Source organism: Phaethon aethereus (assembly GCF_964289735.1).
Source record: "Phaethon aethereus genome assembly, chromosome: 2".
Classification (NCBI taxonomy): Eukaryota; Metazoa; Chordata; class Aves; order Phaethontiformes; family Phaethontidae; genus Phaethon; species Phaethon aethereus.
The window spans coordinates 162,620,948-163,774,380 of NC_138582.1; the positions used below are offsets into that span (position 1 = coordinate 162,620,948).

At 43.1% G+C, this 1,153,433-nt stretch overlaps 4 protein-coding genes across 7 annotated transcripts; 1 reads left to right on the top strand and 3 right to left on the bottom strand.

Moving 5' to 3' along the window:
• Positions 1–25,587: 25,587 nt before the first annotated feature.
• On the bottom strand, positions 25,588–32,783 carry INSIG1 (insulin induced gene 1; the record flags this gene model as incomplete). Its single annotated transcript, XM_082015557.1, has 5 exons — positions 25,588–25,617; positions 28,818–28,917; positions 29,393–29,559; positions 30,252–30,376; positions 32,387–32,783. The coding sequence occupies 5 exons, from the start codon at positions 32,781–32,783 to the stop codon at positions 25,588–25,590; spliced, it is 819 nt and encodes a 272-aa protein (XP_081871683.1).
• A 152,693-nt stretch (positions 32,784–185,476) lies between these two features.
• Positions 185,477–187,504, bottom strand: HTR5A (5-hydroxytryptamine receptor 5A; the record flags this gene model as incomplete). The annotated part of the gene is made up of 2 exons (XM_081996818.1): positions 185,477–185,809; positions 186,767–187,504. 2 exons carry the CDS (start codon positions 187,502–187,504, stop codon positions 185,477–185,479), a joined length of 1,071 nt encoding a protein of 356 aa, XP_081852944.1.
• A 21,481-nt stretch (positions 187,505–208,985) lies between these two features.
• PAXIP1 (PAX interacting protein 1) lies at positions 208,986–244,242 on the top strand (the record flags this gene model as incomplete). The annotated part of the gene is made up of 20 exons (XM_082015558.1): positions 208,986–209,072; positions 213,570–213,704; positions 215,613–215,656; positions 220,478–220,541; positions 221,548–221,661; positions 225,630–226,274; positions 229,089–229,803; positions 230,575–230,669; positions 231,645–231,740; positions 232,079–232,216; positions 233,336–233,457; positions 234,022–234,206; positions 234,410–234,453; positions 237,032–237,099; positions 237,505–237,607; positions 239,970–240,138; positions 241,897–241,997; positions 243,268–243,402; positions 243,486–243,561; positions 244,112–244,242. The coding sequence occupies 20 exons, from the start codon at positions 208,986–208,988 to the stop codon at positions 244,240–244,242; spliced, it is 3,267 nt and encodes a 1,088-aa protein (XP_081871684.1).
• A 45,501-nt stretch (positions 244,243–289,743) lies between these two features.
• DPP6 (dipeptidyl peptidase like 6) lies at positions 289,744–812,932 on the bottom strand (the record flags this gene model as incomplete). 4 transcript variants are annotated; one of them, XM_081996368.1, is made up of 26 exons in its annotated part: positions 812,871–812,932; positions 478,158–478,272; positions 465,319–465,417; positions 438,840–438,934; positions 435,568–435,642; positions 415,814–415,866; positions 397,388–397,469; positions 378,530–378,650; positions 347,621–347,775; positions 346,391–346,488; positions 341,401–341,524; positions 340,445–340,483; positions 332,369–332,476; positions 331,679–331,770; positions 330,065–330,112; positions 327,777–327,895; positions 305,328–305,375; positions 301,093–301,191; positions 298,694–298,763; positions 296,577–296,771; positions 295,784–295,838; positions 294,799–294,904; positions 293,883–293,941; positions 291,583–291,655; positions 291,410–291,483; positions 289,744–289,890 (listed from the first exon to the last, which is right to left on the bottom strand). In XM_081996368.1, the coding sequence occupies exons 1-26, from the start codon at positions 812,919–812,921 to the stop codon at positions 289,744–289,746; spliced, it is 2,400 nt and encodes a 799-aa protein (XP_081852494.1). In that variant the 5' UTR covers positions 812,922–812,932. The 4 variants fall into 4 exon arrangements, with proteins under 4 accessions (XP_081852494.1, XP_081852492.1, XP_081852493.1 ...); XM_081996366.1 differs by lacking the exon at positions 812,871–812,932 and adding an exon at positions 724,743–727,618; XM_081996367.1 differs by lacking the exon at positions 812,871–812,932 and adding an exon at positions 562,628–562,889.
• Between the last annotated feature and the right edge of the window lie 340,501 nt (positions 812,933–1,153,433).

Genomic DNA, 1,153,433 nt, shown 5'->3' on the forward strand with positions numbered 1-1,153,433 from the left:
GATCAGAGAGGAGATTGGAAGAGCAGACTGCGTTATCTCCCCAGGTTTCCCAGAAGACATCATAGGGCTGCAAAGGACACCACGTGGGGATGGAGCCTGAGAGAAGGGGTGCTGCGGGGTTGGTGCTGTGTGGCTGTGAGATGGTGTGAAGGACGTGGTGATGGACCCATGCCCTGACAAGTGTCCCCCTTTCCCCACCTCTAGGCAAGGAGGCATGGAAAAGGAGGGTGAAGGGTGGAAGAGGATGGTGAAGGGTGGAAGAGGAGGCTGAGAAGTGGAAAAGGAAGGTGAAGGGTGGAAGAGGATGTTGAAGCAGCTTTGCTGTCCCTGCTGCTCCTGAGTGTATTATTCTAGCAGCTGGGAACCAGTCTTCATAGCAAGTTGTTGTACAACAAGATTTTTTAAATGGGTGTAAGCCCCAACGTGCAGAAAGTTTCTCCTGAAAGGTCAGATCCTCACAGGGCTCAGTAACGAAGCTTCACTGATGAGAGTATCTAGTGCTGGTTTAGAGCAGCTGTAAGAAATCAGTGTAATGTAAGAGTAACCAGGGGAATACTGACTTTAAATATACTGACTTGTTTTGGTTTTAACCGGTATTTTGGATCAAGAATCTTAAAAGAAGTTTTGACACCAGCTTTTATGATAATACTTTTCCCTGATGATACCACACCTTTCCTCCAGTCACCACTAGAAGAAAAACTAAGAGTAAAAGCCTTTTCTAATCTTTACACTTTATATTAAAAAATAACCCTCAATAAACACCTTCCAGGATCGCTTTTGACATTAAACATTGATTTCTATGTCTGTTATAAACCTTGAAGAATGCCTCAGGCACTTGTAATAATCTAAGCATTAGGTAGGAGCATTTTCACTATCTAATTATTACCCAGTTTAATACAAGCTGCACTTCAAAAATATTTGAAAAAAAGAAATGATCTCAAAGAAAGACCCAACCCCCAGCAATTGCACTGTTACTGTTGAGGCCAAATGCGGTACACACCAATACAGGGAATACAAGTCAGACCACTCACTAACATGACTTCTTTGAAAAGACATTGCAATATATACAGAAATGTCAGGGTCATCTTCTTTATAACAGGTAAAATTCTCTCCCCATTGCCCTTATTGCCAAGAGGAATAACATCCGCCTTCACTCTTTCCTATTTTCAAAACATGCCTCGTTGCTGAGCACAATTCCGAGGCACAAGGTTAATGTAGCAAAGGGGTTCGTGTACTCCCGTGTCCAAGGCTGATTCCTGCTTGCTTACAGTTGAGAGCCATCATTTATATTTGCATTTTTCTCCCCAGTGCATGGTTTTTGGGAAGTGAAAGCTGGGAATATTCTCCCATAATTCAGCTTAAACAAGGCCAGTAGGATATATCCAGGCATAGCACTGAAAATTTCCAAATAGCCTGAATTTAGGGTCTCCTCTACTTCGTCCAGCTGTTTCCATGATTTAAGTTCACCTGCTTAACTTGGCTTTATAATTCTTACTCCAAAAATTATAGAGAAATAAAATACCAAAGATAGGAAGTTAAATACTTGAGCTGGGATTAATCTCATCACATGTAATCACACAGAACCAGTTATCCTGGTCTGTCTTCTCAGTGACATGAAGTTTGCAGTGCTACTCATTTCCCTGTAGGTATCTGAGCTGACACCAAAAGGACTTGTTTCTCTCCACTGACCCTGTGGAGGACCAGGATGACAAGCCCACATGGAGACACTGTGGTGGGTTGACCCTGGTTGGACGCCATGTGCCCACCACAGCCGCTCTGTCATTGCCCTGCTCAGCTGGGCAGGGGGGAGAAAATGTAACAAAAGGCTGGTGGGTCGAGATAAGGACAGGGAGAGATCAGTCAGCAACTACCATCATGGGGAAGACAAACTCCACTTGGGGATAATTAAATTTATTACCAATCAAATCAGAGTAGGGTAATGAGAAATAAAACCAAATCTTAAAACCCCCACCCCTCCCTTCTTCCCGGGCTCAGCTTCACTCCCCATTTCTCTCCCTCCTCCCCCCGAGCGGCGCAGGGGGACGGGGAATGGGGGTTGTGGTCAGTTCATCACACCTGGTCTCTGCCGCTCCTTCCTCCTCAGGGGAGGACTCCTCACCCTCTGCCCTGCTCCGGCCTGGGGACCCTCCCACGGGAGACCGTCCTCCACGGACTTCTCCAATGTGAGTCCTTCCCATGGGCTGCAGTTCTTCATGAGCTGCTCCAGCCCGGGTCCCCCCACGGGTGCCGTCCTTCAGGAACAGGCTGCTCCAGCCTGAGCCCCACAGAGTCCCAGGTCCTGCCAGCAAACCTGCTCCAGCCGGGGCTCCTCTCTCTCCCCACGGGGCCACAGGCCCTGCCAGGAGCCAGCCCCAGCGTGGGCTGCCCACGGGGTCACGGCCTCCTTCGGGCATCCCCCTGCCACGGTGTGGGGCCCTCCCGGGGTGCGGGTGGAGATCTGCTCCCCCGTGGAGCTCCATGGCCGCAGGGGCACAGCCGGCCTCCCCGGGGGCTTCCCCAGGGGCTGCCGGGGACCCTCTGCTCCGGTGCCTGGAGCCCTCCTGCCCCTCCTGCTCTGGGCTGGGGGCTGCGGGGCTGCTCCTCTCACACATTCTCACTCCTCTCTCCGGCTGCCATTGCTGGTTTTAAGGGTTTTTTCCCCCTTCTTAGCTCTGTTCCCCCAGCAGCGCTACCACCGTCGCTGACGGGCTCGGCCTTGGCCAGTGGTGGGTCCATCTTGTAGCCGGCTGCACTGGCTCTGCCGGACACAGGGGAAGCTTCTGGCAGCTGCTCACAGAAGCTGCCCCTGCAGCCGCCCCCCCCCAAACCTGCCCACGCAAACCCAACACAGACACGTATAGTGGAGAGAGCTACAGCTAAGCGGGGTGCAGCCCACTTTCCAATGTCCAAATGATTTAATAGAGATGAAACCCAAGAGACGTTACTGAAATGAAATAAATCTGGGCAGAAATGATTGCAACAGCGTTTGGGGAGTGGAACAACAACGCACGCCCTGAGAAGTACGTTGCTGTTCTCTGGGGGAACCTATGTGACTTTTCCTGGGGAGGAAAAAGTGAATGATGGCTCCACGAGCTGTCACTGCTTGCTTGGGCCCCATCCTGAAATTGCTTGACCTGTACCTGGCTTATAAAGGCGGCTTTGGGTGGAGGTGGCTGCTTTGGGAACTATAAGGGCAACCGCAGGATGGACACATGGGCTCCTGGGTGCCTTCCCCACCCCTTCACCAGGGCGAGGGGAGACTGGGGATGGAGCTCACCCCTTCACCCGGGACATGTGCAGGGGAGCCCCTCACCTGAAGCATTCCCAGTTGCTGGTCCGAAAACAGTATTTCTGAGGAGTCATCCGCTTGAGGTGCTTTTGGGGAGGGGCTTCACCCCCTGGAAGCATCCCCCTCTCTCCACGGCTGCAAGGGCAGCCCGAGTGACAGGCTGAGGCGTGACGTTTGCAATGCCCATGTCCACCCTCGGGCGACGCGTTGCCGCCGTCTGCTCACAACCGCGTCGCAGGAGCAACCTTGGCGCAAGCGGTGAGCAAAAGGCTTCCCAGAGATGGTGGTTGTAGGTAGGGGAATGCCTTTTATTATAGCTGGAAAGGTAGATGAGGTTGCGTTACAGCTGGAAAGGTAGACGAGGTGCGTTGCAACCATGTTTTCCTTCAGATCTGAAAGCTGCAGACCCCAAAGACGACCTGCTGTATGCAGTTACCCCAATTAATCTAATAAAAGGTACTATTTCTCCCCACAAATGTTTAATCATTTAAATGCTTCACTAAGGAATAGCAATAGCCATGACCACTACAGAGATGTTTTCAATACAGTGGGAAGATTTCAAGCTCTCCTTATGGCGTACAGCAAAGAAGTATGAGACTGTGACAGTATTACCTACGTTTTCCCAATACGTTCCATGCACTGAGCAAACAGAGCTAAGTATGATTTGGGCTCCAGATATTGGCAAGAGGATACAATGGAGAGATCAGAAGATGTCTCCCAGTGGAAGGCATCAGGTTAAAAAAGGATAAAAGGCTTGAGGAAAGATGGGATTTAAGATTAATATTATAGAAAAATCAGAAATTCGTGATGGAGGGGGAGATCTCCAGGTGTAAATCAGCAGAGCTTTATGGATGCTTGTATTGGCATCAGCTAAGAATCTAGTCCCGCGTGTTTAATCAAATGGGGTTTGGTACCAGGGAATAAAGGAGTGTTGCAGAAGTGGGGGAAAGCAGCTTGCTTCTCCGAGGGAGAGCAGGAATGCAAAATATGTTTAAAATAATATGCTACCCAAATAGTCTTTCAGCCTTTCCCGAAGGAAAAATACACTTCTCTGTAAGGAAAACGCCACATATATCTACAGCCCCAGGAAAAGAATGAGGTCACATCTTTCACTAAAGCTGAAAGAGGTGGGTTTTTTTGGTACAGTGTTTCATCCCCTTCTTCCAGTTACCAGACGTGCCTTGCTGCAGTGCAGTCCTTGGTGTTCATCTTCAGCTGGGCTCCCTCCCCCAGAAAAGTTCAATCCTCACTCAACCTAAAGGGCCAAATCCTGCACCACCAAAGCAACACTGCTCGTACGGAGGAAATGGGTTTGCCCCTTGCCTCCATCGGTGTGAATTGGGAGCAATTCTCCTTAACTTAAGAGGTGAAAGCTGTCCCACTGACTCCAGCTGCAGAAGGGTTTCTTGTATGGGAATGAGGGAAGTCAACTTTATAAACCAGAGTTTGGTCTCTTTGCACAAGGACAATTTGTAATAAACCCTGTGGCTAACGTGAAGTTATTGCAGATTTGCACTGGCATGAATGAGGTCAGAAACCAGCCCGGGGTGGCTCGGAGGAGGCAGCACAGAGGTGTTGGAGCAGAGAAATTTGGAGTTTCACTTCCTTCAGCCCCTAAACAATCTCAACATGGTGACACCCCAGCTTTGATGTATTTTGGGTCAAACTGATGAGTGTCATGGCTCAGGACCGAGCACATCCGACATGGAGAAAGCCACGCAGATCTTGTCAGAGAGAGCCGGCACCGTGTGCTAATTAGAGCTGTCTGCTCAATGAATTTAGCTTCAGCTGCTTGCAGAGTGTCTGCAGTTAGATTGGGATTTCCTCAAATTGATTTGTAATTTGAGGTTACTCAATTAATTTTTCTTTTATTTTTTTATTTTTGCTCTCTGGCTTAATCGCACAAGTGGTTGACTCCCCATACCCATGCCCTCCTTGCGTCGACGGGTGCCGGTGCTCCCCGGCCGGGCGCTCTCTCCAGCACTGCAGACCTGATTTGGCCACCAGTGGGCCAAACCTCCCAAGATTCACCAGCCATTTAGAAGGAGGTTTCAAATAAGCAGGATAGAGGAAATTCAAACTTTTTTCCTTTTCTGGGCCACACAAGCCTTTGCCCAAGGCATTATTCATAGAAAAATTAGGCTGCTGCAAGATTCACTGGCAGGGTACAGAATTTAAATAGAATTTTCTCTTGTCCCAGTTACACAAAGTCAGTCTGATTCCCCCATCCCTTATGTTGGTGTAAAGTAGGAGTAATTCCAGCCACGTGGCTGGGATTTACTGCCCAGCGGAGGTCCAGCCCCAGCCCTGCGGGCAAGTGGAGAGCTGGGGCAGACGCTCCGGGAGACATCGCGTGGCGGCTGCTCTGGGCAGCCGGTCTCAGCCCCGGTGGGACAGGTCCTCTCTGCGTGAGCAGCACCTTCCTTCTGATGTGAAAATTTGCATGGGTGCAATTCAAACTTTTTTTTTTCTGAGCATTTTTTGTGGTCAAGCTTTGAGCGCTGGTGTGTTTGGAGACAGGGAATGCAGAGGGGTTGTGTATGATGGCTGCAGAGTCCTGACCCTGCACGGGCAATGTTTTATGGTGTTCATCTCCCACTGGTGTTCATCTCCCACTCCTAATGTGGAGCAACCAAAGGACCTGCTTGCCTTTCCAGTCTTTCAAATCTCTCACTGCCTTAAGCTTCACAGGTCCGAGTCATTGGTCTATTACAGCAGTTTTATGCCAGGCAAATTTGGCTGACTCCAGGGAAGCGGTGCTCTCCCAAAATAAGTGATGGGCTCTCAGGAACTTTTTGGTTTTGGGAATGAAACTGCGGCTCCCATTCAGAAAGATTTGCTTTTGCAGCGGCTGAGCCCACACAAAGAGCTGAACCTTGCAAGGTGATGTAGACACTTCGCTGCTGCTGCTCAGCCTTGGACACTTCTGTTCCAGCACTCAAAACCAAGCATCTGCTGTGGGAATATCTGGTGCATCCTGAGTTCAATGAGTTTCCCTTCCTCCTTAGGATTATCCTCCAAACCATGTAAAATACCCTGGAAATGGTACCAGGTGCTACCTGCCCACCCAGGTAATTCAGTTCATCATTTACGCACTTTAAAAAATGCCAAAACAAACACTTCTGTGATATTAGGGGATTTTCACAACAAAGATGTTTGTTCTGGTCTCTGTTCAACTTCTACCCGTGGCGGCAGTGCCCAAAGCTTTTACTCGCTGCCTGTGGCTCTTCTTAGCAGGAGCTCAGACCCAGAGCCAGGCTTCCCTCCTCTTGACTTGAGATTTTCAGTCAGAGCGATTCCACTGACTTCAGAGAGCTGCTTCTCGTTCCCAAACATATGCTTAGGAATATAATCAGTCTTACAAATCTCCACTGACAGCAAAGCCGAGTGCCAGCTTCCCTTAACGAGTAACGCAAAACGCTGCTGGTGGGGGGAGCAGCCTGTGCCCACCACCCAAAGCTCGATGAGTCCAAAGCTGAGAACGGTCCCGGCTTCCTCCTCGGAAATGAACATTTTATGAGCAGGGTTGGAAATTAATGGGTGCTTTGGCACTGCGAGAACATTACACACACAAAGAAAGGTGGTCTTTCTTTGCCGTTGCGGCAGCGCTGGCGTTGCTCTGCTGCCTGTGGGAGAGGGATGGGCGTAGGGCAGGGAGGTGTCTGCAAATAACCAAGCCCAAGGGAGAAATAGCGTGGACTTCACCAGCGAACCTGAAAGCACAAGTCATGGGAGGTGAGAGTTTCTCCCACCCGCCTCTGAGCAGCACGTTTCAGCCCTGGGTGCCAGCAAAGGACGTCCCTGTGCTCATCCTCCAACAGGAGAAGGTGGCACAAGGGGCCCGAGCCAGCAGATGCAGTAATAAGCTGCTCGCACCGCTCGGCATCACGGTGCTCCAGACACGTCTCTGCTGACGGGGATCACCACGCTCGTCAATAAAATGACTCGTCTGCTACCTGGCTGCTGCTGGAGCTGGAGGAAACCTTGCTCAGACTTCTGTCAAAGCCGCAGACAATGCTGGGCAGGATTTAGGCCGGTCTCTACGCCACTGTCTCCACGTCGGTGTCTAGGTGCGAGCAAAATGCACAAGCTGCGGCGGTGGTTAGCAGAGACCGGTGCTACCGGAAGGGTGTCTGGGGCACCCACGTGGTGATGGTAGGTGTCACCAAGGGCCTACAAAAGACTAACGCTCTTCTGGACCAGCAGCTGGAGGACAAGTGGGGTCCACATGGGCAACCCAGAGCCCAAGCTCATGTAGATGTCCACATCCAGACATTGGCATTTACAGATCCCTTCACCTGCCGGTTGACCCCCTGCCCGTGATGTCTCCCAGAAGACCATTCTAGCCATTTCTGACTGCTCTGACCATTTCTCCCATCAATGCCTGGCCACTGTTCCCAGCCACCATAGTGGTGTGCAGCTCCAGAAGAACAAGATAGTCCCGTCTTGCTCAAAATTCATTAAAATAAACCCCAGAGATATGGTAAATCATCAGGGTTGACCTTAGGAGCGATGGAGTTGTTCTGCTCTCTGCAGAGCTTTGAGGAGAAATTGAAAGCAACCAGGACCACTCGTGTGGGGGGAATATTCATTCAGCCGAGGCTCGCTGGTGTCTCTGGCTGGATGTCAGAGCAGGCTCTGGCTTGGGAGGGAAGCATGGAGAGAGAGAGGGAACCTGCGGCATGTGGCTGCTCCATGCTGGGTGGTGGTTTTTGGGGCAGGACACACGCGTGTGCAGCTGGGGCATATGTGGCAGGACACGGCAGGCACCCAGCAGGCACCGGGGTGCTCGGGCATGAGCAGGACATGGCATGGGGTGGTTGTGGAGGGCACGGTCGGACTGGCTTGTACCCTGGGAGGGTGGCACCGGGGCATGCATGGCACCGGGCAGCATTGCCTGGCCCCATCTGGGTGCAGCACTGCCTGGGGTGGGTGCAGCACTGCCTGGGGTGGGTGCAGCACTGCTTGGGGTGGGTGCAGCACTGCTTGGGGTGGGCGCAGCACTGCTTGGGGTGGGCACAGCACTGACTGGGGTGGGTGCAGCACTGCTTGGGGTGGGTGCAGCACTGCTTGGGGTGGGCGCAGCACTGCTTGGGGTGGGTGCAGCACTGACTGGAGTGGGTGCAGCACTGCTTGGGATGGGTGCAGCACTGCTTGGGGTGGGCGCAGCACTGCTTGGGGTGGGTGCAGCACTGCTTGGGATGGGTGCAGCACTGACTGGGGTGGGTGCAGCACTGCTTGGGGTGGGTGCAGCACTGCTCGGTGCAACACAGCACTACCCAAAAGCTGTGGCTGAGCCCCCAACAGGTGCCAGCACACAGGGCTGCCGCTCCCCTGGCTGCATTGGCACCATGCCCCCCACCTGCACAAGGCTGAGCAGCGTATCAGCAGCACCTCCAAAACGACCAAGACCAGCAGCACCAGGGTCTTGGCTGGGTGACCGAGGATCCCACTGCTTGTCCCTGGGCACCCCGGGGCCCCAGGCCCACCCAGCCCTACTGTACATCCCCTCTGTCCCCCTCTGCCCCTCCTCTGCGGAGGAAAATGGAAGTTGCCTTTTGTCTGGCAGGGGTCAGACAGAGCCAGTTTGTTCGATAAAGCTTTAACGCTTGGTGAACACGTAGAAAAGCTCAACCCGGGGCCCTTTGACAATCTCTATTGTTTTGCAGCTAAAAAAAAAAAAAGAAAGAAAGAAAAAAAAAAAAGAAAGGCTGGTTCGATTTAAAACACCAAGTTCATGGCATTTCAAAGAGAAATGATACACAGCGTATGGATTTGTGTGATACGGGGAGATAAAGCAGGGAATAAAATGCCAGGCAGGAGCATTACAAATACTGCTCTCGGGGGTGAGCCTGGTATTTTGCCATCTGATTATTTTAAGATGTTTCTGTCTCCGCACCAAAATCTCTGGCATTAGTTTCACATCCCAACTCTCTGCATTTGGGGCAAAGTCTGGGAAAGGAAATGGTGTGAAAAAGGTGAAAGATTAAGCGATACTTTGCCCTAATGTCTAATGTGCCCACGAAATGGCATGTATATATGTGTACGGTCCACTTCATCTACACTGGGGTTCATTGTCTGCAAAATTCATAAGCCACATAATGCACCAGTTGCCAAGCAAAGCTGGGATATGGGAACCCTCCCCATAGTTTATTTAAGCAATAAAATTAAAAAAAAAATGTAAAAGTGGCTTCTGAATGAATCATATGAGCTGGCGAGGAGGTCAGTTGATTGAATATTTCATTTATTGAATGTGCGATTGCCAAAATAAATAACTGGGGGAGGAAAGCAGTAGTCAGGAAATTGAATGTGGTTTTTTGTCTCCGGCGAAGTTTCCCTTGAGTGATTTCCTTTGGAAGCTGCTACTGCCCGCGGAGCGCATCCCTCTCCTCCGGCTCCAGCAGCAACCCAGGCACCGGCGACATGCTCCTCCCGGCCAGCTTCCACCAGGAGAACAAAAATGTGTCATTTCACTGTCCTTATAATGCACGGAGGAAATAGGATTAGGTCCAAATAGCAGCAAGGTAAGTAGGATTAATGGCTGGCTTAAATAAACTGTGCCATTCTTTACAAGGCTTCTCGATATCGTTTCCGCCTGGTTGTGCTGCATGCAAGGCAGTGCGTTGCGGTGCCCAAGAGGTGCACGCGTAGATAAGGTTGGGGGGATTGGAAATGTGTGCTGCTTTGTGGATTTTTTACTTTTTTTTTAATAAGAAATCTGACTTTTGCCGTTATGAGATGCTGACACCCCTGAGGGAGGGAGGGATGGAAGGGAAGGAGGGATGGAGGGATGGAAGGGAAGGAGGGATGAAGAGATGGAGAGGTGGAAGGATGGAGAGGTGGAAGGATGGAGGGATGGAGGACGACAGCCTTTGTGAACGCCTCTTGCCCCCTGGCGTCCCCTCGCTGCTAGGACAGCCGGGGCCGGGGGGGCCGGGGGGCCGGGGAGAGCGGGGAGGGGCGGGCAGGGAGCCGGGAGGACGATCCCGGCCGTCTCCATCTCTCATCGCCTCTTTCCCCAAAACTCCAACCAACAAAACCAGCCAAACAGACCCAAGCGACACCCCCGGGCAAAACTTGTTTCTCCCTCCCCAAAGCACCTTGTGAAAATAAAGAAGATCCTGCCCAGTTCCTCAAAGGGAGGTTGGGAGAGCAGGAAAGGGAGGGGTAAAAAAGAAGAAAAAAGCAATAAATTTAAAGAGTTGGTTGCTAGGAAGGGAATGCGGTGGCTCATTTGGCATTTCTATCCTCTTTTGCATAGTCTCAGTTTCAGCTGGCAGACCAGGAGGTATGTGGTTGCCTCCATTAAATCTGTTTCTCATTGCAGGCTGACAAGATTTTAAGAAAGGTTCCTAATGACCGATGCAGGCTGGCATCACAGCTGAGTTTTGTAATTAAACGTTACTGAGCAGCGGCAGTAGCTGGGGATAAACGTCAGGGTTTTTTTTTTTTTCTTCTCTCTTTGTTTTCCCCGAGATTTTCGGAGAGGCTGGACATGTCACACGGAAATTGCAACGGCCAAAACAACCTACCAGGAGTACATAATAAAAATAACTTCCACAAACTTCCCCAGCGAGCCGAGGCAATAACACTTAGCGGTTCACGATGCTGGGCATCTCCCAAATCCCCCCAAAAGCTACAATTACCAATGGCCCCGTCCCGCTGCAGCAAGACCTCGGGCGCCCGGTGCCTCCTGCAGTCGTTAAATTGAGTTTTACCAAGAATTGCTGCTCGGCTAACAAACTCAAAAAAAAAAAACAAAAAACAAAAAGAAAAAAAAAAAAACCGGAGAAGGAGACGTGCGAGCGATGGGGTGTGCGGGCAGAGCGGCAGCGCAGGGCGGTGCTGGCGGCGGCGGGGGTGCTGCCTCCCCGGGCCGGGTGTCCGGCCGGACCCAGGGCTGCTGCCTCTGCCCTCCCGCCCCGGAGCCGAGGGGGGATCAAGTCCCACCCAGCTAAGGCGGCTGCTGCTTCTCCTTGCGCCTCTCTTTCGACTTTCCTGCTTGGCTTTTTATTTTGGATTTGTCTCTTCCTGTTTCTCCTTCCTTCCTTCCTTCCTTCCTTCCTTCCTTCCTTCCTTCCTTCCTTCCTTCCTTCCTTCCTTCCTTCCTTCCTTCCTTCCTTCCTTCCTTCCTTCCTTCCTTTCTTTTCTTTTCTTTTCTTTTCTTTTCTTTTCTTTTCTTTTCTTTTCTTTTCTTTTCTTTTCTTTTCTTTTCTTTTCTTTTCTTTTCTTTTCTTTTCTTTTCTTTTCTTTTCTTTTCTTTTCTTTTCTTTCTTTTCTTTTCCTTCTTTCCTTCTTTCTTTTCTTTCTTTTCTTTTCCTTCTTTCCTTCTTTCTTTTCTTTCTTTCCTTCTTTCCTTCTTTCCTTCTTTCTTTTCTTTCTTTCCTTCTTTCCTTCTTTCTTTCCTTTCCTTCCTTCCTTCTTTTCTTTCTTTCCTTCTTTCTTTTCCTTCCTTCCTTCCTTCCTTCCTTCCTTCCTTCCTTCCTTCCTTCCTTCCTTCCTTCCTTCCTTCCTTCCTTCCTTCCTTCCTTCCTTCCCTATCTTCCTTCCCTATCTTCCTCTTCCTTCTCGATTTCCTCCCTTTCTTGATTTCTTCCCTTCCTCCTTCCTCTTCCCTTTCCCTTCCCTTTCCCCTTCCTCTTCCTTTTTCCCTTCCCCTTCCCCCTTCCTTTTTCCCTTCCCCCTTTCTCCTTTCCTCTTTCCCCTTTTCCCATTCCCTTTCCCCTTCCTCTTCCTTTTTCCCTTCCCCTTCCCCCTTCCTTTTTCCCTTCCCCCTTTCTCCTTTCCTCTTTCCCCTTTTCCCATTCCCTTTCCCTTTTCCCCTTCCTCAATCCACATTCTCCTTTGCTGAGCCCCGCTCAAGTCCAGCGCCGGCCCCGCGCTCCTCCGCGCCTCTCCGCTGGGGCCTAGCTCCCTCCCGCCAGCTGCGCCCCTCCGCCCGCTCCCTCCCGCAGCCGGGCGCCGGGGGTGGTGGAGCACCGCAGGCCTCTTGCGCGGGCGCGGAGCCCCGGCCGCGGGGCAGCGGGCGGCGGTCGCTTGTGCGCGCCCGCGGAACCAGCGTGGGCGGTTGGCCGGGAGCGGCACCGCGCCCCCGCGGCCCTCAAGCCGTGGGAAACGCGGGATCTCCCGCTCCGCGCCGGCGGGCGCAGTGGCGGTGGCCGCGGTGATGCCGCGGACTCGCCACCCTCCGACAAAGTTACCCCCGGCCCGGCTGCGCGCAGCGCGTCCCCTCCGCGCCTCGGCCAGGAATCGATCCAAACTCTTACTAATTTATTTTAAACCGCATTAAAACCATTTTCCTCGGCTGGGCGAGAGCTTGGGTTCCATCCATTCAGTATGCACGCGGGAAGTTTCAGGGCGGTAGCAGCCAGGGCTTCAAAATTGCGAAGTTAAATATTTGTTTTTAATTTTCTGGCTCAAAAATTTTAACTAACAGGCGGGATTCCCGCCGCTCTAATGTGCTTGCATAAACGGCTTTGTTATTACTACTTTCCTGCTAAAACAACATTTGCTTCTCGTCCTGACACATCGTGTTTGAAATCCGGGCAGGCGGGCGAAATCTGCCATCTAATATGTAAAACCTGAAATGAGCCCGCCCGGCTGCGGAGCCGCCGCGGCGCAGCGCCTTCCCGCGCCCTGCGCAAAATTAACAAAACGCGGCACTCCTATTAGTTTTTAATTAGATTTTCTGATTGTAGACATGTTTAAAGGACAAGATTGCGTGTTTATGGAGAGAGATTTCCTCAAGAGTCTGATTAAACGTATTTACAATAACGCCGGTGTTTAAACATTGTCACATTTTAGGGGACGGTTTAATGAAAGTATAATTTTAAGACGGGAAAAAGTTGCAGAGAACCGCGCGCTCCAGCCTGCCCCGGGATTTGATTTTATTTTATTTTATTTTATTTTATTTTATTTTATTTTATTTTATTTTATTTTATTTTATTTTATTTTATTTTATTTTATTTTATTTTATTTTATTTTATTTTACCTTCTTTTATTTCAGCCAGACATTACAACAGATAAACCGCACAACCCGGGGCCGGTGGCCCTACAGCCAGACAAAAGGCTCTTTGTCACCGGATCCCCGCGGACAGGAGCCCTCAGACCCCGCGGAGCGATAACGCGGAGCAGGGGCTGAAGGTGCGCACCCGCGCCTTGCGTCCTCGGCTCCGCGGCCGCCTGCGCGGGGGAGCCGCAAGCAGCGCGGAGCCACGCTCGGCCACCGCCGCCTCCGCGGGCGCGGCCCCTCCGCGGGCGGGGCCCCTCCGCGGGCGGGTGGGGGCCGCTGTCCGCGCCCAGGCTGGGAGTGCTGCTCACCGGGGGGCCCAAAGACCTTTCCTCCGCGGCAGCCAGCGCGGCTGGGGGATTGGTTTCTATTTTCATTTTTATTTTTATTTCTATTTTAATTTCTATTTTAATTTCTATTTTCATTTTTATTTTAATTTTTATTTGGTTTTTTTTGCGGCGCCGCTTTTCGTTAGGCTCCGTGTCGTCCACCCCCCCCGCCGCGGTTTCTTTCGCTCTTCCCCTTGCAGCGCTCCGCCCGCCGCCGCGGAAAAGACCGCGCCCGGCCGCGCAGCCTGCGCACCCCGCCCAGCGCGCTGCCCCCCGCGCAAAGGGCCAGCGGTGGGGTGCGGGGTGGCGCGGTGGGGCGCGGGGCTTACCGCCCGCCCCGTCGTCGCGGAGCCAGGCAGCGGGCGACCCGGGGCGGCACGCCGCTGCCCCGGGGTACACACGCTCTTCCTCCTCCTCCTCCCCCCCGCCCTCGGGGCAGCAGCCGGCCGGGGGCACCCAGCCCCGGGGCCGCCCGCACCCGCCGGCCCCGCCGCCCTCGAGGTGCCCGGCTGGGGCGGGCCCTGCCGGGGGGTGGGTGAGGGCAAAATGACCCCGATTCCGGCTCCCTGGCACCCCGGCTCTGACATCCCCGCCACTTCATCTTTTAATTCCACCACAGATGCATAATTTCACCCTGGCGAAGCCTTTTCTCTTTTTTTGGATGAGGAAGGCTCCATCCAAAACCACATTTCCCTTTTTGTCTTGCTTATTAGATATAATTTAACACAAAACGCCTGTTATAATTACCGATTATACAAGGGGTCCCTTGTTTTTGCAAGCTACTAACAGGATTATCTAACAAGAGCTAGATTTCAAATTAACCATAAACATGACACCGGGATTCATTTCGCTGCCCTAGGAAGGAGGGAAGGAGTGGATTTGGGGTTGGGGGGACATGGGGTGATCCTGGGAGCCCTGTGCCCAGTGTCGCTTCCCCCTTGCCTGAGCTGGGCACACCGGGCAGAAGCTTCGCCTCTGCAGAGCCTGTGAAGGTGTTGTTGTAATTATGAAGATATATACAAAAATTGAAAAATATATATGAAACCACTCCAAAGTGCTGTCTCAGGGGGGTTCGGGGTGGCCTGATCCATCCTGGGGCAGAGCAGCAGCTCAGCCTCCTGCCCTCTGCCTTTGCCCGGCCACGGGAAATGGAGGGCTATAAAAAAATCTATTAGAGATGAGTTAATTAATGGTAATTGGAAAAGGGACGTCCCCTACGTAAAATCGTCTTTCTCCATAAAAAAGCATTTAAAAATAATCTGCGAAAAAATCCCCCACACCACCATAATGAAGCTTTTGAGTAAAAGACCTTGTTTTTATTGCCAAGGGGAGTGGGGAGGAGGAAGGTCCCCCCAGCCCCAGCCTCGCTCCTGCCAAACCCCGGCGACGGGAGCAGCTCTCCTTGCACGCTGCCCGGGCGAAGGCTTGTGGTCTGCGAAGAAACCCGCCTGCCCGACGAAACCTTTCCTTCTGCGTGGAAAACGGCTTTACCTGTGGGAGGGGGACGTGGAGGGGCTCAGCCCCGAGCGTGGGCTCCCAGGGATGTTGCTGCGGGGCTGGGGTCCCTGCCCTCCCTGCCCTCCCTGCCAGCGCTGCCGCTCCTCCCCTCCTTCCCATCCTTCCGCCAGAGCTTCAACTCTTTAGGCCTGGTGGAAAGTAAATCCTTTTAATGAGTCAAATAATTTTGGACACGAGAAATTTCCCCCCTCTCCTTTGTAATTAGAGCTGGCCGCGTGTCTAAAATGATCTGCTTTCCAGAGGGAAACAATAATTGAATTGTTGGGTGTCTCCCGAGCTTTGCAGGGCTCCGGGAAGGCTGCGAGGGAAGCTGAGCCGTTCTCTTGTTAGCGTCTGCAATAAGAGCGAGACACCCTAGAATTCAATTATACGGCTCCTCCAGGAACTGTTATAATTATAACGTCAAGTTGTTTTTTAAAATTTCATAATTATGTTTTAGGATCCTTGCGTGGATGTTTGGGAACGTGCCTTCTCGGCCCCGGCCCCCTGCGCGCACCCTCCTTTGCCGCAGCCTCTTCCCTGCCCGTGCTTCGGTGGCATCGACTCCCTGCACCCCAGGGTGCCCGGGGTGCCCTCCCTCTCCACCTCTGTTCCTGGCACCCATGCCATGGCCCCACTGAGCCCTTCTCTGCTCCCTGTCGCCGGACATCTCTCCCGTGCCACAGCGTCACAGCACGTGCGGTGAACGGGCTGGTGACACGTCCCCGTGTCAGATCTGTTCAACCCCTCCGATTTCTCTGCCTGCAAAATCGATTCCCACGCATGCCTACTCTAGAAGAAAGTTGGGAAGAAGCAGATCAGAGTTGCCAGTTACCAACAATTTTGTGTTCAGCTAGTTAGAAATAGGTGTCCAATGTTGTCCTCCCTTCAGTGGCACCAGAGGGGTGGAATTTGGGGTATGCCGAGCGGTGCTGGGGGACCCTAGGAGTGGGTACTCAGTATCAGTGCTGCCCGTGCTCAGGTTGGCACCTTCACCTTCAAAAACGCAAATGTAAAATACTGAAAAACTCTCCCATTCCTTGTGCAGGTGGCAATTAAAAGCTGAGAAGCGCTGCATGTGCCACTGGTGATGCCTTGCAAGCTAGGGCTGGGAGCGGCGGCGTGCTTGGACGGTGGTTGAGCTGCTTTTAGGCTTTATTTAGAAAAGTGGATCAGGCTGCTCATATTCTACATTCCTGCTGAAACGAGAGAGCTGTGACTCCCGTCTTGCTGCAGAGCCCTTGTTAGTGCTGTTTCCCTCCCGTGCCCTCACCATGCCTGCTGCAGACCCACTGTGTCCTCCTGGACACACGCTCTGGGAAGTCCCTGCCCAGGAACCGCCTGGCTGGGTACTCAGAGGCAAACCCTGGGGTGATAGGTTCCAGGACTGGATGGAGATCTCCCAGCTGTACAGCGCTCTTTGAAGGCGTTTAGTGAAGGATCTTCTTCTGCAAGACATTTCCTTGTCTGCAAGACATTTCCTTGAAGTGAAGACTGAGAGAAAGTGCAAAATGATAGAAGAGTGAGAAGATCTGGAGGGATCTGGAGGGAAGATGGAAGAATCATTAGCTGCTTCTCCAAGGAAATGGTGAACAGAAAAGCTAAGCTCAGTGAGATGCAGATAGAGCACAGGCATTGCAGCACAACCCGCTTTCCAGGTATGTGCTAAAATCCCAGCATCCCACCATCAGAGGGACCCATCACATCCCTGTTTGGCTCTCCTTGATGAAGCTCAATGAGACCCAGGAACGTCCTGAGTTTCATCCAGCCCAGTTTCAAGTGTCAAAGTGAGGAGAGGGTTTAGCTCAGACTGAGGTGCAGATACTTTCCACAGAGCTCCTTGCCAGGGTGGACCAGGTCACCCCAGAGATGTGCACGGAGGAGTTTGCTGTACGTTGGCCATGCCGTTTTTCTGTAGAGGGAGAAACTTGACCATGTCTTTCGCTCCTCATACCCAGCAAAGAACCACAACGCACAGGGCCATGCACAGCAGGAGCAGGCAGGCCTGATGTTCTCCCCTCCTACCCCATGGCCATTGCCAAGGAGGATAGACAGCCCCAGACAGGGAAAGATACATTGAAGGGGATGCTGGTTAAGCGCTTATCAGCACCAAGACACAGGTGCCACTAGAATAACCTTGTTTTGATAGCACGTCTTGCATTCAGCTGCTCAAACCAAGTTCTCCTGAGCTTGTACCCAGGTCCTGAGGAGGCTGGTGCACACCATGGACCCACATCACTGTCTGATCGAGGCGCAGCAGAAGAAGAGCGTGTCTTGATTTTAGCAGGTCAGGGCCCCACGTAACAGTTGTGGCACTGGGACAGGAGAGCGGAGAGGAATACGCAATGACTGTGCTGATTTCGGACTGGGAATAGATTCACTTTTCATTCTCTCAGACAAGCAATTAGAGCCGTCTCCCCAAGCAGTTCCCACCCAGCAAGGAGTTCCAAAATATGAAAATTCTTCCCTTTCATATTATTTTCCAGATGTTCAGTCTTCACTTCACTTTATTAATGCTTCTTTTGCCAGGGTGACTCATTTAACAATTAGCTTAGGCATAGGGTGTAGCAGCTGTTACAGATATTACCTGTGCCTCTAAGGCAAAGCTTCTTACTGTTGTTTTTATCCATCCCTCCTTTCCTTCTAGGCCTTTAATAACGTGTAAAAATATCTTTAAATTAATGGGAAGCTCTGATTCCTCAACCAGGTCAACAGATGGCTCATTTGGACCTGCCTTCAATTAAGCAGGTGGAACATGCCCAAGGAGCAGGCAGGCAAATGCAGCTGTTCTTTCCCCAAGTCCCATTGCGGATCTGATGGGAAAGACTTATTTGCCAGCTCCTGTGTGAGGCTACTTGTCCTATCAACCTTATAACTCTGCGTTCAAACTTCCCTTACCCAGCTGCACCTTCCAGGAGATTGCTCCTTCTCATGACCACAAGCTGTGGGTGTGATGACGCTGAAGTATCTGTGCATTGTTGGCTTCAGGGTCTACTTCTAAGGTTTGATTGTTGGGCAAAATCCTGAAACCTTGGTATGTCCCAGCTTAAACACTGATCGACATCTTTGGTTCATGTATTAGTGGACATTGAGGGTGGTGTTCAAAACTTGAGCCTAGGGCCAGCTGAGATGTCCCACATCGTCTGTGTGGCCTTCAGCTGCTGCTCTTGGCTATGAGTCTCCTGTGCCCAATCTATTAGCCCCATAGGGAGGCCTTGAATACCCTGGAGTGTCTAAAATTATGGTAGATGTTTGTGCTTTGCAAATGGATCCCATCAAGAGAATCACTGGTCCCCAGGTCGTACCTTCAAGTCTGTATTCAGTAAGGACTCATACGTACCATGGTAGGACTCTCATCCCAGCAGCACTGCAAGCTGTTTGAGTAAAGATGAAGTAAAAACTAAGCAATGGTGTCAGGATTTGCCCTGGTGATACCAAGTGCTTTCTTTGCATCAAAAGAAAAAAAAAATACAACCCCTCAGTAAAATCATCAGGAGTGATCACTTGTTAGATACCATTACTATCTTCATTACTATCTCCTTCTACTTGCTGCTGATAACTCCTACTGCTGTGTGGCTCTTTTCCTGATGTTTTTATTCATTTTTACTCAACTTGTTCCAAGATAGCCTTAGGCAAGGTGCTTGGGAGGTGATCTGTGGGGGGCTTGGTAGGAGGATTACTCCACAGTTGACCCCCAGCCCTGAGCCATGACAGTCGCTGCTGCTCCACTATGGCTGTTGCTCCCTTCTGCGAGCAGAACTCCAGACCTGAAGCTGCGTGTGATGCTCAGCGCATCTCCAGTCCCACTGACCTCACCTACAATACACCTCATGTCCCTTGGGTTTGGATCCTTTCTGGGATCAGGACTTCACTGACTGCACTGTCTGGGTGCTTCAGTAAAGCAAGGGAAAATGCTTAAAACCAGAGCTTGCAAAGAAGTTCATCGCTGCAGAGTTCTGCATGGAAATGAATGAGCTCTGCTGGTCTGGACAAGATCTCTCTGTTGCACAAGAGAGCCCTTGAAGTTTTGATTTCTGCCCTGTTTACTTTGCTAATGCTGGTAAGTCAGCAGGGTGTGTATTCCTGGTGATTCCTCCTTAGCTCAAGCTCTGCGTCTCTGTTAGCTTCACAGGGCTTTCTGGACTATGCTGTCTGACCCTTGCAGGGAAAAATTTGGAGTGGGCTTGCGTGATGCTGGCTGGGATGTGTTGCACCTCCTTCCTACGCCAGCTCGCTTCACCTCTTCCACCAGCTCAGCAGCAGCAAATTTCCCAGCACGGCTCCACGCGGTGCCCAGGCTCGTGTGCTACAGGGTCCCAGTGCAAGAGCTCAGCAGCACAGACCCCCACCAGAAAGACGCTCCACTCCTGGTCTGCCAGCTGCACACCAGGAGCGATCAGGGATTGCTGACAAGTTTTCTTGCTTTTGGATAACATCAGGTTCAAATTACACCTGGCATTAAATTCAAAAGTAGCTTGTTTTTTATGAAGGAGCAACAGTGCAATAGGTACTGGTATTAAAAACTGAATGGTAGCTTGTAGGTTTCAGAGTTAACACACAGCCTGAGGTAGCCCATCTCCAAGAAGCTGCTGTCTGAAATTGCAGCAATCTCCAGTACAACATGACAGCTATTGTAGCTGGCACTGCAAAGCTGCTCTTCTGAGCCAGGGCAGAACGGGTGAGAAAAATTTAGTTTTTTCTCTGGTTTATTCTTTTAACCCGTTCAGTTCATCTTCTGAAATGCAGTTGTTAGAACAAGGCAGAGATTCTGCAGAACAACCCGGCTCCCTGCTTGCTCCCACAGGCACTGAGCTGGGGGATGCGAGTCCTTCCAGCAAGCTGAGTTTTTTATTGTGCAAAGAGGTTCAGAGAGAGGCAGGAAAAGCGGGGGGGGAAGCCTTGAACAAGCCAAGAGTGAAGTCTGAGAATGAAAAGGTCCAGACAGCACAGTGTGCAGACTACAGACCCAGCACAGGTCTCTGCTGCCTTTCAAGCCACCGTTGGGGTGGCATGGAGAAGAATGATGTCCAAAGGGTGATGAAGCCAGTGGTGAGCCTGGAGGAGGCTGTTAACTGAGAAGGGATGTGAAGGAAGAAGAAATTGTTCAACCCTGGACAAGGAAGTAAAAAAATTGATGAGGGTGGCAAGTGAGCAAGGAGATACTTAGTAAAAGTGATGAGGAATTTTTCTGAAAATCTCTTTTGTTTTTTGCCAAGAAATGCTGATTTATAAAACCAAAATTGCTAAACCAACAGATTCTTATGAATTTCTGTAACATGAAAAATAACTGGGAAAAGAGTTTGGAAATTGAAATTGCTCATCCCATTTTTATAAAAAAAGCATGGTTTAGATTTTTGAATTGGTAAAACATTGTACTCTCAAACAAGGTGGACGACTTCTCAAAGGTCAGAATCAAAACAACACATTTCAAGATGGTAACAAGTGCTTCAGTTGACCCAGAGTTCATGCTTGGACATCTTGTCTTAATGCAAAATAAATATGGGTCTGGTCTTGTTTTTACTGCAGTCAGTTGCAGATCTCCCACAGCCACCTCTGATGGAAGACTTTTGGCATCACTGGAAGAGATGACCAGATAAAGCCGTGTTTGCACAGGTGCCCTCATACACATGCCAGCCTGTGGTGATATGAAGCAACATGAACCCACAGAACCCCACATCATGGGCCAGACCAATGGATTTCAAGTGATGATCTGAGGAACAGCCTCATGCGTCCAGGAAAACCCAAATCTCAGGGACCTCTCTCAGTGATCTCACCATCTCCTGCTCCTAATGACCTCTGTTTTTGTAACTTAGTATCTCCTTTGTGTCCAAGTCCAAGGTTTAGAAGTCTCCCCCGCAAAAAAGGATCACAACCCCCTTGTTCAGTGGTGTATGTCCCAGCAATTCTTTGGTGATGGGGAGGAAAGGCTGTAGGTACTGCTGGGCATGTTCCCTGTTGGCTGTGGACCTTTCTGCACTGCAGGATAAAGTCCTCTCCAGGCTGTGGTTGTCCTAGACCAGGTTCTGCAGTGCAGGAGCATGTGATTTCTGTCTGGTGATAAACTGGAGAGAAAGGGTAAAAAACCCACACCTTTCCTCTCCTCTGTCTTCCCCAGCAAAATGCAGGCCAGCTGTAACTTATTCTGCAACTATTGCAGCTCTTGCTGTTAGAGCTACTCAGCTGCTTTTGATCAGTTAGAAAACAACCAACCAACATCTGCACAAACAATACTCAACATCTATTGCTTTTGGGAAAAAGGAGCATCCCTGGAGCAGCTACAGGAGTTGGCCTCCCCTCCCCAGCTCCAAGCCACATCAGGCTGGCCCGAGAGACTCACCCAGCTGCCACAGAGCAGTGCTGGAGCCACTGACCAGTTACTGACCCAGTAGAAAATGATGTAGCTGTGCAAAAACGCTGATTTGTAACTGGTACTTTAATCCCCAGGAAACATAACAAGTTAGTGTAATCTCTGTAGCTCTTGCCTGATATTTAATATAACAATATAATAGCACTCAAACTACTTAGTTCACAGGCGTGACTTATTATAATAGAGAAAACACAATTTGCAGCTTACTGAGTACAACTCATGTGAGCTCTGACCTTTTAGGACTTTTTGGGCAGTACTGCATTAACTATAAAAATTATCATACAGACTTTGAATTCCGTCTTTGAAAGTTAACCACAGCAGGCCAGTAGCACCATCACAACCTACAAACTGTCTTATTGCAGATAGACATGAGGACTGTGGTTTTATGGCATATATAATTCACCTGTCCCCAGCTGTAGCCCATGAAGACAGAACATCATCATGGCACAACAGGAGGATTTAAATGCAGGGGAAGGACTCCAAACTAGGTATGGGGCAACTCATGTGGCATTTCATTGCCCAGAGAAACTACCATCACCTATAAGCAACTTCCTTGACCTTTTAGCCAGAAGAACCTATGATCACCCTTACCTCTCACAGGTTTCTGAGATAGGGCTCTCTATGATCTTATATCAAGTATGCTTTGTTCAATTAACCTGGCATGTAATGCTTTGTTCTCATGAATTTTGGAGCTACTCTGATGTGCAGTAAGGCAATTGAGACTTAATTTCATTATTCATGGCAATATGTTCCCGTTGTATTCAGAGAACAGACTATGGGCCCTCCTGTGGCTAATTTAGCGCCTGCAAATCCCCATGCTTAAAGCCAAAGGCTGAACAACCTACTGAATGAATTTGCAGGAACTACGCACAGGTCAAATCATCATTCTTACTGGAACACTTTTTTTTTTTCTTTAGAAACTTTGTATGCACTTTCCTGTCTCAAAAGGAGACCATCATGTCCTAGTTCTCCAAAACCAGGCTGTATGCCAAAATTATTATTATTTTTTTTAAATAAATAATACATATTTTTAATTCCTTTTGACAAAACCTGAGCAGAGTTTGAAGGAAAGCAATGTACCTGGAGGATGTGGGACATCCTCGGACTGAAGGTGTTAACAGCTACTTCCTCAGCTGCCATGGAGCAGGCACTGAAGTTAAGCAAGCATAGGCTATTTAAGCTAAAATAGTTAAGATGAAGCCTTCTTCACGTAAGCCAACAGACTCTGCACTGATATGGATGAAGATTGATCAAAAAGCCATTCTACTGTTTTCATCACAAACACAGCAGCTTCTAGTAGTCTGAAATAAATATTTAAGTGCAGTAAAATTGAAGACTTTTTGTCTAAATTTGCAAGATGCTACCTTCCCTGAATCAGATGATGCAACAGTTTTAGAATTGCTTAGCTTACTCATTCTTACTGTTTGCACTCTAAGATGCTTCAGAGTTTAGTAATCATTATTGCTGATAACCAAACCTCAACAGGAATTTGCATATTTACCCTGCCCCCTCCCCATATTGTGTTTCAAAAGATGAGCTTCAGCACCTTGGAAGACAATGGTTACAAGATTCTGTACCTTAAGTCACATAACCATAACATGCACTTATGCTTTCTTGGCACAAGTAGCAAGACTGTTTTTCTTCAACTGCATGACCCAAGCTGGAAACCCCTCTAAAAACTAATCTCTAAATTCAGATTAGGAATTTTTTTTTTAAACCACTGAGAATGCATGACTGAATATTTGTTATGCAACCATAACAACTGTCCTTTTCAGGAAAGATTCCTGCAAAATGTCAATACAGAGAATCCAAGGCAAACAAGACTTGATCTTAAAACTTTAATAGTAAAAAAAGTGTAAAACCAAACACACCGCTGAAAACTTATCAGTAAGAATGAGAATTTAAGTGTTCAAATTCAGAATAGTGCAAATTTTCTTCACTCCCCTCCTGCCTCTTCCAAACTTAAATCACTTTGGTTAAGATACTCATAAGTATTGGCAAAAAATGAACTTTTGACTTACATTTTTGGCTGCATTATTTCTAACACATACAGATTTAGTTTCATTCTTTACAAATAAATCTTAAATACTTCTTTATCAATCAAACAGCTGTAGAGATCACTGTCACCTTTACTTACATCTGGTTTTATAACATTCTGAAAATGGTTTCAAGATGATTACAAAACTGTCTCCCCAGCAGGTAGCATACTTCTTAAAACAGCTGAGCTGATCCAGTCCTGATCTGAGGACATAATTTCTTCAAGTAGTCCTATAAAATGTGATTATTTAGGTTTTAAACATTTGAGGAAGGATCTTATACCAACGAAATTACTCTTGACTTACACCAAAGCAAGATTAGAATTGGGGTCCGCTCTGTAATCCAGACGTGGTGCTAAACTTTTCCTGCTACAAAAAAGCACAAGCAGCAGTTATAGCATTCCCTTAGAAGAGTGAAAACAGCCAGAACACTGCTACCTTGCCTCAACATCTTTTTTGATGGGTCAGTCTTTAACCGATGCCTCTAACTATATCTGAAGCCATGTAAAATTGGAAATGAACACAAAGTAATTTGCATAATACAAAAAGGCAAATCCATAAAAGTTTACAAGTACACCATAACCACAAAATTGGAGTATTTCTAAAAATTTGGGTTCAATGAAAGATACAACAAAACTAGCTTTACTAGTTAAATAAATTATTGCTCCATTTGACTCCATGCAGCATTGAAATGAACTCAGAACCCTTTTCTCTTTAATCTCTCATAAGAAATGATTGATATTGAAGAGAACATGAGGCTCAGATTTACTGTACATTGCACTTCAACTTTAAGACCTAATACTTGCTATTTAGGTCTCCTGTGTTCTAAGCTATCAAATGAATACGTTGTGCTCACCAGAACTAAGTATTAAGAAACACCAAATGTTTAATGTAGTGACATAAGCACTTTTTTTTTAAGAAGGCAATCACAGATTGCAAGTTCCATAGGGTTGTGAAAAAACAAGCAGTGATCTCTTTCAGACACTGAACTGAGAAAACAAGCTGTTCGCTATTCTTCACATACAGTTTACATCACATTTTAGGCCTGCTTCTGTTTCCAATCATTTCAGTCAAGACCCTGACTCAAACAGTGGCAAGATCAAGGACACCTCTAGGAGGAAACTGCAGATCTGAGGAGTTGGGGACACATTCTCAATGGCCAAGCAATGGCCTGCAATGCACGTTTTTTCAGTGACACCAGATATTTAAGATACTCAAGACCTCCTTCAGTGAGATACTGAAGCATACATCTAGCATTAAGCAGGAGTACTCACACACACTTAAATTTCTTACTGAATTTGGGCCAGAATTTGATTCTTGCAAATTTGACTCCAAGCTTCAGAAGTAATGGAGATTCCAGTCAGAATTTCCTGATAAAATTCACATTAGAACAAGATTGTCTGCAGTGTTCACCTATCGTAATGAAGTAATTTAGAAATTCCAAACTAAGTGACTTCCAACCTTTTGTCCCTCCAACCTTCTCCACCATCAAAGACAGAAACTTAATGCAGCATTACAAGTGAGGGCATGATTCCTTCATAAGACTCCTAAAAGCATTAATGCAATGCCTTTAATCCATTTCAATCACTCTTATTTTTAAATAACCCTATTTTTTAAAGATTTGGATAAATACTATTCCTATTAAACCATACTTCATCATTGTTAAGCACCATCGATCTACTTCCTTTGGGCACTGATACAAGAGCTTGTAATTAAATTTCAAGGCTTTAGAATATGGCAGCTGCTTCAATAACTTACATTGGAATCTAATACTTGGAAAACTGCCACTTAGCCTGAACAGTTGTATGCAACTTGGTGTTAAACTCTTCCAGAGAACAGCCATATGCAATGCTTATGTGGTAAATCAGGGTAAGATTTCAAGATAAGCAGTTAATTTCACTTGGCTATTCTAAGAGTGGATTAATAGTTTTTTTCCACAAGTCATTCGTGCAGTGAGCCCATAAAGAGATTATTTTTTCTAAATAATCTTCATTTTTAAACAGGAACACATCTTCGTAATGTTGCTTTCACACTGGCACCATGCTCTCTTCTTCAAAGACTTAGTCATTGTGTGGTTTCTCTGGAATACCCTATGCATAAAAAACAACACACACATATCATATTTTAATGCCATCTGAGAAGCAACTACATTATGCAGTATTTTCAATGATTAAACTGTCTACTAACTTCAGTTAGGCTGACAATGACCTAGCAGACACAGCTTCTTATAAAAGCTCAACAAGGATGTACTCCTTAAGTGTAGACAGAAGAGTCACTATAGGTCTGTGCTGCCTCAATTAATGCATCTGATAAATCAATCTACCAATTGCACTGCTTTTTATAAGACTTTGTTAGCTTTCCTCCCTCTCTCAGTTTATGTCTTAGCAGAAGGTACACTGTGCTTCACTTTACAGGCGCTAATTCATTTTTTTTTAACAGCTCTCTTTCAAACTGTCTTCAAGCATAAGTTACTCTATTTTCTAATCAAAGCCTGGTATCAGATAGACTTACTCATTTCCTTTTAAGTCCCCTTTCTAGTATGAAACCCTATAGTATGTCAGTGTAAGAAATGTAACAAACTTTTCTTTAAATGTTGTAATATGTTCTTCTCATTCTAGAGCCAAAATGCCAATGTATTTGCAAGTACCGAATGTGTTCACAGTTCTACAGCCTCAAGCAGTAGCAAACAACAGATATTTGTGAAGTCCAAATTCTGAAAACAACCCTAATTTGCCAGGTGTTGAGAATGATGGTTACAACTCAAAATGAAGTGTTGCCACCCTTTCAAACCAGCTGATGAGCACGGACTGAGCAGCTTTAGGTGTCACAATGAGCAGTGAAAGCTGATGGCGGCAGCACCTTCACCTTTTCATTTGAAATCAAGCTATTAAAAAAAATGTTTGATTTCATCCTCAAGCTTATAGCAAAGAATACTCCAACAAACAAACTAACCCCAAAACCCTCTGCTAACAGCAGGTTTGCCTAAAAGTAACACTGCACTTGGTTACTGCATGTAAGCTCGTTTGAAATCTGTTGATTGAAAAGCAGCAAGCACCTCCCAGCTAACATTTCTCAGGATGGGAGGGGATGTCTCAGGAGCACTTCTAACTTCTTTTCTAACTGCAAAAGCTAGGCAGGGGCTGAGGAAGAAGCAAGGCAACTTTACTCCACTGCAGTATTTTACAGGTGCCACCTTCTACTCCAGACATGCCCAGAAAATATCTACTGTTTGATCTGCAACTGTAACGTGCAGTCAAACAGCTCAGGGACTACAGAAGAATATAGTTAGAAAAATAATTGTTTTATTCAGGTTTAGTTTAAAAAAATGCAATATTCCACCTTCTTGCCACATTCATATTGTCTGACAAAACAGATCGATGCTTTTGGGTCATCTCTATAGAAGAAAAACCTAGTAGACTGAATGCTACCATTCTGTTTTAGAAGTGGAATTCTTTGAATTCAAGAATTCCCTGAATGCTTCACAGTGACTTGCAGAAGTGTTCCTGTGAAAATGGCGGGCTTCTCCAAGTTTTTCCAGACTAAATAATGGTAATGTAAAACACATAAGGCGCTTCTAGATAACCAGAACAGAATGCTTTGCTTTGCCAACTTCCCTCTTTCTTTGTAAGGAAGATGACAAGATTGACAGGATAGTTGCAGGCAGGAGCCAGTCTGATTTTAACTACATTCAGGTGAGATGCCAGGTGAAAATAAATCAAAGTTAAAAAGTCCTATGCCTAATTTTACCTCTTTCTTCTTTAAGGCTCCCTTCCTTTGCCTTCTAACATAAGCAGCATAGCAAGTGGAAATACTGTACACACCAACATGAAATACAGAACTGCACCATATAACTGACTATAATTTTATTCTGACACTCTGCTTGCAATAGCAAGGCTTTAATAAGACTATATTAATATATCTTTTTCACTTGATGTGAGTGGCAAATTTAAAAAGAGGAATTATACCCTCTCCTCCCCCAACACGTAGTCCTAAGAAAAAAGCACATGCAGACACTATGCACCACTGGGATTTAAAGAGGGAGTAGTGAGCTTGTATTTTAAAGAGCTGCAGAGCAAACCAAAATTGACTGCGAAGTTAAGATTGTGACCATGGTCCCAGGAAATCCGTAATTTGGTATCAAGTCAGCATGAAAGAAAAACCTCAATAACAGGAGTAGATGTGCCCCATGTTTTTGATTTTTTTTTTTAAACAGCTTTTTCTACAAGAAGTTACCATTAATTTAGAGTAACTGAGAATCAGTGCTAAAGAAATTATCTTTAATATTAGCCAGTGGTGGTCAACCAACATGGCTCTCTGTCCATCTGCAGCATCAAGTTCAGACTATCCACAGTAGAAGTACATTAGCATCCATCCACTGCGTTAGCCAGGCTAGGCAGAAGAGGCAGAAAGCCTATTCCAGAAAAGACAGCTAGCTTTAGACTAATCTTTTTACTCACTTGTGGTTTAGCCCCCAAAAGCAGCTCTCCCCCTTACTAAACAGTTCAGAGACTAGTATTTCAGGAACTCCCAAGTCTACAAATGCCCTTCCTTCAGTAAAAATTAAAGGCACCTAAACAACAGCCTTAGAGAAGTGAAATACTTGAAGGATGTTTTCCAGGCTAAACTACTTATGTAGCAAAGAAGACAGAAGTTAAATCAATACAGTGTTAATTATTACTGTCCATCACTGTCAGAACACTTTTCACAACCAAGCCTTAGGCTGATGAGGAAGCATACAGTCTTAAGTACGCTACAAGGAAATAATTACTTAAGATGCAAATGAGACAGTAATTTATACTATATTATCCCATATACAGAGTGATATGTGAACTACATCTTAAGTGACCAGAACGAGCATACTTGACTCTAGAGTGGTGGAATTTAATGCTATATAGGGACATTTTCTTTCACCTACATAACAAAATGCTTTACTGCATAAATAGAGAAAGTCTATCTGTGTCTCAGTTTTCTAGCTACCTTAGATGTTAATTCAAATTACTGGCAGAGCAGGAGCGACTAAGATTTTCACCAGAAGTGGCGTACTCATTGCAGTCTTATTTAGGCTGTTGCTCGAAAAAGTTAAACACAGAAGACACTCCAACACTTACTAAGACAATTCCCACTCTACTGGCAACACAGGTTGTATGCTTACATTTCAACTCTTGAGAACATATCTATTTATCTCTGTCAATTTGTGAGTCATACCCTTAAAGGCATAGTTTGTTCTTGGACTAACAACAATGAAAGGTATTTGGATTGTTAAGGGAAATGCTAATTATACAGTAATTACCATAGCCAGTTGGCGTCCTATGTTTCCTACAGTCACACCTCCTGAGAAAAATATACATGGAAGCCAAGAACGGATGTAAAGAAAATCAGGGGATGTATACCTAGTAAACAAAGGGAAGTAAGTTAGAGACAAGTTATTATCATCACCTTACATACTGTTAACAAGATGCTATAGAATTCTCTCCCTGGACCCAAACAAAAAAAACCCCAGTAACATAGGAGAAGAAATAAGGAGACCAAATTCAGTCTGTTAGCTGAATAAGCTTCTAAAACCCAATGTCCTAGCCAGCAAAGTTTAGAAATTCTCTCTCCTGAGAGCCACCAAGCCAGCAGAAGTTCAGTTTGCTGAGCTGTTACCATTTCAACATACATCCCAACTCGTTTGCTTCCCACCCTCCACCCCCAGTTCTCAATCTGACCATTTGGAACAACTGGACAATTAGCTGCCTTAGACAAACAAAATGTCTTACTATAAGAACATGCCAAACATGTTAATAACTAACTTCCAGTGCATGTGGACCCCTGTTTTTAATTAAGACACGAGAGTTGAAATGGTATTTTAAAAGCGTAACTTACTGATAAACACCATTATATACAAGGAACTGGGTTATCAGAGTTGCTACAAAGGCTATTGTAATTCCAAGTCCGAGACCACTTCTTGAACGATCAAATGTCCACCAAAGACCCAGTGATAAGGCTGCTAGAGTCAGGGACAGTTGGATGTTGTTTGCAAAATCTAGTTTCTGGAAAAATATGTTAAGGACAATCCTTTTAAGTCTGCGGACATCCTGCTGCTGAAACTGAACAAAGGAGAAGTCAAATTGCAAGTGAGCATGATTCTGTATCTCCAAGTACTATATGTTAAGGATCTGATTTTCAGACCTGCTGAGCAATCATAGCTCTTGCTGACTTGGATTGGAGTGCGAATGCAAAGGCAACATCAATTTGTCACACTGAGCATCTAAAGAATATACTATATTACAACATATTTAACTTTTATGGATTTTTGTCTCAAGGTACCTAGTTATCGCTGCTGATTTAGGTTTTCTGCTCAAACCATCATTATTCAACACAAAGAATACTCTTACTGAAGAGTTCAGTGTACCTCACTAGTTAATTGTGTTAACTATTATATGTAGACAACATACAGATTAAAATAACACAACTTACACTGTTATGCTTGCAGTTAAACCACACATACTCTGTCTCTCCCTCTTCCCTGTCAGATGCACCCCCCCCCCCCCCAAACTAGTTTTAAGTGAACTGTGTTACCTGTCTGAAAGTAACTATTGCAGTGTACTGCAGGCCTCACAGTTTATACCTGTGCCAGCAGCACCATCCTTACCTTTGCAATTCTCGCAGCCGTGAACTGGGGAGACTTTCGTGACAACAGACTAAGCACATCGAGCAACAATGTAAACTAGTTTAAGGATACAGCACTTGCATGGTTAATGCCAACGAAAACCGCTATACATCGCATTACGCTGGCCCACTCTCTCTTGAATTTGTGTGGTTCCCCAAGGTGGCTATCAATGCAGGGATACAGCAGGCCAACGACAGCTGCAAGAGAAGGAACACTACTTGTACTAACATTACACAATGATTACCTCAACAGTACTAAATATTGGCTTGGCAAATAAGTGCTTGACAAAGTAGTGAGGTCCTTGTCACGCTACAGTAAGCCTGATGAAGAAGAGACAATTATTACCCCCTCCACTTTAGAAAAGAAAAAAACCCCCACATTCTAACAAGCAATATTCTGTTTGAACCTTTAAAGCAGAGATATATATTACAATGTTAAGGTATCTGACTTCAAGCTACTTTTCTGCCATAAATATATATCACTTGACATCCTGAGCAGATGCTGTTTTGTGCCAATAAATAACAAGCATAACAAGAAGCTTAATTCCACTGAGGAATGGAGTATGCCTTTATTGCTCATGTGCAGGGCAGACAGTTTTATGAACTTGACTCATTAGCTGTGAATCAAGCCCTGAATTAAATATTTGCCTGGACTCCAAAGCTTCTTGGCAGACCTGCTTTCTCTCCTTCTGCTGGGCTGCAAGTCAGACTATGCTGCCGTCCAAACCACATTAATTTTGATACCAAATAGAAGCAGAGCTGAACTTAAAGAAGCACCTGCCATCAGTCACATTTATGTCAGGAAAAAATAACTACTCATACTATCAACTAGACAAAGTTTTTATCCTCATATAGCATTTTCTCAGTCTTACCAGTCTGCAAATTCATTGCAGATGAAAAACAAAGGCTAGTGTTAGCTTAGTTATTAGCACAAACACCAGATGAGTTTCATTATTCTAAGCCTTGCAATTCCATTTGTTGTTGCCAACTCCAGGGATGGACATGCTGCTGTAACTGTATGTAACATGTATGTTTCCTCCCCCCCACCCCCTAAAATCCTAAGAGGAATAATCTATATTAAGGCAGCTACAAGACATACCATTCGAAGAAAAACATGTGATCTGACACTGAAAGAGCTTCATTATTTTGGTGCCAGTTACCAGGATTTTTACTGTACAGTAACAGCTAAATGCCAAAGTTTAATCCAACAGTGACAGGCCTATAAGACCTCTCAATGGAGCATATCCTGTGGCAATCTCTTTACTATGCAGTTTATCATTCGTTCAAATTTCCCTTACTATGAGGTACAAGTAGCGCATGACAGCATCACTGCATTAAAAAAAAACATGCAAGAGTTGTTTAAAGTACTTTCAATGCGGATTAAAAGAGATTACAGTGGCTTTATTTCCCAAGATTTAACTCCTTTTTAATCCCCCAACCCTGCATCGAGGCTTTTTGTTGACAAGGATAGGAGCCGGTTATTAACGCTAACGCACCGGTAAGTGCCGGCCGCTGCGCCAATGACGCCCCGGGGCTTCACGGGCCGTTCCGCGCTGCGGCTCCGGAGCCGCTCCCAGTGGCGGGCGGCGGGCAGGGGCGGGCAGCGCCGCCGCCGCACGTGACTTCCTTGTTTTCGGCCCAGCCCGTCGCCAGTTCGCGCCGGCAGCCAATGGCGAGCGCCGCCCGCCACTCACCAGTTCGCCGGCAACCAATGGCGGGCGAGGGGCGGGGACGCGGCGGCGCTGCACCGGCGCGGCCCCGCCCTGCCCACCCGTGCCCCGCCGTGGGGTGGCGGGGATGCGGGGGGAGCGGGGAAACCCCGCACTGAACTCACACTGTCACTGGGGAAACACAGCAGCAGCGGCGTGGGGAGCGCGTGTTTCCATGCGCACCTCCACGCCACGGCGCGGGAGCTGCTCACTGGCGCTTCCAGGCCGCACCGCGGGAAAATACTTTACCCACGTTCGGGGTGCACCAGCTCAAAAAAACCCCTCTTTCTGACACGCGGGAAACGCGTGGGTGGCCCTTGCACGTGGATAAAGCTGGAGTGGGCACTCATCCTTCTACGAGCCAGAGTTCTCATCACTTACTCCAGGTGATGGAAGTGCTAAGCTCCCACGCACACGGGTCACAAATGCAGCCCCACCGCCTCTCCTCCCCACGGGAGGATGGGAAAAAAAAAGAAACTCGTGGAGATCAGCAACTCACCTGCTGCTGTCCCGCAGCACGGGGGCACCCACCAGGCAGAGGAGAAGAGCGTGGAAATCACTTCGTCAGGGAACAGAGTCACATTTCTCTGGATCTGCAGCAGGTTCAGCACCAGGGCCATGAAAGCACCGACGACGAAGAGGACCACGCTCCTCTGCACCAGGTGTTGCCTCAAGCTCAAGGTGCTGCTGCTGCTCCTGCCGCCGGCGGTGCTGCTGGCACTGACGGTGCTGGGGCTGCGTCCTCCGTGAGCCGCCAGCGCGGGGCTGGAGACGGAGGAGCTCAGCATCTCGCCCACCTTGGCGGCCAGGCCGGCAGCCGTGTCCCCCAGCTGGGTCTTGTGCCTTCCCCTGGCAGCGCAGGAACAGCTCCAGCCGCAGCTCTCCAGCCTGGGCATTGGCTTCGCCGCAGTCCTGAAGCACACGCGCAGGGACAGCCCGTTAAACCCCCCCAGGACGGGCCAGGCCGACACACACCGTTACACACACCCTTACACACCGCCGCCGCCCCTAGCACCAGCCAGGCTCCAGAGGCACCGGCCGAATGGCTCGGAGCCCGACAGCCCGTGGGAAGGCGGGAGCCCAGCAGGAGCGGCGCCAGGGGCTGCGCGGCCCCGGCCTGTCAGCGGCTCGGCCCACGGGGAGGGCACGGATCCCGGCTGCCGTCAGTCCGGCGCAAGCCCCTTCGCCCTCGGGTTCGCGGTTCGCCTCGCGGCTCCGGGGCATAAAACCGCCCCCCGCCCCGGTCCTCGCCTCCCCGCTGGGCACCGGGGGCGCGAGCCTCCCCGCCCTCTCACCTCAGCGGGCTGCGCCCGCCGCCGCCTCGGCCCGTGAGGGAGGGAGGGCGAACGGCCGCCGCTCTGCCGTCCCCCTCCCGGCTCGCCGCCGCCGGCCCGCGCCCCGCGTAAGGTTTATAAGCCCCCAGCCGCGGATGTCACGTTACCCGCCGCCAACCTACCCGCGGCCGGAGGCAGCGACGGGCCCGCCGCTGCGCTCCGCCACCCCTCCCCTCGGGCCGGGCCGGGCCGCGCCGGGCGGGGCGGGGCCGCGCGCGAGCGCCGAGCGCGGGAGCCGCCGCGCCAGCCCGGGCGCCCGCGTCCAGTCGGGTGAGGCACCGCAGCCAATCCCGGCCGGGCGGCTGATATGACGTGCGGGACACACCACCCGCCCTCCCCCCGCCCGCACCGCGGCTGGCGGCGGCAGGGCCGCGCGGCGCCGCCGGCCCGCCCCCCTCCGCCGCGAGGCGCCCGCTGCGTTCCCCGCCAACGGCTGCAACCGCCCGCTGAGGGCGAGCCCTGAGGGGAGCCCGGGGCCGAGCTGCACCGCCAGCCTACCCCGGGGCGGCGGTGGAGATAGTGGTGGCGGTGGAGATGCTGGCGGTGGTGGAGATAGTGGTGGTGACAGTGGCGGAGATGCTGGTGGTGGTGATGGTGGTGCTGAAGGTGGCGGTGGCCTCTGCAGCCCTATGCTCGCCCAGCCCACCATGGTGGGTTGTCCCCTGAGGAGATGGCAGTTAGTCATGAGGAAGGTTGAAGGCGTTTGCTGCGGTGTCACCTGAAGTTAAAGGGGTCGGTGGTCCTGGCGGTTGCAGTTCTAAAATGATGGTCTAAGGAGATCCCGCCAAACTCAGGGCTGTGTAAGAAGATCGCGCCAAACCCAGACACGGCGTCAGTGGCCAGCCATGGCATGCACGGCGGATCCCAGGCTCCTGGCTGTTACCTTTGGTGCTGCCAACCTGAGCAGCCTCTCCGCCAGCACCAGCAAAGCCTGGGTTGTGGTGCACCCAACCTAGTCTAGCATCATTAAAATAAAGTTAAATGCGGGTTCACCCTCTGGATTCTGTGAGGGTCTGGAAATTGTTGACCTAGCAGAGGTGGTTAAGTGTGTGTGCGCTGTACCTTGTGTTAGAGTTCAGCACCAGAAGTTGTCTACAGAGCAGGACTTGGCTGCTAGGCTTCTTTTTTAAGATGCCAGTTCTCCAGAATACATTGGAGGCTAGTGCATTGATAGTGGGAATGACTGGATTTCTTGTTTATCTAGCTGGCCTCACTGGAGCCAGCAGGTCTTTTTCACCTCAGGTATGCCCTCTTTACAGTTGGAAAGAATATAGGACCCAGTGGCTTCCCAAGTGATGACACAGGATTTAAAAATAGTTGCTAGCCACACCTGTGACAGGCGGAATGATGGTCCAACTTCTTGTGTTAACTGTAACAAAAATACATAATCAATTAAAAATAAGGAGAGATGCAGGTCCTCTGTATAGGGTAGAGAGTAAAATTCATCTAGGATTTGGCTATCCCTTCTGATCTTTGCTCAGGTCTAGCTGGGATGCAAAGAGTTGGGATAGCTGAGCAATGTGCAATCGACTGTCTTGGTGATGGACAAATTGTAGTGCCACTGTTGGAAGTGACAGAAGAGCCTAGTGTTTTTCTCTTAATACCAACTAGCTTGGGATCAGCCCAGCCCTGTCTTGCAGACTTTACTGCTGGAGCACTGTATGCGTATACTGTGTGTGTGGAATTGTAAATGTTCAGTTTCTATTGCTGTTTTATCTCAATAGTCATCGCGTTCTACAACTACCTGAAAGGGGGTTGTGGCGATGTGGGTGTTGGTCTCTTCTCCCAAGTAACTAGTGATAGGACAAGAGGAAATGGCCTCAAGTTGTGCCAGGGGAGGTTTAGACTAGATACTAGGAAAAATTTCTTTACGGAGAGAGCGGTCAAGCATTGGAACAGGCTGCCCAGGGAGGTGGTGGAGTCACTGTCACTGGAAGAATTTAAAGAATGTGTGGATGTGGCACTTCGGGATATGGTTTAGGGGGCATGGTGGTGTTGGGTTGATGGTTGGACTTGATGATCTTGAAGTTCCTTTCCAACCTTAATGATTCTGTGATTCTATGTGATTCTGTGCAACAGCTTTTAGTTTTAGTTTCATATGCTAAAATAGTTTGGATTCTTCTGTCAGACTTTTTAAGATATGATTTGTTTCCCTTCATTTTTTTTCAGGACCTGGACTATAATTTTGAGGTAACTATTTTCAGAGAAAACAGTCTTAATGTATTGTCAGCATTTTATGGGTTTTGATTTGTTCCAGGAAATTGCATGCAGACATAACACTGCCCTTCATGACAACTGTGTACGAGTTTTGAATTGACACAGAGGCAATTTATCTGTACCCCCGGACCGCTAAGCAATACCTTCAGCAGCTTAAATAAGGGTTAGAGCTTGTTCCCTGGGAAATTTTCTTTCTTGTTGAATCACTTTGAGATTTATCAACAGGACTGTGGATCTGAGATAAAATAACCCGTCTTTGTAACAAATCTCTTTCTGGAGTTGACCTGTGTGAAACAAATATGATTCATCCTTGTTTGTGCTACATCTCTGCTTTATCTGAAAAGATAACTTTCTGTATTAATTTTTTTTTCTATGAGTCTTACCCATATTCTCAGCATCTGGGCAGAGTTCACGTTCCCTTGTGCTGCATCTGCTACTTTTCTTTCCTGAATGAACCTCTTAAGCATTTTTTTATCTTGTGTTTTTCCTTTCCTCATGGGTATGTCTCCTTTGTTAGTTCCTGTGGCATCTTTTTATTACTTCTTTTTTTTTCATATTCATAATATCATGTGGTACTGCCCTTCTTTCTTCCAGGTTTCTTTCAGGCAGCAGAGACCAACTTCTGAGATGGTAAAATCTGCTGCAGCTTCGCTAAAACTAGCAGAAGCAGTAGGACCATGCACTAGTTGAGAAATTGGCCCTACGCTTGCTTCTCCTGAAGTTACTTATTAGAATAAAAGTTAAATGTGCCTTTATGTTCCCGTTGCTTTACAGCCATAACGCTTTACACTTCCTTTTAGAATCCTAAAAAGGGTTAGGCCTCTGCATGCTTTGATTAATGACTGAAATTTTATGCTTAACAGTTATTTCTGGAAAGAAGTGCTCATGTGTCTTTGTAAGATTAATGACATTGTTATTTTTATCTCATTCTTTAGCAAAAACAGCAGAATCCGGAAGTACTCAGCACTTATTACATAAATAAATAATTTCACCTGTTCTTTCATGCTTTCTGTATTAAACTCTGTGACGTTCTGGAATCTGACAACGTTCTTGTCTCATGATGACTGTTTCATGAGCCTCTTAGGCAGGAAACTTAGGATACTGGGACATTTCATTTTTCTCTCTACTTAAACTAGATCAAAAAATGAGCTGGCTGCTGATACAATCTTAGAAGGCAATGGTGGAGAATCACAGAGCAAGACCTGTATTGTGCCTAAAGCTGCTCTCCCTCTGCTTCACTGGAGACTTTTGGGAATTTATTCACCTTCGAGACCTTCTCCTATTGATACAGAGAATAGAACCTTCCCAGTCGTAAACTAAGCCTTAATCTCCTGTGTCTGTAAAAGGATTTAGTGGCAGGCATTGTTTGTTCCCTGATGCCAACCTTATGTACAACAGTTCAAAAAATCTTTTGACATCAGGAACAGTTTATCAGACTGAGTTCTTTGCTTTATCAGTGTCTGCAGTGTAGTTGTGTGAATTCTCATGAGTCTGCAGCGAAGCCCACAGATCACATGGTGTCTTCTCAGAGCTCAGCGTACCTCGGCAATAAATGGTGTATGCTGAGTTCTGTAGCATAGTTTTGTGAAATGGCCCAAGTCCCAGTGCAGGAGCTTGTTAAAAGCTGAAAGGAGAAGGATGGAGAGTGATTACATGGTACAATAAGCAGTATGCAAAATGTACAGACTCTGAATAAGACAAACTCCAGCTGGAACGCTTCAGGTATGTAAAACAAAGGAGTAAAACAAAATTTATTGGTGGTTGGCATATAATAATGTGAGTCATCCACAGTGAGCAGAACTTTAAAACTGGGCTGCTTTTACATAATGTGAGGATGAGAAACTATAGTTGGAGTCTGAGCATGGAAATGAAACCCTAAGATATCCTAACAAAGCTCTATCTTTGTGTAGTCAATAATATTGTAGTGGGCATGTGACAAATGTTAATTGAAGTTCTTTTTGTTTAGTTGCCGACATGTCTCTAGCTGCTTTTTTAAGCAGAACAAAACAGAAAGAACAATTATACGTAGGCTGCAGTCTTTAAGTGTCTATAAACTCATGTACCAACTATCATATAATTAGCTAATCAACATCCCACGTGCAGCTGTGGGTACTGACTCACTGTCAATGAACCTCTGTCCTGACACAAAGACAGCGTCTTTGTCTTGATTTCAACTTCATTCATCACCATCGTTCTGCATATTTATGTAGCAGTGAGTTCACCGAGTTTGTGCTTGATATTCAAGATGGTGATTTGAGCTAAACTTTATTATGAAAAAATGCTATTTGCTGGTTATATTGTTGTTGAAAAAATTACTTCTTTGATGATATTAGTAGGTTTGTGGGGCGGATATGAGCCCTGTTACTGAGGCAAGCTCTGCTATCTAGGTGTGGTTAAAAAGTATTGGAATTCTGGTCTTGCTATATTTACATTTATACATTTATTTATACTGCCTCCAGTTCTTTAAAGATACCGTTAGAAGTAGTGTTTACATCCTTTTTGTTTTACATTAGCTGTGACGTAAAAAACAGGGCACTATAAGGAGCGGGTTTACTTGAAAGGAAAATTATTGGCTATGATGCCTTTGTAAATCTGTAGCTAGTCAATCATCATATCAGGGGATGGCCAGTTTCTTATAGTAGTAGTCCAAGTCACGATAGTCTAAAGTATAGGTGAAGTAAACAGACGTATCGTGATAAAAACAACCAGAAGGAACATTGTGTTTTATATGCATTTATTCCTTGATGGAAACATTACCTGCATGAAGAAGAAAACTACGTACATTTCTATCACTGATTCTTATACAACATCAGGTTTTGTAAAAGGGCTTCTCCAAGGTGTGTGTGCAAGCATGTCCATGGTTGATTGTAAGCTCAAATGTCTGTCACTTGTTTGGTGACTTGGGACTCGGTCATTCCCATATAGGGTAAAAAGGAAATTTCCTCAAGGATTGCAGTGTGAACTAAGTTCCCCTTACAGCCCTCTTCTCGTGGTACACAATTCCGGCACTATTTATCCTGTCATGAAGTCAACCTTCCCAATTATATGTGCCTGAGGAAGATGCTTCTGGACTTCATATCCTAGCTCGTAGGGTTAACCGTGAAGGCACCACAAAGGAGTTACTCCCCCTGAACATATTTAAAGCTTTAGATTTCATCATGCTACAGCGCAGGAGATGTGTAGTGACATTGTCCTGTAGCTGTTCAGCTTGGAGCAAGTAGTTACACAGGAGAGAAAGGAACTTCACTCATTTTCCAGACTCTTCTCACTATGTCAGGTAGAAGGACTGTTCCCTTCTAGGAGGGTTAGCTGCAGCCTCAATGTCTGATGAGATAGGCAAGGTCTAAATCAGATTTGCAATTCTCTGCTCAGCCCCTTCCTTCCCTGGCCTTACCGTGGTAATAACTATAAATGGCAGAGCTGTGGCTACCAAGAATAGACTCAGTATCAAACACTGGTTATATCTGTACATCTTCATGTCCCTTAAGCTCTGGAGCACAGTGGCCAAGAGCTTTAGAGCTGTAGCTATCATATGGGAAACACTTTCTTCCAGACCTTATCACATAGGATGATTCTGTCCAATTCACATTGCTTTTCTCTAAAAAAAGTACTTTAAGACATCTATAGCCCATCTTCCAGGACATTATGACTGCATGAAAGAGATCAGAGGAGGTGCCTGAATACTGCCAGTGCCTCTTCCGGCATGCCATCTTGAGAGCGTGAATATGTGGAGTTAATCTCACTATGATTTTTTCTCCCATCATGCTGTAGAGTCATACATTCAGAGAACAGTCTTGGTTTTGAACAAGACATTGGGAAAAGCTTTCCAGTGTAAAGCTCCTGAAGCAACCAGGAAGACTAATCCAGAGGAAAAACCAACATGGGAGAGAGAACATGTGTATGCACTAGTGCATGATGTGGTATGAAAGTGTGGCTTCCATGTTCCCTCACGATTAGTACTGTAATCATTGTCACTTTTCAGGCAAAATCGTAAGATTCCCATTTCAGTGATTACATCAGTACTCTTAAATGCAGTTTACTATACCTGGTGGTAAGAATTGCTGGTAGGTATGCTTTCAAATTGCCAAGCTGAACTTTAAGTTAAAAAAGTGCAGCATATGGGAAGCGTACGATTTTGCCTGGAGCAATACTTTAGAAACTGCTGAGGCTAGGTTATGCTGAAAAAATGTATTTACTTAAAGCCAAACCCTTCAGCTTTTACTCAGAAAAGGACACACTCTGCTTGTAATAATGAGATCAGGCCACTTGCATGCAAACTCAAACGACATAATTATGCGCTAAATTTTACTAGTTATGTGCCAATGTAACTCTTGCTATCATTGTAATGCAGGACTGGAACTTCTACAACAGCTTCCAATATGTTACAGTAAATTTTACTATTTTGACAGATGCTGCTAACAGATTAATCTTAAATCAAATACTAGGCTAGGATTCTGCAAATTTCATCTTTCTAATGCTCTGAGCTGCATGCTGCCAGCTTCACTTGCTTATTCAGCCTTATTTTGGGATGTTGCTTATGCAAAGTACTGAAGGAGTTCAAAACACATAGAAGAATAATGCGCACAGTTTAGGAAAATGCACTGCGCCCACTCAGTTTGCTCAGAGTGAGGCACGTAATGGAGGTGCCAAAGTTAGTAGCTGTTGCTTTCAGTTGCCCTTGGAGAGAGCAGGGGGAAATAGTCCCTCCAGAGGGCTGCTGAGATCCCAGTTAGTCGGGACTGGCCTTGGGAGGTGCCTGTTTCTCCCTGCTGACTGCAGCAAAAACTTCTGTCTTTATTCAGAAGTAAGCAAAGTAGGATAGAGTCAAGCTTTGAAGTCAGAAGGCAACTATATGTTTCTACCCTGTTATCATATGGAATGGTTTATAGATCCAAAACTCACCCAGGTTTCACTGTTTGGTCAGGTTTGTTTGCGTATTGCCTCACAGGGTCAGGTGTTGGTGACATTTGTAAAGATGAGATCGGTGCCTTCACGTCTAATTGCAGAGGCTCAGAAACTGTGATTGCAAAAAGACCTCATGGCAAACAGGCATTAACCTCTTGGGTGTTACTTCTTTCTTATGTCCCACATCTGGCAAGTGAGAAACAAACACAAGGAATAAAGAATGATAACCCCGTCTGAGGAAACAAAAAACAAATACAAAATGCCTCAAGATATAGTGGCTTTGTGTCCCACCTGAGAAGCTAAAAAGTCTCTGCACCCCATCTGAGAAGCTATCAATCTCATCAGCCAACCTTGGCATCCATTCAACTGAATATGTATTTAATTTTCTCACATTCACTGGAGGAATCTCAGCTGGAAAAATCAGGCAGGCATCTATCCCCTACTTCTGGATCAGCAGCACAAAGATTTGTGGGTATCAAAGAGAACTTGAGGAGATTTTTTAACATTTAAGAATCTGCTGGTTTTGCTGCTTTGTGGTTAGCTGGTTGCTCATGTTTGCATGCGGAAGTCTTTGTTCTTGCGCTGTGTTGTTTCTCTGGAATGCTATGAGCAGTTGTTTTTGTTTGTTTATACTCGGGTGGAGCTAACTGTCTAATTGGGTAGATGTTTGCAATGTTATACTTGCATGCACAGAAGACAAAGAAGGCTTGATTCCTATTGACAGAAATGGCCTTTTACACCAACCCGGCAATGTAAAGGCTTAAATAAAACTGATAACTATGAGGCCACTTCTTGTGGTCAGACTGTATAAAGTGGATTTAGCATAAATAACTGTCATGTCCATATTTATTTCTAATTACAGATGGACTATATTTTCCAGCTGAGAGATCTTGTGATTACAGCCATGAAGGGGGAAGCTGCCTTACTCACTGACTTCATGTTCAAAAGTGCTTGACTTCCACTGGGACTTAGCCCTGTTAAAAACAAGGCATTTATTTACCAGCTTGTCTTTGGACATCAAGGGTGAGTTGTCCACAGATGTAGAAATTTCTTAAGTGAACATTAATAGGTCCAAATGCCTGGAGCTGTTTTGAAAATTGCAAGCTTGTGGTGTTCATGGGAGGTGTGTTTGTATATATAATAAATACCTTGTATAAACCTTACCGGGTGACTATTGCATGTGTTAGCATTAGCTAAGCTACAAAGTACACTGTAAAGATCTACACACATATGAACAGATTGTAATGAAAACTTATGACTGAAGAGGCTGTTAATAGGTAATTCAGCCTTTCTTTGTACAAAGGTTAATAAAAATGGTTGTGACATAAAGAAAAGTGAAACTGGACTCTATAGCTGAGGTGATGTGTAGACCTGACACTGGTTCAGCTTCTATGTTGCTGTAGGTATGAAAACCCGGAGCTTATCATGAACTGATTTATCCTGCCTAGTCTTGAAAGAATTGCATAGTCTCATAGTGCCATTGCTTCACACATGCCTTAAGGGAACAAGTGTCTGTATGTAGGTCTCAGAAAAAACTTTGATATATGAGAGTTTTATTAACAATAATTTGTCTTGTTTGAAATTCTCACTATATTTCTTTAAGGTTCAGCTGTTTATTCTTGTCTTAAAAAAAAAAAATAGGAATAATTTAGAGTTTCATTTCCATAGGGCCAAACTCTGATGCTCTTACACTGTCTGGTATCTTACTTTATCATTAGTTCTACTGGGTTCGTTGGTACCAACTGTGATGCAAAGTATCCTTCAGACTGAGTAAAACTTCCCAATCTGTTTTAAGCCTTTTATTACCATAGTGTAGCCATCCACTCCTGTACTTCTCCTCATCCTTTACTGCAGGTCCCAGATTTTTGTCTGCCTTTACAACATATGTATTGAAGCTCTGATTATCTCTGAGCAAGCATTCATTGGCCAGGTCGTCAGCCTGATCTCTACTCCTGCATAGTTATGCCTGTTGCCAGTCCCTACCGTGTGCTCGTAGATCTCCCTGTGTCATCATTCTGTGAAGTAGAATGGGGATGTGAGCCAGGTAATACAGATTGCCTTGCTGTTTTCAGGTGTATTCATTCTCTGATCTAATCCACTTCTCATGCATCCCTATGAACATCGGTATTGAGTGAGAATAAGAAGCTACAGAGGGACGGAGCCTGCTGAGGTCAGTCGTACCACTGCCCGTTTTGCCTTCCCTGCTTGGAAAGCATGTCTCACTTCACCACCAAGCCATTTCACAAGGGTTTTACTGAATAGTTTCCTATGAGCTCGCACCTGTCAACTGATGGCAAACTGACTGTAACTTTTGTTGTTAGGGTCTTTGTAAGCTCCTTTGTAGATTTGTAAGCTCATGTCGAGTATGTCCCTCAGTCACATGTAACTGGAATTTATAAAAACCCACATATGATTCTGCATTTTTCCTTGCTACCTTTATTCTGAAAACATCTTGAACTTTATTTTCTTGGTGACCTTTATCCAGTCATAAAATCAGGTTAAAATTGTTCAGTGGCTTTAAAGATATAGGATAAGTAGGAAAGCGAATACTAGACAAGGCAGCAAGGCTGAATAAATATTTTTTCATTATGAAAGCAAGCTAAAAATGGTACCATTTCCCTTCCCCAACTTGATATTGGTAAACTTTCTAAATATACACAGACAGTCTTCCTTGTGACTTTGAAACGAGTATCACCAATCCTATTTCTCTACAGTGTTTTTTCCTGCTTCTTATGTGTAAACAATCTGTACTAATACTACAGCAGCACCTAATCCTCATCTTCTGGCAGCCACCCACGGAAATTAGTTCCTCCTTCAAGTCTTGCCTTTTCTCTGGGTGCTGTGTTTAGTGATGCTGGTGATATTTGTGTGAGTAGCCTAGGACATTTCTCACTCTCCATCAAACTTTTATCCCACCATCACCATGCTTTCGGAATACTTCCATCTGGGTTTGTCCGAAGATTTGGACAAAGCTTTCTGACCTGGATTGTATATGTATTTCACTGGCTTTACTGTGAATGCTTATCTGAGTTGGGCAAGTGGAATTTGTCCTGTTGTTTGGTCTTGGGATATTACTGAAGACTCAGTTAAGTAGCAGAGAAGCTTTCATGAGGCTGGGGAAGGAATGTGTCCTTTTATGCTTCTACTCGCCTACCTGGATCTGCTAAAGCCAAATCTTGTCCATTCACAAGAGAAATTTCATCATGAATATCTGGCATTTGGATTGGCAGCCAGTCAGAAATGCCTAACTGCCCAATGACTTTCCCTCCAAGCAAAAGTTAAATTTGCACTTGAAATCTTCAAGCACATGTTTAAAGTCCACAACCTAATTTGCTGAGGGAGGTCATTAACATTTTGCTTTGTATTAGGAAATAACCTTTACCACTAAATTTCAATGGGAAAAGCAAAAACCTGGGTTTGCTCCAAAAGAGTCATTCATGAAAAATTCTGTTGAATGAAAAAATAAATTTACCATTTTTAGATAAGACTTACTATGTCTGGTATTAGTGTTTTAGTCTAGCCTAACTGTACATTTTACAGATAACTATTAAGTCTATTGATGTTTGAGATAATACTAAGAATTATTGGCATGTCTTTAATGTTCCTGTCTGCATAACATATATGGATTCTCTGTATAAATAAAGCCTGCTGCTATTTCATGTTGAAGATGAAGTATGTCTATCAATATCTTTCCCAGGGCAGTAGAGAGAACAAGGATTGGGAGAAGGTGGTTCAGCAAACACACTCCTCATGAGGAGCAAACTTGCATAGTAGCTTGTCTTTAACTCTTCCCAAGCAGTGGAGTGTGTCATTGCTTTTGCAATAAACCGTTCTTCAGGAACAGATACAAACCAGTTGAAAAACAATTAAAAACATACTTTTATGTAGTACTGTCCATCAAGCAACTTTACTTAGTCTTTTTGAAAGGCTACTCTTTGGCATGAAAAAAAGACTGTCAGAAGTGCAAGAAGAACAGAGAATATTTATGACCAGTGGAAGCATGGTGGTTTGCCCTAGAGAAGTGGCTTGATGAGAAAATCTTCTGCTTAAACCAAGCATTACTAAAATAATTTGGACCTAGGCTTAAGGTAATGATGTTTAGCAAAACTGCTGCAAAGGCTTTTTTACTGCTTAGAGTGATACTGAACTGAACGAGGAGTCTGTTGTGTGCAAACCCGCAACTGCATAGTTGATCAATCCTACCTTTTGGGAAAAATTGAATTTGTACCGAGGTATGAAATCTTTAGTTCAGGTCTTTTACAAAGATTTGTTCCCAATAGCTAAAATCCCGTTTGACTCTTCTCTTGCAGTTCCTTTACAGTTTATTTCATAGTACATCAAGAAGGCAAACAAAGCTTTAACCTCCTCAGGACAGCTATTAGGAACAGATCCACTGACTCAACTGCTCAAAAGGACAAAACCCAAAATTTTGTTCTTTATTGCAAACTAACGCACATAAAACTTCTCTCCTTTCTAGGTCTGCAGTCCCATGGAGTAGGTATCAACACATAACTAAAGCACAAGAGAAAATACAGCGAACCTTAATATCTATGACTGGATTAGCTACTGTATCAGTGTTGCTAGTGACCTCTTTTGTGCTGGTAACCACAATTTTGTCTTTCCCCCCCCTCAAACAGCTGGAGCCATGTCTGTTTCAAACTGATTTCCTATTTTCTTTCCTCATTTAGTCCATCTGGTAATGCCACCAGATATTATTTCGTCTCCTGAGAAGACTGAAAGGAGGAGGATTCAAAGCTGGTTTAAATTCACTTTTCTCTGCTCACCCCTTAATTTGTGTCAGGTTATGATGGATATGCTATTCTGAGAGACAGCTCAGGCTTCTTCGTCTGTCTTAGTAGCACTGCTTTGCTTTTCAAATCAGCAAACAAGAAGTCATGCCTTAACTTCATTATCTTTTTGTTTGTATCTTTTTGGTTTTTTTCCCCTAAAAAAAAAATATTTTTTTATGACTGATAATAGTTAAAACATGTATTTTTCCTTGTAGATCATAAATTGAATGGGCAGTTTGTAGTCATTTGTCTACCATTTCAATGTGGAAATCAATTCTCAGTTATCTACTCATGGCTTGTCTGGATTGCGGATTAACCAGGCTGGGGATGCACTGACCTCAGTTTATTTACTACGTGGAAAGTTCACTTCGGACCAGCAGACTGTATTGATTCAAGCAGAATGTTGCATGAACATCTGTCAAATCCATGGCTCCCTCCAGTTCAGCAGCAGATTATCTGCGTCATGGCTGTGTGAAGCCCTCTCCAACAGCCTCTGCAGGCTCCGACGGCGGTGTGCAGAATCAACACTCATGACCAGGCTCCTAAAGGAGCACTGGAGAGAGCAAGGCAGAGATAGAACACTTGTTTGCACTCTCACCTTGAATCAAGCTGGGCTTATTTATGCTCTGGGACTTATTGGTGGCAGCCCCCCAACTGTCTGAAGCTGAGAAAACAATCTTCTTTGCTCCTTAAACTACCAGCACAGGAGAGATTTCCATCTTTAAATAACCTAGTTAGTTACTAGTTAGTTTAATTTAGTTAGTACTAAATTGGAGTAGACTGAATACAGTGCGCTTATAGGCGAGGCTGCTTTTTCCAAAAAATGGTCATGCCTACAGCAAGCTCTAGTTCCACGTGTTTCCCTGTTGGTGGCCCAAGCCAAATGGTTTTTCGTTTCATCTTCAGCAGCAAACATGGATTGCTTGACCATAATTTGTATATTTACTTTAAATTAATAGAATGTGTCGAGTTTAGGTCTTAATGCAGGTCATTGGTTCAATTTTAAATGTTTGGGTGTTTAAATAATAGAATCCACATTAAAATGATATAAACAAAAAGGATCTTGTTTGTTTTGTTTAACTGAAAAAAAATATAGATTTGTATTTACCTTGTTATCTTTATCTTGTATTATTCCAAAGAGATTCTGAATAGAGATGCCATCTCACCATTAACTGTGCTCTTGCAATCTTGTAATCAGTCAAACCAGTATTTTATGTTTCTGTTGAAAGCAGGTGAGAAGTAATTAACTCATATATTGCTTTCATGTCTTTGCAGGTCTTTCATTTCCAGGAAGTATCTACCTGCACTAGCAGTTTTTTTTTTAATTTCAGACTCTTCAAAACTCCTGAGCTTCTACAGGAAAGCCAGCACTCTTAGCACAGTACGGGAATGCTTGATGCTCTGCAGAACTAAATGCCAGGAGTTCGATCCTGTACACATTGAAGTCGTCGGCCATATTCATATTGACTGCAATGTGGCAATTGGAATCCTGGGGTAGCAGGATTATGTCTCCCACTGAGTTACTGGTCCTGGTTTTTAAGCTACTTCCCCATTCCGCCACACACATCCAAAAGTTGTTTATTTGTCTGTGTATGCTTCTGGCAGTCTGTATTCCTAGATGACCTATTTTTGCAAGAATCAAATGCTTATGACAGCAGGAGGGTTTTATTGGTCCTTGCTGGGCTGGTGTGGTGACACCATTGCAGTGAGAGGGCTCTCGGTCAATGACAGTGCAAGTCCTGGCTAAGCAAACTCATTTCCCGCCGACTCTACAGAAGCTCCTATATCAGCCACTTACTAGCAGCGTGTACTTGAGAGGATGGGCTTGTACAGGCGTGTTTTCTATTAACAGAACCGACTCCAAGGAGAACTAGCAAGCATGGCCAGCATAGGGATGGAAGAGAGGAGTCGCTGTGCAGAGCACACTGGTAAAGGAACAAGGACACCCTCCTTTTGTCCTAGCACTGAATCACATATAACTCATGGTTTCCTCTGTAGTTTCATCTTACTCAGCTACAAATTTTAAGGGTGTGATGGATCAGCAGAGGTCAGGTGAGACTGGATGGAAAGGGAGGAGTTGCTCTCATTTAGATTTTTTTCTAAAACAAAGTTGGTCACACCTCTAATGGCTAGACTCAGCTGTGTTTTCAGGTAATCTTAATAACAGGTTGTTAGAGTGCTTAGCTTGTTCAGTCCATTCAGTAATTAGAGCTAGCGCCAAAGTCATAAAATTGAGCGTGAGATGAGGTCTTAATGAACATAGTAATTTGGCTTCAAGTACAGCTCTGTACAGCTTCCTCATGTACGGCTTCCTCTTGGGTGGAACAGGGCGATCGTCAAATAAAACAAGCATATGTGTCAGCTGAGGACAAAAAATGAGCGTTTAAGTGACCATCAGTAAGATCATTTCAGCCAGGCAGGTTAAGGAAAGCAGAACTAGCAATACTCAAGCTGGATTAGTTCTTTTTTAAAGTCTCAGAGTGCTGAGAACTTTGTGTTTTTATTTGATATTAAGACTGATACCTCCAGCAATATCCACATGGTGAGGCAATGTTTTTAATGACTCACAGGGAAAGAAGCTGTCTACTGAATCACCAATACCCAAACCTGAGGAACCAAAACGTTTTTTGGAAATCTGAATATAATTAAGCATAGTCTTGTTCTTTTCATTAGGCATGAAATAACCACAGATGATGAGACTCCACTTACAAAAAAGTAAAAAATTTATTTGTTTTAGTTTCCTACCACAGAAATCTGCAACCTACAACAGTATGTTGTTTACAGGGATTGGGAAAGGGATAAAACAAATATCTAGAAGAAATATATATATAAAATAACTATACTAAATATGAAGACAACACTTCTGCTCATAAAGTTCCAAAACCAGAAGTTGTTAGAAGTTGGGAGAATATTCTGGAAGGCAAACCATGCAAGCTTGTGCTGTTCTTAACCCCTTGACCACTGTCAGATACTGGGCTAGCTAGACCTTTGATCTGATCTCGGATGGCTGTCTCTGCGCTCAGCATGTTGCCCGTCTTCTCTGAACACCACAAGTAGTTACATCAGATTAGAAGAATAGACAGTGGGTGTCCCAGACTGTCCCAAAAATATTTAATAAAAAACCCGCCAGGTAAACATGGTAGGATGACATGACTAATTGCAAGAAGAAGGGAAGGTGGAAATTCAGGGAAAGGCAAAAATTATTATTAATAGAAAATATGTATTTCCCAAGATCTAGAATGTAGTAAGAAAGTTCCCCAGGGATGAATGCCATTTAGTTTCAAAAGTAGACTGAGAAGGAGGTTGGAAAATGCTGTAAAAGAGATGCTCCCACATTTTCATCTGTTGTCCTACTAACCTTTTCTTTACAATGTCTGTTATAAGAAGTGCTTTGCAAATAGTTTGTTTTTTTTTTGTTACAGCAGAAACTGTACTACGCAGATGCTGATTTGTCTGGTTTCCAAAGCAGAGATATGCCAGAACATCAGCAGAGTCATAGGGATTACCCAATATTTGCCTGCTTTTAAGTGCTGGCAGTAAACTGCTGGCAAAAGGGAAACACCTTTTTTGACTACGTAGGCTACTTTCATCACATCTACCAGACTGAGAGCAGCTATAGAGATCCCGAAAGCAGGGCCCTGAGGCCTTCAGCTTAAGCTCCAGTTCTATGCTTACATTTATGTTAATCTGGTGTAGATCCCATTACATGCAACTAATTTTAAACAAGTTTACCTGAAATTTGAGTATTGGACATACTAGAGAGTTGTGCTGTATTCTCTGCTATGCTAAATGCATATTGCTATCTTAATTTTTGTGGAATCAGAACACTTTCCAGTGTCTGACGATAGGAAAATAGGAGCTGGATCCAGAACTTTTCACCTCCAAGTTATAAAACTCACCAAGAAAGATGTTCCATTGACTTGCCAATGATAAGTGTTGTCCACACTGAAGTGGCAGCTTTTACCATCACAGTGGCATCAAGCTGACTTACCTCTCCTTCCAGTTGGTGATTCCTTCCAGAAGAAGACTAAAGAAGCAATCCAGGTAAACTTTCCCTCTATCTGGTGTGCATATTACATGGCTAGAAGACTGCAGTCACACTGCAGGGCTGAGTTTGGTTATACGCACACAAAAAATAAGGAAGATCACCACTGAACTCTGCTAAAATGCTAATTCAAAACTGGCCTCCTGTTAATCTTTTGGCTGGAGTGATTACATAGCTTGGAAAAGCTGAGAAAGGCCATAAGCTTTATAGTTATGACAAACTGCACAAAAGCTGGAAATAAACAGTGGAAAGGGAAGTACTTTCTTGCGACGTCTGTCTTCAATTGCAAGTGAAGCTAACGATGGCTCTGGTGCTATTGTCATTCTGGCTTATCTTTGATTAACGCACATGGAACCTCAGGAGCTCTGGAACACTGTTTTATACCTATTTCATAACTGCCTGGAGCTCCTTGTTAAGTAATCTGGCTGTGAGCAGTTACGAAGCTGTTCTGCTTCTCTTAACATTTCAGAGGAGAAAGAATTTAGCATTTTCCCATTCTGCAGTGTAGCAGTGCCAGAGACGTACGTCTTACACCCTACCTGTTAACTGGGCACTGTCACAGGGTGCGAGAATTAAAAATGTCCACTGGTTACCCCAACAACTTCTCTTTTAAACGTCCTGAGTGCCTCTCCTTCTCCCTGCCTCTCTGAGCCGCAGCAGACTCACTGGCAGGCTGGGACCTGTGCCTGAAGACTTCGCTGCCTTTTGGATGCCGCAGCACAAGACATTGTTATGGGTCTGCTTGTGATCCTCCTCCCCTCCTGAGGCTCGGGAGTTTCTCCTCTGGCACTGCTCTCTCCTCGCTACCCACCTCGGAGTCGGGGAATCCCTCCCACTCCCACTCCCATCTGGTGCAGCCGCTGATCCCACAGATGCCCTGCTCTGAACTACCACTTTTCTGGGTGCAGAGGTGCTCTGGCTGTCAGGGAAAGGGGCAGAGACAGATTGTGGCTGCTTTCCAGCCCTCCTGCCCTCCATGGCCACAGTGGTGGAGCTGCACGGGCAGTGACCACCAGCCGGGAGGGAGTGGGAGAGACCGGGGAGTTCAGTGCAGTGTGGGGATGCAGGGTGGAGCAGGAAAGGCGCAAGACTAATGTTGCTGGTCTGGTGGATACCGTGGCACTGTGGCAATGTAAAGTTCATACATAATACATAAATGTCATACATTAGTACTGTTGTGACATTTACACTTATGGCTGTCATACTGTAGGGTTGCTGCCTGTAGCTTCATTAGTTTATATATGGAAAAATGATACAGCAACAGAAAACCTGTTGGCATTTCCTACAATTATTGGTGAAGGCACCAAAAAAAGAATCATAGAATAGTTTGGGTTGGAAGGGACCTTTAAAGGTCATCTAGTCCAACCCCCTGCAGTGAGCAGGGACATCTTCAACTAGATCAGGTTGCTCAGAGCCCCGTCCAGCCTGACCTGGAATGCTTCCAGGGACGGGGCATCTACCATCTCTCTGCGCAACCTGTGACAGGGTTTTACCACCATCATGGTGAAAAATTTCTTCCTTAGATCTAGTCTTAATCTGCCCTCTTTTAGTTTAAAACCATTATCTCTTGTCCTATCACTACAGGCCCTGCTAAAAAGTCTGTCCCCATCTTTCTTATAATCCCCCTCTAAGTACTGGAAGGCTGCAAGAAGGTCTCCCTGGAGCCTTCTCTTCTCCAGGCTGAACAAACCCAACTCTCTCAGCCTGTCCTCACAGCCGAGCTGTTCCATCCCTCTGAGCATTTTTGTGGCCTCCTCTGGACCCGCTCCAACAGGTCCATGTCTTTCCTGTGCTGAGGGCTCCAGCGCTGGACGCAGGACTCCAGGTGGGGTCTCACCAGAGCAGAGTAGAGGGGCAGAATCCCCTCCCTTGCCCTGCTGGCCACACTGCTTTGGATGCAGCCCAGGACACGGTTGGTCTCCTGGGCTGTGAGCGCACATTGCCGGCTCCTGTCCAGCTTTTCATCCCCCCAGTACTCCCAAGTCCTTCTTGGCAGAGCTGCTCTCCATCCCTTCATCTCCCAGCCTGTACTGATACCAGGGCTTGTCCTGACCCACATGCAGGACCCTGCACTTGGCCTTGTTGAACCTCATGGTGTTCACACAGGCCCATTGCTCGCACTTGCCCAGGTCCCTCTGGACGACTTCCCATCCCCAAGGCGTGTCAAGGAAAATACACTGTAAGTGAAACGGAGCAGTGAGTGACTCTGAACCATTTACCACCACACAGATGTTTCAAGGGCAGATGCCTCCTGGCCTGGACTGTGAGAACCCAGGGCTCCAACCTGAAGTGCTGGAGCTGTTGGAGCTTTTGCCTGGAACTGCTGGTGCAGGTGGCAATGTGCAGGTGGGAGGAGCGGTGTTAGTGTTTATTTTTTTTCTCAGTGGTGAAAAAGAGAGGGTTGGCCTGACTGCTTCACCCCTTCAGCGTGCAGGGACTCACTGCTGCTCCAACACAGCTCCACCTTTCACCCATGTGGCTGCGAACCCTCTAGTCACTCCAGTCTGTACATATTGTTCTACTAGCTAACAACTTACAAAGTTTCGGTTACTTTTTGTCACCCAGTTTTTCATTTCAGTCTACTTGTAAGGATGGCTGAAAAATTATCTTCTGCCTTGATTTCCATATGCTGTTGCTGGAATTAATTGTTAACTAAGTTTCTTGTGGGGAATGTAATGAAAATACGGTATGATAGTAATATGTTTCTGACATGACTCGTGGTTACTGGTGTAAATATTTAATGATCTTTTTGTATACATATAGTAATTGCTTCTTCTCTATCACAATAATAGGTTGCAATACAATTAGACTCTTGTTCTTCATATGAGAAATGGGCACACGAGAGGAACAGAATCAGAAAAGCAGAATGTCCCTCATATCTTTTCAATATTCATCTACTCACTTAAGATTCTGCCGTCTTTTGAATAACACTAGAGTTGTATAGTCAGAGTGATTGTGCAGCCTTAAGATAAACAATCCATAAGATACCTGATGTTCATTTTCAGAACAAAACTAGGCATTAAGGAGTTATTCCTAAGGCTTTCTCTAAAGGTAAAGACTCTTGAGGAATGCAATACGTTGCAGATAAATCCTCCTAATATAAAGTAATACATTCTCAGTTACACAGTGATGAGCAACATTCACTTTTCTCTAGTAAACTTCTGCTGGAACCTGGCTGCTGCTGAAAAAGCCTGTCTCTGAACAGAGGAGTCCCTCTCTTGTGAGAATTCATTACCCGTATGATAATACTATTCATTTCTCTTGCAGAATTCATCAGAGGGGCAGCAGGCTCTTTGCAAACATCTAATTAGGTCTTGCATCATCCCTGAGCAGCAAGTATTATTCTACCCATTTTACAGTTATGGAAGTTGGGCAGAGGGGCTGCAGCCTGTGGCCCAGAGCCGCCTGTCCTGTTGCTTCCCTGGCTAGAATAGACCCTGGATACCTTTACTCCCAGCTCCCTGTTCCAAGCTGTAAGCCATGACCTCTTGCAGAAGCTAATTAAAAACTAAGAAAATGCTTTGATAAGCTTTCAGAAATGTTATTTGTACAGCAGATTTCTGCTGGGATCAGAGTCAAGTTTCCAGCGCAGATGTAATTGTTGTCTGCGTTGCTTAAGCTTTTTTAAACCAATCAGAAGACTAAAGACATGTCTGTATTCCCGATACATCACAAGGTTCACCACAGTTCCTTGCACTGGTGTTTTTCGTTGGCACCCCGACTTGGGCCCCTCACTACAAGAAGGATGTTGAGGTGCTGGAGTGTGTCCAGAGAAGGGCAACGAAGCTGGTGAGGGGTCTGGAGCACAAGTCTTACAAGGAGCGGCTGAGGGAACTGGGGTTGTTTAGTCTGGAGAAGAGGAGGCTGAGGGGAGACCTTATCGCTCTCTACAACTACCTGAAAGGGGATTGTGGTGAGGTGGGTGTTGGTCTCTTCTCCCAACTAACTAGTGTGTAGAACGAGAGGAAATGGCCTCAAGTTGCACCAGGGGAGGTTTAGATTGGATATTAGGAAAAATTTCTTCACTGAGAGGGTGGTCAGGCATTGGAACAGGCTGCCCAGGGAGGTGGTGGAGTCACCATCTCTGGAAGTGTTCAAAAAACGTGTGGATGTGGCGCTTCAGGACATGGTTTAGGGGACATGGTGGCGCTGGATTAATGGTTGGACTTGATGATCTTGAAGGTCCTTTCCAACCTAGTGATTCTGTGATTCCATTTATCACAGGCATTTAAAAGTGCAAAACCCTGAAGTCAGTGACACAGCTTGTTTCAGTTGCGTGGATGCAGGCAAAAGTGGCTGATGTCTGCATATGCAGATTGAGAACCGGTATAGTTTCAATTATTTGTTGTTGATTTGTTAGCTCTCAGATTATTTTATCTCTTCCAATCTACTTTTAAGAATATAAAAAGCCCTTAGAAGACGTATCCTATGTAATTTGTTAGAATTCATTGCAGCTGAGCTGTCAAAACAACGAGAGTGCCCTTGCGTTTGGACTGATGTTAAATCCTAAACCTTTAGCTTATACATTTGGTCAGGGGGTGGAAAGAGTTAATCTGCAGGGCAAGCTCCCTTGCCAACTTTAGAAAAAGCAAGTTATGCAAAAGTTGACGAGAAGTGAAAATCACTGAGGAAATGGATCTGCTGAAAGGAAATGTGACATTTTCAGCAAAATCCCACTAAACCTCCTCCTCTCGGCGTCACGTACGGGTGAAAGCGATCCGGTGTCTGGACGTACGGCAGCAGGGCTTGCACCCAGAGGCAGGGTGCCGCTCACCCGCAGGGAGGTGCGATCTCTGCCTCTCTTCAACCTAGGTGAAACACACGTTAGAAGGAGGATCTTGGGTGTAGAGAGGAGGGCTTGGGATATCAGTTAGAGCATATTTTCCAGCATCAAATTACTTGGCGTGACGTTTGCTAGAGCAATCCCATTTAATTCTCATTTTAGTGTAGTGATCACCTGCACTCCAGCGTAGTCATTCGCAGAGCCCTGTGCCATGCTTCAGCGGAGTAGTGCTGCCAATGCTGCTGCACATTTGACATTGCCAAGAAACCTTTACTTGCATGAATTTTGCTCCTTCTCTAGTAAAACTACAGCTGTTTAGTCATTCTAAGGCACATTCAGAGCAAGGATTCAGAACAAGGGTTTCACAGAGCACTTTTTCAATTTGAGGCATAGCTGAAGACTGGGGTACATTTTCTTAGCACGTGCGTTTAAAAAAAGCCAGCAGCCATCAGCTAAAAAGGCAGAGAATAAGAAACTATCACCTTACAGACAACCTGATGGCCAGAGAAGCCTTAGCCGCTAATCTTTTACCCTTTCAGCTTTCAATGAGAGCAACGTGCCAACCGTGGGGCTCTCGTTCCGCCCCTGCTACGTGCGGAGCCTGATGGCGTTGCTTTGCGGCGCTGCCTCGCCCCGGCAGCAGCAGCACCACGGGGGGGTCGAGCCATGTGTCGCTCTATGGGTATTGCACTCGTGTAGCGTGGCAGCCTCTTATTACTCTTAGAGGGTTGGATCAATAAACAATGCTGCCAGCTATTGGCAATGACAAATCTCCTCTCCCCGTACACACCCTGTTTGGATTTGTGATTTAGCGTCTTGGCGGCTGCTGCAGGACTGTCTGCTTTCGATCAGTTGGCTCTGTGCCCTGTCTTCCAGCCTATGAATAAATCAGGAAGCCTTCCACTAGTTTCTCAGGATGTGACTGTGAGATGCCAGGCTGACCTCATTAGAGCAGGACTTGAGATGTTTGGTACCGTGTGGGAGCCGCTTCTCCGTTCATAATGTCACCCCACACTACCCCTGTTTGGCATAGTGGTTGCTTTCTTCGACAAAGTTTGTACCAAACAAAACCAAAAACAAAACAACATCCAAACCCAAGAAACCCAAGAAAAACCAAAGTTTTTCTCTTACCTCTTTCCAAAGGTTTTTTCTTCTACTTGGCTGCCTAGAGTAGACGGAGTGTGATACTCTTCACTTCAGCCTGTTTATACAGAGGCTAATCTTGGGCTCATTAGTCTAACAGGTTTCATTGCCAACTTTTTGTCTCCTACAGCTTCTATCCTTGCTTGTTTTTTTTCCCAGGAATAGCTAACAAAAAACATTGGTTTAATGAAAGACATTATGTCTTCCTACAAGCCTTGGTTCCTCTGATCATCGTAGCCTCATGGCAGCATGAAAGTTGCTATGACTGACATTTTTAACGTATTTTTGTGTAACCTTCCTCAAGCAGGATTAGTAACAAAGTACCAGTATTGCTGGTGCTGGTGGAGCTTCATTTCAGTGAGGTTAGCGAGATTTCAGAAAATCCTCCATGTAGATATAGCCTATGGGAACAATTTAACCTTCATTAAACAGACGGGCTGAAAGCCTTGACGATACCATGTGTGATGTGAGCGAGTACCTGTGCCAGCGTCCTCACGAAGCTCTGCTAATGGCTTTCAGTCCTGCCCTCCAGCGCTGCTATTCCTCCAGCACAGGGCCCTCAGCTAGTCAGCCTTTTGCCGTGATATATTGTTTTATGGCTTTAAGCTGCTCCTTTGCTTTTCTCTTTAAAACACGGGCTTCAAACCCAGGAAAATTCTGCCGCAGTTTATAACAACAGATGTGGGAAAAGGACGTTGCCTCCGGACACCCGTGTGTGTCCGGCCTTGCCCTGCCTCGTGGCATGTAGCGTGGGTTAGAGCTGGGCAAGGAACCAGCACCGTGCTCCCAAAATAGGACCAAAAGTGCTTTGTTTCCATCCCGCTCTGGTATAAATGACTATGTAGGTCAGTGAGGAAGGATGAATCATGCCATGTGTCCTGTACATAAGAAAACTATGTTCTTTGTATAGAGGCACATGCTGTTTCCTGGTGAGAGCTGCCAGGGGCTGGGGCTCAGACAGAGATGGCTTCCAGCTAAGTGCACAGGACGTGCTTGAACCACAGGGTAGCATGAATCCAGCACTGGTTTTATGTATTCACCCTGGTTGAGGGAGAAGAAAGATGCCTGGCTGGCGGAGGTGTACGTGCGGAACAGAGCTGGTCCAGGTTTCAGTCCCAATTATCTCATAACTTCTTTTTTCTGACACTTGGAATCCTGTTTCCCTGGCTGTACCTAACCCACTCCTGCGGATTTCTGCCCAGAGAAGACCTGAGCACTGGTCCTGGTCCGAACTGAACCACAGCCTGCTCCCAGTGACACTGGTGCAGATTAGCAGTGAACTGGGACCCTAAACCAAATACCATTCTGCTTGTCTTTGTGTCTTTGTATTGGGTTTTGCATTCGTAGTGGGGGGCTGCAGGGGCGGCTTCTGTGAGCAGCTGCCAGAAGCTTCCCCTGTGTCCGGCAGAGCCAGTGCAGCCGGCTACAAGATGGACCCACCACTGGCCAAGGCCGAGCCCGTCAGCCATGGTGGCAGCACCTCTGGGAGAGCAGAGTTAAGAAGGAGAAGGAACCCGAAACCAGCAACTGCAGCCGGAGAGAGGAGTGAGAATGTGTGAGAGGAGCAGCCCCGCAGCCCCCAGCCCAGAGCAGGAGGGGCAGGAGGGCTCCAGGCACCGGAGCAGAGGAGCCAACATGGGCCATGCGTTGGCCATGGTGTGTGTGTGGGGGGGCTGAGGTGAGTCCCCGTGCCTTGCCCAGGCTGGGGGACAGGCATGGGAGCAGGGCAGGATTCAGACATTTTTCCTCGTAAGTCCCATGTCAGGTGGCAGCTGGAAAGCGAGACCAGCTCCCAAACACTGTCAGCATTCTTCTTAAGAGCTTTTTTCGCTGTTAATTGCTTTCCAACCAGTTATGATTAGACAGTAATGATTCCTGCATCTAATGATAGGAAGTACTCATTAGCACATGGGCAAGGGAGCAGTTCCCCAGAGCATGGAAGTTTACCAAAAGGGAATACATGAGACATGCGAGTTTCCAAAGCAGGAAACTGAAATTTTAGGATATAATACAGCAGCGTATTCTCTGCTACCATCATCTGCCACAGTCAAGAGGAAGACACAAAGGGAATCAAGTCTGCATAATACAAACACATGTAATTATAACGGTATCAACCTGACTTTAGTGACTTGGTTTGGAAACAATTGCCCACAAATATTGGCCTTTGACTGTCAAAAAGAAATGCTCATGGGAGAAGCTTTCATTTCATTAGATGGCAAATTAGAAGCATAAATTAAAAAAGAAAAGTCACTTTGAAAGTAGCTACCCTTGGTGTAATATGGTGAACATAACTGAGCTCTGCTCCACAACTAGGGATGCTGGGTGCTACAACCAACTAAATGAGCATCATGTTATAGCAACATCGTCTGTGTGGATGAGATGAGGTCATTCACTGGATGAGATGAGCTATGAATGTTGCCTATCTGGACTTCTGAAGTAAGGCTTTTGACACAGTCCCCCACAACATCCTTCTCTCCCAATTGGACAGAGATGGATTTGATGGGTGGACTGTTGGGTGGATGAGAAATTGGTTGGATGGTTGCATCCAGAGGGTAGTGGTCAATAGCTCAATGTCCAAATGGAGACTGGTGATGAGTGATGTCCCTCAGGGGTCCGTATTGGGACCAGTACTGTTTCATATCTTCATCAATGACATAGGCAGTGGGATCGAGTGCACCCTCAGCAGGTTTGCAGATGACAACATGCTGAGTGATGTGGTTGACATGCCTGAGGGACGGGCATGTGTGAGGAATGGGCCTGTGTGAACATCATGAGGTTCAACAAGGCCAAGTGCAGGGTCCTGCACCTGGGTCAGGGTGACCCCCAATATCAGTACAGGCTGGGGGATGAAGAGATGGAGAGCAGCTCTGCCAAGAAGGACTTGGGGGTACTGGTGGATGAAAAGTTGGACAGGAGCCGGCAATGTGCGCTTGCAATCCAGAAGGCCAACCGTGTCCTGGGCTGCATCCAAAGCAGTGTGGCCAGCAGGGCAAGGGAGGGGATTCTGACCCCCTACTCTGCTCTGGTGAGACCCCACCTGGAGTCCTGCGTCCAGCGCTGGAGCCCTCAGCACAGGAAAGACATGGACCTGTTGGAGCGGGTCCAGAGGAGGCCACAAAAATGCTCAGAGGGATGGAACAGCTCTGCTGTGAGGACAGACTGAGAGGGTTGGGTTTGTTCAGCCTGGAGAAGAGAAGGCTCCAGGGAGACCTTCTTGCAGCCTTCCAGTACTTAAAGGGGGCTTACAAGAAAGATGGGGACAGACTTTTTAGCAGGGCCTGTAGTGATAGGACAAGGGGTAATGGTTTTAAACTAAAAGAGGGCAGATTAAGACTAGATCTAAGGAAGAAATTTTTTACAACAAGGGAGATGAAGCACTGTCACAGGTTGCCCAGAGAGGTGGTAGATGCCCCACCCCTGGAAACACTCAAGGTCAGGTTGGACGGGGCTCTGAGCAACCTGATCTAGTTGAAGATGTCCCTGCTCATTGCAGGGGGTTGGACTAGATGGCCTTTAAAGGTCCCCTCCAACCCAAACCATTCTGTGATTCTATGATTCTATGATTTACTTATGGAGAAAGTGGCAATTTGAGAACTCAAGGCCGGTGTAATCTTTTTGCAGTGGTTTTTGTTTGTACCTAAGTAGAAAGATCTAAATGGTTTAAACCTCCTGAAATTCACAGTAAAAAAATAAAGATCAGGGGCAGGAGACAGCTCTGGCCATGAGAGGCAGACAGCGCAGCGCTGCACTGAATCTCCACCATGTGGACATGCTTCTAGCTGTGACATTTATTTCCAGAGCAGAACTGCCTGAGTCGATCCTGACACGAGGCACAGAAAACGTTCCCAGCTTGTTCTTAAAATGCAAAAGCAAAAGGTCATTCCTGTAGAGTCCTCCTTCCTCCCGTACCTCGCAACCCTCACATATGGACCAGGCGACAGATGGCCTTGCATTGTGCTCTGAGATCAATGCATTTAAAGAGTCCAAAATCAAGAGGTTTTATAAAAAAATAGGCAGCCAACCTATGCCTGACCTCTACAACTGCGTGTGTTTGCAGCGCTAGCTTTTCAAGCACTTTTTCTAGTTGAAGTAGCAGAAGGATCATTTTTTGGACCAGAGGCAATTATTCTGGTCTGGAATTTCAAGATGATTTTGACTCTTACCACAAATACACAGAAAAGATCTGTTCCAGTGTTTCACAATAGCAGGGTCCCAGGAAAACATTTCCTCAGTCAGGCTAAGGGGGACCCAAGTTCTAAGTGGAGAAGATATTCCGTTGTGTAAGAGGGGAGAAAAAGAAGGAAAATCAAGGTATTGTCTGTCATTATTATCTGCTGGAGGCCCAGCTGAATTTCTGCAGATGGTAGATAGCTTTGCCAGCCTTCAGAGTCCTGTGGCTTATCTTCATATTTATCTTTAGAGAAACACGCAACATTTAGCAATTAGATGTTGATCCAACTGTACAACAAGGTCAAGGAAAGCTTTTATGTTGTTACAGTTATTTTTCCCCTAAAACAAGCTAGTTTTAGAGAACATGCTCATGTGCCTTGTATTGTGGCAACAGTGGAGGAAGAAGTCCGTGATCGCAAAGTTCGCCGTTTAAAATGCAGAAAAGGCATTTACTGGGAACGCAGAGAAACGGGGGATGCAGATGAAATAGGGGCTTCCCAGGGAGCCCAGGCAGCAGCGATACACCTGCGAGAGACGCTGCTGTTGCTTCATGAATTCTTACTAACTTCACTGGGGTTTTGCAGATAATCTCACAGCTTGGGCCCATCCTCCTAGAGACCCAGGGCTGGCAGTGGTAGGAACTTGCAAATTAAGAGTGTTTTAATTATGTCTTTCTCCCGCAGTTCAACCAGTTGTTTTTTATTCTGCATTGTTGCCTTCTTTTGCATCATCTAACTTTCTGCATGTCACTCTTTCATTCTTCTTTCTTTTTCACAGTTGCCGCAAAACTTTTCAGCATAGATGCCACAATAATAATAAAAAGCCCTCCATCTCCCTGGTGTCAGGAAGGATGCAAGAATTAAATATATGTCCGGCATACTGTAATACAGATTGATTTGAACCTACCTGAAAACCAATAAGTAATAAGGATTTGTTGGCTTTGTGTGACAGCAGCAGAAGATAATATCAAAACTCACATACTGAAACACACCATTGAAAATAACATTCACAGCAAAAGTAACCGGTGGCAATTAAAGGTGCATCCAAGATCCTGCAAACTGGGAGCTGGGCTGGGGACCCCTGCCAGTGCAGAGCAGTCACCTGGATGTCAGTGAGAGTCATCTTGGTGGAAGATGATGCAAACTGGTCTGTGGCTATCAGAAACTCATTGTGAATGCGAAAGAGGAGGATGAGCTCATGTCTGTCTCCAGCAGGCATGCCCCTGATCCGGGATGCCAAGTGGAGCCACGGGGCATGTGTCAGAGGATTCAGGTGTTATTGTTGGCAGGGCACACCAGAGCCAAGATTTGAAGCCAGGAATCAAATTCTGCTGGGAAAGACTAAGGGAAGGGAGAGCAAGCCTTTTGTGTAGCTCCTATTGTCAGTAGGCTCTCATCAGACTCGGGAACTTTTCCTCTTATACTCTGTGGTAAGTTTTGCAATCTCATTTTGCTGAGAGAATCTCACTTTGGTAGGTCAAGGGTAGACTCTTCCAGAGGCCCTGTGCTGATGTTGAGTAACACCAAGTCCAACGCTGCTGAAGTCCACATCTGGAGCTGGTTTTATTTCCTGCAGTGGAAGAACCTTCTCTTTATCACTCAGTGAGATCCCGGCTGCAGCAGCAGTCTGTTCAGCAACAGCAGGGCTTGAAGCAGAGGGAGAAGCAGAGGCTGAGATCTGAACCCAGCAGGAGTTTTTTTCAGAGTGCAAAGCCGTGGTATTGCAGGAGATGACAGAAGAGGTGGCAAAGTCCTCTTGTTCAGCACTTCAGGCCATGTGGCGAGATGGGCTGGTTCTTGTATTTTCCACTTTAGCTCTGACAGCACCACTGCAGAGCTTCAGTTGAAACCCCAGCAAAAACTCAGTGAGAGCCACTGCCTCACGGAGGCAACACAGAGTTAATGTGCCCACTGAGGCAACAGCTCCCCTAAATCGCTGGAGGTTTTGTGGAAGAGGCTGTTTAGCTCCACAGCCAAGACCTTGTCTATATGTAAGGAACTGATCCAGCAGGAACCTCTCTGCTTTGCCCTTGTGTGAGGGCTCTGTGTCAAACACTTGGGCCAAAGAGGCTTTCCCCAGCTTCTTGGTGATGTGGTCATCAGGAGATGAGACCTGGACACGGACCTTCTGTCCCACCTCCTCTCCCTCTCCGTGCTGATCCCATGCCAAGCCCATGTCCTAGGTCCCATGGGAGAGGCCCTCAGTGCAGGCTGGACCTGACCTGGATGACAGGGCAGCAGGGCTGCAGGGTGCACCATCAACACATGGCACAGCCATGCAATTCAATGTAAAACCCCAAAAGTCTGGCAAAAAGAATTGCTGTTGTCCTCTTTTCCACACACTTTTTTATATTGCTTTGCCTCTACTACACCTGCCTAAGCACAAGGTCCCATCTAAAGGCTTCTTGAAATCACAGGAAAGACTCTCCATGACCCACAAGGGTGTTGGGCCATGTTTGCTCTGTACAGCTCCTGGGCAACAGGTCAATGGGAGCTATATTTATGAAAACTGGGCCTCCTTCACCCAGTTCTCCTGGAAAGCAAGGGTGACAGCAGAAGTCATGCAGGATAAAGGCCTTGGATAAAGCCATGTTAATTTTGGTTTTACGACTGCTTTGTGTTTTCTGTTCACTCCTCTTTCTGCAAGTCAACGTTCATAACAGACTAATGAGGCCTCTCCGTTATCTTGGAAATGAAGGACCATTATCTTGGTTCTGACCCTGAATAATCTTGTTGCCTGCAAGACTGAGTTATATGGCCGGCAAAATGCTTGACTCCTCTCAGCTACTGGTTGTCATCCTTGTGACAACCTGCACGTAGGGCATCATCCTTGCCCACTGTTTGGTCTTCTCGGTCCCCACAGCATGCTGCTTCTGCAGCCTGGGCTTTCTACGGTGCAGGACGGCGCTGCATCCCAGCACGCTCTTTCTTGTGCTGCTGAGCCATTTGCAGCAGTTCTGCTGTGTCTTCTTAATTTTCTCCTTATAGATCACCCTCCCTGGAAGTTTAATATACAATTTTGTGGCCGCCAGGCCCCCACAGCGCAGAGGGACACAGCCATTGGGCCCTGTGGTTGGAAGGTGGGATGGAAGGGAAGAACTCCACGTCCAACTGGGCAACAGGTACAAACAATCACCTTTGAAAAAGGGGTTTCACCCCCAGTTCAGTGACCGAAGGCTTCAATGTGCTGGCCACAACTGCATTAAAACACCTGCTGGAGGATCTGAGCTATATACTGTGGTGTGTGTCCCCTGGTTAGAGCCTTCTGCCTTATTTTTATTCTGTCCCACCATTGGTGCTTCATGATGGTGGTCTGAAGTATACCTTTTTATAAACAAACTGCTACATGCAAATTAGCATTCAGGAATTGAAATTGCCAATTCTTTCCTAACTTTTACAAAAATAGCCAGTTTATTTTTGAAATCTTAAGAAATATCTGATTCAGATGACTTGTCTGGCATGGTTCATACTAGACTGAGGGTAGCTATATTAGAAATAATCTTAGCATTTTTCTAACATACAGAGATTTGATTCACTGGAGTCATGGGAAAAAAGTCTCTGTGCTAAAATACCTCTGGCGCATATTCTCTTTTAAGTCAAACGTAATATAGACTGGTATTGATGAAAATATTTTGCTCTGATGAAGGTCAGAAGAAAGATTTTATGCCAGCAGTGTTGATCTTCTCAGGAAGACGAGGAGGCTAGGGGAGCTAATGCAGCTTTCCAGCATGCTTGTGCCTCTTCAGTTCAGCTGTGATAAACTGGCAGCTCAGCTTGAGCTGGCAGCTGCCTGTCCTGCCTGTCCTGCCTGTCCTGCCTGTCCTGTCACTGAATCACTCTGCAGAGCGAAGGGAGGTGTAGGAGCCCTCCTTCCCCGCGACCGCTGCCTGCCTGGGAGCAGGGCAGTTCTACTCCCCAGGAGAGGTCTGATGGTGTGATGCTGAGCTGGTCAGAAGTTGTCTGACAAGTAATTTTCTAGAAAGTGCTAACTATCAAATAGAATTTCACTGAAATGTGCTCATTTAAGAAATTTTCTTTTGGACTGTCCCCATGGCTCCTCAAGGACACAGCCTTGCATCGTGTCTGAAGTCTTTTGTTTTTACCTTTCCAGAGTGTTCTGTTTTTCTAGATGACTTTTCATTTCCGCTCTTAACATTTTCAAGTGATATAAAACAAAACATAAAATCAAATTAGAATTTTTCACTGTGTCAAAATCCAACATTTTGAATAGCAAACACGTTTCCTTGGAAATTGCAGGGAAAATCAAAATTACTCGCTTCGTTGCATTTTCTAAAATGGAAAAAAGTTCAAATCATAAAATTTGCCATGAAAAACAGATAATAAGGGTCTCTATGTACTTTAAAATGAGTAACTCAGTTTAAAATAGATTTTTTCCTATCCTCTTTTTTTTTCTCTCTTTGCTTTAATTATCAGTGAAAATACTCTTGCAGGATCAGCACCTATTTAAACCAGATGAAATCTGCTATATCCTTGACACCATATTATCTTTTCAGCTTCCCTTGTCGTCAGTGGGCAAAAGGAAAACAACTTAGTGCTCTTCACTCCATTATTCTCAATTTTGCAATCTGGGATCCAGCACTTTTGGGGGCAGCTCTAAGTCTGCCTCTGATCCTGGAACTTCAGACAAGGGCACATGTTTCTGGTGTGGATTTGTCTGCTTTAGCAAGTATTTGAGTGGAGCTTGAAAGTAAATAGGAAATATTGTTGATTTGTAGTAGCAGGCAGAGTTGAGCTTCAGCTGTGTTAGACGGGCCATGGCTGGGCTTTTCATTTACCAAATAGTAGCAAAGGAGTAAGTTTGGATTGCATATATTTTGCCCTTTTGCATGGGAGTAGGTTTTTGTACCCTCTAAATTACAATGGAGACACTCTGTTTTTATTAGGCTGTAGATTTCCCTTCTGAAATGGTTGAGCGTGGCCAAAGCAAAAATCCCAAGCATTTGGGCTGTTGCTTGGCTGAGCCTCCTTGCCTTGGCTCTTGCTTGGAGCCTGTTGCAGCTCCCAAGGATGATGGAACAGCTCCCACTGGGAGCTGGATCAAGTTTTGAGCTGCTCCTCACTGTCTGTTTATTTGTCCTATTCTCTGGGCTTGGCAGGTGGCATTTTTGCTCCGTGATTCATTCTCCAGCACATGCATTTATCTGGGCTGACATTTTAATCATGCAAATAAGGATCTCCTTAATGAAGAAAAAAATTAATTTCACAACTGTTGCTACAAACACAGTGACAGTCCTGCTAATGTCATTACATTTATAATACAATCAGTGGCTTTTCCATAATTACTATAAACTGGTGCACTTAACGACAGAGTAAAGGTTACACAAAGAGCTGTATGACTCTTCTTGTTCGCTCGCTTTTTTATCAAGAGCATTTGGCACTCTTCATATGTCCTTTTGAAGTCTTTTGGTCATCACTGCTTCATTTCTTGTACTGCAGATGGCTTTGCCTTTGTCAAAGGAACAGACAAAATAAGTGGCAAGGAGACAACTCCTCTGTGACCGTTTGTGGCTTCTTGTCTTTCACATCGCAGTCTGTAGAGTAAACACGGTGACTCATTCTCTTTCGGTAAATAGCTGCTTTCCTAAGGTTTTGTTCTTTGCAGGTTTTTTCTTTGAAAAAATCTGCACCCAAGGACAGGCGGGATGTGAGCTATGAGCAGCTACTGAGTCCGTTTCTGCCTCCGGACCGTTACGGATTTGGTAGGCAATAAGGAGTTAAAATACCTGGGCAGGACCATACCCTTGTAGCACATGTTCTTCCACAACATGCTTCATTTTTCAGTTTTGCCCCAATACAGCATATCAGTGACAAGCTTAAAAACCCAATTATATAGCCAAAAAAACAGTCAGAAGAAAAGGCTTCCTAAGGGAGAAGGGTGCTAAAATGCTCTGAAATTAGCAGAAAACAAGTGACTTGTGAAACTAAGGTGTCAGGACACCATTGCACAGCGACAGCCGGGATAAGGAATAGCTGTTTCAGACCCGGTGCCGCCTTTCTCCTCTTTTTCTTCGAGATGCTGAGAGTGAGCTGCCCAAGGCCCTGGTGAAGATGGCCTAAATCCCCCAGAGTGAAGGGTGTTGGGAACAACACTCTGGTCTCAGTGTGATGTGAACCACCCTCAGGTTGTATTACCTCTGCAGAAAGGTGTTTTTGGGTTAGGCTTTAACCTTCTTGTTATCAAGGGAGAGTTTAAAGGAGTTTGAAGACATCTCTAAAAATAGAGCTCTTGCTCTTGAGCTCAGGGCACTTCCCACAGGCACAGGAGGTTGTTCCTTTAAAACATTTCATGTGTCAATAATGTCAGCCTCAGTCTTTCATTTTTACCCAAATGGGATGAGTTTCCCTGGTGGCAGAAATGCAGGAAAAGCAAAGCTCGGCTGCTGAGAGCAAAGCTCTCAGGAACTGCAGGTTTGCTGCCAGACCTTGGGGATTTCTCAGGAGTAAGAGAGGAGGAGGAGAACAGTAAATGAAGGGAGAAAAAGCACAAAAGCAGGGAAAGGACCAGGGGATATTGGCAGGGGAGGTTCAGCTTGTCAGTGGGCAATTTAGAAGCTCTTCCCAGGTCACTTTGGCCCATGATTGCCAGCATACCTACACTGATTAAGGACATGATATATTTAATTGACTTATCTAAGCTGGAAAAGTCCTAGTGTAGATGGAGGATTGGAGCTGCATTGAACAGCTAAAACCTGTATCTGCACCAGCAGCAGTCACTGTGCATGGTACAGGCTCAGTAAAAGCTCAGTGGAATTAAAAAAATCAGTGCTTGCCCATGCTGGGAATGCCCCAGCTGCTTTGTCTTTGCAAGGCATCTCTATCCCTGGCGACCAGAATGAGTGTCCATGTGCTGCACCGACCACCAGAAATTGGGACCACATTGGTGGGAGGAAGGCTGGGAGAAGGACCTGGAGCTGAGGGGTTGTTGGGCCATGGGGGAGGCATCGTGGGCTGGCAAAGACCATTAGAAAGGGAGACCGATGTCTGGGGAACGATGTTGGGCACTGGGAGCAGATGCTGGGATGGCCAGCCAGGCGACGGGCTGGCAGGGAGGAGGCAGGAGCAAGGAGGGGCAGGAGTGGGGAGAACACCTCACGGCCATACCCATGCCACGTAGCACAGCACTTTAACCCCCTCAGGTGTCTGCCAGGTTCATGGCTCATTGTTCCTGAGCTGCCAGCAGCTGCCTCTGCAGCCCGATGCGTTCAGGTCAGCCCACATGTTTCCATACATTGTTAATCTAAAAGAGGACATGCTCTTTTTGTGAAAGGGAAAAATCTGAAAGACCTTGTCATTCAGCACAGACATTCATTTTCACTGCCTCCTTCCCCTTAGAAGATGTGCAAGCCTGCAGCCCAAAAAGACTTTTTCAATGATGCCTTCCTGTACTATACAGGCTCAGAATCATGGGCCAGGGGATCGGTTCACACTTATCGAAGTAATGCCCGTGCCCAGGGTATGAAGCCTGCATTATTATAGAAACATAAATCCTAGAATGGTTTGGGTTGGAAGGGACCTTAAAGATTGAGTTCCATGCCATGGGCAGGGGCACCTTCCACTAGATCAGGTTGCTCAAAGCCCCATCCAACCTGGCCTTGAACACTTCCAGGGATGGGGAAGTGGGCAACCTGTTCCTGTGCCTCACCACCCTCATAGTGAAGAAATTACTGCTCAGGATATTTTCTTTCCCATATTCACCCCAGGGACCCTTGTGCCTCAGTGGGAGATCACATCCCCCCGTGTGTGACAAGACAGTTTGTTGCATTGCTTAAACTTCCAAGAGCCTGGAACACGCAGTTGCCATGAAGGACCCTTTGAAGTGTTACTACACCTTTCTGGTTCTTCATTCAGGGGTGAGTATCGTGTGTATTTTTATTAGATAACAAGCATTTGGTGTGATAATGTCTTTTTATCTGATGCTGGAGCATGCCTTCAACCAGAGCTGTAAAATGGGGTCCCAGCACAAGGGTTTGAACGTGCTTCTGTTCTTTCCCAGCCAGGCCTCGCAGCCCCCATGGCTTCTTGTTTTGTAGTGCCAACCCCTGTTGCTAAAATGCCATGGATCTCACCTTTGGAGACAGAGATGAAAATAAGAGGATGAGCTTGCACAACAATTTTTATTTGCCTTTGATTTTCCAGCCTTTTGGAGTTACATTTTAAAAGATTGTTCCCTGCAGGGACAAAGTCTTGGAGCTTATTTTTGCAGTGGTAGCTGACATTTGTCCATAACGGCATGACCCCGAGAGCTGGAACAAGAAGCAGTGAAATCACATTATGAGAACTGGCAACTGCCTCTTTATCGGTTGGACACGGGAATAAAATATATCCTGGCTGTTCCAGTTAAATCTTCAGGTACCACGGCCGCAGCCTGGTCTGTAGGTTGCCCTTGCCTGCTGTGCGTGGTGTGGCGTCCGTGCTCAACGCTCACAGAATACCAAGTTCTGGCAAAGAATTCATTCTCTGCAGCGCGAGATGTTGGACGCCGTTTGCTGCTGGCGCGCCAAGGCTGGCCGGCGTGTGTCCTGGCAGGCTACTGCCGCCTGTTTCTGTGTGCCCTCCTCTTGGCCAGAGACTCTCCCCAAACCCTTTGGGCTTCTCCAGAAATGTTGACGTTTCCCCCGCTGCAGATGCAGAATGGGATATTTTCTCTGCTGGGATCAACTGGTTGTCTTTCACCTCTCGGCTCCTGGGATAGGAGAGGGGTCCTGGCCCCAGAGGTCTCATTTTTTCCCTTCTCAGTACACATACGTGTTTTCTGAGGAAAGAAACATTTTTGTGCACCTGAAATCTGCGGCTGGTGAGAAGAAGTGTGAATGCTGCTGAACGGCCCCGGCGTGACGTGATGCTCTGGGGGTCCCTGCTGGCCTGTGCGCCCGTTGCCCAGCACATGGCAGTGCTGTGCTGCCGCTCCGGACGGGATGCGATGGCTTGCGTTCTACTGTGTGAGATGTTGGGAATTTATTGCCGTGTTGTGAATTGATTTTTGGGAACCTTTGGAGGTAGCATGTAGGAAACATAACTGCTTAGGGTTCAGCCCCGCCAGCAGGATCAGCGTCTCCGGTGAGAGCCGAGGAGCCTGGGTGCGAAGGGTGTTCTGCACTTGTGGACCCCGTGACCAGCCTTGGAGGGATGCTGGGAAGTGAAAAGTTTTAATTATCCACTATGGGCTCTGTGATTAACCCAGACAAACCTTTCAGGGATGTCAGTGGGAATCTGCCTGATTGAGGGCTGTGAAGTGCTGAAAACAGTACAGGTTTGGCTCAATTATACAAGACTGAATTAAAATCTTATAAGAACATGTTTTTGGTTAGTTTATCATATTCTTCTGATAATAATTTTCCAGATGTCTAATCATTTTCCAAGTGTATAATAATTTTCCAGTCTGACGATAGCAACGTGACCAATGTCTGGTGTGCACAGTTCATTCTGCCTTTACATGAGGAAGAAAATGGCGTGTGGATTTCAGAAGAAAAGTGTTTCTGAGCCTTTGCATGCAGTAGTCTGACTAAAAATAAATACACTTCCACAGGGCACATTAAAAAAGTATAGAAAAAATGTTGTGGCCGAAGCTTAAGCTGATGGTCTGTATGGCAAGAACGCCAAACCTTGTGAGCCCTTGTGTGGACTCTTTGCAGGCAGCGCGGTGCCAGCTACGTGTGCCACATCGGAGGTATATGATGTGTCTCATAGAGTCAGCAATGGAAAATTTGGCCTTGGAAAGCAAAATCAGCATGTGAGCGGTCATCCTAATGGCTGCTGCCATCTCCTCTCCCCCTTCCCTCCCTCCGCTCCCTCCTCCTGGAAGGACATGAGAACTGTTAGTTGGGGCGTCACCTGCTGAGGATAAAAGTGACATTTCTGAGACACATCACACGGGGGAAGCTGAGATGTTTTGATCCGTCTTAGGCAAGGCTGATGGCAATTTAAAGAAGATGTTTTTGTACGTGCTGAGATGTCACAGCGCCTGGCTGATGGACGGAAAAGCTGCCGGTGGAAAAGCAGTGCTGTATAGGAGTTCTCCTGCAAGAGTGGTTGTGGAGGCAGGATCTGATCTTTAGCCATCAGAATGGAAACCACAAATACTCACTTGCAAGGGTTTGGGTTTTTTTTTTCACTCACACATAGGATAAATATTGAAGATTGATCTTAAACCCTGGGGACCTTCAGTCCATTGCCATTCCTTCCCTTGAGTTTTAAATCCAGGTATTTATTGTGAAATACATATTTTAAGTTTTTAATATTAACAGTTTATGTAATTCAATATTATAGTGCACAAAGTTAAAATACATTAAAAATACTACATATCTTCTAGCTAGAGGGAATCCTGTGCTGTGTTAAGCCAAAAGAGGGAGCACAGCTAAGCTGGTACTGATGTCTGGTCAGCAGATGGTTTTCCCTTTCATTCCCCATCTTCTCTTCCCGGTCTTTCTTCCCTGCTGCAGTTTTCCTCTGCAGGGTGGGAATCCAGCAAGTGCGAGCTCTTTATGGTCTTTGGAATTCAGAATAGACTTTAAAACTGGACAAGGGTCCCATATCCTGAATGTTTGGTGCTGCCCGGCATGCTGTCCTGTGCACCTTGATGCTTCACAGCTCATTTTGTTTAATTCAGAAATAGTTACGTGAGACTGCAGTAGCAAAGAGCCAACACTAGATAGCATTTTATGTTTGTTTTGAGGAAGAAAAGCCTTTTGTTCTTGTGTTTAGGTGAGTTCTGAAAAAATTCTAAGCCTGTATTTTAGATGTGAGTAATTGTTAATATTTTCTGGTGATCTGTGCAATATCTCCCATAAATTCAAAACAAAAGGCAACAAAACTCTCTTCTTTCTTATCATTTTCTTGACATCATTGTATCAGCATAGAAATTATCTGCATTTCTAAAGTGCCTAGTACTATTTTGCCTCTTGATGCTGAAGTAAGAAGCTTATATTTGATCTTTGCATAGGCCATGTTCCTGATACTATTAACATCAATGTGAAATCTCCACCAGGCTGGGATCCAGCCTGTCGTACACTTGTAAGTACTGTACGGGGAAATAATATCACAAGCAGTAACACGAGCAGCGAAGGTGAATTTCTTGTGATCTACAGAACAACAAAAAAAGCTACGGATGGGATTTGGCTCACAGAGAAGACACACATACCTTGGCGTCTACGTGTAGGTATGTATTTGCCTATGGGGAAAGTGCTGAGTTGCCATTACAGATGATGGGGATCCAGGGCTCAATTCAGGGTCTAGATGTAGACATCTATTGCCATCCTATATATCCTAGGATATCAGAGACATTCACATATAACCTGTGTGAGAGCCATGAGCTTCCGGAGTGTCAGCTGGAATCCCAACGGGATACCCTATAACATTTCAGAGTACACCAGACTCCTGCATTTGGGCAACTGAATCAAGCCTCTGGTCTCCTCTGACTGTAGTGGGAACTACACACCTTGTTCACCTCAACGCCTACACTGAAGACTCTTTGACGTAGGCGGTGTAATCTTCAAGCTGAATCCCATCCTTTGGGCAGGATTCGGTCACCTAAACCTGTACATTCAGTGCCATTTGAGAGGCCCTAAGGTAACTTGCCTGGCTTCCAGATGCTGACTCAGAGAGTTGGTGGTGTCCTATAGGAGAGGAAAAAGCTCTAGGGAAATATCTTGGATGCCCTAGGGTCTCGCAAAGGGGTCTACAGTCCTACATTTTGGCAGCTGACTCTGGCTCGGCACATCTGAGCAGATACCTTCAGGCTCTACTGAAACTGTTTATGGCCAAGGGGTTGATCCACATGGCTGCAGCACTGGATTTGGGCAGTCCCTTGGTCGCAATGCCCACCCCAGCACAAACAGGAGAGGGATATGATCCTATTTGCCCATATCCCACAGAAGAACTCCCACTGTGGGGTGCTTGGTGTAAGGTAGAGTGGGAATAGGCAGGGAAGAGATCCTGCAGGATCCCAGGGGCTGCTGCTAATGTGGACTCCCACCTTGAGAAGGAGGTGGTAGAGCCCAGCCGTGGCAGGCAGTCTGCCGTGGTTCCCCAGGGCTCCCGTGCGATTGCAACATCCAGAAACTGCACTGCAAAATTCTTCTTAAAATATGCTGATCACACAGGAACTTGAGGCAGCTGTACCGCAGTGTCTTACAATAATTACTTGGCATCGCTTTAGCATGTGAAATTGGTTTTGATGAGAGCTCTGATTGCTCTTTTTACGCAGATCTTGTTGTGAAGCTGCATAGAAGTTAAGAGCTTTGAGGTTTCACTTTCTTTAAAACACAGATTTTCAAATTCCTTTGGTGAGGGTTTGCTGCAAGATACATTTCTCACTGTCATTGCTGCCCTGAGACCTCATTTTTTATCATTAATGTTAGTGCTGATATGTAGCATGTATCTTAGGTGTTTGGGGAGCTTTAGCACTGCTCAGAAACCGTTGCTCTACCTCCTGCTTACACCCTGCGCACGGGGAAGCAAGTGGTTTGGAAACTGGAGTAACTTGAGGATTGGCTGCACATCGTGGAACAACTCGCTCCCCCCTGGTCTGTCGGGAGGGTATGAACCCACCTGGAGCTAAATCGAAATGTCTCTGAGTGCTGGTCCTTAGTGCTGTGCCAGAAGAGCTGGGTGCCGGTATCCAGCCTTGCAACAGCTTCTTGAAAATCTCGGACCCAGCCCTGGGGCGTGCTGGCGTTTCAACCTTCACTTCATCATGGCAGGTATCAGAATAAGGGCATTTTAGGTGGAAAAGGAAATGTAAACAACAACAATAATAACAATGAACCCAGGAAAAACCAAGCTCAATTTAAAAGCGTTCACAGGTTTCTTTTTGCTGTTCCCGGGATCTGAGTATCTTGACACTTATCCCAAGTGGGATGGTTGCAGCCTGAGTCACGGAACTGGTGCTGGGACTGGAAATCCTGGTTTCTGATACAGCGTTTGGCTCGCTTGGCCCTGCGATTTCCTTAAAGGATTATCTATGAATGCACAGATGTCTTAACTCTGTGCTTCTCCTTCAAGTTCCACTCTCCAAGGAAGTTAAAGCATGATGGAGAACTGAGGGATTCCTTGCAACTGTCTGTTCAGATTAATTGATTGCAACTGGGCATTGCTATCACAGATTCTCTAAAGGAAGAGAAAACAAGATGAGTTTGAACAACTTCTTGAATTCTGATCTATTCCTTGAATTTGCTGGGGAAAAAGCTGGTTTGGTTTATGCAATGCTGTTTGCACAGCGAAGGCATGACTGCTGTTATCTGCCCTGTGAGCCCCCAAATGCAGCCTCTTGTAGAAAATAGGTTTCTATTTTGGACAAAAAATATGCCCCTCCCACCAAACAAAAGAGTGCAGAATTTGACCCTGTGGCTGAAAGCAACCTGCAGTCAAAATTGTTTCCTCATTGCTAAGACAAGATAAGGTACTTTTAAACCAAAAATCAGATAGCCCCAAGCAGAGACTTGCAGTGATCTAACAAGATCCATTAACATTACCCATCTAACAAGATCCTGGGAAGAGTACAGGGACACTGTCTGGTTGTGTAGGGATGTGGTCAGGAAGGCCAAGGCGCGGCTGGAGCTGAACTTGGCAAGGGCTGCAAAGAATAACAAGAAGGGCTTCTACAGGGATGTCAGCCAGAAAAGGAAGGTCAAAGAAAGTGTATCCCCCATGATGAGCAAGACTGGAAGACTGGTAACAACGGATGAGAAGGCTGAGGTACTCAACGACTTCTTTCCCTCGGTCTTCACTGGCAACCTCTCCTGCCACACCTCTCGAGGGCATGGACTGCAAGATGGGGACCAGAGCAGCAAAGTCCCTCCCACCGTAAGAGAAGGTCAAGTTGGAGACCACCTGAGGAACCTGAACATATACAAGTCTATGGGACCTGACAAGATGCATCTCAGAGTCCTGAGAGAATTGGCTGATGTAGTTGCCAAGCTGCTCTCCATCATATTTGAAGAAGGACTTTTTCAAAGGCAGTCAGGGGAAGTCCCTGGAGACTGGAAAAAGGGAAACACTGCACCCATTTTCAAAAAGGGTAGCAAAGAGGACCCTGGGAACTACAAACCCGTCGGTCTCACCTCTGTGCCAAGGAAGATCATGGAACAGATCCTCCTAGAAGCTATGCTAGGGCAGATGGAGGACAGGGAGGTGATTCAAGACACCCAGCGTGGCTTCACCAAGGGTAAGCACAGGAAAGACATGGACCTGTTGGAGCAGGTCCAGAGGAGGCCACAAAAATGATCAGAGGGGTGGAACAGCTCTGCTGTGAGGACAGGCTGAGAGAGTTGGGGTTGTTCAGCCTGGAGAAGAGAAGGCTCTGGGGACACCTTCTTGCAGCCTGCCAGTACTTAAAGGGGGCTTAAAAGAAAGATGGGGACAGACTTTTTAGCAGGACCTGTTGCAACAGGACAAGGGGTAATGGTTTTACACTAAAAGAGGGTAGATTCAGACTAGATTTAAGGAAGAAATTTTTGACAATGAGGGTGGTGAAATCCTGTCACAGGTTGCCCAGAGAGGTGGTAGATGCCCCATCCCTGGAAGCACTCAAGATCAGGTTGGATGGGGCTCTGAGAAACCTGATCTAGTTGAAGATGTCCCTGCATCCCCACTAGATGACCTTTAAAGGTCCCTTCCAACCCAAACTATTCTATGCTTCTATGATTCTGTGATTAAAAGATGTTTCTGCAGAGACTTTCCCTGTAGCTTTCCTCTCCCAGCAAGGAAATGGTCACACATGCTCTCTGGTCTATACTGATAAAATCTCAGTATGATAATGGGGGCAGGACACAGGGAGTGATTCGGCAAACTGAATTTTTCTGGATACTTAACGGTAGTAAAGAGAAAGCCACAGACTGATTGGTGCTAAATTTCTTACCCTTAAGCCAGAGTTCATTCCGATTTGTGATTGCAATGTCAGGGTTTCTGTTTTAATACGTTCCTCTACCACTTTTTTTACGTGAGGCACATATGACGTTGTCACACTTGGCTGAGGAAATTGCTTGCCTGCTATTTGTGTGAGCTGCAATTTGCAAAATGCAACGCTGGCTCCTCTCTGATGATGCTACAACCCCTGAGGTGTATTGAGAAGAGGTGGCTTCCCCTTTCCATCACCACGGGCGAGGGGATGAAGTCCCTTGCTTGCTTAGGGTGGGAAGGAAGGCGGCTTTGCCGGTGCAGGTTTCCGTGTGGGCAGGGCAGGGATGCGCTGTGCTGTGCACCACTGGAGCACGAGGATGGCTGTTCGGGAACGGGGACTGGTGGCTTAGCGTCCTCCTCCTCTGCAGCTTTGTGTCACTCCCGGACCTGCACCTGGGCACAGAACCTTTCAAAATCCCCTGTAATTTTTCTCAGATAATAAATAAGCTCATGCATTTTACAGCTGTACGTGCTATACTGTGAGAAATGCAAAGGTAACTGCGTGTGTCCCGGCTATCGTTGCCTCTCTGTAATTCTCAACAGGAGTGTGAATGAGCTCCAAAAAGCCAATTTCAGTTTTTACAGAGTCAGGTGGCTGCGCTGCACCAGCCGCATTTTAAGGCACTGCTCCCTGAAGTGTTGCCTTAAATTTAATACCCATTTAACCCCTGAGGATATTTCCAGCCCTTCTTGAAGGTGCTTTGGTTTTCACGAGTCTTATAGTATTTTAAAGAAAGTTCTATTGTCTTTCTTTTTCATTTCACATTTAAGAGAATGAAAAAAAAATAGGACAAGGGAGCAGTCACTGAGGCCAGGCTGGAGTACCTCAAGCTCTGCAAGGGTCACCGGAACGGGATCCCCGAGACTTGGAGGAGCCCATGGGACACCCCCAGGCTACCAGCAATGCTATGGCAACTGTGGTTTATCTTTTAAACATTGTGCCTAAGAAAAAAATTGTGTAAGACAACGTTTAGTGTAAGAATGTACCTTTTTTCCCCCAAAAGTTCCCAAATCTGAAATTTTAAGCATTTTTTCCATGTTGTAAGACATTTAATGTCCTTCTCAAATAGTAGATGAAAACATTAGGGAAGGTAGACAAGTCACAGTTTTTATTGGTCAAATGAAAACTTGTGACAAAAAAGCTGCAGATAAGAAAAATGAGAAAGTGCAAACATAAGGTTAGCTTAACATACTGCGTTTTTGCAAGATTTATTTGCAGTAATTAGTCTTTACAGGCTGCTGACCTAACTGTTCCTTTTGCCTCCTCCAAGTGTTTTCCACACACTCACAGGTTTACTAGATTCCAACTAAAATAAGAAGCTTCCTCAGTGACTTAAGATAAGCAAAACCTAGAGCCGTACCAAAAGTTGAAAGAAAGTGGGAACCTAGTGTTGAACTGTAGGGGGTAATGTTGCTACACATACTCTGCCTGCCAGCTGCAAAAGGTAGATAAAGCTATCGACTGTTTGTATTATTACGCGGCAAACTGGATCTCCGCAGAAAGAATAAAAACATATGATTACTCTTAGCAACCTCCTCCCTCTGTCCTCGCCATCGCTTATTTGCAAAGGCGCCTTAGCTCTTCATTTCTTCTGATATCATTTTGTCGTATTCTGCGTGATGGTCTTTGTCCAGAATTGTATGTGTCTTTACAGTCTAGGAACATATTCTGTATTTTGCCTCTATTTACTGCTTGTGGCCAGCTTTGCTTGGTGTCAAAACACCCATTAGTGTAATGTTGCCAGCAGCCAGAGAGACCTGGGCAAGAAGTAGGGAAAGGCAATCTGTAGGTTCAGTGGACTAATCATATGGTAATAACCACCTACTGCCATTACTTATTATTTTTTTTAATCTGGAAGAAGGTGCAACAGCATTGAAAAGAAGGGAGGAGGTTAACTGAGGTGTTAGCCATGAAGTGTTGGGGAAGTAAACAGCCCTCTCCCTGTGGGCAGGTAGGTAAGACCTGCCCGATTGCACAGCTGCCATGAAAGCATGGGACATGCTCAAAGGGGCTTCCTGGGTCAACTGCTCACCATGTAATCCCTCTCATGGATTGGTCCAGGTCTTGCTTAAAGGCAGGCATGATTGGGGGAGATGGTGAAGGAGAGAGAGGAAAATAAAATCTGTGAAAGAGGAAAAAAGAAATTGGAGCAGGGAACACTTAAAAGGCAATTTAAGCGTCTCCACACAGATACAGACCATTGTGAGTTTGACACTATTGACTAAAGGTACAGAGTGTTAGTGCTAAGGAAAGAAAAAGATCATACAGTTTTTATACTTATGTGTAGCTCTGAAGCTCTGCTGATATACATTAAGCCCCATGTGTGTCCTAAAAACACTGTTGTCTTCTCCACATATACACGTGTCTACAGTGTAAAGGGAATAATCCTAATTCCCCAAAATGACTGAGCTTCTGGCAGAGACACTCACCGCCCCACATCGTGGTGGCCTGGAGACCATCCCAGGCAGTGCTGGAGAGCAAGGCAAAGGCAGCACCCGCGGCTGGGGGGGGTGCGGAGGTACACCCCCCAGCATGGGGAGCTGCCGTCAGCCTGGCTACAGCTGAATTCACACCAGTTATCACTTGGGCAGCAAAGGCCACCAGGTCCGAGCTGCCGTTGGGGCTGGAGTCTGTCCGGGCTCTGGGTTGTGTGGGTATGACCATGAGGACTAGAAGAGATTCTCCACTGCAAGATTTAGGGAATGTGTGACCCTGACAGGAGACCAGGAATAACAGGAGACCAGCGCTAACTTCATTTTGCTTCTGCATATATAAAAATATTAGTTTGAGGTGATGGCACCATTTACATCTGGATTTTGTACTCATCTACTTGGAGTCAAAAGAAATGAATCCTGGTGGGAGCCAAATCAAGTGGCTTGGCATTTGGCCCCCATGCCTTTGGCTTGGTTGTGTGTCCCAAAACGACCATCTGGGTCATAATTCTGTTTTCTGATGCACCAGGCTTTGATGATGCCATTTTTGTCAGCCACATGGCTCTGTACCAACGAACATCACCATTCATGACTGACCGGCTGCTCATGGTGTAACGTGATGCTCTACATGTAAGGAGCAAAGATGTTTTTTTCCCCTGGAGGCATCCGAAGATACTTTTTTTCCTCTGAAGACACATCTGAAGCTCATAGGTGCAGCGTTTGCTGCTATGCATCCCTTGCAGCCACCTGCAAAGGCTCTCCGGCACAGCTGCCGTGTCCGTTGAGCCGATGCCTCTGCGGGAGAGTTTAATGGGACAAAGAAGTGGTTTGCTGTAGGGGCAACACGGCTCCTCTGTCCCTTTGGGCATCCCGGAGGGAGTTGCCTGACACACCTGACAGCCTCCGTCGCAAGCTGAGGTGATTTTGTGGTATTGCCAAGGCCAGTTAACTTTCCGTACAGCCAGGTCACTGTGTGCGCGGGGTTTTGAGCAGAGCTACGGTTCATGCCCCTGACAATCACAAGGGCTACTGCCGTCCGTAACGGAGTTCTGCTTTGCTCTAATCCGCGTGCCGTCGGGGCTGCAAGATCAGCCACGAGCAGTGTCCTCCTCCACAGAGCCAGAGCTCGGCGCACTCTCAACGCTGCCCCAGTCCCACACGGAGATGGTGTAGCGCAAGCGCAGCTCGCCCTCGCATCAATACAAAGATATTTGCGCTATGAACTAAGGCTGTGCCACTTTCGCATCCTTGCCTGGCTGGTTTCAGTGCTGTAAAGGATGAATGGCTCTACCGGGGTTATACTGGGGTGATGCCAGGCAGAGAAGGGCAAGGATTGCAAATTCTGGCTACAAATGCTGGAGATGAGCAGGATTGATGGAGTACTACATCCTGCACTGACCAGGGCAGAGGGGAGAACGGCAACAGGGTCCTTGTGCATTTCCGTTCTGAACAGGGTCTGTACCAATCTCCCAGAATTTGAAACAAGTCATAACCTATTTTTTAGGGATTTTCAAGAAACATCTTTCATTAAAAGTGCCTGCATGGAAAAGAAACCTAATAACCTCTGCTAGGTTTTCCCTCTTGCTGTATGATACGGGCTCCTGATTAACGGGGGGCAGGCTGGAAGGTAGCTAAAGACTTTCTTGCTAGTTTTCCATCACTTGGCAGGCCGGTGTTCTCCCTCGTGGCATTGTGAGGGGAGAAAGGCCTTGGCTGCTGCAGGCTCTCAGGTCACACTCCAGCAGGAAATGGGTCTTGCTGTCCCCCATGTCAGGCTTTGAATTGTCACATGAATAAATTGGTGTAAAATATTGGTGCTTTCGTTGAGGAGCAGCTTGTATTTTCTTTGTATGGACATAGATGACTTCACCAGGGAGGCTGATGTTTTTTCCCTACACTTTTCCCGCCCCTGCATGCACATCCCATCCTACCCATGCAAAAAGCTTTTCTTCCCTCACTTGTCCATTGAAGATGATCTTAGGCAGCAGGTACCACAGCGATGAAGCCTCTCTAACCACCACAACGGACTTTTTGTGAGAGCTCCTCTTCTCCAGCAGCCTTTCTAAGGGATCTGCAATGAATGCAAGGAACCTTGGCAGGAATGGGGTTTTCACTGCTTTTTTTACGCAGCGTCTGCCACGTTGAGGGTCTTCAGTCTGATCACAGTACAGCTAATGCGGGAAAAATAAAGCTGCTCCCAAGACAGACTGACTGACAGACTTGTCATGATGAAAGTACACATATTTGAAATATTATGGCTGCATTCTTGAAAACCATAGCTAGGGTAAGCTGTTTCCTTGAGTGCCTGTGGTAAAAATAACACCTGCTTTGCAGAGAGTGGATTTGACAGCTGCAAAGATATAGTGTAGGCATCTCCAAAAGCATGATACATTTTTGCTTTGTACACAAAATACTGATAGGATTTGTTATGGAAAAAAGGCAGGAGGAGATGTGAATTCCTAGGTACATGGGGAAGAGCATGGTGGGGGATTACGGCTCAGTGGAACTAATAAAACCCATCAGCCATGCCTCTCACTTGAAGGTACATCACTCACTTATGTTCTGCACAGGTCCAGTGACCTGTAACTTGTGCTGCTCTTTAGGGCTGCTTGGCAGGATCCAAAATAATGTTGCAAAATGCAGCACTGGTTTGTTGAGCCTGACGTGTTTAGTTTTTCTCTGCAGAGAAGTTTTTGCCGAATCTTAAGGCAGGCTGCAGTCAGGGTCCAGCCTGGGTTCCTGGTAAGCATCTCCCAGAGCATCATGTGCTGCTGAGCCCCCGTGCACGGCTCCGGCAGCATTGCCCTCAGCGGCCCAGAGTCAGCACTGCTCTGCGGTCAATGGCTGCAAGCTCCTTTGTAGGAGGGTGCCAGAAGAGGTGGATTTGCTTTAGCAGGGTCAGCTGTGGCTAGGAAATCAAGATGTTGTTCCTTTATCGCTTTCTAGAGAGGAGGCACAGATGGGTCTTAGATTCAGAATAGCTAAAGGGTAGAAGGAAGCAATTTCTGGGCTGGAGTCCACTTGCTGGTTATCACATTGACTGCAGGAAATAGTGGCATTGCTTCTCACTCCTCAGCAAACCACTGAGGTATGAACCCTTCCTTAATTAGTTTGCCTTGGTGGCTAATCACCTTTCTCATGAAAAAATTGTGTTCTGTAGCTGATTGATAATTTTCTGTCTTTAAATTCCAGCCACTGGTTCTGGTTTCATGTCCTCTTTCTTCTAAGGATTCCCTTTCTTTAAAGGTATTTATGCTTTGTGATAAAACCAGTTTTTGATCTTTTTGATGAAGTCAAACAGATGGAGGTTCCCAGTTCTCATACTAGTTAGGCATCTTTTTAACTTCTCACATGTTTCTGTAGTTTCTTACTAAAATCTCTGCTGTTAAACATCTGTTCAAAAATGTTGCCAGTAAGAACCGCATTCAGTATTGTAGTTTCTCTACTTAATCTCACCAATGGTACACGTATACAGATCAAAATTGCTTCTCTGCTCTCATATTTTTCTATCCTTTTGTGAGTCTTTTTTTCCCCATTGTTTACGTAGTATAATGTTGAGCTATTTATTCATTGCAAGTTATAAATTCTTGTCAGAGTTGCAGTTTTACAGGATACAATCACCTATTCTTTATATTTTTCCTGGTATCTGCTTCCAACCTTCATGCATTTAGTTTTATTTTATTTATTTGTATTTATATAAAGCAGGTTTTATATAAATAGATAGAGCTTTGCCAAGAAATCCTGACACCGCTGTACACTATTGCAAGTGCTGCTGCTGTTGCGTTCCTCCCTGATTTCTTCTGTAGCAGCCACCCTTCATGTCTCCTGAAAATGAGATGATCATTTGAATTTATGAGCTGAAAAATACTGTCAACAATCAAGAGAATTAGTTCTCAAATTACTTTGTTCGTGTTCTTTGGTGAGCTACTGAGTTTAGCTGATAGAGGTCAATTGAATGCACTGTAGTTATGCTTTTTAAAGGGTTATCATCACATGGTATGCTCTAACTTTGTTAAAACTTTGCATAAAAAATGGTACAGCACATTAAATAGATTAAAAACTATCTGGCTAATATAAAAAAGTTAGTTAATATTTTTAATTAGGTATTTTCAGCCAATTTTTTCATTTGGCATTAGAACGCTGCCCAAGACGTAGCTATATATTTATCATAGGATTATAGGGCTATCATAAATTGAGGAGAAAATATAAGTGATTGGTGAAAAATATCCCCATGACACAGTGATTGTTGGCTTGATGATAGGGCAGACATATCATTTATATAGCATGACTTTAATCACTCAATAGTTTGAACATAATTAAAAAGATATTTTAAAGCAGTGAAAGTAAACTTATAATTTTAGGATTAAAGAATATAAACCACGGTGACAAAACAAGGGACTGGATCCTGGAAAAGTCGGCTTCCCAAAAATGTAAGAGAATTAGTGGAGTCTTCAGTGAATCAGTAGGCAGTGTGAGATTTTCAGGTGAAATAGAAAGAATTTAGATGCCTGAATTCAAAATTGTGATCCTGACTGCCCTTCTCAGCAGGTAAATAATATCTTCGTAACTTGTAAAGTTCTTTACTTCTTTACTTAAAATATGACTGTCCTAGGGTGAGAATAGAAGGACTGTGTCAGGCAAAGCATCACCCAGGCCTGTATCCCACTCCAGCAGAGATACTTCCAGTGATACTTCCCCAAAATACTCTCTACTTTGCGGTCATCCGTGATTCGGGACCTTCCTAAGCCAGGAGGAGTGTCTTTGTGTCAAATGACCCATACAGGGTTCTTCTGCCATGCTCGTGTCTGCTTGCCATTGGAAACTTCTCCTGCTCTCCACATCCTGTGACCAACCACAGCTTAATGACCTGCTGCATAAAGAATAACCTCCTTGTAATCTTCTGTCTACTTGTTTTGTTCAGCCAGCCACAGTTCTTGCATGGGAATGGTTGTTCTTGCTCCACATGCCACCCATACAGACCTCTGCCTTCCCTCTTGCCTCGTGTCTTCTTGCAATCCTGATGCTGGGATTGAGGCAAGTTCCTTCACAAGTAGCTCCCTCCCACTGACTTGATGTAATGTGCACTTCAGCATTGCTGGAATGACTTCGTAAGGTATCAGTTTTGCCAAACCTCATGATTTTAGGCTACAGCTCTTCCTGTCTCATGCAGACGCATCAACAGGCTGTTCGCTCACTGCTGGTGAGTTGACGCCTTCCCCTGTTCAGACTCAAGGCTGCAAGAGGGCTGTCACATCCCAGAGCACTACCTCCATACCTCCACTCGATGTACAGGCTCTGATCTCTTAAAATAAGAAACAGAGAGCAGCTCCTTTCCCTGGACTGAGTGGGGGAAAGTGGAGTCTTCGTATGAGTAACCTTTGTAGATTGAAGGTTAATTTTTCAATTTGAAATGGTAACATAAATATTGGTAGAGTTAAAAACATCATTTAGGGTAATTCCTCTTTTTTGAAACTATGACTGGTTTCATGGTTTGGGGCCTGCCTGGTCTTACCAACAAGATATTAAAATAAATTAATTAACAGATACCAACAAGACATTAATTTAATGGTTTTTGTTCTTTTGAGCCCATAACTTGTATTACAAGCTGTACATTCACATATAAAATACACAGAGATTAATGATCTTATTGTTATTTACTCTTATCGTGATCAAAGTACCTGGGACTTTCTGTCAAACACATGGACTTCATAGTTCTTGCTGCTGAATACACAGAGTTTGTGGAATTTGCCAACAGCTTGCCGTCTAAGACTAAGAAAAACTGACATGCAGATGAGAAAATAAAAAGAAACAGTTTTAGCAAAAGCCTAGGTAAAAGCAGAGAGCCAGAGTCTGCTTACAAATACTGTTCTCCTCCTTCTGCTGAAGAGTCCTCCATTTGCAAAGTTGGCTGAAGTTGCTAAGTATTAATGCTCTGACCCAGAACGTGACTTGCTCCAGTCATCCTGGGTGAAGACAAGGTAATGATGGTTTTGACATGCAGTATTTGCAGCTGTGGTACAGAAGTGCAGCGTTTCCCCAGGAGAGCCTATAACTCACGGAGCTGGGATGAAGCTTGGCTAGCCCATAGCCCAGAGGCACCTGGGAAATTGCTGTGCTCACTTCTGCTTCCCCATCCCATGCCACAGCACTGCAACACTGCAACCTTCCCCAAAGGGCAGGACAAAACATCAGGTTCCTCTGCATCCACCTCCATTTCCCTGTTGCCTTTCAATTCCTCTGCTTTTTCCAAGCAAAACTGCAACTCCTCACATTCCTTCTTATAGGCATCATCTACCAGCTCCACCCCGACTCCTTCCCAAAGCACCAATTTCTTTGTCAAGCTGGGGTTTGTCATGGCCTGTTTGCCATGGGGTTGCTTCTGACGATGAGCTACTGATCTCCACACAGTGCGTAGCTGGATCAGCCTTCCCCCTTGCCAACCTGTCTGGACATTAAACTTTGTCTTCAAACCCTGCTGCCTCTGACCTGAGGTTATAACTTGATGGTAGGCTCATGAGACTGCAGCCCGGCAAGAATCTGCAACCACAGATCCAGAAACACTGAATTTTCTTATGGCGTGTGACACTAGTGGTCACTTATAGCAAAGTCCTGTCTTTTTTTCTGTCACAGCTGAATTTTGTGTTGGTCTTTATGCCATCCTCAGGCCAAAACTCCATAGACATCTGTCCTGAAAATGTCAATGCTCAGTCTCCTTGGCTGCTATCCACTGTGACGGTGATCTCTGCACGGTTCTGGTCGATCTGCTCCTGCAGGATGTTGGGGATTGACCTTACATTTCTTCTTTCCTTGATGGGAATTCCAACAGTTGCAATCCCATATATCCCTGCGTCTCCCTCCAGGGAATGGCTCAAGTTGCCAAATAACACACCTATGCTGAGGTGTCACCACGGAGGCATTTCCATGAAAGTTAGGTATCTCAACTTCCATGAAATAAATCAGCAGACTGAATGTCGGTGTTTATTTGCTCCAGGGTGGATTGAAAAGTTCTCCAGAGTCAAGGAGAGTGATTAAAGAGTTGAAGGCAGTACTGAGATATAAACTGTACTCACTCAAGGCAGTACTGACACACAAACTTCAGTTGCTTACTCTGCAGTCTGAGTCCTACCTTGGCCTTGTAAACCATCCATGGTGCCCATAGAGAGAGGTGATCACACCAGATGGAGATTCCTTGGTTTCTGCTTAGCATGGCCAAAAGGGAGTTGGGGTGAGTGCTAGTACCACCTTCAATAGCAATGAGGGTAGTTCTGCTGTGAGCACCATGGTGTGAAAGCAGGGCAAAGATGGCACTTGTGGTCGACCAGACTGAGGATGAACTGTAAGTGGACCCCAAACATGAGCAAAAGTTCCTGAGGAGACCTTGCAGAATGGCTTTCTGGTAACAAGACCTTGTTAAAAGACTTAATTTCTCTAGGATGACATTCAAGGGCAATTGGCCATAGTCAACAGCTTCTTCTCAAGCATCCATAGGAAACAAGCAAACAGCATTGCTGCTGTGCAAGTTCTGGCCATTGGTTCTTCATGCTCACCTGTCTACCAGATAAAGCAGCAGTGTCCTGGTAGATTTAAAATTACAGTAAGTAATGCTGGTGGAGTATATTTTTATTTCGAGGCAGACAAGAAAAATATCCTTGTGGACCATTCTCGCGGCAGACCACTGCAGTATTTAGGCAGCTTTGATATATAAGTTTGTTACAAACTAAGCAGTGAGCAGCATGTTCAGAGCTCCCGTTTTGGTTGACAGCAGTACAGAACTGCTCCATCAGCAGCCTCTGCAATTTTGCTGCAGTAACGACATGCCAGCTTAAATTGAAAGGACTATTCCCAGCTGAAGCCTCTCGGAGTTGGACTTCCATGAGAATTATTGCTAAGCAAAATCTGCAGAGAACCCCCTGACTATCATTTATTTTAAGTAATAATAAAATAAACTGTCATTTATTTTAAGCAATACGTTACATTTCCAAGGAAAATTTTGTCTGTACATGTCAGCAACTTGATCTAGACTAACAATGAGCTAGCAAGTGTCTCTCTGAAACAAGTGGCATGATGCTTCTTGGGCATCTTTAAACATCCAGAAAACCCAGGCAGTGTTGTGGGTTACTTGACCTGACAGCAGATGGAGACAAGAAACAAACTTTGTGTGGTGAGCCGCCACACTGTGGGCTACAGCAGCCCAGCTGACCCATGAACCGGCTCCCTTTTCACTGTGACTTGTTCCTCATGGTGTGTTTTCTTCACTAAAGTCTTTCATGAGCCTTTTTATTTGTCCAAAAATATCTCTAGTTTTCAGGTATGCTCTTTCATACCTCACTGATACAAGGTCCAGGGCTTTGGTTTAGGAGCTTTTCAGAGCAAGGAAACCCCTCCCTGGTTCAGCAGATGAGTCTCAAGCTGAGACCAAGGAAAACCCTGCAATTCCTCCAGATTCATAGACATGGCTTTGGCATTACTGGTCCTGAAGTGAGGGACCTAAAAGTTCCCCACAGCCCTAAAAGAAGCCAGTCATTTGCAGTATGCTTTGTCATGGCAGGGCATGTGTAGATGTGACTTGGCTTTCTGCATGTCTTGTGAGGAGCTCCATGGGGATCACAGCCCTTGGGGAGCAGGCAAGGGGCCAGGAACAGTGCTGGGAGATGTGGCTGATGTTGAAGCGATGACTCAGAAGCACCTCTAGCTTGCAAAGTCCAGATCAGCAGTGATGAGTGACATATTTGGCAGCACCCAACAAGACCACAGGGGTGCTCGGGTGCTCAGGTGCCCTGCATGTGAAAGAAGCAGGTTAAATGAATCAGCTATTTTACATAAATCTCCCCAATGTTATCTGCTCTGCTCCCAGTGGGGCTGATCAGCCCAGGCCATACAGGTGAGGTAGGTAGATGGCTGGATAGGATGGTTGGTTTCACATTGAATCTTTCATGGACAAACAGGTATTTCCACAACCCAGCTGTGGCTGGAAGGAGATGGGTTAATGCCTCTATGGCTCCTTTTGGGACTGGGGAGGAGATTAGCCTGCAGTGAGGTTGTGTTTTGAACTAATGAACTAATGTTGTGAACTAATACTGTGGCTAAATGAATCCAGCACAAGTTGCTTTAGCTGATGAAGTTATCTTGTGACAAGATTAACTGCTGATTAGATTTTGTCAGGACCAAGAGTGAGTGTGATTTGTAAGGTGCATTTTAAAAACACTGTGCAAGGAATTATGTGCAGGAATCCTGATAGTATTTTAAACCCTTAATTCTCTACTCTTTCCTTGAAAACCTGTCCTAAGGACTGCCCAGTGAATTGATTAACAGGCCAGTATTTTGTTTTTATGTAGTGATCACAGGAAAGGTAACATTGGCTTGGTTTGCCAGTTACATTACACAGAAGACAACTGCATCAGTGCAGTGTGTGTGCAGAAGTCTTCGGGCACGCTTTACCTATCAGACGGAATCATGTGCCTGTAAATCTGTGCTGGTTTTGGCTGTGGTAGAGTTAATTTTCTTCATAGTAGCTAGTATGGGGCTATGTTTTGGATTTGTGCTCAAAACAGTGTTGATAACACAGGGATGTTTTACTTACTGCTGAGCAGTGCTTACAAGGTCAAAGCCTTTTCTGCTTCTCACCCCACCCCACCAGCGAGGAGGCTGGGGGGGCACAAGAAGCTGGGAGGGGACACAGCCGGGACAGCTGACCCCAACTGACCGAAGGGATATTCCATACCATATGGTGTCATGCTCAGTATAGAAAGCTGGGAGAAAGAAGAAGGAGGGGGTGGAGGGACGTTTGGAATGATGGTGTCTATCTTCCCAAGTCACCATTACGCATGATGCAGCCCTGCTTCCCTGGAGATGGCTGAACCCCTGCCTGCCCATGGGGAGTGGGGAATGGATTCCTTGTTTTGCTTTGCTTGCGGGCACGGCTTTTGCTTTACCTATTAAACTGTCTTTATCTCAACCCACGAGTTTTCTTTTACCCTTCCAATTCTCTCCCCTGTCCCACCGGGGGGAGTGAGCCAGCAGCTGCGTGGGGCTTGGTTGCTGTCTGGGGTTAAACCATGACAATCTCATCTGACAGATAACATATCACAGCATCAGAAGCAGCAGGAAAAAAAAAAAAGACAAAATGGCCAAAGCATGAAAAGGTGAGGGACACAAACATTCATCAGCTCTCTGACAGGGAGCTGAGAGCGTGGGAGGATGGACCTTAGGGAGCACAGGAGCAGAGACCAGCTGCAGCACCAAAATCTGATGCAAAAGCTAATAAATCATTAACTTTCTCCACCACTGATGGGCACACTCTTGTGGAGACAGGGCCAAGGCAGTGCTTTCCTGCCCCCAGCCCCGTACCTTCCTCTGCTGCTTCCCCTGCCTCCATCAAGAGCAGAAAGCTTGGTGGCACCTTTCCAGCAATCTCCATCCCTTGCAGCCTCGGCTGCATCCCAGCAGGACAGACATCCCACCAGCTGCGTAAGAACGAGGGCTGGGCTGAGATGTGAGCTATGTCCTTTTACCAAATGACGAATGGTGGTTGTCACTGTCTCCATCGATAGCAGCCCCCAGTACCTGTTGGACACATAGCGTCTTGTAAATCTGATCGTGTTTACACTAACAGCGTTTTATGAACCTCATCAGGTTGCAATGCAAATATTTCTGCAGCAGCTGCTCCCAGAGGAGTGACGTGGTGGAGAGGCCATGAGCACCCGGAAAACACAAGCTGAAAACAAATTTCAGTTCACGCATGTGCTCCAGGAAGGAGTGAGAAAATAGAAGAGTGCCAGGAATTAGACAAAGAAACTTGAAGACTGGCAAGAAAATTCAACTACCAGAATATCTTGGAAGTTGGGAGAGACATACAGGTTTCAAAGTAGGCAGTGTATCTACCTGTTCTTTTACAAAAACAGCACCTGACTTAGGAAAGGGAACTGACCAGCTGGCATGAGATTTTTGTCTGAGATCCTTCTCCATTTGCTCATGAAGCAAAGAGCTTGTGTTACCTGTTGTACAGGTATGGCTATCTTGCTATGGTTAAAATGGACTTCAGTCATGGCATGGCCACCTCTTCTTTGGGTCTGATGGTTGGGGTTATGATGGGGGAACAGTCCTGGCACAGGACGTCTCCAGTGTCCCCCAGGGCTGACCAGCTGAAGGTGCAGAGGTGCAAAGCATTGGCTGTGCCCCCCATCCTGGCCCACACCTCCAGCGTGTTTCAGCTGCCTTCTCTCCAGGACACTGCTGGCACACACCAGGACAAAAGCAAGATTAAACTTCAGAGCAAATCTCATCTTGACCATCATGAAAAACAGAGGAAAACTCCAATCCTACTGTACAAAATTTTGGATTCTACTTTGTTTAAAACACAAAAGTGTAGCAACAACACAGTTTTCCCAATGGCAAAGCCCCAGCTGGTATTGGGAACCTCATGGATGTACATCAGATGTAGACATTTCTCCCCCAAGACCAGACCAAATCCTCTTCTCTAAGTCATATAATAAAACCGGGCAAATTATAGTGCTTAGTAAGTTTGAACCAAGTCCATGACATTAAACTGGGAGGAGATACCAAGTACGGTGCACCATCATAAAATCACAGGATCTTTGGGTTGGAAGGGTCCTTTAAAGGTCATCTAGTCCAACCCCCCTGCAATGAGTAGGGACATCTCCAACTAGATCAGGTTGCTCAGAGGCCTGTTCAACCTGACCTTGAGTGTTGCCAAGGATGGGGCATCCCCCACCCCTCTGGGCAACCTCTGCCAGTGTTTCACCACCCTCCATGTGAAATATTTCTAAGTCTAAGTTTACCCTCTTTTAGTTTAAAGCCATTATTCTTTGTCCTATTGCAACAGGCCCTGCTAAAAAGTCTGTCCACACTTTTCTTCTAAGCCCCCTTTAAGTATTGGAAGGCTGCAATAAGGTCTCCCCGGAGCCTTCTCTTCTCCAGGCTGAACAACCCCAACTCTCTCAGCTTGTCCTCAGAGGAGAGGTGCTCCATCCCTCTGAACATTTCTGTGGCCTCCTCTGGACCCTCTCCAACCATCCACGCAGACTGCGCTGCATGATGGTAGTAATCATGTCAAACTATCTCTCTGAGCTGGACCCAAACTTTTTGGGGAAGGTAAGCAGGAAAATGCTGTCAAAGCATATCTTTCCAATATTCCAATTAGAGGTGAGATGACTAGGGTAGATCTTGGTGTCCCTCTAGTGATGGATCTACCAACAGCAATGAAAAACCTAGCTCCAGCCTCACACTTCCATCCTTCCCCCCCACGTCTGGCCTCACGCCATAATAGCCCAGGATGGCTCTAGCCCTTCACCCAGTACTGCCAAGGTCTCTTCACAAAAACAGTTCTTGACATGTTTCCACCACACACCAGTGTGCATAACTCCCAGTACTTGGCTCATGGGGTAATCTGCCACATATTGCCTTCTCTCAATGTGTTCTGGTTTGCAGACGTGCTAATATGTCATATGCAAATTGCTGCATCATGCAGGAGCAGGAGACATGGGCTTCTGCTTTTCATTGGTGGCCAGACGTCATGGAGGAAATCCACCACTGCAGCCTCACAGTGCTTATCACCTCAGGGAAAGGCAGAGATAACCACAACACACAGAGAATTGTATAGCCCTTCAAGAAAACATGGGGACTTATCCAAAATGTCAGCATATGTGCTCTCTGGGAGCATCCAACTCCGATGCTGAATGCTGGAGAAACTGAAGGTGCTAAAGCAGCTGCTCTGAAGTCACTTGGGGAAGGAGCCCACTTATGCAGTTGTCCTGTGGAAGTGACATGGGGCAACCTGCGAGGCTCAGGGTACCCACAGTCTCTGGTGTTGGATTATGAAGTAGCTCAGTGCATATTTACCTTTGTGAAGTCCATAAGAATGCACATGACGATTTTGGCCATGTGTTGCAGGCCAGTTTCATTGGTAACCAAGAGCTGGACGTGCAAGGACGTGATGGGCTTGGTGAAATCAGCTGTAATGTCTCCTGAGTTTCACAGCATGGTCTTTCAAGCCTGTCTGTTTTCAGTGACATTGTCTCTAGTAGCACTTCTAATTTTGAGTTTGGAGCTTTGTTGCAGGATGTGATTAAAATTAGGAAGTTTCTGAAAGTCGTGCTCTTGAGAGGAACAGGCAAGGGGAAGATGCCCTGAGCAATGCACCAGCATGTTCTGGAGAGCCAGTTGGGAAACCAAATGAATAACATTGTTTAATTATCTAAGACATATTTTCAGCCTTTTTTCTTTTCTATATATATCTTTTAATTTTCAATGCTTCTGCCTAAAGAGTTTCCTAGTGGAAAAGTGTCGGTAAAGTTGGTAAAAATAATTGGATGCCCACCTTGAAATGAAAGCTGAAGTGGATATGATCTTGCCTAAACAGCTTCAAGACAGGAAAACGGAGAATGCTGTAAAATTAAAAGAGATTTTATGATTTGGAAAATTCAGAAAATAAACAGTGAAGTTTCTGTGGGCTGGACCTGCTGTTCTCCTGCCACACAACTGATTTACCATGGCAATAATACTGATTTTTCCTTATTGTCTTTTTTGCAGTCAGGCTGCCAAATGAGAGGCATTTGAAATTTAACAATTCTGTAATTCTCCTAGTTTTTATGTACTGAGATTTTGAATGTTCGATCTCTAAGCATAGCTCTAAATGGACCTCAAATGCTAAATTTTTAAATCAGCTCTAGTGGCAGGAGTTGCTAAAGGCACTGACAGTAAAAATTCATAAATACTCAGGTTTAAACTCCTTATTAACAAAATTAAATTTCCTCCAAGTAAGGACAGCACTCAAGGTGTAGTTAAGGGGCTCATATTTGTTGAAGGCTTCTTTTTGCCTGATGGTCTATCACTTTTTTTCTGTGGTTCCTTTCTACTGAGGAGAAGATGAACACAGGCATGTTCAATACCCAGAATTATTTTTTGAAATGCTTGCCCGTGGGCTGAAATATTAAAAGAGGAAAGTGTGTTATGTTGGAGAATTACACAGCGGATGCTGTCTTCATTACCAAGCAAGCTGCCTTAGCTGCAGTTATGCCAACAAAATGCTCGTGGATGTTTTTAAGGACTCCTGTTTTTGACAGAGAAAGCTGGAAGAGGAATATGATGTTTCACAACAAGGTTGAGTTATTTTCTGTCGGAGTGAAACCAAGGCCTTTCAAAACCATTAATGACAAGGCACATTAAGTTTAGACATAGTGAAAAAGATGGTGAAGAAGAAAAAAGCTCTCAGGTACACAGAGTACACTTCACCCATGAAACAAAGCGGCAACCTCCAAAGCTGAGAGCTACGGCAACGCTGCTGTCATACGTGCTGAGATGCACAATGGATTTGAATATAGGTCATTTGATAGGACAAGGAGTAATGGTTTTACACTAAAAGAAGGTAGATTTAGACTAGATCTAAGGAAGAAATTTTTGATGATGAGGTTGGTGAAACCCTGGCACAGGTTGCCCAGAGAGGTGGCAGATGCCTCATCCCTTGAAACATCAAGGCCAGGTTGGATGGGGCTCTGAGCAACCTGATCTAGTTGCATATGTCCCTGCACGTTACAGGGGGGCTGGACTAGATGACCTTAAAAGGTCCCTTTCAATCCAAAGATTCTATGATTCTATTATTCTATGATTTGGGTGTTAGCAAAACGTCTAGTATCCTGGGGATGTGGTTTTAAACCTGAGAAACTCCTTTAGCAACTTGTCTTGTTGAAACACAGGGTGTTTCTCCATACACAGCTTTGGTTTTAAGAAGGTCCACATGGGTCTTGCTTTGATTTTATAATTAAAGTCACTCTTCTCAAAAGTATCTCAACTTTAGGTCATTGATTTGTTCACTGTCCAAATCTCCTGGTACGTAGGGAAAAGGAAACATGAGCCTGGCTCATTCCTTCTTCTGGTACAGCCTTGTCAATCTTCAGACTAATCTGGGAATAAAGATTGAGAAGTCACCAAATAAGACCCTGGGGGGTTGATTCAGTGCTAACCTGATGGTGCTGAGCACAAGGGCTGATGAGAGAGTTTCTGAATACAGATGCTGGAGCCTTCAATGCTACCTGTTGATAAAAATGAAAAACATGGCCATCCAATACTTCATCACTGTCAGTACCACAGTAGGGAGGGGTAAGGTGAACAAAGGCCCAGGTCCCATCCCCTGAGATATGGATGAAGCAGTGCTCGTAAATAGGGACTTGACCTTTAGATACCATCAGCAGCCAACATAATGCTGTTGGGACCTTCTGCCAGGAAAAGCTGATGTGACTGTGCTTGAGCCGCTGAGTGGCCAAACAAAAGGTGTTTTTGATGCTTATGTGCTCATTCAGATGCTGATTCAATGCCATATATGCTTACCAGACTTTTGAGGTTCCTTGACTTCCTAAACAGTATGTGAAACCTTCCCTCACACATTAATTTATTCACATACTTTTTCTCTTTCTCAGTTCATTAGAGGAATTAAAGAGAAGGATGATAACACGACCAGAAGGACTAAACAGGAGGTTGAAGCAGCTGATAACCCTGCCAGGAACACATTAGACATGTTCTCTTAACAGCTGGATAATTAAAGGAGAAGATGAGAGCCACAAAATCAGTCCGTGTTTGATCAAAAGCTGTAATGTTTGCTCTTTGATCCTGATAAACTGTAAAGAAAAACAGTTTAGGAAAAGAATGGAAGAATATCCCCTATTAACATCAAATAGGAGACCCTTGTCATGGCAAGGAAATTAAATGAAATGTAGATGACAGATCAAAGGTGTATTCTGTAGAAAAAAATTATTGATTTACGTAAATCTCTACTCTTTTAAAAGTGGAGATTTCAGTTTTTGCTGGGCACTTTTGAGACAACATCAGAGAATTTGGGTGGGGGAGAAACTAGTAAGATCTGAAAATAAAAATATAAGAAGGTGCGCTCTGGAAAGGCAATATTTCAATACATGATCAGAAATTGCTTTTCCTTTTATAGAAACTTGAAGTTATATACTAAAAATTAAAATGCTGAACATTTCTTTGCTTGCAGACCATGTAACTTCTTAAAAATGGGATAAAGTCCATCAGCAGAGAGGCCATGTAAGATGTCTCCCTCTAAGCACCTCCAACAACAGCATCTCTGTGCTTTGCTCTCCTTCCCGGCTGCCCCGGTTTCAGCCAGGATAGAGTTAATTTTCTTCACAGAAGCTGGCGTGAGGCTGTGTTTTGGATTTGGGGTGAGAAAATGTTGATAATGTGCTGATGTTTTGGGTTGTTGCTGAGCAGTCAAGGACAGTCCAGCTTCTCGTGCGGGGCTGCCAGCGAGCAGGCTGGGGGTGCACGGGGAGCTGGGAGGGGACACAGCCAGGACAGATGACCCAGGCTGGCCACAGGGATATGCCATACCATATGACATCATAGTCAGTATATAAAGCTGGGACGAAGAAGAGGGAAGGGGTGGGAGGACGTTGGGAGTGATGGTGTTTGTCTTCCCAAGTAACCATTACCCGTGATGCAGCCCTGCTTCCCTGGGGATGGCTGAACCCCTGCCTGTCCGTGAGGAGTGGGGAATGGATTCCTTGGAGTGCTTTGCTTGCGTGTGTGGCTTTTGCTTTACCTACTGAACTGTCTTTATCTCAAACCACAAGTTTTCTCTCTTTTACCCTCCCGATCCTCTCCCCCGTCCCACCCTGGGGGAGTGAGCGAGCGGCTGCGTGGGGTTGGCTGCCGGCTGGGGCTAAACCGCGACACCGGCATATGCCAAGGCTTGCTTCCTGCAGCGCCGTGGCTGGATTTGTCCCAAGAGCCTACTTATAAACGACTTATAAACTGCTGTTGACAGAACGGGGCGCGCGGACCTCGCGCACCGGCCAGGCGGGGGCTGGCTCGCAGGCTCTGCGCCCCAGCGCTGCGCAGCCCTGCGGCCCTGCTCGCAGCGGGAGGGGGGGCCCAGGCAAACGGGTGCTCTGCACCCACGGCACCTGCGTGCCAAACCCTGCAAAGCACAGAATAAATGCTGGCTGTTGGTATGGACACCTCCGGTTTGTTCTGCAGTAGGTATTGCCGCCCTGATGAGACTGAAGGACTGGCTAAGCTTCGCCTCAAAAATGTAATTCGTCTTGGTTGCCATAATTGGCTTCCCATCGCAAGGTTGGGATCTGAAACAGCATCAGACAAGAGCCAAGCAGGGAAGTCTCTAAGAAAAATGGGCTGAAACTGCTTCTGCCAAGAGGACAGAAACTGCCACAGCTCCCCTTGGACAGCCCAGCTGCTCTATGGCCATTACCTCCTCCAGGACCTGGAGACCCCTCGGCTAACAAACACAACCTCATCCATCACACTGGAGGTGGATGCTGTGATATGGCCCTTCCTCATGGGTGGAAGGCCATGAAGAACCAGGCTCTGTCACGGTAATTCTTGCTAGCCAGCTTCTTCCTCTTCAATAAACTCTAATGCTGAAGTGCCAGCTTAAACTTTGACTCCTGCAACTTTCTGTCGGCCTGTGCTGTCTTAACGTTATGTAAATGCTGACTTTGCCATTTAGTAGTCTGTAGCTCAGTGCTACAATAAACTCAGACTGATCTAATAATGAATGACAAGCTTAGTAATGTAACAAACTAGGAGCTTAAGTCAGTCTCCAGGGATTAATAAGGCATTATTTATGTATTACAGCGCTAATAGCTTAAAAAGTTGGTGTGAAAAGTTGGGTGAGGGTTTTTTCTGGTGTTTGATGGGCATAAAACTGCCTGTCAGTTTACTTCCAGCACAAAGAAGTGTGAAGTTTCTTTTATGCAAACGTAATTATTGACTTCACAACAGTTGCTTTAGATTTGCTGTTTTTGTCGTTCATGCATGTTCGTTGTTCCGATTTGTTTGGCCAGGAAAGACAAGGAAGGTGTGGGATCACGGGCTCTGGGGAGATTTCAGCTGGAAGGGACCTCTGGAGGTTGTCTAGTCCCAGGACACATCCAGATCAGGTGGCTTGCCTTGTACAGTCAAGCTTTGCTTGTCTCCAAAGGGAGAGGCTCCCCAGTACCTCTGGGCCTCTTCACACCTTCATTTGGAATCTTTTTTTTCCTTACATCTAATTGGGATTTCCCACTCCAGCTTGCGTTTGCTGCATCTTGTCCTATTCCTGTGCACGTCTGAGCAGAGCTTGGCTTCATCTTCTCTTCTGGCAGGGCCCTGAAAGCCCCAAGGGATGCAAGAGAGTGCAACAGAAAAATCACTGCCTGGACCTGCTGACTGCACTCTTGCGAATGCAACCCAGTATGCAAGAGTCCCTCTTTGCTGCAAGGATGTATTGTTGACTCCTCTTCAATTTGGTGTCCACCAGGACATCTGCGTCCATTTCTGCAGGCAGCTTTCCAGCCTGCTGGCACTGAGGTTTTGCATGGAGGAATACCGCGGGCGATAAGTAAAGGACGACCATTTCAGATGAGATAGAAGATCTGTTCCGATTTTACTTCATTTCAAGGTGAACACCTGGCTGACAGAAAACTCAGATCTGAGCTTGAATGCAAGCTTCTCACACGTTGCTTTGGTTCTTCTGTAGCTTTACTGCTATACACAGGTAAGGAGAGGGATCAGTGGTCAAGGTTGAGAAGAGCACCAGAAATTAGGAGATGTAATAGTTGTTGGAAGTGCCTCCAAAAACATCTACAAATGTTTTTAATGAGCACTTCTAGTGCTTGAAAAAACTGTTGTAATAAAATTCTTGGTGTGTCCCAAGGAGGTGGAGAGATGAAAACTAAAATCAGAGTGTTGTCTTGTCCAGAGAGAAACACTACTGGTAACAGGAGAGAGTAATAAATGATCTCTTAAAGTGTGCTGCTAGATCCTAAAGAGCATTCCTTTGCAGAGGAAGACAGAATGAAACAGGAAGAGAGATCTTAGATTGTCTGGCAACCCACAGGAAAAAAAAAAAGGTGACAATCCAGCAATCTCAAATTAAATACAGATAATATGACTGCTGTGACAACGAATGTGACAAAGTCAGAACATCTCAAGAGCTCCATTTTTTTTTCCAATAATTTTGGATACTTTATTGGTATAACACTTCCTTATACACTTTCATAAGAAACTCTGATACTTTCAGATCCATAATTCAGCCTCGGCTACAGTAGTCAAAGCTGTTGCCTTTTATGACAGAGCTAATAAACCAGGTTTTGCCACATAACCCATGTCTGAGGAGGGAAGTTATAATATAATATGTAATTTCCAGAATATCCACCAAATAGTCTGAAGTTACATTGCAATAGGTACAACAGGAAACCAACAGACCCTCTGTAAAATGACATTAGAGCATTGGAGATAGAATATGCTGCAATTACAAAGCAGACACACAGGCATCACATCTCTCATAAGCATCATGGAAATTAAATTAGAAACAACACTTCAAAGATAATGGATCATATTTTGCTTTAGAATTATCTTCGTTCTCTGGGCCTTAATAATTTCCAGAGACAAAATGTCTCAGATCCACCAAGTTTTCTAGAGTTTCTCCTGTGGTACCCAGGAGATACTTCTGGTCCAAGTCACTGACCAAGGTTTTGGGTGGTCACTGACCAAGCCTTTTGCTCCTTTTCTTTCAGACTCTGTCACAGCAAGATTGGCCAGGGGTGAGCAGCTGCGATCTTGTAAAAATTAATGCAAATGGTTACACGGATGTGCATATGAGCCCTTGTGAACTTGTGGTCAGTGACTACACAACACACATTTGTGTTCATGCTTTAACTTCTGCCATCAAGAAGCCTTCCCGTCCAAGCAGAGCATCCAAGTAACAGGAATTTCTGCCTTCAGACAAGCTCTTCAAATAATACAATGTCTTTAATTGCTGAATTAAAAAAGCAGAGGGATGATTTAGACCAATGTTCACCAGCTACACATCTCATGGCTCAGCCCAGAAAGAACTTCAATTAGGGATGATAGCAGATGTTGAAATAGAAGCATTAAAAAAAAAAGTAAGAGAACCTTGGGGAAATTAAAATGAAAATGAAATTCCAAGGAACTAAATTAAATAATTGTGAGACTGTTAAAGAGATAAGGGAAGTGAGCAGGAGGCATTTGCAAAAGAATTTGGGGGACTATTGGACTTGGATGGTCCAACAAAGGATGCAACCACTGAAGAAGCAGGAGTGGGAAAGAGTATTTGGGCTGAGCTGCCTGTTGTCAAGCTGCACAAGGAGGCTCAGTGGGGCACAAGTCCCTGGGGAGGTGTCCTTGTGGGGCCAGATGGGGTGACTGAAGATAGCCCCACAAAAGCAGGCTCTGATCTCCTCCGCATCCTGGACGACTTGCCTCTCCTCATCCAGCCTGGGAACAGGATGTGGGATGGAGGGCCAGGGAGAGGTGGCCACATACCCTGGGAAAACTGGAAGTGTTTGCAACAAACTATTATGGCTTTTGCATTTTCCTTTGAATGGCAAGTCATGAGTCAGGTCTTTGCAAACATTGGTGGTTTGATTGCCAAGTGTTAATCAGACTCTAAACAGAAGCAAGTCTTAAAAAAATTGCTCCCAGAATATTTTCTTCTACTTTATTTGATAATTCTGACAAAATCCACCTTCAGTAAAAGGCAAGCGAAAATCAGGAGTTGATTACATACATTTTTCATCCTTAGAAACAAGAAGATTATGGAATCTTCTGTGGGGGGGCAGAGGAATGAAAAATAAATGAGCATATCATAGAGTCATAGAATTTTTGGTTTGGCAGGGAGCTTTTAAGGTCATCTAATCCAAGCCCTGCCATGAGCAGGGACACCTTCAACTAGATCAGGTCGCTCAGAGCCCCGTCCAACCTGACCTGGAATGTTTCCAGGAATGGGCCATCTACCACCTCTCGGGGCAACCTGTGACAGGGTTCCACCACCTTCCATGTGAAAAATTTCTTCCTTAGATCTAGTCTAAATCTGCCCTCTTTTGGTTTAAAACCATTTCCCCTTGTCCCGTCGCTACAGGCCCTGCTAAAAAGTCTGTCCCCATTTAAGTACTGGAAGACTGCAAAAAGGCGTCCCCAGAGCCTTCTATTCTCCAGGCTGAACAACTCCAACTCTCTCAGCCTGTCCTCACAGCAGAGGACAGTCCACATAGGTGACATCAGTAGCTCTTCCCTTGTCCACTGATATAGTCACTCCATCATTGAAGGCCACTAGATCGGTCAGGCAGGACTTGCCCTTGCTGAAGCCACGCTGGGTGTCTCAAATCACCTCCCTGTCCTCCATCTGCCCTAGCATAGCTTCTAGGAGGATCTGTTCCATGATCTTCCTGGGCACAGAGGTGAGGCTGACGGGTCGGTAGTTCCCAGGGTCCTCTTTGCTACCCTTTTTGAAAATGGGTGCAGTGTTTCCCTTTTTCCAGTCTCCAAGGACTTGCCGTGATTGCCAGGACTTTTCAAATATGATGGAGAGCGGCTTGGCAACTACATCAGCCAATTGCCCTGGGATTCTGAGATGCATCTTGTCAGGTCCCATAGGCCTGTGTATGTTCAGGTTCCTCAGGTGGTCTCGAACCTGATCTTCTCTTATGGTGGGAGGAACTTTGCTCCTCCAGTCCCTGCCTTGTGGTCGATCCCCTCAAGAGGTGTGGGAGGAGAGGTTGACAGTGAAGACTGAGGCAACAAAGTCATTCAGTACCTCAGCCTTCTCATCCATTGTTACCTGTTTGCCCGTATTGCTCATCAGAGGCATATAGGTGATAACACAACAGAACTATAGGCAATATAGGCGCAGCCTTTTATGGGTAACACCTGAAGCAACGAAAAGTGAGTGCTTTTTGTTTCATTGACAAAGACCTTTTCTGGCACCAAGTTACATATCTAATAAGGTTTTGTTTTCCAGTCTCCAGTTTATTAGCCCCTCTCTGCTCACTTGTGCCGTATTCATGCTGATGTAGCATTGCATTTCTGCCTTCCTCTCCTGCTTTATATCAGCCTGAAGTTCTCTCAATCATCTTTATTGTGTACAGTAGACATAGGTTTTCTAGTTTCCCCTCCAGGCTCAAAGCATTGGTGAGTTCAAAGCAATAAACCTCCTCTTTCTTACAATAAGAATAGTAATCTGAGTTTTTTGGTTTGGACTTTGCTAAAGGACTATTTGTCCTCTCAGTCCTTCCTTGGAGCCAGAAGCTTGTGTCCTCTTGAATTGCATGCCAAGACATCTCCACTGATGGCTCTGGATATGTTTACGGACAAGTCTGAATGTCACCTCCCTGCCGGTGATTCCCAGAGAGGGGTCAGCCACTTGAGTAGCTGGTGGAGCAGACAGCGAGGAGGTGCATGTCCTGGCTGGGTTTTCATTGTCCCTGCTCACCTCCTCTGCTGTCATTTGCTGCCAAGGCACGGGGGCTGCTGCTTGGACATGAAGCATCTCCTTCAAAATTATTATTTCTTTCCAAAATTAAAGTCACCACATTAGCATACCTCCTTTTTCACACAGGGGATCACTCAAGCCAGGTGCTACAGGGTTTCAGGAGACATGTTTATGCCTGTTTTAGGTTTCCGAGAGGACAGTGCTATTTTGGGTCTCCTTCAGAGCTTTATGAGCCTTTCCTCCAGGTCAGATTTCACCCACCTCCCATGCAGCTCTGCTCTTGTGCCGGAAGCCCTTCTCCCTCCTGCTACAGGGAGTCACTTGCACTAATCTTACCATATAAGCTCATTTCTAATTCCATTTTTGCAGCCCAGATGATAAATACTGTAATGTTTAAATGCTTACCAACCATTTGGTCTGCAATGATTTATTAACCAAGCTTCATCACTTGAAATAAGAAGCTTAGCTTGTTCACACACAGGCTGTGATGGGGCAAGCAGGAAGGGATGCCATCCTCCATGCAGATGTTGCAAGAGCTGTGTTCAGAAGGTGCACGCATCGCTTGTGGGTATTTGATCACATCAAGTTTTATTTATTTATTCTCACATGGTTCTTATCACTGCTTCTGCTTGAAACTGAAATCACAGGTAGCATCCGTCATGCTATTAATTTGATCTTGTAAGTGGCATCAGGTTTGGTGTGAGGGAGAAATATGGAAGATTATTAAATGCCTTGCTTGTCTGCTGGAGGTTTTCCCCCCAAACTTACAGCATGGCCAGACTAAAACTTAAGAGCATCTGAGGTGGGCAAGAAGAAGCAGATGAAGAACGAAAGGGAAAAGAGCAGGGTAGCTGTGGCTTCCCAGGCTGAATTCCCACCCCATCCAGGGGGGACTGTCCTTGTGGGGTGACCCCATCTCTGCTCATTCAGGATCCTGTCTCCTCGTGGACCAAGATTTGTCTTTTCTGTGGCCAAGCAGGAATTTCTGAGAAGATGTGGAGGAGGAGGCAGAGACGTGGTAATCTCAGACAGCGACCCTCATTTCCCTGTACAGCCAGCAGAAAGGAGCTGATGCTTCCAGAGGGAAACTCGTGTGAGTACTCTGACACTATCCCGGGCTACAGCAGGTGCTCACCGTTCTCCACAGACCGTAAGGTAGGCTGGCTTAGGAAGAGGTATCTTGGTTTAGGTGCTTCCATGGGGCACCCGAACCCTATCATGCATGCCAGAGGGAGGGGAGGAAATGCATCAGCATTTGGGGTGGGATGGAGCTGCTGTCTGAATGTAGTTTTTTACCATTTCTGAAACTAGCAATTTCATCTCCAGAGCAAGGTTATTGTATTCCCATGGAGGTGCTCAGGCAGATCAGAGATGGGTGAGGTATGCCATGAAGGGATGTGCTTGCGCTCTCTTTTCAGCAGCTGCAAAGCACTGGGACTCCCCTGAAATCCATGGCCTTTGTCCATCTACCCCAGCTCCGATACATCTCCCATTTCTACGTAGCTATGTTCCTTTTCTCCCACTAAATATTTTCTGACATCTCGCTCACATTTCATTCGCTGGAATTTCCCCTCCTTCCCCTCTGCCTCGCAAGGGGAACTGGCTGCCTCGCTGTTCAATCCCCCATCAATACACGTAGCTTTGCCGTTTGACCTTTAAGACATCCCTTCTCCTGGTCACCACCGCCCTTCTGCAGCCGGCTGGAGACGGGGCAGACGAACGCAATGCAAGCACAGAGGAACCCCGAGGAGCGCGGCGGGGCAAGCCCCAATTCACCGGGAATGATTAAGGCAGGGTTTCTATTGATGTTCAAGGTATGTAGGAGTAAACAGCTGCCGCAGTTGATTAAATGCCAGCACGGATGTGTAATCAATCACAAAAGCCATTAGGTGTGAGTGGCGGCTATCGCCGCCCCAGCAAACACCGCTCCCAGCAAAGGGGGGTCTGATCCCTCCTCTCCCGTGAGGTGGAGAGGGAGCACACGGGGGCCAAAGCCACGTGTGGGAAGGTGAGGAACACCCTGTCCCTGGGACTCACCACGTTTTGACTCGATCTGCTGGAGCACGGTAGCTGCCACGCACCAACCTTGTTAGCAAGAGCCTGAGCCCACCCAGCGTCAGTGCCCTCAGCGCTCCCCGACCCCGGGGGCTGAGGGGTCTTTGGCTGTCGATGGCCTAAACCCAGGTAGAGCAGTCTCTCATGGGCTGTGGGCAGAGGTGGGGTGCAGAAGGAGTGCAGACCCGATGTGGGCTTTGTCCATCTCCTCTTCGCCATCCTGCAGCTTCTATTGGTTTTGGGTGAACGGAGAATGAAAGAAAGAAAGCAACTATCTAAAAAGAATTATCTTCCATCCACACAGGTGAGGCAAAGGACCCAAACTGCTGGTCCTGCCAGGAAAAACCAAGAACTCCCCCAAGTATATGGCAGAGATTGGCCCTTACCCAGTTCCAGTTTTAGTATTTTGGCTGTTCTTCAAAAAAGCTCAGATAGATAGTTTAAAAATCGTAACACTCAAAGTTGAGCCGACAGGACTAGATTATCCATCTTGTTTGTATGTCTAGGACTTTTGAACACCAGCTAGTCAGGATCCTGACTAGCTCACCATCTTGTTTTCTTCTCTCTTCTTTCCAAACAAGCAGTGCAGTTTCGTTCTTACAGAATTTATCTTAAAGGAGCTGGTCACCTAGGGGAATTGTCCCTGATCCATTTGTTATCTCTGCTTTTTTCTGCAGGCAGAAGCAAACCTCTGGGGTTTTGAATTTTTATCTTGCACCCCAAGCTGTCTCAGAGCTGTATGGTGAGGACAGGTGGGATGCAGCACAGAGGTTCAACCAGGTGGTCGGGGCACCCTGCTCCCTTCATCTCATGCTGGACTCTGATGCCCACCTCGTTGCACAGATGGGTACAGGTGCTCTGGTCAGCATGTTGTGGTGTGTGCTATCTCGGTCAGGAAATCTCCACTGCAAGGAAAGCCATCTGAGAAACAATTTTTGACGAAAATCTCTCCCTATGTCTGTAATCACCAAAGGTGCCAGCCTGCTGCTGTGTGGGCAATGAAAGCAACGGGATATCCCAGGGCATGTATGCTGCTGATGGATCGCACTTCTTCCACTGTGGACTGTGGTTCTGGTTGTATCAACTTGATACATAATGTTTTAAAATCTTTTTTGGAAGCTTTACATTTTTCTCTAACTTTTAAAACTTTCTGGACACATTCATACTACCAAAAGTGGTTTTCCCTCTTCCAAATGGCCTATTATATATATATATTTCTGTATTGTACATCCTTTCCAAATGCCAGGCGAACCTCCTAGTGCAGGAGGAGATGTTTGGTTTAGAGGCATGAAACCATTTTTCTGTAACATAGAGACAATTCTCAGCCAGCACCACCACCAGTAAAGTGCAGGTGCTTTGGGAGATAGCAGACTGCCCAAGGAATTAGGTCAAATTACACGTGAAACACATGTGAGGTCTGGAGAGGGGTGCAGGCCCCCCTTCAGCATGTACCTCTATTTGGGTGCATGGTGGCAGATGCCACCTTCGCCACTGGGTGCACAGATAGTGGAGAGGGAGTGTGGAGGCTGTGGGGAGTGTCCGTGGGTCACACAGGAGCTGGGGACACATTGACTCACTTGCTCTGGGACCAGCTCTGAGCATCTCCAGGAAGGGATCATGCCTGGACAGGAGATCACCAGGCTGGAGCAAGGATCAGACACTGGTTCACAGAGCAAGGGACACCTGATCATGTCAACAAACCTGCAGAATTTCAAAAAGCATCAGCACCTGGATCGCTGTTTCCTAGTCATGTCTTTTGCTATTCTGCTGCACAGGGCGAGAGATGCTTTCATTAACAGCGCAAGTTTCCACTAAGCCACATGAGTTTTGGTTTGCTTGGTTACTCTCAAGCATGAAAATTAAAGTTAAATTAGAAAAGCAAAAGCCAGTGTAAATAGTCTCATGTCTCTAATTAAAGTTGTTTTGATCAATCTTCTGCTGAGCATTTATTTTAAGACACTTCTATCTTATCTTTTAAAGATAATAAAGTGTGATTTTTTACAAGCCATGGGCTGGTTCTGACTGCATTCATGCTGTTTTGCTCCTTGTGGGGTGGCCCCTTGGGTACAATTCACAGAGCTGACCCATATACAAGCTGTGTTTCATTTCAGAGGAAAGGAAAAGCACATAATTATATATCAATTGATAGGTAGCACTGACAGATTTCATGCAAAAGTAAGAGAAAAGGTATTATTGACCTGGTTATTCAATAAGTGGTATCGGACAGGGGCCACCTGAGCCTCTTTCAGACATAAATGCAACACTCACGCCCAAGCTCTTATGCTGCCGCGTTGGCCAGAATAAATTAGCTAAATTTCCACTTCAAGAGGCAACAAGAGCAGAAAAGAAAACACAAAGCCAGAGACGCCAAATCAGCCACACTTTCTTAAACATTGACATCTAATTACTGGCAAGATGCAATGTAGATACCATATGTGATAATTTCAGGAAGCTGCTTATGAATTCTGATTGATGTCATGGCGTTGTGAAATTGCTACATCTTTTTTTAATTCCTCTGCAAATGAGCACCAATGTGGCTGCCAAGGATGGTGTCTTGGGCTCCCTGTTTGGACGCCAAGAGGAGCTACTGAGCGCCATGGCCAGGGATGCACCTGGACAGCAGGCATGCCAACAAGGTTGGCTGAGGTCTCTCCCCTGCCTCCCCAGCAGGACTCCTCCCCAGAGGTGAGTGTAGATGGATGGATAAAAAATTTGTGTGAATGTCTGTTGTGGTTTAACCTCAGCCTGAAACTAAGCCCCACGCAGCTGCTCTCTTTCTTGCCCCCCATGGGATGGGGGAAAGAATTGGAAGGGTAAAAGTAAGAAAACTTGTGGGTTGAGATACAGTTTAATAGGTACAGCAAAAGCCATGAACACAAACAAAACACACCAAGGAATTAATTCCCCACTCTCCATGGGCAGGCAGGGGTCCAGCCATCTCCAGGGAAGCAGGGCTGCATCATGCGTAATGGTTACTTGGGAAGACAAACACCATCACTCCCAACGTCCCCCCACCCCTTGCTCCTCCTTCCCCCAGCTCTATATGCTGAGCATGACACCATATGGTATGGAATATCCATTTGGCCAGCCTGGGTCAGCTGTCCCGGCTGTGTCCCCTCCCAGCTTCTTGTGCCCCCCCAGCCTCCTCGCTGGTGGGGTGAGAAGCAGAAAAGGCTTTGACTCTGTGTAAGCACTGCTCAGCAGTAAGTAAAACATCCCTGTGTTATCAACACTGTTTTGAGCACAAATCCAAAACATAGCCCCATACTAGCTACTATGAAGAAAATTAACTCTACCCCAGCCAAAACCAGCACATTGTCCACCTCTGATTCCACACTATTTACATCATGTGCAGGTCCCACACTATCCCATACATTTTCATTAACCACCACCCCCCTCCCATCCTTTGAGATATTTACACAGATATCCTTCCCTTAGTCTGTGGACCACTGCTGTGAAATGTCTGTAAAATGTCCATAAATGTCCACAAAATGTCCACTGAGTTCATTTAGTCCATGACTTTGGCCTCTGTTATGGTGGTCACTCAGGACAGGAGAGGTGGTGTGTTGCATGGAGTTACTGGGCACCAAAGCCAGTTCAGGTCATGTCACTGCTGCACTTGCACTGTTTCTTGTAAGGCTTGTCCTCCATTGGCTCAGGTGGTTCCTGCTACAGTAATTCCTATAACATGCAACTCAAATCATGGATTACAACAATTTAAAGGTATTTCCATTACAATCTCCACCCCTGGCCCCTTTGGTTCAGACCATTGGTTTTAACATTGCCATGAACTCCTTTCCTTGCCCCTGCTCTGGCTTAGACTTGTCCACAGATTGCAGCCCCTTAAGGTGGTACCTGCTCCAAGTGGTATGAGGTATGAGTCACAGCCTCTTCAGGGGCCGCACCTCGAATATTGTGTTCAGCTTTGGGCCCCTCACTACAAGAAAGACGTTGAGGTGCTGAAGCGTGTCCAGAGAAGGGCAACAAATCTGGTGAAGGGTCTGGAGGACAAGTCTTATGAGGAGTGGCTGAGGGAACTGGGATTGTTCAGTCTGGAGAAGAGGAGGCTGAAGGGAGACCTTATTGCTCTCTACAACTACCTGAAAGGGGGTTGTGGTGAGATGGGTGTTGGTCTCTTCTCCCAAGTAACTAGTGATAAGATGAGAGGAACTGGCCTCAAGTTGCTCCAGGGGAGGTTTAGACTAGATATTAGGAAAAATTTCTTTACTAAAGAGGTGGTCAAGCATTGGGACAGGCTGTCCAGGGCGGTGCTGGAGTCACCATCACTGGAAGTGTTCAAAAACCATGTGGATATGGCATTTCAGGACATGGTTTAGTGGGCATGGTGGTGTTGGATTGATGGTTGGACTTGATGATCTTAAAGTCCTTTTCCAACCTTAATGATTCTGTGATTTTGTGTGATTCTGTGATTTTTTATATCTGCTGCGCCGTAGAGTTATCTGTAGCCACAGTCACTTTGAGGTGCACCTGTTCCAGTGTGGCCTTCTTCATGGGCCACAATGCCTTCAGAAATATACCTGCTCCAACGTGGCCTTACCCACAGCCGCAGTCCCTTCAGAAGTAAACCTGCTCCAACATGGCCTTACCCATGGCTGCAGTCCCTCCAGGGCTGCACCTGCTCTGTCGTGGGCTTTGAGATGCTCCAGCATGACCTCATGTACAGCCACACATGCTTCAAGGTGTACCTTCTCCAGCATGGACTTAAGCTTGGGCCACAATCCCTTCAGAGGTATACCTGCTGTGGCACAGACATAACCATGGCCACAGATGCTTTGAGATGTACCTGATCTGGTGTGGACTTATTCACGGCCACAGATGCTTTGGGGTGTCCTGCTCCCACATAGACTCATCCACAGGTCACAGTCCCTTCGACTTGAGTTCACACCGGAGTTCCAGCCTGTCCAGTACAGCAGCATAGACACAGCAGCGATGCCCCGACCGTCTGCCAGCCCAGGCCCATCGCCACTGCTGTTATCAAAGTGTTCCCAGGCCCAGCAGAGCCAGATGATCAGCAGGACAGCAGCACGGCAGCAGCGAAAGCAAAAAGCAGCCACTAACGAGCACTAGACTCTAATATACAGCAAGGCAAGCGAGCCCCATGGCAAGCACAGAAGCCTGGAAATTAATGTCTAAATAGCAATAACAGCTATAAATTCAATCTAACACATACCAACCAAACCTGTCATTATCTCGAACCCTTCAAGCCCCACGTTGGGTGCCAAAAAGGACCGTCGTGGTTTAACCCCAGCCAGCAACTAAGTCCCACGCAGTGGGACAGGGGAGAGAATTTGAAGAGTAAAAGTGAGAAAACTCGTGGCTTGAGGCAAAGACAGTTTAACAGGTAAAGCAAAATCCATGCACGCAAGCAAAGCAAAACAAGGAATCCATTCCCCACTCCCCATGGGTAGGCAGGGGTTCAGCCATCTCCAGGGAAGCAGGGCTCCGTCCTACATAACGGTTACTTCAGAAGACAAATGCCATTCACTCTATCCCAGCCAAAACCATCACAATATCCCAGGTACCCAGGGCAGCAGTCATGTCTTGGTGTCAACTTTTTTGAAGTTCCCAACATCCCCAGACCTCCCCATCCACCGCACTCTCCAGCATCACATCACCCCCTCAGCCCCAGGAACCTGGCCTAGGTGAACTTTGAGCAGCCCTCGGGAACTTGTGATGCCAGATGAGTGCCAAAAGTTGCTCCTGAAACATTTGGGTGTGTAACCCAACCACAGCCTCCCACTTTCTGCCATTGGCCTATCCCTAGGTCTACAACAAACACAGATGCAGAAGAAGACTGCAGCCTCAGGAATATTTGGCGGTGGAGTTTCCATGCCAGCCCATCAGTATTTGAATCACTGATCTGTTTTTCCCCTTTAAAGCACAGGACTCTACCCACTACCCTCTCACTGTTACAACAGCCTTGAAGCTCTAGGCACTGTGCCTTCACGAGCAGAGAGTTTTTCTCACTATGTCTCAGCCATGGAGTATATTTGCAAATAACAGCTCTCATGAAAGCTGGCACCTCTCCTCCCCACCAGTGCCAGTGCCAGTCGTCAAGCTGGAAATGGCACCATGGATCACGGGAACAGTCCAGCATCCCTGGGCGAGAGCTCGCAAGTCAGTCCATTACAGCCCTACTGCTCTCCCCTAATCTCTTACAGCGAGCGGCGTCTCTGCCCCTGGTGGAACTAATGTCATTTTTCATCCTTGTGGTCACTGTTAGCAATCAAGCAAAAAATGTCAGTTTTAATTACAGCATTTATTTACACATATCTCTCCTGCTTTAAACGGGGAGACAGACCCCCCCATCACACAGGGCTCATATGCTTCTGTTAGAGAAACAGGTATAATTCTTGCCAAAGGGAGTAAATCTCTTAGCAACACCTACTTATGTTTCTTCTCGAAGCAAATAGCTATAATCAGTGACCTATTTAAAAAATGAGAAAATTAGATTTTTTTAAAAGTGATTTCAAGCTTGCTAAACAGGTTTGTCTCTAACATACTGTGCTGGTAATCCCTGTTCACTTTTTATTTCCACATGTATTGGTTGTTCTCTTTATGACCACAGTAAACGAACTTGGTGAGAGAATAGACCTTTTCGGAGAAAGCACTCTAAGAAGAATTATCTGAATTACATTTCTGCTCTTTAAAAGCTGGCTGCGATCTGAGATTCCAGCTGCTTGGTTTTCGCACAGTCCCCTGAACAGCCACCGGTTTACTTCTCAGCATTTGTTTCCGTCTCTTAGTTCATCTAATACTTCTTTCTCCTACCCACTTTTTCTGGTGCTCCTCTTAAGTGTCATCAGGCATCATCAATGAATTGTGGAGGATCTCATACCAGTTTCTTGTTTTCTCTATGACTGGAGTGGCTGGCAATGGCTGGTGGGGAAATCACTGACAAGTTAACAGGTCTGTTCACTTTTTTGACTTCATGCATTCCCTGACTGCTTTCTTTTGAACCTCTGACTAAGCAAAAGGCTGTTCTGATTCAGAGAAAATGTAATTAGACCTGTCCTGACTGATTTTCTTGTATTAACCTTAGCTTTGCCACTTGTATGGGATTGTAGGAGGTGAAAAAGTTGATTCGTCGTTCTCCCTTGCACTTCTCATGGCTTTTTAAGATTGTCTGATGAGCACGGACAATTATCTGAATACAGGATATCTCATCACACCCAAAAGTAGACAATCCCAGGCCTGAGGATCAGGCTGGTAATAAATGTTTATGCTATATACAAAAAGTCAATGTGGAGGAAAGATCAGTATCCTGATTCAACTGCTTTTAATATACACCTTGTACAAATGCTGACAGCACTTTCTTCAAGATTGACACAATTTCTCAACTTTTTGAAGCACAAATGGGTTATCTGTGTAAGCCAGTTGCACTGTTAGCTGATATCCCATGATACTGAGCAGTGACTGTTTGCTTTCCTTCACCAGAAAATAGATGAGAAACATCTTCGTTAACCAGTGAAATGAGAAACATCCCAATGGATATGCTTTAGTGGCATGGCCTGTTGAACCAGCCTGGTGGGGTCCCGTTGATTCAGGCTGATGGAGTCTGGAGAATAACCTTGTGAATGTTCTAAGAAGGGTCAAGGGAGGAGTTTCTTTTTAAATTGGCTGGAACTCAGAGAGAGCAGGAAACCTGTTAGGGCTTGGATATGCTGAGAGTATGAGATACAGAAATGGCCTTCTCTCTTTCCTGTTAGCGTGGGCAAATGCTAGCTCTAAAAACTTCATCCTGCCTGGCCATTTCCATTGGAGCAAAGTTCAACTTTACTGACAATTAAAAGCCTCAGGAACCAGGAGCATCATTTCAGCAGGCTATGGCGCATACGTCCAATCTCTGTTAATGCTGCTGAAGCTCAAGGAACCATCTCAGCATTGGTGATGACCATCCATGTCTGAGGGCTGGAGCATCTACTTTCTCATTACGAAGACCATCTTGCCTTGAAACTGAGCATGCTGTGATGGGGCCCTGCTAACAAGTCTCAACATCACTCCTTCAAGGCAGAAAGTTCTCTTCCATCATCATTTTCCCAGTTAATTGGATGACTTCTGCTACTCAGCATTGGGCTGCGATTCAGGAAAAGGTCAGGCCTGTTTCACGGCTGCTCTTTCCAATTAACTTTTTGGTGTACTCGGGCTCGGGTCTACTGCCCTTCAAGCATGGGAGATGCTCAGCATGCCATAAAGCTCAAAGGAGCTCAGGGGGCTAAACAATCCTCCCGGGAGGCACCTGACCTGACTGCTAACTCCAGTTTTACTTGGCAGAACAAGAACTTTCTGCCATAAAGGCAGAGGTAGCACTGCAGTGAAGAAGCTCTGTGTATAAACAGAGGCTTTTGTTATCAGCTGTAGTTACATCCCTTCCCAGGTCTGTTATCTGCTTGGCCGAATCCATGCCTCTGATATAGGAGTCACCATCTTTGGTAGGACAGAGCACTGCATTCAGTATTTCCAAAATATGCCTGCAGAGGCATAACCATTTGGATTGAAATGCCATAAATAAATTATGACAACTGACTTATACTGGTTTCCTGTAAGACGCACAGGCGTCAGTGCGCTGCCTGCCTATCCTCACTTCCGCCGTTCCTCCGGAGCCTTTGGCCAGGTTTCAACAAATTCTGCAGGTGAGAAGAAGTTGCAAAGATAAGTGATTTTGTCTGAATTTGGGGAAAATGGGTGGCCAGACAGAGGAGAGAGATGCATTGTGGACCTTTGCCAAAGGAAGAGTGCAATGTGTGCTGAGACCATAGCAAGTGCCGGCAAATTCACATCGGCAAAAAGCCCTGGTAAATGTGAATGAAATATGAATAAAACCCACTGAAGTACAAAGAGCTTTGATTTAAGCTCATATTTTCTCTAAGGCCAGCAAATCAACTATGGGACAAGCCCTATAAGGCAGCAGGCTCTGGATTCTCTGGTGCTCACCTTTACGCCTCTCAAGAAGTTCTTCCTTACCTAAAGGGTAGGCACACACCTCTGCCCTCCTTGTGGCCACGTTACCTCCTGTTTTGAAGGTTTGTGTGTTCCTAAGTGTTTAGTTGATGCTATACACCAGGAGGAGATGAACCCCAAGCCTAATTTCTAAGGATCTGATCCGTCTGGGTTAGCGCCTGAGCCAAGTGCTCTCTGAGAGCAGTATGTGGTCACTGAACAAGAACAGGTTTGGATCATGTTTTTGCAGGTCCACCGGATTTCCCATCCTTACTCCTTGGACACCCCAATTAGTGGGCACTGCTGGCAGTTACAGCGTGTCTCTCCCTCTCCCCCATGCCCTGTGCACAGCAAAAGAATGATAAAGCTGCTGAAGGTGGGAAGTGCTGTGTTGCTGGATTCACTAACGGCAGTGAAGCTCTGAGACACAGATGAGAGGGTTGTGGACACATCCTCGAGCACGGGAGCAGGGTTTGTGCAACAGCGTGGGCTGTGCTAAGTGCCTGGGACACGCACTGTACCTGGGTTACCTCCATCTCACTCATCATCGCTCCCTTCCTCCCTGCACGACAGCCTGACCAGCGCCTTGCACCCTGTTTGCTCCTTGCACCCGGGCAACTGACTCCTTGCACCCTGTTTGCTACCATGTGCACAGGCTGGCCGGAAAACACTATTTCGGCAGTGTCCCTTCAGCACAGAGGAGCTGGAAACAGGAGTTCAGTGTCCAAGAACCGGGCAAGAGCTGCGAGGGCTGGAAATCCAGCATGAGCATTGCCTTCCCTGTGAGCACCCAACTCTCCAGCCTTTGGAGACCTTTTGGGTAGTTTGGTGTTGCACTGTCAGCACCGTACACATGTCCATGGACATTCTTTCTCTGATCGCTTTGTGCCTCCCCCCATATCCCCCCACTTTGGACAGTGGGGTTTATGCCATGTAGAACCAGCCAGTATTCTGCCAGTCCCACTCTGCTTCAGCCTGGAGTATTTGACTGCCTCACCAGCGAGAAATATTTATTCACATCAGAACGTCAGCAAAAACATTAAGATGTAGCTCCCTGCCAATCACCGGGTAAAATTTTGATTTCAGAAGCACCTAATAATAAATGAGAATGTTGGAACTTGAAGTCAAATGGGACCCATAGCTAAGGATTGCCTTTATCGGTAGGGCATCTGTCATTGCTTAATTAAGATGCAAATCATAGCTGTTTCCATGGTGATGAAGTCACTTTTTTGTGTTGATGAAATACAAACATATTGGGTGCGCCCAGCTGAACGAGCTATAACCTAAGGAAAAAATGTCAGGGCTGGCTACAGCTCTGGCAGCGCTCGGCCAAATTCTGCCCTTGCCTCCCCCCGCAGCAAACCTCCCTACCAGGAGATCTCTGGGAACAGCAAGGTCTCAGCACTCGTGCTGATGATGAGAGGCTGAGGTAAGTGCTTAAAAAGGTGCAGTCAATCAGGAAAAATGGGCTGAAGTGAGATGGTTACCACTGCTTCATGGCTGAGATCCCACCAGCGGTGCTCGGTTTGCTGGCGGGAGATGCTCACACCCCTTCTCAGCTGGAGCAGCAGCTCTGCAGAGCCATAGACGTGAGCTGTGGGTGGTAAAAGCTGTCTTACCCAGCTTGTGGGGAGCAAAAGGGCATTAATTGCAGGTGAGTGAAATAATTACACGAGCCATAAAGAAGTTTATGAGACATGCCTTTAGGAGGGATGCAGCAGCGAATATTTTCTACCCTCCAGCTGCCATTTGCTGGGTTTGCAATGAAAAAAAGCCAGTTGCCTAAATCTCTTCTGCTGCACTCGCTTGCCAGCTGGGACATGCACTGAGCTCTTATACATCCAAAGTGGACCCAAAGTGGATGAACTGCAAACATTCAGGCAAAAGGCCCAGAGCCGCCAGCGCCGGTGACTGCATTTTGTGTAAGAAATTCTTTAAGCCTATGACTTTTTCAAGCCAATCTCCTGACAAGCCAGGCTTCTTGCCTGAATTTTGTTAGTATTTTGAAGGAGCCATTGCTGGTAGCTGCGTGATCCCAACTCGTGCAAGACTTCAGGGTCCCCATTGCTGCCTCTTGAGGGGCTTTGGAGACTCCCTTGCCTGTCCTGCCTCATTTTCCCTGCGCCCAGGGATGATAATAACAGCCTGGCCAGTGATACTGGTGCTTATGCCTGCGTGTGTCTGGGGTACTGGTGGAAATCTTAGTGGTGAGTCTCCACTTTGATGTGGGATCTGCTGCAAGAAATGAATATATTTTCCTGTATAGACAAAGCCAACAGTTGCCCATGCACCTATGACCCGGTGTGTGCTGTAGCCACAGGTCCAGCAGCTCCTCATGCAGATGTATGTGTGCAAAGGTGCTTTGTAAGCACCCAGCACTTTTCCTCCCTTCAAGCAAATCAGCTTTTTCAACAGGAGTGAACTGCATCCAGACTGAGGGGTCAGCCCCACCTGAGCTGCAGCAGGACAACAGCTCTTGGATGTAAACGGGTGCTTCGGCATACTTGGGGAAAAAAAAAGCCTTGATTGGTTCCCAAGGCAAGGTCTTGAAGTGATGAGGAAAGAGTAATTTAAAAATCAGCCACCTAGAGGCAACTGTGGCAGCAGGGAAAATACCCTCTGGCAGCAGCAGAGTGGCTAATTGCTCCAGTTTGGGATTCATTAGCTCTCATTTAATAATGATTTACTCTGCACGGATGTGAAAGCCTTCATCTCCTTTCCCAGGTGACTCTGCAAATACCAAATCTGGCCTGAGAGCACTGGCAAAGGGGGTACTGAGCTCTGGGTCACACTCGTGAGGAAACTGAGGCACAGGAGGGCTCAGGACCATACCGGAGCCCCAGGAGCGTCTTTTGCACTGCATCTCTGCACTGCCACCCTCTGCACTTTCCCACGCCCGACCTAGCTTCTCCCGAAGAGCTGAAACCAGAAGCAAGGAGTGGAGTTTGCACGCAATGGTGGTTAAACAGGGGCATTCCCACCTCTGTAAGCTCCTGCAGCCCCTCTATCTTTACTGGTAGGAATGAGGGCAGGATTAACCTGGTAACACCATAAAAAAAGAGGCTGGGAGAACAGGGTTAGCACACCCCACTTTCTTTGTAAATGGAGGCTGTTATGAGGTCCTCATATGCCCCTGCCTGCTTCTCCATTGCTCTCGGAAAGCTGGTGGGTCAAGAAGTATATTACATGCTGGCTGCACCATAGAATCATAGGATAGTTTGGGTTGGAAGGGACCTTTAAAGGCCATCTGGTCCAACCCCCTGCAATGAGCAGGGACATCTCCAACTAGACCAGGTTGCTCAGAACGCCATCCAACCTGACCTGGGATGTTTCCAGGGATGCAGCATCTACCACCTCTCTGGGCAACCTGGGCCAGGGTTTCACCATCCTCACTGTGAAAAATTTCTTCCTTATATCTAGTCTAAATCTGCGCTCTCTTAGGTTAAAACCATTACCCCTTGTCCTATCACAACAGGCCCTGCTAAAAAGTCTGTCCCCATCTTTCTTACAAGCTCCCTTTAAGTCCTGGCAGCTGCAGTAGGGTCTAAAGGGGCTGCACTTGGCTAAATGACAGATCCAGGGGAAGAGACTGACTGCGTGGAGAGGACTCCAGGCTGACCTGACCCGCAGTGGGGTGTCTCACAGCTGCCAGTCCCAGATGTGTGGGTCTGTTGTGGGGTCTGCACTGGGATTGGTCATTCCAGTGTGGGCATCTCAAGTGCAACATCAGTCTGCTAGACACTGAGTCAGTCCCCTAAAATAAGGAAAGAGAAGTGTCTCTCAAAGGGACCGATCGTTGCAGAAAATGAAAAAAAGAAAAAGTAGAGACAATAAATGCAGCTGAATTCTTCAGTTAGTGTCAGAAACTGCTTCCTGCAAATGTGTAATTTGGCAGCGGAGAAGATTTAGTGCCTGTATATCAGCACTTGCTGGTAAGGTCCACAGGACAGTGTTGGAACAAGACAATGTGTGCATTGTTTTCAATGAAAGATTTTCATATGACACTGTTTAAAAATTCAGAAATTGTGTGCTTTTTTATTCTGCATATATAAATAAGCAGAGAGTTCTCTGGCTTCTCAGAGACACAGAAAACAAACACTTTGCAGAATACTGGCAAATCCAACAAAAAAGGGGAGGCTGAAATCACCTGCCCTTGGCAAACCCCATTGCCCTCTCTGATGGGCAGAGGCACTATGTCAAGTAGTTTCCCATTGGGAAGTCATCTGACTGACAGCCTCCTACCACACCTTCACAGGTTAAATAGCAATGTCTTAGGTTCTTAGCCGAGTTTCACTTTTTCCATCAGTCCAGGTTCATTCTGTACTTTGCGGATGCATTTGTTCTGGAAAAAAACTTCCCTTCCCTTCGCTTCGCAGCATTTTCCACTCGAAGCAAAGCAGCGTGCAAGGCTGTCCTGGTTTCGGCTGGGATGGAGTTAATTTTCTTCCTAATAGCTGGTACGGTGCTGTGTTTGGATTTGGGCTGAGGGTAACGCTGATACCACACCGATGGTTTGGTTGTTGCTGAGCAGTTGTGGTGCTTATGCTCAGTCACGGGCTGTTCAGCTCCCGCGCTCGGCCAGCGGGGAGGGGCACAAGCAGCCGGGACGGGGCACAGCCGGGACCCCGGCCCAGCCTGGCCGAAGGGACGTTCCCACCACGTAACGTCGTGCTCAGGGTACGAACCGGAGTTGGCCGGGGGCGGGAATCGCTGCTCGGGAACGGGTTATCGATCGCCGGGTGGTGAGAAATTATAAAATATATTCATTTTATAACCACAGTTACCATCTTTTTTTCCCTTTGCAGTGTGGAGGTGGGAGAAGGTCCCTCTGCTGTGGTGCTCTAGGGGCTCTCCTCCTAGAGACACGCCATGCAGGGGTGCTCATGTGGGGTGGACACTGCCCTCCAGCCCCTTCTCCAACAGTAACAGGGAGGTTACAGCTACTCGGTGGGAATGGCACGGGGAACACAAGGGCCACTGTGGTGGTCAGCCCTGCGCTAGTGATGCCTGAAGGAAATCTTCCTGGAGGGGAAACTCTGCTCCCTTCATCTTCAGAAGTGCCCACGGAGGGATGGTGTAACCATCCCTTCACTGCCATGCTGCAAGGCAAACAGGACAGCAATTTTCTGTTCTCCCTCTCTCCTACAAAGGAAAGGGCACTGGTGATCAGTAAAATTATTTACCTTCTCAGCTTCTGCTGGCAAAACCTGCTGTTCCCAACCAAATTCAAGAGCCCTGGCCATCATCTCCACGGACATGGGTTTCACTGCTGGCATGGCAACCTGATGCCCATTGCACCAGCACAGGGAGAGAGACAGGACTTTGAAGCATTACTGAGATCAGGAAACACATGCTAGATAGCCCTCTGCTATCCTCAGCTTTCACCAGGGAACCTCAGTTCCTCCAAGTCATACTCACATCTTCACCAGACCTGAGGGGAACTGGGTTCTACCCAAGTTTGTGGCAAAAGCATGAGCAAGCAAGCCTTGGGACTGCCTTTGGGATAATCTGAGACATGCATCCTGCACTTGCTGGAGACAGCACGAAGAGCTGGCTGTATCACTGCAAGCCTCCCTCTGCCCCTTGAGTTGGTTACATGGTGCTCGGGGTGTTGGCCTCAGAGGTTTGCCAGTGGTTATTCCCAGCCAAGGCAAAACCAGCTGGGAAGTCCTGCTCCTGAGAGAGTTTTCTCCCACAGAGTTCCCAGGGCTAATCCTCATGCTCCTGAGCTGGGTAGGAGCAACAGAAAAAAGCCCTAATGAGAGAACTTCTTCCATCAAGCTCCCTGGGTGCCTCCATGCAGCAGAGGGCACATCCCACCAAAGTGGCTGCCACCTTCAACTCAACCTGTAGTGTTGCTCAGCAGCAGTGGCATCCAGACTCAAACCCTTATTGGTTTGCAGAAAGGTTTATAGACCTGACGTTTGCAAGATCATCTTGAAATCTCTTAGCAGCGGGAACCTGAACCACCCGGTGGCCACCACATAGCTCCACAGGGCTGGGATTCATCTGCCTTTCAAGCACCTTTTTGAGCTCAGGAAGTTTATACCTCAGCCTGGTGTTACCTGAACAGCTGATAGCACTGCTTAGCTTAAAAGATTCTCAGATGACCTGTCCTGTATACATATGGGGCTAATTTCCCAGCATGAGCTGGCACCTTTGCGCTATGCTTGCACAAGTGCCACCAGCTGGAGTGTGCCTGGATCGGAGGGCAGAGCCCGAGCTGTGCTGGCCACATCGGTGGCTTTTCTGGAGCTGGGATGTTTGGTTTCCTCCCGTGTTAAAGGCTTGGAAGAGCACAGCACTTGTCAGAAACCCAGCAAGATGGAGCATGTAGTGCTGGTGGTGGGTTGCTGTTCTTCCTAATTAAAGCCAGGTCTGAAAGGGGCTGCAGCTCTACTTATGATATCTGTGCCTTTATTCCATCACGTTTCTTCTTTTCTTTGCCGCTTTCAGCTATATGATCTCTGTCCAGATTACTAGTGTATGCCTTGTTAGAACAATAATTGGCTTCTTATTTAGTAGACTCATAATGATTATAACTGAAGTACATTATCAGCCATAGGGCATAATCTATTTTAAACTGCAGTACACAGGGACTGAGGTTTATGTTCCTTGATGTGATTTCTTTTCCTTTTGTAAAAGCAATTATGTGCATTTGACTGTATATCGCTACTGTTGAAGCCTTTTATGCAAGAGTTAGTTGTACACAGAGAAATTTATAAACAGCAAAGCAAAGAACAGGCAGCAATACAATGAGACCAGTAAGTGGGCTTGACCAGAAAGGAAACTAAATACAGGAATTCAATGTGCTCCCAAGAAATTACCTGCTTTCACTCTCATGATGGATTACATTGTCCAGAGGTTGTATAATATTCAAGGAAATGTCAATAACTGATTGTGTTACTGTACTTTAAATGCCAGCAATATGGCCTAGCAGCATGCTGAAGTTCATGGTTGAGGGATACTAACCTGGGGGATTTAAGCAACATTCAGGGACAGAGCTTGAGGAATGACTTTTTGCTGTTCCCTGCATGGATTGTTGCTCTCTGCAGTTATTTCAGTAGGTAAAAGCAGCTGAACGGGGGATCTCGGCTCCAGTTGTCTCTCTGGAAGGGGTTTGTGTAATCCATTCTCAAATCCCAAGGGCCCAGAAGGTACGTGCACAAAGGACTGCGGCATCAGCTCTCTTCCCCAGCTTCCTTGGTTAACACAAAGCATTAAAGACACTGAAAAAGTTGTACCAAGACAGAGTATTCCCCACATGTGCTTTTGAAAAAGATGTGGGAAGGAGAGAATGGACTTTGTGGGATGTTTTTCTTCTTTAACTATACAAGATGCTCAATTTCCAAGAGTGAATGGATATTTATGTGCCTTAATTTTTGTGTGCCTTAATTTTTGGCTGCTAAACTAAAAACTCTTAAAAGAAGTTGTTTGATAGGAAGTGGCAAACATCAATTTTCCCACAAATAGGCTGCATGAGTGTCTAAAAAGGAAACACCCAAAATAATTAGTGGCTGTAAATCTTAGGATTGAGAACAAAAAATGCTTGGGTTTGAGCCTCCTGAGAACACTATCCTTTAGCCATTTTTTTCCCAGTTTGCTCATCTTATCCATGTTCCTCTTTAGAGCAGAAGTTAATGGCATATACAGAATCTGCAAAAATTTTTATTCTTACAGAAAAAAAAAAAGCAAGCAAGGCTGACCTTTCAGTTAGGTGATGTTTCTTGGTCTTGTTGCCATCTCTGCAATCGTGACTTAGTTACTTCTCGCGCATTTGGGGCACATTCCTTTTTGTCTTCTTTTGGAAACCCCTGTTTCACTTGCTCTGTATTTTAGATTCCTTTGGTAAAATGCTTGAGAAGGGGACATGTACTTCATGACGTGTCACACTGGTAAGAAAAAAGCTTTTCCTAGCAGAAAGAAATGTCTATGTTCATGTGGTACCCAGGAGCTCTGCACACAGGAATTTTTGGATGCATGCGGGCAGACTCCTTGTAGGCTGCAGCAGGTCCAGCATGTTTCAGAGGCATTTCTTGCACAGAAAACACGCTCAGGATCTCCAGGGAAATGCACAGAGCCCTTAAATCCGAAGCAGAGGACATTCCTTGGCAGCAGGAGTGTAGGTATCTGCAGGGACCCAGGCACAGGGCACAAGCTATCTGGGCTCATTCCCTCCATCTGAAATAATCACAGCTGGGTTAAAACAGATTATTTTGCAGGGATTTCAATATCCAGCAGAAAAATTGGTCCTAAGGGAAATTTTCATCCAGCTCTTGTTGTGGATTCTAGATGGCATGGATGATTTACTGTAACCTATTTGGACAGTACTAGAACAGGGAGGTCCCAGGCTTGGACGGAGCCTTTAGATGCTGCTGTGTGGTACATAAATAACATTAACATGGAGAATGAATTACTTTACAAGGGTTTAGCTTGTTTGTGAGCCTCCCGTTTGCTGCCTGTAACAAAAACTAACATGTTTCCTGTTTTCTTTTGTAAAAGTTGTTTTAAACCTCCAGTCCTCTTCTAATTTCTTAGAACTGTGCAAATTTCATTATCTCCCCTAAGGCACTGGGAATTGGGATTTCCCCATGCTTACTGCAAATGCCAATTACCAGTGCCAAAAAAAGCAGCCCACTGTGCTCCCCAGCAAGCACCATTCCTAGGAGCTATTTGTTTTCAATGAAGAAATGCTGCAATAAGGTTAATTAAATTAGAATGGAACTTAATACATAGAACTAGTGGTAGGAAAGAAGAAGAATGGGAGCCTTAGTTATACCTGACAGGGGTGTGTGTCAGCACATCCAAACACAGTGTGTATATTTTTCACTTGCTTAATACATCTCTGCTCAGTTTACAGCATGAGATGTAAAATTTTGATTAGTTTCAGTGGCTTTCCGCAGGCCTGGATAATGAATGTTACAAATGCTTGTGAGTGTGATTTTTTTCGTGTGTTTTTGTTTTTTTCCCAAGGCAGGAGAGTCTTGCAGATGAAGCATTTGTGTACTTCTTATGAGAGCTAGGGCTGGCTCCTGGCTCCTCCACAGACTTCTTGTAACTTTGCTTTCTTTTTCCTGCTGAGGTGAGAAAAAGAGACTCTTGGCAGATCCTGGGGGTTAAATCCCCCAAATAGCAGTGTACCTGGAGGGCACTGCCCTCTAATAAGACCTCATTGCCCAGAGGAGGGACACTTCTTTCCAGTCAAAAGGAAAAACTGGGTACGATGTTGTGCTGACTTGGTCACTCCTCTCGGCTCACCAGCAGCAGATGAAGCTGCTTGCCAAGAGCCGGAGAAGGAGGTGAAGCAGCGCAGAGCTGGCCAGGCTTGCCAGGGAAGGGGCTTCAAGCATGACTGAGGCTTTGGACCCTGGGACCACGGTGCCTAACACCCAGCTCTGGGACCCCCAAGGCCACCAGGCCATCAGGTAGCTCTGCAAATCTTGAGCTTGATGGGTGCCCCCAAAAAGTCCGAAGAGGAGGCATTTTTAGGGCTGGCTCTGGCAGAGACAGACACGTACCGTATGTACCTTGGTGCAGTGCCCAGCCAGGACAGGACCCATGAGTTTCCCAGGATTTGTCCCACCTGTTACTACTCACAAATCAAGAGCTATTTTGTAGGAAGCATTAATTCTCAATTTTGAGTCTTCAAGCCAAACAGAGATCCTGTTTTCACCATGTTTTTCCAAGAATTTTCTCTATCCTCAGTGAATTTGGGGAGAGTTTTAGACAGTGTTTGTGCTTTCTCATCCCATTCTCCCTCAAGTTTCATTTGTGCCAAAAGCATACTGGATTCCTCTCAGTTCCACTTGTCGTGAATGAATAATTTAGGCTGCTTAAAGAATCACCACCAAAGATATCAGAAAGCAAATGATTTTAATACAAATTTGTAAAAAGCGCAACTTAACAGAATTTGATGGCAAGGTCCACTCTATTACTTATTCAACATGGAAAAGGTATACAGAGAGAAACCGAATTGCAATTAAATTGGAATGATTTACTCGTGTATCGAAACGAGTTAATGTGTATATCGAGGAGAGAGAGTAGGGGAGATCCTCCCATTGAGTCATGAGGTTCAGAGTGGACTGAAATCCACCCTTAGTCCCAGACTTGGTCAACAGCTTACGACTAAGGTTAGGTAAGGCAAGTTAAGGAATGCCCTCCCATTGAGTCATGAGGTTCAGAGTGGACCTCCTTGCTTTCTAAACTCCTTCTCAGAGAAGGAGTCCAGGTGCAGCTGAATCCACTCCTAGTCCCAGACTTGGCCAACAGTTTATGACTAAAGGGATAGGGTATCGGGGAGTCTGGTGTGGTGGTATATGTTGTACTTGGTGTAACTTTAGGATGGTAATAATCTAGTACAAAATAACAGCGATTAAATTCACTAGCGATATTGAGATAAATCATAGTATCAAATCATATAAAACAGCAGCATAATCAATTTATACTTACTAAGATTCCTTAAACTCACACACGTATAGGTGTAGAGATAGAGACACGTAAAGAGATGGAGAGAAGAGAGATAGATATGTACAAAGGTATCTTTAAATATCCCCCTCGAATTCAGTCAAACACTCACATCGGATGCTTTGTGTCGCTCAATGCGTGCACAGTCAAGCCTCTGAGTTGATCGTGAACTTGAGGGTTCACGGACTCTGAGAGGCGTCCCACTCAGAGGGAGGTGCTGGTCGCAGCCCACTGCGGTCCAGGAGAGCTCAAAGGGTCTCACTTGGGACCACTATTTATAGGACTGGGAGGTGATTGACTTTAGGGATCAGTGAGTTTCCACAATCCAGGCAGGTGATTTCTCAAGTTTTTAATGGTACCGCTGCCAGGATTGTCTGGAGATAATTTGTTAGTTCTGTTCTTGTCCTGTACATTGTTTAGGCGATTGCGTCCCTGCTACACTCAGTGCCATTCTCCTCCTTGGCTACACAAGAGTGTTCGGTACAGTTGAGGAGTTCTCAACCACCAAACCTTTTGTTCAGAGGCCAAGGCTTGTCAGGCAACTTAGAGCAGTCCAGGTACAAGGTGAAGGGGCTGAGGGGGGCAGAAATGTAAACAGCTTTATAACCTCATGTGTGTTCCACCTTCAGCTAGTTACACGGTGGCTAATGCATTTCTGCTGTCTGTGCGTGTTTCTCTGGAGAAGTTCTGTTTCTGAGCATGGTGCCAGGGGCTGCTGTGCCTCCTGAAGAAGAGGAGGAAAGATGTGTGGTCAGGAATTGGGGTTTTCACCCATCTCCCTACTTTTATGCTTTTGGGGAGATGAGGACAGAGATGCTGGACCACAAATGGACGGTAATGCAATTTCCATGTGGGAGTACCTTGATGGTAGAGATACCTTGCTGGCAGCAGAGCTGCTCTGGAGACAGGATCAGACTCCTGCATCTCCTGCCTTTGCTCCTGGTGCTCAGCCCTGGCCACCGCTTCTCCCTGGCCCTGGTGTGCTCAGCTCCAGCTCAGCATCTCCCAGCTCTGTGTGTCCACAGAGCACCTGCTGCCTCTCTGAGGCTGGAGAGTGTTCAACATGTCAAAGGATTCCGGTACTTGTTCACTTAGACCAACTTTTGGTTTTTCCCTGTATTAAAAGAAAGGCAACCAAAGTGGCCTCTCTGTGCCAGCTATGAAAAGCCTCTTATTCTTGCGATCTACTAACTTAGCAAATAAGGCTGGTCAGAGCAATTGATCCTCCTGGCACAAACAGTTATTGAATTACTATAAAACACCATTACTGTCACTGTCTCTTGGGGTCACACCGGCCTCTGTAGGCATGATAATGACATTGTTCCTTCTGCTTTCTTCTGGCACAGTGACGCATCCCCCTGAACACGCTCTTACCTCCGTTTTCCCGCTGGGAAGGAGGCAACAGCTGCTCATCTCGGCATGACGGCAACAGCCCCCACGCAAGCTACCGTGGCCTAATAAATATGACACTGAGCACTGAGGAAGGAGACCTCCTCTGATCCCTCCTGGGCAATTCTGGGTGCAAAAATCTGAGTACTATTGGGAAGGACAGTGTAGATGGTGGTCAACCATGGTAAATGCTGAATCATCTGCGCAGGAGGGCTGGTGAGAGCCACGGGTGCTGATGCATTGCCCTGCCAAGGACTGAACTGCTGGGGAAAATCCCTGGGTAGATTTCTCCCCGCTATTCCTCTTAATATGTAGTCAGAAACTTTCTTCTATGCTTCAGCATGTAATTATACATGATAGTTTGTGTCAGTTCTTCTGCCAATATTACCTTGCCAGTTAAACACCTGTCCTGGCTTCAGCCATAGAGTTAATTTACTCATAGAAGCTGGCATGAGGCTGTGTTTTGGATTTGGGATGAGAAAATGTTGATAAGGTGCTGATGTTTTGAGTTGTTGCTGAGCAGTCAAGGACAGTCCAGCTTCTCGTGCTGGGCTGCCAGCGAGAAGACTGGGGGTGCACGGGGAGCTGGGAGGGGACACAGCCAGGACAGCTGACCCAGGCTGGCCAAAGAGATATTCCATACCATATGACGTCATGCTCAGTATATAAAGCTGGGGCAAAGAAGAAGAAGGGGGGATGTTTGGAGTGATGGTGTTTGTCTTCCCAAGAAACCATTACGCATGATGCTTCCCTGGAGATGGCTGAACCCCCGCCTGCCCGTGGGGAGCGGGGAATGAATTCCTTGTTTTGCTCTGCTTGCGTGCGCGGCTTTTGCTTTACTTATTAAACTGTCTTTATCTCAACCCACGAGTTTTCTTACTTTTACTCTTCTGATTCTCTCCCCATCCCACTGTGGGGGAGTGAGTGAGTGGCTGCATGGGGCTTGGTTGCCGGCTGGGGCTATACCACGACAACACCTTTCCTCCTCCCCATCTATTTACCCTTTCATCATTTATAGGGACCTGCTCCAGTAGCCTCTGTTTTTTCAGGCTGATCAAGCCACGCACTTTCAGCCTCTTTTTGTGTGAATGCCTCTCTCCACTTCCATATTGAAACTGCCTCTAAATTTTGTCTTTAGCAGATGTTGTCAGGCATTTTCTGTGCCCAAAAAATGAATAAAGAATCTGGTCTCAAGACTGTTTCTTAAGGAACTCTATTAATAATTTCCCTCCAGCCTGATACTTACCTTTGCAGCAGTATGTGTTTCCATCTCCCCTTCAGCCAGCAGCACACCCAGTTTGCAGTTCATTTAGTTTCCACCCTTCCCATCTGAGCTAATCTCCCAGATGGTATTTAATCAAATGCTTTCTTCAAGCCAGCATGGATGAGCTCTACTGCACTCCCTGCATCTATAAAGCCAATTATGTTCCTGAGCTAACTTTCATAAGTCCATACTGCTTGTTATATCATTTAGCTCCATTAGACTTTTCTTCAAAATCTGATCTTAAATCTTACATGTTTTTGAGGTCAGACATAAGAGCATTTTACTCCTTCCCTTTCTCATCTCCCTTTTAAAACTGCTATTTGCCACTCGTATGGTGCCATTCCTGGTGTCGTGGTTGAGCCCCAGCTTGCAACTAAGCACCACGCAGCCACACACTCACTCCCTCCTCCCCCAGTGGGATGAGGGAGAGAATTGGGAAAAAACTCGTGGGTTGAGATACAAACAGTTTAATAGGACAGAAAGAGAGAAAGAAACAACAATGATAACAACAATAATAATACCAACAAAGGAATGTACAAGAACAAGGGATGCCCAATACATCAATTGCTCACCACCCGGTGATCGACAGCCCGTCCCCGAGCAGTGACTCCCGCCCCCAGCTAACTCCAGTTTATGTACTGGGCATGACATCATATGGTATGGAATATCCCTTTGGTCAGCCTGGGCCAGCTGTCCCGGCTGTGTCCCCTCCCAGCTCCCCGTGCACCCCCAGCCTGCTCGCTGGCAGCCCAGCACGAGAAGCTGGACTGTCCTTGACTGCTCAGCAACAACCCAAAACATCAGCACATTATCAATATTTTCTCATCCCAAATCCAAAACACAGCCTCACACCAGCTTCTGTGAAGAAAACCAGCTCTATCTGGGCTGAAACCAGGACTCCTGGCTAGATAGATTAGCTTAAAATGCTTGTCACTGTTCGGAGGTGCCACGTGGGACTCAGCAAGGGGAGCGGGTCCTTCTGGCTGCTGGATGTGAAACTCCTGGGGTTTAGGGTCAGCCTGACTCTGCCATGCTCTTGCTTTTGTTTCCATCCTCCTCCTTCTTCTGGCCCATGGGTAGCACCAGCACTACCTGACTGAAAACAGAGCTGAAGACGTGTGTCTGTTGTGCAGTTATGCTTCCATGCCCTTTTTGCCCAATTCTCTGTGCTTATGTCCATGTATGGGCCAGCAGAACATTTTTCTGCTGGCTTTAGTGTTTGTTACATTAGCCCGGCGAAACACGACTGGCAATTTTTGCGTTAATCACTACAGCTCTTCATTTTAAAGATACAGCTTTCTTCTCTGGCCACTCCTTTATACCACTCTTTGTTGTCACTCTGCTTGCTTCCATTACTGTTCTTGAGGTATCTGAAGCTCTTTTCTACAGACATCTCTCCTGGCTGGTGGGACAGATTGCCAATCTGAAACATTCACCATATTCAAGTCCTCTCAGATACTTCTTCCACCTCTCTGAAGAAACAACCCATCCTAACATATCAGAGATGTGTTCTTGAAATAATGAAATTGAGCTGCAATCTTCTTTTGCCTTATCCCTCCATTTAATTTTATTAACCAATATTTAGAGGTGTCCAATGCATTATTTAATTTTCCATCTTATCAATGCTGGCTGCACTTTTCCTTGTCTTCTCTGTTACAGTGCTCTCCCCTACTTTTCTGCCATGTTTGAGATGTCTGACTCTAGTGCAAGAGCCTTAGGTAACAGTAGCCTAATGACATAAGAAATCTCAGTTCTAGAGAACAAAATCTTACAATGTCATCTTTTTTAACTAATGTCTTCTAAGGATAATTGAAACTAGGTCAGCCCAAGTATTCTAACAGAATTCTCACCTTGGGAGAGCATAAAATCCAACTATAAAAAGTTGATTTCTCAAACTCTGATATTGGAAGTCTAAGCCGAAAAAACCCTCTATGTGTCCACAATACATTTAGAGGTACTCTTGTGCCACTGTGACCCCCTGGAGAAAAGCAAGAAGAAAATGTGTGTCTATGCTTTACATTTTGTTTAGCTCTCTTCTTCTGTTAATACGCTGAATTGTCTAAGGGTGTCCCAAATACAGACTGACCTGAAAATAGCTAATAAGGATGTCCAGAAAGATAGTGGTTCTCCAGTTAATATTGGAAGATCAGGTGGGATTCGGGTCAGAAATTAAGTCACCTATATTCAGGTGTCTACATGTCCATATTTTTTGGGGAGCACCGTGGTTAAGCTCCTGTCATAGTCAACAGAAATTGAGTCAACAAATCCTAGAGAGCTATCCAGCTTACCCTAGGGTGTAAGGACACCCAGGTGGGATTCAGGTCCCTGACAGAGTTGTCTAAAGGTTTTGGGGATGCTCTAACATACCCTGCCTGGCTTCCAGAGAGCAGTGAGACCTTTTCAGGTGTTGTGCCACATCAGTCTGCACCATCCATACCTCACTGAAGCCTGAAATGGCAGTAGATGCTTATACCTAGACAACTGAATCCCTTCTGTACATTTGTTCAGCTGAATACCCCTGAAAATCTCACAGATGTGAAGACCTTCGGTTTGCATTGTTGGTGGATCAGCAAGATGATTGCAACTGGAGTTAACTGGGAAGTTTCTGACGGCACATGTTGATTTTGATGTGCTTTGGCTGAAATGCAGGTGAGAAAAACAATGGCAGTGCTGCTCCTCTGGTGTCCTGGAGTTCTCAGGGTTCCCAGCTCTCAGTTGCAGGCACTGTTGGCAGGAGAACAAATGGGTTTAAAATGACCGCAAATGCATTTAACCCGGAAATTAATCGGAAGAGTCTAATTAACAGAACTGTAATGTTCCCACAGCATTCCCACCGGAGCAGTGCCAAATGCTTTCAAGATAGCTTAGTCTATTAAACTGAAGACAAGGTTGCTATGATACTGGAGGAAGGAGCTTCATGATATGGGAAGCCTCTTTAACGTCTCTGCAAAGTGGGCTACACAGGACTTCTAGGCATTTTACAGGGCAGTTTGGGGAATCCCAGGATGAAATTTGTTTCTTTCCTTCAAAATGGCAAAAATGGTTTGGTATTCCTTGGTTTTGTTCTTTGTTTTCTTTTTTTCTTTTTTTTTGGTGAAATTAATTCTGTTTAGTAATTTCTTCTTAGATGGAAATTAAAAAAATTACCTGCTTTATGAATCAAAAGAAAAAATTAGCAGAAGCTCCAATATTTAACTTGCTCTAGCTCTAACCACACATTAAGAATCATAGAATAGTTCGGGTTGGAAGGGACTTTTTTAAGGTACTCTAGTCCAAAGTCCCTGCAATCAGCAAGGACGTCTCCAGGTTGCTCAGAGCCCCATCCAACCTGACCTGGAATGTTTCCAGGGATGGGGCATCTACCACCTCTCTGGGAAACCTGTGCCAGTGTTTCACCAGCTTCATTGTCAAAAATTTCTTCCTTATATCTAGTCTGCCCTCTTTTAGTTTAAAACCATTGCCCAGTTGCAACAGGCCCTGCCAAAAAGTCTGTCCCCATCTTTCTCATAGGTCCCCTTTAAGTACTGGAAGGCTGCACTAAGGTCTCCCTGGAGCCTTCTCTGCTCCAGGCTGAACAACCCCAACTCTCTCAGTCTGTCCTCACAGCAGAGCTGTTCCACCTCTCTGAGCATTGTTGTGGCCTCCTCTGGACCCACTCCAACAGGTCCATGTCTTTCCTGTGCTGAGGGCTCCAGAGCTGGACGCAGGGCTCCAGGTGGGGTCTCACTAGAGCAGCGTAGAGGGGCAGAATCCCCTCCCTTGCCCTGCTGGCCATGCTGCTTTGGATGCAGCCCAGGACATGGTTGGCCTTCTGGATTGCAAGCGCACATTGCCGGCTCCTGTCCAGCTTTTCATCCACCAGTACCCCCAAGTCCTTCTTGTCAGGGCTGCTCTCCATCCCTTCATCCCCCAGCCTGTATTGATACTGGGGATTGCCCTGACCCAGGTGCAAAACCCTGCACTTGACCTTGTTGAACCTCATGATGTTCACACGGGCCCATGCCTCAAGCTTGCCCAGGTCCCTCTGGATGGCAACCTGTCCATCAAGCGTGTCAACCGCACCACTCAGCATGTTGTCATCTGCAAAATTGCTGAGGGTGCACTTGATCCCACCGTTTATGTCATTGATGAAGGTATTAAGCAGTGCTGGTCCCAATACAGACCCCTGAGGGACACCGCTTGTCACTGATCTCCGTCTGGACATTGAGCCATTGACCACTACTCTCTGGATGCAACCATCCAACCAATTTCTCATCCACCCAACGGTCCACCCATCAAATCCATCTCTGTCCAACTGGGAGAGGAGGATGTTGTGGGGGACCATGTCAGAGGCCTTACATAAGTCCAGATAGGTGACATCGGTAGCTTTTCCCTTGTCCACTGATATAGTCACTCCATCATAGAAGGCCACTAGATCGGTCAGGCAGGACTTGCCCTTGCTGAAGCCACGCTGGGTGTCTCAAATCACCTCCCTGTCCTCCATCTGCCCCAGCATAGCTTCTAGGAGGATCTGTTCCATGATCTTCCTGGGCACAGAGGTGAGGCTGACGGGTCGGTAGTTCCCAGGGTCCTCTTTGCTACCCTTTTTGAAAATGGGTGCAGTGTTTCCCTTTTTCCAGTCTCCAAGGACTTGCCGTGACTGCCAGGACTTTTCAAATATGATGGAGAGCGGCTTGGCAACTACATCAGCCAATTGCCCTGGGATTCTGAGATGCATCTTGTCAGGTTCCATAGGCCTGTGTATGTTCAGGTTCCTCAGGTGGTCTCGAACCTGATCTTCTGTTACGGTGGGAGGGACTTTGCTCCTCCGGTCCCCATCTTGCAGTCCATCCCCTTGAGAGGTGTGGCAGGAGAGGTTACCAGTGAAGACCGGGGGAATGAAGTCGTTGAGTACCTCAGCCTTCTCCTCATCCGTTGTTACCAGTCTGCCAGCCTTGCTCATCAGAGGGGGATACGCTTTCTTTCACCTTCCTTTTCTGGCTGACATCCCTGTAGAAGCCCTTCTTATTATTCTTTGCATCCCTTGCCAAGGTCAACTCCAGCTGTGCCTTGGCCTTCCTGACCACATCCCTACACAACCGGGCAGTGTCCCTCTACTCATTCCAGGATACCTGTCCCTGCTTCCACTGTTTGTGCATTTCCTCCTTGGCCTTCTTGGCCTTTCGTTTGACTAGCAGGTCTCCACTCAGCCATGCCAGTCTCTTGCCTTCCTTTCCTGATTTCTTACACCTAGGGATCAAGAGCTCTTGCACTCTATGGAATGTGTCCTTAACGATCTGCCAGCTCTGTCCTGCTCCCTTGTCCCTGAGTGCAGTTTCCCGGGGGGTCGTATTGACTAACTCCCTCAAGAGCTGGAAGTTATTTTTTCCTAAAATTCAGGGTCCTGACTTTACTCTTCACCTGCCTCATATCCCTTAGGAGTGCTAACTCCACCAGTGCATGGTCACTGCAGCCCAGGCTGCCTCCAGTCTTGATGTCATCAATTAGCTTATTTGCATTGATGACCACCAGGTCCAGTATTGCATCCCCTCTGGCACGGCTGTCTATTACCTGGCGTAGGCAGTTATCCTCCATGCATTCCAGGAGTCTCCTGGATTGCCTACAGCTCACTGTGATACTTTTCCAGCAGATGTTGGGGTGCTTGAAGTCCCCCAGCAGGACAAGAGCCTGCAAGCTTGATGCCTCCTGTAGCTGGAGTAAGAAGGCTTCGTCGATAGACTCCCCTTGATTGGGCGGCCTGCAGTAGACACCAACCACAAAGTTCCCTTTGTTGCCTCAGTCCCTGATTCTTATCCATAAGCTTTCAACCTGCTCGTGGCTGTTCTTCAGAGACAGCTCTGCACACTCTAACCATTTCTTGATGTAGAGAGCAACACCTCTGGCATTCCTTCCTTGCCTGTCCCTTCTGAACAGCCTGTTACCTCAGCAGCCCCTGGCTCATCTCCATAAGATTTCAAGTGTGCTGCAGTGTAGCCAGAGCACCTCAGGGCAACAGGCTTAGGGCCCTCACTAACACCCTGTCCCTCTAACTTTGTTGTGTCATCCCACAACTTGTCCTCGGCAAGCCTGATATTATCCCTTACCCCCTTCAAGTCTAGTTTAAAACTCTGTCAGTGAGCCCCAGTAACTCATGAGCAAAGGCCCTCTTCCCCCTTTTAAAAAAGGTGAATCCCATCTGACACCAGCAAGCCTGGTGTCATGTAGGCCATCCCATTGTCAAAAATCCAAAAATTATGGTGGTGACACAAGCCATGGAGCCATGCATTAGTGGACTGGGCTTGTCTGTTTCTTCCAGTGTCACTGCCCACAACTGGAAGGAGAGAGGAAAAAATAACCTGTGCTCCAGATTCCCTTATCAACTGTCCCACAAGGCCCTGAAGACTCTTTTGATCACCCGTGGACTACACATTATGGCTTCATCACCATGGAAGAGCAGTAATGGGTAATAGTCTGAGGGCTGATGCTTTCTCTGTGTTCAGTGTAACTTGCTGACAAAGTTTGACTTGTTCTTATATATCTACTTGATATTTCCCTGCTCCAATGAGTAAAACATACTACAAAATATTAAAAATGCATAAATTAAATTGGTTATTTTTGTGGCTCACAGAACTTGTGAATCTTCCATGATGTCTCAGAAATCCTTGAGAAGGATTTGCTTGAAGGTAATGTAGTGGAAAGAACCTTTTGAAGGATGCCATTTGCAAGGGGTTGTACAGGCTTTCTTTGATTTCAGTTTCTGGGAGTACATCTCATTCAGATGAGAAAGGAATTGAAGCTGAAAAAAAGGAAATTATGTTCTTGAACAGATTCTATTGGAATTATGAATTCTACTGTCAATGGAAAGATATAAATAGCAAATGCTTCAGTTATCTTCACTAAGAATTTTCTTAAACATGGTGAAGAGTACAAGGATCTCGTTAGGTCAAGCAGAGACAAAATTAGAAAGGCAAAAGCCCAGCTAGAGCTCAATCTGGCCACAGTCATAAAGGTTAACAAAAAATGCTTCTACAAATATATTAACAACAAAAAGAGAGGCAAGGAGAACCTCCATCCCTTACTGGATATGGTGGGGAACATTGTCACCAAGGTTGAGCAGAAGGCTGAGGTACTCAATGCCTTCTTCGCCTCAGTCTTTAATAGCCACTCCAGGTATCCTCAGAGTATTCAGCCCCCTGAGCTGGAAGATGGAGACGGACAGCAGAATAAACTCCTCATAATCCAGCAGGAAACAATTAAGGACCTGCTAAGCCACCTGGACACCCACAAGTCTATGGGGCCTGATGGGATCCACCCGAGAGTACTGAGAGCACTGGTGGAGGAACTTGCCAAGCCATTCTCCATCATTTATCAGCAGTCCTGGTTAACAGGGGAGGTCCCAGATGACTGGAGGCTTGCCAATGTGACGCCCATCTACAAGAAAGGCCAGAAGGAGGATCCTGGGAACTACAGGCCTGTCAGCCTGACCTCTGTGCCGGGGAAGATCGTGGAGTGGTTCATCTTGAGAGTGTTCATGGGGCATATGAAGGACAACCAAGGGATCAGGCCCAGCCAGCATGGGTTCATGAAAGGCAGGTCCTGCTTGACCAACCTGATCTCCTTCTATGACCAGGTGACCGCCTAGTGGATGAGGGAAAGGCAGTGGATGTTGTCTACCTGGACTTTAGTAAAGCCTTCGACAGCGTCTCCCACAGCATTCTCCTGGAGAAACTGGTGTCTTGTGGCTTGGATGGGTTTACTCTTCGCTGGGTGAGGAACTGGCTGGATGGCTGAGCTCAGAGAGTTGTGGTGAACAGCGTTAAATCCGGCTGGCGGCCGGTCACAAGCGGTGTTCCCCAGGGCTCAGTTCCTGGGGCCGGTCTTGTTCAATATCTTTATTGATGATCTGGATGAGGGGATCGAGTGCTCCCTCAGTAAGTTTGCAGATGACACCAAGCTGAGTGGGAGTGTTGATCTGCTGGAGGGTAGGAGGGCTCTGCAGAGGGATCTGGGCAGGCTGGATCGATGGGCAGAGGTCAACTGTATGACGTGAATTTAATACCAGTTGTTACAAAGATTTCTGAGGAGGGCAGTGCTATAGTAAGTTTAAGTTTGTGTGGTGAAACTCAATAGAAACCCAGTTCCTGGTAGCCCCATGCCTGATGTGCGCTGAAAGGCAGGTATGTCACCTGCATGTTGTCTTCAGAGCCACCTGTAGATCTCAGTCTTGATTCCAGGCAAAACCAGCTCAAGCCTCTCAATTCGTCTGCAATATCAGGGGCTCAGTGAAGCCTCCACCTGCCCAGCTCACGGCCGTCTGCTGCCCCTCTGCTACCTGCTGCGACAGTGTCCAACCCGGCACCCATCTTCCATCCCTCTGTCCTTCGCCTCGCATATGGACACCTTCAGCTTTGGATGTCAGGGAAACGCCGAGCCTGGGAGAAGGTCACTCCGTTTTGGGAGCTGCAGCTAGCAGAAATATTTCTGCAAAACACATATTTTAATTGGTAAGTATAAATAAGTGGCAGGGTGTGTAACCAGCATAAATATTTCCAAGTAAATATTGTGGGGGCAGAAAAATCAAGTATTATACAGAGATCATTTAGAAAAATGCTGATTAGCTTCAGAGTATTAGCGAAGCAGAAAATTGGCTTGGAATGTGATTGTTAGCAGCTATCTTGAGAGCTTTATCCATTTATATCACTATTTTCTTTACAAGTGAGCCGAGGGATTAGCTTGCACTAAGCAGACTAAGGACACATCAATTCCATTCAAAAAGGAGCAGAGGAGTTTTTCGGTGTCTTAGAAATGGTCTTTCTTGTTAACTTGGCTGTTCCCAATGAACAATTTCCTGGAACTGCACATACCTGGCTGCTCTCCCCAACTCTTTTCTCCCTAAGAAAATCTTTGTCTCCATTTCACTGGTGGGGAATTTCACACTTCACCAGTGGCATCTGCAGGCAGGGCATGGGAAAGGCACTTCAGTCCCACCATATTTGGTTTGACAGGTCTAGCTACACCTTTTTTTCACTCTGGTTACAAGTTTGCTGCCTTCCCCTCCACACGGCTCCAAGTCCCACGTCTGTTACGTAGTGGCTGCGTATGCGGTGCACGGCAAGGTACAGCTGCCTTGGAGAGCGGCGCGTGGGAATCCTGTTGTATCTTTAGCCTTAAAGACGATCATTTGCAAACTCAGTAACATCCCGGCCAAGGAGCTCCACAACATTAATTTGGAAAGCAGCCGTGCTGTAGTTTGTGAAGATCACTCATCTTCTTTTAATTACTATCTCAAATCCTTGAGAACCTTTTAATAATTCTTTCTTTACAGTTGAAGCCAAGAAGAACACTTGGGCACATAGTCCTCTTGCAAGTAAACAGGCCACTAATTAAGTTTGCTTTGAACCCAAAAGCACAGGTTTACAGAGTCCTTAACAACCTCCTAGAGCATCCTCATCACAGCTGCTGCATCCTCAGACCTAAAGCAAGCTGTTGTGACGTGCATGGCGTGAGACAATGCCAGTACATAAGGAAGGGAAGGCATGATGGGAAGGGTGAGAGCCCTTTCTCGCTTCTCCATTCCTTTGCTGTGTAAGCCTTGACTATCACTTATTCTGTGCCTAGTTTCTTTGAAAATTGCCGTTAGCCGTGCCTGCCCATTCCACAGGGAAGCATGAAGCCGGTGGCTTGATTCAGTGGCCTGAACACTGTTGAGTTGAAATCACTTGATCATCTGAAGCTTTCCCATGGAGACCTGTGGCTTCATGGCATGGCAGATACAGCACAGGTTCTACAGAAGTCCCGTGCCCTTCCAGATGGGAGGTCAGGCAGGACACTGAGGACGTTGCAAACAGTGCCTGTGTTGAGGCAGCTGAGGTGACAGCATACGGGGTTTTATGCATGAGAGATTTTCTGATCTGAATCATGTCACCATATTATCAGCCTACCAGCAGCAGCATGGAGCAGTTTTCACCAGCTGACAGTCCTATTCAGAATTACTTATCTGATTGCATCTTGGATGACCATAAATACAAAACTGTATACATCTCAAATGCTTTGCTGTCATTTTCCTCTCTGAATCTTAATTCCTGCTCAGAACTTGCTGTACTCCTCTACTCTTCACCTGTAGCGGGCATAAATTTAATTCATTTATTGACTCATTGACTTTTTTACCATTGACCTAGAAGCTTGACAATCCAGGAGATGATTGAATATCTCCATGTAAAAAAGGCTGATAAGTAATCAGAGCAGTGTGTAGAATATGCAAGCAGCTTCTGCAAGTAGCAGGGGGAGACTTTTACTGCAGGCTGAACTGTAAACTCCAGTTCTTCATGTGCCTTGGTTTTCAGGATGCAAACAAAATTACCATCTGCAAGCAGAACAGCTATTACTGGAGCTTCTGGGTCAAACAAGACCACAGTGCTGAGCTGTATGGGTCCAGCCAGTCATTTTGTACCGTGTATATGTATATATTACAGAATTGGCTGGGGTACGTCACTGCTTCCCGGTGTGGATAGACCTTCTTAAGTTCGGGGGTAGCATGTGAGAAGCAGCAAGGAGACACATTTGCAATGTGCTGCGACAGATGCATGTGCTGGAGTTTCTGCACATTAAGACACCTGGGGCAGTAACTTCCACCTGGAAGCAATATAAAAATGAGCATATTTGGGAGCCCTGTTGATCCTAACAAATAGGAGGGAGAGGAGCTGTATGGTCTCTGTAGGAGGGATTAGGGGAGATAAGAAGTACTAATGCTGCATTATGTTGTGGGATATGAATAGCTTTATTCATGGTCTAAATATCCAAAAATTGTAAGAGAATCTACATCTGACTAGACCACCCAGCTGAGCAACCTATCTCCAACAGAGGCCAATTGTGAACACCTCAGGAGGGGTGAAAGGACCATACATGCAGTAAAGCTTCCCGAGGATGCTGTCCTAGACTCCAGTCACCTGTGGCTTGTGGAGCTGCTGAACCAGAGATGATGACCTTAATGAATATTGCTCATGATTTGTGAGATGACTGACATAGATCCTCCCAGTTGTTTCTCTCCCTGGCTGAAGAGTCCTTGTCTATTCAGAATTTTTTTATGCAGAAACCTTACTAAGCATTTGATCATCCCATCACCCTTCTCTGTAATTCTTCCATTTCTATGATATTAATTTTATGTGATACTAATTTTCAGCTAGAGGATCAGATCTGTATTTGATGTGCTAGCATAGCATGTTTTCTTTGTGTTCTTTGTTCCTTTTCTAACCATTCCCAAGGTACCCTTTGCACCAAGCTGATGTTTTCATATAACCAGGTATTATAAACCCAAGATTTTTCTCCCGGTTGGTAATAGCTCACAGTCCATCATTATACAAGCAAAATTAGAATTATTTTTTTTCATTTGCATCCCTTTGCATTTATCTACACAAAATGTCATGTGTCATTTTATTGCTTGGACACCTAGTGGCACAAAGTGCTTTTTCAATTTTTCACAGTTAACTCTTATATCTACTAGCCTAAATTATTAACCTAGATTGCCTTCCTAAGATTTGATTCACAAATCTCCAAAGCAGTTTAGTCTGGATGTGGCAAGTCTGATAAAGCAGAACACATATGGGTCTGTCCATCACTTATACAGATCCAAAGGCAAAATAAAAAGCCTCAAACTCTTAAGGCCTGTACCTCACCTCTGACACTCTAGCCTTGTGCTTCAATTTCAGTATCTCATGATGTGAACAAGATTCTTGTGATCAGCATGTGGCTTTTAGACAATAATGTAAAAGAACAAGAGACTTGAACCAAAAGGCATGTCACGCAAGAAATATTTTCTCACAACAAAACTGTTCCAACAAACCCTGTGTGTGATTCACCTCCAGCAGAGAAGTGTTCCTCTGCCACTTTTCTCTAGATAGATCACAACAAACATGTTTATTCTTGACACAGCATACATATCCTCCTCCAATTCCCGTAGATGTGTTCATTTTCTACTTAAAACATGGTAGTTGTTCTTTTAAAGAGAAATTGCTTTCAGTATAACTTTGTCTTGCAAATCCGTCTTTATTGCTGTCCACAAAATAAACTACCTTAGCAGTACTCCCCTGACCTCTTTGATTGAATCCTCCTGTCTACTAATGGCTGCCCCAGTTCAATAGCTGCCAGTTACTCCAGATGCATCTCTCTTATTGTTGCACTGAGATCATGCAGAGCCTTTTCCTTTTTTTCACCTAATCGTTGGGAAGAGCTTTGTTTTGTCTTCTGCCAGGGCTTGTATCATGCTCGGTATTTGCCCATTGCTCCATTTTTCTAGGAAATGTAATATGAATCTTCCTCTCTTGTGTAGTATCTTCAGCGAGAGCACCAGGGGTACCTGAGTCATGCCAGACTTATGATAATTTTTTTGGTTTCTCTGCTATTCTTTGTGGTGTGTGTACTATTGCTGCTGATAAAGGCACGCTCTCCTCTCTAGATATTAGCAGTTTGACATTTGAATGATGAGGTATGTTCCTTTGGTCATTTCCTAAACAATTTCTCTGATGAAACTGTCAGGTCTTAGCCTCTGCTACCTCTAAGAGTAGCCTCATGCAATTTCCACAAGGTATTACTTTCCTTCCTTTGAAATGCCTTTGCTCACCACCATCCATCCCTTTTCTCATTAGAATAGACAATTTTAATTGTAATTTCTCATCCACTGTTGTTCCATGCATAACGACACTTTTATTACAAGGCCCTGTTTCACCCTGCTCGCTCCAGCGGCTCATCTCATGGTTCTGAGGTCAGTGGAACAACTACCTTCTCCCGCATGGTCAGAGCATGATCATGTGCTGTAATTTATTTGCCTGAAGCCTGGCATGTCCTGGTGATTGCTCTTGACTGTGTATGGATGTAGGTGTGTGCGGAGTTGGGCAACCAATGTCTAGAAAGACTGTAATCCCTTATAAGAAGCAAAAGCAATGCGGGAGATGCCTATCACCTATGCAATGCTGTGAGTACCTCTCAACAAAGTAGTAGCTGAGTCCTTTGAAAACAGTTTTGATTTTGCATCCTCAAAGCCCTTCTGCTGTGGGGAAGAGTGATCCATCACTAGAAAGAAGAGAGATGCAGACATATTCGAAGTGTAGCACCCGTAAGGGCTGTGTGCGATACAGAGGTGTGGAAGGGGCTGGAGGGGTCTTCAAGAGACTGCAATGTCTTTCCCACTGCCCTGAAAATGGATCAACGATATATAAAATCCTGGCAGCTGTTGCTAAAGCTCTCCAAAGGGGGAGGCTCCGCTGCCTCCAGGCATGCATGGTCCTGCAGCTTTGCCCTTGCCACTTGCTTGTTCTTCCGCAGACACACAGAGCCGATTATTATCCCTTCTTGGGATTTCAGGTTGCACTTGAAAATTGTTGCTGGTTTTGCACAGTTGTACAGTTTCTTACCGTTTTCCAGCTAGTGCCTTGCCAGTGCCTCTCTGTAAAGTGATGGGCACTGGCTGAGGTGTACACTGCATCATTTTCCCATGACAAGTTATGTGAGGACACTGCATGGCATAGAAGTACTGAAGGCAGCACTCAGTGCTCTGGGTGGATGTTTTCTTCTTCCAGGAGCTCCTGCTCTGCAAGCTTCCAGCTGTCCAGCCTGTTCATGGACTCAGACTCAAACAAAAGCTTTCTTTCCTCTCCTTTCCTGTCAGCTTGCCTTTTCAAAGTTGTCTCCGGAAACACGTGGGGGAACTGGGCAAATTCTGTGATCCTTCAAGTGACAACTATGAGTAGGCTGATGAAGCACAACAACCCTTTGGTGGTGTTGGGTTGTTGCTTGGGCCTGATGATCTCAGAGGTCCTTTCCAGACTTAATGATTCTATAATTCTAACCCCAAAACCACGGAAAAAGAGAGCATCGGCAACTGCTTATACATTTCTTCACAGGGTGGCAGATGTCTGCACACCTCACACTGCATGTGCACCTTTGTAAGACGCTAAAATGTGGAAAATCGCTTGGAAAAAAAGAGGAGAGGTCTCTTCGGAAAGCCCAGCACCCAGCAGAGAGGTTGAATTGTGCTGTTATCTCCGTGGGGGCACCAGCCACACTGCTGCAGAGGTAAAAGGTGCTGTGAGCTGCAAGGCCAAGGCAGAGAGCTGTGCTCCTGTGCCACCCGAGGCCCCTGACTGCTTCTGTCTGGTTTTCTCTCCCCATCTCTCTTATTTATTTGGTTTAATATTGGTGGGCTATGCTAGAGCACAAAGCGAGATAATAGAATTCCCCCATCGAGGAAGAGGAATTCCTTGTGGCCCTCCCTAAAATTGCTTTCTCTTCCTAAGTGCCTGTAAGAAATATATGGAGGTGATTTACCTCCTAATACTTAATTTTGGCTTGGAGCTCTGGGCACTGATAAAACCAGGAACCAGATATATGATGGCAGCACTTTTTCATTTCGGGATGCGCTGCTCTAATAAAGTGCCTTTCCTGTGTGCAGGCCAGCAAGTTTTAACCTTTGTGATGCCACCGGTTTTCAAGGTGATCAGCCATGCCCAGTGGAAAGCAATAGTCCCACAAGTTTATGAAATTGTCCGGTTTTCAGGTCTGGGGCTGGTTTAGAGCAGGTTCAAAACCCCACCGGATAGCTTGCCTCACCATCACCTCTGTGGCAGTGGATCCAGTGCTGCTCGGGAGATGGACAATAACCTGGAAAAGTGGCCCCACCTGAGGGCCACCAGCTGAGCATTTGGGTAAGTAGAGTTTCTCTGTCCTTCCCATTGCTGTTAGCTGCTTTGAACGTTGGAGTACTTCATACATTGAACCAGGCATGAGAATGAGTCTGCTGTCTGCTGGTTAGGTCATCCCTCTGGATGGAGATTCTCCCATCCAATTAATATCCAATAATTCACATGGTGTGTGCTTCACAGGCCACAAGATCAATGAAAATTTGGATCTGAAGATGAATGAAGGAATCCACAAAATGCAGCTATGTGTGCTATAGTCCAGCTCTTCAAGGCCTCTCAGCACTGTGCAGTTTCTCCCCTAAATCTTGCTGTACACAGCACTGGCACAGCCCAGTTGTACTACAGCAACAGCCCGATCTCGGGTGAATTTCCCCTTGTACTGAGCTACCCACTAGTCTTGCTCCAGGGACAAGGAGCATTTTAGTATCGGCATTAACTGGGTCCCCCTTAGTGGATCACCCCTTAGAGAGGATGCAGGTAGATTTTCAGTAAACACTCCTCCAAGTTCCTTTGAGTGACTTATATTAACACACCAGATGATTTTCGGACAAAAGCTCAATGCGCACAAGTTCCTTTTTATAAAGAAGATTTCAAGTGTATCTGCAATAAATTTTAACTTGAGAGGTGCCTGTGTGTCTTACCTTGGTCGGTCTCTCTGTGGCACAGCTGGGAACTAAGCACAAGTCTTCAAAGTCTGAGGCTAAGCAGTAAATGTCCGTTCCTCCCTTTCCAGAAAGCAGCTTTCCTCCAGGCTGGAGGATGACTGGCTGGCTAGATCACACTGGCAATATTTTTGGCAGAAGTGGCTTTAAGCTGATTTTAAAACCGCTTTTGGAAACACACCTCAAATTAAAACACAGGCAAGGCTTTAGCAGATATAAAACTGTACGCACGCTTTGTGACTCCCTGGCAAGGAGCCCCACCAGACCCCATCAGCAAGCGGACGAGCAGAAGACCTCCTGTCCAACCCCTCACTCCCACCACTGCAGCCTTCCTTCTCACGCTGCTTGGCTTCATCACCTCGGGGCTTTATTTTTAACTAACACTTTTAATGCTCCAATTTCGCAGGTTCCTGGCGTATAATTAGAAGTCCTGACATCCTTGTCTTCTCGCTCCCTGGTGCCACGGGCCCACCGAGAGAAGGAGAGGCTTTGCTCCCTCTCTTGCGGCAGAACGAGCGGCAGGCCCTTCGTCAGGACAATACATCTGCCAGCCTCCGTCAGCCTCCCTGTAATTAGCTCCAAAGTTAACTGCTTTCCATCTCCCAGAGAGGCCGACACCTTCGTGTTTACTTCTCGCTGGAAAAATTCCTCCCGCAGCCATCCGAAAGCGTCTGCGAGCTGAGAAATGTGCAAATTCGCAGTAACGTGCAAGTCTCTCCTTAATATACCTCAATCTGCCATCATGATGTTTCCTGAACGAGGTCCGTCCTTGGCAGGAAAGGCCCTAAGCCGTGCAGCGTCGCCAAGCCAAAGGGTGAGTTTTTTAGGTGAGTTTTCAAACAAAGTCATGGCATGAGGACTGTATTTTTAAAATTCCTGTCTTCCATTTTTCCCCCCATGCAAGGAATTATCACAACTGCGTCCAGCTGTGAATAAAATGAAAAATAATTGGGGAGCAGGAGGAAGTTTTGCACAACAAACCGAGGCAAATTTTCAAGCAGAGAGGAACTCCAGGCGCTGCACAGCCCTGGTCCGGAGCCCTCGTTTTCTCCTGTGTTTTCTTCCCTTCTTTCTGGCAATGGAATTAGCCCAAGCGGCAGAGCAGTAGAGGAGGATGCTGTTACTCAGACTCGGGTTTATTTTCCTGCTGCCACCAATTGCAGGAGATTGTAAACAATGATTATAGTTTTCAGACGTCCGTAAGACTTGCACAAAAATGCTTTAAGACTTTTTTTTTTTTTAGCATCTGTAGGAGCAATTATTTACAGCAGTCGCTACAGCCCAACTGAGCTTTCACCAGAGTTTAATGAAAATTTTACCACTGACTTCAGGGCAGCAGAACAAAGCCAGAAACAGGAGCTTTGGGTCCAATGCACACCAGTGAAAAATGTTCCATTGACTTTGGAGTGACCTAGGTTAGACTGCAGATTTTTATGTTGTGGGTCTCACCAATGTCTATTCACATGATAATTTCTTTTTGTTGTTCTTAATAATTGCTTTTGTAAATGGATTTTGTTTTTTTTTTTTAAACAGAGGATGACATTTCTTTCCTTCGTTCCTCTTTGTCTGTGTAAAGCGCTTGGTACGATGCTGCCTGGGACAGATGATAGTGCTGTTTGGAGCATTTTCATTCACTATAGTAATGAAAAACAGGTAATATAAGGAAGAAAGTGAAGGCTGGGTTTGGGATTTAAGGTTTAGAGATGCTCCCTATCTCCTCAGCATAGGAACAGGACTTGGTTTCATGACAAGCGCTCTCTGTGCCAGGTGCCTTACAGGACCAGCACAGCCACGGGGGTTACAAGGTTTATTCCTATTTTGCCTCTAGAATCCTAATGACTGGGAATGAATGACTCAGATAAAACAAAGGTTGGCTTTCTTCAGCACATTTGTCTGAGTATGGAGCATTAATAACCCTTTTTGGCTATCAATCTGAGCTGCTCTGAGATTTCAGCCATGCCGAGGATCTACCTGTCGTATCATATCTACAGCTCCACTGAAGAAGACTCCTTTGTTTTATTTGAATTAATGAAAGCTTTGTTCATATTTCTTATACAGATTGTGTTTCAGACTGACTTTCCACTGTGCTGTGGAAACCCTGCTTTCTGTATTTTTCTGTAACAGGCTGGTTGGTGAGAGGGTGGAGGTGTCAGACTGTGTTCATGTGCGTGCGTGCCCAAGTGAGAAGGAGGAAAATAGTTATGCCATTGCTGGGTAACTTGCTCTGGGGGTAATTTATGGGTGCACTGGTAGTACATTTCCCAAGACCATCAGGAGCGTCAGTGTGTTAGATAGTCATTTCTCTATTCAAGTAGCAAAATCTAGATAGTGGTGAGCTATTTAGCAGTGATTCATTATCAATTGCCCCACTTTTCCAAGGCTGGCTTATACTTCTACACCTGCAATCCTTTTCCTTTCCTGTGTCTTGTAGAAATATCCTTAGTAAAGTAATCTTCTTGGGAGCTGTGATCATTAAAAGATCTTTGCAGAACAGAATTGGTTCTATGAGCACAGCAGCAGTAGTTTGGCTTTATAATTTGAAATAGCTCCTCTTCCATTTCTATTTATTCCTGGTAAACAACAGTCAAACTTTCAAGGACTTTTGGAGATAATTACCATTATTACTAGAAAACACATCTGTTCCACTGAAGGACTGATTAGTGCTTAGTTAGATTCCTGAGAATGATCACTTCATACTTTTAGAGGAAAGCCATGCCTCAGGAGTCTGTGTTCTCCAAAAAGAGTGAGTGTAGGGCAAGTTGGTTAAAAGATGATATCTGAATTTCAGGAAGCTTTTGGCAAGATTTTTCCTCTAAGGTCTCTAAGGAAAGTACACTAGTCAAGAGGGAATATCCTCTGGACAGGGCTGTCCGAAGAAACTGGATGGATCTGATGCCACCTCAACATCACAAATGCAGTACACCTTGATTTTACATGCAAGCACAGCAAAAGGGGATGTTAGGCTGTGTGCAACGGCTCTGGTCACCTGCACAACCTTGGACCCTGGCATCATAATGTACTGGACATACTGTCTTTGGGTGTAATAACTGTCTTAGCCGTGGGAAGGAAATGATAGGAAGAAATGCTCAATTTTCACAGTAGAGGGACATTACTTGTAGGATCTTGTGCAAGTGATCTGTGGGATCTGCGCTAGGCCTTGTGCTATTTAAAATAGGATAAATGATTGGGAAAAGGGAACACAGGGTGAAGTGGCAGTGATGGCTCGTGCCAAACCTTTGGCACTGCAGAGCATAAGTCACCATGTCCTCCTGAGTACCCATGCAGTGAAACAGCCAGTGAAATTCAGCATCGCAAAATAGATAGTAATGGACTTGGGGGAAATGGCCTAAAAATATGCACAGATATGGGTAAACAACATTGTTAAATAAAGCAGAAGAGTCATCATGTAGGGAGGAGGGAGCCCGACCTTGTCCCCATACCTCCTTCGGCCCAAGGCGAATGGAAAATTACACACTTGGACCCTCTTTTATTTTCTAGCACAGACCAAGGTTTGGATGGGCTTTCATCTCCTTCAGATCTACACTCAATCTAAGACTGTTTTCCCTAAAGCATAGAATTATATTTTAGCCTTCATGTGCTCTTGCCAGTCAAAATTCAGTCCCACCCTGAGTAACTCTGTAGTGGGAGAGTCTAACTACGATTTTTCAAAAGAACCTGTGTAATTTTGGAGACTAGATCCCATCCTATCTTCTGTGCTTTCATCCTTGCAGTGCAGATGATCTTCATATATAAGTAAAGAGAGTCGATATTCCTTACACTGCTACTCAGCAAACCCAAACACTCTGAATTTCAGAATAAGTCCTTTGTGGCTGATATGTCTTTCCTCATAATAAAGGTGCCTAAAAATTCTGTATTATCTTGAAGTTTTGCCTTCCACTCGTGTGATTCCATTGATTTCAAGTCTGGTAAGGCAAGGGAGGAAAAAATCCATCCAGCTAATTCTTTAAAAAAATGCACTGAATATTCCTAGGCAGAAGCCAGCTCGACAAAGCTGTGCCTGCAGTGCTGTCAATACTGAAATCTTGTTTTAAAAGTGTATTTTTCTTCCATTAAAATAACAAGATATAACACTAAGTACACAAAAGAGGTTAAAAACACTGATAAGTGGAAGATTCTGCTGTGTGCCTTTGGGAACAGGGCACTGACAGGACCCTGACCTTTATTTCAGTGCAATTTGGATGTTCCAACTATGTATAACCTCTAAGAAATAGTACATAAATGATGGTACATTTACTCAACATGTATCACATAGCTTAAAAATCATGGTCCTTTTCAGATAAAAAGGCCAAAGAAATGTTAATTAAGTGGACACTTAATCTGCTTTGTAGTCTTTTTACAAAGGAGCAAAGAAAGTGGAGGGAACAGAAATCAGGAGACATCCTGAACTTGGGGACAGGTTTTCTTTTCCTGTTTCCACCTGGCTCCTTCCCTTCCCATCCTTAATTTCAAAGCCAGAAAAATACTGCAGAGTCAAAAACTTGAACATATGTGCATGGTCATAAAGCAGGTTTTGTTATTACCTTCTTGCATGGATATTCCAGGCAGTGACTTAATTCACAGGAACACTTGTGAGTATGGAGTATTTCACAATAAACAGGAAAATATTTGTAAATAGCTGGCTTAAATGAATATGTGTAACAATTTCTTAGGGAAACCCAGTTTCTGCTTGGCCATGACAAGACTGACTTCACTGCTACTCAAGGATTGGGATGAGGAGGATGGTTTTCCACTTGCACATGAATCAGGGCAGGAGCGACAGTGGATGGGGACTGGCTCTAGGTCTGAGCTCTCCAGGCAGTGACCCATGAATCTGGTGTGTGGAGGCATGGCAAGAAGGCTTTATGAGTGCTCTACAGGCTGTCCTCTCAATGAACAACATATTTTGGTTTAGAAGACCAGGGTGGCTTTCCATAGTATGACCAACGCCCTGAAAAACCTTGCTCCAAAGGACAGAGCTGTTACAGGGCTTCTTCACCCTCCAGACAATGGGGGACCTGGCACTCTGTAATCCTCATCCCTCTGCTCTGCTCCTTATGGTATTGCATTGACCCTGACTTGGGTGAAACCTCAGCCCTGCTTCCATCGGGGCTGAGAGTGTCAGCAACCAGCCAGAACTGCTCCCTGCCGACAGCACTGCAGCTATTGAGCACTGGAAACAGGCTGTCAGCATCGTTGGCTGAGCTACAATTATGGGTAGGAAGTAGCTGAGGAATAATGTCAAATCAGTGTGGTGCTGTTTGTGCCACACTCCAATCTGCAAACAAAAGAGGAGAGAAATTCTTCAAATAAATGATTTATTTAATGAATTATTCATCCAGCTTTAATCTACTCAATCAATCAGAAGTCTGCCAGCACCATGGGACATAAATGAACTAATGTTTTTTCCAGACATCTGTACAGAAGGTAACTCCTGGTCAGCGGCTAGCACAAGTATGTAGTGTTTCGGGCTGAGCACAGTGAGATGTGTTCCTGGATGTAGCTGAATCAGTGTCTTGCTAAAGCACATTTCAGCTATCCTACATTGAGAATAAACCCATTTTCTTCTTCTCTATTTATTTATCTACACTGTCATACCCCTATAAAATGTCGGCACATGTTGACAGCTATACATGGGCCCACTCTGTAACATTAGCTTGAGCTCTTGATGGTGTGCAAGCACTTGAGTTGTTCTGCACCATCCACCTGAGAAGGCAGGTGAGGGACAGGGTCCATCGTTCCCTCCTTCCCGCGAGGCTCCCGATCATTCCTTGTGCTTAGCCTCTGCACTCAGGATTGCCTTGAGACCTTGGTTTGCAGGAACTCCTGCAAAGTTCTCCCCCACCACAGTAACCATGCACCATCTCATCACTGATAGTGCTATTTACACCCCACCGTGAACTTTCTGGAGCTTTATGGAGACCAGAAAGGTTCATGGCTGCTCTGTTTGCAAATAGTTTCTCCTTTTCATTAGAGACAGCACAAGTAATCTCATTTGCTTCTATTCATGTGGCTCTTAATAGGTGATAAATTACCTTGGCCATGCACAACTGAGAAAACTATCCCTCCTGCTGCTGAAGACCAAGGCTATGCCTGCTCCCAACACCCGCCTTAGGCCGGGCTCGTGGAGTCTTATACCTGCAAAGTGCAGTTACTGTGACCACAACAATTCAACAGGGCTGTATTTTATGCAGGCACAGGAAAACCTTCCTTCACCAGGGAGACGAGCCACACCACTGGGAGCGCGGTTTTGCCAGGATGACGTATTCACCGCCGCATTTCCCTGGCAGAGCACTGCCGGTGGGGCCGTAGTGAGGTGCAGGCATGGGCTGACACAGCTGCCAGCAGGGATTGCTATGAAGACATAGACAGGTTTTATTTTCGGTCTTACACCCAGAAACTCCAGTGCAGCTCCACTAGCTCAGGTCTGCTCACCCATGCTGCTTAGTTACAGGAGAGCAACCTCATCTTAACACGTGAGCGGTCCCTAAATGAGGGGTGCCTGCGGTACCCAGGCAGCTGTTGCCTGCTCAGCTTTCTCTCCACAGAGCCAAGAGGCACACTATAATCTTGCTCTTTACCTGAGCATTAGTTTGGGTTTTTGTCGCGGCTTAGCCCCAGACGGCAACCAACCCCATGCAGCCCCTGGCTCACTCCCCCAACGGTGGGACGGGGAGAGAATCGGAAGGGTAAAAGTAAGAAAGCTTGTGGGTTGAGATAAAGACAGTTTAACAGGTAAAGCAAAAGCTGTGCACGCAAGCGGAGCAAAACAGGGAATTCATTCCCCACTCTCCATGGGCAGGCAGGGGTTCAGCCATCCCCAGGGAAGCAGCCCTCCGTCCTGCCTAACGGTTACTTGGGAAGACAGACACCATCACTCCCAACGTCCCCCCTTCCTTCTTCTTTGACCCAGCTTTATATGCTGAGCATCACACCATATGGTATGGAATATCCCTTTGGCCAGCCTGGGCCAGCTGTCCCGGCTGTGTCCCCTCCCAGCTCCCCGTGCACCCCCAGCCTGCTCGCTGGCAGCCCAGCACGAGAAGCTGGACTGTCCTTGACTGCTCAGCAACAATCCAAAACATCAGCACGTTATCAACATTTTCTCATCCCAGATCCAAAACACAGCCTCACACCAGCTTCTGTGAAGAAAATTAACTCTCTCCTGGCTGAAACCAGGACAGCATTGCAGCTATTTAGGGGAATTCAGCTCCAGATGGAGATCCTGACGGGTGCTTATAATGGGCCCAGGCTCCACAAGCCTTGCTCATTTTCAAGTGCATCAAGGATCATGGAAAGATAATGGGCTCTCCTGAGCGCTGCCGTGGGCTTGGTGTTCATTGAGAAGCTCATTAAGCAATGTCATCCGAGGACAGACTGGCTGGGTCACTCGCAACCTCAAACCTCCAAATGACTCACGCTCCCCTGCCAGACCGAGGGGTGTTTATTGGCTTGTTTTTGATGGTGACAGTCCTGGCTCTTATTATCTAGGGAATGTTTTACCAGCTCCAAATTGCACAAGGACAAACCAAAAAGAAAAAGGAGCCAGGAGGAAGGAATGATCAGGCTGGAGCATGGAGATGTGCATTTCTGCCTTTATGATCGCCAGCAAACCCAAGTACTGATTGACTGGCAGCAAATCAGGGTAAAGCAGTTTAGCTGGGATTAGCTGGAGAAGGCTAATGAGGTGTCTGAAGGGAGACGTTAGTTGCTGGTGTTGATTGTGCAGGGCAAGGTGCAGTTGGCTCCTGGCTAGGGGTGCGTACCTGCCTTCCCTGCACCTGCAGAAATCACTGTGGTGCTTGCCAGGTTGGGCTTTGGAGACACGGACTCCCAGGAGGCAGAAACGGGGCCAGGCAGACCCAGCAGCGGTGCAGGGACAGGGCAACAGAGGCTGAGCCGCTGCAGCAGCCGGGGTCTGCGTGCTGCGAGCTGAGTTTGTGGGTTTGACGGAAAAAACAGACCTCAGGAGCCATGTTTGGAGTTCATCTGCCACCCCCTGTAAGGAACTTCTGCAGTCTGAACCTGGAAAAAAGTTGTATTTCAATTGGAACTTGTAGTTTCATTTGTAATTGCGCTGAAGCAAAATCTTTGCTATAAATCCCAAAAGAGCCTTGTTTGTTTATAACAGATGCGTCTAGATTCTCCGCTCTCTTTCACTAGTACAAATCAATAGTTACCGTATTAAAGTCAGTGAATTCGCACAATAAAAAATCAACGCAAAACAGAAAGTAAACAAATCCGTGTATTAAAATAACAGGTAGTATTGTGCCTCTCTATATATCGTGGGTACTATTCCATATCAAAGGTATTTTTCCCCTGCTTCTAAGCTCACCCAAGTATTCATGATTTGCTTCTCATAGCCAAAAAAAGTATGAACCTTTTAAATTTTCAAATGTAGCATTTCAAGGTGTGGTTGCAAATCAGAATTTAAGACCTTACAAGTTATCTTGAACTTTCTATTTTTTTGTTGTTTAGCAGGCCAAAAAAATTGGCAAAACAAGATGTGATACTCCACAGTAAACATAGAAAATAACTATTCTTTGGTACGTGACGTTCTTGCAGCAACATGAACAAAGCCACTGCCTCCCTTTATTGCTCTCAAACATTCCTAAAAGAAATCAACTTTTATGTGAACAGTTATCCCTGTCCAGAAACTAGCTGGAAGAAAAGGAAGACAGCATCAAAAAGTGCAGCAGCGAAAACAGTGGGGAAAATACATATTGCATCTGGGGCATGTTTTGTTTAGAGTCATGCACAAAGGACCCGTAGCTTTGGGACCTGGTTCATCTTCTGCTGAAGCCAGTCGGGATTTGGCCGTTGCCTGTAGCAGGGTAATTCAGTGGCTCAGCGCTGGCGATACCCTCAGAGCATCCTCCTTGCATCTGCTCTGCTGTCTGCAGCCATGGCAAATGCTGTCGTGCTTTGCCCCCCCCAGCCTGGCCCATGGGTCTGGTCACCTTTGCCCATCTCCATGTCCCTCTGCTGCCTTCTCCTTTGCATTGGGCTGGAGTCTCTCATTTTCCTTCACTTTTTCAGCCCTCCTCCCCCATGCCTGCCCCTTCCCACCCCTGTGAATGGCCACTGGCCGGAGCTGAGCCCATCAGCGACTGTGGTACCGCGTCTGGCATGACAGAGTTAAAGTAAAAACTGCTGCGCAGTATCAGCTGGGAGAGGAGTGAGAATGTGAGAGGAGCAGCCCCGCAGCCCCCAGCCCAGAGCAGGAGGGGCAGGAGGGCTCCAGGCACCGGAGCAGAGGGTCCCCGGCAGCCCCTGGGGAAGCCCCCGGGGAGGCCGGCTGTGCCCCTGCGGCCATGGAGCTCCACGGGGGAGCAGATCTGCACCCGCACCCGGGGAGGGCCCCACGCCGGGGCAGGGGGATGCCCGAAGGAGGCCGTGACCCCGTGGGCAGCCCGCGCTGGGGCCGGCTCCTGGCAGGGCCTGTGGCCCCGTGGGGAGAGAGAGGAGCCCCGGCTGGAGCAGGTTTGCTGGCAGGACCTGGGACTCTGTGGGGCTCAGGCTGGAGCAGCCTGTTCCTGAAAGACGGCACCCGTGGGGGGACCCAGGCTGGAGCAGCTCATGAATCACAGAATCACAGAATCACAGAATCACTAGGTTGGAAAGGACCTTCAAGATCATCAAGTCCAACGATCAATCCAGAACCACCATGTCCCCTAAACCATGTCCCGAAGCGCCACATCCACACGTTTTTTGAACACTTCCAGAGATGGCGACTCCACCACCTCCCTGGGCAGCCTGTTCCAATGCCTGACCACCCTCTCAGTGAAGAAATTTTTCCTAATATCCAATCTAAACCTCCCCTGGCGCAACTTGAGGCCATTTCCTCTTGTCCTATCACTAGTTACTTGGGAGAAGAGACCAACACCCTCATCGCCACAACCCCCTTTCAGGTAGTTGTAGAGAGCGATAAGGTCTCCCCTCAGCCTCCTCTTCTCCAGACTAAACAACCCCAGTTCCCTCAGCCGCTCCTCATAAGACTTGTGCTCCAGACCCCTCACCAGCTTCGTTGCCCTTCTCTGGACACGCTCCAGCACCTCAACATCCTTCTTGTAGTGAGGGGCCCAAAACTGAACACAGTATTCAAGGTGTGGCCTCACCAGTGCCGAGTACAGGGGCACAATCACTTCCCTACTCCTGCTGGCCACACTATTCCTGATACAGGCCAGGACGCTGTTGGCCTTCTTGGCCACCTGGGCACACTGCCGGCTCATATTCAGCCGGCTGTCAACCAGCACCCCCAGGTCCCTTTCCGCCGGGCTGCTCTCCAGCCACTCCTCCCCAAGCCTGTAGCGTTGCATGGGGTTGTTGTGGCCAAAGTGCAGGACCCTGCACTTGGCCTTATTAAACCTCATACAGTTGGCCTCTGCCCATCGATCCAGCCTGTCCAGATCCCTCTGCAGAGCCCTCCTACCCTCCAGCAGATCAACACTCCCACTCAGCTTGGTGTCATCTGCAAACTTACTGAGGGAGCACTCAATTCCCTCATCCAGATCATCTATAAAGATATTGAACAAGACTGGTCCCAGAACCGAGCCCTGGGGAACACCACTCGTGACCGGCCGCCAGCCGGATTTAACGCCATTCACCATAACTCTCTGGGCTCGGCCATCCAGCCAGTTCCTCACCCAGCGAAGAGTAAACCCGTCTAAGCCACGAGCCGCCAGTTTCTCCAGGAGAATGCTGTGGGAGACGCTGTCAAAGGCTTTACTAAAGTCCAGGTAGACAACGTCCACTGCCTTTCCCTCATCCACTAGGCGGGTCACCTGGTCATAGAAGGAGATCAGGTTGGTCAAGCAGGACCTGCCTTTCATGAACCCATGCTGGCTGGGCCTGATCCTTTGGCTGTCCTGCAGGTGCCCTGTGAGCACTCTCAAAACCAACCGCTCCATAATCTTCCCTGGAACAGAGGTCAGGCTGACAGGCCTGTAGCTCCCAGGATCCTCCTTCCGGCCTTTCTTGTAGACGGGCGTCACATTGGCAAGCCTCCAGTCTTCTGGGACCTCCCCTGTTAACCAGGACTGCTGATAAATGATGGAGAGTGGCTTGGCAAGCTCCTCCGCCAGCTCTCTCAGTACTCTTGGGTGGATCCCATCAGGCCCCATAGACTTGTGGGTGTCCAGGTGGCTTAGCATGTCCTTGACTGCTTCCTCCTGGATTATGAGGAGTACATTGTGCTCTCCATCCCCGTCTTCCAGCTCAGGGGGCTGAATATCCTGTGGATACCTGGAGTGGCTATTAAAGACTGAGGCGAAGAAGGCATTAAGTACCTCAGCCTTGTCCTCGTCCTTGGAGACAATGTTCCCCGCCATATCCAGTAGGGGATGGAGATTCTCCTTGCCTCTCTTTTTGTTGTTAATATATTTGTAAAAACATTTTTTATTATCCTTTACGACTGTGGCCAGACTGAGCTCTAGCTGGGCTTTTGCCTTTCTAATTTTGTCCCTGCTTGACCTAACGAGATCCTTGTACTCTTCATGAGTTGCCTTCCCCTTCTTCCAGAGGTGATAAACTCTCCTCTTTTCCCTGAGTCCCAGCAAAATCTCCCTGTTCAGCCAGGCCGGTCGCCTTCCCCGCCAGCTCTTCTTAGGGCACATGGGGACCGCCTGCTCCTGTGCCTTTAAGATTTCCTTCTTGAAGACTGTCCAGCCTTCCTGGACCCCTTTGTCCTTCAGGACTGTCTCCCAAGGGACTCTCTCAACCAGTGACCTGAACAGGCCAAAGTCTGCCCTCCGGAAGTCCATGGTAGCAGTTTTGCTGAGTCCTCTCCTTACTTCACTCACAACTGAGAATTCTATCATGTCATGGTCGCTAAGCCCAAGACGGCCTCCGACCACCACATCTCTCACCAGTCCTTCTCTGTCTGTAAACTGAGAAGAACTGCAGCCCGTGGGAAGGACTCACACTGGAGAAGTTCATGGAGGACAGTCTCCCGTGGGAGGGTCCCCAGGCCGGAGCAGGGCAGAGGGTGAGGAGTCCTCCCCCTGAGGAGGAAGGAGCGGCAGAGACCAGGTGTGATGAACTGACCACAACCCCCATTCCCCGTCCCCCTGCGCCGCTCGGGGGGAGGAGGGAGAGAAATGGGGAGTGAAGCTGAGCCCGGGAAGAAGGGAGGGGTGGGGGGAGGGGTTTTAAGATTTGGTTTTATTTCTCATTATCCTACTCTGATTTGGTTGGTAATATATTTTTTTTCCCAAGTGGAGTCTGTTTTGCCCATGACAGTAGTTGCTGAGTGATCTCCCTCTCCTTATCTCGAACCACCAGCCTTTCATTGTATTTTTTCTCCCCCTCTGTCCAGCTGAGGAGGGAAAGTGATAGAGTGGCTTGGTAGGCACCTGGTGCCCAGCCAAGGCCAGCCCACCACAGTGCAATTTGTTAAATTTATTTTTTTAATCAGAAGTGTCTTCGCAATTTCTACTTCCAGCAAGTAAGAGAAGCAACGCGACAGCCAATGGTTCATTCTGTAATGTCTTGTGGTCCTGCAGTCTCTTTAACATATATCTGATGATGTAGACTGAAAGGTTTGGATGCTTGGGGAAGATTGTGCCAGTGTGAGATCATTAGACAAATATTTGGACAATAAACATGTGGATCTGAAGCGGGCTAGAGTTGAGCCTCTCAACCATCAGGATCTCTTTCTTTTCAGTGAAGTGGTGTTTTGGTCACAGACTGTGAAAGATCAGAATCTTCTGACGCAGCAGAATGGAGTTGCTCCAGGGACCTGCTGCCAGGGACTTCCAAAGAGCCTGCAAATAAAGCAAGAAGAATTAGGGACCAGAGATACAAAAAAGGATAATGCTGGGTTCTGCCTAGACTTTATGAAGAGCTACAGGTGCAGACCAAGGCCAAGCACCTTGGTCTTTCTTAATCCGTTTAAAAGGGTTAACAGCAGGCAGGAGTCTTGTATCAGGGTCTGCTTTTGGTGCCTCTAACAGGGACGTTTGCAAGGTGCAGGCAAGTGCTCAGAGGACTCGGGAGGATGAAGCACGAATATGGCTCTGCACTGAAATCTCTTCTCTTTAAAGAAGATGCTGGGCAATTCATGTGGCTCTTGCACTTCAGCCACACTTACTTCTCAGGGGAATTGCATGTCTTTCATCTTTGTACTTTTAATAAAGAACAAATGAAAAAAACCCCAACCAACGAACCCTTTTAGTCTCCCTTATTTTTATCTCCATTAGATGTGTTACCTGATTACTTAACCCACATTCTCTTTGATTCCTTATCATTATTTTCCCTGTGTTAGTCTAAAATCATTCAATGACAAGCCAGAAGATGAGCCCTAATCTCCTCTTAAAGTCCAGACAGCTTTAGTCCTCTGTAGTGCATATGAGATGTACTGAAATGGCCTTTTCATCTCCGGGTTTGCATAAGGAGCAGGCTCCTGCTCGCTCAGGTGGTGATTTTCCACCAGTGTGACTGTCTCCAGCATTTCCACTCCCGGTTTTCTCCGAGCTGCTCATGGTTTTAGCAGCAGCTCACTGCTGCCCGTGCAGAAGCTGGAGTGACTGTATGGTCCGTGCTGACATCCAGGTTACCCCCAGCTCAGGCACTGCCAAGCTGCCCAAGGGATTCATTGTACGGGGGCAGAACCAACACTCTTCAACAGTTCTTTGCTTAAGCTGTTAGAAATTGCAATTTAAAGTCTGATTCTCATCAGCAGGACGATCCCTGCACTCTGTCGCATCCCTAGGCATGTCCATGGGCTTTAGCTCCCTTCCAGAGTGCTTTCATGCCCCTCGAGCAGCGTATGGGGGAGGTAGTGGTGTAAAGGCAATCTCTAGCCCTGAAATGCGTGGTTGGGCATCATCTGTGTGAGCCACTGCTAGCTGGGCACGCTCATCTGTAGGTGAAATTCAAAGCCATGAACCTCATGTTTTTTACTTTCTTTCTTGTTCCACAAACCAAAAAAGTCACAAGGTGGGAGAGGGACTAATCTGACCACAAAAGTTGTTTCCTAAGTGGTAAAAAATACACAATAAACCATGCCTGCCTGCTTTCTACGAATTCATCAAACTCAGAACTGTTTCCCTTGGTCCTCTTGTTGTGCTTTTTTCTTATTCATTATTTCTCCAGAATCGCTACTCCGTTTTCTTGTCAGTCCTTCCACTCACCTTTATCTCCTGTTTTGTGTGTGATGAATTTTGTTTCATTTTTTTCTTCTTAGGCTGAGCCTAGAAAGACATGGGACAGAGAAGATGTTCTTTGCTTCCCAGTTGTAAACTCTTCCTCTCATTCCTTTAGCTGACTGTGCTAGTGTGCTGTAGCTATAAAAATCCTCAGTGTGCAATTGATACACAACCAGAATTTCCTTGAGGATATTTAATGATACACAGAAGCATTCACTTAGCACATCACATTAACTCTGCTGTAATTATTTTCTCACAATTAGACACTTTTATTTTTTTTTTAAAAGGCAGATAATCACTGAAAGTAAATGCATTTCTGAGAAGACTTGAATGTTCCGCAAAGGCTGGAAGTGCCATATCCTGAGCGTTTCTGCTTCTGCAATTTCTTTGTTCATTGGAGTTCTTATTCAAAAATTATTTCTAATTTCAAAATGCAGCAGTGAGTGAAAGTTTCGTTCCCATCTGTTCTTGCCTTCATGGTTTCTGCTTCATGAGATCATTTCCAGAAGTGCATTAGTTATACATTCCTGCAGAGCAAGTGTGGGTATTGTCTGCAAAAGCACTTGCTGTAGCAGCCACTGAACATTAATAAACATGACACCTCTCGTGTTTTCTTCATGCAGTGAGGTTTCTGCATTGTCATCTACCAAACAGGATCGCTGTTTCACAGGTAGTGCTATGCAATAATTATCAGTCAAAAGCATCGGTTAATGAATGAACCAGTCTTTGGAACAACTGATAAAAATTGTAATGTAAATCCCAACCCTGCATCCCAAGTCAGTTGGGTACTATCAGACGTACTTATTTGTGGCACTCGTTAGATGCCAGTACAAATTTAGCAACAGGAGCTGGATTTCCGAGCAAAGACCTTGTACCCCTCCACATTTTGGAGCAGCATGTGGGCTGGGATTAACAGAATGATGTGCATATGACTGAGGCTTTTTTCTTTTCCTTTTCTTTTCTTTAGGGCCGATGTCATGGGAAGAGATCTAGTACCACCTGCTGAAGGCAGAAGGGGACCAAAGGATTTACTCTGTGATGAGATTCCTCATTTCTTCCAGTTTAGAGCTGTAGAGCCTTTTCACAGCCGCCTTCTTGTGCAGAGCCTGTAGGTGGATACACATAATGATATACTTGGATCTGCATGACATTCAATGGCATGCAATTTTGTTTGCCATTTTAGCAGTGGCAGCTGTAACTTCACCCGCCAGACCTGCAGCTCCTCCCAGATGGGGCTGTGTCCTGGATTCATCTGGGGCAGAGTTAATATTCTTCCTGAGAGACTGTAGTGACAGATGGAGCCCAAAGTCATGGACCAAATGAACCCAATGGACGTTTTAGAGGGATGGCCCATAGGCTAAGGGAATGGTATCTGTGTGTATATACCAAAAGAAAGGAAAAGTGGTGATGATTAATTGGAATGTATTGAAAAGTGTAGGACCTGGGCATGACATAGATGATATGGAATAAGAGATGGATGCTGTCCTGGTTTCAGTTGGGATGGAGTTAATTTTCTTCCTAATAGCTGGTACGGTGCTGTGTTCTGGATTTGGGCTGAGGGTAACGCTGATACCACACCGATGGTTTGGTTGTTGCTGAGCAGTTGTGGTGCTTATGCTCAGTCACGGGCTGTTCAGCTCCCGTGCTCGGCCAGCGGGGAGGGGCACAAGCAGCCGGGAGGGGGCACAGCCGGGACCCCGGCCCAGCCTGGCCGAAGGGACGTTCCCACCACGTAACGTCGTGCTCAGGGTACGAACCGGAGTTGGCCGGGAGCGGGAATCGCTGCTCGGTCACCGGGTGGTGAGCAGTTACTGCATCGGGCATTGCTTGGTTTTGTATATTCCTTTATGAATACTATTATTACTATTATTATTATTATTTCCTCTTCCTTTGCTGTCTTGTTAAACTGTTTTTATCTCAACCTGTGAGTTTTTTTTCTGATTCTCTTCCCCAACCCAACTGGGAGGAGGGAGGTGAGCAGGCAGCTGCCTGGTGCTTAGTTGCTGGCTGGGGCTGAACCACAACAGGTTGGTAGGAGGAACGAGAAGGGTGCTAGACGAAGAAGCAGCTCTCAGAAGAAGAGCTCTTTCCAAAACAAGTTTACTGTCCATAGGTGCATTCCTGAACTCAAGACACTGATGAGCACAGGAAGGAGTGATGCTGTGTATTTTGGACAATGTGTATGTGAACTCCAGAATAACACGGTGGCTTTCACATGAAGATCTGTGCAGAGCTGACCCTGGAGCTGAAGGGACTGCATCTCCAGAGGAAAGCTCTTTCCTGGTCATTGTACGTATGCTACTGCTGTCTGGAAACTCATGGTCCTGAGCAGGGCTTTGTGATAGATGCACAATGTGTCCCTCAAACACACCGCCAGTGTAACACAGTTGGCCAACCTTGGCCAGTCAGTTAGGCTGCTGATAACTTTGGCTTTACACTTATTTGCAGTGGTATCGTTGATTGCACCATGCTTTTAATATTAAATCCCATGTTATGGCCTGGAGTTCAATCATAAAAAATTTTGGGTCTCTTGCCTGTTTTTCTGAATTAAGAAAGTAAGAGTTCTAAGTCTGGAAGACTTTTTTTTTTGGCATCTTCTGCTATTACGACAGTCTTAGCAGGTGTTTGGGTCATGGAGAGGAAGTGACTAAGTGCTGTGCCGCAGGCTGAAAGGTCAGAGTGGATGGTGCCCTCAGGAGACTGATGGTCACTGTAAGGCTTGATGCTGCTGAGCAATGCCCTCCTCTGATCACAGCTGTATTGATTTCTGCACAACATTTGCACAACATCTCCCTTCTGTTGTGTGCAACCAAGTGCACAACCAAAGGCAGGAAGCTCAGAGATTTGTGGGAAACTGAGATGCACATGTGAACGATGGTCTTCGACAAGGCTTCACCTTGGGCGCTTACTTTGGAGACAGGATATATTTTTATGGTTTGCTTAGGTTATTGGATTTTTTTTTCATTTTTTCCCAGTCATGTAGCACACGCCAGCATGGCAGAGACATGGTTCAGTAAATAGCATGGGGTGATTTTTCTGAGTTGTAATTCTCATGCTATTTCCACTTGCATTTTATGTGTTGGTAGAACAGCAGGTGTTGATTAACAGGAGAATTAAGTAATAATGTCTTCCAGGCTTGTGCAGCTTTTTCACCTTCAATACACAGCCTGTCTGACTGCTCAGCCCCTCCTGACCTGCATGGGCCAAGCTGTCTGTCTGAGTCTGAGGTTTGAAGAGTGCTTGCAGTTTTACAAGCAGTGAAGTCAGGGTCTGCCAATGCACAAGAGGACTGCTTCAACTCAAATTTGAGACTCCTTTTTTTTTTTTCCCCTAAAATGTGAATAAAGATTTAAATAGTAAGAGGCATTTCATTTTTGCAAAATTTGAAACTTATTTTTTTCTCTCTGCAGGAAACCTCAAGGTCATTGTGACCCACCATTCCTTTTGGTGGCTGTGCAGAAATCTCAGGAGCTGGGATGGACCAGCCTTATCTCCCTACGAGCTCCTATGGGGAGGTGTTTTCCATGCTAGATAGAGGGAGCAGCAGCAGAAAGGTTTAGTGGTAAGCGTAGCACACTCAGATGAGTGAGTCTCATGGGCAGGGGACATGGGGTGGGTGAATCTTGCACTTACTGTCCATGTTGTTGGCCAAAAGGGAGGAGAATGTGAGCTACAGTTTTGATGGACTGTCCTCTCTAGCAATAATATGAATCTGTGACCATCACCAGCTGCCTGGGTGTTTCCACTCCTTTGTCACAATCCGCTTAGGCAGAGCAAGGCTGTGCTACGTCTTCCTTCCACCCAAGCTTTCTCCACCAGCTCCCCACCAACTACAAGGTTGCTTCTCCCTGGTACTTCCTATTACAGAGGCATTAGTCTCTCCTTAGACACTTTCATTAAGTCACTGAGTATCTTCCTTCCACCTGCCCCCTCTTTTCTTCTTTAGCTCAAGGTGAACAACAGTTAGTATTGGTGTCCTAGTGGAATGAAACTGTTAAATTTCTATGGCCAGAACAGTGAATGTAGTCATCATTCATTTCTTGGTTTCTACAGCAGGAAACTGAAACACTGCTTTTTCACCGCATACTTTTGGCATTTACTTCCCACTTCTTCCCAGTCCTGGGAGCTTTTGGACCTGGTGTGTCCTTTTCTATAATTTTTTTTTTTTTTTTGCACTTGTGTGTTTTTGACCCAGGGAGCTTGAGTGGCTGACTGTAGCGTTGGCTATACTGCATCAGGCCTTCACAGGGTTGGGGTTCATATTACCAAGCCTATGCAATGCATATAGTTAGGGTACTGATTAAGAGCATCCCTGGGACATTGAGGTCATAAACATAGTTTGGCTTCCACAGTTTCTAGAGGGGGAGGCTGACCTGGGTTGTTCTTCTGAATTTCCCAGTTGTCAATGTTGCTGAGAGTTGGATCTCTACCTGTGAATGCATGAACTACAGTTCCTGACGAGTTTCAGTGAGTGCTTGTATTTGCTCTTCCACAGGTTGTCTAGATACTGTATAGAGAGATGTGTCCTGTGTTTCTGCAAGGCGTTATCTCTATATAGACGCTCATTATTGCAATATGTTTTTCAGTTTTCTAAAACATATCAGAAGGGATTTTAGGGGTTAAAAAAATCCATCTTGATGAAATTTGTGCTGATGGCTGCATATATTTCAGCTGAATGAACTTCCTGCACAACTGAACACACTGTGTACTTTCTGACAGAGCTACAAAATGCTTGGCTCTCAGTCAACACATCTCGATGTGGTGTTATTTTTATGTTATTTTTATGAGGAGATCACAGCCAGTGTCCAAATCTGCCACTGTTTCTGCAAGTCCCATAACATTCAGTGTTTCTAAAGCACCAGATCTTGGAGTAGTGGAAGTGTATGAACAACTTCTCCTCTCTCCCTCCTGGAAAAACCTCACCTTAATAGACATAAAGAAAAGCTTCACAGGCCAAAATACAGGCTAAAATTAAAAAAAGAGAAACCTCCTACAGCCAAAAATGATAAAAATTGATTGGAGTATATGTGTTGCAGTTCTGTAAACTGCAGTATCTGTGTATAGCACTACACTGGGCTAAGTGTCCCATCATGAACATAGGTCCAAAACATTTATGTATTGGTTTTTATTTTAAAACTCATTTTAAGTCAGTGTTATGATCTTTGGCTACTTGTGGTAGTTATGAATGGTGATGCTCGTACCTGCAGTGGAACTGGGCTGGCACCTGCAAGTCCTCAACTTGATATCCCATAATCTCATGCTGAGGTATGCTGTGACAAAAGCCTGGAGACCAGGTAGTGAACAGCTTCATACACATATTTGGTGTGCTAGTTCATTAGATGCATCAAGGGTTTGAAAGAAAAATCATTTAAAGTTGAACAAAACCAGTGGAAAATGTCTAGAGAGAGAAGAGAAATAACAGCTCCATGAATTTCTTGAGATTTTGTAATGAAGTTGAAGTAAATTTAGAAATGTCATTTAGAACTGCAAAATAGAAATGTGACATTTTGAACACTGCAAAACAAAGCATTTTGACTCATTCCTTTAAAAAATGTAGTTTTGTGGAGGTTTTCCCTACCAAGTCACTCTCCAGCTTCATCGGTTGATCACAGAGCATTGTCGTCCCTCCAATCCCGACATCATTTGGAAGCAGGATGTTGTGGCCAGTCCTGGTGTTGTGGGACGTGGTGGTGGTTCTGTGCACACAGGCAGACGTGTGGCCATGTGAAACAGAAAAGCTACAGTTAGCGGGCCTTCCCCTTCACCCCGTTACCTGCAAGAGCCACCTCACCCGTGAGTGAGCAGAAAGGGACTCGTCCAGGTGCCTGCTGCAGTGGCAATGGCAGCTTTGGTGAGCAACCGGTAGCCATCTCTGATGCGCAGAGGCCTTCACAAGAAATATTCAGGGTTCGTTTGGGGTTGCAGAGTGTAAAATGCCAGTCAAATCATCCAACTCTTTCCTTCAGAAACTTCTTTTCTCTGCTGCCTGCCCAGACCCGCACTTCCCTCATAAACGCACTGTGTGGGTGGAGCTGTTTTTCCAACCTATAAGAGACAGAAAGTAAACCTTTTAAAAACAGCCTGCACATACAAAATGCACTTTGGTCATAGCTAGTGTGAGCAGTGGCTGCACAGTACCTGCCATGGCACTGCCAGGAAGGGAAGGGCTCTTCTTCATCACAGAAATGTGGGAGGTCAACTGGTCAACTACTTCAGCAAGGGTTCATGCTAACAGGAAGATCAACCAGAGGAAAAAAGACTTACCAGTTCTACCTGGTAACTTTTTCACAACTTTAAGTGGGAAGGTTGTTCTGTGAAGGGCAGGAAATTAAGTTTTTTACCCTTTTGACTCTCTGTTTTGGGGATTTCTGCCAGTGAAGTGAAATCCAAGTGAGCAGCCATGGCAGAAAGCCGTGATACAATGGCTCTGAGAATCCCAGACTCTATATTTTGTGTTGCAGTAGTGTTTTCAGCCTAGGCCAGGGCAGGTAAGAAAAGAAAACTCATTGTATAAGTGATCCAGGTATTGTGAACTGGGCTGTAGGCAGAAGTGAAATCAAACTTGGGCATCTTACGAGCGGTGATGGCAAAGAGATTGTCTTCCTTTGCTGTGGAGGTATGTTGGGAAGAATCACCACAAGAGGGGGTTGGGAACTTCATTGGTATCTTAATGATTTTTCTTAGGAGGAAAGCAATCAGAACTTGTTAAAGTGTTTTTTTTTATGTCAGATATTCACTTGCAGGAATCTTAACATCAAAAGAATCACCATGAGAAGTTGCTATAACTGTTACATACATTACACCATAAAATAACGCAACTTTACCCTCACTCTGTTCCTTGCCCATTTTTGCTCATGTTGTTGTTATTTCCCCCCTGGTGCCAGAATAGCTGAAGGCATCCAGTGGAAGAAGGCTGCTGAATAAAGGAATAAACCCAGGAAAGTTGTTACAGGGACAGCTGAAGATTGGCTTCTCTGAGGAGGAAAGTCAAAGTCACCGGCGCCATGCTGAGCATTGACTGTGGCAGTGGTATGGCAGGTGCTTGCAGGTGATTTTTTCGAAGGTGGAATAAACCTCATTGGAAGTGAGATGTTTAATCAGCACCTTTAGTGCGAGGCACTGTTACAGACGATTAAGCAGGAGCTTGTACTCATAAAAGCAAATGTGAAATTACTCAGGAGCGCCAGCAATTTGGGAGGAGATTTCCAGAGCATGGTATCGGAAGTGGGTGGGGGGTGATGAGAAGCAATGTAGGTAGCAAAGAAAGCTTTAATGTCCCCTGCGATCCCGCGTGCCTTTGAGATTGAGGTTTAGGACCAAGTGCTGGCTGAAGGGGAAGCAATGACATTCTTTGTGGTTGCTGCCTCACTCCCACGCGCAGCAAAGCAGTGCTCTGGATGTCTCCATGCATAAACACAGTGACACCAAGGATAGATGGCTGTGCCTCTCCTCCTGCCTTGCAACAAGAACACCTTGCAGGACCCCTAATTTATATATCACTAAAATAAAAACAGGTGAGGGTAAGGCAGCAGAGGCAGCCAGCTTTTTAAGGAGAATTGTGAGCTGGCCAAGGCAGAGCATGAAATAGAGAGAGTCACTGTCCTGGTTTCAGCCAGGATAGAGCTGGTTTTCCTCACAGAGGCTAGTGTGAGACTGTGTTTTGGATTTGGGATGAGGAACTGTTGATAATGTGCTGATGTTTTGGGTTGTTGCTGAGCCGTCAAGGACAGTCCAGCTTCTTGTGCTGGCCTGCCAGCGAGCAGGCTGGGGGTGCACGGGGAGCTGGGAGGGGACACAGCCGGGACAGCTGACCCAGACTGGCCAAAGAGATATTCCCTACCATCCGACGTCATGCCCAGTACATAAACTGGAGTTGGCCGGGGGGGCGAAAATCGCTGCTCGGGGACGGGCTGTCGATCACGGGGTGGTGAGCAATTGCTGTATTGGGCATCACTTGTTCTTATACATTCCTTTGTTGGTATTATCATTATTGTTCCCTTCTTTCTTTCTGTCCTATTAAACCGTGTTTATCTCAACCCACGAGGTTTTTCCTAATTCTCTCCCCCGTCCCGCTGTGGGAGGGAGAGTGAGCGAGCGGCTGCGTGGTGCTTAGTTGCCGGCTGGGGCTAAACCACGACAGTCCTTGTTTTGGGTTGGAGTAGTGGCAGTGCCCACCGTGGGGGTTGGAGTAGTGGCAGTGCCTGCTACAGACGTTGGAGTAGTCACAGTGCCTGCCACATTGCCATCAGACCCAGAGAGCCTCTCTCCCCTTTGCATAGTGTTAAATAGGGTTCGGTAGGCATGGGCCAGGCCCCAGCACATGGCAATGATTTGTGTCTCCTTGGAGCTGCCAGGCTGACAGCATACTTCTTCCAGATATTCTGCTAGTTTATCAGGATTCTGCACTTGTTCGGGAGTGAAGCTCCAAAACACCGGAGGTGCCCACCGCCCCAGGCATTTGCCCATGCTGTTCCACACACCCTGCCATTCATAACTATCCAGCCTTGGGGCAGATCTCCGGGTGATATTCTTAAATTGCTTGCTAACCTTAGACAAAACTGAAACCATGTTCCCCAGAAGTAGCAATAGAGGTATTTTAACCAGCCAAGGGTGTTCAAAATACTGAAAAATTATTGTGATGAAGGAGGAAATGTTATGATAGAGGGTAGCAAAGGTACCATTCTGCATTTCCTCCATAAAAAACCTTTCAGAGGCAGAAGTATAATTGCTAATCGTCTCCACAAGACTGTAGCCAAAATACAGTAACGGCTTTAGTACAGAGCTCAGATGATACCACATTAAGCTCAAGGTCAGTGCTCTAAAAACAAAATTCACAGGCGAGACATCACTAATCATTGCAGAGTACAGCAGCCCGCAGAAACCAACACCGATCCTTAACATGTACAGCAAAGACGAGAGCATGATGCAAATCAAACTGATATTGTGACCTGCAACCGTTATTATCTCAAGCCTCGGGCCCCACGTTGGGCGCCAAAAAGGACTGTCGTGGTTTAGCCCCAGCCGGCAACTAAGCACCACGCAGCCGCTCGCTCACTCTCCCTCCCACAGTGGGACGGGGGAGAGAATTAGGAAAAACCTCGTGGGTTGAGATAAACATGGTTTAATAGGACAGAAAGAAAGAAGGGAACAATAATGATAATACCGACAAAGGAATGTACAAGAACAAGTGATGCCCAATACAGCAATTGCTCACCACCCCGTGATCGACAGCCCGTCCCCGAGCAGCGATTTTCGCCCCCCCGGCCAACTCCAGTTTATGTACTGGGCATGACGTCGTATGGTAGGGAATATCTCTTTGGCCAGTCTGGGTCAGCTGTCCCGGCTGTGTCCCCTCCCAGCTCCCCGTGCACCCCCAGCCTGCTCGCTGGCAGGCCAGCACAAGAAGCTGGACTGTCCTTGACGGCTCAGCAACAACCCAAAACATCAGCACATTATCAACAGTTCCTCATCCCAAATCCAAAACACAGTCTCACACTGGCTTCTGTGAGGAAAACCAGCTCTATCCTGGCTGAAACCAGGACAGTCACATACCTGGATGTGGCAAAAAGGATTAAAGCTCAGAGACTTCGCCAAAGTAGATAAAACCAGATCTCCGTCAAGAGGTGTCAGTTTTCCTGGAAACACTGAACAGCTAGACAGCATCTTTCCATGAACAGCAACTGCTGAACACCTGCATGTGTTGGGAGCCCATCTGCAAATCTCCCTTTTTGGAACAGCAAACCAGCTCAAAAAAATGACCCACAGCCTGCTATAGAAATTTTCCCATGAAAGCAGAAAGAGATGTATTGGCTGACCTGGGATTTGCTGACAGATGTGAAGGGCAGCACAGAAGGCAAAAATTCATCACCAGAAAGAACTCGGTGTGAGCCAGAGGCTTGGCAATGCAGTTGGGCCAGTTGGTGTAATTGGTAGAGATGTGACATCTATAGCAGTTCTGTGGAGCTGGAGAAAACTTTGGGTTGGAAGGGACCTCTGGCAATCAGAAGTCAGGTCAAGTTTCCTGCAACCTCTCCCCATTCCCATTTTGACAGCACAAGGTCTTACAGAGTTTGGGGGAGATACAGCAAGAGGAGCTTCTTTCCGTTTTCTTATTCTGAGTTTTGTTAGAAAGCAAGTGGTTGTAGAGCATAAGCTCCCTGTGCAGCTGGGTTTAATATGCATGAGGACCAAAGTGATCCTCAGCTGGCTCATGACACTACTGAATGCTTAGAAAAAGTCATAAATCCAGTGTGCAACACCGGGGAAATTAGCGGTTATGACAAAAATAAGGGAAGCAGTTCAGTTAACTGCAGGCACAGTGGAAAAATTGGAAAGAAAAAGGGCTACCACAAATATGACTAGTCAGGATAAATTAGTTTAAAACTGAAATTACTCCTCCATTCTGTGAAACAGGGATGCTGAACTGAAGAAGGTAATGTTGGAGGTAGAAATATCACCTCTTCACGTCTGTTTGCCATCTGGGCAGGTTAACGACAGGAATTTGGCTCCTTTCATAATCATACATGTGACAGGAGTGGCATGCTGGATCCCAGACGAGCCACCTCTAAGAAGAGACGTGCTGTGGAGGTCAGCTACATGGATCCAAAGGGCAGCCACAGCCATGGTGTCCACCCGTGAGGTGAGGGGATGGTGGCTGAATGTTGGCTAGTGGGTGAAATCAGGCTGGTGGGAGAAGAAAGGGGGTGAGGATGAAGCTGAGCTCCCAACGTGACCATTAAGTGCTGCTAAAGTGCCATCCAGCACTTGTTAAGGGTCCTCAGTAGATGGTCCAAGAGGCATTTTGATTGGGAGTCAGGAGATGCTTTCCTACTCTAATGCAGATACAACTCCATTCAATACAAGTTGTACTGCACTGCTTCAGCCAAAAAATGATACCGGGGAGAAACAGATGGCAGCAAACAAAATTAAGTCACTTTTAAGATTTTTATCCATTAGTACAGACATATGGCTCCCTGGAGACTGTAGCAGGTTAGGTTTTGGTTTTTCTGTATTAGATTTTAAACATTGCAAATAGAAGTGAATCCAGAGGTTGAAGGGAAATATGCCTTTGGAGCAGAACAAAGCCTGAAGCACCTTGAAATGATGGCTTTCAGCCTGTGCATTGTTTCCGGCACATTTGGGAAGCTCATGGAGAAAGCATTACACAGCATGCCTGTTGAATTTCAAATAAATATAAAGCAGCTAAATTCCTCTCAATTTATTCATTGAAAATGCCTTCCACCTTTTCTGCGTATTGAGCCCACTGCAAAATCTAGTTACACAAATGCTGGTTGGAAGTAACTGGATTTGCCTGTTGGATGCTTTGATGTGCAGGATTTGAATGCTTTGGAGGGGATTGAATAAGTGTCTCAACATGCTGAAGTAGTGCAGATATACCTGAGAGAATAAGCTGAGAAGCAATGCAAATAGAAATTCTGATAGAGAGGTAACAGTGACACCAGGAGAGTCACAGCTACAATGGGTAAAGCCCAAAAGTGCTCCCAGAAGTGGAGATTTGAGCTTAGAGGGTGGCCGTTTTCTAAATGACCACTGTCTGCTTGGTTTAACAAATGAGACTCTCATTCCCTTGATTGATTTCATCTGTAAAGAGCATTTTTCATCCTTCTCAATTCCTATATTGTGACCCTAGTTCTTGAAAGGCCATGCGTCCATCCTGTCTTTGTGCGGGCTTGATTCTGCAACTGGACACATGCAAACGTTCAGAGTTGAAAGCATCCCCCACCTCTTCATTTGCTGTAAGCTTGAAATTTGGCTTGTTTTCTGAAATGAAATTTTGCTCTTTTTTAATGAATCCTTCACTTGTCTGAAAACAGTTGAATTTGGAATCCCAAGGTTCAGACAAACGCCCATCTGCACATCACCAGGCATGCACACATAGGGCTGTTTTACATTATTTATAGACGTCGGTAACACGGGAGTGCTTTCTAAACCGCATAGCGTCCTTGCCGTGAAGCGCTCACGCACCAGTTGGGCAATGTAGTATGGAAGCAGTAATGGGCATCACTGTCTGTCTTGTTCTGAGGTTTATGTACTTTCCATGGTGTTCAACAGCCCTCCTGTTAAAAAAGGATTTGGGGAATGAATATGTGCTAAAATAGCCATTTAGAAGAGACGAGTTAAATACTGCACTGGATTTCCAAACTGGTGGGATTATTCTAAGGCAGTATTTCATATGACAGGTTTAAAAAGTATTATCTAAAATGCATTTGGTTAAAATTATGCCTAGTCAGTACTATGAAACACCCCTCAGCAAATTTGATCTTTTTTTTTCGTAAAAGGTTTTCGCATAATAGGCAGAGCCTGCCTCAGTTTCTTCAACAGCTGATTTTAAATTGCCTGCAGACTGTGAACAAAGTGGATACAGCATGCGAAAACCCGCACACTCCTTACTACGGAGGATTTCGATCCTTTTCTGTCGAAAGATAGCTGCTACTATGAGCAGTTCTGGGCAAGAAATTACAGCCCTGCTGCAAGCAGTGGGATACGAGGACAAGTTGAGTGAAACTTGTAGAGTGACCTCACTTTGTGATATTTATCTGACCTCTCAAAAATATTTTATGAGGACTGACTGAACTTGTTAAAGGGGTTGCCACAAATGTACGTGGGCTATTTCATGTGCCCGGGGGAGACGGTCTCGGGCTGTCTCCTCCTGCAATGGTACGACTCTCTCTCATTCACCACAGGTAGGTTAGAAGAGTGTAAGCAATATGTGTCCTTTCTATGTTGTATGCTATTTGTAAACGTGAGTAGGGCTTAGTTACAAAAAAATAAAGGACCTAAGAAAGCTGATAGTGCCACCTAAGCATCCATACGCTTCGCCGGCCCGGGGCTTGTGTACAAATGACTGCATGTGCACTGAAAATATATGAGCAAGCCGGTATGAAAATTCAGAAACTGCAGGTGTGTGCAGATTTCATAGCCCGTAGAGCCAGGCAATAAGCACGCAGGGTCACAACCTCGGTCTGCAAGGCTCCTTCCAGCTAAACTGGCCGCTCTCCTGCCTTCCTGCCGGGGCAGCACGGGCTGCTGTATCCCGGGTTCTCCCGCGCAGAGCCGGAGGCACGGCTGTCTGGCTCATCCGCAGGCGCGGGAGCCGAACCCCACCGGCCCCGATGGCGTTTGGAACGCACAAGCGCGTCTCGTGCGACCTCGTGTGAAATCGGCCCTTTCCCGCGGCGAGCGCGGAAGCCGGTCTCCCTTCTGGGGGGGAGGCGGGGGGAACACGCGGCTGCCTTGACCTGAGAAAAGAGCTCAGCCAGCGTGCTGTAAATTGCTGCGTGCTGCTCTTACAGCTCTTTCTCACCACGAAAGGAGACATAATAAACCTGTTTAAAAAAAGATGAGTGTTTAGGAGAATGAGAAGTGGGAATTGCTTCTCTCCCTCCTCAGACAACAAATTTGATTGTTGATGCGAGAAAGTCTGTTTTGTAAAAGCAGAGTGCAGCTGAGAAACATCAAACAGCTTGAAAGGCAACAGATTTCTCCGAAGGGCCTTTTCTACCTCTGCGGCACTGGGATTTGGACTGAAAACCCCAGCACTGGCAAGCGCTCTGCTCCAGTTTGGACTGTTTGGTCATGTTTATATGATATGATATGTTTACGCATTTTTCTTGTTTTAAAATATTTTTTTACATGAATCTGACAAAATCACAGTAAGTGTTATCGCCCTGGAATTGCTGGTGTGTGATGTTGGGAATCGCTGCTCTGAAAAGGCAAAGCGGTGGGGTGGGAGCAGCCGGGTGGCAGATCTCTGTATGCTTTACAAGCAGGAGGGACTCCTATCCCACGGCACTCCTGGAAGGAAGCAGGTTGGTGAAAACAAAACAAGTGCTATGTTTTGACACTGTGCCAGTCCTAAAGACAGCACCAAGGACACGGGGCACGCTGCCTCGGGCTAAACCTCTGCAGACAACCTCTGCTCAGCACTGGGTGCAGTCTGGTGCAGCAGATAGAAACCAGTTTGTGTCCTGGCTTGGGTTGAGAAGCCAACTGCCCCATCTGACAGCCAGGAACCTGTCCAAGAGAGGAGCCATCTGACCCAGCAGGGCCAATCTGTAGGCAAGCATGGTGAAGAAATTTTAGTGCATAAAGTCCTTCAACTCCCTGTAGAGTGGAATGGAATGGAATGGAATGGAATATTTCAGTTGGAAGGGACCTACAACAATCATCTAGTCCAACCGCCTGACCACTCCAGGGCTGACCACAAGTTGAAGGATGTTGTTAAAGGCATTTTCCAAATGACTCTTAAACACTGACAGGCTTGAGGCATCAACCACCTCTCTAGGAAGCCTGTTCCAGTGTTTGACCACCATCTCTGTAAAGAAATCCTTCCTAATGTCAACCCTACTCTAATTCTTGGTACCCACAGCAAAAGGTCATACATTTCACACGAATGTAGGTTTTGAACCGATGTCCCCTTTCCTGCATCAGTACTCTGCCCCTTGTTCCTTTTCACCCTCTGCAGACCTTTTATTCTGGAGACGGCCAGCCCTAATTAATGCACTTGCATAACTACAAGGATGCTGATTTCTTCACAGGGACCTGGAAATAGCCTTGTCATTTATCTAAAACATTTCAGTGGTGGTCAGAAAGGAGAGATTAAAAAAAAAAAAAAAAGAAAAAAAAGAGCTTTTGAAAGGTTCCTTACCTCCACTATTGTTACCAAATGCTACTGAGCCTAGTTCAGAGTGCTGAGGAGCAGGTCTGCGGCTGGCGTCAACCCAGACGTCTTTGGGTAGTCCAGAATGACTTTCTGTCTAAGATGACTTGCTTGAGTATTTAATTAAATGACTTGGTGTTTTAATTTCCATCTGATCAGCAACATTCTATGCCTCAAGTTGTTGCTTATTGTTGTTAATTTTAGATAACGATATTCAAGAAAGAAGAAATTTTATCACTAATAACTATTAATTTAAGGAAAAGTCAACTGAATATCTCTTTGCTATGTAATTTTTATGAAGTGTGTTTTGGAATCAGAATGCATTACAGAATGCAAATGCGTTCATTTGGAGGCAAAATAATGGCAAGTGTATTCAGAAGGATAGCGTAGACAGGCTGAAGGATTTCCTAAATGAAAAACTCTCTTACTTGCTGAAGACTTTACACTGGAACAGGAAAGGAGACATGGAAACATGGATTAAAACAGCAACTAATTGCTTAACTGAAGAAAGCCATTCTTCTGCAGAGATAATTCATATATAAGAGTTTTCTCAATATTTGATGTCTCTATTTTCATTGGTGCTTCTTAAGCATCAGCTGAGAGCCACAGTGATCACTTTATGTCTGCAGTATAGGGAAAAAATGCAATTGAAAATGCCAAGAAATTATGTTCTAGACACTTTATTATTTTTAAAGGTAATTAGAAGTCTGTACTTGGACCAGTTTATGTGTGATAACGACATAAGTGAATGCTGCTGAATATTTCCAAACAGGCTTATAAATCTGTAAAGTTCATGCTTCTTCAGGGAAGGTTTGGGAACATAGCACACATTCATCTTGACTTTATTTCTCATTTAAACAAAAATAACTATTTCAGATCAAGCTACTCTCTTGCTCTCACATAAAATTCTAAACTCTGCTTCTGGTTCCTTTTACAGTGTGTGTAACTTACCTAATATGCTGATGAATGAGAGATATTTATCATTTTTCTCTCTTTTCTAACTGGAGTAACAACCTCTGACAGTCTAAACCAGACACCTAGACTTCCCATGCAGATAAAATCATGGCCACCAGTCAGGTGTCAAGGCATGTCCCCATGACCAGGCAGGTCCGCGACCAAGCCAGGAAAGTGAAGGTCAGTGGTGGAGGATACCCATGGTTGGAGATGAAGCTGCAGAGCCCATGTTCCTCACCCGGCCCCTGGCCAGGGGAAAGCTCAGAGTTACCAAATGCAAAGACTCACCTCATGGATGGGTCTGCCCACACAAACTCACGTCTTCTGGTGTTTTCCAGATTTGTATCTACTCTTAAGGCCACTTCTTCTGCCACGCCATCAGGACAGTAGATCTTCCAACAAATAGCGGAAGAAATTCTTCCTTTTTTCCAAACTTTTTTTCCCTCTCTCATTAGTTTTACCTTTACTGTGCTTCTGAATGCACTTTATTCCTTCATGGCCAGAGAAAAGCCCACGACTGTGGAGCATCTCAGATACATCTCCTTGATCATGGATTCAGTCCAGGTGTCAGGAAGTAACTAAAGGGAAAAAAGGTGGTGTCAACTCAATGGATAATTTATGGGGGTTTTTTTTGGTAAATCACCTATTAGCAGTGAGCTAACATGCCAGTTTTCATCCGTATCCCAGGCATTAGCTGACTCTATCATGGTGCTTCAGCTTAACACAATCCGACAGGCATCCTTTCAGGTGATTTGTGGGAAAGGCAGCCAAGGCTTAGTGATTAATTGTTCTAAACGGAGAGTGAGCTGTAAACAAGTTTTCTTGGCCCCTGCTCACAGTGAGCATTCCCAAATTTCTGACTTGGATTTTTTGGGTAATTTCCTTAACTATAGCTAAATTTTAGCAGCAATCTGAACTCTGACATTTGAATTAGATCAGTATCACTTCCATAGCTTTCATACTAGGACAACGAACTGTTCATGGACCACTGAGAGTTTACTCTGGATCTTGAAGCTAAGTTTTGGGGGCAGGTAAGATCCTGGCAATCTTCAGTTCTTTAATACCCCATTTCTCTGTAACAGCCTCAGGCACTGCCCAAATCCAAACATTGGTGTAACATGGGTTTCTTCTCCTACCATTAACATACCTCTGGGAACTTGTTCACCCCAGGGTGTCTCACTGCAGTTTTCTCAGTGCATATCATCGACCGTTTGGATCAAGTGAGTGTCTTATCGTAAGTTTTTTTGGATTAGTAGGCTAGGAGTCCAAGGCTGCATTAATGTTAATGCGAGCATCTCTCAGATTCAGTCTTCAGGGCAGTAATTTTTAAACATGAGGAAAAATGAGTATTGAAGGCAGTAGTATTTGAGGGAACTAAAATCAGAACTCAAGCAGAAGCTGTAGAAATAATCCCAGATCTCTGAGTGACTACTGGGAGTACCCTACAAGAACCCCTCTTATTATAATTTCCATAGGTTTCCACCCTGTGTTTCCTTCATCAGCCTCAGCCCTTCTGTCTCTCCTGGTCTGAATCTTTTAGAAAAAACAGTTATTTGCTTCCAAGTAAGGGTAACATGCTTGGTTAACTCTCCCCACAGCTAACTGCCCCAGCAAAATTTGGTTTCTTCATATGTGGCCAAATTTCACTTTGGTCCCTATTGAGGAGGGTCCCTATTGTCAGAGTCTCTGCGTGAGAGAGGAAACAAGAGAATGTAAAGCCGGCAGTGGGAGAAGCTCTGATCTGTGGTTTACTACAGGAAAGTGATGGCAAGAGCCTCATGAAGCTTCACAGTGATCCTCAGGGACCTTGTACTGAGAGAAGGTGATTTTTTTCCTCTACCAGCCTCATAGCTTGACATGCAAACAGGGCTTCCAAATCTCAGGACGGGACTGAACTGGCTGTTCAAACCCAGATCTTTTGGCTTGCAAACAACCACAGGTGACACATGAGGGCGGGCAATACAGATACTCCATGGTACTATGCTTAACCATTACCTGCTGGAATGAGACTGTGAATTAAGTGATACCACTTAGTATGATCTGAGGAGATATAAACAGCTCAACACAACTGCAATGGAGCATGTGCTGCGATATATCTCCATATCAAGACTTCAGCTTGTTTCCCACTGAAACCCGGTGTCAGCCCAGAGCAGCAACACAGACCAATCCAGCTCTGAACGTTGAACTCAGTTTCTTAACTAAAACAACTGCAAATTCTCTTAAGCTTTGAAAATTTTCTCTTAAGCTTTGAAAATTTTCTCTTAAGAAAATCCCTTCTTGTGAGCCTACTAAGCTACAGCGACTTGCTTTTCAGGTCAGCCTGAAGGTGATGTAATGAAGGTCCTTGCATGAGAAATATCTCAGAATCTCAGAATCATTAAGGTTGGAAAAGACCTTTAAGATCAAGTCCAACTGTCGACCCACCACCACCATGCCCACTAAACCATGTCCCGAAGTGCCACATCCACACATTTTTTGAACACTTCCAGAGATGTTGTCTCCACCACCTCCCTGGGCAGCCTGTTCCAATGCTTGACCACTCTCTCAGCAAAGAAATTTTTCCCAATATCCATTCTAAACCTCCCCTGTCACAACTTGAGGCCATTTCCTCTCATCCTATCACTAGTTAGTTGGGAGAAGAGACCAACACCCTCGTCGCCACAACCCCCTTTCAGGTAGCTGTAGAGAGCGATGAGGTCTCCCCTCAGCCTCCTCTTCTCCAGACTGAACAACCCCAGTTCCCTCAGCCGCTCCTCAGAAGACTTGTGCTCCAGACCCCTCACCAGCTTCGTTGCTCTTCTCTGGACACGCTCCAGCACCTCAACATCCTTCTTGTAGTGAGGGGCCCAAAACTGAACACAGGATTCAAGGTGCGGCCTCACCAGTGCTGAGTACAGGGGCACGATCACTTCCCTACTCCTGCTGGCCACACTATTGCTGATACAGGCCAGGATGCTGTTGGCCTTCTTGGCCACCTGGGCACACTGCCGGCTCATGTTCAGTCGGCTGTCACCCAGCACCCCCAGGTCCTTTTCTGCCAGGCAGAACAGCAGCCACTCCTCTCTCTCCAGCCACTCCTCCCCAAGCCTGTAGCGTTGCATGGGGTTGTTGTGGCCGAAGTGCAGGACCCTGCACTTGGCCTTGTTAAACCTCATACAGTTGGCCTCTGCCCATCGATCCAGCCTGTCCAGATCCCTCTGCAGAGCCCTCCTACCCTCCAGCAGAGCAACACTCCCGCCCAACTTGGGGCACTACAACTGCTTTACTTGCTGCATGCTGCTCTGGTCTGACTGGCCACGCGGGGCTGTTTTCTTGTCCCAGCACTTTTCTAGTAGGACTCACAGAACAGCAGGACAAGTTTTTGCTCCTGTTTCTCTGAAATCTGTACAATGTTTTGAGATTTCAGAGAAATTAAAGAAATTCAACCAGATGTTTCCTTTTTAGGATGCTTTGAAAATATGAGCACAATTGTTCAAGCCTCTCCAAATTCTGTATTTGCTGCTTCATCCTTTACTGCTTTTTGAAAATCTAAATACTGGGCTCAGAACAACTTGCTAGTGCTCCTGTCACTGCTGCCTACGTTCTTCTGTCTGCTGATTTAGCCTCAGAAACCAGTGGACCATTCAAGCAGCTCTGACTACATGTTCTCTTTGACTTCTCACATCACAGTCTTTTGGGGTTTGCAGCCAAGGGCTGATTCAGAGGGGGACCAGCACAGCACCTGACCAATACTCTTGCCTCTCCTCCACCATTTGCTATGACCACTTTGCAGGGCTACCTATGGAGCTATGCCCCCTCGCAATGTGTATGTGGGTCTAAAACAAACATTTCCAAGCCTGGACAAGAAGCTCCTACGTCTTTAAGCATTAAGGTTCCTCTGGCATTAGGACTCACTCCCTCTGTGTCCCGTGTTTATTTCCGAATTATGAGTAGGACCAGGCACCATCAGGTCTATGGGTGGCTGAGTGCCCAAGCTGGGATCACCCACTCACGGGTTATTTCCATCCCACAAAACCACCACTTCCCTGCCCTGGGATGGGTTCACTGCCCTCCGCTCTGCTTGGAGGGGCAAGTCCTTGTCAATCTTTACAGCGTCTCTTTCTTCTGCCCACCCCACCTTTGTCCTTTTTCCCACTTTTAAAGGCATTTCAGATCAGTAGGTTTAAAAAGACTGTATATAATAAAGTGGAGAATGCTGACCCCAGAACAGCCCATGGAGTACGAGGGTGGAACCAGCTGTGCCCAGAGGTGCTCTTGTTTGTGGGTTTTTTGGGCTGTGTTTTTTTAAAAAATCAAGCAGTACTTACCATGCAGCTGAGCAATATACCTCACATGCAAAAATTGTCTTCAGAAATATTAAGGGCCATCTGGTAAGTGGGTCAGAAGAGGATAATTCATATTCTGTAAGACTGCAGAGCTTGCTGGAGCATCACTTCCAACTTCGATAGCACAGAACAGAAAATTTCCTGCAAGAGCCACCCTGCTCTGCACTGAGACGTCGCTGCTTAATGTCAGCGCGTGCTCCAGGGACGCACACAGTCGCAACTGCAAGCTTTGGGCAGCGGGAACTCACCATTTTCACAAATAGGTTATTCCTCAAGGAGGGACACAGTCTTGCTGTGCCCCTTTCCCACTGGTCCAGCTCAGAGAGACGTGTCCGAGGATGCACCAAGGAGAGGTTACACCACTGTGAGTGTTGGGAGAGAAGCCCCCGGCTCTCAATTCGTGGAAACCTGAACTGCAAATGCAAGGAGCGTTTTGTTCTGCAGCACTTCCAGCCCAGCACCGCTCACTGAAAACTGTCCGCACTGGGAGCTCCTCCCTTGAGCCTTTTTTCAGCTTGTGCCTCCCAAAAATCCTTTTGGCGTCTGCAGCAGGGAAGCAGCAAGAAGCCCTAGCTGGGATCACAGCCCTTTTGAGTGAAGGATTTTACAACAGGTAGTAAAAGTAAAGGAGATGGTGCACGTGCACAGATCAAAGGCAAGATCCACACTGCCTATCTGCATAGTTTAGGCATCTAACTGCAGTAATTAAAACATAAGGCTGGTGTCTGGGTTGTCCTGGGTGTCTCTGGTTGGTTCAGCAGCGGTGGAAAGGGAGCTCAGAGGAGCAGCCCATGTCAGTGGCTAGTGGTGAACAGCAGAGTCTTCAGGAAGCTTCTGAAGTGCAAGCCTTGGCCGGGAACTTGGCACTTGAAGCTATATATATAAATATATAACTTATAGTACATATTAACTTCACAGAAAGTGAGAAACCTGGTTCTAAACTCTTGCCCATTCAGCATTTCCTGAGCAAGTGCTTTCAGCATCAGCCCAGTGATGCTGGGCACCTCCGTGGGAATGGGGACAGGGATGAGCCAAGGCCAGGTGGGTCAGGGTTGGGGTGGGGGCCCTTATGGGGCCCATGGCCAGGCAAAGGCAGGGCCACAACACAAGAATAGCACCAACCCAACGGTCATTTTCCTGCTTTCAGACCATAATATGGGCAATAAGGTGTTCATTGCTTCAGCCAGACTCCTTCTACCATTTTGCAGTGCAGAATTGCTAGGGAATAACCTGACGTTAATTACAAAAGGCAAAGTGTTATCAACAGAAAACACTTATCTAGGTGGGGACTTCCTGCTATTTGCCTGATGGATTTTCAAATACCAAATAAGAACTACATATGACCTATTTAATACTAGGCAATAGCAGGCATGTTTTGAAGCACTCTTCCCACCCATGAGCAGGGTGCATCCATGTCTCACTTCTTGAGCAGATACTCAAAAATGCAGCTGTTAAATCCAACATCCATTTCCACTGACTACTGAAGGGCAAAAAAGCATAAGCTCTGGCATCTTTAGGATAGGCGTTTTTGACATGAAACCGTGGGTTGGAAGTTCAGCCTGCTGTTTTGTCTCCAGGCTCAAAAATACATATAACACTTGCAGTTGCCAGTGGTAAGGCTTTTTGTGTTTACTGTAATACTCATCTGCAAAAAAGTGATTTCCTTTTGAGATCACAGGAGCCATCACTTGAAACAGCATCAATATTTTTGCCTTTGGACATTTGTGTTCTTATTTACAAAGAATGGCCAGTAGCCAAAGAACCAGTGTGTCACCTGTTAAAAAACATACATTTTCCCATTGTCTGGTGATGTAGCTGTAGTAAATCTCCTATTCTATATGGATTTTACAAACTCACTCCAAGGAGTTATTTGACTAGCAGGATCTTGGGCTAAGGAAGAAAGTCCTGCTGTGCTCCCTCCCATCCCACCAAGCAAAAAAACCCCCATGTAATTAATGCCTGAGCTATTCTCAAAACAATGGTTTATATTATCTAAGTCTCATCTTGGATGAAGAGGTGCTTGTGTTTCCCAGATTGATGAAGTGTATTCTCACACCTGAGATGTGCCGGGTTATCGTCAAGCGATAACCCCTGTTCATACACCTGAGCTCTGCCTCGCTGCAAAGTCCATTTTAACTGTCTCACGCAGCAGCACCACACAACAAGAACAGCAAAAGGCTGCCAAAACCTCTTCCTGTCTGACTGGATTAACCTTCATTACCACGAACCAGCACTTCATTGCCATGAACCAAGTGCCACAAGACTCAAGCAACGGTTGTCAAAGATGCCACACAGCTGCCAGGCACGTGGGGCGGCCTCCTTGGTGGTGCATGGGGTGGCTGAGAATTTTTGAGCTCCAAAAGACATGTAGAGCAAGAAGAGTCTGAATATCGAGCAACCCGATGGCGAAATGGCAGCTCATCATCTTCCCAGGCAGATCAGCCTTACAGCAGAAATTGCAGAGATGTGTTGCAACATCAGCCACAGCTGAATGTCACTGTCTGTCACCACGTTTTTGGCTTTTCTTTAATCCTCAGACCATTGGCTTTTCCCAGAAATGCCAGTCAAACGAATGATTGGAAGAGATGTTTAAATTGTGGGCAAAACTCCTTGCTCTTCATTAGCTTCCCCGTGGTGAGTTTGACATACACATAACATACCCACACACCACCAAACAACTTCCATGCAACTCATGCTATTTTTTTCCTAAAGGAAGAAAAAGAAGAGGCTATTATATGTTTTTCAACTTTAAATACTTGTGAGACTTGTAGCTACAAGAATTCTCCAGATGATCCCTGAAGGCAATAACAAAAGAGAGACAATAAAAATCTTTTCTCTATTAAAAAAGTCTTTTTCATTAATTCCTAGAACAGTGTAAGTCAAAATACAGGCTATATCCCTGCTTCCCACGTGCAATCAGACATTGGAACGATACGCTAGATTTAATTGCAATGGAGGATATGAATGTGAAGAGATGAAGTTGCCTGTCATATTGCAGTCCAAATGACATGCTAGCCGCTGCAAGTTTTTCTGTCCTGTTAGCCTAAAGCTAAAGGAAAGGCTGAGAGATCTGGGACTGCTCAGCCTAGAGAAGAGAAGGGTCAGGGAGCCTTGTACATAAACACCCACGGGAAGGGCGCAAAGAGGACAGAGCCAGGCTTTTTCCAGTGGTGCCCAGCGACAGCACCAGAGGCAATGGGCACAAAACGAAACACAGGAGGTTCTCTCTGAGCATCAGGAAACACTTTTTTGTGTGAGGGTGCCTGAGCGCTGACCGGTTGCCCAGAGTGGTTGTTGAGTCTCCATCCTTGGAGATACTCAAAAACTGTCTGGACACAGTCCTGGGCAACAGGCTTTAGGTGGCCCTGCTTGAGCAGGGCGGGTGGACCATATGACCTCAAGAGGTCCCTGCCAGCCTCAACCATTCTGTGATTCTGTGAACTCCTGGTCCCATTTCTTAGCTCTGTCTATAACAGCCTCTGCCTATAACACCAACCCTTCATGCATGACGATCCATAAAATAGCATTCAATCCTGAGCGACCAGAGTAATTTCCAAAACATTTTGTTAGTCTCCTCCAGAAAGAGTTCTGGAAATGTTTTATCTCCTCAAATCACATATACTTGATGCAATAGAAAAATTCAACAAGCTAACAAACAGAATTTTCCTTGGTGAAAATCAAATTACTTTTGATTCACCTTTCCTTTTATCCTTGATCAGAGAGAGGCTTTAGTAATTAAGTATTTGCTGAGAGAGATTTTTGTCCTTCATACATTTGCACAGTCTTTCTAGAAAGAGCAAAATAACCAAAACCAGCTGAAATGGTTGATACAGCATGAAAAAGAAATGTGCGTGTGTTCGTGTGTGTGTGTATGTTTTGTAGGAAAATTATGCATCTATGTGGACATTTTCTAGTGTGTGTGGGCTGATCATTGTGCCCAAGGAGAACACATTTTCCTGGGTATACGTAGGTATGCAGTGCCGTTCGCCTGGCGGGAGCACGCAGAGCAATGAGTCTGGGAACCGTATGTGTTCACACGTCTCCTGTGCTGCTCTGCTCAGAAGGACAAAAAAGGCTCCTGTACTCATCCGTCCCTTTAAAGTCTTCTAAGGACATTTGTGCCTAAAAAAGTTGCATCCTGGCCCCATAAAATAAATCAGCCGTACTTCAGAAACAATACCACACTACAATCTGGGTAATTCTGGTTTTCTTGCCTACTCGGTGCTGTGGGATGTTCATGCAGCACCTGGGGCAGCAAGGCTTGAGCTCGGAGCTGCCTCTTCCCTGACGCTGAGCAGATGTCCCGAAGCCCCTAACTGAGCAACACGCACCAGGCTGGGCAGCTTTGCCTTTGCATGGAATAAAAATGCTAGAGGATGTAAAGCTGGATAAAGGAGTCTGGAACCGTACCATGCTGATCCTACTCTGAAGCATCTCAAAATTCAGAGCGCTCGAAGGGGAAGCAGGACGGTGGATTTGGTCTGGTTCAGAGGGCTGTTATAACGGCTGCGGAGGGTAAGCGAGAAAGGTGTTTTCCACTTACAAAGTGCCGTACAAAGCTGAGCATCCAAGTGCTGAACAACATGTACACGCTGCTCATTTTGCACAGTATTGAGACATCTCACAAAGCTGGAGGATACTGGCTCAGCGGCAGAGAGTGCCTTTTCCTTTCCTTCCACCCTCTGCACTAAGGTTTGGGTTATCCGGGTTATTTAGGTGCTCCATTACCATTCAAAAAAAAAAAAACCAAAAAACCAGTCCAAGCATCTCACGGTCTCTAAGGGCCACATCTGGGAACAATAAAAGGGATATTGCTCCTTTGCCCCCCTGCACGGCAGCTGGCAGACGGAAATGAAAAATAATCCGTCTCTCTCTGCCCTGTGCTGCCGCCCTCCAGCAGATAAGCGCACGCTCGGCCCTTGGCCTCACGTCGTGCCAAACAGACTCTTCTCTTGCCACGAGGAGCGGGAAGGTGAGCGGCCCAGACGGTGCTTTTGACCTCATCTTCCCCGCAAGGCAGCAGAATCATCTTGTCGGCTGCCTGCTGCCAAACCCCGCGGCGGGGGGCGGGCAGAGCCTGCTGTCTGTCGCCTGCAGCTCCTGCGGCCAGAGCCCAGCCGCGCAGCCCGCGGCGAGCCGGCCTCCCCCCGCCGCGCTGCCCTGCCTCCGGAGCTGCCTCTTCCCCTTCCGGCGGCGCCGGGCGGCGGGCAGGGCCGCGTCACCACGTAGGAGCCGGGGTAAGAGCGCGACGCTCTTCAGGCGCTGGCGCTGGGTGCCTGCGATGGACGGGGGTCCCTGCGGTGCGCGGGGTGCATGCACGCCCCTCTCTATGGAAGGGCTTCCCAAAAGGAACAAATGCCTCTCCCATTAACAGCACTGGAGAGGCTGGGGCTGAGACGATTCCCTCTTTCCCTGAAAAAAGCCCCCCTCCGTGAGGATCATGCCTACTTTACGGTTTTGAAGTGCCTAGAGCCCATTGCAAACAGGCATTTCAGAGGGATACCGGTGCAACCCACCAGCTTTTTATTACCTAATTTGATCTGGGGCTTGGCTTATTTGGTTATGAAGGCATTATCTTCACTACGAGCCCTTGGGTGGAGGAGCAGCCCTGATCTGGGAGCACCACCATGGCAGCACGTAGGGAAACGGGCTCCAACAAGCCATCGGAGATGTCTGCTGAGCACCTCCGAGAGCAAGAAGGGCGCCAGGAGAAGCAGTGCGGGGTGGGAGCCACTGCTCAGCTGGGGCTGCCGGCTGGAGGGATGAGGAACAGCAGGGTGAAAACCATCCCAGCTGCTCCACACCCAGATGAATTATCCGGTGTACTCCAGAGGTGTAGCCCTGCGCCTAAAGCTGGGGAGAACAGGGCATAGCCCCGTGCGGGACGGCCAGGTGCCAGTGGTTCAGGAATCACCCAGGGAAGAGGCTGTGGTGCGCACACGGTGGGTGGGCGCGTGCTGTCTTGGAGACACGTGTGAATGGAAGTGGTGGAGAAGCTGATCTGAGGAGCAGCAGAATTGCTCACAACTAGGTTTCATTTAAAAGTTATTTGCTGTGTTCTGCATGCAAATGTTGGCCACCTCTGAGGTTTTGGAAGGAATTTAAAGGGTTTATGCTACTTACAGTCTTCTCCAGGTGCCCTAAATGCTCATTTTAATAAGAAACAGCCCTGACACTCATTTTGGTTGGCAACTATTAGCAGCTCATGAAGTAGCCCTAGGGCTTTAGTCAGGGTAATGCGCTCCGGAACCCCGGTAAGGCTGAGGTCTGTGCCGCAAAACTGCGGGAAGCAGAGGAGTGTGGCCGAGCGCCGCATCACCTCGCACCTGCCTCCTTTTAAAAAGTCTCAAAAAAGCTTAGTTACTTCATACCGTAGGCTTGCGGTTTCTTTTTCCATTCAAATTCCAGATATCGAGTAACCTCTCGCGCCAGCAAGCGTACTTGCACTTCGCATCTGCTCACTCCTCCTGCCCGTTTAATATTCACCCCGACGCCGTGATGTGCAGGTGGAAGGTCCAAGACGCGCGGCGGGGCCATCCCGCCTTGGTGCTTTGGCACCAGGCGAGCAGCTGAGGAGAGGAAAAACATCATAGACCTGCAACTCCCAGGCAATTGTGCGAGAGGCTCCATATGCTCCGGTGCCCGCCAGAAGAGCCGAGTTTGGCACTGCGTCAAAATTATTTCTCCCCCCTCCTTGAAAGCAGGTCTCCATTCAAAGTGCGAAGCGACGTGACCGTGAGCTCCGCTTCTCCCCTATAAAGTCTGCCTGAGAGGAGCACAGGTAACCTGTGGGGTGGGATATAAGGCTGTTAGCAGATCTAGAAGGGGATTGCAAGGTGATCACATTAATTTTCACCACAGTCTATGTGCCACAGGCCCTTTTGGGTTGGAAACGGCCCTGTTTGGGCCAGTTGTGCCAGCCCAGGAAGATGCTGCAGAGGCAAAACCTTGACTGACATCTGAATGGCTTCCTGATGCCCAGAACTCCAACGCAGCATCACAGGAAAGGTGGGACGTGTGATGGACCTTAGCAAAATGAGCCAGGCCAGGCATGAGTTAAGGTTTGGAACTGCCCATCCAGGTGTCTTGTGAAGAGCCAGGTGATTCAAACATTGAATCGCGGTAGCTCAGGCAAGAGGATGCAGATCTTGGGATTTTGTGCCACCTCAACTGTTCGTTTGGCACCTTGAACCCAGAGACAAGGGGGTTTTCCTGACAAGTAAAGATGCTGCTTTTTAAAGGTTGCCCTCCTCTGTACCAGCAGCCAAGGCTGGTGGGACCTGTGCGTAACCACGATTCGGTGATGGAAAGGTACAAGGAAGAAGCACTGACCTCAGGTTGCAGCCCTGAACTGATGAAAAATGCAACGTTTGAACAAACGTGGGGACCTGGCCAGCAGCAGTTCGTTTTGAATGATACAGAGATTTTCACTCTCTCCAGCTAGCGGTGGGAAGGGGACTGAACTCAGCCATGCAGAAAATGTATCCTCTCCCAAGAGAGGCAGTCAGGGCTGGGGAATTTTTTCCTTCAATTAGGGCTGAAGTGGGTTGAGGAAATTTTTTCCCCTCCTTTCTGCATTCCTGCAGAGGTGACCAGACCCGCGGCAGGGTCAGCCTGGCCAGGTTTGGTCTCACCAGAAGCAGGGAGGGCGGCTAGAAGCAGGATTAGGGACTGGTTTGTCAGGAACGGCTCCAGCAGAAATCCGAGGAGAGGGTATGGCTCCTGTTTTCTCTTTCCCCATCCTAGTCGCTGTCAGAGAGCAGTGATGGGGCAGTGCCTGCTCCATGGGCCAAGCCCTGGAGATGCACCCAGCCCCGCTTGGTCCCATCCACCAAGCAGGCAGCCGGCGTTCGGCGTTGCAGAAGCTGTTGCTCCCACGGCTGAAACCGTCAGTTAGACAGAGGGACGACAGCCATGCACTGGGAGATCCAGAGGAAGGGCCCATCTGTCTTGCTTTTTAGGATGATTAGGGAAAGTATTTGACTTGGCCAGCATGGGAAATTACGCGGCCGAGAGAACTGCAACGCTGAGGCTGACTGCCCGGCAGCGGCGTGGAGAGCGGGAACAGCGAAAAGGCAATGAACTGAAATCCCAGCCTCCCCTCCAGTGACCAGAATAAAATGCATAGCTGGACGCAGGCCGTGCACAGGTAACAAATCAGTCTTCTTGTCCCCAAAAAGCTGAACAGACCCGTATGTTCAGCTCCTGATGCACCCTGATGGGGCCATGCCTCCCCGCCTGCAACAAGGGTCCCATCCCGCTGCTCCTGCGAGTGTGCCTTTCCCTCACGCTGGGCTGAAATGCCCCCGGCTGGTTTGCATCCTCATTTCTCTGTACAAGTGACTTCATTTTCTGTATTTACACCTTTTCGGTCTATGAGTCATTAGCAAATATTGGACAGTTTGAACCTCATATTGATTTCTTCTTCACTTTTTCATGCAAGTGTTGAGTGTTGTCAAGTCAGATTCATTACTGAGGAGTGAATACTTTATATCGCCGTCAGCAATGAACCATGTGCTGCAATCAAAGAAAGACATCAATGTGATTTATTTTAATTATATTTATTTCCTGTAATTTTTTATTCATTGAGTCCTTTATCAGCTGTTCCACATTTTTGCCAAGGATCAATTTAAAGCTGTAAATCAGTAACAGTATTAGCCTTATAAACACTTGGCTCTCCCAATTTGCCCTTTTAAAATCCTGGCACAACTTCAGCTCTCTTTCCAGTCTTCTGCAACTTCCTTGGTACTTCAGTGTTACTGAAAATAATGGTGATTTAAAGAGCTCTTTGGCCACCTCTTTTAAATTTGATGAATATGCTGGCAGTTTCATGATGTTCAGCCAGGATATATCACAGTGGGGATGCAGACTTTGCCATGGGTGTTTTACCCCACTGTTCCCATATGGAGCCCATAGTGATGCCCATATCATGTTCACCGTAACGTCACTGGTGTCCTGGTACGCCGCCATACCAGTGCAGCTAAAATAAGGGATCCAAGAGTAAAACGGCGATGAGCCCCTGGCGAACAAAGCAGATCAAATCACTGCATTGCAAAAATCGCTTGGACACTTTGTCAGTCGTACCTCACCACATCAATCGCTGGAACTAATAGTCATTAATTACCTTTGTCAGATGAAATTTCTTTAATTGCCTTTTACTTTCAGGAAACTTTACTTCCAGGAAACTCCCACTTCTGGCTGCTCCTGCCAGTTTAAAGGCCACATCTCCCAGCAGTAATTTTTAGGAAAAGACCAGGAAAATTAACAGGGGATGAAGTCATGCATGGCCCACCTCTGGCTGTACAGGATTGGTATGTGTCCTGGAGTCACCTGCCTGACCTGCCTGCACCAGGAAGAAAGGTCAGCGGGATGAGGGTGGAGGAGGAAGGTGGTCAGCCAACCTGCCATGTAATCCAAGGGCATTCTTTTGTGAACTTTTCTTCTCCCTAAAAAATAAAGGAAACACGGTAGCAGGCAGCCTGGAGAGCTGCTGCTCCTTCAACCTTGACAATACACGTGCAGCATTGCGAGGAGATGTTCAGCAGGCAGCACTCAGCACGCGCCGTAGCTGCCCTAGCTATCAAGCTCCCATACGCATGTTCACTGAACTGTCAGAGCGTTGGGAGGAAAATAAATTAATTGTAAGTGGAAGAAGGTTAGTTAAATCTTTTCTGTAAGTGTTATAGAGCCATTAAATTGCATAGGAAACTCAACAACAATGTGTAATAACTTTCTTCTGAGGAATTAAATAGGAACCAAATTTATATCACTGCTAGGCATTCAAACCAGAGTATTCCACCTTCCTGGTACATGATAAACATTTACTAATTAATCCTCACAAAGCCTCGGTGAGGCAGATCTCCTCACACCATTGATTCTGTTTTATAAATGGGAACAAGAAGGTACAAGATACACCCTTTGAAGCTGGGCTTCTGTATATCTTCAAACACAATTTGCGTCTCTGGGAGCCCGCTTGGCATCTGTGTTTGAATACTGAGAGGTTTGTAAAAAGCCTTGAAGCCAGGATCAGAAGTCAAGGTTTCTTTGTGCCCCTTCACTGTGTTGGGACCACCACGGCATGTTTCGATTAGATTCTTCAACACAATCTCCAGAACACTGATATTTTTCTTGCATGACCATATTACATTGCAGGAATGGTATTTAGATGAAAAGTCAATGGTCTTAAGTAAGAGCAGTAGGAACTGGTCCATAGTGTAGCTGCTAATTATGTCAACATTCAAAGGAACAAAACTTATAACCAAGTGGAAGCTGTTATTTGCAGAAGATCAAAAGGGATTGCATGGGATGTGGGTTGTCAAATAAATGGGGATGTAATTTGCACCAGGATGGTGGACTATCCATGACCGTAGACAAATTAGAATTTAGTGTCATTTTAAGATTCTCTCCTGTCTCCTTGTCACCGCTTAAGGCATAGAATGAACAAACACAGGATATAAGGAAAGGGACCTTCATCCCAGCACTGACCTGCAGCAAGAGTAGGGATCTTTCCCACTGATTTTGGTTTAATTTTTGTCTCCTTACACAGGATGCTAATTTGAGTTTACAGTTGATTCTACAACCTGTGCAAAGACCCTGCACAACACAAACAGAGAACCTGCAATACTCATCAAAGAGCAAACAACAATGGGGATGAACACGGCATGGACTGAAACAGAGTTGTGTAGACATGATGTTATGCATTAAAACGGTGGATTAAAGTCCAACTTCCCAGTTAATCCATGCCTTAGTGTTTAAAGTGTTGCCATGGTGGCTTAAAAAGTAGTCTTCTACTTTCAGGCAATACCAAGCTTAGCTGAAGGTCTTGCTTGGGCAAGGAAGCATTTTTTCCAACTCATTTTGGCTAAACAACCTTTGACACAACAAAAGTAGCAAGTTCCCAAAAGAACAACTCTGCATTGGTCCAGAGAAAGCAATGCAACCTTTATATTCTCAGTAAAAAAAGCAGCTCAAGGGTTTATTATAATTTTTGATATATCAGAGATGTCACTAATAATACTTTAAAATATGTAACAAAGAAAGAAAATGCTCTTTGCTTGCTGTAGAGATTGGTCCATGGTTCGCACAGATCAGACTCTTTCAGGGGAATTAGGAGATTGCTCCCATCCCACCCATCTTCTCCTTGAATTAATTAACATTAAAACTATGCTGTTACAAGACAAGACGTGCTGGATAAAATTCTGATTTTCTTGAAGTCACTGAGAATTTGTCCATTGCTTTCAATGAGGCCAGGATTTTACCTAATATGTCTAACAGACTTTTATAAAATAGCGTAGAAAAAGATCTCAAAGGCCATCCTATCTCTCCTCTTGCCACAAGGCAGGATCAGCTACATCTGTGTCAGTCCTGATGGATGTTTGTCTAACTGGTCCTGAAGGAGCTGCAACACTTGATAGTACCTTGAGCTCTGCTTCCATTTTCACCTGTCCCAAGATATGAAAAGAAAAAGGACTTTTTAACCAACTCTATGAGGATTTTTGACAGGTTTAAAGGACCAGTGACAGTTTTAACATCTGATGTCCTACAATCTACTCAGGATAGGAACTAATCCTACTCACTCCCCAGGGAGCTTCCCCATGATTTATTGATATTTTTCCCTTTTATCTCTTCTTCTGAGAGAAGATGACATGAAATCATGTTGTTCTGATTCCCATCTTGTCTTTTTCTGTACCATTTCAGTTCTGGTCTGTTTTCAGTGGCTGCCCCATACCAACCAGTAGTTAAAATGAATGCTTTTCTTTATCTGAAGGCCTGTCAGTCTTCCAGCGGTGCAGTATGAAGTGCATAATTCTAATTCCAGGAGTGAAATGCCAACTACTGTTACTATGTTGGCAACATGGAAAGGCAGGGAGGCAACAGAGCAGTAACGACCAGGCAGGATTGGAGCCTTAGGGAGAAGGAGAGAAGGACGGGTGGGCAAAAGAAGAAATATTTAAGTCTGGTGCTTGCAGAAGAGCACTTCTATAGCTTGGTTATGCTTCCAGAATGAAACATCACTGGTCATTAACTGCTCTTTACCTGCAATTCAGTGCTCACAGAAACAAAGTGGGGTCTTTGTTTTGGTTTCAAGACAGCCTGAATCACACTCAGAAACAGTAAATGACAGCTCCTCATTGACAGGCTATTTAAAATATACTCCTCGCATCCCCTGCAACTACAGGAAACTTGTCCCACAGCTGCTCGAAATACATTTATGGTTTAGAATGGAAAACACAGACACAAAGATTAACATTTACAGCTGCTATTTCTGAAAGTAAAGGTCTGAGCTCACACGCAGCAGTCAGAGAACGAGAGGTGGAGTTCCCATGCATTCTCTCTCATTCCAGGGTACACCATGCATTAAGCTTTCACAATAAATGATTTTTTTTAAAAGTTGCTACACAGAATCCAATAGCAAATCACGTAATTCGTTGTTGATAAAACATGTAAGAAAAGGCTTAGTCCTTGGAGTCTGCTCTTAACCCTTACTGAGGGTTTTATTCCCCAAACACAAACACTTAATCTCTACCGGTGAAAGACAAGACAAACAGCCTTTTCTACCAAGCCATAAAATATCTAGTTTCATATATAATCACAAACCCTCCTGACTTTGAAGGGACCCAGCCTTACACATGGGACGAAGTCGATTAGTGCTGTGAGAGACCAGCAGTGGCCAAACCAGTTTCAAATACGACTCTTTGCCAGAAGGCTCCTCTGCACCGTTACCGCCACCAAGGCAAACGCCACTAGGAAGGCAGGAGGAAAGCAGCGGGGCACCGAGGAAGAACGCTGTGCTGCTGGCCAGAGAAGGCCTTCCACGCTGTTCGCAGGAAGAACAGCAACTGACGTAGAGGCTGGGATGGAGGCTCTGCGTAGGAACCGGGGTCGTGGCTGGGGTATACGACCCATGGGGATGTGTCTTTAGCATCACCTCAGTATCTGTGGCTTTGAACTTTCTCAAGAGTTTGGTAAGATTCATTGGGAGTTGAAATCAGCTTCCTGGGGCAGCAGGAAAGCTTCTTCTGCTCAGTGCTGTCTAAAGAATAGGTTCCTGAAGGCATTGTTGTAGTTTTTGTTGAAAGCAGTGTAGATGAGTGGATTAAAAAAGGAATTTGAATAGCCTAGCCATAGAAAAATACTCTTCCAAATGGGTGGGATGTCGCACGAGCAGAGGGGGTTGATGAGCTCCGTGATGAAGAAGGGGATCCAGCAGAGCACAAAGACCCCAATAAGGATGCCCACCATGAGGGCAGCTTTCTTTTCCTTCTGCTCTCTCCACGTGTCTCCATCCGTCTGGAATGTAACAGTGGCATGACGGACAGTGAAGACCATCTGTGGCTGCTGGGCAGCTTCTTTTACCTGCCAAACACAAACACAAGTTGCACCATATGTGCCTCAGTCACCTGATCCCACACAGCAGGTCCACAACCAAACTACGCAAGTGATGGCCAGAGCTCACGGGGAAACACGGGCCATCTACATCATGCTCTAATGGAGAGGCGATTGGTTGTATGACCCTCTTCTGGGTAACAGACTATTTTTAAGTGAGATTAGAAACTAAAAAGTAATGAATATATGGGCGCATGGAATTGCTGACACAGCATAGCAATAAGATCATTTCCCCATTTACAGTCAGATCAGTAGAACACCCACATGCCGTGCACAAAAGTCTCCTTGCGAGTCCTAGGTAGGAGAGACAAGAAAATGAGCATACATTTCCTTCCTCCTCTGAAGAAGTCTTTACAGTGCAGAGTCACCGTGACTGGGGTGGACCGACACGATGCAGCCACGATTAGGAAGGATTTACAAGGATGCTTTGCACGTGGGTCTTCTGTGTGGGTAAATCCTCCCCAAAAGGAGGAAACCTCCTTTTGGAAAAACCTCCCCAAAGCCCCAGAGCTGCTTGCCAGGTTATTGTCCACAGCGGAGACGGGATCCCATCCATTCACACCCCCACACACCTCCCCACGGAAGGAACGGTGACCCCTTACTTACGCTTGTGAGCACTGATTCAGAATTCCACGGGGGGACGTCTGTGAGTCACCACACGCCCACGTGGAGCTCAGGCTTGCAATCTGGCCCAAAGTTGCTTTAGCTACACCTTGCGTGCTCACAGCTGGGGACTTGGAAGGAGTCAAAAGACTCCTTGCTTGCAAGCTTCTCAGTCAACTTTCCCTTGAAAGCCTCCAGCATTTCACTGGGCTTCAGTGGGATGCTGTTTGCTTGCACGCTTTAGCTCTAAGTCTACCCCACTGCTGCAAGGGCTTGGTTGCTACCAGCGGTTGACTAGAACAGAATACGACCCAGCTGACCTACCTCCAGGGCTTCTGGTGTAATGGGAGTGATGGAGTTGCTCTTCCGAGATCCAATTCGAAATTTGGCAGCCTTGTAGATCTTCCAGTACACAAAAAGCACCACGCAGAGGGGCAGGTAGAAGGCGCCAAAGGTGGAGAAGATGGTGTAGGAAGGCTCCTGGCTGACTTGGCACTCCTCACTGTCCTCTGAGTAAGTCTCTCCCCAGCCAAAGAGCAGCGGGGCCAAGGAGATAAAGGCAGAGAGTACCCAGGTGAGGGCAATCATGATGTTGGAGATGCGGCGCCGGATGCGGAGTGTGTACTCCAGGTGGCGGGTGATGGACCAATAGCGGTCGAGGGCGATGGCCGTGACGTTCCAGATGCTGGCAGTGCAGCACAGCACGTCAAAGGAGATCCACACCTGGCAGAGCGACCGGCCCAGCCGCCACCGCCGCCCGGACAACTCGCGCACCAAGCTGAGGGGCATGACGAGGGCCGCCACCATCACGTCGGAGATGGCCATGGAAGCCACCAGGTTGTGGGGTACTCGGTGGAAAGTGCGCACACGGAGGATGGTGGCCAGGACCAGCCCGTTCCAGAGGAACGTGGCCACCACCAGCATGGCCAACAGGGTGAGGACCAGCACGCTGAAGACGGAAAGGTGTCCCCGGCCACCCTCCGGGCCGGTGGAGGACCCGCTCCGGTTGCTGCTGTCCGGCATCGTATCAGCGAAGCAGCTGAGGTTGAGCGGGCGCTCCATGCCGGGGCTCCGGGCACCCGGGCTCTGCCGGCCGAGGCGGCGGTGCTCGGCGCTGCGCGCTCCCCGCGCCGGCGGGAGCTGCGGGGGGGGGCGCGGTGTTCGCGCCGCCCTACCGCGGGCGCGGAGGTTCCCCGGCCGCCCGAAGCGGCGCCAGGCGCGGCGATTCCGCGCTGCCCGTCGCCGGGGTCTTCATCCCCGGGAGGAAGAGCCCTGCGTCAAGTCGCCGGCTGACGGCAGCCCCCGGCCCGCCCCGGCGGCGGGAGGCGGCGGCTCCGCGGGCGCGGCGGGGTGCGCGGCTCCGGGGCGGCGCGGAGCGGGGCGGTGCTGGCTGCGGCCGCGGCAGCGGAGCCCGCGCGGGAGGAGCGGCTGCCCCCGCGGAGGAGTCGGCGCTGTCGGCTGGCGGGGCGTGGGGCGGGCAGGTGAGTGTCCCCCCGCGCCACTGCGCGGGTGCGGAGCGAGCAGCCTCTCGGCGGGGAGCGGCTCGGGGCTTGCGACTTCGTGCTTAGTCATTTCAGTGCGCGGATCGTCCCTCGAAACCAGCGCCGGGCGGAGCGGGGCCAAGGCAGAGCCGGCAGCCGCTGCCCGCACCCGCTGCCCGCACCGTGCGGGTGCAGCCCCCGCCTTAGTCTGCGCCGCTTCTGCCCGGGCTGGCTTCTCCCCCGTGGGGCGTATTCCGCGCTCAGCAGGCTCAGAAAGTTAGCATCTCTTCCGAAATCGTGTCAGCGAGGTGCCACGGGCATCCTGCGGCTCCCGAACGTGCCGTGTCCGGCAAACTCGCCCGCAATCCCGGTCACTCTGGGGCGGGGGGAGATGAGGCAGGGGATTATTTCTTCGAGAACTTCTGTTCTGGCGTTTCCTAACTTGTTAGCAATTGGCAGGCCTTTTATTAGAAATAATCCATCACTTGGCTATGCTTGTTAATTGTTAAATTAATAACATTTCATTAAACGTTAAGTAAATGAGCATTTCACCTGTTTTTTTTTTATCATGCTGCTTGTGGTGAGAAGCGGGATGCTGGGCCTTGTAGCGGAAGGCAAAATTTAAACCCACCGAGCAGGCTTCCCCGCGCAGGGATGCCGGCCAGCTCCCGCAAGCCTTGGACGGCGTTCAGGCAGGGCTGTGGCGGTGCTGGCACCCGGCTCCTCCGGATGCTCCCGGGATAACGGGTCCAAAGAGCTTTTGAGTGGGAGCAGACACGTGATGTGAGAAGCCAGCAGGCACCAGCATGGGGCTCGCGGTCTGCATCTCTGGGGGGCGAGGGAAGGAAGGGCATCAGCGTTAAGAAGCGGTGACAATAACACTTGCTGGTGAACTGCGCTGTCGGAGAGTTGGGGGAGAAAGCACGAAGGAAAGAGATGTTCAGGGGAGTACCTGATGCTCGTGGTATGCGGGGGGTAAAACCAAATGGGTGCTTTCTGCTGTCTCTTCTGAATCCCTCTGGGCTTTTTAATGAAAATCAGCAAGGTAAGAATAGCAAGGGCTAAGGAAACGAGATGTTTCCTAGTGCTGCTACTTGTTTGTTTGTGCTGCCAAGCGAAATGCAAGGCAGGATATCCAAATCAGGTCTGGGACCTTGTTCTGGTGGGATGGGAATTTCCCCATATGGACTCATGCTGTGCTGTGATATTCGTCCTCAGAGCCAGAGAGCGGGACCTGGCCTATCGTAGTTACTGGAACAGATGTAGCCTTAGAGACTATAACATAATTTTGGAAACATACTGCCATCTTTTTGGGGGGAGATGATTATTTTATCTTTTATACACATGACTACTGTCAATTTTGGAATGGGTGGGTTTTTTACTTGCAACTCAAAGGACAAACGGGGTTTTCAGTCTTTCATAAAGCCTCCTGATTTAAAATTCCTGGTTTGCAAGGTGCCAAACATCCTTGACTGTCATTCAGTTGATCAAAACACTTAGCAACTGCTAGGACTGAGAGCTTTTTGTTGCGTGGGCCCTTCCCAGAGAAGCCTGTGAAGCCCAGAATTAACAGAATCAACCACAAATTATGGAATATGTGGTCCTGAAAAGATATTATTATTATTATTTACTTCAGGAACAAATAGACAAAAATTACATTTAAAGGGAAATGGAGATAAAAAGTATTAAATCTGAAGAAGTGAAACTAGATTATGTTCTAATGAAAAATTATGAATATTTTAATTATCTTACCGGACTTTAAAAAATATATATTAGCAAATTCTGGAGTTGAATGGGTCAGTTGTTTACTAATTGGAAATAGAAAATATAGACCAATGTATATATATAGAACATATATGGAAATGCAAAGTTCTGCACCTGCGATGGAAGAACCCTATACAACAGCACAGGCTGGGGACTGACTGGGTAGACAGCATTTTGCAGGAGTTATTATATTAGCCTATGTTAGCAAGAGTGTGGACATCAGGTTGAGGGCTGTAACTATTCCCCTCCACCCAACAAACCTTGGAATTTTATGTCCAGTTTGGGGTTCCTCAGTACAAGACACTGACATGCTGGGGGAAGTCCGGTGGAAGGTCATCAAGATGATGAGCAGACTGGCATATGATGTACAAGGGGAGAACTGAGATTATCAATATTAAAAAGAGAAGGTTAAGGGGAAAATCTTACTGCTGTCTCCAGCTACCTCAAGGGAGGGTGTAGAGAGGGTGGAGGCAAACTCTTAGAGGGGCACAACGATAGGACAAGATGCAATGAATGCAAGTCACAACATCAGCTATTCCAATTAGAAATTAGGAAATAAATACTCACTTGGAGAGTGGTCAAACATGGAAATGGGTCCAAAGAGGCCATGAAATCTCCATCCTCGGTGATGTTCAAAATTCAGCTGGACAGCACTGTGAGTGATCTAATTTTGAAATTGTCCCTTCTTTAATGGGAATTGGACTAGGTGATCTCCAGAGGTCCCTTCCAACATAGACTGTTCCACAATTCTGATTCTGCAATCTAAGCATGCTGGCGGAATGCAGCAGATTCTGGAGGTGACTGAATGTTGTTATTTTTAAGGACAAAATGCTGTTTACTTTATATTAGTAAATTAGTAAACCCATCGATTTCCTCAGTACTGTTGATATTTATAAAGTGAGTGGAAGGTTGGGATCTGTAGCGAGTGGGCAATGTTTGTGGAATGATCACATCTATGAAACTCTGAAAAAAAGATCTACACTACAAAGTCAGGGTCATCTCACATCCTCACTGATGGAGCCAGAGGAATTAAAAGTGACAGGACTTCCCTTGATTTAGCAGGGTTGCCTTCATTAGAGACATTAAATGCTTCTTGCTACTAAATACCATTTACTGGAGGTGCCTTCCAATTCAAAATATGTAGCCAATGGTTGGAGGCTGGGAGGAAATTCCCAACACAGTCACAGCAGTGCCACTGCCTACATGCACGTCCAAGGAGTATCTGCTTTTGGGGATAAGGATGAATGGACTTGTGAATTGTGAATCCACATGCAGCTCTTTTGAACCCCTGCACTTAACTGGCAGAAAAGGGAATGGCTCAGGAGGTGTTTTTGCTGAGCATACTTAATGAATACATGAGAAATTCAGTCTACAGGGTAGGTGGAGCTGCTAGGTTAAACAAGGATTAAAGGAACAGGTTTACTCGCTGTATACATGCATCAACACGGAAAGCTCTGCTCAGTTGCCAGCCAGACCGCTCAGTAAGTGTGCCTCCTGTCAAGGCAATGCCAAACCCAGGTAATCACCGATTACATCTCATTTAACATTCAGCAGCTCCAGCTCACACTTTGGATGCAGACATGCTTTTTGAACGCACTTGCAGATCACCTGCTCCTCCCCTGTAACAACAAAACGTTCAAATGCAAACACAGTTGAAGTGCACAGGCTGTGAGGTTGTTCTGACACCCTCAGAGCCCACCCACACTTCTGATCTCCCTCTGGTCTTCCAAAACCAAGATCTTCAGAGGTGGCCAATATCAGCACTGTGATAGACCCCTATGATGTCCCACCTCTCGAGTGGCTCGAGTGCCCTGTGGTGTTCGGACTGTAGTTTTGGGAGCGGAGAGGGGGAATGCTGAACCAGAGCTCTTCATGGACGTGCACCAGCTTTTATGAAACTTCCATCTCTTTGACTAGTTAATTCCATAAGAGGTGTCGCAGGTCCAGGGTAGTAGCCCTAACTGGGGGGAAGACTGAGTGATTCCCTCCCTCTCCAGTGGGCTGTGAGTTCGAGCACTTACTTGGGGCATGGGCAATCAAGGTTCAAAGCTTGAATCGTGACGCTTCATATCTCACGTAAGCATTTGAATTGCCAAGCGGCTGGCTATTCTGGGTGGCTGTCTCTCAGGTTTCTTACGTTGAAGCTGTTTAATAGTCACGTATTTACTGGACTTACCTCAGGTTTTCTAACATCCCAGCCAAGTGCCGCAGCAACTGAAAGATGGAGTGAGCCTTTCTCTCCCAGTAACACGTAATTACTCACTGCAAAGCGGAGCAATTCCTACTGACTGAGAAGCAGAGATTGAGCCTGCCGTGTGTCAGCAGGACACTCAGCAGGATTGTGGGAGTACGTCGGAGCAGGGACAAGGAGGACCTGAGTGCCCCACGTCCCCAGAGAGCCCCAGTGACTCACTTGTTTGCCAAACTGGGGTTCTCTTGCTCCAGATGCTTATGAGGAACTTTGAAAAGTCTCTCTGTCCTGGGGCAGAAATGAAAAGAATGAGTTGAAATCTTGCTTGCTTTTTATTTGTATGGCTGGAAAACTATTCCTCATCCAGCCTCTAATGGCAGGTCTCATTCGGTTTAGGGCATGCAAGCCATCCTTTAGGAATTGTCACCAATTGTATAACTTCAGTGACATAACTAAAGGATTGCTTAATTCTGCGGTAGGAACAAAGCAGAACAAGAACAAAAGCTGTTCAAAGGAGCAGCCGCTTCGCGTATCCGTCTTGCCTGGAGCATAGTCCTCTCTTATGTAAACTCGCTGGTAAGCGCCTCAGTCCTTGTGACTCCTGAATTTGGCCGCGATTTACCACACAGCCAGCCTAAAGGGAGGATGGACTCTGGTACCTTGCATTACTGTGCATGCCTCAGTAAATGGACTGCCAGGAGTGGTTATCTGTCTTCTGCCCAACATGAATTAACTCCTGCTGGAATTAAACCATTTGTTCTTGCATTGCAAAAAACGTGTTCGTGGTCAAAGGACCAGATGGAACATAACTTCATAAAGTCTTACAGGCATCTCCCGCATCATTCACTGCCGCAGTTAAAGTTGCACTCTGTGTAAATAAATGAAACGTAAATAATTTTATTGCTTCTTTCATACCTTAAGGGACGACATTAATCAGCTGTGTAATTTCAGGGGAGGTAGCAGAGTTATGCTAGGTGTCATATTAGCTCTTAGGCAAAGGTGCTTTGCAGCGAGTAGTTATGAGAGTAACACAATAACTCGGAGCCTGCCGCAGGGGCTACTGCCCTCAGAAGGCACCCACAGCTTTCATCTATTACTGCAGTGACTCCGGCAAATGCTCAACACACATATACACCAGCACCCGGGATCTTCTTTACCTGTGGCCAGTCCCTGAGAAGTAAGCCTTTGTCGGGACTCTGATGGACTTGGTCTCTGCAGGTTGCTTAGAAATCACAGTAGAAAACTATCTGTATTTCTGATTTTAAAAAATAGTTTAAAAATATCAAAATATATTATGCTTCTGGAAGTACACAGTATCCTGCAGTTCTGTCAATCATCTAGAATAGCAGGTCTATAGAAAAATAATAAGAAACTGTGTGTGGGAAGACTAGGAAACTCTAACTTAATACATGAGCTCTGGCAATCAAAGCTGCCAATGCAAACTATCAGGACTCTGCCAGGGAGACAGATGGCACAATGACAGCAAATGGATGGGTCTCTAAAACTCAATTATCATTTCAGTTCAGACCCTTTTTGCGTATGCCAAGTTGTGGAAGAGATTTGTTTCTCTTGAGCTTTATGCATTTTGGCAGATAATTTGCATAGGTGTGAAGCTATAGGGAAGGCTGTGATAGTGTTAGGCTGAACACGGGCTTTTCTGTTGTGTGTTGTTTTCCAGGTTGCCTTTCTGCTTCCTTGCAGGTGGTAGGTTTCTGAATCTTTATTTATATAAATCCATCCGTAGTCTGGAAATGTTCTTTCAGAATTCCAGAAGCAAAACATTTTAAGATCCATTTACCATAGTAAGGAGAGAAATCACTCTAAACAGTTTTCCAGGGTAGCCGATCTCAATTTTTTTTTTCTTCCATCTCTTTCCATTCCTCTTCTGCTCCCTCTGGCTCCTTGGCAGTGTGCTCCCATGCCCATGTCTTCCTTGGCTGGAGTACCTTATTCCCAAACCACCATTAACTTTAGCATTCAAGACTGGTTTTCTAATTGTGACAGATTGGCAGTATGTGCAAAAATGAAACCACCGATGCCTGTCATCAAATGATGTCTTCAGTGGGAGATTCTTTTCTTCCACCACAGTAGCCTAATTTCTTTATACGCTGTTGGTTGCTACCTTCTTCCTTGGAGATTTCTGAACAGCCACAGCCACATCTTTACCTGCCAAAGGAGGCATTGGCATAGTTGTGCAGCTTTCCCAGCACGGATATTGCTGATGAGAGTCTGAGATTCATATTCACATGCCGTTTCCTTCCAGCTGCGGAATCTTTTCCTCCCCCCGATTAGTCGGCGTACCTGTGTGTTTCCCTGCTCCCGCCTGCCCAGGTCACACAGATCAGCAAAACTGCTGTTAATTTAAGTAAGGTAAATTCCCAGTATTTTCAAGCAGTGCAACCTGGCAGGTCATTAGAGAAAATGGGAAAGCTATGGAATTTTACTTATTTACATTTCATATCCGTGTTGCTATTTAAGCGAGCGAGAGGCTCATACAAATGAGAGGAATTATTTACAAGTTCAAAAAAGTCAACTGGTAGGATATGACAACACGTTTTCTTTCTGCAACTAAAAGGAGTCTGCTCCCACGCCTGTGCAAGGGAAGCGTTTGCAGAGGTCTCCTGTAGGCTGACAAAAAGCTTGCCTCTTGATTGCAGGCAAGACAGCAGACTTTTCCAGCGATTTGAACAGAGACAGCCATTTTTACAAGACCCCAAACACAATTTCTCCCATAGAATTCGGCAATATCCTGTTACAAATATTTTGGTTTTTGATTCCTTCTACTGCAGCAGGCACCTGGTCAAGCAGCGTCTTCTTGCTACAGCTATAAAACTCTCTGAACCCATGGGGTGAAAGTGGTTGTATAAATGTGTCTAAACGTGCCTCTATTTTTCACAAGGATTTCTATTAGTAGCATCATTATTTTTGACAACTGGCATTCACTGCTTTGACAGCAAAATGTTGCCAGACCTTTCTTAATTGTCTAGCAATACATTTTATTATAAAATAGCTGTGATTTTTTTCTGTCTGCTGGTCTGACAGTCAGAGTTGGCAGACTGTAACTCAGAAGTGGTGGCCCAGCGGTTTGTGAGCTGCAGCAGCCCACCAGCGGTTCCTGTTCAGCTCCCACCCTGGGGAGGGAGGTGTGACAGCGGGAATATGCTCGTGGAAGAGCTAGCGGTGGGAAAACCGATGCAGCACGAGCGGCGGAGGCCAGCGCCTCTGAGTGACCCTGGGGTACAGCTGGGTGCCCGTCGTGCCCTGCCCCAGAGCGAAGCCACCAGGCTCGGACGGGGCTGCCGGCATCTGCCACCAGTCAGTTTCTCCTTCCTTTCCAGAGTCCTCTCTTCCACCTTTCTTCACGTGCCTCCAGGTAGGTGCAATGTGTTTTTTAACTCCTGTCCCTGCGGAGACTTTAGTATGTGACCTGAAAGGCAAGGGACCTGTCTGGCCTCATTAAGATGGTGGCTTCTGTAAGTCCATTTTCCATACGTCCTTCTTCTACCTGTGAATACCACAGACCCTCTTCTGTGGTTACTTTCTACTTTCAGGTTTCAACTGTATCACAGTGGGTCTGAACTCAGCTCCTGAAAGAACCAAAAAGGTGACTTCCCTGTCAGAATTTCAGCATAAATTTAGTCAAAGGCTTCCATTTTGATACCACTGAATTCTTTCAGGGTCTCCCATGAGCATAGTTCACGGGGTGTCTTCATTAAAGAAGGTATTATCCGTCTGCACAGAAGATGGCTCATGTATTACTTTAAAAGTTGAATCTCATATTGGAAACAAAGATATCTTGCTATGTTTTTTAAAAGGACTCCTCATCTGACCTGATACATCTTCAGAGCTTTCTGGGCAGACTGTCAGCATCCTTCCTCCTCCACACACTTCACCATCTTCACTGTATGCTAATGCCTTTCCTTTCTTCTATGCTTTATTGAGCACTAGAATAGTTAACATGGTCAGCTTCTAAACCATCACCACTAGCAACTGGCTTGGCAGTAGGGTGATAAATGCTGTTTTGCAACTGTGAACAATAACTGAATAGAAAAATGAGGAGAAAAACCCACTTAATATTTTGATGTTTTTGAAGCCTCTCATCCAACATTCACACATAGAACATCTCCTGTCCCTTAGCTTTGACTCCTGGCACTGCTCCCAGTTGTGCAGAGCTGCCCACACACACATGCACTGCCTGTCCCTCCTGTTCTGGTCGCACTCCAGCCAGCCTGGCTGCCAGTGCTCCGTCCTTCTCCTGCTGCGCTCCCTCCTGCAGCATGGCCACTCCTCGCTGGCAGCCTGTAAGTGGAGTCCCGGGCTCGATAACGTCGCGAGGAAGATGCACAAAGACAAATAGTCTCTGCCACAGCACGTGTTCTCTGTTTCAAGGAGTTTTTCTTACAGCTTTTCTGTTTTTATGACAGCTGTGACTGTAAGGAACCATAAATCCCAAAGTCCTTGCCCCAGATAATCCCTCCTGCCCAGCGAGAGGCATATCTGATTAAACACCACCTTACAGCCTCAGATTAATGGCAAGTGTTACAGAAGGGCACCATGGGTCGTGGAGAAGCGCAAGGAGTTCGTTAGTGTCCATCTTGCAAACAATTACTGATAAACACCCGGCTGGCCTATTTTACACAGGTGAGGTTTAGCGCAAGGGCTTGGGCTGTGTAAGCAGAGTTAGCCATCAATATGCCCAGCGTCTATTATAAAAATTTATGGCAGCTGCTTTCTGTGAGCATCAGTGAAATAGGTGAGGAAATAGATTTTCTTAAGCAATCTATGGCTCTGAGTGCCTCTCTTCCATTCATTTCAGGGAGGATTATTATTTTAAAATGTAATAAGATTTGTTATAAAACTGAAATGTCTAAAATGTAGGTAACTAAATCCTCTGGACTGCTTAGTAAATCTCAAGAAGACATCTCTATCTGAATCAAGCTTTCTTTTCTTCATCTGAATAATAATATTCCTATAGTAGCTTTTACATCCTTTATCCTTTCAGAGTCGAGAGACACGGGCGAGCTTTTGCTGTACAAAAGCAAGACCCAACAGCCTTCAGTATGCAATCAGGTTAGCCTATTATGAGAAATTACCCTCCGCGAATTGAGATGCAGTAAATAATGACCTATATGCTTCTCTTCTTGCCAGCTTAACATAAAGAGAGTTAAATTTACCTCCCTGCATTGCTCTCTCCCTTCCCTTGCCCTGAGCCAGAACAGGAGTATGCACACAAAACCAGGGAGCGTACGTAACCTTTTGGTATTTGCCAGCTGGGTTGTTTATGAACGTATGAGTCGACTCCCGGCGGGTAGGAGAGCCACGTGGTCTTTGTGTGTCCTGTGATGGACCTAAATATTTGCATTGATTAGATCCCAGTTTGGTGCTTTTATCATTTAATCGTTACGAGCACCGCATGAATCATGAATTATAAGCATGTACATATAAAGCATAAAATAGCCATTGGAACGTGCCCAGCAGGTCACTTTTTACACAGACTTATTTTGGGAATGCATCCTCATTCACGACTGTCTTTTAATTTCAAGTATGTGCTTTAGTCCTATCAAAATAAGTAGGGTTTGAGGGCATGCTTAAAGCCAAGAAAGTGATTTTGGAGCATCCCTGGCTCTGAGACAATGCTTGTGAAAATCGTCACAAAATATAGGAGGCAAAAAGCTTAGCCTGTGGAGAAATGTAACTATGGAAATGTTGCTTCCCTTTTAGGAAAAAAAGAATAGAAATATCCAGTTCTCTAAGTATGAGTGCAAACAACACTATGGAAAATGATATACTACACATTTAGAAGGAGTTAAATCAATTGACAGCTATCCAGCCACAGAGGAAAATAATGTAATTGTAACTGTGAGAAGCAAAATGGTTCTGCCTAATAGTTAAACATCAGTAAGTGCCACTGTGTCTAATAAAATGCAGATCTCATTATCTGTTTATGTGCATCATGAGATAACTGTTCAAGTTGAAAAGTATAAAAATTTGATTTAATTCACTGACATTTTTCATACAAGAGGGTCAGGTTGGTCTTGTAACAAATAACAGCTCAGGGCACACGGAAAGGAGTGTAACTGCAGATAAGGCTCTAGCAAGATGAGTGGAAAATGCAATAGAGTTCAAGGATACATTAGACAAATGCGTCCTGGCCGTCACACTGCAATCACCTGCGTGTGCCACAAGGCAAACAGCAAATGTGACTGACACCGCGCAGGAAGATCATGACAGCTTTGGTGCTTGCTGCCTCAAGCCACGATTCCTGCCGTTTGCAACGCGCAGAATTCAGACTTGGCAAGGCCTGGGACCCCCAGGCTGCTCTCATTTACATGGGGAACTCGGCAAGCTCTAAAGGAGCCCAGAGAAGCTTTCAGTGGCTTCTTTGAAGGTTAAACCTGTACCTGTGAGTGTCTACTGCAGTGTGCTAGCTTAAAAATGGCCAACATTGACATGAACACGGCAGAAGCCTCCGCGAAGAAGGAGGAGGGCGGTCCTTTAAGCACTTTTGAGAGCTAACAAGTTCAGCTTCCAGTATACCAAAATCAAAAGTGGCAGCGGCTTTGTAGTCTGGTGTCCTGGAAAGGTTCAATGCGACCACGTTCCCTTGCACATGGTATGGCAGTTGTCCCTTTTCCCCGATTCCCGGGCAGTTTCAACCATATCTGACCGGCTGTAGAGGCATCAGGGATATGGTAGAGGTGAAAGACCTTACTGGACACTGAAGGAGCCACACTGTGAACTTAATCCTTCTTTGGCCTCAGCCAGTCCATGGAGGAATCAGACCTTGAGACATAAATCGATTGTAGCTTTTCTTGGTCCAGAGAACTATTTGTTCCCCAAAGATTCTATGATTCATATCGAGGGAGCTTCAGCGTATCACAGAGAATATCTTTCAAGTAAGCAGAACATTCAGGGACTTACCGAGCCTTTATTTCCCTGAAAGCCTCCTGGAAGCACAAAAAGGGAGTGAGAGCCAGGACTGGCCCGAAAGCATAAGCAGTGTGCCTGCATTCATCCCGAGCTTAGCTCTAATGAGAGAAGTCTTGACAGTGAGACCTGTTTCTTTGAATCCCAACTCCTGGTTAGTACTGAGTAGTTGAGATCATTAAAAACAGACTTACTCTAGATACCAAATCAATAACTCTATTTTTTTTTTTTTTCATTGAAGAGTGGCAGACAATTAGGGGCTTAAGTAACAAATGTGTTACTTCATAGTGTTTTCTGCTTGGCATACTAAAGAGGCAGAGAGTTCTAGATATCAATCTCTAATTAATTAAGCTGGCTCTGAGGTCATGTTAAAATTATTCATCAGCTAAGAGCAGGAGTAGATTCTTCATCTCTTGATGTCTTCAGAGCAAGATTCAATATCTTTTGGGAAGTTCCACTCTGACTAACCAATCACTCACGATACTTAGCTGAGAGAAAGAGTATTTTGGATGAAATTTAAGGGCAAATTATAACAAAGGCTGACCAGAAGATCTACTGGTTACTTACTGCTGGCCTCAAGGCTGTTGCCAGAATGCCGTCAGAATATATTTTTCAAGGATGTTGGTGTAAGTTCTTAATTTAACTTGAAAAAATGTGAGAAATAGAAATCAGGTTCCTCCCACAGAAAAAAGAAAGCGGTAGTCCAACCCGGCAACAATAAGTACTTGTCTGCATAGTACAGGAACATCCCCGTGGAAGTACTGGGAGCCTCCCAAAGCTGCAACCACAAATATGTGACAAATGCAATCAGCTTCTCTGTTTGTACCGTATCATAGGCAGGTAAGTATGTATACCTCTGTGTCGATGTTCAAGGATGTGCAGGCTCATGTCTTTCAGCTACCCTGAAAATGCTGCTCTAGGCTCCAGCATTTGGGAAGGCCGTGGAGCAGAAATGTACTCCCAGACTGGGGCTGTTCTTAGAGAAAAGCAATGGAGTGATCAATTCTGCTCCATGGGAAAGGTTAATCTAAGTGACCTTCTGGCCTTAGTGTAAATTGGAGGAACTGCTCCGAAGATGATGGAGTTGCTGTGAATTTACATCAGCCAGGGAAAGTTTCCTGGCAGAAATGTTTTTCATCGGTTTTAGCACTAAGTCCCCACGGCTACATATGAATTTCTCGGGTGGCACAGGCAGCCCGACGGGCTTGTGTAGCTGCTGCCCTCCATCTCCCACTCTGCAAACCCGGAGTCACTGCCCGCGCCGAGCCAGCGCTGCGGGGTTAACCGAGTCAGGAAAATGACCTATGGAAAAAACAAGCTTTTTTAATAGGCTGTTCTCGCACAAGATCAGCATGGGTCACCCCCAAGGCACTGAAAATTTTGTGTGAACATGGTGCTGAAAAAAGTGTGGAGGCAGAAATGAGCGACCAGAACCAGGGGAGGTTTTGGGGTAGTTTAAGTCAACTTAAGTGAGATTGCATGTTGGAGGATCTAAGTTAGCAGCAGGCAACTCCTCCCACCTTAGCAGCGTGGAGCTCTGCGTTATAGAGCGAGCTATAAAGCTGGCATAAATCTGGACCTAAGGAACTAGACCAGATGACTAGCTTTCAGTGAGTTTGGCTCCATGTTGGTAAGATAAGAGTCACAACCTGTTCAAGAGGAGCAACAGAAGTATGGTAAAAACCAGTCAACCCAGCAAGCAACTACCCAAACAGGCTGCCATGGAAAGGAGGGAGGAAACCTGCCCCTCTCGGCAGCGGCGGTGAGCCAGCGGAATAGCGCAGTGTGATGTGATACCACATCCCGAGGCAGGTGTCTTCTGTCCGTTCCTCTTTTAGGATGAGTAAAGCAAACATCTAACATTCTGGACAACAGACAGGAAGAGGGCAATGTGATGTAAAGGTTTTATCAGCATGAATTTAGTATTTTCACTTTACTCATACACACAAAGCCATAAATGAATAATGGGGATCATCTCAGAGAACTACCCAGACTCACCCTTCACACCATTCGGGAATATGCTCTGGAATTCCACCAACTTCAGTTGCCTTTTTCTGCATTTATGCATTGGTAATGTAAAAATAAATACAAGTGTTAGCGTCCTTTGAATCACATAATAAAGATCTGGCACAAATAATGCCAAGTTTGCTCCTTTCTAGAAAAATTCATTTTAGTAACTCCAGGTTTCATTAACTTTTTTTCAAGCCTGCATGAATGAAAGCCCAGGCTTAAAGGAAAATTCTGTTCTCCATTGTTTGGCTGATACTAATTAACCCGAATAAGCCTGTAAATGAAGGAAATCTTGACAAGCTACAAAGAAGGGCTATAGAGATAATTACCCACCACTTTTTTCTCACACTCAGAACATTTTTTCTCACACTCAGAAAATATACAGAAATTGGTAGGTTCCTCAGTAGAAGCAGAAATAAAGACTTCTCCTGAGATGCGAAGAATGGAGCCTATAAATTACAGTATCACATTTTATTTGTGGTAAATTATTTATTCTTACCCAGAGCACTGGGAAGACTTGCATTCTTCTTTCTTGGTACATTACAAGCAGTTCCAGATTTAGGTTTAGATTAGCTATTAGGGAAGACTTCCTGAGCATAAGGAGTTTTTATAACACACGAACAAGGTATTGGGAAGGTTCTGTAGATGTTCTCACTGGAAGTTTTAAAGAAGAGGGATTAACCAGGGGTTCCTCCGGCTCTCCCCCATCCATGCTGGCAGCTCCTTTCAGCTGTATGTGTGGAGACTGCAGTTTTGAAGAGCCCTGCGTCAGTTTGCATAATTAATTCCTTTAATAGCTAAAAACTGCTGTGCAGCCTTCCCAGTAGACCTACTTCAAGCAAGCCCTGTAACGACGTGGTGCTGTTACACTTGTTGGAGATGGTGGAGCAGGAGCGGCTTCAGACACGTGTAACTAGTGCAATTACACTGTGTACCCTCCCGCTAGCTATATTTTGATAAAGACGTACCTGGCTGCAGCTTAGAGCGGGTTTTTTATCCTTGCAAAGTGACATACAACATCTCATTCCCTTTTCCCCGTGGGCTAATATGCCAGACACATTCCTTAGCAGCTAACAGAACGGAGTACATCTTCTCCTTTAATACTGTGCCTCAGCCCTTACGCTAGCTGTGCTAATGAGAGCATTCCCCTCCCCGGCTCATTTATACACGGTTATAGTAAAGGTACACCTTCTTACCTGGCACTTGCAAAACATTTTGTAAGTATAACATTAAAAAAGAAAACTGTCAAGCAAACGACAAGGCATGCGCAGAGCACTTCTGGAACTGGAAGAGAACTGAAAAAGAAACTATCAGTTCCAAGAGAGCCCTTTAGGATTCTGTGTTGCAGTACAGATAAAAAGAAAATTTTTAATTATAAATCCTATTTGCTATTGCAAGTGGTCCCACTAGGACTGCTTAGGCACTACTTAGTCCTAGTAGGGACTTAGGACTTAGTCCTTAGGAAAGAGGAAAAATGCATAGACCGTTCAAGCCAAAGCAGAGCCCTCCATGTACCTGTTTCACGTATTTTTGTTCAACCATAAAACCAGATTCTTACTCACGTTAAGAAATTGCTGTGGTGATAATGCAGGAAGCATGCCTTCTGTGACTTGTCAACAACCTTCCAGACACACTGAAACTAGCATCAGCTTTCTGTAAAAAAAATTAGGTACTTTGTGAAGATATATTTTATTGGAATAGTAACATCTAGAGAACTAGCTGCTACCAAACAAGTATGTATTATTAACAAAGGACTAGGAAAGCCTTCTGCTCACTGGAGTAAAGCAAGTATACAATTTAATCTAAGCTCTGAATTTAATTATCTGCAAGGAAAAAAATCAAACTGTTGTTTTTTCACAAGCAATTATGCCTAAATATGATATTGTAGGTGCATGTAGATTTTTCATATAATCATTTGTGCACACAAATAAGGCATTTTTGTAAGCAATGTCTAATTGTCTGCACAAATCTTGTCAACTCAGAGGGCTTTCACTATGTGCAAGCAATGTCCATTGCAAAATAAACAGCTTTACAGCTTTTCTGGAACCATGGTCATAAACTTCTATGTACAGTACTCTCATAGTTAAGACAGATATTGTGCTCGGTGTGTTTATAGTACAGATAATGTGTTTTTTCAGATCATTGTGGACTATGGCAATGTGCACAACCTCTGTTTAGTCTATTCACTAGAGTAACTAAGGCCAGAAATGAATTCATATTAAGGCATAATTGATCTCTGTGATGGTTGCTCCCATGCAATTACACTGTTGTGGCTGCACCAGAGCAAAACCTCTATCTAAAAGTAAGAGTCCAGTCTTGGGTAGATTAAGGTTCTGCCATATGCTCAGCACCTCTGCAAGAGTTAAGTTCCTTTGAACTACTCTTATCCCTGTGTGTTGTGATTGGACCTACCAACAGTCGCTTGGCTTGACGCACGAGCATGCCACCATGTGACTGAGCATCCCATGTTACATGATGGGCACAAGTCCAGTGATGTGACAGGGAAAGACTACAAACCCTTCTGAAAGAAGATGAAATGAATGGGAGGAATGAATACTGTTAGAAGAAAATACATCATTCCAGATCCAACATCCAGAGAGAGACAAGGCTGCTGCCGCTCCATGTATGTCCCCAGGTCCAACCAGTAGCAAAGCTGAAGAAGTATTCCCAGCTGGTACACACACACAGAAGCACAAATATATACTATATACCTACATGCATACGTGGCCAGCCACACACATCACAGAGACCCAGAGCACTCACGGACAGCACCCGCTCCCCCTCTGGCTGGACTGTATGGAAGTCAGCTAGTGAGAATACATATATACATACATTTATAAAGTAGATCCTTCCAGCAGCTGGTCTCAGACACCCAGTCTGCCCAGTAGCTGGCCCCTCGATCCCATTCTCTCCAGATGCTAGCATCTGGACATATGAGCCCTGAGGCTGCAGCCCTACTCTGGTTGGTGGTACAGAGCGTCTGACACACACAGTTGGCCAAGACCTCTCAGGTCCCTGGCGTGGTTTAACCCCAGCCGGCAACCAAGACCCACACAGCTGCTCGCTCACTCTTCTCCGGTGGGATGGGGGAAAGAATCAGAAGGGTAAAAAAACTCGTGGGTTGAGATAAAGACAGTTTAACAGGTACAGCAAAAGTTGCACATGCAAGTGAAGCAAAACAAGGAATCCATTCCCCACTGCCCATGGGCAGGCAGGGGTTCAGCCATCCCCAGGGAAGCAGGGCTCCATTACGCGTAACGGTGACTTGGGAAGGCAAACACCATCACTCCCAACATCCTCCCACCCCTTGCTCCTTCTTCCCTCAGCTCTATATGCTGAGCATGACACCATATGGTATGGAATATCCCTTTGGTCAGTTGGCGTCAGCTGTCCCGGCTGTGTCCCCCCCCAGCTTCTCGTGCCCCCCAGCCTCCTCGCTGGTGGGGTGGTGTAAGAAGCAGAAAAGGCCTTGACTCTGTGTCAGCCCTGCTCAGCAATAACGAAAACATCCTTCTATTATTTGTTTTGAGCACAAATCCAAAACATTGCCCCATACTAGCTACTATGAAGAAAATTAACTGTATCCCAGCCAAAACCAGCACAGTCCCATAGGTGACCCCCCCTGTGCTCTTGCCCCTAGAGATACACAGACACTCTCACGCCCAGAGCTGGCCCTCAGAGACCCACTCACCCCCTTTGCTTCTGGGCCACTTCACCTATTCAACGCTTGGTCCACATTGATCTGGGGCTGACAGCTTTGGTGGGACAGCCCCAGGAGGGGCCAAGACAAGGTGATGGTACCTTGGTTTGGGTTCCCATCTGCCAATGTGCCCCTGGGCTCCTCTGGCTTGTGCGGATAGGCCTTTGATGGCCCCTGGGATGGGCCTGGGAGCAGCCTGGCAGGGTATTATTTGGGCTCTCCCTCCTGCCATTGTCACTCTGAGCTCGTGCAGATGAGCTTTATCTCATAACCTAACAAATCCATGCTGAGGTTAGACATAGGTGAACACTTTGTTCTACGCCTTGCTATACTAAGCAGTGGGACCAGCCCACTGATTTGACTTAGTCCTGTGTGCTGACCTGTGAGCAGAACCCAAAATTTATTTCTGGCAAATACAGGGGATATTTTTCTTGTTCAATAGCGTACATTTTCAATCTAATCTTCTGTTCTTATGGTTTGTAAACTAGATCACACACACGATGTAGAAATTGGAGCTATTCATTTTTGTTAGAAATAGTCTAATTACTAGATTTAAATAACTTGTTGACAGGTGACTCATGAAATACACAAAGAAGTAAAAAATAGGTTCATTAATTTAATTTTACTGCTTATTTAGAAGATAATTAAGGGGAAGAATTTGTGACTCATGTGAGTACTCTCTTCTCCTGGGAGTGGTCATCTAGAAGCCAACAAAACTGTTGATAAAAAAAGATACTTCTGTGTGAGAAGACTAGTATCCCTGCTGATAATACAACAGCCACTCTCTGTGACCCAAAATCCAATACTGAGACTAACAAAATTACTTCTCAGGGGCCACTAAAACTATTAGGTGTCTAAACTTCTACCAGGCAAGTTTTCTTTAGACCTGTTGCTATGCATTGTTTCATGGCACATAGAGAAATGCCTTTGCTTTGGCTGTGCCGCACAGCTGGTTACCTACCTGACATCTACTCAAGCATAGGCAAGATTTTCGAAGTCCTTCGTTCATGGAGCACAGCTATGGGGCTCTCTCCAGGAGCTGCTTTCAGGGCTTATTCATTTGGTGGAAGGAGGATGTGATGGTCTCATTCCTCCCGTTTTTATCAAAAGCTCTACGGTTAAAGAACATACAGAGGATGTAGGCATCCAGTGGCCGTACCTACCTTGTGCCTCAGTGAAGCTGCTTTTACTCCATTCAGGAAGAGAAGGACAGACCGAAATGTCCATGTCCCACATACCAGGTCAGAGCTCCAACAACTTCATTTTTGCTTTCCAGGACTGAATTTATAAAACAAATTTATTTTGGTGAAGCTATTCTAGTTAATTTTTTTTTTTTTTTAATTCACATTGCATTATACTTCCATACTGTGGGTGGAAATAAACTTTATTCTTGGATTTTTGTCATAATTAGTCAAAAAGAACAATTCTGGTTAAGGCTGACACCTTATTAATGAGTATCTTTTTGAGCAAAACTGTTTTTGCAATGAATTTCAGTGATTTAACACAGTAATCTGACCTTGTATTGCTAATCTATGATATATTGTAGAGAATTTTCAAATTTTGGGGATTTAAAATACCAAATTTATCTCATATTCTTTTGATTTGACTAGCTGAACGAACAGAATGTCCAAAGTGGCCCCACCTCATGCTGCAATGGCACAATTTCAGCTAGAGATTTGGGAAGGGGCATTATTATTAAAAATTGCATTCAAAGTGTGCTGGTTGTTTGCATTATGCTTCTTTGTCAGTATTAGCATAACTCCTGATTTGAAATACTTGTAATCTTGGAGTTGTACAGAGAACTAAAAATGATGTGGCTATCCTAAGTCCAAAGGATAGGAAGGCGAGGGGAACTTATGAGGGTAACAAAGAAAATAGACTGAGGGGGGAAATCAAGAGGACAAATCACTTTGGTTTTCTTTGTGTGGAGTGGGAATATGCAATAGCATATGAGCTTTGACATAAGGAAAGTACTCTTGTGAGAAGAGGCAATTTAGCAATCACGCTGAGAAAGAAGATGAAGCCAAGTAATAAATGACATCATGAAGAAAAAGAAACCTCAGAAAAAAATGAGTTTTTGGAATGGAACAAAAACCTGAGAGACAGAGATACTTATGAAAGAAAAGAGGTGAGAATTACCAGTGCTGGAAGATGCAGATGATTACAGAGGCACTGAAATCCAAAAGGAAAGGACTCAGGAAGCAATAGTGTTAATGATATCTGATAGATCAAGAAGAATAAGAAAAATATTTCACTGCAGGTGAATGAAGATTTTGGTCAAAGTAGTTCTAATTTAGTGTAAAGAAGTCAAAATGGATCAAAAATGGAGTTTGAAAGAGTGAAAATTATGGAACAAAGAAAGCAAGGCCTGGACTTGGGGGCCTGGACAGCAGCTATTAAAGGAAGGAAAGGCTGAGAGAAGCGTTTTTCAAAGACAGTCCAGGAAGTACTTGGGGCAGAAGAATGGCCCTAAACAAGAGTTATTAGAAAAGATAGAAAGTGAGATGAGAATATGAATTATTGAATGAACGGGATAAACAGATTTAAAAGCAGATGGTTCTTTCTACTTTTTTTCCCTGTAGTACAAAAAAAAGTGTATAATATAAAAGTTTCAGTACTTCTTACCTTGGTTTTCACTAAAAAAGTAAATTGTAAGGGGGGGGGGGTGAGCAATAGAATAAAACCTGCAACCAAAGGGTAAGATCTCTTTCTGGAGTAGGAAAAGAACAGGTGATAGGTTGGGTTTTTCTTACACAGCTGGAGTAGAAAGGGGTGGATGTCATGTGGAGATCCAGGAGACCAGAAGAAAGGTAGATGAAACGCCTTCCTTGAAAAAGGAGGAAAAGGAATTTAGGAACCTGGATACTACAAATTTCACTTTTAATCCGCCCAAAATACCAGATAAATAATAAATTTCTTGTAAACAGATTAATAGTTTCTACCAAGTCTGTTTCAAGAACAAGTCAGGTTAAATAAACCTGTTTTGTTCCTGGGAAAGTATGACAGGCCTTGTATATAGGAGACAAAGAGTAAGTGTCCTGTGTTTTCCTTTCAGTCAGCCTTTTGATGCCATCGCGTAACATCGCTCTGAAGTATGGGAGGGAAATATTGTCCACATAAAAGTATGATGAGGGGTCCAAAATTCCTTGGGAAAGCATAATGTGGGGGCAAGATTTAGCTGACAATGCATGGATGTTTGAGATGAATCAGGCTCTGAAAGTGCTCATTTCTCTCTGTTGAGAGAAGGCAATTTATATAAAGGTAAAGTAGCGATTGTGGTTTTCTGATCCGTTATCTAATGCTGGGTGAGATAGACCGCCCTCTAGATTTGAATGGTTTACTATCAAAATAGAAGGATGCTTTGAGTAGTTTTTTGAGGGAAAATGCCTGATTTTGGTCGCAGTCAGTATGTTCATTAATGGGTTGGATGCTGGAATACGTATTAGGCCTATTGGACCTACAGACGCTCCCAGCTGGAAGGGCTAACTTTTCCGGGGGAAAGGATTTAATTTTGAAAGGTTCTTGATGAATTGAAAAAATGGTTTGAAACCGGAAAGCGTAAGATGTTGTGCTTGTGTGCAGCATATATAGTATATTGGCTGTCGCTGCTCGCAGTGCTAAGTTGCTGGCTGTTGCTCGAGTTCCCCGATGAAGAGACGAAAGCCTGGCCTAGTGGGGAAAACGGGAGCACCACAGGCCTTGACACCTCACTTTCACCGTGGGTTTGAGTATGAGGATGTGGCTCCCGCCTTGCTCGGGCCCTCAGAGCCATGCAAGGCCCAGCTCTGGGACCAGGACGCAGGGGGGACACTGAAGGGGTCGCTGGCCGTCACCCACTGCTCCCCTCGGCCCTGTGAGGGTCCCTTGGCCCACAGGAGTGTCCGCCTGCGGGGTGCGGGGGTAGGCGAGGCGGAGTCGGGGCGGCAGAAGGGACCCGGAACGACGGTCGTCGTCTCCCACACGGCGGGAAGAGGGGCGTGGCCTCGGGCGGCCCCGAGAGGCGGGGCTGAAGGGCGGTACGCTCCCCTCCCCCCTTCCCTCGCTGCTTTGCCAATGGGCGGGTCCGGGTATCCCCGCTGCCCGCCTCTGTCGTTTGGGGCGAGTCCATTGCGTTTCGTACGGGGGGAGCTTCGGACCCGGATGCTGGCTCCCGATCTGGTTCGGAGAGAGAGGGAGGAGCAGAGATAGCGCCCGTGGATCAGGAGCAGGCGCTGTCCTGGGGCAGCGGGGGTGGCTGATCGGGCGGGGGGAGCTGCTTTGTGCAGGCGGCTCTCCCCTCCCCCTTCCACCCCCCCGCGTCCCGGTGGAGGATGGTGTGTCCCGCAGCGCGCGCCTTGCTCGCGCGGTTCGGCGGCTCGGCGGGGGGAGGGGACGGGAGACCCGGGCCCCGGTGGTTCGCAACAGTGAGCGCAGGGGAGATTGGGGAGGGGGCGCGGGGGTGGGGGGGTTGCGGTGCTGGAGGCCGGGACCATGTCGGCGGACGAGGAGGAGCTGAAAGTCCCGGAGGAGATGTTCAAAGATGTCAAGTTCTTCGTGGTGGGAGACATCGACCCCAAGGTACTGGGTCGCCCTCCCCCTCGCCCCTTCTCTCAGCTCCTTCCAGCCTCCCCCCCGCCCCGGGGGAGCACTGTCAGATCGTCCAGCTCCTCTCCCCCCCCCCCCCCCCTCGACACTTGCCGCGCGGGCTGCAGCCTCACGCGCCGCTTCGCAGCACGCGCCCTGCCGCCTCCCGGGGAAGGCGCGCGCGGGGGGGTGGTGGCGCTGAGCGCGGCCCTGAGAGAGCGTTTGGGGGGGGGGGAGCTGGTGTAACGGCCGGTAGCGGCCGTGCCCGGGGCCAGCGCGCCGCCACCCGCCATGGGAGCCAGCGGCCCCGGCGCGCAGGCCCCGCCGCCGCCTGAGCGGAGGAGGGGCGGGCGAAGGGACTTCCTGTTCCAGCCCGGGCCGGGCGGGCAGCCGGCCGCCGCGGGGGGCAGTGGCTCCGCCGCCGCGGGGCGCTCCCCAGGGCAGCGCTCGGCGCCCCGCCGTGCCCCAGCCCCTCCCGTCCCCGCCTCGCCGGGGTATCCCGATTCAGGACGAGGACGCCGGCAGGCCGTTGTCAGCGGGGGGAGGCTTCGCGAAGGAAGGCTTGGCCGGCCCTCCCCACACGGCCCGCACCGCGCCCGCCTCGCTACGTGCCCCACAAGGTGGGCACGTCGTAGGGCCCCGTGGTCCTGGTGCCCGCCCGCCCCAGGACCCTTCAGGCCCATCGGGTGCACGGAGGTGCTGGTATCGTTGAGGTGTCATCGCTGTGTTTTCCCTGCCCTGATCCAGAGGAGGCGAGGAGCAGAAGGTGCTGACAAATGACCAGCCAGCCCTCTGGCCTAGGGCAGTACCCGGCATGACAGGGTTGGCCTTCTCTGGCCTAGGGCCATACCCTAGATGACGAAGTTGGCCTTCTAGTTAATAACACCCAGGCATGTTGGGTGAAGGTGGTTTAAAAAAAAAGTGTCTGTGGCATGTTCAATTAGGCAAGTGTTTGAAGTGTACCATATCTAGCTGTAGGACAGCACCTTCATGCGAACAGATTCCTGCACGTTTCACACTGAAATTTAAGTCTTGGCTGCTTTGGTAGTTGCTGCAGTCGAATCTTTGTTCAGTGTTGGGTTCCTTTAATCTCATGCCCTGGCATTCGCTGAGTCTTGTAGGCCTTCCAGTGAACTTGAGACATAGATACTGACCTGTTGAGATGGTTTTTATTGGTAGGAATAGGGCTACATGCTAAAAGAAATACAGTCTAGGAATATAGTTAAAGAGCAGGAAAAAAACCCCAAGGTCTTTAGGTGGAAAATTTTTGACAGTGTGTTAGACTTTGAGTAACAATTCCTCCGTTTAAAAAAAAACCCTATAGCAGCAATATGATTATGTGTATGAAGATGAGTGCAAAAACCAACAGGACTCTCATATATCATTTATCTCATAAATAGTGTCCCGAAAGGCCTGTAGTTAGTTTTGTGTTGATACAGCAAGACAATCAGTGGTGTTTCCATAGAGTAAGTAAACAAGCATTCTCTTCAGCTATTTTTTTTTCACTTATGGTAAGTTTTATTCTTCTTAGCAGTTAATGCCATTGTCTTAAGGCTTTGATTCACTCTCAGTTAGGGACACTAAATTCTCCTCTATCTCTGAATGCCTTCTCTGGGTTGCAGGCAAACACCAAAGGTGGCTCTGGTGGAGTTGGTAAGGTCAGGCACAGCACTGGCCAGAATGGGCTATGCTGCTTCCAAGATCAGATTGTGCTGGGAGCTGTTTAGCCACTTTCTCATCATGAGTGATGCCCAAATTGCGAAGTCCTCTGGACCCCGGTTGGTTCTGTGGCCGGCTGGCCTGTTCAAACACTGTTCCCTCAGGTGCTCTGGATTCCGAAACAGCTTGCTGGGGTGGCACAGCATTACACAGAGGCCAGGACTCGCTGCTTAGCCCCTGGGAGCACAAGGCACCAGGGAGCGCAGAGTCCTGCCTGGCTTGGGTTGCAGTGCCAGGTCAGCGTGAGGAAGTGTCTTGTGCTGAGCTTGGGGCCAGTTCTTTGTGGATGCTTTTGCCCTCCCTTCAGCAGCTGCCCCAGGTACCCTGGGAACGACCTGAACAAGAGGAGTACTTAACAGTTGTGTTTTGAACCGAGACAGAAAGCAGAACATACTGACTGCGACTAAAATCAGGCATTTTCCCTCAAAAATAGCTTTTAAGCATGGTTTTTATAGTGAAGTGTTGTTCCTTTACTAATATAAAACTTAGATATGTTTCAAGTTTTTTTACTACTTTATATACAAATGGGTGCTAACTTGATTTTGAAAAGAAGTTTCCTCCATCTTTTGGGGAGGAGCATATTTAGTCAGCTTAAATTTCCCAATGGTTTCATGGAAGACCAGTCTTAATAAATATTAAAACAGGTCTAGCACAAGTGAGCGCTCTGATCAAAACAAATCCAAGAGTGAGGAAAAAAAAGTAATATATTCAGGTGAATAACTGCATACCCACTACCTATTAAAACATATGCAGCATAAACTAGAAGGGAAACAAAAGTCTGGAATTGTGCCTAGATGTTATTTGGCAAATGAGGGAGAAGTTGGCTGCTGGCTCTCAGCTTTGAATCCATTCCACTGGCATGTGCACTTGGCTGCTCACACCTTACAGGGGGTGATGAGTGGATGTCAGCTATTATTTTTTTTAATAAATGCTTTTCTTGCTTTCCTAAAAGATGTAAACCCAAACCATCATGCTTGGGTAACACCAGTTAAAATCAGTATTTCATACAGAAAGAGTAATAAAAAGTAATACAGTGCAGCATAAGGATTTTGAGCAGGATATTTGCTTTCTGGTTACCTCTTGTTTTGTTGTTATTTTAATTTTTTTTATGCCCATTGTCTTAACTTCTTTAGTTTTGAACTATTCCTCGTTTCTTCCAACACAAATTTTTAGATTCTCAAAAATGAAATTTCACTTAATGGATTTAAGCCAACACCTAAAGTGCAGGATTTTTACAATGATAGTATTAGGGCTTTTCAGTATTTTATTTTCTAGTTACAGGTATATGGTTGACACTAGTACAGGTGACGTTCTTTAATTGTGCCAGTACATCTTTTCAGTCCAGGCACTACTTAAACTGAAGAAGTCTCATGTTCCGCAAAGGGTTTTGAACTTGACATGAGCTAAATTAGGGAAAGTCTTTTTCATACCACTTAAAATAATCATGTGAAGTTATTATCTATTGTATTTATAGTGTTCAAACTTGCTCCCTCAAAGCAGGGCAACTTTTTGCATAAGCAGACTCTTTTCACAGACTCTGTAATGCAGCCTTGTTTTGCTATAAAAAAAAAATCATACTTCTAGCTCATTAGTTGTAACTTCTTTCTCACGCTATCAGTCAGATTTAGGTGCTCATTTTTCATTACATTCACTCCTGTTTTTAGCCTTCTCTTCAGCCATTGAATGGGGCTTGTAACTCAGGGAGAGCTGTGCGAGACAAGGAGCTTGTGTGGTGGGGCTGTTCATAAATATCTGTTATTTTCAGAAGTGCTGCATTTTGCGTGAGCTTTTCCCATTGGAGTTATAGCATCTTGTGTTACCTTGCAGTTAAGTGGGTTTCATGCAGGAAGGTATCCCGAGATTTAGGAGATCGGTGTGTAAAACTGAAATACTCTTTCCTGTTCCTGGCTGTGTGGCGGCAAGAACAGCAAGCTTGTGATGAATCTTCTTGGTTATTTTAGAGTAATTCTTTTGCATGGGGCCCTCCCCGGGTGCGGGTGCAGATCTGCTCCCCCGTGGAGCTCCATGGCCGCAGGGGCACAGCCGGCCTCCCCATGCGCTTCCCCAGGGGCTTCTGGGGAACCTCTGCTCCGGCGCCTGGAGCCCTCCTGCCCCTCCTGCTCTGAGCTGGGGGTCTGCAGGGCTGCTCCTCTTGCACATTCTCAGTCCTCTCTCTGGCTGCAATTGCACAGCTGTTTTTTTCCGCTTCTTAACTCCGTTACCCCAGTGGCGTTACCACCATCGCTGATGGCTGTGGCCTTGGCCAGCGGCAGGTCCGTCTTGTAGCCAGCTGGCACTGGCTCTGTCGGACACAGGGGACAGCTTCTCATAGAAGGCACCCCTGCAGCCTCCCCACTACCAAAACCTCGCCAGGCAAACCTAATACAACCATATATAAAAACAAACACTGAGGAGAAGGGTTTTTCCTACCCTCCCTGAGAGAAAATGATTTTGAGATTTTTTGAGGAATATATGCTTTGCAAAAATTTTTACATTTTCCAGATTTCTGCCCCAGTCTGAATTATTCTGGAAAAGTAGATCTTCAGCTTGTATGATTAAAATATGGCAGAGGTATAAATCATTGGTGATGAGGTTTTAAAAGGGATGCATTTGGCAACTTCAGAAAGAGTGCTAGCCAGTTACAGGAGGACAACCAAGAGAGGAGGTCATGGTCATTCCTCTCATGTGTTAGCGTGTTCTTGTATTAATGTTTTTCTCAAAATAAAAGCTGCTGAAAATTATTGACTTCTCCCTGTTCTCTTTTGGGTTTAGGTTATTCAGCTTCTGAAAGCTGGTAAAGCAAAGGAAGTTTCTTACAATGCGCTGGCTTCACATATTATTTCAGAAGACGGGGACAATCCAGAAGTCGGAGAATCTCGTGAAGTTTTTGATCTCCCTGTGGTAAAGGTGAATGACTCTTCCATGATATTGTTGAAATAATAAGGTATCCACATGAGTACTATAACAGAAAATATTCATGTTTGGATGATGACCAAATGAAACATTTAAATATCTTTTGTTCTTTTTCCACAAACTTTTACCCTGACTGATAGACTTGTTTTTCAATTCTGTTCTCACTTGTAGCTCTGTATCTGTCAGTGGCTTGGTGTTGGGTTTTTTGTTGTTGTTCTGTTTTGTTTTGTGTTTGTTCAGATTCATCCTTCAGTTGTCTGTGAGATGGTGTCCTGTTAGTTGTACTTTAGAAGTGTTTCTGTTGAGAAGGTTTTTACAAGCTTCTGGCAATGGAAAACCTCAATTTAGAATAAGTAGTAGACTGCTGAGGGTTTTTTTTAAACACATGTGATTGGTAAGATGCAAAATGATTTTGTTGATTCTGCGTATGCGTGCTACACTAATTTAAAACAAGACAAACTTGTAGAAAAATACATTTTTTCTCTTGATTTTAGTTTTTAATTTTTTTTTCTTACTTATACTGGAATTACCAGTGTTTTGTTAGTATCTTGCTGTACTAGCTTATTTTTCCAGTGAAAGATTCTGGACTTCATGATTGAAAACGTGAACTTGTCACTCTGCAAGTCATGAGAGTGATTAGAAGAAAAAACACTAGTACTTCACTGCCAGTACCTTTGGGTACATGATTTTACCTTATTTTTACCATATGATTGCAGGTGGCAGGAGGGAATTTTGATAGCTTGTCATGAGAGTTCACCTGATAGTGTAGAAGTATGAATTAATTCCAAAAAGAAAAGGTGCTTAACTAGAGACTTATGGTTATAGTAGGTGTGCTGATTAATTTTTAGTTCTTTTTTCTGAAGTGTTCTGTGGCATAATTTTAATCTTACAAACAAGAAGACTGCTGCCATTCTCATGCAAAGGAAGGACATCAGCGTTGTAACAGTGCTTTCTAATAGCATTTGCTTAAATAATTTAATTTTCTTCATAACTGCTACTAGCTAAACTTTTTCATTTGCCAAATGAGAACAAGTCTTTCACTAATGTCAGTTAGTTTGACCTGAAAACATCACAGCATGATCTATTATCACGAAGATTAGATTAAGTATTAAGGGAATGGAAGTCAGAGGCAAAGGTAGCTTTTTAACGAAAGCAAAGGCATAGAGAATAAGAAAGAAAAACTTGAGGGAGGAAAATCTCCCAATTTTTTTGCAGAGGATTGAGGAGTTATGAACTAGGTGCTTTTAGTTCATTTTTTTAATGCCTTTTTCTAAGGGAGAGAAAATAGCAAGAATTGGGACACCATATACATAGTTGCCACAATATGTTTGTTTTTTGAGGAAAAGTCATTTCATATTGAATGTGATGCCACTTTTTCCCCCTTCTTCCTTATAGGCTGTATTGGGACCAGTCCTACAACTCTTCCTTTCTCCACCACCTCCCTCTTTCCCAGAGTGGGGAATACTGTCCCACAATACAGTCAGTTAGGGCTCATCACATATGTGCTTAGCAGCCCTCATCGCTGTGTGTTTAGAAACTTCTTTCTATATAAGGTTCCTGACTCCTTGGTGATGAGTGTAAGGTAGGGGAATTTTTTTTTAGAGCATGAAAAACTGAAAAAGGGGAGAGGATGAATAAATACTGTAAATGGTTTTCTTGGCGCAATAAAAGGACAAGAGAAGGGGGTCTTGCTTCTGTATTGCTGCACAACATTTGAGCAGTCTTTATATTAACTCTTACAAATAAATCAGAACAATCTTTTTTGTAAAGGCTTAAGTACGCTTAGACTTTCAAAGCTTGGAGATGTATATTGAAACTAGCTATAGTATGAACATGGAAGGCAATTCACACTTCGCACATGCAGACCAAGGTTTTTAATGTCTTGTGTTTTTTATTTTTCAGCCTTCCTGGGTGATCTTGTCCGTTCGCTGTGGAGCTCTTCTGCCGTATCCTTTAAGTTCCAATTTGAATCAGTTCTACAGGAAACATGTTAAAATAGGGATTAAAGAGGATTAAAGACTGCTTCAAGTATGTATAGCTTGAGTTTTTAAGATGGTAGGATGTGTTCTGCTTGCAAGATGGCAGTGTGCTTGGAGCATCTTTGTCTTGCTTCAGTGTTCCTGTACCTCTGGCTATTTTGGATGCTTAATAGGCACTTGCAAGAAAACTCTCATCAAATGGACTCAAAACATTTTATCTGGAAGTTGATAATTAACTGTGAGGATCCAGGAAAAATGCTGGAGTACAGTAAGTGGGCAAACGTTGGTTCAGAGCACAATGGCCTATTCTGCCTTTTCTAGAAGCAGAATTAAGTAATGGATAAATATGCAATAACTTGTATCAACACTGTATTGTAACATTTTATTAACAGGTAGTGTTAGTATTCCCATTTTTGGGATAGTCTGTCCTTGCCTTTGGTAGACCCTTGTTCATGTTTGGCTAGATTAATGTTTCTTACCTTGTTTGGAGCATATGTTCTTGCATATGGATGGCATATTCCTTCTTGTCGGTTATTACTGTTTCTTCTTTATTGATGTTCCCCTCAAATTTTTCTCTGGATGATAGGAATGGTAACAATGGCTATTATTATATAAAAAAATTCATGCATGTTTTTGCCAGACCATTCACGATAAAGATTCTGTATATGGAAAAGCTGAAGCAGAGCAATACATTTCAGTACAGATATGAGTGGATGATTGCAACAAACAATGCCAGGAATAGGGAGGTATGCTGTCAGGCATGAGATCTCCTTTTGGAATGAGGTTAGCAGGTGGTCATGTCTATAATGGAAGACAACAGGTGGTAGATGTAAGAATCCAGGTGTTCATATTAGGAATTCAGGTTTTAATGTGCTTCAGTGATCCAGAACTCATGTTTTATACCCAGTATTTCAACGTGTGTGCCTTTGCATCTCACTATATCTCGACTATTTTGGAAATACCCAGTATATTTTCTACTGCCCTAAGAGAAGTCAACTCAGGGAGTGAACTATAGGAAGAGAAAGCATTGAATTCATCAGATAAAATGATGTAGTGAGATCTTTGCAGCTGTTTTGATCATGATAAATCAACATGTTGGATAGGATTCAACAGTTAGTGTGAAACACTTACCATAGTCATGGATAGTCTTCTGACCTAAGCAGAAGGCAGTTTTCCTTTAATGACTTGACTTCCAAATGGAAGAAATGCACCAAACATGACATGTCAAAACCCAAATTAGCAGAGCTACTCCTGTATAAAAATTAATTTGATTCTTGTGAAGTTATCTAGGCTGATGATTTTTGTGTTTTGGAAACAATAAATGTGTTAATCATTCTTTCATCATCACGATGGGAATGTACAGTTGCTTATGTCAGATGTCTGTAAGCCTTTTCCCAGCTCCTGAGGACTGTTTGGAAAAACAATAAAATAACTTGGAATTAGCTACATTTTCAAGATTAAGTGGTCTAGCATTGCATTATTAGTGTTATTCTTTCTGATGGAGAAGTTGCACTGTTAGGAAATTAGTCTTCCATTTGAAACCATTTTTTTTTAAAAGGATGCTCTAAGAGCTGACATTATTACATACCCAGAAGAGAAATCAACAGATAAAACCATTGAATGATGCAGTCCATAACTAAACTGTAGCAATAAATGTGTGAATGTAGCCCTGAATGGCTATTGCTCAGGAAGTCTTTATTGTGGGTATATAGGAATGGCCAAATGAAATGACCAGGTCTCAGTAGTATCGTATTGTTGGGTTGCATGGAAGAAGGAAGTTTTGTACACCTGTCAGCCATAAATATGTCCTTGGACCTTTGACTTTATTCTTTGTAGCACTTCATGCCCTTAGAACCTCGTGTTCTTAGATTTTATTCTGAGCCTTATAGTGCTCACTAAAATGGGTTGTTAAGTCTTAACTTTGTTCTGTTTCAGTCTCTTTATGACTTCTAGTGCAGTGGCATCCTGCCTTTCATTAGGGTTTTAGGTACTACCACAATGAAAAAAATATAGTAGTTAAAATAGGAATAGATTACTTTTTCCAGTTGATTGTTTTTGGACCCTGTTTAGGCAGAGGTTTGAGATTGAACATTACATCTCCAAATTAAAACATAAACAAAAGACAAAAATGTACAAAGTGGTCATTGAATTTCTGAAGAAACAGGTCTTAGAAACATCTTTTGTCAGCTAGGTGTATGGATCTAATAAGAGCCTTAAGGATTTTATGTTGGCTTACCAATTCTGGTACGTATTTGATGGCCATTTGCCTGTCAGTTGTTAAAGGTGAAGTTTTATGTAGAATAATTTAATACAATATAAAAGCATAATAATTTTCCCTGTTTCTTATAAATACGTTTTAACATCCCACTGTGAAAGTTGTTTTCACCAGGGGGAGCTTCAGAAGGCAGAGTGTTCTCCTGTTCCCTGCTAACTGATGTTCGCAAAACCTGACTAACCTGTACTTGAAGGGAAGTAACAGAAAAATGAATCTGGAAGCAGCCTTTGTGAAGAAGAAAAGACAGTTTTGTGTGTGAAAACCTCAGTTATAATGACATAAAGAGGGCTGGTGATTTCTTTCTTAATTCTCTTAATACCAGCAAAAGCAAGAATGAGGAAGGTTTGTTTTTCCACTGACTTGTACAGGGAGTTTTGTTGCATTCCCGCTTTTTTGTTTTCCAGATCCACTTGGAACATTGTTGCTGTGCTGCTTGTAACTTTAAGAGGGTCTATTTCACTCTTATTTTTTAGTGAGTGCAAGCTGCAGTCAAACTGGACCTCTTAAATACCAAGCTGTTGCTGCTTTATGTGCTAGGAGTAGACTTAAATACCAAGCTGTTGCTGCTTTATGTGCTAGGAGTAGAGTTAAGGCAGGGAGTAGACAAGTGTACACTTTTGAAAGATCGAGTCCTGAATCTCTACCTTAGATGAGATACTGAGCAACATAGTGAAATGTAGGGTGTTCATCAGACTTGAACTTGGAGATTCTGGATGATGGCAGTAATCTATTCTTAAGTTTTAAAGTGCCCTGGGCTTTGTTGTTAGCTTGATGTGTGTTGTCTCTTCTGGGACTCAAAATTTAAGTATTGCTGGTGCATCTGTCAACAGCACGGGGAAAACAATTTTGTTTCATTTAAAAATCTCAGTGTGTACTTGTAACAGAATGCACATCTGTTTCTGTAGTTGTTTTTCCCAACAAGATATGCATGTATTTTAAACACAAAATTTTATGAAAGTATAGAAAAGGGAGGGAAGTTACAGAAGTCAGATGGTCTGTCTGTCTTTCCCAGCTCACTTCTGTCAAACCATTCTCTCTTGTTTCACAAGGCCCCTCCCGTAGTGGAGATTTCATAGTCTCCCCAGTCTCCATAACAGTGCCTCACTGTTGTGTTGCTAGAGTTTAACCCCATTACAGTGCTGCAGTCTAACCCTGTTTTGATTTATCTGAGCCACTCTGAACAGGGAGAACAAATTACTTCTCTTTTCATTTGGCAACCTTTAAAGAATTTGAGGATGTTTTGGTTTAGCTTCTTAAACACATTAATTCTGGTCTTTCAGTTTCCTCTTGTAAGTCATACTTACTAGGTCTGTAACAATTCTCACTGCTCTTTTTCACATATGGTTTCATTTATCTATCTCTTTCATGCATCTGAAAACAAATACGCATTGCTACCAGAGATCTTGTTGAATTTTGAAAGCATGGTGGAAAACTTCCTGTTAGTTTCAGGCGGTATTTCTGTTTTTACATCCCAGTGTGATGTTTTCTCAGTTTATGTTTCACAGCAGCTCCTAGATTTCCACCCCCCTCCCTGTATCTGTTGCCTAGCCAACTTCCAATATAGAGTTATACCTCAGCAGGAAAAAATCAGCTGTGGACGATCTGATACTTGCTTATGCTGACTTGCCCACTGCTGTTTGCAGATAATCTCTCTAACACCTTGTGTGGTTTCTTATTTTTCTTGATATATGCGCTTGTCCCTTGTTATGTTTGTTGTTCTGTGCCTTTTGTGGACTTAATAACTGTGCTGTATGCTAGGAAACTGTTTCTACTTTTCCAGTCTTTGAGAAATTGCAAAGGACAGGTTAGGTTCCGAAAGATACCTTCAACCAAAAACTCTACCAAACATAGCCATTTCTGAAACTTCTGGCTTCTGTATTGCTTTCTAACCCATTTTCTTTTTTAAGGCTGTGCTTTTATTTCTTGCTGGTTTTAAATGCTGTCATCCACCAGATTGCCATCTTTTTTAATAAGTGTGCAGAAAAGACATTTTAACTTTCTCACAGGTGTCTGCTATTAACTTTTCTTTTTTAGGAAAGCACATTTTCCTTGGTCTTGCTTGTTTTATTGACTTCATTGTGCATCATAATGCTTTGATATTGTCTGTTGTTGACCATAGCAAAACCAACTTCTTCAGGTTCTTCTGTATTTTTAAGCATGGAAGATAAGAACTTTATAATGGAAGGAAGCTCTTAATAATTACTTGACTGCTGTAGGCTAAGCCTGCTGAGATGGGCTAAGGGAGATGTTCTGGGAAGAGGCAAGTTTATAATGTTAACTAAAATTGGTCATAATATTAGAGGTTTCCTGATCCAGTTTGTACCTCATTTTTTTTCTTGATGTGTACAACTTGAATTGGAAACGGACAACATGCTTTTAAAGATAAAGTTTTTGAATGGTCAAATACTTGATAATACCTGAGAAGTACTATGCGCACTATTTAATTTCCTTCTAATACCCCTCAGGAAACTCTCATTTAAATTAGTTTTGCATCCTTGACACCTGCTTTCCAGTGTAAATGGCTTCTCTCCAGAATCATGTCAGATATTTTTTGGAGTCACTGCCTGTCTCTCTCAGGTAAGAAATGAACTGTATTTCAGTCTTCTTCAATGTACAATGTGTGTGCAATGCTTTGTTTTTTTGAGTAGAGATACCAGTTTTTCTGTTGTACTATGACTTTTTTTCTATATGTTAGGTGAATTATCACCCAAGACAGGTTTTCACTGAAAATGAGGGCATGAACATTTCAAACTGTGAACATTCAGTCAGTAATTTACCTTGTATTCAGCCATATGGTGATTCTAAAATGCAGAGTACACTAGACTGTAAAGTCTTTGCTCCTATTCTTCTATTTCTGCATTAACACAATATTCAGTCAGCATGTTTTACCTGCTTATGCACTGAAACCTTAACAAGGGTGCCAGTGAGTAAAGTAAGCGGAAAGATGGTGCTTTAGTGGCTTGTGTTCATAGCCAGCTCTGTGGATCTGTGACCAGTGTGTGTGTGCGGATGGACAGGATCAGGTCGTAGGTGCTAATGGAATATATGTGTATATGTGCTTTAGACTTTTAAACAAATTGTTCCTGTAATTCTGTTACTACCTCTGAATGGTAATGACTTAAATACATGTGGCTTTCTTGGCTGGGGGGGACGGGGACACGACACGACATTGCTGTGACATAAATTGTTAAAAATAAACACTTCATGTGTTTACACAGGCTGTTAATTTGGTCCACTTGTTAAAATTCTGCTTAATGAATTTAAATAGGTTGTCTAAGATAAGTAATTCCTGTTTGCTAGATCACTAACTTTTTTCTCTTGTGGAAGGTGATAGTGTTGAGTTTTACAGGAGTGAAGAATGTTTTCTTTGTGCAGGTTAAAAATGATCGTTCAACGTCTTTTCTTGTTGTGTCTCTTTGTCACCCTTTTTTCTCTGTGACTTTCATGCTAATTTGGTATTTAAAAGTGATAGGTAATACATTAGCCAGACTTGTAAATGGTATGTCATGGATTGTACTAAATTTTTTCAAGCAGAAGGCAACTGGTTGCATAGAACTAAAAGGCTTATTTACCTTCCTTTTAGGTTTCATCTGAAGACCGAAGTACACTGTGGGCTTTGATTACTTTTTATGGAGGGAATTGCCAGCTAAGCCTCAATAATAAGTGTACTCATTTGATTGTGCCTGAGCCAAAGGGGGTAAGAGTTTATTACATGTACAGTTCTTGTTGTAACTCTCATTTGCTTTTGAATAATCAAAAATTCTCCATCTTCCTGAAATTAGAATTCTTAAGGCTGCTCATTAGTCTTGAACAGCTAAATTCAACAAAATTGTGCGTTGCAGCTATTCAGTTTGTATTTATTTTCTGCATGGCTTTAAGCCCGATTAATTCAAAAGATGTCCACTTCCATATAGGTATTCATATTTCTGGTTGAATAAAGCATTTTGTTCTTTATTCCGTTCGTCTTAACTGAATTTTGACATCATAAGTGATTGTGTTTTGTACACCTATAGATACAGAATCAGTGAAGAAAAATGAAGGACAAAATTGAAAAATTGTGTAAAATGCGCTTTGATGTTATGACGGAGGAAGGAATAAAGAGAGCAGAAGGAGGAGCAGTGGGGGTTTCTTTTCTTTTTTCGTTGTTTTTTTTCTTAAAGAAAAGAGAACTCTTAAAATCCCTCAACTCATTCATCTTAAAGAAAGATGATAGGGTAAACAGTACGCAGCATTCCTGTCCAACTGCTGACAAAGTAGTCATATTTCAAATCACTGCCATCATAGCATCATAAGAATATCTCACGTTGGAAGGGACCCATAAGGATCACTGAGTCCAACTCCTTGCTCCTTGCAGGACTACCTAAAACTAAACCATATGACTAAGAGCGTCATCCAGACACTTCTTGAACTCTCAGAGGCTTGGTGCAATGACCAGTTCTTTGGGGAACCTCTTCCAGTGACCAACCACCCTCCTTTTCCTAATGTCTAATCTGAATTTCCCCTGATGCAGCCTCAGTCGATTTCCTCGTGTCCTACCCCTGGTCACCAGAGAGAGGAGATCAGCATCTCCCCCTCCGCTGCCCCCCTTGAGGGAGTTGTAGACTGTGATGAGGGCACCCCTCAGCCTTCTCTTTTCCAAGCTGAACAAACCAAGTGACCTCAGCTGCTACTCATAAATTGTGCCCTCGAGACCTCTCACTGTCTTGGTCATCCTACTCTGGACACACTCTGATAATTTGATGTCATTCTTATATAGAGGCACCCAAAACTGCACACAGTACTTGAGGTGAGGCTGCACCAGTGCAGTGTAGAGTGGGACAGTCGCCTTCCTTGACCAGCTTGCTGTGATGTGCTTGATGCACCTGAGGACATGGTTGGCCTTTGACTGGCAAGGCATGCTGTTGACTCATATTCAACTTACCATCAACCCAGACCCCCATATCTCTTTCCGCAGGGCTTCTCTCCAGCCTCTTGTCCCCCAGCTTGTACGTATAACCGGGATTATCCCGTCCTGGGTGCCGAATCCGACATTTGTTCTTGTTAAATTTCAAATGGTTGGTGACTGCCCAGCTCTGTGTGAAGCCTCTCTACCCTAAAGGGTGTCCACATCTCCTCCTAATTGAGTATCATCTACTCCCTACATGGGAGTAGGAAGTCAGATGTGTCTGGCTTTATGCAAATGGAGAACCTGTATCAGAAAGATCAGGTAACTGGCTAAAAGCAGCATTGAGCACATCAGAACACCCTCCTCTACTATAATGCCAGTAATGCTTTGGTTATGTGTTCAGGTACTCCTTTTCCTGAAGTAGAAAGATACGTGTAATTGATTTAGTGCCTTTGTTCAGAGACTGAAAATACTTAGAACAAATTGAAGCTCACTTAAAAGTGATTGCTTGGATGCTGTTAGTTAACATGGTGGATGGAGTAAGTTTTTGGTTTTGTTTTTTGTGTTTTATTTTTTGTCCTTTAATAACATGAGCACATTTCCATCACCATTGTTTTAAATTTCAAATCAGTGGGAGGGGTCACCCAGGTTAGCTATTGGAATGTGAGTCTCTAAGATCAGGTTCTATACACTACCTCCTTACATAAATCTGTGAAACTTTGTCAAGTTTCTAATGCTGTTTTATACAAATTGAGTATATTACTGTCACACCAATGACCCTTTTCATATTTTGGAGTTAAAGTAAACTATCTAATACTAAGAGAAAAACACATGGCTAGTAGGATGACAATAAATTTATGCATGCAATACATAGGAAAGTGCTTTAGAATAAAACATGGGCTGGCATTAGAAGAGAAAGTGTGGACATGGGGAATGCTTGCTTTCTCTTCCCTGTTTAATTTAAAACTATAAGAATCTTTGTAGGTTTGGGGGGGTTAGTTTTTGTGTGTTTGGGGGGTTTGGGGTTTTTTTGGTGTGTGTTTTTTGTTTGTTTTGGGTTTTTTTTAAGTGCATGATCTTTCTTCTGTGGAAGATTTAGAAGGGTGTACAAAACACCACCCTAGTTGTCTCCTCCATCACAACAAAATGTAATGCTTGGACAAAGAGCTTTTCTACCTAAAATGGTGTTTTTAAGAGGCAGTGATACACATTTAAGAAGTGTTGCCTTAAATCATAAGCTTTTTAGAGCAGAGGATGTTGTTGTTTTGAGCCTGCCAGTCAAGAAACTGGAGAAAAAACACATTAGCATTTCATATAGAATCATAGAATCATTTAGGTTGGAAAAGATGTTTAAGATCAAGTCCAACCGTTAACCTAGCACTGCCAAGTGAACATCACCCAGTCCCAAACCTGGGGTCCAAAATAAATATCTTGTTCAATTTATGTAATCGTGGAATGGGAACAATTTTATAGGATGATTATTTAAAATGCTTCTAGTTCTGCGGCTCTGACAAACTACTACAAGGGAATCTGCAGCAGTTTGTAATAAGAACAGTTTTGACACTAGTGAAAACTTAAACGATTGATGACTCACAAGATGATAAAACAAGATTCTTAATAATTATAATCACAAAAGAATGAAAACTCATATTTGCAAATAAACTTGGTTTCATCTGTAATCTCTTTATTGTGTATGAATGACAGTTCATTTTAGGAAATAACTCTGGAGAATCATTAAATTAATTTCCTCTGAATGTGCTAATTGTTAATTTATATTGTTTGACATACAAAGAAAATCCCAGTTCAATCACCTTTAAATATTAGATCCTGAAATTAGTTTCAAATCTTAGAAAGTTTTCTTTTTTTTTTTCCCACTGTCTTGAAATTTGTGAGGGATTTCCATCAAAGAGGATGTTTGAATAAATAGAGTGCTGATCCCATATCTATTTCTGTTTCTTGGGAAAGGAAACAGTGAAGTTTTAATATTTGTATATATCCTCAAATGATGAAATGATGAGGAAGAGATAAAGTTTTCTACTTGGTCAGCATCATAACCTCTCATTGAAATGGATTTAACTAATATTTGGATAGAAGTGTAACTTTGAAGTTGAGGGCAACATTACAGTTTGCAGCTTCTGAGAAGGTGTATGGGAAATATCCAGTCAGTTTCTGATTTGTATTCCTGGAGAAATGCATTTTTTCAGTGATCACCTTGTAAATATTTGTCTTTGTTTTGAAGTTCTGATTTTTGCCTACGTGCTTTTTCATGGTGGGTTTTTTTGTTTGTTTGGGTTTTGTGGATTTTTTTTTCTTTTTTTAGTGGAGAAAATGTAAGTATAAACTGTATTTAGACTCACCTTAATATCTACCTAAAAATGAGCTGCATCTTAGTATTGGCTGTGATGTTCCTAGCTGCTGGAGTTCTGAAGGCTTGTTCAGAAATTAATTTCATGATTTTCAAATGCTTTGGTGATTGGGTTTGGGAAGAATTTAGGTAGTGGTGTTTCTGCAGGTGAAGATTTCATCTTCTGCAGTTGTGCATTCTGAGTCCTTTATCTCATACATGTGGAGATTTTTGTTTTAATCTCTTGGAACTTGAGGTTACACGCAGCAGTGTAGTTTGTCCTGTTGGTTCTGGGAGAGATCACTGTTAGTGGACATAGAGAAATCACTGTATTGGACAGCCTTTTGTGATCTGCCCTCTTATGCTCTAGTCCTGCTCTCAAAAAAGTTATTTGGGATTTTTTTGTCTTTAAATATTTTTTTTTTCCCCCCCCCAGGAAAAATATGAATGTGCTTGTAAACGGGACAGCATTAAAATTGTAACACCAGACTGGGTACTGGATTCTATAGCTGATAAGACTAAAAAAGAAGAGACTTCTTATCATCCTCGTTTAATTATATACGAGGAAGAAGAAGAGGAGGAAGAGGAAGAGGAGGAAGAAGCAGAAAATGAAGAACAAGATTCTCAAAATGAAGCTAGTACTGATGAGAAATTATCAAGCCCACCATCTTCTCGAGAAGGATCACCTTTGGGTGATCAAGTTTTTTCACCAAAATCTACTACTGCGGATAAGGCAAAAGGGGAATTGATGTTTGATGATTCTTCAGATTCCTCTCCAGAAAAGCAAGAAAGGAATTTGAATTGGACACCAGCTGAAATCCCACAGGCATCTGCAGCAAAGCGTAGGTTGCCCCAAGGGAAAGACTCTGGCTTAATTAATTTATGTGCCAATGTGCCACCTGTGCCAGGTAATATTTTGCCTCCAGATATGAGAGGCAATCTAATGGCTTCAGTACAAGGTGCCCAAAGTTCTGATCGACAGGAAATGATGGCTACGTGGAGTCCAGCTGTGCGGACATTAAGGAATATTACTAATAGTGCTGATATTCAGCAGATTAATAGACCATCAAATGTAGCACATGTAAGTGTTGGATTTTTAATTTATAAGATATTGGATGACTTCTTAGGAACTGTATCATATTCAGGAACTTCGATTTCATTTTATTGTTCTTTAAATGTACAAATGGTTAAAAGTTCTTTGTACTACCTGGAAGTTGTGGCCAAATTAGTAACCTCCCCATAATAAGTAACTTCATTCCTAGCCGGTTCACAGAAGTGAGAATGGATTTGGAAAAAATGTTTGGAAGAGTAAAGCTGTGTTTAACTGTGGAGTGGTTTAGAGCTTCAATATTGATTTCTTGGTAAGAACAAAAAGAAAATTCATTAATTTAGAATTATTTGGCTAGTTCAGGAAACCTCATTTCATACTCTTCAAGCTTTTTGTTCAGTGCAAGGAATTATTTGTGCTATAAACACATAAAACTGTGGAAAAGATTGTTCTCACAGTAGGTTCAGTTCTATACTGTGGTGTTCTGCTGGGCATCATTAAGTTGTTGTATAGTATAGTCAGGGTTATGATGCAGAAGTCCTAACTTTGAAGTTCTTATGCCACTCGTATAGTTGAAATAACTGCAGCTTTTGTACTGAATTTATTTTTAGAAGAAAATAAAAAGCGAGTGAGCATGCACTGAAATAAATTGCAGAATTGAAATTCTAAGATGTTCATGAGAAGGGAATGTGAGAAAAGTAGGTGCTGGGAAATGTTAGACCTATCTTTTACTTAAATAATTGTACCGGTGCATATGTTTGGTTGTTCAGAAGCTTAGAGCTAGTACTTGCACACAAAAAGTAGAGTCACTCAGAAATGTTGGTTCTTTGTTGTCTATATGACTTCGCAATATGAAACAGAAATGCAGGCTTCCTTTTAAAACTGAGTCTTAGATTCCTCTTCTCAGTGCCTTGAATTGTTTAAGGTCTGAGACTTCTGAGTAAGGACTGAGCAGAACCACCCGAGTCCTGGTCAGTTGGCCAGTGCTGGTAAGTTGTCTGATGCCTTCATGTCTGAACACCACATCTACAACCCAATCGTTATACTATCAAATACTCTTTAGTGGTGCCCCTGTGGAAGTATTTTTCTGTAAGTGATATTGTAGAGCTACAGGGCAGTTGATGGTACCGTGCTTCAGCTAGACTTTGTTCTCCAAAAGTCTTTTAGACTAGGGACTTGACTGTGGTGTGCCAGGACTGTTCTGAAGTATCCTATCGGGATGCTGTGTGGGTTGCAGTGCTAGCTTCAGCATGCGGAGAAAAGCTGTGCATCTTAGAATTGTGCATGTGCTTCCTGGAGAGAGGAATACCGATTCTACCTTTTTCCTTATAACTTCTTTCTGGCTAGGTTAAGTTGTACTTTGTATCCTGCTTGGGTACCAGTCTTGGGTGGATTCCATGTCATGATGCACGATCTTGGAAAGTTAATTTTTAATTTGAACCTCAGATTTCTGCGGAATGGCGAGATCTGTAATAATAAGGCATTTTGCAGATAAAAAGTTACTTTCTGAATGTAACCCTAGGATACTTTGGAAAGTCTTATCCCTTCATTTTGAAATACGTGTTTCTGTAATTTTGACTTTTGGGACTTTTTGTGGATAGCAGCATGAAGATATCTCATACTGAGCCACGGAAACATTCTCTATGTGTATGTTATTTTTAGTTATTGAATGTTTATATTGTGGTGCTGTCTAGACATTAGTGATGGGTGATTGTGGTTGTAAATGTATGCTATACCAACATTATCACAATTACGTAGCTGAAATCTGAGATGTTTTGAAGTGCAACACGAGAGCCACCTCAGATGAAGGGTTGATGGACCTCTCATTGAGAGGATACAGTTAATGGGCTTTGTGTTTTAGTGATGTGCTTTGATTCATCTCTGTCGCACACCCACGTCACTGAAGCTTACACTGTATGTGGTGAAATAGTGTGGGTGAAGGAAACGAGCCTTGCAGGATTCACCAAAGCTGTTTCCATGTTTAAGACTTTATGAATGGCAAGTCTAGAATTTCCTATTGCTCCTTCTAATATTTAATAGGTAGTTTATATTAAAATATTTTAATAAATATGTAGAACTCATCCTAATCTATTAGAAATTTGCCTCATTTTTGCTGATGCTTTAAAAACTCACTTACTAACTTGTGTCTGCTTAGTGTGAAATGATTTTTCCCTTAACAGAGAGTAATACATCTCACATGAAATTAAACTCCAGATAACTTCAGCACTCTGTATAAACCTAAAATCTATTATTCTTAAGCATGGTGGTTTTTTTCCTCAAGAAACTATTAGTGCTAAGCAAATCAATGTTTTTCTTTGTTTTCTGGGATTCATTTTAAAACATAGAGCTGAATATTCCTGAATTGCTTCAGAAGCAAACAAGGTTGTATTAAGTTCCCATGTTTCAAACAGCACCAATTAGTAGAGGCATTATTAGCAGTTTTTAAGTTAAAGAAAATGAGCCTATGGAACTAACCTTTGAACTTAATGGGCCAACAGGATTGTCAAATAAATAGTACGGTTGATTGAGTTAATCAGTGAAGTTATTAATATAGTGCTAATAGTCATAATGCTATTGGAGATATCATCAATAATACAGGGATAGGGTTTAAATTTTGCTAAAATGTGCATTGCCTTATATTAGGAGCCACGTGTAGCTCCGTGGTTTCCTGTGTGTAAGACCTGTTCATTTTGCTATTAACAGTTAAAGATTTTTGTTTAGCTCACAAAATACTTAAGCATAGGGTTGTGGGTTTTTTTTGAGAATTGTATTTTCCCAGTAGTTCTTCAGATATTTTTAAAACTGAATGACAACAAAAAGGTCACAAAACTAATCTTTCTTTTCTAGATATTACAATCACTTTCAGCACCTACAAAAGGTTTAGAACAACAAGTAAATCATAGCCAACAGGGACATCCAAATGCGGTGCTGTTTAGTCAAGTGAAACTAACGCCAGAGACACATTTATTACAGCAGTCGCATCAAGCACAGCAACAACAGCACCATCCTCTTTTACACCTTCAACCTCAACAACTTATGCAGCTACAACAGCAGCAGCAGCAACCCCAGATTTCCCAGCAGTCTTTCCAACAGCAACAGCCTCATCAGTTTTCACAACAGCAAGTTCATCAGCAGCACCAGTTCGCACAACAGCAGCTTCAGTTTCCACAGCAGCAGTTACATGCTCAACAGCAGCTACACCGTCCTCAGCAACAGCTCCAGTTCCAGCAGCAGCATGCTTTGCAACAGCAACTTCATCAGTTGCAGCAGCAGCAGCTACAGCAGCAACAATTGCAACAGCTACAGCAACAGAATCTGCAACAACAACAGCTACAACATCAACAGCAGCAAATACAGCAGCAGCAGTTGCAGCAGCAGCACTTACAGCGATTACACCAACAGCATCAGCAACAGCAAATGCAGAATCAGGCAACACCACACTTAACTCAGACATCTCAAGCACTACAGCATCAAATTGCAGCCCAGCAGCCACAACACCACCAGCAGCAACAGCAGCAACTGCAACAGCAGCCGCTTTTTGGACACGATCCAGCAGCAGAGAGTTAGTAATTATTGCCTTCTGATCCTGGGAAAAAGTGGCTAATGACATAATGCGGGTTAGAATATCAAAAAATAATGCTGTGTATACAGTATGGGATTGTAAGACTTAGAAACACCATTCATGGCTCAGGACCTGTTTTACTAATTTTTAGGCAAATGGATCTAAATTACAACTAAGGATGATCCAGAAATCTGAAAGGCCTGGGAGCACTGAGAACTTTCTCTTGTCAAAGATATACTTTATGCCACTAGCATATAAATTATGCTATAAGAACAGTGTTAGTCTATGCATACCATACAATTTTAATTTTTATTTTCCTTTGGAAGAGGGGAAAGGGGAAGCTTTCAAAGAGGCTAAAAACTGGAAAGACAGCTTAAATTTTGGAAATACTAATAAATTAATGAATTAATTTAGTATCAGATAGAAAGTTGTCATACCTTGCTTTGAATTCTGTCCATGCTAGTAGAACTGAAAGCTTTTTGATCATTTTGGCTATTTGTAGCTGATCTGTATAAAAGAGTAAATCGTTGTCTTGTGTTTTCCTTGTGGTGCCTCTTCCTTCTATCCTTTTAGTCCCCCTTGCTCCAGGGAAAAAAAACCACCCAGAACAAAAACAAACCCTACTTTTTCCAAGAAAGATTTACTTCAAAATTGAATGATGTTTATAACCTGGTAAGAGGGAAGATTAGCGTAGCTAATATGTTCTGAGATGAACTCTTCAGACTTGTAAGTATTAAATTTTTTGTTCTTTTATGTGCCAAACTATTCCAGTTCCAGAAGAGTATTTCCTGCTGGGCTGTGTCTTTGCAATTGCTGATTACCCAGAACAGATGTCTGACAAACAGCTGTTAGCGACCTGGAAACGGGTAAGATTCTGCTGTATTTTTAAAAACTATGATAACATAATGTCATAGTAACTAAATTCTAAGAAGAATGATTGGAAGTATTTCAGCACTGTTCCCTTTTCTTTAGGCATCTTTTTGTGTAATGTTTATGTTACAACCTAAAAATCATTATTCAACTGCAGCTGACCAGAAAAAGTAATAAAAATGCTTTAGATGTGCAGCCTGATTGAATTAGGTCTTTAGTCAGAACATTGGCTAAGTAAGTTATAGTCTTAACTATTTCCTGACTACTTATGCTTTTAATCAGGCAGCTGTAGTGCAGCAAATGTAATATTCTATTGCTCTCTAACTTTAACTTGATTGTATTAAAAAAACCTCTTTTTTGCATATAATTTTGGCATTTAATAGCCTGTGAGGTATCCACCTGAGTGAATAAGATGGAGGAATAGAGTGTTTCTATTTTTTGCCAACTTCTATTTTTCAGAAAAATCTGATTGTATCCTTTCCTAAATGAGAGGACTTTGATGTTCTTCAGAAACTTCTGATGGATTTTATAGTTGAATTTTCCCTACAATTTTGCATAATCAAGTAAGCTGTTGACATTTTTAACAGCACTTGTGTTTATTGCTGAAATAGAATTAAATAGTTCATGAAAAACTGTTTAATAGTTATACTGCAAAAATAAAAAAATGTGAGAAGGGTTATTTTTGTTTATATATCTTTATTTGTTTTTTTAATTGATTCTAAAAAAATAAGACTTTTTGTAGCTCAGTGAAAAGATGCATATTTAATTTTGTTTTCTCCTTTTTTTTTTTTTTTTCAAAAATGTTTTTAACCTAGACAACAAACCTTTTTGGGGGGTTAACTCTTCAGTGAAATGGTGCTAATGGTGGCAGTGTCCTAAAGAGTAAACTTTAATTTCAGACTGTTTGATTCTTAGGGTAATTTAAAAAATTGTTACATATATGAGAAGTTTTGGGTTTGTTCTCTTACCAGATCATTCAAGCACATGGTGGGACAGTGGACCCTACCCTTACAAGCAGATGTACACATCTTCTTTGTGAAAGCCAAGTCAGTAACATGTATGCTCAGGTAAGCAAACTAGTAACGTGCATTCATCCATGCTTTCATTTTATTACGGGAAAGGTAGGGCTTTTCAGTATGTACTTCTTTCTTAGTTTGCAAGTATAAAATTAAAGTTTTTCATGATGTGCTTTTTTGTGATTTGGGGTTTATGGTATAGCAAACTTTCGTAATGCATGTAGTAGACTTATTCCAGAGAACACTGAGGAAGATGCTATGAGAAGAAGGATCCTGGAAAAGTAGACAATAACAAACAATTAAAATAAAACGTTCCGTTGCAGAAGGAGATTAACATAAAATAAAAATATATTCTGTTTTTTAAAAGCTGTTTATGCATATATTCATAGGCTTTAAGAGAAAGGAAGAGATGTATTACAGCACATTGGCTGAACTCAATCTTGAAAAAGAAGAAAATGGTACCACCTCATCGAGCCCTTCATTTTCCAGTGGCATTTCCACCAGGAGGAAAGCCATGCTCTCAACATGTAAGAAGAAAAAGTTTACTTCTAACAAATGCTTGATTCGTTACATGACCAGTATTAAAATATAGCTAGAAAGTGCTTACTCAAAGCAAAATACATATTTCTTTTGTCTTGGAATAAAAGCTTCTGTTAATCTGAGGGTCCTGTGTTGATGTGGTGCATACTACTGGGTGATTCAGAGTGCTTTGCAAGTCTTACTGAGTTCCGAGTGGTGAGGAATAACACCTGTGTTTGTGAATCACTCTCTGAGAAAGTGAGGTGTGAAGATTATGTGAGTTATATGTAGCAAGAAGCTTAAACTTGCAGTCGAATCAGATGCATCTTGAAATACACTGTGCAACATAAAGATGCCAAAGTATGTCTTGGCATTGGATTTCTTTGTGCTGGATGCCGACATACAGGATGATGGCCTTGCTACTAGCCTGTTCTAAAAGACAAAAAGAAATAAAAGTTTGGGAAAATCGGAATATGGTAGTATGCATGTGAACACCGTGATTAGCAGTAAATGTAATATGTAATGTAATAATATAGTTTATTATCAACAACAACATTGCTGTTGCCTTTTCCTAAATAAAAGGAGAGTGGCAAAAATGAAAACTTGGCTAGACAAAGGATATGAATGGGAGAGGTGGAATTACAGTTCACCACCTATGATCAGCTGGCACAGTTTATTTGGCTTCATGGCAGGGTAGATCAGAGTGCTCAGGAGATTTTTTTAAAAGAGTAGAGCAAGTAAGTATAAGTGTTATCTCTCTCCCTGAATATAAACAGCAGCAGAAGAAAGAGGTGAGACGTGTGGGAAGAAAACTAGCTGTGAGTTCTTTCATGGTAAAACTGTAGTCTTTATAAATGAGAGAAAGCTGACCGGCAGAATGAAAAAAACTCTTCCTGAGTCAGAACTAGTGCTGGCAACTTGAAATGTTTATGTATAAACAAATCACTTTTAAATTCTACTTTATGTATCCTACAAGCCAGGTTTTAGTTAAGTGCCTATATGCCATAGTTATGATGCTATATATTGCACTGTTGAAAAAGTTGGTAACAGAAAAATATTTTCAACAGGAGTGTCTGGTAAGTACCATCTATGTTCAGTTATTTGTAATTGTCTCTTTCTGTCTGTAGATAATCTCTGTGACAGGATTTGTTGATAGTGACAGAGATGACCTCAAACTAATGGCCTACCTAGCAGGTGCCAAATACACAGGCTACCTGTGTCGCAGCAATACAGTTCTCATCTGTAAAGAGTAAGTGGTTTGACTGCAGTACTCACGTTCTCAGTTGCCTTTTGCCAGTTAGTGCTTTTCTTAATGGGAGGTGCTAATTACATCTCATAATAAGAATATTAATTTTAATCAATTTTGTGATTTGATAGCAATGAGCTTAGTGATGTCGTTTCTTGAACTAAATTACTGCACATTGTTACGTGATAAATTTGGCCTTGTGAAGACAGGCAAAAGAAATGTAATTCTAATCTCACTGTTCTACAGTATTTTGTAAGTGATGCTGACTGTTACATCATCTAAAAGTAAAATGTCTTTTTTTATTTATAATTGTTTCATAATGTTGGAGGAGGAAAAATTAAGTTAAATCCAGGTCTAACTTGATTCCATTTGGGGCAGAAATACTCCCCTGATTGACTTGTTCTAGCATGTAAAGCAAAAGTATTTTTTCAGTGTATCTACTTTGTCACTTTTAAAATAGATAATAGGCCAACATAGAAATACTGGTATTTTAAGTTTGTTATTGGAAATTGCTATTTTACCTATTTTATTGAAATATAATTTTTTTTTTCATCTCTGAACAATAAGGCCGAGTGGCTTGAAGTATGAGAAAGCTAAAGAGTGGAGAATACCATGTGTGAATGCGCAGTGGCTCTGTGACATACTGCTAGGAAACTTTGAAGCTTTACGGCAGATACAGCACAGTCGGTATACAGTATTCAGTCTTCAAGATCCACTTTCTCCTAGCCAACATCTAGTTCTAAACCTTTTGGGTAAGAGTTTCAGTCCCAAAATCCTGTGTTCTGTAGCTTTTATATATATATACCTGTAGCTTTTAAATATATATATTCTGTAGCTTTTATATATATATATATATATATATATATATATATATATATAATCAATAGAAGCATGTGTCTTGTGTTTTAAATAACTTTGCGATGGTTTCATTTTTGTTTTGTTCTTTGTTTCCTAGATGCTTGGAGAGTCCCATTAAAGGTATCACCAGAACTCCTAATGGTATGTTGAATTATTGCATATATACAGCTATTTTTATAAGATTACTCTTTAGTGTTTTTAATGGGTGAGCACATGTTTATATGGTGTGAGGAACATGCCAGAGGGACTTAGGCAGACCCACACTGAAACTCCTGGCTGTACTTCCTGCTAGTGTTCTCTCTGAGAAATAAACTTTTGCAGAACTAAGAAGTTGCACTGTGATATACAAAATCAGGTTACTTTTGAGACATCTTGGGCTAGTGCTTCACTCTTCAATTTTTATATCAGACCTTTAGAAAGGGCTTAGTAGTTTTTGAGTCAGTACCTAACGCTATCTGAAAATCAGGCCACATATGGGTTTTTAAGGCAGAGGACCAAAAATCAGTAAGAATCTTGTTATTTAAAATTGAGTTAATATACTAGGATAGATAATGTAAATTAAGGGTGGAACTGCTTTATATCATCTGTTTGAAATAGTCTAAGAACTAAAACTATGGGCATCCATACCATATATTTTATAATGTAAAAATATATCTTGCATTAAAAAGTGTAGTTGATAACACTGGAAATAACAGTGTGACCAAACAACAGTAAGGATACAAAGAGTGTACCTTAAAATTAAGATACAAAACATGTATTTTTTTGTCATGTAGTGTATTCTGTGAAACATGCAAAACATGAGAGGTGTAAGAGGTGAGGTTGAAACTGCAACTTATCTTCTGAGCTGTTTCCTTGTTTTGAATATGTAGAAAACTATTTCAGTTTTTGTATTGTAAATTCCCTTCCCATTTCAGATTTGTACTTTATGACTGTTTTCACAGCGTCTGTCTTGATATAGATAGATCCCAATCTGAGCTAGTGAGCTTTCAGTTCATTTGTACAACAGATGACTGTCAGATAACATTTTATACTGTACAAACACGTTTTGTCACACATCTTGTGTTCTGGATCCCTTTTTATCTCAATTGTTTCATATACTCTTTAGGAAAGAGGAGCTTAGTAACTGTCATAACTTAATTTGTACTAATACTTTAAATGGGGTCTCAGCACTATTTGTTGTTTAAATACCTTTCAGCATTAGAAATAGCCACTACTATATCCCTGGCCATAAGTTTGAAATCTTCTTTTACTTATAGACCCCTGTGGAATTGTTTTGTGAGCCTGTAGGTAACTAATTTTTAGGAAATTAGCTGCCTTTAAAAATTTGTGTGCTTCATATTTTCCTGAAGAAGGATGCATTCTACTAGTGGCAAAATAAAAAAATCCTTGAAGAGATTCAGTATGCACTATGAATATTTAAAATAGCTTTTTACTATCTCAGTTTTGGGTTTGTTACAACCCTTTGTGTCCACACTGCAGTTGAGCTCATCCTAAAATTGGGCATGTGCCTTCTTTGAGTGACTGTCAGACCAGGTGGTCGTCCATGTTTTATCTTATGTAGCAAATGGAGAGAACTTAGGTGTCAGAAAGCTGAATTTAGTACCTCCCTTTCTGTATTTACTGTACGGGGACCCTTCTTGCCCACGTGAAAAGAAGATGTTGTAACTTCAATTGAAGGAGACTTCTGGAGATTATCATGTCCAGCTCCCCTCAGGATGCCCACGTATGAAAAATACGATGGGGTAATAGAAAATGCTGGGTGTGTCAGACAAGGTACTTCATTGCCTTCACAGTAGGCATTTCTGTTAGTATTGGGATTTAAAATATGGGGTCCTCTTTTGAGGACAGCTGTCTGTCAGATGGTGTTGATGCCATTTACCTTTTGGATAGAGTTGGAATGTCTATGAAAAAGTGAGTGTGTGCGCTTTTCTTTCCAGCTGCTCTTGCTAGTGTTTGTCTAGTATAAAAAAGCACATCCCTGAGAGCAGGGAGCAAACTCTGTCCCTCCCAAAGGGAGGCTGGAGTAATGCTGCCTGACTTTCTGGTCATGTACCTCTAGCATTCCTCATTAAATTTCAGGTGTAGATTTGAATGTTAAAAAGGAATAGATGTCACGTGCTCCTGCAAGTGAGAGCTGTGGTTTCAAGTTATGCAGGCCAGGGAGAGCCTAAAAGCTGCATTTCTCTACTCCTGGGCAACTGCCCTAGTGGCTGATCTAGTACTGGAGAGGCGGGAGTGTCTATCCAGTGAGTTACCTGAGCATTTGCTGGAGCTTCTGTTTATGTAGCCAGGCAACTTGAGTGCTTGAAATGCAGGTGCCAGTTGATATTTAAGCACCTGGAAGAATAGTGTAGTCTTCATGTGTTTAACAAATGGACAGGTTTTTCAGTCTTTTTCTCATTTAATTGTTTGGGGTTTCCGTTGATGATTATCAGCTTTATTTTAATAGAGAAAAAAAAGTCCCACAATATTTTAGGTGATGTTTACATGAATGTTTACATAACTTTATGGAGAAGCTTTGGTTATTGCTCAGCTTTGCTCTTGAGTCAGTTGTGTAAGCAGTAGGCATACCAGTATGCATTCAGTAGCATGCCTTTTTCAGTTGTGTTTAATTTTGTTTAATATAGTCTTAGCATATTGGTGGATAGTTTTTGTCTCAGAATACAAGTTGGTTTCCCTGCTCAATTCAGATATAAACATGTAGATGATCTAATTTCAGGGTGTGAGGTTGCCTTTGAAACCAAAGCAAAATGAATCCAGTCTTCAGCCGTCTTCCAAAAGACCAAGGTAAGAATAGTGAGCAATCAGTGCCGGTAGTCCTTAATTTACTTTTCTACAGAAAAAATTCCATCCTGTGCCCTGTGCATTGAAATAAATAGCGGTGTTTTTTGCATTTCGCCAGCTACTCAACTGGCAGGAATAAAATAGTAACTAGAAGGTTTCGAAGCACTAAGAGAATTGCAAGAGAACAGAAATAGGAGAATATGTCCTGTTCTCAGCATAGAAACTTTTTCTTCAGAAGAAGATTGATCCTGTCTATTTCTCATTCATTTGAGTACTTCCATTGGTAAAAGTTGCAAGAATGTACTTGTGGAATTTAAAAAAAAAACCCCAAAACAAAAAAACAAAACAGTAATAATAAAAACTTTGGGCCCAAACTTCACATTCTGCTGTGTTTCTTGTATTTTGTAGGATTGAAGACCTACCACCACCTACTAAAAAGCTCACCCCAGAATTGACACCAATGGTGCTCTTCACAGGATTTGAACCTATGCAAGTTCAACAGTACATTAAGGTGACTTTTATGCTTAGCTCTTGCTAACTACATTGAAACGTGATAACTTTTTTCGTAATGTTGAATTTTTGCTATCTAAGACTTGATTAGTATGCATCTAGTGGACAAAAACCCGTACTTCCTGGGGCTGAGGTTAGACTGTAGATTTATATGAAATGAGTTTTATTTGGTAACTGTTTGGCTTCAGTTAATTATTTCATACTTCTGTGCTACTTGGTTTTTATTGCCATATGATTGTTTTAAAAAGTAAGAAAGCCCCATCCACATTTAAGCGGCAAACTTCATGACCAAATTTAGGTGAGAAAAGTAGTGATAGTTGTACTGGACAAGACACCAGATTATTCTAGTACAGTTGCTATCTGTAATGCCAAATGCTTCAAAGAAAGCTGATGACAAAGCTCATGGCAGGAGTGAGATAATAAGTTCCTATGGAGATTTTGTTCTGTTCCCTAATAAAGCTGTCCCAAAACTTAATTCTAAATGAAACTGTTAAAGAACAGTGTAAAAAATCCAGTCATTCCTTGAATCTTAATAATTACTAAATATTTATTCCAAAAGAACTTTTCATTTATGTTATTTTTCACATGTTGGCTGAAGTTTGAGGCACAGGGTTTTTTTAATAGCTGACCTCAGTAGTGCATGAAGGATCCTGCCAGTGATGCTTGCTCCAGATAATCAAAAGTAAATGAGGCCTAGTGCGAGTCTGGTATGTTTCTTAGAAATACGCATCACTTGGGTGTGCTCAAAAATACCTCGTGTCTTCTTTATTATTACCTGGACTTGTTTTTAGGTAGTTGGACTTTGTAGTATTTTTCCCTTGCAGTGTTTGCATTTGAAGCTTGAGACTAAATATTTTAGAACATAAAATATTTTTTAGTATATTCCATAAAGTTCCAGTGTCAGTTCCTCATTTTCTGTCATGTTGGTACTGGGTTAATTACATGGAGAATCTGTTTTGGTAACACCTATGGGTCACAAATGTAAAAAATGGAAGTTCAGCCTCAGGGCTTATGAAATTGAATCTAAACTTGGCGGTGATGATACCGTCAAGACCTTTCAGAGTTTGGATTCCTAGCTGAGGCTGGATACTTCTTATCTTCTTGAGATGGAGGGGTCATCTTTTTTCCTGTATGCCCAAAGGGTTCCTTGAACATCAGAATGGAAATCTTGCAAGATCTGCACTCACAGGCATACATACAGTGTTTGAGCTGAACATGTAACTATGAAAATAACAGCCTTTGCCTTTCATAGGTGTAGGAGTGTGCTGTTCACAATGTGTTTATATATACCATGAAGGAAATAACTAGTAGAGAGGTTCAGTGTCATCGAATAATACTTTGTGTATTATCTCTATGCAAACTGTCAAAGTAAGCCGACATAGTAAAGAAAAGTTTAAAACACTGTCCTTGCCTGTCCTACTTGTTCCTTATTATCAGAGCAGTAGAGTACAGAGGGATGCCAGAAATCTTTTAAGGTTTCTCATACACCCAGTAGGCTTTCCTGCATTTGTGATGCCTGATGACTGATGTAATGTAATCACCCTAGTATGTTCAATATTTATACCTAAACATATTGGTGGAGTTTTTGTTTGTACAAAATGCTTGTCAAGGAAAATCAGAAATCTATGGCACATAGATACTAAAATTGTCCAAATATTTTTTTATTCTTTAAATTTTTATGGGAGGAAGTGCTATTCATTGTAACTAACACCTATGGCAATTCAATATGCCTCACCAGTTGATTAGTTGTATTACCGATCCCTCCAGATAAGGATTTGTATCTTTAACTGACAAGACAGTAACTGAGGTGAGTTAGTTTGGGTTTGGTAGTTTAAACCAAAGAAAAAAAGGATACTTGCTCAGTATCATGAAAAATACATGTGGAATTAGTGCATTTAAAGAATACATGTTTTTCATGAGATGCTTTTCTTTTTGAAGAAAAGACTAGCAAAATTAAGTTTACCATAGTGTATGTTATACCTTCTATAGAAAAGATCAAAATTATTATATTTTCTGCTTACTTAAATTTAATAGCATATTTCTTAAAATTTTTAATTTTTATCTTACAGTTATTTCCTTGCTTAAAAAAAACACAATCAAAAACTAAAAAAATGCAGAAGTGGAATGTAGATTTCAGTCTTGCCAGATGCAATTTATGTCTGGAAATACCTGGATTTTCAAAGGATGTAAATTCTGTCAAAATTAATCGGTTTCAGGAATGACTGTAATACAGAAATTGCCTATATTTGTTGTTTCATTAGGAGCTTAGTTTAATTTGATGGTGATGTTATGATTCTTCATTTTATTCCCTCCAATTTCTAAAAGACTATTCCATTCTGATTTGTGTTTTGTACAACTTTCAGAAACTGTATATCCTTGGAGGTGAAGTAGCAGAATCTGCCCAGAAATGCACCCATCTAATTGCCAGTAAAGTGACCCGAACTGTCAAATTCCTGACAGCAATTTCTGTAGTCAAGCACATAGTGACTCCAGAGTGGTTAGAAGAGTGTTTCAAATGCCAGAAGTTTATTGGTAAGTAAAACTAGTATCTAATAAAACTTCTATAGTGAACATAAGGTTTGTTGATTTAAGTATGTGAAGATGGCATGTGCATTTAAATATACTTTGTTGTTTTGACTTTTGACTTTAGTGTGTCTTGCCAGTTTTCTGAAGAGTTCAGTTTTGAAAGCAGAGATTTCTGCTTTCTACGGCAAATCTGACTAGTGTAGTTCATAACTCATGTTATGTTTAAACAATTGTACTACCTCATATTTCACTTGAGGTAGAAGGTTATGTTAGTATTTTTAAATAAAGCCGTTAAAAAGTTAGTATTTTTAAATAAATAAGAAGAAATTATGTATTTCTTTTAATTAATTTCTCTTTCGACAGAACATTTTGTTTCATTTAGTTTTCATCTGATTTAACACAGTTTCTTTGCATTAAATGAAGTAAAAAAAATACTTTGAAAGTTTGCTTTAAGGCGATGAGGTGATTAAGTGGTTGGATGTTGTTAAGCATTGTATGTATTGTACAGACATTTGCAGATTTTTACCTATGGTTAGGTTACTTTTTAAGCCCCAAATGCTTTTGGTTTCAATGCCACTTCTGGAAATACATACAAAAATGTATTTAACTAATTAAAGTTAATAGGTGTAGTACCATAACTGGGTTGGAAGATACCAATTTTGTGTTTACACTGCTTTTCTGTGAAAATAACGAAATAGATGGTTTTGGTCTGTTTGACACGGGTGTTGGGTCTGAAGGAAATCTTCTTAAAGGCTGATTATTTGTTTTATGATTGTTTTATGCTTTTTATGTAATTTATTTGTAAGGAGAAAATGTATAACATTGCTGCATAACCATCACAAAGACTTAAATCTATGAATAATTAACCACTAAGCCAGCAAACATTTTTATAGATCTGGGGAAGGCAACTTGCTTGGTTCAGCATCAGTGAACTGAGAAATCAATCCATTTGAAAGCTATTAGAAGGTAAAGAAGGTCTGGGGATTTAGAAGGATGACTGTTTCGATCTAGGACTTGAAGTACTTGTCTACTGAAACTCAGTAGATCTGTAGCTAATGGGCTGCCTTTGCTTTTGTACGTAGTACTATGATGGCAAATATGGCAGTTGTGTAGAAAAATTGGTTTTCTTCGTTTTATGGGAGAATATTAACACCATCTCTTGCAGGTTGCCAGAGTTGTCCTTGGAAAGGCCGATTTGTTCTCCATATAAATTTTTTTTTTCTTTAAACTTCGGTGTTTTGAATTAAATCTGACTTAGAAATATGTTTGACAGCTTTTTGTGGAAGTTAAGAGTGAAATTCCATTCCTAATAAAAAAAGAAAAATCAGCTGAATAACAGGACAAGGGAAACAGATGGAAAGTTTGCTCTGTTAAGGCTGCTTGAGGAGTTGAAGACAGTTTCTGGGCTCCTGTAGGTTGTCACAGTGATTTGAACTTAAACTGAATCATTCTGCTCCTTTTTTTGTGGAGAATCAACAAATGAAAGCTGCAAATTACTCCAGTAAGTTAGAAAAGGGACTTTATAGGACAGTGGTTACTGCTAGATACACAAGTGTAAAATAGACAGTTTTATTCTCCAAGTAATCATGGGTCATCCTTGTAAGGTGCCTAATAAAAGGCAGTATTATAATCATGTTAAAATTAGTGAGTGTTTACCATTTAGAGTCATTCTGCCACCAACATTTTCTGATCAGATTAGATCCTGGGTTACATGGATGTTTTTGTCTTTCATGCATTTCATCATTGGTCTTTCTTATTTTTCAGATGAGCAGAACTTTGTGCTCAGAGATGCTGAAGCTGAGGTGCTATTCTGCTTTAGTTTAGAGGAGTCTCTAAAGAGAGCACAAGTAGCTCCACTGTTCAAGGTATGCATTTTAAAAGGACATTTAAATACTTGGAGCTTTTCAACCTCATGTTTTCGTCATTGGGACGATAGCTTTTGTGGCCAAGGGCAATAAAACAGACTAGCATATAAGCATCTGTTATAAATTCTATTTTTTACTTTATGCCTACTTCCTGCCTAAGAATTGCTGGGATGGATCTAAGCCCTCTGAGTGACTGGGTCCTGTGGATATGAACAAAATGTGCTCAGTATAAGCTCAGTACGCTTAACAGTATTTCTTCCCTTACAAAAACTAAAATATTGCTCTGTTATTTGTAAAATGCCACTTAGAGAAGGGACTTTTTTTTTTTTTTTTTTTTTTTAACACCAGCCTGGTAGTCAGAGCACTTGCCCATAGAAATGAGAGTCTGAGAGTGAGTTTGCACTTCGGCCTCAGGGAGTTGCTGTTTGATTCTTACCGAAGACTGCACTTACCACCAGACTGTTGGCGAGGATGGTGCAAGGTGGTTTTCATGCCTCCGGTTAAAATTATGTTACAGTGCAAAGAGGTATCTGAAGATCCAAGTTGCTAGAGATTCTTCAGCCTGTCTGAACTTGAGACTCTTCATTGAGGCAAACCACCTAAAAAGGGTATTTTTACAACTTGTAATGAATAGGAATCTATGTCTCTTATTAAGTCTAAATAATACATTTCACTCAGTTTTGCAGTCTAAATAGCAAGTGGGTTTTTTTTTCTTTATTCCTAGCTGGTAAACAGAGGTAATCTACTTTGTGATCTGATCACCTGTATCAGTCTCAGTCAAGCAGTCAGATAATTTTTGTCAGAAAGTAATACATTGGCTCTTAATTAAAAGCCAAACATCCTTTTGCAACACTTGAGACGTCCCTGTGCAGTAGAAGCAAGGAGCACTGTTGTTCTTGTATGTCTTACCAAGCTGCAGTTACCTTTTAGTTTTGTTTTTTGTTTGTTTTTTTTTTAATCATAGTTTAACGTGTGGTCATTTGAAGGTTTCCTGATTGCTATTTTAAAGGTTTTGAAATAGGCACAACTGAGCTGTTCAGATTTATCAGACTTGTGGGTTTGCCCCTCCAGGGAAAACAGGTCAGTAGTAATTAAGGACAACTCAACAGATGATGAATTTGTTGCCATAAGCTGTGGTACCTAACACCAGCTTACAAAGCCTGCCTCATTATTGTATAAGACAATAGTCACATGATAATAAAATTTGCTGTCTTGCAGAAGTCAGTTAACAAAATCATGCTTTTATTTATTCTTTCTTTTCTCTTTTTAGGGAAAATATTTTTACATTACACCTGGAATTTGTCCCAGTCTTTCCACCATGAAAGCTATTGTGGAATGTGCAGGAGGAAAAGTATTATCTAAACAACCTTCTTTTCGAAAACTCATGGAGCATAAGCAGAATAAAGTGTGTACAGTGTTGCTTTCTAAAATTTACTGGTAATGTCTTACTGTGTTATACTGAGCTTACAGTTAGTTTCTTTTGTTTAGAGTTTGCCTGAGATAATCTTGATTTCCTGTGAAAATGATCTTCACTTATGTCGAGAATATTTCACAAGAGGCATAGGTATGTATAAGCTGTCAATGTAATTCGAACAGTATAGGTGTTGTTTTGATTTTTTTATTAATATTATTATTTTACAAGTAGACATCTTTTGAAGCTTTCAGATAATAATAGAGGAATACGTGGTCTATCCTGCAAACCACGCAGCAGTCTGAGCCAGCTGTTTGCTAGGCGTTTCTAATGGAGGTATTTTAAAGCCGGGTCACCATAAATCGCTGGAGGGGTAGGCTTGAATGTGGGGCTTCTGTCCTTCCTGAAACAAGATTACTGCCTTAGTATTCATCAAGTTAGTTAAAGGTTTGGGGTTTTTAACGTGTAGAACCCCAAGACATACTGTGTTTATTAACAAAGACGTGCATGGGGAAGTCTAGTATTTGCGGTGTGAAGTGTGTGATGGCTAACAGTAGGGCCCTGGTAGTGGTGGGGCAATACCCCCTTACACCTTTATGTGAAGAGCGGAAAGGTACAGAATGGCCCCTCCTGATGCACATGCCGAATGAGGAAGAATGTCCTTGCAGGGTGTAAACTGTATGCATGTTTTTGATATTTTCAGATGTCCACAATGCTGAGTTTGTCCTGACTGGGGTACTTACTCAAACACTGGATTATGAATCATATCCTTTTTGTGTAAAGGCTGTCCGCTGCTTTGGGGAGTGTGGTTTACTAAAAGTTTTTCTTAATTAGAAACTAATTATTTATACTTTTTTAGGATGGGTAATGGTTACTTGATGGGAGGGTAGTTTAACACCCAGAAACCCAGCTTTTAAATTCAAAGAGGAATTACTTTTTGATAGGAAACAGTTCAGTGGAGGTGGGAGGCGGGGCTATCAGAAAGTAACAGTAGTAGAATATTAAGCAACAGGAAAAAAACTTGTCACTAAGGAAAATACTTGTCACGGGTTACTTGCAGATGAGGAAAATAGCTTTACTGAAGAAGATTATAAACCCTGTTTGATAAATGCAGTGGAGGGACCTGTAAGAGTTCTGTGTCTTTATGCATGTTTTTATGTAAGTTCTATTTTGCAGTCATTTCTTAAAAGTTGTTCTTTCTTAACAAACATACATATAAATTTACTTGATGGATAGTGAAATGCCTTACTGCTTCGGAATCCTTGGAGCATTAAATCTAGCTGTTCAGCCATTGTACAAAGCAACTAAAACTTCCTGTGGATGCTGTTTTCCAGCTGTTTTCCTAGAGATGATGAGCAGTTTAAAGCAGGAAAGCAAAAATAAACTGCATCTTTTTTAGGATGTGTAATTTTATTATGCTGAAACATAATTTACTATGTTTTGTATTATACTACCATTTTAAAAGAGCCCACTTTAGCTATCATGATTAGCCCGTTTTTAAACATTTTAACGTAAATGATGGTACTTCAGCCAAAAGTGTAATTTGGATGTAAAAATAAAAGGGCTTGCTATCTATTAAATTATGGATGTTGAAGATGAAAATGTTTTGTACTTTATTTTTATTTCTTATACTCTATTTTCTTTTATATTGATACTTTGCCCACATTTTAAATAAATGTACTTTTAAATGTTTTACTCTATATTTTAGTGGTGGTTCATTTTTTTGAATACTGTGCAACAGTGGCACTCTGGTAAGAGTAAATTACTCAAATCTTTTTCCAAGCAATGTAAAATTAATTTAAGCTTATTTTACCGGGTATGTTTTAATACATGAAATCCCAGTGCTTTAAGGGGGAGATCGTTGTAAATGTATATATCTGTTTTTACTGCAACAAAGGAATAACTTGAAGGGAGGAGAAACTATAAACCGGCATATTATGCTCTTGTGATAACTCTTGTTTGTATAGTGAGTTTTACTAAATAAATATTAAAAACCAGTCTCCCAAATCTATATTCAGTTGTATTTCCTAATACACACACAGTTACAATAATCTGACTTTACTATTTTTATCAGTTTGAATTCTAGTAGATGAAAAAGTCATCCTAAAAGCATTTATTCTTTGATCAGCAAGCCGTTGAACTCTGGCTGGGGATTGCAGATACTAGCTTATCTGTACAGCTTCAAGTGTATTACAGCACCTTGTGAACGATTCACAGAAAAATTCAAATACAAGATTAAAAAATGCTTTAAACAATAGCTTATCATGCCATTTTTTTCCAAACATTTTGTATTTTTATGCAGAACCATTTTACAGAGAAGCTTTTACAAATACAGTATCATTAAACTGAGATGAACTGCTGTTTTTAGCTTATGCAAAGCTTTCTACAGAGAAATTATTAATTTCACATCTCTCTCTTGTGCTATGGCTCAAAATGTAAATCCACCTGATACTTGACCACTATTTCTGTTGCCTTTCTTCCCATGCCTCAGTTCAACAGAGTGCTTAAGCGAATGCCAAATTCAAGCTATAAGAACACAGTGGGAGTAAATTTCAGGATGAGTGAAGTCCCATGGAGGTCAGTGCTGTCCCTGTTGCCTGTTGTTGCTGGCTCTGGGTTCCTCAGCTATCCTGTTTTACTCTGCTATTTGGCATTTCTATTGTCAGCAATAAGGGGCTCTATGATGATAACAAAAATGGTAAAATTTCTATCAATGTGACTTTTGGTAAGGTGACAAAATGTCGTAAATTAGAATGCTATGCTTTGGCTCTAGATGGTTTTAGGTGCATTGGAGGTTAAAAAGGTATGGTACAGGGTGGGAGAAAATGGTACTTTTCCTCAAATGCCATTTACTTGTAATGGCAATTAGGTGATTTGCCTTAGTATGATGTTCAGCTCTCCATAATAGTTTCCTCTTCATTACAAGATAGATTAAGAAAAAGTTTTTAACATGGAGACCTAAGGTTGGAATTTGATGACATGATGTTATGCTTTAACTTTTAAAAATAGTAAAAAAAAAAAAAAAAAAGAAAGGAGGGACTGCAGTGGGAGTTAATGGCTGGCTGATGAGGAGTTGTGCATATGACTTAAATTGTTCAGACATCTAGACCTGGCAAGTCTGGTCTCCCTTTACTGTCAGTGGAGGGAGAGAATATCTCTTAAAACCTGGCTTAGTTAAAGACTCCTGCAGCGAGTGCATCTCTTAATAGTTTAGCAATCTAGTTGTTATCTACATCTTTTAGAACACAGAAAATAGGCGAGATGAATCCCATCCTAAAGAACTTCAGTAATGCATTGCATAAATACTATTTTTTAAATGGAGAAAAAATTATGCCTTTTTTTTCTTCAAATACACTTCAGAGTGTGTAATATTGAAATTTTCTAAATCTGTATTAATCTTTGTATGGCTTGAGACTTTCTTGATTATATTAATAACCAGGTTGCAGAAAGTTTTTGGTTGCCTTTTCCTTTGAAACAGTATCAGCTGTTGTAGCTTTTGGACTTTTGAAAATGTTGTGATACACAAAACTTCTTAACTTGAATAAATACTTTCTACCTGTCATGCATTCAGCATATCTTCTGTATGTCTTACAAATGATGAATCGCAGTATCAAATGTAAATGTTGGTTTCAGAAAGAGATACACACATGTAATGAGTCAGTCGCACTGCGGAACAGTGCATGAAATCAAACACAAGGCGTATGAGTTTGCAGGATGGGGTTCTAAAAGCTAACACAACCTGTTAAAACAGCTTTCTGCAGAATGAAACTTAGCAATGAGGGAGGAGAGGCAGAGAGAAACCAGATCTGAATGTCTTAGCAGGTTCTGTCTCAGCAACATAAACTGCTAGACTCGACAATGCATTTATGCCTCAATAAGAGTTCTCACCTTTTTTAGGATTAACTTCTACGTTTTTCACAACCAAGCAGTGTTGAGGATATATGACACCTTTGCCAAAGACTGCTAGAGTTAAGAGACGTGTGAATGCAATACCATCTGAAAGGTAAATTTCCTTATGAAAACTATCCAAAATGCTGTCAAGTATTGCATAGAGGAGCTTGAAGAAAACCAAATGCAATCATGGAACAAATGAACCCCATGGGAAACACGAGTGGTAATGCATCTGTTTCATCATCAGTGGAGACAGTGTGTTTATTTAGCTAACATACAAGTATGACTGATTTGATTAACCTTTCAATTAGAGTGAAAAACAGAACCTGCCAAAAAATAGTCTTTCAAGAACCCCAGGAGCTGTCCAGAGCCAACTGGCTTGCACAGATGTTACTGTGCGTGTGATGAGTGATAGAGAAGGGTTTGATGAAATATGCTGATGCTAGATTGCTGTTACGAACATGATTTTCCTTTAGTGGAAGGTTTTAATACTTAAGTGTCTGTTTGATCCTGTCTCCTGTACTTGGGGGAGATGGGGAAAATAACCTTTCATGATGTTGTTTAGTTGCTTGTGGAAGCATTAGGTCCATAATACAAGCTTGTGTTCTTTGTAGAAAATCTGTCCTGATACAGCAGTTATTTAAAGATAAATATAGAACATGTCTGTAGTAGCGGAGACATTCCATCAGTTAGGGATCTCCTGGAAGTCAGGGAGGCATGGTCTCCACTCCTTACCCTGCAGCTTTCTTTGCCATAAGTCACAAAGTAAAATTGTAGAAGTGCAGCTGGAAGAGACCTCCAGAGGTCCAGTCAAGTTTTCAGTACCTCAGAGGTTGGAGATGCCACAATCTCTGTGGGCATCCTGCTTCTGTATTTTGCTACCTTCAAGGTAATAAACTATGCTCATATCTAATCAGAATATCCATTGTTCCACAAGTGGCTGTTGACTCTTAATTTCATCCCTATGCACCTCCAAGAGAATCTGGGTCTTGTCTTCTTTCTAACCTCATGGTAGGTAGTTGTAGACAGCAGTAGGACCTTTTTTTCTTAAGGTTGAGCATACTCAGCTCTCAGCCTCTGCTTGTCCATTGCATACCTACAGTAATCATGATGGTCTTCTGCTGGTCTTGTTCCAGTAGGCCGTTGTTTACTGTATGGGGGACCCCAAAACTATGAAAAGAGGAAAAAGGCACTGGGTACCTTGGCCTTTTTCATGTCTTTCATCACTAGATCCCTCACCATGTTGAGCAGCAGACTTTCCTTTTTCTTTCTTTTCCTTTCCTTTTTGCCACTGATGTCTTTACAGAAGCCTTTCATGCTGACTTTCACATCTCTTCCTAGTTTCAACTTGAGCTGAGCTACTGCTGAATAAAAAATCAGCTGCGCAGTTCAAGATGTGTAAAACATATCAGTGGAGCAGATAAGCACCAGAATAGATGTGTTCAGGAAGATTGTGCAACTTTAATCTTTACAGAGCTCTACTATTAAATATTCATCAAATGTTTTCTAAGTGCAGTTTAGTTAGTTTGCCCTACCTCAAGGCAAAAGGGTAGACAGAAAGACAGCTCTGTTGACGTTTGTGTATTTTATGTTTAAATATTGTGATGCCTTACAGGGTGCTAGGAGGTTACGTAGACTAATACATGTTTGGTAAGAACTACAGAAATGAAGATGGAGAGAAATTTGCACTGGGAGTGGTGAAGCAGAGAATAAAACCCAGGTTAGCCATATTCAAAGATCACATCTTGACAGCCAGTCAAAGCCCGTTCCCTGCTCGCAGCAAGAATAAAGAAATACCAACGCAGCAGAGCTAAAGAATGGCAACCGAATAAAGAGAGCACACAGGAATGAAATAAGGAAAGAGACTCACAGGCTGACCGCTCAAACAACAAACTTACACAAACTACTCCAGGGTTTCAGGGGGGTAAGTTTTCCTAGAATTCCTATGGAATAGCAGTAATGAATACAAAAAATGTTAACAGGAAGTTGCAGGTGTGTTTTGTGTTACTGCAGGTCTGCGAGATTGAGAGAGACTATCTCCAAAACGATTCCTTTTACTAGAATTCATTCTGCAGGAAGCACTGTAGGCTACAGGCGCTTCCTTCTTGTTGCTTGTTTTCTTCATCTTCAGAATCTGTGCTTTTAGGAAAAAATACTTTCTAGTTGTTACGGTTCCCAAATGTCTCTGAGCCTGGCTAGTGCTGTGGCATGTATGGGCCATGGACCAGCATTTCTGACACAAGCAGTACTTCCCCAACCCGTTCCATTTGGATGCTAATGATGATACTTCCAGTGTCAACGTCGTGAGCTGCTGCCCATCCAAGCTCTTCAGAAAAGGGAGTACGATGAGTTCAGTGCAGAGCAGGTTATGCTAGCACTGAACAGGTGGGTTAGGAAAGTGCCTGCCTTTTCTTAAAAAAGCAATCCAGTGTCTCTTTGAAATGCAACAGGCCCCTCTCGAGGGAAAGGCACGCTTGAAAAGCTTCCTCGGAGGGATACAGGAGCTTTCCCTGGAGGAAGCCAAGTGGAGAGTGACTGCCCGAGCCCTCGGGAGATGCTCGGAGCTCTGCCAAGGGAATTTTAACCTACAGAGTACAGGCAGTTGTGAAGAGTGAGTGATGCTTGGAAAAATATTCCCGGCCTTAACAATATGGTACATTTCTTTGATCCTCAAGCAGCGTTTTGTCAGGAGAGCAGGCTGTGTCTGCCAGGGAGAAAGCATGGTAGTCAGGGGCACCCCCGATCAGGCAGATTGCACACAGCAATGGCCCACACATGGGCCTGCCTAGGTTGTTTCCTCATAGCAAGCTATGTCAAAAAGAAAAAGCACTATTTTAAGCTTAAGCTGTCAAATTTTATTAGTTATTATTAAATTAATAACTAAAACATTTTGAAATGAAGCAGCTACATCAAAGATAATGGAGGTGAGAGAGAGGTTTCCCTCCCTGCTCTCTATGGCATTAAAGGGTTGATCCTCACTTGGTTTCATTCAGCTCAGGGTGCTGGGGTTGTGGGAAGGCTGCAATGGCCATGTATTTAACTTTTCAGATTCACTAGCTCTTGTTGTGCTGAACCCTGCTTTTCCTGGCCTCCCAAATGCCACCATCATTCTGACAGAGAGCCCGGCACCGTATATAAACCATCCAGGATATTAAAAATGCTACTGAGGGCATTAAAAGTAATATATTTTGCATCCTCAGCCTCTGATCAGTCTCTAAACCCTCCAGGATGCTGTCTGCACCATGAGCAGCAGCTCTCATTTCCTCCTGTGGTCTTTGACTTGTCTGTTCCTTGCACGAGCATGGGGTCCTAGCAGTGTTCCGGAGAGGAAGTCAGCAGTTTGCTCACTACCAAGTTCTTCAGAATTTCTTTGCAACGAACATCCCAACGTGTCTGTTTTATAGAGCTTTTCCCTCTCAGTCAGCAGTGACTGATACGGCTTCATTTCTTCTCCTACCGTGCCAAGAAGTTTTTTATTGCAAACTACATTTCTACTTCCGTGGAACAAACAATATAATAAAGTCTAGTTATTAAAAGAAGTATCTCTCTCGATCCTGGAGGCAGAAGTTAGGTAGAAGAAAACAACGTTTGTAAACTGCTGTGATTTGGTTTGCTGTAAGGTAGCGAAATACCTGAAATGCAAATTGATCAAATGCAAGCCCCATCAAATAACCGTTCATTTACATTTGTAGTGAAATGCTAACATTAACAAACCCTTGGAAGCACTGTTACAGCTGTGATCACCCAGAAATACTAGAAAACGCTGTGCAAGGAGGGCAAGTATCTCTTTCTAGGGTAGGTGATACGGATGGTCAAAGTAGCCAAGCTCTGGATCATGTGTGCACCTGGAGAAAGGCTTTTGTGATTGGAAACTCCTCTTTTATCTGGTGGTATGATCTGATTAAGTGAAAGACACTGTTCCTCCCAACACAGTTGCTCACCTGTGTCAATGGGTTGGGCTATGTGAACCCCGGGAGCATCAGTCACTCATGAGCAATACGATGGCAAGGGGACAAAAGCTGTCCACGGGCTGGAGCTGTGGTGCTACTCTCTGCAGATCATTTCAAATAATAAACTATTTATAAAACCATTATAAAACCTATTTTCACATGGATGTGAGACCCAGGGACTTTCTAAGAAGGGTGTAAGGACTAAATGAAATATTGAGCTCAACAGTTGGGTCAACAAGGACAAGGGAATGCAAGAGATGTGACGGTACAGGATGGCTCTGAAGAACCAAGTCACTGGTTGTCAGCCTGAGCTGGAACAGCTGAGCGTCCTAATGCAGCATAGAACTACCGTGCTCGCTTTGAAAGAGATGCAGGGGTAGTACCAAGCAAGAGTGGAAACTTCATGCTTGTGCTTCTGAGCAATGAAGGAAAATGTACCCTGCCCCCCAAAAAGGTATGTGTGGGGGATTTTGTGAGGCTAGGAGCCTCTGGGAGCTGACAAATTAGTAAATTATTCCATTTAAATAGAGGTATATTGCAAGAAACTGACAGTTTTTGATGAAACTAGTTTGAGATTTTTTGACTAAGAAGGCAAAATGAATTATTTAAGTACCAACTAATAAAGTAATTGCAATGAAACTAATTGAGAAAACAAAGCAGAAACAGAACATTTTATATCAGAGTAATCAAACCTGCCTAATGTGGGGAAACTGAAATGGGAATTCACATTTTCAGTTTTGCAGCAGCATCGCTTGATAACTGCTGAAACGATGCAGAAGTCTCACAGTTTATCCAAACTGAACAAATAAGGAGAGAAACTTTTCAAGTTTATTTTTCCTCAAGCACCACGGGCTTTACTGCTTACTACCAGCTACTTCTTGTAGCACCTCTAACAAAATTGCTAGCACAACATCATGCAGCACTTAAGGCTAGTTCAGTCATTTATTTAGGTGATCTAACAGATGTTACTAATTGCTTAACCTGTAGTTACACAGACCTTTAGGAATGCATCACCCACTCTCCACATACAAGCTGCAAACAGCCGTGCTAGTCCTTACCCAGTGGAGGTGAAGTTTCCATCCTCTCTGAGGGAGCTAAGAAAAAAGAAGGGCAGAAGTATAAGTAGATGTGTGTCCTTCAAAAGACTGACAGGAAAACTGCAGCTTTGACAGCACCATCCTACAGACTTAAAAAGCACAGTGTGGGAAATACAAAAGCAGAAACTGAGCTCTTTTTCTGACTAAAAATAATTTAATTCAGTTTCTTCTCCTCTGAAGAACACCCTTACCAAAACCCAACTTGCACCGGGTTATATTTCAGAGTGGAAAAAACCACGATTCCTGAGCTTCTCTGCTTATCACATTTGGAATGACAAAGGAGGTTGAAGGAGCTGCTGAGCTCAGGACTGCTTTGCTTTGCTTTGCTTAGCTTCTTTCTGCAGATGGGCTGTTTTTCTTTGCTGGGGTGAATATGGCTCCTTGTATTTTTAGCAAAGCAGTATACCGCTATGTGTCATTAAAAGGGAGTTTAATATGTCAGTAGAGACTGAATTGCCATCCCTGGGTTTTCCCCTTCAGCTGCTGAATCCAATGAAGAAAGTCCAGGTAACTTAAGTCCCCAGGGGAATGAAAGCACATGCTTAACACGAAGAGTGGAAGTAGCTGTCCTGACCTCTCTTGCGACTTATCGCCAAATTTAAACGCGCACTGTAAGTACTTAGTCTGGGTGTAACCAAGTACCAGATGGACAGCCTACCTGTGAGCAACACGGTAGCCACCACCACCTAGTCCCACGCTCCTGCATTAACACTGCTCGATCCTCCCCACTAGCGTTACCCATCATGGCAACTTTCTTCCAAAACGTGTGTTTTGTGGCCGCAAACACGCAGAGCCAGACCTCTTTTGTTGTTGACTTGTCTCTTGCAGTTTTGCGTGTTGCAAGTTCTCAGTGAATCCCAGTTTTGGCATGAATGAAAACTCATAATAATAACTCAGCAGCATTAAAAAGAATAATAATCCCTGCCTCACCTCTTCTGCCCATGAGCTGCACAGAATATGCAACTTGCTCTGCTATGACAGTGAATCTGTATGGTGCTGCTGGTTGTTGTGCCTGTGTAGAAGTTACCGACAGCCTTTACAGTCTGATCTGTTGCGGTGTGCCTGTTCCTGGCTGAGTGCGACATGTCCTCTTCTGGATTGTAGGTCAAGACACATTCCTGGTGTCTGAAAAGTTCTGCACTGTGCTCTTGCCACCTGCAGCTTCAGCCTCTTTGAGTGATAGATTACCAGTTAACACATAGAATGATAGAACAGTTTGGGTTGGGAGGGACCTTTCAAGGCCATCTGGTCCAACCCCCCTGCAATCAGCAGGGACATCTCCAACTAGATCAGGTTGCTCAGAGCCCCGTCCAGCCTGACCTGGAATGTTTCCAGGGATGGGGCATCTACCACCTCTCTGGGCAACCTGTGACAGGGCTTCACCACCCTCATTGTCAAAAATGTCTTCCTTAGATCTACTCTAAAGAGATAAGATACATATCTATCTAGTCTAGTGGCAGAGGTTTCCATTGTAATTATTACTTGCAGCTCCTCAACATGCTGTTCCTCCTACACAAATAGTTACTGCCAGGCCTTTAAAAACAGGCAGGAGGTGACAATAGAGGCAGGACAGTCTCAGGGTACATGTTACAGGCACACAAGTGTGCTGCTTTCTCAGCAGTTTCTCCTGTTTCCTTGTAAGAGAAAAAAGAGAATCATTTGTGCTGGGTGGTCACGACAAGGGCAGGGATGCTCCCTTCCGGAAGGAGGAAGGGAACTGCGACATGTCTGTCTGCAATCTGCCACCTACGCCCCACCTCTCCTCCCAGCTGTGCTCTTCGTGTTTGTGCAGAAGTGTGGCCAAACCCTCAGCTTTAAAGGCAGCACTGAATGCAAGAGGGTTTTTCTTTAGGACGGCATGGAAGAAAGTGCTTGGAGGGACCAGATCCACGAGTGGAGTCTTGCTCTGGTGTGGCTGTAACGAGCCTGTTAATGCTGGTTTATTTTGTTTGTTGATCTTCTTGGGCTCTGCAGCCTGACAGAACACTGTGTTCCTGATGTTCGCCTCTTGCTTTGCCTTTAGAGTACATCGAATGCTGGTGAGTAGCAAGTCATTTACAGACGAGTTTATTAACTGAGATTTATTGTTTATATACCCACCGTCACAACAACTTTAAGTGTGTGATGTTTGCTGGACACAAATGTCCCTCCTGTAAGAATATATTTATTAATATCTAATGCTAATGAGCATTAACATTTATCTAATGGTGTATATTTAACTCTAATGGGCTTCTGAGGCATTTCTATGCTGAGTATCCCAAAGACATGGTCTGTGTCTCATGTTTGAGTTCACCTGCCATATAGCTCCCGAGCACAAAGTGATGACCTTAGTGGTGGACAAAGTGATTGTGAAGATCCTCTGGATGCTCCTGACCTCTCTGCTGGTCTGGAAGCATCATGCAGAAAGGGTTGTCTGGGCAAGGACCATCTGAAATCATGTGTTTCACTTGAGTGACGTAAACACCAACCCAGACGGCTTGGGATCCAGAGGCTGACTTGAGATTTATAACATTTAAAACATATTTGCTATCTAATTTTGGGGGGTTTAAACTTTAAGTGTATTTTCAAGCTTTTCTCGTCAGCCCCAGGGTTAGAAACATGCTTTTAAGTAGGGAATTAGATAACTACGGAGTTTGTGTTATTATTAGAATCATAGAATGGTTTGGGTTGGCAGGGACCTTTAAAGATCAAAGCCCTGTCCAACCTGACCTTGAACACTTCCAATGATGGGGGATCTACAGCTTCTCTGGGCAACCTGTTCCAGTGTCTCACCACCCTCAGTGTAAAAAATTTCTTCACCTCTTCACAGCAGAGCTGTTCCATCCCTCTGAGCATTGCTGTGGCCTCCTCTGGACCAGCTCTGACAGGCCCGTGTCTTTCCTGTGCTGAGGGCTCCAGAGCTGGACACAGGACTCCAGGTGGGGTCCCACCAGAGCAGAGTAGAGGGGCAGAATCCCCTCCCTTGCCCTGCTGGCCACGCTGCTTTGGGTGCAGCCCAAGATACAGCTGGTCTTCTGGGCTATGAGTGCACATTGCCGGCTCCTGTCCAGCTTTTCATCCACTAGTACCCCCAAGTCCTTCTTGGCAGGGCTGCTCTCCATCCCTTCATCCCCCAGCCTGTGCTGATACTGGGGCTTGCCCCGACCCAGGTGCAACTCCAGGAGCTGGAGCTTTAGTTGAAAAAAGAAGGGCCATGCAAGGCACAGTGAGCTCTGGAGATGCAGGTTCTTGCAATCTTTGTATCTACTCAGTGTGCCAGGCCAAAGGGAAAGTTTGGAAAATCTGACCCCGTGTGCTGAGCTGTCACTGCTGAGTGGTGAGCTCTTCGTAACACAGAGAAAGCCAGATTCATGTTCGTAATTGAGTTCTTCCAAAAAATCCTGTTGTATCCTGGGTATGAAATGCCTAATCAAATCATGTTTACTGCTCGGCACTAGACTGCTAATTTGCTTTGATTTAGAATTTAAAAAGATAATTGCGGATGTGTGCGTCTGCGTAGGTTGCTGTGAAAAGGCTTTCCTCTCCATTTAATAAGCAGCCCATTAATATGGACTGCGTTAATTTGACTTTCCTTTTTCAATGTGATTGATTTAATCCCTCCGTTAGAGGAGGAGATGAAGACACAGAACAACGTGTGCTCACACTGCAGGCACAGGGTCGGGGATGGGGAGCTGAGGAGCAGCCTCCTCTCACGGGATCCATGGGACTCCCCTTGCCCTAGAAGAACCCTCCAGGAAAAGCAGGGACAGATACTCACGTTTTACTGTTCTGCTCTTAATATCCTTGGCAGCAGTTTAACAAAGCCACTTAAGCACTTTTTCTCCTGTTTTAGAGTTAATTAAAGTGGAATGAGCTGAAAGTTGCAGGTAAATGTGATATCAGTGTAACACAGAAAATAATTCCTGTTTGCCAGATAGATACCACTTTTCTTTGGGCTTTATTCCTACCTTCAGATGGTCCCAGGGACAAATCTCTGCTCCCATCTGCTTGTGCGCTGATGGTGTTTGTGGCCAAACCCTTGCAGCCTCTTGTACAATCAAAAGCTGCCCAGGCTGGGCTACTGCTGCACGCCTGGAGAACAGCTCATCTGCCGTGTTTTACTGTTTATTTTACTTGAGGATGACTCTGACGATCACCTTGCCCCAACCTGCATCCAGCCGAGGCTCCCTCCCAGGCACTGGCACCTGGTAGGCAGCTGTGGGTTTTGAGTCCACTTAATCAGATCAGCTTTTAAAGGTGAGGGAGTCAAGATAATATCAGGTCATATGTCTGGTGCGGGGAGACTCCCGGCTAGGCAGACCCCTCGGCATCCATGTTTGCCAAAAACCTACAACTATAGACGTGAAAGTACAACAAAGATGACGACTCGCTGGCTGCTCGTGGCAGCTCCTTTTTCCCCACTCGTAAATCAACGCCGAAGTCCACGTCAAGGGGCTGCTGCAGCGGCGCTGGTGTGGGATCATTCGATGCTGCTTCCACGTGTGCTGAGAGCAGAGGAGATGTTGTAAAGGATTTTGCTGTCACCTTTGTCTGTCCTCTCCTTCCCTGCCGGCACGAAGCTTCGGTTGTCCATGCAGGCAGCAGCACCGCTGCTGTCTTCTCGCATGGGCTTAATCACACGTGCAAGCGTGCATTAAAATCCAGAGGTCTTCCTTCTGATCTTGCTTGCAAAGAGACAGGAATCAGTTTTTCTGATCTTCAGGGATGGAAACTTTCTCTAGAGATAGTTCTTGTCATTTTTTTCCACTTACGGAAATGGTAGTGATTAGTTATTGTAACTTTCCTGAAGCGGCTTAAAATGACTAGCAGTTCTGAAATATTGTTCAAAACCCAAAGTATTAGGGCATTCCAGGAGAAATCTCGTCATCCCAGCGTGGTATCTCCAAGGCTACTCATCATGGGAATGAATCAGGATGCTGAGATCCAGCTCCTTCGCAGAAACAGCCGAAGGAGGGTGCTGCCTGCCAGGGTCCTTCAACCCATTTGCTGCGACACCAGGCTGGTCCCTCCTGATTCCTGCTTCGGAGCTCTCTTTTGTGGGTTTAGGATTCCTAGACATGGATTTAGCAACCTGAGTTGTAGGGTGAAAGATTGTCCGAGTTCAGACTTCGGTGCAACTGCTCCATTTTTTCTTATTGCTTCTCCCTGTAAATGACATTTTATCCAAGCTGGTCTTGTCGTGCCATTTCAGAGAGAAGCCTGGGGAGGTGCCTTGTGCTGGGTGGTTTGGCTGCTCTTGTCCCGGGGGCTGCAGAGAGCAGCCTGGGCAGCGGCCCCAGGCACGTCTGCTGCAAGCCAGGCAAGGACACGGGGAGCAGCGTCAGGGTGGGCTCAGCAGCTGGAGAGCCGGGTGCCTGTGGCTGGGTACATTTTGAGGCATGAAGTTTTTCCTTTATCTGATTTGCTGTTCAGCTGGGAACATCAGAAAACATCAGAAGCACCACTTCCAGTTCTCCCTCTTACGGCTCTCAGCTCAGTCCCTATTAAGCAGAACTTCTGTTTGACAGCGGTGAAGATGTGCAGATACAACTGTGTCCTCCGAGCCTGGAAGAGAAACGCTGGAAAACTCACCTCTTCATATATAGGGAACAAAGGGACAAAACACAGATCTGCTGGTGGCCCGGTCAGCCGTGAGTGGCTTTGCCCTGGAGCGTTCACCTGCTAGACCAGGTCCACGTGTCCCTCGCGTGGGCAGAGCTGGTGCCACTGGGCAGCGCTCGCTTTTCCCTCCATTGCCCCTTCACCGCAGCCGGACGCCAGCCCAGAGGTAAGACCATCTGCAGCCAGCAAGGGACGTCCCCAGGCCACCAAGCAGCAAAACTTGTTCACCGTCGGTATAGATTAGGTCAGGAGCTGAGAGGCTCTTCTGCCATGTTTTCAATCCTTGAGTTACAGCAACGTTTTCCCCTTGAAACTCTGCTTATCATGTTCACCCGCACAGCAGTAGTTCCTAGGCGCTTACAAGAGGTAGTTGTTTTCCTCCGCGAGTACGTTTTGCACAGGAGATACAGCACATGAAGCAGATTCCTCATACGACGAGAGGATGTTTTGCATACATTCCTTTAGAGACCTATTTCTGCATCTCTGGGGATTTGGAATACTATACCTAATAATATACCTTAATTAAAATAAACAGTGCTCTTAATTATGTCTTGTCACACAGTTTGTACTCTACAATTTACTAGTGCGATGCAGCTATGATAAAAATATTAAAAATATACTTGCTTGTAATTTTACCTGTACAGATGTACTTCTGCAATGCTTAACAGATTGCTCATAGTCTTTTATGAAGATGCTGCAGGTCACATTAAGGTTTTCTTAAACTACGTTTTCATAACTTTAAAACAGTTCTGCTTCAAGAAGCAGTTTTGTAACTGTGTGGATGCTGAGAGCCAGAAGGACAGAGTCTCCTAACAAAATACAACCATGAAATGAAAATGGGAGAGAAGAAAATGAAGATAGAGGGAGTTGCAATTTATAGTTTATACTGTAAATAAGGCTTACTCAACAACAACAACATCAACTTTCACAAGAATGAGCAGCTTTGAAATGACAGTGAGGGAATCTTTCCAGGGGAGTTGGGAATGGTTGGCACTTGTGTCTTCAAAAAGTTGTGGATTCATCCTGTTTATGTGCATCTTTGCAGAGCATCATTTCACATCTGGAGTCTCTAAGTGTACCTCTGAGGCACAGCAACATCTGCGTCACTGCAATTGTTTGCTTCTATTTGGGTTTCAGAGTGCCGAAACTTCTGACTATCTAAATCTAGGCCCATCTGGCTTCTTTCTATGTGAATAAATTAAAAACCTCATTGTAATCTTTCAACCTTTTCAGTCTTTCAAGGAAAATGATAAATATCGTCCGCCAAGTATCTTGTCCCTTATTAGTCCTCCTGTTTGTAGGGAGGGGGGACTCTTCAGTTTTCAGAGTCACCCAGAATTGCTTTTTTTATTAACTGAAATTATTGCTTGTTTAGTACTCAAAGTATACACTGTAGTACCCACAGCACAGCAGTTCTGTATGCAGTACCGATGTGGTCGCTCTCTCAGACGAACGGGGAAGTGCACAGTGGCTGCTGGAGGCGATTCCCCACAAGAGGAAAGGATGTGATCTAAAACTGCAACCGATGAGGCAAAGGGAGCTGGATTAAACAGTGTGTGTTCAAAATGTAATTCAAACCTGCTCCTCAGGAAGAAAGGTAACAGTTAAAGAAATAATAAAAAGTCGACTGCTTTTCATTGCATCAGTCATTAAGTTCTGCGGTCATGTCCATGAAAATGCCACTGGAGGAGATACCTGAGTTTCTGCTTATCAGCCCCTGCATTTGGAGCTTAGATCACAAATACCAGCATACCTGGATCCAGATCCCTGGACCTCCCACCAAGGGTGACCTGCAGAGCCTCAAAGTTATTACGGGCCTGGGCTAGAAAGGACAGTGTCTTTATGGATGCCTGCTGAACTAAGCAGTGAAGGTGCTCCCTGCGAAGGTGCCAGGGGACACTGCAGCAAGGAGCTTTCACTGCATAACACTATTATGAGGGAAGGAAGAGGTGAAAATGCAGAATGTATTTCACTGCTGAAAAGCTTTAAACTGGGATATATTGCAGTGGGAACTTGCAGTAGTCTGTGTCCCTTCTCCTTGTTCCTAGCTCTCACGGTCTGTGTCTGAAATATTTGTCCCTTCTAGACCGGCTGCAGGGGAGGAACACAGAGCTCTGGTTGGTCCCAGAAATGACCGGCTTTAGAAAAAGGGAAAAAAAACCCCAAAACACAAAACCCTGTGACAAGGTCGTCTCCAGCTGTTTGCTGACCTCTGGACCTGGTGCCTGCCCTGGCGACGCATCGTCCCGGGCTGGGAACCTCTTGGCGGGAAAAGCGCGGCGGCGCGGGGGGCGCGGCGGGGCGGGGAGCGCGGCGGGGCCCCCCCGCGGCCGGGCGGCCGCTCAGCGCCGCCTCTGCTGCCACCTGCCGCCCGGCCGCCGGCTCCCGGCCCCGGCACGGCGCTCCGCCCGCTGGCTTTTCCGCTCCTGAGAATGACGAGAATTACTATATATGCCCCCTGTGTCCCGTTCCCCCTCCATACCAGCTTCCAGGGGTTTATTTCCAGGCAATCCCTTTCCAAGGGAGAGCTGAGGAGCGGTACTGCCGCCTGCGTGCGGGAGTGACGCCCTCAGCCCATCTGGCTCGGAAGAAAGGGCACCTCGTCCTGACTTCTTGCTGTCCGCAGGGGCACTTAGACCGTGTGAGGCATTTCTCCATCAGGAAACACAAAAGCCCAGACCACTTTTTAAGGCTGCAAAAAAACCCCCAACAAATCACCAACCTGCTGATGCCTCCACCAAGTGATGCTGTTTTGAGTTACAATTTTGCAGGGGTGGCACCAGAGAAGTAGCTGTGTTTTGGAAAAGGGTCCCTGCTGAACTGCTGAGCCTTCAGTTGAGAAGGCTGAACTGTCTTCTGAGAGCTGCTGGCCCAGCAGCTGCCTTTGCCAGTGTGAGCGTGGAGCAGGAGCTGGGGATCTGATCCTATCCCCATCCCTGCCGCACACCCCCTGCTCAAACCTCAGCGGAGACTTCTTGCCTGCCTGTGTCTCTCTGCAAGTTTTCCCGGCGGTCGCACAGGGCTCCCAATGCTTCCCACAGGGGGCTGGGGTGAGACTCGCTTCATTAATGTGTGTGTGGCTCCTTGAGGAAAGTGCTATATATTTTAATTACAAAGTGCAGACAGCGATGACAGGCTGAGTCACATCTGCTGTCCTCATGTAGTTCCCATCCAACAGCACAGCAGCATCCTGAAGTTAGAAACGTCTTTCAAAACACTGACACCAATCTCCTTGCCAGGATGTTGGGTAACGCATGAGCTGTGTTGGTGAATTGAACCTTTTATGCTAAGCCTGAGCTTTACGCAGCGCTGCTGACTCTGAGCTAGCAGCCCTTGCGTCTGTGCAGGGCCTGGGATGTGGGGAGAGCGAGTTTATGAACGAATGTCAGTCCTGCACCAACATGAAATTGCATAGAATCATAGAAATATAGAATCATAGAGTAGTTTGGGCTGGAAGAGACCTTTAAAGGTCATCTAGTCCAACCCCCCTGCCATGAGCAGGGACATTTTCAACTACATCAGGTTGCTCAGAGCCCCGTCCAACCCAACCTAGAACGTTTCGAGGGATGGGGCATCTACCACCTCTCTGGGCAACCTGTGCCAGTGTTTCACCACCCTCATGGTGAAAAATATCTTCCTTAGATCTAGTCTAAATCTATGCTTTTTTAGTTTAAAACCATTACCCCTTGTTCTATTGCTGCAATAAGATCTCCCCAGAGCCTTCTCTTATCCAGGCTGAACAACCCCAACTCTCGCAGCCTGCCCTCACAGGAGAGGTGTTCCATCCCTCTGATCATTTTTGTGGCTTTGATTTACTTTGTCCGACTTTTCCTTTCCTATTTAAAACCAGAGTGATGGTACTTAGCCAGGTAAAAGCTAATCTCATCTCTCTGTTCACTTCATGAGAAAGAAATGGTTTCTAGAGCAGCAGAGCAAACACTAGCTGCTTTTCAGGGACTTTCTCACAGGTAACTTCACAGATGTAGAGTAAATGTTTAGTCTTTCATTTAAGGCTATCATTGGATGCAAGTGCCTGTTTTCACACAACTCGTAGCTCGGGAACTTTGGGACCGTTATCTTGGTAACGCTGCCCAGTGGGTTGAGGAGCTGGCAGGGCTGCGGAGGGGAGAAGGACAGACAAGAAAATGGACATGTGCACCTGCGAAGGACGATGGCATACGCCTTGCTTAGCTAAAAACGTGAGTACACCCACATCCCGGTTTCCCTCTCTTTCTCATATGATTTCTTCCAGGTCTTTTTTATTTTTAGTGGAGTAGACAAATTTTCTGATTCTGTGGCTGAAGTGGTCTTTAACCTGTTTGTCTGGCTGTTAGTGTGGTGGGGGAAGTTACAGAGCAGCCTGTGAATTTTAAAAATCCTGGTTTTACCCTGGGCTTAAAGACTTTATTTCTGATTTAACTATATTTATTTATTTCAGGAATTTTTAACAAAAATAAAAGGAAATTTGAAAATTAAGGGCTAAACTTAGTAGGGAGGTGCATGCCCAAAACGGGAGGGGAGGGAAGGAGCAGGCAGTGACCGGAGCACGCTCATGGAAGGTGGAGAACTTTCTGCTCAAATCCTTGCCTGAGCTTGAGCAAGGCATGGACTGCAGTTTGCCTGCATCGAGGTGGGGCAGGAGCACGCGAGTCCAGTGGTTTTGTGAAGACATTTAGAGGTAGGCGACAGGTAAGGTCTTCATTCCCGCTTTGCTGTCGCCAGCGCCGGTGAGCATCCCCCCACCCGCCCAGCGCACCTGCGGGTGCTGCCGCGGGACCGAAGGTCGGAGCCCGGCTGCCTGCGTCCTCTGGCCCCAGCCGCAGCGCGGAGCCTGGAGCCGCCTGGTGTCACGCCCCTCGCGTTTCACAGCTCTGGTCTTGCGGGGGTCCCTGTGCTCCCGGAGGCGGCACTTTGCAGCAGGCTTCCACTAGATGGAGCGGCGTTTTAAGGCAGCAGCTGCAAGGGACGCAGCCGTTGCACGTAAGGGGGTTTGCTTTGCCCAAGAGTTCTTTATAAAAGGCATGTTCCCCAGCTGAGGTGTGCAAGGAAGAGCTCTGGTTTTGCTGTAGGGAAATGCAGTTTTCCTCCTACAACCTGGAATGAAGTGACCCGGCAGCCCTGCTGCGGGAGGAGTAGCCACCAGCACCATCCTCGTACCATGTCCCTGGGCCTGCTCGTTCTCCTCAGGGACCCCTCCCTGGCGTCCCCCTCTCTCCACCCCCATCCTGGCGCACCACTCTTGTGACCATCCTCGCAGCAACGCAGTGCCTCCCCGAGTCTGGCTTGGCCTTCGGCACCTCATGTTCATGAGAGCCCCTTGCCACCAGCTGGAAGCTCTCTCCAGCTTGAGGGTCTCAGCTCACCCAAGTTGCAGCAGGGACTGGTTTCACCCAGCTGCAGCCTCTCCTGCAGAGGCAGCCTGGGGAAGCCTGGACCATGTGGCAAGTGGGGTCTGGGTAGGGCAGCCTGGACCTCAGGTATCGAAATACTGCTTCTCCTTGAGTCCGTACAGGGCCTGGAGATGGTGACACCACCCACATCTCCCTCCAGCATGGTGCCTGGCCGCAGCCAAGGCATTTACCTGGTTGCAGGAGATCGGACGTGCTCCCAGGGCTGGTGCTCGGGGCTCCGCTTGCCTGGATCAGGCAGACCCTCCCTTCCCGGCGTCCCTGGCCCTGCACGTGTACGTGCATTTGCCGGATCGCGATGACCGCCCACGGCTCTGAGCTGCATGGCACCATGCTGCGGGTCAGGCGTGCCGGGCCGGGGCCCTGCCAGAGTCCATCTCACTCATTGTCCCTTCTGGGGTGGCCGATGCCAGCGGCTCGGGAGGAGGGTGCCAGCGGCAGGGTGCCCACGCCAGGGGCAATGGGAGAGCGCTTGCCCCCCCCTCTGCGAGCCCTGCTGTTAGCTGCGCAGAGGCTTGTGCTCTGAAGTCCTGACACGTCCACGCTCGGACGCGTCCTGCGGTGCGCGCATGTGCTTCAGGCGCTGCCGTGTCGGGCGCTCATGCAAGCCGGCGTGCAGCTCGGAAGAGGGCTGTTGCAGAAATGCCGACACACGGCTGCAGGATGCCGGTCCTGGTGCCCCACCGTCAGGAGGACATGTGCTGGTGTGGGGTGAGGGCATGGGTGACAATGCTTTCATTTGACAGCAACCCTTCCTTTCTTAGAGATGGACTGGGAGAGGAGATAGGGCGGGAGTGACAAATGGATGACTGAAGATGAAAAGTAAACAAATCGGGGTGAATTAGAGAGGCACGTCCAGCTGCAGACCAGCAGAAAGCCTGAGCTTGCTTTACTGCCAGGTTTCACTGGTCAGCACTCCCTCTGTCACTTCTGAGGCACTGCAACCCTGAACAATGTTGTGTTTCATAAGGCTCTACGTGTCCGACATTGCAGACAACTCTCCCCTCTTTGCAAACAGCAGCAGGTAAATCCATCTGCTGCAGGTAGCCTTCGCCCACATACTGAATAAGGAATAACAAGAGCTTGGGCAGCCTGAGGCAACCTATTTCAGAGCTGACAAGCTGGAAGACTTGGCTTCCTTCAAACATACCTGATCTCCCCAGTGAGCAATGGTAATAGGATCCAAGCAGGGGATCAGACATCGAGACAGGCTGAAGGTTACGGCACGCTATTCTGATGAGCTGCGGCCCCGGCGAGGCAGCCGTTCGCTGCACAACTTTTGTCAAGTATGTTTTGAAAACTTTAACTGACCTTGAAGGGTTGGGATTGAAGAAACATTGATCTGTGGGAAGTGGAGACCGTTTCTCTTGCTCTGCAATGCTTCAGCTAATCGTTGGAGCAGATCTTTGACTCATGGGCCTTTGAGTTTGGTGTTGTGACTCTTGTCCCAAAGAACTTTTACGGCTTTTATGGATGGGGATTGTTTCACCCACCAGGAAAACACAGTAGATCTAGGGGCAGTTGTTCAGCAATGGTTGGGTAACACGGAAGCAATCACTTTGGCATTAGAGAAGGGCTGTTTTAGGCAGTGCATTTAGACAGACATAAGAACATGCCTGGGAAACTGGGATGCCCCTTCTTGTGGTTCATTGTGGGGTCTGTTCTGGAGGTACACCCTTTGAACCCAGATGATCCCTCCCTGTCTACACTATTGGGGAAGATGTGTTGTGGTATCAGGATTTCCAGACTGAGCTTTTTTGTTGGGTTGCAGACCCAGCTGAACTTTGCTGAATGTTTTGCTTTGAATCCTCATGTAATGGGACAAAAATGTGTGATGGAGAGCTTTTCAGCCAAGTTTTTTCATCGTTTGCAATTTAGCTGCTAAGGATGGAAAAAATGCCAAAAAAATGATAATAATTTAACATACTTAAAAATGTAAGTATTGATTAAGAATTACACCATTTCATAAGGAAAAGTGTATATTATCTGACTAAAATTCAGAAAAAATAGTCTAATCCCATCTGTTTGTTAAATTTCAAATGAAGTTCACTTTTAAGTGAAACATTTGGTGTGATTCAGCACTTATCTACGGCTGAACTTCAGCATCGTGACAGCATTGTGCTCCCAAAAGCTCCTTAAAACCAAACTGAAGCAAACCAGGGCAGAGGGTTTTCCATAACAGTAGCCGTCAGCTCCTGCGTGGGTATTTTTCTACCATTAACCTCTAATGCTTTTCTAAAAAGTAATTGCCATTAGTAAGGTTGCTCTCTGGATGCCTTATGAAGGCCCTTCTGCCCATCTGAACCATGTCAAGCTGTGGTTGGTGTTATTTAGTTATGCCCATGGATATGCCAAGCAACAAAGACCCTGAAATACCCTAGAAAGTTGAAAACACAGATATGGCTCCACTAAACACGTTTGCTTTTAGCCTTACCATGGTGATACGGGAGAGCAGACCTGCACTAGCAGAATGTAAAATGGAATGGGCAACAGGACAGTTTCCCATCTAATTCTTGGGCTTCCCAACATGGTTGGCTGCTGTCCACCTCCTATTCCTGGCTCAAACTACTAGGAGGTCTTCTGTAGGCTCTGCAGGTGATGCTACCCTCTAATTTTGTGTTCCTAGAAAAAAAAAGTACTTATAACTGTTTAAAACCTGAAGTACCTTAACTTCTTGTCTGGAGTCCATCACACTTTAAGAGCAAGAAAGGCACCGTGGGTGTGCGCACATAGAGAGAGGTGTGTTGATCTGTTGTCCTAGAGCTATTACCATACAGTTGTGGAGTGCTATATCCTAATATAGCTTAACTGTCCTCAGCAAAATTGCTAAATAATGAAGCTCCAGCCACAAAATAGTCCTGCTGGTTACCTGTGAATCCGAAGAAATTTGATTAGACTTCTGTGCTGCAGGTCTCATGAGCAGGGTTGTCAGATCAGAAGAACATTTTCCTGGATTCACAATCAGAGTATGCCTGATCTCGAGCTGCCGAAAAACCAGAGCTGAGCCTCAGCATCCCCTGCAGCTGACCCCATGCCTTGGCTAACCTCTGATTCGGGCTGCACTTTGTGGTGGGTGTAGTGTAAATAAAAGCCGTCTTGCTCTACCCCTGTGGCATTTTTCTCGCTGCTGACGGGAAGAGTTTTGGCTAATGCGAGTGCAGTGAAATGCCAGTTGCAGCTCAGTTAATGTATGCTAAGTAAGCAATTTCATTAGCTAGTAGTCAGTCTGCGGGGTAATTTCATTAGTTTGATGTGCATCATTACCCCTCCTTTCATTTATATGGGAATTTCTCTTGGATGTGTATTTTTTTCTTCCTTCTCTATTTACAATTTCTCCTCCCTGCTTCCTTTTGCTACCATCCCTCCCCTACTTGCTAATGTTATCTTAAAGTGAGCTTTGAATTATCCTAAATCATAGAATGGAATGGAATGGAATGGAATGGAATGGAATGGAACAGAAGAGATTTCAGTTGGAAGGGATCTACAAGGACCATGTATTCCAACTGCCTGACCACTTCAGGGCTGACCAAAAGTTAAAGCATGTTGTTAAGGGCATTGTCCAAATGCCTCTTAAACGCTGACAGGCTTGGGGCATTGACCACCCCATATCCTTCCCTTTTGTACCTCTTTTCAAAGAGTCTAGCTTTTGGATGTACGCGTACACAGCCATGTACGTAACCATGCCAGTGCCTTGCCCTGCATAAAGTCCGTGCCAAAGTGTGCCCCGAGCCCTTGCCTGTCTGCTCTCCTGAGAGTGTGTGATGTGTCTGTGGTTGCATGGTTTGAGGGATAGATAGGCTGTTGAGATGTTCCTCTGGTGAGGCTGAGTGTGTGGCAGCCCAGCCTTGTTAAAACTTGTCTTCTCCACTTTGCACTTTTTAGGGGAGGGTCCCGATAGTGTCTATGCTCCCAGAGAGGGCTAAAGAGGTCCTGCCTTCCTCACCCTCCTCTTCCCATTGCTGCTGGATTAAACTTCCCTGGGCGGAAGATGCTTGTTGTTGTCATGTGGCTGCTCTTTCTGTATGACAGTGTTTCTCCCTGAACATGTTAATGGACCACATCCATCCATCCATGCATCCATGCATCCATGCATCCATGCATCCATGCATCCATGCATCCATCCATCCATCCATCCATCCATCCATCCATCCATCCACCCATCCACCCAACCAACCAACCACCACGTTTCTTCCTTCCTCCTCTTCTCTGCTCCCTATGACCATGCCACTCCTCACTCATCCCTGCTACTTTGAACCCCTTTTTTTTCTTTGCCAGCCAGGTGCTGCTGACGGGGACTCATTTCAGGGCTATGTGCTGCCTCACCTGAAGAGGTATAGCCTGAGACCTCCCCTTCAGAAAGCAGAGACAAGTCGATTGGTGGTGTTTTACCTGCCTCTGAAACTCAGGGTCTGCTTTTGGGAGGCTTTTTCAAAAGCTATTCATGGACTGTTGGTTTGAAATTGTATTTGCAATAACTTCTCTCTGGAGCTTTTCTATCGTGCTGTCTGTGCTGGCAATTAATTACTGAGGCAGCTTATTTACAGGCGGTGCTTACTTTCTTCTAGCACCTCCAATGAGATGTGAATAGCACCATTTTTCGTTGCTGGCACAGAGAGGTAGGTATATCCTCTTTCAGGGCAAGACTGTAAACCAAACAATAAGTCTGAGGGAGATCCAACCTTGGTTTAAAAAAAAAGAGAGAGTCAGAAATTCAACCTTTGATATCACATATATTGGACAGTAACCTTGGACTTGTTTGCTGCTGCTTTTTAGAAGGTTTTATTTTTTTGTTCACACTTTACATAAAAGCAAAGGTTGTTCACAACTATTCCCATGCTCCAAGGCTGTAGTCTCTATAGGTCTTGCATTGGAGCACTTTGCAGCAGACTATTAAAAATCTGGCAAATGTGATTCCCTCTTCCTCCCTTGTCCCTTGTCCCTGGGAAGGACACATGTGCAGCGTTACCACTTGGTACTGGTAGTTCAGTTACCTGCCAACAAGCTGCATTTTCCTGTGCAGCTGTAGGTTTGGGACACCATGCTGGCTCCTTTGTCAACCCCCAGCACACACCAGAGGCTGGAGAGAAAGTCCTGAGGGATGTATTTACCATCAGCCTTCTCTATCCCAGAGCTTTGGATGATCTTCTGTCCCAGGCTGGGGGAAAAGGCAAGACCTGCACCATCTGCTGCCTGGGAAGCCAGTGGGGGAAGCCATCTGCAGTCTTCATGGGCTTCTACAAGTCAACATGACAAAGGTGTGAGCCATGGATTCCTTTAAGAGCTGGTTGAAAGTCAAAACCACACTGGGGTTTGTGATTTTTTCTTTTCCTTCATGGTAAGTAGAAGCTGTCCCATAAAAGCCAGATCCAAACCAACCAAAACTCAACCTGCATGAGCACAGGCATTTTTTTCCTACTGTTTCTTCTTCTCTTACCCTTGTGTCTCTCTGCTTTACTTCTACATAGAAATTTTAACCAACCAATCACAAATCCATCCCCTTTGAGACACCAACTCTGCTCTTTATCTACATTTTTTCCAGTCCCAGAAACAGTCATGATGCTGACGAGGTCACGGCCGTAACCACGTGCTGAAGGTGTCGGATTCTGCTCAGAGAGATTTGGGTGATGCCTCTATCCACCACCTTCCCCACAACCCAGCGGGATGGAAACCCCACGGCAGGCTCAGTACTGGGATCTCACTTCCAAAATTGCCATTGCTGTGGACTTACAGCTGGACTCTGTACCTGCAGGAGTAGGCACACAAACTCTGCAAGCTGCCCATGCATTTATGTATTTCCTTAATGCATGATTAAGAGCTTTGCAATTTGGCATGCCCAGGTTCAGGAATGACGCTCCTCTCCTTTCATCAGTCCAGCCTACCTTTATTTACATCCAGACGATCGTTGCAGTATTTAAGTTCCCTTGGTGCCCTGTTTCGGAGCAGGGCATGTGGGGCTGTCGCCAGCAGCAGGCAAGGCCAGGCAGATGTTGCTCCAGACCAGCTGTGTGTGCCCACGAGTGCTGCCGGGAGCATCTTGCGCTCCCAGCACCAGTGCACCAGTGCCCAACCCGGCCACCTTGAGTCCACCTTCAACAAGTCACTTAATTCTTTTCCCTGCCTGCTGCTGAAGTTGGTTGGGAGTGGGGCAGTGGGAAGGATAATGCATTCCAAAATCCCAGTCCTTCCCAAAAACCTTGCCTTGCCTTGAGGGGCAATGCAGAGCTGCTGCTGGCACTCACCTGGAGCCTGGGCTGCCCAGCCTGTGCTTTCCAACGGTCCTTTTTCCTCCTTCGGGTGGTGCCTTTGGCAATGAGCAGCACACTAAAGCAAGACCCCCATGGCTTTTCCTGTCCCGCTCTTCCAAACAACCTCTGTCTTCTTGGAAGGCTCTTTTTCACTCAGAGAAACACCATTTTATCCTGTATTTCGCTGCCCCGCAGCCACAGCTCTGAGCTCTGGCACCCGCAGGACGAGGGCTGCTGAGAGGACCACGCCAGCGCCGCACACCCAGCTTGTCCCTCCGCTGAAGCATGTCCAGGGGCTGTTGGACATGTGTTTTAAACATGTGCTTTAAAATAAAATGAAAGCTGCCCATGGTGTCCCAAGGAGACAGATGCTGGAGAAAGTCCCTTGCTGATTTTGGACAAGCAGGAGGACGAGAAAATCATTTCCAGCTTTTGCTGAAGTCCAGCAGCACAAGCTGCAAAAGAAGCACTTTCTGAAGAAGGAGGCTCAGCTTTCTCTCACTGTCTGCACACCTTCAGAGCTTTCCTTGGCTCAAACCCCCTCAAGCCCCGCAAGGATAGTGCTGTGGCTAAAGCCACGAGGAGCAGGATTAGGCGTCTGGGTTTCAGGCCTCCAAGTCTGTGCTGTTCTCTACCTTCTCTCACCATTTGCACTCCAGCACAGTGGAGGTCACTCCTACCAGTCACAGTTTTGTGCCTTTTGCCCTTCTTTTTCCATCCAGCCTCGAAAGATGCCGAACAGATGGAAACCTCTGAAGTATTCAATGGCCTTCAGCAGGTTTGGGTTGAGCCCTGATGTCCATCATGGGCTGCAGCTCTGGAGACTGTTTTAAGCATGGTCCTGCCGATGCGCGGTGGGTAATCCCGCTCACCCCCCGTCCTCCCAGGTGCCCTTGCTTTGTGCAGCCGGAATTGCTGGCTTTGAACACAAGCACAGCACTTTACCCTCACCACGCTCTTCTTCCCCACCCGTACAGGGGTGCCGGGGTTCTCTGCGAAGCGGCAAGGGTCTCAAAGCCACGCTGGAAATGATTAAATAAAAAACCAGTGGGGATGGTGTTTCCCTGTCCTAACAGATCTGAAAAGGGCCACATTCGGTGCCCGCTGAAAGCGCCGTGTGTTTTCCCGGTGACGTGGGCTGTGAGCGTGCCGGGGTTGTCCGGCAGCTACGGGAGGTCCGCAGAGCCGTAGCACGAGGGAAATGCTGACACATTATCATAACCAATTAGTGCCATCCATCAATGCCTGATTAAAATGAGCAGAAACGGTTTTTTTGTTCCTCTGCAGCAGAAGAGCTCTTTTATGCAGAAAGTGCTTCTCTTAATTACCACTCTGTAAACCCTCAGCGAGACAGAGCATCAGTGTTGTAGCTTAATTCCTCTCTGTAATAACCTTCTCATTTCATAAGTGCATACGGCAGGATAATAGGTGTGGGCTTTGGTGCTTTTTTTTAAATTTGTATCATCAGAAGCGTCTTTCATCCAGTAATGGAATTGCAGAAGACGTAGACAATAAGACCACTATTCTTAGAGCAATAGAGGCAGAGCCACGCTGCAATCTTTGCAGGGCAGGGGAGCTGAGGTTGAGATCGGAGATCCCGCTTTCACAGCTGGCTTGTTTCTGTTACCAGCTCGTCTGAGCTTCCTCACTCAAATTCCTGATTGATGTCAGTGACAAAACTCCCATTTGCTTCAATAAGGTAAAAATTTCATCCACCTTTTTTTTTTTTTTGTAATGCCATTAACATTTAATTTGAATAGATAAAGTTAGTTACTCTTTAAACTGTTTGCAGCACAGGTACCTCGACTACTTAAAGAAGTGTGTCAGTGGGCACCTGAGAAAGTGTAACATCACTACAAATGCTGATTGTGACAAGGGGTCCCATCGGAAACTTAGAAATGGCTGGCACTTGTACGTAGTAACAATGGCACAAGGACATATAACAGATAGGAGGGAGTGTCTGATGCTGCACGATGAGCTTTGGGCAGGATTTGAACTGTGTGAGGGGGAGAAGGTGAAGGACAGGTTCACAGATGCTACGCCCCTGAACCGTTGGCGAGCACTCACCAAAAGATTGCGAAGAATTTCTGTAAATCAAAATTAAAACTGAATTGTGGCTGGGGTAAATGCAAGAGAGTGAAGGTAACATACAAACCAATGGCAGTCGCAGGAGGTCCCGGGGAGCAGGCAGCGGGGAGAGGAGCAAGGGCCGCCCTGCGCACCCCCTTCGCTCTGCAGACAAATGCAGAAGGTGGGAAGCGAATTTTCATAGTGGTTTTCTAGCTGCCTGCTGGGTTAAAAAGGGATTATTTCAGCTCAGCCTGGAGGCTGGTGTGTTGGCAGGACAGATGAGCACCGTGGCACCTTGCACCGTGGCCCCGTTGGCAGGGATATGCCGCAGTGACACAAAGTCCAGCCCCTTCCCCAAACATCAGAGATTCTTCCAGGGCAAAACCCAACAGAGCCAGTGAAAAGCCCTTTTGCACTTAAAAGCTGCTTTCTTCTTCCATCGAGAGCGGTACAAAGCGCTGGGAAAGGCTGGTTTAACAAGCCAAGGCAAGAGGGGAGAGGTGAGCCGAGGATGCGGAGGCAGGGGAGGCAGGGGACAGCCTTAGCAGGCACAAGTGGAGATGTGGAGCAAGGCGAGAAGGCTGGGACGGTGCGCACTCTTCTGCACTGGGTGATGGGAGGTTGGAGAGCCCAACGTGCGAGGCAGAGATAAATGCTGAGAACAGCCTCGAGCGTTAGCGTCAGCGATTTGAGCCTTCCTGTATCCTTGCTACAAGGAGAAAGGAGTAGCTACCTGTGCCGAAGTGGTTTTACCTGATGGGCTTTGACAAGGAGAATCAGTACCGCTTTGTGCATCTGTGGGGAGCAGTGCCTGGACAAGCCAGAAAGTGGTCAAGGATCTCCAGAAAGCTGGGAGCAGAGCTGTAAGCTGCACCCAGTTCCCTGAATCCCAGCGCAAAAAAACAAAACCAGCCTTTAGCTCCACATTTCTGGATGTGATTTTGCAGATAGCAAGTCAGACACATCTAGTCCCCAACCGGAGAGTTAGGGCAATCTTTGAGCATCTCTCAAAGTTGCAGTCCAGAGAGCCACAAGTCCCTTCTCCGTGCTGGGCCCAGGTCCGGTCCCTGCGACAAGAAGCAGAGTGGCTCCTGGGCTGACCAGCAGGGCAGTTGAAGAGCTGGCTGTGAGGTGTCCGCTGTGTTAAGCTTCATGAGTTCTTTAGCCCTGCAAATGCACCTTCTCTTGGTTGGTGCACGCAAGACATTGGGTCCTTCGTAAGGGAAGGAGGACTTGTTTCTTGTTGTTGCCAGGAGGACCTCTCTGAAGTCCCACCAGCATACCACCATATCCAGCTGTAGCCACATCCACCCACGCACCGTGGTCACAGCTATGGACAGCCAGCTCAGAGCTCTGCCCCAGGGACACCACCGGCATGAAGCCACCTCTACAGCACCAAGGCCTGCATGAGCATGGGTAATGCTGCGTGCACCAAATCTTTGTGCAATAAGGAACTGCAGAGTATGGGCAGCCAGTATGTCCATGCAAAGCTGGAAGACATTCATAAGGGTGGAGACAACTGACGAGGTGCATCTCCATTCACCTCTCTGTCCAGCTCAGGAATATTCTTTTGAAACCATAATCCCAGCTGTCTCCACTTACCACACTGGTTTTCATCAAAGGGGAGCCTTGGGGCACATGTGTGAAACACGTCCAATGCCCCTTGCGAGGATAGAAGTAGACATTAAAACCTTGCAGCGTGGCAAAGAGAAGACCCAGCTTATGCAGCGATCTACTTTCCTGTTGTGGCAGACTGAGGTTTGTTCCAAGCCAAGGTTCACCTTGAAGCTCTTGTGTGAATGAGCAAATTAACAGCCTGGAAAAAGCAAAGACCAGAAATTACTCTGTGATCAGTTTTATCCAGTTCTGATAAGAGTGCATTTTGGTCAGCCATGTACAAGACACGAGAGACTCAAAAACCCCAGGCAGACAAAGCAAATTTTATCTGCCAGAAGAGGCTGTTGCAGCCTGATAGGAGTTGTGGCTCCCCAGGGAGATGCCTGGAGGCAAGACCATGCTCTGAATGGTGGCTTTGGCTTACCACAGTATCAAAATGTTAAGGTTGCAAAAAGCCACTTAATGGCCCCAAAGCCCAAATAATGTATAAATGGTTTTCTCTGTGGGTTTTCGATTGATGATTTTGATGAGCTTAATCAACCAGCTAGGAAATCCCACCTTAAATTCACAGGGGCAACTATTAAATTTTGGATGCTCTGCTCAAGAAAACTGACAGCCCACATCTCAGTGTCTTATCTGTCTCCTCCCTCCCTTCTTCTCTCTCCAGCTGCTTGCTCCTGCATCCCCACCATTTGAAAAACTTAAAAAAAAAAACCCCAGCCTGCAAGAATTTTCCTGTCTTCTCTTCTTCTTTACTCTCATTTCTAGACATGGTGTCTTTTTAACATTTAATTGTCTAATTGCCTAATTATCTGTCTCACGCAATCGTGATTCGCAGCTGTAAAATGTTCTTTAGTTTCTGGATGAACGTCTCATTCAGCTGGTCTCATGGAAACCAAGATGAAGTTGTTTTTCTTGGAGGGGAGGATGGCCCAAAGGCAGAGCACCAGCTCCTGCTTCACACTGAGCTGGATTTGCTGTGGTTTCTGTCCCTCTGGAGATGTCCCCAAGACCTCACCGGCCATACCTCCGTTCCACCTCTGTGGGCTGGCAAAGATGTAGAAGGGGGAAAGTTTGGGGGGCAACAAAGAGGAGACAACTTCAGCACCCCTTTGGCTCCTGGCAGAGCCAGAACTCCCTGTGCAACGTTTTGGGGGTCTACTGTCTGCAGGCACAAGCTGCTCAGGGATTAGGGAGCAGAAAGATCCCAGCAGGAGTAATTCCAGAGGTAAAACAACATGAGAGCAGGCAGAGCTGAGGTCTGTCATTCCTTTGTCTTCTCAATAAACTCAATATCCAGCTAAATATCCAACATTCCTCTTCAGCAGCTCCTGAGGGCTCCATTAGCCATTTGAGGACCTTGTACTCATAAGACTCAACTTGTTTCAGAGTTTGAATCATGAGCTTCTGCACCATGGCATGACAGGGTAAATTAGTCTGGATCTTAGCCCGGTGCTTTTCCAAAAGCAGAAATGGTGCCTGAATGTCTATTATTATTTTTCATTACTCCAAGTGTTCCTACCCATGTTGGGAAGCAGAACGTTAACAGCACAAATAGCAGCAGCCCTGCCTTGTCCCAGCAGCAGGGACACCTCACCAGATAACCCAGATCAACTGCACCGTTGAACAACCATAATCCAGCAGTCACAGTCGGTTTTGTGGTGCTTTTAAAGAGCAGAGTGTTCACCTGCTCCAGCTGACTGTGCGCAGGGAGGTGTTTGGCTGGGGACAGAAGAGGTGTTCGCCTCTTTCCCTCTCTATACTATTGAAGTTAAATCTGTCGGAGGTGTACACAGAAAAGCAGCTGTTTATAGTACTCCCAGAGTGAGAAAGCTATGCAGTTTAAAGGCAGACAACCTCCATATACTGACTGAAAGCCTGGGAATTGCTAGTCTACATTTCCTGAAGTAAATTTTCCATATTTATGTTTTCCTTCGTGGCAGCTAGACTCAATGTATATGTGTTGGATTTACTGAGGTTTTGCAGCAAGGAAGGTGCTGAGAATCCCTGGCTCAAAATTGTGGGATTTGAAGTATGTGGTAGAGACTGAATGTGGCAGATGCCAAAAAAGGTACTTCTTAAAGTGCGAGCAAGTGGTCAGTCCTGGGGAGACACATGGCAGGTGGGTTTGTTTTTCCATGTTTTCCATCTTTTTTTCAAGAATATTATAACTTATAAGTTACAGCACAAATCCTGCAGCACTCCAAAGAAGGGCAACGAAGCTGGTGAGGGGTCTGGAGCACAAGTCTTACAAGGAGCGGCTGAGGGAACTGGGGTTGTTCAGTCTGGAGAAGAGGAGGCTGAGGGGAGACCTCATCGCTCTCTACAACTACCTGAAAGGGGGTTGTGGTGACGAGGGTGTTGGTCTCTTCTCCCAAGTTACCAGCGATAGGACGAGAGGAAATGGCCTCAAGTTGCGTCAGGGGAGGTTTAGACCAGATATTAGGAAAAATTTTTTTACTGAGTGATCAGGCATTGGAACAGGCTGCCCAGGGAGGTGGTGGAGTCACCATCACTGGAAGTGTTCAAAAAAACATGTGGATGCGGCGCTTCGGGATATGGTTTAGTGGCCATGGGGGCGTTGGGTTAACGGTTGGACTTGATGATCACGAAGGTCCCTTCCAATCTTAATGATTCTGTGATTCTGTGACTTCTGTATGTGGAAGCCAACCCACAAACCTTGTATCCTGGGAGTGCTCAGCGGATGAGAAATGTCCATACCAGGATATGACTTGAACTTGGAGAAAGGGCAACACTCATATGTACAAAACATGCAAAAATCTAAAGCTGGCCACAGAGTGACAGAGGAGAATTTGCATTTGGAGGATTTGAAATGCCAGTGAGGATACCCCAGGCAACGCCCATGCCTTAAGGCAACCCAGTGTCCTGTGTGAACGAAATGCTGAAACACTGACCTGCCTATTCACCGAGGCGTGCGGGGAGAGGAGGTTGTACAAGAAGCCTTTTGCTTCAACACTGGCACTTTTTGTTGTGTGGACATGTGCTGGATGACCTCTTGCACACCCTAAATATCTTCCCCCTCTTCAGGAGGAACAGGCACATTCACATCCAGGAACATGAGACCTCTGCTCTTGAACCAGCACTGTTGATGCTGCTTCTCCCTTTCCATACCAGCCCTGGCCAAGGACTGAGCTCAGCTGATACACACACAGCCAAGGCTGGACTTGGAGCTTGACCTCTTGCTGCCACATCCAAAGTGCCTGGTTAGGGAAATGAGACCCTTAGCCACTCTGAAATGTGAGTCAGCTCCGTAAAATTTACTTTTCACTTCCTCTTTTTATTTTGTTCCTGAGAAAGGAGGGAGAAGGCAGAGCCAGAGGGAGAGCCAGATGGTGTAGCCAGGGAGTTGTGTCTCTTGGGGGCTGCGGCCAGGCATCAGAGCATCAGAGTGGGTGTGAGAATCCCTCTTTCAATGATGCTCTTGTGCAGCATCACAGGTCCTGGTTGTGGAGCTTCACAAAGCACAGCCCAGAGTCAGAAAGGCTCCCGCGGGACTGGGTTGTACGACGGCCACGGGATGTGTGTTACGGAAATGCTTGATCTACCGGCCTTACACAAAACCCCAGGATACGCCTCTCCTGCAGCACACCAAGCAGTGGGCATCGGCCCCATCAGCAACCCGTGGTGGCTGTGCGCTTGGGTCAAGGCCAACCAGCCCGGGGGAGAAGGAGCACGAAGCACGGCATGCCACGCTCCTCTGGTTTCAGGGAGGATGGGGATGGCCTGTGGTACTGTTGCTGCAGTGTTTGGGGATGCGTGGAGCTGATCTAGGCTGCAAGCATAGAGCACACAGCCGTGTGGTATTAGATTTATCAGAGCTATTTCAAGAGGCCATTTTCAGAGCCCCTTTGTTTTTGGTGCTGTACAAAAACTCCCTCCAGATGCACATGACATCCTAGGGGAAAATGCTGGTTTCCAGAAGACTTGGGGAACATGTATACCTAGCAAAAAAAAACCCCCAAAACATTAAAGAGCTTGACTGCTTCAGAAATGGTTAGTCTACTAAGGGCAAAAAAAAGTCTTTCTGAAGTTGGTGCCTGAGCAGCACTTGTATCTCAATTATCCCCACATTGCATCACTGCGCATGAGATTATGAGCTAACGTGTTCTTCATGTCTTCTTCAGCCCAAGCTTAAGAGCAACATCTCTCTCTGGTCACGTCAATTCCTTGGTCAGCTCAGCAGCAAAGGTGATGCTTGCTGCCCTCATGCCGGAGACTCCACTAATGAGGCTGAGTGATTTATTCATTAAGGGCAGGGAAACCTGGAGCCTTCCTCAAGAGGCCCTGGTGGGAAATTTGAATGAAAATTTCATGCTGTTCACTTGCAGGAGCCCTGCCTGGCAGTGGGTTCCCTTCCCTGCTGGCTGCCCTTCCCCTTACTGCAGGAAACGGGCCGGCTTTGCTTCAGCAAACCCTTGATAGAAATACAACATGCAAAGGGGGTTTTGTCACTTGTGTTTTTTTTGTTGTTTTGCAAAAGTCATGGGACCAGGTGTTGTCTATGTAAAAAAAGAGCTGGACTTTGGAGACCTAGAGGACCTTTTGACAGCTCTAGCCATGTTGAAACACTAGGAGATTGCTCTGCTCCCATTAAAGATCAAAAAACCTCCTACAGACTTTGGAGATGCAGGAAAGCAGCTTCCCAGTTCTGGAGCAAAGGATTGGACCAAACTGGGCTAGCAGGTCTCTAGTGTCTGGACATGAAAATGAATTTGAGTCTAATTTACAAAGTTTGGCTTCAGATCCTCAAACGGGATTTGCTGAAGTCACACTTGTGTTTTATCTGATTTTGTCCTGCCTGCTTGACTAAAGGTATTGCAGGCATTGGCCAGGCCAAGTACCTTTCGTGGGGTACACTAACATCTATTCCAGATAATATTCTTTTGTTTTGTTTTGTGAATGATGTGGGCACCTGAAACCCATGCGTGCATCCAGGGTCTATGCTGCTCCATGCAGGGCTGAGCCCATGATGGTTGCTGGCCCCTGGGACTTCTCTTTCCCCCCAGACCCTGTCTGCCTGGGAAAGGAAAGCGAGGTGTGTAGTCTGAAGAGGTACTAAGATCTCCACTGGCTGCAGAGAAACCAAGGGGCCAGTTGCATTGAGATGTCTAACCACAAGCATGCTTGTAGATGACTCTCAAAATCCACATTCAGGATTTCCCAGAGGTGAGCTGCCATGTGACTCTTCCCTAGACCTCCTGGATAGAGAACTTTGTCCCTTTTTTTGCCACCGGTGATGCCTCCCATGAAGCTGGACTCTTCCGTGATTCTCCTGTGGGCTGGGTGGATGGTGACAACTGTGGTGGTGCACCTGGATGGCAGCAGGACTGTCTCAGAGCACAAGGACACTTTGGACACACTGGGTCAGGCTGTGTCTCTGCACTGAGACAACCTTTGGAGTTACTTTTGGAGGGGAGAGGTGATAATGAGGAGGGAGGAGTTTTTCACACCATTAAGTGCGACTTTCCGAGAGAGTGTGCCTCCTTTTTTGATTGCACCATGTCCTGGTTTTGGTTGGCAATGGGTTGTGGATGTTTCCCACAAGTGCTCCCTGCCATGAAGCGCAGTCTGGCGTGAAGGAGCTGCACTTGCCTGCATCCAAAACAGCCACAGAAATTTCCTTCAACAGCAGCAGATGTTCCTCTGCAGCAGGAATAAAATTTTTCAGTAACATTTCAGCGGCAGGGACCAGTCTTGCATCCTGTGTCAAACTTTTCCCAGATTTTTATCTATTTCAACATTTTGAAGCTCGATTGCTTCCCTTGCTCCTGGAGCCCCTGCTCATTTGAGATCTGCCTGATTTCCCAAGGTCCTTCTCCACGTCTCAGACACTGTGCCCCTCCTCAGGGTGCTCCATGCCTTCTCCTGTCCCTTCTCTCATGGGGACAGGGCCAGGTCAGGCTGCCCTGTACCTGGGGTTTACACGCGGTATCTCGCGCTAAAGGTAAGTCCCCGCAGAGCCCAGTGAGCGAGACCTGCTTTCCATCAAGCTTTTTACATGTGGCTTCTTTGTTGTCTCATATAGTTCAGCTCAGCCTTTCCACTCAATAGAGAATCTCATCATCATTTTTCTGAAGCTTGCAAATACCTAATTACCCTCAAGATTCTCCTTTTCCAGTAGCAAATGACCACTGGGTATATAGCTTATTCTGGGGGAGCGCTGGCGAGATGACATCTTCTCCTTCAAGCATCTTATTTTCCTGTTCCTTGTTCTTTTCAGGAGGATGGCACAGGAAAGAAGTTAGAATTAAACTGATCTTTTATTTTTTTTTTTTTTCAGTGGAAAAGTGTATTGACCCATAAAACACAACTAGCAAACTAGCACACGGTCATTGTGATTGAATCAGTCCAACCTGGAAACCCGGCTTTAAACCAAGGGGATGTGATATATGAACCCCTGTGGAGGAGGAGGTCTGCAGTGTGAGCACGGACAGGGATGGGGTGTGTGGGACCTGACCGCGCATTAGCCACCATGCCACCTGGTAACTCTAACCCGGACCTCAGCCCACTAAGCAGCTGGCCACAGTCCCTGGTCTTGTCTTGGGTGCCCAAATGCCCTTGGGAAAGGGAAGAGTCTTCAGGAGGGAAAGCCCAGGATGGCTTTAGATGGTAGTTCCTCACTGGAGAGGTGACTCAGACTGCTGGGCTTCATCATTTAAACAAGGGTAGCTTGTGTCCTGCGTGGAGGGTAAATTTAGGAGTGTAAGTTTTTGGGATTATTGATTTAATGATCATTTCTGAAGCCCCTCAGAGTGAGATGCTGAAGCAGAGACCCCTCCAAGGGCTGTAGGGGACTGCACATAGCCCTTCTGAGTGCTGCCACCGAGCTGCCTGCATCCCTCCCTGTGTGGGGCTCGAGGCTTTAGGGTATTTTTGAGAGAGAGGCAATTTTTCTTCTTGGTGATGGTGGTCCCAGTGCTCCCTGTGCCAGCTGCCCCGGGGGCCCAGCCAGCAACTGCACCACTGAAACTCCCAAGTAATTGATACCTTCTAAAATTGCACCTTTGAAGCAGTTGACTGGCTCCTGCGATGAGCTCCTGAATAATTGAAGCAATATTTGCGGGTTTCGCACTGAAGTACTAACAGCTGTGGTATGTTTTGATATTTATGAAGCCAAATAAATTATGGATTAGTCAGTGCAGTGAGCCCAGCGTGATACTTATTACTGCTGGAGTGCCGGGGCTGGTGATGTGCTGTTCATCCCATTTTACTTCCATTGTGTGGATGAGTATGACTGGTGTCTATTACTGGACTTAATAGAACTTGCTTGCAGGTTTAAGTTCCAGTCCCTGAGAGCCGACAGTGTGTTTTAATTTGTTCTTCACTCCACAGATTTTAGAAAGACATGCTGAGACTATATTTCAGGGTCACAGGGCATCGCACCGACCCACAGATGTGGAGATGATTGTTTCTGCAGTAATGGAGATTGGCACTGGCAGAACTCGCAGCAAGTCTTTGCATTAAACTGGAAATTATGCAAAATCCAATCTTCTTTTCAAGCAAGTCTGTGGGTAAATATCGTACATCTTCTCCAGGATGCCTCGTTCATTGCACAAACTTTTCTTCATAACTGAGCCGGGGCTTGTGAGATTAAACGCTTTGCTCCGCTTTCTATTATCAGGCAAATTTTGTTTCATGGGTGAAAATATTTTCACTTTGCAGATGATCCAAATGTATTCCAATTTCCCCCCATTGGCACAAGCTGCCTGCTGGGGAGGGATGGGAAGGGAGGAAATAACCGCTGGGAGCAGCAGATGGCATCCTACCACTCAAAAGCTTTCCCGGCGCTGTAAAGTGGAATAAATATATAATATCAAATGCCTGTGCTCTGCTTATAGCTGCAGTAAGCAATTTGGTAGAAAACTGAGGGGCTTGTTCATTCCTTAGAAGTCATTCCTTTATAAATCTCACATTTTCTTTGCTTTCCCTGTCTCCTTGGGTGAAAAGAGGTATCTATAGCTGATCTGCTCACCCAGATCTGCCTGGTCTACGCAGCCCGCACAACGTGTGCTGTCCCAGAGCTGGCATCCGGAGCTGGCTGGATAAATTATGCCCAAAAGTGCCTAAAGTCCTCTGCAAAAAAAGCTATGAAGAGAGCCTGGATCGGATGTCTCAGCTGCGGAGGTGTTCAGTGTAAACATCTACATTTTACTCCACGAAACCAGCTGACACTTGTCCAGAACAAAACGGCGTCACTCTAACTTTTTAAGAGCATCTTGGTACAGAAGTTCCCGGAACAGGTAACCCAGAGGCTCTGCAGACAAAGGAGGCCTTTGCATCCCGTGAAATGCTTCAGGCAGGGATTTCTTCCTCTTCTTTACTTTCTCTTCTGAAGGTGTTGAGTGAGGGGATGAAAGATATTTTGTCTTTAAAATCCTGATGTAGGAAAGGGCAGTGCTTTTCCAACTGTTATTTGTTGAGCCAGAGTTGCAGATTTTTTCCAAGGAAGTTTGGGCTGAATTTCTTGTTGTTGTTGCTGTGTTGCATGATAAATTGTTTACGGTCTGCCACTACAGGCAAGTGAGAAAAGTTTCTCCCATCCTAATTTCCTCATAAGTTATATAATTATAAGAATCTTCACAGAGAAAACAAAAGTCTACTAGATCACAGATAAATCCTGTGCGGTTTAATGAGGTTTGAATTTAATGTTTCCAGGGCTTCGATCTTCAAAAAATGCCTCTTCAAGAACTGCAGCCCTTCCAACCCAAACTATTCTATGAGTCTATGAGTTGATATAGATGAAAAATGCTGGTGTAGCACTGGCTCTGGTTTGCACTCAAAGCTGGCACATTGCTCCTTTCCTCTGCAACACCACCACCAACGGCAGCTGACAAACGCCTTATTGCCGGCTCCGCTATCGATAGCCCAGAAGAGGCGGTTTCTGCTCCTGCTACTGCACGAGACCCTCCCCGGCTCTCAGTGCAATTCTTTGCACCGCCGGCATGTGGTTACTGCTCGCGTTGCCACTGCTGATTTCCTCAGTGACCATTAACTGTCATGAACACGAGATGTAGGATAAAATTGCAGGCATGTCTGGCAGCTTTTGGGTGAGAACGTGCCCCTTTCTGTTCCGCCCTAGCACTCAGCATCATCACGGGTGCAGTGCTTCTTGCTCCTGGGAGCTCCGACGGTGCAGGCTGTGATGAGCTGCTCAGAGTCTCTGCCTCGGGGGAAGAGCTGGAAGCCAGATCTCAGATGTTTTCAACACACTTTAGGATTTCTAGAATCCTAAAACTGAGACTTGCTAGCTAGTACATTTAAGCTTGCTGCTGTTAGGCTTGCTTTTCACGTCTGCCTTTCATCGACCTCTTTTTGTGTACAGACTGAAAATGTCTGGGGTGGAGGGTCTCTGTGTTTTTCATGGGCATAACCCTAACCCTAACCCTAACCCTAACCCTAACCCTAACCCTAACCCTAACCCTAACCCTAACCCTAACCCTAACCCTAACCCTAACCCTAACCCTAACCCTAACCCTAACAATAACCATGGCAGGGGAGGGACTGCATCTCAGGGTGGGCTGTCTCATCTCTGGGCTCACCTTCATCTCTCCTCCTTCCTCTGTGGTATTTTTTAATAGGTGTCAAATGCAGACTCATGTGGTGGCTGCATTGCCTCGTGTACCGTGCCTCATGCCATGGCTACATTGCTTTGATGAAGAAGGAGCCAAGTACAGGTAAACCAGTATCACGAATTTCCTGCTTTCTGTGCATCCGCATGTGAATTTACAGGGAATAAAAGTCATCCAGAAACTGTCGCAGAGGACTGCCACGCTGGGCTCCTCCGTCTCCGCACTCTTTTCCCATGGTGTCTCAGAGCAGAAAGTGGAGCAGAGGATTTGCTGCCTTCATGTTTTGCTCTGGGTTTGATTTTCCAGGTGAAGGACTTACCCCACTTCAAGGTGCTCCCAGATGAGGCGGTGGGGAGCAGGTACGTGGGAGCTTGTGCAGGCTGATTACCAACACCCACTGCAAATTGTCAGTTTGAGTTACTGGAAAAGCTCAGCACAAACTACATTTCAAGACATTGACTACAGCTGTTGCAAAGACAATGTAAAGCCTGGATGTCTTTTCCAGCAAGGATGAGAGCACCCACGTCAGTTCAGCCAAAGAGTTGTTCGTTGCTTTAAAATGACCCAAAAGGTACATTTATAACGAAGGAAAAACCTTGCTATTGCACAGGAATACGGGCTATGGTTTACTTCTGTGCTTTCCTGGGGCCTCATAACATCTATATTTGCTTTTTACTCTTCTCTGTCGGTCATGGAAATGGACATTTTGATTAAAGCTGTTATCCCAGTGAGGAGGCAGAATGTAGCTTCATTTAATATGAGGCTTTTAATGAATGTCTTGAAGCGAAGAAAAAAGAAGATAAAAATCCATTTTACAAAGGATTTCTGAATCTTTCCCCTTCAGAGCTGCCGGCAACACAACTGCTGTAGCAGAAATCGTTGCTTACAAAAGATATTGATTATTATGGCCAAATAAAGGACCCAAGACCGCACTAGGAGGGTGGTCCTGCATTCAGCTGCGGGATAAGGAGAAGCTGGTTCCACCATCCTAGGGCAGGTCCAAGGCTGGGGGTTGGAGACCTGTCCCCAGCTGCTTCGCACCAGTGCGAGAGTGGTAGCAGGGGTGGTTTCTTCTTTCCCACTGGTCCCTTCCCCAGAGGTCCCCCCGCTATCCCTCTGTCCTCTTTGGAGATGGTCAGCCAGGGTGATCCCAGCTGAGGGTACTCAGAAAAAGGGTATTGTTGGCCCTTCATTTCTTGAGCTGCGGTGGAAAAGCCAGATGGTGTTTTCAGGTTGTTACAATCACAAAAAAAGCTGCAGACAGCAGTTGGCTTTTGGGGCTTGTTTTGGAAATTCAAACTCTAGTTCTTATATAAATGCCCAAGTCACTCACTGGGATGTTTTAAGAAAAGACACAGTGTCACACTTACGTGACATTGAGATAGTCAAAGATTTGCCTCTGTTAACGCTTAGCAAAGAGGTTGGCAGCTGCTCCCAGAGAGCAGGATCATCGCTTACCCCATTCTCCTCCCATGCAGACCAGATATGACCTTCTTTCCCCTTTGCTCTGGAGTTGAATTAGCTGGAGGATGCCAAAAAGGAGGGAAGACCAAAGCCTTGTTTCCACTTACATGTTTGCTCGGTGACTTGTGGTACTGTGGAGGTAAGCTCCTGGGACCTGCTGTAGGCAATGGATGATGTCCTGCTCCGGGCAACATCAAACTGATTCATTCTTCCAACAGCAGAAGCATGAGTCCCCTGGGTTTTAGTGTCCCATCTGTCTGCAGCAGCTGCAGTGGGTGGTGGGAGGGTGATGTGGGACCCATCACAACTTGAAACACCACAACTGGAGAGGTTGGCTGGCTACAGGCCTCTCCATGCTCATCTTCTCCTTTGTCAAAATCCGAATATTAAAATATGGTCTCCTCTTTTTCCCAACACCCCCTCCTTTCCCTCTGTGAGCTGCCTGGTTCAGCACCCACCACAGGTTTGGAGAGGCTGAGGTTGCAAGGCGGATGGGGGGTTGACTGGGCAGTGGGAGTGGGGAGAGTCAGAGCAGCACATGTCTTCCTTCCAGTACTTAAAGGGGGCTTGTAAGAAAGATGGGGACAGACTTTGTAGCAGGGCCTGCTGTGATAGGTTTTACAATAAAAGAGGGCAGATTTAGACTAGATAGAAGGAAGAAATTTTTCACCATGAGGGTGGTGAAACACTGGCACAGGTTGCCCAGAGAGGTGGTACATGCCCCATCCCTGGAAACGTTCTAGGTTGGGTTGGATGGGGCTCTGAGCAACCTGGTCTAGTTGAAGATGTCCCTGCCAATTGCAGGGGGTTGGACTAGATGACCTTTAAAGGTCCCTTCCAAACTTCCAACTCAAAGATTCTATGATTCTGTTTCATTGCAGGTGACCTGGTGCAATAGGGAGGACAAATAACTCATTGTTGGGGATCTCCTCTTCCTATTCCCTCCCAGCAAAAGAATAAGCACCAAGCAAAGGACACTGGCCAAGCATGAATTACCTATGAGAATAAAGAATTTATTTTGGTTATGGCTTACTGGGAGGGCCCACTGTGCCCCTTTCATCTTTGTCTCTTCCTAGTTTCTAAGGGGTTGCTGGGTTTGCTTTCAGACTGTAGCCATGCTGAATGAGGAAAAGACGAAAGAGGCAGTGGGAAGAGGAGACAGGTCTGCTCTGCTCTGAGCCTCCAGCCTGACGCTTAAGTTGAGAGAGCAAAATAGAAATAAGCAAAGAGCTGGCTCAGTAAGAGGTAACGGCTAAGGAATTGGCAACTGACATCTTGAGCTTTTTCTGTTACGTTTTCCATTTTTGCCTTTTCCTCTTCTTTTGCAAATGGGAAGCAGACAAGAAGTGCAGGGAAGAATGAGCACCGAGGGGAGCCGGCATTGACCCAGGGCAGGGGAGAAAGCGTCCTCAGCCCAGCCCTCACTGGGGCATGTCTGGCAGCTGCGCGCAGCCCCAGGAAGGACTGCAGGGCAGATGTGCCCTGTGGCCCGGTACACCGAGCTAAACCACCCAGTGCCTTCCCACTGCCAGCGCGAGTGTGCTTCGGGGATACGCCATGAGCATGAGAGCAAAAGCAAGAGCCCCTCCCCAGGTGCCAGCACAGCTCCATGAGGGTACCGGCGCCTGCCTCGTTCCCCGCTCTCCCCCACCAAATGCCCATTTCTCCCCATTGCTCACAGCGCTCTTTACTGGTCTTCCCACGGGAAAGGTGTTGTGAGCACTCCACATATCCTTTCTCCTTCACTCATTTTTTCCTTCCTACCCTTCAGAGATGCAACATTTATTTGGCCTGAGCTCGTGGGCAGAGCTTGGATGGGTTTATATGCTCCATGCCTGAACCCACAGGCAATTACAAACATGGCTGGCTGCCTGGCTTTGTTAATTAGCTACCAACAATGCCTCATTTTTCCCTCTGTGGTTTCCTCCTGAATTAGTAGGGCATCGCTCATTAGTTCTCTTCCACTTTGGGATGCCACAGTTGAACATTACAGCATCCAGAAATGCCAGTTAGTTGAGAGTACGAGCTTGATTTGTTTGGACAATAAAAAAATATTAGTTACATTTAAGTAATTGAACAAAATAACAGCAAGGCTATTTTGTGCTAGTGCAATCTGCCTGCCCCGTACCAGCGCTCAAGCGTCTTGTTTCCTGATTTGTTGTCAACAAACATTAGAGCAAGTGTCCACAATAGTTTCTTGGTTTTGCTGTGAAACGGTACATTTCTATTCCTGTGAATTTGGTTCAGTAAAGTGGGTATCAGCTGATGGGACATCACCCTGGACACTGAAACGTGCAGCAAGTCAGCAGGTGCCACTGGAAAGCGTCCTTGTCCCCCTTGTACCTCCAAGTGGCTGTTTAGCACCACAGCCTTGCTACATGATTTAGACTTTTAGGATTAAAAGGTCTTTTGTGTCCTTAGGCCTAGAGACCCAGATGTCTGTGCAGATTTAAACCTTTCCTGAAGTTATAACTTGAGATGAAGCAGACAGCAAATTGTAGAGTACAGTCATAGCCAGGATTTCTAATTTGAGCAGAAGTCTCCATTTTCCCAGGTAATCTATGAAATGAAAGGATTTCCTCTGCAGGTGTGAAGAAGGTGTGGGAACGTCCAGCTGATCTTGCAGTCCACAAAATGCTGTTACAGGGGACAGCTAGGGATGGCCCCGACTTGTCCCCCAGCTCTTTCAGTACGCGATTGTCATTCCCGTCCCTGCAGCCAGCGGAGCGAAATGGGCACACGGAAAAGCTGCCGCTGTCTGGTGTCTGAGTGTGGCCCTGGCAGGGGTATGGCTCTCCTCTTGGCTTTAAGGGAAACAACTACCTGAATTCGGGTGGGATGACTCCCTCCTCTTGCTTGCCCCTTTCCTGATGGAGAATCATCTGCAGAAAGATCTGCTATGGCAGACTCAGTAAGTTTTAGTGCTTTGTTACCACGTCATAACCCACAAGTGACTTTTGGGAAAAGGGGCAATGGATGAAATGGCAAAAATCCCTTTGGTCAAGCTGTCATGCTTGGCTGATGTCCTCAGAAAGTCCATGTGCCAGGTCAGCAGGCAGACAGGGAGGAAAGGTGCACTTTTACCAAAGACTAGAGGGTAATAGGGGTCTTCTCGTGATCTGCTACTTTGGTATTGAACCCACTTCGTGCTACTTCCATGTTTTCCTCAAAAACAGTCACCATTTACCATGGTGACACCCTTTACCAAGGTCACAGGCAGATCTGATCTGATCTACACCCTGGAGTTTGGGCTCAGTTCAACCAGGAATAGCACTTCCAGCAACTCAAAGTTTATTTAAGTACTTAGCATTAAATAACAGCAGTAGCAACCAGGGTGGTAAAATAATGTTTTATTCCATGAATGAACAAACACTACCATGCCACATCCTAAAGTTCTTTCTACAAAAGATTGTGGACAGAGCAGATTTTTACATTTCTCGGGACAAGTTCATTTCAGGCTTTTGCACCCATTCAGTGTAGCAAAATCTGGACACGCAGCATTCTTATCGTTTATTTGGCATTTTGCCGGATAAAGCAGATTTATACCGTAGTTCTTGTTCACACAATGTTGATGCACTGTAAATTAAAGAAGATAATCAAAAGCAAACTAGGTCATTTCTGTGGTTTATCAATATATTTTTCATGATGGTCAAAGTACAACCAACATTCAAAGCTTAAAATAATGGTAATAAAAAAGACACACTAAAGAACACAATGGAAACATCATCGTTGCTGTCAGGATGTGAGTTTACCCACAGTACTATGTAAAAAGTAGAAACCAGCATTGACATTCAAGCTGTCAAAACAAGAAAAGAAAATACATTAATTGTTATATTTCCAAGCTAGTACTTCTAAAGAGTCCTGACCAGCAAAGAAGTGTTATCGCATGCATGCTGAACACAAGACTAATATTGAATCGGGGACCTGACGAATAACTGACTTACATTCCTTTATATACAACAAAATGAAATATACAGTATTAATGCTGGCTGTACATTTGGTCAGAATATTTTACACGGAGCGACACTCGTCAAAATTCTTATGAGGCAGAAAGTGGAAGTGAATGAATGTCGGACGTCTTTCTGAGAGTTGAATGCTTTCACAAGAAGTTTTAAAAGTTGCTTTGCACTGCTATAATGAAGTGTTAGATATTTTAAAGTAAAAATGCTCCCCTTTTTTTCCTTTTATGCTAGAGTGAGCAAAAGAGATAATTAAACGTGTTTGGAATGTGCTAATGTGCTAATCATTGACCTGGAATAAAACTAAGCCGCAGACAGCATGTACAATAAACCTCTGCATGTTGGTTCTGTTTAAATAGCTTATGAGATGATCTGCAAAGTATCTGGTACAAATTCCTGCTACCATAGCCTCATCTAGCCTTTCCCAACAGGCTGCCAACCAATTGTTCCACTACTAAAAGAAGAAAAATAATTGTGACGGTCGCATATTTTTCTATAGTACAATAAAAATATCTCAATGTTAAGCTTATTTAGCTTATTTATGTGCATATTTTTCAAGGCTGCCAAAGAAAATACTCAATCTTGCGCACAAAGGCTGTGCTGGGAACATGAGAGTGAGATTTCCTTTGCTTTAATCTAATAGAGTTTTTAATGTTTGGGTACCTCGATCCCCATTGCCTCTTTAGGTCTCCATGGTCTAAAGTGAGTTGGTTAATTCAGCGTATTTTTTTTCCTCATCCAGAACAAGCTGAGAAGCTAATAAGGTAAGCATGAGACCCAATGAAAACAGAAGTAAAAGCTATGCAAAATTAAGAAATAATTACAGGATGGTAAAGAATGGTGGAACTATAGCGATATTTTGTACAATTGAATTTGTGTTTCCTGTAGCAATGAGAAACCTTCTGAACATGGGAAAGAGCAGACAAGTATGTATGAATCAGTAGCCTTTAAAATAATTGTGCTATAATCTTTTCCATGTATTAGGTTAGATTTTTTCTGACACGGTGTGATGCAAACTATAGTAACCTTAATATGGATGATGGATTTCCCTGCTACTGCTTGATTGCTTGAATGCAAAGAGACATCAAATTTTCCAGTCCTCAAGGCGGTTTCTCGGGGTGATCCTTCAAGTTCAGCATCTTGCCACTTTCACACTAGAACTCACATTGTGGCAAATAAAAAAGAAAGGAAAAAAAGGGAGAAAAAGGGAAGAAAAATAAGGTGTTGGTTGTGACAGATCCATTTCAGACAGCAGTTTCTGCTGAGTTCACCATGCTTAATGTTCTTCCATTTAGGAAGGAGTTGCTGTCAAGTAAAGCAGATGAGCTGCTTTCAGTTTTCTTTAAACACATGCTAACAACGTAACATCTCTTTCTTCAGGAAAATGATCCAGTTGCATATTGTTAGAGAGATCTGCCTTGTGCTTAGCACGGACAAGTAGGGTTAATCGTCGTCCTCCTCCTCTTTCAGTGGGGCTATCGGGAGTTTGTCCTGAACCTGGAAACACGCTACAAAGAAGTTGACGATGGAGTTGTACAAATGCTGCTCCAATGCCGCATTGCTAAAGTAATGGCTTTCGTCGGGGTAAATCTGCAAAGAAACGAGGAGATACACACCGTTAGGACCTTAAAGTCTCAGGACTGACCACCCGTATCTGCAACTTGAGCTGGCCTCCAAACCCACTGCTCCTCCTTGGCACTGCACGTCTTCCCATGGATGCGCATGAAGTGCAGGGCAATTCAGGCCCCACAGCACTGTGTGCAGACTTGCATCTTCCTTCAAAAGGAACTTTATGGGGGAACGGTTTTCCATTTACTTCCATTCTGAACAAGTTCAGGCTAAGCAGAACCAGATAACAGCACTTGCTCCTTGTGAAAACTGAAAAAAAACCCCACTGCAAGTCTGTGGAGAGAAATGGCATTAGGTTTTACTAACTAAAATGTGGGCTTTAAAGACAAAATGTCATTAAGTTAAAAAATTGAAATAAAGCTTGCTGGAGAAGTAATTAAATAGAAAAAACAAGCTAGTAATTAAATAGTTTAAGCACAACTTTCCATTTAAATGGAACAGGTAACTTCTGCACATGCAGTAATGGGTTGTCTAGACTGGGATACCGAAGGGGGAAAAAATGAGTTTCTAGGGCTGGATGCTCGCAGGCAGGACTGAGGTGTCTCTGCTACTCTGAGTACCTCGATCCAAAATGTAGCTCCTTCAGCCCTTCATTCAGTCCTCAACTAACCTTTGATGTGCATCAAGCCCATTGGTGCCTTCAAGCTCCAATGTACTAATGCTTCTGCATTGGGAAATGTACGGGGCACCTCAGTCACCGTAGCGCTGATCGAATCCATGCCGCGCTCACAGATTAGCTCCCGTGTCTGTGCTCCCTGTCTGCCTTTGGAGCATGATGGAGTGAGCATACCCACCACATGAGGCTCTGCAGAAATGCAGCCAGAGGGAGCTGGTATTCAGTAAATCAAGCATTAGTAGGACTTGGGCCCTGCAACACAACCATCTATGCTGTGAGCTGTAGCATGGTCCCCAGCAGGGGTTGAGCCTGGGCTAGCTGCGTTCTCCTGGCTGTGGCCTGGGATGTAGCAGAGGGTAGGGACCATCCCCATGGCTGGTGGATGGGTTCATTTTGGAAGCTTTAATGGCTTGGACATGGGCCATTCAGCAAATCAGAGACGTAATTCAGTGGAAAGAGGGGCTTTCTAGACCAGATGACGTCGTTCACAGCGGGATGTCAGATTTAAGTGACATTTCTCTCCTTAACTTTTCTGGTTGATTTCATTTAGATCTCTATTTCCTTGTAATTCATCCTGAATTTGGCCTGTTGTTCCCAAAGAAAGCAAACAGGCATCAATTCCTTAGAGATATGTCTCTTGAAACCTGATTTACTCTAATTTAATAACTGTTCTACAACTGTCCAAACCAAAATAGTGGTATCAAATAAGCACAGGAGTACATAGGAACACATTATATGCTGGTGTTATTTCTTCTGTCAGGCTGTGTTTGCAAGTGGCTTTTCAAAGCTTGCTTCATAACAGCAGTCTGAGTTCAAACTGTGAAATAACTGTTCAAATATGAAAAAAGGAAGCATATACTGTACCTGCAAGCTGTAATTAGCCTTTGCCCTAATTAGGTGTGTGATAAGGTCCGCAGTATGCTGAAAATGGATTTTTTCTGTAAAAACAGATTACAATCATTAAAGAGGCAAATTTAATTAAGAAAAATCAAAGCCAGCCCAAACATATAATGAGCTCAAATGATGGGCTAACTCACCATCAGCGGTAGCATGAATGATCAAAAATGTCTGTTCCTTCAGTAATGAGACTCTGTGTGCTAATTTGGTGATCTGTGAAGGTAAAGGTTGCAGTAAGATTAAAAATCTTGCTACAAATTAGCAATTTATATGGAGAAAATAGAAGCACTTAATTCCATTTGATAGTTCATCACAGGATAACAAGCAGACACCAGAACAGCATATTCTCTTGGCTACTTGAATCAGTCTGGAGGTAAAATAGACCCCCACTCTGTCCTTCCAGACTCGCTGTCAGGAGCAGGAAGAGGTCAGAGACCCTCGCCTGTTCTGATAACGTTCATCAAAAGCCTGAACTGCAGATGACATGGAAAATGTCAAAGTGAATTTCCAGTGAATACAGAACACTGATGAAAAGCCTGCCCAGGTGCCTATGCCTAAGAACTCTTTGGAGACCTGGAGTGACTTTGGTATGGTCTGAAAGCCAACCTCAACGAGCTTTGACAGCCCGGGGAAGGATCTGATACTAAATTCAAGTGTCCACTGCTGAGAATGCCTTTGCCCCCAACTGTTTTTCAGATGTACAGGGGAAATACAAATCTGAGTGACTGCAAGTCATACTGGGTAAGAGAAATGAAGGACTTCTCCACTTTTTGCTGCATTGTTCAGAAGAATACAAGTCTCAAGGAGACTCCAAAAGACTTCAAAAAGTCTTGGAGTGGCAAAAGGAATGTATGTCTGAAATCACAGATGTTACTGCTTTATAGAGGGGCAGGAAAGAATAGCTGTCTGAACTTAAATTCATGTTTCTTTCACTGTTTAAATGCATGTGCCCTAGCTCTCATTCACTTACGTCAGTTAATGCATTTTTCAGTTCAAACACCCTTGTTTCAATCCTGTCTTTTACCTCTTTTCACCTTCCCACTGCCCAGTGTTTGGTGGATGCAGCCCTGTTCTGGCTTTCTTGCAGCACCACACGCTGTATGGACTTTTAGAAAATGTTTGCAAATTTTGCAAGGGTGCCTCTGATCTTCGCTCTATTGTTGGACTTAACTAACGAGCTCTCTCATCATCAGATTGCCGGCTATGATGCTTAAGTCTTGTGATGGTGTATGCACACATTTTGCACGTTCTCCCCCTATATGGCTCCTTCCTTTCTGCTCCCTCAGGTTACAGTCTTGAATTATGGGACCTTCATAAAGTTCATGTCTGGTCCATGGGTTAGGAACAGTTCTTCTCCCTAACCAGTTCATGGTTCAACTGTGGTGTCTAGGAGATGTGTACCAGTTAGGGTCCGTATCCAGAATGGTGCCACGCTCTACAGAGACCCCAGGTGCTGTTCCTAGCAGTTAGTCCCAAGTCAACCAAAAGCACCACTATTTGGTTAGGCCAGTTTTTCAATGCACAAAGAGCGTGTGGCAATACAAAGCTCTCAATTCTGGAATATTTTCCCTTGTTTTCACCTCTACTGACCTGCCTTCAAATTTCTAAAAGGACTAAAAAAGTTTGCAATGAGCTAGAGATCAGGAGTGCAAAATCTGAGAGACAATGAACTCAGTATTTAGACAGGCAGGAAAAGCTTCCACTGCAGGGGCAGAAGGTGCTACCTGCCTTCTCTGCAAGAAAACAGTTCCAAACCTTTGCTTCCTTCATGTCTTCTAGCTGAAGACAAGGCTTAGTAGGCTTAACAATGTTTTCTGTATAAGAAATTTTGTTTGTGTGACTATTCTTTATTAGGTTTTTCCTCCAAGCAATTGAAGGAAAGAAGACATGAATCAACTGATCCCATCATCCTTATTGCACAATATCTTCATTAGCTGGTGCCGTGTCTCCTTTTCCATGCTCTGCTCAGTTCTGACACAGAGCTCTGCCTACCTGAAATATCACATCTGTGCTTACATTGAAAAAGCCAAGAGAAGCTGAGCTTCACTTGACTTTGGGTCAAAAATTATACCTCAGAGAGAATCAAAGTGGCAAGATCATTGGGATGAACTTTAAAGGAGGTCATGACATTGTGTCCACTTGGGCATACCCGAGTCACTCAGCCTCAGCAATTTCAATCTGTCAAACTGGACTAACTGTATTTACCCAATTTAGAGATGCAGACATGAAGGCTAATCAATAAAAAACATATTCATCATTACTATTAAGACAACAAAAGCAGTAAGCAGGCTGAAGAACACCTTGCTGCCTTTTAAATATAGAGTTTTACCAGTGAGTCTAACTTGCATATCCTTTTTCCATCCCCAAAAGAGAACACACTGAGGAAGAGTTAAAACCCTGTTCACATTTTATCAGGGAAATGCAGTGTCCATGCAGTTACCTCGTATGCTCTGTTATCAATCCCATGCAAGCCCAAGTATCTTTCAGAAAAGGCTGAAGCTTGAAAAGAAAAAAAGAAAACATCTTTGTCAGTCATAAATGAGTACACTTGTGCCGGACAAATATTGCAAACGCTAAAAAATATCTTCTTTTCTAACATTGCCTTAGTTACATAGGAAATATTCCTAACAGTTTTTGAAAATGCACTAAGAACATGTATGATACTGCAGTCTTTCATCATCACCATGTACTTACGGTTTCTAAATAAGTCACAGAAGAGCCTTTTTGTTTTTCGTTAATGCAACCAAGATATGAGAGAAGAGCACTATTGTGTTGTGTCCCTTCCTCCTTTCACATGGGGCTGTCTCCATCAACAGTTGACTGCAAGCTCCCGTTGGTCTCAGGGGTAACTGTACGGGACCTGAAGGCTAGCTTAACACCACTGACTTTCATGGAAGTTCCCTGATTTTCACTGGCACTAAGTGCAAAGGGAACTGGTGTCTCTGAGAGAAAGGACCACCATGTCCAGTGGAGTATTGCCATCAGAGAGATGATGAGGTGGGCAGGCTGGACCACAACTCCCAAGGATGGATGGATCAGGCAAGAAAGAAGCACATTCAAGGCAGTGGTGCAGGTTGGTATCAGAGGCTGGAGGGGTTTAGAGCTAATTCTTCTTTATTTGGAAGGAATGAGTAATAAAAGTTACTTTATCACTCTGACCACCATGGTTGGTCCCATTGGTGCCAGCAAAACTGTTCCTGAGGGGGAAAAAAGCGTTTATAGCTAGTCCTAAGAAGACACACGATACAAAACAGGCAGGAGCTTGGGGAAGAAAGAGTAGATAACTGTGAAAGGTTCGGGCAGAAATATCATTTGTGGTCAGCAAGAGGGCCTGTGGGCTCTGGGATGGGGTTTACCATATAGTTTGAAGTCCGTCAGCGGGGAGAGAGCAGCTCCACAGGCAAACACCTGGTTTTCTTCGCCGGCTGGAAGCATATAAGTGCTCAGGTAGCCACCGTAATCCTGGAACAGAAACAGGGCAGGGCTGTCAGCCATCCTGCCATGAGGCGCTGCTGCTTTTGGGTGGAGAAACAGGGCAGCTGAGACCTTGCAGTAAACTCAGCCAATTATAGACCCTTGCCCTGAAAAAACATGAAAGAAGGGAGATCTTCCTGGCTTTGGCAGATGTGGCTGAAGACAGGCTCTACACTCATTGCACTCTCCTGAAGACATGAGGGCTGTGTGCTCAAGAGCTTGCCTCTTTTCATCTCACATTATGACTGTGGATCCGATCAGATATGTTAGCTCTCAAAAATATTACCCTGGTTTTTCGTTATTTAAAATGGACATCACAATTTCAGCTTCTGCCGTCAGCCTGTTAACAATTCCCTGCAGAGATGCTGCTGTATGTACAGCTCTTCTCGCCCACTCTAAGCCTGCATCTCCCACAATAAACAATTTCTACTCGCAGTCCCATTCTCATTTCAAACTGTGTGTACTTTGCAATTGTTGTTTCCCAGCCGGGCTCACACTGTGGTGCGAATCAGCCTGAGAAATCGATATTGTTGTTGTACATTTGTATGACACGAGCTGGATCTACCAATATTCCCATAGGCCTTAAGGGACAAGATGAAAACGAAATGAAAGTTTGCAAGGGTAAAAATAATTAATTTTTTCACAGTGTTTTTCTGACAATCGTCACTTTCTGCGCTTGGAAGTTAATTAAAAAAAATTGACAAATACATTGGTAAAATGAAAGCTTTCATCTTTAACAGTCTATCTCAAAAATAAATAATAATAAAACAGTCACCACTGACACATTCAATAAATCAGGATTTAGCTCAGCTGCTTAGACACAGCAACCAACTAGAACAGCACAGAGGAACTACGGGAAAATGTTACCTTCCCAAACACACCGACTCGCAGCTTATCAATGTAATGCTCCTTCAGCATTGTCCTAGAACATGAGAGAGGAGAAACAATGGGTTAAAAATATTTTTCCCTTAGATGTAGCAAACATAGTGTGACTTTTATCAGCCTGAATTGGGGGTGGCCACAGAAAAATGATGTAGACAATCTCAATTCATGCTGGTACATGCTGCTTTCACATGAGTCTCCGTTCGGTTTAATCTTGCAACCCGTTGTGTTGGATTTGACCAAGCAATGGCAACAAATAACCTGCACTACCTCTGAAAGTCATAATAGACCTGATGCTATTGCACTACTCTGACGGTGTTTTTAGGTCGATTATGTGCAGAATAAATCTAACAATATGATAGGACTTGACATTTAGGGTATGCGCTGTTTCTTCTGTTTTAAAAACTTACAGCATTTAAAGATGGATTTTTTCCAACTATCAGGCCAGCAAAAAAATTAATGTAGGAGTTGATATTCAAGCTTACTTTTTTGTAGCTGTATGACTGTATAGAGCTAAAAATAAATCGGCTTTGAACACGTGATACAGATAAGTGTGCTCTAATTTAGCTCTGGTTAAGGCTTGTTTTCCTCCCTCTGCACTGGCTGGAATGAGCTCTCTCTCACATGGCATCACTTGGTCACAGCTGTATGACTACATTGTCCTTCCCTCCCATCTCCTTGCTCTACCCTACGCAAGCATTAAAGCAACCAGGACTAATGATAGTCTTGGGTTAATTTTCATTAATGAATTAATTTCTTCAATAACAGTGTCATTCACCGGACAGCTTCCAACTGATCCTTCTCTTCCAAAAGTCCCAGCCTTCTCTTAACCTCATGCAACAGCTTAGTGCCTTGGAAGCCACTCCCACGACCGTCGAACTTCAGCACGATGGCGTTGTGAGAGCTGACCATGACGCTTTCCCACGTCACCTCAAATCTCTCTGTTACGATCTGGCTGCCGGGCGTCCCGTCTCTGAAACAGAAACAGGCATCAAGCAAAGGCAACGGCACGAAGCACGGGCCAAACGCCCTCCCCGGGGCCGTGAGCTTGCCATGGCAATGGGGATCGGCGGGTCCCATGTGCGTTGTAAGGGAGGGCAGATTTCAAGAAGGGAAGACCAGTCTCTGTAATGTTGATGCAGAGAAGGCTGGTTGTGTGGGATGGGTTTTGAGGCTGGGGTGGAAGCTGCAGGCTGTTTTCTGCCTCCCTCCTTGCACAGCAACTATCGCTGTGCTAAGCTGAGCTTTGAACAAACCTAGCAAGCACATCACTAACTGGGCAGGACTCCTCCTGTGAGTAAACCAGAGCGGCGACACAGAGGTCAGTTGGGTTCTCCCCATTTATGCCTGCTCTAATCTATAGTTATTTTCTAGTAGGATTTTTCTGCTGGAGGGGTTTCTGTGAGGATCCTGGCTTTGGGGAGTGCTGGCACTGCCAAAATATGCTGGATGAAGCTTGCAGACATCAAACCCCCATTCTTTTACTGGTAAGTGCTTGGGTTTCGTTCACTGCCCCCATTCACCCAGCCCAGACCTCCCCTCTCCCATGGGCTTCTCCGGAGCGGCTGTAGATGGAGCCGTCAGTCACTTCTGTCACCACTGCTTAACACAAGAACACTTAAAGCGATAAAACTAACAGCTTAAAAATGCCCAGGTTGGACCAAAATTGGTGGGTAAGGGACAGGGGTGGGCAAGACTCCCTCTTCACCCTTCTGCTTAAGGCCCGATCCTGCGCAGGGGAAACATCTCAAGAAATATTGACCCCACTTCAGCCAGACAGCTCAGAAAAATGAAGAGATGATGATGATGATAAGTAGTATTTTAGGACTGGGATTACTGTAGAGCCATTGGCACTTCCATCTACTTCTTGTCCTTTTTGGGGTTCTCGGAGACATCAGGCAACTCACTGCAGGATATTAATGTGCGTGAGACTTCAGTCATTCGCATTTGCTCAGGCGAGACCCCGGCACATCCAGCTTCAGAGGCAGCCTAATCAAGTGCTGTTAGCTTGATGAGTACCAATCTTCCTCAAGCACTTGTATAATGAAGTACATTTTCTCTGCAGTAATTTTGTGATGTAACGACATGCTTATTGCAGTGTTTTTGCCCTTCATGCAGGGATGTGCAGGATGTTGTTCAGGCATTCGTCACCCCTGCATGAGGCTTCTCTCTCGTGGGGTGCTCCCTGCCAGGGAGCAAGTGATGCAGTGGGACGCAGCCAGGGCCAAGCAGATTCTTCCAAGGTCAGTGATTTCTCTCCCTCAGTTTCTTTCCAAATTGCCAGAAAAAACCCAGTAATGTGTATTATTATTACTAAATGTTGCATAAAGAAATACCCATCTGCTATGCCTGCCAGGAGGAAAACCTACCTACCAAATATAAATGCTAACCTCCTGGAGATATTCAAAGGTTTCTAGCTCTCCTTTCACTGCCACTTCGGGGAACACTGGCATTTACAGGGGAAGGACTGCTGCATGAGGGCATCTAAAATATAAGCTATAGTAAGGCTGACTGCATCCAGTTCTAAAACTATCTGTTAAGCACAGGCTGAGTGCCCTAAGAACTGGGACAGAAAGTCAACGTCCATCTTTAATTCCTCCCCTTCCTGTTTCTGCCCCAAAAAGTACTGAATTACAGGTGTACGTGGAACAACTTTACAAAATCCTACAATTTACTCTGCAGGATTTCACTAGGGCACGTCCTGGGAGCTGAAACCCTTGGCTCAAACACGGGACCTACGTCTAGCCTCTCCCAGCTCCAAGGTGAGACAGGGGGTAGGGACCAACATGCTGGACCTCATTGTACAAAACAGATCTTAAAAGGCTCTGATCATGGCTGAGGTTTCCACACTTTCCCAAAAATGTGAACAGAAAGAAAGGATGAGCAAGAACTTACACAACCAAAAGCAAGGGGTAGTGCGCGGTGTCCGAAAAGGTTGCTGGCTTTAAGATCTGCATTGGCAATTCTAGGCAAAAAAAACCCAAATAACAACACGTCTTCAGTGCGGGAACACTGACATAACTCTAATAGATTTTCGGGTGTTTTGGTCACTTATGAGCAGGAACAAAATGGCATTTCAGAGGCACTGGTAAATAACACCTTAGAAACACAGATGTTGTCAAAGGCAAGACCCATATTATGATAGCCGAGGTGACAAGAAATGTAAATTGGGAGTACAGCAGAGCTGTTCAGTCATGCGTCACTTTTACAGCATTCAATTAACATCTGGCAAGAGCTATAATTTTCCTTTTTGGCAGCTGGATGAGTAATGCAGCCAGAAATCAATATTTCATGGCAGCAGAGGAGGGGGAAAATCGGCGATGAAAATGATAATTCAAAACCCAATTAAGTATGGTGGCTGCGGGACAGAATAGGATTATTTTGCTATAAAGGTGTGAAGACAGATAGAGAAACACGTATTTTAATCCTAACTTCCAGAGGGCTTAATTTTGCTATAAAACAGGAGGTGACTGTGCTGAAACCCACGTCGTTATACCGGTACTGAACCAACGTAAGTGAGGGATGTGCTCACCAAAGCTTCATTTAACTGCTTCCTATGGCTTCGTACCCATAGCCAAAACCACTGCCACACAAATGCTTTCCGCATTAATGAGAGCACATTTATTTTTAAAATGTTACCTACAATCCAGATTAGCAAAGGCCCAGCAATTAAATCGGTATTAGGAGCATTTTCAGTAGATTAATACCCAGATTAACCACGCAGTTTAAGTGGTTTGCTTTGCAATCATTGTCTGACACTCCACCTAATTAGTTATTCCATCTGAATGCTAATAGCTGCAAATTGGATCAATGGCCCAGGGACAGCCAGAAAGGCCATCGCTTGACTTTAAATACAACTAAGCACCACGTGCAGTGTTCCCAAGGCTGTTACGCCCAAAGCCTTGAAAATACAGGGAGGGCAGAGCACAGCCACACGGCTGTGGCCAGCTTCTGTTTATTCCGCACAAACACATACATTTTTGGTTAAACGAGCAGAATTACATTTCAATGATATCTGCAGTTAAGAAATTTAGCATCAAGCTGAGTAATTCCTAATGAGTTGCCACTGCCACTACGAATTGGCTCATGGTGGGTATGGACATGATCTTTATGGCAGGTTTTCCCCCCATCTTTTCCTGCCCGAAACACTTGGAAATGCACATCTGTTCTTGTTATTTTATGGACTGGTTTATGTTCCTAATGCCCATGTGGCAAGAAGAACATTTTAGGGCCATTATGAGCCTTTTCAAATGGCAACTGTCTCTCAGCCTTTGCTTCCCATTTTATAACACCTGGTAATGGTCGGAATGAGTAACGTGCCATCCATCACACCTCACTGCTTTCATTTCACTGCATCCAATCTGAGAGGTACGCTCCTTTCTGGCGTGGGAAACGTCATGGGTCATACTTTGAACCTAGTGGTTGGTTTTGGTTGTTTGTTTGTTTGTTTAAGTTGCCACCGTACACTCAAACTGTGGGTTTTGGGAGCCATCGCACAACTCCGAGTATGTGGATTTTCCACATATAGGTAAGAGATCTGTGTACAGCCAGAGGAGATGCTTTTTTCGTTGTTTTAGATACAACAACAGAGACAGGCAGAAAACATTTACACTTTGTCTGTTTGCCATTAGGCTTTTCTCTCTTTCTGCCGTTTGGCATCTAGACATGTGTGGAATGGTTGCACAAGTGGTACACATAATGCACCAGCTTGCAGATATAAACTGCTCACAGTTTCTGCCTTCTTGACTCCAGGTGAAATCTCTTTTGGCTTTTCTCATAAAGCTGTTTTTTCCAACCCTATCGAATGATATGGCTTTCCCAAAGAATCCTGAAGGACTCCGATGGGCTGTTATCAGAGAGTCGTCTTCGTTCACCGCAGTTCAGTATTGTACACTGAAAGGCGGCCACAGCTACAGCCAGCAAGCACATACAGTATCCCACTTCAAACCCGTCTTAAATAATACACCAGTCCAGCTAGGGCAAATGCCCTGAACAATGGGGGCACCACACCGTGTCATTTCCCGGAGTGGCTTTTTCTCTACAAAGAAAATTTTAAAAGGAAAAAAAAACCCCCAACCCTATCATTTTGCCTTCCTTCAGCTGCATTCTCATCAAATCCTGTCTCTGTAATAACCTCCTTATGTAGCACATCCTAAGAGAGTGCTTTGCAAATGTGTGAGTTTATTGAGAGCCAAAGACATTTTTCCTCCTGCCAGTCTAGCCAAGATGACTGTATCATTTCACAGAAATAGCAGTGAAAAAGAAAAATAAGAGAGAGGAAAGGTTTTACTTACTGTAATCATCTATCTTGATTTCCATGTATTCTACCTTAGGCATTTGCCTGTCATTTACAATCAGCTGCACATTTTCATTTACTTCCAGCTCAAAAATTTCTGAAAGAAGAAGAACAAGATTACAAAAGCTTTTGGCATTGTTTGTGAAAAAGCATTTTAACCTTTTATAGCCACCTTAATATTTGTAACACAAGTTTCCTTATAAAAGAATTTCCTTCTAGTCCTCACAGATGTCTAATTCAGTTAAGTCTTTGAAACCCCTTCCAGGTTCTGCAAAAAGCTATATTCCTGAAATCAGCGACATTCCCCATGCAAATGGGAATGCGACCTTCTGTGTTGAGGCAGTACCATGGGTCCCAGTCAGACTTCTACCTGCCATGCAAAGCTAGATATCAAATGAAGAAGTCCTCAAGTCTGTGTCCAAGTTACACGTAATAAATGGGGAAAGGTAGGAGACCATGGAGGGAGTCTCCAGGACAAGGTTGTGCCACTAGACAAGAGAAAATCCATGAGAAGGAAAGCCGTGGGGAGAGAAGAGTGACAAAGGTCATACAAACCTGCAACGTCAGGTTTTGGGAAAGTCTTGGCTTTCAGAGTGTATTGAGAATTGTTCATTTTGCTTGTGTGTCTTATCCAAGGACTCTGGCACTGCAATAGAGGATTCCTTCCTCCTTCCCAGGATTTAACCTTTATACCCCTCATCCTGGCCATGTGCTCCATGCTGAGCCTCTCCTAGAAAAAGTGACCACCTCCAACATCAGAAAGAGCAAGTCCTCCTCAGCGGGTAAGTAAAGGGTCCATCTTTAGGAGACATTTCAGGTTGTATGCCCTAGGCGGTGGGAAAAGTCTCCTGGTGATGGTGAGGCTCCTGAACCCCGTGGGGGAGGGATTCAGGGGCCAGGGGATCCCACTGTGGTGGCAGTGAACGCTGGTGTGGGGAGCCTCTTGCAGTGCTCATCCCCGTGGCATCAGGCTGGGTTTGAACCAGGGGGATCCAGGGCGTTACCTCTGCCATGTGAACCCAAGGAGGGTTTGAGGTTTCGCACCAAACTATGAGTTTCATTGACTGTAACTTCCCTTTCGAGACACACCGATAAATAGATGTGTAACCCCATTTCCTCAAATAATACTTACGGTACCCGATTACCACGCTTTCATTGCCCGTCTCTGCTGAATAGGCAGGCACAGCGCAAAAACATGCCCTTCCCAGTTAATGCATTCCAAAGATATTTCAGCAATAGTATATTGGTTCAGTGACTATTCACCCTGCTTCTGAAAAGCCTGGCTCTTCTCTGTTGAAACCACAACCTCCACAAAAGTGCCAAAGCAACAGCCTATTACATTTAGTTAAATATTAAGATTCTCATTTAATTATGGCACACACAAGTAGCTTTATCAGCAGAAAGGGGCTTGCCACGTAGGGGAATTTAGTCAAGCCGTTTTATTTGTTCATATAATTGCATTCACAGAAAGCCAGGAAGACTGTGGAGGAAATAAAAAAGATTGGCATATCTCCTAAAGGACTTTCTTTTCTGCTTTAGGACCACAGGGAGCTTGAGTCTGTGGAGTACAAATGGTCATTGCTTAATTAAATGTAAGCACGGTATAATATTCAGTGCAACTCACTATTATCAGATTATTGCAGAATACAGAGGCAAACTCCCTTTATAGAGTAATGGGCTCATATTAAATAAGTAAATTCAGAAACATGCAACTGTCAGTTGCCCTTTATACAAAAGCAAAAGAATGAGGGGAAAAAAGGGAACCAGGGGATATGATAATCACATGCAGAAAATCATGAATTTCAGTAGGGGATGTGTTCTGTGCATGACTAGATTGAGCTCTCGATGCAATAAATGCTACATATATATATCTGTCAAAATAAAACTAGTCTCTGTCATTTATGTTACTTTTTCAAGCCCTTCATTTGCTGTTTCTGTTTTATAGTATCTCTCATTTTGTTCACCTAAAAGTATTTTATAAAACTATATGGGAGGCTACAACACAGTTCACGAGAGCACTGTCCTGTACACACTGTTATAGCCAGTCAGCCATCTCCACGTCTATGGTAAAATTAAGGTATTGTGATTAAGGGGGAAAAAAAAAGAGACACTTTGGAGCTGTAGGTCAGAGCTAAGAAACTCTCCTGGCCCTGTGGCAACATCCTCTGTGGGCTGAAGAGCCTTGCGGGCACCAGGAGCGCTGCCCTGGAGATGCGCTCAGCCAGGGCACTGCCAAGCCCAGGTCTCTGCTGGGAAGAAGAAGAGCTGATACTCCCTTGTGCAGAGACTGAGGTATGGGTGGTCACTGGTGCAGAAAGACTGGAGAGCTAGGAACTTGCAATTTGCTTTCAGTATTACTTAAAAAAAGCAATTCTTGTATTTTTGTAGGCCAGGATAAATACAAATGCCAACTTTTGCTTATTTATAGCAGACGTAGTTTCACAAGGGACCAGACTGGCACATGGAGCTATACCCCTATCCCACTCACGACGAGAACATGAACAAAAAGTGAGAGCCCTCCTCCGGGCAGCAAAATCTGTCAGGTCTCATGGCACATCTACCCAGAAATCGTAGACCAGTGGGGAAACTGAGGCACAAGGAAATGAAATATTTATCTCGCAGTCATCCCATAAGCAAGATGATGGAGATGGTCTAAGCCATGGTACGTTGTGCTGCTTTGCTTTGGCAGCAAAGATCCTTCTTCTGCCCTTACAAGACAGTCAGCACATTGCTTTAGCGTAACTTGTTCCAGGATGCTGCTAACTTTATGCATACCTTTCTCTGCAAAGGAGCTGTTAAATTGGAACAAATTAATTGAAAAAGATGGGAGGAGAAATTATAGTTAAATGTACAATGCATCTCCTTAACGGTATTGAACACTGTTAACACTAGATGGAACACTGCTGAGTATTTCTATTTTAATGGTAAAGTATACAATATGCCACAAATCTGATTTTAAATGTGATTAAAAAAAAAATCAGTCAAAATTTCGGATTTCACTCCGTACATCCTGCTTACAAGCAAAACTTTTCTAGGTGGGGTAAGGGCTTGAAATGGATGTTGCCAAGAGAAATTGAGAGAACAGGGAATAAAAAGTCACACACAGAAACTGTATGAAGCAAGATGGATCCTGTGCTTTTTTCTTACATGTCCTGGTGCCACAGGAGTTTTTCCTTTGACACTTACCACCTTCAGTGGGAAATTAAGCAGCTCAGCATTTCACAGAAAACCTGTAGTTTGGGGGCCAAGTTCCCGGGTTTGCTCTGCTCCTTTGCAGATACAACAGCAAGGAGTTGCTGTAAATCCAGTTAAGCTAAACTGATACCTGATAAACTGGCGGCATACAGAGCAGCTAGAATAAAGCTGTTGCTTCTTGTTTGGATCACAGCAATGCCTGAAGTCCCTAACTGCAGGTTAAGCCTGGGCTAAATTCTACATTATAATGACAGATAAGGGTTTCCAATCAAAATGACGGGAGCAGATAAATCTTGCTTTCACATGAGACTCAGTCCCACACCCTGCTACGAAGTCTCCTGAGACTTTTAAAAAGGTGCCTTGGTTTAAGAGACCTTGGTTTAAGACCCCTGTAGAGAAAGGACAGAGAAAGGCTGTCTATCTGAGGGTCCCTGCCACACTGATTTGGGGTAAAAAATTGAACTTTCTGGATAATTTGTATTGCTACAGGTATGAAGGAGGAATCCCAGAAATCTCATGGCTCTCTGGGCTCTACAGGGATCCCTAACCAGTCTGGCAATGGCTACAGCCAGTACCAAAGATTTGGAGAGAAAAAACTTGTATTTGGAATAATTCCACCTTCACATTGGTGTACATGTGCATCACTAGCATTAAAAAAGCTGTACTGAACAAGTGAGTGCTACAATCCCCCGGAAACCAGGCAGAGGTACAACTTGTGGGGCTCATTCCTCTGTGTTGTCTCTTTCAACCTGGTAAACCATATTAGAGTCATTTTTAAAAAATCATAGATTAAGCTAAATATTTCTTATTTTTGAGTAGGTCGTAAATCAATATTTGTGGAAGACTAACAAAAAGAGCGGCAGAGATCTGAACAGTGCATTTTTTGAAGAAAGTTGATAACAATTGTCATGCCCAAACCACTGTTTTCACACCCCAAGACTTACACTCCCTACTAGTGTAAGTTTACTAAAAAGCAGGGACATCTCAGTGTCCTGCCTGACTACTTTGAAGAATTGCAAGGCTCAAGCCCATTCTTACTCTGTGCATCGGTTGTGTTGTGAACAGTCACCATCGGGACTCGGGGACCTTGAAAAGAAGAAGAAAAAAACTCAGTTAAATATCTATTGAAGAACACACAGACACACGTGAATCTGGTTTTGAATTCCACAGAGCTGAAGACTCCTGAGACTCGCTTTCCATGCAAGAGTAATCTAAAAAGCAAATCACCCTGGTATTAGAAAGTGTCTGTGAATAAATGACAGTACTGTAGACTCGAAGACATGCGAGGTTTCAAAGCCCTCTCCCAACGGACCACTAAATGCATCTTTCCCTAATTTGTAAACATTATAATTAGCACAAACACAATTAAATCACTTGCTTTAAATTATTCTAATGACACCCAAACATCAAGCATTTACATTTTATGTGCGATGGATAACTGTTGCTGTTTTGCAAATGTTATCGTTTTAGGGTTTTTTAAAATGAATTAAACACCAGTTTGGCTCTTACACTAAAAAAGACCACATACGGCATCTTAAAATGCCACATTTGGGTACCGAAATCAGCTAATAGTACAGAAAGAGTACAATCATTACTATGCAATGCACATGAGTGAACCACAGAATTCATTGCCATAAGATGCTACCGTCTTTAGGATGCTGTAGTCTTTACCACAGGAAGCTCTGGTCTTCAGCACAGGGTGCTGTAGGATGCTGTAGTCTTTAGCACAGTGCTCTGGGTGGAATTTCTTGTTCAGAAAGTCACCAAGTGGCTGACCGATAGAAAAATGGGATGGTACATGAGATTAGGTTCATTTTGTAGCTGTCAGCTTCTATCTTTCTGCTTTTCAGTTGTCATCTGCTTACTGCTCTTGGAGACAGGACGCTGGGCCAAAAGGAGCTTCTGTCTGATGCAGCACAGCTGCTCATAGGTTACTACCATGCTTGTTTGTAGCTCTTCCAATGAGTTTGACAGTACTGCTTGGGAAGGTGGAAGCAGCACTACCATGACGAAATGACAGCGGTTACCTTACTGCCCTTCCCTTTCCCTAGACTGTAATATGATGCAGCAGCAAGTGTGAGCAGCTGAGGAAAGATCACCCATACAGCCAGCAAAGATCCAAAACAGCAGGGCCAGCGGGCTCCCACGCCATGTGTGGGTGAAGATCACAGATCGTAGAATCATAGACTCATAGAATAATTTAGGTTGGAAAAGACCCTTAAGGTCACTGAGACCAACCATAAACTTAACACTGCCAAGTCCACCACTAAACCATGTCCCTAAGCACCACATCTACACACCTTTTAAATGCCTCCAGGGATGGTCACTCAACCACTTCCCTGGGCAGCCTGTTCCAGTGCTTGACAACCCTTTTGGTGAAGAAATTTTTCCTAATATCCAATCTAAATCTCCCCTGGTGCAACCTGAGGCCATTTTTTCTTGTCATATCACTTGTTACTTGGGAAAAGATACCAACACCCTCATCGCCACAACCCCCCTTCAGGTAGTTGTAGAGAGCGATAACGTCTCACCTCAGTCTCCTTTTCCCCAGACTAAACAACCCCAGTTCCCTCAGCTGCTCCTCATAAGACTTGTGCTCCAGACCCCTTCCACCAGCTTTGTTGCTCTTCTTTGGACACACTCCAGCACCTCAACGTCCTTCTTGTAGTGAGGGGCTCAACAGAGTATTTGAGGTGCAGTCTCACCAGTCTTCATGGCAGGACTTGTCTTTTCTATATACTGTATTTCCAGTTCAAACTTACTGTGTGTTGAGGGTGGGGATGGCAAAATTTGGAACCATCTGTACAAATGATCCATGGAGGAAAGGAAACCGTGTTTCCTACTTTCTTGGGCTTCGACAGTCTGGTGGCACGCTGCTGGCATGCAGGGCAAACCCACAGTTGAACTACATTGAATATCAAAAAACCCAACATTTCTTAAGCTTCAAAATTAAGACAGCTTAAAGAGGCTCGATATTCACTGAGTTTCAAGGCCCTTTAAGATGTCTTGAGTCCTTCAACCTACAAGCAAATCCTGCGTTCTCACCAGTCGTGTCCACCAGCAATCTGTGTAGAGGTGGCTGAGAAAAAGCCCCTGAAATGCTGCAGCTGAGAGTGTGCACACGGCTGGCAACAAATATGGGTTACTATGAGCCACCCATACTGGGTCAGTAAGTGAAATAGTAAGTTCTTGAGAGCAAGAAACAGTTTAGGGTGGTATAACTGTATCAATGGTTTTCCCTGTGCTGTCAAGAAACCAGATCCCATTGCACACAATCAAAGAGTGTTACATGTAGACCTTGCCTAAACAGAGAAGAGGCAGAAAAAGATTTTATTTATAATTAATCTGACTGATATGGCAGCCTGACTTTTGTTTCCTAATAATTGAGAATTTTCTTCAGTAACAACCCGATTCCCTTGCACCTTTTTCTTTGAATGCAGCTAAGTAAGTATAATGCACAGAGGAAAACCCTGTTTTACTCACCAGGATTTATCTGAATTTACCTTTCTACTACCAATATACATTGATATGCTGACCATATTTATTTATAAATCTGCCATGCTTTTCCCCTGCAGTCCCAGAAGCCAGTCCACTGGAAAAGCAACAAACCTAATAAACAATTCATCATGGGCATGATAAAATCATCACCGCAAATAAAAGGAATCCTCCCAAATGACTTCAGTGAGAGCCAGAGTGGTTCTTTAATTAACACAAAAATTCCTAACAAAAAGAAAAGGATAAAGAGAGAAATACAATGCATATAACCCTTTTACTTTCTAATTTATTTTTCCTTTTTGTGTTGGCACTGGAAAACCAGCAAGAAACTAATAAATAAAGAAAAAAGACAGTATGTAGTTTCAAAAATTCTATATATTATATCGTGTTTCCTTATTCTCTTACTACCTTACTGTCATCTCCCCAAATCAATATTTTAAAGTGACGTCCTATACAAATACATTCAGTTTGAGGTCATATCAAATAAAAATTTTTTAAAATATGCATCAGTATTCTTGAAAAAGTAGACTTTTGAGTTTCTCAATTTCTGTTTTTCAACAAACGAGGAAAAATGCAAAAGACAGAAATCTACAGAGTAGAATCATCAGGTTTGTGCGAAAGATTACTCTCGATATTAAATATTCCCCATCATGACATTCCATGTAACAATGCATTTCACTTGTGAGCCGTCCGAAAGTCATTACGAAAAAACCCCACTTTTTTAAGGAGTTATGTAAATTGCTTTTTTCAATGCCAACTTTTAAAGTAAAGCAGCCTAGCTACATGCTAGACTATGTCTTTTAACACACGCACATGCAAAGCCTTTCAACACTCACAAGTCGAGTGCCTAACGCCTGGAAAGGGCAGAAATTCTTGGAATTAGGAAGCGTATACGCATCAGCTGCCCCCCGTACTCTATTTTTAACCTGCAGCGGTGTGACAGTCCCCTTACACGTGCCGTCTGGGAAACGCCACCCGCTGCCATTTGCAGGTCCGGGAGCGAAACCCGCTCCGTGGGACGAGCTGCCGGCGGCCGGCAGCAGCGGAGCGAGGCGGCCGCGGCTCCGCGGCTCCTCTCCTGGGCCGGCCTCGGCTGCGGCTCCGCAGCCCGGGCACGTTCTGCCGCTTCCGCGCTCTGCTCGGCGCTGCGGAGCGCCCGTCTCCGCCGCGGAAGCTTCGCCAGCGTCCTGCCTGCTGCCTGCAGAGGGCCTGAGCACCCCGAGCATCAGGTGCGGCTGGGTTGAAGCATTTGCCCGCGCTCCTCACAGAATAAAACACAAAGCGCTCCGCTTCTACGAAAGTAAAGCAGGTACCGAGCTGCAGGTACCTGGCTGAACAGGGAGATTTTGCTGGGACTCAGGGAAAAGAGGAGAGTTTATCACCTCTGGAAGAAGGGGAAGGCAACTCATGAAGAGTACAAAGATCTCGTTAGGTCAAGCAGGGACAAAATTAGAAAGGCAAAAGCCCAGCTAGAGCTCAGTCTGGCCACAGTCGTAAAGGATAATAAAAAATGTTTTTACAAATATATTAACAACAAAAAGAGAGGCAAGGAGAATCTCCATCCCCTACTGGATATGGCGGGGAACATTGTCTCCAAGGACGAGGACAAGGCTGAGGTACTTAATGCCTTCTTTGCCTCAGTCTTTAATAGCCAGTCCAGGTATCCACAGGGTATTCAGCCCCCTGAGCTGGAAGACGGGGACGGAAAGCACAATGTACTCCTCATAATCCAGCAGGAAGCAGTCAAGGACCTGCTAAACCACCTGGACACCCACAAGTCTATGGGGCCTGATGAGATCCACCCGAGAGTACTGAGAGAGCTGGCGGAGGAGCTTGCCAAGCCACTCTCCATCATTATCAGCAGTCCTGGTTAACAGGGGAGGTCCCAGAAGACTGGAGGCTTGCCAATGTGACGCCCATCTACAAGAAAGGCCGGAAGGAGGATCCTGGGAACTACAGGCCTGTCAGCCTGACCTCTGTACCGGGAAAGATTATGGAGTGGTTGGTCTTGAGAGTGCTCAGAGGGCACCTGCAGGACAACCAAGGGCTCAGGCCCAGCCAGCACGGGTTCATGGAAGGCAGGTCCTGCTTGACCAACCTGATCTCCTTCTATGACCAGGTGACCCGCCTAGTGGATGAGGGAAAGACTGTGGACGTTGTCTACCTGGACTTTAGTAAAGCCTTTGATAGCGTCTCCCACAGCATTCTCCTGGAGAAACTGGCGGCTCGTGGCTTAGACAGGTTTACTCTTCTCTGGGTGAGGAACTGGCTGGATGGCCGAGCCCAGAGAGTTGTGGTGAACGGCGTTAAATCCGGCTGGTGGCCGGTCACAAGCCGTGTTCCCCAGGGCTCAGTTCTGGGGCCGGTCTTGTTCAATATCTTTATAGATGATCTGGATGAGGGAATCGACTGCTCCCTCAGTAAGTTTGCAGATGACACCAAGTTGGCTGGGACTGTTGATCTGCTGGAGGGTAGGAGGGCTCTGCAGAGGGATCTGGACAGGCTGGATCGATGGGCAGAGGCCAACTGTATGAGGTTTAATAAGGCCAAGTGCAGAGTCCTGCACTTTGGCCACAACAACCCCATGCAACGCTACAGACTTGGGGAGGAGTGGCTGGAGAGCAGCCCGGCGGAAAGGGACCTGGGGGTGCTGGTTGACAGCCGGCTGAACATGAGCCGGCAGTGTGCCCAGGTGGCCAAGAAGGCCAACAGCGTCCTGGCCTGTATCAGCAATAGTGTGGCCAGCAGGAGCAGGGAAGTGATTGTGCCCCTGTAGTTGACACTGGTGAGGCCACACCTCGAATCCTGTGTTCAGTTTTGGGCCCCTCACTACAAGAAGGATGTTGAGGTGCTGGAGCGTGTCCAGAGAAGGGCAACGAAGCTGGTGAGGGGTCTGGAGCACAAGTCTTACGAGGAGCGGCTGAGGGAACTGGGGTTGTTTAGTCTGGAGAAGAGGAGGCTGAGGGGAGACCTTATCGCTCTCTACAACTACCTGAAAGGGGGTTGTGGCGACGAGGGTGTTGGTCTCTTCTCCCAAGTAACTAGTGATAGGACAAGAGGAAATGGCCTCAAGTTGTGCCAGGGGAGGTTTAGATTGGATATTAGGAAAAATTTCTTCACTGAGAGAGTGGTCAGGCATTGGAACAGGCTGCCCAGGGAGGTGGTGGAGTCGCCATCTCTGGAAGTGTTCAAAAAACGTGTGGATGTGGCGCTTCAGGACATGGTTTAGGGGACATGGTGGCGCTGGATTAATGGTTGGACTTGACTTGATGATCTTGAAGGTCCTTTCCAACCTTAGTGATTCTGTGATTCTGTGCTTTGCCCCCGATGTGAAAAGGTAAGAGAATTCCAACCCATACGCCGTCAGCTGGGCGGCTGTTCCCCAAATCACGCGTGGCGCAGGGACGGCGATGCTGTTGGATTTCTTCCCCCAGCCCCGGCTGCAGCGGGGTGGTCACAACCGGGGCTTTGATACGCCCCGAGGTGCGTGCCGCTTCCCGCCACCTTCCCCAAATTTGTTTAGGATGCTCCATAAGCCCGTTGTCCCTCCCTGCGCCGCTCCGGCGGCGGCACCATCAGCGGGAACCGCGGCGGCTGCCCGGTGGGCTCCGCGGTGCCGCGCTGCCCCGGCTGACTCCGGTGACCTGGCAGTGGTTTTAATGTTGCTGTGTTATTTAGAGCTTAAGAGAAAGGACCGAAACTATTGACAGGAGAACTCCTGTACATATGGACATACTCTATACGTTCCCGGATAAACCCGTAGTTAAAAACGCTGCATAAATCTTTAGTTACTGGAATGAGATTTTCAGTTAATAAGGCTAAAAATCCGGCTTTATGATAAGGCCTTTGACTTTAAAAATGCTACTGTTATTATCCATGCTAGAAGTAAATTAAGCCATATCACAGTAATGACACAGGCAAATTTATCATCGAGGAAGCACTACCCGCTGCCATCTGAAAGTGCTCAGAAACTCAGTGCCTCAGTAATTTGACAAGAAAAAGCATTGGCTGTGGCTTGTCATCAATTTTTTAAGCAGCTTTCATTATTATTTCCAAGAGGGTTCTGCTTCAACTCTATCAGAAAGAAGCGGCTCTAGATATTTAGGTGGCAAGTTACAAATTTCTAGAATAAAAACTGAAAATCGTACAACTTTGAACGAAATATTTACCAGACATTTGTTTTTTAATACTTTTAAGGGAATACTCCAAAGTGTTCCTGATGTTTTCATGATCTAAACATCACAGGGAATTATATCGGCTACAACTGTGAAAAGAAAGTAGTGATTACAAAAACAATATGAAGTAAAATTGCAAAAAAGGAAATCGAAGTTATGTAAGTGTTAAAAAAGGAAAAAAAAAGAGGAATTGTCTTATCCTTTTCATCCATATTCTCAAAGGCTTGAATGTGGCAGATAATTTCAGACCAGAAGCTAAATTCACAGTGTGTAAACAATGAAAATTCAAATACTCTCTGCCAGTGCCACCAGCCCCTCTCTTAAGCGCTGATGAATGATTTAAAAGAGCAGCTGGAAGCGATGGGAGCTGCGAGGGTCTGGCTCTGCACGAGTGAGATAATTGGCAAGAGCCATCTCTGTGTACAGATTCCAGATCTCTTTATTTGCTAATCCATGAATTATTTATACGTGCCGCATAAAGTTCATATGCTGGGGTGATATTATCAGCCTAATAAATAAAGACGTGGGGAGTTTGGTGAACCACTGCTTACAATTAAAAGATTTTCCCATTTACAGTATTTTCCAGTCTACGCTACAGACAGACGTTCGTGCTGTTTGCTTTGGCAACCTTGTTGACATAAACTTTAAACAGATTTGTGCTGCTATTCGCCCTCCCCAAGGCACTTAATTTTTTAATCTAATCTCTACTTCCTCAGATGTATCTTGCCTTGTAAAATAATCAATACTGGCTTGTTCTCAGGCAACACAGAGGATTGCGCAAACCACACCGATGGTGCGGCTTGTTTCTGCCCTGTCTGATACTAGTAATAAATTTCATGCTTACTTTATGTAGAGCAGAAATAAATCTGGTTGTTCTGAGGCGGTGTTCAGTTAGCAGTGCCTAGAGGGCAAATGAGCAAGAGATCTGTCCTTAATTATACTACACGAAACACGTCCGATGAGCTCTCCGAAAGGTTGCTCGAGTGAAGAAGCATGGTCAGGTCCTCAGTCCGTTCCGCGGGATTTTGAGAGGTGCCTACAACCAGCGGTGTGGGAAGCTGGGCTGACACTAACCGGCTCCATCTCCCTGTCTGTCCTGTGGTCACTGAAACACAGAAGGACACGGGACCTCCGGGTCTGAGGAGACCCTCCCTTGCTTCTTCAGGTAATTGTGTATTATAAAAGTATTGACAAACTCCCTCTAAATAGAACTCTGGTTTTGCTGCTACAATTCCTCCTGGTGTCTCGCTCTGTAGGAGTTGCCGTCTAACTTGAAGCGACACTGGCTGTCACTCCAATTCACACATTTTTGTGTTTGTTCCAACAAGCTGTTTTCTACTAATCGTGAGTATTGTCCTTATAGTTAGAGTGTGTGTCCCCAAAGCTCTCATCCAGTAGGATAAACTGGATTATTTTATCTCACTTTTGTAAGACAAAGTTTCTTTTCCTCTTATTATTTAATGCAAGAGCATTTTACATTGAGTTCCTCCTTCCAGAACAGATATGACCAGGACGCTACCCCTGCTGCAGAGCACATCTTAACTGGTCCTTATACAGTGAAACTGCTACTTGCCCAGTCCTATGGAAAACTGTTTACCTGATCCATCCTAAAAGAGCATTTGCCTTTCCCATTGCCAGCTGGCAGGCGGTTTGCAGACATCCAGTGATCATCACCACATGACCAGGCACCCATCTGGTCTTCTGAGGCATTTGTATGCCTTGAGCTTCAAGCGTACAAGACAAATTCTTGCCCTGAGTCACCATGTGCTTAATTTTACTCTTTGTACTACTAATTTCTCCCACTCCAGCCCTGCAAGACAGCCAGCTTCTCCAGTATTTCTCTCTGCCTTCTGATGATGCTTATCGGCTTTGTGGCCTTAACAAATTCCATTAGCTGCATCCAGCTTTGGGCTCCCAGGCTGCCAGGAAACAATCTAAGTAAGGTCATTCCCAAACCAGCTCCTAATGAACCCTGCTGCTCTCCAATTAGCCTTATATTTCTCTTCATCGTCATCTACTGCCTTCTTTCATTTAGCTGGTACTTAACCTTCCCTTACAATTCTTTCACTAATCCCCATCCTCTCCTTCTTAATTAATATAATCCAATGAGGTATCACATTGAGTGGGCTGAGTGAAAGCATTTCCTTCCTTTCATGAGGCTTTCGTTAAGGTTTTCAAAAGCCATAATGCAATAATGCGTGTGGATGGTTCCAAAGAGGAACGTGGAAAACCTACGACCTTCAAGAAATGTTGCAGGTACATCCATCCATTACAGCGATAAGATCAGCTGTAAAAGGAGGTAGGTCAGGAGAATTTGCTTGCAGAGTTCCTGAACCTGGGAGTGCATCATGACTGTGTACCTGGAGACGCAAGTACCAGAGGTGGGAGAGAACTACTCCAGCTCACGTGGGGATCACTGCCTTCCCAAAAGGTTAAGGTATTTTGCTCTACTGTGCTGGTTCAGATCCATGGTTGGAAGAACGAATCTGAACAGAGAAAGCCCAGCTCTCCTTCTTTTTCCAATTTCTGTTCTATTTCCTGCTATTTCTAATTCAATCCCTCATTAATTTAACCTCTCTCAATTCAGTTTTAATCTAGGCTTTCTGCAAACTTTGAAAAGAGATGAAAGCAAAAGTTTAACATCTGTCCATATTTTTTAAATATAATTTTCTGTATTCCCTTGGAAAGTCTCTGGATAACTCAGGATGCCCAGGGAGGTTGTGCACTCTTCATCCTTGGAGGCTTTGAAGACAAGACTAGGATCAGCCCTGAGCAACCTGGTCTGATCTCTTCTCTGACACTGCTTGGAGGAGGAGGTTGCACTAGAGACCTCCTAATGTTCCTTCCAGCCTGAATTCTCCTGTGATTTTCTGATTCCATGAGTAAAAAGTATCACAAATGGCAGTGCCGTCATGATGGAGAGACTGTGTAGCCATGTCCTGGTAGAGTTGGGGAAGGCGGGGAAAAGTGTTGCAGTCCCTGTTACTCCTTCCAGCTCTTCTAATAAACATACTGCTGATAGATTCAAGGGAAAAGGATATTTCCTTGTAATCTCAGCATGAAAGAAACTGCTCTCTTCTCAGTCCCATTTATAACTCATTAACACTGACAGAATAAAACCCCATTGCCTATTTTGTGTTTATTGCATTAAAAGCCTAGTATAAATTCATTTAGATAATCTTAATTTATTCTGTTCTATAAGTAAAATTCTCTTGCAACAAAATAATGATATCCCAGCTAGTTAAGTAATAACTGATGCTGGATATTAACTTAAAAAACCACAAAACAATCTGTAAATAACACTGCTTCACATTGTCTGGTTATTAAGCTGTTTTTCTCTCATGAGTTCTCAGGTTTTAATATATCCTTAATGTACTGACTGCATGAATAAGGGACTAAAAAAGTATCATGCAAACAGAAAACAAAAGCCAGCAATAAACCTTACAGTTGGTCCAGCTGGCAAACAAAGTGAAAGAAGCAGTTTTCCTTAGAGGAAGCTTTAAATCTGGCAGGATGGTAACATCTGTACTATCCACTGCAGAATAATGAGTTCAACCAAGGTCGCTCATATAGCTGGAAATAACGCACATGCACCCTCGTCTCAACATGCAGGAGGCCACCGCCTGATTTGTGAAGCTTCATTATTTGAAGCATCGGAGGAAGCCTGTTGTCATGGCCATTTATCTCCTACGAGTGGAGTTCAGATAAAATTTTATATGTACAGAATGACCGAATGACAAGAACCCTGGCTGTAAGCAGATGATAGATCATCTTCCTCTGGGCAGTGCCAGACAGCTCATATTTACAAGCAAGAATCAAAATGAAAACAGGATCAAAGCATGTGAAAGCAAGCAACACATAGTGCTTTGCAGAATGAGGTAATTTTAAAGGGAATAGGAGTTTCACTTTCGTTCCACAATCTTTTTTTCATGCACTGGAAATTACAGGTGTTTTGTATTCATTTTATTATTAAATATGCATGGATTTTTTTTTTCTTATTCTAAGTCACTGAGTATATATGGGTACCGCTAACAACACAGTGAAGTATTTTATAACATAAATGAATGGGCTACTTAAAGGAAGACAAAACGTGACTGGAACATCCAAAAAAGCCACCATTTTAAATAATCTCAGACTACTTTAATAAGTGCGTTGTTAACAGCTGATAGAAAAGAAGTTCTCCTTCAAACTCCAAACCACTAAGAGCATGCTCTCTTTTCCCAGAGGAAAAGCTCTTGTGGTACCTTCTGCTTGTGCAAAAAGGATTTTTCATACCAGCCTGCTATTTTGAAGTTGTACGAGCATGTGAGGGAGCGAGAACGAGCACTCCCCACGCTGCCTTTACCCAGGGAATTTCTGACCCATGAACTGCGCACAAAGGAGTTGAAGCACAAGAGCCAACCTCGGCTGTTAAGTAAGAAAGGGAGTCAAGTGAATGCAAATGTGAATTATGTAGTAATTATAATATAAATAGGACCCAGAGATTAAGACTGTGCATGCTTTCAAACAGCAGAAACTAATTTAAGCTTCATAAGCCTCAGGAAAAGTTCCAAAAGGTCACAGTTTGCCTGGAAGCACTAATTACAGCCTCCCCGCTACTGGGTATACAAAAACCCAAGCCTTGTTGTAATCACCCTTGTATAGGAGACCATTCTGGTGACAACAGATAACAGCCACCCAGTGACCTAATAGGTGAGCACCCTCGGGGAACGCCTTCCAGGCACAAGCACGGCTGCTGTGCTGGGTCAGCGTCCGGCTGGCTGGGAACCTGCACCCACGCTGTTGGGGGATGCCCGGCTCTGGAGGCCCGTGTGGCACTGCGGGACATTTAGCTGCGTTTCAGCATTACCTCCACGTTTCTGCTGCATCCTGGATTTTGTTAGCCAGATATTTTGGCTAGGATACCTGGCTTGTGCAGTGGCACAGGGACAGCATGCTCTTGGGGATTGCCTGACTTGCTCTAGCCAGAAAGGCAACACCATGTTCAGACCCCCACAGCACCAAGAGTCAAACACTGGCTTTCTACCCCTTTCTGTAGACCACAGATCCAGGCCAAGGACAGCTCAGATGGTTCAGAAAATCTGAACCTCCATGAGCTGCGCATAAGGCAGTAAGTAGCAAACTTTTCTGTTGAAACACATTATAACGCTGTGATGGAAAATGACGTAACTCTGGGCCAGCAGATGAAAACCGTAGTTTATTTTTGAATAATAGAGAATATAGATACCACTCCACTCTGGGGTGCAGCAGTAATAAGCTGCAGTCATCAGATGACCCATAAAATAGTCTCAAATCCTCGCTTTGTGGTTCCCTAAAAAATGTCAACTAGTGTTGTCCACTTCCATCCCCACCTCGGCCACTTGGTCCCATCCCAGCATTTCCCACTCCCTTACGCGATCACAAATGTTTGTACAACCATCTAGCAAAACAGCAGAACAGCTTCTAGAACTAATCCCGGCAGAAAAATAATATTATACTTAAGTTTCATTCAGAGCAGTTCCTGGACCCACCTCGGCATGAGCCTATTTGTGGCACAGGTGAAAAAGCCCCCAGGGCGGACCGAGAACGGAGCTGCCTCTTTCAGTGCAGCACTGACTTTGCCTTCCAGTCCTGTGCTGTGGTCCTCCAAGATGCACTGATGAAAAATACGGTAAGGTGCTTTATAGAGGGTTACTGCATTTCACAGCACGGCGAGGTGGGGCACAGAGAGGCACGATCAGTTGGGACAGCAGGTAGGAACCACCTTCCCCTGAGCCGCCTCCCCCCCGTCACCTGGGAGCCTGCCGTAAGGAAAGTAAAGGTGGCTCTCAGCCTTGGCTGGGGTCTTCAGAGCTACTGACATGGCCACACGGAGGTGTATACCCCATCAGTAAAATCTGGGACGCAATCTTTCACTTTTTTTTAATCCAGGGCGTGCCTATTGCAATTCTCTATCTGTAGGCTCTCAACTTGGTTAATAAAACTCCTTTCCAGTAGTTATTTCAGCATCTAATTAAGTCTCTTTAGACTACCTCAACGACATCATTTATTATGATCCTTGCCAAAGGTCACCTGAATTGCCAAGCTCTGGCCTTCTTAGCAGGACCAGCCGCACTTAGAAAGCATTTACCTGAATTTCAGTGAGAAGTGCTTCGGAGACTCTCTAAGATGCTTTGCCATTACCATGATGGGTAGTTTTATGGTATTATTAGTTGGCACTAAACCCACATGCTTCAGAAATACCATCAGGCAGCAGGCTTTCTACATCACTAAGTTTAAGTAGGGATTAAATGTATGTATTTCCCCTCTGTGCATTTAATGTTTGTTTCAGGCCCTGGAGTGAGATACTTGTACCCACAGCAGCAAGCTTTCCCCAGCCAGAGATGCCCCAAGCCACGTGAATTGGAGGTTAAATAGGAACTGCAGCTTCTCCATCTCTCAAAAACAAGAAAGAGGGTTTCTACCATTTTAACCCTGGTGTTATTGGCAGAAAACACACCTAATGAAATGTTCTTCCCATAGCGATTGACAAGCAAACACTTCTTTCCCTGGACAAATCCTTCTTAGAAGACCAATACCGTATCACCCACCAGGAGCAAACTGCACACATATACACGTCTAAGGACCCTCCAAATCGAAAAAGCCACAGGATGACATCCCCCCTCACAGCTGCGCTGGGTCTCTTTTATAGCACACTCACGGTGCTACAAAAACATATAATACATAATAATGTGCTTTAAGCCAAAATGGGTTATTATATTTTTTCACAACTGCTTTACTGCTGCGATAACACAAAATTCAGTCCCTCGTTCATTAGATCATTGCCTATCTCTAAAGGCACTGAGTGATGCTGGGGTGGCACGGGAGGCTGGTCTTGCTGGAGCCCCATCCTGCGACATGCCGAGGGGCTCCTCTGCTGCTCTGGGTACCTCCAGCTCCCGCTGCGGCTGGTGGGAGTTAAGAGCATTCAGCACCTGGGAGGACTGGCCCCGCACTCATTAAGGCCTGCGGTGTAATTACAGGCTAGTTATTGAATTGCTATTGAGATAAAACATTGCGCGGTGCTGTGAGCCAACAGCAAGCGTGTGCAGCCATGCCTTGTTAACTCTTCACTCCAGTATGATTTAATCATTTTACATGCTGGTTTTGTTACGGGAGTGCTCTCCTGCATACTAATAGCTGGGTTTCTGCGAGGAAGGTTTCTCTGCACCAAATAGAATGAAGATTCACTGAATCTTGCAAAAGCACTCTGGTAATTTATCCATCTAGGAGCCTCTATGCCCCGTATTGTCACTGCACATCTGAGCACTGCGGTCAGTAATGGATTTTATTTTCACAACACCTCTAGGAAGCTGGAATTACAAGACCTGCTTGAGTCCTCTAAAGCAGCTTGTGACAGAGGAAAAAAACCACCCATGTGTCCTAACTAGCATTTTGCAGCTAGCTAGGACTTCTTGGACCACTGTTACCAACTGTGTCTTTGAACTCTCCATGTCTAGATATGGGCCAACAAATTAAAACAACAATTATAAAAACCACCTCTTTGTAAGTCTATGTATCTCAGGTGTCCACATTCAACTCAGGATTTAGAGAATCCAACAGTACTATACAAACAGCATGATTATTTTGTTATAGAAAGGGAAAAAGAAATCAATCCACCTACTTTTTGTAGACATATTGGCCTAAATATTAAGCTGTTTTATAGTCTATAAATAGCCAAATATACCCAGGGAAGAGCTAAGCTGCGTACTTTCATTATTGCTTTCAGTGATGTTTACCTGAGCATAACGACTACTAAGAACAATCTAGTTCCAGGAACGCTGTTGATGGGACTGTGATATGCAGGTTTGCTATGGGATATGTAAGGCAATACATGAGCAATGTAGTTAAGTCTTGTGGACAAAACATCGCTTTATGAAATTGTGCTTTATGGATGACAGACCTCTTACATTGATTTACGGCTCCTGGCACCCGCTTGTCCATCGTTAGTATAAAAAAATCTTTGTCTCTAGATTTTCCATTGCTTTCCCGGGATGGTAGGTCTGGCCCAAATGGCACAGGTTAAAAGGTCTGATTAAATGAAGGAACTGAGAAAGATGTAGAAAGAGGTTCATTATTCTCCCGCCTGAAGGCATGAACCAGCCTCTTATTGTGGGAGCTGGGCAGATATGTCCCTGATGGGTACATTATTGCAAAAATCCTGAAGAGGGTAATTATCCACCATCCACTGATGGAGACAGGCTACAGAGCTAGACACAGTTCTGGTCTGTTCCAGTAGCCAATAGTGCTTTTCCTTGGAGCGCTGTCTTGCAATATGAGGACAGAAATGGGGGTCACGATACTTGACTCAAGATATGGCCATAGGCAAACCACTAATTTTTGCTGTCCCTCTGCTCCCCACTTGGTAAAAGCATGAAAATGATCATCTGGGGAAAGGTTGCAAAGGGCTTTACACATCTTTCCATAACTCAAATTAAACGTTTACTGCAGTATTTATTTCACCAACCATAAAACTTCTATTCCCTCTTCCCTGTATCCTAATAAATCTCAATATAGAATTATCCTGAGATTTTAAATAATATTAAGCTCTTCTTGTTCAAAGTGACATAGATGTACAAATTACTGCCAATAATGTCTCTGTGATGATCCCATGGCCCTCTCACGTTAATGGAGAAACTGAAGCAAAATGTTGTTTGATTCATTCATGGGGAAAGACAAATGATCTTCTTTATTGAGGCAGAAAGGATTCAGACACTTTTATTCAGAAAGTAAGTCCCTACCTGTATAAACTCCTGTTTTTTGTGTGCTTAATATTACAGACAAAAATTTCTCATGAGTGATATGCTAGAACTAGTACATTTTTGTGAAAAAATTTGTTGATTAAAACTCACACCTGTAGGATTTTATGGGATTTTCAGGGAACAAAGTTACCCAAACTCAGCATTATAAAAAGCACAGATGAAAGTGAATGAATCCATAAGAAGATGGGCAACGCAAAATACTACTTTGTTACAGTGAAATTCATCAGCAAACACAAGCACTTTATTGGTTTTAATTTAGCTTTTCTTTGGGTTGCATTCAAGCCTAGCTAAATCAGCTGGTAGTCCCATCAGCAAACAAAATCCTAGGAGATTTTCCAGAATAGGTATACTCAAAAAAGACAGTCTTTATTCAGTAATGGCAGCTTAGTATAGCCACAATACTAGAAGCCATACCCAGAATTTGTTTACTCACATTAAAAAAAAAATAATCATGGGTTTTAAATCCTCGCGCTGACCTACGCCAACAGTAACGGTGCTGGACGCTGGCGTTTAAAGGGTGTTCCCACCCACCCAGCTGCTGGCCGAGCTCATCTCGCGCTGTACGGCACCAGGCTACGCGGCACAGCAGGCAGCATCGATGACCCAGTTTTCCCACTTCTCTGACCACCTCCAGCCTCGTTTAAAGGTTCTTTTGCACAGGAGTGCTGGCTAGTGGTTTTTAGTAAAGAGCTCGTGCCGCGTTATCGAAAGAAAGAAGGAGACGTGCTGGGTTTAGAAAAGATTGCAATGATCGAGCCCTGTTTTGAATCCTGGTCCCAACAAGCATATATGCTGAGCTGATGCATTCTCTTAAAGCCTCCCTCATTATAAATTAATGATTTCACTTAATGTCTTTTGTAACTTGGACTCACCTCTACTAAATATTTCTCTGCGTATGGTACCCTCCAGAAGTGTAACCACACATTTCAGACTTGCATCATCTGCGTGGGCAGGAGCTTGTGCTGCCACCACGTCAGAGAGCAGAAAAATCTAGATTTGTAAAATGATTCCAAAATGTTGTTGTAGACCTCCCCATACTGGAAGGCTGAACCTTGCTAAATTGTGCTCTGGACTCTATAGTGTTAAAATGTGATTAAAAACGAGGTCATGGAAATGTGCCACAAAGCAGAGCCAGATGATTTGATGAAACTTGGTAGTGAAAATCTTTGCTGAGTCCAACAAAAATCTGGAATATAAAAGAAACGTAGAATAATAAAAGGATTTTTTAATGCTCAGAGTAAACCTAAAAAGTGGAAGCAGCACGTAATGCTTCTAAGTGTTCCCATGTCCAGATGGTGTTTCCATATTCCACCAAGAGGGAGGAAAGAAGATTATTAAATTCTCAAGAAACAGTTAAGGAGCTTGGAAGTTTATAGCTACATGCTGCCTCTATAAAGAATAAATTTGCGGCACTTGTCTTTAAAAGTCATAAATACAGAGACAGTATGAGGAACTTGACTCAGATTATTGCTAATTTGGTTGTGTGCTTCTTCATTAGTATGAATTACTCTCAAAGCAGATCCTTAAACTGCAAAGTTTTCCTGCTCTGTGCGTTTGCACCACTTCTTCTCTGTTTACGGGACTGAACCAGGATTTTATCTGGCAGGAACTAAGAACTAAAAATCCTATTTTTAAAGATTTCCCAGACCTATAGGCATCCTTCAGCACTGTAGGGCCAGGAGTGTATTTACAGAGCAGTTGTCATCGTGGTTGCTGGCTTCAGAGGACATAGCTGGGGAAAAGCAGACATATATCCAGACAAATCCCTTCCCTGTTGGTTGTTTAGGTATTTTATCAAGCACAGCTCAGTTACAACATATCATTTTGCTCTACAGCTACAAAATTGCCTGCTAGGAAAGGCAGAAATGTCTTCATTCCTGCTACCTGTGATTACTGATCTACAGCATCCAGGCTAAGGTACGGACAACCATAGTGCTAGAAAGGGCATCCAAATCAGGTGATAACACTTTAACATTTTTGTTAAAGAGTCTATTTTACTTTGTTCGAATTGAGAGACATCTTTAAAGTCATTTGACCTGCACAATACTGACACTAAAGACTACCACTCAGCCACAAACACAAGTTCCAGCAGAGATAATCTCCAAAGAGCTAGGATAAACTATAGTGATTTTATGGTATTTTGAATCAAAACAATCTTACTGTTTCTGGAAAAGGAGGAAGGACTCGAGACCTACAGAAGAAGATAGCATTCCCTGTGCAGTTACACTGTTGTCTCTTCTCAAAGTGAATGCTGATTATTCCCACGTTGGTCAATGAATGAAAGGATAATACACGGTGCAGCGGCAAAGGCACTTCTCTATCACCAGCAACCATGTCAAGCCCGAAACAATAGTTTTCTCTTAGCCCTCGTTACAGTCCTCTTGCCTCGGTGTAACTACCAATTTTCTTTATATCATCCCTAAAAATGATTAATCTCTTCCTGATAATGTATTATTATGGAGAACTTTAATTAGCAGGCTGGAAGGCATTCCATGAACAGCACCCCCCCATCATTCCCATCATGTATTAAATGGCATTAATTGCAGTAATGTATGCATGTGCCAGAGGTCTTCCTCACTATTCCTCTCGTCTCAGAGCTAGGAGGCATCAACCATTTGTGGGGAACCTCATACCTCCTCAAGTGCATTGAGCTGGCCAAGATCAGCTTATGACTGAGGTCAGTTGATGGACATTGACCGACTAATGTAAAGGATGCTACGATGCCGCTGTCTGCAACAGCAGGGACTTGAACTCCAGGATCCAGAAAATCTTGGCCTGTTCTGTGTGTTCAAGCACAAGTCTCAGTGACTTTACAGATTTTTTTATGAGAGTGACAACACTGTAAGCAAACCTGCTACACGGACTGCCAGAGTACAAGCTAGCCTGCAACAGAAAGGGTTGCACGTCCTTTCTTCCCCCATGAACAACCTCATTAGGGCTCAAGTTTTCATAGTGCTTGCAGGTTACACTGGGCAGTGAGGGAAGGAGTCACTGAAGACAAGGTGCAACTAATTAAAATGGAAATACTAAACCACTACACAGCTGACTACAGCGGTAGCTGCTGATAAGCCTTCATCCTTCAGAGAAGGAGCTATCACTTAAAAATGGGCTTTAGTGCTTAGTAAAGCACTGTGTCGTTGAGCCTTGCACTGTACATGTCTGAGCCCTACTAAAGAAACAGGAATAAATTGCTTTCCTCAGACAAACATTGTAATTTCTTACCCTTTTCTCTATGCAATTGAATTTTACATCCCATTCCAGATGAGAAAACCCCATCCTCAATTAAATTTATGTGCAAAGTAGCAAAACCCTTCCATCCAGATCTTCTTTCTGTTTATCTTGGAGGGAATCAGTGGCAGTGCCTGTGCTGGTTTTTGAGAGGATACAGAAGTGTAAGCCCATATTTTATGATGAAAATGACAGTAGGAGTGACCTTGCTGCAGCACATATTGCTTTTTCAACAGTGTTTAAAGGAGATAATCTAACAGCAGTCTGCAAAGCATCATGTTTCCTTAGATCCTGCTACAGTAATTCAATCATGAGCATATAAAATTAGATGAAAAATAAGGTAACTAGCCTTCTGGGACTGAGTGATTGCAATAAATGTTGCCTCCTGACAGTAAGCATTACATTGTCCTCTTGAAGGAGAGGTTACCTTTTATTATAGCATACTTCTCTCATTTCAGTCTGTGCCAGGTTCACTGTTAAGCATAGTCTGCAGGACGGCAAAAAATCCTTTAAGACAACTATATGCTGCCTCTAAGGTACCAAAGCAGTGAGTAGAAAACTTCCAACTCTTGATCTTTGGGATCAAATGAGCAATAACCTTGCTTGTTTTTTGTTAAGAGACAGGTTTTCCCTTTCCATTGACTTTCATTTAATTATCACAGACTACTTTATAAGCATTGGTTGCTTAATCAAATCTTACAAAACTTGCCATCCATTTTAGAGAAGTTAAGCTGAGTCACAGTCATGTCTGTGTCTCTAAACTCACCAAAATTTGCAACTGAAGGTCACAAAGCAAGTTAATAAAAGGGATAGAGTGAAACTGAGGTATGGTGGAGGTTATTCTCTAAGTGTCAGTATGGAAATTGTTTTCAAGTTATAAATATTTGCCCATGCATTTGTCCTGTGGACAGCTGAGAAAGTACAATTTTTTAAATTATTACAGGCTTGATCACAGTAAAATCATTTATGTTTACCTACCTTCGATGATACATATGGGTCTGACATAAAGTCATACACCAGTTACTGCCACAAACACACACCGTTGTAGGTAGTCACAGAGTATACGGCAAGCCCTGAGCTCTGGGTGCTTTTATACAGTGTAGGTGGAGAAGAAAGTGCCAAAAATAGGTACTGTCTGCCACTGTCTGGTCATTAACGTCGACTCCAGCTGTGATATTTTTGGGGAAGCAGAGGCGGGAACTCCTGGTAGAAGTCCTTGGGTAGCAGACGTTTTAAGACACACTTGTCCATGCTGGTGGGCTGCTGCTGCCCTACCAGCTTGATCAACTCCAGGATAAGCAGGGGTCCTTGATATATTCTCATTCAAGCAGCTTTTCCATCTATGTGTTATATTTGTATATGAATAAATAGGATTTCATGCTAATCAAAAAGATACTAGAGTATAACAGTTAATGAGCAATAAAACAATACCCTGAGAAAGTGAGGCAAGGCCAAGCTCTAGCTAAGCAGGCTGAGGAGCTGTGGAAAAGGATGGCTGCTATTAGTGAATGCAAGTGATTCTCCTTCGAACCACAACAGCTCTACCCTAGTTGCATGAGCAAAGTCTGACAGGATGATTACTTTTATCCAGAAGTCTGCATTTCAGCTAGAACAGATGTTTCCACCGACCTGACCCACATCAGCTGTAACAGAAACCAAAGGGAGTTGTCTCTGCTGTAAATGTACCTGCAGCAGATACCTGAAGTTAGATGAATCCTACACGAAAAGTGCTAAAAAGAAATGTTCCTGTAAACTGCGTGGAAGCAAAGAAGTTGAAAGACCTCTCACTTTCAGTTATATAAATAACTCCACCAAATGTAATGGAATGATATTTTTATAAAGTAATTGAAAACGGAAATCCTACCAAGATCTCTGTGTTTTCTTGTGTATACATGTTTTGCAAGGGCATCTGAATGGAGACGTTGACATTGGCTCCGTAGTTCAAGATGCGCTGTATTTGTGCTTTGCTGAGATTACAGTTTGAGAATTTAGTCCTGTATAATGAAAATTCTGACAAAGATATGTTCGGCAGATGTAAACAGATCTAACTCTAATGACCTTATAATGGAGGTATTTTTTACAGCAGCTGAGAATCTGGACCACAGCTTGTTATGCAAAATCATTATCTTGTGTACTCGGATTAATGCACACACTAATAAAACTCATTAATCTCTTCAGGTATCACTCCAGGTGATTTTTGTGAATGGGATATAATGTATTCCAAACATACCACCTCATAACTGTTGATAAGACCCTTTAGAAACCTTAATCTTGTTATTCAAAAATGCTTCTAATTACGGTAGAACAATTATCTTGGTGCAAAGGAGATGGACACTGTCTCTAGAAGCTACTGACAGCTTTTCTTAAAATGAAAACAAAAAGAAAAATATACAGTTTTTTTCTTTGAAAGAGACAAACTCCATAAACATAATAACATTTACTACAGAACTGAATAGTTATTGGGAAATGACACTCCTCTGCATATGTCTGCCATAACTCTAGATTTCCAGGTAGTCTGTTAATTAGTCCATTGTACTGTCAATGCTACTTCTTTGTACTGTATTACCAAGTATTTTTTAGAATACCTCTAAATGCCCCCCAAATCTATCCTTCCTGGGGCAGAACATGTTTTTACAAATGTCCATGTCTAGACATTTTGCTTGCTATTATTAACAGTTAACCATTCTACTTCTCCACTTCATCATGATTATTCTGGTTATTTCCCATTTTGCCATCTCAAATATTTCTTCTTTATCCTTGGTGTTCAGCACAAACAGTTACTAGCACCAACGAATTCTTGCCAGTCAGAGAAAGGGCAATCCATGCATCGCCAGATGCATCGACAGACTGCTGACTTTCGGCAGAGAGAGTACTTAGCTGCTCTACGACAGCATACACCTTTTTTATGTTACACACGTGTTTTTTTTCTCCCGAGCTGTTGAAGATAAGGCATTTCTTGTTGGCTTGCTGCTTTGCAACACTTGTTTTCGAGGACATGCAGCCATTTGAGCAGCTTCAATCATAGCAGCGGACAACTGGTGTGCATGCATTGCGCGTGTAATTTAGGATAATTAAGCAGAATTAAATTACATAGGATTAAATGCTATGGAGTTCTGCATTTATTCTTAACATAGCTGGAGAAAGCTGACTTTAACAACTCTTCTCCTGAAATGTCCTCTATCCTTAGCCTTCTGGATACTCTAAGGCATTTTCAACACAGGAAATCTCTGTTGGACTTGTAGATTACTCCAATTTAAGGTAAATTTATGATGAGTGAGCAGTGAGACGCTAGATAGTCTACTCACATTGTCCATTAAGTAGCTTTCTGCAAACTGCCCTTTCTTGGCAAACTGTCTTTTCATTGTAACTTACTTCGAATCCCCCTGTTCATAGTACTGACACGAGCTGATGTATTTGGAACTCAGTCCCGGTCACCCAGTTAATGCCACCTCACTGGCTTATCTCTCACAAACTTTCTGACGTTTTATGTCTCTAGGTTTTGCTGTTACTTTAACTTAAGGGTGCTTTGAGTGGCTGGAGGAGCGTACCTCTATCTTCAATAGTCAGATATGCACAGAAAAAAGTTGCAGTCATCTGCTTTCTAGTTAAAAACAAAAATACACAAAAGGTATACACAAAATACACAAAGAAGAAAATGTTAAGAGTAAGCTTTAAAAGCAAAGTGACCCAGATATTTATGGCCAGTCTTTCAAAGCTGCTCACAGATACACAGGATGTCTAAAGATATCAAAGCTGGCTCTAAATTGTATCCTTCGGCACAACAACTGCAATAACAAAACCCAACATACCTTCGCATGTCAGTAGGAAGTATTCCAGATTGTGACTGAAGGATGCACTGAAGTAAGTACAGTTTTCAATCAGATCACAAGACAGACACCGCCTGTTGAAGTTCCCGTTTGTGCTCGCACTGAAAAAGTTAATACAAGTCCATGAAGGTCAATGAGCAAATGTTATCTGGAAGCAACATTACTTGAACCTTACTGTACTGTAGAACAAGAACATAAATGTAATGTGTCCAGCATTAGTAAGAGACAAAGCATTTCCATTTGGTTGGGTTTAAATAGCACTAATGGCTTTTTTTTTGCCTGAATGGAGAATATATAAAGGGATACTGATGCCTTTTTCCGCAAGGTCAGCTGGCTATGCAGGAAGGTATAGTTTTTAAAAGAAAATGATCGTTGCAATTCCACAAGAGGAAGTCATAGTTCGGCGAATGAAGGCATGAAACAATGGAGCACTATTTCTACACCTACTTATATTATAACAGACAATAAAGAGCTGGAGTTGCTTTCTTTAAGTTTCTTACTGATTGCCTCACTGGTCTGATTTGCTAGCAGCTGCCTCAGAGGCCAAAGCCCTTTTTGGGGGTTTAAACAGTTGCTCTTGTAACATCCAAGTAGAAAGGAAAGACTGTATTTAGGGATTTGTTTTTGAAGGTAATGATGTGGCCTGTCCATACACTTGGAAGTGCTTTGTAAGAGTCTACTATATGTTGAAGAATGAATTACAGATTATTAGAAAATATTAATAAACATCATTTCGTACTTCTATAGCATTTTGAAACTTCAAAATGCTTCAAGAATATTAACTAATAGATCTTTCCAGTATTACTGTAAAACAGATGAGTGGTTTTTGTTACCATTTCAAGGTAGAAAGAGATGAGGTTGAGCAACCTGTTTAGGGCCACAGAGACTGAACTGAGTAGCTCCTGGATTCTTGTTTAGGCTCAGATCATGTCTCTGACTTAAATCCTGTTTACAGCTACTAAATCAGACACAAAAAGGAAAAAAAAAATACCCAAACAGATCTTCACCTGATATAAACTGTCAGAGCTCCAGTGGAGCTCTGTCAATGAACATATGCCAAGGTTGCTGCTGAGCTGACACCCTTGGGCCGGGATGAGAGACAGTCAAACTACCCAGCACAGGAAATCAAGTATGTGAAGTGAGGCCAAGATCACTGTGTAAGCAAAGTGAGGTCAAGGACGTTGACATTTTGGGCATCTCTTTCCTTGTTGCCTATGTGGGGAGATGAGCTTAATGAGGCACCAGGGTGAGCTGCATGTCAAGATGAGCGAGGGGTGGGAAGCGCTTTGACTCATGCCAGCAGCTCTTGAGCAGCTGTGCCCGGACCCAGCTTTTAAAATGAGATTTTCCTCCCCTTTCAATAGAAAGGAATGGTCACTACAATTTTGAGGGTTTTTTATTCAAGAAAATGAACATTAAGCTGAGCTACTCTCAGAAAACTGTGGAGTACAGTGAACAGGCATAGAGGTCTCGAAGGGAAAAAGTGATCCAACTACAGGTATTTTAGTTTGTTCTAGTTTCCTTTCTACTGAGGAAAAAAGGTGTGACATCACGTTAGAGGAGGAAAACATACTGACTGTCCCTTATCAACTGATGCTATCACCAGCTCTGCCCTTTGTTGCAGATGCTGAGATGACAGCAGGGTGACTGCGAAGAAAAATAGGACAAATGGAGTAATGATTCCAAAATGATTATTTAAAAGTTTGGGTTTCCTCCCCTCTGTAATCTGCTCCCACAATACTTTGCAATAGCTACACTACCAATAGCTTACTATAAACCAGCCTTTTACTCATCATACAGTTCTGGAGGATATTAAAGCTATCTGAAATTGCAGAAAAACATTTGCAAACATAACATATTGTTATTTCTTTTCAATTTTGTGAAGAGGGTGAGGTGCTATCACATTTCCATGAAAACTGCTGTCTGGAAGTATAAAAACAGTTTATACCATTAGTACATGTAATTCTGAATTCTTTCAAGTGTTAAGGAGTTCTGTTGGAAAGTTTTGTGACAGTTTGTCAATCTTGACACCAACTTAAAATTTGCAATAAAATGAGGAAATTGCTAAAAGTAAAACATTTCCAAATGTCAAGCATTTTGTTCACTATTGTTGTGCTGTTCTGCCTATTCCAGTGACACACTGCAAGCCCTCGCAATGCCATTAAAGACAAACACATAAGAAACTGTTTCTATTGCAATCGCTTAGGTAACAATTTGCGTAAGATTGAAAAAATGGGAAATTCTGTACGTGAAGTTAGTAAAGCACACACCTGTATAAATGTCGCCTCCTTGGCAAATCTTCTGTGCTGTGGAAATAACTGGGGAAAAAAAAAGTCAAAAGGCAATTGTATCATTAGAAGGGTGTTTACAAGTATCTCATACAACAACATCTTCGTTCATATCGCCATTTGCCTGATCTTGCAAAGGCAAAGGAAGTTGAAACTTAATTAGAAAAACATAGAGAGACACATCCCTGCAGAGGCTCAAGCAAGTACGTCGTAAGCTGCACTTACGACAAAACAAACATGGAAATGTTTGGGTCCTAGACGGGTCGTGTCAGCAGATCAAAAAGGATCAAGTGATTAAGTGAAAGACCTTCACATTTTTACCTCAAGATTTATGGCTCAGAATTTCCTTTAAAAACCTTTCTTTTTTCTCTAGAACCAGACTTTACTTCTCTGACTGCTTTTTACGCTTTGCCCAGCTAGATAGCTAGCCGGGCTCTGATGCGAAGCCCACTGAAACGTCCTCTTTGAAAAAGGGACTTGGACTTTCAGGGGAGACAGAGTATGAAGTTGAAGAATACTTCATTGTCCTTGTTTTGTGCTAAGACTGTGGTGAACAGGCTAAAGAGCGAAAGCCCTGTTGAGTGGTGACGGGTTCTGAAGGTAACAGAGAGGTGCTGCTGGAGTTGGCCAAACGCCGTCCAACGCGCAGGGTCCAGATTGATCCTCCAGATGCATTTCATGTGAATAATGACAGACCACGGGAGCATATGTAGTGTCTGTGGGGTGAATTACATGTCAGGCAGGATATTCAGCCCTGCCGAGCTGCTTCCAATAAATTGCACTTGCCTAGATGTACATTTCGATTGCACAAATTGTAAAAACTTACTTTTCTGCTTTACTGGCCAGTTAAAATGCAAATAAAACTTCAGTGCTAGTTTGCTACTTATCTTTGCCAAGTGCTAATTGTCCTGTACTGAAGGTATTGGTAATTGAGGGCATTCAAACCCTTGAAGGAGCATCGTGCTCTTAATGAGTCTCTTCCAGAGACTCTTTACTCAGCTGTTCACTGACCTTAAGGAACCGAGAGGTGAGAGCCTTGTGTCCACCTGAAACTTTTCCTGGGAAGGAATCTATATGGTATTTGATTGCAGAAAGCCTTCCAAACATTTTCTTACGTAATTTCTTGAAATGTATTTTAAAAAGTAAACGTTTACAGACATTATTTTACAAGCATAAAGGGCAAATGTGAAGAAGGGGGGTTTTTTGCTGTTCTAGCTAAATACTTTTTTTATAATGCATTGATATTTTTGCAGGTCAATAAACAATTCTTTCTAAAACTGAATATCTAGGTGGTCAATGAAAATATACTTCTTTCCTTCAGAGATTAGTATCAGAAGTTGCAGCAGCAGAAATAACTGCTCTACACAAAAGTATTTAATAGTCACAGAAAGAGAGGTTTGAACTCTACCGACAAAATCAAAGTAAGACAAGATATACGCAGTGGTTAAGCCAAAATGGAGACAGTTTCTCCTGCTCTCTTACCTCCACCTCCTTACGCTCATACATTTCAGATGGATACACAACACCATTGTAACTAACCTTATAGTCCAGGGCTAAAGAAAGGAAGACTGATTTGTCAGACCAAAGTTTACTTACATTTTATGCCTCTTTTCATCATATGCCAATATCTTTGTAACATCCCAATCGCCAGATGTGATAGACTGCAAGTTGTCACTGCTACTATTGGGCTGCCAGAAAGAAAAGAGAATTAGAATTCTTTATTCTTAAAAAAAGATATCTGTGCATAGAATCATTCTCTTCTGAAAAAGGGAGCTCTTTTGAGTCCATTGCATATTAAAAATAAACCATGCATCTGCAATTTCCACTCCTCCCCCTGCTATTTCTGTGAATCTGCAGGCATAGAAATAATAGAGAGTCAGAATCATCTTAACCATAACTCCACCGAAGATAATGGGATGAATTCAGCACAGAACAGCTTCAAACACCTTGCTCTAATCCAGCACACCCAAGAGCTTCTGATTAATCCTTTATGGCAGTGCAGGGATTTACTTATTTAAGTACAACTAAGAAGGCATTAAAAAAAACCCAACAAAGCAATGATATTGTTTGGAAAGGGACAGTTGGCTGACCTTTTTCTTCTAAGTATCTCATTTGGAAATTCATGTTATCTTATGCCCAATAAAGCATGATTGAAGGTTTTCTTTTATAGACAAGACCCACATTCTACATTTGCACCTTCTAGACTCACCGGTACAAACACACATATTACTTTTTATTGCTTTCTGCTTCAGGTGAGACCCAAAGCAGCAGCAGTGAGTGAGTCACCTGTGATGATGACATGGCGATGTGGTAGAACTTCCCACGTCCTCCCTGGGGAATGGCTCGGACAAAGAAAAACTTCCGACCATCCTTGGAAAATATCGGCTCTTCGTTCTGTAAGTGGCAAATTTAAGGGTGGTATTACCGTTGATTTATTGTATTTAAAATTGCTCAGCACTGCAAAACCGTATGAAATTAATTCACAGTTAAATAGGGAGTGCTCTTTAACAGCAACCTGAGCCAAACAAAAAGCCCACCGAAAACTAGAGAAAGTTTTGAAGATTATTGCTTCTTGCTCTGGGGAAAGCAGACACTTTTCAAGTGTGGGAAGACAGGGAGACAGGCAGCAAGGACAGTTCCTTGGCTGTAATGTCAATTTTCATTTGCAAAGCAAAAAGTACACATACACAGCTGACTGCTCAGGGCAGTTGGAATAAAGCCTTTAGAAATGGTTTGAATCTCACTGGCACAAGTACGACAAACCCTGTTTACTCTGCCAGAAGAACTGATCTATTCCTGTCCTTGAGGAACCACAACTAACAGTACCTAACTGCTGTCTTTTCCTACTCTCTGACAAATGTTTATTTCACTGAATTATTTACGAAGGGGAGGGTATCTTGCAAAACTGTCTTTGACACAGAGCTCCCAGGTGAATGTGATGATTGACTTTTATTGGGTGACTAGAACTTTCAACCAGAGATAGAAGAGAGTCAGCAGAAGGAAATGAAACACCACATATAGCAAGCAAGTATTTCCTGGAAGGGTCTTTGTCTTCTTTTTGTACAGGAACCCTGAGGCACATGGGAAGTCTCCACCGCAGGAGACGGTTGAACAGCAGATTACAAGGGACAGCAGGGGATGGTCCATATGGTGTGACACAGTAGCACTGTACCAAGGGAACTGGCTAGATGAAACTCCGCTACTCTGAATCTTGAATAGCTGGGACTAAAACAGGAGGTCAACCTCTGCTGAACCTCTCCTGTGATATCAGGCTTTTCTGGGGACTGGCTGAGCCCAGCCTTCTGTGGCCCAGCTTTGTGGATCCTTTTTCTTCAAGGGCAGTCAACAAGGAAAATGTTGCTCAGCCTCTTCTGGGTTCCCCTTTGGTTCAGTGTTAAACAAACACTCTGGCTTTCTGCCTGGCACGTGTCGAGACACCACGCTGAACCAGCAGGAACTTGGTTGTACAGAGACACTTACGGCTAATGCAAACACCTACAGCAAAGGAATAAACATTTTTATTTCTCACAAGCTAACACATTATTCTTACTGTATGTTCCTTTGCTCCCAGTTCTTTACTGATTAATTCTTTTCCACTTTTATCAGATCGATCCACACTGTATTAGGTGATCAAACTGTTTGTTTTTCCTTTTATTTTCCCCTGCTTAGGTTTTCAATATATTTTAAAATATGCCTATTTACAGCTTGTTGTAACTCTATGAAATAATGGTTTCATTTGTTTCTGACATTGTTCTGGAACGTGAAACATGAAACTACATTATTTCCAAATGTCTTTCATGACAGGAGAAACCTCATTGAAAAACAACTGTGATAACCCGGGCAAACCTTCTGCTCGACAGGTTTTCCTTTACTGAGGTAAATAACAATAAGTTCACCCTATATTTGTGCCTACTGCATTATATATTCCAGCAATACAGCTCTGCCAGTGAGAGCAGGCATTGTGCAGATCAGCTGAGGTTCATCAGAGGCACAGGGGAAGGAGGTACACGGCGCGGATGACAGAGGCGAGGCTTTAGCACTCGGCTGATGTTATGAGTCGGCTTGTTTGCATGTTCCTGTTGCTGGAAGGACGACACATTAACGCAACCAGAACTTTGCTTAGGAACTTGACAGAGATGGTGACTTATCCTGGATGGCAAATGGAGGTGAGGTCAGGCTGAAAGTCTTTTGGAACAGGATTTTATACTGTAGGGAGCTACACTGGGCATGTAATTAAAATATTCTGCATGTGATACAAACAGGTTGAGCCTCTGGTTGACTATTATTGACTGAGTCCCACAACACTAGAACAGAAGAGCCCTCCTTGAAAACAATAGATCAGTTTAATGCTGGTAAAAGAAAACACTTTTCCCATGTAGCAGGTAGGGAATTTTTAGAAGTTTTTGCCACAGGAGTCTTACAGAAGCAGCTGCTATCAGAAGGTGCAAAAATCAGAAGGTGCAAAAAGGGATTGAACAAACTCATGGTTCATTAACAGATCCTAAAGCGAATAGGCATGGATATAGTCTCAAATGTCTGTAATCTTTTTACTGTAGATGGTGGTGAAATATGAAATGACTGGACTGCGGAAAGCAGCTAGCTCACACGCTGTCCTCAAATACCATCAGCTTCTGTGTCTGCTAAAGACAGAATGATGGAGCAGAGGAAGCAGCGGTGAGACTCAGCAGGGCAGTTCTTAAGTCCTTACAGTTCTCCTTGTCTTTTTGCTCAGCTCCATCTCTGTATTTAGACAAATGAATTCTACCCAAATAGTCAAGGGCAGTTTCCAAAAATCCTCTGCTTTGTGCAGATGAAGGACAAAACTGTCCTCATGTCAGCTACACATAGCAATAACTCAGTGCTCACAGACACAGGTACAAGGGGGAAAAAAGGTAAAGTGACTCTTGTATGATTCCACAGCATTTTAAATTAAAGCTTAAATCTGATAAGTAAGTGTAGGAGGAAGGAAATATGCAATAGGTGGTTGGAGCTAAGGACTACCCAGTCATCCTCAGAGTTGAAGGAATAGTCACTAAACAAAGGATGACCCTGTGGCTGGAGAAGGAATTGGTGGGACTAACCAGCCTGCATTGCTACCAGTAAAGTGAAGAGACAGCAACTCCATTTCCAGAAACTTGCTTATTGCCATGTATCAAAATGATACCACCAAAGACTTCAGCTTTGGTGGAAGAGATAAGATGATGGGAGGTTGCTGGAGGGCACCGTGACTCTCAGAGGGATCAATGCTGGAGTTCAGAGCTGCACAACACACGTCAGTGTATCTGCAAATGTCAGGAGAAGAAGAAACCAAGGAGTGCCTCAGAGGCTTATCCCATGTTTGGCAGAATGAAGATAAATGCGGGGACAATGCTAAATGCAGTCCGAGCTTCTGTAGGTCTTAGAGAGGGGCATGAAGTCCTGGAGTAAGGAATAACAGTTAAAAAAAAGGTGGAGTGTATTCAGTTGTGTTTGGAGAGGGATCCCTGAGCATCACTGGATCTGCAGCCACACAAGGAAGACTCCTCCAGTGAAAGAAAAGGCAAATTGCACGCAGGATGGTGGGGAGTGCACTGGAATGCAAATCCTCAAGGTGCATCATGAAACATGCACTGGGACAAACATTTGAAAGGGAAATTACCCATGTTATGGTGAGTTGGAGTGTGTGAAAGCCATGTGGACTTCACAGCTCCAAACACGACTGTCTGTGGTCTCATGATTGAACACACTGACTGCCTCCTGCTCCTGTAGAGTGCAGTTCTTCACACGCTTTTTGGCTGGGCTCCACATATTTCCTCACAGAAGTCAGTGGGAAAGCAGATTCTTTAAAATTTGGTTTTATTACTGACTGAGAATTATACTTCCATGATGATTATGTTTTTCTGATTCATCCTCAAGTTTTGAAAAGGAAACAAATTAATCTGAATAACCCAATCCTTTTCAATTGATCCTCTGATGCATTTTCCCCTCTTCAGCACAGTCTCCTGCCCTCGCTGTCTGATTCACCTTTGCCCAGAACCCCCAGAATTAATGGTTTTGCTCTGTAGGTATTTATTCTTTCAGGGAAATGTCCCAATACTTGAAGTGTCACAGGACCATAGCTCTGATAGACAGATAGGTGTGACACGAATCCTTTTCACCCTTCGCCTTTTGGCAAACACTTCATTGAAATCCAACAAAGTGTTAAAAATGTGCATTGACTTTACTGTGACAATGAAGTCACCTCCTCTTTCGGGCATAGGGATAAGAAAGATCTCTTTCCATCCCTTGCCACACTCAGTCCCTGGGGCAATGCTGAGCTTCTTCCTCCATCCCTGTCCCCATGCTCATCTGTGGTTGGGTGCACCAAACCGATGGCCATCTCTGAAGCAAGGGCACCTGCACCAAAATATAGGGTCATCAACTGGAGAGGAGCCCCTGGACTCTTCATTTAAGCACCGACGACTCTGTAGCCAGAAGCTTCTTTGTTAGCTCTAGCAGATGAATTTGGGTATTTGAATTATGGGGCTCTGAGTCCTATTTCTGCTGCATCCTTTGTCTTTAGGGCAATATTAGGTCAGTTACGGGGTTGTTACATGACGAAAGGGCTTTACAGGGTAAGAAAGTCAGTCTTGTTAGTAAGGTTCTCTAAACTCTGTTTTTATTTTGAACATCTCATTTCATACCACCTATTAACTGCATCTAAGAATCGTTACTGGGTTATCGTGCCATCAGGATTAAGGCAAGGGAGTTGCAAAAGAAAAATGGTGTGAGGTTTTCAACATCTCAACCTTTTGACAGAGCAAAACTCTTTACTTTCAGACTGAGGTGATCTGAAAGACTAGTGAAATAGGAGGACTGGAAAGAAAAATGCAACCCAAAGGACTGTTATCAGGGGAGGCCACCCAGCCCATGCAGACAGTTTTGGAGGTTATATGTCTGTAAACAAGTCTGTGGTAACCTCCTGGTCCTGCCATCAGGACATCAATGTCAAAGCCTACAGCCCTTGGTGGTGTCGGAATTGCCCCCTGGTTTATAATTAAATTTGTCCAGGCCACATTCACAATTATATAAATAAACCAATTAAAATGCCAGTAAAATTTATCTCCAGCAGGTGATAATCTCCAGCTCAGAAATTGTCTTATTTCTCCTTTGCTGACTCATTGTCTGTATATGACTGTCACTGGCACTACTGGAAATTGGCTTCTTCACAAAAATTGAAACAAAATTGTTTACAGCTACAGTTACTGTTCTAAAGAATTTGTATATTTGAGCAAAAGTACGAGTAAAGTTCAGTCTGGCTCTTATGCTCAGAAGTGCACAAGCAAGTACACAAATAAAAGTAGTAAAAACTTCCAAAGTCCCTAGGCAATTTTGGGGAACATGTGCCTGTTCTTATTTGTGCAAAAGGTTTGAAAACACTGGCTGTATCACCCGACAAGGAGTGATGGCTACTTTCCAGCAAAACCTGTGTAAATACTGTATATTTCTCATTATACTGTAAGTAATTTATCCTATTTTTTAGCTACACAGACAGTAACAGCAGTATTTCTCTTTGCCTGTGTTGGAGAGAGGCTCTCCAAACATTTTGGACTTGAATAAAATTCATTAATGAATTTAAGCCCAGAAGGGAACACAAGATCATACACTATGACCTTCCATGCACAGACTATTAAATGTCACTGAGTTACCAAACTACTACAACAACAACAACAACAAACTGCAAATTCATGGGTCATATGCCCTATCGCAGATCTTCCAGTGTTTCAGCTGAAAAAAGTCAACCCTATGATCCGTGGAGACTCCCTCATGTCCCTGGTAAGTACCTTCTGATATCCATGTTTTTCTCTCCTTGTCTCCTGCTCCCAGCCTACTGTGAAGTTTGCTCCTATTCCAGGAAGACCACATGCACTTAAATTCACAAGAAAAAGGTAAAGTCCTGTATGCTTTTCGAACCAGGTGTCTGGAGTACTTTGAAGGAGTATTTTAAAGAATGAAGCAAGCAGTTAGATTCCTCTGTCCTAGTGATTTAAAATTGGGGTACTTCTGAAAAGGAGGTCTGGTCAACGAGCATACAGAACAAGTTGGCCAACCAGGCAATGAGCGTCTTCTTCAGGGTGGGCTGAACCATATTCAAGGTCCATTGAACGTGTGACCACACTGCTCACCATACTGGCTGTCTACAGAGGGCAAGTGGGCACCTGGCTCATATGCATATTCCTACATTAAAATGTCTCAAACAGGGAGCCTTCATCCTGAGCTGAGTCACACTCCTGAGCAACTTCAGTAGCTGCTTAATGTACGGTCCATCTCCTCCTTAAAGAGGTTAGGGGACCCACAGTAGCACATAACATTTTCACATCATTCTCATAGTCAGACACATACGCCATGAAAATAACTTCCCACTTATCTAGATTAATGTGTCATAGAGTAAAAGGTAAATACAGAAAATAGAATTATCCTAGTAATAATATATTCAGTCAAAACTAGAATTTTAAGTAATTTTGTGGTCAGAAACACAGGGATTAAAAACATTACAGAGCTCTGTAATTTTTCAGACTCTTACAAAAGCTTTTGAAGGGTTCTATCAAATGTCTCCAAAGTCCACAGCCAATGTTATCTTAGTTTAGTACTGAGATGTCTGACTCATTTGGCTGTAATGATGAACATCATTCTCTAACCTCAAACTAAGTATATGATGTTTGGAGATGCAGTAAAGCAAACTATACTGCCCTGGAGCAGGCCTGCTAGAGACTGACAGATCATTTACTGCAGCTATTCAGGACAAAGCACCGTCTTTTAATGCCTGTCCATGTAGTAAGGACTAAAGAACAACAGCAGTGTAAACACACAAGTTCTACTACACTGCATTAAAGGAGGTCCCAGTAAATAGCAGTGAGAGGATTAAAACTATCCTTAGATGTATAAAATAAATGAATCCCGTGAAGTACTGGGGTTTTTTTTAAGATACAAAATATGTACAGTTTAATTTTCTCTTGACTCGGCTTGTCTTTGAAGCTTTTGTCTTATACTCATCCAACATTGTCCTTATGAATGTAAAGAATACTTCAGCAGCATTTTTACTCTATACCTGAGTATACCAGCAAAAGCTTATTTTAAATGCTTGGAGCACAAAATCTATTTCCTCTGTAAAATAATTTTTTATCTGGATCAGACATAGCCAGTTGCTGTACGACAGCCACTGGAACAGAGGAGATCACTGTTCTTGCTGTGAACTGATGTTCCGCAGTTTCTACAGGTTCTTGGATCCTCTGAACAAGCAAAATGTGAAATGTTTTAAATCTGAACTTGGATAAATATACAAGATCTTTATCTGACATGCTACTCCCTGTCTGGTGTTCACATATCCCATGAAAAACAGTTCAGTGTTGTGGCTGAATTGGTATCAGCAGCTTCTCTCTAAAGAACAGCTTAATCAAATCTGAGATCACTGCACAAACCCACTGCTGGGGAAGTGTTACAAATGATCTTCCAGAGATCTCCATGCTGGACATCCAGAGGTTTTATATAGACATATGTTAAAAAAAAAAAGAAAAAACCCATAAATCAAAACTTCTTGGGAGTTTAAATTTTCTATCTTATTTTCTATTTTTTTTTTTGGCAGGGTTTATTTTTATCTTTCTTTTATTTCATTTGGGGGATGGAAGCACGTAGCCATACAATGTAATAGCATTATGCACAAGTTTCGGTGTCAGAAGAATTATGTGTCACAGTTGTCTGTTAAAACAGCGTATTAAACTGCATCAGGTAGTTCCTCCCCATTCTGTTCTCCATGTAAGCTTTCATTGTTTTAATGAAAACGTTGACACTTTAATGTTATTTTTCACCTTTCTTGCGTGTGCAAATAGCTGCAGAGTCACATAGCTAATTTTGTCAAATTTGGCTTAAATGACTTGAAAGTCCTATCTATCTGCATGATTTTTCCTCTAAATGGACATAGCCATTTTTAATAAAATCATGTTTGATCTTCTGTTTTCAACAGTGGACATTTTTCCTGTCTAGGAGACGAGAAAACAGCCACCGTACTGCTTAAAATCATCCTCAGTCTCAACATATGGTATGAAGCACTACCTCTGAGGCTGACCAGTCTCACACAGATACTGTCAGTGGATGAATTTCCACCAGCATCAGCTTTTCTCCTCTTTTAAATACAAGTAAATAGCCAGGTATGTGGGACCGACCAGAGAAGATGGCATCTTCAAAAAGAAGAACTTGTTTATTACTGGGAAACTGTTTTCTGTAATACAAAACACGACATCCTTCAAGAATCTTTCTCAGGTCTGGAAATCAGTTTTTCACTTTGGGGCAAAAACAAAGGAAAAAAACCCACCAAAAACTTGACTGCAAAGAGAAGATCACTATTACCTGTCTGTGCAGCCAGCCTTCACTTTCATCTTCATGTTTCTAAAACAAAACAAGATCATTAAACTCTGTACTTCACGTGTATTACATTTTACTTATCAGTGCAGGAAGCAGTCGGATGGAATCTGAAGAGTTTTGCAGAAGCACGAAGAAACTGCTTAAATATGTGCTTCAGGAGTATAATCCGGTGACTGCCCTCCTTGTCTTTCCTCTCGGATGAATAAGCATGCACTCAGTCAAGAAAGCATTTTACTCGTGTAGACAAAACACATAAATCCACAAGATATATTATTCCCCAAAGCTCGGTAAGAAGCAAATAAAGGTTGAAATAAAAGTTGTTAAGAAAAGATCTGCGCTGGGCTCTATGCAAAGTATTGCATCGCTTTTTTGAAGGGATAGATATATCAGAATACTTTTCTACTGTGGAAACACCTATTTTAAAAAGATGGCATCTTTTAAAAGATGGCATCTGCTAATACTTACACAGGTTATACCAACAGGCCATTTACGTTAGTATGTCTATAGAAGGTATTAATTGACTAAAATGAAATTGTGGACAGATGAGCATGAGCCATTTTTAATGCCATCTGCCATTATATTTCATGCCATTAAGTATATATAATGCCATTAAACTAGGATGTTGCAAAGATAGTCAGGTTACAGATTGTTGATGCGCGTGTGCTCGCGAATGTATTCCGTTATTTCAAGACAAGTAACCACTCTCTCACACACACGCGCACACACACGGAGTGTGTGCAGGCACATACCCTTCCCGGCTTTTTAGAAGCTGTAAAAAAAAAAACCAAACCATAAATATTGCAAACTTTGTACAGATTCTGTGTCTGCCCCAATAAATGCGTGCCAACTGCCTTGCCGCCAGGTAAGATAACTGAAATACTTTCTCCTTGCGAGGGTTAGGAAAACCGATGGCAAACGCCCATTTGGCTCATCTCTCCTACCTTTGTGCAGACCCCCGTGGTGGCATCGCAGAGCGTCAGGATCGACACGTTCTGGGCCCTGTTCAGCCAGTTTACTGCCACCTTGGTGCTGGTTGCCCATTTCACCATGGTTATGTAGTAGTCCCTGCAAACGCAGACACACAAAACCAATCACAGTGCCGACAGCCTAACGAATTGCCGCGTGGCAGAGCGGTCGGAGGCTGCTGCGGGCAAACGGTCCAGGAGAGATTTCTGCTTATTAAGAATGCTGCATCCCGATGTCTCTAGGCTTCCTTCTGTGTGGATTTCAACCCCTAAAAATGACACTTTTAGGGCTGTACAGGTGTTTTATCTGGCACTTCTGAAAGTCATTTTCAAAGAAGAGACAAATACAGAGATAAAGAATCTTTCAAGCTGTTCCATCTTCCAAGAAGGACTGAAATGCCTGGAGCTACAAATTCATGCACAGGTGGAAAAGAAATTGCGAACAATTCCCATTCTGAGCACACTAACTGGCTGACTCAGACCCGTGGCTGCCAATGGTTGGATTCTTTATGTTTATGAAGAGTTAATGGCCTCCAAATAAGCCTGCTGCACACCAAAATATCCACCAGTGTTGCACTGAAAGGAAAATAGCAAGAAGGATAGAGTTTAGAGAGATGCAGCTGGTTGTCATAAAGACGTGAGCAGAGACGTGACAGTTCGCACTGCCAAAACCGCCGTCCCGCACTCCCTGTACCACCCTCTATTGCTGGACATCTTCAGGTTGTGATAACACTTGGAGTACATCAGCAGTGTGGGCTGCACACTGTAATCAGTATCTTGCCCTAGAAAACATGGGAAAAGGTCTGTGCAATAGTGAGCAGTGGAACCACTTAGGCTGGGCTGGGCTGGAAAACACATGAGCACAGATAAATACACCGATGGTCGCCTTCTCCGAGTCAGCCTGCGGTGGCACTCCCAGATGTCTGCCTCTGCAGCAGTTCAGCGCTTCACCACTTTATCGGTGGGGTAAAACTCTGGCTGAGCTGACAAAGCTGGTGAAGTTGTAATATACTGCTGTGCTATGTGGGCCAAAGCCGTTCTTAAATTATAATATGACTTTTCAGAGCATGCAGTCTATAAAAAATTTATTAGTTCATTTGTTTGCTATAAAATATGTATAAGGAATTGTTGCTCTCATTGGAATTAATGTGCTGTGTCACTGGAGAGTGCTTTGTGTTCTGGCAAGCGCTCCTGCATATACTGAAGAGAAAGGGCAAAAGCAACAAAGGCCTGTTTGTCTAGCAAAATAACAAGTTGGAAATGGATTTTGTAGCTTTTGGTAACATTTAGTGCCCAAATATGGCTGGCAAAAAATAACAGAAGACCTCAACAATTGCATCCAATGCATTGGAAGGAAAGATACTTCCAGGTGAGACAACAGCAATCTGAAAATTCAGTGCCTGAAATAAAATTGCAATTTTACTCTTCTTCAGCAATAGCACAGGCCCTAAGAGAAAAAAAAAATAAAAAGAAAAATTAAACTGTATAACCATATCTTCTTTCTCTCCAAAATTAACTGAGCAAATTCAGTCTCCGCAGAAAAGGAATGTGAATTTACTACATATTGTGGCTCGGAGCATTTTTTCCATAAATCCAATTTAAAGTTTGAAGAACGTATATTCAGTTTTCACATCTCCCTTGCTGTTTTAACACACAAGCCACAGTCCTTTCTCAAGAACTTTTAATTATTATTTTAGGTCAAACGCTATCTTCCCTACCACCCCAGTGATGGGCATGGAGTCTCGATTTCTTTCTGAAGCCTCTCCCAGCCATCAAGCCCACGGATACACCAGCCAGCAGATAACTGCAGATACTTGTGTAGTTATTATTCTAGTCTCAGAGTAGTGTGGAGTCTTTAATTTACTTTACTTCACATCTCTTCTGTAGGACAATCAAGTTTTACGTTTGCCATTTTGCAGAGGAAAATGAGACAATAAGGTGTGATTCATCTCCATTAATTTTAAACATCTGCCGCTCCGGCAGCTGCACTGGATGAGCAGCCAGTGGAGAGAAAAGGGGAGTCAATGCACTTCCTAAGAGCTCTTCGCCTGACCTGTCCCACATTTTCTACGGAGCTGATTTAACGAGAACCTATTTCTTCCCATAGCGTGAAATCCAGACCAGCAGGCCCAACCACTTCATTTGTAGGCATCCACATCAGAGCAGGTAACACTCTCCAAAGGAAAGGAATAACTTGTCTGAGCCCCTTCTGGAAGGGTGCAGTTAGGCTGAGCTTTGCAACGTGTGTCCCCATCCCAGTAACGACGTTGGTGGTTGAGTTTGCAATCATCGGAGGCTGGTTATTGTGCAGCACCCTTGTTTATACCCTAACTTTACTTGACTGCTTTCTGGAGGTATGAATCTAAACTATGAGGTATGAATCTACAATATGAACACTTAAAGGATGGTAACAGTAGTAAAGCCATAAACACCACAAAGAGCAGACAATGATATATTTTGTGGCCGAGCAAGAGGCAGCAGCCCAGACCATGGTCCCCGGGGCACAGACGGCTCCTGCCTCTGGTCCACACTCCAGTTGTCTGAGTTTCTCCATTATTTGTTTGTTCATGACCTATGCGAGGACCAGTGACAGTTTCTGCACTCGGAGGAGATAGCATCTTTGTTTAATTTGCCAGCTAAGGTGCAAATATGACATAAGAAAAAAGTTGGATCACGGTCCAATTCTCACCACCTGCTGATGTTAACACTTGGAGCTACAAAGTTTTTCACCAAAATAAAAAATGCCTTTCAGGCATTTAATGTTAGAATACTTTTTTTTTTTTTTTTTCTTTCTGCAATTCCCCCCTCCACTCTCACTTAATTTCCTTTTTCTCACAGAAAAGTATGACATTTGAGAAAATTTGGCAAAAATGCTCAGAACGAAAGATTTTACAAAAGGAAAAAATATAAAAATCCTACATTTCCCCCTCAAATATATTTCACCATCAACAGATTTTCTGCTTTTTTACACTGAAAAATACCCCAGTTTTGTGGAAAATTTCTGACTTCCTTTAATTCTGAAAGAAGACAGACCCTGGCATATCTCCACTTTATGCTCAGCTTTCTTAATTGTACTAAACCACTTTGCTCCAGATAAAAAGAACACCAAGAAGTACCGCTCTGTCCATATAACATCTGCATGAACAGATCAAACACATTGAAATGCTTCAGATAGGACCGCTCTGCTTGAAGATCCTTAGCACCAGCTTCCCCTCCTCCTCCTAACGCACTCTGGGGTACATCCCTCTTGTCTTTTTTAATGAAATGTAATCACAGTAATCCTCTCATTTCAGAAAACATATGCATAATGGAAATGCACCCCTATTGCTCTAGCAGCACTAGTTATATCATGCCCTAGGGATGGAAATTGCCACGGTTTTGATGAACTATACAGAGACTAATTAATTATGATATATTTTGCATCGTTTTAAAATATTGATTGCAACCAAATAACCACATAGGACAAATTTATTAACAACACTTGGATCTTGCAGTCTGAAGTTATTACTATAATTAAAATGTTTCCGAGTCTCTGTTTACAGAGTATGCTAGTGACAGAAAAATGATATTGTCCAGGAGCTGCAGTTCTGATCCTGTGACTGGGATACTGTGATCCTGAATTGCTGCCTGCTGCGTACAGACCTGAAGTTGTATTTTTGAAAGACAAGTGCATTTATGCCCATTTCGTTTGGTCACAAGTCATACACCTTTTGTGGCATAAATGGATCTGGAGCATTTTAGAATTTTTAGAATTATTCAGTGAAAGCACGTTCTGAGGCTGACACCAGTTTTCCTAGCAAAGAAAGGCAACTCCCACCATAAATAATCCCACTGGTTTAATATCCTCTCATCAGATGACTACACAGCCTACCCACAGGCCCTATATATTTACCAGGCGTAATAAAGATCACCTCTGCAGCCCCCCTTGCCCTCCAAGCTGCCCTGTTTCATTAGCTCTGTGCTCTACCTCTGCCTTTATTGGCACTGGAGTTACAGATCCAGCAATCTAATTTAGCGATTAGTAGAAAAAGGTGAGCATGAGCGTCGGTTGGACGCTCCTACACGGACCAGTGATGTGCCTGGGAAGGGTAATCTTGCGGCATTACATCTGGAGGGGTCACTATGGATACTGTAGGTGTAGAAGCAGAGTCTGATTTCTCTTGGCCTGCTATAAAGCTATTTCAAGTTTAAACCAAAGTTGATGAAATCTGGATTTGGATTCTAATCTCCGAGCTTTGCAGGGGGGAGTGCCATGCATTACCTAAAGCTGTTTCTGTCTTGAACAACGTGATCTTCCTTTCAGCTCTTCACAGAACCATAAACATCGCTTAAGATTTGACCACACGCTGAAGTCTGAGCCAAACTTCTAAACTCCTGCTGGATGCAGACTTATGCACTTAATTAGAAATGCCAACTAGTGTCTAAGTAGTTGGCTGAATTGCAGGCCAACTTCTAAAACACGCTTGCCCTAAAAAAAGCACAGAGCTTTCCTTTCTATTTTTAATGAAGATTGGGCAATATATTTGCAGAATGTCCACCTGGTTTCATTCCTGTGTTCATGTCATGAAGCAGTGAGCTTGTGTTTGCTGTATTACAGGGCTGCCATGTTTCTGCTTCATGGTCTTTCATACAGGCTCTAGACAGTATCCCCTTTACAATGCCAGCCGTTACACAGTGTAATGAATGTGTTATGGATTTTGGGACATTCTGCCAAGTTGTCTAAAAATAAGCTTACAGAGAAGTTAGTCTGGGCCACAGCGATTTCAAGTAAAAAATGAATAATGTTCTATAAAAATACATGTAAGAAGAAAAATAATTTGAAAAATTTTAAACATATTTACACAAAATGAAACTCCTTGATATTGGCAGAGAAAGGCACTGTAAAATGATCTTAAAAAAAGTCAGGGACTGATGTAAATCCCTGACAGAAACAGGGTTCAGCATCCCAGGGCAAGAAAGGACTTACCTCATTCTCTGGTCGTCTGGGGGAGTCATTTCCAGGTCATGGGTAGGTCCGTTCAGACCAATCACATGCAAAGAAATAGTCGGATTTTCCATTCCAGCCTGGATTTTAAAATAAGAATAAATTACCATATCTTATACAACACAGAGTGGTTTTGAATTATCACTTTATAAACCCCAGGGATTATAAAATGCATTCCCATTGTATGAGGCTATGGACTGGACTGCTGCAGTCGTTCACAGGAGAACTGCATTTGTAGTGATGTGGCACAGAGGTATGGAGGGGTCGGAAGGCACAACCAAGGGGTAATTTTACTTAGGACACCTCTAGCCTTGGTAAAAGATGCTCCTTTTCATGGTGACTAGAAATACTGATATTTCACGTGTCTTCTCGTAAAAGGTTGTCTGAGAGGATGATGGTAGACACAGTAAAACACCGAGTCATTTTGTATCGTAGGAAAGGGCATCCCCTGCTGAATCACCGTCGCTTCCCACAAAACCTGCATATACATGGATAACTCTCCTGTTAAATTATGGTTCCATTTGGACCAACAAGTGAAGTCTTAGGTAATCAGTGCATGAAGCGAGACACCCAGAAGAAATGACTGCAGCACAGTAGACTTTGGTACTGTCTCAGAGCAGAAAATTACAGCCATAACAGCAGCAGTGTGTCGATACTGGCAGAGCGCGGTGTCGGTGCGGTGTAGCCGCTGCAGGACTGCTGTACAGGTCTCTGCGATCAAGGAGAGATTGGTTCTGAAGTCTGTTCTGTCCCTCACTGTGTTCTTTGTCATGCTCAGGAGCAACACGTTTCCAAACTATCTCCTCTGACGTTAGGCCATCCTACATATTCTACGGAAGCCCAAATACTACGTTTTCCTTCTATATAAAAGCAAATGTATCTAAATGTAGTAGTGTTGGCTTCCAAACTCTCAGACACCTGTCTAGCATGGAAGCAAAATTGCTTTCATCTGGTTACAAAGCAAGAATTTTTAATTTTTATTTTAATTATATTTAGAATGAATGACTAATACTCGAATCAGAAAACTGCAATTTTACAAATGCAGCTAAAGGGTAATGACGATCACATTCACTGGGGAAGAGCTGATCTTCCCTTAGATCTGTTTAGTTTCATTCCTTACCAATGTGCACTATTCTACAGCCTCCTGTCTGAGCCTACTGGACAAAAACATTTTTTTGATACAACAAGACTGCTTGTTTTATTTTCCCTTACCTTTGGATAATGGTACATTTTAACAGTAGGGTAAAGGCTGCCCGTGTATACTGGGATCTCCATGGTGGGGACTCTGGAGGCATTGATTGTTGCATATGCTAGCCTGGTCCCATCAGGAGACCACCAATGCGCAATATGAGTCTTCAAGATCTCTTCTATTAAAAAAAAAAAAAGGAGAGGACAGAGGAAAAGGCTAGTAGATGTAAATTACTAGTTAGCAATAAATGAAACAGCGTAGATATGAAAACCCCGGTCTAATCACAGCACAGGAAGATGCCACAGGAATATAAATTAAAAACACTCATTAAATTATGCCATATGCACAAATGAACACAATTGAGAACAATTACTCTGAATATACAGATTATTAAGAATAATTATCTTGTTCAAGAAACATCAAATTATTCATATTAGTGCACATATTCATGAGAGCATAAAAGGCCCTGCTGCTCCTACTATGTGTCGTGTAGATGGATACGTGACTGCATACACATGCACGTGTTGGCAGAGCTGGGGTTCCTACCTGCCCCATGGCGACATACCCGAGGCTCCCTCGGGGTCAACGGAGAACTGCGACGGAGGTTTAGTTCTCCAGAAAGAGCTCACAAAGTCATACCAGACACATGTCAATGGATTCAAACTGCGTTCATAAGTAGATATAGGCGCTTCAGCTACAGTTTAAATCTTCCTAACTTCTGGTGCCGGTTGGGAATAAACAAAAATAACAATTTTCTAGAAGTTATGCGGTGCTGGAACTTTGTAGCACTTTACAAGATACCAGGCTTTAGAGTCGGTGGCTTGGATTCCATCCTGACTCTTATCCCTATTTCATTTTTTAAATCACTTTTTCAAAGCCATAGTCCATAAATAGCCAGGGTCAGAGACTGATCCTTTTTACCACTGAATTTGGGGATTCCAGATTTTTTGGTGATTTGAATGTGGTTGGTAGTGGAAAGGTACTCAGAAAGGTGCCAGCACAAACATTTCAGAGTGCAAGTATGTAAGGAGAAAACAAGATTGCCTTCATAAGAAATTATTTTGAAGATTGGCAGAACATAATTCTCATTAAACACAAATTCAAAGAACTTTTAATTTCTAATACTGTTTCTTATAATTTAATATCCTTCATTGTAAAGATGACTTCAGCTTATAGATATCCAGAAAAGCTATAAAATTCGCTCTTTGTCCAAAGTGTCTCCAGTTACTGACATTTGGAAGACACTAACGTGGCTTTTTAAACCTCCCATTTTGCAAAAGGCAATAATGTAATCCATTTTCATTAAGAGGCTTAATATCACATGAGTCATTCTTATTTAAACCGTAGCACAAGGGCTTGCATATGCTGTACAGATTGATGGGCAGGAAGACAGGTCCTATTACTTTAATGTGTGAATAAGGATTAAAAAGGCTGCAGAGTGCTTCTAAGCCTGTACCATTAAAGTCCAGCTACACAAGTCCAAGCAGCTCCAACATCTGCTGTTATCACTGGTCACTGTAAAAACAAATGAGGATTTTCAGAGTTCAGACCCACTATGTTTGTACAACACCCTGTGATGACCCCTTGATCCAACCAAAATGTACTCAGCACTGGTGAGGCTGCACCTCGAATCCTGTGTTCAGTTTTGGGCCCCTCACTACAAGAAGGACATTGAGGTGCTGGAGTGTGTCCAGAGAAGGGCAACGAAGCTGGTGAGGGGTCTGGAGCACAAGTCTAATGAGGAGCGGCTGAGGGAACTGAGGTTGTTCAGTCTGGAGAAGAGGAGGCTGAGGGGAGACCTCGTCGCTCTCTACAACTACCTGAAAGGGGGTTGTGGTGACGAGGGTGTTGGTCTCTTCTCCCAACTAGTGATAGGACGAGAGGAAATGGCCTCAAGTTGCGCCAGAGGAGGCTTAGATTGGATATTAGGAAAAATTTCTTTACTGAGAGAGTGGTCAGGCATTGGAACAGGTTGCCCAGGGAGGTGGGGAGTCACCATCACTGGAAGTATTCAAAAAATGTGTGGACATGGCACTTTGGGACATGTTTTAGTGGGCATGGTGGTGTTGGGTTGATGGTTGGACTTGATGATCTTAAAGGTCTTTTCCAACCTTAACAATTCTGTGATTCTGTGTCTCTCTGGTCTGAAGAGTAGAAACTCACCAAAAACTGTTCTATTTCTTTTTTTAAAATCTTGAATGAGTGATCCTTGGAGAACAGACAGACAATTATATCATAGATCAATTATAATCATAGATCACACAAACACCTTTGTTACTCCAGACTTGCATATAGCTGGAGATAAAACTCAAGGAAGCATTAGAAAGGGTGCAAGGGAAAACCACCCTTGACAGTTACAGTTTCTACAAATAACAGATTAATACTTCAAGGCGACATCAAAGTGAGGTTTCAGAAAGATGTCTAGGAAGTTGCAAATATTACATAGGAAAGCACATCTCTGGCAAATTTACTTTGCTGCATTGTCCCACCGGTTGTGTGCACGTTTAAAAGATCCTGCTTTTGACTTTTATATTTGTTGCTCATTAAAGAGACAATTAAGACTATAAAGGAAAAGGAGTAAAAATGGTTGGCAGATGAATACTTGACATTTTAACATTAATTAGGAATGACTTTATTCAGCAAACATTTTCTCCAGGATCTCATACTTAATGAAGCAGTTCTGCTGAAGGTCACATGCAAGAAAGGTTTCAGTGCAGGTTTTGTAGTCCTCTGTTAATGAGATTTAATTGTGTGAACCTTTGCTTTGAAAAAAAGCCAGGACCTTGCCATTATTAGAGAGATCAGTTAGTTTTAGGAAACCAGAGAACATTCTTATGAAATATAAAATGCATAAATACCACAAAGTTTCAGCTGAAAGTAAAACGCAATTTGCAGACTATTTGTTCTTGGGGATACTTTATTCTTTGCGCTTGCATTTACCACATGCTCAGAAAATCAGCTGCATTCAATACTCCTGGGTCTTTCTAAAGTCAGTTCAGAACCCACTTCACATATATAAGAAAGCAGATTCTCTTTAAACTCCAAGGCCCCACTCCACATATACCTCCTAGCTAAGAGTACAAAGTGATAATTGATCAAAACTTTTGCTCTCTTCCTCAAGGATTGCAGTTTCTGGGTCCTACATGACGTAGGGATGCTGTGAGCGAGCTGTGGAGATTCCTCACAGTCAGTTGCTGGTGTCTCTGTGCTGCTTCTTTCTCCACAGCTTCGCTTGCCAGCCATCACACTGGGGCATGCAAACCCCCAAAATCACGAGAATGAAGTGTGCAGTTGCCTTAACTGAACAAGGACTGTTCAGACTTGGTGGCTGGGTTCAAGCACAGTGTCTCAGGCAAGTCAATGCTTATTCCACATTACCACATTCAATATCGAACCTCTCTGAAACAGTTGGATGACCTTGGTTATAAATATTGACTCTTTGGGGATGCATTAGCCAGCTGGTAATCCAGTGAAATGTTTATGCTGAAGGACTGTTACAGTATGTGTATTTTAATCCCTCTTCTAACTGAATAAGACTCAACTGAATGATCGTTTCAAAGCTGTGTGAAACAAATTCTAAGTTAACAGACCCTCAGGAGGAGCATTTGAAATCCTACGTCAGAGTATATTCAGTGACAACTGGGTATATATCCACTTTAGAGACTTCAATATCACTGGATGAGAAAAGAAACTGAAGGCAATAACAGAGGTGTGATGAGTCTTCCCTGAGCTGAACTAAAGGTTGCCGCATTCAGTGCATTACATAGGTGGTAGTCTTTGGAATCAAGACCTGAACAGCATCCAGAGTGAATCAGGCTGTCCTCAGCAGAAATGCCATCTCTTCAGAAGAACGTATTTCCTGATAGATGCTTTCCTGCTCACCGTCAGGAAGCAGAGAGGAGAAGTCCCTTGCTGTGATTCTCAGCTGCCAAGTAACAAGACATGATGAATCTGGGTTTGAAAGTAGCATTTGGCCATGACACCATAAGGGCAATCCCTTAGATGGGCTGCACAGTGGGTCAGAAATTGGATGGACATTTCTACTAGGTGTGTTATCCAAAACTAGCCCACCACATGTACAAAAGGAAATGAAGCATCTGCTTGTTTCAAACTTTGAGTTAATGCCAGCAGTAATTGCAAGAGCAATAAAATGGGAGAGTTGCATCTTACTCTAGGTAACAAAATTCTCAAGGAATCATAGGAAATAGGGCTGGAAGAGATTTAAAAAAATGATCTGGCTCCTTCCTCCATGGACAGTAATCTATGTCAATCTTGTAAGAATCTTCACAAGTGGATTTTGATATTCCTTCTGACACATGTATAGCACCTTTAGCAGAGGTTTTACCATAGAAATCAAACACTTTTAATCGTCATGTCCACCTCTATCTAAGCACTGAACAGTCCCACTGAAGTGCATGCAGACCTCTGCCTTTCCTTAGAGAGTCAATGCAGGGGAAAGCAGCAGGGCTTTATCTTCTGCAACCTCAGTGGCAACCAGCAGATTCTGTATAAAACCTGTTGTACGAACCACATTTGGAAATCCACACCGATGGTTGTGAAACAGAATCTGCCATTGTGGTATTTCTAGACATCTCCATGATAACTCCACTTCCCAGGCTTGTGCAGATTTCTAGACCGGCAGAGCTTCTCTTTCTTAGTAAGTACATGTAAACACCATGGCCCTGGGGGTGTCTTCATGCACTTCTAAAAATCTAACTAGTTCTGCAGCCTTTGTCCATCCTCAGTCATAGTTGTGAATCATGCCTTTCTGCTGAAGGTGGCAAAGTTCTGGCTTGCTGTTTGGGAAAGGATGAAGCCTTCACCAATGACTGACTGAGAAATCCGTTGGGAGCTTAGAGGTTTCTTTAAATTTTTGAATTCACCACAAATAACTTGTCATTTTCAAATGTGAGTTAACAGAAACAGAGACCTGCAAAAGAAGACGAGGCTGCTCGGGCAGACCAGTCCTCTGACAGGTACCATTGCAACCCCTTTCTATCACTTCCAAAAAAAAAAAAAAAAAAAAAGAATATGATGCCAGGAGGAAAAACTAAGAAAAAGGAATAAAGGAACAATTTAAATAATATTCAAATGAAAAAATATATTTGTTTTTCTGTCATCACAGTCAACAGAGCATATAGCTATATGAGCTGTATAACTCACCCACCGAGGCTATATATATTACAAGCATCGACACCTCTGCTCCCATGTACAATGAAAAGAGCTGAAGACACCACCCTGACCAGCCACTTTCCTTTGGCCACCCGCAGGCTTCTGCTCTGTGCAAGGCAGGACCCCACCACTCCACAACCATCCTCCAGATGTGCCATGCCCACGTGTTCACATTGCCACCCCTCGTCGGCAGCGCGGTGGCAATCATACCCACAGAGCCTCGCTGGCAGTGGCACATAACGCCCTTCTACAGGAGCAAGCAAGTCAGTGAAAGGCTGGTCCTAAGAGCTTTTCAGTCTTTAACTGCTAACATCTTCTAATAAGAAGGGCCATGAAAAATATTGCAATGAATGCAAAGAAACTAACCTTTTCTCTTCCAAGAAAAAATGACTCATAGTTCCATATTGCAGTTAAACAAGAGATCTTCTGGAGATCTTCTGGTGTGTCCACCCTCCAATGGCAAAGCCCCTTGTATTATATGGGTGAGCTGCAGTTAACAACTGCAGTGTCATTAACTTCAAAAAAGTAACTTCCATTTATAATAGCGGAGGAGGTGTCCTTGGCGACCGAGCGGAAAGTTTTTTTTAACTGCATCTAGCGAAGTAGAGGCTTTCTGCATCTCAGGAGGTCAAAATAAGGGTGTAATGGGTAGAGGCACTTAGGAGGCTTTACCTATTAAATAAATCATTTTCTTTTATACAATCAGATTTCTCCTCTTGTTCCAGACATTGCATTTTCTTCTTCAGTAGGAAATCAAAGCAATATTATTAATGTTGTGCCCACAGAAGACAAAGATGGAAAATAAATAGTTTGATTGTCCTGAGTAGATATAGATACACGCACACAGACACACGCAAGCGTATCTAGTTTTCTGTCAATAGACCCATTAATTTCAGAATATTTTAGTTTTTACACAAAGAATTATGCAAGATTTTGTCTGACAGAGGGAGCTTTTCCTTCTATGTTATTTATTGTCGATGCGGTAAAGTGCAGCAATTCCAGGAAGAATAACGAATGGTTTTGTTTGTGATGTATTGTAGATGATGCTCAGATTATTAAGTATTTGGTGTGCTAAAGACATTTTCCTGTTTTATTAAAACTGTTAATAAAACCGAATTTTAAACAAAATGAAATTAAAGACTACCATAAAGGCCACGGCTTAGAAAGAAAGCTCAAAAGAATTTGTCAGTAGGAGGCATCAAAAGAACGTAAGAGGAAGAGAGATCAGAGAACAGAAAGGGGGTCTAGGAAAGGAGAAAACAAAGACTTCTGAGATAGTGAAAGCCCAAGGGTTCTCATAGAAACATTAAATAAATATAAATGCTTACTTGACAGCTGCCATCTGTTTTAAAATCAATTACTAGATCATCTGAAACCACCAACCACATGTCCAAATTGATCACTATTGTATAGTTTGAAAGCAAGTATTTTTACCTGGTTCGGGAAAACACATTGCTCATATCAGCCTTCACTGGCACGTGTTTCAGGGATGGCTTTAGAAGACCACCGTGCCATCTTTCATACATACGCAAGCAAAGTTTTCTCTCGGTTACTGTAATGTAGATCTATACCAACTTCCATTAAGTCATTGTAATAGGTATAAAATGGGTGTAAAAGTAGTTATGTATATGCAAATAGTATAAAACTGTTTTATATTACTATATCCAATCTACATTTTCCTGTATTGACATTATTTCGTGCTGATGTCAGCAATAGCCCTGCAGCACTATTGATTTCATTGCAATTAATCCTCTTTCACAGTTGTCTAATTGAGTCAGGTGGAACAAAAAGTAATTTTGCAGGGCCACTAAACAATTCAACAACCTTTTGTAGAGAAAAAAAAGAATTTTTTGTCTGAGCCCAAACTCCAGGCTCAACTCGACCCCACAGTCCCTGTATGCGTACAACAACTGTTCTCAAGGTGTTCATGCCATCATCCAAGAGATCCTTACGAAAACCTGAGCTGCAACGCTCAGCCCAGTGTCCCTCTACTCCTACTCGAAACACACACCCTCCTCTGCTGCTGACAGGCAACAAGTTTGTGGAGAATAAAATATTACTTGCTTTCATGGCATTTCTGAGGGCATGCTTTAGAGAGCGCACTTTAAACCTCAAATACTTGATCCAAAATGCTCACCACCCGATAGCAGCAGCATTATGCAGCCATGGAGCCAGCCGGGCACGGGCCCTGCCATGGGTTCAGCAGCCATGAGAAGGTGCAGCCCCATCTTGGGGAAAGGAGCCCAGCCAGGAGATTTGCACCTCCTCAAGTCCAGGGAAGGTGTGGGCTGCAAGTGTCATTAATTTCCCCGTAGTCATGCCGTTTAATTGCTTGAACACATGTTGTTTTCTGTTCACACAGCCCTGCAGCCCCTTGCTCCTGCGGAGCATTGTGTTGAGACAGCAGGCGAAGGTTTGGCCAGCACTTTCTGCCTCCCTGTGCTCAGATGCTGAGGGCCTGGAGAGAAGCTCATTTCAGCGGGGTTGTTCATGCTGGGCTGATGGATGATCTCATGGGACTCTTCATGTGCTCTGCATGGTCAAATGGTCAACAAGGTCATGTCTTTCTTACCTCCACATCTCTCAAGAGCTGCTGGCATGGCCTGAGGCAAGCCAAAGCTCGGCAAACATTCAAACCTCACAAATCTGAAGGCAAATGGGCTAGTGTCCACCTTTGCTTCTGCAAGATGGAAGTGGCTCTGTGTAACAACGCCACAAGCTGCTGTGCTCCAGCAGCTGACATGTCACCTTTGGATACTCTCTGATACCTCGCAAGGACCCCTGAGGGAACGGCACAGGGATGAAGAGCAAAGACCGTCCAGCAGAGCCATGGTGCACACATCAGAGGCAGCTCTGCCAGCAAACCTGGCCAAATCCTGACCACTCCAACCTGGGCTCCTTATCCATAGTCCCAACTACCAACAGTACCCACCGTCGTTTCTCTGAGGACAATCTTTATGACACCTCTCCCCAAGGAGCAAAACTGAGATCTTGTTAGGACAGCATCAAGCTGCTGACAGACAGAAGAGACTTTGTGACGTTACTCATCTCACCCACATCAAAACTGCTGGTTTAATGCTTGTGTTTTTTTGGTTTTTTTCCCTGGTCCATTGATTCTTCTAATTTGTTGTGTTTCCAACACTGAAAGATCCTGTAGTTGTTATATGAGTCAGGGCATTGGCGTGTTGTTTACAAGGTTATCGACAAGTAGCTGCCAGACCTTCTCTGCTGAGTGCTTGAAGGCTTCAAAATGACGGTGGTATTGACTACTGGCCTGATCCTGTCCTCAGGTACATCTCCACAGCTCCTACCAAAATACACACAGGAGGCCAGGCTCAGGCTGTAATAACTAAGAAATTATGAATGTTTAAAATCCCCTTCTTTCATACAAATGGATTTGTTGACAAAAAAATCCCAAACAGAATAGAGGCACACAAGTGTGTGATGTCATCTGAGAAGCACAGGGAGATTCTCACAAATAAGAGAAGAATCCAGCTATTCAGAAATGGCCAGAGGGGCCGGGGGCTCCTCCAGGTCATCTTCACTCCTGATACACTCAGCTGTACAAATCCCACTTGAGGTGCAAAAGGCCATGGAGAGGGGATGTCCCTCAGACCTCACACGGACCCTGTGTCTCTGCCAGGAGCAACCAGCATCTCCCCCGCAGGTCTGGCACCCCCTCCAGAGCAACCAGGGCAAGCAGGCAGCCAAGCAAGGATGCCACATGCCATACACGGTGCCATACTACACTGAGGGCACACCAGCATTTGAAGCCTGTTTTGCAGTAAGCGCTGCAAAACATAAAGGAAAATAAACACCTCTCTGGACAAACACAGCAGCACAACACTGAGTTGCCTCCATATCCTCCTTCTGCTCGTTTCAGAAGCTTCCCTTCTCTGTGCTTCTGGCTTTTTCTCCCCTGTGCCCCACCCTTAGCAATCCTTAGCTGTTTGCTTTCAAAGCATTAATGATTTATGCTCACACTAGCTCCTAACAATTAGCAGGTTTCCTCCTTCCATGGTGTGAGTCAGTCGCAGCCACAGTAATGGACCATCCTGGCTAGACCGACACGCAGACGCTTCATCAACGCAGGCAAGTTTGTGATCCATCAGGATGTCCAGACGTAGTAATGAAAATGGGGACTGAATTATGAAAGTAGAATTATTACTTAGAGATCATATCATCAGATATTCCTGTTTCTAACACTCGCTCCACAGAGCAAATGCATCTAAAAACCCCATCTGCAGTGGCACACTGCTGTATGCCACTAATGCCTAATAAGAATGCATTTTCCATTACCTGGCATATACGTAAACCCACAGCCTGTTGTCAGCTCTCCATGAAAGCCTGTTAGGTAGAGGCACTAAATCTGTAGAAACTTTTGCTGGCAAAAGTCTTCTGAGTAATTTGCACTGCAGCTCATCGCTGTGGGTAAATGTTCACTGCAAGGTCCTACTGTACCTTTTCAATTGCTAAGGTCCTAGACAATACAGAATTCATGTTGCCCAATTGACTGGATGCAGTAGTGCTCCTTATAGTAAAATCCTTTTTTTTCTTTCTTTTTTTTCCCTGCTGTCACTTAGCAGGTTGCTATGGCTGGAAATACAATTTGCTTATCTGTGCAATGCAGTGAGACAAATCAAGGCTTTCATTATACGCTGAATATTACTCTATTCAAACCTGCTCAAGTAGCTTCCACTTCACCTTTCCTTTAAATTAAAAGTTACAGGTTCTTCCCAACTAATCTGTGGGTTTTATGATAGGAGGAAGATGGACAGCCAGCCTTGACACAGGGGATCCATTTCAATGGCTACAGACGTATCAAGAAAGTTAGCAATCACAGAACTCTCTCAATTTGACTATCAAAAATTCATTAGACAGTTGCAATAGTTCAAGAACACAAGTGCCCAAAAGCAATTTCTTTTAATGTTTCATAGAGAAATATGAGAGATAAGAAGACCGAACAGCCTGACATTGCTATTAAAGAGCCTGATTCTTCAACCCCATGGACTTCTATCAGCCCTTGGGCAAGCTGTCTTTCACGTGAATTACTGGCATGATTTACTCAGCACCGGCTAGTCACCTAGCATGAGTGCTAAAAAAGTCAGTCAATATTGCAAAATACGGTCCTGCTTTATAATAATGGGAACTGTAGCACATTGACTGAATTTAGTTTAGCTCCAAATTTCTTACTCAGTTTAAACTGTTACAGTCATTGAACAGCCATTAAAAACCCACTCAGAGTTTTTATTGCCCTACTATGGCAATATTCCCACAGGTTTCAACCTGAACAGTGATTCAGGATCCGTCTGAGAGATTTAGCTCAATAATGACTCAGAGGATGAAACTGATTTTACAGTACTGAATAATCAGAGGAACTACTGAGATCAATAGAGTTACTCAGGAATCATAAAAAGGAGAGCAGGATAAAAACAGAATCTGAATTAGTTTATAGCAATATCTCAGAAAAAGTCTTGTTAAATAACAGAAACATTTGTTATTAATGAGGGTAATGGCATATAATAAGGTTATGCCACTGATGGATCAGTGTGGTTTGCCTGTGCTTATCAGAGTGGTGGCACTTGCATGTTGAAAGGAAATTCTGTTCTTCCTGGGTGCAAGTCTTGAAGAGCCTCCACTATGGACTCAGGTAAGCACGCAAAAAAGACAAAAATACCTATATGATAACGTCCACCCACGAAAATCACTTTTATCTCTACTACTAGGAAATACTTTTTTTCCAGTGCCTTTGAGCTGTGGACTACTGCACAGTAATTCCAAATCTACTGGCACAGTCACCTTCCTTGGACCGCCTGGAATCACCCCACCCCTCTCCAGGTGCAGACCTCAGGCTAAACCCCAGAAGACTACTAACCTCAGGCTAACGCCCAGAAGATGGGAGTCACAGGTGCTTTGGGTACAGGGCGTGTCTCCAGCTGCACCGCGACACGAGGGAAGGCACTACCCGCACGGTCCCCGGCGCCCAGGGCAAGGGCACCCAGGCCGCGCAACCGCGGCTGGCAGCCACAGCCCAGGAGCTCCCGCGGGCGAGCGAGACAAACCCCAGCGTTGGGCGTAGGCAGAGCGCCCGAGGGGGAGCTGCTGGCAAAGCAGCGATCTGCGCCGAAGAACATCTCTGCAACGACGGCTTAGAAGCCCTTTTATAGGGAAGCAATAAGCACACGCCCAGGCAAGGACAGGCGAATTCGGGAAGCGCCTTCTCTTCTGGCCAGGTGGAAGGGGTGGAAAGACAGACGCTGTGAGCGTTCCCCTCCACGCCTGCAGAGCACGAGGGGTGCGAAGGCCCCCACGGGCACCGGCGGGGCGAGCCGGGCGGCATCGCCCAGCTCTTGCTCAGGAGAGGAGCTGCCGCGGTTCGTCCCGCGCGGCGTACGCGGCGCCCACGTATGTCTACATTCGCTAACGCTTTCCATTTTGAATCTGCCACCATTTTAATTTCCTTCCAGCGTCCGGAGTTTGCGTCTCTAACGACTGCTGGTTTTACTTTAAAGCTACAACAACTAGAGCCTTCTAATGAGAGTTTTAATTGGATAATGAATTCAATACCAGACGAGGTTAACTATTCATACTGGCAATAGAATTCCAGAGATTTAGATTTTTTTTTTAAATTTTGTTTTATTGATCTGAGTTTTCTACTCCCTGTTGTAGCTTGTTTCTCATAGTTGTACACCGATTCCATTATTTTCAACTTTTTAATTTCAGCTGACAAAACCCTCACCCATAAACCAGCACATAAGAATTTCTGAAAAAAATTACGGAAATGCGTAGAGAAATGTACATATAAACACACACAGAGTCATGCAGTAAGAGCAAGAAGAAATTGTCTGCATAATTGGATCTAAAACTGGTAGGAAAAAAAACTTATTAAAAATGAATATCATAGAAAGGCAATTAAGAATTTTAAGGGGAAAAAAACCCTGATTAATTAACTGCAAATTGTAAGTATTACTTTGAATTGCGTTGCACGGAACAGTATCAAATTACTAATTATCCTTGCCCGCTTTGTTCAAAGATCACAAATGTGCATTTTAATTTGCACTGGGGTAGGATAAATACTCTGAGAAGCAGGACGTAGAATTTTGCAGAAATCGCTGCAGGTGAGGGGGAACTCCCCCATTACCATATAAATGACATGCACGGCGTTACAAATGACGCGCTAGATCAGCTTGTATTGTTCCTTAGGATGTAGCAGGCAAATACCAGAAATTATAATAAAACTTATAACCTACCAGATAATAAATGTAACCCATAGCCCACAAATCCCCATCTACCAAAGATAATTTTGTCTGCTGTTTTTTGCTGATTAAGGGTGGCTTTGGAAAAAAAACACCCTCCCCCTTCCCCCTCTTTATCCGTTGCATTTATTGGCAGGATGGAGATGGCTCCATTCTTATCTACCTGGCAGCTCACAATATCCAGCGGAGACTAATCTCCATTTCCCAGGCCCTCACAGCCTGCTCTACCCTTAAACACTTCCTACTTAGTATCGAGGCCAATTCCCACATAAAAAAGGCTCATTACAGCAGCTCCTTTTTCCACCGGCGTACTTTTACCACGCCACCCGCGTCGCTAGCAGCGCTGCCGTGATGCGATCACGGCGGGGGGGTATCGCGCTGTTCCCTGCAGCACTCTGGGGACTGGGCTGGTTGTGAGGGGTGTTTGCTCAGCGCTGGGCACAGCCAGGCTGTGGGACGTACCGAGCTGGCGAGTACTTTCCCACCACCAGACTATGAAATGCATGTTTTGAAATGCCTCAAAATGTTCAGATGGCAAACGTTATCGAATTGCAAAGAAAATACCATCGTCCTGACTCGGACCAGAACTGCTGAGTTGTACTCCTTGCCCTTTATCACTAAAATAGTCATTTTCTAAGTCGTGTTATTGCTGGAGTATTCAGATGTGGGCGACACTCAGAAATGCCAATTTTAATATATATTGTCTTTTCTTTCTAAGGCTTCCTTGGCTGCCTTTCATCTTTTCATGGTAACTTTCCCCCAGGAAAACACAGCAGCTCTGGCCTGGCTAAGCATCGCTTCCCACCGCTGACGCGCGGCTGCGGCAGCCGCCGAGGTGGGTACCCTGCCCTGCTCCTACGGGGACAGAGACCCACGAGTGGGAGCGTCCATCAGAGAGGGAGGCTGTGATTTACTCTTTGGGCTTCTTCAGGGTGATATTTCTCTGTCATTCCCTCCAACCTCTGAAGTCTGTGTGCTCCAGTCTGCAGCTATAAATCCCAATTATCTTGTTGGCACGTTAGGTGTGAGGTTTCATCTTCTTCAGGCTTAGCAGGATTCCACAAATATGTGAAAATACCCAAAGCGTAGATACCCCATGATTACACAGATTTTTAGTATTTTACAGTGTGAAGAGCATTTCTTTAAGGAGCGCTAACAGAAGTCTGGTTTCTGTTTTGCAGATCTGCATTCACTAACTGAAAAAGGAACCATGATATACTGCTATTAAATGCCAACACCTGGTTGACTAATTGCCTGAAAATTATCTTTCTGTGCCTTGTGTACTCAGAGAGCTGGCTTAGTGCAGTTTTAAGTCCAAACCCATAACTGGTATAAATAATGTATCTAGCGACACATACTAACCAAGGATCCAGTTTTTCAAAGTAGTATAAAGAAATGTAACGGTGTTATCCTTGTCCACTAAGGACTTACGTGTTCAAGGAGCCAAATCCACTCCTTTCCTGGAGAAAGATGCTATGAATGCATTACATGATTATTTTCCACTTGAAACAAAAATAGACTTATACCCAGAAAAACTGCAGTCAAGCAACTGTTTTATGCTTCTTTCCTTTTTCAAGCGGTCAGCAAAGCGCACACTGTTGCCACAGAACTAAACTACAAGCTTAAAAAAAAGGTCAAGTCAGATGGGAGAAGTGACTCTTGATCTTCAGGCACATTTCAGCTGCTGCACTGAAGGTGAAGGGCTAGTTCCTCTTCTAAACCGTAGCTCCGCTGTGCTTCCAAATGCATACTCTCTCCTAGAGGAGAACAGGTCAAACATGGGACAGAGCTGGTCAGGAACAGTCTCTGGCCGTCCCAGGAATGTTATTTTGCTGGAACCAAAGACAGACGCTTTGTGATCTGCTGTTTACTACATAGCACTCAGTGGACTTGCATTTGTAATTTCTGTGCACTGCAAGCAAATAATTCATACGGGAGAACGTCAGGTCTGGACGGGAACAGAAAGGTTGGCTGTTTTAACCCCGGTATGCTTAGTCAGAGGTGGTGCTTGGGCTTTGAGCAACGTGGCTACATCCATCATGTCGCCGCTTTCCTCCTCTGCCGGGGCTGTGCCAGGACTGGATTCTGCGTGGCCCTTTTGAAGACTCAGTGGGATGGAGGAAAACATACCTCTGGCTTCTCCACTCTTCCCACACCTTCCCTTCAGGCTGAGGCGCCATTCAGCAGCATCGTGCTGTGTGATCTGCTCATTAAAGATAATCTTGGGCCTCGGTAACGAGTAGATCATGTACTACAACACTTCCGAATGGCACTTCACACTAGAAGAAAATTGTTGTTACATCTGCATTTCTGTCTCACTACTCCCACCTCTCATCTGGCACCGCATGCTCGCTGCTAACAGAGCCAGAACAACCCCATTAACGTTATCTTTTCTCCTTTTTGGGGCTGTTATTCTATCTTGTTTAATTTTATGTCTCACCAAAGCACTGAAACAGTTCTGATGCGTGCCAGGCTTTCCTGGTTCGCTCTTTGCCAGGTCAGCATCCAGTTCAAATTCTTCTCACTAGCAAGGTCAAAATCAGATGCCCAAAATTCAGAGGTAGGCTCTTAAAGAAGAGATGTCCCACACGTCGACTTGTGGTGTTCCTACTGAAGCAACATAACATTTGAACTGAGACCAGCATTCCCAAAAAAGGGGTCTTTAAAAGAACCTTGAGTTCATGACTGGGCAGAAGTAAACATCTTGTTTGTCGCTTGAGGCGTACAAGCCGAAGGATGCCAACTTCCCCCGCCGCTGCTCCAGGTCTGGTGTTTATCAATGGTACCCATGAGCCAGCAGCTTCACTGACAGACCTGGCTAAAATGGGGAAATTCACAGGGAAATTCCCAAACTGCTCCCTGCTCCACAGTGTGGAACAATAACCACATCAACTCCCTGAGCCTTCTCCTCTCCCATCCCACCACTTTATTTTTATCATCAATACTTGATGATACCCCCACAGTTGTTCCAGATGCCAAATAGTAGAGAAGAGAGCCAAAAAGCAAGAAAGGATCCTAAAATACCCACGTTTGGCTGGAATGTGGTTTCTCCAGGGTATCATTGCTCATGGTAAAACCTGGGCAAGAAGTGCTAGATCACAGGGCTTTTAGACCCTTCTCAAGAGCCTCCACACACATAGATAGACCTTCGGGCGACACGCAGGGTGTCGGGGGTAGATGAGTAGAGAGGAAGGAGAGAAAAACAACCAAAATAATTTTAAAGCACCATAGTTAATCCTTCCCCTCCTCATGTGCTGCAACTTTGTGCCGTGCCTCTGAGCGGCAGCACAGCCTCAGTTATCGCACCCGATCGTTAAGCTGCGGAGGACACGGTTCTTGCCTCCTGCCCTACTCTCACGATTTCCAACCTGCTGATGACACTCCAGAATAACACATAACAGTCTCCAGGTTAGTATGGATCAGTTCAATAGTCAAGCGAAGTTTAATTTTTAAAATGAGATATTGAATCTTTTAAGTCATCTCTGTGCCTACAGTCTGAGGCAGAGACTGGAAAATCAAAACAAATGTGATAAATACAGTGACCTCTAGGTAATTCCCATCAGGTAAGATTTATTTGATGTCCATTTTCAGACTGTTGCCTTCAATTTTAAAAGCACAATAGCATGAAAACATAATGTTTTGCTTTCAGGAGCTGTTTCTCTCTGGTTCTATTTCTTACCAGTTTCCCAAATCTTTCATCTAGCTACCTTGAAAGCCTCCTTTAAAGAATTGCTTTTGATCTAGCCTTACGCAGTAGCAACCGATGCAGATTTTTTTTTTTTTTTGGCTGCTATTGTTGTAAAATCAAAAACAAGACAATGACTCGACTTTGAGGAAAAGCAAAACTAATGTAGGAGGCAAATGCTTGTGAGTCATATGTGTAAAATGGGAAGAACTGAAGTGATTTGCTCCTATTTTCTGGGATTTGCAAGTCAGGTAAGAGTCCATCAGCCCCTCCACGATACAGAACAGAAGTAGCAGCCTGGCAGAGCTGGGGCAGCTTTAACAGCAGATGTTTGCCTTCTGCTCGTAGGGTGCCCCATGGGTTGGAAAGGCTCCTGCTCCTGTTGAAATCACTTGGGACCAGCCCAGCCTTCCTGCACAGTGACTGACATAGACACCTCTCTCTCCAATCGTGCACCCCTCACGCCCTCTGACAAACCCGAAGGGGGATCTGCCGGGGGTCTGTGCTGGAGGCCATCGCAGGAATGTTCTGAGAACAGCCAGACCCGGGTTTTTGTGAGATGCTCTGCATTTTATTTGGTGGCTAGGGGCCAAGGTGAGACTGTCACCTCAGTTTTGTGTCCTGATTTCTCTCATCTCATCTAAAACCAGGTCAATAACTGTGCCTCAGTTTGCTTGTTTCTAAAAAGATGGTAATAATTCCTGTTCTACCAGGACATTATGTGAGGTTTTATTAATTGATGGTTGCAAAAGGCATTAAGATCAAGACAGAATAATTGCCTCAGTGAAGGTCATAATTAGACATGTGCCAAGAGATATAGCTGAGCATCATCTGTGATGCTCACTTAATCTGATTCTTGTATTTTAGCTAGAAGTGTGTGGGTGCTAAGGAGGAGAGCTGTTCTTACAAAGGCGACCGCTCTATTTCGCATGAAGTTTACGCACTTTGTTACACGGGTGCCCGAACAACCCCGTGCAAGTGCTGTTATACACGCCAGGGATGAGAGAAACGTTCACGCTACAGTGAAGACAAGAAACGGACCTTGCAGTGGAGCAGGACAGACCTCTCCGAGGAGAAAGCCAGCGAGGCCATCAGCAACCCCCGGTCTGGGAGGAGGGGCTCGCCCAGCTCTCCTTGGCTGCGGGTCAGCCCGGGGGCCAGCGTTAATCTGATAAAAAAGGGCATTGTGAAAAGCTCATCCGACTCAGGCTATGAAATCATGCTCTTGAATCCTAATAATTTCTACAGTGACCAGTTGTCACGTCATGAAGAATTACGATCTAAAGCTGGGGGGAAAAGAACAAGCTGACACACTTTTGTGAATCCCAAATCCTGCTGCAGGCAGAACTGGAAGGCTTCCCATTTGAAAAATAATTAAGTTTCTATACAGTGTGCTCTAAAAAGTTCTTTGTGAAACACTAAGGCTCATATTTCTAACTGTGATAGAACTGGGAAGCATCCCAGGATTATCAGAAGAATTTGAGAAAAATCAAACTTAATGCAGAAACTTTGGAGACGATTTCAAGAAGATGTGCAAGAGAGTGATGGATTTTTGTACTCACAGAAGCTTATAAATGACCTCATTTTAAAAAGAGAACTTTTGAAAAATTCTTTTCTGCACTCTGCTCACTTTTCTTTTCCTCTGAATATTTCATGTAACAGTTTTGAATCAAAATTCAAGTAAAAAACCACACCCACAAACACCACCAAAGAACCGCCCGTACACACTAATCAAAAGCAAAATGGGATTTCAGGATTTCATCTCGCAATTGCTTCTTTCTAATCAGGGTGCCATTTGCATACCAGAGTTTTCCAGCAAATCTTCCAGATTCCTGACTGTTTGCAGCACTCCCATCGAACCCTGACGGTGAAGCTGGCTGCTCCTAGCTCTCCATCGTCTTACCACACGATGGCAATGTAGCTGCCACCTTCCTGCTAAGGAGGTGAGTCGCCTCTGATTTCCTCCTTCATTACTTCTTACTCACTCTAATGATCATATTTGTAGGTGGCAATTACAGTCCTCTGAGTTTCTGCTTTCCATTTCCTCTATAAATTTAATAGAGTATTGTTGGGTTTATTTTTCATATAAACTCTGCAACATTTCCAAGGGCATTAAACCCTGTTATATAAGAGTTTTTCTCTTTGCTAATGCGATGTTGCATGTTTCTCTGATCTCTAATGAAGTTTTGAGGACCACTCTGGAATTATTCCTTTATTCATATGCCCTTTGGTATTAACTCCTTCCCTCCAAGATAGTACCTCTCTCCTTTAGTCTATGTTGTCTTTGTTACCCCATTGGAATTGGGGGGGGGGGAAAAAAAGAGTCCCAGATTAAAAATAACACATGAAAAACAAAAAAGAAAAATTAGGAATATGTACATAACAACGACGACAACAAAAAAAAACACAGTAAAAGAGTCACTCTGGAAAGGAATTACAGATGCATAAGAAAAGGTGATCCATGAGAGATCAGGCCTTTGTAAAACACACTAAGGTGTAAACTTGTAGTCTTCATTTTAAATGACTGTGCTACTGAGAAAACGAAAAAAAAAAATCTATTTGTTACTACTTCATTTTAATCAGTATGTAGAGATAGTCTAGATCTAAAGTACAATGTAAAATTTTTTCCTGCATTTTTGAAGAAGTGTTAATACTTCTCAGACTACAATATAGTATTATCAGGTCTCAGTAGAAAGGTATTATTCTCTAGTTCCCAGCCCAGGCACCACAGATTTAAGGCTTAATTGTTTATATGCAAGAACACAACACTATATAAGTCAGCGGAAACACTCAAAACAAAGGAAAAATCTTGAAGCAAAACTCAGAGAAGTTAAAAGAACATGTACATTTGTTAGAGGTATCAACTTCTGCTTAACTGTATAATTTTGATCTGGATCTAATATATAAATTGGAGCATTGTCCACTCTAAATGAGATTGTAATTGTGAATTTTACAGCTACCTTTCTGGCACATTTGTGTGAATTATGGGAAATATTTTTCTGCTCATAGATTGGAATTCAAATACCCTGCCCAGCAGACTGCAGTGGTTGCCCTTCGCTGTATAATCACTACCCAGTGAGACAAAGGGTAAATGTTTTCTTTGTGTAGCTTACATCCATATGGCCACTACAGTTGCAAAACCATCTATGAGACCTCGACACATCACAGGAAATTTTATGGATAAAAACACAGAGCACTTGGTAGTTTGCTTCGGTACTGTGCAATGCTTCCACTCATTAAAATCTCAAAATGCCATTAAAAAAGTGAAAAGAGATTCCTTCAAAATCCACAGTGAAGGACATTAATAAGAAGCATTTTAAATAGTTATAGATAAATTACAGTATTTAGCTCTTAGCAGCATTTTGTATTGTTCTGCTCTTTGATAGGACTCAAAACAATAAACTGAAATTTTCCAGTGCCGAGCGACATGCAAGAACTTTCATGGTCTTAAAACTTTTTATGATTGGGGATTAGGACACAACAAGTTTACAGTCACTATCCAGACAAAAAAAAAGAAAAAGAAAAAGGTAGTCTAATCATAATTTTCTGGTGTGCAAACGACCAGCTTGCTGAGCTGGTAGCACAAGCTGGCTGAAAGCGTGATCATTCAGCACCAAGACGACACAGATGAACACAGAAATGGCTGTGACCCCTTTAGAAGAAAAGATATGGGCAGAACGGCATCAAACCCAGCTCTGCGTGGCCCTGCTGTGCCGTGGAACTTCTCAAAGTTGGAAACCCATTTGGCAACGGAAAGAGCGGAAAGCAGGCAAAGAGGCTGGGGAAGACACAAGCGGTGGCCGCTGTTCTTGCCGGAAGCTGCAGAGCTGAGCGGACGTAGAAACACCGGTTTATTCCTCAGCCTTACCCTGGAGCGGTCGCTATGGTCTGGCTCTGCCTCGTGACCGACCGCCCCACCTCGGGAGCCCGAGAACCCGCAGGGGGTGCGGGCGAGGGCTGCAGGGAGGCAGAGCAGGGTGCCAGGTCGGAGCGTTGCTTCCCACGGGTTTGAAGGAAAACATCTCCCACCGGTCACCGCGCCGCTCAGTCCCCGCAGAACTCAGCCCGCATCCCAGGATACCGGGACCCACTTAGACTAAAGGTTTCTGCCGCCCGCCGGGATTCGGTGCCTGCTGTCCCAGAGCCGGAGCCGCTGTGACCCCGACAAGCCGCCCCGCTGCAGAGACAGCCTGTTTGTAGGCTCCTGATGTCCCCAGCCTGGCACACAGCAGCCAACGCGTACCTGGCCACTTGTATTTTACTACTTACCCGTCTGAAAGTTTTAAGATCCTGTTTAAAATACGCTATTTTCCTCCACTTTTCTAATTGCTGTTAACTCTGTGGCATAGTTTCTCCTGTAGACCTGTACCCATGGAAGACTGGAAAACAGCTGGTGCAGAAGCTACGCCATATGGTAGTTACTTATAGCAACATAAACTAATTTAGTGTTGAGGGTGATATAATCCCTGGATGCTTTATCTTTCAGGAACTGCTGGTATGTCAATCTGATTGCTTTAAAGATCTGCCCTAGTTCTTCAGTTCTCCTGATCCAGAGCAAAATCCAGGTACAGTCACCTCCATGTCTTGGTTGGTATCAACGTTGCAGTCGCCACTGGGCTGCTTTGCCCCAGTTTGAAAAACACCTTGTAGTGGAACACCCACATGTCTCCTGCACTAAAAGTCTCCAGACCCCGTCCAGTGGAGAGCTGGTAGCTGAAATGCTGGTGCAAAGAAACCAGTCTCGTTTTCCCAGTACCAGGATCCGAGCACGCTGGTTGTCGTTCCTCACGCAACGGCAAGCACACGCAGCACAGACAGGAACATTGAAGGTCGTTTTTCCCATACGAGGATTTAACCTCCCGCCGGTTCTGCTGGAGGGAAGAGTGGGCTTCAGCTCTGCGGGGGGACCCTCGTCCCAGCCAGCCCTGGGCAGTAACCGGCCCTTTGCCTTTCACAGGTCGTTACCTCCTCTGCTTTTCCACCCAAAGACCCGCTCTGACCTGTGACTGTTTCCAGCTGATATTAAGATTTGGACTTGTAGGTTTTCAACTGCACTTCAGGTTAGTTTTTTGCCCTTTTTTTTTTTTTTCCATTAGGAGAGCTGATGTACAGAAATGATGAGCTGACTTCTGTCATTATTTCTGATATTCTTTTGATTTTGCTACTATTATACAACAATGGATAGGCCAAATCTCTAGGGAGAATCACATTTCTCAGCAGAATTTTAATCTCTTTCATGTAGCTTTCACTCATTCTAATTTGGACAGAGCACATTTACTTTTGCTTTTTTTTTTTACAGCATGTACTCTTTATTCAGGCCAAGGAGCAGTGAGACAAAGAGGATAGCTATTTAAATAGCCTGCAGTTTTTGCACTGGCCCCTGAATTTCCATAAACAAGGCTGCACTAAGGAAGAACTGGTGCATCAAGAAAAAAAAATCCAGAAATTTTATTTTCAGGTCAAATTGATGGAATTATGCACTAACGTAAAATTTCTGTAGTTGTTCTTTCTGTCCTTTTAATCACTTCTTGATTTCAGCACTTCAGAAATATTAAGCTTGCTTGTTTTCTTTAAAACATGTTTTTCAACAGAAAGTCCACAGATATCCTCAGAAGAAGAAAACCACCAATTTTCCTCAGGGGAATATTGACATAAATGCAAATTTATCATGATAAAGACCTCCATTCCCTACATTTGTACGAGCAGGTTATGTGTATGTAGCCTATTGTACATAAAAACGAGTATCCTGTAACTTAAGAAGGGATATTCCAAAAGCTCCTACAGTGGCTTCATAATTTCAGAGCCAACATGTTTAACTACAAAGAGATCAGAAAAAGCTATACATAAAATCGTATAACTTTAGGTCTAGAACCAGCCCAAAGAAATTTTGTAATTCCCTTCTTGCACTGAAACAGGATTGATGTTTATTTCAACAGCCTGTGACAAAAACCTGTCTAATTCACTATTAAAAATACCCCAGGACAGAGATCCCTACAGCACCCCTGGGCAACATGCCCTAACAGATACATTTTCCCTCAATATTCATGTACATAGTTTCTGCACAAATTAACCCAATTTCTTTTATCTTCTACAGCATTCTACAGCCTGGAAGACTCTTATGTGTGTCACAGCCACCAGCTCAATTCTACCGACACAGGAGTATTTTCGTGTTATCCTTAGTGAACCTGATCACCTAAATGCATTCTTCGTGTTTTATCATATCAAACCACAGATACGATTTTATGGAGGAAAAATATAGGTCTCAAAATTGACTGAATTTGCAAGTATTCTCTAACACTCACAATCTTTTTCTGGAAATAATGTCAATTTAATATATTTTGTTTGCAACAAATTTTACAGCAAGACCCTCGTGTTTGGCACCCTGGTGCAGATCCAGAGCACCACCATTAGCTTCCATGGAGTTACTCGAGACTTCAGATTAGCATGGCATAGGTGAAAATCTATTCTGCAATATTTAAAGTGCTAGTATACTAATTAGTTATTAAAAATACTAGCATAATCAGAAAATGGGGGTACAGATCTCCAATACAGTATTTAACCCAAGGCTACTGTAAATGGCTTTGGTGCAGAGAAATAGAACTCACGTACGAGTGGAAAGCCCTAATAGCTCCGTTATACAACTTTTAATACACCATTTTGTAGGAATATTTGACTTGGTGATACACTATTTTCAGATGCTACTTTCATACTCCGATATTGTTCTTCATATTTTATTTGTCAATTTTCCATTTTTATTCACATGTTCTTGCTTGAGCAGAACAATAGCTAAATAATTTGGTTTAATTTCGTTGCAAACTGGGTAGCTCTTTTCTCTTATAAGGTAATTGAAGAGGTAACTGTATCCCTGACAAAGCAGCAGCAGTAAAATAATAGTGGAAAAGAGAAGAGATTCTACCACAGCATCTGGTTAAATTTTGTGGGAAGTTGCACATCTCAACTAAATCTGCAGAAATTAGTCTGCATTTAAACTCCTGCAATTGAACACAATTTGTGCTCTTACGTTTGCTATATAGACTGCAAATCTATCTTCAGGAAAAGATACGTATAAATTTCAATAATCTCTTTAATCACATAGCGAAGCAGAGCTGAACAAGTCACTCACAATTTGTTGCAACGCAGACGAGTGTTGACTTATCATAAAATCAAATTAAAATACTGGTAACAGCAGAGTATGACATTTTTATTTTTACTATTACTGCAAGTGTATAGAAATCATCCAACAATGATTGGATGATTTCATCCAACAAAGAAAGAATTTCATCCAGTAAAGAATGAATTGCAAGAGACCGCATGGAACAATAAGAAACTACCTAAAATATTATAAAGACAGTTGAGACTTATTTAAAGTCTTCCCTCTGACTGTGACCAGGCTGGATTATATCTGGATGCACAGTACTTAATTCTAGAAAGGAGAATTTTCTTTTCCCTTATCAGCCCGAGCTGAGCTAGCATCAAGGTCTTGCCTCCAAGAACGATGCCAAGAGATGCACCGAGGCTCAGAGCTCCTCTTCAAGAAACGCCCTTTTAAATAGGACCTGTGTGAAAGGAGGGTGCAAGCTCCAGTGCAAACACCAGCTTCACTCGCTGAACACTTCTTTGACTTAAGCGTACTGGCAGCTGCTGGCTGATCCGTGGCCTCAGGACGGACATCTGGCTTCCTTCCACCACTGTTTTCCTTCCAAAAGCCATCCTGAAGCCTGAATGATGGTGACCCAAAAATTAGAGGATGACAGGTGTTGGGTTTGGCTGGCAGCCCCTTCCAAACAACCTTCTGCAGAAAGGGAAGGTTAAAGACTGGGCTAGAACTGGCGAGGTTTATTGTGGTGCGGTGCTGGATTTTGAAGCCAGGCCAGGTAACAGCACACCTCAAAGTTTTCAGGAGCTTGCTGATATCTAGGCAGGCATTCGCAATGTGCATTGCAAATGGTTCCATGTTCCCTGACCTTAGCCAGCTGAGAAGGGCCAGAAGCCTGCTCCTGATGATGCAATCGATAACGCAAGCTTCCCTGCGACAGGCGAACCTCCACCAAAGCAAGAAGTTGAGGGAACTTCTACCAAATCTTTCATGACATGACTGGGTGAAATTTAAGGTTAACAGAGTTATTTATGGTGGAAATATCCACTTCAAACGCATGGCTGAGGTCAAGAACTGCTCTTTATTCTTATTTTGACTGCAACTGAAACAGCCAGGTTTTATGCACGTTTGGTGTAAATGAGCATGCAAATAAAGGTGCACCAACAAATAGTTGCCTACATTTTCAATAGGCAGCTAAATAATGGCTACCTGGGAATTGTACGGCCCCAAGTGCTAGACAGCAGCTCCATGTACTGAATGGGCAACACTGAATGATGTTCAATATGCAAAAGAGAGGAAATTTTTCTATTTTAATATGGTGACAATGTCACTGAAGCACCACACTGGCTTCACTCCCTCGCCTGAACAGGCACAGAAATGAGGGACCAAATTCCACGCAGCTTCCCCAGAAGCCCTGAATAACATCAGCATGTACTTGAGGACAAACTAGTGACTCTTAGACTTGGGGTGCATTTGTGGCACTATCCGAGGCCATTTCCCAGTGCCAAGTGTTGCCCTACCTCCTTTATGCCATAGATGTGTAGAACTGCAATTTATCCACCTCCATGAAGTATTTTCTCTGCAACTGAAAATGTGGAAGTTCTTAAAAACAAACAAACAAGAATCTGTATTCGCTGTCCCAGTGATTCTTCACATATCTTGTAAAAAAGGAATCATTTGTATTCCCATTAGGACTGTCCCCTTTTACTGTCTGGACTCCTGGCTTTAGCATCCCTTTGGCAAGAGATTAATTTATCCAGAGTATCTTAAAAAATTCAGTGATGACTCAGTCTAATTCTTCATGTCATTCTCCCCCACCAGGTCTTGGAGCTACTAATTACTGGGAAAGGTTAGCCATACACCGTGAAATATTAGGATATTTGATCTGCTTCTCTGGTGACACTGAACAGGAATTTAGGAGTTACTTGCTTTCAGCCTAATTATGAATGTCCCTTTTCAAATTCAGGTATAATTTGATCATCAAAGTTCCCATTTCCAAGCAGAAGTTCAGCGTTCTCATATTATACAATGAAAAATTGAGCACACAGACGAATTAGGTAAGGCACTGTTTGGGCAGACTTATCTAGCATGTTCCTAGTATTAGGATAATTTCCAGAGTCCCAGGATTAATACTTCTAAACTTAAGAAATGTATCTATTTCACTTGCTTGAAATACTAAAAGCATAAAAGATATTGCTCAAAGCAACTGCTATTTGATTTGGCAGCTTCTACCAGGCAACAGACCTTTGAGACCAGCCATACATGTTCTAAATATACCCTCTGATTTTTATGAGATGCTAATTAAATTATGGAAAATATATTCTTTATTACTACTGTGTTCTCTTTCCTCTCTTTATAAAGTCCAGAAAAGGAACAGAACCACTATTAGCATGAATCAGCCAGTATCTTTGGATGTGTAGTTCCCATAAGCTCAGAGAGAGTTTCAGGGAAATGTATCTGAGGGGAAATTGTGAGCCTTTGCTAGATCTTGCAGCAAAAAATTTTGCAGTTTCATCGTCTTAATGACGATGACATCCTGGCCTCTCCCACCAGGTGTCACTGCGAAGTCACAGAAGAGGATCTGTTGGTGATAACGTAAGATGCAGACAGAATGAAGATTAATAAGGCATACGAATCATCGCCAAACGAGATTCTTTTTTCACTGCTCCTCTTGCTCCCTAGCCAAAAATAAAGCACAGCAACACCGCTGTGCACTAAGCTCAACAGAGCACAGTATCAGTTTTAAATGATCAATATGTATAGCTAATCTTACATTAAGAGTTTGAAACCATGCCATGTAAGCTAGTGCCAGATGTGGTTCTTGCTGACGTGAGGATGAGGAGACATCCAGATGAGACGTCACAGCCCCAGTGTCAGGACTATGTCTGTAATGGGGATGCTCACTTGGGGATGGTATTTAGAGACTTACAGGACAAAACCTTCTGAGCGCTCCAACAGTGACATGGGATGAGGGAGTAACTCATGTGCAATTCTTCCTTTTGCAACCAAAATCCCTAAAACCCCCAAAATGTGTCCTGCAGACCAAGTTGCAAAATAGCTTCTAAGCGACTACTCCTACATCTGAGGACACATGCAGCAAAACACAAGGAAAACCCTCAGTTTCACACTCTATGTGTAGGACAGGCCCATCTACAGGTGAAAATCCTTCCTTCCCCTCCCACTGGTGACAGGAGCACATGCCACTGGGTTGTATCCTGCTCCCGCATGATTTCCAAGAAGCTCAGATGCTAAGTAGCTCTCCAGAAGTTGTGTAGCTCTATCTGTGAACACACTTACTCAAAGGAGGTCACACCAAGACTTTCTAGCAGTGCAGCCCAGGAAAGGTCTCTGTCCTGCTCAGCAGAGCCACATAAAGGGACCCTGAATTACCCTCTTGGGGTGTCCCCAGCCTGGCAGCAGTGTGCCAGCACAGAGGGAGGTCCTCCTGCCCCATTCCCCAGGATTCAGCATCACATGCTCCCAAACACAAATAAACTCAATGAACTCCTAGGATGAGAAGAAATGGCCTCAAGTTGCACCTGGAGAGGTTTAGATTGGATATTAGGAAAAATTTCTTCACCGAGAGGGTGGTCAATCATTGGAACAGGCTGCCCAGGGAGGTGGTGGAGTCATCATCATGGGAGGTGTTCAAAAAACATGTGGACGTGGGGCTTCGGGACATGGTTTAGTGGGCAATGGTGGTGTTGGGTTGATGGTTGGACTTGATGATTTTGAAGGTCTTTTCCAACCTTAATGATTCTGTGATTCTGTGAACTTCCAAGGTGCAGCATTGGGACATCACAACGTTCTCTTTCTCACTGAGAAGAATCACACAGGTGACCTCTGGCAGAGCCCCTCGCTGCCACCCTTTCTCATAGCACCTAACAATCTCCCCAAGTGCCTGGTAGCAAATGAAGATACTTTAATTACACCATGACAGAATTAATTTCTCGTTAAGAGTGCTGTAACAAAGTGCTTAAATGAAATGAATTTTACCTGCACTTTAGTTGTTAAAATGTAAAATACTTTAATAAAACTACTATATATAAAGAACATATAAATACTCTTACCCTATTGCTTTGAAAGTACTTTGTGCTATAGCACCACTTGTTTTAAAATTCTCTTTAAGCCTTATTGTTGCTAAAACATATTCTCAGACCAACACTGATCATACAGCAAACAGAAAAATAAAACACTCTTTGCCAGTGCTATGCATTTAAATGCTTAGCTGGTTTCAGCTGCAGAACTTTAAACTCTCTTTTATAAGATATCACTCCATTTTAGTATAAGCATCTACCAGACACAGCTCTGAAAATGTTGTCAGACTATGAAAACATTGTCAATGCTTATTTTAGTAATAAAAGCCGTGTTTAATCTATGCTTTCATGTTACAGTAATCTATGTATCAATCTATAACCCTCCAGCTAAATACACTAAGTAGATTAAGCTCTGATTGATTTGAAATGTTTTTCACTATATTATCAAAAGTCTACAGATCAGCATAAATACCTTGAAGAAATTTTTTCCCCTTTGGCAGGTGTACAAAAGCAGAGCTTAACTTGAATTGAAATGAACTTCTGCATTTTTCCAGGACAAAAAGCCTGTCAAACCTACTCCAGGTCTGCTCTGCTTCCGGACTTAGTAAAAACCTGTGATTAATAGTACAGTGCATCTATTCCGTCGTGACAAAAGCAATCATGTTCTGAAGAAAAGTGTTCCCTCTGGGTCCACCATTCATGTGAAGCATCAGGAGTTACCTGGAATGGTGGCACTGCTGGGACTGGGATCTCCGCAGCGCACTGTGAAAAAAGCTCTTGGAAAGCGTGGGGCTTTTGCCGATTACGAGAAAAGATCTTAAAAATTGGCTTCCTCAAATAGGAAGCACCAAGACTGTGTGTGTGTGTGTGTGCGCGCAGGCTGCCTTTAGAGAAAGTGAGAAGCAGGTTGTGAGCTGCCACAGTAACCCGGCGGGTGCTGCGGGGAGGCTCGGCTGCCGCTGCCGGAGGTGGTGAACTTCAGCAACAAAAAGAGCACACGAGGGAAGAGGAGTGCGCTAAACTAGCCGTGATCCCACCTCAGCGTTCCTCACAGCTCCTTTCCAGACTGTCTGCTGGAGATGGCGGCACAGATGGAGCGAGATTTCTACATATGCTCAGCGCTCATCTCGGTAGCTCGCCGAGACAGCAGCAGCGCAAACAAACATGGGCCTGAGCATCCCACCCGGATCCGTTGGGGAGGTGGGGAAGACACATTTATAAACGTCAGTGGGAATGGGGAAAGAGGACAAATAGCCTTGACCTTGTAAATTTTGACCCTTGACCAGATATCAAGCAACTCCAGTCAGGTGAGCTTGGATTTAAAATGTTTTTTCTGTTTATCCCACTGACTAGGAGGCACACAAGGAAAGGAGAGAATTTGAAAAAATAAAGGTGCCGGTAATAGTGTGTTGGCAGAGCATCCCAGCTGCTGCTAGGGTAAAACTGAAAAAAGCCTCACTGACAATGATGCCTGAATTCCCACGGACTCCGGTGGGGAGATGTCATCCATCTCCCAGTGGTCCTTCGCCATTTACCACCATGCAACATGATTTCTTCTTGGACCCCACTCCATTCATCCATGCATTCAGAGAGCTGATATCTGACCACTGCAGACCCATCTGATCCCATGGCCCCACACCTTCTTCAAGCATCTGCCGTGAATCCTCAGCCCTGACGCCACTCCCAGGTTCACCTCCACGAGGACTGCACCAGTGATGTAGTGCTCAGCTCACACAGTCCAGCTCTGGATTTGGTTTTGGATTCTGCACCCCATAACCTGGGAACATTTATAGCTCAGGTTTTCCTTTGGGTCCTTCCACACCTTGCTTGTGAAGTAAGAGAAGTTTTTATTTCAATATAAGCCATACTTTGACACAAAGTGACGTTTCCAAAGGGATGCTATATCCAGATTTCTGCAAAACGTACTCCCAGTGAACAGCAGGTTCAGTGGTCCTACTCTGTACATGCTGCCCAGAGAGGTTACAGAACCTGGCTTGGTATATCCAGACCGCATTTCATCACAGATTAATTTCTTATCCCAGTACATTAACATAAAGCTAACATGAAAGTTCATTATAAAGGACAAACCTGAAAGTCAATGTCAGCCAAGAAACTGGCTGAGCAATCCCATAATTGAATAAAAATACACGTCAGCAAAACAAGTGTCATCACGGGCTTGCCCGAGTGCTTGAAGTTCACCGGTTTGACAAACTCCTCCCAGCATGGTGCTGTGTGTGAGACTCTGTTAGAAGACCTTATGCACTAAATTATGTTTATCAGCAAAATATGGGTACTAATAAGCACATTTGACCTACAGAGCAAAACAGGCCTGCCCACAACTTCGGCAACAAATGAATAAGTAAAGAAAAATTAAAGAAAATTAGCATTTTGTAACTTCTTAGCCACTCCTCTGGTTATGAAGTGCTTCACAAGGAGGACATTCACTTGCAAATATTCCGTGGTACAGTGTAAACACACATTTAAATATCAAAAGTAATATAAACCGCTATCATTTTTTTCCACTGATGTGTCTGATGAGTTTGTACACTGATTTATGGGACCAGCTTCTCTGGGAGTGGCAAACAAAATAATTGATTTTAATTCCTTCGTTTTTGAGTCTAACAGCCCCAGCTTAGCTCTGATACAGAGTAATTTAAGGAGTGATTCATATTTTTACACCAATTAAGGACGAATGGCATTTTGCAACTTATTCTGTTCCGTTAAGCCTCAAGGAAACTGGGAGCAGCGAACAGGGCACAGTTAATAGATGTATCTGGACAATTCCTTCTGTAGAGGTAAGAAAAGCTCAGGACTGTGCTGGGACCTGCAGGAGAAAGTGTGACTTTAGAGGGAAACTGTCACAGGAAAGAGACACTTCCAGGTCCCAAAACCAAATCCTTGTGAAAAGGAACTGCTGGCAGCATTAGCCAGCTATGGTTTTTTATATATATATAACACACACACATATATATGTCATATACATATTTTGATTTTAATTCCAATAAAGCATTAGCTTAAGAGCCTGTAGCATCCCCCAAAAGAGCTGGGGATGGCTGGGGTCCTCTCCTAAGCCAGTGAGCAGGTGAAATTATTTTGCAAGCAGCTGCTCACAGACACCTAAAGGGCTGTTTGCCAGCTGAAAGGACCAAAGCAAAGCAGTGCTCCGGTGATGATCCTCTACTCCATCAGGCCAATTTCAAGGGGAAGAAGCCAGTTACTGTGAGGACCTGTCTCCTTTCAGCAAATTTTCAGGTAGCAAGATCTGGGCAGCTTCCAGGGCCACCTAGTGATGTGGAAAACAACCAATCGAGTAAAATTGTTTCCTTGCTTCTTCCTTTAAAATAAACCCCCTTTCCTTCCCCATTTCTGTCCTTTTCTGTGATTTGAAAACTGGCACGTCTATGAGTGATTGCAGGTGCCATTAAATAATGAAGCAGTTCTGTTCATTAAAGCTTGGTGATTTATTACCTTTGGACTAAGGGAAAGAAAAACAGCCTGAAAACAGAATTCTTACATCATTTCACATTATTTCCAGTCCAGCACTTCAAGCAACAGTTAGAATAGCAGATTTTCAGCTCTGTGGTCCACCAGTCCCTAGAAATGCAATGTTGAACATCTAATTCCAGCCAGTTCTAGAGTGTAACTCAAACTCATAACTAGCTGCTGCCCTAAATGTCGCGTCCTACCTTCATACAGCCAGTCGCTGAGCCCATTGAAAATAACACCTTCCTTTCCTGTGGAGACCACTCGGATGGCTTGTTTCCCCACATGGGCACAGTAATAGATGTTATTCTCAAAGATAAATATCTGATTTGAAGGGAAAAAGAAAAAGAGAACAGCATTAAGCAGTAGCTCCATTATAAAATGCTGCATTTTGCTTTTACAATAATTGGCAGTACAAAATCACATATCAAATTTTTATAGCGTCTTTTGTCAAAAAAGGATTTCCACAGCTTGCTTCCAATGCCATCAACTAATAGAAAGATGCTAATTTACAACAAACTGAACGCTTGGTCCTTCGATATAAGCTTTATTTTTCTTGCTCCTGTCTTCGTTTCAGAAATTGAACAGTGCAGTCAGAGGGCACGAAACGAAGCATGCCATCACTCAGGATTTTGAAAAAATGGTCCCGGACACAGTAGCAGTTTGCAGAGCTGGTGGTGATGCCACGTGGTGAGCAAACTGGCTACTGGAAACTGCTTCTTGCTTGTTTCCAGCTGCTCCTGCTTCCTTAAAACACAGCTGGCAACCTCTTAAACAAATTTAAATCCAGTTTTTAATGCAGATGCAACAAGACAACACGTGCTATTGAACAGGGAGCCGTGTATATGACTGCAGAACGTTGGGCAACAAACGAGGCACAGCCTCCAGGAGGCTGGTGTTTTGGCTGGGGAGGGGATGCACATGCTCCAAGGACCCAATGGCGTGTACTAGACCTCCTGCCCTGCCCTGGTCACCCGGTGGCCTTCCTCCAGGAACCAGGGTGGGTGGGACAAAGGTACACGCGGGGGTCTCACCTCCCTGCCAGCATGGATGCAGCCTGCCATAACCCCCAGCCCAGCTTTGGAAACCTTTCCCCTCCCGTTGCAAAAATCTAGTGGGTTCAGGTTGCTGACAGATTACATGATCAAAGTGTGATGGGACCTCACAGGTCCTTGGGGGGCAAGGACAGGCACACATCAAGGATCGCCGTCGGGTACCGAAGCCTGCCTCTGCAAACGCACGCTGGTGCTGTCTGTGGGAAAGCAATTCCATCTTGGAGAAGAATTTATAAATATACAATTCTTATCAATCATAAAAACTCCAATTTAAGATTGTCAGGAAAGGAGCCTAACATAAAACTCCCAAATCAGCCTCCTGTTTGTTTTGGTTTTTTTTTTTTTTTTTAAAGCTAATTTCATGGAAGATCTACTGCTATGAGAATGCTTTTGGGAATCAGGCTGTTTATTTAGGTGCTTAAGGGCTGATCAGCAAGCAAAACTTTAGCCAGCCATTTAAAAAAGTATTGTTCCATGGCATCAATCTTTATCATCTGGTTAAATGCTTTGTTCTGTGTTGTGCTGTTATCGATGACGAGAGATCCTGTCCCTTCCTCACCCCAAAGTGAACCGCATCCTGCTCAAAGTAGCACTCTTGTCTTTAAAACGTTTTTAAACTCCATTCAGACTGCAAAGAGGTATTGAACAGGGTATCAGAAAGTCATTTAGACTGAAAGACAAACTGTTAACATAATTCAGCAGACATTTACAGATGGGTTTTTATACACTTGAAGATATTGGAACAAATGTTAGGTATCTTTACCACAACACCAGAATGCAACTTCTCATGTTACTCTCATGAAAAGACAGAATTGGGAAAAATTGCTTTCAGCTTCTGTTTCATATCCTATTACAGTATGTGTTTCACCTAAAGATGAGCTGGAAAGATTCCAGAAAAAAGTGTAGATCCTAATTTAATTTTGGCAGCAGTTATAGTGAGTTTGCCTAAAGCTAAAAGGATGACTGAAACTGTAGCTTGCTTTTATTCCTTTTAAACTAAGAAAAGCTGCATCCAATTCATATTTTTTGAAAGTAAAAAATATATGTCGTAGAAGATACTACACACTCTCTCCTACCTTGATTTTTAGTAAGCAGAGGAGCCAGATGAGGGATGCCAAGTAAAGAACTTTATGTGTTAGCTAGTCTGCATATGGGAGGGTTGTTGAAGCTTAGATTTACACAAAAATCAGGAAGACTAACCAGAATAAGATACTTTGGGCCGGAGCAAATCCAAATCTATGTGTCCAAGAGCTAAACATGCTGGGGGTGCTTGGGTGGGGGCTCTTCTGCAACACACACACAATCAGGCGGAGTTACTCAAGCGATGCAACCCTTCCCTTGCTCAGGCTGTCCCAGCAAATGAAGGTTTTGCAATATTTTGTACTCTATTAAATTTTAAATGAATTTACAGGAAAAATAAAGACCGTGGATTGACAACCTGTTCCTGCCCTTTGCTTTGTAAAGCATTGCAATGTTTTCCATCTTCACTGTTTTGTCTTTTAAAGCTTCATTGCACTAATCAGGCTGCATGAGGTATCTGGTAGCTGCAATGGAAAAATAATATAGTGCTCTGACTTCAACCTGTCTCCCATATAATTCAGAGCCAAACTGCAGCACCTCATAGAGAATTTAAAATTATCCTCCTAACTACAGTGCCTTGTACCCTGAAAACGTCAACCATAATCAAGATAAAAGATAACTGAAGCAGCACAAGGCAGATTTCTGTATAATGTATCTTATAAATTAAGAAAAAGCTTTTGAACTTCCGTTATCATCAAAAAGAAATGTCTTCGGATTACTTCACATTCTGGCTTAGAAAGATATTAGATGATATTATGAAATACCTATATAATATTTTTTACTGTTTTGGTTTTATAACATCAAAGCAGATCTTTCTATCAAATGATGACAATGCTTTAAGCTAATTAGAGGATAAGAAATTTTAGTAAAGAAAAATAATTAAAAAATGTATCGACATCACTTTCACATTATTTTATGCTTGCTTTACATAGCAGTTCCAGACCAAAGTAAAATGACAACAGAAAGGGTCAAAGTTTTATGCCTCTCTGTACAGGAGACAAAGACCAGACCCACAATTTCTGGTGTCTTCTCTTTTGGTGTGCATATTTGAGCAAGACTTTACCCACAACATTCTTGCAATATATATGCCTTTTAGCATGGATAGCACATGAAGCCAGCACTGAGCACAACTAATGGCATCGAAAATAACCTGTGATACATCAGGAAGATATCCCCACATTGAACACTGTGCTTATTTTCATCATGACCCATTCAACGCAGAGGAAAGAGAAGATATTCTGAAAGAAGTGAGAAGAATGGAAACATCCCTACATAGATTGAAGAAATGGAAATTGCTAACTCTATAGAACGAGCAATAGAAAGAAAGATATAAGATCTACAAGATAATGAGAGGAAACAGAAACGAGGAGAAAGGACATTTTCACCCTTTCATTTTTCCAAAACAACAGGGAAACGAATGAAACCCAGAGGAAAGCTGTTTAAAGGTGGATAAAAGTATTTTTCCCACTGAAATCAGAATTAAGGTGTGGAACTCCTTGCCACTGGACATAACAGACAACAAGAACTTCATTCTCTTCCTGCTGGATCTTATAATAGGGTTTAAAAGAAGAAATACTTCTTAACAAAGATAACTGGAATGTCCTTGGGGACTAAGATAAAGATTTTTTTAAAATAAGAATTCACTTAATCCCAGGGTAATAAAAATCAATGGGGATTTTGCTGTTGACGTTGTGTGGCTCGGGATGTCACCTGAAACTTTCAGCATAAGATAAAATCCCTTTATCCTCAGGTATCAATACACCACTAACTCACAAGCGCTGGGAAGAAATCTCTGCCTGTTTGCAACATGGTTTGAAGCAATCAGTTCTAATACATTTGACATCCTTGTGTGACTCAACTAATATTGGAGAAAAATACCACAAGCCTGAGATGGGAGGAGAACTTCAGGTCAAAGGTTAAGTACTTATCCAGCGAGATAAATTTATACAGTAAGATAAATGTTTAAACTGATAACAAAATAAACTTAAGTCACTTAAAACATACAAGAGCCTTAACAACACTGACTGATTTAAGGAGGATTCATTTGAAATGTTTTTGCAACTGCTTAAAGGCTTCTGAAGTAATGTTCTTTACCAAACTGACCCAGAGTGGTATTAAGTAATTATGTTGCAGTAATTAAAATACTGTTACTTTTAAATGGATTAATTTATGGGCCTTTTCAGGAATCTAATGAAAATAATCTCTTTTGGACCACTGCAAAAGTCAGAGTGACCAATTATTTTTAGCAGATGAATATTACAGCTCCTTTTATTGTTGTTCAACCCACCTTCCTTTGAGCCACAGAGGTGAGTGAAGTTCCTATTTCTTCACAGACCAAGAGAAAATAAATTCATATGAACGAATCTGCATTTTTACTGCTTCCATTTACTTTCCAGCTGTAGAGTGGCATTCTAAGTTTATGTTCTTTTTATCCCATCATTTCTAACATGTATAACTTGTCAAATGAATGAGCCACATCATTCAAATTTAGCATCTCCAAGCATAACGTTAATGCCCGTATCCTTATTCCTTTAAATTATTAGCACACTGTAGAAGCGTGAATGTTTCCTACATGTTAAAAGGCAGTCTTCCACACAGCAAGGTCGGCTCACATAATTTAACTACAAGAGAGTAGTTAACAGGGAAAGTTTGGCAATTTAACATGGAGAGTTTGATCAACAAGAACCGGCCTTCGTGTTTTGTCAAGGCACAAAGTCTTGCCTTGACACCTTTTTAAATTCCAAACCAGCCCAAAGTTCCTTGCAGTCTCAAAAAAGCAGTCACAAAATTGAAGACTCAATGAGTGGGGAAATATAACTACAAAACAACATGTTACTACTCTCTCCTCATCTGACATAATGTACCTCATTGTCTTCTTTTTTAATGTTAAAGCCTTCTTTTATTCACACACAGCCCCCCCGCCACCTGTAGAAGTCCACTCTCTTGCTGGCAAACCAGTTTACCTAAGGGAGTATAAATAAAGTAACAGATTTTATAATTCTGTCCATCTCAAAAATGCTTGTATTTATTTGGCAGAATCATTAAAATGTATCTGTGTAAAGGTAATTATCCATGGACTTCACTGTTGTAGATGCTGAACAAATGCACAGAAAAGACAGTCCCTATCCCAACAGCATATCATTTTAATGGACAGAGAATTTCTATTGTCCCCAGTCAACATGTGAAAAAATTAGAGACAGGGACAACCAAAGATAAGACTCAGTTGCCCAAACATAGGCACCTAGAGCCATTTTAAGTCCCTTCATGCATTTAAAACATCTGGAAGATATGATACAGGACATATGGGAAACCTCTGCTCTCACAGAGTAGCATCTAGAGGCCACATACTTTTAACACTGTTCAGCTGAGGTGCTCTAGGAATCTCTAGGAATCTATGTTTAAGCAGGCAAATCCTATTTTTAAATGTCACACAGGAAGACTGGCAAAACCATGAGTCAAACTTGGGTAGCTTGAGCTCTAGTCCGATGCCTTAACCATAAAATCATCCTTACTGTAATTATTTCACAGCAGGTAGACTATTATAATCTTGTGAAGACTGGGAGAGAAGAGATCCAAAATGTGCACTGTCCTGCCATGAACTGCATGTCTAACTGATCTATTTATTGGCAGAGTCATGGTCAGCTTCAACACGATACTTACTTGAACTCTTACTTCCTTCTGAAAAGGCAGACCTACAGCTACTGTAAAATCCCTTTTGCTGAGTAATAAAGAAAAATAGTCCTTGTATGTATCTTGCTCTGTACATCTGCCATCGTACATTGCCAATGTACGGCAGGATTCAATACTGCCTTATCTTGTGCAGGACTTTCTGTGGCCTTCTGTAGATGGCATAATCTAGTTTGCCTTAGACTCAACAGAGAGATTCAGATACCAATGAAGACATTAAGGAAGATAAAATCTGCCTAACTTCAGGGATTATTCTCCAGCAGCTTTTATGGTGTGCTGGGTACTCCCAAGTCCATGTAAAGTCAACCAATGCAGTTTGTGTAAGTTAGGTATCTAAGACTTCCACTGAGTACAAACAGCCAATAAACAGCCAATGTCAGATGCCTTCATCCACTCAAGCTCTGGTCCATTAGCTCTTTGAGGGTAATGGCAGCAAAAGCATCAGTAGATTAATATGGGAATAAAAAAAAAATAAAATGCACAGTGCAAACTATCTTGGAGAAGAGATCATCCTACCTTCCAGCCCTACTGATAAGCCAGGCTCTGACTTCTTCGTGCACATCCTTCAAAGTCTCTGAAAGCCCTTTCTTCCTCCTGCAGGGCAGCACAGCCCCAAAAATACGTTCAATGACTATTGCCATACGTAGCATATGTTCAATGACTATTGCCTTGATGCTGCTCCTTATAGTCCTAACCATGTCCAAGTTCTTGGGCTCTTGTACCTAAGCCCCAGTCACATCAAATTTCGTGCAATTTATGGTTGCTACCTACTTTCTGTCAATTATCTCTTAAATCAAGAGTGCATGTGAACATTTGTATTGGGTTTACATGGGAAGGTTTTGGTAGCAGCAGGGGAAAGCAAGCTGCAGGGGTGCTTCTGTGAGAAGACACCAGGAGCTGCCCCCATGTCGGGCAGAGCTAGTTCCAGACAGCTCCAAGACAGACCCATCGCTGGTCAAAGCTGAGCCCATCAGCGAGGTCGGTAGTGCCTCTGTGACAATATATTTATAAAAGGGTAAAATTGCTGGGAGATGGGAGAGAGAAGTGAGAAAATGTGAGTGAAACAGCCCTGCAGACACCCAGGTCGGTGAAGGAGGGGGAGGAGGTGCTCCAGGCGCCGGAGCAGAGATCAGGATGGTGATACAGGTTGCTCCCCTGCAACCTGTGAAGGTTATTGGTGGAACAGATACCCAGCTGCAGCCCGTGGAGGACCGCACGTTGGAGCACATGGATGTGTGCTGAAGGAAGATGCAGCCCCTGGAGAGCCTGAGCTGGAGCAGGCTCCCGGCAGGACCTGTGGCCTGTGAAGCGGAGCCCACCCAGGAGCAGAATTTCTGCCAGGAGCTGTGAGGGACCCAGGCTGGAGCAGCCTGCTCCTGAAGGAGAGCACCCCATGGAAGGGACCCAGGCTGGAGCAGTTCATGAAGAACTGCAGCCTGTGGGAAGGACTCATGTTGGAGAAGTTCGTGGAGGACAGTCTCCCGTGGGAAGGACCCCACGCTGGAGCAGGGCAGAGCATAGGAGGAAGGAGCAGCAGAGATGAAGTGCTATGAACTGACCGCAACTCCCACTCCTCGTCCCCCAGTGCTGCTTGGGGGGAGGAGGTAGAGCAAATTGGGAGTGAAGTTGAGCCCGAGAAGAAGGGAGGGATGGGGCAAAGTAAAGGTGTGTTTACTTTTGTTTCATTTCTCACTATCCCAGTCTGTTACAATTAACTAGCAATAAATTAAATTTATTTCCGCAAGTCGAGTCTGCTTTGCCCATGACGGTAACTGCTGAGTGATCTCCCTGTCCTCATCTCGACCCACAAGCTTTTCATGGTATTTTCTCCCCCAGTCCCACCGAGGGGGGGAATGATAGAACAGCTTGGTGGGCATCTGGTAGCCAGCCAAGGTCAACCCATCACAACAGTGCCACAATTTAATCAAGGATTTTTTAAAAAATGTTTTCAGTGTAAGATACTTCCTTAAAAATTTTTTAAACTTCTATTAATCTTTTTTTTGCGTGTCAATGATAGGAATGTCTTGTGCAGAACTGTATATTAACTATCTACATATTATATGGTGTTATACCTACATTGGTTGAAAGCCTCAGGAAAATAAACAGATTTAGCTTCCCAGTATGTCCAGGAAGTAGAAAAGTATTACCTCTTTATTTATATGCCAAGTAACCAGTTGAGGTCTGTAAGAGAGTCATACCATGTAAATGGGGTTTGGAAATGTCAGATCACGAACACAAACAGTTTGGAGCATGATCAAGCTCTTCCTGGAAATGCACACACAGAAAGGCCTCTCCCTTCTCCCCTCCTTTTCTAGTGCTCTCTAAGTCCATCCAACTATTTTGGAGACAGCCCTTCTCAAGCCAGTTTTGTATTTCCACAGCCATATGAAACCTGGAAGCTGAGGACTGTGAAAATGAAAAACTGCAAAGAGAGAAAGATTCCCTGCTGTTTTGTCCGAGTTAAAACTCGTCCTTACTACACAGAATTAGCATTCCCATCCTTGTCCATGCAGCATCTTGAAGCAGATATGATAACTGTGTTTTCACATTGGGATATCAAGGAAATCTGACAAGCATCGTCCCAGAAAGGTCTTTGCACTTTGCAGTTATCATTCTTACATCAACTGTAGCAGAAAAATGTGTGATCAATCAAAAATCAGTTCTAAAGCTTGTTGCTGATTGACTATGCATTATTTAATGAATAGTCTGCCAATTTCTTTTTTGGAACCTCATAAAATGCAAACTTTGATGTTCAAATAGCATCCATTAATGGATTCTGTCATGAGTGTTGTTCTTAATGCATATGACATGATTACGCCAACTCTTAGCAGTTCTTCAAAAAGGGTAATAAAACCATAAACTGCTCCTCACCAGTGAGCTTACATAATAAGAGCTGGTATTTTAATTAGGCTTTTCTTTTTGCCATTTAAATATAGCTTGGTGTCAGGTGGGAAAAAAGAAGTAAGACAAAAAACTTCAGATGGTTCATGTTCGCAATTTAGGAAAGAGACATAACAATTATGATGGAGGAGTGAGATAAAGAATTTTTAAATAAAACTTTTTTCTTTACAAATCCAAAATATCTTTATTAAAACTGGTGATGAACCAGTGAAACTCTTCCACAGGATCAACACACTGCAGAGAATCACATCTTGATAAATTGTTGACAGAAAAGGCTACAGTTTCAGTTTATATAACCAAATATAAACCAGGGTTTATATTTGCTTTAATTCAAAGTAAGAAGCTAACTCCATACCAAGCCAAGGATTTAGAAGACATAGCAGTTTCTGAAGGTATGCAGCAAATAGATAAGGATTACTTTAGTTCAACTTTATCCTGCCCAGAGATGGGCAACGATGGCGTTTAGACCAAGGTGAGGACTACACCAGTTTTAAAATGATTCTGCAGGAAGTCTTTCAAGGCAGAGAAGCTGAAAACACCACAGGGGACGACTAAAACTAGAGAATATAGTAGTACAGATTGATGCACGTTAAGAATTGTGCTGATCCATAAACGCATCAAAATCAGTATTCTTGACTTCTCATTGGAGATCAAAGGCTTGTACGCATCTGATACCAGCGGTGCAAGAGATTAACTGCATGGAAATCAATGCAATGAAAGAAAATGTAATTGATTCTGCAAAGGAAAACCATCAGAGTTAGTTACTGTAAAAGACAAATGAAAAGTCTGCTGCCTTCAGTGGCTTTGTTTATATATCTGGGAAAGGAAGTGCAGAAGAGACACCGCTTGTAAATTGTGCAAATCTCCTGATGTTAGTCCTATGTCTTGGAAATCGCTAATATCCCTTGTAAAATCAGCATTAAGAACTTAATTTTGCTTTCATCAGATGTGATCAACGAAGAGGCTAAAAAGTCAGAGAGAATGGAAAAGCATTCCTTCATGTCTTCAAATAAAGAAATATTTTCTATTTCTGTGAACAGTGTCTAGGCCCCATCTGAGAGCTTCTGAGAGAGAATGTGGGTCTCCAGGTCTGGGGGTGACTTCTCCCTGGAGCTGGGGAAGATGATCACCCTGCCTGCAGGAGGTGGGCATGGGTTGAATAAGTAAAGGAGCGGTGGGAGAAGGCCAGAAGACTCTGCAACATCAGAGGGGTCAAAAAGGATGTCGGGGGGTCTTCTCTGAGAACGCGCACAAAGCCAGGGGCAGGCAGAGTCTAAGCTGATTGGGCTGGTAAATGGAGACTCCTGTGAAGGTGAAGGCTGGGAGCTACTTCAGGCACTGTGAAGACGAGTCCTGCTCTTCTGGGGCTGGGAGCTCTGTCCTGCCTGGGGAGGAGAGCTTTGAACCCAGAACAATGGGGGAGGGAGATGATGGGCCCACAGTCAGGCAAGGAAGTGGTAGAACCAGGCTGGCAAGAAAAGGGAGATGTGGACAAGAGAGACTCTGGTGAACAGGGCTGAGGGAGGCCCACCTCAAACAATGCACAAAAATAAGCAGCTGAGCACCCGACTCCAGGGGAAAGCTTTCACGCTTTTCCTGGGAAACCATCACAGCCTGTACACTAATGCATGCAGCATAGGGAATAAACAGGAGGAATTAAGGTTGGTGTGCAATCGTAGAGCTACAGTCTCAACAGGATCATAGGGATGTGGTGGGACAGCTCATGTGAGTGTAGTGCTGTGATGGATGGACGGATACAGGCTCTTTAGGAAGGACAGGCTGGGACGCTGAGGAGGGGGAATTTCCCTTTACGTGAAAGACCAGCAGAGATGCATGGAGCTCAGTGACACAAGAAGGGCCAGATGAGAGTCTACAGGTCAGGATTAGTGGGCAGACCAATGTGGGCGATGTTGTGGTGAGCATCTGCTACCGACTGACCAGTCAGGGATTTTCAAGTATCACCTCCTCGAAGCTTAAGAATGGCCCATCCTGATGTGTACGAAACCAAGCAAAGGAGGCAGGAGGTCTGCGTGGGTGGGCACGTTGCTCCTGACACAGCCCCAACTTTACGCGGGAGTATACAAGAGGTAGCGGCAGGGACAGGTGACCTGGGAGGAATACAGAGACGTGTGGTTGTGCATGGGTGGGGTTAGGAAAAACCAAAGGTCATCCGGAGCCGAATTCAGCGTGGGACAGGAAGGGCGATAAGAATGGCTTCTATTGGTACATCAGCAGCAAAAGGAAGTCTAGGGAAAATATGGATCTGCTGCAAGTAATATTATTTAGATATTAAACATGTTCTATAAAGCCTATATATTGCAACTTCTTGTTAGGAACAGTTACGCTTTTTCTAAGATTATTATTATTCTTACTAAATCATGTTTGTGGTGTGTCTAGAGTATTCAGTAAAGTCTGGAGACCTTTTCTCCAAGAAATGTGAAGGATCCCTTTGGAAAGCAGAAGAGTTTGTAAGATCCTGTGGTTTTTTAAGGTCTTCAGAGACAATCCACAATTGGCAAAACAGATACTCTATCAAGATAAACTATAGGAGTAATGACTGAATTCTATGATCTGGAGACACATTCCCAAACTTTTTTCCTTTTAAATCCGGCACAGAAGAGATTTTTTTGTCTTGCTTCTGCCAACTTAAGTCTTTAAGTGCATTAATATTCTTCTCAGGTTTCTACAAGCTGCTCTACGTTTTTGACACTGTATCATTACAAGTGCAGTGCATTTCTACTTGTGCTCTATGAGCAGGCTATCCGTAACACGTACAGATGCTAATCACACCTAGAATCTGCCAGTGTCCAGCCAAATAAGCAATTATCATGATTCTGGAAATTTAAAAATACGTGTTTCAAGAAAAATATGCTGTCCTATTTTCTGTTCTTCAGGGAAAAAAAGAGGGTTCATTTCACCTCAACAAAGAGAGCCATGTCTGCTTGGATTTCCTTGCCCTGGATTCTAATGGGGTTATTTTAATTTATAACTGCCTTATTATATTAAAGAATATCTCAGTAAATGTACCATTTAGTATGGAACTCTGATTCTGCTTTTAAGTTCCGCTTGATGGATTATCTTGTATTCTCTAACCGAGTATCACTGACGGTTATGTAGGGCATCACTATAAATTAGATTATTTAATGTGAGATGATACAGTGTTTCATTTTAAATATTTTATTGTGTTATAGAATGAATATCAGCCTAAGGAGAGCACACAGATTACTTGTCAGCATAAAGAAACTGGCAACTGGGATTCAGAGTTCCTCGAGGTACACATCTGACCTGGGACAGTGAGCTAGTCAGTGTAATATTCCTCTTTCATACAATATTTAGTAATTTAGTAGAAACCAACAACATCAATCCCAGCAGCTGACAGTAAAGCTAACAGAATTGTTGCTGAAGCTTGCTCATGGCTCTGACGAACAGCAGTTTCTGGGGAAGGTGAGACCACCACCACAAATGAAGGGGAGCTACTCTACGCTCCCTTCGGTGGCACTGCTCAGTCCTGCTTGCGGCTTCCTAACCTCAGCCACTTAAACATACGCTCACCAATGACTGTTGCCATCTAAAGTAAAAGGTAACTACTTTCACGGCACAAAACAGCAGCTTTCCAAGAACAACACTTTTCATAAGCACTTATTTCAATGGACATCATCTACCAACCATGGTTTTGTAAGATGCCAGAAACCCTTATGCACAGACCTAAAGTAGATACTTCTAGCTGTTAGATCTCTGCAGTGAAAAATGCATATTCAATATCCATAAAGCACAATTTAAATTAAAGGATTATCAACATTTTACATCTCCATAATAGGAGGGAATCATTTTGAGTGGAACTGTCCCTACCCTAGTGTGTTGCACCGTCAGGAATTTTGCACTTCGTGCGACTGCAGTAGCATATAATGAAAGGTGGTAACAGCTCAGGGAAGAGAATTCAGTACTTGCCCTATAGGGCAAGTATACATGTGAATCGCTCTAAGCCAGCAAGTCCATCAATACATGCATTTCTCGTAGGTACGTACTCAGTTTCCTTAATGCTGAGTGTGAATGTCCGCAACATTTAATATATTAATTCTGTAAGCCCACTGCAAGGTAAGAATATGTTGCCATCTTCACGCTGTAAACTTGGCCCGAAAAACCAAGCAGCATATACAAAGTCACAGAGGAAGCCTATGGCAGTGTCTCACCTCCAGGGGTGACGCCTTAAACACTACATCAATCTATGTCTCTCATATTGGGAGGTAAAAGCAGTAATTTTTTCCCTGATTTATTGGTAAAACTTCTATGGCAAATAATCAATTTCATTTTTTCCTCTGAAATCTTTCACACCCACAAAAAGAACAACATCTTATTTACAATAAAATCACCTATATCTTCTTTCAGTAACATTCATTGTAGCATTTTCAGTTATCTTAAATATCTTGCTCTTTTGCCACTGATGAAAATGCAGTACCAAGAATGCTGAGATGGGGACACAACCGTTCTCAGCAGAGCTCGTAACACTGACAGTGCCAAAGCTTCTCTTTGGTAAACGAGGACCCAACATGTCAAGGCCACTGATGCCAAAGGAAATGACAAGGATGTGCAAAAATAGAAATAGGACACTATGGCCACCGTAAGCAAAGAGCAGAGCATCAAAGGAAAAACAAGCACAACACTTTTCCAGTGGAATCCTTTGAATAAAATGGGGGGAAGAGGGGAAGGAGAATCCCCAGAATAACCTGTCCAGGTATTCAGTGTACATGTAACATGTTTTACTGGGGTTTCCTTAAAGAATTCGTATTCTGACACTGGAAAAGGGGATGAGGGGGAGACAGCACGTCATTATTTTGAAACCCTTGCTTTTCCCAGAATGCAAGAACCATGTAAAAAGCTGCCTGAATATGCCCCCCGCTTAAATAGGGCTTTTATAGACATGGGGCTGGGGGTTTGTGTTCTTCCTTGCAACTAGCAAGATAACCAAGCCAGAATAATTACATGCAGCTAAATATTGATCCAAATGTCATTGCAAAAATAAAAGGTGAGAGAACAGCAGTTTGAAAATAATGATGTAAAAATCTATGAAATAATGGTAGAGACAAATAGACCTCCAGCAATTATACACACAGCGGTTCAAAGCCCTGCCGGGTTAGCAGCAACAGCAGGTGAGTCAGTACCTCCTGGGAAAGTGGTCCTCCTCACTTGGTATCTGTGCAGCCCTTCTGCCCGGAACTAAGCTGGCATGACAGGCACAAATTCAGGCAAGGAAAAACCTGCTAATAAGAGGAGTCACTCCAGTTTAGTTCCAGGTGTCATCACTTAACCAGCTTTTTGCATCTAGATATCCTAGTTAGCAAGACATGGTGCTATAGTGTTAAAAAAACAGTAATAACAAATGAGATGGGTAGGTTCTGGCCCCGTGCAACAGTGTGTATCATTCAAATGTTTTATATAGGTGAATGAATTCCATTATTTCTTTAAAATGTATTGCAATTTTTAGGCAGTAATATCTATAACAATAAGCTGTTTACCAGCATTAGCATTCCTTGTTTGAGGGCACCTGCAAACCTCTAACACGTTAGGGGCTGAAAATCTTACTCCTCCTTTTTTTTCCTGGCATTTGCATTTCACTGAAATAGAGATTTCTTAATGCAACGTCTGCACCTGCTGTGAAACATAACTTCTGTTACTTTAGAACCAATTACACACTCGATTGCTGCATCATCTACAAGAATAAAAGGTAGTTCCTGCTCCAGAAGAGTTGACCCTGGAAAAGATTTATTGACTGTGAATGCGGGAGAAACTCATTTTGACCATTCTGTGGGGTTGCAGTAAGTGCAAGGGCGTACAAAACTTCCAGCAACTATAATCCTCTTCCTGTATGGTTTTGGTACTTTAAAGAACCAGTAGAAACAGGAGAACCTCAAAAATGTTTCTTTTTGCTGAAGAATAAATGCTATGATCTATGAGAGAGATTTTTTTGAATTATAACTGCTGCCTCTAAAGTTGTGCAGAACTGCTTCCCCCAGCATCTGATGTGTCACTGTTATTATCAGTATCTGTCAGGGCTGTTACACATTCTGATTTTAAAAAAAGGAAAATAGCAGCACATCAGAAGTTCTTCTGCTTTTGAAATTGGAGTTTAACAACTCCTGTGAACTGTACTTTAGTGCTGTCAACACAGGCAAATATTCACTGCGCATTAGCAGAAGCAGTCCTACTGTTTGCTCCTTCCTTTTGACAATAGGGCCCACATACATACCTAGCTTGTCCTTAAAGCAAATATTTTGAACCTAAATGTGCTCATTTTGGGATAACTTAGATAAAAGCATCCTGAAAACTTCAGGGGTTTTGGATTCTTCAAGCACTTCAGCTACAGATACGCACTAGACAACCTCTAGCTCCTGAAGCACCTTCTGACTTCAGCCGTCCTGCCAAGCAAACCAACAAAGGAAACCTCTTCACGCTGTACTTATTTTTTTTGGATAAATAGAGGGGTCCAAGTCTGTCAGCTGCACAAGTTTTAATCAGGGTGATAGTAACTATTAACCTTTGCATACACAATATTGGAGCAAATGTGCCACATAAACCTCATGTGAGCCCTCTGCATGTAGGGAGAACCTCACTCTAAAGGATGTAATGTTATAAAGCATGAAACTGGTAAAATATTCCAGTAAGATCAATTAACAGAAGCTTTTTTTTGTGGCAGAATTGCAACTCCAAAAGTGGGTAGCTATTGAGTCATAAATGGCATGATAAGAAAAAGAGAGGAAATCTAAGGAGTGGAGATTTTTACAAAGATAAGCACACACAGAACAGGGCAAAGGTACAGCCTGACACTTTTTTGCAGTCCTGTCATCCATCGACATCCTCCTGTTGTTGGAAAGTATCACACAAACTGTTTGAGGGTAATACAGCCTGTTCACTGAAAACCACCAAGCACCCTGCTGATGCCACTGAATACTAAGGGGAACTTTGGGCTGTCAGGTACACCAGGGAAAGGATGGATTTTTTTGCATAGTCATTTACATCTGCAAAAAGTGAATATTATCAGACTGCTCTTCCAATTTAATGGTGGTTTTTCACTCATTCTATAAAGGCATCAATGCTGGCTCGTGTTGTAGGACAAATGAGAGGAATAAGCCCTTTAATAACAGCCGCATTTAGGAAATGTTACCTCTCGTACTGAAGTTAGTGTCTCTCTCTCTCGACTCAGGAGCCCATACTGGTAAGGGCCTAATTCTTCCACCAGCTTTCTAAGACTTAATTTGTTAAGACCTTGGCTGAAATCTGAGAAAGGCTGAAACATTTTTCCAAGGTGCCAGAAGTGAGGGCTTTTTTGCATTTTGAGCTTCTGACATAGATTTTCCCAGATCCAATATCTGCCATTATTTACACAGCTCTCTGGCATACTGCAGGCTAGTAAGGAGTCAAGAGCCATGCTCTGAGGGCGTTCATCATCTGAAAACTGGCATATAATTTAATGAGGAAGGACAAAAGAAAACAAGATAAATAGAAAATTGCTCCTGAGGAAGTTCCACTGTTTATTTTTAATCGCAAAGAACGCAGATGATTGGGGCTGCTTCTGTTTCAGAGTTGTTTCTTTTTTGAATGACTAGATGTGCAGGAGGGAAAGAGGCCAGACCCAGTGACCAAAAGTTCCCCTAGGAAGGGTGAAATACAAGCTACAAAGTAAATAAAAAAATTTTGAACCAAACTCTTATCCTCCTGCCCTGCCTCTCATGTTGCCAAAGAAGAACAAACCAGGAGACTTCAAGGAAAAAGCTTTTTATTTCCTGAAAGCTGAAGCACCTCCAAGGCGATGGGAATTCACCCACCCACCACGCCCAGCGTGTTAGCAAACACATTCACACCATCGAGTTTAAACAGACTTTAATTTTTCTCTGCCTCTGCATTCAATGCTGTCCACGAAGGAGGAGACAGGAATTTCACTGGCAATTAAATTCCGAGCAACTCAATTAGTCCTGAAATACAGAACAGTGAGCATGGTATATTTTCTCTATCTATCTCATTTATAATGCTTGTAGATTTTTTTTGAAAAAATCTTTTTTTCTCTGGCAATTCTCTGTTGATCGTTAGCTATAAATAGATTATATCGATGCATGTAAAAGCCTGCTTATTTTATAAACTACAGCTATCATTTTAAGGTAAATGATTGGCAAGGAAAAGAGCAAAAAGGCACATATGTTAAAGGTATGCAAGATAATGCTTAAAACTACCAGTCAGGTTCTCCTCACCTACTCTGATTCCAAAATGCAGGAACAGGGAATACAGCTGAGTTACAGGCAAACAGATTTACTCATTTAGAAGAAAAACAAAACATACAGAACGAATCCACTGTTGCAAGATGTTTCCAAAATTCATATGGAATTCAATAGTAACAAGAATATTTGAAATTACTTAAAAAAAATTAATCTGCTATGCATCCCACAGAACGGACATGTACTAAACTTGATGTCTTAGGGAATTAAGTTTTCACGGTATATTACTTAAGAATTGGTGGAAAGGGGTATCAATTATTTCAGCATTAAGGGAAAAGCTGGGAGTAAAGAAGACTTTTCTTCTTCTGGACTGTATATACTGTCCTGTTGTATATAGAATTTGTCCATTTTGATACGAATATTTTTCCTTTCTGTATAGTTATGTTACTTTGGTAGAGAAGACAATGGAGAAGTAAGTTGGTCATCTTGACTTTGGTAAGAAAAAAGGTAAATCTTTCTAAGATGGAAGTTAAGTACACCCATTCAGCTTGGTAAAACTAACATGAAGTGACATGCTGTGACTCAAGGTATGCAAGTTCTCAGAAAAACTGTACTAAAGAATGGAAGATTCACTTGTGAAATGGAGAAAAATCACTAATGCAACTTGGTATTAGTTTTCAATTAGCAGATGTGACTTTTGCTATATGTTGTGAAGCTCAGTCTGTTAGACTTAAAACAGAAAAAGCCAGCGAACAGTCAAGAAAAACAATGCTGGTCTGTTTTTGCTTTCTTTGCATGTATTAAAGGCAGTCTCTAGCTGTTGAACGTAATGTGTTATCAACTGATTGTACATTATCAGCTGACCAGAAACCAAATGACAAGAACACAACAGTCTTCACAAATGACTATAAAAAAAGGGGGGGTGGTCAGCATCGGAGCCCAATTTCTTGTGAATCAGTACAAACTGCTCAGCAGTGATCTGTTGGGCAGCAGACTGAGGAATTTGAAATGGCACGTGTCAGAGGATGAAAGTGGGGCACGTACATGTGTGCAAATGAGCTCCTCAGAAGTCACTTTGCATAGAGGCAAAGGCTGCTGCATCTCCACTCCTGTGAGATTTGAGGTCGATGACTCTCTCAAACCAAATTTTCTTGATGGGAGCAGAGGAGAGACTTCCCTGCTCCTGTATCTGTTACATTTCCTCCAACCTGATTTGTAGACTGGCACTAATAATGTTTTTTAAATCATAAGATTTGAAAACAATCTAGTTAAGGACACAGACAAAAAAAAATCACCAAGAGCACTGGGAACAGGAGACATAAGCCAGATTTTCTCAGGTAATGAGCTTTTCGAGCTCATTTTTTGCTATAAAAGTTCCATATCAAAAAAGAAGTCGCCACTTTTTCTTTTCTTGTTACGGTAGAAAGAGCATGTTTGGCATATGCAAAATGTTAATATTGGATTTGCACCAGGAAATGAAGCCAGGGGATCTGGCCAGGAAAAACGTGCTCTAACAAATGGGCAAATCCAAGACGGCAGTGGCCAAGGGACAAAACAATGGAGATTTCAGGATTGTTGCAGCATGAAAGGCTCCATGAAAAAGAATGAATCCTTGACAAGTGGTTTCTTGGGTTTTTTTTAAAAGAGTGCTCAGAAAACTTTCCAGAATACACTTCTACTTTTGTCCGTTTTACAAACAGCTACAGAGCAAATTCAGGGCAAACCTGTTCCAGAGAGATACATTCTCCAAACAGGGCTGCTAATATTAAAATATCCCTAGTGCCAAGTTTTCAAGTCTGAAGACACCTTTGTGAAGCAATGTTATGCTAACTAAATCATACTATTACGTCTATAATCTGTCCTGTGTGGAACACTGGGAGAAGCAGGTGCATCCTCTCAAAGAGCTTTCATAAAGTGTTCTTCCTCTGCATTTTTAGACACAATTACTTCACAGTAAATGTAATTTATTTATAAAATTCTCAAATATATACATGATAAAACAATCCCCATAATGATGCAAGAAGCTACCACACAGGTTTCAAGAAGCTAGTCAATACAGAATTATTCTTTCTTTACTTCTAAACAATAGCAACATATTCTCTAAATTCATTTGTACACTTGTTCTTTCTCTTACCAGCTGTTGCCCTTTTGGACCCCAACCAGCATACTGAAGCTTTGCATTGCTGACCTCAGGGGGATACAAATTCTGGGGATCCCTGCAAAAAGAGAAAAATAAGATTTCAACGTCAGGAATGTCCTTATTTAAGCTGGTTCACACCTGCTTTGGAAATCCACCATGACCTAGTAAAGCGTCTTTCAGCTGGAATAATCTAATATTTCGTGATAGATTCCAATAGATTTTGTCATCATAAGGTAATAACTATACCACTAGCAAGCATTGGTAAGATGAAGTATTTAACTGACAATTTCTGTTTCGTATTAACACAAAGTTAGACACATTAGTTCCTCTGCTGACTCACCTAAGCCTTAAGAATTAGTCAAAAGATGGCAAACAAAGTAACTGTATTTATCAACACTGATGATTACCACAAAGGAGAAACAATAATTGTATTTTTTAATCATACTGCCTCAAGAAAAAAGGTAATTTCATCTTTTTCACCTCATGTCCCTAGTATTTGCCTTTGAACATGTTGGCAGGAAAGTTTAGCAACTGTGTAACTGATATGGAGCCTGGTTTTGAAGGGAAATGCTTCTATTAATACCAAATATCTCATTTTTTTAGAAAATAAAATGAAAATGCTTTTCTTGTTCTTTCATCCATTACCTTCACTTTGTAGCAGAATATCAGCGAGACATAGCTAATGCAATATAGAAAAAGCAGGGGTTTTTGGTAAATGTCAGAGCAGCATAATGTCATTTTATCACAGCACAGACGGCATTGCCTTGACACTATTTATACTCGGCACAAATAATTACATTACATATTCTGAAGTCACATTGCTACAACTCTGTGTATAGTAATATTCTATAAAGAACACCACTAATAAAGCCTATGTACAGCATGCCTTATTAGCAGATCTCAAATTACTTTAAAAAGTAAGAGTATTATCATCACTGGTCTACAGATTGGAATAACCCGGCAATTGAGGCCAACATCACCCCAAAACAGAGAAAAGAGCCAAAGTCTGCCTAGCCTTTAAGCAAAAGACTTTCCCTAATTGTACAAGGTTTATTTCTTCATTAAAGACAATGTTTTCCAGACTGTATTTTCAAAACGGAACAAAACTGAAAGCAGTAATGAGACACTAACTGAATTCTTTTTATTGCCTGTTTTGTGAACTGGTGCTGGTACCAGTTACACTCCGGCTCTGCCCTTTTAGGCAAGAACTCCCTTGGTTGCACATTGCTGCTGCACTGGGGCTGTTGTAGCAAGTCCAAAGACAGCAGCAAGAGGAGTGTTTAGAAATTGATTTTGTTTTCCCAATGTGAAAAAACTACCTCTTCCTGCGAGCTCCTGTTCAAAGGCCAGCTAGAATCAGGGCAGACCCTAGATGAGGACACTGACACTTACAGTTTCCCCCTTCCGTAACTCCTGCAGTTGGAACAGCAACTTCTGCTCTCCTGCTAGAAGGTGTGTATCAGTTATATGGTTATAAACCATAACCCATGATATCAGCCAAGCCCCTGGGAAGAGGTCTGCGGAGCCGATTAAAGTGCTCAAGATGACAGGTTTGATGCAGATGGCATCCATTAGGAATGTGGATGAGCAAAAGTAGTTTGTTGAGGCACAGGTCCTTTGAGTCTGAGCATACCGCAGGGTGCCCAGAGAGCTTTTGGCTCTATAGGCCAAGTGTCATCCACAACTGCTGCCGGTGGAGAAAAATTTTATCTTTTCTTCTCATGGTTTTTAACCAGAAGGTGTCTTTCTGGGTAGCCTAAAGTGATTTTTGTAAGGCATGGATAAGAGAACACATAACTCTTGCACTGAACTCCTACTAATAGCAGTCACAAAATTCCCATCCCAGTAAGATCAGACACACAGCTTCTGGATCTTTTCAAGCTTGTATGCATTAGCTACTTAAGCTTCAAGTCAGCTATTCTTGTTAAGACTCAATCTCTTTGGTTAGCTATCTTGATTATCTTAACAGAGAGTAACCTCTGAGTGCAGGAGGAAGAGAGAAAAATAGTGAATCAAATCAAAACTTCTTATGGGAGGAAAAACAAGTACTTCACTATTTGTCAAATGAACTATCAAGTTCTTGGGGTTTTTTACCCACGGAAGAGGAGCAAGATATTACAAAAGGGGGGGAGAATATCATCCCTAAATAAGCAGATCAGACAAATTATAAGAATTCAAACCTGTAATGCTTCAGCTAACACATGTAGAACTAAGGGACAGACATACTAATTACAGCCAATAATTCAGACCAGAGCCCAGACATGTCCTGTCAGTTCTGCTCACGGCGTCATCTTTTAGAAGAGGAAAACTCTAACGCAATGAGAAAAGCTGCACAACCCAGCTTTGGTAGCTGACAAGGCAGAAGGAAAAGCACTCCATTCAATTTACCAGCAAAGAGCTCTGCTGCAGACAAAAAAGCAAAGTCATCTTCCCTTTTTCTGGTATGTCTGAGGAAAAAAAGTATTACATCTCCTGAGTTCCTTCTTACAATGTTCAGAATGGCTGAGAAATTTCTTTTGTAGCAAAATCTTCTTTGTTTGCCTTGAAACCTTTTGGTAAGTATGTGGATAGAAAGGCTGACTGATGGAATTGCATATTGTCTGGAGGTGCCTGATTTACAAACCCAGTTACCATAAATTGCCATTATATTCAGCACAGAATAGTATACATGTCCAGGTTGTGATGTAGACCACTGAAGGTGGGTGGTAGCCAGACATCCATCGTCATGCTGTCAGTTATTCTTTTCTACCACAGGCTAAGAAAGCAGTCTAAAATTCTAGTTTCCCCCCCCAAACACTCCTGAGAGATGGACATTTTCCTCTTGGTAGATTTTGGCTTGTTCCTCTTCTCTTTTGAAGAGAATCCTCTTCCCTAGAGTAGCAACATTCACTCTCTCACCTGCAGGTAACTTCAGTGTCATGTGCAAAGGAATCAAGAAGACATCCCTCCTTGCCAAGCCTGATCACAGAATCATTAAGGTTGGAAAGGACCTTTAAGATCATCAAGTCCATCACCACCATGCCCACTAAACCACATCCTGAAGTACCATGTCTACATGTTTTTTAAATACTTCCAGTGATGGTGACTCCACCATCTCCCTAGGCAGCCTGTTCCAATGTTTGGCCACTCTCTCAGTAAAGAAATTTTTCCTAATATCCAATCTAAGCCTCCCCTGGCGCAACTTGAGGCCATTTCCTCTCGTTCTACACACTAGTTAGTTGGGAGAAGAGACCAACATCCACCTCACCACAATCCCCTTTCAGGTAGTTGTAGAGAGCGATAAGGTCTCCCTTCAGCCTCCTCTTCTCCAGACTAAACAACCCCAGTTCCCTCAGCCGCTCCTCAGAAGACTTGTGCTCCAGACCCCTCACCAGCTTCGTTGCCCTTCTCTGGACACGCTCCAGCACCTCAACATCCTTCTTGTAGTGAGGGGCCCAAAACTGAACACAGGATTCGAGGTGCGGCCTCACCAGTGCCGAGTACAGGGGCACAATCACTTCCCTACTCCTGCTGGCCACAGCAGTTCTGATACAGGCCAGGACGCTGTTGGCCTTCTTGGCCACCTGGGCACACTGCCAGCTCATGTTCAGCCAGCTGCCAACCAGCACCCCCAGGTCCCTTTCCGCCGGGCAGCTCTCCAGCCACTCCTCCCCAAGCCTGTAGCGTTGCATGGGATTGTTGTGGCCGAAGTGCAGGACCTGGCACTTGGCCTTACTAAACCTCATACAGTTGACCTCTGCCCATCGATCCAGCCTGTCCAGATCCCTCTGCAGAGCCCTCCTACCCTCCAGCAGATCAACACTCCCACCCAGCTTGGTGTTATCTGCAAACTTACTGAGGGAGCACTCAATCCCCTCATCCACATCATCAATAAAGATATTGAACAAGACCAGCCCCAGAACCGACCCTGGAGAACACCGCTTGTGACCGGCCACCAGCTGGATTTAACACCACTTACCACAACTCTCTGGGCTCGGCCATCCAGCCAGTTCTTCACCCAGCAAAGAGTAAACCTGTCTAAGCTGCAAGCTGCCAGTTTCTCCAGGAGAATGCTGTGCGAGACACTGTCAAAGGCTTTACTAAAGTCCAGGTAGACAACATCCACAGCCTTTCCCTCATCCACTGATCTAGCAGGCTTCAGAGAAACTGCGGGAATGATCTGGAGATAGGCTGTATTAGCAGTGGCCGGGGCAGACCGGGCTCTCAGCAAGCCTGAAGGTGGCATGAAAATGGATTTCTCCTACTTGTGAACCCTATTGTGAAAGACCAGATTCCAACATGCTTACTTGGGCTATGTTGGGTGCATGGTCTTCAATGTAATTTGCATGGCTCCCTCCCTGGTAGCCCCAAGCAACCCCTTTCCAAACCCATTATATCACCTATAGAGAGAAGAGGAGTTGTCTACACAGGTGCTCTGGGTGGAATGGCCGCGACTCTCTACTGCTCTCCCCAGGAAAGCTCTTAGTGATCCTCAAACTGAAAAACCTGTTTGGAGAGCAGCTATCAAACAAATTTCTGATTATCTCATACTATTCTGGACCTTTAGTTCTCCTTGGTAAAAATCCCTTAAGGGAGTCAGACCAAATGCACATCTATATGCAGAAGCTTGAGGAAGGGACCTGTGTGAACATCATGAGGTTCAACAAGGCCAAGGGCAGGGTCCTGCACCTGGGTCAGGGCAACCCCCAATACCAATACATACTGGGGGATGGAGGGATTGAGAGTAGCCTTGCCAAGAAGGACTTGGGGGCAGTGGTGGATGAGAAGCTGGACATGAGCCAGCAATGTGCACTCGCAGCCCAGAAGGCCAACAGTGTCCTGGCTGCATTCAAAGCAGCGTGGCCAGCAGGTCAAGGGAGGGGATTCTGACCCTCTACTCCGCTCTGGTGAGACCCCCCTGCAGTGCTGCGTCCAGCTCTGGAGCCCTCAGCACAGGAAAGACATGGACCTGTTGGAGCGGGTCCGGAGGAGGCCACAGAAATGCTCAGAGGGCTGGAACAGCTCTGCTGTGAGGACAGGCTGAGAGAGTTGGGGTTGTTCAACCTGGAGAAGAGAAGGCTCCGGGGAGACCTTCTTGCAGCCTGCCAGTACTTAGAGGGGGCTTATATGAAAGATGGGGACAGACATTTTGGCAGGGCCTGTTGTGATAGGACAAGGTATAATGGTTTTAAACTACAAGAGGGCAGGTTTCGACCAGATAGAAGAAATTTTTCACAATAAGGGTGGTGCAACACTGGCACAGGTTGCCCAGAAAGGTGGTAGATGCCCCATCCCTGGCAACATTCAAAGTCAGGGGCTCTGAGCAACCTGATCTAGTTGGAGATGTCTTTGCTCATTGCAGGTGGCTTGGACTAGATGATCTTAAAAGATGCCTTCTGACCCAAACTATTCCATGAGTCTATATCCCAGGAGTACTCGTCCATTTTCCAAGTGCTGCGCAACCGGGATCTCATGCTAGTCAGCTACTTCTGGGAGGTATGTTGTTGCTGATAAGCTATTTTCCTCCATAGCTACACCTTCGCTTCTCCTCCAAAACAGCCTGATTAGAATTCTTCAGTATTTTTTCTCAAATCAATCAATATTATGGGTCATCTCAGCCTCTCCAACGAGCCAGCACTCCTCACAGACCCTCATAATTAGGCATTGGGTAAATCTGAGCCTTCCCCTTGTGAGCTCATTTGTGCAGGATGCTGGCTTGGAAATGGGCTGTTCTGCAGGCAGCCTGTGTATCTCCTGTTATTGGTCTGCATGAAGAACTAGGTTCACTGTGTCCTCACACATTTTTCACTATTTCCTTAAGGAAAAGAACCTTAATCTTCATTTCCAGCCAAAGGATTTTCTTTCACCTCTTAAAATGATTCATTTTAAAGCCTGGGAAAGAAGGGAATAATAAAGTTGTTTTAAGCCAGACAGAAGATGGAGTAGGTGCTTCATAAACTCTTCCACATTAAGACGACATTGTCTGGAGCAAAGGTTGTTAGATTGCTCCAGACACAGGCATGACTTCACCACAGTGTTCAAACAACAGTACTGACACAGTTAATTGCGAAATTTGCTCATTTAGATGAAGCTTCCTGCCAAAAAGTCTCCCCTCAAAATTTCCGAATAAGGAAAATTCCTGAGTGTAATTAGCATGCCATCTACCAAATAATTTTTGCTTGTAATTTAGATCAGAACATCTATGTAGAATAAAACAAAACAATCAATTGTATCAGGTTGCCTGGTTTTAACCTTAAAAAATACCATGATTAATGAGGAACTAGTTTTAAAGAGATTGTATTCATTTTGCTGAAATTTTTACGCCTATGTGTTCCCTCTTCTGACATTTTCTCCTATTCTACAGAAGACTGATTTCCCTCAGAGACTTCACAGCACTGAGTCTCCCTCTGAGCACAAACATGACAAATGATTCTATATTAAGTTCTTCAAAAGCAACTTAAAAAACAATAGAATTTTTCCACTCTAATTGAGAGGCTCCTTTTACTTCAAGAAAAATATTTTACAATGCCAGACTGAAAAAGTCTGAAACTGAAAAAAGCAGTCAAACTCCGGGGTATGGTATCAGCTGTTGTCTACGGTATATTTTAATAGCTTTTAATTTTAATTTTAAATACAGTACAATTTGTATGGAAATTCTTTGCACATGCTGCCAATGTGAGCAAAAACGCAACGATTTGCACCAAAGGCTGCTCTGACATGTCCACCCTCTAAACAAATAACCAAAACTATGTATATGAGCTGGAGTGAGTTTTTAAGAAAAACTTTGAACCCCGTTGCTTAACTATGCTATAGTTTTTGAAAATATAGAATGTATATTAAGATTTAAGTAGTATATGCAAAGAAGTTGAAGAGATAAAGATGAAAAAAAGTGAAGGGAAGGCAGAAATATCCCCTCCTGTTATTTGCATCAAGCCAGCACTGAATATTTTGAAAGACAACAGCGCTAAGCACATCAACTCACAGTACTTCAAGACTTTTTCATGGTTAACTATAAAAAACTATCTGTCTCACTACCAGAACTTGGTGTCTTCAGTTCTAATGGCACAGAATCAGAGAGCAGTTTAGACAGATTTCTTCTTCTTCCTTAGAAAGAAGGAAAGAAAAAAAAGAGATATAAACCATCATGCAGAGACTATATCCAGATGGGTCATACAGAATTGGAAACGCCATAATATTTAAGAGTTTTTGATGCACAATGAGAAAAAAGTGCACTGGAGAAAATTTGCAAAAAGAAATTAAAGCATGTAATACATATGTGTTCATAAATGTACAAAGAACCATAGATAAAGACTTGGAGAAAGAGGGAAAGATTTCCAAGAAGCAGGAATGCCATTTCTTGAGAAGCTAAAATGTATTCTTAAACACTTAAATTACTTGTTTACTTCAGTATTCACCGAAGAGAAGAGGAGACAGGTGCCATTAAGAAAATTGCTTCCCGGGAGATACACAGCCCCGCAGAGACTTGTGGTGAGATAGGATAAAATAAAAAACAAATGGGAATCAAAGACTTGCTGGAACAGATAATCAAGAAATCACACTGTCAGAAGATCCAACTAAAAGAATCCTCCTGGAATTCTAATATAAGTGCTTAAATAGATAGGGAAATTTCTTCCATTCATCTAGGTTCATCCGCTATTAAACATATAATGCACATATACGTGTTTTCCTCACAGCACTTTTCAGTGAACAAAGGTAGAAGGAGGTAATGAAAGCAATTTGAACTTCTTAATTTCAACTACAGATACACACCAGACCATTCAGCTGTTCTTAAAAACAATTGAGCTCACTAACCGTTTTGTCCAAGATGAACGAATTCTATGGATTTAGAGCATAAAAGACAAAAAGCAAGGGAGTATAAAACATCTGTCCCTAATTTGGCAATCCAGTCAGATTCAAGCCAACAATATGAGTTCAGAGGTCTTTTTCATTATAGTCTGCCTGTGCCTCTATAGCATCCATCCATGTAATATTTGGTACTGGGCCTGCAAAATCTTGTGCTAATATTAATACAATACTAATACCACTTTAAAATCAATCACTTGTGAGAAAAGGAGTCACCAGCTTCCACTGGGAAATACCTAAAATGATGGCACAGGCTTGCCTTTCTAGTGAAGGTCTACAAAACCTGACTTAAAAATGCAGCGGAGACTCGTACACGTGCAGGAGTCACAGTAATGCAGGCTGGAGGACTGCAAGCCATTGATCAAAATCTCTAGGTTTCCCTGAGTAAGCAAACAGTGGAAATGGTCCTTAGATACCAGTAGCATTATTTTTTAAATTATGACATTATCACGTTTCTCATGCGACCCCTCTAAATCAGAGATGACAAAGTGAATTTTTACTGCACTTTTTTAAAGAACTTTTGTTCCTGGAGTCATATTTTGCCCCCTAAAGAGACAATGGAGGTGATAGAATTCAGGTGATAAACAGAAGCACTTAAAAGTAATTTTCTCTTACTCTAGAGAGGTTTCTTAGCCAGGTCGGATCTCAGAGCTACTCAAGGCATGAGGTAAGACACTGGATTTATCAGGATTTCAAGTCTATTTATCCACAACAGAGGCATGTAAAAAAGAAAAGCTAAATATCTGAATGCTATCAAGAAGGCTAGCCAGAATTACAGCTATCCAAAGATCAGCTATCCAAAAGACGGGAAAAAAAATACAGGTTGAATAGAAACTACCCAGTGAGCACTGAGATGTTTAAGAATGAACTGGGAAGATCTCAACAATAATGAGCCCGGGATGAACGTACATCGTGCTTCAGAGCAACCCTGCCAGACTCGAGGAAAGGATGTTTGTGATGAAACCTTAGCATTTTCCATCCAGCTGACCTTGTACGACTTCCAAACCCGAACAGAAATATAGCACCATGATGGGACACCTGCAGAGAGCAATATGGGATTATTAATACATAAAATGAGACACAGCTGTGATCTCCTGCTACCAGAGCCAGCAGAAATGCCTCGTTACAACATGACTTCACTGGATGCTAGGTCACACTTTTAATCGGGGCAAGAGATTGATTCTTGGGCTTGTGCTCTAACCTAATCTAACAGTTTGTGTTACTGGGTTTCAGACAAAACCAGAATGACTCCGTAGTCCCCATATCTTTTTGAAAACTAAGAGTCTTTGAGCAAATTTTATTTCTTCTCATGTCAACAGGATAAGGAGATTGTGGAGGTTTGTGCACACATTCTCAGGAATATTGAAAGGCAATACTCTCTTAAACAGCCTCTGCCCACATAGATCATATCCTCATCAGTTAAAATAAACAAGGCATACACTTAGTAGAGCCATTATTTCCATTTCTTATCAACGGTTATATGATCACTTTTAAGCAATACCACAATTAAGCTCATTTCAGGTACAGCATAAAAGTGGGTTGTAAAATACTCTCATTTAAAGGAATAAAATACCGCTTTAGCCTTACAGTTCTGCCCCATAACAAAGATGTATAAAGCACAAGCATACAAGCAAAAGGAAATGCTCACATTTGAAATGGGGTGTAAGTTTTGCCTTCACAATTCTGCATAGGGAAGATCCTTTCATTCCTCTATCTCCTTCTCATGAGTGACATGGGAAAGCAACCTTTTCTATTCCTGTCTTATCTCCTCAAATTCAGTAAATGGAGGGTTAGGGTAAGGGGTGAAGAGACATCAGGGTTGGGGTGCCACAGTCTGGGCTGCCAGCCTGGGATTATATCACCTTTGCCGTAAAGAGACTTTCTGAGCAGTTACTGTGTCAAGAAAAGTCGTAGCTGTAGCATCCTTTCTCCACCCAAATGTCCTTTCTTGCATTTCCTAAATTTCCCCATTCCCTTCTTCCCCACGTTTTGAGCTCCCCAAGGGCGCAGGATGCCTATTTTGGGATAACAAGATATTTTCAGCCTATTAAATTTGATTATTGCCTACCTGTGGTCACAGAACCAGGTAGCAAGGACAAAAGGGAGCCCCAGGACACTGCTGAGGTGCACAAGTGCTACGGCACAGACCGCTGTATATTCCTCAGAGGTGGGGCACAGATCGCTATATAGTCCTCAGTGACTGGGCGCAGGTCCCTATATAGCCCTCACTGTGTAACCTGAGCCCAGGCCCCAGGAAACTCCACAACAGCAAGGAGATGCCCTGTGTTTTGAAACATGCAGCGCACATTCTTTGTGCTGTGTAACCAAACAACACCGCACAGAGAATTTAAGTAGGCTGAAAGAGTTTATCGCCCAACCACAGCAACAAATAATCGAGGCCCAGGGTGGAGGGTGTCTCCACAGCCCAACAGCGGCGGAGAAAAAACGGGCCCCTGGGGGAATGCACGTGTCTTGTTCCTATTTTAGTGGAAACCCCCAAGAACCTTGAACATTAGGACAAAAATACAAACAAAACAATCATAGTCCCCACTATGAAAATCCACCTGCAGAACAATTTTATTTCTGAGGTGATGCATGGAAACAACAATTGTATGGGCTGTGGTTAGTTGCCTATTGCACTATCATTTTATACATTCTCTTTCATCCACCTTTATTTCCCTTTTCTGCCAAAATTCTACGTACTAACTCAACTTTGTTAATAATAAGGATGAAAACCCATACCAACGTGCCAAGCTTTGGCAGCGATCAGCGTTGGGATGAGCGCGTGCCCTGCAGCAGTGTCTACGGTTTGGAGGCTGAGCACAGCCTAGGGACCGGAGGAGGTTCATTCACACCAAGACATGCAAACATTTCCAAATCCAGATAAGTTTCTCACCAGCAAAGCACATTTTATTCAAGAACAGAATTTAATAGGAGTCCTGCTTCCATTTCAGGGGGTGCTGCCTCAGGGAAACATTATGGGAGAGTTTGCTTCAAACCTTTCTTCTTTCCTTTTTTTTTCCTGATGAGCCATAAGCTATTGACCTTTTCTGTAGTAGGAGGTGGTTGGTTGCTGGGCTTTTCTCTGCTAAACTGCTAACATCTGCATCTGACTATTAATTACCCAAGATCTTTTTTTTTTTTTAGGCTTAGCAGTCATTACTCTAATTCTTAATATCAAATCCTCCCATCAGGGGACTATTCATTATTATTATCGCTATACATGGTTTCTAAGGTGTCCACCCACATCACAACTGATTCTGGAAGAGAGAAGCATGTGGTAAGAATTGCTTTTCCTACACAGGAAAGGAACATTTCACATAAAAAATGCTATGCATTGACCAACATGGGCGAGCAAATGGCAAATCCTCTGGGGAAATGATACGGTGTTGAACTGCTGAAGTGGATTTCCTCCCACCAGCACAGCCAAGAGTCCTGCCTGAACTGCCTTCTGAGGCTGAGCTGCCTTCAACCTGCCGCTGCTTGGAAGTGAGTGATGCTCAAATAACAGCTTTGCTTAATAAAATGCTGGCTCTTTCTTTTCATAGAGGTACAAAATGTATTCGCAAGCAATAAGCCGCATTGTGATTTAACCACTGTTCCAGTGATTTACAGAGTGTTTAATTCAGATGAGTATAAAAAGCAAGAAGCCCAACAGCTCCATCAGGGCTTGAGCCAAATGCCAGTAAACTCAACTGAAGGATTCCTTTCCACTTCAGAGGATTTAAAGTCAAGCTCCAAAATCAAGCTATCAAGTTTAACTATTCCAAGAGCGAGTCTTGTGTTGTCAAAATACAACTGAAAAAGCATATCATATCATGAGGTTGTTGTTATTTATGGTCTGGCCTAAAAGCCACCACACTATGCAGCAGAGGTGCCTTAATTAAGTATATAAACTATCTCAAAAAGATGATAAAAACTATGGAATGATAATCAGTAAAGAGGGAGAAGAGAGAAGAAGTAGAAATAGCAGATTCTTCGCAAACTGCAGAATATGTTTTTCTATTTGTTTAACAAATTTCACATCATTATTTGGCTTTACATACCTTTTTTAAGGGTTTATTTCAACCTCTATATATAATTGTTGGGGGAAAATATTCAGCTCCCCTAAGTAAAATTTAATTAGCTGAAAATAGACTCTATTAATTACAGTACTTTTTCCTCTTAAAGTAAAATGTGGGTTCCAGTACAAGTTTATGAATGTTAGAGTGAAATTGTGCAGCACTCTCTACAGTATCACATATCGCCTCTTTCGGGTAAGCAATATTTCTCTCCTTGCTTTGCAGATGGGGACACTGAGGCATGAGAAGTTTCTTTAATGTTACAGAGAAGGGGCGTAACAGGCCAGAACCAAATAAAATAGAACAGTCTTGGTCAAAGAGATACAGTTCCCTGATTTTTTAAATAATGAAAGACTTTCTCCTTTTATTGTGAACATGGAAATTGGAGCATGTGCAAAGGAAAACCATATTGTCGTCTTTCAAGATATTATACAATAGGTTAAGTACAAATCTGATTAAGTTTTCTTTAATTTAACTTCTTTCCTTCCAGTAGCTTGTGTAAAAGAAGGAGACAGGAACATGAGTGAGAGTTCTGCAGAGAGATCTACAGCCATCAGTTTGAAAATTTACTCACAGTGAAGCAGAGGCTCAGTTCCTCCTCCTGTTGGCAGTTCTGCGGATCTCCAGCGCATGTTTTGTACTCACTTCACTCACGGGACTTTTCCTGGAGTTACTGGGAGCTCAGCGTGGGACACGCGTGCGGTATTTTACAGACCCTCGGCAGTGTAGGCTGGGAGAGCTGAACTCAGCTCTGCAATTGCGCCTGTGATCTACTTACCACGTTCCTCTGACTACATCATAAATCTGGGAAGAAATATGGATTCTGCTTAGGAGTAACTGTGTACCATTCCCTCCTTCCCATACACAAAATCAATGAGGAGTGGGAATAACTGCCGATTTCCTCACTGATCCCTATAAGCATATTTGGAAGCTCCCACTGACATGCCCCAGCTGGATGTGCTTACACCCTGCTGAGAGCTCATACGAGGGGGTCAGCACTAACCCCTGCCACTTAGCGGTGCTCAGAGGGAAACGGTTCATGCAGAACCACTAGGAGGTCTGAGGAAATGTGTTTTATGCTGGGCTTTATTTTGGGGAATGCAAACACAACACAGAACTGTAAAAAAAGTGCAACATTTCTGCTGGCCACAGCAAAAGGTTAAAGACAGAGGTACTCCCTTGGATAATCAATCCAAAATTAGCTCTTGCTTAGGACCTGCAGTGCCAGATCAAATCAGTGGTCCAGCAGCATACGACTGGTGTGAAATGACCTTAACACTGGTGAGGGAAATCCTGCAACAAGGTTAGGGAACGCTCTGGTCAGTCATGGCCTGACCATGAAAACCCTGAACAAACTAAGCTTTTTCCCTTGTTTCAGTGAAGGATGTGAATGACTAAGATCATCCATATTGGACTGAGTAGGATCAACATTATCAAAACTCACAAAAGAATAAAACAGTTTTCGGTGAATGGATTTCATAAGTAGGTTGCTGCCTACATTGTACTGTTAAACTTTTTTTTTCTTTTGAAGTTAGGAAAAATAACATTGGAAAGTGACTGTATATGGTATTTGTATTCCACTTTTTGCCAGCACCTTGCACGAGAGCTCCCTGTTCCACATGAGAGCTGCAGTACCGAAAAATTACAACTAGCTGGCAATTACTATGCGGCAAGCGTAACTGTGGGGTTATGAGAGGAGCTTTGCAAAAATATTTATAATGCAGACAGCTGTAAGCAGTTATCGGCAGATATATCTGAAAAGCAGCATCGTTCAGAGGAAAGCAGATGGGACGGTACAGAGACGTTCGGGGAATGTGAGCAGCAGGAGCAGAGCCTTGTTCCACTAGATGGCACCCGGCGCCAGCATCTCATTTTTGAGTGAACAGCAGGAGAAAAATAGGTGACATGCAGGAAAGCTGAACTGAACATAACCTCCCTACACACCTCAGCCCAGGAAAATGAGAACTGCAGTTCTTAGCTGGCTCCCCCCTGTGAAAACTGAAAACCAACAACCATTGAAAACAGAACGCAAATGTGGCAAAAACGGTAGGGATTTCTACCCAGACTTTAGCAAAAGGCTGTGAGAAGGCTGAAATAACAAAAAGGGAGAAATTAAATCTGTGCAGTAAATATCCTGCAAGGATATTTGCTCTTTCTTCTACGTTGGGCTTATTTTCATTCTTAAATAAGATCCTTTGAGTCTATGTCATTGGCATATATTAGTTAGCCTATGGAGTCAAATTGTGCTGCCACTCCTTATGTGGAGAGTTTACTTCTACAACAGCTCTCATGGAAAAATGTTGCAGTCCTGGACCCTGTATGAAATACCATTCATGAATGTACGTGGCTAAGGACTTGCCCAAATTGGCTTGTCAAACTTATGGAGAGCTCAGAATGAAATCTGGAAAATGCTGGTATGAGCCCCTTTTGATTTCAGACACAGCCTGAATCTGGATAGTCTGCAGAACAGAGCAAAAATTATTAGAAATTTCCCTTTAAAAAGCAATTTATGCTGGCATACTAACGTCACATTATTTAACAAGTGATGCCACAGGTTAGATTAATTGGCTTCCTTATTAGTTAGCCTCAGCAGGGGCATAGCAAGGGCATGAGTGGGTACAAAGCCTAAACTGTCTGTCCTTCCTGATGAGGCAGATCACAGCTGAGGATGAGGAACGGGGCAGAGAGAGCACAGGGAAAGTCACACCGTCACAGCCTGTTTCCAGGAGTGTCTAATGAGCAGGAGGAATATTGTGGAGGGCCGTGAGCTTGTTCACCAGCAGTCGCTGCCTCGGCTGCTGATTCGGAGGTGATGCCGAGGCACCACTGGTACACACCGACGGGGTGTAAAGCTGGTTCCTGCCCGCAGAAGAGGACTAATGCATGAAACAGTTTGCAGAAATGGCAAAGGGGCTGTTGCTCTGTGCCAAAGGCTTCTGTCACTCATATTATTGTCAGGTGGTGGGCAAGGATGCTGCCTGTGGGTTGCAAATTTTGTCGTCATCAAAGGACCTGTAACATCAAACTGACCTGAACCTCGTGCTGTGTCAGTGTGCTTGGTCCTGCCCTAAACAATCTTCACCCACACACACCCATCAGAGCAATATTCCTGTGTTAAGTATGAAATATGTGATGAAAAGATTTTTACCCTTTCATCCAACAGAGGCTCTACCTTCAGTTGATGTAGTTCTTCACCTGTTGCATCATGTTCACCTGCTACACCTGTCCTCTCTCTTCATGCAACACCCTGAAATACACGCAGAACTCCAAAGGAAAGACAAATGCCCATGTTCCAGGGAAATGGTAACGTGCCACCCTTTTCCACCATTCATGCACTATGACCACCTGAGAGATCAAGGCAATTCTTCCTGGACAGTATGCTTTGCAATGCCTGTATACGCACCTACAGCCTAAACCACTTTGTGAACCACACCTGTACCAGCACAAAATGCAGCAATCCTTCCAACCCTCCTCCTGCCGGTGGTCTCCTGGTCCAGCACTGTCTCATGCTGTGAGGACACCGATGCCCAACACACCCGCGTGCCTTCTGGCACCCTCCCACTTTCCAGATCTTCCCCTTATACTTCCCCTTCTCCTCTGACACATCCAGCCATCAGTTGCCTGCACCAGCACTCAGTCAAACACGGAGAGCAAGGTGAAACACAGCTGAATGGGCAAAGTATAGTTGAAGTTGGGGGGAACAAGCAGCTGGTTGTCAGGGACAAAGAAAGATCATGCAGTAGTAGCAAACTGCCTGCACCACTGTATTGTTAATTTTCAGCATTTCTAATACATACTATGCATGATAGTTCTACTTTTTTCCACCTTTGTTTTGTCTGGAATAGAACTGTGCTGTCAGTCAAATGCTTTTGCTCCTAGCAAGGTTTACTGCAGATCTAAAGCTTATGTGCTCACGCTGTGTGTTCATCCTGTGGCTCAACACCCTTTCAGCCCACAAGCTAATTTCAGATATATTGCCACAAAAAGTGGAGCTTTCAAAAATTAAATAAATCCAGTAAATTCCTGGGAAAAGAAAAAAAAACCCGCAGAAACGAAGACCAGATTGAGGCAGGGAATGAAAGAGACTGAAGAAGTCTGGGGCGTGTCACATTGGGACACCAGAGCTTTGACTTGGATGATGGTGAGAAATCTCCTAATTCCCATGTTCCAACTGTACATGGAAACAACTTAACCTTGAGCTCATGACTTTTTGTGGTTAGTCAATCACTAGATACGAGCTGTAGGGAAGCATGCTCCACAAGTTCCAGTGCTCACAGATTTTAAAACATGTATGTCTCCAGTAGAGACATTTTTTGTACAAAGAATTGTTTCTCTGTGGCTAGGTAGAAGACAAAGAAAGTTATTTGAGCTTTCTTGTTGTTTGGAGGGTTTTTTTGGTGTCTTTTGTTTGGGTTTTTTTTTTTTCAGTTTGGTTTTTTTTGTGTGTGTGGACAAATGTGCTGAGACAAATCCTTGAGGAACACCTGAATGTAACTATTTTTATGGGGAAAATAATGCTGAGAGATATGTTTATATCTTGCCATTGCATCTGTACTTCTCTGTTGTTAAGCCTACTGGTTACTGTACCAAAGAAACTGGATTGGAAGGAGGGCATGGGCCTTGAAAATGGAGGTGTTGCAAGGTCTGACTTCTAGGACTTTTACCCTTAAAACACCATTCCTGTGTTAAACAGTGAGGCCGCCTGAGGACCGTCCAGCGGGAAGGCTGCCGATCCACTGTACTCGGGAAGATCGGGAGCTGCCTACAAAAAGCCGTAAGAAACATTTGAGCATACAGGGATGGTCCCGATCCTGCCTTCTCTCAGGGGCAGACACCTCACCATGGATGCAGAAGTCAACAGGACTTTAGGACCTGCCCCAGTGTTTCCTTCAGGCAGAGACACAGTAATCCATTTAGTACAGTGGTATGGGTGAGAGACAGAGGATGTAAACTGAAAGGGGAGGTTCAGACTGGATAAAAAGAGAAACTTTCTCCCTCTGAGGACAGTCAGGCTTTCTCACCGTGAGGACAAGCTGCCCAGCAAGGCTGTGCAGTCCCATCCCTGTGGGTTCTCAAAACCCAACTGGATAAAGCTCTGAGTAACCTGCTTTGAGCAGGAGCTTGGAAGAGCTTTTCCAGCCTGAGGTATCTGGTGATCCCATGGTCACCCTGTGTAAAAACGAGGCAGATTTTTTTTTAAACTTGGCAAGGATCCAAAACATCTACTATTTTTTTTAGCCATAATGTATAGAAATGACAACTTCGTAAAGAAGCATAGCAAATACTGAAATAGGTTTTATAACCAGTCATGTGCAATGTTCTACAGAAACGGCAGAGCACAACTACATTGTCCCTTCTTACCATTCCCACACCGTTATTGCCAAGATGACATTTAAAACACACAACCTGGCACCAGCTGCGTGGCTTTTGGCTTTGTATTTATTGACAATGAATGGAGGAATTTTGCTGTGCAATTTATGTATTTCCATTGGAGCTATGGAAATGTCAGTCTGAAACACAATGTCATATGCCTACATGTGGCATCCTGTTCCTGACTAGTCCTTAATGTATATTAAAAAAAAAAGGTATCTTTTAAGGGAAAAGCAGGTAGAAATTATGGGCTAAGCTCCAGAGGAACAAGACAGGCGAGATGAGCTGCAGGATGATGGAGCTGGAGCTGCAGGTAACCTGCAGCGCCACAAAGACAAAGCTGAGAAAGGGGGACTTAAACTGCAACTAATGAAAGCCAAAGAAGGATCCCCTCAAGCTAACTGATGCCTGTGTTAAACGCTGAGCCTGTCTCCAGGCCTCCAATGGATAGAGGGACCCAGACGAAGAGGCGTTGTCTGATGGAAGTCTATTACTTTTAGTGATACATAACCTCTCAGGCTACATGCTTTAGGTAAAGCAATATGCTTTCATTAAGTTTAGAAACGCTGTGTAAAGCCTACGTAGCATTCTTGTTTGTCTGCACTTACACTCTCTGAAAAGACAAACTATAAACCTGAAGGCTCGTAGCTTCAGTATAATTGTGAGTGCATGTATCTAAGCAGCATTGGGATTCTGGGAACAGGATACTGGTCTATCTGCTTTCAGATGGAATGCTAGAGAAAGCATTTGTATCACAAGGGAATCTGCCAAGAGACCCAAAACTGAAGGGCAATGCCTCAATTCTCACCAAATTTAAGGGACTAAACACCCCTGGATAGATCCTCTGACAGTGCTCTGGTGAGTGGCCAACTGCAGCTCTCAGCCAGACGCCAACACATCTATATTCTAGCCAAAAACTTGAAAACTGGAATATAAAATTCATGTAGTCTGACTCTCCAGGGAAGCTGAGTACTTCTGTTTCCAGGCTATGTCATCTTTTGTACAACACACAGCTCAGTGGATGCTGCAGCTGAATTCCAGACCATTGCAAAGGGCTGTCACGGGAAAACATTTGTCACAGCACACATTATTTTGCAGAATTCTTAATGGCTGAGTTTTAAAATGAAGACATTGAAAAATTGCTTACCCATGAGGTATTTTGCTGAGGACATAATATGCCGTATACGAATGCTGATACACCTGCAAAATGAAATGAAGAAACAAAACAAAACAAGAGATTAGTAATTGTCACCTGTGTTAATAGGTCTCTTTTTCTGCAAAAAAACCCCTAGCATCGATGGCTATGGAGCTCTTATAAACACTTCAAAATCTGCAGTAGAAAAGAACAATACATTAATTCACCTAAGGCTGTTTTGTGTTCTTTGCATCTTGCACTTTATTACAGTGTTTGGCAAATTATATATATCCAGATGCTCTGTGTCGTTACCATAACTACCAGGTCTTTGATTAAACTGGGGGCACATGGTCTCTGCAAGGGCTAAATATAGAACAATCATTAATGAGGACACCTTGGTCAGCTGGAGACGTTCTCAATCATTATAACTAGATACAACAGGGCTTTAATGCCCTTTTTTTCTTCATTCCCACACAAATGGAACAGGGAGTGATGCTGGGTGATCTCAGAGTGGGCTGTAAGACCCCTGTCAGTCAGAAAATAAAACCTTATTGACTTAGGGCATAAAGCTGACCTCGCGTTTGTTTGACCCGCTAAGTTGCATCTTCATATCAATTTGCACTATTTGGGCCTTGGAGAGGAGCTTGTCAGCTTGCACAGCGGGTCATCACAGAAGAGAGAGTTTATTACTTATTTTTTGGGTAGTAAATAATAATACCAGAGTCCAGGTCAGCAATTGAAGAGTTGGTGGTTTTTCTGCTAGTAACAACACAATCCCTAACAGTGATCTGTGGTTGCCCAAGGTGAGCAACACAAGTGTCAGGGCACTAGTGTGAAAGGTCTAAATATGAATGACTTTATACACATTTTTACAGGCACTCACTTTTGCAATTCTGTCCTTTACTGTATGCTACTAAATAAAAAAATAAGTAAATACATCTCCTAACAATCATTTTGTTTGACTTCTACCTATATCTTTAAGCCATTTGCTCTCCAGTAGTTCTTATAAAGCATCCTGTCCCAAAGGACAAGCTTCTTAAATACTTGTTTCACCAATCAAGTTTGTCTGAACAAAATTATTTTTCCTAGGTACCTCTGGTTTTGCACAATTTTTTTTCTTTTTTACTTATGTCACGAAACCATGAGATGTCCTGGATGGTGCTGCCAGCCTCAGCAGTGGCCATCCCGAGCACATCGCTAACATCACAGACAAGTAAGCATGACTTTCTACCCGTCACTCCCAAGCGCAAGCCTGCATGGCGATATCTATAACAGGCTTACGTCTTTTGGGGGCTGAGTAGAGAGGCAGATAAATACAAGGCATATAATTCTCTAGATATTAAAACAAACTTCTCTGTTATAATTTGAATCCAAACACTGAATCCTTACACTACTGCATGAAGTCCCTTGAAAAAAGCTACCACCAGAGTACAGAGGTGAAAGCACTGGTTTTCTATCTTTGTAATGCAGAGACCAATGCCAGATTGATGCGATTCCCTTCTTCCCCTGTGCAATTCACTCCCTTTCATTACAAGGGCATCATGAGGTTACATCCCAAAATCATATCTCCTTTTAGGCATTCAGATACATATAGACTCTTAGAGCAAGGTGAGTCTCTGGTCTGTTGATATCAGAGAAGGTCTAGGAACACAAGTGAATTCACTGCAAGCTAGCATTTATTTTAGTACAGGTGTCCTTTTTAGATCCACCTGTTCCAGATGCTGTCAAATAAATTACCATTATCTCATCTACATCCAGTCATACCAAAGAGCTCTTGAATTTTATAATGCTGATATTAGAGACCCGTCTGATGCTTGTGGCCTTAGATCTTAGTCCAGCTTTGGTGAAGTTTTAAAACTGCTAAAAATCCTTAAAGAAAATGCACTGGAAGACTAAATTTTTCCACAGAGATAAAAAAATCTAATAATACATTGCCATTAAATGCTGAGCAACTTTTGTAGATATATAAATTGTGATCTAGGCAAGGACTGGTGTTCAAGAAGCAAGCCATGCTGTGCTGTCGGCTATCAGAGGCAGAAGCCAGCCCCCAAAATGAGTATGAACAGATGCCTTCAGGGGAAAATAGAGAAATGTGGCAAGCTGGAGGGAAATGAAACAGCCAGGAATGTTTTGAGCAGGACATCTACTGATGTCCCTGCTTGTGGTACTGTCCCCACAGCCATGCTAGAGAGTTTAGAGTGGTCTTAGAGCCATTAACAAAGACCAAAGTAGAACATTCTCTTTGTCGAGAGAGTTTAGGAGCGGGGAAAACAAAAATTGCAGGTCTCTCAGAGAACTCCTTTATTTTCTGAACATCATTTTTCATCCTCTTGGGTCTTTGGCCAGACTCTAATACATCTCACATCAGCTGTGCCTGTAGCCTGTAGTCTTCAAAGGCTTGCAGCTGGCAGAATTCATTCACAGGAGCAATCCTTTCTCCAACAAATCTGTAAAATCAGTAGGTTTGCTCACGTGAACAACAACTTCTTGTATGAGCAATGATTTCAGGATCAGACATTTATTATTATAGCTCTTAAGGACAAGAGCGCATGCAGCTCAAAAGTCCTTCTCACCCCTACTATTTCAAACCTGTTTGGAAAACACACTGCGAGCAACCCTCCTAAGCAGACAGGAATCTAAGAGAAACGTCATTGAGAAATGAAACGGCTGCTTTCCTCTTAGATATGCAAACCAAATGAAGATATTTTAACTTTTCAAGAGGATGACCACATCTGCGTAATATCTCAACTAAAATTTCTGCTGGGGTCAAGCTGAATTAGGCTATGCACTTACCAGTAGGAAAAGCCACACCAGGGAAAAGCGTGGGAAAGAGATGAGCACTCCTCTGAAATCCAAAGCTAAGCCTCAGAGACTGGACAGTGCTTAGAAGTTAGTTATTTCATTTAACCTCTCTGTTTCTGAGGCTTAGCCAACAACAATAACTGTATTAACTCTCTGTGTTCCGCTTCTCTATCCAAGGGGTGTGGTAAAAGCCATTACACTGATCTGATGCTCTTAAGCTCTGATTTTTGGCTGGATCCCAGACACACACAGCTCCTCTCTGTAGAGAGGCACATTTGAAGGTAGCAGAGTTTTTGGCAACTGTTTTGCTCTGGAGACCCTGTGTGCCAAGTCATCCTGCCAACATAAGTTAGAACAGGTTTGGGACTTCTCTGAAAGGTTCTCGGTATTACCAAAATCAGGTCACAAAAGCGCCATGCCAGCTGTGACGAATGAGTGCCGTACAAGTCAGTATACTAAAGCCACTGTGCCAGAAACACTCTCCCACTGGGCTTCTCATAGCAGGTCACAGCACAGATCTTGCTTACTTTCAATCTACATTATACTCTGTAACATGTGCATGTTTACATGGAAATCATAAGGGGTCTAAGAGACGGATCTATCTGTTTCCACTTAAGTCTTGGAAAGGCAATTATTTCTCTAAAACTCGGAAAAACACAGGGCTAATTATATATGACAACACTTTGTTGTAAAGCCACTGACCTCATTGTATGTAATCAACAAAAGAAACCTGGACCTGAGCAAATGACAGCAGAAATGCAAACACTGCAGCACACAAGCAGCAGAGAAGAGCATCCGCCTCTTCCCTGCCACCAAATTCTGAAATAGCAAGTAAATTGTGGATCCTACAAGCTACAGAAACAAAATGGAAGAAACCATTTCTGTGCCACATCACTGCAGAGCAAAGTATGGTGTAAATTGTAGAGTAATGTCTCCCTGAAAGCACTTCTTCATCTCCAAGGATACAGGTCGCAGCCCAGCAGGGCTTACTTAAATAGAAAATGTGTTATTTAAGAATAGAATGGATTTGGACTCATTTATTCATTGTGACCACTGATATACTTTAAATTAGAATCCATAGCTCTTGTTCTTGCCCCAAAGCAACTGCACAATTACTTGACATGACTCCAAAAGGACAGGCAGGATCTTGGTTACCTCCCTACATCTCACCTGGTTTGTCACACAGGCAGAAGCTGGACACACAGAGCCTCTGCCTTCATTAACTTCTCATTAGAAGTTTGAAATTGTCACCATTATTTTCAATTTGGCACTGCCCATGCAGCTCACAAAGGGTTAGGAAAAGGGTTTAGATAAAAATTAGGGAATTTTTAGAAGATTGTGAAATGTGTTTTCAGCATATTTTAGCTGGTATGAAAGATTGCACGACCTGCTGAGGATTTATCACTAGCAGCAGAAAAAAAAGGAATTGTTTAGTTTATGCTCTCATCTACTGTGCTGGTTTCTGTCACACTTTGTGGGCTGATACCATGCTAGGACCAGCAGTAATCAGCATTTATCAAAAGGCTGTCTTCTGTGTTCATATGACAAGGTGCTGAATTAGGACAAACAAGAGGCACACACAGACTTTCTTTCAAGGAGGTTTACAAGCAAAGACAATGGGGAAAAAGCCCTTAGAAGACAACTCCCCAAATCAGCCCAATCCTCTCATCCTCCAAGAGGCTGTTCTATCAAAACAGCTGATTTACGGTCTTACCACTCAGCACATTAAACAGTTTGTGGTTCTGAGATTAAAAATAGTTGGACTGGCTATCATGACCCCATGATTATTATTTACTTGGTAAATACAGGAATAAAACATCCTTTGAATCCATTTTCTAAATGACTTCATAGAGCCACCTGGTCCTTCATGCAGTACTGTTATTTACATTAAAGAATTATCTAGAAAACTCCCAAAAAATCCCATGAAACTTAGAGTTTGAAGGGGATTAGCTACAGGGCAAAGTAGAAGTGCAAGCTGTGCTACAAAGCAGTTTGTAAGGCTTAATATAAAACTGCTAGTATTTAGTGTCTGGCTTCTTTTTCAGGAATCACGTGTTTCATCCAAAAAGTCATCCCAGTACCCCCAAATAAAAATGAACACTTTCAATGGTCATCGGAAAGAAAAGCTGTACAAGGCTTGGCTAAAGTCTGAAAATAGCAAGAATATATTTTAGTGTAATTAATGATAAATCACTTGGTAGTTATCTGGGTAACAGGAATCACTTTTTATTCTGCAACAATAAAATATGTCTCCAAATAATAGATCCCTTCAGGATTCTTAACAGACCAAAATTGTCTTTATAATCTATTCCCTTTTATACTGTATAGTAAGATAGTAAAAATACAGAACCAGGGGCTGGTGGAACAGGAACTGCCAGATCCATTAAAAGGGTTTCCCACAAAAAGTCTCCAAAAAGACATTTGCTGGAAGTAGATTACCTAGTCCATTTTCCTACTTGTGGTATAAGCAGACAAATCCCCAAAGGCACATGTGAATGTCAAGCAGATTCAATAATCCCAAGCATTTGACATAATTACATACTCCACCTTTCGAAATGGTCCTGGCACCCTTAAACGGGAACTCATGCTGTGACGCAAAATATGCAGGTAAAAGATGACTTGCCATTTGGCCTTTAATAACTGGAATATTTAACTAGGCTCTGAAGCTGACAAATTAAGAGGGAAAACAGAATAAAGCAGAACGCAGGAAGTCTGCCACTCTGCATTGGCAAGCAGCTCATGTATTTGGTACCCTGTTATCTAGCGATGGCATGAAAGGAAGGGAAAAACAAGTTCAGAAGGAAAAATCACAAGCAAGCATTAGCCAGAGGTTGTGTTTCCTTCTGCTACATGCACATACCGTGCACAGCAAAGGATGACCCAAGTTACTGTCACATTGATTCTTCTATTGGTCAGTCACCAACAAGCAAATACTGTGTCATCTTTACAGAGTAACTTGTGTCATTCATACAAATCTTCCAGCAGAGAAATTATCTGACTAAAAATGCCTCACTGCCATATTTCTTTATGGTATTCTGTGGGGAATTAAAGCAGGTCACTCTACCTGTTTGCAGAATTTTCTGTTTTTTTGATAAAAGTCAACATCGAAGACTAAATTTTTACTTGAGTCAATATCATTTGCCTTGATCAAAATTCTTTATGATAACACTGGGTTTGTTGGGGCTGTACAACCTGAAAACTGATGAATAACTTGAACCCTTCTGCTCTGTTGAGAAGAAGTCCTTCTTTTCCCATTATGTGTTGAACTGGCCCTCCAAAGGGATGAAAAATCCATTCCTGTAGCTGACCACCAAGTTCTTGGTAATGTTTTGTTCAGTTTCTGATCTTTCATTCTCCCATGTATTTGCAGTTTAGAGCACAAGGGGTTACCTCTGGCTGAGGCATCATTTGTGGGCAGTTAGGTAATGGTGTTTTCATTTTATTTTTTTTCAGTGGAGACAGACTGGTCAGCAGTATTGTCCCAGCCCAACTATTTTAGCAAAGTATTATCACCATTTTATTGCTAATAGGCATTCCATAGTAACCAGCCTGGAATTAGATTCTCTGAAAAACCACATGCTATCTCTTCCTTTTGTGTCACTGTAATAAAAAAGAACCAAAACCCACAGAAAAACCCCACACACCAAAATCCATACTGGTATTTTGTACTCTACACAGAGTGAAGCTCAATTGCTTGCAAGAACCAAACAAATCAATAAAGCCATATAACATGAGGTCTTTTCAACATTCTCACCTTCCAATTCATTGTGATACTGACCTATTTTGTTTTCTTCTGAGACAGCAAATTCTCTTTTGTCGCTACATTGAATTACCCCTTTATATCTTACCAATTCCCAAGTAACATACCTCTAATACAGTCTCATGCTGTGTGCCAACCTGTTTCTACAGCCCTTCAAGGAAGACTGCCCATTTCTCTTTGTGCTTCTAATAAATTAGGAAAACCATAATGAAATGCTATCAATGAGCATTTCCTGCACATTGGTTCAGCTGGCAGCCAAATAACCCACAGCTGGTATCAAAGAACTGATTTTGGATGCTCTTACTCACTGCACCGTATCCAGCTGATGAGCCACATGTGTAATGTGGTCACAGCCACAGAAAGTGTAGAGTGAGGGTGCTATGCCACTCCAGGATGGTCTGGGGAGCTCAGGGAAGGGCAGAGATGGGGGAAATAGGCTTGAGCAGGAAAGGTGGTAAGAAGAAGGGGTCTCTGGATCAATCAACATACAGAGAATTTGGCAACTGGTTGCCTTTGCTATAATTGTCTCTGTATTCCAGACAAACTAACTTTAATGTTTAGGCAAAAGGAGTAAGATATATACCTGGGGAATGCACCTATTAAAGTTGAGTTATGGGAAGAAACCATTTTTATGGAAAGAGGAGGGGAGGATCCCGACCCAGCAGTGTAACTGTGCCTGGGCAAAATGACACAGCCAACACTAAGCAGTCAATGTCTCGGAGAGACCTGGTGGATCAGCGCCTCATCTCAGCCACACCACTGTGAATAAGGAGCTTCTCCACTGCTGCCCAGTATTGTAGGAAACAGAGGATCAGCGACTGGGTATCTCCAGAACCAGGAATAAATTTTAACAATTGATTTGGAAGAAGGGAATAAAATGCTATGTACAAGCGATGGAGAGTAGAACACAAGAGACAGTGGATCATCAGGAATAGTCTTTGCATGGCTCTGTTTTTCAAATCTTTTAGCAATTTGATCTCTAAGACTGAAAATTAAATCATTGCAATACGAGCCTGAAGGAGCCTTTCTCTATAAGCTTGTCCTTGGTGTGTAGAGGACAACCAGCACAGCTCTCCAGTCATACAGAATGCTGAGAATGCCCTCCCTTCCGCACTGGAGAGGCTTCCTCGGAGCAGCAACATTCTCACATCAAGGTGACATCAGGAAGGGACAGCACATTCATGCCACAGGCACTTGCATTTTAGAAGCATTTGTAACTCAAGCTCAAGCCGATTGTAATAGGGTCATGCACTGCGGGCAACGCACGTGGTTAATATGTAAATCTCTCCCACAAACATACAGGGGGGATGCTGGGATTAGAAGTTGATTTTCCAGCCACCAAACCAAAGGTCTCTGAACCAGCAAAGCCAAGGTGTTACTCCTTCGCAAATAGTGTCGTCTCTAGTTTGCAAAATAAGCGTAAATAAAGTGTGATGGCAACATCCACTACAGTAAGGGATGGACTGCAGTGTTGTAAGATAATGCTGTTATTTCATGTTCCACAAAGTGATTATCTATCTCAGTTGTTTCATGATAATAATTCTTTATTAGAAGATTCGTTTCCAAATTGCACTTTTGAGAGCCTTGTACTGCTGACGATGCCGCAAGGGAATTTCAAGACTGGCTCTAGGATTTATGGCTTTGCGACATGGTGGAGGTAAAGCGGATGCTCTTCTAGTTACAAATGCAGCTCCAGAACCAGCTTAGGCTACAGGTATTAGCATACAGCTCGTGTGCCAGATCTCGCCCCTGGGAGAGCGTTAATCCAATCTGCCAACTGCTGCTGCACTCTAACACAGCTCTGCCCGGCCAAGCAATTACAAAAGCCTCCCTCTGCTCCCGAGCCACCTGCCCCTCACCGCGCTCCGCTGGCACCGGCAGCACCAGTGAGCACTCGCAGTCGCTGGCTTAAAGGACGACCGCGCCGTTTTCAGCTGGTAAATAAAATGGCAGCTGCAACACGCTCAGCAGGATTTTCGCACCAGCCTTTGTGCACTTGTTGCTCGGGTTATTGGGAAGCATCTGCAATCAAGTTATTGAGAATTACGAGTGAGGGTTATGAATAATGAGCTCATTCTGTTCTTGAGCTTGTTTTCTAAACTTTTATTGGTATTCGCATCACATGGTATGAACTCCCAGGCTGCCCTCCCACTCTGCAGCAGGCAGAGTGTAAGAACTGGATGGAAATTCCCCCAGCACTGCACTCGACTGTTTTATAGTCCTGTTCAGAAACTTGGAAATGAGAATTAAATTATCTAGTACAAAGTTAATGTTGCGATTCTAACACACCATATAACATATCTAAGGAAAAGAAGTCAAAGATAAACAAAAAACTTCACATTATTTTGTAATAAGGATAAGAGTACAAAAGTAGCCTAGGGCCAAATAAAAGTTCTAGAAGGAGACAATAATTATCCCAAAACTAGAAACACAGAAAACCTTCAAATCCATACAAACACACATAAACCATACAACAGTGATTCTCTTATAATATCTGTGGTCGTAATAATACCTGTATAGGGTCAGTTCACTATCCTGGCTTGGACAGTTGCCCAAAGCCGGTTCAGAAAGAAAACTAGAGTTAGCTTTTTTATAGTCATCCTTCCCCAAAATACTTTCCCAGGCTCTCATTGTTGCAGCGTGGAGCTACTCTCTCTGCAGCTGTCTACCTTGAGGGATGTCCCTGCCACTGACCTCTCCGGTCATTCTTTGCAAGCATTTACCCTTTTTGCACCTACAACCTCATGTAGCAACACCCTCTTCCCAGACAATGGTGCCAAAAGGCTTTTTGGGGTATGACTGCTCTGACAGTCTTTGGTGTCTGTTTTAGTCTCAGATTTACACCCTGGAGTACACTGATTATAAAGGCAGCCCAGGGCAGCTGACACAGATGGGGAGTTTACGTTGTCCACATCTACATTCACTTGATGGATGCTCACTGTCGTTGACGTCAGAGTCACAGGTCTGAGGCCTGAAGGACAGCACGAGAAATCAGTGCTTAATAATCAATGCTTAATAATTAATAAAAAATGAAACATCAGATAATGCCTCCTTTAAATGAAACATTTCTTCAGCTAGGCAGACTGAGTGTGGAAAGATTCTAAAGACCCCTTTTTTGTGAAGTTTACAATCCAAATGGCACAGCTTTGTAGCAATTACATGAGAACAAAGCCATGAAAATGGGATGAATGCTTAGTATATCTAATTAATTTATTCACTTTTAAATAATTCACTTTAGCAGCAGAAATTAGCAACTACAGAACCACAGCATATGTTCTTTCTATTAAAATTTACTCTTAGCATATCAAAATTGCTGTTGAGAGGGTGAGTAATACAAAGAAGTTAGCACTGTCATTGAAATGATGGCCATAGGCTCAGGGCACTCTTAGAAGACTCAAAGAAAGGAATCCAAGACAAGAAAGACGAGACCTTCAAAAAGCATTAGAGCAGAAGTTTAAGAGCACCCAAGCAGATGTGAAAGGAGAATGCAAGTATTCAGATATATGCCAGGGACCTTGGTCCAAAAATTCTCTCTCTGTTCAGTGAAAGATTCATTTTCTAGTTCCATATGAGATCAGAAGACTCTGAGCTGTATCTCGATGTATATATGGATCTAATTCGCTGGAGGCAACATTTCTATTTTCTGACATAAGGAAAAATAAACTGTCTGTCATCCTTGTGATGCTGTGGGCATCTTCCAAGGGGTAAATGGACTGTGGTGATGATGGACATCTCTTCAAAAAGTGAGGGGAAACCAAACAGGAGAGAAAGAAGCACAGGGCATCCCTTGTTCCTTGCCTGCTGCACAGCCCTTCACAGCACTGCTGTACAGGTACTCCTCCACTCTCACACATAAAAAACCGGGGACTCGTGCTTTTAAAGACCTGACTAAAGCCCTGTGATTAGTTTCCCTTTTCAAGAAAGAACTTTTTCTGAACAGAGAATAAAAGAAAAGAGAATAGAAGATTCCATTTTCAAATCTAGGCCATTAGCTGCCCAAGGAGGAACATAAATTACCGGTTTTAACATAGCCCTGATAAAAACAGAGTTCTGCAGGCAGTTGAAGAGATAAAAGGCGCTTGTTCAGGGTAAACACAGAGCTGCACACTCCTTGGATTTAGGCGTGTAACTCAGCTAAAAAGGAGAACATTTGCATCAGAAGATTTGCATTTCTGAGCACAGGAATTTCATTGGGGTGCTCTGCATAGTAAGATCTGGTTTTCCAGAAGAGGGCACTAAATATATTTTTTTCCTGTTTCAGAGATTAAAAATAAATAAATGAGACTGGAAATCAGACAAATTAAATTAAAAACTCCTGCAGGCTGGGACTGCTTCCTATGTTCCTACATAGACATCAGAATTAAATTCTTTCTGATTCTGCTTTCTAATGCCTTCTAAGTCACTGTTGTTTTCCCATTTTGCATCTTGTTCTTAAGATATATTTCTTTCATTAATATTTTGAAACAACTATCTATACTTATAACAATCCAGCACAAAATGGGATTTTTATTGTCCCTAAAAACTTAGGAAGCAAAATTATGCTAAAACTGGGAACTCACTTCTAATATAATTTTGAAGCTTCTGTATGTCGCAAGAAACCTAGTTCTTTATTTAGTTCTATTTTTTTTTAATATTTTTTATATAGCTGCATTTATTTCACTCCTCTTGAAGCACAGAAGGTTCCCCTGTGTTTCACCAAGATGGATTCCCATGAGAGTGCAAGAAAGAAAACTGCAAAGATTTTAGTGCTGACGGGCTATCTGATTTTGACTAACTAGGAGATCTTGTACAGTTACCTTACCTAAGTTTTTTTTCAAAATACACTGCAAGTTATTTTTGAGATGTTTTGTGAATTGCATTAGAAAATTAATCTCTACCAGTCTGTTCAAGTTAGATCATCTTACACTCAGAAAAGGAAGCAGAATGAAAACTCTAATATTATCTAAGCAAAGAAAAATTGGTTATTTTTGTATCATAGCGTTTTGCCTTGGGTCTTTTTATTTTCCCTTCTCTGATGAAAATCTCATTTGCTAAAGGAAACATTTACAGAGGAAGACTGCTGATAGCTGATACCGATACATAATATACCGATGTACTCTTGCATGACAGGCTAATTATTTCTGACTTTTGATATTACTCTAGTCTTCCCTGGAACTGTGGATTTGCTTTTCAGTTTACTGATGTATATCTGTATCTCCAAATAAATGTAGGATACAGTTTGTTGGCTTCTGCAACATGATCAAGGCTGTCCAACTTAGTCTGAAATATTATTTTGCACTCAGTCATGTCTGTGCAATTTGTGTTGAGGTCTCCCAGTTCAAATCATGAGACTTAAAGTTTAGTCCTAACTCCATTTATCTACATATTAGAAGAACAGCAGGAGTTTAATCCTTTGTTTTTAATAGAAAATAGTTAAAGCTCAGAGGTGGCACAGCAGCTGAAGTCAGCATACTCTGTTTCTAATGCTCTCCATTTCAAGCAGTTAATATTTTGTTGCAATAATCACACCAAACAGCCCTCCCTGGAATGGAGACTCAGTGAGAAATTGAGATTTGGTGCAGTTTTACTGAAACCATTGCTACAGAGGGAGCATGCATTAGCAAAACTGGAATGTGGGGACTGAGGACTGCAGAAGACCTGCTGGGCAGAGCTTTGCCTCTCAGCTCACGCAAACACGTGGTATTGTGTTTTACAACGTATCTAGATGATCATTTCATATGCACCAACTTCCTGCTGAAAACATCCCCCCAAAACAGGGAGCAACAGAGCGGAAAAACCGGGATGCCAATGTGGTTTTACTGTTTGCTCCAGGAAAGAGCTGCGGGCCACAGGTAACCATGGTGGCTACCCACAACAAACGCTGGGTCCCCACCAGTGCCTCCAACACTGAGATGATCCCACTCCCAGAGTACCTGCTGAGGAGCGACGCCGGGGTGAGCACCCATTCCTTGCATTTAAGGGGTGCAAACACCTTTTTCCATAGACAATAAACACAGGAAGGCTCCACCCTCCCACTCCTCTTTGTTGAGATTCAGTGCCCATCATTTCCTCTTTATTAAGAAAGGAAAATAAAGAAAAAGTATGCAGATTTGGGATACGTAATTTCACTCCACTTTTTTTGTTGCTGCTTTTACCCAGAGTTACAATGGCAGACCCTTAATTTGAACTAGGAGCCCCTTGCCCCACAGCCCAAGGAACTCGACTACCAAAATGTCCCTGTAGTTCATGTATTTGAGTGCCTAACCCCACTCTAGCTTCTTGTTTAAGCTGGAAATTTTTCTGTAATTAAATTGGGCTGTGCCAAAGCAGAAGGATTGCTGCTAAGAACAAAGAATAAGGCTACATAAAGGAACACATTTTCAGCCGGAGCTTTGTCGGGATTTGAAATGAACAATGAGGCTTCTCCAAAACAAATAAAATAAAGAATAGGTTTGACCTCTTTTCTACCCTTGCGTTAGTCCAAAATTGTTCCTGAAAGTTACCAACATGAAATTAGTTTTGGTAGTTTCTCCTTCAAAAGGGAGGCTAGGATTAAACTTGCCACTGATTATTGTTTGACCATCCTGTGCCTGCATCCAAAAATTTCTATTCTAAACACACAATGTGACAGAAATTGGACAGAGCGGTGACTGCTGAGCAGTAAGAACAAATATTCCCACCACCTGATAACATGTTTACTCAATTAAAATGGGTATCCACCCTCCCATAGCAAGAATTTTTAATTTTGTAAGCATGTGCAGCAGAAAAATAACTATGTCTGAAAGGGCTGGGCTGTCAAAGGCACAACTGAGGACACCTGAGAAGACAGTGTTCGCACAACACTGTAATAGAGCTTTGAAAACTCGTAAGTCCCTCCAGAGTTGTGTGGCAAAATTCCCTCTCTCTCAGTGCCACTGCAGATATCAAATATTAATTAGGCTGAACCAATTACTGATACCAACAGGTGACAGAAAAACTCAGTACGTCGCTGCGTCTGACAGAAATATTGCTACTTCTGCCTGAACTGAGATTCATTGGTAGGAAAATCTCCCGGTTGCTCAGACTTTCTTTATTAACAGCTTTGGTTTATTCAATGCAAGGTGACCGCGAAGTGCTGGTGTCTGGGGTGAGCTGCACACCTCCAGGTCTGACAGAAAAGCAAATGGAAGCGTAGAAACGTTTTTGAATCAACCTTCTCTGATGCCTTTGAAAATCCTCTTTTGTCTATCTTGTTGCTGTCCCGCCTGCATTGAAAACGGCAGATTAGGGAATTTATTCGTGGTGGTTTTGAGATTAGAAAAGATAGGCTGTCTTTCACAAAGGGCATTTTAAATAGACCAGATTCATAATTAAAAAAAACCCACAACACTCTCCTTTTAAAATAAATGATTGCCTCTAAATTTTGTCAAATAATAGCTGCTGCTTCAGCTTCAAATCCAAAGTAAACTATCACCAGAAAATTAACCTCCTCTATGTTCTCGGTCCTTTCTTGTTAATACAATGCTTCTGGACACACAAGCCTTAGCTTTTGTCATGTAAATGTAGCTGGAGCACTTCTGTTCTGCTTATCACTACAAATAGGATAAAAAGCACATTATTAGACAAGGATATTTGCTCTACTGATCTGGGCTGTTGAAATAATATGACTCAAAACAAGACATAAGGATATGCAAGAAGAAGAAAAAAGAAGTCCCCCCACTTTCCGCCCTGGTGCCCCAGAGTAGCCTCGCTAAAACACCACATGGGTACTCACAAAAATGGTGCAATTTTCAGAAGTTGTGAGCATTTCACTGAAATATTAAATATTAGCTGAATGATATTCATAATATTTATTCTATGGGAAGCAACTGAAGATGACGTTTTCATGAAAAAGACACAAGATTTAGCAAATCATCAGATTTGATGAGTGTCTGGTCTATGTGGTTCCACTAATTAATTAATAACTTGACTTCTGCTTATTACAGAAGCACTGAACAACTACAGTCTTCTGGTGAATCGAGAAAAGAAGATATTGTGCTTGAAGATACACCCCCCCACCCCGAGATATAATAACAGAAAAACATTTTAACTAACATAAAATTTACATTATTAGGACCGATTCTATTTTCTTCTTTTTATGTAGGAAGTGAAACTACAGGTTTTTATCCTAATAATGAGTAACTAATTTTCATAAGTATACAAAGTTACAGTGCTTTAGGCTTGAAAATGTTGGGAATATAGTTTTAGCCATTAGCCTTTGATAACAGTCAACATTGCCTTTATATTGTGCAGCTTTACAACAGAGAAGGAGTCCTTCTGGTTTATGAGCAACAAAGATTCAAAATTGCATTCATATTAACAAAAGGATATGGAAACTACAAACATAAGCTTTTTCCCTCAAAATGCTCCAGTCCATAAATTCTACTGGTTTACAACAAACACCAAAAATTAAACAAATCACTAAACCAGGTAGTGTTATTTTGTGGTACAAATGTTCTAACTGTGCGCACTTTACATAGTGTAATCACTATACATTTTCATTGTTCCTGAAAACAGCATTGGGTGGGAATGAAAAAAGTAAATTTGAAATATATTTATTGTCACAGAGAGAAAACAGGTTTATGCAAACCTATTTCTAGCACTGGTAAATCCATTTCAATTAACTAATAAATATCGTAGCTACCATATTAGCTGTATTACTGATGATAGTTATGACAGTGTCTAATTTTCAGAGGCATATTTATCATAATAATAGTTCTCACCTAACTCAGAAGGACGTTGTGAGGATTCATTAATATTTATATGCATTAGTGTTTTGGAAATAACAAGCATTATATTATTTTAATTTTTGCATGACTAATTAAAGCAGTATTAGGTTGTAATTGGAGCCATTAGCACAAAACCTGTTCATTCCACATAACAACCAGACTTGGACAAATAGTAAAAAATAGTAACAACAACAGTAATAATATGCTGCTTTCTATAAATAATGCTTTTTTACTTCATTCATGCTCTAAAGACAAAGTCCAGGGTTTGGTCTGGGTCTTTTTGAGATCTCTTTGGCCTCACCGCTTCTGTGAGATCTATGGCAACAGGCAGGGTGAAAAGAAATACTAAAGTCACCATATAAACTACTCAAAAAAAGTATAGTTGGGCCTGCTGTAATTACAATGATGATTAATTCCTTGCAGCTTTCATCATTATAAAAATGCATTCCTTTAACTGAAAAATAGGTAATAGCGGCTGTTGTATCAGCCATAAAGGTCTCTAAGCCCTAATTGTTGTTCAGAAGACTTAGCAGTTTGGTCTATATTAATCAGCCAGGATTTCCTGTGTGTAATTGCTCTTAACTAGCTCACACACAGTAATGGACTGGTAAATTGGAAATGAAGAACAAATAGCTTTTAAGAAGAATCTCGGCCACTTTATTTCCTCTCTTGCATTACGACGACAGCTATTCATAATAAAGGCAATTAAATATTCTCTATTTAATGTCTCACTATGTCACTCAAGAAAATCACTTTTCTTCTCATTTACTTTCCTCTATTTCTTTTATCACCATTACACAAACTCCACTGGTTAACTCCGACAACCAAAAGCCCGTAGGGTTTGGTTACTCATCATTATTCTTATCCCATCACTCTCCTGGTTGCAGAAACGCTGCTGAATTTAAGAGGTGGTTTGTTGCTTGGCTATTTAGGAAATCCTTTTTGGAGACCACGGAGACCCACAAATGTGATTCCAGCCCAAACGGCACAGAGACCTCTCTGTCCTCCTGGGAGGCGCGCAGGGAGCACGGAGCTCGTCCAGCAAGGCTGGTGGAGCCATGCGCTGGGCAAGAGTGGCTTTGACTTGACGCCACCAGAGATAGCCTTGACCCTCTGCATCCTTTCTGCTGAGATGCTGTGGCTAAACCCCAATTTGCCACTGTGTTTTGGGGTTACTGAACTCTACAGCCAGAGCCCCAGGCACTTGTTTTGGTGAAGGATGATTTGAAATCAAAGTTTCTCTATGGGTGTATTTAATTCCCCAATGCTTTCCCAAAACTTCACCCTGTGGTTTCAGCCTCAGGTTGGACCTTGCTCTAATGTAAAGAAACAAAAACCCAACAAACAACAGAAAAATTGCAAGAGTATTTTAAAGACAAAGAAGCCTGGTGCCTTCCCTATGACCTTTCTGGAAAAAGAACAGATCTTCTGTGTTCGAGGTTAGAAAAGCTCCTTATTAGCACAAGGCTTACCCAGAATATTGCTGCCTGAAAGATTAAACTTCTGTAAATATAAGCAGTGCAAAAAAGCATTTAGAATGAAACCTGATGGCCCAAGTAGCCACAATGTACCCATGCCAGTCTCAACTGCCTGCCAAGCTTTCCGGGAGAAATACATTTTAAGGAACATGCTTAATTCACCATCTTCTAAGATGACAAAGTGATACAAGAGGAAAACACACATTAATTGCCTCAATATCTTTGCAAAATAGGTGTCTGCCAGTCCAGGGCTGTGTTATTCCAATGAGGGTGTCAGTGCCATTACCCAGACCCAACACTGAGCAGAGATGCTTCTGTGCAAATAAATAGAAAAACTTTAGAAGAAAGCTATTACTGGCAGGAAATGACTTTGTAGCATTTTTCTTAAAAATATTTCACTTCAATGGAGTGACACATTATGCTTTTCTATTTTGATTTTTATTCCTAGCTAGTATGAAAAATAGAGGCTGAATCCATTTCCAGACTAGGATTCAGATAAATGATTAATTTATATGATGTGTATTAAGATCTTATACATGTATGTAAATGCAGCACAACTGTATAGTGTAAAAAAATGATAAAAACATCTATACTCACAAACAATTAAAAGGCATCACATCACATTGTTAAATGGCAAAAAATAAAGCAACACTTTCTGACAGCTATGAAATAAATACACAATAGTTTCAAGAAGTTTCTTTTTGCAAGTATTTGTAGAATTAAACTTTAAACAAACATCTTTTGCCAATATATTTCCTGAAATTTCCTTTTGACTTTGCAACAAGGACAACTGCCCAAGGCTTTGCTAATCAATTTCTTATGTTGCAGAAAACAGCGTAATTTGAATTTTGTCCAAGAACACTGTTCAAAATGCAGAAAATGTGAAAAGCTAACTAACATGCAATTATTTGTAGCCACAGTCTGCATACCAAGTGAGAAGAAAGCTGAATGAGTAATTTAACAGGTATTACAACTTTAATAAACAAAGAGCCACCCATCATGGCTTAAGGATGCAATATTCAAGAGCGAATCTTACTACCCCTCTATTACTATGCTTCAAAAAAAATTTCTTTTTGTATCCTTTATAAGCATGGATCTTAAAGGAAAAAGGAGGTGGTTTAGTTTAGTTTAGTTTAGTGCAGTGCAGTTTTGCTTTGCTTTGCTTTGCTTTGCTTTGCTTTGCTTTGCTTTGCTTTGCTTTCTTTTGTTTTGTTTCAGAAGACTATTTCAGGAACTCTTGCTATCACAAATCCACATATGAATACCTGAACAATTTGCAGCACTCTCTGACACCAAATGTATTTCACATCCTGAAGTCTTCCCAAAGGAAGACTGTTTCCAGATTGCCGCCTTGGGTTCCCACAGACCTGCAAGCACTGAAATGCAGAGAGAAGGACGCAGAGGAAACACACCCATCCCATCCCTTTCCATCCCTATCCTTCTCCTCATCCTCCTCCTTTGCCTACACCAAGTGTTCCTCTGCAGGCTGAACACGAAGTCCGGGCTGCAAAAGCCCCACATAACTTTGCTTCTTGCAGATCTTCTGAGTGTGCAGTCCTTTTGGTGGATAAAGGTCGAGAATAAAAAGCTAATTTCTTACTACTTCTTTTTATGAATGAAATTTTTTCTCTCATTATAAATTTTGACATTATAGATATTTTTCTCTCATTCTCAGAGTAACTGAGGAAGCCCCTTCTACTTGGGGCTCTTCCAGCTTGCACAACGCATCTGAGCAGTGTCAGCACAAGCCTTCCACTGCCAAAGGCCCATATCTACTAAAAGAACTGAATTTTACAAAACACCTCTGGCACACAAGGCAGGGGAGCTTTCAGCCAAAGGCTTTGCTTGCTCAGTGGCCATTAGGATGTCTTCCCCATATTTAGATTTAACTTAACACTTCCACATCCATCTCTGTCTAGAACTCTGCTAAACTTCCGGTATATGAAGTTGCACCAACAGTGATTTCCCAGCAAAAAGTCTCTATGAATTACCCCTGAAGTTTCTGATACAGTTTTATTTGAATTTTTTATAACACCAAGCATGGTCCTCCTGACTTCTATACTACTGTGGGTCAGGAATAACTCCAAAGATGACAGCAGAGAAATCTGATGAGCAACAGAGCCACAACCTCTGCTATCTAGAGGACCAACAAATTTCCTTTGGCTAGCAGCTGAACCTAAGTATATTTTATGGAAGAAGGATTACAGTTGCTGGTGAATGAACTATTTTCATTTCGAGGAATTGGTGCAAATCTAGATTATGGAAACAAAATGAATAGGGCTTATAGTTTATCCAAGTAGTACAGCATAACTATCATTCAAACATTTCAGGTTTTATACTAGCAGAATTTAAAAAGGATAAATATTATTCAAATAAATATTATTCATGCCCAAGAACTGCTTCCCATGTGTCTGATTCTTTAGTCAGCATTTAAAAATGACTCATTACACTCTTCTCTTTTGATGTTTGGTAGAAAATTCACTCTAATTTAAAACTTAGTAGTAACCCAACTGTGATTTCTTACAAATGATTTATACCTAACCCTCTGAAGAAAACGATTTATAATGAAAGTGATAGCTCAACCCTAACTGCAGCACTGGGAACGGTGACACCATAATTAATGTATTATTTCAGTTGTGGGAGACACCGACAGTTGCTTTTTGTTCTTGGGAAGAAATTTATAGTGTGACTGAAAAAGTCACCATGGAAAAAAAATACACAGAAGAGGAACAGAAATCCTTGTAGCAAAGACATGTCCTTACAGCCCCCCTCCCAAAGACTATCCTGGCAATGACAGTGTTTCCTCTACAGTGTAATTTATACCTTTCTCCTCTACTAGATGGCAGCAGGACATGCTCTCGGAACATCTAAGCGAGGGGTTTTCTTTCTTTGTTTCATAGGAAGCAATTAATTTAAAATAACATCTTACTGGCATAGAAGTGGAGAGGAAAAAAAGCTCACCACTGGCTGTATATTTTGAAATCTATTCTATTTACTTACTGGTTCAACATTAAAAGCAAAAAGTGCATATTCCCGGTCCGGTGACACTTCATATCGAATAGCCTTTAAGGAGACCTAGAAAATAAATCAGACATTGAAATAAATACTTTTCAGTTTTCAAGCCAATAACATCTAGAACTAATTGTTACGACCATGTTTCTAATGATGAAGAACACTGTCAGACTAAGTGCCTTGAAAACTAATACAGCACATCTCTTTTCAAAAGCCAGAAATGTTATGTGGGCACATATAAGCTCCCATAAGAGAAAGCATAACTGCATTGAGACTCGGACCAGGCAGCTCTCTCAAAAAATGGGAATTTTCTTTACAAACCTACTGGACAGTGGCTGGTGAGGCAGCTGTGGGCAGCAGGTAGTAGAAAACCCTGATAAATGTCAATTTATTAATTCCCTCTCATAACCTGCAGTTCCTGGACAAAGTCCTAGAGATAACAAACACTAAATACCTCCTGGTGCAAATTATTATGAAGAGACACCACTACCTGACTCAACTAAGATGACACTGAGGAAAACTACCCCATTTTCCCCAGTTAAAAAAGTCTTTGCGATGCTGTGGTGATACAGCTTTCCAGGTGCACCCTGTGCTGGGTTCTACAAGAAGCTGCGTTGTGTAAGTCTTAGAAGAAGAAGAGATGCCAAAATATCTCAGACTTGTTAGGAATTACCTCTTCCCTGCTCCACTTATCATTTGTATAGTGCAGATATATCCCTTCTCTTTTCCAGTATGTTTCAATATAAGACATTGCTGGTGCACTGAGGCCAAAGAGAGGTGCCCCGAACACATCGCTCATCCCACTGTCTTAAATCTCACCCTCTCACCTAACAAATTAGATGCAAGTCCTTGAGAGATTTCCAAGGAGCAAACTGGAAGATGGAATTTGGGCTGCAGGGAAATGCACAGCATCCCACTGAGAGAGTCCTCCCCATGGCCAGCAAGGCTGGAGGTGGTGCGTGAGGAACCCACAGGGGACAGCCAAAGGCAGAGGAGATTAATCACAGAATCATAAGATGGTTTGGGTTGGAAGGGACCTTCAAAGGCCATCTAGCCCAGCCCCCGGCAATGGGCAGGGACATCTTCAACTAGAACAGGTTGCTCAGGGCCCCGTCCAACCTGACCTGGAACGTTTCCAGGGATGGGGCATCTACCACCTCTCTGGGCAACCTGGGCCAGGGTTTCACCACCCTCATTGTCAAAAATTTCTTCCTTATCTCTAGTCTAAATCTCCCCTCTTTTAGTTTGAAACCGTTGCCCCTTGTCCTGTCTATGCAGGCTGTGGTAAAAAGTCTCTCCCCCTCTTTCTTATAATCCCCCCTGAAGTATTGAAAAGCCTCAGATAAGCTCTCCCTGGAGCCTTCTGTTCTCCAGGCTGAACAACCCCAACTCTCTCAGCCTGTCCTCACAGCAGAGCTGTTCCATCCCTCTGATCATTTTGTGGCCTCCTCTGGACCTGCTCCAACAGGTCCATGTCGTTCCTGTGCTGAGGGCTTCAGAGCTGGATGCAGGACTCCAGGTGGGGTCTCATCAGAGCAGAGTAGAGGGGCAGAATCTTCTCCCTCGACCTGCTGGCCATGCTGCTTTGGATGCAGCCCAGGTTGGCCTTCTGGGCTGCGAGTGCACATTGCCGGCTCCTGTCCAGGGATGGGGCATCTACCACCTATCTGGTCAACCTAAGGGGTTGATGGATCAGAATGGGGGGTGCCAGGGCAGCACGATAGTCAGCAATGTCAGCGTGGAGACAGATTTTATTTACTGTTATATTAATAATACGGAAAAAAACCAAAACATGCCAATGTAGCAAAAGTTTTTCTGACCCAGGCCTGGGAAAGAAGAGGACAAAGTGTCTGGATGAGGTGTAACAGCTTGTATCAGGACTTTTCAGATTAATGTGAAAGTGATGTTCTGCAGATATATTTACTGTGAGGGCAGAGGAGCAAGGGTAGAACAGACAGTAGGGAGACCATGGCATGAAAAAGTAGGATTATCTTGCAACACTGTGCTTTTCTTACACATGGCAAAAATTAAAAACCAGGGGAATAAACACAGGCCAAATGGAAGCAGTTTGACATCAAGCAGACCTTGACGTTAAAGGAAGCCAGCTCATTCCTTTACCCTTAGCAGAACTGTAAAGAAAGGGGTTCCACTCTGGTGAAAGACGACTGCTTATGTGATGTAGCGAAAGTTGAAGGTTAAAGGGCAGGATGTGAAGTTTAAGCTTGGGTCCTGCAATAATAATTCAGTGATAAATCTTTGTTTCATTAAAAAAGAACTCATACTCTATTGGAGCTTTACATGAGTCATATACTCATACTGCAAAATAAAATCAACCTGGAATGTGTTTTTATAGTTTACTTGTAGATTTACTTTTAGCTTTTGAGTTTCTAAAGTCGTTTCCTGCAGATCTTGGGTCATTAAGATACATCTGTTAGCTATCCTCTGCTTTTGTAATTTTGCAATGATACAACAAAAACACCTCAAGTTAATCAAAACCTTAGGCAGGTACTGCCTAAGTGACAATTTTACCAGGATGACATGATTCATTGTTGGAGCAATCGTAAGTGTATTTTAATTTGGAAATTAACTTCTTACAGGAAATACTGAAAACACTCTGACATTTAACGTACTAACTTCTGCCACAATGCTGGCTTCATCTACTACAAACAACAACGCTACAAAACACTTTCATCATTATAAATAACACTCTGTATTAGCTGTGAATTTATTTTCTTTTCATTCATTTTAATAGCCACCTACTAACTTCTTTTCCCAATAATTTCTTAAGGTTTCTCTCATATGCAGCTCCACTTCCATTCATCAACACTATTCACTAACACTGAAATTACATTTCAACCATTAGGAAAGAAAAATCAACAAATCCACAAATTAAAAAATAACTATTTGCATGCAGGAATGTGGAGAATGCTACCAACAAACAGTAAATTGTATCAATTGTCTTTTCTATTAAGCTTGTAAAGACGAGAAATATGCATCTTTCAATTATACGTGATATGCAAGACTAGCTTCAAATACCTATATGATACTTTCCTGTAGTATGAAAGAAACTGAGCTTGCAGAATAATAACAAAAGCTGGAGTTCAATTTCACATTATCAGTTATTGCATAGCCCATAGTATTACCGGTGTATTGCTTCTCCTTGACAATACACGAAGTTGAAACCCAAGTCATTTTCTGCTTTACTGATCAAACTGCAAGAGAACTGTGAAACTCTGCTACTCATTATAGAAAATACTTACAATTTTTTTGTTTTCTATTAATATTGTTGAATTGTTAGTTACGACATTCCTCAGAATCACTGTGCCATTCTGGTTTCTATAAATGAATTCATTATCTGTAAGGAGGAAAAGAAAAGAACATTAAGGACATCTGAAATTGTCAGTTTGTGTAGAACCCAATTATGGGCTTGAACCAAAAGTACCGCTGGGCACTTCCCTCTAAAGAGCACAGATTATTTTTTTAATGCAGCTATTGCTGTGATGTTAAAGTGGCTTCCAGGTTAGTCATTAAACAACATCGTTAGTGTTTGTCACATGTTTATTCTGCCACACTTCCCCAGAGCTAAATGCACGAGGGTGACCTGTTTTGAATGCATGTATGCAGCTTGCTATATTGTTAGATCAAAAAACATTCCTTATGCTTAAAGGTTTCCAAGATCCTCTGTAGGAGTTTAGTAAGCCAGATGCCTAGAAAGTCTCTGAAAGTTAAAGGCAAATTGCCCTCTAACAAAGCAGATTTTTGAACCTAATATTATGCAGATCTTCCAGCTTTGCCATTTGTCCTGCAAATTAATACCAGAAGGAGATGTATGTGAAGAAATTGCCATTTTCACATGGAACAAGACAAATTAGCTTGTTTCTATTGCACTTTTGGATTACCCCAGCACTCAGGACATCTGGACAAGGACAAGACTCCCTTGCAGTAGCTGCTGCACAGGCAGGAGATGATAGTCTCCATCTCAAAGCCTAAAACCTGCTTGACCTGCTTGACCCCCATTGTCTATGGAGTAGACATATGAAAGAGACTCCAAATGAGGGATGGGTGGCAGGTCAAAGGTGCAGGATGAAAAAAACATTAGAACAACAAAGGGTTGCGATCTTGTCAGATGTCATAAACCGAAGTTCAGGTCTGATCAGTGCTTACATTCACTGCCCCACAGTTAAAACATAAGTCATAAGGCCCAAGCACACTGCCATTAAAAGCTTCAGGAGCTCTTCTTGATGCAGGAGATGGATTACTGGTTTTTTGCAACCTGGCTAAACTAAGATTGAAAACTGATGGATCCTACCAAACTTCTGCCTCCAGTTTCAGCCAGGGAAGCAATTCCTCACTGACGACCCTCACTGTGGCTACCCCCGGGTGGCTACCATGGTGCATCCCACAAGTCTTAGGGACACATGAATGGTTAAACATTACCCATGGGTTGTCCTGGGATGAGTCAAAGGTGAGTTTAAATCCTATTGGATTCATAAAAGCATGGACCAAACTCATTGTAACCACAAGCAGATGCACACTGCCCAGCTCAGGGTAACCTGCTGAAGACAACACTGGGTCTAGAGACCCACTTCTTCCAAAATTTTGGTGTACAGACCTAGCATACTCCTTCCTTATCCACATTTCAATCTTTTTTAATTTCTAAACTGGTGATGACAATCCTCATCACAGTCATTAACCATCCTTGTAAAACGCTCTCAAAGTGCAGGCGAAAATCTTCTACACTCTACTTATTATCAATAACAACAGTCACATCCTACATATCAGTCTTACATGTAAGCATAGGAAGAAAAAATCTTTTCTGAGATTGGGATGAATCAGATTCTATGAAGCCAAAGTGTTGCTGCTATACAAATGATCCTCTCCAAACAACAAGATTTTAGAGACTTAAGATTCTCAGTGTCCAAATCACAGCAGCAGCCCTTCAGTTTCATAGGCAAAGTTCTCAAAGTATGTCTTTCTTTTAATTATGGAATAAATTTTATCAACACCTGAATAAAAATGCAGGACCTGAATTAGATTAAGACTTGCATTTGAGACCAGAATAATGAATCATAGAATCATACAATCGTTTAGGTTGGAAAAGACATTTAAGATCAACAAGTCCCACCATTAATCTAATGTTGCCAAGCCCACCACTAAACCATGTCCCTAAGCACCACATCTACACGTCTTTTAAATACTTCCAGGGATGGCGACTCATACACTTCCCTGGGCAGCCTGTTCCAATGCTTGACAAGCCTTTCAGTGAAGAAATTTTTCCTAATATCCAACCTAAACCTCCCCTGGTGCAACTCGAAGACATTTCCTCTTGTCCTGTCACTTGTTACTTGGGAGAAGAGACCACCACCACCTCTGAGCCTCTTTCCTTCAGGCTAAATAACCCCAGTTCCCTCAGCCGCTCCTCATAAGACTTGTGCTCTAGACCCCTCACCAGCCTTGCTGCCTTTCTTTGGACACGCTCCAGCACCTCAATGTCCTTCTTGTAGTGAGGGGCCCAAAACTGAACACAGGATTCAAGGTGCGGCCCCACCAGTGCCAAGTACAGGGGCACAATCACTTCCCTCCTCCTGCTGGCCACACTATTCCTGATACAGGCCAGGACGCTGTTGGCCTTCTTGGCCACCTGGGCACACTGCCGGCTCATGTTCAGCCATCTGTTGAGCAACACCCTCAGGTCCTTTTCCGCCAGGCAGCTCTCCAGCCACTCCTCCCCAAGCCTGTAGCGTTGCATGGGGGTGTTGTGACTGAAGTGCAGGACCCGGCACTTGGCCTTGTTAAACTTCATACCATTGGCCTTGGCCCATCGATCCAGCCTGTCCAGATCCCTCTGCAGAGCCTTCCTTTCCTCAAGCAGATCAATATTCCTGCCCAACTTGGTGTCATCTGCAAACTTACTGAGGATAAGAGTTCCTGTTCGGATATGAGAATATTTTAATTTCGTTATTAGTTCTGGAGTGTTGTCCAAGGGCAGGGAATTTTCATAAGCATACCTGATTATATTCAGAACTTTAAAATGTTGCTTCATATGATTTCTGATTGAACAGACAAAGATTATTCAACCCGGAAAAGAACTGATTGAACAGAATTAGGACAGAAGTCAAAAAAGTCATAACCGGCATGGAGAAGATAAATAATGAATGTTCGTTCCCTGCCTTTTTCAAAACAAATATCGGGAGGCACTAAATTACACCAGCCAGTGACAGGTTCAACACAAATAAAAGGGATCATGTCTTCACAGAGAAGGTAAACAAGCTGTGAAGTCGCAGTCCCAGAGCAGAGTGGGTGCCAGGAGTGCATTTGGGTCCAAACAAGAATTAGAAAAATGGAAAAAAAAAATCACAGATTATGGGTCTTGAGGGGAGATGCTTTTCAGAAAGCCCTTGAACCTGAGATCGCAAGGGACTAGAAACATATCCTGAATTATCACCTTGAGAAATTCACCTGCTTTTTAAAATCTTCCCTAAGCATTTGCTCTTGTCCCAGGCCAGACACCAGAAGAGATGATCTCTGGGGTCTGATCCAGCAATGACTTATTTACAACTTCAGCTTCCAGCTTCTATGTCCAGACACTGAAGAAATGCCTTTATGACCACAATTTAGGAGATGACACAATAAAAGGTGTTAATGCTCCCTACACACTTTGCCCATTTATATCCTTAGGCTGTTAAGGCTGAAGCATCATTTGTTTTATGAGGAAAGTATACAGTCCAAATTTTTACTTTCAGGTATTCCAGAAATAACAAGCATAACTAAGTTGAAAAGCAGAATATTACCTAATCATCAGACATTTTGAAAAAGATTACTGCTTTAATAGTCACCCTATGTCAACAACACAACAATTACATACTAAGTTCTAGAAGGAAAAAATCAGATTTTAAATATGGCCAGCAAAACATTTAGATAATTGTAAGCCTCTCAGGATATTTCCTAATTACAGAAAAAACTAGTGATGAAACTCAGCTCAAAGTTTAGTACACAGGTAAAGTAGCTTATTAATCTAATGAGTCTGTGGGGCTGTTAATATTTGGTAGCTGTTTCTTGAGCAATGCGTGAACTGATGGAAGTTACATTACTGCCCATAATGACATTGCTACTAAACTTTTATTGCTCCCTATGCTCCAAAAACACATAACAATTTATTAAACTGTGAAACTTAAAGATGATTACATAAAAGTTGCTCCATAGTTGGAAGCAAGAGATGAAAGACTTTCCCATTATTTGTTAAAGTCTAACAAGTTTAAAATCAGATGCTAATCTGCTGCATGTACTTCTGGTATGAATAAGGAAGAATAAATGAAGCAGCGCTGATTTGTTAGGGCTGTAAATCTTGCTATTATATTCAATACAAGCCATCAACACAGCATCTGAATTAATGAACAGAAAATCAGTCTGCTTAAGAGAAGAACAAATTGATCTGCATTATATTCCAAGCAAAACACTGTGAGGGTTAGCTGGTCTGTAAATCGTATTATCTTAGTCCTCAAAAGAATCAATGAATAATATTCTTGGACTACTGTTTTGAAATGTGTGATTTGTTCCAGTGAAAGCGCATTTATTTAAATGGGACATACCTCAATCAAAGACAAAAAGCAATGCAGCAACCTCTCTCTATAATGAATTCTGTCCAGAGAGCTGATGAGAATTTGCAGCCTGATTTATAGCTGTCACCACAGCTGATAAAGGTCATCACTGCATCTCATTTTTTTTACCTGCCTTTCTTTGGCGCTGGTGTTCAGTGTAAATGATGCTGAAAAGTGTAACTTTCAGGCATAAAGCCATTTATTCCATTATATAATGGATTTCTTCAACAGCAGAGTTCACTTCGCCAACTCCTCCCCCTCTTTCAACTTCCAGGAAATTGTCTGGTTGGTAAAATATATTATGTGTCTGTGAGTGTAGACACAGATATGTAGTCACGCTTACAAAAGTGACTGATTACAAAAGCAATGATTACTAGAAATAACAGAGCTGTCTTGGTGCTGTACGGAGTCAGTGTAGAGGAACGAGGGAGCCTTGGCAGAAATTTTTAAAAACCTGATAAGCACAATGGGTGAAATCAGGAAACCAATGATATATTTGCAGTGTCAGATTTTCCCAGCTTCTTTGTACACATCTTTCTTAAATTCAGTCAGGAAATACGCACACAGAGAAAACATACACACACACAGAAAAAAATCTAGCGACAGGGAGCTCGTGTCCCTTGCAGTCACGGAGCCCTTGCCAGGAACAGCACACGTGGGTCTGCTTAGCCTGGCAGCTCTGCCCGCTGGCCTCTTGTTTAGGGTGAAACAAGACAAAATATTGGGATTTCTCTTAAGAGAATAAACCATTACGCACTATGGCCCCAGTGGAGGTTTTGCATTTTCGGGCATGCTACCTGGCCAACCTTCCCCAACGTTTTAGCATCAGAAAAAGCATGGGAACTCTGGAAACTTGCCCACGGGTGCTGCCGTGATGCTGAACCTGGAACTGGCAGCTGAACCTCAGTAGAAAGATCACGAGTCCATCACTGATATCATTTGAGGACCCCAAATCATCAGCTCAATATACAGAAGGAGCCTCAACAGCTCCAATTGTTGCTCCGGCAACAAAATGCCGGAGACCATCAAGAGAGCAAGACAGGATGGATCATTTGCCATGACAGAAAACAAGAGAGTACAAAAGTTCATGGACAACTGATAAACTGACAGTTATTAAAGGCAGGATATACCATCTATCAGCCCTAATGCAGGGCTGCCTCATTATGGACCACTAAAAGGGGCCAGGCTCAAGTCCAGCATAGCACCAGCTATTGCCGTAGTCAGAGACCCAACACTGGGCTAGAGAAGCCCTTGCCTGAGCCAACACCACTTCTTTTTACATTGCTATGTGTCTGGGACAGAAGGTCTGGGACAATTTTGCTTCTAGAAGGAGTAAGTTTGAGTGCTGGCAGTGCAAAGAAGTTAAAGGAATTGCATGCACCTGTGGGAGCACAGATTTGCATTACTGCCAGTGCTCACAAATTTATGGCTGTACAGCTTCTCTGATGAGACTAAGTAAGTACACACTATCAGAGATGAGAGACTGGCTTATAAGATAATAGCAGGACCCACATGCTTTTGAGGAGAATTTTCATTATTTATCAGAGATCATGGAAAGCAGAAAGCAGAACTAAAATATGCGAAGGAATAAGAATTTAAATACAGCTCTAAAAAAATATCTTTAATGAAACTGTAATTTTCTATCAGTTTAGCAACTGACGAATGAAAAGCAGAGGAAAAAAGTTATAAAATTCACATGCAGCAAGTCAGCAGTAAGAGATAGTGAAAGGTGGAAGGTAGGATCAGGACTGTTAGGACAGCTCCAGTCATTTAAAGCCACAGACTTAGAAGCAACTTTTCACGTCCTGCATTTTCAGATCAACAGATGTGAAAGATAACTGAATGAGTCTCAGTCTGATGAAGGTCAGCGTCAAGGGAATTATTGTTCTCAATCCCTAAGATTAAGGAAGATTGGTGAATAAAGGAAATTTAAGTCCTGAAGTTGTTCTGAACCATTTCAGATAAATGAGCCTCCAGATACCAGCATGACCAGCAAGGCTGGCAAACAAATTATGCCGTGTCAAGAGGGCAGACGGCAGCACGCCCCGCAGGAGCCAGCCTGCATTGCTCCCCGGGGACCGAGGTCGCATCGCGCCAGGCCACGTGTGCTGCTGGGATGGAGCTCTGCGCTGGCACAGCGAATGTCACGGGGCCACCAAGACACAACTGGCACTTTTATTTCTCATCCCTGCTCCTGTAGGAAGGTCCTTGCTACACCTGACCTCCGGCATGACCCATGGTAGCTGGCAGGGAGTTTGCATCTGATGAGCTTTACAGTGGGGTTAGAAACCCTGAAAGAGTCCTCTGAGCTTTGCAAGAAGTGAAAACACCACATCCTCATCAACCTGATGAAGCCAATTACTGCAGGTGGAAAGGAGTCTAGAGCCTGATGTTATCAACCTCTCTCTTCCAAAAAAAGAAAAGTTTTTGTAGGGTATTTAATGACCCAAAGAAATCAGAATTTTAGAATTTTATCTTACACCTGAAGGACGAGTCTTCCACCAGCCCTGCAGCACTGCCTGGCATGGTGCAGGGCATCACTCAGCCAGGCTGAAACCCCTTTGCTGACGCGATGGCAGCGCCTGAACCAGCCGAGGGTTTCTTGGGGTCCTCCCAAGTCAGGTATCGATCAGACACAACCGGTTAGCACTTACCATCTAATAAGATAACGGGCAGGAAGGTTGCAACAGTAGGGCAGATGTTTTTTCAGATATAGTTGGTATTTTCAGACTGGCAACAGCATGTACTACAATCATATTCATTTGGAAAAAATACATGAGGATGAGGCAGTAAAATTTAAATTTAAAAAAATCTTTTGCTTGTTTAGAATCCCAACAAGTTTTCTGAAGGGCCAGGTGAGCCCCAGCGCAGTGGATGGAGACCAGAGGTGGGGAAAGGAGTGGCTGTGCCCCTTGGGTGGGCTTGGGCATGTCACAGCCCTCACCCCCAGCACACACCCCCAGGGCCAAAGAGAAGGGTCCAGATGGAGAAAGCAAACCCAGCCTATCCACAGCAGACCTGCGGCACAGAGGAAAAAGGATACTGGCTTCTAGGGATTCCTCATATTTGCAGGACTGGGGGAGGCTGCCAGTTTACACTGAAATACAATACAGTGGGAATGGCGTCATGACCGAACAGGGTACCCGGGCAGGCTGTGGGCTTGGCAGCAGGGAGTGGTTGCCACTGTGACTATGGGCTTTCACGCCCACAAGCCAGCCCACGCACAGCAGAGCCCCGAGGGGAGGGAGCAGCCCGTCAGAGCCAGGCACAGCGCCAGGCGTACATGCGCTAAGTAGAGTCATCCACGCAGCTCATGTGAGCATCTTGCATGGGAAGTAAACTGTGGGGGACTTGGGGTTCCCTGTAAAAAAAGTGCTTTCGGAGTGACGCAGGATAGGGAATAGGACAAGCTGAGGTGACCAGGCTGCTGGGTATGGAACCAAGACTTTAAAAAAAAACACCTTAATCCTTCCAGAGGCAGCACAAGCACAGGCCTGCTATCTTCAGAGACTGGTTTTGAGAGAGAGACCCTGAGGGTTTGGGGAAACAACAGAAGCAGAGAGGAAAATGGCAGAACAGGTCAAATTCACAGAGGAAATAAAAACTGTCAGAAAAAAACAGCAAACATGAACAAGAAGCACCAAAGAAGAGGAAGAAGGTTGTGCACAATATGAGCAGAGAGAAGGATGAGCACAGACAGGCTTAGAGAAATTCTTCTTTTGCTTTGCTTTCATGAAAGGGGAAGTTGTATCTTATTTAGTAGGCCTGCAGGATTATTGACTCACTTAGGACAATATCTGCTAACTTTGCATGACAAGGAGAGCGATCCCTCCAGAACCCGCACTCCCTGGGGCAGGTATGGTTTGCTCCTCAGAAGAGTATGGGGAATAGATGTTCAACAAATGGTAGGACCATGCAAGCTCCCTAGCTGCTGTAAAACTTAACCACATAGAAGATAATGCAAAATGAAAGCGCAATCAATCCCTGATGGAAGCCTATTCAGGTGTCCAGACAGATGTAATCCCAAATTCAGGTCGAAAAGAAGACAGTTGTGATGATGCATTTAATACTATCATCTGTTGTTCTTCAAGACATGCTGCAATGCATCTATTTGATATTTATAGCATGTACCCATAAACAATCTGAAATTCCCTCTCCAAAGCAGAAGCCAAGCCTGCTTCCCAGGGAGAAAAAGCAGGGAAGGCTTCCCATCCCCTGTCCCTTGGTGCTGCAGTAGGCGGGCTCTGGGATAACGAAGAAAGAGGGAGGGAAGGAGCACAAGTGGTGAACAACAACAAGACCCCATTTCCACACCCCACAGCTTCACCCCACCCTCAGTGAGAGCTGGTCCTTAGGTCCTCATAGACCTTGACACTTGTCACAGCCCCCACTTTTTGTCTTCAATCCATCTGCCCTCCACCAGCAACTGCTTTGTCTTCAGCCCTGCTACTCTGCAGTGCAGAAATAAGTAAGAGTCTGTTATACTTCGTGATGCTGATGCAATGGAGCAACAGGGGACAGAGAACAGCTTGCCTTTAACAACACCACTACAGCCTTTAATTCCAGGAGACAACTGAAATCCCATTTTTATCTTTCTGGCATTATGGGTCATTATCCTTTTACTGTTTCCAGCATATTTTTTTTTTCAGATGAGAGGCTGAAAGGAAAACTTCCTTAAATAGGTGATTTAATGTAATTTAGCTAAATGCTGTATAACACATTGCATTGGTACATTAAGTAAGTGCAACGTGATAGAATGTGCTTTATTATGCAAGAAGTGGTTTTAATTGCTCATCACGTCAATACAGTTGCTCTCGGTGCACCAATATAGCGCTTTCATCGTACTACTAGTAAAATAAAACACAGGTATACCTCAGGAAAATTCCCACATCAATGTGCATCTCTAACAGGCTTGTAAATTAACTTGTCAAAAGCTTGAAGAAGGCTGAGTCCTGGGAAAACTTAAAACCATAAAAATCAGGAATGTCAGTCTGTTTCTCTTTTTTTTTCTAATCCTAAATCTTTCAAGATCCAAACTCAAAACAAGCTTATTCAGTCTCATTGCGAAAAGACCTCAGCACCAAGCCTGAAATTCAGGCAGAGCACATCTTTGAAATTTCAGTCCCAAATCTTAAACCAGGTACAATTCTGCTGCTGCCTCTCATTTGCAAGACTGAACTCCGCTTCAAAGAGCCCCAGCCTGGGAACTCTGTAGGCTCAGATCACAGCTTAGTGGCATAGGCATGAAAAGCTGAAGTCCATATGAGAAACAGAACTCGTTTCAACTTCAAATAACTCCTCTTCCCTGCTTCCACCTGCTTTTATAACACATGGAAGGGGGAAAAAGAGAGAGACCGCAATTAGGAAAAAAACGAATGAGAAATCCTCTGGAGTCATCCATTCTGACACCATCCAGGGGCAAATCATCCCTATTAGAAAACTGCTGCAAAATCCTAACAACAACAGTAAAAACATACATTTTGTTGCTTGCTGCCCTCTGTTTATGTCTCTGTAATGACTGACAGCAGCGTGGGGACTCTGCAGCACACTGAGCCGACTTTGGCATGAGAAATCTTCCTCAGAAATTCTCTGCCATCTTTTTTGCTGGTTCAGTTGTGCTCATGCCATGTGCTCTTCAAGCCCTAGATGTTATAGCAGGAAAAGTGCAAATGACCCCTAGGTTCCCTGAGTCTAGGCAGCTGGAGATACCAGATTACACTCATCCCTCTAATTCCCTGCCAGAAACTTCACACATTCAACACAGGCCAAAAGCAATTTAACCCCAAACAAGTAATTTCCCAGGAAACGGTCCCCGATGCCTTCATCCACGCCCCACATATTTTTCATGGTCTCACCATGCATCTGAACAGCAAAACAAGGTGCAGACCACAGGGAGTGTGTATCAGCTTATCCCAGCTCTGGAGTGTGGCTGGCGTGGGTGGTGCAGCCCCAAATACACGGTGGCACAGATTTTACTGAGAGTATAAAACCTCCAGAGCTTTTGCCATAGTAGCTGCTAGCTCACACGAGAGCCCGAGCTACCGTTCCTGCTTGGTCGTCCCTGCCATGCCATCTTGCTCCAAGCACTCCCTGGTTGTCCCCCCGAGCCAGTGCAGCATCGCTCAGTGATCTCTCTCTTCTCTGCCAAATGCACCGCGTCTTACCTGCCTCATTTAGCTCAGCTTCACAAAGGGGAGTGCGTAACCCGAAGTGTTACACGTAAATGTAATAATCCATTTGACACTGAGAAAAAAAGAAACCCGTGAATAAATTTTCATTAAAATGTGACCCCACAGCTTGCTTTCTTAATTCCTCTGTGCATTTCCTTGCCCCCTTCTCTTTGCCCCCAACCAAATTACACTTGTTAGTGGCCATGATGGAGAGAAAAAACATATACAGTGTTTTTATTCCTTTTCATTATTATTATCATGGGCAGAGTATTGAAATTTCAGTACAGACTGAGATCTTTATATATTAACAAGCAAATTTGCTGTGTATACGGCTCTGGATAAAGTTTTAGTTATCTTTGTGTGCTCTATTTCGTGATCCCCTTTATACTACTCTGCCATTTCAGATGTGTCTGGCGAGGTGTGACTGTGCTGAAGTCTAACTGTCCAAGGAGTCTGGCAGAGCCATGGCCATCAACCTGACTTCAGGCTTTTGAAACTCAAGGCATATAAGACATGAAATCCAACATCCAACACATTTTGGTTACCGGTGGGTGATTTCTGGTTTTGGATTCGTCACAAGAGGGCACCATATTACAGAGCCGGTGGGAACACTCTACAACACTTGCAAAGAGCCATTAATACATCATTGGATGCGGTGCTGGGCAGCGGACCTGGCAAGGAACAGCATCCGGAGAAGAACAGGAGGCTCCCTGCACCCAGCTGCGTGTGAACCTCTATCGGAGGAGCAGTTTGCAATTTTACATACAATCTCGTCACTTTTAAACAAACTGATGAGGGTATGAAAAAATTAGTGTTGGCTAAGTAAATAGCTTTCCGTTAACATCTCAAATCGGTTTGTCTGCAGTGACTGGGCCAGCTCTTGCAGGGAGCCCCATACCAAACCCCAGAAATGATTCCCGAATTTCTTATTTCACTTTTTCTTGTTCCTATTCCTCTCTCTGCCAAGGAACCGACATCGTGCATCATTTACTGCCTTGTGTGATGTTAGTCTTGAATCAGCAGTGGTTTGCTGGTAAGAGGGCAAACATGCTGATGCAGGTGCTGAAGCAAAAGAGCCAATATGAACACCTGGTTTAAGTAAGTGCAATGGATGAAAAATGGTTACACCAAAAGAATGACTGGTCCTTTCTTGAATCCTGTTCAACCTTTTGTCCAAAATATACCTTCTCAATGGGTTAACAACTTTCAGCAGATGGCATTAAGGCCAAAGAACGGCCTTAGTCAATGAAAAGAACTTGACTTCTTCATATTTTTATTTACTTTCTATCCTTGCATAATTTCTTTGTTACTCAGGGCAATTCTTCTTTTTGTTGTACATTTCCATGCTCCTGTCATGGTCTTTATCCTTCTCTGGACCATGTCTATTCCCACTACAATCTATCTTGGTTTTGGACGGAGCAAGCCGAACTCACTGTAGCAATCAAGGTGATAATGTCCCTCAAACTGGATAAAAACATACTATTTTCAGCACTGTTCTCTCATGAATATAGTTCAATATTGTTTCTCCTAAAGAAGTTGTCTGCAACAGAAAATTGATTGTATGTACTCAGTTTCCTGCTCTAGGAGAAGGAAAGCAAATATAAAATAAGGAATTCTAATAAACCCTCTCCTGTTTTTCATACTCATACTATTCTGGCTTGATAATATAGCCAAATTAGCCATTCTATGTCCATTAGGAAAAAAAATCAGGAATATTACAATTGTTGGTATATAATTCTACTTATAAAAACATCTTCCTTTGCGAGGCATTAAAATTAGAAAACAAATAAAGAATAAATGTTAAAGGTTAATATAATAGGTTAATAAGGTTAAAAGGTTTTAAGGCCATATCTTATGCATGCTACCGAGTTTGGTATCAGCTAAATGCTTCACGGCAAAATGTAATAGCAAACTCTCACAAATGGTGCCCCTGAAATTAAAACCTGGAGGAAGGAAAATATGGAACACATGGAACAAATACATATATGTGTACCCAAATACTTTTGGTGATATTTTAAAATAAGGGTTGAAGACATTTTTTATGTCACGGTTCACAGCCCACACTTCCACTGGGAAGGAGAATAAGGAAGTAAAAGATACCTCCAAATTACTAATAAGGGTCCTGGCTTATGCAGAAGTCTTCCAAGAAATACGTCTTGTAAAATGAGTCAATCCATCAACTGAAGCAATAATAAGCAGCAGTGAAAACAGCATCCCATGGCCCAGCGTAAGTGCATTAACCCCATTATGGTGCCGAAGGGCCAGTTCAGCCCTCGCTGGCCCTGTGCTCTGCTGATGCTGCCAGCTGGGTGAGCAACCAGCGCCAGCGGCAGGAGCAGGTTTTGGCTCTGGGCTCTTGTCCACTAGGAAATGGGAAAACTGACTGCTGAGCAGACAAGAAGTATTTATTAGGGTGATAATAGATTAGACTACTGGAAAAATTTCTGGACACTTTGCCCAGGCAGAATTGGTGGACTTTATGTTTGTCCAAGTCTTGCTGGTTCATCTCAGCTTGCCTGAAGGTACCACGGTATTCAGATGTTCCTACAGTGCATGCATGGCAAGACCAGCACTTCCAAGCAGCACCTGGACTGACTTACTCTGCATAAATGACCACACTAAACATAACCGCAATGAACCCAAAGTCTCTTTGAACTGCTGGATTTACCACCCCTGCAATGTACAGTTGATTTTTCACAATGCACACCAAAATAACCATCATTTATCCAGTACATCGAAAATTTTACCCTTTATGGGGAAAGTGCTTCTGAGCTGAAACTTTTTTTTTCCTCTTCTTGGCTTGAGCTTTGAAATTTCCCACAGCATTTTTACTAGGCTTTGTTCACTTTTACCATCCATGCCATTGTATTCTGCCTTCCTTAGAAAGTGAAAATGCTTTGAAGCCGATTATCCAGATTTTGTGAATTATTACAAATATTAAGCATTGACAAATCAGGTATAAGGCTTCAAAAGAACCTGATATTTTTAAAATGTCATTTCTAATGCAATTAAACATTGGATTCTTTTCATATTCCTTCCAAATACGTTTAGCTTTTGAAGGGCCATTTGGATATAATTTCAGTAATGTCTTTGAGTACTAAAAATATTAAGATTTATCTCATTCTCTTTTTAAAGCAAAGTAAGCTTTTTTGTCAGTCACCTGTCCCCAGAAGCTGCAACTTTAAGTCAAGTAGCAAAATGAAAATTGGGCATCATACCCAGCTGGCAGTGCTGTGAAGGTAAATTTCCTGTCCAGCCATACACAGACGCGGTTACATGCTCAGCTCTTTCCCTCCATCAATCAAACGTTCTAGGGAGTTGTTTCCCACTCTTCTTTTCCTTGCATTTTGTTTTCTTTCTTTAATTTCTTCACTCTTGTTGTCTTACCTTGAGTTCTTTTCCTGCTAAGCATGAGACTAGAAATGTTGTTTAAGAGGTGTTATACTCTGATTATCAGGGATTGTTCCTCAGCATTCACGGACACTTCTGTCTCAGGATCCCTTACAGGATCATCTTATTTTCTACCAGAGATTATTCTTTATTACTGGCAGTCGAAAGAGATATCAGCAAAATAATCCATTTTAAAACTTAGGAGCACATATATAGATCCAGCACTGGTTTCACATAAAGCTGTGTAGGTCCTGCTGGGGACCTATATCGCATGATTTTATGGCATCATGATCACCCAGTGTGGTATAATTCAGTACCAGCACCTACAGATTTTAACCCTAACACAGTGCACAATCTTCCGGCTTTTCTTTGGGGTCAAACATATTATAACACCTGCATGCACTTGCCTTAAAGTGCTGTAAAACTCAAATCATTTGAACACATTTGAGAAGCTAACCCTGATACTCCCATGTAATCCTTGCTTGTAGTTCCCATCCTCTCTAAAATGATGTATTAAAGATGGAAAACATTCAAGAAATGACAAGGATGATCCCAAATACTGATTTAAGGACCATCAAGCAAAGCAAATAGGACAAAGCTCCCAAGTAAGCAAAAGGAAGCAGTTCCTCATGCAACAGGTCTTTGGCCAGTGAAACTAGTTGACAAAGGACATGGTGGATGCAAGAGGCTCTGGAGGACACTTGGCAAGTGACTTGGAAGAGAAATACATTTGGGGTTACTAAATAGAGAAACTACGAGAGGATCTGGTAATTCCCTAACCTAAAAGTGTGTGAAGCTTGCTGCACTCTTACTTGTCCTTGTGCACATACACACCGCTTCTCACGGAAACAGGATTTTGGGCTGGGCAAACCTTTGGTCTCTTCTGTTCTTAATTGAATTTTCACTGATGTGAGATGTGTGTATTTACATTTTAAAGTATAATTATATTCCCTTGATCAGTGATAATTATCCCATTCTAAATTTCTTTTAATGAATTATATGTCTGGTACTATTTCTTGTAAGAAAAAAAAGTACTGCTTAATACAGTCAGGAGATCCAAACTCACCAGAGACTTTCTTTCTTAGATAAGTAAATCTTTGCCTGCTAAATTTTCAATTACAAATATCTGATACAAAGTTTAATTACCAGAAATACAGTATTTCCCATCTCCAAACCATGAAATTACTGTATCTCAGCATATATTTATTTAATGTTCATTAAAAGGTACAAGTGAAGAATATATACTGCTCTAATTAATCCTTGGTAAGCACTCCGTGTTCAACAAGTGCCCAAGAGCAGTGGAGTAAGTTCAGGGAAAGCTACTGAGGTAGGAGAATGTGCTTTGCACCAAGAAAAAATCCTCAACAAGGAATCAAAGTTGGGCAGGGCAGTATGAAAAGTGGAAAATTGCCTTGGTTAAAAACAAAGAAAAAAAAACCCAGAAAAAAGTAAGCAAGTTGCCTCTTACAAGAATAGAGGGCACCTAAAGATGGACTGTGTTGCAAGACATAAACCTTTCTGGAAACCACTACTGAAGGCATCAGTAGTGTGTTGTAACTGGAATCAGCTGCCTAACAAGAGGTCCAAACACCCTGAAGAGCTCTCCTTTCTCCGTCATCCCATTACAGTCCTCCCTTGAATGTGCTTCTTGCCCAGCATATCCTGCAGTTATGCACCTCATTTCTTCCCTCTGATTTTTCCTAAATGCTCATCTCCTAGATACTCCCTTCCCAAAACTTTTCCGCCCTTATACCAGCCTGATTGTTAGAAAAACCTTCAGCACGTTCATGCAAGTTCTCATTCTTGATCTTCCTTTCTCACAGTTCAAAACTGAATTCCTCACCTATCTGCCCAGATTTTTTTAGCAATGCTGCACCTAAATGAAATATATTTCCTACTCCCTCCCAAAGCAACCTTCCTCGTGGTGAGACACTGCCAATCTCCTGGGCAAGGGAGAAGACCGCTACCCTCTGCTGCATCTGGCTTGCTCCGTCACCCAGGAGAACAGCTTTCCTTGCTTCTCTCCCTCCTCTTTCCTGTGTGATACTCCTCTGAAGAGGCAAAGGGAAAAGAAATCCAGCAACTTTATTTTAGTACAAATTCAGCCAGCCAGCCTGCAATTATGACCATCCTTTTAAAGGCTTATCGAAGACAATTTCTGTCACAGCAGTTCCCCCCTCCCTGAGGGCTGGGGATGACTGGGAGCTCATGGTTACCTGCTTTGCAGGTGTCAACCAGGGAAGTGCATCTATCAGTGTCACGCTGTACCTCTAGTTGTTCACCTGGATTTTTAAGTAACATCCACTGAGAGAACACCTAATCCTTCTTCCAGTTAAACCCCTGTAAAACCAGTGCCTTTCCTTTGGCTCTGAGAGCAGCGGGTTTTGATTTCAAACCACTTTGAACCAGATGAAAGAAACCAGATCCTCTTTTAACAGGCTTCAAACTGTTAAGCATGTAGGCAGAACTGCCACGTGTGTTTCTTTTCTTCCAGCAGCAGAAACACCACTGATGGGAGCCGCATCTTCAAAAGTCCCCCTCGGATGCAGCCGCTCCCCGTGGTAGCGTGCTGTTTCCTTCCCTTTTCCATTCCTGCTGTTCTCCTTTCTTTTAATCAAAAGGCTCCCTGCTGTGAACTGGGTGCAGCTGCAGTACATCTGCCTGGCTGGCAGGGTGAAAGGACCCAGCACTGAATTTAGCAGCTTTGCATTAACCACCAGCCACACAAAGCAGGGAAAAGCCGCTGTGCATCTTGGTGCAACATAAAGCATGACGATGGGGAGGAGCAAAGAGGGCAGCCGCTACCTAATTCCCATGGATTTTTACCTCAAATCTGCAGACAAATTTAACACACAAAGGAGCCCAAGTGGTCCTTGCTTCCACACCTGTTACAGCTTCAAAGTATTCCCCAAAGCTGCTCCTTGATAGCAGACGCGGCCACGGCAGGAGGCACTGCCTTGCTTCTGAGTTACTTTGAGAGAAAAGCACTAATTTTAGTGGAGCTGGGCTTGAAAGGGAAATGGGGAATCTGTTTTTGCTAATGCCTACAAAAAGTATAGGAAACCAGCTTCCTGGTCCAACACGTGAGAGTGCAACCATCACGTTATCCATGGGGTCTATTCTTCCTGCTCTTTTTAAAAAAACACAGTGGGAACAGAATTAGGCAGTTACCAGGAGTACGTGTTAGTAGAACCCAGACAAGAAGGAGAAGTGAAGTCCAAGGACATTTTTTGCCTCTTCAAGCAATCTTTGATTCACTAATTGTTCCCTTTGATATTACCCTAGCAATTGAATATATTTTCCAGCTCTTCGCCTCAGGCCATTAAGTCATTTCTCAGGCAACATCACAGTACTGACTTCCAGGCTCATTTTCATCCTTCGCACAACTCCAGCTCCTGCTCCTTATTGCACACCCCCAAGATCATCCCTGCCTGCCTGGGCTTCTCCCCCGAGCGACTCTGCAGCCTGTCCTCCCCGTGCAGCATCACACTGCCAATGCCCTCCTCATCACTCGTCCCATTTCATCTCATTTCTCCCAGGTGACCTTCATGCCACCAGCCCTGTCCCTGGGCTGGACTCTTCACTCAACCTGGCACGGTGCAGGGAGGTAACAAGTACAAAGCTATCGCACTGAACGCCTGAGGCCACTTCTTTTGGTACCTCAGGAGGACATTTGACACAGAGGCTCAACAGCAGTTGATGACACACAGGGGAATGGTTAGAGTTCAGCAGGTTTTGGAGAAATTGGGTTACCTATGGAGGCTCCTAAATATAGGGTTAGGCACATATGAAAATCTTGACCTCCTCAAGACATCAAATTACTCAAAAAATGCAAAAAGAAAAGCCCCTATTTGACCATTACAGTGTTACTTCTGCTTTTCTAGGGTGCAATATATTTCATAAACAGGGCTTTCTCTAGTAGCTTTCTCCCTCCAAATTCAGAAGTTGCTGCACTCGCCAAAGGATGATTTTCTCAGCCTAAAAGCAGCGCGTGTCCCACCAGGACCCCAGCACTGCAGAGAAGCTGGGCACTGAGGCGCTGCTAAAGCCAAGGTACAGAGCTCCTCCCCAGCTTGCTCTTGCAGAGTGTATTAATTTTTAAAAGAGCCAAATTGATTTCTCATTTCCCTCTCTCTAGCAGTAATGAACAAAACAGCTACACGGCAGAAATGCTCTCCTCCATGGCCTATTACAGTATGTTAAAAAGCCATTAATTCCTGAGTTTCCTGTCCTTAGTGAATAGGTTACTGTCACTACAGTGAACTTCGGCAATTGCCCAGCAGCCGAAAGGCAGGAACAGCGCAACTTCTTTTCAACACTCTCAGAGTACAGATAAGCAGAAATCTCTGAAGAAGACAATCCAGGATGGGGTCTAAAATCAAAATTATGATTCAACATTTAACATTTTCCTCTCCTCTTTCTCATTGTGGCAGTTGTGACAGAGCATGAGCCCTATTCTGCTTTGGCAACATAGGATGTCATTTCATGAAGGCATTTAGGTTATGAACAGTAATTAACCATCTCTAAAGCACATGGACATTTCTGCTTATACCAACACTACCTAAAAGTTCAATGTGTGCTTATTTACTAGCATGCATGTCTTCATGAATCATGACAGAGGGTTTCTGAAGGCCATACCCAGCAAGACCTCCACATGGGGGTTTGTAAGCAGTGTTGCCACACACTTCCATGATGTGCTAGACCAGAAGAGCCTCCTTCAGTCTTTCCTCTGTATTTTCCTCTGGTCCACGCAGTGTTTTTCTTTAGTTCTGTGTCTTTACCTAGCATAAGGTCACCCTTATGGTTCCTTAGGGTTGTGGGGCTCTTTACAATGGGAGCTGGAAGTTCATGGAAACCTTGAACACCACCAAATGATGTGCTGTGCTCCAGGTAACTTGCTGTCAGTCTTAGAAAATGCTTCAAGAATGTCTGAAAAGCCAGAGCGCTGACAAAAATATTGCAGAAACAAGCTGCCACAAGGTAGAGTATGACGTTCGGCACACCAGAACTGGGAGTGGGACACGTTTTCTTTGAACCATTAAGACCAGTATACCCATTCACTTATGCCTTTTAACACATATTTAAAACACATTGAAATTAATTAACTAGTATCTCTGTTTAGCAAGGTGGGCAACAAAGCAAATAGAGTAACACAATTTTCTTCATGCCTTCACCAGATTTACACTAACAAAACCACTTGTGAGCAGTTTCTAGCTTACCTCCATTTAACATAAGACAGGAACTGGAGTGAGTGTGTGGCCCTCACCTGGCAGCACTTGGGCTCAAGGGTGCTTGCACAGAGGTGTAGGTCCTTCCTAATACAGAACCCAAACACGCACAAGACTGCAAAGTGCACTGCCCAAGGAAGACAAACTTTGTTTCTCCAATGGCAAACAGAAAGACGAGCTTTTCTTTCAAATCAACAGCCCAACCTTGCCAAGGGAAAGGCTCCTGCTGCCTTATGATTCGGATGGTCGCTTGGAAGTGGTGAATATTTTGGCCTGTGGACAAGCAGCCCAGAGAAGCCTGCACTCCAGCTAACTGTGTTGTAGCTCTCTAGCAGGGCAATTTTAGTCTTAAGGGCTATCAAAGCAGCACCTTAACAAAAACCTTTTTCACAATGAAAAATATTAGCACTTCGAAAGTTCTTAGTACCTATGCAAAACAAACTATAAATAATTCATTTACATGCACCTGCATAATTTGAAATGCATCAATGCTTTTATCAATACAGTGCAACGGCTTTACACTGCACAGAATAGACTTGGGGACATTTGGACCATCCAAGTATTGTTGATCTGAGTATTATTACTAAAGGTAAACTGAAATAAATTACCTCAGTTACTACACAAAGATTTTTTTCATCATGGTAAATAAAACTTATTAGGTCTAGGTCATTAAATTCAATATTAGACTTTAAAAGAGCCTAGAGATTCTATGATGTTATTAGTAAAATATGCAACAAAACATCTGCTTCAGTATTAAAGCTAAAAGAATTACTCTATTATATTTAGATATTAGTTATTAGGGCATTTTTCAGAAGGACTTTTTAGATAAAAGCCTAGCTGCCCTTCTCAGATGCGAGGTAGGCACGCAGTGGTTCTGGCTGTAACTGAATTGCAGGTTTCCAAATAACTGAGAGAGTTCTGAAAATGTCATTCAGAGCCTTTTGCTAATTTACCCACTATTCGTCTTCGGATGAAAATAAATACTATTTTGCCAGTGTTGCAGGTGAAACAAGTGGGCAGGGACCATGGAGACCAGGGCTTGATTTTCAGAATTTTTTTAAGTCAACTTCCTATGACCCTGTGCTGGTTTTGGCTGGGATAGAGTTAATTTATTTCCTTCATAGTAGCTAATATGGGGCTATGTTTTGGACCTGTGCTGAAAACAGTGTTGATAACACAGGGATGTTTTCGATATCGCTGAGCAGCGCTGACACAGAGTCAAGGCCTCTTCTGCTTCTCACCCCACCCCACCAGCGAGGAGGCTCGGGGGGCACAAGAAGCTGGGAGGGGACACAGCTGGGACAGCTGACCCCAACTGACCAAAGGGATATTCCATATTATATGACATCATGCTCAGCATATAAAGCTGGGGGAAGAAGAAGGGAGAAGGAGAGGACGTTGGGAGTGATGGTGTTTGTCTTCCCAAGTAACCGTTACGCAGGACGGAGCCCTGCTTCCCTGGAGATGGCTGAATCCCTGCCTGCCCACGGGGAGTGGGGAATGGATTCCTTGTTTTGCTTTGCTTGCGTGCGCGGCTTTTGCTTTACTTATTAAACTCTCTTTATCTCAAACCATGAATTTCCTCACTTTTACTCTTCCGATTCTCTCCCCCATCCCACCGGGGAGAGTGAGCCAGGGGCTGCGTGGGGCTTGGTTGCTGGCTGAAATTAAACTATGACAGACCCAGAACGCATCCTTTGGTGTCCTGTGCCTCAATGCTCCTTGCCGCTTGAATATATTGTGCTCTCCATTTCGACCTTTATTCTTCTCATTTGGCTACAACCTCTCTGCAAGGACTGTCTCACCGTGTCTGCCCAGTGTCTAGCACAAAGAAGGTGCACTCCTCGTTGGAGCCTCCAGTCATTAACATACAGCCAAAAATCCTGGCAACAGCCACTGCTACATACACTCTGTCTTGCAAGATGCCAAAAGCAAGGCTGGAACACCGTCCTCCAAGAAGTAAGTAATGACAGCACGTTGCATCCAATCAATTGCAATAACTACGGGCAGTATATTATAGGCTGCTGTTATGTTTTTCTAACTACAACAGCAGCCAAGTACTTTCAATGTGGGCAAAATGTATTCACCATTAAGTACAAAGACAGAAGATAAGCATCAGTCTCCACAAGTGGTGTACATGATTCAGTCTCTACCACTTTCTTTGACATTGGGCACGATGTTGCCTCCCCGTGAAAAAGAAGGACTGCTCCTAAGATGTTTGGGGTCAGATTCACGGCTGCCAGGAATCACTGCAGCTCCACAGGGCCACAAAGACAGCACTCATAACCCGACCGGCTTCCCAGGCCAAGTCCAGGTAATGACCACAAATTACTGTTTTCTGGAGAAATCAGATGACTGATCTGCTCTTCAGCATGGAATGCCAGCACCTTTCTTCATCTCAGTTTTTGTCCGCCATTACAGGAACATTGCAGCATCGCATTGAGCTTTTCAGAAACCTGAGCTAAAATCCCGTTTGAGAGGAATAGCCCAGTAATTGTGAAGCCTAATTACAAAGTAATGTGGAGCTTGAGAGCAGAACTGCTAAGCAGCTAGAGACTAGACTAACGAGTGGGCCATCTGTCATCTGCAAGAGGGCTAACGAAAGGCCAGCACAGGACACTCCTGACAGCGTATGGACGAGGATATGCAAACGAGGAAATGTCCAAATACAACATTTAAGACATACAATATGAAATGATCTGCTAATTGGAGCTCGTATGCATGCTTAGCATATGGACAACACAATTACAGTTGTACCGTAAAGGGAAGTTTACAACAGAGGATGGTAATAGAACGGTGCAGGGTGCGATGCACCGAACGATGAGTGGAATCACAGGAGAAGACAGGGGATGGATGTGGCTGGAACAGAGACGCAGCTCAGACTCTTTACGCTTGGACTGCAGGGCAGGGGGATGCCATTTGGTCACCAGCACAATCTCAAAATTCCTGTACTACACTGCTTTATACCTACTATAGTATACCATATATGCTATAGTACTATATACTGTGTTGTCCTGAAAAGTCAAACCTTCACAATAAATCCAGCATTTACTTACACCACAGGGCAAATCTCAGTGAGAGTAGTCCCTGGAAGTGGAACTAGAAATGAACTCTACAGCAGTCAGTTCTAGTCTATGAATGCTTTGCACCCCTCTGGAGCACTGCTGAGTCAATGACAACAATGGTCAGGGCAGTAGAAGACAGCAGTTAATTCAAAAAAACATTCTTTCTTCTCCCTAAACCATGGGATAAAAATACAAACTGGAATTTGAAATTACAGTGGCATCATGGAAAATTTAAGAGGTACAAAGTTCCACCTTTGGCACATCTCACTTTGTGCAAGTAAATTTAACTGCAGTTCCAATAAAAAAGATACAAACATATTCACAAACTAGCTGAAAGCTCTGATTGAAAGTTTAAAGAAAGCCTGTAATCTTTGCACTGGATGTGTAGTTATGTCAGCTTTGAGACTGGTTCTCTCCTTTTTTTTTTCCCCTAGCTCCTTTAAAATCAATGGAATGACAAAGCTATTGGTCAGAAACACGTTGTTTTCCCACTTGCCCACTTAGAAGCAAGAAAACTACTTAAACGTGAGCTCATCCCATCAACTTCAGTGAGCTTTCAGCATATTTTTAAGTGCCACCCTGGATAGAAATACTTCTTTTTTTTAATTTTAACACTTGCTCTGAGACGCATTCAAGCCAAAGGAAAGACCTTGCTCCTTCAGAGGGACTGAACCAGCCCCTTGATACTGGGAAGAACACAGATGTTTTACTGACTGTGGCGGGTTGACCCTGGTTGGACGCCATGTGCCCACCACAGCCGCTCTGTCACTGCCCTGCTCAGCTGGGCAGGGGGGAGAAAATGCAATGAAAGACTCGTGGGTCGAGGTAAGGACAGGAAGAGATCAGTCAGCAACTACCATCACAGGGAAAACAGACTCGACTTGGGGAAAATTAACTTATTACCAATCAAATCAGAGTAGGATAATGAGAAATAGAAACTAAAATCTTAAAACCCCCACCCCTCCCTTCTTCCCGGGCTCAGCTTCACTCCCCATTTCTCTCCCTCCTCCCCCCGAGCGGCGCAGGGGGACGGGGAATGGGGGTTGTGGTCAGTTCATCACACCTGGTCTCTGCCGCTCCTTCCTCCTCAGGGGGAGGACTCCTCACCCTCTGCCCTGCTCCGGCCTGGGGACCCTCCCACGGGAGACCATCCTCCACGGACTTCTCCAATGTGAGTCCTTCCCATGGGCTGCAGTTCTTCACAAGCTGCTCCAGCCTGGGTCCCCCCACGGGTGCCGTCCTTCAGGAACAGGCTGCTCCAGCCCGGGTCCCCCACGGGTGCCGTCCTTCAGGAACAGGCTGCTCCAGCCTGGGCCCCGCGGGGTCCCAGGTCCTGCCAGCAAACCTGCTCCAGCGGGGGCTCCTCTCTCTCCCCACGGGGCCACAGGCCCTGCCAGGAGCCAGCCCCAGCGCGGGCTGCCCACGGGGTCACGGCCTCCTTCGGGCATCCCCCTGCCCCGGCGTGGGGCCCTCCCCGGGTGCGGGTGGAGATCTGCTCCCCCGTGGAGCTCCATGGCCGCAGGGGCACAGCCGGCCTCCCCGGGGGCTTCCCCGGGGGCTGCCGGGGACCCTCTGCTCCGGTGCCTGGAGCCCTCCTGCCCCTCCTGCTCTGGGCTGGGGGCTGCGGGGCTGCTCCTCTCACATTCTCACTCCTCTCTCCGGCTGCCATTGCTGGTTTTAAGGGTTTTTTCCCCCTTCTTAGCTCTGTTCCCCCAGCAGCGCTACCACCGTCGCTGACGGGCTCGGCCTTGGCCAGTGGTGGGTCCGTCTTGTAGCCGGCTGCACTGGCTCTGCCGGACACAGGGGAAGCTTCTGGCAGCTGCTCACAGAAGCCGCCCCTGCAGCCCCCCCACTACCAAAACCTTGCCAGGCAAACTCAATACACTGAACAATTTTGGGAATAAACCCCTCAGAGGGTTCAAATACTCTTAAACATGTAGCATGCTTCATCTTTGGTGAGGCCACCAAAATCCTATCTTCTCCAATAATGAAGAGGAAAAGGAAGGAAATAGAACTCTTGAAGAGGCAAGAGGACTGAGTTTTGCAGATATCTGAATGGACACGATATTTTGCTACATAATTAACAGGAGAAGAAGGGGAAGAAGGATACACAGCAGCTACCTATATTTTAACAATTGTATGGATTCCCCGTGAAACATCAACTGATTTTGTGAGTTGACACACAATTTTAAACATGCAATTTTTAAATATGCAACTTTTCTGCTAAGGTCTTCCAGCACTCTTGTTATACTAGTTTTATTAGTTTGGCTTTGGCATTTGCAGTGTCTTTCATCTGCATTCTGAAAACTGAGAATAAGAGACCAAGAGCAATGTTTGCTTGGGAATCGCGCTACCGGTCTTTCATCTTGCTTATCAGGAACCTTAACCAAGATTTCACCACTTAGCCAGATACAGAAAGCTGTGAAAAGCAACTATAATGCAGAAAAGTAATTAATGTTGTAAAATGGTTTTGAGTCCTTTGATGAATGGCATTGCAGATTAGTGCCTTGCCCTTAAATGCAAAGTCACCCTTGGGTAGATCTACAGAATATCTACTGGGTTCATATAAATTTCTCTAGACATATTGAAATCGGTATCAGTCATATTAGTAGCACAGCAACAGAACAAGTCCTTTTAACATATCTATGCATGTTTGCACAATACTACTTTGCTCTTTGTCCTTTATAGAAACAATATTTTAGTAATTTCAGATCAGGCAAGACTGATGTTAAATTGTGCTGGAGCCAGTAAGAGTACATGGGAGGATGGAGATGGATTCTAAAACATTCAAGATCGGAGTCTTAATAAAAGTTTATATGGCACGAGTGTGTGACCAGAATTGGAAAAGCATGGGAAAAACTGTTATTTCACAGAAGAATGCAGTTTTGTGGAAAATATGCCTTGCATCCATGTAAAGCTATATTCATCAGAGGGGGGATATTATACCTAGCTCTATGGCAATATTTCATTCTCTGTTCCTGCAAAAGTTTATTTAATTCATTATCATGCCCTTGTACTTTAGCAAATAAAGAAAATAGCAGTAAAGGTCTCAATAAAACACTTCTTCCTTCACTAGAAGGAATATAGAGCTAGAGATATCATTAGAGATATCAGTCCTAAAAAAAAGGATGCTAGACAAACAACTCCGAGCTGCGATACAGCTAATATTTCCACCGTCATTATTCCCAGAGAGGGGTTATGGGGAGCACCGTTCTTCCAGAGTACGCAGGCTGAAAAAGAGCTCCTGCCCATCGGCAGGTGGGTTTGTGAAGGTGCATATTGTCTGCAATCGCTTTCCACTGTAGTTGAACTTGTGGGAGCAGTCGGAGACAGCTGTGCTGAGGGCAGCTGGGGAATGTGTTAATTCAGCACTACCCTTCAACACGCACTCTTTTCATTACAGGTATTAAAATTGTTCCCAGTAGGCATAACAGACAAGGAAAGCCAAACACGAGGAAGGATTTGATCCAGTACCCTATTAAATTCAAAAGAAAAACATTTAATAACTTCAGTGATAATAGGAGCTGGACTGGAACCTACATGAATGGCATAGCACAAATAATTTTATTCTTGCCAAAACTTGTTCCGACTGCAGCAATTTCCAGCGAGAGCTGAAATCTACATCCCCCAAAGCAGCTCTACTACAGCAAATACTACACGCATTAATTCAAGTATTATATGGTTTTCCCTTGACTAGAAAACATAAGGCAGCAGAGGATAAAAAAAGCACATGGCTTGTGCAAGCACCAGCCCAGCTGCTGCTGGACCACTGTTTGTCTGTTGTTTAGCAATGCCTCACCTTTCTGCTGGAAAAAAAATATGTTTTGATGAGGGAATATAAACCTGAAGTTTTGTTTGTGGTAAAATAACGACTGTGACAGTGCTCCAACCACTTCTTCCAACCAGGTGTTACATCACCTACTGAATGCTGGAAGCATTTTGGGACAACGGCTGTGGTTTTCAATGCCTAGCTATGAGCCCACTGGAGAGCCTTAAATAAAAAATTATAATTGCAGAACAGTGGTGTTTGCATATTTATCAGGTGGAAAGCTGGAATAGGAATTTGAGGATTGAATTTTTGGGCATGGTTCTCTAGCTGCCCTTGCTTGAGCAGGGAGTTGGACAAGATGATCTCCTGAGGTCCCTTCCAACATCAACCAGTCCTTGATTCTGTAATTTCAGGAGCCAAATAAAGAACAGGAGGAATAAAGGAGGAAATAAAAAAAGAGATGCCCAGAGAGCAAGGAAGCAAAGCAAAGACACTGCTACACGTTCATGCCTCACTCACCAGTTATCCATTTAGCCTCTGGGTCGTGAATTTTGAAATCATCACTGAAGAGATCTTCTACTGTTATCTTCTTCTTCTGAGACAAGCTGTTATCTTCAACTGTAAAACATTCAAAACCAAACTGCCATTACTTCAACTTTGAAATGTATCTGAAAGTACAGCGATGGTGCATAGTGCCATGTCATATCATATCTCATTCGGAAACAGTCAACGTTAAGCTTTCTGTCACACATAAGCCCCTTCCCATTGTCTGTGTTATAAAAGGACCATCTAATGGTTCACAGACAGAAACCTCCTGGTTATTTATGCCTGGACTCAGCAATTACAAAAGACCAAGATATGGTCCAAAACACACATTTTCAGACACAACCTGGTCAAAAAAAGATTTTAGAAGTCATGAAAACATACTTTTAGATGTCATAGTGCTATATTACGCTGACCATTCCGAAGAATATTAAAGCTATTTAACACAAAGACTATTCTGAAATCATTAGTTAATTTTTTTTAAATTAACTAAAAGTGACCAATATAGCTTATATTTTTTTTTCCTTGAAAACTGTCACACAGAACCACAGTTGGAAAGGTATTTAGCCTTATAAGAGCTGATACAGATTACTTCAGGAGTGCACAAAAGATTTTCCACGGGAATCAAACACTTGGCTGCAGAAATATTTTTGAAAAATCTATGAGACATGACTCTAAATCCTTAGGTGTTGCACAGGTGACCCATACTAATCTTCATTTTTGGTGAAAGGATATCCAGCTTCATTTGCAAATGTGGGAATCTGGACTGCTTTTACATTGAAGAACCAGACTGACAGTTTAAGATATGGTAAGATCAACTTGTAATAAACAGTGTCCTTCATTTAGCTCATTCTTCCTAACTCTACTCTAGCACTCCACTTTCCCCTCAAAGAAATACTCGCTGTACATCTTCCTCCACTGTCCTTCATAGAATCCTCTTTGCATTTCTCATGATTCACTCAGATTGCCAACAGGTTTCTGATGCAAAGCATAATCTGGAGAAAACACAGAACTGATTTCTGTCTGCACATATATTATTGTTAAAAGGAAATTTGTCTCATCTAGGATACCACCAAGACTAAGCACGCATGAGTCAAACCAAATAAAACCAAGGCACAAATTTAACCACTTGAAGTTTGCCACAGTTAGCATCTTCTCCTGTGCCAAAATTATACCTTCTGATTTCTATTGCCACCTCTCCACCATGTAACAATTCTCATAAACACATCACAGACGCTCTTGGGCCTATACCTGAAGTGTTTATGTTGAATTAATGGATTCTTGGGCATTACAGATGCAGAGTATATATATTACATCACAGAACTCTATACCAGGTGTTTAGTTAATATGAAAATGGATTTTTATTTTCTCAGAGCTGAAATTTTTAGAGAAAAACTGAAACCAAGAATTTTGCCTAGCATATTATTTTTCTTTTTTCTACTAATTTTTTTTTGTTAAGACAAACAGTCACCTTCTATGAATAATATGTTTCCAACATCCAATTTTTTGCTGAAAAAATATTTTCATAGAAACCTTTCAGTCAGTTTAAACACATTTGCTCTTCAAATGAACATGTGAGGCCACATTGAGTTTTTCCACAGCAGGTTGTGTGCTTCAGCATCTCTCCTCACTACAGCATCCTCATGCCTGAGGTGTATTGGCGTCATGCAGACTTAGCTATCTTTAACATTATTTAGTACTAAACTTGTTATGCTGAACACACCAGTGATTAGAAACAGTGGAAACAGACTCTCTAAAGCCATTTATTTGAGGAAAAAAGTCTTCTTTACTATACAAAATTGAAGCTCCTGAGCTACCGGAGACCACTGAAAATTACCTCTGAACAATGTTTTGTTCCACTAAAAGGTGTTTCAATATAAACTATCATTTTTACCAAATTAAATTGTATTATTCAATTTTCACAGCTTTTTTAAGTCCAATTGAGGTTTCAATCACACTGGTCAATGGCTTCCAAACATCAAGACACGTTAGACAAGTCCTCAGCCAAATCCCTCCATGTGACAGCATTATGCCAAGTTCTTCTGCATCATTTTATTTATTAAAATGGAAAATATATGTCAGAGGAACTCCAGGAAACTGTTCCAATTAGTTCCCACTGTGGTGCATGGTCCCAGTACTGGATACCCAGGGAGATCAGGCAGTGCAGAGCAGAGCCCACGTACAGTCCTGGGCTTACAGCCGTTTCAGGCACCACTTCCCAAATGCCACCCCAAGCAACACGGACACCCTTTTCCTCACCATGAGGGCATAAGGCACAAACAAACTTCTGTGCTGGAGATTTGGGAAGGGCAAGGTGGGAAGCCCTTCTCATTCCCTCTTTCTGTGCAGGATGGAGACAGTCAGTCTGAGGGCTGCACCACCTCTGTGCCTTCACAGAGCTTCAAACTCCTCGTAAGGGGCAGCAGGAAGAGGCAGAGGTAGCAACTGAAGCATGCACACCAGGATGCTCCCTACGGAATGTTGTTGAGATTCCCTTACCGACTCCTGCTGTGGGCTGTAATAGCTGCAATAGGTCCTATAATGAACCATGGACATTAATGTCAGCCACAGAGCTGGGGAGAAAACAAATAACTAAATAATCAATCAATCAATCAATCAATCAGTGACTTTTTAGTAAAAAATGCAGATTTACTGACCTCTCATCTAACACACAGGTAAGTCAGAGCGCTCGTTAAGAATGCCTACTCCATTCCTCTGGCCCCAACAGAGACAACAGGATCTCAGGTAGCCCACCCTCTCCTGAGCAGCAGTCTCTGAGTATGCCTTAGAGTGTCTAAGCCAACTGGTGGACACAAGTTGTGTCCACATTCAACTGCAGAGACCTTGTGGCCTCCTCGGTTTTCTAAGAAGATCAAGCATGTGCCACCACCCTTTTTGCACTCATGTCGTCCCCCCCAGCAGATCCAGATGGCAGCTGCAAACCAGGGCCTGACAGCACAGCAGCATGGCAGTAGTACAGGTGGCATAAGGACTTGTGATTCGAGTGCCAAGTCGGAAACCCACCATCCAAAAAGCAAAGTCACATGCTGGGAGAACCAAGTGAAAACCATGCCAATATTATTTTTGATTCAATGTTAAAGGTATGATGCGAACCCTGCATTGGTCAAACCTTTTGGGTTTATCTGTTTGCACCTCATCCTTGAAGTCAGCACCAAACTGATAAAACCTTGCTCTCCAGAACACAAAACGGAACAAAGATCCTCCAAAAACCCAGAAAACTTAAAACAGAAGGGAAAAGGGCTATGAACTGACCTCCCTGCTGGTTTTGCCTCTGCCGTACCAATCCTTTCCTTCAAGCTTCCTCTCAACTTCAGCAATGCTCAGAGGCTGCTTGATGGGTCAGAAGGTTTCAGTCACCTTTGGGTGCCCACCTTTCTTTCCGTCATCCTAGGGTTCAGCTACAGGTCAGTGTCAGATGCTTTTCTCACACACCTCCTGCGCTATTGTGCACATGGGTTAATGTGTGTCCATGAATGTCTACCTTGCAGCAGACCTGACCCAGCACGCCAGGAGCTCCCTTCCCACCTCAGCATACCCGCTCGATCCCTGGGCAAACCTGAGCCCCTTTTCACCCAAACGACCTCCCTGTATTCAAAAGGCAGTGGCCATACAAGGTAAAGTGGCAGCCTCTCTCCCTTCTTTAAAATCCCACTTTATTTTAATGGCATATAATATGCATTCATATGTAACAATTGTGAACAAACAAATTACACTCCTGCACAGCTGGTCACAGGGTACTTCTCTTCCCAACTAGCAAAAGTCACACTAAGCTTATTAGGTGGTGCTGTCTGACAGCATGCTGTGAATTAATGCCATACAATGACTACCTCAGTACCACCCCTGAAAAATGCTTCCTATGAATTTTGTAAAAATTTTAATACGGAGTTGGGTGTATTCTCTTTTTTTCAGCTAAAGGTCAGATTTGAAAGGAGCAAACTTGATGTATATCTCCAGAAAGCTTTAAATATCAGGAACAGATATGTACAAAGTCCTTGTTTGCCTCCATTTCCAGAGGGGACTGGAAAGCAGCCTTTTCTTAAGCAACATGTCTAATAGAATTTGGGGAAGTTTTTTTTTAATCAAAATTTCTGTAGAATTGGGCCCTCTCTTCAGCTTTGATATGTGCGTGTGTGCGTGCGCACACATGCGTGTCTATAAACTTTTGCATGTCTTTATGTAAACACACAAACACAGCTATGATGGGACTGGTACAGGTGCCATATGCTGCGACAAGTGAGCAACTGCCAATTAGGAAAGGCTCAGTCCCACACTTTTATCATTTGTATAAACAGATTCACATTTTTCAAAGGTGGGTGGAATGGCAGGATTCACACACACACGAAATCAGAGTCCCTCAGCGTAGGCAGTTGTGAGGATGCTGTGTACTGTAGTGTAATTACATGCAAACTTTCACCAGTTACTGCTTTCGAGAATGTTGTTCTAGAATACCAAAGGATATACAAATCATAGAAATGTTGAAATTTTATTAGGATTTTATACAGTAAGATCTAAGCGTTAGCCAGCAATAAAGCACTGCTACTGTAATTAAGTCTGCTGAATGCAAAGAGTACTGTTCCCACTTTATGAGCTAATCTTAAAGCAGGGTGAGTGACCTGCCTCTGAGAAACCCAGACCAGTAGGGATTTCAGCCTTTCTGCACCTGAATCCAGAGTTAAAACCTTCTTTAAAGGTTTGGGCTGATTTGCAAAAGAATCTTGAAGAGATATATAAATCCCCCTTTTCCTCAATTATTAAATACTTCAATCATTATTTGTACTGCTAAGCAAACCTTCCCCATTCCCCACTCTACCATTCACTCTTGGTTTTGCAGGAGACTACGCAGGAGACCAGCTTGATGTTCACAGTACTGGGAAATACCACCATCACGATGCAAGTTCTGGGTCCAGTTAACCACTTTTCTTTGTCTAAACGTGGACTACAAGAGTGCATGCTGCACTCTGTCATCTCATATATGTCCCAATTTTCTCTCTGTAGGTATTGCATGTTTAGCATGGGGTTTAGAGCACCTCTGCATTGAGGTGCACCTTGATATTGCACTGCAGAACAGGCCTTCAAACCAACAGCAAAATACTTGGAGAAGAATGGTTTCCCAGCCAGGGAGAGGGCCAAGAGAGACAGGAACAAGTAAGGAGTTCAGAGGTAAAATGCAAAGCGTTATCTGTACTAGTATGACAGTGTCACGCTGGACTCCAACATTATCATCAGAAGGAAGACTTAAAAATATTTGAAGTACTCTCAAGCATTGTGCTCTGCCCATGCCAGATTCCATCGCCCCACTTGAGACATTTCCAGTGAAGAGGTTGGGGTTTTTTTGGTTTGATTTGAGGTTTTTTGGGGTTTTTTTCTGATGTCACTCTCACACTTCGCAGCAGCTCCCCAGGAACATCCACAAAACTGCTTTGCCTCCTTCCTTCACTGTCCTCCTGTCCCTTCCTTGTCTCTTGTTCAAAAATCCATCACTTATTTTTCAGTTTGGCTACAAAGGATTAACGTTTCTTCTTCCAGTGAACTATTTTATGGCACAGAAATGCAGACTCTGCTTCTCCTTTTGGACAGGCTCCTCCATCTTCCCCACTCCTACCTTGTTGGGACATACTATCCCCAGTCAGGATTAGCAATGTAATACTTTTCATGTTTGTCAAACCAGCCTCAATGTCTCATTTAGCACTGGCTGGTGGGAAATGCCTGTGAATTGAGCCTCCTGCTACCCGCTGCCATGTGCATCCTCATAACAAGCTCCAGTGGCCCAAAAGAAGACTGAACTCAGCTGCTGCCAAGCCAGAGCAGCAACCTAAGCTATCTGTTTTACCCTTGGCAGAGTCACAGAATCACAGAATCACAGAATCACTAGGTTGGAAAGGACCTTTAAGATCATCAAGTCCAACCATTAATCCAAAACCACCATGTCCCCTAAACCATGTCCTGAAGTGCCACATCCACACGTTTTTTGAACACTTCCAGGGATGGCGACTCCACCACCTCCCTGGGCAGCCTGTTCCAATGCCTGACCACCCTCTCAGTGAAGAAATTTTTCCTAATATCCAATCTAAACCTCCCCTGGCGCAACTTGAGGCCATTTCCTCTTGTCCTATCACTAGTTACTTGGGAGAAGAGACCAACACCCTCATCGCCACAACCCCCTTTCAGGTAGTTGTAGAGAGCGATAAGGTCTCCCCTCAGCCTCCTCTTCTCCAGACTAAACAACCCCAGTTCCCTCAGCCGCTCCTCATAAGACATGTGCTCCAGACCCCTCACCAGCTTCGTTGCCCTTCTCTGGACACGCTCCAGCACCTCAACATCCTTCTTGTAGTGAGGGGCCCAAAACTGAACACAGGATTCAAGGTGCGGCCTCACCAGTGCCGAGTACAGGGGCACAATCACTTCCCTGCTCCTGCTGGCCACACTATTGCTGATACAGGCCAGGACGCTGTTGGCCTTCTTGGCCACCTGGGCACACTGCCGGCTCATGTTCAGCCGGCTGTCAACCAGCACCCCCAGGTCCCTTTCCGCCGGGCTGCTCTCCAGCCACTCCTCCCCAAGCCTGTAGCATTGCATGGGGTTGTTGTGGCCGAAGTGCAGGACCCGGCACTTGGCCTTATTAAACCTCATACAGTTGGCCTCTGCCCATCGATCCAGCCTGTCCAGGTCCCTCTGCAGAGCCCTCCTACCCTCCAGCAGATCAACACTCCCACTCAGCTTGGTGTCATCTGCAAACTTACTGAGGGAGCACTCAATTCCCTCATCCAGATCATCTATAAAGATATTGAACAAGACTGGTCCCAGAACCGAGCCCTGGGGAACACCACTCGTGACCGGCCGCCAGCCGGATTTAACGCCATTCACCACAACTCTCTGGGCTCGGCCATCCAGCCAGTTCCTCACCCAGCGAAGAGTAAACCCGTCTAAGCCTCGAGCCACCAGTTTCTCCAGGAGAATGCTGTGGGAGACGCTGTCAAAGGCTTTACTAAAGTCCAGGTAGACAACATCCACAGCCTTTCCCTCATCCACTAGGCGGGTCACCTGGTCATAGAAGGAGATCAGGTTGGTCAAGCAGGACCTGCCTTTCATGAACCCATGCTGGCTGGGCCTGATCCTTTGGCTGTTCTGCAGATGCCCTGTGAGCACTCTCAAAACCAACCGCTCCATAATCTTCCCTGGAACAGAGGTCAGGCTGACAGGCCTGTAGTTCCCAGGATCCTCCTTCCGGCCTTTCTTGTAGACGGGCGTCACATTGGCAAGCCTCCAGTCTTCTGGGACCTCCCCTGTTAACCAGGACTGCTGATAAACGATGGAGAGCGGCTTGGCAAGCTCCTCCGCCAGCTCTCTCAGTACTCTCGGGTGGATCCCATCAGGCTCCATAGACTTGTGGGTGTCCAGGTGGCTTAGCATGTCCTTGACTGCTTCCTCCTGGATTATGAGGAGTACATTGTGCTCTCCATCCCCGTCTTCCAGCTCAGGGGGCTGAATATCCTGTGGATACCTGGAGTGGCTATTAAAGACTGAGGCGAAGAAGGCATTAAGTACCTCAGCCTTGTCCTCGTCCTTGGAGACAATGTTCCCCGCCATATCCAGTAGGGGATGGAGATTCTCCTTGCCTCTCTTTTTGTTGTTAATGTATTTGTAAAAACATTTTTTATTATCCTTTACGACTGTGGCCAGACTGAGCTCTAGCTGGGCTTTTGCCTTTCTAATTTTGTCCCTGCTTGACCTAACGAGATCTTTGTACTCTTCATGAGTTGCCTTCCCCTTCTTCCAGAGGTGATAAACTCTCCTCTTTTCCCTGAGTCCCAGCAAAATCTCCCTGTTCAGCCAGGCCGGTCGCCTTCCCCGCCAGCTCTTCTTACAGCACATGGGGACCGCCTGCTCCTGCGCCTTTAAGATTTCCTTCTTGAAGACTGTCCAGCCTTCCTGGACCCCTTTGTCCTTCAGGACTGTCTCCCAAGGGACTCTCTCAACCAGTGACCTGAACAGGCCAAAGTCTGCCCTCCGGAAGTCCATGATAGCAGTTTTGCTGAGTCGTCTCCTTACTTCACTCACAACTGAGAATTCTATCATGTCATGGTCGCTAAGCCCAAGATGGCCTCCGACCACCACATCTCTCACCAGTCCTTCTCTGTTTGTAAACAGCAGGTCCAGCAAGGCACCTCCCCTGGTGGGCTCACTCACCAGCTGCATCAGGAAGTTATCCTCCACACACTCCAGGAACCTCCTAGACTGTTTCCTCTCTGCCGTGTTATACTTCCAGCAGATGTCCGGTAGGTTGAAGTCCCCCACAAGAACAAGGGCCAGCGAATGCGAGACTTCTGCCAGTCGCTTATAGAATGTCTCATCCGTCTCTTCATCCTGGTTGGGTGGCCTGTAACAGACTCCCAGCAGGATGTCTGCCTCATTGGCCTTCCCCCTCATCCTTACCCACAAGCACTCTACTTGGTCTTCACAATCTTCGATTTCTATGCAATCAAAACACTCCCTAACATACAGAGCCACCCCACCGCCTCTCCTTCCCATTCTATCCCTTCGGAAGAGCTTATAGCCATCCATTGCAGCACTCCAGTCATGAGAAGCATCCCACCATGTTTCTGTGATGGCAACTACGTCATAGCTGTCGCGCTGCACAATGGCTTCCAGCTCCTCCTGTTTGGTGCCCATGCTGCGTGCATTGGTGTAAATGCACCTGAGCCGGGCTATAGATTTCAACTCTGGCACATTGAACCTACCCCTAGGTTCAACTCTAGTGAGCCCGGTTTTAGCCCCTCCTCCCTCCAATTCTAGTTTAAAGCCCTCTCAATGAGGCCTGCCAGCTCATGAGCAAGAATCCTTTTTCCCCTCGGCGTCAGTTGCACTCCATCATTTGCGAGGAGACCTGGTGCCGTGTAAACCGCCCCGTGGTCAAAAAACCCAAAATTCTGACGACGGCACCAGCCCCTGAGCCATGTGTTGATCAGATGTGCTTTCCTGTTCCTTTCAGTGTTCTTCCCCGTCACTGAAGGGATTGACGAAAACACTACCTGTGCTCCCGCTCCATTGACCAGTCGCCCCAGTGCTCTCAAGTCCTTTTTGACTGCCTTCGGGCTTCTTAGCGCAACCTCATCGTTGCCAACCTGCATGACCAACAGCGGGTAGTAATCAGTGGGCCGAACCAGACCAGGGAGTTTTCTGGTGATGTCTTTCACCCAGGCCCCAGGGAGGCAGCAGACTTCCCTGTGAGTTGGGTCTGGTCGACATATTGGGCCCTCTGTACCCCTTAGGAGGGAGTCACCTACAACAATCACCCTCCTCTTTTTCTTAACTAAGGACGTCTTGATGCGTGGGGCTGGTTGACACACCCTAGGCACCCCCTCGGATGGACCTTCATCAGGGTCCTCATGTTCCTGTCCCTCATGTTCCAGAGCCCCATACCTGTTGTGTAAGGGCAGCTGGGACCGTGAGGGAGGCCGGGAGGGAATTCGCCGACCTCTCCGAGGAGGGACCTGCTTCCATTCCCCCTCATCTCTTAGGTCCTCTCCTTCTGCCCGGCAGCAAGAGGGCAGGGGATCTCCTGCTGCTTGTGGAGCCTCCACCAGCTGCCCCTGCCTCAGGGCCGCCAGGGAGTGGCTCCACCAATCTATCTCCCTCTCACACTCCCTAATGCTCCTCAGCCTCTCCACTTCCTCTTTCAGCTCTGCCACCAGGCTGAGCAGGTCGCTGACCTGGTCGCACCGCACGCAGGTAGCGTCCCCATCGGTCTCTGGGACAACCGACAGGCTCAGGCACTCTCTGCAGCCGGATACCTGGACAGCCACGTGCCTGAGCGGGAGCTCCGTCTGTGTCGCCACAGTCTTTCTGGCCCCGGTTTTCAGCCGAGTGGCGACCATGGCTGCGCCTCCTCTGGGAGGACGATGGCCACTTGTACTGTACCCCGCCCGCACGCCTCCCCTGCACGCGCGAACTGACGCGCAAACTGATGCGCTACGCCCTCCTGACGTGCCACACCCTGTTCGCCGCGCTCCGGGTCGCTCGCGCTCCGGGTCGCTCGCGCTCCCGGGGGCTGCTCTTGTAGGCGAAGGGGTTTTGGCCGCCGCCGCCCTGGGCCCCGCCCACGCTGAGTCAGAGCTGCCGCTCGTTAGGAGCCCGCTCCGCCGGCCGGGGGTCGGGGGGGGAAGCTGGGGCACTCTCTCGCTCCCTGTGCTGCCGCCTTCGCGGTTTGGCCGCCTCGGGAAGGCTCCCCCGGCGCGATCCTTCGCTCCGTAGCCCTTCGCCTCGGTGGCTTCGAGTCGCACCGTGAAGCAGCCATAATAAGAACAGAAGCAGGACTGAGCTCAGAGGTTTTGTGTTTGCATGTAGGGGACAGTTCTGGAAAAAAAAACCCCACCAAACCCAGTTTACCAGCAAACCAGGTAATTAGAAAACTCAAAAACCATGAATGGCAATTTTAGCATAGAAAATGACTTTGCGTAGTCCTAAGTTTTAAGCACAGAATCTCTCTCAATGGTGCTATTTGGAGTTGTTGCTAAGTACATATTAACTGTGTGATTTATGTGTATACATGTGTGTGCATACACATCCCAAACAGAGAATGTCTTTGTGTATATACAAACACACACACACACAAATACACTTGTGAATTTTATTTGTAACTGCATGTGGGTATTGCGCATTCCCCACTTCATGCTACATGAAATGGAAGGTCATCGTAATAACCCATATTGACTTGTGTCTTCCTAAATTAGAGAACACTATCTACAGGGTCTCAATGCTCAGTGCACCTTTTCTGTCTAGGCACTTACCTGGACAACAGCACTGCAGTATCTATAGTCACAATAGTCATTACTGGATTTTATGTGTGATTTTCTCTCTGGAGAAGTGGGGGTAGGGTTCAGGAGAAGTCCTAAACGAGGTCTATAGTGGAGCCTAGAATTGAAACCAGAGCTGCTAAATCCTCACCAGATATCATTCTGACCACCCTAATAAAGAAATCATTATTACAGGTGGTCTTGTAAAAGGGATGACTTGTGACTTCAACTGTATTTAGGACTGTACAGGTATGTTTATGATTCTCCCTATATATCCATCTATATGGAATCCTGCTCTTCAATGGAAGTGGCACCCATGGCCTCATCTAAGCAGTGTGAGCCACTGACAACTTCTTGAAGCCCACAGGTATGGGTTTAGGAATTTAGGCTTCAGTGTGCATTTTTGAAAGGTCTGGGACTGCAATTCTGTAAAATAGAAGGCAACATTTCCATATCTTTGTAAATAATGTGTAAAGAATGATATTTTTCAATGCAAATAAGTGGTGTTGGATGTGAGTACAGCCCGCAGACCATGCCCCAAAACATCTTGGAGATGAACCGCACTGTCCAAATGTGTTAAATCTGAACCTTAGCAAAAGTAATCTAAAAAATGATCCTTAATTAAGTTTAACCTTAATTAATTTAATTACTTAATTACTCTGGTATGACCATGTGCCACTTACATTAACATTGAAAATTTCAGGATAGCATGAAATAAAATGAACATGGCATGGCAATAAATAACCAAAATGATAACGTAGTGATTTTTTCACTCATTTTCATATTAACTCAGTGCAGTCCTGTATTTCTTGATTTATCACTGTCTCCAGTCTACCATACAGCAGGACGGTGGGAAGGGAAGATGGCCCAGATCTGCTGATCAGTGTCAGTTCATATGCTACGAGCTAGAAATTTCTGCCACACAACTTCCATCTCATTTTTCCACTTCACCGTCCTGTGCTTTTGCATTTCCCACGGTTTCATTTCTCCCTCGCCTCCATTCCCCTCCTCAGCTCTGAGCTCTCTGTCCTGCTGTCCTCTAGAATCATCAGCATGTACTCATCCAAGAAGGAGCCCCTTTTCTCCTACACATCCCTCTGCTGGGGACCTTCTGCCTTCTCCCGTGTTTTGTAACTCCTCACCCTTTCTGACACTGAACTCTCTTTTCTGTATCTTGTCTCTCACTTGTTTGCCTTTTCATATTCATACCACAATCTTCTCAGAGCTGCAGAAGTGCATTATTTCTACCCTGTAAGTAGGCACGGAAATTTACAGGGCTCTATAAATATGTAATAATCAATAATCATAATGATACCATATTAAAATTCAAGCCTACAACCTCAGCAACTACTGTAAGAGAAGTAATTTACAGAGGTTACGTGCAGAGAACTTTGCTGAAACTTGGTAAAGGGATTAACCTAAAGAAACGGGATTTCTTAACCTAAAGAAAAGGGATTAACCCAAAGAATCCCTTACTGGGAAGTTACTAATTATTTGCTGTGGTTAAGTGCTATCTGGCATATAGTTATCTGGAATTGCGTTGTGAAGCTGAAAAATCAATCCAGCTGAACGGGATGGGATTTAGGTGCCTAAGCATAGGCATCTAACGCCATTTTAGATGGTCTAGGATATTGCACCCGACTGGCGGCTGCTGCTCCATGTGGGCATGAACTTCGGGAAGTTCTGTGTCCTAACCGACTGCCCTCTGTAGACGTCTCTCATACCCTGGCACATCTAAAATGACACTCCCCATCTATGTTTAGGCAACAAGTTTCAGGCTTGTACCTTCAGCTCTGCAGCCCTGATCTTTGAATTGAGATGTAAAACTCCAAAACTATCTACCTAAGAATGGCCTTGAACTCAGTGTCACATCAAGATAGAGAACAGGAAGGATGATTCCTTTGATGCTGACTTCGCAGTGAGTTTGCAATCCCTTTACCATTGGAAGTGTAAAATTACAGAAGAAAAACAGAATGGAAGCGAGTTAAAGGTTATAAATACCTGGTGTCAGGAGGATAACAGAGGTGACGATCAGCGAGCAGATAACGAGAATCACAAGTAAGGCAATTGCAATTCCTTTCCAGTTTCTTTGAGGAGGATTACTCCCCACCAGCTCCTAGAAACATCAAAGGAAAGGGAACATTTAGAAAAGGCACTTAGACGAGCAAACAAACAGCAGAATCCAAACAGCAATGTATGTCCGCAGAACTACACCATGCACCCTGTGACCATGGTGGGTGAAGCCCGTAAGCCAAATACAATTCACGCCTTTATAATGCACTACGGTATTAATTGAATCCATCCCTTGTCATATTATACAACGAATAAATGCAACGCACCCATCAGGTGCTCGGTAGTGAAACCCGCGCTCCCCGTCGCCTCCTCGCAAACAGGCACCAGCCACCCACGCTAGCACTCATCCAAACTCACTTACCAAAAGCCAATTTCCTACCAACCCTCATTAGGTCTTGGAATAAAGAGATTTACAGCCACTTTTAAGAGACTTTTATAAGGTATCAGAGAAGAATAAAGGGAGATAAATAATTCACAGGGGCATGTATAGAAGTAAAAATCAATAAGGATATCCCTATGGTGAATTTTTCTGCCTTCCCAGAAAACGTCACATCTCCTCAGGCCACCTTGCATACATTCATAGCTTGGTAGGTCTAAAGGCATGAAGACAGGCTTCATGTCTAGCACATACATTAAATTTAATCACATCCTTAAAACTTTAGAATAAACGCTCCGTCACTATTCACTGATTAGCTTTGACTTCACTGTGGTTGTACCATATGTTCTGTCTACGACACGTACAGCACCCTGCTCTTGAGACGGAGGTTTTTATTAAGTGCTGTGTTCACTCACAAGATCTTAAATATTTATCGCACTTTATCCCTTTCATGCTTTTTGCTGGATTCGCCTTAGCACTGTGCATTAAGTGTGATTTCATGCGCACATTGAACCATGCCCAGGAACTGTATGAAATATCAGTGCACTCCACATTCCTGGAAGGCTGAATTCACTCAAGGGATCTGGCCTCACAGCTAGAGCAACGCTGGATGCTCCTTCTCCTTGTCAACCTCACCAATTTAGAATTTTTGCCTCATTTCCTTTATTATGACGGATGGTGGGTCTAAAATAGACCTGCTGGTACTTCTTTAAATGATTCTTCTTTTTTTCTTTTTTAATTTTTTCAGGAAAACAAAAAGCTATATAATAGACTAAGTTCTTCTGTAATTCAGAGAGTTTGTTTCACTCACTGTGACTTTTTTCTTATACACAGCAACATGACCTGAACAGGGAAGTCAGGCAAACCTGGCAGTTTTGATTTCAGAAAATGCTGGAAAAAAATTTTCAACTTTTCCATATCAAGAATTCATTTCAGAGAAAAAGATAATGCTGAGACTCTCTTCCTATGTGTTTGGGGATCTGTCCATTACAAAGGCTCTAAGTCTGCCACGGACAGCCAGGTTTGAGGCATTAAACATCTGAGGTAGAATCCATATTTCATTATTTATTCTAGTTCTGGAAAAAACACAATGATTCTCTTCCTTCTGGCGAAGAGGGCTAACCCCTACCCTCTCTGCCTTCCCCTCATTTGCACTTGGCTTTCTATTTAAAATGAAAAATAATTAGAAGGAACAAATTTATAGTTTATTAATCTTCCTGGAGAAAAACCTGAAAAGTAGGTCAGGAGTCCTGAGAAATGCAATTTTGCCAACAAGCAAACAGAAATAATATAAATACCATTTTTATGGCATCTTCACCCTAAGCATGAATACAAATGTTAATTAATTTAGTCTTCTAACACCTTTTTTAGGAAACTGTTGCGGTCTCCATTTTTCAGGTGATGCAAATAGGCTCAGAGAGAATTTGTGACTTTCCCTGGGTCACACAGAAGTTGAGAAATAAAGCTAGGAAAAGAATCCAGGTCTTCTTAGTAAGTGGCAGAAATATTCTTCCTTTCACAGCAGGGCACAGTGGGACCTAAAGGGATGACAAGGAGAACTGGGGAAAAGCAGCTGAGGAACCACAGTGCTGCTTTCTACCCAGCCAAGCCCTCACAGTATCTGAAGGACAGAGGTAAGACGCCGGCAGCACTACAGGACTGATGGTAACAGTCACATTCCTGAAAATAATCTAACAACCTTCTCCACCTGTATGGTCAGAAATTTTAAAATTGAAAAAAATAGTTCATGGACTTGAATTAGTCCTACAAACCCAGACTAGGTCAAAAGCTTAATAAAACCTTGCATTAAGTGAGGCTTCCCCATCCGTGAGTCCCAGTGTGATAGAAATCCACACACGTGCTTAAGCTTTCAGGATATCAATAGTCCTACTGAATCCGTTTTCACATCATAATCCCACTAATTCTTTAGTCATCCCATCAATATTTGAGCAAAATCACAGCAAAAACGATTGGGAATTTCCAGCGTATGAAGAGAAGGAAAATTACTCATAAACAAAACTTTGGCGTTCAATACACTGCAAGGAAGCAGAAAGGAATGTTTTTGCTTTATTTTCAAAATTCCATTAGGAAATTTCCCCTGATAAAAAGCAAGAAGAGATAAACGACATTTCAAAGAAAATTAAACAGCTTTATTCAGCACATGTTTAGAAAGCAGCTTTTTTGTTCTTCTTGGTCATTTGAAGTCTCTTTCGATGGAAGCATTTACAGTAAACCCGCAGCGCACACGTCATACCATATATATACGAGCACCGCCGCCTTAGATCTGTCCTACCGGTATTCCAGTTAATTTCAGAGGTTTGTTGTTGTGTCACTGTGACCGGCTTTTACTTCCAGGAGATTACAGCCTCACCACCAGCCCCTGATACCCCCCGATACCCGCGTCCTTGGCAGCAAACTCCCACCCCTTCAGCAGGAGCTGCCACAAGCGGACGTCAGCTACCCGTTCACATCGCTCCGGGAAGCCTCTGCGCTTGGGACCGGAGCCAGGAAGGTCTTCAATTAAGCCCTAAGCAGGTACAGCTTCAAGCACAAAAACAATGTTCTCCAAGTGGCACCTCAAAGGGTTTGTTTCCAGCACACAGCACAAAGCCATAATTTGCCCGTTCCTGAAAGACTGCGGATGTAAATACAGAGACCTAAACCAAAGAGCAAGCAGATGCCCTTCACCAGCCATGGCTGTTAACCCTGAGGATACCACTCTGGTTTCAGCACTGCTATCTGAGCATATTACACAAATGGAAATGACCAAGCACGCACAGCTTCTGCCCTGACAAAATGTTTTTACTAAAAACAGTCTTAAAACAAAGTAATTCATCGGTACGAGTCACCTGCTTCTCATGAAGAACTAACACAACGTCTGCATGACCTCTGCAAGCAAACTGAAGCCCTTCAGCCTATTTTTTTTCTCTTTTTTTCCTTCGCTGTTTGTTTTCCACCCCCTTCTTCCTCTTACATAAAACCTTAATTGTTTTTGGATTAGGAAAGTAAAACAGATGTTACCCCAGGTCTTAACTTAAGCACACTTCACTGATGCTGCATATTAAAAACTGTAAACGGTATCACTTTCATCTTCATTTATGGTTGAAAAACTTCACCCACCTGTGAAGTTGACTTTGAAGCCATAAATCCAGATATCTACAGTATTTTAAGACTCTAAAATCCAGATTTGTGATGACATATTTTTCTGCCTGTGAAAGAATCACTGTACCGACGTGTGACGGATGGAGGCTGGATGTGCTCCAACCCAAGATGCTGTCAACAAAATTATTTCTGGCATGTTTATTTGAAACCTGCCACACGTCTACCAGCACGGTGGCCATATTACAATACTATAATAGCTTCTTAAAACAGAAACTCATTTAGCACAACTTTTTTTTTTTTTTTTAACAGCCATGTCTATATTGCTAAATGAAAGAAGGACAATATAGACATTGCTTGTCAAGTATTGGTATTATTTAATAAAAGCTATACATCCTCGACCAAAATCTCTGAAGTATCAATAGCGGGATGGTCATGTTGGGCCTTTTAACCTTTTTCGACACGGAGTTGCCACTTTTGTGCAATAACAACAAAACCTAGGCATGTGTGTGTATATATATATGTATATATATGCACATATATACTGGACTATATACATTCTAGATACATGTGCTGTATGTGAGGGCCCTTGCTGAAGGGGGTGACACTGGGCCATGGCTGCAGACAGGAGACTGAGCTCTAGGCTCAGTTACACCAGTGGAAATCAGAAAGAAAAGGAAAAGAAAAAAGCAAACCCAAGAAATTAATGGTATGAAACAAAAGCAGGTGTAAGATGTTTTATTGGCTTCAGAGGTGGCAGGATGGCATTTATAGCAGTGGTTTTGTATGGTTTCCATACTTGCTATTCTTGCAAGCTCTGGTTCTTGCTTTTTTTTGTTTCTAAATTTTAACTAAATAACCTGAAATACTACACTCATAAACACAGTAAATGAAAAATCTTCTAGCAAGCTTGTTAACACACAGTTAATTGAAAAATAATACGTATTTCACCTGCAAGTCATGCCACCTTGTTCTGAATTAAAACTCTTGCCGGATGACATAACAGTGGCTGCAATGCCTCTGGCAAGTCAGCTCACCAACTGCAGAACAGGGTGCGGAATAAAAACTTTGCTGATTAACGGCACGGGAACACTGTTGTCTCTGGTGAAAACTCCTATGATGTTCTGTGGAAAAATAATCCTGCTGTTCATTAGTTCTTCATAATACAAAATTGCTGCAGATTATAACTGTTAAGCAGTACAACAAATGAGGTAAAGAGTGGGTAACCCATACGGTTAGATTATTAACCTCGTGTTGCAAAAAAGAAATATTAATTGCAACGATAATGGCAGTAAACTCGATGCATTGCAGTGGTTACAGCAGGAGGTTTGCCGAGATGTCTGGTTATACTGCTGATCAATTTTGCCTTACTGTCTCATCACACTCCTCTGCCTGTCTGGATCCTCTGCTGCTCTCCTGCCTTAAATTTAGGATGGAGGGTCTTCATGGGTGGGAATAATTTTCTGGTACCCTGCCTGGCACGGTGGAAACCTCAATCGCTAAAGAACTTAGGCAGTAGCATAATACGGATAAACAATAATAAGCATGGAACTGCATCTTTCTCATCTCTGAATTCAAGCCGAGTTACTTTTCTTTGGAGGCTTCTTTATTTATTTCCTTTCCTTCTCCTCCCCACTTACCTCCTTCCCCTCCTGCCGCTGCAGACCACCCTGAGCTGTGCTCCAGCTGAAGTGTGATGTTGAATAGCAATCAGTCTGCAGATAGACTCAGAGTCTGAGCCTGAGGCTACAGTAAACTCGGTTGTTCAGATGCTAAAGGTGACACTTAAGAGTGAGAGGAATAAAAACTTGGTCTGTTTTTACAAATGAGGCATGGCATGTATGTGGGCCCTCCTGCAAAACCCCAGCAGAAAGATTCAGAGGGATAAAACCGTCTTCTGCCTGTTGCGGTGATTACATTACGGTTTTCTTCATCTTCTGTTGATAATAAATGCTTTTAATTAATAGGGAGTAATGACTTTATAGCAGTTAACATCTTTGCTGTCTACTCCCCAGCACCGTGAGAAAAATCTGTTGCCCTGCACACAATGCAACGCACCATCCTGCCCCGCATTTCTGGGAAGCTCTTTTATGAATGTCCTGAAGCCACTGCTTTTGGCCCTGTAGCTTCATCTCCTCTCTCAATCTTCTGCAAAGTGCACACACGCAAATGCTTCGAGGTTGGGCATTAATGGAGCGTTTGAGAGCAAGTGAGGAAAAGGCTGTATCCGTAACACTCAGCTCTCCGTAAAAATAAACCTCGCATGTTTTATGCTTTGATAGAGCTTTCAGTCTTACATGTTTGTATTACAAAGCCAACAGGAGAAAATGAATGCCATCTGCACCTTACATCTAAGTGTTAGCTTTAACAGATGATGGGTCTTCCACAGTTTTAGAGCAGAAGGCACCAGATCCTCAGCTAGCATTGACTGACACAGATCATTGGCTCCACTGGGGCAAAGCCAGTCTGTGTCACCTACAAATGAAACCCAGTGCTACTTCTAAATTTAAAAAAAAAAAAAAAAAAATCTGTAAAAAGGTCTAAATGCAGTAATATCTGGAATTCCTAGCTGTACTGTACTGCAGAAATTGATATTTAATAACTTCCCATCATTTTTATGAGCATTATGATGAAACAGTTTTGGATCACCTCCAGACCTAGCAGCACTAAAAGATTAATTTAGCATCTCTGTATTTTGAACTGGCATCTCACATGACTTTTGTACCAAGTATAGTAACCACACTGCAACATCCTCCTACACCCTTACAAAGCATAAATAAGCAGAGTTGACATTTGAAGCATTCCCAAATTATTCCTAGTGCTTAGGGACAGAATGACTACATGGAATTTCCCAAATAAATTAGAAGTTGGGAATGTGGACTCTGAAATCCTGCCAGGAGCCTATTCTCAAGGTGACAAAAATTCAAGCTGCGACCATCAGCTGTGGCACTAAGAGTGGCTCCAGCCAAGGGCATGGCCATCTTCTGACTCATGGCCAGAAGAAAGGAGATGGCACTACTGTGTGTGTGTACAACACATGACATACGTGGTTAGAGATACTTTTAGCCAAGAACTGTGATGGTCTTGATTTAATGTCATCTTATTAACCTTCTTCACTTTCCTACCATCGGTTTGGTTCGTTCATCTGCTGTAACCCAGATGTTTTTATAGCACCTGGCGCAGTGGGACTGCGGATCCTCACAGGGGCCCTTAGCTGCTACTGTAATTCAAGTCATAATTAAAGATCCGTTCCCAATAGTGACAGAGCCCATAAAATCAACAGCATTTCTTTGATTTTATTTCAGTGTTTGATATAAGCACACACATCCATCCACTAAAACAGAACCAAATCATCTCCTCGGGTGAAATATCTGCCATGGCACCAGTAAAACTCGCTTTGACGCTTAGAATTTTATTCCATAAGAGCCCGTGTTATCATCAGATCCATGAAAAGGCTTGGCAAGCCCAAATGCCACAGATTATATCACTGACCCCAGCACCCCTGTATGCCACAGCACTTGCTTAGCTCCAGTTTTTCCACGATAATGCGCTGACAGCCTGGCTTCCTCCAACTGAGACACAACACAGGCACAAGCCTTGAAACAGTTCATACCCATGCAGAAAGCATCTGCAAAAGGTGATGTTGCCAAAGCATGCCAGAATGACATCTCTCCACACTATTTCTTGAAGAATTACGATCTCAAGAAATGGGAAAATAAGCTTCTCTGCAAGATTTGAGAACCTGGAGAAACCACCTCTCAGCTTTATCATCTCCCCTAATTCCAACAAAACGCCATTTTGCTTACATTTGTGAAAAGGCAATTACAATTTTTAGTGAAACTATATCTCAGAAAAAAAAGAAAATATCGTTCAATTTATGACTGTGAACACCAAGGAAGAATTTGTGATAAGGGAAGTAGTGAGGTGTTCAATCTCCCTGGACAGAAAGACAGCATTAGAAATTCTGTTTAATATTATATTTTACTAACTCCTAGGCTTTTTTTTTTTCTGTAATGTAGTTTGTAAATAATTTGTTTCTAAATGGTACAGGAAGGAAAACACAAGATGAACAAAATTTAATTCTAAATAATTTGTTTGGGAACAATGAGAAAGAGCCGTAAAGACAGCTGAGTTTTGAGGTCGCCATGCTGCAGAGACAGTGGGAAGACAAACACGAAAAGAGTGTGTACAGCAGCGGGGAAGAAAACCGGTTTATCAATCTCATTTTGTACTCTCCTGAGGTGTCTGTCAAACTCAGGATGCAGAAATTGTACTGCGTGCTAAGAAAGTAAAAATTACCTTGCCAGGTTACTTGCAAACACTTACGTGATGCAGTAAGTATTATATGAAATCATGTGTGAATTAAAGCAGCTGGGGGCTAGGGCAGGGTCGCTCCTCCGGTGGTTGACATATGTAACTCTCATCAACACATAGGAAAGCTTCATGCACTTATGGGGAAATAAGAAAACAGAAGGGAAGAGAGAAGCACCCTCAGTACAACCTACCGCGCCAACCACCATCTACCATTACTATCTGAAATTCATCGGCTGCTTTTTGTTCCAGATAAGTTTCTCTCGTCATCTCTTCTTGCAGGACGATAGGATTTCAGATGAGGTCCCTGGCTGGCATGAGGGCCGCAAGGTGACGGCTCCTGAAGGTCCCACGGCCATGGGAGCAGTTGGGCAAACCAAGTCAGAGAGAGGATTGACCCCCTGAGTCCTGGAGATATATCGGGAGGTGAGGGACACGGACATCCAAGAGGATGGTATGGAGTGGCACTGCAGGGACGGGGAGGTGGCAGTGACAATTCAGAGCTTTTTCTGGGGAGAGAACATTTGATCGGAGCCCATCATAATGTGATTTCAAAAGTAACGGAAATTACCTGAGCCTTCACGATGAGACACAACATAAAATGCTTTTACCTACTGAACAAACAAAAATATCCAAACTAACAAGCATGTGATGATAAAATCTGTTTTGTGTGCTCACTGACATGCCCTCCGAATTTAGTAAAGAACCAGTAAAAATCACATATTTCTGTCCTCCGTGGGACTCGGGCAATGTCTATTTTACATAAAAGTTGAGTTCAGCAGGAAAAAGAAAATCCCTCAAATAAGCCAGTAGGATCTCACAAGAAAGAAAATTTCCTCCCTGTTTCAAAACAGAACCCACCCTTATTAAGGTCAATAACAAATTTTTAATAGCATGCCTCAGTCCTTTAAACTTTTCCATGTATCATAAATTAATCAGATTATGGTGCTGGATTTCTCAAGCATCTGAGTAGCCTATTAAATAAAGTATAGTGTAGGAGTTGTGTAAAATGAAAACTCCAGGGTTATTCTGGATCCTAAAATTCACAGGTTATTTTTATACATCTTTTACACAACTTTTACTTCAAGCACCAATCATTTACTGTTTTGAAAACCACAAATTGTTCGATGTATGGATGTTTCAAAGACAATACTATTGCATTATTCATTATGGTAGCAAATCTATATTAAGATGCTAATTATCTTATAATTTTACCTTTAAGAGAATCTTAATTTTCTGTTGTTTCTATGATTAAAGGCCAAAACACTCAAGTCATATTTGATGTGTGGGTGTCTAATGCTGTATTTCCACCCGTAGTATGTAGCCAAGATTTTTATGGAAAACTATAGAAGGAATGTTCTTCTCTGATACAAATTTTAAAAACATTGAGCAATGGAAAAACAATGTATAAGCGGCGGCCTGTATTTTACACAATGCTTTTAAATCAAAAGACATTAGCAGTTCTTTGAGTAGGACGCAGGATGAAGGCTTTTCTCTCCCAGCTAAGTCCTCTTCTCCCCAGCCTGTACAGCCAAGATTTTCTTACTTAGTCTCTCTCCCCTTGTTCTCATCTCCTGAATCTTCCATTCCTGGTTTCATAAGTAAATACAAACCAGTAAATAAAGCAAACCAAAATCTGTCCAAGGGCAACTGGCAGAGCACGCCTCTCACTCACGACAGCCAAACCCTCTTAGGCTGCAGCGCAGCACGACCGCTCCGGACCCGCTCCTTGCCGTGGCCGTCCTGGGACAACCCTGCCAGTAACGGGCCAAAGCCACGCTTGGAACAAGCTCACGAACCACACCGGTGATCACCCACGCTTGGCCCACGCACCCCTCCAGGTCATTTCACCGCTTAGGCGCAGCCCTAAACTCCACCCGAATCCTGAATCCTAAACTACAGCCCCCAACCCACCCTCAGTTCTGCAATTCTTACGCTTAAAGTAAGAAAGTGTTTCTCAAGTGCTCGCTTGAGCTCATACCGTTACTCACGCAGAATTAAGGAGCAAGGGGCACAACAGAGAAAGGATGGCTGTCTCTTCCATTTTTATAATGTTAACTATTTCTTTCTGACTTTTTCTAACTATTTCTTTCTTGACTTTTGACTGATGTTAACTCTTTCCTTCTTTCATGCTGACTTCTGTGAGCGTTGCTTGGATGATGAGGCTGGGAGCAGAGTCCGCAGCCTGCGAGACTCCCAGAACAGCTGGGAGACATCTCGGTCTCCTAATGGGATTTGCTCGGGCTTTTCTCGGCTATTCTTGAACTAGGACCACTTCACAGATATCCCGATGTGATGTTCATTAAGCTTAAGATAAAAGTCTTAATTCCCATTGGCCCTTGTCTAGTTCTAGCTTAGGAAAACTGTAGTTTGAAGAATGACAGCTCTTGGAAGGGTACTCGGGCTTTGGGCAGGCTGGCTCAGCACCGAATGACTCCAAGGTCTCCAAAGGTTTAGGAGTCTTATGCTTGGTCTGTTTTAATTGATTTCTATTTTTACTAGGGTTCTCACAGCATATAACAAAGAGCTTTGCAAAGTCATTTAGTTTAATTTTCAAAACTTTCGGGGTGGCAGTAAATACAACCAACAAACAGTAAGTCATTTTTCCTTGGGAAAGTAAGATGCCAACTTTCTTTCCTGTACTGAGCTGTGTTAACTGTGGCACAACACCACAGGACCATGACTCCTCGTATCGAAAGAACATTTTTCTTGCTCATTTTTAGTTTGAAAGAAATATCCTTAATTCAATACAATCCTGAGACTCAGTAAGTGAATTACAGAATGGAACTGAGACATCCATGGTCACACTCAGAACAAAAATTCAGCAAAACGGACTGACACACAAATTGCAATTTTTTTCTCACAGAAGATGTGTTTCACAAGGATCACTGCCACCCAGGAGCAAAGCCCCCATTATCATGATGATGTTTAATCTCCCTGTACAATTCATGTTAGCATCTTAACTGCATTGACAAAAGCACCTCTCCTCCTGAATCACGCTGCTGGTTTATCTGTCTGCTTTTCACTGGCTTCAAAGTTTCCTCTGTAATCAAAATTCTCCCTTTAATTTTGTGACTCTCTCACTTCTGACATCAAAAGTGAGAGAGTGTGGGTTAGAAAGGTTCCCTCTGTATTTGAAACTAAGTTAAATGTAGGGATATCGTATTGATTTAAACATGCTGTAGGGTTTGAAAAGGGAAACATCACCCAAGCAGGCACACTGACTGGTGCCTGGCGGTTCCATTGCACCCTGTGGAAAAACACTCCAGTAATGGGAAGGAAAGAGGCAAGTGTCCAAGAAAGGAGTTTCTCCTCTGCAGCTCACCAATTTCCTATTCTTTCAAGAAACAGGGCTTGGCTTCTGAAATTAAGGGGTCTTAACAGTTCCCGGAGGGAGAGAGAGCAATGTTCACATTTCCCTACAGCGCTCAGTGTTGCTGCAGATCAACTCCTGATTGAAACACACTTTAAGAAGTCCTCTATCTTCACCTCCCTGTCCACCTCACTCACCTGCAAGACTTAAAGGCATCCTAAACTCATGTGATGTTGCAACAAACCTGCCACTATAGACTTCCCCACCAAGTACCCCATCTCGCCCTCTCATGCGGTGCTGCAACACCACACTGCAGCATGTCCGTGTCCTCAGAGGTGTTCAGATCCTCAATTCCCTGCGGCTTCACCAAGAGTCAGGCGCAGAAATACTCCTGACCACCTGGGCCTCCGGGTCTCTCTTCTCTCTATGTAAATTGAAAGATAAAACTTCACCATAACTAATAAAAGAGTTCAAAAGTGATCAGATATGTAGCCGTGGGAGAAGGAAAATGATGGGGGCTGGGGCACTGGTATTTTCAGGGAGAGAGAAGAGCATTAGCGCAGCCATGACTTCATTTACCGTGTGAAAAATCTGTCCAGAGCAGAATGGGAACTCTACCAATTAATATACTCTACAGATGCGTCTCTCCAATAAGCAGAGTTACAGGGATCATTTTTCTTTGACACACACCATAAGGGAATGAAAAGGTTAATGTAGTGTATGTGAGCGCATTTTTAAAAATCAATTTAAGGGAATTTTCTCTGCTGTAAATTAGTCTCTGGCATCAGGGAAAACCATCAAACTCAAATTAACAAAAGGAACAAAAGAATTTAATTCAAAACTACATGGTGATTGTAGTGCTCATCGGTGCACACAAAAAATTAGCAACACGCATTTCATTTTTACCTTCTTTGATTACAAAAAGGCTATTATCAGTGAAAGATAACGTTGAACCATAATTAGAAGCAGGACTCTGCCTCCTACCAGCCTGCAGAGTTCAACATTTTCTGTAATGCAATATAAAGTCACTTCGGTTAGAAATCCCATTTGTCAGCTCTCCTCACATTCACCAGATCGAGACCCCTCTATCCCCAGCTGCACACGCTTCCGTACACCCAGAAAAAACGGGGTTTGGCTTCTGAACGCCAGACTTCCCATTCAGCAAGAGCTCACATTGGCCTAGCTGCAGCTGAAGACATGAAGAAACTTAACAGCTGAAACAATGAAGCTACTGGACTCATAGTATCTGTAGAGAAGATCTGACGTTTTCAGGTTTCGACTAGCTTTAACTGGCAGGAAAGCGAACCTCAGCTGAAATCCTGCTTTTTCAAGGGGTCTTGAAACAGTTCCCATAACCTCACGGCATTGCCACAGGCTCTTGGTTCCCATTATCTGACTTGCAACCTATGGACTCCTCTCCCCCTTACAATGACTATACATAGGGTATCTTCTTTACCTGACGAGGACACCCAGCAGTATAGTGACATTCACACTCAAAGCTACAATAAGAACCCATCCTCAAGGTGATATAGCTCCACATGATGTTTCCCAAAATTACCATCAGTCATAGCCCTTGTGCTTTTCTCAAGTGACATTTGCTGTCACCAAACTCAGGAATTGGAAGATGGTGCTGAGGACAACAAGATTTTGTGACACGTTCTGCGTCAATGAAGTGAAGAAAGAATATGACACAACTGATCTGTGCTCATATGTTGGCCGCTGTGCTGGTTGCCAAAAGATATCAGCAGCACAATGAAGGGGCAGACAGGTTGTATGAGCTGCTCGAGATAAATCAGGTGTGTTATTTTCCTTCCACTTCATTGACATAAATACCTGCGTTGTTCCCCTTGTGCATTCAACAGCCTTTCATCTGGTCCATCATTGAAACCTCCCTCTATAGAGAGCAGATAATTGTCAATGTAAAGAATCTCAGTTATCTGACGGTGACAGATTAATCTTCGACCGGTGCTAAACGCTGCCTTGAGGAAGAGAGGCCAAGGCTCTTCTGCTCTCGGCATTTTTCACTCCCCCAGTGTCCCGCACATTGCTGATCAAGCCCCACATTGCCCTGCCTGTCCCTTCATGGTGTCCCGGGATTTTCTACCTCTCTCTCCAGAAATTCTTCATCTGTTGGTAAATAATACCAAGAGTATGTGATTATATATGACTATGGCCTTTTATGTTTGACCAGGCTGCTATAGAACATTTACTCCCTCTTCTTACAGTGGGTTTGAGCTATTAATGAAGGGAGTGTCAAGTGCTAATCTTTCAGTTGCCAGAACAAAACATAATGTCAAAGGCCACCACTTCACCTAAAAATTGAAAACAAACAAGAAAGCAAGTGATGGTACTAAAATATTTGCAGTCATTGTTGTCATATTTCATTTGGGCAAGGGGAATGAGGGAGTCAGGATCAAAAAAACCCCAAAAATCAGACTTGCACAGATTCATTCACTGTGTTATGTTGCTACAGAGAAGTATATATGCATAGATACATATATATGTATACACACACAAACACACCCCTTTTTTCTTTCCATTTCTTGGCATGGGAAAGCAGAGACTCACCCCCTACACATACATCTACTTAGCTCTCAACGAGAAGTCAGATCTTTTTTACCCATTAATTTTCACCTCCTTTGAAATGTGAAACAAACTGCCCTTTTGTAAGCTGGACCTTGGCTCCTCTGAGGAAACACCTCGCAAGTCGATCGCTGCAGCCCCTTCCCCGTTGGGCAGGACCAAGCAACAGTGGTGAACTGCCGCAGAGGTTCATCACTTCAGCTAATCCCCTCCTCATATGGTGAGGGACTATGACCGTAGTGAATAATTAATGAAAAATATGTCTGATCAGAAGTTCAAAGGAAGCAGAGGAATTGCAGAAGTAAAAGCTAGTGTTTGTCTTTTTTTTTTTTTTCTTTTCTTTCTTTTTTTTTTCCCATGGGCTTCTTTGGGCTTATGGGGGGAAAAAAAGAAACCTTTAAATCTGAAAGCACACCCCGTCACCATGCGTCCTCCTGAGAGCATGGTGGCTGTTGGTGTGATGTATCTGCCCCGTGTCCCCAGTAGCTCACCAGGGCACCCTGAGCTGTGCTGTGCTGGAAACACGGATCTCAGTGCTACAGTACCTGCCTGAGGAGCTGGGATAAATGCTGGGGCAGTCAGCCTGGGCAAAGCTTCAGGCTCTCGTGGCCACATGCTCTCCGGACCCCAGCGAGCTAATGTAAAGCTAGAACTTGTGACAGTGACTGCAAAGCAGACATGTGCTCATTTGCTTTTTAGTAGGAGGAAGATGGAGGAGGAAAAACTGTATGTTTTATGACCTCTCCTTGTTAGCAAGAAATATGTTAAGGCTGTGCCTTAGTGCCCAACACTTTTTTGTGTTGTTTTGTCTTGAAAAGAAAAGAAAAAGCATTGCTTTTTTGTACATAGTATTTTGCTTTCGTAAAATATCACTATCATAGCCTTATAATGTAAAATGAAAAAGTCATATTATTTTCAGAAAACCTCATAACAAACTAATGGGGCACTACAAACCTCAAATTGTTCTTTTTTTTCATTTTCTTGGCATGAATTTAACCCAAAAAGTCAGAATCTAATTCATTCTCTTACATAACCCTTTGTGAAGGTCTCTTAAAATTCACATCAACAGTATCTCACTCCCACTTTTCCCTTAATTTCCATTTTGTTTAATGGCTTCATCACTATTTACTTGTGATTTCAGTATTTTTTTTCCCTCATGAGAGAGAGAAAAACTCTCCCGAGTACTAGGCCAAAGAGCTGGAATCTGTCTGCTTCTGTTGTGCTTCTGTAAAAAATATATTAAAAAAAAAAAATTCCCTTGCAGGGAATAAGCCCAGTTCTACTTTTTCCCCTGGGATCTGGTACCACGATTCCAGTGGTGGTGAGAGTCCAGGTGCAAGTGCCATGTGAGGAGGTACTCTCAGCACATGCCCTTTGCAGGCTGAACACATGAAGTGTAAAATAATCAATCTTCCAAGGTCCTAACAAGCCCCTGTGTTACAGGCTGTACCACGCAGTCAGCTTCTAGCACAACAAAAAATGTCTGGCATAGATAGAAAAGACAGCTAGAGGTTTGTATCAAATTTCTTTGTGAAATTACAGGAGGTACTTAACCTTTGTCCTATCACTTTTCATGGGAAATGAGAACATTTGCTATCCAGGCAGGAAGTCATTATCCCCCACGGGAATGAAAGATGTCTTGATATAATCCTGATCCTTTGACAACAGGACTTCTGAACCCAGACGCCCTCAAAAGACGAATCTACAAAACCTCCCATCTTGGGGTCATGCTGAGCATGGACTTCCCAAGAGCCTCCTATATTCTATACCATCCACACCTTACAAACCTCTTAATTACAACTCCATTAATTTCCTACTTACATTAAGCCTTATATTAACAGTCTGAATTCCTAAAGCAGCAAATGAACCTGTTGCAGAAAAACCTATATGGAAAAGTTTAAATGAGAGAAATGGCTGAAAAAGTTTAATTTGTGTAGATTTTTCCACGCTTGTACTAGTTCAATTTTCTGATTTTGAGCTAATCCCTCTCCCCATCAGTTGCTCACTCCATAGTATAAGTGACTAACCACGCACGGTGGGAGCCCATGGTACCCATCCAGTTTTTGATCCAGTGATTGACAATTTACTAACCTCCCTCAGTGGAGATGCTAACCCCCGAATCTGCATCTTCCTAACTCCTTGCTGGTTTGTAGCTTCTGCTGCTGCTGTTTTCCCCATAGTTTTCATAGAGTGAGGAGACGGGACAGCCTCACTCTAGGAACAGAGATTTGTGGAGGAAACAGAGGGTTTCCTACATCACCTATAGAAGATATTTGGGTGACTGCACCGAAAGCAGGGCTAGGTTGTTAAAAGCCACTTGGACGCCCGGTTGATGCCCCGCTTCCCAAGCACCTCTGCGTTTGAGATCGCGCCCTTTCAGAGCCATACTCCTATGGACTCCTGGCTCACATACAGAAAAAACCCGTAACTTCCTACACGGGTTTGAGGCGGGGGCGTAGCCTTCGAAGGTCAGCCTGACACGGGAGAGGTTTGCCGACCCGGGCGCAGGGCACGGGCGCTGCTCCCCTCGCTCCCGCGCAGCGCGCCGGCCTCCCCGCTCTGCGCTCCCGTGCCAGCGGCGCCTCCCCCGGCGCCACGGCCAGGTAACGGGACACGCGCCCGCGCCGGCGGGCGGCCCCGCTCCCGCGGGCGGCCCCGCTCCCGCGCCGGCGGGCGGCCCCGCTCCCGCGGGCGGCCCCGCTCCCGCGCCGGCGGGCGGCCCCGCTCCCGCGGGCGGCCCCGCTCCCGCGCCGGCGGGCGGCACCTCCGCGGAGGGAGGTAAGGGCAGCCTTTCGAGTAAGAGCAGCGGGCGGTTACGGCTAGTCCACTGTCGCGGCGGCCGGCAAGAGCGCTTCTCCACCGCCTTGCCAGGACAGCCGCACTTGAACTCGGCTTGAAGAACACCGTCAGGCGTGCTGTTCCTTCTCTGCTGCTCTGCACAGGTAGATGTAATCTCCACGTATTTCATTAGCTCCTGTTACGCTGCACGGATGGATGCTACATACAGGTCCAGCTTACCACTTCCATTATCAATTATTAAAGCATTTGGTGCAGAGAGAAGGGGAATCGCGTTTCCCTCGGCTGCAGCTGGGATGAATGTAGCGGTCACAGCAAACTGCCTGAGCATCTTTCACGGAATCTGATTTGGCAAAGTCCACTGCCACGGGTGGACACAGGATCAGCAAGAGGTGGGGATGCTTGGCCTGCCTGATAATGGGGCTGTGCTTGGAACCAGCCTCCGGAAAAATGCCTCCCGTGTCTGTTGGGGATGACATTTACCTTAGTCCAGATGGCACGCACCACCCTCTGTGTGCCATTTAAGCTCTGAGCTCAGAGCGATGGCGTGTGGGGATGATGTGTGCAGTTCTGAACTGCTAGTGTCATCCATGTGTGCATCTAGGCAGGTGGTGTGGTTTTTTTTTTTTTAATTTTAAGGAAATGTGGGCAATTAAGCCAAGGAATATAAAAAAGGTAACCTCCAAAAAAGCAGAACATGACTCACTTATAGTTAGGTTTTGTTTGTCTATCTATCTTTTATTAAGTAACTGCACAGTGTGCCTTGGAGTATTGTTGATTTCTTCATTTAAATATAAATTTAACACTGTATATTAGTTATATTTAGGAGGGCAGCTCCTAAAATCAGTAACTGTATTTAATACTTTACCAAATCCTTCTAATACTAAATAAGAAATGCTGCTGTCAATTAATGACTGATACTGCACTACGGCTTTTCTGCCTCCTTTCCAATAGGATGCTCTCCTCCATCCACAGGGAAAATACTGCTGGGAAAGGGCAATGGTCCGCACATGTCAGCTGTACAGGAACTCAGGAGAGCATTTAATAGGATGCCTTTCTGTAGTAAGAAAACCATCTAAACTTGTGCTCGAGTCCCACGGACTTCAGCGAGGTGCAGATATGAGTGCTTAGGCACTTCCTAGATATTTCAGTGTATGACTTACCAAGATAAACACCTGCTCTGCAGAGAAAGACCCAAGATACAACGTAGGTCTCTATAGCAGGGGTATCCTTTCCCTGGCAGGAGGATGCCTACCCTGTGCACAAACTCCTGCATCACCTCCCGGCAGCACCCAGCCCTCTCTGTGCACAGTGTGGGGACCTGAGCCCAACTCACGGGTGGTGGTCTCCAAGCGGATCTGGCCCTTAATCAGGAAAAGGAATTAAATATTGTGGTGTTTCACACGCTAATGACTCAAGAATATAAATTATATTTGACACAACATATTAAACATCTCATAAACCAGAATCAACGTGGCAGAATATATCCTGTGTTTTCCTGCTTTAGAATCATTTTAATAAACCGGATAAAAATGATGCCACAGTGTAACCTTTACAAGAGAAGATGATCAGGAGTGTAAAAGTAAGAAAAACAGCCTGCTTACCACACACTTCGGACGGCAAAACACGACGAGGTGTTTACAAGGTTGGGTCGGAAAACAGAAGCTCTGATTAAGTTTCGATATGATTGATACTGTCGGTTTAATCACTCCATTATACAAGGCACACCAATGAAACGGTGGTATGTTTCCTTGTCTTGCTTTAGTCTGCATCTCAAGGGTGCTTATAAATAGTTAAACAGCTAGGTCAGAATTCATCAGTTTTTAGAGAAAAATTAAACCTCAACATTGATATCTATGATATAACGACCTACAGATCAGTGCATAATTAATCTTTATATTAACTGCATACTCTTGTGGTATATGATTTATTACGGGTTATTCATCTAACTGCTTCTATGGGTATTACTTCATGCACATACAATCTAATAACTTTTGATGCAGTAGCAGGTGCTACTTCATAATAAAGACATTAACATTTTCAGAAAAAATACTTTTATATCAATTGATCATACTCTATTTTAACTTCTCTAATGGACATGATAGTGACTAAAAATGAAACCTGAAATATAGAGCTCAATCTTCCATCTTAATCCTGACTGCCTTTTTCATCACGTTTCATAATATATTTTTCTTATTTCAAAACCATGTTATATACCTATAGTTTCACATACCTACAGCCTTCTTAAATGTATGCTTATGCAGAGAGGATAACATCCTCTGTTGTTTCCTCTGTTGAGACTAGGAGTTCTCCAGGAGGTTTAAGCATTTGAAGAGGTAGCTCATTCAGTTTAACTAACAAGGCTCTTCTGGATGATGCTGTAACATGTTGTAGGATACAACCATTAGTTTTATTTCGGTTTGTAACTCTAAATTGTTTTTTTCCCTACATGAGCACCAGCTACTGTAAGGCAGGTGGTTACTTACTCATCAAAGCAGCTACCAGAGACACAGCCCCTGAGACTGCCAAACAGGTCCTTACTTGCCTTTGAGGAATGCTTCCAGATAGAGCTAAAAGGGAAAGCCCGGAGCACATCAAATAAATTGAAAAATGCTTGGAAATAAATGCAAAACTAAAAGCATTCCTGCAGCAGCCAAGAAACATATGGGGAACAAAATGTAATGACCACAACAGAAACATAACTATTCAAAAAGAAAATTTCCTATACTAACACCATTTTTTCACTCCACTCTCAGATATTATTCCTCCTCAGACTAATCATTCTTTTATAGACTCCTTTAAATTCAGCCAACCTCCCAGTGAGATAATGGGATGATTGGATAAATTGGCCATTACCAGAAGAAATGCTGCAGCTTCTAAAGATGTCGATGTTTAGGTTGGCATTGCATGGGGACGGTGAGATGCAGGCAACAGACATACTCATACGTCCTCAACAAACAAAAGAGAATTTATCAGTAGTGACTATCATTCTGCTATAATAACCAGATTTTCAAATTCTCAGCAGTCTTGACAGTGGATGCTAAAAGTTCCCACCAAAACTACCACCTCCTGGTGTTGGAAATTTTCCTAAAATTACATGTGAAGAGCTGAACTGAAAGAAGCAGTGTTGACCCTAAAGCCTGGGTTAAGGAAGTCACTGTTGACAACCTGAAATGTTTTAATATTATTAGTGTACCTCTGAGACAGCCAGCAGCCAAAAACCATGACGTTCTCTGAAATTGTTAAGGTGCTTCTCCCAACCCTGTCTGTAAGAAAGTGCTTTTGGAGTCTCCTTCTACCTCAACATATTGACACAATGTCAGAGAGTTAGTTTGTTAATATGAATCAAATTTGTGTGAATTAGGATCTATTTCAAGAAGCTCTGTCTTCTGCCACCAAATCCTATCTCAAGACAATGCCCTGCAGCAGAGAAGAGGAGGCTGAGGGGAGACCTTATCGTGCTCTACAACTACCTTGTGGCGACAGGGGAGTTGGTCTCTTCTCCCAAATAATTAGCAATAGAATGTGAGTAAATGGCCTCAAGTTGCACCAGGGGAGGTGTAGACTAGATATCAGGAAAAATGTCTTTATAGAGAGAGTGGTCAAACATTGGAACAGGCTGCCCGGGGAGGTGGTGGAGTCACCATCACTGGAAGTGTTCAAAAAACTTGTAGACATGGCACTTCAGGACATGGTTTAGTGGGCATGGTGGTGGTGGGTTGGTGGTGGGACTTGATGATCTTAAAGTTCTTTTCCAACCTTAATGATTCTGTGATTCCGTGAAAATTGCAGTATTCTGGCCACAGTAAAAAGCAACTATGCTCACCATATGTTTACTGGTTAAAATAAGATTCTTGCATAGATGTGGTGGATCTCTCCTTTGAAATAGGCAATGAGTGACCACACGGACACAGAAATTAGTAGCAGCCAGCCCAGCACCAAAGCCCAAGCAGGTGGCAATACCTGCCGTAGCGAGCGATGCGCATTGCTCCCCACCTTAGCAGCATGTGTTACAGAAAATCAGGCTATGTGGCCCAAAGTTACTCTTTCAGGTGAAAACCCACTAGCTTTCCAAATTGCTGTAGAGTCATAAGCCAGACCCATGCTAAGATAGCAGCTGTTTGCACATGACGCCCTTAGAAAGCAGCCTGCCATGCTGTCACTGCGAGTAACAGAAAACTGCTTTAGTTTGGTCTTCCATAATCATTCCCAGCTATGCTTCAGAGTTTAAAGATCTAATCCTGTTTGTAAAATTCGATTAGGCTTTGCAAAAAAAAAAAAAAAATCGGTCATTAAAGTTTTAGATAAACGGGTCTAAGCTAAGAACAAAGCTGCACCACTACTCCAGTGAATTTCAGGATTAAAGAAAATAAATATATGGTGTAATATTCCTGTAAAATATTATCTCCAGTATAGCTTGTTTTCTCATTTGTGTGTGAAGCTGAAATTTAAGTCCAGTTTTCAGTGACTGCTATTATAGTGTAAACATTAAATAAAAAAGAGTAAAAAATATTCACCTTCCATACAAGCATGTTTCTTTTTACAATAGGTGGCCAAGTGATGCCCTGACTTTTTGGAGTGGCTCAGAAGGCAGAAGCCCTGGGTCTGAACAGCCTCGCAAAGGTGAGGCAGCACAGCGGCACCTGCCTTTTATGAGATGTCTAACATAGCAGTGCAATGACAATTTTCATTTGCAATTAGATAAAAATTAGTCAAGCTATTTTTTCACTTGCTACCGGGGGTAAGCAGAGAGGAGGTTTTGGGGGAAGGAGAGAGCGTTAGAGTTTGCAAATGTTCCTCTGACTGGCAGTATCTTACAAACCCCAAGTGTAGAAATGGCACAACTGGGTTTTGTTCTCTCTTCTAGAGCAGATTCTTGTAAGTCTGTACATTAATAAATGTTAATTTTATCCCACTGTGCCTACAAGGTGATTTCAAATTCCTGTTGATTTAATAAAAAGCTTAGGTGTTCAGCACTTGCAAAAACACTGCCGTGAAGATAGACACCTTCAGACAGATTCAGGTATTTAACCTGAAGAGTCAACATTTGCAGTTCTCCAGCAGGATTACGTAGGCTTTCCGGGCAGACTTCTACATCGTCAAACGCGCTGCCTGTTGTGCTAACCGGGATCCTTGCCTTGCTCCTATAGATGTGCCTATACCTAGTCATTAAACATGGCCTGGCCCAGGCATCTCCTTGGTGTGGCTTTGACTCATGCCACAAGCAAAAAAAAAATAAATCCCAGAGGAAAGTTTTGAGTTCAGCCCAGAAGCATCAAGTGGCCAACAGAAGCATCAAGTGGCCAACTTGATCTGCAGCGTAAAAGAGCTGAACGGTGTGGAGGTGTCAGAGCATGTCCTGCTGTCACTGGACAGGCCATTACAGTGTTTAGTTTACTGCTAGAGATTTGAGGTTTCTGCAAACTCAGGAACAAACCCTTAATGAGCCAGGAAAGGAAGAAGCTCTTTTATGTTTATATTGCATTGAACATTCGCTGTCCTCTCATATGTTTCTGGGATGCACGCTTTTCCAGAATCAATGTGGACTTTTTTCCAAGAACAATCTGATAAATTCCTAAAGAACTTAAAAGAAAATCTTGGGGAAAAGAAGAAAAACAAGCCTTTTTCTTCTCAAATATTTAACAGCCGGAACCTATAAAGAATTGTTGAAGATCTGCCAACATTTCCAATGATTTTCAAAGTCATACCATTTTTACTTGCTCCAGAACTGCTGATATCAGCAAGCATGCCCTTCTAAATAATTTATTGGCATTTCTACATAAATTAGATACTTAAAGGTGAAGATGCCATGAACCTTGTGGAGGCTGAGTGCTCACTACATGGACTATAATCCATCAACCCAACAGACAGATTTCCAAACTGGCTTAAACCCCAGCAGGCTCACTGCTTAGAAATAGCTCAAGGACTCCAGAGACTGCAATACACTACTGAAATGTCACTTGTAGTAAAAGCACATTCTACACAAAAATAAATCACCATAAGGTATAAACCTCAGATAGTTATAAGTTGATCATTTAAATCACATGTTAGTTACTGCTCACAAAAATAAGCTATGCAAAAAAATATGTTTACTTCGGCTAAGGACAATGTATTACAAAAGACGGGGCAGTTTACAAGAAAGAGCCATCAACTAAAACACATATCTGTGTAGCTTTAAATTCTTCGGTCCTTAATTCTTCGGACACTTTAGTCCCACCTATCAGTTTTTAAAGTCACCATAGGCTTTTTTTTTCCAAAAAACTATATAATAGCAGGTGGCTGGTTTGCAGGATTTGGCCTCTGGAAAACATTTTGTTGGTAGTTTACCCTGTAACTACTACATTTATAAAGATGCCCTGACAGCTAAGAAGGAAACAATCAGAAGACGATGAATGATATTTTAAGAAGAAAGCTGAGGGTGAGAAACCTGCAAACAAAACCCACTGCACTACCAAGGAGCAGATCAAAATCTTAAATCTCCAAAACTTATTTTTGAGATGAAAGAGAAAAAAAATTATCAAAGGTGGCTCCCGCCCTGGCCAGGGAATCACTGCCGTCAAGGTTTTGTGGCTACTGTTAGCATGGATCCATTGTTTGGATGGATCCCTGAAATACATTGGTATGAAGGGGTGAGAAAAGCCAGTGATAACGAAATGCTAAAGGGGATGGAAAGATGGGAAAAGCATTTTCACTAGAAATGATGAGAGTAGGAGTGGTAGTTGCTACTTGAGATGGAAGAGAACAGGATAAAACAAGACTAAAAATGGAAATAAGCCGGACAATCAGCACCAGTATCTCAAGGGATCAATTTACAAAGAGTAAAAAAAAAAAAAAAAATATCGTCAGGAGCTCAAAATAGTTCTGAAATCAAAACTGAGGGCCTAAAGTTACAGAAAACCTGAGTTACAGCCGGTGAAGGGGGAAGGAAGCTGCTGACTGAGCTTGCTGAGATAGCAAGTCAGTGTAAGTGAGGGTCACTTTATCGCCCTGGTCTCTGGGTGACTAACCACAGCCCACCAGGAGATGGGACGGGAGTGCTCCGCCCGCCGTGTATGAACACAAGTGCAAGTGCGAGAATTCCTGTTTGAGTAAAAATCATGGTTTGTATTTATTAAACAGGCTGATATTCCCGTCATTGGGAATTCATGGGAATGGACACAAAGGAAGATGCCAGCAGAGTGAATTTTTCAGCTATTATCCAAAAAACTCTTTGCAAGCTTTTTTTTTTATCTGATTCATAGCATGAACTCAGACTATGTGGGGGTCTAAACAAAATTAATAAACTAAATGGATGCTGATCAATGAAACTAGGGAATTTTCAAGCGTAAACAGAATTTGTGAATTATGATTTTTTCCTATTTATTCTTGAAAAATCTGCTTTGACAACCGATTAAAAATGTTTCGTTGCCCGCTCTTATTCAGCTACTACCAAAAATAAGGGAGAAAATTAGACATTTGTGTACTTGCTGTAAACTATGAGTTTTTCCTTGCTCCCTGGCTCTATGTTCCTTTCAGTATTTGTTTTTGACTCTGACAAATCAGCTTGCTTAGTACTATCCAGATTATGGGTTTGAGGTCAAACAGAAAATAAGGTATAGCATCATCTTCCTTGTGAGAAGAGATGCAGCAAATTAGGTAATCAGAATTCAGTCACCATAACGATTTAAACCATGCCTGACTTCCTACCTTGCTACTTGCCATTCCTAACGTTACTACCTGTTTAAGATGAGACACCCAGAGGAAATGGGGTTCTGCTCTCACATTTACACAACACCATTACTTTATCTTAATGACTAACACGCCCTGTTTAATAAAGCCCTGGCATCAACTTTATTACATCCTGCACTGCTAATGATTTGGTAGTCACCTAATGCATTAATCTTGATTCATGGCTCACTTGAAATATTTATATAGTACAAAATGTTTAAGTGAAGGTCAGTTGCATACAAAGCTTCAAAGAATAAATCACAAGATTTTGCCTTGCCTCTAGCTCCTCCTCAGCAGGAGGGCACGGCTCCCCCCAGCCCCGGACTAGCCCTGGTTGTGCCCCACACATCTCAGCCTGCTCTCCCACGCCAGGGCGAGCCAGGGACTCCCAGACAGACAGCCCTGGTCCGCTCCTCCTCCCCACCTACCCACACCTCGCTACAAACCCAGACCTACCGAGTACTGAAACTCCTTACTCTGCATCCACCCCACAGACATTAAAAGTGTCTGAGACCCTAATCTCAAGCAACTAAAATCCCCCAAATATAAAGGAACAGCATCATTTGAAGATGCCCAAGAACCAACCTCAAAAAGGCCTTTGCATCATGCGAGGTATGAAGCAGAAGCCTTTATTACTACAATATTAACAAATATACGGTGACAAGGTGTTGATACAGACAAGTTTAGAATTGCTGATTCAGAAGTACATCAAAAGATGTACGGAAACAGTTGAAAAGCACAGAATGGTACCTACAACATAAGTAGGCAGCAGTGCCCCGGCAGGCAGGTAGGAGCTGGGTTTATGAGACGGTCCAGCAACTGTGGGCAGCAAAATGAGCCATATGGCAACAAACACAATTTTATTACTGGACGAAGAACTTTATTTTCACTGTTTTTTATATTCATAAAGGAACACGTCCAAATGCTTTCAGCTGGTTTCATCATAATCCCTCTGACGTTAAAAGTACAGGCTGGCCCAGGGAAATTCAAGCCATGGGACATAATGAGGACAGTATGGCAACTAGAATATAGGCAGAGAGATGATAGCTCTGAAAAAGCTAGACAAGCCTTTCTCTAAGCGTTAACGAGTACACTGAAGCCCAGCCATAACTGCTTCTGCAAGCCTATTCCCAAGCCACCTAAGGCAGGGTGGACAAGAATGCCACAGGCTGCTAAGCCTGTAACTAGCTTTTTGCCACTTTTCCAGTATATACCTCAAAGCACATAGGAAACGTCGGTGCCGCTTCCAGCAGTCCTCGCTTTACACTCTCCTTCTGTGTGTGGTGTGTGGTTTTCTACTGGAACATTTCAGCACGAGTTGCTGGCTGCAAGATGTTCTCGAGGCTGAAAGGTAGCTCTAAAAGCTGGGGTTGGTGAGGAAGAATCCTACACAGCCCTTTTCTTCTTCACTGCACCTTGTTCTCTTTGCAGCTGTTTTTTGTTCCCCGTGCACTGTCTAGTGACATGAATCATGGAACAGAAGGAACAGTTTAATCAATAAAGTATTTAATTGCTAAAAATTATTCCACAACCGCAAACTCATAGCCAAGAGACCACACTATCTGTCAGTGAAGATGCATTATGAGGGAGAAAGAAAGAGGTTCGAGTGTCATCAGCAAAATACTAATAAAATAACCCATAAAAATTGAAAATATGACCCAGTGAGAGCCTATAAACATAAAACGGTGTGGTCCCCAAGATGGAATCATATTGCATTACAGATAATTCCATATAATGTGGTTTAAAGTGGCAAGCTGTATTTGTAGTTTAAGGTATGCAGACATATTTATTATGTGCAGCCAGTTTACTCTATTGCTTCATGAATTCAAGGAAAAATGTAGTTTCCATCAAATTGAATTGCATTCAGTGGTCACTGCACATTGAGAAGAACAGAGTCTATTGCTCTCAAGTGAAAGAACTACCTGGAAACACATGCGAGACCATGAATTTCTAAGTATTAGACATTGTGTCATATAGCAATGATTAAAACGAATCTGTTGCAGTTCTGATCCTTTATATGCAATGCTTCCTTCAATACTTACTCACTTTGCTATGAAGATATATGTAAAGAGCCCAGCAAAATAATCTGCCTCAGCACTTTGTTATAATTAAATGCAGTCACACGTTGGCACAAGTAATGATGACCATCTGCTCAAATCCATGGCTAGTCTGTCCTTCACCACAAATCACAAATCTCCACATGTCCAGCAAAATACCCATTACCAGCTGATTCTCCAAAGCACCATATGAATAATCTGAATATGCAACATGTTTGTTACAGATGAGTGCTAATGTACTTGGCCTCTAAAAATGCTGGCCCAGTTTTGGATGCTTTAATACTAATAACATTAAATGCTTAAAAGAAAATATACTAAACGACCCGAGTTGCAAAGTCAGGTCTCAGGAATTAGGAAAAGCCAAGACTTACGTTGCTTATTCAGGCTGTAAGCATTTGGGTGCAACACCATACCCTGGTCATCGAGTATGCTTGCCTAAGACTGTATCTGTCTCATTTATTTCACAAAGTTTATTTCACACTGTGGGTATTCTCAATGCAACTATTGCACTAATTATTTTTATTCCATTTGTATCTCTCAACTTTTTTTACTCACCACTCAGATCTTGTTACATTTAAAGATTATTAACTCTCTTGAAAGTTTGCCATTAGCATTTCTACACCCCCAGATGAGGTCTGAGCAGTTTGTGAAGTCTAGACTCTCCCACATGGTGGATTTGCAAGCGCACACTCTGCAGCAGCCAGCCTCCGGGACAAAGCTCAGCACTTCAGCATTGCTTCAAGCTCTCATTCCTGTCTGCATGGACCGGGCATGGCTCTGTCGGAGTGTATCGCATTCCAGCCCGCTAATAAACATCTGGACACCACCTCTCCTGAAACTTGCAATAATAAGATTATACTATAGGTATCGGTGTTGACAGGCCACATAGCAGCTGTGGATGTAGGTGTGAACAACCTACCTGTGAGCCTGCTTTCCACCTTTTCACCTGCTTTCACCTATGGCATATTCCATGGCATTCATCAGTTTTAAACCCTCAAGCTTTATTAATTTGAGGAATTTTTCTTTTTAACACCTTTTTGAAGAAAGTGAGAATTATTATCCTCTGTTTACAAATGTGGAATCATAGAACCACAGAAACATAGAATAGTTTAGGTTGGAAGGTCATCTTGTCCAGCCCCCTGCAATGAGCAGGGACATCTCCAACTAGATCAGGTTGCTCAGAGCCCCGTCCAACCCAACCTTGAATGTTTCCAGGGATGGGGCATCTACCACCTCTCCGGGCAACCTGTGCCAGGGTTTCACCACCCTCATTGTGAAAAATTTCTTCCTTAGATCTAGTTTAAATCTGCCCTCTTTCAGTTTAAAACCATTACCCCTTCTCCTATCGCTACAGGCCCTGCTAAAATGTCTGTCCCCATCTTTCTTGTAAGCTCACCCCTGCAACAAGTTGTCCCTGTAGGCTTCTCTTCTCCAAGCTGAACAACCCCAACTCTCTCAGCCTGTCCTCACAGCAGAGCTGTTCCATCCCTCTGATCAGTGTTGTGGCCTCCTCTGGACCTGCTCCAACAGGTCCATGTCTTTCCTGTGCTGAAGGCTCCAGAGCTGGACACAGGACTCCAGGTGAGGTCTCACCAGAGTAGAGTAGAGGGGCAGAATCAGGTCCCTTGCCCTGCTGGCCACGCTGCTTTGGATGCAGCCCAAAAGGTGGTTGGCCTTCTGGGCTGTGAGTGCACGTTGCTGGCTTATGTCCAGCTTTTCATCCACCAGTACCCCCAAGTCATTCTCAGCAGGGCTGCTCTCCATCTCTTCATCCCCCAGCCTGTGCTGATACTGGGGGTCGCCCTGACCCAGGTGCAGGACCCTGCACTTGGCCTTGTTTAACCTCATGAGGTTCACATGGGCCCATTCCTTGAGCTTGCCCAGGTCCCTCTGGATGGCATCCCATCCCTTAGGCATGTCAACCGCACCACTCAGCTTGGTGTCATCTGCAAACTTGCTGAGGGTGCACTCGATCCTGCTGCCTATGTCATTGATGAAGATACTAAAGAGTACTGGTCCCAACATGGACCTCTGAGGGACACCACTCATCACCTATCTCCATCTGGTCATTCAGCCATTGACCACTACCCTCTGGATGCAACCATCCAACCAATTCCTCATCCACCCAGCAGCCCACCCACCCATCAAATCCGTATCTCTCCAATCACTACAGAACCTCAGCTTAATCTCTGAAGTCATCAAGCCTGGAAACTGAATAGGTTAGAGTGTCTAGTGAAAAAAAACACCTGGGGGTGATCACATAATTAAAGATTGTGCAAGGACATCTGTATACACAAGAGAGAGTTCATATTTGCATATAGCTTGACTCTGCTGATCAATCTACAGGCAACTTCTAAGTGGACACTGCTGATGAATGGGAGTGTCTCTCATGCTCCCGATTCCGGGTTTTTTTGTAGACCTTTGGTGAACAGAGAAAGATTTCTTGGTAGCTCTTTCATGCACAGCAAAGGGCAAGTGCAACGGCCACAAGTTGCAACATGGGGAATTCTGATTAGACATTAAAAAAAATCATAACAGCAGTGGTAAAGCACTGGAACAAGGGCTAGGAAGGCTGTGTCATCCCCATCCTTGAAGAGTTTCAAAGGTGGACTGCACGAGGCCCTGAGCAACCTGATGTAACCGCAGTCTAGCCCTGCTTTGAGCAAGGTTTGGGCTAGATTACTGCAGCAGTACCTCCAACCTAAACTTTTCTGTGACTGTCCTGTGATGTCTCCACACAGCTTATGCTTCATAGTGGGTGTGCAGAGACTTCTCCCATGGACATGTTCATTGTTCCAAATGAGAAGGAAATACATGGAGCACATTCCCAATCCACTTGATTTTGAAGATACCATATACATAATCATACTCAGATATGATAGGTTATTTATGCCTGATCCCTTCTAGGTCTCCCCATGACTGAGTAAGCATCACACAAATGCATATTCCCAGCGAGAACTCACAGTTTGGCTGAGGCAATTAGATCATCATTACTGGAAACAGTAGTGAACTGTATTCTGTCTGACATAAGTAAATTCAAGGGAATGAAATACCTAGTTCCAGATTATAGTATCATCCATCTAGACTTTCTGATAGTCTTGAAAGACAGATGGTATAGCAAATGGCTCTAATCATCATATGGGTACAGTTTAACTCCTAAGACATGTTAAAATGCAATGTTTCATGCAACATTTGCAGAAATATCAACCTGCAGATGTGAACGGGGCCTTCTGATTGGGTAGGTTCACTGAAATACATCGGTAAATTTTCAGAGGACATTTCCTTCAGATATTCTTCACTTTCAAAAAGCAGTTTAACAAAAAACAGGAACATGACCACAATTAACTGATTTACCATTAGTAATAATGAATATGTCAAGCTCAGACTCCATGATTCTTACTTTGAAACAACTTTTCTTTGAGACAGTTGAAAGATCTTCCAGGGTATGAAAAACACAAGACCAACGCATGCATCAATAAATGATATTGAAAAGCTACACCTTGTTAACCAAACAAGGCCAGAGCCTGATCTCTGATTTTGAAGCCAAATGCCACAACTGCTCCTTGAAACAGGATGGTCATGTTTGGAAGGGTCGTGGGCCAACTTCTTCCCCAAACTCTGCCTCTGGTGTTGCTGGGAGAGCACTGACTGCCACGAGCCAAGAAAGAGCCACGGAGCAGCTAATGGGAGCAGTAAGGCCAGTGTTCAGGCTTATGTCCAGCCTTGCTGTCAACTCACACATTCATATATGTGCTGCAATGTATAGTTATATGAATATGTCTGGGAGACACACGTTGTTGCTTTACAATACAAACACAGACTTCATTGGTGCATAGTCCTATATGTATCAAGGTTTTGTGTATTGTATACAAGTACAAAACATGATTCTTGACATTCTCAAAGCATTACCTGAATTTATAAACAAACAACCCTTACAAAAATAATCCCAGTTAGAACTCAAAACAGGACCTCTGTACCATACTCATTTTAAAGGAAAGGAGTTCCTTTATGTCTAGAAGCACATACTGTCTCCAAAAGAAAAAAAAAAAAGTTAATCCTGACATGATTTATTATCCCTTGCATCTTATGCCATAATTCAATTGTTCCTTGTAGTCCCTTCTCTTCTGAGTCGCCCTGTTTTTAACAACGAGAGTAAAGGCTGCAGGATTAGGTCCTGACCTCCAACCAACATTCTCCTCAAAGCAGAATGATGCATTCCGTCTGCTCAGAATTGCCATGATAGTAGGTGACACAGGGAAATGTAATATTTCTTTGGTAAATAAGGTTAAGTTATATTGCTTCAGTTTTTCATTTGAAGAGAGCAGAGAATTTCCTTCTCCCAGTCTTACTGGATTCAGAAAGTCACCCACAAATAGAGCATGTGGGGATGGGCTGCAGAGTATCTGTGGAAAGATCCATTCGGCACATGCAGATGGGATTAAACTACTTGTTCCCTGGATGTAATTGCAGTTTCACAGAAATTCTGCTAAAAACACATTTATTTGGCAGTAAATAAGATGACTAATTGCAAAGGATAGCTGCACATGAATTCCAGACTGAAATTTTGGGCACATTTCTAATTGTCATATAAAAGAAAATGACATACTCTCTCAGCTCATTTTTCCTAATTAAATGCAAAATATTACATTATTCCTACTACTCCGATTGGTGGAAGTGAAGGCTATTTCAGTTTAACTATCAAATGCAGCATATGGTTCCCTTATTATTCATATACTGTTCCGCAGAAGTCCTGGGCATATGATTTCAGGAGAGGATCTGACCATGCCTCCTCCTGAGACTTGTATAGATGCTCTCAAGCCAGACTTGCAAACCGCTCTGTATAGAGTTCTGGGAAGGTGATGTGGCCCTAAATTAATGACCCCAGGATTAGGTGTTTGGGTTTTTTTTTCAAAGCTCTCTAAATAAATATTCACGTACATTTCAAACACAAATTTGCCATGATAATCGAGGCGTTAGAGCCGTTACAAGCTGATGGCTTGTCAGCAGTCTTTGCTTGCCTCTGACCTGCTTATAGCAAAAGGCTATTGCAAACACCCAGTACCCAAAGTCACATAGGATATATCTGGCAGAAGAAGATGAACTCAGATCTTTTGTGTCCAAAGCCAATGACAAAATTGACTCTGCATACAGGTTGTCTAATACTGAAAAGAACGTTAAGAGAAATTACGTAAAAATCATTCGCTGCCAGCTTTGAATAATGAAACAAAAAATTCCTTTAAAATAGCACACAATGTAAGATATTCTAGTACATGTAACATTAAAAAAACCCACCGTGCAACAACAGTACAGTGCAAGTCTAGCACAGAACAAACCTTTTTTTAGTAGTACAGTGGGAATTTATTTTTGCTGCCTTTATCTGTACACACAAGAAGAGCTCTGTCATTCTGTCCACATAATAGGATGCAAAATATGCAGTTTTATTAATTGCTTAACATCTATCAAACAGCACAATATCTCCCATGTGGGGAAACACATGCTATGAGGGGGAAAAAAACCCACAACAAAGCAAACGACAATTTAAAGTGTGACATTTCTCAGCACTGGACAGAAAGGATATTCAGTAAGAATGCAGCCGGTTGAACTCCGTCACTTGCCCTGACTGTGAGCCCTTCTTTATGCATGAAGATTTTGAAGTCTAATGAGTATGCACAGAGCATTCCCACTGATTCACCACCACAGAGAAGAAATTTGGCTGCGATTTCATCAGAAAACAGCTAAGAAAATAGCAAAATACAGGTATGGAGAAGCTGTGTTGTGCTTCAGGATCCTACCTTCCCTTTGTAATAGAGACACGTTGTACGACTGCGGCTATTTTCCTTGCCCTGCTGCACATAAACTCTCTCTAAAGCATGTTTCTGACTCTTTTCCATTAGGAAGTTCTTCCAGACCCAAGGAAAATATGCAGCAAGCCAGGGCTCTTCCTGGCAAATCTCATACACTGAACTCCTCTGGTCTGCACAGGAGACTCAAATGTCAGGATACCATGGCCAAAAAAGACAGAGAAGCACCATTCTCCACTTTTTTTGATAACTAAGCATCGCCAACCCTTCAGTAATCAACAGTCATGAGTCAGACTCATATATACACCAAATTATGAGATTATTTGAAAAGCTATGAATATTTTCAAACAGAAAACCTAAAATGTATCATTAGCTCTCTGGATTTGATCTTTCCAAAACATTCAATTCAAAGGCTTTTTTGTTCGCTTGCTTGCTTGCTTTAAGTTGAGGTCTCCATGTAGCTACTTGCCTCCTGGAGTAGAGACGTTAAAAGAAATGCCAAATATTGGGAGAACTGTGTGATAAAAACTGTGGCTTACAACCCAGCTAAGCCTCCCTCTCCACCCAAGGTTTGCCGGAGGAAGCCAGGTAAGTTCCAGATCTGCCGCTCTCCAAATCTCACTTGAAACTTGTGGAGATGCTGGTGGCTATAGAATGTCCTTGATAGTGGGAGAGAAGGCTGAAGTATTTTTAGTAGCTGTGTGTGGTCAGGATTTTAATTAGATGGGTCGGGAACACAAGCAACGAGGAATTGATGAGAAGCAGGACACACAGGGATCGGTGAGAATACAACCTCTTACTGTTTTTCCGTCTTCATGAACGTATCTCAGCCTAGCAACGCACCAGGCCATTGACTCATCAGTGCCAAAGACAAAATTCAGGATCATGAGATCCACATACTGAGCACAGTTATTGTGACAATCCTGAGATGCTGGCTACCTCTGGAAATTTTAAAGTCAAAACCAGACTTTTCAGCTCAGAGATACTCATCGCCTTTCATTTTCTGTAGCTTAAGGAGTGTCAGCACTGATAGGACTGCAGGACACAAACCTTAGATGTTATTTAAATATATCAGTTTAGGGGGAAACATCAGCAAGATATGGCAACAATATGAGCAGCTCTATCAGCCAGAAACATTTTATATCTAAACCTCAAATTCTCTAGAGAAATCTTCAGACTCAAAGAAACAGCAAACTGCCGTATAATTCATCTTCATAATCTTGATGTGCGATTTTTATCACTGACATACTACTGCACTCTTGGGTTTTACTGTATTCTGATTCCTGTTAAAGGTGACCATTTGGCCTTGCTGAGGTATAAAGCAATAAAATCACCTTTTCCTGTTTATTTCTTTTAGGATCATAGAATCACAGAATAATTTAGGTTGGAAAAAACCTTTAAGATCATCAAGTCCAAACATTTTAGAGTCAGTGATGGACTCAACTTTTCCTGGTGGAAAGCTACAAGCTAGACCTTACACTTGTTTCAGCAGTGTAAGTCTCTTGCAATACCACTGACTACAGTGACATTATATGTAGGTACATCTAAAGCCAGCTATTTTTAGCAGTGCAAGTCCTTCTCCACATATAGCTGGAAACAGGGAAAGTGTTTTGAGAAAATACAGCTGTGCATTTGCCCTTTTTTATGCTCTCTTGCAGCTATCTGCTACTGACCGCTGTCTGAGACAAGGCATTAGACTAGATGGATCCTCTGTCTGCCTTCCTAAGGTCATTCTTATGTTTTTCTGTAGAGCAAAAATCTGCAGAAGTGTACCTAGCCTACATATCTAGCCTACTGAGTTACACCTCAGAATCCATTCCTTTAATCACATAAAATAATTGTATCCTCTTAAGTGGAGATTGTAAATAATGCACTAAGACATTTTAAAAATCACCTGGTATTGAACAAACCATTTAATCTAACTTGGTTAATTTGGAATCAATATTATAATTAATTCTCTACCTCATCTGTCTTTTGAAGCAGTGGAACAAAACAGCTCGTACCAGTTCAGCCCTCTAGGACTGCGTGAAACACTGGGGCTGTATTCCTGCTTCCCCTTGCTAAGAAAGATTAATCAGTAGAAGGGTTCCTTGCTTTTAGGATTGCTTTTTAGAAGCAGTTCATGTCAAAAGGAAAAACAACCCACAACTTTATTCATCCGATCTAGTGTCTGATTTGATTTTTAAATCATTAGTCTGGCTGAACTGTACTAGCGTCACTTTAGGTAAATCATAAGGACTTGTCCTCCCTGTGTTCCCGTGAAATGCTGAAGTACTCCTGGGCTCACTTTGCTTGAAGGAGGCTCAAGGTACAGAGACTAACAGGAAAAAAATCACAGTTCCATCGTCTCCAATGAAAGGAAGCATCCAAGTTGCCCGACTCATCCAGTGCCACCCAGTACAGCACTCAGGTCTCCACTCAGTATCAGAAGCTCCACACATAGCCTCCCTCACCCTCATGGGGAAAAAAACCCTCTCAGATTCATAATACACTGCATATTTTGCATGCCAGCAAGAGAAGCGAGACTAGTAGAAAAGCAGGTTATCACCAACCCTGTCACTCTCTTGTCCACTAATGACCCAAAAGCTGAAGGATAATCAGAAATCATGCTCACACTTAATAGGTTTTGCTAATTACCGCTCAACCAGACGTATGACCAGAGGGAATAGCTGTGGCTGAGAGCTCCCAAATGCAGCCCACATTGCAAAAAGACCGATTGCTCTGCTGCAGAAATTAATTCTTTCTCCTGCAGCGGAGAGCTACTCTGCAAACCTTCAATTCCCTGTAATGTCCAATCCAAACATGCTACCGATCATTATTTTTTAAAACCCTTTCCAAAGAAGTATTTATGTTATCTGTCTCTCTTAGCAGAGAGTGGCTTTCCTGTCCCATGGGACCTGCACTGTGAAAAGGGGAACCAGGACAGGCTGGAAAAGTCTGTTTTCCACTTCTACCCTGAGAGCAGTTTGGGGAGCCCCAATGCTCAGCCAGGGGCACCGGTCCCTCGGTTTGGTGTGATGCCAGGCAACATCGTAAGCGAAGATCAGTGATGAGGAAAAGGGCCAGAAGGCTGTAAATAAAATAGCTAGAAGACGTATGTCCCCATGGAGATATCAGAAGGATTTAATGATTTAAAACTTCCTTTCCAGAGTCTTCCAATTCCCGTGACTCTTATTTAGTTTAATAAGAGCTGTGAGCATGCAGATTTACTCACCAGTATTGGCAAACTCCTGATACTTCCCCAATGCTGCTATTCCTTTAGCTATGTGATTAATAAAGAGTGCTGCTTTTTGGGGGGAAGGGAAGCAGCCTTTATGGTGCAGGGAAGGTTTGTTAACATGATTCGAATGTTCCCTTAGAGATTCAGAAAACCAAATGGAAATTCAAGATAATATAACAGTTTAAATTTCCTGACACCTAGGGCAATCATGCATTTCTTGAGAACTCAACTCATGATTTCTAAACCCCGGAGGCCAACGTCTCTGCAATGATTAAAAATCCTTCGTTGCTTTAGCTGACCAGCACAGTAAACACATATTGGTACCTTAAGACATCTCTAGCAGTGAACTCTGCCCTGGCAGCTGGGGTTTCTTTTGTGGGGCAAAAAAGATATAAAAAAGAAACCCCGCATGCAATAACATCGGTTCCCAGCAGTGTTGCTGCAACTTATCAGTGTGTTGACCATGGTGCAAGAGATGATATTCAACCCATCTCTCACCACAAGGCATTTCTCCGATCCCCGCTCCGGTGGCTGACCCAGCAGCTGGACTTCTCAGGACCCCTCTGGAAATTGCAATGTGCTGCCCGTAAGTGCAGGTAGGACGAACAAAAAACAAGTGTCCGTCTGAACGACTTGCAGATTTTGGAGGCTTCATCCCTAACATTGTGCTGCTGGCAATGTCACACTCTCCTAATGCAAAAGACCAGCAGAGGCGACAAAATCAGAACAGATCCCTGATTAATAGAGTTTGCCTCATTGCCCTTTACTGTATCTCCAGTGACAACAGCCAAATGCGGGGCTGGCATTGGGGAACGACTCTGAACCAAGACTGCAATAAGAAACAGATTCCCCCTTCCCCTGAAATTCCTACTTGTATGTCTCAAACCTCTCTGTGATCATTTCCATCCTCTCGTAACACAGATGCCCTTGCAACACATTTGCTCATGCAGGTTTACTGATTAAAATAGCTCAAAGAAGAGTCTACGTGACTTGGCTTTAAATAATTTAATTTAATAAGAAAGAAAAACAAAACAAAACAAAAAAACCCATTCTTTGTTTATTTGCCTCACTGAATAACAATTTTTGGCAAACACTGCTACCCAGCTGAATTTAGCAGCATACTAAGTTGTTGCAATACTGACAAATACAGAGCACGCTTGTTATAACAGTGTTAAAAACGATGACAACAAGAACCCAAGCTCTTCTCTGAGAATTACTGGGAATCTTGTGCCCTTTTCACAAGTGAGATCTCCAGAGAAATTCCCTTGTGCCTTACCCAGTTTAAAATTTTCAGATGAGCTGCAGCAGGCAGCACAAGCAGTAGTCAAATGCTGCTCTTCCCACGACAGCCCTGCTAACTTCAAAGAAGATGCACAGGAAACAGAGAACAATTAAGCCCAGTTTTCAAAACATGCCATCTCAATACAGAGCATCACTACTAAATTTTGTCCAGTAGCTAATTTATAACCTCAGTTACAGACATTTTGAGAGAATTATGAGAAGCAAACTGGGGACAGAATGGCATCCCAAATATCACATGTGATTATTAACCTCTCTGAGACGAAAAGGGATCAAATTCAAAGCTGAAAACAACTAAAAGATAAGAGTATTAGTCAAGATTCCTCTTTGAGCAATATTCTTAATTTAGTTTCCACTCCAGTGGGAATGCCAAGTACAGGTAAGCCTGAATATATTTAAGAAATTATGTCGTAATAGTGATTTGGTAGATGAAAAATTCCTGTGCTCAAAGTCCAAAAAACAGACCTTTGTTCCTTCCTAATGTATAAGCATGCAAACTTCCCTGGGGTCATTTTTGGGCACCTGGTCCTTCTTGTTTGCTTTCTGAATTAGGTACGACATTTTCATCATGCCAGATTCCTCTCTCTGGCCTTTTTGCACTATGTGTGCTGATAAAATACAGAGGCTTGTGAGCTCTTCTGAGGCAACAAACTCAGCATTTGGCTACCCAATAGCAACTACGATATATCTGGACAGAGAAATATCATATGCTATGTCTTGTGCTAAGAAAGCATCTAGCAGCTTGCAAAAAGTAACATAATATTCAGCCTCCCAGTAAAAGGGGCAGAGTAAATTAACAGGCATATATTTTCATGCTTCAGCTCCCAAGGTTCATCTGGAGGAAAAAACTGTGGCACGAGGTCCATTTTAAGAAATATTTCTAATAGTCTGGAGCTAGTCAAAATTTATGAAACAGCAGTGTCGAACCTGACATGATCTAGTCACTGAAACCAACACTTTTGCTGGGAATGTGCTAATTCTGATGAAATTTTTAGAAAAGGTGTTCTATGTTTAGAATGGTCTGAACATGAGAGAGACCATGAGCAAAAACAATAGAGATAAAATATAACTGGGTGACCAAGACCAACAACTCAGAAGTAGGTCAGAAGAATTTACTTTATCAGTTTCAGAGCTGAGAGCTGAACTTGGCCACTCATGTCCCAGGTGAGTGGTTTTTTTTCTCCACATGGTCAATCTGTTTTTCTAGTCCAATTAATATTTAATTGTTTATGCAGCTGCAACAAGAAAGACTGAGATAAATCCAGCCCAGAGCAGCTAACTGCTGGTTAGCACATTCCTCGGGGAGGTAGGAGAATAGCAAATATGTTCATTTCTCTCAATTTGCTTTTGGAAGCTCTATTTTTTTACCGAGAACTTACTCAGTTCTTGGGTTTTCACCCATATAAAACAGGAAAAAAGAGCATATCTTAAAACAAAAAAAACACACAAAGAAGGAAAAAACCCCAAACAAACCACAAAACTGAGCATTTTTGTTAGACAGGTATGTTTCTTCCCCCACATAACCACAAATAAAAACTGTGGTGCTACTTTGGTCCCTCAGTGGACTCTCTGACTTGGTGAGACTCTCTCCGTTTCTGCTTTTCAGGAGAAGATCCAGGTATTCCCTCCCATTTGAGAACGTCTCACAGCAGGCTCGGCATCAGTAGCATTTACACCCAGAGCCCACCTGGGTCTGGCATCAACGCACTTTTCTCTCCAAAGATTGCAACCCAAGGTTAGTACAAGCAATCAGATTAGTCAAAGACTATCAAATCTTAACAACAGAAACAAACATAAAGACTGCAAGTCCTGGTTTTGATGAAACCAGAACCAGAGAATGGTATCTATGTGCATATATTAAAAGACAGGAAGAGTAATGATGAATAATTGGAATGTATTGAAAAGTGTAGGACCCGGGCATGACATAAATAGCATGAAATAAGGGGTGGATACTGTCCTGGTTTGGACATGGAGTCTGGGATGGAGTTCTTTTTTTCTTCTCGATAGCTGGTATAGTGCTGCGCTTTGGAGTTGGTACGAGAATGATGTTGGTAACACACTGAAGTTTTAGTTGTGCCTAAGTAGCTGTAGTGCTTACACTAAGCCACGGACTTTTCAGATTCCCGTGCTCTGCCAGTGAGGAGGTGCACAAGAAGCTGGGAGGGGGCATGGCCGGGACAGCTGACCCAGGCTGGCCAAAGGGATATTCCCTACCATACGACGCCATGCCCAGTACACAAACTGGAGTTAGCCGGGGACGGGAATCACTGCTCGGGGACGGGCTGTCGATCACTGGGTGGTGAGCAATTGCTATATTGGGCATCCCTTGTTCTTGTACATTCCTTCGTCGGTATTATTGTTGTTGTTATCATTGTTGTTTCCTTCTCTCTTGCTGTCCTGTTAAACTGTTTTTATCTCAACCCACGAATTTTTCCCAATTCTCTCCCCGCCCCACTGGACTAAGCTCCGTGGTGCTTAGTTGCTCGCTGGGGCTAAACCACGACACTGAATTAAAGAAAGTTTTAATACAGAGAAAAAAATCCGTGATGAGGTCTAGTTTACCCAGGCCTTTTATGTAGGCCAGTCCTACATGGGGACGGTAAGCGGATGTCAAAGGACACCCCCCTTTGAGATGGGGCAGCTGTTTTCTCTCCTTTTCACCTCATCTCACCTGCCCTTTTGAAATCCTGCCCAAGGTCACCGTTATTGTCTGTGTCTTCTCAGGCTGGTTAAACCTCTACTGTAGAGTGTCAGAGGTACGTATCAAAGCAGATGGCTCTACGCTGTCTGACATCCCTTGAAACATCAACCAGGAGGTGTGATACCACCAGCTAACACAGTCCTCCCTCTCTCCTGTTCTTGGTTATTTTTTATTAACAAATTAAATACTCAATCTGTGCTGTGACGAAACCACTGCAGTAGCTAGTCAACACGCTGCATTCATTACCTATCACAAATGTTTCTCCTGCCATTCTCATCCCCAGTGAACCACAAGCCGAAATAGCACAACAGTGGATAATATATGTTTTTCAGAAGTTGTTCAATAAACTGAAGTTACAATGGGATCTGTGGGAGTTGAATGATTCCCACATCTACCACAGTGCTAAATACCAGCTGCCCATTGCTAAGTCAGCCGTTTCAGCAACGGGGCACTTTCAGATGAAGTAGCCAGTGATATTTCTGCAAGAAACATGAGCTATGTGGGGAGCTTCTACACGGCAGAAATTAGACACTGATCTGTGCAGAGTCTAAATCTGCACCACATAATGAAAAAACGGCTTATCTTCTGGCACTGCAATAGTCAATGTACAACGGCATCATTTATTGACCTATCCATAGCTGTGAAACAATTAATGGCAATCTGGTTCCAGCAAAAATGCATGTGATTGACCCTACTTTATTCGTCTGGAGATTATTTTACACACTGAGAGCAAAGTGCTGTGATTTAACAGATGAACTACAATAGCTGATTCATTTAATCTTATTTCAACTCTGACAAACCCAGTTACCTTTCAGAGATAATATATTAATGAAACAGCCTCTATACAAGTATTGGTCCAAGATTAAAGAAAGTAAGTATCTTTTCCCTGGATTTGTATTTCAAATAGATCTCCATGTGCTTAACTTTACTGATTCAAGCAGTAGGTATATGATTAGACAGACAGATGGATGTAGAGTTTCAACCAATCTGCGTCCATGACACCCCAAAAAAGCATTCAAACAGCATTTTAGCTTTAAGGTCAGATATCTGACTCTGCAATAAATTATTTTTCTAACCTAGAACATCAGCTTATGAAGCTGAAACTGGAATAATAATGCAAAGAACTGCACGAAACCTTTGCTAATGATGGACAGCCTAAATACCCTTTAATTGTAGGCTGTGGTAGAAAAATAAATAGGGCAGGTTTTCCTAGCCTCGGGCACTTCTATGTGGTGCAGGCATAGACAAACCCTTGTGTGGCCTCAGTGAAGTACTGAGACTGCAAAGCAGCCTTGACATTGACTTGAGTGGGCCAGAACTCCAGTGCCAAAGGGCAGGAGCAAAGCAGACCTAGACCCAGCCAAAACTTGAGAGGCAGAACACTATATTAATAACGGCAACAACAAAAAGGGATTCTGTCAAAACATTGGATTAACAGAAAGTTGATTTTTTTCCTTGTGATGTTTCCAAAATGAGTCTGCTCTCGTCTCTTTTCAAAGGTATACTAGCCACAAACCAAGACAGACAACAACATTTTTTATTTGGTTCAAAGCTATTAACTTTTCCCCAGCCCTTGGGGAAGAACCGCTTTTCATTTTTGCTTTGGAACTGCTGTAGAAAGAAAAAAATGATCATTTGCACAGCACTATGGATGTGGCAGCCTGGGGAATGGGAAGGAGCAGGAACAGATCCATGGTCCTATGGCCTTCTCATACCCTGCAGATGGTATGTCCAGGGTATGTACACCTGGACAGCGTGGGGAAAGAAAAGAGCACGTAGTCCACAGTGCAAGAAAAACCACCAATTACAACTGGTCTTTTCAAAACACCAAGAGGAAATTAGGCAACTAATGAAGTTGCCTAATTCCCCTGGGTAACGTGATAATCCCAGCTAGGCCAGAAGAGTGAGACAGTACAAGAAGAAATGTCTGGCTCTCAGCTGGGATAGCTCAGCACCTCCACAGAAGTCAGAGCTGTTTCGCACCTGTTGGGAATCTGGCCCAATATTATTAACTTCCATTAAAAATGTTCCATTTTTAACATTATCTGTGTATTTTAAAGGATATAGCAGTAGCCGGGTGATACAAAATCCACTACCAGACATGATCTGAATTAGGAAGCCTGTCATTCACCCTGACTTGTCATTGATCACACCTCCTTTGGAGACTTAAAACAGCCGAGAGGAACATTTTACGCTGAACAGACTTCCAGAAAGCTCCAGCAGCAAAAACCAGCATCAGTCCTTTCAGGGCTCTGGCTCCTGCGGGGAGCGGCAGGAGGAAGAGAACTGGCTGGCACAGGCTGAAGGCCTGTTGTTCCTGCAAGGGCTACCCAGCTTCACCTATCTTCTCCTTAGGATTTGCGAAGATGCACGTTTTTTCTGCCTTTTGCATTCATTCAGCACATCTTGCTGGCTTGTCTCGCTATGCTCTCCATTTTCTAATGGACGGTTCAGGTACACGATTAGCGCTCAGGTTATCTGAGGCAAAGTAACAGGCAGATGGGAAGCCTTGAGGAATTAGGAGCAAAAAAGGCTCTTAGAAATGAGCACTGAAAGATATGTAAGCTCGTCTCAGACCCTCACACCTCCTCCTTCTGTTGCAATAGCCGGGGGAGATTGTTCTACTCTTTTCTTAGGAAGCTGAGGGATTTAATCTTACCTGGCTTCTTCCACCAGAAGTGTATAAAGCTTGCTCAGGGTCTGTTGTTTTCTGTAGCTTCCATTTCCAGTCCTGTCATACATCTTCCTTATCTGCTTGCTCAGTTTTTCTTTTTTTAAACATTTTCCTTTTTTTTTTTCCTCCTTTTTTTTCCTTTTTCTTTTTTTCTTTTGAAGATAATCTGTCTGCTGGAGAGAAACTCAGCCTGTGTTAATTCAGCAGTTAAGTCTCCTTTTGTTTTTCTTGTGAATTTTAAAGATGTAGACTGGATAGTCTTGAATCAATGATGTTATCAGGATTGGTTTTTATTCTAATGCAAGCAGTAGCCCATTGCTGATTTCCAGCACAGAATCACCAGTCATTTCGACACAGTTCGGCTTTAATAGACTGAATCATTGGTTGCTTTTGTCTCTTACATAAAAGAAGAATCAGCCTCAGTAATCAGAGCTAAGTCTCAACACGAGGAGGAAAAAAAACCAACGACCACTCTCTTCCCGGTGCCAAAAACTCCACATGCTCACTGGATAAAGAGAGCACTGTTAAAATCCATTTAGCCAATGCCTAATAACCAAAGATCTTTTAATCTGGTTAGCTATTTTACCAGCTCCTTGATAATAATCATCAGAAGAAAGGTGTACTATTCAATTACCATGGAATTGTCCCTAAATTGTTCATAGGAAGATTCACCTGGCAGTTTCAGTCATTTTGCATTTTGTACCTTTTATCATCTGAAAATATTCAGGTACCGGTTCTCCCATGAGACAAAAGACATTTTTTAAATGGATCCTATAAACTCCCTTTTCTGATTATTGTAAGATGTTCAAAAACTGCAGGTTTGCCTCACTCTCAAATCTACCCTTTTCTATATTCAGATTAAAAGTTTTACCTATAAATGACAGTTTTGCTGCATTTCAACTACATTTGCGTTACGAGACACACTTCCACATGACAGACAGATGTGTCCAGCGTGTACCACTCTGGTGCAAAATACTCTGTAGCAGAGAAAGGTTCATAAACTTATTTCTCAAATAGATCTCTAAGTATCATCCTACTACATGACACCCCTAAGTCCAGCAACAGGCATAGGAAAGGACCGAACCCCAGCCCAGCCCTGGAGAGAAAGCACCATCCACTCATTGGGACAGATGGTTTTTAACAAAGGTTTGTATTCTCTGAAACTTGGGACACTAATTTGTGAAATCATTGCTACACACAGCATTCAGGAAAAGAAGAGAAATGAAAGCACCTTATTTAAAAAATAATGGTTGCAGCCCTCAGTGTTAGTGAAAGGGACAATGTTATCAGGACTTTGCGTCAGAAGTTAAAAGCTCAGTCATAGAATCATAGAATCACAGAACAGTTGGGGTTGGAAAGGACATTTAAAGGTCATCTCGTCCAACCTCCCTGCAATGACCAGGGATATCTTCAACTAGATCAGGTTGCTCAGAGACTTCCATTTGTTCCTGTCAAGGTGAGTTATTGCTATTCGTGGAGACGCGCTAAGTTCTGCGCTTGTCCTGGGGGTCTTTTAAGTGTTTTGAACGCATTCAGTTGTCACAACAGGAGAATCAGCTGAAATTCAAGCTACGGGGAAGCGAGGCCAGGCATGAAAAACTGCAGCAAGCCAGTGGTCCAGCTCGGGACTGTGGCACAACGACAGGCAGGTTCCTCCATCTCCCATCAACTCAGCTCTGTTGGAATTAGCACTTCTGAGAAAATAAGTATTTGTTACTGCAGTATTTAGCTGCTGCCTACCTGGAAGACTGGAGGGTTTCAGGACAGAATGATTAAAAACTCTGCAACACCAAGCAAAAAAAAAAGGTTTATGCAAGTAATGGATTTTTTACCCTTTTTCTTGGTCTCAGGTTTCTAAACAATTTTGGCTGGAAGAAGTTTGGATCCGCTACACAGATTTCACCACATTTACAAGAGTAATCCGTGACAAACAATTCCTAGCAAGATACTATTTTATAACTCCAGTCCTATTTACAGAGAATCTAGGTTGTATTAGCAGTACTAGGACAAAACCAAGCTGGCATGAGCGCATTGATTCAGATATTCTTCTTTATGGTTTTCTAGCAAGAAACTGAATTGCACTGCAGGAATGAAATATGGACACACTCCCTGCCCTCTAAATAGGCAAAAACCTCTGTAGGCTTTTCTGTTGGGCTGAATTGCCAAAAGAAGCATCAGTATTTCAGTCTTTCAGAATTACACCGATTATTATCTATAGAGGAGATAAAGCAGAGATGCAATTTTACAACTGTTTCTGTCTAAAATGCAAATAAGTGTTAAGGAAGAGTAGGCAGAAGAGTTTCTTAGGTACCTAACGACCAAAAGCATTTGGACCTCTGCCTGCTGAATCTGAGCAACTGATCCAATAGTTCCAGAAAAATACAACCACATGGGTGGATTGTAAATATGATCAAGTATCGAAGGAAACCACTGCAGAGAAATATAGCTGGGGAAAAAAAAAATCAAAACATTTCTTTAAAGGATGTTGAGCTCACCTCCTGCTCCCCACAATAAAATGAATGAGAGATGGCTTCTGATCCCAAAATAAGAACAAATACTGTAGCCTGAAAATCTGCCACAAAGGATCCGTTACAGCACCCTTGCAATGTTTTGTGCGTATCAGACAGGTTTCCACTGCATCGTTATTTCTATTGCAAAAGGCTGTAGTCAAAACTGCCTTCAGAGTTTCAGGCATTGCAATTGATGTATGAGCCCAGATTAAAGACATGTAGAGTTTTATTTGAACTGTATGAAATGACTGAATATGGAAAAGAAAGTAAGAAAGGACAAAGGTAACAGGAATAGAATAACGTTCTCACAGACGCACAACCTGACCATTTTCAAATTCCGTGTCAATTTTATTACACAATTAAGTAGTCAAGCCATTAGTTCATAAGACAGTATAGCTTCTTTTTGGCTAAAGTAATGTTAATGGACAGAAGACAATAAGGACTGAAATTTGCTTAGCTATATACACACTTTCACATACCTACGTGGATTTTGATTGATCTCTGAACATGTGAATGTCCCCTCAAAGCCTAACCGAGGCTAGTTAGTTAGACTCACTGAGGCTAAGCTCAGGCTTCATAGTCACGATCTCTGACGTCTCTCTGGAAGAGCTCCCAGGGTGGCAAACAGCATGGTTGTTTCAGAGACACGTGAAGTTTTCTTGAGGACATTGGCCCAGTTGAGAACTACACAAACTACTGAACAGTCATCAGGCAAGATTCTGGTCACTGCGGATTGTCTGGTTAAATTTGTAACAGTGGAATATAGACTAAATGTAAGAAAATACAGGCCACAGAAATTACCAAACTATTTTTGCTGGGTGTTTTTTATACACTGTCTATCTGTATTTCTGAGTAAATTTTGCTTTCTGTAACAAATGGCCTTGAAAATTATGAGATTGCATAGAAATAACCAAGGATATCATCAAGCTTAAATTACATAAATGTTTTATCAATTCCTCTGTAAAGGGACAAATTCTGCTCCACCTTGATTTATGTGGCAGTACAAATTTTCAAAACTGCATACACAGATGGTGTAATAGCTTGTGTCAATGAGATTATTTAGTAGTTAACCATTAATATTATGATCTTTGGACACATTATGGCAGTGTTAAGGGCCTAATTCAGAACTGTATTTCTTTGGAGAGCTTGCTGACAACTTTTACAGTTTTCTTACTTGACTTTGCATAAACAGAGCATGACGGTACATATCTACTAGGAGAACATCTATTCACCCTTACTCCTTACTCCAAGGAGAAACGGAGAAAGGGGAACTTCCAGGAAGTTACTTTGATATCCTTCCAGTTCCTATTTGAATGATGAAACCTACCTCAACGTTTGCTCCCTTGTTCTCATGGGAAATAAATTTCAGGAGAGCTACCAGTAGTCTTGTAAACATCTAAATGACATGTTTTATCCACGTAAGACTGGCAGAATTTGAAGATCTGCATATTTTTATAGAGCAGTTGATACAGATTTGGCTGAAACAGAGGCAGCAAACTTCAATCTCAGTACAAACTGGGACACACTGTTCTGAGCTTTGTTTAGTTATGTTAATCAGCTAAACAACTTGAGAGAAGAGTGTCATGAAGGGTAACCAAAGGGAGAGGTGATGAGGCTCATTTCCTTATCAGTTGGACAGAAGGTGGAACAGAAAGGGTTTATCAAGAAGGAAGGCTTAGAAAAAATTGTAATTCAAAACAAAAATCAATCTGTTGCATCTGTATTTCTAATATCCTGCAAAGTTATGCATTTTACCCTAAATCGCCTCCCTCAAAGGTATTTTGTGCATCTCCCTTGAGAACCAGGCTCAGCAAGTCAGAGATAAAGTAGTTGTTTGCAAGAAATGTTCTTCTCTGAGTACTGGCTTTTCTGTCCTTTTCCAATTATTAGCGCAGAAGTATTTTGGTGCAAAGTCACTGTTTGTTTCACTCACATAACTCCAGGGGGGTATTTGGTACGTTAGAGAACGTATATCACACTCTAAGGCTCCCATGGTGTAGAGCTTACTGGTGATTTGGTTGTCAAGAACAATTTTTTTTCTGGTGGCTTTGGAGATATTTTGGCAGCTTTTGTATTTGTTGTTCTCACACAACCTGATTCTATAAAGCTTCTGATAATCCGTTTGGTTAGGTTTGGGGTGAGATGTTTAAAGACTAGAAGGGAGAGCATTAGCATACGTTATTTTTCCAGCGCAGGAGGTAATCACGGAGTGATTTTCTGTATCCCATATGGGGCAGTAGCATACAGCCCCTAGGCATTTTCTAGTAGTGTGCTTAAGTGTGTTGTTCAGGTGGCTTATTCAAAGATGTAGTTATTACCATAGCAAAGTATCTTGCTGCGTGAAAATTGTACTTCGATGGCTGAGATGGGCTTTGTGCATTTTGCCCTCAGTGCCGATGCAGTGATGTCTACCTACATCATGTGCATGGGGTGTGTTTTGAATAATAGCTCGTTGTGTAGCAGAGCGTAGGTTTGTGAGTTTTCTGTGAAGAATACTTTATAGATTTTTGCTGTTGAACATGATACCTACAGTGTTTCCCTGGTATAGGAATACTCTTAAGGCAATTTGATGTAGGACAAGGTAGTTAATGAATTTGTGCTAAAAAGATAAAGAAAAGACTTACTACCTGTCAGAATGGAGAATTACACGTACTAGTCCTTTCAATCACATTAGTAAGCAGGTATATACTTGCCTGCTATCCCTACTGAAAATTCACTCTGGATGTCCAGCTGTGATTTTATGTTGCTTTACAAAACCCTATCAGCTATTAAAGTCCATTTGCTCTGGGGATTTCATTATGTGACTATTTCAAAATCCATTTGTCAATGAATAGCAGAATCACCAGTCCTCTCTTGGAGGTCAATTCACACTGAATGTTTGCTGCTTCTCTACTGACAGCTGAATGACAAACCAGCGCAAGCAGAACTATTTGAAGTAATAGGAAACGAACCTATTTCTATGCTAATATGTTTGAAACACTATGTTGCTCTGACAATATCATAATGTTGGAGTCTATAAAATGTCTATGCAATATTTGTTCTGTTGCTGTGTTAATAAACAAAGATTCATTATTCTAATTTTGTCCTTCGTTCTCTGTAACCTTTGCAGAAAGAAAAAAAATGCTCATAAATATCAGCGGTACTAAATTAGCACAGAGAACTAGACATATTTACATGGACATAGCCTTCATATCAAAACACTAATTACTGCAGGCAAATTTAGTTTTCTTTTTAATCAGATTTTACAGGTAATTAGCAGTCAACTAAGATTAATTACAATTCATTTTGTGTTAATGTCATCTTTTGGTCACAGAAAGTTTACACAGTATTTTATTTGCCAGATGTAAACGCTAATTCTTTCATAGACATATCAAGGTTATACAAACCTGCTTTTAGTTCAACACGTACCTCTTACTTGTCTTAGAAATACGCTTTTGCATGAGATAGCTGTTGGGTCTCCAGAGAGGCACGCAAGATCTCCACCAAGCCATCTAAAACTCCCATGAAGCTGCAAGATGTTCCACCCAACCATTCAGCTGTAGTTAAAAAGGTTATCAGATCTGTTAAGTTCAGTACATTCAGAGTGAGACGATACTTTTGTACCCCACCCTATGCTTCCCTGCAGGTAGATTTATGGAGTTCTGCAGCTTCTCTCACACTGCTTCCCCAGTGCCAGATACAGCTGTTGATGAGTCCTTCAGCTGTTGATGAGGTGTACTGCACTGTGAGGACAGGATCTGCCACATGTTCAGAGGAGCTCAGCCTTGGTGGGCTCTCCAGTCCTATCTTAGTATTACAGTCCTTCCAGTCAAGCAACCCTGTACACCTAAAGTATCTCACACCATGGAGAAAAGGAGGTGTCCCATGGAAGCCTGGGTATATTGCCTCGGAACTGCCTCCAGGGGAGGCTGGGGATCTTAAGAGACTTTGGAATAACAACGCAAGCCTAGAGATTTATGGCCACATATGGCTCTGGGAAACGTCATAGAAAGCTCAAAGTATAACTTTTTGTAAAAATGTAAGGTAAGACCTTGAGAAGGCTGTAACTCTTGACATGGAACCAGGCTGCACCATGCCAAGATGCTCTTGACTTCTTACTTACTTAGACAAGTCCAACATTCTGGTTTGCTTTCCTCTCTCCTGTTGCAGTCCACATGCTGTAGCTCCTCAGAAGTCTTACACAGGAGACTCACCGCCTGAAGGGCTAGCTGTCCCTGGCTGAACCAACCTGATTCCCCAAAGCTCACTCTCAGATTAATAGAGTCACCAGTTTCCATTCCCTCCCAGATCCCTTCATAGAGATGTATGAAGTCCCCATCTTACTTCATGCCCTACCGCATCAAATAATTGAGCTCACATTACACATTATTCTCTACAGAAGCAAAGCACCTCCTGACCTATCACCATTCAGGAATGTGAAAACGGAGAGTAAAGGAAATGAGTTTTTAGGTTTTATCAGGAATAGTCAGCAATCAGAACGGCTACTGAAACCAGAAAGTACAGAAAATCTCATCTTCTGAAAACTTGTTCAGAAAGTGAGCTGTAAAGGTCAAACACAAAGCTCACGGGAGGCTCGTGGGCTGCAGCAGCTCAGAAAGTGTCAGGGCTTAATTCTAAACATCCCACTTCCTGGGAGCAGGACACTCGACAACAGGTATTTTGAGTATTCCTCACCTATTCAGAACTGAGAAAAGGCCTGTCAAATAAAAGAAGCTGAAAGACAGAAAGCATCAATAAACACACTGCCTCCGCGCAAAGGAAAAGGGTGGCCCTGAGCAAAAGTCACTGGTAAGAAATTTGTGTAAAAGGGCAGATCCCTCTGTGGAGCACCACTGGCCCGGTTTAACACAGGCTTGATCTCATTCAGATCCCAACACATAATGCTTCTTTTTTGGCTGCCTCTAAGCCTTCATAGGCATGGAAAACTCTAGGATGTGGGTGACACTAAGACTGTGTGAATGTGGGGACTCGGCGTCATAGCTGGATGGAGGAGACAGGGGCAGTGTTGAACTGATCTCTCTTCCCATCGCATGCAACCTGCGCTAAATCTGTGCTTGTGTCAAGTGAGAAAATACTCACTGGTGGGTTTTAATATTCCTCCTAAACCAAAAAGGCTTAAACGTCATAGTCTGACTTCAGACAAGCAAAACCAAACCAACAGAAAACATTGTGGGAAATCATACCGACATTTTCCTCTTTTCCCATTGCCTTCTTCTCATCTACCTCAACAAAATAAAACCAAAACCAACCAGAAGTATATGAATCAAAAATGAAGTAGTGGACATAAATTTACCGTGACTGTTCAACATATGTAACTGTGGAGCCCCGAATAAGGAAATAAATCTGATCAAGAGGTGAATAACGGAGTATTTCATCAAATTCACTGAGGCAGGAAAGCAGAAACACGCGTAAGGTGGGCTCTCTGCAAAGCTTCCAGCCGCAGTTGCAAAAAACACAAAACACATTTCTGAGTGTAAGACCAGAGTTTGAGGAATTGTAGGGTCTCCCTCACAACAGCATGGAAAACTCCTTTTCATCATATCAATTACCCCTGCTCAAGTGGAAAGTCTCTTGTTTGTATCTGGGGCAGACGTTCACAACTCAAATGCCTGCAGACCATCAGAGCAGGGAGGATGCTTATCAAGTCTTTCTTATGGTAGGGTGACAAGCCCTTTAAGCTGACTGTGCAACTGCAATATAATTCTAGAGTCACGACACAACTGAAAGACAAAACCCACTGACACTATTTTTCACTTCTTGGGATAAGTCATTTGGTGGTGAAATAATTTAACAATACCCTGCACCGATAACCCGTTTTCATCTAGTAATTTCAAAACACTTTGCAATACTTGGCAAAGCTTAACCTACATTACTCCTGTGAACTAAAAGCTATTCTACAGAGTTCTTTTAAAGGAAAAAAGTGAAAGAAGGTCCAGGGTGAATAAGTGATTTTACCAAGGCTTCTCTAATAATCAGTGATAAAACTGCAAACAGGAATAGGAACACTGACAGTCTAATTTTCATACATTAATCTTGGAAGAGTACTTCTCTCTCTGCAACTATGTTGCAGAGGTAATCACAATGACTGACTGTAGCAGTCAGATTTCCTAATAGAAACAATTTTATTAAAATTAATTTTAAAAATTTAAAAAATAATTTAAATTAATGAAAATTAATTCTGCCTGCACATCAATTCCATCTTTGCATTTTCCTAATTAGAGCCTGCAAGCTCTTTTGTTTACTGATCATACACTTAGAGAACTAAAGGAAGCATATCATAATCACTGTCTGGCACCAGAGCAGTTGTCCAGGTCCTGGACAACACTGGCCTCTGCAACACCATCTGACTGTGAGGTCTGTGAGTGTCGCAGCACTGTGTTACCATGCGAGGCAGCGGGGCCCCACAAGATTAGATAGAATCATAGAATAGAGTCGTTTAGGTTGGAAAAGGCCTTTGGGATCATCTAGTCCAATTGTTAACCTACCGCTCCCAAGTCCACCACTAAATCATGTCCCTAAGCACCACATCTACACGCCTTTTAAATACCTCCAGGGATGGTGACTCAACCACATCCCTGGGCAGCCTGTTCCGATGCTTGACAACATCTTCAGCGAAGAAATTTTTCCTAATATCCAATCTAAACCTCCCCTGGCACAACCTGAGATGCCTTCTTCTTGTTCTATCGCTTGTTACTTAGGAGAAGAGACCAACACCCACCTCACCACAACCCCCTTTCAGGTAGCTGTAGAGAGCGATGAGGTCTCCCCTGAGCCTCCTTTTCTCCATCCTAAATGACCCCAGTTCCCTCAGCCGCTCCCCATAAGACTTGTGCTCTAGACCCTTCAGATCAGACATGCCCAGTTGGTGTGGGCCCAGGTCAAGTGTTACACAGCTCTGTGTCCACCAATGTGTAAAATTCCTCTTCTCTCGTTAAAGTAGATGTGTGTAAAAGAATTACTTTTCCTTTCCAGCACTTTTATGCTTCACACTGCTCTTATTAAACTGGAGAATGACAGCTCTAGCAAGACCTGCTTAATATTAGGAGGATATTTTTTCTGTCCCCTTCATCACATGACATGGTGATCCATGCAGTAATATTGGAGTGAATCAGGTGATGCAGAAAAACTAAACCCACCACCCCCACTCAAGAAAGCTGAGCTGTTGGGGCCAATAGAGAAGGACCTGTTGCCCTGCTATTCCTGCACAATTCCCACTTGAGGACATGGACAGACCTGACATAATGGTTTCATGGTCCCAGCTATTCAGTCCCTTCACTCCTGTCCTGCAGGGTTCAAGGGACTGCTCTTGTTGCTGCTGAGCCGTAATTACAGTACCACAACGTGGTTTAAAATGAAACGTTTTTCAGCTGAAGTTGCTGCATGTGTGAAACTGAAGTAATAAGTTTGGCCAAATGAAATTGGGGCTCATGATCACATCTGTGTGTTTGCACAGCACCTTGCGCCAGTCCCGCCCGGGCCTTTGAGCACTACTGCAGCGTTAACATCAACGTTCCTTACAGACAGCAAGTTCGTTAAACTCAGTCAGGAAGCGAAGTGAGCTCAGCAGACCATGGAAAGACCAAAAGACCAGTTAAGTGAGACCTTATACATCATTCATGGAGGCTTCCACCAGAACTCAACAAAAAAGTCCTGCTTCAACAAGCTAAGCAAATCATTTATCAAGAGGAAGTAAAAAATGAGACAACTTTCAGTACTTATGTATGATAACATATTTAAAAGTATTGCTACAGTTTATGCAAAACTTCAAATGCTAAGCAACGATACAGAACCTAATTGACATCAAACAAGTTCTTAATACATACTGTATAAACTTTAAAATCAGCAAGAATTTATATCAAATGAGTTATATCTGTCTTCATGGAGAAACTTTTAATGCGTTTCCTTTTCAATATTCCTCTGTAAGTACTGCTCTCTAAATTCTTTATTCTCTAAAATCTCTGAGGTTGTAGTTTATATTTCTCCAAACAGCCTGCTGGAGCACGCCAGCACTGGCTCTTATCTGTTCTACAGGCTTCTTATCATCCATCCAATCCAGAGCATCAATACTCTCCATTGCCACACTCCATTTGTACCCTTCTGATGCAATATTCGTATCCTTCCCCAGTATCTCCTTATGACAGAAATGCCTTCAGGAGCAGTCAAAATAATTTAGTCACTTCTCCCTGATTCTGAGTCACCTGCATCTATTCTGAAATACTGCATTAAGCTCTATACTTAGAACGTGTTGCCAATATAATGGGATTTGAAATACATTTCAACAACCAACTCATCATATTTCAATATGAGTAACGAATCAGGAGTCTGCAAATACATAACTATCTATAAGTAGAAGCAAAATCACAATCCTTCATGTAATCCATATGACTAGGAGAACAAGTTAGCTATCCTAAGTAACTGCAGGCATCTAATTTTGAACTACATTTTCGGAAGATTTTGAGGGGGTCTCATCCTCTAACTTTAGAGGAACAAGTATTTCATGAGGTATGACTCATTGGATAATAGCTTGGCTCATGGATCCCCAAACTATGGTGCCTGGCAGTGTATCCTCAATCAATAGCCTTTGAGCTACCATTGGTCCACCTCTCACCAGCTGGCAGCTCATGGAACAGCCCCCAAAAACGCAGCACAGCTTCCCAAGCTTCCCAAACAAGAACACAAATAAAAGAGAGAAAAATACCAACAGGAAATGAAAATTCAAAGTTCAGCCTAAACTTTATTTTCTTATGCAGTTCTGCACAAGGAGGTTTGGAATTCTTTTCTTGAGTATGTAACCCTTGAACAAGAACGGGCAAAGATATTGGTCCATGGAAATCCACAGAACATTCACAGAAGCAGATGCTCACATGGTGCTGGTGTACCTTGGCTATCATTCAGTAACCTGCATTAAAAAAAAAACCAAAAACCTTTACAAGAACACATTAAGAGCTTGACTCCCTGTGTTTTTGCAAGTTTCCAACGTATTACGAGACATCTAGAAATACCTACAGTGCTTTCTTAAGGCAGGTAACTCTCTGCAGGTAACTGCTTTAGCTGTTGCTTTTATGTAGTATAATCCTTAACGGAGACAGAATATGACCATGGTACAACTTTTCTCTTATGATGTAGTTCACATTATGAAAAATCTTCATATAACCCCTCTTAGTCCAATGTTTGTAAGTAGTGCCAGTGCAACTTTCTGCAATCATTAATGAAAATATCAGACTGGAAATTCCTTCAGCAGCAATACACAGCAGGGAACTATGCAGCATGACTGAAGTGATTAGTAAGATTTCCTTGAAATAGGACACTGACAAAATTCCCCTAGTACTTTCAAACTCCAGTCAAGTAAAATCAAACTGAACAAAACAACAAAGTGAACCTTAGATTCTATATTGAGGATCAGAACGATGCTCTAGCTGAGTGGTTACCCTATTTCCAAGTGTCGCTAACACTTTTAACCTCAGAGAGATGCATATGTGCTCCACAGACAACTACAAGAAACTCAGAACAAGTAGAACTCTGATAACAGCACATTTCAGTATAAAGAGCCGTGCCTTAGAGAGCAGGCAGGATCAGATAAGCAGAAATCCTGTCCCTGTATGGGCTAGTTTAAAACTCCCAAATTGAGTGAAAACTTCAAATAATTTAGTAACAATATTTACTTCAAAAAAACATAGATACTGCAGGCTTACCAAAGGAACATTTCAGTATATTTAGGTTCTTAGGCCATTTCCACCATTTCAGTTCTGATTTTATGATGAAAGTTAAGGACTAATCTCAGGTCAGAGACGTGTCCTTATTAATCTGCTTTCTGAGAAAGGAGGTTATGTGTATTCGTCTTTGTGTATTAAGGTTAACAGTACTGTCATTTAAGGTTATGAGGTGTCCCCTTGTTTGCTCTTGGTAAACTAGGATAAAAATTCATCCTTCATAATGCTGATTTGCTCGATCAAGAGATAATTCAGCAACTTATAGTGACACCAAAAAATAGATTTACTAAGAGATGCCATAGGATAGTCATAACTATTTTACAGAAGGGAAAAATAAAATGCCAGCAGTTAAAACTGAAAGCATCACCACCAAGGGGAAAAAAAAAAAAAAAAAGGCCTCATCTAAAATGTGCTGTGGGGAAAGAAATAATCTCCAACTAAATTCTGCACACAGAGATGCAAAATACTATTCTCACATGCTCCTAATCACAACCCGTTCACTACTGCCAGCTCAATGAGTGTCCTGAGGCCAACATCTGCTGCCTCGGTGAAAGAAATACATGCTACCATAGTAAGAGCTCCCCTTTTGAATCTAACTACAGCTTGTAAAGGGGCCTTACACCTGGACAAGCCCATTAAACAAGCAGTAAATAAGCAGTAGAGTATTTAAAATAGATATCCCAAACATACAGCAAAGTACTGAGAACTAGTTTAAGTAATAATCCCAACATTAATCAGACTGAAAATTCTCTATGCAGAAAAAAATGTTGTGTATCATATATAGGAAATTAGAGCTAGTATTTCTATAATGCTGCATGCAAAACATATGCTTGTATGTATATATACGCACACTTGCACACACACAAAGACAGAAACATGATCCTGAACCGTTTCCCACACCAAGGCATTGTATTTTAGCTCTACGCTTCAGTTATGCTTCTTTCTGAAAAACTAAGTCTTAACATGATTGCTTCCATATCCGTTATCCTCTCTCATCCTCTACTTGATACAGGTCCTTCTGTTGCATGGTGGCTATGACAAAAGACAAACCATGAAAATATTATGCTTTGTACAGCTACATGTATTATAACGTCTTTCAATGATTACCTACTATTTTTGGCAAAGGAAGATTTTGGGATAGATCCAATAGTCTGGACCTCCTTTTAATAAAATAAGAGGCAGCACCATTGACTTTCTGTAGCCTTTCAAAATAAGAAACCAAAACCTAGAATTCTTGATGTTTCAAACATTTTTTAAAAATGCAGAAAATGCAAGTATGGATATATTTATGCATCAAATAAATGGTCTTTTATGCTGAGTTTGCACAACCATTTGAAGTAAGGTTTGCTTTTCCTGCAGTGGATTGTTTCCCTTGGGTGGCAGACAGCAGGGAAGCCTTGTACAAAAGAATGCAGATCATGATATCCCAATAGCGATGCAGAGTTTAAAGCCCCACTACTGAGAGTTTTATGGTTCTCTCTTCAGCACTTCATACAGTGGGAAGAGTCAGAGAAAACAAAATGTATTTTCATGGGTACTTCTAAAACTGAGTGAATACTGACAGACAAATTCTCAGCTGAATGTCATCCTTTGATCTGTCATTATTATATAAACAATTTTTAATTAAAAGATACCTCCTGTAAACGCAATGGATCTATTCTCATGAGTTAGGTGTGCAGGATTTGCCCATAAATGTGACACAACCAGTAATATAAATGCTTGAGAAAACTGTAACTGCAATAACAACTTATACTTTATTCATTACAGATACATAATTAATATGTTTATGTAACTAGAAATGGAAAGAAATGCAACAGATATGGGTGAAAAAGGGGGCACAGACCAGGTTGGTATTTAATAAATGCATTGGTGTACAACTTAAATCACGTATATTCTTAACACATGTTGAAAAATTAAGCTTCCTGGTGACACTTCTATCTGGCTCTGAAGTAGCTGTACGTTCTTTGTCTCAACTGCATGTAGAAGAAACCAGAAGCATTGCCATGCATACGGAATCACAATAATAAATACGGAAACAAATACCTTCACCACATTTGTCTTCTTGGACATAGCAGCTCATCAGAATAACAATATTTGTTATTGACTAAGTTCTATCTTTAAATGGAATTATTCCACACCTGATACTAGTTTTTACCGTGCTTGCATTTATGTCATTAGTTGTTACTTGCTCCTCTTTCCCCTCAGCACCTCCTCTTCTGCGCATCTCTTCTGCATGGTCTATGCTGGCTTTCAGACAACAGCCCTTTGGGGGCCATGACTGTTATTCTTATACAGTTATTCTTATTTATGCCCAGTACAATACAGCTGAAATTGTTCCTGGCCTTCAGGTGGTATTTCAGCATGCATATTAATATACAATAATAAAACATCTGTGTAGGATCGGAGTATCCTGGATGCTTTACAGAAATCAACAGAAATACAGATGCTCCCCTGAACTGCATATGACTTCAGATTCTAGTTTGGCAGCCTCACCTCCATGAGTATATCCTGTGGGTATACATGAATCACAGAGGAGGATTGGTGCCATTTGCAATAGTTTTTGCTCAGAGGAACATTTTCCTCCATGCAGAGACCTAGTGAAAACCACATGGTGCTGTGTGGGCACAAACAGCCAGTCTGACAGCAGCCAGCTACAGGAAAAAGGTCTGGGGCCATGAACTCTCCTGACTGTGATTATCAGCTTGCTGGCTCCGGGCATCAAAGAAGTCCGGAATTTTCAGGACCAAGGGAATGACACAGTGACTTCTGCACACTCGTTTGAAGGCCAATGCTAATTGTCTTAATTCTGGCTGGAAACCTTCGACACAAGTTGTAACTTGATTGTGTGGCTGGTACAAGCAAAGCCAACATCTAACCAAAACTTTATGTATTAAGAGAAAACAATAACAACAAAAGGCTATAATTTATTAAAAAAAAAAAAGACAAGAAAAGACACTGAATCAAAGAGCACTGACGAGTTTATGATGGAGGGAAAAAAACCAACTCAAGAAAGCCAGTGTATTTCTGTTACAAGAATGTGGGGAGATGAGCAGATTGATGGAGAAGAAACAAAGAAAATCATGGAAATTAAGGAAAGCTAAACATTACGCTATAAATCTTAAGAGATTGTATTCTGTTTGGGGATTCTTGATTTGTCATGCTCTAAAACTGTTTCCCTATTCAGAAAACAGGAAACAAACCCATTACTTATGCTAATATAACATTATCCAACATACAAAAAATGCACATACATGCAATTCCATCTGGAAGCCATTAGTCTGCCTAGAGTCCTTCAAGCAAATTACATTTTTTCGGGTGGAGATTTACATAGCTGTTGAGTCCTTACTACATGAGTTTTCTCACTGATGTATCTGAGACAGAAAAGCTATCAGCTTCACACTTCATTTGTGGCAACATATGCTATTCCCTTGGGAATTACTACAGCCACTCAGGATTTAAAGCCCACTTCCCGAGCTGCAATACTCCTGTCACTATGCACTATGAAATCTAAATTCCTTTGCTTGAGGAAAACTTGTGGGACGAGTGCTAAAACCTACAGGAATCCTGAGGTTTGCAGCCAAACCGAACAACTTTCACCACTTTTTTGCTCAGAACATCAAACTTCACCTTCTAGACACTTTTTCAACATTAACTCAATATTTGCCTACGTACTGTTTATGAATTCTAGTTATCTTGTTCCCCTGAAAGTTACTGTTGCTGAAAGAGGAGTATCCAATCTCTTCCAAACCACACAAAAAGGGCCAGGGAACTTTACGGCTGTGATCTGGACAGAGTCACAGCCCAAGTCAGGAAACCGGCCATGGAAAGGGAAACTACTCCATGTGCCAGCCGGCCAGTGGGCAGGACAGCCAGACCGTGCAGCTGTCAAGTTCATCTTCTGTCCCTTGCCCCTGCGGAGGCATTAATCTGAGTTTTCTTTATTCCTATGCAGCCACTATTTTTCATATTTGGACTTAATACTAAAAGTATTAACTTTGGAGATCGCTGCCCGCTCTGTCACATTTGGCTGAAATCAGTTGCTGAATTCCACGGTTATTGGCAGAGATGGACAGCAAGGTGAAGGCATGGACAAAGAGCATGGTTGTACGTATCCTTCCAAATCAAGCCTAGAGGTGTCTTTTCAGTTAAGAGTTGTTGGTATCAATATGAAAAGACTTTGTCCTACCAGAATGTATCGGTTTAGGTATAAGCTAATCTTGCCAATAACTTGATTCCATTTTTTATTGTATTCCAAGCTATCTGAATGACTCTGGTATACTTTTTCTCATTCCTCAGCAGCCACTACCACTTTCTGTATTTCCTGCTGCATTCCCAAATAAAAAGTAGTTCTGGAATTTTGGGTTTTGAAATTACACTAGAATTACTTTTAGGATCCTCTCTGGTTGCATGCTGTCTTACATTTAGTTGCAATGTAAGCGACCGACGCATTTCTTGTATATGAATTACAGCAGCTAGGTACATAATCTTTTGGGAATTATTGCTGTCCTTTGCTGAGTCATACAAAACAATTTATCCTGTCATTCTTACAAAATGCAAAAATTCTGCTTTCTAGAGGACTGCATAAATAGCATGTATTTTGAACTTAGTTCATACTCATTTAGTCTATTCTGCCTACATTCTCTTGAACCAATAGATCTCAGAGTCTGTGGTTCATATATGCAATATTTAGCTCATGATAAACATAGAAGATAAAATCACTTTTGCATTTTAGAAACCTGAATACAGAAGGTAATCCTAGTTGTAACTCTTTCTGTAACTGCCAAGCAGCTTGCTTTCATTTCAATTGAAGTTGAAATAATGTCTGTATATATTTTGTAAAAACATTTGTTACCTTTAAGTCATTCATAAATGTATACAATTATTATCTGAGATGAGGTATACAGAACAATATGAAACTATAGTTATGGGATACTAAAGACACTACAGGAAAGACAACTCATGTAAGGTCTTTAAAAAGATTATCAGCTGGAACAGTGTGCTAAGAAACTAAATGTTACTGAAGCATTCTGAATTTGCAGGGTTGCATGGAAGACAAATGACATCAGCTGTTAGAGAGCATTGCAGGAAACCAGAAAGAAATGAAAGGTCACTAAAAAAATGAATATAACTAAAAGGATAACAGTAGGATTCTGTTGCCTAATCACAGATGTCATGTACTATTTTAGATGTCATGAGGCATCCTGCTTGGCTTCCCTCTGCCACTCCAGAAAGGTGCAGGTCTTAAGTTCTATGTATATGGCAGATGTCAACCCTATGCAAGTGTCTTGGACAACTAAGGGCATGAAAATGGCACTACGCATTTACGTTTAAATAATTGAATGCCAGTAATAATTCTTAGTGCTAGAAAAAGACCCACAATCATATCTGAAGTCATTTGCAGGCACAATGAATAACTGTGAGGTAATGACTGCTTATGTGCAATGTTGTTTTGGCCTAACTTCAAGCTTTGACTTAAGGTCAAAGTATAAATGTCTGACATAAATGCTATTTTTCAATGGGACCAAATTTCAGCTCTTAGAAATAAGAAAGGCTTTATACAATTGGCAATCATCACAGCAGTTCAGTCTTTGATCTAGTTCCTACTAGAACAGTCTCATATAAACTTCTATTTATGTGTGTTTGTAGGCCCTCTCCTGTAACTCCCTATGTAGAAAAAAAATGGAATTGATTTTTCAGCAATTTAAATATACTGTAGGTCCACTAAACAAATCATATAATTTAATGATGACTCTGATGACTAATGATATCCCTGCTTGTAACCAGTGACAAAATTTCTCAACATTATGCTTGCCTCAGTACGATAGGTATGTTAAGAACACAAGTTTAGTGCATGAAGACGTTTCGAGGTTCATTGGTCAAAGGGGTTGAAGTGAGTAATGATTGTTTCATACCATTTCAAATAGAATACCTTTATCAGAAATAGAGCATTTCTTCCAACACAGCTCTTCAAAGAACATGCCCGAGTCGCTGCAAGACTATTCCTACAGGAACTTTCAATGTCCTATTGTTAATTCAAACAAATTCATGCTTTGTGTAACAATGGCTTCTCCCGTGCAATAATATCAAAGCCAAAAATACCTACCTAGGTTCATGCAGTGCTAAGCAGCCATTTTAATGTTTACAGGTATCAAATAAAAATATTAAATACCACACATTTTCTAATATTAGTAATAAAACTGAACAGACAAATAGCACATTGAAATGCAGTAAACTATTCATAAGTCATACACACAAAAAGTTGCAAAATATCATTATACTAAAAGGCAGCCACTAAGCATAACTAGAAATCTGCTTATCAAGAGACATCAATAATGCCTTTGATGTATTTAAGATAAAAGCGGGACACTAAGAAGTATTTGCTTAGAACTACACAAGGAAAGGCTTGGAATGTGTACACAAGAGAAAATGCTTCCAAAGCGCTCGTTCCTGCACATTTGCCAATAAAGAAATAAGTACAATAACTCCAGACATGCAAATTGCAGATACCAACAGTTTATTCCCTTTTTCTCAGAAACAGACATTGCCCCAGTGGACACAGAGAGGATGTCTCACTCAAATTCACCATCAAAAAGGCATTTGAGGAGGAAACCACATGAAGACAATGCAGCTACCAACAGGCCAGACAGTAGTAAATACAGTAGTACTAAATGTGTAATATAAGACTTAATGAATAGATCCTACAATTTGGGCATACTTCAAGCAAAACTGAGACCAGAATTCTTTGCTACCAGACCGTTGTAAGTAGAACTGCAGACGTTTTCCTACCTTGATATGACTGTCGTCCTGAGCTCAAGTGAGGAGCAAGGAGGGATGAAAGCATGGAATAATGCTAAATCAGAGCTGTGCTGAAAGAAATTTCAGAGAGATATTTAAAAAATCCTGATTTCAACTAGCTTTGCACACAGGAATTCCAGAATCTTTCCTTTTTTATTGCTCTCAGTATTTCTAAGACATCACATCTTTGAATAATTTGGATATCAGATGAAAAACTATCTAGCTTGTCGCTAAATTCTGGAAAAAATATGTCATCTAGAGCAGACTGCTAAGAAATAGAAATTTGCTGAAATATCATGGATCTGCAAGAGTTCATGGAAGATAAATAACATGAGCTTTTAGCAAGCATTGTAAGTTCCTGGGAAAGAAACCAAGAGTCACAAAAGAAATCAATATAACTAAAAGGATAACAGTGTTTAGCAGCTCTAAATATCACTTCCCTTGCAGGTACTTTTTAAACAATTCTAACATTTCAGGAAGCCTGATGTGCAGTTACTGGTTACACTACATTCTCTTTCTATTTATAAATAGCAATCCCAGTTCCCAGAGTTAAAAATTGGGTTGGTTGGTTTGAATGGTTTGGTTATATGTGTTTTCTGTCATGATTTGGAGAAGGTTGTAACTGGAATACTTATACCAATTTCTATAGATATGACAGACTGTATCTTGTTCACTTTAACAAAATAGTCCCAATGATGGACCCATTTGCAATGGCTCATGCAGACGAACAGGTACTCTGCAAAGAATGGGATGGTCCAGGTATTCAATGGACTGACCTGCAGGAAAGGAATCGCTCGAGAGCTGCAGAAACCTAAAAGCTGATGAAAGTTACTTCCTATAAACTTCTCCCAAGAGTTGTCCTGCCACAGAGATGATGAATGCTGTTCCTATTCACATGAGGAATAGCTGCTCCATCCAGTTCTAGAAAAACAGCTGAAGTCTCAGAGGAAACGGAATATGAAAATACATTAGTCATTAACTTCACTATTAAATGGAGCTTTGTAGTGCACACCATAATTCAATTTCTGGGGAAACCTCATTTTCATATGTTTCCTTTTTCTTATAGAAATTTACTGGGATGAAAATTTTTACTCTCTCCCTTGCTAAATCAGCTAAGTTGGAACATGGGACTGATTTTTTTCCCCTCAGAGGAACAGACAGCAATCTCACAAATGTCCACAAAAACCATAGGCGTGCACTAGCACCAGGAATTTGGTCTCAGTCTTCCAGCAATAAAAATCTTGCTCCTTCTAAGAACAAATCTTGAAGTGTGGTAGATAAAGAAGGAGAGATTTCAAGCTACCAAATCACAGAGACTTCCAGAAGTTGACTCATCTCTTACAGATGGGCTTACATGAGTGCACACCACGTGAAATCCCCACTGCTCTCAAGAAGACATTTAACACATCATATTAAGAGATTTAGTGATACATTCCTATTGTGTAACAGAATGAAACCTTATTATTCCTAAGACTAATTCATATCTAACATTTAAAATCTCATAATCATATGGACTGCTACCATCTCATTAGGGTTGTTAGAAACTTTTTTTTGCAATAATAAACACAATTAAAAAAAGAAACAATACAGAAATGTGATTTGAAACAAATTTAAAACATAGAGTTCAGTACTCATAAAATAGAGAGAGATGAGATACTAGGAGAGAAGGAATAATTAAATCACTTTGTTCGAATTCCCCTCTGAATTGTGTTGCCAGAACCACTCCAGGCAACAAGCAATGCAGAGTCTCTCTTTTGTGCCACCATCCAGCCGGGCTTGTTGAGCTGCACGTTGAACTTCCCTCCTGAATACAACAATAGGAGAAGAGACTCCACTTGTGAGTGTACTTTCCCTCCCTTTCAGAGTCCCACTGAAGAAAACACTGATTTTCAAAAAGTCACATTCTTTTGGGATGAGCGTGTCATTCATTTCTATTCATTGATCCCAGTATTGTAGCGTGCTCAATATATTACCCTGTACTTTAATATCACAAAATCACAGAATCATTAAGGTTGGAAAGGACCTTCAAGATCATCAAGTCCAACCATTAATCCAGCGCCACCATGTCCCCTAAACCATGTCCTGAAGCGCCACATCCACACGTTTTTTGAACACTTCCAGAGATGGCAACTCCACCACCTCCCTGGGCAGCCTGTGCCAATGCCTGACCACCCTCTCAGTGAAGAAATTTTTCCTAATATCCAATCTAAACCTCCCCTGGCACAACTTGAGGCCATTTCCTCTCGTCCTATCGCTGGTTACTTGGGAGAAGAGACCAACACCCACCTCACCACAACCCTCTTTCAAGTGGTTGTACAGAGCGACGAGGTCTCCCCTCAGCCTCCTCTTCTCCAGACTGAACAACCCCAGTTCCCTCGGCCGCTCCTCGTAAGACTTGTGCTCCAGACCCCTCACCAGCTTCGTTGCCCTTCTCTGGACACGCTCCAGCACCTCAACATCCTTCTTGTAGTGAGGGGCCCAAAACTGAACACAGGATTCAAGCTGCGGCCTCACCAGTGCCGAGTACAGGGGCACGATCACTTCCCTGCTCCTGCTGGCCACACTATTGCTGATACAGGCCAGGATGCTGTTGGCCTTCTTGGCCACCTGGGCACACTGCTGGCTCATGTTCAGCCGGCTGTCAACCAGCACCCCCAGATCCTTTTCTGCCAGGTTGCTCTCCAGCCACTCCTCCCCAAGCCTGTAGCGTTGCATGGGGTGGTTGTGGCCGAAGTGCAGGACCCGGCACTTGGCCTTATTAAACCTCATACAGTTGACCTCTGCCCATCGATCCTGCCTGTCCAGATCCCTCTGCAGAGTCCTCCTACCCTCCAGCAGATCAACACTCCCATCCAGCTTGGTGTCATCTGCAAACTTACTGAGGGAGCACTCGATCCCCTCATCCAGATCATCAATAAAGATACTGAACAAGACCGGCCCCAGAACCGAGCCCTGGGGAACACCGCTTGTGACCGGCCGCCAGCCGGATTTAACACCATTCACCACAACTCTCTGGGCTCGGCCATCCAGCCAGTTCTTTACCCAGCAAAGAGTAAACCTGTCTAAGCCACGAGCCGCCAGTTTCTCCAGGAGAATGCTGTGGGAGACAGTGTCAAAGGCTTTACTAAAGTCCAGGTAGACAACATCCACAGTCTTTCCCTCATCCACTAGGTGAGTCACCTGGTCATAGAAGGAGATCAGGTTGGTCAAGCAGGACCTGCCTTTCATGAACCCGTGCTGGCTGGGCCTGATCCATTGGTTGTCCTGTAGATGCCCTGTGAGCACTCTCAAGACGAACTGCTCCATGATCTTCCCTGGCACAGAGGTCAGGCTGACAGGCCTGTAGTTCCCGGGATCCTCCTTCCGGCCTTTCTTGTAGATGGGCGTCACATTGGCAAGCCTCTGGTCTTCTGGGACCTCCCCTGTTAACCAGGACTGCTGATAATGATGGAGAGTGGCTTGGCAAGCTCCTCCGCCAGCTCTCTCAGTACTCTCGGGTGGATCTCATCAGGCCCCATAGACTTGTGGGTGTCCAGGTGGTTTAGCATGTCCTTGACTGCTTCCTCCTGGATTATGAGGAGTATATTGTGCTCTCCATCCCCGTCTTCCAGCTCAGGGGGCTGAATACCCTGTGGATACCTGGACTGGCTATTAAAGACTGAGGCAAAGAAGGCATTAAGTACCTCAACCTTATCCTCGTCCTTGAAGACAATGTTCCCCACCATATCCAGTAAGGGATGGAGATTCTCCTTGCCTCTCTTTTTGTTGTTAATACATTTGTAGAAGCATTTTTTATTATCCTTTACTGGCCACACTGTGGCCAGACTGAGCTCTAGCTGGGCTTTTGCCTTTCTAATTTTGTCCCTGCTTGACCTAACGAGATCCTTGTACTCTTCGTGAGTTGCCTGCCCCTTCTTCCAGAGATGATAAACTCTCCTCTTTTCCCCGAGTCCCAGCAAAATCTCCCTGTTCAGCCAGGCCGGTCGCCTTCCCCGCCAGCTCTTCTTACAGCACATGGGGACCGTCTGCTCCTGCGCCTTTAAGATTTCCTTCTTGAAGACTGTCCAGCCTTCCTGGACCCCTTTGTCCTTCAGGACTGTCTCCCAAGGGCCTCTCTCAACCAGTGACCTGAACAGGCCAAAGTCTGCCCTCCGGAAGTCCATGGTAGCAGTTTTGCTGACCCCTCTCCTTACTTCGCTCACAAATCCTTATCAAATTCTAGGAATAAGGCAGCCTTTCTATTGTCTTCCTATTTCCTTCTGTTCCACTGTTTGTGCTCATCATCAACATGATCCTTCACTTTACACTTTTACACTTAGATCTTAATTTCTTTGGCAACAGAGACCATCATAATAACCAGAGCAATATAAATGAATACATGATAACCTAAAAATAGGAGTTAGACTTGGTGGCAAAGAGAGAATAATAGGTGTTGGAAAGTCAATTGCATTAGAAAAATCAGACAAAAATTTAGACAATGATTTCCCAGAAAGGATAGTATCTTTATCTAGTCTAGCCACCTCTAGATGTGGTCATCTCTGAAACAGAATTCAGCATAATAGACCCTGTCCAGCATGGTAAAGAGATGTTCTTCCATGATGTGCATCTCAGTTTGTACCTGGCCGTATCTGTGCTACCGAAAAATTATTATTGCTATTTGATATCACATCTCATCATGGTAGGTGGAACCCATGAAACAATGGAAAAAGATAGTGTGCTAGATCAGTGGGCTTCCATGGGAGAGATTGATGACAGATGTTTTCCAAAGCACTCCCTTAGTTTGTGAAAGTGGACAGCTTCCTGGAGTTAAGTCAGGTATTTCAATTCAATTGCTAACTCACTTGAAGTCGCACTGTGAGGAATACTTCTATTTGTTTCTGTAACTTTTAAGAAAATAAGGTTTTCCCTATGAAGTTCCATAAATTGTAGCAGTTAAAGTTTCTTCTTTACTGCTAAGAAAATGTGCAGGATCAGGGATTCTAGTTGATGATGTCCCCTGGTCATTGCAGGGGGGCTGGACTATGTGACCTTTAAAGGTCCTTTCCAAACCAAAGATTCTGTGATTCTGCACCAAGGGTATGGTAGAAAATTATGCTGGGGGTGGGAGGAAGGCACTGTATCATTGACTGCAGCACACTCTGATTTCCAAAGTCCAAAAGAGACATGGTAGATGCCATGAGTAAAGTTATGATGAAAAAATTTCTCTTTTGCAGAGGAAGACAATAATTTGCTACTAACATAAGACACGGCATATGTAAAATGGATAGGAAAAGCCTTACAAGGATGGATTAAAAAAAAACCAAAAAAAAGTAAAATCTCAGCATGTAAGCTGGAAGACTGTATCTGCAAAGGAGAAGAGAAATTAATTAATGCTGCTGAAATTACAGTTCTGACCCTACAGCTCTGAATTCTGCTAGTCACTCTGCTAAAGATTTTGTGCCTGACTTTGAGGAAGTCTCTCCTCTTCTTAAGTGACTACAAAACAAGTTCAGCTCCCTGCAGACCAGATTCTGCCTCCTCTGTGTATAAAATACGAGTAAGAAAACTCCATTTGTCAACTTAAACTGCCAGATCTTCATGGCTGTGTCTGATAAGAACCTGACGCTATAGGGTTTTGATCTCTGATGCTTGCCGTAATATGAATAATACTAAAACTTGACTCTGGGTCATTTAAATACCATTCGGTGCACGCCAGATAAAAACCTCTGTAAGTTACCTCAAGGTTTCTGATGTTCAGAATCAGGTCAATGAAATTCTGCATTCAAGGTTAATACCAGAAATTGTGCATACTCATGTTATGTACTAGCAAACAACAATAAACACTGCCAGTACCTAATTTTAGCACCTCACATACAAGGCTGTTGTTAATAGAGAAAGCTGGCAGCCCTTTAGAATGACAAGAGCTTCACTGAGTTCAAGCATTAAATATGGCATTTTTTTCCCAGTGCATTTTTCAGGCAATTTGCAACATAAATTATGGTTTGTGACTTGAAAGTACTCAACACTAGCCTAACTCTGCTCCCACTAAAGTCATCCATAAAGTCCTGTTATCTTTACTGGCAACAGAGCCAAGTGCTTTTGAAAATCTCACCTGTATTCAACAACAATAGACAAAATCTACCTGAAAAGAAGGTTAAGGTTCACTCACAAACAGTAAGTTGGGAAATGTCAGACTTAAGCCTCAAGGTCCACAAGCTGTAATTCAGCCCCTTGTGTATGTATTGTGCTAGAGTCTCATTGCATATCCTACACACTTTCAACTACCTCAGACATTGCACCAGGTGCTCACACGTATTGAGGCCTCTTCAGTATTTCGTTTGGTCCTCACCGTTGTGTGAGAGGCTTTATTTGCAGCACACAATCCCGACTGGCTTTAAAGGCAGAGTTCTCAATTTTCTCATATCATTTTCTATGGAGCTCATCGCTACAACATGAGTGCTTCAAATATTCATCACTTTCTTTCCACAGCACCTCTACGTGGTGAAAAGAAGATATTAACCCATTGCACAGATGAGGAGCTGAGTCAGAGAATGATTATGGTCAAACATGTTGCTAATTTAGGGTGTCCAATCTCGGATGCCTGAGATCAGATTTTTTTCGGAGTAATTATCATAACTTTATACAGTTAAGTATAGCTCCTATCTAGTTCAATTGCAGATAGAAATGTCTAGCACTTCTGAAAGTCAGAACAAAAAAATACTGGTTTAGAATCTGAGTCTTACTGAGCAACTACATCCAGCTGAGCTTTGGGAAAAAACGGGACAAATGAGAACTGTGGAACCTGTAACAAATTTGACTAAGGGGAGTGAGCTGGAAAATGCTGCCTCTCAAATGGGAGAGCTACTGCCCAACACCCTTCTGGAAGCATCTTGGCCTTAAGGCAGTGATTTCTTGCTCTCAGGTTCAGAGTTCAATGGGTGCTGGCAGGCACAAGGATTCATCTGATGATTTTCATGGTGGGGTTGTACGTCTGTGTATGTGTGCGTGTATGCAGGAACATGTATAATCACCGTGTACACAGATGTTACAGCTGGAGTGTTAACACCCACAGTGTACTTGTTAAAGTCTGGTGTAGGAGATGTTTCTTTAAATGGCTGTCAAATCTCTAGAGGTGCCCATAAAGATCCAAGGGTGTCTGATCTTATTTAAAATAACCAAAACCTGAGCAATTGAACCAGCGAATAAATAAATCACTGTTACCATTTTCAAAATGCTTCAGCAATGTAGGACAGGTCCACACCTTGCAACAAACTGCCTGAAGCCAGTGCTGCCCCAAACTGATAGTCCCCACAGCACTGAACAACATTGCACCGCATGGGCTCGGACGCTGAAACACGGGAGCAGTTTAGTCCTGTGCAAGTCAAGTCACTTCATTCTCATATTAAGCTTCACTTTTTGCCACATGTGGGTAATACAGTTCACCTACACCACTGAGATGTCAGGAAGAATATTTTTAAAAGCAATTTGAAGACATAAAGCACGAAGAATGCATTAGGTATATATATAACCCTATAATTACATTTCATTAATGTAAGTAGTGTAAATAGTTCTTCCAGACCTTCTCCTGCCCTAAAGTCTGTGGTGGGTTGACGCCATGTGCCCACCTCAGCCGCTCTGTCACTGCCCTGCCAGCAGCCGGCCCCGGCGCGGGCTGCCCACGGGGTCACGGCCTCCTTCGGGCATCCCCCTGCCCCGGCGTGGGGCCCTCCCCGGGTGCGGGTGGAGATCTGCTCCCCCGTGGAGCTCCATGGCCGCAGGGGCACAGCCGGCCTCCCCGGCGGCTTCCCCAGGGGCTGCCGGGGACCCTCTGCTCCGGTGCCTGGAGCCCTCCTGCCCCTCCTGCTCTGGGCTGGGGGCTGCGGGGCTGCTCCTCTCACACATTCTCACTCCTCTCTCCGGCTGCCATTGCTGGTTTTAAGGGTTTTTTCCCCCTTCTTAGCTCTGTTCCCCCAGCAGCGCTACCACCGTCGCTGACGGGCTCGGCCTTGGCCAGTGGTGGGTCCGTCTTGTAGCCGGCTGCACTGGCTCTGCCGGACACAGGGGAAGCTTCTGGCAGCTTCTCACAGAAGCCGCCCCTGCAGCCCCCCCACTACCAAACCTTGCCAGGCAAACCCAGAAAAGGTCTTTCAGAGTCTGTTACATTCCAACTAAAAAAAGAAAACAAACTATATTCTATCACTAAAATTGCAATTCAGCTGCATTATTATGTCTTGGATTCAAAGAAAAAGACAAAACTCAACAGGACTATATAATGCCCTAAATCCTGAGAAACTGCTACCTTTTCCTTCTTAATTCTGACCAACCGACCGCCCTCAGTTTCCCAAAATTAAATGCCATAATTTGACTACAGAGCAGTTCAAATGTGTTTGTTTCAAGCGTGCTACCTTTACAGGTGTTTTCAAAAGGAAACAGAGGAAAAAATAAATAGCCAGTAACAGCAGAAAGCTTAAAAAAAAACCCAAACCATCCTTTTTAATATGCAAGAAAAGTGAGCCTTCAAAGCCCATGCATAGGCACCTACATAATTGGCTGGATTTTTCAAGAGCACTGAGCTTTCAGTCGTCCCCAGTGAGACCAACAATAGCTTTTGGATGCTCAACAATTTATCACGACCCAACAATTTCCCCCCTGGGTATTATTTACCAACTACGTGGTATACAGAAAGCTAAAACATTTGAAACTGTCATTTTTGGTTGGACTTGGACACCTAACTCTATTAGGCTCCCCTGAAGCACCCCCACATATTTCCACATGTTTTATTCCTGGATCTTATAGCAAAAAAACCCAGACTTAATTTAAATGAACACTGCACACTAGGACTCAAATGTCAAAACTGTATCATGCTGGCAAAGGTTACATAAAGGAATGATTAATTAGTCTTTTTCCCCATTCAGGTTTTACTTGCCTGCCAGTAAAAGACAGTAGATGACTGCCTGGCCAAAATACGCATTATTTCCAGCTTATTAATACCACTGAAAAGCAGGCAGCAGTTCAATTTGCCAACAATAATTTATTGTGTAGAATCGAAATTCTGCAAGGAACCTCTTTTCATCTGTTACTTTCAACATTTCCCACAACTATTCAATTTTCTTCCTGGCTTTTCATGTTAACTGGTCACCTCCTGCTAAATCCCAGCTATCTAAATAAGACTCTGCAGCTTGTTCAGTAGTTACAGCTGTGTTTCACGCACGCAGGGTGCATTTCGCAACAAACAGGACCGCATCTTTCCGCGGCATTACCGAGGCAAAACTCGACAGGATATTTGTCCCAAATGCTCAAAAAAAAAAAAAAAAAAAATTAGGAGCTACCCCAGCTTTTTAAAAGCTGAATACGTGGCCAAAGTTTGAAGCATTGCCCAAGCGATACAAAGAGTAGATGGCTAGCAGGCACTGAGATCTGCTGCTGAAGATGGACAGGAGCCGTCCGTGCCGCGCTCCGCCATCCGCCTCCGCCGCGGCGCAGCCGGGCAGCGGCGGCCGCCCGCCTCCCCCCCGCTGCACAAACCGCCTCCAGGCGGGAGCGGGGAACCAGAGAGACTAGCAAGTGCAGCAGCTGCTTCTGCAAAAAGCGCTCTTCCCTTAAATCCGTCATTCCTGCAGGCAAGGGTCACAGGTGGATTTTCTTTCTTTCCTTTTTTTTTTTTTTTTTTTTGTTAAAGAAAGATCCCAGTCTTTTCTTGCTCACTGGAATTTCACAAAGCAGACATCAATGATCTTATTGGCCTGTTTGCTTAAGCTAGTAGTCTGGCTTAATACACGTTTTTTTGTGTATCCTCTCCTCCGTCCCAGGATATGAAAGCAAAAGGAAAATGTAGTGATAATTAGCGTTTGCAAAGACAACTAGCGCAAATGGACAAGTGAATGCCACACCTTTTTGAGACAGACTTAGGTCTTCACTTTTGCACACTGACAGCACAACCAGTCTTGAAGAATCCCTTAACTGAAGTTGATCTGTTCTTGAGTTAGTTGTATTATCCATGTTGACAAATAATATAAAAAATGCTGTTCAACAGATTTTTGGCTTGAGGCCACGGACTAATCTTCATTTGGTAATTGAAGGCTCATGTGATGGAAAGAAACTCTATGGAAACTGAAAAGAAATGAAGTATAAACATCTGAGTGTCACCTAAATTCAGTCTCCACAGAGCAACTGTCATCCCTTGTTTTATCAGCAGTTTCAGCAATAAAAATAAATAAAACTTTACACCTGACGACCAGCCAACCACACATTAAAAGTACAAACAGTATTTGGTGAATAGCTTGCAACAAGTGAATTCCTTTTCCCCTCACAAAACCAGTTTCTCTTTGACTGACACAAAGCACTTGAGAAAGGGCTGAGGAAAGACAAAACACAGCTTCAGTGGATAGTGGGGGCTGTGTTTCTTGCAACCCACAGACATTTGTGACGAAAAAAATAAGAGCCTGGATAGAACAGAATGAAACATAATCTGGAACATGGTTTGAAAAATATGTATTGCTGTCTCCCTACAAGTGATGCCCCAGAGAAAGGGCACACTCATGTAGCCTTGTAATAATCTCTCATTAACTGCTTCCCCAAGCCTCTGCCGCGTCTATTCTTCTCTGCAGGATTACGCACAACTTGTGGATTACAGCAGCTAAATTGCTGCGGCACAGTCTAAAGAAAGAATTGATTCTTGCTCAAACTTTTTCATAGAGGTCAAGGGAAAATGACAAAGCAGCTGTCTGGGAAACAAAAGCAACGAAAAATAAGGTCTAGTTTCAGTGAGGGGTCTAGAAGTAGCATGAGCACCAAGCATCCCACTAGGATTCATTTAGGCTTACATTTTTAGCCTCAAGTACATACGTTATTTCTCATGTGTATTTTACATGGCCTGTTGAGCTCAATTACTTCATATCTTTGTGTACATAAAACAGTATTTCCAGAACGTTTTATTACAGAAGTAGCAACCAGCCAAGCCCTTTTTTCTTTCCTAGAGCAAGATGGGGAAGAGCTTTCTGATATTAATTGGGGGGTGTAATTAACTCCAGTTGTACCACAGATTGGGTTCAGTGTTCAAACATTTTAATCCCTCAAGAATAAAACCAGAAGCTTATTGCATATTTTGGCAGCAGAAACATTTTTCCCAACAATGAGATTTTTTGGTTTGGCAATTCCCCATTCCATCAAATCTCGACTTCAATCTTTTTTAGTTTTCCATTTTAATGTAGATGCATATAAATTCTTAAATAAAGTAGGTTTATGGTCCAAACATGTTCAACATGGAGATTTGAAAGGTCTCCCCAAAATATTTTGAGTTAGACAGCTTAGTGGGAATATCCCTGCAAGAATGAACTGCATTTCACAGAAAAAAAACCTATGCATCATTGCTTCAAACAGCTATAATTTACAGCAGGGTGAACACTGAAGACTTAAAATCTGGGCTTAGCCTGCGACAGTGGCTGTGTGCTATTGATCACTGTAGTCTTTCTGGAATTCACACCAAGATGCTGAAGAGCAAAAAAAATTGCTCCCTTCTGGCATGACACACAGGATAACTATTTACTGACCCACCCAGATACTAAGTGCATTATAACTGACTGGAGAAGTTCTAAAATTTATAGGAACTTACACGAATTTATAGGAACCTACAGAACTTTATAGGAAGAACACTATCTAGCATGGAGGTTTGGCACTGGACTTATTTGGTCCCAAAGTGCATTCTAGTCACCTTCCACCTCAAGGTCAGGAGAAGACCAGCATGAACAGTATTTCCTCACAAGCAGGAGGATGGGAGCCAATAGGTGCTAAAAGAAATCTTCTGAAACAAAATGGTGAGGAAACCAGACCTGCAGCCTTATTCCAGCAGGTAAACATGGCCTGATTTATATTGTGGTCCTAATCCTGAAGTCCATTCTCAGATGGAGCTCCATCAAGGCTCGATGAAGTCAATAGATTTATTCTCAATTTGACCACTAGCTCCAAACATCTCTTCATCATATTTCAGATACATGCACTTTCCAGAATTCCTTGAAGTTCCCTGTTTTATACAGGGATACTCCGTCAACATGCAACCCAGTATCAACGCTGAATTCCTCCACACATTTGAGTGAAAGATGCCTAGTAGATAACAACACAGAATTCTAATCTCACAGAAGGGCATTCGAAAGCCCAGGTTGTAAACAAGGAACAAAATCAAATGAAGACATCATCTATTTACTTTCTATCAACCTTAAAGATGTTATGGGTAGGAAGGTAACATTTCTCAAGTAGATGAGTAGTAACGGAAGTCAGCTAGTCCTATCAAGAGATGCCTATTTAAACAAGAGAGAACTGAAAAGCCTTCAGCAAGGAAAGACAAAACATTTCCTAATCAAGACGCATTTTACTAACGGACAAACCTTATGTGCTAAGTACTTTCCAAGGCTATTTCACTCAATTTCTCCTTGGATTTTGCTATCCAATACATTCACAACTGCTCTTTGTTTTACCTGGCTGGTTTAGCTTGGACTGTTGGAATAAAACTACTAATTATAGCATCATTTGCAACAGCAGAGTAAAGCAGCAATATAATCCATGTAAGACCATGTATTATACCTTATGAAGAAAAAACTATGGAAAAGAATTCAATTTAATGCAACTGAAGCCTCCAATGATTAAGCTCACAAAGATTAATCTCAAATACTCATTAGATTCAATGGATCAGCATTCTCAACAACGTTTGTAAATTAACTTTTACGTCAAAGATACTGGGACATGGTAATTACAAAAAAGGCAGCTGCCAGTATTATTAGATTCAACTAAACTGTGAAGTGCCAGGGTTTCTTAACTAGAAGAAACAAAGTTTAGATACAAATTTCCTGCTGCAAGGACTAGTCAACGCCTATTACACTCAGTGCAATGGCATCTACAGAATCTGAAATTTAGGTAATCGAAAAAAAAGTTTCATTGTCCTTCCCTACCTTGAGCAATTCCTCCTTTTTATCTAGTACTACAGTATCTCAGAGTAATAAAAAGCCTGAAGTTTTTCCTTACTACCTCCCTCAAGCTATATCATCTGCTTTGCCATAGACTGTTTTGTACAACTAAAAACTCACGACTTCATGCCTCTTCTCTTTTCCATTTTAATATGGGCTGAGCTGCAATATGTTTTCCCCATCCATCTTTGATTTTCTCTCTACCAGTAGTCACAAAGTGCTGCTTATGCGTTTGAAAATAACCTGTTTGCTCCTGGCCATGAAAACAGAAAGACAAAAGTGTAAGGCTGTCATCATACTTAAGGATGGTTACAACTTAATGTACCATTTATTAATTCCTACAACCACATTAAGATTAAGTATCAGACCCCTTTAAACCCTACACAAACAGAGTTGAGAGGTTGGTCACAGTGTGTGATTAAGCTAAATTAAAGACCCAAAATGCATTCCACATAATATGCTACTGTATACATTCACCCCCAGACAATTACATGTTTATTATGGTGTCTCTGACAAGTTAAATTAACAATAAATTAATGTCTAAGTTGCAATTTCACTTTTGACAATAATATACTACAACTAAGCCTTAAATATCTGCATGTAACTATTCGGCTACAGACATGAGCGAAGGTAATGGAGTCAAAAACTGCACGCTAATTGCTTCAGACGAAGGCTTATTATCTCTCCAATTTCAAGCTCAGCAGCAGTTAAGTAGTAATATAAACTACTTTAGTCAAAGCATTGTGAATCTTTATGTAAAATTTACTTTTATTCTTCTCTCTCTCAGTTTTATAAACAATAAAAGCAACCACCATTTGTTTTCAGAGAAAGGTAAGGATGTAAGCTGAAGGGTTAAAAAAATAACCACACCACCAATCAACCAACAGTTCAGCCTTCAGATTTGCTTGTTTTTACTATTTCACTCAAACTTCCTCTTCCCTTTCTAATGGGTTTTTGCATGACCATTTAATGTGTAAACTGAGTTTAACTCTTCCGAAGTGCTTCAGCCTGTCTCACACTCCTCCACCATGAGACACGCTCAGGGCTTGATTCCCCACTCAGCTTAGACTTGTGTATTCACACCTGTATAAGCAGATGCAAGGAGGGCACGAGGCTGTCCCGCGGAGGGATGCTGACAGTGCGTATGCCCAAAGAGCTGTAAGGGACGCGGCAAGTTTGAGGCAGCAGCAGAGAGACGACGTCTAGGCGCTCCTGCTCCCTTGGTGGCTCATGAGGATCCCATCGACTAATTCTCTCCATCCCAGCACTAGGTAGGAAACTAGCCTACCCTCTGCACACCATCATCTGCAATTTGGCTTTTTTAAGGTGGCCATGGAGACGGGGAAATGCCTCCCAACAGCACTCCTCACTCACATGCACGCAGGAAGATTGCCCCATACTTTCACCAGCCGCTTCAACCAAGGCTGCTGAGCCCAGAGGCATAGCCATGATGCTGGCCCTGCAGGGCTATCTAACAACACAAGATCCCAAAACAGTCCCTGTTATCCTTCTGTGACCAGATGCTGTCCAGCAGCCTGGGACAAATCCCACCCTGAGAAATTATGGTCTATCTGTACTTTTCATTTGCAGTTTCCATCCCAAAATAATATCTCACAATAATAATAGCCATACCTTGTTTGCCAGCTATCATACATCATGCATACAGCACACAGGTGGTCTCTCAAAAAACCCCTTTAGTCCAGCAGCAGGAAGGGCACAGGCAATCAGGGCACTCAGGGACGGGTAACAGAAGGGGCAAAGAGGAAGCAGAGCCCTTTCCCTGGGCAAGAAGACAACCTTAACCCTTTTTTTCTCCTTGTCCTTCTGAGAATCTTTTCCCCTGGCAAAGACAGCTGCTGCTTTTTCCCTACTGCACCGCCATGAGACAGAAGAAACGTCAGTGTCTTTAGCTAATGTGTTATTTAAGTACTTATTCTGAAGGCAGGGTATTTCTGAAGAGACACTGTGCACCTGAGAACCGGCAAAAATACAGCCATCTTCACTGCTTCCCTCAAGGCAGGCAGGTAAACAGCTACCAGCATGTTACAGGGCGGTGATACTGAGACAAGGCACTGCCCAAGGCCACAACATTATGCCCAGCAAAGGCAAGAGAGGAGCCAGCGCTCTGAACTCCCTCTGTCACACCCGGCTTGCAGCTAGTCCTCACCTTGCACCTCCTTCCTCTGCTGGTGCCACCACATCACCCACACGCTGCATGGAAAGCAGCCAGTGTCCCTCACTGTGAGCCCTCAGGAAGGTTGCAAAGCCTGCTGAGATCTTCCACTGGATGCATTTCTGGGAATGACAAGCCTCATTGCTGCTCTGTACAACTTGGCTGTTGTACAGGGGACTCTCACCTTAACCATAACCCTGTACAACCCCACCGTAGCTGATTTTCCTCCTTCCCCTGCCGCATTGCTCCTGCCGCCACCTCCCTGTGGGATGAGGAAGGGTGCTGCCATGTCCTCCTGCTTCCTTATGAACCAGCTGCCTACCTCAGCTTCTTCCTCCACAAGCATCTTTCACCACCAAATCCAATCACACTTCTGCTGTAATTCCCATAACTCCTCCAGATAGTTAATAGTTACTCTCTAGCCCACTCATCATCTCCTCTCCAATTTTTCTTGATCTGTGGAGGATTTTCACCAACGGTCGTGGGAAGTAGCCGTGTCCTCTCCACTTCTAGTACACTTAAGAACTCTCTCCACAACTTCCACAACTTTTGTCAGAGCTTTCTCTCTACAAGTACCACGCTCCGGGCTTCAGCCTTGGCTCAGAGCCTCATCCTGACTTTCAGGAAGATGCTCTCCATCAAATTCCTGGGCCCCAAACTTCAGCATCTGGCTCCCACTTCTGAAAGGTTTTGGTTTTACTCTTGGCCACACGTATTGCTGGCTTATCATTCCCCCATTTACTTTTCCATTTCATCTCTATGGGTCCTAATTACACTGCAGTATTCCTATTGAAAAAAAATTGAATTACTCCTTCTCGGAAAAGGTCTCTTTGCATTATGCAACAGAGAGCTGAAAGATGTATCTCTATCTTACCTCAAACTAGAAAATTGCTTCCAGTTCCCAAAATCTTAGAATCAGATACAATCCCAAAATTCTATGCATTATCCCTCTCTCATTTGCAAGTTTGCTTATAGCTATCTGAATTCCTGCCAGGATTTACCTTTATCTTGATCTTTTTCTGCTGAAATTCTTATTTATATCTAAGTCTTCAGAGTAAGTTTCAACTTTCCAGTTTTCTTCTATGACCCTTCCCCTACATTCCCTAAACATTAAGGAGTACATCTCTCTGATATCTCAGGTACTTGTGCAGCCTGAGTTATTGCAGTATCTCAGAACTTCATATTTCATGTACTTATCCTCAGGATACACCCAGATTTTTTTCCCCACCTTAAGGTGACAATGGACTATCTCAGCAGAGGAGCATCTGCTGGCTGCCACCCAGGACCTCAGTCTAACACTCTTGCTCAAAGCCACGCTGGAAGTCTGCAGCACAAGCAGCACCAAGTTCCATGCTCCAATACTGAACCGTCACTCAAAGCCACCTGATAATCCCACTCAAACTTTGCTCTTAAATCAGAAATTGATACTAACTCACCTTTCCATTCTCGATCACCTTCATTGATTTCAAACATAGGTCCCTCTCTGAATTTCTGTGTAACAAAGGTTTTGCAACCTTGTTCAATGCACTCCTCTCACTTCTACGGTTAGATCTTCTCCTCTTCTGCAGCAGCCCTTTGGCGAAGGAGTGTGCTCAGCTTTCCTCTTCTGTTGCTGCCAGCACTCTCCTTTCTCTGAATCTATTTCACTTACTTTTAATCCCACTTAAGAATCAGAGAAGGAAGGACAGAAGGAGAAAAAAAAGGATGAAAGGAAGGAAAAAAGAAAGGGCAAGAGAAGAAAATACTTGAATGCAAAACACACAGAATAAACTACATAAATAATAGATATTACTGTGCTCTTACATCATTTAAAAAGTGCTACCTTCTCTCACATCGTCCAAAGTGACCATGATTCACCACAACTTAATGTATGATAAAGATCACAAAGAAGCAGCATTAAAGGCATAAGAACTGAAAGCAGGTAAAACCACCGTTCACAAAATGACTGCAGCAATGCGTAGCACTGCTAATGGATCACAACCGGCATGAAGCATCAGATGCTCTAAGAGTTAAAAAAAACCCAAACAAAACCCAAAGATTTTTTCCTTGTGGAGTTCAAACACACTCTCATAATCCCTACATAACTGGTGAACTCAGAGACAAATTATTCTCTCTTGCTCCATCAGCAAAAGAAAGACTTAATGAGAAAGACTGAAGCACAAAGTATCTCTGCTAGGAATGGATGGAGCTGCAGTCAACCAACACAGTCCCAAGGACAAGTGGCAGACCACATCCACTTGACCTGTCAAGGTATAGCCAGACTGTAAAGCGCACACAATCTTAAGCAGCATCCTATGGAAGTATACCAACACTTAGAAGCTGCGTACTTAGAAGATCACCAACCATAATGCAGTCTTGACACATCTGAGGCTTTCCAGAAGCACTTCCATTTCAGTACTAAACACCAAAAAAGCTTTTCTACAGCCTTCCCCTTTTGAGACTCCAGTTTTACAACAAACGTGCTCCTTTCCACCTCTGTCTCCCCCTCCCAATTGCTTAGCTGCCTGCATTCCTCTCGGCAAATTAACAGCTTGAAAAGACTGCCAGTTTGATGCTATTTCATGTTCTTGAATGGGGGTTCTCAGGAGCACTATTACGGAAATTTAATCTCTTGAGAAACAGATCAGATACCATTAACAGAATGAAGCACAAATGTTCTCTATGTCTTCCTGGAGAAAGTCTGCGTGGGTCTACAATAAGATACATAATTTACACAGTTGTTATCAAGAAAAAAAAGTATTGTCTTGCATCAACAACTTTATTTTTTAAAAATTATGCACTTAAACTAACACTAAACAGTTCCGTGAAAACTAAAAAAACCCCCTTTGTTTTCTATGGAAGTCAGAGTCGGTTTTCTCCTCTTTCCCTTCTCTTTGTCAGACACCTTCCAAAAGTGGACACTGCTCCCCGATTTCTGTAATGATCACAGCCAGAATACTGCAGCAAGTCAGCAAGAATGAGGGATTCTTACAAGCAGGGACTCACCTTTGGGATAAGACAGTTTCCAACTCCAGCCAGGAACGCAGGAGCTCTGCTATCTCAAGTCACCGCTATAATACGCTAAATTAGCTCATCTCCTGGGAGACCCACTCCCACCTGTTCAACAGCTCCAGGCCAAGCTCCTTTCAGCCCACCGTTGAATCCGCGCACCGCGGAGGTACGTCACGGTGCTCTTTAATTCCTCTGCGTGGATTTTGTGCCGCTGGGGTGTTGCAGCGGGGAGTCTGACTGTGCCAGCTAATGGAACCGTAAATCAAGGCTGTCTCGTAACACATTCACAGCTCAGTCTGCTTCCAAACATAAAGTTACAGTGCGTAATCTCAAACCTTGCTAAGAACACACAAAGATTCAGTAGTGGCTCTGTGGCCTAGCATACATCAAGGATGGTAACGACAAATAAAAGGGCAAAGTCCCTTCCCTATTTCGACAGATAAAGTTCATAACTTATAATACGCGCTGAACCTGCTGTACGCTGCAGCCTGTTTACAATGTGAAGGGATCCTGCGCTCCCTGGAGCCAGTTTGTATTGCTCACGTGAGGTAAGGGGGCTTCGGTGTGACAGAGAATCAGGATTGTTGTAGTCTTTCAGGTAAAGCATGTTGAACTAACCAAGACGTTTGGCACCCAAGGACTGATTTAGGTGAGCAGAGCAGATCTGGAATGATTTTAAGTCACACCTCACAGGAGAAAAAAAAAAAAGAAAAAAAGAACATTTAAGAATATCTTCAGGTTCAGGAAGACAGCTCACATGAAGTTACAGCTATTTGACGGTATCCTCCCATCCCTACTAAAGACATGTGGGGCACATCTAGTGCTTTTGTTCAATTCAGAACTGCACTACTGACCAAATCTCTCAGTTGTACCCATCTGCCATGCTCTAACTCACATTTTATAGTGGCTGCAGAGCACACAAACTGGCTTACTTTTGGGTGAAGCTAAATGAGAAGATGTTGTTCGACCACTAATGGACATTCACACCAGTCTGGAACTAGCTGGAAATAACTCCCTGTCCAAAATGTCTATTTGGGACCTCAATACCATCTCTCTCACCTTCATGGGGTGGGTCCACACTACTTCCCAATGTAAGCACACCCATGTGCTTACTCTGGGAATGTACTTACACCCATGTAAGTACATGTAAGTACTCTGGGAATGAAATAACAGGATAGGACTCGGCTCACAATGGCTGAGGATATTTATGACCTTGAAGGAAGGCACCAGGACACACAGGGCTTGACACCCCTTGCTACAGGAATCCCAGAATTAGCTGAATTATAACTATGTAGGGGAAAAGCCTCCATAATGCACCTAAAGTGCACCCTTTTTTTCTTATTTGGATAAATTTACTCAAATAGAGGCACATTTCAGCACAGTATATTAGATACTCCAACTGTACTCACTCTTCAAGATACTACAGGCTATTTCTGTGAAGTACAGGGTGGCAGGGGAACATTAGGAGCATGAAATATTAATCTTTCCATCATTTTATTCCTGAGTCTGGCCTAGGTTTTCCAAGTTAAATGCATTCTCTCTCCACTTGGAGACACCTATTATTTGGAATGCCATCTGTTCTGTAAAATTCAAAATTGATTACCTTAATGACAGCTAATAGGCAGAACTGTTCTATTGATCTGGCTCCACTCCTCCACGGAGCCCACTTTAATAAAAGGTAGCCCTCAAGCTATTTTGCCTCCTTACTTAATTTTTGGTCTTTTACATGGAGCTGCATGCAAACAATCATTAAGAACCTTGTCTAGGACATGTGCACATTTCAGAGAAGGATCTCGCTCCCTGTAAGTCCATGACAGTTCATCTCTATAAAGCAAAAGAAATAGGAACAGTCATTTATTCTGAGTGTTCAAGTACCCAATTAAACAATCAACCATTTAAATAAGTTTTATAAAAGGTGTTCTTTGAGAATGTGAGCCTGTTATCCTTGATATGCTGACTCATTTTTTAAAATAGTTAAAAGTCTCATTGTAGCACTATACCTATTACCATATTTTCATAAAAAAACAGCCTCCTTATTTTTATGTATGACTGTAGAGCTATTTGCACTCCCCAAGGCCATTAAAAGTAACAAGAATTGGGTTAAACTAAGATATCAAATTTAGACTTATGTTAAAACACAAAGATCTTCAGCCAGTGTAAATTACTAAAGCACACTGACACAGTACTAGACCCGTTGTTGCTATTTTCTTCTCCTTTTTTAATGGAAAAGTGTTTTTAATGGTATATTCACACATCCAACTAACAATCCCCAAGACAGAGAACAAGATTCACTAGTCCTCTTGAGCAGATCCCAAGTCTATTAGTGTCTGCAGGCTTTTCTACGGACTTCTGAGCATTGGGTCTAGCAGAAAGCCAACTGTAATCATCGCACACTGCACGGTATCCAACTCCAACCATTTGAACAAGAAACCATAGCTGTGTCAAAAGCACCTAAGCGTACAGAGGCAACGACATTCAGCTTACATCTTGATCAAGCAATCACAACTTGACAGTAAGAGACAGCATTACACATCACTTACAGAATGTTTTCTGTAGACGAAGCCCAAAAGACTTAAAGTTCAGACTCATGAAACAGATAAGCGAGGAGATAAATGATTAAAATTCTGAATAGTTTAACTGGCATGGAGGTGAGCAACATTGCGTATCAGAAGGAAACTGGATAGAAACATTTTTCATTAACAAAGGGAAGAAAGGGATGCTTATTACCTGGCTTTAAGCAGGTAAGGCAGTGCAATGCTTATCTCCACATCCCAATTATTTTCTAATTATCATTACTTTTTTAAATCTCAAGACAGAACATGCCTTCATTTGCATATAGACACATGGGTCTGAATTAGATTTTTAAATTTATGCCTGCAAAGCTTCTGCAGATGTTTTCAAACTTTCCCCACCCTGTTCCTGCAGTGTCTTTTCATGCCCAGCTTCTGTTTGGGTTAGCATGGTAGGACACAGCATGTGTCCTACACACTTAAGCTAACTGTGTCACTTGCCTGTCTCTGGATCCAGGGAATATCACAGCAAGGAATACAGAAAAGGGATGGTCACAATCTCTTATAACAGCAGCAGCTGCTTCTGAAAAACACTCAGTCCTCTTCAGACAGCCTAGCACTTTGCCTTCAGTTTTCTCCCAGCTACAATTTTCAGTTTCTTGATCAGTTTTAAGAAAAAAAAAAAAAAACAAACCTGAGCAATTCTTGGTATGCACAAGCCTGGAAACAGAATTTCAGCTGGAAATAGAATTTGGATAGAGCCTTTTTTCAGTTATGAACTGTTTTAAATAAAATAAGGGTTGCTGTTGGAAGATAAAAGTGCACTCAAATCAATGCAAACAGATTGGATTCGACCCCCCACTGTCAAGCCATTTTACTAATAACGTATTGTGAAAACAACAAAAAAAAAAATTATGGGAGTGAGTAAAGTTGCTTAAGGACTCAAACATTAATATTCATCAATATCACTGATATTTATATATGCTTGATAGTTCTATTTCATGCTCACACTAGGGCCGAGCTGAGAGAGCATGTACTTTCAGAATATTTAAGCATACCATATGGGTATAATTGCAACTCGATCAGTTATAGAATGTATTCAATCAAGACTGCATAATACTGAAGACCTGTTCTGAGCTTTTTATACTTCATATGGGAGGAGTGAAGTAGCAAAGACATGGCATGGCTGTAGCAAAATGGCATTAGGCAGGTAACACTACTTGAAACCAAAACACTGCTCCTTTATAAAAGGCAACCGACTTACACTTCTTGACCTACAAAACCCAACACTTTTACAGAGCTTTAAGGAGGAGGGGACAGCCCCACAGCTCGCGCTGTTCAGAAAAGGCACTTATACACCCCTACCTCCCAGAAACACAGCTAGACTAACCTTAATCTGCAGCAAACAGTGACAAAAATACATACTCCAAAATCAATGGGCAGAGAAGCAGTGAAGCCTGATGGATGTAAGGTTAGATGAAGACAGTTTCTTTACCCTCTGTATCAAAGTTGCTTTCTTCTTTTTTTAACCGTACCATTGAGCCTGTTTTGGCCATTAGTAAAATGTCACCCTGAAAATGCAGATTATACGATGCTACTTGTGATGCCTAGTGTCTTCCCCTGCTCTTCCCTTCCCCAGTTCTCTAAAATAAAGCACCAAGAAAAAAAAAAAAAGAAAACCAACGTGCGACGCGTTCAGCTTATCAAGCCAGGAAGAACTATTTTAAGAATTAATTTGCACCCTGAGAGATCTGTTTAAATTATCCTCCCATGCTGTCCTAACCAAAGATTAAAGTGGTGAACTTCCAACGTCTTAAGGAGACGATGACAACTGAAGAACTGGAGCGTAGGGGCTCCTCCGCGGCCCCCCAGGCGCGGGGCCGAGCGCGCGGAGGGGAAGCTGGTGCCGAGCAGGATGGAGCTGCTGATCTGACCGTGCGCCAGGAGCCCGCGAACCTCTGCCATCCTCAGTGGAGCTCAGAGATCGCAACCAGGCTTTCCCTTATGTCACCACCTTTTAACTATGCCTGTCCTTTACAGCTGAGGATATGCCCCCTTTTTCTGCCACCCACTGCTTTTTTGACAGGGAAAGTTTTGACTTCATTCTGTCCTGTAAGGGCAGTCAGGTAGCAATACCCTCTAAAAAACAGGCATGACCGAGAAAATTAAGTCTTTAACTTTCTACCTCTACAGAAACACATAAAGCACCTTCCAAGAGAAATAAAAGAATCAAGTTCAGATATGGTGTGAGCACTGCGATTTTCCCCAAAGTCACTGCAAGTTATACCTACTTACAGCTATTTTTGCCCCCCCACCCCCCATCACTGCTTGCACAGGCACAGCCTGGTGACATGCTGTACTCTGAAGTGTCCCTCCAAGAAAATGTCAGGGGAAAAAAAAAAAATCCCTGAAAGTACATAACAAAGTAAGAGGCTAAAACCCACTTCTGCAATTTTATATCCATCTGCAGAGGGGCTGTGAAAAAGCCTTACCGCCTTCCTCCAGCGAGAAGGGGCCTCCGTCCCAGCATCCTGCCCCACACACACGCACGTAAGGAACAAGTTACAGAACAAACCTCTGTAGCCTCAGCAAGAGGTGCAGGCTGTTAAAAATAGCACAATTTCAGCTCCCCCCCCAAGCCTCCACACACACAGAGAAAGCAGACCTTGAACCCAGCTACACGGTACTTTCCTCCTGTCGCTGACTGGTGACTCAGTTGACAATTTTAGGAATGCACACCAAGAAGATAAAAAAAAAATAATAATAATTATACAAGAAACACAGTGCTATACGATGCAAATCTGTATTTGTTTGAAATTGAGGAAAAGAAACATTACCTGTTCTTGTTGTTGGGCTTGTTTCCCTGATGCATTTTGCTCCTTGGCTGTAGTCATGCTCACCTATTTGTGCCCACTGCAGAGGCAAACAGGGTTTTACAGTGTGTGTGTGTGTGTGTGTGAGCTTGTCTGTGTGTGTTCAGACATACACACACGCACACACACACAAAGACTAAAGGGATGAGTAGCTAGTCCATCACTTAATCACCAGCTGAGAAATCTCCCACCCCCACAACAAGAAATAAATAAAAATGCAATGTAAAAAAGCTGGTCTAGCTGTCTTCCCCCTCGAGCAGGGAATGAAAGCAGAAGCAGAGAGAAGGATGCTGTGGGGGCTTCTTCAATTAGCAACAGCCTCTGCAATCGTCACAGAAACAATGATAACTGCTTGGCAACCGGCAGCTGGCGGCTCGGAGCCGGGAGGCAGCGGTGTGGTCCTCGCTCCCCACCTCCACGGCGGCAGCCCGCGCGCTGCGCATGCACCGGCCGCCTCGCAGCACAACGTGCCGTCCGCGGGCGGTGGGCAGAGCCGGAGCTCGGCAGCCAGCCCCCCTCCCGGAGCCGGGGGAAAGGGGCCGCCGGCACCCGGCGCGCAGGAGGCAAGTCCCGCCTTCCCCGCGGTGCCGCCAACGGGACCCCCGCAGACGCGGAGTTTCTGGCAGATCCGCTCTCGTCTTCTCCCAACTTGCGGAGGTGCCAGCGCCCCGGCAGGCCCCGGCTACGAGGGCGAAGCTGCGCCGAGGGCAGCCTCTGCCCCGCTGCCAGCGCGGCTTTGCAGGATGCAGCGCGCCCCAGGGAAGCAGGTTCCCACCGACGGGACGCAGAGAGCAGCGACGCTCCCCGGGGAGTTCCGCCTCACTGCCAAGGGGTGGCACGGGTAAAAGCTGCCCCCAGCCTCCCCCGGCCCCCTCCGTGTCCCTGATGTGACGGGGGCCGCTTCGCGTCCCTGATGCCGCGGCCGCCTCCGGCGCGCTGGCAGCTGCCGTGTAGGTCCCGCTGCGGGGTGACCCAGCAGCGCGCGCTGCCCGCCCCGCGCCGCGCTGCCGTCGCTCGCTGCCCGCAGACCCCCCGCCACCACGGAGCGCTCCCCGACACGGCGGAGCTGTCAAACACGCCGTCCGAGCCCCCTCGCCCACCGTGCTGTCAGCACGCGGCGACACGGGGTGTGCCCGAGCGTGAGGCACAGAGCGAGCACGGCTCTCCAGCAGTCCTCGGGGGGCTTACGGGGTTGGACGAAACTTAGAGCAGCGTGAAGGCGGTTCAGCGTTTGCTCGGGACTGACGCAAGCACGAGCTCACCTCAACATCAGGTGACGAAACGGCCGCGTTGCTGCTTTTCCCCTCCTCACCTCCTTCCCCGCGCACCCAACACACCGCGCTGCACCGAGGCCAGAGCTCGCCTCTGCTGTAGCGCTGTAGAAAACCCAAATATTTTCTCACTCACGTGATGGGAGAGATCTCTGCTGAGTCTGCAGGTAACCAGCTGAGGAAAGGGAACATCCGAGTATTGATCTGACACGGAAGTGATTACGGCCCATTTCATCCTCAATTTTACAGCACAGATTTATTACACAAGGTCACACTCACCAGGAGTACAACCCCGCTGGAGGCAATCTCTTCCTACATCCAGCATAAATTCGATCCTTGGTTCAGGGACAGATCAATGGCAGGCCAAGTTTTCCTAGAGATTATCTACTAGCCACCACTCCGACGCAAGTATTTCTGCATTTTCACCATTACATATCACATCAGTTCATGGAAACTATGACATAAAAGATCTGCAACACAGAATTGTGTTGGTGGGAAACTGGACAACCTTGCCTGGTCCCAGGCACCAGGATCCAGGCACCAGCTCATTAAAAAAAAGTGAATAGCACCTCTCTAACAAGAAGCAATAATTTACATTTAAATGTAACAGCCTGTGTCAGCCTCTTGCTGGGTTATACTATGACACGGTCCCAGCTTACACTGCAATTTCATCTCTTCATTCCCAACAGTTTTAGTCACAATATTTTGTAGATGTTTACAGTGAGGTTATTTGTGCTTATACATTTTTCCCCAGCCATCAGAAGAGATTTGCTTTCAAGGTCTTGTATAAGTGGATCGGTTTGAATTTTCCAATTGGTTTGGTCTATTTTTCTATCTGTTGAGGGTAGTAATGAAGGCTTCCTTTACTCCACACTTTTGCTGTTTTTCTTTCCAAGAGAAATTCAAACAAAACAAAATTGTATTTTGAGTGGCTTTTTACTTCTTTACAGTATATCCTGGGAATTACTTTAAAACAGATCCCTTTCAAAATATAGACTATTCACTGTGTCCCTGACCCCTCAGTACTTAACACTGGTAACCACTGAACTGCACTGTTATCGAAAAGAAAGATACTTGTACCTGTCTGTTTGCCCTTGCATGCTCTCCCCATGCATATTCAATTCTTTCACAGTTAACAATTTAGGACACACAGTTTTCACTAGCTCTGGAAATAGCCACTCTTCCTTACAATGTAGATTTTTTCCTATAGACTTGTTGCTGGACACATAAGGAGTTAATTGTGTTAATTGGTCCGGCAGTTAGCTGTGCAAATGCGTATGGCTTAGCCTCATTATATAGGTGCATTATGATGCTGACTGTTCTCACTGCACCTCCCAATGTTTTGGCGCAGTTACCCCGATGTTATTTAAATACCCAGTGGCACCCCTCTGTCACTGCTGACCTGTGCGGGGGGATTCAGCCCCTCAGACGGCCACGAGCTCGTGCTCACTGCCGGGAGGACGTGGAAGCACGGGGCAGTCACTCTGCCACTCCAGCTCTCTGCCATCCTCCTTTCTTGATCAAAGGGGTTCAGAGGTTGCCAAACACCTCCCGGGGAGATGCTAGAGAAGAAAGCAGTTGCCATTGCCACTCAGAAATACTCTTTACTAACAGGCACGGGATAATCTGCTCACATATTAGCAGGGCTGAGGCCATCCATCCTGACCTCTGTGCTATGTTAGGGTACCAACTTTATTGCTCAGCTGAGTCATCACTTATGAAAGATTAATACATCCCTATCACAGGACAAGAATCAGTATCTGCCAACCCCAGCAGCTGCTCAGGGAGGATTTATACAGACAGTCCTATTCAGTGCGTTGCAGGAGGCACTGGCAGATAAGGACCCTGGGAATATGACCTTTCCCATCCATCCCACCCCACAGCATCCCAGCTGATCACAGGGACACAGGCAGAACATTTTTCCTCCCCGCCAGGTTTGAAGATGCATCAGGCTGTTCATCCCTTACCACACATCACTTGCAAACGATTTGTCTTTGCTGGCCTCCTGGGCTACTTACAGGGTCTATCTCCAGGCCTGCTTCCTCTCACACAAGCTGCACTCCCATCATGAGCATCCTCCATTAATCCACGTAGTCTACACCATGCCACCACTGGGAGAGCTCAGGAGCACCGCTATGACAACAGACAGCTCTCCCCGTTAACCAAGATGCATGTTCAAAATGCCAACTACAACCACATGAATGGCATCTCCACGCTTCACATCAATTAGCTCCTCCACCACTGTGGCACAACAGCCAGCCATTTCCCTCCCATCAGGAGAGGAACCAGTGACAGGTAAAAGGACCTCTCCCCAGCTTCTCGACACATCTTCACCCAGAGTGCTCCTTTAAGCAAAATCATGCAGCGCTGCACTAAGACAGATAATTTTTAATTACCTTGTAACAAATTAGTTACACATGTCCTAGGGCCTTTCCTGTTAGAAGGGAAGTGCTTTATTCTCCTGAGACTGGCAGGAACAGGATTGTGGTCTGGAATCGCTCTCAAAACACTCCCAGGAGCACTTGGAGAGCATCTCCACCACCACCACACAACTTTCTCATGCTCAAAGATTGTTGCAAACCTCGCACATTGTAAATGGAAGATAATGCTGCAATGGCTCTGGAAGACAAGCTGGACTAAAACCTTAAAAACTCATTGCCATGACGACCTATGGACTCTTAGGAGCTAAAGCACTTTATGCCCACGCACGCAACGCATGCTGGGGAAAGAAGCAGCTACCCAAACATTTTTAAGCAGATCAGTTTACTACAACTATCCTTGATGCTGCCCCTCCATGTAGACGTCTCTGCTGCCCGTGGGTGCAGAGCAGCCCCGCCATGGAAGCAGCAATGGGCCCTCAGGGCTCAGCACAGAGCATTCCCACCCGCTGCATGTTCCAGACGCCAGATCCATGCGCAGCCTGTGCTCGCAGGGGACCCTCCAGCCGCACGCGTCTGTTCAAGGGAGTATAGACTGAGCAAGGGCAGTAACAAGCCTGCAGCAACAGTGGGTATAGTTATTGGATGCAGAACCCTTCTGCTCCTTTGAAACCTGGGATTCTGGCTGCACCACACGGGGCTATTTATTCCCCCTTCATGACCACCTCAAGGAAGTTGAAGCCAGTAGGCAGAGTGGGTAGAAATGAATTCTACTTGATTAACTGCACCTTTGCACAGCCTTCTAATGTTCTCCCCTCTCCAGATAAAGACCAGATCCCATGGAGAGCTACGTATCTGAAATTTGTAGTGGATCTAAACCATTAATACCCGGGGTGCGGCAACGTGATACCTCCAGCAGAACACACCACACGATCTGCTTTTGTACAGCCAGAACCTCTGAGCTTCACGCTCACTACCCGTTCCCATTAGTTTGGCTGGTTTGCTTTCAGTTGAGGGAGGACACACGGCCCAGGAAAGCACATACTCTGGCAAGCTGTGACAACGGAAAAACCTACTCACAGGTAGGTTACACAGGAAAAGTCCTGAGGGCTACAGTTTTTAGGATAGTGTTACAGAGGTAGTAGATGTCAGTAAGATAACACAGGAAGAGAGACAGTCTGCCAGCACAGGCAGCCACTATGAGAAAGGTGAGATGAGCTTGTAAAAATGTTGTCGCCATGGATTTTAGCATTCAGTCATTTGAAAGGTGACTGATTTGGCTTGGATCAAAACAAGCCCAAAGGATGCAAGGGGAACAGTGCTCAGTATGCATCGGTGCTGCTTTCCCCAGGGGGACACAGACAAGGCTGAAAGCTCCTGCTAGCTCCTGCAGCAGCTATCTGAGAAGAAGGTCTACCTGACCCATGCTCATCTAAGACCAGTGGCATACTCCTGGAGAGGGAAATCCATTTAATCTCCAAGGCTGATTTGATCCATCTGCAGTTGCCCTATTCCCCCACCATTCCAGCTTTCCTAGAGAATTTTAAAGAGTGAGGAGCAAGAGGGAAGGGTCTGTACAAAGCAGGCTGACCATGGCCTGCAGATGTGCCAAGGCAGACTAGTGCCCAATCCACTCTCCCTAGTCCCAGTGCCAACATCTCATCTACACAAAAAGCAATGGCACAGCCCCTCTTCATTCCGGACCTCTATGGCCCAGATGCAGTGAGTCAGAGGGATCTGTGCTCCTCCACTGCAGATCCTGCTGGAGTCCAAGCACTCCTCACAGAGAGGATGCCAGAGCAGAACAGAGAGCTGTAAAACCATGAGGGTTGCATGGTTAAAAACTGTCTTTATGGGAGTTTATGCTTTTAGATGTTACAAAAGCAGCCGGACATCCTGGCTGTTCATTCTGGAGATCTCTGTTCTTGTGCTCACCTGAACAAGCTTTGGAGAAGGAAAATGTAATTTTGGTTTGTTCTGAAAGCACAGTTTGTGCCCTACCCCTCTCCAAGAACGCGACAACACTAATATCACATTATTGCACAGCAATGTCTCCAGTTGGAATTGGGAATTGGAGACACTTAGATGGTAGATCAGCTGACATCAGCTCTACTCCTACAAAGGCTGCAGGGCATCTCTATTGCTTACACACCATCCCCAGTGCTGCTTCTCAACCTTGCTCCTATTAGAGGACCACAAAACCACTTAATCATGTTCCAAATTAATCCCTAGATTTGACAAGATTTTCCAGCTGGTCAAAGGGCATCCCAAAAATTGTTTTTTTTGTAAAGGGGGAAAATGCTTTAGGCTATAAAGATATGTATTATTTAGCTTTATCTTGCACCAGCTCTGCTACTGTCGCCCCTCTCCAGTTGCCTCCAAATGTTGGTTCTGCTAAGGTTAACCCCAGGGGACTGTCTATGCCCAGACGAATTTTCAAAGGCTCCACTGAGGATCTCTGTGCTTTACCAGCCACCCAGATGGGTAATTTTCCATATTTCAAAGGTTGTCTGAACATGCTAGAGGATATAATAGATTATGAATAGAATTACAGATAAAAATATATCATATTTCCATCACCCATGACAGAGACCATTAAGAAAGCAATTTGGTGTGGTATTTTCATTTAACAGATCAAATCCAGTTTATTTAGTCAATACTATTAATTAGTTATTTGCATGAATATCCGTTCCTACAGGGGATACACTTCAAAATTTCCTACAAGCTTAAGAACTCCTGCTATGTGAGAGAGCAGAGATGTGCAGTGGAGGACGCAGAACAACAGGCACTGCAAGAACGACTTGCGGATCTGTATAACAGCCCCATGGTGTTGCTACTTTTTGTGCATTACTCAAGCCTCACTGAGCTGCTTTGTTGTTTTTTTTAACTTTAAACCACCTTCTCATGTTCAAGTTATTATAATACTTTTATTCGAAGCACTACATTCTGCTGCTTCCCTTTTCTTGCTGTTGCTCCAAGATCCAGGACCCCACAGTTCATGGTAAACAAGTAAGACAATGCTGTGATGCAAGCTGTGAAGAAGTCTGCTCGCTTGTGCGCAGCTTAGAGCTGTTTTGCATAGCACTTCCCTGCCTAAATTGGAGCATGACTCTGGGGAACACTGCAGGTACTTGTGCCCTTCTCACTTCTGGATTACGTATCCACTTTGGTCTGCTTACCCTAAAGATCAAGCATGTCTACTGATAGCCAGGCTTTCCTATTTAAGTGGATTATATTTTTCAAAACCATTACCTTTGATCCACTGTGAGCTTATTTTTCGAGTCAGCATATATATTTTAATACATCATTCCAGCCTCAACGGCACACGGTTAGCAGTGCCACAGTTGTTTGGCACTGTTATCCCTGCAAGGAATACACACCGTACCGCTGGCTTTTTTCTTCCCCTCTGCCTGTTCCTGCTGGTGTGACCTTGGCAGCTGTAATGCAACAGATGCCTCTTTCTCACTTGTTTATCTGTGTGAGAGAGACTTCTGAGGCCCCAACTTCAGTGCCAGCTGTGAATCGTCTCCAAATTGGTGTTTCAAAGTTTGCCTCCTCACAGTCTGGCTTAATATTTCTGCTCCCCGCGATCTTAGGGATCAGTCTTCACTGACATTTCCCCCTCGCCCTCTGGTTATTGCTGGGTAGCAGCTGAATCCCTTCCTCATTGATTAAGTACGGGCTCTTTCTGACTGTTGTTTTAGGAGTGGAAAGATTTATTTCTTTGCTGCCTACTTATTTTTTAATAAAGAGAAAGGGAGGTTTACAGAATAGCAGCAATATATATATATTCTTAACTCAAATATCCAGGTCAGAAAAATGTAAAGAGACTACCAGTGATGAGAAAACAGAGATAACACAGTAAGCCCCCCAAATTACTGTCAAACAGAGAATCCCCATCTTCAAAACAGCTGCAAACATAGTAAGCTATTTAGCAGCCTATCACTTGGGAAAGGGAGAGCCTCATCTTCAGTTTTAGCTGCAAGAGTGATTTATGGGATGAATAAATGATCTGCATATAAGATGATAACTGGTTTAAACATAAATGTTGTGAAAGACTTCTTATGTAAGCACATACAATTGCCTGAGAGATCCTCGTACATAAAAGCCACAGCTGGAGCAAGTGGCTTTTTAAGCATTTGGTTTATGAAGTACACTTTTCATTGCAACAGTTGTTATTTTTCATCTACTTTTATATCAGCTTTAACCAAAAAAAAAGAAAAAAAGAAAAAAACCTTGAACTTACAACATGACCTGTACACTTTCAATAGTGAGGTTATGCAAAACACTGATACTGTTAAAGCAGATGGATGCACATAGCACACGTTCATCTTAAAGATGTCATATTTAGTTGGAAGTTACACCACCACAACTGATGAGGTCTCACAAGTGATGCAGGCACAAGAACCAAATGTCCTCAGTTTCTGAACATAAAACCCATCCATATGGGTGGCTGCATCGGATCCTGTAGGCTGGACAGGGCTGAGCTCAGCTTTACGCAGCAGATAGGATCTCCTTGGGACTGCTACCACCTCCAGCAAAGGGTGCAACCATTGGACCCTGATGAACAGTGACCCACTGAACACCATGGTAGCCTCATGATAACTTCTCACAAACGTTCCCGAACAACACCAAGGGAAGCAGAAGTGTCAGCTCTGGCACCTGCACTAGTGTTTTCACTGGAGTTTACTGTCTCCCCAAAATACTCACTGGAGTTGGAGGGCTTGGGGTGGTTGCTGCCCTCAATTATTGGTGGGGGCTGTGAGTGTTTGTATATTACTGTGTTTTTTCTCAAGTGTTTCTAGAACTCACAGAATCACAGAGAATCACAGAATCACTAAGGTTGGAAAGGACCTTCAAGATCATCAAGTCCAACCATTAATCCAGCGCCACCATGTCCCCTAAACCATGTCCTGAAGTGCCACATCCACACGTTTTTTGAACACTTCCAGAGATGGTGACTCCACCACCTCCCTGGGCAGCCTGTTCCAATGCCTGACCACCTGCTCGGTGAAGAAATTTTTCCTAATATCCAATCTAAACCTCCCCTGGCGCAACTTGAGGCCATTTCCTCTTGTCCTATCGCTGGTTACTTGGGAGAAGAGACCAACACCCTCGTCGCCACAACCCCCTTTCAGGTAGTTGTAGAGAGCGATGAGGTGTCCCCTCAGCCTCCTCTTCTCCAGACTGAACAACCCCAGTTCCCTCGGCCGCTCCTCATAAGACTTGTGCTCCAGACCCCTCACCAGCTTCGCTGCCCTTCTTTGGACACGCAAACTCTCGGGATGAAATCTGTTATGGTAGACATAACACTTTTCCACCAGCCCATAACAGCCCTTTCAAGAGTCTGCACTCACTTGCCCCCTCTGTGCCTCAGCGCCCACCCCTGCAGTCACCTTTCTGGCTTGCGTGTCTTGCACAGCACATGTACTGAAGCGGGACAGCTGAAACTTGTTACCAGCATTTTGAATGCCCTCTAGTGGAAATGCTATTTATGGAAAACGGGCCAAGTGGAAAAGCCTACCCAGAACCCCTAACAGAGGCAAAGGTATGCCTTTTTTAATAAAGAGAAAGAAGGGGATGAACAGAGTTTACTAATGACTAGTACAACCTCAATAGTCCGCTTGCTTTGTGATGAAGCAAACAGAAACCAGAACAATGCCTTGCTCTAATTTTTAAAAAATTGACCAGCAGTTTCGATGTGCCACTTGGAACACACTTGAGAGATTTCATTTTCAGCAGATGAGAGGTGCCTTTTGAAAGTGTGCTAGCACCATGTCTTTGTTTTAACTGCCTCAGTGGGGTACTCTTCAGTTCTGCGAATACCGCACCACACCAGATTCCCAATTGCCTTGAAGCCAGATGACACAGTAAAGAAACTAGAAATCTTACTGCATGATGTGTGAACACGCGCAATACATAGCTGCCTGAATACAAACTTAAATAGCGTAAGTATTCAAGTAATGTAGCGCGAGGTCCTGGTCCCACCCATTTATTTGCTCTTGTAATACAAGAGAATTGATGCAGAAGGGATGCATAAGATCTCTATATCCTATATATCTCACTGAGATCTTCTGGAGAACAGCAGGGCTCTGAGCACAGCACAAGACCTCTAAAACGGGATAAGACACCCTTTACTTAGCATTGATCATGTTCATTAATTACAGAGCCATAGCAGGTATTCAGCAATGCCACCTCGGGGGCTCAGGCAGAGCTGGAGCAAGGGCAGCTCGCACAGCGTCTAATGTGCCGCAAGCAGCGGGGGGGTGAAAGCCCTCACGTCTCTACGGGAAATGACAAAGAGTGCCTCAGCTTTGCCCCTACTTGGCCCTGCTGGAAGCTAGAACAAGGCTTTAAAAGGCTGCAACTAGCAGGGGCACAGAGAAGCAGCAGGAGGGGTGGGATGTCCAAAATGTACAGGGAGCATAACAAGTCTCTTGCCGGGGTTCAAGACTACGCCCTCACACAAAATGTTTGTTCCTTTGAGGTCCAACAGCCAGGCACAGGAAGGGTGAAGCTGTAAGAGTAAGTGGCAGTGGTTTAGGTTCATGTAACCGCTCTGGATGTCTAAGTGCTGCCATAGGGTCCCAGGAGCGGTAAGTCGCGCGCATTGAGGGGCTGAGGACCTCTGCTTAACATGCAGTGACTCACTATGACTTTGAGATTGTCCCACTACAGTTTTCAGGGCTTCACTATATTTTGTGAATACGAATGAAGTACATGGCAGTCTCCCCAAAACATTACACAGCTGCTTACTGTGATGTACTTAATCATACCTTCCTTCACACAACCCATATCAACAAAAACATTCTTTCTACAGCACTCACAAGTGAGTTTGTCTCCAGTAACACAGTTTTTACCATATTATTGTTTGGTATTGTATCTATGACCTTCCCATTTTACCATATTCTAAAGACAGTGAAGAAGAAATAATGACACAAACATTTCAAAGTAGCCTATAACTGAATAAATGAGCATCCCTCTGAAATATTCCATGACAAAAAAAGAGAGTGATCTCCTTTACTTCAGAAAATAGCAAGAATGGGACTTTGAATTATTGGGAGACTAGTAGAAAGTTCCACAACATTGCTATGCAACTCTTACAAGTCCTGGGAGCTAAAAAAAAAAAAACAAACCCCAAAAAACCCCAAACCAAAAACCAAAATAAAACCTATGCAAGAATGTGCATTTTTTCCCTTTGGAAACCACAGAAATATGAAATTTGAGCTTGAGCGTGATAAAGTGTACCAGACAGAACCATATGTCTGTCACAACTAAGTAATGCATGTCTTATTCATATACCTTGCAGATCTATGTATGTAATTAGACGTTATATACCCATTATATAAATACATATAAAAATCAGACCACATGTACATCACAGACGCAAGTTGCACCTGAGATTGCCTACGTATGCTGTAGTACAACAACAATGGCCACAAAGAGACAAAAGCAGAGCCCACTGCTGCTTCCAGCTGTCAGCCAAGCCTTCTGTTATCCCAGTCTATGGCCGAGTTACAAGAGTAAGTGCTGAAGACTTAAAACCTGTCAGCTAAATGTCAGCAGTAGGAGGCAACAGCAGATCAATACCATGTGCTTGGATCAGGCTGTGCTGCAAACGATGCGTTCTGGAAAGCCCTGGGTCATTGCCCAGCTCTACCTGGGAAATACCTGCAACTGCAATGTGTTGCATTTGGGAAGTTTACGAAGTCTCACCTTCATACGTGAACTCACTGGAAAAAAGTTACAACACCCATCACTGCATACTCTATTGAGCAAATCAGACCTTTTAAAACAAGTAGGAGCAGATTTCATCACACCTCAGAATACTATCAAACTTTTATTGCAAATATTACCCAAAGAGAGTCTTTTGGACATATTTTCCGGGGAAAATAAGGCAGCTAAGGGCTTATATTTATTCATGGAATCAGCAGTCTGTTCATTTCTATTATACTCCTCTATAGATCAAGACTTCTGCTGGTGTGGGAAGTGGCTGCAGAATGGGGTGTTTTAGAGGCTTAAGCTGCAAGAGCCTGGAATAGTGGAAATAGAAGTTGGCCAGTGGAAGAAAAAAAAAAAAAATCAATGCCTTCTGCCTTATAAAGCAATCCAGAGCACTGAATAGTTGGTTAACTACTTTTCAACTCGAGTTGTAGTTTGGTGATATCACAGCAAGCAACAGCTACTCTGAAAGGATTAATACGAGGAGAAAGCATAATAGATTGATGGGAAAAGTATACACATTCACGCTTGCCAGTAAATCTGAGCTTAGCATGAAAGGGAGGCTATTTACAAAGCTTTAACGGACAGGATTCCTCAGCAGTACTTTGTGTGATCGCTTTGCCCCTTCCAGTAGTCAAAGAAAAGTCAAAGTAAATGGGAAAATTCTAACCAGCAGATCAGACTTTTCATTATATTCAGAAATTAAGTCAAGAGACAAGCTTTCCAAAACAGATTAATCTATTTGTAACATTTTTTTCCCCTTCATAGATGCCAGAGACAGGCTTCATGTGACTAAAAGTTACAAAAATAGCAGAATAGTCAGCTGTAGTCTTGAGAAGATGCTTTAATTTGGTATTTTCTTCGAACTGATTTAACTTCAGATAGTATTGGCAGCAGAATGACACACACCTGATTCAATAGTTCACCTTACCAGTTAGGTACTAGCTTGAGATTGTTGGTTTACCCATGTGGTAGTTCTAGAATGCAAATAAATATTCATTTATAGCCCATCCAGAAATACATTTTAATGTTTTCTTATCAACTGGTCCATTAGGATGACATGAATTGTAATAAAAATGAACTCCTTTGTATCTCATTACTAAATAAACTCTGCAGTATCATTTTCTTTGGTACAGATATGTTCTTTAGCAACACAGTTAGAGGATTCAAACAGCTCCCTTAGAGAAAGCTTTTTTAAAGATTTAATTTTCTTCCCAATGAGAGTATGGTGTGTTAACAGAAGTTAACACAAACATAGATGATAGGATAAATCCTTACGATACATGAAGGTCTCTGCTAAAAGAGTGGAGCCCATATTGTGGAGCATGGTACCAGAATGCTTCTTCACTGTGACTTTCCTTCCATGAGGAAAAACGGGTAGTTAATTTACCTGGAATGAATCTTTTTCTGGGAGGCAGAAACTTAAGTGTATTAATCAGGTTTTGCACTGTAAATGAGGTTTAAATTTTGATAATCAAAGATACTTGATTGCTTTAGAAGGCTGATAGAGCTTCCATTCTGGCAAAATCCTATGTACCTTCTTCTCCTAGGCACTAAAGCTCCTTGACATTACTCTGGCTCTGTAAAGTGGCTATAAGTGGCTGTAAGTGCAGTGCACATCAATTTTAAAGTCTCCTTACACAGTCAGGGAAGTGTAATGCAGACACAGTATAAATGAAAATCCATTTTTGTGTGCTGAAGTCAAAACCAAAAAAATCTATTCATAAAATAGTCCTGTAGTATAGTTACATGCAATCAATATAGTCAACATATTAGGAATTCATTGTAATGAAACTAAATGAAAAATAAGCTTTTTTTATAATTATTTGTATTACAGCAGTACCCAGGAGCTGCACAGCCCAGGGTTCCCTGTACTTTGGGCTAGAGATGTTTCCAACAGAACAACAGACCCTGCTGAAAATAACTTAGAATCCCAAGAAGAATATTCTGCCTGCCGTCTGCGCAGCATGCTGCTGTCTGTTCCTAAAGAGACCATTTTTAATATTAGTGTCTCTGTCCACATAGGACAGACATTTCTTTTTGCAGTACTCACTTCTGAGGAACCCTGTTAAAAGACTCTGCGTGTGCAGTGTTGCATCTCTCGCCATCCTTTCATAGACTGTTTCAAAGTACCCTTCCTAACTACAAAAAGCTTGAATGGTTCACACCATCATTCAATAGCTTTCGTTGATGTTACACCTCCATTTGGATGGAATAAGGTGCAGTTCCCTGCTCAGGTTTCCAGCCTCTATCAGTCCTCCATTCCCAGTTAAGGTGTGATGCACCTTCCACTGAACTCAATGTTGTGTTTCTACTTGCAGTGCGGGGCTTGGACACCGAGACCGCAGCCTTGCTGGGGGCCAGGACCTGAGCTTTACCCTGCAGCTCAGCATCATGGAAATATACAGCTTTGTGTTAAGTATCAGAAGGTAATTCCAAGTACAAGGCTTTTTTGCTTTCATACAATGCACATCTAAAGAGTGACCCACAAATAACACTCCTGATCCATACATAGTGGGACATGATGGTGTATTTACAGTCCAAAATCCATTACAGCTAATACTGCACTATTTACACTCATCTGCCATAAATCTAATACTGTTGTTATGGCTGTCCCATTTAATGTACTCTAGGAATGCTCTTCAAGCCAGTAACAATTACATTTGCAAATAAACTAATGCTTTGGGTTAAACAAAGTGAAAACATCCTTCCTCTGAGAAATTTAGTACTTTGTATCTGCATCTATTCCAAGTGGATCTTTCCGTTTATTCAATTAAGTACCACAGAAGATTACAACGATCCAGAAAACACTAAAAACATCGATTCTGTGAAAACATTGGATGAGCCATGAACTGCCACCAATAACATAATCAATGACACATCAAACTTGATTACAACTTCAAGAGTCCTTCAATTTCAGAGTAATTATTTAATGTTCTTTGCAACTCAACTCTTTTGCCACTGACATTTGCACAAAGATGTCTCTAATTTAAAAGTTGATATTTTGTGACCTCAGCCTAGACACCTGGCACAGGTAGCACAAATCACCTGGAACGTGTTCTCAACCTCCTCCTCTCCGACACTACCCTTAGCAAGACTAGACCCTACAGGTACATCAAGCCAGAAGCTTTGTACCAAACCCAGACATTCATATTTCATTGCATGTTGCAACCCTACAGTTCCCTGAATATGGGAATGGATTGGCCATTCCAAGCCTTACTGAACTCAGGAAAGGTTTCAAAGGGAATCTCTTTGACTCCTTTCCCTCCTGTATTAAAAAAAAACAACCAACCCAAACCCCAATGAAAGTTCAAACCCTGAGGTTTGAAAATGAGATACAGGGAGAAAGAATTTCCAACCTAATTCTTTGTGCCATCGTGGACATTTGATATAACAAGATGTTTTTGCAATATTGTGTCACCTAATGGGTGCAACTTTATCAGACATATCATTCCAGCCTCAGTACAATGGTTTAAAATGCAATACCAATTCTCATTAGATCCACAGCATAGCTCTGAAAATGTCACTTTCCCCTTACAGATCAGGAGTCTTTCCAGCAGCTTTCTTTATAATTATGCTTATTATCAGCATCAATTTCCATTTCACCATTCACCTCAGAGGAACAGCAGATGCCTTTCAACATTTACAAGGCAAACCAACAGTAATTGCTTTACCCACTACGAAAACACAATCAGTGCTGGGGTGAAGTGAGGCAGCTCTCCCCAAATCACAGCAACCCCTAATGACAAGTTAGTCAGCAACTGGCCAATTTTTTTTCCAGGATTTCCTTGAGCTATCAACCTTTTACTCAAAGCTAAAATATATTTGCAAAGAGAGAAAGTATTTATGATAAAGGATAGTGTGGACAGGCATGTCTGGAGAGGTTGCTAGAAGGTGCGACTAAATATTCAGGGAAGAATAATGTACAGAGCTTTCTTTAAGCTCCTCACTCAGTGAGGTGTGTGAGAAGCCCAAATTCCATTGGAAAGAAAAACCAATCAATTTCTGGCCTTCCTGAAGAAAGGGAAAAATCTTGATTTCAGAAACACAAAAAGTGCAAAACTCAGAAGAGAGATACATGCCCCAAAATATATTCCCTTTCAAAATGCCAACACTCTCCTTCATTATTTTACATGTCGATACTCTTCTTTTTGGTATGGATTATTACTTCTTGAGCCTTCAGGTCTGACAGTACAGTAACTTGTCCACCCAAACGTTTAGGAAACTTGACAATACTCAGCTCTAGTTACTTCAAAGCCTGAGAAAGCACAGGAACATCATCATTTCATGCATCAGATCTGTTTAAGCACAGATACAAAGCACTGCTCACAAGCCGTAACAGAAACAGTATTGTCCCAGCAATAAAACCATGGAATGGAAAAAAAAACAATCACAGAAATATTACCCATTTTCAAGTTTCACAGGGAAAAAAAAAAAACCAAACCCCACAATCAAAAGTGAACAAGATTTTGGTCATGCTGCTTTCACTGGAGAAACTCTAAAGGAAAAATATGATAACAGTTTAACACAGAATAATGAAATTCTACGTTTTCCCCTCAGCTTGAAGAAGGATGCCTGGCCAAAAATGAAATTAAGCTAGCTTTCAATATGTAAAATTTAAAGGCTTTTCCTATTTTTGTAGTTAGTTTTGCTCGTGTTATCTGTGATATAGCAGTGCTAAATTGGATGAGTGCATCAGTCTATTACATATTGTAATAAAATTGGAGCCTATAAGTACAGCCACCTTACAGGTGAAGCCATTTCAGAATGAAGGATATCTTTGCATCAGCAGGCAAGATAACCACAAAACACATTACACTGGATCAAACCGATGATCAGTTTAGCGCAGCTTATAGTGTGACAGCCAGAATCAGCCAGAGTAAAGCACAAAACGACTTTCACAAACCTGCTTAAAGGCACAAATTTCTGTTGTTAAGCGATATTAATATTCCTTCCAAAAGCTCTTTTTATATATATCTAATCTTTATGCTTACAATTGTGAATGCTTATTGTTCATATGAACACAGGAGCACAGAGAAGACCTGACTGGAAAGTACAAGTGGGTGAATTAATGATGTAGAAAGTATAATTAATTCCAGAAAGTGTAAAAACCAGGAAGGATGCTGTGCTTCCAGCTCCGCTTTTATCTTCATCCCAAATACTTAAAATCTGACTTAAGTCATGGACTTTAACTATCCCTCCTGAAGTGTGTTACTGCTAATCAGAACGACAGCAGTATTCTTCGTTTTTATACAAGTTTCCGTATTCTTCCCAAAGCTGGAAGAATTCTTCTCTTGGCACCTTCTTGTGACAACAAGCTCCATGTATGACAATAATGTCCGTGTATTCAATTTGAACTCAAACATTGGAAATGTCAGGCTTTCCACTTGTTGAGAAGCTTTTGGTTTCCCTTCTCTGGATCATGCCTTGCAGCAGAACTTCAAGTGATACAGGGAAATATTTGGAAAAGTGGCTAAAAAGGAAACAATTTAACGGGAGTCTGGGTGGGAAATATCATTGCTCTGGTTTCTGCCACGCTGGTTTCTTCCTCCCTGCGGCTTCTTGTGTATCTGTTCAACAATGTCCATGGTATCTGTTCAACAACGACTATGGCTCATCTGCATGTGAAGAAGGGGAAAAGATGCCCTGATAATCTCGTTAGTCCCCTTCCCTTGCCCTCTTCTACTGTAAGAGAAAAAGGCTCCAAACTTCCAGGTGCCTTGGCCCTACACCCCACACACATCCTTTCCTTCTCCTGCCCTAAGGTTATCTTGCACATCCCCAATCAGAAACACGCCTCATATTGCCCGACTGCTGAATGTCTGTTTAGTTTTATTTGTTCAACAACTTACTATCTCCTCCGACGGGACAGCGTTCATTGCTGCCCAACTCCTCCAGACCTCAGCACCGCTCAAACACTCACCCAAATTCCCTATCCCAGGACCTTCCTATCCCGCAGCCTTGCCACAGCTCCATTTACTGCATCCTCCTTCTGCAAGAGGCTTCCTCATCACCCTAGGGACAGGCAACGGTACGACACATCTCCCCTCAGCTTCTCGTCTACCACTTTCCATTCGCCCCACGCATGGAGTGAACTTGGGGATGCCAATTCCTGGCAAAGCCTGAAGAGCCCTATGTCACAATTTGATGTCCTCTTTGTGGTCTCCTTTCCAAAACTAAACATCACCAATATTTAACAGTTTCTCTATGTGTTAACTTACTCAAACCTCAAAACATAGTCACCAGCCGTCTCTGAGCACAGCCCTGCATGCAATGTTCCCAATGAAGCTACAGTGCTCACTTATATAATTATATTTATATAATTACATTATAATTACCTTCTGTATTATTCTCCATCCCTTTTTTTTATGCATTTTAACATCTTGTTTGCATTCTGTTAAGTCCTTTTTTTTTTTGAATCCTGCTAAGCTCCTGGCCTAAGTGATGTATTGTGGTGATGTAGCTCCAGAGGCGCACTGTCATCCAAGCAATTACTGTTGTCCATTATCAACTAATTTCCACTGTCTCTAGAAAACCTCAAGGTCACACTATTCCACTGCAGCTTTGGGCTGATCACCCAAAAGAATATGCCACTAATAATTAGTATTTAAATGCTAGAACAAATGAATAGCAAACACATTAACAGTGGTTCAGCTATGAAGATTCTGCTACAGGCAAGATTACCACAATGCCAGATCCCTGAAGGTGCTGAGTACTTACAATTCCTAGTTGCATTCCTGCTGGCTCAGTGCAAGAGGACTGTTCTGGCATGGTGGAGTGCAACTCAGAGAAGTGCAGTGGAGGCATGCATGGAAAGCGTGCTCCCTTTACACCGTGGGACAGATCCTGCAGTGTCATGGTCTGACTATAGTTCCATCTCGCTTTGAATAAAAATCTCACCTGCAAGAAACCTGTTACAGCTTTTTCTGTCTGCAAAAGATGACAAAATGCCCCAAGAAAGAAATGCATGCAGCCAAAAGGGGCGGAGGGGGAAGATTGTCCCTCAGGACACGGCAAGGTTGATGTAACAACAACCGCTTTGGAACATGAGGAGATAAGCAGAACATCACACACACAGGACGGGAATAGACAGCTGCCTATTGCCATTGCTTCTGGGTGTTCCCATCTCCAAAGAAGCATGAGAATCCTCCCTGGGGAAAGAGCCCAGCGCAGAGAGAAACACTGAAACTATCATACTGCATCCTTCCTCTTCTGTTAAATATTTTCAGACATCACATTCAGCAGTGCTTGAAACTATCTAGTTTGCCGTCATTAATACTTACGAGGCTAGTCATCAGCCCAGACAGAGCTGAGCTCTTCAAATATGGAGTTGGGCCTCAAGGGCAGCCTCTGCCAACGGTGGACATTTTACACAGATTAAAGGTTATCATGCACAGTCTTGAATGGCTTGTCATGGTGCTGCCCCTTACTGAACCTGAACTGTGGCACAAAGAAGGACAAAATTTCCGTCTTTTTCCTCTACAATATTTTAAGTCTAACACTCAAAAGAATGCGAATGTTGCATAAAGATCTGTAAGAGCCCACTTAATGCTATTAGACAAGCATACAACACATATTTGCTCTCCAGCTCTCTGTTACTCCTCTGCAATGTTACTGGCACTATTTGTTCTTCTTCTTCTTGAGCTAATTTTTGATCATTTTCAGGAGATAATGTGCATTTATTAAGCAGATCAATATTTTGCATGCTATGCTTTCAGGAAAATCAGATAAATTATAGACTTTGCTTGACATTTGTCTTCTGGTGCAATAATGTGTTTCAGAAACTCAAGTAAATTTATAAGCCAAGAACTCCCTTGTCCCAAGTCCAAGCAAATAATCCTCTATCATGTGCTTGCAGAAGTGAAACATATTTCTACCTATCAGCTATATTCTTACCAAAGAACTGCATTGACACTGGATTTTTTCATGAGCATTGCTTATATATAGCAACTGCATTATCCCCTCTTTCCCCAGTCCTCTTGAACCACCCCATCCCATGGATCCAAAATTCTCTGCCAAAGCTTTCAATGCCACTTGCTGCTTCCATCTCAGTTCTGGGATGTAACTCATCTAGACCCCGTGCCTTGTCAACTTTTAACAGCTCTAATTGCCTAACTATCTGCTCTAGCATAATCATAAAACTTTTTTAGCATTTCATATTGCCCCCAGGAAAAATGTTTTCTAGTCTCTGATAGACCCTGCTCATGTCACTTAATGCCCTCCTGGACCTCTGCGTTGCTACATTGATTCTGTGATATTTCAGGACATTGTTGCTTTTTATCTATAATCCAGTTACTGTCTAACTGGCCCAGCTTAATTTTTGGATGCTTTTTTCTTTTCTTCACACAGAATTTTTTTTTTTTTTTTAGAGTTTTTCTTACAACAATGATGTGACAAGACTGACAGCTGCATTGAACAAAGGGCCTAAATTTTTTTTTAAAGGAAAGCCATAATTAAACACTCCCTCACTCTCTTTATACAGGTGCACACACACATTCTTTTGGGAATTGGCATTTTATTTATTCAAACCTCCAGCATATTGGGACACTCACAAGGGGAAGAGAGGAAATAATTTGAAATAAAAACCTGTGAGTCTTTACATCCAAAGCTTTGCATTTCCGATATGTCTGATCATTGTATTCGTCTCTGTTTGCAGAGGGGACATGAGGGCTGAAACACTGGAGGAAGCCTGCTCTCAGCAGAGACTCACGGGGCCAGGCTCATTTACCTTACGCTTCCTCCTGTGCTACTCGTCAGAACAATGCGAGGGGGAGTTAAAATAAATTAAAATAAGAATAAGCATGACACCCCTTATCCTCCATGTCACCTTTCCCAGCAGTTCAGATTTTTCCCTGCTGTTTTTTCCCCATATACTACACAGACCTTTCTAGGCACTAAGCTAGACTATCCATCGCACGTGACCAGCTCAAATGCCTTACTGTTTGGGTTGTTTTCCCCATTCTTAACTGCATTTTCTCACACTTCTTCCCTTTTGCCATAATGTTACTTCTGTTTTGTCAGCTGAAACCTATATCCATAGGCTGCCTTGTCCCTTGGGTTAATCAGCCAAGCCAAGTTATTTTAATCCAGTCTCACTAACCAGTTCCCCTCTTTCATACCCACTACTATGTTTTGTGTATATTCAAATATCTCCTTGGTAGTGAAGCACGCAGACCAGGAGTGGTCAAACAGAGAGAAGAGATTCCCATGTCCCACATGTGTGTGACCTGTTCCTTGAACAGTCCAAACAGACATTCAGCTTTTTGGGAGTAATATCACATGGCAAACATAAGTCTACTTTTCTCATAAAAGGCTTTCAGCTAAGCCAGGGTTTCTTAAAACATACTCCCTTCCTCCACCCAAACGCATTAATTTGTGTTACGCAGAGATGAAATTAACTCCATTATCTGTGAATGTTTATCATCTCTATGTCCTTTTGTAGTCTTTTGCTTTTCTGCCTATTACTCACAGTTCCTCCCTATATAGCATCACACACAAATTCATTAACAGGCTGTTTACTCCCTCTTCAGGATCATTAAATGAAGATGCTAAATGAGACCTGACCTAACACAGACAGCTGCAATAAGCATTTTCTTGTAAATAGAGTCTTTGCCATTTATCAAAAACTTTGTACTAGTTTTCAGTCCACTCAAAGTTGTTTACATTGAGGTAATTTCTACAAGCTTTCACATTAAGTTTTGGCCCATTATTTTACCCTGACAGAAGTTAGTAAAAGGGGCCCATACCACAAACCCAAGAGTTCTTCAAGATGTGTTTCTTGGGTGGGAGTGTTGATCTGCTGGAGGGTGGGAGGGCTCTGCAGAGGGATCTGGACAGGCTGGATCGATGGCCTGAGGCCAACTGTATGAAGTTTAATAAGGCCAAGACCACAACAACCCCAGGCAACACTACAGGCTTGGGGAGGACTGGCTGGAGAGCTGCCCGGCGGAAAGGGACCTGGGGGTGCTGGTTGACAGCCGGCTGAACATGAGCCGGCAGTGTGCCCAGGTGGCCAAGAAGGCCAACAGCGTCCTGGCCTGTATCAGCAATAGTGTGGCCAGCAGGAGTAGGGAAGTGATCGTGCCCCTGTACTCGGCACTGGTGAGGCTGCACCTTGAATCTTGTGTTCAGTTTTGGGCCCCTCACTACAAGAAGGATGTTGAGGTGCTGGAGCCTGTCCAGAGAAGGGCAACGAAGCTGGTGAGGGGTCTGGAGCACAAGTCTGATGAGGAGCGGCTGAGGGAACTGGGGTTGTTTAGTCTGAAGAGGAGGCTGAGGGGAGACCTTATTGCTCTCTACAACTACCTGAAAGGGGGTTGTGGCGACGAGGGTGTTGGTCTCTTCTCCCAAGTAACTAGCGATAGGACAAGAGGAAATGGCCTCAAGTTGCGCCAGGGGAGGTTTAGATTGGATTTCTTCACTGAGAGAGTGGTCAGGCATTGGAACAGGCTGCCCAGGGAGGTGGTGGAGTCACCATCTCTGGAAGTGTTCAAAAAACGTGTGGATGTGGCGCTTCAGGACATGGTTTAGGGGACACGGTGGCGCTGGATTAATGGTTGGACTTGATGATCTTGAAGGTCCTTTCCAACCTAGTGATTCTGTGAAACTGATCTCTGCAGACGCTCTCTCTAAATTGCTAAGAGCAGCTGAATACGTGCATAGAGTCATCAACGGCATGACACAAAACTAGTGATCCTCAACTCCCTCCAGAGTTGGAGAGGTCGTGTATGGGGTACCAGCCACGCTCAGCCCTGGGCTGTTGGAGGACACCGATCAGTTGGAGAGAGTCCAGAAGAGGCTCACAGCTTTCCAAAAATACTTCATATCTGAGGAAAAACTTGAAAGAATTCAGATGGTTTAATTTAGAGAGGCAGAGGCCAAGGAGATGTAACATCTCTCAGGAACAGCTTGGGTATAATTAAACTTCCCTTCAGACAAAAGGGTGAACTAGACGACCTTGGAGATCTTTTCCGTTCCTGTTTTCTCTGATGCTTTGATTGTATAGGTCGCCTGCCCAAGCTTCTCTTACGGACTGCAGTCAGCACAGCCAGAAGCCCGGCAGCCCCGAGCCTCGTGCTTTAGGCCCAAAATGCATCCGCTGCTGCTCCAGGGTTGTGCCTCCCCTTGGATCCTGTGGCTTAAGCAGCAGATGCTCAGTCCCCTGCCAAACCTGCATTTCAAGGGCAGGAAATTCAGCAAGTGCCATAATAAGGGCAAATGCTGGAACCACTGTGCCTCGGGACACCGGGGCCACGGCGAGAGCCCTCCCACTGGGCATCAGAGCGTGGCTCAGTCCTGGACGCTCCACTCCCTCCCGCTCCACACCAGGGAGGGGAGACACCCAAGGGCCAGTAAATCGCTTCTGGAAAGGTGGATCTCGGTGGCCCACCAAGCACAGGGAAGTGATTCAGTCTGCCCTTCGCCCAGGCAGATATTCTTTGAGTCTTGCTGCACTTACAGGCATTGTTGCCCGTAACGAAGAGGTGTGTTGATACTCAGCACAACTTGCTACCAGACATCACCTACCTTAAAGCACTTGCCTCTAGTCTTTGTTCCTGTTAATACTTAGAGAGAAACATTCCCCCCCTCTTTTTTTTTAACTTCAAAAAACCAAGGCCATGCAGCATCCTCCACTCATCCCTACTTAGCTACCATGCCGGGTACTAGTACCCCACAAACCCTTCCTCGCCCGTCCCTCCATGCTGATGAAGGAATGTAGACGTGGCACTTTGGGATATGGGTTAGTGGGCATGGTGGTGTTGGGTTGACAGTGGACTTGATGATCTTAGAGGTCTTTTCCAATCTTAATGATTCTATGATCTACCATCCTACATCTATCCCCATCTCCATCACCAAAACAGCTGCTTTTTATGTTGTCTTGAATTTGTGGATTCATAAAATATTTATAACCGTAAATAGATTATACCTCTATGTGCTGGGTTTTGGCTTGGATTGAGTCAATTTTCATCACAGTAGCTCCTATGGGGCTGTTTTGGATTTGTGCTGAAAACAGTGTTGATGACACAGGGATGTTTTAGTCACCGCTGAGCAGCGCTGACACAGAGTCAAGGCCTTTTCTGCTTCTCACCCCACCCCAGCAGCGAGGAGGCTGGGGGGGGGCACAAGAACCTGGGAGGGGACACAGCTGGGACAGCTGACCCAAGGAACATTCCATACCATATTGTGTCATGCTCAGCATATAGAGCTGGGGGAAGGAGGGGATGCTGGGAGTGATAGCATTTGTTTTCCCAGATAACTGTTACGCAGGACAGAGCCCGGCTTCCCTGGGGATGGCTGAACCCCTGCCTGCCCATGGGCAGTGGGGAATGGATTCCCCATTTTGCTTTGCTTGTGTGCGCAGCTTTTGCTTTACCTATTAAACTGTCTTTTTCTCAACCCATGAGTTTTCTCTTTTCATTTTTCTTTTATCCTTCCAATTCTCTCCCCCATCCCACTGGGGGGGTGGGGAGTGAGCAAGCGGCTGTGTGGGGCTTGGTTGCTGGTTGGGGTTAAACCACAGCACTGTAACACACCTTACATGTTTTCTTTCTTTGTCATGCTCATAAAACCTCTGATTAAATATGCTGCCTAATTAATCTGTACTCAGAGTGCCCATCTCTCTCCTTTCCTTGGAGCAATGCTTCTGCTCTGGTTTGTGCTCCCTGCTGCACTCGCCAGCTCCTCCTCTGCTTCCCTGGGGATACTAATTGCTCCTTTTTCTCAGGTATAGCCTCATCTGTGGGGGCTGCATAGGGCTGGACAAAACTTCTCATAGTTCCAAATAATTGTCAGCACAGGCATTTGGAAAGAGGGATATTTGGTTTTAATCAGACACTTCAGGTAGCTTTATGCATCTCTCCTGTTTGATCATCGAAAGGGAAAAAACTGCCTGTTTTTGCTTTTGAAAACTCTGCCCAAGAGCGAGTCATGTAATCCCGGCCAGAGAGGGGACGCACCTCTTGGTGAAACAAGCACACAAAAATCCTGTCTTTGATCACAGAGATTCATGTACTCCTTTTCCCTCATTGCCTCTGCTCATTTACCTGCAAAACATGCTCTCACCACATCCCCTGCGGCTCCTCGCAGCTCTCCTCCTGCCCTGGCTCTCTGCTGAGCCTCGTCCCCTGGTGTCCCCGGCCAGGCAGGTCACCACACACTTCCAGGGAGAAAGGTGAACTGGCAATAGTCTCCCCTTCTCCCCAACAGCTCCTGCCGACCCAGGCAGCCCCGAGCTTCTCCGCTCTCTGCACCTGGGAAAGCACAGACGCGTACGGCACCAGGGGAGCTGAATTCACTGTAAAAATACACACCCTGTGACACCCTGACGGCGGCTAATGACTGTATAGCTTCCCTCCACCACCAAAAGACAGATGACAGGAGCATATATGCAAAAGCCGACTGTGTCAGCCCTCAGACAGAGCAATGTCTCTTCTTGTCTCCTTGCCCACCTGCAGCCAGGCGTTACCGGCTCCGAGACCTCGTGGGGCATCGGTAGAGGAAGTTGGATTAGCGATCAGCACCCATGAGCAGCGACCCACGCATAGGAAAACACTAGCATTGAATAACTGCAGACGTAGGCAATGGATGTGGGAGTATTCCATGTTGGTTTTGCCAGAGAACAAGGAGAAGGCGAGGCAGATACTCCCTTTTGCTTGGGAAAATTAAAAAAAAAGAAAAAAAAATCATCCATCCTTTGTTTACACCCAACAACATGTAACATAATGCCCATTCCTATTCTAACCCATTGTTTCCTTCTGGAGAAGCAGGGACCCCGGACCCTGCCAGACCACAGTGCTGCCCGTTTGCCACGATGCGAAGGTCAATGGAGAACAGGATGAGCTTCCACAAGTCACAGGTTGGACACTGCCTGACCAGACTCCCCACAGCCTCAGAAGCTGCAGGTCAGCCCCTGCCAGAGCCTCAGGCAACATTTAAAAGCTGCCCAGGACCCACATTTGGTATCCAAAGGCAATGGTAGGACCACTACAGAGACTTTGGCAGCTGCCTTTATCCCATACTATATATACATGGAGGTTTATACATATATAAACACACACACTTATATGTGAAATATTCTGTGGTGGTTGGTTGATTTCTACTACAGACCACTTGTAAATCTATATACAACAGCCTGTAAGCAGCTCAATGTGCCATTTGTATATATTTCAACTGCATCCATGGCTACAACCCTGGCTGTCCTCTACACCAGGTATTACTTTAACAAAATGCTAATACTCAGACACAGCTTCGCAAGTCTCTGAGCATCAGGCAAAAACAAGCAATGAGAGTTAGAGAATTAATTACACACACCCACTATCCAGAAACCTATTTCATTATTCCCCGGGAAAAATAAAGAGATTTACAAATTCCTGTAAATTAAAAGGAAAAGAAACAAATAAAAGAACCGACCTCAACCATGAATATATTTGGGCAATATCACAGATTAAATCAATTTGCACAGACTGTCAGAAATTAAGATTGGGATTATAATGGATTATTTTAGTACAAGCATTTGATGTTTTGTGTAAATGCTTTTGGTGTTTTTTTTCCTCAAGAGATGTTTAATGACAGCTGCTGAAAATCTATAAAATGCAGTACTTGTGAGCACCATGTGCTGCCTTGAAGTTGTGAGTGAAATTGCATGCAGAGGATAAATTTTTGTTCAGCAGCAGCAGAACTAGTAACAGAAGAAACAGTATTAAAGTATCTCTATTCTAACACTTTAACACTACAAAACCCAGGTGAAATCTTACTATAGCAGACATAAAACTCATGTAATATCCAACCTCAAAGAAAGAAGTTTGTGGAGAAGGAAAAAAATGGTAGCATATTATTAAAGTGTTAATCACGTCCAACAGAGCACTACAGACAGATGTTTTCAACCCTGTAAATCCTGGAAAATATCATTATCACCTGGAAATTTTTGTTACCCATTATATCTGTCCAGCATCTTTGTCTTCAACCAACTACGAGCACCAGAATTTTGCCCAGAACTCTGAAAAATACATCTACGTCCAGAAATGCAAACAGGGGAGGAAACACAGAACAAGTTTTTACATTATCAGGAGAAGTGCCACCTCCTCATCTGCAGCCTGTCAGGAAAAGACTCCTCCTGAACCAAGCAGTTCAACACACTGAAACCTCTCCAGGTTCATGATAACATCAACCTGATGCTACCATGTCAGCCTCTCCAGAGAGCCTGTTTGGACATAAAAGCGAGCTACATACTGCATCTCCTCTTTTCCAAGGCAGACTAAATGAAAATTTAAAACAAAATGCAGATGATATGAAGGGGACAGAGCCTTTAGCACCCCAGGACTGCTGTTCAACATACAAAATAGCAAAAAATGCAGTACTTGCTTTCTTTGTAACCTCAGCTTGAGTGCTCTTCATTTAAAACCTCATCAGCATAATCATGTCTCTTTTCAAGGGAGAAAACTAGTGCCCAATGATGACTTATGGCCACTAGAAGCCATCTTCTTTGCTTAGTTGGGACTATAGTTGTCACTTTATAAATGGCAGAGACTGATTATGCTATTCGCATTACTATGGAGTGACAGCTAATAATACAAATACTGCTTCAGGTCCTAATGTGGATCAGGTCCTCTGGTGCCAAGACAGTACTTGGATTATTAGGTGATAAGAGTGGTTAAACACATGAACAAAGCAAAGAAAAACGTTATTTATAATCTTAAATATCATACCATTCCCCAAAGTGACAAGATCAATATTGCAGCTTGGCACTTGCTACTGTGACAGATGGTGCTATTAAAATACTGAATATATCCTTTCTGCAGGAAAAAAAAAGTAAAATCATAAGCGAGGACATTATATATTGTCCTCATCCAATTTGCATTTTAGGTTACTAAAAAAAGAGTAACAAAAAGTAAAAAAAAAAACCTTATGTGTTCCTCTTTCAAATATAAAAAAAACACTAAAAAGGACTATTATACCCCTTTTGGAACGGGGAAGTGAGGGATGTTTGCAGCAGTCTAAAGACTGCCAGAAAAGAATTTTCATTATGCTCCCAACTGTATTTTGCATTAATTTCACCAGGGCTCTTTCATTTTTAATACAAGTCTGTACCAGAACAGATGAGGTTGGGAAGATTACTGAAGTCTTTGTGAGAGCTCCATTCTGTCTGCTGGGAGCCTCCTGCAAAACACACCTGAGAAAAGCTCAGGTACGAGTCAGTCATTTCCCGATTCCCCAGATATTTGAAATGAAGATTAGTTTAGATACTTACTATGGGTCAGCACCCACAGAGCTCATTGTACTGCTGAAGATCCTCCCAGCTGAAATCCTCTAGGCTGAAAGCCATCTGCAAATACTTTGGCAATTGAGATTACTCATTGATAGAAAGTTCTCCATTTTTATTTCCACCTATTAAGTTATCCAATTTGTTTTAATTACCTCCCCATCTCTAGCATTTAATTCTCCATTGTGACTTTCTCAGAGTTGCAACAATTGGCTTTGCTCTGTTTATTTATTTATCTGCTCATTTAGATGCTCAGAAGAAGAGGCGGCATTGGATGTTGCATCAGGAATTTCTTCTATTAATCACAACTTTGCAGAAGATTTTCTGTGTAAAGCTAGACCTGATATTTCCTTTCTCATACTGTTTTAAAATGGTAACTTTTCTGAAGGAAATTCTGTTCATGATGTTCTTTTCACTTCCAAGGAATTCTGGGCATCTAGGTGATTCAGAAATACTTTTTCTCTTTCTTCCCCCCCCCTCCGTGAGAATTGGCTGGAAAGACAGACATTTCCAGCGGGAGAAAAACGAAGATCTTCCTATTGAAAGCTGTTTATCTTTTGCAAGAATCTTCTAAATGGCAAGTATTTGAAGTAAAGCAGGGCAAACTCAGTGCAGAGCTTTCAGTATTTGAGTTAGTAAATAAAAATATTTCCTCCTGTCTGCTTCTGGCTCCCAGATTCATCAGCCCTTGCTTGGTAGCCTCACCTACATTGTCCAATTTCTGTTCTGTTTCTGGGCAGACCCGCCACATGCTTATGCTGACGAGAGGGGTTTTCCCGCTGGTGAGGTTACACCAGCCCCAGATGACACGCTGCCTCCTTAGGAGTGTTGCATTAGCTGTGCTCCTAATGGTAAAATGAAACAACTTGTGTGTTTAGACAAGGCCACAGTCTTGATGTTGACTTTCTGTTATGTCACATGAATAATTCAAGAGCACCTCCCATGTCACCTCTGAAGCCCTCAGCACAGGGAAGACATGAACCTGTTGGAGCGGGTCCAGAGGAGGCCACAAAAATGATCAGAGGGGTGGAACAGCTCTGCTGTGAGGACAGGCTGAGAGAGTTGGGGTTGATCTGCCTGGAGAAGAGAAGGCTCTGGGGAGACATTCTTGCAGCCTTCCAGTACTTCAAGGGGGCCTATAAGAAAGATGGGGACAGACTTTTTAGCAGGGCCTGTAGCGATAGGACAAGGGGTAATGGTTTTAAACTACAAGAGGGTAGGTTTCGACTAGATCTAAGGAAGGTATTTGTCACGATGAGGGTGGTGAAGCACTGGCACAGGTTGCCCAGAGAGGTAGTAGATGTCCCATCTCTGGCAACATTCAAGGTCAGGTTGGACAGGGCTCTGAGCAGCCTGCTACCTGAAGATGCTCCTGCTCATTGCTGAGGGGTTGGACTAGACCTCAAAAGGTCCCTTCCAACCCAAAGATTCTGTGTCAGGTGCCTGTGTGTGGTGGGAAGCTGAGCATCCTTGCCAATAGATAGGTTTTGGAGCACAAAGCCAACAACTCAACAAAATTTGTATTGCCAACAAAACATTTGTAAGCCCCCACAATTTAATTTACTATCTAGGACATGTGCCAGCTACTTTAAGTTCCCCTCCACAGTAAGTCCACTCAGTCAGCTGCTGGATTCTTTATAAAAGTGTTTCTGCACTCTGTCAGTAGTGCTGGACAGGTTTGGGTAATCACACGAGTTTAGGGATGACTGCTGACAGTGGCTTTCCTGGTTTCTGCACAGGAGGAACTAGATGGAGAAGATGTTTTCAAGGTTTGGAAACTGGACAGTGAATAGTGGCAATAGCTGCTGGTCTTTCCATGTAAAAAAGGAACTGTAGCCTCTGGACTAATAAAGGATAAGGGGTAAGTCTTAATGAATGCAGATTTTTCAGGGGAATAGAAACCACAGGGTACTTTTAATACAGCGGAATCCAAGGAATAATAAAATCCCACAATAATGAAATACAAAGTGCGGTGTAGAGCGTGTGGTCATTATACGGGATATAAAGGAGTACAACAGAAGACCATATTGGAACTGCTGAATATATCATGCCAGAATCAGGAACTCTTCTCAAAAATTGGGGTAGAAGATGAAAGAATGATGAATTCCCTAGACAACCCAGGATACAAAGAGGTGCTGGTCAATAAGAACTAATTCTGTCTAATAGTAAAGACAAAGTCTGACTCTGTTTTAATGTGCCTTTTATCTGATGCTGGACCCAGGTTGCAAACCTGTTCTGGAGTTGAACAGTGTAGTGCTGTATTCCAGTTGCTCCAGTGGCAGGCTAAACTGCCAACTGTTGTGTTTTACAGAGGTTTAAAACAGGAGGTAGCTAAATAACAATAAAATAAAAGAAACAAAACCCGCATAATTGCATTGTCTCCACGTGTTAAGGACACGACAGGGTGAAAGAACTGTGGTTAATTGTTAACTTAAACAGGTACCAGGGAACTTTTTGAGCATGCAGCCTATTAAGAAAGCTTGATTTACACACTAGACAAAAAAAATGATGCACGCTGTTGGTAGTGAAAATAAATAATATCTAAGCAACTGGTACAAGAGATTTGGTAAGCGGGGGAAAGCAAGCCAAAAGGTGCTTTGGAAGAATCATGTCAGATGATTAATCCTACAAGGAGCAGAACTACATATTTATAGGGATCAGAAAACAGTGTTTTAGAAGTTGGCAGGCAGGACTAAGAAAAGATAGTCCTACAAGAACAAACCCAAGAAGCCTGATAGGAAAAGTTAACCCTGGTGCTGCTATATACAATGTAGTCAATCCTGATGTCTAAATACTGGAAAACATTAGATGTCTAATTTAAATCAGAATCTGCTCCATGTCTACAAATTTCCACTTTTGCCAAATAGAAGAAGAAAGGAAGAGCTGAGAGTTTTTAATGCCAAGAATAGAATGTAGAATAAATAAAATCAGTAAAGGAAAAATGAGGAAATTACCTAAATTCCAGTATCATACAATACAGAGTCCACCGACTCTGTAATTAGCGGTAACTCAGTCAACAAGTCAAAGCAGCCACATTTTAAACAGATTAATCTTGAAGTTCGATTCTGCCAGAAGCAGCAGAAATAGTGCCCTTGATACAATCCCTTCTTGTGCCTAGGTACACAGGGCAAAGAGAACAGCCCCGGGACAGGCCGGGGGAGAACAGCGGAGCGTCCCTGCGGTGACAGCAGCAATTCCCTTCCTCTGCGAGCGGTTTGAAGCCACAGGCTTCAGGGGATGGGCCACTTCTTCATATGCACATTTCTTGTGTTTACTGACCTGGCAACCTCCACCAACTCCAGCAAGGTGTTCCTTACCTACTGCCATGCTGACTTAAGAGACTTTTTGTTATTCTTTTCAATTTTCCTCTTAGGCAGTTTCTAAAAAACAAAGAAAGTAACAGTTAAGTATTTAACACCTCCGCCTCCCCGCATTGTTTCCCCTCCACCAGACATCCTTGGGGTGGGGGACCCAAAACCAACAAATCTATCTGCAGTTTAACAATGCCCAACTTGTGAGAATCCAGAGAAGTCCTCAAAAATCAAACAAGCAAACCCACCAGAGACCTCCTCTCCTTTCCCCAAATACAATGAACCAGTAGCATGCATGAGATCAGGCCAGAAAATCATTCAGGCAAAGAGAGGCGAGTAATAAAGTCACTCACAGATAAGCACACTTTTACTTTCCATGTCTATAGCAAACTCCTACTAAAAGGAGGGGCTGGCAGAGAGGTGAGGATGAATAACCCAGTTCCTGGTTTGCCAGCAGCAAGAAGCCCACAGGAAAGTTTGTCAGAAGCACCACTGCGGTGTAAAAGTGAGATCAGAGAAAATGAGAAGGTAAATGATTCAGTCCAAGAGCAGAGAAACTAAATGGATTTCTTTTCATTTCTCATTCGCTTCATAAGGTGAAGGGGAAATATCCATCCCAAGGTGACACTTTACAGGTAATGAAGCCAAGGCACTCGCAAAGGCAGAGGTATTGAGAAAAGAGGTGAAAGAACAGTTCAATAAATTAAAGTGTAATAAATCACTCAGGCTGGTTGGTATCACTCCAAGAGCACAGAAGAAATGAAGGTGAGCGACTGATGTAAACTTATGTTTTAGTATTAAGCCGTTTGAATCACAAATTCAAAGCGGTAAGCGGTGGCCAAAGCGATGCCTGTCTGTTAAAAAGGATGCTAGAGACTGAGGGAGGGCTGGGAGCTACACATGACCCGGTCTTGCTTCAGTAACAGGGAGGGGCAGAGGGGACACTGAATGAGAGAGAAAAGGATGGTAAAAAGCAATTCAGGGCTTATTATAAAGAATGGGCAGATATGGCCAAAGCCACAAACCACTGCAGTCTTTGCCAGAGCAATTGAGCCAAGTAATACGAGAAGGGGAAGCTGGGGTCAAGCCACTAAGCGTGTTACTCTTTCTCAGAGCAGACATAAAAAAGCTGAAGAATAACAGCGGATTTCCAAAAGAGACCTTCCAAACAGACTGTCCTCCGGATGATACTTGGGTAATAACCCAGAGGTGGAGGGAAATAGACTTCTGTCGCACTTTAGGAAAGAAAGCATAATATTACATGTGCATTTATTCTTGGCACACCCACTGCAGGATGATGGCAGAGAGTCCTAAAACCAGTGAGCTGCTCCAGCTCCTGGGCATGGGACTCACCCGAATAAAGGAAAATATCCACACCTGAGCTCCCCATACCATTAGCTTTCTAGTCACCAGCTACCTGCCAATATATTCCATGGGAAGCTTGGCAGAACCTAGGTCAGAAGTCACACCCTTAAAGTGCCATTTTTCCTTCTGTAACTATAAAGAGAGCATGGAGTGACGAGGTCAAGTATATACCACATAAATGAATTTTTCTGGCATTTATACTTCAAAAAGGGACATCCTATACAGAGAGACATTATTACTTTTAAGGCATTGTTCTTGTTTTTTTTCCCACCGCAAATATATAATCAAACCATAGATCAAATCATAGAAATTACAGACCAGATTCACAGCAAAACAGAGCCGTGCTTGCAGCACGTTAGCCGCTCCGTAGCACTGAAGGATGTCAAGTGAAGATTACAGACCAGTTATTTCAAAGGCACCCCACACCCGAAATGTGAATCAAGTCTTGAGCTCCTCAGCGCAGGCTCAGCTGCTCGATGCCGAGGTTTGCCCTCCTCACCTCCCTGTGGAAGAGCCGCAAACAGGTTTTGCGGGGCGGGAGGACTGAAAGCACCAGACCGCTGGAGCGCTTTCCTAGAGAGCTACGATCTGCTCAGCCAGGGGTGAAGCTCCAGGGGGGACACCAAAACCTTCTAACCTACTTTCCTCTCCAGTCAGACATAAAAATGGAGCAGCTGTTTCCCCATGGAAGGCGATGCTGTGAACATGGCTGCATTTTCACTCCACAGCTGAATCCTGCCGAGGCCACGTTCTCCCATGGAAAGGGAAGGGAATGGATTCTCTTGCAGAGGTCAGCCTAGCTCGTAGGTTCAAGCCTCCAGGTGAGCTGACTGACAGGCTAGCTGCATGCTATTTACTTGCGGTAAAAAAAAAAAAAGTAAAAAAATTAAAAAAACCTGAAAAAAAAAACCAAACCTGATTTATTCTTGGTTTCATGTGGAAGATGACCTTTTTCTGACCCTATTTCCTTAAGATGGGCACAGTCCTGTCAAGAGAATAGATATCGCAGTGACCTCACTGTGTGTGATGAGGCTATTTTAGCTGATGCGGGTTTGGAGCTGGCGGAGGAAACCACACGACCCCCGTGGCAGATTGAGGCGCTGGATCACCCTGCAAACCACAAGCCACGTGCTACGCTACAAAACCCCAAAGCGGACGGCACAATCACAGCAACTGTCTCAGATCTTGCTGGAGTTTCACAGACATCTAAATCTAGCAGTCCCTTCCCCCTCAATTTTTCCTCTAAATTTAGGATTCAGACAAACTAGGAAGCTAATAAGATTTTTTTAGAGACAACTGCCTTACATAGCTTCTCTCTTAAATTTCTGAGCAAACAACCCTTGCGCTCCCTTGGATTCCGGCTGCCAGATCAGGTAAACAGTTGGAAGGGATCAGGCCAAAACTCACAGATTAATTTAAATGGTAATCCAAGGCTCATTTAACTTCTGGGTGAAGTTCACCACTTGCTGTGCTGTTAGTAATTTCAGCCCATCATTTCAGAAGCCCAAGCCTAGACCCAGGGAAGCACAGAGATCAAACACTCACCTGGGACTCCAGGACGTGCAACCTGCATAAGCACCTCCCGGTGCTTTTAACCCTCCAACTCCAGTCCCCAAAACACTCTGAGCAGATCCCAGAGACTACAGGAACATGACAGATTTACACAAGGTCCCACTGCAGTATCTTGTGATCCTGGAGACACCAGCACAACCTCCTGACAGCTGTCCTTCTGCACTGGGGGAGGAAAAGAGCTGCCCCAGGATGCTGAGGTGTCAAAGAGGATCACCTGGGGCAGATCTGCCTGCTCCTCTGCACAGGTGTGCTAGTTACAGGATTTAATTATATATCATTTAATTCTATCGTCCCCATAGCATGCTGGGCTTAAGGAGGTTTAGATGATAGTCTCTCCGATTCAACACAGCTGAGGGCACTCCCTCTGCTAATGTAGGAAACGAGCCGGCTGCTTGTTTTGCTCCTGGGGAATTCTCTCTCTGTCTCCCACACAATTATTACAGGTCCCCTTTGCAATCCTCAGGTCTCAAGAATTTATGTGTAGGTACTGAGGATCAGGAGGATGCATTTTAGGGAACTCCCAGCACTTCTAAGCTGCGATCAAACCTGACTCACAGAAATCTGTTTACAAAATCTCTTCTTAATCCAATCCATTTATCACACAAACATACAGAGAAACCCAAAAATTTGCAAAACCTAGAATTCCTTCTCATTTGGAGCCAAACTCAGTTCTACTTGTGCCAGAGGGAGTTTAGTCATACCAAGCATTGCATAAGATGTGTATATTTATAGGCAAACCTATGCAATTATGACATGGTTACATCAAATTTTTTTGTTCAATACTGTTTTTTTATTGCGTGCGCAGTTTCTAGGCATACCTTTTCAGACATTGAAAAGATCGCAATACTTCCACAATTGACATTTCTTTATCATCCTTCTTGCAAAGATCCCCAAGCAATCTAAAACAAGCGTGTCTCATAGCACCTTAAGAGTGTGCTATAAACTATAAACTCCCTGTAATTATTTCTGGTTTAGCCTCTGCGGAAGCTAACAAGTGACCTGCCTAAAATGAAGCAGCAGCAGAACCTCGAATAGAAATTTGGAGATGAACGGTGATCTAACCAAATGTTCTGGCTCCTATATGGATTCAATAAACTTTGCAGAAAGAAAGGAAAAAAAAGCACCTATTATATAAGGAACGGTATTTTCTCATTATTTCTGGTTGGCCAGAGAAAGCAGACTCCCTGGATAGGGTGGTGAGCTTAAGAGACCCAGGTTCATCCTTGGCTTTCCACAATTATTCTGATCAAGCCACAGTCTCTGTAGCTATTTCTTTCCTAAACAATAAACTTAACGATACTGCCTCACTGAGCAAGCATATTGTTGGAATTAACCCCTTGCTTTAGCTGGTGCAGTGCTGCAGATTATTAAGTACTATTGAACATCTGCACGCTAGGACAAAGTTAAAATTAGCTTTTGCTTTAGTTGAAGTTATCTCAATTTATCAGCAGCTATTTCTTGAAGCTTTCCCTCTGCAGAGCTTTTTCCTCAGTGCTCTGCAGCTCTGCACTTATGCTTAAGTGAAATGATTGTATCCCACCAGCTCTTTTGAGCAGGATAATTGGCAATTACTTATTTTTGACATATGCAGGAAATCTAGTAAAGCATAATTCAAATTCTCTTACCAGTGATGAACTCCTTTTGCAGAACAGTGCATTATAGTGCTCATCTCCACTGCCAATATCCCTGGCAGTTTTAATTCAAATCTCAGAAGTATTATGTGCGGAACATTGTTTCTTATCTGCAAGTTCCATGCTAGAGAAATTCTTTTGTTGCGTAACCTTGAATCCTTTTCCTACACTTTTTGAAACTCCTGCAACACTTGACTGGTTAAAAAGAAAACAGAAATGATTTTATCCTGTTCCTTTTTATTTTCATGGCTGGAGCTTTCTGTATAAAGTGTACTAATTATCTCTTGCTCTTGTTATAAACAAATATATCTAGCCATGCAAATTGCCAAACAGCGGCTAATCTTACTAAGATGTTTTTTAATGAGAGTACAAACAAAACTGCCCACAGATATGCCTGGTGGAACTCTACCTAGAAACCAGCGTAATGGGCTCATTACAAAAAGATTACACATTAGATATGCTGCTCCCTCAGCGGGCACAATATGCGAGTGCGGATTTTCTGTGCACATTTAGAAAAAATAATTTTGCCATTGGTCAATTATTCCGTGGGCCATTTGATATAATGGGTATGCAGCACGTTATTGTATCTTAGCTGCATCCAAACCTCGATGGATTATCCCAAGTATTACATCATGCAGTGGCTGAATAAAAACTCATTAGTGGGTGTTTTACTTTTGTAAAACCGAAGCTGATTTGGAGACTGCGGAACAGAGAGAGCCTTGGATAAAATTCTACAATCACGGCCTGTTTCCAGTTAGTGGAAGTGTTCCTAGTTTTGTTTCTTTCTGAAGAAATTAAGAGCATGATTTGAAAATAAAATACTGGAAGTTACATTGAAAAGTTTTGAAATTTTCTAATATTTCTTCAAGTCCCAGTCTTAAAAAAACCCATGCAAATCCAAATAATGTTTCTAGGGAGAAGCTGGTGGATAGACCCAAAAAAATTATTCCACCCAACTCCAGCTGAAGACAATTAAGTATTTTAAGTAGAGATAACTTTGTCCTCAGTGTGATGTGTAAACAGAAATTCTCACTCTTCAGAAATATCAGGGCAACATGCAGCACAAGATAACATATACTTTATTTTAAAATAGAGTACCGTGTTTCTAACATTAGTGTTTATTGAGAATTTCTGTACAATTTAATTATGTGGTGTTTGAAGTTATTGATCCGGTAGTTTAAACGCTTTTAAAAAAATTCACTCAGTTACAAGCTATTGGATTTTGTAATGATGTCATTCTTAAAGCTTACTATTATCAGTGCAATAAAAGAGAAGCCATTTCTAATTAGATTTTCTTAATGCGATACTGTTCATTATGGATTGATTTTCTCTTTCCCCCTGCTATTTCTAAATGAGTTAGGTGAGGTTTCGTTTTTGTGCAAGTAGAGGTTAATTTTCATTGGTAAAGCAGCAGAGATATTGCACAAAAGGTTTATGAAAAGCTCCTTAGGCGACTTTGTCAGATCACCTCAGTGTTAAGTTTCAGTACCATTAGCGTTCAAGCCCCAAGCTTCAGCTCTAATAGATGTTGAAAGATTTGCAATATTACACAAACCTGTCAAGAGTCTGAAACTTTTTTCTTTAATGAACATAGATTGCGCTACAGCGAAGCCCTGCCGTTCAGCAGCGGTGCTGTTGCAACGAGGTGATTCACAAAAATAAATTCATGACAGCTACTACCAAAGTGATTTGCAATAGGGATGTTAGTGCTGCTTAGTGATAAATGAAGGACCTTTGACGGCGGGACCTTCGACGGCGGGACCTTCGCGAGGTTATGGTGACAGGCAGTGTACGTGCCTGTCGCTGCATACTTGCCACCCCTCTGTCATTCACAACTTGACCTGGAAACAGAGAAACACCATGAGGGGTGAGGACTCTGCTTGGTCTTAATTTTCAAATTTCAAATTAATTTTCCAAGTTGCACATGCTCAGCAAGTGCCAGCTGCTCAGCTCCCCCCGGCTTTTGGTACAAATGAGAGGTCTGAATGGCAGGTATGCTTCCAGATGGGACAGCCAACGGGCATGCAAACTCTTAAGGCCAAAGCACGGGAATAATGTCAGTTTGTACACCGGACCGGTATGAACAGCACATGTCCAACTGCAACTGCACTGAGCCAACTCCCCTAATGCTGTTTAAATGAATGCCTAAATGATTCAGAAATTAGATCTACAGCAAAATATGAAAAGCCTTCTTTTCATTTGAATTAGTGCTCTTGAACACAAATGCAGAGACATACAAAAAGAGTTAAACAAAGACCCAAGCTCATTTCTGCCATGATCTGAGACTTGGGCATGAGCCATCCCTTTACCATTACACAACTGATAAGTACGTTCTCTTGCGTTGTTAACTCTTATGTACTTCCAAATCAACACCACTATGATTTCCTTTACGTAAGTTGCTGAGATTGAATTAGTTCCATAAAATCCACCTATATCCCTTTTTTTTAAAAAAGTGTAGTGAACGACTTTGCAGAGAGTTTCGTTACTAGTTTTCTTCTCCACATGGAAACATCCTTCCTGCTGTCACATTGCACATGAACCGCATGTGGTAGGAACTGGGAACAGGAGAGGAGCTGCTGCATCGTGAAGGCATATCATCTATCTACCAGTCTATAACAAAGTAAAAATCTTAAAGTTCAGATTGCTGCTGGATCTTCCATCATCTTATTTAAACCAGTTGATCATTTAAAAATATTCCCTTAGGGTATCATGAACTCACAGCCTTCCAGAGAATCATGTCTTAAGGTAGACTTCAGTGAAAACATAGCAGTTATTGGACAAATGATAAAGCAGAAAGAATCCCACCTCTAAAAAGCACAGAGGAAAAAAACAGAGAGGTGAAAGAAGGGGAGTAAGTTTCATGCCATCACATTGGCATCACAGATTGATCCATCCCATTTAGCCGAGTCAATTTGCCGGAGCCCTCTGGCCTGCCCTGCGCTGTTCAAAGAACAGGGGAAGAGAAGTATTGATTAAATTGCGACAGAAGCAGCTGTGAAAACACATCCTGGTGGCATCCTGGTGTGTCTAGAAATTTGGAAGGGTTAAACGTAAAGACAGTCCCTCCAGGCAGTTGCTAGGACACGGCGTCCTGCCCTGGCATCATGCATCAGCCTATGACAGGCTGTTCCAACAGCACAGTACCTTATGAGTCACGGGTTGTGTGCGCCATCATCACTCGGTGTAGAGAAACAGCTCTCACCTGAAGGTGAAGAGCTCTCCAGCCCTTTCACGTGTTTTCTCAGATTAATTAATTTTTAAAAATAAATAAGTTATTTAATGTGGTTTGCCTCAGGCTTCAATAAATTCTGCAAAACCCAGCAAAGCTGTACAGATCATCTTTACTTATGCAAAAAGAGCAGTACCGATGCAGCACTCAGCGCAGTCTAGAGGACACCTACTCTGAACATGAGTCAGCAGTGGATCAAACTGACCAGCAGAATTTCTGGTCCAAAGATCTGGAAGTCAAAATGCACAAAGGGATGCCAGGCAATAGCAGGAAGCCATAAAAAATGAGTAACAGATGGATTATTAATAGCAGTGCCCGCACAGCGTAAAGCAAGCCACCCTTTGAGAACATCAGCGTGAACAAGGTTGTGGCTGGGCAGAAGATGGGAGGATGCGCTACGCCAGTGGGTTAGTCCTGTTAATTTTGAAATACTTGCTGCCATGTTAAAATAAAGTCAAATTGAATGGCTGCAGGTTGTACTATTACTGAAGCTGGCAGGAAAAATGACTCCTGTGAAGAAACACTGACGAAGGAGCTAAAAGAAAGGAACTAACTCACGTTATTTGTGATTGCTTATGCTGAGAGGAACACGGTCTTGTATTTAAGGAATACATGACAAATCTGGGTGTTTTGTCTCAGTCCTGCTTTACCACACTTGATAAATCACTTCTCCTTGTGGCTCTGTTGTTCATCTGTAAGGCAAGGATATTGATGTTTCCTCTCACATTCTTTCTTTGACCTTTTTTGATTATAAATTCTGCAGGGCCAGGACATTTCTTTATCTTTATCATTAATGTAATATGCCAGCGCTTTAAAAGCATTAATGGATTATACCTTCACTGCACCTCTCATGCTAAACACTAATAATAATCTCCATTTTGGAGATGGAGAGTTGAAACACAGCTCAAATTAACTGATGTACCCAAGGTCACACAAGAAGACTGCAGCTGAGCCAAGGCACTGACCCCAAGTTTTGCCCTACACTTTATCAAAAAAACATAGAAAACAGGTGTGGAAGAACCTGGAAGAGGTTGTTTTGTCTAACTGTCCTTCCAAAAACCTAAGTAAACTCCCCCTAGGCCATTCCTGAAAGATGTTTGTCCAGGATGTCTTGAAACACCTCCAATAATGGGGATCCCACAGTACTGAAAAGTGACCTTATCCCCCCTTTGTTTAACGTTACCATTATTTCCTAATGTCTGACATCAATCACACATTACTGAAACCTGTAATTTCTTGTCATAATCACGAGTTCATGCTTCATAACACTTTTTTCCAACACTTTTAATTGAGGCCTCCTTGCAGTGTTGTTATTTCTCATGTGAAGACATACTGCAAAACAATTTAAATGAGTCACACAATCATAGAACCTTTAGGTTGGAAGGGACCTTTAAAGGCCATCTAGTCCAACCCCCTGCAGTGAGCAGGGACATCTTCAACTAGATCAGGTTGCTCGGGGCAACCTGACCTGGAATGTTGCCAGGGATGGGGCATCTACCACCTCTCTGGGCAACCTGTGTCAGGGTTTCACCACCCTCATCGTGACAAATACCTTCCTTAGATCTAGTCGAAACCTACCCTCTTGTAGTTTAATACCATTACCCCTTGTCCTATCACAACAGGCTCTGCTAAAAAGTCTGTCCCCATCTTTCTCATAGGCCCCCTTTAAGTTCTGTCAGGCTGCAGTAAGATCTCCCTGGAGCCTTCTCTTCTCCAGGCTGAACAACCCCAACTCTCTCAGCCTGTCCTCACAGCAGAGCTGTTCCAGCCCTCTGATCAGTTTTATGGCTTCCTCTGGACCCTCTCCAACAGGTCCATGTCTTTCCTGTGCTGAGGGCTCCAGGGCTGGACGCAGCACCGCAGGTAGGGTCTCACCAGAGCAGAGCAAAGGGTCAGAATCCCCTCCCTCGACCTGCTGGCCACGCTGCTTTGGATGCAGCCCAGGAGACAGTTGGCCTTCTGGGCTGCGAGAACACATTGCCAGCTCCTGTCCAGCTTTCATCCACCAGTACCCCCAAGTCCTTCTCAGCAGGGCTGCTCACCATCCCTTCATCCCCCAGCCTGTACTGATACTGGGGCTTGCCCTGACCCAGGTGCAGGACCCTGCACTTGGCCTTGTTGAACTCATGAGGTTCACATGGGCCTGTTTTTCAAGCTTGTCCAGGTCCTCCTAGATGGCATCTCGTCCCTCAGGCGTGTCAACCGCACAACTCAGCTTGGTGTCATCTGCAAACTCGCTGAAGGTGCACTCGATCCCATTGTCTCTGTCATGGATGAAGTTATTAAACAGTGCTGGTCCCAATATGGACCCCTGAGGGGCACTGCTCATTACCGGTCTCCATTTGGATATTGAGCCATTGACCACTACCCTCTGGATGCGACTATCCAATCAGTTCCTCATCCACGAAGCAGTCCACCCATCAAATCCATCTCTGTCCAATTTAGAGAGAAGGATTTGTGTGGGACCGTGTCAAAGGCCTTGCAGAAGTCCAGATAGGTGACATCAGTATCTCTTCCCTTGTCCACTGATGTGGTCAATCCATCATAGAAGGTCCTTAGGTTGGTCAGGCAGGACTTGCCCTTGGTGAAGCCATGCTGGCTGTCTCCAATCACCTCCCTGTCCTCCATGTGCCTTAGCATAGCTTCTAGGAGGTTCTGTTCCATTTCATAAATGAAATTCCACAGCAATTCATTAATTTCTACTGCTGTAACTTGCGTCCCTGGGCTGTCACCCTTTCACCTGTGCTCCTCCAAGAGGTGTCAAGAGTGGCTCTTCTTCAGCCTGGACAAAGCCATCTCTGTCAGTCTTTCCTCACACAGCCCCTTCCCCAGTCCTTCACCATTTTGGTGGCCTCCCCCGGACTCACTCCAGTTTATTGATGTCTTCCTTTTCGGGGGATCCCAAAACTAGACACAGGACTCCAGGTGAGGTCTCACAAGTGGTGAACAGAGGGGAAAGTCCAGTTATAAAGTGCAGAGGAATTGTACAGAAATTAAAGGCAACAGGGAAAAAATCTGCATCTAGCCTAGCTAGGGGAGTCTGTTAGATAAATAATCAGATGGTCAATATTTTATGAGAATCTATTTTCAGCACAGTGAAAATGTTCTTGACAGGTTTCTCCTTATTGCAGCAATGTTAATTTTAATATCAAATAACTGTAATTAAAAATGCTAGTTTGACTAATGGAGGATTGACTACTTTGCCAAAGGGTGACCTGGACTACCCACAGTAACCAGGCAAATCATTTTGTTACGGACATGAGCAGAGATGCTCTTAAGTCCAAGAGAGAAAACAATACAGCATCATGTAGCTCTGACAGGGAAAAGGGAATGTGCATCTCAAGAGCTACATCTCCCATGAGGCATTACAGTGTCAATTATAAATACATATTTTGGTTTTCACTTCAAAATAAGTGAAAATGGACTCCACACCCTCAAACACCTGAAAAAGAAATCAGAGTGCCACAGAATTTTTTCAAACTCATCTTTTAAAATACAATATAAGGCTAGTTTTGCTGAAGAATGCTTGATGGTTTTGGCTCATGATTATGCCTCCATTGCCAGATTAAGTCAGTAGGATTAGGCCCATTATGTCTCTCACGTTTCTGTTCTGCACAGTTCAACTTCAATAAAATATATTTAAAAGACATTTACCTGTCTCTGAGGAGTCGTGTAAGAATAAATTCAGCAGTATTTCCACTGTACGCTGAAAATATATCTGAAATTTTCAAAGCCACCTAGTGGATTTTGATGTACCATTCCCATTAATGTCAGTGGGAAGCGTATATCTCAGAAATCTCAGCTGTAAAGCACTGCAATACATGAAGAATAATGACGAACACAAAATTTAAGTAGGGAACGTAAGAAGATATACCTAAATTAATATTCCACGTAGATATTTTATTAATAATTTTTATGTCCTTATACTGACTATAGGAAATGAAATCAGTAAAATGTGAATATTTTTTTCTAATTACCATGTTGAAATAAAAACTAATCAAGTTATTTTTTGAGATCAAATCTTATGATTGCTCATTAATATTCTCTCTTCTCCTCAGGATGAGCACACTTACTTCATGTTTTTATTAAATTAGTGGATTCTAGAACCAATTCTACAAATTGGCCTAATCTCCTTAGCAATGATCATATACACTGTATTTGGGAGATTCTGCAATTTACATCTTGACAGGAAAGAACTTCTGAAAAGATTAGATTTGCTCTTTTTGAAAAGTCTGGCTGCTGTGTTATGTTTAAAATAAATTGGAGAGCTGAAATTCACAACTCGGCTTCCATAAATTGTTTTCCCTACAAGGAAAGCAAAGAAGAAACAAGCAGCAAATGAGAAAACAAAAGAAAACAAAACAAATTCACTTTGATTTCAATGTAGATAAGTGTGTGGCACACAAAAAGAGACACTGGGTACCCTCTGCTGATGGATTCAAGGGACAAGTACACAGTTCCCTTACTTCTTGGAGCAATAGGAATATCTAGAAAATCACTTTCCTAACCACGTATTGCTTACTGGTCCTGACTTTTCAGAGCTGCCTAGCTCTCTCCATCATTTGCCCTTCTGCTGTCATTCTACAGCTGACCTACCTGAAATTTTACTTCTAAAAGTGGATGAACTGCTGCAGTTGATTCTACAAAGCCTCTTATTTTGGGTGAGCCTATTTAATCAGGAATCAAGCCAAGCAAAATCTAGACCAGAAGACCTCTGAAGTGTCCAACACTTCATTTCATATCCTGTTCCATGAAAAATGGCTTTTCAAGCCTATTATGTGATTAGGATTAGTCTACAACAGTCATTTCCATGAGAAGATGTGTCCTGGTTTCAGCCAGGGTAGAGTTAATTTTCCTCACAGAAGCTGGTGTGAGGCTGTGTTTTGGATTTGGGATGAGAAAATGTTGATAACGTGCTGATGTTTTGAGTTGTTGCTGAGCAGTCAAGGACAGTCCAGCTTCTCGTGCTGGGCTGCCAGCGAGAAGGCTGGGGGTGCACGGGGAGCTGGGAGGGGACACAGCCGGGACAGCTGACCCAGACTGGCCAAAGGGATATTCCATACCATATGATGTCACGCTCAGTATATAAAGCTGGGACAAAGAAGAAGGAAGGGGTGGACGGACGTTCGGAGTTATGGCATCTATCTTCCCAAGTAACCTTTATGCATGATGCAGCCCTGCTTCGCTGGAGATGGCTGAACCCCTGCCTGCCCGTGGGGAGTGGGGAATGAATTCCCCGTTTTGCTTTGCTTGCATGCGCAGCTTTTGCTTTACTTATTGAACTTTGCTTTACTTATCCTCACTTTTACTCTTCCGATTCTCTCCCCTGTCCCACTGTGGGGGAGTGAGCGAGCGGCTGCATGAGGCTTAGTTGCCGGCTGGGGCTAAACCATGAGAAGATGGCAGCTAACAGATTATGACTGGGTAGACGAAATCTTCTACCAAACTTGTGCCTTTGAAGCAAGTACAGGTACGCTGCCAGTGCTAACACTCCCAAGACAAGCTTAATGAGCTCCCTCCTCCTGCTGTTACACTCTGACCCATAACGTACTCTAGAGGGACCCAGAGGGAACAGAAGAGGCTTCTCAATGAGACACCATGCTGACCCCTCTCCATTAGGTACACATGTTAAATCTTCATTACACTGACACTGTGGTTATACTCTACATACCAGTGGTCCTGAACCGTGTTATCACTTACAGGTTCCCTAAAGCTTGGTATCTCCACACTCTTCCCAACCCCAGAAAGCTGTGCAACATATGAGCCTGCAGCTCGTACCATATAACTACATCCCCATGAAAAACGTACAGGATAACATCCTACTGCAAGTGGTCTGAATGGAGAATTCTAATTTAGGAGTATTTCATCCTAAATCTTCCCTAGTGTGAAAAGACCGCTTGAGTCACAAGGCAATGGAGAAACAGGTTCCTAAGCTAGAGTTTAAGCAGTAATCCTTACTAGTATATTCTACTGTGCTTGGAAATATTTTGTAGATTAATAAGCACAAAGATTAAGTAATATAGAAACAAGGCTCCCATTATATTAAGGATTAATTGAATAATAATATGTTTTAATAAGTGCTTATACCCTAATTCACAAAGCTGATGAAGATTTGGATCCCCTTCAAAGTTGCTCATCCATCCACACTCTTAATTCAAGAGAGTTTAATAACTACACTCTGGTGAGTTTTAACCAATGGCTCCCCTGGAAATTCAGAAAATCTCTGAAATTTTCAGACAAAAATTAAACAATCAGATTAATTTAAACAAAATTAATCAATTAAAAAACCAAAAACAAAACACCATTTTCATAACTTTTTCAAAAGTAGAAATCCACTCTTGCAATTTTTCCAGGTAAGTATTGCTGCCCTGAACAAATATGCTCAAATGACTATCAATTAAGTTATCAGACGCAATAAAATTCCATAACAGAAGGAAAGATAATGCAGCGGGGAAGGAGAACATTTTCAGCACATCACTGAAAAACCATTAGAAAATTTAAAAAAATCAATGGAAGTTTGTTTTCAAGTAATAACTGTTAATCTAACTCATGAAATGTTAACACATGCACTGTTTTTCAACTAATTAAAAGCTTAATTCACAGGTGAGGATAACCAGGGATCCTTAAGAATGGTATAATGCTATTAATGGGATCCTTTTGATTTATATCAGATTGGGAAGTATGTGAGTCCCTAAATGAGGAATGGGAAAAGTTTAATAGGTTAATTTGAACGGTGCCAGTGGAATAAGAATTCTGGTGGTCTTTATGAAGTTGGAAAATTGGGCACTGCAAATCCTCTTTGGCTTTTAGTTGTATTTCAGACTGCTCCTTTTTACAAAAACTAAGGAAAAACAGATCCGAGTTAATTAAGATAGGCTAGTTTGAATCCAGATGCTAAAAATGTTCATTCACAGCAATTAGTTTTTATTTATGCAACCTGAGGCCAGACTCAGCTTAGGCTGGAGAATTCACAAAAATGCTTATAGGACACGAAGAATGAAGTAATTTTGTTGTACAACTGGTTTAGTGGATTACAATTTGTTTTTTTTTTCTCTTTAGTCTCTTTTCTGAAACATTACATATTGATCATTGCCAGAGGCAAGGTACAAACCTAGTACATGAACACCTTTTTGACAGGAACTAGCAAACCAGACACTAAGCGGGACTCAGGCTGGACTTGGAGCATGGATTTGGTGCCAGGCTCAAGCTGAACACAACCTGTGCAAAATTGCAAATGGTGACTGTTTTCCCCTGCGATTCAATTACTACGTATGCAACAGGACATCCGTCTACTACAGCGCTCCTCAACAATAGCATAAAGGTAGCATACAGTGCTTGCACTAAAGGTGCTGAGGAAATGTATCTTACATATGGTAGAGAAGAGCATGACCTAAGGATCCAAATAGCTATGGAAATGTCCAAGACACTAGGCTAGAGTCATAATTATAAATTCCACATAAAAGTAATCCCACTAATTTAGAAGATGGTTCCTGCTCCTGCCTCTGTTGTTAATTCAGATATTTTTGAGTCTGGTACTTGTCTTCTAGGGTTACTGTTTCTTTTGCTGTCTCTGCTGAAATATCTATTTTCTGTGAAAAATCTCCTCAGCATACCTCAGGGATATGCATCTGCCGCAGCAGCCACATTTTGATGACAGGAACTTTCATTAAGATGAACGATGCTGTTCATCAGAAATATGTAGGAAATCTCTTCCCTAATCATGTATTGCTTACTGGCCCTGACTTTTTTGACACTGGTCCCAAAGTGTTCAAATCCATAAGGGTCCACTTTATATACCTGGCGCAGAGTTAGCACTGCCAAGTGTATAGGGAGACCGCAGTAGGGTTTAAGTCATTCAACAGTTCCTTTGAAAATTGACCTTTGAGGGGAAAGATACGCCCAATCTAGCTGTGCAAACCCAGAGTTGGAGGGCAATTCTACATCAAGATGGCCAGTAGAGAGGAGATATAGATCTTAGTAAAGACTTTGAGAGAATGCAGAAGTCTATTAAGAAGTCCCTGCTCATGAAAAATGACCTTGAGCAATGCTAACTTGCCAGCAATTGTTTCCAAGGACAGCGTGAACAACCCAAACCAAAGGGCTGAGCCCTGCCTAGCAGTCATGGTGGTGATGCCTCTGAGGATGTCCAAGAGTGCCCTAGAGCACGAGTGAATACTGCTAACTCAGTTACTAATTGATGATAAGCACTTGAAGCTCCATATTGTATTAAAGATTCTTGTTAATTATTACCATAGCTATGCTTGACTGGGGAAAGGCCTGAGGGAGCTGCTACCTCAGATGATCTCGCAGGAGGTAGCTGGAGGCAGCTATTGTGCCACCCTCACATCACACTGGGCTCTTTGTGTTTGCAGAGTTCTCCCCAAATCATCCTGGCTCACTTGTACTGTGAACATGTCAGGAAAGCAATGGGCAGGCTCTTCCCAGCAGGAACCACCTTTTGTTTTCGTAACAGACACCAGTGAAATGGAGCTCTGGTCCACTTAGCGGCTTCAAGGCATCACATTGACCAAATTAAGTAGATTCCTGGAAAGAGCTGCCATTTTGCAATGGAAGACTTTCATGGATGTTGCCTTGGCAATGTTTTCATCCACAAGAAACCTTTTGTGATACAGAAAGAAAAACCAATGTTTGTAGCCCTTTAGAACCTGTGTTTTTGGGGGAGAAAAAGTAGGGAGGTTGCTCTCTCCTCTTTTTTCTTTTTCTTTTTTCTTTTTTTTTTTTTTGTGGACAGGGAGTTAGGTCATCAGTTTAGCTAGAGTTTAACATTCACACACAAACACTCAAGATTATTATTAGTTATTTTGTTTGGATGATAACTATAAATTCTGTTTGTTCATATCACAAATTCAAGAAGCCTCAAAAGGACTCCAGGTATTATATTGAAGCTTCCAGGTTAGATATTTAGGTTTTCATTGCTTTAACAAATCGGTCAACAATGCCAGTTCTACATCAACATATACAGTAATAGTTCAGCAGCAGTGTATTTTCAATTAGTTAGATGATAGTTTCACAGTATCAATTATCTTTAGATTTGTGAGGTAGAACAGATTAAAAATGATGAAGCACACTGTAAGAGCTCTTAATGCAGAACTACATAATCTATAATTTAGCATTTATTTTATTGCCAGCTTTATCTATATAATGTGTTAGTGCACAAAATAGTCTATCAAATGCATTAGCAAACAAAAGTTATATAAAGACTCCTAGAACAAAAAGGCAACTTATGAATAATTCACATTTCCATGCATTAGGAGTCATCCAGATAAAACACATAAAGTGCACTTAACTTGTCCCAAAGAAAACTTATAAATTATCTGAATAATTGTATATAATATCAACATAATATTTCAGTTACTTTGAAGGATAAAGTTGCTTTCTTGGATGACTTTGAAGACAATTTGCAAGCTTGCTCAATTTATGCTGACAGTAATTGCTGTACAGCTGCCTGATTTAGACAGAGGGAAAAAAGTAGGATGCACTGTGCAAGTTACAACTACAGAAGAAAAGCTGCCACGCTACCTTTTGTGGTACCTTTTGTACTCATTGACAGGACTAGTGCCAGCTGTTCAATTACCAGTCCAGAATAGACACTGTTTTATTGGTAACTGTACTCCAAAAAAAAAAGAAAAAGAAAAGAAAAACAATTACTTTCAACTCACATAATATTTAGCACTAGATAAAGTAAACAAATATTTGTTAGATTTGGAAGATTTAGGGAAGGTTCTGTATGACTGCAGAAGAAACTATATGTTTCATGCCCAGAAATATAAAAGTTATCAAGGGAGTTATGGAGTGCTCTGAGTTTAAACATTTGTTGAGTCATGCCTTTACCTATTTTTGGTTCATTATCATTAATGAGATAACATCAAACTACATATACAAGTCTGCAAATACACAAACACAAAACATTTCATGCATTCATAGAATTAGCTGTACACATTCAATTTTAGAAGTAGTTTTCATTTCCACACTGCAACCCAACTCTGCATTACCATTAGATAGACTAAGAAGCAGCAGCCACAATTCACAGCATTGTTTCTGTGCGTTTCAAATTTTGCCAAGGAACCTTCAAGTAAGAGCCATGCTGCAACAGTTAACAACTGCCTAATGACGGACGTATCAAGTCATCAATGTAAATGGACGGCAATGGGGTGGACAACTGTGGTTACATGATGTAACCTTACAACGGAGGTCACACAGCCTAAAGAATACATAACGTTCTCCTGTTTATGCTTTTTGTAGTTACTAACTCTTGGAGAAAGTGTGAAGCATGACCCAAGATGTAAAAAGGGGCAGAATTTTGGCCTTTGTGTTCAACTGATAAGTACTCAGACAGCATACAGCAAAGACCAAGGACTATGGATGGTATAGGCACACATCCTTCCAGACGCATACAGGGCTGCAAAGCTTTATCTTGCTTTTAGGTAATCACTGTTGGGTACAAATATTTCTTTAGGAAATATTGCCATTATCCTCAACTTATTCCCTTCCTTAGGATTGCAGCTGACGAATTACCAAAAAATAATTTAGGAACAATTAAAGCATTTCTCATTGTTTGTCATTTGACTGAGAGTAAGTTTCTTGACAGTAATGAGCAAAGGCGTACGCTAATCATCCATTAACTGGTGGGGTGCTTAAACATCGTTTCATCTTGCTCTAGAAAAGGTTGTCTGCTGCTTAATTTAGTGCCATTGGTTTGCAGGCTGGCTTACAGGTTGAAGGCTGCTTAAAATGGGATCCATATCTCTATTTAGTCGAATCTCATGTCGTACGGAACACGTTCTCTTTTGACTGTAAATATTAGAGATTTATGCCTGCTATTCCATCCTGTGATCTTTTGAGAGAGGTATTTGTGCTCCAGAAAGGGTTTAACAAACTGCACACCACATACAGAAGTTACACAAATTATTTTCACACTAAATATTCAAGCAAGATTTGCCATATGCAACAGTCAAGTCTGGGTTCTTTTCAGGATACAGTTTCGCTGTGCTTTACCGAGTGGAGCGCAATAAGAACTAATGCTGCCTCATCTGCTCTCGGAGGCAACAGCTTCATAATTTAGGGAAGCGGCTCTGTTATCAGCAAAGCCTGAAAAACTAAGTACAGGGAAGAAGAGCTTTGCACATCCTCTCTTCATGGGACCCCCAGAAAGCAGAAGGTGTGGAGCGAGAGGGCGAACGCTTTGTGCCGTCTCCAGCTTCACCCTCACATTGCAGTTGCTCTCTGCCCAGACAAGTTTTGCTCTGCTTTTTTCTTTGCCATATACCCACTCTCTTTGCAGAAAATCTGCCTCAGAGGATCCTGAACAATTTATGAATCGTTATCTAAATCCCCTCTCACTGCTCTTTCTTCTGACTGTGGACTCCAACTCTGCTGAGACCTTGCGGAGCATCATCATGTCCTCAAAAACACTGGAAACGGGATTCACAGAATTCCTCACTGGCTGCTTATTTTTAACCTGATTTTTAAACCTGGTTTTCTAAGAAAAAAAATCTGATGAGACAATGCTGTATGTGTGCTTGCCCTGCTCACTTTTGGACTTGTGGCTACTCAACAAAATTTCACAAAGCAGTAAAGTTCAACAAATATATTAAAGATCCCAGAAGTTTTGTGGAAATGGGCAACCCAGTAGGGAAGACAGATGAGAATTAACATCTGTATGGAACGAAGTGACAGATGATGAACACAATCATGTTAGTAGGCACTGAAGAATCTACCCCAGAGACCATCCACAGCAGTCAGGATTCAGAAAATTCGCTAACTACAGAACTACAGCTTTTATATAAAGAAACTTCATTTTTACGAGGCTGCTCAGATACACAAAACTTTTCCGGGAAGATCTGTAATCCTCTCTTGCAAATAAAATGTGCACTTAACCTTTACAGAAGACATTTCACTTGCCTTTTCTTTTTCTTTGTCAGTGAATCAGACTTTTATTTAGGAGATCAATTTTACAAATTACATAACCACAGAGTAATTGTTTGGTACTTACAGAGTGCAGAAAACAAGACACAACTGGAGTGACTCTCTAAAATATTTCCCTGATATAGTCAGACAATGTTTTTTATTTTTTTTTAAAGTGCAGGATTTGGAAGATGGTAGAATACTCTAAGTCTGCAAAAGTAAAAGCCACGTACATATTACAGGATATTTGTTAATAGTCAAATATATTTTAAAATCCTTGATCAGTTTAGGAGTTTTCTAGTGAGTATTTCTAGATAATTAGCATGTATTGGTAGGTGTGAATATCATAGGTAAGCCAGTCAGAAAATTATGCTGAACCCTAGAGGGTGGTTTTTTTTAAAAGCTACACTTCTCTCTTTAGTCCTGCTATTATCGACTTGGTGCACATAGGCTGGGGTTAATTTACACCTCTCTGCCGGCGATCCTCATGGAAATGACGGTGGGGCAGATGCTGTATTCTTTTTGTACCCCAAACTGTTATGGAAATTCCTCCAAGCCATCGAGCCTTGAAACTCTAATATCCTTCATGTTTGTGTAAAAAAAGTAGCTCTACTGCACATAGCCATTCAGCAGAGGAATTACAGGATCCCTTGAGATTATCATAACCTTTTAGTCACCCAACAAGATAAAACGAGATCATTAGGCAAGTCAAATTTTGCTTTGAGGCAGAGATTATTCAAGGATGTCACTGATCTATGCACAAATCCAACCCTCATCACTGCTGTGTCTGAACACTTCTTCCTCCTCAGTGGATATTATCTTCCCAGCACGCTTGTGCAGTGTGGAAATGTTATTATAACTATTTTTTTAAAAAATAGGGATAATCAATTTGCAGGGTAAAGCAAATATGCGTCAAAGCATCTCCAACTAAGGAAGGAACTGGGCCTGGCTCTGCAGTCATGCCTTGTCCAGGGGACTGTCCTTCTTGCCCACTGCTCAGGGAGCCTTAGGTTTGAGGCATGGAGGACACTGCACACAACATATCCCAAGAGAAACAAGGGGGCCGAAGAAGCATCATTTTTATCAGAAAGCTGCAATCTCCAGGCAGCCGCTCACCACAGCCTCAGAATAAATGTTTGGTGCAACTAATCCCTGACAATATTGTAAAGATACTTGCAGAGGGACCTATAGCCCACTGGTCTAGGAAAATGGTCTGAGATTACAAAACTGCGCAAGAAGGTGGTGATGACTGCAATACAAGCTTAAACCAAATACTTTGAGAATAGGCTCGAACCAGCAATGACCTATTTTTCTCCACTAAGTTTTGCAACAGCAAGACCAAACAGAACGGCAACTCCAAAGACAGCTGTCAGAAAAATGAAACGTCAACATGGATTTCAGTGAGGCTGTAGCTGAAGCAGGAGTTTTAAAATATTTATAGGATATTCAGAATTCACAGGTTATAGGACATTCAACCAAGCACATTGTCAAATTCTCTGAACAGCCATCATAGTGTGCCTTCTATTTTATCTACCTACCTACCTACCTACCTACCTACCTACCTACCTACCTACCTATCTATCTACCTACCTACCTACCTACCTACCTACCTACCTACCTACCACAAGTGCTTAATAGTACTTTTACCCAAGTATTTTACTTTCTGCTCAGGCATCATGTAACCCAAGCAGCCTGACACCATCCTTTCATCTTGATCAGACTTTTCTGAAATCTGGCTTGTGACTGTGATGGAGAACAGTCAGTAAAGACCAAGACAAACCCCAGTCACAAGAACAGGCATGCACAGCCCCGGGAAATGTAGCCTTAGGTCTCAAGCACAGTCCTGGTGCTTTGGAATGGGACTCTTGCAAGTGTCTTGTGCCTGTGGAGGCAGGAGCAGGAAGGTGCTGGCCCCTGGCCAAAGGGGTTGCAGGGACCCAGCTATATGGTAAGGGGTTTTGCAACACCAGAAAAAGAGGGTTTCTCTCCCTTAAGTGAAAAACAGAGGAAACCTTCACTGGGATCAGCTTCCCTTCACAATTAAGTTCCCTATGAATTCTGCCGTGCTCACGAAACTGAAACCACTTGGAGATCTGATCTCTGCTCACTGCGATATCTCTTTGCATCCCTGGGTTATGAAGCTTTTTGTCCTCTTACCCTGTGTCAGCCCACCATCAAGGCTGGCTGCCCCAGTTCTGTGTCCCAGGGGCCTTTACACTGTCAGGGTGGTCTTGTGACACGGCATTTGGTAGGCGACTCCATACTGCTATGGCATCAGCCGTATACTGACATCAGGGCTGGAGAAATACACGATATAAAGAGAGCCCAGGGTCCAGCAATAGCTCATATTATACAGCCGCACTGATCGGTGCAGGTGGGTATCCTTTATAGGCTTCTCATGGGCAGGTGGCTTTCACACTTCAATCATTCCCTCACAACGTGCAGACTTCCACTTCAAAGATTTGGCAGTGCTGAAAAGAGGTTTTTCAACCCACACAGAGTTTATTTAAGTTAAGAGAGGCTCATCTTCCTCAGGTTTGTACTGCTGGAATGCCTTTACTGCTACAGTGTTCAAAGTTCTCTCTAAACACCTTTTGGTGAAGCAACATAGCTCTCCTCCCTGAGAATGAAGACTGTACGTGTACACCCACAGCCATGGCATATATGGAGTTTGTGCGTCTGGGTGTATATGCAAGCATGTATATGTATACACATAAAACCAGAATATGAAGATGGGGAATCTGCTTCTGAATTCTTCTGAATCACATCTGATACCAAGAACTCCATATCTATGTCAAACTGCTGTTTTGGTTTTGAGTACGTAATTTTTTTGCCTTTTTTTTTTAATACTTTTTCGCTGTATTGAGTTTGTGAGGATAAGAGGAATTTTTGCCCTTGGCACCGGCCTTGCAGATGAGGGGATTTTGCCTTGTGTGAAAAGCGCGTTTGCACGAAGCCCCCCTCAGCCAGGGTTCGGCTGAGTCCCAGACAGGCTGGTGCTTCAGCTGTGGAAGTGGAACCACTGCAGGGAGGCCAGAGGAGGGATTACGGTCGGTAAGTAAATAATGGACTTTGATACTGTGTTCAGCCATGTAAGAAAGTTATCTGAGCATGCCAGGAGTTTATAAACCACTTCAGAGATGTGGGAAGAGGAGACCTGTGGGACTAGTTGGGAGAGGAATCCCTAGATGACTGACCTAAATCCCAAGTAATGCTGAAGAATGGCAGAAAGACTGAGCTAAGCACAGTCCTATCATTCAATCTTAAATCTTTCTGTAGTCCTAGGTGTATTCCTTAGCAAAAGATAATACAAAGAACATTAATAAAATATCCAGAATAATGTAACAATACATGAAGGAGTTTAGCATAGACAAGTAATAACTGTAGGTTTCGTCTGAACTGTTTAGTTGCGTTAATAGAACATAAAGATTCCCAGAAAACATTAGAAGTAAAGAGATTCAAAAGAAGTGGCCTGGAGCTTTCTATGGGCTGAAGTTAGAAAGCCAGCTTAGTTCCAAATCAGTGAATAAATATATTCATTACCTTACAGAGAGTAAAATAACTTCATATTAGCAGTATGGATATTTGTTTACCATGCTTGTATTAAAATAATTTAATAATACCATATTTAGTTGCCTTAGAGAAATTAAGCTAACTTCATTCAAGTTATGGGATAATAAAGGGCAGATTGGTTTTCTACCAAGATGTCGTTCCTTGGCACTGAACCTGCTTTACATTAGCAGATGGCCTGAAACCTCTCTTGAATCTTAACATATATCTCCGAACTGAGGTAAGTCAGGAAAGATTTTTCTCCCTGATTAGGTTACATGCCTGCTACTGTCCTCCTTGTGGTTTTAACAAATTATCTTCTTTTTTACATTTATTTTCTTTATCACTTACTATCCACATAATCACACATTCCTATATTCTGTGTGACTGTAATGCATATATCTGCCACACCATCTCTGTATTGCCTGTTACTGAGTATTTAAGATTCAAAGTAAAATTATCTGTATTTAGTTAGAGCTCCATTTCTTTGGAAAAAGTTCTTCCTTTGAATCTCATGGTTCCCAACTCACATCTGGAGTCTATACAGCAAATTGCATACTAGTGTGTTATCTTGAATGCTGTATGTACTTCGTAATGCAAAACGTGATTAGTTTCTGAAAGCCTTGCACAGGTATCGCGGCTCTTTGCTTCCATTATGGCACATCTCCCATCAGGTGAAATGCTGCCCCCGACTATTCTCCGCACTGGACTTCTGGGGAGGGACACACTTGAGCTTTCAGAAGCTGCCATGCCAGCTCCCAGCTGTGTGATGAAGTTGCAGGAGGTCTGCACTGGTGTGGGTACCGGCGAGGTCAGGGAGGATGGCAGTGCTTTGACCCGTGCAAGCCTGGAGAAGCACCATGGCCTGTGGACCTGCAGGCTGGGTCCTTCTCACTACAAGAAGGTCCTTCTCACTACTTCTGCTTCTTGGGCCCCTCACTACAAGAAGGATATTGAGTTGTTGGAGTGTGTCGAAAGAGGGGCAACGAAGCTGGTGAGGGGTCTGGAGAACAAGTCTTGTGAGGAGCGGCTGAGGGAACTGGGGTTGTTCAGTCTGGAGAAGAGGAGGCTGAGGGGAGACCTTATTGCTCTCTACAACTACCTGAAAGGGGGTTGTGGCGACGAGGGTGTTGGTCTCTTCTCCCAAGTAACTAGCGATAGGATGAGAGGACATGACCTCAAGTTGTGCCAGGGGAGGTTTAGATTGGATATTAGGAAAAATTTCTTCACTGAGAGAGTGGTCAGGCATTGGAACAGGCTGCCCAGGGAGGTGGTGGAGTCGCCATCTCTGGAAGTGTTCAAAAAATGTGTGGACGTGGCACTTCATGGTTTAGCGGGCATGGTGGTTTAGGGGTTGATGGTTGGACTTGATGATCTTGAAGGTCTTTTCCAACTTTAATGATTCTGTGATTCTTGCTCTTCTGCCCAGTGCATATTCAGCAGGGAGAGCTTCACGTGAGCTGCAAGACAGGCAGATGCTGCTGAAAAACCTTTGAAGAAACTGCTAGCACTAGGATGGGGATGCCAGTTTAAAAGCAGACAGGCATAAAAGCTAGAGTAGAGGAAAAAGCTAGTACTTTATAATTCTGACTTTGCCATCAGTTCCTTTGGGCTGGTGTGTAAAGATAGAGTTTCTAATCTAGGAGACTAATACTAGGCATCTAAGCCCATTTGTAGACACTCACATATAAGCTGGTTTTGAAGGTGCTAAGTAACTCCAGCGCATACGGCAGTTGATTTTCACATCATGCCTCTAACTCTGGGAGAGATTTATGTCTTTCTGAGGAGCCCAGCCTGTAAAATGAGGATACTGATGCTTGCCCACCTCCAAGGGCTGCTAGAGAATTAATTACTGCTTGTGTTGTCCTGTGAAATTTCTAAATATTGTGGAAGGGATGAGGAATAGATTTTGCTATAGGTAGTCTAAACAGATTGTTTTCTCTGGACCCGTATCAGCCATACCACACAGACACTGTTTCTGCTAGAACAACATTAGCCCTTCTCAATTAAAGCACTGCTGGTGCAAAAAGGAAATAAGAAACTTTTTTATTTTCCCCTAAGCAGCATCAAGCTAAAATAGAATATAGTCTGCAAAGCAATTAGATGCGATACCATTGTAGCCTCGTGAAGGCTGAAATTCATTGCAGCAGTTGCTGTTTGTCCTCACTGAATAGCACAAAACCTAGAAACTACATCTCTCAGATTTTTTACCTTCTTCAGGTCTTGCCAAATTAAAAGAGCATTGGATCCTGAGAATTAGTGATGGAAAACAACCCTGAACATTAGATCACTCAGACTACCTCTTTACTGATGCAAGACTGTTCTCCTAAATCAATATTTTAGTGTTTCCTCTAGGTCAGTTGAAAATTTTCATGTAATGGCAAAGGGATTTAGCGGCATCCCCTGGGAACTATTCCATAGCTGAAGAGATGTTACAGGCAGGAAGCTTTGCTTTATATTCAGCATACATTATTCCATTTAAAATTTCTTTCCTTAAATGTAAATTAAACTCCAACTTGTTATGACAAATATTTTCTTGTTTTCCTCATGTTTACATCTTTCATAAATATGTAGACTATTATAAACCCATCTCCACATTACTCATCATTAAATCAAAGCATTTTATACATATTTTAATGTTCTTTCATACACTAATTTTTCCAATCCTTTGATCATTTCCTCTTGCTCCACATGTAATCATAGGAAAAAACACTGAAGGAGGCAAATGAATTCACAGAAGAAAGCAAAACCAACACGGGTAAGGCAAATATGATTTCTGGATTTGATATGATAGGAAGAGAGGCCAAGGGGATCTCTTCAAGACATTCTTAGAAATATTTTTATCACAAATCAGGAGGTAGAGTCTTCTTTACCTTGTCCTGATGTACAATAGGCAGTCAAGAAATTACATGAGGAGAGGATAAGGAAGGAAATTAGGCACAGTTTACACATATCTGAAGGGCACCAGCAGAAATGCACCCACCTGGCATCCTCTGCGAGGCAGAGAGCCCTGGGCACGAGGCTGCACCCAGACCTGCTGCACCCTGTGGCAAGGAGCAAACTCCTCGGGGGACTCCCGTGGGTCCCTGGGCGCTCAGTTATGGGGAAGCAGGAGCAGATTCACCATCAGGAGCAGTCCCAGTGGTGAAAGAAAGAGCCTGGGAGTTTTTAATAGTAAATTGGATAGAGCTCACTCTCTCTGCAAAACCTCCACAAGCTGCGTCTTGCTACTCAGACACAGTCCCTGAGCTAGATCTCAGAACAGACCAGTGGTTTCAGACTGCCTATGAGCAGAAACGTTAAAAATACTATCAGTTTATACAGAGGCATGATTAGAAATAGAGGGGAGAAATGAGTACAGGAGGAGGACTTACAACAGAAGCTAACAGCTGGCCTGGGCAGTGAGCCGAGTCCTGCCAAAAGGATCATGATCCCACTTTTTGAGCAGCTCTGTCAGCAGGGCATACCTTCTGCCAGAGTTGTACCTAGTAGTCCGATACCAGGGTCTAATTTAGATCGTCACCCAGAGGAGCAACGTGCGCAGGACAGCACTGCACAGCCTTTGAACCTAGAGGGCATCATGGGTGTGCTCAATGAGTGCCTTGTATGCAACCCAACTGCAAAATCAAGTCTGTAATCTGCAGTGGTCAAAATTAATGTGCGTACATACCTAAGACGCAAATTCTAAGACAATCATCAAGCCTTAGGAGGATGGACTGGGAAAGCAGAGGCCTTTGCCGTACTTGGTATCTACAGTTTTCATATATCAGCTTTTTCAGTAACAAGGTGACCAAACTAATTACCAACAAAAGCTAGTTCGCATTTAAAAGGCAAAAAGTTATTGAAGAAGAATCCATAAAGAATTTATAAGTCACCACCAAAATTCTGTGATTTGTGGGGAGACATCCACGTGTCTTTCAAAAAAGATCTCAGCTTCACTTCATTGTTTTATTGCCTTTAAAATAAGTTGAATTTATTCTAAGTAATATGTATGCCATTACTGCTTCATTTTCTGAACAAACAAATGATTCCGGCAGAGCTGACAGGGAACATGACCAAAGCTGAGAGCTGGAAGTCTCTGTGTCACATCTCTTTGCAGTACCTCTGTGAAGAACGAAATGCCAAAAAACTTCAGTCCACCCTCGTGTGGCTTTTAGTTGCAGCCATCTATCAGTCTTGATACAGCTCCAGGAGGGATTGCTCTTTACCAACAGGAAGACAGTAGGATGATGTGTTCTTCTGCAAAAGGACTTTTTGCCCTATCAGTTGCTATACATAGCCTGAAACTGTAGCAAATATTGAGGAGAGTAACGTCCCATCTACTTATTGTCAATCAAGTTACTATTTGAGAGAGACTTAGTTCTCAGGAACAGTTCCAGAGAAGCAATAAAAGCAGAGAAATGCAGGGAGCAGACATAAACTTGTTTCATTCATGTGGTCCAACAAGTGCTTGCTCCAAGCTTTAAGGGGAGCAACAAGAGGATAAGAGAAGGAATGGCAAGACATTTTCACTAGACATCCTTTCCACACCCTGTACAGATCAGATCCCAGCTTTAAACCAAATGACCATAAACGCTACCACACTATTGACTTTCCTGCTAGGAGTCTGGCCATATTCCCAAAAGGCCAACCAAGTCAACTGTAAAGCCTCCGTGCTTGCAAAAGCTCAGCTTTGTAGAAGTCCAAAGTCTAGATGTGAATACTGTGTTGGGGTAAATCAGCATATCCTCCTCTGAGTCACTGCACCTCTTTATTCTCTGAGAACATCTGTGGGATACAGCTTTACTACACTTAATGCAGCTCAGCTATTCTAATCCTTCAATTGAGCAGAGATGTTCAAAACAAATGGGTACTCTGAATGACAGAGAGCTTTCAATATGAAGAATGACTTTCCCAGATGGTTAAGACTAGCAGTCAACATATTAAGAAAGACCTTTTCTCACCCCTTCTCAGACTCTGAGGCTGACTGAACTAAACTACATCCTCTCAATGTACCCTAGCAGGTCTCCATCCATCCTCCTGGTTAAAAAACGCTCTCCTGGGCTTTCTACCAACACGAGGGTGCCTGCTGGCATCACACAGCTTCAGCTGTTGTCCTTTCCTTTCTGTAGAAAATGGAAGGGGTGTTTCTTTTTTAGCAATGAGCAAGAATGACAAAATTAAGACTGACCTCAGAAAGGTTTGAGACACACCCCCTTCTTACCCCTTGTAGGTATTAGAGGAGAACAGGGTCAACACAGAAATACTTTTCCCCCTTGCTTCACACATGAGTTATTTGGAATCCAATAGTAATAAAAAGAAATAATGGGAGAAAAATGGCCATAAATACAACAATGGCATGTCTGAAGCAAGGATAAAAGGGATCTGTGAGTTGCTCTGTTAGTGAGATGGAAAGAAAAACTATTCTCTGTTTATCAGCCTGGGGTAAAACTGTCCAAAATTCACTGGAGAGGAAGGAGGTAACTGTCTTCCTGACCAATCTTCCATCCTAGGATGTCTTCAGCCTAGGCTGGAGGTCTCTCTGATTCTTGCCATATGATATGAGGTGTGGGCAAAAGTCAGTCATCCTGCCTGAAGACATGAGCTGCAGGCAAAAAAAATCTTGTCCCAGAGCACCTTTAAGCAACACTTAAAAGCTAAGGGAGCAAGTCCTTAGAGTTCAGTAAACTCCAGAGTTTGCATAAACAAATTCTTTATGAACTGAAAGACTTGCCATTTTGTTTACAGCCATCAGAAATCATTACTTTTATATGGCTTTTACATTCACCAAATTTGTGTAATTATGCGAACTTCTTCTGAGCTATTAGCACCATTTCTCTAATAAGTGCAATTTTTTTGCCAGAAGGACACCATGCCATTATTCTGTACCCTCTCTAAATGCAGCAGTTATCTACCAAACAGATATTCTGCACCACACTTCAAGGATACTTTCACCTTCCCACCCTCCAGTGCTGTTGCTGGGCAAAGGAGGAGAAGTCACCGTTACCCTCTAAGGAGACAGAGTCAAGGAGGCCCCAGTACATTCTCAACAGTTCTTTTTTTTAAAAAAAAAACAATAATAAATGATTATAAATAGGCCTTCACTGACTGTGTTATTCGCCATTAAATTTTGCACATTAGTTTGCATGAGTATAATGTATAAAATTTTCAGATTAAATATTCAATTTAGCACAGAGCGCATGCAAGATTAACCAGCAGCAGTGTTCCTCAAGTGCTGGCTTGGGCCAGGCTCACATGCTTCCTTGCTTATGTAAACAATTCCTCATATCACAGAGGCATGAGCCCTTGGGTAGTAAACACTTGCCCTCCACTTGAAGGAAGTAAACTGTAACTGAGCTGTGTAAGGAAGCGTCTGTAAGAAAGGCATTTCTCAATACAGATGCCAGCAAAAGGGAAAAGGCTGCTCAGCATTTTGTGTTGAGGAAAGTGGAGGAGACCAGTATCAATGGCTGTGGTACTGGAGAGCTGTGTCACAACACAGCCCATCTCCTGCAGTCCTGCTAGACCCCAAGGACCCCTCACCGCTCCAAGTGATGGGGAGGTAGCTTGTCCCAAAGAAGATCTGCCTGTGTGCTGGGACCATGGCACAGGGCTGAGCAACATGACCCATCTATCTCGACAGGCTCTCAAAGGACAATGAACTGCCAGCCAAGAGTGACTCAACTCACAGGCAGTCTCTTCTCAGGCAGAGAAATGCCCGAATCCCACTATTTGTAGTACTAAAAATGTGCAAGATGGGCGCTTTCATTTTACATCAACATTTTGTCAGTCCTTTAAATATGGCCAATAAAAAGCCCATTTTTTTGCATAAAAAGTTATTTTTGCTGAATGTAAATAAATTGCATTTTGGCTTCTCCCCCATTAACGCTTCTGGGAGGACAAAAATGTTCACAGATTTCCCCCTTTTTCCTCCTTGGAAAGAGAGGGAAAAGGCTAGATCCTACTTAGGAACTTAAATTAGGAGGACTAGACTCAAGCTCCTATATCCAATAGTGGCATGCGGAGCCTGTAATAAACCCCGAGACTCTGCCAAGAAGATGACTGTGGCTACATAAAATGAATCAAAGGCCAAGTACCAGCTCCCCATAGTTGTTTTGTTAGTGCCAAGAAGCTCAGCCCATGCGAGCTAAACATGTGCTGATGCAGCCCATGTGGGTACTTTCAGAAAAGAGCAAAAGGAGACTGGGCTGTGGAGGTAAGAGGTCCCTCCACTCTGCAGCTAAATAATGCAAAATCAGAGAAGCTGCTCATGTTGCCCCTGAATAGAAGAGCTGAACTCCAGTGCTGTCCTTCAGTTTGCCCCTCCTTTATAATTTAAAAATAAATTAAATCAATTAAGAATATGTTGTATCTAATTTAAACAAGAGCAGAATATTTGGAGCTACCTACCTGTGCAAGCAATGTAGCCACATGGCTTGTTAAATTAGATGCATTCACCCAGAAAACCCTCAGCATCTAATTCTTGACCTATCGAAGCTGATGGAGGTCTGCCAAAGACTTCAAGCAGGCCAGGATTTCACTCCAGAAACCTCAGATCTCATCATTCACAGTGAAAATGCTGACTAGAAATGCTAAAGTGAATTTTTTACAGCATGTTGTCACTGCTAACAGTGATTACAAACAGCCATTAGCACAACACCAGCAAGACTGACTTCCGAATAGATGTGCAATCAACTTCTTAGCATGGTCTATCATGAAATGAGGATCACAGGTAAAAAGTGATTTACAAAAAAAGTGAACACTTTAAAAGAAGTTTTAAATGCACATTTTCATTTCCTTGCTGAATTTTCCATTTTAGCTTTACATTGGTGAAGTGCTTGAACTGCACCGTGGTATTTTGAGAGCATAATTTCTTCTGTAAAGTTTTGTTAAAAATGCTGCCCCTGTGCTAAAGAGGTTTTGATGTCATCCCCAGTATGACTGTAACTCAGCCTGAAACAAAGTTAATAAACAAGCAGCCTCCTCTGTATCTTCAGACAAAATACCCCCCAAATGAAAGGGACTTGCTAAGACAGCCAAAGAGTTGAGAGGGACCCTTTCCCCCCAGGGAGGTCTCCTTGGCGGTTTATTGCCAGGGCTGTACATCCCACAGGTGAGTGAGATGAACACACCATCCACCAGAAGACCACCCTTAGGTTCCTGATCTGAGTAGCTACGGCTTAGCTACGTTACAATCAACTCTACACAAAAGCCTCACAACGTTGCCAGGATGGCGAACACCTAACTGCATTCATTTTTCAACAATGCCATTCATTAATTTTGTCTGATGGTGCAGTAAAGATTTATAGATATGTTTCATTTTATGGGCAGTCCCCCCCGAAACTAAAAGAACTGTTGTCATGAGTGAAATTGCTTCTGTGAATAAGGGTTTGCAGGATCAGTGTGTTAGGTTTCAATATTGTTTTCCAGCCATAGGTGTTTGCAAAATTCACACGGAAAATCAAAAGCAGTATTTAAAAGTAGCATGTGCAATTCCACTCATTCTACGTTTTAATCTAAAGTTGCAGTAGGATAGGTTTGCAGATTGCTTTACAAAGTCCATTTTTAAAACTAAATCAAGTAATTTAAAGCCTGGTCACTGGGATTTGTAAGCATGTGTAAATTCTATAATCCAGTTCACATTTAACAGCTTTATCATACCTGGGAGTCCCTTACTGACCTTGGGGAATGAGCAGTGATAGATCTACCACTTACATATGTAGTGAATTAAGTAGTTCCCATTTTGAACCAACACACCAGATATTAATAGTTAAGTGTAATTAGAAACACTATAAGAATTATAAATACACAGCAATATCTGTAATCTACGTTTCCATTGATTTATAGTTTGTTTCACTCGTTTCACGACACAAAGAACAGGCCCCGCATAACTAAGCCCAGTTCAAGCAAACCTGCCTTTGCAGGGAAGACCTCTATAGCACTAATTGCCATGCTCAAGAACATATTAAAATGTTTTTCATTATTGTTTTAAATCAATGTAGTTTATCAGCCATCCTCAGCAGCAAAATGTGTCTCACACAGAGCAGCAGTGCCAAGTGGCCTCCCCGAGATGAACGATCGGACATTTTCAGTTTCATAAACAGAAAGTAATAAGTGATTGATTCGCATTTATGTGCAATTGGTTGGTGTTTAATAGTTTTCCTGATTCACTTGTCTGAGCACTTTCCAAGCCAGTCCTTTCCGTGGGGCTGAGTCCTGGGCCTGGGCGCAAATCACCACTCAGGAGGGGCAAATGGCGGAGCCTCCCAACTCAGCCGTGGGAAGTCCTTGAAAGCAGGGGACTTGAAGGGGACATGGCCAAATAACTCCCCAAACACGGGGACTTCAAGCCACACAAGTCACTGTTGGTCCTACTGGGCACTTACTTACACAAGAACAAAGGACTCTCAGGGGTGGGAGCTGGTCCCAGCAGAAACAGTGGTGGGACCCACTGCATCCCAGTCCCTCCTTCCTCCTCATTTCCTTCACCAGCTGATCACAAAGCCATCGAAGTGGAGGAGAGGAGAAAGCAAAGGGAGGACCTCAGAACCAGAAATCCCGACCCCTCTGTTGCCCTGTGCCAACACAGTAATCAGCTCCTCAAACCCACCTCCCGCCCCTGTACCTTGGATTTGGGGGGTCTCTGTCACCCTTGCACCTCTCAGACCCGCATGCCTACCTGCCAGCACTAACCAGATCGGCATCGGGCAGGTCCCCGTTGCTCACGCTGCAGGAGGGCTGCTCCAGCTCTGCCTGGGCAGGCACCCATGGGTGCTGCAGGCTCATTCTTGGCTGCAGGAGGGGAGGAGTGGCTCAGCCAGGGGCCAGAGGCTGCCTAAGCCCTTCCCTGCCTGGCTGCGCTGAGGGTCATCTGAAGAGTTTCGGATGCCTCCTCCCTCTTTCTCTTCTCCCAGTCACTCTTCTCCCATTAGTGCCTGCTGCAGAGGATGAGAGGAACCCTTGAAAATGGAAGAGGAGGGAGTGCTAATTGATGGACTTTTACCCCATTAGTCTCCTGTTAAAAGCTACTAGAGGGAGAGGCAGAAAAGAAGTCATCGAGAAATTTCCTGAGATGTGTGCTCCCTTCCTAAATCCATCTTCGCTCATCCAAATCTTGTGCCATCAGCTTCTACCATGGGCATACGCTTTCTCGGGTGGAACGGGCAGAGCCCCAGCAGGTTGCTATGACACAGCACGACCCAGAAGTACCTGTCCTGCCTGCTGCAAGGAAGAAACGGAATTTTCTGAAAAAGTTTAAAGCTACCCCATATTGCTGCCTGAGCGATGTTTTCTGGCGAGCACACAGAATGTATGAGGCCACACTAGCTGGAACTTGCACTCATACCCCACACCTCAGCAATGAAACCGCAGGTCACTGCCACTTCGGAGAGGGTGAAAGCCTTTTTGTCTAAAAGTCAGGATTACAAGACCGGATATACATTCTGTTAACAGGTTTAAGCATTTCAGCCGTGTTGCTTTTAGGGCTGGAAGGTCAAGCTGTAATTCTTTAAAATGTTAATGCATTTTAAAAGCACTTACATAAGACGTTCTTTTCTACTTCTCGGCCCCCATGCATACTAACACACGCCATCTAAAATAGTATTTATCAAGATATGTTTTTAAGAATCAGCAAGACAGAGAAATTGCTCCAGAATCAGTGCTTTTATACCAATTTACAGCCTAAAATACACAAATTATAAAGCAGGAAAGTACAGCTTCCTGATGGAATCAGTGACAGTTCCAAGAGCTGTTCCTGAAGAGAACAAATTGCTTCAGCCCACCACCATAAGTACTTTCCAGAGCAAATTATAGGGATTTTTTAAAAGGCATATTTCCTCCACACATCCCTTCAAATACTTGGCATGAAAGACCATAACAGGGTTTTATAGCCGTCACAGTCTGTTGGGTCAAAAATCCATTAAAAAAAAAGGAGCTTAAATACTTACAGGTATGATGGATCACAATGGGGTATACTACTGAGTAAATAACGTGTGCTCTAAACATTTTCTAAATAAAGGTTTACACAAGAGACTCGGTGGCTCTGAAGTAGCCATTATATACTTTCATATCAGTTTTTATGTTTCCATGACAATTGCTTTACTTTTTTATTGCTAACAAAACTTGGCACAGTGTTCCTTCCAAGCTTGGTGCAAGTGTTAACCAAATATCTCAGCATCATTAACAACCATTACCAATGAGCTCTCAAGACAGCTCAGTATGTAAGTTAAATATTACAATCTTCAGTCCCCATGATAGCCCAGCATGCCCGTTAAATATCGTAATCTGTAATCTTCTTTATAATGACTGCAGGGAGATTTTTTTAAGCAAATGTACTCAGGATTGAGTATAGAAAGACTGGTTGCTTATCGTTCTTGCTGGTTTTGACCCTATAATTAATTTTCCTGTTTTTTTCCACTAAGTTTGGCTTTCTGTCCTTAATTAGCTAAATTGGCCATATTTTCAGGAGCGTTTAGTTACCAGCCACTTCACCAGCAGGACTAGATACTTGCTGAACACCTTGGAAGATTTAACTGTCAGTGATGTATTCCAACACTTCGGAGATCCGCATGAAACATAGGCCAGATCAAGATTTAATTGAAAACAATGAGAGGCTTCTCATGGATGTCAAAAACCGCCGGAGAAACAAAAGTGAAGTTCCCTTGCTTTTTGCTGAAGGACATTCCATTTTGTGTGAAAAATGACCGATACTTCTCAAGAAATGTTATCTTTGAATGTACATATTTCAAAAATATCTTGAAAGCTTCATATTTTAATAAACAGTTCCTACATCCAATTTTTATTAATATGTTTTTAAAAGGGGAGTAGATAATTAACAGCATGTGTCAGATCCTCAAGCAGGCATAAATCATCATAGCTCCACTGGTTTCAATTTATACTGCCTATGAAAAAGTCTCTCTATACCTTTCTGGAATCAGAGAGTGAATTCATCATCCCCAAATAATTAAGGATTTAATTTAATTATCTGTTAATCTCTTCATTTTATGACTGTATTCTGAAGGATGGTAAGAACTATGCAGAGCTATTGCAAGGGATGTTAATGATAGCTACAATGTAAATCATAATTTTTATATATCCATAAATACCGAGCAAGTTAATGCCGAGAGTTAAGTGGAGGAAGGGAGTGTGCGCCATATCATAGACATATAATGTCCTGCATAAATATAATATGTCTTATTATGAATGCACACTCCGTGCAATAAAAGGTCTACCCCTTTTGTTTTAATCCCAACCATAAAAGCCCTCTTCAAGATTTTGACATACCTCTATCCAGAATAGTTTGAAGTAGGAAAAAGAAACAGTAGCATTTAAAACTGACATTTGCTTCTGCAGAAATTTAATTTTGAGCTATATTACCCTGAAATATCAGGTACCACAATGATGGAATAGGGACAAATGCTTTAGGGAGAAGAGCAGAGAATGCATCAATTAAAGGATGCTTAATAGCCTGCAGTTTAATAGCTTTTACAAATAGGAGGTAAAGGACAAAGTGTTCAGCTGCGGAACAACATACACAGCTACAGGCAAATAAAGTATTTCTATCCAAGAAGGACATTTTGCCTCTTAAAACTAAACCGCTCCCTGAGCCCATTTAAGTACCATGCTTTGACTACGGTAATTATCTCATGTCACTTAATATGATATAATACGTACTTACATTTAATGGATATGTTTTAATTTCTAAGGAAATTGTGCCTGTTTGCACAAATGAAACTTGTATGATGATTAAAATATAATTTTCACTCAGGCAATAACACTTTTCAACAAACAAAATCGTAAATAGAGACATTACTTCTATTTCAAGACAGACTTAAAAATGTGGAAATACTCTACTACGTAATGTCCTGACTATAAATTGCTCTGTATGATGGAAATCAACCATTTCTCATTTTTGATAGAATCTCATATCAAAGCTACTTCTAAATATTCAAATCAATATTAGCAGGAAGCAAGTCAACAGATTTTCAGATCAAGGAAAGTAAACATTATTTAATTAATAATACAAGATAATTTATCTAACTCCATTATCGGATATCAGAGTCTCATATTCTGAAAGCACCCAGACAAATTTATTGAATGACTTTAAAATTACTTTTTAAATGACTAGTGTTTGCCTCATATTTAACAATGGGAAAAACTGACCCCAAACTTGACAAGAAAACCCATAAAAAACAGTTTATGAGACATCAGAGAGATGCCCATTTCACTTGTTGCACCAAATTAACTTCATGTTTGGTAAAGATTCATCTGTTCAATTTCTCTGTGGTCTTATTTTCATCCTGTAAGATATGCAATTGTTTATAAAGTAAATACGTCTTTCCATTATTATTTAATTCATTTGACCATCAAGCTAGATTCCAATGCTATGTGGGCTTTAAGCACATTCCATATAGTTCAGGTCTACAATATATCTCATCTCTAAAATACAACCTGAGGGGAAAAGAGGGTTTTTTTAATGCTTTTTTTACATTCATCCACCCTTAAATGGTATTTTTAAAGGCCACTGAGGAAATTGGTTGAGCTCAGTTTCCTCAAGGTTTTTTTTCTGTATATATATTGTTATTTCAAATTGTCTAAAACTTTTCTCAAAAGGCAAATTAACATGCATGCTTCATGTCTCTGGAAATTTGCAAAGATGCAACTAATCTGCACAACAATAAACACACAATCAAATCCTGTGTTGAAACGACGGATCAAACAATGTGCACACAACAGGACAGCTTGTCCAACAAATATCAACGTTATCTGCTTGTAATTTATTTGTTACCATCGCAATCCTTCTAATAGACTAATGCAAATTTTTCACTCACCCTCCATAATTTTTTTAATCTCTTCACTCTGGATAATTTGGATTTGTTCATCTCTGATGTCTGCAGGTCAAATATGTATCCTATATGGCTGTAAATATATTCTACAACCAGTCGGGTGCCTAAAACAGTAGAGTGATAGATATTCTTGAAAACAGAGGCACTCCCTGGCTTTTAATGCTGCTTCCAATAACCACACAGTTCACAGCTCAGCATAAAGTAACCAATAGCGGAACATGACATTAAAAAAAATAAAAATCCCTCCTTTGAGATCATAGAGGGAGAAGTTTTGATCCATCCAATACTTGATTTAGGTCAGTAAAAAAAAAAGATGCTATTACATCAGCCGTCCAACTTTAAGACGACTTGTGAGCTGACAGTCATGGCACTTTAAAGCACTGTCATGATGAGTCTTTACAAAGGGATTGTTTTAATCCTATACCAAAAAAAAAAAAAGAAAGCTACTTAAGACATATGGAAATCACACAACAGTACAAAAATATCTGCAATGTGCTGCAACGGAATGATGCTGAGAAATACCTCATGAGGTGTTTTCTACTTTATTTTTGTGGTTTCCTAAGGACGTGAGGTTTATGATGGTGGGAATGTGCATACCTGTCATTCCTCCCAAATGACTTTTAACCCTTTATCCCTTTTTTAAAAAAAATTAAAATAATATAAAATATGTCTCAAATATGCTAATAATTAAATTTCCTGAAAATCAACGAATGACTCAGGAAATTGTACTGATTCTTATTCTAAGGGAAAGGTGGCAGTGAGAGAATCTATCCAGGAGGGAGATCCCATGGAAATTCCCAATCACATAAAAATTTTGATCACAGTTCATGTTATCCAGCTCACAGGTCACTATGGGAGAGAAGAGCCATTTGGTTTTATTGTTCATACATCTGGTTTTCTTATGTTCCCTTTTCTTATTTCAGGAAATTGAAAAGAAAGCAGAAAGTGTGTGAAATATATCTCTGGTAAAACATAAAAAAACCCCACCGTATTTCAAGTCCATTTCTGGAATGAGAAAATAAGTTTGTTTGACAAACAGTATGATTTATTATGGGAAGCTACAACTTCACTGCCGATCGCCTGTGGTGCTGCGGCGCACAATGAGCCGTCTCTACAGACGTGACTACGTAGAGGACACCCTTTTTAAGTGTCAGCTCTAACTGAAAGCCTGGTAGTGCAACAACCCGGGTGGCAGGCAGCAAGTCATTCAGCAGAGACATGTAAAAAGGGTTTGCTTTGAATACCTGGTATACAGAGTGGCTCTCTCCACAAGAGTTGGAGGGGCCACCACTTTCTCATGTGAATTACACTACTTTGTCACATCGTACTGCCCTAGATCTTTATCTTGGTGTTGTGGCATCACAGAAATCTTTTCTTCCCATCTTAAAATACTCTGCAGTGTGCACTTGATCAGATTACACTGCATATAACACCACATTTTGTATTACCAGTCAATACTGGCGCAGCCCTTATGAAACTTGCCCTCTCTTTCTCTGCAAGGAAAGGTCTAGACAGAAGTGCTGCAGGTCTGAAATTGCAAGGTTCTACTCGTTCCATGTGTCATTACTTACACAGTACGGCAAAACCCTTATGGGGATGTGCATTGACCAGTCATTCAGGACTTGACCCATGCTTTCGAATGGTCATGAGATCACTAAATGTAATGTTCCATTTCAAACGCGGATACCAAGTTTAGTTGACACCGAAAGCAGTTACATACTGTTTTCAGAAGTGACAGACTGGTTCTAGGGATATTTTTGATCATTTTATTCTCACATTTTATGTCAAAGTCCTAATGTTGTTCCACTAGGAGCAATCCCACTTATTTTAATGGCAGCAGAATCTGACCTTTGTTTAATAAATAAATAAAGGCTCATGTCTTGTTTTTATCTAAAAGGACTAACTACACCTCATTAGATTTTCTGTGAGCAGTTTATCACCCTTTAGTAATCGACTTCTCAATTATCTAACAACAGTATTCAAAACTTTAATTTTTCAGACTTAATTTTCAGTCAGTCTGACAATAGGCTTTTAATCTGCTTGCCATTGAAAGACAGATACTAGTATTTCAAATTCTTCAGTGTTTGTTGTTAGTTAGATTAGTCTACGATTAGTTAGATGTAAGAGAATTTCTAGAAACTCTGCTTGATGTTCTGTGGTATTAGTACTGAGGCACCAAGCACTTGCAGTTAAACTAAATGCAGACAAGTGCTGTCACAGGAGCAAATCCACCAGCTGTAGGTGCCATTAAGGTGCAGTTGTGTGACTTCTGCCTGCAACTGTGCCCCTGACTAAAACAAGACTGACAATTTTATGCCAACCTGTTACCTGCCCAGTAAAAGCTGAGTCAGTATGTCAGTGTTGTTCTCCTCTTCCCTACCTTTGCTTGTGCACCACTAGACATCTCCATATGAAGATGCAGCTTCAGTGATACCCAAAATGAAATGGAGTCATTCCTTGAACTGGTTCCTCTAAGCAGTAGAAGAATCTACTTTATATTTCTTTGTCCTCAAAAGATGGACATAAGCTTCTGGCTTTACACACGACAGCAAGTAAAATTGTTCAGGACATTCCTTTTGCTTGGTGTGATCACTGCACATCCAGGCCAAGGTCAATCCAAACATGACTCTACCTTGTGGCTTTCTTATTTGTGGTTTGAATGTTATGGTTAGAAGCCAAGAAAAATGTTTCTTCTGAATTGCACCCACTTCAGAATCATTCAAAATGCTTTCACCAATTTATGGGCTTTTGACATTACCATCCGCTGAAAAGTGGCTTCTAGCACATTTTTAACATGATTTCAGGATAAAATCCTAATTTGTAAATAAACCGGCATAGTTCATTCACTACACTCATTACATTGACAGATGCACTTCAGGAAAATATCTTTTCCCTGGACTTAAAAAGTCTGAAGCCCAAAAATGTGAAAGCACTGGCATTTTCAGGTTATCTCTACCAAGGTGAGGGAGCTGGAGGAGGTCAGAGTAGAGTGCAGTGATTAATGACCAAATCACTCTCTCATGTCCCCCAACTCCTTTCCACAAACTCCGACCTGAAAATGAAACTCCTTAGAGCAAGTATAAGGAGTCAGTTTAATTCCTGTCCTCCATTAAACCATAGAATTTCTCCTACATGAGCTTTGTAAGAAACAGAGTCAGACGAAGAAAAGGAGGTAAACACAGGTACAAAAACCCTCATATAGACATTTTGTAAAAAAAGCAATAGAACACTTTGGACATGAAAACTATCAAATTCTCCTCAAGTTCTTACAGATCATTCTTCGATATTAATTTTCTCCATTTGGCTGCCTTGGTGCATTACACGTTAACAGGCTCTTTGTGCCATCCAGAAATAACTACTGCTGTGGGTTCTGCTGCTTTGCTTCCAGTAAGGTGAGGTGCTCAGCTTTTACCCAGTAATTTAGTTAAACATACGGAGTAAAATCATCCCAGAATATTTACGGCAAGCTCAAAATCTCACCTCAGCTGCATTTACTGAGAGCAATAGTGCTGTATGTGTGTTCCTGTAAGTATAATCAGGTTCCTATAGCAGATCCCAAATTAACAGAAGAGGAAGAAGATTTCATTGTACTAATCGATCACAGTATTATAAACCACTAGTGTGGACGGCAGTGAAAAAGAAAACTGCAATGCAAGGAGTTATCGGGAAAGCTTTTACCTTCCAGTAAAGACTGAGAAATAGCAGTAGGAAATCAGAGTACTGCTGACACCTCATTTGGATAGTGGGTACAATTTTGGTCACTCATATTCACGAGAAATGAAAGCAAAACTGGAACAGACGCAAATAGTGGCTGGCAGATGATCGGGGGAATGGAGAGCCTGTCATATGAGAGAAACTACAGGAGTCTAATTAGAGTAAGGTTAAGAGGGGATATGACTGCCATCTATTAATACACTGGGGAAGGAAACAGAAATGGGGAAGAAGAGCTATTTAAACCCAAGGTCAACACCAACATAGGACAGATGTATATAAACAAGAAAGGACAAAAGTAAGGTAAAAATCAGAGGATGGTTTGTGACCATCTAACTTTAGAGTATCTTCCTTACAAGAATAGAAAGGAAAAAATGTTACACAATTCTAAGTCAAGTAGTTTATGGGTGGGACAGAATGATAGAGTGCCTGCAGTATGAGGGGAGCAAACTACCCCAAAAAGTTGCTAACCATTTCCTACTCCTCTGAGTAGCTAGTAAAAATGAAGTTGAGGCAGCTACTTCAGGAAAGCTTTTCTAATGCAGCAAGTCATGAAACAATGGTGAAAAAACTACCAAAATCTGCATCTCTACCACAGGTTAAAAATCTGGGAAGATATATGGGTGACAAAGTGAATGCCGAAGTACAGTTGGACTTTCTCTGCTCAGGTGAAGGAGTCAAGCTTGCGACCTCCCACACTGTACTCTGACCTGACAGAGGTGTATCCTGGCCACGGTGCTCTCATGAGAGAGTTAGGCACACATCTCTGCACGCTGGACCCGATGCTCAGCTGCACTGTGAGCACCAGCTATGACCCTCTTCCCCTGGCGAGTATACACCGCCCCATGAAATGGTCTTAGGCCTGCTCTAACTTTCACCATCTGTAAGCTCATGGGTCCATATGCCACCGGAGCATTACCTCCTCATCAGGTCATGATCCGATCACACCCCTGCACTGGGAATCAGTCACAACAGCCAAATTCAAATTCAGAGCTGCCCAACTTCAGGAATATACCAAAGAACTGCATAGCTGAAACCTTACCCTCCTCCAGAATCAGACCGTCTCCTTGCGAGTAAATTAGATGCACATGGTGTGCTTTTAAAGCTAACTCAGCTCACATTTCAGCTGGCTGGCTCCCACGCTGAAGGCACAGGACCCTCTTGGTTCACAAATGTGACAACACTCAAAACTTGCCCATTATCAAGTCCAAATGTGTCATCCCTAGCCTAGGGTTTATCACCATATGAACACTCTTATTTTAACAGCCTCCATCTGCCTTTAAATCTTTTCCTGGATTCCTGACTGCACAGGAAGGAGCAGCTACTAAGTTGTTTGAACACACCCCATCATTATTAAGAGGAGGAATTTGGGGAACAACATGATTTCTCTAACAGCTAACAGAACCAATATCTACAGAAGACCATGGTGACACCTAAGGTGGGAGTTGCAGAATGAAAATAAAACATTAAAAAAAAAGAAAAAAGAAAAGCTATAGAGAGGAAAAGATGGCAATCTGTAGTCCTGTTTGCTCTTGAAGGTCTCATGAGTGAGAGGAGCAGAATCATACATTGACTCCAGTAAGAGCTCATGAACTGCCTCTGGAAATGTGTACAGTATCTAAAGCCACAGTCCAAACCAATGAGCAGGAAAAGCAAGAAGCTGGAGAAAAACAGACACACAAAAAAAGCGTTACTGCAACAAGAGCAGCACCTTCCAGACGTAAAAGGAGGGCAACTGAAACATCCAACTCTCCATCTTATTTCATGAAAATCTTGTAATGGCCAAGGCTTGGACATGCATGCGTGGCATGGAGCACTGTGATGAAAACTGGTGCAAACACCCAATGCTACAGTGACAGGTAGATGCCATGCCCAGCTCTGCCCAGAAAGAGTCGTGGCTTATGGTCAGAAGCCTGCCTGGAGAGAAAAATTTTCACATCTAGACCTATCACTCCATCCTGAGCTGCTCATTGTTGTCCCCAAAAATGACAGCACATTTTGGCTAAAACCCAGAAAACTGAAATGCTTCGTTCTTCCCTTACCATCAGGACTGGTTGTACTCAGTTTGCCACTGACAGCACTAATTCTGTCACATGCTTAGAAGCAGGGTTTTGCAGGGCAACCTTTCCCCATTTGCAGCAGTGAGATAAGTCACCCCCAAACAGTATTCTTCTGCTGACTGCTACTATCAGGAGACTAACGAACAACATGCCATTGCCCACCCCACACCGCCCTGTCAGATGGTGCCCACACGAGCTACAAAGATGGCTGAACATGAACTCCTCTTCACTTCAATAGTATTAACAGACAAAACCAGGAGATACTTTTAATGACATTATGCCGTTAAACATGAAGCACACTGCGGTGTGCGGCCCCCTTGGGTGTGCCAGTGCAACCGCTTGTGGGGTCACACTGTGAGGTGGATCAGAAAATTCATCTTTTTTACCAGGTTATTTTCAAGGCAGGTCAGTTCACTCATCAGCACATCGATCTGACTCACAGCACGGCTGCGCAGACCGTTACGTTGGCAAGCTGAGCACAAGCGGGTGCCTTCGCCAGCATTACCCTCCAGCCCCTCATGCTGGGAGCTGCGGCGAACTTCTGAACCTGCCCCCCGCTCCTTGGAAACACCAACCCTCAGCCGGTGAGAATCAGCCGTTTGCAAGCAAAAAGCCCTGGGAAGAAGTCACAGTACAGCAGTGTGAAAGTACTGAAGATCGTTAGCAGGAGGAGGTAATGTATATTTAATGGTCTCTACTATTTGCATATATATTAACTTGAATACTTCAGTGACATCCATGCACTGTGCTAGAGAAATAGGAAAGGAGAAGAAAGCCCTTCCTCATATGTCAGTGCGCACACTTGCAGGCATGGAGCCTTTGCAAAAAGTAGCACCTATTGCTTAGTTATTCAACGCCATACTCAGTGGCTGATTTCCAGCCTGCATGAGATGTGGGAGAGAAGCCTTGAAAGCAGCATGTGCTCTGGGTGGAACAAAATACTCCGAGACATCCTGCCATCACCACTGTCTGTCACAAAACGCCCTATTTGTTACAGATTTTATACTTTTTGCAAGCAATGTCTTCATCAAACTCAGCTACACAGATTGTAGGGTTGCAGTATGAGGCATTTAATAGGGTCTCCTTCCATGCCTTGCATATGTTCTGAGTCTCAGCATATGTAAAAGCTGTTGAACTCAGAGAAGAAAAAGCAACATTCTCACATCTCCACCATTGTGTTTAGACCATGATATCCAGGATACCCAACGCCTTCATGAAATTCACTTTCAAGAAGCAAAACCCTCTTACTTATATTTAAGGCAAATACAGTCAGTAATTAATCAGATTTTTAAATTTTGTTTTCTAAACCAACCACCTGAAAACTTCCATCCTCACACATGCGGCAGTTTTACTCTTCATTTGTGCCACTGGGTTCATTGGGAAGCACTATGTGACATGTTGCTGCATTCAGGAGCCCCATGTCTTGAACTTCTGGACTGCAGAAAGAACCAGGAGGAGCAGCAGAGACTGAGGGCTGTGGGGTCTACTGACTGGTTTGAGAGACATCTGGGTGAACCACTCTTCTTGCTTGGGAGCAAAAGGGCTAAGAAAGTGAGTAGGAGAGAAGTGGTTAGAGAAAAGCACAAACGACAGAGCAAGCCTCAACTACCCTGAAAGTATATTAAAAGACTAGGTTTATTGCAGATTGTCACATATGTGTAGGCAAGAGATCTGGGGTCTGTGAGTAGATGCACTTGTCTGAGCTACCAGATCTTGCTGAGCACCTCAGCTTTGCAGGTACCCTGGGGCTGCCCAGGTGAGCAGTAACTCTCAGGACAAGCAGCTCCAGGGCTGTCCTCCACTGAGTTTCTGTAGTTCAACTGAGCTCAGAAACCAGGGCACTGTATAACTGTTCTACATATAGCAAAATACAGTGAAATTACACTCCATTTTGTTGTAAGACAGTCCTGATTCTCTGAAATAAAGATAAAAAACCCAACTTACAAAGTAGGAGTAGAGAGTTAAGCCATTCCTGTCAGATATTTGTCCAACCCTAAGACTTCCACTGATGGAGACCTGACAATCTTTGCAGGTAATCTATCCCAGCCTCTACACCTAGAAAGCTAATTTTTCAAGCTTGTTATCCTATGCCATGCCTGCACTCGAACAGATTTCCCAGAGAACTGATAGATGCCCCACTCCTGGAAACATTCAAGGTCAGGTTGGACGAGGCTCTGAGCAATCTGATCTAGTTGAAGATGTCCCTGCTCATTGCGGTGGGATTGGATTAGATGACCCTTTAAAGGTCCTTCCCAAGCCCAAGATTCTATGATTCTGTGACACACAAGACCTAGGGATAGTTTTTCCCTCTTTGCAATTACTCTTTAGATAAATAAAAACTGTCACTGTGTGTCCTTGTGAGGAAAGGCATTAAAAAATACCTGGTTTTACACTTTACAAATTAATTTTCCATCCATGGTGTAATATTCATTCTCAGACCTGATAATATGTTCTTTTATAAAGGCAGTTTCCGTTTCTCTCCCTTATTAGGTACAGATAACAATTTCTACACAGCATTTAATGGTGTGTTGCTCTTTGGGGGAGTGTGTTTTGTCTTTCTGTATTATGTTGCTCTCTGACATTGATTGGTGATACAATACTGTGCCTTGCAGTTTTCTGCTTTTGTTTATATATCCTGTGTAGACCTAGGTCATGGGCTTCCATTATTGTTGCTTAGACACCTAAAGTCAATTTGTCCCCCATCATAGGAGACAAAGATTTATAAATTGAAAGATCAACAAAATAAAGAAAATATACAAGTTAGTTTCTACCCCTAAATATATAATCTGTATTTTAGATAACCAAATATTGAATTATGAAAAACCTAAAAATATAAAGCAATTAGGACAAACACAGACGTAGTAACTTAGGAAGACCAGAGTTGGAGAAGGCAGGTAACTCTCTGTAAATCTAAAGATGGTCCAACCACGTCCTCAGGGTTTTCCACCTCCGTTAAAGGACAAACTTTACAAGGGAAATAGAAGCCCGATCACTGCCTCTCTTCAGACAGATTTTTCACGTGAAGTCTCCATCAAGGTGACCAATTAATGTTAATCCACAGGGCATTTTGTGTGATCAACCATTAGTGATGCAATCAACCCATTTCATGGCCATCTACTGCTAACACATTTTGATCATTATGAAGATGGATCATTTTGAGCTCCTAGTTAGAAGTAAAAAGCTCCTTATCCCACTCCCATAATCATCTAGACTCTGTCAGATGTAATTACTGCCCAGGCGATAAGGGAGACTAAGGAGAGGGGCAGACTGAAATATGTCCCCAAGCGTCTTAAGTATTTTGGATCTTAATTCTTTAAAACCCCTTATCATTCTAAAAATATTAGCTTTGCCACCAAAGGTGGGACTCATTTGGCAAAACACAGGCATCTGCTCTGTAAGGTCTCCATCTGAGTCAGTCATCCTGGACTCCTTCTGCAGTTGGTGGAGTTCAAGTCAGTGGAGTCATTGGCTCCTAAAGCAGACATCTAAACCTGGTCAGAAGTCTCACGACCTCAAAGTGCTGGTATTGCTCTTTTGATTATAAAGGGAGCCAGGGTTGACTAGATCAGATGGAAATGCCTCAGCTTGATTAAAACGAATTCTGCCCTGTGAGTCTCCTGAGGAACTTTTCACCCCGGGTAAAACCCATTGCGTGGCAACCCTTGTACGTTTTTTGCACTTAGAGAACAGGATTTGTGTGTGCATCTGGACGCACGTGTGCATGTGAGGTCAGGAGGAACGATAAGTGCGCACAAGGCTGGATATAGCAGATCCTGATATCCCACAGGGAAGTGCATTTCTTTGTTCTATTTACTAGAAAAGCAAAAATGCTGGCAGGCTCCTTCTGCCACTAGATTTCCTAGCAGCTGCCCAACGACCACGTTAGTGGTTGGTTAGGGCACTTATAGCACTCTCAAAATGTTTAATATTTTATTCCTCCCTTGAAGCATCTGGTGTAAGTCACTTCTAGGAACAGAACACTGGACCAGATGGAGCATTAGTCGGTGACATTCTGATCTGGTGATTCCTGTGTTAATTTTTACAACAGTTTAGATGGGTGTTGGCCACAGAGCCCAATCTGGGACAATTTTATTGACTCAGATTTTATTATTTACATAGCAAAAGGATGTCTTTCCCCCCTACCCTTCCTATGGAGAAACAGTTCTCTTTTTTTAATGGAGATTTTCACAGCATAGTACCTGGAAAGAAGGGGCATTGCAGATTTTGGGAGTCAAGAGCTGGGCTCCCACTGCTTCTTCAGACACACACTGAAAAGGGGAACATTTTTCACAGTTGTTATCTGCAGATTTGGCAGATGTCTTTTAAACTTTTTATGAGCTTAAGTACTGCATGATATGTACCAGTAAATGCAGAGTTTAGCAGTATTACAGTCAGCATCATACAGATGCCTGAAGGTTCCCTTATGAACCCCAGTTGTGTTGGCTGGTACTCAGAGGGATACAGAAAAAAAAAAAAAAAAAGACTATATTACAACACGCAATAAGGCTATATTTTTAGAAATTATCAATAATCCTGAGTATATCAGAATCCAAAGGTCCAGCAAAAGCAATCCTAAAGGGAACTGATTTTCACTACATTTCTGAATATCAGACTTCTTTCCATGTCACACTTAAGAATAAAGGCATCCCAAACTATCAGGCATCATTGAAACGCCATTCTGACATACCAGTATCTGCTCTAATCTACACAAACACAGCCAGAAGGTTAGGCTGTGCCCCCACTTAAGGAGTTTGATTGATCAAGGTCAGCTATATATAATACTGACAATTTTATAGCCACATAATTTTCTTTAATTAAACCTCCACCTATCTAGGTGCATCTCCCTTATGTTGTTTTTGCTTAGACATCCTTATGACGCCAAACTGAAAAATTATATGGGTCATATAATCTTGGCATTGTTCTGTTCCTACATTAACATCTTCATTCCAAACAACCTAGAACAAAAATATGAACAAAAAAATGTCATGAGTGAAGTACTGTAGTTAGACTGAGTCATTGCAGGCATTTTAGAGATTAGCAGTGTAACAAATTATTAGTTCCTCTAAATATCTGGATCTGGCTAAAGAAACTAATCATATAAAACTGAATCATTAGCCTTTGGCAAACTGCCTCAGTTTCTGTTAGAACAGGCTGGTAAAATATGAGAAATTGAATGAGCTTTCTTTTTTTTTTTTTTTAAATAACACAGGAAAGTAGATAATTTTCTCCTGTTAATTGTTATAAACTGAATAAGGCCCGAAAACACCCAGCAGAAATGGATTTGTTGTTTTCCAGTTGAGTTTGTGAAGGATTCCTTGTTGCTGTATGACCTTTCAAAATATATGCTATGATTGCACTCAGAGGTTGCTAGGAAAATTCATACGCCATTTTTGGCCGGTGTTTGTTCCCTTATGGTACAGTGCTGAAATGTCGAAGTGGTGATTTTGCCAATGAGTTTCACAGGCCTGCACCAGCAATGACGTATTCAACACTGATTAACTGGAGTTTGCTGCACGAACTTACCCTGGGGCGGGTTGTACCTATAAGACACTGCATTGAGTAGAAAGGACACAAAGCTACCGGTGATGTCGGACATGCAGCCATCCTTCCCGTTTGATGCTGTAGAGGTACAGCAGAGCACTCTGAACCAAGCAGAGGCAAATGCTGCCTTTGTACCTGACACCCAGAGCCCAGAAAAGCCATGCTTTAGGGGCGAGAGGGTCCTGCCATTTCTGTATACCTCATGAAAGAGGGGCCCATAGCTCAGAGAGCTCAGACAGAGCATATTATCTCGCTGAATTGCCTCATTTTCAGCTCACCCCTCACATCTGTGTGGCCTCTCTTCCAGAACAAGCATTTGCCAGAAGTGTTTTTCTGCTTCACAATAGAAACCAGTTGGACTAAACCCAGTCTTGTGAGAGTGCATCTGCACGGGCAGTCCTGAGCCAGGGAATGGCATCCTAGAGACTGTTTATCTCAGAAATGTCACTTTGAGATTTTTTTTGTGTTACCTGAATCGACAAGTGTCTGATTTGCACTCAATTCGATATTTTGACTGCATTTTTTCACATAAAGAATTAAAACACCTTGAGATAAAGGCTTGGAGCAATACAGTCCCACACAGTAGGTTCACAGACTCCATAGCAAGTCCCCAAATCAGCTGTTCCAGCAATGGAAGTGCCTGGGGATGGGAAGGGGCAGACGATGTCCACACACACAGAGCCTGTATTTGGCAAAAAGAAACATTCATATCGAGCGGTATGGAAAATTCAGTTCTAGGACTTTCTGCAAAATATGGCATAAAGTTTCTGGTTGCCTCGTCATGCCACCCCACACCTCTCCAAAACCACCTTTGCAGCAGAAGCAGAGGGAAGGACATCCAGGGCAGCAGTGCGGGAGCTCACCTGCTAGGAGTGCTGCTCCTGGGGCCAGGAATGGCCAGGCTGGGATGTGCTGGGTACCCTCTGGAGGCACAGGACCACAGACCGCATGGCTGCCTCCACCTGAGCCTTCCCACAGGGCAGGGAGGGAGAGGAGGCTGAGACAGAAGGAGTTTATGAGGAGGGATAGGAAGGCAAGCCTGGAGCTGAAAGATATGGGATAAGAAGGATCCTCTTAGAGCACATCTGAGGAGATTGAATGCCAGGGAAGAAAGAATCTCAAGGAAACAGTGATAAAGCAGCCTGGTGAGAAGGATATGAATAAGCGAAGATTACAGGAGGGGGAGGTTGCTGAAAGGTGAAGAGAGGTGCCAAGAGGAAAGATACCCGGTCCTGACAAAGTGAGGACAGACAGAAGAAATGTTGTTATCTGGGACAGAGTAACTCCCAAAAGAGCACAGAATCTTCTCCCTATTTAGAGTAGGAATGGCAGTTCCCATCCATACATGTTTTAACAACTTCCACATTTTTTTCCTCTTTTCCCCCTGCTGCCTCCATCAAAATCTTCAACTGTTTGAAGTCACATTAAGCAAGTTCAAGGCTATGCTAATATTCACGTGGAAAAATGCATCATTTGTGTGTGGGGGTAATGCACATTTGCAACTTTGCCTTCACCCGCACCCTGGGACCTACATTTCTGTGGGATGAGAGCTATCTCCTCTGAGCTGAAGTGCTTGTGAAGGTCGTAGAAGTTCAAGGAGCAATCCATTAGTTAGAAAGGCCTGTTTTGGAAGACTTTTAGCTGTTTTGCCAAGACAGATGATTTTTCTGAACTTATTTCTGAAAGGAATAAGCCTTTGAGAAAATCATTAATTCCATCCTGAATACAATGAACAATAAAGGGGAACAAAGAAAATTCAATGTCCTGCTGAGTTCTCTGAAAGGGTATAGATTTCATTTTTCTTAAAAGATATCAGAAGCATTACTGGGCAATTTTTACCACTTTTGTTGATTTTTACAAGTATCAAAAGGTGGATGCAATCTATTCAGTACGTAAGTGGGATGATTAAAAAAAGCTGCCTCTCTTTGGTTACCACTGGAATTTAGTGAGCTAGTACAAAATTTTGGGAGCCTCTTGTGTGGCTATTAGAGATAATGTTGAAGTGGCATCACCAAGCCAGGCAACTTTCAGTGCGAAAGAGGATCCCAAGAGAGATCAGTTTTGTCATTATAGCCCATATTGCTCTCCCCACCATAAGTAAGTGATGAGTTTGGGAACGGCTCAAAGACTATGCGACATCTCTGCTCTATTTAAACTTGAAATTTACTACGCATATAAATCACTGGACAAGCAAATGTGTGCTCAGGTTGGATTCAGGTAGAATCAGGTTCTAGAGCCTGGTAGGAGAAAGTGGACATGGGCTTCTCCAAAGAGCTTTGTTACCTGCAGAGAGTTTGACTCACATGGCCCATGATACCTGGAGGTAACATCAGATAGCAATGTTAGCCAGATAAGCTGAGTGCCGCCCTACCTAGAAGGGCTCAACACCAGACATTTGCAGACAGCTGAGATACAGCCATTTGTGTCACAGCAGCGTGGCTTTATGAAGCCCTGAAGATGGGGTGCTGCGATCTGCCAAGCTCAGCCTAGTGCAGTGGCAGAAGGCAATGCAAAATCTTCATTTGAAAAATGGGGAGTGGGAAGAATTTCTAGGTCTAGCTGCATCTGTCAGACCCCAGTGAGGACGCCCTTGGCAGCCATCACAGCTGAAGTGTGTTTTCCATCCATTGAGAAGGAAATAAAAGGCTTGATGCTACAATAGGCAGATGAACAAAAGAACCTGTCTTGAAAATATGGACAGTCAGGAGAAAAATCAGGCCAAAAAAATCTGTATTTCTTCAGAAGCACTGTGCTAATATAGCACTTTCAGTAAAATCAAAAGAAGGGAAAATACGACAGGGCAGGAAAACTTGATAAGCTGATATTAATGGCCCTGCCTCTAGTAATGATCAGAGAGGGAACTATCTAGACCAGGAGACTTATTAAGTCTTTCAGTATAAGCAATATCTCCTTGCAAGAGCGAAAGGTTCAATTAAATAATCTGAATGAGCTTTTGGAAGTTTGGCCAAGGTAGCTTATCTAAGGGAGCCTGTCTCTGAAATGAACCTCTAGGCCCCACTGGAATGTGCTTGGCTAAAAGGTAGAAAATTCCACCAAAATCGTAGTATTATCATTAATGATGTTACTTTCTGAATTCTGGAGGATGGAGGGATAGTCTTGGCTCAGGAGGACCAGCGGTGACATTAGCTAAAAAATTACTGGGTCTGTCAGAACAGTCAAGCTTCTAAAAATAACACTCCATGTTTTATTCATATGGGTAAATTACTTAATTTCAAGTCCCTTCATGGTGTTCAGCTTCCAGCAGGGCTGGGATTTGCCCTCTGCCATACAAACGACCCTTGTCTTCACTCATTCACACATGCCCCAGAAAAAAACAGTGAGAAGGCAGGGTTGAAGGGAAACTGAGGCATGGGGGACTACAGAGGAGCGACAGCAGAAGATGCAGAATAACCATTTGGTGTCCTTTCAAAACTGACTCTTTGAGCACACTTATTTCTTCTAAAAACAGGTAATTTTTTCAAAGTTTGTGTTTTATTCTTCCTCATCCCCCTCGCCCTGCCCCCGAGGTTCAGATATTAATTTCCTGTGTATAACTGACGCAGGAGTTAGATATATTTAGTAAGTGATTTTTTGGGGAGGTATATACATGCACCTGACCACTCAATAAAGCCAAATGCTATAAATTGGTTGGCACAACGACAGATCACTGCAGGTTTCTGATAATTCTTTAAATTTTGATCTGAGGGAAGAGTGTGAGAGGGTCCAGAGGAGGCCACAAAACTGATCCAAGGGCTGGAACACATCTCCTACGGCTGAGAGAGCCGGGGTGGTTCAGCCTGGAGCAGAGAAGGCTCCGGGGAGACCTTATGGCAGCCTGTCAGTACTTAAAGGGGGCTGATAAGAAAGATGGGGACAGGCTTTTTAGCAGGGCCTGTTGCGATAGGACAAGGGATAATGGTTTTAAACCAGAAGGGGGGCAGATTTAAACTAGATCTAAGGAAGAAATTTTTCAGATGGAGGGTGGCAAAATCCTGGCACAGGTTGCCCAGAGAGGTGGGAGATGCCCCATCCCTGGAAACATTCCAGGTCAGGCTGGACGGGGCTCTGAGCAACCTGATCTAGTTGAAGATGTCCCTGCTCACTGCAGGGGGTTGGACTAGATGGCCTTAGAGGTCTCGTCCAACCCAAAGATTCTGTGATTCTATGATCTCATTACACATGCCAGACTATCATCTACTGGCTATATATCTTAAATATCAGTTATAGTTCACTGTGCTTATTTTCCTCCATTGTGGTGTGTTTTTTATAAAGCTTTTACAATATTATTCACTAGGCCCGGACAGGCAAAAGACACTAGAGGGTCTGTTTTTATTTTGTTTGGTTTTTTGCTTTTCAACTACTACTTTTTTCCCTAGGATTTTTTTCCATTGCCATTATGATGCTATGAAATTAAGGGCAGCAGGGAATCTCTTTGAGTTTGCAGTTCCAAAGAACACCAGCTCTACTGTGCTCATTATTTCCCTTTTTTGCCTTAATAATTACACAAATGTTGTACAGATTTGATGAAAAAATGCACATTCTCATATTTTCTTCAGTATCGGAGAAGCAGTCATATGAACTGAAAAAACTATTCCCTTTTGATATGGGTCTAACTCTTGGAAAAGTGTGAAAGCCATGAAGTAGAATGGGTTGATAAAACCATTGTAAACGAAGAGAAACATGAAAAAAAATCCAGCCAGCAGAAATGAGATGGAAGTAACGCTGCATCTCAACTCACCAAAGGCAAGAATGTTTCCATGGTAGGAATAACCAGTATTTCAGGCTGTACAATAACCTTCCACTGCATTTCACACAAAACAACACTTGAAGATATTTACAGCAGAACTGGACAAGACATTGCACAGCAGGGGATACACAAGCCAGATAACCTAATAGATATTTTCCAATTCCAATGCTTGATGGTTTTGGCAGAGCAAAAAACCAATTGTTTCAGTAAATACAATAAATCTCTTACAATACCAAGCAATAATGCAGCAATTACTAAAGGTCATGAGTGTAATTAAACAGCATTATTTATTTTATTGCCAGTGTCTCATTTTCTATTAAATTAGATGCTAACCCAGCCGACCTAATAGCTACCCTTACCTCTAAATTTATTTTCAAAAAATCTTTCAGAAACTTTATCATTGGAGATTTTAGCCTCTGTTGCTCATGCAATGCTTAGAATTTGCACCTTTTCACACAATATGTAATACATAACAATTTATGCAATCTCAAGGTTAAAATTAATTTTCAATGCTTGCCTTGTACTTCTAGGTGTATTCATTCATTCATTTTTTCAGTCTATGCATGCTCATCTTAATCCTACTTGCTTGTCAAGTCCTCTAGGTCACATTTTGTTAATGAATCTCATCTACTACTGCAAGTACAGAACAAAATAATGATGCTAATTTCTTCCACCTAAATTCCTTCTTTTTAAATGCTGGGATGGGTACTGTTTTCTACATGATGAGGTATGAATACTCATTAGTAGATTTTACTGTATTATTTTATCAGCTGCTACTTCTGACAATCACATTTGTGCTACTATTGTTCAGGATTTTGATTTCCAACTCTATACCTTTTTTTCTCTTTGTTTCCCTGAGGTTTACTTGCCGACGTACATGGAGTTTTGCCCTAGTGCTTCAAAGATAATTTCTGGATATGAAAATCACATCCGCAGCTTCCCACTAAAGGCTGATGAAAAGTCATTAAAAATTCCCTGTGCAGAAGAGCCTCAGCTAGTATGGAAAAAAACAAGAAGAGAAGTGGAATGGATGGAGCCCATGAGTCCTACAACGTGAGGCACATAAACCACGTAGCTCCACACTGCCAAGGCGCCCATTGCCCTGCTCAAGCCCAGCAGCAGGGCCTCCAAGGAGGCTGCCAGAAGACTCTGCCTCCTCTACATTTTGGCCTTTGGAGCTTATCTCGGTCTTCCTTGTGAATTTAGCCCAGAGCTATTTACAAGTGGAACTGATCCAATGCGAGGACCAAATACCTGCTCTGAACAAGCAGTTCCTCGCTCAGTTCAACAGCCAGCAGTTTGGGCACTGAGCAAGCAAGAGATTTCCTACAGATATTACAGATCAAACTCTTCCCAGAAGCACAGTCCTGAGCCAACCTTAGTCACAGCACGGCCCTGTGGTCTTTTCCCTGAAATACATCTTTTAACTCTCCTCTCCTCTCAATCATACTATTCAAAATGCTTCCGAAGTGGTCTCCAGCCACAGTGTGTTTTAGGTTTATAATCTCCATATATTAAAAAATATAATTCAGCAGAGCCAGAGATGCCAAAACCCCAAATTCTCAGGGACTTGGCTGCAGGGACAGAAAGTCAGCAGAGATCATAGACGAAGAGATGCAAAAATGTCAGAGACTATGAGACAAGGAGAGAGATGCGGCTGGAGAGGCTGCAGAAACACATGCAGCCCTGCAGTCCGACAGAGCTGGGGACGGAGAGTCCTGGGTTACTGTTCTCTGGCTTCGCCTTCTGACCTTGGACAATTTTATCATGTATTTTATGAAAAAAGGGAAAAATCCTACACTGCCATGGGTCTGGTGTGCATAAGGCACTGTGACACTCCTTAGTTGAGCAGCACTCCAGGCACTGCGATTAGGAGTACCGGGTAGTTGTGAGCCATACTCCTGAACCAGACAGAATAATTGCTGATTTACTAGCACTACAGAGCTAGTAGCATTACATAGCTTTTAGTTACACCAAGTACTGCAAATATTATGACTATTATTCTAAGCTATAGAAAAGCCTCTGCTATTCCCTATGTTTGTCTCAGCTAAACTGAACCCTTTGAAGTCTTTGAATCACTATTTCTCAGCTGAACTATAAAGACCTTCAAAGACATCCATGGGCTCAGGAAAGGGAAGAAAACGACAGCTCTGAGTTCCCTCTCTGCTTTTCAATATTCACCCTGTGCAATGGATTTAAACCAATTGCAGGATCCAGGACAGCTCAGGAGTTCAAGTTTTGCAGCTTGAAATTCCAATGCATCGCCCTTCTATCTCGCATCTGCATTTCAAATTGTATTTACCAAGTACTTCAAATTTTTCTTTAGAACAGGTTATTAATCTGACACAGGATTTTGCAATACTTGTGCATTCAAATTCCTGCATAGTTTAGCAGATGCATCTGACCTTGCTATTATCCTTCCTTTAGGAGATTTATACAGCATTCCTTCTTTGGAAAGATCATTAATTAGCATGCCAATAGAAAAAATGAAATTGCCTGCCATCTCCTATGTAAATGCTTCCCCATCTGTTCCTTTCTCATTTTCTCTGCACACACTCTACCAAAGGTAGCTTTAGTTTTTATAATGCTCTTAGAAAATAGTACATTCTTTGTTGTGCAGTTTAAATCTGTTAAATTGCATTGCATTGTGAAATGTGGCTCTATTAAAGTAATATATAATTTCATGCAGTCTCTCAGAATCTGAGCCAACTTCCAGCGAAGTCAGTGGCTGTCCTTTCCTTAGCACCTATGGATTTCATTTAAGGTCTAAAGAATCAGGTTTTGATATTTTTGTGTCTAAGACTTCTACCAATAATAAGTATTTTAAAAATATGCAGTTATTAATTAATAGAAACTTATAGTGGGATTCCAGTAACAGCCCAGTGAACTCTACTGGAGTTTCCAGATGGCACTGTAAGACCCTCCACAGCTCTTTGCTCTGCTGTGTTAAAAGAATCATAGGCTTTTTCTTAATAAGAAGCATCTATATGGAAGGTTTTTTTAAAAATTGTTAGGGATGTTGGGAACTGATTTTTAAAGGGTTACTGTTATTTCAGTAAATATTTCACAAATGGTGACAACTTTGCGTAGCAGAAATGTAAATGCCCATCTTTTTCCTTGTAAATGATTTAAGGAGAATCCAAAATAGTTATACTTGGCAGTACTGCTACGGGGCCAATGGATATTTGTTGTTCAGTTGCCTCCTATCCCAGATGTTTTGGACTACACCATGACATACAACGGCAACAACTTCTCGTGGCCTTGGCTCTTCAAGCAGAGAGGGCATCAGAAATGCTGGCTGACCTCATCACTCAGTTCGGAGCAGTAGGGCACTTCTGAGGTGGATCCCTTGACGGTCCTCACTTACCACATCTTGGTGCAGGCTAGGAAGTGGGTCTAGCACAATGAATAGATTCCTTTTGGATGAAACCAAACTGGCAGACCCACTGCAGTGCACATAATGCGCTCCAACCCTTAAGGAGAGCATAGAGGTCCAAACCAATGGACTGTGAAGTCCTCCAACATGTACTGAGCACTAATTTTGCAACATTATGCTCTCAAACCACTATGAGCTCATACAACACCCAGAAGAGCTTCTTGCACAATGTAAAGGGCCAGATTGTGCCCCTCTTCATAACTCTGTCAACCACCAGCCCTCATGGGGGTCTGCAGGCCCATCACAAACCTGGAAGGCTTGGTGATGCTCTAAGTGTTTCAGTTACTGATAGGAGCAATGAATCATTTATGGATCATTCTTCTTAGAGGAGGGAGGAGAAAGGAGCGGGATGAAAGCTGCCACCTCACGGCGGAGGGAAGCAGGAGGGGGCTTGCCTTGTGAAGAGTATGCCCCTCTGTCCCACAAGGTGTAGGGATCAGCCGCCTTCGCCTCCCTACTACTGCACAACTCTCACCCACCCCAGGTGTGGCAGCTAGCAGAGCTCATGCTTCCCCTCCTGCGCACTCTGCCCTCTCTGCCACTTCCAAGCAAAGCCTCTCTGCACCAGATGCGTGTCTGGCCCCATGCTGCCTGCCGGACCCGCTGCTTGTCAGATGCCTTTTTCTCTTGCGAGCAGCTCAGGCCCCGGTCTGTGAGGTCTCCTCAAGACTGTCGGAACAGCAGCTGCAGACACACCCCGAGGCACAGACAGCGCCAAAAAGGACACAGGGAGATGTATTTGGAGTAACCATGCTTGCCCAGAGGGGATGGGAGACTAAGCACACTAGGGAGTGTGAGTGTGTATTTGTGTGTGTGTGTTCCTGTCGGGTTAAAGAGATGACTCAGGGGCTGAGTCACTGGGGTGTGTGGCATATGGCAAGGACATGATTAAATGAGTGACAGGCTCCACGTTATCCAAGCTGCACCGGGAGAATACAGCTTCTCTGACAATACAGGTAGGGATGCAAAGACTGCAGAGGCGATCCAGTCCCTGCTTGGAAAGGTACCAACATTCTTTTTGAATCTGAGATTGGGATGATGAAAAACAGAGATCTCTTGAAGTTCTCCTAGGAAAACCTTCTGAGAAGGCCTAAGTCTAGCACAGTGGTCCACCAGGACCTGCACAACAATTGAGAACAACAGTTTATACCATCGCGGACGATCTGGGCTCAGATGGTAATATGCTTCAACATCCCCTACACAGTCTGGGAGCACATGCAGAGTAGATGCTCAGATAGTTTTGCCATGTATCCCAAACGTCTTAACACCAGTAGGGAGTTTGGAGGATGGCCCTGGAAAACTCAAATCATGTTTTTGCTCACAAAAGACTATCCCACTGAAAACTTTTTGTCCCTCAGCCAGAAGGAGGCAGGCGTTGTGTGGCTGCACATTGCAACAGCCACTCTCTTGAATACAAAAAGAGATCCCAGAAATTCATCTAATGATGAAACACTGCTAAGAGCTCACAGCAGAGGCTCTCTACTGTGCACCTCTAAATTTGAAACATTTTGAACCTACTTCTTGCCATCCAGTGTCTCATGGACAATGTGGTTGTACCAGCTTGAGCTTTTCTCCCAGATCCAAACCTCCAGTCGCCCAGAGGCAAAGCAGCTGCAGCGGGGAAGTCTCCCCGGAGGCTCCAGACAAAAGGATGTCTAGGAGGGCAGGGTTTCAGTTTTTCCAGAATGTTCATGCAAAATAGCTGCTGTAGTTGCAGGACTGAACATGTAATTTTTCCCCATAACGACCCTTCGTTTTTCTGATGACCAAATGTGAAGCTGAGATAGGATTCAGGAGCAGGTGCCATGCTGCCATCCATAAGCAAGCAGGAACAGAACGAGCAGGGGCAGAAACAGGGCAGGAATACAGACAGGAACAGAAATAAGACTTGTTTCAAGTGTAAGGCCTCATATAGGCAAGGATGGAAGAACAGCAAAATAGTACTGTCGTCTGTATGAAACATGATAGTGTCCTGCTCACAAGAGCGGTAGAGAGGCAAGCAGGACAGAAGCAACAATTTGTAGGACAACTTTTCTCCAGACAGCTTCAAGTCACACACATGGTGGAGATGTTTGGTCTAAGAGACCAGACTCTAATCTGAACTGGCGTAACTCTGAAATGTGGAGGATCCTCCACATCAGCTGCTTTGTTCTACTGATCTGCTCCTACTGTTCTGTGTCACCTGCTGATTAGCCTTAGCTGTCACCTTTCCTAGGAGCCACATTCTGTGCAGTCAGTGAGGCACTTGAATGACATGAAACACTTTGGTGCCATTTCTAGAACAAAATTATTTTGATTCGTTTTCAATCAGAATTTTGTATTTGGTTGTCTTTCAGAAAGCAGATATATTTTTGGGGGGCGTGGAAGAGAGGGGGCCAACCCAAGGATGGCAATATCCTTTACATTTAAAAGCAATAATTTTCAACTAGGTCATTATCACAAATGTTTCTGATTTGGGAGCCCAAGATTTTGACTGCCTGATTGCTCATCACTTCCCACCTGGGAACTGAAGCCTTGCATGATCAAGCCAGCGTGTTGCAGAAAAGGACTTTCCTTGCAGTGTGGTTGTGTGCTGTATCTTTACTTTAGATTTCCTCTTTACTTCAGGTTGAAAACAGTTTCCTGTTCACTTCTGTTTAAGAAAGTTTTGCACCACATTTCCCATGAATCTTCTGGACATGGAATTTTAAAAAGTAATTAGCCAAGTATATTATCAAGTTTTCTTACTCATAAATATCAAATAGTAACATAAAAGAAGCATATGCTGTTGTGGTTCTCCAACTGGGTGCCAGATGGCAATACTAACATTCAGACAGACTCTGTGTTAGAGTGGGTTGGGAATATACCACTCAAATAACTTTTTCTTCGAAGTAGGAGACATCAATTCCAGAAAATCAACATTTTCCATGGAAGATTTCTGCTCACATATTTCAGTTTTTTCTATCTGCACTACTGAAAGACCACATTTTGGTTTGACAAAATGAATGCAAACATTTTCGTCGGGGTTAACTAGACCCTCGCCTGTCCTCATCCTGAGCTGCTGGAAAGCTCTATTTGTCGTACCTCAGATGCTTGGTAGCCCCGTTTTCATTACAGACGTGCTTCTCAGGTGTCACAGTCTTGCCTATGGTTGATATCAGCACAGCACCAACCCGGCACCCACCTAACACAAAACCCATGCATGTGTCTTCTATGCACCAAGGATGTGCCTGGGCACAGAATGCAGTGCACGGCCTCAGAACAGCATGTTCAAGAACACATTTGAATGAAGTCAATGCAGCCATCACAATTCCCTTAAGCATCTGAAACAAAACTGGCTTAAGGACACTGAGACATTTCCCTTCAGCCAAACAGAATGTCTTGCATGTCAAATGAGAGATATCAGAGATTCTGATTTTCCAGCCAGGTGTACATCACTGACGAAAAAACAGGAAGATTCTCCGGTGTTTATACCTCCAGATAAGACAGGATATCTTCCTGGATGACAAGTTGCACAAATTGCAGGGTTTGACCCAGAGGTAGGTGAAATTTAAAAGATTACATGATCCCGTGCTCTTTTGTGAATAGGAACTTGAAAAGCACTACACATACAAAATACAGACAAACCACGAACTGCAAATAACCTGTGAATGAAACACTCAGGATGCTTTTTGTAATGAGGTTTACAAGGTAATTGAGACTATTCCAGGGTGACATGTGCAGACACAGTGACTTCAATAATACTTCAATAATATTTGTGGAAGACACAATACTTCCAGCCCTTGATCATAAACCTAACACCTCTTGGCCAGCCAGCTTACCTTGTCTGGTACCTGGCTCATTAGGCTACTTACTATCACATTATCTGGACCTAAATTTACGTTCTTAAAATTACTGTAATGGTTTGGGACTGTTTTGTCATTACAGCATGGCACGATCTCTTCCTTTATTAACCACAGTTCAATGATTTTGAGTTTCCTGCCATTCTGAAGCCTGCTTGTGCACTGCTCTGTCTGCTTTTCCCTGTGCAATCTCTGCCTCTTTCGCAGGTAACATTTTCCTAAAAGTTTAAGACCTCATTCATGTTTAACTTCTTGCAAGCTCTGGCCTTCCGGACCGAAGAGGGGAGCTCTGTCAGCTCCATGCACAAACAATGTCACACCAGGTTTCTTCTCTTTCTTATCAATGTTACAAGAAAGGAACTTTCTGCTGCTATTCATTATCATTTTCAGCTGCTTCCTTAGATGCTTAGAACTTTTCTCGAGTGTTTAACAACTTCCGTTTTCTTTTCTGTCCTTCACAGGCACAATGATTTGGGTTTTTTTTAATAAGCAAGACCAGCACAGAGTCTTTGTGAATTCAAAAACATTTCAAAAAAGGGCCTTATATTTCAACTTCAGTCCCTCTCACCAAAGGCAGCACCGGAAGCTTCAGGGAAGGAGTTCCTATTTAAGTTCTTAAGAATAACAAAGCAAAGAAAAAGTTTCCATTTTGCAGTGAACAAATTATGTTCTTACAACAGACTGATCAGAAAATGAGTTTGCATTTCTAGCATAGTTTTGTTCTGCATATCCTTGATTTCCTAAAATCTCTTACTTGGGGAACAGAGAAAGTTTGACTTCCCTGTCCCTCCGAGCTGGCTGCAGCCATGACACGCCACTGCGCATCTACGCCATGCCATGCAGCTGTGAACATGCATTCTGCAAGCCAAGGTGCAAATGTGTTGGGGCCTGTCTTTCATCTACCCATATAAATCTCCACTTTTCACTCCCAAATACATGAGCCTTCATTAGCTTTGGACCCTGGAATCCTCTATAACATAAACCAGCCTGCTTTCAACAGCTTGCTCTCAACAAATAAAACAAATAGAGATGGAGTTACTGAACTTTCTGTATTCTCATATAAGTAGAAACTGATTAGTTTGATTTGCCGAAGAACAGGGAACATCAAGTAATCTCAGACGGTGTCGGCCACCAGAATAACTCTAGAATCACAGCAGTGACAATCACAACACATCATGTCTTGCTGCGAGCCCATCCGTTCAGCTCTCATGAGATACTAGAGCAGCCCTGGAGGGAGAAATCAGATCTGTACTGCTGCTACATCGGAATAAGGATGTTATACGGTGTTCTGTGCCATCTGTTCTCCTAGGGTATTCTCTGAGTGTCTCATGAAGATAGAGCAAAGCATTCAAAGATACTGGAGTAGTACAGTGTCACCTTTCCTTCATAACTGCACAGTGGCTTTGCAGAAGTTGGAAGTAAGACTGAGTTCTCCTGAATATTTTTGATACATATACAAATAGCATTGCTTAGTGTCTAATAAAAATAAGTATCATATTTTATACCTTACAGTTATATTTCGTAGTTGATTTTTTTTCCCTCTCTTACCAAGTGTTTGCATTTGGAGCAAAAGGTTGCGTTTCCAGAGTAGCACAGCACAAGCACCAGTCTAACTTTCAGTTGAATGTGACTTCAGCACATATCTACAAGAAAGCAAAGGTCATTTGGACTGACACCAGAGACCAAACAGCAGCACTCCAGACCTGAAATCTTCCTTTAACAAATTCATGTGGTTGGCTTGGCCACAGAGGAGGACACATTATAATCTCTGACTCATCCATTACAGCAGCAGGGTGAAGATACCAAAAAGATTACCTTCTGCATAGAACGTACAGGAGCAATTCGTGTCTCTGCTTAAATTTTCCACACTGAAACATCGTTAGGCAAGAGTAGGAACCATCTCTACTTTTATTTAACAGGCTGGGGGATGTAGTCACAGTGGCTAAGACATCAGTTTTATGCTACACCTGAAAGTCATAGCTGAGAAAGGACACTGCGAGGAGCTCCCACTCCAGGCGCTTCAGGAGTGTCTGTAAAATCCAGCATCATGCAGCGGGGACATCAAGCACCCGCAGTCCTGCAGATAACCAGGAGCCATGAAGGGGAAACGCAGCAAGGGAAAGGCAAGTTCCCCTCCCCAGTCCTCTTGGGCTGGGACAGTCAGTACCAGACACCAATGGGTCCAAACCTTGGGTGCACCAACAGCCTCTGCAAAACCTCGTCCCATCTCTGAGGGTTTGGCTGCTGGTGCTCCAGGCCAGCTGGGATGCAGTGCAGCTGCAACCTGGCAGCAGGCTGCTGGGAAAGGAGCTGTGTGAGATGCGCTGGGAGAGGCTCCACCAGGCGCTGATCCCTTCGCTTGGGAGCTGCCTTTGCTCCAGCCCTCGCCCTGGGTCATCGTATGAGCGATGCTGTAGCTACGTCTGAGCCTGGCCATGTGCCCTGCTGGTGCTGACCTGCTGATTTGAATTCTGTCTTGGCTGTGAACCTATCTCATCCTACAGACATGTCTGGAGACCTGGCCTGTTGGCAGGGCATGGCTACCATCCCTGGACCAGCTCTATTCGCTTTGCTCTGCCCTGCCTTGCCAGCCTCATTGGCTCCCCAGCTCCTGGCTCACCTTCCCTTGCTCAGAAGACCCACTTAGGCTCCTCCCCAACATACCCCCCTTAACAGGATCCCACAGCCACTCTCTACTTAAAACAAGGGATGAACTGCTTCAGGGTGGATTCAGAAATTATCTAACAAGGTACAAAAACAGCTTCTGTACCTTAAAAGTGCATTTCTAGATTTCCCAAGCACCTGGTGATTCAAATGGCCATTTACATAGTTGCCACCTGGTAGCATAACATAAAACCACTTACATTTGTTTCCTGCCTTCAAAACTACCTCAGAGGCTTTAGAAATTCACCTGCCTACCTCACAAAGAAAACAATCTCACAGGTTTAAACGTTGTATTTTAACTGAACATTTTGCTTTATTTCCCCTTTCAAAAAAACCCAATAGATGCCAGTGAAAGGAGCATGCCAATGTGACACTGCAACACCTCCTCTTGCTTGCATTTCAAGGGCACCTAGAAAGAGCTTGGTCCCTCGCTGGCCTCAGTACTCAAAGGCTAAAGAGAGCAATCACAGCCCTGAAAGCAGACCGAACAGCTGAACAACAAAGAACCTAGAAATCATAACATCGAACTCTTTTTCATAATGGTCACATGTGAATCACAAGTTTTTGATACTCATAGTGATGCTTAAATTCTCTTAAGCATTTTGGCCATTAGATTTCAAGTTCCCTGAGTGGGAAATACTGAGAGAGTGTTCAACATTACCTCAGAGTCCCTGAAATCCTTACATCTCACTGGACTCACTGTCCGCTCGATTGCAGAGTTGCAATGAATTTGGGATGAGAGGGCTCAGTATCACCACGAGTATCATAGAAAAAGCTGCTGGTTTTGAACTGAACTGAGTTCAGGACATGTTATTGTACTTCTTGTGTCAACAGTGCCTAAAGAAAGTAGAAATAGCAATACAGAATTAGTAATTAGTAGGGTCTTGCACTAGCTACTGTATCCTTCTGATGCTCCAGCGCAGAGACTTTTCTTGTTCTTCACATTTTTTAATATGTAAAGGTGCTATGATTCAGCAGACTGATAGATCTGCAAACAGGCTACTTGTCCAAAAAAAATGCAATAACTTATTTCAGAAGAGATAATTAATGATCCTTATAATTTTGCCCACAGCCTTTTCTGAAATTACAGCCTGTAGACTAGTTGTCATGTAAATATCTACCAGGAGGCACTCCTTACCATTAAGCACTACCATTTAAAAAAAAAAAAGAAAAAAAAAGAAAAAAAAAAAGGAAAAAGAAAAAAAAAGAGGACTAGAGAAGAACAAAGGGACATGGAACGAAGTGACTTCCCAAGGATAGCTGCAGATCACAGGCCTCCTGTAACCCAAATCTTCATCTTCACTGCACCCTTTCTTCATACCCTATGTAAATACACATTGTGGATTTTGAGCAGTTCTTTCATTCTAACATCATTATTGGTAACCGCTGAGAAGCCCAGAGCACAATCTGTTCCTACTGAACTTTCCTTAATTGTCACTAGATGTAGTCTTAATGGATTGCCTAAAAGTGTCAGTAAAAATGAGAGAGAAGACTGCGTTTCAACGAGGTTAAACTTAAGTTTTATCTGGGCACTTACAAAGGATCTGACAAAGACAGAAAGGCTCCTTCTTTCTTGGTTTTACACTTCTTTATTAAGTGTGGCTTGATAAGCATCTTGCACCACCTCTTTGAGTTCCTCATTCACTTACTCTCCAGGCTGAACTGAGCTCGCACGAGAGCGGTGGACAGTTTAGACACAGCTAAAAGCCAGTTGCCTCTTACCAGTGAAATTTTAGGCTGAGCAAAAGTTTCCCCTCTCCAAAAGCCCTCCAAGCCTCACAGTGAATAGTCTTAGAGGCAGCCGTAATGTTGTGGTGCACAGAGCGGCAGGATGACAGTGCCCGCTTGCTTGTAAGAGGGGAGGAAAAGAAGATGAGGAAACAGGGTTTCTGAGGAGGATCCAGAGCTGTGACTAATGAAGGATAAAAGATGCAAAAGTGTTGAGCCGTGCTGTGGAGTCAGTAATTCTCAATCATCTGTAGATATTTTTACAGCTAGAAAAATAGATCCTAAACAGGTTAAACTTCTCACTGCGACAAAAGGAAGCGCTGCTTGAAATAGGGATAGCTCATTTTCTCTCTTATACCTGTTACTTTCACTGGAGTCTAATCAGTATTTAACACTCTACCAAACAGGGCAGGAATAATGCGCTTCTATCTCACATCCCTAGGCAGAGCTGTGATTAGCGATGTTTTCAGGTTGCTGTCACATTCATTTCATTAGCATGAAATAACATTGCATGTCTCATTTGGAAGTGCTGTTTCTAGCCGCAAGGGCTGTTAAGAAAACCTAAAATGTGTGAGCTAAGCAAAAGCACTGAATTCCTCCTCAGCGTAGAGATGGCTATGAAACAACAGAGGAGCGAGGGGAAAAGCAGTATCTCTTCTGGTCTCCTCAACAGATTCTGAGCCGTGAACTTTAAATAAACCCTGAACTGGGACAATCACTTCACTAACTGTTTCTCTTTTGATGATTTTTACATTACAATGGCAAGTATAATTATCATACAGTACCTAACTCCCTCCCAGGCGTTCTTTGGACCAAATGCCCTATTTATTTTGTGTTAAAACTTGCCACTTCCACTATGACAGCCTCCACAAGGCTATAATGAACTGCATATGCAGAGTCTCATGCAATGCTAAAACCAAAAAAGACAGAGAGCATTACACAGCGTTTAGGGCGGGACTGATGCCTGAGTGTGGCCACGCAAGCCACGTCTCTGAATTGCTGCTATGGGCCACGGAAATCCCATCGATGTGGCTAACGGAGTTTCAGGCACAGTTCAATTCATGAGACATAGGTTTCTGTCTTAAGGTGATCTGACTCCACTAATTTAATCAACAGCCTCCACTGTCATGGGAGCTTAGTGGGTTGGCTCACCTTTAGATGCCTACAGTTTACATCCCATCCTTAGGTTTTCTTTCAGTTGCCTAAACACAGGTGACAGTGACATCCAACAAACCATAAGGTATCAGCAGAGCTCCAGCTGTCTCCTCTGTTTTTCTGAAGGTGGCCTTTTCTGTTCACTGACACTGTTTAAATATCTGATGATTTTCCTGGTGCACTAGTATCAAACTCACCTTATTTAATTAAAAAAAAAATTAAAAATTAGTTTTTTCAGTACTCTTGGACCTGTAGCCAAATGTTCTCCACTGGGTAGAATAAAACCAAAAGTTCTGCCCTCAAATTTTCAGTCTTGCTTTTCTGTGAAGCACAAGCTAATTCCAGGGGAGGTCAATGGCAGGATTCACTGACTGAGGCACCAAAAAAGGTGTGTCATAGCATTATTTTGTGTTGCACCATTTTTGTGTTTGTATACTGAGTTGTACTGCTTGCCTTTTGTGTACCAGCTGTACTGTTTTCTTTGCATGAGTTGCAGATTTATTATTTATTATATAAAGCCCTATGTAAGTGACTCAAACTATCATCTGAAACATGCAGTGGTCTAACAGGTAATGCTACACGGTTCATTGTAAAATCTCTGAATCTGTCAGATTAAAGGTTGTTCATAGAGATCTGTTAGAGTGATACGGTTTGTCAGTGACCCCTAACTTTGGAAACTACTGCTCTTTATTAATCCTTATAGAAAAGCAAACAAAACACAACTCCTTGCTATGTTTGCCCAGCAACTGAGGAAGAGAACTGGGCTTTCTTAAAGATCCGGGTTTCTATAAATACTGCTCTATGCATAAATACATCAAGAAAGAGGTAATACGGTAACCTCAATGGTCAAGGAAAATTCATAGAATGAAAGCTCACTGATTGTGCACCTGAAAAAAAGCCAGGTTCATCAAAAGACCTATTGAAAGACTGTCAGGAATAGCATCTACCAACAGAATGGTGAGTTTATTCTGAGTTTAGTTGTTTTAACTGGATTCTTTTCTAATGTTCTGGTTAGATTTGGTTGTTCTTGTAACATCTGTAGTTAAAGCACATTTTATCTTGTCGAAATGACATTGCTGCTCTCTGTCTGTCTGCTTTGTCTAGAGATGAGCCCAATAAGTGTCACTACATCACTTTCAATGATACCTGGGCACATAAACTCCAGCGTCCTGAAACATATCCTTTACAATAGTATATGCAGTCATTTAAGACTCCTGAAAGAAACAGCACAGTCAGGATGAGAAGCTACCACCTGGTAGCAGGCAGCAAACTCGCACCGTTGGTAACTGTTAGGGTCCAGATTAACTTCAGTGTGTTCTGCATTATTCTATTGTATTAGGAATACAGAAGATGTTGGTATCTCATAAATCAGTGTCTGTATAAAGGAATGTCACAAAAACATACTCCATTTCTAGCAGTGCAAAGACTATAGCTCGCTTTTAGGTTTGTTTCAGAGTCCTCACTTTGAAAAGGAAACTAGAGGAAGGTGCTACATGAGTCAATAAAATAAAAAAAATCAGAACATAGCCATCACTTTGAGAGCAGCACTTTTGTATATCCTAATGAACAAGCCCATCAAGAAGAGCCCATCAAGAAGAAGAGGCATCACCTGAAAGCAGACAAAACTATGATAAATAACTTTGGCTTTCTCAGAAATTTTGATGCTTAGTAAAGTGCCAGAACTGTAACCAAAATATTTTATAAAGCTATTATTTTAATTCAGTTTAATTCTATGACTAAAATAATTGAGAAATGTCACTGTCAAGTTCCGGATGGTATGTGAAATGTATTGGCTGTTATATTAGAAAGAGTGGTTGTTAAACTGTACTGGTTTTTAATGAACATCTCAGATATGTAAAATACTTTTAAAATAATATTGTTAGCGAAGTTGGCAGTGTTCTGTAAAGCAAATCCATTTCACATGAGAAAAGAATAAAGCCAAGGGTCTACCAGCCTAAAAACAACTGAATCAAAATATAGTAAATACAAATAAAAAGTTTAATATTAGATTATTTTTGCCTAGGGGTTCAACTGAGTTGGCAACTCCTTAGAGTGAGCAACTGAAATAACAGCTACTTCCCTCCAAACTGGGCACTGATGAATGATGATTTCAAAAGCCCCTTTTGGCCTTCAAGGTGACTGTGGCCAGGCAGGCTGGCTGAGGACCAGTAGCTGTGATGCAACTAAGACAAGCTGATGCTCTTGTCTTCAACCACAAGGAAATGTTCTCTGACCTGACAAACTATGTGCCGCAATGATGTTTAGTTAGGACTATGTGGGAAGCTGTTGAAAGCGAAGACACAGTATTTCACATCTGGAAAATGCCTGGTATGCTCTGGGGAGCTATAAAATAATTTTGAAGTTGCTGCAAGGATGGTATGTTTCTTTGTTTTCTTTATTCTCCTCCATGAACAAGGAGTTATGCTACTAACGTGATGCTGTCCTTGATCTCTTGCCAATGTCACTTGTGTGGCTGAACCTCTTCTGGGGTGGGGAGCAAAGTGTCTTTTAATAATAGTATGCTCCTAAAAGAGGAACAGGCTGGAGGAGGTGACAACTGTATCAGACTCACTAGTGAGGGCAGAGATAATTAATGATCTGGAGTATCAGAGGTGGAAACAACTCCATGGCTGACGAAGGCAGGTGGAGTCTTACATGATTCAGGGCTTCAAATGGGGAAAAGCTTTAGCCCTCCCCATGTCCTTAACCCTGATGCGGTTGGGAAGCTCTTCCCAGAGCCATAGCTTCTCTGTAGCTCCCTAGATGTGGTAGAATCATAGAACAGTTTGGGTTGGAAGGGACCTTTAAAGGTCATCTAGTCCAACTCCCCTGCAATCAGCAGGGACATCTTCAACTAGATCAGGTGCTCAGAGCCCCGTCCAACCTTGAATGTTTCCAGGGATGGGGCATCTGGTACCTGGGATCACAGACGGCAAATGCCCAGAGCCACATATGGGTACAGTGGGGTGGAAACAAGGCTAAAAATCTCTCAGCTCCTCCAGGAAATCTGTGCCTGGTTATTGCGGACTGTCACCAGATGGCAATAGGACACGAGGGGTAGGATTCAGCTTGTAAATTAAAGTACCTAAAATTAAGGACCTATAATAGCCTGAAAACATCTTTAGTTCTGTAAGCCTGATTGACTGTATTGGCTAGATCTGCACAGATGTAATGGGAGTTTAGACAGTCAAGCAGACACTGTGAATTTAAGCCACCTCCAGCACTTTATAACACTACATAAAGGGCTGACATGCACATGGCATGCAGTGGCTGTTCAGAGCAGACAGCCAGGAAGGCTGCAATGACCACAGAACTACCCTATTTCCCAATTCCCGTAAAAACTCTGGGAGAAAATAGAAAAGAGGCCTGTTTAAAATACCTTTGTATAAAAAGACAATGTATTTTTGTTCTATCCACATCATCATATGGAAAGGATATATGGTCATATTTAGTCCAATTACAAAGAAGAAATACCTATTTAGCATTTCTTTTTCTAAAGTATTAGCACTTAGACTACAGCAAAGGAGCTACACTGCATCGGTATTTTTCTTTCTTGGTTTTGTTCTCCCCAGTATGTATTAAAATCCCTGTCTTAACTCTACTGGAAGTTGTTGGGGTGAATATAGGGATTTCTGGGGAAAGTTTAATGACCTCTGCATGCAGGAATTCAGATGGGATAGTCCTTTCTGACCTTAACATCTATAAATGTGATTAAATTCATGCTGAATCATATGGTCAGCTACAGCATGGAGAGGCCAAAAGTTGACATGCTGATTGGGGCTTACAAACCCAGTTGACTTTGAGGTTACTTCTCTTTTAGGTAATTGTATCTAAGGTGTTTCTTCTTATCTTTGAAACCTCCCTTTACTTCCAGGACAATCTACATCTGCAAGCTACAAAATGGATTTGATTCTTACATACCATTTTCGATGTAAAAACTCCTGTCCCACTTTCCAGACATTCTTACAGAAATGTAAAAAGAATATTCAGAGAACGCATAAAGTCAACAGGATTAAGGACTGTCAAGTACATTGCTTAGAAGGTATAAGTCCTATCTATGTGCTAAGGATTTTATTGTACTTTCATGAGAATATTTGCACTGGAAGTCAGGGATGTCTCATGGGTTTAGCTTTTTTTCTCTATAATGATAGCTAGGGAGCTAAAATAATCGCCAGTTGGGATAAGAAATTGAACTCTGCCTCTCCAGCTCTCTCCGGTCAGTTTAATTGAATTCATTGCATAACCTTTAACCTGACATCCTTTACACTTAACTCTGCATTATTTTACTTACCCTTTAATTATCAATGTTGTACAAGTGCTGACAACCTGACCGCCATGACCATGCATCATGCTGCTCCCTGGGGAAGGCACCACGGTGCAAGGAGATCTGTGACTTGGAGAGGCTGGAGGGAGAGATGGGAAGGTGACACAGGGAAGGAAGTTGGCTTCTGGGGACAGATCAACCAAAGGAGTTAACGGATGTAAGGAGAGCAGAAGAGTGCGGCAAGCACAAGGGAAGACTAAGCACTCAGAAAACTGGGCAGTGTTGGAGAAACAGGCAGAAAATAGGGAAAGATAGAGGACATACAGAAGTTAAAAGCAACAAGCTGACAAACAAAAAGCCTGACAGGCACAATCCTGGCTTTAATGAATCCCACCTTGCTGGGTGCAGTACAAATACAGAAAGCAAATGATGCAGCCCCTGTCCTGATGAAATGACAATCTGCATTTAATTCAGACACACGTACATGAGTATGGAAAGTACCTTCTGCAGTTTGGTACTCTACAGCCTAGCAAGACTGAGTAGGGCACTAGGACTCAAGGTCAGGCTGGACCGGGCTCTGAGCAATCTGATCTAGTTGAAGATGTCCCTGCTCATTGCAGGGGGGATTGGACTAGATGACCTTTAAACGTCCCTACAACCCAAAAATTCTATGATTCTATGATTCTGTGACTTGCAGTGGTGTCTGCTGGAAAGAGACATATTAGACTAATCTTGGAACACCTCAACAGACAAAAAGCAAAATAGGAAGAAAAATTAAAGGGGAAAAAAATAGGCCTCAGAAAAAAAAGTCCATCAAAAAAGCATTTCCAATACAAGTAGGTAAAAAGATATTGTGTGTTAATTTTTCAGAGAAAAAATAAAAATTTGGAAAAATCTAGAAAAATCATAGTGAAATTTTTCTTTTTTCCCCACTCTCTTCCCTTCTTTTCCCCTGTTTTTCCTGCCTTCCCTTTTTCCTATTCCTCCTCCCTTTCCAGTAAATCTGAAAGAAAGGAAAAAGGCACAAACCCATCCTTCTTTTCTCACCTCTAGAGAGATGATGGTAGAGAGAAAGCAAAGACAACCAAAACAGTGGAGCAAAAATGCTGTGGGAGTTTTGAAAAGGCATAAAACCTTACGGCCAAATCAAGTAAAAGGGATAGGAAAGGGAAGGAAAGGGAGGAGATTTCTTCTCCACAACAAAACACAGATCATTTCCTTTATATGTTTTCAGCCTGTATGAACTACCATTCTCTTTGGAGACAAAAATAAGGCTTAATTTATTAATAAAAGATAGCAACTCTGCTAATATTGCACCTGTGTTTTATTAACGTGAAGCAGTACAATTGTAGATCTTACAATTTACTCAACATCAAAGAGTAATTTTCCACAGGAGATTACATATTGAATGTTTCTATCTCCACCCAAAAGGTCACTTTGCTTGCAGGTGAGGAGTAATGCACCAGACAATTACCAGATTGATAGAGCTTTTAGGGGATGCAATGACAAGGAAGGATTGCATTGACTCGGCACCATTCAGACTCTGAAAGTTTATAAAGTAGTACAGGGTTGCGAAAGAACAGGAAAAAAAAAAATCAAAAGTCCAAATCTCTGCTGAATGTTGCATACATATGAAAGAAGTTGGGGGAAGGAGGAGCTAACAAGGTGTTCTGGCTGCCAGTGCTGATGTCCAAATCAGAGAAAACAAAGTCACCAGGAGAAATGCAAGGTCTCAGAGTCTAACTCTCCAGGGCAGGGACCATCTGTCTGCTCTGTGTTTGTACAGAACCAAGCCCAGTGGGGCCTTTGTTAAAAAAAATTTAAAAAATAAAATTGAATTTTTAGTCAAAGGGAATTTAGAGGCTGTATTTTGGGAATATAGATAGGTGAACAATGACTTTGACTGCTTTATTAAGTTAGCATGCCCATGGACTAATGTTTCTGGCAGCCAAGATTTTCCTGTTCTGAAAACACGTCCATTTAACCAAAGGACATGCCCTTTACTGGGACTTTAATGATCTGTAAGAATACAATCCAAAGCACAATGGTGTTATTGTCTTTTCTAATTCCAATTAAACTACCCTGAGTGCCTTGCTTGACCATGAACAAATTGCAGATTTAATCCTTCTCAGCTGTCACTACCAGAGATGGAGAGAACTAGAAGAAAATCATCAAAGAAACAAGATCTGACATCTATGAACCACAGAAGAAAAACTAAAGGGTTGTATAGGCTGAGATGCCTTTAGCTGCTAGCTTCTTTGATGAGCTTGATCAGAGCATTTACACAGAACTCGGACTGAAGGTTTTGCTTCTTAAACATCCCCTTCACTAAAGACAGACTCTCTCAGTGTAGTTCCCACTTCTGCCCTGTGGCATAAGAGACACATTCATCACCAAAGGAAGAGGGAAGGAAGGAAGGAAAACGCCTCACACTGTCGCAATCTGAATTTAAGAACCATTGCTCTTCTTTAGCATGCAACTGCCAGAAATGCTGTAAAGTTATCTCATTCTCCTCCTATAGAGACAGATGCTGACCGTATTCTTAACGTATTCAAAGACATCAAAAACAACAATGATGAACACTTTATTAGGGTTGGAATGTAATTAAAATCTCCAAATAAAGGAGAGTTCACCCTTCTGTTTCAAATGGCCAACTTTGATTTGGATGTTTTGAATACGACCAAGCAATTTCATGGCTTTGGAAGTCATGAAGTGGAAAACGTATGGACCAACAATGTAACATGGATTATAAACAACAGAAGGCACAAGGGTGAATTTGTCTCAACACAATTCTTGGAATAGACAGTATAATTCTGTTGAAAGATACAGAGTGCCCTCATGAAACTTACTTTTCAAAATGGATTTACAGTTTTAAGGACAAACAAGTCTAACAGAAAGCGCCAGGCGAATCCAAATGGAGTAAATCCCGTCTGGTAGACAAGTCAACTTAAGATGATTGAACTTTGCCCATGCAGCGCTAAGGGTGTACTGCAGAGCTCTGTATGTCATGCTGCAAGACGGCAGAGCTGCCTGGGTAAAGCAGATACAAGTGTTAAGAAGTCCAGTATTCAGCAAATCTGTCAGAAGACCAGGTATGGAGCAGGAGAAGCCAGACCCTCCTCCAAGCAGGTGTCCAGGGACAGCCCTGGTTCCTCTGCATACACAGAAAAAAGCACCCCGTGCTTCAAAGGAGCTGTCTGCACAAGGTGAACTCAGGTGTTCATTTTTTGATTCCAAGACACGCTCGTTCTTCCTCTTCAGATATTCCAGTCATGCTGTTAGAGGAAATCTGGTCAGACTTTCTGCTGGTGGGACCAGAGGTTTGTGCATCCTGGTTTCATGTCCTTTGCACCTTTTTAAATCGAAGTAGACAAAATAATAATCCATCAGCAATGGCTAATGCACATGGCACATCATCATGCTCTCAATGTAATTATTCCATCAGACAGAGCGAGGCTAACTGAACTGATAGGTGTGTAGTGCATGAAGAAGAGCCTATTGTACAGTGTTTTGATTACATTTTGCCCACATAAGCGCCTGCTGTATGAGTTTTAGAAGCTTTTCTGAATGCCTGCTTCTCTTAAGTGGAACCTGCTGCGGTTTGTTGTGGTTTTCCCAGTTATTTTCTTCTGCCAGAAGGAATTCTTTATTCTTGCTGGAATAAGACCACACTAAGATTTTTATGAGCTGTATTTCCCCATCATCACCATTAGTGATGCTAAGCTATGAGGCATGAAGTATAGCTCTCCAAATTAAGTATCTGCCACAATCTGTGTGCTTAGTTACTGTTCGTTTTTTATTGAGCTCATACACTGAATGCAAACATCGAAAGTCAGATCCATGCATTTGTATTAGTGCTGCAACCATTTCTGTACCTTGACCACTAATAGAAAAAATGGTTTAAGAATGTCCTGTATAAAAAGAGTGACAAATCTTACATGACATGAGAGATTACAAGCAGAAAAAAATTAATCACTCCCTATTTTAGAGGAGGCACAGGCTACTCATCTTGCCCAAACCACAAGAAGAAGTCTGTGTTGGAAGTAAGAACTTCCAAGTCTGAATCAAAAAAACACTTTTCCTCTTTTACCTTTTCTTAAGCTTTCTCCACTTTATTTCTACCAGAAGATATGAGGTATGGCAGCCAAACCTGAGTAGAAATAAATACATCACTGTGACCAAAGTACTTCCAATTTGATGGGTATATTTTTCTGACTAGTTGCATATGGGGAAAAAATGCCAATGCCTGCATTAATTTTGAACAATAGCACTGAAAAAACTTATAAAATCCTTCTTTAATCTGAGCATGCCCTTGAATGAAGAAAATATAATAAAAGAGGAATCGCTTCCTTCTGTGAATAAGCCATGAAATAATGTTCTTTATTACTTGTTCAACCAAAGGAGATTGCGACCTCAGTATCTCAGAGTCTGTTTTGGATACTCATACGCACTAATGTGTCAAGCAGACTTTCTGTTTAAATATCCATCAGGCTCAAAAGTTGTATTAAAAAAAGTAATAAAATATGCATAAAAATGAAAAGTTTTGGGGGGTTTTGTTCTGGGTTTTTTTTTCAGAAACAGGAATCCAAAACTTTGTGTGCACTGAACACAATCAAGCACAAGTGTTTGAGTTTCGGTTGTATTTGCTTTCACAAATACCAACTTCACTTGATGCATGTGGAATATATTTAATAAGCTAAGAACTTCATCTGATCAATGATGAGCATGCAGTAAATCAGTAAATCTATCAATGATACTAACACAAGCCCCTTCTATAATGAGGCTTTATGGAGATTTCTGTTCAGTGATTTATATCTCAATATCAAATTGTGACAAAGTATGGAGTTAAGATCCAGGCTTTAGTGGATAAAGAACTAAGGATGTTTCTCATAGTTATACTTAAGTTTAGAAGAAATGATTGAGTGCATGACCCAAATCCATAGAGGCTTTCTGCTTTCAGTGCTCTGAATCATTTGTCCTTCAAGGATATTAAATTTTATTTGTTAAAGTTTACTAGTGAGAGAATGAAAAGACCTAATTTATTTCCACATTTTCAAGCTTATATTTAACTTTTCAGAACAGCATACAATTTCTGAAATGGAATGTATTTCAATTTCTAATAGAATTTGCACCATACAAAGATCTACGTTGCATTATGCATTTGTTTTCTCATAAACAGAAATGTTAAAAAAGGGACATTCTACAAATGGAATTAGTTTTCTTTCTTTAAAATGTCATAAAGCCCCCTCACTTTCTCAAAGTTTAGTCAATATTGTAGCCTCCAGCTAGGACCAAAAGAAGGACAGAAATGATTTTTTGTTTCATTTACTGATCAAATAGAATATTTTTAATCCAAAACAATTTTGGATCAGAACAGCTTGCTTTTTTTTTTCCCCACAAAACAATATATCTGTTTCAGATATATGCTGAACTCACCAGTGACTAGTGATGCACCTTTCCCAGAAAACTTCCCTCTGTAAGACATCTGTAAGATGCAAGTGATATTTATCCCTGATAATTATTAATAGTATATTCCCTACTAAGACCTTAAATATACTATAAAGTTGTTTAGATTTAGACCCATACCTTCCTTGTCTATAGGGGTGAAAAAAAGAAAGACTTCTATCCCTGGGTGGAAATGTGAGGTTAGATCTTCAGCTTTACTGAAATATTGCCTGTGACCTCTATTAATTTCAGCAGGCAAAGACTGCAAGTGCTGATCATTCTCCAACACCTTTCACATGTCCTACTATGAAGGGCAGTGAACTTCTCCTGCCAGTAACTGAAGAAAAAAAAAGACCTGTATTGTTTCAGCACAACACGTGCCTGCAGCCCAAGGCTTGACAAACAGAGGTGCTCAGATCTGAGTGTCTATTTTTGGGACTTCAGGCAAAGTGACTGTTGCGACTCACTGTTATTTCTAAGGTTCAAACTGGCTGCATTTAATTTATTTTCTCTCCTCCTTTTGGTACAATTTTCCCTTCATACAAGGTACCAGAACTATGAGCACTGATATCAGTAGGACCAGGATTTCATTAACCATCGTTGGCACCACACAGTTCTACTCATGCATATCCACCCTAATGCTCACAGGCAAATGGCACTGAACAGAGGTAATTATCATATGGAAACTTGCAGTGCAAACTGCCTTTGTTAAATTATTTCAAGTCAAGCTTAGTGCTGGGTGTAATATTTTGTATTATGCTATAGTAGTATATATAAATATTACATGCAATGTAATACATAGGGTTGCATTGTGTTTTGATATTTTTTAGTTATCTGTCATTAAACAACCATTGAGCATCAGGAATCAACAACTGTAGGTTTGCTATATGTTGAATCTGAGACACTGAAAGGGAATAGTCAGCAAAGAATAAGGAAGAACCTGACCTTTTTGCAAGGATGCACTTGATGAATTGCAACCTTGCCCTAGATTTGAGGATGGGCAAAGAGTGAGAAGCTGCCTTAACTAGCCCTTACATCACAGCACCGATGATTGCAAGAATTCCTGAGTGGTGGACAGTGAAAACAACTACTAAGTTTCTCCAATGTTATTAAAGAACATCACCAGTTTGGGCATAATATCCTTAATCAGACAAGGTCGTATTTCATCTTTGTGCTATCAATCATTTCAAGCTTGTTCCAATGCTTAATTATTCTTGGAACCATGAAGTTTTTTCTTGCTAATAAATGTGAATCTTTCTTACTGAAAATTAAGTCCATTCACTCCAACTCTGCTTCTGACTCACTGCTCTCCATTTTCTAAGACACTATTCTGCACTGGAGATGCCTTGAAATCCTCCCATTTTAAGTCAGACAACCTCAGCCTTATAACAGGGTTATTTTATTTTATTTTTTAAATCTTGTCATTCTTCTTCCTTTCCCCTGGATTCTCTTGGATTTGTGCGTATCATTCTTAAAGTGTGGCTCAAAGCACAAAAAAGTATATATAGCAGAATAACTATTTCCCACATCCTGCTCATACTACTCCTATTAATACATCTCCACATGAAATTCCCTTACATCTTTACAACAGTGCCTATCTAGTTTCTGATCCACTCAAACAGCAGGTCTGTACATGCACTGCTGCTGCCCAGTGAAATATTCCCTATTTTATCTCTCATGTGATTTCCTTCAGTCTTGTAGTTAGTATTTATGTTTATTTAACTTAATTTTAAACATTTTAGGCTATTTGGCAAGCATATCCATGTCACTCTGTATTCTAATTCCTGTACTTCGAAGTGTCTCATCCCAGGCTGGCATCAACAGGAAATGTTAGAAGGGTAAATCATCCCCCATCATCCAAGTCACTGAAAATACCGACTACCAGAAGGCCCAGCACTAGATGCCTGGGTAAATTCCAGTGAAATGTTCTCCCAGCTCATCAGCAAACCATTGATAGGTTACTCTGCTGCTTTTCAAGCAGCTCTACACCCACTTCAAGATGATTGTACCCTAATGCATTTTCCTTTAGACTGCTTGGGAAACGTCATTTGGAATGGTGTCGAAAGCCTTACTAAATTCATGATATACCACATCTACCACTTACTTTTTATCCACTTGGCAGTTCTTATCCTGTTACAGGGATGACACAACTTATACTTGACAAATCCACGTCACCTATTTTTATCTCATTATCCTCTACAGGCTTATTAATGGATAGGTCCTTTCTCCTTTGGGCTATAGGAGTCAGGCTGACTGGTTGACCATTCTTCTCAGGCTGCTTTTTCCCTCTTTGTGGTTCATTCCCCAAGAACTCACAGGCAATTTTAATCAGGAACTTCTGAACTAAATGCTTTTGGCTTAGTTATGTATTTGGTAGCCTTTTCTCCTCCCTTGTTTTCACGTGGTCACGTATAAATTAATCACTTTAATTATAGGGTCACAAATTTCTTTCAGAAGGATGAAACAAAGGTCAATGAAAATTTCAGCCTTTTCTCAGCCATCTTGTTTTGTTTTCTTTCCCCATTAAGTAATTGCCTTTCACTTTCCTTTGCCTTCCACATGTTCCTAATGTATTTATAGTACCTTTCCTTGTTGTCTTTTAGGTGACTTGCTCGCTGCAAGTTATTCTGTGCCTCAGCTGTTTCCTCTCTTTGCAAATTCTTGTGTTATTCCTTCATGTCTGCCTTTCTAAGTTGCCTTTTGAAACAGTATGACCTTTGAGAACTGAACCTTATGTAGCTTGTTGTCTACACTAGAAAATATCAGAAAACCATCAGACCACAGTTTCTCCCACAGCATGTTGCTAGCAGTCTGCTTGGCCGCACGAAGACCTATGACCACAGAAATGCCCCACCTGTGAATCTGCCCCACCAGACCACACACATACACTGCAAAGATTCAATTAATTTGAAAATCTGGTCTAAAATGTGTGTATTTTTTTTTCCCTGGTGTGCCCACTTGTGCGATTGCCAAGCCTTTTGTAAGTCAAAAACATGATGAGCCAAAGCCACAAGGAAAGCACTAAATGAGCTATCATTTGTGGCTTTCACAAACCATTCTTTATTTCAATAATACAATTTAAAATTATAGCAGTGAACACACATAAATGTCAAGTATAATAGCATTTAGTGGAGAAATAAAACAGAAATGGGCAATCTAATTGTTAGGCTATGCACTGAAGTCCTGTCCTACCTTTTTTCTATTCAGTTTATATAGCTGTTGCAAAAGGTTGTCTGTCAATATGGTCATGTATTATTGTCAACCTATTTGTCCTTTCGATCAAACCGACAGCAATTTAGCCTGATTGCTATGCAGCTGGAGTAATTTGGGCCCTGCTCTCCCAGACGTTTTCGTGGCAGCTGCATTTCCATGGCTTACTGCAGCACACCTGCAGAAGGACTGCAGTCCAACGGCTGCAGTACTACAAAATAGCGTATTTTGATCATATTTATGGCTGAAGTGGAACAGCTTAATTACAAGGAAATTAGGTTTGGGCATTCACAGGAAGTTGGGATGTTAGCTGATACCAAAGGATGAATGCTGCAACTTCAAATGCAAAGAAATCATTCCAACTGCTTATCGTAGTGGTGGTTTTTGCTGTATCACACCTGTACTGTCACACTGCAACCAAAAAACCTGTCCTGAAACAGAAATTAAAATTCAAAACTCCCTCCAAGCATCTATGTGCCTCACTGCACCTGCATATACATATCAGAACCAGAGTCACAAAGTGATTGCAAGGGAAAACCCTGTGCTTGTGTGCTATTTCCCACCCTTTGGTTTCAGAACCATAGCACCAAGAAGTGCTGTGCATCAGCGCCTAATTTACCACCCACCGCTTAATGCTAGCTGTTGCCTAGGGTTGCTTTCAAAGGTAGGTATTTGCTTTTCAGCTGGGCTCTTGAAAACCCGGTGCGGTCAGTCAAGGGCACTGGCACCTTGCAGGGGGAAGAGCATCTCCTCCCTTTAAAACTGCTCCTGGGTTCTGTTAGTTTTGAACAATAAAAAGACAAATTAATCACATAACCTGGACCTTCGTTCACAAAAAGGGAGCTGGAAGCCTATTCATTGAGAAGTCTGCAGAAGCAGCAGGAAGAGGTAAAAGAGGGTTCCCAGAGATTACAAACATCTACTAGTTTCACAGGAACAACTCACTGACTGATAATTCACCACTATGAAATAAAATGCTTTGTTTTCAATAAGCACCCTTGTCCTATGCAAAATGAAAGATGAACCTGACAATGGCTCAAAGTAAAACCTGTGAACACCAAATTACCAGTAACACTGCAAGAAACTTCAGTTTTCTTCAGTGACTTCAGTGCTCTTTACTTTGTTTGGCCAATTCACATATCACTATACTTTTAAGACCACTATTCCTTCATGGGGTTTTACTCTGCCTAGCGATAAATCCCTGAATGCAGTAAATCACAGAATCACAGAATCACAGAATCACTAAGGTTGGAAAGGATCTTCAAGATCACCAAGTCCAATCATTAATCCAGCGCCACCATGTCCCCTAAACCATGTCCTGAAGCGCCACATCCACACGTTTTTTAAACACTTCCAGAGATGGTGACTCCACCACCTCTCTGGGCAGCCTGTTCCAATGCTTGACCATCCTCTTGGTGAAGAAATTTTTCCTAATATCCAATCTAAACCTCCCCTGGCGTAACTTGAGGCCATTTCCTCTTGTCCTAACGCTGGTTACCTGGGAGAAGAGACCAACACCCTCGTCGCCACAACCCCCTTTCAGGTAGTTGTAGAGAGCAATAAGGTCTCCCCTCAGCCTTCTCCTCTCCAGACTAAACAACCCCAGTTCCCTCAGCCGCTCCTCATAAGACTTGTTCTCCAGACCCCTCACCAGCTTCGTTGCCCTTCTCTGGACACACTCCAGCACCTCAATGTCCTTCTTGTAGTGAGGGGCCCAAAACTGAGCACAGGATTCGAGGTGCGGCCTCACCAGTGCCGAGTACAGGGGCACAATCACTTCCCTACTCCTGCTGGCCACACTATTGCTGATACAGGCCAGGACGCTGTTGGCCTTCTTGGCCACCTGGGCACACTGCCGGCTCATGTTCAGCCGGCTGTCACCCAGCACCCCCAGGTCCTTTTCTGCCAGGCAGCTCTCCAGCCACTCCTCCCCAAGCCTGTAGCATTGCATGGGGTTGTTGTGGCCGAAGTGCAGGACCCGGCACTTGGCCTTATTAAACCTCATACAGTTGACCTCTGCCCATCGATCCAGCCTGTCCAGATCCCTCTGCAGAGCCCTCCTACCCTCCAGCAGATCAACACTCCCACCCAACTTGGTGTCATCTGCAAACTTACTGAGGAAACACTCGATTCCCTCATCCAGATCATCGATAAAGATATTGAACAAGACCAGCGCCAGAACTGAGCCCTGGAGAACACCGCTTGTGACCGGCCACCAGCTGGATTTATCGCCGTTCACCACAACTCTCTGGGCTCGGCCGTCCAGCCCGTTCCTCACCCAGTGAAGAGTAAACCTGTCTAAGCCATGAGGCACCAGTTTCTTCAGGAGAAAGGTAGAGGAAGAAACAGTTCAAGGTGTAAATAACTGAGTTTGATTTTCCAAGCCGAACCGTCCTATGTAACAGGTTTTAAAAAAAGAGGGAGACCTGTAATTATTTGATATGGTGAACACATAATAGACTTTGAGGCAATTATTAAAGAAAATTCATCCGACTAGAGTTCATTTCCCATGCAAAGCTCCCCCTCCCCTGAGATAGCGGTCAACTGGGCTACGCAGCCCCGAGCACGAACCTCAATAACAGCACCTCTGGAGATTTCAACCCATTTGATCACTTTAATAGAAAAAGTGATGTGACACCTGTTTGTAATCACAGGGGTTTCCTTATGTAAGTCACTCACTGCCATATGAGAGGCGAGATCCTATGCACTGTTCCAGTTTGTGTGTCACACTGGGGTTACTGCAACTTATTCTCGTTAAGAGCCTGATCATTTGAGAGACTTTGCATCTTTGACTCTCAATATATCCCCTGGAATTAAAGAATAAATAAAAAAATACTCAGAACTTATCAGGAGAAATCCTCTGATGCACACATACCATATACTTTTTGCTCCCTTGTTTTTCTCCAGCATGGAAGACCTGGGCACAGATCTAAGAGACAGCAGCTGGAGCACAGCTTAGCGTTATAAGCGAGCATTTGCAATGCTAGTCCGTTGGATTCTACATCCTCTGCAACCTCTCCAATTGTAACTGGCTTCTAGAAGGAGGCTAGAAAAAGAAAGGTAGGTTTAGGCCTGGCAGAATGAAAACTATCAAATAACAAAGGCTTGCTTAAAGTAGAAAATACTCCAGAAATGCCTATTGAAGAACAGCTATTCCAAATAACTTACCATGTGCACAGTCTTATACTTATGAAGTGTGTCTCAAGATAAGGTTCTTGGACCCACTTTGAAAGTGAACAGCACCATCTAACCCTATAATAAACAGAAAAAAGAACTCATTGATTTTAACTCACCTCTTTTTATTTTTAAGCCATAAACAGAACCTGGACTATGCCCTGAGGCCCAGCAAAGTTCAGTGCCACAATGTGCTGGGTCCACATTTAAACAAAATGAGACTTACTGGCTGCTGTGTGGCACGAGAAACTTGGAGCTCCAGCACTGCAACCACAAGCATGTGTGCACCTTGCCAGGAGCCTGGCAGGTTCACACTGTTTTTGTATGTGCCTCATCAGCTGTAGGATGAGCAGCTTGAGCTCAACCCACCTGAGAAGCAAAGGGTAGGAAAGCCAACAGAGAGGTCCACTGCTGTGATGAGACCATCTAGACCCAGGAACAGAAGTCCAGCCATGGACTTTTAGTATCTGAGCACCTTCTCTTTTATGGCAGTGTGCCTACCCAGATTACTCTGACAAGAGCTTGTTTATGTATCATATTCATGTAAGGCTGTCTGCACCTTGTAGCTGACAGGAAACTAAACTGCTTCTGCCATTTCTTCATTTCATTTTCCAGCAATTTTCCACCAGTGTATGTGGGAATTTAAGAGTGACAAACTCGTTTTGAGTTTGTGCTGCATACCTGATCAGCTGGGGTTTTGTTCACATACCACTACTGTCTAAACAGATTTGCCAGAGATTGAAATCCAGCTGGCGCTGGATGGAGCTTGGGTGAGTGATGCACTTTTCGATTGACCTGATAAACTGGCAATCTTGAACTTCTACATTTTGTGTAATTTGCAGGAACTGCTATACAGAGTTTATAGGATTCATAATTTCAGGCTTTCTGGAGTCTTTGTTGTACAAGTACCTGATTTTGCACTTGTATTCTTCTTCATGAAATGCCACGTTTCTCTAAACCAAAAGACATCATGATTACAAGCTGATACTTGTAAAGAGGAGAAATAATTTGAGACTAGACTCCACAGTAGAATACAGGAAACAGAACCGTATATACAGCAAGCGCTTTTCTTCAGTCCTGAATTTCTCCTTTTGCAGAGTGAGTTTCACAAGGAGGGCACTCTTCTTTTTCCCAGCATATTTTTGAAAAGCATGAATAATATGGATCAATATTCATAAATAGTTTAAATATTTCTACAATTTATGTTAGTTTTCCTGCCTGCTACACATAGATAATTTTCTGTCTGTTTTTCACAGCTCCTTCATCCTTCCTCTTGCCCACTGACTTGGTCCCTACCTACATTTCTATCCTGGCTATATTTCTTTATTGCTTTCATTCTTTAGGTATAACCTTTAAAACTTACCATCTTAGAGTCACACAGAAAGCAGAAGAAGCTGTAGAAGTTAATTTCAGAGTTTCAACAGAGCTATTTGGAAATTTTTAAACATTTTTTTTTTTTGAGAAAATTCTAATAGATTGTCACCCTGCAGTTCATATATTGACATACAACCTCCAGTGACATCTGCTCAAGGGAAGGCTTAGGAATAAATGCCTGTTTTAAGAAGAATGAAAAACCTGGTGGCAAGGATTATCCTTCAGGTCACAGTTTGTTTCCCAGTAGCTATCTGACCAGTAACCTAATTTCCCATGGTGGGAACTTCACTGCCCAGTCTGATGGGTTGACCCACCAAGGTTACTCCTGATAACCATGCTTAGAGAGGTTTACATTACATAACCTTTGACAAGACAAGGCAACTTGTAGACTTTCAGACATTGAAAGCCATGCAACTGGAAGATGAGCTCAATGTGATGTACTCCCCAGAAGGCTCCACCTTGTACCCGCTCATGGGTGAAGCAACAAATGTTGAACGTTTCATGGAGAACATGACAGATGAGCTGAGTGTCCCTGTGGACAGACCTTTGGGTTGATTGTAACACATAGGTCATGATCCAGTATATCCTACAATTTCAGGCAGCTATTTGGCTCCAGTTCTCTGGTATTTGACTGTCTTATAGTTTGCAACATATTTATTCTCCCTGTGATGGAAGGAACTGATATTATTTACTCTTTAAAGAGTGGAAACCAAAGCACCAAGAAACTAAGTGCATTGATCAATTGTCTGTAAAAACACTGAAATTGAGCACAAGGACTAATCTACTCATAACAGATTTAAATAGTAGTTGCCTAGCCTCCAAGAGTACCTTTCTTCATTCGCACAAAGGAGAGGCATTTGAGCTGTAAGCCTCTTCTTGCAGGAAAGAGTCCTCAGCAGACCGTTCCATCAAGGCTTGGCACTTATTCCTTCTCCTTGTCCATCTCAACTGGATGCCCTTCCAGCAGGCACCCTGGAAAAGCCTTTAATGTGCACAATTGTTGGAAAGGAAGCAGAAATCTCAGAGAAGAAAAGACATGCAAGGGAGTAATGATTTTGTGTAGCTTTGATTTATGACTAGTTGAGGTTATGTATATATGGTTATTTAATGCCACTGTCTGGCTGAGCAAATTCGTCACCTAATTCTGAGTGCTTAATGCTGCTGAATGGTCATTGTGTTGCTGTAGGCTTAATTAACTAGTGGGTGGTCTCCAGGTTTTAATATAGATGGAAGCTTTTTTGGTTTTTAAAAAGAAAATGTTTTATTATTTGTCCTTTTTTTCCATACTGTCTCAGTATTGGCTGTAAAACATGTCAGAACACACACTGAAATATTCCTGCCATGGTCTTTTTTGTTAATGGCCTTTTTATTTTCTTATGCTATTCAGAAATATTCCATGCAATGCCCTAGCCAGGCATACTTAAAAAAAATGTATTTTTGAATGCATTTATGTCATCAGAGCCTTTTATGTTTATATTTAGCTGGTATCTTTCAAGATGTGCACTGAACTGATTTGATGTGGTGGAGTATCAGTCTAGCCAACAGACACAGCTCCGGATGGGTCCTAGGACATATTCAGTACAAGCAAGGTGACGAGCTCGATGAGTTGACAGCTCTCTTTGATTTCCAATTTTCATGTTTCTATTTGAGCGTGTGACTCAAACCTGTAATATTTCTACAATGACCCATGTCCCTGTGACATTTAAGGGACAGTCACTCAGACTGCAGGTGTTTTGTGATTTATGTCAGACCAAATGGAGCTATTCAATTTATCCTACGTCCAGGACTTCATTACATAAATACTGAACTAATCTCTTCTTTGTCAGAAATTAGATCCAGAACTACCTACCTAGAGAACATTTGGCTTTGCAGCAGTGGAAACCAGATACTTGGAAGAAATCTTTTAGCTGCTAAGGTACGTGGAAGGTGCTAGGAAACAGCTCAAGGAATCTTTTTCCCTCAGAAAGGAAGGCACAAATATGGCTGATTCAGTGTTCCTGCAGGTGATGACCACTGGTCCCCTATTTCTCAGAAACATCACTAGCTGACTCACACTAGCTATAAGAAATTCTCACGGCATGTGGATAAGCTTGTGCTTTATTCCTTGGAAACAGTGGCTTTTTGTAATCCAGGGACTTCTCTCGTCACAACCCTGATGATGATAAGATGACACTGTTAAGGTAAGAGGTGCTCTAAAATCCAGTTGTGCCTCGTCATTGCAGTGCTCGGGACAGTGTAGTGCCTCCTCTTCAACTCTCCCCATGGGATATGCCAATGTGAGACCAGAAAGCAAAGAGACCATCACCATCTTCCCCAAGACTGGCCTCTGGAAGAGAGTGGGGGTGACCAGGACATGCACACCTCAGGCACAGCAGCAAGATGTGAGAAGCCCAGTTTCTCCATGAAATTAATCTCATCACAAGCATCTCTGGACTGGCCCCACACCAGTCCTCATTGTTGGGCTTTGCTTCAGTGGGTCTCAGTTCAATGTGTGGCTCCTAATTGACTACATGAGCCCTAAAGTCTCATAAAAATATTTGAGAAAATACTGGTCCTTTTTATACAGTGTCACTACATTTATTATTATGCATCATTTAGTATTATGTATTTACCACTAGTGCATTCAGTGGCAATTACTTTGCTACTATAGACATTTTCTATTTCCTGCTTTCAGTGTAAGGTACTCTTAAGAGCGCAAAAGGCGCCAATGAATCTGAGTTCTGACCCATAGGAGATTTCTTGAAAAGCACTGAAGTGGTTAATTTATACAGCTCTGGTAAGAATCAAAATGTTTTACAACAAGAACATCGTATAAACTCTCCTAAATGTAGGTATTTAATTGAGTCTTGCAAACTCTACTTGCCCACTCAGCTGGGATGAGTAATTATTTTTGATGGACGAGTAAAATGTCATTAGTATTTCCAACCTGCTAAAGCTGGAAGATTAGTCTTTGTAGCTGAGCTGATAAATTTCCATGACAGTTTTGTAAGGCTGAATGAATAAATAAATGTAGCTGTACTTTTAAAACTACACACAAAATCTGTCCTGATAGGTACAGCCACAACCCTTACTCAAATGGGAGCCTCTTCTATAGGCAACAAGTGTAAATCCTACAGAAACACTGACACCTACCCTGCTCGAGATCTTGCTTGGTCTCTGCTGTTTAATAAGGAGCAGACATTATCTGAAATGCTACATAAGCACCTAATAGCTGAATAACGTACCATGAGTACATACATAGGTGTATGCTGTATACCTAAAACTCCCGTCTACCTCGTTTCCCTATTAGCCGTGATCACATGAATGACTCCTCCTTAAGCTGCCTGTTGCGGTGTATGTTGTCTCCTGGAACGCCTCTCAAATCATTCTTACTCTTTTCCTGAGTTCAGTCTTAATGGCACCAGGCACCCAACACCCAGCAGCATCCCTGCAGAGTGGATACGGGATACGGCCAGGACACGTGGCCGCAGCGTCTGTGCAAGGCTGATGGAGGACACAAAGCCTTTCCCAAGAAGAACAGGCAGGAGAGGTCATTGGCAAGGAGCTGATGGCAGGAGAAAGATTTGAAGATTGCATTAGTCTTCACAACTCTTTCAGAAAAAGTCTCTTCAAAGGAAACCTTTGGCTTGAGAAATAGTAATAAGCACCAGTTCCTAGGATTACCTCGAGACTTGAAAGGGAAGGGCTTGCACAGCAGGGACAGCAAGAAATAGCTGGGGGAGCTGACATTAGGTGTCTGAATTTGATTACAGCAGGTGTCCGTGCCCTCGCTGAGACACACCTTCCTGCAGCCTCCCACCATGCAGACCCTGGCTTTGAGCCACCAACATTCCCACCAGCATGGAAGAAAGTTTTAAATAAATGACACATCCACATCTGTGCATCGTGCACCAGAGGACACACCACAATCCTCTGCTAAGGCAAAGGTGTTACACTGGAAGATGGTTTTTTTGCACAGCAAGGTGAGACGAGGGAGTTAACACTTTGAGCCCTATGCTGACCGTCTCACCCCTTCTGCTGACATACCTGCGCCAAGAGGTCCACGTGCCTTCTGTAAGGACCCTGTGCATCCTCTGCTAGCGGAAAGGTCATGGCAAAAAGCTCTTGCTGCATTTTAAGTTGCAGCTTATGCTAGATTGCTCTTCCAGGAGACCTTCGTTATAAAGCCCTTATAGTACGGATACGTTCTCAGATGCCAGAGAAAACAATGCCCTTTCATGCACTCGTGTTTCTCCGTTCTTCTTTGTTAATAAGGACTCAGGAAATGGCTGCCAGGTTTCTCATACCCTGATTAACACATGGATGTTGTGACATTGTTTAATTGCTAAATAAACCTGCAGTCCAAAAGTAACTGGAGATCCAGAAGGACAAAAACACGTGCAACGCATTTATCAGATGCACCAAAAAATGGCAAGAAAATCTGCTTAGCAAAAAGCCTGATCAGGACATGACAGAAAAATGCAGATTTTAACCAGATTTTTTAAACTGTTTTTGCTGACATTAATACAGTAGAGTGTGGGTCAGAAAAGATTCTTTGGAAAGTATTTAAAACATAAATTCTAAAAACTTTATTTGGGGAGAAAATTAACAGTAATTTTTAGCAGCTCCAACTCCTGTCTACAGCAAAAATTAAATAAATAAAATAAAAAAAAATAAACTGAACATCCTCTGGCCACTAGTAACATGCTCGCTTCCCTTTCTGTAGCCTTATTTCATTGCAGCTTCTTACCCACTACAATACTATCCTACTAACTTAGAAAGAAGCAAGCTCACGTGCTTACGTATCAGTGTCCTGGCAGATAAAGCACAATATAGGGCACTAATGCTCAAAGGAGGAAATGAACCTTTCCTTTGCAAGCCAGAAGGAATTTGGTGTCACATGCCACCGTAGTGTGACACCGTGCTACTCCCAAAGCACAGCGCTGCAAACCCAGAAACGGGCACAGCACCATAAGCTCTTTTGGTCTGGGATCATATGGGGCAAAAATTACTACTGTTTCTGCTGACTTTGAAAGACCAGTAGGCACCTGAACGCCTGCTGTGCTTCTGAAAAATCTCTCTTAAGGTATTTTTAAATGCTGGCAGGGCATTCTACAGGGTTACAGTATTTATTAACAGCAAGATTTAGTAAACGACAGTGTTAATGCAACTCACATCAACTATATAGACAAGGGGACACAGATATTCCCTGAAGTTACCGAATTACTGTTAAAAGAAAGGGAGTTTTCTTCTTCTTATCAAGAAATAAATCTTGCGTTTGCATCACATCACAGATGCAACCTAAACAAGTGTGAACGGTTCCAGGCTTTGAAAGCATATGCACTCTCCCACCTCCACTGCATTTCCTAAAGCCATTAACTTTCATATCCCTTTCACCTTGTGAGTTCTCCAAACAACCACTCACACATCTTTATTTTGACTTACCAAGGTACAAACTCATTCAACGGTACCTGACCTAGGGAATTTATCAGTTGGCGGAAAGCTGCAATTCAAGACTTTCTCGGAACATAAAAACACAGCAATATTTTAGCTGACACCTTTTCCAGCAATCTATGCAAATATATACATTGTTCTTTGGCTATGTTTCTTTTTTTTTTTCGAACTTTATTGCAACCAGCCACAGGTGGCATCAATGGCATGAAGAGAAATAATCTAACAAATGTGCTGGCTCAGAATTGTTCTGACAATATTCAGCGTAATACATATATGATGAAAACAACACCTTGTCAATCACCAAAACACATTACCTTACAAACACCAAGGCTTACACTGGCTTATGGGCAGCATACCAGGCCTTGACAAAGCACTGAAAAAAGAGATCATTAGTTTGCCAGAACCATAAATCTAGCACGTTCAATTTTCAAACCACTGACAAATTATCTCCATAGAGTGACTAAATTCTTCAGATAGTATCATCTCCCAAGGTCTAGCAGTAAAACTGCAAGAATTATAAGAAGAACCCCAAAATGCCAGTTTATTTTATGATTTATTATATAACTTGTAACAACATTATTATCTTCCTGAACAAAATGACTGCATTTCTGATCATGCTGCCAGCAAGAAAAAGAATACTATCAACTACTAAATCAAACCAACAGGTTAGAGACCGCGTGGAAAGGAAATCTAACATGGCATGTGCTGGGCAGACGTCTCTCCCAGTGACATCCCTGTGAGTGTATCCACCAGCTTCAGTGGGACTAGGATTAATGCCAATAACCAGCTCTAGTAACAAGTAAGACAGAAGAGCCAACATGTCACAGACAGTAAGTGGGATAGGACAGGAATGACACTCAGATTTTCTCAAGTGACTGTCAAGTATCTTGAGATCAAACCCTCCTGGGTGACTGAACGATGAAATGGCCGACAAGAGCCCAATGTAAATATACGTGGAGTGAAGCACAAAGGAGAAACAATCCTAAAGTTCACAGACAGTGGTGGGTTTTGAGCGATTAGCGCTCAGGGACTAGAGCTTGGGTTACAATAAATAGACCTATGGAAATGTCAGCTTAGTTACCAGGAGCAGTCAAAGATGCAAACCAAATGCTGAGAATTATCAGGAAAGAAAAAGGGAACAAAACAGAAAAAAAAAATTACCAGTGTATAAATCTATGGGACATCCTCATGCTGAAGACGGCGTGCAGTTCCCATGCTGTTCCTGCCCCTAAAAGCATGTAGCAGAAATGGACAACATACGGACAAGGGCAAGAGGGATTACTGAAGACCAGAGACTGCCTTCCGTATGAGGAACAGCTATAGAAACTCACTCTTCAGCCTCAAAAGGGACAAGAGGATAGGCGTCTATATAAATGTGTGGAAAGGAGAAAGTGAGCAGGGAATGCCTATTCATTCTATCCTCCTATACAGTAACTATGCAACATCACATAAAATGGCCTAAAAGGTTACATGGATTCAAAAGGTATTGGATAAATTCAAAGAAGAAAAATTAATTTAGGACTACTAAATGCAGACAGCTCTGGTTCAGGAAATTGCCGCAGGCTACAAGTATGTTCTTGAAAATATCTGAGAGTATGTCCCTGAATCCTGAGAACCTACGAATTTCAAGACGATTAGTTATCTAAACAACCAAACCAGAAAAGACCATGTTGGTTCTACAGTATCCTTTTAAAATTTATTAGTTATTCAGCCACAGAATAGGAAAAACACTGTGCTTATGATTTGCAGAGGATCTATATGCTGAAATGTGTTTTGTACTCAAACAGCAAAGACAAATACACAGAAGATGAGGCTCATCTGCAAACAGCTTGAGAATAGATGAAAGGGCCAAGTTAATTGGATAAATTTATTTTAATTGTTCATTGATCCAGCTCTAGCAATACCATAGTACAGCATTCTCTATTTCCTCTTACTTTATTGTGGAAACTCAAACAGTCTGATGTACTTTCCTGATCATCCAGGAAATGAGTTGTTGGTAAGGCTGTTCTTTAATTCAGAAAAAAAAAGTTTGCTAGCTATATTCTAATATATATTTAGCCCTTTTCATGCTTTATACTGGAGTTTTGGATTGTCACAGCAACAGATAATCCAGAAGAACTTCATCGAAGTGATCAAAACACACATGACGTATCAGTGTGCTTCTTAAAATGTCACTTTGCTCTGTTAAATCATGCTTAAGCTGTAACAACCTCCCTTCTCAGCAGAAAGCATTGAGTTCTTCATGTTTTGCATTATAACCTTGGTAAATATCACCAGACTTCGAAATCCAAGAATATCCAGCTACCAGCAGCACCCTCATTTACTTATTTTCATTTAGGGATTTTTCTAGATACTGACTCACCAGAAAAATCCTTTGCCTGCTACACTGGAGCTATGGATCTTCTCCCAGAATTGGCTGGGCAGATGACAACTCTCGATCTCTGATTTTGTTTATCAAAACCCATGGGGAAAACGTTTTCTGTTTAGCTCTTCCTCTGCTAGCCAAGCAGTAAAATGGGACCTTTTCCAGCAAAGGAATCATAGCAGCTACACCCAAAGCTTTCCCTGACTGACTTTCTTATTCATGTGTCCCCTACCTCAACATAAAATACAGTGAAATATGCTCCTTTTAATCAAAAGCTGGGAAAGTTCTAAAATAATGATCATCTCTGCAAGCAAATGTCTCAGCAGGTAATTTGGGACGGGCTATTATTTGATGATAGAGGATGGTGTCAAGCAATGTAGGATCAATGACTTGTATAATTTAAAGAATCACAGTTCTTCCAACATGGACATTTATAAACTCATGCTTTGTTAGTAAGCCGTTCATCTGCAGGAGTTACAGGAATGTCTCCTTGGCACTTAACCCAAGGGAGAGCAATAGCAGCACTTTTCTGTTTATGAGAAAAAGTCACAACAGCTAAGGATGCTATGCACTGCAAGTTACTCCACGGGACCTTATCAGTAGCACGTACATAGGTCTTGTTTCTTCATCTGTCTTCTATGCCACCAAAAAAATCCTCTGAAGCACGGCACGTACTTTCCATAGCAGTAAAACCTACAGAAAGGCACTGCTGGAGAAAGCCCAGGAGAATTTTCTGTCCCTTCCAGCACAGAGTTTCCCAACTACCACTGACAGATGTTTGTCTTCTCTGTTCTGAATCGTTCTCTTCACAAAAAAGTACTCCATAATCTTTCCTACGGTCATCTATTATAAAGTTTCTCCTAAAATCTAACCAAAATCTCGCTGTTGCACATTAATATTTCCCTTTAAGAAGAAACCTTTATTTCATAAAAAGTCTTTGCATAGCTAAGACTGTTAGAATTGTTTCTCTCAGTTTTTTCTTTTTTTCAACTAAGCAAATAGAGTTTTTCAAACTTCTGGCATGTTTTTCAACCCTTCAGAGTTCATCTGGACTCCTTCCAGTTTCCCTAATTCTCCTCCAAGCATTAGGCCTAGTACTCCATTGCTGACTTTTCCAGCACCAAATAGAGCTGAATAATTACTTCCCATAACTTAAATACAACATAACCATCAATATACCCTGGAATGAGCTCTGCCACTTCTGCAATTGCATGCATTTTGGATCTATATTTAACTTGTCATCCACATATAGATATATACATAAGCCACAAAACCCCTTTTCTGGAGAGAGCTGCTTTGCCAATTATTCCCCATTTTGTCCTGGTGTCATATGACTGACTTTCACAATACTTTCCTTCACAATTCCTTTACAATACTCAACATTTGTTTTTATTGAATTTTATCTTATTGATTTCACATTGTCACTCGAATTCATCATGATCATTTGAAAGTCTATGCCTGTCCTCTTTGAGAGTGCATTACCAATTTTGCAAATTTTAATTGTACTATTTATGCCATTACCCAAAATGCTTATAGAACAAATATGTAGCTATAGTGCACACTCTCTTCTCCTCATATTAAAATATCAGCCTTTGTAAAAAGAGTGCAAGCATGTGGAAGTCTACAGTAAGATATAATCATTGTAAGCAAGGTCTTTCAATAGAAAGAGACACACAGAAAATTCCCCAGTTCAGAATTTGACCAATTCAAAGCCACTCTTCCCCAGTACCTCCGTCCAGGAGTACTTCTAAAAGGAACAGCTGAATGTAACCCTTTGTAGGGGTCCTACAGTGCTCTTTACACACTGGCACACAACTCCCAGGGGAAACAGACAATTAGACAGCACACTTTCAAAGTCAGAAATTCCAGATTGACACTAACATTAAGCTGGAGTCCTGTTCTGCTTGGTAGTCAAACATCTGCATCAATGCAGATGAAAATGAGCTATCCAGCACAAGAGAATTGCCTATATAGACTGAATTATGAGCTTATATCTAAATCACTCAAATAAATTTGCTTAAAGAAGTGGTAGCCTATTACCGATGTTCCTACTTCATTATTTAACGCAGGGATATAACTCCTCACTCTTCTCACAGATACTGTCAGCTAGCCATAAAGAAAAATCACCAAGTTCAATGTACATTTACTTGCCAAATTAGTTTAGAAACAATGAGCTTTCACTTCAAAGAAGAGTCAGGGAACATGACGTGACTTTGCAAAACATTAATCTTCCACATCAAAATATTATCACCAGATGAATGTCCTGAACATTTCTGCTGAAGCTACTGAGCAGGTTCAAATTCTTCTTCAACTTCTCTAATCAGATCTCCTCATGAGGTTCAAAACACCATTTCAGGCACGAAGTGAGCATAATCTACCCATTTAAGGCCCTCTTATGTAGCTGCGGTCCCATAGTATCTGTGAGACTCGTGCAGTATTTATCCTTACCACATCCCCAGGAGGTAAGGAATGCTATTATCCCCCTTTCACAGCGAAGGACTGAAAGTTCGATAGATGAATAACTGCCCATCCATGCAGTAGAGCTTAGGATAGTGAGTTCCTAAGTTGGTGCATCCTGAGTCTGCCCAGAAGCCAGCTGAGAAAGGTATTTTTGGGTGAACCATCACCCGAACACAATGTGCGGCTTTGGCAACCAGGGCTTGCACTGCCATGGCACGCACCGGCAACATCGGATCCAGTGACTCTCATTCACTGTACAGATTTCTCCTGCACTCACAGCTTTATCTGTTGGCACAGGACATTGTGTGCTCTATTATTTCCTGCACACTATCTCTGCATTAGAATCACTGGAAAAGTGCAGCAGGTTCTGATACTGCTAATACAGCTGATGTTTTTAGGAATTATTCAAATAGGAGCAAAACTCAGCCCACATTCCCAATGTGGTAAAGACAATAGCTCATTTTAAAATATGCCCATCAGTTAAAAAGCAAGTTTGAATAATTAGCATTTATTTAACATTTTTCACCTTGAAAATCTCAGTTTGTACAGTTACATCTTAGACAATCCAAATCAACGCCAATGTACAACTCTTCAAACACTACAGCATCAGCATGGTGGAGAGAGAGTAGCATAACAGGTAACTCTGCATTTGTAACTTCTCCTAATGAAGAAAATGTTCCCCAAATCTGGTTTGGTCTAAAGGACCTACAACATTAGCAAGTCACCTGCTGCACTGCATCCTTCTGCTCAAACTCCACGGCATTAACCAGCTTTGAATCTCCTCCTTACACAACGATGCTGTAAATCATTTTGTCCAAGGGTAGTGCTTGCCCAGAAATGCACCTATCATCTAGGGTACGGCTAAGGCAAAAGAGCTAGCAGAGGTGTAAACAGGTAACCAACACACACAAAAAGAAAAAGAAAGAAAGAGAGAGAGAGAACGAGAGAACGAGAGAAAGGAAGAGAGAATGAGAGAATGAGAGGAAGAGAGAAAGGAAGGAAGAGAGGAAGAAAGGAAGGGAGGGAGGGAGGGAGGGAGGGAGGGAGGGAGGGAGGAAGGAAGGAAGGAAGGAAGGAAGGAAGGAAGGAAGGAAGGAAGGAAGGAAGGAAGGAAGGAAGGAAAGAAAGAAAAGAAAGAAAGAAAGAAAGGAAGGAAGGAAGGAAGGAAGGAAGGAAGGAAGGAAGGAAGGAAGGAAGGAAGGAAGGAAGGAAGGAAGGAAGGAAGGAAGGAAGGAAGGAAGGAAGGAAAGGAAGGAAGGAAAGGAAGGAAGGAAAGAAAGGAAGGAAAGAAAGAAAGGAAGGAAGGAAGGAAGGAAGGAAGGAAGGAAGGAAATGCTGTGGGTCAACATATGGCAGAAGGGGCAAATCTGTTCCAGATGTTGCCTGTGCTGCAACGATGTCCTCAGTTACCCAGCTCCAACACAACGTGAAATGGAAAAGACAGAGAAGCAACACGGCACGGACAGACCCATCGGAGCAGGGAGCAGCGACGCACCCGTTGCACACAGGCCTGCGTGGGAAACCTCCAGCCCGCTCTCTCCTTCCCTGCTCCCCACAAGACTTCACAGCTGCTCTGCTCAACATCACCCCCGCCGAATTCCCTCCTCCCTGGAAGCGAGTTTGCTGCTTACAGCAACGCCCGCCCTTGTGAGCAAAACACGGAGGCTTCTGGTCACCCAGGGAAGTTTTTAACCTTCTCCTGGCAGACACGAGGGCATCTTCATCCAGCGTCAGAGGCTGCCCTCCGCCGCACCTGATGTGTCTCCGAGAGATCCCGTCAGCCCTGCTCCTTTGCAGGTAGCAAGAGCTTGTACGCCGGTTGGAGCCGAGGTCCGTTGGCTTTGAATATCGCTCCGGGCGCTGAGCGCCCACCCCAGCCCGCCTACCTGTTCCACTGGAGCTGCCTCCTCTACAAAGAAGTCTTCCATTGCTGCAGCTGCTCACGTCTGTGCGAGGAACCGGGGCGAGGGGCGGGGATGGGGGTGGAGGGGAATCCTGGAAACTGGCACAACCTAGATACACAGACTGGCAGAGCAACCAACGTTTAAAAAAATCTTAATTAATTACACAGAATCCAACAAAATTCTGAACCACTGAGCTGACTCTCGGGTTTGTTTTTTTTTTCTTCTTAAGTGCTCATTACTCCGATGAGGCAGAAGGTACTTTCTAAGGCTTTTTGCTCTCTGCAGAGAAGTAAGCAAGGATGACAGCCATCCTTTGAAGAAGACACACCACCAGCAGCGATGCGCCTAGTCATGAAGCTAAAACAAGACCAGAAGGTGCTTTTTATCCGTAGTGGTACCTAAAAAGGGGCAGTTATTTAACCACGTCAGTGATACAGTGGGGTTTAGAAGGGTTATCGGGAGTGTAAATGCCGCCTTGGAGCAACGGCAGGTGGGAAAAGCAGGACAGAGGCACCCTGCAAGGGTACGCTGAATGGGGACAGGCTCTGCAAAGGCCGATCTTGTGCCAACGGTTGTGGCCCCGCTCAGGTCAAGTGGCTCTGAGTGAGTCCAAAGGGAGGAAATTCCAACCAGGACAACAGCTCAGGCACTGCCTTGTCTTCATCGGCGAAAAACACAGCAGGCTGTGCCCCTGTGGCTGGGATGCATCTTCTTCTCCATGGCATTACCGGCAAAATTCCCTACTGATTCATACGGGTCAGGATCAGGCCTTAGGCACGGGTTAAAACAACTTTTTGAACACCAGGTCTTGCCGTAGTAGCTAGAGGTTTTCATAATTCACAAGGAAAAGTATTTAAAATATTCCGAACAGCTGTAAAAAGCAGCAGAGGATTCCTGAAGTAATAAAAATCTGTTCCCCAAGGAGCATGGAATTGTAAAAAAATTATTAATTGAAAAGTAAGTGATGTGGGATGGAGAGTCATATAACTGATGAAGGGGAAATGCACTTCAGATCTTCACAGAAACAAAATGAGTTGGAATCTTTTTCGGCTTATCACATCACAGCTTTCATCCTAGCGATCATATAAGTTTTCTTCTGATGTAAGTAGAGAAAATAGACTTTCAAAGTTCAAGAAAGTCTAGTGAACTCCCTAGAAAAATAAAATTACTCAGAAACTTGTTTTTAAAACTATGACAGTACTATCAGACACAAAAAAGGAAACCTATTGGGTTCATTACTAATGAAATGACCTTAAAAATCTAAATTTCATTAAATGTGGTATGAACTAAAATGCCACAGGAGAAACAATCTATTATTTTATTTAGTAATATCAAAAGCTGTCATTTTCTGCAACAACCTGGGGCTACAGAAAAGCATATTCTCACAAATAATTAGCATTTGGCACTAAGAAGCATTTTATCAAAACAGCTGCCATAGCTCTAAGTAGCACAACTAGGACTGCTGGATGGTATTAATGAAAGGTTAAGGTGACTGTTGGTCTTAACTATTAATTTGCCTTTGTGGAGTTAAAATCAGAACCTTTTAATTATTGTAGATTTTTGTTTTAATATTCATGAAACTAAAGCCATATGAAAAGTTCTGTACAAAGAAGAAGAAAAACAGATGGAAATATCAGCAAGAAAAACAATTAATTGCAACAGTCTGACTTGAAAATGGCATTTTCCCCTGTAAATAAATAGCCCAGTTCAGGAAGTTGCATAAACAAATTCTTAACTTCAAGGATACAAGCCTCCTGATACGATGCTTGATGCTTCAGAATCTAAGCTACTCTCTACATTTTAAAGGACAGTCTTTACCGCATTTTACTATCTGCGAGAATTTTTGCTGCAAAAGCAAAATCTCATGATCTTTATGGCTTTTTTCACCTGTTTGCAGTTAATAGATAATTCCTTTCTATTTTTGAAAGCTGGGAGCAGAAAAAAAGAACACAGTTTGCAGTACGTTACCTGCTGGCATTTCTAAATGACTTGAGCACAAGAAACTACCAGATACCAGTTTCTCTGCAATAACTATGCACATATCCACTTTTATGACCCCGCACTCAGAGGTAAATGTAAGGCAGGCTGAGTGAATCAAACCTGGACTGGTTGAATGATACCTTGAGTAACAGGCAGACAAGATATCTCAAGGGGCTGATGGAGGAGTAAGACAGATGTGTATCAACAATTCTGAAGCAGCTGTCCTGAAGCAATTCCTGTAGTACAGTAACTGGTTCACATGGAAGAGCTTTCACAAATCAGAGAGATTAATACATTCATACACTATAAAGGATATTAATAGTCATTTATCCAGAAATCTTGATGGCTATAGGTCTTCTCTGAATTTGAAGTCTGTTTGAATTAAGAGTGTTTTGTAGACAATTCATTAGTCCTGACTAAAAAATTTCCCAAGGTGAAGTTCATTATAAATAACTCTTGGCAAGTTTTTCAACTGGAAAGCTACACTTACCTGCCTCGTTCTGAAACCTTTTCCTACCTTCAGTTTCCTTTACTATGCTCTGTTTACCTCTTTTTCAAGCAGATCAGAGCGATGTGATCGATCTCTGAACTACCTATGCTACTTTGACAAAGTTAACACTTCTGAGCAGAACAGAGCTGGCAGATCTTTGAGGATGCTTTCCATAAAGCGCAAGAGCTCTCAGTCGCCAGGTGTAAGAAATCAGGGACCAGTACTCTTCACTATCTTCATCAAAGACATAGACACTGGGATCAAGTGCACCCTCAGCAAGTTTGCAGATGACACCAAGCTGAATGGTGTCGTTGACACGCCTGAGGGACAGGATGCCATCCAGAGGGACCTGGACAAGCTCAAGGAATGGGCCAGTGTGAACATCATGAGGTTCAACAAGGCCAAGGGCAGGGTCCTGCACCTGCGTCAGGGCGACCCCCAGTATCAGTACAGGCTGGGGGATGAAGGGATGAAGAGCAGCTCTGCGGAGAAGGACTTGGAGGTACTGGTGGATGAAAAGCTGGACATGGGCCAGCAATGTGAGCTCACAGCCCAGAAGGCCAACTGTCTCCTGGGATGCACTCAAAGCAGCGTGGCCAGCAGGTTGAGGGAGTTGATTCTGCCCTTCTACTCTGCTCTGGTGAGACCCCACCTGGAGTCCTGTGTCCGGCTCTGGAGCCCTCAGCCCAGGGAAGACATGGACCTGTTGGAACGGGTCCAGAGGAGGCCACAAAAATGATCAGAAGGATGGAACACCTCTCGTCTGAAGAAAAACTGAAAGCATTGGGGTTGTTCAGCCTGGAGAAGAGAAGGCTCTGGGGAGACCTTATTGTAGCCTTTCAGTACTTAAAGGGGCTTGTAAGAAAGATGGGAATAGACATTTCAGCAGGGCCTGTAGTGATAGGACAAGGGGTAATGGTTTTAAACTAAAAGGGGGTGGATTTAGACTAGAGATAAGGAAGAAATTTTTCACAATGAGGGTGGCAAAACCCTGGCACAGGTTGCCCAGAGAGTTAGCAGACATCCCATCCCTGGAAACATTCCAGGTCAGGTTGGATGAGGTTCTGAGCAACCTGATCTAGTTGAAGATGACCTTGCTCACTGCAGGGGGGTTGGACTGGATGTCCTTTAAAGGTCCCTTCCAACCCAAAGATTCTATGATTCTATGAATTTCATACTCATTGAACTCAGTGAGGCATATTTTTCCTTCTCTTATTCAACACCAGAGCTCCTCTGGATCCTCTTCACTGTGTTCAACATTCTTTTTGAATCATGGACACTAGTCACTCATGTAATTTTTAATTAAGGATCCCATCAGGGTCAGTCAAAGATCTACTGTAATATCCTTCTTCTTATTGAAGAGTTAAATACACGTGAACATTTTTGGACACAGTAATGCGCAGGGAGCTTGCCCTTCATTTGGTATTCCTCAATGATACCAAGTCCTTTTTTCAGAGACATTACTTCCCCTGACAAAGTCCCTTACCCATCAACTGTGACCCATGTTTTTTGTTGCGAGATGTGACTTTCTTGAAATAGATGGGGTTTGTGTTCTTGCAGCTTACCAACAGACACCAGCCATCCTGGATCCGTCCCATTATCTTTAGTATTGACACAAAGATCAGTATAGCGTAATCAGAAACTTCCCATTGCTTCATACATTCTTATGAATGATTTACACAAGGTTTGAGGTGGTGGATCAAGAACTAGCCCTTGCAGGAGTGAGAAGCACATCTGCTCTGTGATGATTCTCCATGTACAATTATACTATGATACAGTCATTGGCCTGATGATAGTCTGACCAGGATGCGCCTGTTGAACTAGTGCACTTGCAGTTTCTTGAGTGCCGTGTGGGGCTGTGGTACAGAGCCAGGAAACTCTCACATGTTATATCCATTACCCAGCTAAGACTGTTCTTGAGGGAGAAAAAGTTATATCTGATGAGACCTGATCTTTAGGATGTCATCATTTTTGCCTTTCCTTACCAAAGGGCTAGAAACTCTATCTTCTAATTTATTGTAATGGTTACTAATAAAAATTTTTCTTTGCTCCCATGCCAATTTAGTATTTTTATATTTATAATCCCTTCCCCTCTTTGCATTTAAAAATCTCCTTTCGCTTTTTCTTTAGAATAGGTAGGTTAGAAAAGAAAAATAGTGGTTTTCTTTCTAGACTGAGGAGTCAGGTCACTTAGAGGAATATTCCTGAGCAGAACGTACAGTGAGAGATCGTCTTGTCAAAGTTAGGGTATCTGAAAGTTTCCTGAGCTTCAGTTCCCTGAAGTTCATGGCCTTCAGCAGTTGTTGGGAATTCTGGATTCAAATTGACATGCAAAAATCACAGCAAACTTCTGTCAAGGTTGTCAGCTGTTGATTGGACTTTCTCTTTTGAGACTATGTCATTTCTACTTGATTCCTCCATGAACCTATAAAGGAATCCAGTCTTGCTTGAAGAAATCACAACCCTTAGTCAACCTTTAGAGGAACCTAACATTAATTTTGAGAATTTATAGCCAGGAGAGTTTGACTTTCCCTTGGCCTTTCTCACAAATATTCTGCACAGGTCAAATGATGAGCAACATGTCTGTATTACACATTGTCAAACACCTTGATGTGCATTCAGGAGATAACAGCAGTAGTCTCCCAATCATACTAAACTCAACTAGGGATACAGGGCCATGAAAAGATGTTGGTAATTTGAAATACTCTTGGGTTTGTTCAAGCTACAATAGGGACAGGAAAGAACCATAATCTTTTCCAGTCCTCTTTTCAGCAATATTTCTCACTTTGCTTCCTTTTTCCAAGTATTTGGATGAAAGTTATAACTACTTTCTCTGAAAAAAATCCTCTGTGATTTACTGATCTTTGAATTGTAAACAGTGAGTTTAGGATGGAGGAATATTTTTAAAATTCCAAATAGCACAGCTCAGTTTTATTCCTTCTCTGATACTGTTCTTTTTTATGTAGCTACGGTATGTGTGTGCCGTGTGAAAGTGAGGTTGCTATGGAAACTACTCATTATTTTTCAATAGTAGGCTAGCTACTTAAAAAAAATCCTACATCTTTTTAATCCCTAGACAGTCCTAATTTATCCCGTATACAGACTTTCCTTCTTGACACTTCCTTTAATATTCACTGCACTGCAGTGCGCATTAATCTGAAGATGTCTAACAAATCCTCAACTTACTTCTGAAATCAACTTTCCAGCAAAGTTTGGTTCTAAAAAAAATATTTTTTCAGCTCTGCTTTTCCCTGCTTACACTTCTCTGAAAGACTGAAGTAGGTATGAACAGCAAAGCCAAGAGCAGACCTCTGCATGAGTCTCACTGCTTAGAGAGCCAGACATGGCAAAAAAAAAAAAAAAAAAAAAAACCTTTATCTATAATAAATGGTAAAAGCTGCAGGAAGGGAGAATGGACCATGGTCAGAAGTGTTGAAGCGCAGTTGGTGGGTGGGAGTCATGGGACTTTGCAGAACTCCAGACTGTCACCATGTGGTACATCTTACTGCTTCTCTGTTTAGACATCATGTTGTCTCCCCTCTTTTGGGTTTTTTGGGGGTTTTTTTATTAAATAAGCAAATGAAGTAACTATTAGTTATGACCCAATTAACTCCTTCCTACACAATTCCTTCTAAACTATTAGGTTAGCTGAGAGAATTTTGTTAGTTGAAGGTCGGAGTTTCAGAACATCAGCTGGTGACTACAAGAGGCTCTTCAAAAGGACGCCTCTCCCAGAGAAAATATTCATTCCCCCATGAGGGTGTGACTATTCCAAAATATTAATTCCCCCCAAGGATCTGACTATTCCCACGTTTCTTACTATTTATTTGAAGCAGAGCAGTGGCATCTCAGTGGAGCAGCTCTCATCAGAACAAGAAAGAAAACCAGAAGTGCTACAGTAGCTAATTCTCTCAACTCTTCTGTTTTAGGCAAATCTGAAGCATCAGTAGCACTTCCTTAGATTACTGCAGAATTTAACTGCTTTGGCAAATGACAAAACTAATCTAATAATATACACTGAACAGCAACAGGAACTCCAAAATTTAATAAAAGCAGAATTGGACTAACACAAAAATAAACTATATTGCAAATATTTCAGAGATCAAGAACAACATTTTCATGGTTGTCACTGTGACTCCTTTTTTTCCCCTGTGACATTTTCCTCTAAACAATCTTGCACACATTTCACATATGTAATCACACATAAACCTGATCAAAATTCAGCCACAGATCAGAGCAGCTAATGGAAAATGTTTAAATCTAGCAGGTCCAGATATAAATCTTCCTATATATAACCAGCTTTTCCTTCTGGGAGTTTTAAAAGGAATCAGCTTCTTTATTCACTGCCTATGAGTCCTTGCACTGTGCCATTTACTCTAATTTTAACAAAGAAAGGAAAAAATTGGGTTTTTTACATCGTTCAACAAACTTTCCTATTAGTACACAGCTCACAGGCATTACATATGAATATTAGATATGTAATATAAATATAAATAGCTCAATAATTTGCCACATGCAGTCTGAAAGTTTTAAAGCCTCAAATGCCTTTATCATCAATTCTGGTAAAAGACTGCCGATGCACTTAATGTTCTCCCCAGCCTTTTTGTCTGGTACTTGTTACCATGCTAGAACAAGAAAGTCCAGAATTTATTCTTGTTCACTGTAATTGAAACATCTTCCTGCAAGAGTTTTTGGCTTTTTCCTGACCTTAGCTCAGGAAAAATTCCCCGTGCCTCTTTCTATATTGCAATTTTACTTTGTTGAACTCTGCTACTTTTTTAACGTTTCCCAAAAGAGAGAATATGGCCAGCAATGATTTTCAAATATATATTCATGAAAATTAGAATATAGTCCCTGAATCTATGAACCTCATAAATATATCCTAAATAGCTTAACTGAACCAAGGAGTTAGCGGTACGCTGTAGGTGGAAACCTTGAAAGAATTACGATTTTTTTTCAAGCAGATCTAAGTAACGAAGCCAAAGCTGAAACTGAGAAGACCTGAATTAAAGGGGTTTGGGGGATGTGTAGGTATTGACACACGGACATCTTCAAAATTCCTCCTTCGGGGTTTCTGTAGCCCTTTCCTTGGCGTTACTGCTCTAGGCAGGAAGAATTTCTACTCAGCAAACCCTGCCCTCTGCTGACTAAATGCCATTAGTGCCGTACACGGGTGCACATTGGGTTTTTTGCCTATTTGCACATAGATTGCAATGAAAAATGCAAGCAAAAATCCATTCAGTGGCATGCTTTGGATTTTGTTTACCCCCTCCTAAGGTCTTTGTCAACAGTATTTTTTTTTACTTCTGTTTCAGAGAAATGTTCATGTTACCAACCCTAAGGAGCACTGTGGATTATCTACATAAACAACTTGTGTTGTATTCACACCTCTTCTCTTCTATGAAAACAACCACTCTTTCCAGACTGATCACATACTACTACTAATTTATCTTCCAGCCTCATCCTTCTGCCACTGGAAGAGCAAATGTCTCAGCCAGTCTGGCTGCTATAGAAAAGAACATCCTTGAGCCCATCTCTGATCCCATACCTGCAAAGCTGAGACACGCATTTCACACACTGGGCATTGCTGTTTTGAAGTCACCGTGACACGAAGTAAAACTGGCAAAAAAAAAAAAATTATGGAGACAATAAATGATTGGCATATTTAGGGTCCTAAACTTGTCACATTTGTACAATCAGAAATCAAAGCCTTCCACAGATATCAGGAAAACTGTGAAATCCAGATATGTACATGATCTTAGCAAAAGCCTTTTTTCAGACTTCATATTCAACAGCTACATTTAAAGCCATTTGCTAAATTATTTTTCCAAGCAGCTACCAAGTTAGCACAAAAATAATTTTCTATCTATCTGAACCACATAAACAGTACATGCCTCCCTCGCATTGTGCAAAAATCTACGTGGTTGTAACATACATACCTTTATGATTGCTATAAACCAAAATCCTAGCACATCAGCAGTCATCAAAACGTAAACAGCATTTGAGGGGCAGAGATCAGCGGGTCACCAGATTTTGAGAGAGGTGGCCAGAGTTTACGGCCGCGCTGGCAACACTGTCGGGAGCCGCCAGGTACAAGCACTGCCTTTCTCCTTCCAAACTGAGGAGTTGTTACCAGAATTTTCAGGGCTTTTTTTTTTTTTTCCCTGCAGATTGCTAGGCAGCAGCAAGGCCTGGCACAAGGCTTGTCATGCTGAGACACATCTGGATGGGCAGGTAGAAAGATGGGAGAGGGGCCCAAAAATCCCTTCTTCCCTGCTCAATGGCTCCACGCCACATCCCGCCGGTCCCAGGCTGGGAGCTGCACCACGGAGGAAGAGTCGGGTGCCAAGTTGCAGAGAAGTTTTGAATTCAAGCTCCAGGTGACCCACAGGGCACTTAGCTGGGACTGGACGATAGCTGAAAGACTGGAAACAGCTGGGAAAACTAGTTAACTGCATTTCTATTGCCATCATTACAGGAGGACCCATTTGCCCCATGGTGCTAACGTTGTAGCTACAAAGATGGCTTGAGAAGGTATTGAGCTGGCACCACAGCCAAAAGACGTCCTGCCTTCTCCATCTGCTGACGGTGACACAAACGTCTGTGTGACCACAGGATCACATGCAGTGGGGAAGCTAAAAATAGCCCTGGCAAAGAGAAGGACAAGTTTTACCCTGCACCACAACTCCCCTCCGATCCCAGCCCAGCAGCGGAGCTGACAGTTAACTCCATTCCTATCAGGTGTCATTGCCATGAGAGACCCAAAAACTGAAAAATACTCTTAACCCCCATCCAGCATGTGGGCTAGGGAGAGAAAGGCACTGTTGATCAGCAGTGAAAACTGCCTGCTCGCTCCTCAGCCCATGCAAGTCTCATGCAAGACTCCATGCAAGTCAGCAGGGCTGTTCTCTGCCCTCAGAGGATTCACCAGGAGACACCTGTGGAGACTCAAGTCCACAAGAGCACTGGAGTCCTCCTGGTGCTCCTCAGGGGATGTGCCCTTCTGGACAGCCTAAGGCAAGGAGTGTGCTGCATGCAAGAGCAAGGCCATCTTGCAAATGCAAGAGGCGAAGGCAAAGCAAGCATGAAAAACAAATAAAGCAGTAAGAACAACAGAGCTCAAAGCACAATCAAGAGAACACTTATCAACCCAAAAGGAGAGACATTTTATGCCCTGCTACTTTCTCTCAGTCACGGGACTACTGCTAATTGGAACAGATATAATTTTCAGGCAGAGTGTGATTTTCAAGTTGACGGTGTCCTTAAAAATCTTTTCTGGCTTTCAATGCTATTCATGGCACAGCAGTTTGCTCTCACTTAGCAAAGCTCTTACATGTGCTCAGTGTTAAGCACATGCTTAAACCAGTATGTTGTGAGAACATGGGACTTCTGCTGAGCCAAGAGTGTTTAATGTCATACTCAGAGCTGAATCATGCTCTTTGGTGCTCTTCTGAATAAGGACCACTGGCAGCAGCTCTCAAAAGAGAAGCGATTTTGACCTGCATGTCAAAAGTTAAGATATTATATTTGATTTTCCCAACTCTAAATGGTTGGTTTCCTCATTTCTCTCATGCTCTGGGGATCCCCCATCCATCACAGAAATTGCAGGAATCAAATATTTTGCCCATCCAGTGGATGGATATTTTTTTGGTGGGAAAATGAAGAGCTGGAAATCACCACAGCCCCATGAGGAATGAGTGGATCTTCCAGCAGCTGCACACAGAGCACACAAGGGTCAGGTGGGACTCTGGGGCTGTGGGCCCAACTGATGCGTGCTTCAGGTAGATGTGGGCACAGACTAAAATTAAGTCAATGTGACATTGAAGAGATTCAGATCTGCTATGGAGCTGAAGAGATGTCATCAGTTAACAGGTGCCAGAGAACTAGCAAATATGGGGCACAACTAGCACTTGGAGCAGTGGGAGAAGCCAGAGCACCCTGCCATCTATGTAGCCATTACTACAAACTTGGGCAATTGAGTTCAGCACAGGTTTCTACAGAAAAATCCCATAGCAAGAGGATAAATCATCTTACTAGCCAGGGAGATGGGCTCTGTCACTGTCAAATGCCTTGGGAATGATGAAACATCAGGGGGCAACTCAAAAAACAATGCTTTTCTAAAAGCTTTAATGTGAGGCACCAGTTTCCCAACTGTTAGGACCTAAACTGTACAGCAGAAGGGCCAAAACGTAGACAGTAGCGTAGACCCTGAATCTGCAGTCAGAGCACACGCAGCGTGGCTTCATCAGCTCATGTAATCGGCTACTGTGGATGGCAGCGCCAACGCAAAGGAGGGCTTCTGGAGGGCTTCTGCTGCTCCAGCGATCATCAGATTGCTGATTTACTGAAGACATGCCGAATGGCTTGGAGACACAGAGAACACTTCACTGCTGACAATACTGAGCCCTGTTCTTAGTACTAAAGTACTGGAAAAGGAGGGAGAAAAAAGAAGAGACAGTTTACTTGCAATTGTCTTGACTCCAGTTCTGTCACTCGCTTTATATTCTTGTTTTTGTTTCCTCATCTGCTCCTGCCATAAATTTCTGGCTGTGCTTGTAAGGCCTTTTACCTGTACACCAGTGCCCAAGGGATGCAAGCCGTACGCAGGGCTTACCTTCTGTCGCAGGGTCTCCGGAGGGCACAACCAGGGGGGTTGATGGAACACTGTGATCTTCCTTTCAGTGACACATTCTGTTCATGCGATTTTAATTGTGGTTTAGTGGCTTACAGCCAAGTGAATTTCAGGGCAGAAGGCAGACAGCTTTTTACTTTCATCCCAGTCTCCAACGCCAGACATGGCTTCAAATCACCATATAGCTTGAAAAATGCATTACTATGCACAAGCATGCCAGCCTGGTGGCAAAGTCACTTGGATGAAAAGCAATGACACACGACTATTCATTTCTCCTTTTTCTGTGCATTGTCCCTTACTCTCTCTTTCTCAGCTTGTCTTCCTTTTCATTTATCTTCCCCTCTTTTCCTGGAAATTTGGAGAACTACAGCAGCTTGAAACTCATGTGAGTTTTACACCGTTCTCACCTGGGAGCTAAAAATCACAGCCAAGTCTGTGTCACACTGCTTAGGAGAGGCTGGTTCTTTCTCTCTCTACTCCAGCACGAACTCGCAGCATGAGGGCAAGAGGAGCAGCAAAGCTGGGCTCACACACCTTCTTGGGAAGTGGCACATTAACTTCACAGTAACATCATCTGCCCTCCCCATCTCTACTCCCCACGCCATGTGTTTCAAACATACTGCTAATGCAATCCAGAGACTTCCAGAATATCCAGACCTTTGCTGCTTACCCTCACTTGGGGAAACCGCACGAGTTCTTCACCTTGCTGGTAAATAATAATACACTTCTCTCTTAGAAAAGTTTGGAAAATTTATTGCATTGTGCCCATCGATTGCTCTACTTTGCTAGGCAGTAATTTGGACTGCAGAGGGGAGCCCTGTTCCTTGATACACTGAGATAGGACGTAGAAGGAACCATTCTACTGTGTCCCAAAAAAAGGACTACCCCACTGATGTCCAAGAAGGAAAGGGGGCAGGAGCTGACCAGATCATATGTGGAAACACAAAACTGATGGCTTCACTGCAGGGGTGGGGTGGGCAGCGAAGGGGGATGTCAGGGCTTGGGTGTGCAGGAACAGCAATGCTACCATTATTTTCTCTGCTTCTTACAAAAGGCTTCTTTCTTTCTTTTCCCATCCCAACAGCAGAGAGCTAAACTGTGAAGCTCATTGCCCCGGGATGCTGCGTATGCCAGAAGTTTATATGTGTTTGTATGAAAAATCCAGTGATACAACCTTGGGCACGGAAACGTCCTCAGCCACAGGCTGCTGGGAGGACACGCCGGGGGACCTGCATGGCCTGCTTACACTAGTCCAACATTCTTTCTCTAAGCAACCGCTATTGACAATTGTTAAAGAGATGAATAAAGAAACTATTTTGACCTTTGGTGTGAGCCACTATGCACTCTGCTATGTTTTAGCACTGGCATTTACCTGGTGACTTCAGCTTCCTTTTAGAACCCCAATGCCTGAAGTCATACAAGAAAATCATAAAAGACCTTAAGGAGATTCAGAATTGTTTATCTTCAGCAGATCTCAAAATGTGGAGGCTTGAGTTTACAGATGCTGGGAATCAGCAGTATTGACATAGCACATCATCTGTTTCAGTACTTACCTGCTCCATTTCTCCATGATAGTGCATTGCCCAACTCATAAAGATGTTCTCTCCTGCTGTCCTGTGCCAGGAAGAATCCGGGAGGCAGTGGCAATAGAGTAGTTAGGCTATGCACCGCTCTGGATGCTCCTCTCAGCCTGTGTTTGGGATACGTATAATAGAATGGCACATGCATGTCCTGCCACCTGGTCTTGTGATGCAACAGGGATCATGATGTGAATCTTCCCAGTGCCTCCATATCCTCTGCCTCTTCCCAGCAGCAGCATGGAAGCAGAAAAGTAAAGATTTGGCAAAGCTCAGCCACACTCCCTCTTCACTCCCGGGAGGGAAAGCAGGCTGTGCAGGACTGTTCCAGATGGCAAAACAGACATGCACCGTTGAAGCTGCAAAACAAGCCCTGCTGACCTGCTACCACCAACTGATCAATGTTGAGCCCAATTCTTCTTTGAGGATTTCCATTGACTTAGCTCCTTAAAAGGAAGGCGCTCACTACTCTGGACACTGATCTGGAAACTGGCAGTTGAGAGGAACGGCAGAATAATGTCAAATCACAGATCGTGTGTAATCCCATTAATGGTGTCTAAATACCGGAGCTACAACCTAGGCTCTGCTGAAACCAATCCCCCCTGTGGCCCTCACAGAATGGTACTTCAAAATGCCTACAGAGATAGATTAATGCACATGTGGCCAGCTGAGATCCGCAGCTTTGATCATAGGGTCATGCTCAACCCCTGTGGCTGGCCATGAACAATTTATATTCCATGGTCCATAACCCATCCCAAATCGGCGCACACAGCTCTCAGAGGCATGCAGCAGGGTTTGTTCTGTGAACTGAGGGACTCATTGAGATTCTAGTTACGGAACAAGCTACTTCAGGGATGCCCATAGTTTGAATAATTTAAAGTCAAACTGGACAAACACAGGAATGTATTATGGAAAAAAGTCTGCTCTGGAAGGATAGGAGATAACCTCCTTGGTCTCATCTCTCTCCTCATCTCTTCAACTGTGTCAAGAACTTAAGCTGGAAAACATTTTGTCCAGTGGAGTAACATTAGGGCCATCCTGTGAAGTGTCTGTTTAAAAAACAGACCTAAGCACACCAGCAAAACCAGCATTAGCTGCAGTGCTGAGGACCTGCAGAGGTATCTGGTGAAGCAGCGGATCTCTTCAAATCAGCTTCTCCAGCAGCTACGAATTTCAATTTAACACACCTAGAGTTATCCAGGTTCGTTTACCACCTACTCTCACACCTTCTCAACAGGAAGAAGAAATTAATCTCTCCTTCTGCCTTGGCAGTGGCTCCTGTCAAAATTTTTTCTGCACATATTCCCAGCCTATTCTCTTAGTCCTTCTGCCACCATTATTGTATTTTTGCCCCTGTTTTTTCTCTCAATAGGCTGTTGCGTTTCATTATACACCTATAGCATATTTGAGCAAGAGAACTGTCTGTTCCCCTCCTTACTCATTCTTCTCCCCCTTTTTCTTTCTTTTATCCTTGAATTTCAATTGGGGTTTGCACACAGAAGCCATGAATCCATCATTTTGGTGCCCAAGGTGCCGGATTCTAGGCCAGCTCCACAGAGATACTCAAATGCCAAAGCCCTGGAGATCTCCGATCTCTCACATAACCAGACTAATGCTCAAGCAAACTATTCTTATTATTTGTAACATGCTTTATTGTGATTTTAAAGAACAGTACATTCTAAACCTTTGTTTTCTGTTACAACTATGACAGACAGACACTACTAGAAGTGAGGTTGTTTATTCAAACTTCAGTAATATTATTCCACAGAATTTCCATTCTGATCAGTCCCATAGACAATAAACCGGCAATTTGCTGACTCCTAAGTGGTAAGAATTAATTTGAATTTCATGACAAGAGATATGGATCAGGGAGAAGCAAATTAAGAAACACAGCGTATCTCCATATCTGGTGGTAGCAGACTGCAGCCCATACTTGCTTTGCTCTAGCAAGAATAAAGGTCCCTGGAGCAGTTAAGTCCTAGCAGCAAGTTCAGCAAGGTCAGCCACGCAAACACAAGCTTCTTGCCTCTGGCAGCCATAAGGAGCCCACAGTGGACTTGGGTAGCGGGTGCTGCCAGGACTAAACTCCTAATGGCAGCCAGTCAAAACAGCCTTTTAACAGACATGGTTACACCTACAGAAGTTGCAGCTCTATCTCCACAGTTGCAGTAATTCCATTACAAACCTTTGCAGAAGCAAGCCAAGTTTTTCTTCTGACATTAAATGTCAAAGGTAGGAAAAGAAGTGAAAAAAAGGAAATGACATTACAGACCCACATTTATCAAGCACTAGTTTCTTCCCTTGCCATATATTTTGAATGATAGAAAGTTTTTCAGCCTCCCAGCAGAGATCAATGCTTGAAATCTGAAGCCAGACAAATTCAGACAAATTCAGGTGAAAAATGAGGCACAGAGTTAAGAGCAAAGTGATTAACGACTGCATGACTTAAACACCTTGATGGATTCTCTGTCATGGGGGCATGCTCAGATCAGACTGGGTATTTTTCTCTGATTACATTCTACCTCAAACAGTTGCTCAGTTCAAAGCAGGCATAATTCATGGGCGCTCACGACCTGCAGAAGGAAGGTGTCAGCCAGACAACTTCAGAACAATTCAGTTCTGCAACAGTGCTGCAGTTCGCGAGATGCCTTTCGGCCACAAGCAGCGCCAATACTCCATGCATTGCTGAACCCTGCTGGGACAGAATGAGACAAGGGTATGGCTCCATCAACATCTGCCACACAGCCCTGGCAGCAGCAGCTCCACTTACTCCATAGTCACAGGAAGTGCAGCGTTTCCTGAGCAATCACCTTCCTATTGTCTTCACTAGGCTAAAAGAGATGGATGGATGGATGGATGGATGGATGGATGGATGGATGGATGGATGGATGGATGGATGGAAGTACCCTGCGGACCACATCTGACCTGTGAGCTACCAGGAGGGTCACAACAGACTAGATGATCACAATGAATTTAACCCTCTAGTAGACAAACACATCTTTATTTAGGTGTGCCATTTCTTAACTTATTACAGTCCAGTCTAGATTGGCACAATGAATTGCCATGCCAGTGAAGCATCCTTATGAATTCTGAGGGAAGGAAAAACCTTGCAGATATAATCAGCACAGGGGTATCTGGGCATTTGTTCTGGGAAGGATAGAAAAAGTATGAGCTGGTTACCTGCAGAGGAGATGACACACTCCTACCAGCCTCAGGGAAAATGAGAAATACAGCTCCCAAATTAGTGGCATATTAAGCAATACTTCATCAACAGTTAAGAAGCATGGAATGAAATGGATAGGATAGGTACCGATGCTTTATGCGCTGAAATTTCAAGTGAAGATCACAAGTTTAGTCTGAGATTTGAAGTGGCACAGCAGATAGCTCTCACACTGATGAGTCCATCACTATATCGCTATAGTGCCAGTCACAGAGCAAAACTCCACTGGGCAAGGCACAAACAGGCTCTCTCCAAAAGATGGATTGTTCCTTGGGGCTCAGTTGCAAACAGGCAAGCTACATCAAGCAATGTAACTATCACTTGGCAGCTGATTTGCAGTAACTTCCTTTCTGCATACTCTTAGCCCATGGCAAATGTAAGGTAATTTGTACTAGTTATGCCTTTATAGGGCATTTACTGCCTGAGAGCTGCCACTTAACAGCTCATGTGCCTAAATTTTGTGATTTCTTCTTTACCAGGTAGATGCAAGCTCATTGCATACATCAGGTATGCAAGCTGCCATTTTCTACATCAAATATGCCAGCACTTTTCCAGCAATGCAGAAAACTCCTGTTCTTTCTGGTACAGGAGCTCAGGGTGATTGGGGAATACCGAATATTGTCTGGTGCTGTCAGAGCTACAAGTTCTTTACTGGTTTTGTATCCACACCCAAACGCACAGTTCCACTGCACCAAAATCTTGTGACCTGAGGATCAGATATCCTGAATGTAATTATGGAGAACAGTGAATAGATCTACTTTATTTCTCCAGGTAGTTCAGAACTACTCCTTTTAGCATAGGACATAGCACCAAACACTGCTCCGTTTGATCTTAAATCCATAACTTACTGCTCCTGAATGCAAACAACTAAACAACTAAACATTTACAGGCTGCAAAGTGAAATTGAATTTTCTTTCCAGAAAGACTTCTCAACAGCCTCAGGAATCTCACTCTTCAGAAGCTTTCCTCCAAACAGACCAGACTTTAAACTTGCTTTCCTCTTTGTGGCCAACTCTATGCAATTCCCAAAAGACATTTATAACCTCAAAGCACACACAGGAATAATTTCTTCTTCATTCATAAACCTGCATTTTTTAAATTTTTAACCTGCATTCTTTTACTTTTCCTCCTCAAATTTAGTCCTTTGAGCCATTCAAGACTCAGGAAAATTACTATTTTGCAGGTACATGAAGTTTCCCCAGCCTCAGAGAATTTGGAAGCTGATCTTTTGTCATATAAAGAAAAAAAAAAAATCCCTCTTAGCAGGAGGCCTTCTGTTTTCCATTAAGCAATGATGGACATTTCTTCCTATTGACTCCTCCAGGAACTATTCTAAAACCCTAAGGATGCTCTGTTTTATTAAAAGTAGGAAAATCCTCTAGGTATGTTACATCAGCTCTGAAGTTCTGCCTAAACTTAACTCAGACATGATAACCCACAAAGCAGGAAGATGAATGGAAGACAGATTTCAATTAGCCTTTCTCAGGAATAAAAACACTGAAGATACAAAAGATAAATATAAACTGTGTGCAGTAACAACTAATAATACAAAATTCCAGAAGAACATGCATGAGAACAAGAAGGATCATGAAAAAATAGTTGTACTTTATGTTTCTGCGGGCACTGCTGCTTTCAGCTTATTTGGTTTTGTTCTAATACTGGTCCATCTGGAACTTCATCCTTGTATATCCCAGGCTAAAGGTTTTGGAAATATGCAGGGAGAGCGTACTCTCATTCTTTTCTACGTGAGCTGATCCACTTTGTATGGAATACTTCAATTATTATGTAGGTCAGAGAACAATAACAATTCTCTGCCATGGGGTCAAACACACTCTCTTGGGAAATCAGATACCTGGGTTTAAAGCTTTGCTCCTGGGAATGTTTAATTATCTCTATAAGGTGGTATGGCTTCTATAAGGCAGACCCATAAAATCCTGCATCTTAGAGATGAGGATAACTTCTGAAAGATGATTTCACCCATCCGGACAGATTGCTACAACTCCCTTTATCTCCTTTTTTATTTTAGTGTAAATAAAATATTTCTTGCCAAAACTGTCCACAAAGTCAGGACAACCTTGCCAGTTTCATGAAAGCTGAAATTACACAGTTTGGAAAAAAATTAAAGTTCATTTGGAAAATAGCTCAGCTAAGTTTACCTAAGCACCCCAGCACAGACCACATCTTCTCTGTGCCAGGCACTATATGAATACCAACAGAAAGCTAAGTAAGTTCTACCAAAAATAGTTTATTGTTGGAGCGTGATACGAAAGAGAGATAGATGCATACAAAAGGGGAACAGATAGTGGAAATGTGTCAGAGACGCATTTACATGCATTAAATGAAGCATTAAGCTGTAAAGAAAGGGGAAGGACAGGTTCATGACCAAGCAAGTGGACTGACACCCTGAAGACACAGATGATTTCCCTCTCTTTCATACAACCACATTCTGTGATGCTGGGCAATGATATGCTAAATGTTTTTAAGCTGAATTCTGCTAAGTGAGCATTACAGTATTACTTCCTTCACAAATGTTCACCTCTGGGACTTCTGATACTATTTGCGTAAATGCTGGGGGTCAGCATTGCCACCGAGGTCACAGACTTGTGCTTTGGACTCCCATACATACATCAAGGTATCTCCATGCATCGACAATTGTTCCTGAATTCACTGTCTATGGAATGGGAATAAACCCCCCCTCACACTCAGCAGCTGTCCTGTGAAAACAAATTTACTAGCATTTGAGACACATTCAAATACTGTAGCAGCAAATGCTAGAGAAGAGCCCAGGAGAAAATTAAACAGCATCTCAGGAGAGCGCAGATTAAGGCCTAGGGCCACACATTTAACAACAGGGGAAAATGAAATGCTGAAGAGCTTTTCATAAAATCACTGTGAGAATGGGAAGAGGGGTCCTGTGCAAAAAAACCCACAATGACATGCAATCTTTTAATTAAAGACTAACACAAGACACGCCAGGAAACTAGAGTAGTGAATGCAAGAAAGAGTTGAATGAAGGGATTCACTGGCAACTTTAAGTCCAGCACTGCGTATATTTTTTGAGTGCCTGATGTGGTGATGATTTCTCTGACGTGTATTGTAATACCACGCAGAGATATCTAAAGGAGCCCTGAACAACCTCTATCAGCGACTGAAAGTTGAGAGCCCTGTGAGTAATCAGTAGATAAATTAGTTGTGACTAATACGAATGAGCAGCAGCTGAAAAGCTGGCACCGCATCAGCACAACACAGAGCTTACGGTACCCTCAGTTCTTCCACAAGAGTACCGCACCGGGCCACGCTCATACAGCCTTGGCACGAGGGAGCCTCATCCCTTGGGCAGGCATGGCCCTGGGGAGGCACTGATTTAGATCCACTGTGTGTTTGGTGGCATGTGAAAGTCCAGCTCAAATAACCATGAAAATCCTGTGTTCAACATATACTAGCACCTTCATGAAGTATAAGCTGTATTGCTTGATCTTCGCTGTCTTGAGAAGTAGAAAAAAAAGGCTAGAGTTTTAATGCTTCACAGTTTGGATGTTTTGTTGGGTGATTCATTTCTATTGCAATGCCTTTTAGCCCAGGGCTTAGAAAAAACATCAAGAATAGAAAGCACAAGTAAGATTATAGGATACAATAAGAACGCTTCATCTTGATAGCAGTGTAGAAACAGTATCAGATGGTTTTTACTGCATAACCAAAATCTTCTGGAAAATCTGCCCAATACCACACAGGGATTTAAAAGCTTCTGAAAAATTAAATGGCATACAGTAACAGAAGCCAGCTCTCTAACTCTCAGTCACATGCTACAGCCATGGTGTTTGCTGACTTACTGCTCATGTGCAGCATGCTTTCCCTCTGCTGCTGGGATAACTGGAGATTATTCCCACCACATGAACATACCCGCTGTCCTGTGCGCCCAAACCACTTCCTCACACTTGCGAGAAGCTGTCATCTGCATCCCTTGCCTCTAATCACACTGATACAGCATCACCACCTCTCCCTCAGCACCCATTTCAGAAAGCACCATTTCTGCTGTTCTCCTCCTCATGGCCCAAAAAGGGAGAGGGCCCTTCTCCTCTGCCAGCGTTGGAATAATTGGCGAGAAATTTGCTGCCTTAGAGTAGTCTTGCTACGTTAAATATCTTCATACGTATGCCTACCATCGCTTTATTTGAAAAAGTGGCTTCATTAGTTTTAAACAAGTCTGTGCCATAGGTCAAATTTTCAAAAGTGCTCAGGGCCAGATGCAAGAAATGACACAGCTGCTTACAAGTCAGGTACTGCCATTCCTACACTGTCAACAGTTTGAGCCCACTGTGAGCATGAAAAATCAGCATATGGGGTACCGAGGGGAAGAAGCTAACCAGGAGTTGCCTGGCATGTGTGGTCCCCCTTCTTGGGCATTTCTGACACCCACCAGCTGCTGAGGATCAGAGCCCTACATCTCAGAGCTCTTCCCATGCAGCCATGCTCACTTCCCCTCAGCTTCAATTCCAACTCACCCGTCTCGCTTGTGTTCAGAAAGGACAAGAGAGAGGAGAGCCCTCCCGAGGCTGCAGCAACAGCCAAGAGCTCACCCTGGGAGATGGAGGTTTGAACAAAGCTGAGAACCAAACCCAGACTAGACGAATGCCACAGCTGCTAAAGCATCATGTAGCAAGTGGGCAGTTTCTTCAGGCAGAGTTTCTAAAATAATCGGTGTGTCATAATGAACTCAAACCTTCCGATGCATGTTAAACCCACTCTGAACCCACATAAGGCAATGAGCCATTGAAGGGCACCTGGTGTGTGCCTAGATGAAAGGAACTCTTGTTCTGCCTACTTCTGGTTCACAGAGAGACTTTGATGGGCTTGGGTGCTTCCAGATGAGCAATTCTGTAACACAAACAGCACTGCTCTTGTGGCCTGGGGATCACTTACATTAAAAAAGAGAAATATCCAGTAAGGTTTTTCAAACTCTGAGCTAGTTGTATATATTGAGCTACTAAATTCTCTTTAGATACTCAAATCTGCAATTCACATAATCTGGAGATAATTGCATTCCGATTACACTATAGTGGTCCTATAATGCAAAACAAACTGTCTAATATTCTTCCAAGGGCTTCTCAGTCATAGGCTTTCCTTTGCATTCTGTCTTTGTTACTGAGAAAGGCAAAGGTACAGTCTGTGAAGGACTCTGGGACTCTGTGCAGAAAAGCTAGAGCAAAGCACTTTGGCAAAACAAGAACGTACAATTCTACAACAATGAAGGAAAAAGAACTGCTCTGAATTAGATTTGGCCATACAGCTAGAAGGCAAGTAGATGCTGCTGCCCTTACAGTGACAGACCTCTTAACATATCGCCTCTTGAAATGGAAAAGTGTTTGGCCTGAAGGGGTGGTAGCTAGAAATCCTTAGAGAAATATCATATAACTGATGCGCCTGACACAATTTGTTTAAAATGCATCAATCCAGGGACTCTTGAATAAGCCTGACTGAACAACTTTAAAGATATGTGCAAAAGATGGATTCAGCCTTGTATAACCCATTTTACTACTTCTTTTTTTTCTTCTTTTTTTTTTACAAACACTGAGTGCAATAACCTTTACCCCTTCAGGACATTCTTGTAAAAGGTGTTTAGCCTGTGTAATTACAACTGAAGTTCCTGTTACCTAGCTGGAGGCAGAGACCTCTTCAACTGGCTGCATGCAAAATTTCAGTGGATTTAGTTGTAAAGTGGAACCTGTGGCTTCTCTGCTTCCAAGAGCAAGTATATAATCCCATAAAAACAGAGTTACTGAGAACCATCTTAAAGCCAGATAAGTGTTTTATCTTTGCCCACTCTTACTGGAAGGCTGTTCTAGTACCTCAATGCTCAAGATCTTTGAAATCTTACCATTTCCAGACTAAACCAATTTATGCTGAGGTTACAGCCATCTATTCATATTCCAACAATATCCTTCATCTAAAAAACTTTACTGTCCCGCGGAGAAGGGCCCATTGACCTGAATACATGAGAAGCAGTGATTATTGAAGTGACTAAGAAAAATGCTGGGAATGCTTGGGTCTGACAATGAAACTTTCTTCTAGATAGATATCCTGAGGATGGCCAGATTCTCCATTGCTACCATTACCAGCAAAGGGGAGAGACCAAGTCATTGGAAATTCTAATCTCCTGCTTTGATAAGAAGACCAATTACGTACAAAAAGCCTCTTTGCCTCTTAGCAAGCACACAAATTTACGTTTAGGAACTCTGAAGATTATGTCACTGTGAAGTAAAGAACAAATTTTGGTGCTGTACCTTCCTGGAGTGCTCTGAGCTCCAGGGGGAGAAAAGAGAAGCAACCACTAACTATGACAGATCTTTATTCTAAGTTTTCATCAGGAAGTTTAGCAATGTCAATAAACAACCTCTCAAAAAAAACATTTGACTAAAAGCAGACACCAGATTTCTTCACCAATCTTAGAAAATTTGGGTATCCAAACTGACGTTAAGAGGCCCACTTTCCAGAAATCTGGTTGCCCATTCACCCCTCAACAAGCCTCTGCCTAGTATTCATGAAAACAAATGGAACAGAAAAAGAAAATAGAAGTAGTTGCATTGTCATGTCTGTTTGGAAAGTCACAGCCAGCCTGGATGAAAGAGGGGAGAGGAAGAGAGGAAAGGCAGTCTCCAATGCCCAACGCGCATTTTGCAATGAGTTGATCAATCATTCTTCTTCTGTTTGTAGAAATGCCTTGAACAGAACTCAATGGTCCTGAAATGGTTCATCACTCACAAACATTTGATGAAAGTGGATTTGGTTTTTGGTTTATGATACAGCATGCTGGAGATGAGTTTTCTAGATGAGATACAGGCAGTACACATAACACCAATCTACTTCTTTCTGCTTTCCAGTGCTGTCCAAGGCAAGAAAAACAGGAGTGGGCTGCTGCCAACATCAGCCACACAGATCTCACTTATCACTGCTAGGGACATTGATCTTTGTACAATGCATCTACGCAGCATTATGGCAAACCGGAAAAACCTCGGTCACACACACATGCTATCATTTGTTCTTTAAGTTACTTCAAGCATAAAGCCTTGCATGTTCTTAGTCTTCCTCTCAATATCTATCTCAGCAATCTGCCGTTCAAACAGCGCTCACCAAACCTTGCATAAAGGCACCTGAAGCCTGCTGATTGAGTTGTCTCACAGAAGCCTTGCTAATAATATACATTTGGAGTGCTTTTAATCATTTTATGAAGTTAGGAAATTCTCATCTATTGAACTCCAGTGGACCATGGAGAAATTTTATGGCTCATCACCAATCGAGATCAGGTGAAAGGAATGCAGAACGGTGCTTTCAAATTAAATTACAGTTTTTCAGGTTGGACTGGCACAATCTGTCTTCAGCAAAAAAGGAGCTTTTTGTGGAACTTTTACAGCAAATTCAATCCTCTGATTCACACTGCTGCTCCCTACATTTTATACTAAATTGCACAGTTAAAAAGCCGACTGTGGCATTCTCATGTATCTTTCCAGCCCAATAGCATTGTGCTATCTGCCAAAAGCCCACTTCCAGAAGAGCTTCAGCTTAGCACAGGCAGGAAGAAACAGCAAAGGAACATGGTTGTAATTTGAGGGATTTCGCATGCAGATTTACAGAGTGGGATTAAACTGGCTTTAACCCTGCTCTTAACCTTCACCTTCTCTCTTTAGTGCCATGAGGCACTTCTTTCTAGCTCGTCCAAAGCGGAGAGAGCCACTACAGAGCTGCGCAGTTGCTATGAGTGTCCTTGTACCTGTGAGAGAAGGACAGTATGCCCTCATGATCCAACATAAGAGAAGACAGCTGATTCCCTCTCTTCTCCCTGTCCTCTAACACAAAGCTTGCCCAACACGTGGAGAACAGCTTATTGAGGAGCGTATAATTTGCTATCACCTGCACTGTAAAAACAAAATAATAAAAAAAACACCACAAAAGTAATCCTTTTGGTCATGTTTATGCTTGCTCTGAATTTGCATCCTGGGAATGCTCTAAGTGACCTTCCCTGCACATAGGGAATTTCAACCCACCCTGATCTTAAATGCTTGCAGACAGCGAATGTTTCAGTGATGCTTTCTGTAAGCTTTCTTACCAGAAACTTGATCCAAGTCTATGCCATGAACTCCATTCTTGCAAATCCACATTGATAGACCTGGACTGAGTCTCCCAAAATGACTGAACGCGAGAAGAAAGGGGTCTACAAAATGCGCTTTTCAGTTACAGACCTCCTAGCTGAGCAGCCACGCATAATGCTGAAGGGTCAGGAAAGATGAAGACTCAGCCCAAAAACCCACGTAACTGCAATCACCTCACGCAACGTAGGAATGCAGACTGCGCTGGATGGTGATAGCATGGGAAACTCAGCTCCCATCTGTAAGTGAAGGCCTGAGGATATAAGGAGATTCTCTTTGAGACCCCTCCAAACACATCTCAAACACATGTTTCTGTACAACTCTGTAATACTAACACTGCTAATCTAAGCCAAAGTTACACCAAAAAGGGACATATTCTGATGTAGAATTGAAATGGAAAGGGATAATGTTTTGTAAGTGTCAAAATATACCTTGATTCTGTTATCTGCAATGCAAACATTTCATAAGGATAATACAGATTTTTTTTGAAGTTGCAGTTGTAACATTACATAATTGATCACTAATGAAGTATTTATAGAATAACTTCATAAGGACAAATAAATACAGAAGAGGAGAGAATGAGAATTATACACAACCAGCTTTTCTATCAGGTATTTTATAAAAATACGAAATACTTGGTGGGTACATTCTAAAGAGAAAAAAACATTTACCATAGAATAGTTATCATAGAACCAAAATATGGGAGAAATGGCTTCCAACCTCTCCCCTCTGGAGACATCAGAATACTTCAACAGAGGTGGGTAAGGGTGGGAAAGATATTGCAGGAAAAAATATGAGACAAAAGTCTTCTCCCAGATTAGGGAGAACCTGCCCTGCCCAGAGCTAGTTCCTGCCCAGGCTAAGTAAGAGGAAAGGGCAAATGTGGAGTATTCTATCTCAGCCACAAGAAATATTTTTGCCCTATAGCAAAAATATTTGGGAAGCAAAATTCTTTGGCTTCCAGTGTCAGAGCTGGCATCCAGTTCTGTGCATCACAGCTTTCCTCTTTCTTCTTTCCCTCCGTTGTCTGGTTTTTCCTCTTGCTGTTTTCTCTTGCTTTTGGAGTCTGCCTCATTCTTTTCCCCAGTGGCAAATTAAACTGAGGACACTGCTTGAAAATTCACATCCAGCCTCTTAATCAATGCATCATGGCTCTATCTCCTTTTGGGCAAAGATGTTGTCTCAGAAAAATTTTAACACAGTAAAGCAGCCAGAATGGCCCAGACATCACACACACAAGACAGAGTCTTTGAAAGCAGGAAAAAAAGAAACCTTCAAGACAGCAATCACAAATGTCTCCATTCTGCCCATCTTCCTTTCCACATTTGCTGCTTCTTTTTTTTTTCTCAGTGGCCTTTCCCACCTTCCCAAGTACATGACTTTTAACCCGCACAACCCTTCCATCTATCAAGAGCCTGACATGCATGTTTATACTCCCCCAGGACTAACCCTGACACTTTACCACATTAGCTCACGTTTCCATCTCTGACAACTTGTGGCATGTTTTCCCTCAACCAACAACTACTTTCCTTTATATGACACATAGCACTTTAGCAGCCAAAGCACAACAGTCTGATAACTGCTCATCCGGCATCATGTATCTTCTTATTATCTGCTACATTATCCTTATCTAATTGCATGCACTTTGGCTCAATCTGACATTTTCAAAACTACAGATGCTTATTAGCTTTTCTTAGCTAAAAGAAAAATGTGCATTATAGTGATTATAAGCTCCTGGCACCGCTTGTGAAACATTGTAATGAGAGAGACCTTTAGCCCACCATAAACAAGCACAATCAGGTCTGTTTTGGTTATTAGCAATGCTGCCACAAATGTTGCCACTGTCAGAATTAATGACCACACTGCTAATTATTAATAATCTCATGTTTCTACAGGTACTCTTTAGCCCAAAGCTTTAGGCCAAAAGCAGAAATTATTTAATTCTGCAGCACCACACTGAAGCCACAAATGAAGTCATGGCCTTGATTCCTTTATGGTATCCAACAGATGCAGGTCCTGCCCCACAGGGATAAATAACTAGCTGAAGGTTGTGCAGCAGGTCGGTGGCAGACCCAGGAACGGCAAGACTTGCCTAATGGTCATTCCAGCGCTCTACTACAGATCCATGCCACCTCACACAGAAGGTATAGAAATGTGCCCAGAAATCAGCGAGAACTACCTACTCCTTGAAGAAGCCTCTCCCAAGCACACAGAACTCAAACACAGGACGTATAAACAAGGCAAGTACAATAGATCAGGTTACTGTGATCCTAAACCTTGGCTATGTCAGTCTTTATTAATTACTCTTGTTTGCAGTGAATCACTGTACGTGTTTTGACAAGCGTTGTTTGTGCTGCAGTTCACAACAGAACGAAGCAGCTGCTTCAACAGCACCCACTTTATTAGAGACACCATTGTGAAGCACTATAATACCTTTAGTGTTTTCTCCAGGTGCTTCCTCTTGTATCTGGGATTACAAATGCCCAAATTAAAAAATAATTTAAAAAAAGGTTAATATAGAACAGACAGAGGAACTGTACCAATAAAGTGCTTACATTCAGTATGCCTAGCAAGAAGACTAGTAAAAGTGGAAATCTTTGGTTCACTATAAACCATTTATGTCTCTATGGCAACCTTGTCGTCGACTTCTACAGCTTCCCTATCAACAAAGTGATAGATGTTTGGTCTTTTAAATATTACCTTTCTTTTCTGGTGCCTAAAGGAAATAGGCAAAGCAAAAGCAAAACCAAACCATATTTGATATAGATTACCCAGAAACATGAGGGATTTAGCAATAAATGACAAACAAATAAAGATAGGATTCTACAGTCACATGAAACATAATCCCATGAGCAATCTGTGCAAATCTCAGAGCTGTGTATGCAATAAACTTATCTTGGGACAAGCAGTCTCTTATGCAAGAGGTCAAGCACTATTTAAAGCAGATCCCAACATCCTCTTTCCCCCCTGCCCAAGGCTCCTCGTGTTCCTCCGGAATACAAGATAACCCAACCCGCCTGTCCTGAGAAGTGAGCAGGGGAGACAGGCAGCAGCTGAAACTTGCATTTTGCAATGCCAGAGGGCAGGTCGCTGTGAAGCGGCTGGAGAGGAGCCATCTGAGGTTTTTGCTGGAAGACCCATCTTTAGGCGCCAGGGCAGAGAGAGATAAGGTTGCCAGCAGCCACCTGTTAGATAGGGAGGGACAACTGACTCATGGCTTCCCAGCAGTGCAAATAAAACACTGAGTTTTTCTCCCATGAGGATGAAGGGCTGAAGCAGGGCTGGGGAAACAGAGAGAGGAAGAGCTGAGCTGTGCTTGCAGCCTCTATTGTTCTTAAGGTACTGGGAGGTCTTGGGAGTGCATAGGAAGGGCCATCCACCCCACAGCCACCTCCCATACCCTACCTGCCAGCAGCAGCAGCAGCAGCTGCCATCAGATTCCTTTTCTATGACCCTGGCACAAGCATGAATGTCTGTTTTACTACTGCCAGCAGTTCATACTTTTTCTTCTGCCACAGGCTGGCCTTTTAGGTAGAAGTCCTTTTTTAGTCCACCTTAGCACAAGGCACTGCAGGACACTTGAGTTCATCTTCACAGACACAAATTCTACATGACTGGGCTCTGCAAACCCCTGCTTATAGCCTTGAGAAGGGCCAACAGGCAGTAACAGGTCTCCTGCTGCTGCCTAGACACTGGATGTTATTCTCTCCCTGCCTCTGCCAGAAAGGGAGGAAAGCAGCAGGCACAAGGATCTTGTGTAAACCTGCTGCTGGCTCCGTTCACCAAGTGTATTCAGATCTACAGCTTGGAGACTGCAGTAACATCCATAATTGCTCAGTCTCCATGAGTTTCATTTCATCTCTGACCAAAATACCACAGCTACTTTCTCTTATAGAGCGCTGGAGCTCATTTTAATGGAAAATGAGGAACACATGCATACTTTTGCCATAAACACTTTAAAATTAATGATTGTGGTATAACTACAGCTGAGGTTACCAGGCATTTCCCACTGTAGCTTTTCCATTTCATGTATCTCTGCACGTCCAAGATAGTAAGCCTGGGGAGAAATCTGCATTTGCTTTTGAGGTCTGCCTCAAAAGTGAAATCTACTTTAAATGCTGGAACAGATGCTATTGACAAATACTGAAGGGAAAAAGAAAAAAAACCCACAACCAACGCCCCCCCCCCAAATTTATATAATGAAAGTATTAAGATACTTCTATCCTTCCTTTTGGATGCTTTAAATCTCCCTTCTCCCAAAGCAAGCTCCAAACCCTCAAACATCTACAGAAAAACATCAGACATTTGAAATGTCACATGAAAGCTGTGACTAATGAGTGATAGATACAGCAAAGACTTAAATGTGCTGGACTTCACAATTAGTTTTACACCTGTAAGAATCTCCTTGGTGATAGCTGGAATAATTTTTAGTCTTAAAGCCCCTGCAACCCAGGACCAGAAATTGCAATAGCTCACGGGGATGAGCCACAGCAAACTGTCACTGCCACAGAGCCAAGATATGCTGTCTACGAGACAATGCATCAACTCAGCCTCCAATTTTCCATCTGCAAAGTGAAGATAATAATGTTAAATGCAATTTTAAAAGGCACAGAGATAGCAAGTGGTGGAAGAATCTATGTAATAGCAGAGCTCTACTAACAAGTACCTTGTTTAGAGGAAAATAATTTACACTACGCAAGTGATAAGCAATTAAAAATATGCTCAGTGGAAATCTGGTAAGATTTCATCAGCAGAGATTCACAGTATTGGCCTTTTTTCACATTACCTCACACACTCCATTAGCTTTGCTTAAACTTCCTGCTTGCAGTGTGGATGAGTAGCAGACCCCTCTCTTCCTCTCTCCCTGGCTCCACATTAAAAGTTCCCCAAGGCTTAAAACCTGCATTAATCTTTGCTGTAATCTTTGGTAAGACTTTCAAGTGCTATTTTAGCAGAACAAAGTATGAAATATCTCTAAACTAAAGTGCTTAAAAGCTGAGAAATAACTGAAACTCAGTTTGAATGTGGGAAACAAAGGTTCCCAAACACTCTACAGATGGAAAAGTTGTGAAGGGCTCATGTTTCCACTACACAAAAACTACAGCCCACTCATCCTTCAAAACACCTTACTGGACTGTATCACTACACTCTCCCTCTGTTCCTTCCTGCACTGTTGTGTGCTGCAAAACATGCATGTGCCCAATGCCCACGTCTTACTCTCATTTTTAGTTATGTGTTGTCAGTAAAGATGGCACACTAGATCTCTTCATATAGTCTAATGCACAGGCTCAAAATATGTTTTAACCCAGTTAGCTCACCCACACTGAATCTCATCCTTATCAACCACATAAATACAAACACCAGCAATTCAATGAATAGAGGTAACATTTTCAAAGGTGCATAAGTGAGTAAGGACTTGATCCAAAAGGAGTATTTATGCACCTAACTAGGAATTAGATTCCAATACATATTTTTGGATTTGAACACAAATCACTTTTCAAATAACACTGAATTTACAAACCTAAGTTATCTGTGTGTACTTTTGAAAATTTACACTGTATCATAACCCAGTATGAGTGCAAGAGGCTTTTGGAGAAAGGCTGGTTTTTGTTTTCCTTTGGGAGAAAAGAGAAAAACATTCCCTTAGAAGAAAAATTTGTTAATCCCCTCCTTCCCCCATGCTTGAATATGGGATGATTTTAAAATGTTGTTGAACCAGTTTTTGATCAGCTTTGAAAACAAATATTTCTCCCTGATGGTGAAAAAAGAGTTACAAAACTGTCATCAAGTCAATCAAACCTAGAGAAAGCAATGTGGAATTGAAACTAACCCTCAGGTGTAGGTGTAAATATGTAAACAAAAGGTTAGTTGGTGCTTTACTATAAAAGCAATGAAATGCCAAGCGCTCTATCAGAACACTGGTCATCAAGACACGCTGCCACCCCTTGGTCACAGGACGAAAATGCACGTACATCACGGCAACGTAATCGTCCAGCACATCAGGCAAAAATACCAGTAAAATCAACTTGCAGTTAATGAACTTTAATGGGAGATTTTGCTGGACCATCACAAGCATAAATATATTAGCCCAAATTAATGTAAAGGTTTTTATTTCAAGGGATATTTTTCTCCTGACTCCCAAATGGCATTTTCAAAGCTGTGATGGACACCCTAAGAACTGTCATCTTTGTGGCCTTTTCTGAAACAAAAACATACAGAGGAATGGAGAGCAGCACATATTCATAGATTTTTTTTCTTCCACCCCCTATGCCTTTGAAAGCCTGTTGGAAAAGAACACAAGGTGTTCTGACCCTGGGCTCAGTACATTCTTTCCGCACTTGAGCTACCAGCTCAAGTGAAGTTACTCAAGGCTCAAGAGAAATAACGTGAGCAGAGTACTCTACATAAGGTATCCCAACTTATTGCACAGTTCACTACTATTAGAGAGATGATTCAGCCTCTTCGCACAGTTATTCCTGAGTACTTAAAAATACATTCTCTCTGGAAGATTTTTTTTAGTGCATGCATCATCACCATGGCTAGTAAAGACTGCAGAAACATAGGCTGATTTTAAACTGACAGCAAAAATCACAATGTGGTTTAATTCTAAATTTAACTATAAAACAAAGTATAAAAAACATATCACCTCCAGATCAGAGTGTCCATTATTCAGTAATCACAAAATGCATGATGGGCTTCCATGTAAATAAAACTCACTATTTTTTATGAGGTTTATAGCTATTTCTTTTGAAGGAAGTAAACTGTAATTTTTATTAATTTCAAAAGGTGAGCTTACAGAATATCAGTAGGGCCTAACTATTTCCATTGAAAGAACTAGTCCCAGCCCTCTACATCTTAATAGCTGTAGGATAACTGAGTTCAACATCCAAGAACTCACCAAGAAGAGGCAGAAGAAGGTACTCTTACAGACTTAAACAGTAGTTTCTGTCAATAAACACAGCAGTTCAGATCTGTAGATAGAGTTCTGGTTACAATTCAAATTACTGTATCTTACAGTAATGTTATGAATCCTGCAGTCCTACAAACCCTTCTATAAAACCAAATCACTCATCTCTTTGCAAAAAGACCACACCACTTCTGAAATGCCTGTTGCCTGCAGCTCAGGCCTCAACCTTTCTGAAACAGTCCTTGACACATATTTCTAGGAGGCAATACCTCTTCCCATTAGACAAATAATGAACTGAAAATTAACACTTTCAATTACATGCAACAGCAAGTCTGACATACCAAATTACATTTTTTTTACACTAATGGCTTTGATTCTCACTTTCTCAGACTCATTCTATTAACAAATGATATTTGATTTACTTAATCCTTAATTTATTCAAGCAGGAAACACAGTTTTATTGAAGCATTTCAAAATTATCGCTATTTATGTCTGAATGAAAAACTTCTCAAAATGTAAATCAGTCTGAATAATCAACAGCAAAACTAGTGAAGTATAATATATGGCCAAATGTAGTTTTAAGCAAAGAATATTCATAGTAATGAAAGCTTTTGTACTTTGAGTCTGGCTGGTTTTATATGGTTAAGTCTCCTACTAAAGCCAATACGAGTTTTGTCTACGTAATGATCCTGTAAGAATGCAGCGTATGGCTCTTTATGTAGAAAAGTTTTATCATGTTTTGGTGGAGGGTTCAATAATTTTAACACACAACTTATCATACAGAATTTAATTTAAAAAGAACCTCTGTGACCATCATTTTACAGTCAGGGCCTTATAAAATAGATCAATATTTTGCCTTACAGAAAAGTGCTGAATTTGTTATGCACCTGATTAATGCATTGTTATCATCCCAGTAATTAAAAGGAGCAGGGCTATACACAATCAGCATGATACATCTTACTCAGCACCTCCTGGCAGTTGCCTGCAAAAATTAAACCCATTAATCACTGTGATGCCAAAAGAAGAAAAAGCTTGGAAAAAATGAAAAAGCTCTTTTTTATGGGAAAAAGTTCTCAAGTCAACATCCAGGAGAAAATCCCTTCCACAATGCAATACGGAAAGTATTAACTTCATCAGTCTAAAAAGGAGAATTATGTTACTAAAATTCTTCATCATCTCCTGTATCACCACACTAGATTTTACTAAGAGTCTTCACAGGCATTTCTTCATATCTAAATGAATGTTGTGAAACAGTATCCTATAATAAAGCAAAAATGTCATCAGGATTTTGTTTACAGCTGTTGCAATAATTAACTTCAGTATCAATACTGCCACAAAGCCAATTGGGAAGTGGTTTTACAGGGTCATTTATACAGGACCTAGTTTCCTCATTACTCCTCCCCTAAATAACATGATTGTCTCATCAGGCTAATAATTAACATGAAACTCAGGTTTTGTTCACAAGTTAGGTCTACTACATATATTTTCTCATATACCTACCATGATTTGAAACATTGTAAAAACTTGTCAAAATACTAAAGAATGCTGTGACTTCTGCTTTGCTATACTTTCATGTTTACGAAAACAATGTTCTCAAGTCTGTTTCAATAGTGGCTGTAAAGTGAAGTGAGCAGTTATCATATTAAGCCACAATTGCCTTTGGTTTAGATTTTGTTTATTGGAAGGTTACTGCTTCCTCTTCAGCTTCATAGATTCTGTCTAGTATTTTTCCACCAGTAGTACTTCCAGTGGACAAAATGCTTACTAACAATACCGTGACCTTCAAAGGCAAGATCCTGTCTTTCCCTCTGTTTTGTACCACACTGAGGTCTGTACAGGTGCTTAAAAATATAGTACTGAATGCAGCACACATATTTCAATACAGAAGTCATCATCTGTAACCTATAAAAAAACCTCAGTTCTCTCCTGATTGTTAATCAGATGACAAAGTTAGGAACAGAACAGTCTCATTCTCAGGTTTGTTTTGGTATTTCCAAGTCTGGCCAGGCAAAAAAACTTTGTTTCTATATTTTTAAGCTCTGGCTTTTCCTACTAGATCAATGTTGAAGGATGAAAAACAACATGAATGTCCTATTGTAGTATTTGTGTAAAACAGGAATCAAAAGTCTAATCACCTCAGAAAGGAGTTTCCAACACCATCTCATTAAGCTCTTCCACTTGATAAGCAACAGCACATGCTCCTGGCACCCTGCACAAACAGACGGCCCTCCTTGCACTTCTCCCACAGTCCTTGCCTGCTGCATGCCTTGCTTTTCCCTTTCCCTCGTGGATTTCACACCCGGGCTGCATTCGCTCATCCTGGGCGAGCCTGCCTGCTGCCACCGGGGCCGGGAGAGAAATTTCATCAGGCCCAAGGGCAAGAGGCCGCCGCCAGCTCGCCTTGGCGCCGGTCCCGGGGTGGGGTTCAGTACGGCGGACAGCTCCTCCCGCCCGGGACAGGAGTGTTCGGTACGGCGGACAGCTCCTCCCGCCCGGGACACGCGGGTTCAGCACGGCGGACAGCTCCACTGCTCCCGCCCTTGCCCGTGCTGCCCTCTGCCTCCACCCCCCCGCGGGCAGGGCCCCTTCTTCCCGCAACACACGCTTTAAAGGCCATGGCCACTGGTTTCGCCACGACTTCATCCTTCCGACCTGAACGACCCTCCACTGGAGACCCCCAGCCCAGTCTGCCCAGTCTCTGTTGCACGGAAGCACCTTTGCACTGTCCGACCCGGTCCACTGAACTTTCTCAGACACGTTGACCCCTTTAAACATCATTCACACGAGGTGCCTACGTGCGTTTATGAGTCACCCCAAATCCCTGTTTCTGGACGTGCTTTTTGTACTTCATTGCAGAAGACATCTAGGCAGGCACTTTTCCTTCTACAGCTGGCACTGCACAACAGTGCCCTCCACCCAAACACTCCACCCTCCCTGAGGGGAGAAAAGAAAAAAAAAAAGAAAAAACCCCCTCAAATTCTCCTTTTAGTAGTTTAATATTACTCTTAATATTATTTTGGAGCCTTTCAGCACAAATCACTCGCACATGCTAAACTGCGTCCTTTGCTTCCCGGCTCAGCGCTTCTGGTGATCAGAGACGCGGCTCCAGACATCTGCTGTCTCCAAATCCAGGAAAGCAAAATTACAAAAGTCAAATAATGAGGAAAATGTGCCTGAGCGCAGCCCCGGCGGCGGCACTCCGCTGGGTCGCAGCGACACCTAGAGCCCAGCCACGCCGGGGAAGGGTCACTGGTGGGTGCGGGCGTCCGGGCACGGGAACGGGTCCCCTCCCGCAGTTGGCCAGGGCCAAGGAGCAGCAGCGCCAAGATCGTTGCCGGTCAGCGGGTTGCAGGGAAGGGTTCATTCAGGGTCCTGTCGCCCTGGCCCCGGGGGCTGTCGGCGTGGCCATCACCTCGGGGAGCTTCAGGCCCATTTGCCTCGTCGCTGGCAAAGGTGGACTTGCTCTACCGACCGCGAAAGTTTTGACGAAGCGAGAGGAAAAGGGACAGGGAATTAAAAGACAACCCGCGGAAGTTTCCCTGCGAACACAGCTCTCTCCTCAGAGCGAGGCAGACCTGCTCTCTCGGCTGGAAGCGGTGCCTTTCCTGGGAAGGCTCCCAGGGCCAGAGCTGAACCCTGCTGCAAAGCTAACGCGTCCCACCCGGGCAAGAAGTATTTTTAACCGACACAAACATTATTCCCAACTGCAGCCATTTGCTTCCCCTTGTGTGTGCTTCCACAGAGGCAAAACACCTCAAATCCCGCGCCCACACAGGCGACACCAGCGATGGGGAGCCACGCCGGCCCTCCTTCGTATCCCCGCTTTCTAAACCCCCTCTTTTCCCCCGGAAAGAACTAGGAGCGATCGAGTTAAGCTAGTTTAACTCCCTCAGGCTCAGCAGCGAGCCGGCGGCCTGGCTGAGCCACGCGTTACTAAGGCGATACGCAGATGCAGCCTTTGAAGTCGCTGCTCTCGCCGCAGCGCGGGAGCGGAGGGTGCGCGGATGAAGTTTGCGCCTTCCCCGCGGCGGCTCGCCCGTGGGCGGCGGGGAGGGATGAGAGAGAGTCCCCCAAAACGGCTGCTCAGGGGTTAAAAAGTTTCCCCGCTGCCAGGTAGGGGGGAGGCTGACGGGAAAGCAAGGAGGGAGGGACGAGGTGAAGACTTCTGGGCCGGGGGAGTGTTAAAGGGTAAATCACGGAGTAATAACTAAAAAAAAAAAAAAGGGGGGGGGGAGCTTTGTCGCCTCACTTGGAGGGAGACGACCGGAGCTTGCTCTTGCGGTTTCCAAACGTGCTGACCCCGCGCCCCCCACCCCGCTCCGCGGCAGCGGAGAGCCGCGCAAGGAGCCGGGTAACGGGGAGAGGTGCGGAGGCAGCGCGGAGGCGGGCGAGCCCCGGCTGGGCTCGGCTCCGTGCGGGCTCCGTCCCGCACCATCCCCGGCATTTCGGGGGCAGAAGAAGAGCGCAAAGACCCGCTGGGAAGAGCGGACAAACCGCGAGAAACCGCCGCCAGCCTAGAGGGGCAGGCAGACCCCCGGCAGGACCGGGAGAGCGGAGGAGGGGGACACCCAAAACCCAACCCAAGGCGAACGACACCGGCGCTTACATCCTCCTCCTCGCAGTCACTTCGCGGCTGGTACTGGAAGCGGGGCCGGCTGCTTTCCTGTTGCAATGGACGCGAGGTCTTGCCGGCAGCGCCGTCCTCCTCGCTGCTCTGGGCGCCCAGGAGGTGACTCGCCTCGGGGGGGACGGGGAACGAGCGGGAGGTGTTGATCTTCCCGCTGAACCGCTGGTAGAGCGAAGCCATGAAGTCAATCCGCGGGAAACGAGGGGGAGGGAGGGAAAGAGAGACGCTTCTCCCTCTCTCTCTCTTTTTTTTTTTTTTCTCCCCCTCTTCTCTTCTTTTTTGGCTACAGCATGCTACACGCGGGCGAGGCTCAGTCCCACATCAGCGGACGGGAGAGCGAGGGCTCCGGCTCCCCGGTCCTCTGCACCGGCACCCAGAGAGAAGCGGCGGGAGGTGGGGGGGGGGGGGTCGAGAGAGCGGGGGGGGGGGGAGTGACGGGAGGGAAGAGGAGAGAAGATAGATAAATAAATAATAAAACGCAATCGAGTCGTAAGAACACAGGCCCCGGGAATGCTGCACCATCCAGTGTTGGGAAGGAAAAAAAAAAACAAAAAAAAAAAGGAAGAAAAAAAAAAAAGAACCAAAACACTCCACGAAGACGTACCCCCGATAATGGCGCCTGAGTGGATCAGCATTAAATGTGCTTTGGGGGTGTGCGTGTGTGTTCGCAAAAGCGGGGGGGGGGGGATAATAATATGGCAGGGGGGCTGGCTCAGTCGCCGGCTGTCAGCGGCTCCCCAGGCAGAGGCGGCGGAGCCGTCGCCTCCGAGGTCGCATACCGACAGTGTGCACCAGCGAGAGGCTGTGACAGAGTGTGTGAGACGGAGTGGAAGAGGCTGGGAAGCCTTCATTCAAAGCACGTTGCTCCTCTGGGGAGGGAGGGCTCTTCTACAATTATCTCCTTTTCGGCAGCTTCTTTTTAGTCTTCCTAATTTTTTTTAATTCTTTTTTTTTTTCCCGGGGAAACAACTTAAAAAAAAAAAAAGCAAGAGACACCTGATCGCCAGCCGCGAGAGAGCAAGCGAGGTGGGGAGAGGAAAGACGAGGCGGGGAGGAGGGAGGCGGGCCGTGAAGCCGCTGTGCCCGGGTAAGGGGCGAGGGGAGAGACGGCCGAGCCCCGCCGCCGCCGCTGCCCCGCTCCAGGGGCGGTGTGCGGGGGTCTCTGCCGCGGCGAGCGGGCAAGCGCCCGCTGACCGTCCCCTCCACCCCGTCCTCCTCCGTCCCCCGTCTGCCCACGGCCGGGGAGAGGAGGGAGAAAGGGATGCCACGGGTGTTTGGAAGGGGTGGTTGTTGTCGCTTTTTAAAAGAATCCAGTAAATCGTGTCTCTTACTATTTTTGTATTAATTCTTTTTTTTTTTTTTTTGCTGCATTAAAACGTGCTTCAGCGCCCCTCGGTGGAAATCCGCCCAAAGCGGCTCTCGGCACCCGCGGCCGCGGATAAACAAGCGCGGTCCCGGGGGCGGCCGGGCCGGGTTGGGCCGGGGTCGGGTCTGCACCCGGACCCGGGCCCGGGCCGGCAGCGCGCCCGGGGACCGTCCGCCGCCGCGGTCCCCGCCGGGCCACGCTCCTTCGGCTCGGAGCAGCGCGGCCCGGAGGGGAAAGGAACGCGCCCGGAGGAGACAACCGGCACCTGCTCGGGCGGGCGCCGGCGGCGGGGCCCAGCCGCTCCCCGCACGGCCGCAGCGGGACGGAGGGCGACAGTGCGTCTTGCTCCGGCATCAGGCTCCGGGGTTTCCATAGCAACAGATGTTTAGGTTGAAAGGCAGAGTTGCCGTCCCCTCCTCTCCTCCCCTTTGACCTCTATCTGGCCAGAGATACCGGGATTACGGGGCGGCCGCTCCGGGGAAACGCGCAAAGCATAAAGCCGAGGTTGCCCGTTCCCATCGAGAGGCTTGCTGCTGAAGAGCTCAGCAACTTGATTGCACTTTAGCAAGTGGATTCGATGGGCTGGGATGTTTCTAAACACCGTTCTTACTTACCGTTTTAGCTGTTAAGAAAATACCATATTTGATATACGTAGTTTCATCAGTCTTAAAAAAAAAAAACACAACACACCTCAGTAGAACACACATAAAATATTCTAAAGTGCAACTAACCCCCCTCTATGATTTCAACAACTGCCAGATCAAAAATCTCTTTACATCCAAATAGTTTCATCTGCTGCTTTTTTATTTGTGTCTTCAAAGTCAGAGATGAAAAGTCTTAACATTTAGATGAAAAGGGAACCTTATCTCATCAAGAGAGAAAACAAAAACAAACGCTCTGCCTCCTTCCTGACAGAACTTGAAAGAAGGAATCATTTTGATCTTCACAACTGAGATCCTGACATTTAATTAAAAAACGAGATGAGCACACAGCGCTCTGAAGCAAAAGTGTAGCTTCTAAGCCATAGCGACACACGTCGTAACAGAGGTAACCTTCCAGAAGCCACTTGGACTCCTCGTAAGTTATGTTTCGGACACATATTGACTACACACTACCAAAAATATGGACAGTTAGCTCAGCCAGATTCCATCTTGAACTGCATTAACAGTGACTTTATGACTATTTGGAACTGGTGACAGCTAGCACTGAAAAAAATAAAGGAACAAGAGAGTCAAATTAAAAGAAATAATATATTTTTAACTTCTAAGGAAAACTAGGACACAAAGGAATAATCAAAGAATGCCACAAAAAGGCAAGACAAAACGATCATGCAGAAAAAACACCAAAGATTAAACGTCTGAATTAAAAAGTCTCAAAGAAAGTACAGAAAAAAAGCATTCTGCCTCACAGCTCAGTTCAAAACTGAAAGAGCCACTAAGGACCAATTCAGTTCCAAATACATTGATTTTGTGCTTTTAATTCTTAAGAACCAAGATTTCACATAATCAAGTTCATCCAGTCATGCATGCACATATTATGCATGTATGTGTGTACACAACACATGGAAAAATTTTATTAAGGGAACACAAAATTGCAATGTCAAATACTTTCAAAGCTCAGGGAAAAACAACCAGCCAAATGGTCCTCATCTACCAAAAATCCTGATCATGCAGCTTTGGGCTGTGATTCATTTGCCCTGAAATAAATAATTACAGCTATTTAAAGGTCTTCCTGATTCCAGCTCGCTACTCCATGACAGACCAGGGACAGCAGAAGCAAAGTTGTGTCATGCTTTGCGGTGGGTGAAGGAAGACAAATTTGCACCAGTTGGGAACTGCAAGACGCATTTCTGTAGCCCTGCTACACCGAGAGTGACCTAGCGTACAAGGGCTGAGCAGGCAGCTGGAGGCAGAAATATCTTAAATAACCTCCTGCAAGAAGAGTCACCAGAACCAGTCTGTCGATGCCATTATCAAAAGCAGAAGGATTTTTCTGAGTCATAGGGGACCCAGATGATTTCATTAGGGACTCCTGGAGAGCATTTCAGTCTGCCTGTGCACAAATTATTTCAGGTTGTAGCTTGTCCCCTACAAGCATGTGTTATGGTAGTCCTGCCCACCTCTCAGGGAGGGACACAACCCAGCGCTCCCGAGTCACAGCTCAGTGCTGGAAGTCCTTTACTCTCCATCTACAATTCCATGGTTAATTTGCTGTTCACCTGTGCATGCCTTGGAGCCCAAGTCCTCCGCAATGTCCCGATTATATGACCAGATACTGTCATACAGTGTGCACACCAACAAGGCATGGAAAACAGGATGGAGACAAAAAAAGAAACACAGGAATCATTGAGACATGATTGTAAAATGGCAATAAACAAACAAACACCATATCCGTAACTGGGGCTTCATTACAGTGAAAGACCTTTTCAGCCTATGGCAAGATTTGAGGAGAAGAAAGCAACTTGCATTATGAAAACCTTTTAAAGAGGTAAAATATTTCTGAAGTGCAAACATTAAGATTCTTGTCATTAAACAAACATCTTACATATAAGAAAGAACATTTCTCTAAATCCTGCAAACAGATCCCAAGACAAAAATAAAGGCATTTCAAAACAAACAGCATTCTCAAGCTTCTCTTAGTTGTATATTTAATTCAGTATCCAAAGTTTTGCAAGGAGGTTTGATTCCTAAGTAGTGACATTTCCATCAAAATAAAGTGTGTTAGCTTAAGATATTTTCCCTGCAGCGGCAAAGTAATTATGTATTACTGACATTTTTAAGACTTACAGATAAAAATGACACTTGGTTTTTCCGTGTTGTGTAAATAAACAGCATCCCCACATTTCATCACTATTAATGTAACACTATCAAAAGCAGGTCAAGCCCAAGCCCTACTGCCTTTAAAACTATACATAAAAGATTTCTTTTTTGCATTCTCAAAATGACACTGGCAAAGAAACAATCCAGCAATGCTTCTCTTGGATATTTTTGAAAAAAATATTACTTATGTCTGTCAGGGAATTCAAGCATTGTGTTATTCATGTTCCATTCTTCTGTTCTAAGCAATTTATGTTTGCTTAAACTTTGAACTTGCAATCTAAATAATATAGAGTTTGTTGAAGACAGAGCTAAGCATGTTTCTAGTTTCCATATTGTGATAGTTATAAGCAGCTTATTAGTTTAAATTTTTAAACAAAAATGTTTTTTCAATAGTTCAGATACAGTTTTTATTATTTAAAATATTATATTTTCCTTTTCCAATGAGCTTTTAAGGGAACTTCAGAATTTCCTGGTTATGTTTTCATAGCACTCCAGAAAACCTCAAATTAATATTTCCTCATAAAATGACTGTATTTATTAATATCACCCCTCTGATTTTTTATAAGAGCAACTCTCCAGGCACTACAGAAACAAAGATACACTATTTTAACTCCTATTACTATTGTTAGCCAAGACAAAAACATCCAACTCGTGAATCTCTAATGGCCTCAGGCTTATGCCATCTATACATCTGCCATCTGGTGTCATCTAAAAACTCAACCAAACCAAAACAGAACAGAAATTCTCTTTCCTATGTCAAATGCACCAGTTCAGCAGTCCCTGAGGATACACATGATCACTCATTTTGATCTGATGTGAGTGCTGGGGGGAGCACACAATTGTGTTGAGATAAGTGACACTAGGGCTGCTGAAGACTGAGGGGTATTATATACTGTGAAATTACAATGCCGATCTGTTCACTTTCTTATGTTATTATTTGTGCTAGTAGCATCTCAGAGCAAATTCTGTAGAAATGCAGCATTGGCCAGTGAGTGAGCTTGGGACACAGAGGGGCATATTTCTCCCTGGCATCACACAGATTATTAAAAAAAAAAATCTTGCAGGCTTTACAATGTTTCAAAAAACCCAAAACAAATCCAAACCCCATACCAACCAAACAAGCTAGGTTTCCAGGCTGAACTACGAGAAGCCTTAGAAAAATTATTTTTCTGAGCACAGCAACAATAATTCAATCTTCCACAAGTGGTTGAATGAAGGCTTTTTGTGGGGAAAACACTGATACTCAAGTACAGGGAAAAGTAGGCAAGATGACTTTACAGAATACAAGATTTTGGGGAGAAAAGAAAGTAGTTTAGAAGAAAAGAATCATAGAATCATGAAAACGTTCAGGTTGGAAAAGACCTTTAAGAGCATCGAGTCCAACCATTAGCCTAGCACTGCCAAATCCACCACTAAACCATGTCCCTAAGCATCACACCTACACGTCTTTTAAATACCTCCAGGGATGGTTACTCATCCACTTCCCTGTGCAGCTTGTTCCAATGCTTGACCACTCTCTCCGTAAAGAAATCTTTCCTAATATCCAATCTAAACCCCCCCGGCGCAACTTGAGGCTATTTCCTCTTGTCCTATCGCTTGTTAATTGGGAGAAGAGATTGACAAGCGCCTTGCTACAACCTCCTGTCAGGTAGTTGTAGAGAGCGATAAGGTCTCCCCTCAGTCTCCTCTTCTCCAGACTGAACAACCCCATTTCCCTCAGCTGCTCCTTGTAAGACTTGTGCTCTAGACCCTTCACCAGTTTCGTTGCCCTTCTCTGGACACACTCCAGCAACTCAATGTCCTTCTTGTAGTGAGGGGCCCAAAACTGAACACAGGATTCAAGGTGCGGCCTCACCAGTGCCGAGTACAGGGGCACGATCACTTCCCTACTCCTGCTGGCCACACTATTGCTGATACAGGCCAGGACACTGTTGGCCTTCTTGGCCACCTGGCCACACTGCTGGCTCATATTCAGCCGACTGTTGACCAAAACCCCCTGGTCCTTTTCCACCGGGCAGCTCTCCAGCCACTCTTCCTCAAGCCTGTAGCGTTGCATGGGGTTGTTGCGGCCCAAGTGCAGGACCTGGCACTTGGCCTTTTTCAACCTCATCAATCCAGCCTGTCCAGATCCCTCTGTAGAGCCTTCCTTCCCTCAAGCAGAATAACATTCCTGCCCAACTTGGTGTCATCTGCAAACTCACTGAGGGTGCACTCGATCCCCTTGCCCAGATCATTGATAAAGTTATTAAACAGAACTGGTGCCAGTACTGAGCCCCGGGGAAAAGGCTGTTCAGGGGAAGAGGCAGACCCAGAAGGAGCAACGAAGAAAGAAAAAACAAAAGCACATAGAAGAGGCAGGGACACCGTGAAGTACTAAGAGGTTTGAGAGAGAAAGGAGATGAAGGCAAGTGAGGTCAATGAGGCAGAGAAGAAATGGACCAAAACTGGTAGAGATGGAAAGCACCAACATGCCTGGAGCACAGGGAGACAGGCTGGAGTGGTACAAGGTTAATTGGAGCCACACAATGGGAGGATTTTCAAAGCCAGGGAGATCAGCAGCTCCAGAAGGTACTTCCGACCCTGGTGGATAAAAGCTCACTCAGTAGTCAGTAGACAGGTGATTTTATCCACCAAGAATCTTGACACACATCTAGGCCTAATTCAATGAAATCAAGAACACATAGCTGAATATCAGCAAGTACTTCCTGGTAGCGTGAGCAGGACTCTATCCAGAGGAAACGGATGAAGTCCTAATGCCGAGGACATTTATAAATAGCCTGTACAAGGCACCAGAAAATGTGCTGTAAGACATAAACCTGCCAACTGGCAAAAGGACAGAACACATGACCAACAAGGCCTTTCCCATATGATTTTTTATGATTTTGCAACTGGTGCAGGGGTGATCAAAGGCAGGAAAAAACCACAGAACACAGAAGAGAGCACTCAGGAACAATGTTTGTGAAAGTTTGCTGCTAGAAAAGGTAACTGCAAAGCTGCTGTGGTTTAACCCCAGCTGGCAGCTAAGCCCCACACATTCCCCCTCAGTGGGATGGGGGAGAGAATCGGAAGGGTAAAAGTGAGAAAACTCGTGGGTTGAGATAAAGACAATTTAACAGGTACAGCAAAAGCCGCACACGCAAGCAAAGCAAACCAAGGAATTCATTCACCACTTGCCATCAGCAGGCAGGTGTTCAGCCATCTCCAGGAAAGCAGGGCTCTGTCACATGTAACCGTTATTTGTAAAGACAAACTCCATCACTCCCAACATCTCCTCCTTCCTTTTTCTTCCCCCAGCTTTATATACTGAGCATGACGTCATATTGTATAGAATATCCCTTTGGTCAGTTGGGGTCAGCTGTTCCAGCTGTGTCCCAATGTGTCAGCATTGCTCAGCAGTAACTAAAACATCCCTGTGTTATCAACACTTTTTCCAGCACAAATCCAAAACAGCCCCACAGGAGCTACTATGAAGAAAATTAACTCTATGCCAGCCAAAACCAGCACATTCTCCACTCATTATTCCACACTACATCATGCTCAGGTACCACACTATCCCATACATTCTCATTACCCACCACCCCGCTTCCCATCCTTTGATATAATACACAGATATCCTTCCCTTAGTCTACGGACCACCTCTATAAAATGTCTTTAAAATGTCCATGAATGTCCACAAAATGTCCGTTGAGTTCATTTAGTCCATGACTTTGGGCTCCACCTGTTACAGTGGTCACTCAGGACAGGAGAGGTGGTGTGTTGCATGGAGTTACTGGGCACAAAAGCCAGCTCAGGTTGGGTCACTGCTGCACTAGCACTACGTCTTGTAAAGCTTGTCCTCCATTGGCTCAGGTGGTTCTTGCTACAGTAAAAGGTGTACAGATGCACATGTGTTTGTACAGCTGTAGACCACATTGGGGTCCTGGTCTACCACCGTACCCAGTATTGCCATACATGCAAGTAGGAATTTGTGCTGAAGACCGTCTTTCTTGTCTTAATTAATATTCTGTCTTTGGAAGCTTTATCTGAGAGATGTTAGGACGAGATCCGAATTCCACGTCTTCAAGACAAGCCAGGAAGTTAAGCATTAAAGTTACAGATAAATACATTTTTCTTTGGATGCCAAGAGCTGTTGGCAGCCATGCAAGACTCAGCTAATGTTGCTGAACTGGTCTCCGCTATGCATATTCTTCTCTGCTTTGCAACTTGCCAGTATTTGATGCTCAAGTCAGATATGCCATAACAACTGCCAGTTTGCCTGATTAATATGATCTCTCAAAGGGGGTTTCAGTAAGAAAAAGAAAAAAAAAATTCTTCAGAAAGGCAAAGGAAGCTGTTGCAGATCTATCCAAAAAAGTAGCCATCTTGCAGAAGTATCCACTGGCATTCAGTCATCTACCTCAGATGGACTCTGTCTTGAGGCAAGAGATTATGCTTAGCTCTGTACGTGAAGGGGATGCACAAGGTGCATCTTAAGTGCCTGAGCCACATCTTAAGGCAATCCTTAATTGCCCATGTTGGGAGAAGGTGATGCGATTCCTCTCTAAATCAGCACTATAAAATTGGTAGCACACAGAAGCAGCATACCTGGGAGAACTTCTGAATTTCCACTTGCTGAAAAGAACTTGTGCATGCAGGATCTCAGAGAAACAGAAGGGATTGAACGAGTCAGCATTTTAAATGCATGCCACAGATTTCAAAGGGAGCAGACAAGACAAAATACTTTCATTTAAAGATGACTTCTTTATAATACAGAGATTTACTTTAAACAGATCTGTGACTCCACCGACTAGCTGTCATTAAATTGACCGCTTGCTTGTTGCTTGGAAGAGAACTAAAACCTAGACTTAGTAAAAGACCAAGGGGAGGTAATAACAGAATTTTAGGTTTTGGAACCCCACAGCTGAAGGAAAACCCTGGAGAGAAATATGCATATGCAGAGAAAAAATAATATATAGAGGATTGGACATCTCAAAAAGGCGAGCTACCACTAGGCTAACAAAATATTCTTCTACTCCTTTGTTCTCACTCTGGCCCTGCCAGACACACATTTCCTCCTCCAGTTTGGCACAGCTTCAGCATGTTCAAACATTCTCTTGCAGTCTTTTACAAAGGAAGGAGCAATGACGGAGGTTTGTAGAAAAACCCATCCTGTGAGAGAGCATGTCTAGGAAAAAAAAACCTGGACCAGGGGATCTTGAAGGCTGTAGGTACAACTCAGTCCAGTTCCTGTCTCCCATCAGGATTACAGACAGGTGAGAAGCTGTCTTGAGATGTCTTCTCAGGGCAGCTTTGAATGTACAGAACTGCCACTAGGTACTTCAGAAAGTTTCCAGACTGAACAGAAAAGCATCTAATGAGTTCCAGTCATCTGGAGTTAAGTGGGCTGTAAGCAGGGAGTTTATGGAACACAGTTCTAGCTTAGCTGTCTGAAGTCCCCTGAAATCACCTAAAAGTAAATAATTCCTTTTTGGATTTGGCACTAATTTGAACTGGTAGATGTTTGTGCTACTTCACTAATAGTGCTGGTACGTGTTCCTTCCTGCCCATTTGTCTTCATAAATTGATTAGGAAAAAAGCTTACCAGTTCACTTATAGTTTTCTAAGTACAAATTACCCCATTCATCCAATTCACCTGTCTTAGTAACGTAAAGTCTAAGACGACTGAGGCTCTTGGAAGCTGTGTTAAAGGTTTGTTAATGCTTTTGGTCAACTGCCATTATGTAACAGCAAATATACAGGACTATAAATGGCTGTCCAAACAGTGTATTCATTTTTCAAGAGGTGGGAGACACAAGGACAAGCATGGAGTACTGGTAAGAGGTTAACAAATTATCTCCTTACCAATTTAACAGAGGTTTATGAGCACAGTTATTTAGGATCAACAAACAAACCACACAAAGAGATATTTTCATTTTAAATACCTCTTAGGATGTCTCTTGATTTAACTCATCAACATACGTGCTTCCTTTTAACCTTACTGCACTCTTTCAAAGTACATCAAACAGGCACTGAGGTCAGTTTTGCAAAGGTATTTAGCAGTGGAGGTACTGGAACACACATTGGAATTACAAAATCAGATCAGTGATGGTATAAGCAATATGAGCTGCTGCCTTGGAATATTCCAGTGGATATCGACATGCATTTTTACGTATTCACTGTATGTACCTAAATTTAGGGGCATTTGATTTCTAGTTGCTAGTTATGCTGATATAGAACTTATTGATTTGCTAAGTAATATCTTTTAAAAATAGATGAACACAAAGCTTTGTGAAACAAGACACGCATATCTCTAGTCTCTCTTGACCTAGAGGTAGATGTATATTTATTTGCAAGTCCCAAGGAATCATAAAAGCATGCCAAGTGAACCAAACCAAAGAAAATGTGAAAATTAACTTTAGGGATGTTCAATAATTTCACCACAAAGACAGAAACAATCCGTGACTCTGCTAAGCAAGAAAATAAGAGCTGCTTCATCATGATCTGAATACGACTGTGACAGAGGCAATCCTGTGAAATTTTGACTGCAACTGATAATTTCAAACCTCTGAAAGAAGTCTGATTTGCTCTCCCAGAGAAAAATAATCTAATTCCCTCCAAGCTATGCAAGCACACAGCAGTATTCAGATCCTCTTGTTCCTCTCCAGAAAGCAGGCAAGCAGCAACTGGGCAGCTAAAAATGTCACAACAGGGATCCAAAAACCAATCTTTGAGTCCACCACAGTTTCTGCAACCATGACACCAACAAGACTTCAGCCACACAGCCAGAGCTGCATTTTCAAAAAGCACCAACATTAAAAGCAATTGTTGAAAAAATTAAGCCACCATGATTTAAGGCAGTAACAATTTCTTATGAAACACCACTTGCTACACTAGCTGATGCCTCCCCTCCAGGAACATTGTCAGCAATGAGCAGACAGAAACAGCACCACCATTTATCTGGAATTTAAGGTTCTTGATAATCCTTAAATTGTTTCTCAACACTACATCTTCAATGGTTTCATATAAATAACCACACTAAACCCTTCTGCAGTTTCATGAGATTGAGCAAAGTTTACCATTTTTCTGTGGGAATTGTTTATTCTAGCCATTATTCAACAATTTAAATACGTCTGAGCCTACCCAGTAACTCAGTAAAACAGAATTCACTACTGATTCTGGGGTTTATAAATTTCTTGAAAATATCCTTTACTGAGAAAAGAGTATCCTCATTCAAAGGAACATATCCTTGTATTGGTATTGCTTGGTGTTTTTGAAAGTAGCTAACACCTCAAAACCAATTAGCATGGCCTAGTTGTGTCATCTAGAAACATAAGGGTCCTTCAAGATAAAGCACATGTGGTGCTGACATTTGCAGCACCTTATGACAAATGCAGGTAACAACTTGTCAGAGGTGGAAACATTTGCTGGGTAAGTGAGATGACATAACCAGAAAGTGGGACAGCCACCCCAAAGAGGGGCAACACTGTGTTTTCGTTAGAACTTGAGATGTCACGTTGGACTTGGAAGAATTTAAATGACCTGGGATTTTCCTACCAAAGGCATCTGCCTCATCTTGAAACACGCAGAGCTTGCTTTGTATTAAAAAGGAAACAAAGCACTAGCAAGGGGCTTAAACCTTTGGAACTTGCTGGTCTCTTAAGCCCTAATGGTGTTACTTTCGGAACACTCATCAAGGCCTATTTCTAAGTAAATACACTGGCAATGATTTAATCTTTGTCCTGCCTTTTCCACGGAGCTGTAGAGAAGCACTGCTTTACCTTTAATGTACTTGTGTGCTGAGTTCAGGATCCAGGGCTGAGGGGCTCCCTCTTCTTGGCTGGGATCCTCACTCTGAGCTTCAGCTCCCCTCTCCACCACGGGCAAGTCTCTAGCCAGGCCACCTAGTTTAAGAGACAGCAGGAGCCGCACGTCCTGCCGCCTCGCAAGCCCCACATGTGCCCCAAAATGTTTTAAAGTAGGTTTGTGGGTCAGCTGCAATGTGAGCTGCCAGCATATTCCAGCATAGTACTGCAGCCATGGTGGGAGAGGTCTGATTGCACCTTTCTGCTTATTTTAGGAGCAGCCTAAGGCAAGTTTACAAAGTACTCTCTCTCTCTTTCGTGTTACCGGTAGTGCCTTTCTACAGAAAAAATAAAATAAAAAAGATACTGGTATGTTCACGGTGTGATTTCTAAGCTGACAGCAGGACGTTAAGATGAAAGCTCAGACATTATATTAAACATACTCCATCACACATAATTTTTGTCTATTATCTAGTTCATATTAGAAAATAGTTGTCATTTCTTTATCAGATCCCTTTGGCAACTCACTGCTGTTGGACCCTGCCCTCTACTGACATGCTTCTTCTGTGAACACAATGCAGCCTGTTATATACATGACAGCCTAGACGGCACACTGAATGGAACGAGTCTTTTATAGAAAGAGAGGCAAAAAAAAAAAAAAGAACGACATGAGGACAAAGCCTAAAATGCTAGTGATTTCTATTTCCTAAGCCAAATAACTGGGAGAGAGGGCAAAAAGGAAAAAAAAATCCTTAATAACTATTAATTAATTCTTAATAATCTGAAGATAATTCAGTTGGGTCAATACAATTTTATAAATAAGAGTCTGGATCACCTTCTGTGCTTCAGAAATAAAATTGTTTTGTTTATAGTGCTTGCCAAGCCTGTTCTCCGAGTGTGATACAGAACACATGCCGGTCCTGGCAGAAGTTGCAGTGGCAAACAAGGAGCTGTGCCGTTGTGCTAACCTGCAGCATTAGCACACACGGCACAAAGCCGTGCCGGTGGCGAGGGAGCACTTCCACTCCCACCAGCCTGTGCCCTCTGCCCAGCACGCACTATTATAAGTGACAAGAGAGTAGGCATTTTGATATGTTTTCATTTAAGGCCCTTAAAGTGGAGACAACATCCATTAAGACTTACAGTAACCCATGAAATGAAACCCCTTGTCGGTGTTTTACAGATGAGACCAGCAGAGCCGAGTGATACGCAAGCCTGTACCGGGGGCAGAAGGCTGCACAGGCTTCATCTTACAGCCATTGATTCTACGGGGTAACAACTCTCTTTACGTTGAGTTCTGAGAAAGCTCAGCAGAATCAGCAGGAGATGGAGCATCAGGAGAGATGCCACTTGCTAATTTTGGAAGCAACAGGCCCCGCATCAGGGCTGTTCATCAGGTCCAGTACGCAGCTGCTTGCTTAAAATAGGCAGCTAACGGAAAAAAAGCTGAAGTCAGAGGACTACACCACAAAGACAGTAAAACATCCCTGAGAAATAGTATACTTCCTAAGTCATTACGATAGATGTCACTGGGGTGTGTACGTGTGTGCTTAAGCAATTTGTGTACTTCATAGTTGTGTTTCTTATGCCACAGTTGTTCTGTTGAGAAAAACCCTAACGTGCTGGTTTCTCCTTCCGTAGGGTCCTCAGGTTATTTATTCCAGCACAACTGACAGAAAAACCAGAGTTACTGTGGGCACAGAGAATGCTTTACGCCCTCCATAAAATCATTTGACAATCCAAGGAAAACTTTCCGGAGTCTGTTGTTCAGATTCCAGTGTGATTAATTGTATTACTGGGAGCTTTACTGAGTAAGGGCTGCAAGGTCTGACAATATCTGAGCAGGTCAGTCCGAAACATTAAAATGATTCATAATCCTAGAAATGAACATTTGAAAAAAACCTGTAAATACAGATCAGCATCACCACTTGAGGGTGCTGCAGTAGTTCTTAAATATTAACTCAAAGATGTGCTACCAGGCAGGTACTGCACACAGAGCTACGCAGCAATAGTTCACCTAATTACTTCCATGGAGGAACTCAGCACATTTGGAGCTAAATTTGCAGAAATTACAGCTGAACAGGGGATCTTCTTCTGAAATAAGATGTTTAAATCCTAAAATCTTCCTAGCTAACTAAGGTGATAAAAAAGGTTTCTCCTTAAAAATAGGTGGAAAAAGGAAAAATTAAGTAGAGCAAAAGGGGACCCTCAATAACGCAAGCACATGTGTTTCCAACTTTGAAAAATTCATGACAAATATAAATTCTCAGCTCTGCACACACATTTCCTCTGACTGGAGTACAATCAAATGTTTTCCAAAGCATAGCAAAGTGATTTTGCTATAAACTATTACAGGTTTAGAGTCCATTTGAATAGTCTTCACTACAGGAAACACAGAGAACTAGTCTCTGTGGGAAATATATCAAATAGTCAGTAAAACACAAAGCAATACCAAAATACAACAGAAAATGGTTCAAAAAAGCCAGATCTACCTAAATGGAGAGTCGGAGTCAAACGTTATCTAGGATTCTCCTATTTTGTAGAACCTCCCTTTTATCATAAATGACATTATTTGCTCATGAGGATATAAAAAAACATGAAAAAAAGAACAGATGATAATGAAATTAAAAGAAACATAAAATCATTATATATATGAAAGCATAGCAACTGCACATAAAATGAGCTTTTCTTGGAAAGCATGTCTAATTTCGATGCTTTTATCTGACTCCTATCAGACACTCAAGAGAGCTGGTCAGGAACTATTTGATGATACCCTTGGAAAATGCTGATACATTGAAGTTAAAACTGCTGGTGGAAAAAGAGCTGGTTTAAAAAAAAATTCCCAGTTCAAAGACATTTGTGGAGGGGGATTTATTGCTTAAGGTTAGAAGATATAAATGGACCACTTTCAGACTGAAAGTAACACAAATTTATTTCCAAAAATTAAGCGATTTTGAAGTCCCGATGAAGAATGTAAAAATAAAAAGTCTGAATGGAAAATAAATAGTTTCAGTTGACCCAAACTAATTTTATTCTTTGGCTTGCCACATTTCTAGCATTGATTACCCATCCCAATTCAGAGCAGCAAAGTTTTTGAAGCCTTGAAACCTGAGTCCTTCTCAGCTCTAATCTCTTTGCTGGGTGCCCACTAGAACACGGTAGGTTGAAAGGCCTTTTAGAACTATTGAAAAAGATGATGACTACCTGGACCTTGGTCTTCAAGTCAAAGTACTGCAATCAGCTGGAAGAGTAAGACTGCCCTGGTGCAAGGGTGAACATAATTTATGAACAGGTAAGTACTAGGAACAGTCCTTCGCATCGAGAGGTAGAGAGTCTCAGCCTCCTTCCATGTCCTCTCCTTTAGATGACTGTTCAACAACATGCTGCTGCTGAAGCTGATACCACCCATGATCCACAACATGCATCTCCTGGGGCTGTACTCACATAGATAAGGAACTGACCCAATTTTAAACTTTCAAACAATTTTAAATTTTAATTTTTTTTAAGATTGTTTTAACCCCAGTGAACGCCTTTACACAGTACATACGCACAGCTCAACAAATGCTTGTGCCTCACTTTCCTAGCAAAGGAAGACCAAGGGAAAGCAATGGGATGAGGGTGAAGGTATCAAGGAGAGGTGTACAAGAGCCAAAATTCATTCTGCAAATGATATGATTAGCTACACATTTCTTCTTTGGCCTTAGCCCTCTAATAGACTTGTGTTGTTTGGCCCCTATATTGCAATACTCAGCATCAGAAAAAGGAGTAAAAGCTACTGTAGATGCTGTACAGAGGCAGGAGTAATCCCTGAGCCTATGTAGCAAGACTTTGTTTTATTAGGGCATCTGAAAGTAGACCCAATATGTCAATATTCCCTTTCTTTATAAAAAGTGTGTTAGAAACAGGCAGACAATCTTGACATTATGTGGGTTTTTCTACAGCCTATTCATTTCTACACTGCATTGTTCAACTAGTTATTTTTAAATTTTCATTACTTTGCAGACTGTGCCCTGATTATTCCTCTGAGAATGGTAACCTTTTAAATACCTTTATAAATGCCTTTACACATGATTAACGTTAGTGCAAGACCTACCCAATTCCCTCTGTCAAGGTCACAAATATCAGATGAACACTTCCAATGAGCAAAATAAAAGATACGTATAGTTTTTACAAGTTAGAGAACTGCTGTGAAGACTTCTTTTAAAGACGAAAATAGCAGAGGAAGGTAGAATACCATCTTGGCCTCATTTAAAACATAAGTCCATCTCACACAGGTTTATGTGGAGCTCCAGCTTGGCCTACACATATAGGAAGAGTCAGCAAACAGGCCACAGCCAAGTGATTTGGCTGTTGGATGCACAGACAGGAACTCCTGATTACTGACTTGCATCTTTACTGTGTGGGAAATCACAAATCCAGCAAAGTGAGGCCTTTACCTCCCATTAACTTCAGTCAGAGCAGGATTAAATTTTGGGCAAGCTGCTCTGATTCTGTTTAACTTACCCCAGGAATAAAATGTGTGCATAACCTCCACCTACCCCAGAGGGGGCTGTGAAGATTAATGGTAGGAAAGCACCTGGATGCCAAGGACAGACATTTGTCCTAGTTACGTCTATATATGAAAAATGATCAGACTCTTGCATCTCTCAGAAAATGGCCAGAGTTACTTTAAAATACATATGCAAGCTAGGAGTTGTGAACTCAAAGACCAGAATGGTTGAAATTATTAACAAGTAACATGTAACACGGGAAATGTATTTCACTGGCAAAAGGTCACCATTAGAGATGTGAGACAGCCTTTTACATTAAAATAACTCATATCGCCTTCTCTTCATCAGGCATGTATTTCCATAACTCTGTGCTTTCTTTCAGTCACCTTATTTAACAAAAAGGATTTATGTTTTGTGGAAAACAGCTCTACAGAAAAGGCATATTTATTAAGTCTGCCACTGCAAAATCTTTTGCATTAGATAAGTGTTAGCAGCACTTAATTTTTTCAATAAATAACTTTATTATTTATTGCACACTCCTACTTTATATTTCATTCAGTTTAATTATACCAGTACCACGCTGGGTAACATTTCTAATTTTCCTTCTGTAAATAACTGCTATCATAGCAGATGCCTGTAAGCACTCATTACAAATTAGGAATGCTTGTCGCTCATATCAAACCGCTGTGGTTTGCTATGCACAAACGTTTTTAAAACATTCCAATCTGGGCTGAAATATTTCTTTCAAAGGAGCGTGTGGTTGCTTTGTGTCAATGCACACAGGAGCCAGTGAGAGTTGTGTAAACACTGAATTATGGCATACTGCAAAACACCCCAAACTTCTCCATAGAAGCATTTCAAAACATCTGCCCTCCTACAAGCCGGTCTTGAGCACTGCGCTTTGTACATAGCGGGGACAGGATCTACCATGCTTTTACTCCTGTGCAGCATGCATAGAGAGGGGATTTCATTATTCCTGCTTCACGTTCTTCCTTCATGGCTTCACTAGATGAGCAGGAATCTACTGTTGAGATCATTAGCACAGACAATTAGTAAGAGACTGTTAATGTTTCACTGAAACACAAATAGCAAAAGGTAAATAATTCCTCCCTTAAGATCTAAACCAGAAGACTAATTAACAGCTGGAGGGGAGGGAAAGCAAGAAGCTAGAACACACTCCAGAACTGCAATCTGCTGCCCAATTTTTGCAGAAAAACATGTGTGTTTGTGGATTGTAACCCTTACTCAAGCATCTATCCTGCATCAGCAAAGGCCCTGCAAAGCTCTCCACTGAGTTCAGTGATAGTAGGACTGCATCTGAAGTTGGAAATGCTCATCCTTACGGACGCCCTCAGGGGTCCATACTGGGACCAGTACTCTTTAATATCTTCATCAGTGACACAGGCAAGTGCACCCTCAGTAAGTTTGCAGATGACACCAAGCTCAGTGGTGCAGTTAACACGGCTGAGGGATGGGATGCCATCCAGAGGGACCTGGAGAAGCTCGAGGAATGGACCCATGTGAACCTCATGAGGTTCAACAAGGCCAAGTGCAAGGTCCTGCACCTGGGTCGGCGCAACCCCCGGGATCAATACAGGCTGGGGGATGAAGGGAGGGAGAGCAGCCCTGCCAAGAAGGACTTGGGGGTACTGGTGGATGAAAAGCTGGACATGGGCCAGCAATGTGAGCTCATAGCCCAGAAGGCCAACCATGTCCTGGGCTGCATCCAAAGCAGCGTGGCCAGCAGGTGGTGAGACCCTCTACTCCGCTCTGGTGAGACCCCCCCTGCAGTGCCGCGTCCAGCTCTGGAGCCCTCAGCACAGGAAAGACATGGACCTGTTGGAGCAGGTCCAGAGGAGGCCACAAAAATGATCAGAGGGATGGAACACCTCTGCTGTGAGGACAGGCTGAGAGAGTTGGGGTTGTTCAGCCTGGAGACGAGAAGGCTCCAGGGAGACCTTATTTGAGGCTTTTCAATACTTGAAGGGGGCTTATAAGAAAGATGGGGACAGGCTTTTTAGCAGGGCCTGTTGCAATAGGACAAGGGCTAATGGTTTCAAACTAAGAGAGGGCAGATTTAGACTAGACAGAAGGAAGAAATTTTTCACAATGAGGGTGGTGAAGCCCTGGCACACGTTGCCCAGAGAGGTGGTAGATGCCCCATCCCTGGCAACATTCCAGGTCAGGTTGGATGGGGCTCTGAGCAACCTGATCTAGTAGAAGATGTCCCTGCTCATTGCAGGGGGGTTGGACTAGATGGCCTTTAAAGGTCCCTTCCAACCCAAACTACTCTATGATTCTATGATCTCCTTGGCCTGTGTGCTTGCAGAAAACAGAATTATTTCATTCTTCTGAGGGCTTTTCTTTCTTTCTTCTTAAATTTGTACAGTCATACTTTATACATAAATCATCTTAAGAAAAGACCATTAGTCAAAAAAGTAACTGTATTAGTTGGAGAATTGACTCAAATGAGCGCTTATGTATGTTCTGCTTTGAGACACTGTTTCTGAGCTTGTGTTTGGTTATGTCAGAGAAAGCTGTTTGCTGGGCAAAGAGCTACACATGATGATACTGTGTGTAAAGAAAGCACTGCCCATCGTTGTCTTCCATTTACATATATCTTCCAGAGCTCTGCCAAGCTTCAGGGCATAGCAGAGGAAGATACATGTACTTTACCTTTACACACAGCAATTCTGATTTACCATGTACCAGTACAAGGACAGACGAGAGATAGGCTTTCCCTTTCTTCTCGCAGGGACTCTGGGTCTTTATGCAGCAGATGAGCAGGTTATTGTAGCTAACAGCATGTGACCCACCTCTCTCGCTTCCCTCATACTAGCAGCACCATAGATTCTTGCTTCCAGACTGCCTCTCCACGCAGGATGGCCGGAGGGCTCTGCAATCCAGGGCAGGCAGGAGTACAGAAGCACTGTTTCCATGCCCAGCTACTTTCCTGCTTCTAGGATTACTGGTGAGCTGAGAAAGTACAGAACGATTCACATCCATTTCTTAATATCATCAAACCAAATCAATGAGATGCTTCCTGTCTGCAGCACTGAGCAAAGGGGAGTTCTGGAGGAAAAGGTAATTTATAAACAACAGAATGGAAATACTGCGTGTGCTATGACAACTTGTTTGTTTGTTTAGATTTAAAATTATTAACAAATTTGCCTCTCCATGGCTCTCAGTGCCCTAACATCATTAACCACCCAATAAAACTCCAGCAGTTTTAAAGTAATCAGTTTTACAGAAACCCAGTCAGCCAACCACTTCCACAGCTATCACTTGCTTCAGTGCAGGGCAAAGAAAACCAAAGTCCTCTCCGTCTTTTGCAGCATACTCTAATTCCTTAAATATGGGCTATTTCAGAACTGTGACTAGAAACACATTCCGGAGTCCTGAAGAACATTCTGCTAATTGTCTTAGCTTTTAATGGGCATACAGGTCAGGCACCCTTTTGATCTCAGCTCGATGATGCAAGCATGGTCCTTGTGCTGGATGAGCTCCAGGCACAATAGATCATAACTGGCATCTTATGCCCCACCCATGACCTAAAAATGGCCAGCAGAGATCCTGGGCTGGCCACGCCAAGCAAAATGTTTCCCTCAGAAGCAAAATCTGTGCATCTCCATAGCTGGCCTGTGACAGTGCAATGATAATCTGGCCATAGATGACCAGGCATGGACAAGGCAGCTGAAAAGAAAGGTCAGCAGGCGTTGTTCAAAGGGTATTAGATGCAATTCCTCCTTTCTAAGGCACAGGTAATACCCACTTCCTCATCCTACCCTCAAGACCTCCATATTGCTGTAGATGAGTTCAGGCAGCTCGCCTTCATCCACACCCAGACATGACTGGAGAGAGGAGCTAACTTCCAGCACACCAGATTCACTTTTGAAAATGTTAGCAAATACGTCAGTGCTTTTGTATACGTACGTGGGGACACACACACACATACATACACAAAGCACTGGCATGGCAAAGTCTGCAACCTCAGTCCAGATAGGAGACACGCAGGGCTTCCAAACTCCTGACAGTCTAAAGCTGGAACCCAGCCTTGATCCAAAGTCCACTAAAGACAATGACAGCCTTTTCACAGTCTCCAGAAAGCAGGTCTCTAGGTTGTGAAAGAAGAACTGAATTCTTCCAAGACTGGCAAATTAAATCCCAGTAGGTACTGGCTAGGCGAGTAGAACATCTATGACATATTATGTTCATCCTTGGGATTATTTATATGAGAGAAACCGGGTTTCTTGTTTATTTGTACAGAACGTACAGCCACAGCATGCTGTTTGAGCAGTCTGCTGATAATTCAGTAAACTTTTCTATTTATACAGTGGGGCAGTATTTCACCCTCCTCCTGCACTCCAAATTTTACCTGTGATGCCCTTGTCTGTACACATCTTTCATGACTCTGGCACAAATGGGTACCACAAACATTTCAAAGCACCACCAGTCATTTCACTAGCGTACTACAATGCAGTAAAATATACAGTATATTGCAACTCCAAAACACATTTTAATCTTTCCAAAACCTGCTTGCTGTTGATGACCCATAAAAGGGAGAAGTTCAGAATACTATTTCATTGCTTAACTTCCCTGCCCAAGCTCCTACATTACAAGCTGAGAAATGCTATGAGTCTGAATGAACTGACCATCTGCAATAACCAAATTTCTTCCTACTATTTGAAAAGCAAATACGCACAGGAAAAGCAATAACCTTCTCTATATGTTAAAAGGGCAGAAGAATCCTTAAGTTCAGTGGCCTATTCATATAGTATCAATGCCACAAACTTCTATTGACTGGGCACCGTTCCTTTCTAGCTGGAATTACACTGGTTTCTTTTTAGCAAAGCAATGCAAAAAACTAATGCAGCATAAAAAGGGTTGCATGGAAGCAACTTTTGATAGCACTTACTTTGTCCATTTCCTTACTGCAGATTTCCTTCCTATTTCTTGCCATCTCAAATCAGAGCAGCAAACTTTGCTTTCTTAGATTAGCACAACGACCTAATGCAGACATTTTACATCCACCATCGCCATGATTAATGGAAATAGATTTGTCCCTACTGCTTAATGTCAAACAGCTGAGGTCAGGTTATATGCTAATTTAAGCTTCAGACAATCCTACTGGTGTCAATGGGATCATGTATGGAGCAAAATGTTGCTTCAGTTGCATTCTCATCTTCTGAAGCCTTCCATCACATCTTAACATACATCTTTGGTGATGTTCTAGTGGGTACATAGCAATGAGAGTCATTCACAGCAGATGGTATTTTGCACTGCTGCTTGCAGATTGCAGTACTTGGATTTGCCAGTCACATAACAACTGGCCTAAATGCAGACAATAAAAGCAGGAGATAAAAAAACAATGTGTATTTTTGTGGAGCAGCGGAACTAGTGAAGCAAACTTTCCTATCAAGTCATAGCTAATGGTTAGATTCTCTGGTGTCTAATGAGGTATCAGCTCCACCTGAAATTTGTCCTGCAGGTGGGGCATTTTGTAACAGCTCTTCCTTTATAAGGCCTCTAGTGCTTGAAGAGACCAACTATTACACTGGAGTCTCTCTTTAAGGGTCTGTGAATTGTGTCTTTTCTTATCAGACTACCTATTTTCAAAGAAAACTGAGGCAATATAGACTTCTACTCCCACATAGTTTTGCCAGAGTTGGTTATAAAATTACTGAAATAGGGAAAATAAGACAGAAACACACAAGCATGACTGTGAATGCCTCACCTTTAGAAACTGGGGGGGGAAAAAAATCCAAGAGAAAGCATTAGAAAAGTATACTTACTATCTATAGTTGGGGTCTTCAGTCAATGGAATTAAGCATGCTTAAAACTTAGGAGCTCTGAAATCATACTCTGGGAGGGTATCCTCCTCCCCACTGAGTATAAAGACACCTGTGCTGAATGCCTAGAATAAATATCCCTTAAGTTGGCAATTTTGGAGAGAAAAATCTCCATGGATCCCCCAAAACGTTCCCCTCCATGGAGCTAGGGGGTCTCCTTTGAAGTGTGATTGTCAAGTTTTAATGGTCTCTGGATATTAGACAGTCTATGAGCAGCCCCACAAGCGCTATGTGGTGAAGCTCATTCTGAAGGACTTGGAGGGAAAGAAGCAACCGGATTGCTTATGCTGAAGCACAGCTGGCACACAATGAAGGAACAGCAAGATTTCAGAGGTACAGAGCTTTTGTGAGACTTTTCTGGCATAGATATGACACATCCTCTGGGATATTTGTGAATATTAAGATGTGGTGTGACGTGAATACCGTTTCAGCAAGAGAAGGATGCTGCATTTGATGAAAACCATTGATCCTTACACGAGTTCAATGTGCACAAAACAAACAGCATCACATGTACAGAAAAGTCATCATGATTCCTGCACCTGTCACTACTGGAAGGTCATTTGGGACCACATCTTCAACTTTATTTCTGGTAATGCTCCATCCTAAGCTCAGCTGCAGTCACTAGGGTTCTGTTCTGACATCAGTAGGATAACTGCTAAGCAAGGACTGCGTGCATTTCCCGAAATGTCTCAGCAATTTTGCCACATAACTGAGCACAACTAGGGAAATATCAAGAGATGAAGAGTTAGAATTAGTTAAAGAAAAAAGAGGTTTATTATTTATATTCCAGAAGCATGTAGAAACCCCAACTGTGATCTGAGTCTCAGTGTGCCAGACAACATATAAACATACAGTGGAAGCCAATTTTGGCTCTGAAGAGCTTACAGTCTTCAGAGGCAAGACAGACAGAAGGTGAGAAAAGACACACAGAGAACTAACATACACACAGCAAAATCAGTAGCAAAACTGAGAGTAAAACTGTCTCCCTGAAAACAGCAAAGCCTCTCCTGTGTCCAGACTGTCATACCGCCTGCTAAGCAAAACCGTCTGACATCTCGAATGCATTCACTTTCCATAGGATCTCTGCAAGCTAAGCTATGGGGAGCCCCAAGCAGAGAGCAAGCTGAATCACACCTCCAGAAACCAAAATGATCAGTTTATTCTGGTATAATTCTTCATGAATCCACACTAGGTTATTGCTCCTTTGTCCTTTACTTCTCTTTTACCATTTTTTTTTTTTTCCCCTAAGTAGGTCACCTCATCTCCTGAAGTATGAAGCCGTAAGACTATGAAGGCATAAAGGAGATTTATTCCTCTCTGTGTGCATGATCTTCTCCACGGAAAGAAGTATGGGAATGACTACAAGGTTCATCATCGAATTCCAAGAATAGACAAATGCCTTTGTTATGCTTCTGTGGCATATCTCAAACACAGGCAGGATGAAACCCACAGTGAAGACAGAAGAACCCTTGCCATTAAAGATGTCCACTACAACATTTGAGCATGGTCCAAAGGTGGTAAAAGGTCAGAGACTAATTTCATTTCAGAATTTTAATTCGCTAGACTTAACATAAGGCCATTAATGTGGTTTTTTACCTCTCTGTCTCAGACTTCTCTCTGCTTCAGACCTCTGTCTGCCTCTAGATACACATTTATATCAAACTTATGATTTACAAGTGTAATGATAGACTGCCCTTTTCTAACCTCTTAAAGGGCTCTGTCACAATGATTCTTCACACATGATGCTTAATTACATTTTAATAAGTTGTTCTTGAGAAAATAAAATCCCCAACAAGTGAAGCTGACAGAAATTTAAACCCTGACTGTGCCTAAAATACAAACTCTTTGCAGAATAAAATCAAACACTTTTTTTTCTCCCCTGTACTCTTATTTTGCATCTTTTTTTACTGATTTCTGTTTGTACTGGTTCCAGAGGTCTCAGTTCATCAAAAAATGATGTTATTCACAATAGATGCTTGTTCTCAGGAAATTTCTCCACATAAGACAAGGCAAGATTTAAGAAACTCACAGAGTAAAGAGGGGTTGCTCGCATTCAAGCTGTCCATAGCGAAGGAAAAGCTTGCGTTTTTTTTATGAAGAAGCAGATGCTAATGCTGTAATTCCAGGATTATTTATGAACGTACTACACAGCACCCACATGCTCACATATGCAGACAAACACAGAGTGTTCAACAGTCAGGAAGGACCTTGATTCACAAGTGGCCATTTAAATAAATATACTGTAATGTTGACATTTCAATCTTATAGAAAATGCTTCTGACAATAGACTAATAATGTATGTCCTGAAGAAATTAATTCTATAATTCCATATTCCAAACTTCTCTGAAACAAGCAGACTCTTTTCAGTATATAAGAAATAAAATTATGTGGAATAGGGAGATTTCCTTAGAAAGTTAAAGCAGAAAAGAACACATTAAGAATCTGTATCTTTTAAGATGTTCCTAACTCAAATTTTCACTTACATTAAAAGCCCACTAGCTTCCCTAAGGATCAACAATTGTTAGGATCCAATACCTTTCCTAAGAATAACTACAAGCGCATGGACTCTACCATCACCAGAAATACATCCACATTCCTCTGCATCTATCCACTCCCTCAGGCGGATACATTTTTCAACTAAAAGCAGCCTTGCTTTCTGGGCATTCTTTAGAATGCTTCCTTACTTTGGACAAAACAGAGAACAAAACATTCAAACCAAGAAAGCTTTTATGTGCAAATAAATCAATGAAGTTTACAAGATGAATTACTTATCTAGCTATACCGAGATATGATTCCAATGAAATCAAAGGCAACTACTGTAGAGTCTGCTGACCTGGAGTTTTCATTAGATTCACAAGAAATTTTAAGCTCTTAAAAAAACCACTTGTTAATAATGCCAGATGACACAGTTATGCAATTATCTGGCCCATTAGTCTTGCAGCTTACAACCACTAGCAAGTGGTTTTTCCACTCTCCGAAATCTTTGATGAAAAACAGTATTTACAGTAGAGTAGCTGATAACACAGTGCTGATACCAGAAACTCTGCTCAAGTCCCTGCTTTGATTATATCCGGGACTGGAATACAGGTCTCTTCTCAGGGTTAGGAGAAGAAGTTAAGATCCTGTATCAGTGTATGTGAGAGTTCCTAATGCCTCCAGTAACTGTCAGTTCAGGTTCTGCATGTGTCTAGAGTCTTTGAAGACACGTTACCTGAAGAACCAGATTTTTCAGACAATTTAGCTGTTCCAACATCCTCCAGGAAACCTGTGAGCACAATCACTAACAAAGAAAGGATACACTGAACACCTACTAAATTTTGAGACTTCATTTGACCTACAAGAGCAGTGAGCTTAATACTGCTCCATCCATTAGTATTACTGGCCTAGGCTGCTCAATAAAGGTTTTACGATGAAAGCATAACAACCACAGCAGGCATAATTCTTAGTGTTCTTGTGGACAATGACTAAATCAATACTGAGTACCAGCCTCAGAATTTCCAGATAGCAACACGCTAAGTCTTCCTTCTTCATATAACTTCACTAACAGCATGCAATAAACCATTCAGCAGGCACAAAATTCCTGCATTTCAATACAACAGCACAAATTTTCCCCTTCTAGATTGTCCTCTGTTGTGGAAACAGGATAGATAGGCCAGTGTAAAGTATACTACCTAGACATGCATTCACTTCTACGGATTTTCTCCTGCATGGTAAAATTTCTCTTCTGTGATATTTAGATGAATGCAGAGTTATACAGCTCCAGTGCACCACGGTCACCCATTTTCAACCTGCATCCTCAGTTATGTCTGAAAGGTCACACAAGAAAAACCCAACAATGACAGAGAAGGATCTCAAGCCAACAGTGTGTCAGACTTTCCCTACAAACCAAGTATGGAGACCACAGTTAACTCACTGTTTTCTTACCACCTGAGATGTTGGCCATGCTATATCCTCACTGTAGGAGCTGAGCTTTCCTTCACACCTTTAAGCACCTACAATTTAAATATTTATAGCTAAGCTCTAGTTACATAAGCTCTCTTTATAAGTAATAACCACTTCATGTTAGGAGTCATTTGACCTATTTCAGCATCTATTTCATACAGAGGTAAGTTCTGTGCAAGCCTCAGTAAGCACACTCACTAGATCCCCACAAATTTCAGTAGGAAACTGGGATGACCAGCTCAGATACAATGTGTTTACCCTGCATATGTCTACATTTAATCAGGAATCCTGAATCAACCATGAATTAACCCCGCTCTGTGTCTGTCAGTCTCCTAAGTGGACCAGAACACTGTCCTCTGATAAAAATTATGTGAAGAAAAAGGTATTAAAGACTGTTATATGTGGCTACTATGGCAGTGTGGCCACAGAAGGACAAGGCAGAGCCGAGACTGAGTGGCCATCAATAACCATATATTCTGACACCTTCCTGGGGAGAATTTAGATAAATAAGGGGAGCTTCCCAGCCTTAGGACACAGCAAAGGAGACACCACAGCTGTTAAGCAAGGGGTATGCTTGGGGTCTAACCTGAATTGAATCTAGCCAGCATTCTCTGTGCAACATTTCTATGCGTATTAAATCATTTTCAAATATGCCACAATCAAAACAGACCAAATATGGTTGGACTAGTTGACTTTTAAAAGTCCCTTCCAACCCAAAGATTCTATGATTCTATGGTTTCTTAATTGCATGCACAACCACTTCTGGAGTTAATATAGACGTAAATACCATAAAAGCATTGCAAACTCATAAGAATGTGAACAAATATTAATTTTAAATGTCTGCAAAACCCCAAGCTGCCTAGGATGCCTGGCCTCAATTCCATATCTGACTTGAGAGCACAAATGCCTTTGATTTTCAACCATGAGCTCACTTTTGAAACTGGGATGCACAGGCCAATTGACTTGAGGGTAGTGAAAACTGCAAGGATCCTTACAGGATACCTGTGACTTTACCTGCATGGGAAGTCACCAGTGAATGCAAAAGGAAAATCAAACAGAGCTGGCTCCAGCCACAAAGGTGATGGCGAGGATAGGGTAATACCACAGTCAACTTCTTTCACAGGAAGAGCACTGTTCTTTAGTTTAATCTTCTTTCACAGTGGATTAAGCTAATATGGAAAAAGCAATGAAGAACAGTGTCTGTACACCTATCCCAAAACTGCTCCATGCATAGGCAAGCATCAATGTACTTAAACTCCCACTGGCAGGCCACTGAAAAACCACTGTTTGGCAGTGTCTGCTGTACTCAGAATCAAGTACATGGAGAAGCCAAGATTAAATCTATAGAGATATTCAGATGCAGAGTCTCTCTTCTGTCAGATGTGGCTATGTCCCCATACATCACAGCCCAGCGAAAGAAAAGAACCATGAAGCCAGGCTGTTGGAGAGCATGCATCCCACGGAGTCTCAGCACAGGGGAGAAACCATGCACACTTCAAATGCAAGATGCACCAGCCAAGGAATTTGGGAGTGTGAGGTGGAAGCCAAATGTGTGATCTTATACTTGATGTGTGAGACTTGTCAGGCCTGCCTAGAGCCTTACAAAAACACTCACAAACCAATACTCAGCCAGCTGGTTTGTATTTTCATCGTATTTCCTAGAGGCAGACAACAGAGTCTGCCTACAAACTGCATTCATATTCTCCTCGTGTAAATTTTATTTTTCAGCACAGCTATGATGGGTTTAATTTCACCTTGATTTCTTTGGAGGGTAAAAGCATTACGGAAAAAATACATTTCTTCTGCTTTGCCTTCAGCCTGAGAATGACAGCAACATTCTCCCTGTGAAGAAAATGGTAATGCTGCAGTGATTTTTATCACTAGCACTTCTATCTCCTGGATATTAATAGATGTTTGGAAAATGCTGTAGTATCTCATTATTTATAAAATATAACTAGGTATAATTCTGGAAAGAGATGAATACCTCTCTATCAGGAGCTGAGCAGATTGCTTGTCTTACTCTGCAGTTTACATTAATGGACCACTAAGGTTTGGCTTGGAAAGGTGATGTTACCATCACAGACTGGGCAGATCTATAGTCGTTATGCAATCAGCATCTACTTTGTCACGACAAGGGTACAGACGTACTCCTCCTACCCACTGCAAAGTCAACAAATGTGAGTGCATCACCTGTAACATGTATGTCTCCAGCTCACTACAATGCACAGATATGCCTGATTTTGGAATAAGCTGGCCAACACACTGTTGTATTTCTTAATACCAGAGTATCAGAATTCAGACAGATTTTAAACCAGAGAAATAAGAACAAATGCAATAAGGACAAGAAAACTACATTTCAGTGAGAATAATGAAGGACACAAGTATGAGTTGGGGAATTTCCAGATAGATGGAAGTTCTGAGGCAAAGGATCCTGTATTAAAATGAATCTTAAACTGAGTATGACACAGTAACATCATGCTTTTGGGAAGTGCAAATACTATCCTGGGACCAGTGAAGGAGATAAAAGATTTTAATACACTTCCACTACCATTTTTACTTGACTCACCACTCAGGGTTCTATGCCCATTTTGAGACATAAAATGTTGATCTGTTTGGAGAGAGCATGGAGAAAAACAAGGAGAAACACAGAGAAAGAAAAGTAACTGTTTAATTGAGAGTGGTAAAAAAAAGCCCAACAACTTTTTAACAGCCAGTTATAAAGTGGCAAAAATTGCTCTGTCTGTTGTGGACAGAGCAGATAGTACAAGTTAGGAAAGTAACAGAGTGAAAACCTTTCTAAGGATAGAAAACCTTTCTAAGGATGCTGTAGTATCACACAGGAAGATTGTGAAACCTAACCTATTATAGATTTCAAAAAAGCTAAACAGACACATCCCAAGAGTCACTAAGGCTGATCTTGGCTTGCAGCTGGGCAATGAGCTAAGCAAAACCTAATGTTCCATTGTAGCCCTATATTTCTTTTTTGGTGGTGGTGGTGGTAAGCTTTGTGTCTTGTTTGTTTTGTTTTTCCTGTGGCTGAACAAGGTGGAATGTCCATAGACTGGTTTTAAGGTCCTCATGGGAGACTGCAGGGCTTAAACGTACGGAAAAAAATCCTTCTAGTCTATGGAAACTGGTCACATTTGAAATGATAAAATTCTGCAAAAAACCTTCAGAGCCTTCAAACTATCATGTGTCAGAGTAGGTATTTTTAAAATTATTTTCATAATACTACACCTCTCTCACTTGATTATACTCTGATTCTACTCTCATTTTAGCAGGCATTACTCCTGCTGACTTCAACAGCATTATTCTTCCTGTTTTTACACTACACTAAATGAGAATAGACCCAGCCCTCAAGTAGTAAAATGGATTTGGGATTACAAGATCTTAACGTTCTGGGGCTTTTTTGCAATTTACTACTGTCCTCCAGGTTTCATTTATGCCTATAAAGTGTCCCTTTGATGGCAGTGGCATGAATGTATTTGTTTAAGACACCGCTTGTTTCCATAAGCACAGAAAGACAGATGAACCCCTGCAGAACCCTGCAGCTGGGGCTAGATTGATCTGTAACTCAGTCCAGCAGTTCTTAAATACAGGTAACATGAAAAGCTCTTCAGCAAGCTGCTGAATACAGCAGTCTCTTTAAAAACAATACAAGTGACTGAGTATATTCATCTCATTGTAAGGAAATGCTCACAGAATAAGACAAGCTTCCTCAAAAGGCTGGGTTTTCCAGTTAGTTGCTGTTCCTGTGTCCCCTGGTGAGCTGCACTTCCAACTTCATGAATGCAGCAGTACAAAGTAAGGAATACTGAGAATCTGAGGCTCTTTTTAGACCTCAGTCCACCTCTAGACAAAAGTCTTAATGACCTTCAATATTTTACACACAGGCTGGATCTGAGGAAACGCTCATAGAAGAACTACCCCAACAATAAGTTTAACGACCTACAAGTTGAACTAAACTGAAAATACCCTGAAACTACATTCTACTAAGTATTCTAGAATTACATTCAATATTAAAATACCAGAGATGCCCAGCAGTGCCACATCATTGCTCAGGTGGGCATCTTCCATACACAAATTTCATTTTTGCAGACATAAAGCTTCTCCAGCTTCAGAATGTTAAACTGGAACTCATAAGATTTGAACAGAAAACTCATGAATGAGAACCTGCCTCTGTATATCTCAGAGAACTCTCTGAAGAAGCCTACGCCCAATATAGGGGCATACCTACTCAGTACCAAGAACGCTGGACTGCCAAAGACAGCATTGCTGAGGCTGTCCTTCCTGAAGCCCCTCCAAGAGTAAATAGTCCTGACATCCATGAAGATACTCCACCTCTAAAGGCTCTAGGAAAGACACAGTAGATAACTTTAGTTTGTTTTTCTCCAAACACAGTTATATTTTAAAGAATCAAAAGGGTGAAGGGTCTAATTCTCAATCAAGTAAAAGCTAGTTTAGGTCCCCTTCCAAAATACCGTTTTATCCTGGAAGATAACTGGTACCGGCAAACTGTACGTTTTTAGGGAGCCAGGAGACATCAGGTTATATGTCATGACCCTTTTTTGGTTGCTAAACTCTTTCATGAAGGTTGAACCTGAGGAAACCCAGAGTGCTGACAATCACCAGGATTATCTTCCCTTGCAAGTATAAATAGACAAGGTAGAAATGTTTTTCAGGTTGGAAAAGAGTTTCATTATTTTCACGGCAAAGGAATTCTTCCTGCCTAACCACACCTCTAACACATTTCTCGTAAGAGAAGTCATTATGGTGACTCTTATAGAGGAGAATTTCAGATTTCTGCACACAATATAAGCAGAAGATCCTGGAATCCTAGATGAGAAGTAAAAAAGGTGTGCCTAAAATGGAGGTAAGTCCATAAACCCCAGCATTTAGAAACCAATCTCATCTCCATAGCTGGGGTTAACTGAGGACACCATGAACACTTCTGTGGATCATCAATCAAGGACTCCAAAGGAAATGCTTTGCCTCTCCTCCCTATGAAAGAGCTCCTGCTGTTCCTCACATAGTGCACCACTGATGGGAAGCCATTTCAAGAGAGAACTGTTCCCCTGATTGTGCAGACTGTCAACAGCTGAGAGAGGATCTCTAATCAGCTAGTCACTGAAGAAATCTTGAGCATTGTCCTGTCTCAAATCTATCATAATTGTCCAGGTCAGGGGTCAAACCCTCCAGCAACTGGCAGAATAAATTAGTTTGTTAATCACCTTGGAGAAACAAGTACTTAATTAACGGGGAGCTGTTGTGCATGCATGACTAAAGATATTCACATAATCACATAGCTAGAATGACCTGTTTTTGAATGACATATCCTACTCAAAATAGCCTGGAGCAAAAGAAGTGCTGTTGACAAATGCTAGTTGAGTAAAGCTCTTTGGGTATGCAAGAACGGTATGTCGCCTTAAGCCGTATAAGTGGATCTGTGTGTAAAGCAAAACTACATCTTTCAAACTATTTCAAAGTTAAGAGTGGCAAGAAGCTATTCAGAAAGAATGTAAAAAACAGGTCTGGAGACATCAATCAGAAGTTCATAACCCTTCCAGTGCTTGGAAAAATGAGGAAAAACTGCACAGAACTGAAACTGGGAGAGCAAAACCATGAATAAACCAACTGATAAACTAAAATTGCCCATTGGGTATGTCTGGGAACTAGACTTCCCCTTAATATTACTGTATGCTTTGCTTTAGGAAGGTGTTGACCATTTACAAACACTAATAAAATTGTGTCCTGAACGTAGGGTTCAGGGTATGCTCAAAACTTTCCAAAGAGCAGCCCTGGAGTTTGCTCCTATATTAAGATGAAAGATTACACTTCATACAGCTTTTTAACTGGATCTTGCTCTCACATAATCTTTAGTAACTCTGATGCCATCCCAAAGGACCTTGACAGGCTTGAGGAGTGGGTCCGTGTGAATCTCATGAGGTTCAACAAGGCCAAGTACAGGGTCCTGCAGCTGGGTCGAGGCAACCCCCGGTATCAGTACAGGCTGGGGGATGAAGGGATGGAGAGCAGCTCTGCGGAGAAGGACTTGGAGGTACTGGTGTATGAAAAGCTGGACATGAGCTGGCAATGTGAGCTCAGAGCCCAGAAGGCCAACTGTCTCCTGGGCTGCACCCAAAGCAGCATGGCCAGTGGGTCGAGGGAGGGGATTCTGCCCCTCTACTCCGCTCTGGTGAGACCCCACCTGGACTCCTGCATCCAGCTCTGGAGCCCTCAGCACAGGAAAGACATGGACCTGTTGGAGCAGGTCCAGAGGAGGCCACAAAAATGATCAGAGGGATGAAACAGCTCTGCTGTGAGGACAGGCTGAGAGAGTTGGGATTGTTCAGCCTGGAGACGAGAAGGCTCCAGGGAGACCTTATTTGAGGATTTTCAATACTTGAAGGGGGATTATAAGAAAGAGGGAGAGATACTTTTTACCAAAGTCTGCAGAGAAAGGACAAGGGGGCAATAGTTTCAAACTAAAAGAGAGGAGATTTAGACTAGAGATAAGGAACAAATTTTTCACCATGAGGGTGGTGAAACTCTGGCACAGGTTGCCCAGAGAGGTGGTAGATGCCCCATCCCTGGCAACATTCCAGGTCAGGTTGGACGGGGCTCTGAGCAACCTGATCTAGTTGAAGATGTCCCTGCCCAGGGAAGAGGGTTAGACTAGATGACCTGTAAAGCTCCCTGCCAACCCAAAACATTCTATGATTCTATGAACTTTCTGTGCTTCCTAAGCAGGCCTTATTGCATTCAGTTCTGGGAAAATATTTGTCTTTGAGATCCACAGAAAGACACAGCAAGTCTAGGCAGTTTCTGTGAAGCAAAGTACTTACCCAAGGAAACTATGTGCTATCACACAAGGATCAAATGCACTGTCTCTTACCAAGAGCTTTGAAGAGAACCCAATGTCTTCTTCTAAGTGCCCCAACTACAAAAGCCAAGGTTTACACCTGTTTTTCTTTCCCCTTCTCTATCAAGACTGTTCTTTCTACCATTTCTAAATTATTTATTTAAAGTGTCCTAAATGAGGAACACCAACCCTTGGTTATCCAGTCAGGACTTTGATAAAATGTCAAGATCATTATCTGTATTGTTTATCTGTCTTAGGGTTCTCTAGTGTTATCGACTTGACTTCCTGTAGGAGTTCAAAACAACTCTCCAGTATAACCAAAAACCAGACACAAACTCATGCAAAAACCAGGGAAATCTTTCAGATTTCTCCTTCCTCATCAGATTCTTTGAGCCGCTGGCATGACCAGAATCCTGTCATATATTGGGGCCCAGTACAAGCATAGAGCAGAAAAATGGTCAGAAGGCATTCCAGTCTTACGTAAGGTAAGAGACAATACACTCTGCAGGTAAAGCCTGCTAGCCAAACTAGCACAGAAGCTCTACCTGGACCCCTGTGGACCTGTGTTACACAGAAGCTCAGATTAGGTTATCATAATTATTCCTTCTAGGCCACAAAATCTATGATTCTTTACATAATCTGAACTAGCACATTATCAGAGATAGTTTTGTAAACTGATGTCAATATTACAGAAACTCAAGATTACTATTCGATCAATACTCTGAACATTAAAATAAATTCCTAAGAGTCCCTATGTGTATCTACTGCATCAGTAACAGACTGTAGTATTTGCAGAACTCAGGGAAAGTATCAAGTCTATTTGCTTAGTCAAACAACAAGAGTGCCCTGAATTCCTGATATGTTTCTCTGGCCTAATTGACATTAGCTAACAGTTGCACTTAAAAATCTTACTGCTTTTATTCATGAATCCACGGGAAAAACTCTAGGATGTATTGGCGGGACCAACCTTCCTTAATGTCCTCCTACACAAGAGTAGATTTTTCAATAGCTTTTCAAAGAACTAGAAAGTCTGCTTTGGAAATGAATCAGTAGACATTGTGGCTGGCAAGACACCAGCTTTCCCTGACGCAATCCTGTTATCAGCTAATTTAATGATAAATTTTAATCTTCATCTCTGGTTTATGCTTAAAGATCCTAAATGTGGACATTTATCTATAAGGATCCTTACCATGGACAGTTTACATAATCCCTTTTGACTCACCCCATTGTATCAGGCTTGAAAATGAAATGAGGGTGAGGCACTGCATAGAACTGTCTTTGGCCAAAGCATCCATCAAGAAAAGAGTCAGGAGAGAAAAGTCACCTACTGAAGAGCAAACATATACCAGTGGAAAATGGAGAAGCTAAAGCTCCTTCTCATCAGTACACAAGGAACAGTAAAAATAGGGAATCTGATTTACTGTTCTTTCACAGTCTGACAACCTACTCTCAGCACACTTCACTGGCACAGCACCTGGGTCCCTCTCCTAGCCTAGCACAAGCAGCATCTCCCAGTCCTAGAAGCTCTTCACCCATAGAAGGACAAAGGCCAACACACACAGGGTTTCAATGAGTAGCAAGAACTACTTGAAAACAAGCCACAGAGACATTAAAACCAATGTCGGTGTACAAAATAGCCCATGTTGCTCTGGTTCCCTTTGGCTAACTGAATTACTCATGGAAGAAAAAAAATAATTCCACACATTCTCCTGAGTGTCTTGCCCAAAAATACATAACCCAAGACATGCAAGATCAGTGCAGAGTGAGCTTCTAATTCTGAACTGGTATCTATAGCTCCTCAACCACACTGGGCACCACAGTGGAAAATGCCTCACAGTCAGATTGCTTCTTCTCAGCCGACATGGTTAACTCTCTCACTGATGTTTACAGTGGAGAAAAATGCTCTGCAAAAAATTACAGCATTTACAATAGTTTTATACACACCAATTTTTTAAACCAAAACTTCAAGGAGATTTTTTTTTGAGATTTTTCCATAAAAAAGAACAAGACTTGAATATGGACACATAAAGAATCAAGCCTTCTTCCTGCCCCACATCAGTATTTCTAAGTATTGTCACTGATTCTTTTGAAGTCTATCCTGACTGCTGGAAATTTGTACATATAAGAAAAGTCAATGTCCTGGAAAGGTCTAGTTAGTTCTTTTGGAGTCTAGAAGACAAATAAAGGCAAGAGAGAACATGAGGAGACTTCTTTTATCCCTAAGCACAGCTTCAAAAATTTATGGAGGAGTTCTTTTAAGATGTGTATATTTATGTTTCTTTTTTTTCCCCTCATTGATGGACTATAGAACACAGGGTTTTTACCCAATCTGACAGACACATCGGTTCTAAGGCGACATTAGAGCTAAACAAGCAATATCTCCTTAAAATTGTACCTCTTCTAACCAATAGCAATTGGTATGATGGATACAGCCAACAAAAGGCAACAGATGCACAGCTACTGCATTTGAAGTTGGGTATTGTGTCAGAAAATAGCCTAGAATTTCCTAAAATAAGTCTCAGAGCATAAAGTATAGCATTACACTCCTGCAATGGGAAGTTTGGCAAATCCCTTCAAACCTAACAAAGTGTAAGTTAAAAGAAGTGAAGGGTTAGGCAGTTTGGGTTTTCTAACCTTACATCTTCACAAAAAGACTAATTTTTATCTGCCTATACACATATATACACATATTCCTGAGAAAAACCTGCAGTGAGCTACATATTACAAATTTTAAGATTACTGTATACTGCTAATATTTCCCATAATTTTCTAAAATCATATCACAATCTTTTAAAAAGGCTGTAAAATGAGGAATGCCCAAAATTAAAGCCAGGGATATAATCCAATCAAGATATGCCATAAAAGCGTTAATTAAGAAACCTTAGGAAGGACATGGAAAAAGAAACCACTTAACACTGTCATAGTGCCTGTGATGTCCCAGTGCCAAATCACAAGTAACAAAGAAGTGAGTTCTTGTAAAGAGATAACTGATAAAAGGCTAGATCATTCTATCTTACACTAAAAAGAAAGCAGGTTGCTTTTTAAAAAGAAAAGGAAAGGAGAAGATGTAGCTGTAAGAAATCTCCAGGGCACATCAGATGTGATGGGTTGTAGAAGTTAATTAGCTGATTTACTTGGAACAGACAAGGAATTTCCCTGTTGCCAAGCATAAAGTTAGGGACATGCTTTGGTATGGTATCTCTTACTTTTTTATTTGTTTACTACACATTTGGTTTATTTTTTTAATCATTAAATCTTGTCTAGTGATAAAGTAGATTCTCAATAACCAGACGTCTACTACATGGATCCATTAGTCAAGTACAGACCGGCAGAATTAAGACAGGATTTACTACCCACTCAACTACCCAGTTTCAAAAGCCCACTCAAATTGTCAGGCTAGCGAGGGATGTCTTTCTTAGTATATATTAGTCTCTGCTACTTTGACAAGCAGTGTCAAATCAGGATATTACCATCATTCTTGGTTCTTATTTAAAAAAAAAAAAAGAAAAAAGAGGGAGTTTAGCAAGACGCCTGAACTAAACTATTACAATCAAGTGAAATGCTTTGTGAAAGTCAAACACTGAGCAGATCTCAAAGCCTTAAGAAATAACTGTTTATCTTCTGCAGGGATTCTTTACACACTCTGTGATCAGTCTCCTAGAAAAAATCGTAAGTGAAGTCTTACCAGCTTCCCAAGTGTGAACACAGTACTGACAGCCTGCAGTGGGATTAGGGAGTGCACTGCTTTCAGGGGTCCACTGGCCATTGGCATCTGTAGCAAGCTATAAATGTCTTATACGTAACTTACTTTATGAAAAGGATAAACTAGATTTATTAATGCAAATCCGTTTTCATGCAAGTTTTTAATAGACCTCGTTTTATTAAAATTGCTGTTGCAACAAAAACTGCACAAATGTGTCCTTGCCTTCTAATTATTTACAAGCAGAGCTAAGAAGTAAAGAATTTCTAAACCTCGCATTTCCTTGCTCAGACCACAGCTCAGCAATACAGCAAACCCAGCTATAAGGCTCACAGAACCAAATCAAAAATCTTCTAGCTATATGACACAAAACATTGCCCAATGGAAACTCATTCTGCTGGTCTGAATTCATTACAGAAGTACGGACAAGTTGAGGTTGTACCAGCAGCTTTTGGTGAAATCAGGTAGAGTCTTGACTTCCCCCGCAGCCCTGAAAGCCAGCATCCATGCTAGGGAAGCTAACAGAAACATGGGCATGTGCCAAATTCCATATTAGATCCAGTTCATCTTGCTGGATAATCTGGTAGTCCATAGATGACTACAAACGATTTTGAAGCCATGGCTTGTGTCTTCTCCAGGGAACACAGATAGGCCTGTCTACTCCCACAGATCTGTACTGCCCTCAAGGTTTAATATAGTTTGAAAAGCTTCAACAACAACAGTACAGGACAAGAGGAAGTCTGGACCACAGCACAGAATAGCAAAAATAGCTTTGTTTACAGTGTTTCAGCAATTCTGGGCGATTCAGCAATTCTAACAGAAGTTCAGAAATAAAAATCAAAAGAGGCAGAAATAATATCCACCTTACCATTTCAGAGGCTTTCAAATGGCTGAGCTCTTAGCTAGTTTTCTAAGTTGCTGAGGGTCTAAAAAGTGTACGATTACAGACACAAACCAACTGTTTCTGGTGTGGGTACTAACTGGGAAAATTCTTGGGAGTCTGACTTTCCAATGAGGCGAAAAAACTGTTCTCTCTTTGCACATGCAAACTTTGCAAGAATCATAAGTTTTGCAATTGAAAAATCATACGGCTTCTTGGCAGTACATACAAAAACACACTGGTGCAAGGCAAGTATGGCTGAACGCAGTCTAACAGCAGGCCTCTTCTGGAAGGCAGGCCCAGCAGAACTTCTCTGTTACGAAGACACCAATGAGACTGGCTTGGGCGACTTCTGTTCACTTCTGCAAGATGCTCTGAAAGTGCATGAAATATAGAGTTTTTAAAAGATCACTGGGGTTAAGTATAGACTTGAACCGAGCTCTCCATAGTCGGAAGCAGACCAGAATGTTGTCAGTCACACTTGAACACTGCTACCTCATCAATGATGCATAGCCGTAAATGCTGATCGGCTGCACTCATTTTTGAGGGGAAATAAAGAACTTAAACCAAAACCATAATAAACTATTTAATAACTCAGTCACCAGTAGAAGACATGAAAACACACACAATACAACAGTCACATTTAGAGTGATGTGTTGTAATAGAAATGTCCTTAACCTGACAGGATTGTGCTTCTTCCTACAGTACTTTCACAAGCCGGAGACTGAGAAGCGTTTGCAGCTCTTGACTCTGTTTTAAAGGTTTGTGATGTCTGAAACGACATAAAATGCAACTTCTGCAATATTTGGGTCTTGTCAGTTAACTAAAACTAAAATTGATCCTCAGTCCTATATTGACCTGGATACCGGAATAAACACCACATCTCACTAGTATGAGCAGACGGCCAGGTACTCCACACATTATGAAGCATTTTTGAAATACTATTCCTGATCACATTGGTAGCTTCGAAAATGAGCTGCAACTGAGAACGTAATTTAAGAGTTTAAAGTCAAACAACAATTGGCACCTGACAACCAGGGAGACACGGGAGAAAAACCACACTGGTTAAAGATGGTCCTGACATACAGGCGTATCCTTCAATACTTTGAGCATCTCCATCAAGGCTCGTTCCTGGACAAAAGAACCTATTTCACTGTTTGGATTTTCCACTCCACATGGTTATCCTAGAAGAGAAGGAAATGGCTGTACATACTTCTAGTCTAAGCGCCTGGATTAGGACTTCATGCAGTGTTTGCATAGCACCAAAGTACAGTTCTGGTTTGTGAGTGGGGCTCATAGCTACTACTCAACCTGAATTAGCATCTTTTTAAGCTGGGTGAACATTTCCTTGTAAATAAGGGAAAATGTAGATAAGCTCTCACTTTCTGCCTAACTGTACTTTTGAAAATTCTGCTAATGCTGTGCCATGTGTCTAGTACAGTATGTAATAAACTGGAATTAATGAGAAGATATTTGAGGATTTATTATCTTTTTAGTAGCACCTACTGCAATTAAGTTTTAGAACTCTACTGAAGATTTCTTATGCTTCTATAAAATGTCTTTTTCATATGGGTATTTTCATACTGGAGAAAAACTTTAAAAAAAAAATATTGTTTTCTTCCTTCTGTGTGTACATGCTTGCATATTCTTTATATTTTACTCTGTCCAATTTATTAATTTATTATTTTAAATTATATTTCCAAGTAGTACCCAGAGGCATCATTGAATACATGATAAAAACATACACCAAAAACTCAGCACTGCAAGTTTTGAACAGGTATGATTTATTTCCAGTGCTAGACTTCCCCAAATACTGCAACTAGCCTAAAAATCGTGAGGTCTAAAAATTATTTACTCACAGTGCTTTTATTTGCCATTTGCTCTATGATTTCCATTTGCAAGTTCCTTCATAAGCACCATGGACAGAAACTGCCTTTAAAAATACTTTGACTGAATATTAAATTTTCCAATAAACATATGACTATAAGATTGTGACTGTAAGATGGGAGAAAGTTCATTACAAAATGTTAAGCAACACTGACATTCTTTCAAAAACATAAAAACTGGTAATAGAAAGGCTATCACTGCCTTAACATCAGAGTACAATAGCCAAATATAACAAAGATAGGGGAGGAATATAAGGTGATAACAAGACAACCGTAGCGTAAACAGAAAATACATTCGCATTGAAATAAATTTTAATTTCTTCTCAATCCAGAATGTGTATATCTACGCATAATGACAAAAGTAGCTTAGTCTACTGTTTTTGCAACATATTAATATAAAATGTCAGTAAGAGCACATAACTTCTTTCACCTCCCAATTAATTAAAACAGGTCTGCTGGAAGGTGATCCAAGTCAGCCTGCCCAAATTGACTGGGCAGTGCACACGCAGAGATGGAGCATCCAATTCGTTAGTATCATGCTCTAACCTTCCCTTTACATTTCTTCTTGTTGCTAATGGTTGTAACCAGCTTGTACACAGACAACAGACAAACAAGAGTGGCACTCTATGATTTTTTAATGCTTGGTAGCAATGAATGTTTCTCCTTTGTCTTAAGGGCAAGGGATTGCTGTCTAAGCATAGGGGAGGAAGCATGTCTGTACTCCAATGCCAAGCTGAGCCAGTACTTGCAAAGTACAGAGCCTAAATACGCTGGTCTTGGGAGGAAGAGTCCTTCTTAAGCCTGGGTGCAGGCCAATCCCCATATATACTTCTAGAGGAAGTCCCACTAATCACCACCCAATGCCCAGGCCAATGGCTACAAAAGGTATTCACCAGATTTCAGGGCCCCACAGGGAGAAGAGATAACAATGCCCATGCATAGGTGATGGTCGACCTAAGTTTGGTGCAGCTACATGAGAACGTCCTGGGGTTCTTAAAAATCAAAAGGAAGGACAGAGTTTGTTGCTAGCCAGATACATCACCTGCTTCAGTTTCTAGCTTACACACAAAGGCTCCAGGATTTGCCCAAGGTCACAGAGATCAGTGGCAGTGCAGACAAATCAAAGCACCTCACCAGAGGTTATTTGCTGTGTTTATAAAATGCTGAATTTGTGATTTCTCTCCAATTGCTAATTGCAACAGACAAAAGTGACAAAGATCTTATTAAGGACTGTTAGTTAGATTAGGTGTTTTAATATATCAATATATATTATATATTAATATATAAAATATATTTATTATATAAATATATAATAAATAATATATAAAAATATTTTTAAATATAGCAGTTGTGGATAAAGGATAAAAAAAGGGAGGGGGGTAGAAAGCCACTGAGAGGAATAAATTGCTTGTGCACACATTCCACCTTTATTCATTTTTCTCCTGTATAAAACTCCTCATGAAGTTGAGGTGCTGATTTTTTGAAGTGTTTTCATTACTGCAAAAATAGCAAGGTAAACTGAGAAATTCCCTGGCCTAAGGGATATTTACATTTATTTAGTTTTTGATCTTATAGACACAGTTTATCACTTGGCTCTTTGCAACAGGTATGCTATTTAAAAATACAATGAAACAAGCCATCCAATGTCAGTTTGAAGGACTCAGAGCTATAACCAATAACTGTTTAATTCAAAATACATAAACAGGCCTAGAAGCAATAATGAGAACCCAAGACTCCCCATTCAAAGATAAGCACTTTAATCAGCTGGACAGTGGATCTCATGGTGTCCCTTGTCCCATGAATCCCAAATTGCACGCACGCAAGCATTTTAAAAGATAAAGGGAAAATGCTCTTCTATATCCAGGAAGGGACATACGGGCTTGAGCTCACTCTGGCAGAGGAAAGGTCTTGTGCTTTGTATAGGTGAAAACTCTATCCACAAGATCCTATGGAAAAAACGACAAGCTATCCCTTCTCTATACTCCTCCACTATTCTACTCAAAGCAGCAGCTCTAAGTGTTTTTTTCAGTAAAATTTGATAAGTGCCTGGTAAGTACACAGTGGCAGCACCTACTAGAACAGCCTTGCTGGGACTTGGACACTTCTTCCTGACATGGCACAGGCAGGAGGCTGTGCCACTTTGGAAAAAAGAGACAAAGCTCAGCATACAAAGAGAGGCTGTCCAGGCACCTGACAGACTAAGACTAAATACTAAGATACTAAAGCCATGTAGGTATCCTGAGTTTCAGGCTGTAGCTCAGCCAAGGTTCCCAGGACTGTAATTCTAGATTTACATGCCTAAATTCTTGACAGCTTCAGCTTTAATCAGCTGAATCCTAGTTTTGGATTAAACTCTCATTCCCTACAATAAACATGTCTGTATCACAACTTTATCCATAGTCTGTGCAAAAAATAAGACTGATGTGGACTGAGGAGAACCAGAGATCCAGATGACTATGAAATTATTACTCGAGCCATGTGTGAAAAGAAAATAAGACATGAAAACTTGTGAGACGGCCAATAGCAAAAGACTAGAAAGATAAATACCCAGAAAACACAGACATGTAATGGTGGATAACAGTCTTCATGAATTAGTTTTCACTCCAGAAATCAAATAAAGTTTTCCATTGCCTCATATATTGCTGAATCATTTGTTTACCACATTGGGCAAACACCTTGAAAGCAGGAGAGAATAAAACTGATCTTGAAAAGAATTTGGTGAAGATATAACAATCAATACGTTTTCACATTCCTTTCATATCACATACAGTATTTTTGCAAATATTTCTCTGAATAAAAAGTGAGTTCAGATTTTAAAATGGCAATTTTTATGACCTAGCAATTGATACAAATAACACAGAAATGTAGCAAAGCACAGAGCAAGAGTTACACGACAGAAAATGATTTACTAGAAACTAAGGCAGACAGATGGGGATTCAGATTTCTGTTTGGTAACTGGAGGAAAGCAGTTTTCTACATGAAACCTTTGCACAAACATGGAGGCAGTGAAAGAAAAAACAATCTGTATTAACAGCTAACTATCCGGAATAAAGATGAGAATTCTTACAATGTAATTGTGGAAAAAATGAAAGGCCTATGGGACAGGCTTGCCAGGAATCCTGCCTCAAACCCAGCAACAGCTAGTAAGAGCGTCCAGTAAGTACTGACATTCAAGGGGAAAAAAGGAAGGGAAGAAACAAACAAACAAAAAAAAGCCCGGCGACAAATATCTTTCTGCATATAGTCAGAACGAAGCAACAGAACAGAGTGGTTGATCGTTGCTGACCAAGCATTGCTGAGCAATGTAGTGCTGAGGGGTCACATCTTCCAGTGAGTAAGACACTTCTGCAATCAGCATGTAACTCTACAGGCATCAGAGATTCCTAATCAGAGAAGTGTTTAGGTCGTTTGATTCTGTCAAGTAGAGAGAGGCTTGAATTGCATCTGACCTTAGAGAAATGGTTGCCAACGGCAAGGGTAAGTGATCTGACAGGGAAAAGCTTAAAACAGTAACATTCAGAACAAGTACTGAAGCCCAAGGTAAAAAGAAAACAAGAAGCAGAACAAATACACATCTGGGTCCAGGATACATGGAGGGCATGGGGGGTACGGAAGGCAAAAGAAAGACACGCATGTCACGTGCTGAAAATCACTATCTTTTAATTTTAAAAAGCACAATCATTTGGAGAAGAAAGAAGGCAATGTATGCAGTGACTGAAGATGTAGAGATTTCCAATTAAACAGAGCTACACAATGTGACTTCAGCAAATCCAAGGGCTATTAACGTGTACGCGCTATAGGAAAAAAACTGCCAACAACTCAATCACCATGTTGGCATCTACGCTATTAGGTCAATGACCAATTCTGCTCCAGCAGGATTGAGTAGCCAGCTGCAGTGCTATCCCTACAACACTGACAAGGCAGTAACAGCAGACCACAATACTTGTGAGAAAGAGCTAATGATAGACAATAAAGCTATGTTGAGGCCAATGGGCAAATGCAGGATGTCAATCCACAAAAGAGATTCCCAAAAGCAACAGCAATTACTCCATAAAGCTCACAGTAGCTGACATGCAGGAGAACCAACCACTGCTGGGAAGCAGAAGCTATGGATTTAGTCGCAGTACAACATTAGGAAATCCTAACGTTATGCAGGAGGGAGAAATGTCACCAGAGGCTTTATGCTGCATTGTATTACAATCAAAAAACATATTTTGAGGTAAGGGACTAAACCACAGCAAGCTAGAGCTAGAAACAACCACCCCATATAGCCCAGGCAGCTAGTAAAATACAGAATGCATGGGAGTCATTGAAAAAGATCATAGAAATCAAAAGCATTTCTGCACCCACTGAAATGGCCACAGAGCTGACGAGCAACAGAAAAAAAAAAATCATTTATGAACACTGAGAGCTGTCTTTGGCTTGAATCCACCTTCTACAGTACTGAATGGGATAGTGCCTGCTCACAGATTACTGCTCCAGTTTCTCTAAGCTGTGAGATCTGGAGAAGTTGAAGCATGGAGTGTTGAAACCAAAGGAAAGTTTGCCATAGGTAGCGTATCTGTTGTGCTGGGTTCAGGCAAGAGTCTAAGTAAACACAGCTGTAACTGCGGTGAAACATAGAAGCGCTGTGATGCCAGTTCTTTCCTCTTATCCATGGAGGAAGGCAGAAGCAGCAGTAGAGGAAACCAAGAGGCTAAACAGCCGAGGCGACAGGGAAAATATGGACTCCTTACTCAAGAACACTGAAATACTGCAATTATCTCCTTCCAGAGGACAGAAAGTCAGGATTCTGCTTGGTCTCTTCTGAACAGACAATTGCCGCCTAGCAGAAAAGTGACCATCAAGCCAAGAAAGCAACTAAAAGAAGTTCAAACCAGGTAGGCATCCTACTGAAGCATCCTGCCTAAAGGCATTTCAAACAGATGATCTGGGCTGCTTCCAGCTCTGAAACAGCCACACAAAGGAAACAAGCTGAACTGCATCAGAAAACACATTGTGCTACACAGCGACAAACTCGGGGGAGTGGGGTGGGGGGAGAGCAGTGGAGAAGGTAACTAGGGAGTAAATGCAGAGAAATGGACCAAAAGGGGTGATCAGGGCAAGAGAAAAGAGCCTTCTGCTTGGTTTATGTTGAAGGGCCAGAACTCAAGCTGAAGGATGACTACAGTGCCAGCCTACAACAGGCCTCTACAACACCAATAATAATAGGACATGACTAATCAGTGTTTACCAGAGCACAAGGTGTAGGTCATCCAAATGGCTTGTTATTAACAGCCACATCCAAACTGTACTACCAATTGGCAACCACGTGTCTTGCATGCTGCCATGCAAGACACAAGAATTACACAGGGCATGGCATGGCATGGACTTGCAGGGTGGTGCACAGGTGGCAGCAGGAAAACTTTAGAGGAGCAGCAGCAATTTGGTCTGTTCATCTACGGACTCAAGTATCAGCCAAAACTGTCACATCAGGGTAAAAATGTTCCCTTAACCTACGGCCATTTTACTTTCAGGACTACCAGGTCCTCTCAGGTTATTTCCCAGCACATGAAATGATTTCCACTCATGCAAAGTGAGAGTAAATCACAACAATTCTGTTGTGGCAGAGTTGTTCCTCCTTGCCCAGGCTACTAATGACTGCTTCAAGCACAAAGCACTGGAGAGCCAGGCTGGAAATGATAATGAGTTAAGTGATCAGCCAAACATATTAAATGCCATGATGATTCAATTGCATTGAATTAGCATATGTTGATAGACATGTACATTAATAAATGTTAATATAAATTCTTAATATTTAAAATCTATCAATTCATTTTGCATGCATTGATTTTCCAGAAATCTGAAAATATCAGCAAGGTTCAGCTGGCAAGTCTCTTCTCGGGCCTTCATGACTATGTGTTCAGTTCCCAGGCAAGAAGCCGGCATTTTCTGCAATAATACTAAAAGTTTTATTCATTTAAATACAACTTCAACTATGACATCACATCCATGATGAGTTTTTCTTGCCTAGAATGAAATTACTTGCCATCTCTTCATATCATATGTACCATATGTACCATACCTGGACATTGCGAGTTTAAACACCTTTTCCTCTGCAGCTCTTGCTCCCTGGAAGCGCTTTGTGAGCACTGCTATCTCTTTCTCCTACACACTAAGCAAAGTCCCTCAAGGAGCCGTGACTGGACTTCGTCCACCCCTGCTGCTGCCAAATATTCATAACACCCAGAGAGCTTTATTATGCCGACAGCTACTCTCCTAAAAACATAACTGGGCATATCTCTGTTGCATCATCCTCTGGTCCATCATTCACCTCTTGCCTCTTGTTGTCCATCAGGAACATCCTGTGCGACGTGTGTCTACCACACCTGCCCCTTATTCCATGAGCCAAACCCACAGGTGCTCCTGGAGTATGAACAATCACATAAACCATCAATTCTCAAATCTCACCAGGACACATTATTCTGCTCTTGCCTGCAGCTCTTAATTTGCTTCTGCCTTTGTCATTACTTATGATTAAAAGCCCTGACTCTGTTATTTAACTCCGTGAAGCATGCAGCTTGTATGAGGTGGTGTACAATGCAAGCTGAATCGTACAACTTGAAACACTTCATTATATTAAAAAGAAAAAAGAGCCTTATGATTAATTTTGATTTCAAGCCACAAAATGAAACCGTTTAAAGCCGTCTTAAATGTGTTTCTCACAGTAGGAAACAGAATAAACCAACAAAACAAACTAAACATTATAATCAACCCAATTATTACCTTCTATTAGCCAAGTGCTTAAGGGATGAAACACACCAGCATTTTAACCCTAGTGAAGCATTACTGAGACATTATCCTGGGGAATGGTTTCCCCGCTACGTTCAGCTTACTCCTCAAAAAAGATTTGCCTTTCTCTTAACAGCATTCAGATGACCAATCTTATATAAGGTGTGCAGGTGACAAATTAAATCTTAGGTCTAACTTTTGGTTCAGTGGTCTTCACATCTATTACAGAAGAGCATCAGCAAGAAATGAGGGATGTTGCATAATAGCTCTTCCTTTAATAATAAAAAAACATGCACATATACTAGTTGTAACGCACTAAGCCAAAATCTGGCAACAGTATCGCAAGGGCGAAGGGGAGGGGGATCCAAGAGGTGGATCCATCAAGCAAATAAATAACCAGCCAACCTCACATCGCCCAGTTTGGCACCGTGCTGTCTGGGAATAAAACTGCCTCCCCCGCCTCCCCGGGGTTTAGAGGAGCCCGCTGGCCGAGATTTCAGCCTTTTTCTCCTCGGAGGCAGGCGCAGCCCCCGGCGCCGCCAGCCTGGAGGCCCGGGGGGCCTCAGCGCGGCGCCCGCCTCCCGCCGCCATGACAGACACCGGCCCCTCTCCCTCAGCGCTCGGCGGGGGAGAACAGCGGGCCGCACCGAAAGGGACTTGCCCTCCTCGGTGGGTTTTCTCTCCCTCCGCCTTTCCCCACACAGTTTTAACGGGCAGCGGCATAAGCCCCGCCAGCTCCCGGCTGCGGTGTGGGGCCGGGGCGCGGCCGCTGGCTGAGGGCGGCAGGTCACCCCCCGCCCCGCTTTCCGCTGACTCCGCTTTCCCGCCCGAGGAGAACCGGGGCGGGGGGGGGGGCGCGGCTCAGAAATACCATTTCCACAGTAATGTGTAGGTCGCTGAAACAGTGAAAATGCATCGTGGAGATTAATTGATCCCTCCGTTTTACGCCGCTCGCTCTCGGCGGCTGTATTTAAAAGCGGCTCCAGCTGGCATAGTTCACCCCCTTCCCCCCACCTCCGCTGAGGCCGGGCCGGGCCGGGCCGGGCCGGCTGCCCCGGGCAGTAGGATGGAGCCGGAGGGGGAAAAGCCTCTCCATACGCAAAGCCCCCGGAGGTTTCTCGTCTGGGGGGGCAAACTAGAGGGAGGGAGGCTCGGCACGGCCTGCCCCAGGAGGGCTGCAGGGAGCCGTGGTGAGCAGCTGGGGAGGCGCATGGCTGGGGTGCGAGGGCAGGACAACGGCCAGCTGAGAGGTGTGGAGGCCGAGGAGGAGGAGGAGGTGGTCACCTTCTGTTGAGCTGAAATCATCACCGACATTGTGGCAAAGCTGGTAGGAGAGGGGAGGAAAATCCCACTTCGCAGTCAGGTCCAGGCCCGCCCTGCTCCAGGCACCTTCTCCAGCTGAAGGCTCTGTTGGATCTTGCCCCTGCGCCCTGGGGTCTTCTCGTCAGTTTTCTCATCAGCTTCCCATCGCCTTCCTCTGGGTTCCATCAATCACCAAAATACAGATCACCGTTTCCCCCATTCGAGGGAACCATGTGCCCTTCCCCAGCCGCATGAGGCGGTGGGCAGGGTCGGTCCAGACACAGCCCTGCCGTGGCATGGCTGCCTCAAACCCTCCTCCCAAGCAGTGCGGCAGCAGCTCTCAGCTCTCATTTCTCCTCTGGCTTCTTCAAGACCACTGTCTTCCGCAAGCCCCAAGTGCTTTACGCTTTGGTTGTGATAACAAACTGACGATATTTATGTGGATGCCAAGCCTACCGTAAATTACAGCGGCAGCCAGCAAAATAGCCCCTTTGGCTCCACAGAGTATGCCATCTTATTTACGTTGCACTTATACACCTGCATACTGAACTCTGTATTTAAATGAGACAACAAATCAACACTACATAGGGGATGCGTGTGGGCAAGGGAAACCCAAAAAGTCTTTAGTTTTGCTCCCAAAAGACAAATTTGGAGGAGCAGAGGAAAAGATGCTCATGGGATGGAATAAATCTCATTTGAACACACTGCCCACGATCCCTATCTCTGGAAAACAATTACTATTACAGATCCACTGAATTCTTGCCGTGTATTAAAACTAATAAAATATAAGGGGAGAAGGATGGTAAAGATTATTTTTGCCCAAATTTGAATTTACTTGTCTGATTTAGGAATAATAAGTTGACTTAAGCTGATCCATTTTCCAAACCTAAAAATATCTATTGGTATTTGCAGTAAATTGATAGTTACTGATTATCGAAGGTTGAGATTATAAGATGAGTTTATATATACCCAAGAGACACAGAAGAGCAGGGACAAAATTAGAAAGGCAAAAGCCCAGCTAGAGCTCAGTCTGGCTACAGTTGTAAAGGATAATAAAAAATGTTTTTACAAATATATTAACAACAAAAAGAGAGGCAAGGAGAATCTCCATCCCCTACTGGATATGGCAGGGAACATTGTCTCCAAGGACGAGGACAAGGCTGAGGTACTTAATGCCTTCTTTGCCTCAGTCTTTAATAGCCAGTCCAGGTATCCGCAGGGTATTCAGCCCCCTGAGCTGGAAGACGGGGATGGAGAGCACAATGTACTCCTCATAATCCAGGAGGAAGCAGTCAAGGACATGCTAAGCCACCTGGACACCCACAAGTCTATGGGGCCTGATGGGATCCACCCAAGAGTACTGAGAGAGCTGGCGGAGGAGCTTGCCAAGCCACTCTCCATCGTTTATCAGCAGTCCTGGTTAACAGGGGAGGTCCCAGAAGACTGGAGGCTTGCCAATGTGACGCCCGTCTACAAGAAAGGCCGGAAGGAGGATCCTGGGAACTACAGGCCTCTCAGCCTGACCTCTGTACCAGGGAAGATTATGGAGCGGTTGGTCTTGAGAGTGCTCACAGGGCACCTGCAGGACAACCAAGGGATCAGGCCCAGGCAGCACGGGTTCATGAAAGGCAGGTCCTGCTTGACCAACCTGATCTCCTTCTATGACCAGGTGACCCGCCTAGTGGATGAGGGAAAGGCTGTGGACGTTGTCTACTTGGACTTTAGTAAAGCCTTTGACAGCGTCATGAGCTGTCATGAGCCAGCAGTGTGCCCAGGTGGCCAAGAAGGCCAACAGTGTCCTGGCCTGTATCAGAAATAGTGTGGCCAGCAGGAGCAGGGAAGTGATCGTGCCCCTGTACTCGGCACTGGTGAGGCCGCAGCTTGAATCCTGTGTTCAGTTTTGGGCCCCTCACTACAAGAAGGATGTTGAGGTGCTGGAGCGTGTCCAGAGAAGAGCAACAAAGCTGGTGAGGGCTCTGGAGCACAAGTCTTATGAGGAGCGGCTGAGGGAACTGGGGTTGTTTAGTCTGGAGAAGAGGAGGCTGAGAGGAGACCTTATCGCTCTCTAAAACTACCTGAAAGGGGGTTGTGGCGATGAGGGTGTTGGTCTCTTCTCCCAAGTAACTAGCGATAGGACAAGAGGAAATGGCCTCAAGTTGCGCCAGGGGAGGTTTAGATTGGATATTAGGAAAAATTTCTTCACTGAGAGGGTGGTCAGGCATTGGAACAGGCTGCCCAGGGAGGTGGTGGAGTCGCCATCTCTGGAAGTGTTCAAAAAACGTGTGGACGTGGCGCTTCAGGACATGGTTTAGGGGACATGGTGGCGCTGGATTAATGGTTGGACTTGATGATCTTGAAGGTCCTTTGCAACCTAGTGATTCTGTGATTCTGTGATTCTGTGAGCTTAAAAGACACCCATCATGTATCAGATCACATTTCACATTTTCTTTGGAGCAAAGAATCCAAAGAATTCTTTGGAAAATGAACAAGTTGGTTTGAAATATTGGTGAACGCTGTACAATAAAATGAGGATTTAGCTGTTGCAAAGCAATAGAAATCAGTATGGGCAATAGCACTCCCTGGCTAGATCATGGAGCCAATTGTGATTACAGCAGGATCTTCACTATAGAATTCTACTATAGAATTTTTGTGGTTTAGAGTAAATCATATCAAAAGCATCAGCGTTCTGCAAAATTACATGACTGATTAAAGCAATACTGCTCTTGGTTTTTAGGACAGACTAGCGATGGTGGTGATGTCCAAATTAAAGCTCATCTCCCCAAAACATAAGAAAATGCTTTTTTTTTTATATTGCATATAGTTTCTACAGACTCTCAAGAAGATGCTAAATCACAAATTGTTATAGACAAGAACATACAAAATTAATGTGGACAAGGAAAGGTACACCCAAAGTCATGGTGTGGTTTAACTACAAAGCAAAACACTGTTCTGAGAAGAAAGGTCAAAATATTTCATTTGGAACATGCTAAAGCAGAGCATTTTGACTTAAAAGTCTTCCTTTTCCCTTTCTGGGGTTCAAAGTGATTTGCCAAATTCAGAGCAAATTTATGCACAACTTCTGGCTGACCTGAAAATACACCATCACGTAAGCTCACCACTTGTACAATTTCATCACATCTAAAACACAGCTTAAGATACAGCATGACATGTAGTGTGGAAGTCCTTTAGCCTTTGTGTTGCGCCAAGTGCCCGCGGCAGCTTACTGTGCACAGGATCATGGAGTTACAAGAACTTTTCAGGAACAGATTTACGTAGGACATGGTAAGCATCAAGAACACTCTCCCCACTGAACCTCGATTTCATACCTCAGAAGAAGCATCGCTGAGCAATAGTAAGCATTCGCAACAGGACCAAGAGGATGCTTTTTAAGCGTTGAATTGAATGTAGGCATTTATTGCCAAAATATGTTAAAAATATTTTCACTGAGTAGATTTCTGTGTTTTGTACTAAGGCCATATATCAGTAAATGAGCTCTCAGAATAAACATTTGACACTGGCAGATTAATTCTCCATGAATAAATTAGCTCAGATTTACGGCCCTGGCATCACATGTGTGACTAGGTATCCACACAGTGTCGACAGGCTCATCAGAATTGTCTTGACAGTTTAAGTAAAATCTTTTGTCAAACTTTGCACCTTTGCTCCTAGCCCTCTTTCCTTGAAGTCAGCAGGAAATTCATGTCATGAATGCAAACATTTTGCTTTGCTGGGGATTTTTCTGCAACTTTTTTTTTATTCCTCTTTGCTTTCATTTATAATTTATGCTGTTGTTTTGCTTTTATAATACAATTTTCTTTCCCGGAATTGCTTTGTCCCAATTACAGAACAATACAAAGTTGGGTACTGTGTATGTTTTTTCTTCCATAGTCAATATTTAATTATTTTTTTCCTCAGATATTTCCTTTGTGATAAGAGTCAAGAAATGGAGCCTGTAAAAATTCCACCAAATGTCTCTTTTTTTTTTTTTTTTCCTTTCTAAAAATCATTACAAATACGAGGTTCCTACCCCACAGTCCACACCAAAGAACTCTCTGTCTGGAACAGACTATCAAGGCATTGTGTTCTTGTCCCCTCTGGCGTTTAACCTACACAGGGATGTCATCCCAGTCCTACCTAGGAAAAGCTGAGTGATACACAGGGTTCAGGGAAGTAACCTCTCAGCTTTAAGTCTGTTCCTAACCTCCTGGTAGTTTTCTGCTAGTAATTACAATATACAGAAACCGATACGTTGCATACCTCTGAGAACAGTGGAAGCGTAAAGCCTAGCATAGAGCTTCACAGACCTTACTCGAAGGAAGATATACTTTTCATAAGCTAAGCATATATATGATTTCACTGGCTACAATTTATTGATTTTCTTATCTGCTGCTAGCAGGTCAGTTGTTAACCAAGCACATTATTTATGTCTTGTGTCACCACTGCTGATCTTTGCCTTAGATTACTTATGTAGACTAATAATTTAGGTACCAGTGTGTACCATGGACAACCATTTCTTAAACATCCATTGCTGCTTCTCTGCCATACTGATCTGTTTTGCTTTCCCTTAGGGATAGTTAAAAGTGAAGAAGTGTAGCTTATTGGTCACGCTACAGAGGAGTTTCCACCAAGAGATCTCAAAATGTCCAAGCATCAATTTATTCCTGCTGTCTCATTTGTTAGTCCGTGCAATTTACAATAAGTCCATTGTTTTACACTAATAAGTGGATTGTTCCTATCAAGCTGCAGTCTCTCATCTTGTTAATCAATGCAACTCATGCTGACTCTTCACAGGGGTCAACCATTATCAGAAAGTGGGTTATTCCATCAGTAAAGTTTCAGCTTTTGATTACTGACCTAATTATTCCATTCAGCACATGTAACTCAAAGGGTTGGGATAATTTTGCAGAACTGCTGAGTTCTACAAGTTCAAAATATTTTTGTTATAATACCCCAGGCATGCCAGACCGGTGTGTCTGTGTGCTAATAAGCACTGCACTCTGTTACAGGAACCTCTGCACATTTTTACCCTGTTGGCTATAGCTGATGATCTGCTTACATCAAGAAGCAAATAAATGAATAATTTGTTATAAAAGTTCTAATTTGAGTGTATGTAGGTAGCCCCCTTTCCCAGATTGCCTAAGAAAATTCATAGAGTCAAGAGTCACAACTGCTTTTTCATTGGCACAATTACTTGACAGTTGTAGATGTAAAATCATAAGACAATCATAATTTGGCCAATATGCACTAATTAAAAGAAATCCCCAATAAAAATGAAGAATCACTCTTTGTGCAGCCTCCTCAGCATAGACTTGATTTAAGAACGCTCTCAGAGTAAAATATAGATGTAAAAGTAATTTACATATTCAGTTACAATCCCTTGCAATTACAACCTAATGTTAATCCAAACCCCAAACTCCATAATTTACAATATATTTACATGTATACCATCCCTGCATTTGCCTAAAGAAATTATATAGTTTAATAGGAGATTTTAAGGTAGTGGTGTAAGACTGTTCTAATCAAACGTTTGCTTCTTTCTCAATATACTCTTCTAAAAGATATCCTTCATAATAGCAAAGAGGTTTATCACCGAGATGATCACATTTCATTAAAAGACTAAATATATGTGACCACTGACTTTTTTTCAGGTATTCTTTCTCATAATGAAATGCTGAAATCCAACCCCAGACCAACACACTTCAGGAAAGCATCTGCACAGTGTAACAATGAACATCTCTTCTATATCGTATACTCCAAAGCATAAAAAAGGCTTCTGCTAGATGCCTATCAGAAGCTGCTTTTAACAGCAAGGTGACATGTAAGTAGTGGTATTATCAGCTTGTTCCCTGGGTTGCAATAAGCAGGGAGAATGAAAGCTCACATCAGTTAAGGTTTGTCTTACGTTTCAAAGATTTAAGGTGATAATTTACAGTTTTCTTTATTGCTAAAGAATCCATCATTCTGAAACAGTACTGCCAAACGAGACTGATCCATTGTGCTGGCAGTCATTGGTATGAAACAACTTTGCATTTCAGCTTCCAGAGAATCCCAGCTCAATTAAATACAACCTTAATTGTTAGCATTTATAATTTTTTACCACAGCCATACCTACGAGGTCTCACCAAGCTCATGATTTCATTGACATTTTACAGAGAAGAATGAGAAACTGTACCTTCTCCCAGAATAGAGTTTTCTTATGCACAGCTGTATGTGGGCCAATATCAATATGCATTTTATTATCTGCATTGATGTGAAGTCCTGAGGCAATAAATACTACTGCTAAAGACCTGTCCAATAACCTCCACTTTTATTCCTCTGCCATTGCGTGGGAACAGGGATATAGAGGTTAACAATGATGTCTTGTTTTTTTTCCCTGAAGTGATGATTTAAATCGAGGTGGACCAACCAGCCTTTTCAGGGCTGGTGACTAAATGTCACACTTAAGACCCCTCCCTTGCACTACATGAGCTTATTATTTAGAGCTCACAGCAGCAAGTGCTATGATCCATGCAGGGGTATGGGGCAGCGTGTGGCTGTCGGGAGTCACGCACTGCCCTAGAATGAAGCAAATGTGCCAGGCCAGAAATTATCCTCCAGGTCACTGGGAATAGCTGTCAGAACTGGGATTCAGGATTAATATTTCTTGCTTTGCAATCTCATCCTAGAATCAGCTCTGATCCTGCTGCACGTCTTGTGGCACATGTTATCAGCAGGACTGCAGAAGGTGTCATGTCAGTCTGACTTAAAAAAGAATGCTGTCATTTTTGATTGGGACACCTTAGTGATTGCCTTGATTTCACTTAACACCTACAGGTCTATTTTCCAATCTCCTTCTTTTGTCCGCTATCCCTATAAAGAGGATGCTACCCATGAAATTACACAGAACTAACATTGTCAACATTACCGACATCTTTACATTCCATAAAGTCCCTGCAACAGCTAGCAAATGCTGAAATGGTAGAAATACTGCTGTAGTGAACAAGAAGCAAACACGGTTTTACCAGTCAGCCAGTAGCAACGCTACCTGAGATTTTATTATTATCTGACAGGGAGGTGGAGCAGAGGAAGATAGGGACAGTAATGTGACATCCAGTGAGGACAACTCCTCTCTCCTCTGATCCAGAAACTGAGCAGAGGATGGTTTATCCACTGTGCAGTCTTCTCGGTGTCTCCTCTCCAGCAAAGAGCACCAGGAAAAGCTGCAGAGAGTCTTTCAGACACCCCAGAAAATAGAAACAATTGTGGAAGCAAATACACGAGGAGCCTTTGAGCGTTCACAGAAAGCTGCCTGGACTTCCTCCACTGTACTAATACGCTATGCGCTCAAGCTCTCTCCACCTCTGTCTCTCACATCTTCTGCCCCCAGGCTTCACTTCACACCTGCTTCATTGCTTTGCTTTTAGCTGAGTCCCAGCTGAACAAGCAGAACCACTGTAAAATGTCCCAGAAGCTATTATGAAAGCACACTGCCCTGCTCTGTGCACATAAGACTGTCTTAATGCTTGTATGTAGTCTAAAACTCCTGAGCTGTTCCCCATAAATGTATCGCACACAGACCCCATGCTTTTAGGTTAAGAGCTGCCTATTCTCTGTGTCTGTAGTGTCTAAGACACCAGGGCGCTCTCCTTGGTTTCTTGGTAATAAATGCAACTTTATTACTTGCTAACAAATGAAACTGATAATATTAAAGTTCTTCCTCAGAGACAAAATATCTGTTAAATCTACTAGGAAAAAATGAACCACCTCATTTTAATATCCCTGTATATAGAAAGACCTCCTTAATCAGCATGAAGCTTAAATGAGGTTCTTGCTTAGCCGGAACACCTACACAGGAACTGATTTTCAGCAAATTGTTTGAGATGGCCCTCTACTCTGGATAATTTTCAAAGCGATTACTGCATCATGCCTGAGGCTGAGGAGTAGGACATTACAGGTGCTAACAGGTACCAGTGTCCTCTACATTACAAGCTGTGACATTCAGATCAATTTTCACACTGTATCACATCTCACTTACAGCTGCATTTGGGCTTCAAAGCCAACCCATTTCTGTATTCAGCTACATGGGGAAATTAACTGCTGTGGCTACAAAGCAGGAGAAAAATACATGGCTGCAGATAAATTAATATTGTTCCAGTGCATGCACTCTAATCTGGAATAAAATTATTTTTATTCTGAAGTAATGTTTATTCTGAAATTAAAACCTATGTAGCAACAGGAGTATAATTCATCTTTTCTATTCATATGGCTTTTCATTTGCAGAAAATGAAAGTTTTTGCAGCATTGATTATTACCCTGCATTGCTACAGTAGACAATTAACCATTGATGCGTGTGTCAGCATTCACCCTGCTTGGTTCCAAGGTAGCCACCCTAATTTGGCAGCTCCTGCTTATTATTTCTTCTTCTGCTGAACACCCTTTAGCTGAGAAATAGGCAGGAAATCGAGGCATTGCACAGGTAGTGCACACACAGCTACGCAGGCTGTCGCCACACTGCACTGCTCTGCACCATACATACAGCGTGGGCTACCGAGAACCGAGCCAGTTCCGTCTGTTTGTATTACTACTGCTAATTTTGCCTTGCAAGCACTAGTAGTTCATTAATCAAGTACAGTTAAACGAAACAAAAAAATTATCACCTTTAAACCCAGAAGGTTGCCCTCTCCCTTTGTTAAGCCATGTTTAAGCTCATCAAACACCATACCGACACTAAAGGGAGAGGTTCTTTCTCCAGCCTCTGCTCCTTGTTGGCCCGGGTGTCATGCTGTGCTTAGTGAAGCAGATCAGCTCATTCAACCAGCCAGATGCAGCAAAAGAAAATAAGATTTAGTTTCAGCTGGATCAATGGGCTGATCTCACTGGACATGAGCACTACCGCTGAGCAAGGGAAGGCAAAGTACCATGCAGCCGTGGGAGCAGAGAAGGGGGAGCATGGAAGATAGTTTTAGACTGACTTGGACTGCAAAACTATGCTCAGAGTGCAGCCATTCAAACTGCTCCTCAGGAATCACAAACTTCACATGTGGCATGGAGGAGAGAAGAAGCAACAGGGCAGGAAAATACTTGGATGTGGCATAAATGGAGAATCCAGCTGACCACTCAGTCACTATCACCCCCAATATTCCTCCCACCATTCCCTGTGTCGTGCCAAACCCTGGATCAAAACTTCATGCAAAGATCTGAAACAAAGATGGTCAGGTTCTCCTGCAGGGAGTGGGAACCTCTTAGGAATATGAAAATGGTAAGTGATGACTACATGTGAAAATGATAATATCAATAAACCAGCTACTGTCTAACACTCCTACTATGGACCTCGTGGTGAAGAGACACCCTGAGGTTCATGTAGTGATAAGCTGTATCACAGTTGCACCTCTGTGCCTTGAAAAGTGGAGGGTTGTAAAGAGAGTTGGGGGCACCACTCCCCAACTTAGAGATACTTGGCAGGTATCTATTTACCACTTTTTATATTCAGCCATCCTCCACATAAGGTTTCAGTGGGCCTTGGCTAAGTGCTCACTATCCACAAAGGAAAACTAACACTGCATCAAATCACGCCAGGGAATGAAATACTTACTAAGGATGGGAATTATCTGATCAAATACAGATACTGTAGACTTCTGAGTTGGCCATCCTCAGCTTCCTTGACAGCCAACACCCTGTGAGGCATGATTCCTCTCTTCCTAATGTAAGTAACTAAAGTATCTAAAAAGGAATTGTACCCTAAACATGCCAATTTCTCTCCACTAACTAGAAAGGAACCCCAGAATAACAAACACAAATGGAGACATTCACACTGTAGAAGACTTGTTGGTATGTGTTTCGCTCGGGTCACCTCTTTGGTGACTTAGTTTCCCTATTGAATAACTGGAATGAAATTATTTATTCTTCTTTGAAAAGCAGCTTTATCTCTGTGGACAAGACATATCACAGAAGTTAAATGCTTTTAAGAAATTATCTTTTCTGTTTTACTAAATGGGCTAAAATTAATTGTATCTAGATAAACCAAATTAATTTCTTGAAATCTAAGCTGAATTCCTCATAGGAATTATTTAAATTATTTTCATAAGTTGGTAGTCTGGCGACCTTTTGCCCACAGCACATTTCAAAGTTGTTTCTAACATGTAATCAGCATACCGAAAGAACAGAGTAACTCCTGTTAAAAAGGAACAAAGTTCAAAAAGACACCTGAATTGCTGAAATCACAGAGGGAAGTCTGATGGCCATTTAGTCACTTCTGATGTAGAAAGAAAATCCAGATATACATTTCTCCCTTAAACTCTGCAGCTTTTAATGAACAAGGCCACCAGGTTTGAGAAGTCTAGTTCATAAAAAATACTGAAATAAGTTGTCACTCATCCTACCAGGGACAAGCTTTTATTAGACAAAGACAGTGTCATGCCCCCAGGAGACCTGTGCCAGAGAGCCCCAGGAATCTTTCTCTAATTTATATTTGAGATGACAGGCTGGGATTTCTGCACCACACTCCGAACAGAGGCACCTGCTTCAACCATGTTGGTATCAGCCACTGTCTCTCTGTGCTCCTCCATCTTCCAGTGCTCTTAACGCAACAATAGTAACTGCATTTGACATCTCTAAGCTCTTTCACTCAAGGGATAGCTGAACAGTCAGTTGATTAAAATGACTCTAGGACTTTAGCACAAAGCATTATTTAATCAGACCCCCAAAAGGAACGAAGCGCACAGAGCAAAAGAGGAAAGTAGTACAAAATTCCTGTGTCTTACTCACATTTATTCTCCTTGTTTAGTCTTTTTTTTGAAGTTCCCCTGAGTTTAGCTAACTAATTCCAGCTTGAAGGAGCAGACTGTCCTGCTTCCAACATGCCCTCTCTACATCATTCTTACGGATTTGTCAGTCTTTATTCACTCAAATCTGTCCCAGCCTCTCTCACCGTATTGAAACATCCTCCCTTACTAGGTCAAGAGGACCATGGCGCTCATTTCTAAAAAACACACAATGACAGTTTGATTATGGACTAGGACTTGGCCACAGAGAGCATTACTGCAGAATAGCAGGTAAGGTTTATATCTACCCTGTAGCAACTCTGCAGTAACTCCTCTTTGTAAAGAAGCTCTGTGTTTTCACAGAATCACACAGAATCATTAAGGTTGGAAAAGACATTTAAGATCACCAAGTCCAACCATCAACCCAACACCACCATGCCCACCAAACCATGTCCCGAAGTGCCATGTCTACGCATTTTTGAACACTTCCAGTAATGGTGATGCCACCACCTCCCTGGGCAGCCTGTTCCAATGTTTGACCACTCTCTCCGTAAAGAAATTCTTCCTAATATCTAGTCTAAACCTCCCCTGGCGCAACTTGAGGCCATTTCCTCTTGTCCTATCACTAGTTACTTGGGAGAAGAGGCCAACACCCACCTCGCCACAACCCCCTTTCAGGTAGTTGTAGAGAGCGATGAGGTCTCCCCTCAGCCTTCTCTTCTCCAGACTGAACAACCCCAGTTCCCTCAGCCGCTCCTCGTAAGACTTGTGCTCCAGACCCCTCACCAACTTCGTTGCCCTTCTCTGGACACGCTCCAGCACCTCAATGTCCTTCTTGTAGTGAGGGGACCAAAACTGAACACAGTATTTGAGGTGCGGTCTCACCAGTGCCAAGTACTTGGGCACAATTACTTCACTTGTCCTGCTGGCCACACTATTTCTGATACAGGCCAGGACGCTGTTGGCCTTCTTGGCCACCTGGGCACACTGCTGGCTCATGTTCAGCCGGCTGTCAGCCAGCAACCCCCAGGTCCTTTTCTGCTGGGCACCTCTCCAGCCACTCCTCCCCAAGCCTGTAGCGTTGCATGGGGTTGTTGTGGCCGAAGTGCAGGACCCAGCACTTCCCCTTATTAAACCTCATACAGTTGACCTCTGCCCATGAATCCAGCCTGTCCAGATCCCTCTGCAGAGCCCTCCTATCCTCCAGCAGATCAACACTCCCACCCAACTTGGTGTCATCTGCAAACTTACTGAGGGAGCACTCGATTCCCTCATCTAGATCATCTATAAAGATATTGAACAAGACTGGCCCCAGAACCGAGCCCTGGGGAACACCGCTTGTGACCGGCTGCCAGCCGGATTTAACGCCATTCACCACAACTCTCTGGGCTTGGCCATCCAGCCAGTTCTTTACCCAGCGAAGAGTAACCCTGTCTAAGCCATGAGCTGCCAGTTTCCCCAGGAGAATGCTGTGGGAGATGGTGTCAAAGGCTTTACTAAAGTCCAAGTAGACAACATCCACAGCCTTTCCCTCATCCACTAGGCGGGTCACCTGGTCATAGAAGGAGATCAGGTTGGTCAAGCAGGACCTGCCTTTCATGAACCCATGCTGGCTGGGCCTGATCCCTTGGTTGTCCTAAGGTTGTCCTAAGGTTGTCGTTGGTTGTTTTCTCCTTCATTGCCAATTCTCAGCATAGCCTACGCAGCTATGGTATGCCAGGACTGGGCCAAAGAAACTACTCCTTCAGGGCTTGAGAACTGGTTATTTTGTTCCAGGTGTCTCCTTTACATCAAACTCCTTCACAAGTTACAGCACATCACTTTATAATTTAAGTAAATTAGGAAACAATAATACTGAGATTTCCCAGTTAGAAGAGACATCTTCAAAGCTAGTGCTAGTTTGCTGGAATTCGTTACACTGGAACAATGTCCTCCCCTCTTTTTGCTGGGCAAGGCTGCAAGCATCTTTAGAGGACCTATATTACAGCATTGAATAAAGATAACACCTAAACTATAAACAAAGCCTTTGAGTTCAAAGCAAGACAAAATAAAGTTCTGATAGTCCTAAGAAGCACAATGAGACAACACCGCTTAACCTTTAGTTTTGCCTACACCTGGGAAATTCCATCACCTCTGGGCCATTACTGCTGTGCTGAGTAGACCCGCTCTCAGCAGGGTTACTCAGGATTGTGGATAAAAACACTAGTGCCAGCTGATAGTTCATCATTTGCAGATGAACAAGTGGGACACACTTAGATTTCCCAGTGGAGACTAGGTCCTTAAGGCTGCTCTTACACCTTATCAGGAAGGAAGGGGGGGGAAAAAAAAAAAAAGCACTTTGCTTTGACATCTACCTCCCCAGCAGGAGGTCCAACCTTGTAGAACAGATTGTATTGAAAAAAAATCCAGCTTGATTTTCACTTGAAATCACTTGAAAATGCTGAAAATTAGACATTAATGCTGTGTAAAAAATTATTTATTTCTTTAGCATTGTATGCACATCAGACTTAAGTTAATCTCATGAGTTGGCTGGGCAATGAAAAGCTGGTTTTGAAAAACTGAAATGGCTTCGTTTTGAGATGTTTTTAATGGACTCAAAAATACATGTAGATATACACACTCATATATACATACACAATCAGCAATCAATATTTAAACTTCCTAGGAGAAGAGAAAGTAATTCTCAAAATTTTTCATTTATGAAAGTAGAGCTAGATATTAGCATGCTGGAAATATGTAATTATTACTAATTTTGCTAATAGTTGCAACAACATGATTATTTTTTAAACTTGCAAGATTTTTGATAAATGTTAAGTTTGGAAAAGAACATTTTAAAAGAAAAAAAGACTATTTTCAACAAATTAGGACCAGACACAGAGAATATTTAATCAACCACCGTATTAATGAAACACACGTTAAAAAATTAATTTACATCCAGATGACTGCTTTCAAACTGGTAGATTTCTTGTTAGAGCTGAATTTGCTCAGCTCTCATCTGTCTTCAGAGCGGATGATTTTCCATTTGCTTGTGAATTCTTTTTCTGACACCATAGTCATTTCGGAGACTAATTTTTGCTACCAGTTGGATTGTAAATCTTAAGTTACGAGTTTTGGGGGGCAGTTACCATGTTTTTATTCTGCTCTGAGTGCTACGGGAGTACTGGTCTGTAACTTAGGCCTCACAAGCATTAGCGTCATACACATTCATAATTAAAGGCAATGATTATATCATGCCTCACATCTCACAACATCTTTGCTTTAGCTGTTCAGTCAGGCTCACCAGTTAAGAGAATTTTACTGAGCTCAAAACAAGAGCTCTCCCAGCAGAGTCCAACACACTACGCCGCTCCTCAGGACTGCAGCCCCTGGCACCTTGTGCTGTGTGGTGGAGCATATCGTTCACCATCATGCTGAAAAACGTGCCAATCCCTCAAGAACAAGCAGTGGAGATGAGTAAGGACTTGTGGTTAAAGAATGGAACAAAACCCACGATCAAAACACAAAAGGAGTAAGTGAGAAACTATATGGACTCAAGACCTTTATCTGTAACACGGGGAGCAGATTGGAGGAAAGAGACCAAGGAATTCTTGTGGGCAGCCATAAAGGAAATAAAGATTCACAGGGAATCAGGCTTGGGGAGGATGAGAATGTTCAGTAGTGCTCAAATATCTTTGTATTTTTATATCTTTATATTTTTATATATTTATATCTCTTTATCTTATGCTTTATCCTACACCTTCAATGTTTGGTTCTTTTACTTGTTACTCTTTGAAAATGAAGTGTATTTTTGAAGCACTGTGAATGTGTGAATGTGTGGCATCTTCCTTCTTGCTCAGAAGACGTGGCAGCAGGAAGAAGGTTATGGCAGACACTGCTGGGTTGGGACGGGACATCTGAGGGCCTCTGTTAGGTCTGTCTCCTACTGTCCTAGGTGCTCTGCAAACCACTGTCAAACTAGTAAACAACTGCCAATATGAACAAATACTCACTTTGACCCCTTGGGGATGCTTAGCACTAGTCAAGCAATGCAATATCATAGCACATGCCTGTTTTATCTCCTCCCAGACGCAGATTATGGAAACTTGTCAGAAAATAAACTTTTTAGGCTGTTAGTGCAGATTCATGAAGGTAACATATGACAGGGTGGTCTACTGTGTGTTCAGAAAATTATTTATTCACTGAGAAGCAAATTAACCAATTGTTGTTTGAGGGTGTTTTTTGTTTGGTTTTGGTTTTCTGAGTACTTCCAGCTAACAAAAGCAGCTAGCTCTAGCAAAACCAGCCAGCTTGTTTTGCCCAAACCTTACACTTCACAGAGCTCTGACATTGCTTTGCTGTGAAATTGGAGCTGTGTTGAAAGAGAATTTGGATCTTAGCATGGAAGTCATATCAGCGCATCAGAGTGATAAGACCTAACAGCAGTGAATAAGCTTCTGCAGTCATCTTACAAAGCTATCCCGTGGGCAAACTCTGCTCTACTTTCAAAAGTCTATTGTAACAGTCCTGAATGCGTGAATTTGGAAACAAATCACAAGACTTGTGCCCTTGTTTGCATGTTAATCTCTAGAATGCTTTTCCATGTCACAGCTATTTCACAGCTTGCAGGTATTAGTGTCAACTCTGACATCAGAGTGAAAGTCCAGGGCCTTGGCTTACGTGTGCACTGGACTATTTCTAACATGCACAAAATGAAACTATTTCTTTCCCCACATTTAACTTCTTTGGCAACCCACTGAAGTACAGTGCCAAAAAATGGTACTGGTTGCAGGTCTCTGACAAATCACACAAAATTCTGTCATGGTGAAATAAAATAAATCAAAATCATCTTTCTCTGAACAGTGCATAAATAATGTTCAAAGCTAAAAAATGCAAATGAAATCACATTTGTTATTAGCCTTCTGATTACAGGCAAAAAGCAAGAATCTTTTGTTCCATAACATACTGGAAGAGGTCCAAACTATTTGCTTTTTCTTCCTTGGAGAACTCTCCTTCTCTCAGACTGAGTAAGTGGGCAATAACCAGAGGAGCAATGACAGGGTGGTGTGCTTCCCTTCTACTCTTTCTTTTATGTCTTATTTGCTCTAGGAAACCTGGGTGGGCTATCTGGAGTGCCCTGGCCTCCCACTCACAGTGGCAGCTCCATAATCTTAGGTGAGGCTGATGCTATGCCTTAATAACTTCAGAGGGCAGCGTGCTTCTGTTTTCCAAGTCCCAAGGGTCTCATTAGAGGATCTGCTAAATCAGGCTTGTATAGTCTGTCATTAGCTGCAGAATTTAATTAGTCTAAGTTTGCACTGATTTGCATTTAGGAAAGACTGAAGCTTGCTGAGTTGTTGCTGTTATCATGCTGTGTTTATCTTTTCCTCCGTTTTCTAAGGGTTTTTTTACAGTACATAAAGGTCAGGGGAACAAATATTCTTGGTGCAAAGGCACTCCTGAAGATGCAGTCATACTGGGGACTTAGATAAATGCTTAGTAGTAACAGAACAGACTTAGTAGCAATACTGGAGTATACCTACCCCACATATCAGAACAGCCAACATTAGCACGGCATAATCAAAAGAAATTATGAGAAGGGCAAAGTGATGGAGCTCTTGCATTGAGAGTCTGAAATGCACCCATGGGAAATGCATTTGCAAACTGCTTATTTAAAACATACAAGTTCCCCGGACCCATAATGTCACTGAGGGAAAGCCCGCTGACTTCAACGTGAGCGCTGCTAAGCCTGACACTTTTGGTAATCGCATCTGTGACGCTGAACTGCTGATCAAGCTTTTTGCTGTCTTTTAACTACATCACCCTGGATAAAGACCTGATAAAAAAAATCCCAGATTGTTCTCTCACTGTTAGAGTTTCATTGATCTTGCCTGCAGTATTAATATGGTTTATATTCTGAGTATTGGCAAAAAGAAGTTATTTCCTTCAGAGTTCTTGCAATGTCACTGGAGAACAGGAACTCTGCTGCCGTAGCAGAATGTCTCATTTCCCATCTCACAGGGTCTCTACCATGACAAGTTCCTACTTCAGTTCTTTGCACAACACCATAGATCTGAGAAGCCCTGTGAAAAGCTTCTTCTATTCTCATTCTAAACACAGCCAAACATAATCACTCTGTGCCAAAAGGAAAAGACTGCAGCTGGTAAGGAAATTAAATTTACTCCAGATCTTCCAGTAATGCATTATAGCATAAATGATGGAGGGATAACAATCAAGACATGCATAAAAATGTCTCAGAGAATGCTTTGAAAGTTTAGGGCCTTATCTAAAAGAGTAAAAACCCATCTAGTAACCATGTCTGTCTTTTTTTTTACTTGTGGATGGATTAATAAGAAGAACAATGTATTAACAGGACAAATATGAAGTTTACTCTTTAGTATTCATTTATCACACAGCTCTTTTGAATCCCAGTAAATGCTAGATCTTTTGCCAATTTTTTTTAATGGAAGATTGTAATTCCAAAGACCAAGACTTCCAAGAAAGCTCATAAATATTTCTTCAGTGCAACTCACCCCTTACTGGCCCTTATTTCCCAAAAGTGCAGAGATCCTCCATCAAGAATCTTTAAAATGTCCTTTTGAACACTGGAAGAACAAAAGCCTCCTACAGAAATCACTCCTGTAATTCTTGCTTTCACACCATTATAGTAAAAAAGTTGTACATTAGAACATAAAAAGAATCATGCCTCACTTTATTTTTACATTTGAGTATGTTTTTTATTAGATTTTCTCAACTGAACCTGCATTAAAAAGCTGTGATGGTTTAACTCCAGCCGGCAACCAAGCCCCACGCAGTCACTTGCTCACTTGCCCCACCCTGGTGGGATGGAGGAGAGGGTAAGGGTAAAAGTCAGAAAATTTGTGGGTTGAGATAAAGACAGTTTAACAGGCAAAGCAAAAGCCGCGCACGCAAGCAAAGCAAAACAGGGAATTCATTCCCCACTGCCCATGGGCAGGCAGGGGTTCAGCCATCCCCAGGGAAGCAGGGCTCCATCACGCGTAACGGTGACTTGGGAAGACAAACGCCGTCACTCCCAACATCCCCCCCTTCCTTCTTCTTCCCCCAGCTCTATATGCTGAGCATGACACCATATGGTATGGAATATCCCTTTGGTCAGTTGGGGTCAGTTGTCTTGGCTGTGTCCCCTCCCAGGTTCTTGTGCCCCCTGAGGCTCCTCGCTGGTGGGGTGGGATGAGGAGCAGAAAAAGTCTTGACACTGTGTCAGCGCTGCTCAGCGGTAACTAAAACATCCCTGCGTTATCAACACTGTTTTCAGCACAAATCCAAAGCAGCCCCATAGGAGCTACTGTGAAGAAAATTAACTCTACCCCAGGCAAAACGAGCACAAAAGCTCAAGCAAAAATCCAGAAAATCCAAATTATTTCACTGTCTTTGCACCCAAATAGCTAAATTCATACTCAGAAACATTTTGCTGTTTCTTTTTAACTGAATATTAGGTCTGCTGAGAAACTGACAGAAATTCAAAGATATGAGCAATTTGTGGAAATTTTTTCACCCTTTCTAAAATTGCTTTCAAGCCCATGGAATGCATTGCTAAGCACTATACAGAATTGATCCTGTTTAGCCTATTAGATTTCAATTTACATCAGAGAAAAATGCATTTGTGAAGTATTTATATACACAAAGAAGCATAACATTAACTGCACTGTGGAGATATTATCACTTATAGCCACTGAGTGCCTCAACTACAAATTAGAGGATAATTAATTTTAAATGGTCCTGTACTCTAACACAGAACAAAGTAGTTAGAAGAAAAAGCTGTAATAGTTCCCACGGTAGAAATTGCTTTATAGGAAGGACATGAATATTACATCAACTTACTTAACAATGAGATATTGGACCAGGTTGGATGGTAGGGTTGACCTTACACAATACAGGGCCTTAAGTAAGATTTGGAGGCACGGTCCAACATTAATGCCAAATTTGCCTCAGCCCCACCTTGAGGCCCTGTCTTACCTCCATCTCTACTGCCTTGTTTCCTGCCTCTTGACATGCGTAAGTGAAGTCACTAGCTCCTCTTTTACAGGGTTCCAAGCAATTGAAAATGATTTGATACATGCTTTGGGGTAAGAGTTTGAACACAAGCAGCTGTGGCAGAGCCACAATCCCTGAAAAATCCCTGGAAAGGGGGAGGGTTGGACTAGTGTGGCTCCGAACACTCACTGCATCACCGTTGTGTAAGACCTGCGCTGGTGGCCTGCAAATGCTCGCCCACGTGAGCATCTCTGCACATGACACGCTCTCCGGTGAGTTCCAAGTATGAAACGCAGATGCAAACTGCTCACGTGCTTAAGCATTTACAGATTCAAAGCCTTGGCTTTCACCTAGGCCTCAGATGAGGAAAATTATGTTTGGTCAGGGCCAAACTGTTTCAATTGCATACTTAACTTTTCAGTAAGCAAATTGTTTACCAAATTGATTTTTTAATAGAATTAATTCCTCCTTTCTAAAATTTTCTTGATCCATCTGTGTAGAAACCCATTGCAAGTTTGCAATTGCAATCAAGAAGTAACATTTTACATGGAAAGAATTTTATTCCTTTCAAGCTCTTATGAAAATACACTTGTTTTTGTGATTTGTTTTTCCCCCATTTACTGAGATACTAATGTAAGTTTATTTTAGGTTATTAACTTTAGGCTATTTAAGGTTTTTCAGCATATTTCAATATATCTGCAACCTCAGTCCACACACCTGGAAAAAGTATGCATATATGTATCAGTGGCAAATAATATATATGCATTAAACAAAATTCTTCCTTCTTGAAGTATACTTCATGTTTTCTAAAGCCCCACTGACAGATCACTCATATCTCAGGTAACTGTCCTCTTTACAGCTGCTTTGCAGTATTTTCCAGGAATGCTACGGCCACAAACTAGATGTTTGTTGTGCTATTCCAATGACACTGAAGAGAAACAGTAATTCATATTAAAATTTTTCAGTTGCCTAGATAAATTCTCACAGTTATTCATTTAGTTATTTTTCATCTTTAAAAATGTTCTTTTTGATTTAAAAATGTTATTTTTAGTTTTAAAACTAAGAAGAGGATTAGTGGTGGAGGATTTCTTTACAGTGACAAAAATGTGTGAATTTCATAGCAATTATAAGGTATGGCATGACTTCCCACAGCCCTCCCAAGGATTCCTTCTGTATCATTATTTCCCCAGGAAATATTAGTCTGTGACTGCAAAAATGTACATTAACAGCTTTGCATTACTTCATGATAGTGTTTCTATTAATGTTTTTCACCTCCTAATGATTAAGAGAGACTTCCTGTAGTAAAAGCTGCACATATAAAAATGTAACTGAATTAAAATTGCTGGAAACCACACCACTGTTTTCCCAGGAAACTAAAAAATAGTTTAAAAATTGCCTTAATAAATGACAAACAACTTTAATTTAAAAAAGGGGTTACAGCCCAATGCTCCTGCTGCCTGTAATAAAGCTGTAATCAGTAAGCTACTTCCTGCAAACAAGTCCTTATAGAGCCAGGATCCAAACAAGCAGAACAATTGTATCATCCAGACTGATATTAATTCTGAAGAAAAATTGGGACTTCTGAATTATTAAGGAAGATTGTCATTGAAGTTTTCATTGAACATCCGTATCCTGAAGCCATATAAATGTCACGAAAAGCCATGGCACTTTGGCTCTGATTCAGCACAATTCTCAACCGGTCAATCAAACTACCTCTATATTTAAAGCTAAGCATGTGCATAGTGTTCCCTGCTGAATCAGACCTCAAACTGCAACTGCACTTTATGAATCTGTGATTATCATGTTTCTAAGCAGAACCTAGGATCATAAGTTCCACAGGAAAATGCTTATAGACCCCAACCGAAACTGTTTTGTCTATATACAGGGAAAAGTACTGCAAGTTAACCTAGGATGTGAATTTATAGTCCATTTCCTGTTCCACACCAGTTCTCCAGGTGAACACTTGGTGCCCTTGTTCATTATAACTTTACACATTTCCAAAGTATGTTAACAGCAAATGAAGGTTTTCTTGATAAGGACTAAGGACCTGTTTACACTGAGATTCTCAGGAAGATACATGTAAATTTACTTTGTAGATGGATGAGTTATGCCACATTAAGTATCTGAGAGGATAGTCCCATATGGAATTAAAACAGCTTTAATTTAATTTAGCTTAATCCACTTCTTGAGTAAAATAAATAAAATTAAATGAAGGTTACTTTAATTTTGAATGAGAGTTCAGTGTGGCTTAAATAGCCACTTGACAATTATTTAGTTAATTCAGATGAACCTTGCATTGGACCCCCAAGTAGATGAGCTCTGACAGTGTCCAAACAGAAATAAGGGGCAGGTGGTCCTGTATAAATGTTCCCCCTCGTCTGCAACACACTGATATGGGACAAGGCAGAGAATAGTAGTGCTGTGTTTTCAGACTGGCTCCTGAATGGCTAATTGTGGCCATATTTTAAGAAGATGCCATTCTCGTGGTACCTCTGGAGCAAGCCTCTGTACAGTTCTTTGCACACAGGGTTCTATTACAATCACTTGTTACTTTCAAATGAATCCCTGTGTGTTGACTGGCAAGAAGTGGGCTGAGATCTGTGGGCTATACACCTGGGGGAGGGCAGGCACTCATCCATCCCTGTAATAAGCGGAATGGTCCTCAGCCCTCATCCTCTCCTGCTCAGCACCGCGGACAGCTCCCTGCCGCACCACTCCACCGGCCACCTCACCAGCTGCTCATCGTTCATTGCTTTTAAGCCTTGCACAAGGCCACTCCAAAGAAATGCCTTTGACTCGACATCCAGAGGGTCAAGTAACAAAGCACACGTCATTCTAGAAGTGCAGCATTCAGGCTGGACTTTGCCAGGCCATTCGGAGGATTATGCTATTTCCCGAGAACCAGGCATTCAAATTTCATCAAGGCTTTAGGAAAATGTCCAACTGAACAGCAACTTTTATCCTTTAAGAAGGATGCACATCACATTGCTCAAAGCTCACTTAAGTAACTAGTTGATTCTGTGATCCCAAATGACCAGGCCTGAAGGGAATAGCAATTGAAATACAGATTTGGTTTTCTTCCTCGTTTCTGTAACTAAAGCCTGCTGAGGAATTCTGGCAACATCCAGCCTGGATGTGGAAGCACCTTCCTGGTGTGCCCTGTTGTGAGTTAAATCTACTTGGAATTAGGTGGCTTTACTCTAATTTCTAAAGGCATTGTGTGTGCATGCATGGGGAGTACAAATACCACTTCTCAATAAAAACAGTGAGCACACCTGCTTTTGTACAGGAGCCAGAGTGCTGACGTTTTGGTGTAAGTGCTGAGCTGGACTTAAAATGGAAGAGAAGAGCAGTAAAACAGTGCACAGAATCAGAGCTTTTCTACGGTGTCTGTCATCCAAGGATCTCCAAAAAAAGTTACTCTCCTGCAAGCTTTCCAATACTCCCATGTGATAGACAAACATTAAGTTGTCCACTTCACAAATGGGTAAACACAGATACAATGAGGTCAATTAGAGTTTGCTGAAATAGAGATTTTTTGTACCAAAGTAGCTGCATTTGTGCAAATCCCCAGCACAGAAATGTTACAAAGGATCAGTACGCCTTATTCTTCAAAACAAGGTCATACTGCACCAGCAACAAGCTGCATACTGAACTGAGGGACCACATCTACTCTCAGTGTTGCTCCAGAATACCCACATCTCCAAAACAGCCAAAATAGATACCCACTCCACACTCGCCTGACAGGCAAGCAGTCAGCTTTGATATATACGAGAAGAAAAGGAGAAAGGATGTAGTAAAGTCAGCTCAGAGATAGATAGAAAATACAGATAAACACAGACATGCTAAGAAGAAAAAAAGAAATAGAATAGAAAACCCTGTATTACCTTCTACTCCCTTTGCTGTCTCACAAAATGGGTACCCAATAGTAAATATATTCAGGTTTGCAAGTCTATAACAGTAACACCTGCAGATGCTGTTTTGGCACCAGTATTAATACTTCACCTTTAGACAGACTTGAAAGATGAATATACTGTGAGTTTCCACTACAGAGAGTAATTAAACAAAAAGAAAAAAAAACCCCAAACCCCAAAACACCCAAACCCTCAAATGAAGTAACTCTCTGATATAATCTGCCCAATGACTGCTTGAAATTTAATTGCTTTAACTTTTAGCAATGAATAATAGCCACCTATACAAAAATCTGATTAGAGAGTACAGATTCCATTTGTTATAATTAAAAATCTTGTTCAATGTCTTTCACTTCATTGGGTATTTGGTTAGAAAATGCAGATTCATTTATGAAAGTGATAATCAGGGTCACTTATAGAATCACTCCACCTTACTCACAGCTCCACACATCTCTGCTGTGCAATGTGGGGGCAAAAGGGAACAAAAACACCCTTTGCAACAAAAAGTTTGCTAGTAGCCATGAATTTTTGTCATTACAATGCAGGAGACTGCAGATAGCACGGATAGAAAGACGTGTTCCTTGTGCACTGCAGCTTTGCAATGAAGTATTGTTTTTGCTTTAAAAAAGCCATATCACCTCATTCTCAATAGCACTTGGCACCCGAACTCAGCGACAGTTTTTGTGTACAGAAACATGCAACTACCTCGCTAGTGGATAAATCCAGTGCCTTGGATTCCATATTTATCAACTACATTTTGCAAAAATATAAGTGCTCCTTGCCACATTGCTGAGTGAAAAAATAGGAAGGAATAGGAACACCGCAGCATAACATCCAAATTCTGTCCTGGTGAAGTTCAAAGACTGTCTGTCTGCCTCTCCTGTACATCACAGCAAATAAGACCATGACCTAGATATACACCGTACCGTAAAGGTACAGGGAGAAAACCATGAGGAAGGCATGACTTTCATCCCACAGTACACTTGCGATCACAGGAAAGGCCTGAAGGAAGGAGAAGGTGGAAGCTAGATCTTCCAGGCTGGGGAGAAAATCAACCAGCTTAGGACTGCAGTTAAAAACTCTGTTACTGATGCTTTCACATCATTGTCATGCTTAGACAATGATCCAGAATCATGCAGTCCATGCAAAGAGTAAGAGCACTGTAAGTAAGAACTGAAACAGCATTTAAACGAATAATCCTTTGCAAATTAGCTTCAAAGAACGCATTGAGTGCTATGCTTCAGCAGTTTTCTTCTTTTCCTCTTCTTTTCCTTTCCTTCCTTCTAAGAAAGCTCACATGACTTACAGTGTAAATTTTGATGTGTCTACTTCAGAAAAATACAGCAAACCACCGGCCCAGCTTTTGTGCATAACTCTCTTCTGAGTCAGTTGGCACCATTCTTGCAGATAGCTGCCAGCTATCTATCCCTGGGACACCGGGATCTCTCACCACAAATTCACACACCTGAGAATACACTGCAGACAGTACCAGCCACGCAAACCTGCTATGTAATAAGGATTACCTTAAGTGATAGCATTTCTCTAGGAACTATTTGTCTAAAGCCAACACACACGTCTCAGCAAATTTGGCAAGGCAAACAAGGACAAAATAAACTGTACTTAGAACAAATGAACAGAGGCAGGATTGTGATCAAGGGCAAGTTAAATGCAGTCGGGATGCAACAGCAGCTCTGATACATCTATATAAGCAGGTCTGGCATGGTATTAGACTAGTCATGAGAATGAGGTGCTCTGAGCAGCTGCCTGACCCAGATTCACTGTCAGTGGCTGACTCCTTGAAAACAGGATGAAGAGTGTCTTTAAGTGCTGTGGTTTCACCCTGGGCATCACTTTCTTCTCTGTGCTCCTCATGAAAGACACAATTGCATATGATATGCATGGAGAACCAAGGTCTAAATGGCTGGCACTGAAATGTGAGTGAATACCCAATGTGGGATTTGGATGCCATATTCAGCTAGGCATGTTTGAAAGTTTTTTCCATGTGGAAATCTTAGAATGGTCTCCTTGAAACCAACCCATGATGTATGCCAAGGACTTTAAGGATGCCTTCAGTACTCATCAGTGCACTCTTGGTAATGAGTGACTTTAAAATTAAATTTTTACAGGAATATTCTTGGCTGCAAAGGAGCTATTGCATTCTTATCATGAGAGCTGTAATGACTCCTCTGGAATAATCTCGGATCCAATGGCCGCCAAGACAAAGCAAGCTATGCACACCCATTACAAAACTCAAACAGCAGATGTCTGTCTTTCTGATGAACACAGAGAAACAAGATACCCCTCAATACAATATTTCCATCCTGTAGACAGTTCTAGACCTAATCTTGCTCACCTTATTTATAGAAACAACATGAAAGGAGTCAGTTCATGTTTGAAATACCATATTGGACATTAAAGGAGTTGTGCATGGCGACTGTGGTCTTGCATAAGCAAAGGATGAATTAAGCACTGACTAACAGCTTGTGTCTAAATATGCTTTCTTCAGTCAGTTCAATTTATAATACATTTTTAATGGCATTGATAGGTTGTAGATGGATGGGAAAATTATGTGCTAAAAAGCAAAACCAAGGTGAGGACAGGAAATTAAATCTCCATTTAGGAGAAAAATTATTTCAATATTTGTTTTCTTTCCCAGTCAAGATGAAAACAAGGACTGTGAAACTTCCCAGTAAACAAAATTTCAGTTCCCATCAATCAAAATGTCTCATTTTATTAAAATAATTAAATTTCCACATATTATTTATATAACCATCTAGCAAGTAGCTAGATAGCTAGCAAATAACCATCAAGGATTACTTTTCAAAGTTTCTTCCAGACTTTGGTAGAGTGTTTTAATTCCTCTTTTTCTAAACAAAGCATTATCAAAACCATTATATTCTTATATGAGGTTAATGGTGCAAATACAGAAAGAAATATTTGATCTGAAAATTTCATACTAGATTCCACCATCAGTTAGAATTTTCTCATCAACTGGAATACTACCAATTTATTAATACGTAGGATATTGCCTGATCCAGTAAAAAAATGTTAATTGCTGTGCACCAGCTGTGAAAAATACTGCTTAGATTCGTAATAAAACCCTGATTCAGACACAAAAGTGGACATGAATAGAAGACATTATCCTCAGGTTTTTTTGTAATTTAGAATAAACCTGTTCTACAAGTGTAGCTCAACTACTATTGTACAGATTTACATGTTCCTATAATCTCTTACTGAACGTCGCATCTTCCATAGATCAATGACATTTGTATCATTTAATATAATGTTAAGCATAGATAAGTACTCAACCTTAGCACAGTAAGACACAGTTTATGTACTAAACAAATACATATGGCGAGTACAAGAGCTTAAAATACCACAGTCAAAACAAATACAAAGAAAGGGAATGGAAGAAATTATTATCCCTATTTTACAAATGGGGAACAGAGGGAAAGACCAGCGAGAAGCTCCACGCAGGCTGTGGTTACCTCAGAAGGAGGTGGCAGAGCTGCCCTGCACTGAAACAGCCATCCTGTGCATGGAGGCGTTACAAGATTTGCCCAAGGCCACGCAAGAAATCAGTGTCATAATCCCTCTAAATTAAAATTTGTTGCATGCCAATCCAACCGTACTCACTGCAGGACAGTGTTTCTCCTCAGAAACCTGCATGTCAAAGCCTGAATGAAAGAGATAAGCTGATGGCACCACAACAGCCACTGCTCAGCAGGGATTCCTGCGGGCAGTACACTTACTGACTTTCAAATACGGTTTTTATTTTAAATTTCATTTTTTAATGACTAGATCAAGTGCAATTTCCACTGGTTAGATATCACACTGTCTCCGTCACATGCAAAGGCCCTACACTTTACTTTTTAACAAATCACAGTTGTCTTGCACATCCTGGAACCTCCAGTAGTCAGGAAACCTTTACAGTGACTTGACTCCATGCAGCTCCAGCAGGCAAACGAAGTGGAAACAGTGAAATGTTACCACAGTCTGCAATCAAAATGGACATCAAGGGCAACATCCAGTGTAAGAAGAAAACCTTGTAGAGATGGGGCTCATGTGACACATTCATATAAAAGATTTACTATTGAGATTAATGTGCTGAATTTTGATCAGACACTTTACATTTCATTACCATAGGTTAGTCCTTCCTCTCGTTTATAGTCAAATCTCTAGACTTGCTTTTCTCCCCATGGCAGGACACATTTGCATTAACAACTTCTTAAGTTGCTCCATATCATAGCAATGTGGCACAGGCTTTTCAGTCAGATTGCGCGACACACACTTCCACTCCAGCACGGCATACACAGAACTGCATCAGTAGTGTTCTGCTTCTCACCCCAGTTGTCCTCGTTATAGCTGAGAATTGTTAGTGTCTTTCTTCTCATCATAAAGTTGTTTCTCGATATCATTTTTGCCTCTCCTCACACCTTCAGCATACACTCCTACTGCTTGCAAACAAAATGTGTAACAAACAATACCACCACCTCAGGACTTTCACTAACATCAGTTTGCTCTGCCTCACGCTCTCCTGTCCTCTTACGGACACACGCACTCTATCATTTTACCGATTCCACAGAATCTGAAAAGGACCTTCTTGCTGATGGTGCTTTGTCTCACCTTGTATCACAAAGCAGCTCCCTGTATCTCCTCTTCACCCTTGCTGATTTTACTCTCATGACTTACAGCATTTACAACTAGCCTTTTCAAAATTAATGCCCTATTTACCCACTGAAATGATACAGCTTGGGTAGTCTGCCTTTAGAAGGGCTCCTTCTAAGAATAGAAAAGTAGCCAAGCTGATATGGAAGTCAGCTAATAAGTAAAGGACAGGAGCATACGTTAGTCTGTACAGTTTTCTGGAAAAATAGATTTTGTCAAACAAACCTGATTTAATTTCTTGATTGAAGTTACAGATTTGATCGATAAAGGTAATGTTGTAGGTGTAAGAAACTTAGACATTTGCAAATACATGTGGATTCATTATTTGAACATATTCCATCATTGGACTCTGACAGCCTCCAGCCCCCCTACCAGCAACTCTTCCATCACACCTTTCACTAGTACGGTTGCCATCACATGGCTGGGGAGGTCAGGAGATGTAACCTTCCCCCACTCTCACATCATGTGTGACCTACCACAACATACAGATCCTTGCTGTTAGCATGCAGTGAATGAAAGGCATCAATTCCTGAGTACGTGTGAAGCAAGCGTAACAAGCCCCAGTGCAACACCTTATGGAACAAGATGGTATTTATTAATAAAATCTGAATATGCTGGTTTTATCCACTCACTCTCATTCTCTCTTAGAGTTCATTCATCACACTCTCACATGCACCAAAATGTGTGTGTTCACATGGTCTAGCTGAGATGATTTATATGTGCCACAGTGGACAAGGGATACCAACTACTAAGTTCTCGTAGCAACACTTGTTTTTTCTTGACTGGCAATGACAAGCTAGTGCTTTGGCAGGTCTTTTATACCTTTTATGAACCAACAGTTGAGAAGAGGTGGTCCTTTGCTTCAGAATCTTGCCTACGTAAGCATTCATAAGTATTAGCAAGGATGCAGCTCATTATCTGGCTTTGCTTGTATGGAGAATGTCTGAAAAAATACACATCTATTTCGCTAGAGTATAGCTCCTTGTTGGCCTAACAGGAGAAGGAATTGTGCTAGTGTGCATGACATGCTAGTATCTCGTGGCCTTTTAGCATCCTTAGGAAGTAAGGTCTTGTGCTGGAGAGATGCCTGTACTGTGACTTTTATCAGAGCCCAGGCCTTCTGGGCTTGACAGCACAGCACATTGCTCAGTTCTACTGCTGGGAACAATGTTCTTTATTATCAGTACATGACATTCTTCTCACACTTACTTTGCTATTTTTAACAGTGTTTACAGAACCACGTTTGCATCTGTATTTCATTCATACCAGTCTTAATATTTCTGTTACAAGTCTCTACATGTTCACTTATGTGAGAGGAAAAGTGGCTTACTATGAGAATTTCCAAAAGGAGAAAGCACAAGATATTGAATTTAGCAAAGTGGATGTGCCAGTCTGACACATTTACAAGGAACAAGAGAAATAATTGAATTCACTTTTCAGATAGTAAATGTGTTTACTGGGCTCAGCTTATGTGATCCAATGGACTCTACTAGCCTCAAGCACAATTTCTCCTATGTGCACCAATGACAAAGACACTACGCTATGATTAGATAGCTGGGAACTAGACTCTGCATCCTCCAATCCAACACTTCCTATGCGTTGCAAGTTCTTGATATGCCTGTGCATGAATTCACCAACTGCAGCATTCTTTGACATATGGACTCTGCCCATAAGTGGAGACTGCATGTGTCCTGACTACAAATTTAGCTTGCTCTTTATTTCACCCCAGGAACCAGGACTTGAGCATTCGTGCTTCATGCACGGCAATTTACCTCTAAGCTGCTTTCCAAGAAATCCTGCTAGCTCCCTGCAAAAGGCACAGTTCACCAAGACAGTCCACTCCAGAGCCTGCCCCAAAGAGACAGTGCACACTTAGGCCACATCTCCTCTTCCTGCAACTCTCCTCCAGCCTTGTCTCAGTAGGCCTTGTTCTCTCAACCCCTGCACGCAACACACACACGTTTGCACGTCACAGAACAAAAGCATACTCGGGACTGAATCCTGCCCTTTGATCTGAAAAAACACACGCAAATTATTTTAATTCCAGTAACAATAAGGCCACTTGGGGACCAGGGAGGTTCCTGCCAAGTGATGTGCAACGTGGACTCATCAGTCACCCCCAGAGAGTGCCTGAGCAGTGTGGTCACAAGCTGGTTCACAGCAATTACTCATGCAGCTGGGGCTCTCTTCCTCCTACAGCACACAAAGATTAGCAAGCAGGCAATGGAGGTTAGCAACCATCAATAACTATCAATTTAGAAGAGATTCAAACTGTGACTGAAGACTGAGAGCCTCCCCATACCCAAATGCAAATCGCCCAAAGTCTTCTGCTCTTTCCATTGTTCTGCCTTCCTTTAGTCCCATCTATTTGTAACGCGTCTTCTTTAATATAGCAGGAAGCAGAGAGCTCAGGATAGCACTACAGCCATTTGTCACCGTTCTGTGAATTAGCCCACTTTGTCTCAATGTTTTCCGTGATGTCACTGTTAATATGCAATGCTTCACAAGGATATGACTCCTTAAAAACTTAAGAGGTTAGGTTGAAAAAAAGCCAAACCCAACAAACCTGAACATGAAAATTCAATACTAGAGAAGTCTCTAGAAACCAGAGATTCAAATGTGATAGAGTTGTAAAAACAGGGAAAACAGGGAATCTTCAGAAGAAACCAAGGCAGCCTCTCCCTGCAATACTGGGAAGCGAAATTTTGTGCCACTGAATTCAGCTACTATGATCATACTCCTCCTCAAATATCTCCCTAAAAGCATGTGCTGCTTCTTGTTGTAACCCATCAAAAGGCCTGAATGGCTAATATGATTCTCACTGCTACAATTTTGCACCTTGGCAAGTTGCTTCTAGGCATACTGTGGGGTCATTTTCCTTTCCTCATTTGGTAAATAATAACCCCCTTATTTCTACAATGAGACTCCATCTCATTTCACTTGCTTTAGTGAATAGATGGATAGATCACCTTTGTCTTCATGTAATTTTGTCTTTTCTTGCAAGACTTTGGAGCATCAAGCTTTTTTTTTTCCCCCCTGCTTGTATCGAATTAGAATTCTTTTCTTTCCAATTTTTTTTTTTTCTTGTAGATACAGGCATGATGGACTCTGACTAATATTGCAAAGAAACCTGTAAGGACATTATACTTTATGAAAAATATCTGCAATTTATACTTACAGCCAGCTTCAAATTTTAAACACTCCAAACCACTGTCAGGTGAGGTTTAGGGACAAATACATGCATAATTCATGAAAGCACAGCCATTACTGGTAGCTCTATAGAATAAATAGTCCTTGGTAGACACTGTGCCTTTGAAGGATGCACCATATTCACGCTAGCAGTATGGAGCCAAATTGATATTTATGGTGTACTCGCACCACATTCAATTCTGTTTCCATTTGAACACACTGGTGAAATACAGTGCAATATTCTGTTTCAGTTACTAGCAAAAGATACACTACTTCAAACAGAGCTCCCGACAGTCGGAGAGCGCAGAAGAGCTGATGACTGCAGCGTCCACTGGGGATCTTGTTATGCCAATCTAATTAACCTGGAAAACGCTCAGCTAGCACCATGCTCTGGGCTCGCACACAGATGGAAAACGGGCTGTTCAACTGTTGTGTGCATGGCAGACTCCTCCTAACTCCCAAGTCAGCAGAAACATTTAAGCATATGCTTACCATTAATGTTAAACAGGTGCTTAAGTACACTGCTGAACAGGGAACATAACAAGGAGCATGCCTCTGGAGTACGTGATTTTTTGCTTTAATTGCTATTGCGTACGTACAGGTTTTATTTATTTGTTCCCCTTATATATTACCAACAGCCTCCTTTCCCTACCAAGACCACAGTCCTGTTAAAATCTGAGTAAGAAAGTGGTGAGAGACGGTCTCTTTATAAAAAACAAGGTGCATCTGTAAACTCCAAGATACTGGAACAAAAAAGAAGATAAATAAATTTTATTTTTAAAATTTCTGGAATCTTTTATAGATTTTGATTCCTACAAATCCAACTGAATGGTACGTTCCTTAATGACGTTTTTAACAAATTATAAATGTAAACATACATGGTTCATGCAGATGAAATAAAATGCACAGAGAATAACACACAAGCAACAGGGAATATAGCATGAACTTCCCTTCCCTGAGAAAAACTCTCAAATAGTGAGATCAGGAAAGGTTCAGCCATACTGATATGAAGTAAAATTAATTTCTGAATTACTGCTTTACCCACAGCGTTTTACATAGATCCAGTTTTTAACAGAGTCAATAAACTCAGAGCTCATGAATAGTAATACTCCTGCATTACAATCAGTTGCTTTACAAACTAGATCTTCATAAGAGGTACTTTCAGCCCCCTCACAGCCGGATGAGACGGCATTAATATGAGCATATTTTTCACATCCTCATAATTAGGCACAAGAAAAAGCAGTACAAGCTTATTTCTAGGTTACTTTGGTTATACCATACCCTGCAGAAGAGCTATTCAGTATTTACAGAAAACATGCCAAGCTATCATTTCAATTTTTCTCCCTGTTTTTAATAACTTCAGTCCCAACTGATAAACAAATAAAAATGTGTCATTTCCAGCATGTTTTCCAGTTTATCATCATCAGTGAAAACAAATATAAGCAAAAGTACAGGCATGCAGCATGCTCTGTGAAATATCTGATGTAGGAGCTACTGGGGTTCTCCATGGGGGACAATTTACAAAATGAGATGAAGTAAAAAGTCCAGAGCACTTTTCTTAACCTGCAGCATTCTCTGGGATAACTACCTCACTCCACTTCTCTTCTGCTTGCTTTCTTACCCTGCCCTTCACCTTTTTTTTGGTCAACTCCAGTATATTTCACTGTTTGCTATCTTCAGAAAAATACTGAAAATCCTTCGCGATACAGAACATTGTGGGGTTTTGTGTTGAGGCTCAGGTCTGAAAGCGTCTGAAATTTCTTACTCATTTCAGCAGGAGCAGGAAACCCATTAAGTTCAGCAGAAGTTTTGCTTGAGTAAGTGCTGAATAATGACTACAGAATGAGGCCGTGTAATGTGTGACTAGAATTCATGCCAAGTCTAACTGTCTCTACACATGCCTGAGTCGACAAAAATCTTCTGGCCAGCATTCCCTGTAACTTGAGAGGGATTTTTCACAGCATTGACCATTCTGCTTACCATCCAGTGCTTCACCTGGGCGTGCAACATTCACCACTGCAGCTAATCCCACTGTCTTGAATGGTCGGTTTTCTCATACTTACTTTGACTGGGCATTTGGGTGCATCTCAGGGTAACCTCTAAAGTCATCATTCTGTAGTAATTAGGGATAGGATGGTGGAAGTACTTCATGGTTGGTAATAAAGTCAATAAGCATTCAGTGACACTATGAAAGAGGCCTTATCACAAACAAAATCCTGTACTGGTTGCTGGACATGCACTGAGTTTGCAATTCTTCTGTTGTACCTTGTAAGTGTACAGGTGGGAACCACTTATTTACAATTGAGGGCTGAACTCAGATTTAGCTACACATGCAATAATTCCCCCCCCCCGAAAATATCATAGGTGATTCCACTGTTCCTGTTCCCAGCCTTTACTTCTATAGCCATGATGAGGATATCACTGGATGTATGGATCCCGCAGGGAACATTTTGTGCTTAGAAACCACCTACAAGACACACCCTTCTTCCCAGTGCACAGCATAAGCATTACAACACAGGTGCTCCAGGAATTCCCAGGACCTTTACCAATACCACCACAGATACACAAAGCCAATTTGTGCAGAAGCAGAATTTTAACAGAACCTTGACAATCCACTTCAAGGGCAACCAGGACACTACAAATGCAAACTTTGCTTGCTACAATGCAAGCTTTGCTTGCTAAAGTGTCCTTAAAAGGGAAGAAAATCCACAGCATCTGCAGGTGAATGTATGCTGCAGCTGGGACGCAGCTATCAGTGTATTGTGAGCATTTGGGTTCTAATGCTTTAGATTTATTCTGTAGATTAGGTTTATTTTTAAAATTTTGTTCTCAACTGCAGCCTTTTCAAAATGAACACTGTGGGAACTTTCTAAATGTGATGCTCCATTGGGAAGGAATGCCAAGCTTCCTAAGTGACAGCATTATGCATTAGTGGATTACACAAGATTTACAGTACATAAAACAATCTAATAAATGGGCTTTGCTTGTTAATCTCACGTGAGTCGCTGTTTAGTACAGTATTGTACAGACAACACACATGCAAACACACAGATCTAGAAGAATAGATGTATGTATCGCGCTTGTGCTGACATTAAACCATTTGGATTAAGTCATTTTAAAGCCAGAGTTGCATTATAATGTTCTTGGGCAGCTCTGTACACATGCAAACCCTGAACCAAGCAATTTCTGCAGCAAGATGGCATCTGGCTGAGATGCTGCTGCTCTCCTGCTACAGCTATACTGCACTGCTGGGACACCCAACCTGCTTCTGCACAAGCATGCTGGGACCTGGAAAGAGCAAAGCTCCAAACATGCAGCTTATGTGTCCCCACATCCCACTGCAGATGTGGTTGACAAACCCTGGATAGCTATGTAGAGCAGTACTTGTCTCACATAACAGCAGAGGCCTAATGGGGTGCTTGGTGCCACCTGAGATGCTCTGGAGTATCTATGACTATGTTTAAGCAACAGACTCAAGCCTTGGATATCTGCAGGGTAGATATTTACAGTTCAGCTAGTACCCCGATGTCGGAGTGGGAGGCGAACCCGGCGTAATGAGTCGTCCCAATGTGGGTATGGTCATTCTCCTTTATTATAGCAAAATGCGCAGCTTTTATAGATTAACATACTGTCCACGCGCCGGACATCGTTCCCCATTTGCCACAAGCAGCTGATCACGCACTCAAGTCTAATTGTTGATTGGTATTTGTCATTTTACATGTCGTCCCATAGACCACCCATTCCCAGATCTTGCAGTTTCTAGTTTCTTCTAAGTTGTTTATACAGTATGAAGCTCCTTATTGTTCACGTATCAAAGACAGTTCACTTGCTCAAGGTTCTTGCTCAGTCATCGGTTTCAGTAACAAAGCCAGGGTTGTTCAAGTCGATATAATCATGTCCGCGTTCTGACAGCCAGGCTTCCACACCCCATATTTCGTTAAGTCAATGAAAATGGCGTTTGAGAGTGCAGTTCCTCCGTTATACACCTACATGAAGATGGGATGAATCATTCCCCAGACTCCACTGACTAAATTATAAAGAGAGCCTAAGCTACATTAGATGTAGATGTCTACACTGAAGAAGCCAGTGTTTAGTCAGAGGAATCCTATCCCCATCTTGTTCTAATGAAGAACATCAAGAGCCAGAGAAACTACCGCACTCCGACAGAGTCTGCTCCAGTTGCTCATCACCTTCACTGTAAGAAGTGGGCACTCTATCTTCTAGTCCAAAATTCCCTGACTCCAACTTCCAACTTTGAATCTTGTTCTGCCTTTGTCAGCTATATTAGACAGTCTGTGGCTACAAGAGGTTTTGTACCAACAGGAGGTGTGCTTAGGCATGATTCTCTATTGCCTCCCCTCTAATATAGTCAGTTAGACCAATACTAAGGGAGTGCAAAGCTCTGCCAAGAAACGCAATCTCTGAGATATACAGGAGTGACACTGGGTGCAAGGGAACACGCTACGAAGTACCTTCGGCCAGCTGCAGGACTCACTCCACAGTGCAGAGAGGGGAACTCCAAGTAAAGCCTCACGCCATCAACCTATCCAAAATGTACATTTTAGGTATTTATCTTTTAGAAAGATCAAGCCAATCCAGATTTCATTAATGAACAAAAGCAACCTCTCAAATACGGGTGACTGCAATGCTGTCTTCCCAACTGCACAAACAGGCAGCTCTGTGGCCCCTGTTGCTGCTCAGGGCTTTACTGAACGACAGCTGAGCGGGTAGCAGTAAAATCCTAATAGTTCCCTCAATTTCTCCTCTCTTACTCTTTGAGAAAGCAGTGAAGAGATTCAGAAAGAGAGGGGAGGGGACAGACTATCCTGTGAACAGTCGGAGGACTCAGAGGAGGGAGGGAGAAATGAACACAAAAGTGTTCCTTTTTTCTTGCAAGCAAGAGGAAGCAGAGGAGCTGCTGAGTAATATTGATGAGAGAGATGCAGGTGTGAGGAGCACCATCTGATTCAAGATTTTGAACCTTTGCAATTATGAGAATTAAAGTTAGTTCACAAGCCTCCCTTTATTCTCACATTGCTAAACTGTGAGCTAGCAATGTGGACTAGTTCACATGACTGCCAAAGTCATTCTGAGACAGCCTGACCCCATGTATTTCTCATGGGACCTTCAACTTTGGTGGATCCTTTGCAATTTTCCAATACACCATGGGCAGACTCTGCACTTCTATCGCCTAAGTAAGGATGTATCTAAAGGGACACTCTACGTTAAGTGGACGACGTTGGGATCCTACTGGGTATTTGCTTGTGGGGCTCCCTGTCGTCCCACCTTAAATGTGCAAAGACCCTTAATCTCCATCACAAGCAACGTGTCATTAGGGCAGGCCCAGCACATCTTACAGCTTTTCCACCGGGTCGCAATGCAGCAATTCCAGTACCTCCTATGGATTGTACCCCCAACTGCATACATTGTCCTAACAAAGGGGAGCACTCGTTCCCCTTTATGCCGACCCAGAAGGGGCACCAGACTGCTACAGTCCTCAAAACACAACTTGCCTCTCACTAAGCAGCCGCAGCAGACCCAAGGATTTTCTGCTGCAATCCTTGCTGTAGTTTGGCAATCGAATTTCTGTCTGGCTTTAAACTTCAGTTGGAGTCATGATAGCTCATCTGGGGACTGATACCATAGCTCCCCGGCTTTCAGCTCTGGAGGTCCCTGTGTTTCACCCGAGGTAGTAGACAGCTAAATGAATAGCACAGAAAATCTGGACTGTGTTTGGCTTCTAAATCAAGTGGAATCTGAGACAGAGGGAAGGACAAAGTAGCAGGGAGTCTGCACTGGATCAGCAACTCCACCATCTACTTCAGTGTAGGAGTTTCAAGGAAAATTAATCTCTGTGCAGCTTCTTTACACTATGGTAGGACAGATGCATCCTTGGCTGAGAAGTATTACATCAAGTTTCAGTGTAATGTGATTGATTGCTGCAAACAATAATCCTGTAGGTAAAATATGTCAAATAAAGGAAATTACAATGGATCTTTTATTTATGTTTTTAATATGAATTTACTGCTCATGAGAGGCACCAGAAATACAAAATGGGCAGGAGCAAAGCTGGGTTTTCTATTTGGCTGCACCAGTGCGTCTCCAGAAAGAGCAGGAGCACTCCAAGGACAACAGAGTGGCTTAGTCTTCATGCCATTTGTATCCTTGAGGTCTCCGAGGCCTCAGAGAAACCAGCAGAGTTCCTAGGGGATAGCACTTGCCAGTGGCCTTATATTTTTTTTTTTCCTATGCACATCCAAACTACAGCTATCAGAATTGAGATTTAAATGGTCAAACTAAACATCTAAATCTCCAGACTCTTTACAAGTCCGCTGAATGAACCAGAACTGCTTCTTTTGCTTCATTCATAAATTTTGCGTTAGAGTAAAGCAGAAAAGTGACACATCCATCACAGTTTCTCTTGGTGGTTTCCAAACATTAGAGCAGCTGCTGGTTAGACTGAAATTCAGAACAAGAGTTTCACAGCAATATCCTTCTAACAGAGATGGCTAGCTAGAGCAGAGTGCTCACTCCTTTCACTGTCAACTAAATGTGCCAAAATCATAGCATGCTCACATACAGCACATTAAACTTTGCCTTCAAGACCCTTACGCACTCTCACTAAGCCCATTGTTTCCACTCACCTAAGTGTCTGCATCCAAGGTAATAGCTCCTTTTTATCTTTGTTGCATCTGTACCTCTACCAGAGTGGGTTCTTGGGATTTGCATGGGTGTATGTAAGAGAAGAATCTGGCATTACTCTAAAGGTCCTCTTCAAAACAGCTCTTTTTGATGTATTTCCTTGCAAATCCATTAAAAAAAAAAAAAAAAAAAAAGCCTGTCTAGATGATAGATCCATCTCTGGGAAGGCACAGGCAAGAGTAAATAAAACAAGTGTATTTGTTTTTGTATTTGTCCTTGACCTGACAACTGAATGTTTAAGGGAAAAGACAGGAATATTTTAATGAAGTAAATTCTATAGTTGTACCTCAAGTTAGCATCAAATGTAAGTGCATTAAATTTATCTCCACAAGTGATAAACATATATTCCCACACCCTATTGTTGCATATTGTCTTGAAAAAGACTGTGAAAAACTCATGGGGTATGTCAGTTCTTACTAGAAGAAACCACTGTGTATTAATCACTCCCTACAGTACTTATGCAGAATTAAGAGAAATTGTATTGTAAGAGCTTGAACTACTTCTGTAAGTTACATACCCTGAGATCAAATGATGAATGGGAAATAGGCAGTAAAATAAAAATAGGCACCTCTCCAGGTAAATGTTGTTGTTTAAAAAAGCCAAAACAAAGCTCTGGTGAAATACTGTCACAGGGATAACAACATTTATCTCAGTGTCACACAAATGGCTTAATTTTTGCTGGTCTAATTAGGTAATAAAGAAATCACTGGTGTAGTGACTCCATGAGCTATCACTGCACTTAAAAAGGGCCCACTGCATGGCCAGGGACCAGTGTGCCAGTATTATCACTTGCTGTCACATCATTTTAAGAATAAAATAGCTCAATTTAAGTAAGATTTTTAAAGAGAGAAAATCAATACATAGTTAGAAGCTTGTCAAGATTCTAAGCAACAGCAAAACTGCCAGAAAAAAAAAAAAACAAACAAAAAAAAGAAAACCATGGTGGGCTTTGAATTTTCAATGACTTCAAATTTTGCTAGGCAATTAATGCGGTGCACACTGTAATGCACCTCCTGGGACTCCATACTCACCCAGCCCTGTATTATCAATGACTGCCAGGTATATGAGAGAGGACACTCACAGCGTTAGTCTTTGGCATGACTAGTTCAGGATTCTAATTTTCATTGTAACAAATGTGATAAATATACTATTTTTTAAAAAAAGCAGCTTAAGGAAAAGGGTAAAGAAAGTACTAGTCTTAACTTGCTAGAACTTCCATCGAAAGCGTATCTGAGATTTCAGGATTAGGTCTACTAATTACTATCTTGAAGAAGTATAAAATCTGTCCAAATATCTCAAAGCTTGACTATCCACTTAAATTTAATCCTTGCTTAAATAAACTGCAGATCCAGTTGCAACCACAGACCAGATCAAAACAGAAACCAGCTCTGTGTGTTTTAGGTGGCCCATAAAAACACAGACATTAATTAAAGAAATCATCTGTGTCAGTGTAGCAGTTTCCTTGTCTTGAAATTTCATTGACAGTGTCTCCAAAATGAGTTCTTCAAAGGAAAACCTTGCATTTAGGTCCAGGGAGACTGCCCCGGGTGACAGTAAGAAATAACTGTGATTTAGCAGCCTGGGGGACCAGATCCTGCTCCCATTTGAATGAAAGGCAAAAACTATTGTCTCTGGCAGAAGGTGCTGAGTTGTGGACAGCCCTTGCTACACAGCTCTGTGTGCAGATCGATCACTCCAGCCTTTGCTCATCTCGCAGAGGTGCGGATATGCGGATCCATTTTGCCACGCTCGGAAGCGCTAGCCAAAAATCCCAGCAGCAGCTCTAGCCCTTTGCTGAGTGGCAGTGGGGGAATCCCTGCCTGCTCATCATTCCCTGACTTCAGATACCAGCAAAGAAAACGTGTGAGAGGTTTTTATTAATTCTGTGACATTGTGTATGTAAATTAGGTTAATCCTGTACTTTAATCAAACAATGTCATCTCAGGTGGTTAATTATTTTTTCTTATTGATAAGAGAACATCCTAATCAAAGACTATAATGACCTCTTAAGCAAATAATAATCTAAATTTCCCCATGTTAAAAAAGTTCCAGCACCAGATATTTCCCAGGCATTTAAAAGGCATAATGAAAGGACTACAATGCAATCACACAGGCTGTGCAATTCTCCTGGAAAAATGTTTGCAGAAGTTCCTGTTCAGTTCCCTTAGTTGAATTCACAGGTCACATAGCATTGCACCTTCCTCTTAAAAACTACTGCTAGGAAAAGCAGTATTATTGGAGTTGGAAAAGGAGGCATTACCTTAAAAAGCCAGCAAAGCATTTTACTAAGGAACTTAATTAAAGGATGGAGAATACTTTGGCCGCTTCCTGAACACGTCAACACAAGGCACGAGAAAAACATATACTAGCTTTGTATTACATAGCAGCATTCCCCCTCACAGGGGAGGCAAAATACAGATAGGAGTGCTCGCCTTGAGGGGAAGAAGGGGACAGGAGACCAACAGGTACCCTTTACCAGCTTCAGGTTATTTAAGACAAGTTGGTCTTTAAAGCAAAGCGCCCTGAAGCCATCCCGTTTCCCACCCTCCGCCGCACGCCCGCCCTCCCCTGCGGAGCGAGCCGCCCCCCTCCCGCCGGCCGGGCGGCCCGCCGCGTACCCCGCACCCCGGCACCCCGCAGCGGGACCAGCCGGCGGGCAACACGCGCAAATATACTTCCATCAGCACAAGATGGCAACCAGCACTTCTTCCGGGAGAGCAGCTGGCTTTTTTTTATTTTTATTTTTTAACCCGTTAAAAGGGGGGGGGGGCGGATTTAAAAGGCATCCCGAGTAGGTTTGTTTTTTTCTTTTAAAGATGTCATCAAGACAAATGTTTCCACTAGTAACGCCGGAGGAAAGGCAAGGTAAGCCCCCCAGCTTACACACACATCGCGGTGATCAACTTGGCGAAGTTGGCCGCGCCGGAGCGCGGAGCCCTGCGCGCAGCCCTCGCCGCTGCTGCCGAGCCTCGGCGCCCCCCGCCCTCCCTGCGCCCCAGCTCCCCTTAGAAAGGGGGACGCCCCCGCAGCCTCCGCATCACCAGCGACCCTCCTCAGGAGGTGGGGTGGACAGACAGACAGACAGACAGACAGCAAAGACGCAGCCTCGCCAGGCGGCCCGCCGAGCTCAGCCCCAGCAATGGGGGGGCCCCGCACCGACCGTGCGGGCGGTGGAAGGGGTCTGGGCAGCAGCGAGCCCGAGCGGGCAGCCCCGCCACTTACTTACAGTCACTCGAGGCGCCAGCAGCAGCCACTTACCATCATGTTTCCTTGCATTTTAGCCGTTTGAAACATTGCCTTTTCCTTCATTTTTGCCGTGTGTGTGCGTGCGTGTGCTGTCCTCCCAGAGTTACTTAATCCAGCGGCTGGATCACTTTAGTGAAGAACTGGCGTGCACTTGCGATGGCTCTTTTTGGGGTGGGGTGGAGTGGAGGGGACTACGAGCAGCAGAGGGGGAGGGTGCCTGCTTGCTTTTTTTTTTTTTTTCCTTCTCCACCCTTTCAATACATATTTTTCCTTTTGCCCGGGAAAGAAAAAAAAGGCAATAAAAATAAAACAGCCCCTGTCACAGAGGAGGGGAGGCGGGAGCGGCGGGGGGGCGGCCAGGCTCCGTCACCACCCGGATTCAGCTCTTGCCCTGCGGGAGCCGGCGGGGTGGGGCGGGCAGGAGGGAGCCGCACACGCCCCCCGCCCCGGCCATGCCCGGCCGCCGCCCCGGGCCCGGGCGGTCCCGCCGAGCCGAAGCCACCCCGGGAGACAGTTGCAGAAAAAGCGAGGCGGGGGTGGGGAACACGACCAGGGACCCTCCCTGGCTGTGCCCGGCTGGCTGCTCTCCCGGGGGGGTGCACACGCTTTTACACACTGGAACCGGGAGGGGGGCCGGCGAGAGGAGCCGCCTCTCCCGGCGTTAACCGTTCACCGGCCGGAGCCGGCGCGGCCCCGGCCAGGCCACGGCTGGTGCGGGGAGGCTGGGGAGGAGGAATACCGCTGCCGCGGCTCGGCGGGGGACGCACGCCGCGTTTCCATGGCAGCGCCCCGGCCCCGCCGCCCCCAGGATGCCCGGAGAGGGGAAGGGGGGCGGGGGGACACGCTTCCAGGGACCTGCCCCAGCGCCGGGCTTTGGGATGCGGGAACGGGCGGGTGGATGCCGGAGCTCGGTCCCACGGCGGGGAAAGGCGAAGGCAAGGGCGCAGCCCGAGCGTGTCTGCGGCTGAGCCCCGGCCCTGGCCTTCGCTCCTCTCTACCGCTGTCCCCGCTGCCCCTGCGAGGTTTTCCCACCGCCGTGAGGGGCAGCCCCCTCGCTGAGCTGCCTCACAGTGGCTGGAGCAGCTGCTGGAAGTAGGTCTTCTGCTGCTCCTGCGAGAACGTGGCACCTTCTCGCCTTGGTGCAGCTTTCCACGAACGCAGCCTTGCCACCCATCCCAAAGGTTTACACCTCAGCCTGCACACACGGGGAAAAAAAAAAGCTTTCCAGAGAGTTGTCCCATTTGTCTCTCCCTGATGCACCAGGAGTAATCCCAGACATCTCCATGAGAATTAGGTGCCCATTGATTTCATTTGGCATGAGCAGAACTGCTTCAGATGTTGCCTACTGAAAAGAAAAGAAGAAACTGAGAAGAAGATGATTTTCTTAATAGCCAAGGTGGCAAACCAAGAAGGAAAAGCAGAAACTCTTCTTGTCATCCACAGCTTAACCAAGCCAATGGCTAGAGCAGAAGTTCTCTATTTTTTTTTTTTTTCCAGTGGGGGAACTGCAGACCCTTCTGTGGGTCCTTTTGTTATGCCCATCTGTAGTACCTTGAACTCTGGTCCTTCACAGCTTGCAGTGTCTTCATTTATGAAATGCAATGGCTGTTCACTAGAAATAGGACACAACATGTGCAATACCATAGTGTTGCTCACACTGTATTTTTGTTTAAAGCCGCCCAGCTGTTGAAGTCCATTAAAATACAAAATCTCTCATCTAAGACATTAGCATGTATCTTGAAAATGATGGTAATGGGGAAGCCCAATTTCCCAACAATGGTCTTGGGAGACCCCAAGACACCTCTGGGAAATGCCAATGGCAGATGATGCTGGTGCCCCTGAGGATCACCTGTGGGAGCTTTTGTTCTACAAAAGTATCACCCCTCACTTGCAGGTCTTGATGATTTTCTCCCTTGTCTTTATTTGGGAACTGCTCACACCTCATACACGCTGCATCTTGAGCAGGAAGTTCTTCACTGTGTTCCTCAAACTCTCATCTCTTGCTTTCTTTACTTCAATTTTGATGTTTTATCAGGCAATTCCTGTTGCATCTCAGTATTTTACCCTTAGGTGTTTTAATTATGTATGAACGCAAAATATTTGTTATCTACTTCACAGTTAGTAGTCCCACTTGTCTCCTGCATTACTTTATACACCAATAGAATTACTTACCGTTATTAGAATAGAAATACTTACCGTATATTGAACTCTGGCAATAGTGGGGTTTTGGATATTTTTCCCTTAGCTTTGTCATAATGCAGTTACTGGGTTTGTCTACTTTTTTTTATTGGCATAACTGTAGCAATTGCCTTGATTAAAACAGCTTTGTTTAAAGTTCAGACTACTGACAAAATGCTTAGTTTCACCTTTGACAGTATCCAGTTGTTGGTTTTTTAATTATTAAAAATCAACCAGGGTCCATTTGGCTAGCGTTTGTACATTACTGTGTTTCCAATTCTGCCACAAAGATGCCCCCATCATCATAATACAGAGACTTCAGGAGAAATAGGACAGCGTTGTGCAATGCTGTGCAAAATGATGACATTACTGATGCTGGGGCAAAAAAATCCCATTATGAGAAAGAAATTCTTGATTTACAGCTTTTAGTTCTCTCTCTTTTTTTTTTTTTTTGACTCATTTGCTACTCTGAGAAAAGAGGTAGTGAACGGTTTATCTCTGAAAGTTTTATGACCAGAGTCCATCCTTGGAGGTTTCCAAAAGCTGACTGAATAAAGCCCTGAGCAACCTGGTCTGATCTCAGAGCTCACTCTGCTGAGAGCACGAGGTTGGGCTAGAGACCTCCTGAGGTCCCTTCCAGCCTAAATTAACTTGTGACCCATAAGATCACAACATTCTGAACTTTTTTGTTACAGATTAAAATGTCTGTTTAACAAACGACTGTTGTGCCACTGAATTTAAGGCCAAAGATCTGGCCCAGGAAACCTCAATAAAACATGAAAATGTTTCTTTATCATGTCAAGCTTTTTATCAGAATTGTCAAAATTCATTACTTTTGCATTCATTGGTTTAGTCCCAGTGCACTTCCTCTGTCAGTAGAGTTACTTTTGGTATAAACATGGGAAAGTTCAGCCCAGATGCAGCTGCACCCTAACAGCAAGACCTGAAGTCAAACCCCTGTATAAGGAGGGTTTATTTTGCAATCTGTCCGTTTGTATGCAAGGTACATACCAGGAGGGAAACCCTGAGAACTCAGGCTTCATTTTATATCTGATCTAGAGATATTCTCCGTATCTCAGGTACTATGAGAAAACCAACATGGCATCTTCATTCACCAACATTTTTATAGGCCATTTTGAGGAAATGTGCTTTTCTCACATCCATCAGAGAATGAGATATATGAAAAAAAAAGCCCTATAGATATTCTGTTCTTTGTGGGTTTCAGTACTCTGAGGCTGACTTTCTTTATCTGAAAAGGAACACAGGCTACAATGCTTACATCCTATTCACAATACTTTATTTAAAGCTATGATGATAAGAGAGTGGGAGAATTTATTTTATCAAATAAAACCCATTCAATGCATTTGATGCTGGCTGTCCTTCTCACTAGCCAAACAAGCCTGGGAACAGTCTTCCTGAATAGAAGGAAAGAATTAATTTCACACAGTATTAGCCTGCACAGCACAGACTTTTATTTATTCAGTATTTTCAAATAAAAATATTTTAAGGATGTAAGACCACAGACAAATACAACAGCTGTTTTGCTAAAAGTAATTTCTAAGTGTATCAGGATTTAATTTCCTCTCCTTAATTTAAGGTTACTTTTTATTTTCCCCAATAAAAGAATTAATGTTTTCAAAATGTAACAAATGGCTTTTTCTTCTCAGTGAGACCCTTTCGCAAGGATCCCACCTTCTTCCTGTCAGCCTGATCCCACAAGCCTGTGCTCAGGCTTCTCTCCAGCCTAATTTCAAGACTGTGCTCTCTAAGATCAGGCCAAGTCATACTACACCTACCTCCCGAAATCTCCCCATTCTTTACATCCCATCAAACCCAGGCCCACAGCACGTTGTTTTGTAATGTCGTCTTCCCTTCACTGGACCAGTAGGTTGAATTTAGCGTCAGGGGAGTCTGATTTGCACAATTTCTGTCAAGCAACCAGGAAAGCTAGTGCTTTTCAGTAGAAACACTGAGGAGGAACCCAACCCAAATTCTTGAGATGAGAGAATCATTCAGGCTGGAAGGACCTCAGGAAGTCTCTAGTCTAACACGCTGCTCAAGCAGGGTCAGGTCTGATGTCAGACCAGGTTGCTCAGGGCTTTGCCAAGTCATGTCTTGAAATCCTCCAGGAATGGGGACCACACAGCCTCCCTAGGCAACCTGTTCTGATGGTTGACTGCTCTCACAGGGGTAAGTATTTTCCTTATATCCTTATATTCAGCATGAACTTCTCTTGTTTCAACTTATGCCCATTGCCTCTCATCCTCTTGTCATGCCTCAAAGTGAAGAGCTTGGCTCCATCTTGATAACCTCTCCAAGGGACTGAAAAGCTTCTCAGGGCCCCCAAACCCACCTCTCCTCCAGGCTGAACAAGTCGACCTCCCCCAGCCTCTCTGCAAGGGTTAAGTGTTCTAGCCCCTGACCATCCTGGTGGCTTTCTGCTGAACTTGCTCCAATTTGTAACAGTCTTGTACTGAGGGCGCAAAACTGGACCACAGATGTGGTCTAATGAGTGCCAAGAAAAGGAGATAATTGCTGAGGGAGAGATCATCTGTAGTACTTGCTTTGTTATTAACTTACAACATTCAAGAGGAATGCGATTGGTGATACCGCAAATGAAATGGTTGGGAGATGTATTGTGCAAACCTAATGGAAGTCAGGAACACAGCTTTAGTAATAGTAAATAGTATTCCATAACGGTATTTAGTAGTACAACACAGAACAAAACAGAGTTACAGCAGACAACCTTTTTTTCTTCTTAAGTGGGCCAATTTTGAGAATTCTTTTATTCAAGCCATGCTACATGTCTGTCCTGAAAAATCTTCACTCATACTATGCTAGAACTTTGCCCATGTATTTAAAACTGCAGTGATTGCTTCTCCTAGTAAAAAGGCAGCATTGGAGAGTCAGATAAAGTAAATACACTTTTAAATAAATTTAAAAATTACTTCTGAGGATCACAAATTCTTCAAGAAATTAGAATAATGACAGAGCAGCTGCTGTTAAAAAGTTAATATTTGCTGTCTCTTACTGCATGAGGGTACTTATGCCATCTTTGTTAACCCAAATGAGAGACAAGAGTCTGAAAAAAAGGAAATCATGTTATCTCAGAAATTCTGAGGAAAAAAAAATATGAGAGAAATTACTGAATTTTAGAATTATTTGGTTTTGGACCTTTTTTTTTTTTTTATCCCTTACCTGAATTTTTGTGGGTTACTGCCAACATTGTCACCACCTGGTGACATTCTCCTCTTCTCCCCATGTTCTCCACCTTATTTCTTGGCCATTTGCTTCTCATTCCTCTCAGCGAGATGTGCAGGACTAAGCAACTGCACATGCTCAGGGAATTTGCCTTTGAGAAAAGACTTACTGATGTGTTCCTGTTACACCAATAGGAACGTATTTTCCCAAAGGTATAACTGGGCAGTTTATTTGTCATGTACCAACTCCATCCTGGGGGAAACAGTGGGGAGCTCAACACATCTGGTTTCTCCTGACACTACTTAGACACTAAATGCCCATATATGTGCTTTGACATTTAGTTCTTGGAAAACATGGTAATTTGTTAGATTCATCAGGGCTTCGGTTTGAGGCACACCACCTCTGGACAGCTACCTGGAATGCAGTCAGCTCTCCATTATCCGCAAGTGAATTTTTCAGCTGCAAAGAGACCATAACGTTGGTACAGAGATCCACAGCTTGTTTTCGTGTAGTCCGTGATAAACCCAAGAGCTTACAGGCTCAGCCGGGGCACTGCCTTCATGTTGTTACGCTGACACCTCAACCAGCCTAGACAGAAACTTCCACTGTGCTCTCATAAAAGCAGATCAGATGGGAGGTCTCACACTAAGATCGGTAGCACTAATGGATGGGCTGTATTTTTACTTTGTTTCGTACAAGTACCGAGTATGTATTTCAAATTCTGGGACTCAAGTGAGTCCCTGTCCATATTGAGCACATGAGGTTTCTTCCTAAGACAGGCAGCAGATACACTCCATAGTCCAGCCTGTGCATGAGGCAATGTCGACAGCTGCAGGCTAGGACAGGAGGGCAAAACCTGGAGGATTTCTACTAGGAGTATAGATTCCCCCTTAAAGCTTTTGTTTTTTCACATTTCCAGCTTCTAAACTCCATTAATAAATGCTAAAAATATACACAATTCACATAATTTTCCATGAATGAAATTGTTGAAGTTGCTAAGGGATTCAGAGTAGGAGGAAAAGCATTCAGAATATAATTTCTGCATAATGGTTGGGCATATGAAATTTAAATATAGGGGAATGCTAGGAAAATCTGGGCAGAATCATTAGACTCACTAGTGGTAGCATGAAAATGCTAATAGGAAGCATTATGAGACCTTGCTTTTCAGGCAGGTACCACTTCTGGTTAATCACAGCTAATATTTTTTTATACTTTAAAAACTGTTTTTTTTCCTGCAGTAGAAATGACATCATTAATCTCTTCTAGCAAGGATCCTCACCTTTACATGTACTTTGGATTTCCACCTGGACTGCTCTGCCTAACCAAAGGATCACATCATCTTTGCTAAATTAAGAGTATCCTGTGCTACCCAGCTTCTCCCAGAAGAAATGGGTACTGCAGAGTTTTAAAAAACAAACACATAAAAATACACAAAAGCATAACTAAAACATAGTACACTAAAAGCAACTTACGTGCTAAGTTTTTTTCAATTAACACTGAATTGAAAATATAGACAGATGTGGTAAACATTTGAAAGTTTGTTATGCAACAGATTTTATCCTCTAAAACAATTTTAATTTTATTTCAGTACCATTCTGACAGTTACATTTTTTAATGACAATTATGGTGGGAAAGCAAAAAGCATCCCTTTCACTCAAGTGTTCACTCCTGACGGTGATTCCAGCCAAGTTGGAAAGATATCAAAACCACAAGTCCTAAAACCAAGAAGAATCTCACATATTGCCAAGAAAATGCCAATCATTAAGAGCCAAGCACGCTCATCCCACTGAAATCAGCAGAAGTCCTGCCATTGAATCCCACAGCTACAGCCAGGGTCTAGCCATAAACTTTCCTTCAAGGTGCAACACCACCATGAGTCAAGCTCACTATTGGTATAAAATAGCACAGTTCCCACTTGAGCCAAGTAGAAAACCTGGACCCATGAATGAACCTTTGTGTCAATACATGCTCTAGTGATGGCATATTGCTCAGAAGGCATTCTGCCTTTGGTATATGTTATTTCACTATTTCAATGCAGTACACTTGCAGATAACTTATTCTGTGAATATCAATGTATTTCTATTTAATTCATGAAATCGTATAGGATCTTTTGGGTAGATAATTTAATGCTTGCCAACTTCCATTAATTTTTAACTAGACTTTCTAGCCTGGAAGACATACTGAAACATTCTAATTTCAGATCAGGTGGGTCTATGTTTTGACTAAAGAGCCAATTTTTTTTCTTTCATTGTGATACAGATGATTACATTTCTCTGCTAATTATCTGTATCACCTCAGAACACCCTGTGCCTGACAAAAATATTTCAACAAAATAAGACTACATTTAATCGCATTACTCCGTTTTTTTAATGACGAGAGGTTGGTATAAGCCTGTCAATTCACTCTGAGTTCTTCTCTACCTTGAGGGCAATGCTAATGCTTCTTGCTGTTGCATGATGTTTCTAGCACATCTGCAGGTATTTTTTGCTCTACTTTTCAGTGGACTTTCAGTGGAATTTCATTACAGTGAATGACCAAATCTTGCAACACAGGCATTGTAACACACAATTTACTCTTCCTAAGTGCATGTAGTAAGTTAAACTCAAATTCTCAGTTATTTGAGATTAGGTACCTAAGTGCTTTTGAAGAAGTAGATATCATGCCTACAAGTAATCTGTATTGTCTATTGGTGTCAACCAGTTGTTAGGATGGTGTTATGGAGTTCACCAAAGTCAAGGATTTAGTTAATCTGTTGTGCCAATCACTTAACTTTCATTATTTGGGTTTATGAAAGTGTGAACTCTAGAGCAGGGCCTACTTCTATTACATTTATAAAATATTGGAGCAAAAAGGGTCCTGACTTCTATCCAATAATATAAAATATTACACTGGAATAATTGTTTTTCTAGTGTTAGTAAGATGGGTCCAGACTAAGAGTTTGTCTCTGAACGCCTAAAACATTTAGGAAGAATAGTCAAGGACCTAATTATTTTTGTCAGGTTTCAGCTCTAAATCAAGGTATTTAGAATGCAAGTGATAATTTGCATCATAATTTTGCCTTCAATTAAAGACTCAGTGCTGCCTAATATGGGATCAGCACTTGTCCTAGTGGAAGCAAAAGGAGATTTGGGAAGGTTGTTACTAATTTTCCTCGATAGCAGGTTAAGTTGCCAGCTTTGGGGTAGCAGAAACAAAGTTTAAACCTGCCTCTGACTTTATTTTCATTAAAAGAGGGTCATAAGCTCTATTTTACTTAGAATCATAAATTAATACATCTTAATTTGCTTTCTAATGCATCCTATTGTGTGTAATTTAGACACAGTCATTTAAATGTGGGGAAACAGCTAAGTAAGGAAAATGATGTCCATTGCAAGAAATGCCTGGAAAGCAGCAAAGAACATGCTCTAGAAGTCCCATCAAAAAGAATGTGGATTCTGCCATCCTTCACTCACAGATATAGACAAATAGATGGTTGTGGGACAAATAGACATAAATGGATAAACCAAACCCACTGACTAACGGGGTTTAGGAAATCCAGCTACCAGCGCTCGTTATGGGGAGGTGAGTGGGACCTCTGTAGACTCTCAGTTAACTGAGAGGTGTGTTTAAAGACATGCTTCCCAAAGCAGCAGTGAGCCAGGGATCCTGGCCAAGGCTGTTGGCAGGAGGAGACTTTGAGCTGTGGGTTCGGTGGATGAGCGAAGGCCATGGCTGTGATGAAAAGCAGGATGCTTGTCTGGAATGCAGTGTGGAGCCTCTCTGTGTTTTCAGTGGGCTTTCATTATCAATTTTGTTTTCTATTTCAGTCTTAGTTGTTCTCTTTCTTTTTTTTCTGAGAGAGGAATAGAGTTCAGTGGTTGGTTTGGCAAGAGGATATTTATGTATAATATTTTGCATAACAAAATATAATTAGAAAATGTAAATATTACAACTCCATTACTGCACTGAACAATAGAATGACCACAACACAGGCTACTCTGTCTCTCCGATAATTCATCATCCAAATTATACACCACATCTCCATTAGACAGTCCTTTTCCACAAAATTCTTCTTGCCTTGTCATGGCTGAAAAACAAAACCAATTTATTAAATACCAGTACAAGTGAAACAATGAAGTTCAGTGTTTGGAACAGCAAGAGAAAACATTTTGAAGTACAGCTGCTTAAAACCTTCTCTTACAGACAGGAATACATTTTTATGCTGAAATTTTTAAAGAAAAAATTATTCTGCATGAATACACTGGTTTTGAAATACAGCTGTTTTGCATCATGAGAGTTCATATGCCATTAACTCTTTCTGTAGGCCTGGATCCTTGGTTAAATGACATTTGCTTCCAATTACTGTATTCTTTAGCAGGGGTATTATACACATCCTGCATACGGACAATGTGACTTGCACAAGGAACCTTAACCAGAAACAACACGGGTGTGAAAAGCCAAAGCATGGTTACAAGACAGCAAAAACTTCTCCCTTCCCCTTCCAAATACAACCAAATACACAAGCAAAAAGGCAACATGAATGTTTCTGTGGAAATTCTGGACATGAAAACTTTTATTTATCCAAACCTGCAAACTGCATCTCAAAATTGTTTAGTTTGAAAATATTTTATTAAGTATTTATTAAGCCACTAATTTCTAGAGAAGCTGAGTCCTGTAAGCCCCAGTAACTACTGCATCGAGTGCATTTCTACAGACTGCTGAAAAAAACTCAGGCTACCATTTCTCACAAACTAAGCTAAAATATATTTAAAAAGAAAGACTTTTGTAACCAACACTTGGATATTTTATATAAGAAAAGCTACTGACTTCTGTGACGGGTATCTGCAAGACGTTTTACAAAGTGAACCCATCTCAATTATCAGTTACAGAGTCAAACAAAATGCATTATACAAATGGAATCACTGATTCCAAGAATGAATTAGTGGCAAATTCAAAATGTAAGCAGCACATTTTAATAAATCCATGCTGTAAAAGGACACAGAGATCAAGCACATAGCAGAATGGGTGGAGTCAGGAAAACATTACCACAGTTCTTCAATGGAAACACATGGAGCAAAAGGATTAGGGCCAGCCAATGACTTGGAGGCCTAAAGCAGGACATATGTGGAATTTAGACGTTCAGGTCTAAAGCTGGAATCGTAAGAATTACTGGTCAGCCCTGACCTCACTCTGCTATCTTTTATCTGTTAGCTCCATTAGCATTAGGGTTTGTGACCTGCAAAGTTGGTCTGGGTTCATATACACCTGGGCTCCTAGCTGTGTCCTGGTTTTGAGTAGCCATGGTGCTCCAAAGCTTGCCCTGTGTGCTTGGGTTGCCTGCAGACCACCATCCAGCAAGCACTCTGCAGCTTTGGGGCAAGGTGTCCTCTCCTCAGCCCTTCCCACAAGGAAAGAGCTGGTTCCAAAGTCCTCTAGGGCCAAGAACTATAAGACACGTGCAGACACCCTGGAAAGCTGAAGAGAAGGAGAACTTGGAAACAGGTTTTAGGGAGAAAATGACATTATTTTCTCAAAGCTTTACTGAGTGACAAAATTTATCTTCCTACGTCTGTTGCTGCAGTTAGAAGTGGATTGAGATCCTAACCTTAGGCAGCCACTCACTCTCTCTGTCTCCCATTCACTTCCACAGAAACACTTGCTACCTCCTTGAAATTCAAGTGCTCAGTGTTTTTACAGAATGCAAAGGAAGTAACTTCTGAACTGAAAACAGGTCTTACAAATCTGGGCCAAAGTCAGAGTGGAGCAATTTGATGTAACTCCTAATGCTGCATGAGACTGGCCATTACAGTTGTTGTGCTTTACTCCCTCTTAAAATCATTGCCTTTTTTATTTTTTTATTAAATAAAAAGTAGGCACTTTTTGGTACAAGAGATTAAACTGTTCCTTAGTCAGCTGTAACATAAAGCCTGTTAGAGCAGTTGTTCTGATACTATTTTCCTCTTTGTAAGAAGATCTGAAATCAAAGGTGTTTATGAGATGGGAGTTCAGAATATGTATTTTGGTGTTCTCTTTTTCCTGATGTTCCTCGGTCTGCTCTTGCCTATGCCATAAATACTGCATCTACTCTGTTTTCAGCTGAGTCTGACTTCTGTGTGAATTTATGCATCTATGAAGTGAATAAATTAGATGTGAGCTGAGATGATGGAGCGTAAAAGAAATTATTTTCTTTCCTTTATAACTCCCACAGATTCATTCTAATGCCATAGCTATTGTTTTTAAAAATAAAAATGGAAGACTACCAGTTGAGTTAACATGCTAGCTCTGCCATACCTAGAGAACTGAATTAGAGCCAGGCTCCTGCACAAGTAACATGGACATAGGCGTTTCTTCTCCTTTCACACGCATTACAGAAAAATGGAGTGGTTCTAAATCTCGTGTGAGAGGTGCTGCGTGACTCCCTGACCATTTCTGTGCAATGTGCTCACGGATCCAGGTCCCCTTCTCTTCCCTCTCTCCCCATCTGCTCCCAAACCCTTTTAAATGGCCTATCTTTGAAAATTATAAACCTACCCTTCAGATTTACTTCCATTTTCCCAAATTCTTTTCCACAGCTTGTCTCCATTTTCTCTATCAAAAGTATGTTTTTATTAAAACAGCCTGTGGTCTACAGTGGTCAATTCTCAGGGCTGAGCTAACAACAAAGACCTTCATGTCTTTATCTACCAGGTTTATATAACAACGAAGTGGAAATCTGCATGGTGCCCCACACATTGCATAGTTCTAGCCTCTAAATGTAAAAGGAACTAAAATACTGTGACATTTTTATGAATATGGAAGCAATTAAGTAATGGACATAAGTCTGTAAATTTTATTAATTACTGAGAATCGATGCGGCACAAAAGAAAGATGGTTCAATGAAGGCTTCTCATGTCTGCTGATACTGCTCCATGGCCTCAGGCAAGACACAGGCTAATTCTTGAAAAGTCTATAAATGGCCCACTGACTTCAGTGGGGCCGAGTGCCAGGGCAGCAAAAGCAGGGCTGCTCCACGAGGGAGAATGAGCCAGGAGCCGAGTAACACAGTGCAAGCCCTCCCTGACAGGGCACCTTCCCTCAGCACCTGAGCCGGGCCAGGTGGTAACAGGTCCAGCCACAAGGTGTAATGGTGGGTCAGGTCCAGGTCTATTCACAGGGCTCCAGCGGGAGACCGGCCTGGAGACAAGCTGCCAGCACTGTATGTTTGCGGTGCATCCAGGGAGGGCAGTCGGTGCCGGGACAGCCGCAGACAGGGCTGCGCTCAGGAACACCTACAACATAGTCCAGGCAAGCCCTGGACACCTGAGCCCAAGCTTAAGCAGAGCTCCTGGGCCATGAGCAGAGGGTGTGGGCAGAGGTCCAAGATGAGGCTCTTCAGGGCAATTAAGACCCGTTAGTGCACTCACAATCCTGACACTAAGTGCCAAAAACCTTTGGGGACCCAGATCTTAGCTTCTCTGTGCATCAGTCCATGGAAGAATTAGGACACTACTAGCTCTATTCCAGGCTTATCCTTAGAAAAAACATACTGGTGTTCAGGATTTGTCCTAATAATACCACTCAGAGGCCAAAAGTAAAGTCATTACTGTCAAGAAAAGAGCTTGCCCAGCAATAATGCAACCATTCAGGTCTTACCTACATACTCTGTTCTTGAACATTCACTAATGAAGAGGAAAAATTTGCATCAAATGGCAGAATTTGCAGGTCTGCTTGCACCCAGCAGCTGCCATCCAGCTCCTCTAGGCACTGAGCAGGGTCCATGCAGCAGGTGAACACGATCTGTGCTGCCTTCCACAACCAGCCTTGCTCACGAAGCTTACGAAGCACAGCTGTATCATCTTCCCTGCAGAGGAGTTGTGTGCCACCCAAAGAGTCATGAAATCTCAAATTTCAGGAAACATGGGGTTCAGGACATCCAGCATGGGACCTCCATGCAGCTTTACTTCAGCAGAGAGGGGCTAGTAGTGAACTATTAAAAAAACCCAACCCCTAAATCACAGAAACTCCTTACTCAGCAGAACTATTCTGTGTGCAGTTACACCTCCTGTTCTGAGGAGTTTGTGCTGGTTTCTGCCTTCAGACACATTCCCCAGGGCAATCAGGATTTGTCCAGCCTAAGACATCACAGCACAAAGTTCCCACAAAGACTGAGAAAGTGTCTGGGAGCTACAAGACATGAACTACTGGGACAAATGCCAAGCTTTGACTTCTTCTAAGGAGACTCAGAAATCAAAGCCTGATGAGATTGACCCCCTCCTAGACTCCTCCTAGAGAGGCCTCCCTGGTCAGAGCAACTAGTGGGCTCTCCACTGGTACAGCGGTCCTCCTTTTCTACCTATCCAGCATTCAAATATCCAAATGCCTTTTTTTTTAAAAATTTTTTGTTCTTTTTAAAAAAAGATTTCTTCCCAAATGCAAGCAGCTGACTCTGCCTGCTTTGGAAGTGCTGCCCCTGATATAAACTGTAGAGCCATGGGCACATTAATTTAGCATACAACTTTCACCACTGATTTGTTGCCTACCCATTTTCCCAGGGACTTACTTTGACTCCAAAATTGATGGTGAAATAAACAGACAAATAAATCAGCCAGCTAGATATATCTCCCCTTCTATTACCTGATGCTCTAAGATCTTCTGGTTTCCTCCTCACCTCCAAATTTAGTCTTGACTGGTGAGCAGCTCAGATAATATTCAACCTCCATGCCTCTTTCAGGTTATCCATATGTAAAACTATCATGACAAAAAAGCAACATGCTGGCTCTGGAAAACTATAGTGCTATTGGAAAGAGCTTTTTTAGTTGCAGGGCTTTCCACCATAACCTTCTAGCACACTAGGGCATGGATATACAGGTTTGTAGCAAAAATACCCATGCTTTGTCAGCACAACAGCTCCCAGCATGGCTTTCTGGTTCACACGCTTGTTGGGAGCTCCAAGGAAGACGACAGGAGAGCTGTAAAAGGAGCCCTACAAATTGTCATCAGCTGCTCGTAACATGTTATTGGCACTTCCGCAGATAGTGACAACGGTGCCTCACTGTGCTGGACGGTGCTTTTTCAGTACCAAACAAATCTGGACACAGGGTCAGAACAAAGATCTACTGAGCATTGTCCAGTCAGCCATTGGTTTTCTTTTTAGAACTAATATGTGTTTGACATAGCATTTCTGGTAGTAAAACAGAACCTGGCAGATGAAAAAATGATCACAGAATCACAGAATCACTAGGTTGGAAAGGACCTTCAAGATCATCAAGTCCAACCATTAATCCAGCGCCACCATGATCCCTAAACCATGTCCTGAAGCACCACATCCACATGTTTTTTGAACACTTCCAGAGATGGCGACTCCACCACCTCCCTGGGCAGCCTGTTCCAATGCCTGACCACCAATCTAAGCCTCCCCTGGCGCAACTTGAGGCCATTTCCTCTTGTCCTATCGCTAGTTACTTGGGAGAAGAGACCAACACCCTCATCGCCACAACCCCCTTTCAGGTAGTTGTAGAGAGCGATAAGGTCTCCCCTCAGCCTCCTCTTCTCCAGACTGAACAACCCCAGTTCCCTCAGCCGCTCCTCATAAGACTTGTGCTCCAGACCCCTCACCAGCTTCGTTGCCCTTCTGATGATGAGCCAGGACAGAAATTTGAAGTGGCATGATGAGGCCAATAAACCTTCATTACAAGCCCATCCAACAGAGTAAAACAATAAATGAGAAATTACATTAAAAGTAAGACAAATTTTCAGCCAGCACAAGTCAACACAACTCCGTTCAGGTCAGAGAACTTACACTGATTCACATCAGATGAGTATCTGGCCTCATATACCTTATGATTTCATACAGGCAGCATTAGCTTTCATGGGTATGACCTCATAACTCCAGGATCACCCTTGTAGAGCTGATGTCAAAATACAGTCTGTCACAGATATATATGTTTGTTACTATTATTAAAAGCAAAAAACCAAATGGGGTCCAAAATCCCACTACACGCTTCGAAACAGGACGCAGCATGATTTCAGACTTTGACTGCAAGTGGCTGCACCCTTGCTGAAAGCGTTCCATAAATCTGTGGCAGCCTGCCCGGCGGAGGAAGAGCAGGAGCCGCAGCCCCTCGGGAGCTATTCCCTGGCTGTCAATAGAGCTTGCTGGTGACCCCAGCCCTTGCCAGAAACAAGCTGTCAGAGGCAAAAGAGCGGATCTGTTCGTGCAGAAGGCTTCTGTCAGTCAGTTGTTAGTTTATTCCTGATGTTCAGAGTTACTTCCACTGCAGAAACTTTTCATGCAAAGGAAAAAAAGAACCCAACCCTATTCAAAAGTAGTACTGTATAGAGTCCTTTTTAAAAGGAGTAACTCTTAACACAGTAATTCAGGAACAGTTCACACAGCAAAGGTGACTGACTGGAAAGATGACACAAAAAATTATATAGTCTTGAGGATGAAGTGTCTATGTGTTATATCATGTAATGGAAAACTTCCTTGGGAATAACAAGAACGTAACTTCACTAGCTGGTCATAAAGTCAGTGATGTAATTTTGCAATCCAGTAGAGGGCAAACTTAGCCTATATATTCTCAGAGTGTTCCTAAGACAGTCAACAGCAGATGTTCAGACATGTTTACCTTTCAATTGATAACCTATAAAGATATGTAGCAACCTACAGCACCAGAACTTAGAAGATGAAATGGCATCAATCATACCTATCATTCAGTGGCTCTTCAGCCCAATCAATTTTTATTACAAAATCAACAAACTGATAAGGAACAATATACATTTTGAATATTTTCCATTAATGTACTGTTTTATCTCATTAATTCCAATATTTTATTAATCAGTAATTACACACCTATTTTCTGGAGGTTGCCCACAGAGAAATTAAGAAGTCACCTCCCTGCCTTAATAAATACATATCAGCAGACTTGCTTCAAGCAGTTTGGTTTTCACTTAGCTGCTGTCTAAAAATCAAGCACCTGCTTGAAAGGTGGGATGCTGGGTTACATGAAGGAACACAGGGTTTTTGGAGAACATTTTCTTGAAGAACCTCTTGCCTTTAGCACAAAATCAGGCTGCTGTTTTTGGCCATACACAGTGGCCACAAACTTCCCAGCAATACCTTACATAGTCCTGGCCAGATGAATTGAATAGACCATTTTTTGCTTCTAAAACAGTTTCACATGTGTACCCACAGCCAACAGGTGGAGGCACAAGAAGTTCAAATCCAGCTCAAACAACTCTCTCTCTGTAGGATAAGCAGCAAAATTAGCACCCAGTGGTAGTGCTTATTCTTGTTGGAAACCTGAAGGAGACTGATGAGTGACACCTCTTCCCCATGCCCCCACAAGCAGCTTATCCCCACAGGAATAAGGGAAGAGCTCATTTCTGCAAGAACAAACCCAACAAAACCAGTTGCAGCTGTGATGCTCTTTCATCAAATCCATCTCATGGGCTGCCCAGCTTATGCCTCTCCTAATCTAAATGAGCCATGTGCTATTAATTAACCTCTCCCACCACTGATCTTGTCGGGGACACCAACCTGTCCATCTGAATCTGCCAATCAGTCCATCAGCACCTTAAACTGACACCACTAAGATTTACATCCTCTTCCTTCCTCAAAGCCATGAGCAGCTGCCTTGCCTCATGTATCCCACAAAACAGATGCTTTCCTCCGAAGATGGGTGGTATGGACATTAAAAAGAAGAAAGGGAGACACAAAGGAAAAAAAGAGACAAAGAAATGTAAGTAGTACAAACGCTGTGCTGATCTAAGTCTGCTTCCCTTTTCAGAGAAGGAAAAGGCTGCTGCAGGGCTCAGAATCAGCCCAGTTTTCTTTTTTGCCCTTTCAGTGTTAAATCTAGCTGAGAAGAAATGCCTAACGAGCAAGTTAATCACCTCGAAGCAGACATGGCCCAGTATCCATCTATTTGCTCTCAATTTTGAAAATGCATATACTGGAGTCAAAACTCTCCAGCCCAGGAGAAATGCTGCAGCAGAGCAGTAGCTACTCGGTGACAGCAAGGTACTCCAGGGTTCAGTTTTATTCCTACAATGATACCACCTCTTACAGCCTCGGTCAATATGCAAGTTTTCCACAAAAAAGTCTCAGGTTTGGGTTCTACTGCCTGTCCCTCTTGTAGCCACAGATGCTTCCCTGTGTTTTGGATTTTCCAGTGCCTCCCTTCACAGTGGGTGAGTTTTTTAGGTCCTTCGTTCTGCAGAAAACTTGTATTTTTACATGTTTTACATGTAGAAATAAAAAGAAGTAAGGTTTCGCTCATGTTTCACTGCGTGTAGGCAAAAGATGTGGCTCTAGGAGAGATGCTGTATTGAGTACTACGTCACTGATGAATGCGGTTTGCAGGTGGCATCGAGAAAGGAAAGGACCAAGAAAAGGTCCTGCGTGAGCAGAGCAGCGGACACTATGAGGCAAACATCCTCATGGGTCTGCTGAGGGCTGTGTAATTCCTGCAGGATGTGGCTGAACCTGATCAGTTAATAGCAGAGGCAACATTGGTGAGGAGCAAAAGTCCTCATAGCTGGACCAATGGTCTATCCAGTACAGCCAACAGTATGTTTCTCATGAAGAAAATTGATGCTAGCTATTAAATACTGCTAGTGGCTGGGCTTCACGCAACATCAAAGAGAATAATATTTTTGGTTTCATATATGCACTGGAGAAAAAAAAAACTTGTATGGGGTTTGCACAACTTAACATAATTTCTTATGAAGCAGAAGTTAGCTTTTTTTCTTCTTTAATTGAGTCTGATTAATCTTTCCTGTGCCTTAAACCATTCTAGACAACCATCTCAACCCTGTCACATTTTGCTGTATTATTTTACATACATAAGCAATTTTTGTTGTTGTAAAAACTATCGTCAAGGGAGTTAATGCTGAGGGATTAGAAACTCATTTTAATATTTGCCTGAATTAGCAAAGATTCCAATTTTGCAACATCAGAGCGCTTCTCGGGGTCACACGGAAGCTCTCCATGAAGACCACCAGCCACATTAATCACTGCAGACTTCTCTGTCAATCTCAGAAGAACAGCTTATCTACCCACAGATATTAACTTGGCCCATCACTGGTGAAGAGGATTCCACATCAGGCACCATACACCAAAGGACATCCAACTGCTCCATCACATCTCCTCTGGACACCACGGTTTCACTGGTGAACCCAAGAACACTGTTCTCCTAGGGATGTCTGTTTTACTTCTGATGTTGGGTCAGATGAAATGGTCATCACAGTACCAACTTCTCAAGCTGAAAGTACTATGCTAGAAACCAAGGAAAGTACAACTTCAGAATGGAGGAAAGGATGACAGGAGCCTCTCCCTTAGGACCCGAGACATACAGCCCTAACACACCATTTTTACAGTCGCTTTTCAAAGGTGACTTTTCCAGCATTAAGGGGCTGGGGATATTTCACTGCCAAAGACCTTAACATTTTAATACATTTATTTCATTTATGTACTTCAGAGACACACATGACAGCATGATGCTTTCCAAGAAGGCAAGCGCAAGATGAATAAGACAGCTATTATAGTGAACTCTGGCTGTGCATTTAATTCTTCTGTTTGACACAGGCACACTTGCTGAAGAGTCTGTGCCAGAGATGCATGTTTAAGCAGGGCACTAAATCAATATTTACCATAATTTTGAAAGATGTCTGAGCACAGCCTGGGAACCAAGGCAACGCTTGATGCATAACCATCAGTGAAATACAGGGCTCTAAAACTTTCAAGATAATAAACTGCTTGCAGGGCACTGGATGGCAAAGACAGCTAAATCCACATTATAAGTACCCAGACCTGGGCAGTGCCATTCCAGCCTTCCCTGCTGTGGTCTCAGCTACAAAACTTGTGTGCCATGACAATTGTCTTTTTTTTTTTTTTTTTTTTGGGTTAAAGACAGTGTCTGATAGCCTGTGATTCATCCAAGCTCCTTCAGCATGCCTTCCCCCAGTCTTTGTACCCTTGCTTCTCTTCTTAGAGACAGTCTTTGAACGGCCTTTTCCAAAACCCTCTGCTGTCCTGCACACAGTGAATCATCACCTGGAGAAAGGCACAGCTCTAACTGCCAAGCCAGTTTATGGTACTCGGTGACGTCTGGATGAACCCTCTGGTGCCAAAGGCTGTCTGAGCAGAACTGATTTGGATCATTCAGTAATAAAATCAAAATCTGGGGAAGCTGTATTCCCCACGCAGCATAAGAAATACGGAGAAGGGGCTGACTGCAAGTTTATTGCTGGAAGTAGGAAATTCTGCATTTGAAAGAAAAATTGTCCATCTAAATTTCTTGCCAACACAAAACTCTAAAGGGAAAAAAAAGCCATCACAGTACAGGAAAGTTCCAAGTCCAAAGGATTTTAACTGAATATTAAATACAAATAGCTATACAATAAACAGCAATATGAAGCGTTTTGACTGACAGTATGGCAGCTGAAACAAAATGAATCAAAACAGTAAAGTAAAAATGGAATTATTTCATATACTTAAATGAAACAAATCTGACACAATTAATTTACATGCATTCTCCATTTAAAATTGTATCAAAACTGAAACCAATTTGTTCCTGCAAAATGAAGTCTACTTTGATTAAGCTGCATTTCCTGATGGTTGTTAAATTTGAAATGTTTTTTATCATTTCTAATTGAGAGACCTCTTAAAGTCTAGAGACTGCTCAAAACAGAAAGTAAGTATTTTACATGAGAAATAGGCGTGACTAGATGCTGGGTATGTGAAATGGCCATTTGATGATGGCATGTGTCAGGAATATGAAGAGAGAAGGGAATAGCACATGATTTCAGAAATTTTTGTGAAATACTGTATATGTCTTCTCACTAGATCCTACACATTAAATGATCTCCCACACCTGAAGCACCAGGTTTTAGGTCCCTTCTAGAGTCCTACTTCACCAGTGAGGCCTATAAATGTCACATTTCTTAGTATAAAGAGAAGAGCATGTGGAAGAGTTTGTGTAACTGAATTAATAGATCTGTGTTAACACCTTTTCTGCATCTCCCAAAGCACCTCAGCTGTGTGCACCTCTTACGCTATGACTCTTCAAAGGCTTTCACATTCGCTTAACCTGAAACAGATGAACATATATTTCTAAATGTTACACGTATTTTTAAAAGACATAATTTTTTTTTAAGCGAAATAGATGCCTAAATCTATGCAGTACTGAAGCATCAGAATACATATGAAAACAGTTTCAGGGAGTTTGTATCTCATACACTGCTGTCAACATCTTTGGTTCTTGCCCTAAAACAAACACAATGTGATAACTACAGTAATAAATAATGAAGCTTTCAGAACATGCTTTTGGGAGCATGTGAAAGCATGAGAGAGAACTAGATCTGTTTGAGAAAAGATGAAGCCAGTCTCCAGGCTTGGATTTACTCAAGGGACCAAAGTGACCTCCGTGTCCCTTGTGTCCCTTTGCTGGCATGCCATGTGTCCCAAACCACGTGACATCTTCTTCACAGCTTCTCAACCCTTTCTGAGCAGAGGGCAGTGCTCAGGCCACCAACCTGTGCACCAGGACAGGCGGAAACCTGCACTATTAGCTGTAAGGAGACGGCGTGCTGCGAACCTACATAGCAGCTCCTTCTCTGGCATACAATTGCACATGAAGAATGGGTAGAAAGGGGAAACATCCTTTCAAGGAGTCTGCTGAAGAGACATGTGGCCACGCAAATGCACAGGTTCCCCCACTCTTCCCTTTGCATCCACCGTAGACATACTAAAAAGAAACCAATGGCCTGAAAAAGTGCCTGAGAGGAGAAAATACCAGCCACAAGTGGCAAAAACCCCCATAGTATTAGATGCAGATAGTGGGGGAAAGCAACGTGTAAACTTTGCATACCATGGAATTTTATAAATGCTACCAAAAATAAGAAATAGTCACCTACTGCAGCTATCATTTCCATTTTTGATGCATATTTGATGCACATTATTTTTCCTTTATTGAAACTTGAATAAAGATGACTACTATTATTATCAGTTATTTGTATTTGTCACCGTACACAGAGGTGAAACAAATTTAAACAAGATCAGATACTGAGGAGAATGATGAGGGTGATCACACCAACATAAGAGCCTGTGTTACGAGAAGAGACAAGCTCGTCTTGTTCAGCCTAGTAAAACAAAATCTCAGAGGGGATATGAATGTTGTCTATAAATACATCATGGAATAGAACAAGAGAGGAAGGAGAGCTATTTAAGCTAAAGAACAACATTGGCACAAGAACAAATGGATATAAACTGGCCATGAATAAATTGAGGCTGAAAATTAGAAGAACGTTTCAAAGCAAGAGAAGTAAGGCTCTTGAGCAATTTCCCAGTGGGAGTAATGTAGCAAATGACCTAATTTGTTCTAAGATGGATCAGTTAATTAGTTTATGAAAGGGTTTATCTGACAGAGGCTGGCTACAGCAAGGGGCTGGCCTCAGCCCCAGGTGCCCTTTACAGCCCCACGTTCCTAAGTAATTTGAGGTGTTAATTCAGTTTCTTATTGAATGGTGTATCATGATGGCTTCTAAATCCAAGATGATTTTTTTTTTTCTGAATAATTCCACTATACGGTGCCACTGACGCGCATGTTACTTTCCAAACACCAAGAAAAGGTCCCTGCATGCAGGAGTTATATTTTAAGACACACACAACAGAGCTCATTAGCAGAAGCAAAATGGTGTGGTGCTAAAATGCTTAGAGTATAAGAAATGGAGGTGAAAGACAAAGGTAAGCCAAGGCAAGAGCACAATCCTTGTGAAAGTGCACAGCCTTTTTTCAGGGAAGCAGACTATGACATTTCCTTACACCTCTTAATCTTAACATTTCCTTCTTCATACTTTTATACACCAAGCATTGAGTGTTTCAGTGAGATTTAAGCAAAACTGTGAAGCAAGGTGGTTCATAAATTTCCTTCCGAATGAAGGAGATAAGAGGTAAGTGGCACTCGGGAGGACAGGAGTTCTTGATTACTTGTTTCTTGCTGTTCATCACTTACAGTTACCTGAGAAGGCAGCTCTCCTGCCTCTCACTTTGGTGACATCCTTTCTTGGTACCCAGTCATACCCCCTGGCTGCACTAGCCTTTGCCTTGATGAGTGCTGATGCCTTTGGGAAGCGTACATAGAAGAGCACAACTACATCTATTCCCTGAACTTCTTGTCCCACCTATTAATCGATTTTCCTGTAACTTTTTTTATTTTATTTTAAAGAATGGAAACACCCTTTGGCCACTTGAATGACTACTTTACAAAAATGCGAGCATGATGAACTGAAATGAGTCATTTCACAGACCATTTTCCAATGCAAAGCATTTTATGAGGCGAGCAGGTTTGCTGAGAAATCTTGGAGAGAAGGACTGTTCTTTTACACGCTCTGAAACGCCCAACACAGTCCTTCCCTCAGGTTGCAGCCTCTCCCTGTTGTCAGGGTTTCGAGGGAGAAGGTTGGGGGTTTTTGTTAAGTTTTTCTTTTTATTGGGGTTCTTTGTTATTATTTTTTAAAGCTAAGTCCCTCCCAGACAGAGCTGAAAATGCATCTTGTGTGACTTAAGGGACTACCAAAAAATGTTTTCAACAGACATGGCATTTCAGGGCAGAAGATAATTGCACTTAATAAACAGGATTATTCTGGGGCAAGGACGGTCTCTTGTCTAAATGTCACTCTGGTACTTACTTGGGTTTTTTTTAAATGTGGATCACTTAACTTCACTGTTTCCGGTTGAATTGTGAAATAGCAGGTTCTTCCCTTAAAGGATACTTGTGAAGGATATCATCTTTCTCTCAGCGAACTGCCCACACATAATGTCCAACTAACTAAAAAGGCCACCATCAGTTTTAAAAGCACCATTGAACATCCTGCATGGATCATTTGGAGGATGACCCCATCATGACCTTAGGGCAGGACATTTTGTGCCTACCAAGCTGTAAGTAGGAGGGCAGTCTGGAGACAAAGACTGAAGGACAGGACATAAAAACTCTTTCCCATTTCATTTTGTGCCTGTTAGCGTCCCAGTGGTCAGTGGCAATCCTGCCAACCTTTCCTCAGACACTCAACTCCCGGGCAACCAGTTCATGCATCAAGCGCAACATTGTCTTCTGCTTCAACCCACACGACTCAAAGATACGCAAAATACACGGCTTAGAGCTGCTTGTTTCGTTACCAGTTTGCATAGTTATGTCTATGCAAAAAGAGAAAATAACCCAGTGAACGGTCTCCTGTCCAGAGGCCAAGCAGCATGGTTGCATCCATCCAGCTGAAGTCCCTTGGTCCTCCAAAACTGGGAGCATATGCTGACAGCCCACTGGGAAACGTCTTTAGCCTCTGCTACAGCTGGAGCTGTGCCCAAATGCTTCTGGGGATAGAAACAAATGAAAACTGTGCCAGCAACTCTGTTAACAGACTATCAGTACAGACAACCACAAGCAGCTGTCAGGCCCTGCCCTGGCCCTCTTCAGTTCACTATCGCAGGTAGACTCAATACATCAGGTGCTTCAGAAGGAAGAAATAAGATGTCTGTAGTCATACAGTGTTTTTGTAACAGAATGGATAAGATTAACAATGATATCATAGCAATTTTTTTTTTTTTTTTTTTTTTTAAGAAAATCACACAAAAGACAGTATGGGGAAAACGTTGGTCTTAATCCAAAAGCATTTAAGGACAACAGGAAGATACTCACAACAGCTTTAGTGAGTTTGTGTTAAGCTCCATAGACCCATAGGATGGGAGAGAAAGTAATGCTGTGGATTAGAAGCTAGTTAAAAATAAACCAGTAAGAATACATGGCACTTTTCAACATAGTAAGGATAGGAAGAGGTTTTTCCCAAGATCTCTGTTTATAGATTTTGAGGATAATATGTTCTCACAAATGGCAACACTGGCAAGCAAGAGAAATAGCTGTAGTCAGGCTGGGAAGCACTGAAAAAAGCCGTATTTATACGTTAACAAGACAAATGACAGGATGATTAGATCAAATCTAGTATTTTGTCAAATGACCAGTATGTATGAGGCAAAATTTGACAAAATTATATAACTTTGCCTATTTCGGTTTGGGTGCCAAACAAATGCAGCAAGTAAAAATAAGCACATATAAAAAGCATTAACCATAATGGACAGATCATCAATTACTATAAATTGCTCCTAAAGCCAGTAGACCTAAATTAATTTAGGTTACTTTGGCTGCAGCATTGTGACAGCAGTGATGCCAAAAAAATCTGAGAGCAATCACGGATGAATTCGAATTCCTGTAGCATGAAAAGGCACTTACAAAACAGGATTGTTCCACAGAGAGAAGAATTACCAATTGGTTATCTATGAAAAACTATACAGTATTGGCATATTCAACCCCCAGAAAAAATGAATTAGTGGGGTAGCACTGTATGTAAAAGGTTCTGCAAATAGATTAAGCTTGTGAATCTTCATGGATATGGACCATATGCTATTGGAATATAAAAATACTAATATGGTTCTACTCTCTCACTGTAAGGGAAGGACAAGTTATACTGAGGACACAACTTTTGAGATGGACAAATGAACTGAAGAGACCAAGTTTTCTGAACAGAGCAGCAACTACTTCAACTATACACACATAAATTGATCAAATAGTAAAAAAAGGCCCAAGGAACAAATTCTTGACGCTGTAGGTGAATGCATCCTGAAACAGCTCTGTTTAGATAATGCAAAAGCGTAAGCTGTTTTTCCACTTATTTTCAAGTAACAAGGTGACCGGTGCATGAAATGAATGAAGCTGATTTAAAAGTTCAACAATACTGGGAGACAAAAGACAGCAGTACTGAAGATGCAAATTTAGATAAGAACTAGCAAAAACATCAGAAACCAATTACAGAAGTTTTAAGGCCAAAACCAAAGAAATTAAAAGTTCCTTTTCATCCAAGTGCTTAGACAATCTTTGTTGTTTTGGTGGATGACAGTCCAATATTTCCCTGATGTAGTTCTGCTTACAGAAAAAAATTCAAAAAATCTTTTTTTTTTTTTTCTCCTGGAATATAGTGGGAAAGTAATGTCCTGAAATACAATTCAAAGGAAGAGTTTTCTGCTCACAATGCTGAAACTCCCTTTTTGGCAAAAACTATGAAAGAATCTGGGTTTTTGTTTTCATTAGGGCCATGCTGTAGTCTCTTGTCCTATTCTATTCCTGCTTCTGGACACGCACTGCACCAGCAGCGATGCCCGGATTCCTGTGTCCGTGTTCAGTCTGTTTGCCTGACTACTTCCACCTTTTCAGCCCTTGCTAAATCGGGATCCCACTTTCCCCAGCTTGGCTCCAAGGCAGGCAGCACATACTCGCCTGCAATGTGTTGCATCACTCCCACAATGCAAACACGTCATTTGAAGGTGGTCCTCCACCGCCAGCATAGCAGTACAGGGGCATCCAAAGCAAAGAAGGAAGCAGAAACATATGAGAAAAGCTGTAGGGATGTGGCAAGGTTCACTAAGGCACTGCAGTTTAGCCAGCGTCCTTGTGAAAATGAACCTGGCTTGAATGAAGTCCATAGAAAGCAGCATAAACTACAGCCTGAAGTCCGTAATTATAACATTGTGATGGCTAAGATCAAATATGAAGGCTGATGATGGCATTCATCTCATTTCCTCCGACACCCTAACCTCAGGCATCAACGTCAGAAATATTGTCAATGGGGAGAAATGGGCATTTCCAGCAGTTTTCATTGAAACGTCTCAACTGGTGACCAGCAGTCCTTGAGAGGGGTCTCTCTCTTCCTGAATATTGTCCCTTCGGTGACTCGTGCGCCCACAGAAATTAACTCTCATAGCCCTCAGTTAGGAGAAATGAAGTTCACCCCAGACAAGAAAAGAAATCTGAAAAAACAAAATGCCTGTAGTATTTAATATATTAACAGTGGGTATTTCCATTAGCTAATCTGTGTTTTAAGGTCGACTAGTTCCACTTAGCTATTTTAGCATTTCTTAGTTCCACACAGTATTGGAGCTTGACTTCAAAAAATTGGCAATAGCAAAATTCTTAATGCGTTCTGTGGCCTTTTACCTACTTTTCTCTTTGCTGACAAAACGTCTTTTTGATGCAGGAATTTTCATTTTTTTTAAGATGGCATCGATTTCCTTTTTCTTTTTGCAGTTATGGGGTGGGTTGCTGGGGGAGCTGTTTGAAAAAACTGCCAAGATTTCACAGTGTATGAGATGGCCTTGTTACGTCTTCCTTGAGATAGTCTGGATCCCACAGACTGTATATACTATACTGCAAAAATATTACAAAAGGACAATTTTCTCCTATAACATCAAAGATTTCAGTGATCAAGACTGCCAAAAAAGCATGATTAATTATCTTAATTACCTTTACACAAATCCTCTGTGTTCTGTTTTTCCCCTATTTATGCCGATGCATTCCTGTCATTGTAAACTGATTTAAAAAAGTCAAGGATTGCAGTATTTTGTGTAGAAAAGGCTTTTTTTTCCTCCTCAGTATTTAACTGCAGCTGTTGTCACATCAATCTTTCTTCTAAGTTCCAGTATCCCCTTCTGTGCATTTTTTTTTTCCCAGTCTGAAGCAGTTTTGTGACACCCACTATTTCCTCCATCTCTTGCAATTTTATGCAGGTCTCTTCGCATTCAGTTCCTTCACTCCTAATAGAAAGGAATCTTCCTTAAGCTGTCTTTTTAATACATATACCGTCACGGCACAAAGCATACTCATACTTGTAATGCCAGGGTCTCCTGTCTTCCCTTGTATTTTTACATTTTTTCCTTCCTCCACAAAACACACTGTTTCAAAGCGATAAAGTAAGTAATGGCAAGTACACAATAGCGGGGCTTTCTTGGAGACAGGGGCTAAAGGTGCCCAATTCCACAGGAAAACATGCTGATTCCCAATCATGTTAACAGAGTTCAGTGCATTAAATATAGCCCCATGTCAGTATTTTACAGATCTGCTGTGCACAATAGACAGTAATGGCTCTATAGAAGCTCTTAGGGCCTTTTATGAGAACTCTCAACATGAGAGAGTCTTTTATTCTTTTTGACAAGTTGATCTTTTAAACTACTCTAGTAAAGGGAAGAATGGAACAAGGCAAAGCTAAAATTTTAACTTTTGCTCAGCATGTCCAGATCAATGCTAATTAAGACAAAGTATAAAAGAGAGACTGCTAGGGATTTCAAATCTAAATGTAATTATGTGTAATCTAACTATTAAAAGCAGATCAGAAAGCTTGATGTTGAGTTTTAATGAATCTCCATTGTTCTCGGACTGTGACACTTGAAGTTGTATACAGAGCTATGCGAAAAGCATTCACAGCAACCCAAATTTAGACCAAACTCACCTGATTTTGGGTCTTGTTATGACAGCCAATCTATTAGAGTTGCATAATCCTTTTGCTGCTCTACACAGGCAGTCAGTGGAGTGAGCAGAGCACAGAGGTGATGTGATTTCAGTAATCCATGTTGCTGAGGAGTCTTACAGCTCCATTCTAAACTAGATGATTTTTTTTTCCTGGGTATAAAAGCATAATTCTTTTCAAGGTCAGATAAAGTATGCTGCAATAATAGAGGTGGGAAGTACTGAAGGCATTTAGTGTACGATCAAGCCATCAAGCCTGCATTATTTCCAGAAAAGATGGCACATAGCTCCCCAGAGATAGGAAAGTATGTATTTTTTTCTCTTTGTGTATGTGTGTGTCAGAGATTGCTATGAGCCATTCAGAGTTGGCAAAATGCTTAGGAAGGAAAACTCAGAATTGCAGACTCTCTTGATAGTTTGCCATGGGCAGAAGACTGCCTTCTATTGATGATCCCCCCTGCCCCCATTTTTACTTTCTGCCTCTCTGTTTGTGGAGAGAGAGAGAATATTTTTCTAGTAGACTACTTGATAAAGTTGGAAAAACTGTCAAGTTTTTGGACACAGAAAGACCTTCTCCCAGTCTGACACAGAAACACCAATCTTCAAACACAAATGTAAGTTAAGATCAGCTGTTCAGAATTTAACAAAGTGTCTTAATCAGACCCTCTGAGAGAAAAAGCAGCGTGCACCTGTGAAGCAGAAGGGGATGTTTTGCAGAGGTCAGGGTGATAAGGTGGGAAATGGAGAGGAAGACAGGTAATTCATCAGCGGTGCAACATGGAAGAGTTTCCAAGGAAAAGAGAACGTTTCCTATAGCTACAACTTTTACCAAGCTCCCAAACTGAAGGGACAGAGATCAGAGGTGACATCAGGGCTGCCACTGGAGCGGGGCAGCCGCCCCACGGGACAACTGGCTGCGTTATGCAGGGGCAGGGTGAGACAATGGCACTGTGGAAACCCAGCGAGGACTGGGGGGCTCTGCGTGCAATCCGCAAAGAAAAGCGTCAATCGTTACAAAATATTTTGCTGGCGTGCTGGCACCACCCTTCAGTAGGACAGCAGAACAGCAGAGTCAGCTGTGCTGGGCATTGCAGGAGGTCCAGAACTGGGAATAAGAGTCTGCTCCTTTCCAGAGAAGCAGAGAGGGTGCACCCATCACTGCTCCTTCCAGTCTGCCTCCTGGCTTGAGTCAGACTGGGGAATTTATAAAGTCAATGTGTCCAAATCCAAGTTTTCTTCAAGCATATGCTTGAAACTCCACAGTTCCAGTCACCAAGCGTAACTCTCACAAACACTTCAAATTTAACGAAACTATGCAAACATCAAAATTACAAAGATGAAAATGAAAAGTGTATCCTACCATAGATTATCAGTGGTTTATAATATCCAGGATTTTTTTTATCTGCCTATGACAGCTACATCTGAAGGCTATGTCTGGTATAGACTGAGGGTGGGATTTTCAAAAGTACCATTGACGTGACCTGGCTCTTGCCAAAGGCAAATTCACTTCAGTTAACTAATAGTCACTGCCTCGCAAATATGTCACCTTGAGTTATCATCCTTCCACCGTACCAGGACACAGCATGAGTTAAAAAGCCCTGAGGACTCCTGGGCCTTGAAAGACATGCAGTTATTCTGGAGATAAATACAACTACTAAATGCTTTAAAATCCATATTTTTTCCTGCTTGTTGAAAAAAAGAGCAGCAGAAATGGCTGAGTGGGTGAAAGATGGAAAAGCATCTTTGCACCTGAACATCTGACGTTCCTCTCCATCCTGGTTTATAATCTCTCTAATCTGAGCTGTGATTTTCAGGGTCAGTAGTTAGTGGGAAACAACCACGATAGTGGGATAGAAGTTTTTTCAGAAGTCCACTGGTATTGAAGTGATACTAGGTCTTGCTCCACACCTACGCTGAAATTGTGTGTGGGCTGAAAGAAGCCAGTCATCAGCCAGCATGAAGAAGTCAAGCGTGAGTTGCTGCAATGCACAGAAACACCCATTGGAAAGAGCATCTCTCCAAGGAAATGATCTACAAATTAATGCCGTGAGATTTTCAGGACCATTCACTCGGTCAGGTTGTTGCACTGTCTCTTAAAGACCTTGCTACTGCTGGTTACTGCAAATTTGTAGCACCCGATCCAAAGGTTTTCTGTAACATGGCTTCAAAGCTTTTTCTGGACAGAAGCACAGGGAACATTTCCAAATAAGTTTCCAATGCACCTGAGATTTTTTTTCTAGTTTTTTAATTGGGATGCATAGCACCATCACTGGGGTGAAATGTCTCACATGCCCATCTTTCACAAATGTGTTCTCTGCTAATACATTTTATATTAAGCAATAATTTAGTATTAATCCAGAGATTACCCAAAGTTTTTATACAGGTTTAATTTTCCTTTCTTATTATGTAAATCAGAAATCTCTCCCCATAATCATCTTGCTGGGGCACTATCTGAGGTGCCAAGGTCACAGGAAAAATGTATTCCCATGAACAATAAAGGTAATGGTTGGTCTTTTGAATTTAGTGTAATGTAGATTCAATTTTAATTGAAAATCAGCAAAATTACTGCAAAACTTCTTGTTCCTGATAGTGTAAATGCCACCAATTATAAACACAGGTGAGCAGTGTGACAAGGAAATTATTGGTTTCCAGAGACATCCAAAGAGGGAGAAATGGGATCAGTCTGCCTAGCCCGTTTATAGCCCTCGTGTCACATACCCATGTGGTGGTCCAGCTCAGAAACTATTAGTTTTCTTATACTGCACAGACATTTTTCAGTGTTTTCCTACTATAGCTTTAACATTACATTTTACCTATTGATTTCCTTGTTTTCTTGCATCCTGTATTTTAATCCATCCAAAGTGCTTGCAAAAGTCAAAATAGTCACAGTCTGAAACATGCAGAGTAAGAGAACATACTCCTAACTCTCGTGCTAAAGTTACCTAAGGTTTTTGGTTTTTACTACTCCTCAAAAAAAAAAGCCAAGGCCATGCCCTACAAATAGCATTGTAAAGGGATAAATCCCACTCCTTGAAAGTCCTCCAGAAGCAAAAAAAAACTTTTCAAAGCCTTCCACTTGAGGGATGCAGGTTCCTGTATTGGAAACTGTGGTAAAATACCCAGTTCTACCCGTATGCTTCATTCTCACATTTAACATGCATTTTCAGAGGAGTTGATTTCACATTTGCTTGTAGCCATCCCAGGATGATACAATCACAATAGTTTTGGATGGATCACAAAATAAAAGGTCATTTCCCATATCCCCACTTTCCAAACCGCCCCGCCCCATACACATACCTCTGCTGAGCATCACTGGTGCTCAAATCTGCCGCCCAAACCAAGGCTGCTGCTTGCTCTGATGCTGAAATGGGCTCAAAGAGTCCAGCTCCCACTGGATAAATGAGAGCAAGGAGTTCATGATTAGTCTATGCTTACGGAGCATCCTGGGCTTCCCTCCCCACCGCATGGGATTAGATCATTAAAGGTGATGGGAAAATGAAGTTCAGGTTTAACTCACTGACACTTGCTCTCGTTACTCTCCTAATTGCCTCGGCAGGGCTAGCACCTGCCAAAATATTGTCTGTCACGATGGAGCCTCAGGGTTTGAGGTCAGGACTGGGAGAAATGCCTTTGGAGAAATTCTGCTCCCACATTAGCACAGGCTGGGCTGCACCTCAACACTCGCTGGGTCCTGCCTGTGGCTGCCCCACCTGCCTTCGCACTGACTATAGACTGAGTGATAGCTGTGTTCTAGAAATAGAAACAGAAAAAAAGAAACGAAATTAGAATCAGTCCCCTACAGATGGCACCGTCACTATAAAAGCCGCTTGCTCTCAAATTAACATTTGTTTATAGATAAATTTAGAACACCATAATAAATTAACACCCTCCCAACAGAAATGAACTCTTCTGAGTGGTTGTTCCCTTCCCAGTGGATAGCGGGAGGGGGAAAATGCTATTCTCCCTTGAAGGCATTCACAACAGAAATTCAACAGCAGCACAAACAGTCAAGTATTGTGGATGGAGTAAATGCTTCCCAGGTGCCAGCACTCACGCTGCGCAAAAGACTTGGATAGGGTTGGTAGTTTGCAAATACCAACTTGGAGTAGACACAGAGTGTCTGTATCAACCTCTCAAATCTAAAAAAATGTACAGCCAGGTATGAAATCAATAAAACAGTCAAGCTTAAACCTTATACAAAAAAGAAGAAAGTAACAGGTTGGGGGGGAGGGGGAAACAGTAATAATAATAAAAGAAAAAACATGATAAAAATGAGGAGTTTTAGCACAATGACCAGGAAAGGGATTTGGAGCTGTTTAAGAGATTAAGGATTTTTACTGTGAGAAAAAAATCCCAAAGCTGTTAGTCCAACATGCAGCTGAAATGAAGGCAGCAATCAAAATGTGTGGTTGCTAGGGGAATATAATATAAATCAAAAGTGTTACTATAATTGCTATACACTGTAAGGAAGTGATAAGACCTCTCTAGGTATATTATACCTAATCTTGGTTATCATATCGAGGAAAGCTCCCATGCTTTTTAAAGAATGCAGTGTACAGCAAAACAAAGTGAACAGCAAGGCTGCAAAATTTAAATTATTAACTACAAAAAGAGTTTGGATGAGAAACTCACGAACAGCAAAAGACAAAAGCTGACAGATGTGAGTCTGAGCATTGGGTATTATTAATCAAAAAAATTCTATTGAGGCCTGTCAGCCCCAAAGTTTGGTTATTTACTACATTCTTGCCCCTTCTTGACATCAGTGAACTACACAAACAGCTCCTAACCATTCCCACGTCCACCATCTCTCTGACATTACAACAGAAGCTGTTTCAAAGTCCTGAATCTGTCCTGGTCAAAAGTAACCCACCTTTGTAGCCAGTCCCAACACACCAGTGAAGATCCCAAGTGAGATCTCATCTCACACAGATTCAGAAGTGAGCCTTGGACCTCGATCCAAGCCTCCTTCCAGCAGAAGCCTCCTGAAATACCTTAGACAAAGAACTTCATGCTGCAGTTTTCAACTGAAGAAAGGGCAAGGAGGACTTCCCTGCCTTCTGGGAGTAACGTGACAATAAATGCATTAAACAACAATGGAATAACTTAAATGAAACATTAATTCTCTTGACAAATTGGCAGATTCTGTCTCCCTTGCACCCAGACATACTCTGACAAGTTTTAGAAATATGGGATGTAAAATTCGGAATGGATGCCTCGTGCAAAAGTCATAGGACATGGCTTTTAGTTTTTGCATGTGTACAAAAAGATAAAGAATGATCCAGAGTCATCCCACTTGACTTTTGGCTCTTGACTTAAGGCACTAAGCTGGGAGTGCAGCTACCTCTAACTATGGTCTATGCCCAGGAATGGTTTTCCTCAATGAATTCAGCTACACCCTTTCCAAAAGAGGTGAAACTACAACCCATCTGCCAAGGTAGAGTTTCAGTCCAACACAGTAATCACCCTACTCCACCATCAGTGCCTTGTGTCAGCTAGCCAGTCTCAGCCCTCCGCTCTCACAAGCTTCTTTTTTCACTGCACTTCAGGTCACTCCAAAGATCTTGGTTTGTGCTTCTTCATTTGTAACTCAGGTATCCCCATTAATGACCTATTTGTTGATCTAGTGACCTTGTTTTTAAGTTTGTTAAAAAATATACAGTTAGCCATCTAAACTGCAGCAATGTAGTCATAAAACACAAGAAGTACATAAGAAAAACTCATTACCAAACACCTTATTTCTTATTATAATAGAAATCAAAACAGCAGTAATGTCACTAGTCTATTTCCCTAATATATGAGTGTTCTGCAACCCTTTCCAGCACAAGAAATGCAACGGCCAAACACTAAGACTGCCTAGGCCAAGGCTGGAAGCTCTGGGACAGATGCTTGTGGAGAATGTTTCATATATAAAGTGGGAAAATTTACTTTTGGACATGTCCATCAAACCCCACTGACTATGAAAAGAGCTTGCAGGGGACCAGCCTTCACACTTAAATTTTTCAATAAGGTTGGATGAACCCAAGCACGTAACTCCCATGGCAAAGAAAATCAGGTCTGTGCATCAAGAGTAAAATGCTGCTGCTGTTATCCAAGCTACCTGTTGGAAGTGGGAAAGGATCCTACCATAAGGATATAGTGGATATGGAATTGGGCAGATTACTACCAAAAATGATACATATGCTAAAAAAGAGTCAAGAAATAAGGCAGGAACAGGACCCAGGCCCTGATAAAGCACTAGCCAAACTCCAACCAGGCCCAAGGAAAAAGAGAAACACTGTCAAATTCTGGATAAAAGTCCCTTGTAGTTGGGGAAAAAAGCCCACAAAATAAAACAAAAACCCACAGGCAACTTGTGGTGGTGCATTCCCCCCCATATATAGACTATATCACCACACCAGAATCCCCAATACTCTCTTCCTTTAGTCATGAACCGTTGGCCAAGTCTGGGACTAGGAGTGGATTCAGCTGCACCTGGACTCCTCTCTGAGAAGGAGTTTAGAAAGCAAGGGGGTCCACTCTGAACCTCATGACTCAATGGGAGGGCATTCCTTAACTTGCCTTACCTAACCTTAGTCGTAAGCTGTTGACCCAGTCTGGGGCTAAGGGTAGATTTCCGTCCACTCTGAACCTCGTGACTCAATGGGAGGGTCTCCCTTACTTTCTCTTCTCAGTCTACACATAAGTCACACTAACCCAATTCAATTTCCCTGACTCTGTAAATCATTCCAACCTAACTGTAATTTGGTTTCTCTTTGTATACTTTTCTGTGTTGAATAAGTAATAGAGAGGACCTTGCCAACAAATTCTGTTAAGTCGCGCCCTTTTACAAATTTGTATTAAATCATTTGCTTTCTGGTATCTTTGGCGGTGATTCTTTAAGCAGACAAACCACTCTTGCACGACACAACTCTACCTGGAAAATTCTTATCAAAATGCCAGAGAGTTCACGTTTCTCTTTTCATTTCAAAAAAAAGGAGTAAATATCTGTGTGCGTGTGTGTAAAATATGACTATTATAAAAGTAATACCACATTTTCAGCAGTTATGGGCTCTGACCCATTGTGCAACGTGCTATGCAAATACGAACAAAAAGATAGGTTGTACACCAGAAATCTCAAGCCAAGTACCAGAGAGGAGACAGCACACAGATACAGACAGGCAAACAGGGGAGAAACAAGGAAGAGAATGAAGCGTGGCAAGGAGCAATAATTTGAAAGATGATAAAGGATGTTAGTGGGATAGTTTCATGAATGCTTACACAGAGCTTCTCATGAAAGGAAGTGTGGAAGTCCTCATCTGAAGATGTATCTAGGTAAAGGGCACTCACATATGCAGTCACATCTTGTGAGTGTGGCTCAAGCTGATCATTAGTTGTTTTCATTCCTTTTTCTCTGTTAATTCTTGCACACATAACAATGCTATTGAAAGGCACCAAAGGACACTAAGTCTGGACAGAGATTTTTTTTCTGCCTGGCTGCACCTACAGAAACTGCTTTCTTTCCTTTTCCATTTTTATGTCACTGGAGTGATTATTGGGTGTTAGCTCAGCCTCCCCTGGGTCACCACAAGCCGCATAGACCTGGGGCTTTGTACAGGGGTCATTTGCCCAAGGAATCCCACCCCTCATAAGCAACTCATTAGACACTGCAAATAACCTGTTCACTCCAAAAATTAACAAGACCTGCTAAAAAGTACACACTTCCTTTTTATCTTCTGGTCTTGAGGGCACAAGTCACAGGCTGTGTTACAGAAGGTCCATAACCACATCATGGCACAGCCAATCCCCACAGTAACAGCTGCTCCTCACGCACAACGGGCCCAACCTTTCCTTACAGCAGGAATGCCCACAAGTGCAAAGGAAGATGTAGAGATCTGATGCTTCTCCATTACGTTGTTGTCTCAGGAAGGCAGCATGCTCTAGGTGGCAATTTCTTTACTAGTTATTTATTTGCTGGGCCACTTTCCACAAGTCTTAAACAGGATGCCATATTTTATTTATTTGTTAGTGACCCATAGAGCATAATATAGTATTATATTGCTGGCTAAAAGAGCAGAGAGAAAGAAAAACAAGGAAAAAAAAAGTAGCTCCCCGGGCAATGGAGCTACTGAACTCTGGTCTTCCATGGCTCTGGGGCTCATGGTTAGATTTTCTGATGTCTAACAAGGTATCGATTCCCACTGATCCTTCTCCCTTGGCTGGAGGATTCCTGTTAATCCTCCTTTGTACAATGCCTCCAGTGTCTCAGTGACTAAATCCATGTTGCAGCCTTTTATACTGTGGAGGCACAAAAAGGATCTCTCTCCTCTATGAAGCCACTGATTTTCATGAAGCTTGTCAGGCCTTTCATCAGACCTGGTTGATATTGGCCAGTTGAATTAAACTACTGGGGAGGAGCAGGAGAAGCAAGTGTGCATTCACACACACATTGTGATCACGTAACACCTCATTTCCCCAGGAAACCAGACTAAAGATCTTGCTCTTTGTACATGCCGTATATATCCACCAGGACAAAATTATTCAGATTATATCGGAGAGGCAAGTTCTCAACACGTACACTGTGCTAACTACCTCAGTCAATGCAGAATCCACCAGCTCCAGGCTCTGAATTAACATGCAGACCAGCAATACAAAAACCCAGCCTTTTTTGCAGTATCAATTCATCAGTTCAAGCAGGGATGACCGTACTTTTATTTTTCTCCCCAGATGGTTGGAAGCTGCAAAGTAATTTAGCAGCCTATGTTCTTCTAAAAAATTATCATGCTTTTTCTTTCCTGGGTGACTTCTACATCCCCTGCTGACTGGTTTAATGGCACTAAGAGCTATGGAATGATATTGTTTTTATTATGTGCCTTTTTTATTTTTAAATCGCATTTTGACACAGAGTGCATCCATTCACGGGTTTTTAAAGAGGAAGTTCTGCCCAAGTGCCCCCAATATCTAAGTAACAGAATGGCTACCTTGAAAAGACACTGAAAAGAAGCCAAGGTGCCTTTGGGATGCCAGTGTTCATTTTTAGTCCTTTCATTTTGCCATTCTCTAAAGATGCCATGAAACAACACACTGACTTTGTGGGAATAAGTGAAACACTTTAGGAGAGGTTTTCCTCTGGATTTTCGTCCTAGCTTGAAGCCATGTAGAGAAATCAGAAAATGGCATGATTTTAGGAAAAGATTGTTCTCTTCACTAAGGCCTCACAATGTTGGCATCCTCCTGTCCCTTGTGCACCCAAGGGCACTGGGCATGACTGCGGAACCGGCCCCCTGAAAGGAAAATGGTAAAGGGCCCCTTGTCTCTGTGCTAATAAACTAACCAGTGTCAAGGACCATTTGTGGGCACTAGTACTGAGGCCTTCACAAAGTTAAATTGTTCACGTGGTCACAGGCAGGGGTTTGGCCTTTGCCAGCTAGTGCTCCACCAAACAGCTCCTGGGTGCAGTTTGGGAATTAATACAGGTGCCGGCCCATGGCCGAAAAGCAATCAGCACCCTTTTTGGGAGGCTCCGAGTGGTCAGCAATAGAGACGCAGGCAGTTTATTCTCAGCGTCTGAGAACTGTCCCAGGCACATTTAATCTACCGGAGTCCAGGCAGCCTGTCGGTCTCAGGGAACAGAAGTGCGCAGGCTGTTCTGCGTGGGGACATCACATACCCTTCTCCTGCTGCCTCTCCGTAAGGACCAGGTGTTACAGAAGAGACCACATACGGAAGCAGAGGCAGAGAAGGGAGCACTGTGCCTGGGATACCAGGACAATTACCACAAGCTGTTGCTGGCAGATTACAGGGTTGCAATCTGAAGAGTGCTCTAACATGAGGAGTGCAGCAGGGAAAGGAACAAGTCCTACCGCAGCAGCACAGGACTTCCAGCCAGCCGCTGGCGCCCCGGTTTCAGCCCACACCAGATCATTCAGTCTTCTCTTGACAGAGAACCAACAGACTTGGTCCAGAAGAGATCAGAACTCATTTAAGTTGATGGTCATCGTCTTGCCTAACACACTGGAGACTTGAAGCAGGGCCCTCCACCTTCCCGGTCCATGCCAGAGACCTCAGTTGCACAGCGGCTGACAGCAGCACCCATGTTTCTCCAGAGCTCAGCTGAAATCTGTTCTGCACACTCAGGTGGACTTTTTCCCCTGCAGTTCATGGTCAGCTGGAGACAGTCGCCTCCTGGCACAGAAAAATCTCCTACCACAATTAGCAGTCAGCTGTGTAAAACCTCCCCTAACAAGCTGTTTCAACCTTGTACGCCAGGGTACAAAGCACATGCACATCACCCAAAACAGAGACGGCTTGAATGCTCCAAGCTTCATCTCTCTGTCATTTCTGAGTTCAGCAGCAGCCAGAGGCAGCCGGGTCATCCCTGCCATCCATCAGCAAGAGCTCTCAGGATTAGGTGGTAGATGCCCCATCCCTGCAACATTCCAGGTCAGGTTGGATGGGGATCTCAGCAACCTGCTCTAGTTGAAGATGTTTAGCACTTCATTTCTAGATGAAGATGTCCTCTTCATTGCAGGGTGGTTGGACTAGATGACCTTTAAAGACCCCTCACAGCCCAAATTATTCTATGATTTTATGATTCTATGATCAAAAACACCCCAGGAAAGCCAGCTGGGGCTCTGACTGTCCCCTTCCAGACAGCAGCTACTGAGAAGAGCCAGTAATGTCTAAGCAGTGGGAACTGGGGATCTACAAGCCTCTCTCCACCTTCTGCACTGACCTGCAATGAGGCAGCAAGCAAAACACATTGCCTCTCTGATTCCACCTTTTACACATTATTTGTTGTTTATTTGGGGGGATGATGAACAGTGGGGATGTTCTCTTAAAGCAGTTTAAAAAGCAACTAGCACACACCTCTAATAAAAGGTTCACTGCGATTCAAATGCAAAGCGATTCTGTGATAGACATCTTTTGAAAAGATGTTTGACTTCTGCCCCTTTCTCTCCAGTCCCATCTTTTCCTTTGGTTCACCTCTAATTCTGTTCATCTGCCTTAACCACAGAGGCCAGTATAGGGTGAGTTTTGGGAAATGTGCCTGCTTTATTTAAAGATTTATCCCTGCTGCAACAAAATCCTTTCATGCTTCTGATTGCTAATTATAAGCAAATACTTTGATAGCTGTGGAAATCAGTTAACTATACTCTCACCTTTCAAGGCACTGCGTCAAACTTGTCACTACGTATGAATGCACGTCTTAATCCAGTTTGATCACAACCTGGAATGAATAAGCTAAGAATAGGCTGATGCAACTGAGCACATGAAAGTTGAAAACATCCGCTTACTATTTGGGACTCCATTTCTATTCGAATTAATGAGCACAGTGCTATAAATATCTCATTTCCATGAATTTCAAATAATGTGGGCAGCACATCTGGGATGTCAGTGTTGGGAAAGAAGCATCTTTGCTTTTTCACTGCAGCAAACCGGTGACATTTCCATTTAACTCAAGGCCCCAGCCAAGTCCCCGCGGGAACTGCGACTTCTTCCTGCCAACAGTTAACCCTCCGTGGAGGATTTTTAGCCGGTAACCACTTGTGCTGGGAGAAATGCTACAGAAGCTGGCAAAACCCCACAAACTCTAACCTGCTTTATTAACTGTGTTAGAAATACCATTCACATGAACAAGTAAAAAGAACGTAATTGACCCAATAAGCTAAATTCAGCATTGCTGTTAGAAGACACACACAGTCACTGTAAGAAAGCACACTTGATTTAATTTGGTGCATGTGATTGAAGGATATATATTAGGATGCTTGTCTTTTACCTGGAATATATAATCTCTCTGAAAGTTGCTATGAATGTGCTGCCTTCTACAGTGTTTTTTCTTTATCTGACAGCACATTCAGCTCCCTGATACCAGGCTTTGCATCTTGACCTTGAATATGCTTACAGCTTTCCATCACAGGCAATAAAGGTATTTATTTTATTTAATCTTATTTTTTTTTAATCTAGCACTATGTAATGCTTTCTTTGCTCCAGAGACATGTGCATGGCTACATACATGCTAAAACTGTTTTCCCAGAAATGAAGATCAGTGCTCAGGAATTCTGCTCAGATTGAGATCTGAAACTGGAGATAGATGGAGAGATGTTAAGTCACAAAACAGCAGTTCCTCTTGTTGTTGTTTCTGTGGATTTTTATTTATTTATTTATTTATTTTAAATGCACAAGCAGACAACTCCCTCATTCCACAGTCACAGCAGTTTTAGGATACATATGTTCTTCAACAAGATCTGGCAAAAGACTTCCCCTGGAACAATTTCTATCAGGAAAAGCCAGACTGAGAAAACCAGTTCTGTTTATGCAATCATAGTAATTTTGACAAAATTTTGGAGGAAAGATAAATTCTGATTTTTAATCAGCTCCAGTCTCAGTTGACTCATGCACCAAAAAAATGCAGAATTGAAACCTCATCCTTTATAGATTTTTACATATTCTGGCTGCTTGTGTAAAAAACTTGAATGAACAGAAAAAAGGGTCGGGTCCAATTACACCATTAATTACTTCTGCAGTCTGCTGGCATGAGATTTGAAATAGGTCCCTCTCAATAATCTCTGTGTTCACACTGCGTTAGATATATGTGCATGGCAGGGGCATGGGTTGCTTCCATGCATATTGGTGTGCTTAGAGCAAGAACAGTGCTGCAGAAAAACTTCAGGACTGCTTTACAGAGCTCTGCCTTCAAATATTTCAAGCAGAACTGTGCCAGCTTATTCAACACTGAATCACAGGCTAATGCACTGCATTATTACTGAGATGCACAATCTCTGTTCTTCCATTAGCCGCATTAACGCATGGACAGCCTGTATTACAGGTTCAAATGCTACAATGCCTGACTTTATTCTGCAGCTTTCAAACAGGTACTGAAATTTTTCTATTATGAGCGACACCTACCTAAATCTCTGAATAAAACACACTAGAAACTAGAGAAGCTCCTATAAAAGGTGGAACTGAACCTGTAACCTTTAGTTCCTGAAGCACAAACACCATCTCTAGAAACAAAGAGGACACATTTGGGTAACAGAAGTAGCCCTTGAGATCACCAGACCTGAACCTGTGAGAAATCCACACTTAATATGGAGTAGATTAAAAGTTAAGACAGAGATGTTAAAAAAAAAAAAAAAAAAGAAAAAAAAAGAAAAAAAGCTCAGATTCTGCCAATAGAGTAATGTCTCCAGGTCAACAATTCCTAAGCAAGTAAGCCGCATAATTAACCACCACAAATCTCTGTAATTAACCTGCAAAACCATACTAATTAGCAAAAGGAGAAGAAGAGAGAATATTTGGAACACGAGATATTTATTCTCAAGAGAGGATATACACCAGGACACATGACAGAGGAGCCCAAAACTCTGAGGCAAGCTAAGGAGGACAACATCGTCTTGATTGCCCGTCAGTACTTGAACCATGCTGTGTTTGAACCCTGCCAGCTCCATGGGTATCATTAGCCCCCAAAAAACGTTAGAGAGAAAAACCTAAGAATGTAAAGATGAATTCACAGAATCATAGAATACCAGGTTGGAAGGGACCTCAACGATCATCTGGTCCAATCTTTCTTGGCAAAAGCACGGTCTAGACAAGATGACCCAGCACCCTATCCAGCTGAATTTTAGAAGTGTCCAATATTGGGGAATGCACCACTTCCCTGGGGAAGATCATTCCAATAGCTGTTGTTCTGTTTTGACATGTTTCCAATCAGAATCTCCCCAGGAGTAACTTGTACCCTTTATCCCTCGCTTCTTCCGTGTGATTCCTTGTAAAAAGGGAGTCTCCATCTTCTTCGTAGCCACCCTTTAAATACTCGAACATGGTGATAAGGTCTCTGCTAAGCCTTCTTTTCTCAAGGATGAACCAATCCAGTTCTCTCAGCCTTTCCTCATATGGCAGGCTGCTCAGTCCTTTGATCATCTTTGTGGCCTTTTCTGGACCCTCTCCAGCCTGTCCACATCTTTTTTTGCATAGCAGGGACCAAAACTGAACACAGTATTCCACGTGTGGCCCGAAGAGCTGAGTGGAGTGCGATAATGACTTCTTTATCTCTGCTGCTGATGCCCTTGCTGATGCAACCCAGCATCCTGTTGGCTTGCTTTGCCACAGCTGCACACTGTTCACTCATACTGAGCTTGCTGTCCACCAGGACCCCCAGGCCGCTTTCCATGGAGCTGCTCTCCAGACGGGTAGATCCCTGTCTGTGCTGCACTGCTGCATTATGTTTTCCCAGGTGCAACAGCTTATACTTTTCCTTGTTGAACTTGCTCTTGTTAGCCCAGTGTTCCAGCCTCTCTAGGTCTTCCTGCAGGGTCACCCTCCCTTCCTTCCACTTGGAAGGAAGTGGACTCCCTTCCAAAGTGTCCACTTCCCCACTCAGTTTGGTATCATCAGCAAAGTTCATCACATTTGATGAAGTACACTTGATACCATCATCCAGATCTCTTATGACAATATTAAACTGGGTTAGGCTCAATATCTATCTCTGGGGACCCCACTTGTGACAGGCTGCCAGTTTGAAAAGGAGCTATTTACCACCACCCTCTGGGTACGGCCTGTCAGCCAGTTTCCCACCCATCACATGGACCACTTGTCTAGACTGTAATGCATTGGTTTCTCTAGGAGGAAGCTGTGAGAAACCATATCAAAAGCCTTGGAGAAATCCAGGTAGACAATGTCCACCACTTGCCCCACATCAACTGAGAAGGCCACTTTGTTGTAGAAGGCCATCAGGTTTGTCAAGCACGATTTGCCCTTGGTGCTGGCTTTTCCCAATCATGTGCTTCATTTGACTTGTGACAGCCCCCATGAGGATTCGTTCCACAACTTTCCCAGGGACTGAAGTAAGACTGACGGGCCTATAATTTCCTGGATCCTCCTTTAAGACCTTCTTGTAGATGGGGGTGACATTAGCCTTCTTCCAGTCTTCTGTGATGTCCTCCAATCTCCAAGACTTCTCAAAGATTATGGAGAGCAGCCTTGCAACATCAGCCAGCTCTCTTAACACCCTCAGGTGGATATTGTCAGGGCCCATCAATTTGTAAGGGTCAAGCTACTTTAACAGTTCACATACCAACTCTTCCTTCACTGATGGTGGGTCTGTGTTTGCATCAATCTGGATTTTTGTTCCCAAAGTCTGGGGCCCAACAGTGCTGCTAAAGACACAGGTGAAGAAAGTGTTGAGAACCTCTGCCTTTTCAGCATTGTTGGTGACTAATTCACCTCTCCTGTTTAACAGCAGGCCAATATTTTCCTTCTGTTTTTGCTTGTTGTTTACATACCTGAAGAACCTTTTCTTGTAGTTTTTGACATCTCTGGCCAATTTCAATTAGAGCTGAGCTTTTGCTTTTCTAACTGCATCTCTGCATACCCTGGCAATGCCCTTGTAGTTCTCAATGGGTATTCACCCTCTTTTCCATCTCTGATACACTTCTCTTTTGGTTTTGAGCAGACTCAGAAGCTTGCAGTTAAGCCAAGGGGATCTCTTGCTCTGCCAACTTCCCTTGCCTTTAAAGAGGATGAACTGGTTTTGTGCTTCCAGGAGAGCATTCCTGAAAAACTCCCAGCACTTGCTAGCTTCTTTATCCTCCGTGGAAGGTTCCCACAGAATCCCTCCCAACTGAGCTCTGAGTGAACTGAGTTAGCTCTTCTAAAATCTAAAACGTTTGTCTTAGTACTAACCTTCAGCATGCTCAGCAGGATCCCAAACTCCACAATATTGTGACCAATGCAGCCAAGGCTACCACTAACCAAGATACTACAAAGCAGGTTTCCAGCAGTGCCTCATTCCTGGTTGGCACATCCACTTTGGACCCCACTCCCCAAGTCCTTCAGTTCGAAGGAATTTTACAGCCTGAGCTAGTCCCTAATTTTTAACATACAGTAGCAGGAAGAATTAGTTGATGTATTAAACAAAGGACAGACATGATTCCTCTCACAGTGAAAATCAGCACTGATCAAAGAAAGTAAATCACCTCTTGATTTACAGACCCACCAGTCTGCAAGGTATGTCACAAATTTGCATGACAACCCCAAGCTTTTGGGTTTACACTTGGGTTTCTGAGTCTGTAAAAAAAGATGTTAGAAAAATTAAATGTAGACAGAGACTTCCCAATTCCTGTCTGAGAAAGTATCTGTGAATTTTCCATCTTGGCTTTCCTAGCACCATTTCATATGCATATGTCCCAGAAATGCAATGTTTCAGCATGAACCAGGGAAAATCTGTTGTGTACAGTGCAAATCTGGCTTTTACTGGACTGCTGCCCAGGTGCTCAAAGATGATTTAGGCCCCTGAGTCACAGTGAAGTCGATCTGTATGCCTTTGGTACTCCCAGAGTAGGACCCTTTCCCAGTATTTTAATCTGCAGAGGTATTAGTAGCCGTTTTTCTCCATCTTACCATTTCATTTGTTGGATGACTGGACTTTGGGGTAGGTCCAACCAGTCTTCCACCCCCACAGACATTGTCCCTCTTGGTGCCGAGCCGTTGAAGCTCTTAGCATGTGCATGAGCCCCCTTTGGGGGTGTCTGACTGTTTACAGCAAAGCTGTGCCAAAATTTCTGCTAGTGTGAACAAGCACATTTCCACTGATCCCAGCAGCACCGACACCAGCAAAGAATTTGGCCACATGTGATGCTTGCACAAACAAATAAAGATGATACAGATGGGTACTATTCTTTATGTTTGAGTCACCATCCAGTGAACTGAATTAAATCCTAAACTCATGGTCAGCAGGAGCGTGGGGCTGATTTCAGTAGCCATGCACCTGCAGGAAGTCACCCACCCCTCTCAAACAGGCTGCTCCCAGGCAGTGGAGGATTTCTGTTTGGCACCATTTCTCATCAGCTTTGCACAGCTGTAATGAATAAAAACAGTCAGGGACTTTCAACATAGCTTAGAGAACTTGTTTCATTATGATGGGGAGCATTTACGTTCTTTTTTTGATAAATACCCCATAAATAATTCAGTAGGTACTGGTATGTAAAAAAAAGAAAGAAAAATAATCAGATACTACCTTTATGTAAGAGAGTTCTGGGCTGCCTCCATCCAGCACGGAGCAAAATTACCCCATACCTGTCAATCTGAGGATGGAGGGAACGAAGGTCCTCATCTCAGTTTGCAGTAAGAAAACTGCTTAGGACCCAGGATCAAATCACCGTGCCCTCAGCCCCGTCTGCTGCAGTGGGAGTCTTTCAAGCTCTGCCTGCAAACCACATTTTCAAAGACCGATCTTCATTTCACATCTCCCAATTTTCTTGTATGAGCTGTACAACACCAGTTAATTGCCTCTGTCTGAAGTAGCCTCCTTAGCATATAAAATATCTCTGTATCTTTTCTTTTTTTTCCTTCTGCAGTGCACCGTGAAAGGAACTTTAAAAGAGAATTACAGAAGTGAGTGACAACCAAACAGGTTGCAACGTTAGCCTTTTCAGATGGAAAGGGGCAGAATAAAATGGACGTCATGGTAAACACATTCCTCTTATGAAAAGGAAAAGGTTTTTTTCAAAAACATCTAAATAGATTAACTCCACAGTGGAAAAAAATATGTATATATGATTACAGTTAGGATTTTTAAAAAGTGATATGCAGCTACCTAACTTTGCTGAATAAATTACCTTATTCTTCTCCTGTGGGAGACTAAAGCCCTTCTGGAAACAGTCCCCTCACAGGGGGAATCTCAGGTTGGGAACTCAAACCCCTCAGATTCCAAGATGTCAACGGGTACAAATATTGGCCATTCAACCTACCAAAGAGAGGCCTAGATCTGAGCTGGAAAGCTGAAGAGAATTAAAAAAAGCATAGCTCAACACCGGTTCTCATCTTGAAAATATGTAAACCCACCACAAGTGCTAAATGTATCAGCACAAACTGAACTGAAACTACAGCACAGCCTACAAATATGGCAAAAATGGAATAGTCAGGACCAACAATGTTTATTTTCTCCAGGGACAACATGTAGGTTCTCCGTAACACAACAAAAATTAAAGAAACGCACAGAATTCAGTACGCAACTTACTATTATATCTAGGTTTTATTAGAAAATAATTAATTTGCTGCTGCCAAGAGATAAACCAAATTAGACAGAACAGTCCTGATTCTCAGCCAGGCTTGAGACCTTCTGCTCAGAGCAGGTGGAGAGAAGGAGCCTTAAAAGTAGCACAGGAGGTGGATGGAGTGCTAAATATTGCACGTCATGCAACTGCCTCTACTTGCCACTGTCACGTGAAGACTTCTTGACTTAACCCCCTGGAGATCAGGGTCTCCATCACTGTGGTGCTGTGAAGGGCAAAGAGCACAGGGAGCTTGCTAAGCTGGGAACACACGGAGATGTGTTGCACGATACGCTGTGGCAGGAGGCGGCTGCAATGTTCAGCAACCACCCAGAGAGTAAGAAGGGCCCTACGGAGAAGAGCTGTGTTGGCTGCAAAAATACAGTGCTGCAACTCCGTTTTGGCCGCAAGGTTTCACACACAAAGGTCACCCCAGAGAGGGGGAGAAAGGGTGGCTTTCTGCTGGGAATGGCATGCCAGAGTTAGGTACCCTGTGTCCCAACCTAACTCAGACATTTCAGCATCATGACAGTGTTGAGACTCAACTGCTCCATTACTGATGATCTCTGACTGTTGCAGTAGTTTTTGGGATGCTGGAAGCTAGTGCCTTCTTGAGCAGCCTTAGTGCTATCTCTGTTCCCTGCACTTTCCCGAATTTCCCTTGTGGTATTTGGCTATACCCAAAGATCGAGGTCAAAATATGCTGTAACTGCTCATGTAACACTCACATTTTCTTCTGAAACTTTGCCCTCAAGCACAGTGCATGGCTATAATCTTAAACTAGCAGTCAGCTGTTGCTGGCTCTCAGTCCATGAGTGCAACCAATGCACAGGTGAAGATGATGCACACCAATAGTACACCACTGCAGCTCCCTTGTATCTGGTTCAATAAAACATGCTATTGGTTCCTAAAGAGCACAGTTTTCTCAGTCTGCTATCTCTCTGATCTTTGTTTGAAGGAAGAGGCAGCTTTGCAGAAGCACTGTGCCTGGTTAGACAGCAAGACTCTTTAATGATGTATATCACTGCTCTAAAAATCTAAAATTCATTTCAAGCCACAGCAAGGCAGGAGGATACAAGTCAGCTTACAGAAAATTAAGTATGCATGTATTCCAAAAACTTTCACTGCCCTTTTTCCTTCATATAATGAAGGAAATGGGAAAACAGGGATGTTAGAGAAAAAAATGCCAAAATCTCATGATCAAAATATTTTAAGGAGCAGCAAAGCAATCTAGTGATTAGAACAGCATGTATGAGTCCAAGTGAACAAAAACCTAGTCTTGAATGAGGAGAGCTCAGAGCTTCACTCAAGACAGGCATCTCTGCTTCCCCACCCATAAACAGTGCTGGGGAAGGGAGGTCCTCTGTGAAAACATGCCAAGTAGCATTTAGCAAAAAAATATAGTTAAAACACTCAGGTGTTTTAAGTCCAGAGTGATACAGTCCTCTGCTACTGTTCTCTACATGCAGCAAACACAGGAAGAAAATGGAAGAGGGAGATTCTCAGTGACTTTTGTTCAGGGCTTTGCAAACTGGAGCTAATTAAGTGTCATGGAGGAGTTTTGCTTAGCAGAAGCCAAGTGAAGGATCTACAGCTTTTCACATACCATGGGCATGCCATTGCAGAAAGCCATCAGACCTGACCAGATGGAACAGGAGATCCCAGAAAACGCTGGTTTTGGCTGGGATAGAGTTAATTTTCTCCATAGTAGCTCCTATGGGTCTGTTTTGGATTTGTGCTGAAAACAGTGTTGATGACACAGGGATGTTTTAGTTACTGCTGAGCAGCGCTGACACAGAGTCAAGGCCTTTTCTGCTTTTCACACCATCCCACCAGCGAGGAGGCTCAGGGGGCACAAGAACCTGGGAGGGGACACAGCCGGGACAGCTGACCCCAACTGACCAAAGGGACATTCCATACCATATGGTGTCATGCTCAGCATATAGAGCTGGGGGAAGAAGAAGGAAAGGAGGGACGTTGGGAGTGATGGCGTTTGTCTTCCCAAGTCACCGTTACGCGTGATGGAGCCCTGCTTCCCTGGGGATGGCTGAACCCCTGCCTGCCCATGGGCAGTGGGGAATGGATTCCTTGGTTTGCTTTGCTTGCGTGCATGGCTTTTGCTTAGCCTGTTAAACTGTCTTTATCTCAACCCACGATTTTGTCACTTTTACCCTTCTGATTCTGGAGTGAGTGAGCAGCTGCGTGGAGCTTAGTTGCCAGCTGGGGTTAAACCATGACAAATATGACATGCTAAACCACCTGGACACCCACAAGTCTATGGGGCCTGATGGGATCCACCCGAGAGTACTGAGAGAGCTGGCGGAGGAGCTTGCCAAGCCACTCTCCATCATTTATCAGCAGTCCTGGTTAACAGGGGAGGTCCCAGAAGACTGGAGGCTTGCCAATGTGACGCCCGTCTACAAGAAAGGCCAGAAGGAGGATCCTGGGAACTACAGGCCTCTCAGCCTGACCTCTGTACCAGGGAAGATTATGGAGCGGTTGGTCTTGAGAGTGCTCACAGGGCACCTCTAGGACAACCAAGGGATCAGGCCCAGCCAGCACGGGTTCATGGAAGGCAGGTCCTGCTTGACCAACCTGATCTCCTTCTATGACCAGGTGACCCACCTAGTGGATGAGGGAAAGGCTGTGGACGTTGTCTACCTGGACTTTAGTAAAGCCTTTGACAGCGTCTCCCACAGCATTCTCTGCAGAAACTGGTGGCTCGTGGCTTAGACGGGTTTACTCTTCGCTGGGTGAGGAACTGGCTGGATGGCCGAGCCCAGAGAGTTGTGGTGAACGGCATTAAATCCAGCTGGTGGCCGGTCACAAGCGGTGTTCCCCAGGGCTCGGTTCTGGGGCCAGTCTTGTTCAATATCTTTATTGATGATCTAGATGAGGGAATCGAGTGCTCCCTCAGTAAGTTTGCAGATGACACCAAGTTGGGTGGGAGTGTTGATCTGCTGGAGGGTAGGAGGGCTCTGCAGAGGGATCTGGACAGGCTGGATCCATGGGCAGAGGCCAACTGTATGAGGTTTAATAAGGCCAAGTGCAGGGTCCTGCACTTTGGCCACAACAACCCCCTGCAACGCTACAGGCTTGGGGAGGAGTGGCTGGAGAGCAGCCCGGCAGAAAGGGACCTGGGGGTGCTGGTTGACAGCCGGCTGAACATGAGCCGGCAGTGTGCCCAGGTGGCCAAGAAGGCCAACAGCATCCTGGCCTGTATCAGAAATAGTGTGGCCAGCAGGAGTAGGGAAGTGATCGTGCCCCTGTACTCGTTACTGGTGAGGCCGCAGCTTGAATACTGTGTTCAGTTTTGGGCCCCTCACTACAAGAAGGATGTTGAGGTGCTGGAGCGTGTCCAGAGAAGGGCAACGAAGCTGGTGAGGGGTCTGGAGAACAAGTCTTATGAGGAGCGGCTGAGGGAACTGGGGTTGTTTAGTCTGGAGAAGAGGAGGCTGAGGGGAGACCTTATTGCTCTCTACAACTACCTGAAAGGGGGTTGTGGCGACGAGGGTGTTGGTCTCTTCTCCCAAGTAACTAGTGATAGGACAAGAGGAAATGGCCTCAAGTTGCGCCAGGGGAGGTTTAGATTGGATATTAGGAAAAATTTCTTCACTGAGAGAGTGGTCAGGCATTGGAACAGGCTGCTCAGGGAGGTGGTGGAGTCACCATCTCTGGAAGTGTTTAAAAAAGGTGTGGATGTGGCGCTTCAGGACATGGTTTAGGGGACATGGTGGCGCTGGATTAATGGTTGGACTTGATGATCTTGAAGGTCCTTTCCAACCTAGTGATTCTGTGAAATAAATAATTAGTAGTATTCTGTATTCATCCCATAGGAGTTGTGGGCATCAGTGTTCCTTACCTGTGTGATATATACAATATTTTACAATATGTAGTAAGCACAGGAAGACTTTATAATTTTTAGTGTGAAGAGTCCGTAGAAAACTTAGTAATGGAGCAAAACTTCAGTGAAGTCCAAAACCTTAGATTATATGTACTGCCTTGCAGAGAATTAAGCACCTCAAGATAGGATCTTGCCATTTAACTGCACAGGGACTTCCTGAAAACTAGCCTGAAACCTCCTGAAACTGCTCAGCAGCAGCCCATTGGGAAAAGCTAAAAAATGGCACATCTTGAATTCTGCACCCTTCTCTGCCCTGGGGCTGAGAGGAGACTCCCACCCACTCCGGATTCTCATTCCCCAGTCTTCCCCTGGACACATTAACATTTTCTCCCCAGAGCACCAGGGAAAGCTGATGCCTTTCTTGTCAAGTATGGCTGGAAAGATGTTAATGGCAGAAACCAAATCTCACTGGTGTTTTAGGCATGCTTTTAACCTCCTCCCCAGTTCAATCCTTGAGTGATTTAGGTGGACATTTAGAAACCTGTTTTTTTTGAGACCCCCACTGCCCCCGGACACGTAGGAGGCCTTGAGTAACTCAGTCCTATCAAGCCTGTTAAGCAGGTCCAGAGGAGGCCACAAAAATTATCGGAGGGGTGGAACACTTCTGCTGTGAGGACAGGCTGAGAGAGTTGGGGTTGTTCAGCCTGGAGAAGAGAAGGCTCCAGGCAGACCTTATTGCAGCCTGCCAGTACTTAAAGGGGACTCAAAAGAAAGGGACAGACTTTTTATCCGGGCCTGTTGCAATAGGACAAGGGGTAATGGTTTTACACCAAAAGAAGGTAGATTTAGACTGGAGATAATGAAGAAATTTTCACTAAGGGTGGTGAAACACTGGCACAGGTTGCCCAGAGAGGTGGTAGATGCCCCATCCCTGGAAACATTCCAGGTCAGGTTGGACGGGGCTCTGAGCAACCTGCTCTACTTAAAGATGTCCCTGCTCATTGCAGGGGGTTTGGAGTAGATGGCCTTTAGAGGTCCCTTCCAAGCCAAACTATTCTATGATTCTATGACTATAAAGCTCTGAGGACTATTGAAGTCATGTAACTCATTGGTAATGCACCTTAGTTATTGCCAGAGTTAGTGGCAGTGAAGCTGATGGCACTTTTGGAATTGGTTTGCAACATTTCACCTCAATACCACCGTGGAGTACTCTCCCATTATCATATATGGTCCCCAATTCTGACTACACAAAATTAATATTTAGAAATGCCATCCATTTAGCTGAGTTAATTTAAAAATAATTCAAAGACCAAATTTAAATTTACCTGAAACCATGGTCTAAGTGTTTCATTTGCACAAAATGTATTATATTTTTGATAGTTAGAAGATGGAAGCAATGGACTGCATGTGAAACTGTTACTCCTGATGGCAGGGGATACTCCTAAGTCAAAATCATCCAGGAGCAGTTTTAAAGTGTTTAGATGCGTAAGCCTACTGAAATCAATGCAAGATAGGAACCTACATTTCCAGAGATATATAGGCCACCAGCAATGGCCAGCAGTCTCCAGGGATGCCACTAGACTACCTGAGTACAAACACCTTCCTTCTGCCAGCCAGAGGAAAAGTAATTGCGCATTTGGCTTATTGATGGTGAAGCCTGGATTCCTTTCCTTCGCTCCTCCACAGGCTGCCTAGAGGAATCAGGGAGAGTTAGGGGGGCTTCAAAATGGCATGGCCTAAATTTCAGGAAAGCAATCCTGGGATGCTCAAAAAAGAAAGAAAAAACCAAAAACAAAACAGAAAAACATGACAAAGAACTCCCACCTTCCATATAATGGCAGACACTTGTGCAGAGAACACCTACACAAGGCATGTTTTAAGACATAAGTGACTAAATATCTTTCAAAGTCCAGTCCCTGCTGTCCTTGTTTCTCAGTTCCACGGTCTGTAAAACTGGAGTAACACTAATCTAGTGTAATCCAGTCCAATCCAATCTAACAGCAGTCAGTAGTTATCTAAAGAAAATCTCATTAGAGGTTTTGAGGAGCTGAAATGCTATAGCAATGGAGTCCACAGAAATATCCTACCTGATGACTGCCTCTTCCTTCACTCCTAATCTCCTGCCTTCTGAGGATAATGCCCTAAAATATGGTTTACTAATTTCTGGCAGAGTTTTGAAAATAACTTTCTAATGTGTCCACATTTTCCCCTAGGAATGGATGTTTTCTCCACCTATTTTTACAAAGTATTCTGTCACTTAGCCATAAAGTTATTTCTAAATGGAAAAGTATATTCTCTTCAAAAAGCACAACTAAATAAATAATAAAAAAAAAACCCTTTAAACGTAACAAGCCAAAGCTACCTACCAGAAAAAGAGACTAAAACCAGCTATGTTTCCCCAAAAATAACATTCTGAACATTCGTTTATCTCAAAGGTCTAAATAATTTAATTTGATTTCCTAAATACGAAAGAATCAGGGTAGGATGCTAAGACTGTTAATATAACAAGAGCTGTTAGCAATAATGACAGAGTCTGATTTTTCTTTACCATCAGCCATGTGCTGGATTAAGTCCCCTGAGGTTATGATAACAGGACTAAGGGAAATGTCACCATGCTGGCACTAAACCCATGATAAGGGAGTAGAGAATGCGCCTTGGCCCTTATTTTGAACACTGAAGTAAATACCCCATTTTTCGTTCTTAGAGCTGTAAAGGGAGAGGAATATGCTCTGCCAAAAAAATATATGGTATCAACAGAAAGCAGTGTATTTTTCAATATAAGATCTCAGTATTGATTAAATTTATTTAGAGCAACATTTACGAAAGAAGGCATGGCCTGAGTAGTAGCTGACCAGCCAATGTTTGTACGTGTCCTACACGGCTCCCAAAGGACCTTGCAGTCAAAGACACCGACATTGATATCACGCTCACAGTTACAGGCAAAGCATGATTTAACCTTGCCTACTTTATCTACGTCTGCCTTCCGCTCCACATAGAGATTCATAAATCTTCTGTGCACTGATATCAGCATTTTTGCAACCCTTATTCACATGTTTCAAAAGAATTGACTTGACTGGACTAACCTTTAAAAAAAAAAAAAAGAAAAAGGATATCTCCCAATTCATGTAAGCTTTTTCTCGTGGTCCAAACAACAGGCTGCCTCTCCAAGGATTCATCAAGATTGAAATGCAGACATCAGCCTAAGTCTGCTGCCACAATTACCCTGATCAGAATAACCCAAGCTTTTCTGAAACATGAATTTTAGGAAAATAAAACTGGTAATTTTTCCCCAAGCTCTGACTGCTGTGCCTTATATTATTATAGATAAATCAATCTCAGGTATGCTGATTACACTCTAGTATTCAGCCATCCATCCTGACCCACAAGAAATATCCTGGCTCTTGGGAAATAGCAGGGAAGAATTTAATACCGTAATTCTTCCCATCTTTTGTTAGCCATACCGATAACTAGTGACACAGTAGACAAGGCTGACGCTCCAAGAGGGATGCAATTTGAGATTAGGGTGCCTACACTTAGGTGCTTATATGAGTGTCAAATGTCTAAACTCCTATTATAGTCAACAGGGATCTAGTCAAAAAAAGTCAATGGAATATAAGAAGCAAGTCAGGGAGCAGTGACCTTACAGTGAGCTTCATCACTCTCTAGACTCTACTGACAGCGTCCCATTGACTATAATGGGAGCTTAGGTATTGCCAGTCCAGTTCTGCTGTCTAAATGAAGATACTCAGCATCATCTGACGTGACTCGGCATCTCCAAGACATACTGCTGGTGCTGGCAGACAGAACACAAGACCTGCGGGAAATTCATGTCCCCGTGGTACAGCAGCTGAAAGGATACCTGGCACATCTCACATAGCACTAGTGCAGCAAAATCCTGCCCCTAGGTACATGAACAGAAATTAGATGCTTAAATACTGGTGCTGTAATCCTTAAATTGAGTCCTGTCCTTCAAGGATTCAACCTTATACTAATTACTCAGTTAGTGCAGAGGGAGTTTCAGTCTTTCTGAGGACTCAAATCAACACCTCTGCATCATCTTTACAGTATTTCACCTCTGCAGCAACACTGGCTACAAACTTGAGCTTTTTTTGCTTTTCTTTTTTGTTTTATTAAACAAAATTGGAAACCTTGGAAAATCCATGAAATTTCGTGCTTCAGAATGCTGTTACAGCGGTGCTTAGGAGTGTTGTTACAGCACACATAAACACGTAGCCAAAATGTGAAGACTCGTCCACATTTACACATCAGAAAGAAGGTGCCTTTTCAGTGATGCTCCAGTATACCCTTCCCACTCATCAAAACAAGCCCTTTTTTGGCAAACACTACCACTTGGACTCTGTGGTGCTGCTGACAAGACCATGCATACTGGCTTTCAAACACCTCATGGGACAGTAGATATCTTTTCTACAACACAATGTGAACGTGCACCTTTGCTTTGATAACACCTACATTTTATCACCTAATTTTTGTATTCAGGTATATCTATGTGTTTCAGCCTCTGCAAAGAACAGCTATTTCTCAGTTGGGTACAGTCATTGTTCATATGAATGGCTCTACAGCCTTAGTTAAGTTGCTAAACCTGGGAATAACAGTGGTAGGACCACATTTTAATTTGCTAGCTTTCTCCTAATTCTTTTCAATTTCTGTTTCCAAAGCATGAGAGTATATAAGTGACAGCTTAAATTGAATAAAATATTGATTTTTTTTTCTTGTTGATGACCTCCATATCAAAATCCAAATCTAACACTTACAAGGAAGTAAGAGAGTAACTGTCAAGAAAGAATAAGTAATTTGTGGTAATGTCTCTACAAACTATAATTTAAAGTGATGGGCACTTCACTTTTGTACAATCACCAAAATTTTAAGCACCAGGAACCATAGTTTTTCATTACTGGGTTTTCCATATACTTTATGCTTTACACTAAAAAAGCTTTAGAGGCAATTCTTCCATCAGCACACAAGATTTAGGTATGTTGCTTCTGCTGACCTTACTGGAAGTTAGATGTGGACATCCCTCCTGTGCTTAAAACAAAAAAAGAATAATCTCCCTTTCTTTCAGCTAATCTATATCAGCTGCCAATCAGAATTTCTCTGCTGCAAAACATATGCTGTAAAATATAATGAAGTTAGAGCAGGAAAATACCCGAGGAAGGCTAAGCATTGGAGGTCACTCACAATATTTTGCTGTCAAAGATAGTTTTAACTGAGCTATTTTTATCATCCTACTGTGATGGTGCATAGCATTGATTACTTTCCATTAAAGTTACAAAAAAAAAGCAGTGAAGTTTTCTACTGGTCTGCAAAGAAAAGAAAAGGGGGAAAAAAAGAGAAAAAACCCCAAACACTTGAATTACTGCCATGAATGAAGAGTTTGAGGGTCCATAAACAGTTTCTTTCCATCCTTGGCTAATACCTTCATCACCTCCATTATCATCATACACGGCTAGAAATTCTAGGTGCAGTTTCTGAGTGGCAGCTTGAAATACTTATGTGAAAGCACAAGCTCCAGTGACCAAGAACCTTCACCATCTTTTCAGTGGCCCATGTGAAGATATCTGTCTTCCAGTCTGAATCAGTCCTTCGATGTCCCTGAGCTGGATAAACCATCAAGGCAGTATATTTTTATGCTATAAATGCCATTTATGGGCAACAGTTCACACAGACTAACAAAAAGCACAGGCAGATTTCCCTTACTACTTAAAGTAAGGTAAAACCTGCTAGTTTCATTCACTAGAAGTACATTAACTTCTTTGTAAAGTGGAATATTCAGTGCCCTCCCCTGCCACACAAAAAACAGCAGAAGTAGAGCAAGTATAGGAAAGAGGCAAGAATGAACCCTAAATGAGGGAGTGAAAGACATGGGCAAGGTGCAGATATGCTCTGAAATGCAGCTGCAGCCTTAAGGAATTTAAGCAATATCAAGATAACTCAAGTGACTAAAGTTGGAACAAATCAGAAAATACAGAGGTACAGAGGATGCAGAGAGCAGAGCCTGGGAAATTCAAGGATAGTCCTGATCTGCTGGAGGAGAGATCTGTAACAATAATGAGTGGCTAAACTTGGAGTGACTGAAAAACTTTGGTGGCCTCTCTGCTGGCAGATTAATTGTGCAACGGATCGTCAGATGAGAGGGCTGGCAGCAAGGCAATGCAGCATGTCAAGGAAAATAGATTATACTGTGTACTTTCATCAGGCCCCAGATACAGCCCTGGTTTGTGTTAAGCAGCAGAAGAGAAGCCTCATGACAATCAATGGGATGACACACAGAATTCAATGCTAAGCAGAGAGAATACAAAGTGAAGAATAAAATCGTTAGTCTCAGAGCTGACCATAAAACCAACAAACAAATTTAAAATCATAGAACCATTTCTTTAAATCCTTTAAAGGTTAGTCCAACAGCCCTACAATGAGCACAGACATCTTCAACTAGACCAGGTTGCTCAGAGCCCCATCCAATCTGACCTGGAATGTTGCCAGGGATAGGGCATCAACCACTTCTTGGGGCAACCTGTTCCACTGTTTCACCGTGTCATTGTGAAATTCTTCCTTACCTCTAGTCTAAATCTGCTCTCTTTTAGTTTAAAACCATTACCCCTTGTTCTATCACATCAGGCCCTGGTAAAATGCCTGTCCCCATCTTTCTTACAAGCCCCCTTTAAGTACTAGAGGCTGCAAGAAGGTCTCCCCGGAGCCTTCTCTTCTCCAGGCTGAACAACCCCAACTGTCTCAGCCTGTCCTCACAGCAGAGCTGTTCCATCCCTCTGAGCATTTCTGTGGCCTCCTCTGGACCCGCTCCAACAGGTCCATGTCTCTCCTGTGCTGAGACCCCCAGAGCTGGACGCAAGACTCCAGGTGGGGTCTCATCACCAGAGGGGAGTAGAGGGACCACAAGGGAGGTGATTCTGAAAATGTAAGTTCTTTGATGTAGGAAGCAGTATTACGCTCTCTGGCTGGACAAGAGGCTTCTTGTTCAACTGAATCCCAATATGCAGCTAGTGTTCCTAGGGAGTGCTGCAGTAGAAATAACACTGATGCGAGTCCCTGCTGATGGACCTTTCCTGGACTTACTACTTATGAAAAACTATCTGATCCTCCACTTAAGCAGAACAGAGTTAAAACAGTGGCAAAGGCTCTGTATGAAGTCATTATCCAGCAAAATCTGACTTGAATAAAAAACTGTACTAAAAATCTACAAACACTAGGATGTTGGGATGCCAAGGGGAAGTCCAAAAAAAAGTCAAAAGCCTGGAAGCACAAACTAATATATATTAAAAAAGCATATGGTGCATCTGCTGTCCTGAGTAGCAGTAAATTACTGGCAGTACACATCTGCCTGCCGTAATTTCAGCTTCTTCCTAGCATTCCAATTTTAGATGGCACCTGCAAAAAAGCAAGTTAGCTGATCTCAAAATGTTGATGTCCTGCTGCTTTTCAACTTGCCAGCAGAGCTGAGAGGAGCCCAGCGCCTGGCACCTTTATCAGCCCTAGGAGTCCTGTACATCTCTCTTTTTAAATTACCCAAGGTTTTATAATTTTAATGACCTTCCTTTCAAGTGAGATGAAACATTGATGTGCTCCCCTCTTCTCCTCCACATACTCTGTGCTTGCTACACAACTCACTCCTTTGGGTGTGCTTCCCACCAAGGTCATCTTCTGGAGCAAGGTTTACATGGCACAGTATAGGGACTCTGCAACCTCCTATCTCTGTCCCTCCTACATCTTTCCTTCTTCGTTCCAAAGGAGAATATGTTCTTAATGACACTAAAGTTTCCTAAATTCTCAGATTTTAAGCACAATAACATCAGGTCAACAGTAAGGATGGGAACCCCACTTAGTGGGTTACCAAGTTATCATCCTCCACCAAACAGCTCACAGAACACGCAAGGGAAGTGCTCATCCTTATTTTTATGAACAGAAAAAAATAAAGCACGGGCAGAATATTTACTCCAGTCTCAGTGAGGTGCAACTACTGCTGACTGCTGTGAGTTCACATCAGATCCCCAAGACCATGCTCACACTGGGAGGTTAAAAGCAGATTGGAGAATGTTTTATTGATGGCAGCAGTGTCTGGCCTTGAAAATCAGCTGGGATCTATGATAACATGACAATGTGAAAATGTAAAGCCTAAACCACTTGGCCAGTATCCCAGTGTAACTCAGGGCTTAATCCAGGAATCGGGACATTCCCCTTGAGTGCTAGCACAAGTCTTTTAGCCACACTTTATTTCTGCAGCGTCATAAAATGCAAATCAGCCCTACCTATACCTAGGTAAATATGTGGTAAATCAGTCCTAACTGATAATCAAACTATTTCATTCACACACACAAAAAAAAATCCCAGCATGTCAATTTGGTTATTTTGTCTTAAAACCAGCATATAAATCCCCAGCATAATGTAAAGATCACAAACATCAAACTCTATCCAGACTAGGCATGGGAAAACTGCATGAAGATAAATAAAAGCACTAAATAAATAAATGAATGAATGCAAATGACTTTACTATGTTTACTTAATAATGCTAATATAGAAATAAGCTAAACGCATTCTAGTGAACAAGAAATTGAGTCTGAAGTTAATCCCTTTTCTTTTTCTTGTTTTCTGTAGCCTAAAGGTCCATTGTACTCTCACTGAAGTCACGTCCTCAAGTGATCCATACAGCATTCACAGCATGATATTATATCTACTTTACTGGGAAACACAATAATCAAAATGGTAAAATAAATCTTCTTCCTATTATTTGACTTAGACATTAAAGTACTGAAATAGCTAAGCTAATTTATTTTGATTATCAGCCCATTGGTCTTGGTATTATAAATTAAGCCCACAATTTTGACAGATCTTCTAGCTATCTAATGCCTGAAAACATGATTTTTTTTTAAGCACATATTGTGCTAAGATTTTTTTTTTTTTTCAAATTTCAATTAATCAGTTCTGGTCAATAAAAAATTAATATAAAATGGTTTACTGTTAAATGACATTGGCACTCACACATTTGCTCTCCCCTACACCAGTTAAAAAGCCATTGCAGATTCCAGTTACAGTTCTCAGAGCTCCGGCTGCATTTTTAAAAGCACCAACTGTTAGTTAATTTTGTTAGCATAAACACCCAATAAAATTTTATGGTGTGTTCAGCTCTCATTAAAGATGAAAAACAGCAGCAGAAAGCAGCACCCACAAATAAACAGGGAGCAGGACGGCCCCGGTGTCGCCGATCCCCAGAGCTCATTCAGACGCAGGGCTCGGGGCTCCCCACGCCGGAGGGCACTGCGGAGATAAGGAGAAGAAAATCCCACGCGCCGCTGGAGACCCCTCAGGCTCTGCACAGCCCTACCATAATGCTCCCAGCAAATATTTACTGGGGACAGAATGGTCCTTCTCCAGCCCCCTTCTCATGCACCCCCTAACACCTTAAAATAACAGCTCTTCTAGGCAAAGTACCCCCTTGCTGGTGCACCCCTGCACAACGGTACAAACCCCATGGCTCCTTTTGCTCTCCATCACCCAAGGCTACATCAACACCAGGACTAGAGGAGCCTGCTCTTCCCCAGGTTGCATCTCGCAGTTGGATTCCCTCCAGTCAGGGAGGGTGTGACCCCTGCCAGGAGGTTTTTGACCACTCGGGGCATTTACAAAGTCAGGCTGGACATCTCCCTTTGTCTTCCCATCCTGCAAAGGGGCATTTGAGCCTTCCACTGAAATTTTTAGTCTTGAACCTGCTGTCACCCTCCTTGCAAAATTTCCTTTTAATGAGAACTTTACAGTAGAGCTGACACTCGGACAGTCCCAGGAATATGGCTGGAATTAACTGACAAAAACCATCAGGTTTACAGGTAGAATTATAGAGAAAGCAGATTTTGCTGTCTGAAATAATACAAGATCTGATCAAGAACTTCCCACAATGATTACTGCTCAAATCCTTGAGGCTGCGTTGCTTAAGGTCTTAGAAATTTCTAAAAATCTTTCTATTTACATCAACAGAAGCAAAACTTCTCTCACTAATTCAGCATTTCCACCAGATAATGTCAACTGAAAAAATACAATTTACAAGAGAGAGAATGTGATACAAAACAGCTTCAAACATTTCCCCTGAAGTTCCCTGGCATTTTTACTTGATTTAGAGTTCACCATTCCTAGTTTTGACAGGTTTTGCCTTCCTCTGCTGCTTTGTGAAAGATCCTTCATAACGGGTAGAGAAGATAGAGGATCTATAAAAACCGGTATGGGGGAAAGAGTTAAATCAACACTACACAGTTCCACCCCACATGCAAAACAAAAAAACTGTGCTCCACAAGGAGCCAAACTAACACCTGGCTTCCTAATGGACAGAGGACCCAGGTTTAGAGTTTTCTTCCCCTTCTTTGCCCACAGATTTTTGCCTTCTGACACCTACATTGGGCAAGAGATAACATGCTTCATAGAGAGGGATATGCTGGTGGGATGTCAGGAGCACGTGCTGATGAGCCAGCTGGCTCTTAAATGGTCAATGGCTAGTATTGACTTCATTTTCCATGGCAGAGAAGCTCAACTTCAGTCTATCCTCTCTACCTAGCCTGCAACTTTCAGTGAATTTGAGCTCATTATTATTCTGTTAAGCTTGGTAGGTTTGGTGGTTCACACTCAGCACCTTACTTCACTGCCTGCAAAGCTAGAGTAATTCTCCCTTTCTCCCAGTTTTTTGCTTATTATTGTCAACTTAAACCATAAACACTCCGAAGGTAAAGCCATTTCTGTCTCTATGGGGTTACAACATCCAGCAAGACTAGGCCTTGATCTCGGCTGGCACCCTCATGCAATGCTGTATTTTGCAATTCTGGAAGGTTAATGTTTTGAGACGGAAGCGTAATTTCTAAGGGACTGCCCGCTGAGCTAGGCTGGATTTTGAAGATAGCTGACTGATCATGTTTTAAAGCCCCGGCAGCTACATCAAGTTCTACTTTAATACTTATTAGGTGTGGAAGTCAACCTTGCATTCCCACGAGAGTATTAAAATTGGACAACTCGAAAATATACTGCTTAGTTGTGCCTATACATGGTAACTTACCGCACACAGTAAAATCCAATATGCAAGTAAAACTGAACTCATTTCCCCTTCAGCAATAATACAGAGGAGCTACCATAGCTTCCTTATCTTCATTTTCTGCATCCAAGAGAGCTAGAAATCCTAGAAATGCTGTGGCTCTATTGCTTCTATAACTTTAGAGGTACTGAATCTCTCTGCAATTAAACCAACATAAATAAGTAGTAATTCAACTGAAATCAGTGGAATCCACAGGAGGGGAATAGTTCATGTAAAAGAGAAGAAAATTAAACTCGGCCGGTGTAGAAGGAATTAATCTTATTAATAGTTTAAAAAATAAACAACTATAAAAAACAAACTCTCTCCTATCCTGTTAAAAGGACATTATTGACCTGTTGGCCACAGCTTGTACAAACACTGCACTGCCCCTTTAGATCAGGGCAACCCCCTGCAAAGATTCAGTTCTGTAGGAACACTCCACATCAGCAATTTGCTTTTCTTATAGGTTAATTTTGTTCTTTCCAAAACAATGGGAGAGCAACCAAGGGTATGATCAAAACTATATTTCCAGTTCAGCTTAATTGAGTGTACTTTACTTTAACAAAGACTTTAAATTACTTCATTGAGTTGTTTTTACACCCGCTTTCTTATATAGCAATACTGCTAATTAGTACAATTGTCTCTCCTTTAAAAGAAAAAAAAAAAAAAAATCTGTCCAAACGATTTGCTGTTATCCTGAAGCATTCACTGTTGCTCATTAAAAATCAGGTTACAGTTATTCAGGCAGATGTCCCAACCTCAAGACTTTGACTCAACAAGGTTTTCTTAATGCTTACATACTTAAAGCCGAGAGAGGAAGGGTGATTGCTTAGTATCTGCTATGGCCCAAAATGTGTCCTGAAAGCCACATCTAGGAAATCCATGATGGAAACACGCACCATCTGCTCAGTTTTAACTCAGCGTTGTTTCATTTTACCGTACAGCCTGAATGAGTCTCATCACTCCTGTTGGGACAGGAAAACACTTGCATCCTACCCACACATCAGGGCCAGAATCAGAAAGAGGTTAAAGCCTAGATCCACAAAAAGATTTGAATGTCTAACAAAACATCAGTGCAATTTAGGTAGCAAAAAGACTGCACTACCCTCAAAACACACATAAGCTATTTGGGTACTCATCAGTGATGTGCTGCTGGGGCCATAAGCTGCATGTAAGTGTATGCCAAAGGAGTTGTACCTACATCTCGCAGAACAATGCATCTCAGAGTTAGGAGACCTGACCCACAGGATACACACTGACCGTGTCCAAGACCGAGCTCCACACAAAACAGCTACAACAGCTGTAGTCATTCAAACACACGGTCAGAAAGAGACTGAATCAGCAGCAGTGCTGTGCCAACCAGTACGCGCTAACGTACGGCCGAGGCTGCTGTACGAAGCTGGGGGTTTAAACCTTACCCTCCGGACTGTGCCTGTCAGCCAGTGGCTTGGCTAAATGTGATTTCATACAAAATAAAGAAACCGTGCATCTCCCTCCCCCCAGGAGACTCGGTGGCTTCCCAGCTTCCCCACTGCAAAGAACATCCCTGCGCTCTGCATTGGCCCCTCTCCAAACGGAGAGACAGGAGCGCTCCTGCTGTGGAGCAGCCTGTCTCCTGCCGGTTACCAGTCCCCCAAGGATGGGCGCTGGTGGGTCTCTGAATCCTCACCAACACTTCAAAGGACACCAGATCCACAAATCTTGCTCCATGGGATACCTTCTTGCTCACCATACCCAGATGGAGGGCCCCGAATAGAGTTTTTTCTAAAGAACGAAATTACTTCCATGTATTTCTGTAGATTTTCCTCCCTCAAGACAGATGAAATTGGGAATCCCAACATGAAACAAAGTGCCTTCTCACAGCATCTTCCTAGGTATCGATCTAAGAAAAGAAGTGAAATTTGAGACACAATTTCTGTGCCTTGCATTGGCTGGCATGGGGCTCTGGGCTGCTGAATAAAAGCCAAAAGCCAGGAGCTGCAACATGCAGTCTTGAAAAGCCTGAGTCCCCATATGGAGTTAGCCCTCATTAATTCCTTCAGGAAATCTGTCAAAATGCGACAGCTCGGAACTGAACCCTAAATTCTTCTGCCAGGATCTGAATAACTTTCCAATAACGTGCACTTTCTTAATCAGAGTCGAAGCCTGCTCTCAGCCCACACAAGAGAGGTGGTTGGTTTTGTACAGCCTCTCAGCGGCTGTAGGGCTCGCCACCCCAACCCCCCGAACACATCAGAAATGTTCTTATCATAAAGCTTTTCATTACAGCATTGGGGTGAATCCTCTCGCCTTCCTCCCACAAACTGTCTTAGCAAAGGCAATGAGATTAGTCACAGGCAGGAAAAAAAGAGCATTAGAAGCTGTATATACACAAACTATTTCTCAAAAATAATTCTCCCTAGCCAATAAATCAGTCTTTCAATAGCACTCACAAGTGGCTTAGAGCTAGATCTTGGTTAAAAACAGCCAAAAAGCATTACATAGAAACATAAAAAAAAAAAAAACAACATGCTTTGGAGGGCATGCATTACTAGAGTTTGGAATTACTATCAAGCTACCTATTTAAGGGCTTTAATTGTATTCCTCCTTTAAAATGTTATCTCCCTTGCTCATCACAACTGTGCAAAGTCGTAAATCTTGCAAAGGAAAGTCTAAGTGCTTATTGCCCAGCAAGAGGAAAACTCAGAGCAAAGCCAGGAAGAAGAGTGACCTTGCCCCGGTTGAGTTGGCATTTGCAGCTCTGAATCAACACAATGTGCTGGCATATGGGGGGAGAGAACATAACAATAAGTTGTTTCATGAGCAGTGGAAACAACAGTGTGTGATTTATGATGGATTCTTGCCCTGTATTATTTGCTCAACACACTCCCTCTTGCACATACTGCAGCCCTCACCCATGGCTGCCTCTTTTCCGCTACAAACTTCCAGCTCTTCTGGAAGTTCCTTGGATACTCCTTCCTTCCTCCTAGTCTTTCCCAATCTTTGCACAGCCTGTGACGGGCAAAGGACAGCCCGTGATATAGCTACAGCCATGTGCTGACTGGGTTTGTGGGACAGGGTGAGTAAAGGAGATGCAGCCAGGTTTCTCCTTGCTTCTTCCTCTACTTGGGTATTAAATATTCCGTCTTCTCTATTAAGCAATTGATTTCCACAACACTTGTAGAAAGTTGATATTTGCGAGACTTCCCCTGTTCTGTCAATTTGGATTAAAATAGCCCAGTGAGTTCAAGAGGTAGGAGATTAAGAAAGTCAGACAAGTCCTGTTTGTGGGTTTGTTGTTTTGGTTGGGTTTTTGTTAGTTTTGTTTGTTTGTTTTTCAGAAAGAAAAAAAAGATCTCACAAGCATTTCTGGCCTTTAGATGTCAGCGTCACAAAAAACTCAGCTGTTCTGTCTCTTGTCTACTCCATCATGGACCTGTTACAGACCAGTTATTTGGTTTTTCTCAGCCCTATTTGACACACTCTCATTTCTGAACTCTGCAAGGTTTCCTTGCAACTGAATCAGTCATGCATGGAGCTTTCTGTGTTTTAATTAAAAACCTGAAACCATCAATCATGCCAATCTTCTGACTTGAAAAAATAAATATATTTCCAATGGAAAAAATATCCGCATCCTACAGCACTTGAAAACGAGATGATGATGCCTTCAAGACAAATAACAAATGTATCAATTATCATGTGCTAAGAATATATGCATTTGAGCCCCATCTCTTCCTTCTGCATTAAAGTGTTAGGTCAGCAGCTTGATACAATAAATTATCACTGATATGCAATAAGCTTAGCTGTTCAACCCAAAACTCAAAGAAAACCAGAAAGTGCAAAGAAAGGAGGCCCGACATCGAAATTACTGGCAAGATCCATGGAAGATCTTCAATTTAAGGCCCTTGAATTACGCAAAGAGCTCATGCACGGGTTTAACTTCAAATATGTGATTAGTCATGGAGCTAAGTAAATAATTTCAGCAGACTCATCTAATCTGTTTGTGTACTTCCACAGCCCTCATCATGTTGCGTCTTTTAATACTCACATAGCCTTATGATTAGTGGGTTTAATCCTAAAAAGATCATATGAGGAAAGGAGGAATAACTGTATTCACTTTACAGAAGGACAGGTATGAGGTAAATCCGCATGCCTAAGAGTTTGTAGAATCGGGTCTGCACTACCTACACGTGAAGTACCCAACCAGGTGAGCAGCAGCAGCAGCAGCATGTCAAACAACAACACGGTATCAAGTCTAGAAGATGGAACATGAAGCCAGTATTAAGAGGTGAAATAAAAAAGTTAACACAGTACCATTTCTGGTGAAAAGTAAATTTTACATTTCTTTAAGGTGCATCCCGTTAGCTAATATGCAAACATGCTGCTTTACAACACATTAGCCTCAAAAAGTCACTTGAAATCTTTGGGGAAGGCAGGAGGGAAATCCACCATAAAACAGAAATGCAAACACTGAAAAACACTTCAAGGAGTTGCAGAAGGAGCATCAACAGAATGCTCTACAACAGGGCACATACACCTACCCGACTCTAGTTTATATTGCAGTCTATCAGTGTTGTAAAGGCAAATGCAAGGGCCATGTTCATTACTACTAAAAAAAGGTTAATGCAAATTTGATCTGTATCAGGTGCAAGCACCCAATTATATTTCTGTTGAATTCAGCGGAGTGCACAGTAAGGTGTTTTATCCCAGGTTGGTTGGTTGTTTTTTTTTTTAATGCTGGCTCTGCAAACACACCGTGGCAGGAAGCAAAAGCAGCAGATACAGATACACCTGATCCCCCCTTACACACCAGCACAAATCTTTACCTTCGAATCATTTCAGCCCGTTTGAAGCAGGCACGCGAGTTCGGACCCTTCCAGCCCCTGGGGCTGGGAAGCCGCAGCATCCTCGTTCCTATCCCTAAAAACCCGGCTCAACACACCGCCCCGAGCCGCAGCCTCAACGCGTTAACCCCCTGCGCGGAGGGGCGCGGGGCGCGGTCCCTGCCCGCCCCGAGCAGCGCTGCGGGGAGGGGGTTGCGCGGCCGGGGCCAGTCTGCTGAACTTCGCGAAGCCCTGGGCTAGCGGGGAGCTCAGGGGCTGGCTGCCGCCCAGGGCGCGGGGGACGCTGTCGGCTACAGGTTTAGGGACCGGGAGCGCGGGGCGGCACCCCACCGAGCCCTGTCCCCACCGGGCTGCGCGCCCCGCGGAGCTCCGCGGCCGGTCTTACCTTGGGCCCCTTGCCGCTGGAGCAGCGGACATTGTTGGTCACCCCGGCCGTCTGGTTCATGCTGAGGCCGGCGGGAGGGCAGGAAAGTTGGGCTCCGGGCGCGTCGCCCCGCGCACCCGCGGAGCAGGGGGGACGGGAGGAGAGGGCGGGCTGCCCCCGCACCGGGACGCTGCCCCCGCACTGGGACGCTGCCCCCGCACCGGGACGGGCTCTGCGCGCTGGCGGCGCTCCCGGCTCCAAAACACCACCCGAAACAGCCCCCCCGTCCCCGCTTTCCTCCCCCCGCCCTCCGAAGCAGAGGCGAGGCGAGCCCGGTTCTGCCCGCCCCCGCCCTCCGGGGCCGCCGCGGCAGCGGGGCGGGCTGGCGCGGCTCCGCGCTGCTCCGCGGGACGCGCCATCCCACGCCGCGACGGCCCCGGAGCCCAGCCCGGCCTCGCCCCCGCGTCCCCCGCCCCGGGGAGCTCTCGCTTCTTCGGCGTTATTTTGTTTTCATCTCCCCCGGCGTGGGCTGGGGGAAATCGCGTTAAAAACTGTCTCGGTTTCCACCAGGGTTTGGTTTTGACCCGCGGGTGCTTGGGGCAGTTAATCCAGCTGTTTCCAGCGAAATAAACGTTTGGTTCTGTTTTGATTGGCAGATGTTTACTTACTACTAAAACCACGGGATTTGAGTCTTACTTTTTTGCATAATTCCTCTTCCAGGTGTGTTGGAGTTCAGGGCTTTTTTGTTTTGTTTTGGTGAAATAAGGGCTGCACAACCGACTGCTTTGCTGGTAAAAATGTGGCGTTTAAGTGAAAAAACAAACCAACAAACAAAAAAATCCATGTCATGAGTCATTATCCAGATATTTTCTGCTATCGCTGTTCAAGCCCTCCACTTCAGGCCATGAGGACAGATACTGCCTCCTCTGTTCTTGCAACAAAAACTTTGTGAAATTCAGTTCCCACAGTAGGAAAAAAAGAAAAAAAAACACCAACCAAAACCCAAAACAGAAAACAATCTACCTTGTGTCTGAGAAAGAAGATCTGGATAGCCAAGGCTAAAAGCATCTACACTTCCTCTTATAATTTCTTTTTTCTTAGGGGTTAATCTATCAGACTAGATTTTTTCAGGTATTTTTGTTAAGTTTCTATAGCAAACTTAATAAGCATTAAATAAACAAAATCTTTTCTGGGTGATGCTCTTTTTTTCAGGTAAGCGAGGCCTTACAGCACTACCTCTAGAAGAACAGGAAAGCCCTGGTTGCTCATCATGCACCAGAGCCAACACCGCTTTGGAGAATCACAGCTCCTTTGTTGCTGAAGGGTAAGTAACCCATCGTGGGCTTAAGAGGCTGTATCTTCCACCCCTGTGGCTAAAATAGATTTAGAGAGACCACCATGGAGGCAGACAGCAGAAGAAAGCGTCGTTAAAAGGTAAATTCTGTTAGAGCCGCTGGCCTTTCAGCTCTGAGGCAGGAGAGGTCCCAAAGCCAGTGTGTTGCCTCCCTGTCAGCAGGGCACACTGATTTGGAGAGAAGAGCTGGCATCTAATGACTGGTTTGATAAGAGAAACAGGTCCCCCAGGGAAGAAACCATCTTTCCAGGGTCAGCCTTGCTCTCCAAGGAGCTCTTGTATTGTAATGACCACATGCTGCTCCTTTAACCTTGCAGTGTCTGCTCCCCTTGCTTTATTAAAACAAGGTGTTTAGCTCAGAAGTGCTGCCAGTAAGTCCCTCTCAGGGACGAGTGTCCCACCAGCCTCTGTGAGCTGTGGGTGCTGCACCCTTGCGGAGCTATCAAGCATGCTCAGCCCAAAATACCACATTATTGCTATTCCTTGCTACACTCTTCTGATGGCTTTTACTTTTTTGTACTATTGAAGATTTGAAGTTTACTGCTCTGACTGCTTCGTTCAGCAATTTGGTTTTCGTATCTTCCCAAGCAAAATGTCTGCTAATAAATCAAATTATAGACTTTGAGTTGCATATTTGATGGGCCCTGGCTGCTTTATGTTCTCTCAGTATGGTTTGTTGCACTGAGGCACGCAGAAGTCCCTGGAATTATTTGCAGTTGTACAAGCACGCAGAACAACTTTTAAAAAGAGAGATAGGCAAGCAGAGCTGCCCAAAGAGGTTTTAAATCCATGGCAAACCCTTCTAGCCACTACCTGGAGCAGGTGAAAAATCTGTACTCTTGAATAACCTCTGAAGACAAATTCTTCAGGAAAAAAAAAAGAATAAAATTTATTCCTGCCTACACATTCTTTCTTGCACAACAAACTTTTCACATTACATGGACTGATCATGGGATTGTTGCCCCATGCTGGTTTATCACAGTTTTGTCCTGAAGCAAAGAAGGATATGAAAGACAACACTCCACTACCCTTCCCGAGGAGCAGCCTCCTTTTCACTCTGCAGCCAGTCTATTAGAGCAGGTGGGGAGTCTATTTTCACTATAGGGCACATTTTGTCTTATGCCCTGGCAAGAAAGAGCCAGGGAAAGTCTCCTGCTTCTTCTCATTTTTCCAGTTAATGCCTGCCCCACTCATGGGAATCTCTGTTCTCTCCTAAAACGAAGACAAATCTTATGGCGTTGGACCTCCCTTCTATATAGGAAGGGGCAGCTTCCAACTGGACTAGTGGGGAGAGTTCACATTTGCTTTCAAAAATATAAGTAAGCATGTTGATGTTTACTAACCGTTGGAAGGAGACTGCTGAATGCATAGGGAAAGTGCAGCCTTTAAAATTTGGGAGGAATTGATTCATCTCCAAATTCTGCCCAAGCCTCTCTACATGATCCTGGGGGGAAACCCACGACCATCCTCCATTGCTCCTCATTGCCCCTCCTGCACTGGGGAAGTTCCCACTTCTGCCCATCCACTTACAACTTCCCTATACTGGACATACCCACCCAGTCTTAGAGCATCCAGCATAATTTGGCCCTTGTTTGAGTGAGGACCCCTAAATCCTGTAGAAAAAACAAATGTGAAATCGTTACAGTCTGTTGTTCTTTAAACTAAACTGTTTTAGAAATCTAGAAAAGAACAGACAATGCCACAAACAGCACAAAATTTTCAAGTACCTGTGAGAAAAGTGATTTATAGATTAGTATTCGTAGACTGTTCAGTGAAGTGTGAAGGAACAACAATATACTGTCATATAAGCTGTAGCATATAAACATCCCTTGGCATTTTACACTTTGAAAAGGATTATACATAAGCTCAGCTGAGAACAGTATTAAAAAGAAATCTCACTCATACTTTCTGGGAACATTTAGTAAGAGAGCTAATCTGTCTTTGGAGCTAAGCTAAAGCTATGCAAAATGGACGCAAAGAAATTCATGCAATTATGGCATAAGATTTAAAAACAAAACAAAATTTTAAAGCCAAAATTATGTCATAAGATTTAAAGTGTTGAGTGCTTGAGTTCTTCAAATTCATACTTCACAGATGAACTCTGTAAGATTGAGAGGAAAATCAAAATCAATTACATATTTATCCTGGCTCCAAAAGTTGAGGTTTTTGGAGAAACATCCAGTGTCACAAAACTCAAAGATAAGACAGCAGTTAAATTCACTGTTTTCTGTGAATTTACTGTTAACACTGTTAAATTCAGCTAGTTTCATGTTCCAGCTCAGACTTAGATGAGGACCTTTGAAATATCTCCCCTTGTTTATAAGTTCTTCCCAGGAGCCTGTTTTGATCTAAATTTGAGCTGTCTGGGGCATGGCATCACCGCTCGGTGAACACCAGGGGTTTTCAGGTTTTCACAATAATGTGGTGAAGACAGAACACTTCTGATTTCCTTCACTGATACTTTCCATAGAAAGCTGACTGAGATAGTCTAGCACTTCACCACACTGCAATTTTTGACATCACTTGTAACTTAACCAGAAAGGCATATCCATTTTGTGCAGGTCAAAAGCCACAGTATAGGACCACAGAAAGTCTAATGCGAACTTGAACTTGTACAAAGGTCAACGTGTTGCAGAAATCATCAAGGTTCACTTTGCTCTCCATCTAGGAAGAGAAATGTGATTAAAAGCCTAGTTTAAGGAAAACGCTTAGAAAGGTGAGTAGTCAACATGCAGCGAGCGCAGAGAGACGGGGAGGATGTGAAAGTTGAGACCACGGAGTGCTAAAGAACACAATTCTAAAAATCAATGCAATGATGGGTCAGGAATGAATGCAAAAAGCACAGCACGGGAAGGCTATAATTAGATGATTTAGTCATAGCCAGGAGCCTGACTGAGCTTTTTGAATCCACTGAAGTGGACACAGTTAATGCAGAGTTTGGCTTGATCGTTACTGTTCTTCCCATGACAGCAACACAGAAGAGGTTCACAGTATCCTTTAGTCTCTATTACGGCAATACAGGGAAAAACCCACCAGTACACACAAGGATCTCTAACACTATGGAGAAATGATACCTACAGACAAGCCTGAGCATCTTCTGTTGCAGCTGTGCTTCTGGGACCACCCATGCGGACTCAGCAAAATGCTGGAAAGCAGGAATGACACCAGTGGCACGTGGACCTGTTCTGTCCACACTACGTTCCGTGGCTTTGCAGTGAAATTGCAACTAGCCAGTCTCCACTCTTACTTTCCTTTTATTGCTACCAGCAATGGAGGTTAATTAAAGCTAATGTAGTGATGGGGAAAATGCCAGCCTAGACTAATACTGACGTGAACATTAAGCCTCCCCAGAACAGAGCCATCTGTGTGGACTTCCAGGCTTTGTGAACAGGCAGGGAAAAAGAGATGTTTTGAGTCCCCCCAAAAACCTTGATCATGAACAGAAATCTTTGCTCAGCAGACTCTATCAGGACATATCCATGCAGACTGTAACTCAGGGTAAATACCCAGCCTGATGCTGCCAGCCCAGAGCCCAGCTTGGTTCAATATCCTCCCCTCAAGAAGGAGAAATTTCAGTACTGAAGCGAGTGCATTCAGAGCTAGCTCACAGCATCTCTGCAGTCCCCTGCGGGCTGCAGCGCTGACAGGTGGCAAAACCATGCCTGAAAGAAGTTGACCCAGTGAGAATCTGAGAAGTGTGCGAGAGCCAAAAAACCCCACACCTTTTTGGTATTGTTCTCCTCCCAGCGTGCTCACAGCAGCTCTCACCTTGACCAAGCCCATCCTGTCTCCTCAGTTACATTTTCCAACTCTTCTTGTACCTGGCATCCCTCTAGCCGTGATGGCAAAAACAAGCAACAATTAATTCCAGAGATGCTGGACGACTCTTCTTGCCCATAATACTCTCCCTGCCTAATTATCTCATCCCACTGTCATAATTCAGAGGGAAGTGGTATTCAGGAAAAGAAATTCACAGTCATGGGATCTGGGACCCAAGCTTTGCTTTTGACTCAACTGCTGATCTGCCAAATCCTTTCAGCGCCCTGGATCATCCATATTTTCTTCCAGCTGGAGGTAGCCGAGCAGCTTCTCTAAGACCCCTGGAGCACAAACAGGCTGGATTTGGTAGAGGACTTTAGTGGAAGTGAAACACCCAAGTTAGTTAGAAAACAGCCAACATCACATTTGTGTTTTGTAGGTCCCACAGGCTCCTAAATTCACTGGGCACCAGGGATGCCCAGGAAGCCCTAGCTGGAGCACTCAACCTGCAGTCCTTGAAAGCTCTGAACTTGCCCACGAAAGAAATCAGACTTTATAAAGCTAGAGAGCACATGTCCAAGGCAAACCTCATCTACAGGCTGGTGATAGAGGCTTTTTCTTAGTACTTCTGGGTTTTGCACCTGCTTCTGGAACTACATTGCATTTTATATTACGCAGCTGCTGGGTAAGCAGTCCTTTGGCCAGACCCATGAACACTCCCAGGTGAATGCCCTAACTATTAGTAATGTTTTAAGCATGGCATTATTAAGTAATAATTTACTCATCCCATTTAGTCTACAAGGTCTCCTAATCGAGGAATGTTATTCATCAGTACCACTCTAGCTCTCACTCTAATTTATTTATACTTAATGGCCTTTCAAAGACATCTCTACACATTACTTTCAGGCACAAGAATATATATGTGATATTAAATCACATCATGATATATGACATGTTACAAAAATATTGCATAATTTATATAGATTATAAACATAAGAAAAATCATGCAATAAATTCTGCCATCAAATATTCTTGAGGCTAGATGAAGGCTACATGAGGTCTTTTATTTTAATGAATCAACAAGAAATAATTTTATTCGAATCTCACCGTTGCAGAAGCAGCAAGCTGTTTGAAGCAGATAAAAGATTGGTATATCTGTATTGAAAATGAAGGGCATCTGTCTAGCTAAAGCCCTAGCACTACCTTGTTCATACGTGCGAGAGGGATTTCAGCAGTGATGCCATAATCCTGCTGACCACAAGATGGAGTAATATTTTGGGCATGCACGAGTTGGGTGACACGTTCAAAGAGCATCGCTGATCCTTGCACTGGTCACCACTTAGATCTTTTGAAATTTCAGGTCACTTTTGACAGCTGTCAAACAGTGTACAAAATCCATACTAATTAAAAAAAAAGATAAGAAAACCTTTACTAGATACCTCTTTAGAGAAAGTTTCTCTTCAGAGCAAACTGACGGGAGATATTTTGCTTAGAAAGGAAGATTTTTGAAAGAGAAAAAATAAGAAAACAAATACATTTTTTAGAAAAAAAATAATTAAAAGTTTAAGATCCACAATATGTCAGAAAAAAATGAAAAGTAGTTTGAAAGACTGTCACAGAGTTGCTCATAGGAGCAGTAGTTCAAGTCCATTTCCCTGGACTCCTCAGTTGCTCTTCATCTGTCACATTGTGAAACAGTTGTCTTTTGGAGAAACAGCAGGAAACCCAGCATGGGGTGTGCAGTCCCTCTGTGGATCCTGAACATCAGAGAAGGATAAGGAGACTGGGATTTACCAAATTAGAATTTTTATAAGGGATAATAATATTTTGCAATCAGAACATTAAAACTTTCCAGCAGAAAACATTGAAGTTTTCCCCTTAAGAAAAAAGATTTTTTTCTTTGAGGAGGTGAGAAAATCCACACTGCCTTTACTTGAGTTGAAAACACAGTCTTTTTCAATGGTCATTTTTGATGGAAAATTCCCAAGCAGCCTTAGTTTTCATTTTTGTTTTGTGTGAACTACTTTTTAGCATGAAGGATGTGCAACACAGACACACAGTATCCCCGAGGCAACTAAAGCATTTGCTTAGATGGAAAAGGAATAGCAAAAAGATGTTTTAAGCCAAGATTCTTGAAACCAGATGAGTTATTCTGAATGCTTCAGTTATTGGACAACCAGCCTGAAAGACTTTCCTCATTTGCACAAAGTGCTGAGCCGTGAGCTTTCACCCCCTAAAATCAGGTGCTTTTAAGAAGACTTGCATTAGGCTCCTGAAGAAATTGAATAGCAGCTTCTGAATTCTGAATTCCATTTTTAACTGTTTATTTGGTCATCTTGCAGTGGAAGTCAAAGTAGACAGCAAGCAACATATAACCCACCAGCTTGCAGCAGGTTCCTCTGTTTCGTAGTGGTCTATACCACAGCCCCCCAGCAGACAGTCAGTCCCCCAACCCCTCTCTGGACAGTCCCTTCTGACTTGAAGGGACTTTACCCTCCTGTTCTTGACCTGGAAGAGAAATTTCAAATATGAAATGATTCAAAAACTTTTTCAACTCCAAACTCTAAGCCCATACAAATTTCTGTAAAATACTCTCTTTTGACTACATCAGTACAATATTGCCACATGTAAGTTTACCCATTTGTTCGAGTCAATGACAAAACCCCTCTGTTAACTCAATGTAAAGACTGCCTGTTGTCTTCCAACACACACTGTTCAAAGCTACAACTTTACTAGCAAAAATAAAAAAAGGCAATTAGAAGTTAAGTATTTTAAACTCCTGTATTTGAAAACCACAATCAGGTGTACAGAAACACAGATAAGCTGGTGATGCTGACATTAGCCAGTAGGAATTGCACAGAAGCATTTCATCTGTATTCCCTTTTTGTGGTAGCTGTTTTCAGTGGTGGAGGGTTGATCGGGTCAGTTTGGTACAGCTGTGACTGATAAGAGGCGAGCTGGGGTGGAATATCCATTACACCTCATTTCAACACTGTGAAACAAGTCAACTCAGTGGCTTGAGCCTTGGGCTGGGGCCCTAGTTAGGGTCCTGTTCCCGACATGGCCACCACAAGCTCTGAAGAAGTCAAAGAGCCTGAAAACATATTTCTAGAGAACACTGTAGCAGGCACATGAAGCTACACAGCACTGAAATTATCAAACTATCACTTAATGTTTGGAGTGATCGCCCAAGAATCCACTCTATCTTCCATCTACCATTTCTTAAGCATTTCACCTTGCACTTTCAGTATAGTATCATGGGCTTGGACATAATTTACCTTATAAATATCACAAGAGATGTTGAATAATCACACAATCTGTGAAGCAACAACAAGAGAATTATTGCTTACCACTGAGACTTTTAAAAAAGACACCACCACACAACAAAAACCCAAACACAGGAAGAACTCAAAGATACATGTTGGCAACCATTACTGAAACACTACAGACCTCCCTAATATCAATGTTCTGCTTTGCAAAACAAGTCCATCTGCAATAAATAACGATGATTGCTGCACAACCTGTTGGACAGAAAAGTCCAGAGTAAATGAGGTGCAACAATTTTGTACAGAAAGATGAAGTTTAATCAAGCCCTCCTTACCCCTTCAGCAGCCATGCACCAGAGGGCAGGGTTTAGCCTTGAATACAAGCCTTGGGGCAAGTTTTGTTTATCTCCCACACAGGGAAGAAACAGTCAGAAGAGGACCCGTGGCTCTGCTGTGCAAGAAAATGGCATCGGGGAGCCTCTAACACAGACAGGACTGCAGCTCCTGCTCTGTATTGCAATGACGAATTTGAGCTTTGATGTAGACCCTGAAAGGCAGCTGAAGATGAGCCAAGTTTCACACCAGCCAAAATCTTTTTGCAGTATATGGTTCATTTCTCACAAGACCTTCCGCAGCTCCAGAGTTTCAGGGCTGGCCTCAGAAGAGTTCAAGCACAGCTTGTGGTAGCAAGATTTAGCTGTTCATCCACTGAACAAAATGCCCTTGTGTATCTTACAGTCTGTATTTTCCTACTGAAGCCTGATTTTAGCTGTATATTAATTACAGTCTGAACTTAGATTAAGTGTGGTTCTGAGCACATTCTTCTTCATCTTGTCTTCAGAGACTGTCATTTGTACTCACCCAGCCTGACTACCTACCTGGGTCCCTCCCTCCCTCTGCTCTTCAGCTGCAATCCCCATCTCATGCCAGTGCTTCCCACCTGTGGGCAGAAAGTTACAACAGGACATCCAAATCAAACAACTTTGGGGAAGGGTCTGGTGGTTGGGTCAGGTCTATGGCCCTTCAACAACTTGAGGCTGCAACCAGCCCTTAGACCGTGCCTTAAGTCAACCCTTCCATCAACACAATGAGGTGGCATCTTCAGGCACCCCCAATTAATTCAAAGTTAATAGTTTCTGTAAAACCTGCTGCCAAGGGCTATCAGACATCAACAAAACCTGTTATAGCTGAAAGTACCCTTATAGCACAAAACCTGAAAATGCACGTTGTGACATACTCTATTTCAGCCTCTACGTCTGTTACGGCCTAGCTGGGGTTTATTGTTTGTTTGTTTGTTTGTTTTGAGTTTGTTTTTTTGTTTTGCTTTGTTTTAAAGCAGGCCGTATTATCTCTCCAGGTGTAGTTACCTGTCACATTGCTGCATGGGAACAACTTCTAGTTGTCTGGGAAGACAAGTGGAGTATCCCACAGCACGTACATTCAGGAGAATTCATGGACATCAAGAGAAAGCCTTTGAGATGACAGATTCTCCCTGCATCAAGGGCAGCAAATGAAGCAATCATTGCTATAGCAGTTACCAGAAGAATGAATCATGTGTTGCTGTGCAGGTTTAAGCACCTTTTCTTTTTTTTTTCCCTCCTGCATGCTGTTTCTGGTGTCTTTTATCAAACCGTTTACAGAAATAAGTTCTTTTATACGGACTTCTAAATAAAAGTGCAAATCATATAGCAGCTTCGAGAAAACTTGACAAGAAGGCTCTTGTTAACTTAAATGGATCAATATTTAACAGCCAGTTACTTTGAAACATAGATATAGACTCTGTCTAGGCTCTCCCCCCACCTTCATATAAGAGATCGATGAGGAATAATTTGCAGTATGATGCTTCATAGGAACTCGAAAGAATTCATCAATAAGATGAAAAAGCTTGCAATGCAAGCAGACACTACCTAATTCTAATTAATATTAAAGGGATGCTGTTGAGTCTTTTAAACCAAAAACACAACGTAGCTTATGTACTTAAACTTGTAAAACCTCATAAGGAATGTGTGGTCTCTGTTAATTACAGTCTGTCTGGGAAAGGGAGGGGGAAATTAAGTTGATCCTTTTAGTGATGAATTATTCAGAATGAAAAAAATAAAAACAATTGACTGAAGAATTATAGTCAAGCCCTACACATTAACCTAGCACTACACACGGGTGGTTCTACAGCAACACACACATACTCTTAATTTGACAGACAAATTAAGCCACTGGGGTGCTTTTGCTGACAGGTTACATTTAGAATTAATCAGTGCAGGACTGATTGGGAGGTCTGTTATTAAGATAGTTGTTACAAATATAAAACTCTCATTTTCTTCACTAAATGTTAGACAGAAACAGCACCCAGCATGAGCAATCATTTCAAGTGCATGCTTATTTGTTGCAAAAGAACTAGATTCCAGTTGTTGTTTTAAAGTCACTGGGCCTGGTCTTAATGTTCTTTTCAGGAAAAGCTTATGGTTACGCCATGGGTCTATGGGATGGTAAAAGAAAGTAAAGGAGGGATCAGGATTTCTCCATATGCCGTGTCCAGTGTAGATGTGATCCAAAGAATATCCAGATGCTGAGAGTGCTCAGCTGAATCAATAGTGTACACAGCTAACCTAAGTTTTATGGTCAAAGACTATCAAGAGTGACCCGGTACATAGGGTTCTTTAGTGTTACAATCAGCAACGCAACTGCTCTTACTATTTGTTCTAGAATGTTGACTGCAATAAATGAAAACACCCATTTGACACCGAGGGCCACACTAAGTTCTTGAAAACAGAGATCTTAAACTAAATATGAGAAATCACCAAAAGATGCTACTATGAAAAATAAACAAAAAAGAGATGTAAAGCTCACTGGAAAAATACCCACCATGTGAATGTACCTCCAGGTTACTCTTCCCCCCCTGCTTCTTTTTCTCCCCACAGTTCATTATAGTTCTTCAATAGAGTGTTACATTTCTCCTCTTCCAGACTTATTAAAAATCTTTGTATTTCTCTCATACCACACAGCACAACTAAGACAGAAAGGTTTACCAGTGGAAGAAGAACATGGGGAAATCAGGGGAAAAAGCCACACAAACATTAAGGAAATTTAGACCAGGTTCTTAGGAAGGGAGCTTTCTGGTCTCCAAAATAGGACAAGGCTCAGCTGAAGCATTTGTTGCAGCTGGGCTGTTCATAACAGCTGTCCTTGATGTGGGTTCTTTAGTATGAGTTGGCTTCATGCTGCAGCATATTCCTCTCTATCCCGCCTCTCCCAGGCTGACTATTTACATGAATCTTATAATAACTCTGAGACTCTTAATTGTTCATCCAATCTGGTTAAAAGTGGCTAGTTCCTGCAAAAGGTTTTAGGGAGGAGCAGACCAATATAAATACAGAGAGACATGCACCCAGATGTGTAGTGTATGATCACGTCCGTATCTATAACTTTAGCAAACTGAGTTAAAGGATCAACCACGTGTCTGCCAGTATCTACCTTGCTTCTCAAGTTGGTAATTCCTGATGGATGATAATGATATAGATTTACTCTGAGTCTTGCAGTAGGTGATGTTAATTGCAGCCTATTAAGTTCTTATTGAGATACTTGTTCTGTGCATGACAATGTCCAACCCATTTTGACTTCTGGAGGCTAATCAAAACCTTTATTCTTACCAGTCTTCCTTTGCTGTTGTGGAGTGCATAGGAAATGTAAACTGCAGTTAATCTTTGTCTAGTTTTCAAGTTTCATACAAAAAAAAAATTTAATTCAGATTTGAGAGATAAGCAGTTTGTAGCTGTCATCTGTGACAGCTCGAGTGCAATGTCCAGCATTTCTATGAACTCAGTAAACTTGACTAAATAGGGAAGAAGCTGTCAATTGAACAGGAAGTTATTTACACTGTAAAGAGTTATTAAGGTACAGAAAAAGAAAGTTAAACTTATGTAGCAATCTGATTTTAGGTCAAATCATGTAGTCAGAAATTATGACGTTAAAGGATCTCTGAATAGAAAAATAAATTAAAAAATAGTAGATATTACAAGGATTCAGGCACTCCTTTTATTTGTGTCAGCAAAAAAATGAAGTTCCACAGATTTTCCTTGCTGAACTTGCACCCTTTTTTAAAAAAATATAAGTACAAATGCAGTTTGTGTATACAAAAGCCCTGGCTTTACATTCTTTTTCGGTTTGTTTGATAAGGAGGTAGTACCATTTCAGTGGAGTGTTGAATTGGCTTGTTCTTTTTATAAGGTCTGGGAAGTGACAGACCAGAAGTTTCTTCACTCTTATTCTGTTTTCTACATGGTTTTGATTTGGTTTTCCCTTCAGATTGATTTTGTCTGGCAGATAGATTTGCCTGGAATCTGATTCTGCCCAACTGAGACAACGTTCCAATTACCACCACTTCTAACTATGCTTCTTGCAATTTTCTGTGTATTTACCCTCAAAAATGTTTTTTTCCTCCATTAGAGATGGAGACATCCAGGACTAGGTCCAAAGAAATCCTCAACACTCACTGCTGCCCTCTCGCCTCATCCTGGAGGAGGTAAAAGACTGGATGTCTTTAATTTGAATGTTAAAACTCCCAACATGTCTCAAGTTGTGGGGGGGGGGAGAGTTAGGAGAACTACCTGGAGAACATGGAGAAGGTTGTGTTTGTCCATTGGCCTCTCACACCCTGGGCCAATGGGTGTCTTGCTGAAGCTGGCCTGCAACCAACAAACAAAAGTTGTTGCATTCCTTTAAAACCTGACTTGAGTTGGGTGTGTGGTTTCCATCTTTCAGAAATAACCAGCTTCTTAAAGTAGTCCACCATGATCTGGGGGTTCATCTTTCTTTTATCATAGGTGATTATGGGTGCATCTCCTACCTTGAGACTGAAGGTGAACCTAGGATGTGTATGGGGTTCCTTTTGGGGATGGAGGGATGGGAAGCAAGTCAGTCACTCTCATTTGCTCTTGTTGCTGCTTCTCCATTGCATTTTGAAGATCCTCCAGACCCAAAAGCATGGCTCAAGCAGCTGTTGGTTTAGGCACTTGCTTGCAGTAGGTGACGAGAGGTAGGAGACTGCTGGCTTCCTCACTACCCTCTACGGACTGTGGCTACTAATCATAGAATCATAGAATCTTTGGGTTGGAAGGGACCATCTACTCCAACCCCCCTGCAATGAGCAGGGACATCTTCTACTAGATCAGGTTGCTCAGAGGCCCGTCCAGCCTGATCTGGAATGTTGCCAGGGAGGGAGCATCACCACCCTCATGGTGAAAATTTCTTCCTTAGATCTAGTCTGAATCTGCCCTCTTTTAGCTTAAAAGCATTACCCCTTGCCCTACGGCAACAGGCCCTTCTAAAAAACCTGTCCCCATCTTTCTTATAAGCCCCCTTTAAGTGCTGGAAGGCTGCAAGAAGTTGTCCCCAGAGCCTTCTGTTCTCCAGGCTGAACAACCCCAACTCTCTCAGCCTGTCCTCACAGGAGAGGTGTTCCAGCCCTCTGAGCATTTTTGTGGCCTCCTCTGGACCCACTCCAACAGGTCCATGTCTTTCCTATGCTGAGGGCTCCAGAGCTGGTGGGGTCTCACCAGAGTGGAGCAGAGGGGCAGAATCCCCTCCCTCGACCTGCTGGCCACATGGCTTTGGATGCAGCCCAAGATACGATTGGCCTTCTGGGCTCGACGGTGATGTTTGTGCCTTATGGCTACTGAATTATTCAGTGCGGGGTATGTGTGATACACAAGCCTTGCCACTACTGCAGTCTGTCCTTTGTGAGGCAGTATTGATCTCTGCTGTATTTCTCAAGGAAAGAACAGAGCTCAGGACTTAATCCTGAATGGAGGAAAGTGATGCATTAAGTGCTTGAACTGTGGAGAGAGCGGGATTTAAGAAACGCATCTGTCTGCTGCATCTTTTGTCAGCTGGTGCAGGCACATTCCTACTTGGGTTGTGAACTCCCTTCTGAGGCATTTGCTTTTCCCAGGCATTGCATGGGACAGTGAGATGACACCAGGCCATTTAGAAGTCCAAGGGCCAATTATTCAAATCCTTCATGAGCCCAGTGGGCCAAGGAGACTAAAAGGCTGCTCCCCCCTCTCAAGACACCTTTGGCAAAGCAAAAAATTGGACCTTGGTTAGTATTCTCCCCACTAGACCCTTTGCTCTATGAAAAGGAAACAGCATAGAAGGCAATAGGCACTTTCACAAGACAGTGATTTTGGTGAAAGGTACATTGATATAGGGCCACATTTGTTTGGCTGTATCACCAATAACCAGTAGACATATACAGAACCTTCTCAGGACAGATCTGACTCCAGTAATATGTGATCTTAATCCTTCTGTAGGACTCACAAAAACATGTGCATTATGACTGTTACAACTATATTTTGTCATGAGAAGTTAAGACTTCTTTCTGTTACTGTGCAGCTCTGCTTCGTTTAAATTACATTCATGCCTGTTAATATACTAGAATTCTAATAATCACTATTATATGTTACAGGTTATTAGTTTGTATGCTAAAAAAATGACAGTGGGAAATGTTACATTGCAAACCTCTTTCCTGCCCCATATGTTATGAGTTACCATATTTTATACCTAATTAAACTATGGCAGGGCCTTTTTGCAGTGCTTCGTTATCCATCCTCCACAAAGAGGCATGGCCCCATCAGTCTTGTCATGAGATGCCGCCAAATAAAGTTATTATGCCAAGAAGCGGTCTAGGGAGAAGCTATTATCTGGTTTTCTACAAAAGCAGTTTCTGGTCTTATTAACTTGCTTTATATAGTAGAAATTGAACTTATAGAGCAGAAATTGAACTTGGGAGGGCACAGTGAAACATGCATACTCCCCATTTTTCAGCCTAACTGTAGGCTGTTAAACTTCCTTTAGAGAGAGCAGAGCTAATAGTCCAAGATCTTGAGGTGCATGGTCAGCATCTCAGTTGAAGACAGTGGAAGAAGTCATGCAGTTATGATAAAAAGGGTTATACAAAGGCTGTTCTGAAGTCTATTGCTCACCTAAATTTGGTAGCAAAAGTCAGCAGGCCTGAAAAGAGACCTGCTATCACTGCACATAATTGCAGGTGCCTTTACAAGCTCTTTGTTTACAAGAACAACTATAGCCCTTGCCTGTGTAAATCTTATCATGTACAAACGGAAGTTTACAGGATTTGGCTGCACGGTGGTGAGCCTCCATGTGCATAAATATGCATTAGGGCTGGGCTTCAGATTAGAGAAATTTGATCCTGCGAGGTCTTACTGAGCACTGCAAAATTGAAAACTTGTGTTACCCAGGTGTTGCTTTGAAGTATTTTCACTGAAATTTTGCCTGTGAGTTTACATGGGAATAAAACAAGAGGAAAATTTGTCCTCTTGGAATGTTCTTACTGGAGGCATTGCTATCATTTCAGTCATATGACGAAGAATTGCTGTTTAGAAAGTACAGTGAGATTCCAACAGAGGAATTTGTAATGTCCACCCGACATCAGCCAGTATTCATATTTGAGGGCAGTTTATAAACTAATGCACTGGGGACAGATTCGTTTGAGTTAGGACAGAAAAATATTCAGTCACAGGTGTTTAAACATGAGTATTCACTTTCAAGTTATTCACATTGGAAGAAAAAAAGAGGAGGGGAAGGGAACATGGATGGGAAAGGGGACAGGAAAGGCGGAAAACATTTGGAGCCTTTTTGCCAATTTGAGATTGAGATGTGTTAGCAAAATAAACCAGGCTTCATTCTTAAGGATGAAGTACACTCAGCAGTCTTGAGAAAAAAAAACCAAACCCTCATGTCTCTTTCTTTCTTTCTTGATGGTTTATGGCACCATTGATTGCATTGTGATTATTTTGTTCAGTCTCATGTTGTGATCTGTATTTTAAACCTATATTCCACAGGAGAGTTCTACCCGTGTCCTGTATTCTCTACGGTTATAGCCACCTGCTCAATGGAGTGCCTCGGTGTTTGTTAGATAAGTATCAGGCTACTGACCATAACATCTCCGTGTGTTGAAATTCTTACCTTCACCAGAATGACATTTAGAAAGGTGTAGCTTTGGGCTCATAAGAAAGGGAGTAAGAAAATTAATGTAGCTTTTGGAAATAGCAATGCTGGAGAAACCTCCCTGGCTTCTTTCAGATATACCACCGTTTCAATATAATTCATGAACAGTCATCATGTAACGAGGAACTGCGAGATACGCTTAGTTTTAACAGTGTTTATACCCCTATCTCTCTGCCATCATTAAGCTTGTGCTTAAAGGTTTTGACCAGAGTCAGGTCCTTTTTTGGAGCCATGCGTGAGCCCATCCTAAAGGCTGTTTGAGGAAAAGTCAGCTAAAGACATCTGTTATCAGCCCACCGTGCTGGGAGGCAGGAGACAGTATAGAGAAGGGAGAGGATTGCTGAAAACTTTCTAAGATGTGAAAGACTGTACACTATAGGATTGAGTCATACTCATCTAAGCATTGTGGTCACATAACTCAGGATGGACATAATGCTGCACGGAGCTATGAGAAAATGTGAGGCCATACAGGATTAAAATGTGATACATTTAAGGGTCTGTGATTGCTTTGTGTTTATTTTGACTTGTAGATAAACCCCATACTCTTCCTACATGAGCTTCTATGACATCAGTAAGCACAAGGTCTTCTGGAGAAGCCTGCTTGGCTGTGGTGGTGTCAACAGACTGTTGTAGCTCTGAGGTTGGTAAAGGACCACAATTCTCCCTGAAGAACTGTAAGAACAGAAAAGGAAAAGTAGAAGGAAAGACACACACCCACTCATGGACAGACATCTGGAGAAGGGAGAGAGGCACGTCTGTGACCTCATACTTCCCCAAGAAACTTGAAGGAGCCCCAGGAGGAGAAGGTTGTTCTCCAGAAGAGTTTGCAGAGCAAAGGAGACAGAATGAAGGAATTCAATGGCTCAAATTACTCTGGCATTGGTCGCAGCTCTGGATGCTGCTGGTTAAATCTCATCACAAGCACATGTGAAAGGAAGGCCCGTTGCTCATGTGGAAAGGCCCTGTGCACAGGTTGTGCAGGAGAGTGGAAGGTGGTATTGCAGGGGAAGAAGGGGCCAGGACTCAAATTCATCCTGAAATTGCTGTCTCATAAAACCTGCCCTCTCCTCTGGATTTGGGATTCGTGAGGCCAAGGAGCACTGCAGTTTAACACTCTGGCCCCCAACACTACACTTCAACCCCTCCTCTGATATTGTGTGGATTTTCAGTGCACACTGTCTTAGTCTTCAAAATCACCTTCGTAAGGGGACACAGGTAGGAAATGGCCACTGAGGTAACAGCTCGTGTAGTTGCAGGGCTACATAATCAAAAGTAACCCAGCAGCAGTAAATCAAAATATTTTATCACAGTGAACCCGTCTCTCCCTGGGAAGTCCTCTGGATAATACTAACCTTGAAGTTGACATTAGATTTACAGCTCAATTCCCTTGGGTAATGATGCTGATTACATCCATACTAAAAGAGCAAAGTAAGTTCACTTCCTTCCCCTCTGTGGCAAGACTTCACTCATGGCTGTCACAGAGAAAGCCTACAACAGGTCCCTGAATTGCTTTAGACATTCGGCAGCTGCAGAGCTCTTTCTAAAAGATAGAAATCTCTCCAATGCTCCAGAGCAGCTGACAGCTGAAGAAAGATGGTCAGCTAAATTCTTTGTTGTAGCTACTCCATATACCAAGATAAGTAGAGTGATTAAACTGATTTATAGTGCTTGGATACCCAACTGCTTTTCTCCCCAAAACCAGTACTCAATTACTCAATGAAATGAAACAACCATCCTTCTATTGACAGCGGTATTACTGAAATGTAAGCAAAGAGATCCCAAATTGTCGGCTTAAGCACATTCACCTTTCACATGTGCCTTGAGTCAAAAATCCTGGGGCTCAGACTGACTGAATTTTCTGGGACAGGTATTTAGTATGGGAGTCATCTGCCTAGCAGTAGGTAGCTACGGTGGAGCTGTCTACCTCTGAGTTACACTACAGGCTAACTTTCTAGTCAGTGCAGATCTCATCTATCACTAAATGGACTCTAAGACTGATAATCTCACTGTAAATAGACATCTAAAATACATCAGATGAATCATCTCTGAAAACATGTATTTCCCCTCAACTTATCTAAAACTGCATTTGCAGCTAAGGTTGCCTGAGAACCAAGAAAACCACGCACATAGTAAATCCACTTAAACGATTAGCAAAAGCCACAAGTACCTTATCCACGCTGTTAGGCAAAGTCTCTGCCCTGCTCTAAGTTCTTCCCCTAATTGCTACATTAACAACTTGCACACTTAAATCAGAGGGCCAGTGGTCACTGGGCAAGTCATGACAAAGGAAAAGGGCAGGGAGGAGGGCTTTTCAGATAGCTTTTGTTGGCTATCATTAAAGTATTTATTCCCAAGGTCTTTTGATAACCAGGGGTAGGGAGGCTGCTGGTAGTGTTCAGTGACATACTAGCATTTGAATTAAAACTGCAAAGCTCTTGGTTTCTTGGTGTTTTAGCAGGCATTTGACCACCAGCAAGGCTGTGAACACATGCTGCTGGTAAATACACTTGACAGCTCAGCACAACCTTTAAAGGAGCATACCTGAACGAGATTGCCTGAAGCCATCCTGTTCACATACATTTACACTGCATAAAAATCTGACGCGGGATCTTACCTCCTTGCAATGATCCTAAAGAGGCAGGGAGTTTTAGGAATTACTCAAGGCAATTCATGAACAGTAACCAGATGAGGACTCAGACTGAGGGCTATGATTCAGGTTTAACATGTACCTTGGGGCTATGAATGTACCATCATATCTGCTATAAATGTATTATTTAGCATACATAATAAAGGCAGGTCAGGTAGTAATCCCTGGTCCCTAGTCCCTGTGGCACAGACTGGGTTGTGTGTGCCCTAGTTGGGGCTATCTCCTGTTAGAGAAGACCAACAATATCCAGACTACATAGGACCTGGTGCCAGGCTTATTGGTAGACCATTTATGTGGTAGGGAGTAAACGAGGGAGCCTTGCCCAGCAGCCTCTAGGACACCATTTCTGGAAAGTACATCCCTAGAACTATACTAGATTTTGTGTTGGAGAGAGAGAGTTAGGGAGGTCTCCGACAGAGCCAAGGGGCCAGCTAATAACCAAGAGGAGTGGAAAATCAGAGGTCCACTGCTTGCACCCATTCTTTGGACCTGATATTTAGCCATATCTGTGAACATGGAGAGGTCTTAGTTAGACTTTCATTTCAACATACTGATATAAACCTAACCTGGGAGGTTACTAAATTGAGTAATTTCAGTGATTCACACAGGAATGCTCACTATTTTGAGTGGCTGGAATATTATTTGACTATGATTTCTTGGCTGGAAAGCTGCCTGGCGGAAAAGGACATAGGGGTGTTGGTCAACAGCCAGATGAATATGAGCCAGCAGTGTGCTCAGGTGACCAAGAAGGCCAACAGCATCCTGGCCTGTATCAGGAATAGTGTGGCCAGCAGGAGTAGGGAAGTGATTGTGCCCCTGTACTCGGCACTGGTGAGGCTGCACCTCGAATCCTGTGTTCAGTTTTGGGCCCCTCACTACAGTTGAGGTGCTGGAGTGTGTCCAAAGAAGGGCAACGAAGCTGGTGAAGGGTCTAGAGCACAAGACTTATGAGGAGTAGCTGAGGGAACTGGGGTTGTTTAGTCTGGAGAAGAGGAGGCTGAGGGGAGACCTTATCGCTCTCTACAACTACCTGACAGGAGACTGTAGCAACGTGGGTGTGGGTTCTCCTGAGTAACAAGCGATAGGACAAGAGGAAATGGCCTCAAGTTGCACCAACGGAGGTTTAGATTGGATATTAGGAAAAAATTTCTTCACCAAAAGGGTTATCAAGCATTGGAACAGGCTGCACAGGGAAGTGGTAGAGTCACCATTCCTGAAGGTATTTAAAAGATGTGTAGGTGTGGTGCTTAGGGACATGGTTTAGTGGTGGACTTGGCAGCACTAGGTTAATGGTTGGAATCAATGATCTTAAAGCTCTTTTCCAACCTAAATGATTCTACAATTTTTTGATTTTAAGTACGTGTTTAAGTGTCTTGCCCTATTGAGTCTTTATGCCTTATTCTGAGAAAAATAACTGGTGTCTTAGGTAACACCGCATATCAGTGCTAACCCACAGTACTTCTTACATGCTTTGGCTCTCTGTATTTTAGGAGAGCCAGAATGCTTTCTTTGGGAACAACAATGTGGCCATCTATTACCATATGCTGTGTGGGTTCCCTCTTCCCTCTTCTTAAAGGAATTGACAGCCTGGCCTGGACAGAAAAACAAAACAATGTACTTTACACATACAAAAAGAGTATTTGAAGGTTTTTTTCAGGATCAGAATAAAAAATGAGGTCTTACACAGGAAAATTGAACAGAGGAACCTCAGAATAGCTCAAAACCTGGGACATCGGTGACCCGTCTTCCCCCTTGAGTCAAATTACCATTCTCCCTTTGTCTTCTGGCAGCACAGGAGCTTTGGCCATTGGGATATTGGCTGCTCCAAACAAAGATATATGTTTTATCCACTTTGTCTAAGAGTCAACCTTTCTGTACTGGAGACATGGTTTTAACTAGCCATTTTCTAATGAAAAAAAAAATTTCCTGTTATTCTGTGAGGCTGAATGTTTTAAATTACCATAGCTGACTTGTGCCCTACTCTCTTTCCTTTAAAAAAAGCATTCAGCTCCCACTTACAGATTCTCAGATCGCCACAGACTTGATGCCACCACCCCTGTGCAAACATCCACACAGTGACGTCAGTGGGAGTTGTAAGTGTGGAGGGCTGAAAAGCTGTACCTGTTAAATATCTGTATTGCTAATGTGAGGATTACTATTCTGGGTTTTACATAATGTCTTTGTTCCTTTTAACTACATCATCTGCTCTCCCAGAGGATATAATTCGGTTAGCTACTTAGCTGACATCAAAGACGTTCTACTGAAGTCTACAGTGCCAACACTTAACTGAATTTCTGCCCTCCTGAAAAATGCATGTGTAAAATAATGCACTGCTGAGTGCAGTTGACTCTCAGCTACATGGGCTGTGGGTTATACATGCTAGAGCTTCAGAGCTGGCTCAGCTCCAACTGTGCTGTTTGAGGAAGCACATGGAGATACAGCTGTATTATTTCCCGGGCCAGAAATAAGGCTATTCATTTTTGGGCTGTGCCAACTTGAATTAAAAACCTGGTCCGAATAAAAGTCTCTCCATCTAGAGCTGACACAGGTACCCCTTCTGCGTATTGGTTGCACCAAGGTCTGGACCCCCACCCTAACGGTTCCATATTCAGTCAGCTCAGATTGAGCTGGCATCATTAATTCCAACCATGATGGATCAAGACAAATGCATCTTCCTAGTTCCTGGTAGGAATCACAACCAAGATAACAAACCCTCTGCCAGAATCACCTTCAAGAAAACTGTGCAAGACACTGAGGCTATGACTGGTCTCAGGACAGCCAGGATGTCATCTGGACACTGGTTGGAGTGCACCAACTCCTATGATCATGGGGAATGAGGGACAGGAGAGCAGGATGCTTTTTGCCAAGTGGTGCCAGACAGTCAGGATGTGGGACTGAGACTGGGAAAGTACTCCCGAATCCCTTGGTACAGGCATAACCTGAGCATCTTTACACTAGTGAGCCTGGGTCCCAAACTGATGCTTTTGGGTCAGAAAAGTCCTTCTGAATCCAAACAAACTCTGCCTTGTTAGCTTAGTTACAAGGCCAGATTTGAACTGATCCTGATTTTGAATTGAATTGGTCCATTTGCATGTGCCTTGGCTTGCAAGTAATTCGTCCAGGAACATAAAGCATGAAAAGCACAGTGCAGTGAAAACGCAGTGACCACACAGCAGCCTGCTTGGGCCTGGGGTCAGCAGGGAACAAAACTAATAAGCTTGAATGACTTTGAATGACCTGAATGGATAGCCATCCCAGGGTACTGGGGCTCCCTGGGATTTGCTGTTATCCAGAGTATTCCAACCTACCAGCACCCCGGATGATGGAGTGGTGACTATGGTGCCGTAGTCACACTCCAATTAATGAGGTGAAATAGTTATAAACGCACAAATCTCCACTGTTAATGATGAATATAATCTGAGTAATAACTAGGTGCTTCTCCAACCTCACACTTCGCAATTCATGTAATAGATACTACCATAATAGGCTACATGTAAATCTGATGGAGGATTAGAAATTTGCTTTTTCTGATAAATATGCCACCCATTTTACCCTTTCCACCTTCTAGATTAAGCTGTTTAGGAAAATGAATACATTTAAAAGTCTCTAAAAGTAAATTTTCAATGGATTTTTGCCTACTGCATTTTCCAAAATACATTTTGCTAGAGCCACTTCAGTACAGTGAGGTGCATCAAAGAGTGAAGTTCATTGCAAATACAATGTTTTAATTAATTTTCTACTAAAAACAGCTTCAGTAACAGATCGTCACTCGCTTACCAGCAACACTGGAGTAAATTTGCCTTGTTCAGTCTATGTCAAAATGTATGTATCCATTTTATGTATGCAAGACATGTTGGAGGGAATAATTTAACTAGAGTGACTTCTGTTTTGGAGAAAAGGCAAGGTCTAGGGAAAACAGACATCTAATTTTCTTATGAAGTTACAGCTGAGATGCCTGAGGTTTCTCATGCAATTTTGCCATCATGAAGCTCCATTAGAATCTGTTTTTCCAGGCACTTTTCCTACAGCTCCAGTGAAGTTGATTTATGATCCATCCTTCTACATGTTACAGTGGCAATATTAGCCAAGCTTCCTCAGTACATATCCACTCCCAGACTTACTTAGAAGAAATTTATTTACTCTATAATCTTACCTGGAGTATGGTCTGTATTTGCACTTTATTCCCTTTATCTTATGTAGGTTAGAAGAGGAAGTGGAAGGAATATTTCTTAGGCAATTTCCCTCACTTAAGTCTTAAAGTAATATTGCCCACTTACAGAAAAAAGGTAAAATCCTTCTCTTCAGGAGTAAAGGTCCAAGATCCTTGATTTTCCCTCTCCCCAAATTAAAGGCACTTACCTAAAGCACCCTAAGCTATAAATCTAATAGGCCAATGATCCTGCTGTGCTTAGTAAAGCAGCAAGATCTAATGACTCCTGTGCTGACTGTAGAAACTATTGCACTCCCAGCACATCTAAAAGCCCAAATTAGACAAGATTAATTCAGAGCAAGGTGCAGATGGGGCACAACACTTCTCACTCACACCTGCAGCAGCTGGTACGTGGATTGGTGTCCTGCCTCCTTCCTGCAGGCACAGGGACCCTGCCGAACCGGGAGCACCGCTGCCCGCTCCTGCCCGCCTGCTCTGCCGAGGTCTTCTCCGAGCAGGTAACAGGGAGTATATCCTTCACAGAGGGACAACAGAAGAAATGTTATTTGTATGAAGTTGATGGTGATGAAGGGGAGAGAGGAATGGATTCCCCTTTTTCCTTCCTATGGGAAGTTAATTCCTGGTCTCTGGAATTAGGGACAACGGGGCGAGATGTCACTTGCACATGGCTCATCCCTTCACTCGGACTGATCGTGGAGCGAGCATGTTGCAGTTCCAGTGTGGCCGACTTGAAATATAATTAAAGGGATGTCAAATGACATGATAAAAATGGAAACTGCAGGCCACAGAAGTAAAATGCCCATAATCTATATTTTGAACCAGGCAGAAAAGAGCTGTGGGGACGTTCTATGCATGAAATATTTTGTTCAAAGCTGTAGAAAGAAGTCCATTTGTTTCACAGTGTGAGTGAAGATCGCCACTGAAGGAATCATATTTTGTATTCTTTTCCTGCATTGTGTGTTTGCTACCCTCACTTTTGAGAGCTTGCTGCTCTCTGTGTGGTACCTGAAACATCCTGCATGGTTTTCAGTTGCAATAATTGTGAAGCTGGTGAAAAAAAAATAGACAGTGACAGACAAGAGCAGCCAAAAAAATTGCCCATGATTTACACAGAGAGGGTAGAGAATAAGCAGTACAAGGAAAGCTGCAGATAGACATACCTCAATGATTTCTTTCTGATTCTGTTGATGCCTGATAATTGACAGAGCTCCACTCTCAAGAGTAAGCAGGGAAAAGAGCAGGGAGAGAGAGCGAGATAAAATTAGGTGGAGAAGGCTCATTTGCTATTAATTTCAATAATTTTCATCTCCGAGCATTAAGCTTTTGTATCTTTGTTATTCTAGTGGTGATAGATGAAGAGGTAAGAACACGGAAACCTAGTCTTTGTCATCACATATCTTCCTAACAAAAGACAGGCAAAATAGCAACTTCCTTAATAAGACAGGATAATAATGGATAACGCTGGGATAAGTGGTTTCCAAGGACACCACCTTCGGGAGGAGGCAGGCTTTGCAGTACCAGCTTGGCAAAGAGAGTGCTAGGAAGACCAACACCCCCCTTCTGGGTCAGCAGTGCTGTACATATTTGCTGGTCTTTGTGGACGGATGGTCTCACTGGTGCTCGGGAAGCTGATTCTGGTGTGGTTCATGCCTCCAGTGCTGGAAAACAGGCGATTGCACTCTCAGGGGCCTGAAGACAGTGGGGTGTGGGGTGGTCTCCAGAGATTTGTAGCCCTGTGCTGCCCATGTCAAGAGGAGTGAGGTATTTCCACCAGGGACTCAGACAACTATTCTTAGACACCTTGGTTTATTATTTTTAATGGAAGGAAGAGCCTACACATCCTCTTGTTTCAAAGTCCAGTTGTGCTTGAGGAAAAAGGCTGAATGAAATCTATCTTGGGACATGAAAAAGTCCTGATTCAACTATACATTTAAGCACGTACATAATTTTTCAGCAAATGTATCATAAACAGTTGTTTAGGCAGGGTTGAATAAGGGCCAAGTTTCCCTCTTGATGGTAGATTGTGATTTTTATTTTTACTTTCTGTTGCAACCCTCTGGAAAAGAACAAGAAAATATTTTTGCTAATAAACATATCATAGGATCTGAGAACTGCCCATAAAAATTCCACTTTGGTTTTCTATTAGGATTAAAAATACAAAAAATGGCAATGGTACTCTCTATCTCCTCTAAGAGCTCTTTATCTCCTCTAAAATTGTTTGATTCCTGGGAGATATGCCCTTTTATTTTAGAAAATCAGAAGTTGGTTTTTGAGAAATGGACAATATTCAAAGGTTTAGATGGTAAAATCCTACATTGCCAAGATGCATCCTATTTCAGTGTGGCATCTTGTTAAAGTAAATGGAGGTGAAGTGAAGACAAAGTCTTGGCAAAGTTGTGTTGGCAGTATCACTGACTCTTAGTGCAGATGATAGCCCTAATGTTAGAGGATTTATGTTTTTTAGAAAAAGAAAGAAATCATATTGGAACTGGGCTCAGCTAATCTCAGTTCAAACTGGGATCAAAGTCTTCTCTGATACCCTTTTCTTTTGAGAGCTTAAGCTGAAACCCCTGTTCAGGGTCATGTCAAACCTGGTCAAACACAACTGCACTGAGAGCACATTGTCCCTCCAATGTTTCCTAAAAATGCAATAAGCTGCTGAGTATTACATGAAGTGACAATGACCATCTGCCTAACTGCAAATAAATAATAAGGCCTGATCATACAGTTGTGGTAACTCATGCATCCCTACAGCCCTAATGAAACCAGGTACAAAATCAGCTTCATAAATTCAGAGGACTTTAAATATTAAATGGGTCATTAAATCACTTATTTTGAACTCTTTGGTGTCCCTCACCATTCCAGTTCACAAACAGATACTGTTGTTTAACCCAGACATTTGTGTTTGATTATACCATTTATTCCAGAAAGTTGTACTGGCTTTGAAGACAAAAAAAAAGGAAAATCAATCGTTTCCTTTTGGAATTTTTTGCAGTAGTTACACCGTCACACTAACAACAAATGTGTCCTCCTTTCAAATTTAGCTTTGTTTTCACTTCCAGACACTGATTCGTGTTATCCCTTTCTAGGTTAAAGAGCACTTTCAGAAGCAGGACTTTTCCTGCACATCAGTACTCCTACAACAACAATGCAAGTTGATTCTAATCTCTTCCATTAGGTGGATGGGTGAACCTAAGTGTCCTGGTTTAGGACATCTTTCCCTAACACTGAAATGATTTCTGTAGCTTTCATCTGAAAATCTTTTCAAATTAATGTAGTGTGAAATACGGATTAAGAGCTATCAGGAGCAAACTCAGTATATGGGGCATTAGCTTCCCTATTTGTTGTCTGTCATCACCTTTTTTCTTTTCCTCTTCAGGAAATATTCCTTTAGTGGAGAAAAATAAATTTATCCAAAACATTCAGATGTTACCTGGTGTGTAACACATCAACTGTACTATAGCACAGGCACATAGACTCGGATGTGTTTTGAACATATTGCATCTCCTGCACAATGTACAAGCTGTGCATTTGTTCAGCATCACCTGGATGGAAATATGGACCCTTGACTACACAGCAATTAGTTTCCTGTTGAATGATTCAGTTGCAGCTGAAGCCCCTGCTTCTCCATTTAGATTGGGGCCACCTCAGCCCTTTGCAATTCAGCAGATGCGTGGACATCTGCACTCTGTATGTTCATGCTATGGTAGCTTGTGAGTCAATATGGCTCATCCCTTTGCAGTTTAGATGAATGAAGTCATTCTTGCTACTGGAAAGCAGTTGAACTCACTGTTTTCAATCCTAGCTTTCTGGAAATTCAAAGCTTAGTTCCTCTGCTTAAAGTTAAGACTGAAAAGGAAGAGACCAAAACTTGATGTTGCAGGTTTATGTCCTACAAGTGCTTTATTCAGAACTTCAGCAACAGCGTCAGAGGAGAAACACACTGCTCCTGCATATGTGCCTAAAGATTATCCAGAATTTAGGCTCCCTGTGTAGACTCCGTGTGAACAGCTAAATGGTAGCCTTTTGTCTTTGATATGTAAGGAGTAACACTACTTGATCCAATAGTCCGTAGCAACTTTAAGAAGCAAGTAGTAAGTCTTGAAAGGACTGAATTTCAACTGGAGGGACTATTGCATTAAAAATCCTTCTGACTTCAAAGAAGGTTTACGATAAGTACTTTATAACAGATTTTATAATACTTACTAATTCCTGCTGCTGCTTCATTATTACACAGGTTTTATATTCAGAGTCCTCAGCACAGTGTGGCTCTGCACCAGTGGAGACCTTTAGATGTAGTCTTATTGTAAAGACTGTATACTAGGTAATAAAAGTTCATTACATAAGGCCTGCTACGCAGCCCATGTATATATGACAAGATCATACAGTAAAGTTTTCCTGCCTTTCATTGGTTTATCATCTGAGCTATTATCTACAGAGATTCCATATCTTCTGAAGGTTTACTAAGCAAAGGCTGTATTTTTCAGATAATAATTTACTTGTTATGAAGCACTTAACTGTTTTATCTTAGTGGGGCATAACTATTTCAGGAAACAGTCAGTAATGTTGTGGTTCAGCAGTGTTTAGCTGTACACAACCTTCATTTCTAATACATGAATTTTGCAGTGCAAAGGAAAATTACTAAATGGGCCAGCAAACTGGTGGAAGTTCTGAGATCACAGAATAGTATTTCTTGCCGAGTTCTCCCAAAACCATCACTCCCAGAGATCTCAACCTTAGACGTTTTCTGAAGAAAGAAAACAAAAGAGAATAAATTAACTCAATTGTGAAATACTATTGGGGCAGCTGGAATTCAGCTGCTAGAGCAGGCTCTGTTAAAACATGTAACCTGTTTTGTTATCTTTTAAAGACAAGAAACATATAATCCACAGGTTTAGATTTAGGATTTGAAACAAGATCTGCAGATAAGGAAAGCTACAGGTGTAGAACCAGCATAACTGCTTCATACACACCTTCCTCTCCCTGGTCCCCATTCGAGTTAAGAAGCCTGAAGTCGCTGCTGCAGCTTTCTGATCGGTGTGGTTTACTTAATCAGCTGAATGACATTATTGGAAACCACACTGCATTGGACCCTGGGAATCTATCACTGCCTTGGTTGAGTCCTGAAAAAAGAGTGTCTGCTCCACAGAAGACAGGTAGACCACCAACCTGCTCACCTGTATTCTCTGCACCCCCGTTTTAAAGTGCTCTGGCACTCCAGCCACAGGATTTTCTTCCAGGTGTTTCAGAAGTTCCAGGTGGATCTGTCTGAAGGACAAATTGTCTGTCACCTGAATCATTGTGTGGTTTTACCTGTTCACCTGTTGGAGAGGGTCCAGAGGAGGGTCACCAAAATGATCAGAGGGATGGAGCCCTTCTCCTGTGAGGACAGGCTGCGAGAGTTGGGGTTGTTCAGCCTGGAGCAGAGAAGGCTCCGGGGAGATCTTACTGCAGCCTGACAGAACTTAAAGGGGGCTGATAAGAAAGATGGGGACAGACTTTTTATCAGGGCCTGTTGCAATCAGACAAGGGGTAATGGTTTTAAGCTAAAAGAGGGTATTTCGACTAGATGTAAGGAAGAAATTTTTGACAATGAGGGTGGTGAAACACTGACATATGTTGCCCAGAGAGGTGGTAGACGTCCGATCGCCGGCAACGTTCCAGGTCAGGTTGGACGGGGCTCTGAGCAACCTGATCTAGTTGAAGATGTCCCTGCTCACTGCAGGGGGGTTGGACTAAATGACCTTTAAAGGTCCCTTCCAACCCAAACTATTCTATGATTCTATGATTTGTTACGTTCTTGCTCTCCTTAATCAAGTCACAGACCCCACACATATGTGGATTTTTCACTAACGTTACTTTTCATGAGCAGTGCCTGTTTTTCAGTCCACGCACGGTAGCCCACGAGTGGGAAGGGACCCTTGTTGCTGTTTCACTTGAGCAGAACATACACACACCGCAATGGATCATCTTCTATCCAGGAGGGCTGGGATGAAGCACAGATTTGAGCACAGGCTGCAAAGGCGGAGAGGTGGACCACTCAATAATTTCATATTGATGAAAAGTTTCTTTAAGAGTTCTTTGAATTCAGTTGATAGATTAGTACATTCTGTTAAACTGTATCTATAACCTGGCTAGATTATATAGTCATTGTAAAGTCACTGTGCTTAGAGAATTAGCTAATCAATCCTCTGTCTGAGTGATTGAGCACTCAGTCCATAATCTGCCTACAGCATTTTACTCTTTTAGCATTTATTTTTATCTGAAAAGGTAGCATGCAGCTTAGAGAATGTTTAAATTGTTTAAATATAATACTCAAATATAGATAAAATATATATTATTTATAAAAATTTTTCTTTTAAAAAAGAAGAAATACCAGCAAGGTTAGAGAACAAGGTAAAGCAAACTATTAGGAAAAAAAAAACAAACCACCACCACCACTTTTTAGGTAGCTGAGGTTGTGCCCAAAAGAAAAAAAATAAAATCATATACAGTCAGACTAAATGTACAAGCAAAATGCAAACCAAACCCCATACTGAATAATAACTTAATATTCTTTTTGTTTAAGTCTTTGAACAGCCTATCCAGACACATCATTTGCAAGAAGCTTGGAGTGCCAGAAGATTATCAAGGCATAACAAGAGCTCTTAGAAAAAAATACAGCCAAATAAGACCACTGACCTAGTGAAGTATAGCAAAAAGCATAGACTGGATGGTATTCATCAAAACCTAAAAGTACTGAAGTATAGAATAGGTGAGATACTAGGTAATACCTAGTCCTTTTTTTTAAAACTGTCTGAATACCAGAGGAGTAGATGGAAATATGATGCCCAAATATGATGCCGATTTAAAAGATGGTGGCAGAAGAATAAGGGAATTTTAGCTTTGGGGAAGAGTGACATTCCTACTGGGTAAATTGATAGAAGCTGTGGTGTAGAACAAAACTAGAAAGCATGTGGACAAAAACGGGGATATATTAAGAAAATTCAAGACTTTTGTAGAAAAAAGATCATGCTGCACAAGTCTGCTAGGGTACTTTGAAGGATTCTTGTCTGTGGACAAAGGACTCTAGTCAGATGATAGATTTCCTCACATTTCCTAAAGGCTTTTGAGAAACTGTTTTACCAGAAATTCTTTAAGAAGTTTGTTGGTTTTGTGTATGAATGAGAAGGTCTCTGCACAGACAAGGAGCTAACTGAAAGGCAGAAATAAAAGGGCAGAAAGGTGTGGGGGTGCCGTCAGTGCCATCCTACAGATGGTTACAGCACATGCACTTTTCAAATTATACATAGAGGATGTGGGGAGGAGTCTTATCAGTGAGGTGGGGAAGCTTGCTGGTATTTTATTATTCTGAGTAGTAAAAGACAAGCTAACTGTAAAGAACTGCTGAAGAATTACAGTATTATATGACTACATGTTTAAATGGCAGATGAAATTTAACACCTAAGTGTGAAGCGATGCCCTTCATTTAAAAAAACACACACAAAAAAGGCACCGCCTTAACTTTGTATACATGATGATGGGCTCTGAGCTAGTTATTACCACTCAAGAAAAATATCTTGAGGTTAGATAAGTCACTTTCATACAACTATTAGCTGGATGCTCACCAGCAATCAAAAAAAAAAAGCAGAAGAATAGAGAATAAAACAGAAAATATCATTATGCCTTTATATGAATCCATTAAATGATCCCATGTCTGAAGTAATATTTATGACTTTAATCCCTCATCTTGAAAAGGATATAGACAATTGGAGAATGCTCAGAGGAGGTCGCAAAGGTGAACAGAGATATGAAATGACTTCCATACAAGAAGTGACTAGACTGAGCAGAACCATTGAGCAGGGATACAAGTTGTGAATGTCGTGGTGGAGGTGGTGAGGTGATGATTGCACATAGACCTCATAATACAAGAGGTCATCAAGAGATGATGTGAGGTGGCAGGTTTAAAAAAAAAACAAGAGTGGGTACTTTTTGCACAACGAATATTTAAGCTGTGGGAGTTTTGTCAGAGAGACAGGTGTTGTAAATGCTAAAAGTTTGCATAGACTGAAAGACATGACTGCGCAAGCTCAGGGGAGAAGAATCTGCAAAGCGCTGTGGCACAGAGGTGCCATGCCGCTCTAGGGGTTCCCTGCACCAGGCATGGAAGGAGACTGGGCGAGTGCGGTGGGGCAGCCGCATTGCCTGTTCACACGCTCCTCCCTAGCTGCGTGAGTGCAGCACTCAAGAATGGCATCAAACGCGTTTTTCTGTATGTTGTAGAGAAGAAAAAAGACATTGGCTGAGGCACAATTTGCTCTTCATACCACCCCAAAATGAGGGAAGGTTGAACAGTTACTGTCTAGCTCAGGGAGAGAATTTTGCTGAGAAAGCTCAATAGAAAAGACGACTTGCACACCTTGGCAAAACCAGAGCAGAGGTCCCCTGCCACTTTCTCCTTGGTGGACAAACCCACACCACAGCCTATCGCCCTTGCTGAGCCCATCGAGGTGCACACAGCGGTTGCTGTCACCATGGGCTCCTCCCACCCACAGGGACCCCAAGCCCCTCAGAAGGGTTGTGCTCCCAGGAGCTTCCAGGCACATCTTCCATCTGCAACATCACTGAAGTTTGGCATCTGCTCTGGCATTGCCCGTCGTGGTTGCCTGGTCACCAGAGCTGTCCCCTTCTCCTCAGCCACATGAAAGCTGGCAGCTTGGTGGGAGCAAGGGTGAGTCCTGCCAGCTCAAAGAGGTCTGAGCTGCACCTGGTAACACTCCCTTGCTCTGGCTAGAAAGTGCCTGAGGGTCTTTAACATTAATGAAAATCAGGCCCTTTGTATGCAGAATGAGGATGAAGTTGCTTCATGATTAAAATAATCTAATGGAAGGAAGTCCAGGGGGAATTTGCAGCTTCCTCCATAGTTGATTTTCAAATACAAACACTTTAAAAGGCAGTACTGTATCTGTATAATGCACAGCTGATTTACAGCCTAAATGGCAAACATCTTGGGGTTTAAAAAATAATCTGTTCTATTTCAATTTTCTCTGTATCCCTCAGAAAATGTATGCACTGCAGCCTGAGAGATTATACTAGCCCCGCTGAAGGATATGCTGATGAAACAGCCACTGCAAACAAGTATATTACCACAGCAAGGAAAATAATGCGAATATAGCGATGTGCAAAATGACACACTCAGCATTACCATATATATTTACCCAGGCTAGAGCTCAGTGTAAATAATATATAAGGAATGACTCTTTACTGTATCCTAAGGGAGGAACAGTGGTTACAACAGATCATGTTAATAGGACATAGTGTCTAGCAGGCCCTGGAAAATTCCTGCTGTAAAACTTCTGCCGTAGTGTAAAGATGTTTGGATCGCCCATAAAATGCCTTTTCTGCAATAGTTATTTACAAATAACTCATCTGAATTTACATGGAAGTGCAAAATGCACAGAAAGCTGTTCAACATCAAAGCTCTCCCATGGAAAGCTTTCCCTCAGCCACCATCCCATTTGGTTTTTCTGCATGGAGAGTTGAGGTGACCATGATGCATCTGGGATGCCAAGAAGCACAATGGAGAGGTGGCAGAGAAAGAGGATTGCAGAATTGAACACGTGGGTGATTACTGGGACTGTGAAGGGAGGAATGGGGTTGGTACCACTTACAGAACAGAAGTGACCAGAGGAAGACCTATTAAAAAAACATAGGAAAAAACCATGGGATCTGTTACTGTCAGAGACTATAGGCCGTAAATTGTTGAAAAAGACTGAGAAATAACATCAGAAGAAGCCTAAACATCAGGGAGGATGGGGAGGGAACAGAGACCTAGAGTTGTGGCCAAAAAAAAGTTGTCAGTGAGTATTGAGGGAGAAGCTAAAGTTGGGTGAAGAGCAAGTCACAAAAATGGCTGGGGGAATATAAACTTGAATTGATCATTCTCATTGGCATTCCCAGTGAGTTGAGAGGAGAAGGAAACCAGGGAGGTGATAAGGTTAGTAGGGAACCAGGTGAGTACAGCCCTGGTAATATGTTGGATGTGATGGGTAATGGCTTGTAAAGCTAGTTTAGGTAGTAAAGTGATTCACACACTGCTTTTTCCCTCAGAAGTATTTGAGTATTAAAGGAGTGGACCACTTCAGGAAAGGAAACTATGAAGAAATAAAGGCACCCAATAGCTGGGAATGCATGATTTATCAATGGAGAAAAGATCTGTGAATAAAGAGCAACCAAGAGACCTCAAAGTCAGGGTAAGAAAATCAGGGGAGAATGAAGGAAGAAAAGACAAGAAGACCATGAAGAAGCAAAGATGGAGGAGGCTGCAGTTATTAGGCACTTTGTCACAGTTTGCTAGCGTGGGAGCTGAAATCAGAGCTGAAGGACCACAGGCCAAATGCTTGCAGAAAATTCCTCCAATGTCCCTGAGCCCTTGCTGGTTGCATTAATCATGCACTGTCACAAGTGAATCAAAGCTGGAATGTAAAGTGAAGTTTTGGGAAGAGATTGAGCACATAAGGGAAAAGCAAATGGAAGAGAGAAGGGCACAAAGCATCAAAAACAGAGAGCAGATTGGAGAGGAGAAGACTTGATCACTGAGCCAACACTTCATCCTCCACAGAAGAAACGTGCTTGAAGCTACATTTTACTCATGTTGTAGAAAGTGTGGCATGGAAAGTAACTGAGAAGGAGTTATAATCACCACAGCATCATAATAAGTGATGAAACATATCCCCCCAATGATCATATTAGCAGCTGTATCACTCAGCATCTTCATTAGTTTATGCTGAAAAAAAGAAGAGGAAAAGAGGATTTTTTTGTGAGAAGCTATTTTTCTGAACAAGCAAGAAAATCACAAACAAGCATCCCAGAAGAGTTCCTGCACAGAACTCATTGCAGGTTAGTTGTACATCATTTTATATTAAGCGTTGGACATATTGTAGAGGGACCAACTTGTTGCCATTACATTTCCCAGTGGAGTGATGTTTCTACACTGATTCCTTCCTCTTGACAGCTCTGGTAATACTCTCCATGTGATGGGTAATGGCTTGTAAATTCTGCTTAGGAAAAAAAAAGTTGCCTTTAGTTTGGTGTCGTGGAAAAGATATTTTTCTTCCACTCAGACATGTCTTTGCACATAGCTGCCAGAACCCATCTGTCTCTGCACAGACACAGGCAATAGTGGGGCAAGGGGACATGGGAGCTCCCTTTCCTTTCCACAAGCAACAGTCAGCATTTTAGGTACATCTCTGAGAATAAGGGTTTAGGGAACATGAGGACAGTCACTTGCTCTGGCTCCTCCTGTGGTTGTGAGACAAGTCATGGCTCCTCTTTTTCTATCAGTAGTAAACTAAGGTTTCTCAGAACAAAAATATGTCTTTGTTCTCTTTGCACCATGTAAGCCAGTAACACTTTCTTTTCCATGTGTGGCCTGTTAAAACCTGATTAGACTATAAGAATTTTCAGCCATTTAGGGCAATATTTTTCATTGCAGGATTGGAGAGATGGAGGAAATCAAGCCTGGAGGAAGCCAGCAGGCTGTCTTGGCCTCCTGCTTCCTTCCCAAGCCTGGAAGATGAGGCCAAACAGGCCTCATGTAAAATGGAGAAAAATATGCCCATGAGCTCAGCAGTTAGAGCCCACCTGTAACATGAGTAATGTCTCCTAGCACCGTTTCCTAGCTTTTCTTCCCCATCCATCAATGCTTCATCACTGAAAGGCAAACCTGGTGCCAAGCCCCTCTGTCTTTCCCAGGGCTATCATTAGTTGTCTTTTAGGTAGAAAAACATGTACACACACAAGAAAGGGGAAGCAGCAGGGACTACAGCTGGTGGGTACCATGCTGAGTTAGGGCATAGGAGACTGCTTCAAGTCCTGGTTGCAGCAGCCCTCTGCAAAAAGGGAGTCTCTAGTCTTGTACATCCAGATCCTGACCAACAGGGTGGGAGTAACACAAGGTAATACCAACAATTTTACAAGAACAAAGAATTTAAAGAATGCAAAGTGTTTAAAACCAATAAATTCATTACATTTTACAGGGGAACAGAAACAAACCAGTTGGGACTAATTCTGCTTTTACAGCAGCCTAAACAAGGGATTGCAGTGGAGAGGAGTTAGAATGGAAAAAATCAGGGTTTAACTTGCCATATATTCTCCTGCTATCTGAACTATTCCTATAGCCTCTTCCCTCCATTTGTACAGCATGCTCCCAGGCCTTGCCAACCCCAAGTTTTCACAGCTACTTTTTTCATGCTATTAAATTAAATGCTGATTTCCCTGAGCTCAACAGTGACTTTCCTTCTGCTTTTACAGCTCCCAACATAATGGAACACAGCCCTGAGTAAAGCTTTAAAGACGCAATATGATGCAAAGTGCATATCAGTAGCAGCAATCGCACATTTTCAGTCATCCTCTTGAGAAATTATTTAGTAAGATAAATGACAGGAAGAATGTCTTTAAAGCCAGAAGGGACTTTGTGCGAAAAACTTGTTAGACCTCTGTGTAACAGGAGTCCACGGGACAGCTTTGTATTAATTCACGTTTCAGGTGCAATAGCTGTGATTGGATTAGAACTATTTTGGTCAAAGGTTGAATCTTAGTGCTAGAACATCCACTATATGTCTCAACAAGAACAGGCACAGTCAAAACCCTTCTGCAACTGAGAAAGGCAGAAGTCTAGCAATTCCAGAATGATGGCAAAACTGCTCCCTATGCCAACTGGTTGCCAAAGAGTACTTTTGCAAGGCTGTGTGCTCATGTATGGGCAGCAGTAGGTGATTGTGGGTGCAAATTATAGAGGTCAGGGAATAAACAATCAGTGATAATTTCTAATATCAATTTTCAGCCTCACACTGATAGATATGTGCTTGTTCAAGAAGCATCACACATGCAAAATCTCACATCATGGACATCTGGACTTCCTCAGGGGCTGCAATGGATACTCTCGTGCTTCTCTCAACTCCTGCTGTCCCCCTGTAACACACAGAGCTGACATTAAAGTAACACACATAGCTACAGATGTGTGCACAAACACTTCTGTTGTACATTGTGCATCTTACTACTATTTCAGGTAAAACTGTATGCAGGCAATTTTTTTGGCAAATAAGCAGCAAGTAATGAATGGACATTAAAAAAACCCTACAAAACAGAATGAGATTTTAAAAGAAAAGCTGAGTGATCCACAGGTCATGTAACCAGTAGGATAAATAACAGATGGGCGAAGATAATCTTGGATTGGAAACTGAACAGTGAAAATGCAATGGAATGACTTAAAGTGAACTTGAAATATGAAACAGTCTGCTCCAGAGCAAGGCTCAGATCCCCAGGAGCCCTGACATAGACCCCCTGTACTCTAACAAGGATTTAGAGTCAGGGTCCACAGGATTCAACTCTTTCTGAACTGTAGCAGGAAATTAAAGAGAAAGAAGACAAGAAATAGACCTTTTTAATCCCGAGAAAAAACCTAGGTCTTCCATTTATAGAAATGAATTTTGATATTAATGTTTAAAATAGAGTGACAGCCAACCATCAACCATACAAACAGGAACAGAATTATTTCAGGGTTACTGAAGTCAGCAGTGATCTAAATAGGCATGAAATGAGGATCTGAATGAATGTAGTGTGGCTTTCCTTTTCTTTAAGGCACAACTGGGATATTCACATCACCGATACGGGAAGCAACCACTGTTGCTGGAATCAAGCCATATTGTCAAGCATAGGGAACCTCCTAGGAAAGAAGCTATTTGCAGCAGGCAAGGAGAAAACAAAGCAAGAAGCCATGGGCAGGCTGAGTGGCTGTTTCTTGGTTTTGTTGGAAGCTGTGTGGTTGCTTTGCTGCTTTTTTTCCTTAGGCTGTGTAAAACACACTCCCTGGAGAATGCAGGATTTACCCAGCTAGCTGAAGGCTCTCTGCTATTCAAGCTGCCTAATTACAAATTACGTCACATCAACTCATCTTAACCCCCATGCGGAGGGATTAGAGACCATTAGGGAGTCAGATGAGACCGCTAAGTCTCAATTCACTTTGAACATTTCACAGATAGTTTCTAATCACAGGCACTCTGTTCTGAGCGAGATATGAAGCAGGGTCATGTCTAATCTGATAAATCAGTGCAGTCAATGCCATTATGCTCTGGGTAAACACAGGATGTGTGGGTGAAGGCAGGTGACCTGGGCTTCCTACATGTGCAGCTAGCAGATTGTTTTTAAATCAGAGGGTGTATGGTGAGCAGAAACTCTCCGGTAAGCCGTCAATTGAGAATGATTTATAGGAGTTATAGGCTATTTGTAGGGTGGCACTGTAAGTCAGATGCTTTGAATTTCATTCATTTAAATTCCCTTTCCAAACAAGAGGAATGAGGCTTGCTGCCTGGAAGTTTACTACTGAAGCCAATAATTCAGTGTTGATCTTATTTATTTTCTGAAAGTATGGATTTGCTGGCTCCTGAGGATTTGACACTGAAGAATGGCAGCGACTGATTATGTGAAAGTTCCCTAGAAAGGCACAGATTCTCTTCTTGATTACATCGAAGCGGTACCGCCCAAAAAAAATCACAAAGGACCTTTCCTATAATATTACTTATGGGTTTTTGGAGTATCTGTAGCTTCTCTGGAGTCTGTTTTCCTACCTTACCAACTCTCCCAGGAAATCAGAGCATGCTGAAAAACAAAATTTCTGACCCAAGAAGCATTCTCAGTTTGAAATTTAATCTGGTACTATGATGAAAACACAAGCTCAGTGTTATTTGTTTGTGGTTTGTGGGTTTGTTCTTCCCTTAACACAGAATAGTTTGAAATAATGTACTTGTCCTTACTGAAATATTTTTTTCTTGAAAAGGTCAAGTCATTTTGTTTAATCAGAAATTTTTTGTTTTCATATTGTTATTTTAAATCGTATGTTGTATTACACATTATAATTAATTGGTGAAACCACCAACCAAAGAGAAACCTTTGAATTTATGGAAAAAATTATTGCTGAAAGGTCGTTCAGGCGGTAGGTTCTCAAGGAAATGTTTTTACAAACCAAAGCAATAATAAAAGTTTTATATCCTCTCCAAATACTTGATTCTCAAGTGAGTTGCTGTCCAGCTCCAAACTGGCTTTTTTGGCCTCAGTTTGGGTCACATTTGACGTTTTATAATCTCTAACTGCAGATCTAGGGAAAGAATAGTGAATCCTTCTGCAGGTTCCCAAAGGCAATCTCTGTCCTCGTGAAACTCGAGTGCCGAGAACCGGCACCGTTAGCCGGCGTGGTGCCCAGGCGCTGCAGCGGTGTGAGCTGTGCACACCACAGGTTCCGCCTTACTCACTAACTCAACCTGTAAGTGACAGCTGGGATAAAAGCCCGATCTTCTCAGAGTTTCTGAAAAAGCTGTTTATTGTCCTCATTTATGGAGCAGTCCAGACCATGTTAAATACGCTGGATGCTGGGCAGCACGACTGTCGCCCTGCTGCGGAGCAGTAGCAGGTGGCTGGCGCATCATGTGCCTCCACTCCTGATTCCCCCTCCTGCAGAAGCCCATCTAGTGGTACTCCATGACCATCTTGTTTAATGGTTGCCCAGACAAATATTGAAATCTCCATCCTTGGAGACATTCAAAACTCAACTGAACATGGCCTCAAGCAAGCAGATCTGAGCCCCCCCTGCCCTGAGATGAGGACTGGACCAGAGAATTCCAGAGGTCCCTTCCAGGCTAAATGATGCTGTGATTCTCTTGGCACTTTGCAGGCTTCTTGCTTGCCTTCTCACTTCTTGCTTCGATATTTTTAAAAAGAAGAGGCTTTCATTCAAAGTCATATTTAGTTTAATTTGACTGCTTTTATTAAACACTCAAACATTAAAAATACTCCTCACATAAGCATTTTGTTTTGGACCAAGTACAAGATTTTATCCAATGTGACATGAATTATTTGTTACTTTCCCATTTGCAAAGGTTTTGACTTTCAGCTGAGATAAATGCTTCTCCCTTTTCTACTGCTCCCTGCCCCGTTTTTCATTTTGGCTAATGAACTGAAAAAACAGGTCTTTGCACAGCTATGCTAACGAGCAACTGTGAATCCAGAAAAGACTCCAAAAAGTGATTTATTTCTGGAAACACACAGTTCCATCTCTCCAGAAGCTGACTTAGCTAACCCAACACCCCAGAGCACATATGCCCAGCCTGGGGATGTGCTGAGGGCCTGATACAGCTCCCGTGTCCATCTTGGGGACTCACTGATGGGTTTGTGAGTGAACAGAGTCCTCCTTGTCTGCCAGTGGTATTTCTGTGATGAGTCATTTGGGACTCAGTGCAATTTTCTTAGGCATTTCTTAGGCATTTGATCATGACTTCCCTGCAGACAGAAGGCAGGCTCCCCTCAGCTTTAGCAGTGTGGCTTCACAACCACAAGCAGACAGGAGCAAGGACTACAATAGTGGCATTTTTGCAGCCAGCCCAGGGATTCTCAAAGCTGTCTCAAACCGAGAGGAAAGCCTGGCAGGTTTCAAAAAGCCGTTTACCAACTGTGCCCCTTTTATCTTGTGGAGATAGGGGAGGAAGCTATTGCTGTGTGAAGCTAGGCAGATCCAGATCCTTCCCTATTCTGAGGGCTTTCCTCTATCTTCTATAAGCAAAGTGATGATGCAGTTTACCGCTCCAGTGACATGAAAGTTGCAACAGAAGCCATGTCCTGCAAGGGCGAGTATACTTGGATATCGGACAAGAATACTCTGTCTCTCAGAACTGCAGGCACCTTCGAAGTGCTCTGTTCACCTGCCAGCCAGAGGCACAGAAAAGCTGTACTGTTTAGAGTTATGCCCTAAGGGGGCATTTCGTGGCTTTGATTATTGTTTATTTTTTCCTCAGACTCTCCTATCTTACCTATTAATAATATTCCTTCCCCCTGTGTCACTAGAGAAAGAACAAGCCAAACTGGGGATACGGTTAAATACTACCCTGGAAGTTACGTGTTGAAGGAGAAACTTTCAAGGAGTGAGGCAGCTGCGTTGTCTTCAGGTCTGAACTGATGCAGTATGGACCCTCTGAGGAGGCTGACACCTCCTGCAAATATACCTGCAAGCCTGGCTGGGTATATTTAGATCCTGAGCCCTTCATTCAGCCAGGTACTTAATCATGTGCCTTAACATTATGGCCCTGAGTACTGCTTCTGGACCTCGTCAGGAGTCCTTATCTCTCTGACCTTGTTCTTGAACACGTAGCTACATCATCAGGTTCATCTGCATTAAGGACCCTAATTAGAAAAGGACTTAATCCGAAAGGTTCATAGCTGAGCTGCGTACAGGGGAGAAATCAGCCTCTGAAATGAAGTCACTCTGTGTGACAGACCTGAGCTGGATTTGGAGGTCTTGTCCAGGCTGCTTTCTGTCTATCAGCCACGGGAGTGCGTTAGTGTCTTCCCAAACGCTCATTCTCAATAACCGTTCTCAGCGTGCTTTCAGGGCCATAGCTGGAAGAGTCCGTGGGCGTCCTAGTAGGATATCACACCTCACAACCAGTTACCCTGGAGAGAGCAGCACCTACGGTGCCGTGGAGAAACTCAGTGCGGGAATGCAGGAATAACAGTCTCCTCGTGCTAATGCACGGGCCTGTTTTAACTGCTGTACTCATAAGTAGTAAGGGGGAAAATCAGGCGCCGAGGGGCCAAGATAGAGAAGGAGGTGGCTCCTGGGCCTGGAAGGTCTGGCTGCTTTCAGAAGGCAGCAGATCCAGTTCTCTCCAACTGCCTTGGACTGGATGTGAGTCAGGACAATCCCAATGTCAAACACAGCATCTGTGAGTGGACTGAGATTTCCCAGTTATAAGAGTGTGTATGTAATGACTTGTACTTTCATAAAATGGGGCCAGATGAACTGCAAAAGCGCAGCACAAAGTGAACATTGACACTGCATAATCAAACAAGGTTTCTGCACAAAGCTGCGATAAAATAATTTTACATTTATCATCCCACTTAATTGTAATGAGTCTAAAACTAATGATCCTTACCTCTAAACTCCATTTAAGACAATAGTTAATTGCTTCATTTTAATAAATGTTGGCAGAATGGTGAGTATAACAATGACTGAATGCTCGATTACTACCTAGGCTAGAAAATGAAGATATATAGTATTAATGATACACACAATCTGAAAAGCAATTAGGATCCTGAAGGTAGAATAGGCAACTCACTTAAAAGCCAGGTAATTAATGAACTTTCTCATCAAACGTAAAGCAAAAAGAGGTTCCAGAAGCAAGAAAGCTCATTGCTTGGGATTTTAGTTTATTGCATTTCTCATTCCCCTCCTCTCTAACTGTGACGTGTTCAAAACGTGTCAACAATAGTGTCATGGGAACACAAGACAGACGAGCAAAGAGCAATATATTCATGCTGAACAGCTTGTGCTGTACAGGATGGATGTATTAAATGCATTAGAGAGCTCAGCTTTACAGCAGCATCAATAAAGAAAAGGGGCACATGGCAGATCTGGAAATTGAGGGTCAGAAACGAAAAGAGGCATGGTTGCTGAAGAAGCCCATGGGAAAGCTTTGAACAGAATTAATCTTCGCTGTACATATCTTCTACACCTCAGAAATACAGTGGTGTTTTTCTAAACCCACAAAACTGTGGGGTGTGTGGATGCTGGTTCTACTCTTACCACCCATCTAAGTCACTATAAACGTCTTGCTTTCCCTGGTTGTGTTTCCCCTTACTGGCATTGAAAGCTCTCTAGAGTGGAGCACATCTCTCTGTAAACGGTGTGTAACAGTAGCTGCTGGGCCCCCAGGACATTTCTGGCATCTCGACGACTGCATCAAGGACACCTCATAGAAAGGAACCTTCCCCAGAACGTACCTTCTGAATATTTCATTGCTATCTGCCCCAGTGAACAGGGCTGCCTCCGTATGGCAGAAGGAGGGCATGGGACAAAGGGTGTTTGAGTAAGAGTTGTCAGAGGTGACTATATTTCTTCTCTCTTACACCTACCTGTGTGTATTTTTCTTAGGAGCAATGTTACTGATTCAATGTGAGAATGTTTACACATATGGCCTTTTTCATCAGGCACAGAATGACAAGTGTAATTTTTATTAAATTTCTTCATCATTGAGATGTATAATATTAGTCTTCATCTCTATTTTGCCCCATGAAGATTCTTTCAAAAGCTTAATGGCAGTTACTACAGATGACCTTTAACTAATATGTTATACAGAAACACTGTATTACCTCTCCCTTTGATTTAAAAATGGTTATATTCCCCAGCAATGCAGACGTCCTGTTTGCATTCATTGCTGAAACTGCTGCCTGAATCCAAGTCATCTTCTGATCCATTTTATTTTTTTGATAAATCTCTTTTCTTGGCAGTTTGCAGCAGTAAATTTCCATTTTCACAATTGCTTTTTTGGTTTCTTGTTCCATGACTGATTGTTCTCTGTTTATCTATATTTAATCACATTCACTATTTGATATTACTTCAGAGTCCAATTTCAAAGCCCATTATCATTTGTTGGTCTTTAGCATAATTTACAAACCAGAAAACCTTGATTTCAGTGTCATTATACCCCGCGTTATTATAAACAATACCAAAGCTCACGTCCCACATCTGGCTTCCGCAGGGTCTCTCACGGTCATTAAATTCTTTTTTTAAAGAGATGGTTTCCAGAATTAGCCTAATTTTAAGCACTGCACTAATATCTCATGGCTCTATAACTCTTCCTCTTAGATGTTATTTTAATTGGAAACCAAGGAATTGGCTTAAAAGCTTTATGAATATCCTACCTAGTGTAGTGATCAGTTTCATTACAGAAGCCTTTACACCGACAGTAAAACTCAACATGTTTTAACAAGCTAGTGAAGCATAACCCTTTTTTTATGAAATCACATGGATTTTCCAAAGTGGAGCCTGTATCACACATTTTGTGTCCTTTAGAAACTGATCCCTCCTTTAAACCAGTTCCATTTACAGGAGACAGGGCATCATCGTCAGGTGACATTAAGCTTTGAGAGTTTTGTGCAGGATCAAAGGTGTAGCCTAAGTAGAGCATGAAAGTCCTGGCGATGGCTCCTATCGCCAGCTCTTTTTTTATTAGCCTGACTGCTCGATGGAACTGCTTTTCTGAACAAATGCTTGCAAGATGAGACTGTTTCCACTGCTTTTCATTCTCAGTTTTCTGAATCCCATCAGCGAGGGCTTGTGTATCCTGGCTGGAGCAGAGTGCTTGCCTGAATTAATCCTTGAAGCCATTCTTATTCATCTGACTTTGAAACCTGTGGAGCAAAGTAGGTTTTGTGTGGTTTGACCTTTTGATTCAAGGGCTCTGTCAAGGTATTACAACTCTTCACTTGATGGAAAACAACCTCCTTCATGATTCTTAACTTGTGAACAGACACACACATGCAAAAGGCACATACCTGTACACACTTTAGTAGGGCATGATTACTTAGGTCCCCATTTAATGACCTGCTTTCAGTTGTTTATAATTTTGCCAAACATCCATTATCTGAATAACACTCATCACCTTGTGTCTGTCTCAGGCTGAACTTACACAGAAACTCTCAACAGGGGCATGACGGCTGTTCTGAGGGGCGGATAGAGAAAAATATGCTGCACTGCTCTTGCCAGGCAACCCTTGAGACTTCTTAGCAGCTTTAGTACCCCTTCCCCCATTTGAAACTATGACAGAAGAGTTACCTTTATGCTCAGGATCATTGTGCCAATCCCTAGAAAATCTGTTGACCTGAAGTTTTTGGAAGTCACCTTTTTTCCAGGTCTATAGAGACTTCTGAAAGCTTGACAGCAAACATCTTCTAGGTTCTGGTTTTCTGTGAGGGTTCTCCAGCCTTTCAGCTCTTACTTGTCCTGAACTGCACTTGCATGGAGACAGTGACTGAATTTGCTCTTCTCAGCTCCAAGGCAGACCCAGATGTTCTTCCAACATCTTCCAGTTCTCCGATGTCAGGTGGAGGCCAGGCATGGAAAGAAAAACATTTCTGTCTCTCCTGTGCTTCCCATGGCTTTATCTTCTTTGCTCCCAGTACACCTACAATATGAATGTGGGGAGGGGAACTGCTGGGCTAGACAGTGAGTCTGGTGAAAGAGGTAATTAAAATAGGTAGAGACAAGGAAAAAAGTTTGAAAAAATATTTCGACAAAGAGATGAGCACTAGGAGGTAGAAGAGGAGCCAAGGAAAAGGGAGTAAAACTGGGACCAAGCAGAATAGAAGGGAAGGGAAAGACATTGGCGCTATAAGGTGAGCAGAAAAAGCTCTGACCAGCACGGATGGAAAAGAGGTTCAGACCTTCATTGGACTCTCCTGCCACCAATGGAAAAGTGTGAAACCCTCTGGCCAGGTACATGCCCTGTCTTTCAGAGCCAGTCTGCCTGCAAACAGTGACCTACTGCTGCTCTTGGTCCAAGTGACCATGACCAAAGACCACACTTTCACTCTGCTGGTTTTGGCAGATGGACTAATCTATAAAACACCAGATGCTGGGATTTCTCCTGTGTGGTGGGAAGGTTCTGTTTAGGCTTTTAAAAGGTGGAGGAACTTCATGTTAAACAAACCTTTCATTAGAAGATCATTACAGAAACTGCAAACTCGAACAGTCAAAAGTTAGGAAATGTAGATTAGCAGCAGAGATCTCTCATTGCTGTAAACACCGCAACTGAGAGACACGTAGAAGCCTTAAATCCCTAAATAGTTATAACTTCTGGTGCACTTTCAAAAAATATCTAAAAACAATGAAAAAATCAGTTCTGTCACTAGTCATATCCCACAGTCCTTTGTGTCTGCAAATGTTTATAGGATAAGGGTCAAGAATGAATTTTAGCCCTTTTTTTTTTTTTTCTAAGGGAGGGGTAGAAATTTTTGATGTACAGAGCAGTGAGTAAAAGTTGGCCAGCTTTATCTGGAGATGAAGGTAACCCTATCAATCTTATTAGCTGCTTTAACATCTTTGAAGATGAGAATTGATTCTTCATCCCCCAGAGCTCATTGTGTGGAGGGGAAGGTGAAATAACAGAATGGGAACGGGCAACTTGAAAAAACATTACAGTTTACAACTCTGTAATGAAGCTCTGATGTGTAAAATTATTCACTTAAGAGGAGGGTGTAAAATCTTGGAAAGGGAAAACAAAAGACCCACATTTGAGACATATTCTGCCTCCTCTGATACCCCAGCTCATACTGATTAGTCCCTGCAGAAATCAGTTTTACAGAGTCTATTTTATAGACATAAATGGCTAGATGGCTTCCCCAAGGTCATGTTGGGACACCAACCAGAACCAGAACCAAACATTTGTGCCCTGAGGTACGGGGCGGTCTAAGCTGAGATATCAGAGCCACTTGAACCCAAGGAGATGGAAGAGACAGATGTCACTTTGTCTATCTCTAAGCAGCTGAGCTAGTCTGGCTGTAAGTTGTGCCTTCTCCCAGGCTGACTCCCAGAAAGTATTCTCTTTCAGTGGTTGTGATAACTTCCCAAGGAGAGCTGCTGTAGTCAGCACCTGGTCTCAGAGAGGAACACTTGGAAGGACAGCAGTAAAACTGAATTTTGAAAGGGTTGAGAATTAATAAGAATCAACTTCTCAAACAGTCACGGTACTTTACATTCCTGACAAAAGAACTGGGACTGCCAAATACATTACTTAAGCCAGGCTAACATAGCTAATAAATAAATAGGTAATTCTAATAAATAATCATAAATCTGTCTTTGGCCACACATCACTTTTGAACTTTGCTTCAACCACACTAGAAAACAAGGTTATGGATGGGTCTAGGGATGAAAAAGATGACAAAGAAATTTATTTCCATGCAAATGGATCTTTCTTATTTCCTGTATTTAAACAAACAGTTCAAAACGTAATTTTCTTTCCAAAGGCTAAGAAGCGTAGACACCAGGTTGTCAGTTCTCCACCCTTCACAGTGAGAGGTGATTTACCATTCAAGCAGTCTGAAATACAGTTCTGGAGGCTGTGTCCTACTCCTTATTTTGGGCAGTAGAAAGAATGGTTTGTTGGGCAGCCGTGAGACAGAAATGAAGAAGAGCAAACACAAGTACATTCTATTCCCTCACTATTGCAAGATTTCCTCATGGTACTGGCGAGTGTTATGGTCCTCAGCTTCTGTCTCAACTTCTTCAGGACACCACCATTCATCTATACTTTTAGAGCAGTTCAGATCTTTAGAGGGTGGGGACAGAACAGCCACCTTACTGGTCTCAGTAGTTGTTCTGAGTCTACAGCAATTACAGGAGGCAGTCTGGGAATTTGTATCTTTATTGAGGACCAAAACAGTGAAGTCTCAGAGGTTTTTGGTTGTTTTTTTTTAAATACATTCTAGCTAACTAGGGCTGTGATTCCTCTCACCTAGCGTATGAACCAAGTTAATCATTCTTCATGGTCATCGGAGAGACCATAGGCACTTTTGGGGCATGATTTATCACCTCTATTCACTCTCTCCACCTCAGGCTGCTCAGCTATTCCCTACACTCTGTGGCCTCCATCAGCTTGTTCAGATATCTACAATATGGATGAATTTCAGACTCATTGCCTGATTTTCAGAAGAGTTAAACACCCAACTTGTTTAAATTTCAGAGGCCTGTGAAGCAGGCTGAGGGGTTTGAGTGTTGATGGGTGTTTAGTCTACTTGTGGCATTAACTTCCCCAAACCCTGTGACTTGACAAGATCATGAGATTGTGAAGGCTCATGCAAAATGTCAGCTTGTGCCCTGGTTTCAGCCAGGATAGAGCTGGTTTTCTTCACAGGGCTGGTGTAAGACTGTGTTTTGGATTTGGGATGAGAAACTGTCGATAATGTGCTGATGTTTTGGGTTGTTGCTAAGTAGTCAAGCGAGCAGGCTGGGGGTGCACGGGAAGCTGGGAGGGGACACAGCCGGGACAGCTGACCCAGACTGGCCAAAGAGATATTCCCTACCATACGATGTCATGCCCAGTACACAAACTGGACTTGGCCGGGGGGCGGGAATCGCTGCTCGGGGACCGGCTGTCGATCACCGGGTGGTGAGCAATTGCTGTATTGGGCATCACTTGTTCTTGTACATTCCTTTGTTGGTATTATTATTGTTGTTATTATTGTTGTTTCTTTCTCTCTTTCTGTCCTATTAAACTGTGTTTATCTCAACCCACAAGGTTTTTTTCCTAATTCTCTCCCCCGTCCCACTGTGGGAGGGGGAGTGAGTGAGCGGCTGCGTGGTGCTTAGTTGCCAGCTGGGGCTAAACCACGACATCTTGGTACTTCCAGGACACTTTCCCCACAATAGACACATTCCAGGCAGGGGCATCCATTGAAACACCTCCTGCAAAATGGATGGGAATGTCTTTGCCCTCAGAGCCTCATCTTGGCAAATCCAGCTCCCAATTTTGCTCTATGAAATGAAATTTCATCTCCCCAGGGAGGCCAACATCCAAAGCTCAGATGGGGTTTTGACCCTCTCTTAGCCATTTCAACATCAGAGATGAGGTCTGCCAAGGACTGTCAGAAAGTTGAAAGCAGTTAAGGCTGAATGGGTCTCCTTCAGAGCAGCTGTGTTAATCCTATTATAAAATTAAATTCACCCTCTCCGAAGCAGATGTGTTGTTCTGCCCCCATGGAAGCCAATGGAAGTTTTAGATATGCTTCAACAGGGCCAGGTTTCAGCCTTTGCTCTGTTTTAACCCTTTCCCATGCATTTTACTAATCCAGATTCTCTTCTTTAGGTCTGCTCAGGGGATTTGGGCAGAATCAAAGTCTAACAAAATGTTTTCCCTCCATAAAGAGAAGTTACTTGCCCTGCGAATGTTCAGAATTTTATTAAAATGTTTTACAATGGCTGGAAGATGGAAACATTAGAAGTATGATTTTTGGAGTTGTTTAGAACTTACAGCTCTCCTAAGTTCCATTGGTGTTTTAAATACTCAGAACTCCTTGAATAAGGGATGAAGAGCAATTAACATGCAGTGCCTTCCAGCACTGTAACCAACACGTTCTCAAAGTTAGTTTTGGGGGCAATGACTTCTATTCCTCATAATTTATATTGATTTTGACATTTGAAAAAAATTGAACATTTGAGACAGCACTTAGCAGAACTTATACATTTCCCTGGCTTTCTTTGAGTATTTTGTAACTGATTTTGTAGAAAAGTGTTTCTATTTTCACCCTGTCTCACCTTTGTTATTGAAATGCTACAACACCTCTTGGTCTCACTGCAGGCTGTGCAGAGCTCTCCATCCAGCTTTCCAGATCTGAATTCTGCAGCCTAAGATCTCTCTTATTTTCCTAGTTTATTTCCTGCTTGAGCTGTGGTTAATTTCCCAAGCACTAAGCTAATGAGTCTTTGATCTTTTCTTCTTCCCACACAAACTATCTTCTCTGATTTCAAAAACTAATTTTCCTTCTGGACCTGATCTTAGGGGGCTACACAGAACATGTGCAGATATCCCCATGAGAGGTGGGGAGAGCAAAGGGACCCTTAAAACCTCAGATCAGTGCTGAGCTATGATCTTGCCCATCTCCCATGCATTGTAATGGTACTTACCTGATCGGCAGACATTTTTCAGTACGCCTACGTACACCATACTAGCCGTGCAAGATACTGATAGTTTCTGAATACCTACAAGTTCCTCATTAAAACCTGTCCCGGCTTTGCAGGTTCTGCCCCAGCCTATATTGGATGAGCTTAGATTTCTTTCCTACAGATGTTCACAGCCAAGTCGGCTGGGGGATGGATATTTTCCTTCAACCCAGATCTGCAATGGTGCCTAAATCTCCCTGCTCCACACTGGAATTAATGCCTAAATGCCCCTGTGCATCTGGAGTCCTGCCCAGAAGAACACTGGCTAAAGAAGGACAAAGGATGTGGAGATGGAAGAGGAATGATCAGGGATGAGCAGTGCCCATGGTAATGAGAAATCTTTGCAGACCATGTCCAGACTTGGTATGAGGCCACAGGCAGAGCAGGCAGGGCGGGAGGCACCTTTATCTCAGCCCCTGTTGTAGAAGCTCCTGTAGGTAGGACCCTGGGTGGCCTCTAACATTGGCCCTACGGAGATATGGGGAAATAACCTCTCCCCGCTCAGATGCACCAGCAACACCTAGTTCTTCTGCTCTTGACCTCTGCAAACCATGAAAGCTCCTGAGACATGAAACCCCAATTGAGCATGTGTGAGGAGAGATGTGCATAAGCTCTGAATTTATTGTCTGTATTATTTCATTATTGTTTGGCTTCAGTCTTAACACGCTCCTTAGAAAGATTCAGAAGACAGAGTGGAGCAGCAGAGGTGAGATACCACATAACTAATCAGGGCTCAGCCAGATCCTCAAAACAAGCAAGCATTATTAGAAAGATGCTTCCACACTCTTTCCTGATTCATGTTGATGAGATTTTTGCCCAAAGAAGAGGTGTTGGAATAAAGGCCCATGGTGATATTGCCTGACCTTGAAACTTGCATCACATAGCAACTAAATAAGAATATGGAAGAGAAGAAAAAGCCTCTAATAGGATCTTCAGGGGAAAAACCCACAAGCCTAAGACAGAAATATTGCATTTAATCCACACAGACTGTCAGCCAAATTCTGGTGCAAGGAGTTCTTTAGCTTCGATGGGCTTATTCTCAAGAGGCAGTGGAAAAGTTTACAAGCCCAAGTGCGTGACAGTTTGCAGGAGTTCACTGTATGATACAGAAAATTAAAATTGCCCTTATGCACAGCCACTTACCTGTAATTAATTCATAAAATAATTATCACAAGAGTGCTGCTCTAGTCAGATTTCACATTGAACCTCAACAGAGAATTCTGCTGCTGCCGAATACTGAGAGATAAAAATAATCAATATGAAATAAGGGCTGCCATAAATACTGGATGGGACTGATTCACCCTACATAAGGGAAAGACAGGAAATAGCTAGAGTAAAAGGAACTGGCTCAGCATTGAGGGAAAACTGATTGACCGTGAGGTGGTGAAGGACTGTACTGAAGATGTCTCCTCCCTCCTTTCATGTGGGATGAAAGTTCCTCTGTTTGGGCTTTACGTGGTATATGGTGTCAAGTGGTCCAACTTCCAGCTCATAATCTGAACACTGACTGCTCACAGATTGAGACGGTGTGAGAATATCACAAGGCTCGTCCACAGATCATCAGTCAGGTGTTGATTTGGTTAAGTATCTTCCCCTTCTCCTGTGTCATTTGTGAACTCGCAAACACCACAGACCTTAACAGAGATCATTAACGTAGAACCCCACTTTTTCTCACTCTCTAGTGTGAAAACAAACTGTTCATTCCTACCCTATGGCTTAATGAATTAAGCAATTACTAGTTAATTGCTTTCAGTAATTAATCTGGAGTAGGAGTTTCCCTCTTATCCCATGAGAACCTAGTTTCCTTAACAGTCTTTGGTGAGACATTTAAGTTTTTTGACAATCCAGTTTCTCTGCACTGACAAAACCTTATTTATTGTAATGGTGACTGGCTCACTGCAAACAATCCTAAAAGATTTGTGAGGCATCATTTCTTTTTTACAAAGATCCCATTAATTCTTCACAAGATATCAGTTTTCCCCATCAGTAATTCCTAATTATTTTCTTTATTGTATCTTACACCTTTTTGTCTGATGCAAAAGACAGAATTACTAATCTCCGGATCCTTAGACCATTCTTTAAGCTCTTTTAAAGAGTAGTATTATATTTGCCACTGAGATTGTATTAATTGCCCTGCATTTCTCAGATAGGAAGGCTCAGTTAAACAATACTTAGTGATTCCTCAATTTCTTATTTATTATTTGAACACTTGAGTTAATATCATCTGGCTTTAGCAATTTGGGACTGTTTAATCTAGTAATTCACTCCTAAATCTCCTCTAGAGGCACGTAATTTTGAGACAGTTTTTCCAACTCTGTGGCTGTAAAGTGTGGCTTGGGTGTCCAAATCTGTAGTGAACCGTGAAGCAAGAATTTAATTTCACTTTTTTGTAAAATAGCTAGTACTTCGCTCTCTAGTCAAGGGCAGTTTATGAATGTAAGACGAGGTAGCAATATTTCAAAGTATTTTCTCAGCTTTTGTTGCCTGTAATAAAATGTTGAAATAAAATTAATAAAATATCACAACAACCCTTTGTAAATAAATCCTTCCAAAAACCATTAGAAGGCACTATCGAAGGAACAGAACCGCACACTAATTTTTTGAATTATACTTATGTGACAGATCATGGCAAACCGAATATCTTCTGGAGGAAGCACGGACTTAATTCCCTGTCCGTTTGGACCTGCTGCCTCCTGTCCCCTGGGGATATCTCGCCCTTCAAAGCATTCAATTGCTCTAATCACCCTTGAGCACAAAGGCTCATTATTCCTGCCCGTGTATCCTGCGGTGAGAGCGACCTGCTGCTTGCTGCCAGCCCGCAAGCAAAGGAACCCCTCAAGGGGGTGTTTTTTTGGCAATTGCCGTTGAAAAGAGCGTGGCTTCGGGGAACATCAGCTTTCCAGGAGCTGCACCGGGAGAACTGCCGTCGTGTTGGTGCTGTGGCAACCAGACCTTAAAACGGCATGCACCCGTCTGTGCAAAATGTAAATCCAGCCTTCAAGGGTGGGTGCCCTGGGGCTGCGCTCCCCGCGCACGCCGGGATGTCTCCTTCCCCACAGCACCCCGTGGGAGCTGTTACCGGGTGAAGCCTGCAGCAAGCAGGGGCTCTACCTGCCCGTGGGCAGGTGTCTGCGGGCAGGGTGTCTAATGGGAACCGGCCCTCCCCAGCTCCCTGGGGAGCGGGGTGTGCTCGCCTGAGCACCGCCTGAAGCGAGTCCGGTGGCTGGTAACGGGAAAAACTCCGTAGATTACCAAGGGAGCGCAGGGGAAACGGCTCCACGGGGGTCACCTGCCTCGGGTCCCCCCTGCCTGGCTGCGAGTCCTCTGGGAGCAGCATGAGCAACCAGGGGACCTTGGGGACCCCCGGGCCTATGTTTTTTCAGCCTGGCTTTTCGCTGCTCCCTGCTGGCGCAGAGACTGGAAGTGGAGGGCAATGCAGAGGAGATTTTCCCTGAGTTTCCCAGTTCCCTGCCCTCGCTCAGCACTGCAGCCGCACGGCCGAGGGTGAGGAGCAGATTGTGCCCGGGCAGCCGGCCAGGGGAACAGATGGCCCACGCGAAGGCACTAAAGACTGGGAATCAACCCTGGATGTGGAGGGCACAAGTCAAACAAGAACATTTAAAGGTCGGCCCAGCCTGCACTCAGCCATCTGTGTTAATGGAGAAGAGAGGCCATTCGGCAGTGGTACTGGGGATTAAGTAACTTTTACTGGTGTCGTCGTGTGAGTCCCAGTTAAGGGGGCTGCTCCTTGTATCTGAGAAGCTAAATATGTCCCATTCTGTGCTGCTTGGAAGGAAGAGGCTCTCCTGTGCCCAAAATAATAGTCCGTAAGGGTAACAGCTTTTATTTCAGCATAGCTATTTACCTGTTTGTTTTCTTTTAACAGCAATCAAATCAAACCAGACTAAATCACTCTGAAGAACCCCAGAAGCCCCACAGTGATGCTGCTCCAGACACAAAATAGCGCATCCTCCCTTGGAAGGAACAGTCTGAAGCAGAGAAGTACCCGCTGAAGTAAAAAAATCTGCGCAATGAGGCCAGCAACGCCTCCTGTTAAAATTACAGATGACCCATTTCTTATCTAAACAAGAAGCAGCGAGTGTCTGGGAAGGGACGAGCAAGTTTTCACCTGCTAGGCTGTGCTTTTTGGCCATCAGGTCAGGAAGGTGCTAAAATCTGCTGCAGAGAATATTTACTTCACAGAGAGGATAAATCCCTAACCACTCAGATGAGAAATGAGTCCTTTTTGCTTAATAAGTTTTACATGCGTGCTCCTTCTAGTTTTGGTTAAACTTTCTTTTGATTTTTTTTGTTTAGAGTGGGGAAAATCTCCTTAGGTATCCTTTGAGCAAAGCAAGCTATTTCCCACTTAACAGGGGTTTTTACTATTATCCTAAGTCTGCGCTAGTCGTGCCCTAACTGATTTAAGGAAAACAAAATAACAAATATTTTACTACATATTTTCTGTTGGTTTCTTGGACTCATTTTTTGAGCCAGTATTTTAGCATTTACAAGAAATAAAGTAATATTTTTTAATAGGTACAGTTAAAACTAACAGTCGCTGTAATTAAAGTAAGAAGAGTTTCCATAATAAAGCCACCTAATTCCCAAGTATAAAGCAACAGATTGTTTGGATTCCTTCAATAACATTGTTCACTGAGGAATAATATTCATTTATAGATCTCATGGGAACAGCAGTTTTAAATGGCTGAAGGAAGATGTTTAAAGGGATGATAAGAATCACTTATAGTGATAGAAACTCTGGTACATAAACACATCATTAACTGTCTGGAGACAATTATTACAGTTTTACTGCCAGACAGGTGGCACAGAGGACAGACAAAGGTCCTGGCTGGGCTCCCACGGTGACACAGCCTCTCCCTGTGTCCTTGTCACCATCACTTGGAGGTGAGCTCCATGGGCGTGCTGAGGCACCTGATGGTTGCTGCTCTGAAGCAGTGGCCAGCACCCATACACCACTGTAGGTGTGGGCATGAGCTTCTTGGGGACACACTCCTGTGGTGCTGTTCCACCTGTGGTCCCTTTGCTAGTTGGACAGCTGGTGGATACTTTCCTAGCTGCAAAGCAGGTCGTCAGCAGGGTTAAGCCCCTGGAGGTGCCCACACTTGGTAGAAAGGCTTCTTGTTTCCTGACTATTTTTTTATGCAGGAAAGCAAATGTCTCCACTGAGGTAGGCCCAGAGATATTCCCAGTGCCCACCCAAAGGGAGGGATAGAAGTAAAATGCTTCTCAGCTCCATGAGCACCTCTGCAAAATGCGGTGGCTGGCATGGGCAGGAGCCTCACCACCCAGGTTATGGGCTGAGTTGTCCGCATGACCCTTTTATCGCAGTGCACCAGGCAGCTCAACACCTACACCTGCCTGAGCAGGGAGGTAGAAAATCAACAAGCAAGCAAGAAGCAGACTTTTTTTGCTTCTAGTACAGCCATGCTGCTGATGATGGCTCTGGGCAGCAGCACCTGCACACGAGCACTGTAGGCCTGGAATCCCCTCTCTGCGTTGGACTTCGCCGTCTGTGCACTGGAGAGGAAAGCTAAAAACACAAAAGGAACAAACAGTGCAAAATTAAGTGCCTGTCATTTAAAAAGCAGCTGCCCTGGGGGTTGCCCCAGGCCACGGAGGAAGCAATGACTGAGACCTGATAACATCAGGGACTTCAATCCATGCCATGGTTTATTTCCTTATTTTTGGCTCTCCAAGCAACACCAGGTGGCTTCATGCTGCTCAGTCTTGGCCTGGGACACAGGAAATGAGCGGTGATGGCTTCGGGCCTTGGCTGAGAGGGGTGAGCACCTTTTGCAGGATGCTGGCTCTCACAAGCCCCTCCAAGCTGTGCAACCTTCACAGGCTTGTCCAAAGACATGGCTTGGCCAACCCATGGCTGTAACTGACCTTTAAAGATCGTCATGCAGCAAGTGTGGACCTAAAGCACGCAGTATATTTGTATTCTGGTGGGAGAAAATAAATCAAGGAAGGAACACAAAGATTTTTTTTTCATTGGCACTTTTTTCCTTGCCATTTTACAGCAATGTGATATGAAGGAGGGGAACGGGGCTAATGAATTTCGACCTGTTTAGTCATAAAGATTTATACCTGTGGCTTAGAGCTAATATTGACCAATCAAATGGCTCCCCAAATCCTGCCCATTTTATATAAGTTAATCATACCCTCATGGCAGCCCATGAGGTACAGAATAAATTTTGATTTACAACTGTACTAAAATGATCAGTATTTTATGCTGATCATTAACAGTATTTCACACTGGAGAGTTGTTATATTAGAAAGCAGTAAAATGTTGCGTATCACATAACAACATTATATTTGGGCACCACACAGAATACCAAGGGCTTATTGAATTTGTGTCTGAAAGGGACATTTGTTAAAAACATGACCATTGCAAGTGGGGAAAGTGTGTATTATTTTCAGAAGCTTATGCTGCTAACATGCAGCTGGTGTTAGTGTAACCTTTCTGACTTTGGTGCTATAAGTGATGCTGATTCATGTATTACTCTGTAATGACCGTGTAGAGGGCTGAATATTGAGATTTGATTCCTCTTCGGCTCATGGAAGCTGCAGAGGATATTGGTGTGGATAGGATTAGATGCAGTTTTATTCTTGCAGCAGAGCTAAGATTGTAAAAATAGATGCTTGGCAGTTTTTTTATTCACCTTGTTTCAAAAATTCTTTCCTGTGCTGGAGTTTAAAAACAAACAAGACTAACATTGGGCATATCGCCAGTAGGTTTGTTGATATGGCCTCTGACACAAGCACACAGTATAATTGTCCTGGAGAACAAACTGATACTCATAACCCTGATACCTGAGGGTTCAAAGAGGAGCTGCTTCCTAAAATATACATGTGCACACATCTGTGCCTGTACAATGCCCAGATCCTGGGAAGTTCTGAAGAGGATATGCAGAGAAGAAATCTGATGGTGCATGGTCCAGGAAAGCGTTGCTGAATCAGCCTCCAGAGGCAACTGGAGCTAATTGCCCCACTACCGCTGCAGAAGCCTAATTACCCTTTCCTTACGGTGTATTTAAAATAATGCATTGAGAAGTGCAGGAGGGTGAGATTGAACAAAAGGTCAGGAGGGCACTCTGTAGGCAGCGTGATTTTCCCGCTGTGTTGTTTGTCTTGAGAAGTAACATCTGAACACTTCGACATTTTATGCACAGGAACAAAGCAGCTGGCTTTTAAGAAGTGGCCGCTTGCAGAGGTGCCTGAATGAAAGCTGAGTTTTTAGCAGTCTCCTCGTGTGCTGATTCCTCTGGAGATACCAGGTGGGCTGTGTCTACTTTGTGCTATTGTTTTAGGTATCTGAAATGTACCTTTTGTGTGGTTCACCTCGCAAAGGGGAAGAGTGACTGCAGCTCAGCCCACTATTTATTTTATATCACTAGATAGAAGATAGCTGCTGTTACAAGGCAGACTTCTGCATACAGTGTTCACTCACTGTTGTTGCAGGAATTGCATTAACTTCCTGAAGCATTTGCAGATGTAGGAATCGTCAATGCAGCATGTCACAAATAAGGTTCATTGCTATTGTGTGTGAGCTCCCAGGAATCAGAAATGAATCAAGACCTCTCCTCCCAGCTCACTCCTCTCCCCCATGGTATGCCCGATTGCATAAGCACGGAAAAAGATGGCAGTTTCAGTCTGTAAAGCCAAATAAATTTTTAGGCCAGAGCCACTAAAATAAGTCAATTTGTGGCAAGTCAAGTTATCCGGACTAGGGGAAAAAAGTCCAGATAATGCAGAAAACCCCAGTATGATGCAAACATTCAAAGCAGTATGGATCTGCTCAGACAATGGCAATTGTGCTCATGGGTGAACCAGGGTTAAACCTTCCAGGCTTTCAAATGCCTATCTTTAACCTGCTTATTTGCTTATCACTCCTACGCTTCAGGATTTGCTCCATCGTGCTGCATTGAGCTTTACTTCTCCAGTCATGTGTTCAGAGCCTCAGTAACATTTTCACCTATTTTTCAACAGCTACTTGCAGGGGGGGCAAAGAAAAAACAGAAAAAGAAAATCTACCAATTATTTGGCTGATCATTTTACAGAGCTGCCATAAAGAGAGGAGATGGGCATCTGAATGCACTATTTGTCTTGTTTTAATCATAATTGTTATTGGGTTTGAATTCCTTGGACTGAAGATTAAAAAAGCACTCTTGAATTAATGGTGAAAAGCTTGGAAACCAAGAGAGTTGACGCAGCACTTTAACAGCCTGCCGCTCCCTGAATGGCAGCTGATAATGAGCTCACAAACTTGTGACTTGTGAGAGCTCATCCGTGAAGGGGGAATATAAAAATTGCTTTTACGAGTTTTAAAACACTCATAACTTTATTAAGCTCCCCTTTTCACTAGTAAAATAAGTTTAATCGCCCTTCATGGGTGAGGAAATGTGTTTATTCTAAAGTGATTATTTTTTGTCTCCTGTTGAAGGGGTTCTTTTCTTTTGCCTTTTCTTGTGCATCTATGAGTTGTTAGCATGGCAATGAAAGGAGGGGAAGAGAAGGCTGTCACCAAAGCCCTGGCAAACCACTGGTGCTTAATTCCTTTTTTCCACTTGATGGGTTTATACTGTGCCAGTTTTTCCAGTCACATGAAGGGAGTAAGCTCTCCTGTTCCCTTTGGCAGTCAGTGAAAGCTGGGAGCCTCATAAACATTTCACCATGACAAGCTCTATAATTAAAAGTAATTATAACAATGAGCATTCAAAAGCAACCAGTCTTCAACCTATTTGTGAATGTTTGGTTTTTAGAAATAGTATCTTGTCACAGTCACGGTCCTTGCTATGCTAGTTGGATGCTCAGAAGATGAGGTTTGGCTGATGTGTAGTCATTCTGGAAGGTTTTGGTCCATGATTACATATATGCATGTTGTGTAGTACAGGATTTCCCTGAAATCATGTTGACTGAAGGACTGCCACACCAGTCTGCTTTGGAAGGGTTTCTCAGGTCTCAGAACCTACTTGCCAATATTAAATGACACTTTATGAAATGAAGCTTGAAGAGCTCTCCTTCCTCTCCCTGAAGGTGGTCTTCAGGGAGGGAGAGCAAACATTGGGCCAACAACTCTAATATGAACATTGTCCTTGTGATTAAGGTTTTCTTCATGAATAGTAGTTTGTTTCGACATTTTTAAAGTTCGCTACCAAACATTTGGAAGTTCCTACTCTGTTAGAGTCCAGATCTTATAATAAATTAGGCTGACAGCAAGAAGAGATAGGACCTGTCTGCAGAGAGACCTAGGAACTACATCATGGACCAAAGAGCCTTTGTGCTGATTGCTGGGAAAACACTTGGAAGAGAAAGTTGTTGCCATTCCTACGTTTCTGCAATAGTTCATTGGAGACTTTGGTATCTACAGATAGCACAGCACAACAAGGAATAACTGAGAAAGCTGGAATTCAGAACTGAAAAATAGAAATGAAGTGGGAAGCTTTATTCCAGGGTAACAAAATGAATAGACAGAAGGTGGAGAGCAAAACATGGAAGCAAAGGGAGCATTTATTAGGAATCTGGCAGCCAAAGATGGGACAGTTTTATCATTGCAGTGTCACTGTCTCCTGGTTGCTTGGCTCCCTTTCTAGCTAACCAGCTTGTTTGGTCCCAGAGATTTAATTTCCTAGACACAGCGTTTGTCTCATCACTTTCACTTTTTTATTAGTGGTGATGGAAAAGTCCAGCTTTTCTTTTTCTTTTGCATTTTGGCAAGATTTAATAAACTCTCCAGCAAATTAACAGGCTGGTCATTGGCTGAACCATCTTTTTTTAAGTAAGCCTAGCTGTTGGAGCAAGACAGATTTAAAGTCACAGATGACAAGTTTAGTGCAAAATGCCCTTGTCCTGGCAGCAGCAGGAGAGACCTGCTGCCTCTCTCTCTTGTGGAGAGGCAGGAAAGTTTGGTTTCACTAGTTGTAAGGACCATATGTAGCTATAAAATTGTAATCTATTTACTTACTCCAGCAGAAGTTACAACTGAGCAAGGGGACTTGCTGACTCAGATTTGTCATAGAAAGGGGTATAGCTCATCAGTTCTTGCAAGGAACCATTTCCAGAAGGTCAGGCTGGTCCGCAGCTTACAAAGTTAAGGTAACACTTCATTAAAGGTTAATAAATATTCAGACATTTTTCCATTTCTCCTACAATTTTTTACAGCTATGTTGTTTCTAGCATCCTGAAAATGAGCATGACTTTCCTCTCCCCATAGTCCTACACCATGGGGCAAGAGCAAGGTTTTAGAAGATGTGCCTGAGATAGGGACTTGTTCCTGCTCTCATTCCCAGGGATTTCTCTAGGAATTTCAGGGATTCATGGTGGTGTGACCCCTCTCTTCAGAACCAGGCCAACAAGAAAAGTACCCAGTTTAGTACTCACAGATTCAGAAAAGAGGTTCAGGTGCTTCTGTGGTTTCTTATATAAACGAGTAGTATAGGCTTCACCTAAGCTAACCTGAGACTTCTGCAATCTACAAGTGAATGAGTCTGCCAAGGTGTTTTCTTCAGTTTGTGGAGAGAAACAAACATTTTAAAGTCATCATTGTAGATGTCTTTAGGATGAGACAAAATGCGTCTTAACTTCCCTGAAAATTCCCTGGCTGAGTTTCCAATGGCCACACAGGGAGGCCAGGGTAACTACTGACTCCTACACAGAAATCTACATTTTATGTGTCTAAATTCTTTTAAATTAATTCCACAGTAATGATGACAGTGAGTCAATATTCCAGTCAACAAGGAGCCCTCAAATTAAGTCTCGTGATTGGCCTTCTGTCCTTCATAATGCATGGTGCAAAGAATTTCTTTTTATTTTAATGGTATGATTTTAACCTGGAAATTCAGATGAGTCCTGACCTATTAATACAGTTGTAACTATGCAAACAGCAATGTTGTTTGCAAGATTAATCAAGAAACTGGGATTTTTCTCTAAATTATATTTCCTTTCTGCTTGTTCAGAGTGCTTATTCTGCACCGTTAAGGTGAAATATATTAGGTTAACAGCATTAAGAAAAGAAAACGGACATTTGTGTTTGCAGAATCTATCTAAATACCATCCACCCTTGACGTTACAGTCTAATGGGATTTGAATAATGTACTGGTATCTAACCTCTGTAAACAGATTGAATCTAAATTATTTGTATGAAGGATTCAAGGACATCACTTTCGTCCTTGCTGCTATTCCCTCTTGGCCAACTGGTCTGCAGTTGGTTAAGAAAACATTCCTACTTTTGAGATTGATGCAGAAAGCATTTCCTAGAGGAGGACACAATATTCCAAGCAGAACTCTGAGCTGATAGAGAATTTGCAACAGCAAAGCACTGCATCTTGCAAATTCATGATAAATTTTCCTAAATAATATATGACATATCTGGCTCCTTGATTAGATACTTTGTTATAGTAGAAATTGGTTTTATGGGTTCACATATGAATGAGTGTCACTTACCTTCTATCACCTAACTGTTGCATCAGTAAAGTGTTTGATAAAAACTGTTTTATTGGATTTTTTGCAAAAAGTAATGCTCCCATGGGGAATCAAAACCCTTGAACAGTGTCTGGTTGCTGCCTGGATTGTGATGGGAGCCTGCGCTGCAAGCAGCCTTGCAAGAGCATCTCCGTCTGGATTATGTGAGAATCCCCAAAGTGCAGTTCTTACCTCCAGCTCCTACATGACCACTACAGCAAATGCATGATCCATAGTTATTGGTTACCTTAAATTACAGACAAACATCTCCCATCTTAGTAAAAAAGTACAACAGCACAGAATAACAAAAACCTGTCCTTTGTGACCCTTTCTGTAGCTGCAAGAGAGGTTTCTACTATTTGTTTTCTTATCTATGTACAGTTCGATCAATTTTGCAGTAAGAGTCCAGATTTTCCATCCAGGGTATTGATCAACATGTCAAAATGTACAAATTGCTCTGAAACATAAAAATTGGTCTTGGCACAGCAGCCACCACCTGGAGAAGTCTTCAGGACAGTCCAAAATTCCCAGCTGGAGAGTTACACTGAATGATGAAGTGCTTTTTGTGAAAGGTGGCAAGCAGTGAAGTCAGTTCCCTTGTTTCAGGCTGGTCCACTGCTTGAACTTCACTGTCACACCCGTGCAGCTCTGGAGTCCCTGACCACAGGAGGAATTCATAACGTAAGTGCATGGGGTATGTGCGCTGCACCACAGCTTTCGCCACAGGACAAATTGATTGACTTCCATAGCTCTCACTCAAATGTAGGTGTCTGCTCAGGCCTTCTGAGCCCTGAACAAATCAAAATAGTCCAATGGGATCCAAGTCACTGTTTAGTAGTGCTATTTCTTTCCAATGACTAGGTAGTAGGCCTGCTTCCAACTTGGGTTGTCTGAGTGGGTACTAAAGCTAGATTGGGTAAATGCAGGTTTCAGTTCCTTCATCATCTATGAATGGTCTCTCCCGACTTAGCACAGCAGCTCCCACAGAAGCACAAACACAGTGGTTATCAGGTACATCATGATAAGGTATTCCAGCTTGCAAACTCTCTGGTTCCCATTGCCATGCTGGATGGTGACACAGCTGAACAAAAACATATCCTGTGATAAAAAGAATTTAAGTCAGGGTAGAAATGACGTCCGCTTAACGTTCAGTAGCATCTTGAACCAGCCACAAACATTAAAGAGTTACATGGAAAATACTCTCACACCCCCAGGAGTTTCCAAGCAGAACTGAAAGATCATCTCTGGGGCCAGATTTCTGTCTGCTTCTGGTAACGCTGGCAAATGCAAGAGCGAAAGATGGCAGATAGTCCATGCAGAGACTGTACGAACCTTTTCACAGCTGAAAAAATAGCAAGAAGGGCCAGGAAGAAAGTAAGAGGGTAAGTCAATCCTGGAGGTTCATTTAGAGTCATGTCACCACTCCAAATGGAGCAAACCACGGCATCTGGGTAGATGGAGCAACTCATGATTCTTCACTGCACTGAACAGCCCAAGGTGCATGTCTGCTGTCCCCTCTAGATAAATCTGGGCTAATGACACATTGTTGTATTGCTGTTTTCTGTGGGCTCCAGGCACTGAACTACAAATTTCAAAGCCCAGAGTTTTGGTAACAGCATTGGGTAGATGTAATTAATTTTTCAAAACCAGTCTCAAAAATAATAGTGATATTCTAGGTAGAGTATTTCTTTTTCACCTTATGTGAGCACAATGTTTTAGAGAGCAAGGAAACAGTTCCAGACAGAGAGATAGCCAGAAAACACTAATCAAGGAGTAACACAAGGAGGAAGAGGCAAAGGATAAGTTTACTACTTGCTAAACCTTTCTTTCTTTTCATCTAGCTGTTCCTGTTTGTCCTGTCTTTCCCACTTGCTTTACTTCCACATTTGAAGTTTTTGTACATCGCTACTAGGCTGGACTGTTCATATTAACAGTTTATTGGCATTATTGGTTCACAGAATTAAAAGATCCCTTAGACCATGAAATTTTAATAAAGTGAAATATATTCATTCTTGTGAAAAAGCAGATGTAGGGAAAATGAATTGATCAGGAATGTCTGATAATCAATTTCCTCCGGTATGCACACAAAATAATTACTCATCCAGACCCCGCTGTTTAATTTGCCTCCTCTGCTCATGCATCTTATAGACAATACATGAGCATTTGCCTGCTTCCACCAGAAGTAAAATGATAGCTTGACAACACAGCTTTCAGATAGGGATTGTTCAAGTATTTTGTGCAAAGTTTATCATCAAAGCAATCCCTCCTGAAAAATGTTCTTCAAAATCTTTAACCAAGTCCACAAAATAAAGATTTGTCAGGTTGAGAGCATTCATTACAAATGGAGGTTTAAAAATAACAGCACCATTAAAAGTAAGTAGTGGCTGTTTGAAATAATGTCATGGTCTCTTTTGTAATGGCTGTTTAAGATTTAGTGGTGGTACCAGCAAACAGAGGTCAACGACGCCTCCGACCCAACCTCTGGTCAGTTTGCTACTGCCTTGGAAATCTCTCTTCAGAAAACAAACAGAAAAGAAGTTGGTAGAAATAGCATGTTTATTATTGATCACAAGTTGATCAGCAGCAGCGTATTAGTCATTGAACCTTCAGACTAGGTTTGTGTCAGAACTGGTGGTCTTGGTAAGAAATATGGCTCCTTACAGTGTCAGGCACTGTATAATGGACAAAAGCATCGTCCTGCCCCCAGAGACCTTCCACACGCAGCACAAGTCTGCAGACAGGGCTGATCCTGACCAAGCGTGGGTGTCTGGAGTCATGGAGAGACCATGATGTTCATTATAGTAATTGGTGAAATAGGTGCTTTTAGAATGAGTCATCTAAAAGAAAGGTCTAACTGAGCCTAGGTGAGTTACAGCCGGCCTGTGCCTGGCCATCCCCACTGACCGCAAGGGTGAGCGGTTCAGGTGGAAACTTTCACTCTGCAGACATCCCAGGTTAAGCAAGATGATCCCACCCCAGAGGCCAGCCCAAGGGAGTCAGTGAGATCAATGCAAGTCTCACTGGCTGCGATCCCAGCACAGCAGAGACAGAGATGATCAGTTCCCTTGTTCACAAGTGCAATAGATCCTAAAGAAAGCAGTGATTACACTTAAAATAATCACTGTCTCTGCTGTGCTGTCCTGGAAGATTAAGATATTTCCTGAATGACCCACAATAGATTCCCAGGGGGATGAAGGAGAATCAGTCTCAAAAATGATGCTCGGCCAGCAGTGCTGATTCAAGCTCTCCTTGGCTGTCGGTCAAAAACCCACCACCACATTCAGCTGTGCCCCTGGGGCAAACTCCTGGAGGAGATACCAGCCTCAGAGCTATGAGCTATGCCAAAAGCATCTAATTGCCACATTCCTCTTCAGTTGAAAATATATGCTACTGTACATCAGCCATCCTGGTCCGAGGAAGGGATGTGTGTGCTTCCTCACTTGCTTTTCTCAAGGAGCAATGCAACAATTACTCAAATCACACTTTTAGAGTGCCTGCCCCCCAGAAGCACTTCTAAACTGTGAAAATAGACTACAGCTGTGGAAAGTGTATCAAACTAGTGAATTCCTGCTGGGGAGGAGTAGTGTGTTTGGCTCTGGGCATGATGGGCTACATATTCAAGATTGATTGCTCAGTTGAGCCCCATTCTGGGGAGCTTTCTCATTTCTCTTCTGGCAAACATTAACTTCCTTTGCTTTCCTGTTACATTCACAAATCCTAGAGGGAAATATTTTGCTGACTACAGCAGTATTTTTCATGCTAAATTATTCCACTCGTGTGCAAATCTGGCCTTGCAAGGTGCTCAGTCCTCTCTGATCTCTCCAAAAATGAGTCGGGATGCAGAGAAGCTGATGGTTTGCAAAAGTGTCATAAGATCTTCCAGGTTCATGCTCATTGTAAACAAAACACGGCAAATGTAGCATCCAGTTGGCAAACCTACTAAGCAAATATCAATGCTTATAAGAAAAGCAGAGCTGGACAACATGATGGCTGCGATATGGCTGTTTTCATTTGCAAGAATAATTAAGAACTGAATACATTATTTAACAACTATTCGATGAGCTTGTAAATGTTGCACATACTGGGCTAAGAAAGAAATCTATAATTTTACAAGGACACCCTCCTCTTCAGGTAGCACTGGTGGCTCTAGAAATATGTTTTGTTAGAGGTATCTTTTAACAACTTTTTTTATAGTATTCCACCAGAGAGAAAACTCCTGCATTTCTTGTCCTGTAGCATTGCTCTGATCTAAATATGGTCAAGCTCATCAGACCAGTGGTGTCAAGTTAAAGATGGATTAAGTTATAATGAGACTGCCAGAACCAGTAGTAAAGCAGAGTAGCATTTCTCTAATCAAATTTAAATCCTATGATTTTTTCATAGGAAAAAGAAGAGTGATTCAGTCATCAGGTTGTTAGAGTGAGGACCTGGCCTGAGCACCCTGCTTTACTAATTTCTGCGTGGGGAAAATCATTAAGGAATGAACTTTCTAAGGCAATCATAAACTTGAAATTACAGAGAAGGCTCTAAATGGGATTTTCAGATGTTTATTTTCACCTTAAAGTAGCCAAAGAAAGTAGTGGAAGTAAGGCATGGACTTGTCTGTGTCCAGCCATCTTCAAAATATATTGTGTATCAATAGCAAAAATGACTTGATACAAATTTTTTCTGTTCTCTAAATATTTTATTTTAAAATACAAAGCTTGGGAAAAAAAAAAAAAAGAAAGCCAGGATGACCAGGGTAAAATAAAATGTCTTGTTGAAAAACTGGCAAGGCAATTAATGGGCTGAAACTTTGTTTTTAATGTTGGGTTTTTTAACAACTGCTGGAAATTTCTTTTTAAGTTTGACCCATGTTTGAAGAAAAATTCTGTTTTGCCAAGCCAGTATTTGAGGCGAAGCAGGTGGTCTAGCTTCCTAACATGTGCCCATTGCCTTTCACTTCACCAATGAACACATTGTGTTTGCCAAGGATAAGTGAATGGAGGATTCTGATTTTCAGACAGAAAAACTGAATCCCCTCCACATACACCCCTGGGTGCCACTGTGAAAGACAGCAAAGTGCTGCCAAGGACTTTTGAGCATTGCTGTTTTTGGAAGCCTATAGGCAGCAGCTGCAAGCTTCCTAAATTATGTATGGGCACTACACGATCCACTGGCTTCCCACTCATAGCAGATAAGACCTTCAGAGGTCAGCTCTGCTCAGAGTCATCAACACACCACTGCTGAAAGGTGTTTGCACAGCTTCTTCGTAATGACCTGCAAGGGTGGAGATGCTGGGCCCTCCTTGTGCTTCAGTAACCTTAAAAGGTTTTTTTCTAATGCCTGCTAAGAGTCTCCACCGCTGCTGCCTAACGCTGTTTCTTTCCTTCCTACCAACAAGGAACAGGGTGAGCAGTTTTTCTCTTGCTGCTTATAATAATTTTTTGTATTTCTGTTACTGTTCCTCCAGATAACTCCTCAAATCGTCCACAGGCGGTCCATATTATCACTGGCGTGCTCTGTACTGAATGCAGTGCCCGAGCTGAATCTGTACTTTTTCTGCAGGGAATGGAAGATTACCCACGTCACCATTTTTAAGCATCCCAACATGATGCCTGTTTCCATGACCCCATTGATGCGTTTGCCACGGCATCTACTCCTAACTCCAAATCCTTTTCTGCAGCACCACTACCCACCCCAGTAATCCCTAACTAGTGTTTTTTGTGCAGTTGATTGCCTCCACCCAAGTCGAACCAGACACTTGTCTGTCTTTAGTGAGCTAATGCATCTAATATATATTTTTATGAATAGTCTCCAATAATATCTACTTAGTAACTCATACAAGAATAAGTCCTCACCATAAACAATTGCCAAAGACATATTTGAAGTTTTAAAGATGTTTCTTTATTTTGGCGCTATTACATGCCAAAATGACATTAGACATTCACCAAAGCCAAAGTACCATCAATTCTTGAGAACTTACATTTCCTCCACGTCTTTTCTGCAGTTTGGGAGCATGCAGCTGACTTTGACTCTGCCACAGGGTCACACATATGAAAGCTGTGGTAGAGTAATTTTATATTGAAAGAAAGCAGAACTGAATGTGTTATTAGTCAGGTTTGCAATGCAGGTAGCTTGCACCTAACCCAGAGAGAGGCCTGGGTACATATTATCCTGAACTGAAATGTCAGTTGTGGTAGATGTTACAGTAGAAGCTGCCATCCCATCTACTTCAGTTCACCTGGAGAAACATTTCCCTGGAATTCCAGTCCCTGAGAGCTTCCTTAGTGCATTCTTGTACACAGATATTAGGAGATAACACATCATTATTAAGGACACAAGGAGTACAGAAGTGTTTTATAGTCTGTTGGGCTTTTACTGACTGAAAGAACACAAGTCTTTCAAAAAAGAAGATAAAATATAATCCTTGTGGAACGATAACAATAATTCAGGAGGAGTCACTTAGCCAGTTTAAACTTCAGAGGTAGCATAAATAAGGTGCCTGAATTCACGTGTTCATGCCTGTTGGCTGGTTCGCTATCAAACCAGTACACTCTCTTGAACAGCAGCAGGCGTGTTCCTGCACTCACATCACGTGCCCTGCTCCATGCGAGAAAGGGCAAAACCTTCCCAATTTCAAAGCTGCTGCTCACCGCGATGTACCAGACGATGGAAATCACTTGGGGGCTTTCCATCTATGATCAGCTGCTGTGAGGAACCCCGCGCTCCTCTGATTCACGTACTCATGCTTCAGAAAGATCTCTCGCCCGGCGCTGCCTGCAGTGCCCATGCTGAGCAGCCTATCCAGCGCCCTGTCAATTTTCGGTTCAAGACGCATGGATGGCAAGATTAGGCCCTGCATGGAGTTTCCTCGGTGGTAACACTTAGGGGACCACGTCATGAATCAGAGTCTCGTTGTGGTAGATGATACACAGACACAGATCTTATAGCTTAACACAGACATATTACTTTAAAAGATTGATATTTCACATGTAGGTGCTGAGCCAGTTATGCATAACCTCATACATTAGCAAAGGAACAAGAATGAAGTGTTGTGTTGCTACAGCAGACTGTCCAGGTTGATGCGGAGGTAATTTTATACACGTAAATTTACACACACTTTTTAAAGATTAAGGAAGCCAGTTCATATAATTCCTAATAAGGCAGACTGTATTATCCCGCTAGAGCTCCCACCAGTTTAAAAAAAAAAAAAAATTACAAGTTGAGTCACGAAAATCAAGTCTGAATAATATTTATGCAACAAAATAGATTTGGGATGTTATTTTTTCAGCAATGATCTAAGTTATTCATTAAGCTAGGCAAAGTTTGTAGCATCTTTTGTTACAGCAATTGATTTGCTTTGAAACAACAAACCTGTTTCAGGCTCAAATGCTCTTTGCGGGGTCAGGAATAGCAATACAGGAATACACCAAACTTCAAAGGTAAGTATGAGACAAGAACAAAGGATGGAATTTAACTAGGTTCTCTTAATCAGGGGAAAAAAAAGAAAACAGTTTGGTACCTGTGGTATAGAAGAAAGGATATTACAAAGTGAAAGGTGACATGGCAGTATCTTCTACTGGAAAGAGATACATAGGGTGAGAGAAAGAAGAGAGGGAGGATTTATAGCACATGGATGGTTTTGCTGGGAAGTGAGTTGGAGTGTGGTGGTGAAAGGGAAGAATTATAACGTGCCATAAATGTTTGTCTCTGTTGATGCTGTGCTTTTTTCTTATCATGAGTAATGTCTTTTGATTGCCACCTTTGGAAAGCGTTTTGTAGCTTTCTCTTGAGGATCAAGACTGAGAGAACAGAAATTGAATGGCTGTGCTGTAAAAGTTTGTTGTCTACTAATAACTGCGTAGTTTTGCCCTTTTGCTTTTGCCTGTGCAAGTTTTTTCTGACTCATGGGGGTTGTTTCATCCATAAAATCTCTATGAGGACATCGTGTAGTGGGTGAAGTGTATTACATTCTGGGAGGAGCAGGCGTAGGATTCAGGTGTATATTTAAGATTGGGAATATATTGACAATGTTCATACACGTTATTCAAGGAATAATTTGATTTCACTAGGTACATGTTGTGGTGTTTTCCTTTTAATGTTGAGCTTAGTGATGTGTGGTACAGCTTACTGTTTGGGAAGCAAGTTTCTGAGAAAATTTTGAAGTTGAATCATATTTTACTGTCTTTGTTGAAAATATTTGCTGGGCAAGCAGCCTTTTTAGACTGTCAAGAGGGGTTATCGTTCCCCTTAGACCAGATGTGGTGGTATTGAAAACATGACAGACTATTGTATCTTTTTTGATATGTTTTGGATGACTGCTGGGTTTGTGTAGGTGGGTGTGCTGGCCTGAAAAATTTTATATAGCATAGTTTTTTGACTACCATTTTTATGCTGACTATTGTTTGCTGGACTTTGATACTGCTAAAGCAGTATTCAAGAGACAGTTTGATGGAGGACTGAAGTGTACTAAATTTATCATAGAAACCAGTGAGGGAATCAAAGCTTTCAGTCCAGACAATGAAGATGCCATCTGTATTTCTCAGGTAAAATGCTGAGTAAAGTTGGCTTCAAGCTATGGTTGTTTAAATGTCTTAAGAATTGAACAATGAAGTTGTTGCAGTGTGGAGCCACTTCAGTGCCTACAAGCTGTTCATACAGTCTGGAGGAAATGTGTTGGTGAGGGCTATGAAAAAAATTGAACTTGGTAATATATTTAGGCCAGCCTAAAGGTTGGCCTTATTCTGACAGGTTCTCAGTGCAGGCTGCAGGCATGCAGAGCAAGCCACGCTGCCACCAAGCCTGCAATACAAGTGTACATCCTTCATGACTAAAACTGTAACAGCAAGGTAGTTTAAGCTCTACCATCAACTTAATTTAGCTTTGAAGATGAGAGATTTTACTCTGGGCTGGATGAAGAGCTTGTTTGCCTAAAAGTTTCCTTATTCACACCAGTGATGACAATCAGTCCAGAAAACTATTTTACCTCTCTACACAAAACGTGCCTCACTTACACCCTTGGCCCATAAAGCTTCAAAGCTGACTAGATACTTTCATGACTTTTCAAAGGAGAACCCTTGTCGCAGTCTGCAGCAGTACCATCTGCTTTGGCTGCAACCTGAACCAAGATCCCCGAGCCCTGACTGGCCACACGATGTAGGAGAAGCTACCAGGCAGTGGCCTCCTCCCACCAGTCCCGGTTCAGACACTGCTGGTGTTACATCTCATCTGATCACTCCTGGGAGCAGTTGTTTCTCCTACTGCTCACTCTGTCTATGTCTCCATCCAAGCACCCCCAAGGTCCTAGAACGACTGCATTGGAAGATGTATAAACTGTTAAAAAACAACAAAAATTCAATCTAAAGCCCACTACACATTGCTGCACGCAAGCCAAGGGCACTGATTGAATACATCAAGAGGGGCAAGGGCTTGGATTTCTGACAGCCAGGTAATGAATTGTGATTAACTATGCAGTCACCATTCACAGAAGAATTATAGACCGGAGAAGGAAAAGGAAATGGAACATTTGACAGCAAAATAATTATTTAGATCCCGCTATTCAGAGTGCTTAGGCAGACACATAGTGGCTCAATGAGAGAGATGCAAGAGGCAGGTGGGGGGGAGCAAAGAAAGAAGGGGAAAACCAGGCTGATGGGAGGGAATAAGAGGGTAGGTAAGAGGCAGTGCTCACTCATCAGGCTTCTGTGGGAACGGAGAGGGTGATCTGATGTATTTGGGAAATGCGGGAGTCTCACACCGCCTCCCTGGCAGGGAGGGAGCGGTGCAGAGGTGTGTCTCCTGCCCACCGTGACGTGTGTCTCCTGCCCACCGTTGCGTGCGGTGCCCACAGGGAGCCCTGCGGCACGCAGCGGGCTGAGAGAGCACCAGCTCGCAAACACAGCCAGGTCCTTCCCGGTGCAAACCTCCGCAGCTTTGCCGACTGCCTCCGGGAAGGGCTACGCTCACTCGAGCTGCTTGCCCGCAGGCGGGGAAAGCCCTCTCGTGCCTGAGGGCACCCTCCCGCACCAGCCCCACGAGCCCTCAGGGCTCAACAGCAGCTGCTCTGAAGCATCCAGGTGGGCATCGAAAGCCCAGTCCTGCTGCTGGCAGCGGTGGCATTTCACCCACCGACAGACGTGGGCTCAGAGTCTGTCCTTAGGCGCTGGATTCGCTGGACGCGGTACACGGCCACCAGCACCTGCCAGACCGCAGAGCAGACCGGCAGGACATGAAGCCAAAGGGGCAAAACCAACTTTAGAAGTGGTGTGAGCGCGGAGTTGTAATAGCAATACAGTATCGGAAATCGTTTTAGAGAGTGGGAAAAATATAACTAAATCAAAAACGCGGTACTGGAAAGAGAACAAAAACTTGGAAGTAGAAAAACATGCCACAGCTTAAAAAGGCACAGGCAGAAAGTAGCAGGAAAAAAAACACAGAAAAGAATGCATTATAATAAAGAAGAAGGAAACTCTGTGGTAATACAACAGTGGAAATGGGGGGAAAAAGAAAGAATAGCTGACTCTGGGTCAGAATAACATGTAGAAAAATAGAGAATCTGATTAACACAGTGCTGCAACTTTCCTTTGGAGCAGGAAAGGAACACACTGAATATTGCAAAAGATACAAATTATAGAGAGGGAAAAGGATACTACAAGAAACACATTTATGGAGGTTGAATCATAGACAAGAGCAAAACTGGACCAGGGAGGGAAAAAAGCAAAAACTATAGCCAAGGACAATAGGGTTTTGTGCTAAGTACTAAGCGGGAAATTGCAGACAAAGAATGCAATTCTAGGAAAAATAGCAGCTGTACAACACAATATGGCAATGAAACAATGCTTGTAACAATAAAAAGTCACTTATGAGGGAAACTGTATCCACAAAAATGACGACAACAATAAAGGGATTAACAATATGGGAACAACTGAAGATGAAAATATTTGTGTTAGAGAAAGCGTAATGATGGCACAGAAATCAGTGACGAATCACAAGCATGGCTTTCACAGTATTTCTTTGTGTCTTGTATGAAAGAATTGCTTACAGCAGATGTCCTTCCCTGCATCTCTAGGAAGACACATATTTCTTTCAAGCTTGTTATTATTATTATTGTTGGCATTACAGGAGTCTTAATGACGTCAGCCATGGGTCACAGCTCTATCTGTGCTATGCACTGTACAAACATTTGGGGTAACTTTATGATATATGGCCCAGCAGAAGGAACCTAAGCTGATCATCAGGAGAGGCAATAGTTTGGTAGTCAACTAGTCAAACAGACTAAGAAGATAACCTAAAGGGAGAGAGGTGAGACGATGAAGTAGTCAAGAGGGTATCAGTGATGTATTTTGCAGTTTAGTCTTCTTTTGTAACTTGGTCCCAAAACTAAAAATGTATATTTTTTAAATAAACAGTGCTTCTGTTCTTACACTTTAAACAGAGTTACTACTAGGATAATAAAACACACAAATCTTTCATTACCCCAAGAGTAGCAAATCTTAACTTTGGGACGCTATCTTATCCAACATGTCCTGTCAATATGGTACTAAAATGCCTATCTCCCTATCTGCCCGTATCCAGGCAGTACCATAGAAGACCTTCCATGGGAGCTACACCAAATTGCTTGTGAGTGGCATGGAGAGACTCAAGGGGTGAAGAAATGACTTGCAGTGGGCAGTGATAGTCAGAAAAACTTTCTGGCAACAGCAAGGGATGGCACATCCTTAAACCCTGCATGTTCATAGGGATTACAAGTTATATTAAAACTACTGCAGTGAGGTCTCATAGAGGGCCAATAACAGGGACAATGAATTTGGGTTGGAAACTGAAGAACTCCTGAAGCCATTTCTGCTGCAGTCAGCTTTGCATGCCAGAGCTCCATCACCTAAAATCTGGAGACCAGGCAGCAAATGGATTTACAAAATCTCTGCACACAGGTTGTGTCTCAGATGCTCTCCTCCATGAGGCATGGAGCACATCTCTGAGGAGTGGCAGCAATCCTCAGAGGTCAATAGGAGCTGAGGGGGGCGCTCCTCTCCTCTCACTGACTTAGTCCCAGACTGCAGTCAATTGTCCCTGGGACTGGCATGGTTCATCTGGTCTCTTGAGCTGTTCCTGGCCTTCAGGAAATTGTAGCACTTTGACAAAAATGAAGTACAAAAGTCATGTCACATTGTGCCAGGGCTGGGAGGAGCTGAAATTAAAGGCTGTTGTCTTAGCGTTGCGTTTCATGCTATTAAGGATTTTCCGTGACAGATTTCTTCATGTTGCTGGCTCCTACGCTCCTCATAAATGACTGGAAAAAGTCGTAACTTGCACTGCCAGACAGAGTCTTCACTGACAGAAATACAGTAGTCTGCTATTAGTGCTGGACTACCACACTTGCTGAGCTTCCAACTCAGACTCTGGCAACATCCTTCCATCACCCCCACAACTGCAGTAAGGCGTCCAGATAAATCACTGTCTGTAGACTTCCAGACAGTGCTTGGCACCCAGAACCCAGCCAAGTCCACGTGCTGTGCTTTGGGCATATTATCAGTTTGGAGACTTCCACAAGCACTGAGTACATTTAATTCTTCTATGCAAACGACTTGTTCTGCAAAGCCTCACATCTCCTGAGGGATGCAGAGGTGACTGGGAGGACCATCAACATCAGTGAAAGAAGCACAGGAAATATTCTCAATTGGGAAAACTCAAAGTCCATGGGATTTGTTTAGTTAAGTTTAAACATCCCAAATGCCCCACCCCCCAAAATAATAAGGAAGCTGAATTACTGTTTTAACTTAATTTTGGTTAATATACAGCATTGTTAAGACAAGAGTAATCTTGGTTAAAAATAACATGCTCTTAGTACAGGTTGAGGTCATGATGTTCAGAGAATGCTGTGAGTTCCAAGTATAATTCTAAGGGAAAAGGTGAAATATGAAGGAAGACCTTTAAGTGAGTAGCAATAGAAGTTAAGCACATTTTAATGAAAGGGAAAAAATAGCTGTCTACCGCTGTCAGTGCACCAGTTTGTCATGCAATAAAAGAGTTTGGTTGAGCATGTCTGTTCATTTCTTTATTAGTTTTGCACTTGACATCTCTGGCACAGATTCTCTGTATCAGCCTGTGCATTTATCTGACTAAATCACAGAATCACAGAATCATTAAGGTTGGAAAAGACATTTAAGATCAAGTTCAACCATCAACCAACACCACCATGCCCACTAAACCATGTCCTGAAGTGTCACATCCACATTTTTTTGAACGCTTCCAGTGATAGTGACTCCACCACCTCCCTGGGCAGCCTGTTCCAATGCTTGACCACTCTCTCAGTAAAGAAATTTTCCCCAATTTCTAGTCTAAACCTCCCCTGGCGTAACTTGAGGCCATTTCCTCTCGTCCTATCACTAGTTACTTGGGAGAAGAGACCAACACCCACCTCACCACAACTCCCTTTCAGGTAGTTGTAGAGAGTGATGAGGTCTCCCCTCAGCCTCCTCTTCTCCAGACTGAACAACCCCAGTTCCCTCAGCTGCTCCTCATAAGACTTGTGCTCCAGACCCCTCACCAGCTTCGTTGCCCTTCTCTGGACACGCTCCAGCACCTCAACGTCCTTCTTGTAGTGAGGGGCCCAAAACTGAGCACAGGATTCGAGGTGTGGCCTCACCAGTGTCAACTACAGGGGCACGATCACTTCCCTACTCCTGCTGGCCACACTATTGCTGATACAGGCCAGGATGCTGCTGGCCTTCTTGGCCACCTGGGCACACTGCTGGCTCATGTTCAGCTGGCTGTCAACCAGCACCCCCAGGTCCTTTTCTGCCAGGCACCTCTCCAGCCACTCTTCCCCAAGCCTGTAGTGTTGCATGGGGTTGTTGTGACCCAAGTGCAGGACCCAGCACTTGGCCTTATTAAACCTCATACAGTTGACCTCTGCCCATCGATCCAGCCTGTCCAGAACCCTCTGCAGAGCCCTCCTACCCTCCAGCAGATCAACACTCCCACCCAGCTTGGTGTCATCTGCAAACTTACTAAGGGAACACTCGATCCCCTCATCCAGATCATCGATAAAGATATTGAACAAGACCAGTCCCAGAACCGAGCCCTGGGGAACACCACTTGTGACCGGCCACCAAGCGGATTTATCTCCATTCACCACAACTCTCTGGGCTCGGCCATCCAGCCAGTTCCTCACCCAGCAAAGAGTAAACCTGTTCAAGCCACGAGCCGCCAGTTTCTCCAGGAGAATGCTGTGGGAGATGCCGTCAAAGGCTTTACTAAAGTCCAGGTAGACAACATCCACAGCCTTTCCCTCACCCACTAGGCGGGTCACCTGGTCATAGAAGGAGATCAGGTTGGTCAAGCAGGACCTGCCTTTCATGAATCCATGCTGGGCCTGATTCCTTGGTGAATGGAGATGTCTGTAGCTGAGCTAATTACTGTAGGCTCGCCTTAAAGTCAGTGGAGATCCAGTGAATGGGGACAGAGGTTGGGGAAAATCATAATTCTGAAATAGACATCTAAAATAGCTCAGGTAACCTCCACTCTTAAAGTACATTTTTCTCTGCACTGTAAACAAGGAATCCCATAGATGAAGATCTTCCTGATAAGTCTGAATAGGGAAAGTTATTTCAGTTCCTCTGTGGTCATACTTAGATCTTACAAAGTCCTTTTACTCATTACCTTTTTACTTTCTGGAATCATCTCAAGCCATTAATTAAAGTAATAAACAAAGGAGATATGGTGCTGCAGTCCCTGACAGAGACTCCCATAGGGAAGCCATCTCCCCGAGGTGTAATAGTGTAGCCTGTGTTCTTTAGATGCAGAAGCCATAGGGCAAAATTTTGCTTTCAGACCCTTTCCTGCGTTTGTGGGCTTCAGAAAACTATGTCCTTGTGGCTGAGGAAAGAAACTTATCTATAATGAAATGAGTCTCAGCATCCAATCTGTCTTCATAGGAGTACTAAGCATCCATGTGTATTAGTAAATATGAAAATCTAACACCAGCTCTTCAAAATTTGGCATAATCCACATGACATTGTACATTTTAGGACCCTTTCTGTCTAGTAGGGTGCTAAACTGAGCTTTGTTTGCCTAAACACTTACCACTCCAGGTCCTGTAGGACAGATGTCATTCCCACACCTGACTTGCCTAGGACTCACAGTGTGGACACAAACTCACAATCAGCTGTGGAGTCTGGAGCATGCTGAGGTTAAGCACATATATATTCATGCAGGCTGGAAAATGCTGCTGCATTCAGAAGCCTTAAATTTAACTCTCACCCCTTGGTACTGTAGTAGACTTACTCTGTTTCCAGCTGTGGAGACAGAGATTTCATTGCAGGGCTCTTGTAACTCAAGACCTTATTACTTAAATTATAAAGTTAGGGCAGCCGTGGGACTTGTGTCTTTCTGTACCACTTTCACAACAAGGATGCACACTATCTAGCTGTGTGCTGGATAAAGGCAGTTGTGAAGGCCCTGGCAGACATTCTTGGATACCACATCACAGAGCAATTCTACATCACAAGGAAGATACTCAGCTCCCCAGTGAAAAGCATGAGAGGAACGATTACAGCATCTGTGCTAATGTGGGCTGTGAGAGGCCATAAGCAGCACAACTACACTGTAGTCACTGCTGTTGCCCTTTACAATCCCATTTTTCTTTTTATTTGGTTCATTTTATACCTCAGTGCACATGATGGTCTTTACTTTGCTTCCAGACTGCACAAAGCCAGCTATTGTTTTTGCAGAGATTTGTTCACCTTTTCCCCTGTTAGCCAGCTTTATGCTTCCAGTTGCCAAATTCCTGCTTGTCAACAAGCCAGGCAGGCCACTTCAAAATCAATCAAGTCATCTTAAATAAAGGTGCCTATTTCTAAGCAATGTATACAGGTTTGTTTTGTTCCTTTGCCTATACCTTTGGTTGACATCTCCTGATGGTCACTCCTCAGGTGGTTGCTTAAACTTTATGCCCAAGCCTCTGGCTTGCAGAAGGTCATGAGAGTCTGGACACAAACCTAGAGCAGATGTTCCCAGTGCGAACGCTGGTTTTGATTCAGTGGTCTAATTGTCTTTGCCCTGAACCTAATGCTAGGTTCATCAAGACTTTTTAGCAGCTACTGTGTCCTCTGAAGTAGTGTCCAAAGCCATCACTTGTTTTCTTTTTGGGAATGGGAATCATCTCTTTGGGAATGGGGAGACCCACACGTGATCCAGGTTTCTCCGAAATGAGGTGTTACTTTCTCACCCCATACCTAAGGTACAAACCACACCTCTTCTTCAAAAGATCTTCTCCTTTTATCATCTATACATCTAAAGATGAACAAGAGTCCCAAAAGTAATTGTATTAGAGTATTACCAAATGTGGATGTTAACATAACGATTTTCTTATGAGGCTTTGGAGATTATTTGACACAGTCCCAGTTAGCAAGTGCTGACACATAATAAGAGTAAAAAACAGTTAAATCAAAACTCGTCTGTTTTGACATAAACTTATTTCCCAATTTTACAACAGCAATGTATTAGGGCCATGATGCCCCACATGAGAAGGAAAGAAGAAATAGCAATTGGGATCACAAGTGTGAAAAACAAAGTTTCCATCTAAGACGATGAAGGAGACCACAGGAAGATGTGTTTAAGAAACCGTAATGGCACTATTTCTAAAATATTCTCCATCCACTAGATTCCTTTGTGCTTACAGTGTGCGAAGCAGAGCATGACAACTGGTTAACAAGGGAAAGAGGGCTGGAACTCAAGCCGCATGGAAGCTTCTATTTTTTAGCATTTGTAGCCTGAAATTGTTTATCTGAACATCTGCTTCATTAAGAGACATTGTGATTCTATTCACAACAGCAACAAAGAGCTACAGAAAGCACTTTTCCATCTCTCTTTTTCCTACCCATGTTCCATACCCCCCTTCAAAACTTTTCCACTACAGATGCATGTCACAACACTTACTGTTGGCTTTTGTTGTGCTTCCCTACGAACAATGGTAATGTTGTACTTCAAGGGAGCATCTTGGAAAGCAGAGCAGTGCTTTCTGAGTATTTCTGAAGTAACTATCTAAGCAATTTTCTTGTTGTTTCTGTTGTTGCGAGAGACCTTTAACTGGGAACAAGGGAATATCTGCGAGTAATCTGCAATTACACAGGTTTTGTCGGCACCCCGCTTAGAATCAAGTTGAAAAGGCTGAATTACAGACATGGTTCTGGAGTCCTGTGCTCCACTGACGAGCAGCTGTATGAGGGAGGCAGGATCAGGAGTGCTGCTTTTCCAATATTTCCTCCTTCCTCAGCTTCTTTGATTCTTCACAGGAAATAATGAAGATGACTAGAAAAACCTGTATTGCACATCCCCTTTTAACAGGAGAGCCTGTTAGCTTTATGCTGCTTAGCTGTTATTTCATTCATTCTTCTTATTAATATTGTTTACTGCTGATTTTGCCTTTGATTTTCTATTTGGTGACCTCCCACTCCATCCTTATTTAGAGAAGGCTGGCCAATGATTTATTTTTAGGACAATACTAAGGATCCTCTGTCTCTACATTGCTAGAGTATTTACTAATATTTTAATATAATATCTAAAACACCCAGAGTGGATTTCAACAAAGGTTACCCTCCCAGGAAATAACAGCAATTGCTTAGGAAAGTGCTAAGATTACCCAACGGGTAGGTAAACAGGGATGCAGGACCCAAGCAAATGTTGGTAACACCCCAAATTTCATTTTCCTGCCATTGTACAGCACCTAGCACATTGAGAGCTTGGATTTATGACTGCAGTTTGCAAGTGGTACAGCAGTGCAAACATTACTCCAGACAGAATTGTAGTTTTCAATTAATTTATTCACAGACATTTGGTCATCTTTAAGCCAACATGACTTCCTGGAGTAGGATGAGTGGGTGTTGCACTTCGCAGGCTGTTCTTTAAAAGTAAAGTAAGCCATCTTTAGCCAGCGTGGGCTGGCAGTTGTTGCTTTAATAACATTTGGCACAAGCACACTCAGCCACCCTATGCTTTGATGCAGCTGACCTACCAGTCATCCACTGTCTCTTAGACCAAAAATTAGGTAAGCGATGTGGATATAGCCCCAGAATGTCAAAACAGGGATCAGCAAGGGAGGTGAAGAGTCATTAACTGACATTAATAAGAATCGTGAAACTGTGTTGCTACACAGTCATAGAGGAATGTTTGGATCAGGGTTCAGTGATGGCTCAGTGAAGAATAGACATGCAGAAGCATCAGTTACTCCCTCATTCTTCTCTACCTCCCTTTGCTATTGGGCAGAATGCTGCAACTGGGCAGAGGATGAAATTTAGCTACCTGAATTTAATACCAACTTTTTATAACATTGTATACCAGATGAGAATCTCACCCAGAAAAACTCCCCTGACAGTGACGATGTCAGATAGATTGCTACAGGTGAAAATCCACAGTGAAAGAAGACCAAGCCTCAGCAAGTATAAAAAAATATATCAGAAGTATAAAAAAATATATCAGAAGTATTCACACTCCAAGCTTTAACTGACCAACATAAGTTTTTGAGACCCAAAGCTTTTTATTTCACAGGATTAATAGAAGTAACTGTTTAAATAACTTTAGAACTTTTACCTGAATCCCTTCTTTCCAACCTCCACTTTTCATAATTTGTGTGATGAGCAACTTATAAACAAGGTATTCAGTGTAACATTGCTCCACAGAAGAAAAGTGTCCAATTATGAACCAGTATTCCTAGTTCTTCTATCAACTAAGTTCCTAATAAACAAAATACCTGATGCTTAAATCTGTTAATCAGAGAGCTAAGCTTTCTGGTTTTTACAGTTGGCTTTTTTAATGATAGCATTTGCTTCCTCTTCTATTGCTGTTCTTTCCATTACAATATGAATTAAACTATTGAAATTGTTTGTCCTTCCGTTGCCACCTGGGTGGTACATGAACAGAATAGTCAAGTGCAGAGCTTTGGACTTTCCTAGTAGCTCCATAGTATCTCACAAAATCATCACTGTCTTCTTGTCTATCCCACTGAGATGCACTGCTTTGGTGCCCACTCCTGCACCAGAGCTAAAAGCAGCAGAAGGCAGAGTAGAGAGCAGAAATTAAGCCAAAGAGAGGACAGTCTGAGGAAGAGCTTCCAAGCAGGAAGGTCTCCTAATTTATAGGATATTCTGAGAAGAGTGGTTGAATTTAGATATGGTCAGGATGAGAATGTATGTAGGGAAGACATGTCTGCAGGAGTTATAATAAACAATTTCTCATTCCTTCTTAAAGTTCCTCTTTCTGGACTCCTGCCGGAGTAACTGCATGGGAAGAGAAGGCCCATCATCTCCTCTTGAATCTCACCATAACCTTTGTACTGGAAGGTCTTCACCCCATGCTCCTCTGCCAAGCAGCCTGATCTGGCTGAAGGCACTCCTTTCATTACCCTCAACACAATGTTGCCTGAAGGACCTTTTGTTAGAAAGACTTTGTTTCTGCTCTTTTTTCCTCAATTCTCATGTTAAAAATTAGTTGGTATTTGAACAAGTGGCCTTGCCTGGTGTAAGCTCAGTGTAATCACTGTGCTATGCGTTACACACGGTAGCATGAGAGCCCTCAGCTGCAAACACAACCGTGGCAATTCTGCAGAGAACCTGCACCCCAGCCCCATGTGTAACTGGAAACAGCCTGGTGATGGACTTTACAAAGGGATCTGCCTCCAGTCCCTTCAAGGAAATAGGACAGTCAATGTTTATCTTTGAGTTTTATGTTATTGGAAAACTATAATAATGATGGAAACCTCAAAATAAAATATTGTTGAAAAGATACTGACCTTAGCTAGCATTTATGTGGCTTAGGCAGTGCAGCGTTTTCCGCTCAGAAATAAAACATTCCATCAGGACCAAATACAAATTGCTCACCTGGCCCTTGCAGGTTGTTATATTCATTTCTGATTAAAAAATAAATGTATCTAAATATGCCAAAGGCACTCACATACAATAGAGCAATTACTTGCTTCAACTTGGATCCCAGCTGCCCTCAAAAACCAGCTCATGGGAAGGAGGATGCCAGTATCCAACTGCAGTCCGGACACAGCTGACAAAGAGCAGCTTTAACCTAGGACGCTCTGAGCAAAAAGCAAGAAACTGAGGCAAAGCCCCTGGTCCACATAGAGTACTTGGTGTGCATCTTCCATCTGCTACAAGCAAATTGCTGCTGCACTCTGCTCTGTGAGATTCAATGGTGTATTCTCCAGAAACGAAAATCATAGTAGCCATATATCTAAATGCACCACACAGAAAGGTCTATCTGCAGTTTCTAAGTGCCATCGTTCGAGCAAGCTGGTATGCAGAACGTCCTTAGGAATTAGGACATGAACGCTTCATAACACTCCCCTCTGTCCCTAGCCCTCAAGCTGCAAGAGATGGAAGGGTGCAAAGGTATAAGTATGAGCATTGCTGTAGACTCACGTCAAAAGCTGCCCCAACCTAAAACATGTAGAAATGGATGGGCTGGGGAAGCAGCCACATGTGGTGGCAGTTGTGTCATTGGATCTTGTGCAATTGTACACAAAACCAGCCATGCTGTGACCATGCTAGACCAGATGGGGTATCTCGACTGTTCTTGGTCAACATGGGACTGATGAGACACTGGAATTGTTTTCTAGGCATTTTCAAAGCCCAGATCTACCAAATTATTTTGAGTTGGACAGAACAAAGTACTGTATATACTCCTTATGACAGTGCTGTAATAGTAAAGGGATGAATTAAATGACCCAGTAAGTCTTCTCTACCTCTAATCTCTGTGATTACATGAGATATCGGAGAGAGGGTTTTTAGGACTAATAATATTCATAGACTAAATATCTTTCATCGAGGAGAGAAAGACAAAACATGAAATGTGTGCTAAAAACCAATAGCTGTGTTCATAAATCAATTCATTCACAAGACTTTTTTTCCTTTTCCCAGGCATTTGGGTAAAAGTAGCTCATGAGAAAAAGCTTTAAGAAATGCCTTGGGCAATGGAGAAATACAAAAAGCACTTTGCTGCTTCACTGACATTTCATAAAAGAAATTTAAACGTGATCATTTTTCAGCTCAACAGTTCTTGACTTCGTAATGAATAAAAATTTGAGTAAAGCAGAAGGAGAGGGAGAAGTAATACATTAAAAAATACCCCAATCAGAAGCCTTGTGTTCTGATGGAGTAGCCAAGGGCATTCATAAGGCTTTTTTTTTTTGCAGCCTATGGCTAGATTTACCATTAATGTCAATGTTTTTTGCAAAACTAATATTAATCTCAATGGGCAATAGATGAGCACAAGTTATGTCAAAAAGCGTTTCCCCTTGCTGGTAATGCTCTCTACATTAGACACCCAGCTATGTTTGCTCACAAAAACTACATGCTATATTCGCTGGTGTACCTTGAATGCCGAACCATACATGTAAGGCACTGGGTATTGCATTTTGCCATAATGAACAATTTAAAAAAAAATTGTTCTTTGCTTAGTTTAGACCTCCCAAATTTATTAATTTCTTTGTAACCTCATACTGAGCCTTGGTCTGGAGATGGTGGTTCCCCCAGTTCCAGTGGTGACAGTAGTGAAGACAGACTGCTGCTCTCAGGCTCTACCCCTCTCTTTATCCCAGTTCTCTCTTTCTTCTCGCAGAAGCATCCTGGTGAGGACCTCGGCCACCCCGTGCCCAGAGTGTGGCACAGAAAGCGTTACTTTGACCGTGACTGCGTCACCCTGAAGATGAAAAGGCATTTGTAACTACCTACTGCTTACAGATTTGCTTTTACCACCAAATGGCTTGGAAAAGTCTAAAACTAGGCACTGTAACAAATACCAGCTTAGTCATGTTTCATTTCTTCTATTTAACAGTCCTGAGCATTATTTTTCTTACGGTGAGGTAATTAAGTGCATCTGTCATGTATCTGACTTTTAAGGTTATAGTCATTTGGTGAAACATTAAATGAAAACTGCAGTGATTCAGAGCTGTTGAATTTCTAATATAGCATTAATCCTCACTCAGCCTTTTATGCAATATGCACACACACTCACATGCACTCTCACTCTCCCTCCTTGATTTTTCACAACCTTTCCTTTATGCCAGTCATTATTTCAACAGGGCAACAGCAGAATGTTTCTGTCTCTTTGCAAAACAGATACACAGTTATTCCTCTCCTCCAGCAGGCAATGGAGGAGTTTCAGAGTTTCCCAGAAAAAATGTGTGCTTTTCAGTCAAGGCAGTCTTTCTTTATACTATAGGTACAACACGTAAGGAAAGGCCCCATGAAAAGCACCTGTGATGACTCTTCTCCACTGTCAGAGGCTTTACCTGGAGACAAAATAGTTTCCAATATAAAACTAAACTGGGTCTAAGGGCAGCAAAATTATTCAGAAGGAATGGGACCCCTGCAACGCTTGTGGTGCCAGAGGCACTCATCTTGGTGGTGGAGAAAAGGAGCATGCATTCAGGCTGCCTTAACTCTGCTGTCGTGAAGGTAAAACCTGGCTTACTGGAGAGGAGAATTAGGCCAGCAGCAACTGTTTCGGTAACACCCACCATGAGCACGGCCAGGTAACTGTTTTCCACATTCTATCAGTGTAGGGAGAGTGGAATTTTGTTTCTTATTTCTCCATGCTCCATAATTTGTTATTACCTTCTCTGAAGGTGCCTCACTGGTTGATAAACCACAAGCCATTAGCAGTGTCACTAAGGTTATTTTCATAGCTTCACTCACAATATGCTTTCTAAAAGTCAGTAGTTTATATCCTGTTGTCCATGGAACCTGGCAAGTAAGAGGACTATTTCTATGGAGTCAGAGAAACAGCTTTTTTCAGTAGGCTTAAATTTGCTACACGTGCATCCTCCCCTCTAGCAAGCAGTTGCAGATAAAAAGTTGGAATATGTACATTTACAGCAAAGACAGCTTCTAGTAGAAAGAAAATAAAAACCTTTACACCCCAAGGATGCATTCAGTCAGGTAAATGTAGCTCCTTGCACTTAAATATCTCAGCCCACACTGGTTCCCCAAGTCTCCCTTCAGTCAGTGGAGATCCAGGCAAGAGAGTGAGCAGCGTCTGGTGGGGACCACCTCTTCTGAAAACAGGCATCTATAACACTGCTGTAGGTGCCCATTTTTCTTACTGATTGTAAAGGACACACAGGATGATGGTATAAATGTCTAAAGCTATGTGAGCTTAAATCCACCCCAAGTGGCTGAGCACAGCAGGGCTCAAAGGGCAGCCCTCCTCTCCCACCCCAAGCAGTGGGTGATCCCCTGCACACCACGCTGAATTAAAGTCAGCAGTCTCCGGCCAAGGAGGGCTACTGCCTGCTCCTCGCCTGCCCAGTGTGTCCATTATTCATTCTTAGTGCCTTTATCTGCACAATGTAATCTGTCCCCAGCATAAATAACCAGGCTCGCCTCATTGGAGAACAAAGGGAAAGGCAAATACATGCAAAGTTGAACTATCATTCTGTCAACAGGCCTTTTGTATCAGTATCAATATATTTTAAGCAGCCACCTTGGCTCTGTTACAGAACATGTGTCTTTTTCTTTGTTTTCTCAAAATAAGTACAATGTTTTTCTCTTTGATTTTCCAAAAATATCCTGTGGATTCAGATATGTTTGCTGCGTGTGTACAAACTAAAAGAAAGAGGTGAAAAGCACCAGAAAAAGAAGTTTGATAACCACAGAAATGGTTCTGCACAGCTCCAGAAGCCATTGGCAGGCTCTGCTCAAAAGGCGGCTGGAATAAAAAGAGGACTGAGGAGAAGTTTCCAAAGCGTGGAATTTCTGCTGAAATTATTCTTAAACCCACATTGCTGTGGAGATAGTTGGGCACAGACGGGATCGCCCAAGGCTGCTGTTCTTCTCTCACTTTGCATATCACTGACAAATCCATGCTTTTGGATAGATGTTAGCTAATAATAGTTATTAATGATGAAGAGCACAGCTGCAGGATTTAACAGATCGTGAAAAGTGAGAATACCTTGCAGTTCTGTCCTCCAGCAGGCGAGACAGACAGCTGATGCACCAAGGGCAGGAACGGCCAAGTTCACGCTGAGGGATGTGTTCTGCCGACTGCTCATTTTTCTCTCAGCTCCTTCTTCCCCTTTAGGCAAATGCAACATGATTGACTGATGCCTGTTTGTTAGTGACATGCCCAAACAACTTCTCAGGCTATTTGATCAGCCCCGGAGGCATGAATGACCTTTGAAAGGCTGCAATGCCCTTCCTTCTCTTTTCTCAACAAACTTCTGTGTCCTCTGGGTTCTGATCTAGACCAGCTGGAGGTCAATGCACAAGTCTTTAGCCAATGTTCCCCTCTGCTTGGAGGGAGCCAGGCTGAGGACAGGAATCAGCTTCTGCAAAAGATCCTGACAGCCAGGCAGGGAAATCCCCCCTATTCCCACCCTCTTGTGCACAGCAACCAGCTGGCCAGTGCCGATGTGCTACCGCAAATAAATCCTGGGTGCTTCCCTGGGGGAATACAATTGTAATGCATCTAGCCAACTCACAAGCAATTCTTTGTTCTAGCTAAAGTGCAAATTAAGCATCTTCCTGCTCCAAACACATTAAAGTATTTTAAAAAGTGGACAGAACTGATTTAATAATTTAATTAGCAGTATTGCAGGAATTTCTGCTAGCCTTGATCCTTACTGTAATCTGCACACACATTGGAAGCACCAGTGCCCACCCTTTTCTGGTGTCCATCCCCTAAGAAGTGCAGGTCCCCTTCTAGTAGATGATTAGAAAAAAAAAAAAGTCAATGTTCCCAGTGAGAGCAAAGCAGGTGACCAGACCTGAGCTGGTGCTGCCAAGGAGAGGCTGAGCAGAGAGCAGTCTCCGCCGCCCTGGGACAGGCAGATAAATTCACATTCTGCTGCAGAGAGACCTGAGCACTCTTCCTGTGAGGACCGCCCCGCTGCAAGAGCAGAATTCGGACGGAGCGAGCGGCAGGGAGGAGCTATGCCCCGCGGCTCGCAGGCAGGCGCGGCGGGAGCAGCACGCAGCGGGTGGCCGGGGGTGCGTGCTGTGGGACCAACCCTGCTCCGTGCAAAGAGAGGGGTAGGCTCAGGTGAGCTGCCCTTAGGGGGAATTGAGCAGTTACTGAGGTTGGAAAATGATATACAGCCTGCTCCTTCCCATCCATGTGCAGCTTTCACAGCCTACCCTCTAGTTCTTTTATACTTGTAATAACAATGCAACTTTGTAGGAAAATGCAGTTTCTGGCACATCTCATGAGTTGGAAGAATTAACAGTCATGAGCCACAGCAAGGCATAGGGCAGGTAGATCTGCAGCAGCGTGACTGGTCCTGATGGCAGATAAAAGAATGTGATGACTTTTTAGGAGCGGGCAAGTCTGTCTGTGACCCACATAGCAAGGAGAGAAAAAAACATAAGCAGTATTGCAGAGAGTTGTGGGAAGTACAAAAAAAGATGGAAAAAATTCCATCTCTGGTGCTCCTGTTTCTGATTTCATGCAGTTAGAGTTTTGCTTAGTTGCCTGTAGAAGTGGTAGTGGGACCAGAGGTTCTACCAAGGGTCAACCTCCTTTCTCTTGGCTTCCTCTCCCATCCCTAACATCACAGAATCAGGACCTCATCAGAGTAAATCTCAGATCCCAGTGTGAACCTCTCCCAGCACCTCTCCTGTCACTGGTCAGTGGGACCCTGTGGTCCATTATAGCTCTGCCAGCTGACCCCAATACACAACTGTATTTGCAACTGTATTTGGGTGCAAAATACAGCAGGATTCATCCAGACACAGGACATGGGAACAAAAGGCTGCTGTCTGGCTTTGTCTGTGATTGTCAAACCAGAGGTAATAACCATGAAGGTTAAAATTAGCTATGCTCTAATATTTTTGTGATTAAACTGTGTTACAGCAGCACTAGAGGTTGCAATCATCGTATGCTATTTGGGTAAAAATCTACTTTTCTATCTGTTTTTATAGCCCCTTGTGCAACATACCTGCCCCTCTCTTCTCCCTGGTGTGGGCAAGTCTGTCTGTAAATGGCTCTTGTCCCATTTAGGCAGAATGCCTTAGTCTGCATTATTCAGTTGATCGATGACATGACCAGAGCTGCCGGGTGGGCTTCGTGAACAACAGCCTGGCTCCTGGAAACATCACTAGCCTGTTTTGGTGGGTGGAGGAGAGTGCACAACACCACCACCAGCGCCAGCAAGGAAATATGAATGGCAGCTCAAAATAAGATGCAGCAGGTATGAACTGTAACATCACTAAACTTGGCACTGGGTAATTTTGATACAGCTCAATGTTCCTCCTCTGGCTCTAGCCTTGCCACCAAACCTCCCACTGACAGAAAATGCATTTGTTATCATTCCTATTACAAGCTTAATTCTCTGAACAGTCAGATGTAACTGATGGAGATCGCCTTTCTTCTCATTCGCTCGGTCTTGAGGCTTTCCCTGGAAGATCACCAGGAAAATTCTTTAATGATAATTTTTCTTCCACCTCAGCTGCTCTTTATGAACAAGGACAATGAGTGGACCCTCCCCTTTTACATCTCCCTCGAAGGGTACGTATTTGACACTGCAGAGAACAGGGCATAATAAAAGAGAGCCATTAGCAAAGACTCCATTGGTGTCCAAATTTTGAAGATGCAGAGTTATAAAGAGCACTGCAACGGTCTTCATCACTTTTAATCAAAGATCACAATCTTATCTGGAACCAAAACCAGAAACAGACACCTTTAAGAGAACAGCCTTCTGTTGGAAGTGGAAGACATACAAGACACACCTTCTATAACCTCATCCTTAAACTTTGAGGATTTAATTACAAAATTGCACAAAGGTTTTGCGAGAGGGGCTAATACATTCAGGAAACGATACATGCACAAAACATTAAACTTTTATCTTTTTGCTGGTCCCTTTAAATTTTATTTAACTGCAGCTTGGAAAAAAAAAAAAAGCCCATGTATTAAGTGAGGTACCAGATCCAAGGGTAGGGAGAAAACTTTTAGAACAGCTTTGATAGTGCTAAAAGGAACAGAGAAACTTCTGCTTGATAAGGTCTCTCTGCAGGTATTGACAGTTCACATAAGGTAGTGTATTAGGTATACTTAATTAAACATAATGTTAGTACAGGTCTTGACACACATTTGGATTACTACACAAAAAGGAACTAAATGTCAATCCTCAACAGTACCATCTGCACTTGATACTAGTTCATATTGCAGGTGGGAAAAATTAGGTTGTGATTAAGAGATTTATATATGGTCATAGCTATGTGTTGTTAATACCATCACTATAACCTCACCACCCATATCAACAGGTTGTCTGCAACTTACTCCCTTAAAAACATTTATTTAGAGAGTTACCAAGGTTTTATTTGCTGCCTTCTCTTCTACCTTTCAGTAGGAAGACAGTTGAATGTGAGTGTAGCAGCTTCTTCTTCATAGAGTTTGATACAAGGGAGAGACAAAAACGCTTCCAGAAAACTGCTCTATAGTCATATATGAGACACACAAATTCAACAGAAATTACAATAATCATGGAGAAAGACAGAAATATAGTTACATAGTGGAACGCTGGAAAAAATTATCGGCAAGTTTATATTCTTCCCTGACTTGAGCGATGTTATGGGAAAAAAAAATCAGCAATAGTTCTGGTTTGATTCCATTACAAATGCTGTTTCCTGGGGATATTATGAATAAATGTTTAATGTCGCAGGAGCATCATGATTTTCACTGCTTTTGTGTTCACAATCCAAAAGAGGGTGGAAAAACCCCCATCATTGCATACTTCACAAATCCAGAGAAGTGGCAAATGCAAGGAACCTGCATTTCTCTTCGTACATGGCCTTTGCCTGGTTGTGGACTGTTTAACAAAAATGCAGTAAATCATTCAGATTGCAAAGCCAAATATTTAAAAATATTGAGATGTCTCAACAGAAGCTGGCTGAGATAATTCCTCATCTCTGTTTTCTGAAAGAACAGAACTACTTTAATCAATAACATTCCATAAATGCACCTTGGAGCAAAACTGAATGTGGAAAATTTGAATCTAAAAGGTTGTAAAGAACTGATGAAGGAAAGGAGTTTTAAAAGGGCTGTGTTCCCAGCTCTGCATAAACAAAAGCCCACACACTTCTCTTGTCAGATGACTCCATCAATGGTGGTTGTGGTAGCTGGTTCCACAGGGGAAAGTAGCTCCTGGACCTGTGCCAGGTCCAGAATGACCATGCCATGGTTTGGGTGCCATCATTGCTACACAAGTCACCCCTTGGCACTGGTCTGCCTGTGGCACTGTAGGATGCTACACCAAGGCTGGGGGTGACTTCTTTCTAGTCTCTCAATACCTGGTAGGTATCCTCAAAGTAATAATTTGGGCTTTGGGCAGTGGTCAGTCTATTTAAACCCCCAGAGACTGAAGGCTGCTTCAGGCATTATCTTTTATTCAGGATTACTAAACAATAATAAGATTATGAACACTGCACTTAGAAAAATTATATACACATAGATATATGTGTATTGTAGTAATGATAAGCAATCTTTTCCTGGATTCGGGATTCTGCCATGGTGGGGCTGAGAAGAATGTGTTCCCTCACCATAATGAACCATATATTATAGTGAACCATAAATTGCCTTTCCAGGTCATTCATAGCTGCCAGTCTGAAATTTGTTTTTTGTTTGTTTTTTTTTCAGCTTACATTTATTTAAATATTACTCTGCTACTTTTAAGCCAAATGCATTTAGATTATTGCTGTTTATCTTCTGAGTTTTAAGTTGTGAATAATGACATTTCCAAGCTTTTCTCATTAATCATAAAGCCATTCATGTCTTTGTTTTTAATCAGAGGAAGAGAAGAGATGTTCATGATCACACAGACATAAATACTAGCATTTGAAGGAAAATGTTGGGTATTTGAAGCTTTGTGAAAAAATTGGATGATCCTTTATAGAGCTAAATCTTTCATATTGCTACAGGTAGGATAACCACTTGCCACCATCTGGTAAAGTCTATGTGTAAAAATAAGCTGTGTAGGTGGGTTTATGGTGTTGTTTAGTTGCCAAATACCCTGCAGTAAATTTATTTTCACCTGCGGCACCAAGGTTTATATAAAAACTTCTTACTGAAATGCAAAAAAAATGCAATCTATATAACAGAGAGAGAATCTGAGTGTCCGTATAGTCAGATTGTAGAATTCTTGTCTTTAATGTGTTTGAAATCTGCCATAGAGTATAAACCACACAGTGCAGCTAGAAACTTCAAATGCACACCTATGAGCTTATTTTAAAAAGTCATTGCTCAATGTGGAAGAATTGATAGTTTAATTCAGTGAAGATTCTAACTTAAATAACTTGGGGTCAGTTCTTGGCCATGTCATTAGTGTGTTTTTTCCTTGCTTTTCAGTGTAAGAAACCAGTTCTGCCTTCTCTAGTCGATGTAAGTAGTGCTCAAACTGTGGTGGATGAGAATTAACTATCTCATTGCGGTTGGCTAACTCAATACATATTGATTTGTGGGTCCTGTGACCTAAAAAAAGACAAACTATATTAAACTTTGAAATAATGTTAAATAAGTATGGGCTTCACCAAATTAGATAATAGAAAACACGTCCCAGTAGCACTCTTGTGGTAGAATAGTTAAAAGACATTGGCTTCTGGAAACCATAACTTATTGACAGTGATACTCCTTTGGCTAGTTTGATCTCAAGCCAAGCTGTCTGGCTCACTTGTGTAGAAGTCATCACAGTCATATCAATCCCACCCAGTTCAGACAGACTTCAGTGGTAAATGCTGAAGACATCTCAAGACCCTGTTACTGAGACTATTGACTAGTATTTAAGAGATTTATCTCCAGCTCTGTAGCAGAGTTCACGTATGTCATTTTAGAAATCCATGCATTTCTTTTTCGTGTCTTTACCTGAGAGGTAAAGGCTTTGACCACCCCAGGGTTCTGTGGCCCTGATGTCCAGATGGGGATATACCACAGCGTGTTGTGCCCTCTTCTGGCATACATAACTAGTTTTTTTTCCCGTGGAAATCAGGATGAGGTAGAAGAGGTCAGTGAGTATCTTCATCTTCTCCTCGTCCTGCATTATGATGTGATGAAGGCACATATCTAGACCTGGAAGCTGAGAAGTTCCCTAGTTCTGCTGGACTGGAAATGTCAAATTAAACATCAGAAGTCATCTCCACTGAGCTGGCTGAAAATGTCACTTGGCAAAATTATGTGAACCACAAAGAGAAGGAGAGGAACCATGTAGATGAGGACAGCAGAGATGAGGAGCGACTCTCCCTTTCAATGGCAGCCTTTGTTTAAGACAACTGATAAAACACGTTATACCTTTGGCATCCACATTTCTCACTGATTCAGTTAGCACTTTGCTCCACACACTGGGTTCACGTATTCAAGCACAGAGTTTTTCCCAGGTATCACATTCACTCTCAAAGAATCATAGAATAGTTTGGGTTAGAACAGTCCTTTAAAGGTCATTTAGGTCCAACACCCTGGCAATGAGCAGGGACATCTCCAACTAGCTAAGGTTGCTCAGAGCCCCGTCCAGACTGACCTTGAACATTTCCAGGGATGGGGCATCTGCTCAGGCATGTCCTCAGGGCAACCTGTTCTACTGTTTCACCACCCTCATTATGAAAAATTCGCTCCTTATCTCTAGCCTAAATTTAACCTCTTTTAGTTTAAAACCATTACCTCTTGTCCTATTACAATGGGCCCTGCTAAAAAGTCTGTCCCCATCTTATAAGCCCCCTTTAAGTACTGGAAGGCTGCAATAAGGTGTCCCTGGAGCCTTCTCTTCTCCAGGCTAAACAACCCCAGCTCTCTCAGCCTGTCTTCACAGGAGAGGTGTTCCATCCCTCTGAGCATTGCTGTGGCCTCCTCTGGACCCACTCCAACAGGTTCATGTCTTTCCTGTGCTGAGGACTCCAGAGCTGGACGCAGGACTCCAGGTGGGGTCTCACCAGAGCAGAGCAAAGGGTCAGAATCGCCTCCCTTGACCTGCTGGCCACGCTGCTTTGGATGCAGCCCAGGATACCGTTGGCCTTCTGGGCTGTGAGTGCACATTGCTGGCTCCTGTCCAGCTTTTCATCCACCAGTACCTCCAAGTCCTTCTCAGCAGGGCTGCTCTCCATGCCTTCATCCCCCAGCCTGTATTGATACTGGGGGTTGCTCTGACCCAGGGACAGGACCCTATACTTGGTTTTGCTGAACCTCATGAGGTTCATACTGGCCTATTCCTCGAGCTTGTCCAGGTCGCTCTGGATGGCATCCTGTCCCTCAGGTGTGTCAACTGCACCACTCAGCTTGGTGTTGCCTGCAAACTTGCTGAGGGTGCACTTGATGCCACTAAGGCATTGATGAAGATATTAAACAGTACTAGTCCCTATACAGACCCCTGAAGGACACCACTCATCACCGATCTCCATCTGGACATTAGGCTGTTGACCACTGCCCTCTGGATGCCACCATTCAACTAATTCTTCATCCATTGAACAGTCCACTCATCAAATCCATCTCTCCCCAATTTAGAAGAAGGATGTTGTTGGGGACTATGCCAAAGACCTTACAGAATTCCAGATAGATGACATTGATAGCTCTTCCCTTGTCCACTGATGTTGTCACTCCTTCCTAGAAGGCCACTAGGTTGGTCAGGCAGGACTTGCCCTTGGTGAAGCCATGCTGTCTGTCTTGAATCACCTCCCTTTCCTCCATGTGCCTTAGCATAGCTTCTAGGAGGATCTGTTCCATGATCTTCCCAGGCACAGAGTGAGGCTGACAGGTTGGTACTTCCCAGGGTCCTCCTTGCTACCCTTTTCAAAAGGTATATTCTGCTTTATAACCAGAATATAATGGAAATTCTCCTTGCCAGCACTCCTGTTGCAAGTTACACTGGTGATGCCAATGACAGGATGTGGCCCTTTGCTATGACATTGCCTGTGATGCAGTCAGCAAGCGCCTGGCTCTGTTCATTTGTTTTGATTTTTGCAGGTGACATTGTGCTTCTTCACAACTTTGTTTTTTGTAACACCTGGATGCTAGATGATATACTTTCATGTGACACACTGAGGTGAAAAATACCAACTAATAATGCATTAAAATAATAAATTTGACTTCAGTAAAAATAGATGTGATATTAGATGCAATATTTACTGGCAAGACAAAACTGACCTAGTCTAGCTAGTAAAGAACCTTATCTTTTGAAGTCGGGTATATTGGGAGTTTCTGATGGAAATAGAACACTGATAATTGTATAAGAGTTTATTGTCAGGTATTTTATTAGAGCATTAAAATAAAAGCCCTGCTGCACTGAGAAATCTAGCACAAGCAAATGCAGACTCATTCAAGAAGCCACATGCAGAAGAGCTGGTTTTCCCCCATGTAAAGAACAGTAAGATGCTCCTCTCCTGGCATTTATACCCACCCTTCAAGCCTATGAAAATCTACACTTTGGAGGTCTGTATAGAAAATCCTATGTAAAAATTAATTTGCTGGGTAAATTGGCATGGTTTATCTTTCCTTCTGCTCCAGAGAATGATGCAAACCTGTCTGAATTACCCTGGGCTCAAAGCAGCAGTGTTACCCAGTGCCTTCTGCAGCCACTGTACTCCAGTGCCCATTCCACGGTTAGCAGAGAGTTTACTGAAGTTTATTAATGCAAACAAATGAAGAGATTATCCTTAGATGGTGGGGAGGGGCATGTGTCTAATAACTAGGGTTATGACTGGTTTGTGGAGCACATATCTTTACCTGTTGTATCAGTTCTATTTTCCTATAAGTTTATCTCACCTGTCTCATAAAGGTTTTTAGAATACTTCTGAAAGCGCTATGATGTCTTTGCAACAAGTCTGTGCTTTTGTTACATTCCATCAGTTCCTAAGTGTAGAGGACCATGGTGCCTCAGTCTACAGCTACCCAATGCTTGCCACTGCTGGTGGAGTCCTGGAACAGTTTTCACTTGCGACGTCTCCCAGCCTACTCCACAGGGCAGTACAGCAATAGTAGTAGTCTCCTGGGAGATAATACAGGTCAGTGACTGGTCCCAGAAGGCAGTATGGAGGAAGCCACTCCCTCAAGGTAAATGGTTGTATGGATGCAAGCAGCACTGCACCCGCTGGCTTCAGAGCCAGAGCATGTGCCCTAACATATTTACTTTATTGTGTGGATAAGCCTCTGAGATCATGGGCCAATAGCTCCAGTGCTTAATCCAGGCTGTTTAGAAGGGCTCAATACAGTGGAGAATCTACTGCTCTCACTGGGAGATTATTTCCCCCCGCAACAGGACCATCAGGGTCCACCCTCTGTCCACCATCAGTTGGCTAACCCCAACTGTGGCAAAGATCAGAATAGCTCCTTGGGTCTCTCCACTCACCCACTCCTGGCTTTATATTCCCTACACGTGAGTGCATTACAGTCTCACCCTTCCTTCCATATCCTGTTCTTTTGTTGTTGCCAGCTGGCATTTGTCTTGCACAGCTGGGGAGCCTTGAGCCATTTCTGGGAAGGAGCAATCCTCAAGTAGGCCTTCAGTAGGACCTCATAGTCCCCTGTACTCTGTAGGTCTTGGTTCCACCTGGAGACCACAGTGGTAGTCTCCTTTCAGAAATGCATGGCCAGAAGTTTACTGAATTCAACATCTTGAGCCGTATCTATAGTGCACTTTTCCACTAAGCCTCTTAATTGTCTAGTTTACTTGTATTTTGCTTGACTGTTCCTACACTGGTGCAAGTCACAATTAGTACTCATAACTTTTGCTTTAATAACCAGAATGTCCATGGGCAGAGAGTCAGGAGATCTCTGAAAGATTTGCCAGGAGTTAGGGATAATCCTTTCCTTTCCTTTCCTTTCCCTTTCCCTTTCCTTCTTTTAGTGTTTTTTTTTTTTTTTTTCCTTCCACTCCAAAACTTCTAGTGTGGTAGGAACAATTTTATATTGATATACAGTGTTTGTTGCACGTTCAGTGAAAACTTAGTGGCATCCTTTGAAAAGTTTTAACCGCAAGAAGATCAGTAAAAAGTCGAGCTGAAGGGCACAACTGTCAAATACCAACTCATGTGTTGGCAATGCAGAGGAATAAAAAGAGCTTGTAGAAACAAAATATCTCCACTTTTGTATTGTGGCATTTCGCTTGCTACATTATGGCGTCTGACAGCAGCAGGTGACAGGAATTTAAAAGAAAGTGAAGCATTGACTCTCTTCCAGTTCACTCTCACCAGTTTTAAAAGCTAGATCACCAGACAAGAAAAAAACCCACCACAATATCAAGGAAACACTCCCTGCCACGTTCAAGGACATGTAAATGTTAATAGCGCTAGCACCAATCTCCTGACACACCAGTTGGCAGTAGTTGCTAAGTGATATAGTTTGGTATAACGAAAAAAGGAGAGAGAGTTTGAGAGAGTTTTTTTTTGTTTTTCAGTGAAATTAAATCACTGGAGATGCATACATTCAAAAATGTTTTCTAAATGGAACTTCCCTCTCAGTCCTCCACAGGATATTTCATATCTTTTGATAGAGCAAAGGATATTTCCTGTCACTGTTCCCAAAACCATCTAATAGCAAAGGAAAGAATCTCTCAAGCTTAAAGGAATCAAGGAAGATTTTTTAATCTGAGTTCCCAAATTCTCCAATTCCCAAAAGTCCAAGAAATGCCAAACTTTATTTTTCTAAGAAAGTCTCAAAAAGTAGAACAAAATTGGACATGGAAGCAGCACGCAAAGTCTTTCCTACCCCCCCACAGCAGTATGTGAGCACATCATGGTGAGAGCCTCTAGAGCATCTGAACATCTTCAAATGGTGTGTTAGAAACTGTTTGACACCTTGGCAAATCCATATGCAAATAAATAAATGGGCTGCATTTTCAAGGCGCGTCTGAAGCAAGAATAGGGCAGGCTGGGAAACACAACTACTCCTACAATGTTTTCTCTTCCAGAAAATCTTAGACTGGCCTTGCTTATTTCCAGTCTTGGTTTAAGTGACTCAGATGATGTCTGTCCCCTGAGAGAACATTTCCCAATGTTAGGAGGATCTTCCTGGCTGTCAGATGAAGCTGTCCTCCACCTTTGAGCAGTTCCACTCCCTTACTCATGTATATAACTTCAGGAATTCCTGTCCGTCTCAGGGCCACTGCAGGAGGATACACTCTAGTGTGGAGAGGAGCCAGACAATCAGTGTGGATCATTTACCATCCACAGAGCATCCAAACTGCAACTGTGTTGTCTGTTTTTATCTGGGTCATGCAGGTGAGAGACTTTAAGATGTTTATAGAAAGGTAAGAGAGGCACTTATCAGCATTTTCTAAATCACCTGGCACTCATTGGAATGAAAGAAAAGTAGTCATCAAGGTGCTTTGCAAACCCCATTCAATACCAACACGCAAAAATATTTTTGAATATCCAGCCTGCGTTTTGTCTTAGATGTAGACAAAACATATGTAATTCTTCTAAATGAGAAAGGTACAGCTGAGTGAAAAATTATTTTCCCTGCTTCTAAAAAGAGCCAGAGCTACTTGTTTCTGAACAGCTCTGTAGGTCAGGAGGAGACAAATGAACTGGTGTACAACACTTCCCTTTCTAAACAAAGCTCAATGTTTTTAGCTTCCCCACCTAAATCTCTGAATTCAGGTCAAAATTGGCAAAAGACAAAAGGTGGGGGAAAAAAATGCAAATGCCAAATCTTTGATTGCCACATTATCTAAATGACACATTCTGATTTTTTCTTTAGCTGGCTCAGGGAACATTTATCCTCACACTGCAGACTTTCTTCCCAACACCCTATGTTGACCAAAGACATAGAGGGAGAAACCAAAACCCACACAAGTAATGTGGAGTGCAGGGTGGCTGCTGCCTCCCTGCTTTAGATATCTCCTCTAGCAGAGGGCTTGCTAAGTACCTTTTCTCCTTTGCTATGTACTTTTTCCCAGGTACCTTACGAAAGCAACTGCAGCCCACGCTACAGAGGAATTCAATCCCCTTTCCTGCTCTCCCACAAACAAATCTAGGAGAAAAATCCCTTCTGGAACCTCAATGCAGACGAAATACAATAATAGGGGATATAAAGACTGATGTCACTAGGAGCACCCAGTGCAACCTCCCTATCACATGTTTTTAACCATAACCATTCTTCATTGTTTCTTCTCACCAGCAGCCAAACTATGGCTTAAAAATAGGGAAAAGAAATCTCTCCTGGCACCTGAGATGAAGGAGTCCCAAAGCAAGGGGTAAATATGGCATAAACATAATGTCCATGGACAACAAGCAAACCAGGTTTTTGGTTTGCTTTTCCAAGTGGAGTTCTTGGATAAAACTACCTCCATTCCTCTAAAATGTAATGATTAAAAATTCCTCTGAAAACAAAATGGATCATCTCCTTTGGAGAACGAATTTTTTTGCACTACTAAAATTATTAGGAAAAAAAGTAATTGATTTTCACCAGCCTCATGATATCTGCCCTTCTCATGCTTGTCCTAACGAACACTACTAATGGCCAGTGTGACTGCAAAGGCCAGGGTGCCTATCTATTGCTAGAAAGCAATGTAATGTGGCCTGAGCTATCTCACCTCACCTCGGTCCTGTGCTGATGTGGACAAGGAGAGTATGGTTGTTCTGAAGCATGACTACAGCCTGGGAGATGTCTCCCTTGTATGTACCCTGAGGACACCTCGCTGGGAAGGGGTGCTGCCTTTACTCCACCTTCTGCCTTGTATTAAGTTCTTATTCAGACAAAATGGATATTCTTTTAAGTAGGAACCTTGTACAATAAAATGTACTTCTGTACCACCAGGAAAAATTCCTAGGCAAATACATTTACTAGACCCTTGCTGTCAATGGGCTGAAAGAACATCCTTTGCATTATGCACATGTTAAGGTGGTGCTTTGAACACTGAGGGATTTAAGGACTTGCATTAATGTGCTTAAATCACAACTTCATCTTGTGAAATTCTATTTCATGGAGTTTGATGAGTCTTCGTCTTTCCTTTTTTGCAAAAAGAACACTACATATATTTAATGTAATAGTACGTTAAAACAAACAAACAAAACAAACAAAAAACCCCAAAAGATTCAACCGAGCTTGCAGTGCTGCTTCAAATAAATAAGCTCAGATGTAACATTACGTAGATCAGTCCTGCTGAGATCAGCTTTCAGGTGTTACAGTGATAAGCAATGGTATAAAATCCTATAAGTCTACATAGGGCAGGGAAGTATATGTGTGATGTAGAATTTGTGTTGGATTCCTGTTCAGGGCTTCACTTCACCCCTTTGGCTTCACCTGATCTCCCTCTGACACCACCAAAAGCTCTGGGTATGTGAAGAGCAAAGCATGTAATCAAATGCATCATGTATTTTTTGTTGTCACTCTTTAAAGATGACTTAGTTTCTCTTGCCAGACATTTCCTAATTATTTTTCTGCTGGTTTGAGGGGTCACTGTTCTGCTTGTCTACACCTTGTTTCCAGGCTGCACACACTTTTGCTTTTTAGGCTGATATTTATCACTGTGTGTTTATCTTTTAAAAAAGAATCTATTTCCATTACTTGTAGTTATTAATTCTTTCATCTCTTTCTCCATTTGTTTCCCCTGCAGAGCAATGTTACATGGTTTATGCTCATTATTGTGCTATTATTTGCCTCAAATATGTTTTGCACTGTTGCATGAATTATTTTTGACAGCTGAACAAAGGCAAGATGTTAATCCAAGGAAGCAATCTGCAGAAAGTGCTATTAAACAAGAGCAGGAATGTCTGTGCAATTTACCCTTTCCAAAGAGGTACCGTAAAAACTGACAATCATCAGTCTGTAGATATCATCACACTGACGAAGCCAACAGTACTGGGAAGTCATGGGCTATGTTGCCTTGACTGCCTATCAACCATTTGGAAACCTTTATATTATTTCCACTTTGGGCTCTGAACAGTAAAGATGAAGTCAGTCAAGATGCTGCAGGTCCTTCTGCAAAAATGATGAAAGGATTTTTCTGCTCGTTAGCCAGCAGTCTCGCGCCCGTGCACTCTCCTGACTGCAGAGCGAGAAGTTAGAACACAGGGCAACATCTGGGCATGACACTGCAGTGACACAACCAATGTGCTCCTGTTTCTGGCCAAGCTAGTCAGGGCTTGTTTGGGAAATTTCCGCAAATTACTCGATTTCACAGAGTAATCGTGTTGTTGGTCAAGGGTGAATGTATGCATGTGCATCCTCTCACCTCACATTAGCCCACATTAGACCTTTGGACCATTAGACCACAAAGTGGTCTTTCTGGTCTAAAGGAAGACACTTCATGGTCCTCTCTTGCCCCTACAGAGAGACAGGCACCCACACGGTCACAGGCTGGCTGAGACTGGAAGACACCCTGGAGATCATCTAGTCCAACCCCACTGCTCAGAGCAGGGCCAGGCAGAGTTGATTGATCAGAGCTGAGTCCTCTCAGGCTTTGAATATCTCCAGAAATGGAGACTCCACAACCACTCAGGGCAGTTGCTACACTGTTTGACCACAGTTACAGAAAAAAGGGTTTTCAGATGGTTAAATGGAATTTCCTGTATTTCAGTTTGTGCTCATTGTTCCTTGTCCTGTCACTGAGCACCACTGAGAAGAGCCTGGCTCCATGTTCTTGGAAATCAGGCCCAGCGAGCACAGGTTCATGAAAGGCAGGTCCTGCTTGACCAACATAACCTCCTTCTACGACCAGGTGACCCATCTAGTGGATGAGGGAAAGGCTGTGGATGTTGTCTACCTGAACTTCAGTAAAGTCCTTGACACCATCTCCCATAGCATTCTCCTGCAGCTCATGGCTTAGGTTTACTCTTCACTGGGTAAAGAACGGTTGGATGACTGAGCCCAGAGAGTTGTGGTGAATGGCGTTAAATCCAGCTGGTGGCCGGTCACAAGCGGTGTTCCCCAGGGCTCGGTTCTGGGGCTGGTCTTGTTCAATATCTTTGTCGATGATCTGGATGAGGGGATCGAGTGTTTCCTCAGTAAGTTTTCAGATGACACCAAGTTGGGTGGGAGTGTTGATCTGCTGGAGGATAGGAGGGCTCTGCAGAGGGATCTGGACAGGCTGGATTCATGGGCAGAGGTCAACTGTATGAGGTTTAATAAGGGGAAGTGCTGGGTCCTGCACTTCGGCCACAACAACCCCATGCAACACTACAGGCTTGGGGAGGAGTGGCTGGAGAGGTGCCCAGCAGAAAAGGACCTGGGGGTTGCTGGCTGACAGCCAGCTGAACATGAGCCAGCAGTGTGCCCAGGTGGCCAAGAAGGCCAACAGCGTCCTGGCCTGTATCAGAAATAGTGTGGCCAGCAGGACAAGTGAAGTAATTGTGCCCAAGTACTTGGCACTGGTGAGACCGCACCTCAAATACTGTGTTCAGTTTTGGTCCCCTCACTACAAGAAGGACATTGAGGTGCTGGAGCGTGTCCAGAGAAGGGCAACGAAGTTGGTGAGGGGTCTGGAGCACAAGTCTTACGAGGAGCGGCTGAGGGAACTGGGGTTGTTCAGTCTGGAGAAGAGAAGGCTGAGGGGAGACCTCATCGCTCTCTACAACTACCTGAAAGGGGGTTGTGGCGAGGTGGGTGTTGGCCTCTTCTCCCAAGTAACTAGTGATAGGACAAGAGGAACTGGCCTCCAGTGCACCAGGGGAGGTTTAGACTAGATATTAGGAAAAATTTCTTTACTGAGGGAGTGGTCAAGCATTGGAACAGGCTGCCCAGGGAGGTGATGGAGTCACCATCACTGTAAGTATTCCAGTGTGGGGGAACACATCCTAATGTGTGGACTTCGGGACATGGTTTAGTGGGCATGGTGGCATTGGGCTGATGGTTGGACTTGATGATCTTAAAGGTCTTTTCCAATCTTAATGATTCTGTGATTCTGTGATTCTTTATCCCCATGCTCAAGGTTTTTATAAACATTGATAAAATCCCCCTGGGCCTCCTCTTCTGCAGGCTGAGTAATCCCACCTCTCGCAGCCTTTCATAATGTCAGCTACTGTAGTCTCTTAATCATCTGTATTGTCCATCCTCTTTAGTCTTGGGGAGCCCAGAAGTGGACCCAGCACTTCAGATGTGTCTCACTAGTGCTGAGCAGAGCGGAAAGATCATCTCCCTCACCTGGCTGGCAACATTCCTCCTAGTGCAGCATGGGTAACCATTGGTCGTCTTTGTTGCAAGGGCATATTGCTGGCTCATGTTAAACTTGCTGTCCATCAGAATGCCCCAGGGCCCTTTTTGAAAACTGCTTTCCAGTGGGTCATCTACCAACCTTCACTGGTGTGTGGGGTTATTCCCTGCAGGTGCAGAATTTGTCACTTGAGGAAGAATAATCTTTCCCTGATGGAATCTTCTGAAGCTGTAGGAGCTCAGACTTTGATTAACTTCATGAAGTTCCTTTTTGTCCATTTTTCCAGTCTGTTGAATTCCATCTAAATGGCAGCATAACCATCTGCCATATCAACCACTCCTCCTAGTTTTTTATTTTCTGCAAACTCGCTGACAGTGTACTCTATCCAGGTCATTAACAAAGATGTTATAAAATATTTGTCCCCATAAAAACCCTTAGGGCACACCATGAGTGAGTGGCCTCCAGCCAAACTTCATGACACTGGTCTCAACCCTTTTATCCTGACAGTTCAGTCAGCTTTCAATCTACCTCACTGTCCACTTATCTAGTCCATATTTCATCAGTTTGTCTATGAGGTTGTTGTTGGAGACAGTGTCAAAACTCTTGCTAAAGTCCAGATAAAGAGCATCCACTTCATCCACAAGATGCCACACACTGTCTCCCATCCACTGCTACCCCAGTGTGGTGGCTTTTTTCCATAATGAAATGGACACAATGAATTATCCTTTGGAGATATCTTTCTCTATCCACTAACTGTAGAAGGAACTTTGCATGATTTACTTAACTTTAACACGGTTTGATTAAGTGAAGTGAGGCCCACCTTAGGGTTCATATTACAGTTGCTATTTCCTGTATTTTGCACAGGCACATAACAGCAAAACTCTACCAAATACCTCACGCCATGGCCTTTTTAGGCCATGATGCATAGCTCATCATGCAAGGCAAGCAGGTAGTTAGTGCTTGAGATCGGCCTCTTGTAAAAAGTGCAATAACTGGGTGGAATTGGTCATGCTGAGGCTGATAAAAGCTTTGCCACAGTCTACAGAAGCAGGATTTCAGTCTCCTCTTTCTGCCTGCATGCCCATGCCAGGAGATCAGGGAAGGGTGGTGACCATGTGAGATAGAAATACGTACCTGATTCACTTAATTTGAGTGTGCTCTGAATTTTTCATGGACAGAAATTCTTTGGTAACACTAACAAATCTCCACTACTTCTACTAAAACTTGCAGCAAATTTCCTTTCAAAAGACATGCTCACATGTCTTGGATGATGATTATATGCCATACATGCCTCATCCTTGATAACAGACCTACCCATGGCTTGCGTTTCAGTCTCAAGTTCCTGATGTATCACTCAATAGGTTTCAGTTCTGGAACTGTAATCTTAAAACCCCACTTGCTCACAGGGCATGTAATAACATTCAAAAACCTCCATCATGCCAGAAAAGTTATCCTTTCTACTTCAGTGAACACAAAACTGTACTCTCTTTTAAGGTTGCTTAACCTTCAGCTGTTAAAACTGAAGTAGTCACTTACCAAAAGCACTTACATACATCGCAGAAATAATAAAAAGCCAATGTCTCTTCATTTATTTATCTTATGGGCCAGAAAGATGGCCTGAGATGGCTGGCTCGCTCCGCACTGGGAGATATGAGTAACTCTCAGGTATGGATATAGATAAATACATATGTTATTTCTTACTACTGATAAATGTACATGACTGCAACAGGAGCAACAGGGCTTACTGTGCAAATGGGAAACAGCTGGGACTTCAGCCCTGCGGAGGAAAAGTCACCCTGGTCAAAAGGGGTGGAGGCAGTAGATCAAGAACAGCCTGATCCTATTCAAGAATGAAGAAAACATCACCATGTTAAACACACACCTGCGTAGCTCTGCAGCTGCTCATGCGCCCACTTTCTACATACAAAGCATTATTGTTAACAGATAACAAATTATAGCTCCTCAATGTTGACTCCTATTCAGAGTTCATTCAGCTTTTTATGGGTGATCCTATTTTCCCATTCATAACTAACAAATAATCACAGTGTTCAGACAACCACATGATGTGAAGAAACCATCTGAAGTTTTCAAAGAGAGGCAGGTGGGATGTTTCTTCTGGTTTGGGAAGCAGGAAAGCAGGAGTTGGCCTTTGATTCACTGTTGCCCAAGAAAGGGGAATGCTGTAGGACAACCAGAGATACTGAGATTTTTTCTGTGCAGTAAATGTTAACAGTCTTCAGTAAGGAGCTGAACAGTCCTTGACTGAGTATAAGCACTACAACTACTTAACAAAAACTAAAACATCAGTGCATTATCAACATTATTCTCATACTAATTACAGCACTGTACCAGCTATTAGGAACAAAGTTAACTCTATCCCAGCTGAAACCCAGACAGCATATGACAGAGCAGTCTAGGCAAAACGAATATGGACAATATAGTCAGGATGAACAATTTTTGTCTTATCAAAGCAAAATGGGGGAAGAAATCACTGAGTTTTCACTGTCATATTTTGTGAAAACTGAGACATTCTTACAAGCATTTCTATTTAAATAATTGTGATTTTTTTTTTTGTGGAAAACTGATGGATCCAAACATTTCATAAGCTAATGATTCTCTCTTATCTTGTAGATCAGACATAATAAAGTCATCCTTTGATTAACTGTGCACCACCTGTGAAAAATAAGGGCAGGAACATAAATTAAACCTATTATCTAAAGGAAAAGATACAGGGAAATGTGAGGAACCCAAGAGCAGTATGTTCTCTAGGACCCTTCTGCTGAGAAGACAGATTACTGGGTGCTGGAAAAGCTGCAATTTCTATCTGGTCATAGATGAAGCATTTCAAGAACTGGATAATTACCTAAAGTGGTCAGCTATTGAATTTTTCTATTTCCCATTGGTATGAAAAGTAAGCACGTATTCTTTGCCAGGCAGAACGGTAATCAATAGGTAATGGAGAAGTAATTTGTCTGATGACATGAACTAGATGCCAGTCCTTCAGCACCTCTATTAATAAAGGTCATGTATCCATGCCAGGAGACTTGAGATGACATTGAGCTTTGAAGTCATGGTATCGACTACGAAATATTTCTAAAATAGTGCCTCAATCAGTCTATATTGCCAGTTTCCACATGACATTCTAGATCAGATTTGCCTCTCATTTCCATTAGCCATAGTTCAGAGCAACTCTGCTGACTAACTCCAGTCTGAAATTAATGTTGCTGAAGTCAAGAATTCGGTTCACTGCGTAAGTATCAGATGCAAGTTTAATGCTTTGCAAATTTCTAGCAGGGCTCTCAGGGTGAATGAACATTTCTCTGCTGAAGCCACATAGCTCACCCTGGCGATCTACATGGTCACTGTTCTCCAGAACGGACTGATCCAGTTTTAGAAATACTGACGTTTTGTTTCCAAGTTTCAGAAACAAACTCTTTCTTATCTGACATGACGGAGCATTTAATTTTAATAGTTTTCAAAATGAAGCTCTTGAGTTATCATTTTGAAGCCACATTTTCCATTCAAAAACAGATCTAAATTTGAAGAGCAGAGGAAAAACAGAGGGCTTTTACAGCCCACCCAAATGAAACTAATAAAAAATAAGTATCGTGACTACAATGTAAACAGATGCCCACAGAAAGAGACTTCTTCACAACAGAAGTGGGGGCTGAAGAGAGGTCTGCCAAGCCCTACAGCCTTCACTGTGTGTCTGAGGTCATGCCAAGGGCAGTGGAGCAGCAGTGATGGAGCTAGAACTGGTCCATATACTTCTACTTGCCCGTCACCACTTTCTGCTCTATTAAATCTCTGCCTGTACCTGTGATCTTGCCATACACCACTCAACACTGCTGGCTGTGCTGTAGCGTTGTGAGGTGGATCACTGATCCTCTCCTGGACAGATATACAGATGGTCTGCTGTGAAACTCAAGGTCTTCTACAACTCTTTCGTACTCCTGGTGTGGTTTTGCAGTTTTGAACATCATACCATGTTGCAACTTTATCTTAGATTGCCTAAATGCTTCACTCTTTCAATCCCAAAGCCATAAAGAAAATATTGTTCCTGTTGCAACTGGAATTTAACTGCTGATCAGAGTTCCCCATTTTGAGTTCTGGACATACCTCAATTTGTGGCTGGAGCAGAGAGTCACTGGTTGCTAAATATTTGTTGGGGTATTTAGTCTGGCATGTGGGCCTTACTCCCTACTTTGTAAAGCCAGATTACTTAAATAAAAAGAAAGCAGATATCGGAGTTTAGTTGGTTATACCAACACAAACAAATGACTTCTTCTTCAGCTGGAAATCCAAGCAAAAGCTGTACTTGGATAAAGGAGGTTTTCAGCATGAAAGTATGGGAGCAACAGTGCCCAAGCCTAATGCTAGCCAGTTCATATCTAAGATGTTGTGTAGAGTTTTGAAACCTGCTTAACATTTGTAGAGGTCTTGCCATTTCCAAGGATGCAAAAAGTGTTTCTGAAAATGCCCTTTTGCTTCCTTATTTACCTTAAAACTTTGACAAGTAATTTAAATGCCTTGTGGGAGATAAAAAACTATGTTTGCCTATTTATAAGGAATTATGCCAAGACCATCCCAGCCAAGTAATTTGTAACCTGGTTCTTCAGGCGACAAAAAGATGTCAAGTGCTAGTTGTGTAATTTCCTGTGTATCATTACTGTAAGACCTGGCACGAGTCACTATATGTTAACCCAGATAAAATTATTTCTTTCTATTAAAAAAACAAAAATGAAAACCACACCATGAAGTGTGTTTAGTTTCTGTTTCAACCATAGACTTACAAGCAAGTAACCACATTTTGTTTTCATAATGCCTTTCTCCTTGAAGATGAAGAAATGCTTGCATTTATTTTGTAGGTATGTTCATATATGAAGCTTAAGGCTGGAAAGACAGTGTGGTTTTGACAGGTGCTGATCCCACTTGGCCACAGAATATCCTGGCACACCAGGACTTTTCCAAACAGTTGTCTTTGTGCTCACCAGAGCTAAAATAGAGACATGGAATTGATTTTCCAAGGAAGTGGCAAAATGGATTGAACAATTTGCAAACTATTTGGAAGCAATGAGCGTGACTGTTGTTTTTATTGTCTCAAAAGGATTCAGATTATAACGTGCTGGCAGTGAAATATGATAGCTGTAGAAACAAAACATCCACGAGGATGAGAACACACCTACTTATGGCAAATCTCCATAGAACATTTTGCTTTCAATATTTCTTGACCTGATGTTTATTACATCGATTTATTACCCTCCCCCCCCACCCCGAGAAAGCATTTTTGGCAAGTTCCTCTTATGTTGACATCACATTATCTCTAAAATGGGAAAAGTATCACTAAAAATTGAAGTGTTTTTAAAAGATGTTTTATGATGATCTTTGATGAACTATAGACATCTAAGTAATTCATGTGTTTAATTGCAACTAATAAGAGAAGAACCAGAAAAGTTTAGCAATGAAGACTGTTTTTTCCCTTAACTCACTTTGAAAACAAATTCTGCAGTGACAGATCCTGTGAGAGCAGAAATGATAAATGAGGACCTGAAGATATTTTTTTCTTTCTTTAGCTTTGTAGTTTGGGATGTTTGAAATATGAGAGACAAAACATATCCTCAGCATATTAGATGACAACTTTTCCACTAGTTGAATATAACAGAGGGCAGCGTGTGATGCTGCACTGACCACAGGGGAGGGAACAAAAAAAGGTACGTAGTCCTGTGGCTAATCAGGTCTCAAGGTATTTGGTCCTCCCAGCTCTTACATAGGCTCTCTACATGTGACCTTAGACGAAGTACCTGGGATAAAAATTTCCAACACTCTGATCCTCAAAGTCCTTAAATCAGCAGCATGAGGTAGATAAATTATTTTCAAAAATGCATCAACAAAATTTAGAGAAGATAAGTTACTATACTTAGACAATTTGTGGAATTGTCACATTTCGTCTCCTTGCTCCTACTACCACCTATAGCTTTATCTCCTATATCTGTCATATCTACTTGTACTATGAGGTCTTCTCATCAGAGCAGGTGATTGTACAGGGACAGGCAAAATGAGGTGGTAGTCCTGCTCCACGCATGCGTTAACTGCAATAACACAGTTCTGTGAGCACTGGAGTCTCATTTCCCACCCTGTCGTGTGTGTGCCTGGCTTGGTCTTAAAGAATGTACAAACCCTGACTCAGATTTTCCTATGGTACAGAAAAGGTCTCTGCTCCCTCCTCCCTTTCTTCTCAGTTTGGCACCTCTTCAGTTTGGGCTCTCTGATACTCAATACCATGGAACTTCAGGCTGCAGGCTTTAACTCAGATGAAGCAATTGCAGACTTCAGCTTGGTGCCCATTTCCACAAAACCTTTAGGAATTTTATCGTTCTTGCTACCTTGTCACTTCTCATCAGTTTGACTGAAACTGGGCAATGGTTTAAAAATTATTATACACTCACATTTGTATGCTTTATTATGCATTAGAAGAGCAATCTAAATAATAATAACAGTAATAACCAGAATTATCCAAAGGATGAATACTGTCAGAGCAAGGAAAATTGGAAAAAGGAAACAATCATGTTAATGTAAGTGTTCTATCATAAACTGATGAAATTCTAAAACAGCAGAGCAACGCTGGTGACTTGGTGGGGGTCTGATAAATGTGAACTTGCTCTCTGTGACTAGAAGAAAAGGCTATAAAGAAAATCAGGCTTCTAATTCTTACTCCATTTGGACAGGTCTAATGGTAAATAAAAGTGATGTATGTCAACTGCCATTGAGATACTTGGGGATCTTCTTGGGAAGTCATGATGCCATAGTGTAAGAACATGGAACAGGACGTGAAACATAAAAACCTTTCTAACTGCATTCAGATTATCAACTCCAATATCTCTAACCATTTCAGGAGTTAAAAAAGCAAAACAAATGTCATACTCTCAAAATGGCAAAAAAAACCCCAAACTGAAATTCTTCCAGGCTGCGTGGCTGAGCTATAGATGTCCAGCAGTATGACAGATACAAGTTGATTGCACAGGTCAACAGAAAATCATGATTAAGGAAATAGGTCATACAGAGTGCTGCCCTGAATGTCAACACTTATGCAGAAGAAGGATCTGATCTTGATATTGAAGAAGACAGTGACAAAACTTCAAAGGAAGCAGGACTTCAGAGAAAGCAGCACTGGAGCCAACGTTACGCAAGGCATCAAATTAATTTTTAATAAACTGTTTGTGGATCAATCACTCTCTCAGATTTAAGTTGTCATCAGTGATACACCCACTGCAACAGTGATTCAGTTGTTCCACAATAGTTATGATTCCTAGAGAAAGTACAAATTCAGTGTGCTTTGTAATGACCAATACAGAGTCCTTTATGCCACATTCTTGAGAGCTACATAAATATCAATTATATTGTCTATAAGCACAGCCACAGAAGCTATTTTTCACTTGTAGGATCACACAACAGTATGCTAAGTGGAGGTAAGATATCCTTTCATATTTCTGAAAATGAAATAAATAATGAGCCACTGCAATTAAATCCTGGGCCAGGAAAGTGCCTGGTTAGCAAAGGTGTGGTCAAACTGAGAACTGGAGTTAAAACCAGGTTAACAAATGGCCACATCTTAACCTTCACCTGTTGCGATCCATGCTGTACAGCTATCCTGCTTCCCAATCTGAGCATATCGCTGGCAAACAATGAAGAATACTCTCCTGCCTGCAATCAAAATTCAACACATTTGCAAAAAGAAGAATTCGCAGATGATTTTGCTTCCAGGATCTGGAGTTACTCCCACTTACATCCATTGCAAGACTCCTACCTACTGACTCACTGGAAACAAAATAAAAGGTAAATAAGAGCTCAAGTTTAAAATGCCCATCACCCATGAAGCTGCTATTGGGGCTGTTGGGCTGGAAGTTGTCTGTGCACACAGAGGAAGGCAGCTCTAAGGAGCCCAGAAACGTATGAGGGGGACACATACCCCAGCACCTCTGCTTGTTGATTTTGTTGCAGTGATTTGCTGCGTGTGATCTATAAGTGGAGCTGGCCACTAATTTTCAATCAACTTTATTTCTTCAAAGACACAGTGAGGAAAAGGTGGAAGGGCGAGGCTGGAAAAGGAATCAATTAAGTATGAGAGTTCTTCCTAGGGAATACAAGAATAATTTATGTTTTCTGATGGGGACTTTCAGAATAAAGTACTTCCTTGTGAATCAATATTTTTCAACACTGGCACTTCCAAACAGCATGTTTATTTTCATAGAAACTGTGGGAAAAAACCCTTTCCAGAATTTTTGATCAACTTTTTGCAGAACTTCTGCAATTTTAAAACACAGGCTCATTTCCTTTTGAGGTGCAAACAAATATTAAGGCATTGACATTTCCCTCAGTATGGAAATTCCCTTCTCCACATAGTTCTGGTTTAAAATTTTTCTGCCCCTTCTTCATCTACTCTTGCAAATACAAACGGAAATGTGAACTCAGCTACAGAAAGCTTTTGCTCTTGTCATTGTTCATGGTAAAACCCAGCAGAAGAAACAAATAAAGGTAAACATTTTTTCTCTCAAAGAAACTTCACTTGACATTTCCTCTTACACAGTTGTGTCAAATCCTTTGCACCCCTACTGGACAACCATTTGTGTGGCACCTCAAAGGGAGGCAAATTTGATGTGGGCACTGTCAAATGTTATTTTCAATGTCAAACTCTGTTTCTTTTTAAAAAGTTGTAAGACAAAAAAAAAAAATCAGAACATTAATTCCCCACGACAAAACCTAAATATCTCTGAGAGACCTTACTTTTTAAGCTTAAGAACTCCATGCCACAAAGGTAAGCTTGTGCAAGGGCTCAATTCTGGCTGGTGCTGAGCACTGTCACTCTGAGAAAGTACATAATTTCAAGCATGTTGATAATCACACTCCTCAACTAAAGCTCGAGTTGAAGAGATTCTGAGAGCAGGATCAAGTGCAGAGCACCTAGCAAAACAAATTTCCAAGCGACACTGGGTCTTAATTTCTTCCCCAGTTACTGCTCTGAGATGTATGAGCTAAGAGATAAATTTTTTCAGAGAGCTGTTCCACCTTGCAATTTCCTCTTGGAAGCATCCCAAAGGGACTCAGGTGGTTTAGACTATATTGTGTAGATCCAAATCCCCTGTGACCCTTCCTATGTCCCTTAGCAGTTTATAACCCAAGGTATCTGTAATTTGTCTGTTAGGGACTAGAAAAGAGGTCTATAGAAAAGTGCAGATTTGGAAGGGATCTCTGCAAGTTCATTTGGTCCAAGCCCCTGCACAAAGGGAGCCTCCTTCAAAGTTATATGTGTTGCTTAAGGTCTTGTCCAGGTGGGTTTTTAATATCTCCAAGGATGGAGAGTCTACAACCTCTCTGAGCCCCTGCTCCAGTCCAGGGGCAGAGGGTGAGGAGTCCTCCCCCTGAGGAGCAAGGAGCGGCAGAGACCAGGTGTGATGAGCTGACCACAACCCCCATTCCCCGTCCCCCTGCGCCGCTCGGTGGGAGGAGGTAGAAAATTCGGAAGCACAGTTGAGCCCAGGAAGAAGGGAGGAGTGGCGTGAAGGTGTTTGAAAAATTGGGGTTTATTTCTCATTATCCTACTCCAATTGTGATTGGTAATAAAACTAAACTAATTTCCCCAAGTCGAGTCTGTATTACTGGTAACGGTAATTGGTGACTGATCTCTCCCTGTCCTTATCTCGACCCACGAGCATTTCATTATATTTTCTCTTTCCTGTCCAGCTGAGGAGGGGAGTGGTAGAGCGGCTTTGGTGGGTGCCTGATGTCCAGCCAGGGTGTTGACCACCACACCACCTTAGGCCCCCACTGCAGGACGTTGTTCAGCCTTTTAATACCCTTCTTGCACTGGCAGCTCTTACTCTGGGGACTGTGGATCGTTCCCCACTAGAAATTTATAATGCTTGGAAAAATTATGCTTTCTTTTGTTTCCCTCTTGCACCGGGCACAGCGCCCAGGCTACCACCAAGCCCAGCAGCACCGCGCTGGTTACACCCATACATGGTGCTTTCTCTCCATCTCCCTGTCTGCAGTGTGCTCATACGTCTGAAGGTTGGCTCACCGCAGAGCAGAAAGTACCTTAAACTACCCAACAATTACTGTGTGGTGAGAACAGGCACAGAGGGGAGGGTGGGATGCTATGTGTAGCCATACCTGCCACCATGCAGCCGTGTACTGGGGTGGTCTTGACCTTAGACTCCACTGAACACGATTTAGCAACTGCTATTCGCAGTATCTTCAGGTCTAGAGGTTGATGAGATGCTAAAAAAGAGAGGTAGAATAAAACAAAGAATGTATGAAATATCCTTCAAGGACTCTTTCAGAGAATGATTTCAAGTGCTTTGAACATAAATAGACTCCCTCCTAATCAATTAATCATATTAATTTCTTCAAATGAAAGATGCTCATGCAATGTCTGGATTTATCCTGAGTTTTTTGAAACAGACCTGTCTGCCGTTTCAGTATACTTGAAATATATGGACTCAAAATAGCTCTAAAAAAATAGATGGTGGTTTGAACCTGGTCAGTACAGCCAGCTGAGCCCAGTCTGAGAGTTGTGAATGCTTTCGCTATTAATACCAAATTCAGTATATGACTTGGATTCAGTTTGGTGTCTGTGTGGAAATCATTGTCCTATATGGAGGACAAGTCCTGAGGTGGACCCCAGAAGGTCTGATCTGCAGGCCTAGGTTTACAAAATGTTCCCAGTGTCACCTGAACTGACTCATTTATGGTTCTCCTCCAGTATCCATGTGTAATCATTGGAAAGTCTTGATGTCTCCACCCCATCTGCCTCCCCAGCAGCTTCCCTACATGGGGGTCTATTCCTGTGAGCTTCCTAACTTTGTCCCTTCCTTGCCATCTACCTCCTCCGTCCTGAGAGTCTTCATGCTCGAGGATTTTGAAACCTCACCCATCAGGACTTAAGCCAATGTCCTGTGATTACAGGCCAGTATGCGGAAGCAAATCAGCCGATCTGACTCCTGGCAAGCTCTTTGGCTTCCCTCTGAAGCACTTCCTATGGGTCAGAGTCAGGGGCAGGGTACTAGACAAGGTGGATTTCAGGTTTGGTTTTGGGTAGCAAGGTTCCTATATTCCCTGAACTACATGACTTGCTTTTTTTCCTAAGATCAGAGGACTTCAGGACATGGAAAACACGCTATGAGATTTGTAAATGCTGTGTAAATTTTATCTAGAAATTTATCCCACTAAGCAACAATGATAAAGCACTGTGTGTGGAATCTAAGCTTTTAGAAAGAAGGAGTTTTATTTTCAAATCTGTACTCTCTTTACAAATCCCAAAACTGAAATAATGGTGTGAAATAGAAAATGTTCCTTGGCAGTAAGTGAAAAACTACAGTTTTAAAAGTCCCGTTTTGCAAGAAACTTCTATTTCCTACATTTGATGACATTTGATTGGGACAGTTATTGTTTATTGTTTTTGTAGCACCAAAACGTGTGGTGAGTGCTTGCAAAGGAGCAAGAAAAGGATAAATTCTTTAACTAAAAAGAGCATTTGATCCATGGATAGACGTTAAGTCCACCTTAAATGATGGCAAGTCATTTTTCAACCTTTGTTATGTTTAAAATATGGTAACTCCAATCGTAATTTCAATTGAGCATTATTTTAATCATTATTTTTATTTTCTGGTGCTTGAGAGTAGGAAAGATACCTTAGGAGATGATTGACAATGTATGGGAGGGAAGAGGAACAATTTAAAAGTGAGACCTATCAGGTATCAAATGTTAAAACAACTCCAACAAAAATAATAGAGCTGTGCTCACTGGTAAACACCAGCATTTAGAGAGAGCTCAAGGACATGAGAAGCATTTAAGAGCATCCCTCAAAAAAAAAATCAAACACTTTTGTTCAAACATCTATTTTGGCTCTGAATTAAAATATAAAAATATGGCTCCAAACTAGCCAAGCACAGCTGTGCTACTGCTGGAGTTGTACTAGTTAGTTTTGGGGTCAGTGCCCTGTGCTGTCCTTTCTAGCATGCTTGCTGCCCTCCTCAGCAGGGCCGGGGCAGGCACTGGTAGCACCCCTCAGCACCCCTCAGCACCCCTCCGCAGACCTCACCTGCTGCCCTGAGGTTCTCTGCGTCCCTCGTGCTGGCCCAGCACAGCTGCTCGGAGTTTTGTAGCTCTGACCCTCCTGACTCTCTCCCGCCAGACTGCTCCCAGGGGAAGGAACAGCCCACGGCAACGGACAGCCGCAGGGTACAAAACACCCTTTGCATCTGGGGAAAGCCATGCCAAGGGCCACCATCACTCACGGCATTACAATTGCTGACGTTATTACCAGGGGTTACAGCTGCGGCCAGAACACACTGATGCAGAGCGGCGTGCCGAGCTACGTGACACGTGCTACGACGACGCTCCAGCATTTCTCACGCAGGCGCTGCAGGAGGAGTGGCTCCCCGCTGGGACTCCTAAATTTCCATTTCAGCCACTGGACAATTTTATGCTGGGCGTTTGCAGGAATGTAGCTTCCCACACGCATGTGAGCCCAAGGTAAAAGAGCTATTTGGTGCTCCTGGCCCTTCTGGCTCCTGGACTGCAGAAATCCGTTCTTTGGGTTTTATTCAGACAGTTTTACACTCTTTTATGGAGTTGCAACATTTTATTACAGAAACGTTCCTGAAGAAAGCTGATTCTAATAGCTCCCTGTCTGGTAGGAAAATGATTTTTTTTTTTACCACCTTTATAGCTCTTCAAACAAACTCTGCCTCATACTTTTCCATCCCATGTATCTCTTAAGTGTTAATTACACTGAACTTCTCTTGACCTCTTGTTCAGGAAGAGAGGAAACGAAGAGGTTGCTTTAGGTATAACCTGCTTGTTACAGCAGTGCAACCCTTCCTGCTGCCTTCCCGTGATTTAGTGCTTCATTTCTGGACTAAGAAGCACTGTATCACAAGTTTCATAGCAAATGCAGCTTCTGTGGCTTGCCGTGCAGAGGGAATGCACTGAGTCTGTTTCAGCTTCCAATCTCAGGGCCAAATTCAAACATGAGAAGAGCTTCTTGTGGAGTTAAGCCAGTCCAAGCAGGGGGTGGGAAAATGGGCACCAAGTGATATCACTGGGAGCCTTTGGATGAAACATCATATGGCAACACTGAGTTGGGAAGAGATGGTCTTCGTATCATACCATAGGGAGCTACCACTCATTTAAACATGAATGTAAGTCAGTTCTTAAAACCTGAGTTTTTTTCCTCTATAAATCAGGATCTTCCTACTGAAGTCTACAACAAAGATATTTTTATTGACTACTAGTGTCCCTCTTTAAGAAGACAAACTTCTTCTACTTTCACCTAAAGCTGTTCTTGGAAATGGGAAAACATTTGGAGAGTTTCAGCCAAACCCTAAGATCCTAATTTGTGAGTTTCCCTGATAGCAGAAGGTGCTGCTAACAGTAAAAAGTACTTGCCAAAGCTTAATTTCCCTGAGTGCAGTCTGTGGAACATTTACAAAAGCGTGAGAGAAGCTGGTCCATTTCCATCAGGTGGGACATGGCCTCAAGCTGCATGTTCCTCTGTAAGGTGCTCCAGCACCCGCAGACAAAAGTAATTTATTTACCCCGTCTTGCACTGGGATCTCTGATCTCCCTTCCTTTAAACAACTAGGCTGAGAATGAATGTGGTAACTTTTGCAGAAGTGGAGAGAGCAAAATAATGACAGTAAGGAGCACCAACAGTCCATAATTAGCCAGGCTTTACCACAAGGACAGTTAGAGCAAGAAACTGGGAATGATTACAGGAGTGTTTTCCTTCCAGCTCTGTTACTGATTCAGGGCCTGAATTTGGTCCTGACCTCCTCTTGCCCCTCATTCCAGCTCACCTATGGCAAACATATGTACCAAACAGAGGAGCCGCAGAGCTCAGTCTTTTAGCATTAGTCAAGCCCTCAGGGTTAACCAGCAGGAAGATATGGGAATTAATATTGTGGTCTTTTTAATGAGAATTCCCCAAATACGTCCAGAGAAGGATGGGGAATTTCTGTGGGTGTCCGTCATTTCTCACAAGTCAGGCCATTTACATTAAGGTGTTTAAATGCAGAGTTAGCAGCCCAGTTTCAGCCACCTGGCTTTGAATCCTTTAGCCAACAGGAACTTAAAGGAAGTGCTGAGCACACTTACACAACAGCAGCAATATTATTAACCCAGCCCTTGACTTTTCCAACTCTATTCTTCATGCACAGCACAGAAATCAAAGGAAAGCTATCTGCACAGACAATTAGAGGTTGTATCAGGACACAGCCAAACTGATGTGACCAGAAAGGCAAAGAAAAATACTGTCCTAAAAGAAGGGATAAACACATAAAGCAAATAACATGTATGTGGTTGGGTGTTTTCGCTGCTACCAGTCTCTTTGAGTGACTGGGATCCAGTGGCAAAATAGCCTAAGTGTTTTGACATGTCATGTCCTGAGGCTTCTCTCCCTCTTGATTGCACACCCAATGGCTGTTTGCCACTTCTGTTATATAAGGCAGTTTTTGCTGGCCACCACTACCTTTTTTCCCCCAAGTAAAATACACTCAGGCTCCCTCCATGCAGCTGTGCAATGTGCAGCTTGCTGCTGATTTGAAGGGCACCCCTCCTCCTCCTCCCCTGATGATCCAGGAATATAGCAGTGAAGTGCCTTAATGGTAGCATCAAATAGCCTCATGCCATACATTTTTAATTTCTAAAATGGTCCTCATTAGAGTTTCAGGGGTCTGAGAACAAGTGTGAAATGTCGCTAAAATAGGTGAAAACATCTTACCTAAAAATAAACTATTGTCCAATTCATGCTGCATCACCCCAATCAATTACTGACATTTTTTCTGGCAACTAATATGGCTTTATTACCATAGTATCCAAAGACCTGATAATCATTAAGGATTTTTTGGCCTTGTAGCACCCTAGAGATGTATCACTGTAAATTATGAAGACTTGAGCCATTGATGGCTAAAGAAAATGTGCATGGACAATACAAGCTCTTAACACATGTGCTGAGATCATCATGTACAATCTCAAGAGGATTATGAATTGTTACTACACTAGAGGTCATAACTCATTCCTCATTGTCAGAAATGTTTATCAAACTTCAATATCCAGATCTGAGGCATGAGGATGTTGGTTTAGTTGTCAGAGGAGTCAATCCAAGAAGCCTCCTCGCAACCATCTAGAAGAAACCACCTTTGCTTCTTTTGCCTCCCGTACTCTGTCTGCAGAGTGGTTGGGCTTGATCCCATCACAGTCAAATAGGAAATATAATTAAAGACTTCTTTTGAGTACCTACCACTCCAGAGGTTCTCCTGCAGGGACTTAGAAAGACTAGTTGCAAAGCTCCCCTTTTCCTCTTTCTTTTTCTGCTAACAGATATAAAGCCACTATTTCTAATCTTGTCCCCCCACCCAGAAGCAGAACAAAATGTGTTACTTTTTTGAGCTTCACAAGAACCTTTTGAAGTGGACAGTGCTTTATTTCACAAAGGAAGAAACTAAACAGACGATGTAAACTGTTCCAGGGTTGAGCTTTAACACAGATGTTTTGATCATCTGCTGTTATTTCCATTGCCCCGTCCCACAGGGCTGTGGTGGTATGGTCCTTTATCTCTTGCTGATCTCTCCTTGCTGCAGTACACAACAAACCTGGTGTGCTGATTCAGAAGAGAGACACAGGTTTACACTGGCAGCTTTCAAAAAATATTAGGATGTACTCCAGGTCATGATAAGACTCTTATGACTAATAATGTCAAAATTATCAGGAGGACTCTTATTTCATATATTTTCAAAGCTTCTCTATGAGCTACAGAAAGCTGAAGCTAATCTCATTTGCTTGAAGTGCATTCATTAGCAATGCGGAGACTGATCAGAGCTGCATCACATGCTCTTGTGGTTCCATTAGGATTCATGGTGAAGGGCTGATCAATAACTACTGAGCTCTTAGGGCTGCCGTACAGAGAGGAAAAGACTATATATAATCCCTTAAAGATCTTAATTAGGCAAAACCCAAAATTATTATGTTAATAAGCCAAAAGTATTTAATATTAATCTAGTTGCAACAACTTCTGCCAGAGGACTGGGGATGGCCTACATTAATCACTGAGTGTATAAAAGCAGGTGATAGCTGCTAAAAGAAGCAAAGTAGCAAAGTAGTCAGCATCTGGCAATGGGGTCTGCCTGGCAGTTTGCCTCCTCGTTAGCACTAAGCTGTGGGATGTTTTGTCTTCATTTCCACAGAGCTCAATGTTCAGAAACTCTTAGTGCTCAGAAACTCGAAATGGGGCAATACTTCCAACAGATACACATTGCAAGCAGCCAAGGAAATGCTTTTGAGTGTCTGGAGGCTTTGTGTAGGTCAGAGGGTCTCAACCCCTTCCATGCTTTGAATTCATATCTCCAAAGGGAAAAGTTTCAATAGATACTTTGTCTGATCACCCTTCAGCATAGCTGCCTTGCGTTTTCCTTGTTCCTTTTGCTGCATAGCTAGAAAGATAGAGAGAAAAAGATAGAAGACGGGGATTTTCCCTGTGATCTTTCGATCAAGACTTCATGATCTAAGTCCTTAACCTCATTTGAAGATACTGCTAATTAATTTGATGCCTACGTTTGAACAGAGCAGATATTGTGCTCTTAACAAAAACACTTCTGCCTAGAGTTGCTGAGAAAAGAGCAACACATAAAAGCATAGACAGAGCAGCTAGATCTGGCATCCAGCTTGCATCTTCTGAGTACGTAAAGCTTTTTACATTTCAGGCTTATGTTATGCTAGGAAGTAAACCAAAGGGTTACCCGGTTGGGCACAGTGAAAGGCAGCAAAAGGCCCAGCTGTAGAAAAAGGATTTTGAGAAAACAGAGTGCAAGTGTAACACGGAGGTGAGAAAGAGGAAAAAACTGCTCCAATTCATGTTCGCCTCGCTGATGGCAGAAATGAGCACTTTGGACTGAATGGTACTAAAAGGCTTCTCTTCTCCTTTGGAAATCATGGTGAACATATTCAATAAGGAGAGACCTGATTAACTTCCTGCCATTCCCAGGATGAACCCCATCTACTGCAAGTATTTCCCTTGAGATGCCTCCTTCTAACAGGGTTTGGACAGTGTGAGCACTTTCAGTATGGCTGCCTTCTCCTTTTCCCCACCACTGGTCCCTTCCCAACCTAGGAAGGAGAGAGACAAGGTAGACGCACACTCCTCCACCCTGAGTGTAAAGCATCTGCTCTGATGTTCCCTTAATGCTGGCAAGAAGCAGTCATCTAAGGACCTTGCAGCTCTATGTGTCTTAGTCACAATCTTCCCTGAAGTTTCCAGATTTGTATTATCAACTTTCTGAAATTATGTCCACTACATACAGAGACTGCCATTTTCTACCAGCTTTGGTGATCAGTCCCAGATGTTTCACTACTGTTTTTCCAAGAAGCCTGAAGTGCCAGCCATGCAGATGAGATGCCTGTGAGGCTTTTGCAGTTGGGCATCCAGATACTGAATCAATAGCAATCATCAAATACCTTTGACAAGGTAACCATAAAGCCAGACTCATAACAGACCCATAAACACTTCAAGGCGAAGAGTAACAATTCTCCTTGTGAAATTTCAGCTAGCAAGCAAGGTCAAAATGAGACTTAATTTGGTCATTAAGGAAAAAACCCTATATATACCTAAAATGGAGATGTGCATTATTATCTAATGCAGAGTACTGTTACCCTCAGACAGAGGTGACACTGATTTTCAGAAACCAATTTTAAAAACACTGATATAGAAATATGAACCCCTTCCATAGACTAACAAGTCACTGTACACCACTTGCTCTACAGCAGCTGCCCTGTGTTCATGCTTTTAGTCCCCAGTGAATATAAGTTAACATGTCCCTGTTTCATTGAGTACACTACCCCAAAATCCCTCACATTTGCTGTCAGGTCCCCTAAGAAGAGTGTATGCACCTGGGTAATGAACATGAAGCTGCTGGCACAGAGTGACTTACTACTCCCTAGTAGTGCATTCGTATGTCAAAACCTTTCCATTGCTAAACGTTTGGAAGGACAGGCACATCAGAGCTATCGCACTGAAATTAAGGTACCAGTGGGCCGGGCTAAACTATTTTTCCCTGCAATAACTTGAAGCATTTTCCAAGGTGGTGTTCTAAGCACTTTCAATTTCATCAGCAGCATTTTCACAAAGAATAAATTATTGTTGGGATGGATTTTCACCTCTATTTGATACCAGGGATGAAAAGGCTGCAAGACTGCAGAACCTTGACTGTTTGGGTGAACATCTAATTTCAGGTTTTCATAGCTGACATAGGAATAACTAAAAAATAAGTTAAGGCACTAAACTTCTCTTGACTTCAACAGACACTGAGCCGAGACTTATGCATAAAAATGTTAACTTAGCTCATTTTCTCCACTTCACCACTAAAACGGTTTATTCAGAAGCATGATCTATAGGACAGACCTCTCCGTTAAAGCAGGCATACATCCACATGTGCAACTTTAGCTTGTACCATCAGCTAGCATGATGGTGCACACAGCAGCCCCGTCAGAGATCTGCTTATTTAGTCATATGTGCATACAGTGAGGGTACATATGTAAGAAGCAACTTAGGTCTGACTCACCTCGCATCTCTGACTGTTTGGCCTTCCCAAGTCAGGACACAAAAAATAATAACTCAGCTCATTTCAGCTCAAAGTTATTGCCTTTTCTTTGGTAGTTAGAGGAGTATAAACAAGCCATATAAGAAGTATAAGCTACATAACAAATATATACACGAGAAGTATATCTGATTAGGAGATGCACATTTTATTATAATTTACAGTACTGCTTGTTCAGGAAGGTTTACTGTGAACAGTAAATAACATTTCCATTTTTATAACTGTCATAAACCAACAGGCCTTGATCAAGATACTGCCATTTATTCTTTCATTGTATGTTTTCTAAATAATCTGCCAACCTTTCTATCAATACATAACGACTGATTTTTCCATCACTCAGAGAAGAGGTACAGTCTGTTGGGTTCATAACTAATACCTTCATTTGGATAGTGCTTGAGTTTATATCCTTACTGCCCAAGAGGGTTTGTATCCACATGTAGCAGCTTGACTGGAATTAGGCTTTGTCGCCCTAGAAATCCAACCTGTTACCAAAACCAACAGCTTTGCTTCCTTTATTTGTATTACATTTGCCTCTTTGAACAAAAATGTTGATATTATATATATTGCTAGCACATTTCTCATGAGACTCAAAAATCTATGTGTTTGCATAGGTTTAAAGAGTGAGATGCCAGAGAAAGACATCTTCTCAAAGGTACAGATATCTTCTGCAGAAGGGGATAAAAAGACATCTCTGTATGCAGCAATTTGAAAGATAAATGCACTGGCAAAGTTGTATACTGGCAAGCCATCTGAAGCTGATAAGGTACAAGTGGCTAATTAATTAAATCAACCACATTTTGTCATGTCCACTGAAAACTATGTCTGGCTTTGGGGCTTTTCAGAAGCTGTGCACCAAGCCAGCTGGAACTGCTTACATAGAGCAGAGGCTCACGTTAAAAAATGATGATCAGCATGAATTCACTTTGTGAGCCTCTATGGCATGGATGGCTGATGAACATGAGGACAAAAGGAAAACTCTAAAGGAGAGTCTGGAGTACCAAAATATATTGAAACCCACTAGAAACATAAACAAAACGTGATTTATGTGTATCTGAAGACAATGCATGGCAACAAAAGAAACAAAAGGGAGGTGAAAAAATCTCAAGAGAATAGAAAATAGAGGTGAAAGATCCTGACTGTCCCACAGTTCCTACCCTACCGAAGTTCTCTTTGTCCTAAGGTGACAGGCAAAAGAAGAGCTAGAAAGGCTTATTGCCCTTGTAGACTCAGTTGTTGACTGTTTCTCACAGTATTATAAATAGGCCACAAGAATAAGTAGTCTGCACAAACACCATCCCACGCTTAAATTGTGTAACTCTTTGCTGTGATAAATCATGTAATCTACAAGAATAAATGGATTAAAAACCAAATTAGTCATAAGCCATATTAACGGGTGGCAGGTCTGCTGAAGGCTATTAAACACAAAAGTTAAATTGTGTTCAAGGTTAAAAGGTTAAATCCTTTGCTACTCCAGGGCCTCTTGTTATTTCCTGAAGTTTGCGGGACAGGTGAGACTTCAATTTGCTCTCAGGCAATGGCATTTCCAAGAGCCGCAGCCCACAGCATCTGTCTGGTGACGGATTGTGGTCATTGATCTCTTCCCGTTGCCTTAGCCCTGCCTTCTGTCTTTGATGCCCTTGATCAAGAGATGTTTTCTCTGACATTTTTGGTTCCCAGTGGGTCTGAGAGATTTGCTCCCTCCTCACTTTTGGGAAGTTGCATGAAGAGCATCCACCTGTCCAGGTACAAATGCAGGAAGAACAGGAATGCTTTAAAAGAAGCAGGTTGTGAGCCCCAGCTCTGCTTCTCTGCCCAGTTTATTCTTCACTTGCTGTTTTTATTTTTGGTCCACACCATCCCAGCTGACACTGATTGGATCCCAAATGTTACACATTGAAACAGGAGTGTTATACAGCTCCTGACAGACCTTTCTGCTGCTCCAGTCCTGCCACCACACAGACACAGTACTGACAGGCACTGGCAGTGCATAAAGCTCTTCTTAGTTTTGGATCCCCATTTTCAGGGAAAACGAGACACTGGAAAACATAGGAAGCATGGTAGGAGATAACTGATACTCTGCAGGTGAGCAAAATGTTTCATTTTAAACTTGAGACACACATACTAATCCCCCTGCCCTGTGCTTGGTTTTCGCTGTTCCCAACCTGTTGCCTTTACTGCTAAGAGCTTGGAGGTAAAATCTAACGCATCACTCTGAACTTCCTCACCATAATAAAGGATTAAATCAAGGCTCTGATTCACGTTTCACAGTCAATTTAAGGGTGGCTGAAGTTTAGGCTCTCTGCCTCCCTCCTCACAGTGGTGTCCAAACTGCGTTTATAGCTACCCCTGAACTGCTACAATTCACAGCCCCTGGATTAACATAAATCATCACCACCTAGAGTTTATATTAATGCCTTGGGCTTCAGCAGTCCTGGCTTAATTGCCCGCAAACATTAAAGGACTTGACTCTGTGTAAGCACTGCTCAGCAATAACGAAAACATCCCTATATTATCAACATTGTTTTCAGCACAAATCCAAAACATAGCCCCATACTAGCTACTATGAAAAACATTAATTCTAGCCCAACCAAAACCAGCACACACGGTTACATAACTTGATATTGCTTTTGAAAGCGCTGCTCCCATCCCTCCCCCTGCCCAGGGCTGTGCGGTCCTGGGGAGCTGCTCTGGATGGAGACTCATTTATTTGGCTGCATCAACATCGTGCTGGATCAAGCTCCTCCGACTCTCCCTGCTGCACCGGGAGGGAGGATTTTGGGGCATGGCAGACTGCTGGGGGGGAAAGCAGTGCAGACTTAGGTTACATTAAACCAGTTATTAAACTACATTCTTTATCTGATAGTTTTCTAAGCCAACACAAGAGAAACAAAAGCACCCCTTTTTATCTGAAGAGGCTGTATTCCTGGCTTCTGTATTTCAGACAAGCTCCAAGGCTGGTGTGTCTAGGGTTTACACATGTTATTTTCAAAAACCCAGAGAAACAGTTATTTTTGTGGGTGGGTTTTTTTTATTGTCTGTGAGGAAACAAAAATCTTCCAGACGAAAATCAAAACCAAATCACTCAGAAAATTCTGTAGAGGCTTCATTTTACTCAGCTTCCAAAGTGCAATAAAAAATATCACTGTTGCCAGAAAAACAAACAACACATATTAAGTCTTTTTATCACGATGTCTAATGTTTTACTAACTGTGAAATCACATTTTCCAGGATGAACTGTCTCAATACACTTCTAAAATATGCTGGTAGTGCTCAGTGGCCCTTTGAAAGAGGAACTCTGTTCCAGTCGCAGACGGCAGATGGAAGTCAACTGCCTGGCGGACAGCACAGGACATGCAGCTCCACCCAGGAGCGTACAGGGACCAGGTTCAAATAGCTGCACATCCTCCAGTTCACAACAATCCAGGTCCTAAAGACAGGGGTTTGGGTTTTTTGGGGGCATACATTTCCCTGCTCCCTGAAATACGTATGAAATCTTTAATATTAATACTGATAGTAACAACGACAAGTAGCTATTGTGTACAACTTTCATCAGCAAGCAACAAAACTACTTGCAAAAAGAAAGGTAAGCATTAATATCTGTTTACTCTTGGGAAAAATGAAGCATGGGGACATAATAAGACTTCTTCATGGAAACCAAATAGGCAAGAAAGGAAACCAGATCTCCCCCCCTAAATTTTTCACCCACTAGGGTACATTTTTTTCACCCATGAGGTGAAAGTTACCCACTTTAAAGACAGTTGTGGTAGGAAGAAAGATTATGACTTGCCCAAGTAACCATGAGAAGACAGAGGAAGAGCAGAAACCAAACAGAAACTCTCAAGTGTTGATAAAAGCATGTATTGGGTGTGAAAGGAAGAGAATAAAGTCCCAATTGTACCAGCACATGCGTAAGTGTCTTAGCCTGTTACTTTGGGTCCCTGTACCATCTCTTGACACAAAATTCACCCGAAGTGTAATCCTGGAGATCTTGTTATTGCAGCAATTCTACTGATTTCAGTTTTTCAAGGTGATTATGTGGCGACCAGTTGTTCTCTACAACTATGGAAAACAGTTGTGTTTGAAATGTATGCCAAGTTCTCCATGTTTCAGAAGGACCTTTCAATAGTTAGAAACAGCAATCTTCTTTTAAATATGTATATAATGCTGGTACTTTGGCTTTGGTGTGCCTGCTCTGGAACATGGAAGAGGGATACAAAGACAGTTTTATTATTCTTATTAGATATTACTAATATGATAATCAGGACAAAACCCCTAAAGTGGTGCTACTTTGCATGAGGTCCTTTGGAGCCAACCTGTTATTCAGAGTTCTTGACACAAGAAACTCACATTTTACATGAAAACTTAAGCCTAATATTTATCCCCTCTTTTGCTTTCCCTTTTTCCTAAAAGGTACAAGTATTTTCTCCCTATCTGCACAAACCCAAACGGATTCATTCTCTGACTTCTTTCTATGTTGGGCATGCTGGTTTGGGGCATCTGGAGCTATTGAATCTATTAAATTCAAAGCATTGTTTCTGCATAAATAACAAAATGATGAAAGATTTCAGAAGTGTTACAGTGGCGCTCATATAATAAAAACAAAAGGAACATGAGGACTCAATCAACTCTAATCTCACAAGGATACACAGCAAATTTTGAAACAACTTTCTCACTGTTTAGATGACTAAGGGTAAATCTGCTAAACCCTGGCCACTCAATCAATAGACCCTCTGTAGCAATGTGTTACAAGAGAAATTAGGGATCTGCCTTGTGGTCCTGACAAGAAGTCCACCTCACTGAGTCTACAACATGACTTTCAAAACAGGAGGTCAAAATATTTTACTAATAACCAACAGAGTGTAAACCAGGAAAAGAGATTTCTAGGCATTTTATAAGCAGGTCAGGGTGCATGAGAATGGGCTGTCTGGGGAGTCTATGAATCTTTAGCACTGGACATCTTCAAGAACAAGTTTGACAGGAATAACATAGATAAAGTTGGTCCTGCCTTGGGCAGCGGTTGTACTGGCTGACCTTTGGAGGTGCTTTTGAATACTATGATGCTATGACTTTGAGAAATCAAATTACTTCTCGCAGTGATTCCTCCCAGGAGTTTAGGACAGAACTTACACTCAATTTCCTTGCAGTAAATTGTAAGTCATATGTCTTCCTTTTCCTCTGCAAACACACTAAAACTGCGCACACAATTCACACTGTGCCTTTAACATCACTGCTGCTGAGAAACCTTCTTCATGACCCTAATGACATTCCTAATAACAGTTCACCTCTTCTTTTTTCTCCTCAATAATGTCACATTTCATAATCATGTCACAACCATTCTATTCTAATTTATCACCAGAGAAGGAGTAGTTTAGCTGCAAGAAACAGTTAGTTGTAACATTACCAAAAATATTATCAAACACAACCAAGGAGCTGATTACAAGGGAGAGACAGGTATCTGCCTCTCCTCATATGGTCCTTCCAACACGCTTTACTCTCATCTTGGCAAATGTAATTCTGCCCAATAATAGTCCCCACATGAACTTGACAATATATTTTTTCCCCACAACTTTGTTTCTCTTAACTCTATGTGTTTTTCATTCACTTTCTCTTCCGTACCCCACAAGATATAAGCCTCTTCACTTGTCTTTTCATGTTCTTCAGGGTCTATGCTCAGCCTAGCCATTGCCTACTTTTCACCAGAAAGATGTCATTTCTGCCTCCAGATGGCCAATTATCTTCTACTGCCCACACGTTGTATTTCCAGACAAGTACCTTCATCTCCATTCTAATGGCAGAAGCCCAAAACCACTGGGGTCCTGCCTCCATCTCCGCATGTAAACAAAGATGGGTTTTGTTCCAGAAACTGCAGGGAACATGAGGCCATTTGGATGCTCTGAACTTCCGAGACATTTGTCAATTCAAAGTGTTTGAACATGGTCCAGGCGATGAAACCAGCAGCACAAAACCAACCTGTGCAGCACCTTCTTGGTGTTGTGACTTCCATGAAGGCCATGATGATCAAAATAACCTTTTTCACACAATAAGCTCAGAAGTGTTTGAATCATTGTGCCCTGAAATAAAAAGTGCCACGTCAAATAAAGCAGTGAATCAGCAACCTCAGTAGATAGTAAAACTGTCTCAAAACTACAACAATTTATAGAGAAGAATCAATTAGTGGGTGTGGGTTGGAAGGACATGAATCTTTTGGAGAAGAGCTAACTTTCTTTAGCATTTATCCACAGAAAGGTAGTGAGCCACATACAAAGGATCAAATTCTGCTCTCTTTAAAGCACGCCAATCCATTGCAACTCACAGGATCTCTTTGCAAACTCATTGCAAACTCACAGGATTTACAGGAGTGAAAGAGAATCAGACTTAGCTAATACATTGCATTTTAGTACACAAGTGTGTATGCATAGTACTGCAATAAGAGACTGCTCAACAAATGGACAGCAGTAAGAACTACGTAAAAATAAATTTAAAAGAATATATAAGTTTAAAAGAATATTGAAGACCAAGTTTAAAATATCAAAATCTTATATCAGCAAGTTGGTCAAATGGGAAAGAACAGAGTACAGACTGTACGAGGTCGAAGATATTTTAGTAGCTGAAACATTGGATTAGTATGTGTGCTATATGGCAGATTATGTCTACAACTATTTAATTCCCTAATGCATTTTCATATACTGGAAGGTTTAAGCAGTCCACTCCAGATTTAAGTAAGTAGACTGGCAATGTGGAAGAATATAACCTCACTGTAACTGTAATAAAATCTCCAAAATGCTGTAAGGTTACAGTAGGTCTGAATACAGTCCTGCGTTAGACCACATAATTTCATCATTCCTTCTTACATACAGCTCCTGCTTCCCATGAACATGTAACAAGCGATAAAAATTATGTCTAAGAGGTATAAAAGCTTCACATATTGCATTTTTTTTAAAGCAAAGTAAGAAAAAAATAGTAAAAAATGCATAGAGGTTAGTCAATGGTAAGAAAGAATATAATTATGCCAAAATATAAAATCTTTATGTTTACAATACAAATTTGGTTGTATGACACAGATGCCTATAACAGCAGCAGACTAACTTTCATGTTTCTTTAAAATATCCTTTGATATTAAAAAATTGTTGCTTATCTCACTAAGGTCACTACTTTTCTAGTTATGCATCAGTTCTTTTAATGGAGAAAATCTTATAAAATCATGAGAAAGTCTCACTTCTCCTACTCAAAGGCAGATCAAACATTTCTCTCCTCTCCCAACTCACCCTGAGATAGATAACTCTTTAATTAGTTTATTGTGCTTTACTGTTAAAATCTACTTCTAATCGTAGCATCATGAAGAAAAATTCAATTTGTTTTTTCCCTGAATTCCCACAGTGAGGTGCGAGCCTCACTTCAGCAGAACACTTGCCTCGTATGCATGCTCACAGCAGCTCTCCTCTTATTTTCCCTATTTTTTTTCAGATTTTTGTTCTTAAGTTACTGCATATATAGCATCTTAGAATCATAGAACGGTTGGGATCAGAAGGAACCTTTAAAGACCATCTAACTCCAACCCTCATGCAAGGAGGATTGGCAGGAACACCTTTCACTAGATCAGGTTGCTCAAAGCCCCATCCAACCTGACCTTGAACATTTCCAGTGATGGACATTCAGAACTTCTCTGGCAACATGTTCTAATATCTCACCACACTCATAGTAAACAATTTCTTCCTTTCATCTAGTCTAAATCTACCCTCTTTTAGTTTAAAACCATTACTCATTGTCCTAACTACAGGCCCTTGCAAAAAGCGTCTCTCCATCTTTCTTATAAGGCCCCTTTAAGTACTGGAAGGATGCAGTATTCCAGGTGAGACCCCACTGTCTATATGTTGTCTAGGGTGCCTCCTTTCTAAATTATATTAAAATAGCTAGTTTGCATCTTTTCTGCAGTTCAGATCTTTCCTGCTCAGATAGCTTTCTGTTACTCTTTTCAAAGACACATGTTGTAAAACCATTTTCATCAACAGTGACTGCCAAACCATCTCCATCCCTAGGCAGGCTTGGGATGCAACCAAACAGGAGTTGGCTGAAAAGTGCCAGAGCCAGTACATTTTTGCTGCTCTAATTCCTTCTGATGAGCTAATCCAGCAGGAGATAACCCCCATGTCCATGGCAGAGGGAGGGGATCCAACTTCGTCCATTCCCTTGCTCCCACCAACCTCCCCCAGAAACAGTTTTAGCTGGTGACTAAACTGCCGGATGTATTTTGGCTATTTGAACACTGCCAAAAAGTTATAGCTTTCACAAAGCCAAACAGATGTCATGTCCAGAAAGCTGAAGCCTCCAGCTCCTCCCAAAAGCATGATCTTGTTGCCTTGAGCAAGGCTCTGCAACAGGTAGGCTGGGGAGGGCAGCAGGGCTGGGAATTGCCTCTGCAAAGATACAAGCAGCTTGCATTTTCTCTTCTTCCCTCTGTGGTCCCCTATTAACACTTTTTTTTTAACGTGCACCTCCCACAGAGGACCCCAGCTAAACAAACTACCCTGCAATTTAAAAAAAAAAAATACAGAAAGAAGGATTAAACCATCTAATCCCAAGGCAAAACCTAATCTTTATTTTTAGTTCAATTTCCAAAGTGATCTTGAATGTGTTATTTTTACCCCAGCAGTATAAATTTTTTTTAATGTTGTATTGATTGGGCGGTATTTGATGAAAGGTACTTGTGGGCTGTGGGTTTCTCTTACATCTTCGTCATTGGATCATCTTTCACTAAAAAGTTTGAGCATTTTCCTTATCTTTTATTCTCAGAAAGCCATAAAAAGCTGCGTATTAACCACTTCTCTTCCTCCACTGAAAAAGAGTTATCACTCCGATGTAGATACACCATTTGCAATAGAGCTTGTGACAGTGTAAACTAAGGAAAAAATACATTTTCCTATATAGGCAGAAGTAACTCTATATATTTATTTAAGCAATTGCAAACCATGGCTCAGGAGTTGATTTCCTGTTGTTTAAGTTCGTTTTTGAATATTCTCAATTGGACCTTCACTCAGTGCTGTATATATTAATTTTCTATATGTTTGCATTCAGCCATCCTAAAAAATCTGAATTGCCCTTAAGAAAGATCGATATACCCAAAATGAAGAAAGGTAAGTCTTTGTCAAAGGACATGATTTTTCACGAGGAGCAATGTATCGCAGACCCTGACTTCTAAATATATACTTAGCTAATAAGTAGCCCAGTTTTTAGATGCTTCTTTCTCTGTGGCTGAGTATGGATTCTAGAGTCAGATCCAGAGTTCAACAAAATAACCCACCAGCCCAGGTACCAGAATATGCAAAGAACTGGAGAAAAATATTAAAAGTATACCGCATTCAGGGGTATGAAAGTATGTGGAAACATCCAACAAAAAGGCAACACCCAACAAAAACCAAAATTTTGGGGCCAACAATGAGCTGTCCCAAAGACCCTGCCTCAAAAGGGTCATTTCTGAGCTGTCCTGGAGGCCTGGAGCTTGGAAAATGCAGATACATAAGTAAAATCACCAGCAGCTTGGGACTGGACTTTGCAGCAATATCTATTAAGGTTGAACTTGATGATCTTAAGGGTCTTTTCCAATATAAATGATTTTATGATTTTATAGGGCAGATAACAGTGCAAGGTTGAGCAGACAGAGGGGGAACATGGATTCTTGTCTCTCCTAGAATCGATTTGCTACCCCACCCACACACAGGTACCGGACTTGGGCCAGACTCTTGCTGCCATGGGAAGGGGACAGAGAAAGGTCACAACTGGAAATGGGATGAGAGTCCTAGGAAACCCAATGTGCTTCTCACAATGGAGGTGGACAACACTTCTTCCCCCCAGTGGTAATTGTCACCCTGCATAATCCCACCGTTTCTTCAGAAGGTACCGCAAGCCTGGCTGCCCAAAGCACCAGTGTGTGTGAAAGTACATGGACCATGACCCCCTTCCCACACTGATGTGTACTGCAGTATCCCTTGTCAAGAAAGTCCATAAACACCCAGCTAACGCAGTGATACGCTGCGGAAAGTGCCTTTAGCTCACCAAACTGAAGAGGTGACTGTTCAAGAAGTAAAGAGGATTCAGAAGCAGAAGATGGACAATTGTCCAGCTGTGAATACTGCTGGCATTAGCGTGTGCCATTGATTAGTTCATGGCATCTGCTTGTTTTCACCTACAGATAAAAGATGAAAGATGAACACTGCCTTGAGCTCCCAAAAGACTGCTTATTACAAAAGGCAAAACAAATGATGATTTTTTTTTTTTAGAAGGGGAGGAGTTAAAATATATGGAGTTGTGAAGTGAAAACAAAAATATTCATTGTGTCAAATAATTAAAGAGCCTGAAACCATGTCAAGAAGAAAGAGAGAATTCAAGCAGGAAAAAATTATACTCAGAATAGTAAACAAAGGCTGTGATTCTAATTTCCGGTACATGCTCACCTACCACCAGGAAATGTGGGGGAAAAAAACCCCAGCTTTTACACATTTGGCCAGTGAATGGTACAAAGTTCAGAGTGATGTGATTTGAGTTGTAGCTAAAACAAGACAGTGAGACTAGAAAACACTTAAGGCAGTGGGTTAAGACGTTGTCCTTTGAACACAAATGAGTTCAGTTCGAATCTTATAGAAAACAAGTAAAAATTAATTAACTTAGCCTTTGTTGGACAAACTCACCATTTAATTTAATGTACAGAGATATAATTACCACGCTCTGCTCTGGAGAAGATCAGTGGAGGAGCTGACAGGCTCGTGTAAGACATTTTCCATTTATTTAACCGTTGCTCTCTGAGCACACTGCAATCTGTCTCTAATGGACTTTGCTCCTGCAGCATTCCTCTGCAACAGGGAAACGCTCTCGCCTCTGCTTTCCAGCTGGGACCTGAGGGTTGAGGTGAGGTCCACTGATGGAGTGGGGCATTGCAGGGTTGAATGTCACCATAAGCCTGTCTGCGGGGCTGAAGATCCCAAGAGTTGTGCCAGCTAGAACATTCATTCAAGAAGAAAGCAAACCCCTCTCTGATGGTGTGGGGGTTCAGACCCATACCCCACTGCTCTGGGCAGTGCGAGAGGGGAGCACTGCACCCAAGTCCCTGCTCCCAGGGCTCCCAAATTCAAAAGCAGGTGCTCCCAGCGGTCCATGACACAGGACTTCTCACTCCGGCTTGCCACCAGCTGGTCAGGAGGCGTCAGAAAAGAGCTCTTTTTCCTCCTGAACTCTCACATCACAGACCGATGTGCATAATTAATTATTAAATTAAAAGGCAGTCATAGCGGCTGTGCATAAATTAGCAGTCGTTCCTTAATTGTGGCATTCCCTAGCCTCTGTGTGCCTGATCAATCCTAGTGATGGTTTCAAAGAGTTTTTACAGGTGTAACATACATATACATTGCTATCTTCATGCCATTTATGGCTTATACAGCCACAGAGGACCATTGTTATTATCTAGTCTGACTCCAACCATCTGCTGTAACACAGGACAGACAATGCCATCCAATGGTTTTCATATGCATGCCCTAGCTGTTAACTAGGACTCTTCTTTCAGAAAGCTATGTCATTGACATTTTAAACTCTTTGCACCTCTCCCAGGAATTAACAGTGCATTTCAAGCCTGAGTTTCCTGGACTCTGCTGTGGGCAGCCTACTATGTCCTCGAGGTACTTTTCCTGTGTGGGAGATCTGGTAGAAACTGGTCTTAAATGTGGTGTTGCAGGACGTAGACAGCTCATTCACTAGCCTGAAAACGTTCATCTTGCCACTTTGCAGAGGAAAACAATATGATCAACTTGTTAAAAAGAAGGGAGCTGCAAAATGAGCAATATGGAGAAAGCTTCTTGAAAAGACACTCCTAATATGACTCAGAAAGCAAACGCTAAGATGCTCAGTCATAGCTCTGGCATCTTGTGCTTCCGTATTTAAATTATGATCTCTCTTTACAGCTTTACCTGTGCTGTTTGTCTCTAGCTAAAATTACATGCAGTCACCTCCATCTTAAAATCATGGTGTATGATTTATAAAGCCAAGTTCTTAAAAGTGGGGCTGTGTCTGAACACGTTGTCCATTCTGTCCTGTCCCTTCACGCGCTGCTGTAAGCTGATACAGAAAAGTAGCTCAGAGATTTAGGAGCCTAAGTACCATTTCACGTGATGACATCTGAGAACAGAGGGAGAAAACAGAGACACAGAGCTGCCTGTGGGGTTTTAGGTATTGTTTGCTTTTCATCTTTGGAAACCACACAGTGGCAAACACATCGCCACATTCCTTCCTCTCTATTTACAGCAAATAGACTCCACTATCCTCTTTTTCCACCGCCATCTTTCCTCCAGAGGCTAATTCCAGGGAGGGCTGATCATGATTTGCTTTGCACACAACAAAACAAGTGCTCGGCCCAATTTCAGAAAAGCTAGTCAAGGATGAGGGATTTAATTTTTAGTTGTGTGAAGTCTATTTCTAATTAAAACCAATACAGCCGATGTGTCTTTTTTCAAGTGCTGATTCCACAGTATTAGCACACACTGTGTTCAAAAAGTGCCAGAAGTAGAAGGCACATCAAGACAAACCGATGTAAGTATCTAGGAACCACATAGGATGTTAGAGAACATTTCCAGAAGAAACCCAGGGATTTAGTAGCATAAAACCTATTGCAGCCAAAGTACATGTTCCTAAACCCCTTAAGTTGGTTTGTAAATCTCCTGTTTATGTCTTTATGGTCAAAATAAAGTTTGTTTTCTGCACCTTTTTTAATCTTTTCTGCTCAGAGCAGCACCACAAATAAATATTTAGTGTGCCAGTATGTTGCTAAATTATTCATGCTTTAAACTCATAAATGGGAAAGACAATCTTCTTGACTTTACATGGTCTCCTGAAGAAATGTGTTATTCATTGGTGATTTTATTTTCATATACATCTTATTTGTCTGTCAGTGCAAAGCAGAGTTGGAACATAGGGAGAAAACTGACAAAACATTTTAGAGGTATTTAATTTCACCCTGCTTCTTTTCATTATTCACCAAAAAAAGCTGTCAGCTAGACTTACACGAAAATACTTCGGATGGTTTTAATGCTCACAAAATTGAGAAACATGACTAAAACTGGAGCAAAGCACCACCATTTTTTCTCACTAGGGAGATGGTAACATCTAAAAGCCCTGTGGTGAGATGCACTTCTCCTGGGCTGGATGCTGTCCACACACCAAATGGATGAGTTGCGCCTGCCCAGAGGAGTTTGCATGTCACAGAAGATGGGAGACAGGGAAATGGGGAATCAAGGGACAGTCCTCTGTGAGGGATGTTAAATTAAATGCATGTGTCAAATATAGTGCCGTTTCCATGGTGTGTTCCAGAGGTCTGATGGGAGCTGCAGTCTGTATGCCATGGAAATTAAATGGGATCAATAAGCATGAAAGGGATGCCAGAAAGGCACTGTGATGTTATCTCTAAATTATTCCATTACCAATTAAGTTCTGTTTACAAGCAAATGATTCTTGTTTATGCACTTTTAGCAAATGACTCCTGTAATCCAACCTGAATAAGAAAGGCAAATTGGGACCACCGTCTCAGAAGCATTAACAAGATATTCAGTCTGTTAATGTTGTCAACAGGATGAGAAATGCCAGGAGTCAAACTGAGTTATTTCTGGCAAAAGAAATAAAATATGAGGTAGTGAGAGATGTTTAGCTATTAAAAGGAAGAAGAAGAAAAGAAGCAGGGTCAGTATGGATTGGGAGGGAACTAAAGCCCTAGACAAAACATGAGATGAGCATTGTGTTTCTTGTTTTAATAAGGAGAAAGATGCAGGATTGCCTGTAAAACCCAGGCAATTAGGAGGATGGAGCACATGTAGAAGAGCACAGTCATATCCAAAGTAAAAGCCAAGCCCAAAGATCTCAGTAAACTCAGGAGACTGAAAAATCTCCAACCCAGAATGCTGGAAAAAACAACACATAAAATCCAACCCCCATAGCAGGAACTATAAAAAGCTTGTTGGATTGGGAATAGTCCCACATGACTGGAAAATAGTGTGGCTGGGCGAGGAGGGAATTCAGCATGAAAATAGTCACTGTGATCCTGGGACTTTTCAAATTATATATTTCCAGTAATGGTACAGGATGACAGGTATTTTTCTACAGGAATCAGCAAATCCCTGTCTCTAATACTTCACTGCACAACTCAAGTCCCTCATGATCTAGAACAAGCATGGTTGGAAGAGGTCCTTGAGCTTTGCTGTGCAATTCTGTGAGACAAGAAGTCTGATGTCCTCTGATCTAAAGCCATTTGTCTTATGTTTAACTTGCTTGGTTTAACAAACAAGAGGTGATCATTCTGTATAATGTGAGATGAAGGGTTGGATATAAACCATAGAGGGGGAACTGTTGAAAGAAGTGATGGAATAGGGATTTAGCTGTCTATTAGTTTAGGCTGAGAATTGTATGGCACTTTCTAATAGAAGAGTGAGGACTTTAAATGTCTCACTGGTGGAAGTAACGGAGGAAAGAAAATCTAGAAGATTTCAAGATAGAGCTTGGCCAGATTATGCACAGGATTTACAATGTTGTCACTAAAGGTGACAGATGTCTGAACTTGATGACCCGGGGCAGAACCAGACACTCCTTTGTCCCTTAATCATGTCCAACTGCCTTGGTCCCCCTTCAGGAATAACGTAGTTGTCCAGGTAGGTTTAAAAGGTATATGGTCCCTGGGGAATTTCCCAGCCATCCCCTCCTTTAGCTCGAGGTTGCATTGCCTTTGTGAGATTGCAGGCACAGGAAGCAGTGGTGGGAGTAGACTGGATGGATAAGCTCAGGTCTGTATTACAGACGTTTGCACTCAGTTGTGCTGTTGAGACATGTGGGCAGACTCATGTGTTGTCATACGATGAGGGTGGTGAGACACTGGAACAGGTTGCCCAGAGAAGTTACGGACGCCCCATGATCGATAGTGTTCAAAGACAGGTTGAATGGGGCTGTAAGCAACCTGATCTAGTGAACGATGTCCCTGCCCGTGGCAGGGGGGTTGGACTGGATGATCTTTAAAGGTCCCTTTCAAACCAAACAACACAAAACATTCTATGATTCTCTGTACTTCTATCCCACAGTTTGTCATGCCATAATTTAGGATATTGAGGCAAAAAAATAGCAATGAAATTACTCTACCAGTTCTGAAAATGTCCCTGGAATGAAGTACCTGTGTTTTGGGTTGCAAATTCTTGGGGACCAAGATTGTCATTCAGTGTTTGCTTGTATTCAGTTCAGCTTTCACCAGGGTCATGAATGGGTGAGGCGCAGTCAAGACGGTGAGACCTTTCTGTGGTCCAGAAAGTTTGAGAAAATTTTCTCCAAAACCTGTCAAATAAATGAGATCTTCTTTTGAGATGCTTGGACTGGGGGATTTAATTCAAATTAATCTTACAATATTAGCTTCAGAAATAAGCTTCTTGTTCCCAAGATCAGGACCCAGAAACTGTGTTCATAGTTAGAGATAGTTAGAACAGTGCTTTGCACTATCTTTAACAGGTCAGGAGGCATCGGAGGTCCTACTTCTGTCAGTGTCCTTTGCATGATCATTTCAGTGGTGACTTAAAAAGCATTCACTGGTAATGTAAAAAAAAAGCTATATAAAGAGATCCCAGCTAGAGTGCAAGACCCCTGAAAACTCATAATCCTGACAGAAGACTTTAAAAGACCCTGGCACTGAAAACTATAACTAAAAGCTGAATAGAAGGATTACCTCACTGGGAAAGAAATTGCTACCACAGACGTTGCCCTGGGGCACTCCAGGTAGTTTATTTTCAATATTAACCATCTTTCCCAAGTGTGTAGAGAATGGTTGTAATTTAGGATTAAGGAAGGTGAACTGGGTGTATGTTTGATGAAGGTGGATTAGAAATATCCATTCTAGCCAGCAGTCAATGCTTCTCCTATCAGTTCACTCTGGATTAAAATTTTAAATGCAGGTCTCAGGTAGCAAAGGAGATATGTGAAAACAAAATGGAGTTAATAGATTGTACCCTTAAGTTTTATCCACAAATCAAGAAATGAACCAGAACACCACGTCTGGAAGAAGAAGTAGAAAAAAAGGTTTGTTAGTATACGTGGCTTTTGCTTGAAAGCCTATATTGGTAACAATGAAAAATACTTACATAAACTTTATGATACTTCATATTCTGAAACAAGGATTGGCCCAGTGGGACAGGGGTACTGAAGGAAAACTAGCTTGTATTTATCTCTGGTGCAAGGAAACAATAGCCATTGGGGATGATATCTGATGACTTCTGGAGATGAAGATTATGGCAAATTTAAAAAAGAAAATCCTAAAGGTGCAAGCTCTAACTATGCAAGGACTGTCATTGACAGCTCTGAATGCTTCAAATGAGAACATATGTAACCACTCACAGAAATAGAGCTGGTAAGTGTTCTTCCAACCTATGCATGCTTTCTACTATCCCTCCTCTTTTCTATAGCCCCTTCCTTGGGGAATTTGAAGGAGCTCTCTCCATGAAGTCAATGGGTAGACCCAGCACAAAACCAGACCAGCAGTGGAACATTTGCAGCTTTCAAAGGAAACAAAAAAGTTTGATTCTAGAAGCACAAAACAGATCAGATAAAAATATCACTGAAGTTAAATATGGAAATAACAGGAGGTTTTGCTGACTTAAAAGGGAATATTTAAAAATATTTTTGGCACAGTAAACGGATGCAGAATTTTAGAAAGGTGATTTGGGGAAAACTGGAAAGAATATGAAGTTTGGTGGTTACCCCACTTTATAAAAACTGCAAACCAACTCCCAGTAGTCAATAAAGCCTTGCAAACATGACATGATCTGTGCATGGGCATGTCTCCAGCAGAGCTGCCTCCCCTAAACCTGCCTGTTTGGCCCAAGCACTGCAAAGAGTACCCTGAACCGAGCTCAGCCTTGGTTGTGGCTGGGACAGCCAGTGCTGTATGTGGCTTTACTAACAGTAAAATATATTCTTGATTGCCATTTGAAGGCTACACTCTCTGCTTCTAGAGATAAGTCAGGTTTTGGCTGCTAACAACTTCCAAGGAAACTTACTGTAGTCACCTGGGGAACTCGGTTTCCAGCAGAGATATGGCTCTGCCTCACGTTTTTAATGGTCTGAGATATACAAGGTTGACTTGGGGCAGACAACCCCCCAGGCACACTGCCAAGAAGCTCGTATCTGCCATGCTGGCTCTCAGGCGGTCAATTTAAGCCTGTATTTGGGAAAACTCTACTAAAATGATGTTTTTCTACTGTCCTAAGAACTTTCTCCATTTTTAAAACCTGAATGATCACAAGCTCTTTCGGCTTTTCAGGCATGCAGTTGTAGAGAAACACAACCCATGAAATGCTGCCCTACCCCAATGAAAAAATGTGTGCTCCCAGTGGGAACCAGGAGTAATAATAAAACCAGTAACAATGTCAATCTTGCTGGCTGGCCTCTCCTTTGAGAATTGCCACACATTCTGCACACATCTGTTAATTATACATAATGCTTTTAAGACTTAAACAGCATTGGACACTGCTTGCTGTTTTAGATGGATTAGCTGAGTCAAGAAAGTGTTCAATGAGTTTCCTGTATCACACAGCAGCATGGGGGATGGTTTCCTGAATAAAACCTGATAATCCCAACTCCCAGACTTTTGCCACAACTGACGGCTCATTTCTGTGGTTTGCTAGAAGGTTGTATACAGTTCTGCAGAGTGGACAACTGAGCACATACATGGCCATTGCATAAAAACAGGAGGAAAACAGCATCAAAACCAAGGAGTTTAAATATTTTGCAGTCATTGCATTGCTTTCTGCTCATTCACATTGCCCAACAAGGTTCTCCTTAAGGAGCTTATTGGAGATAGCGCTGCCTTCATCCCTTGCCAACAAGATCACAGAGCGATACTCAGCACAAGTCAGCTACAATTGTAAAATAGTGTTTGTGTGTTAACTTACTTCTTTGTTGAGCATTTGTACCATAGCCGGCTGTCAGCCTAGAGTTAATACTTTGTGATCTATCAGTAAGCAGTCTGGTCACATGTCCAGTGGAGTATTTCCCTATTAAATCCAAAAGCAATATGAAAAGTCTGGGTGGGGAAGTAGTTTTCTGGTCTGCAGGAAGCCAAAGTATTTGTGTTCCTGAAGAAGCCAATTCAAAAAGCTGCAAAGTCATCAGGAAAAACATGGATATGCTTTTCAGATAAATATAAGTGTTAGAACATTTTAGGGGCGGAGCAGAATTGCCCAGGGCTCCCTGGCTTTGCAATCTGTCTAGGAGAAGCTTTATCAATAATTTATTGAGAGGAATAGTTAGCAAGACAATACCTCAAGCACGCACTACACCATCAGTGGGAATAAATGCACCACAGTGAGAGGACCCAGACTGTATGCATGGCTGCTCGGGGGAGGAATTTGACTAAAGGCCGTGGAATCGCCCTGGCTGAAGTGAAAGGACAACTTTAGAAGAGTGTGTTGTGGGTTAGGTGGGGAAGCTTTCACCCTGCTCTGCATGACCTAGTCTGGGCAGGAGACACCCTTTCTCTGCTCTCTCTTATCTCTAGCAATAAGGTTTGGAGAGCGACGTGCAGCCTTAAAGGTTTCTGCACCATCACTTTTCCTAAAAATGTGGGCAAACTGAGATCAGAGTGGCCATGTTTTGTTTCATGATTTGTAAGGAAGGTCTGTGCAAGCTCCACTCCCTAATTTCAGGGAACATCATTGATACTAAGTTCTTGTCTGATCCATACAGCAGCTCTATGAGGGCAGCAGTGTCATGTCCATGTTAGAGGATGAAGGAGCCCCAGGCCTTTACAACTGCAAGTTTGGAGAGTCCCTTGTGTCCCTGTGTGACAGCCCCAAGCTTCATCTCTGCTGCAAGGACATCAGCACTTTTATATGAAGCCAGCAAAGAGTCACTTCCATTCTCCTTGGCAGCATTCATGGTTCCTGGTGTCTTGCCTGTGCTCTGAGTTAGAAGAATGAAAAAAAAAGTAATTGTTTCTGTCTCTGAAAAAGATGATTTGGCATTTTAGTGGAGGATTGATATCCTGCTCTACCATGGACTTCCTGTGTGGCCTTGGGTAGCTGCCCCATGCCATCAGGGAGCTGGTCCAGCCAACAGATACTATGTGTGAGTACCCACTGGCAGAAATGGAAGGGGAAAAGGGAAAAAAGAAAAGGGGAAAGGGGAAAGGGGAAAGGGGAAGGGGAAAGGGAAAGGGAAAGGGAAAGGGAAAGGGAAAGGGAAAGGGAAAGGGAAAGCAAGGCAAGATTTTACCTGAGGTAAAAAAAAAAGAACTGTCACCAAAACCAAAGAGGCAAGACCACCACTTCCCCCTGCCCAGATCAGCCCCGATGGGGGCACCTAACAGCTGCATCAGAGCGGGAAGCTGCCGGTGGCTCCCAGGTGAGGCTGCTCCTGCTTGGTGCCACACGCAGGGCTTTGTACTGAACACAGTGAAGTGGTACCACCATAAAAAATTATCAATGAGTCAGCTTAAATGGTTGTTAGCTTTCCTACAACCTGTTATCCAAGCAATCGCTACCACCCAGCACGATTGTCCCCTATGGGCAGTGATTTCAATGCTTTGACATGGGGTGGGCAATAGAGATGTTAATGCTGTAGATAGGGAGACAGGAGAATTTGGAGAGGCTGGAGTGGGCCAGCATGGCCAAAAATAGGAGTTTACGTTAGTAATGTGGTCTCCTAAATGAACACAAATGGGAGTGAAGGAGGAACTTCACAAAGCACTGAAATGGAGTCGGTGCTGGGGGACGGGGAAGGGCAGAGGATCAGATTCCAGGAAACAAACGTGGAAACAGCAAGAAGACAGCAAGGACTGCAGGCACTCAAGGGCAGCAGCAGCTAGTTTGGATCAGATCAGCTCTATCAGTTCAGGAAGACTCTGAAATTGGATCAGATCATACAAAGCCACCCCCTTCTTCCAAGCATGAAATGGAAATTCTGCATTTGCATTGCCATGAAATTTGCATTTAGCTTTGTCTGCTTAGGAGGATAGGTGCTCGTTACTAACCTTGAAATGTCATATCCCTTCGGAGATAAACACTGAATAACTCTGTGGGAACTTCTGCTCACGGCTTCCCTCTTTTGTAGCAGAATCAAAGAAGTACCTGACCTGAGTAGCTCTTAAGACTCTCAATGTAAATTCCTCCTTTTCAACAGGAATTTAAAACGTTCGGTGTTTCCTGGGATCTAGTCTGAAACGCAGCTTTGAGCAGTGAACCTAAACACTGCAGAATTGTCATTTGGTAGTGACCCAGAGGAATTTATATCCCAGGAAGGAAAGCAAATGCAACAAGCAGGAAGCAGCATTGTGGTTCCATCCTCATTTTCTTGAATGCAGAGAGCTGCGTCCCAATCATACAACTCAAACAAGTGACAATAAATTATCATGTTATTAATTTAGGAATTTATTATTTTAAAACATTGGTTATCTGGTGAGAGGAACAAGCATCTCCCTAGTTGAGATGGAGGTCTCTGTGACCTTCTATTCAGACCCTAGCAGGGGGGTGGGTTATTTTAAAGATGTTCTAAGCTCAAGAAACAAATTAATCCTTTGTTGTCTTTCTTTGGTTGCAGTCCCCTGCAGCTGGACCAAAAGGATGCCAAAGACTAGCACAAATCGAACAACTCCACTCAGCCCACTAAAGGCAGCCACTGAAGCAAGTGATTTTCAGAGATATGGGAAAACACAGGTATGATGGGAAGGGCTACAATGCTAAGCCCTGATAACAGATCAGGAGATACATCTTTGAGCTCTACATGCTGCTACTGCAAATTTTTTTTGCTTGAACATAGGAAGTGAACAAATTGTTATTGTCTCTCGTAAGATGGTGAGGAAAGGTTGAGTGGCATCCTTTAAGAACCTGGGTCTCAGTGCCTATCCTCCAACAGTTCAGTCACCTGGAAACAAACTGTATCACCAGAATGGAAGCGTAACTGCAGGTGAACTAGGGCCTTTTGCCTGGACACCAAGTTCAAGATGAAATTAACCTCATCACGTTGGCTAGCAAAGTGAGTATGCTGGCAAAAAAAATGATTGTATAGGAGCCTAGATGTCAATGAACAGAACTCTTTATTTCAGAAGTTATCTTATCTTTCTTGGGTAATGACTATCAGTGGCAAAGGAACTCAGTTTTTTTTCTTTTAACTTTATATTCTCACATTTTAATTGAAATAAATTCTGATACATGTTTCAAAAGACCTCTCTGACTCTTCTAAGACTTTCATACAAATGATTTTTTTTTGTACAAACTTCTCAAGTCATCAGGTCAAAACAAGGACAAAATTTATAAGTGTTCAGTGTCATGATAAGAAATCATTGTTCATTTCCAGCAGCTTTCTTCTTCTGTTTCTCAGGTGATGCTTCTCTCTCTCTAAGTGCTGCGTCCAGATAAGTACCAAGATATATTCACATCCTTTGAAAAGAGGGTTGTGCCACTATTGGCAGCATCATTTAGGAGAATCACTGGAAATAAGACTTGGCCTATTCAGTCTCTGCACCCTCAATGTCATAACCTTCCAAAATAAAAGCTTCCTGGTTGTTTTTCCAACTATGGCACCAACCAAAGATCCCAGTTAAGGACCAAGGTAGCATTAGTGTCTTTACATAGTACTTGTCAGGAGTCCAGATTTCACCCAGCTGGTCTGGGCTTCAGAGTGTTTTTGCCTAGCTGAGCATGTAACCCCGGCCATTGAAAGTTCAGATACGGTGGTGGCCTTCAAAATGTTTGGATCCATTGCCAAGTTCAGGAAGTCACACTGACTCCCCAGATACTTGTGGAGCAAATTGAGAGGGAGAGCTCTGGGGAACACGTCTTTGCCTGAGAACAGGGCACTGAATAATGAAATCAGCAAGGATAGTGAGAGCAAAGCTCCTACTTCTGGGATGGGGTTCAGACAGATCTGTCCACTCTTTTCTACATGTCAGAGAAGGGACAGTCTTACTTCCACACGATGATAATTTTTTTAACTAGGAAAATATGGAGACATAAATATAAATAAAAATACATAATAATAAAGAAATAAATAATATAAATATTTATATAAATATCAAAATCATTAAGCTGGCTTTGACCATCTTTAGTAGCTCCTTGTGGAGAGAGAAATCCGAAGCCCAGGTGCTGGAGGGTGTTTGTGGAGGATTTGAATGGTAGCCCACTGATTCCAGCTCAAAAAAGAGAATTCTCAGTGTCTACTTCTGTAAGTGATATTTAGAGATTTACTAAATGTTGAAATCATTCAGATAATACTTGCTTATAAATATCCCAGTACTATGTGGGGAGTTGCTAAATTGCATTTTGATTTTTTTTTTTTTTTACTAAGATGGATGCATCTAGGAGAGCTCTTTTATTAAACTGAGGAAGAAAGTAACCTTTAATTTGCAGGTATCTGTCAAGAGTCTATTTGGAACTCTAAATTATCCCTGTCGGTCTCTAAATGAAATTGTATTTCCCTTTCATATTGCATTATTCAGATAACTGATAACTTTACTCTGTTGAATGGCAGAGATAAATGCTGTACCCAAATTAATTCATGGTCTAAGCCAAAAGCCACCAGGATGACTGTGTGGCCAGATCCAATCCATATGTAAAGAGGTGGACATCTATTGAATTCTAATCACTGGGGCTGCATTTGTGACCCAGAGAGTCATGAAGATTTAGTGAGTTATAGTAGCAAGTTGTTTGTAAGCCTCAGCTATTGGATTAAAGACCAGAGGTCTTCTTAGAATTGATGGAATGTGAAGTCTCTTAGTAATCATAAAGGCAGTGCTCAACCCACAGTTTATTTTCTGTACTTCACACATTACCTCTTCCCCACAGCAGACACATAGATAGAGCATCTCTTACAACTGCATACCTGTGTTTATACCTCAATGACATGTTGCATTCTCCCAGTGAAACCCAGCTCTTTTGGACATATCTTTGGAGGGCAGGATGCTCAAGGATATACTCCCTGCTCGATGACATGTTTTCAGGGCTGGGGAGAAAGGTGTGCAGATTAATCCAAAAGGTATCACACCCAAGACTCAGTCAGACAATGGTCAAGCACTATCAACACAGAAAAAAAAAAAATCCCTCAGCTAAATGGCAGTTAATAACAACTCTTGTGAAGATTAGTCCCCTACGTGCACCCATGATGTCACCCATTCCTCCTTAATCTAGAGGAGCTCATGGCAAGAAGGAATCCCCAAGATCATTGAGTCTAGCCCCTACTGTAGCAGGCAGCCAAATTATGTGCCATTTTCAGAATATGTACTTTGACCCCATGCAGAAACTGTTCCAGAGTCTAGCTCCTCTGATGGTTAGAAATTTCTGGCTCAGGAGTATCCCTAGCTAGTCTGTGTGTGTCTGTTCATCTGCATTAATCTTATCTTCTTTGGTGCTGAGTACCCATCCTGTGCATTTGCTCATCCTCACAAATTTGCTGACAGTTGGGACAAATCCCCCGACTGGAGTGCGGCTGTTGATGGCTACAGGCTGTTCAGAAGAGATAGGCAAGGAAGGACGGGCAGAGGTGTTGCATTCTACATCAAGAAATGGATAGAGTGTGCAGAGCTGCCTCTGAAGAACAGCCATGAGCAGGTCAAAAGCTAAGAATCAGAGTAAGAATTAGGGTAAGAATCAGGTAAGAATCAGGGACTGAGGCAACAAAGGGAACCTTGTGGTTGGTGTCTACTTCAGGCTGCCTGATCAAGGGGAGTCTATTGACGAAGCCTTCTTACTCCAGCTACAGGAGGCATCATACTTGCAGGCTCTCGTTATGCTGGGGGACTTCAATCATCCCAGCATCTGCTGGAAAAGTAGCACAGTGAGCTGTAGGCAATCCAGGAGACTCCTGGAATGCATGGAGGATAACTGCCTACGCCAGGTAATAGACAGCCGTGCCAGAGGGGATGCAATACTGGACCTGGTGGTCACCAATGCAAATGAGCTAATTGGTGACGTCAAGAAGGGAGGCAGCCTGGGCTGCGGTGATCATGCACTGATGGAGTTCACAGTCCTGAGGAATATCGGGCAGGCAAAGAGTAAAGTCAGGACCCTGAATTTTAAGAAAGCAAACTTCCAGCTCTTCAGGGAATTAAATGCATGTGTCAAATATAGTGCCGTTTCCATGGTGTGTTCCAGAGGTCTGATGGGAGCTGCAGTCTGTATGCCATGGAAATTAAATGGGATCAATAAGCATGAAAGGGATGCCAGAAAGGCACTGTGATGTTATCTCTAAATTATTCCATTACCAATTAAGTTCTGTTTACAAGCAAATGATTCTTGTTTATGCACTTTTAGCAAATGACTCCTGTAATCCAACCTGAATAAGAAAGGCAAATTGAGACCACCGTCTCAGAAACATTAACAAGATACTCAATCTGTTAATGTTGTCAACAGGATGAGAAATGCCAGGAGTCATAATTTTACATTTACATTTTATATAGACTAATGTTGCAATTCCTGATGCCTGACCAGTGCCTTATTTGATGACAGTGATGTTACTACTTACCTACCTCTACTGGGTGTGCTTCTCCCAGTGCAGCTTACTATGGTATTTGCTTTTCCGTAGACATGCCACATCTGTGACTCATAGACATCTTGTGAATGATGGTATTTCCCTTTCTTTACCATTTCTCTTTTATTATCTATTGCATGATCTTGCAAGAATTCTTGAGAAAGGTTGTCAGTTACTTCCTTGAGACTGATACAGCTCCGTTCCATGCAACTACTAAAGCCTCTTTATTCACCTTACAGTTTTGCACTGGTCTTCATGTGTTCTGATTTTACTGATAGTTTCCCATGTGGCACTGCCTGAAATGTTTTTTGATTTTTTATACAAGGGAAATCCCATTAATACAATCTCTTTATCAAAGGAAGGTATTGGGCAGCATGGCATTCTCTCCCTTTGACAAACCTGTGTTTGTTTTTAGTCTACTTTCTGTTCACCTCCATGTCTTTGATTGTTCCTTGCTTTCACAGTGATTCTAAAACAGCTGGTACAATTACAATTAGATTATTACTTTTTAGTTGTCCCTACCCCTTTCCCTGCTTTTTTCTCAATGACAACACTGTATTTCCCAACAGCCGTAGCATACATTTATAGAATCGCTACCATGAAAGCCTCCTGGCTTTTGGTATTGCAGGACAGTGATTCTCCAGTCTCCCCAAGTGGAGCACATTAATCTCTGTGTGTTCACTGTTCCTTCACATTTAGCAATGTATATTTCCGTAAGAGTATTCTCACTGGCCAGCACACCTTTACTGCTAGGTCCAGCCTCATCCTCTTTTTTGAAAATTGATGCTAAGTACACAGTTACCTTTTGATCTATATTTGCTTTATCCTTAAAGGTTATAAAGACCTTCTTCTTTCCTTGTTCACCCACTAAGATTGAGATCAAAGGGGAAGTCTAGTGGTCATCACAGCACAGGCAAGGGAAGGCAAGATGGCCAAAAAAATGTTAGTAAGGCAGAGCTGCATTTAAATGTAATCCTCCCTTGCTGTGAACTGTCCTGTTTTACAGATGAAGGATGATCTGGCCATGTAGGATTTCATTACTTTTTCTTTGATATATCAGGACATTCAATGTTACAGCCCTCCCACCTGTCTTCTTTAGTTTATTGTCTGCCATTACTTTACAGTGCTAAACAAAGTCTAAACTGAGCTCCTCACAGAAGATACCTGCCATTTTAGGGGTCCATAAAGTGCTGTGCCTATGAGTCTGAGTAAACTATAAGAATGCAATAAAGATCACTGGAGTGCAATTATAGTTGCTAAGCTGGCTTTGAAAATGGCATCTTAGGTCAAGAACGTCCAACAAATAGACAAAGGATAGGCTGCAACTAGGAAAGCTTTGGCTCCTCTGCTAGCCCTGCCCTGGCTCTGTGACCCTGGGCCACTGCTTCACCTCTCTGGGCATTCCTTTCCTCTCCTACTTTTTGTTCACTTGTCTGTTTAGGTTGCTAGATCTCTGGGGTCAGAAATGGATTTTTCTTTTATTTCTTTTTGGTGTCTGATGCTTCTCACAACAGAAAAAAAATACCAGCCCCCTCAGGTTATGTTTCTGTTTTAGCCGCCTGCCCCCTCTTGAAAGCCAAGCTATTCTCCTCCTGCCCTGCGTGTTGTCACAAGCAGATGCCCCACTCGGGAGTGTGAGCTTTCCTCTCTGTGCTCTGTGTATGTACGCAAGTGGAAGCAGGGCTGCAAAGGAGCAAGGTGGCTGGCTACTTCACAAGCCAAAACTGGAACTTTATTTGAAGTAAACCTCAGGGGAGCAAGAGCTTCTTTTTCACTCTTTGAAGGGCTGTGCCACAAGGCATAGCACTCATTTCTTTCTGCATTGTGCCAGAAGGTTTACAGTAGAGTAGGTTTTTCTCACTTTCACAAGGAATAGGTATTCTTACTTTCTTTCTAAATTACTTAAGCCCCTTCTACCTCATACCAGCTTTCCTTGGCTGCTGCTGCTGCCCTCTCCCATATCGTCTGTCTTTGCCAATGAACATCACAACATGCTGCACATGTCCCAGGTGCTGGGAAGGTGCATCTATGCTGCTGTTTCTTAGCCCACCCTCTAGCAGCCATTGGTACCCTGTGAGATATTAGAAAGTCCTTCACAAAGTAATTATTAAAAATAAAGCTCAAATGCAGGTTTTTTCCCCCCTTTTTGTGTGAAGTGAGCAAAATATCAGCATGAGAGAAATGAGAGAAATAAGTAACCACTGCACACTGGCCTTATTTTTATTTAATTACAAACAAGAAGTGTTGTAGAATCATCTCAGAAGGTGATACCTAAGGGATTTTTTTTTTCCCCCCAGAAACTTTCATGGTTCTTTCATTGGAAGGGAGTCAAGATGTTTTAACCTGTGTCATCCTGCCCGTGCCTGTGGCCTTAGCTCCCTAACAGCATATCTTCATATCTGAGATGTGTATTAGCTCTCCTGCTTTCTCCCTGCAGAGTGAGGCACCTCACCACACTCTTTCCTTTCCTTAGGAGAAAGTCATGAACAAGTGTGAAGAGACAAATGACTAAGGAAAATAGGAGCAGCCCTCTCTGACGGGTTGGCTCAAGTCTTGCTCAAAGTCCTCAAATGCACTGAATGCTGAGAACTATGTCAAATGGTTGCTGAATTATGTCAAATGGTCCCTATCTGCTTTGAGCAGATCTATCCTATGCAGTGAGCTCAGTGCTGGTGATAACATGACATTTTCACCACTGCTAAAGCACATTTTCAGATACAGCAGGGTGCAGAGACTGCATTTTCAAAGGCAGAAAGTTTCCCTTCTTCATAGTATTGCTTTTCAATACATTACTGAGAACTCACTGGTGTTAAACTTCTGGGGCTGATTTCTGCCATAGATGTGTAAGAATTGCTTCTTCAAGAGTCGTTAGCAAGGCTTGAACCCCTGACCTGTGGAGCTGAACACAGATCTACACCTCTCAAACTCAAAGCTGAACCTCACCAGCTGCATTAGACTCTTATCTTCCTAGACAACAGGGATGCATGACGTACACTTTGAAGGCACCTGCAAGTTCTCCTGAAGCCAACTATCTGAGGGCAAGGATTTGGCCTCTTGGTATTTTGTGGATTTCCTTGCTCAGACCAGTCAATTAAAAAACACTGACATTTGCTACAATATTCCCTTTCCAGCTGTCTTTTAGAGTTTTTCAACAGGCTTTGGTGCCCAGCAGGAGTCATAACTGGAGCAAGTCTCTGACATTTTAAATTCAAGCAACCATGACACGTGCCAGAGCAACCCTTCTGAAGTCAGTCACGTAACACTCCCCTCATCCACCTGTCCAAGTGGGTCTGATTTGAGTGAATGTTTGTGCTGCCAGAATAAGTTTTCTTTGGTAAATTTTTGACTCATATAGTATTTATTGATGAAGGTTGAACTGAAGATGAACGCAGCACAAAATCTTTCCCATATTCATAGGCCAAAAGAGAGAGAGAAAAGAATTAAAAGGAAAAGAGAGAGCATTAACTTTATGACACTAGACCAAGTCCAGTAGGAATATGACAGAGGACAGAGACATTTTGAGCTCTGAATGTGGCAGAGAGATCTGTATAGTGCCACCAGACCACTGCTGGTTTCTACCAGGTAAGCAGCACCCAGTGGTGATTCAGGTTTCCAGAAGCATTAAACCACCAAACTTGGAGGGTGCAGGTGGAAAGGGAAAGAGAAGTGGAAATAGAAAAATACCATCTTGTTTGTGTGCCTGCCTGGCTGGAATGATGGTCCCAAACTAGGTGGGCCCCCATCAAATTCTCTTGCAACAGTAGAAATATGTCTGTTTAATGGTACACTTCCCAAATGGTCACTGTGGTCCTCTTCAGGGCATTTCAGTGCCCAGCCATGTATCGACTTGCTTTTACCTTCTCTAGTAGCTGACCTGACTCAAAAGGATGCTTTGCTGCTGAGAGGATTTGTCCTCTTGGTAGAGACTTACACCTAGAAGCTGTAGAGCCAAGGGATGGGATGGAGAGGGGACAGGGGACTCTACCTTATCTCTCTTTCCTCCTGATGCTGACAGGGTAGTTGTCCTTTTGCCTTGTTACTCTTATTTCTATACCTAAGTATTTCACATAAGTGGGAATGGTGCTGATATAGACTAAGCTCACTGGTACTGGCTCCAGAAGACTTGATGGGTCTGTCCTTTGCCTCCCTGTGCTGTTGCTCTCTTGAGTCACCAAGTGAGTGCCCCAGACTCATCCCAAGCTTACAAAGTGTTGTTGCTCATGCCTCAGTCTCTCCTCACTGTGTCACAATATGCAAAGCAGTACTTTTATCCCCTGCCATCACTTCTGGCACAGAGCAGGAAAGGTAGGTGCTGAGCTGAACACAGTAAAAAGCAGAGCTGATTGATTGGAAGATGTTCAGCAAGGTATTCCTTGTTAAGAAATAATGAATCAATGAAAGCCTTTGCTCTTTTTTTTTTTTTGGGCCCCAAGACCAGGTCTGTTTTGTTGGAGAAAATAAGAAAACAAAATCCCCAATCAGCAACTGAGTAGGCAAAGGAGATACAAACTGCACTACTCCAACATATGCTCATGCATGTTTACTCAGAGAGGTATCAGACATGGTGGGGAGGTTGAAAGAACCCCTTCCCTACTAACAAGCAGAGAGTCCGTGGGGTTTGCAGGACAGGGACTTGACTACCAAGCTGTTTGTTCTCCCAAGACTTCTCTGTTCCCCATTTCTCAGGAAAAAATAAGTAAGTAAACACAAACATTTTGATAGGTCTCCAATGAGCATGAGTTTGGCACAAACTCCTTGAAGCTTCAACATTTTTCACAAGACAGGAAAACAGATTCCCACTCACTTCTGGTGACAACAAACCATTTTCTACTCTGAGCAGCTTGCATTCAAAACTACCTCTTAACATCCATTCTTCAGCCAGCTCCTGAAATATGTGCCCCTTCGAATGTGCTTCTGTTGGGTTTCTGATTAGCCCTCAAAGGCTAATCTACCTCAGGAGAATCTAGTTGCTTAGGGTGTTGCTAAGCAAGGACAACAGTGCATTAATGCCTGAATAAAAGACATTTTATTTAACATGAAATACTGTTGTTGTTATTCCTTTTAATCATTTAAATGGTCTTGATGGTAAGAGGTAGATATATTCTCAAGCATCCAGGAATTATTAATCTCATTTGTTTATGCAGGGAAAATTGATAAATTCATGTAATATGAAACAAGGGCAAGAAAAAAGTGATTTTACACAAATGTCTTATTAGTTAAATGCTTGCTTCTGTTTCACATGATTGAAGAGGACAAGGAGATCAGCAGAATGAAAACAGTTTTTCAAAAATAAACATTTCTTCCAACATCCTCCTGTCTGTTTTCTTTCACACACACGAATTGCTCACAGACAGCTTTGTGGCAATTTTAATGACTTTTGTTAAGCCTCTGAACCAGGGGAAGAAAAACTCACCCATAGGGAAAGCTGGCAAGTACAAAAATAACAGAGGGCCAGAGAGATTTTACCCAGTTGAAACATTTCTTTATAAGGCTACTGAAGATTTTCAAACAATAATCTACTGCTTTGAAACCGAGAAACATACCACCACTGCACGGCCAGGGATGATGCCGCAGGAGCAGGTGCATTGTCACAGTCTGCAGACTCCAACATATGGATGAACCTCTCTTTTGGGGCCAGCACTCCTGAAAAAATATTATCATATGCTTTATTAGAGTCTGTTCATATGTGGAGGCTGTTGTTTGGAACAAGGAGGTCCTTCTTATGTCTTACAAAATACCTGTCAGCCTCACTCAGATGGCTTAGATGAGCAAAGATGTCTCAGATGACAACAGGAGCCCCCTCAGGATCAGCCATAAATTAGAGCAGCCCTACTGCTACTGCATGTTGGGTCTTCTGTATCCACATGGATGTGGCAGGAATTAGATATCGACAATTACCATCTTTTGCTTAGCCATGACTGTAGCTACCATAAGGAAAGGGCAGCCAAAATAACCTGTGTTTTCCTGAGGAATATTCCATGAGGGAAGGCTCTTCAGTGCTTTCGGAAAAGGGCAACACAAAGAAAGGAGAGGAGCAAGCTTCAACCGTGCATCAGGTTGAACCATCAATCAAATGGTTCTGTCTCCTTCAACCACACAGATACCCTCCAGCCTTGCCTAGGAGACATTTTCAACTGGGCCAAGCAAATAAAAACTGTAAATACCCCCAGCACTCATCTGCCTGCTGCCTTCTCCTGGTAGAGGCACCAGGGTCTACACACGGGGTGGGACTGGGGAGAACAAGAGCTGGCCAACATAGAGCAGTTGCACCAGTTCTTGTAAACCCAGTTGTTTGAAGCGATAGGAAAAGGCTGTGCAGATGGTCAGTCCCAAAGCGGCAAGAACATGGTAAGGCCCTAGTGTAAAGATTTAAACAGGATTGAGTCTTGCAGAATGAGGCATGCAAGTTACAGCAACCAGTGGGAGACCATTTTCATCAGCGAGGGCTGAGTACACGGAAAAGGATGACCCTTAGCTCTCCATCTGTCTATCTGCAGCGTCTGATGAGTCCTCATTTTCCAATCTCCCACTAAAATTGTTACACGGTTTAAACATTCATTTGAAGTAATTCATTTCTAGACAATTTCAGAGTACTAAATTCTGCTTGATTACCATTTCCCTTATTACTTCCATCATTATAACTGCAGCATGAATGTTATTTGTTTTAGGTAGATGAAAGACAAAAAGAGACATATACATCTTCTAGTGATCCCCTGTAGCTAGCAACTTTTTTGTTTGGAAAGGCAGACAGATGCAGGTATATTTACCCTTCTCCAAATATGACCAAGCAGAATTTGAAAATTAGACCTCGGCTGTTTCTGTTTGTTCTAAATATTTAATTAAGTTGACAGATAAACATTTTTCAACATGAGAAACCTATTGTATTTCTACTTAATGGCATAAATATAAATTAATTTGTTTAAATTATCTTCAACTTTTAATGGAGTTTGTAATATATTTTTAGGTAGACATGCAACTTAAATATCAAACCTTGTTTGCTATTTTAATTTCACTGAGCACTAAGATAAGAATTTCTGGCATAATGTAACAGGAAATTCAGTCATGATTTATGAAAAACCTCATTTAACATTAATAGAGCTACAGGGGCCATTCGCCCCTGGTCAGTGCTGTATTCTTAAGGCAGAGCACAAAAATGTGCCTTAAATGTATTTTGCAGCGCCCCAAGAGTAGAGAGAGAAGGAGTGGGATTTCAGCTTTACTGCTCAACCTGAACTGCAAAATGGTTGTTGGAGTAATGGAACTGAAACGCATTGTGCAATCTCGGGTCCAGCCACCTCGCCGAAATCTGACACACGAGGAAATGCAAGTGAAATTCTGCCCTCCTTGCTCCTGGGAGTCTCCTGGACTGCCCCGGAAGAGTACAAAAAGGACTGTAAAAATGACAGACAGACAGACAGCAGAAGAGACACCACAGCCCCAAAAGTAAGGGTACAACAAAGCTCCCAGAGCAGAGAGTGGAGGGGTGTGCTGTCCTCTTCCTCCCTAAATGAGCTACATCAAAAGTCTTCCCAGATGTAGAGAAAAGGAAATAACATAGTTGTGGTGAGCTCAGAATAGTAATGTGTCCTAGTGAATTACTAAAAAGCAGTACACTTTAACCTGCTAATAAAGTAAAATTATATCAGTAGATAAAATACATAGTATATAATATACTATATATAGTATACTATATATACTATTATATATAGTATATAATATACCATATACATAGTATACAATGCTATTATAATTTATTATAATTTGATTTGATATTATAATTTGCTATAGTAATTTGAATATTATAATTTATAGTATAATAATGCTGTTATATTTTTTAGTCTTTCCCCACTTCTATTGTGAATGTGGACTTGAGAAATTCAATAATTTTTAAAGAAAAATGTCTAAAAACCCCCAAGCTTTGCCTCCTTCATTTCCTCAATTTAGCCTCTGTGCTTTTACTGACATACTGGCAGTCAGAGGAAAAATGTGCTATTAGATGATCTTTCCAAAGGGAAAGAATGATCAGAACAGGAAGATAAAGCCCACAGCAGATCATTTTTAGTGCTCTCTGAAGCAAGAAGGATTCTTGGTTGATCAAAGTCAGGGAAATCATGCCCAAAATCTGAGCTGGGAGACTCTCAGGGCAATGTCCTCTTCAATGCACTCAGGCCTGGACTCCATGAAGGCAGAAGAGCAGTTGTTCTGAAGCACTGAACCGGGCGTTGGAGATTAACCAGACAAATAGTTGTCTTTGCACCTACTTGTATCCATACTGGAGTGGGGAGAGCTGGTTACACATCCCTCAGCCTTCAGACCACTGGAGAAATCACACTCCCCTTGGCAGCTTTCATGAGTACATGGAAACACTTTACAAACTGAATGGTCTAATTGCAGTAACCAGCCACATTGCAAGATTGCGAGCACACTCCGACGTTACCCACTTGCTGTTTGCCCAAGCTGCTGTGGGGAAGGGAACCTGCCCTCTCCCTGAATGACAGTCCCCTCCCTCCAGTCAGTCCCATCCAGCAATGGAGGAAGGTGCACTCCCAAGCTCAGAAAAACCATACTTGGTCCTAACTTCATCTCAAAGTATTTAGCTATGAGTCTCACCACATGGCTCAGTGAGAGGGTAAAATGTGATGTCAATCCTTCTCCTAACTGCATAGACACCAGCAAACTTCCACAGCTCTGTCTATTCTGCCAGTCAGGCAAATCACTCCTTCACAAGCCCGAAGGGCAAAAAAAGTTGTGAGGACATTACCCCTAAAAGGAACAAACAATTTCCTTTTTTTCCGTATGTCCCCAAAAGCCTCTTCACCTCTGAAGCTCCATTATTGCTCTAACTTCTTTTCCTCTCTAATTCATTTCAGATCCAGTTTTCTGCCTTTGTCCCTGCTATTTAGGCTGTGCAGATCTCTGGAGCCAGGTATTATTGACCTCTTCATATTTTCTATGGTTAAAAAGGTTGAGAGTGATGTCGTATTGCAGTTCTTACAACTGGGTATTCCTCTTACTTCTGTCCAATGTGCTTTTTTAGCAAAAGGAGGGCGACGTTACAAAGTGTTCTGCTCCATCCCAGTCCTCCGAGCTGCACACTGACTGTCATCTCATTGCCTTCCCCTGCGTCCTACTCAGAGGTTTGATAGCCCAAAGGCTGAGCTTCAGACAGCAGTTCCTTTTAAAAGCAAGTTACCTTTTTAATGAATCCTTATCACTGGTAATTATTCTGCTCACAACTAGGTGACAACCTATTGGATCTAGGGCTGGGTAACAATATTCTTTCTCATTAAAGCCTCATTCAGATGTTCTGACTCTGTGTCACAGACACAACCATCATCTGTTTCTGCCACGAGCTGTAAATTCACTGCAATCACCAGGCTAAGTTACTACACTACAAAGTGTTAGCCCCCAGCATTCATTCAACAAAAGAAAACCCTCCAAACCAGAAAATTCTTTTCAGTAGCATTCATAGCCTTCACATTTTCCTGATGCAAACAACCCCAAGGCAACTGTCTTCTGCAAGAACATCACTGCAGGGTTGAGGCGTGGACTCGTGTGACAACCAGTGAACACAGAAGTTGACCATTGCAACAGTTATTTCCACACAAGCAAGCCCAGCAAACTACTTCAGAATTAGGTTAACTATTTGCAGATAAGACTTCTTAAACACTTTTTCTAAGGATATAGAATTTAAGCAGCTATTTTCTGCATGTGTGTGTGTGTGCAAGAGAAATTGTGTGATACTCCAAGTATAATAAAAACAAACTCAACACAAGAGCAGAAGTATCAAAGATGTTTCATGAAAATTGGCTGCCAACAAAACCTTGTAAAGTGTTAAAGTATGCAACATGAACACACGCTTCATTAGGCATTATACAGCCAACTGCAAGATATAACCTAGAGGGAAACACACTGCATTAACTTTAGTGCATACAGACCAATGTGCTTTTAAAAGGGAGGTTTGAACACCCAGCATCCCTGCCTCTTTTAGCATTAAGTACTTTGTTTCACAACAGAATCACAGAATCACAGAATCATTAAGGTTGTAAAAGACATTTAAGATCATCAAGTCCAACCATCAACCCAACACCACCATGGCCACTAAACCATGAGCTGAAGTGCCACATCCACACGTTTTTTGAATACTTCGAGAGATGGCGACTCCACCACCTCCCTGGGCAGCTTGTTCCAATGCCTGACCACTCCCTCAGTAAAGAAATTCTTCATAATATCTAGTCTAATATCTAGTCTAAACCTCCCTTGGCGCAACTGGAGGCTATTTCCTCTCGTCCTATCACTTGGGAGAAGAGACCAACACCCACCTCACCACAACCCCCTTTCAGGTAGTTATAGAGAGCGATAAGGTCTCCCCTCAGCCTCCTCTTCTCCAGACTGAACAACCCCAGTTCCCTCAGCCGCTCCTTCTAAGACTTGTGCTCCAGATCCTTCACCAGCTTTGTTGCCCTTCTCTGGACACACTCCAGCACCTCAATGTCCTTCTTGTAGTGAGGGGCCCAAAACTGAGCACAGGATTCGAGGTGCAGCCTCACCAGTGCCAAGTACAGGGGCACAATCACTTCCCTACTCCTGCTGGCCACACTATTCCTGATACAGGCCAGGATGCTGTTGGCCTTCTTGGCCACCTGGGCACACTGCTGGCTCATGTTCAGCTGGCTGCCATCTATGGGGCACTGAAGGACCCCTCCTGGTCCACATACTTGTGAACCAGCAAAAGAACTGCACATCTATGAACATTTTTACATGCCACCATCCTTGTCTACCATAAGCATTGTGTGCCATTGCAGGAAATTTACAGGCTTCTGTTACAGTTAAATGTTACCATAATTAAAGCAAAGTAAGATTTCCACTGAAACATAGTCTCCGAATTTTCCTTCCTTTTGAAAGGAATGGCAAAATAAAATCACAACATGCTTTGTATTTCATACTGCTGGGTTTTCTAAGCACACTTTCAACCCTATTGAGTAGTTGATTTCCCCCTTCCCCTACAGGAAAAGACTATATAAATATCACAAATTCAAACAATGGCATCAAATAACCATAGTTACTCTATCTGAAAAAAAAATTTCAAAGTGAAAACTCAAAAGATTAGTCACTTGCCTAATCCCAACGAAAAAATTATTTTCTGTCTTCTTGAAGCAACCCAAATACTCTGTGATGCAAGGCAGTATCAACTGGATATGTGCATAAAACACTACACATGAATAAGCTGTTTGGCAAAACATTTGGCTTCGACAGTGGAGGAAAAAAACTTACGCATGCACAGCACAATTTCTTCACCTTGCTGACTGCTAGACCAGAAAACCTTGACATGTCTGGGACAGTTAGAGAAGGTTATACAATGTTTTCAGAAATCATTAGGTTTATTATAGAACATCAGCAGAAGGTTGATGCTGGTAATTATTTAAACCGGTGACTATGCAAAATACTATTACCGAACAATTTGTATCTCTCTTCAGAGAAACCTGAAAAACATTTTCCATTAGTGAGAATCTGATTCTGCTGCCATCCTTGGAGATAAGTAATAAGTAGAGCTAAGATAAATGCTTTGAGTTACTGTATAAAATCAATATGCCATCAAAGAATTTTGTATTTATGTTCCTACATAACATCCCAAGCGTTACCTGCAAGCGTGTTTGTGATTTTAAAGGATCATCAGGGAGCAGTTCAGTGACATCATATCCATTTATCTTATATAGTCAATCCAAAGGAGGTCAATTATGAATCTTGTAGTCTTATAATTGCTTATATCAGTTAGTTCTGTCTTCAGATATATTGCGGAAAACATGCAACAGCACTATCTACAGAGATGTTCTGCTCTGGATTGCAACCAAGCACTGATGGCCTAAGGAGAAGAAAAAGGCATGGTGTTTGTTCTGCTCTGGATTGCAACCAAGCACTGATGGCCTAAGGAGAAGAAAAAGGCATGGTGTTTAAACACTGCAAATACTACAAATGTTAATAAGAAATACTAAAAAAAAGTGCACAGTTTAGCAAATTATTTTTTTCACTCTGATTTCTAAGCCGGAAAATGCCACCTGACCCATAGGTGTTTAAGTGGGCAGCTTTAGTAACTGTTTTGGCAGTCAGACTAGGGTGGTTGGCCTGAGCTGAGCTAGGCATTGTGAGTCATTGAGCTGCCTACCATTACTGTGGATGGCACAGCTGACCCTATCACTCAGGCAAAACTTTGATTCACAAGTTACTAAAACAGTACCTCTCCTTCTTCCAACCAGAAACTCTTGGATTTGGGGAGCTTCATCAGGGTTCACACATGACCAATACAGCAAGAAATGGATTGATCTCACTTAACTTTTACATCTGAAAAATGGAGGGTTACATCAGACCATCTCACACTGAGTTTGCTTCACAGTCAATGGAGAGGAATTGGCACATCTAAGGTGGGAGTCATACGACCAATTTTAGCTGTCTGCTTCAGGATTAGATGAATTGCACCATAGATCCCAGTGACTTCTGACTAATTCTCCATTGATTTAGTCATGGTGTAGTCAATGGGCATATTGACTAGCTCATACAGATGTCTGCATCTAGATTTACTCAAACAAACCACTGTGTGGGGACACAATTAGTTTCCTAAGCGTAGGTGTACTTGGCACGCAAAATGACCTTGGGTATGTGGGACACCCACATGAGTCTTGCAGGCAAGACACAGAATCTACAGAAGACTTGCCTCCAGCAGTGACACCGGTTGGGTGGGAGACCCTTGGACATCTCAAATGGCCCTGGATGTGTTTGCAACTGAATTGGCCCACACTGTATGCAGAAAAAGAAAATTATTGACAATTTCAGATGAGCCAGGTTTCCACACAACCTTTCATGAATGGCAGTGGCAGCAGCAACAGCTTGGAGCTGCACGTGTGGCCAGGGAAAGGAGTTTAGCCATCTGTTACCAGTAGTCACATCATGCTGCAGGATGTCTTCTGCCAGGCAGAAGGTCCTTCCCAGGGGAACCTCTGCAGGCACTGCTGCAGAGCTCCCACTGCCATTACCACATTACGTAGTTTATTTTGCAAGTTTCCTGAGCTCTGCTTCAAGAGTTGACAAGTTTCTTTGCCCTTATTAAACTCACTGATTAGAGCAGTCCAGTCTAAATTTACTCATGGAAAACTTACAGTAATTTTGTGTTGTTCTAGGTCTGAACTTTGGCTGAAACAGTTCTTTCTCCTCACTTGTGCTTTCTCCTCTGTTATACTCACAGGAAACAACAGTTTCCTACAGCATCCACGTGCAGCTTGTCTCCAAAGGACAAAATGGGGGAAGAAAGCACTTCATTTTTCAGCCTGGGGAAATGAACACATAGTGTCCTCTTTTGCAAAATAAAAATGTTTCTTAACTAAGCTTATACATCTCTGTTCAGTCCACAGCTGGAAAACAACCATTTTAAAGTGCAAAATATTCTTCTTCTCTAACATTTGTTAGCACGGATTAAGACTGGTCTTTCTTTTCTCCAGTTTGATATGATAGGGATTTACATCTGATAGGAGCCTAGAGAGATAGCTCTTGTTAAATGGCATTGTTGTCCTGCATTCCAAAGGGGGTAACTCACTCACTTTCAAAAATGAACCAGGATAGTATCAGATTTTTATTAAATGCTGCTAAGGTGAGCCAGACACTTCTGTCTTCTTCTCTATATGCTTTTCTCTACCTTTCCCTGCAGTTTAAAATACTAAAACATCAGTCTTGCTGCAAGTCATGCACACGAGGAAGAAGTTGCTAGAGATTAGAATGAAGCACATAAACTTGAATATGATATTAAATGCACTAATGGAGGCTGGAAGAGTAAATAGTTAAACATTGGTGAAATAAGAATATAATCTTTTGAGACTCTGTGAAGTAAAACAACTTTCCATCAGTCTGAAGCTGTGCTCCAGGACATATATGAGTCTAGTACTAGGCTGCGATCAAAAATTGACCTTACTCTGAGACATAGTTGAACTGTGAGAAGAAAACTGATACCTGATCAGACAGAGATCGATGCTACATGTATTAATAGATACTTTGCTATTTGACCTTATCGATTTGTTGGAATGGAAAAGTTCTGCAGGGATGTATTAGTTTTGAAGATGCTCCAACAGATCGTAGGTCAACTGCCAAATGAACTCTGCCTGCTGCATACCTTTGGAGACCTGGTTTCCTGTCACCTTGCCCCAACTCCTTGGCCATCTGACTGGTTGTTTTGTCAAGAAACTTCAATGATTTTCCTGACTGGTTCTCAGCAGTCCAGTCCCAATTCTGGAGTGTTACTGCTGGCTAGGGGAGCAGTCATCCTTGTCCACCCATTACTAATGAGGGCTTTTTTTCCCCTTAATTTTTACCCATGAGGGCTTTTTTCCCCTCAAAACAGCTCTAATAATGGGATGGGACCCCAAAGAGAGAAGACAACAACTCTTCCTCTACCAGTTCTGGGATTTCAAAGACTCTGAAGAAGATGCTTTAGCTTGTATGAAGATCTGAACTGATCTACAGACTTCACACCATAAAAAAGGAAGAGGAGTGGTGGAGGAGTGGAACAGGAGCTCTGGTTTTCTCTGTAACTGTGCTAAATTCAGTTCAGCACTGTTCTTGGAGTGAATTTGGCCTTGTGTGAATATTCATTGACTTTGGAGTGCTATACAAAAGGAAATTTATGTAAAAACTGCCATTTATGTCAAAACTATGTTGTTGGCTGTCCACAAATAAGAGTCCATATGCATTCACTTTCTGACATGGCAATGAGCATGAGGCACAGGCACTACTGCAAACCATTTCTATTCACAGCAGAATGCAGACTGCCATGGACTGAATGGGATATCATTAGCTTCACAGGCTTTTTAAGTATCCGGTACAGGTGTTAGGAGCTGCCCAACAATTTGCCTGTTTTACTTATTCCATAAAATGCATATATTATGAGTAATGTTTCATCTCTGTATGATAGCAAGTAGACTGTGACCTTTAACAGTAAATCCATCAGTGGGCCATAAGCAACATGGGCTGAACATGGATCCCTGGGTTGTGAAGTCATGTGTGAATTACAAGAAGAACATAATCTACTTCTACAGGAGACTTTAAGAGTCTAGAGACTATAAAATATCTAGTTCTGCTGAGCAAGCCATATAGAAATTTATGAATCTCCATATGACAGCACTAATGAGAAGTGATGACTTGTACTGTTTCAGAACACATCCTATATCTCCTTAAATTAAAGGGTAGATTTCAAAAGGCCATACAAAAATATCAGCCATGCAAAAATATCTCCCCTCCAAAAATCCCTAATATCTGTGGGTTCAGCATAAATCCTGGCAAAGTTAACACAATCTTACCACTGATTTCAGTGGCTTTTCGTTCGAGCCATTTAGCCAGTCATACAGAAAACACCATGAAACTGTTCAGTTCAGATTTTGATCAATGGACAAGTTGCAGGTCACTGTCATATGCTGCATCAGTTACTCTGGCGGTAATATGCAAAGCAAAAACAGTAATTCCATTGGCTGTCAGAATGTGAGCTTGGCTCAAGAAAGTGCTTGTCCTCTGCACAGAGATATGAATCCCTGGAGTTTTTGCTACAATAGTGTTGATCTATCCATGATGCAAAAGAGTCTCAGATATTCATGAAATACACACAAGTTCCAGCACCTTCAGTTTGACACAAAAAAATCACCAGAATCAGCAAATGTTGTTATACCAGTCCAAACCCAATGCACAGGTAAAACAGAAATACAGTGTACAACTGTGAGAAGCAAACTGTGTTCACAGCAAGCTCAAGAACATTATTGATAACAGCCTTTAAAATATCACACAGCTACCTCCTGTATCTGGGAGCATCTCCAGGAGACCTAACAGCATATCTAGCAGCAGTGCTACAAAATCTGTGAAGTTTTATGGCACAGATTCGCACAACTGTTAATATGCTCAGAGAGGAAAATCTAACTGGGTTTTAAAGTTTAACATTTTGAGCTCGAACCAAGAGGCTTGGCCAAATTGAGTTGGTAGAGCAGAACCACACTCAAAATACACAGACTTGAGTGTCTTTGGCTTTGGGATGAAATCAAGGAACAGACTGAGGTAAAACAGTCCATGTTTTATCTTAGCTTTTTTTTATTGCATCAAACTAAAAGTAGCTTTTGAAATACATAAATAACATGTGGGTATGTGACCTGTTTTCTGAGGTTCTTAAGTGCTTTCTTCTTCTAGAGATTTTAATGGGCATTGCTTTCATACAGCCACATTGGTACTTCCTAGCATCCCATGAAGAGAAAAGGCAGTACTTTTGGTACCTCACATAGACCCTTTCCAAATATCGGGGCTAAGGCCAGGACTTCTCTGAAGATTTGTATATTGAGTGGGATGTTTCAAGACACGGAAAAGAAAAATGTTCACTTACTGCAACTAACTAGGCTTCAGCGACACTAGTAAACCTCCCAGATTCACTCAAAGATTAGTACAAATTTCCCAGAGCTTTCAGTGAACATATCAAAAATTTCAAGCTTGTAACAAAACCAGGAATGGGTTTCTGCAGTTTTCAGCTTCAGGCTGCAAGTTTTACAGCACTCTTGTTTCCTGTCTCTGACAAACGCCTTTTCAAGTGGTAGGGCTCCCTTTGAAAGCATGAAAGGTGTTCCCCTTTGAAAAATGTCTACTGTGTGAGTTAGATATCCCTATGATAAATTTTTCATGCTGCCCTTTTTCTGTCTTCGTGAGATTCTGATTCTCAAGTGATAACCTCCTAGAGTCATTGCACATTTTATTTTAGCTGAGCTATCATTAAAAATAGCATCCTCATCATACCTCTCACAGATAAATCATGTTACTTTATGCAGGACTTTTTTTCCCCCAGTGAAAACAGTACCAGGACATCTTCCACAGAGAACAAACTGCAACATTTTTCCTCAAAGAGATAAACATACTGACTAGAGCTGGTTCACCAGCAGTCAGGAATTGTGGGCAAATTGCTTCAAATTGTTTAAGAGCAAAGTTGAGTGATTGTCAAGAGAAGTTAAATTTGAGACATTCAAGCTTAAACACAGACCTCTGTCATGTCTGTTAATAAATCAATCAGCTGGGTGCAGTCTTTGGCTGGTAATGGTCAATAGCTCAGATTAGAGCCAAGAAGCCACATAGACCTATATTGAACCAGTGGAATAAAAACAGAAAAAAAATACTGTGAAGTTTCATGGGTTTTTTTTAATTATACCTCTTGATTTGTCTATGATTAGAATAAAAAGTACTCTCAGAGATACTGCTGTCATGATGTACCCTTTAGTCAGGCCCAAAGTTTATTAAAAAATCTCAGAAAATATCTGCTTCCCTGAAATTTCTGCTGTGGTTTCTTGAAGACTGATTCTATAGAAGTCTCTTTTACATAAAACTAGTTATAATTGGAAAAATTACACTTCTTTTCTCCCCACCCCCCCCCCCCCGCCCCAAGAAGGAAGCCTTAGGAAGGTAACTAGCATTAGACTGCAAATTCTTCACCATAACAATCAATCCAGTGATGAACTCTCCCAGAACAAAGACCTCTGGGAATGTCCTCTTTAATCCACCGTAGGATCCAGAGCTTAGACCTCTTGCCATGGGTCTCCCGTCAAGAAGAACTCTGCTTATTCAAATAAGCATATGCTCAAGCTGTCAATAAGTCCTGCAGGTGATTTGTGGGCCATGACTATTGTTATCCCATGGGTTGGCAGAATACTATTAGCCGAGGACTCCTATTTAGCGGAGACACAGAAGCAAGCCTTGGGATGTTTTCTACATGACTTGATAATAATATACAGTCCTTACGCATGTGCCATTGTTCAAAGTACCATTCTTTTTTTTTTTTTAATAGCTGCTGTGGCCTCTTTATGTGCAGTGTATACTTAAAATTAGGTACATTTATTATGGATTAATAATTAATCATGCACTGTGGTAACACCTTTAATTCTTCAAGAGGAATTACAGAGTGAATGAACAAAGCCTAAATATTTGCAAAGAGCCTTAAATCTGTACAAGCTGGATCCACACTCACAGAACCCAGTGGAGCACTCTCAAAAGCTTTTTCAGACCTGGGGTGAGGCTGTTTGCATAGCTCTGTGAAGCAAATCCCACTTGACCTCTTCAACATTGAAGTTCACTGAACTTTCAAAGAGCCTGTAGCATTGGGCTGCACCAGCAGACTCTGTGGAGTTCAACCAGCTATGCTCATAAGACCCTTCTGTGATAGGTGAGCATTAGGGTCCCCATTTTACGAACAAGCCCAGAGGCACAGTTGAAAACTGTGATCAATATACGGACAGAATAAAAGAAGCAGAAGAAATAAACCAACCAAACAGGTCAAATAAATTATTTGTTACACATTATTCACTCAGCATCCCCTGGAAGTGAGCACGTTCATGGCAAAGTCTGGAAACATTGTGCTGTTCCAATGTTGATGTATTTTAGTGGTTTTCAGCTCTTTTTTTGTCGAATTTGCAGGCCTTCAGACATCTCCTACAGAGGCAGGAACCCCTGGATAGTGAAGTTAGCCTGAGGTTTTTTTTCCCTAATTACTCCTTCAGGATCCCTGAGGAGCAAGCACACACCCTCTTAGCCCCCTGCCCTCATCCTCCCTCCAGGGGACCACAGACTATAGACTGAAAATCAAACCTCATACATAGATTTTTCTGTATCTCTCCAGCCCAGACTGTTTGTTGCTCTCTATATGATGCCCTCCCATTTTCAGCACCTGTTCCATACACACTGAAAACCAGTCAAGAACAAAACATGTTCTTAAATTAACAGATTTGGGCTCAAAGAGTTTAAATACTGTACACCAAAATCAGAAATGTTCCATTTATTAGGATTTGCTTTCAACCTCTAATAGCTCAAAGCTGCTCTTTTTTTTCTGAAAGAGTGGGTCCTCTGATGGGTCCTCTGTAGGCTGTACTGCAAATATTTGGGTATTATTAGGAACAGACCAGCTTCTACTGACGAGTCTCTGCACAAGAGCTGTGTTCTAGTGCTTGTTCATGTCCTGGTTACAGCAGTATGTCTCTCAAGCTTTAGCAATCCAAATGACAGCCCAGAGAGATTGCTTTGTGCCTTGATCTGTCAACTCAGGTTGAGAAGAGGAAGGAAACCAAGTCTCAAAAACTACAAAGCAGATCTGTGTGGTCAGCACATCCCATTAACTGGCCAAGGACAATAAATTTCTGTTTACTTGTGTTGTTACCCACACTCTTTCTCACATTCCCCACCATATCCCACTGAAAATGAGGACCAGTCCAACAGGGGTATACACAGTGGGACCTCCAGTGACAACAATTATTTTCAGGTAGTCTTCTGCACTTTCTAAAGTTGATGGTGATTCTGGAGGCCTCTTTTACCAATTGCATAACCTGAAACATAATAAACCTCTCCAGAGAATCCCATCAAATTATTTCTCTCTGAAACAGCCCAGTCTAGGTTCTGAAGTAAGGAGCAGCCTGAAGTCACCAACTCCATTTCAAAGACCTGGCTTAGATGGTACTAGTTCTGCAAACACTGGTTCTCCTACTGTTGTCACTTGAATTGTCTTGGTGCAGGCGTAGGAAATCTGAAGGCAAATGCTAGTAAATGTTTTAGTGTTGTTCCGAAAAAAAAAAAGTAATCATCCCAAATAAACCAGAGATACCGCTTTTGTGCCAATCCCTACAGTCTACTTTAGAAGCCCTGCTGATATTTCTGTTTACTGGAAAGCTTACACGTGAAAAGCACAGTGCTCAGGTCCCCTGCAAAGTCAAAAGCTCAAAAGTCGTATGTACTTCCCTGGGAGCTTCTCTCTGTCACCCAGAGCAATCTCTACTTCTCTCCATGGTTACAAGGAGAGAAAACATCTGTTTATAGAGAAACATTTACAGAATTCTGTCAACTTTATCAGCCAAGGCATTGAACTTGCATGGAAATAGAGAAGACACAGGAAAACGAAGAGTTTGCCTAAAAAAAGAAGTTTAAAAGTTTAAAGATTTCTAAAAAATGTTCCTCTCCACAAATATTTCTAAAGCTTTGCTTTCTTTTTTTGAAAGAGTCTGGCCATCCCAAGTAATTTCTGATAAATTATCTGCTGGTCAGGGAGGATGGTGACAATCGATCTTGGCAATTGTTCATACAAAATTAAAATGACAAAGAAGTAGGTAATGTGCTCAAATAAGAGATAAGGAATGGCTGGGAAGCTACAGAGCATTAGGTACTGAATTAAAGGTGGCTTTTACCTTAATTCAACTCAAAATTGCATCCTAGACAAATTTGGCTTAATCTGTTCAAGCAAAGCAACAACAAGAGGAAAAAGTCAAAATTTGAGAAGCAAAAGTGGTGGTTTTATGCCAAATAATCTGATAAATACAAGGCAACCCTGCTTCTTGCTCCCTACACGCAGTTAATATGCTGAATTGTCTCCACAAATAGCACTTGTCAGTGGCTCATAAAAGCCATCAGTTGGTGCCTGGTAATGTCAACTTCTGCTCTAAAAAGCGGTTTTGCACTAACGCCAATGTTGGTTTCTGTGTTTATTGTTTCTCAGTGGTTTCCAAATGAAATGGACTCAGGAACTGAGTCATTTTCACATGGGGCTACTCCAGTCTCAAACACACTCTCCTGAAGGAGACAAAGAAGAGCAAAAAACATACAGTGTGTAGCTGGTGCAGCCACAAACCATTCTGCAGACTTAAATGAAGGCTTTCTGCCTCAGTAGAGTCTCCTGCAGGAGTCTCAAACTTCACAGATATAAAACAGAACTCCCATGAGCCAGTACAATACTCTGGAGTCCAGATAAATTTAAATATCAGTGTGGCTGGAGCGTCAAATCAAAAAATCCAAGAGAAATTGAGCCATTCAGAAATAATACTGGAGGTTATGGTGGCCCCAAGACCAACATCCTGACATATCTGCTAGTCTTTCCATGCTGCAGCTGCATTTCTACTCATCCTGCACATAGTTAAGTCAGCCTTGTGTGCAGGGGTGCCATCCAAGGAGGTACACTTAGGATGCACTTTGGGACTGAAGATGAAGATGCCCTGAGGATCACAGCCTGGGTGGCCTTCACAGATCAGGATGCATCCGGGGCTGCCTCTGGGCAAGTCTGGCACTCACCAGGGTCTTCATCACACCCTATACGCCTGCTGAGAGCTCATTTCCCATAACAAAATATCCTCATTGCAAAATGCCTGTAACTCACATGGCCCAGGATAGGTTCATTTGATCCCTTGGAGCCTTGGGAGGACTGAGGAGGGGTGAGCCAGGAGGGCTGGTTGTGGAATATCATATTTATCTCATAGGCAGGCAAATACAAATGCTTCCAATCTCTTGCTCCCAGCCATATAGGTATGCACGTTTAAAATTTTGTGGCTTGCATTCATCTTACTTCTATTCCCTTTTCCCTTTCCTGCCTTTCCTCTCACTTTCCTCCTTGGATATGTCATAGATCACAACCCACATCAAAGCTTTTTGCTTAAAGGTTTTGCCAGTGGCAACATTTCAGGTGTGTCCATGACGCCTCCACGAAGACATGAGTTTCCATAACTTCAGCACTCACAGACTGTGGTGTTTCTGAAATGAGTTGCCAGCAAAAGGTCAGCAAGAAGGAATCTGTGATGGAAAGAGCACAGAGAACACAGGTGAACATAGGAGGGTGCAAAGCCTGCTGGGGTGCTGAGGAGGGCTAAAGGGTGACCAGATTTAATATAGATCCAACCTGGTCCATGCTTTGGTATCAATACAACGTATCACAGCTCAAGTACTGCCCAGAGCCCATCACCCTGTCAGCACGGCCAGCCAGGATGTGCTGATGTTCAGCCTGAACGAGCACTACAATGTGGATTATCAGGGAGCCAGGGACTGATCCTGAAGTCATCTAATGATACAGAGAGCGCCTTTGGTACCAGACTCGGAAGGCCCAACTCCTGGTGCTGCTGTAAACTGTGTCGTTCTATGTCACTTTTTGAGGGAAAACTTTTCTGTCTCTCTGGTCAGGTGGAACAGAGGTGGGATATGATTTCAGAAAGACATTGACAGACTTGTAGGATTTGTATGGAACCACAAAATGATTGCCTTGCAAAACCTGAGGAGCTGCATGAACTTAGACTCTGGCTTATGTGACGTATAAAGACCAGTCTACTCTCTGTACTTAAAAACACCATCTCATTCCATCTCATGGGCTATTTTGTGTGTGCAAGGTTTGAGCTAAGAGCCAGCAATCTTAAATTTGCGGCAAAGGCAAAAGTTTTTCAGCTTTAATTGCTCTCAGAAGCATTTTTTTCAATGTCATTGTTTTCAATGGCTTTGCACAGGCACAACTTCTTGGAGGCAGGAAAAAGACTCTGATGATAACACATGCAAAGAATCGAATGCACAGTTCATTGCCTCTTTGCTGTGCTGTTGTCTTGGCTACAAGAGTAATAAAGTGCATTTGTCACCAAAAGCAGGCAATCTTCTTGAACTAAACATAGGAAACCACAAATCTATGGATAAGGAGGTGTCATTTTTTTAAACAATTTTCTTTTCAGAAATGCACTCTAAACCACTTTCTGGAGTGGCATACATTGCAGTTTAAATTATTTATATACTGGCTTACTTCAGTTTGCACATGCTTTATTTTAATTTTTAATTTAAATACAAAAATCTCCTGGCAATGTACTGGTGGTGGGTAGGAAGAGAATACAATCAGGATTTGGGGAGCAGTTGCCAAATCACAGCTTCTATAAAATCTTTTAGTAGAGGAACACTGAAGGTATTTCCCTGTCACCACCATGAATGCAGGATTATATGCATGCTGTGATTTCAGAAAGGACTTGATTAAAGTATTAAGTCCAACACTAAGAGATATTCTTTAATTAATCTCCTCAGTTCATTTCAGTTACCGTTTGTTCTTTATACGTAGTGTTTTCATGGTAACCTGAGCCAAATCTCACTTAATTTTGGTTTTGGTTTTTATGTTATTGATATTTTGTTGAATAATAATGGACTAGTAAGATACAATTTGCCAGACGTGTCATGATATAGGTATAAAATGCAAATATTGCTAGCAAGCTGTCAGAGACCTATGATTGTTCACATAACTTGTATTTGAGTCAATAATTTTCCGAAGTTAATATGAACATATGTGAGTGCAATGTATTAATTAAGGATAAGCATAAATAGACATTTTTACAAAGGATGTTTCATGAATAGTACTCTATTTTTGGTTAATATGTAGCATTCCCTCACATCTACTTAAATACAAGAAACATATTCTACATTCATTACGTGTTCTGAGCCCAAGGGTCTGGTATTTATGAATGTTGTATTTCATGTTTATCTCAGTAGCATACAAGTATGTGTACTGCTCCAGGCTGATGAGATTCTCCGAAGCCCGTAAGCCTCTGCCAAAGTTACTTTCTATCACATCTGCAAAGAAGATCTGTGACAGAAATAATAATCTGCTGTGGGTCGATTATATTCACACTGCCAACATAACTCTCCTGAATGGATCAATTAGAGCAAATGCTGCCAGTGAACCATCCTACAAATGTGGAATGATTACCTCTTAATGACTTTTTTTCCGTAAAAATCTGAAGGCTATGGTAATTTGCAATGCATGCATTAAAGAAAACAAAAACAAACCAACAAAAGCATTTCTTGCAATTGCTCAGAGACCAGTTACTTCTCCAGAAGCTATTATATCAGGCAGTCCACTCTCTCTTTGAAAGCTTTCCAACCTACCTTAATCAAGGGCACGCTTCTGGTTATGTGTTGGTTCCAATTTCCCGGGCCCATGACCTTGAACATAAACAGTAACTGTTGGATTTTTGTCAGGCTTTTATAAATGCCAGGTATCTTCTAACCTATAAAGCACAGTAAAGCAACCATATGCTGGGCTTGCTCTTCACATACATAAAAAAAGGATGATAATTTAACAAAGTTCATGCCAAACCTTCTCCTTAGATTTGGCCATTCTTTTTCTTGCCTGTTAAGTTCACAACCTTACCCCTGCATCCTAGACAACCCTTCCTTCACCGCCAGATGTATGCAGGAGATGCATTTGGGAGTCTTGCAACCCTTTCCACCGCACATGATCAACAGCTACTAGAATGAAGTGTTTGTGAGAGATGCTAAACCCTCTTATATTGACTAGTCCATTGATCAATCCATGGAGCCACAAAAATTTACTTTAAAGCATTATTATCTTTATGATACTGGTGAGTATTGTACAGGGAAAAAGCTTGCACCCATTTAATTGCAGTGTTAAGCCATTTTTCTAAGAAGGCTCTATGGCCTGGGACTCTGTAGGGTGGAAATCGTTTAAAGACAAATCATTTACAAGTAAACACTTTCTTCATGGCTTCCTTCTGTCCCCACTATTGACAATGAAGCATCATTATTAACTGTAAGAATGGAAGCAGAAGGTCATCAGGTCTTATCTGTATCCGTATTGGAAGTCAATAACACAAGATTTCCATGAACTTCAACATGGACAAAACTCTTACTACTACAGCTACAAAAATACTGTTGGTGGTTAAATTTACCCCCTTTAAAATGTCTTGCTTTGTAACTAGTATTGTTTACTACAACTCCAAAAAGTGATAAGTGCTGAAGAAAGACTACCTGTTTATACCTTGGGCTCTTCTGGAATATTCAAGGTAAATAGCTGAAACAAGGAAATGCAAAGCTCATAAAGTGATGCTAACTTTGCCCTGCTCCAGGTATCAGCACACTGGCAATGCTGGTACATGTGTGGTCCCACTTCAGGCCTCACAGAAGGCACTGCTTCAACTGCACCAGCGTGATGGAGCACAGCTGAACTGCTCTTTGCCAAAACCACGGTGAAACTTGAGTCTAGCAGAGTTCCTGTTCTCCACAGACACTCCTCACTAGCAACTGGTTGAGAACAGCACATTGCCTGAGAGTGTCTTTATGCCTACTTGTTAGTGATTTGTAGATTTTAAGGTCAGCAGGAACCACCTGATTCTCCAGCAGAATGGAAGCCATTCCATTCCATCTGGTTACTCCTGTGCTAAGTCCAATAGTTAGTGTCTGGCTAAAGCCTGCATTCCAGAAAGGCATCCAGTCCCGATTTCAAGGCTGTAGGAGACAGCAAAGCCACCAGTTACCCTGTTAATTTGTTACATTTCTCATTTTCTTCACTACCCAAATCCAAGTCTGGCAATGAAAGTGGCCTTTGTTATAAGCTGGGGGTGTCAATGCTGTTTGCAGAAAGATGAAGCCTAGCAGTCTACAAGCATAGGGAATTCTATGTTACACAAGTGTTTAAGTGAAGGTGAAACAGGTGGAGGAAGGCAAAACCCTTTAGATGTGTCCTTTAGATGTTCTGGTCCCTTCCCAGCCTCCAAGACCACAGCTTGCCTACAAATTTCCTGGTTTCATAATCTGCCTGCTCTCCCCATTCTGGAAGGGTAGAAAGCAAAGAAGTCTTGAATTAATGGCACCATTAAAAGAAACATTTAGGGATATTTTGGATAAACTTGTGGAACTTTACAGCTCTGCCAACCGATCAGCAAATACCTGTTAGCCTTGCAAATAGAGAAGAGAGACTAAACTATTATTGCCTACCTCTCAGCAAGGACTTCTGGCCTTCTAGCCACCAAGACAGTAAGGCTCTTCCCCTTTACTCACTCAATGTTTTGGTCACCAGAATTTTTCTACTGCCTCCTGCTATGACATCTTTTCCTCTCTTTCACTTTTAGGCAACAGTTTCCGCTAGTTGTGCTCTCTGAAATCATCAGTTTCCTGGCTACCTTGTTCTCTTTTTTTCATTTCTGCTTGCTAAGGACAAAGTATTTAGACCTCGGGTAAAATCTCACCTAAAACCCTCACCCTGTATGGACCTTGTCGGATGAGACAGTGGCATTACCCACATCAAGTCATCAACCTATAGAAAAGCAGTATTAAATGCAGTTAAGGTACACACTTCACTACTAGATTTGTCAGTTGTTTGCTATCAACCAGACATTATTGAGTCTCTGAAAGCTGGCTTAAAAGCTGACAAGTGCATTGCAATGGTTATGGTGCTGTCTTCTGCTGTTCCCCACAAAGTGTCATTTCTGGTATCCCATCACTAGACCCCTCTTATTCCAGACCCATCTTTGTTCTCCTACCCTCTTGTACTTCATGGCCCATGGTCCTTGTCACACCCTACTCTCTCTCGTGCTGCTGGCCTTGGATCGCTGTATCTGATGAGAAACACGTACAAACTATAGATTTTCAAAAGATTATAATACTAGATTTGTGTTGGCAGATTTTTCAGAGGAAGGGCAAAAGCACAGATCTGAAATACAGACCTCCTAACTGCAGACTTCAGCCTTTGGCTCAAAACCCAGGGGTCTATGGCTTTGCAACAACATGGCTGCAAAGAAGTCTTTATGACAGGTAACATGACATTTTTATCCATAGATTCATCCTCTTAATATTTTTAGTTGAAATTATAAAAGAAAAAAAAGGAAAAAGATATCAACCTGAGGTGGCATCTTGCTTGGAGAACTCACTTAAAACAGTTGAAGTTTAACAAACTTGGCAGAAAATGAAACTATGAGTTAGAATGGAAAATGCTCAACTATATGAGGCACTACCTGCCTTGCTCTGCCTCTGCTCCTTATGCCCCTGTATCAAGTGTTTGGTCTGTCACATGTGGCTGACCACAGGCTGACTCTCCTGGCTGAACTGAGCTAGTGTCCAGGGACTGAAGGAATTTGACTCTCATTTTTTCCCTTTCCACCAACTATCAGTGTTGTCAGAGTGAATTTCAAAGACGGAAGCAGAAATATGCTTTTGATGTCTACTCCTTGCAAAGAACCTCAAAAGTCTGCAGTTACATCAAAACAAATGAGGGACTCCCAAAGACATTGTCAAGAGGAAGTAAAAGCCAATCCAATACATGCAAGAGGGAGGAAATATAAAGGGACTCATTTAATTTTTACTTGTCTTATTTGCAAGAATTCAGGCAAAATGCTTTGTAATACTTATATTACCACTATTGTCCTTTTCATCTCTCTCCAGGATCAACATTACAAAGAAATCATTTTGGAAACAACATCATATTTCCCATTTTCCACAAGTTAATTTTGTACACATTTTTGCCTTCTTGAGTGGAATAGGCAGCAACCTGGGCAAAGTATTATGCTGTAATTGGAGCACGGCGTAAAACAAGAAGCTGTGCAGAGTCCAAGGGCTCTGATATGTAATATAGAAAGTCACCAAGATTGGAGCAGGAAGATGGTATGGCCAGAAAAAAGTGAGAAGACTGACCAACTTATCTCTAATAAGAGTACTAGTCCTATGGATAGCTCCAGTGCCTCAGCTGATCAATATGGCTCTGACAAGAAAAGTCCTAAATTGCTCTGTTTTTAGGATCAGTCCAGGGGGTATCATTAAAAAAAAAAAAAAAGTTGTTTGCTCTCCATGAAGTATCAGTTCAGTAGGTGATAAATCTGTTTCATCTCACTTCTGAAGTAAATTATTCAAGGTCTTTGATATCCAGCTGTGAGTTAGGCATAATATCAACATATCAGGCTTTGCATCAGAGGGACACATTCTGCCAGGAGAGGCTTTCAAAGAAAATTGAGTTGATTTTCCAGGACATACATTTTTCCTCTGTCCATAGAGCAGCAACGACCAGAATAAAACAACCAAGATTCCTAGCATTAAAATGCTGTCAGGAAACAATCTTTGAGCCTGCCTAGTCACAGCTTGCCTTTATCCCATACAAATTGCTGAGTTTGAGTAGCACGAGTGCAAAAAGTTCTTGAGCTTAAATCTGAAGCACTGCTGGCTCTGTTCAGAAGTCAGCCTTAAGCTTGACTGCAAAATGAAAAATCCATGAATGAGAAACAAGTCTAGATGTATATACATGTCTGTGTGCAAAAGGAGCAGGGAGGGATAAGACAAGCAAAGTGTAGGAGCAGTAAGGAAGAGAAGGAAAACAAGGGAAATAAATAATCATGCAGAGCCAGATTCTCAGTTGGGATGAACTATTTTTGTTCCATTACAGTCAATACATCCAAACAATTTTTATGTTTAATATAAAACCCTTTGGCTTCATCTGTGGTAGACCAATTGCATTTAAGCCTATACCAATTATTTTCAAAATTGACTGTAGGCAGTGTCACTTCTCAGCTTCCCATGTACCCTGTGCCTTCCCCCTGGCAGGCCAGAGCATGAGAAGCTGAACAGTCCTTGACTGCTTAGCAACAATGGAAAACATCAGTATGTTATCAACTTTATTTTCACCCCAAATCCAAAACATAGCACTATACCAGCCATTAAGAAGAGAATTAACTCCATCCCAGATGAAACCAGGAGATGTTAGGATGTTACAGCCTAGATGTGTAGACAACCAGCTGGATAACATCTGGTTGGATGATTGGCCTTGGAGCATCACAGTTAATGGGTCATAATCCACCTGGAGGTCAGTAATTAGTGGTGTACTGCAGGAGTGTATCCTGGGAGATATCCTGTCCTTACATCTTGATCAATATCCTGGAGGAGGTGATGGAGTACCTGCTCAAAAATTTGCAGATGATACCAAACCCGGATGAACATTTGATACACTTGAGGGCAGGTTGCCATCCAAAATGACATTATTCTTCATGAGGACAGTCAAGAAGTGAGATAGGTTGCCCAGTAAGGTTGTGCAGTCTCCACCCCTGGAGGGTTTGAAGACCCGACTGGGTAAACATCTGAATGACCTGGTCTGATTTCAGAGCTCATAGAATCATAGAAACATAGAATAGTTTGGGTTGGAAGGGACCTTTAAAGGACATCTATTCCAACACCCTTGCAGTGAGCAGGGACACCTTCAAGTAGAGCAGGTTGCTCAGAGCCCTGTCCAACGTGATCTGGAACATTGCCAGGGATGGGGCATCTACCACCTCTCTGGGCAACCTGGGCCAGTGTGTCACCACCCTCGTTGTGAAAAATTCCTTCCTTATCTCTAGTCTAAATGCGCCCTCTTTTAGTTTGAAACCATTACGCCTTGTCCTATGGCAACAGGTCCTGCTAAAAAGTCTGTTCTCATCTTTCTTATAAGACTCCTTTAAGGACTGGAAGGCTGCAAGAAGCCTTCTCTTCTCCAGGCTGAACAACCCCAACTCTCTCAGCTTGTCCTCAGAGGAGAGATGTTTCATCCCTCTGATCATTTTTGTGTCCCTCCTCTGAACACACTCCAACAGGTCCATGTCTTTCCTGTGCTGAGGGCTCCAGAGATGAATGCAGGGCTCCAGGTGGGGTCTCACCAGAGCAGAGTAAAGGGGAAGAATCAGCTCCCTCAACCTGCTGGCCACACTGCTTTGAATGCAGTCCAGGATACAGTTGACCTTCTGGGCTACAGGTGCACATTTCCAGCTCCTGTCTGGCTTTTCATCCACCAGTACCTCCAAGTCCTTCTCAACAGGGCTGCTCTCAATCCCTTCATCCCCCAGCCTATAGTGATACTGGGGGTTGCCCTGACTCAGGTGCAGGACCCTACACTTGGCCTTGTTGAACCTCATGAGGGTCACACGGGCCCATGCCTCAAGCTTGTCCAGGTCCCTCTGGATGGCATCCCATCCCTCAGGTGTGTCAACCGCACCACTCAGCTTGGTGACATCTGCAAACTTGCTGAGGGTGCACTTGATCCCACTGTCTATGGCATTGATGAAGATATTAAACAGTACTGGTCCCAGTTTGGACCCCTGAGGGACACCACACATCACTGACCTCCATCTAGACACTGAGCCATTAATCACCACCCTCTGGATGCAACCATCTAACCAATTCCTCATCCATCGAACAGTCCACCCTTTAAATCCGCCTCTCTCCAGTTTAAGAGAAGGATGATGTGGAGGACTGTGTCAAAGGCCTTACAGAAGTCCAGATGGATGCCATCTGTAGCTCTTCTCCTGTCCACTCTTGTAGTCACTCCATCATGGAAGGCCATTAGGTTGGTCAGGCAGGACTTGCCCTTGGTGAAGCCATGCTGGCTGTCTCCAATCACCTCCCTGCCCTCCATGTGCCTTAGCATAGCTTCTAGGAGGATCTGTTCCATGATCTTCCCAGGCACAGAGTGAGGCTGACAGGTTGGTACTTCCCAGGGTTCTCCCTGTTAACCTGTTTAAAAATGGGTGCAATGTTTCCCTTTTTCCAGTCTCCAGGGACTTCCCCTGACTGCCAGGACTTTTCAACTATCGTGGAGGATGGATTGGCAACTACATCAGCCAATTCCCTCAGGACTCTGGGGTGTATGTCCCATAGACTTGTGCATGTTCAGGTTCCTCAGGTGGTCTCCAAGCTGATCTTCTCTTACAGTCAGAGGGACTTTGTTCCTCCAGCCCCGTCTTGCAGGCCATCCGCATGAGCTGACCTGCTTTGAACAGGAGATTGAGCTAGAGACCTCCTGAGGTCTCTTACAACCTGAATTTAAAATACTTTATTCAAATACAAAAATATGTTTGCAGATGTCTGTAATGATTTTATTTTTAACAGCTTTCTCAAAGCAACTTACTTATCAGGTTATTTGGCAGAAAGGAAACAGTTTATTTCTTGACATTCCTTCATTCTCCTTTTTTTCCTCTTTTTCTTTTCCCTCTTCTCTTCTCTTCTCTTCTCTTCTCTTCTCTTCTCTTCTCTTCTCTTCTCTTCTCTTCTCTTCTCTTCTCTTCTCTTCTCTTCTCTTCTCTTCTCTTCTCTTCTCTTCTCTTCTCTTCTCTTCTCTTCTCTTCTCTTCTCTTCTCTTCTCTTCTCTTCTCTTCTCTTCTCTTCTCTTCTCTTCTCTTCTCTTCTCTTCTCTTCTCTTCTCTTCCCTTCCCTTCCCTTCCCTTCCCTTCCCTTCCCTTCCCTTCCCTTCCCTTCCCTTCCCTTCCCTTCCCTTCCCTTCCCTTCCCTTCCCTTCCCTTCCCTTCCCTTCCCTTCCCTTCCCTTCCCTTCCCTTCCCTATTAACAGAAATATTTTTTCACTGTTTTAATGTAAAGTTCAATACATTGATCCAGATTCAGTTTTCTGCTTGTTTTCTCTACTGACTCTGCATCACAAAAGCATTTTAAAATCACCTTACATTTGCTTACTGAGGTGAAACTGGGAGCAACAGCAACACTCCTACTGAAATCGGTTGAGATTTTTGCACATGCAGTTGCTCACACACAAGCACATTCTTTTCTTAATGACACTTTTACCCAGACATCTATAACCAAGCATCTACTCTAACAGTATAAAATCAGGAGACACTCACAGCCTCTATTAAGCTGGATGAATACTTCAGTGTTTTTACAGAACTGTTCTTGGAAATAAAGCCTGTTTTGCGAGAAACTGTTCGCAAGACCGAGCTTGATATTTTTTTTTGTTGTATTTATATCATGATAGCTCTCTAATAGGAAAAGATATATGTTATAAGTATCTTACACAATGGCTTCCCTCCAAAAGGGCCATTACAGGCTGTAAAATAAATAGTACTCATTTAATTCCTTTTGTAAATATACACAGTTTGGAGACAATAATAACACAGAGAAAGTAAATTAAACCACTGAAAACCACTGCATCCAAATGAGTTTATGAAACCAAAGGGGAAAAAAACAACTGCAGGATAATGGAAGATTATCTTGTGGTGAAGGTCCCCAGCTCAGCAAACTCTTTAAACATATGCTTAATGGAAGAAAAGACTTAGCATGGCCCCATGTATCTTGCAAAATGAAGGCTTTACTTGTATATAGACATATAATAAAATAAAAACAGGCCACAGCAACAACGTAGCTGGATGTGGGATATTAAAGCCTCACAAAGACGAATGTATTGGCCCCTATTTGATAACCTAAGGAACCACTCAGCTCATCTGGTGAGATCCCAAGCCAAGAGACCACGCTGAGTCAGTTTTATCCACTGTAACTAAACTTTCCAGGGAATCAGCTTCTCAAGCAGCAGCCTCCGCCCAAGCATCAATGCTTTTGTTCTTTGTTTGATTTACGACTTTATATTTGCTGTTGTAAAAGGCACATTGCTTGGCACAGCTCAGTTTACCAATTGATTCAGACCATTCCATGTCCATCACCTCCCCTCTCATTATTTACCACTTCCCCAATATTACATTCAGTGCTACACTTTATCAGGAAGGATTTCTTTCAAAGCATTGACAGAAGTGTTAAACAGCAGTCTTAACTAGCAGTTCACCTGCCCAGTAACGATCCCCAATTTACAGGAATGTTTTGAGTTCTTCCCATTAGCAGCTTTTAATCAATTTAATGCATCCATGTTGATTTTCTGTTTTTCTGTGTGGTACTAAGGCAAAGGTTTTAGCAATGCCTAAGTCCATCAAACTGATATTAGTCCCCTTATCAACAGTCTGTGAAACCATCAAGTGAAGTTATCCACTTCAGTTTGACAAGATCTATTTCCAATAATCCTAGGTAGCTTAGCATTAATTACATTACTGTCCGTTAATCCTTTATCAGTCAAATCCCAGACTGGATGTTCCATTATCTCCTCTGGGATCAATGTCATGCTGAAAGAACTGTAATTACCCAAGTCATTCTATTTATCCTTTAAAAACATCGGTGTATTCACTTTCCTGCAGTTTCATGGCCTTGCTAACCATCAGTTTTAATGAATCTAAGAGTACCTTTGTTCCTTTAAAATTCTTGGGTGCAAATTACCCACCGCTGTTCTTTTACAATCCTTTAACATTTAGAGTTACCTTAGGGTTTGCAAGGAGAACACATGCTTGCGCTGCAAGATGAACAGCATTACTGTAGTATCTACAAGACTCCTACAGAGAGGCTGGGCTTAGTCTAAAGGCGCGGAAGGAAGAGATCCCCTTCAGAGCAAGCAACTGAGTACCAGCCATCCCAGCACACTCTTCATCACGGGCCCCAGGAGCAAGGATGTCCCAGGGGAGTCCAGAGCTGCCACTGGTACCAGACTCTTCCAGGGAAAGAGCCTTTCTTGACATGGGACAGATCTGTGCTCAGTTTGATATATGGAGCAATCTATAGCCTGCTCGTGAGAAAGGCACATTTCCCAGTTCTGGGGGAAATTTTGGCTAAAATGGAGCTGTCTAAGGACTCTCTGAAATCCAGGCTGTGTAATTCATGGATTGCTGAAAGACCAGACTGAAGAAGACCTTATACTCTTTAGGAGTGGTTAAGGAGCAAGTACGTTGTGATCCCCACTGTGCACAGATAAGGGAACTAGAAATTTGTATCTCATGACTCTGGCACAGTTTCCTTACTATGCAGTAAACAGAGCAGGACCAGACACTGGAGTTTCAGCAATAATTATGCTGAGAATAATTTCTTTTGTGGGTTTTTTGTGTTAGCTCTAACATGTGACTCAAATAACTTTTTTTGATTTGTTTTTTGCAACGCCTTGTAAAAACAAGAACAGTAAAAATTAATCCCTCATCTCCACTAAATCATGTCCTAATGCTTGAGGAAGAAGTTTTCAAAAAGGACTGAAAGCCAAACACTGTTAAACACTGGGCCAATATGATTTATGGGGTTTTAATTATTTTACTACTGAATCAGTAACCTACTAAGTTTGTCTCACTGAATTAACAGTAAGGTAGTGGGAAAACCACAGGATACATAATAAATACTAAGCATGACAGTAAGAGTTAGCAAATCATAAAGGGTTTGATTCACATTTATAATAAAACCTTTTTACTTACCTTTTGAAACAAATTTTTTTGACAGTCCCTTAATTTCTGCTTTGTTATTTACTAAACACAGACTTGACAAATCATTAATTCTCTTGGCCTTGCTAAAATTGCGTTTGGTTGTGTACAACTAATTCTTTTCTAATTTGGAAAGAGGCCTGCATGTGACACCTGATTTAATAGAAGTGAAGAGGTACACAGAGGGATGTAGCCTATTCATTTCCACAGCACTCAGCTGATAGATTTTGCCCTCAGAGTGGCTGAAAAGACTGTAAACCTGTCCCTTGCTTCATACAATCTGCTATGCAATATACTATCATGTAGCTTCCCACTCTTCCTCAGGCTCCCAGTCCTGACACACCTTGATTGTAAGGTGCAGAGAAGTACCCATATGCTACATATATACCCATAATGGCATGTCTGAAGAACTAAATAACTAAAGGCAACTCTACCAGAGGCTGAAGAGTAAAGGGTTGCATGGGGTATCTCCAGCAGAACCCTCTCTTCCCCCAAATCCCAAACTTTCCACGTTCCTCAGCACCCAGAGGAGAAAAAATTAACTCAATGGACTCAATGCCTGTAAGACAAAATGGCAAGAACAATTTCATTTAAAGGTTTCAGTGAAGTATGTGCTGTTTTGCTGCTTTTGTCATTTGCTTTTGTTTGTGTTTTTTTAATATAATTCTCAAAGGTTTAGGAAATTCTAAAGTATGAGATGACTTCACAATGAAAAATGATGCATTCAGAAAACGTCAAAAGCAGAATGTTTTGCTGCCTTCAAACTCTTTCCTTCGGTTTGCAGGGGCGACCATGTGTGTTAGGGAGAGACAGAGTGGCTTAGAGCATTTTATTTGTTTTGAGCAAAATGTGGTTGAGGCTGATAGATTCCTGTTGATCTTTTTTTTTCCCCCCCCTGTTTGGGTAAACCCACCATTATCTGACAGAAAATCATAATAACAGAAAATTGCAATCAACCCTGGAAGCAGCCCCATCACTCATCTGCTCTGACACTGGTATTAAGGACCCTCAGGGCCAAATCCAGGAGTTTTACTGCTTCACCAAGGGATTCTCTTTTGCTTGTGGTTGCTGTGAGTCTAACGTCCCTGCAGACAAGGTGCTGAAGAAGTATATGCAACACACTCAATCCTTTGCATTAAAAAAATGCTCACACCTTTTGCAATGCAGCATTTTCTAATAAATTACTGAAATTTCCTCCTCCCGGAGCACAGATGCCAAGAATCCTGCACAACTAACTGCTATAACTCTGAGCACAAATCCCAGCCATGTCTGCAAACTCGTTTGGTTCACGGAAATATTTGTACAGTTTATGGACACACACACTAAGTTCCTGAGGCTTCTTAGTAACACTAAATATCTTGTTATTGTTTACTCGTGGCCTCAGGTAAGAATTACTAAATGGGTGCTTTGCTTAACTGTAACGGAAAGCGGATATGAAATTTAAAGCAAACGATTCAAAGCATCTCCATTAAAGCATCACCATAAGCATCAGAGGAACTATTATGAAACAAGAGCGCAGCACTTTCCTTCTTAGCTGTTCCTTTGTGAGAAAGGAAATGGATCAGGTAAAAGACAGAAAATCTATATCCATTTTTTCTAAATGGCCTATTACATCAGAGTAACACCTCCATATCATATCAGCAATTTTATATCTTAGCCTGTTGGATTCACATGAATTTGGTGTCTGGTTTTACTCACTGAACACAAGTCATCGTGGGCACAAAGGTCTACAGAGTACCCGGTGAGGCAGTAGGAAGGCAGCCCTGCTACCTTGTTCTCCTTCCAGCTCCTTCCCTTCAGTGGAGCTTTCCAGCACACACTGATCATTGATATTCAGCTCACATGCAAGTGATTTTGGCTGTTTCTTCACTAGGGATTGGTTTGCTCAGGCAGAGTGACAAGCAGGGCATTAGTTGTGTTTCCCTGGTCCTCTGCTGGGATGGAGACTGGAGAAGCATCGGGTGTCTAATATGCGATCGACAGCACTAGCAAGCCATGGGAAGCTCAATTCATTGGCTCCACTGTAATGGGACACGGTGTCCACAGTAGGACATAGCAGCAGGAATTGTTGTCTGGGCATGGGGAGGAAAGTTGCATCCTGTGGGGACTGCTGGGCGTGCATCACCTTGTGGCTCTCCAACAGTCACCAGGTGCAGAAACCAGAGCTTCAGCCGCAGAAACAGAAATGCTCTCAAATGACTGAGTAAAACTTGTAGGAAACTGCAATCTATTCTCAGATATCCTCCCAGTGGCAAGACAGGATCTGTTTTTGGTGTAAATTAACCCCTGCACATGCCTCCAATGGGATTAATAACAACCACTTTGGACTCACTGGTAGAAAAAGGATGGGTCTGGATGATGCATGGGAAGCCCCTTCTCCGCCTCACATGCACAGACATCATGAGGTAAAATTAGTCATTTTTTCTGCTGCAATGGGCTTAAAATAAATCCCATTTATAGGACCTTGCACATCATTTCGCTTTGAAAGAGTTCAGTACAGAAAAGGAGGAGAAACAGGAACACAGACGCCTTCAAAGCTGTTGCTTACGTGGAAGTTGCTATCAGATCTGTAGCCGGAATATGGTGATAGCTGAGCTCCCCATCCATTTCCCCCAAAGAGACTCTCTAAACCTTCACAGTGGGATCCTCACTCTGACTGAAGTACAAAATCATGCAAATTCCCCCCTCTCTTGAGCAGCAGAAGCAGTTCTGTTCAAGTGATTCTAGGAGATACAACGTATCAGCACTGGCCTTGGGGAGACGTCTTGTGGAATGCTATAAAACGTAATTCTGCTTTAAAATATGCAGACATGTCCTTTTTGCTTGCAAAACACCCTCCTGCCAGCAAGCTGTGTCATAGTGGAAATTGGTAGCTCCATAGCTCCCCGTATTAATTCTGATATAGCCACCCACCAAGAACCCTGTGGAATAAGGAATCATATGTGCCCTTGTTCTCCAGTGAAGAAACTGAGCCACAGAAGTATTAAGAGCAAAATTTCAAAAACTTTGACATAAGCAGCCTTTTGTCACCTTTCTGACTGCAAGTTAGATTCCTGGTGCACTTAGATATTTCTTATAGATATGATCGAAGAGAATTTAAATGCTCAGGAAGTCTGAGACTGCCACAGAGAGACAATTTGTTAGAGAGGACTGGTGATGTGCTTGCAAAAAGCAAATGTAATATTTAAATGACAGTGAAAGAAAGTTGAAGAAGAAACAGTTCCTTGTAGGATCTGATAAACAGCAGCGGCAATGCAAGGGTGAGGATGGAAATAGCCGGCCAGGGCCGGGGAAATGGTAAAGTGGTACCACTCATTTTAGCAGGCTGGCTGTGTGACAAAATCACACCCCAGGGAAGTGCATGTCTGTGGCAGGGCAGAAAAGTCACAAGAAGGTTCAGAAAAATACATGGTGACCACTGTTTTACTGGAGCTTCAGCAAAATCCGAGATCGCCATGGAAACATCTGAATTTTGATAAATCAAAACATTTGGAAGAGAAAAAAGTTTTGTTGATATTTTCAGACCATCTCAACAGGATAGTTAGCCTCATTAATAATTCCCTTGTATTCCTTTCTCTCACATCTGATCTGAGTAGTTATGCATGTACTTAATAAATAAAATGTCCTTTGACTCTAACTGACTTAAGTCTAGCTAAACTATGTTATTTACTCCAAAAGCACAGTGGCTTGTCCTTAAAGCCTGACGGCCTCTGAAACTCCCCACACACTAGTTGGTCTGGGTCAAGTAATATTTACTAATATTTCATCAGTATGTGAAACCAAGTTCTAGGTCTTGGGTTTATACTCTGGCTTTTCCAGACTTTTCCTTGCTGGAACAAACTTTTATTTAGCCCCTTGAAGGGTTAGCTAAGAATGAAGGGAAAAGCCCCACTGATTTAAATGAAGACCATGACACCCCATGGGGTACATCACCCAGATAGCTGGGTCACGCTGAGACTCAGTCACCTCCCACTTGTGCTCTTCTTTTTTTTGTGCAAGCATAAAAGTGGTCCTCCCTGGGGCAGGTGTGGGTGCCTCTGGATCAGTGCGCCTGTAAGCAACACCCTGCTCCCAGGTCCATTTTCAATTGGTGCAGTCAGTCAGGGGGTTCATGGTGCAAGTGTGTTTTTAGCCCTATCATCTTCCACTTGAATTGTTTGCTGTCTCATCAAAGTGCAGAATCACACACAATCACACAGAATCATTAAGGTTGTAAAAGTCCTTAGATCATCAAGTCCAACCGTCAACCCAACTCCACCATGCCCACTATAAACCATGTGATGGTGACTCCACCACCTCCCTGGGCAGCCAGTTCCAATGCTTGACCACTCCCTCAGTAAAGAATTTCTCCCTAATATCTAGTCTAAACCTCCCCTGGCACAACTTGAGGTTCATTTCCTCTCGTCCTATCGCTGGTTACTTGGGAGAAGAGACCAACACCCACCTCACCACAACTCCCTTTCAGGTAGTTGTAGAGAGCGATAAGGTCTCCCCTCAGCCTCCTCTTCTCCAGACTGAACAACCCCAGTTCCCTCAGCTGCTCCTTGTAAGACTTGTGCTCCAGACCCCTCACCAGCTTCGTTGCCCTTCTCTGGACACACTCCAGCACCAAAATGTCCTTCTTGTAGTGAGGGGCCCAAAACTGAACACAGGATTCAAGGTGCGGCCTCGCCAGTGCCGAGTACAGGGGCACGATCACTTCCCTACTCCTGCTGGCCACACTATTGCTGATACAGGCCAGGACGCTGTTGGTCTTCTTGGCCACCTGGGCACACTGCCAGCTCGTGTTCAGCTGGCTGTCGACCAGCACCCCCAGGTCCCTTTCCGCCGGGCATCTCTCCAGCCACTCCTCCCCAAGCCTGTAGCGTTGCATGGGGTTGTTGTGACTGAAGTGAAGGACCTGGCACTTGGCCTTATTAAACCTTGTACGGTTGATCTTGGCCCATCGGTCTAGCCTGTTGAAATCCCTCTGCAGAGCCTTCTTTCCTTGAAGAGATCAACACTCCTGTCATCTGCAAACTCCGATGTGAATTCTTTCCCTCATCCACTAGGCGGGTCACCTGGTCATAGAAGGAGATCAGGTTGGTCAAGCAGGACCTGCCTTTCATGAACCTGTGCTGGCTGGGCCTGATCTCTTGGTTGTCCTGTACATGCCCTGGGAGTGCCCTCCGGATGAATCTCTCCATAATCTTCCCCGATACCAAGGTCAGGTTGACAGGCCTGTAGTTCCCCAGATCCTCCTTTCTGCCCTTCTTGTAGATGGGCATCACACTGGCAAGCCTCCAGTTATCTGGGACCTCCCCTGTTAACCAGGACTGCTGATAAAGGATGGAGAGTGGCTGGGCAAGCTCATCCGCCAGCTCCCTCAGCGGTCTTGGGTGGATCCCATCCAGAACATTTGCCTCACCCCTGTTCAGAGACATGCGTCTCATGCACTGTCCGCAAAAGCTAGAGTAATTCCCATCTGACCACATCGGCTCCACCTCCATGACGCCTGTTAGTGCTACTTGGTACCCGAATCCCCACATGTCCTTCAGAGTCCTGCCTCTCCATCTCAGAAGTTAACTCATTAAACCCAAATACCTCCCTTCATTTCCTTGTATCTGAAGGTCATTCACTTTCACCTTCTGTCCGTTTAACTACACCACAACAACCTCCAGACATGCAATTTTCTGGCCTAGAATATTATTTCTGACTTATTTACTTGCCTTCATTCGGGAATAGGTCTCACCAGCACAGTTTTTCTTGGAGTGTGTATGCTCATGATATACTAGTATCCACTGAAACTGCCTGTTCTGAGGTGCCCTCAGGGGTGTCTAGCTCTCTGTTAGATATTCACAATTGGATGAGCAACAATTTTCCAGAGGTGAACATAGAAAACTGAAGCCACTGGTTCCAGGCAGCTACATATGTTGACTTTTCAACCCAAAGCTAAAATCTGACATACATTTATTTTATTTTTCCAAGGAAGCTATGCTCTAGTGCTGCCTCCAAAATGCAGTTTGATAAGTATCTTTCACACAGTCCCATTCCTCAGACTTGCCTGCCAATTTTTTATTAGAAGGTGATGCCTTAGTACTGCTGTGTTTGCTGCTTATGTTGCTAGACTGACACTGCTCTGTACTGCATTAACTACTGCCCTTGAAACGGAAAAAAGAAACACATTCAGAGCATGGAGAAAAGAAAAGAAGGGTTGGGGCAGAAAAGATTCAGTAATGTCTGGCTCCCATTCACTTAGATACCACCCAACCTTTGTCTTCATGCCCAGTCAAGGGGATCTTCGTTATGATTTATCTCACCCTAAAGCAGATGTCCAAGTAATTGCATATATCATCCTCTAAATTGTTCTTTTCTGTTAATTGACTAAAAAGGGAGATAAAGGAAGATAAAATGGTTGCTATCTCTGAGAGGAAGAACTAAAGTTCTCAGATTGGTCCCACTCTACCTATCTAATTTAAACAAGTTTCAAGGCTTCGTTCATATTCAGACACGATATATCTGTGGGTGGAATCAATTCTCCTCAGAAGATACCCACTGGGAGCCTCACCAGCCACTCTACGCTGGACATCTATTTGATATCTGACAAAGATGACACACAACTCTCCATTCATTTCCCTATTCTTCTTCTGTTTATCTGTATAAGAAATGTGGGAGTATGAAATACTGATGGAGATATATGCATGGATAACAGTGTGGCATGGGGATATATTAATGTTATCTACAACAGATTGCCACCAGCAGCTTCTGTGATCTACATGAGAGGTGATCATGATGCACAGGTTTCCCCTGTTCAGAGTATAACCTTTCCAGCATACATTTATATTCAAGTCTGGTCCTTGTTATGTGTCCCAAGAGCATATCAGCAACAACGTTCAGCAGGAACAAGTTTTCTAATGTATTAGAAGTGTTTGATCAAGTGTTAGGTCAATCTTTCACATGCTTGTCACTATGTCCCTTCAAGTCCTTGAATCAGAACAGTTTTTTCCCTGTTATCTACCAAGAATAAGCAAGTTTGCTTTTATCTTTTTAGACTGAGGTTTATTCGGTAGAAATCAAAATAGACTGAAACATAGGTTGTATGTGAGACCCACCATCTACTGCTGTCTGTGTTCAGATGAGGGCTCAAGTTCACCATGTCCTGTGCTGTCAGCCAGCTCCATCCACATGACGTCTGGAATTGCTTTTCTTACACTTAAATCTAGTTGGAAGGTACTGCCATACCCCATCTCCCAGGATGATTTTTTTCTTTGCCTACAAGGAACTTCTTGCTCTTGGATGAAAAGCTGGAGTTTTTCTTGAGAAAACGTTGTGATGTTTTTCTGCCGTAAAATAACCAGACTTTTTTTATAAAAAAGCAGAACTGTGATGTGGGAGTCAGATAGTGTTGCTCAGTATGTGATCACAGGAAACAGATGAAGGCCTCTGTGGCCTTGGTGACTCCTTCTGTTGTGTAGTTGAAGTGTTTATGTGCAAATAAGGCTAAGGAGGCACCAAGTCCTCCAGTCAGTGGTTTTTCTTCCATAAGTTTAAGTGGTTCATCTGACCTATTCTGGACATCTACTTTATGACAAGGTGAAGCACGTCTGGATTAATGGCATGATTCTTCTCAAGCTAAAGATGACACCTAAGATATGTCAGGTGAGCCACTCCCTAAACACACCTATTATTCTCCCTTGATTTAAGAGGATGACACCTAAAGTTACATGAAATAAATCTTGGCAAAGAGGTAGACCTCAACACAGAGAAAGTAAAGTAGAGTTTGGGAGTCACACAGCAGTTCAGGGGCTGAATGAGGAATAAAAAGAAAGTTCAGCTTCTGTCCATTGTTAAATTTCTGTGCCGTTGAACCAATTCTCTTCAGAGCTTGTACGAAAAACCAAGTATTCAGAGCTTGATATTTGTGTTGAAAGACCAGTGGCAGAACAGACACTGAAACTGCCTTTATGCATCATAAAGAAGCAACAAAGGGCACAAACTTGTTTTTCTCATTTCAGCTTTGCAATTCACCATAAAAGGGAAAAGCTCCCAATAGTGTACATAGCATCCAGAGTTCATAACAACACTTCTAAGACCTGACAGAACAGTGTCATCTTCTCTAACGCTCTATGGCAACAAAAAAAAAAAGCCTCATAAAATTGTCTAGGAGAAACAATCAAATCCTAATGAAATTACAAAGGGCTGCAAATAAGACTGCCAACAACAGCCATGTTGCCCCAGTCCTACGCACTCTTAACAAGAGTTGCATTGCAATAGTCTTACTTCTCAAGGTTTTGTTTCCAGATGTTACAGAAGTCACTTCCTAGTTCAAACGGAATCCATTGTATAGCATTAGTAAAAAGCCTTAGGCTGCAAGTTGTGAACTTTCACCTAGGTACTGTTGAACTTATACTGAACTCTTAGTTACATGAGGGAAGGCCCCAAAACTGGTGTAAATTATAAAAATAAGATAGTCACACCCATCAGCAGAAGTTAACTTCTCGGGAAAAAAAAATGGCCTGCCTGGAGACAGTGAAGGGATCCAATGAGGAACAAGGAGACCCCAGACCCAAATACTACTATTGGACCGAACCGTCTTGAAAGCGCAGGGGAACTTAGATTGTAAGGGTATAATTGCCCAGAAATTCTTTTGTTTGGGGTCCCTCTCTGGAGGCACCCAGCTCGAGCTGTTCTTCACCACTGGGCCACTTAATAAATTCATCTGGTGTACATCATGTCAGAGATTCTGCTTCGGGAAACCTAGGGTCGAGCCTGAGGGAAGAGGAAGTGCCCAAGAGTGAGGGAGTGTGTGTGTGTGTGTGTGTTTGAGGAGTCAAGGGGCACCCATCAGCTCACTGGAGTCGCCCGCTGCAGAGGGACTCTGGTCATAGCAGTTAAAATCTTGGGTGGTGTACGTGCAACTCCTTGATTGGTGTGTGAATGCTCGGGCAGCAGCTTCTCCTTTAAAACAAATAAAGACCTTGGTAGGTGAAATATGTGTTTTACTGATCTACAACGGATTAAATATTTGTCATCTGACAGCCCAGGGAAATACAGTGGGAATTCCAATGTCTGTGTTACTTGTTTCACATATCTCTGCACTCTTTTATGCTCCATTGAGTGGCCAAGACTACAACAGGGGCTGTCAGTGCTGAAAGCTGGTCAGCAGAATAAATAATTAAGAGTACGGAAGCCACTAGCCAAATATATTCAGAAATTATACTGTGTCATTAGGTACCTTCATGGGTTTCTGTTCACTTGACTTCTTGCCAATAGTGTGACACTGTTGCCAAACTGTATGCCAAAATAGCATGAGTGCAACTCAGTGATGGGACTAGTCTTTGCCCAATCATAGTAAGAGGGAGAGGTAAATACTTGTGATGCATCATTTTTGATGTTGCTCTTGGGGCTTGGATTTTTTTTCTTCATTTTCAAACAAAAAGTAATATTTTTCAGGAGAAGAATGTCTTCCCCCAGTGAGCATCTCTTACCTGCACACCTTCCTCTTGCTGTGTGTTTTGCCAGGATAAGCTTTTATCTCATCTAAGGATTTTCATAGCGCAAAACTAAAAATGCCAGCGGTTCAGCAGGAATCAGTCTACTTTCACCTCAGCTGTATCTGGAGCTGGTGTCACAGCAGTGTTTAGTAGCAGAGGGTAAGAGCCACTGTCTGCCATGATTCACTTCCTGCATTCATGATTTAGAAACACAGTTTTTCTCTCCTGCAAAAACTACCCCAGCCCTGTCCCCTAATACTGCTCCTCCTAAAAACACTTGAAAACTTGTCACAGATTTCAATGCATGCAGAATAAGGAATAGATATTTGTATATTAAATTAGAATATCACCTTTTCTCACTGCAGAATAAGGTAAATTTGATGTCAGTTAGTTCCTCACTTTAAAGCTTCTTCCTAATACTACTAAGCCCAGGAAAAAAAAAGTCAAAGTAGAACACATATTTGGGTTATGCTGGCATATGCTGAAGATTTCCCGGAGCTGTACCTAAGAAGTGTGAAATAACAGCAAGAAACAACGTGCTAGGTTGTCTGTGCAAAGCCTGCTCTGTTCAGTTTGTTTTTCAGAGCTGTGCAGTGCCATATGGTACCAGCACACCCCCGAAGGTTGTGGTTAGCTTGCAGTTGGAGGGGATTTTCCTTCTGTGTTGCTGTTAAGATCTCCTCCTCTCCTGCCTAGCAGCCACCCTGTGGGTACAGGATGCCTGTACGAGACTGGCAAATAGCCCAATGGGGGTAAATTAGGGAGCGGCATTATCACTCCCAGCAAAGACCAAGTACTGGTGGCTGATGAACTGAGATGCATGGAAGGGGCAATTTGTGCTCCAAAATTCAAGAATAGCTCCCATTCGTGAAGTTATTCTCCACCCCACTGATGAAGGTTGGCTGTAAAAGGATGATCTCAGGAGCATGGGTTTGAACTTCATATGCCTGCAGCTTCTCTTAGTGGATCCTCTAAAATGGTGATTGCAGTGACCTGAGTGAAACAGGAATTATATTTTTAATGTATCAGGGATTTCAGTTATCTGCAGTAGTTCATTGGAGCAGATGGTGAGATGAAAAGCAACCCTTGCCTTGATACTGAGCAATGCATTGGATCTGATTCAAACGTGCACGGTGGAAACCCTACGCTTTAACAGTGATTAAAATGCACTTAGATTCAATACCCTTACAAGAGCAACAAAAATCCAGTACAGTAGCACTAAACTCCAATGGACGACTTCAGTAAAAATGAGGAAGCTTGTTAAAAAGTTAAAACAGGCAGCTAAGGGAATTAAATCCTTTCGGGCAGTATGGAGACTACTGAAGGATGCAAAACTGGAAGCAGAACACCAGTGAACATCTCCCATTAAGAAAGTCTTGAGAAAGGATAAAAGCAAGCCAGTGTGATGACACAGGAAAGAAAAAGATGTTATTAGAATTAAGAAGGCATCATTCAACAGACTGAAACTGTACCCAAACAAAAAAAAAAACAAACCAACAAACAAACAAACAATAATAACAATAACAATAACAATAATAATTCTATCATAAATTCTGTTTAGTAAATACACAAAAATAAAAACAGTTACATGACAAAACAGTTTGAGAAGCGATCAGCTAAAAGATTAAAACAAATAATAATTTCTTCTTCCATTCTACAGGAACAAAAAGCCTGGCCTGAGAGTCTGTAGGGCCAGCTGATGATCTCAGTAGACAAGGAGCACTCAGGGAAGACAAGGCCATTGCCAGGCAGCTAATAAATTCTTTGAACTGGTGTGTGCTGTAGAAGAAACCGGGAACAGTCTTGTAAACTCTTTGTTAGCTTGTAGCTATGTTTGAGACTGAAGTAATCACAGAATCACAGAACAGCTGAATTACCAATGGCAACATTTAACCTTTCACTTAAAGCTTCCTTGGAAACTGAAGGGTGTAGAGGGTGGAAAATGAAAGGACCATCAAGGATCTGACTTGTCAAAAAGGCTCAAAGGGAAGCTAAAGTTTTAGGAAGCACTTAGTGATCGTCTAATTCCGTGTCTTTTAAAACCAGGCAAGCTTCACTGCAGCTTTTGAGTTCTCAGCTGGGTAGTAGAGAGTTTACTTGTGCTAAGAGCTTCAGCAGTGCTACAGGGCAGCTCTGCTTGAATGTATAGATGTGGGTAAGTGACCCCTCCACTCACCCCTGGTATGCAGCACAGCTCTGAAGCAGTTTACTGTTTGGGCATGTTTGATATCGAGGCCTGGCCAGATTGTTTCTGGAGATACTGATTTATCAAATCACAAGACATGGGGTCACCATCTGAAAGTATAAACACAAAGGTCTTTCGTTTGGCTGTTGAAGAGACTGAACATCTCCTCATGGCCGTCCTCCTCGGGGCTGCATCTCCTCCAGCCAACTGGCTGTTTCTCACGCCGGCAGCACAGGTCTTTCACAGCACAAAAAGTCCAGCCACAGCAAGGAAGGCAGCGATACCAGTCAGGGAGCAGCCAAGTAAGTAAAAAAGAATGCTGTTGCGCAGGGTTACAAACCTGCCCACAAAGCAGCAAATGCTGCTGTCTGGAAGAAAAATGAATCCTTACGGTCCTATTTGTTCCCCCCTCTTAGAAGCCAATGCGCTGCCTTGTGGAAATGTATTACTCAATGCTGAGAAGCAGGAATCTCTAGAGCACCGGTCTCTGCAATTTTACTTTTCCCCTTAAAATTCATGTTTGCCTCAGATCACCACTTTCAACACAAACATGTAACAAAAAGAGCCAAAGCCAGAATCCCCTCCTTGTTTTGATTTTCCACATGCAGGCACAGAAACATTTGGAGCTTCCGATAGCGACCCCACATCTCTTGACTTGATAAATTGATGTGACAGGCTTGATATCAGATACAAAACCGACAACTGCACCAGAGATTTACTAGTTATTTCACACAGAAAGGGCTCTTGTAATTCTCTGTAAGTCTCTTAGCCACATGGGTTTTGCAGCCTGATAGTGAAACGAACAATAATGGAACTGGGTCAGAAACTGTTATTGCCAGTGAACTTTGCTTGGCGAGTGCTAATGTATCGTAACAATGGGCAGCAGAACCAGTTGCTGAGACCGATGGACAGACTGATCGCCCTCATGTGAATGCAGCAGGAGGACATAGCTTGTTATTTTGTAATTCAGGGGACTAATACCTCATCTTCCTCAGGAGCACAGGGACTGCACAAACACCAGCCCTCTGTCGTCATTGGGATGCGAGGTGCATCTGCCTTGCAGAAAAATCCTTGGAAGAAGCACTTTTCATGTCATTTCTGCAGTTTTCTCCAGAACGAAAATCACTTCCTTGGTTTTCTCATGAAAGAAAAATGTGGTTTTTTGTATGGGTCAGCTTGTGGAGGTTACTTCCCCCCCACACACACTTACTAATGGAATTGGTTTTATCTGTTTATTAAACCTAGGTCTTCTGGGCCAGCATCCACCTAGGCAGAGCCCTGAATAAACATGAATTGACACATATCTAAGGCGTAAAAAGAGGAAACCAAATTTTTATCCTACTTTTGCTGTAGTAAATCTAAACCAACTTCACTAATTTCAGTAGAGTAACTGCCTTTGCCATGCAGCTATCATCTCCTACTGCAAGAAAAGGCAATGCAGGAAATAGTAAGGGAGATCTGCAATTGATGGATTCTTCTGCTTCCTAAAACTGGTGATCCATTGGGCTGCAACAGCCTACAGGATATTTCTGTCTTTCATTAACTGCTTCTGCTAAGCAAATTTATTCCAATTCTTTTCTAAACCACCGTGACAGGATTTCAGTAGCACACAGACTGTTTGTTTCAACTAAGGATTTGTCATTAGGACCACAGAGCTGCACCATAAATTCAAAAACTCCAAGCTTCCATACATAGATGAATATTAGGTATTTATACACAGTTTGAGCATTTGAGGGAACTGGAATTTTACTGGTGCGGAATGTATGCTTTCAGAAATGGATCTGGATTTCAAACACCAACCAGCCTTCTCTTTGCCTCTTTAGGCATGGGCATGTCATATAATTCTTTCTTTGCAGCAGCTTAAAGGGGAAAAGAATATTCTCCTTTTACAGCGGGATTAGATGTAGAGCTGAAAAGCTTACAGAATTATTTTTTAAAGCTGTGTATTAATATACAAAAAAATCAGCCAATAAATATGTTTTCCTTCCTGGCAATTCCCTCCTCACACATGCCAGCCTTTTGTACAGCCACCCTCTTTGAATACAGACTCCTTAACAATTAATCAATATTTAAATCTGAATCCACTCAATTATTCATTTAAAACAACAGCCACACATTGCTGTCAATAAAAAGCCCCAGAAAAGATGGAGAAAGCAAGCAAGCTATTTGAAACCTTCATAAACAATGAAGAAATATAAAATGTAAGGGAAAAGGTGAATCACCAATAAAGATCATCTTGCCGATTAAAGGCAGAAGTCACAGAGATGTATGTGTGCTACATCATCGATCGTGTAACACCATTGTTTTAAAATTGTGCCCTGAACCCCGGTACAGAAATCCTACAGTCCAGCTGAAGACTAATGGATTTGCACAGGAGCAGTTTGACCCAAAGAACTCCTATTAATAGTGACGGTGAGTAAGAAGGGATCACCAGCTTGGCTTGCCAATTTGAGTATGAATTTGGAGTTTATATTTGGCAGAAATGAATCTTTTACTTGCAAGACAAATAAATTCACTATTAGGTCTGTGAAACACCAACCCATAAATTTATATTTTTCAATCTATCTTCTCTAGCCCTCCAGAGTGCTAATAATGTGAATATTGTCCACAACACAGCAAGCAGTGCTTATGGGAGCCTCCTGCAGTTACAGCTCTCCCCAGTAAAGCATAGTCATACCAAAGAAAAGTCAGGCATATGTCATTATACCTGCACATCTTACTAGCTAATCATCTTTAAAATGCTCTGAGTGGTGACATTCAGTGCAAACCCCCTTGGGACACCCGCTCCACAATAAGCAGGCGATGGGAAGGTTTGCACCACAGCTTATAGGCGTTGCAGGGCTGCCTTTCACCTGCAAACAGTTGCTGCTTTCCCCAAACCCGGGGCCAAGTAACTGAATCCATGTGCTTGGCTCCTTCTTTTATGTATTCAGAAGTGTTGTCTCTTTCTGTGAAGGGTGTTTCCATCTCCACCCCCCAGATGATCACAACGTTTATCTCTAGCAGCACAACCGCAAATTGTGACCAAGAGCAAGAACAGCTGGATTCCCCCATCTGGCTCCAAATTGCCCCTTCCAACATCTGCAGCTCCTAACTGGATCTGACATTAGCGTACAGCAGAAAGACATCCCTCCTTTCAGCACCCTGCGTATCAGAACACCAAGAGGTGACAGCTGACGGTTCACACACACCACTCCGTGTAGTAACAGTCGATCAGAATCTGACTCCGTAGCTTTTTTGGTGTCAACATTATCACTTGATATAGGCCCCTGAGTTTTTGTAAGATGGAAATTAGTGACACAACATTTAATTCCACACTTCAGAGAAGACTGGATGAAATTCTGCCCACCAACCTGTTCCCATTCTTACGCTTTGCTATGTCAGGTATGTCTGAAAATGAATTTGACATGTGTAAGCACAGGTTTAGCTTCAGGGTCCCCTATTAAGGCTATCTCAGGGAAATGAGAAAATAGTCTATAGTTAAAATATACTATTTCCTACCACAAAAATATATTTACTCTGTTTAACTAAAGGAGACGTTATTTTTGTGGGACACCAAGACAGATTCTTTCAATTATTTTGACTATTTTACTACAGACAGAAAGACTGAATGCTCGTTTGAAGTCAGTAGAAAATATCTTTGTTTCCTCCTTGTTCATGTTTTGTTTTGTGGTTTGTTTCTCTGTTTTGGTTTTTGGGGTTTTTTTTTCATTTTAAAGGTTTTTCTTGTACCTTGTAAATTATTTTTCCTGAAAATATTGCTACACTGTCTCTCCTGAAGCCTAGGAGCAGAAACCAGATTTACTACTGAGAGCTTCCTCTTAAAACAAACCAGGAATATATTGTTCCAGTCACCATTCACTGGAAGAATTAATTCTTTTTTGTGGGATCACACCTTCAGCAATAGTTTTGGAAACCAAAATCCAAACTTTACCTGACTGAGCAAGATTTGCTATTACTTTAATATGTAACCTCTCTAGCTCTGATCTTTGCCTCAATACATTTTTGTCAGACACTCTAGAGGATGTCTGAACCCACAAAATATAAATGTCATTCAGAGGATGTTTGTGAATACACTTGAGCAATAGTCTTTGCTCCCCTTCTGTGAAACCTTACCCTTCTCTGTCGGACTGCACTGACATTGCGTTGCTTTCTGCCTCTCCTGCCCAAACCACTAGTCCCCCACGTTTATCAACCACAGACAACTGTGTCAGAGCCGCACTCTCAGAATCTCTTTCACTGCTGTGTAACATCAGCATTTACCCAGCATCACATATGCCAGCTGGTGCTTGCGAGTGTCTCTTGAAAGCACAGGTCCCCACTAGGATTGAGTCTCAGATGCACAAATGTAGTTCAGTAAGTAATTCCATCAAAATCAATGAGTGTAAGATGTCTAATTCCTATCTGGACAATTGCGTGTGTTTGAGGACCTGGGTCTTGGCCTATACATCAGTGTCATTTGGAGTAAAGGATATGTTCCTTGATTAACTTTTTTAATGAGACCAAAATTAAGGTTGTTTTATTGAAGTTGAAGATTATTTGTCCCTTTGCAAATCACTGGTCCAAATAAATCTGGTAAGAAACTGATCTCTTTTAAAGGCTGTAAGTTCCCAGGGGCAGAATAATTAAATTTTCCAAAATACTTATCATAATTATGTTTTGTTCAGAGATTAGTTGAGCTATCCTCTTGGGATCAATTATGACTCATCCTAAAGCCAGAAGCAAAAAAGTTTTTCGTTAAATCCTATTGGAATGACTACCAGCTGCTTCACACAATAAAGTAGCTTTTTTCCCATATTTTAACATGCCAATGAAGTTATTAAAACATTGCTCTTGGTCATTCTTCAGCATTTTGCACAAAGCACTTGAAGGTCGGTGTGGCTGGCAATTAGAGAACAGGGTATGCAAAGGTGCTCTCAAGGAGCAACGATCCAGGTGTGGGAGTCTGTTTAATAAGAACAACTGGTTTGTGTAAGACAAATTAATATTGTTATGCATTTTCTGATTAAAAGAAGCAGCAGGTTAGAAGGTTGGAACAGAGCAGCAGAAAGTAATCAAAGGGCCCAATTCTGATTATCTCAGCATTTCTTACCTTCAGTGACTCCAGTAGAAGCATCTTCCTCATGTCCTAGTCCTGCTTATGCAAAAAAGAAGGCAGAAATTACTATTAACTCCAGCATGAGCATTCTCAAGCTATGTTTTTATGGACAAGCCTCTCTTGATTTCCAAAAACTCCCTTAACATCACATGCAAATGGAACTTAATACATTAGCACTTGAATTCAAGCTCCCTGTGGTGCTATATAGATAGGAAAACTACCAACAACTTGATAATTGAGCACAAACAACTTTTGTTCTTGTTTAAAGGTGGTAGAAATTACCAACATCTTACCCAAGCCTGCTACTCGGGAGCAGTGACTTAAAATACTCAAAAGTCAAGCGGAGCCAAGTCTCCAAACCTTTTCTGTCCTCCAGCACAGGACTGGCACAGGGCAATGGATCCATGTTGCACAATAGTACTCCAGGCTTTGGTTTTTTTTAAGGCTTTTACTTTTGGAAAAAATTTGCATATATCTGTTTGCATTTGATATCTTCTGCATTTAAAGGATGATTGTGAAGATGATCAGAGAGGAAAAAGAAAGAGCAAGTGGTTCTCCAACTTCTTAAAATAGCTCTGCCTTGCTTCTCCAGGTTGGTATATCCCTTGACCCATTTCCGTGGGGGCAAGGATCGCTTTAGAAATTTCCCATACGCAGATGGACACACAGCATAGGTAAACCCACTGTTTGCCACAATTCACAGACCTTTTAGAAAGTATGGACCATAGCTCATGTAGGTAATTCGTATGACTCAGTGGCATACTGGCTGAAAGCCACCAAGATATGTCTGTGGAGGCCTGGCATCCACTCTCTCCTTCAGGCTGCTGCAGGACAAGCACAACTGGAGCTAAATACCATTAGACTAGGCCCCAAATCTTCTTTTATTTATGATGCACTACAAAGGAATATGGTGCTACAGTAGATAGCAGACAGATAGCATCACACTCTGGCACATGCAGTATTTAGGTCAAACAAGAGCTGCGTTTACACACCCTGAGTGGTGGTCCTCACCCCATTTATTTCACCCAGGTGGCTTGGAAAATACTGACTAAGGGCAGTAGATGAGTCAAAAGTCTTCACCTTCCAGTTCTGTCACCCAACAATACTGTAATTTGCAACCAGCTATGAATTCGGAAAGCCTCAAGAACTGTCGTTAAACAAGGCAATTTCACAGAAAAGTGAAAAGCTTCACATCTTGTATCATTCTGCATTCATTGTCCATCATTCATTCTCCATAACTGGTTAAGTAAGTTTCATGATTAGTTAAATTTACAAGAGAAGGGTGTTTTAGGGAGAAGGGCATTTTCCATAGGGAATAGTCTACCCATGACCAGAGAAAGCAGATTCAATTATCATGAATTATCTGTCCCTGTTGCAAAAATTACTTTTGCTTTTTATTCATTGTGACAGATCTGCTTTCAGTTAAACACCTATTGCAAATAAAAAGATTTTGGTGGGTGATTTCCTTTGTGATACTTTGCCCAAGAAAAGGATTTATCTATCAACTTGTGAATTGTGAATATCATCAGCCAATCAGTAATAAAAGATAAATCAATGGCATGAACCAAACAGATCAATAAAAGATGAAACAATTGATATTGCTCAAGACACTCTACAGGATATCATTTACCTAACAAGGAGCAAACACAATAACATCAATTACTTCTTAGAGTTAGAAAGGCCTGATATAAGAAATAATTGGAAGTAATTATAAACATCAGATTTTCGAGTTTACAAATATTAAAGCATTGCAAAGTTCGATCTCTCCTGTGAAGAACTGTTTCTTCAACTACTGTAGAGTACTGTAAGCAGGAAGGAGACAAAAATATCATTTCCATTACCCAAAATTCAAACCGGACAGCTTGAGAGACAGTGTTTAGAACACATATGATGTTTTAATCTTACCAAAAGGACAGAAGCATCATTTAGTCTTTACTGAAATCAAGTCTGTTATCAAAGTCATTTCTATCCCTAGCGCAAAGGCCACCATATTACAAATATTGTCACCTGTCTGCAGCTGGCGCTGACAGCCCGGTAAATCTTTATCTCAGAAGGTTTCCTCATGGAAAAGACTTCTGCTCACAGTATCAGTGGCAGAATCAAGGTCTGTGTGGAGACAGATGCTGTTATCACACCAGGTGTCTGGTGTAAGCTTGTCGCTGAAGGACACCAATGTTTCTCAACCTCCTCAAAGCCACACAGCTACAGTAGCTGATTGACAGATTAGCTGTATTAATTTATTCAGTCTAATTTTTCAAGCAAAGCTACATGCCAAACTGGCAGCGCCTTCCCCCAGAACAGTACCTGGTTATTTTGTTTCCCACAGATTGCACACTCACATAAGCATTTGGTCAATTCACAAAACTACCTGCACTGGGTCTGCACGTGATTGCACACAGGCAGGGCTGCATACAGGCAGATCCCACTGGGTATAAAAATACAACATAAGCTACTAAAGAAGGATGAATCAAGCTAAAAGGACATTGCCATGAGCCCCAAAAGTCCCCCAAAAGTCACCTATTTGGGACAAAGCTGGAATAGAGCATCCCACCCCTCTTCACTCTTTTCTTGACCAGCACCACGCCCTTAGAAATCATAGACTCATACAATCATAAAATAGTTTGGGTTGGAAGTGACTCTAAAGGCCATCTAGTCCAACCCCCCTTTGCGTATGTGAAGGAGCAGGGACACCTTCAACTAGATCAGGTTGCTCAGAGCCCCGTCCAGCCTGACCTGGAATGTTGACAGGGATGGGACATCTACCACCTCTCTGGGCAACCTGTGCCAGTGGCTCACCACCCTCATTGGGAAAAATTTCTTCCTTATGTCTAGTCCAAATCTGCCCTCTTTTGGTTTAAAACCATTACCCTTTTTCCTAATGCAACAAGCCCTACTAAAAAGCCTGTCCCCATCTTACTTATCAGCGCCCTTTAAGTACTGGCAGGCTGCAATAAGGTCTCCCTGGAGCCTTCTCTTCTCCAGGCTGAACAACCCCAACTCTCTCAGCCTGTCCTCACAGGAGAGGTGTTCCATCCCTCTGATCAGTTTTGTGGCCTTCTCTGGACCCGCTCCAACAGGTCCATGTCTTTCCTGTGCTGAAGACTACAGAGCTGGATGCAGGACTCCAGGTGGGGTCTCACCAGAGCAGAGGGGCAGAATTCCCTCCCTCAACCTGCTGGCAACGCTGCTTTGGATGCAGCCCAGGATACGGTTGGCCTTCTGGATTGCGAGCGCACATTGCCAGCTCATGTCTGGCTTTTCATCCACCAGTACCCCCAAGTCCTTCTCAGCAGGGCTGTTCTCCATCCCTTCATCCCCCAGCCAGTGGGGTGGTTGAATGATGATACCGGTGGTTGCCCCAACCCACTTGGCCTTGTTGAACCTCATGAGGTTCACATGGGCCAATGCCTCAAGCTTGTCCAGGTCCCTCTGGATGGCATCCCATCCCTCGGGTGTGTCAATCACACCACTCAGCTTGGTGACATCTGCAAACTTGCTGAGGGTGCACTTGATCTCACTACCTATGTCATTGATGAAGATATTAAACAGTACTGGTCCCAATTTGGACCCCTGAGAGACACCACTCATCACCAGTGTCCATCTGGACATTGAACTATTGACCACTACCCTCTGGATGTGACCATCCAACCAGTTCCTCATCCATCGAACAGTCCACTCATCAAATCCGTCTCTCTCTAATTTAGGAGAAGGAGGAGGACTGTGGAGGACTGTGTCAAAGGCCTTACAGAAGTCCAGATAGACGACATCTGTAGCTCTTCCCTTATCCACTGATTTGGTCATTCCATCATATAAGGAAATTTTTTGAGGCTTCTTCTATCCAACCAAGGGCTAAAAAATTCTGGAAAGGCCTGTAAAAAAGTGAAGTTCAATAAAAGTAGCTATGCAATTCAAGGGATAGAAAGTTTGAGAGTGTGACTGATAACCAGTTAAATACAGGACTAATGAGCAGGCTGCCTGTTCTCCATCAGAGGACTAACGAAGGTCTGCACAAGACACATGGTATTTGTACAGAGGAGGATGAGCAGTCTGTGAAAATGTTTGAATACAACATTTAAAGATATATGGCATGAATGGAACACTTGGTGTTGCTAAAGATAGGAGCTAGTTTGTGTACTAAGAGTATGGATAAAGTAATTAAGCAATAAAAATAGACACAACAGATGCTTGATGAGAACCATTGGGGTCATTTTCCCATTGCTACATAATGTATAAACAACTGGTGAAATATATGCAAAGGGGAGTTGTATCTTGGATACTTTGAGCTTGGGGTTTTGGGGAATTCAACCCATCCATGTACCATCTCAGCAGCAGTAAAGCTATGTACCAGGAGGCTCTGAATAATGGCATATGCTAAATCTAGTGTTGCACTCAGCTGCATGACCGGGCAAGGCTCTATGTGTTGGTCTGAAGAAGAAGTAGGGCAGTCACTTGCTGCTGCTATCAGTACATAACCAGTATGCTTTCAAAAAAGCAGTCAAACTCTGGGGGTTTCCAAGACCTTAAGCAAGGGTGCATATCATAGCTATATCCCAAACTGAGTGTAGAGTCTTAGGACAAGGCCTGAGTTTGCAACACACACTTGTTTTTGAAGGAAAAAAGCCTCTATGAGGAGCTGCAGATGAGATCCAGCACTGGAGCTAGAACACTGATGTGGGAAACAGGCAGGCAGGACCTCAGGGCACACTGTGGGATGCACCCACTGGTCAGCTCAGGCGCTGCCACTAGCTGCCTAGTGCTAAATACTGCTTAATGCAGAACTCCTCCAGGAATTAAATACTAGAAAAATAGGTCCTTGGCAATAGGACTAAAATAGGTCCATCCTGAAATTAGTCACAAACACCTAAGAAATGCAAGCTGAAAGGTTTCCCCAGAACCAACTCTGTCCTAGAGCACTGACGTATCACCTTGGCAATACGGGGAGGATCGCTTCACTGAGGCCTTGCTCCTGATTTTGCTTATGCTGACATTTTGGTGGAATTGCTTCTGATCAGGGCAGGGTAAATGAGAAAAGAAGCTGTTTAGATGCAGAACAACAGGTATTTCTAAGTCGGGCATTGTGGCTGTTGCAGGTAGCCTAGGGCTGACGTAATGGAACAGAAAGGAGAAACAAGCAGGATAATAAAGAGTAGCTGGGGGCTCTGATGTGTACTGGAGCATTCCCGCCAGGCTAAAAAGGACTGATGTGTCTCCTGGTATATGCCAGTGACTTAGTTAAGAAATGGCTGCACAATAAACAGGCAAACAGAAAACCTGTCAGGAGACTGTCAGGGCAAGAGTACATATAGATGGCAATGACAAATCCAAAGAAAATACAAGAAAAGAAAAAGCCCATTAAAGCAGTACAAGAAGATGAGAAGGGAAATTAGCCAGGCACCAAAGAGCATCCCATCAGAGTGAAATTTGGTGTTAACGACCGCAACTTATAGTGATCATATGGCCTTAATGAACAATTTATCTTTGCCAAAGCGTGCTGTCCCTACTTCAAGCCACCATGTTTGATGTCCTTTTAATGGTCCATGTGTTTCATTTGTAACAATCCAATTAACAGTTGGGCTTCAATAGCTCTAATCATCATCTACTGTTAATATTGTTTCTGTACCGTCGGGAGTTTCACGGTTTGTTAAATTGCATTTTGCACAACTGAGATTTTCAAGCTCAAAGACCTGCTCTGCCTGTTAAGCTTCTGGAGGGGAACGAACTGGTAAGGACAAGAAAAATATAGCTACAGAAGAAGCAATGCCACTGAGCTGGTGCAGTAATTCCTCTTTTCAGACCCAATTCTTAGCTGTAAAGCGCATATTATGTGCACAAACCATATGACAGAGGGGCTGCAAGAGTTTATGGGCTGATGATCAGCATTTGGAGACATCCTGAAAGGGAGAGACAGTATGTTGATTTATTTGCTGGTATGCTGACAGAGGAGCACACACTGCCGGGTCATTGCAGCTGAGCATCATTTCTTCCATCCTACAAATCAACATGCTGCAAAAAAACAAAATCAGGGAAAAATTACTGCCCCAGACACGAAGTGAATGGACCAGCTCTGAATGGACCAAATTAAGAGTATCAGCATTGTTTTGTGAGCCCAGAGCTTCATATGGGTTAATGTACACTGAGATGTGCAGAGTGTGCCCCTTTACCCGGTGCCATGCAGGAGCGATACACTGCACTGGGGTCGCGCTCCTCTCCAGCTAGGGAACAGTTACAGGATGGAGCTGGAGAGGGGAGATGATTTCCTGAGATTGTGTCTCCATTGCCTCAGCTATCTTATGTTAACATCATAAAAATGGTTAAATTGTGGTCTTTAATATGTCATTCGTAGATTTGATCTTTTTGAAGTTCACTACTCCATGCCACTTTGCTCAACACTATCCTCCGTGAATAGTGCATGAAAAAGCCCAAATATGCAAAGAGAATTTCAGTACCGTACATAGGCCAACACGGAGGTGGTAGGGAAAAATGTTGATTCATCTGAGGGCCAAGCTAAAAGGTCTGGCTATTTATATTCTGTCTGTTGAAATTACATCATATGAGCCAAACAAACAAAAAACCCAGAACACAAACAACAAAAAAACCCACAGACTCAGCTCATGAGCCCTTTATGTAGTTGCAATCACTTACGGAGTTCACAGTGTGACTGATGCAAAGGGCAAAATTATAACCTGATGATGATGATGTGGACTGACTGCTTATCCACTAACACCCTTTGAGGGTACTTAGAGGTCTACAATGAACAGGAAATGAACTATTTTAGAGCATCCTTAGTATCACCTCATTGTCTCTTATGAATCTAATCCTATTCAGGACAGCAGACTCTCAACCATACCTTTTACTCCTTTTGTGTATGTTGACCATTACTGTTTTCTTAGAAACTATACACGCACATAGTGTATTATAGAGATATACAATGGCTAACTTAACTCTATTTTTAGCTTTGTTATACCCTTGATGGTGTAAAAATAAATTGGTATTTTTGTAATGTCCAATTATAGATACTGAAAGAACAGATCAGTCTAACATCGGTTTTCTTTTCGTTGTCCTTGTTGATTCATGTTCTTTGATTTTTGGCATATATTGGTAATATATTTCTATACTGTGTAGCAGTGGATAGCTAGCAACCTGGAAAACAACAAACTAACTTTCTATTTATAAAGAATAAATACCTGCTTTTTTGCAGTAGGTTATTTTTATTTTTGCGTAAACAAAGACAGAACAAACACTTAGAAAATCTTTGCGATTCAAAAAGTGTGAGGCTAGGTTAAACTCAGAAAAAAACTGTAAACTTCCACAAAGTGGAAGTTATCTCTCAACTTGTACTGTTGACAGCACTCATCTATATTTAAGTGTAACGTAACAAAAAAATGATGATAGTCTGATACTTTATACATGTAATTAAAGCAGCAAGGTCTAAAACCTCAGTAATCCTTTGAAAATTATGTGTGAGGCTTATAACCAGTGAATCTAAAACAATGCACAGAGGCAAGCGTAACAAGGCTGCCCAAACACAGCAAGACCTCTTTCAGCTACCTGGTAAATATAAGTCCTATGGAAAGAATCTGGGTTTCTGTAAAGTATGTAAAGTTTTGCTATGATAGCAATGGGCAAGATGATTTTTACTAAGACTAGCAGAGTTTGGTCTTAATGACAGAAATAATTTTCCAGAAAAGACAGAGGAAGAAAGGAGGTTGTAGAAAGACGCTGATTAACAGCTGCACTTACACAAGACCAAACAATCTAATAAAATTAAATATCTTTGCAAGACCAAAATAAGATCCAGAAAAACGAGACCCTATTTGATTTGAGTAATAAAGATGTTGTAGCCAATAAAAGTTTATGTGGAAACATAATCTTATAAACTCATAAAAACTAATTTCACCCAGAATAGTTAAGAGGCTACCAAATTACCCTTCTTTATTTTAACTTTCTTTTAATGCCAGTTGTATTTCATAGATTTTGCAACAGGTCTCAGTGTAGAGGTTGAGTTTCCATACTGTAAAATGTTGAGCATCCACATCTCACCAGAAATCAGATATCTGCCCAAAGAAAATAAGATGAATAAATGATTATTATTTCTCCTCTATATCTGAGAGGATATATCTGACCTATATGATCAATAGAAAGAAATGGGCTCTTCTGGGGGCTTCATCTGACTCAGATGTCTGTTTTCAGGCGATGAGTCACGCCTTAGCAGTGCCTACTTGTCTCCACTGATATTAGGGCAGAGTAAGGTTATTAGGTCAAATGTAAATTTTATCAGACAGTCTGTCTACCCCTGCTAAGTGCACCAAAATGGTAATGTAAAAAAAAATTGCTGTTGCCCTAAATTGTATTTCTTTCCTTTTTACCCTCATTTCCTGTCTAAACTAGCTCCCTAGGGATGCCATATTGTTACTGGAGAAAGTTTAATTAATAGGTTGGTTAGAGACTTAACGCTATTCACGAAACAGCAATGTACATTCACAGATTCGGTGTTAGCCATGTCACGCCCAAACTAGTTGCATATGGAGCAAGAAGAAGATGCTACAGAGGAGAATAGACACATCTATAGCTCAGGGTGCCAAAATGACATACAGTTTGTGCCGTGCAAATATGGCCTGGACCTCCAGACAATGCATCTTGCCCAGCCTCCTCTTGCTACCTTCTGCACCTCTGCCCCTTCAGACCAAGTCATGAAGAGGGACCCACATTCAGTCATGTGGCGGGAGAAGGGTGGGAAAAAGGAAAGTTGCAGGATGGAGCCACAACCTCAGACATGTGTCTTCTGGCAGGGCCCCTGGCAACATGGAGACCCTCAGGGAGATCTCTTCTGAGCTTGTGCCATGGCCACTCCCTTACTCTGGTAGGAGAAAATAGAGGAGGTGCAAACCGCAGTGTTTCCCATTCTGCACCTGTGTTCTTGCTACATAACACATGATTTGGACTCTGCTTTGAGCTTCCAGGTTCAGTTGGGCAAAACATGATTTATAGACCTATAATACAGTATGAAAAGCATTCTCATTTCCTGCAGTATGTACAGTAATTAATGTTGATGACTGGAAGATGCAAGGGAAGATAAGGAAATTCAGAAAATCCGGCCCCAAATCCTTGAAAGTTATTTCTGCTCTCTGCAGAGGATTTTGGATGCAAGTCACTGTGTGCCCTTCAGAGAGCTCAAAGTTGTCAGCACTGTGTTATTACTAAGATACATTTTTTAATTTAAAAAGTGAGTGGCTGATTTATGATAGTTTTCCTTTATTTCCAGACAGCATAATAGTGGCCAGGTGGTATCTCTATTGGCAGTGACAAACTGTGGAAGATTTTAGTTGTGTTGGTATTTCTATGAGTTTGATACAAATGAGAGTTTGATCCCAGCAGTATGCAACCCACAGCCATGTGCCAGGTAACGCTCTCTCAGTTGGTATATTCTGTCACCTTTTATATACGCATCAGATGTGTGTTAATCTCCACTACAATAAAAAATTGTGGCTGAAATAGCAAGTCTGCTGAGAATGTCTACTGATTTATAGTCCATCCTTGTCTATACCATAGATTTAAACTGATCCATCTACTGCTATAGCTGCACAACACAACTGCAGTTCCATTTGGATGGACTCTTTATGGCAATCAGCTACAATTTGTAGGATAATATCTTCACCTGTTTTCCAACAGGGATAATTTCCACTGATGGAAATGGAAGGTTTGTCTGACTAAGCAGCCCCAGGTCTCTCAGCATTTCCTCATACGAGAGATGTTCCAGACATTGCTTTTCAGACCACTAGCGCATTCTATAATTGTGTGTAGAACTCAGTCTGGCCACGGTTGTAAGGGATGACAAAAAATGTTTTTACAAATATATTAACAACAAAAAGAGAGCCAAGGAGAATCTCCACCCCTTATTTGATGTGGGGGGGAACATTGCCACCCAGGATGAGGAAAAGGCTGCGGTACTTAGTGGCTTCTTTGCCTCAATACTTAATAACCAGACCACGTATCATCAGGGTATTCCACACTCTGAGCTGGAAGACAGGGATGGGGAGCAGAATAAACTCCCCATAATCCAGGAGGAAGCAGTTAATGACCTGCTCTGCCACCTGGGAACCCACAAGTCTATGGGGCCTGATGGGATCCACCTGAGAGTACTGAGGGAGCTGGCGGAGGAGCTTGCCAAGCCACTCTCCATCCTTTATCAGCAGTCCTGGTTAACAGGGGAGGTCCCAGAAGACTGGAGGCTTGCCAATGTGACCCGCAAGAAGGGCTGGAAGGAGGATCTAGGAAACTACAGGCCTGTCAGCCTGACCTCAGTACCGGGGAAGATCATGGAGACATTCATCTTGAGGGCGCTCACAAGGCATGTGCAGGACAACCAAGGGATCAGGCCCAGCCAGCACGAGTTCATGAAAGGCAGGTCCTGTTTGACCAACCTGGTCTCCTTCTATGACCAGGTGACCCGCCTAGTGGATGAAGGAAAGGCTGTGGACGTTGTCTACCTGGATTTTAGTAAAGCCTTTGACAGTGTCTCCCACAGCATTCTCCTGGAGAAACTGGTGGCTCGTGGCTTAGACAGGTGTACTCTTTGCTGGGTAAAGAAATGGCTGGACAGCCGAGCCCAGAGAGTTGTGGTGAATGGAGATAAATCTAGTTGGCAGCTGGTAACAAGCGGTGTTCCCCAGGTCTCGGTTTTGGGGCTGGCCTTGTTTAGTATCTTTATCGATGATCTGGATGAGGGGATCGAGTGTTCCCTCAGTAAGTTTGCAGATGATACCAAGTTGGCTGGGAGTGTTGATCTGCTGGAGGCTAGGAGGGCTCTGCAGAGGGATCTGGACAGGCTGGATTGATGGGCAGAGGTCAACTGTATGAGGTTTAATAAGGCCAAGTGCTGGGTCCTGCACTTGGGTCACAACAACCCCATGCAACACTACAGGCTTGGGGAGGAATGGCTGGAGAGCCGCCCGGCAGAAAGGGACCTGGGGGTGCTGGTCAACATCCAGCTGAACAAGAGCCAGCAGTGTGCCCAGGTGGCCAAGAAGGCCAGCAGCATCCTGGCCTGTATCAGAAATAGTGTGGCCAGCAGGAGTAGGGAAGTGATTGTGTCTCTGTACTTGGCACTGGTGAGGCTGCACCTTGAATACCGTATTCAGTTTTGGGCCCCTCACTACAAGAAGGACGTTGAGGTGCTGGAGTGTGTCTAGAGAAGGGCAGCAAAGCTGAGGAGGGGTCTGGAGAACAAGTCTTATGCGGCTGAGGGAACTGGGGTTGTTTAGTCTGGAGAGAAGGAGGCTGAGGGGAGACCTTACCGCTCTCTGCAACTACTTGAAAGGGGGTTGTAGCGAAGTGGGTATCAGCCTCTTCTCCCAAGTAACTAGTGATAGGACAAGAGGAAATGGCCTCAAGTTGCGCCAGGGGAGGTTTAGATTGGATATGAGGAAAAATTTCTTTACTGAGAAAGTGGTCAAACATTGGAACAGGCTGCCCAGGGAGGTGGTAGAGTCACCATCACTGGAAATGTTCAAAAAACATGTAGACGTGGCACTTCAGGACATGGTTTAATGGACATGGTGGTGTTGGGTCGATGGTTGGACTTGACGATCTTAAAGTTCTTTTCCAACCTTAATGATTCTGTGATTCTGTGTAATAAAGATTTGTAATTGTGCAGTTATATCACTGGCTGAAAGTGGGGCAAGGTGTAGGCAGAACTGTAGCATATAGCATGATCAGAACTGTGGAACAGCTCTCCTATGAGGACAGGCTGAGAGAGTTGGGATTCTTCAGCCTGGAGAAGAGGAGGCTCCAGGGAGACCTTGTTGTAGCCTGCTAGTACTTAAAGGGGGCTTATAAGCAAGATGAGGACAGACATTTTGGCAGGGCCTGTTGTGATAGGACAAGGGGTAATGGATTTAAACTAAAAGAGGGCAGATTTAGACTAGATGTAAGGAAGGAATTTTTCACACCAGGTGTGGTGAAACACCGGAAGAGGTTGTCCCAAGAGGTGGTAGATGCCTTATCCTTGGAAACATTCCAGGTCAGGTTGGACAGGGCTCTGAGCAACCTGATCTAGTTGAAGATGTCCCTGTTCATTGCAGGCGGTTTGGACTAGATGACCTTTAAAGGTCCCTTCCAACTCAAGCTATTCTATGATTCTATGTACCGTTCTTTTAGAGTCTAACTTACTTGTTCATCAATGAATTGCCATGAGAATATATGTAAATGAGCTGGAGTTATCAAGAAAGAAATACATTCAAAAATCCCCTACACTGCTGGAATATTTAACACCAGAGGGGAGGACTGAGACTGGTTGTTAAATATAACAATATTTATGAAATTTACAGCTCAGAAATTTCCTAAACTGCTGACTAACAGATGCTAAGGGGTACATACAGCCGGACAGCTCCATATACAACTTACATTGGTCTCCTAAGTGCTTCCTCAATATCAGTGCCTATCAAATGTCAGCCATAGGATGAAGTGCTAGACAAACATTTGATTTGACCCGTGTGGCCATTCTTACACACAGTAGTATAAGTAGACCTAACAGATTCAGATCAAGTACTTGAAGACGACTGAGAGCTTTCCTGCCATATAAAACCTTCCTAAAGCCCCAGTCTTGTCCTTATAAGATCATTGTCCTGTGGCGGCAATTTCAAATAATTAAATATTCAGAATTTGGTGCCTGTTTGACATGGTCCAGGATTAGAAAGATGGGAAAATTCTCCATATTATTTATATAGCCTCAGAGTGCTGATTCATTGCCAATGGATTTTGGATTAGACCCACTCTACTTTCAGAGAAACAGCCTTTAATGACAGCTGTCACACCTGCTGTTGTACAGGTCAAAGGCATTCATAGTGAAACTCAATGAATGGTAAAGTAGTACCAGTACAAAACCAGTCCACTGATGGAGTTGCTCAGGTAGGCTCATACGTAACAGCTGTTCAATTAGATATGAATTAGATATTTAAAGGCTAGAACAGGAAAGACCTGGGAGCTCACAGGTATAGAGGCAGAGAACGAGCATGTGACCTTTCACAGGTGTAAGTGGCCCATGAGGCTTCTGCAAGCTGATGGGCAACTTCCAAAAAAAGTTTCATGTCTCATCCTAAGTGTCTAAGGTGTGTCATATACACTTTTATGTGGAGCTGAGATCTCTCTCCATTGATTGATTAAAGGGTGAGCTTAAATGTCTTACCTAGAACAGATGACTTACATTATATGGCTAAAGTCAGTTGAGATGAGTCCCACCCTCCCATGCTCTGTTTAGAACTGTGATGAAATCAGTAGCAAAAATATATGAGGAAAATACTCAGAGGGAGGAAAAAATATATATTCACCACAATCACAGAGAAAGAAAAAGTAGAAAATAAACCTCAAACAAATATATGCTGATTATAAAAAACTGCTGTACAAGAATGTTTATCAGAACTAGGATAGACAAATTATTCAGAGCAACAGAAAGGAAACCACCCACCATAAAACTGTGTCTCAGTTTCCCTTCTTTTGAAAGATTACTCTTGAGAGCTCCCATCTCCTGTTTTCCTTTTACCCACAAATCTCCTTTACCTTTCTATCAGTTTCACTCAAATTCCCCTTTTACAACACCTTGATTAAATTTAGGCTGGATTCCTTCACACATTGTGTTATTACCTTCAGATAAGTATTCTTTTATGTCCAAAACAGTATTTACATGAAAGATAAATGTATATATGGGATGGGGGGAGAGAGAAATTTAAAGCTCACCTCTTCATACTTCTTATACCCTATTTAATTCTAGCTGGTATGAACAGGTTCACACGTTTAGATGATGATTCAGAGCTGATTAAGCTCAATGAAAAGCTCACACTAACTTCAACAGATATTAGATCATGCTCACAGAGGGGACAACAGACCTTTCATCAGAGAAAATGATCGTGTAATAATACACTGGCTTAGTGTATAATCATGTCTTCATCTAAGAGCGAGCCCCAGTGCCCGTAATAGTCCACTGGTTTCTTACACATAAAAAGCCTACTTTTTTGGCTCAGATCTTACTCTTTTGATATTGAAGGTCATGGATTCAATTCCCAATAGCCACAATGTCTGAAGGGATGCTGCCATATCTGTGTATGTAGGCAGCTGAGGAACTATGTGAACTCTCTGGCTTTTTAGAGGCAGTTGTCTAAAAGAGATAATATGTAATAGAACAATTTTGTTCCTAATTCTTGAATCATGTATTCTTCCTCTAATCCCCAGCCTCAAAGACTATAAAATCTAGTTTTTTACTGGCAGCATATTTAACTGGCACATAACTCTTTACACTTCACTAGTAGAGGTAGCTTTTTGAGTACAGGCATTTGTGATATCAAAATATATATAACTCTACTTATAGCAAGAGCTGTATCTCTACTACTAAACTAAAAAATGCCAGGCAATATTCCCAGACATTGAAATGTTGTCCATCCTGGTACACTGTCAGAGTGCTTCCAAGGGCAGATTTGACCAACATCTCCCAGAACCTCACAAGGTTGGTCATTCTTAGTAGATTGCCTTGGAAGGTAAGAGAACTTGGCAATATGGACATGTGCTGTTTGGTGCCACTTGAACATTGTACCAGCCCCAGGCAAGTTTATTTGCTTAGAATACTCGCAGACAAAGGATCTAAAACTGTCTCCTGACATCTTAATCCAGCAATGGTCCCAGAGGAAGACTCCTGTTATAGAAGTCAGTTGCAAGTGATATCACTGCATTTTGAAGAGTGGCCAGCTACACTGGAGGGAAGAACATTGTTATTACTTGTCCATATTTCCTGTATTATAAGAACTAGTCTGAGGAGGTTTTGACCAAAGGCTGCAATGATAATATGGAAAAAAAAAAGATAATGCTTTTTTAGTGTTGTACAACAATGACTCATAGAGTCTGTGTAAAGCTTTTCCAACTCACACCAGGATGAAACATTATTGACTGCAAAAAGGAACTATTTGCAGAGAAGAAAGCAAAGGAAAAGTGTACATACCCTACAAAAGTATGTACAAAAGTGTACATACCCTGCAAAAGTTCCCTCTGTTGTATTGTTTCTCACTGGAAGAAACAGAAACAGCAATACCAGAGGACACAAAATTAATTTCAGGACTCTAATAGAAGAGCAACAAAGCTGATGAAGGGTCCAGAGAACAAGTCTTATGAGCGGCTGAAGGAAACTGGGTTTGTTCAGTCTGGAGAAAAGGAGGCTGAGGGGAGACCTTACCACTCTCTGCAACTACCTGAAGGGAGGTTGTAGCTGGGTGGGTGTTGGTCTCTTCTCTCAAGTTACAAGCGATACGACCAGAGGGAATGGCCTCAAGTTGTGCCAGGGGAGGTTTAGATTGGATATTAGGAAAAATTTCTTTACTGAAAGGGTTGTCAAGCGTTGGAACAGGCTGCCCAGGGAAGTGGTTGAGTTACCATCCCTGGAGGTATTTAAAACACATGTAGATGTGGCACTTAGGGACATGGTTTAGTGGTGGACTCAGCAGTGCTAGGTTTATGGTTGGACTCGGTGATCTTAAAGCTCTTTTCCAACCTAAATGATTCTATGAATCTATAATAAAAAACATATGGAGAAGGCTAACTCCAGCTAATCAACTTTTGCAATTTTTCATCTGCTACAATATACCATGAGTACTCTCTTGCAGGTTCCTTACAGAAGAGATAAATGTCAGTTTGGGATGAGAAATGCTGTCTAATGATGCATTGGTTGCCAGGATCAGTGAGTACATATTCCAAATCCATCATCTCCTTCACCTTGCCTTCTTTGAAGTTTCACTTGTAACAGTTACCAAGACCATAATATGCCATTCCTTTCACAGATTCCTGCATTCATGCTTTCATTTCTATGTAGGCGCTTGTAGGAATGCAGATTACCTAGATTTAGCAATAATCTAATTTTCAGGATATCTTCTACCAAAATTGTCAAGAACCATGTTCTTCTATGATTGTCATCCTCACCTTCTGGTATTGTCTCCACTCCATTCTGTTGCTCATTAGCGAGGCAGGTCTTCATGTGCACTGCAGGCCTATAATGGCAGAAGAAACTTCCCTTCAAAGTACTTTATCCATTTACTCTAGTGTGTAACTAACGTACAGTAGGCTATAAAATGGAGGTAATGTTCAGCCACAGCTATTATCAAGCCAGAGCTTCTCCAATTCATTTCTCAAGTGAGGTATCACATTATCACTTTATAAAAAGTATATGAAATACCTGAGATCCCCCAGATAGGACTCTGAGGATAAATTAATAAATGCCCATTTTAAATTATAAATACTATGTTTAAACCTGATCCATAAAGAAAGCACACAGACTTTTAACTCAGTAATGATTTCAGTTCTGTCTTCTAGAGACAGCTTCTCTTCCTTTTGCTGACCTAGGATATCCATCATAGCATAATAACTCATAATCATAATATTACTATTATAACTATGGCATATTATAGGTAATCACAGTATTGTAATTAGAAATATGCAAAAAGTCTGATACTGTAATGATGATGTTGATTTAACTATTCCACAAACTTCGACAATAGCATCACTGACTCATGCAACGAATCTAGCTTTACACCATTTAAGTTCTCCTGATGCCATATTATACAAAGCCTTCCTGCCTTGTCTCACAGAGTCTATGTGGGTGGGATTTCATCTTGCTTTAAACATCCACAGGAAGGACATCAGCTGCCAAACTAATCACTTTAGTGTCTTTTTATGGTCAGCAGGAAGAATTAGACACTTCAAGGATGTGATTTATTTACATTATTTTTAAGATGAGAAGAATAACACCCTACGAGTCCCATGTTTTGACTCTGGTGTCTGGAAAGGAAGGCAAGGATGATGGGTTCAGATGTAAACATCTATACAAGTAACTCCTGTGCACAGAGCCTTGCTGTTTGAACTTTTCCAAAAGAACACTGACTTCATTCAGGATGTCAGACAAAATTTGAAACATGATTCAAGAGACTGAGAATGTCCAGAAGGTTTAACAAACTGTGCACTCCTCCTAACTTCTTAACTGCCATTTCCTTGCTGCTTAAACTTTTAAATACTCAAAGTGATGTGGTCAATAAACCTAATAATATATGTCATTCTCCCCTAAGAACACAATTCAATGAATGGCAAATCCTAGTGGGTTCATTTTTGAGGAGTAATATTAAAAGAGACGATTTAAAAAGAGTACTAGGTTTTTATAGGGTTTGTGATGACTATGAAAACCACATTCTCTGCAATGATGAGGCTTTGTTGGGACTGCTGTTTAGGGGCAGAAATAACTAACCAATATGAATCAGGAAATGCAAAGGAGAAGAGTGAACAAATACTACCTGAATCAAATTTTATTTCATTAGTGTAAGTATTGCAGCTTAGAGAAAACCAGTGCTCCCAGTCTCTGCTGTGCCAGCTCCAGCAAGGAGCCATTAGACTCTTCTGTTAATGCTTCCAGAACTTGTGCCCACACCTGAGATGTATCAAATGCCCTTGAATCCCCCAAAACCAGTCAAAGCTACGGATGCTCACATCACCACAAGACTAGGAACTCACCATTCTTGTTGTTCAGCTTAGATACTCCAGAAATCTATATCTCATCATATCTTTTTTCCTTCCTTCTCCAACTATAATAAGCTGGATTTGTTGCTAGGTGTAAGTTACTAATTCATACTTTCCCTTTGAAACAGAGAAAGTGTAAAAGCATTCTTGATTTTTCTGAATCCTGATTAATTTAATCATTAAATATTCTTGATTTATTATGATTAAACACCATAACCAACCACAAAGAAAGAAGTACTTCAGAGTGCATTCTGAAAATTTGGCTATTCTTGTTCTTAGGACAAGGAGGTAAGAAATGTAACAGAAACAGGATGAACCTTTAAAAAAACATTGACAGGAACCTTTTTTGAGCCACTTTGACTGCCACAGGATCCCTCTGGAATATAATTGGAAAGTTCTTTTAATGACAAGAACTTATGAGATACTATTGTAATAAAAGGAAAACTAATAAACAGAAGATATGGAACCCAGTGATTGCTAAACAAGAATTTTTAATTAATACTGACTGAATTATTTATGACAAAAGATTCACTCTTAATTGCAAAGCCTTTCATAAGACCACAGGCAGCTGATTCATTTAGCTATCACATTTTTAAAGTACTTCAGTATATATTCTTCTTATAGCAAACATAAGATCAAGCACAGGAAAATCAACAACAACATAACAAAAACAATCTGAAGAGTGAGAGGACCACTTTCAAAACAAAATGAATAAATTGTTGTTTAATTATTCAGTAAAATTATCTAAAACTACAAAAGCACCGGAACCATTATTAACTTTTCCATTAACAAGCAGCATGTCCTGTTCAGATTAGGTTTATTACTGTTAGTGAGGGGCTCTCACTGTCTGAAAGCTACTCTGTGCTTCAAATGGCTCTTACAAGAACAGGATCAGATCAGCCTTGGAGAAAAGTCTGAAGGAGAACTCAGTTTTCTTTAAATCAACCAAGTAAAACCAGACTTACAAAGCAAAGAGGGGAGATGGTCAACCCGGTGGTCTCAAGGGGCTGGGATACCTGGAGCGTTGCCTTCTCCACAGGCTCTCAGGCACATCAGTCTGCCGTGTCTATCAGAGGCTGGTTTGATCTGATCTGGCCACGGAGTAGCGCTCAGGCAAAACGCCCGGAGCGGTGCTGGCTGTTCACCCCCACGGCAGCTCCGGGACACTGAATCCCCATGGGTGAGCTAAAATAGCTTCTTTTGAACATTCAGCGTCTGAGCATCCTTGTGACAGTACACACAGGGTGGCATGGAGGAGCCTCCTGGTCTCAACCCCAGGATAGCCAGGGACAGAGGACACCGACCAGGCACATGCTGACAGTGTCTCTCTCTGTGAAGGCTGTGGGGTTTTATAACACCTAAAATTGAAGGAGCAGTTTCATGCAGCAAGAAATATCCTATAAGGCTATTAATTTCCCTTAAATGTGTTCAAGGTGCAGGATGCGGCTTAGTTTGTGTAGTCTGAGAAAGGATGAAATGCTCGGGATGTTTCCTCTCTGCTTCATGTTTGGTGGGGTGGGGAGTGGTTCAGACAGTACCTATAATTTAGTCCATCCCAAGAGGAAAACAATAGCAGTTCAGGAGAATTTTTGTGAGCTAGGTTGTAAGTCATGCAGAACAGACTTTCTGTAGTTCAGGAAGAAAATACTATTGAGACACCAGAAAGAGAATGAGTCTACCAGACATTGGATGAGCCACTCAGACCAGAACCAGGATCCTCTGCTCACTGTTTCTGATCATTGGTTCTGAACTGCAGAAAATAGGTGCTGCCAATTTTTTATCCCTCCTCTCTCTTCTGCTACACACATCAGATGTATAAAGGCATTTAAACAAGCAGGTGTGGGCTCCAGCACAAACACACAATGTATATGCTACGCTTCAATCTCAAAGAAACTCTTGTTTTTCTTCACTGTGATTTCAAAGCATCAGATAAAAATTAATTCATGCTTGGGTTGATTCAGTCTGAACATTGACAAAATGCCAAAGACAGTAATTTTTTTTGAATAATACCCAAGACAAGTAGCCTACCCAAAAACTGGTCATGGTTGATTTTGTTTCCATTGAGTACAATTAAAACCCAAACCTGTTGCAATGGGGTGGGGTTATTTGATTTACCTTGTTATGAGATAGGAAGCACTGCTGGTTTTTCAGGAAAGCTCCCAAAAGCACAGCAATGACTCTATTTTTAATGTTTTTTTTTAACTTGTCATTTGCAATCTATTTTTTATTTTGCAGCTATTAATCTGTAATCTTTGTAGCTCATCTGCCACCTTGTGGCCCCCTTGCAGACTTTTCTTGGAGCTGAAAAGGAAGAAGGGGTTCGTTAGCAAAACCTCTGCATCTGCTCTGCTCTTGCCAACCTGGCAAATACAATGGTCTTCATTGCTTATTGGCTTGATTAGACTTTCATTCCACAGTGTGAAAAATTAGAAATCCAAATATGAAATTACTCATGCAGCAGGCCATGTCTGTAAACTATCAATATATGTTGGTCTGCGAGCCCTGTATATGTCTAGACACATGTGGAAATAGGATTAGTTACTTCTATTAAATCATAAACATGATCAGAATATATGCATCATATTGCATAATATATACATCTATAGAATGATAGAAAATGAGGCTGAAAAGGACCTTGTCATCTCACCTAGTCAATCTTCTGTACCAGACGTAACAGATCATTCCTGGTATGTATCTAAGATTTTCACAAAAAAATTCATAATTCACAGAGATTGCCCAGCCTCCCAATAAACTATTCAAGTGCTGTCTTACTACCAGAGAGCTGCTCTCCATATTTAAGATAAACCATGGGGTTTAATCCTATTGCTTTCTGTCCTGTCCAACAGGGACATGATGAATAGTTTGTTCCTTCCTTTTGCATACACATAAAACATTAATGAATTGATATCAGTTTAAATCGCTTCTCTGATATTAACTGATTCTGATATGGATAAATGATGGGTATTTACATTAGAATTATCTGGGGCTGAATTATTCCCAAATAACTAGGGATTTTGCATGTCCAATTTAAATCTCATTGAAGAAGCTTGATTTCTGAAGTGTGTCTTTGCAAAAATAGGTCTCTGCATAGTGGAAAAAACCTAGGAAACTATAAACTAGGACACCAGAAATAACTGGTTGCTTTTGAAAATCTAAACATTGATATTGTGAAGAATGAATCAACATGTTTATCTCATAAAAGGAGTTTTAGCTAAAAAGCATCCAGGTGTTTGATCTTGCTAACTTGAGAACTTCCAAAATTACAGTCAGTACCCCCCCAAAAAATGCCAATATAGTTTTTTATATTTTAGCTCAATTTCAAAAACAAGCTGCTACTCCATCTGCTGCAGCAGAATGCATTTACAGAGTTGAACTGCATGGTCTACATGCCAATACCATTGTGTGAGCTGAATGATTACTGCTCAAAGATATTATGTCTACACATCAAAAGGATCCTACAGAATATGCCAACTTGAGGTGTTCATAAAGAGCAGTCACCTTTACAGCTAGTGTTGTACCTTTTAAAGGTACTTATGTACATTGCTAATATGAATGACATCCTTCAACCTTGTCTAGTTATTTACTGAGGTCTGTTTTATATAAAATGTCACCTGACATACAATTTCTTTGGCTGAAAGGGTAGAAGAAAAATGTACAGCAGAACGATCAGAGAGATAAAATAATTTCACACCCTTTTCAGATTTTGCTTTGAAATGTCCCTCCCATCACCAGTTCTCTCAAGGGCCAAAATTAAATATACTCTCTTCCTTCTGTGGTGTTGCCTACTGATTTTTTTCTCCAGTACTTTAGTCCACATCAGCTCTTATTCACCAAAAGAAAGTCTATCACAAGATTCTCAGTCATCTATAAATATGGCAGTATGGACTTTGGAGACAGAGACTCCTTGCCTATAAGGTTTGCAGTCCCTTGCAACACTATCTTTTAGGCACATTTGAAAATCCTAACCCCTTGTTTACACCAGCCCAGAATAAGTTAAACTTCATCCCACATTAGTACATGGCAATAAGTGTGAATGATGCCTCAAGCACACTCTATACCTTTTCAGGCTGAAGCACTGGTCTTAAGTTTTTGGCCTCAAAATTGATTGTAATGGCAAGTGGATTCATTTAGTCCTGAGCATCTCAAGTGATCAGAAAGCTTTGGTTGCCATTTATTGACAGGAGTTGAAAAAGTTAAAACTCAGGCCACCACAGAGGGCAACATCTGATACTTCCCTTGGAGCATCACTGATTTTTGCTCGGAGGCAGTGACAGCACTTCGAAGGCTGTCCTCCTGCTGGTTTAATCATGACTGGGTCAATACGCTGGCCAGGGACAAAGGAAGGCTGCAGGGTTTGAGATAATTTTGCTTATCTACTGCTGCTGGACATGAAGAGGGTTGAAAAAATACCTCCTCCCTCTCCCCACCCCTCCCCATTCCCTGCTATGCCTTGGTGGCTCAGTGGTCCCCTGCAACCCCTGGGTCTTCTCTACAGGGAGCCACCAGCATGCATAAGCACTGGTTCCGATGATTGTGCTAGAGAAGATAAATCCCAGCGCCTTTATCAATAGTATGTATGTGCTGGGAATGGAAAGAGAAATGTGCCTGGTGAGGGGTTTTAGGTAAGGGGGCTCAGCTGTTGGTGGCTCAAGAGCAGCCATACGGAGGAAGCAGCAGGCTGCAGGCACCATCACGCTTCAGTCTCTCAGCCAGTTCTGAACTCGGATGTTGCCATTTCCACCAGCAGTGAGCGATGTCAGGAAGCCTCTCAGGCAGCGTATTTCCCTCGAGCGGGAGAATAGCACTGCAGGCTCCTGCAGACACACTGTCTCTTCATTTTCTGACCATACAGCCTCTACCACAGTGCAGTCCCGGTCAACAACTAACACACTTTTTCCATGAGCTATGAGCTAAAGATTTACTCTGTAAGTGGGCACAAAGTACAAACCGCACTTTGTTGCTTTCCACTTGAAATGTTTGTGCTGCAAAATAAAATGTTCGTGTTCCCTGCTTTAAAAATAACAGGGTGCAACAGGTCCATCTGCTTCTAGGGTAGAAATTCAACATGTCATTGCTGTTGAGTTTCCACTTATGAGGTGTGTTACAGCGATCAGAGTGATCCCCACAACTGTGTAGGTCACCGTTGCTTTCTGAAAATGGAGAACATCCACCTACTCCCTGTTTGATGGACAGAACTGTTCACTGGGAACAAACACAAGATGCTCAAGATTGTTTAAACTTTCTTGATGAATTGTCAATGATTTTGTCATTGTCTGGAGTAAGAGTTTGATTTGCTTTTTCTGAAGATACCCCTACACAATGAATGTGTTATATAAACTTTATTAAGACTTCAAGGAGAGGCTGCAGGAAGAGCTTTTGTGTAAGAAGCAATGTCCACCATGTTGCAAGGGAGACCTGTGCACTGGTTCTCTCCAGATCAAGCAATAGCATGAGTGTGTTGAAGAGGCTGCAGAGCAGCCTCTATCCCAAATACCTTCCAAGCAGTCCAAAAACCACTCTAACAAGGCATAGGGATGGTCGGAGTATGGAACAGAGAAGATATCTTCCTTGTAGCCTCTGACTGAGGATGAAGAGATCAAAAGCAGGGACACTAAACAGGAGAAATGAAAGTATAAGCAAGCTGACTAATGACCATATTCTTATCAAGGATGCCTAAGAAGGAAGAGGCAAGGGAAGATTAAATAAGGTGGGTAGAGAAAGGATAAAAGATGGAAAACATTTACCAGGGCCTTTGGAATTGGAAGAGGAAGAAGGAAAAATAAACTTTACAAGCTAGACAGCATCCCTGTAGAGCATCTGATGAGATCACAGCTGAGTCCCATGTGATACTGCTGTTCAAAATTTCTCTTACATATGTATATAAGACCATCTGCATACATTATTTTCTATTTCAGAACTAGTCCAAAGAGCTCCCTTGAATAATACATTTTTTATCGATACCAATATTTTAAAACAAAGCCGTTCTGCATTATTTGTTCCAATCTGTCTGCAGTTTAAATTATGCCACAGCAGAATGCTTCAGCATGAATTGCATTCGAAATATAAAATTGTTTATGCTGCTTTTTTCCCCCTTTTCCAATTGAAAACAACCCAATGTACCAGTTGTAATGGATTTTTAAACGCATTTATCATCAAAGAATCTTTCCAAGGAGCAAAAGCCAGTAAGTGGAACACAGTCTGACCTTCCTTACAACATTTCCCTATGGTGTGGTTGTGTACTGTACAAAATATGATGCCAGAAGCTTACACCCTCTAATTACACTTTCTTTATATTTCTGATGAGTCGAATTTTCAGTCTAAATAAAGAACAAATACTTTAAGTACCATAATTAAGCAGAACATTATTTTCCTCATGTCTTTCTCAACACAGCCTTCCTCCCTGCCATTGATTATGCAGGAAAACCCAAACAAAACTCTTGAGACCATAGAGTATTCCCACTAAAGGACTTGTCTTTTCCCATTGAAGAGCTCAAAGATAATTATTTCTCAAATGAATAGGCCAAGAAGTAGTTGAGAACATCCCAAGAACCGCAAGTTCAATTTATTCTAATTTTCAGAAAGCGTCAAATAATGGTTAATTATTTGCCTACCTACCTAGAATGGACATAATCTTCTTCTGCTCTTACTGTGAGAGGCACTAAAAGACTCTGCTACATCTGTATTTTTAAATTCTCTGGATGCAAGAGTGCTGAAGAAAGGCCATATTGTTACTGTAGTGATGTCTGGCCTCTGGTGAAGTTCTTGCAAGCAGGGAGTTTATTTTATGACTTAATTTGTCCAGGCAGAGTGAGTTGTGAATGGTTTTGTCATTGTCTGCAGTAAGAATTTGATTTGCTTTTTCTCAAGATCCCCCTACACAATGAATGTGTTTCATAAACTTTATTAAGAACTCAGATTAAGAAAATATCTAAATTCCATGCCATAGATACTTATTTTAGCAGGAATTGATTTCCAAGGCTGCAGGATTTACCATTGTTTTAGGGATAATAAAAAATATCTTTGACTTCCCCATTGGCTGCCTCGAAAGAAAAGTTTCTTGAATCTGTATTGTCACTAAATATCCAATCTATTAGTAAAACAGAGAGAGTTATGTGGTTTTTTCAGCTCTAAATTACCCATCCAAGGGCACTGTTATGAATCATAGAATCACAGAATGGTTTGGGTTGGAAGAGACCTAAAGATTATCTAGTTCCAGCCCCCCTGCCATGGGCAGGATCACCTTCCACTAAACCACATTCCTCCATCCAACATGGCCTTGAACACTTCCAGGGATAGAGCATCCACAACTTCTCTAGGCAACCTGCTCCAGTGCCTCACCAGCCCCACAGTGAAGAGTTTCTTCCTTATATCTCATCTAAATTTACCCTCCCTCAGTTTAAAGCCACTACCCCTTGTCCTATCACTACCCGCCCTTGTAAATGTCCCTCTCCAGCTTTCTTATAAGCCCCCTTCAGGTACTGGAAGGCTGCTATTAGGTCTCTCCAGAGCCTTCTCTTCTCCATGCTGAACAACCCCAACTCTCTCAGCCTGTCCTCATAGGAGAGGTGCTCCAGCCCTCTGAACATTTTTGTGGTACTCCTCTGGACTTGCTCCAACAGATCCTCCTAATGTTGGGGGCCCCAGCGCTGAATGCAGTACTCCAGGTGGGGTCTCACAGGAGTGGAGTAGAAGGGCAGAATCCCCTCCCTTGACCTGCTGGCCACATTTCTTTTGATGCAGCCCAGAATATGATTGGCCTTTTGGGCTGTGAGCGCACATTGCCCGCTCATGTTGAGCTTCTCATTAACCAAAAGCCACAAGTCCTCCTCAGGGCTGCCCTCAATCCATCTCTGGCCAGCCTGTATTTGTGCTTGGGATTTCCCTGACCCATGTGCAGAACCTTGCATTTGGCCTTGCTGAACTTCATGAGGTTTGTATGGGCCCATACCTCCCAATGACATCCCTTCCCTCCATCATGTCAACCACACAACACAGCTTGGTGTCTTCAGAAAATTTACTGAGGGGGCACTCGATCCCACTGTCCATATTGCCGACAAAGGTGTTAAACAGCGCCGGTCCCAATACGGACCCATGAGGAAGGCCACTCGTCACTGCTCTCCAGCTGGACATTGAGCCATTGACCTCAACTCTCTGAGTGTGACCATCTGGCCAATTCCTTATCCACCAAGTGGCCCATCCATCAAATCCATGTCTTCCCAATTTAGAGACAAGGATGTCGTGCGGGACAATGTCAAATGTTTTGCACAAGTCCAGGTAGATGACATCAGTCGCTCTTCCCTTTGTCCACCAAGGCTGTAACCCTGTTGTAGAAGAGCACCAAATCTGTCAGGCACAATTTGCCTTTAGTGAAGCCGTGTTGGCTGTCACCAGTCATCTCCTTATTTTCCATGTGCCTTAGCACAGTTTCCAGGAGGATTTTATCTTGCCAGGCACAGAGGTGAGACTGACGGGCCTGTAGTTCCCCAGGTCTTCCTTTTTTCCCTTTTTAAAGATGGGAGTTATGTTTCCGACAAATAACATGAAAATAATAACGTGAAAATGTTATTAAGTAGAAGATAAGTCTTCATTTCAACTTCAGAATTAGCAACAAATTGTAAATTGCACACCACATCCTAACAAAAAGTATCGATTAATTATGATGAATATAGGTAAATAGCAACATCAGACCTATTATAAAAAAGGGGGTTGAGCAGGGTTTTAGCCACGCCTAAGAAGGAGCTGTAGATGCAGGGAGTTGCAAAACTGAACATGCCCATTGACCCAGAGATGTAAGAGTGAGCAGGCTTTTTCCCGGTGTTGCATCTCTTGTTGTAACGGCTGTTGTAATAGTTTTATGGACCAGAGAAGTGGTCTATTAACTAAACTAACTAAACTGACTAAACTATTATCCAGCAAGTCCAGACTGTAAGCCAAACTTACAATCCTTGCCACTGTGACCTGAAAACATGTGTTTCATGTGCTGAAGCTCAGTGCCTCTTGCCATACACACCACTTTCAGTCTTGTCTCCATGCAGAACACAGCAAAGGCCCGATTTTACCCTCAGACAGGTACAGGCAGCCCTCAAAGACTTCAGATAGCCTTACCTGGCCATATCTGAAAACGTATTTCAGCTTAAAGCTCCAGCAGCACCCACCATCTTACTGTATATTGCAGACACAGGTACATCTTTGCCGTGAGTCCTGCTACGATGCCAACTGCCAGCTGTTTCTGGGGAGGGGTTCCTCAGAGTGGAGGACCTGTAAGTCTGTGAGGTTAGCAGATGGGTAGGATGGGCACAGCTCCAAACCTTTTTTTTTAATTAAGAACTACATGACTCTGGTATTTTGAGCATTCACTCTAACAGATGTGACAGCAAGGAGGACTGTGTTTGTCAGCTGTTTGACTGGCAGGTGTGAAGATATTATCAATCCAGTCCACTCCACCACCTTGATCCAGGGATCAAGGAGAAATCCTGAATTCTTGCATGTTTCTGATAGGCTTTGGGGCCTTTATGGATCTGGTATTTGTACTCAGACATTGCAACGTATTACGGCAAGACCACAATAAGGTTGGACTCAGTTCACACAGAAGACACTGTGGAGCATGATCAATAGGTTGTCCTTACCCAGATCTTCGTCTGAACAGAGACTCTCTTTCTTGAACCAGGTTGTCAGGGCTCAGCCTTGCAAGCTTTCTTAACATTCAGAATTTCATAGTTTACACACAGTGTGACAGAGCGGAGGACATATCTGGTATATCATTCCCCATTTCCTCTCACTCCCAGAACACTAGTCCAGGAATTTCTTCGATGAAGTGTTGTTTTACCATGGAATCATGGAAAAGAAAACTGGGAGGGACCCTTAGATGCAGAATCAGAGAGGTCTTTGCTATTCCTGATGCAAGCTTGCCCACCTTGTCTTTTGTTAAAAAAAACCAGCAGTGATGATTCCTTAATCTCCCCATAAAGACAGCCAATCTTGATCTGACAGCATCAGGGAAAGATTCATTGCTGTGAGAGAAAGCAAATTATTAAAAGATACCTAAAAGTTAGGTAAGGAACCTTGTTTAAAAGGAATAACTATTTTATGATGTGTTTGTTTTGATTAAAAAATAAATATTAATTGAAATAAAATAAAAAACCCAAAATGTCTCTGCAGTTGTAACAAAACAAAGAAATGAATGTATTTATAACAAGGATGGCATCAGAGGAGACCACTTTCCTAAACCCTCTTCTTCTATAATCACAGCTGCATGAAATATGTAGGCAAAAGCCCAGTGTTTTTCTCAGAAAAGAATTTATATCTTGCTAAAACAGTAAATTATGCTCACTGCTACTTTTGAAAAAAGCTTTAAAGGGAAAGAGAAGGAATGACGTACTCCAGAGGCCTCAGCCTGTCGGTTCTGACTGCACCGGGTGTTGTGCTCATTGAAGTCTTTATGTCTTTATTGTGCCTTTAATACACAACGACTTAATGTGGCAGACAAAGCTTAACTTCTCCCTGAATTTGCTCTAAAATGTCTTTGAGAGTAATGGCACAAAAAAATCCTCTCCCTCTCTCTCCTCCCACGTATGTGTGTGGGTGTATATACGCATGCCGGTGGGGGCATACACATGTGCGTCACTCATGCATGTATGTAACCAGTATTTTTTATGCTGGGGTGCTGAAACAGCTTGTAAGCATAAACATCTCAGTTATTTGTTTAGGTACTCAAGTGGCAATAAAATCCACATTCTTATAACCTGATGTCTTTTGCTTTCAAGAGTGTTCCCAGGAACTTAATTTGGACCTGATTTTAGCAGAAGCTGAATGTTTAAGTCTGCTTTTCATAAGATTTTATTCCTGAGACATAGTTGAAAAATCTCGGAAGCAATGGTTTGCCCCCATTTTTGTTATTTCTGCAGCTCCATCATGCTGTCCTAAAGTTGGGACCATCTGCCCTGTTCTCTATGGAGAACATAACCATAGTATGGGTTATGATGTACCACTACATAGTGGGTTACGATGAGAGAGAGGATAGCTTCACATCAATTCACTCCAATATGGTGCTAGGGAAGCCTTACAACACTGTCAATTGGCAGAAAAGTGAAATGGTTGCCAGGGGACGGTTTGTTTTGTTATGTTTTGCTGTTAAGTTATTGCATATAGTGAGTAGACTCAAACCAATAAAACAAGACAGTCAAATTCTAGGTTAAACACTTCCTTCCTTCCTACCAATAAGATACTTTTGTTTGGAGCCTGGCTGATGTTTTCTGAAAACACTGCTTTATATGATACAGGTCATGATCAACCTGTCATTGTCATTATCATTATCAACCATTCAGTTCAGATGCACTTCCTCACCTCAGACCATGCTGTGATCATTAGAATCAAATATTCAGAAATCATTAGAAAGACAAATCAGAATAAACCAATTCCTGTATGGGAAGAGATCACAGGAGAGCAGTAAGATACAGCAGAGTTATCTGCCAAGAAAATGTGAAAGGACAGAAAACACTAAGGAAACTTGCTGTGAGAGGAAAACATGGGAGTTGGAAGATGCTGGTGTTTAATTTTTAGTTTTGACATTTGCTTAGTTTTTCAATGTTTTTCCCCACGTTCAGGGTAGCCTTACCTGTCTGTTGGCACAGCAAACCAAACTCAGATGAAGGTTATAATTCTTTCTCCTAAGAGAACATTTTCCATCACTCTCGTGCCTGGCTCCCATCAATGCATGAAGAGGCAATAGTCCTCATAGACCTCTGCAGCCCTTTGCACTATGGACTGAGGGAATGGATCTGGGATGGTTCAGGTCTTTCTTGTTAGACCCAAGTTGATCACAGACAACTGTCCCGTTAGGGTCCCCCCCTGCAGTGACATACAGTCTCCGTTCTCTCTCTGTCATCTCCCCATCCTGATTAGTGTTTCACTGAAGGCACTGGAATAGTATGATACATACTAAAGTGTTAAATCATTCATAATGAACAACTCTGCAGCTCCTTTAGACCATGAATAAGCAAAATGAAAACTTCTTGATGATTTTTCAAGATTAGCAACTACATCCCAGTCAAGGCAAAGAAAGACTGGAGTGGTGCCAGGCTGAAGATGGAAAATCCCAGGTCACCCATGTTAGCCATATCTGACATCTATCCTCAGAGTGAGATGAGTTCACAACCATGCTTCAGGACTCAAAGCGGTCTCTGGATATTCCTGAAGTGATAAAGTCAACCCCTTTCTACAGCACATTGTTGTCTCCTAGCAAATGTGAACTTGGACCAAATAAAGTGTGATTTTTGTGCCCTGAGAATAGTTCAGGAGTCTCTTTCCTAGGGACAGAACTCAGTCCCCACAAAAGGCCAGAGACAGAAATTGTTGGGAACAGACTGAATGAAAACTCTAGCCTTCTCTTCTTATTTGCAGGTTGGAGAATGAATGTCCACATAAAAATCTCTGACTCTCCCGTCAGCAACTGCACTGTAGTTTCTGGGACTACAAAAATGTTGCTACTGTCAATTCATGATCTTGAGAGACAGACCCCTAACAAGAGCCAAGATGATGACTGAGCATAATCCAGTAAACTCTTATCACATGGGGCCTGCTCTCTTGGAGACCACTCTCTCTTAGCTCCCTTCCTAGCAGATGGAGAGAAAAAGACACGATGTATCTGATTTTGTTTAAATATCTACTTTAGGAGGACACAGATCTTATCCTGTAATATATTAACACTATTACCCTCGTCAGCTTCAGTCAACTGGCTCATGTGCACTGTAGTGCCTTCACTGAGTCAGACATATCCTAATGCTCGTAGATAAATTACATATAGACATGGTAATTACTAGTCTGTGCCTCAAAGATGCCATCTCCCCACTTAACAGCTTGGGAATGGCAGGAGAAACAAATAAAGTAAAAAATACACATCACTGTAGGCAGTATGTTTCTTGAAGGAGAATTAAAAATCCATATGAATTATAGAACATAGGAATGAGCCACTATAAATTCATCTGAAGTACCATTCAAGCCTTAGCAGGTAGCAAGATTGCCTCACCCTGAATCCTCATCGTACTTTAACAATTTTTAATGCAAACGACGTCTTGTGTAATCACTTTCGTGCAAAGTTATCTTCTGGTTTTAGGGTTCAAGTCTCATTTACACCAGGAGGGAAGGTTGGGGAAAATTAGATTGACAAGGACATATAGAAGGAGGCAAGCCTTACTCTTTAAAAACTGGCAGGTACTCAACATTTTCAATGTTTATGGGAGACCACTGAAGCTGAGCTTACTTTCTGTGGCTCCCACAAGGCACTGAGGACCTTGTGGGGCAAAGCTTTTGATTGATATATTTTACCTGGAGGAGATCTAAGATGGAAAATTGTAGCATCCAACTAGCCTCAGCAGACCAGTAACAATGAGAAGAAAGAATTCTGAGTGCTGTGTGCATTGGACGATGTGTGCTCAGGGTTGAAAAGAATTTTGATCTCCAGATTAAGACGTAACATTTGGTCCTTGAAGACAGAGGATCGGGCACACATTTACACCAGCCAAGAATCTGTCCCTAAGGTCCAGATTAAGCCCACAGTTTCCCCAACAAGAATCAGAAGTAACTATGGATTTTAAAGACACTTATTGTTAGTGCAAAACGGTAACATGAGCTGGAATGCCCTGGGGAATATTATTCATGTGTTTTTAAATTGTATGATATTATATCATTGTGTTCCATTAATATATTTAAACTTTTAAATATATTCACTGTAACTTGAAAAATAAACTATACCTAAAGACTGTAACTAAGGAATAGTGGACAAATACGGTTCACCAAGCTGGACTGGGGTTGCTCTCATTACTCTATCTGAAAGTCCACTCTTGGGCTGCTTAAATACCTGGTGGGGAGAGGGACACCTCAACAGAGCTGTTCAGCCCATCTTAAGGTAGATGTCAGAAGAATCAACATTAATTTCCTTTGTAGAATAAATGGGGTTTTCTACACGGGGTATTTTCCAACATATTAATCACACAGTGATTTTAGAGAGAGCATGATGGGAATTCATTTCAGCTAATGCTAACTATTTAGCTTGGCTAGTTGTCTAGCTTTCCACTGTAATTACAGGAAAGGGGCACCCCTTGAGAGTAATGCATGCCCCTTGCTCAGGCACTGCTGTTAAGACAGGATGAATTACCTTCTGGGGATGCTTCTCCCTCCCTGTCAGCTTCAACAGGACTATGGTTTTGGTGAGACCCTCTGGGCATGAATACAGCACAGGAAGTATCCTTGTGCTTTAATGAGGAATACAACTATAGCTCCATCTTTCCTGCTTCTAGGGGTCTGGAATTTTGCTGGGAATACACAGTCCCTTTTCAGAGAGGCAGTGAACCATGCAAATGCTGAACTGGACCCTGACTGCCTCTACTGAAATACTCACAAATCAAATGGTTGAGCTTTTTGCTAGGTCTGGGGAGAAGCAACCCAAACATTGTCCCCTTAAGTCTAATTACACTCAAGCAAGTACACAGATGCATGCAGTTTTCAAGTACTCTTTTCTCAGACACTGATGAATATTATCCCACATTATTTTCTCCCCTCAGAAGAAAAGGTTAAGCATCTATTTGATTGACAGACATCCCAGACAGAACGCTAGAGTAATATAGAAATATGAGCAGATAGCATTTAGCAGTGTATTTTAAAGTCATGCCTAAAAATGTAGGCATAGAAGTGCACTTGGAAGATGGCAAGGTGAGTCAGACATCCAGCGATTACATTGTACTTACAATGAGTGAGAAGGTTGCTGCTGGGAGGTCATGAGAGATCACTTTGTCAAGCAGTGTTAAATGAAGCAGTTGCCTTGTGCCTTTCTTCGGAGCTGCTCTGTGAAACACAGCATCTAGTAATTTAAAGGTGACATGAAGAATAAGGCAGAGGGTTTTAGGAAGAAAAGCCTGATCATGTCCATTTGCTTCCATTTGCAATGGCACGGACAAGAAAAGATGAAAGATGACTTTGCATGTAAGTGAGTACCTCTCTGCACGCTCCAGCTTTCTGCTGAAGGGTAAAAGAGGGACTCTGAGGGTCTTGTGCAGGATCTTTGCACAGCAGTGGGCCTTGGTTTCATGCACTGAGGTTTAATTCTGGCATCCACTGACAGATAGAGTAGCCTGGATGTTGAAGATTTCCCAATTCCTCCACTGTAGATCACACAGAATCACAGAATCACTAGGTTGGAAAGGACCTTTAAGATCATCAAATCCAACCATTAATCCAGCGCCACCATGTCCCCTAAACCATGTCCTGAAGCGCCACATCCACACGTTTTTTGAACACTTCCAGAGATGGCGACTCCACCAGCTCCCTGGGCAGCCTGTTCCAATGCTTGACCACCCTCTCGGTGAAGAAATTTTTCCTAATATCCAATCTAAACCTCCCCTGTCACAACTTGAGGCCATTTCCTCTCATCTTATTGCTGGTTACTTGGGAGAAGAGACCAGCACCCACGTTGCTACGTTGCTACAACCCCCTTTCAGGTAGTTGTAGAGAACAATAAGGTCTCCCCCCAGCCTCCTCTTCTCCAGACTAAACAACTCCAGTTCCCTCAGCCGCTCCTCATAAGACTTGTGCTCCAGACCCCTCACGTGATGCTGTGCTCAAAATCATGATGCAGCGTATATTATAGATACCATTGTACATGGACTGAGATATTCGGGGCATACAAGGACTGCCCTGGTGTTTCCATTTCCAAAATGTATTTTGTCCAACATTTTCATCTGAGCTCAGCATTTTTTTTTCTTCCTTCAGTTTGACCATTCCCAGCATGCAACAAGAGAGCAGCAGATAGGAGCTCTCCCTTGCACACTGAATGAGATGATAATCTGAAAAACAGCTTGATCATACCAATCTCCTGCAACCTTAATGTGAAGCACCAGTTCCTGTGTGGTGTGCTGTGTTTTGGCTGGTTCCCTGATCCAGCTATATATTTGCTGCCCCTGTGTCCAATATTCTAGGCTTTCCAAAATTCTTGGTGTTCCCCAAGTGTTGTCTTCTGCATGCAGTATAATTCTGTTTAATCTTCCTTCATCAAAAAGCTGCACACAAGGGCCTGGGATTATTTTCCTTGGAATAGCACATATATAAAACGTAGCGATGGCCATTGTCCCAAGAGGCAAGAATCTGATTGCTACTGATTGCTGTGAGAAAAAGATGTCCAGTGTGAAAGTTAGGCACAGCTTAGCATATTTAAACATCACTAACTTTATGCTGAATACTCACAGAGCTTAAAGAGTCTCACAAGTGCTGAGCTGACCGCCTAGTTTGTCCTTTGTGACTGCGGTGGAAGCACATGATAGCATTTGCCCTTTAATGGGATTTCAGAAGCCTTTAGAATTTTTTAATAAAAAAATACAATCAACAGAAAATAAAGCTGTACTTTCAATTAACAAGGACAATGCTTTTAATTGTAAAGCTCATACATTTTTCAAAAGAAGAGATATCATTTTGCCTTAATTGCTAGGTGCATTGAATACGCAATTAAAAATGCATTAAATTCGGACCCACAGATAACAAGGAGCAAATTTCTGTCCTGAGCAGATTACAGTTGTGAATGTGCTTCCATTTTCACTTTAAAACCAATAAAGGGGCTCCTTGGGCATATTTCGTGGTTCCTCCATTATTGTCACTGCAGATAAGATATCAGCATTTCTGTTACAAAGAGCTGGTTTTCAGGGGGAGTCAACTAAAAGTTCCTGCAGAGAGAAGTGTTCCATCCCTCAGCCCAGGAGAGCTGGGTCTGTATTGTTTTAAAAACACTGGGTTGCTTGGGCTCCCCTTAGCCATGCAGTGGCTGCCCTCTGCACTCTGGGGCATGACCCGCAGCAATTGAACAGGGATGGGAACTGTGTTCTGAAGATGCTCTAAAGAAAAGTGGCTCCCTAACAGAAATATCTCCCCCACATACTGATGTATGCTGTTAACCTGCCGCAGAGACTAGCTCACAATTGCACAAAATTGGTAGAAGAAAAGAATTCATGTGATTTCTCACTCTTTCCTCTGGTATCACTCCTGCAAACATTGAGCACATCAGCCAGCTTTACAGAGGAACTTGCTACCCCTTGAACTGATGCAGACAAGCCCTGGAGAGTCATGTTTTTTTCTGCTATGTAGCATCATCATGGGACAAATTTACATGTGAATCTATTTGTGCTGCTCTTTATCTGCAAACCAAGAATGACATATGCAGAACAACAGGCACAGCTGAAGGTACTTTGCAAACTAGGATAGCTTCGGTATTTCAGCTCCACTCTCGTTGTTCCTTTAAATCCTGCCTCTCTCCAACACCCTTTCTCAGTTAAAGAAACCAAGGCTCTCAGAGGGCACCAATAAGAAATATAATTAATAATTCCCAGAGATTACTAAAGGTTGAAAGGATGTTAAGTGTAAGACAGCCTCCATCACTCATCACTCCAGCCTATCATACTGTAGGAGTAGCAGAGGGGTAGAAAGGTGCAATCCAGGCCTTGTTCATAACAAGTGTTTAAACAAGCATTCAGAGCAGATAATTGAAGATCCAGACTACTGTCTCTGAACTTTCCCCAGCATTAAAGATAATGTGCATTATAAAATTCTTCTGATAATTTTTCTGTTCATGCAGCCCAGTGAATTTTATCCATATCTGAAGTTAATAGGGGACATTACTGTACAAAGGACTTTCAAAGCAAAACCAAACCAGTAATTGCCTTTTTTTTGTTGTTTTGTTAGATCTGTGCTCAGGAAAGCACAAAGCACATATTTCATTTATTGTGATTTATCATGCACATAAACTTATTCCATCAAGACTTCTTTACTTGAACAAGCAGTTACATCCCTAGAGCTAAGACAACAGAGAGCTGACTAGAAGTAAGACTGATCAGATGCTTAAATGTAAGCCTATCTAAACACCTGGCTGATTTGGGGTCTTTAATGAAATCAGTTGCGGAAATCTAATTCATTAGGCTTTAGTCTTTATTGATTTCTTGCCAGGACAATTTATAGAGGCACAGAGCCCACAACTTCCTACAAAGATTCTTGTAGAACAAGTAGAAGAGTGAGACAGTTCTAAAGTTCATGGATGAGCAATTCTGGCTCTTGCCTCTCTCCTAGAAAGTTCATTTAGTTCTCCAGGAGAAAACAGTTAATGATGTGGACCCAGGAACCACTCACAGGCCAGGCTTACCTAGGTCATGGTAGGGGACTGACCCGGTTAATAGGATGTTTTTATCTGGAGCTGTGAGACCTGTGGCAACAGACCAAAACGGAGGGGGCAGAGAGAGCAGCGGGTTTGCTTCAGGGACTTTCTCACCAGGCCAATGAAAATATCGCTACGAGTATTGCTATAGTCTTTACAAAGTATGAGTATGAGTCTTTACAAACACAAACAATGTCACTTCTCAAGCCCATTTGCACAGCTCTGTCTTTTAAATGCTTTCTTTCTGTAATATCCAAGACAAACTTCATACTAATGATCAGAACGTTTGCTATACAAATGAGGCTTTGATAGTAAAAATCTCTAATTTATTAATTGCTTTTTACAGAAAGACCTAAACTTTGGCTTGTTTTGCTAGATGGCATTCATGGCCCTGTGCCTCTTTGCTGATGATCGTCCTACTTTGCACTCTCAGCTTTTTACTAAAGGATTTTTTTCATTCTGCACTTCACAGAACCCATCCCAAAAGTTCCCTGGTGCCATAACAAACCAAACCAGCAGATGCCTCTAAGCATTTCAAGCAAGGATTCCTAGCAATGTGTCCAACCTAGAGGGACAATGTGGTGACAAATGAGTTGCTTTCAGTCCCAGATGTTGATGGTAACTCCAAAAGCTGCCCAGGAAGCAAAGTTTGCCCACACTGCACTGGATATCACCCTGTTGTGTTAGCTGCTGTCTCTGGCTGACTTTGATATCCACTGCTGCTTCTGAAAGGAAGATCCTGCGATTTCAGAGCACCACTTCCAGCCACCATCTCCCAAGAGCCACCTTTCAGTAGCTAGATCTCTCCCAGAGAGACTTCGAAATTCATTGGCATTTGGAAACCAGTACTCTGAAGTCAGGTCTGATTCACCTGAGAAAAAGAAGAAAATCCTTCACCTAGCGATGAGAAGCTAGGAGAAGTCTCCATCTGATAGATGGCCAGGGGAAGCCTGGATGTGCAGAAGGACTTTGGTGTTCCTCTTGGTGTTCCCCTTGGCTGCTCCAGCCACCGGCCCCAGGGCTACTGAACATTGGCAAGCTGTGCAAAGGGAGGAAGGAGAATAAGTGTGAACAGCAACCGTTATGAATGAGCTGTGTAAATGAGGAGAGGTGATATTACTGAGAAGGATCCCTAGGGCTCCAGTGCGTTTCGGTTCCACACCCCTGATATTTCTCATCATTTTGTGTGTAAATAGATACAGCACAGATGGAGAAAGAGAATTGCAGAGCTTCAGACACAGAGCATGTCAGTAGAACTGATTGGGAATTTTCTGTTTAAAGGCTTCTCTCCTCTCAGGACATGCAAGTTCATCAGAACAGAAGGCATTTGAGGGTATCAGCTTCTCTGACTTTGCTGATCAGAGTATTTTTACACTACCACTTCCAAATTTCAAAAATACCTGACTTCAGTGTTATGAAAACTATTTCTTTAAAAGTATCCTAAAGTTTGGAAAATTTAATTAATTGACATTCACATTTATGTATATATATATTTAAAAGATGAAAATAAAAATTAAACAGCCTGATTGAAAAAAATTTAATGGTTTTGTGTTTGAAAGGTTTTTGAGCATGGGATTTGTTTTTTTCCAGGCTATAAGTATGCAAAATTTCAGATTTTAATTTAGCGATAGGAAAAATCTGAAATCTTTTTAATTCCACAAGACTGCTAATCCTCAGTCCATTACCTGCTCAATCCAGATGGGCAAACTCATGTTAAAAAGTGACAACTGGGCTTGAAATAGAGTATTTCTCTGTGCTATCAGAGAAATGGCAAATAGTGAGCCTCTTGTTTTGCATTGTATTTGCATCTCATGTTCAAAAGCATTAGTCTAAATGAGGATTTTAAAACACTGAATTTATTTATACATCCAAATAAAGTCCTCCAAAATTAGGGTGATGAAAAAATATTTGCCTGAGAATAGTCAGTTTGTACAATATTAAAATATTCCACATACAGCAAGCTGAGTAGACCGAGTGAATATTTCATACTTGGAGTGTGAGGTGCATACATACTACACGTTACATCAGGGAGTGCCAAGATGTATTTATAATTTGAAGGACTTTAAAGACTGAAGCAGGTCCAGTGTGGAAGATGAGATACTAATAAAAAGGGAAGTAAACTTGAAGAGAGCTGTGCTGTATGCCTAGGAAAACAAGGCAACAAAAGAGAAACTGTGACCACAGGTGCATACTTGGTTGTCTGCCTTTATAAATATGTATCAGCTAAAAACAAGTACATCTAGTTCATCTGTCTCCATATGTGTTTGTAAAAAACAAATCAACATAAAGGATAACAGAGTACAGGTTTGGTTGGGTGACTGCATAGGTGTTGTAATATACAGGTATGTTAACAGAAGCCTGGGATGGTGATGAGTGTATGGATACTTCTATAAATACACACACGTGGGCTGTTTGCACTGAACTTTGCTTTTATGGGCACTGCTGAAGCAACAGTTTGCCATCGCTCTTCCTGACTGGGTCACTGCTAATCAATAACCTTGTAAATCAGTGCTTTTAGGCCACCGCCAGCCTGGTTCCTCCTGTAAACACTTGTCAGGTTCAGTTAACGGCCAGCCAGGTCTGCTGCTCTCCCCGTCCCTCGCCTCGCTGTCGCACTGAGCATTTGCCGCGGCAGCTGTAGTTCTTCTCTTCCGATGGCGTGAAGGGAAGGGAAAGGCACCGCAGCCTCCTTTGTCAGGGGGATCTCTAGGCTTGCTGAGCTGCTCCTGCCCCCACTAGCCTTGCTCGCAGTTCACTCCCATGTATTCAGCAGGGAACTGGTCTCTGTGAAAAAACCCTCAGCTGGAGCAGGAGGATGTGACTATGGATGGGAAGCAATGTATTGCGGCCACAGGCATGGACAGAACAACCGAATGAACTGTCTCCTTACAGATTGATACAAATTTAAAATACAAGAAACAAAAGGAATAACAGAGCACTTCTTCACAGTGAAGGAACATTGCCACGGAAGTCCCTCAAGGATCTGTCCCAGAGTTTGTTCAGCTCAGAATATTCATAAATGGTCTGGAAAAGAGAATAAATAACACAAAATTATTCAGAATAGTCAATTCTGTGCTGATTTCAAAGCCTCACAAAAGGACCTCACAATGCTGAATGACAGGGTGATAAGACTGCAGTTGAATTTCAATACTGATGAATACAAAGTAATGCATTTGGGGGGAAAAAACCACATAACTGCACGTACAAAATTATAGGTTATAGGAATTATAGAGAGGAAACAAAAGGATAGGAGAGGTCTGTAAAGCTAAGAGCTGCGCATACAAGAAAAATTGCAAATAATTATTCATGATGCCCAAGAAACAGGTGGCCTGAAATAAAATAATCAAGAAGAAGGTTTAAAAAAAAAAAACAACAGAAATTACTTTTGAATACACTTCATAATTAAGTTGTGGAAATCATTGCCACAGGAAACAGTAGAGACAAAAGCAAAATGTGGTTCATAAAAAAGCTTAAACTCTCTGGTAGAGAATATGCCATGGCATATTAATGCTGGCTCAGAAATTCTTTGAACTGCTGTTTGCCAGGAGCTGGTAGGATATACCAGATAAAGGTAGCTTCATACATGACCTGTTAAACCTCATCCATGTGAATCATTGAGTACTAACAGAGACAGGGTTGGAGACTACAGGCTTTTTGTCTAGCCCAGTGTCATGGTTTAGTCCCAGCCGGCAACTAAGCACCACGCAGCCGCTCACTCGCTCCCCCTCCCACAGTGGGACGGGGGAGAGAATTCGGAAAAAAACTTCGTGGGTTGAGATAAACACAGTTTAATAGGACAGCAAGAGAGAAGGAAACAACAATGATAATACCAACAAGGGAATGTACAAGAACAAGTGATGCCCAATACAGTGATTGCTCACCACCCGGTGATCGACAGCCCATCCCCGAGCAGCGATTTCCGCCCCCCGGCCAACTCCAGTTTATGTACTGGGCATGACATCGTATGGTAGGGAATATCCCTTTGGCCAGCCTGGGTCAGCTGTCCTGGCTGTGTCCCCTCCCAGCTTCCCGTGCACCCCCAGCCTCCTTGCTGGGAAGCCAGCACGAGAAGCTGGACTGTCCTTGACTGCTCAGCAATAACCCAAAACATCAGCACATTATCAACAGTTTCTCATCCCAAATCCAAAACACAGTCTCACACCAGCTTCTGTGAAGAAAATCAGCTCTATCCTGGCTGAAACCAGGACATCCAGGAAGCTAGTTCTTATGTTTTTAATAACAACATTCTTACCCACTTTTGAAAAAAAAAAAGAGCCACTAAACCAAACAGCTGTACATTTGTATAAAAACTAGAGGTGCAAAAAAACCGGGATATACTACTTTAAATTGCCAGCCTATAGGAAAATGGATTATTTCCCTTGCTTTCCTACTTGTTGGGATAATATCCATAACTTAATGAGCATCCCTGCTTCCTCATCACTCTGACTTTGCCACAGACTTGATTCTTCAAAGCTGTTAACTTGCACAACAATATAGGGACCGTCAGCCATGAACAAAATGTGTCCTGCTTGTAGTAGAAATTCACAGTGTGGTTTTAACCATACCAGAAACTCAATCCAGCCCCAGAGTAGACAAGCTGTTTTGTGAATGGTAAAGTTAAAAAAGACTGTTTTCTTGCAGATCTGTGTCCTACGTCCTACAAGTCAGGTTTTCTGCCTTCTTTCCCATCCACCTCAACCAGTTCCCTCCATTTGGGTCATATGAGACTTGGCTGGTGGAGGCTGGCTAGGTAGCTCTTACCCCTCGGTACATGTGAGCTTATAAACGCCTCTTTCAGTGGGTCACACCAAGTTGGGTCTTTGGCATTCTTGTCCCTTTTTTACCTAAGTTTAAAAGATATCATTAAGGTCTTTAATTCTCCATCAGTTTTGAATGAAAATGGCCAACTGCATCAAAAGCATCTGTCAGAGGGGAACCAACAGACCAAGAGCTCTATTACACAACTTTGATTCCAAGACAAAAGGATCACATAAAAAGTATCATATATCACTCTTTGCCTATTTGTCTGCAGAGCTTCTGAAACTTCCACCTCTGGGGATATAGTGGTTAAGAGAGAATCCCAATGTGTATTAAAGGAAGTCCACCCTTTTCCCTGGTGTCAGTAACAGACAGAAAAACCAACTTCAAGGACATTTTAATTTGTAAGAACATATTAGGGAACAAAAGGGCTTTGCAAGAGGTGCCCAAACTTGTGAACATTTTCAGGGTTTTCTGTTTCACTATGAAAAGGGCAAACTAGCTTTTCCCTCTGCAGTACCTGATGAAACAAGGAGACAACCACAGGATGGAAACAAATTGCAGACCCCATCCAATTACACAGTTCAAATTCTTAAATCATATAAACTGCAAGTCCGGCATTTCAGTTCAGTCTAGTTCAGAACAAGAAGGAAAAAAAAATTCTTTGAAAAAAATCATTTTGTCTGAAAGTAAAACATTGCAAGCCAGCCATGAGCTATAAGTTCAAACACCTTTGCTAAAAGCCTCTATTCATTTCCAGTTTATTGCATAGCATGAAGCTGCCCACTCTGGTTACATCCTTTTTTAAATGCTTGGAACAGTAAAATATAAGAAGATTAATCATATGCAATATAGATTCATTAGGTAAATATTGAAACGCAGAATCAAATAGATTACTTTGCATAAACATTTCTCATAAAATATGAGTGGCCATCATATTTAATAAAAATCACAAACAAGTGGAGAATGATTGCCCTGCATGCAAAAGCAATATAAAATAAACACCTTCATAAGCAATGGTTTCACCACTTACCTCCAAAAGCTATTCATATATATAATCCATTTATAACAGTAAACTGGATCTGAGTTTTGCAATTTTACAATTATTATTCCCTCAAGAGGGAGACAATATGCAACTTTATGGCAACTTTTATTTTACTTATTACTGCACATAAATTCTTTGTCAGGTCACAGGGAACAGAGTAAGCAGAGTAAGTCCCATTTTCTTTCCACTCCTTCTTCTCTCCTTTAATTATTTATTTAATTTTATTCCTTCTTTTGAGAAACATTTTCCATGAGAATATTTCCTTCCACATTAAAATATAATCAGTATTTGGGGGAAAAAAATTGTCTACAGGTCAAGTTTTATTACTGCTTGCTATATTGCAGAAGCAGTACAGCACTGAACCACATGAAAATAAATTATATGGGAAACAAGTGCACAGTTTGTTGGAGCAACACAGAGCCTCTTTCTTCACACAGGTGTATGCCAGGAGGAACATGAGACCTGGGGGCTGGCCCAGCACTGGATAAGGGCTGTTGCCCTACTGTGGAGGAGGAGAATACTTATCCCAAACTCCCTCACTACAAAACCAAAATCTAACATGGTCAGTGTCCTGACTCCTAGATTATACCCCTCCATATAAGACAGCCCTGCCTCCCAGTGTAAAGCATAGAACAGAGGTCAGCATCCAATGCTATCTGGAGCTGCCTAGCCTCTGGAATTTCTGGAAGTCATTGTTACATGAAATTTTAGTACAAATGCATTTCAAAGCAATAAGACAAATTAATGGAGAAAAGGATATTAAATGCAAAGACCTAGCACCTCTGGTTCAGGAATTTACTGAGCCGTGTACCATGAGAGGCTGGAAGAATATGGTGGAAAATATCAATTCACATTGCTTGGTCTTATATTACATCTATCGTCCACTCTCAGAGACAGTACTGAGCAAGATGGACCTCTGCTCTGACCTACAGTAATATTAAGTTTAATAAGGCCAAGTGCTGGGTCCTGCACTTCGGCCACAACCCCATGCAACGCTACAGGCTTGGGGAGGAGTGGCTGGAGAGCTGCTCAGTGGAAAGGCACTTGGGGGTGCTGGTTGACAGCCAGCTGAACATGAGCCGGCAGTGTGCCCAGGTGGCCAAGAAGGCCAACAGTGTCCTGGCCTCTATCAGAAATAGTGTGGCCAGCAGGAGTAGGGAAGTTATCGTGCCCCTGTACTCGGCACTGGTGAGGCCACGCCTCAAATCCTGTGTTCAGTTTTGGGCCCCTCACTACAAGAAGGACATTGAGGTGCTGGAGTGTGTCCACAGAAGGGCAACGAAGTTGGTGAGGGCTTTAGAGCACAAGTTTTATGAGGAGCGGCTGAGGGAACTGGGGTTGTTCAGTCTGGAGAAGAGGAGGCTGAGGAGAGACCTCATCGGTCTCTACAACTACAAAGGGGGTTGTGGCAACATGGGTGTTGGTCTCTTCTCCCAAGTAACGAGCGATAGGATGAGAGGAAATGGCCTCAAGTTGTGACAGGGGAGGTTTAGATTGGATATTAGGAAAAATTTCTTCACCGAGAGGGTGGTCAAGCATTGGAACAGGCTGCCCAGGGAGGTGGTGGAGTCGCCATCTCTGGAAGTGTTCAAAAAACATGTGATGTGGCGCTTCAGGAAATGGTTTAGGGGACATGGTGGCATTGGGTTAATGGTTGGACTTGATGATCTTGAAGGTCCTTTCCAACCTTAGTGATTCTGTGATCCTGTAAGTTTCTGTGCTGCAGATGCACATTCAAGGAGTCTAGTGATTCTCCCAATTCACAAATGCACTACTGATGTTATTGCTTACAAAGAAAGGTATGTGTTACTAGTCTGTAGCTCACTTTGGTAGGACAAGTGTGTAAGGAACAAAAAGATAACACTGGCCAACAAAAATGTAACCTGTTATTTACACTTGGTGGTTTGCAGCTAGGACACCCTCCCTCCAAGAGTGTTGTTTGAAGTGTTTCTAAACAGTAAGGAATTAAATACATCAATTGTAAGTAGTAAAATCTAGAAGTTTTGTAATAGTTGATCATTTTCCTGTCTAATCTAAGATATGTGCTTCATATTCTTTGTCAAGTAGAAGTAAAAGCTTGAGTATAACAATAACACACATAACATAACACATTCCCGGTATAAAGTGCTCTAGGAAGAACTCTGGAAAATTGAACAGTGAAGAAGAATTAAGAGAAAACGCTGGGTGAAGTTGCAAGCTATAGGATGTAGCACACACCTAGTTATCACTAATGACAAATGTCATAGAGTCAAATACAAGGTCACCACATTTACTGAAAACAAGCACTGATACCATCCTGTATGATCACTGTGCATCATTTATACTGACCCTGGGCAAGTCAGTTTGCTGAGGAGAAGAGAGTGGTTTTTCCTTCACTGATGCAAGGAGTCCAGTGACACTGCTTTAAGGATAGACAGCAAAGGCATGTTCTTGTCAGAGATTGTCATTAACAATGTTGGGAAGTCATGATGAAGCAAGATATCTCACCTATCGTCGTTCAGCCCTGCTTGTCCTGATCTTAGTGGAAATCAGCCTCATGAAATATGCATTTAGCTTTAAATAACAATCTGCATTATGCATTTTATTTAACATAGTATCTTTTTAATGTTAGTAGGTGTAGGATGATACATCTGACACAACCTCACTAAGGCCTTCCAGAGGCCTTCACTTTTCCCATGATCAGTGCACACTGTGTGGTTTTTACTTTAACTTATGGAGAAGACTCTTGAATGTAACATCCCTGAGGGTTTAGCTCTGTGTTTCTATTTGTGTTACTAGAGAATGAATGGTCCAGGGTACCTAACAGCTGGGATTGGCAGCTCTTGCTAGAACCATAAATCCAAATTAATAGTGAGTCAAGAGGATAATCAGTGCAAATTTCACATGCATCCCCATCACTCGAGACAGCTTCACCATTCTCAGACACATCACAGAGGAGACTCACAGCTAACCAAGTCTCCAGAGGTACTATGATGATTTACACTAGCTGGCCTATGGTTTCTCAGCTTTGGACTTTTGCTTTCCAAGTGGATGAGATTCTCTCAAAGGAGAAAAGTAGGAAATAGGAAGTAGGAAATTAGGAGCGATGGAAAAGAAGGTGTATTGGAACCCTTCTGTCAGAAAAAAAAAATCAACATTATCTCTTAGAGTGTCCATGAGGATGCACAGGCTGAACTGCACCAAACTGCAGCTCTTGTTCGAAAGGGGGTTGAGGTTTAAGATTGCTATTTTTCCCACTTTGCTGTGTTGTCTGTATTTTATTGTTCTATCAACAACCTCTTTCTCTTTTTCCCTGTGCCTTATTATCAGATCCTCCCCTCCTAAATTTACCCACAAACATAAAATATTCTGAAATGGCATCATCTATCTTATCAAAAGGATGAAATTCCACCATTTGAATTAAAACAAGGAAAAATAGCAGAGAGTCTATATTATCAGGCAGAATTACTGCTTTAATACATCATGCTGACTACAGTGGTAAGTTATGGCCCAAAACTGTTGGGAGACCACTTGATTAGCTTTTAATTACCCATCACACTGATGCTGTGATAAGAGACACAGTATGTTCTTGAGATCTACATGAATCATGTTAAGTCAGCTGTTTGGCCCTGACTAATGTAAATACCATAAGAGACTAATAAGAATGTGATTATGATGATATCTTCCCCAATAGAAGCCAGAGCAAGCAAAAGCAATGCTTTGTAGGTTAAAATACAATTTTTCTTCCTCCCTCTTAAAACTTTAGAGTCACAGTGCTAGATAGCATGTTGCCTTGCATGCTTTTACAGCTTTTTGCATTTGTAGTAGGCACTTTATACTTAGTTTTCAAGGAAGAAGTGGCTTCACAGCAACAAGATGCTGGAGTCAGCTTCAAAACGCATAACTGATTTGAATATTCCATAACAATGTTTTTCTTATTCTGCCTTAGGAATCAAGTCCTGCAGGATAATCTGTAAAATATGAATATCACAAATGGACAGCCATGCAAAAGTACACAGAGAGGGAAAAACATCCATATGCCTTCTTTTAGGCAAACCAAGTGGCACTATCAGTTATTAATTTGACCTATTAATTTCCACCATGATGGTGGGAAATCTGTTGAGGAAGGCAGAAGCAGGATTAAGAAAAGGAAATACCACATTCCCCAGACATATATATAAAAACAAAAGCAAGCTGATATTTTTTTTTATTTCTTCCCCAGGAACAACACTTTTTGACAGTGCTGAGATTAACAACCTCACTCTCAAAATGTGTGGCCAGATTTTGCACTCAAAATAACACTTCATGACTTTGTTCCCTGGTAGGTCTTGATAAGGCTTCTGCAGAATTTTTGATGCAGAGCATTATCGTGCTGCTGTGGTATTGATTGATCCACTGTGAGATGGGCAGGGGGTGCTCACATAGGCTTGAAATCCCCTGCTTGAGTTTGCAAATAGTTCCCCTAGGTAAGATTTATGTTACTGAGATCACAGAATCATAGAATCATAGAATAGTTTGGGTTGGAAGGGACATTTAAAGGTCATCTAGTCCAATCCCCCTGCAATGAGCAGGGACATCTTCAAACTCCACAGAATAATCAACTGCATAAAAGCTGGGAAGCAGCTGGTTATGCAGCTATTCTACAAAAAGGATTTGGAGTTTCTAGAGGATCACAAAGTAAACATAAGTAAATGTCAAGCTGATGTAAAAACAGGAAAAAAAAAAACCCCAAACATAAAATAACTCTTGAAATACAAACAGAATTACTTCTTTGCAACTCAAAGCTTACCAAATCCCTAAGAAAGTATTATGTTCTACTTTGAGCATCACAGTTCAAGGAATGCATGGATCAGAGAGAATAAAGAACAACAAGACCTCTAGAAAATACGACCTATAGGAAAGACTTAAAGCATGGGGTCAGTTCTGTTTGGTAAGAGGAGACTGAGACAACAAACATCAACAACATAAAAGATATATACAAAAAAGACAAAAATAAACTGTTCTTCATGCCTGCAATAGCTAGCAGAACTAAGAGGCTTAAGGTACACAAATGATTATTTAGACACTGGGAAAATTCTCCTACTGTAGGGATATTTAAGAGCTGGAACAGACAGCAGGGAGACATGTGGACAGTCACTATTAGAGGTTTCTAGGAATATGGTGGCTAACCTTCATCCTGCACCAGAGGAAAAAAAATCATTCCTGGTGTCAGCTTTAATATGCACATACCCATTTTGTCCAGCAGCCAGCCACCATCCTTCAGATCTAAAGCAAGCAGGGCACACCACTCTAGCCTTTGTGCGTTAGATAAAGGCTTCTGGCCTATTCCTAAAGGCTGGTCTGAAACTGCTGATTAACATACATTTGTCAAATGTTTCAAGATGCTCTAAAAGATGAAAGTAGGGTTGGAGCATGGAAGAAAGCAGATAGGACAAAGACAAATGCAAGCGAGAACAAAAACAAGGAGTAGATCAAGATCTGCTCTTGTGAGTCTTACTGGAAATCCAGGGCAGTTTTCGTTGGGTTCACATAGGTGCATCTAATAGCAAAAATTCACCTCTTTTGTTGCACAGACTAGTTAAGGGTGCCGTTTGCATCATTAACATCCAGCTGCTCTTGCCCTATCCAAATTTTTACAGGACAAGGGAAATAGCTTGCACGTGAAGTGTCTCAGTGTCACATCTCTGTCTCTGGTGGGTGTCACAGTTGGACACATAGTAGGACACAGAATTGGAAACAACAGAATTTTTTTAACAAGAGATTCAAGCTGAATCCACTCTGGATTAGGACTTGCCTGTGCACACTGTTTCTGGGCCAGCTGAAGAAGAGTGGGTCCTCCAAGTACGGGGGCAGCTTTCTCAGTCTGCTATTCATATATCTCAGAGGATTTCAGAGTAGATAAGATAACATTCTTATTTATCTTTCTTTTATGAGTGCCTCATTACGTTCTTCATGTTGACGTTGCCACCATCCCTGTCCATTTTTCAGCTACTTGTACAGTACCATCCAGATCTGCTTCCACTTGATGCCCTGGTCCAACTGCCAGACCCTGCCCTTCACATGGGCTTGCTCTCCTTAAAGCCCTCTTTCCCTCGTAATTCCTGTGCAAAGGTAGTTGGCTTCAGTGACTACCCAAGAGGAATCTAAGTTCCATAACCCAAAATTCATCCAATCTTGCATCTCTACAGAGTGCTGGCATGTTGTAGATAGCACTAGGAGCAGCACACCTATAGTACCCTCAGCTGACAGCAGCAGATTTGTAACTTACGGGCCATTTCACGTTTCTTTTCATGTGGGGCTCTGCTGGGGTTAGTTCATTGCAACCTGAGGTTGCTGTTGGTACACCAGCCACCTGGATATCCACTCGGCCAGCCACCAGCATGCCCAGTGCACTTACAGCAAAATATTGCCATCAGATGGGTCTGCATGTCACATTCCTATTTCTCGTTCGCTCTGTGACTAATGAGCTGCACAAAAAATGTATCTGCTTTTAGTGACATGAAGAATAGGGAGCTACTATTTTTATTTTACCATATAAGAATACACCTGCACCCATTATTACAGAGTTCATGCAATCGGTTAGGAAGAAATCAGGACTAGGCTGTAAAATACATGTCATTATAAGAATTCAGTATACATTCTGTTGACTAGCAATCACACCTGAATTGGAAATATTTCTGTGCCTCAGAAACCAGTCATACAGAACTGCACTTGGCAAACAGGACGTGGCGCGTCGGAAGGACGTAGCGCGTCAGTTTGCGCGTCAGTTCGCGCAGGCAGGGCGTGCAGGGAAGATGTGCGAGCAGGGCGCAGGTCCCCCCCAGCACTAGAGGTTCTCTGACAAGTGGCCATTGTCCTCCCAGAGGAGGCTCAGCCATGGTCGCCACTCGGCTGAAAATCGTGGCCAGAAAGAATGTGGCGACACAGGCAGAGCTCCCGCTCAGGCACGCAGCTGTCCAGGTATCTGGCAGCAAAGAGTGCCTGAGCCTGTCGGTTGTTCCAGAGACCAACAGGGACACCACCTGCGTGCGGTGCGACCGGGTGAGCGACCTGCTCAGCCTGATGGCAGAGCTGAAAGAGGAAGTGGAGAGGCTGAGGAGCATTAGGGAGTGTGAAAGGGAGATAGATTGGTGGAGCCGCACCCGGCCATCCCTGAAGCAGGGGCAGCTGGTGGAGGCTCCACAAGCAGCAGGGGATCCCCTGTCCTCTTGCTGCCAGGCAGAAGAAGGGGATCCAAGAGATGAGGGGAAATGGAAGTAGATCCCTGCTCGGAGAGGCAGGTGAATCCCCTCCCGACCTCCCTCACTGTCCCAGCTGCCCTTACACAACAGATATGGGGCTCTGGAATGTGAGGGACAGGAACATGAGGACCCTGATGAAGGTCCATCTAAGGGGGTGCCTAGGGTGAGTCAGCCAGCCCCACACATCAAGACATCCTGTGTTAAGAAAAAAAGGAGGGTAATTGTTGTAGGCGACTCCCTTCTGAGGGGTACAGAGGGCCCAATATGTCGACCAGACCCAACTCACAGGGAAGTCTGCTGCCTCGCCGGGGCCTGGGTGAGAGACGTCGCCAGGAAACTCCCTGGTCTGGTTCGGCCCACTGATTACTACCCGCTGTTGGTCATGCAGGTTGGCAACGACGAGGTTGCGCTAAGAAGCCCAAAGGCAGTCAAAAAGGACTTGAGAGCACTGGGGCAACTGGTCGATGGAGCGGGAGCACAGGTAGTGTTTTCATCAATCCCTTCAGTGACAGAGAAGAACGCTGAAAGGAACAGGAAAGCACATCTGATCAACACATGGCTCAGGGGCTGTGCCATCATCAGAATTTTGGGGTTTTTGACCACGGGGCAGTTTACACGGCACCAGGTCTCCTCGCAGCTGATGGAGTGCAGCTGACTCCAAGGGGCAAAAGGATTCTTGCTTATGAGCTGGCAGGCCTCATCGAGAGGGCTTTAAACTAGATTTGAAGGCAGGAGGGGATAAAACCAGACTCACTAGAGTTGAGCCTAGGGGTGGCGTGCCAGAGTTGAAATCGATAGCCCAGCTCAAGTGCATCTACACCAATGCACGCAGCATGGGCACCAAACAGGAGGAGCTGGAAGCCATTGTGCAGCGGGACAGCTGTGATGTAGTTGCCATCACAGAAACATGGTGGGATGCTTCTCATGACTGGAGTGCTGCAATGGGTGGCTATAAGCTCTTCCGAAGGGATAGGCAAGGAAGGAGAGGTGGTGGGGTGGCTCTGTATGTTAGGGAGTGTTTTGATTGCATAGAAATCAATGATTGTGAAGACCAAGTAGAGTGCTTATGGGTAAGGATGAGGGGGAAGGCCAATGAGGCAGATATCTTGCTGGGAGTCTGTTATAGGCCACCCAACCAAGACGAAGAGACAGATGAGACATTCTATAAGCGACTGGCAGAAGTCTCGCATTCGCTGGCCCTTGTTCTTGTGGGGGACTTCAATCTACCGGACATCTGCTGGAAGTATAACATGGCAGAGAGGAAACAATCTGGGAGGTTTCTGGAGTGTGTGGAGGATAACTTCCTGACACAGCTGGTGAGTGAGCCCACCAGGGGAGGTGCCTTGCTGGACCTGCTGTTTACAAACAGAGAAGGACTGGTGAGAGATGTGGTGGTCGGAGGCCGTCTTGGGCTTAGCGACCACGACATGATAGAATTCTCAATTGTGAGCGAAGTAAGGACAGGGGTCAGCAAAACTGCTACCATGGACTTCCGGAGGGCAGACTTCAGCCTGTTCAGGTCACTGGTTGAGAGAGTCCCTTGGGAGACAGTCCTGAAGGACAAAGGGGTCCAGGAAGGCTGGACAGTCTTCAAGAAGGAAATCTTAAAGGTGCAGGAGCAAATGGTCCCCATGTGCCTTAAGAAGAGCTGGCAGGGAAGGCGACTGGCCTGGCTGAACAGGGAGATTTTGCTGGGACTCAGGGAAAAGAGGAGAGTTTATCACCTCTGGAAGAAGGGGCAGGCAACTCATGAAGAGTAAAAGGATCTCGTTAGGTCAAGCAGGGACAAAATTAGAAAGGCAAAAGCCCAGCTAGAGCTCAATCTGGCCACAGTTATAAAGAATAATAAAAAAAGCTTCTACAAATATATTAACAACAAAAAGAGAGGCAAGAAGAATCTCCATCCCTTACTGGATATGGTGGGGAACATTGTCTCCAAGGACGAGGACAAGGCTGAGGTACTTAATGCCTTCTTTGCCTCAGTCTTTAATAGCCAGTCCAGGTATCCACAGGATATTCAGCCCCCTGAGCTGGAAGATGGGGATGGAGAGCACAATAACCCGCCCATAATCCAGGAGGAAGCAGTTAAGGACATACTAAACCACCTGGACACCCACAAGTCTATGGGATCTGATGGGATCTACCAGAGAGTACTGAGAGAGCTGGCGGAGGAGCTTGCCAAGACACTCTCCATCATTTATCAGCAGTCCTGGTTAACAGGGGAGGTCCCAGAAGACTGGAGGCTTGCCAATGTGACACCCATCTACAAGAAAGGCCGGAAGGAGGATCCTGGGAACTACAGGCCTGTCAGCCTAACCTCTGTACCGGGGAAGATTATGGAGCGGTTCGTCTTGAGAGTGCTCACAGGGCATCTACAGGACAACCAAGGGATCAGGCCCAGCCAGCATGGGTTCATGAAAGGCAGGTCCTGCTTGACCAACCTGATCTTCTTCTATGACCAGGTGACTCACCTAGTGGATGAGGGAAAGACTGTGGACGTTGTCTACCTGGACTTTAGTAAAGCCTTTGACAGCGTCTCCCATGGCATTCTCCTGGAGAAACTGGTGTCTTGTGGCTTGGACGGGTTTACTCTTCACTGGGTGAGAAACTGGCTGGATGGCCGAGCCCAGAGAGTTGCGGTGAATGGCATTAAATCCAGCTGGTGGCCGGTCACAAGCGGTGTTCCCCAGGGCTCGGTTCTGGGGCCGGTCTTATTCAGTATCTTTATTGATGATCTGGATGAGGGAATCGAGTGCTCCCTCAGTAAGTTTGCAGATGACACCAAGTTGGGTGGGAGTGTTGACCTGCTGGAGGGTAGGAGGGCTCTGCAGAGGGATCTGGACAAGCTGGATCAATGGGCAGAGGTCAACTGTATGAGATTTAATAAGGCCAAGTGCCGGGTCCTGCACTTCGGCCACAACAACCCCATGCAATGCTACAGGCTTGGGGAGGAGTGGCTGGAGAGCTGCTCAGCAGAAAAGGACGTGGGGGTGCTGGTTGACAGACGGCTGAACATGAGCCGGCAGTGTGCCCAGGTGGCCAAGAAGGCCAACAGCGTCCTGGCCTGTATCAGAAATAGTGTGGCCAGCAGGAGTAGCGAAGTGATCGTGCCCCTGTATTCGGCACTGGTGAGGCCACGCCTCAAATCCTTTGTTCAGTTTCGGGCCCCTCACTACAAGAAGGACATTGAGGTGCTGGAGTGTGTCCAGAGAAGGGCAACGAAGCTGGTGAGGGGGCTGGAGCACAAGTTTTATGAGGAGCGGCTGAGGGAACTGGGGTTGTTCAGTCTGGAGAAGAGGAGTCTGAGGGGAGACCTTATTGTTCTCTACAACTACCTGAAAGGGGGTTGTAGCAACGTAGCAACGTGGGTGCTGGTCTCTTCTCCCAAGTAACCAGCAATAAGATGAGAGGAAATGGCCTCAAGTTGTGACAGGGGAGGTTTAGATTGGATATTAGGAAAAATTTCTTCACCGAGAGGGTGGTCAAGCATTGGAACAGGCTGCCCAGGGAGCTGGTGGAGTCGCCATCTCTGGAAATGTGCAAAAAATGTGTGGATGTGGTGCTTCAGGACATGGTTTAGGGAACATGGTGGCGCTGGATTAATGGTTGGACTTGATGATCTTGAAGGTCCTTTCCAACCTTAGTGATTCTGTGATTGTATACCTACCACCACCCTCATGACGCGCTCCTGCTCCTTTACTAAATACTCCTGAAAGGAAGTTCAGGTGTCAGTCTAGGATATCTATCTATGGCACACATTTCTCATAGCCTCCCCTTTTATCTCGTATGTGCAAAATTAATTTTACCTCACTCCAGCCCAGATAATCAAGGGAATTTCAAGGTTGAATCTGGTCTGAGATTACAACACATGCAGATGTGCAACCATGTGTGTGTGTCTAATTTCTGCATTTCTGAATACACTGCTTTTATTGAGAAGAGTCTCAATATTGTAGGAGTTGAGCAAAACTTTCCCTCTCATTGCTCCTTTTGCAGACAGGTAACAACTATGGGTACATAGAGGAATGGGAAAGCTGTTGGTCTTGAAATGTAAAAATAGAAATCCCATGGAAATTAAAATATCAACTATGATTACAAGTTACTGAAGTCAATACCATGACAACATATGCCCAAAGTGATTAAAAAAAGACTGAGTATGATTCTCTTACATTGGCACTTCCTAACTTTTTCATATAATGATTTGGCAACTTGAACAGCTTTAAACGTGTATGCATACAGGTAGAGAGTGAGTTCTGCATGGTTTCTTATAACAAGAAAAAATTTAAGTATACCCAGCATATATCACAAATCATAGGTTCATTCCTGAATAATTGCTTTCATGTATGGTCTACGACATATTGCTATCAGATGCTGAATTTGATTTCTTATTAAAAGATGCAAGTGTTACAAGTTCTTGGAGACCATAATTGCATCTGAGGAGTTGCTGAGATAAAGTGTGTTTAATACTTTGATTCATTTGCATTCCCTTGAATATGAAAAAGGCATTTTGCTCTATACAGAAGAGGCTAATTATTTTACTTTAAATTCCTAATAAATCAAAAGAGCTGGGAATCCTGGCTCAGGTAACAAACGACTCAGTTATAATCATTAAAGGATTAGACACTTATATGAACGAGAACAACCTCTATGGTCACCATTAGTGAAAAAATGTCAGGCCTATCCATCTTTATGCTGTAAGATATAAAGGGCTAGTCTTTCAAACTAGGAGAGTAAAAATGCAAGAATATACTCAAAGCACACATTGTGCATAATCCAGTCTGGAGTTCACCATGTCAATATCCTTCACGGCTACTGGCCTTGAATGGTACACTGAGATTTAGGGAAGTCTGCTGTCTCCTGGGTGCCCCTGGTTAAGGACATCACTAGGATACTTCCTAGCCTGGTACAACTATTACCCATCACTGCTCTTCCATGTGGGTGGTGATGAAGCTGCAAGACACAGACTAAGGGAGATCAAAAGAGATTTCAGGACCTTGGGATGGTTGGTAAGGGAATCTAGAGCACAGGTTACTTTTTCCTCTCTCCTTCCACTTGTGGGCAGTGACACAGGATGAAAGAGATGTTCCCAGTCTATTAATACATGGCTCTGTGACTGCTGTCACTGCCACAATTTTGGGCTTTTTGATAATGGGATGGCACTTGACTTGCTGGCATCAGATGGAATTAACCTTTCTCAAAGGGGGAAGAGGGTATTTGCTCCCAAGCTAGTGAGGCTCACTGACAGGGTTTTAAACTAGACTTGAAGGGGGAGGGGGATAATATTAGGCTTGCCCAGGACAAGCTGTGGGATGACACACCAAGGTTAGAGGGACAGGGTGCTAGTGAGGTCCCTCAGCACGTTGCCCTGAGATGTGTTGGCTACAGTGCAGCACACTTGAAGTCTTATGGAGATGAGCCAGGGACTGCTGAGGTAACAGGAGCCAACAGGGAAACACCAGAGAAAGACCTCAAAGGAACTAAGGGGTGTTCCTCTAAGAAGGTGACACGGCCAACAGCCCAGCTTAAGTGCCCCTACATCAATGCGTGCAGCATGGGCAACAAACAGGAGGAGATGGAAGCCACCATGTTGTTGGAAAGCTACAACTTTGTTGCCATTACTGAAACTTGGTGGGACGAATCCCATGACTGGAGTGCGGCTACCGATGGCTACAGGCTGTTCAGAAGGGACAGGCAAGGAAGGAATGGCAGAGGTGTTGCCCTCTACATCAAGAGATGGATCGAGTGTGCAGAGCTGTCTCTGAAGAATAGCCACAAGCAGGTTGAAAGCTTATGGGTAAGAATCAGAGACTGAGGCAACAAAGGGAACCTTGTGGTTGGTGTCGATTACAGGCTGCCACCCCATCAAGGGGAGTCTACGATGAAGCCTTCTTACTCCAGCTACAGGAGTGTCCTGGTTTCAGCCAGGATAGAGCTGGTTTTCTTCACAGAAGCTAGTGTGAGGCTGTTTTGGATTTGGGATGAGAAAATGTTGACACCGTGCTGATGTTTTGAGTTGTTGCTAGGTAGTCAAGGAGAGTCCAGCTTCTTGTGCTGGCCTGCTAGCAAGAAAGCTGGGGGTGCACTGGAAGCTGGGAGGGGACACAGCCAGGACAGCTGACCCAGACTGGCCAAAGAGATATTTCATACCATATGACGTCATGCCCAGTACATAAACTGGAGTTAGCTGGGGGGGTGGAAATCGCTGCTCGGGGACAGACTATCAATCACTGGGTGGTGAGCTATTGCTGTATTGTGCATCACTTGTTCTTGTACATTCCTTTGTCGGTATTATTATTGTTGTTATCATTGTTTCCTTCTCTCTTGCTGTCCTATTAAACTGTTTTTATCTCAGCCCATGAGTTGTTTTTTTTCCAATTCTCTCCCCCATCCCACTGGGGGAGGAGCGAGTGAGTGGCTGCGTGGTGCTTAGTTGCTGGCTGGGGCTAAACCATGACAAGGAGGCATCATGCTTGCAGGCTCTTGTCCTGCTGAGGGACTTCAACCACCCCAACATCTGCTGGAAAAGTAGCACAGTGAGCTGTAGGCAATCCAGGAGACTCCTGGAATGCATGGAGGATAACTTCTTAAGACAGCCCTACCAGAGAGGGTGCGATACTGGACCTGTTGGTCACCAACACAAGTGATCACAATGGTGATGTCAAGACTGAAGGCAGCTCTGGTCATGCACTGGTGGAGTTCACAGTCCTGAGGGATATGGGGCAGGCAAAGAGTAAAGTCAGGACCCTGAATTTTAGGAAAGCAAAATTCCAGCTCTTCAGGGAGTTGGTCAATAGGATCCCCTGGGAAATTGCCCTCAGGGACAAGGGAGCAGAACACAGTTGGCAGATCTTTAAGGACACTTTCCATAGAGCGCAAGAGCTCCTGATCCTCAGGTGTAAGAAATCAGGAACAGAAGGCAAGAGGCTGGCATGGCTGAGTGGAGATCTGCTGGTCAAACTGAAGAGCAAGAAGGAAATGCACAAGCAGTCGAAGCAGGAACAGGTGTCTGGAAAGAGTACAGAGATGCTTCCCAGTTTTGTAGGTATGGGGTCAGGAAGGGCAACATGCAGCTGGAGCTGAACTTGGCAAGGGATGCAAAGAATAATAAGAAGGGCTTCTATTGACATACCTTCTATAGGTATGTCAGCCAGAAAAGGAAGGTCAAAGAAAGCATAGACCCCCCTGATGATCAAGACTGGCAGACTGGCAACAACAGATGAAGAGAAGGCTGAGGCACTCAGAGTCTTCTTTGCCTCAGTCTTCACTGGCAGTCTGTTTTCCCACATCTCATGAGTGGATGGACTGCAAGACGGGGACTGGAGGAGCAAAGTCCCTCCCACTGTAAGGGAAGATCAGCTTGGAGACCACCTGAGGAACCTGAACAGGCACAAGTCTATGGCACCTGATGAGATGCATCCCAGAGTCCTGAGGGAATTGGCTGATATAGTTGCTAAACCACTCTCCATGCTATTTGAAAAGTCCCGGCAGTCAAATATAAGTCCCTGGAGACTGGAAAAAGGGAAACATTGCACCCATTTTTAAACAGGTTAACAGGGAGAACCGTGGGAAGTACCAACCTGTCAGCCTCACTCTGTGCCTGGGAAGATCATGGAACAGATCCTCCTAGAAGCTATGCTAAGGCACATGGAGGGCAGGGAGGTGATTGGAGACAGCCAGCATGGCTTCACCAAGGGCAAGTCCTGCCTGACCAACCTAATGGCCTTCCATGATGGAGTGACTACAAGAGTGGACAGGAGAAGAGCTACAGATGGCATCCATCTGGACTTCTGTAAGGCCTTTGACACAGTCCCCCACAACATCCTTCTCCTAAATTGGAGAGAGATGGATTTGATGGTTGGACTGTTTGTTGGATGAAGAACTGTTTGGATGGTCACATCCAGAGAGTAATGGTCAACAGTTCAATGTCCAGATGGAGATCGGTTATGAGCAGTGTCCCTCAGGGGTCCATACTGGGACCAGTACTGTTTAATATCTTCATCAATGACATAGACAGTGGGATCAAGTGCACCCTCAGCAAGTTTGCAGATGACACCAAGCTGAGTAGTGCGATTGACACACCTGAGGGACGGGATGCCATCCAGAGCGACCTGGACAAGCTTGAGGAATGGGCCCATGTGAACACCATGAGGTTCAACAAGGCCAAATGCAGGGTCCTGCACCTGGGTCAGGGCAACCCCCAATATCAACACAGACTGGGGGGATGAAGGGATTGAGAGCAGCCCTGCTGAGAAGGACTTGGGGGCACTGTGGATGAAAAGCTGGACAGGAGCTGTCAATGTGCACTCACAGCCCAGAAGGCCAACTGTATCCTGAGCTGCATCCAAAGCAACGTGGCCAGTGGGTCGAGGGAGGAGATTCTGCCCCTCTACTCTGCTCTGGTGAGACCCCACCTAGAGTACTGCATCCAGCTCTGGAGCCCTCAGCACAGGAAAGACATGGGCCTATTGGAGTGGGTCCAGAGGAGGCACAAAACTGATCAGAGGGGTGGAACACCTCTTGTCTGAGGACAGGTTGAGAGAGTTGGGGTTGTTCAGCCTGGAGAAGAGAAGGCTCCAGGGAGACATTCTTGCAGCCTTCCAGTACTTAAAGGGGGCTTATAAGTAAGACGGGGACAGGCTTTTTCGCAGGGCTTGTTACGATAGGACAAGGAGTAATGGCTTTAAACTAAAAGAAGGCAGATTTAGACCGGGTATAAGGAAGAAATTTTTCACAATGAGGGTGGTGAAATAGTGGAACAGGTTGCCCCAGGAGGTGGTAGATGCCTCATCCCTGTCAACATTCCATGTCAGACTGGACAGGGCTCTGAGCAACCTGATCTAGTTGAAGATGTCCCTGCTCATTACAGGGGAGTTGGACTAGGTGACCTTTAAAGGTCCCTTCCAACCCAAACTATTCTATGATTCTATCATTCAGCTATGTGGGTCTCACTTTTAACCATCACTGGTTTCACTGGAAAATAAAAATTTTCTTCTTCAACAGATTTTGATTATTTCATTTTAGAATAGGTGTTGGCTATTCTACAGTAAGTAGGTTTCTTTTTCTATAGAGCTAACAGTAAATCCTAGACAATTTTATAGAAAATGCTTTTGTTTTTGACAAAGTATAATTTTCCAAAATATTGCCCATTTTTCCTAAGATCATCTGCCCAACTCAAGTTGCGATGAAATGCTCTAGGCCCTTTAGATTTCACATGAAGTCTGTCCCACTATGGGAATGAACATGGCCTGTATGAAGTCCCTGGCTCAGAAGAATTTTGATGAAAATGGTAGATTGGGGAGGATGGGAAAATCTGTCTTACAGAGGAGAGTGGTGGTGTTACAGTGAAAAGAAAACAGAAAAAAACCTGACTGCCATGATGAGCTACAAGTTTTTTTGGCAAATTTTTGTTGGATTGTTCTTCTTTACATATGAAAACTTTCCTTTTTTAGTTTTCACCAAAAGCTTGAAAACATTGAAACATTGAAAACTTGGATTGAAAACACATACATTCATAGTTTTAGCACATAAGTATTCAGACATGAACAGCCACCACAGTGCTTAGACAGGGATATATTAAGGAACAGCCACATCATTTACAAATAGTATTTGCTCATCAAAGCTAGGCTTGAGTAAACCTAGCTCAGCTGAGCAAACATATATGTGTACAAATATTTGTACATATTGAACAACAAATCTAACTCCAATTGTTTGGTAATAAAGTTATGAGTGGTTTCCCATTGCAAAAGAGGGCACAGCCCTTGAGATCCATTAAAATTAAATTCTGGAGTTACATTGATCTGAGCAGGACCAACATCAGGCCTCAGACACATCTATATTTTTGTATAAGTTTTTTACAAATACTAAAATAAGTAATTTCAAACATAATGATGGTTTTATAACTTCCCCATCTGTAAAATAGGGGTAATGGCTATTATCTCACTCTCAGGGAAATGGTGGGTAAGCTTAGATTTGCAGAGCAATCTGGAAATGGAAACTTTACACAAAAGCCAAGTATTACTTTTATTACTCTCTAAAAACCTTTATCACCCACTATGTTTCCCGGAGAACTCTATCTACAGCATTTGGCTTCATGTTCAGAGAAGTTTTTCTTCTGCCAGACAGTTATGGCTGGAGTCCTGCCATATAAGACAAAAAAATCTGTCCGCCTTGCAAGTGACAATAGAGAGCACCATTCACATCAAGGGCTCCATACACCTCGTTTCTTTCAGACTCGATTTTGAACCACTGTAAGACATTAACTTTGCTAGTTTTTTTGGCTTTTTTTTTTACACTAAAGACATGAAAACACATCTGGGAGGCATCTCTGAAGAGCTTTAATCCATACTTATATTAATTTTTTCTTTATGAAAACACAGACATAAATAATAGCCACGACCCAAATGCTCATATGTCCACAAGCTGAAGTCAGAAACAACAGTGACATATTTAGAGGAAAGGTAAAGATATAAAACTATTTGCCAAAGTTTTTGGCTGTCTTTGCTATGATCTTTAAGTCTAAAATTTTTTTCTAGACCACAACATAACATGATCAAAAGGAACACATAGACCCAACCACTTCTCTCTAATTTTCCAAAGTGAATTTCACAGGCATGGAAGCAAATTATAATAGTCAGTCTAGATGAAAATCCAGTGTGGCAGCCAGGAAAAGAGTTGTAAGAATTCTTGCAGAGACATAATACTGCAATAATTTCTATTTGTGCTGTAGGAGGCTCCCTGTGAGATCCAGGATGCACGTTTACTTTTACACAATAGCTTTAGTAATATTAAAAGTTCAGCTGAATGATCTGATAAGAGTCTGATGAGAGGGAAATTCTCTAGCAACTAGGAATTTCTGTCTCCTATGACTTCAAAGCCCATCAGAAAGTCTCTCTTCAAACACTTTGTCTTAGTAGATCTCATCTTTAAACGTTTATGATCAGTGAAGTTTGCCCCTACATAAAGATTTCACAGTATTTGGAAAGTCAGGCTTTGAAGAGTGATCAAGTTACTCAAGAACATTGAGATTTTTCATGTTTATGAGAGGAGGAATCTTCTTTCAAGGCTTTAATGTAACAATGAATTTTTAGAGGAAATTAATACTCATAGCATAAGAGCATGTCAACTTTATTCCAGCATTAATAGGATAACAACAGTGTTCTTTAGTGCTTTATTTGAGTGTCAGCACCTCTGATTTTCTTTCATTTTTAGCTTTGACTTGAAACACAAAAACCCCAAAACCCAAAAACCAAAATTTGAGAACACAAACAGCAAAGGTTCGCTTACCAGGAGCTAAACTAAAAAAACACAGACTTCAGCATTAGAAGAGTAAATAACTTCACACTGCAGTCTAAAATTATGTGAACCTGATTCATGACCTTTAAACTGCTGGGGTAGCAATACTCTCAGGCTGTCCACCTAGAATTCTGTAAGGCCTTTAACACGGTCCCACACAACATCCTTCTCCTAAATTGACCGAGATGATGGGTGGACTGTTTGATGAATGAGGAACTGTTTGGATGGTTGCATCCAGAGGGTAGTGGTTAAAGGGTCAATGTCCAGAAGGAGGCCGGTAACAAGTGGTGTCCCTCAGGGGTCTGTATTGGGACCAGTACTCTTTAGTATCTTCATCAGTGACATAGACAGTGGGATCAAGTGTACCCTCAGCAAGTTTGCAGATGACACCAAGCTGAGTGGTGCGGTTGACACACCTGAGGGACGGGATGCCATCCAGAGGGACCTGGACAAGCTCGAAGCATGGGCCTGTGTGAACCTCATGAGGTTCAACAAGGCCAAGTGCAGGGTCCTGCCCCTGGGTCAAGGCAACCCCCAATATCAATACAGGATGGGGGATGAAGGCATCGAGATCAGCCCTGACAAGAAGGGCTTGGGGGTACTGGTGGATGAAAATCTGGACAGGAGCTGTCAGTGTGCGCCCGCAGCCCAGAAGGCCAACCGTATCCCGAGCTGTATCCAAAGCAGCGTAGCTAGCGGGTCGAGCGAGGTGGTTCTGACCCTCTGCTCTGGTGAGACCCCACCTGGAGTCCTACATCCAGCTCTGGAGCCCTCAGCACAGGAAAGACATGGACCTGTTGGAGTGGGTCCAGAGGAGGGCCACAAAAATTATCAGAAGGATGGAACACTTCTCCTATTAAGAAAGACTGCAAGAGTTTGGGTTGGAAGGGACGTTTAAAGGTCACCTTGCCCAAATCCCCTGCAATGAGCAGGGACGTCTTCAACTAGATCAGGTTGCTCAGAGCCCGGTCCAACCTGACCTTGAACGTTTCCAGGGATGGGGCACCTCTCTGGGCAGCATGTTCCACTATTTCACTACGCTCATTGTGAAAACTTTCTTCCTTAGATCTAGTCTGAATCTGCCTTCTTTTAGTGTAAATCCATTACCCCTTGTCCTATTGCAACAGGCCCTGCTAAAAAGTCTGTCCCCATCTTTCTTTTAAGCCCCCTTTAAGTACTGGCAGGCTGCAAGAATGTCTCCCTGGAGCCTTCTCTTCTCCAGGCTGAACAACCCCAACTCTCTCAGCCTTTCTTCATAGGACAGGTGTTAGTTTCCACTGTCAAGCAGTTCAGTTTACATGCTCCAAGAGCTCTTTGCAACCTGACCCCAAAGACAGCAAGTGGGGCAGCTTCAAAAATGCACTCCCAGTTCAAAAGAAAAGGTAATTCATCTGCCTTCAGTTAAGGTGATCACATGACCACAACGTTACTGCACATCAGCTTAGGCACTGTACCAGCTGCAGAGTAGTTTAATTCAGCTTATCCTGCAGTGAAACAAGATGAATCTAACATGCAGTACGTTGTTTGTCACAGGCCCAGAGCACACACATAGGCAGTGCTCACAGTTCAGCTGATGCACCATGCTGGACCTTTAAAGCTGTGTGTACTCCTGCAGTTACTTTGAAACCTGACTGGCTGTGGTTTGAGCAAGGTTGTGACTTTTCTCTTGGCTTTAATATGCTAGGACCCATCCAAACCGTACAGAGAAAAGGGAGTGAAATTGTCCTGTATTCTGTGACCCAGCACTAATGAGATAGTACCACAGAATTTACAGAACTACTTTAATCTCTTTTACAGCCCAGGCTTGGAGATCTGGCTAGTTCAGGAAAGCTTTGTTAATAATAAGCTCAATTTCAGTCTCTTTCCACACCGAACTCCAAACTTGAGATGTGCCCTTCAATTTGCCTTCTATTTTGAGCTATTGGTAGGTATTGGCCATTTATTCAAGCATCATACACTTCAATCATGTCAAGTTTCAACCAGTATTATCAGCACAGATCGCTGTTTGAATGGATTGCATTTTTGTCCTCCTGACAGGTTGTTTTCCATCTTCTGAGGGATAAGTCAAGCTGCTGTGCTCTATTGAATGACTGCTGGGGAGGCAACCCATAGGAAATTTAAACTGATCATCGGTCCATCTGGTTTGGACAACAATTCATTTAATTCATCAAGTTCTCTTTGGATTTTGTAAATGGAAATGGATGAGATCAGTAATAAGAAGTCTGTTTTGAGTCACTATCTAAGGATCTGTATTTCTATATGTGGCTGCATGAAGATGAGAATCTAAACGTTTTTTTCTTAATGAAGGGGCCCCTTAAAGTACTAAATGCTTTTCAGAAGTAGTACTAAAATCAGAATTATGGAATATATTTTTATTGTATTTTTTAACTTCCAGATCAATCTCCTACATTTTCAACCATGGATATGTATAACTGATACTCTCATTAACATAGTTGTAATTGTCATGGGGACATTGGACACATTTGTCTCCTCTTATATGAGAATTTGTGATGACACTAACATGTGCTACATACAGCCAAAATCACAGGTGAAAAATACACCCTGAAGTGATAGGGCTTTTCAGCCACCAGGTCTGAAAAGTCAGACTCACATTGTAAGTAAATCAGATACTGTACTTCTGAAAAAAATCAGTTCCTATCACATAGGTTCTGCAAGTCAAATAAACCCTTATTGTCCTTGGTGCAGTTTTGCTATACAGCTGTAGAAAGGTAAGTGATTGTAATTTCTTAATCTAGATTATTAATGATGCCTAAAATGAAGCTATATCCAGATCATATGTTCTTTGCAGTCTCAGCTTTGCATCACCAACAAGTAAAATCAATCACATTGAACAGATCTGAAAAGGGACACTAAGCACCTTGAGTGAGAAGCCAAGTTCATGTCATGCTGAATTCCTAGATGTTACTTGATTAGGAGCTCTGGGCTGTCTCCAGATACTGGTTTTCTGCTACTACTTGATGAGCTTTAGGAAAAAAAATTTCATAAGGCATTTTGGTTATTGCTTCTCCAACAAAAGCTGGCCACATAGGCTTCCTCTTAGGATAGTTTAGTGTATTTTAGGATAGAACTGTGTAGCTCCAGCTTGACTTGCTAACCCTGTGCACTGCTTCAGCAGCTGAACATCTGCCACACTGCTCACATTTTTCACTTCACAGTTAACTTCAAAGGTACAAAAGAATCTCATTATCACCTTGTACTTAGCTTTTTACAGATGGGACATGTGTTACTCTGTCTATGAAAGAAACCTCATAAACCAGATGCTGGACTCATTCTATACATTACTTTTCACTGTCTTATTCCCTTTTCTCCTTACACTACTGAATCAATTAGTTGGATGTTCCACGATATGGAACTGGAATGGTGAGTAGCATTGTTATGGTCCAAGACGTGCACCTATTTTGGAGAGAGAGTTTCATAGCTGTAATAAAGGAAAATGAGTCTCCAAAGTCTCTGCAGACTATTTAGGACAATAACAATACTTAGCAGTTACAGCCCCTTTTCTTCTAACCATTATCTTAATTGAAATAGAAGAGTTTGATTCTTCTTTCTCTGCTTTACAGCTCCCTCAGCACCACTCATGCCGTTCAGCGCTGTGAGCCACAGTGTCCCAAAGGGCACCTAGTGAAAGGGCTGATCCTTAAGAACTCCTCCGCTCCCCAAAATGCACATCTCCAGAATCAGTTTACAGCAAATCTAGTTCACACCAGAGGCAGCTGCATGCCACAGCAGAAGCAAATCTCTTTGGTCCTCTCTGCCCTATGACAAGGAATGAACACACTGGGACACACCAAAGCAGGAGTTCCTCTGCTATTCCCAAGTGCAACATTGCAGGTCAGCCTTGTTCAAGGAGGATTATTTGTTTTCAGCACTAGTCAGAGAAAATAACCATCCACTTCTAAGAAAAAGAGAGACCTTTCACCCCAGCATCATGTCACAGAACACAATCCTGCCTCCCTGTCCCAGAGACCCACCTAACCTGACCTGACCTGACCAACTTCAGAGAGAATATGATCAAGATATGAGCTCAGAGTTTATTTCAGAAAGTTGCTGCTATTAATCCACTTACACCCACTAACAAAAAGACAAGATTAAGACACTGTAGCAACAAGTAAGAATTTTTAAATGGCTTTGGCATCCTGGGACCCAGAGACTATTCATTTCCATCGACCCTGGTGTGACAAATCAAGGCAGTTTTCAGACTATACAAAGATCATTATGGAACACATAATTTCTTCCAAGTGTAAAAGCTGTCTTGGCAGTTGCAAGAAATGACAGCTTAAATGTTTATCTACAATTTTCCTATCACACACAGCACTATATTTGGGTTACATTAATATTTTATGAATGTTTACAAAGTTCCTTCATGTGACAAAAAATAAGCATGAAGTTTAATGGGATTAACTGACAGGTGACACAAAAACACTGTCAAAACCCATGATATTTAATAGCTTTGCAAAATACATTTGGGAAAGGATAGCAAATCCTATACATAGGCATTTGATTTTGTCTGAAAAAAAGACTATACAAAAGTGAACTGCATTTAAATGTTCTTAAGAAAGCTGTGAAATATACAGTGAAGCTGGCAAATTCCACTCCTGATCATCTAAAAGGCTGTCAGACATAATCCCTGTATTTTTCTTTTAGATTATGAAGATTATGAAGTCTCCAATCAGAAATCAAAATAAATAAAAGCAAAATAGAAACCTACACATAAATCTGGGTTTTAGGAAGGTTGAGAGAGTTTGGTTAGCCTAGGAAGAATGAATGATGAGATAGGGAGGAGGGTTTTCATGCTACTGTTTTAAACACAGATAGCAAATAATACTGTTCTGAAAAATCTTATCAGTTTATTTCTCTTTTTCCTTACACACTGAGACATAAGAAGTGATTTGAAAGATTGCCTTTGAAAAGATAGAACTACTAATAAATTCCAAACATTTTATGCTTGCTCAGGAAGCCGGGCTTTTTCTATTTTTCCAAGATTTGTGAAAGATCAGAGTGAGACTTTTTGGCCAAGTGTTTTAAAATTCCTAGGTACAAGTTTTATAATTCTGTGCAGTCTGAAGTATTTTGTTTCAGCATTTGGCAAAACTTCTACATCTCTGGATCAGTGTATTTTCTCTTCACATCTTCTTTCTAAGCCAAGGCACTTTCCCTTCCTATGTTCCCACAAATAAGACCAACAGAAGTGCTGAACTCTGCTTTGAACATAAGAAAGGAAGCTGCTACTGGAATACGCTCTCTGAGAATGCTGCTGCTTGTAATCCTCACTTTCTTTGCTTCCAAGGTACCCCAGCTCCACTGCTCTTGAGGGCACATGAAAGTCCCTTTGGGGATGGTCTTTACCGAACTTCAGAGATCCAGAGTGTGTGTTTGCAAATAAGGGTTGAGAAGATCTGAAGGAAACATGGGAAGGAGAAATCTGTTTTTTGCAGATAACTATTTTAGTGCCTAAAATGGCTTCTCCTAGTTTGCTAGTGCTCTTTCTTGTCTTAATTTGGTTGAATTTTTAAGTATCTGGTAGGGCATCTAGATCCAGGAAAAGGTGCTCTGTTCATGTGCATGTAGAAAATTAGAATTAATAAATAAATAAATAAATAGCCACCTGAGGAGCATTATTATCACCCCAAAATGCGATGCTTGACATGTTGTACTGCTTAAATATAACATTAAGCACTTATTACAAATGCAAGCTTTCTTACTTCACACAAAATCAACCTTAGAAAGAATTAAAAAAAAAAAAAAAAGGGAAAAACCCTCTTTACTCCTAATTCTTCTTTTGGCTAGGGTTAAAAGAAGCAATCTTCTCATCCCTGAGGGCTGCCACTTCTGCAGCACATAGCAAAAAAAAATCCCACCCTCACATAACAAAAAAGAACACAGTGTTAGCACAGTTAGACTCACACTTCAGTATTTCCACTCTTGGCATTCATCCTTTGCAAGTTTTGCCGCATTATTAGGGACATTGGTGGTTGCTAATACACATGTATGCAATTAAGAGAGAGCAAAGAAAGGATTCACAAACAAGTAAATGAGCTTTTTATTTGGAGAGGGTATAAAAGCTGAATCGTTTATTCATTTTCTGTTTAAGCTGTGAAAGGAGGGTATATCAGATCAGTATGAAGGGTCTTGCAGCAAGGCTTATAGCATAGACATAAAAGTGGATTAAAGAGGGAAGTTTCTTTCACACTTTGTGATGCTTCTCTTTTTATAGCATTTATGTCTGATCTTCAAGGTGACGAATATGTTTTCATTTGGATCTGTGTAACAACGTTGTTGACACAGAGGGCATAATTCTACAGACCACTGAATTCATCAGAAATTACTGATAGAAATAATTCAGTGCAATTCTTTTTTCCTTACTCCAAGAGACCTTGAAGATTTTCAGACAAAATTTTACTAAAATAATTTAATTTGCTGATAACCTACTTTTCGTCTATAACCACCATCTATTCTCCGTCTTTTGGAGAATTTCCATTCATCTGTATTTCCGGCAGAACATTTTAAGAGGCTCACTGGGAATTACCACATAATGAATAAATGCCAAAGCTGAGCTGAGATGCTGAGTTTACTTCCAAAGCTGTCTCTTCATGCTTTCCAGGGACATTGACACCATTCTGATTTTTCTTAAGACTCCAGAGGAAGCCCTGAATAGAATTAATTTAAGAAAAGAGATTCTGCCTTGTGTGCTACCCAGGGGCCTCAGGATTTTTATTGAGGTCGCTATGAATACGCAATGAATATGAACAGTTGTCCAAATGGTCTATGCGAACAAGAATAGTTTCTATATTGGCACTTCCATCTGTGTTTTCCCTGCTGAAGATGAAGAATTCCCTATTTTTTATGTGGGATCCTAGATAGAAAGAAGTTTGGAGGAGAGCAGAAAAGGATATAAGCCTGACTTCTCCTTTGTTTCTCAGTGCAAAGAGTTCAAGCGTCTCTTCCCTGGGTACAGCTGGCTATGGCAACGAGTTCACTTATCAACTCAGACACACAACATAAGCTGAATCACAGAGATATTCAGTGCATCTCGGTTCAGATAGTAAGGTAGGAGCATGGGATGACTGCTCCAGCTATAGATGTCAATAATTCAACTGTCTGGAGGATTTCCTCTCCTTTTAGGAACAGTGGGTGATCAGGAAGATGAATTGCTCTTTTCAGGAGCCATAAACATCCCTATTTCCAATCCATTTTTTTAAAATAAAGTGCTGGCAGAGATTCAAAGTCACCTTTTTTGAGATGTACAATTTGCATATCTGGATATATGTCCTTAAAAAGGGGGTGAATAAACTGATAGTGAAATTTAAACATTGTCTACTAGTTTTGGAGCTGATATGGGCACTTAATTTTAACCACATGAGCAGTCCCATTGAGTTCAAAATGCATTAGCCCAGGAAGACTCTGTCTTGACTTAATCACACTGAAATATTTTTCTCTATCACAGTTTGAGCAATTGCTGTGAACTGGTGGATAATTGTAGACAATTCCAACAGTACATGCAAACTGACTCAACTCTTGCAAGCAAACGTCAGGAGGGAATAGCAAGAAATATTTACTTACCAAACTTCTTGAGATTTTCTTGAAAATCTTCAGATCCAAGCACCAGTGGATTTCATGAAATCAAAAGCTTGATTTCAAATGCAGTTGTGTCAACAGGAGCTCTCTGGTAACTACCAAGGGACCTTGTGTCCCTGCCCTAAATTTTGGGGTCTCCAACTGCAGTGATGTGGTGGGTTGACCTTGCCAGGTGCCCACCAAAGCTGCTCTATCACTCCTGCTCCTCAGCTGGACAGGGTCGAGAAAATATAATGAGAAGCTCATGGGTCAAGATAAGGACAGGGAGAGATCAGTCAGCAGTTATCATCACGGGCAAAAGAGACTCAACTTGGGGAAATTAGTTGAATTTCTTATCAATCAAAATCAGAGTAGGATAATGAGAACTAAACCCAAATCTTAAAACACCTTCCCCCCACCCCTTCCTCTTCTTGGGCTCAACTTCACTCCCCATTTCTCTCCCTCCTCCCCTCGAGCGGCGCAGGGGGACAGGGAATGGGGGTTGTGGTCAGTTCATCACACCTGGTCTCTGCCGCTCCTTCCTCCTCAGGGGGAGGCTCCTCACCCTCTGCCCTGCTCCAGCCTGGGGTCCCTCCCATGGGAGACCGTCCTCCATGGACTTCTCCAGCGTGAGTCCTTCCCATGGGCTGCAGTTCTTCACAAGCTGCTCCAGCCCGGGTCCTCCCACGGGTGCCATCCTTCAGGAACAGGCTGCTCCAGCCTGGGTCCCCCCACGGGTGCCGTCCTTCAGGAACAGGCTGCTCCAGCCTGGGTCCCCCCACGGGTGCCGTCCTTCAGGAACAGGCTGCTCCAGCCTGGGCCCCGCGGGGTCCCAGGTCCTGCCAGCAAACCTGCTCCAGCCGGGGCTCCTCTCTCTCCCCACGGGGCCACAGGCCCTGCCAGGAGCCGGCCCCAGCGCGGGCTGCTCACGGGGTCACGGCCTCCTTCGGGCATCCCCCTGCCCCGGCGTGGGGCCCTCCCCGGGTGCGGGTGCAGATCTGCTCCCCCGTGGAGCTCCATGGCCGCAGGGGCACAGCCGGCCTCCCCGGGGGCTTCCCCGGGGGCTGCCGGGGACCCTCTGCTCCGGTGCCTGGAGCCCTCCTGCCCCTCCTGCTCTGGGCTGGGGGCTGCGGGGCTGCTCCTCTCACATTCTCACTCCTCTCTCCGGCTGCCATTGCTGGTTTTAAGGGTTTTTTCCCCCTTCTTAGCTCTGTTCCCCCAGCAGCGCTACCACCGTCGCTGACGGGCTCGGCCTTGGCCAGTGGTGGGTCCATCTTGTAGCCGGCTGCACTGGCTCTGCCGGACACAGGGGAAGCTTCTGGCAGCTTCTCACAGAAGCCGCCCCTGCAGCCTCCAGTACCAAACCTTGCCAGGCAAACCCAATGTGATCTTATGAGAGCTGAGTAAGTATTTTAACCCCATCAGAAATAAAGGAACTGAAATAAAGGGGTCTGGACCTTTTCCCTGCAGCACTGCCTTAGAAAATCTTCTGGGGCACCAGGACTAACAGCTTGGTAAGAAGTTAATTACCGCTGGACTTGGTTTTGTTTTCAACAGGAAGCCAAGAGGTTTATAGTATGGCATGGTTTGCTCCCATAGCAGCTAGGAATAGCCATGAATAAATCATAAAGATGCTTAGGAGTGTTCATATATTTGAATTACAACATGTTTCCTAAGCTAATTAAGAAATATTCAGCTGAATTATTTGGACTCTGGCACATATTCCATATAGGCCATGGTGGCATTATACATATTTTCCCCCTGAACCTACAGAGTATTGACAGACTAGTTTGCAGGCATAGGTATTACACATTGCCTGCCTAGCAGCTCCTAAATGAAAAAGGAGTAATTCTCTAGAGATATTTTCTCTATGGATTTGTGTCTTCCCCCAGATTATTAGAACTTCTTCACCCCCAGTTCATAATAACTAATTACCCTGCTAGCCTGTGCTCAATTATTTAAAGCCTCACCCTTACTTATTGAATTTTATAGTTTAATATTAATAGATCAGAGGTTAACTGGCTCAATATTACAAAAGGAGTCATTGGCTTACTAATACAAAAGGAATCAGGATTATGCTGAGCTCCCCTGATATTAGTAATTGGGATTTAAAGAGAGAACAGAGAGCAACAAATGCCAGTCACAGCAGGGTACAAAGGAGAAAGTCAGTATTTACAGACATGAGTGTCTCCTACCTGAACTGCAGACAGTTCTGAGCAGGTTCTACCACCTGCTGAACGGTTTTCACCTGGAGCTTGATGAAGTCAACAGAGAAGCTTCAAGACTTCAGTGGATCAGATCAGGGCCAATTAAGAGGTATCAAGAAGGCAATATTTTATCCAATTAAACCTGAACAGTTTTAACACTAAAATAGTGTATCATTAGATGACTGCCCTAACTGGGTGAGCAGGAATGGTATGGGGTTATCCTCAATCCGGAGGAATGATATGTGGTTAATTCTCCATTTCTTACCTGTTTCCTGTTTAAATTTTTATGTGTTAAGGATATGGCAGTGATAATCATAGAATCATGGAATCATAGAATGGTTTGAGCTGGAAGGGACCTTAAAGATCATCTAGTTCCAACGCCTCTGCCATGGGCAAGGACACCTTCCACTAGACAAGGTTGCTCAAAGCCGCATCCAATCCAGCCTTCCACTTCCAGAGATAGGGTAACCACAACTTCACAGGGCAACCACAACTTCTCTGGGCAGCCTGTTCCAGAGGTCATAATGCTGTAGGCTTTTAAGGATACAAGGGAGGCAATGTGCATAGGCCAAGATGACTTTGTTTTTATTAGACTAGCTGATATAGTCAGAAAAAGCATAAAAGCTTTATCATCTCTTACATACCTATGGGGTAAATGGGCTGCATGCCATGGTATGAAAGAGAAAGACAAACTACACAGCCAGCAGCTTTGATCTTCCAGATAATGATAACGTAAAATCCCAGTCCTGCTAGTTCTGGTACTTTATGAAGTGTTCAGAGCCTTTTCTTTCTTTTTTTTTTTTTTCTTTAGGTTCAGATGTACAGTCAGGTTACTGAGAAAAAGCTACCATGGGCTAGCTGAGCCTTGATAACCATCCACAGGCACTGCTGCCCACAACAAGTACAGTGAAATACGAGCTATTTTCATCTCAGTGGAAGAAGCTTAAGCCTCATTATCTCACATTTACCAAGACTTAGAGCGCTCCCAACACAGTTATGCCTGCTATTCTGTTCTTACCTTTTCAGATACACAGGGTAACATTTTATTCCTCGGTTATGAACTTAAACAGCCTTTTCTCTGGTTTTGAGGAGGGCATTTTTGACAGTTTGGATTAATTTTACACAACAAATCATTTTTTGCAGCAACTATAAACCACATCATCCTTCTCCCAACATAAGTCACAGAAGCAATTTCACCCATTTAAGCAAATAGCAGTTTTACAATTACTGAAATCAAGATTTCAGTTCATGCTTCTCCTTTCCTTATAAGCCCAAGTTCAGCATAAACAGCCTCTTAGTAGAAATTGTTCCAATGACTCTCAAATGGTGGGACTCATACAAAGCTTATCTGAATACCAGGATTTAAGAAGTCAAATCTCTTCTATGACTCAAATTATTAGGCCAATTTCTCTAAAAGCCAAAACATTCCTAACCCAGTTGTTCTCAGTACTTATTGTCCAGGGTAGGAGCTCACATCCTTATAATAAATGAAATCATTCCCTGTTGAGGATGATCTCTATTTGCAGAACTCAGTAGCTTTTAGGCTTTTAAAACCACCATGCTCTTTCTAAGCCAAAGAATTCCAATTACCCTTATTAGCGCTACTCTAATTGCTTGCAGTATCTTTTTAACACCCACACTGAACACAACATTTTGGCACTCTAACAATAGCCTTTAACCTGGAGTTTGCTTTTGAAGGCATGCAAGCTTTTAGGGAAAAGATGAAGCAAACAAAAGAATAGTTTTGAATTCATGGAAGAGCACCGAATCAAACTGAATCATTTTTAGAAGATGAGTTCAGTGACATTCAGACTCAATTATCTGCCTTAGGTCAACCTGAGCCTCCCAAGGTATAGAGCACTCCTGCTTCCAAAACAACAAGACGTTACCAGTCTGTATGAAAACCAACAGCAAAAGAAATCAGTTGTTGTGCAGACAGAAAGTAGGAATCAAAACACTTTGACAGCTCTGAAGGCTGAGAAATAACTGGGTCACACCTAGATCAGGGGTTAGTAGCGGCCCAGAGCAGAGGTGCAAAGAGGAAGAATTCGCTTGCAAGCAGGCAGTGTTTGCCACGGGGATATTCCTGCACCCACAGAGTCTCCATGTTTTTGTTGTGAACCTTGCCTTTGTGTGCAGGAGCTTGTGCAAGTGTTCTCCAGCATTCTTTCCCTCCATCAGAAAAGCATCAAAACAAAATACCTCCTTCACAGAGCTGTTATTTCCTGGCTCCTCATCAGAGGCAGAACCACTATGTTTTACTTTGAAAATGACATCAAAAATCCAAGCAAAACTACTCCATTCATTGTGCATCTTGGCAGGACACCCTCAAGCCTGCAGTCTTCCTGGCAACTCAGCATGGAGAGAAATGGAGATGTTCACCTGACAGATACAAACCTCTGTGCAGAAGAAGCACTGATCCAGGAGTCTGGGTCACCCTTGGCTCAAAAAAAAGCAGGCTATTGGCAAATCACACTCTGGGACAGCTGTTTTGAAAAAGATTAGCAGGAAAAATCCAGCCTTACTTCTTCTGGGGGTTTTTGAACTTGCCCCCATGGCTTCCCCCAAGCTAAGAATCATGGAGCACTGGCCCTTGGGTATGCAGGACCATGCCCTTGGGTTCCTCATAGCTCTGACTCAGCCTCCCAGTCCTGCAGGAGGTGATGGTTGGCACCAGAGGCAGGTCGTGGCTCTACATGCTTCTGTAATGACACTTGTACCCCCAACCTCCTTTGCCCCAAGTTTCCCAGTGGTAATTGCAAGCTACCAGCCTCTTGTGATCTTGTAGATGGAAATGGCATGAAGCGAGATGCCCCTTTCATAATAACTGATAACTGCAGGAAAAGATAAGAATTTACCCAAAGCATGAGCCCAGCTTTGACTATTTAGGTGCCTTTTATCTTCTCATCTGAAACAGAGTCCTATCCGAATTACAGTTCCATATGTACAGTCCTTTATATTTCTCCTTCTAAGAAGGGAATGTGGTTCTTCTTAGATGAATGCCACCAGCAATGCCAAGCAATATGCTGGTTAGGAAAATATTGCCTTATTTCTGAGGAAACGGGTTTGCCTTTAACAGACCAGGATAATTTTAATGTAACCACTGACTAATGTCAACAAGATTTCTACAATAATTTTCCTCTTTCCAACTCCAATTTCCAAGAACTCCACCAGCAACTATTCTTTATCAGTTTATATACAATTGCTGCTGGAATTTCCTTTACATCAGCAACACATACTTAATTATTTTTAGTGATCTCATTATGTAGAACACTTCAGTGACCAGGGTCTAAAATTAACAAGATTTTGGGGAGCCAAAACATAAAAGACCATCATATCTCATTTGACTTTACTGAACTCAATTTACTTTTATGAGATTCACTTTTTTAAGCTATAATTTTTACCCGCTCATTTTATTATTAATTTTTTTGAGTCAGGAAATAATTCACATTGTGAAACTGCCACTGCTTTGCTGACATAAGTGCTGAGAGTATTGCTGGAGACATGCTTCTGGTAGTGTCTTGTAATGAGATGATTCTGTCATCAGTGAGTTTGGACAGACTTGGAGGTGCTGCTTCCAGGGCTGACAAACAGGAGACATTTTAGTTCAGAAGAGGCAGTCAGTGTATTATCAGGTACTTCCTAGTTCTTGCACAACACCACACAACATCAACCCCATCACAGAACTGCTCCATGCTGCCCTGGGGATGGCCAGTATGCCCTAATCAAGCTGCTCCGTCTATGCTGTATCACTACTTGTTTCAGCTGCTGTAGCTCAAGTACAGAAATACAGTGAAGGAGGCACAGAGACAAGTGTCCTACTGCTATTATTCATTGATGTGTTCACCAGTAAGTGATAGTTAAAAGTCCTCAAACGGATTAAAATATTTATTGGCATCTCAATACCAGACAAGTTGTGAAAGAAAGCATAGAAATACAAAGAGGCTTTTATCTTGGAGAGATGAATATGATTTCTGAGGTCTGCCTAAAGACTTTAGAGTCTGTGAGAAGGTGACTCCTATGGCCTTTCAGTCCTTCCCTAAGATTATAGGTAATGTCAGCAAGGGCTGAAGAGTGGGAAGATTAAAATGAGAGATCCCAGGGGAATACAAGAAATTCTTCTCAAAAATCCAGTTCACAGCATCACTGCCGGCAAAGACAAGCTATATTTTGCAAAGCATCAGTCAGACTCTGAACTGTCTTATAACAGTCTCGGATAACAGAGGTGGAACAGCAGGGGAAAGAAGTACTGTGCTACTTCTTTCTATTGCTACAAATCAAGACTCATTTACACATTTTTCATTCCTTAATGTTTGCTTACTCATCATCTCCTAAAAAGAAATCAAAGCCAATGTCTGGAGAAAGACAAGCAAAGGACAACAGCCCAGCAAAATCAGTAGCAGCTTTTGAACCAGGAGGCCTACGTTCATCTCCCAAGTTTTTGGGACTAGTCCTGACTATGAAATTGGGAGAAGCAGGAAAAAGCCCTCATCCACTTTGGGAGACTGGAAGGCAAAGCGGGCCTTAAGGCTAGTTGTGACTCTAGAGAGGTAGGAGCAATCCATGGGAGAGACAGTTTGACTCATTTTGTTTGCATTGTGGTGCTCTCCACACGGTGGCTGGCCTTGATGCTAATGGCATGGGAAGAGAGTGGTGCCTCCTTGAATTATGTTATGGCTGCTGCTGGTTGCTGGAAATTGTCTCTCATTTAAAATTGATGTTTTCCAGCTCATGCTGAGCTCCTTGTTTGGAGATGCCCTGTGCTCATGATCAACATGATTAAACACAAGCATTTTCAGGGAAGCAACAGTGTGTGAAGTTTGGGTGGGATGTGGCTCTCCTCCTCACTCACCACCAGGCTCTTCACATCAGTCCCTGAACACATCAAACTAGTGATGCTTTTTGAAAGATGGGACCTCATGTTCTGAAGTAACGGAGCCAGGTGTATTACAACAGAGAAAGAAAAGTCATTAGGCCTGATTTATGTCTACCTCTGGAGTACTATCAGTGACAGCAGAAGATTTAGGAAGAAGGGGTGTTGCTTAGGTCGTCTCAACATACCTAGATAAGAGACACTGGAAAAGTACCAGGGCTCCTCCATGATAAGGAAAGACAGCAGTACAGGAAAGCAAAATTAACTTTACCCCAGAGAAGGCAAGACACCTAAGGGTAAAGCAGCTTTGCTGAGCTCATATGAAGGACCATTAGCTATGAACTCTGTAGGTCCAGAAGTACTGTCAGAAGACAGAGGGTCTGTTGTAGTGGCTCAGGGGAAGGTGTAATTAGAAAGACCAGTCTGCTCTAACATCGGTCTATGGAGTGTTTAGCATTAAGCTGATGGTTCTTTCTGACCATTTCCTACACTGCCAAAATTAAAATTCCAGCTCCATTGCTCTGCTGTTTTGGTCATTCCCTCACAAAAGAGCATGCACTAACAGAAGGCTTTGCTATGCCTCTCTGTTGCCAGCCCTTTCTCACACACCTGCACACATATATATACACTCACTGTCTCTCCATAGAGTCAGAGAAGTTCAGCCCCCTCATCACAGGGAGCCTCACGACCTTCTACTAGGCAAAACCTCACGTAGTCTGAATCATCCACTGCTCTTGCTCCCGGTCCATGTGGACTGCCTCTGCAGAGCCGCACAGGAATAAGACACACAGTACCTCAGTGGGAAGAAGAAAAGGAGGGATATCTGGGGATAATAGGGAAATATGTGAGGATAATGTCTTCCTTATTAGGGGAATATAACACAGAATGCAGACCAGGAAACATTATTACTGTAGAAGTTACTTCATTAATCTAATTCATTAGTCTTCCCTTCCATGTGTTATTATTTTTGTTCAGATCCCACAGAGCCAGGATATTCATCTATCATCTTGATAAGCAGCATTATAATATGACATATGGAGATGGGAATGCAGCCAACCAGCCTAAGAAGCAGCACCTGAACTATTGGGTTAGATGACACAGAACCAGCAAATCTCCCTTAAAATAAGAACTGGAGTAAGGAGGCAAGTTCCTGCATGAAGAGAAGCAGTGCAAATAGCTAGGTTTTCATGAAGGGAGGGAGCAGTCTGTGAAAGAAAGAAAAAGAAAATTTTACTTTTCTTTTTCTAAAAGTAAACAGAAAACCTATTCCATAAATAACTTAGAAAGATGCTGAAGAAAAGGCATGAATGCACAAAATTGAAAATAGCACTGCATTCACCAGCAGGGAAACTAATAGTTGTTTCTACATATGTTACAAAATATGGGGGTAACTTAGGCCCTAAATGGGCTCCCAGATAGTAGAATATCATTAACAAGGATGGGTTTCAGTAACAGGCTGTACAGAAATATCCTCTGGATTTGAAAAACGTTGTCTTTTTCCATCTAGTTCAAGTTTAATCATCTTTTCTCACTCTCCAAATTAAAATGGATCGAAGAGAACAAAAACCTTAATGCATACCTTGAGAGGATATGAATTCCTTTTCTAAGGGAAAAATTTAAGTGCATGGGAAAGTTACTGTGCAAATTGGAGACAAGAGTCTGTCTGAGGGGAGCAATATGAGCTTTCATGAAAATGCAGAGAGGCTTGAGCAGAGAAGTTCTGCAATAGTAATTTCAACCAGGTGGGCAGAATAAATCTACAAAAATAATGCATAAAGAAAGTACAGCAAAAAGACCAACACAAAAAATAAAAGCATACAGTATATCATCTGCAGGAGCACAAAGAACAGGAAACTGATATCACAGGGAAAGGGGTGGGAGTTATCCTTAAAGCAGAACAGCAGTAAAGTCAGCACAGGTCTGTAGCATTATGTCTTATTAATAAGATTCACTTGAGCATGACTGACTGGCAAAAGCAGGTGAAGTGCGGTTGAATTGTTACATGAACCTCAATAGAATGATTATCCAGCTGCAGAAGACTGACAAAAAGTTGTCAGGTTGAACTCAGTTACGATAGCCATGGATTCAAAAGATGGTTGTGACCCAAAACTTTGCCAGCAAAAAAAAAGTTATATCCTGACATTTAGAAATATAAATAAATAAAACCCCAAAAAATCAAAACCCACCATTCTCTTTGCAGGAGAGGAAAATATGATTATAATTTTCATCCTATCATTTCATTGAAATAGCCAGGTCAATTAATAATGCTAAGGAATGGAAAAATAAAAGACTGCAGTAAAAATATTGCAACAGTAGTCCAGAAACTTTTTGAACAACATCAGATAACTTATGCTTAGAGAATATAACCAGAACACGTACCCTTACATACCTCTTAGATCTAGAAAAGTGCCTCTTTGATCTAGAGAAAGCTGACTTTCTAAAGAGAGAAAAGTATTAGTGAGTGCTGGTTTGAGAACCAGAGTTTGTGCTGATGCTTTTTGAATTCATGACAAAGGAGAGCCTCCCCCGTGATTTCAGGAAACCTTGCTGAGGAAGCTCTGAGCATCCTTCACTTAGTCCCTGGTGGAAGACAGAAAATATTTGGCTTCAGGTCAGTCTGAAGGAGGAAGCAGAAATCTCTCTATGCTTTTTACTTTTATTAAAGTTGGTAAATTTAAAACATGGAATGGGCTTTTTCCTTTTAAGCAGCTCAGCAGAGGGCTGCTGAAGGTTACTATTTCCCCACATATGCCATATAATACATTTATCCATAAATAGCTACAGAATGCACTAACAGCTTGAAGCTCTAAGGAAAGTTGTAAGAGGTATTAAAAAAAGAGAAATAAAGATAGCTAACATAGTGTAAACATTAGAGGTAGATTGCTTGTAAGTGTATAATGTGTATTTAATTCTGCTTGTAGTTTAGTCAATGATATTGAAAGTCCCTCCCAAAACAAGGAAAAAGACTTATGGCATTTGGGAAGCAATCCAATTTCCATTGCACTCCCCAATATTTCAAGAAAAAGCAAATGATTTCTCAGGGGAGGTGTAAAGCAGCAGAATTAAAATTGTATAGGCCATCTTATCCAGGGCAATGAAGATAGATCTGTGCAGGGCCAGCTGCCCCACCCAGAAGCCCCAGATTAAATTCACTTCACTATCAGCCACACTGAAATTTCTCTTGAATGCTCACTGGTGTAGCAAGGAATAGAAGAGAGCCCGATGCCAAGTACCAGACTTGTATTTTTCTAGGGGCATGGGGGAAGAAAAACAAACAAACAAACAAAAAAACCTCAAACCCAAACCACATCAGCAGGAATTACAGCCCACATGGACTTCAAACCTGGACTGCAGATCGATACAGAAATAGGCACCTGGCAGAGACACGCTCTTTACTCTTCAACAGTTCGTACATGTAGGAAGAAACATGCAGAAAGTCAATGCTTATACCAAATGTTAACAGTAGTTGGTCACTGTAGTTTCAATGAGACCAGTAGAGTGGGCAAAATGGAAGAGGTCCCTGATGTCTCTATGACAGGTCACCCAGGGACCAGCAAAACCAGAAGCTGTTTTACTTCCCTTTTCTTGCAGAGTCAGCACAGGTAAGGGGAACACCCAGGAATAATCGAGGCAAAACAGGCCTCACAGGGCAACTCTGCATGGTGCTCCCACAACTGCACAAATACGCTACGACAACAGTCCCATTGGAAGACAGTGGTGGAAGAAGCCCTTTCTGGTCATGAGAAGTGCTGAGCTGTTTCTCATGACCTTCAGCATGTTTGACTGAGTGTGCTGTCTCCATATGCTCATCAGAGTTGCTGAATGACATTTTAAACAAAACAAAAACAGAGGGATCTCCAGCTGCTGAGAGGGCCTGAGACAAGCTTCTTCTGCAAAGTACTGTTCTGAAGAGATAATAATTCAAAGCTTAAATGCTGCAGGAACTGTGACTCTTAGCTTTCATGCATGAGCTGCACAGTAATTCCCACCCTTCACCTGTTCCTATTGAACTTTTGCAGTCTTTTCCTTCAACTCTAAATCAAGTGCTTTCCCTCCAGAGTCTCTCAGAAATCAAAAGCAAGCTGTGGAGCAAAGCCATCATGTTTTGCTGAGGTTGTACAACTGACACCTTGCAGTTTTCCCAAGAACAAAGGTGCAAAACTGTAAAGTATCTTTCAAGTGCAGTGTAGCTACTTCATGAACTTCGATGTTGCTGCTTCGTTGTTTCCAGGTGAGCGAGTGGCAAGCACAGCAGGAAGGGGTGAGGTATTGCCTCTAATCACACTGGGAACAACAGTTTGGCATGAGGTAGTGTTAAATCCTGTCCTCTGAAAAACTGGTGCAGCTGCTTCAAGCTTGTACACACGTCCTACCCCTCAGACCAGGTCTTGACTGTCCATCAGATTTTACATGACCCATGGCACCATTTTGCAGTCTAAGAAAGAGTTTAGAAATAACAGCAGGTGAGGTTCTTCACAAAGGCTGCTAACTGAAGTTAGGAAGGTGAAAGATTAGGGGTAAAGCAAGTTGGCCAGGATCCTTAAAGTCACCCTCCCTGTTCCCCAGCAGTGGCTGGATAGGGATGAGGAAACAATCTCTTCTGTTGACTATTTAACCAGCACAAGGCTGGAATAATGCCATTAACGGACTACAGAAATCATAGAGGGGCCAGTGGATAAAATTATATGGGATGCCCTTTTCCATTAATTTTTGACTTAAATCCCAATGCAAGGTTTCCTAACCCAGCTCTCAAGCTCCTCTGACCCATTTCTACACCCTTGATATGTACAGGCCAGTGGGGTGGAATGGCTGACAGCCCTGTGAAAGGAAAGGTTGGATCCTCAACCAGTCCCACCCTGTAGCTTGTGACTTACCTGCTGGCCACAGAGAGACCAAGCACATCTTTCAGTAGAAATGCGCTTTTCTTAATCGCCAAAGACTGGCTTTGAGTTGAGTGTAGCTAAAGAAGAGAACAAATAGGTCAGTGCAAGGGAAAGCAAAATAAAAATAGGAGAGGGAGATTCAGCCTAGCGAAGCTGCAGAGCTTTTAAGCAGAATTTAAACATGAATTTTGTTTTATGAAATCCATTTAACTTGCAGCAGTCTTGCACGCCTGGAGAGACCGAAGAGAAAACAACAAGAAAGCCTTGGGACAAAGACACAATTGCAAACAGGAAAGCACCCAGACATGTGGCCCTTAAGAGAAAATATACCAGGCGTTCCACAGTGATTCAATATGGCTGATGGATGAGGTAAGATCCTCAAAATAAAAGTGAGGAAACTTCTAGGGAGAGTATAAATGTCTTAAAACCTTTTAAAATGTAAATCTCTCTCTGTCAGTTTTTCAACTTCACTAGTTAGGTACTTTCACTGCTTTAGGAGGAAGTTGTAACAAGCACAGAGCTTATAGGCAAAGTTTTGTCTATAATATTGTCTGTAATTTAGTCCCATGTCTTCCCTGGGGAAAGAACAGCCAGGTTCAAACTGGTTCTTGTTCCTCTAGCAAATGAAATAGAGGACATTTTTGCAGTCATTAGCCTTTTAAATTAGACATCCTCTCAAGTACTTTTCCTATAGTTCAACTTTGTTTTCCTTTTCTCTTCGTAGTTTGCAACAGCCTCTTAGGAGCTTAAAAATAAATGCTGCTTCATTTTCCTACCAAAAGTGTCTTTTTCCATTTGTCAAACACTAATTCCCCTCACCCCTTGTGTTACTAATTAAGCTTAAAATTAACATGCAAGTAAACAGCTAGAACCTCGTTTGTGCATCTTCATCATCAGAGATGACAGGAAAAGAAACGTTATGTTAAGTCCCTATCCTCACAGCACATCTCTCAGAGCACAACAATAGTAAAACCAGTGAAATTTTGAGCCCTGCTATTCCACATGGGTAAGCATAAACAACACTAGATCTTCAAGGCAACCTTCAGCAATTCTCAGATGAAGGGAAGGGAGAAAGACGTTGGCTCGGAAAAGTCCACAAAAAGCTACCAAAAATTCCATATGGCATTTGTTTCTCCTGAAAATTCTCTCCTCTCTGACTGATGTATAAAGAGAAAATATTAACTACTACAAGCCAATGAGCACAGCAGTTGACAGGCCATCACCCAGGAAGGTGCAGCTTGAAGTATTACAGAAAAAGGAGGAGGTTTGAATGGCATCAGAAAAACAGGGAATCATGCCCTTTTTTGCAGCAAGGGTAATGAGCTGCAGTCATATATGGAACTGAGACTA